We start from the raw sequence: 1,153,433 nt of genomic DNA on the forward strand, positions 1-1,153,433 counted from the left end.
TGAGGTTAGTCCCACCTCAAGACAAAAGCATGCTGAAAATGCAAGGCCTGCCCACCTCGGCACCATTAATGAGAGGGGGGGCATGTCGATGTTGAAGAACGTGGGGCTGATCCTTGGGGTACTCCACAGTTGATCTCTGTAGGTTCGGAGAGGAAGTGAGGGAGTCTGATCCTTTGGGTTCTGCCGGAGAGAAAGGAGCAGATCCAGTCGAGGGCGATTCCTCATATACCGGCGTCGTGGAGTCTGGCTGCGAGAGTGCGGTGTGAGATGGTGATGAAGGCTGCGGAGAGGACTAGTAGGATGAGGGCCGCAGTGTGGCCCTGATCGAGTAGCATGCATATGTCATCGGTGGCAGCGAGGAGGGCGGTCTCGGTGCTGTGGTTGCCGCGAAATCCGAACTGGGAGGAGTCGAGGATGGCGTTCTCTTCGATGAAGGTGGTCAGCTGGGCGTTAATGAATCTCTCTGTGACTTTGGCTGTGAAGGGAAGGAGAAAGATGGGCTGGTAGTTTTTCAGCTCCATCGGGTCGGTCAAGGGTTTCTTGAGGAGGGGCTTGATCTCTGCTCGCTTCCAGTCGTCGGGGAAGATGCCGGATTCGCGGGAGGCATTGATGGTCCGGCCTAGTTCGGGAGCTATGGGGGTGGCGGCGGCTCTGTGGTAGATGTGCGGTGGGCAGGGGTCAGTGGGGGCGCCTGAGTGGGTGTTCTTTATGGTCGTGGTGGTGTCTTCAGTAGTGGCAGGTTTCCAGGTGGTGATGGTCGGCTGGTTGTCGGTAGTGGACAGGGGGTGGTGTCCGGAGTATGTTCGCTGAAGTTGTCGTAGAAGGCCTTGATTTTCAGGTGGAAGTAGGAGCTGAGTTTGGTGCAGAGGTCCTGAGATGGTGAGACGTCCTTGGGTTTGCTGGGGAGTTTGGTGAACTGCTGTAATGACACTGAAGAGTTCTTTTGCATTACTTGCGTTGGTATGGATTTTGTTCTTGATAAAGGTTCGCTTGGTGGCTTTTATGCACTGGTGGTATTCATTCATGGTGTTCCTGTAGTGGTTCTGGTCTTTTGTGGTTTTCTTGTTCCGCCAGACTTTCTCAAGGCGTCTGGAGGAGCGCCTCTGCTTCTTGGATGTCAGTGGTGAACCAGGCGGCCTTCAGGGGGCATTGTTTGACTGGGTGGCAGGGGTGTGCGAGCTTGTCAGCGTTGCCGGCAATCCATCGATGTAGTTCTTTGGCTGCGGGATGAGAAAATCGCAGTGGGAAGTTCACCCCCATTGGTTCCTGAAGGGGTGATGTGAGGTCCAGGTGATGACGATGCATCTGTGTGGTTTAATTAATATATGCATTGTCAGATTTTAGAGCAGATCCCTTTTGGACATAGAAAGGTACAGACCTCTCTGCTTGCCCCATTCGTGCAAGCTTAAACCTATATGCTAAGCATCTGTTCCATTAGGAGGATTTCCACTGAAATTCTCACTATGCTAACAAATTCCTGCACTTCTAAATTTCCAGCTGACCTTTCTTGATGACCCTTTCATAGATAGATTTGAGATTTAGGTTTGACTATTTAGAAATATTGATGTTTAGGAAGGAGAAGCGGAGTATCTCTGAGGAACACCAATTAGTATTCTTTTGTATCTGGATTGTTCTGTCTGTAGTTTTTATTGGCCTCCTGTTGTCAAGCTAGAACCCATTTTGGCGCATTCATATACTTGTAATGCTCCACTTTCATAATACATTCTTATTCTTCTTATTCACTGGATTGATTATTAATTTGTAATAAACCCACTGAACTTCAGTTATTGATTTGAGGTCCTCATTGTGTGGGAAAATGGGCTGCACAAAATGTAAATTGTTTTATTGACTTCTAACCCCTTTGCCTCTCAGTTAACCACAAACGTCTATTGGATGTAAATGGTATCCGCATTCTAACGCAACATCAGGTAGTAGCAGAGGATGGAAGTTTACTGAAGCAGAGGGAGTTAGGATATCCCATTCACAATTTGCCCAGACCCAGTCCAAGTCCCAAGTCCCTGAAACGCATGTTTCGTGTCGAAGAATCTGTGGAGTTCCAACAGTTCAGGACAGTCTTGTAACCAGAGAGGAGTGAGTATTAATTGGGCTGCACGTTCCAATTGCTTTTGGCTAGCTTGTATTGTTGTGCAGAAATTTGTGGCATGATGTGGTAATGTTTTAAATTGTTTAGTAAGTGTAGCATTAGATGTGAAGAAGTTTGAAATTGTTATTGGGCTTGACGTAGCCCAAGATCCCTGGATTATATTCAAACATGTAGAAGATCCTATATTGTAATTGTCTGCTAAGTTTTGTGGTGCCCATCATGAGACGTCTTCAACAGTACAATCGAGATATGGAAATGTATCTTTGTGTGAAAGTAAGGTGGGGTTGAGATAATGGATCTTAATGCACAAGGAGAAGCTGTATCAATCTGGGTGATTTCCGCTGGTCGAGGTTTGACTCGAGTGTGCATCTGAGTAGGTCGGAAAGTGTTACTCCGAACCATTTTTTGTGTGATTAAACACTTTGAATTTCTTTAGTGGAGCTGTCAAAGTTATTTGTTGAAGTCGCTTTACATTTTTTTGCATGCTTAGTGCTGAGAACAGTGCGTTCGTGAAAATTGTAAAGGAGGTTGAACGGCTGGGAGTAGTAAGGTTGATGTCACACTGTGTCACACTGAGATTAGTTGGTTGGTGTTGAGCTGAGCTGTTATTGGGTGCATACGTTATAAAGTGATGCACTGTTATTGGTCGCTGACATCGAACGAGAACTGTGCGCAAAAAAAAACTATTTCAAGGATTGCGACGGAATGTTTATTGCAATTGTTGATTTGTTGTTGAAAAATGAAATGCTTAAAGGCAATACAAGATTTATTTAGGAGAGATGTGTGAATATCTATTCAAGAGGGAGAAGAGGCACCACCTGAAGAAACGCCTGGTCATTATATGATTATAAACATGGGCCTCCACACATGTAATTACCTTAACCCCTTCTGTGCCCATGAAGAGCTGGAGCTCGTCATGAGGCATTCCCAGAGGGATTCCCTTTAATTAAAAATAGCCTCGGGAGCTGGGGAAGAGCTTCCCCAGCTCCCGAGGCCCTCCCCCCCCTTTCAGTGTAATGACGATCGGCCGACGTCATTACACTGAAGGTTAAACTGAAATGAGCCAAGAGGCTCATTTCAGTTTCACTTTCTACGTGCTCAGGGGGCTATCTCAGCCCCCTGAGCACGTAGAAAGAAGGGAGAGGTATCGTTGGAAAGGGGAGAATCTCCCCTTTCCAATGGTACCCCTCCCCAGTGGATCCCTGCTTGGGGATTGCCACAGGAGGGTGATCCCCAAGCAGGGATCCACCTACTAGACACCAGGGAGGGGGGAGCGGCCCCTTGGGCAAGGGCCTTTGCTCCCCCCAATTAATTTTGGCCTAATTTAGTCTTTTTGCCCCCCCTGGGGGGCAGATGGGGGCATTAGCCCCCAATCTGCCCCCCGGGGGGGGCAAAAAGCCCATTAGACACCAGGGAATATTTGTAAAAATAAAAATAGGGGTGGGGGCTGCCCAAAATGGGCAGGCCCATGCCCCCACCCCACCCCCCAATTACCACAGTCTTTCTGCCCCCCCCGGGGGGCAGATGGGGCATTGGCCCCTAATCTGCCCCTTCGGGGGGGCAGAAAGCCCAATATACACCAGGGATTTGTTTTCAGATTTTTAGGGTGGGGGCTGCCCGAAACGCGCACGCCAATGCCCCCACCCACTGCCACCATTAAGGCCTTTCTGCCCCCCTGGGGGGCAGATGGGGCATTGGCCCCCAATCTGCCCCCCCCCCGGGGGGGCAAAAAGACCACTAGACACCAGGTAATTTTACATAAAATAAAAATAGGGGTGGGGGCTGCCCAAAACGGGCAGGCCCATGTCCCCACCCTAACCCCCAATTATTACAGTCTTTCTGCCCCCCCGGGGGGCAGATGGGGCATTGGCCCCTATTCTGCACCTTCGGGGGGGGGCAGAAAGCCCACTAAACACCAGGGATTTTTTTTGCGCAATTGTTTTTAGGGTGTGGGCTGCCCGAAACGGGCACGCCAATGCCCCCACCCTCCCCCCCACAAAAATGACAGTCTTTCTGCTCCCCAGGAGGCAGATGGGAGCTGTAGCCCCCAATCTGGCCCCCCCCTGGGCGTGCAGAATGCCCACTAGAAACCATGGATTTTTTTGCTTTATTAGTGTAGGGGTAGGGGCTCCCCAAAATGGGCATGACAATACCCCACCCCACCCCTAGAGAAATTCCAGTCTTTCTGTTCCCCCCGGGAGGGCAGATGGTGGCAGTGGCCCCTGATCTGCCCCCTGGGGGAGCAGAAAGCCCACTAGGCGCCAGCGAGTACGCAGGCTTTTTTTATGCGTGGGGGTGGGGGCTGCCCAAAATGGTCATAACAATGCCCACACCCCCACAAAAAATAGCCACAGTCTTTCTGCCCCTTTAGGGGCATAACAGGATGAAACCCCCTTCCCTGATTCCCCCCCAAGGCGGCAGAAAGCCCACTGGGCTCCGATTTTTTTTTTTAGCAATGTGCATACCTGTGGATTTTGGGCCCTAGCGCAGTTGGCACATAGGCAAACCTAGCAAACCTGTACATTTTTTTAAACTAGACACCGAGGGGAATCCTGGATGGGGTGACTTCACTGGCTCTCACCAGGTTCTGTTACCCAGAATCCATTGCAAACCTAAAAATGTGTCCAAAATAACACATTTTCCAACACGTTTTGGGCCCTTGCCTGTCGCGGGTACTTGGGCCTCCCACACGAGTAGGGCACCGTTTTTATCATGAGACCCGGGGGAACGCTGGGTGGTAGGAAATTTGTGTCAGCCCGGTGATGCCACAACTTTCCCACACAAAAATGTGTGAAAAAGGTGATTTTTTTCAGCAAAATTTGAGGTTTGAAGGGCATTCTGGGTAAGGAAACTTTGGGGGATCCACGCAAGCCATACCTCCCTGGAATCCCCCGGGTGTCTAGTTTTCAGAAATGTGTGGGTTTGTAGGTTCCCTTAGGTGGCCGCCGAGCACCGGGCCAAAAACCCAGGTGACCCCTCTTGCAAAACCAGGTCGTTTTGAGGTAGGCAATTTTCTTGTCGCCTCACTAAGTTTTGGGACCTTGGCTGTCGCGGGTACTTGGGCCTCCCACACGAGTGAGGCACCGTTTTTATCGGGATACCCGGGGGAACGCTGGGTGGTAGGAAATTTGTGTCAGCCCGGTGATACCACAACTTTCCCACACAAAAATGTGTGAAAAAGGTGATTTTTTCAGCTAAATTTGAGGTTTGCAGGGCATTCTGGGTAAGGAAACATTGGGGGATCCACGCAAGCCATACCTCCCTGGAATCCCCCGGGTGTCTAGTTTTCAGAAATGTGTGGTTTTGGTAGGTTTCCCAAGGTGCCGGCAGAGCTGGGGTTCAAAAACCCCAGCTAGGCACTTTGCCAAAAAAGGTTCATTTTTCACTGCGAAATTGAGGTGTGTCCACATTGCGTTTTGCACCGTTTCCTTTTGCGGGCACTAGGCCGACCCACACAAGTGAGGTACCATTTTTATCAGAAGACTTTGGGGAACACGGGGTGGGTGGAAATTTGTGGATCCACGCAGATTCCAGAACTTTCCCCCACTGAAATGTGGGGAAAAATGTGTTTTTTGTGGCAATTTTTTTAGGTTCGCAAGGGATTCTGGGTAGCAGAACCTGGTGGGAGGCAGTCAAGTCACCCCATCCTGGATTCCCCTGGGTGTCTAGTTTTCAAAAATGTATAGGTTTGCTAGGTTTCCCTAGGTGCCGGCAGAGCTATGGTTCAAAAACTACAGCTAGGCACTTTGCCAAAAAAGGGTCATTTTTCACAGCGAAATTGAGGTGTGTTCACGTTGCGTTTTGCGCCGTTTCCTGTCGCGGGCACTAGGCCGACCCACACAAATGAGGTACCATTTTTCTCGGAAGACTTTGGGGAATGCGGGCTGAGTGGAAATTTGTGGATCCACGCAGATTCCAGAACTTTCCACCAGAGAAATGTGGGGAAAAGGTGTTATTTTTGGCAATGTTTTAAGTTTGCAAGGGATTCTGGGTAACAGAACCTGGTGGGAGGCAGTCAAGTCACCCCATCCCGGATTCCCCTGGGTGTCTAGTTTTCAAAAATGTATAGGTTTGCTAGGTTTCCCTAGGTGCCGGCAGAGCTAGGGTTAAAAAACTACAGCTAGGCACTTTTCTAAAAAAGGGTAATTTTGCATTGTGAAATTGTGGTGTGTACACGTTGGGTTTTGAGCCATTTCCTGTCGTGGGCACTATGCCTACCCCAACAAGTGAGGTACCATTTTTATCAGGAGACTTAGGGTAATTCAGATTTGTAAAGGAACTGTTTTTACCTATTGACTTTCGATGCATTTCTGCCTTCCAAATGAAAGACATTGTGTAAAAAAGAAGTCATTCTAAAAAATGACTGATAATTCTCATGCTAGTATGCTAGTATTTCGGAAATGTGCAAATATCTACTGTTTCTAAACTCTATATTTTGTTCCCATTTCAGAAATACATGGGTGTCTTTCATACCGATTTTTCCATGTACACATTTTTACAGAATAATTACTATATACCCGGTACAAAATAAAAAAACATTGCAAGTTGCTGCTCAGTTTTTGGCTCTGGGTTCGTCGGGTTCTTGGTGAACCTACAAGTCCTATACATCCCCACAACCAGTAATGTCCAGCGGATGTAACGATATATTGCTTTCAAAGAGCTGTCAAAATTAGAAGAAGTTACAGGTGAAAACGTTGACACAAAAGGCGCTTATTTTCAACAAATTTTCAATTTATCCTATATTTAACTGTTAGTTTCTATAAAGAAACCTTGTTGGATCTACACAAATGACCCCTTGCTGAATTCAGAATTCTGTTTACTTCTCTAAAATGTATAGCTTTCCAGGATCCATTATTGCTTTTGTACCCATTTCTACCATTAACTGGAAGGAGGTTGAAAGCACAAAAAATAGCAAAAATAGGCTATGTCCCACAAAAATGCCAAAACTGTGTAAAAAATTTTGGGTTTCTGACAAAAGTCTGGTATCCCCTAAAGCTGGGAAAATGGTGATTTCAGCCCCACAAACCCTTTTTTGATAACATTTGCAGGGAAAGACCCAGATGCTTTCATTTGCAGCCCGTTTTTCCCATTTTCCCCAAAATAAACTAATTGTTGCTGTATTTTGGCTCATTTCTGTGACCCCACCAGGGGAATCCACAAACCCAGAGTACCTTCAGAATCCCCATGATGTTGGAAGAAAAGGACGCAAATTTGGCGTGGATACCTTATGCGGTCAAAAAGTTACAGGGGCCTCAGCGCGCACTACCCCAAATAGCCAAAAAAGGGCGTGGCACAGAAGGGGGAAAAGGCCTGGCAGCGAAGGGGTTAACCAATAGCATAAGTTCCCAGAGAAAGAAGGTGTATGGATGTTTCCATGCTATGACACATTCAGCTTAAGAATCATCGTAAATCTGCAAAGAATACTATATGAAATGAAGCCGCGTCTTTGACCCAAACAGCACAAAGTATTTAATGTTTGGAAGCGAGCAGCTCATGTTAGGCAGAAAGAACGGTATCAGGGGAGAGTCAGAAAGCCAGTGCATATTTATGCAGATTATAGGTGGGATGCAGAACAAAACAAGTGGAACATTGACATGATAGCACAAGCTAGACTGTACCCTGCCTTGACAAGTGAGGAAACTGGGAAAGGGAAGGAAGAGAAGAAAAGGAAGAAAAATGGGGAAGTCAGAAAATGCAGAGAGTGAAGATGAAGCCAGTAATATCAATTCTGGTGATAATCTCTTGGACGCATTGTTTTCAACTCATCCACCCCAATATCATGAAACCCAATTGGAGGGAATGCGTGGTTCAGGTGCCAATGGAAATCCAGGTGAAGCTTTGCACGAGTGAATACAAATCCTAATCTGATGGGAGAGAGTGGAGGGATCAAGACTCTTATTAACCTTACTGTTTAGAATGACCCAGCAGTACTTACTGCACTGCTCACCATTGACCCGTAGTTCATATGTATAATCCTGGATTGATAGGGAATACAAAACATAATTTGGCAGTTCCTGCTGGGACGGGTGCCACAAGTAACACACCTATGGGCCTGAGAATGGGAGGATTTTGTCACGTTCCTTTAGCCCAACTCAAGCGAATACCCTCTGTGCTGTCCAACTGTGACCCAGACAGGATTCACCTCTATGGGAGGGTTTGCTCAGTGATCACCAAATTCTGACATGTAATTTTGGAATTCACCTCTGAGCGTTAATCACAGTACCCCCAGAGAAGGGATAACGTATAATGCCCCTGTGGCACAGATCGGTTCTGCTGCTAAAGAATTTGACGATTGGCTTAAAGGTTAATTGAAACCCCAAAAGAAGCTGCAAGCTCAGAACTGAGCAAAGAGGTAATTCAATCCCCCATGGGTGACAATGCAGTGGATGTGGCTAAGTTGAAGTTAGAATTGGATCGGATGATACAAGAAAATCTTGACCTTTCCCAATTAGATAGCTACTAAGAGAGTGAGCTCGTGTTCATGTGCAAGGACGTTACCAGACGTGCAGGCCAGGCTAATGAGAGATTATCAGAATAAGCTCAGAAGTACAATGTTAACTTTAACCAGACTAAGTCTTTGCAGAAAAGCTATAGTGTGTGCTTTGAAGAGAATGATATAACTAGCATGAGAACATCAGGAATGAGATTGCAGATTAAAGAACTGATTGGTAGCATCTGAAAATGGAGTGAGCTAGATAAGTGAAAAGGCAGATGGACGAAAAAGAAGGGACAAAAGAAGTCTAGAGGAGAGCCACCTCCGTCCACAGTGGAGGGAGAGGGCACCACAGCATTTGCATTAAGAGAAGTGGCTGGTGGAAGTTTTGCCCATGTACCTTGGAGCAGAAGTGATCGTGCTTCATTTACAAATGAGTTTCCCAAGTTGAGAGAGAAACCAGTGGAATGGTGTACAAAGGTTCAGCGATTAGTGAAGATTTCAAAGATCTTGTGGGTGGATTTGAATACCGTTTTTTAATATTGTGGTACAGAGTGATTTGTAGGCAGAATGTAAAGTGGCTATAGAGTAGCTGGAGAAAGAGCCTCAAAGAAATCCAGTATTGAATGCTCCTTCACTGTTGATAATAAAAAAGTATCAAAAGATGATGACCTTTTTAAAATCGAAAATACCAGCTAAAGATATTGATTGGGTCAAGGCTGACAGACCGACCCAAGTGCCCAAGTCAGTGCGTGCCTATTATGAGAGATTGTTGTAGGTGTTTAAACATTGCAGTTGATTAGAGACTCTTGAACCTAAATATATGGGACATTTTGTGTTTGTTACGGGATTGAGACCTGAGGTTAGCATTATGATTCAGCTGCATTTGATTTGTTGGCAGAATAAGTTGGTTGCTGAAATTTTGAGATATACAAAACATTGCAGTGATGAGTTGGAGATGAAGCAAAAGAGATTAAAGGAGAAATGAATGGTGACACGGATGAGAGCTGCACAGAGGGGAAACCTGAGTCAACCTTTTGTGGGAAATGTTGGTTTTATGCAAGGGGTGTATCAGCAGGGAGCTCCTCTGATGCAAGGTTGAAATGGGTTCCCTCAACAGGGTAGAGGTTGTGTGGTTCTCCAATTGACCTGAGTACTGGAACAGATGTGGCCAATTTGAGGAGAACGAATCCTTGTTATTATTGCAATAAGTTGGGGCATTGAAAGCAGGAATGTCGTTTTAATCCCTATAACATGGTGAATGGGAATCATGTTTAGAATTCAAGGATTTACCCAGCCTCAGAATAATATCCCCATACAGTCACGGAATATCCAAAGGCCAAGAATGCAAAATTTTAATGTGCCCCAATTTCCAGTGAAGTAGGTTTCACAAGCCCTGATGCCGCAGCAGAATGTGAATGGTCCTCAATTTAACTCACTCAAATCCAGCCCCATATTTGAATCAGAATTCTCAACAGAATCAGGGTGCATTTCAACAATTTCCTATGTTTGAAGCATTTGAGGATTACAGTTCTGACTTTTCACAATGACGGTGCCTGAAGAGCGAAAACAATTGCATGCTTGGTGCAATCTTAGAGGTAGACCAAAGTGGTTGATTCATAGAAAGTGAGGTGAATGGCTACTCTGTATCATTCCAGATTGATACTGGTGCTACCCGCTCTACTGTTGGAACAATGGAAGTTCCAAACCTACCCTTTTGGGAAAAAGAATCCAAGTTGTAGAAGTTGCAAACCAGAACATGACAAACTCGGTGACAAAAGAAGTGCCTGTTAAAATAGGGTTGTGGGAGGAGAATCACTGGTTTGTGGTGTGTAATTCGAGTCCTGTAAGACTGTCAGGACAAAACCTGTTGTGCACATTGAATTGTACCATTTATTGCACCACAAAGGGGTGTGGAGTCACAGACTCATAATGAGGAGGTTGTATTTAAATTGTCAAGGCATAGTCCAGACATTGTATTGTTCCCCTTGGTGACAAATGATGATTTGCCCCCAGATTTGAAAGACATTGTGAATCTAGAAGTGTGGGACTTTTCCATCACGGATGGAGGTCTCATCAAAGCAGTTGAACCTGTTGTTGGACAGTTGTGGTCACAGAGGGATTTCATAACCTTTTAAGGTTCTCCTGTATACAACGGTGAGGAAGTAAGAAAGCTGCTTGAGGCATTGTAGTTGCCTGCCCAGGTCGTGGCTATGAAATGTTCTTCACACCACAGTGTAGATGACTATGTGACTGTAGGTAACAAGTATGCTGATAAAGTTGCACAGTACTGGGCCCATGGTGCCTGGACATTCAACGGAGAGTACTGTAAAGATTCAGCAGATGAGACCAATTACAATATTTTGTTAACCAAAGCTTATACATTGGAGTAGGTTAAGAGGTTACAGGAAGAAGGGACAGAGGTAGAACAGCAAATACGGGTCGGAGCAGGTTTTGTTAAAAGGGATGATGATATTTGGGTTTCTGCAGAAGGAAGAACTGTGTTGCCAGATAGTCTGTTGCCCTACTGGCCAGACATTACCATGATCCTGCTCATATAGGGAGGGATGCCATGATCCACTTGTTTCATCAGACATGGTTTAACCCCAGGTTCAGGTTGATGACCGAAAGACTGTTTCACAGATGTGTTGTGTGTCAACAGATGAATGTAGGGAAGAGAACTGCAATACTATTAAGTCACATAGGGAGATCAGGAGGTCCCTTCCAAAGGATGCAGTTGGACTTTATTGATATGCCTGTGTGCAATGGGCTGAGATACGTCCTGGTGATCGTGTGCATCTTTTCAGGTTGGGTTGATGCTTACCCTACCAGAAGGAATTACAGTCTCACAGTAGCAAAACTGTTGTTGAGGGATTTAATACCAATGTTCAGGTTCCCAACTTCTCTGGAGTCAGACCAAAGATTTCATTTTCATAATGAGGTCCTGAGGATGCTTTGCAGAGCATTGCAAGTGGATCAGTGACTACATTGCCGTTACTATCCTGAGACTTCAGGAATTGTAGAGCAGGTGAATGGCACACTGAAATCCACGCTAGCCAAAGTGTGTGCTTCAACGTCTTTGAAATGGCCTGATTCTTTGCCCCTTGTGTTGATAAGTCTTCGCAGTGTTCCTGATCGGAGGACAGGAATGTCTACTCATGAGATAATAATGGGCTGAGCAATAAGATTGCTAGCTCTACCTGCAAATGTGCTTGTGAACATTACAGATGGCATGATTCTTAATTACTGCAAAAGATTGGCTGACATGGTGCATTCTGTGTCTCACCAGGCTGAGCAGCCACTGCCCTGCCACATCAGGAGCAGTGCCATGGCCTCAGTCCTGGCGACTGGGTTCTGGTGAAGAAGCATGTTCGAAAAACATGCCTAGAGCCTCATTGGCGTGGTCCTTACCAAGTCATTTTGGTGACAACTGCTGTGAAGTGCAGAGGTCTCCCCAACTGGGTGCGTGCCGCCCATACTCGCAGAGTCGCGTGTCCCCTTGATGATGTGACAGCACCTTTCCCAGAAGTACCAGTTGTAATTGAGAGAAATTGGGAGCAGGTTCGACAAGCTGTTGGGGGACGAAAAGATCCTGAAACAGCACATGCTCAGTCTGAGGGTGGTCAACAGTGGAAGCTAAGACAGGAGAGTCTCGTACTGATGTGCTAACTGAGCCAGATTCAGACCCTGATGAAGAACCTAGTGTTGTGGTGACGCGAGTGAGAACTGGAGAACATTTGCCAAGAAGGCATTTGCCTGAGAAACGTGTGCCACTAGCTATTCCAGAAGATATTGAGGATTCTGACTGGAGATCAAAAAGAGCTAGAGTACCCTGTCGAATGTACTCTACACCTGAATGGAAGCACGTTGCAGCAGATGACAGAGAGCGAGAGAGAGAGAGAGAGAGAAAGAGAGAGAGAGAGAGAGAGAAAGAAAGAGAGAGGGAGAGAGAGAGTTTAGGGACCTGGTAGATAAAAGTGTAATTGCAACTAAACCTCCATGAATATATTATCGTGTCTGAATTGTGTTTTGACTTTGCCTTGCCACTTAACAGATTTACACGAATTATCATTAGCTTGATTTCTAGATTGAATTTTGAATTGTGCTTTTGAGTAGAGACAATTTAAATAGACTTTGTTAAAAGAATAAAGAAGATTACCTAAGCCCGAGTATGGTGAAGGAGTGAAAGGGTGTCAGTTAGAAGAACACGGAGTAGGGATAAGGAAGCTTTGTATATAGTTTTAGTGCACATCATTTGAATTTTGTTTTGGCAGTTGCAGCGGTGGAAATCAACAGATAAGTCTCTGCTGCTGTTATTTTCCACCCAAACGGTTTGATTCTAGGAAAGTTATAGAAACCAATAACAGTAGTAGATGCAGGTACATATTAGCAGGTGCGATAATACCTGTAATTTTAGTATTGATTTTGTTTCTTGTATGGTTATACTCACCCATGTCCTCGAGTTCACCTGAGATTAGATCCAAAGCTATCCCTATTACCCTGAGATCTACTGATAGTGGTTTGCATTCACTGTATGAGAGGGAATCAATCATGTGTAGAATTATCTAGAGGGGATCTTTCTTCAAATGTTTATTATAAGTTACTTTATGGGTACATTAAGACTATGGATGCCAGGGATTGCTACGTCTGCATTCAATTACCTGCATCAGCTGCATAGGGTATAATGTATCATCAGGTGTGCAGACATAATATTGAATATTTAATATTGACTGGCAGAAATATAGAGTCATAAATATTGTGAGTGATAAATATCGACAGCAAGAATATCGTTGTGAAGAGTATCTACGTAAGGTAAGTAATATCGATTTTAAAAATATCGAAATGTTTAATATTGTTTGCAAAAATATAGTTGTTAAAAATATCGATTTTTAAATTAATGTTATGTATTTTAGCATAGGTTTTGAATGTATGTGATGTCTTTTTTGGTATAATAATTGTTTATATTTTTTAATATATATGTTATATTTTTAGTAGTTATAAAAAACAATTATTTGAATTTTGCGTTTTTCAGTTCCGTAGGGGGTTGTGGGTTTATAGGGGAATAGGGTGGGAAGTAATTTAATTATAATAAATTAATTATTATTTTGTATTTAAAATATTTATTTTATTGAGATGTTCTAGTGTTAAATATGTAAAATAATGTATTATTAATTAAGTAATAATGTGTTGTTAATTAATATTAATTGGTAATTAATTATGGTAAATGTGTAATTAATTTTAGCTGTGTGGTTTGGTGTTTATAGATGTAAAGCGTGGAAAGTATTTTTTTTATTGCTCAATTAATAATTGGTTGATTAATATTAATTAATTAATTGGTAATTGTTTATTGAAATTGTGTAAGTCATTTTAGGTGTGTGTTTTGGGGTTTATAGGGTGTAAAGGGTGGCAAGTAATTTTTTTATTATAAATTATATGTTGATTGACATTAATGTAATTAAAAATAATTATACTAATTGTGTAATTAATTTTAGGTGTGTGTCGTGGTGTTTATAGGGGTAAAGGGTGGGTAGTAATTTGTGTTTAATTAATTAATATATAGTTGTTAATTAATGTTAACTATTTGATATTTATTTTGTGTTATTGTTTTTTTTTTACCTGAGCTGTTTTTACTTTAAAGGGGTATAGGGTGGGAATTGAATACATTTTATTTACATTATAATTAGTTGTTTAATAGTAATCGTTTCTAATTTAAAAATAAGTTTTAATTGTGTAATTTATTATTTTACAGTGTACTTCAGGTGTGTGTTGTGGGCATTGTAGTGTTAAAGTCTGTGTAGTTAATTAAGGTTTATTTGATTTTTATTAATAATAGTTTTTTTAATTGAGTATTAATTATGTTAATTATTTAAGTAATTTTATTTTTAAATGTAGAAGTGTGTTATTTGTGTGGTGTTATGGGGTAGGAAATAAAATAAATACATTTATGTATTAATTCATGTTTTTGTTTGTAAATATTTTCTAGTTTAAAAGAATTATTATTTTATATAATATTTGTGGATATTTGTTATATGTAATTAATATTATAATATGATTTCTTTTTATATATTTAATATATGTGATTTTTTATATATATATATATATATATATAGTAAATATTTATTAATTTTTCATTTTTTAACTGTTGGAGTGTGAATAGTAAATTGTATCTCTCTGCTATCCAACACTTTCCCTACTGTTGCACTCACTGGAGTGGGAATAGTAATTTTTACCACTCCGCAATGCAACACTTTCCCTACTGTTGCACTCACCGGAGTGGGAATGGTAAATTTTGCCCCTAGGCTATCCAACTTTTTCCCTACTGTTGCACTCACTGGAGTTGGAATAGTGAATTTTATTACTCCGCTATCTAACACTTGCCTTACTGTTGCACTCACTGGAGTGGGAATAGTAATTTGTATCCCTCCGCTATCCAATACTTTCCCTATTGTTGCACTCACTGGAGTGGGAATAGTAAATTTTACCCCTTAGCTATCCAACACTTTCCCAATTGTTGCACTAACTGGAGTTGGAATAGTAAATGTAATTCCTCCGCTATCCAGCACTTACCCTACTGTTGTATTTATTGGAGTGGGAATAATCATTTTTACCCCTCTGATATCCAACACTTTCCCTACTGTTTCACTGACTGTATTGGGAAATGTAAGTTCAAATATTTTTCAATAGTTTAATATTGGTATTTCTTGTAGAATTTAGTTTTTTTATATTTCAAATTATTCATATATATATTTGTATTTTTTATATAATTTTAAACTTTTAACGCTTTCAATATGGAACTTTAATGTATTGCATCAAGTACACTGTGAATTATTCATATTAACATAATTGATATGATTGCAATGGGAAAAGGGTATCTACTCTTCTCTGATACCCTAAGATTAAAAATAAACCATTGAACCTCATAAAGCGCATTAAATATAAAGGTCCCCTGGTACTTAACACAGAATGTAACTGATGTGGATGAAGTTTTCAGTAGTGCAGGTGTCTTGGTTTACCTTTTAAGTTCAGAAATTTTATTGATAATTGTAAAGGTGTCAATAGAAAATCCATAGTAAAAGCCTCATAACAAAATATCCAAGGTAAACATATTTGCGAATAAACGAATCAGACGTATAAATGGCAATGTGTAAAACAAAACAAAAATAACTAATACATATGCAATCTAAAAGTCAATAAGTTATAAGAGAAAGTAGGAACGGAGGAGGGGGTCAGGGGGGTTTAAGAGCTTCTTGCTGTGAGGGTTGTGATTGAGAGAACTTTTTGGCATTCGCATCAAGAAATGTCGTAACAGGAGACCATAAATCCAAACGTTTCGTTGCCAAATTAATAGGGTAAACAAAAGCAGTATCTAACCTGTGATTGTGGCAGATGGCGTACCACCAGGCTCTATAAGAAATTTGTGTAAAGTCTTTCCAATTAGTAGTGATTTGTTGAAAAGCAACAGCTAATAATAGATTGAGAATTTTAACATTAAACGTCATATTTTCCCAAACAGGTGAGAGACTTCCCAAGGAGACATTAGTGAAAGAAAAGGGAAAATTGACGTAAAAAGTAAGTTGATTTGAGTCCATACTTGTTTCCAGAAATTACAAACAAAGTCACAGGAGAACAGCATGTGGTAAACATCAGCATTTGGAGATAGACATGTCCAACAAGCATCCGATATAGTTGAAAAACTTTTGCTTAAAACATGCGGTGATAATAAAAGTCTGTTGTATACAAAAAAAGTGTTTGCGTTGTATTTGCTGCTCTAGAGGATTTGCGTATTTTAATCCATAAATTCCTCCATAAAGAAATTGGCCAAGAGGTCTGGAAGTCATGCTCCCATGCTGTTTCTAATTTAGATTTCTGTCTAATGGTACCAGTAGCACGTAAAAAGCCGTAAATAGTGGAGGCTTTAGGTGTGTTTTTTAACATAGTATGTAAGTGCGAGATAGAATCAGAAGTGCTGGAAGAAATAGGTGTGTTTGATATGTGAGTATAAGTGGACATCACGGCCTCCCTTAATAGGTTATATTTGGTGGTGAATGAAGTAGGCAAGTTAAACAGTTGGCTAAGTGAGGCAAAGGGCAAGAAAAGTGATTGGGAGAATAATTGGTGAATCCAAATTAATCCTCTCCGTCTCCAAGACTTCCAATAAAAGGGTTTATTATGAATGAGCACATTTTGATTATTCCAAATAGTTGAGGCAAGGAAGGAATCTGTAGTGTGCGATATAGGAGGAGTTAGTGGCTGAAGGAGTTTGGAGGTAAATTTAATTATGGGGGTAGACACAGCTTGCGGTTTACGTGAGAAGGAGAGATACTCCTGAAAGGAAAAGGGAGAAAGAAAGAGACGTTCAATTTAGGTCCACAAAGAAGAAGTATCCATGAGATCGAGTAGCCAAAAAGATGCCTGGCGTAGAAGGAATGCTTTCTGATACGTACGAAAATCTGGAAAATTGACTCCACCTTCATCCTTGGAACAGATGAATCTCTTCAGAGACATTCTGGGTTTTTTGTTGTTCCATAAGAATGAAGAGAGAATTTAATTAATTTTGTTAAGTGATTTAACCGGAATTGGAATTGGTAGGTTAGATATGGTATATAAAACTATGGGTGATAGCATCATCTTAATGGTGTCTAAGCGACCCCACCAGGATAGATAAATAGGATGCCATCTGGCAGTTAGGTCCAAAAGTTTTTGAGTACATTTGTTCATACATATAGTTACTGTATCTGAGATGCGAGGTGTGATGTATAGTCCTAAATATTTGATATGGTTAGGACTCCATGTGAAATTTGAGGCGGTAAAGTCCGGTTTAAAAGTATATTTAGTTAAGGGCAGAATTTCGCATTTATCATTGTTTAGCTTATATCCAGAAATAAGGGAATATGCTTGGACTTCAGCTAGAAAGGCAGGAATTGAGTTGCTTGGATTGGAGATGAAGAGCAGAATATCATCGGCATAAGCTGCAAGTTTGATGTGGTAATCAGTCATTGGGAAGCCATGTATGAGTGGATTCTGATGCAGTTTTGAAAGGAAAGGTTCCAAAGCTAGATTAAACATAAAGGGAGACAAGGGACAACCTTGACGAACACCTCTACCCAAGTCAAAAAATGGGGAAATCAAACCCTTAGCACAAACTGCAGCACGCGGGTTGGAGTAAAGAAGAGAAATCAAGGAAATAAATGTAGGGCCAAAGCCAAACCACTTTAGAGTATAAAACAAATAGGTCCACTCAACCCTGTCAAACGCTTTTTCCGCATCCAATGCAATTGCTGCCGGGAGTATTTTAGGCGGGAGGATTTGGACAAAATGTTAAAAACAAGTCGAGTATTATCTGTAATGAAACGTCCCTTGACAAAGCCAGATTGCTCCTTTCCCAGTAAATTTGGTAGATAGATATCCAATCTAATAGCTAATGCTTGTGAGAAAATTTTATAGTCAATGTTTACTAGGGAGATGGGCCTGTAATTTTTACAAAATTTAGAATCTTTGCCTACCTTAGAGATAAGCGTTACAACAAACAAATGATGGACGGAATGCTGGCAATGCATACATTCTCCCCCAGTCAAGAGATCTGGGTTAAATCCATCGTTCTTTTGCCCACTACACCACCCCAGTTTAGACATGGCCATATGCAAATCAGTCTTGACCCTGTGCCTCATGGGAACAGTCCAGCCCGAACTGCCAAGCCATGTCTTCCCTGGACCGGAATCAAGCATCCTAGGACCGGTTTCTGGCTATCAGCCGTCATCAGCCAGGATAGCTTGACTCCAGTGGCGTAGTGAGCACGGGTCCCACGTCTGGGAATACCCATCCCACTTAGGGTAAAAAGCGTTACAACAAACAAATGATGGACGGAATGCTGACAATGCATACATTCTCCCCCAGTCAAGAGATCTGGGTTAAATCCATCGTTCTTTTGCCCACTACACCACCCCAGTTTAGACATGGCCATATGCAAATCAGTCTTGACCCTGTGCCTCATGGGAACAGTCCAGCCCGAACTGCCAAGCCATGTCTTCCCTGGACCGGAATCAAGCATCCTAGGACCGGTTTCTGGCTATCAGCCGTCATCAGCCAGGATAGCTTGACTCCAGTGGCGTAGTGAGCACGGGTCCCACGTCTGGGAATACCCATCCCACTTAGGGCGAAAAGCGTTACAACAAACAAATGATGGACGGAATGCTGACAATGCATACATTCTACCCCAGTCAAGAGATCTGGGTTAAATCCATCGTTCTTTTGCCCACTACACCACCCCAGTTTAGACATGGCCATATGCAAATCAGTCTTGACCCTGTGCCTCATGGGAACAGTCCAGCCCGAACTGCCAAGCCATGTCTTCCCTGGACCGGAATCAAGCATCCTAGGACCGGTTTCTGGCTATCAACCGTCATCAGCCAGGATAGCTTGACTCCAGTGGCGTAGTGAGCACGGGTCCCACGTCTGGGAATACCCATCCCACTTAGGGCGAAAAGCGTTACAACAAACAAATGATGGACGGAATGCTGACAATGCATACATTCTCCCCCAGTCAAGAGATCTGGGTTAAATCCATCGTTCTTTTGCCCACTACACCACCCCAGTTTAGACATTTGTGTGTTGTAATACCTTAGAGATAAGGCAGATATGCACCTCTGAAAAAGATCCAGAGGATTTATTTTGAGAACTAAAGAAATTCTTTAAGGAATACAATTTCGGCAAAAGGATTTTAGAAAAATGCTGATAAAAGTCAACAGTAAAACCGTCCGGACCCTGAGCCTTATCTTTTTTAAGGAGTTGAAGAGCAGATAGTAATTCCTGTTGTGTGATATCTGATTCTAAAGAAGACATATCCAGAGAAGAGAGGTGGGGTCTTGGTATATTAGAAAAGAAGCACGATAAGGAGTGATGAGTGGGTTGTGTTTCGGACGAATATAAGGATTTGTAAAAGAGGGAAAATTCATTTAGAATATCAGCATCCTTAAAATGTAAATTGGAGTTAGTGTTGTATATTGATTCTATATTCAACTTATTCTATCTAATCTTTAAGTAGTTAGCCAGTATTTTGCCAGCTTTGTTTTTGCCTCCATAGAACCTTGAGCTGGATTTAAATAAAAATAGTGAAGCATCATAAGTCGATTTTTTATTAAATTGCAGTTTTGCGTCAATAAGAGCCTTTAAACAGTCTTGTGAATGTGAAGTATAATAGGAGTGCTCTAACTCCTTAATGTGTCGAAGAAGATTCTTGGTATGTGTGCGTGCAGTTCTACGTTGCTTGGCAACAAAACCAATAATGAAATCTCTTGCCGAAGCTTTATAGGCATCCCATATAGTTGAGAATGGCAAGCGATCAGTATAATTTAGGTCGAAATATTCATTAAAGAAGTTAGTAAAAGAAGCAGTGAAATCTTGGTTTGAGAGAAGAGCGTTGTTAAAACGCCATCGTTAAGGGGCAGAAGATTTGGGTAAAATATCAATACCAATCAAAACAGGAGCATGATCAGAAACTAAAATAGGGCCAATTTCTGCGAAAGTGAGCGTTTTAGATATGTTGTGGGAGACAAAAATGTAGTCAAGTCTGGATTGGGTGTGATGAGTGGGGGAGTAGAAAGTAAACTCTGTGATAGTTGGGTTACACAGGCGCCAAGCATCTAGGAGTTTGTGTTGACTAATAGTATGAACAAAGGTTTTATGTGGTTTATTTGGAACAAAGGGGAACTTAGAGTTTCTGTCAACAAATGAATCAAAAACCTGGTTACAGTCGCCAGCCAATATGAAGTTATCCTCCATGGAATGTGTAATTTGTTTGGCCAACGTAGACCAAAAAGAGGAATCACCACATGTAGGGGCATAAACGTTAAAAAGAGAAACCAGAACATCTTTTAACAGCAATTTAACATTCAACCATCACTATCAGATTCTTGTGACAAAAGTGAAACTGGAAGTGTCTTGCGACAAAGTATCATTACTCCGTTTCGTTTCCCATCCCCCGGAGAAAAGAACACATCCCCTACCCAACCTTTTTTCAATTTTAAGGATTCAGTGTCTGTTAAATGAGTTTCTTGCAGAAACGCCAAGTCAACATTTAATTTAGCTAAGTGGGTGAGGACCCTTTGTCTTTTGATAGGAGAATGCAGACCCCTAATGTTCCATGAGATGACTTTCAAAGACATAAGCAATCAATAACAGAAAGAGTCAATACTTTGAGACTTAAATCTGATTCGCTATAGTAACACTGTGGATTAATGAGACAAAATAAAGATAATGGGAAAGAGGTAACAAGCTGAGATAAAAGAGAAATTTAAAGGGGAAAAAGTAGAAACCATGAATCTAAAACGGAGAGAATAGAAGAGAGAGGAAGAAGGTTAATGATAAGAAAGTAGAGAGACCAGGAACAAGAAAAGTGAAAAATAAGAGCAATAAATGAAATTGCAAAAAAGCGAGGAGGAGGCTGAAAAAGATGGTAAAAGACACCAAAAGCGAAAGAAGAGAGAAGTTGTAAGACAAAACGAAAAACAAAAGACAAAACGAACAACATACCTACACCAAGGGAAGAAGATGATGGGGGAGGGTGGAGCCACATGGAGCAGACGGAACGTCCAGCGAGGACCGGGCCGAAGAGCGGAAAGAACACGTCAAACATAGACGTAACTGGGAAAACAAAGAAAAGTGAAATAACAAGATTATCTCTGACTTAAATTCTAAATGAAAACATAAGAGAGCAAAAACTTGTAAAGTTAATTAGCAACTTATCTAAAGTAAATAAAAATGAAAAATTAATAAGTAAAAGCACATGGTAACAGAAATTCTATACCTAATAAGAGAATGGTAATTTGAATGTGAAGGTCAGAAGGATCAAGTTCCATGCGAGGAGGATGGTCTCGAAGAGTCCATAAGATCCGTCTTATGTGCATTGATGAAGCTCTGCAGACGTGTGGGATCATCATATGAAGTAGTCTTGTTGTTGCAGGTTACTTTAAACAAGCAAGGATGGAATAGACCATATCTGGCACCCATGGACCGAAGAACAGGTCTCATATCAAGGAAGGCCGTGCGGCATGACGCAGTAGCTCTAGAATAATCCTTTGCGAAAAATAACGTGGCACCAGACCAGGAAATCTTTTGGAGAGACTTGGCTGCAGACAGAACTTTGAATAAATCTGTGTATTCCAAGAAGTATAGGATGACTCCTCTCGGTCTCTGTGAAGATGACGCGGTAGTGGCAATCCGACCTAATCTGTGAGCTCGTTGCATGTTCAAGGTAGTACCCTCTGGAAGATGGAGTATCTTGGGAAGGAAAGACTTAAAAAAAGCAATGGGGTTAGTGCCTTCAAGCCCCTCTGCCAAGTTGTAAATACGTAGGTTGTTCCGCCTATTTCGATTTTCAAGGTCCTCAATTTGTTTTTGTGGGGCTGATTCCTGAGAGTTTAAGGAGAAAACACAGTTGGTAGTATCCTGGAAAGAAGAGACATTTTGTTCCACAGTTGTAAGTCTAGCATCCAGCTGCGACCGATTATCGGACAGAATTTGTAATTTGGTGTTAGTCTCCTCCACAAACGGTCTAAGACCCCTTATTTCCTGTAACAGTAGTTCCATTGAGACTGGAGAAGGCGGTTTAGGAGGCTTAGGGGGATCTTTTTTAAGCGTTTCACATTTGTCTTCCAAGTTGGTAACTGTGTAGGCTCCATTCCTGTGTCGCTCTGGTCTTCTGCAGGAAACCCTAGACTTTGCAGCTTAGAGAGTTCCGAGAAGACTTTGGAGTTTTTGATGAATTTGTGTTTGGGTTTAGAGCTAGCGGAGAGGGCGCCTTTTGTCCTTCCCATGAAATTGTAAAAGATCGTGACCTGAGGGTAGGCACAGACTGCAGAGAAGATTGTGAGATAGTAGGCGCAGCTGAGGAATCATGCAAAATGGCAGGACATCACCTTAAAAATAGAGGATGTAACAAACAAAAAAGTAGTGGGTGCCTCTAAATATTAAAAGCTGAATTAGTCAGCACCACAGGAGAAACGTCTGAAGAACATCAGGAGAAGGAACAAAAACACAGTCAATTAAAGAGAGTAAACTCTGTAAAGCCACGTAGAATGACATATTTAAGTTGGTGCGTCAGTAGTGCTGAAAAATATTTTCCGAAGTGCGAAGTAACGGCTACAGCCACAGCACCCCAGTCGCTAGGTAAAGGTGAGGTAAAACTGGGTCACTGCTCCTCTGTTAAGAGAAGAAGTGTAATATAGCAATAGAGCATAAACATCCTGCCAACAACATAAGAAGATTGCTGAAGGTGAGCTGAACCACTGAATTATTTATTTATTAAAGCAACAGCTTGTGGCTCATTGACAATTCCACATTGCTTTGAGGGAATGACAAATCCTTAAGATGGCGGCCATACATGCATTTGTTTAAAATAGGTCATTTCCTTAATATTGCCCAGATAACATTGGAGGGTGCAGAGTGCGACCTGTAAAACTTGCTTGTAGACGCATTATCATTGGGAACAACCGTGAAGGCAGTCCCGGTGAGATTACATCTGTGAGAGACATTCGCGGCAAAATCCAGGAATATAAAATGGCGGCTGCGCGGACCCGTGTTGTTGCGTTACCTGCGTGTGGCAGCAAAAGGGCGAAGCAGGAGCTAACAAAAGTGTCCCCGCCAATTCGTGGAGCTGTTCATACGGCCTCACATCGGGAAAGTGCCGCGTTAAAGAAGAGAAGGACGCGCTGCCTCTGCCCCGGACCGGGAGCCTCACGGAAGCACCGCCATGTCCGCTGGGCGCCAAGCCACGCCCCCCAATTTTAAACTTTTAACATAAATTTAAAATAATAGTTTCTTAATTGTTTTAAAGTAAATATATATATGTATACACAAAAATGTTGTTTATCTTTTTTTATTAAGTTTGTTATATTTTGTTAAAATGTATATTAAATATATTTTATTTTGTTAAAATGATTTTTATATTTAATATATGTTATTATATTTTTTATTCATATAAAAATCGATATTTTATACCTCTATATTTTTTACATCTATATATTTTAGTCGATATTTTTGTACTTACCTGTTTAGGTATTGGAGTCAATATTTTTATAGTCTTTATTTTTTCATCTATATTTTTTACTTCGATATTTATGACATCAATGTTGTGTCAGTGAACTGTATCATCATATTCCGCTAACTTAGGGGCTCATTACGATGGCGGGTGAGCTTGGTGCGCCTACCACCGTAGCAGTGATTGGGTCCGACCACCATGCGTGCGGCGATCCTGCATATACAATTATGACGGGACCACCACTGCTCCGATCAGATTCCGCACCTTTAACATTGTGGCGGTGGCTGCTGACAGCAGCACCACCGCGATGTTAAAAAGAGCATGTTGAGCTTTCACTGCACTGTGTGGCAGGCACTACACTGTGCTTGCCACTTGGTGCAGTGAAATGTAGGGGGTTACCATGGGTATCCCCCAGTGCACCCACACTTCCCCCCCAACACAAGGGGGGCCCGCAACGGGCCCCTGAAGACATTCTCTGGCATCCTTTCAAAGGCGGTTCAACCGCCACAGAAAGGCTGGCTTCCGCTGGCATCATAATTGTGTCGGTGGAGCCTGCTAGGCTCCGCCGCCATTGTGAGCATGCTGACCGCTCCGCCAGGCAATTGTGACGATTGCTACTGGTGGAAAAGTGGCGTACGGACTTTTTGTCCGCCGCGATAACCATCGCCATCATAATTTGGCGGGGGTAGATCTCATGACGATGGCGGAACAATAGCCACCGCCAGCCTGGCGGTGGCTATTTTTCCGCCATCATAATGAGTCCCTTAGCTCAGTATTAATTTTAAAATTATGATTTGATTTTTCAAAAGTTCCCATACTTAATCATTTAAATTGTCACCCTGGGGCTAATACAGAGAAATTAAAGGTTCTTTAAACCGACCTTGAGACTAGACACTGTCTATACTCATCGAATCAACTTTATTTGTATTCTAACAAATGTAGAGAAGAACTTCCTATATTTAGTTCAAGACAAAAGGAGAAAAATTGAATCTGAGTCAAGGACAGTTAAAATTGGGCATCAGTGGGCTCGAGAAGAAATTGAGCATCACTTTTACAGGGAATCAAACTGCATTGAGTTTGAATTAGAAACATAAAGGGAAATTATGCATATGTAGAGATAGGTCTACAGTTAACACCAAATTTAAGGGAAAGAGTGAATGTTACCATACTTTTGAAGCTTGTGGAAATTGGGAATTATTATTAACAGTTCAAGATCCTTTTATTGGTGGAGTTTATTATGTTTGTGGAGAATATTCATATTTCAGGATGCCTAAAGAATGCTATAGTACTTGTCATTTAGGTATAGTTTTTCTGAAAATGTATAATGTGGAATATTTTTAGGGTCCTGTGTGGGAGCAGAAGTCTAGGCCCTAGCAAGAAATTAGTGCTGGAGAAATAGTGAGTGATATTTTTGGTTCAATGATTCCATCTGTAGGTGTGATTTTGAATGATATCAAGACTAGAAAGCTGTCCACCATAGTGGATAAACTGTTCACCAGTACAGCAGGAGATGTATTAGTTGTAGATGCTAAAATGGTTGCCATAAGGTCCACGGTTTTGTAGTATCACCTTGTTATTGACTTCCTCCTCGCAAAAGAGGGTGGAGTCTGTCAGATGTTAAAGGTCCAACAATGTTGTACTTACCTCCCTGACAAAAATAAATATTTGAGGAAGTTCATCAAAAACATTACTGAACTGAAGGGACATTTGAATGAGTTACAAGCAGCAGGTGCTTGGGAAGCAACTGGAAATAGATTTTCTGCAGTAGGTAGATAGTTTGGAGATCTAGGAAGTGGATTTGTGGGATCCATCTTTAAGCCCCTTGTGATAATTACTCTTTTGTGCAATATTCCCGGTTGCAGTCTTTAACAGATATGAGTATAAAAGCAAAGAGGGGAATGAAAAGTAAACGGGTGGATAAAGAATTAGAGGAGTGTCAGTGTAGATACTATGATGAAATGAAACATCTGGAAGAATCCAGATCAAAATGTATGAAACCCATGAGGTTTTGATTGGGACATCTGATAAGATCTATATCTTGATTGTGATTCCTACATTCACATCAGAGGGGGATTGGAGCAGCACAATTTTAGCTCCACCCTTACACGTCACAGAAGCGCAATATTTCCATGCGCTTTGCACCATATACTCTGCGTGCGTAACTTTATTAATGAGAAGTGAAGTATTCAAATGTATTACTGAAATGCTTTCACTATGGCACACTAGAGATTAATAAATATGTGTAATTTAATGTTTAGCCTAACCATGAAAAAATGTAGTTCTCAGACATATTTACACTTATATTTCAAGTTATGTAACCATGACTCATTTGCGTTGCATTGATATTGCAGCATTTATTTTGAAGTTATACATGCACATATAATCATGTAGTCGAAGTGAACATTGTAGTGTTTAACAAAGCAAATTAAACTAGGCCTGAATTTTGAAAAAAAAATTCTGTTTGCTTTGCATGTTCTGTCCTCTGCAGATGTGGGTTCAAGGCTTCATTAGCTAGAGACTGGAGTATTATGTACTAATGGAAGTGAGGCCTGGGAGAGAAAGTTTTGGGAGAGATGTGCTGCCTATTTATTGTGCCTCAAAAAGAAAGTGATACCCAAGGTCATTCTGAGTGTCTGTGTTTCGAGTGATGAAAACATCTGGAGATTTTGCCATCACAGTGTGAAGTTCACCACCATTAGTTGAGGTCCGGGAGATGAGGATCTACCTGTGTGGCTTAATTAATGTATGCCAGAGTTTGGAGCAGATCTCTTTTGGACTTATACAGGTACAGACCTCTCTGCTTGCCCATTTCTTGTGAGTGTAAGGCCATATGCTAAACACTTGCTCTCTTTAGAGGATGTCTACTGAAATCCTCACCAAGTCAACTCCTTCCTGCACTTCTAAATTTCCAGCTGACCTTTTTTGGTGACCCTTTCGTAGATTGATTCAAGTTTTAGGTTTAACTATTTAGAATTATTTATGTTTAGGAAGGAGGAGTGGAGTTTCTCAGAGGAACACTGAGTTGTATTCTTTTGCTTCTGGATTGTTTTTATTCTGCTTATTTATTGGATTGATTATTAATGTGCAATAAACCCACTTGACTTTAGTTATTGAATTCCTATTGTGTGGTCAAATGGGCTACACAAACTTTAAAATGTTTTATTTACTGCTAACCCCCTTGCCCCTCAGTCAACCACAAAGGTCTAGTGTATGGAAACGGTAACCACATTCTAACGTGCCATCAAAACCAGGATAAACGGCCACAAGATAGAACCTGCTCAGTAGGCCACATGGCCCATAAGTGGAGAGATAAGAGCTACTCGCACCAAAAATAAGACATCTCAGTGGGGCAGACTAAAAAAGCCTCTCCAAACTCAAATGAGGCACCCCACCACCGGAACCCTGAGAATAAGAAGCAATTAACAAATCAGAAGATACTGTGGACAGAAGTAGAATAAACGTAGGCTGGGGCTAGAAAAGAGAGACAAAGTGATACAAGTTGAAACCACACCAAATATAGGCAAGCCATCTAGGCAAAATCAGGCAACAGGAGAGGTGAGGCAGAGAAACTCCAGATAGTCCCAAATAGAGCTCTAGGCAAAAGTGTAACTCACAGCCATAAACACTCTAGAAGGAGACAACCAGCACAATTCAGAAGAGACAGAACTGCAAAGGGAAGTTGTTAGACCTGGCACCTTGGCGTGAGTTTCCCTTCCACTTTTTGATGGTGTGCCTCGACTGTTTTGCTGGTGTTGTCCGCTCAGGGCACTGCGCCACGGCTAATCCGTGCCGCAGTGCAAGTGCTCCCAAAGTAAAATGTACCTGTAATTGATGTCCATGATTGGTTTATTGGATTCACTGTCAGTCCCCAGTAAAGTGCACCGAGGGTGCCAGGGCTTGTGAATGCCAATGCTGCTGGTGGGCTTGCAGCGCTGGTTGCGCCACCCACGGAAGCGGCCTTGTAAAGTGTGTCTAGGGCCTGCCACCGCAGACCCTGTGCGCGGTCCGGGACCGTCGCGCTGACTGCGCAAGTGCCCCCACTTGCCAGTCCCTAAACCTTCCCTTACCTACATATTAGCCACCCCTCTGGTAGGCCCAAGGGCAGGGTGCATTGTAGGCATAAGGTAGGACATGCCCTGTGTGTGTGGCATGTCTTAGTAGTGAATTACAGCCCTTGTCGTTTTTCACTATTGAAGGCTACCTGCTCTCCATAGGCCAGAATGGGCTGCCGGGATCACGCCAACGCTGTGACCTCAGTGGACTCAGAGAGCATGGTAGAAGTGTCAAGTTTAGTATGCCTGAACTCAGAATAATAAAATACTCCTTGTAGTCAAGTTTATTTTAATATCCTGGGTTTGTAAATACTACTTTTAGAAAGTTAGTATTTACTGACCTGACCATCTCAGTCCGCCTCTGCTGTGTGTATGTGTTCTGCCTGGCAACAGTAAGGAGCAGGGTTGGGGAATCCCCAGAGACAGGTTGGCTGCCAGGTGGTGGGTAGAGAGGTGACACCTGGATGGGTGGGAGGAGTACACCTTGACTCTTGAATAGACCTGTGCTCTGCCACCACAAAGCCGGCGCCACCCCCTGTGGGGCGGCTGATGTCTCTGCCCTGCTGCTGAAAGGAAAGAGCAGAGTCACCATAACAAAGTGCTCCAGAACTGAACTGAGCCAGGCCTAGGCCCCCTGGCGCTAAAGAACAAAAGAATCATGGTATAAAAGTAGGAGCCTGGCTCCTAAGAAATCAGAATCCTGTTTACCACAAAGAACCTCTGCCCGACTAGAAGGAGAAGGAGACGCTGGAGGAGCTGGCCTGCTGCCTGCCTTGCTGAGAAAGGAGAGGAAGAGACTTACTGAAAAGACTTTGCTACTTTGTGCTTGAACATTCTCCAAGGGCTTGATCTGAGCTTGCCCCCTGACTGAACCCCAGGAACAGTGGGTTCTCTGTGCTTCTTGCTCATCCTCCAATTCGAGCCGTGTGGGCATCCCGCTGGAAAAGAGACTGCGCCCCTCATCGCCCCTCCTAGGGCCGTGACACTCAGGAGCTCGCCTGCCGCAATCCCGTGAGAGCCCCGCTCCGTCCGGAGCCGCTCTCTGTCCCCGGGCCAGGCCGCCTGCACCCCTGTCACCGCCTGCCATTGGAGTGCGCTGAACGCGCTATCACCCCTCCTGCCGGAAGCCGTCCGACGACTGTGATCCACGCCGGGTCATCCAGCTGCACTGACCGTGCCCTGTGACCCCGCTTCGCTATCCCCGGACATCTCAGGCCGCGCCGCCCCCGCTGTGGAGACCCTCCTGCACCGCCGTGCTAAAGGGTCGCGGGCCGCGCCTGCCTACGTGCCCACACCTGCTGATTGAGGACCCAAGAACACTTCCCAAGCTGAGAGTCGCCCCGACCTGTGCCGACTCTCCACATCACGAAAGAAGTTCCAGTATCGGGCTCGGGGCCCGCAACGCCTTATTTCCCCGTTCGCAGGAACCGATCTCTGTGAGTACTGGAACTACAAGTAAAGAGACTACGAACTATCCATTTGAAACTACGAACCAAGAACATTTACCTGCTGTATAACCTGGTGGCCTAGCGAAAACGTTATTGGTCTTGTGATAAGTCTGTAAGATATATATACCTTATTTTTACATAAAGAATCGTATTTTTATATATATCCAAGTCTGGTGTCCGTTTCTGGGGGGATTGATGTATTTACTGTGTGTACGATTGTAAGTGCTTAACCAACAACGCCTGAGGAATCGCCTTGGCTGCTCACGCCACGCACCTAGAGGGTGAGCAAGGGTCATTCGCGAGGGGTTATCCTGCGCCCTGACGTGGAGGAGAGGGTTCCTGCTTGACACAAGGGCAACCTTGCGCCAACCAGAGATCCCCGACTCTAACATTGTTGGCAGCGGTTGGGATTTCGGATTTGCACTTGTAATTTGCATACAGTGAATTATTAATCACCAGATAGTGAGAGCAGACCAAATAACGCAGCCACAGGTTTGTAATTGTTGAACTTTGTTGAGACATCTGCCATTACTGCAACCATGCCTGGCTCACACTCCGCTGGGAGAGCACTCTCTGTGATTTCTGGAATCGATGAGGTGGATTGGGAGAGACTGGAAGGCTACACGATGGAGCAATTGAAAGGCTACAGTGTACAATTCAGAGTCCCCCATGCTGGATGCAAGAGGAAGCCCCAGTACACCAAGGCGTTGAGAGCCTGGAAGGAGTCACGAGACCTACGGAATGCGGGGGACATCGTTCCACCCGACAACCTTGAGGAGCCCAGCAGAGTCCGGTCGCCAGAGGAGCTGGCAGACAGGGCAGCAGACAGGGCGCATGCAATGGAGATGGCAAAGTTGGCAGGACAGATGGAAATGGAAAAGCAGAAGTTGGCCCTGGAGGCACAACAACGCCAAATGGATCATGATATCAGATTGAAGGAGTTGGAGCTGAAGGCGAAAAGTTTGGACACCGCTCCTTCTGGTGGCAGCACTCCACCAGCGCAGGTAGAGTCCAAGGTGTACACCCCCAAAGATGTAGTAAAGGAGTATTTCAGAAAGGATGACATAGGGCAGTGGTTTAGGGCCTACGAGGTGGCCATGTCCTCACACCGGGTCCCTGAGAAAGACTGGGGAGCGGGGTTGTGGGGAAGGTTCCTTGCTGAAGGGCGTGACACCCTGTTAGATTTACCCTTAGATCTCCAAACCTCATACCCCCATATGAAGGAAGCTTTAATGACCAGGTATGGGTTAACTCCGGAGCTATATAGACAGCGGTTCAGGGAGACGAAGAAGATCCCTGAGAGTACGTATGTGGAATATGTGACCTTTTTCTGCAGAGCGCTGGATGGTTGGGTGAAGGGTAGCAAAGCGAATGATTATCAAGGGCTGCTTGATTTAATTGCATGGGAGCACTTGTCCAGTCAATGTTTTCCTGAGCTACGCCAGCACCTGATTGATAGCAAGTTGTCCAACCCGAGGAAGCTTGCTGAGGAGGCGGACCGCTGGCTCAGCACCAGGGTCCACAAGGGTCAAGTGGGAGACTCCGCCAAAGGTGGGCAGGGTCCCCAGCAGAAGAGTGGGGGGGACAAGGGTAAACAGAAGGGGTTCCAAAAAGGCCCCCAAAGTAATTCCCAAGGGAACCAGCAGAAGGGTTCTCAGCCTCCCCCACCCCCGCAGCAGAACGGGGCCCCGACAGGTAGACCTGTTCCAAAGGGGCCCTTCAATTGTTATAAGTGTGGTGATCCGGGTCACATTGCCTCTGATCCTAAGTGTCGCCTGTTTGGTAAGACCGCGCCCACTGGTGCTCCACCCCGGCAAGTAGCTAGTGTTAACTTTGGGGAGGAAGTAGCAGTCCAGGAGGGTGGGGGTCCCGGGCAGATGACCCTAGTCTCGCTAGGAGACAGTGAGATGGTCCCTGTAACCTACCTGCCCTCTAACACTAAGAAATATGGGCAAGTGGTGACCATCAATGGAAGGAAGGTGGAGGCTCTTAGAGATACAGGAGCCAGCGTGACCTCGGTGAGGCAACACCTGGTGTCTCAAGAGCAGATTGTACCCAATGCCTACTGTAGGGTTGTCAATGCTGACAACGTAGAGAGTCGTTGTCCAATGGCTCAAGTTCCCTTTGAGTGGGGGGAGGTCTCTGGTACTCTACAAGTCGCTGTGAGAACTGACATGCCTGTAGACTGTCTGCTAGGGAACGACCTGGAGAGTTCCCCTTGGGAAAAGGTGGAGAAGACCACGCATCTGAGGATGGTGGGTCTGCCCGACTGGGCGTGCGTGACCACCCGGTCCATGGCAGCCAGTAGGGGTGTTGAGAGGGTCCTGGAGCCTGAGGGAGAGGTCCAGGAACCGGCCTTAGGGAGAAGGCGCAGGAGGCGCGGGAAACCGGCCCCCGAAGTTCCCACGGCCCAGGAGGAAGTAGACCCTGAGGGGGATGCTCTGGAGCCTACCGGGGAACAGATTGCCGAACTGGGAGATCTGCCTGAGCTGACCCATTGGCAGCAAGAAGGAGGTCCCTCCAGGGAGGAATTCTGCAGGGAGCAGAAAGAATGCCCTTCTCTCGTAGGTATGCGGCAACAGGCTGCCGACCAGGCCAATGGTGTTCAGGCCAAAACACACTACGTGTACTGGGAGAGTGACCTCCTGTATTCCGAGCCTAAGGCTGCTGAACCTGGGTCAGCCCGTGTGCTGGTGGTACCCCAGAAGTTCAGAACCTTCCTACTGGGGCTGGCTCACGATGTGCCTTTAGCAGGACATTTGGGGATGGACAAGACCTATGACAGGCTTGTCACCCACTTTTACTGGCCCCAAATGCATAAGAATTCAGATTCCTACTGCAGAACCTGTCAGACTTGCCAGGCAAGTGGTAAGAGCGGAGGGAAGCATAAGGCTCCTCTGCAACCTTTCCCTGTGGTCGGTACGCCATTCCAACGAGTGGGTATTGATATTGTGGGGCCTCTGGACCCCAAGACAGCCCTGGGCAACAGGTTCATCCTGGTCTTGGTGGACCATGCCACCCGGTACCCTGAAGCCATCCCTCTGAGGACAGTGACGGCCCCCGTGGTGGGACGGGCACTGATGGGAATTTTCTCCCGAGTGGGATTCCCTCTAGAGGTGGTGAGCGACAGGGGGACCAATTTCATATCCACATATATGAAATCCCTGTGGAAGGAGTGTGGGGTAACTTACAAGTTCACCACTCCTTACCATCCCCAAGGAAATGGGTTGGTTGAGAGATTCAACCGAACCCTCAAAGGCATGATCATGGGCCTGGACGGTCCAATGAGGCGTAAGTGGGACGTCCTCTTGCCATGCCTGCTCTTCGCTTACCGAGAGGTGCCGCAGAAGTCTCTAGGGTTCAGCCCCTTTGAGCTTCTGTATGGTCACCCGGTAAGAGGACCTCTGAGTTTGGTAAAGGAAGGCTGGGAGCAATCTCCCAGGAAACCTCCCCAGAATGTATATAGTTACATGCTGGCCTTCCGAAACCAGACTCGGCGTTTCAGGCAACTTGCTGAGGCAAATCTGGAAGCCAGCCAGGAAGAGATGAAGCGGTGGTACGACCGGAATGCCACTCTGGTAGAGCTTCAACCTGGACAAAAGGTGTGGGTCTTGGCCCCAGTGGAGCCGTGTGCACTTCAGGATAAGTGGACAGGTCCATTTGAGGTTGTGGAGCGCAAAAGTCCTATCACCTACTTGGTGGACATGCAGACTCCCAGGAACCCTTTGAGGGTCCTACATGTTAACCGCCTTAAGCCCCACTTAGAGAGGACCGAAGTGGGCATGCTGCTGGCCACTGATGATGGAATGGAAGAGGAGACCGAGCCTCTTCCTGACCTCTTAGTGGCCTCTGAGAAAGATGGGTCAGTGGATGGAGTTAACCTCTCACCCACCCTGACGCCCGAACAACAGGAAGACTGCCGCCACTTGCTGGGACAATTTTCCGACCGATTCTCCCTGGTTCCTGGTGTCACAGATTGGTGCGTCCATGATGTGGACACAGGAGACAGCTTACCCGTGAAGCACAAGGCTTACAGGGTAACTGACAGGGTCAGAGCTTGCATCAAGGAGGAGGTCTCCAAAATGCTTGCGCTAGGGGTGGTTGAGTCCTCCAGCAGTCCTTGGTCCAGCCCCGTGGTCTTGGTCCCAAAGGCTGCTGCGCCGGGAGCCACACCGGAACTCCGGTTCTGTGTGGACTACAGAGGACTCAATTCAGTCACGAAGACTGACGCGCACCCCATCCCCAGAGCTGATGAGCTCATTGATCGGCTGGGGGCTGCCCGGTTCCTCAGCACATTTGATTTAACGTCTGGGTACTGGCAGATCGCCTTGACCGATGGGGCCAAAGAGAGGTCAGCATTCTCTACACCAGATGGGCACTTCCAGTTCCGAGTCATGCCATTTGGGATGAAGAATGCCCCTGCCACCTTTCAGAGGTTGGTCAACCAGGTACTGGTTGGGCTGGATGCGTTCAGTGCCGCCTACCTGGATGACATCGCAGTGTTCAGTGCCACCTGGCCTGAACACCTGCGCCACCTCTGGGAAGTGTTGATGGCGCTGCGCCGAGCAGGCCTCACGATCAAGGCAAGCAAGTGCCAGATCGGGCAGGGTTCCGTGGTGTACTTGGGACACCAAGTGGGGAGTGGCAAGGTGGCACCCTTGCAACCCAAAATTGAGACCATCCTGGCTTGGGAACCCCCCAAGACGCAGACCGCAGTGAGGGCCTTCCTGGGGCTCACTGGGTACTACAGGAGGTTTGTCAAGGGCTATGGAACGATCGTTGCCCCCTTGACAGAGCTGACTTCGAAGAAGCAGCCCAGGAACGTGATTTGGACTGACACCTGTCAGAAAGCTTTCGACACCCTGAAGACTGCCATGTGCACGGCGCCCGTGCTCTTGGCCCCTGACTTCTCCAAGGAATTCCTAGTGCAGACAGACGCTTCAGAGCATGGTGTAGGGGCTGTTCTGTCACAGATGACTGAGGAGGGCTGGGACCAACCCGTAGCCTTCATCAGTAGGAGGTTACTTCCACGGGAAAGTAGGTGGAGTGCAATTGAGCGAGAAGCATTCGCTGTGGTCTGGGCGCTGAAGAAGCTAAGACCCTACTTGTTTGGGTCTCACTTCCGGGTTCAGACGGACCACAGGCCCCTCAGATGGTTGATGCAAATGAGGGGTGAAAACCCGAAGCTGTTGAGGTGGTCCATCTCCCTACAGGGTATGGACTTTACGGTGGAACACCGTCCTGGTACAGATCACGCCAACGCTGACGGTCTGTCCAGGTATTTCCGCCTTAGTGACGAGGAACCCCCTGGGCAAGGGTAGTTCTCCCCACATTTCAGCTGGAGGGGACACGTGTTAGACCTGGCACCTTGGCGTGAGTTTCCCTTCCACTTTTTGATGGTGTGCCTCGACTGTTTTGCTGGTGTTGTCCGCTCAGGGCACTGCGCCACGGCTAATCCGTGCCGCAGTGCAAGTGCTCCCAAAGTAAAATGTACCTGTAATTGATGTCCATGATTGGTTTATTGGATTCACTGTCAGTCCCCAGTAAAGTGCACCGAGGGTGCCAGGGCTTGTGAATGCCAATGCTGCTGGTGGGCTTGCAGCGCTGGTTGCGCCACCCACGGAAGCGGCCTTGTAAAGTGTGTCTAGGGCCTGCCACCGCAGACCCTGTGCGCGGTCCGGGACCGTCGCGCTGACTGCGCAAGTGCCCCCTCTTGCCAGTCCCTAAACCTTCCCTTACCTACATATTAGCCACCCCTCTGGTAGGCCCAAGGGCAGGGTGCATTGTAGGCATAAGGTAGGACATGCCCTGTGTGTGTGGCATGTCTTAGTAGTGAATTACAGCCCTTGTCGTTTTTCACTATTGAAGGCTACCTGCTCTCCATAGGCCAGAATGGGCTGCCGGGATCACGCCAACGCTGTGACCTCAGTGGACTCAGAGAGCATGGTAGAAGTGTCAAGTTTAGTATGCCTGAACTCAGAATAATAAAATACTCCTTGTAGTCAAGTTTATTTTAATATCCTGGGTTTGTAAATACTACTTTTAGAAAGTTAGTATTTACTGACCTGACCATCTCAGTCCGCCTCTGCTGTGTGTATGTGTTCTGCCTGGCAACAGTAAGGAGCAGGGTTGGGGAATCCCCAGAGACAGGTTGGCTGCCAGGTGGTGGGTAGAGAGGTGACACCTGGATGGGTGGGAGGAGTACACCTTGACTCTTGAATAGACCTGTGCTCTGCCACCACAAAGCCGGCGCCACCCCCTGTGGGGCGGCTGATGTCTCTGCCCTGCTGCTGAAAGGAAAGAGCAGAGTCACCATAACAAAGTGCTCCAGAACTGAACTGAGCCAGGCCTAGGCCCCCTGGCGCTAAAGAACAAAAGAATCATGGTATAAAAGTAGGAGCCTGGCTCCTAAGAAATCAGAATCCTGTTTACCACAAAGAACCTCTGCCCGACTAGAAGGAGAAGGAGACGCTGGAGGAGCTGGCCTGCTGCCTGCCTTGCTGAGAAAGGAGAGGAAGAGACTTACTGAAAAGACTTTGCTACTTTGTGCTTGAACATTCTCCAAGGGCTTGATCTGAGCTTGCCCCCTGAACTGAACCCCAGGAACAGTGGGTTCTCTGTGCTTCTTGCTCATCCTCCAATTCGAGCCGTGTGGGCATCCCGCTGGAAAAGAGACTGCGCCCCTCATCGCCCCTCCTAGGGCCGTGACACTCAGGAGCTCGCCTGCCGCAATCCCGTGAGAGCCCCGCTCCGTCCGGAGCCGCTCTCTGTCCCCGGGCCAGGCCGCCTGCACCCCTGTCACCGCCTGCCATTGGAGTGCGCTGAACGCGCTATCACCCCTCCTGCCGGAAGCCGTCCGACGACTGTGATCCACGCCGGGTCATCCAGCTGCACTGACCGTGCCCTGTGACCCCGCTTCGCTATCCCCGGACATCTCAGGCCGCGCCGCCCCCGCTGTGGAGACCCTCCTGCACCGCCGTGCTAAAGGGTCGCGGGCCGCGCCTGCCTACGTGCCCACACCTGCTGATTGAGGACCCAAGAACACTTCCCAAGCTGAGAGTCGCCCCGACCTGTGCCGACTCTCCACATCACGAAAGAAGTTCCAGTATCGGGCTCGGGGCCCGCAACGCCTTATTTCCCCGTTCGCAGGAACCGATCTCTGTGAGTACTGGAACTACAAGTAAAGAGACTACGAACTATCCATTTGAAACTACGAACCAAGAACATTTACCTGCTGTATAACCTGGTGGCCTAGCGAAAACGTTATTGGTCTTGTGATAAGTCTGTAAGATATATATACCTTATTTTTACATAAAGAATCGTATTTTTATATATATCCAAGTCTGGTGTCCGTTTCTGGGGGGATTGATGTATTTACTGTGTGTACGATTGTAAGTGCTTAACCAACAACGCCTGAGGAATCGCCTTGGCTGCTCACGCCACGCACCTAGAGGGTGAGCAAGGGTCATTCGCGAGGGGTTATCCTGCGCCCTGACGTGGAGGAGAGGGTTCCTGCTTGACACAAGGGCAACCTTGCGCCAACCAGAGATCCCCGACTCTAACAGAAGTGTTATATTCTTACATTCATGATGTAAGGAGGCATCAATGGAATGTTGAATGAGACTAGAATGTTGGAGTAGATCTAAGTGGCAGGTGCTGCTGAGCTGACTTAAGCGTTTACCGTGTTCCTTCTGACTAATAAATTAACTAATTTAGTCATCTATCAATAATTGGAAGATGAGGTTATCTTAGTGGCAACGAGGATGGAATGCACCGTTTGTTAGGACCAGCCCGGTCTTTTAATTTCTTTTGCGACTGTCACCCGCATGCAGTGAAGGAAATCAGATATTATTTTCTGATGAACTGAGGATAGATGAGAAGGATTACTGTTCCTAGAATACAGTGATCTGCATTGGACTGATCCCAACACAGAATTTGTCAACGTTTTTGCTCAAACTTTTGCATACTGACATGCCGCCAGTGACCGTCCAAGCAAGCCTGATTGAGCGGCACTTGCTGTTGGGATGCATGAGGAAGAGTTAATATGGTATTATTGTACGGTGAGAAGAGGGTGAGCTTTGTGCCTGTGGCACTAATATGGGCCACAAGAGGAGTTCTCATGTAGGGCGGCTCTCTGGCGCAGTGAGTTTAGTGCAAGTATAAAGTCTGTGGTGGTCTGATACGGCCATGTGAAAAGGAGTGTTCATGAGGGTTTGCTGTGCAATTATTTTAGCGGTCGCAACAATTACATAGAGGGGCATTAGGGAACTGTTTGCTTTTGCTGAATTTATCTCACTCGCTGATATCCTGAGGATGGATGCACATATCAAGGAGTACTGTGTTTGTATGGTTCAATAGGATCTTTCCTTGAAGTTGAATGGTTGTTTAAAAAAGGTTTCTTTGGAGGATGAAAAAACTGTCCTGATTGGTGGAGTGTGAAAGTGTTTTCAAGAAAACACTTTGGGGGATATTCACACAAACTTGTGCTAAACATCACCAAAAAATGCTAACGCAACTTTACACATCGTAGCCTATCGCGGTAAAATAACCCAGTGTCAACGTGGAATTCACAACAAGGTGGTACCATGCGATAGTCTGCCGAAACCGCGGCCAATGTCCGCGATACAACCAGCTCGACGGAGATAAGAACTCAAACCTGAACGTGAAAAAACATGCGATGGGCCAAAGCACGATGAAGAAATCAGCGATAAGCAGCGCCAGGCCTGCAATACACACATGGCAGGTGGGAAAAATCACTATAAAAGTAGAAAAAACATTCAAACACAAACTGACCAACACCCAAGCACCATGGAGGCAGCCGGAGCAGGTGCAGAGGTCGAGCGCAATCCCACAAGCACCCTGGACGACCAGCCTGGGACCTCGGGGACAGGGAAGGGCAAGGGCAAGAAGAAGAGGAAGATGAAGTTCAGTCTGCAGGAAAACAGGATCCTAGTCACGGAGGTGATGGAACACCATCAACAACTGTTCGTCACCTCCAACGTGTCATTGGGCACCAAAAATGGAATATGGCGGGACATCGCGGACAAGGTGAATGCCGTCGGAGAGCACAAGAGGTCAATGGACGAGGCCAAGAGGCGGTGGATTGACATCAAGCGCAAGACCAAGGATAAACTCACAGCCAACCAGAAGGCAGCAATACAGACTAGAGGTGGGAGCCCAGCACCACAGCTCATGCTGGATGACATAGAGGAGCTGGTGTCGACAGTCATCAGTGTGGAGACTGTGGCTGGAGTCGGGGTACTGGACACTGCTCGACAGGACACAACACAATCGCAACAGGGTGAGTGACCACCAGGTACTGGGGGTACGGGTTGAGATGGCCACAACGGCACACATGCACAATCAAGCAGAGCACATTGCACACCCACAATGACTCTGGGTCATGGCCCTGATCTACAGACTGTCACAATGTACAATGCCATGCTGTCTGAATGTCAACATGTACCATGCGGCTACATACATGTGGACACATTGTAATACACCATCTCCCCTTCACATTGCAGGGGCACTGTCAACACCTCCTGTAGAGCAGTCCCAGCCACTCTTCACTGATGACGAGTAGGACACCCAAGCCCTCCAAGACATCATTGACATCATCCGCAACTCACCTCCAGGATCAGGGCAGCCCAGCTGCATCAAGGAGACCCCACTCACTACCCAAACCACCCAGCAGGAGGCACCCACAGCTCAGGCAGTCTCCCAAGATCCCCAAGAACAACACATGGCCTTCCAATGCCGTGTGCTGGAGGGCCAGAGGGAGACAGTAGAGCAGGTGCGGCTGGGGTTCGACATCATGGCTGCCAAACTGGACGCCATCCATGGGTGTCTAGGTCCCATCAGGGACCAGCTCCAGTCCCTAACGGACACCCACGGCCAGCTCCCTGGTCTCCAACAAGCCCTGAATGACATTGCTGAAGTCATGATGCGGAGAGAAGAACACCTGTCCGCTCAGAGTGGCTCTAGCGATCCCAGCCGTGAGCTGGCACACATGCGGAGGATCATGGAGGACATGGCGCAGATGGAGGCGGAAAGGATGGCAGCCACCGCTGCACATCAGCAAAATGTAGCTGGGATCTACCATGCCCTTCAGATCCTCATCATGGCATTGCTGCCACAAGGCGTGGTGCTGATAAATGCTGCTGCCCCCACACCATCCACATCTCCACCCCCTGGTGTGTCAGTGCCTCACAGTGCGGCAGGCGTATCCACTCCGGCACCTGATGTGTCACTGCCACACAGTGTGGCCGACAATCCTCCTCCGGCCCCTGATGTGTCAATAGCACACAGTGCTGCAACACCCACAGGTGGGCAGAGCACACATCCGATGATGATGAAGTGGATGGGTTTGAGTTCAGAAGGATGCACAAGCATTCATTTCCGCCACCTGGCCTGTATCTGCTTGGTGCCGCACATGGCCCCATGACCTTCCACTGACCCCCGATACATTCCGCTGCACTCACCTTGGACCGCGACATAGACTGCCATATCCTGTTTGATGACCAATGACTTGGTGACCAGACTGCAGACTGTACCCTTCCTCTTCTGCAGTACATGTCATCCCTGGATGGACTCTGGCTGGCCCTCCACGGGCCCATATTGTGAAGCGTGCTTGGCATGACCCTGTCCCGCTCCAGCTGCAAAACTCCACTGGATGTGCAATAAACATCCAGTAACGCCATGTGTGCCATGTCTTTTATCATTCATGTATGAATGTGTGGATGAATGTAGGGACAGTGATTCCCCTTACGTCAATGATGCTCATCTAGTGGGATGCCAGTCACAGTGTGCTACATTGCCTATTGTGTTCCGGGTGCCGTGGACACTACAACAGGGACACACTCATTAGTCACTTCCTTGTCCGGACATGGACTGAACCACGCCCAGAGCCCCTGAGTCATTGTTGCAAGCCCTGCGCTGGTTCGGCGTACACCAAGCCAGACCACTCCGATTATGCTCCGAGGGGGGACCCACATAGCTACCTGTCGCAGGCGTACTCGCTGGTGGCGTGCAGGTCACTGGTCTAGTTGTCAGCATGTCACAACTACTCCCTGAGGGCAGGTTTGCAAACACACCACACCCATCCGGCACAGGCATCACAGGCCATGTGACCCCGCAAAAATAAGAGGCCGACAACGTCACATTCCCCTCTGCCGGTGATGACTGGATGACGGATGCTCCACGGTTCTCAAACATAAAGGGCCCATGAGTTATGGCGCACAGGGTCAGTGGCACCAGAAGCCTTGCGGCTGTAATGGGCCTACCACCACGTGGTGCTGACTGGGGTTGCACAGGGTTAGTGTCACCCAAAGCCTTTCGGCCGTCACGGGCCTACCACCACGTGGCACTGACTGGCGTTGTACAGGGTTAGTGGCACCGAAATAGCTGAGCGGGTTTGCAGCCTGCGATGATGACGTGTGCACTGATGTGGTCTCCGCCATTGATAACTCAGGACTCAGCGTCATGTGTGGGTCCTGCTGGGCCTCAGGGTGGGTCTGCATGATGTGGAACATGCCATGATGGCGGGACTGGGGCCTGGAGCTAGCACGTGGTGTGCCCACTGGTGGACACACCAGCGGCAGCAGGTGAACAGTGGAGCCTAGGTGCGCAGGGGCGGTGGTGCCTCTCTCTCTCTCCCTTCCTTTCCCTCTCTCTCTCTCACTCTCCCTAATTTCCCTCTCTCTCTCTCTCTTACTTTCCTTCCCTCTCTTTCTCTCTCTGGCTTTCTTTCCTTCTCTGTTTCTCTGTGTCTCGCTCCTTTGATGTGCGCATGACACACGTCCTGATTTTGTGCTTTATTTTCCAGACTGTGATGTCGAGATTGTCCCTGATGGACCCGACAGGAGTCTTCCGCATTCGTGTTTTGTGTTGTATTTCATTAAAGTTTTTGGTTGTTACTTCAGTGCTGAATGACTGTTTCTCATATTTCTGGTCACATGTGTGTTTTTTTTGGGCAATGTGAGTCATCATGCGCTTTTTGTGGCTCTTGTGTTGTGCACGGTATGTGTATGTCCGGGGGGGGGCAATGGAGGGTCTGGGGGCTAGGGGGAGCTGGGGGTGGTGGTGGTGGGTGTTGTGGCCCTCATGGGTATCGTAGCTGCATGATCATTGTCTCCATGGCATCTGTGGGTCTTCAGGTGTGGCTCTTGGCTTGGCTCCCTTTCATGCTGTGGGTAGTCGTCCTGCTTAGCACCAGCAAAAGGCAGGTGTTAAATCCCTGGTGCTACCGCGGCTTACCACCTGTTTTTAGTTCGCTTCGCAGATCTGGCAGTTCGTTGTGAAAGTGGTGTTGTGGTTTTTTCGTGTGTTTTTGCACGGGAACGCCTACTCTGCATCTCATTAGGGTTAGTTGGTGGTGTCCACCTTAGAGGTACATTTTGGGGCAGTTATTGTGGCAATACTGGCGTTGTCTGCAGTTTGCGCCAGCTTGTGAATGGGGTGTTAAATCTATCTCCACTTTTGATGCGTTAAGGTGGAGATAAATCGGAGATAAGTCCTTGTGAATATCCCCCTTTGTATTAGAAAATTTAGCATAGTTCATAGAAGTGTCACTAATATATTAGCTTTGAACCTTAAGATAACGGTGAATACATTTTTAATTGTATGTAATTTTTTCACTGTGATTTAAGTAGGGTTAAGTAAGTGTGGACTGCTGCGGAAAGGGGCATATTTACAAGGTGGCGTTAAGCCACATTATGTCGCTTTTACGCCAACATGTAAATATGGGGTATGGAGCAACGCCACCAGAGCATCAGAAAAAGTGACGCTTCGGTGGCATTAGGGGCCTCACAAGTGCTGCATTATTGTCTCTCTAAAGTTTGCCATGAGGGCTAACCTGCAGGTGAGGTAGAGAAAGGGTACCTAATAGCTGTCTCTAGCCTTTTGTGTACAGCTGAATGCTATGTGTGTGCTGCAACTCTACAAAGGTCATGATAGGCAAAATAGTAACAAAGGCACTATTGGTTTAGATAGACCGCTATGCGAAAGCAAGTGCATTTGAAAAAAGAAACAATGTCAATTTCTCAATTGGTCATCTTGCACTGAGTAATAAGGTATTTGGTATGAGTAGTACAGTATTTAAGAACAGTGGTAGGATCCATGTTGTTCTTGCTTGCTTGTGATAGTGTTGGGTATTTGTGCACATTCTGCAAACACCATTTTGATTCTGATGCTCACTGATTATTTTCACTGAGAACAGATCGGAGATATGATGTGAACTTCACTAATCATGCAAAAGCAGGGATTTATATTCAGTCCAGTTAAATCAGGAGATTCATGCTAGAGATATGGCCAGGCTAGCTGTCGATTTTGGAAGTAAGGGATAGCTGGTCGAAAATGCTGACACAAACAAAATGCCCAATGTAACTCTCCACCACAAACACTTATCTTCGTCTTTCTATCTTGTAAAGCCCTTCAGGCAGTAGCGGTCCGTGGAGGGTGTTCGGTGGGGCAGTGAGGCGGGGCGGGGGAGGGGCAGGGTGGGGAAATGTAAACACCGGAATACGGATGAACGGAGGTAAGTACACATTTAAATAAATAAAACGAATTTCGTTGCGCGCGCTGCTTCGCATTTTGCCCCACTGAACTCCCTCCACGGACCGCTACTGCCTTCAGGATCATCCAAGAAGCATACTGTTAGCAATATTTAGAAAATCAGTACAGTCTGTCAACTTATAATGCTTATAATGAAATGTGAGGATATTGGTGGTCGAAATATTGACTTCAAAAACAACTTATTACGGAAATATTTTCTGCAAAATATCGAGGAGGCGGCTGCTGCCAATCCAAACTGGGGGACAGAACGGAGAAAAAAATAATAATAAAAAAAAAAAAACTTACCTTTTGTGGCCAGCCGCCACGATCTTCTGCTCCTGTGTCGCGCTGCTCCTCTGCTCCCGGCACTCCAATACCCAGGAGCACAGGCTCCCAGACTCCCCATGTAAACCTAACGCTGCTCTTATGCTATTACTCCCAGCATGAGAGTGGATGTCTCCAAGGGAACAGCCTGGAGATATCCAAGTGTGCATGTCGATTTGGCAGGCCATGGACAGATGGCCAAACCGACACGTGCACTTTCAGTGCATACCACCACTCCCCCATGCAGCTGACTGGCCCCACCCTAGACTCGCGGATAAAAAGTTAAAAATAAAATGGCGATAAAATAGTTGTTTTGACATTTTATTTTTCTTCTGCCTGCTGCGTTTCAGCAGTGGGGCGACGCTCCTCCACTATAGAGGAGGAGCCGCCCCTGCGAGGAGGTGAGTGCGTATAGGTAAGTATAGATTAACTATTCTTAACTTCACATCTATGTACCTTGATCTTGATTTTACTTATATGTGGAGTAAGTAAAGTACACCTATACTTACCTATTCAAATAATTACATAGATGATATTTTGGACATTGATATTTTGAACACAATATTCTGGCAGTAGAATATTCTGGAGTCAATATCAAGGTAGAGTACCGTGGATAGTCAATTATGTTTCAAAGTAGGAACTTTCTTATAGTATTTGAGAAAATGTTGAAAAATTGTGGTATATCTAAGATGGATTTTTGTTTGAATAAATATGCTATATTTGCATTGCCTATATTGCAGAAATCAAACATAATAAACTTGAAACTTGAAAGACTACTGATGGTGTGATGGTGATGGCGAGGCTCCCTCGCAGTTCTTGTTTCCATATCTTTTCACAAAGGACGTGCAGTGGCATATCTTGGGAGGTCCGCCCCGGGAAGCACTCTTTTTGGGGGCGGCGCAGGTGAGCAAGTTGTGTCCGTCGACTACCACAATCCCCCCGCCCCCGGGAACAAGTTGTTCGTCGGACGCCTACCCCCTTCCCCGGAACAACTGCCCTTCGGCCCTGGGCGGCAAACCTAGTGGCTGCCCCGGGTGGTAGTAGGTCTAGCTATGCCACTGAGGATGTGCATATAAACAGAAGTATGGTGTTAAATATTTGTCTTTGGTGTTGATGATCTCCTTAATGGTCAAGTGAATATATTCAGTTGGGAGTGAAGGGTGGTATATAGGTGATGTTGGTATGTGGGGAACTGTGGATCATGAACATTTGGAGCAGAATAACATACATGTCCTGAATATCTTTGCAAAGATGTGCAGTAAATGGCTGTGCAAAGTACCTAAGTAAAAAGTCAAAGGGCAGTTAAAGTTTGATGTGCAAAAGCAGTAAAAGCCAATACTGCAGTATCGTAAGGTAGGTGATGCTGAAATTTAAGAAGAGTGATGAAATGTAGGTGTGTTAATGTGCTCTCTGATGAGACGGATAGATTTGGTGATGTGTGGTGGTATGGTAGATGATATATATCGGTATGGAACTTCTGTGTGCTTCTCAAACGAGAAACAAGTAGGTAGTGAGTTGTGATGTGGGTGATGGACATTGATTGAAAGAGAAAAGTCCTTTGTACAAAGCTGGCAGATATGTCTATGGTTACAGCATACAAAACATTCTGGCAGTAAGATGTTTGTTTATTTGTTTGTGTTTTTTGTTAGGTTCCTACAAAAAGTAGAATATTTTGTATGTTCCATGCATGTCTGTGTTCTAGCCTTTTCATGACGATGCTGAAGTTTTTCTGGGGCATGTGTTTTGTATGGAATATAGTAAAATGTTCAAGATTCTGTTTTTTCAGTTTGGTAATATGGAGAGAAGCCCTTTTCAACCTGCATGGGTGTCTTCATTACGTCTGCCTTTATAGTATGTGTTGCAAAATTTGCTGTGCTGCATTGTGTGAAAAGGATAGAGAGCACAACATCACAATATCTACCCATAGACAGTGTTGTTGCTCTCTCCTCTCGTGCTGACATACCTTAGACTGTCTTGCTCCAATGCACACACCCTAGCACCATAGTCCAAGGGTGTGTGCGTGATGTCAAGCATAGGTTTTACAATGGAATACTGCCATCACAAAATTCTATGCTCTGACAATGTCTAACACTTTCCTACTTTGTATGTGTGCTGTACAGTGCAGCATAGGGCTGCTTTAGCGCTGGTGGCGCCCAGTGTGACAGTCTTTGTTGCATCCCTTTCCAAAACCGCCTTCTCCACGAATTCCCTCACTACCACATTGCCCCTCTTATCACATGCATTTCATTTGTTCTAAAGAGCTACTCATACCAGTGTAGGGTGTTAGAGCACTTTAAATCACACACACATTATACAGAGCCAATGAGTCATACGTGTGTAAATCAGTCTATAGGTTATGTACCATAAGATAATGAGGAACACAAGGTGTAGGAGTCACAGTCACTGATACTAGTAGGCCGTATATTTTACGTATATACGGCCTAGTGTTTGGTATGGAGAACCACAAACTCTGGATTTAAAACGTACCACAGTGGCTGGCTTAACTAATAAGAATGTATTTCTCCCCTTTTTAGCAACACTAAGATAATGAAAGACTGGGAATAAAACAGAACGTTCTAACCTATACCATGCAATTTGCATGCAGCTCCTTGATGACAGTTCATAGCTCACGGTGCTATATTAAGACTGTAACTTATGAACTGCTAGTAACAAAAGGATCTCTGTGATCCACATTAAATACAGTTCAGTGATTTGCGTAGCACTCGCTCTTTGCAGCAAGCATATTAACCCTCTGCGCTACTTTATACTGCCACTAGACAAAAGATCTTTCTCCAGCGGGAACATTATTCACTAGAGATAGCTTGATATTTTTATTGTAACCTTAAAACTGGTAGATACACAAGGAATCCTACAGCAGGTGCTTTTTAAACCCATGTTATCTCCAAACATGCCCCCCCTTAGGTCAGCACCATGGGTGGTTGCAGCAATCACTCTGCACTGGAATTTGCACTAGTGCAGCACATGCAATGTTGGAAAGGTTTGGGGAAAATACATTGTTTATCCAACTTTACTCCTCAATTAGGCATCATTTTGTAATGCAAATTCTTTTCTACCAAAGTTAGCTGATAGAGATTACTATCAAAATTCAAAGGTGGGTACATGGGAATGTCACTGTACCACTAATGTAACACTTCCTTGAAGCAAAGTAGCACAAAGGGACACTTCATGTTACTTTAGGGATACTTTCCCAAACAATTCAGCTTTTGCACTGGAAAGTAAACTTCAAAACAACACTTTGCATCAGGTTTGCTTCACTTTTGTGGTGCAAACCAGGTAAAAAGTCTTAGTAAATCCGCCCCATATACTCCGGTTTTGAAACGTATCACAATTAAAGGTTTTACACTATTAAAAGTGTGTACTATGTGAAGGACCCCTTTTAGCTACCTTAGAATAACACAAGACTGAGGGAAAAAACAGTAAGCTTGTAAAGCTATGCCTTGGAATGTGCATGCATCACTTTAATGTCAGTTCATAGCTCAATGTGCTATATTTAAAAGATTGTAACTCCATGTAACAAAAGGATCTTTGTGACAAAAGCAGTAGCCGACTGAGCTATCTACATAAAATGCGAATCTGTGATCTGCATGTTCCACTTCTATTATGCAGTTGGACCCTCTATGCAACTTTATCATTTATTAAAACTGTGACTAGACAAAATACAAAGCTCTACATCAAGAGCATTAACCACCAGAGTCATCTTGCCTTCGTTATTATTCCCTGAAAAATGCCAGGCACACACAGTTCTCTGCAGGCTGGCCTTATGTTACCTCAGCCTGTACTACAAGGGGTGCCCTCTCAGGCTTGACACCGGGTATGGTGGCACCGATAACACTACCCTAAAGTTGGCACTGAGTATCAGCAACCACCTTCTTGGTTTATTTACTCTTTTTTTACCACTTCTGAGGCATTGCTCTTTAATGCACAAAATATTTTATGCAGGGGGAGTTATGATTGCTGTGTTGACACCTGCTTATTTGTTAAGTGGATGAAAGTTTGCCTTTGCTTTTTCTATAGTGTGGCAATGTTTGGAAATCCCCAGCACCCATTTGTTTCTTATTAATTGTGCACATGATGCAAAGTAGGTCAAGAAGTATCCCTCACACAAAACTAGGTTGCTGCATGTGAAAAGTGCTTATCTTCGGGAATGTGAGCTCACCTCAGGACTCCACATGGAGGCCCACATATCTTGGACTCACACCCACCCCAACCAAGTACACTAGAAACCTAGGGCTCATTCTAGACACCATCCTCGCCATGAAGTCCCAAGTCAATGCGGCCGCCTCGTCATGCTTCCACATCTTCTGCATGTTACTTAAAATCTTCAAGTCTCTCCCACTGGACACCAGACGTACCTGCATGCAGACCCTAATCACAAGCAGATTGGACTATATATAAACGCACTCTACTCAGCATCCCTACCCATCTCCTTCACAAACTTCAAACCATCCAAAACACTGCTGCCAGACTTGTCCCTGATCTCCCATGCTGAGCACACGCCACACCACTCCTCAGAAAACTCCACTGGCTCCCTAACCTGAATTGCTGCCAATTCAAAATTCTCACACATACATTAAAGTCACTACACAACATGGAACCCACATCCCTCAATCACAGGTTTCAGTTCCACCAACCCGCGAGACAACTTCGCTCAGCATCTCTCAATCACACGCACACCCTGCATCCACAGAAGCATAACAGGAAGTTGATTATTCTCCTAACAAGCAGCCTAATCCTGGAACAACCTCCACCAAAAAATCAGGGCTTCCTCCTCACGTCTTGAATTCCACAGGAGAGGTATTAAATTAGTTTTCTTGCACACTACAAATCCATCTTACAATACATTGCATTACATGGGTAGGCTAATAAGTCAGGCCTGTTTCTGCTTTAAGTACTGCAGAGCCTTTAGAAAGGACATGTGCAGGGACCAAAACTGATGCTGGTTCCCTCAAAGAGACATACTCTAGTGTACATGAGGCTGATATTAAACAAGCGTACGTCTGCTGGAGGGAAAGTCTGACACTTTAGAAGAGCAAAATAGAAGAAACTGTCAGACAGCAAGGAGGGAAGGCCCCAAAATCTCCATCACAAACAAATACCTTGGATTATCAAGGAAAGATGCACTGGCAGATGAAAATATTGAATTTGTTTATAGGCCAGAATCAGATTAGATTGCTGAGGTAGAATGGCAGAAAACTGCAATCTTTATTCCACACTGGATCATTGATACTTTGAATCTAGACATTTGTCTGAATACCAAAAAAGTGGAAAAGTGACATGATAACCTCAGGCTGAGGTAATGCAACATTGGCGAGGAAAGGAGGACCAACAATATCTTCTGGATATCAAGAGACTGAGGGCCTTATTCTGAGTTTGGCGCCCTCGCAGCTGGCTATCAGGCCAGTCAAAACAATAGTTACTCCACTGCCAGATTATGACTTACATCCTGGTGTGGTGGGCGGTGCTTTGGCAGTCCAACAGCTTTCTAAGGCTTGTATGTGAGCCTTAGAAAGGCAGATCAGAGGGACCGCCAAACCACATTCCAGCATGGAAAGAAATGCACCATGCTGTGCAATTCTTTCCATGCTGAAAATGGGCGTGTAGACATACACCCCACTAAAAGCAGGGCGGTGAGGAAACTTAAAATATGCTCACTCTGAAAGGTTACAGATTACAGTTGAGAAACTAAAAAAATGAAAAACGTAGAACTTCACTGGAAAAACAAGGTTACAAGGACATTATAGTTAGGAAACAACATTAAAAAACCTTAGAAATTCACTGAAAAAACTAAAGGTTACAGGAACGTTATAGTTAGGAAATAGAAGAAAAAAACATAGAAATTCACAGAAAAAAACCAAAGGTTAAAGAAATGTTATAGTTAGTCTCAGATTTAACTCACACAAAACCAGTGAAATTCAGCAATTATAGTTAGCTGATCTAACTATAACTTATGCCCCCACTATGCACTGCTTTTGTTGTTCCCTCAAGTACGTAGATATGGAGTTGATAATAGTGAATCCTTATTCCTGCCATGCACTTACCTCTCCGAAAATGTGTCCCTCAATGTTCTATCTAATCAGCTTGAATGTGGTTGCAAGAAATTGGGTTAATAGTTGAGAGGGGTGGAAGCTCCCCTCAAATAATAAACACAATCCTCATCAGAGTGAACCACAAAAGTCTCTAAATATACCTGTGCTTGATTCTGTGGTAGCTTGGCACAAAGTAGTCAAATATTTTAGCAGCGCACAAACAGTAAAAAAGTGAAAACACAACACATAAAAAATCCAAAACAAATTTAGAAAAATAGAATAAATGTTAATAAATAAAGTGAAACCAGAATAACAAAAATTGAATCAGGAGAGCCAGAGATATGCAATTGTGAAGTTTTAAGTAAAAGTCGTGCAAAAAAGAGCAAAGCGCCAACTGTGGGTATTCAGTTGCCCACACCGACACAAAGTCACAAGTTGAAGCTAACCATGATGGAGCCCAGCCAGGCACAAGACCGAGTTCAGAATGCTATAAGGAGTACTTCTTTGTACTTGGGGTGAGATGTGATGCATCATTTCTGATGAGGCTGCTGATCAGGAGGTAAGAGGTGCTGTGGTGATGTGAGATCCTTAGTTGAGTTGCATTGCACTGCCTCAGATTCAAGGGAGCCCTCAGTTGGGCAAGAAACAGTACACTGTGGTGCCATTTAAGGGTCCAGCAGGACCTGGGGGTATCTCTTGGATATCAGGACTCGCTTCATTAGAGGCTAGAATCAGGGCACAAGCAGATCCTTTTGAGTCTGGTCACATCTGCAGGACAGGTCTCCGGAGCTTGTTGTGTTCCTGTAGCTCAAACAGGAGGCCCGCGAGCTACCCCTTGGAGTCACTCTGATGGTCCTGGGTTCAAGGAGCAGGTCCAGCCTTCCTTCCTTAGGCAGTGAGGCAGTCTTTCCAGCAGCAGAGCAACGGGGTAATCCTTCAAGCAGCAAGGCAGCAAAGCAATCCATCTTGTAAGTCTTCAACAGTTTCAGCAGTGATCTGAAGTGTGGCTCTGGAGGTCCAATATTTTTACCTGTTGTCAGCCTCGGAAGTGGGGGGATTCCCTATACTACCTGCACATCTGGTCCTGGAAAGCTCTTCCTTTCCCTTGTCAAGGTTTCAAGAAATCTGGAGTTACAAAAGCCCAGTGGCAGGTGTCTTTGTGCAGGAGGCAAAGCCAGGATGGCCCATCCTGTCCACACTGAATTCCCTTTTGTGTCACTATTTGGAAGGAATACAAAACCCCAGCAGCAGAGCCATTCAAGGATTTCACGGGTATGTGACCCAGGAAACTGGGTGAAGGCACAAATGTTTAGGACAAGAGAATGGCAACTTTCTAAAAGTGGAATTTATGGAGTTTTGACTTAAAATTTGGCTTTACCAGTATAGAGGATTTTAAATTGCAATATATTTGAGTGTGAATATGACTTTTTTATCTGCTCCCTAACTTAATTTATCCCTTGTTCAGTGTAGTAATGTAAATCAAGGTTATCATATAGGAGAGAGAGGCCTTGCAACGGTAAAAAACGACTTTAGGAGTGTTTCACTACTAGGACATGTAAAACCTACACCACATGCTCTAACTTTTAAACACAATGCAAACCTGGCCCTCATAACCTTTAGGACCTATCCTATGGGTGACTTATATATATTAAAAAGGAAGGTTTAGGCCTGGCAAAAGTTTTATCAGGCCAGGTGGAAATGGCAGCTTAACACTCCACCACAGGCTGCAGTGGCAGGCATGAGACATGTTTGACAGGGATACCTTAATGGGTGACAGATGGAGAGCTGCAAGCCCACTAGTAAACAGTATATAATTTACAAGACCAGGGTGCGTGAGGTACCATTTACCAGTGGCTTACACATAAATTTAATGTGCCAATTAGTTGTAAGCCAATTGTACCATGTTTTAGGGAGAGAGCACCAACACTTTAGTACTGGTTGGCAGTGGTAAAGTTCACGGAGACCTAAAGCCAACAAAAACAAATTCCGTGCAACAGGAGGGATGAAAGCAAAATGTTTGGAGAACTACCAGCCAAGGGTGTTGGGTCTAAAACTGTTGAAGGAAAAATTCATGAGAAAGGGAAAAAATGAGTCTGCTCCTTTTGGCAAAAGAACTTGGATGCCGCATGCCAAGAAAAAACGCCTCTTTTGTAGACCTGAAAGAGTGGAATAAAGTGGTGAGCCACTAAAATATTGCAGCGTTTCCCCCTTCACCAACACCTAGTAATAGTTATAGGAGATTACTAAAATGGGAGCTCATACTTTGACCGCTGATTGTTACCTGAGGATTCTACATTAGTCAAGTGGGCGTTTCCAGGGGGTAAAATGAGTCACAATTCTTACCAGTTAGTGTATTTGTATGAATAAAATATTAAAATGTTTTTGGTGCCAGATTCATGGTGGGAGCCTAATTCAATCCCTGTAAAAGCTGATTTTGCTGAGGCCTCACCACGCTCAGAGGCTGCCATAGGATTCTCAGCTGTGTAACTTTATTAATTTGCTAAGGGAGTTACTCAAGAAAGTGCATAAGCACAATGATGTGCAAAGTGTTTATTACGCAAACGTAGTCTTGGCACAATGATGTGCAGAGTGTTTATTAGGCAAACCTATTCTCAGGAATTTCCAAATTATTTCCCTATCAGAGGTTTGTTGAGTTTGACGCTTTTTATACGTTGAGGCACTCACCTCGGTTTTTGGTTGGCAAGCATTTGTATTTGTGTGGTTGCCATGAATATCATTTTCTCACGAATATTCTGCACTGGTGACATGCAGGCATTTTATAGGCAAGTGCATCCCTTGCTTCAGTTTTCCTCGCTTGTCACGTAGCACAAATTACACTCATGCACAATGCTGTAGACATTCCTGATCATACACAAAAGACGTAGTCGCTTGTGGCCTTTGTGGATTTTTCAGAGTTGTGTGAGAAATATGCAACTTTGTCCAAAAACTTTGCACTGCTCTAAAGACACAGGCCGAATAAAAGCAAAGTTTAGGTGTGTAGAACTTCATAATGAAAACTTTTTCAAGAAAAACGTTCGAAGAAACGTTTGAAAAAAAGCTTGTGGAAAGGGCGCAGTCTCAACCATCCTCTGAATTGATGGAAAAACTATATTAAAATGTCCCCAAGGTGGGGTCGGTTTAGACCCAATGACATAAGAACAGAAGACAATCAGGATCTTAATGGCACTGAGAGGCTAGTAAATAATGTCCCTGGATCTCCTACTCTCCCATCTTTTTCACTTCCTCACCTATTTCTCCAGTTTAAAAATGCAATTAAAATATTATTTGGCAAGTATTTCATAACACAATATATACAAACATATGACAAACCATTTGTAGTGATGAGATCCGTAGCCAGGGTGTAGTTTTACGTGAATTTATTGAGTTCAGTTACAGGTAGTTGAGATGTAGAGATGCAGCCCCACCTGGAGCAGTCTGCCTGCTGCTCAGCCCATACTCCAACAGTCACACTCAAGCATCCAGGCACCCAAACATTCCATTCAAGACTCACACCAACATTCCATGCATCACATTCACACTGGCTGAGCAGCTAGGGAGAAAGTAACCTGATAAATCCAATACAGGTTGCCACAACCCTTCCCTTCTTCCACAAACCAAAAATGGAAACAACAAAGAAGAAAAAGATTCAAACAAGGAGAACCCTAAGAAATAGAAACATGGAAAAGTGGAGAAAAACCAAGAAGAAAGTGAACCCAAGCGTAAAGGGATCAAAGCAAAATTGTCAAGAAAAATCAAGAGTGAACAAGGACGAAAATACAATGGAGATGTACAAGAGTAAGTACAAGAGAAAATGAAATGAAAGGTTAAGACCGAAGTACAAGAGAAAAGGAGCGTAAATTCAGAGAAACTATACAAGAGATGTACAATAAGTACAGGCAAGAAAAATAAACTATGTAGAGGAGATACAAAGATAAATATACATAAAATATATATTACCCACCCATCATCCTCCTATAATCTTTTAAAAGAAACATATAGAAATGGGTGACTGACACCCGAACTGACTTTCCCCAAAATATAGGTGAATAAATGGACCAAAAACATGGAACATCTACACCAAATATTGACTGCTACCCATACAGCTAATCAGGCCTAGAGGCAGACAACCAACGAGTGTGCATAAGGTATGCACAAACAATGATACACATGGGACTCGTACCCATTAGAACCGCTATATGAAGGTAAGAAAAGTGTACAGAACAATAAAACACATGGGGCTCATACCCATAAGAACCTCCAAAGGAAGGTTAGAAAGTGCACAGAACAATAAAACACGTGGGTCTCGTACCTATAAGAACCCCTGTGAGGAGGTTAAAAATGTGCACAGAACAGCAGAAAACATGGGACTCGTACCCATTAGAACCCCTGTGAAGAGGTTAGAAACGTGCAGGAAACAATAGAAAACATGGGACTTGTACCCATTAGAACCACGTGGATGGGACTAAAACCCACTACAGACTGCGTAGATGGGACTAAAACCCACTACAAAAACATGGGAGTTGTACCCATTAGAACTGCGTAAATGGGACTAACACCCACTACAAAAACATGGGACTCGTACCCATTAGAACTACATAGATGGGACTAAAACCCACTTTAAATGATGTAGATGGGACTAAATCCCACTACAAAAACAAAATGAAACACCAAGTGACTACACCATGAACTGTGAAGATAAGATTAAAGATGAGCAGTAACAAGACAAGACAATTTCACATGTAAGAAATGTAACATTCAATATTCACTTCTGCACAGAAATAAGTAAAGCGTTGTTGAAGGTAATGCAAAAAAACAAACATGCATAAATCAAATGTGATTTGAGAAGGTAAACACTACCCCGGTGAGCGACCTCTCACCCGAGTACTGCCTCATAGGACAAAACCTAAACACGAGATTTTCTACCCCTGACTTCTTTGTTTACCATCTACAACCTGCGTATGGATGTAAGTGATATTGTGCTGAAGAGTCAAAACCAAAATCATGCCCTTATGGGGAAAAAGAAGAAAAGGAGAGTTGCCAAGGGTAGTTCCCAATCCCGCCTCTAAAACCTGCGTCACACCTGAGTTAATGGACAACAATGTGCATTTAAAATGCAGTTACAGCAAGTTCCCTCCTGATGCATCTGTTGGATATCTGGTGGTCTGGTCACGGTTTAAAATATTCCACAAGAAACAGCACATAGACCGTGAAATAACACTGCAGACAGTCTCCCTCCTGGAGATGGACGGTGTTAATTTCATATTGAGAGATAAGGTATTTTGCAGTTTAACAGTTTTCCAAAGAAATGTTCCTGATCAGAAATCGATTTCCGAGGAAAGTGAAGGCTTCTATATTGGAATTAGGTTTATTCCAGAACATTTCATATCGCAGAGAATGGAAAGGAGCATGTCCTGACCATTATTACCACTGTCCCTTTGTCATGCCGAAGTGAAAGAGACATTTGCAAAGTTACCTTAAAATTCAGCGTCGAGGCAAACAGCTCGTTGCCTAGGGTGCCAAACATAGCCCTCTCATCATGCCAGGTGGAGTTGATGCCAAAGCTTTGCAGAGGGATGGGCTGTACCCATCCTCGTCTCAAAAAATCTGTAGTGATGAGGTTGGTATCCAGGATGTAGTTTTACGTGGATTTGTTGAGTTCAGTTACAGGTAGTTGAGATGTAGAGATACAGACCCACCAGGAGCAGTCTGCCTGCTGCTCAGCCCATACTCCAACTGACATACTCAAGCATCCAGGCACCCAAGCATTCCATTCAAGACTCACACCAACATTCCATGCATCACATTCACACTGGCTGAGCAGCTAGGGAGAAAGTAACCTGATAAATACAATACAGGTTACAACACAATGCATTACATGTACAATTCACAACCCATAGAACATTACATACATTATCAGAATAAATAGTTTTTCTTAATTACCAGTGAGAAGAATGCACATTTATAAAAGTATTGCATAAGAAATGCATTTTTTAAGGAGCTAACACCTTTCAAATTGATATGTAATAAACCTCTTAAACTTAATCGAAACAAATAAATGTTGAAACAGTCTGGAAATGCACCTATTTTTTCTTAGCTAGTCTCTAATATACTAATCTCCTCTTCTTCTCCTTTACCTTTCTCTGCACCTCTCCTTTCCATTCTCTGTGTTCCGCTCCTAATTCTTCTCTGGCATTTTGATGCCCGCTCTTATTTTTTCACTCCCGCTCGTTCATTCACATCACATCCTCTACCCACGTCCTTTTGACAAATTCGTACATACCTTTTCTTGGTTGGAGCAGATTGCTTGAATCTGATGGTTCTTCATCTGTGCCAGGTGAAGCGCACAAACACACTCGTCGCGAGGCAGCTCCCTGCCTCCCGCGGGGTGGACTTGAGACCGGTGCTGGTGAGCTGTCCGTCAGTTCTGCTCGACGGATCAAACATGACAGGCGAAGACATGATGGCTCAAGATGTCCGGGGGAGTGGAGAGGCCGTCTGGACATCGCAGCTGGGTCACCAGCTCAGAAAAGTAGCCAGTCAACAAGGTTTGACTGGAAAAGTCCCACGGTGTCAATGCACGCATCAGAATATTTATCCTCCATTTTGACACATTTCTGGCTCTCATGTCACGTGTCAAGGGCAGTACATGGAAGCTCAGAAAGAATTACAGTTCAGCGGACTACATTTGCTGGAACTATTTGACATACCGGAGTAGTAGCTGCCTCTAAGTGGCCTCAGGATACCTAGGCTGATGATATGCACCGTGTTTAGCCTCACGTTTATTTACAGGACTCTGGCCTTCCGGCAGTGCTTCCACTTGATGTTTCTATATACCAAATTAATTTCTAATTCATTACCGCAGTGGGCTACTCCAGCGCACCATTCGGCTTCTAAAAACTCCATATTCAAGGCTTACTCCATCAGGCATGTAGCCGAAAAACAACTGATATAACTAGTCGTAAAACACTGAAAAACAAGCATTTGCAATGCAATTGGTCGCGCCTTTGGGACCTTATTTGTATTTAGCACATCACATTATTCTGTGTGCTGAAACATCTACTGTTCTTTAACATGGAGGCTTTGACACTAAAAGGTACATTATTACACTATACATTATCGCACATTGCTGCAGCGTAGCCTCGCTCACATGCATCTTCAGCACAATGACATCCCCAGCTCATGGTAATCACCACGACACAGGGAAGATCCAACGACTTCCGGTGATTATGATACATATTTTTCAAATCACAGAAGCACGAGTAAAAGCAGGCACTGAGTATCTCTACTTGCCTTTCAGTGCGGTGATGCAGGGAACATGCAGTGGCATGCGGTTTTTTAACCCACTATGCCGTGGCGATTCCCCTCCATCACCTGTAGAAAAGTGCCTGAATGTTCCCCCTCTTCGAAATAACAACACATATGGCCATATTGCCGCAGTTGTTTTTAGTAAACATAGAAGGGAAGAGTCCAACTCAATCATTTACGGATGGTTCCAGAACATGACACTTTGTGGCCTGTTGAGTTTTCAGCTTCTGAACAGTGTTTGTAAAAAGGCACAAATAAACAAAGCCCGTTGGCACTGCCAATGCTTGTTTTTATGTAGTAATTGCTACTGTCGATTTACCTTTAATTAGTCCTGTAAACACGAGGGCGCGCAATAACCCAACATAGCTGTACTTTCTTGAGTGAGTTCGGAATGCTAAAGTTGCTTCATCAGCATTCAAACCTGGAAGAGTGCAAGCTGAGTCAGCATTGGTAGGAGTTGAACCCATGATCTCCAGAACACCGCATGTGTCAGCGGCGAGAGTTCATATCTGATATTCAGTATACCTCGTGATTTTAAGCCGTCTGGAGCTTGCAGAAATGCCCCGCCACATGACTTGCGTTGTACACAGGCACAGCTTGTGTTAGGGTAAGTGAAATTTGCATGTCACGTGGTTTGAGAGTACACGTTTTCAGGAGGTGAATTGATGATTTATTATTTCAGGAAATTGCCAAGGTCTCTCGCATAAAAAGGGTATGAGAGGGGGGGGATGAGAGATGATATCAGACTGTCTGGCCTTGGGGTAGCCCTTGTGAAGCTGTGAGGGTGTGGAATGCGATAGCAGGTGGCAGAGACTTGCTGTGCATGAGAGTGAAATGCTGAGCTCTGAAGAAGAGGCATAACACAGGCCCCTGCACCCTCTGCAGCGCAGGGGTTCCCCCAACTTTTGAGGGGGCCCCAATCATTCAAGGCCAACATACATCTGTGATATGTGAGAGAGTCACCTCGCCAAATTCAGAGGGGGGGTATCATTTTGCATTACGCCACAGCTCTAAACAGGACAGAGATGGCAGAAGGTGGCCCACAGAGGCTGAGTAGAGCATTAGATGTAGGTCAGAGAGAAAGTATGCACCAAACTGCGGAACATAGCAGGTATGGGAACACATGGAGAGAAATACTGCCCATCAGCGGGAAATGGTATCGTCCAAAGCTCTGTTTTTAATATAAAATCATGGCCTTTGGTGGTCATGTCACTGAAAATACATTTGAAAAAAATATTATTGTCTACAGGTGCTCGTCGGAGACAGGTTTCTATGGCCTGGAATCTAGGGAATGCTAAAGTGATTCTGGTATTTCACTGACCTCTGCTGGTTGTTTTCAATCAAGAAAGTTCAATAGAGGAAGTTGCCAGAAAAATAAATCAAGAAAGTCCCTAGGCAGAAAGCAATTCCGATATTTTACTGACCTCTACTGGTCATGTTATATCAAGACAGTTAAATAGAGGCAGTTGCCAGAAAAAAAAAGTCTCTAACCAAAAGCGGAAGCAGACAAGTCCTGGGGCTAATCTCCAGAGGCCAAAAAGAACACTCAACAGATCTTCCAGACAGCGCAATTTCTGTCTATGCTTGACCTAATTAAGATCACCCCTTTTTCGTCAAGCTTACCATTTTACTTCACCTATTTCGTCACACTTCTGGTCTTGACCCATAACCAAATCACTCTGTGGTTCCCCTCTTCTCAATATCCTACAGCAGCTCCTCCTGGCTAGTGCTGTGAACATCCACTTATTTACATCTTCTCAAAAACATTAGATGAACAACAGCATTGCCAAAGCCAATAGGTGGTCATGCCTCTGCGAGAGCTATTGGATTTGGCAATGTGTTTTAGCCATTTTGTACACCAGTGTGACTGCTATGCAGCATGGCTAAATGTTAGTGGTGTGGCGTGTGGTGGTGTAGATTAAACTGAGGTAGATTGGAGTAGATTTGAATGGGGTAGATTGGAGTAGATTTGAATGGGGTAGATTGGAGCAGTCTGGATTTTGGGTAGATTGGGGTAGCGAGGAGTGGGGTAAATTGGGGCAGAGTGGGGTAGACTAGGGTAGATTGGAGTGGAGTGGGGGTAGAGTGGAGCAGAGTGGAGTAGAGTAGGGTAGAGAGGAGTGGGGTGGATTAGAATGGGGTGGGGTAGATGGGTTGGAGTGGAGTGCGTAGATTGGAGTGGGTTAGATTAGAATGGGGTGGGGTAGATTGGAGTGGAGTGTGGTAGATTGTGGTAGATTGTGGTAGATTGGATATGGGTAGATTGGGGAAGAATGGAGTGGGGTGGGTTGGGGTAAATTGGAGTGGAACGGGGTAGATTGAGTGGAGTGGGGTAAACTAAAGTTGAGTGGAGTGAGGTAGATTGGGACAGATTAAAGTGGGGTAGATCAGGGTGAGGTAGATTGAAGTGGGGTAGTTTAGAGCGCATTAGAATGGAGTGGAGTGGGGTTGTTTGGAGTGGAGTGGGGTAGATTGTGGTAGACTGGAGTGGGGTAGATTGGGGAACAGTGGAGTGGGGTGGATTGGGGTAAATTGGAGTAGAGTGGGGTAAATTGGAGTGAAGTGGGGTAGATTGGAATGGGATTGGAGTGTAGTGGGGTAGATTGGGCGGAGTGAGGTAGATTAAGTGGAATTGGATAGACTGGAGTGGAGTGGGGTAATTGGAGTTGAGTAAATTGAGGTGGACTGTAGTGAAGTGAAGTGGGATAGATCGAAGTGGATTGGGGTAGGATGGAGTGGAGTGGGGTAAGTGGTGTGGAGTGGAGGTGCATAGCATGTCCAACGTGAAGTGGAGTGGCATGTTGTGGAGTGTCTTAGAGTAGAATAGGGTGGCATGGCGGAGATTGGAAGGGTACAGAGACGAGTAGAGTTTTGTAGAGGGGAGTGGTGTAGAGTGGAGTAGTGTAAAGTGAAGTGTTGGAGTGTGGAGTATGCATGGTGTGGTCGCGCAGTGACATTACAGACAACACATTACCAATTGAAATGACCATTACATTCGCACAGACTTACATTTATACTGCACACAAACGATAATGTATGGAGATCTTGTCACCTAGTGTATTAATGAGTGTTTGATCATATTAAAATATTTGCTTCCCCCAAATTTAGAATTACAAAAAAAATGTGCTTTATTTCTACTTTTCTAATTCTGATGTATTCTGAAATATTACAGTTATTTTTTGTTGTGTGCTAGAAACCATTGCACCATAGAGCATTTACTCACACATGGGTACTCAGAAGGATGGATTCATTCTTTCACTTTGAAGTCAGCAAAAGAAAAGTGAACACCAAGCTCCCTCGGAATACAGAGCCTTTCAGTTGACCTCTGTCTTTGAATGTACAGCAAATACGACAAGATAAGAATAAGATTTAAAGGTCTGTTTATAGAAAAAGAGAACCTAGAAGGATACAGTAAACAATGCATGCTCACAGGAGGGATGAGCTCAAGCTGGGCTGCCTAAAACAAATAAAGCCAGCATGTATAAAGCAAGCAAATGTGAGTTACAAACCAGAAAGCCAATAATAAGGACTGGGCAAAATGCATTCCAAGGGAAGGTTTCAGGATGCCCAAAAAAGTCATAAGCAAACAAGATAGCTGTGCTCTCTGGTAAGCTTCGACCTAAAAAAAAAGACGTGACACTCAATAGCTCATTTCGTATTGCTGAGAGATTCCACAGATTCACCCCTGTGCTAGAACCAAAATCTCAGCAATGCTAGGTGGCAATGAAAGCCGGCTCTATGCATGTCGCTAGCGTATGCAAAACATGAATTATACTACGAATTGTAATCCTGAACTTTGATTACACTAGTGGGCATTTGTGAGGGGTAAGTTTAGAGAAACCCTACACCTGTATTGTTTCATGCTTTGTAATTTCTACAGATCCGTCAATAAGGTGAACTGAGATAGAATTCTATGTGTTTGATATTAGAGATATTTCAGTCGAGTGGAAGGAACCAGCTAGTGTTGCTTGAAGAGTCCCATCATTTGAATATGATAATTGGCAGTATGCCACCATGATCTATAATTTTCAAAATTAGATCAGCATTTTTAAATGGGAGCAATCTTGATGTTTGGGGATCTCTAGTTCAAGACATTAAAATAGCTCATAAAACAAAAATATTTCCTTCTCTTTAACATGGGAGTCTGCATGAATTTCTAACTGATAAAACTGTAGAGGAGGAAACATTAAGGGGCCGATTCCGATTCCTGTAAAAAGGCCCGACGAATCGTCATGCAGAGCGTTTTCTCCGTACGACTCGCACCCGGTAAACTGTCCCTACAACCTAGGAAGTACGATTCGTACAGAAAGCCTATTTCCGTACGAATCGTACAAAAGACCGTACGTGGAAAAAATACCTACGATTCTGATCCGGAACAGCTTGTACGCGACGTCCGGATGTATTCAGGCAGCAGTTTGCGGCCCAGCAAGTACGATTCGTCCCTACGTCAGTCCGTACGGCCCTTTTTTTATGGGAGTCAAACACAGCCGGAAAAGCGGAGTTTGACGCGAACCGCTATGCAACGAAGCCCCGGTACGTGACGTACACGCCATGAACCCCATCGTACGTGTCATCCCGGTCCTCTTGGTCTACGACCTGGTGAACCGCACCCGCTGCAGAAGGTGAGAACAACACCCAGGGGCCAGGGGGGGGTGAGGGGCACGAAACATACCCCATAACCAAACCCAAACCTATAATATGGAGGCCATACAATACCACCAGGGTCTGGTCACTTTGGGGGGCGTGTCCTGCAACCCCTGTGTACCGCAACAACGGAAGTGGATGTGTACGGTGTGTACCACACGTACCCCTACGGCACCATTACAACAGTGGCACGGACCGTACCCACGCATTCATGCGTAGGTACAGTGCGTACCACACGTACCCCTACGGCACCATGACAACTCAAGTATGGACCGTACCCACGCATGAATGCGTGGGTACGGTGCGTACCACACGTACCCTGTTACGGCAGCAGTAAATTTGGGATAGGATGCGTACACACGCCAGGAATGTGGGCCTAGAGGACTGGCCCAGCATGTTACCTTCATATTGGTGTGTGTGTAGGTCCAGGCCAGCAGTGTACAGCCCCAAGGGGGTGCGTGGGTGGTGCATATGACTCCCAACAGCGGCCAGACATATGAGGGGTGGGTGCAGAGGACTCCCAGCAGTGGACAGACATATATGGGGTGGGTGCATATCACTACCAGCAGCGTCCAGACATATGCGGGGTGGGTGCAGAGGACTCCCAGCAGTGGACAGACATATGAGGGGTGGGTGCAGAGGACTCCCAGGAGTGGACAGACATATGAGGGATGGGTGCATATCACTACCAGCAACGTCCAGACGTATGAGGGGTGGGTGCAGAGGACTCCCAGCAGTGGACAGACATATGCGGGGTGGGTGCATTTCACTACCTGCAGCGTCCAGACATATGAGGGGTGGGTGCAGAGGACTCCCAGCAGTGGACAGACATATGCGGGGTGGGTGCATTTCACTACCAGCAGCGTCCAGACATATGAGGGGTGGGTGCAGGGGACTCCCAGCAGTGGACAGACATATGCGGGGTGGGTGCATATCACTACCAGCAGCGTCCAGACATATGAGGGGTGGGTGCAGAGGACTCCCAGCAGTGGACAGACATATGAGGGGTGGGTGCATATCACTACCAGCAGCGTCCAGACATATGAGGGGTGGGTGCAGAGGACTCCCAGCAGTGGACAGACATATGCGGGGTGGGTGCATATCACTACCAGCAGTGTCCAGACATATGAGGAGTGGGTGCATATCACTACCAGCAGCGTTCAGACATGTGAGGGGTGGGTGCATATCACTACCAGCAGCGTCCAGACATATGAGGGGTGGGTGCAGAGGACTCCCAGCAGTGGACAGACATATGAGGGGTAGGTGCATATCACTACCAGCAGCGTCCAGACATATGAGGGGTGGGTGCAGAGGACTCCCAGCAGTGGACAGACATATGAGGGGTGGGTGCATATCACTACCAGCAGCGTCCAGAAATATGAGGGGTGGGTGCAGAGGACTCCCAGCAGTGGACAGACATATGCGGTGGGTGCATATCACTACCAGCAGCGTCCAGACATATGAGGGGTGGGTGCAGAGGACTCCCAGCAGTGGACAGACATATGCGGGTGGGTGCATATCACTACCAGCAGCGTCCAGACATATGAGGGGTGGGTGCATATCACTACCAGCAGCGTCCAGACATATGAGGGGTGGGTGCAGAGGACTCCCAGCAGTGGACAGACATATGAGGGGTTGGTGCATATCACTACCAGCAGCGTCGAGACATATGAGGGGTGGGTGCAGAGGACTCCCAGCAGTGGACAGACATATGCGGGGTGGGTGCATATCACTACCAGCAGCGTCCAGACATATGAGGGATGGGTGCATATCACTACCAGCAGCGTCCAGACATATGAGGGGTGGCCGCATATCACTACCAGCAGCGTCCAGACATATGAGGGGTTGGTGCATATCACTACCAGCAGTGGACAGACATATGCGGGGGGTGTGCAGAGGACTCCCAGCAGTGGCCCACTCCCAGGAGGATGGATGTCTTACACACACTGCATGACACACCACATGTGGGTGTGAGGACATATAACACATGCATACCCACCCATGGCGGACGCAGCACAATACGCACCCAGATTTCATGCCAACAGACTGTATAGTCATGTAACTGCATACAAAACTAAGATAGCCAAAGGGAACACACACTGTCACGCACATCCCAGAACTGATAGGAATGTGCAGGTGCTGGTCCAGCCACCAAGATGTTGTCTCTCATGGAAGGAATAGGGTTCAATTCCACCAGATACAATGCCCACAATTGTGAGTCAGGTGCCCAAATACCCTGCATAACAAGTATCATTTGTGTGGTAGGCCGTGATTACACACATGCATAGTGCTGAAAAGGGACAATTTGTCCCTGAAGGCATTCCTACATATCCAAAACACAAGTACAGTGACTAGCAAGGATGGCACAGACGATTCAGCAGGAGACATAGGTGAGCAGGCATGGCCATTGTTGAAGGGATCCATCACCAACAAAGGAAATGTTGACACAGGTCAGCACAACAATTGTGCAACTGTTTGCAGGGAAGATGTCACGTGCCACAGTGGAAGGAACACTCCTTGGGACAATGTATCCAATGAAAAGGAACACACACTACCAATGCTTCTTTGAAGAGACATTGTGATGGCACACAGATACCATGGTCCACGTCATGACCCTAACACATTACCAGAACAACAACTCCAGGGGCCCCATCACCAACAGCAGGTACCTGAAATGCAATAGTGTTGAAAGTAAAAGAAAAGGCTTTATTCAGCACACTAAAATAATAAATTAAGAGGACACTATCTACAAAGGCCAATGGCCAGTCCTTTGTTATAGTCCAAGGGTGGACGTAGGGGACTGTGTCCACCCCTACCTTGCCTGCACAGAGTAACCCTAAGGTTTGTCGACTGGGGGGGGGCATCATCAGTGCCAGGGCCAGGCACCGCAGGGACAAGAGGGGGTTGGGTAGGTGTGGTGGGTGCAGGGCTGGACGTCTCCACCACAGGGGGTGGGGCAGCGCCTAAGGTGGAGGTGAGCTCAGCACTGCACACTGCTGCCAGGGCGTCCAGAGTAACCCGTGCACCTGAAGAGACCCCAGGGCCAACGGAGGGGGGGTGGCCAAGGGATGGGGTGCAGCGCTCATGGTGGAGGGGCTGGACATGGGGGGGACTCAACTCCCCTGCCCGGGGACTTCCTCGCCCGCTTGCGGGGTGGTGTCACAGTGGGGGTGAGGGCCAGACCAGCCATGTAGAGCTCTTTGAATGACAGTTTGGCAGGGGAGCTAAGGGGAGTTGTTTTGGAGGGACTGGGTTGTGAGGACTGCGGACTCTGACTGTGGCTGCGTGTCTATCGTTTGCCCCCAGACCCTGTGGGTGTGCCTACATCCCCCTGAGTGTGCGTGCCAGGAGGTGTGCGCAGTGCCTTACTTGGGGGTGTGCTGGAAGTGTCTGTTGGGGTGCGTGCCTGTGACTGTCTGTGTGTGCGTTGGGCAGGCATGGGAGAGGGCAGTGTGGATGGGTCTGGGGTCAGGGGGGACGGAGCGCCGCAGGAGAGAAACTGCTTCCGTCAGTAAAGAGTCCATGGACCGCAGAACCCTGCGTTGCTCAGACATCATTGATGACATGCCCTCCACGAACTACACCAACTGTGTGAGCAGTTTAGTGTGTCCATGGAGGACATGCAGCACTGATGCCTGACCAACCTGCAACTGGCGCAGTGTGTCCACAGACTCTTCACTGAGGGCAGCAGGTGTGACAGGGGCAGGGAGTGCGGTGCCTGGTCCGAAGGAGACACGGTGGGACCCTGCACGGACAGAAGGGACGGGAGCAACTGGGAGGGCGGAGATGTCAATGGAGGAGGCGGGTACAGATGGTGGGATGCTGCCAGCTGTTGGGGCATCCTCCGCCTCCTCAGGGAGTTCAGCCTCGGACCCGTCGGCATCGTAGATGCTCTCGCCTCCAGACAGGTCCTCCGACTGACTCCCCTCGCCCTCCATGCCACTGGCTCCTGCTGACTCCACAGCACTGGCGGCACTGTCGCTGGGTCCCTCCTCAAGGTCCATGCAGGTGTCTCCCTCGCTTGCGGATGATGATGCTGTGAGCAAGGAGAAGAAACCAAAATGCATCAGTCACCTGTATACATCTGACACATGAGCACAAGAACAATTGGTCACAGTGCATATCAGGCAATGCATCATGAGTAACAGCTAGCTTACTCCGCACATATGTAAGCCCTGTACTGCCCAGTTGTTAGACCCACCATGCCACTTTGACACCAGGAAAATACATACACAAAAGGACACAACTTGAATGAGACATACACTGAGAAGCTATTGTCTGTGAACCGGTGAGCACAGCAATACAACAAAGTCATGCCACCTCTTGTTTAGCCTGAAAGAAACAGTAGTGATGCACTCAAGGTAAACTAACACACCTCAATACACAAGGTGTCACCACACTCAGAGACCTGTAAGTCCTTTGGAACACAAAACGAACAAATGTTGCTACCTTGGGACTCACAATACTTTACACAATCTACATGTTTGTAATGTGCCAATTGGCCATTTCGTGAAAACAACACTCATGTGGCTGCATGCAATATGTCGCACAAGGCAGTGCACACAAAAGTACATGTACACTGTCATTGAAGAAGCTGGCACCTTTTCTGAGAAGCCACTGTTAGAAATAAATGGTGTTGCAGAAAGTAGATATACATGGGCCCACGGAGGTCCTGATGTCTTGAGACTCGTTAGTGTGTATCACCAACAACAAAGGAGTCTCACAAAATCAAGACCACTGTGGGAACATGTATATGGAGAATCTGCAACACCATTTAATTTGAACAGTGGCTTCTTTGAATAGGTGCCAGTGTGTTCCATGAAAGTAGAAATGTCTTTTGGTGTGCGCTTCCTTGTTAGACTTTTTTCATGCAGGCACATCAGTGTACTTAACACAAATCATCCAATTTCCACATTTAAAACATGAACAACTGTTGACAAGTGCTGTGAGTGCCAAGGTACAATTTTGTAAGAGTAACAACTTTAATTATGTCAGTTGTCACCAGGCCATCCGTCACCTGATTACACAGTTGGCTACACAAATGACCTACTGCCTGTCATCTGGAGTGGCACACATGTCCACACCCAGGACAATGCATGCGCTAATGGGCCTGCAATTGGCTGGTAAAGAAGCCCAGCTGTACTGTGGGGACACCCTCATGGCAAGCCAGAATGGACACACAGATGTCAGCACACAAAGTCCAAAATGCGTTGCATCTGAACCACACACAGGTGCACAAAATGTGTGATCAGGAATCATGTTGGTAAAAAAATTACACAGGCTGCAAAGCACGAACATTGAGCACTAGCCACCATCACAGGGGCACTGCACAGTGTATTTTTGTACAGGCAATTCTCACACAGTAGTCAAACTTGGCAATGAGAAATCTGGGTTGCAAATGTATGCCTCTCCCGCACCCCCCCCCCCCAATACCTGAGTCAATGTGAATGATACATATCAAGAACTGACACCTCTTATTCTGGGTTACAACTGTGCTTGAAAAATAGCTTCATTTACACAACATCACTTCGTGGGGCTGCAAACACATATTTATGACAAACAACCATCAACAGATTGTTGTGAATAGCCACACAGGCACTGCCCAGTGTGAGTATGCACTAGCAAAATGGTGTATCCCTGTGCAGTGGACACAGGTAGCACACATTAGCAAAATACAAACTAGGCCAGGGAACAATGCCACAGAGGCAGACCTATGCAGAACACACAGAGAAAGTGCACAGTGTTGGATGACACACATGATTAGGAGGCCAGGGTGTCTCAGGGGACTGTAGTGGGCTCACTGCTCCGTGGTCCTGGAATGAGCTGACTGTACCATCTTCAACCGTCATGGCACTATGCATATCTCACACTCATGCACATCATGTCTGAGGCCACAACATTGGTCATGCATGCTGCAAGGGTGTCCAGTTGAAAGCTCACACTCCTATGTGGAGAGTCAGCATCAGTGACAACAATAATGGACCCCCAACATAGTGAACAGGTCATGGCACAGGCAAGGTACCAACACAAGTCACAGACCACCCTCCCACATGATGCAGAAAGCAATGTGCACTTAGATTTACTGGCGCCCTAGATGACCATGTGCAAATGTGATTACACACAGACCAGGGGACACATGTCAAGAAGGGGAAGGGATGAAAAAGAGCAACAGGTGACATTGGGGAACAGAAAATGCACTGCACATATCAACTCTGGGAGTGTATCCAGGCTACAGAGCGCTTACAAAAGCTTGCGACACATGACACGACAAACAGCCATGTACCTACCCCCTCCTTGCTGCAGTCTCTCCTGTAACTGCCTATCGAGGTCTGGGAAGACCACCGCCAGGACACGTCTCATTTGGGGTGTCACCCGTCGGCGTCCGCCGTGGGGGCGAGGAGGGTCCAGCCCCAGCTGGACCCGGGCGATCCGCCGGGTCCTGCACCGGATGTCCTGCCACCTCTTGCAGACCTGTGGCAGCCGGCGACTACGCTCCCCTTCAGATCTCACGGCCCTGACGGTGTGGTTCCAAATCACCCCCTTCTCGTAGGCAGTTACCTATCAGGATGACAAAGTGACACACCATCAATATACCTGCTCCATGTCCCCGAGACACAGATTTGAACCTCTTAGAAATGTTGAACAGGGCATAGGATGCAGACAGGACTTACGTCATACACAATAAGAAATTGGCCTGTGTGCAAGCCCCAATGCAATACATGGCATTGAAAGTCAACTGGTTGGGGTGAGGGTTGTGACACACTCACTGATCATGCCACACACTGTGCAGCACATGCAACAGCAGGCTGATGGCCAGCACGTGCCAAGCAGTCACATGTCCCACTCCACTGACGCACTCTCAGCATACTAGACAGACACACCCAAGCACAGATCACTCGCCTGTCGTTGACAACAGCAGATACAACCCTCACTCTGCACATGTGCCACTTGCCAGTGGGGTGTCACAGGTGTCATGCTAGCTATGCAAGTCAGACACACAGCACGGCCTACTTGTCACATCAGATGGGTAGATATGTTGCCACCCCCATGCAGGTGTGACGCAACACTTCACATAGACACTCACCCACATGTAAAGGAAGATTCACACACATCAATGTCCATGAGGTCGTACACATCATTTGGACACTCTCACCACAGGTCCACTCAACTCATACACATCTGTGGGTACAGTCACCTGTCACACCGGGGGGAGCACTGAATCACCTCAGGACAATAGGAAAAAAAGCCACCAAGGATTTCACAGGCTGCATGTGTCATGCACTATGCAGTGAAAGTCACTGTAAGCACTATGCAAGTGAGGAGTGCACACAGGGACTACATCAGGCTCTGCATGAGAGACATCAGCATGTCCCCCACCCTGGGACCCACTCTAAACAACATAGCATGTCTGTCCCACCTGGACACAATATTGACAGTCACACAACAGTTGCCTAGGCAAAGGTAGTGGACTCAGCACTCACCTGCTCCCCTGGTCTCTCATACAGGCTGGTGTACTGTGGGAGGAGGGCATCAACCAAGGCCTGATTCTCCTCCTGGGTGAATGGCTGGGCCCTCTCCACAGTACGCGACCTGGTCCAGAGGAAGCAGAGACAGCAGCAATGTTGTCGACAGGAAAGTTGTGCAGGCAAGTGCCCTCTCATGGGTTCTGGCTGCCTTATAGCTGTCTTGCTGAGGGGCATTCATTTAGAGGAGTACATAGTGATTGGTCAGACTCATTAGCATCCTACGTTTACTCCAATCCCTTTAAACCTACACCAATGACTTTTAACATCCACCAATGACAGCATTCGCATCGTTCAAATTTTGAGCATCATGTCAAGTCAACAACCACTTTGTAACATTGTATTTTGTGGCCAACTGACTGTTCCAGGACGCCTGATCGACACTTTCCAACTGATAACTCTGTCTCCATGACACCCAGCATGCATTTAGGGCCTAATACTTGTCCCTTATGTGTCCCCTATGTAATTTTGAACTCCACACACTGGTACGGTGCGTTTCACTCGTACCCCTACAGCACAAGGTCAATGGTGAAACGAAGCGTACACACGCGATGATAGCGGGTGTACGGTGCATTTAACATGTACCACTACGGCACAAGTGCAATGGTGAAACGAAGCGTACACACGCGATGATAGCGGGTGTATGGTGCGTTTCACACGTACCCCTACGGCACAAGTGCAATGGTGAAACGAAGCGTACACACGCGATGATAGCGGGTGTACGGTGCGTTTCACACGTACCCCTACGGCACAAGTACAATGGTGAAACGAAGCGTACACACGCGATGATAGCGGGTGTATGGTGCGTTTCACACGTACCCCTACGGCACAAGTGCAATGGTGAAACGAAGCGTACACACGCGATGATAACGGGTGTACGGTGCGTTTCACACGTACCCCTGAAGCACCAGTTGTACAGTGCGTTTGACAGGTACGTGTACTACTAGTGCGTACACGTACGTGTACTACCTTAGTACACGTACCTGTACGCACTAGTAGTACACGTACCTGTACGTGTACTACTAGTGCGTACGGGTACATGTACCACTAGTGTGTACACATACGTGTACTACCTTAGTACACATACCTGTACGCACTAGTAGTACACGTACCCGTACGTGTACTACTAGTGCGTACGGGTACGTGTACTACTAGTGTGTACACGTACGTGTGCTACCTTAGTACACGTACCTGTATGCACTAGTAGTATACGTACCCGTACGTGTACTACAAGTGCGTACACGTACGTGTACTACCTCAGTACACGTACCTGTACGCACTAGAAGTACACGTACGTGTACTAAGGCAGTACACGTACGTGTACGCACTAGTAGTAGATGTACCCGTACGCACTAGTAGTACATGTACGGGTATGTGTACTAAGGTAGTACATGTACGTGTACGCACTAGTAGTAGACGTACGGGTACGTGTACTACAAGTGTGTACAGGTACGTGTACTAAGGTAGTACACGTACGTGTACGCACTAGTAGTACACATACCCGTACGTGTACTACTAGTGCGTACAGGTACGTGTACTAAGGTAGTACATGTACGTGTACGCACTATTAGTAGACGTACCCATACGCACTAGTAGTACACGTACCCGTACGTGTGCTACTAGTGCGTACACGTAAGCACTAGTAGTACATATACGGTGCATGCACTAGTATTACAGTGCGTACCCGTACGTGTTCTCATTTCACACGCTTACAATGGTAATACAGGCGTACACATGCCAGGAATAGAGGGCTACGAGTCGCACATGGATGTCCATCAAGTACTTGTCTTTGCATACTTACATGTGCAGGCCCTAGGTGTGTTAGCCAGTGATATTGCACAGGTCATCTCATCTAGTTGCACAACTGATGTGTGATGACCTGTGAACACATGTCATGTGTGATGGGGCACTATGTGGCACACATCACCTTGCCACTTGCCACATGTGTGTCTGTAGTCCAACTGTGTCATGCACAGCAGCAGTGGAATGGCACAGTAATCAACACCCGCACCTGTCTCCTGATGCCAGGGACACTCTCTCAACTGACAGGTCTCGATCACCGTGCCCCTTTGGGACTATGTCAGGTGTGTGTCATGTGTTCCCATGAGCTTGATGTCAGTGTCCCGTCAACTGCATCTGCTGTTGATGCATCCAACAGGGGTCTGTGTGGAGATGGGCATGGAACACGTCTACGCACACCATGCCACATGTGGATTCCTACGGCTGTAGGGTCTGTGTGCATCGTGCATCATATTTTCCCAGTCAGACATGTGTACGTTGTCACAATGGCTGTGTTTTTTAGTTGTCACTTGTACCCCTTCATCGCAATGTGTTTGATCTGTACATTTGACATTCCATGTGACCTGTGCGTGTGCCTTGCAGTCAGCTGTCTGGATGAGATGACATCCTTCCATTGCAGCTATGTGGATGTGTGTCACTCTGGTGATACCTCTGGCTGTTCACTCAGACTGGCCCCCAGCTCTTTTCAGGGCATGTCATGTAGACTTGACAATCAACAGGTGTATCTGTATTTTTGTAGAAGTGCCAGCAAGCGTACATATGTGTCCTGGACGTATTGCACACACCCGACTCCATAGTTACCTGATGTGTATTAGCAGTGTAGCATGTGCTATGTTCATTGACATTGATGTTGGCCGACTCTCAATCTTCATTCATCCAAACAATGTCTTGCAGGGCACCACCTGTCCCAAGACTAATGCCAGACTTGGGTGCCATGAGGGAACGTGCCTGCATCCGACGTTACAGATTCACTCAACAGTTGATTGAGGACTTGACCGACAGGCTGGCACCACACCTCCAACTGCGACACAGGTATCCTACTGCACTGACCCCAAGGATGAAGGTGATGGCAGCCCTACATTTTTTTGCCACAGGTACGTTTCAATTCACCATAGCTGATGTTGGTGGCATGTCACAGTCAATGTTCATCTGTGTCCTGCGTGATGTTTTAGCAGCCGTGTTGGAGCACCTTGATGAATTCATCACATTTCCTACTCCTGAGGAGTTGACAGATGTCAAGGGTGATTTCTATGCCCTGGGTGGGATGCCCCATGTCATTGAGTCCATTGATGGTACACATGTGGCTTTGGTACCACCACAGGCACAGGAACAAGCCTATCGCAATAGAAAGCATTACCACTCGATAAATGCCCTTGTGGTGTGTCTTGCTAACATGGTGATTTCCCATGTCTGTTCATGTTTTCCAGGATCAGCGCACAATGCCTACATCATGAGGCGTAGCAGGGTGCCACAAATGATGCTGCGGCTGCACAACGAACGAGCATGTCTTGTTGGTGGGTATACTCTGTTTGTCCTGTGTGTTGCGTTACCTTTGTTTCTTACAGCATCTCCTGACCCTGTTTTTTACATGATGTTTCCATGTAGGTGACTCTGGATATCCCAACATGCCATAGCTAATGACACCTCTCCACAACCCAAGAACAGCTGCAGATCACAGGTACAACGATGCACACGGGCAGACCAGGCGAGTGATTGAGAGGACGTTTGGCCTCCTGAAGAGCCGATTCCGGTGCCTGGACAAGACAGGCAGGTCCCTCCCTTATGCCCTGGAGAAGGTCTGCCAAATCTTCCTCGTGTGCTGCATGCTGCACAACATGGCAGTTGAGAAGGCAGTGCCACTCATCCTGGATCCGGATGAGCAGGAACATCCACCCGTGGAGGATCAAGGGCTGGCTCACGAGGCTAGCGATGAGGAGGAGGAGGATATCCGGAGTCAGCTCATAGGCAACTTCTTCTCATAATGGTGAGTCACTGGGTATGAGTGTGCAAGCTTGTAGCATTGAGTGGCATGTGTTGCAATGTGTGTGTCCAGCTGCCTGACTGCAAAGTGACTTGGATGTGTGTTCTGATGTGTCACTAGAGTGATGATGTCATGCCACACAGTTTTGCGGAGAGACATTATTTGAATTTGCATGTGTCAAACATTGTTCATGTTTGGTAAATGTCCATGTGTGCGTGGGAATTCTTTTAGGGTGACTTCTTGTGTGTCTGTCATTCCCAGGTATTTAGCGCCTGTAGTCTGCTCGTGTCATCGTTGTCCTCCTGCTATTCCTCATGAGGATTGCAACGTGTGCTGAATCAGCGTTCCATGCACGGACATGTGGAAAGGTCAGTCTTGGTAAGGTTTGCAGCAAGAAATTTTAGTGGTGGTACGGGTTTGGAATGTGTGGGGACTGCTTCTGTGCAAGTTGTGGTACCATACATACATGTCTTCTCACCATGGAGCATATAACAAGTAGCATCACTCCCATGACATGATAGTCACCCTTCTTGACAGTCATCTGTAGTGGAGTGTGGCGTCTGATGAAGGCATCAATGTGTGTAATCCTTGCCTCTGAAACATTGCAGATGCTACGGGTGGACATAGTGGGGGACATCACAACAACAGGCTCCATGGGGAATTGCAGCCTCTCCGTGTGCAGCAGGATGTGTTTGGCTCATCCCCTTAACTTGTGTGCCAGTTCATTGGTATTGACATCATCCGTGTTGTGAAGGGGGTGTCCAGCGTATGTCCCACATGTTCTGTCAACTGACCTGTGAGTCTGTTAATATGGATGAATATCCCTTTGTGTGTGTATGTGGAATAAAGGTGTTCAGCACAATCCAAAGTGCCTCATCTCTGTCACTGCAGCTCTCTTGACAGTTTGCATGCATCATCTATGGCATAATTGTCAAAGATTGAGCATCTGTGTGTATGTGTACTTTGCCAACATGCATGCAGTGCTTTATGGCTAATGATCTCTATTGTGCATGAAGTACCTTGTTGGGTATGTATTTGTGCAGCTTGCTCCCCACAGCGGGACGTCAACGCCTGCTGATGGTGCACATCTCCGCATTTTGTTGCCTGATCCAGTGGCTGTAATTTATGGTGATTGTTCATACATTTTCTCGTAGTGACCCATGAGTGACCTGACACTCCTTCCTTTACATACACCTGTTGCACTGTGCCTTTCAGACCTTGTCTGTGTGTGCTACTTTTTCCCTAAGTTCTAACCCCTTCTGCCTGCTGCTGCCTCACCTGTGGCACCGCCCCACCGAGTGCCCTGATTCTGCAACCCCCACGCCTCCGAAAGCATCTGCCCTTCCCCCTCCACCCATTCGAAATGCAGGCAGCAGCTTTTCTGTGCCACTGTAGCCCCAGCGCCGTGCCAAAGGCAGGTACGTATGCGCCTGCAACATACATACAGGCTCATGCTGCAGCCACTCTCGAAGCAATATCATCGTGACAATCATCCTCCTGCTATCGGGCAACCCCTAAGCACACACACGACACCTTCGCATGCTGAGTGTGCTACTCCAACTGCCTACACAGCGCTGCCCAGCCTACAAGACCCTGTCAGAACAACCAGGTAATGTGCCTCCTACTCCACACTCGCTCCCTCCACCAGCATGCCATTGGACTCTGTTACCTCCTCAACACGACACCACACATCACCTTCATGACAGTAACCTGGACAAAAGCATCCTCAGCACATGACGTCTTCATTGCCATCTCACACGGATACAAGACCACCCACAGGGACGGCAACACCAGTCCCGGGGGATGAATTGCTATTTATTTACAAGTACACCCTCAGAGTCACTAATCCGGGTTTTCAGCAACTCCATGGCAACCCTCAGTGTAACACTCCTCTACAGATCTGCAGGACTACATCCACTATTCCGCTAAGCCATCAACACGTACATCTGCACGCACGCCCTAACCTCCACGGGCTACATGTGGCTGTGTGCCAGTAACTTCTTGCTGGAGGGGAACACACCACCATCCATAATTAGTCCATCAACATTTGACTCCACGTCTCCCACAAGCAACACACTGCCCTTCACCCCGCTCCCGATCCCCCAAAGATGCTTGATGTAAGTCACCACAGACAAGCTGTGTGGGACACTCAAAACAACAGCCCCGCCACACCCTGCAACTCACGCACTGGATCAGCAACTGATCCAACAATCTTGCCACATTGACGGACTTTCCTGTGAAGCACAACAACAGTTAAGGCACCTGGGACAAGGCAGACTTACTGGACTCCTACAGACTTAGCCGGACTCTTGTGCAAACCTTGCAACACAAAGAGCCATCATTTGCCTTACAGCCCTGGAAAACACCACACACAGCCATCACCATATCATCAGCAAGGACAAGTGGAGATCCTTCAGATAGTGCCGAGACACCCAAATACACGACATCAAGGGGCTCGTCAGCATTGTGAGTGAACTGACAGCAGATCTCCATCCAAGACACCCCAGCCTTGCAAGGCAGATCACATCCCTTGCAACTTTGTACCACTGCAAGCTCATGGGCATACACGACAGCCTTGGTACACAGACGCAGACAGCACTATTATCTGCAGGACAAACCCCCATCAGGTTATGGACTCCCATCAGCAGCAATGACACAACCTGGCTCATTGCAACATACACTCTGGCTCTCCATCAGGCCCCTTCCCACACAACATCTAAACCACATCATTCCACATCCTTGAAGCCCCCGTCCAGCGCGTCCCGAATGTCTCCTTTGAGTTTGCAACATTCCATGTGTGCAGGAGGCATGCAGAGACCCAGGCCCTTCTTAGACAACGGATGGCAGTACTTCAGGATCTCCTGGTACATCACCCTGCTTTCCTAACCAGGAAATGTCATCAGGAGGACACTCAACAAGCAAATTACAATTTTCCTCCATGCAACCTTCTCCAGGCAATCGGCACCAGACCATCTTCCACAGTAATCACACCACTGCAACTGTCAGCATTGCCACCACCAACGACAACTTTGCCATGCTCAACAATGGTGAGGCCACCACCCTTGACCTCTCAATGGCATTCTACACCATGTGCTACCACACAGTCAGCTCACAAATCTCCAACACTGGTATCCAGAGGAGGGCCCAGAGTTAAATCAGAAAGTCGCTCACCAGCAAGGCCCAGGGAGTCTGCCGCCACCCTGCATCATGTAGTACACTGTGGTCATCTGGCCCATGCCCCAGGGCTCTTCTCTCAGCGTGACAATCTTCAATGTCTCCATGACCCCCCTCTCCACCATCACATGCGCACACGACCTCATCATCATCTCGTATGCCATTGACGCCCAGATGCTCCTCCAACTCACCAAAGACCCAGCCATTGCCAGATCAAAACTTCAAGAAGGCATGAGATCCGTTGAGGAATGGCTGAACATCAGCCACCTGAGGCTGGACTTGGACAGAACAGAGGTCACCATCTGAGGATTGTCCCCTTACAGCTGGCTCCACTCCTTGTGTCCCACTGGTCTGTGCACCGCACCAGCACCCAGTGGCCACGCACGCAAGCTGGTGATCATCATGGATCCATCGCTTACAATTACCAGGCAACTCACCACCATCTGTACCTCATGCTGCAAATGACCCACAGATGGATCCACTCCAAGGCAAGACAGACCGTCCCCCTGGTCCACGACACCAGCCGGCTTAACTACAGCACCGGCCTCTACGGAGAACAACAGCAAAACTGCAGGAGAACTTGTCCACATCCTGGGTGCATCCACACAACTCATCTGCAACATCCCCCACCCCAGCCCCATCACCGTCCACCTGTGATAGGTACAATGGCTCACTGTGTGCTGCAGGATCACCTTCAGACTCCTCAACCTCACTCAGGAGGCAGTCAACAACCCCAGACCCAACACTGACCTTGGATGTCTGTCATCCAACACCCCGTTGGCCCAACTCCATGCAGCCCACCTTGCCCTGGCCACCATTCATCACATCCGCATAAAAACTGCATGCAGGAGATAGTTCTCCCACCTCGCAAAACAGACCTGGGACTCCCTCCCCGGGCACATCAACATGACCCATGACCTCTACACCTTCACGATACTCTACCAAATTGGTCTGTCTGAGCAGTATTGCAAGCACCCCCTCAGCATCTTGAGGCCATCACGTGTGAGTATTGGGCTCCATGTCTGTATTTTTTGATACATTGTGACCCATGTGTGTCCTCGACCGGACTCAGATCCAAGTGTGGGGATGGCTGGAGTTTGTTCCACACTCAGGCATACTTCGACATATCCCCACACATATGTTGTGTAATCATGCTAAATGACTGCAACATAAAATTTCATGTCTTCATTTTTTATTTATAGCTCTGGGGCGTTATTTGTGCACAGAAAAAGGTGATATGCAGGGACCATAGAATCCAAAGTTCACAGGGGGAGATGGGATCCTTGGCATTTGAAGTCATCAGAGTCCAGACCATAGTGTTTGGCATCATTGGTCAGACTGTGACCAGCAAGTCCATGTGGCAGATGATGTCAGTCAATGAGGTGATGCTGTCGCACATGAAGGCCAGGTGCCAGGCCAGGTGACCTGGGAGATGTTGATGGGCCACTACCTCTCATGGTCTTTTCCGTGGACGACCCACCTTGCTCGCGGGACCCTCAGATGCAGGCCTTGACGATGCTTGGGACGCTCCGTCGGACGAATCCTCCTCCTCCTCCCTCCCTGTGGCTGGTGGTGGTCTTCGCCTGGTGGCACAGGGAGGGTTGCCCATGTTGTCGGCGATCCGATGGAGTGAATGGCTTATGTCCCTTTGTACCGCCAGGAGCTCAGCCAGTCTTGCCTCCATCCGTCCTTGGTGTTCTTGTTGACTGGCGTGTTGCTCTGCCTGCTGGTTCTTGATCTCTGTGAGGGTCACCACTACCTGGCTGAACTCCCTGGTGTCACGCCGGTATGCCTCCATGATGTTGTGGATGTGTGACATACCGGTCCCTTCAGCTGGCTGGTCAGGTTCTTGCCTCCGCCGTCCTTCACTCCCACCACCCCTGTCCACACGAGCCTGGCCTGCCGTTGTGGGCACATCGGGTCGACGGGACCCCTGAGGGATGGCAGTGTCGGTGTTGTCTGCCTCCTCCTGGGTGCCCGCCGCACCTTGTCCCTCCTGGTCAGACTGGCTCAGTTGTTCATTGCGGGCAGGGCTCCTCTGTGTCTCCTGGGATGTGGCAGGAATGGGGGTGGTTGTTGGCACAGATGGGCCTGAACCAGGTTCTGCAGGGGCTTGGACACCAGAGAGTCCAGGTCAGTCGGGGTCATCCGCGGAGTGTTGAGAGGCGTCGCTGCCGGTGCGATCAGGTTCTTCCCGTGCCTGTGACTGGGATTCTTCCCCCCCGTTGTTGGGGGGATATTCCTCACATTGCCCTGTGTGTGAGAGAGAGACAATGTTAATGCTGTTTCATGCAACATGCATGTTTGATACACATTCAAGTTTTCACTGTTCCTCCAGATAGTTGTATGTGCCTAGCATTCTCCTCAATGTTCGCTTGTGGATGGGTATGTTGCAGGGGACAGATTGATATGTTCTCCTGAGTCTTTGACATGTCGATTTGTGGCTTGGATGCTTCTTCGTCTATGTGTTGGTGTTGTTGTGTTGCATGTCCATTGTGACAGTGGGTACATTTATTGCCTGTCCTGGTGGTGTCTGCTTGTGTAAGGAGTGTGTGTGACAGGGCCTGCTGGTGGGTGTAGTGTGATTTGGCAGTGGGGCTCCCAGGTGATGTAGCTGTCCCCCCATGGAGCATGCTGCCATGACAGTGAGTGTGAGTTCCTGTCCTAGATATCTGACCTTGTTGTCTTGGTGTTTGTGTTGGCACTGGTCACAGGAGGGCCTTGTGCTGCCTACACCCAGGCCGAGTGTGAGCTATCTTGTCAGTACTTTCCCAATCCCTGTGAATTGCACATGGTGCATGGGTATGTAGCTGGGCCATATGGGATGAGGGCAATTGAGTCTGATTTGGAGTTCAACAATGTGTTTTGTGCCACCCACCCTCCCAGCATACCGGACATCCATTCTTGGGTTGGTGCTTCATGTAGCATGGGACGTAGCATGGCCTTGCTTTGTCAATGGGGCATACACATGTTATTGGCATTAGCGTAGTTTTTGAGTGTGGTTCTGGTTGGTGATTGCTTGGGGGTAGTTGGGTGCATTTGGTGTAGTTGGGGTGTGGATGGCATTACCCCCATGTTACGTAAGTTGTTTGTGTACTCATCAGGCTCTGCAACTCCTTGGAGTCCATGTACTCCCACCGGCGGAAGCATGGCCATCACCTTCTCCTCCCAGGGATGGTAATGTACTGGTCTGCGGGGCACACCACCTCCAGTGTTGTTGCTCTGGGCGTAGTCCTCATTCATTTTACGCTTGACCGCCCGCCACAGATCGTACCACCTGGCTTGGCATTCATTTCTGGTCCTTCTGATGGGTGCAACAGCATTCACCCTATCGACGATCCTCTGCCACAGGCGTGATTTTTCAGCTATGCTGGTCTGTCTGACCAATGTTCCAAACAGCTGTGGCTCGACTCTGATGACTTCATTGACAAGGATCTCCAGCTCCTCCCTTGTGAACTTTGGATTCTTGTCTGTGGGCATGGTGTGGGGTGAGGGTGTGGATGGTTGTGGGTGTGTGGGTCTGAATGTGACGGTGTGGGTGTGAATGTGTAGGGGGGGTATGTGTGAAGGAGGTTGTGTGAAGGTGTATATGGTAAGGTGGATGGGTGCAGTTGTTGTTGTGCTCTGTAGCTGCAGTGAGTCGGTAAAGGCTCATGGTTTGTGTGCGTGGGCCTTTTTTATTGGTCCATTTGTGGGTGTGGCTCAGTTTGAATTTTTGGTGGGTGTGTCATAAGAGGTGGTTGTGAGTTTGCCCCTCTGTTTGCCTGTTTGGATGTGTCCAGGTGAGTCCTTTCCATTTTTTGTGCAGTGCAGACGTGTTTTGTGGTGTTGTGCGAGTCGAATAGGCCATCCTTGTGCTGTTTTCCAGTGTCCGTGGTTCAGTACGGTACAGGGGTACGAGTTGTACAGACACATGGCCCCATGCGTTGTGTATGTACCGGGCGTAGGCCGCCATTGCTATGTACGGTGCGTACACCGCCATCGCTATGTACGGTGCTTACACCGCCATCGCTTATGTACGGTGCATAGGCCGCCATTGCTATGTACGGTGCGTACACCGCCATCGCTATGTACGGTGCGTACACCGCCATCGCTTATGTACGGTGCGTAGGCCACCATTGCTATGTACGGTGCGTACACCGCCATCGCTATGTACGGTGCGTACACCGCCATCGCTATGTACGGTGCTTACACCGCCATCGCTTATGTACGGTGCATAGGCCGCCATTGCTATGTACGGTGCGTACACCGCCATCGCTATGTACGGTGCGTACACCGCCATCGCTTATGTACGGTGCGTAGGCCACCATTGCTATGTACGGTGCGTACACCGCCATCGCTATGTACGGTGCGTACACCGCCATCGCTATGTACGGTGCGTACACCGCCATCGCTTATGTACGGTGCGTACACCGCCATCGCTATGTACGGTGCGTACACCGCCATCGCTATGTACGGTGCATACACCGACATTGCTACTGTACGGTGCGTACACCGACATTGCTATATACGGTGCGTACACCGCCATCGCTTATGTACGGTGCGTACGCCGACATTGCTACTGTACGGTGCGTACACAGACATTGCAATTGTACAAGTCATTCCCCGTGTACGGGACGGACGTTTTCTGTACAAATCGTAAATCGGTAAGCCGGTCCGGATCCTACTTGTACGCTCGGACTGTGTTTTTACGATTCGTACGGAAAAGTGTCCGGGTCTGTCTCGTAAAACTTTTCCCGCTACAATTCGTACGGATCGGGCCGATCCGTATGTACTTTTTCCCGTACGAATCGTACTTCACGGTTCGGACGTGACTTGTACGATTCGTACGGAAAAAAATACGGATACGAGTCGTACGGCAAAAAAAAATACAGTATCAGAATCGGCCCCGAAGTAGAATTATGTAGGGACTCAACAGCAATGAGGAGGGCTAAGTTAACGGTGGTATTTAGACTTTGCCAAGATTGACCTTTGGCAAACCGCGATCAAATGTTACTAACAAGTGGCCTGAGGGTGACAGAATATCATTACTCATCCTATAAAAAGCAGCTGAATACTACACCTTGCTGGAAGAACACTTGCCTTCATTGGGTTTTTTTGTGACCACCTCCTACCATGTTTTAAAATATACTAATTAGCTTTATAATTAATCAACAAAGATTTTTAGAGTCATGTACAAATTTAGGGAACTACGCAGAGTTGCGTAACACTCCACAAATTACAGACAAGTTGTATATCACAGTGTACTCTCTCCTTATGTTCTCATTCTGGCTACGGGTATCAAAAGCAGAGCACATTTTAGCCTACATCGTCCAATGCAGTTATTGTTAACGATTGCACGCTCGCCAGTGGCGCCTAGCTAAGTACAGTAGATGCATGATCCAGCTGTTTCTAGATGCTATCATCTGAACTGTAATCCGGATTAAGACTTTTAGAGGCCCTTAGCACCTAAAAGATTTTGGTGCCCCCATATATATCTAATTCAAAATATAAACAATAATAAACTGTAAAATAAAATGCTGTTTTTCGAAATGAAACAAAACTTACAGTAAGATGCAAAATAATGTTTATTTTCTTATATAATTCCACTTTATTAATAGGTTCAGCTGCAGCATTTGCAGTTTAGCGCCATATGGTCCATGGTAAATCCAGCAGTGGTAAATTTCTGTGGTGCCTCCATTTCCTTGATGCTCTAAGCATGTGCTTATTTTGCTTAATGGTTAATTTAGCCCTGACTGTAATCAACCAGTAAGCACGGGACAAAGCCAGCAATGCAGGGCCGGACTGGCCATAGCGGGCATCGGGCGTTTCCCCAGTAGGCCGCTAGGGTGGGGTCGGTTTTGTTACCGGGGGTCGGCAATATCGGCCCCCTGTAACAAAATCGTCCGAAACCGGCCCTCGCAAACTGCTCGGCTGCATCCCCCATCCCACGGAGGGGAGGAGGGGGGGCGGCTGAGCAGTTTGCCAGGGACGCTTTCTGTTCCCAGTCCGGCCCTGCAGCAATGGGAGGGTCAGAAGCAGATATCCTTATTGGGACCACGGTGCAAGGTGTTATGGGGTATTCAGCCGTCTGCATCCGTGAAGGCAGTAAGGACTTCTGTCCATAGGTCTCCGATGGGTTTCTTACAAACCCTCCTCAATTCCTCAGCTCAGATGGTTGTCCCCTCGGCCATAGCACAGCTCTCCACCTCATGACCACTACTACCATGACATTGTTTTAAAAGTCCATCATTTTAAACCATATTTTAGGAACAGGCTTTAATCTGTGGTGGAATTTGATTCTAATATTTTATAAGATTTTAGATTTGTCCACTCCCGATCGATTTATATGTAAACTCTGCATATAACAGTGGAGTGAAACCTTATATAAATCGCTCAACCAATCACATAGTCATACCTTTGTGAGTATTACTACACATATTTTTCAGGGCACTCTTGTAACCTTTCTGCACATCTGCCATATGGTCCCGTTTTGAATGCAGAATACACATTTGTAATATAGCAAAGTGCATTAAACTGTTTAAAAGAGTGAAATCAAAAAGTGAGATGTTCACATAAAAATTTTGCGAAAATAGTACTATTTCAAATGTAAACATTGTTCTAGAGCATCTGTACACCTGCACGTATATAAAGTTTACCACACCACATTTCACGGTTATGTAAATAAGCACCTTGTATTGTTTATACATGAGTAAAACATGCTGTAAATTACCACAGACACCCGTAAACTAAGAGCTGAAAAAGCTATAGTTAACACATATTGTTAGTGATTGTGGGCCACATGTACGATGGATTTGTGACTCACAAATTGGTCGCAAATTGCTTTGCAAATGCAAAAACGGCCGTATGACAGGCATTCAGAAAACTAAAATTGTGATGCAACCGATTTGCAAATCGCTACATTTTGCTATTGGATTTTGTGAGTCGCAATTATGAAATCCCTAGTTGTGAGTCGCAAACTGCATGTACAAATTGTGCATAGTCACAAAATGACCCGTTTGCAAATGCAATTTACCACCAATTCAAACCAGGAGGTAACAAGGCACAAAGTATAAAAATAGACCCAGAATGCATCATGGACTTCCACAATGGCTGACCTGTATGTGATAGGGAGGAGAATGCACATACTGGCTGCTCAGCAGAGGTGAGGAGACAGGAGAGGATATTCCTAGTCAGGCTGACCATGTTTGAGAAGACAGAGGAAGGGATTTACGAACAATACAGCTGAGTAGTAATGTTATCTTGGAGCTAATAGCTGCCGTAAAGCTGCACCCTGAAAGAAGTATGCACCACAACATTGCAATCTCCACCCATGCCAGGTGTTGTGCTCCCTCCACCTTTTGGCCAGTGGTAGTTACCAAAATGTGATAGCAGTGGCTGCATGGGTGTCGCAGAATGCGCTTTTGCATTGTTTTCACAATTTCCTAGATGCCATGCTCTCTACATACTACAACACATTTACTTGCCCAGGAATGATGTGGCAATGCAAACTGTGTAATTGAAATTCTACCCGATAGTCAGATTCCCACAGGTCATCGAGTGTATAGACAGGACACATGTGCTCATATGTCCCCCATCCCATCTGGAATACCTATTCAGGAACCGCAAGAATGGCCATTCCCTGAGGATCCAAGTTGTCTGCAATACATACAACATCATCACAGGTATTTTGGCAAAATGTCCAGGGAGCACCCATGACTCCCACATGTTTAGGCACAGTGGTATATGCCAGCGACTAGAAAGAGGGAATTTTTATGAAGGTTACCTATTAGGTACTAAAAAGTAATGTCAACACCTAAATGTTTTTTCTCATTTATTACTCCCTGTATGTTGTCTCACACATCTACTTGCTTTCCCAGGTGACAGTACGTATGCCCTGATGCCATGGATCCTTACACGATCCCTGTTTCCCAACAGCCCACATGAAAGGCGGTACAACACAGCACATTGGTGCACCAGGCCAGTGATCAGGCAGACATTTGGTCTCCTCAAATCCCTCTTCAGGTGCCTGCACAAGAGTGGGGGATCCTTAAAGAGTTCTACCAAGACTGCTTGCAAGATTGACACAACCTGTGCCATACGCCACAGCATTGCCTGCAGGAGAGGCTTACCCATCGAGGTAACTGGATCAGACTTGGAGGATGATGGTCATGGCCCACCTGCACAGCAGCCAACCGAGGCAAGCAGAGCAGCCGAGGGGAGAACGCGCAGGGACCACATAGCCAGTCATTACTTTGCAGGTTCATTAACACAATATTCACACACAAGTAATTGAATGGTCAAAATGATGTTCCCTTTAATGGCAGGGTTATAAAATCATTGATAGACAACCTGTCTATCACACAAAATCCTATGTTCATGGGGTGCACATGTTCCATGGTTACATCACCGCATAGAGTAAATGAACAGCAAAAAACACAATGTCAGACAGTCACCGTGCACTCATTTTTTGGAAGTGCATCCAGTATGGGAGATGGTGCCATATGTAGGTGCAGGTGGGTGGCTACATCTCTGTGGCAGCACCCAGGCATCTGATGCTAATACACTGCTAAGGCTTGATACCACACTGTCCGGTACCTCAGCACTAACTCCACTGGCAATGTGGGCAGTTTGAATGGTGTCCATGGCTGCTGTGATCTATGCCAAGCGCCATGAGACACCCCCACTGTAGAGGCTCATCTCCACTTGTAGGGCCACTGTGTGCTTGGACAGTGTTATTGGCTAACAAGGCGTGTTGAAGCAGAGCACAGGATTCATCGAGCCACAGAAATGAATTAAGCTGAAAATGAGAGGGCATTCAGCAAAGCTTTGGCTCTAAAGGTTTTACCAGCATGTGCCACGGTGAGCGCGCTATAAAGTATATTTGCTCTAACTATAATTAAGGACAGGCATTAGGGGTGAACAGTAGGAAAGTAATACAGGAGCATTGTTTTCGCTTAGTGTTACAGATATTTTAGCTGTGAGGCCAGTTGACAGGTTGCATGGATCAGTGTTCATAGACATAACTGCTTAATTAAATGGCTTTCAGGGATTGTAAAAGAGTATAAATACATAGTTTAAATAGCTTGGAAATATGTTTGTGTTTAACTGGTTGATAGCACTACAAGAACCCTGATAAATCTGATGATGATTATGTTTGTATTTTAGAAACCCCCGAAGAAGGGATTTTATCCCGAAATGCATTGGGTGATTTTAAATAAAATGCGGCATGTGGAAACAACTTTTCTCCTGTGGTTATATGAACAGTGAATGAACGTACATGAAAATGAGTAAAATGAATTGAATAAAAAGAAGATAACAAAGGATTAATAATTTAGGACAAAATTGAGGATTAATAAGAATGAATTTAATTCATTGGATTCGTTGGCGATTGGCTGTGCAGCTTGACGGGAATCGTAAAGTGGTGCCCTTGTGTTTCAAACAGTGTTATTGTCTGCACAAACCTGTCTAGGGCCCTTGTCATGGCATCCATCCTGATGGCTCTGCTTCTCTCCCTGCGCCTTTGCAGGCGCCTGTCCTCAACCAGCTCAGTGCACAGTTGGCTAATGGCACCTATTTGAGCATCCATTTTGGACTCCATACGGGACTGATTGTCAGCTAACTTCTGGGTAAAGGTTTTGAAGTCCAGTGCCAGTTTCCAGTTAACCAACCGCATTTATTTCTGCTGTAAGTGCTGAACCTGCAGTATTGTCTCCTCCAGCTCGCCATACACCGCCTGTTTGTTGGACGTCGCCTGGGACCGAGATGCCTGACTCACCTGCTGTGGCCTACATGCCCCTTGAGTGTAACGCTGCTGCCGGACCCTGGTGATTGGATAGCACCTAGGAGTGGGTGGCTGGTGGCTATCCTTCACCTCTACTGCAGGTGGCTGTGGGGAGATGGACAGAGCACTGGACTGGCTATGTGACGTGGCTGGCAAACTCACAGGCACCTCACTCTGCTCTTCCTCCATCTGGCCCTGGTCATCTCCCTCAAGTGCCAACCATTCATGTACTTCCACAGGTGTATCTGTTTGATAAATGGGGAGATGAGTAAAATATTGCGGGTGACACACTATCTCATTGCTTGTACAACATTATCCTACAAATGTCCGACACTGACTGCACTGTTTATGTATATGACTACATTTCCCGTAATGCACCATGTGTGATTTTTTGACCATCTATATGGAGCATCCAGATATGTTGGCATGGTAGAAGATTTGCACTTTCCTTGTGATTTTGAAGAGGCAGACGTGTCCAGGTTCCAAAGATCCTGCATCTGACTCATGCTTAAGGGTTGTCTCAACCATTGCCTCAATTGTTGAGGGTGGGGGTATATTTGAGGGACCACAGGTGTGTAGCTACCCTCCCTTTAGTTTGAGACTGCAGGTCATACACAGGGCCGGACAGGGAACACAAACCAGCCCTAGCAATTCAGCTGGGCCAGCTCCAGGGTGTGGGGGTGTTGGGTGAGGGGGTACTAGTGAGAAGCACTGCTGCTGCTTTTGTTACAGGGGCCGATATTGCAGCACTGCTGCAAAATCAGCCTCCAGTAACAAAAACGGCCGCCAACACTCAAAGCCCGGACCCCACGCTTCCGGCCCATCTGGAAAACACCAGTTCGCCCTATGGCCAGTCCGGCCCTGGTCATACCGGCGCTTCTTGATTTTCTCTACCGAACATTCGGCCACTCTCAAGGCATTGATCCTCTGCACCATGTCCTTCCATATTTTCCTTTTTTGTGACCGAATAGCTGGTCATGGTTACTACACTATTTATTAATTAAAACCTTTTCAGAAAACTTTAATTTTCTTCTCTGCCCTGCTACCTTCTCCGACTGTTGGTGGGTCATTTGTAAGGGTGTTTTGGACGCTGTTTGGCCTCCTCTGCTCTCTTTGTGTGTGCTGCAGGACAACACTCCTCACTCTGCCTGCTCTCCTGACTTATCCTGGGCCAGCACTTCCTGTCTCTGGGGTCCTTCACCTGACACTTAGGCTGTTTGAAAAACTCACAGGAAGGAATGGGTGCCGGGTAGGATCTGCAAAACTCTGCTTATATCTCTAGTTGGCCAGGTGGGGAACTAATAAAATAATGCACAGGAGAGCCAAGCAAGATCAAAGCTTGGACCAGGTAGTTTTCTCTTGGTAGCCTAGAGAACAAAACATGTACCCTAGATGACTGCAAATCAGACCAGGCATAAAGGTGCAAATCTCAGTGATGTAGGGCAGGAGTAAAACACCAACACCTCATGCTGACTCGATTGTTGTTAGTAGATGAACTTAGAGAACCAAAACTAATTTCACTTCTGTGGTGCCAGCAGGAGCATAGAGCAGCAAGTAAATGTCCCAAATTGGAAATTGCTTCATGAATCAGGGAAAAGGTTGGGAATACGTAAAGGACCAATAATGATAAGTTCTGAAAAAGGAAAATGAATCTTTGGAGTCATAGACATGAAGAGAACTCTCTTCCAATTGTGCCTGGATGCAAAATGGAAAAAGAACAATTGATGGACAGAATGCAGAATAATGTCAGACATTCACCCCAGTACAGAGATCTGGGTCTAAATCCATCGTTTTTTTGCTCACCATGCCATCCCAGTTTGAACCCAGCCATATGCAAATCAGTCTTGACCCTGTGCCTCATGGGAACAGTCCAGGCCGAATTGCCAAGCCAGGTCCTCCCTGGACTGGAAGCAAGCTTCCTGGGACCTAATGCAAAATGTCGCACTGTTGGAATTCCGAATAGTATTAAGGAGGCCCAAATGTTTAGTTTATGTGGAATGTAAGTTAGCCAAATCAGGAAGTCCCCTTGATTGTTTTAAGATGACACCTGACATGCAACCCTGCCAAGAGCCAGATGCCACAAGCAAATGCACAATTCCAATGGCTGGTTGATAGAACACAGAGCAATGCGCACACTGGAAACTGCCATCTTGAGTGTACAAAATCTGAGTGGGCTGTTTGTCCGTGAAGATCAAACCGCTTTTGTGAAGCGAGGAGGACTGTAAGGATCTCACAGCGCAAAATATTATCTTTGGCTTCAGCATGCTGATGTGTTGCCTCACCTGTGTAGCTGGACAAGAGAACTATAATGCACTTTTACTGTGGAAATAAAAAAAAAATCAACTAATATATCGTGTTCGATTGGAAAATGAGCAATATTTTTTCAGCATTTCCATTTTTTATTCTTTTTAGTGATATTATAACTGTGTTTCATTCTAAACAGAGAATGTAGTACGAGTGGCTTTAAACAACATATTATTTAAAATATACTTTAGTAAAATATACTTTATGTTTAGGCTTGGGAGCTAATTTCAGATTCTATTGGGACATCCAGTCCTCTGTAAACTTTAAATATTCCAAAAAGTGAGCAACGTTCTTGGTTTTTATACTTTCATGTAAAGGTGAGTGCCATTTTTATTAATGAATTGTGAAATCCAGTTTGAGAATTAAGGCCTCTTTCGGTTGGATGCAGAGATTGCATTGCACGAGGGACAGTATGGAGCCAAGCCATCCTCTAAGAGGTGGATGGGATAGATGGGAGATCTGTACCCAACACATTCTACCCAGTAGTTGCCGCTGACAATTCAGAGTGCCTCTGCAAAGTGGCACAGGTTCCCTTTGAGTGGGGGGTATCAGGTACCTTGAGAGTAGCTGTGAGACCAGCCATGCCTGTTGACTGTCTACTAGGTAATGATTTGGAGGGCTCCCCTTGCTCAAAGGTGGAGCGGAGGTCTCATTTGGAGATGTTGGGTCTGCCTTAGTGGGCATGCGTGACCACTCGGTAAATGGCAGCCGATAAGGGCATTCAAGAAGACCTGGAGCCTGAAAGAGTGGCCCAGGTGCCTGCCGGGAAGAGAAGAGGCAGGGGGCATGGGAAACCAGCCCCCAAAGTTCCCACAGTCCAGGAGGAGGTAGACCCTGAGGGGGATACCCTGGAGCCTACAGGGGAACAAGTGGCTGAAATGGGGGACCTGCCTGAGCTGACCCATTGGCAGTGAGAAGGAGGGCCCACCAGGGAGGAGTTCTGCCAGGAGCAGCAGACGTGCCCTTCTCTCATTGGGTTGCAGCAGCAGGCTGCAAACCAGGCAGCAGGTGATGAGTCCGGATCACATTGGATATACTGGGAGAACGGTCTCCTATATAGCGAGCCTAAGGTTGCTGAGCCTGGGTCAGCTCATGTGCTGGTGGTACCCCAGCGCTTCAGAACTTTCCTACTGGGTCTGGGTCATGATGTGCCTTTGGCAGGGCATTTGGGACAAGACAAGACCTTTGACAGGCTTGTCACCCACTTTTACTGGCCCCAAATGCGCAAGCATTCTGATGCTCACTGTAGGTCTTGCCAGACTTGTCAGGCAAGTGACAAGAGTGGGAGGAAGTGTAAGGCTCCTCTCCAACCTTTCCCTGTGGTCAGCACCCCCTTTGAAATGGTGGGCATTGACATTGTGGGGCCTCTAGATCCCAAGACAGCCATGGGCAATAGGTTTATCCTGGTCTTGGTGGACCATGCCACCCGGTACCCTGAAGCTATCCCTCTCCGGACTGTAACGGCCCCCGTGGTGGGTCGAGCATTAATGGGGATTTTCTCCTGTGTGGGGTTCCCCAGAGAGGTGGTGTCCGACCGGGATACCAACTTCATATCAAAGTATATGAAGTCCCTGTGGCAGGAGTGTGGTGTAACCTATAAGTTCACCACTCCTTACCACCCGCAAGGTTAGGGGCTGGTAGAAAGATTCAACCAGACCCTAAAAGGCATGATTATGTGTCTTGGTGAGCCCATGAGGCGTAAGTGGGATGTCCTCTTACCATGCCGGCTGTTTGTGTACAGAGAAGTGCTCCAGAAGTCCTTAGGGTTCAGTCCCTTTGAGCTGCTGTATGGCCATCCTGTAAGAGGACCTCTGAGTCTGGTGAAAGAAGGCTGGGAGAAAGCTCCCAATAAACCTTCCCAGGATGTATATAGCTACATGCTGTCCTTCAGAAACCAGACTAAGCACTTCAGGCAACTCGCTCAGGTGAACCTGTAAGCCAGCCAGGAAGAAATGAAACGCTGATATGATCAGAATGACACTCTGATCGAATTTCAACCTGGACAGAAGGTTTGGGTCATGGCCCCAGTGGAGCCGTGTGTGCTCCAGGATAAGTGGACCGGACCATTTGAGGTGGTGGAGCACAAGAGTGACGTCACCTACTTGGTGGACTTGCAGTCTCCCAGGAACCCTTTGCAGGTCCTGCATGTGAACCGCCTGAAGCCCCACTTGGGGAGGTCCGAAGTGGGCATGCTCCTAGCAACAGGTGCTGGGATGGAGGAGGAGACTGAGCCTCTTCCTGACCTCCTGTCTGCAAAGAAGCAAGATGGATCAGTGGACGGTGTGAGACTCGCTCCCGCACTGACCCCTGAACAGCAGAGTGACTGTCACCAATTGTTGGGACAATTTGCTGACCTGTTTTCCCTAACCCCCGGTGTCACTCAGTGGTGCATCCATGATGTGGACACTGGGGACAGTCCTCCAGTAAAACATAAGATCTGCTGAGTGACTGACAAGGTCAGAGCTTGCTTCAAGGAGGAGGTCTCCAAGAAGTTAGCGCAAGGGGTGATTGAGCCCTCAAACAGCTCTTGGGCAGCCCAGTGGTCTTGGTCCAGAAGGCTGCCGCACCCGGTGCCACACCAGAACTCTGGTTCTGTGTGGACTACCGAGGGCTCAATTCAGTCACCAGGACTGACGCCCACCCCATCCCCAGAGCTGATGAGCTCATCGATCGGTTTGGTGCTGCCAGGTACCTTAGTACGTTTGACTTAACTTCTGGGTACTGGTAGATCGCCTTAACTGATGGGGCAAGAGAGAGGTCAACATTCTCCATACCAGATGAGCACTACCAATTTTGGGTGATGCCCTTTGGGATGAAGAATGCCTCTGCCACCTGTCAGAGGTTGGTCACCCAGGGATTGGTTTGGCTGGAAGATTTCAGCGCTGCCTACCTGGACGACATTGCAGTGTTTAGTGCCACTTGGGAGAAACAGCTGCACCACCTCCGGGAAGTGTTGAAGGTGCTGTGAAAGGCAGGTCTCACGATTAAGGCAAGCAAGTGCCAGATCGGGCAGGGTTCAGTGGTGTACTTGGGACACCAGGTGGGGAGCGGCCAGGGGGCGCCCCTACAGCCCAAGATTTATACCATTCTGGCTTGGGAACCCCCCAAGACTTAGACAGAGGTGAGAGCCTTTTTATGACTCACCGGGTATTAGAGGAGATTTGTCAAGGAGTATTGCACTGCCCCCTTGATAGAGCTGACTTCCAGGAAGCAGCCCAGGAAAGTGAACTTGACTGACGCCTGCCAGAAGGCTTTTGATGCCCTGAAGTCTGTCATGTGCACAGCGCCTGTCCTTACGGCACCCAACTTCTCCCAAGAGTTCATTGTGCAGACAGATGCTTCAGAGCCTGGTGTGGAAGCTGTGCTCTCACAGCTAAATGAGGAGGGCCTAGACCATCCTGTAACCTTCATTAGTAGGAGGTTACTTGCACCAGAACAGAGGTGGAGTGTGATTGAGCATGAAGCATTTGCTGTGGTCTGGGTGCTGAAGAAGCTGAGGCCCTGCTTGTTTGGGACTCCCTTCCGGGTTCAGACAGACCACAGGCCCCTCAGATGGTTGATGCAGATGAGGGGGGAGAATCCAAAGTTGTTGACGTGGTCCATTTCCCTACAGCGTATGGACTTCATGGTGGAGCACTGCCCTGGTACAGAACACTACGGTGCTGATGGTCTATCCAGATTTCTACGCCTTAGTGATGAGAACTCCCAAGAGGGTGGGTAGTTCTCCCCACATTTCAGCTGTGACACGTGTTAGACCTGGCACCATTGGCGTGGGTCTCCCTTCCATTTTTGCCTTTACCTCCTGTGTTTTGCTGTGTGTTGGACTCCATTGTTGCTGGTCTAGATGCTTTGGGCACTTTGCCACTGCTGTTCTGTACCAAGGTGCAAGTGCTCCCTTGGTGAATTATTGCTATGAATTAGTGATTCCATGATTGGCTTATTTGATTTCCCTGTCAGACCCTAGTACAGTGCACAATGTGTGCCCAGGGCCTGTAAATCAAATGCTGCTGGTGGGCTTGCAGCACTGATTGTGCCACCCACAGAAGCAGCTTGTAAAATGTAACTCAGGCCTGCCATTGCAGAGCCTGTGTGCAGTCTGGGACTGTCATGTTGACTTGGCAAGTGCACACACTTGCCAGGCCCTAACCCTTGCCTTTTCTACATATTAGCCACCCCTAAGGTAGACCCGAGGTACCCCTGTGGGCAGGGTGCATTGTATGTGAAAGGTAGGACATGCCCTGATGTGTGCAGTATGTCCTGATAGTGAAATACTGGCAATTTAGTTTTTCCACTATTGCAAGGCTATCTGTTCCCATAGGACAGAATGGGGAGTTTGTGTATAACATCCTATAAACATAGCTGACCCTGGGAACCAGATGGAAACGTAAAGTTTAGTATGCATGAACTCAGAATGTTGAAGTGCATCTTTTAGTGAGGGTGATTTTTACATTCTGTGTTTGAAAATACCACTTTTAGAAAGTAGGTATTTTCTTGCCTAACCATCCAGTGTGCCTCTGCTAGGTTTGTGTATTGCATGTCTGGTTTTTGGATGACAGGGGCTGGAGAGGGGCAGTGGCTCCAGAAGTCTGATGAGTCAGGGCTGGGATGAAAAGACCTGGGCTGCATTTAGAGTAGGAGGAGGAGATTTCCTTTTCACCTGAATGGGCCTGGTCTGCCTACAACAAAGATGTCTCCACCTCCTACCAGGAAGCTGCACCAGTGAAGAAAGAACTGGTTTTGGCTGGGTACAGACACTCTCTGCCTTCAGAGAACAAAGGATTTTGTGGTATAAATATTGGGGGCCAGACCCCAGAACTTTAGATCACTTCTGGAAAATCAAGAGGAACCTTTGCCAAGGAGAAGAGCCGGAGAAGCTGAGGAGGAATACTGCCCCTGTGCTATTTGCTGTCTGGGGTTGGCCTGTAGTGGCTGCGTGCTGCCAAGGAAAGGAGAAAAAGGAATTTGCTGTTTGCTTTGTCACCTGTTTGAAGAAAAGATCTCCAAGGGCTTGAAACTGTGCTTGCCTCCTGTTCTGAAGTCTCAGGGACACAATGAAATCATCCCTTCTGTCTCTCTGCATCTGAAACTGCTGTTTCAGCTGCTACTGAAGGAAATTACAACACTGACGCTGGCAAGCAACGCCGTAACCTGCACTGAAGCCGTGGGCACAGCTTGTGAAGAGCACGACGCACCTCCTCGATTTGCACCGTAGGCCTGACGTCTGCTGACGCCGTTCCGCATCGACTCCAAAGCCGTCATCGAGGCAGCTGCCGCACCGGAGCTGAGGACACCACTCGTTATGTCCATGACGCACCGTTCCGACTCGCACAGCAGTCCCGACTTCGACTCCGGAGCTTCATCAACGCGGAGCCGATCCTTGACATGGGTGACTCCCAAATCCATTGACATTGCACCGTCGTAAGGAACCGACACCTCGCTGCCATCCGTGATGTCACCTCCCCGACACAGTAAGGAACCGACGTCTCACCTCCCCTGCGCAGCAGTAAGGAACAGAGGCATCACCTCCCCTGTGGTCGTAAGGAACCTATGCCGGGGGTGCCAACAAAGCATCACCTCCCCGGTGCCATGTACTGTCTTTGCTTTCATCAATTCCAAGGTACTGTTCTTTGTGGGTCTGCTTGACTCAGGACCCGCCGCGTGCACCTCGTGGTCGGCGCCGTTCTTTGGGATTTTCATCTGTCACAACGTTGTAATGACTCCAGGTGGAGTTATTTGTTGCTAGAACCTTTATTTGAGTGATTAACCTATTTTTAAAGAAAATGTTAATACTGTATTGTGGATTTTTGTCGTTTGGTCTTGTTTTTTTTTGTTTTAAATAAATGTTATTTGTCAAATGGCACATAAACAGCAGGACCCTGTAACCCAGAGGCGTCTGCACAATCAGAGCATGCAATGCTGACCTTGACATTTTTCATAATGATACCCAAGCAAAACGAAAATTGAAGGTAATACAATAAAGATCTAACTCCCCTCCCCCCGATCGCACTATACACTCACTCTCAGACCAACCCATTTGAATATTGCAGTAATGCTATCCACCGGGGTTAATGTCCCACCCCGCTCTCTGGATCCTCCCCGAGAAACCCAGATCTCTATAAGTGTGGGTCCTGCGCCACTGGAACCGGCTCTAGGAGCAGTCCCCGATAGTCTGCCCACCTTTTTCATATTTAAAAATGTTTTTGGGGGCACCCCCTGGCAATGAAAATAGGTTTTTCTAGGCCCATGCAAAAGTCCAGACCATTCTTCCATGCGGCTACTGCAGGGGGCCTCGGGCTTTCCATGCCCTCGCTATATCCCGTTATGCTAATGTAAGACCCAACAGTAATACATGGAGTTTATAAAGATTGCCACCTATCCCCTCCATGACGTGTAATAAGGCAAGTTTCGGCGAACGGGGCAATTCCCACCCGAAGACCTCCGATAAACAAGTGTGAACCCCCCTGCAAAAACGATCCAGGGAGAGACACTGCTAAACCGCATGTACCAGAGTACCTTCCTCCCAGTTACATCTAAGGTACACCGGATAGGCAATCAACCCTGCCTTCCAAAAATGCTTCCGTGTGTATTAGGCCCTGTGGAGGTATTTAAACTGGATCAGACGCAGACGCACCGCTATGGCCGCTACGCGCGGAGCAGGCAGGGCCTCCGCCCAGTCCTCCTCCTCCAAGGGACCTATGTCCCCCTCCCAATCCTCCCGGAATTTCTACAGTGTGGAGGAGCAATGAATAACTAGGGTTTGGTATATTCTGGAAACCTTACGATCCTGAAGCTCACCCATATAAACTTTGGCTTCCAGGGGGCTGAACTCAGCCACGGACCCCAAACCTTCCAGACTGGGAGACAGGGCGTGCCGGAATTGAAGGTACTTGAAGAACTGGGAATTTGGCATATGGAACTCCGTCTGAAGGTCCTAGAAGGATTTCAAGACTGGACCCCTCATACCGTCCCCCAAGATCGATACGCCTATACGATCCCAGCCCCAAAATCCCTGCAAGGCAGCTAGCTGTGGTAACCGCCTGTTATCCCAGAGGGGAGTCTCCTGCGTCAGCGTGTTCCACCACCCCATCCTACGCAATGCCTGTCTCCAGACCCCGAATACGACCTGCGTAGCCGAAGGCAGCAATCCCCGCAACTGTGCCGAATATAATACCCTGTGCAGCGAGTGATCTCCCATAAGCCGCCACTCCACTGCATAAGCCGGATCCTCCCTATTGCCATACCACCATTTATTTAATACAAGCAGATGGGCTGCTTGATAATAAGACAGAATGTCCGATGATGCTAGCCCTCGCAATAGGTAGATAAGAAGCACGTACGCAGGGCAACACGCACCTTGCCCCCTTCCCGCAAGAACTATCCAAGAACCGCGTTTACTTGCCGGAACCATCGGGGGGGATCGGATATGGGTGGTTCTGCATCTGGTAAAGAAGCCGGGGAAGCACCACCATCTTAAATATAGCCGCTCTGCCAGAAATGGTCAGGGGCATACGGGACCAGATCTTAATATCTTCACGTACTCGCTCCCACACTGGTACCAAATTGCGCTCCCAGGAAACCACGGGCACGTCCGTTATAAAGACACCTAAATATTTCAATCCTCCCACCGCCCATTGAATCGACGATGCCCAGGCCCCTAATTCCTTCCGCCCTCCGAGCATCCACAACGTTGATTTACGGGGGTTCATATACAGACCAGAGGTCTCCCCAAAGATTTGAATAATACGCAGGAGCCGAGGCCCCGTTCCATCCACATTCGTGAGGAAGAATAGGATGTCATCCGCATATAGTGCGATCCTATCTGACAATCCCTGAGCCCATTCGAATACCTGTACCTGCGCATCCATTCGCACCCATGCAGCCAGCGGCTCCATTGCAAGGGCAAATAAATAAGGGGACAGGGGGCAGCCCTGTCTCGTTCCCCGACCAATAGAGAACATGGATGAGGCAGCGCCAGCCACCTGCATCGATGCGGTGAGGTCTGTGTATAGAAGGGTCAAATAGGATATAAATCGCGGTCCGAAATTCAGCCTATGTAGTAAGGCAAAGAGATACACCCAACTAAGGGAGTCAAATGCCCTATCCATGTCTGCTAACAACAGAGCCGCCGGTGCACCCAGTCGCTGAACGGCCGCCACAGCAATATGCGCCCGCCGAATGTTGTGCCTAGTCGCCATTTGAGGCACAAAACCAGCCTGGTCGGGATGGACCAGAGCGGCAATGTGGGGCAGTAGGCGATTCGCCAGGGCCTTGGCCAAGACTTTGGCCTCCACATTTAAAAGGGAAATGGGTCTATATGATGCGTGTTGATCTGGTGGTCTACCCGGTTTATGAAATACAACCACCTCCGCATGCCTCGAGTCCAGGAGGACTTTTGCGCTTCCTCCACCACCGCACGATAATGAGGTCCCAGCTGCAAAAAAAAATGCCTGAAAAATTTGCTAGGAAACCCATTGGGCCCCGGGGCCTTCCCGGAATTAAGTTCCCCTAGTGCGGCTCCCAGCTCCTTGTCCATCAGCGGGAGCTCTAGCTCCTCCCTCATCGCATCCGATAGAGCCCTGAGCGGAAGGTCAGACAAAAAACGATCAATCGTACCAGCTGACAAGCATTCTTTGGGGGCATATAAGTCTGCATAATAGGTAGCGAAGCTCTCTGCCAGGGCCCATGGATCCGTAAGTGGCTCACTGGCCGGGCCCAATATGCCTGGAAGAGTCTGGGAATGATACACCCCCTGACAGAGTCGGTGGAGCATCTTGCTAGATTTATCCCCCCACTGGTATACTCTGCTGCACATCACCAGCCAGGCCTGCCGGGCCTCGTCCAGCAGTAGCGCAGCGTAATTTTGTTGGGCAAACAGCAATTGTCGCCTGGCCTGACCACTGCCAGCTTCTCGACCCCGATGTTCAAGATCTTCAATGCCCACCTCCGCCTGTAATAATGCCTCCCTACGTGTTCTGCAAGCCGCCACGCACCAGGATATATCCGTCCCCCTCAGGGTAGGCTTCATTGCCTCCCACACTGAATCGGCCCCGGAGACAGACCCCCACATTTACTCTCAGATACTCATCTATGGCGTCACACATGTGTTCTCTATAGTCATCATTTTGCAAGTGCCACACCGACAGGCGCCACCGAAACGCTTGTCTCGTCCATCCTATCGGTTTGGTGAGGGCCATATTCGCTCCCTATGGAGGATTTCTGCCATGCGGGGTTTTGTCTGCAAATGCGAGGATGTGAGATCCAACCCGGGGTGAGTGTAAAAGCCTATTGTCAGTGAGATAATGTGCGATCAACAAACAGAACAACCCCCTGCCCAACAAACCCCCCACCCCATACCTCAAAAACGATGAAGCATCTGTCGCAGCTGGAGCGGCCCGCGCCCCCCAACGGGAGGACCCGGCCCACCCCGACCAATGGATCCCCAACTTACAGCCCATCTATCGTTGGCACCGTCTCTGTTAGCACAGGTCCACTTAAGGACCCGGCCCATAATTCAGCCTCTCCGAACAGGTAAATGTGGACTGCTCCACCACTGTACCTCGCAGGTTTACCAATCAGGTCCCCAATGTCTGCCGGCCCGAGGATGAGCCAGTCTCTGACGGTGCATCGCAGGACACAGAGCGACGCCTGGAACGTAATCTCCTGGCACCTTTCAATTTCAGCAGGGGCCCTCTCCGAGCCACCTCAGACGAGGAGGAATCAGACTCTGTTCCAGGTGGTGTATGAGCGCGCACCCGCACCATTTTATCAGTCCATTTAAACACCTCTTCTGGCGAGTCAAAGAAATGGGTGCGGGAGCGGTAAACCACTCCCAGGCGAGCCGGGTACAAGAATGCATAAGGGAGTTTAAGATCCCTCAAGCGGGCCTTGGCCGCTAGGAACGATTGCCGCTGTTGCTGAACGAGTCTCGTATAATCCAGGAAAATTAGGATGCGAGCGTTTTCGTACTGTAGGGGTTCCTTGAGCCGCACCTGCTTTAAAATAGCATAACGGTCAGGATAGTTCAAGAACTTTGCGATGACTCTCCTCGGGCGGGCCCCAGGAAGGGGTTTTTGCATGAGCGCTCGATGGGCTCGCTCAACCACAAAGCAACGGGACATAGACTCCGGGTGAGCCAACTCTCCAGCCACTGCGTGAGGAACTGCTCCATGCTGCCCCCTTCGCAACCCTCCGGGAATCCCACAAAGGGGAGGTTGTTGCGTCGTGCCCTTCCCTCCACATCCTCTACACGCATCGCAAGACCCTGCTGGGTGGTCTCCATGGCTGATTGTTGAAAAACAAAAGAGAGGGGTCCCACTACACCAAGGGGAACAGGACACCAAATAAAGACACTATGTCAAATAAACAAGACCCCCTTGGGTATCTTAGGTAGCATACATCCGTTCATTCACATTCACTCACAAGAGTCAGGTATTAGCACCAATAGGAGTCCAAAAGGGTAGTGTATATAGAATAATAAGTATATTTATTATGTATCATAAAAACCGTTAAAAAAACATTAAAAACATTTTATCACAAAGTCAATAAGGGAGACAAAAAGACTTAAAAGGAAGTACACAAGCAGCAAAGTCTTATAATGTGAGTCTAATGGGCACTTAAGGATACATCAATCAAAAACTGACAAGTTCATAGGTGCATATCTCATCAATGTGTCACGTTTTTCTTATATAATTATATCCCAAGATATTGTTTGTGCCTTAGTGGACCTAGTTCTTTCTCGGTGTCCAGAAGCGTTGTGTAAGTCCTTCCCATACAGTCTGTACAAAAAAGCGACGCGTTTCGGTGGTATCTTATGATTCTCCACCTTCTTCAGGCTAGCACAAATGCTTGTAACACAACTCCCTCAAAAGATAATATCTAGTCGGGGGTGTGCTCGTGACTTTAGATTGTCACTTCTTCATTGGTGACATCTATCAACCGCCGAATTTGTTATAGAATTCAGCTTTCAATAAAACGGGGGTAATCTCCTCCCTTGTGTGTTCTTACGAGGTGGCACCAGTATTACACTCTGGATAAAGTTGTAAAAACGTGCCTTCCGCCGTGATTTCTCTTGTTGCTAGATTCCAGGTTGTATGACCCACAGAGGCTATGGGACTCCTTTGTTGCCCAGCTCGCGTCCGAAGGAACACCGTGTTTAATTAATGTTCTTCTAGGAGTGCTGGTTATCGGGACTAAAAAGCCTCACGACTTGCCTCTGATCTCCGTCCGATTCTTCCGTAGACCTAATTCTATAACAAATTCGGCGGTTGATAGATGTCACCAATGAAGAAGTGACAATCTAAAGTCACGAGCACACCCCCGACTAGATATTATCTTTTGAGGGAGTTGTGTTACAAGCATTTGTGCTAGCCTGAAGAAGGTGGGGAATCATAAGATACCACCGAAACGCGTCGCTTTTTTGTACAGACTGTATGGGAAGGACTTACACAACGCTTCTGGACACCGAGAAAGAACTAGGTCCACTAAGGCACAAACAATATCTTGGGATATAATTATATAAGAAAAACGTGACACATTGATGAGATATGCACCTATGAACTTGTCAGTTTTTGATTGATGTATCCTTAAGTGCCCATTAGACTCACATTATAAGACTTTGCTGCTTGTGTACTTCCCTTTAAGTCTTATTGTCTCCCTTATTGACTTTGTGATAAAATGTTTTTAATGTTTTTTTAACGGTTTTTATGATACATAATAAATATACTTATTATTCTATATACACTACCCTTTTGGACTCCTATTGGTGCTAATACCTGACTCTTGTGAGTGAATGTGAATGAACGGATGTATGCTACCTAAGATACCCAAGGGGGTCTTGTTTATTTGACATATGGTCTCCATGGCTGCCATCCGTTTTTTCAGCGTGGTGACATTGTCCTCCACCCCCGATATGCGAGTCTCGGTCTCAGTGATACGGGAAATGGCGTTCCGCAATAACATGACATCGGACCCAACCTCCCCGATTTTAGCGTCTAACATGTCCCTGGACTGTGTGATAGCGCCCATGATCGCCGCATTGTCAGGCATAGGCCCCTGCGGTCCCCCAGAGGATCCCACAGCAGACCACAGGCCTGTAAACTTGTCAATAGGGCCCTGTTTAGACGACCCAACTCCACCCTTGTCCCTTATCATAGTTGGCTCCGGGTTCGCTAGCACCGTCCGGGCAGACGTCTGATGGTCCGAACAGAGGACAGAGGGTGGAAAGAGCAATAAAGGAGGCCCCCACACTGGACTCTCGCGGCCCTATTTAGCTGCCGAGTGATAATGGAAAAGACCAGGCGGAAGTAAGGAATGGTAGGTGGGCTCCCAATGGCCCCCACCTGGGAATACCTGTCCGACACAGGCCACGTATCACCGCTCCACTACCACGGGATCCCGACCGGGCACCAGTGATCAGGGCGTAACACCACAGTCCAGGGCCACAGCTAGGAGACCTGAGGGATGCCCACAAGGACGTCTAGGCTGCCGACACACATCCTCCTGGAGCGGGAGAAGAGGCCCGTGTCTCTCAGGGTAGCAGGCCGCAGAAATGAACACATCCAGCACTCACACTACCCAGCACCCCCACCAGGCTCACCCCCGCGGTCCGGCAAGACCGCCGAGCACCTCACAGAGAGGAGGGGGAGAAAGGACAGGAGCCGCTGCAGTGTCAATTCTGGTGGGTGGGCCGCCCCCCAATGTCCGGCACTGGTCCCCGTCGATGCTTGGATGCACCCGAGCTTGCAGCAGACCAAAAACTGGCCAGTACCCTGTCACCACTAAGGGCTGGGCAGCCAAGACCCTCCAATTGCAGCTGGATCCCCCCACCCGGCCCGATCGGCGTCCCCCCAATGGTCAGTGAGGGGGGGAAGAGGGGAGTCCAGCAAACCCCTCGTGCCCAGCAAGGCCACCGGCGTACTGCGTCACCCCCTGCCGGAAAGCCACAACTGTGTCGCCTCTACCCCCCTCCCTCACGGTCCGACACGACCGCCGAAGACCCCTGGGGAAACGTGCATGGGGGAGGGGGGGAGAGGCTCCGGGGCATCCGGGCGATTAATAATATGCCGGCCGTCAGCTGGCCCCCACACCCGGAGGGTGCCGAGGTGCGTCGGCCCACCACTGAGCCCAGGAGGATGCCGGGGGAAGAGCGCACCCCCACACTCACCGCCTATTCAGACCTGCTGCCTCCGGTGCAGTAATGGCAGTGGCCCAGCCCTTGCTGCTTTCACCTCAGCCCAACACGGCCGCCGAGTCGTGTCGCCGCCCCCTCGCATTCGCCGCTGGGAAGATCTGCTCGTCTTCTGGGGACTCCCAGCCTGGGAACACTCGCCGGCGTTGACGGCGCACAGGTCCCGAAGCACAACGACTCTGCTATTGAATCGGTGCCACCTCCGGTCGGTCAAAGGATTCCGGTGACGCGCTGGCCTCACGCGAGGCCTCGTCTCCCACAGGGCACGTCGACTCACCTCCGGCGCACAGCCGTCCCCAGCTGCAGCCACAGAGTCAGAATCGTTACAGGTAGGGGCCACCAAATACCCCATCAGCAGAGCAGCTTTAGACCTCAGGATATCATCGGAGAGTCAGGATACTTAAGGATAGTTAATTGGGCTGGACGGAGCGCTCTCAGCCCATGTCCGCCATGTTGGCTTGCCAATCCACGCCCTTTGTTTGGTCTTGTTTTGATTTGGATAAAGATTCTTTATTTTTCTAAACTGGTGTGGTGTCCATTTGTATTGTTTTCACTGTATTACTGTATGTGTTCACAAATGCTTTACACACTGCGTCTGAGATAAGCCTGTCTGCTCCTGCCAAGCTACCAAGGGGGTGAACAGGGGTTATTTTTGGAGTTTATCCCCCTTACCCTGACTAGAAGCAAGGGTCCCTATTTGGACAAAGGTGCCTACCTCTGCCAACTAGAGACCCCCATTTCTAACATTGGTGGTCAGCTGTGAGGATCCTGGACTTGCATTTGTGATTTACATACAGTGATTGCTGTACACTAATAGTGAGTGCAGACCATTATGCAACCACATACATTTTCGTAGAGTTTTTTTCCTTGGAATTTTCTTTTTTGCATCGTGAGAACTGCCAATTTTCACCATGTGTAAACAAGCCTCCATTACATCTGTGGATATTGAATTTGAAGAGGAGAGGGTTGATACCTACACTGTGCCACAACTTAAAGCCATCTGCAAAAATATGTAAATCTCAGTGAGATGCCTCACCAGACAGGAGGAGTTCCAAAAGGCGCTGAGGGCCTGGTTGGAAGCAAGGAATGCCAGTGGACAGACCCAGGAGCCTATGGTGGAGGGGGAGAATTTAGAAGGGCAGCAGGATGGGCAAGTGTGCCTAACTGGAGTGAGGGTGCCTCCCAGGGAAGGCAACAGTGTGTCTTCAAGGGGTCTGTCTCCAGAGGAGTTGGAGTACATGAAATGGAGATTTCTAAGCTCAAGCTGGGGAGCCAGGGTGAGTTAGAGAATAAGAGGTTGGAGTTGGAGAGCAATAAATTGGCCATGGAGGAGAAAAAAATGCTTTTAGAGCATGAGAGAGTGTTGAGGGAGCTGGAGCTGAAAGTGAAGAGCCTAGAGATGACTCCCTCTGGTGGGTCCTATGCTCACTGTGTCACAGGTACAAAGCTGTACCTGGCTGATGAGTCCATAACTAGGGTGAAACCGGTCCTGGGTTGCTTGCGTTCCGGTTCAGGGAGGACTTGGCTTGGCAGTTCGGGCTGGTCTGTTCCCATGAGAAGCAGGGTCTACGACTGATTTGCATATGGCTTGGTCCAAACTGCGGTGGTAACCGGAGATATTGCCAGTGGTTAGACTTCTTGCAAGCAGCCTCCTATCCCCTTTTGCTTGTAAACTCTCTAAAAGTGGTGATTTCTGAATTGAAATTTAAAATCCAACCTCACCATAATTTAGGATTTTAAATTAGGATTTCAGAGAAAACAAACATGAACTGGTTATCTCTTCCCTTTTGGAAATTACACTTATACAATGTAATAAGGCAACTCCACTGGTATTCAATGAGAGAGATAAGCCTTGCAGTAGTGAAAAACACATGTAAGTGTTTTTAAGTACCAGGACATGTAAAACTCAAAAGTACATTTCCTATTTCTCAAAATGCATGTCACCCTGCCCTCTGGGCTGTCCAGGGCCTACCTCGGGGTGACTTATTTGTATTGAAAAGGAATATTTGGGCCTGGCAGAAGGTTTATTTTGCCAGGTGAAAATGGCAGTTTAAACTGCACACACATGTCTAGAGTGCTACTTAAGTTGGCGGCACAACCAGTGCTGTTGGCCCACTAGTAGCTTTTAATTAACATGCCCCGGGCACATGTAGTGCCACTTTACTAGGGACTTACAAGTAAAATAAAAATGCTAATTGAGTATAAGTCAATGGTACCAAGTGTTAGGGAAAGAACAGCAGGATTTTGGCACTGGTTTCTAGTGGTAAAGTGTGCAGAGTCCTAAGGCCAGCAAAAACGAAGTCAGGTGGTCTCAAGGCAAAAAGATAGGGGGAACCACACTAAGGATGGCAGGTCTAAACAATATGGAATTAATTCTTCCACATTTATAATAATATAGGGTCCCTCCATATGTCTTTCAGCAAAAGATGAAGGCCTGCCAATAGGGGTAAGCCTAGTATTTTTCAAGACCCCATGTTATTATAACCTCCAACCTGGATGGAAATCCATTCTGTATCATTCTGTCTTGCCTACGGTGTAGAATACTGAAAAGACCAGTGATGTCTTAAATGGAATGTGTGGAATGTATGAGGTAATCTGGTGGTGAGAAACATTTTTGTTTCAATTCCTGTAGATCTGACTTGGTGAATTGTCTCCTGTACATCTGGAAAACCTGCCTGAACTTTCAAGAGGGGAAAGAGATACCCAAGCAGGCGAGTGCAGTGAAAATGTCTGAGGGGTCCTATAGGAGCCCCTTGACCCACTCCAGAGGACTGCCACTAAGGGGCGCCCTGACAATGTGCCACGTTTTTGTGGTCAGTGTGTCTCTTGACAGCTTCTTTGCTCCTTCTCTCATAATACAGTGTGCATGCAGAGGTAAAGAGATGTCCTCATTTGCATGCCCCCTGCAAATGAGCCTCTCTCGATAGCGCTGGTGCTACATGTGCACTAGTGCTAGCACTATTACAGAAGGGGCCGCACACATGTCTGTGGCCCCTTCTGTAATACCAAAGAACCCTGGAGGTGCATAAAGCGAAAGCATGTGCCTGTTGCGCCTCTGGGGCACTTTGTGTAATACAGACCCAGGTAGTGAAACTAGAATCTTGAATCGGTGTAGAGTTGTTTTTAGAAAAGGCTTTGGTAAAATGGAAGGGTTTGCTCTTTAAATCAATCTTAGGAACAATGCAACTAATGTGAAACAAAAATTTAAATTTAAAAATATTCTGTTAAATGTAAGAAAGAAAGTATTGCTATCCTAAAAAGCTTTGTGCAGGAAAGGTGTTATTAAGACTATTGAGTCATCTAAGCAGGTCTTCTTTATTGTGTTAATGAGAAACAAATCAAGACATTTGAGACTGTGTGCATATCTTGCATCACTCAATAAACAAATTCTGCTCGATTATCACACACTTGCAATAATCCAAAATCTATATGCTACAATGGTTAATGCCAAGTATTTTTCTTCTATTGATTTACAAGCGACATGACACCAGATATAACTTACTGAAAATTGTGATCACTTGACCACATGCTTGCCTCCTAATAGTACCTTTTGTTTCCTGCACATGCCTTGGTCTCCCCTTCACCACCTCTGTGTTTCGGGAGGTTATGGGAAATTTATTTAGGGATACCAAGGAGGTTATTGCATTCAAAGATGACATCATTTTGTTTGGAAGGTCAGAGTGGTGGAAAAGTGTAATTTTGATCTCACTCTGAGATTCTGTTGGAGTGTATCATAATCATGTGTAGTCAGCACTCAAATATATTCTGTGTGATTAATGTTACTAAGGAAATCGGATATTGTTTATTTAAAATAGTCCAGGTGAAGATTTATGTGTATAGAACGTGACTAATAAAGGTCTATGTAACATTTATATGTTAATGTGACCTGAGAAGTTAACGTTACATGTGTTTCATTGGGAGGTTAATAAAATAGAATGTGTATGTATAGGGTAATGTTTTAAACATTTATACGTGTAACGAGAATTATTTCCATGCAGGTGCATTTGGAATGACATCTTCGTGATTCTTCACAATTTATTCATGTATCAAGAAGCTGCATTTATTATTGTGTAAAAATGTACACATATTCTGAAACCCTGTGCACTGCTAAGTTGACAAGGGTGGGCAACAAGAAACCGTTCAATTCGAGCTCAGTTTAAAGTCTAGCATGTATTTCATATTTAACTTTCAACAAAGAATGTATTTGCTTGTATTTTTGTTTCCCTGCAGGTGTGAACAAAGCCTCCTTATTTAGCATAGAAGGGTTTTGTTTTAATTAGATAGCAAGGTATGAAAAGACTAACTTTGGCAAGGAGAAACGTGGTAAAGAGCAAGGAGGTGAGTTCCCATGGAGGAGGAGAAGAATGAACAAGGACGAATGAAGTTGCAACTGATCGATGTGGAAAAGGTGGTGCAAATATCCAGTTGTTCCGGAATCATGGAAAAGTACTAGCGAAAGTCATGTGGGATTGTCGACCTTGAATACAATTGATATTTTGTGCTGTATCTTAGTGAGTGTCAAGAGAGACATCTTAAGTCTTTAAGGAGAGCAGATCTATACTTCTGCTAGTGTGGTTTTAAGCTACGTGACCCATGGTTTGAGTGCTTCTACTGAAGACTCCGACAGCTGCCACCTTTCTAATTTCACCTTTACTAAATGCTTCTCAGTTTAGGATTGCCCCTTTAAGGCAGTGTATGGAGAGATAACTTGCTCATGCTTACTTTGGAAAATCGTTTGATGCAGTTTAATACTCAATTCTTTTTCCTGATTATTTGCGTTGTCATTCTAGGGTCAGTTGTCTGCTGTATGTTATATAGAGTAAACCTCTTCAGGAAATTTGGACTCATTTTGTCCGTTCTGTATTTTTATATGATAATCTTGAGGCTGATCTATGTGGATTTGTTTCTAAATTTATAATTGAATCTTACTAAACTCAGATTTAGTTGTTGAGTGGATTAATGTGCGACCGAATTGGTTACACTTTATTAAAATTCAAATGTGATTGTTTTCTCCCTTTTACCTCTCAAGCTGCTATCGAGACCATCGGATTGCAGATAAATGTTTAAGTGGGACCAGGCTCTTGCAGCAGTATATTAGCTAAAGTTATGGTCATTTTTATCTATAAAGGCATGAGCTTACAAACAGATATCGGAACGTTTTTATGTAATGAAGGGGATTATTTGAGACACACAATTTCAGAAAGGAGGAAATCCATAGAATCCCTTTTTAGAACTATAAAATAAGTCTCAAGAACTACTTGAAAAGGAGTAGCTGTCCTCACTTTAGGACTATTTGTGTATATTATGCTAGATTTTTTGGAGGACTTTCCACTCTTTCTTCCTCAATGTGTAACCTTATGTGAAAAAATATTAAATTGCAGCCTCTGGCCCATTTTGGGCACAATGATACATTTTGCACTAAGAAAATAGTGCAAAATGCTGGATTATGCTTCTCGCACAATTACGTATAATTAAGAGTCATTTTGTGATAATTACAAGTATTTACGCTAGATAGGCTTTCGCCAGTTATGCCGCCCCTAAATAAAAGTACTTGGTTCTATTTGGGCCCTTTTGTGTTGCTTAAGAATCACTTTTCTTGTTTGAATTTAAGCCCTAACTTGCTAACTCAGCATCATAGCCAGAGTATTCAGTCTAACATGTATGAGTTGATGACAAAGAATGTAAAGTCCAAAAAAGAAGGATTGAGGAAATATCATGAGCAATATATTGGACTAAGCAAAGATAACGATGGGTGATTGTGTTAAAATCAAGACTTCTCAGTTGATAGGAAAGGGATCACCTATGTTTCGGTTGCACATATGGTGAGATCATTTTCTAGATCAGACAATAGAAGATGGTGGAGTCTGAACGGGTTGAATCTTTGTAAGAAAAAATTTGTGGATGAGGTTTGTGGGGATGTAGGGGAGGGTTGTGGGGATGTAGAGGAGGGTTGTAGACTTGATACACATTCACATATAGAGGTTGTTTGGATGGAGAATGAAGTAGAAAACTAAATCAAAGGACTGCCATAATTACTGGGTATTTGAAGGAGTTTGTTTTATCGTGATGTTCTTTTCCTTCCTTTGGTAATGTATTGAAGTTGTCTCTGTAAAAAAGAATGAGATGCATTGTTTGTCATTCCCCTTTTCTTCGTTTGTCTGTAAATCTATTATTTTGGCACTGGTACTTTGTGTGCTGTGTCTTGTGCCCTTATCATTTGGTACTCCCTGGAGCCCAGCCACTATCATCTCACAATTCCAGGTTCCATAATCACTCCCTGAGTGGTTTAGGGCCAACTTTTGAGAGGCTGTCGGGGAAGGCCTTCGCCATGGCACAATGGGGCTAGAAAAAAAATATTCAAATGTAATGCCTACCTTGTATTTCTTCTTACAGGGAGATGGAAGAATAAGGCCTTCTACATAATTAAAAGTTTCTAGGGCGTGTGAGTGTGTATGTGTGTGTGAACATCTGGTTGTAAGTGCTTTCCAAAGGCTGTGTGCATGTATGTGGGAAAGATGTGTGCATTGTTGTGGAATACTTGATTTGTGTTTCTTAAATGGAATGTGCAAAATGTGAGATGTAGTCGGCCAGTGGGTAACCTTGGTGTACCAGTTGTTCTAGTCCTACCTAACTAAATCGACTTTCTTTTATAACTTATCTGGAAAATATACCACTGTCAATTCAACCTGGAATACTGTGATTTACAGAGTGGTAGCAGGACTTAGCCCAATCCTCTGCCTTTAATTCATCTCTCAAAACAAAGCCATGGCTGCTTCCTTGCCAGAGAGAAACTATTTGTGTGAATGTGCAGCAGACAATGCTGCTCTAGTACCACTAGCAAAAAGGAATTGGAATTTGCTAGAAGCTTTCTCTGCTGCGACAAAAGGAGATTCAGTAGCCTTTGTTAGAGGGGGAGTCTCTAGTTGACAATGGTTTGCACTTTTGTCCAAATAGGGACCCTTCCTTCTAGTCTGAATAAGATGGACACACTACTGAAATAATTCCTGCTCAACCTCTTGGTAGCCTGACATGAGCAGTCAGGCTTATCTCGAAGGCAGTATGTAAAGCATTTGCACATAACCAACAGTAATATAGTAAAAACACTACCAGACCAAAATGATAAAAATGTACCGAACAGTTCTTGCTGACCACGGCATTGCGAGACAGCTACAGTGTCAGGAAGACCCGCAAAACAGTACTTTTAGAAATGTAGGGCATCGGAAACCTCTCGTTGAGCACCGAAGAGCCGGCGTCTACAGGCATCGGTTCTGGAGGTCGTGCAGGAGTCGTCAGACCCTTGAAGTCACACGCATTGCAGATCGAACTCCTCGCAGTTGAAGTCAGGAGCATAGGTGTCAGAACTCCAAAGTTACAGATAAGTTTAATAGCGCATCGAAAGGTCAAAGCCTTCACTCCCCGTGCTATGGAAGATCCATGGATGGAGCTAACTCGGAAATGGCACCTAAAAAGGCCACCGGAATCGAGTAGCTGTTAGCGTTCTAGTGTCTAGTAGAGAACGCGTTGGAATTCCAGGTGAGGCTCGCGCTGCTTGTGAACTGCGCACTTCACCAAGAATTCCAGGGAGTCAGGAGCGTACTTCAGAGTGCGATAGCAAAAGTCTTAGTGTTTTTTTTTTTGAGAGAATATAATTATCAGGGCAGAGAAAGGCATTCGGGAGTCTGCTGGTTACGAGTTCGCGAACCCGAGTTCAAAGAAGTTAGCGGTTGTGAGGAGAGCGGCAGGTCTCCGTGTTGTGAGGCATTAGTACCGTGTGGAGAGAGAGAGACGAAGCAGAGTCGCACCGAAGCATCTAAAAAAGAAGAAGAAAACGAAGCTAAGTTATCAAAAGCGTAATTTACAATCTGTGAATAGAAATACATTTCCTGATTACAAATAAGTAAACAAACTTACTGTGGAGAAAACGGCATTTCTGTAACCCAGCACAGAAATCAAGTGCTAAATCGGCAAGACCTGTAACAATGAAGTGGTTGTTAGAATTACAGGTTGGAGCAACATAAGCAAGGTGTAAATAGTTACAACAAGAGAACAATACTTACCAGAGAGATAAAAGACATCAGTTGGTAGCTGGGAAAACCGAGAGCAATAAGATAAAACCTAAAAGGAAGAGAAGAGAAAATACATTATAAACAGATGATTAATTACCAATAGGAAAAGACCTTAAACACAGTAAGTAGAATTCTAATTGAATACAATAATACAGAGTCAAGGGGAGAGTAGAGGTCCTTAACAAATAAATGTAAATATATTGCAGGTGTGCTAAAAAGAAAGAAACTGCAAATAGAGGCTCACAGCAAGGAAGATTAAAATAGAAGAGAATAACGGAAAATAGAGAAGTAAGTAAACATACACAGGGAGGAGCACGAAGAGGATAAGCCTTAGGTTGAAGTTGTCTTTCTATTGCAGATAAAGAATTCAGTTAAGGAATAAAAGAGCACACACAGAAAAGACTACATAGAAATAGAAGAGGAGCTGTGTTCTGGGATTAGCAGGGTAAGGAAGCGAGATAACAGGGTTTAAAGAATAAGACAGTCTTAAGGACAAAAGGGTTTATGATAATATTAACTCTTGTCTACAGGTTTACCTCATCAACAACAGAAGTCTGCAGGATGGACTACTGAAGAAACCAGCCAGAACAGTCTCTTCTCTCATTTGTTATTTTATCCACTTTTCCCCCTTCCCCCACGAAAGCCTCTCTAGAGACTTGTTACAATAAGCTCTAGGTTGCTGTTGGGGTGGATTCGGGAGCTAGCATCTCTGTTCCTGTGTAGTAGCGTACAGTAACTTAAATCTGACAATAGATGTCGGGAGGCGGCGGGGCTGCGGTGCAAAGTGCAGCGGTGCAGCGTGCGGTGCCCTCAGGTCACGGTGCAGGCAGCTTCTCGGTGACGGTCATCCAGCAGTGGCGATGAGACCAGGGCTGCGGTGTGAAGTGATGAGGTGCTCGTCGTGGTGCTGGTAGGTCACTGTGCAAGCAGTGTAGTCATTGTTGCTGAAGCGCTGTCGTCGGTTGACGAACTGAAGTCGATGGCGGCGGCATCGGTAGGCCAAGGTTGCGGTGCGGGATGAGGACGGTGAGTCGTGTACCTTGTGAGCGGTACTGCCCTCCAACCATGGTGCAACAGTGGCTTCAATGTCGGTGGGGAGAGTCGTTGTCGGTGATACCTGGGCGGCGGCGTGAAGCAAGGCGGTGTGGAGTGCGGTGCCCACAGGTCACAGTGCAAGCAGCGGCTCGGTGGCGGCATCGTTGGTGAGACCAGGGTTGTGGCGCGAAGTGCGGCAGTGCCCTTTGCGGTGCCTTCAGGACACAGAGTTGGCAGCGGCGTCGTTAATGGCGTTGGGTTGCTTTTTCTTCTGTTGCAGCACAACACACACAGTTCCCAGTGCTGGTAGCAGATTAACTTGAAGTCTTTGCTGTTCCTGAGACTTCTTGAACAGGGGGCAAGCTCTACCTTAAGCCCTTTGAGAAACTCACACGAAGAAGTTGCAGAAAGCTCAGTCCAGTCCTTTCACTGCCAAAGATAGAAGCAGCCACTGGAGGCCAACACAGCAAAGCATACAGCAAAGTGGTAGCTCCTCCTCACAGCTTCTCCAGCTCTTCTTCTTGGCAGTCTTCTTGGTCCATAAGAGTTCTAAAGTTCTGGGGTCTGGGCCTCAATAATTATACAGCATTCCCTATGTTCTCTGGTGGCAGAGAGTCCCTGTGCTTAGTCCAAACCAGTTTGGTTCTCTCTGGCCCAGCTGCCCGGCAGGAGGTGGAGACAGCATTGTCCTAGGCAGACAAGGCCCATTCCAGTGCAAGGAAATCTCAGCCCCCCTACTCTAAATGCTGCCCAGGTCTATTCAGCCCAGCGCTGACTCATCCAGGAAAGGCAGGTCCCAATGGGAAGATATACTTGAAAGATGTTACAAAGTATTCCCCATTCTATCCTATGGGACAGATAGCCTTTCATAGGGAAAACACCGTATTTCACTATCAGGACATGTTACATACACCAGTACATGTCCTACCTTTCGGATACACTGCACCCTGTCCATAGGGGTACCTTGGGCCTACCTTTGGTGTAATAAAAGGGAAGGTTAGGGCTTGGCAAGTGGGTGCACTTGCCAAATCGTCATGGCAGTAAAAACTGTGCGCAGACACTGCAGTGGCATATCTGGGAATCCTTTGAACAGCTGCTCGTGTGGGTGACACAATCTGTGCTGCAGGCCCACTAGCTAGCAAAAAGTAGATGATGTAGAGAAATAGATACTGCATGAGTTTCAGTAGGAAGGACACAAATGAATTCCTACTTGTAGGTGCTTAGGGCCAGATGAACGACCATTGGATTTAGCGCCTCCCAATTTGCGACAAATTGCGAGTCGCAAATTGCGAGGTGCTAAATCCAATGTACAACAGTGTCAGAGACACGGTTAGCGATTCCCAAGGGGGACGCAAAATGCGACCCCTTTCGGAATGGCCAGCCTCACAGGGATGGTGGCCTGCTGGGGTCAGCAGACCACCATGTCTGTGACTGCTTTTCAATAAAGCAGTTTTCTTTTTTTAAATGCAGTCTGTTTTCCTTAAAGGAAAATGAGATGCATTTAAAAAACAAAAAATGAAACATTTATGTTTCATTTTTTAAGGGCAGGTAGTGGTCCCTGGGACCACTGCTTGCCCTTAAAAAATATTTTCCCCTGCATTCACATAGGGCAAGGGGTCCCCTTGGGACCCATTCCTGTTTTCAAGTGCTTTCCCACCATTCGGAGAAGAGCGGTAAACTGCGACTGTTTTGCGACCGCAATTGCAGTCGCAAAAAGGTCACATATACCTGGAGGACTCGCTATTAGGAAGGGACGCCCTCTTAACGCCCCTTCCTAATAGCAACTCGCTATTCCTATTTTGCGAGTTGCAAATAATTTGGGACTCGCAAAATAGGAATAGTACATGGCCAACTGATTTTTTGCAGTTGCAAACGGGTCTGAAACCCCTCTGGGACTGCAAAACACGGTCATACATCTGGCCCCAAGTCCCCTAATATTATTTACACTTTTTTTCTGTTATCACATACCACCTCTAAATCCAGGTCAAAGCAATTCTTTATACTCCTTTAATTATAATAATTTTATCATTTCGGGATCACAACCATTTGCACAAAAGAACAATCAAATCAGTCAATACTATACAGTCACAATTCCTTCCTACCCATTCTTGATCAAAAAGAATGGTTGCTACATGTTTTCAAGCAACCCAACATCGAGGTAGTCCAGTAGAGACAGGAGGGGATAGATCAACCCTCCACTCAGTCCAAATAAGTGTGTATTCAATTTCTTTCTGTGATGCTAATATTCTGTCGGACTCCTCTGATCTGTGAAGTCGACGCGTTTCGTCCACAAATTCAGGCCTCATAAGGACATGGGCAAAAGTAAATACAAAACCACACGGCTTCAGGGGTCAAATCACCAGCATATTTGAATATATGTATATTATAACAGATGATGATCTGCCAGGTATCCTGACGATTGTCGGGTCCCCAAGCTGGCAACAACTCCCAACAGGGGGAAAGGGGGCACGAAGGAGCTGATCAAAGAACCCCAGGCGAGTCTGTGCAGTGACTCAGATAGTTCTGAAGGCTGAAGACAGCTTCTAATACCATTGTCTTCTTTTGAACGCGTGCAGACAGCTTAGTTCATTCGGAAAAGCTTTGTTTGGGGGAAAATTTGGGGGAAAATTGCTTTTTTAACTTTTTAAAACTGTGTGGATGCTTTGAAACAATTTTATCTTGCCTCTTTGCACATCACGACTTGTAATTTTGCACGTACTCATTCACAAGCAGCTTCTTGTTTCCGCCTTGCACCCCGGTCCACTGCGGTCTTTACCGTTTGTTGTGGAGGGTGTAGGCGACTCCCTTGCTCCTTTGTCGGCTGGCGAGGGGCAGAGACAGGGGGTTAGTGCTCTAGTGCGCGAAGCCTATAAAAACAGCATGCCCTGCCCGCCGCGTAGCGAACGTGTGCAGACAGCTTAGTTCATTCAGAAAAGCTTTGTTTGGGGGAAAATTGCGTTTTTAACTTTTTTAAATTGTGTGGATGCTTTGAAACAATTTTATCTTGCCTCTTTGCACATCACGACTTGTAATTTTGCACTTACTCATTTATGAGCAGCTTCTTGTTTCCGCCTTGCACCCCGGTCCACCGCGGTCTTTACCGTTTGTTGTGGCGGGTGTAGGCGGCTCCATTGATCCTTTGCCGGCTGGCGATGGGCGGAGACAGGGGGTTAGCGCTCTAGTGCGCGAAGCCTATAAAAACAGCATGCCCTGCCTGCCGCGCAGCGGATTTGCGCAGCGGGCGCACCGCCGGCACGTCAAAGGCAAGCTCGTCTGCACCCGTCCGTGCCAAGTCCATGCCAGGCGCCAGGGACGCTGGTTCTTCTCTGCCAGGTTTAAAGGTAGGGATAATGTATTCAAGAGAGGAACTTTTGAAATTGTGCAAGGTTAAGGCTCATTGCAAACATACATTAGGCCCAGAAACACTTGCTAGGAAAGGGTTCTCTTTTTGTGTGTCTTGTGAATTTGGAACTATAGGGGGAGGAGAGGAGAGTTCTGTCATTACTAAGGCTATAGGTACCCCCTCCGTTACTGAGAGGTCAGTTCAGGGCTTCCTCAGTAATGCTAGATCCCTGATTAAAAACAAAGTTGCTTTTAAAGATTTCGTTCTATAATGAAAACCGGACTGGGTGTTCGTAACTGAAACGTGGGCTAATGATTGCTCAGGTCCCAACCTTGTAGAGGCTATCCCTTTGGGATACTGCCTTACCAGATTGGACAGAGTAGGGCGACGAGGGGGGGGACTGGGTATTTTGTTCAGGGATACTTTTATCTGTCGCTCTGAACCACTCACCTCACCTCTCGACCAGTACCAGGCTTTATACTTCTCCATAAATACGCACCCTACAGAAAGTTTTTCTGGTGTTCTCTGTTACCGACAACCTGGCCCTAGGGCATCCTTCAGTCAGGACTTTTGTAATCTTTTGGAGCCCTACCTAGAAAGAACAAATTTTACACTTCTTGGTGATTTTAATTTTCATTTAGATAATAGCTTAAGTCACGACAGGCAAACCCTTTTGGAAAGTATGAATGGCTGTGGCTTTTCACAACTGATTACATCCTTCTGCATGCGGCGGGCCACACCCTAGATGAGATCTTTTCTAACGATCGTCGTATTAGGGTGGGAGAGCCCCTTCCGCTATCTTGGTCAGACCACTTTGCCATTCCCTTTAATTTAAGGTTCTCTGCTTCTTGGAATATTCAACCTGAAAACAGGAAAGTGGCTGACAAACGGAATCTTAATCTGATTAGTAATGAGGCCTTTGCTAACTCTCTCACAAATTTTCAGCTCCCGGGACATTTAAGCGCTAACTTAGCTGCAGAAAAGTTATCTAAAAAATTATTAGCAGTCATGGACACCTTAGCACCAATAAAATATCATTATTCAGTAAGAAAAAGGCCATCCTCACCTTGGTTCTCCGATAGACTGCGTAAGTTGAGACAGGAGTGTAGGAAGCAGGAAAGACTATGGCGCATTGACCTAGCACCCTCAGGCAGAGAACTGCATAAACAATGCTTGAAAGCATACAAAGCAGCTATCATGGAGGAAAAGGGAAGGTACTACGTAAAAATTTCAGAGTCGCTTAAATCCTCCAAAGAACTTTTTAACATTGTTAACTCCCTTATTTCTCCCCCGGTTACTGACCCTGTGGAGCCCTCACAGGAACTCGGCGATAGGCTCTCAGCCTTTTTTTGCACTAAGATCTCAGATGTATATGCTCAGTTGTAAGCCTCAAATCTAAATAAGGAACTAGATGCCCAGCCTGTAACCTATCCAACGGAAAGTCCCAGCAGGAAGGTGACCCCTAGTTTACTTGCTTTTCCGAGTACGTCACCAGAAATTATAGACCACCTGTTAGAAGGAGTCAAGTCTGGATCTCCTATGGATCCTTGTCCCTTGAAGGTCCTAAAAGTTGCTAAAGATGCTATTACACCGCATCTTATCACTGTCCTAAATCTAGCCATCTCGGAGGGGCAATATCCCCGGGCATGGAAGGCGGCAGTGGTTAGGCCACTTTTAAAAAAGCCCTCACTGGACCCGATGGAACTGAAAAATGATCGTCCTATTTCCCTCTTGCCGGTCCCAGCGAAGATTTTAGAATCTCACCTGAATTCCCACCTGAGTGCCTATTTGAGGGACCATCAAATCCTTGACGGTTCTCAACATGGGTTCAGAAGCTGTCATAGCATAGAAACTGTGCTCACTGCGGTTTTTGACAATATTTGTACACAGGTGAATGCAGGCCATACCACCTTATTAATTTTACTTGATCTTACCGCAGCCTTTGATACCTTATCCCCACTGAGACTTGTGGAGCGCCTCAGGGAGATAGGTAGTGGGGGCTCGGCTTTAGGACTTCTCGCTTCCTTCCTTAGCGAGGGGACTCAAACAGTGAAATTGAGAAATTTCTATTCGGATCCAACTCCCCTATCATGCGAAGTGCCTCAGGGCTCTTCCTTGAGTCCAACGTTATTCAATATCTATGTTGCCCCGCTGGCAAAGGTAAAAAAATCTTTTGGTTTGGAGGTGCTGTCGTACGCGGATGACACGCAGATAATGGTGTCCATCACTCATAACATCAGTGACTCCACTCGCAATTTTAAAAATTGCATGCAAGCAGTCTCGTCATGGATGGTGCAAAATTCTGAAATTAAATGGCGAGAAGACGGAGATTCTTATCTTTGGGGACAAGTTGGACATTTGGTCCGGGGACTGGTGGCCTGACTCTCTGGGCATGTGCCCAAGTCCCGTCTCCCATGGTAAAAACTTGGGAGTTGTGGTGGACAATTCCCTTTCTTTGAACCTGCAGCTTAGCAGGACGGTGGCCACCTGTTTTGGGCTAATCAGGCTTATAAGGAAGATCTCGCAGTTTCTCTCATTTGCCTCACGCAAACAAGTTGTCGTTGGGCTAATATTGTCCAGATTGGACTATTGTAATGCCCTTTATTTGGGCATTAACAAGGGACAGTTGCGGCGCCTGCAGCTGGTGCAGAATGCCGCGGCCAGGCTTGTGATGGACTTGCCTAAACATGAATCAGTCTCGGCTTCTCTTCTTTCTTTGCACTGGCTTCCTATGGATCGCAGAATTATGTTCAAAACCCTTTTCCTCACTCAAAATGCTTACTATGGCCTGGGTCCTGATGGCATTAAAGCTTTATTTCGACACTATGCTCCCATTAGGAATCTCAGGTCAACAAGCAAACATCTCCTTACCATTCCAAGGTTTAAAAGGGTGAGATGGGGCGGGAGAGCCTTTTCAATTGCTGCAGCCAAATTGTGGAATTCCCTCCCTGAGGAAATTTCGGGACAACAATCACACACTCTTTTTCGAAAGGTTTTAAAGACCTGGCTGTTCCCTTAGTTGCTTGTCTGAGTGTGTCTTCTCCTGCTTGCATATTGTTCTGCTGTTAGCGCCTTGACGCCCTTGGGCTAAGTTAGCGCTATGTAAATTTTATATTCATTCATTCATTCATTTTGGACTGTCAATGTTGTGGTGCGGCTAAGCAAAAAGACAGGAAAAACACACCAGATGCCAGGTCTAACAGCCTTCTAATACAAAATCAATATGAGCACACTGACTGTCAATCAAAATACCTGGCAGTGGTCTCCCCTCCTCTGACACACATATTTTGCAACACAATCACAGCGTTCCCGTGTGCTAGAACCTACTATAAGGTAAATGGACTCTAGTAAGACCAACATGCATGGGTCAAATGCCTATCTCCCTTACCCTATCCTCATCACGCTAATCCAATCCTTACCCTAAAGAAAGGCCTTAAATGCCATCTAAAATACCCTTCTGCCTCCAAACAAGTCCCATTTACCATTTAAAGGAGACTATGTTTATATAATATGGGATTTAGTAATTTCTAGCTTGACATATCATTGTGCTTTTGGAAATAAGCACCATTGATTTGTTCAAATGAAATACATTTGTTAGTCTGTCAATTATGCTATTCTATAAATGTTAATGATTTTGGGTTGTGTTTAAGTTTCTATAGAAATGCTTATTGCTGTGTCCTCTGGTCCAGCAGGTGATGTGGCCCCGGGGCCCAGATGACAGAGGGGACCACTGTATCCGCATTGTAGCTGCTTTTCACTGCCCTAGCTAGGGATGGTGGGGTATTCCCTTGATTGTATGAAGGCCTATGGCGCCCTTGCTACGTCACTGGAATGTGTGGGTTCTCACCTGCCAGAGGCTCTTAGCAAATGTGTCAGGCTGGCATCTCTTGCAGAAAGAAAGGCAAAGCGAGGGAAGACAATCTCGTCGGGAAACATGATGATACAAATGCAGCCAATGTCTAGGACGTACTGGCTTCCCTACCAGGCGCGAGGGAGCTATTTTTAGCAGTTCTGTCTTGCAAGGCAGAAGGGGGAGAGCCCTGGCGTGGGAGACATGACTAGTGCGTGTCTATGGTAGAAAGGGGGAATGCAAAAGGGAGGAAGAGGAAGTGCGTGCGTGCATGCCCCCGAGGGTCGTGCGTGTGGCGGGGAAGACGGGATAGAGACGGACTGCACGGGGAGCACCGGAGAAGCTACCGGCGTATGACGAGCCTCCATTGCAGCCTGCGATATGCTAGCCAGGTTGGTAGGGCATTTCTTGCACGCTTTTCGCCGGCTCGCCTTGCAGCCAAGCACCGGATAGGCCTTGCTGTGCATTGTATGACATTAGACGGACTGCTGTTTAACATCCAGTGATCAGAGTAGATGAGGGGGCTCAGGGAGATGCAATGAGAGGCAGCGCTGGCAAGACGTCTCAAGCCGGCAGCATCCGCAGCCATAGATCTGTGCGTTTTCAGCAGCACCATGTTCGAGATCAGCTTCTGTGTTAACCAAGCCCACTGGGAGTGGGAGTGTGTCAGTAACATGGGCTGTCTGTCTGCCTCTTTATGTTATTGGTCATTTTCTGGTTTATTTTTGTGGGCATGGTCCTTTTTGGTCGTGCGGATGGTGGGTGTGTGTGCCTGCGTTCCTGGAGAGCAGTATGGATGTGTATGTGTTTTGAGGAGCACTATGCTTTTATGTGTGTGTGTTTGTGAGTGTATGTGTCTGTACGTATGTCTGTCTATGCAGAACTGAGTGAGTGTGTGCACACTTCTGTGGATGGTGGGTGTGTGTGGCTGTGTTCCTGGAGAGCAGTGTGGATGTGTGTGTGTATTCTGAGGAGCACTATATTTTATGTGTGTGTGTTTGTGAGTGTATGTGTCTGTATGTATGTCTGTCTATGCAGAACTGAGTGAGTGTGTGCACACTTCTGTGGATGGTGGGTGTGTGTGGCTGTGTTCCTGGAGAGCAGGTTCTGGATGTCTGTGTGTGTGTGTGTGTGTGTGTGTTTTGAGGAGCACTACGTTTTTTATGTGTCTGTCTTTGTGAGTGTATGTATCTGTATGCATGTCTGTCTATGCAGAACAGAGTGTGTGTGTGTGTGTGTACACTTCTGTGGCTGTGGGTGTGTGCCTATATGTTGATCTGACTACTATATTTGCAATAAGATTATGGAGCTATACAAAATGCATTATTGATGTTCAAGTGGTCAGTGTTTCCTGGAAGAGGTATGCCTTTTCCTCATACCCTAACCCTCATTACATTTCATGTCCTTGTTCACCTTTACATGTCTTGCCAGGAAGCTGGATTTTCAAGTCAATGTCGGAATTGTTGATGTGTCCTATGTTTGGGTCAGGTATCATTGTAGTGGAATATTTATCAGTCCACATTTACAAAAAGGATGTTGTATGTCTGTAATGCTATTAGTACTTTCAAAAGGCGTATTACAGCGATTGTTGCCATTATAAGTGTCCCAACAGGACAGTCACTTTTTGAGGCACTCCTAGGAAGATGGGGAAATGGGATGTCACTCAAGGGATCGCAGTAATGAGAACATCAACGACACGATGTGTCGTTATCTTAACTCTGTTTTGCCAAGTTTCGGCTCAACCTGGCCTGCCAGTTTGGGCTGGACTGTTCCCATTGGAGAGGCATCAAGACTGCAAATGGCTGAGTCCAAACTGAGGTGGCATGGTGTGCAAAATAACGATGGATCGGATAGGGCCCTGAGTAATTACCAGTGTCTGAGACTATTTCAGGCATTCCATCCATCCTTCACTTTTTGTATACTTTAGAATGTCGCCCTAAGTGGGACGGGCATGCCCAGACGTGGATCACTTGCACACTGTGTCACTGGAGTCAAGCTATACTCGGCTGATGAGCTCTAGACAGGGTAAAACTAGCCCTAAGTTGCCTGTGTTCTAGTGCAAAGAGACTGTTCTCATTGGAGCAGGGTCAAGACTGACGTGCAAATGGCTGGGTAAAACTGGGCTGCGAGGTGTGCAAAATAATGGACTGGGGAGTGGCCTGGGTAATTACCAGTGGCCAAGATTAATTCAAGCATTCCATGCATCACTTTTTGAATACTTCAGTGTCTTTCTACCACTGACTTCTTCACCAAGGGTTTTGTTTCTTGTCATTGTTACTTTGTGTGCTTGGACATAAGGGGCCATTTTTGAAAATCTGCAGATCCAGAAAGTCTTCTTGTCTAAAAAGCTAGGACTAGCTAATTATGAGACATAACATGGAGCCCCTTGTGCCTATCGTGCCTTGCATTTTGTTTTTACAGTCTGCCTAGGTGAAAACAGAGAAGTCTACACAATGTTGTGAAAAGAGACCCTTGCTATGTTTTTTAATAGTTTTGTGTTGCACCACTGCAATATCACAAAGAGTATTAGGGCACTTTGCAAATGACTCAGAAACAATCGCGGTAAACAGAAAAAACATTTGAATTCATGGCAAATTGGATACAATTATAAGGAGCAGGAAGCGTGGATTTTAGGGTTTTCCTTACGGAGAGTAGAGCAGGTTTGGTTCTGGCGTCAGAGAGTTCCAGATGGGACTTGCGACTTATGTAAAAGTGTTTTTCTGGGTTAGGGGTATTTGAATTTTAAAGCTTCTACCCCCGAGTTCCTTTTAACCTCCTGAAATGTAAGTGATTTGGCCAAATATGCAGGCTTATTCTGATGAATGGCTTTGTATGTGAGGCAACAGAATTTGAATTTGAGTCCAGCCTTTACTGGTAGCCAGTGTCCACCATGAAGGACCGGTGCGATGTGATCCAGCTGTTTTGAGGCAGTGATACGGCTAACCACAGACTGACACATGGTCTCAATCGAGGATACTGTCGCTTGAGGGACTTGAGCTAGAATAGCATGAACTGATCCCACAAACAGGAAACAACACGAGCTTCCACTGTTGTTTAATGTGTTCTAGGGAGATGGAAGGTTTGATTGTGTTGAAAAATGGAGATAAAAGTTTGCAGATTTACACATACTGTTGATGCTGAGAATGAGCGCTCAATGAGGCGACTGTGTTGTTGATGCAACAGGGCTGCTGCTGTCTATTTATCAAACGGGTTTCGTCTTCAACCAGTACATGTCACCTCATGGCCACTTAAAGGCATTGTTGGTCGAGAAAGTGTCATAAGTTTCTTTCACTCTCAAGTGTTACATGTTTCCTTCAAATCACTGATGTACTTTTGACTCTAGTTCCAATGTGCCATTGAATTGTGCCAATGGCCAGTCAGACACGGTGTTCATGAGACACGGTTTCTCTACACAGGCAGGAAGACGTAGTTACTGCAATCTTTGGTTTTTCACATCTCGTGTGCTGGGATGGGGCCCCCAAGGGAGCCGATCTCATTGTGATGGCGCTATTACGTGTCCGGTGGTCTGAGGACCGCCAGACTCAAGGTGGCGCGGCAGTGGTGGATCCAGCCCCTGCCACACAGACGGTCCAAACGTTCCATTAGGAGTAGGCCGGTCGAACCGCCCTGGGACTGCCGGCTCTGCCAGGGAACTGCCGTTCCCTGGCGTTGGAGCAGCGGTCAGAGGCCGAACTTTGCTTGGTGGGACGTCTGTGGTCCCGCCAAGCACGTTACGAGTTTCCTCTCCTCCAGGATTTACATGGAGGTTCTTCCTCCATGTAAACCTTGGAGGAGAGAAAACAAAGGGGGCTCAACAAGGCCCCCCTGGGCCTCAACAGCATGTGGGTGCACACAAGGGGGCTTAACATGTGCCCCCCTGTGTGCATGCACGTAGGTTCCTGCATGGCACAGACTTTCCAGTCCATGCCATGCAGGAACTTTGTAGTACAGTTCCATTGCTGTGCCTTTTTCAAAGGCGTGCAGCTTTTAAAAGAGGCACCGCCATGGGACTGCCACGCCGTCCACCTACTAGAACGGTGTCACAGCGGTTTGCACTGCTGCTCCACCGCTCCGCCAAAAAGTCATAATCGGGGCCTAAGTGTTTTACCTCAAACGTTTCCCTGAAAAGGTTGCTATTGCTGTCTTCAAAACTTGTGATACTTTGCTTAGAGTAATACAACAAAATAAAAGGTGGCAGGGCCAATTGTGCGCTTAGTCAATACAAAGTAATATGCTCAAATGTTCAGAATTGCTCCAGGATAAATTGGCAATGGACACAAGGCGTTCAAAAGTTTAGAGAAGAATTCCCCAAATACTAGTACAAACCAGATTTTATCATGAGCAAATGTCCAATCCAAAAGTAAGTCCACCAATTCGTAATTGTAGTAACTTCTTTGCTTTTTTCCACTGTTAGAATTCCAGGTCAATGTTGTTACAGTCAATATGAACAAAGATTGTAGTCAACATGTTTTTTGTCTTGTGGACAGTATCCCACGGACTTCATCAGGGCTAATAAGTCATAGTTAGCATGAGTTTACAATATTGGGTATGACCAATAAATTCTCATCACACCGTGGTTTACCGAGGAGCACTCTCCTGAATGGTCGATGATACCCCATCAGTGACTTGGTTGAGAATATTGATATTATGGATTAACTGCTGGTATATAGGTGTGATGAGAATTTAGTGGGTCAGGATAAAATCTTGTTTGTTTTGAGATTCGTTTAAAAGATGGAGTCCAAAGACCATGGGTGATTCACCTCCATGTTTCCTCCATCTTGAATTGCCAAGGCACGTTTGTGATGTGTGCTAGCATATGATGGTCTAAGAATGCATTCAAGAGGGGGCCCATATAGTATATCAGGGACTTTGGTTGCAAGTGTGTACCACATAAGGAGGAGTGTACTGTGCTTAATTTGAGCCAATCACTGCAGGTGGGCCCCACCGGCACTCATTTTTGGGGATCAGGACTTATTTTTCTCCTTCATACTTTGACCTGCAGTAAGAGAGAGAAAAACACAAAAAGGGGACAGAAGGAAGAAGAGAACAAAGGAAAAACAGTGACAAAGGAAAAAAGTAGGGATAAAAAAGAATTTAAAAGAGTGAAATAAAGAGGCAAGGAGTGTCTGGTTGTGGATAAAGAAACCATGAGGTGGAATCAAGACCACGCAACCTTGGTATTCAGCACCATTGACTTTTGAAAGTGCCATCATGGGCTTTTGAGCAAAACATTGGGTCCTGGAACTTCTTCTGTTACAAATTAAGCACTGGGTGTATGCTGTATTACAATCCAGCCAAGTTGACTGTGCTGGATGAAAAATTGGATGGGCAATGAAGGGTGACATTGTAGAATGCGATATGCCCACATTTAGAGTTCTGAATAAGCATTATGAGTTATGTGCAATCTTTGCACAGGCCTGATGATTTTTTCCCACTGTGATTTTGCCAGGTAAAACCTAACCACATTTGGGTGGGGGAGAATATGCAATATTGCAGGTTTACACAGCTATTCTGAGGAAAAACTTCCAGCATTGTGGATTATGCCCCATGACAAACTCACAATGCTATTGTAATATCGCACCCAGGAAATCTTGAACCACTTGGTATTATCACCTGATTTCATGGGACATTACAATGAGCCACTCAACTTTTTTACCACATTCAATTCATGTTATGGTGAGGTTTGTACCTGCTGGACCAGCAGCTTGTGCAAGAGAAAGAGGGTGGGCATGTTCCTCTGCTCCATTTTATTTCCTTTCTCTATTTCAGAGGTCTTTCTACTGCCCCCCCAGCCCCCGAGGGCCTTAAGTGATTTTAGGGGGGGGCCCTGTCTCTGTCCAAGAGAAGCATCATGCTTTGTTTTAAGTGTTAAAAACATGAGCGGCAGTGAGCCACCTTGTAATGGGCCATCACTAAGAACTTTCAGGCACATGCATCAAGAAAAGCTTTTGCGAGTCCTTAATTGCGAATATTAAGGAATCGCAATTAAGGACTCGCAAAAGCCTATGCATGTAGGAATCGCTATTAAAATAGCGATTCCTTAACATTCATTAATTGCGACTCACAAATTGCGAGTCGCAATTAATGAATGGCTTCCCATTCATTCCTATGGGCCTCCAGGCCCATAGGAATGCATTGGAGATTGCGGGAGCAATTTGCGAGTACCATTAGGTACTCTCAAATTGCTCCCGCAATTTCTAGGGTGCAAGGGTGTCAAAATGACACCCTATTGCACCCATGTATTTGAACTCTGCACACATGTTGCATACACACATGCTCTAAGGGCATGTGTGTGCGCAACATAAAACTTAGAAAAATGCAAATAAGTGCATTTTTCTAAGTTTTAGCAAATTACCATGAAGTGCAGCTTCATGGTAATTTGCTCCCGCTAGTAGCGAAATCGCTATTGTTTACACTTTAATGCATTGCATTTAAGGAATCTCAATTAGGGATTCCTTAAATGCAATCGCTATTTAAGGAATCGCTATTTTGAGATTCCTTAAATAGCGATTTTTGCATTTGGGATGATGCATCCCAAATGCAAAAATACCGGTCGCAAAGGGGCAGATTCTGAGAATCTGCCCGTTTGCGACCGGTTTTGTGGTTGATGCATGTGCCTGTTTGTCATTTATATCCTGACTGGGAGTATGTGTAAAAAGGGTTAACAGAGCTTACCTGCAATCTTTAAATGTGTTTAGACATATTTAAAAATTGAGTGGGGGCCCGAGGATTTTTTTTTCAAGGGGGTGGGGGCGCTGCTTTAAGAAGTTTGAAGACCAATGCTCTATTTCAACAAATGATTCAGTTCATGTTCTGGAGTAATAACTATTTAGCAAGGCTGAATGTGCCACCATGTTTGACAGATGCATTATGTATTCCTCAGAAACTCAACCACCTCCCTGCCTTTGAGTAAACTCCTCTGGGAAATTGTTGCTACACTCCTCTTCACTTTTCCTGGAAATTATACATTTTTTTCTGAAAAGAAGGGTTTCTTTGTGCCGAAAAATGCAAACGAAAAAAAAAAAAAACATCATGAAAGAAGACCTGTTATTTGTGCATACACAGACGCAAATACCAGCTGTGTTTGCACTGGGAGCCGCCTGCCTCCTCCTCGGCTCGAGCAGGGTTTGTGCGCCGCTTTTGTGATTCTCTCATCAATTGTTAATAGCCGCAGAGCGGTGAGGGGAAATTAAGACAGAATACAGAGTATTCAGAGAGCAAGCCAGCCTAAGCCGAACTGTAAACACTATACCGATGTTTAGTTGAGGAAAAAAAAATTATACCATTATATATTATATTAGATGACTAGCCCAAGGTATGTCACCAGAATTTCGAGATCTAAATATACTGTCTTTAAAATATTTTGATTTAATATCGACAATATTTTTAGTGCAATTTTCATATATAAACAGCACCAATTATGTATATACATTTCATTAACGTAACGTATGAGGATTAATCATGCCATCTTTTATATAGGACATTTAAAAAAACTCTCTCTTTTACACACTTCTTTAATTAAGCTCTAATTGGGAGATAGAAGAGTAAGTGAGCTAAGAGTTATCCACGGCTAAAAAAGGGAGCTCTAACAAATATCCTATGAGATAAAATTCCAGCAAACAAATAAACAGAGGGGATATACCACGACAAAAATTACTTGCCAATCTTTTTCAGATGTCTAGGGCCCATTATGGAACTGCGATTCCTTCCAGCTATACATAGGTGCCAATAAACGTCTACCAAGAGTTTTCCCTCTCTTACCCTTCCTTTCATAAATTCCCATCTCAGAATTAAATACCGCGAGTAGCCTGGCGAGCCAATGATGAAGAGTTGGGGCGGTTCGATCAAGCCAGGCTGAAGCCACACAAATTCGTAAAACTGCCATAGCAAGAAAAAAAAGCTGTGAAACATAACTTGCCCCTGGCTGTTGTCATCCCCGAGAAGCATTAGGGCTGGAGTTAGCTTAACTTTAAGATCCAAAATATTTTGAAGGTAAGTATGTGTAAGAAAAGATTTACCCCTCTTAACTCCACATATATGTACTTTGACAGTTTATATGTCCTCACGTTACTTATACGTCCCTAAATCTATATTTACTTATTTACATTCGCAATATTTGTCTTCTCCATATTTAGGCCACAATATTATGGCACCACAATTTTTTTGTACTTAATATTTTGGCATACAACCCATCACATAACTCAGGCTCCAGGGGCAGGGCAGGTCACCCAAAACCACTATTAATTGAGGTAAAGGGAAGGGATTGGACAAGAGAGGCTACATCCACAATGGAGGCCGCTGACGATCCCTCTTCACCTCTACACATCAATGCACTGCCAATTCCCACAGGCACTTGTTCCAAAACCCTTGACAAAGTCCTCAACCTTGCCACCAGTAGGGTTTCCAACTTCCACCGTCAACCCACGCCAATCATCCTGGCAACGAGTAGGCTGCCCCTCCATGCATAGCAGTGCCAGCTACAAACTCGGGGCCTTATTTATAAGGCCTTGCGACACTTTTACGCTGCTGTTGCATCACTTTTTGTGATGCACTAGCGACATAAAATAAAATCTAGTCACTTTGTAAACCCCAGCACCACATTATACCTGCACCAGGTATAATATATGCACAGTGGGCGTAACCCCGCAAAAAGCCTCCTAGAAGTGGTGCATTGAAAGATATAAGATTTCAGTGCGCCACTTCTAGGACGCTACTGAGTCAATATCTTACGTCTGCCTCAGAGCAGGCGCAAGACTGACGCAGGTCTTTTCCCACTGGGCTTGCCCCATGTGAAAGGACACATTGCTGGAGTTGCGTCTGTTTTCAGACAAACCCCAGCAATGCACCACTTTTGCGCCTACTGATACGTCAGAAATACTGACGTATCTGTAACTCCTTGCGACATTGAGCACCATACATTGAGTATGACGCATCCATCCTGTCGGAAGAAGGGTGCAGTGCAAACTGTTGCATCGCTGTTTTCACGCAGCGATGTGACACTTTTCACAGATGAGGCCCTCAGACTTGTTTCTTCAAGTCTATCCAAAGCCCCCTCCTGACACAAACTTCACTTAAATATTTACGGTCTATGCTCCTCACCATACCACGTCCCCACATCTTTCTTCACCTCACTCTTTTCCAGACCACGAATGTCTCTTGTGGAAATTGATCATTTACTGTCATTGCCGTTCTCAGGAAGGCATAGATAAGCAGTCATAACCAATCAAATGAGATCACTTAAAACACAAATTACCAAAATCTAAAACACAGGTTAACATTTGACTAAAACTCAGGATTTATATTGAGTGGTAGTTTCAGTGCCAGGGCACAGGGCTGAAGTTAGTTTCAGAGCTAACATATGACTTAGGGCAACAGCTAGGATTTGGCGCAAGGTTAACCTGCAATTTAAATCCATGGGGGCTTATTTACAAGGCCCTTGCGCCACTTTTGCGTAATTTTTAACATGGGAAAAGTGACGTAAAAGTGGCGCAAGGGGGTTGTAAATCTGCCCCAGAGTTTGTAGTTGGCTTTAGTTCAGCACGTTAGTCTAGGTTTCGTTTTTGATAGTACAATACTTAGGGTTTGCAACAGGCTTAGGCTCAGATTTAAGGTGAACAGGACTAAGTTTAAGATCAAATTTGAAATTTAGGATTAGGTTTAGCATTCATAAAAAAAAAATTTTCTGCCATTTTTCTGTATTTTAGAATTACATTTTCGATAGATCACAGTCCTAACCATTGCAATAATGTTTTAGGTATTGAACTGTCGGTGTTCTTTCAATATATCTGTTTTATGCATTGCGATTTATCTATTATGGCCCATAATGCCTGTGGTGTCGTGGGCCCCAGGCCCACATGCTGCTAAAACATAGACATGGACACCGTTGGCATGGTACTGCAATTGGCCACTAGCACGTGCACCTGGGCCTTTTTATTAGCGGGGTCACGTCACTCGTGACACCCGTGGTGGATGGGTGTGGGGGTGTATGTGTGTCCAGCCCTCAGGGGAGTGGCTGGAAGTACAGCTTCCTGCGGGGCACTAGAATATGTCCCACAGGACACTACATTCCTCCCCAACTTTATTGAGGAACAAACAAAACGTTAGTCCAACCTGTGGGGACAAAAACAAACTGAATACCACAGGGTCCATCAGTCTTCTGAGTCAGGTGGCAGGACGAAGTCAGACGAGCTGGTGACTTTGCTTGCAGCAGGACTTTCTCAGCGGGCACCCGTAGTTTAACCTGAGGAGTTCAGGACACGACCGCTGGCTTGGAGATCCCCGCTGCGTAACATCAGTTCACTGATGATGCGGTCCTGCATGGCTCCCACCTCGCTGACGTTGGTGATGGTCTGTGGTGAGTTCTAACAGTTCTTTATAGTGGGTTGCGTCATGGACATGGATGGAGTCCCAGGTGAGAGTTCACAGAAGTGCTGCCTGATCAATTGCTTCTATTGAACCGCTTGGCTGTAGCCGACAACTTGTGGGTGGGGCAATGTCTCTTCTCGCACTCCCGCCTGGGGAGGCCCGTTGTCAGGGTTGCTGCGGGACTGCAGGAGGGCTATGCTGGGGTCGCTTGTGTACCGACTGGGGGCAGCTGCAGAACCGCCAAGGAGCCGTTACTTAGTCACAGGCACAACCCTCACGGGTGGGTGGGTCTTGGCTAAGACTTGCTCTCGCTGCCGTGGTTCCGGTGTAGGCCAGGTTTACAGGTAGCTCCTGATTTCTTTAGTTGGCTGATGTGGCAACGGTGTAGGACTCCAGCCCATCGGTACTCTGGTAGTGGTGTTTGACGCGTGTGCTGATGGCTGGCGTGATGGCGGTTTCCAGCCATGTGGTGACTTGGGATGACAGGTGGTGGTGACTTGCTGGGAGAGTTGGATGTCAGGAGGGACTTGGCAGCCATGTGCTTCCGCCTTGTTGAGGTGGAGAGTCTGTGGCGGCTTGACACGTTGAGTGTGGGGATCCTCTCTTGCCTGGCTTGAGGCCACTGCCGACTCCATCTTGAGGCGGTGTGAGGACGGACACTCAGTGCTGATCTTCACCCGTGGCATCTGCGGACAGGAGCAGGGATGTCACTTGACTTAGACTGCCGACGCCTGGGGATGGACGGTCGCCTGGGAAAGCATAGGGATGAGATGCGGTTTTCGCTTGCTGCGGCTTGTGTTCGGTTCACCCGTGGAGCTGTATCCAGGGACGTTGGTCCGCCTAGGTGGCTGTCTGGTGTGTCAGGGTGTGCTCTTGGCTTGCTGGGCGAGTCCTCGGTCTTCTCCCTTTTGTTGGTCTATTCAGCCCACCTGTGTTCCTCCGACTTTCGGGGTGACAGGGCTGTTACTCACTTCTTTCTTCGAGGGCGTTGCACTTGGACCTCGAGGCGGCGCTGACATGGCGCCGGCTTCTGCCTTCACTCCTGCGCGCTCCTTGCTTGCTGGGCGACGTGACGTCCGGTTACGTGTCGCTGGTTGTTGGAGCGCATGTTGCTGTGGTGGCCTGCCGCATGGGGTGTGCGACTCCTCTCATGCCTGTCGCGAGTCACTGCCGACTCCGTCTTGGGGCGGTGCGAGGGAGGACACTGTGTTGCCTTCGGTCCACTGCGGGGCTCCGCTTGTGCAGTAGAGATGTGGTTGCTCTCTGTGCTGCGTTCAGCAGTGCTACCTTGTGGAAATGTCTCTATCTCCAGGGTGCTTGCCCTTGCTGTCAGGTTCGCTGGCGCGGTTTTCGGCGCGCCTCTGACTTGGTGTGCTCCGTCTTCTTACTTGGGCGCTTTCTTCTGGCGCTTGGTGTGCCTGTGGTGTAGCTTGCGGTTGTGTCTGTACACCAGTAGGAGCGGATGATGCGACCTCTTCCCCGGCGGTGGCGTTGGACAGCCATGTGTGGTGCGTGCTCTGTAGCAGTCTTTCTTGCGCTGTTGTTGGGGGACAGCTCCTGTGAGACGTTACTGTCTTGGCTGGTCTTCCACTCTTGCTAGTGGGGTTGTCTTTGGTGTTGCTGCTTGAGTTTGGTCAGCGCTTGCCTGGGCTGGAGAAGCTTCAGGCGTCCTGGGGGCCCTTGGTGACGTGCACAGTCTTTTCTCCTTTGAAAATCTAGGCAGCCTGTTTGGGTGGCGCGCCATGCACCCCGTCCGTCTTTGTGTGCTTCATTTGGGGCTTGGCGTCTTACTGGGCTTTGCTGTCCTTTGCTTCTTGGCACGTTCCTGTGCTGGGGTAGTCCTGGGCCCTGGGTATCTCTTTGCTACGTGTGGGCTTCTCGTGCGTGCATTCATCTGGCACATTGGGCTTGCTGCATAGGGACAGAGACACTGTAAGCCTCTCATGTGCCTTTCTCTTGTCGGGCAGCTGGGTGCAATCAGTTCTTGTGCTGGCTGTGCTCTGCAGCCTCAGTTCCCTTTGAGCGATGTCGGTGCAGAGCTGTAGAGGTGTCTGTTTTAATCCGTTATTTTAGGTGGGGTTGGATACTCTCCTCTGTTGGCGCGCTTCCTTTCCTCTTCCTGGGCGTTGCGTGCTCAGGCTGTGTTGCGGTGGGCCTTTGGTCACGCTGTTCTGACGAGACTTTACTTGGCGGCGTAGGTTTGGGCTTCTTGCAAACTTCCTGCGTGGCTAACAGTCTCTCTCTGTCAACCTGACATGCAGTCCATGGGGGCAGGTGGCACTATTCTGACCCGTCTATTGCCGTGGCATCTTGACCATTGTTCAGTGCCTCCCCCTCTGTCCTCTTCTTATGTTTGGGCTGCGCCGTGACCAGTACAGTGGATGTACCTGGATCCCTGGCAGCTTTTGCAGTTGTGGCAGGTGTGACTTTCCTGTGGTATCGGAAGAGTTTCGCGTTTTCCTTGCGTCTTCATGGGGATTGGCTGCCCTTGACCTTATCACCTTGTCTGGACCTTGCGAGGTCGCTTCATTTGTGTTCGGTGGGGCTGCGAGGCTCGTGCCGCTTGGCTTCTCATTGCTCCTTCACCATAGCCTGTGACATTTGCTGCTTATGTCTCTATGTCCGGTGCAGGCATACAACCGCTAGGTCGCGCTGTGCTCTAATCTGCTCTCCGTGGGCCACAGCAGTCTCTGAAGGGTCGCAGTAGCTTGTCCTGATTACAACACTGTGCAGTGTTAGCGCATGGCGCTGCTTAGGTGCGGGCAGAGGCAGCCACTGATGCTGCGTGAGTAGATGCAGTCTGCCTTGGTGACCACCCGGTGGTGCTGGCTTTGCTGCTGGAGGCCGCAGCGGCTTCCTTTGCTGCCCGGGCCCCGCGCTGCAGGCGAACGTGCTGGCCCCTCACCTTCAATGTCTGTGCAGTGGGCTTGATTCTGCAGATCCTCTCGCCTCCATGGGCCTTACTGGAGCAGCTGCGTGCTGTGCTGCTCCTCTCTCATGCTTTCTCGGCCTCCACACCTGCTTCTTCGGGTGAATCTAGAGGTAATAACGAGTTGGGACTGCCGGTGGGGCTGGATCCAGCTCTTCAAGTCGTCTGGGCTGCAATGTAGCGAGTGGCCACCAGGGGTGCAGAAGCATCTTCGTGCATGCAGCGGCAGGGAGGCTAAGATTCAGGGCACTCCTTCCACACCTGGCTGTGGCTCCGCGTTGTCTTCTGCCCACACCCCAGGGAGGGGAAGTGCAGAGGTGAGTGCCGGTTTGTGCGCCATTCGTGCAGGGATCAGGCATTTCTGTGATGGGGTGAACCGACGTGCAATACCGGGCTGGGATCGCTGGTGTGGGCTCCTCTCACTGCTGGGGTGGGCCGACCATGTCGCAGAGGGAGCTGTTCCCTTTTGTGCTCTGGCCGCTTTGCCGTGATTGTAGCTTCCTTGCTCCTGTCGGCATTTCCTGTTATTCGCTGGCCGGTATGGGAGCGGGGAACACACGCATGCCGTCGGCTGCCGGTGGACTCCTTGGAAGAGTTGCAGTCATGCTAAGCCTGAGCAGGGGGCACTGCCTCGTCTCGAGGTGGTACCGGGATGCTTCCTTTCCTTTTCCGGTGCAGAGACGGCAGGTAGAACAGTCCATGGGTGCCTAGGTGCGGGAGTGCGTCGAGGGTCGGAAGCGCGGCTGCCTCCGGCACGGCGCTAGCAGTGGCGCTTCCTCTCACGCCTTTTCTGTTCCCTTCACTGACCTCTCACAGCTGGCTGGCTGGTGCCAGGGCTGCCGCGGCGGCAGTCTGTCGGCGTCCGCGGTGCCGGTATGAGCACCGGGTGACCTTCATCCACCTCAGCACGGCCTCGGCCGCCGTGCTGGCGATGTACCTGTGTGAGCCTTCCGGCAGGCGACGCTGATCCTCCACTGTCTAGGAGGCGACAGCCGGGTGACACGCAGGGTTCACTCCTCGCTGCAGTCACAGGGGGCCGTGAACTGCACGACAGGGGTGGTGTCGCAATTCAGGCACATTTCCTCCCCATGGGGGCGATGCAACGCTGAGCGGCTGGCACGCGGGGTCAGACCCACCTCGTAGCCATTGTGGTGTAGTGGGCCCCAGGCCCACATGCTGCTAAAACATGGACATGGACACCGTTGGCATGGTACTACAACTGGCCACGAGCACGTGCACCCGGGCCTTTTTATTAGCGGGGTCACGTCGCTCGTGACACCCGTGATGGATGGGTGTGGGGGTGCATATGTGTCCAGCCCTCAGGGGAGTGGCTGGAATTACAGCTTCCTGCGGGGCACTAGAACATGTCCCGCAGGACACTACAGTGCCCAGCTCAGCTCTACCCCCTCACCTATCAATCACCACCCCCACCAGCACATAAAAGCTGCTGTGAAGAACCACTACATATTTCAGGTAAGAGCTGTCACCATAGCCAGCACTTTGCGCTCATTTTCCTGTCACAAGTCATGAAATTTAGAACAGTCGTTGTGCTATTCCTGATCTTTTTCGACAGGATTGAAAATATTTGTATCTAGTCAAAAATAGATTCATGCCAGAGGATAGTCAGAAGAAACGAACTCATGAACAAAGAAGGCATACGGTACGCAAACCTGAAAGTCATGCTTTACTTTTGCTCTGTTCGTCTTTGTGTACAAGTATAAAAAGCTGTATTTTTAAAGGGTTATAAACCAATCGGAAGGCGTGTATCTGTGGAGGGGCCACTGGCATGCAATGCACATTTCCTGTACATCCGAATGGTCATAAGTTGTACAGCAAGTGTACCGAAGTTCAAAAGACAATTGAACGCTAGCTGCTAAGACGTGGATAGGTGCTGGTGACAATCTGAAAAAGTGATTTTTTGGGGGACAAAAAAGTAAAGTTGGAAACTTCTGAATGTTTTTGACGTTCCCTTGGGCTTATGCAGGTGGGTAATATTAATGTAAGTCTCCATTCGATGTGCTTAGGGAACTTGTACATAGCTAAGGGCCAGGGCCTCCTGTACTAAGGATTTTAGCTTCGGATTCGGTAAATCAAAGGATTTGGAAATATTAAACCCTGTTTTGAAATGTGCTAAGCTCATCTAACGATTTAGAAAACGGTTTTCCGAATCGTTAAACGGGTTTAGGAAACCATTAGGAATTGGTATTGATAAGGCGTCCCTCCCTAACACCGATTCCTTAAGGGTATCTGGTAATTTTTTGCGACAAAATCCGGTTACAATACATTAATATTTTACCGCCACCTCAAAGGAGGTGGTAACTCATTTGCCAATGAGAAGAGATCCCTAAGGGACCCCATCCTTTTTGTGAATGTTAATACAAAAACGTATTTAGGAGTCGGAATGTCCAAGGGACTACTGCCTACTCCTGAAAACGTTTGTTAAACTCTGTTCTGTGGATCAAATGTTGTTCAGTAACTCTCAGTGAGGAAACCATATTGAATTATCACATGCCATAAAACAAGACCTCGTTTGTGAATCTACATACCCTCAACCAGTGGTCGTCTACTGTATCACCCACAATCTCCATGGGCCAGCCATCTTTCTTCGGTCTTGGAGATGCATGCATCAACTCCGTAACTGACCCATAAATAGCTGTAATACATTTATGTGTCTAAAAATTTACATACAGTTTAGGAAACCATGGGCACCCGCCAACTAATCCGCATGAGTATTTTTTTTCATTTGAGTTCTCAACATGTCAATACCTGACTCCTGCCAGTCTTAAACTGCTCTTTGCTGAGTGCCTGTGGTGTCAAGATAGTACCTCAAACAATGGTAATAAAGTTGAGAGGTTACTGGTTCCTGCTAGCTTTAAGGTCTTCTGAGCTGCCCTGACTTTTGGTAAGTGCTGTGAAGGCCAAAATGGGCCTCAAACCAAAGATCATATATATGTTTGTGGTTAAGGTTATTTGTTAAAGTACACGTGGCAGCGCAAGGATATTTTCTTTCACTGGGGAATAATTCTATTTGGAGGACAGGGGGATGGTATAGGTGACTGTTAGCTTTAGTAGCATTATCTAACATTTGGAAGTCAGCCTCAGTGGGCTATTAAATTGCCTAAAAGCCCAATTATATTTTCTGAAGCAATTGCCAGGACTAGCCACTTCTCAGCTGTACCTACTTGTTAATCTGATATAATGCAGTAGACATTTATTTATTGTCTTTTTTTCACCTGTGCCGATTGAATCCTAGATATTCAAATGTGTAAAGCACCTATTACTAAGATACAGTGTTCATTATCTTAGGGTGAAAAGCCATAACCCCTCAGACTGTGGCAAATTATCTGCAGCCCACCGTTGCATAGATGGTATGCTGCCCACTTGTATTGCTCAGGCCTTCATCTCTATATGAAGTAGTTGATGCCATATTGTATAGATGCTTAAAGTAGCAGTTTGTGAATTTGCCTGAATTCCAATGCATCTGGTAATTTTTGTGTGGTGTTATACTGGTGTCAGCAATTTTGATAGGTAATTTGTTGCCAACATTTTTCAAAGTCAATGACCATATTGTCTGAAGGCTATGCTATCCTCAAGAGGCTTCAATAAGACTGTATTCCATTATGGCAGGAGTCTCCAACTTTTTCTGTAATAAGAGCTAATTGTATCCAATTAAGATCTTGCAGAGCTACTAATAACATTAGTGCTGCAATAGTTCCCACATCAGATAAGATTAAATTAGTGGCTGCGATATGTAAAATTACCAGTAGTGATCACCTCAGTGTATCAGGGGGAGTTGTCGGCAGTAATGTTTAAAGGCTTGTCAATGTAGAATGCCTCTACACGGGTAATACATAACAACTATACCTGCAATGCCCCCAGCACCATAATAACAGTAAGAAGTATCCTCAGGGCTGCATGAGTTAGCACTCAAATATCGACTTTAAATATATTTCAGAAATTCAACAGCTTTTCTCTAAAAATCAGTTGATGATTTATGAAAATACACACATTTTTTGTCTCGAGTACACGCTTTCTAATTTTGGTATATGTCAGACCTAGCATTCTTGGTGGTTTTTCCCTCTAACATTTTGCCTTCAACCCTCCTGTTTTCCTGACTTTGTTTTACTGGCCGCAGGACTCTGTACACTTTTTTACTGCTAAACCGTGCTAAGGTGCTCACTCCTTAAACATTGTGAAATTGGCTTACCCAATTGGCATAATTTATTTGTAATTCCTAGTAAAATGGCACCACCTCTGCCCAGGGCCAGCAAATAAAATTTTCTAGGTGGCCTGCAGCACTGCTTGTGCCACCCACTGAAGTAGCCCTTTAAACATGTGTCAGGTCCGCCATTGCAGCCTGTGTGTGCAGTTTTAAACTGCCATTTGAAACTAGGAAAATAAACCTTTTGCCAGGTCGAAACTTTTATTTTTAATACCTATTAGTTACCCTTTGTGTGGGAAATGGATAGCCCTGAGTGCAGGGTATTTAAAGGTAGGACATGTACTATTAGGTTTTACATGTCTTGGTAGTGTAAAACTCTTACATTTGTTTTTCACTATTGCAAGGTCTACCTCTCCCATATTGCAAGGTCTACCTCTCCTGTAGGAAAACATTGGAGTTACATTATTGCATCTAAAAAGCTGTAAGTTCCAAATGGTGACAGGTGATCAGTTCATGTTTGGTGTCTTTGGAATTATAATGGAAAATCCTTGTTTATGGTAAAGTTGGATTTTAAACTACAATTTCGAAAATGCAGCTTTTAGAACGTTGCCATTTTCCTGCCTTAGCCATTTACTGCCTGTAGCCTGTCTCTGGGTCACATGACTGGGTGTAGCTGACAGTTGGACTTCATAGATGACTCCTAGACAGCAACACACAATACAGAGCTTAACCCCTTCGGTGCTCATGACGGAACGGTTCCGTCATGAGCCACGGTTGAGCTGTGCTCATGACGGAACCGTTCCGTCATGACCACGCCCGCGCAAGATTCCGTCAGCACAGCGGCGGAATCTGCGCAGCATGGAAGGGGTTAATCACTATGGGAAGGCAGAGCTGGGCATAGCTCTACTTAGACCTGAGTAGGCTGTATCCTGCCTCCATAAAAAGGGCTGCATAGCCCCTATAATAAGTCTGGAGCCGGGGGGCAGGAATCTGTGCACTTCTAATGGAAACCTCTAGGAGCTTCTCCTACTTCAAAGGAGGCACCTGGTATAAATATTGAACCTTAGACGCCAACTTCTCAGCACACTTCTGAATCTGTGGAGACTGTCAGGAAGAAGGACTGCTGTGCTGCTGAAATGACTGCAACTCTCCTGGATTGCTGCCTTGCTGAATTGCTACCCTGCTGCCCGCCTGCTTGAGTCAGAGGGATTTGGACTTGCACCTGAACCCATAACTTGCAGAGTGACTCCAAGTGCTAGACTGTTGGCCTCCTGTTTAGAGCCACAGGAACATACCAGGCTTCCAACCACCTGAAACAGCAACCAGATCCAGCTGGAGTAAAGCGCTGACCAACAAGTGATGCCCCTGAGTTCCGGGACATTTGGTGTGGCCTCAGTGGACATAAATTGGAGTTTTGGGGCTCTTCACAACAGCAAATGGACCCATTGGCGCCAAAACCTTGTCACTTGCGGCGCCCGCCAACACCAAGTTCCGTCTAACCAACTCTTTTCGCAATAGCATTGACTGCTCATGGGAAATGCCATTGCGAAGCTCCAGTCTGACTGGCCATGATAATAACAGGATTGTTTTCTAGCATGACCAGATTGCCACGAGTGTCTCTTTGGGCTTTTTGATGCTATTCTTACTTTAATCTTTAAAATTGTTTTGGTCTTGATGTATTTATTAGATTCTGCTCTATGTTTATAAATTGGATTTGTCTTGTGTTGTATTTTCACTTTATTACTGTTTGAAGTGCTGCAGTCATACTTTACACATTGCCTCTAGGTTAAGACTGATTGCTCTGTGTCAAGCTACATGAGGGTGGAGCACAGGTCAATTTGGGGTTTGCTTGTGCCTCACCCTGAAAAGGATTATGGTTGCTGCCTAAGTAGGGTTTCACCTCCCCCCTTAACCAGTATCCCCATTTCTCACAGTATATATATTTTTATTCACCAAGCAAACACTTCTAATTTGGTAGGCTGTGCTGCACACACAAGAACTATTTACAGTTGCTGCTGAGCTACCAGTAGCTCATGAGCTACTTGTTGGAGAAGCCTGCTTTATGGCCTCCCATATGGTCGAAACTGAGTACCTGATCCTAAAGGCCACCTCAAGCTCAGTTTATTTTGTCCAAAACGGGTGCAATACACGTATACTATACTGTTTCTATTCTATATGAGACCTGGGACACAAAATAATTAAATTTGTAAATCTTGGTGGTTAATCTTACTTATAATTGCCCATTCTCATTGTTTTTATCCCTGCCAAGGAAGCCAACATATTAAAAGCAGCATGGGTTCCCTTAGACAGTTTTAATTCATCTAACACCCCATTTTGCACCCACTCCACCCTTCACATTCCACGTCCTCCCTCATACCTGCCTCATTTACGGCTAAAAACTAAAAAGATCTCCGATAAAGAGCCCTCTTGTGGGGCCTGTATTGCATTGCAGCGCCCGCCCTATGAGGAGCACACCCTATGATGAAGCATTACATCCATTTAAATGTGTGTGGTCACTAAGAAATAATGTTTAGGCTCCCCTGGGATTCCCCAATGTAGTCTTTTTTCCTTCCTTCCATGACAGGGACAGTACAATCTTGTTTTAGTGATTATGTGTTCTGGAGCTTGGGTACTGGTTTTTATTAGCTCCCTGTGCCCCCCTTGGTGTATATAATACACAGAAACAACACAATAAATTATTGTCCAGTCAGTGCTTTCTATTTAAAAAAGGAAAAGTACATTTATCACAAAAACACACTACTAAATACTATGTATTAATTTGCAAATATATACATAAGGTAGATGGAAATACCTTTGGTAACATTCTAAAATCACATTTAACCCCTGGAGGGTTAGGAAACCCTTGGCACAATACCCCCACCAATACCAGATGTAACAACACAATAAAAGGGAGTGTCATTTTAAATAAAGCAGGCCTATTGGCTTTGTCAAGGGGCCACTAGATCAGTGTATTAGACAAGTCTGTTGGTTTTAATAAAGAGGTCACCATCAGTAATCAATAGAATCAATATGCTTATTAAAATGTAATCATTATCATTATTAAAAACACTTAACTGTTGTTGTTGTTGTTAATAAAAGACTTTGAATAAAGTATTGTATATCAAAATAACAGTGTCAGAATCTTTCATTTACACATTCAGGCCTCAAAATAAGATTTTCAGAATAATTAATGTACTCATTCCCACACATTAAATGCAGCTATAAGAGTAATGGCCAGAAGTCCCTATGCTCCTGAGCTGAAGAGCAGCAAGCCCCCTTTCTGGAGTAGCTTGAAAAACGTCTCCTCAGGTCATGCATCCTATGAACTGTGAAAAATAAGGTTAATTCATTTAAATCCTTACTGTGGGGCTGCTGCACTCCCTGCAGACCCATCTACACTTTACATATATGTTTGTGGTGCCACATCACTCCTTGGAGTACCACACAAAATAACAAAATAAGAATATGTAATGAATTATGGGACACTCCCTCCATAGAGCCATAACTATTTTAATAGTGGCAACGCCACTTGCTCCTGAGTCCTTGTGCCCCATGATTTTGCAGGTCCCACCCAGGGCACCATCAGCCTCCAGTAATGTTTGGGGTTACCGGGGAAAGACCCAAATCCCCCATGCCCTCACCAGCACCCCTTGTGCTAGCCTCCTTTGGGCAGAGAGAGCATGAGCATCTTTCCACTCCTAGGCCCACAAGCAGCACAGCTGGCGGGCCAGTCTGCCCATAAAGCTTCTGTGCTTCGGGTCTCAGAGTTGGAGTCCCAGGATCCATCATTACCATGCCAGGCCTTGGGGCCCTTGTACAAGAATGAGTTTGAGGATGATGCCCAACACACACCCCTTCCTGGGAAAATGGAGTATATGAATGTGTATCTAATCAACAAGAGAGAGAGGGAAAGTGGAGCCACTCCCGGTCCCCCTAATATTCAATAAATAAACAACAAAAGAGTGGAACTAAAGAGTCCTCGTGACGGGAGAGTCTACGTGCCAAACGGGCATCTGGCTTTGACGGAAGTGTGACTATAAGCCGCCGACCCCCGCCTGGACCCAAGATGTAAAGTTTACATACATTGAAAATTGATTCGCCTTCTAACAATGTTCTGAAGGTGGTACGAGTACAGTAAGTTACGCGGTACCTCTGTGTTCCTGCCTCAGGTTAGGGTGCGCCTTAGCGTGCGCATACCGCCGTGGCAGTTTGGTCCTGACAAAAGCCTTGCGATTGGCACAAGGAGGCTGAAACATGTAGACCATGTTTTTTTTTCCTTCACTACAGGATGTAACTGCCCAATTTACCCACGCTACAACATCCACTACACTGCTTTTATCCTTTACCTTATTCCCCTACCATTAAACTATTATTGGGCGAATAAAGGTAATTTTAATACACATACATTTTTTGCACCATCACTTTTTCACATCCAAAACACCCGCTCCTCTGTAACCAGGCGTTGTAGCACACCAGAGGGGCACTCGGCCTCTCGGGTGGGAACCCTATGATGAAGCATGTCACCAACTAGGTTGGTGAGTGAGGGTTCTTTTACAAAATAAAAGTGACTTTTTCCATCTTTGTATTGGCTCACGACTCTTTAGTTCCACTCTTTTGTCGTTTGTATATGAATTTGTGCCAACTCCGAGGACCGAGCACACCCCATAGGTAATTTCAAAAAGTTGCGACAGAGCACTGTGTTCCGTTTCTGTACAGTTTTTTGTATTGTTTTAAAAGCTATGTATATTGACATTTCATGAATATAGCAATAACAAGACAACAACATCCAAAGAGGAGGAGAAGAGGAACAAGGGAGAGCGGGTAAATGCAAGGCACGGTATTGAGTTTATGTAAATGTACAAGAAATCATTGTATTGTCGCCCCAGCACTAAATTCATTGTAATACATAATAAATCATTGCATCAACATCCCAGCAGAAAGGTGTCTACTGTACATGGGCATGACACCTCTGTTCACTCCAAGGTGCAGGGCGTGAGGTGTGTGAGTGGTCAAGGGCCAGACTGCCGGGGGAGGGGGGAGGGGGCTGGCAGCACCTTTGAATAAATTGGCGAGATCTACATTCGGCAAATCTCCCACAGTGTGGTATGAGTTCCCAGTAGGTGAAAATCTGCTCCTGGCAATAAACCGCATCTTGTAGTCAGGTCGCAACGCTTGCTGCAGGCCGCCTTCCCCAGTGCACAGCGATCCGTTGGTTGGCCAAATTCAGGAGCATGGCTGTCAGGCACTGGACCTCATGAATGCGTCCTTAACATTTCCTAATAGACCAACCGGTGGCGTCTGCGGGAGCGAGTGGCCAGTGATCTGAATCAGGACCTAGTAATCTTCAGACCAGTAGCTCGCCACCCGCGGGCACTCCCTGGCAAGATGGAGGAATGAGGCCTGTGGGTCTGCACAGCACAGGCAGTGTGAATCTTCGGCTAACCGCAGGTGAAGCAGTTGTTCCAGGGTGAGGTACAGCCTGTGCAGGAATTTGAAATGAAGGAGCTGAAGTCTGTAGTTGAGTAAGAGGGTTGCAGTTTGCCCACAGCAATACGACCATTGTGCGTCAGTGATGGGAGTGCCCGTGTCAGGTTCTCAGGAAGCATAGGCCACCAGATTGTGCACTGGTGTCTTTTCCTGCACTTCAGTATGCAATCCAGTGACTATCCTGTGAGGGGAGGGGTTGGTGAATGTGTTCAGGTGTGTGTTCCATGAGGAGAGGTGTGGGGAATGTGTCATGTAACTCACTGCAGGTAGCTCGGAGCTGATGATTAAGAAGGACTTCTAGTGCTATGAGGCAGGGGGTTCGCCTGCCACAAATGGACGTAGGAATTGGCCATCAGGATATATGTCTGCATATCTATTGAGACCTTGCTTGTGTGCTTTCACTCTAGCACCGTCATCCCGCAGTGCCGGCAGCATGGGGTTGCACGCAAGTGGGGATGGAGGGAGCATCAATGCAAGAGAGCCAGGAGTGACACCGCAGCTCATCCCACACCCAGCGAGTGCACTCCACTGTATTACTTTCTGCATGCCGAGGCTTGTATGGTTGGGAGGGTGCTGTGCCCAGAGGGCACAAAGCTGTCTGCTCCACCTCCGTATGAGGCTGAAAGCATGTGGCGTAAAGCCAGAAACTGATATATTGGGCCTTCATGTGCACATAGGGTCATGTTTGGTGCGCATAGGCCCCCTGCTAAAACGGCAGAGCGAGCATCTCCAATGTAATCCTCGGTTGCTTGCGAGCCCAAACCTCGGCTACAAGGTTGGAGCGCAATTGCCTGAAGAAATGTGCGGGAAGCGGGTTCAAAAGGTTTAGAAATAGATACAAGAATTTGGGTAATACGACCATCTTTGCAATAGCGATTCACCTCATGACATTCAGAGGCAACCGAGTCCAGGACGGTACCTGCTTCTCTAACCATGTTATGGCCTGGCCATAGTTGGCTCTCCAGAGTTCGTCCAGGTCATGGCTGAACCATATACCCAGGTAACTTATCGGTTCAGAGGCCCATTCCAGTGGGTATTCAGATTTGAATGGCTTTGTGCCTGTGGTACGTAGATTGGGCCCAGTGGATATGAATGCCCGGATAACCACTACATCTGATGACTTCACAAATGACAGGGGCCAGGTTTCTTTGAGGTTCTCGGACATACAGCATGATAACCGCAGTGTACAGGCACATTAACAGCCTTCGGGCCGTGAAGGTGAGGCCCCTGTGGCTATGGTGCCTCTGTAGTCAGGCTGCCAATGGTTCCAATGTCACGACACTAGGACAGTGTTCTCTACAATTATGTTTAAATGGGCATCTTCAAAGGTGAAGAACTCAGGCTCCTTTGGGTCGATATTCTTGCTCTTGGGTTCATTGTGCTCCTGGCTGCATGTTCTATTCAATAGGAGCATTTTCAACAGGTGCACTGACCTCTGCAGAGGAGCTGCTTTCATTGACTCTCAGTGCCAGCCTTCTCCTTTGCTTTGCTCCCCACAGGTCCCATGGACTCCTGGTCATCTTGTACGGTACCTGGGAAGCAGTGGAGTCTTCCCTCATCTGGTCCTCAGGGGACAAAGGGAGCCAACACCACTGACCCTAGAGAGACACATCTAGTCCTGGAGGTCAGCTGTAGGCACAGTTCTTAGTCCATCAGGGGCATTGGGAGGCATCTCCTTCCAGCCGTCTGTAATTCTATTGTTGTGGCCATCCAGGTCAATGGTCTGGCTCTCTTTTTGTCCCTTGTGCAGGGATTCATATGTGTGGGTGGAAAGTTCTAGATGGCAGGCACCTCTGATCAACCATATGATACCACATCAGTCCTCCCTCCTGTCCAAACACTCCTGCACGTCATTTTGGGATAGCCCAGTATGGCAGAACCCTTTTTCCGCTGGTCAGAGCTCCCTGTGCCCACCCAGTGGTGTGGATGTGGTAATGGGAATACCCTCCTTTGTGGTCTCTCCAAACCATTTCTGGGGCATCTGCCCCTCTCACCAAGATTGGAGGCAGCCTGTCCGGAAGGACAATAGAGGGGACAGGTTCAGGTTGCAGCTACATCTTCCTGTGACAGGGATGGCCCTTTTGAAGTTAGTCAAAATACTGTGTACAACTCCCTAGTCAACCTCTCAAGAAGAAAAACTCCCTAACCAAACTTTGGTCTGTCCGCTTTTAAATTTGAGGCGCGGACCATTATGTTGGTGGTAAGGATACTATGTCGCTATTGCGATGAATTATAGTTACCTCCAACATGCAAGTCAGGCCCTTATTATTTATTAAATGTAACAATGTAGATCAATATACTCTATGAAAGCAGCCAGCCTTGCTACAGTGAAAATAGCTCTGGGGGATATTGCACTATAAGGACATGTGCAAAATAATGCAATTTTGCGGGTGCGCAATTTGTACCTTCTTTTTGTGTACTCATTCTGGGCCACAGTCTGCTGGTAAGAGGTTTTGTAGCACATACACTAATGTTAAGCCAATTTCACCATGCAAAGGGACTGTTTTAGGATGGATTTGCTGCAGGGGTCTGGTGCCCAAAAGCTTCTCTTTGAATGAGTAAACCGTGCCTATTCCTATTCCCACTGCTGATTCAAGCAACTGTATTTAACTTCAGGCATAAGAAGAATATTTTTGTAGTTCATAATTATTGTGAAATAAAGGGCTAAAAAATTGATTTTTTAGAGCGTAAATTTTATAGTATCATAACCCTAAATGGTGTGAAGTGAGGTTTGCGCAGTCCAAGGCACACTGTGGAAGAAATATCCATTTCCCTGAATGTAAGTGTGTTGGACTGCACAGGTGCTGTATCCAAGTATGGTTAGTGGTGGCACCTTCTTCAGGCTCCACCTGTTTTGAGATTGCAAATGTACGGTTGCTTCTAAATATGATTACCACTATAGTGGGTGATATAGGAGAGTGCGAGGGGTAAATAGCCGCCATCTGTAGTTTCTGATTGGAAATCAGAGCTGTCAAGTTGCTGAGATTGTTCTAGCCAAACTTTGTCAATTCAACAAATATCAGGGAAAAATAATCACATAAATGGAAAAAATGCTGAAAACGTTCACTGCTAGTGGGTGAATTTCCCGTTAAGTAAAGAGCTTGAATGAAAAAAGGTCCCCCACATTTTTTTTATTGTTGCTCGCCATTGAGGTTTTGCAAAGTTGACAAAGTGGTCATCTATGACAATCTTAACAGGCAAAATTCATATTTAGTCCATTCATCTTCTAAATGCCTGAAAGTTATGGGACTTCTTATTGAGAGAGCTCCCAGTGTATATTCAATGGCACTTTGACATCCTGCTGAGCATTGCCCATATCTTTACACAATAATCGTCTCTTTTTGAATGATATGTCTTATTCTTGGGATATTACGTCAGGGCTCAAGCTTGGAAATTTGAGTCACACTGCCGGTGCCTGGCGGAACACCTGGGGATTTGGTTCTTATTCTGATAATCCTAGGGACCTCAGCCTGGCATGATATCATACATTCACATTTGCTAAACTCTTTTTATGGCTATTGAGATGTCACTGAAGTAATTTATAGGGTGTCTGGGGTCGGTACCTGCTATCATGAGGTCCGGGCTCGGTATGGATGTGAAGCATTGGAGAGCATCCTGTATTATGATATTCAGCACAGAATGGCTGCTCCATTGAAGACAATGGAGTGGTTATAAGCTTATAATGGCTGGTATACGCCTTCTGCTCCAACATCCCAATGTCTGTCTTTCTGTTGCTCTCATTTTTATTTAGAAAATTCTACTCTTAGTGAGTGGAATGCTCTAATAGCCTTACAGCCCTTCTGCCTGGAGCTATACCTGTTGTTAATGTGCTCACCCTCGTTATAGGCCTTCAACAGCGGCTCAGGCCTGTAAATTTAGATCAGGGCCTGTAACTACTGGTATAGCCCTCTGCAGCGGGCTTTAAGGCTATAGTGAAACAATTGGTGCAGAGGCTGGGGTCAGAAATAATAATGTTTTTTTTCCAAACAGGTAAATATACAGGACTTTGTGATGCTGTTCTCTTTGGTTGACCCTCTGCTGATAAGAGAAAACCTTCCTTTTGTGGCTCCACTTATTGGTCTAGGATGTGGCGTAAGGGCCAGAGGTGCTGACTTTGGAACTGGGGAGCCAGGTTCGAGCCTCTGTTTCAGACAACATCCTGTGATTTGGGGCAAATTACTTAATCTCTCCATGCCTTAAAAAAAAAAAGTGTGTCCTCGTGTAATGTAACTGGTGCTCATGTAAAGCGCTCCAATACCTTCAGGTCGAGTTCACGCTATATAAAACTGCAATGAAAATATTCGCCTGAATTGCTTTGTATATGGTTAATGTTTACTACTGAGTCTTCAGAATCTCATGGCAGAGACGATAAGGGCCTGTCTTTAGTGTACAGATTCATCCCAAGAGTCCTCTCCACCTGATGGCATTCAGTTTGATGCTGCAGAAGAGGTACAAGGTAAACATTGTCTTAAAGGAATTATGCTCATCACCATGGCCACGGAGATCACAGAATAGATTAGCATTCGTGTCTGCCTCCTTCGGGACACAGAACACATTTCCTTCAGTTGCCGGCGTTGGAGACCCCTCGGCTCACGCGCTGTCAGGCTCTGCTGTGATCAGTCAGACCCTGTGTATGATCCACTCCTTGAAGAACGGGTGGAACTGGAATGAACGCAGGATGTGTCTGTTTTTTTCGTACATTTCTCTTTGATTATTGTCCCCCTTCCTTTTCTTCTTTTTGTTTCTGTTTCTTATTCCCTCTGTTTAATTTTCTACTTTTGCATCTTCACAAACACTTCGGGCTGTATGTGTTTTACTTTTGTCACGTTACCCTTTTTATTAAGCATTTACAACAGAGATGTTTGCATCCCTCGATGACACAGATATCTTCGGTGTTTAAATCTGAGCTGACGCTGGATTGTCTGTCATGATATCGAATACAAAAATATTGTCTGACATAAATAATGTCTTAAATGTAGCTTATAAAGATATTGTGTTTGGTTATAGATTTTCTACTAACTCCAGTAGGGTGATAGTTTTTAGACGATGTTTATAACAGAATATGTATGCTAGACAATACTCTGACAACATTATTCTGGTACCACCCACCTGATATTAATGGTGAAGCACTCCCCACTTTTCCCTTTGATGTCAGGAGCGCCAGCATTGATTCTTTTTTTTATAAGAGACACTGGTCCCTGGATAAGGAAATGAGTCAACAATGAATATAGCCTCAGTCGGTGCTATATTGCTGCCAATATCCAGCCGGAGAGAGGCACTTTTTAATATATACAATAGTGAAGTAATGATACACAGAATGTAAGTCAAATAACAGTGGGATACAAGCCTGTATCCGAAGATCTACATATCCAACAAACACATAAAAATGAAGAAAGGCTCAGGCAGTTTACGGGTTGTTTCAATCAGTAAATACATAGATGGCGAAACAACTGATATGAAAAGGTCACCTTCACACAAGATTATATACAAGGAATACTGTGTGTAAGTTTAACAACTGTGTCAAGGGCGTTTTGATCCCTATCTGAGAGATATCGGATCATCATCAGGACTAACAAATAAAGTGCCTGTTAAACAATTGCCTGTGATTTAACTGCGAAAAGGCCCAGTGAGCGAGGGCCTACGAGAAACCGGAAAGGACCTGGGCTGGAAATCCTGTGAAAGGGGAGTCACTGAATGGAAGGTTGAATGGACGCGAAATTACGAGCGGCGGGTGATAGGGTTCCGATACAGCAATTTGGAACAGTGGCAATGCTGCGATGGGCCAAGGTTCGGGGGGACCTCTGGTCACTTGGTGGGAGCGGTGTCTGACTGTAGTGCCCATCGGACACCGCTCCCACCAAGTGATCTGAGGTCCCCCCGAACCTTGGCCCATCGCAGCATTGCCACTGTTCCAAATTGCGGTATCGGAACCCGATCACCCGCTGCTCGTAATTTCACGTCCATTCAACCTTCCATTCAGTGACTCCACTTTCACAGGATTTCCAGCCCAGGTCCTTTCCGGTTTCTCGTAGGCCCTCGCTCACTGGGCCTTTTTGCAGTTAAATCGCAGGCAATTGTTTAACAGGCACTTTATTTGTTAGTCCTGATGATGATCCGATATCTCTCAGATTAGGATCGAAACGCCGTCAACACAGTTGTCAAACTTACACACAGTATTCCTTGTATATAATCTTGTGTGAAGGTGACCTTTTCATATCAGTTGTTTCGCCATCTATGTATTTACTGATTGAAACAAACCGTAAACTGCCTGAGCCTTTCTTCATTTTTATGTGTTTGTTGGATATGTAGGTCTTCGGATACAGGCTTGTATCACACTGTTATTTGACTTACATTCTGTGTTTCATTACTTCACTATTGTATATATTAAAAAGTGCCTCTATCCGGCTGGATATTGGCAGCAATATAGCACCGACTGAGGCTATATTCATTGTTGACTCATTTCCTTATCCTGGGACCAGTGTCTCTTACAAAAAATCAGTTCCCAAGGTCCGTGACCGATCTAATTTTGGGTGCCCTTGTTTTTTCAAAAAGCATTGATTCTTTTGTCATAGAACTCTTGACAAATGATCTACTGAACTTTGGGGGGGATGTAATAACTAAGATCTTGTGCCAAGTTTGTGTCACCAAAGTGATGCAAATTGTTGTAAAATCTTTTTTTAATTTTTATTTTCCAACGCAAACTTTGTGGCATTGGAAATTCACTAGAAAGTAGCGCATAGAAGCACCTAGTGCTGTTTTCTATTCCTTTGCGTCTAGTGGGCATTCCATGGATGATGCATTCCCATGCAGCCACCAATGGTTTTTGACATAAAACCATATCTACTAAAAAAGCAGAACGGGTATATTGAATAAAAAAAAAAAATCCCTTTTTCAAAAGGTGTTATCAAGGAGAAACGCTTTTATTTCTCCTTTCATTTCTCACTTTGCATGTGGGATGCACTATACAGCAGATTCAGAAAGTAGAAAAACTTTTAAAGTTATTGTCAGCATAGCATTTTGTAAAGGAAGGGAACCCTTCATGTACAAAACCTAATCTAAACTGACATAGACACCTTTGCCTTATGGTGCAAAGGTGTGAGTGAGGCACTCGGCAGCCTGATTGTGCGACTGAACCAGGGAAAGAGGAGGAGAGTGCCATATCTCTGAAGTTATAGCAGTGTACTGCTCTCTCCTACTCGCACAATGCAGTGCATCATTTGTGACTGCTGCACCAGGGACATCTTAAGGATTTTGGGGGCCCTTAGCTAAACGTATTTTGGGGGCACTTTTTCGATCAACTTTTAATGTATAATCCAATTTCAGCTCTTTCATGCCCTCTTTGGCCAGGTCACTGAGTATACCTGAGCACCCGTCCAAATTCTAAATGTGTTTGCATCTAATATTCAGGGATAGTGACAATATTGTAACGCAGCAGCAGCTCACTAATATTACTGCAAATAATCTCTGTGACACCCCCCATTTCTCATATGAGAGGTCCTGTTTTGTTCTAAAAGAAACTGTTTTATGGATGTAGCATAAAACATAAACATAACATTTCTCTGTCTGTAATAGACTCACACAGCACCCCACATTAAAAATAAAGGAAAACTATTTAAAACAATCTGTTTAAGAATTATTCAAGGTAATTTGTATAGACTCTGTAGAACAGGGTTGGCTCTATCAGGGAGCCCCTTGGGAGGCTGGGGCCCTGGGCCAGAGCCCACTTTGTCCATGCCTGAAAACGTGTCCGTGCTGCACTGCATTGCATGAGAATGTAGAAAATTGACCCCTGAAGTTTTTTTTTCTTTCTGTTTATTATATTTATAATGCGCACTGTCACCTAAAAGGTATCCTGGAGCTATCTACAATGTTGGAGCAGACGTGACACTGAGGATTTTGCTCCATGTTTTGTGCTGGAAATTCACTTGAAAGAAGAACAAGGCAGTGCCTAGTGCTGCTTTCCATTTCATAGCTCTAAAATGGCGTTCTGTGGGTGATGCACTGGCATTCCCATGCAGCTATCCATGGTTTTGACGCAAAACCCTGTCTACTAAAACAGTAGGCATGGTTTTCCATCTAAATATAACACACATTTGAAATAGTCGATAGAAGGAAAAATTATTTTACTTTTCTTTTCTTCTCGGACTGTGCATGTATGGACATATACAAAGTAGGAAACGTTTTTAAATTACTATAAGCATAGTACTTTGTACTTTTAGGATACCCTTACAGTACAAAACCTACACGAGACTTACACAGACAACTTTACATTATGGTGCAAAGATATGTGTGTGGTGCTCGACAGTCTGATTGTGTGCCGGAGCTAGGGAGAGAGGAGGAAAGTGCCATATCTCTGCAGATATGGCACTGTGCTGCTCTCTCCTTCTCATGCATTGCAGCATTTTGGCTTCTGCGCTGCACTGAGTGAGAATTTAAGGGCTCATTATGATGGCGCAATGATCGCCACCGCCGGCTCGGCGGTGGCGACTGTTACGCCATCATAACATGAAATACCCCCGCCATATTACGATGGCGGTGCGTATCGCGACAGACGCAAAGTCCATCCGCCGCTTTTCTGCCGGTCGGCAATCGTTAATATTGCCAGCCGGGCGGAGTTTGGCCAGTAATATGGTGGCGGTGCCTAGCAGGCACCGCCAGCCATATTATGATGTGGCTTGTGGACAGGCCTTTCCAGAGAGGCTGGTGGGGATTGGCTTTGGGGGCCGGTTGCTGGCCCCCTTGGGGGGTGCACTTGGGGGTACCCAGGGTACCCCCCTGCAGTTCCCTGCACCAAGTGGCAGGCACCGCGTGGTGCCTGCCACGTGGTGCACGGAAATGCTGTGTCTACACTTTTACCATTGCGGACGGTGCTGCAGCCAGCAGGACCCAAGGTGGTTTAGCAAGCAATATCAGTATGAAAGGGCCTTTATGTCTTGACGTCAAGGAGAACAAGTGTGTCAAGGCAGATTTTATCCTAAGAGACTGCCAATTATTAGCTAACAGATATTTGAGGGTGTGCACCCCGTGTTTCTTGAAACAGAGCATGAGTGTTGTTGTGTTGAATGAGAATCAGTACTTTCCTGGAAGACAGAAGCGTATAATGACTTTTCGGGGTGAGAAAGACTCCCTTCACCTTCAGCATTATGTTTGGGATAAGAGAAGCAGGCTGTACAACTGGAGGGGGACCAGATCCATGCCTCAACCACTTTGATGAATTTTGGTGACAGAAACTTGAGAGATTGTAAGAGCAAAGTAGAGACCAACCAAAAAAGTTAGCCTCTTGCGACCACCAAAACAGATTCTCATGACTTTGTGTGAGACAGTGATAAATATTCTCTAGGAATCTGTCTTCTGATTCCAATGACTATTAAAATGTATCTCAATTCTTTGCATCCTCAAACAGGCTAGAGGTACCAACTGAGATCGGGAAGGGATCAGACATTTAGGGTCTCTGAGTGCAACTACCATGTTGTAACAGATTCTTGGGTGTGAAAATGGATCCAAGCCTGCTGAAGCATTGGAGTCATCTCACAACTGGGTATCCAGCACTGTACTGATTTACAAGAGTTTCTGCAATGGACATAAGAGAGAAATTCATCCTATTTAGAAACATAATGAACCAGATAAACAGAGACAAAGTATTGCGAGTCCAGCTATGGCCTGGACAAGTGATCCCTGACTTGCCACTCATTCACTTGACAAAAGTGCCTGCATCAACTGGTGAAGATGTAAGGACCTGTTCTCAAACACACAGAGACCACTTTTTACTGACCCCAGACCCACAAATCTCAGGAAAGTGAAAGTAGGCATCCTCCAAGGTCAGCATCGCACAAGAGCTTTCTGTATTTCGTAACTCCAGGATGTGACTGAAGTTGACAACTGGCAATCTTTTTGTAAAGAGGTTCTACTGGTGGCGCTCAATGAGATTCCGAGGGCCAGCATTTGGTCTAATATCTACTGCAGGAAAGCCGGAGATGCACATATGTTCCTCTTCCTGGAACATGGTGGCCTCCAAAGTCAGTCGTTTCTACTTTTCTAGCATAGGCTCGTAATAGACTTAATGAGAGTGGTGGGTGGAAAAAAGGGGACAGCAAGGTACTAGAAGCTTGAACCTGTACCCCTCTTACAAAAAAAGACAGCCCTTGTGTTGTGGTTGTGGCCTCCCAGGCCATTTGATGAGATGAGATTAAGCCCATTAGGAAATTAAGTTCCATGATTGGAAAAGGGGAGTCAAATCTCCTTATTCTGGTCATTATATGTGGATGATTTTAACAAGTTCTTCAAAGCCCTCTGTTGTTTCCTCCTCTGAATGCTTTTAGAACTATCCTGATGGTTTATTTAGCTGGTGAAAAATGATAACCTTGTAATGAGTTGTAAAAGAAAAAGAGCAATCTGGAACTGGAAAGGTACATGGAGACCACGACTCAGAGATTGGGTATTATAATCAGTTCATCATTTGATTCTGCAAACTATTTTCAGCCAAAGAAGATGTCTTTCTCACAGTCCTCTTGAGAAGGGTAGGATAATGTCATACATATTAGATTCTTCACATCCATAAGAAGGCTCATTGCTGAGACAGCAGATCGACGTACCCCAACAGTAAGCTAAGTTATTAATTAATAGTCTGTTTGGGTGAAGTGGGTAGGGTATGGAGGAGGCAAAGTGGAAACTGGAAACCTTTAGCCATCACTTATCCATCAATGGCTGTGTCTTCGGTTCTCAAAAATAAATTTTAAGCAAAGGAATGGGAGAAACCTCCTTGGTTGTTCCACAATCTCACATGCCAGTTTCGCTTCATTTCTTTCGTTGTGTGTCATTTCCAGGGCCGTTTCTACCATTAGGCAAGACTAGGCGGCCGCCTAGGGCGGCAAAAGGGCTAGGGCTTAAGGGGGATTTTTTTTAATTTGAGCTTACGAAAGTAAAGCTAGGTGGCCGCCTAGTCTTGCCTAATGGTAGAAACGGCCCTGATAGGGGAACGACAAGGTGGGTATTTGTGCAAAAGAAAACGTAAGCCACACACGCTAACCAGCTGCTTCCATATCTTAGCACCAGCAAACTGAGTTGCCCTACATCAGAGTAAAGGGACGTAGCTCTATGGTGACAACCGCGTAAGTTGGTATGTATGTCTGATGTGAGAGATTCAACTTTAGTACGCGTAGGGGTGAGGGGGTTCCACTGTTAGGCCTTATTAGCCTTCACTAGCTGCTTAAGTGTTATTATAACTGCTTCTGCAAATTAAATAGTAGCTCAGTTCACCTTTTTCTACACTTTATTTTGAAATCTAATTCTATTTCATTTTTCTTCCGGACAAATAATACTTACTATTGTGTTTCTCGAACATTGTACCCCACGTTACCGCTCGCATACTTGGAAAATACAAGGTAATTGGCGTAACACCTGTTTTAAAATACAGCAAAAAATCACTCATTTCAAGATGGCAACCACACATATACACTACTCGGGTGACTCTACGAGCCCCAGAATATCTCCGGCGAATTTTAGACTAAGAGGCGGTAAACACATTTCCGGGGTTCGGGTAGAGAATGGGGTTTGCAGGGCGGGGGCACGTCAGAGGACTGTAGTGAAAGTGAACTCAGTTTACCATTTTCCACTCGGAACACTGTGCCTGTTCTTCCTGCCCTCATACCTGAATGTGTACAATGGTGTCAGACGTCTCAGATAGCATGGAGCTCTCCTTCATCGACTGGCATATGATATCACTAGGTATGTAACGGTTGCTCGTCCTGCAACAATTCACTGCGAGTTTAAAGAAAACTTGCTTTGTCTTTCCACCCCACACCTCTCTTTGTTCAGCCCTAGACCGCCCCTAGTTGAACCAATAAAAATGGTTATTGTTCTCTTTCGCAATTCTGGGCTGAAATATTGGCAGCTCAGTGAACTTAGCGCTTGTTGTCATGTTAATAGGCTATTCGTGACTAACAAAAATGAATGTGTCCTCATGATGTAACGCAACTTGTGCTCGTGTAAAGCACTCTGATACCCGATAATTTCGGGTCAAGATTGCGCTACATAAAACTCCGTAAAAAAAAAAAAGAACTGACCACTAGCCGAGTGTCATGCCCGACACGTCATACGGTAGTGACTGTTTAGGCCAACGTCAATGTCCATACTGGGATTTTTGAGCCAGTTAAAAGTAAGACTACAAATTCCAGAATGCAATGCACAGGTGACTGCAAACCAGGGATTGGTTGAAGGTGTTGTACAACCTGGAACCACTTGTCAACTATGGTGAAGTGTGCATTCTGCCTTGCACTGGCTCAAATTCTGGTCAGGATTACTCTCATAGTAGTACCATGCACGAGCTTGTCAATAACTTCTCTTCACAGCGCCAAGAAGCAGTACATTCGGTGTTGTACGCCAAACTTTATTAACGTCTTGCCATAGTCTCTGATTAGCGCAGATTTGAGCATCATGAACTATAATCTCCCTGATGTGGAAAACTTTTAATTGTTGTGATCAGCCTCTATTAAATGGATACAATAGTAGATGATAACTATTTCAGGTGCCTCCGTGGAAAAAAACAAGCTTTGGCAAAACCACTATGTCTGGCCTTGGGAGATGGTGCAAGTTACTATTTTTGTTGTTTCTGGTTTTGAAAACGAGGTGCACTTGACGCCTCGGTGGTATTTAAACACAAGGCTGTAGTGGGCATTTGTGTACATAGTTCTGTGAGTGTATGGCTACCGTAACAGTCTGGCCTGGGCCTTTCGTTGAGGTCGTTTGCAGGACTGACTGTTGTGATCGTGTTTCCTTATAGTAAATGAGAGTAGCATAGAAGGGTTCGGCAGTAGAGGGTGTGCCGCTCTAGCCAGGATGACAGGGGAAGAGAGTGATGGTAGTAAAAGGGAGGGGGTGGCATTTTTCAATTCTTGCCTAGGGCTGCAAAACACCTAGAAATGGCCCTGAGTTCTGAGAGTGTATGGCTAGCGTAACGGTCTGGCCTGGGCCTTTCGTTGAGGTCGTTTGCAGGACTGACTGTTGTGATCGTGTTTCCTTATAGTAAATGAGAGTAGCATAGAAGGGTTCGGCAGTAGAGGGTGTGCCGCTCTAGCCAGGATGACGGGGGAGAGATTGATGGGAGTAAAAGGGAGGGGGTGGCATTTTTCAATTATGGCCTAGGGCTGCAAAACACCTAGAAATGGCCCTGAGTTCTGTGAGTGTATGGCTAGCGTAACGGTCTGGCCTGGGCCTTTTGTTGAGGTCATTTGCAGGACTAACTGTTGTGATTGTGTTTCCTGATAGTAAATGAGAGTAACATAGAAGGGTTCAACAGTAGAGGGTGTGCCTCTCTAGCCAGGATGACAGGGGGAGAGAGTGATGGTAGTAAAAGGGAGGGGGTGGCATTTTTCAATTCTTGCCTAGGGCTGCAAAACACCTAGAAACGGCCCTGGTCATTTCTTCCATTGAAGAAGGTGTTGGGGGGCTTTAGCTGCACCTGTGAGGGTCTATTCTGGAGATACTGGTAGTTGGTGTAGCGGAAAAATGCCTGATACATCCACCCCTGGCCCAGTAGGAAAAAGATGAAAGCCCAATAAATGGCCAGGATGCAGTCTCCATGGAGATAGCGGCCTAGGGGCTAAAGGCCGTGGTCCCCAGTCTTATTACTTGTGAAGCTGTTTGTCAGAGAATGCAGTGATAAACTCCAGGAGCTTCCCCTGTGCCTCTTTTGCGATATCTGAGGATTTATAGGCTTTTGTACTGCCTAAAGCTACAACATCACAATGAGAAAGCTGCCAGGTTATGACACTATGCTTGCAAGATAACCAAGGACAAGTCTAAATTTAAAGCACTGCAAAACCAGTGACAACACAACAACATTGACATTGAAATTACAACTCACTTTCATTCCATTTGCCTCACAATGACAGACACATGTTTAAGAACTACATTCTAGAGTTTGTCGCACATAATGGTCATCTTCAATGCTTAACTGTAAATATGCACATTTGTAATTCGAAATTATGAACAGGAGACCCGCGTTAGAGCTTTCCCTACTCTGGTGCTGTCGTAGTAACCTTTGAAGGAATTTACAGGATGAATATATGAATGGTTAAATAGGACAAAGAGCAATTGAAGGAGTGCACAGTATTAGTGTCTTTGGCTCCCTTAATGTCCTTTATTAAAACTATGATTATAACTCAAAAGGGGGCAAGAGGTGTGTGCCACCATACGGCTCTGGTCTGTCTTAGTTACATCAGTTTATGTTCTGCATTCTCTGTGAATACACTCTGCTCTTTTTTTTCTAAGTAGTCATAGTCCTAATATTGGTGTTTGCAGAGTGTCTGCTTTTCAAAGCTTGAGCTGTACTGGTGCACTTTTATGTAGCACTTTCCTTTGAGTTAGACCAGACATACTCCACCTGCTTCTTGGAAGCAGAAACTAAGCAACAGCTTGCTGAAATCCCCCTGGTGCACTAACAGATGCTTCCAGGATCCTCGCTCACAGGAGAAGCAGGGGCTTTTTGAACATGAACTTGTCCAAACAGTGAATGTGGTTAAGCAACTCACACATTTAAGTTGCTAAAACTGGAAATAAGCAGATGGCTATTAACATAACGCAGTTACAAATTCACCAGAGCCCAGTTACCTCTCTTACTAATTCACCATCTGTAGCAATAAAGACGAAGAAACCATACTTTTTTTGCTGTAGCCAGGAGTGAGGTAAATATACTCTTGCGTTCAGTGGATCAAGTATGAAATCTGCTTGGGTTACTTACACCGTGTTCTGGTGGGGTCACAGCTGCTCTGGGCCTATAGATTACTTTCTGTTTGCGTTGGCGGACCTGCGGGTAAGTGTGTTTTAGACATTGAGTAGTCACACAGGGAAACCCCGATGATGTCACAAAGGAATCGTCAGGCTGGTTTTCTATGAGGAGAGTTTGGAGCTCCAATGTTGGAGAAATAGGAGCAGGTTGGTGGACATGATGGGTGGACCAGTCTGAGGATTTGCTGCAACAGAAAATCAATTGGAAGCAAAGTGCAGAGTAGTTCTTGCCTTAAAGCACTACCCATCATCCACTCGTGGTCGCCATGAAAGGTGTTCCATGATCCTGGTTAAGGGATGAAGTGGTGGAGTGAATCTTGGAGGTATGTGTCTTTGCTGGTGAGTGGCACGCCCCAGGGCCCCAGGCTTCAGTGTGATTTATCAGGATCCTAATAAGAGCCATTGCCTCAAGGAGTCCTCTTTTTCGATAAGTGACTAGAAGCCAATAAGACGGATCATTGACTGTTGAATGAAAGCTGAGGGCACCCAATTAGGGAGCAGGGTTCCTTCGAGCTCAACACAACATTGGGACACAGACTCCAAATGATCTAATTGAATAACCACACTGAGGGGGAAAGTGTGTCTCACAGGTCATCGAAGAAGGCCCACCATAAGAGAAGGAGCCCTGAGGGTCCTACTGAGAAAGAGGTACAAACCTTCTCAGGTGCTTAAGTGCAAAGGGGAATAAATAACCTAGGAACGCAGCCGCCCTGCACTGACACACTATGATTTATCCAAGTCTATACCAAGGAGAACAACATTTTAAAGAAAACCATTAAAAACTTAACACAGATTTCCATTCTCCATTTTTTATTAACCTATGTGGGAAGCGTTTGGCTGTCATGCTTGACGACTACCATAATATGATCATTATGTCATGGAGTGTAGAGGCTACCGGTGTGATGGGTGAGGCTATGTGAGGGATAGACGTGCAAATTATAGTAAGAACTAAAACATTTAGGCAGATACACAGCACCAGCCTGGCCATAAGTACAGTGGGATGCTCAGTGTGTCTGTTCACAAAAAAGAGGTTAACCAGAAAACACCCAGTAATCCATATGTATGCTATCCTCTTCCAGGTTTAAACGTTTAGCAGCTGGTAAAGCCCCAAACAAAAGGGAAACAGCCCTCATCAGTGTAAACATGAACACTGATAAAAACCTGTACAACCTCAATCAAAAATGACTTTCAAAGAAAGGAAAGTGAGAGAGAATTAGTTATTTTTGTTTTTTTCCTTAAGGTGCCAACACAATGTAACTGTGTTATACAAGGTAGCAGCAAGCACAGACTGGTCTAATGTTGAGTTTTGTTGTTTAGGGATATCAATCAATCAATCAATCATGTAATTTGTAAAGTGCACTACATACCCGTAAGGGTTTCAAGGCGCTGGGGGTGGACGGGGGGGGGGGGTGCTGCTGCTACTGGTCGAAGAGCCAGGTCTTGAGTTGTCTCCTGAAGGTCAGCAGGTCTTCTGTTTGTCGTAGGTAGAGGGGGAGGGTGTTCCAGGTCCTGGCGGCACGGTGGGAGAAGGACCTGCCTCCGGAGGTTGTTCTACGGATGCGCGGGACCGTGGCCAGGACGTGGTCAGCAGAGCAGAGTTTCCTGTTGGGTACGTAGAAGGAGAGTCGATTGTTGAGATAGGCTGGTCCGGTCTTGTGGAGTGCCTTGTGTGCGTGGATCAGGAGCTTGAAGGAGATTCTCCTGTCGACGGGGAGCCAGTGCAGGTTCCTCAGGTGGGGGTGATGTGGTCGCGGCGCGGGACGTCGAGGATCAGGCACGCAGACGCGTTCTGGATTCTCTGTAGTCTGTTGATGAGCTTGGATGAGGCTCCGGCATAGAGGGCGTTTCCGTAGTCGAGTCTGCTGCTGACTAGGGCCAGGGTGACTGTTTTCCTCGTGTTTGTCGGGATCCATCTGTAGATCTTGCGGAGTATGCGAAGGGTGTTGAAGCAGGTGGAGAGACTGCGTTGACTTGTTTGGTCATGGTGAGTTTTGAGTCTAAGATGATTCCCAGGTTGCGTGCGTGGTAGGTGGGGGCCGGGGGGGCCCCAGTGCTGCCGGCAATCATGAGTCGTCCCATGCTGAGGGGTTGGACCCGAGGATGAAGATCTCTGTCTTGTCTGAGTTCAGCTTAAGTCGGCTTTCCTTCATCCAGTCGGCGATTGCCTTCATTCCCTGGTGGAGGTTGGATTTGGCGGTGAGAGGGTCCTTGGTGAGGGAGAGGATCAGCTGTGCGTCGTTGGCGTAGGAGATTATGTTGAGGTCGTGCTGTCGGGCGATGCGTGCTAGTGGTGCCATGTAGACGTTGAACAGCGTCGGGCTGAGGGAGGTTCCTTGAGGGACACCGCAGAGGATCTCGGAGGCCTAAGACCGGAACAGGGGGAGGCGGACTCTCTGAGTTCTGCCAGAGAGGAAGGAGGTGGTCCTGTCCAAGGCCTTCTCCCGGATCCCTGCGTCTTGGAGTCACGTGCATAGTGTGCGGTGGCAGACGGTGTCGAAGGCAGCGGAGAGATCCAGGAGGATGAGGAACGCCGTCTCGCCGTTGTCTAGAAGGATCCTGATGTCGTCTGTGGCAGCGATGAGGGCGGTCTCGGTGCTGTGGTTGCTGCGGAATCCCGATTGGGACAGGTCCAGGATGTTGTTGTCTTCGAGGTGACGGGTGAGCTGGGTATTAGCTATCTTCTCGATGACCTTTGCTCGGAACGGAAGCAGGGAGATGGGTCGGAAGTTCTTGAGGTTGCTCGGATCCGCCTTGGGTTTCTTCAGTAGGGCATTGATCTATGCGTGCTTCCAGTTCTCAGGGAAGGTAGTGGTCTCGAAGGAGAGGTTGCTGATGTTGCGCAGGTGGGGTGCGATGGAGTTGCTGGTTTTGTTGAAGATGTGGTGCGGGAGAGGGTCGGACGGGGATCCGGAGTGGATTGTGCCCTTGGTCTTGATTGTGTCCTCGATGCTCACGTTGGCCCAGGTTGTCAGGGTGTCATGGGCGGTGGGGTGCGGTGGGTCTGGTGCGGCGAGGTCTGCAGGGGTCGTCCGGGGTTTGAAACTGTCATGGATGTCGGTGATTTTCCGGTGAAAGAAGGTGGCGAGGGAGTCGCACAGGGCTTGCGATGTTGGGATGTCGTTGGCACTGGAGCTGGGGTTGGAGAGTTCCTTCACAATGGTGAAAAGCTCCTTGCTGTTGTGTGCGTTGTTGTCAAGGCAGTCTGTGAAGGAGGTCCTTTTGGCGGTCCTGATGAGGTGGTGGTGGTTGCAGATGGCGTCTTTGTGGGCAGCGCAGCTGTCTGGCGTCTTGTCACTGTGCCATATGTTCTCCAATTTCCGGCAGGTGCGTTTTGAGTCGAGGAGTTCCGGGGTGAACCAGCTGACTCTTTTGCTGGTGTCTGTTGGTGGGTTTTTTCAGTGGGGCACGCTGTTGGCGCAGTCGTTCATCCAACGTTTGAGGGTGAGTGCACCCTCATAGGGGTTGTTGGGGTTAGTCGGAGGGTTGAGCGCGAGGCTAGTCTGCAATTGTTCTTCAGTGACTTTGCCACAGCTGCGGCAGGGGGTCTGTGGGGTGCGGTGGTGTGTGAGGGGTTTTCGGAAGGAGAAGTGGATGCAGTGGTGGTCTGTCCAGGTAAGTTCGGAGGCATGGCTGAAGGTGACGTGGGGGCTTGAGGAGCACATGGCATCTAGCATTTTGCCGGCGTTGTGGGTTGGCGTCATGACGAGCTGTTTCAGTCCGAGGTTGGCGAGGTTGTCGATCAGGGTGGAGGAGTTGTTGTCTTTGTTGTTCTCCAGGTGATAGTTCAGGTCTCCGAGGAGGATGTAGTCGGTGGAGGTCAGCACGTGTGTGCTGATGAGGTCGGCGATGGAGTCGCAGAATTGAGGCCGGGGTCCTGGTTGTCTGTAGACGAGGGTGCCTCTTAGGGTGGTCTTGGGTCCGTGTGGATCTGGAAGTGCATGTGTTCGGCGGTGCTGAGGGTGTCGTTGGTGTTTGTTGAGACCCTGATGGTGTTTTTGTGGACGATGGCGATTCCTCCTCCGGCCCTGTTGGTGCGGTCTCTGCGGGTGATCTTGTACCCGTCTGGGATGGCTATGGCGATGTCTGGCGAGGAGGCTTCATTCAACCAGGTCTCGGTCAGGAAGGCGAAGTCCAGTGATGCGGTGTCGAGTAGGTCCCAGAGTTCGACGGCGTGTTTGTGTGCGGAACGGGTGTTGATCAGGATGCATCTTAGTTGGTTAGGTTCCGTCGTGGCAGGCGTCTCGGCGCTTTCGAGGCAGGAAAAGCTGCAGTTCCGGCAGGTGAAGGGGCCGTGGGTGCGCTTCGAGGCGGCCTTGCAGCAGGTGTGGGTCTTTCCTGGGTTGAGAGCGTTGGCGTCATAGCAGAGGCGACGGTCCTCGTGGCTGGTGTGGGGGCCAGGGGTTATGGCACTGGGCGCGGTCCAGGCATGGACGGGCGCAGATGGGCTTGCCTTAAGCGCCCCAGTGGCGCGCCTGCTGCACGCGGCCGTGCAGCGGCCGCCATATATGGGGAGGAGGGGAGGGAGGAGCAGCTGGAAGGCGGGAGGCGAAGGATGGGTGGAGCGAATGGGGGCGGAGGGGCAGGGCTGCAGGGGAGGCAGCGGTGGGGACGGGGAAAGGAGACCGGCGCGGGGCATGGACTCGAGATGGGGGCACAGAAGTCCAAAAAAGCACAAGGGGTACAAAATCAAAGGGGTACAGACGGCACAGAAGTCAGTGGTACAGAATATAAGGGGGCACAGAGGTTGGCGAGGGGTACAGAAATCAGAAGGGGGCACGGAAGCAAAGCGGCGAGCGGAGGGCAGGGGGGCACAGAAGAGGAGCGGACAGACAGTTACAGGCACACAAGCAACAGGCAACAAGCGGAAACGAACCTAAGGCCACCACTGGCCACCAGGGATGAGACATAGGTGGAAGCCTGCGGGTGGTGGAGGGCCTCGATTTCACCAGCGGCAGCAGAGACAGCGGGGGTGCAGGCGGAGCTGCAGCGGGGGGGGAGTGACCTACCAGGGAAGGTCAAGGAAATCATTAAAATATTGTCTTGTCTTCCTTTTGTTTTCTTCAGTTTTGTGTGCTTAGATTAAAGGTGCAGGGTTTGGAAGCATGTTCAATCATTTTATACTTTGGAACATTCAAATCATATTTTGTCTTTTGGCAGTGTTGAATTTCTTTCACTGATTAGTGCAATGGCTAGCTCATAAGAATCTTGGGCAATATGCACTATCACATTTACCCACAGTCGCGGAATGAATAAGATTCTTTGTTCCATCAAACTTCTCAAGTCAGTGTTGAAAGTGGGTGAACTGCCAAACACCCCAGGCTTTAAACATTCAATGCAAGGTGTAGTGACTGGTGCGTTTGAAAAGAGTGATGTGAGCCTGCATATGGGATAGTGGTAAAAACATGACACAAGACCTTTCATATGCCAACAAAATTAATAGCTGCAAGGTGTCCCATTGTACTTTGTGATACTTTAAACTAATCCCGGCTTTTTACCCAACTGCACTTTACTGCTGGGGTTTTTCAACCTATAACTGTTATGCTAACAGCAGCCTCTCAAGATCCAGAATGTAATGTTAATATTTGTTAAAACCTCAGGGTTGACTTATGTGAGACATTTGCCTTGGGGACACTTGCAAGCTATGATTATCAACACAACAGCAGCATCACCCTCATCTAGCCAGGCAAAGAGTACAGAAAAGCAAAGGTGAGCATGCTCAAAGTATAACGTTTCAGTGCTACTAATTAGTCTGATGTAGTTCAAAACTATAAAGGTTTCACAAGGCATTATACTTTTGGCAGGGTCGACCACCCCTATATAACATTTGGCAAGGAGTAGGTGAATGACTCCACAGTGTGTCCAGGAATTTGGTTATTTAAACCTTTAAACATATCACCCTTACTTTTAAAGTCCATTAGTAGTCCTGTAAACCAGACAGAGGGCCTGAATTAGATCTCGGCGGATGGGTTACTCCGTCACAACAGTGACCGATAACCTGTCCGCCAAAATATAAATCCTATTATATCCTATGGGGTTTATATTTCGGTGGACAGGATGTCCGTCACCATTGTGATGGAGTAAACGATCCACGAGATCTAATCAGCCATTGAGTCCTGAACGAGTGAGTGTGATAGGTAATGAGATATGAGAGAGGGTAATGAGACTTGGGCTTTAGTGAGAAACTCTAATACAATACACAGACTTCCGATGCTTAAAACTGTCCAAAAGAAGTGCATTGGACACACTGCCAATGGAATGACACTACATGCACTGTATTAATTCTTCTTTAAATTAAATATGTGCTTCATATCAATCGCTGCAAAAAAACATGTTTTGTAAACGTTTAAAAAATAAATTTTCTGTCTAGTTTGGAAGTTAGGCAACTGAATAAACAGCGATAAGCAGTGATTTAGAAAGCCATGGAAAACACCAATAAAGCACTACTGAAATCCACAAAAAATAAACACTGTAGACAGGACAGTCTATGCATATGGTACCGTGCGCCAGGTCGAGATTAAGTTGACTGAGTAAAAGGATGCTAAAAGACCAAGAATTGGAGTTGGTGACGAGCAATAGCCATGCAATTTGTAAATGCAATGATACTGCCTACTGCTGAATATGTGCACCCCATAAACAATAGCAGAAATAGAATAGCAGTCAAGGTGTCAACCCAAACAGGAACTACACAGTATTTAAATGAGCCAGATTCCCAAAGGCAGATGATCACGAGTTGGACAAGCCCTAGTCAGATTGTGTCTCAGACTCTAGCCAGACTGGCACTCTGCACATGTGAGGCTGAGAAACAAAGCTGTTGGTCATTTGCTACCCCGACACCTCAACAGCAGATCAATATGTCTCATGTTACCCTAATATCCTTACCACTCCATAGAACTAAAAACTTTTCTTAACTCTCAAAGACCCTAAGTCTTTTTAGTTTACATAAGGAGGGATACTCCTGACCTTATAGAATTTCCTCGCAGACAACTTCCACTTTCATTAGTAGTAGTAAGTGGCATTTAAGGGTAAAAAAGAGACAACGTATAGATAAGAGACTTACATTCATCCATTGTTTTGGCAAGGCAGCACCATGTCACCAATTTTGTAGTTTTGAATTTGTCCATTTTAGCACAGCTTTTGGCTCCAAGCCTTATGAAAAACACCTTTTATCTTCACAAGTAGACTTTCATACAGGTTTCCTCTGTTTGGCCCCTTCTTACTCTCTCCTGCAACCCCCATTAATGCTACTCCCATCTCTCGCCAGAGGCCTTTCAACTATAGGAATAGTAGCCAATAGGTGTCAATTCCTGTCCTAAACAATCCTAATTCTAATTCTCTGCATGTTGGCTTCAGCCAGTATGGTGTGTTGAGTGTGCTTGATGGCTACTGCAGGTCACATATGCACTGGGAGAGCAAAACCTTTGTTTGCCTTGTTCTGTATTCTGACTTCGGCCCTGAAGTCACATTTTAAGGAAAAATAAAACTGCCCATTATTACTTTTAGGCTGGTGACAATGTCCTGCCCAGCCTTGCTGATTCCTGGGTACATGGTCCCATTGTACTGACCCTCTCTTCATAAAGATATGACCCAGAATCTTTCTTTATCAGCATTAGAAGGTGAAAGCCTGCAAACTCATGCTAGCCAGGAATAATGAAACTATCCCTTCAATGGTAAGGCTCATTGCAATGTCTCGGGCTATGGTTGCTGATTACAGAATATTTATGTCCATTTTACTAGACCTTCCAATTGCAAAGATATGGCCCACAGTTTGCCTTAACTGATATTAGACGATGAAAGTGTGCCAGCAGAAACCTGAACCCCAAATGTAAAGCACCCTAAAACTTAGATCACCCAAATTTACCTTAGATGTTCCGCTCCATCACCCTTAATTTTGCGATTAACCAGAAACAACAATAATTTAGCAGAGTTGCAAATAAATTGACTTGGACCACTCAATAACTGAGTTCTAGATCAGTGGAAAAGGGGTTTTATTACAAAAATCTCAGTTAAAGTGGTGCAGACGAATGCCATTTATATGGCATGAGGGCTCAAAATTCAGCAACATATTGTCATAGATAAATGCAACATATTTTAAAAAATAAGCCTACAGCAGCCGAAGAGTGCTAAGCCGTGCAACATACACTACAGCAGAAGAACGAAAAGACCTTCGTGTGTTACAAATTGTTAACAAACACTAGAAAATTCATTCACAATACATGAATATTGGAAAAATACTCTCTGATATCAGCTTGTCTCTTGTTCCTCAGAGCCTGTGTGGAGAGAAGACATACCAGGGATGGAGGATTGTAGGGGGGAAGAACAGGAGTGGAATGAACAGCAAAAACCAGCATCCATATGAACTAATATGGCAAATTTATGAAAAAGTGGCAGAACTAAACCACATTAATAAATACATTTCTGCATGTCAAACTGATTTTTTTTCAACTACAATCATATTTTTTTAGTACCCCAATTAAACCTAACATAAACAATTATTATTAATTGTCTACAATTCCAGGTCAATTGCTATCATCCTACTGACCCTTCCCAATGCAAATATGACCGGCAATCTGCCTTTATCATCATTAGAAGGTGGTCATGGAATTTCTCAGTGGCTTACAACATACTTATAATATATGGCAGGGGGACATTTATCTCATTTAGATTTACATGGCTACTGAAACAAATTTGCCTTGGAGGTAGGAGTTGAGATGCATAATGTATTAACCCCTTAGGGAGAAGTATTAATGTAAATTGTAGGACTAATTCATGACTCAAGCCAAATATAAGATAGAACCACACTTACTTGTGCACTTATGTGGTGAGACAGACGTACGCGTGTCTCATCAATAATGATTTAATGAAAGCATGGTTTAATCTAGTCTGAAAATTGAGGAGTTTATCAACTTTCCCTTTCCTTGTTTTGCTTTAACTTAATGCTGATTACACTGTGGTTTAGAGTTTGGTTGATTGTCTGGTGGGTTGATGGCAGCACTCAAAACTATGGGATATTATTGTTTACACAGTTTTGTTGTAACCTTTACCAGCTTTGGTTATGATGAATAAACTAGATTTAAATTCAGAGCCAGGGTGAGTTCCCTTTGGACACATGGGGGACTTCTGTGAGTGTACTGATAGAGTTTAACATGAGCTACAAGCAGCCGCGGCTGGTGCAGATAAGAGCGGTGAGGTGGGGCAGGGATGGGGGGGAGTAGGCAGATGACAGAATAGGGAAAATAACATACGATAGGTTTTCCAAGGACACACTTGTAGTTGGATAGGATATGAATCCAGCACTAAGGAATAGCAGTGGGTTTGAAAAGGGTTCGATACGCTCTGTTGCGTGCAAGAGAAGTTGTTCCCTACAATGTACCGTCTGCGCCCCAAGACCCCAGTTTGAAGGCATTTGTTGCACTACTGATTGTACACCCCAGCGTTGAGTCAAAACATGTGATCAGATCTTGTTCAAACGGCTTAATTCGTAATCAACCCATGGAAATTCATTGCTAAACAGTCTTTTCCTTCATCAGGTCTCATGCCGACTGCAACAAGCTCGTGTTGTGTAAGGATACTGAAAGTTAGAATGTGTTTTGTGGCAAGGGGCAGGGTCTGACTGGTCTTCGGGGCAATCTTGCAGTGCCCGATGGGCTCCTCTGAGAGGTCAGTGTGTGGGCCGGTTTATTTTGGCTGTTTGTGGGCCTGTTTCATGATCTTCTGTGCTGGTTTTTACTGTTAATTTCTCTGATATTAACACAAACATTTCCTGCAGCAAGCCCAAGTCCAGGCAGTCTCCATACCTTAAAAAATACTTATACAACATGTCTTTAGAACTTCAAAACTGACCCAATCTGCAAACATTGGCCACTTATTTAGCTGTTTGATTCACTAGTGGGAGGGAGGGGCACTTTTATTTTGGCACCTGGGATTATTTTCTGTCCCAGTCCAACTGAGCAAGAACTTTGAAGGTGACAACTTTAGCTGGGCCTGATGTAGGAGTGCTCATCATAAACATACGTTTTAGTAGCATTGTTTGTGATGAGATTGTACTCAAGAGTTGTAAAGGAAGAAGTGTTGGAGAACATGGTTTAGCATCTTCTCATGAGGTTATACAGTCAACTGTAGGGGGCTTTGCCTGTGTTGCCCTTGAGGCTTAGTGCATTAATGCGCGATGGAAGGATCCACGTCACACACACTTTTGTCAAGAACCAAGGGGGTCTGGGCGTTTTTATGGTGTTGTAGCACCGGCAGTAGTCAGGCTAGTGAGGGCTTGACACAGAGTGACTTTAGAGCACTGGGGGTGTGAAGTCTGGCAATGGCTGACAGGTTTGTTCTTGCAGCTTTCACTGAATTCAGTGGTTCTATCCCATTAAATGTTGAGATTCCTGCTGTTACCCAGCTGTTCGGCTCTCAACAAGCGTTGCTCACAAACCCGGTTATTAGTTCATCGATCCCAAGGACAACGCGGGAGAGAGAACGAATCTCTTTGGAGAATACTAACTTAAATTAAGCCCATAACCGTTAGGGTTGTCTGTTGTAAAAACAGTTTTTGATGGTTTTTATGCTTCAGAGATCTTGACTAACTCAATATTGTTCACCTTCAGTGAAATAATTTATACGTTCATTAGTTCCAGCTCTTTCTGCAGAAATTGCTCTCCAGCTTACAAGGATTCTAGAGGCTTTTAGACAAGACTTGCATTTCAAATGCATCATGTAGAGAAAGGACCAGATTCTCAAATGTTTAGCGCGGGGTAGAGTTACTTTTGGTACACTATACCTTTTGTGGGATTCACAAACCAACACAAATTGATATATGCACTGGTTTGTATGGAAAGGTAACATTGCTTTGCATTACTTTGCATCAAGGGGGTGGTACATGGGCGTACCCGTGCTACCACTCATGCTTTATGATGCTAAGCCCTATTCTCGAACATCAGTAGAAAGGGTTTTACGCCACAAAAATTAACGCAGCTGAAAAGCAGGCTTTAGACTGAGAAATGTTTTAATTTCTCCGTGTTTTTCTGACTTTGCATGCCTGCTGCACTGTGCAATCCATATACAAAGTAGGAAAAGCTTTTTCACTTCTCTAAGCATAGTATTTTGTACAGGAAGGGGACCCTCCCTGTACAAAACCCATGCTAGACTCAGGCACACACCTTAGCACTATGGCACTACGGTGTGTACCTGGCGCACGGCAGTTGAAATCAGCTCCAGCGCTAGGAAGAGGGGAGGAGAGTGCCATATCGCAGTGAATATGGAGCTCTCTTGCTCTCTCCCTGTCACACAATGCAGTGCAGCATCTTTGGGTGAAGCGCTGTGTTGCCTGACACTTTCAGAATCTGGGCCAGAGTGTATCTGTTTCTACAGAATGGGACTTTCAATATGGATTTTGTAAACACCAATCCATGGTAAAAGGACCTTACTATATTGCATGCTTTAAATTGCATAGCAATTATCGCATATTTACTACATCGTCATATCGTTATATCGCAAGGTAACTGTAATAGGTGTGTACAGAAGTTGTCAGGGTTAGGTAGATGTTGAAATAGTAAAAATAATATTAGTGTATTTATAATGATGATATAGTAATACTCAATGCATTGTAAATGTATTAATTGTGGTTCGATATAACTGACCTTAGAATAATGTCATACATCAGTGTACAAGGTTTGTACAATAACACACACAGCCTACATAGACTACAGTCATCATAAATGGTGCACATGCATATAGACACAGGTTCATACTGGCCTATAGGGTAATCAGGCAGTACCTGATGTCCTATTCTTCGGCCTTCTGGGTCTGATTTTAAAACAAGCATTGCCTGCAGCAAGCATAAATCCCTACAGCCCATGCGTTATACCGCGTGTCATTAAAAGTTCAGAACTGTTCCAATTAGCAATAATTGACCACTTTTAGAGCTTTCTAATTCACTAATGGCTGGCACTTTTATTTTGATGTCCAGGCCTATTTTCAGTCATAGTTTGACCATGGCTATGCATAAACAGAAGATCCATACCTGTAATATTTCCCAGCATCACAAAGTGAACTTCTCAATATTGCATGCACCCTAAGCCCTTTACAGTTTGCCTCCATGCCATACTTAAAGTATCATATGAATTTCAATGATGTGTGCTTCTAGAATGATGCAAAGTATGGATGCCTACTTAATGCCTCATTCTCCATATGCTCTGCTTGCATCAAAATGCAAAACCCCATACAATGCATTTGTAATATTAGGCATGCTGCATGTTTCCGGTGTGCCATATTGCTGAGCTGTCTTTCTTTGGCTAGTTTATCCATTTGATAGCCACCCTGGCTTGTGTGGCATGCTAGGCCACTGAAAATGAACATTATTTGTTTTGCTGTTCATCCTCCAGCAACTTTAGGGCTGGAACATTCATTCCACCGGATAGTAACATCTAAGCAGGATTTGAAGATATGCGAAATATTAATGTATGATAAAAATACACAAGTGATCAATTTCAAGAGAGATTATGTACAAGTTTGTTGGCCAGTCCGGAAGCTCGACTGGAATTTGGTGTTCCATTGTCCTAAGCCCTAAGAGATAACCATTACACTTCAACTTTCTTGGAATCAAGAGCACTTGACATGCCTCTTCCTACCACTAGCTTTGATCTGAGTCTAGTGTCTTTCCTTCTAGATCTTCTAGAATTCGCTCTGAGAGCTTACATAACATAACATGTGTACTTGTAAAGCGCATGTTCACCCTTAGGTCTCTTGGTGCTGAATAACAGATGTTTATTGTTACCCAACTCAATGTTACTCATTTTATCGACCTCAGATGGATGATAGGCTGCGTGGACCCACCGGCTTTCGAACCTGTGACCATGAGGTTGAACACAGGCCCCTGCAGTGGATGCATTAGTCCACTGAGTCACCAGACCCCTCTTATGAGCCAGACTTCAGCCTAGCCCCAGGGGTACGCGGAACGGAGTGCATAGTAGGGTTGATGCAGACTAGACAGGCTCATGTGTAGCTGAAGAGGGTGAAACGTCTTCAGGGTGCACAATGCGTAGAGCACAATGCCAAGAAACTGTTGGTGAACAAATGCATTACAAATGCAATCAACAGAGCATAACACAGCATTGGACCTAAGCTTGCATTTGTTATTTGGGCTTCCTCTAAATGGATTCGTACTGTTATGCATCTCCTTATGCTACAAAGGCATGATGTGTGAGAGAAGGACTATGTACTGTATGATCTTTGTAGACAAATAGAGGATGTAAGCTTCCATATCTGAGTTGAGGCAGAATTGCTTACAGCAAATAATGCACTGTTCTCCAATACGCCCTTTGACATATCCTTTCATGTGGAGTTTTATGTAGTGGAAGTGATTGACGCCTTTTCGTTCATACAAAGCACCATGTGCATGCAGAGAGCCTGAGATATGCTAACATTTACCTTGTATTTTTTGTTTTGAAAGATGAAGCTCAATTTTTCTTAAGTCAAAGACCAATGCAAAATGTCTTGGTGCTTTAGGCGCCTATAATGACAAATATGCAAATGTTGTTTGCGTCAAAGGTATGAATTACCTTCATCACTGGGAAGTTGAAAAGCATAAAGTTGCCTTTACGATAACCCTGTTACTTCAAGTTCTTTCATTTTGCCGACTCAAGAGTACTCAAGAGTACCTTTCCAACTAGATGTTAGGATATAAACGGGTTGTAAAAGGTGGCAAACAAAGCTCTGTGCAGACAGACACCCTGAAGCTGTGTGTAGATAGCCACACCCTGGTTCACCCACCGAGTAGCTTTTCAATGTAATTTTCTGCATGATTATGGATGGGTAGGCAGTCCTCAAGTGTACATTTCCACTGGAATGCGAAAAGCATGTGTTCCAAATTTTTGTTACAAATGAGGCGTTATTTTATTCGTGTGCCAATAAAAATGTGTGCGCCATGTATGTCTAACGACTGCAGAACAGTCCAGGATGGAGCAGGGTGCCCTGTTTCTATGAGAAAACAAGAAGACTGTGAAATGGGGGTTAATTTATTAGCAGTCAATGAGACTGGTTAAAACAGCAGGTTCTGACTGGATACCTTTTGACTAATTTGAAATCAAAAAGTAAGCTAAAGTCTTCCCTCTCCAAGCTTAAAGCCTAGATGGCAGCATTCCCTTTCAAACTGAATCCAAATACACAGACGTCATGCTCCTTCCCCCAGAAAACTGACCACAAATATTTTTCAAAAGTTAGACCTGACAAAGTCACTTGCGTTCTCACCTAAATTGCTACCCTCTGCTGATTGCTCAATACTTGTGCTTTACTCTGGACAAAAACTTGAATAAACTGAATTTTTTTAATGTACTTTGTTTCACGTTCCCTTAAGTAGAAATGAGGACCACAGAGGTAGGCACACGAGGGAGGGCACGACCTGTAGATTAAACAGTAAAGAGGAGGGGGTTCCCAAAGATACCTGAGGTCTTGAACTCATTGTGGGATGTGGGTGCGATGTATGTTGTCGAAGCTGCTGGACTCCAATTCTGTCAACTTGAGTCTTTGCCTGTGCTGCCCTACAGCCCAACTCGCTTTTGGACTTAAAACTGAGTACACTCGTTTAGCGCTTGACTCTTGGGGTAGCGAAGCGGCGCAGTCTAATGCTTACTCAGGGAGGGGGTGTCAGTTAAGAGACTCAGAACTCAATAGAAGGTAAAAACATAGAATAAATCAATTCCAACCAGCACTAATGCAGTGCAATACACAAAGCCTCATTGTCTCCCAGATTGAGGTGTCTGCACAGTAACTAGTCTTTCGAAAGTGTATAGCTAACTTTAATGGGGAAGTCATAACAGTAATCAGTTTTACCAGATGTTGTCTACGAAGGCCATACGTCCACAGTCACTTCCTACTTTCTGTAAAGCTGCCCTGGATCACCTTGGTACCTAGAGTTCTCCCCTCGAGATTTGGCCTCCACCCACTTTGTTTCCCCACTCCCTGGAGTTTACTGCACAGGAGCCTTTCGGCTTAGGGATTCTAAGTGAACTTTACAGTTTATGCATGTTAGACCCGGCCCTCGTAACATAGCTAGACCTGACCCCTGCACCTCACACAGCCCCCAAACCCACGGCCTAGCCGATTCTTCCCACCCGAACTCACACGCATCCAACCCGGACTTCCCGTCCGTGGCCTTCCTCCTTTCGGCCACACCGGGCCCGCGTGCCCACTTCATGCAACAAGATGGCCGCCCAGCCCCCGCGCGACCCTGGACTAGAGGCGCCACTCCGGCTGGAGAACATCGCGCTCCCCCTGGGATGAGAGAGGGAGGAGCAGTTTCTATCACACCTCTGCGCTTCCCTGGGAAGGTGGGTTTCGATCGACCTGCCGGCCTCCCCGAGGGCTGGCTCCACGCCTGCTGGGTGTCTGGGACTCCTCCCGACCCGGCCCTGGAAGGATCAAAGGACAATGGCAGGAAACCCCAACAAGCGACCCCCCAGGTGACGAGACCCCTGCCTGCACAGACTCCGGACATCAAAGAGGAGTCGCCCTATAACAAGGGGTGCTCTGGGACTGTCCGGGAGATTCGCCTTGGAAACACCTGAGCCCGGCTGAGTGACTCGCGGCTCCCTGAAGATCGTAAGACCTCCGAACTTGTGCTTGAGCCCTGCTGAGTGACTCGCGGCTCCCTGAAGATCGTAAGACCTCCGAACTTGTGCTTGAGCCCTGCTGAGTGACTCGCGGCTCCCTGAAGATCGTAAGACCTCCGAATTTGTGCTTGAGCCCTGCTGAGTGACTCGCGGCTCCCTGAAGATCGTAAGACCTCCGAACTTGCCCTCGAGCCTGCTGAGTGACTCGCAGCTCCCACAGACTCTCTTGGTCCCGCCGGACCCTACGACGACAAGCGTATCCCCCAGCTCGAGGATTGTGAGCTGTGCGCCGGGTACGCTCCTGCATTTGATTCCTATTTCCAAAGACTGTCCCGCTACCTCCTAACCCCCTCCAAGACCTTGTGAGCCCGCGCTCTGCTTGTACATATTTTGCCTTGCGGATCATAAAGATCCTACCACGCCAATCTGATAAAGATTTGCTCCTAAGAACTCCTCGTGTGGTGTCTCTCTGTCGTGTGGTGCCGAGTGTACGATCCTAGATACGAGGTTCCTCCCCTGAGGAGTCTCCCGCCAGTGCCCGGCTACGATACCTCGAGGGTGGGTCTCAGGGCAGTCAGGGTCCCCTCCGGGCCCCTCTGAGGTCGCCTTCTAACAATGCAGTTTTCTTCAAATCTCACACCTTTCTCAGTGATACAACACCTCTGCTGGGGCTGCTGAAGACGATCAGCTGGATCCACAGCTTAAGCCGCAGGTCACTGTGCAGCAGCCCGGTCAGGAGCCCTGGAGCCTGGTGTGGCTCTCTTACTCTTCATGGCCCCGCCCGAGGCCTCCTGTAAGATCTGCAGGCTCCATAAAAGCTTCAACCGAAATTGGCACAAAGAGCATATCCCAACGACAAGTCTCCAAAGACAGGACTTTTGCTGAAGTCGCTTAAGGTTTCTTCCATGCTGTAGATGTTTAGGACACTGCGCTCCACCAGATGAAAGTTTTCGGCAAGACTTCACAGTGAGACTTCTCAACTCAAGATAACACCCCTCAACGTAGGCCACAGGCTGAATTGACTCAGCAGCACACTAACAGGGCAGGACAGAGGGTGTCTCGCCTCAGCTCTGGACAGTCTGCTATCCCCGATGTCAGTCTCTATGCTTTGATTGTCTCGCTTGGGCCGTACTGTGCACCTCTATTTCCTCCAGGCAACTGGGCTGAAGGTAGGGATACGGCCAATACCCCTTGTCCTCACTAATAGTTCCTTCCTTCAAACCTCCTACCCTAGCAGTGCTCTCGGCGAGATTGTTGCAAGACTTTGGGTCTGTTTCTGACCTGACCTGACACAGGGCTGGCTGCCAACGACACCACCCCGGGATCACGGAAACGTCTCTGCTGCACACTGCAGTGTCCACACTCCACACTCCTGTCCTTCACCTATAATTCAACATGCTGCCTCCAAAGCCTACCTTCCCTAACTCAGGGAGATGATAGTAATACATTTCCAAAGTACAGGTGAGGCTCAGTGTCAATACAGGGGCGCGAGCACTCCCGTTCCAACACGCGCTGCATCCTCAGTAACAAACGCCTCGCCTCAACTCTGCCTGTAGAGACCCAAGCAATGGACAGCATTGACACGGCTCACAGTCAGACTCGCTTCTTAGAATATAAAGATCATTTGCTAAGGACTCTGTTGATGTGAGCCATAACCACCACAGTGACGGGGTCCATTTTGAGTGAGTAGCTCACTCACAGACACTACAGGCCAAGGCTGAATGATATCCAGCACTATCGGACCCGACTTTCACAATCAGCCATGAACGTGTGTGTTGCTGTCCTTGTGGCATCTCACCACACTGATGTGTTAGGGAATCACGCGGTTATTTAAACAAGAGTCTATACACCCATTGTACCGAGTAAAGCAAACCTCTTTTTACAAAAGCTTGGCCACCCTACAGGAAACCCAGACGTGATGTATGGGGTGTATGTCCTTGACCCTGGTACTCCTAGGGCCTATTTCATAAATAAAGTGATGTATAGATTTAATGAAAATTACGTACGTTCTTTTTAATTCCATTTATTGATCATTATCTTTGAAAATTAAAAATAGATTATTATTAAAATATATGATAAACATCACAAATATGTACTATTTATACATATAGATAGATAGATAGATAGATAGATAGATAGATAGATAGATAGATAGATAGATAGATACACACATACATTTATATTTATTTGTATTTTTTAACTATTTAAAAAACAATAGATTTATCCTCATTTCCTATGAGATGAGATTTTAAGTCCCTACCTCTATTATTTTCAATGGGAGGGTATGCAGTGTCAGTGGCTGGCCATGTGCAGTGCTGGCTTAATACTAATGTTTATTTTTGTAGCAACTTACACTCAGAGTTTGTGAATACTAAAAAGTAGTAAACTTACTCAAAAGTATAAACTTACTCAAAAGTGTAAGTTACCTTCGTGAATCAGGCCCCTAGCCTATTTAGCTACTTCACTCATATTCGAGGTGAGCTCTAAATGGCAAATTGAATATACAAAAGGAGATTGTACAGATATATAACAGAAAAAGTAAAGTGAAGACTGTAGAACAGGGGTCTCCAACCAGTCGATCGCGAGCTACCGGTAGCTCGCCAACCCTCTGTGAGTAGCTCGTGCTGCTATCTAATTATTGCGACGTCATTTCAGCATTTTATTTTGTTTCCCTTCATTATTTTTCACAGCTTTCAGCCCATGCCAGCCCTCACACAAACCAGCAGCTCTGATTAGCTGAAGTGAGCTTAGCTGGGGTGGGGCGGGCTGAAGTCACACGCCACCTGTCTTTTCCAGGCTGGCACCGCGCTCCTCATTTACTTTCCATTTGGGCCTCTCGGAGCCGCTGCTGCTGTTAGGTAAGTGGGCCCCTGACCGAGCAGTAGCAGAGTCGGTAAAATTGACTCAGTGTATGCAAGGCCCTTTCATTTTAACGTTGGCTGCCACTGAGCTTTAGATCTGCCTTCGGGAATAAAGCGCATTGGTAGGCAACGTTAAAATTAAAAGTCCTTTCAGGCACTGGGCCGATGCTGCGGTGGCAGCCGATGGTAAAATGCAGGGTTCTTGCCTGCACTAATCCACTTTCACTGACTTTTTACCACGCTTTCATTTGCCTTCGCGCTGTAGTCAGTGAAAGCGGATTAGTCAGTGAAAGTCCATGCAAGTACCTTTGATTTTAACATCGGTTGCCACCGTGCTTTACATCTGCATTAAGCAGGAATAAAGCGCGGTGGCAGCTGAAGTTAATATCAAAGTTCCTTGCAGGCACTGAACTTTACAATGGCGGCAGCCAGTGCTTGCCTGCAGTGAACAGCTTCAAATTCATACAAAGGCAAATATATAGCGCGGTGCAGCAATCAGTGAAAGCCTTTCACTGATCACTACACCGTGCTATATATTTGCCTTTGCATGACTGTGAAAGCTGTCTAAAGCAGGCCTGGTTTAGACTAGCATGCACGGACCTTTGATTATAACATCGGCTGCCACCGTGCTTTACATTTGCCTTAACCGACAGTAATAAAACACAGTGGCACCCGACGTTCAAATTAAAAGTCCTTGCTTGCACTGTGCTGCTGCCGCGCTTTTAACCCCTTCAGTGCCCGCCCCTTTCCCCGCCCTGTGCCGGCCGTTGTATTAGCGAGCGGGGTTTATGACGAGCTGGTCTCGTCATGGGCACAGCGCAACCGCGGCCCATGACGAGACCAGCTCGTCATGGGCATTGAAGAGGTTAATCTTCCTGCTATAAAGCACTGTGGTAGCCAACACAAAAATCTACTCCAAATCCAATGCACTGAACTGCTCTCACAGTCATGCAAAGGCAAATATATAGCTCGGTGTAGTAATCAGTGAAAGGCTGTCACTGATTACTACACCACGCTATATATTTGCCTTTGCATGACTGTGAAAGCTGTTCAGACTCCGAGCATGCACGGACTTTTGATTTTAACATTGACTGCCCCCATGCTTTACATCTGCATTAACAATAATAAAGACAGTGGCAGCTGACATTCAAATTAAAAGTCCTTGCATGTACTGTGCTGCTACTGCCAGGGCTGGCTCTAGGTGCCACCGGGTGATGACTTCGTGTGGAGGCACCAATATTATAGTAAAACACCTGCTGCTATGTTCCTCGCCTCCAGCAAATTTCAGCCAACAATAAAAATGTCAAACTGGGTGATGAATATACTTCTTGGAAAGAGAGAGATTGTGTAAAAATCTATAAACTTGCAAAGGAAGTTATTAATCACCGTAAGGTAGCACAGAGAATTCATATGCCTGCTGCAAAGAAGGTGCAGATCACAAAGTGCATATATAACGTAATGTAAATAGGTCAGTGGGTTACTACTTTGGTCAGAGAGACCATATTGTTGCTATCTCTTTATGAGTTAAAATCCTAATGTAGAACAGTGAGCAAGTAGCTGTTAGCAAAGAGCTGCATGAAAAGAGCAAGGTATAGGCTGGCTGTACCGTTGTGATTTCCCCCAGTTGTTGCAAAATAGGTTCATTTGGGTAGAAATCCATTTTTAGAATCCCCCAACCATGGTGTTAGCCTGGTTTAAAATCTATGTTTCCAATTCTGCCTCTTCTGACCAAGCACTCTTAAACTATCCTGCCTACTAGTATGGATGGTCTGTGACTCATATACCTTCTTGTCCTCTGTCTTATCTGTAACATTTCACTGATTGATTGTCTCTGTGTAATTGATTTTGAAGCTATTAATTGAAAGGTTTTGAAGCGTCTTGACTACACAAATTCAAAGTCATTCCTTTCAGTGTTTCTAGGGAACTCTTAAGTATTTTGTTCAAACCACAGAATGGGCTCTGAAGAAATTAGGCTTAAAGTCAATGAAACTGGGCGTGGGGGGTCTCTCGGAAAATGTGTGAGTTGCTTGGGGTTAGTAGCTCATGACGGTTTTCACTAACCAGAAGTACCTCTCACTACACAAAAGGTTGGAGACCTCTGCTGTAGAATAAGATTCACAAAGTGATGTTTGGCAATGTAACATTTACAGTGCTTTGTTATTAACATTGAAAATCATTTGTTGGGACCTTTTGGGGTGTAATTTTATGTTTTCTGAATTTAAGAACAAAAGACAGGCCTGCCTGGGGTAACAGACTAAGATAAATAGAGGTTAAAGCAACACAACAGCATCAGGGCCGTCGCTGGGGCTAGGAAGTCACTAAAGGAACAATAATATGTTCCAGTTAGAGCCACTATGCAATACTCTGACTAACCATTGAAGAATGGTATGTTGATGACTGGAGGCACCATTTCTTGAAGCTCTGTTGTTTAGGAAACAGCCAATCTGTGATGGCCTGGCTCCAGGAAGGGAAAATAGAAGTTGTATGAAGTTAAGATTGTGATAAACGTAGAAACCTTAGTAAAATTTTGATGAAATAACTCGCAAAACAACATTCCATACAGGACAGGCTCGTGTAGCACACCTCTTCTACACACACAGGCCCCAGGGAAATTTAAATTACAGTAGCGTAAATCGTGCAAAATCTGGAATTCCGCACTATGCTTGTTACTAGAAGTTCCGGAAAATATGCCAGTACACCACTCTACATAGTTATGCGCTGTTCATTTAAAAATTTTACAGTGAGCACTTGGTAATAACATGACCGGCCAGACTGCAAGAGGCTCTTGCTCTCAACTTGTGTTTTTATGCTATTTGTTCTACAAAATGCGTCCTAAAATATAGTATTAAATGACAAATGAGCATTTTGCTGAATTACACATAATTTCACGTAATTATTCCTACATTTTGAGTAATTATGTCAAATCAATTCCTGAAACTTTTGTATACCCCTAACTTAAAATTGAGCATGGGAAAGATTTGCCCATATCATCACACCTCAACATGCCCTCCCATGATGAAGTCTTGATTGTTTTTCTAACCACCACACCTACAAATATCCTCCCTTTAATATTCAGGAAGGGCTTATAGCCCTCCAACCCATCTGGGATCCACCGTGGTGCAGCACAGGCTTCCCACGCTCATCCTTGGGCACTTCATAGCTCATGTGTCAGAGCTGCCCACGCAAACCTTCTGGTTGGTGCCACATGTAGCCAATCAGAGCGCTTCAATCCTCCAGTGGACTTAGGCACCAAACTTCTGTTCTATTTATGGAATGTAGCTAAACGCATACTGCAGGTCTGCCCAGCCAGCTCATCTAAACTGCCCATGTGGATGGGGAATGCAAGAGCCAGGGAGCACTCAGAGTGGTGCTGCAATCCTTAGTCCCACTATCTCCAAGTCAAACACACAGTTAGCCGACGGAACATTGATCCCTCTCAAAAGAGAGGAAGAAAAAGACCCCTTAGCACATAGACAGAAAAATGCAGCATGTTCACAAATGAAGCTACATATGTGTGTTGATTTTCCAACACTGCTATTATTAGGACAGCTACAGCTAAATTGATACTGCAATATGCAGGCAATTCTAGCAGATCGCATAAACCCTCCTCCATCCAGTTTCCTAACCAACGTAAGTACGCTAGTCCCCACCGACATTACTCCGCTTCACTTGTATGGCCCACTTGGGTATTTCAAGCAGCGGTCTGCTTTACCGAGCTGGGGATCCACTTTTAGTCTCAATTTTCCATTAAAGAAAAAATCAATAGTTTTCTTGGGATTATAAAAAATGTGATTTCTCCTTTAGTATGATCTTCAATTATACACAATATAACATACCATATTTCAAATTTCTTTTATTGAGATGCAGCTTTTATAGATTCAAATTGCTTTGAGCTCTTTTACAACCAGAGTAAAATCGAATGCTATATTTATACAGAATAATGTCCAACTACTAACAACCCGCAAAAACTTGACACGGTCCTTATAATTTCATATTCTCATGACAACAGGCTAACTACTTTCATATGGTGGATGAGGAACCAGGGACCACTTGAACTTACTCCCCAAGTAATACATTTGACATTTTTCCATGGGTCCATTCTCCGGGTCTTTAGTTGTTAATCCGCCTGTTTTTTATCTTTGAGTGGCAGTGCAGTGCCTTCCGGTGCTCCAATCAAACCTTTAGTGATCCCAGTTCTGCCCACCGCCTCAGAGAGCCTGCCAACCAAAGAGTCAAGCTCCTGTTGCATTAGGTCCAGTCTAATTTCAACCTTATTTTCTTTAGTTGATAACATACACCTCCTGGCTTTCATTTCTCTGCGAATTCTCCCCATGTCAGTCTCTGAGCCATCAACAGGGACCTCAGCATCAGCAGCTGCTGCCTTGCGCTGAGCTCTGGGGTCTGCGTGGCTGGGGGACTCCTTTAGAGATGTAAAATCTTCCATTTGCTTCTGCCTTCGCTCATCTTTGTCCACTTTGCATGCAGGACAAAGTTCCCACAGCTTTAGAGGCAGGGGCGACTTCTCCAATAAGGCGGAGGAGCGTCGCCCCACTGCTCTCAGAACAGTGGAAAAGTGAAATATAAAATGATAACAAAAAGGTATGTATTTTTATTATTATTTTAATTTTTGTTTCTGCATTACAGCCTGGGTGGGGAACATGCACAAGCTCCCTGTCCCAGTCTGAGTGCCGACCACGGTGCTCAGACCAATCACAACGCTGCATTGCAGTGTCGTGATTGGCTCAGGGGCGCCTGTGTGCTTCCGGACTCTTCAGCAATGACGGAAAAGAGACGGAGGCGGCCGTGCTGTGAGGAGGTAAATTTTTTTAAATTTTTATATATTTTGTCGGCCCCCTGCCTCCCCACCCCCGTTCCCTGCCAGATGCCACTGTTTAGAGGCATTTTCCTTCCCTTGTTCCACAAATGAAAGGTCCTCAAATTGCTGATTCGTAGAAGGAGCTCAGAAAGGGTAGAGATACCTAGCCATTCTATAGCACATGACACCAGAGATTGTAACTTAGAGCTGCACTTTCCAGTGGTTTCCTATTAGCATGGTAACATTGTTACAGTATTGTCCTTAGTAAATGTAAATGTCAAGGTACTTATAGAGCGCACTGTCACCAGACGGACACCTTGCAGTGTCGCCTTTTGCGGTTTCCTGGCGCTGATACTCATACCGCTGTGGAACCCCTCCTGGCTTTCCCTGTGAAGTGTCCACTCCTGGGCACCCCCAGGGTGAAGCCAGGCATCCTTAGCGCTGTTGGGGCCGGTGTGGAGGCTAAGCAAGCTATTGCCCAGAGTTGCAGCATGGGGCCCATGATTAGAATAGGCACCGAAGCGAGAATAGACAGGTCCGAGGAAATTGAGCCCAAGCCCCGCCGAGGCGGGAATCGAACCCTGGTCCCAGGCCAGAACTCTGCTTCAGGGTCTGCCACTCTAACCATTGAGCCACACTCCTCCACACTTAGTATTACTAGTATTACTTAGTATTACTAACTGGACGAAATATAGGCAACAATCCATGAGGCCCAAAAGTCTTTGGAACTACACTGTCAATACTTTTTTTAAAGTTGCAAAATAGTGGTATCTAGTGCCATCATTCCTTGGAGGAGGTGATATAAAATGGCAGCCGTCAGCAAGGTTTTTTCCGTGCTCCGTTGTACTGCAGCTAGTATTCTGGTATCAGGTGGAATTATGTATGATGGACTGAAAAACAGGGTGTGAGTAGTTTGACAAAACAAATGAAAGCTCATCCCCGATCAAGGTTGAAGCCTTAATAGTGATCAGCTGCAGTGAGTATAATCAGTGGCGTAGCTAGGGGGGGGCGGTCTGCCCCAGGCAGCACTATTTTGGGGGCGGACAAAGGCATTCAGATAAGGCTGGGCTTGCTTTCGTGGACGTTCGGGGACGGGCAGAGAAGGAATAGGACTCGGGCAATGTCCTCTTCTTTTTTGTGCTGGCAGCTGTCCCCCCCTCTCTTTCTATTATTCCCTCTCTTTCGGTCTTGCTCCTCACTTACTGAAAACCGTAACTTGAAGAAACGGTTCACAACCTCTTTCCTTCTTTCATTTAGTTGCTTCCCTGTGAAATGGATCCAAAAGAGAAAAACACTCTTGCGGGAAATGCCCTTTTTCTGACATTTTTCTATTCCAAAGTGCAGCGGGATGGAGAGAAATAGAAGGTTTTAAATATGAAAAATAAATACATAACTAAATATAGCAAGACAGAGTGGTTGCAAAGTGGCCCGATTGGTTTTATTCACATCCAAACACATCAGCCTCACTTTACAGACTTTACAGTGAAGCGCTACTTTTGTTTTCTCGTCTTTCTTTGAACAGCATTGTTGTCCTCAGGTGGGAAAGTGCACCATTCCTGGAGGTACTGCAATACCTGGTTGATGGATGGATTGGAAAACAAAATGTGTACCATGGCTCTGTTTATGGATGTGGTCTTTTTAAACGATACTGCTTATGTTTATTAAGGATATAAGCAATGGACATTGAAAGGGTTCCCTTCAGGGCCCTGTAGTCATGTCCTTAACTTTTCAGGTAAAACCACTCGCTGATTTCTGAATAGTGAGTGAGAGATCGTTAAGGTAACCATGTTGTTTCTGCTTACATTTCACATGCTTTACTTAATCTTGCATTCTCTGAGTCTTTGCTTTTACTTTTTTTTTTAGGCAACATATTACTCTTATCAAGTGCATAATTTGAATTGAGCCACATCCAAGTGTTTATAGCGGGCACAATTAGGTTGTAGCTGAAGGCAGTACGAGTTTCTTTCAGTGGGGCAGTATGGTGTTCAGTGGGGGAGAGGATGTGGCACTATGGCCAGAGCTGTCGAATTTGAAACTGGGGAACTGGGTTCAGCCTTCATGACCAGTCCACCAGACCACTCAACTGAGGGAGCATATTCCCATGCTAGACCTTACAAGGCCCCACTAGACCTTAGAAGGCTTAATGTCTTAGCACAAGCAGGTGTACCCTAGTGGTGTCAATTGTGAGTTAACATTGAAGGCCTGTTCACAACAATGCATACTGAAGTTCATCTCCAGTCTTGCGGGCAGGCCTACGAAGCAGCACACCCTAGAGCAACAGTGATCCAGTCACTGTGACTCTGTCACTGAGGTCACATGAACCTTGTGCAGGTTAGGGCGGTGCGAACGGTATGACCGCACTGGGTACCTATTTCGGGTGGGTGCGTAGTGTTTGCAAGTATATTATGGTTTAAAAAAAACTTGCTGCCACCTTCCTGGCCTCCAGCAATTTTCAGAAACAATAAAAATGTCATGATAACTTCGGTGATTAATGTTCTTCCTAGAGAGAGATCCGAGTTTTGTCTAGTGGAAGGGTTGACTCCTGGAAAGGTAGCACAGAGGGTTAATATGCCTGCTGCAAAGAACATGTACCATGCAGATCACAAACTGCACTGCTTTAATGGGGGAATCATGATGAATGGTCATTTAATGTCAGCTGTAGATGATGGTTCCCTGAACAGTGTCATGTATGTGCATGTTTGCATTGTGCTGAGGGGATTACCAGGCAATTGTTCACGCAGCTCTCTGATGGATGTCACATGCGGTTTTTCTGAGTCCCCAGATAGATCATGCAGTCTGTGTGTTCTCTTTTGTACTGCCAGTCACTGGTGTATTCAACTGCGTAGCTTTGGACCATGTCATGTATGTGCATGTAACTTGCATGATCGAGGTAACTATTAGCGGCGATACTACGTGTCTCTCGGTCCTCTTTCAAGTGCTTGCCGTCCTTTTTCCCCAGCAACCCCCCCTCCCCCAGGGGCGGCAATCTGAGGGATAGCCCCGGGCGCCACAAGCTCTAGCTACGCCTCTGAGTATAATCAGGTACACTTGCAGCCAATATAGGAAGCCAATGCAGGGAGTGTTTTTGTGAACACACTTTGGACAAAGATGAGGCCGGTGGTAGGAGTTTGTACTGATAATATTGACACCATCTGGTAAATCTCAAATACTCAGTCATGCTATGTCTTGATGGAAATACGAAAATTAACATCTGCTTTTTGTTCCACCTCCAAAATCTCTGCTGGTGGAGAGTTGGATATAATAGCACACACTATTTCTAGTTATAGAGGTAAGAGGAACAAGTAGAAGAAGAAAGGATACTTTACATGAACAGAAGGGTCAGTAGCTCCAATTTGGAAAACCTGGATGAAAACCTGGAGGTTTTTGGAGAAAAGAGAGTTTCATAAACGTCACAAGGGTGGATGTGGTGTTTCAGGATCACTAGATTGTAATAATAATTGTAAAAGCCAAATGGGGGAGGTTCGTTCAGAAGAAGCTTATATGAGAGCAGGTGCTTGCCATCGGGAGCTGTAGATTAGTTTCATGGATGATCTAGCCCCCTTCGGTTGTGTCACAGGATATGTCACTTCTATGTAGGAGAAGGCGGCTCTCAATATAGCCTCATAGCACATCATAGTGGGTTATACCGGTCATTAAAGGCCGGCTCCAGATTTAAGGAATTCATTCGTTTTCTCTTTCAGTTTCTTTTGGTGACACATTTTATGGCCAAATTGAGGGACGGGGAGCTTTTCACACAGAAAGCAAATTTTGGCCACAAATGTTTGATTGGCTTTTAGATTGATACTGTTTGCCAGGTAAGATCCAGTGAAGCACCTGCTTGAATCTACTTTGTATTTGAGGTGAGCCAGATGGACTGCAGGGCTTCCAAAATGCCCAACATACCTAAAGGGAAGGAGCCGGCAGACAAGAGTGTGACAGCAACACTTAGAGTACGTTTACAGTATGTAAAATAGGTCCTGCACCCTTTAAGCCACCTTGAGCCTTGTTTTGAAGCGCTGAGTAAGGCAGACAGCATTTTCACAATACAGCGAGACACAGAGGAAGAAGCCACAGGAGTCGACTGAGATAGCACAGTAGCTGTAAAGTAGACCCTCGTGTGGTTCACGACAAGCACTTGAGCAGTGGTGGAAGGATACATCCATACAGCCAATTGTATTAGGTAAGAGATGAATACTCCACAGGGCTGAGGCAAGCTATGATAGACAAAGTCTTGAGTCCATGGGTGAAAGAGGCTGATCAAAGGAAGTCAATGGTTGAAAGGGCAGGCCTAAAGCCAATTCGATCAACAGTGTTAGCAAGGGAGCAGGCCTTTAATGGCTGGTATAGCCCGTTACTTCAGGCTATAAGGCTATTAGAACATTCCGCCCCTAGAGTCCAGTATGTTCTAACAAATAAAACAAAGGCCTCAGTGACCCCAAGGGGATGTGCTCCATGAGGCTTTAGTTTACAGCAACAGCTTTGAAAGGGAAACATTGGAATGTTGGAGTTCCGGAATTTTACCAGTCATTAGAAGCCCGGAGCACTCCATTGTCTTCAAAGGACCGCCCAACTTTCCAATCTTCCAATAGACAAATAATCAGAGACTGCCTAGCCTTAGACTCAGACCAGAATATTCCTTGGCTGCGTTTTATTAAGACCCATTGTGGGACGTTGGGTAGCACTGAATTTTCACGAAAGACGGAGACGTTGAATGCAAAAAGGAAAAGGGGACTTCAAATCCCTATATTTACATAGTGCAGAAGAGAATTGATTCAATAAGGACTCTCACAAAGTGACATTACTCATAATGTTTTATTTTCTAATGAGAGAAACAGCCCTATTTGATCCTGGTCATAAATAGTCAGCAGAATGTTTTGGTCACACATTTTAGATTTAATATGATCTTTTGCCATTCTGCTCACCCTACTTGTCACACACACATTCACCCGGCTTACCGTGGCCATCTGGTTCCTACTACCTGCAAACTATCATGTTAAATAGTGGTCTTCTTACTTATTATTAGGCTTATCATAGTCCTCCTATATTTTTGGGCAAACACATATGAATCATTCAGTTCTTCACACTTAAGTGATTACCTCTTCATATGTCGGTACAAACTTTATGTTGAAGCAGCCCAAATGCAGCCACGTCTGCACTAACTGCTGAGCCATCCAGAAAAGCCATAATCACTGTCTCTAGTTGTTTCTATATCTGTTTTTGTTCTCAGAGTGACTTCTTAGTTATACAGAATCCTTGAAAAAGTCTATGGGCCTTATTACGAGTCTGATTTTCCACGGACCGCCAGACTGGAAGTGGCACGGCAGTGGTAGTCTTCCGATTGCCCTATTGTGACCAGGATGGTCGTCCAACCCTAGGACCACTGCAACCACCAGGGATCAGAGAGGCACACTGGTCTTGAGGCTGCAATATGCTTGGAGGGGCTGCTGCGCCTGTGCCCAACAAAATACGAGTTTCCTCACCACCACACTTTTCATGGCGGTGTGACCGCCATCAAAAGTGTGGTAATGAGGAAACAAAGGGGGCCCTAAAGGGCCCCTTGTGCCTCTGCATCAATGGGTGCATGCAGGGGGGCACCAAAGTACCTTCACGGCTTGGACTGCAGTAGTACGTGCCGTGCAAGTACTGATTTTTAGGTTCCCATTGCCGTGCCTATTGCATAGGCCCCGCCGTGGGAACACCAAAGAACAGCCCGCCAGACAGGAGCAAACTCCTAATCTGGCAGATGGTTCAAACATGGGCTTGGTGATGCGGGAGCGGAACGGTCCCACTCCCGCACCGCCAAACTTATAATAAGGCTCTATATGATGAAACACGTTTGAGCTGTTAGATATGATGATGTCATTCATGTTTACTGGCTAAGACTAATCTAACCACTGGTGAAACCTTTTACAAAAATCCAGAAAGACCCACGAATCTATCAACTACTTTGTTGATGCAGGGACTTTTTACAGATACATCACTCACCTTAAGTGCTCTGAAATCTTTGGTTATTCATGCTGCTTTCCCAAGGCAAGAGGATTGTTCAACAGCACTAGCACTCTGTGCACGTAACGGCTCTCACCACAAACTACGTTGCACTTTATTTTTCTCGGTAGGTATTATGCAATTCCAAGGAGGTTCATCAAGACTTTGTTATTAAAGTATCATTTTAGGCATTGTAAACCAGTTTTGGTCTTCCTACAACAATTACATGGCCCCAAAAGTTGTGCCGCAGTCCCAGCGTTTATCAGGCATGCGATATATATACACGTGAGCAGGGGGGAACTTATATAATTAAAACTGTTTTTAAGTACGATGTATTAGTCATGATGATAATTTCTTAGTAAAAGTTGTGAATGCGGAAATAAATGAAGGTTTGTTTTTATCTAATTGGGCATTTTTGATGGATGTATAAATTATAACCTGTCAAGGAACCTAGTATTACTTTTATGAGTAACTGTACATTTATATTTAGATGGATTCATGAAATTTAATTAAAATCTTGTATCTATTAAGTATATTTTATCCAAAAATGTTCTAAACCATAAATAAATAGGACTATACTGTGGGGTTTTGGGGCACATTCTAGGGGCCTATCCTACAGTACTCTCTCAGTACACCTCTTAGCATCTCACAACCAAACCTCTCACTGCTCCATGTCACATTGGGCTTCTGATTGCATTGTCCTTGAGGTCAGCAAACAGTGGTCTGTGTGATCTGGTATCCTTATGGCTTGAAGGATGCCCCGGGCAGATCTGGTAAAGCCGCTTTCCGTATGACACCCCAGATCTAATCCCACTGCTCACTCAGGTCTAACCACAAAATAAACCTGTGTAACGAAAGAACCAAGATTTCAGTGATTTTTTACAATGACCTCCTGACAGGTAAATATTCCAAAAGTGTTTTTTCTGTGATTTAAAGTTAGGGAGGAGGTAAAAATGTGAAAGCACTCTAATCTCATTAATATGCCTTCCTCTAAGGTCGGTGGACCTTTTATTAGTTGCATGAGAGGTAAGAGGGAGTTAGCATCACTCACGATTACTATAACACATTGACAAAGGTAGTCCTGCAATAAAACCGAGACTATTAAATGGAGTTAAAGGATTTTATTGCAAACTCAGAAACAGACTGATAAAGATGAGTCTCGAAAGCATACTATAGAAGTATAAGATAACAAGAATAAATCTGAGTCTCCAAATGAAATTTAGTCTAAACAATAATAAGTGAACCAGAAACTCGATGGCTGAGATACAAAAGATGAAGAAGAGGATCTGAAGGTTAAGCTGCAAGATTCAATGCTCCTCCCGAGTCATTATTAGTTCTAAAGAAATCTAACTTATCCTACTTCCTCCTAAATAGGGGAATCCCATTTAATTTAAGACATGCAAGGAATAAGTGTCAGCATTATGGAGTCTTGCATAAAGTACTCCAAGTCTATAGGAAGTATGCAGTAAGCCACACAGAGAGAGGAATAACAAAAGAGGCCTGCACCTCTTGAAACCCTGAGGGTCTCAGCTCTCTAGCTAACAGGGCAACACCTATTAACACACAAAGTATTCAATTAAACATGGTCATCTTCTCCAGTACATTTCCATTTTCCCATTTAGAATATTGGCAACACTCAGCTCTTCTCCCAGACCTTCAATCGACCTTGAACATTCCTTCCCAGCCATGAGAACTTGTCTCCCACTTCGTTTACACGTCTTCTTCTTGCCAAAAGTTCCTCCCATACCTTACTGTCGCTACAAATAAACAATGCCTTTCATTAACTAAAGAAGCATTATATAGGGCACCTACAGAGGAGAGAACATGCACGCAAAACAACTTTCAAGTAAAAGTTAAACATCAAATTTCAGGAACTTGAGGCCTGAGGCTGTTATTATGCTACGTTAGCACAGCAGTTAAAGTGCACTTCACATTTCAGTATAGGTGCTCGCAAATTCACAATTAGTACATAAATGGACTGTCATGTGGAATACAATCATGACTACATATAACTGTGTTAATTCTTAAAACATTAATATAGCTAGGAACGAGAGCTACATATTTACTAAAATCGTCAACATTAGTATGCACACATTAAATGATACTATTAAGTTTTTATCATGGAACACTTCAAAAATACATTTGAAATCCCATGTATTTAATAGAATGTTAGTTCACACTAAATAAAATAAGAGCCAACTTGCACAAGTCAACGTGTAAGGATGGAGCCAAAATGAAGCTGTTCTACATGCTAGTGAAATAAGGCAGGGCATCCATGCACAGAACTGTGTGCAATGCACCGTTTTACTACAATAAGTACGACCATCCGAAATTGATTTAATCAATATGTTCAACAACATTTCTTTGGGACATATTGAATTTTAGCCAATGGTGGGGAAGCGTGGAATTTCCAGTGCATGATGTTGATACCTTTACGGGAGCACACAAACCTACATCGCGACAAATATGTTTGTTGATATGCTGTCGTCAGTTACCTCCTGGGGGCTGAAATGCACCTTCCGCCTACCCCTCAGCTGTACCTATTGATTTTGCAGGTAACAGTCAACACTGCGACCTGCTACAAGCATAGAGCAGCTGCTGGGTGTAGGAAGAGCAGCTTTGAGAGACAGATGACAGAGTTGCCACACATGCATGAATCTGCTCAATAAGTGGAATGGCAGAGTGTGTGCCATGCAAGAGCTAATTAACAATAACGAAAATAAAGGAAAGATGGTGGCTATGATTTCAATACTTTGTTCTCCGCCAAAATATGGGGAGACCACGTTGTTGCATTTTCCATGCTCCTTTATCCCAAGGAATACTTAAAATAGGGGGTTATAAAGAATGGAATGAGAAGAGGGTATACACAAAAATATATTGCTTTCATGGAAATAACAGCTGCTGTGTTGACCGACGCTTTTAAGTAAAGTGTAAATACTAGAGTAATTATGTGTTGCTGTTTATTTTGGCCCCTCATGTTTTTTAAAGAAATTCCCTCTTCTCTAAACGTGTACTTAACATTCCAAAGTGTTCCTTGAAAATATCTCAAATTCACGTTATGCCTGTAGCATACACAATGCTGACTATGTTTTGATTCTGTTGTTGGTATAAACGTGAGGCTAGAGAGCTCGATTGCACCCGCAGTGTGCTGTGGGGCGGTGGCTAATGTGTGAAACACGTGTTTGGGCCCACATGTTTCCTTAGGGACGCTCTACTGCCTCTGCTAGCCTCTGTGTAGCTGAATCCTAAGGCTGCCTAGAGTTCATTCTACATCATGCCCCTTCCTTTCACTAACCAACACTTACTGTTTCTTTATCTCACTCCTACAGGTTCTTTTTCATCCCTGTTTTCTCACTTGGTTACAGTTTCGCTGTCTTTCCCTTCCTTCTTCTTCCTCACCTTGCGGCTGTTCTCTCTCTCTTGCTCTGGGCCAGAGTATGATGATGAAAAGAGGGTCCTGGTCTCCAAAATAAGTGTTGGTGCTCACCTGCAACAACCAGCACAAATTAAGCATTGTATGGGGAGACCAGTGTTTAATTTGAGCCGGTGGTTTCCGGTGCTCAGCACCTGCACTTAATTATCAACACCCGCGCTTGAGCACCAGTTAAGGACACATTCAAGTTTGGGAGGCACAGGTAAATTAAGTGATTCACCCAGATTCACAGACTGTTGAGCCGAAGCCGAGACTCGAACCTGGTTCTGCTGCTCTGAATTAGGCAGCTCTGGGCATGAGGCCACATCCTGTCCCCACTTGTTGGGTTTCATTGTTAGTAGTTGGTTGTGTTTTAGGCAGCGCTAACAGGAAAAATGGGCTGGTCGAAGCTGCCTCCTGGCGAGAGCCCCGGCACTTATATTTTTTTTACAAATTAACCTCTGGGAGAGACAGATCAAAATGTGCTGCCCATATTTGATGCCAAATTGTAGATATTTAAACATATATTAAATAATTCATGAATATATCTATATGCTGTGAACATACACAGGGGCTAGCTATCAATAGTGCAGCAGGTGAAGTGGGTCCCAGGCTAAATGAGGGGCTCTCTGCAACCCAATTATAGCTGTTTTTCAGTATGCATAACCAGGGGAGGAGGCCAATTTGCATACTTGCATTATAGACCTTGGCATTCTGGCTCCACCATGCCAGAAAGACATACCAACTGGGTGCCTAATACAGAGCAAGAACCTAAAAACACTGCAGGCCGGTAACCTTTTGTGACGTTTCTCTTCGTGTGACCATCTAATTCCAGGTCATTAAGGACAATGCACATTTTTTACATTTTGGCAGCTGGGATAATCTGTCAGAATATGAAGGATATCCCATCCATTGTCTTACAAGCGTCATAGGCTAGACTGCTATTGGGAAACAGCAGATCGGACATCTGCCATGCGTATTATGAAGCATTTTGGGCGTTGAACAGTAAGTGAGTCCCACTGTCTCCAGTCTCGAGTATTCCAACTACACATCATTGTTTTCAGGTGTGTTAGTATAATTAGTTCAAAGAAAAATAAACAAGACTACAACATCTGCAACAGGCTTCTCCGACGAATAGCTCATGAGCTACTAGTAGCTCGCCAGCTACCCGAAAGTAGCTCTCCTGAGTGCTGCCCAGCCTGACAAATGAGAAGCCTGTGCTTGATTGAATGAATAGATGTAAACCAGAATGGAAAATAGAGAATTCAAGATGAATAACCTGAGCGCCGCTGAGTAGGTCTGGAGGGGGGCCGCTCCATGTGCTTTCCAGGGGGGTCCCCTCAAGTTTTGTTACACCACTAATCAACATAAGTAGCTCTTGTTCAAAGCATTCAAAACGCCTCTGCACGCCTGATCCTCGACATCCCTCACCGCGACCACATCACACCCCACCTGAGAGACCTGCACTGGCTCCCCGTCAACAAGAGGATCACCTTCAAGCTCCTCACCCACGCACACAAGGCACTCCACAACACCGGACCAGCGTACCTCATCAGACGACTCACCTTCTACACCCCCAAACGCCAGCTCCGCTCCGCCGACATCGCCCTCGCCACAGTCCCCCGCATCCGAAGAGCGACCACCGCCGGCAGATCGTTCTCCCACCTCGCCGCCAAGAACTGAAACACCCTTCCCATCCACCTATGGCAGACCCAGGACCTGCTAACCTTCAGAAGACTCCTCAAGACCTGGCTATTCCAACAGTAGCAGCACCCCCCCCCCCCTCCCCCAGCGCCTTGAGACCCTTACGGGCAAATAGCGCGCTTTACAAATGTTCTGATTGATTGATTGATTGATTGTTAAAGAAAAGGTTGGAGATCTCTGATCTACAATGTATTAGAATATTACAGAGGAGTCCAAGACTGGCAACAGTGTGTCTCTAATGCAATGGAGGCGGGTGATCACCCTAGCTTAAGTTTGCATTAGTCACATACTGTTTACTTGAAAAAAAATCTTGGAATGCAAGCATAGGTTTAGTAGCACCTATGACGTCACACCCACATCATTTTGGCTGTGCTACTGCAGTAACGATTGGAAAGGGGGAACCGATTTTTATTTGACGGCATTTGGACAATATTATGATAATAAAAATAAAACCTATTTTGTGTAACACTGCACAAAACCTCCCCGGAATGTTTCTATATTGGCTCGAACATGTAACCATGATTTGGTGATGGCCTTAAAGATAGCCCTGGATAATATTCTCCTTAAATGTGCCTGTTTCAGATAATATGTTCGTCGGTACATGGTTTTTAATGCTGTAGAATTATAGATGTGTTGGCCATGAAACGCACTTCCCTAGCCAGCGCCGCCCCTTGCGCGTGCTGCGTGGAGTCTCTCGGCCCAGCGCGAGAGCCGCGCGCCAGCCTTTCTCCAGCCAGAGTGACTCAGCCGTGTTTACAAAGGGTTCCAAAGCACAGCGACTCTTCCTCGACAAATGAGAATTACTTTTCCACAAATGATGTTCTGTCATTTCGAAGCCGCCGGCAAACGGAAGTAAAAACAACCCATGTCTATAGAGCCAGCATAATTGCCCTCAAACCAATTAGGCAGCAATTTCTGGCAAATGCAAGCGTATTAAAAAAATAATAATTACAAGGGCGCGAGAATCGAGGTGAAAGCGTCTTATTTTTCTAAGAGTCCTTTCCAACTCGTTCTAGCCATGCTGTTTTCTCTCAACTGCCAGACTTCCTTTATCTTTCTCAAAGGTTCTTTGAGACTCTGATGACATTTGGTGGGCTCTCTTATGTGTGGATTTTTTTAATGCACTCTCTCACTGCCAAACTGTCGATTTCTCCAGTCCATTGCTCGCTGTGCCTGTGCTATCTGTTGTCAGTAGCGTACGGAGCACGCAGAGCTTCATTTGAGCCGAAAGGCGGAAAAAGTGATAAAAAAAAGAGGAAGAAAAAGATGGGGAAACAGTGGCAAAGATAGAAAGCAGAAAATGCGAAAGAACATGCAAAAATGAGATAAGAGGGTAGGGAGAACAGGGTGGAGGAAGAAAGAGGCATGTGGTGGATTTAAGACTAATGAGCCTCAGTATTGGGAAACCCCGACTTTCAGCCCTCACTAAAAATGTGGGCACCTGCACTTATCATTTTACAAATTAAGCACTGCTAGCAAGGACGCGATGGGTTTGCTGCAAGCAAGGAAAATGGCAGTTTGACTGCTATTGGGGTAGTAAAGTACAGCAATGCCAGAGTTCAAGAGCCGCGTGGGACCCTGGGCCCCGCTGCTACTGCACCTGCTGCACCGATGGTAGCTACACCCAGGGAAGTGTATCTAAAGAGGCTGTAGCCATGCAAGAGCTACCAAAGATTCTTGACTATGCTTTCCTGGGTCATAGTTGCTTGGTTGTGTTAGGCCATCAAGGTCTTCTAGACCAACCAACATGGTGAACATTATCACACTCAACAAGCGATGCATAAGCGATCCCATTGGGCACTCATCTTAAAGAGCAACTTACCCCAATAGAAGACTTGTTTTTGCTTATTGTCTGATATGGGCCTTCCAGCCACTTCAGAACAAGTATTGTGCCAGCAACACCCACTTCTCTTCAGTAGCAAGACAATGAGGATCTGGAATGTAGTCCCAAGGGATCGCCAGTGGTTGAGACTCCTTCAAAAATGTCATCCATCACATTTTGCTTGTTGCAGTAGATGCTGTAAGGATGACGGGTATGGCAGTGCCCAGATGTGAGTTGTGTGGTCACTATGCCATAAGACGCAAGCTATTCTTCACTGATGAACAGTAGGGTGAAACTGTTCTGGAGTTGCTTGTGTTTCCATCTGGAAGGGACCGGCCCTGGCAGTTCAAGCTGCACTACGCCTATTGGAACAAGACCAAGACTAATTAGCATAAGGCGGACTTTATCTAGAGCGGCACAGTGGACAAAAAATGATGGACTGGAATGCGGCTCAAGCGATCGGCAATGGCTGAGATTCTTTCAAGCATTCCATCCATTTTGTTCCTTGTTGCACTATCCATTTCACAGCTCAGATGTGTTATTTTGCTCTTGGTACTTTTGTTCTAAGACAATCCTCAGTCATCCCAGAGATGCTGAAGGCATGATGAACATACTGAAGGCGTTAACAGGGTTAGTCCGAAAATCAAGATTTAGGTTCTTACAAGAAAGTTCTTTCAACCTTGGCAGACATAGACACTGATGGTTGGTTGAGCTGGTGGGTCAGACATGGTGAGGAGCAGTACGGACCGGGCCAAGCGTGCTACAGACCGACCAAAATGGATCACAGCAACTACTAGAACCAGAGAAGAAGAAACGTGTATGAATGTGCTCAGAGCGGCGCCTAAAGGGAGGTCACTGATGTTCATTCAAAGCAGCCTTTTGCTTATCACTGCGAGGTATCCAAGAAGAAAGCTTGAAGGAACAGCAGAGCCCGGCAGCACGGAAAGAGAGCCACTGCGCATTACCTTTCTCTAGTTTTGCACTCTTCTAAAATTGTGTTGTGCACTCATGTTTCCTCCACTCGCCCTCCAGCTTCTATTGTGAGACTTACGCCCACACACGAGCCATATCGACCCCGCCTGGCTCACTTTTGTTTTTAACAATGCCTTATATTACTGAAACGTGGTAGCCGCTGCAAGACTGAGGCAATAGTGAGAGTGGCTGTGCTGTTCAATCCAGGCAGACCTAAGGGGCAGTGGGGGGTGACATCCCTGCGGCCGCTCCGAAGAGGCTGTAAGTGGTAGCGCCCTCTGTGCCCAGTCGTGATTTTAACCAGCCCTTAAGTGTGGCATACCAGTGGTGAAATGGCCTTACCACTTTTACCATGGCAATCCACCTGAGAGTGTGCAACCGTCAACAGCTAGCAAGCTGCTTGTAAATTGAAGGGGAGGGGCATGTAGCTGCATAAAATCTTGAAAAATCCCAATATCCCCATTTCTAGACCACAAGGTGTTACGCCACCCGAAATCTCAGCTCAGCTCAGGCAGAGCTATTGACAATTTGGCGGGAAACAATCAGCACAATTCAGACAACAAACAGGAAGAAAGGAAGTGAACTGTGATCACTGTCAGAAACCAGCAATTGCTTTCCATGACCCCATGACTCAGCATAACTAGCCCCATACCTACGAGATTCCAACAGTAATGAACATGTTTCAGCCCTTTCCCAGCATTAATATACCCTTTCCACTGGTCGCCTCCCCTCTCCCTGTTTCCAGTGATGCATGTATGACATTTCAACCTTGAATTGATTATGCTATGCCTCCTGGAGTTGATGCTTTGTGCCTTTTTTTTGCTCCCTACACCTGTTTTCCCATTAAAGTCTAATTTTTACACCAAATATCCGAATTTCTTTTTTTGGGCTGTAACCCATGTTTCCTGTTTGGCCCTTTTTTTAAAGTTGTTTAGGTTACAGCTGAGCAAATTAGGGAACACTCTCCTACCTTGGTAAGAGTCCTAGAGTCAGTGTAAGGCTTACCCCGTAAGGTAAAATGCAGGTCAAAGGGAAGAATTCCTAAAATATAGAGTAACAAGTATCAAACAATCTAGAGCAATACACAAATATGGTAATTATGACCTTCCAATTCTGCGGCCCCAACTTTAATTTTCAGACATTCCAATCCAAAATCTGTTGACACGCAGGTCAGTAGATGAACAACACAGCCGACACGTGTTTTGTCGTATGACGACTTTTTCAAGGCTTGTCACTCTTTCAAGGCGAGAAGTTATTGAGAAAATTTCTATCACATGTGTAGGTTATCATAATGTGAAAAGTTGTCCTTGGAGCCTCAAGGATTAAAATGTTTAAGAAACTGTCTCTAATGTAGCAGACCTCTGGTTCCACAACAAACACTCAAAAGTGTCAGCTTTCCCCACCATGTTCGGTGAGAACAGCAGGAAAACACAGTCTAAGGTCAGCCTGATATGTAGAAAATGAGCCAATTGCAGCTCGCAAAGTAACTCTATGTGTAAGCGTCTGGAGAAAATAAGCACTGATGTTAAATAGTGGTTACTGTGTGGACTAGTTTTCAGTGCCAATAATTTGAACAAGCATTTGCAATGCAATAGGTCTTGCATTTGAGAGAATTTAAGCTATTGGCATTGTAAATTACACTGCCTTTTATTTATCTGTTTTGAAAAACACCACATAAATAAAAGGCTTTGTCTTTTACAACGCCAATAGCTCAAACTCTCGCAAATGCGAGACCTGTTGCATTGCAAATGCTTGTTTGTTTTTGTGGCATGGGGAGGCCAATTCCAGCATCGGGTCAATTTCCTGTTTTTCTGTGTAGAATCACGTAATCCCCCTGTGCCATAGAAACGGAAAAATATGCTTTCAAGTGTAAAACTTCTGCTTCATGTGTGAAGTGCATTAATGCTCTCGGGCTTAGTTCGCGCTATGTAAAGCTGCAAAACACATACTAAGTACGAACGCGCTTTACATGGTAGAAGAAAATGCCGATTTAAATGTCTGTCTCACAGCCACGCTCTCAAAGCAAATACTATCTGTTATATTATAAATAACGTACAATGGTCTGTCTGTGTAAAATAAAGGATAGAAGGCCACCCTAGCTCCAAGCTACTTAACTCAAAACATGCTGCGGGTTACGGTGCTGGCTGTACTGCTGCTGCTGGTGTTCCTTCCTGAACACAAAAACATGCGTGAAGAGCTGTTCACAATTTTAAAAGAAACCGAAAAGAAGTTCAACGACGTATTGAAATTAAACCGAAGAGCAATACTACACGTAACAGGACCAGTCGCCAGGGACGGTAACCACCCACCGAAAGGTAGGACAAACGATACAATTAGCCACTGAAAGGAAGGGAATTTTTAAAGGTATACAAAGGAACCAATGGGAAGCCAGAGGTCTGATCAATGCCCATAGATGAGATAATGCATGTCTCGCAGAGCAGCACATGCGCGCTGTCTCATGCTCGACCTAAAAAGGTGATTCCTCGCCTGTCTAGTTGTCCAAGTAGACTTTTGTTCTCTTGATTATCTGAATGTATTCATGTTTTTTTCACCCCCTGGGATTAGAGCGTTATTTTATCTGCCCACCCTGTCATTACTATTTTTTTTACAAAATCATGCAAATAACAATTTTTGAAAAGGTTCATTCTTAGCATCTTCATCGAACCAGTTTAATGTTGAAAGAGCCCTTGCAGTCCACCAAGACTGCCGCACGAGCCAAAATATATATTTAAAACATTATTTTTTCACAGTTTTTGTACATTTTGAAATCACGCAAGTACACTAAAGAGATTTACAGAACTAATAATGAGGTTGTTCGGCTGTGTTTGGCGGTATGCCTGAACTCTTCAAATAAGTTACATATTTTTAGACTCACTCTCCACGGGTCCCTTTAGTCAGTATCTACAGAAACAATACCAAGTAGAGGAACATTGTGGCAATAGAATCAAAATAGTGCTTTCTCCCTGAAGGCACATAATAATATTACCTCCTCTCCACTTTTATGTTCCAGTGCTTACATATTGAGGTGGGTCTGCACACTGTAAAAAGGCCTTGGCTGCCTACCTAAAATAAAATAAAAAAGGATACAACTTATGTTTGCCCAGGTGTGCCTATACATGACCAAATCAGCTTTCTGTTCATGGGCTTGAAAATGTCACAATACAGTGGATCAATGTGGACTTATTTGTTATACAATACTTTGTTAATGAGGGATTGTTTAATCCATCAAGTCAAAACAAATTCAAATGACTAAACAAAAACATTGAAATATAAATAATTGCAAACACCAAACAAAGTAAAGGGGTAAACGGTACGATTATTTTCATAGCTAGAATTCAAATAACCGAATTCAAAAGTGCTCAGACAGGGAGTACGCAGTGCAGAAAAAATGGACAAGTGGGAAGTGTGTAGACATAAGAAGACGTAGGACTTGTGACTCCAGGAAGTAACATAAATAAGAAGGTGAATAGAGCCTATATATCATCTTGTTGCAATGGTACTTCAACCTTAATGTTATTAAGAGTTCATAATCAGGACGAGAAGTAAGGGAAAAAATCAGTCATGAGTCCACAGTGGATTCAATATGAACCGAATTGCTCAGAGATATATTATGCCCGTGAAGCTACAATTAAATTCAGATCAATGAATATAATCCATGTGTAGCAAAGGAGCAATCACATGCACGCACTCAGTATGAAATCCGTCAACCAATCAATCGATCAAGCCAGATGTCGGTATGTTATCTTTCTCCTAGAGCCCTCACCTTTTATGTGGGTTGGTGTGTGTCCCTGCCTCATTTCTGGGCAGAGTAATGGCTGAGTGGTAATGGTTCCTATGTTTGTCCTACTCTTACCTGGCTCCCTATTGGACTTGGGATTGCTCTGCTTGGTGGATCAATGACTGTTGAGCTTTTGTCCCTTTTTTAGGTGTTGCCTGCATAGCACTTGTGCTGTGCTTATTAAATCTATTGTATTCAATCTAAACTTAAAAGGGGCTTACATCCTGCCCCCTCTCTTTCATGGCTTTTCATTGGATCCTGTGCTTGCCACGTACTATTTCTCCATTTCTATTGGCTGTAGCATATTTTCCTGCATTTACCAATGCTTGTTCCTCGTCTGCTTCTCTTATCAGTTTCCTGGAGCCGAAATACTGTTAACATCCGCTTTGGTGGAACTTTTTTTCATAAAGTATTGCCTCGTTCCCCTTTCTCATCTTGCAGCACATTTATATAGCGCCACGTACCACCCAGCAAAATTAAGGGATTTGCCAATAATCACAGGAAGTTGCGCCACTGAGACTTGAACCGGGATCCTCAGCTTTTGAGTTAGCAGCTCTGGACACTGTGCCACATCCTCTCCACTTCGGTGACTCTTGTCAGTGAGCTCCTCCCTTTGTCCCTGAAGGTGATTGATAAAAACAGCTTATTCATTATGTAGGTAAAACTGAAGGATTACCAATGCTTGTTTCCTGTTCTGCTACCGTCAGGGAAGAGAAAAGGAATCCCCTGGGCTCTCATCTGTGCTTAGGACCTTTCAGTTAGTGCCCAGTCTCCCTGTAATGAGGCCTTATGTTTAAGATGTTGTGCGCTCCTGTCTCCCTTCTGGGATATGTGCTGGCAATGAGTTGACATTGGTGGGCTGGAGTAGTGGCCCTATCACTAGAAGTCAAATGTATGCCCTTCCTCCACTATGTTCCTCTCCCTGCGTTGTGGGCTAGTCTGGGCATACCCCTGTGTTCCCCATTAGGCTTGGGGCTTGTTGGATGAGTGCCTGGCTCCATCTCTGACTTTATGGGCTGTCTGGATATCCTCCCCTGTTGTAGGCTGCTGGCCCTGTCTGCTCTGTGGGCACTATTGAGTGCTCTGGGTCTTGTGAAGTGTGCTTTTTTACTTTCTGTGCCAACCAATTCCCCTTCCTGCCCTCCCTTCTTGTTTGGCATGAAATATTAATGATGGGCTGTCCCCTAAGTTACTTAATGTGCCTGTTTTGACACTCCTAGTTTGGTCCCCTTGTATTTTTATTCCTAGCATTGTGGTTAGGATGATCTGCCCCTGTGTACCCTGCTGCAGCTTGTTGATTGTAGTGTATGGTTTTGATTCCCTGTTAAATTACGCATAATGTTTCCTGGTGCCTTCTTGGTCTTCTGTGAGTGCACTCCCCTTGCCACTAGGTAGAATTAGGAATTTTTGATTCTTGCTGAGAGTTGCTGATTCTGTTTTCATTGGTGTTTCTTTCAAGCCTTCTGCACTGGATTTGTATAGGCGTATGGGAACTGTGGGATTCGTGTTACTTCCCAGGTTGACTCTTGCAAAAGTGCTGGTTCTTTGTGCTTACCTCACTCACCCACCCTCGAATCCTAGTCACAGGCAATGCAGTCTGGTGGTGGGATGTCCCATTTGATTCATGTTTGATCAGGACCACCACAGAGGGTTGGACATTTGTATCCTGCTTGGAGATCTTCTTGCACTCACTGTTACCCTGACGTGTCCTGTGTCTCTCATGGTAAGTTTTTGCTCTGAGTCGTTTTTGCCCCCTGTCTCTGCAGAGTGCATTGAAAACTTTTTGCATGGCACTTATTGCTCTTCTGACCCTTTTTTCAGGGAGGTTTGGGAGAGGGTCACATTTTGGCTTCCCTTTGAGAACCTGCTTGTGCCTGCTTATAGGGTCAGGGACCTTAGGTTGCTGACCCTTGTGGGCTTCTGAGTGTTTCTTTGATCTGCACTCCCCTCTATTTCTAACCCTGCCATGCAGATGATGTGTGGTTGTTGGCACACACTGTATCTCATCTATGGGGTTCCTGCATTGACTCCTACCTCCTACCTACCGCAGGGAGATTACCGATCTCCCTGCTTCCGGTAATGGCTAAACTGACTGAAAAATTTGTGAATATTCAACTCACGAATTTCTTGGAAGCAAACGACATTTTACATCAGAATCAGTCAGGTTTTCGGTCAAAACATTCCACCGAGTCTGCCCTACTGTTCACAACTGAGACTCTCCGTATGGCCATCGACCAAGGGAAAAAGGCTGTCCTAATTCTACTTGACCTGTCGGCAGCTTTTGACACGGTCTCACATAACATCCTGGTGGACCGTCTAGCTGCTGCAGGGGTAGATGGGACAGCCCTGACCTGGCTGAGAAACTTTCTCAGGGACAGACACCAAATTACAGTATTGGGCCAGTACCAATCTGAAGCAAAGGCCCTTAGCTCTGGAGTTCCCCAGGGTTCGAGCTTAAGTCCTATACTTTTTAATCTGTATTTGGCTCCCCTGATCGACTTGATTGCTTCCTTTCAGATCAGTACCATCTCGTATGCTGATGACACCCAGCTTATGCTAGTACTAGACAGGGAGCAGGTTGGCGCCGAAGAAAATCTCAAAGGATGCCTAGCTGCAACATTTAAATGGATGACAAATAACCACCTTAAATGTAATGCGGGTAAAACGGAAATTCTACCAGTTGGGAAAGAAAATCTGTTTTCCCCGATAGGATGTTGGCCTGATGGGGAGGAAACTCCCCCTAATACCATCACATCAGCCCGGAACTTAGGCATTACATTTGACAATCAGTTGTCCTTTAAACAACAAGCTGTTGCGGTAGCTGGCACGTGTTTTCATATCATTAAAACCTTGAGAAAGTTCTTCGATCTTCTGCCATTGTCAGCTAGGAAAACTGTTGCTGTAGCCTTGATTACCTCTAGGCTGGACTACTGTAATAGTCTATATGCTGGAACCAATAGATCGGTACTCCACAGACTTCAAATGGTCCAACATGCAGCAGCCCGCCTAGTACTAGGCTGGTCACGCAGATCATCAGCTTCCGCGGCAATGGATGCTCTACACTGGCTTCCAATTGCAAAGAGGATCCTTTTTAAGATCCTCTTGATTACCTTTAGGGCTTTTCACCATCAAGGCCCAAAATATCTAAGCCAGGGCTTTAGACGATACAATCCTGTACGTTGTCTAAGGTCTGGGGGTCAGAATCTGCTGGTTATCCCTAAATTCAGACTGACAACAAAGGGTGGTAAATCTCTCTTTGTGTTGGGTGCCAAGGCCTGGAACAAGCTCCCTCTTTTCTTACGTTCCATGTCGGATGAAACCCATTATAGGAAAGCACTAAAAACCTGGGTATACTCTATGTCCGATTCAGCTTGCTTAGCAATGGTTTAGAGATGCAGTGTCCTGTGTGAGATGTTGTCTACCTCTTCCCCCCCCTTCTCGTATACCTGAGTTGGGTGAGCGCCAAGATACTCCCTGGAGTGATAGCAGCGCTATAGAAGTGGATTTTACATTACATTACATTACCTTGTCCTCTGTGGGCTGGATAGTGCAGGTCCTTGTACTTTGATTCGAGTGAACAAGAATAATGTGTGCTGTATATTGTTCTGCGGTTTTGTCTTCTGCCCTTGCTTAACTTGAATTTTATTGATGGCTTGTTCTATGGTAGCCCCTGGCTGGTTCATATTTTCCTTCCTTCCTCATTAATGTTGGCTTGTGTGTGTGTTTGAGAGTGCTTGGAGCTACCTTGGTATGAACTTGTTGAGGTCTTCTTGCTCCTAAGGCCACCTCCACCAACCCTTTTGTGTTGAGGGATCTCTGAAGGGGTGGTCTGGCTGTAAGTTGCCCCATGTGTGTTGAGCCATTGTTTCTTGTATGCTGTCCCTCTTTCATTCTGTCGTATACTAGAGGTTGGGATGTTTGTACCTTCTATGATGGCCCCACTCCCCTCTCTAGCTTGTGGTCTTTACTCTGCCTTTTTCTGCAGGATGTGGTTTCCTCTGCTGCTCCAGTCTTCTTTCCCTCAGTTGGGTCTGCCAGCTCTGGGCCTCTGATGATTTTGTGGGGTTATCACACCTGTTGAATCTGGGGATTTTGACTTGGGGAGTCACTGGTGTTTTTCCTCTAGTTGGTGCACCGATTAATGTTAGGCTTGTTAGGTGCACCCCTTTATTTTTATGTGTTCTCTGTGTGTGTGCTTCCCTACCCTCCTTATTGGACTTTATATTTGATCAGCCCTGGGTAATCCATGCCTGCTGCTAAATACCTTCTTTTGAGACTTTTTCCTCTGTCTCTCCTCACCCTATGTTGGTCAAAGGTTGTGCCTCCTGTTAGGTATAGGTTAGAGCTTAAATCTCCGTAAGGCCAGTCTGTTTAGTTCCTTGCTGTAGGTTCTCTGGTGGTTCTCTGCTCTTTGGACTTGTTTTTGAGGGTCTTGCACGGCGGTGGCCTCATCTGTTTTGTTGGGTAAAGACAAATGCCCTGAAGTTTTTCTGTGCTATGCCAGATCAATTGGGCTGGTGTTCTGCCGTCTTTCAGATGACAGCTGTCCTTACGTTTGGATGTTTCAATGATTGGTCTTAGGATCGTAGGTCAGGCTGATGTGGGTGTGGTGCCTATTTGTAGGCCTCTCCCTGTGCTTGGATTTAGATTTATTTTGGAGGCTATAGCTTTAAATCTTGGACTGGCTTCGTGACTTCTCATAGACATTCCTTTCCTTAACATTCTGCCATTCCTGGAGTTGGGTATAGCAGTAATTTCACACTTTTGCTTTCAGTTTTATTTGGGCTGGAGGGTGCTTTCCGGCACTTTCTGACTTCCATGCGACGACTTTGTGGTCCTTCCAAGCTTTTTTTTCATCCCATGCTACTGACTCTGTGTGGTGCTTACTTGTCTGGTTTCCTGTTTTTGATTTTCTTTGCCCTTCTGTTGCATTGTGCAGCTGGATGTTGCCAGTACCCACTCTTTTGGTTGTTCCTTGTCTGTGTACAGTAATTATGCCTTTCGCTTTTTAGGCTTCCTGTTCTTATCCGTTTGCTTTTGTGCTGGCTTTTTGGGCTATGTTGGTCTCCTGGGCTAGGATCTTCCTCATTTTCTGCAGGACATTGACCTTTCTGGTTAAATGCCTTAGTGGGCAAGGGATATCAGTATCGCCTGCTTTGGTAGATCCCCATTATGTAGGAACCTGGATGGGCTGATGCACACTTGCCACACAGAGATGGTCCGTTGGGGGGGGGGGGGGTGCGGAGAGCACCATCCTTAGAAGGGAAGAACAAAGGGGACAGCGTAAAATACCCATTTCTATGAAATGGAACCAAATGTTGGAAGCACTAAGGGCTAAGGACATGACAGAACCCATTGATTCCCAGAGTGTATAGGACTTCTCCCCCACAGGACGCTGAACCCAGGCAGTATCATCTACCAGCATAAGCATGTCTAAGGAAATTATACCAAATGTACATACATATCAGGCAAAGTGATGCGCACCATAGGAATATTGTACAACTAAACCTTAAGGCATCATGTAAGGGAGGGAGCCAGTTGGGGGTTGGGGGGTGGGGGGTACGTTAAAGAGAAGTTGGGGTAGATGATTGAGATTTGTAAAAGATTGTTTTGCTACAATGTCATCCAAAACTGATTATGGACACAGTTATCATAAGCATGGGCACATGTGGACACAGATGTTGGACCACGCCAGTAAACACAAAGTAAATGTGTTAAAGCACAAAAGGACTACTGAAAGGTCACAAATGTACTGCTCGATGACGATTGTATTGTGAAAGGCTACTACACCTGATTGTACTGTTCTTAACAACAAAACCAATAAAAAATTGTGTTAAAAAAAAAATAAGGAAGCTGGATGATGAAGTGATGATGAGAGAATGCTTTTCATTTACTAACCACTACTACAATGAATCTTCATCGTCGCGGTCTGTCCAACCCTCCTCCTACACTCCCTACTGTTTGTCTGCCTTCAACATCAGTCTGTCAAGCTGCTTTGGGAGTTGGCCAGGAGAGTTCTGGGTAGAAGTGGCCACTTATGAGAGAGATATGTGTTTATTCTTTTCTTTTTGGTATGAAGTGGGATGCTCTTCTCCCAGGATAGGGCTCCTAAGGTTGTTGGTGTGTAATCTAAGCAATAACTGACCTCTCCAACACCACCAGTCCATTTGGGTTAGTGAGAGCTTCTTCTAAGGACCGACTGCCCACAGTAACAATATCTATGTTGTTCCAGGTGAACTCCAAGAAGAGTTATCTTTTTGCTCATCAAAAATACATTTGAAAGATTGCAGTTTTGTTGTCATTATTGATTGTAAGATGAGTTTTGTCTGAATATTCATGCCTGCTCATGGACAGAGAATGTTATTTGTTCCATACACTAATCAGCTGAGACAAGTCATTTAGTAGAAGAAGTTGTCTGAATAGGAAATTGAGGTTAGATCGTAGTGCCTATGCATTGGCTAGTCACACAGTCAGACATAAGCTCAATTGTTCAAAAGTGAGAATGAAGACAGAATAGCTGTTTTTTAATCGCTAGGTCCTCTCAGAAGAGGACTACGTTGGGGAGTTACCAGAAATCATATAAACGTTCCATCATAACACCAGCTTCGGTCGGAGTGGTCTGGAGAATCCTTCTTAAACTTGGCCAGGGAGGCATGCCGCCATCGCCGAAGTTTACACACTCTTCTTTTGATAGTGCGCTTGATACTGCAACAGTTCTGTGTTGTGTCTTCTATCCTTCAGTATATTTGGTCACCGAAGATCCCTAACCTTGGTCGGCGTATATGTCCATGTTGTGAGATTTTCTAAGTCCCCATACAGCCATTGGCATAGGCACAAATCTAACTTGTTGCACCATTGCCTGAGAGTGACTGTACAGTAAAAGCTGTACAGCTCCCAATAGAGCTGCCCTGACAGTTCTAGTGATCCGCTGCCTCCACTGCGGATACATAAATATGTCCCTCCATTTGACATAGTAGAAGTCGGATTCCACTGGTTAAGGGCTCTAGCTTTCAATGCTTCAAACACATCTTCTTTTATCTGATTGCTGCTAGTCAGTGCAAACTCTGGATTTGATGCAATAAGAGTTAGAGAGTTAATAAAGGTGGTCTCTTCCCAGAGAGCCCGTGGCAGTATGTGCCAGTAGCGAGTCTCTAGCTTGAGTCCACTTTCAGCTTGAAGACCTGTCCTTCTGTAACACCCAGCCTGTCTCAAGGCGCCAAAGTGGCATTTTTAACTGCAATCTTGTACGTTGTATGTGTCTCACAAGCCTTTGGAGGCCATTTTATGTACTGCATCAAGACACCTTTGTAGATTCACTGTGCCACCACCAGCACCCCGGAATCTGTTTTCTGCTATTCAATTACTGCTTTGGGCTGAGACCTTTGTAAATTTGAGGAACTCAGGATTAGTCGAATTTCCCACATTCCTCAAAACTACCTGCAAATTTAAAAGGACTCTTAATTCACTCTCTTTCGATAACAGCATTGTACATCTTGTAACCTCTATAGAGCAGAACTGGGTATATCCAAATGTAACACTTGGACGAGGTAAAATACCTTTGGAAGAACAAAACATTTTAAACTTGCGTTTGTCCATGCTGTGAGTCTACCAGCTACTTCCACCTCGCCACGACAGGCTGTACAGGTTGGTTAGTTAGATCTATAAATCTGGTCACATGATTTTGTAATATGGATTTCCTTGGCGTGTCATTGATTGTGTTCCTAAATTACTGAAGCTAGTTTTCTTTCTTCAGTAACCACCAATGTATTAAAATTTGTAATTTTGGTAATATCACTCTCGAATATGCCACAAAGTCATGTTGCTTTAGCTCATCAATGAAAACCTCGGTGATTAGTTGAGGCTTGTCAATTACAGTACAACATTGGCCACAAACATTGTGTTTTGTGCTTATTGTGCACCATCAATTTTAATTTGAAGAACCCACTGACCCCTGACCTAGATCCTCAGGTAAGTGGGTTGCATAATAAAGATGGCAAGCTTATGAGAAGCTCAATCTGAAATTAACTCAGCACCTTGCATTATTTTATTGAACATTCCTATTGTGAATTTCTTCCCTTGTTGAGGCAGCAAAGCCCTTTTATGAACAGCCTGGTGGGTAATTACTGCATCAGTGTTAGGCATGGCATTCTGGTTGGCTTAGATAGCACCCAGGCCTGGCAGGAACCACCACTCTAGTCAGGGTAAGCTAGATACATACTATAAAATAATCTGTGCTCACCCTCTTGTAGCTTGGCACAGAGTAGTCAGGCTTATCTAAAGAGGCAATGAGTAAAGTATTTGTGCAACACACACACACACACACAGTAACACAATGAATACACCACAAAAAGACTCCACAAAGGTTTAGAAAACAGATTATTATACTGTGAATAAAACAAGACCAAAATGACAAAAGTCCAATGTATAGAAGTTGAGATATTGCATTTTAAAGGAACACATGGACTAAAGCTCTTAGAAGCAAGTAGCATTAAAAAGGTTTAACTTTCGGTCGCGCTGGACGGGGCAATGCCAAAGTTCAGGTCGACCTCATGGAATCGCAGGCCGGCTACAGGACCCACACAGGCCCCGGTGAACAATGTACTTTTCCTGGTCACGAGCAACGAGATACATCGATCTTCTTCATCAGGTCCTTGCAGCGCACTAGTAGCATTTGAGGTACAGACTCTGGATATATGGCATACAAGGGACTTGCAAGTAAATCAAATTTGCCAAGCAGATGTAAACCAATGATATCATGCTTAGAGGAGACAACACATGCACTTTAGCACTGGTTAGCAGTAGTAAAGTGCCCAGAGCCAACAAAAGAGAAGGTCAGAAAAAGAGGAGGAGGAAGGAGAAAAGTTTGGGGTGACCATTCGGAGAGGGTCATTTTCCAACAATTAGTAATGCATGGATTATAGAGTAGTGTTGATAGTAGTGAGACCTAGGAGCGCTGAGTTTTGGTGTCCTGCGTGAGGTCCAGAGAGGGTTCTCCAGACTTGGCACTTAGGCAGTTAGACACATTTTATGCTTATGGTTGTATGAAAAGGAGTGTGAGGATAGAATAACAAGCAGCATATGCAAACCCGTCAGTAACTGCACGAAGGGATTTAGTTGAATCCAGCATTTGTGATGATTCAGGTCTTCCGAATTCTAGATGTTTGGGGAGTGTAGGTCGGAGCTTGCTGGTCTGTACTGACCGTTTTAGTTTGCCACCATATTCAACACTATCAAATGCTTTTTCGGCATCTGTTGGTGCTACCACACACATCCTATACAGTACCTTTACTAGATGTAAACTTGCCTAGTTTTTAGAAGTGTTTCTACTTGTAATGAAGCATTTCTGTCCGGACTCAATCAGCAATGGCAGTATAAAGTGGACAAGATTGATAGATTTTGGTATAGATGCCAGAAAGTCGCTATTTTACAATCATTGTTTTTAAGGCAAGAATGTGATCCCAATAATGACCTGGGCTATTAAATCAAAGCCCATATGTACCAAGGACCTGGTGACTTTCAGGTGAACGATGGTGTTGAAGACCTTCTGATGCCTCTGTTGCATGTTAAAGGAAATATATCTGTTCTGATATAACTGTTAGTCTGTGAACTTCTGGAAGGTACCCTTCCGGTCTATTGTGACAAGCAAGTATATTTTATCAAATTATTATTACGTCTTCTGGAACAATTTTAGTTTATCTCATTCCCTACAGGTAAAACCCTTTCACTCCTTCCCCCCTGCCACCCAGGGGTGGCTCTAAACTTGAGGATGAAACATTGTGCTTGATTCACCTTTTGGCAAAATATAAGAAGTTAGATTGGATCATTCCATATTTCTATTTGGGTTCAAAAAGCTTGTGTTTGCCAAGTGAAACCATATACAACTGGGCTCATGCTGTGTTGTACTATACAAAAATGTAATCCTACCTTATATGTCACTCAAGAACATATTTCTTAACTAGGCCTTCATGTATTTTAATTTTCAACTTCCTTGTACCGGTGATAGAGATTAAAGAAAGCCATCTACTACCATCTAAAGGTATTCTCCCTCAGCCCCTACTCCCCTTGCCTCTCCACCTGATTAGGTTTATGGTATTCTGGGATACATTCCCTAATATTTGCTTTGGCAACTGTAGTCTCCCATTTTCTGCTGCTGAAGAGTTTGTTCTCTTGGTGTAAGAGCTATGTTCAACCTGACAGTGTGTGCTGATCCCACAAATGTGGTCTGGGCTTGGAATATCAAATCCTAAATATTGATGAGCCACAATCGGGAGCACAATATCAAGGCACAAAATACTGAAAGGTAACATTCTATACATATTGTAAAGCTAACTCCACATATACATACATTGGTGATATATCTGTAGATGTGGAGTTAAGGAGAGTAAATCCTTACCTCTTTCTGTGCATTAACTTGTTCAATATTTTGTCCCTCAATATTATGGTCACAATATTGTGACCCACTGATATTCTGGTTCGATATTCCCTACTACAGACCAATAGTCAATCCTAATGTTTCGGGAGGCCGCTCATTCTCCTTCCTCGCGGCCAGAGCCTGGAACGACCTTCCGCTCCGCCTCAGACAGATAACATCGCTCCCCATCTTCGCAAGAAACCTCAAAACTGGCTCTTCGACAGACTCCCTCCTTGATGGACTGGAACCTGCGAATCCCCCCCCCCACACCCCCAGCGCCTTGAGACCCTTACGGGTGAGTAGTCACACTTAACAAACACCTGATTTGATTTGATTTAATGTTTGTTCAATTTACAAAGGACATACTAGTAAGTTCTTCTGCCAAATTTGTATCTCCTTTCCTGACTCAGGTAACTCCAAGGGTATAAACGTGTCAGAGTTCTCTTCTGAGGTGTATCTCTTGAATGATTGTCGGAGGGGGACTTGTTGATAATCGGATCTTTTCTATAATATAGTTTGTACCTAAGAAGTTTGTTTCTTCAGTGGAATCTGCCATCAGCTGTAGACCCTGGTGGAAAGGTTGTGTAGTTTTGTGTTGGCAGGGGTCTGGGACCACCCTAACTATTACATGTCAGCCATGGATCTCAGCTTTACATGCTTGCCTTTCATGTCTGCCCTTGGAACAATTCTCTGCATAGCAGTGTGGCTACTACACAGATTTTTATTTTTGGAGAAGTACTGTGGGAGAAAGTCACAGTTACATTTCAGAGCCACTTTTAAAGAATTCCGTTTTGTAGGAACATTTCTGGATGTGATTGTGCTGGGACAAACAATAGTTAACTGACATTATGCCTCCATTTTGTGTGTCCTGGCTTGCTATTTATAAGTGGTAACTCGTGTTGGTTTGCATTTGATTCACAGTGCGGGGATGCAGTTATTTTGACCTGTATCCCTGGGAAAGGTGTTCACTGTCCCTCGTGATGTGAAGTTCACTGAAAAGATACATGCATGCAGACAAACGTAGTAGTTTCTTGTACATCCTTAAGGCCATTGCAGCTGACTGGTCCTTGCAGCAACCCCTAGAGCTGTGCTTGAGAGAACTCACAGCTGCTTTGTCATTGTCTGGTTTCTGGCAGCAGACTTTATGCAGTTTGGCGACTTGCCTACTTACAAAGAAGTCATCTACTCCAGTCTGACCATCTCTGCTAAAAAATATGCCCAGAGATGCATCACCAAAACACAGGATGTGTGAGCTTTGCAGGCCCAAAGGACAACACTGCAAACAATACAGATCCGAATTGGGAAATGTGGCCTGCTTCTTGAGAAATATACATCACTTTGACCTGCTTGTACCATCACCCCCTTGTTGAAATGCCTGAGCCGAAATTGACGTGACTAATCTAGATGAAATGCTTGTTTGGATGCTGGTTTGATCAGCAAAACCCATTAGAGAGCAGAGGAAGTGTGTGTGCAAGGGGATATTTCAAAGCATTTACTGCCTGTATGCTTCGGATGCTACTTGCGTTTACTCTTTTGTGTGATTGTGTGTTGCAGCTGGATTTTCCTTTTGTCATGGCCAGCACTGCTGTCATGAGGTTAGTCTTGATTTAGGAGTTGGCTTTTTTAAAGACTTGTATTCAAATGACCTATTAGGAGCCGCAGTCTGCAATCACACCCTTAAATAATAAGAGGCAACTCTGAATCGAGATTAGCTGTGATAGAATCACAGCAGGGCTGAAAGGGACCATAATTAATGGGAAGGGCATTGTTAAAATAAAACACAACACACTGAAAAGACCAAAGTCTAACATGCTCTTACTGAAATACAAGCAAGCAGCACAGCAAACAATCAGGAGACAATTGTCATGTCAACGACCAAGAGCCCTCATCTAAATGTCCAGCTGGAGCACATAATGCTAAAATCAGTAACCCCCACCCCAGGGATATCACGATTAAAAAGAACACTTTTGCAAAAGTCACACAATTTTTTACAAAAGTACATATAAAAATTGTAATTTCTAAAAAATACAAAATTAGGCTAAGCCTCCTTTTACTGGGCTGCGCCGCCACTGAGCTAATAAAAGGAGGATGAACAACAGGCCTTGCAAATGTACCAGGCCAAAATACACCTGTGCTAGCAATTCTGCAGCCTGGCTCCCCGCATATGCCCACCGGCTCGCTCCATCGCCACTGCCCTTTGTCTAATATGCCCCTGCTGCCCATGACTTCTGTGGACAAAATCCCATCCCCCTGGCTGTCACCACCTCCATCCCCAGCCCATGCATCTGTCTCCCCCCATTCACCCGTGCAAGTCTCCTGTGCTCTCCTGGTTCACCCCCTGCTGCCCTGTGCATCTTTGGAATGGGGGCTGTCAGATGCCAGAGAGAGCAGAGTTTTCAAATTGAAATCTGCCCTCTTTCGCATTAGACACTGTTGGACTTGGCCCTTCTGGCAGGTTCACCCCTAAACTTTTTGCAATTATCCTAGCCTTTTCCCTATGTAGTGTTAGTGGTTTTAGGCCTCTAGGCACTTTAACACTGTGTCCCAGTGTAAAGTGCGTGCGCTCTGTGTTACATTGAATGAGACTGACCTGCCCTCCCATAGGAATGCATGGGGAATGTGTGTGTCCATGGTAGTTCCTGATGCGTGCGGAGTGCAGGGTCGAGTTTGGTATGTGTGAACTCGTGAGAGTGAATGCTGCGCGATGATGTGTGTGGCGTTACTGTGTCTAGTGTAGAAGTGCCACTTCTAGACGCTGGCATAAATGTGAAGTGACTGTCTGGCTTGTGATTGGCTGGTGTGCCTGGCTCCAGGAGCCCGGATGGGTCTGCCCCAGTGGTGGATAGGGAGATTTACATCCAGATGGGTGGGAGGAGTACACCTGGGACCTGAATAGGGCTGGGCTTTCCCCCACACAATGCTGGCTCCGCCCCCTGTGGTGCGACTGATGTCCCTAGCCTGTCCGGTGAATGGGGAGAGGGGCTGAGCACAACAGAGAGCTCCAAAACCAGTTGCACCTGGTTTTCCCTTAACCCTGCAGCCTGAGACAAAGGAAATGTGTATATAAAAAGGGGCTGCGACCCCATGTAAAATGTTCTGCTGTGCTTGTCCTGACGCTGAGGGGGCTGCTGCTGCTGGGCTCCAGGAGGAACCGCCACAAGGGACTGTCTCCCTGCTGGAGGGCCCTGTATGCTGGCCTGCCTGAGCCCAGCCTTGTCCCCCTGAACCTAGCACCTGGAAGAGCGCTTTATTTGCCTTATTGTGGGAGAAACGCTTTATTTGTTGCAGTCCAAGGAGGCGCTGTGGAGGACGGTGGGTGACTGCAGCACGAAGTTGCACCGTGTGGGATCCCCCCACAGGACCGTAAAACCGAGCGCGTGCCCACCTCGCGTTGTTGCCGCCGTAGGATTTGCCTTCAATTCAAGGGCGGGTGCCCACCCCACAATTGCCGGTGTACTACGCAGGAGCCTACCCGCTTATTTAATTATTTGGTTGAAAACGGGAGCCCACCCCGTTTCTTTAATTACTTGTTGTGCGCGGGTGCCCACCCCGCATCTGAGCCAAGAAAGAGTCACCGCCGCGTCCCGAGCCGCACATTGGATTCCCTCCGGGCCGCTGCCCAGCGCGACCCGGAAGGCAGGGACTCCGTGGGCGGGGCTTCCGGGAGGGGAAGCCCCGCGAGAGGAGAGTCCGCGCCGACAGAGAGAAAGAAGACGGGAGAGAACGGGAGCCTACCCCGCCTCCCCGTGTGCCCCTGCAGAGTCCCGGGTCCCAGGAGGGGGCCCGGGTGAATCCGAAGACACCGCCGCAGAGAAGAGACGCCGCAGAGAGGAGACGCCGCCTCACAGGCAGACGGTGAGTGCGGGCGTCCCTGCGGATCACTCCTCTGATGCGTGCAGAGTTTTCTCTGTTTTCGAGCCCCCGAGAGGCTCCAACGTGAATTGGGGCCCATTTTGTTCAGGGCTCACGAGTCCCCCGAGCGGGACTCCAACGTCTGGGGCATTCCTTGCGGTAGAGCAGCCCCGGATGACAGTGGGTCGCTCCAACGAGAGGGAAGTCTACTTCACTTTGAGTCCCTGGGTCAGGGCTCACAGAATTCTACAGCTGCCCCGCCTCGCAGTGGGCAGCTGCAACGTGGCACGTACTTGAAGTAAAAAGCCCAGTGAGACCCAGAGGGCACGGGTGTGCCCGGGCCTATTGGCATACTCACAGCTGCCCCGCCAGACAGAGGGCAGCTGCAATGTTCTGGACTTGGGTTTAGAGGGCACAGTAGGTGCCAGGCTCTTTCTTTGATTTCTACAGCTGCCCAGCAATTAGTGGGCAGCTGCCAAGTTTAGGTGGTGCAATTGCGCACCTTGGCTGCCTGCGCAGCCCAGCCCTGACATTTGGACAAAGGGCGTCCGAGCCCCTGAGAGGCCAAGTTGGCCTGGAGGCAGTTTTCCTGTGTGTGCCCTCACCTAGGATACATGGTTATTTTTACATGTGTACTTTTGCGTCATGTGTATTGCCTTTATGCTTATTTCTATTTCTAAAATGTGTCTAAGCGTAGGAGGTTGTTTTTCTAGAAGAAATTATGCTAGTGAGTTCAAGGTTCCCTGCGTGATATATGCCTAAGGTGTTTAGGATTGCGTACGGTGTACTTACCTTCTACCAGTGGTTACTGGTTGTGCGCTACATTTATTATTTGATCTACATTTCTACATTTACAATTTGGTGATTTGTGATGATTCTGACAGTGGTCCATGTGGCCCTGACTGGTGTAAATAGTCCCCTGTAAATTCTGCCCAGTGCCAGTTGGCACAGTGTAAATTGTGTGAATATTATCTAATGTGTTTTGGTATAATACAAAGGCTATTTTTATATATACCATTGTGTGGAGTTTCTTTTGTGGTGGGCCTTGGGTGTTGTTGTTGGGTGCGCGCGCAAACGCTTTACACATTGCCTCCGGGATAAGCCTGACTGCTCGTGCCAAGCTACCAAGGGGGTGAGCAGGGGTTATCTTTGGCGTGTAACTCCCCAGCCCTGACTTAGAGTGGTGGTTTCTGCCTGGCTTTGGCGCAAGCCTTAGCCATCATACACTACTCCGGGAGGGAGAAAAAGGGTCTGAGGGAAAGTTTACCGACCAATCTACAGTTCCAATCCCCAATACCTATATCAAACACACAGTGAGGAACTGGTGGTCTAACGGAACAAAACTTGTAGGGAACCAAACTGCCAAACTCTAAACACAAAAATAAACTCTTCTGCCTCGGATAATGCCTATGATAGGACATTCAACAGAGATCACAAGAAGTTGTCAGGATTTCCATCAACTGCCAAGAGAGGCCAGTGTCATCATCTGGTAATCCTTCAATCTTTGCCACTCTTCCTCAAATCCTTGAGGGAAATTATGTAGCAATAAGATTGCAACTAAGCCAACAAAGTCTAGTCACAAAAGGAGAGCAACAAAAGGTGGCTGATCAATGTGATCATGAAAGATAGTAAGTTATCTCTCGCTTGATGGAAATGATATTAGTGCAGTGCAGAACAGTGAAATTTAAAAAGGAGTTGGACAAGAGAGAAACAACCTTTAATCACCATCTCTATGCCAATCCTATTAAAAATATGCTAAAGCAACCTTGAACAAATAGGTTGCTTAACAGTGGGTCGACTAGTTTCAGCCAAGATGGAACTATGTCCGGCTTTCTTCAGGACATATATATCAAATTAAGCTACTGCAACAGTGAACTTGTGGTTTAAAACAAAATTGTCAAATGTACAACCTTGGGTGATGAGATCTCAGAGAGGGCAGGGTGATCTTCACTCCTAAAACAGACGGATACATAGAGAAATTAGAGTATTTATTGCTTAAAGAAATAGGTATAGTCTGATAACTTCCTGACAAGACTAAACTACGCATCATTTGAGGTGGTTCTTTATAAACAAATGCCAATAATTATTGGCGCACTATAATAGTAAGCTATTAAATCTGTGCACTCACCTGCACCTTTCTAGATACAGACCTCACCTCACCTGGTCACTAACTCAGGGATGGGAGACCCCGCTCTACAATGAATAAGAGAGTGGATCAGTGTTAGCACGAAGAATGCTGTGTATACTTTCAGAAATGTATTAAAATCTTAATATTGTTCGTCTTGTTTCCAATATGTCAACCAAACATTCAAACATTCACAAAGGGGTTTGTTTGTTGTCTCGGGAAGGGTCGTGTTCCGAGAGAAACATACACATAAAGAGACATTAACTGTGCGGCCTCCCTAGTAAGTATCGGCACAATTAACTAGAAAGGAAAAAAAGAAAGAAGAAAAGAGTGGCCACATCCAAACTGTGTTGGGTCAAAATGCTCGTAGAGGTAGGGCAACGATAGACGCAAAAGTCTCTGTCAATGTAATAAACTACAATCGAGTGTCAAGCAGGTGTGTATATGAACACTCAGTCAAGTGGTCATGATGCTAATTATGTCATAAGGTGATTTGGAATAGTGCCAAACCCCGGTCAAGTGTAGTTCAGGACTCGAGCTAGGGAGATGATTGAGACATCTCGCGTACTGGGAAAAATCAGTGAATTCTCATGTAGTGGAGACAGACCAGTGAAGAGTATTACACTACGCTTACGCCAAACTTGGCTAATGTTAATGCAGACTTATAAGTGTTGAAAATAGAAGAAAACGATTTGCGCACGAATAACACTCACCTATCCGTCGGTGCCTCGGGCTCCCCTGTGTTTGTGGGAGGTACCGAGGCGCTGATCAGGTGGTGTATATATGCGTGTGCATAACGTGAGAGTCGTTGCCAATCGGAGCACTCGGTTAGAACTACGAGATGACCTCATCTCTTCAGGAAGCGGTAGTACAAGCGATGTATATGAGCGTGTACATAGCGTTAGAACTGTAGTCAATCAAAACGCTAAGTTAATTACAAAAGTACCTCATTATTTCAAGAAATGATAATTATTTTATGTCTGCAAAGTAAAAATACATCACCCAAATGCTAGCAATGCAAGCTATGAGGACGAGTATCTAAGGCAAATATATATGAACAATGGTTCCGTAGGGGAAACAATATTATTTACAATTAAGAAAAATCAATTGAACATAAACACAGCAATCGATGATCTAGCAAGCAATTAATCTTGAAGAATGAATAATACTTCAAAAAACGTAACAATTTATTTTTTAGTATTTCATCTGAATTTTAAATCATTCATCAACTCCTTTAGATATGTACAAAAATGAGAACGGGCTGTATATACAATAATATTTACAAAACAACGACGCAGTGACAAAGTGAATAAGGTGACTCTGTGTGATAGTGAAGAAGTGAATATTTACAATGTTATGTGCGTGATTATCAATAAAATACAAAGGAAGTTTTTTACACAAAAAGTCCTCAGCTAAATTATGTATAGGTAATGAGCCTTGTATGGCACAAGTCCTGTAATCTGTATATACAAGGAATTCCAGTTAGTGCAGGACTGTGGAACCGTCAACGTTTCGACCCTATATCGACCAGTTGTTCTATACAGTCATGTCGGGTCTTCTTCAGGACATTGGGGATGTATAACAGCCTGCATAAAATAGATATAGATCAATATCTCTGCTGTGTTAAAAGTAAAAACAGGGAAGGTATAAGTTTCCCATAAACTCACCCAAATATAGGTGATAGGACCGATGTCCAACAGTATGACGTGATTGCTGCTCAGTGTCAGTCAGAGGAGAATACCTATTGACATATGTGCAAATTAGTAAGCAAATATTGGATGCCAGTCTTATTTAAACACCATATGGGACGTGTAAAAATATTAATTTTTACCAGTGTCGTAGAAGGTCTAGATTCTTCTTCGTCTATTTATTTACTCTTTTTCTTCGTTTGTCATTCAGATTAGCGTGCACGCTATGAGTCACTGCAAACATGAACGCAAATAAGGGTATTCAGAATAATAACTATAAAGCCCAAATTGGGCACCATTAGAGCTTAGTGATCCATGTGATGGCTCACCTGACTTCAGGATAAATATTTAGTGCTGCCGGAGTCACGGTCATCAGGATACCAATTCGACTAGAAGAAACCATAAATCAGCCCTCATTAAATATTAGACTAATATGGTCTGTCAACATTTCAAGACTTCTAAACTGTTGGCTCATAGTATGCTCTGGTTCATTCAAAACGCAATCCTATTTGAGCGAAAATCCTATGATAGCGATGAGTCATGAATGAACCCTCATAAAAGCCACTGTGATCTGTGGGTATTTCAAAGAATGTCATGATTTCACTCATTGACACTACAACCTGTGACCCAATTAAAAAGAGATTAAACAACCAATAACATTAAAGTTTGTTGTAGTGGCGGCGAATCAACACAAGAGTAGCAGACGGTGTATAATGGACCTTCAAAAACATTTACTATACGCCAAATACACTAATCAATTTTCTGAAAGCCAATAGTTACTTCACGCACCACCAGCGTCCCGCACGACATCATGGAGATTTAACCTCCGCCAAATAAACTAATCGGCTATAATTAGCAATCGTTACTTCACGCGCTACGAGCGTCAAGCCAGATATTGTGGAGATTTCTCCTACCTGATGTATTCAGTGTATTCTCCTAGTCTCGGGGAGTCCGTCTGAAGCACGCCACCAGCCCGACTGCGGAGCGTGCAGCAGCTAAATAGTAGCTGCTCATAGATATAGAAACGAGACTGGTGTGGGTGTTTTTTATAAAGAAGCAAGGCCCATTTTAGTTTATTAAATCTGTAATTGCCGAATTGTTTGCGATGTTAATTTTGATAACATATTTAAACAGATGATACAACCTCACAGTTCTAACTAAAACACCGTCGGGTAAAGGCATACTTAGGCAAAATGAAATAAAATGCTCGAACTAGCAAATCTAGCAAATCTGAACAGACCTGGCCGAATTGCTTACGATGTTAGTTTTAATAATGTATTTCGGCGGGTGATACGATTGCACAACCCCACAGTTCTACCTAGCGCACCGACGCGCTAAAGCATGATACGCTTCGGCAGAATGAAACAAATTGCTCGAACTCGCAAAACTAAACAGAACTTAACCTACGGGCATTTCATTACCATGTAGGTGAATTCACAATACTTAAAAAACAAAACACATCATGTTTTGAATGTTTAAGAACAATAAATCGATTAAACAACCAATAACATTAAAGTTTTTAAAAGAAGGTTGTAATGTTCTGTGATCAAAGGCGGTTGTTCCAAAAGGTGTCAGAAGTCGTGGATAACATTTTTTTAACCTAAGCCATTCTTTGGACCAATGTGAGCAAACCATATATATATATATATAATAGCATTTGGTGGCATTATGATGATTGTTACTTACAGTGCATTTCATGTAGCATGCAAGTGACATAGAAAGGCTGTCATTGTATATGCATTTTTCACAACATTTCATCGCACCTTGGTGACAGGACAACCGAAGGTAGTCATAGCCTGTATCTTTGGAGTAATGTCAAAGGAAGCATGTCAATAAGATGGTTTGGACCTTATTGTGTACAGTGTGTTTCATACAAAGTAACCATAATGTGCAGATGATGTCAATACATGTGTATTTCAACAATTGTTCATCGAATCTTTACAGTGATCATGAACTGAGACTGTGGATTGTTATCAAAGTTCCAAAAAACTTATCGCAGACAAGTAAAGTGGTAATATATAATTACCTAAAGCATAACATTCCCAGTTGTTTGTTAGTCTCCTCATTTTCGTTGAGCCCTGTCTTTACAGAATCTAGGGAGTGGATCCATCTGCACTCCTTATAATTGAGCATGGAATGAATATTACCGCCTCTCGGATGCAGCCGCACCCTCTCAATTACTGTCCATCTCATACTGTCTGGTGGATGGTTGAAGCTCAAGAAATGGTCAACTAGAGGTGCCCCTTGCGTTCTGCATTTGACCCTGCTCATATGTTGCAGAATTCTACATTTGATTTTTTGTGTAGTTTGCCCTACATATACTTTATCGCATGGACAATAAATTGCATAAATAACGTTGTTACTGTTGCAATTAGTAAATGTAGGTCATGTGAAGTTCTTTGTGCCATACACGAATAACATACCCTCTATCGATGAGTCACAAGCTTTACAGTTGCCACATTTTTTATGGCCCAAGATGGGTGGCAATGATAGTTGCGAGCGTAAGTCTGGTTTAGGGGGACCATGAAGGTAGGCACTGACCACTGTATCTTTTATACTCTTGCCACGTTTAAATGCAAATAGTGGTAATTCCGTAGTTCCAATTTCTGTGGCTACCAGATTCCAATACTTAGCAATAGTTTTTTTAATGGATTGGCTATCTGGGTTGAAGGTGGTAACACAGACTATTCTATCACTCGTCTTTTCACTTGTTTTAGTCTCTAGTAGAGTTTCTCGTGGACAGTACCAGGCTCTCTTTTTAGCCCGTTTCAGGAGGGTGTTAAGGTAACCTCTATCTCTTAGCCTTTTTGTGAGAACAGTTGCTTCCGCAAAGTAATCTGCTCTCAGTGTGCAGTTGCGACGCAGTCTAAGAAACTGCCCATAGGGCAGATTATCTCGAAGACTGCGGGGATGGTTCGAATTATAGCTCAGAAGAGCGTTTCTCTCAATTGGTTTTCTGTACAATCCAGTAAAGAGTACCCCCTCCGCCGTTTTCACATTGAGGTCTAAGAAGCTTATAGTTTCACTGTTTTCGCTCATTGTAAATTTTATGTCGTTGGATCTTCCATTTAGCCAGTCAAAAAACGACTTGAGGGTCGTAGTTGAGCCGGTCCAAATCATAAAGACATCATCAATATATCTTTTCCATATATCGATGCTGTCTCTATATGGATTACTTTCATCATAAAGAAAGGTCCACTCAAAATGGTTCATGTAAAGGTTTGCCAGGGACGGCGCATAGCTCGTGCCCATAGCAACGCCCTTGCATTGGAAAAAATATTGATTTTGAAACACAAAGTAGTTTTTTGTCATTGCGATGTCCAACATGGCTATTAAGAAATCCGTAGGGATTCTATGGGGAGCGGGTCTTGTATTGAGTACTTCTTTTACTACAGCCAGTGCCTCTTGTTGTGGTATGCTCGTGTACAAGGAGGAAACGTCTAAGGTTACTAAGAGTTGTTTCTCCTTATCAAATGGATGGTCCTCTATGAACTGGATCATTTGAGTTGAATCCCGAACATAGGATTTAGTGGCAATCACAAATGGCTGTAGAAAGTAATCAATATATTGATTTAAAGGTTCCAGTATGGAGCCACAGCCCGATACGATTGGGCGTCCCGGTGGTTTATCAAGGTTCTTATGGACTTTCGGCAGAGTATAAATTGTTGGAATTCTGGGGTTAGTTTGAGTGAGAAATTTAGACTCTGGGATACTAAGGAAACCTGAATCTAGTGCTTGTGTTAGTAAGGAATCAATCAGAATTTTTATTTCGGGTGTAGGATCCTTTGTGATTGGTTGGTAGCTATCACGGTCATTAAGTTGTCTTTGGATTTCATCTATGTAATCACTCCGATTTTGTATTATGATTGAACCCCCTTTATCAGCAGCTTTGATAATTATTTGGTCGTTGTTCTTTAAGGACTGTAGGGCCAATTTTTCTCTCAATGAGATATTATAGGGGACAAATCTAGGTTTGTCCAATGTGGACAAAACTTCATGTGTAACAATTTGTTCAAAAGCTACAATTTTTTGGCTCATAGTCTGTATACCAGGTGTAAAAACAGAATTAGGTTTGAAAGGTGTTGCTGCAATAGACCGAACACAAGGTTCTCTATGTGCATAAAAGTACTTTAGTCTGACCTTTCTGAAAAACTGCATCAATTCAAGTTTTGCCATAAAGGGATCTGTTCTCTGAGTGGGCACAAAAGATAGCCCTTTTGATAGAATATTATTTTCTTCTTGCGACAAAATGTAGTTAGAGAGATTAATGATAGGATTGCTCTCGTTTACACCCACCGGTTCAATTTGGATGTTATTGGGAGTGAGGGCATCTCTAGTGTCAACCTCTCTAGGAGGAACATTTGTCGGTAGTAAGGTCATATTTGAATTTTCAGTAATTAAGGTGTCAGACGTTGTATTAGGGGAAGTCGACGTTACCATCGGTATGTCTGGCGTCTTGTTGAAATTTCCCCATGATTCACCTGGTCGTAGAATCTCACTTGTTGGTTGCCTCGTTGGGGTGGGGGATTCTGATTTCCCCTTTGGGTGTGGGCCTGTTGGTTCCCGCCCCTGCCGCGATACCAACCTCTCTGTCTCTGAAACCCTCTCCCTCTGTTGGAACTCCATGGCGCGTCCCCTAAAAAAGACTGTTGTTGAGGGCCTTGTGGTCTTGATGCTGTGCTTGTCGAAGCTTGCTCACTTTCACCTTCGGAATTACTCCCAAAGGAGGAATTCGACAAGGTGGTGAACCTTCGTGGACCCTGTCTGCTGCGGTTCGTGTAAAAGCCTTGATTATCCTGCTGGTAGTAATCGTCTGAGATATAAGGATATGTTATCTTTTTGTCATAATTCTGTATATCCTTCTGTAATTTGTCTGACTTTCTTTGTAGTGTGAAAGTATGGAATTCGGCGAGTGTTTTCTCTGCCTTTTCCAATGCTTCTTTAGCGTTTGTTAAAGTATTGTCTCCCACTATTTCTCTTTTAAGATCATTGATTTCTTGGATAAGTTTTTTCGAATATTCCAAAGCCGTCTCAACTCCAAGTACCATCCAGTATCTTGAACAGTTATTTGAAATAAAACTAAAACCTTCTCTAAATTTAGGAATATCAATGAAAATAGCGGGTTCGTTTCGAACTTGAAGACCCTTGGGAATAATATTGGCCTGTAAGTATTTAGTCAGAAAATGTCCATGTAGTCTAGTTCGTACTAGCTTCTTTTCTAGACGTTCTAATTTTGTCAATTTATCATTTAGTGTAGTATTGATGGCTGATAACTCTACTCCAAAAGAATTTGATACTCCTTGTTCAGCTATTAGTTTCGCTATATATTCTTCAGTATAAGAAAGAGTATCTGACATATTTTGTTTCTAAATGAATTTGCAGAGAAAACCCTCGCAAGCCAGCGCTTGCACAGGACAAGAGTTAAGCACACAGGGGTAACCCTATAACCCAAGGAACCTGGGCCTCGTAAATATATATGAACAATGGTTCCGTAGGGGAAACAATATTATTTACAATTAAGAAAAATCAATTGAACATAAACACAGCAATCGATGATCTAGCAAGCAATTAATCTTGAAGAATGAATAATACTTCAAAAAACGTAACAAATTATTTTTTAGTATTTCATCTGAATTTTAAATCATTCATCAACTCCTTTAGATATGTACAAAAATGAGAACGGGCTGTATATACAATAATATTTACAAAACAACGACGCAGTGACAAAGTGAATAAGGTGACTCTGTGTGATAGTGAAGAAGTGAATATTTACAATGTTATGTGCGTGATTATCAATAAAATACAAAGGAAGTTTTTTACACAAAAAGTCCTCAGCTAAATTATGGATAGGTAATGAGCCTTGTATGGCACAAGTCCTGTAATCTGTATATACAAGGAATTCCAGTTAGTGCAGGACTGTGGAACCGTCAACGTTTCGACCCTATATCGACCAGTTGTTCTATACAGTCATGTCGGGTCTTCTTCAGGACATTGGGGATGTATAACAGCCTGCATAAAATAGATATAGATCAATATCTCTGCTGTGTTAAAAGTAAAAACAGGGAAGGTATAAGTTTCCCATAAACTCACCCAAATATAGGTGATAGGACCGATGTCCAACAGTATGACGTGATTGCTGCTCAGTGTCAGTCAGAGGAGAATACCTATTGACATATGTGCAAATTAGTAAGCAAATATTGGATGCCAGTCTTATTTAAACACCATATGGGACGTGTAAAAATATTAATTTTTACCAGTGTCGTAGAAGGTCTAGATTCTTCTTCGTCTATTTATTTACTCTTTTTCTTCGTTTGTCATTCAGATTAGCGTGCACGCTATGAGTCACTGCAAACATGAACGCAAATAAGGGTATTCAGAATAATAACTATAAAGCCCAAATTGGGCACCATTAGAGCTTAGTGATCCATGTGATGGCTCACCTGACTTCAGGATAAATATTTAGTGCTGCCGGAGTCACGGTCATCAGGATACCAATTCGACTAGAAGAAACCATAAATCAGCCCTCATTAAATATTAGACTAATATGGTCTGTCAACATTTCAAGACTTCTAAACTGTTGGCTCATAGTATGCTCTGGTTCATTCAAAACGCAATCCTATTTGAGCGAAAATCCTATGATAGCGATGAGTCATGAATGAACCCTCATAAAAGCCACTGTGATCTGTGGGTATTTCAAAGAATGTCATGATTTCACTCATTGACACTACAACCTGTGACCCAATTAAAAAGAGATTAAACAACCAATAACATTAAAGTTTGTTGTAGTGGCGGCGAATCAACACAAGAGTAGCAGACGGTGTATAATGGACCTTCAAAAACATTTACTATACGCCAAATACACTAATCAATTTTCTGAAAGCCAATAGTTACTTCACGCACCACCAGCGTCCCGCACGACATCATGGAGATTTAACCTCCGCCAAATAAACTAATCGGCTATAATTAGCAATCGTTACTTCACGCGCTACGAGCGTCAAGCCAGATATTGTGGAGATTTCTCCTACCTGATGTATTCAGTGTATTCTCCTAGTCTCGGGGAGTCCGTCTGAAGCACGCCACCAGCCCGACTGCGGAGCGTGCAGCAGCTAAATAGTAGCTGCTCATAGATATAGAAACGAGACTGGTGTGGGTGTTTTTTATAAAGAAGCAAGGCCCATTTTAGTTTATTAAATCTGTAATTGCCGAATTGTTTGCGATGTTAATTTTGATAACATATTTAAACAGATGATACAACCTCACAGTTCTAACTAAAACACCGTCGGGTAAAGGCATACTTAGGCAAAATGAAATAAAATGCTCGAACTAGCAAATCTAGCAAATCTGAACAGACCTGGCCGAATTGCTTACGATGTTAGTTTTAATAATGTATTTCGGCGGGTGATACGATTGCTCAACCCCACAGTTCTACCTAGCGCACCGACGCGCTAAAGCATGATACGCTTCGGCAGAATGAAACAAATTGCTCGAACTCGCAAAACTAAACAGAACTTAACCTACGGGCATTTCATTACCATGTAGGTGAATTCACAATACTTAAAAAACAAAACACATCATGTTTTGAATGTTTAAGAACAATAAATCGATTAAACAACCAATAACATTAAAGTTTTTAAAAGAAGGTTGTAATGTTCTGTGATCAAAGGCGGTTGTTCCAAAAGGTGTCAGAAGTCGTGGATAAATTTTTTTTAACCTAAGCCATTCTTTGGACCAATGTGAGCAAACCATATATATATATATATAATAGCATTTGGTGGCATTATGATGATTGTTACTTACAGTGCATTTCATGTAGCATGCAAGTGACATAGAAAGGCTGTCATTGTATATGCATTTTTCACAACATTTCATCGCACCTTGGTGACAGGACAACCGAAGGTAGTCATAGCCTGTATCTTTGGAGTAATGTCAAAGGAAGCATGTCAATGAGATGGTTTGGACCTTATTGTGTACAGTGTGTTTCATACAAAGTAACCATAATGTGCAGATGATGTCAATACATGTGTATTTCAACAATTGTTCATCGAATCTTTACAGTGATCATGAACTGAGACTGTGGATTGTTATCAAAGTTCCAAAAAACTTATCGCAGACAAGTAAAGTGGTAATATATAATTACCTAAAGCATAACATTCCCAGTTGTTTGTTAGTCTCCTCATTTTCGTTGAGCCCTGTCTTTACAGAATCTAGGGAGTGGATCCATCTGCACTCCTTATAATTGAGCATGGAATGAATATTACCGCCTCTCGGGTGCAGCCGCACCCTCTCAATTACTGTCCATCTCATACTGTCTGGTGGATGGTTGAAGCTCAAGAAATGGTCAACTAGAGGTGCCCCTTGCGTTCTGCATTTGACACTGCTCATATGTTGCAGAATTCTACATTTGATTTTTTGTGTAGTTTGCCCTACATATACTTTATCGCATGGACAATAAATTGCATAAATAACGTTGTTACTGTTGCAATTAGTAAATGTAGGTCGTGTGAAGTTCTTTGTGCCATACACGAATAACATACCCTCTATCGATGAGTCACAAGCTTTACAGTTGCCACATTTTTTATGGCCCAAGATGGGTGGCAAAGATAGTTGCGAGCGTAAGTCTGGTTTAGGGGGACCATGAAGGTAGGCACTGACCACTGTATCTTTTATACTCTTGCCACGTTTAAATGCAAATAGTGGTAATTCCGTAGTTCCAATTTCTGTGGCTACCAGATTCCAATACTTAGCAATAGTTTTTTTAATGGATTGGCTATCTGGGTTGAAGGTGGTAACACAGACTATTCTATCACTCGTCTTTTCACTTGTTTTAGTCTCTAGTAGAGTTTCTCGTGGGCAGTACCAGGCTCTCTTTTTAGCCCGTTTCAGGAGGGTGTTAGGGTAACCTCTATCTCTTAGCCTTTTTGTGAGAACAGTTGCTTCCGCAAAGTAATCTGCTCTCAGTGTGCAGTTGCGACGCAGTCTAAGAAACTGCCCATAGGGCAGATTATCTCGAAGACTGCGGGGATGGTTCGAATTATAGCTCAGAAGAGCGTTTCTCTCAATTGGTTTTCTGTACAATCCAGTAAAGAGTACCCCCTCCGCCGTTTTCACATTGAGGTCTAAGAAGCTTATAGTTTCACTGTTTTCGCTCATTGTAAATTTTATGTCGTTGGATCTTCCATTTAGCCAGTCAAAAAACGACTTGAGGGTCGTAGTTGAGCCGGTCCAAATCATAAAGACATCATCAATATATCTTTTCCATATATCGATGCTGTCTCTATATGGATTACTTTCATCATAAAGAAAGGTCCACTCAAAATGGTTCATGTAAAGGTTTGCCAGGGACGGCGCATAGCTCGCGCCCATAGCAACGCCCTTGCATTGGAAAAAATATTGATTTTGAAACACAAAGTAGTTTTTTGTCATTGCGATGTCCAACATGGCTATTAAGAAATCCGTAGGGATTCTATGGGGAGCGGGTCTTGTATTGAGTACTTCTTGTACTACAGCCAGTGCCTCTTGTTGTGGTATGCTCGTGTACAAGGAGGAAACGTCTAAGGTTACTAAGAGTTGTTTCTCCTTATCAAATGGATGGTCCTCTATGAACTGGATCATTTGAGTTGAATCCCGAACATAGGATTTAGTGGCAATCACAAATGGCTGTAGAAAGTAATCAATATATTGATTTAAAGGTTCCAGTATGGAGCCACAGCCCGATACGATTGGGCGTCCCGGTGGTTTATCAAGGTTCTTATGGACTTTCGGCAGAGTATAAATTGTTGGAATTCTGGGGTTAGTTTGAGTGAGAAATTTAGACTCTGGGATACTAAGGAAACCTGAATCTAGTGCTTGTGTTAGTAAGGAATCAATCAGAATTTTTATTTCGGGTGTAGGATCCTTTGTGATTGGTTGGTAGCTATCACGGTCATTAAGTTGTCTTTGGATTTCATCTATGTAATCACTCCGAAATTGTATTATGATTGAACCCCCTTTATCAGCAGCTTTGATAATTATTTGGTCGTTGTTCTTTAAGGACTGTAGGGCCAATTTTTCTCTCAATGAGATATTATAGGGGACAAATCTAGGTTTGTCCAATGTGGACAAAACTTCATGTGTAACAATTTGTTCAAAAGCTACAATTTTTTGGCTCATAGTCTGTATACCAGGTGTAAAAACAGAATTAGGTTTGAAAGGTGTTGCTGCAATAGACCGAACACAAGGTTCTCTATGTGCATAAAAGTACTTTAGTCTGACCTTTCTGAAAAACTGCATCAATTCAAGTTTTGCCATAAAGGGATCTGTTCTCTGAGTGGGCACAAAAGATAGCCCTTTTGATAGAATATTATTTTCTTCTTGCGACAAAATATAGTTAGAGAGATTAATGATAGGATTGCTCTCGTTTACACCCACCGGTTCAATTTGGATGTTATTGGGAGTGAGGGCATCTCTAGTGTCAACCTCTCTAGGAGGAACATTTGTCGGTAGTAAGGTCATATTTGAATTTTCAGTAATTAAGGTGTCAGACGTTGTATTAGGGGAAGTCGACGTTACCATCGGTATGTCTGGCGTCTTGTTGAAATTTCCCCATGATTCACCTGGTCGTAGAATCTCACTTGTTGGTTGCCTCGTTGGGGTGGGGGATTCTGATTTCCCCTTTGGGTGTGGGCCTGTTGGTTCCCGCCCCTGCCGCGATACCAACCTCTCTGTCTCTGAAACCCTCTCCCTCTGTTGGAACTCCATGGCGCGTCCCCTAAAAAAGACTGTTGTTGAGGGCCTTGTGGTCTTGATGCTGTGCTTGTCGAAGCTTGCTCACTTTCACCTTCGGAATTACTCCCAAAGGAGGAATTCGACAAGGTGGTGAACCTTCGTGGACCCTGTCTGCTGCGGTTCGTGTAAAAGCCTTGATTATCCTGCTGGTAGTAATCGTCTGAGATATAAGGATATGTTATCTTTTTGTCATAATTCTGTATATCCTTCTGTAATTTGTCTGACTTTCTTTGTAGTGTGAAAGTATGGAATTCGGCGAGTGTTTTCTCTGCCTTTTCCAATGCTTCTTTAGCGTTTGTTAAAGTATTGTCTCCCACTATTTCTCTTTTAAGATCATTGATTTCTTGGATAAGTTTTTTCGAATATTCCAAAGCCGTCTCAACTCCAAGTACCATCCAGTATCTTGAACAGTTATTTGAAATAAAACTAAAACCTTCTCTAAATTTAGGAATATCAATGAAAATAGCGGGTTCGTTTCGAACTTGAAGACCCTTGGGAATAATATTGGCCTGTAAGTATTTAGTCAGAAAATGTCCATGTAGTCTAGTTCGTACTAGCTTCTTTTCTAGACGTTCTAATTTTGTCAATTTATCATTTAGTGTAGTATTGATGGCTGATAACTCTACTCCAAAAGAATTTGATACTCCTTGTTCAGCTATTAGTTTCGCTATATATTCTTCAGTATAAGAAAGAGTATCTGACATATTTTGTTTCTAAATGAATTTGCAGAGAAAACCCTCGCAAGCCAGCGCTTGCACAGGACAAGAGTTAAGCACACAGGGGTAACCCTATAACCCAAGGAACCTGGGCCTCGTAAATATATATGAACAATGGTTCCGTAGGGGAAACAATATTATTTACAATTAAGAAAAATCAATTGAACATAAACACAGCAATCGATGATCTAGCAAGCAATTAATCTTGAAGAATGAATAATACTTCAAAAAACGTAACAAATTATTTTTTAGTATTTCATCTGAATTTTAAATCATTCATCAACTCCTTTAGATATGTACAAAAATGAGAACGGGCTGTATATACAATAATATTTACAAAACAACGACGCAGTGACAAAGTGAATAAGGTGACTCTGTGTGATAGTGAAGAAGTGAATATTTACAATGTTATGTGCGTGATTATCAATAAAATACAAAGGAAGTTTTTTACACAAAAAGTCCTCAGCTAAATTATGGATAGGTAATGAGCCTTGTATGGCACAAGTCCTGTAATCTGTATATACAAGGAATTCCAGTTAGTGCAGGACTGTGGAACCGTCAACGTTTCGACCCTATATCGACCAGTTGTTCTATACAGTCATGTCGGGTCTTCTTCAGGACATTGGGGATGTATAACAGCCTGCATAAAATAGATATAGATCAATATCTCTGCTGTGTTAAAAGTAAAAACAGGGAAGGTATAAGTTTCCCATAAACTCACCCAAATATAGGTGATAGGACCGATGTCCAACAGTATGACGTGATTGCTGCTCAGTGTCAGTCAGAGGAGAATACCTATTGACATATGTGCAAATTAGTAAGCAAATATTGGATGCCAGTCTTATTTAAACACCATATGGGACGTGTAAAAATATTAATTTTTACCAGTGTCGTAGAAGGTCTAGATTCTTCTTCGTCTATTTATTTACTCTTTTTCTTCGTTTGTCATTCAGATTAGCGTGCACGCTATGAGTCACTGCAAACATGAACGCAAATAAGGGTATTCAGAATAATAACTATAAAGCCCAAATTGGGCACCATTAGAGCTTAGTGATCCATGTGATGGCTCACCTGACTTCAGGATAAATATTTAGTGCTGCCGGAGTCACGGTCATCAGGATACCAATTCGACTAGAAGAAACCATAAATCAGCCCTCATTAAATATTAGACTAATATGGTCTGTCAACATTTCAAGACTTCTAAACTGTTGGCTCATAGTATGCTCTGGTTCATTCAAAACGCAATCCTATTTGAGCGAAAATCCTATGATAGCGATGAGTCATGAATGAACCCTCATAAAAGCCACTGTGATCTGTGGGTATTTCAAAGAATGTCATGATTTCACTCATTGACACTACAACCTGTGACCCAATTAAAAAGAGATTAAACAACCAATAACATTAAAGTTTGTTGTAGTGGCGGCGAATCAACACAAGAGTAGCAGACGGTGTATAATGGACCTTCAAAAACATTTACTATACGCCAAATACACTAATCAATTTTCTGAAAGCCAATAGTTACTTCACGCACCACCAGCGTCCCGCACGACATCATGGAGATTTAACCTCCGCCAAATAAACTAATCGGCTATAATTAGCAATCGTTACTTCACGCGCTACGAGCGTCAAGCCAGATATTGTGGAGATTTCTCCTACCTGATGTATTCAGTGTATTCTCCTAGTCTCGGGGAGTCCGTCTGAAGCACGCCACCAGCCCGACTGCGGAGCGTGCAGCAGCTAAATAGTAGCTGCTCATAGATATAGAAACGAGACTGGTGTGGGTGTTTTTTATAAAGAAGCAAGGCCCATTTTAGTTTATTAAATCTGTAATTGCCGAATTGTTTGCGATGTTAATTTTGATAACATATTTAAACAGATGATACAACCTCACAGTTCTAACTAAAACACCGTCGGGTAAAGGCATACTTAGGCAAAATGAAATAAAATGCTCGAACTAGCAAATCTAGCAAATCTGAACAGACCTGGCCGAATTGCTTACGATGTTAGTTTTAATAATGTATTTCGGCGGGTGATACGATTGCTCAACCCCACAGTTCTACCTAGCGCACCGACGCGCTAAAGCATGATACGCTTCGGCAGAATGAAACAAATTGCTCGAACTCGCAAAACTAAACAGAACTTAACCTACGGGCATTTCATTACCATGTAGGTGAATTCACAATACTTAAAAAACAAAACACATCATGTTTTGAATGTTTAAGAACAATAAATCGATTAAACAACCAATAACATTAAAGTTTTTAAAAGAAGGTTGTAATGTTCTGTGATCAAAGGCGGTTGTTCCAAAAGGTGTCAGAAGTCGTGGATAAATTTTTTTTAACCTAAGCCATTCTTTGGACCAATGTGAGCAAACCATATATATATATATATAATAGCATTTGGTGGCATTATGATGATTGTTACTTACAGTGCATTTCATGTAGCATGCAAGTGACATAGAAAGGCTGTCATTGTATATGCATTTTTCACAACATTTCATCGCACCTTGGTGACAGGACAACCGAAGGTAGTCATAGCCTGTATCTTTGGAGTAATGTCAAAGGAAGCATGTCAATGAGATGGTTTGGACCTTATTGTGTACAGTGTGTTTCATACAAAGTAACCATAATGTGCAGATGATGTCAATACATGTGTATTTCAACAATTGTTCATCGAATCTTTACAGTGATCATGAACTGAGACTGTGGATTGTTATCAAAGTTCCAAAAAACTTATCGCAGACAAGTAAAGTGGTAATATATAATTACCTAAAGCATAACATTCCCAGTTGTTTGTTAGTCTCCTCATTTTCGTTGAGCCCTGTCTTTACAGAATCTAGGGAGTGGATCCATCTGCACTCCTTATAATTGAGCATGGAATGAATATTACCGCCTCTCGGGTGCAGCCGCACCCTCTCAATTACTGTCCATCTCATACTGTCTGGTGGATGGTTGAAGCTCAAGAAATGGTCAACTAGAGGTGCCCCTTGCGTTCTGCATTTGACACTGCTCATATGTTGCAGAATTCTACATTTGATTTTTTGTGTAGTTTGCCCTACATATACTTTATCGCATGGACAATAAATTGCATAAATAACGTTGTTACTGTTGCAATTAGTAAATGTAGGTCGTGTGAAGTTCTTTGTGCCATACACGAATAACATACCCTCTATCGATGAGTCACAAGCTTTACAGTTGCCACATTTTTTATGGCCCAAGATGGGTGGCAAAGATAGTTGCGAGCGTAAGTCTGGTTTAGGGGGACCATGAAGGTAGGCACTGACCACTGTATCTTTTATACTCTTGCCACGTTTAAATGCAAATAGTGGTAATTCCGTAGTTCCAATTTCTGTGGCTACCAGATTCCAATACTTAGCAATAGTTTTTTTAATGGATTGGCTATCTGGGTTGAAGGTGGTAACACAGACTATTCTATCACTCGTCTTTTCACTTGTTTTAGTCTCTAGTAGAGTTTCTCGTGGGCAGTACCAGGCTCTCTTTTTAGCCCGTTTCAGGAGGGTGTTAGGGTAACCTCTATCTCTTAGCCTTTTTGTGAGAACAGTTGCTTCCGCAAAGTAATCTGCTCTCAGTGTGCAGTTGCGACGCAGTCTAAGAAACTGCCCATAGGGCAGATTATCTCGAAGACTGCGGGGATGGTTCGAATTATAGCTCAGAAGAGCGTTTCTCTCAATTGGTTTTCTGTACAATCCAGTAAAGAGTACCCCCTCCGCCGTTTTCACATTGAGGTCTAAGAAGCTTATAGTTTCACTGTTTTCGCTCATTGTAAATTTTATGTCGTTGGATCTTCCATTTAGCCAGTCAAAAAACGACTTGAGGGTCGTAGTTGAGCCGGTCCAAATCATAAAGACATCATCAATATATCTTTTCCATATATCGATGCTGTCTCTATATGGATTACTTTCATCATAAAGAAAGGTCCACTCAAAATGGTTCATGTAAAGGTTTGCCAGGGACGGCGCATAGCTCGCGCCCATAGCAACGCCCTTGCATTGGAAAAAATATTGATTTTGAAACACAAAGTAGTTTTTTGTCATTGCGATGTCCAACATGGCTATTAAGAAATCCGTAGGGATTCTATGGGGAGCGGGTCTTGTATTGAGTACTTCTTGTACTACAGCCAGTGCCTCTTGTTGTGGTATGCTCGTGTACAAGGAGGAAACGTCTAAGGTTACTAAGAGTTGTTTCTCCTTATCAAATGGATGGTCCTCTATGAACTGGATCATTTGAGTTGAATCCCGAACATAGGATTTAGTGGCAATCACAAATGGCTGTAGAAAGTAATCAATATATTGATTTAAAGGTTCCAGTATGGAGCCACAGCCCGATACGATTGGGCGTCCCGGTGGTTTATCAAGGTTCTTATGGACTTTCGGCAGAGTATAAATTGTTGGAATTCTGGGGTTAGTTTGAGTGAGAAATTTAGACTCTGGGATACTAAGGAAACCTGAATCTAGTGCTTGTGTTAGTAAGGAATCAATCAGAATTTTTATTTCGGGTGTAGGATCCTTTGTGATTGGTTGGTAGCTATCACGGTCATTAAGTTGTCTTTGGATTTCATCTATGTAATCACTCCGAAATTGTATTATGATTGAACCCCCTTTATCAGCAGCTTTGATAATTATTTGGTCGTTGTTCTTTAAGGACTGTAGGGCCAATTTTTCTCTCAATGAGATATTATAGGGGACAAATCTAGGTTTGTCCAATGTGGACAAAACTTCATGTGTAACAATTTGTTCAAAAGCTACAATTTTTTGGCTCATAGTCTGTATACCAGGTGTAAAAACAGAATTAGGTTTGAAAGGTGTTGCTGCAATAGACCGAACACAAGGTTCTCTATGTGCATAAAAGTACTTTAGTCTGACCTTTCTGAAAAACTGCATCAATTCAAGTTTTGCCATAAAGGGATCTGTTCTCTGAGTGGGCACAAAAGATAGCCCTTTTGATAGAATATTATTTTCTTCTTGCGACAAAATATAGTTAGAGAGATTAATGATAGGATTGCTCTCGTTTACACCCACCGGTTCAATTTGGATGTTATTGGGAGTGAGGGCATCTCTAGTGTCAACCTCTCTAGGAGGAACATTTGTCGGTAGTAAGGTCATATTTGAATTTTCAGTAATTAAGGTGTCAGACGTTGTATTAGGGGAAGTCGACGTTACCATCGGTATGTCTGGCGTCTTGTTGAAATTTCCCCATGATTCACCTGGTCGTAGAATCTCACTTGTTGGTTGCCTCGTTGGGGTGGGGGATTCTGATTTCCCCTTTGGGTGTGGGCCTGTTGGTTCCCGCCCCTGCCGCGATACCAACCTCTCTGTCTCTGAAACCCTCTCCCTCTGTTGGAACTCCATGGCGCGTCCCCTAAAAAAGACTGTTGTTGAGGGCCTTGTGGTCTTGATGCTGTGCTTGTCGAAGCTTGCTCACTTTCACCTTCGGAATTACTCCCAAAGGAGGAATTCGACAAGGTGGTGAACCTTCGTGGACCCTGTCTGCTGCGGTTCGTGTAAAAGCCTTGATTATCCTGCTGGTAGTAATCGTCTGAGATATAAGGATATGTTATCTTTTTGTCATAATTCTGTATATCCTTCTGTAATTTGTCTGACTTTCTTTGTAGTGTGAAAGTATGGAATTCGGCGAGTGTTTTCTCTGCCTTTTCCAATGCTTCTTTAGCGTTTGTTAAAGTATTGTCTCCCACTATTTCTCTTTTAAGATCATTGATTTCTTGGATAAGTTTTTTCGAATATTCCAAAGCCGTCTCAACTCCAAGTACCATCCAGTATCTTGAACAGTTATTTGAAATAAAACTAAAACCTTCTCTAAATTTAGGAATATCAATGAAAATAGCGGGTTCGTTTCGAACTTGAAGACCCTTGGGAATAATATTGGCCTGTAAGTATTTAGTCAGAAAATGTCCATGTAGTCTAGTTCGTACTAGCTTCTTTTCTAGACGTTCTAATTTTGTCAATTTATCATTTAGTGTAGTATTGATGGCTGATAACTCTACTCCAAAAGAATTTGATACTCCTTGTTCAGCTATTAGTTTCGCTATATATTCTTCAGTATAAGAAAGAGTATCTGACATATTTTGTTTCTAAATGAATTTGCAGAGAAAACCCTCGCAAGCCAGCGCTTGCACAGGACAAGAGTTAAGCACACAGGGGTAACCCTATAACCCAAGGAACCTGGGCCTCGTAAATATATATGAACAATGGTTCCGTAGGGGAAACAATATTATTTACAATTAAGAAAAATCAATTGAACATAAACACAGCAATCGATGATCTAGCAAGCAATTAATCTTGAAGAATGAATAATACTTCAAAAAACGTAACAAATTATTTTTTAGTATTTCATCTGAATTTTAAATCATTCATCAACTCCTTTAGATATGTACAAAAATGAGAACGGGCTGTATATACAATAATATTTACAAAACAACGACGCAGTGACAAAGTGAATAAGGTGACTCTGTGTGATAGTGAAGAAGTGAATATTTACAATGTTATGTGCGTGATTATCAATAAAATACAAAGGAAGTTTTTTACACAAAAAGTCCTCAGCTAAATTATGGATAGGTAATGAGCCTTGTATGGCACAAGTCCTGTAATCTGTATATACAAGGAATTCCAGTTAGTGCAGGACTGTGGAACCGTCAACGTTTCGACCCTATATCGACCAGTTGTTCTATACAGTCATGTCGGGTCTTCTTCAGGACATTGGGGATGTATAACAGCCTGCATAAAATAGATATAGATCAATATCTCTGCTGTGTTAAAAGTAAAAACAGGGAAGGTATAAGTTTCCCATAAACTCACCCAAATATAGGTGATAGGACCGATGTCCAACAGTATGACGTGATTGCTGCTCAGTGTCAGTCAGAGGAGAATACCTATTGACATATGTGCAAATTAGTAAGCAAATATTGGATGCCAGTCTTATTTAAACACCATATGGGACGTGTAAAAATATTAATTTTTACCAGTGTCGTAGAAGGTCTAGATTCTTCTTCGTCTATTTATTTACTCTTTTTCTTCGTTTGTCATTCAGATTAGCGTGCACGCTATGAGTCACTGCAAACATGAACGCAAATAAGGGTATTCAGAATAATAACTATAAAGCCCAAATTGGGCACCATTAGAGCTTAGTGATCCATGTGATGGCTCACCTGACTTCAGGATAAATATTTAGTGCTGCCGGAGTCACGGTCATCAGGATACCAATTCGACTAGAAGAAACCATAAATCAGCCCTCATTAAATATTAGACTAATATGGTCTGTCAACATTTCAAGACTTCTAAACTGTTGGCTCATAGTATGCTCTGGTTCATTCAAAACGCAATCCTATTTGAGCGAAAATCCTATGATAGCGATGAGTCATGAATGAACCCTCATAAAGGCCACTGTGATCTGTGGGTATTTCAAAGAATGTCATGATTTCACTCATTGACACTACAACCTGTGACCCAATTAAAAAGAGATTAAACAACCAATAACATTAAAGTTTGTTGTAGTGGCGGCGAATCAACACAAGAGTAGCAGACGGTGTATAATGGACCTTCAAAAACATTTACTATACGCCAAATACACTAATCAATTTTCTGAAAGCCAATAGTTACTTCACGCACCACCAGCGTCCCGCACGACATCATGGAGATTTAACCTCCGCCAAATAAACTAATCGGCTATAATTAGCAATCGTTACTTCACGCGCTACGAGCGTCAAGCCAGATATTGTGGAGATTTCTCCTACCTGATGTATTCAGTGTATTCTCCTAGTCTCGGGGAGTCCGTCTGAAGCACGCCACCAGCCCGACTGCGGAGCGTGCAGCAGCTAAATAGTAGCTGCTCATAGATATAGAAACGAGACTGGTGTGGGTGTTTTTTATAAAGAAGCAAGGCCCATTTTAGTTTATTAAATCTGTAATTGCCGAATTGTTTGCGATGTTAATTTTGATAACATATTTAAACAGATGATACAACCTCACAGTTCTAACTAAAACACCGTCGGGTAAAGGCATACTTAGGCAAAATGAAATAAAATGCTCGAACTAGCAAATCTAGCAAATCTGAACAGACCTGGCCGAATTGCTTACGATGTTAGTTTTAATAATGTATTTCGGCGGGTGATACGATTGCTCAACCCCACAGTTCTACCTAGCGCACCGACGCGCTAAAGCATGATACGCTTCGGCAGAATGAAACAAATTGCTCGAACTCGCAAAACTAAACAGAACTTAACCTACGGGCATTTCATTACCATGTAGGTGAATTCACAATACTTAAAAAACAAAACACATCATGTTTTGAATGTTTAAGAACAATAAATCGATTAAACAACCAATAACATTAAAGTTTTTAAAAGAAGGTTGTAATGTTCTGTGATCAAAGGCGGTTGTTCCAAAAGGTGTCAGAAGTCGTGGATAAACTTTTTTTAACCTAAGCCATTCTTTGGACCAATGTGAGCAAACCATATATATATATATATAATAGCATTTGGTGGCATTATGATGATTGTTACTTACAGTGCATTTCATGTAGCATGCAAGTGACATAGAAAGGCTGTCATTGTATATGCATTTTTCACAACATTTCATCGCACCTTGGTGACAGGACAACCGAAGGTAGTCATAGCCTGTATCTTTGGAGTAATGTCAAAGGAAGCATGTCAATAAGATGGTTTGGACCTTATTGTGTACAGTGTGTTTCATACAAAGTAACCATAATGTGCAGATGATGTCAATACATGTGTATTTCAACAATTGTTCATCGAATCTTTACAGTGATCATGAACTGAGACTGTGGATTGTTATCAAAGTTCCAAAAAACTTATCGCAGACAAGTAAAGTGGTAATATATAATTACCTAAAGCATAACATTCCCAGTTGTTTGTTAGTCTCCTCATTTTCGTTGAGCCCTGTCTTTACAGAATCTAGGGAGTGGATCCATCTGCACTCCTTATAATTGAGCATGGAATGAATATTACCGCCTCTCGGGTGCAGCCGCACCCTCTCAATTACTGTCCATCTCATACTGTCTGGTGGATGGTTGAAGCTCAAGAAATGGTCAACTAGAGGTGCCCCTTGCGTTCTGCATTTGACCCTGCTCATATGTTGCAGAATTCTACATTTGATTTTTTGTGTAGTTTGCCCTACATATACTTTATCGCATGGACAATAAATTGCATAAATAACGTTGTTACTGTTGCAATTAGTAAATGTAGGTCGTGTGAAGTTCTTTGTGCCATACACGAATAACATACCCTCTATCGATGAGTCACAAGCTTTACAGTTGCCACATTTTTTATGGCCCAAGATGGGTGGCAATGATAGTTGCGAGCGTAAGTCTGGTTTAGGGGGACCATGAAGGTAGGCACTGACCACTGTATCTTTTATACTCTTGCCACGTTTAAATGCAAATAGTGGTAATTCCGTAGTTCCAATTTCTGTGGCTACCAGATTCCAATACTTAGCAATAGTTTTTTTAATGGATTGGCTATCTGGGTTGAAGGTGGTAACACAGACTATTCTATCACTCGTCTTTTCACTTGTTTTAGTCTCTAGTAGAGTTTCTCGTGGGCAGTACCAGGCTCTCTTTTTAGCCCGTTTCAGGAGGGTGTTAGGGTAACCTCTATCTCTTAGCCTTTTTGTGAGAACAGTTGCTTCCGCAAAGTAATCTGCTCTCAGTGTGCAGTTGCGACGCAGTCTAAGAAACTGCCCATAGGGCAGATTATCTCGAAGACTGCGGGGATGGTTCGAATTATAGCTCAGAAGAGCGTTTCTCTCAATTGGTTTTCTGTACAATCCAGTAAAGAGTACCCCCTCCGCCGTTTTCACATTGAGGTCTAAGAAGCTTATAGTTTCACTGTTTTCGCTCATTGTAAATTTTATGTCGTTGGATCTTCCATTTAGCCAGTCAAAAAACGACTTGAGGGTCGTAGTTGAGCCGGTCCAAATCATAAAGACATCATCAATATATCTTTTCCATATATCGATGCTGTCTCTATATGGATTACTTTCATCATAAAGAAAGGTCCACTCAAAATGGTTCATGTAAAGGTTTGCCAGGGACGGCGCATAGCTCGCGCCCATAGCAACGCCCTTGCATTGGAAAAAATATTGATTTTGAAACACAAAGTAGTTTTTTGTCATTGCGATGTCCAACATGGCTATTAAGAAATCCGTAGGGATTCTATGGGGAGCGGGTCTTGTATTGAGTACTTCTTGTACTACAGCCAGTGCCTCTTGTTGTGGTATGCTCGTGTACAAGGAGGAAACGTCTAAGGTTACTAAGAGTTGTTTCTCCTTATCAAATGGATGGTCCTCTATGAACTGGATCATTTGAGTTGAATCCCGAACATAGGATTTAGTGGCAATGATGAAAGTAATCCATAGCAGATTACTTTGCGGAAGCAACTGTTCTCACAAAAAGGCTAAGAGATAGAGGTTACCCTAACACCCTCCTGAAACGGGCTAAAAAGAGAGCCTGGTACTGCCCACGAGAAACTCTACTAGAGACTAAAACAAGTGAAAAGACGAGTGATAGAATAGTCTGTGTTACCACCTTCAACCCAGATAGCCAATCCATTAAAAAAACTATTGCTAAGTATTGGAATCTGGTAGCCACAGAAATTGGAACTACGGAATTACCACTATTTGCATTTAAACGTGGCAAGAGTATAAAAGATACAGTGGTCAGTGCCTACCTTCATGGTCCCCCTAAACCAGACTTACGCTCGCAACTATCATTGCCACCCATCTTGGGCCATAAAAAATGTGGCAACTGTAAAGCTTGTGACTCATCGATAGAGGGTATGTTATTCGTGTATGGCACAAAGAACTTCACACGACCTACATTTACTAATTGCAACAGTAACAACGTTATTTATGCAATTTATTGTCCATGCGATAAAGTATATGTAGGGCAAACTACACAAAAAATCAAATGTAGAATTCTGCAACATATGAGCAGGGTCAAATGCAGAACGCAAGGGGCACCTCTAGTTGACCATTTCTTGAGCTTCAACCATCCACCAGACAGTATGAGATGGACAGTAATTGAGAGGGTGCGGCTGCACCCGAGAGGCGGTAATATTCATTCCATGCTCAATTATAAGGAGTGCAGATGGATCCACTCCCTAGATTCTGTAAAGACAGGGCTCAACGAAAATGAGGAGACTAACAAACAACTGGGAATGTTATGCTTTAGGTAATTATATATTACCACTTTACTTGTCTGCGATAAGTTTTTTGGAACTTTGATAACAATCCACAGTCTCAGTTCATGATCGCTGTAAAGATTCGATGAACAATTGTTGAAATACACATGTATTGACATCATCTGCACATTATGGTTACTTTGTATGAAACACACTGTACACAATAAGGTCCAAACCATCTTATTGACATGCTTCCTTTGACATTACTCCAAAGATACAGGCTATGACTACCTTCGGTTGTCCTGTCACCAAGGTGCGATGAAATGTTGTGAAAAATGCATATACAATGACAGCCTTTCTATGTCACTTGCATGCTACATGAAATGCACTGTAAGTAACAATCATCATAATGCCACCAAATGCTATTATATATATATATATATGGTTTGCTCACATTGGTCCAAAGAATGGCTTAGGTTAAAAAAATGTTATCCACGACTTCTGACACCTTTTGGAACAACCGCCTTTGATCACAGAACATTACAACCTTCTTTTAAAAACTTTAATGTTATTGGTTGTTTAATCGATTTATTGTTCTTAAACATTCAAAACATGATGTGTTTTGTTTTTTAAGTATTGTGAATTCACCTACATGGTAATGAAATGCCCGTAGGTTAAGTTCTGTTTAGTTTTGCGAGTTCGAGCAATTTGTTTCATTCTGCCGAAGCGTATCATGCTTTAGCGCGTCGGTGCGCTAGGTAGAACTGTGGGGTTGAGCAATCGTATCACCCGCCGAAATACATTATTAAAACTAACATCGTAAGCAATTCGGCCAGGTCTGTTCAGATTTGCTAGATTTGCTAGTTCGAGCATTTTATTTCATTTTGCCTAAGTATGCCTTTACCCGACGGTGTTTTAGTTAGAACTGTGAGGTTGTATCATCTGTTTAAATATGTTATCAAAATTAACATCGCAAACAATTCGGCAATTACAGATTTAATAAACTAAAATGGGCCTTGCTTCTTTATAAAAAACACCCACACCAGTCTTGTTTCTATATCTATGAGCAGCTACTATTTAGCTGCTGCACGCTCCGCAGTCGGGCTGGTGGCGTGCTTCAGACGGACTCCCGAGACTAGGAGAATACACTGAATACATCAGGTAGGAGAAATCTCCACAATATCTGGCTTGACGCTCGTAGCGCGTGAAGTAACGATTGCTAATTATAGCCGATTAGTTTATTTGGCGGAGGTTAAATCTCCATGATGTCGTGCGGGACGCTGGTGGTGCGTGAAGTAACTATTGGCTTTCAGAAAATTGATTAGTGTATTTGGCGTATAGTAAATGTTTTTGAAGGTCCATTATACACCGTCTGCTACTCTTGTGTTGATTCGCCGCCACTACAACAAACTTTAATGTTATTGGTTGTTTAATCTCTTTTTAATTGGGTCACAGGTTGTAGTGTCAATGAGTGAAATCATGACATTCTTTGAAATACCCACAGATCACAGTGGCTTTTATGAGGGTTCATTCATGACTCATCGCTATCATAGGATTTTCGCTCAAATAGGATTGCGTTTTGAATGAACCAGAGCATACTATGAGCCAACAGTTTAGAAGTCTTGAAATGTTGACAGACCATATTAGTCTAATATTTAATGAGGGCTGATTTATGGTTTCTTCTAGTCGAATTGGTATCCTGATGACCGTGACTCCGGCAGCACTAAATATTTATCCTGAAGTCAGGTGAGCCATCACATGGATCACTAAGCTCTAATGGTGCCCAATTTGGGCTTTATAGTTATTATTCTGAATACCCTTATTTGCGTTCATGTTTGCAGTGACTCACAGCGTGCACGCTAATCTGAATGACAAACGAAGAAAAAGAGTAAATAAATAGACGAAGAAGAATCTAGACCTTCTACGACACTGGTAAAAATTAATATTTTTACACGTCCCATATGGTGTTTAAATAAGACTGGCATCCAATATTTGCTTACTAATTTGCACATATGTCAATAGGTATTCTCCTCTGACTGACACTGAGCAGCAATCACGTCATACTGTTGGACATCGGTCCTATCACCTATATTTGGGTGAGTTTATGGGAAACTTATACCTTCCCTGTTTTTACTTTTAACACAGCAGAGATATTGATCTATATCTATTTTATGCAGGCTGTTATACATCCCCAATGTCCTGAAGAAGACCCGACATGACTGTATAGAACAACTGGTCGATATAGGGTCAAAACGTTGACGGTTCCACAGTCCTGCACTAACTGGAATTCCTTGTATATACAGATTACAGGACTTGTGCCATACAAGGCTCATTACCTATCCATAATTTAGCTGAGGACTTTTTGTGTAAAAAACTTCCTTTGTATTTTATTGATAATCACGCACATAACATTGTAAATATTCACTTCTTCACTATCACACAGAGTCACCTTATTCACTTTGTCACTGCGTCGTTGTTTTGTAAATATTATTGTATATACAGCCCGTTCTCATTTTTGTACATATCTAAAGGAGTTGATGAATGATTTAAAATTCAGATGAAATACTAAAAAATAAATTGTTACGTTTTTTGAAGTATTATTCATTCTTCAAGATTAATTGCTTGCTAGATCATCGATTGCTGTGTTTATGTTCAATTGATTTTTCTTAATTGTAAATAATATTGTTTCCCCTACGTAACCATTGTTCATATATATTTACGAGGCCCAGGTTCCTTGGGTTATAGGGTTACCCCTGTGTGCTTAACTCGAGTATCTAAGGCAGACGGAAAAATGTCCACGAAATAGGTGCCAAAAAAAGTGTAGTCATACTTCAGGGCCGCCTAGATAATTATCTTGACTAGTGTCCTCATTTATATATGGCGTTGGATGTTGCGTCGTCTGCATAACATGACCAGCATGAGTGTAAGTCATGTCTACTGCAAAGAGAATAGTAGTCATGTGCTTGTCAGCTAATGAAAAAAAACTCATGAAAAAACTTTTGAAGTAACTTTATCGACAAAAAAGGGATTTTTGTCGATGAAGAGCAGATCTCTAACACGCCACAAGAGGATTACGTGTATGTATGTATGTATAATTATTTGTAGAGCGCACTGTAACCCTACGGGCATCCTGGCGCTATAGACATAATGCAGGGAAGCAACAGAATGGGAAGCAACAGAATGGGGGGAGCAAGAAGAAAGTTAGACTCTGGGGAAAAGCCAGGTCTTGAGCCATCCACGGAAAAGAGTCAGATCCTGAACCTGTCGTAGCTCCGAGGGAAGACCATTCCAGAGTCGAGCAGCCGCGGAGCTAAAAGCTCTGCCTCCCAAAGTAACTCTCTTTGTCTTGGGAATCAAGGCCTGCCTAGCTGAAGAAGAGCGCAAAGTGCGCGAGGGGACATACCATCCAAAACGACTTTGCAGTGGTATAGGGCCAAGGCCATGGAGAGCTTTAAAGGCTACACACAGGGATTTAAACATAATCCTCTGTTGCACAGGCAACCAGTGAAGCTCAGCCAGAGCCTTGGTGCTGGATGAATAGCGCGGTCTTTGAAGGGCTAGTTTTGCGGCAGCTGCCTGGATGCGTTGAAGCCTCCGGATCAGATAAGCCGGGGACGCAAGCAACAAGGCGTTACAATAGTCCAGACGACTAAGAATGGTGCAACGAACTACTGTGCCTCGCACATGGGGGGGCAGAAGAGGTAGGATCCTGCGGAGGCCTCTCATAATCATATAACAGTTTGAGACCACCTTGTTAACATGTGACTCGAGACTTAGCTTCTCATCGAAACATACCCCCAGATTACGTACAGTCTTTACAGGAACCAGGGGGGTGTCCAAAGGAAGAGGCCAAAAATTGAGAGGCAGGGGTGGCGATACCCTGCCCACTGAACAATGTAAGATCTCGGTTTTGGCACCGTTAAATTGCAGATCATTGTTTTTCAGCCAAGTCGTCATTTCCAGCATACAGTTATGGAAGGTGGGTAGAGAATCCGCCTGATCACCTTCCAGGGAAATGATTAGTTGTGTGTCGTCGGCATAATTAACAGCCGTAATGTTGCAGGATTTAATGATTTGTACCAGAGGTCGCATGTAAACATTAAACAGTATCGGGCTGATAGAGGAGCCCTGTGGGACACCCTGTTTATTAGGCGAAAAGTCTGACTGATATTATTGTGAAAAAAGGCCGCCAGCCCATCACACAAATCCTGCGAGGGAGAAATCTTATTGGCCAGACATACAGGATTATTATTACTGATTATGAAACTCCAGACAAGTTGGAATGGCTCGCAATATACCACTGGGTTTACTCAGCAATTATGGCATAACTGTTTCATCAAGGACTACGATAAAGCAGTCCATGGGATCGAGTCGTTGAGACCAAGCTGGTCACTACGCAGCTTGAATACCCAACGCTGTTCTTTGTTAAACAAAAAGTGGGTTTTGTCACTGATGTAAGACGGTATAAATGGTTTTTCTAAGACCGTCCATGTGAAATCCTCTGCTTTGTGATTCTTTTCAACGAAATGTCGAGTTAGCCTTGTGTTAGTCTTGCTGCATCTGAACGTGCTCTTATGTTCTTGCATTCTTATTTTAACTTTTCGGGTTGTCATACCTACATACTGGTATTGGCATGGACACTTCAGTAAGTAAATCAAATTCTCACTATTGCAGTTTGTAAACGATTTTTGTATCCAAGGTCTAGTTGTACCTATCTCAATAGTTTTGGATTGTTTAGTTTGCGGGCAAACTGCATACACCCCACAGGGATAGTGACCTTGGATAGCTGGTAAATTCCATAGAGTACCCTGTGTAGATAGTTCTCGTTCTTTGAGGCGAGTGTTGACCAATTTGTCTTGGAGGTTCTGACCTCGTTTGAAGGCAAAAAGCGGCATGGGGATTTTTTGGTTGCATGTATTCAAAATCCGCCAATTTTTTCGAATGCTCTTCTGGATGCCATTAGAGTGTGTACTGAAGGTGTGAACAAAAGTGAGGCGTTCCAGTTGTGGTTTTTCAGCTTTGGGTTCAAGTAGCGCATCTCTATGGTTGTTCAAAGCACGTTTGCATGCTTTTTTTATCAGTTTTTTAGGATATAATTTCACTGATAATTGATTTGAAAGATCGCCGGCATGTTGTTTGTATAAATCAACAGGCGAACAGTTCCGTCTAAGACGTAAAAATTGTCCGAACGGTAAATTGTCTCTTAAGGATTTAGGGTGCTGGCTGTCATATCTTAACAGAGAGTTGCGGGCCATTGGTTTGCGGTAAATTTCGCTGGCTAAGCCATTGAGTGTTACAAAAATTGACAAATCTAAAAAGGAAATTCTGGTCTTATGTGCTTCTAGAGTGAACCTCAGGAAAGCGTTTCGTGTGTTTAGCCATTCTTGAAAGGATATAACCGTATCCAAGCTGCCTCTCCACACCACCAGAATATCATCAATGTACCTCTTCCATAGTCTAATAGACTGATGGAAGGGGTTATTCTCATTGAGAATGTGTTCTTGTTCGAACCTATGCACATAAAGGTTCGCCAGACTCGGCGCAAAAACGCTTCCCATGCTCGTGCCTGAGACTTGTAAGTAGATCCTGTCTTCATACATGAAGAAATTTTCTTTCATTGCTATCTGTGCTAATGCCATGATAAAGTGAACTGGCGTGATGGAATCTAAGTTAGCATCGTTAAGGATGGAAGCAATGGTATCTAATGTTTCGTCTTGTGGAATTGATGTATAAAGAGATTCAACATCAAAAGAAACAAGGAGATCTTGTTCTGGATCAAAATCTACTGTGGGAAGGAGGCGGAGTACATCTTTGGTATCTTGAAGATAGGTCGGCATCTCCCTTACCAGTGGTCTCAAGAAAAAATCTACAAAGGTAGATAGAGGTTCTAACATGGAACCAATCCCTGATATAATGGGTCTTCCTGGGGGAGGCCTTTGGGTTTTGTGAATTTTAGGTAATGTGTAGAAATATTGCATTACCGGATGAGTTGTCTGCAAATAGGTACTTTCTTGTGAGGTTATCCAACCTTCGGTTAGTCCTTCTTCCACTAACCTGCTGATGGTTTTCCCAATTCTTCCAGATGGATCTTCTCTCAGGCGCAGATAGAATCTATCGTTGTCAAGTTGCCTGAGACATTCTTCTCGATAACTTTGGGTGTCCATTATAACTGTGGCTCCACCTTTATCGGCAGGCTTGATGGTTATTCCTCTATCTTCAGTGAGAGAGCGGAGAGCGGTTAATTCACGCCTAGGAAGATTACTGTAACTCTTTGCTTTATTTGTACAGAGATTCAGGATTTCTTCTTGCACTTTCATTTCAAAAGTGAGTACTTGTGGTGGAATTTGATGCACTGGAGGATTAAATGTAGAGCGTGTTCTCAGGCCCGTATTGGTGGTGTCTGTGGTAGATGTTAGCCTGTCTTTATCTTTAAAGAAATGATGTAGGCGAATTTTGCGAAAAAATTTTGCAAGCTCGCATTGTATTTAAAAATCATCACCACTTAATGTAACAACAAAACCCAAACCCTTATTGAGTACTGATTGTTCATCTGTAGTAAGAACCCTCTGGCTTAGATTCACTATCAGATCTCTTCCGGGTTCTGCCCTGATTGGGGTTGGTTCTGTTTGGATCTGCTGCGGGTGTTCACCTGTGGGGCGACCGGAGTTGGTAAATTCCAATGGATTTATGCTTGTCGGTTTCTTCTTCTGCCTCTGGTTCGGCCTTGGCCTAACCCTAAAAAAGGCTGGTTGGTGAAATCCTGCATCTGTATTTGGTATGCACTTGGTTGTGGAAATTGTTGTGGGGGGAAACCCCACGGAGTGGGGGGCCACCATTGTTGGAAATGTGGTGCTACATGTCCTCTCCAAGCGCCTCTCGAGCTTCGGCCTCTTGGTTGTTGTTTGATCGTTTCTGAGAATTCAGAGTCACTGAAGGTATCTTCTGAACTGCTACCTGAATATGTGGAACCATATCTTTTACCTTTTTTGTTAAATTCTACAGGTGTGTAGTTGTCGCTAGTGTAAGGATACACCACTTCATGCTTAAATTTTGCCAGGTCTTTTTTGAATTTCTCAATCTTGGATATTAAGATTGTCTTTAAACTCTTTGTTAGATTTGTTAGAGTCATCTTGATGTTTCTTAAAAAGAGTACTAGTGATGGTGGTTTTAATTTGTGCCTCTATCACCTGTATTTCTATCAGGATAGCATCAGCTATACGTTTGACTGTGGTGATAATCAAAATAAGCCAATCGCGTGTGCAGCGCCAGGCTATTAGGGACCAATCTTTTAAGAAACCTTTGTCTTGTAGGAATAGCCGAGGAACATTGGTGACAATTAGGCCTGGAGGTGCACAGTTCCCTCGGAGATATTCTGCCATGATGGCACCATGTATTATTGTACGTGAATGGGATGTTTTTAGAGTTGTTACTTTATCCCAATCATCTATATTGGCAGTGGTGGTATTTGGGACACTATTCAATATGCTGGGTGTGGTGTCCAGTATCGACTGGTAGAGAGAGTCGTCATATGTGAGACCGCTAAACTCAGCCATGTCTGAGGGCAAAAAGAAGGAAACTGCAAGGAGATGCAGTAGAAAAAGAGACAATAAACTCACGAGACAACAAGAAGACGTGTGGTATTCACAATCGAATTACGCCTAACTTTCACATTACCACTAGGTTAATGCTCTTCAGTAAACAGCGCAAGAACAAATGTAGGTGTGTAAAAAGACCCACAGCTGTCCGCTGCTCAAGAACATCATACACTACTCCGGGAGGGAGAAAAAGGGTCTGAGGGAAAGTTTACCGACCAATCTACAGTTCCAATCCCCAATACCTATATCAAACACACAGTGAGGAACTGGTGGTCTAACGGAACAAAACTTGTAGGGAACCAAACTGCCAAACTCTAAACACAAAAATAAACTCTTCTGCCTCGGATAATGCCTATGATAGGACATTCAACAGAGATCACAAGAAGTTGTCAGGATTTCCATCAACTGCCAAGAGAGGCCAGTGTCATCATCTGGTAATCCTTCAATCTTAGCCACTCTTCCTCAAATCCTTGAGGGAAATTATGTAGCAATAAGATTGCAACTAAGCCAACAAAGTCTAGTCACAAAAGGAGAGCAACAAAAGGTGGCTGATCAATGTGATCATGAAAGATAGTAAGTTATCTCTCGCTTGATGGAAATGATATTAGTGCAGTGCAGAACAGTGAAATTTAAAAAGGAGTTGGAGAAGAGAGAAGCAACCTTTAATCACCATCTCTATGCCAATCCTATTAAAAATATGCTAAAGCAACTTTGAACAAATAGGTTGCTTAACAGTGGGTCGACTAGTTTCAGCCAAGATGGAACTATGTCCGGCTTTCTTCAGGACCTATATATCAAATTAAGCTGCTGCAACAGTGAACTTGTGGTTTAAAACAAAATTGTCAAATGTACAACCTTGGGTGATGAGATCTCAGAGAGGGCAGGGTGATCTTCACTCCTAAAACAGACGGATACTTAGAGAAATTAGAGTATTTATTGCTTAAAGAAATAGGTATAGTCTGATAAGTTCCTTACAAGTCTAAACTACGCATCATTTGAGGCGGTTCTTTATAAACAAATGCCAATAATTATTGGCGCACTATAATAGTAAGCTATTAAATCTGTGCACTCACCTGCACCTTTCTACATACAGACCTCACCTCACCTGGTCACTAACTCAGGGATGGGAGACCCCGCTCTGCAATGAATAAGAGAGTGGATCAGTGTTAGCACGAAGAATGCTGTGTATACTTTCAGAAATGTATTAAAATCTTAATATTGTTCGTCTTGTTTCCAATATGTCAACCAAACATTCAAACATTCACAAAGGGGTTTGTTTGTTGTCTCGGGAAGGGTCGTGCTCCGAGAGAAACATACACATAAAGAGACATTAACTGTGCGGCCTCCCTAGTAAGTATCGGCACAATTAACTAGAAAGGAAAAAAAGAAAGAAGAAAAGAGTGGCCACATCCAAACTGTGTTGGGTCAAAATGCTCGTAGAGGTAGGGCAACGATAGACGCAAAAGTCTCTGTCAATGTAATAAACTACAATCGAGTGTCAAGCAGGTGTGTCTATGAACACTCGGTCAAGTGGTCATGATGCTAATTATGTCATAAGGTGATTTGGAATAGTGCCAAACCCCGGTCAAGTGTAGTTCAGGACTCGAGCTAGGGAGATGATTGAGACATCTCGCGTACTGGGAAAAATCTGTGAATTCTCATGTAGTGGAGACAGACCAGTGAAGAATATTACACTACGCTTAAGCCAAACTTGGCTAATGTTAATGCAGACTTATAAGTGTTGAAAATAGAAGAAAACGATTTGCGCACGAATAACACTCACCTATCCGTCGGTGCCTCGGGCTCCCCTTTGTTTGTGGGAGGTACCGAGGCGCTGATCAGGTGGTGTATATATGCGTGTGCGTAACGTGAGAGTCGTTGCCAATCGGAGCACTCGGTTAGAACTATGAGATGACCTCATCTCTTCAGGAAGCGGTAGTACAAGCGATGTATATGAGCGTGTACATAGCGTTAGAACTGTAGTCAATCAAAACGCTAAGTTAATTACAAAATGACCTCATTATTTCAAGAAATGATAATTCTTTTATGTCTGCAAAGTAAAAATACATCACCCAAATGCTAGCAATGCAAGCTATGAGGACGAGTATCTAAGGCAGACGGAAAAATGTCCACGAAATAGGTGCCAAAAAAAGTGTAGTCATACTTCAGGGCCGCCTAGATAATTATCTTGACTAGTGTCCTCATTTATATATGGCGTTGGACGTTGCGTCGTCTGCATAACATGACCAGCATGAGTGTAAGTCATGTCTACTGCAAAGAGAATAGTACTCATGCGCTTGTCAGCTAATGAAAAAAAAACTCATGAAAAAACTTTTGAAGTAACTTTATCGACAAAAAATGGATTTTTGTCGATGAAGAGCAGATCTCTAACACGCCACAAGAGGATTACTGATTATGAAACTCCAGACAAGTTGGAATGGTTCGCAATATACCACTGGGTTCACTCAGCAATTATGGCATAAGTGTTTCATCAAGGACTACGATAAAGCAGTCCATGGGATCGAGTCGTTGAGACCAAGCTGGTCACTACGCAGCTTGAATACCCAACGCTGTTCTTTGTTAACCCCTTCGCTGCGGCGGAAATTCCGCCTCTGCGCTGGGGAGTGCGGGGGGGCAGCGCGGTGGCGCGGTGCTCATGACGGAGCCACTCCGTCATGAGCCACGGTTGGGCTGTGCTCATGGCGGAGTGGTTCCATCATGACTCCGCCCACAGCGCTAATCGCCCGCACAGGCGGGGAATTAGCGCCACATGGGCGGCGCGGCCGCCAACGGCCGCAGCATGACGGAACCACTCCGTCATGAGCACACGGCAACCGTGGCTCATAACGGCGTGGTTCCGTCATGAGCACGGAAGGAGTTAAACAAAAAGTGGGTTTTGTCGATGATATAAGATGGTATAAATGGTTTTTCTAAGACCGTCCATGTGAAATCCTCTGCTCAGCAATTATGGCATAACTGTTTCATCAAGGACTATGATAAAGCAGTCCATGGGATCGAGTCGTTGAGACCAAGCTGGTCACTACGCAGCTTGAATACCCAACGCTGTTCTTTGTTAAACAAAAAATGGGTTTTGTCGCTGATGTAAGACGGTATAAATGGTTTTTCTAAGACCGTCCATGTGAAATCCTCTGCTTTGTGATTCTTTTCAACGAAATGTCGAGTTAGCCTTGTGTTAGTCTTGCTGCATCTGAACGTGCTCTTATGTTCTTGCATTCTTATTTTAACTTTTCGGGTTGTCATACCTACATACTGGTATTGGCATGGACACTTCAGTAAGTAAATCAAATTCTCACTATTGCAGTTTGTAAACGATTTTTGTATCCAAGGTCTAGTTGTACCTATCTCAATAGTTTGGGAATGTTTAGTTTGCGGGCAAACTGCACACACCCCACAGGGATAGTGACCTTGGATAGCTGGTAAATTCCATAGAGTACCCTTAGCCTTAGCCAACCAGAAATCCCATTTCTAACATTGGTGATCAGCGGTGGGATTAGGACTTGCGTTTGCGCAGTACCACAGCGACAACTGGCTGCACTACAAAACTCTGCATTTTAGATAATCACGTGTTTGGGGATTATTGTTCTGAGGTTTATTTTTAATTTTTCTCCTAAAAAGTGTCATTTGAAAATTGTGTACTCTTGCTTCAGCTCAGACACCTAGGTCCCTTGTGTTGCACGTGTCCCTGAGCGTCCTGCCAAAATGGAGTCTGCTTTTAATTTCTGTTTAGATACAGTATGTATGAGTTGGTTGAGTTTTGTGAGGAGAGAGACATAGCAGTGAGTGTGTCAGACTCCCAGTCAAAACTTAGGGAAAACCTGATCCAATGGCAGAAGGATGAATGGGAACGTGAGCGCAGTGAGGAGGAGAGGGCCCGGGCCGCACGCCAAGAGGGTGGTGGGTCTGAGGGGAGCCCTGAGGAGTCTGAAGAGGAGGAAGAAAGTGACAGGACAGGGACGCCAGTAGATAGTGAAGACCCAATAGATAGGGAGTCCCTTGCTGGGTCCAGTGTCAGGGGCAGCGCCCCCTCCCTTTTCCTGTCCCCAGAGGAGGGGGTAGATAGGAGGGAAGAAAGGGAGCATCAGCTGGCTGTGGAGAAGCTCAGGTTAGAGCATGCCAAGGAGATGGCGCATCTGGGCGTGGAGGAGAAAAAGTTTGGGACCGGGAGGGTCTTAGTGCAGGAGAGGATGGCGGAGGCTGAGAGGGCCTTCGCCAGGGAGAAAATAGCTCTGGAGGGTCAGTTGTCCCCTGAGCGCAGTTGTAGTTTTCTGGATTCCCCAGGGAGGGTAGAGTCCAATGGTGGCAGCGATATAGAGTCCAGTGCAGGACGTCCCATTCCCAGTTCCCCGAGTATGGTACCTTGTTCCCGAGAGGAGGAGTACAGGTTGAAGTTTAGGGGCAGTAGGAAGCTGTCTCACCAGGATTGGGGGGATTTTGTGGATGAATGTCATGATGCACTGGCTGATTGGGTGACGGTTAACACGGTAGAAGATTTGGACGGAATGTTCAATCTGGTTATCAAAGAGCAGATGCTCAGTTGTTGTTTTCCCGGGTTGCGCCAACACCTGTTGGAGTGTGGGTTCGCTAGTCCATGGAGACTTGCAGAAGAAGCAGACCGCTGGGAAAGTGCCCAAGGTTCTGATGAGGTATGGGAGAGTGCTTCCAACAGTAGTGGCTCAGGTATCTTCTCGTCCATTATGGGGGAAGAGGCTCAGAGTAGCCCAGCTAGGTCCCAGAGTAGTGAGAGGGGTGTAGGGGTTCACGACCTATCTCAGTGGAGTAGGAGTGAGTGTGTGACTTTGAGTCCCCGGATGCACGAAACCCAGTCTCAGAGCCTGGATGGTTTTTTCAGGGAACACCAGGTTGGGGGCCTAGGCTGTCCTGTTAGTCCATTTGAGGAGGATCGCCTAGTGTATGGAGAACCTGGAGCACCTGTAAGTAGAGCTCCAGTGGTTCTGGTGTCTGGCAGTGCCGCTCCAGTAGGGAGGGTACAGAGGTCCAGCGAGAGGGGTGGCATGGGGCTGTGTTCCCCTGTGGAGGAGCCAGCGGGTCAGGGACCAGCCGGGAGGGCTGAGTCTCCTAGAGGTGACCATGGTGACCACACGTCTGTCCTGGGGGATCTTCGCGCACTGTCAGGTGGACAGGGGACGGGAGATGTGCGCCAGGCAGATTGTCACGCAACATATGAGGCATATGTTACCCTCGGCGGGGATGGCGTGTAAGTCCCCAGAAGTCCTGGAGTGCCAGGCAAGTACTCAGCCAAAGGGTTTAGACCCCTGGTTGGGAGGCCAGGTTCAGGATCAGCATGACATGGAGGGAAGGACGACTGTAAGCAGTGTCCTGACCGATGTAGCTGCTAGGGGCACCACTCCAGTTGGGAGGGTGCCGGACTCTGGAAGGGGGTGCAGAGGGAGGGAGTCCTCGCCTCTGACCCCGGTGCAACCTGAGGGGTTAAACCCTGGGTTGGGAGACCAGTTCTCAGGGAGAGGTCCTGAGCTGGTGGGTGAATTGTGTTACGAGGTCGCCTGTCAGAGGAAGAGAGGGCGGAACCCTTGAAGAAGAGGTAGGGGGAGGAGAGCCTCGCCCGTGACTGTTGGTCAGCTTGAGGGTACAGGCCCTGGGCTGGAGGATCAGTCGCAGTTTAGAACTGCCCTGATGAGGGGTAGAGTGGAGAATGGTTACTATGTGCCAGGGGTTACTACCCCCCACACTGTGGTTAGGCAAGGACCAGTGGCACCTGGATGGCCTAGGGCCTGGTCCTGGCCGCGGACTGCTGAGGCGTACCAGTGGGGTAGCCCAGTTGGTCCGCAGAGCTTTTACAGAGGGAACCACGTGGGTTCAGAGTGGCGTAGAACCGGAGAGTGTCCCTGCCGTTGCGGGCCTACGTCCATGTTTTATCGCCCCAAGCAGGGAAGACCATCAAGGTGGTGATTGGTCTACCCTGCGTTTTGGCTGGAAGGGGGTTGTGTTGGACTTGGCCCTTCTGGCAGGTTCACCCCTAAACTTTTTGCAATTATCCTATTATATTCCCCATGTAGTGTTAGTGGTTTTAGGCCTCTAGGCACTTTAACACTGTGTCCCAGTGTAAAGTGCGTGCGCTCTGTGTTACATTGAATGAGACTGACCTGCCCTCCCATAGGAATGCATGGGGAATGTGTGTGTCCATGGTAGTTCCTGATGCGTGGGAAGTGCAGGGTCGAGTTTGGTATGTGCGAACACGTGAGAGTGAATGCTGCGCGTTGATGTGTGTGGCGTTACTGTGTCTAGTGTAGAAGTGCCACTTCTAGACGCTGGCATAAATGTGAAGTGACTGTCTGGCTTGTGATTGGCTGGTGTGCCTGGCTCCAGGAGTCAGGATGGGTCTGCCCCAGTGGTGGATAGGGAGATTTACATCCAGATGGGTGGGAGGAGTACCCCTGGGACCTGAATAGGGCTGGGCTTTCCCCACACACTGCTGGTTCCGCCCCCTGTGGTGCGACTGATGTCCCTAGCCTGTCCGGTGAATGGGGAGAGGGGCTGAGCACAACAGAGTGCTCCAAAACCAGTTGCATCTGGTTTTCCCTTAACCCTGCAGCCTGAGACAAAGGAAATGTGTATATAAAAAGGGGCTGCGACCCCATGTAAAATGTTCTGCTGTGCTTGTCCTGACGCTGAGGGGGCTGCTGCTGCTGGGCTCCAGGAGGAACCGCCACAAGGGACTGCCTCCCTGCTGGAGGGCCCTGTGTGCTGGCCTGCCTGAGCCCAGCCTTGTGGCCCCTGAACCTAGCGCCTGGAAGAGCGCCTTATTTGCCTTCTTGTGGGAGAAACGCTTTATTTGTTGCAGTCCAAGGAGGCGCTGTGGAGGACGGTGGGTGCCTGCAGCACGAAGCTGCACCGTGTGGGATCCCCCCCCCCACAGGACCGTAAAACCGAGCGGGTGCCCACCTCGTGTTGTTGCCGCCGTAGGATTTGCCTTCAATTCAAGGGCGGGTGCCCACCCAGCAATTGCCGGTGTACTACACGGGAGCCTACCCGCTTATTTAATTATTTGGTTGAAAACGGGAGCCCACCCCGTTTATTTAATTACTTGTTGTGCGCGGGTGCCCACCCCGCATCTGAGCCAAGAAAGAGTCACCGCCGCGTCCCGAGCCGCACATTGGATTCCCTCCGGGCCGCTGCCCAGCGCGACCCGGAAGGCAGGGACTCCGTGGGCGGGGCTTCCGGGAGCGGAAGCCCAGCGAGAGGAGCGGAAGCCCCGCGAGAGGAGAGTCCGCGCCGACAGACAGAGAGAAGACGGGAGAGGACGGGAGCCTACCCCGCCTCCCCCAGTGCCCCTGCAGAGTCCCGGGTCCCAGGAGGGGGCCTGGGTGAATCCGAAGACACCGCCGCAGAGAGGAGACGCTGCCTCCCAGGCAGACAGTGAGTGCGGGCGTCCCTGCGGGTCACTCCTCTGCTACGTGCAGAGTTTTCTCTGTTTTCGAGCCCCCGAGAGGCTCCAACGTGATTTGGGGCCCATTTTGTTTAGGGCTCATGAGTCCCCCGAGCAGGACTCCAACGTCGGGGGCATTCCTTGCGGTTGAGCGGCCCCGGATGACAGTGGGCCGCTCCAACGAGAGGGCAGTCTACTTCCTTTTGAGTCCCCGGGTCGGGGCTCACAGAATTCTACAGCTGCCCCGCCTCGCAGTGGGCAGCTGCAACGTGGCACGTACTTGAAGTAAAAAGCCCAGTGAGACCCAGAGGGCACGGGTGTGCCCGGGCCTATTGGCATACTCACAGCTGCCCCGCCAGACAGAGGGCAGCTGCAATGTTCTGGATTTGGGTTTTAGAGGGCACAGTAGGGGCCAGGCCCTTTCTTTGATTTCTAAAGCTGCCCAGCAATTAGTGGGCAGCTGCCACGTTTAGGTGGTGCAATTGCGCACCTTGGCTGCCTGCGCAGCCCAGCCCTGACATTTGGACAAAGGGCGTCCGAGCCCCTGAGAGGCCAAGTTGGCCTGGGGGCAGTTTTCCTGTGTGTGCCTCACCTAGGGTACATGGTTATTTTTACATGTGTACTTTTGCGTCATGTGTATTGCCTTTATGCTTATTTCTATTTCTAAAATGTGTCTAAGCGTAGGAGGTTGTTTTTCTAGAAGAAATTATGCCAGTGAGTTCAAGGTTCCCTGCGTGATATATGCCTAAGGTGTTTAGGATTGCGTAGGGTGTACTTACCTTCTACCAGTGGTTACTGGTTGTGCGCTACATTTATTATTTGTTCTACATTTCTACATTTACAATTTGGTGATTTGTGATGATTCTGACAGTGGTCCATGTGGCCCTGTCTGGTGTAAATAGTCCCCTGTAAATTCCGCCCAGTGCCAGTTGGCACAGTGTAAATTGTGTGAATATTATCTAATGTGTTTTGGTATAATACAAAGGCTATTTTTATATATACCCTTGTGTGGAGTTTCTTTTGTGGTGGGCCTTGGGTGTTGTTGCTGGGTGCGCGCGCAAACGCTTTACACATTGCCTCCGGGATAAGCCTGACTGCTCGTGCCAAGCTACCAAGGGGGTGAGCAGGGGTTATCTTTGGCGTGTAACTCCCCAGCCCTGACTTAGAGTGGTGGTTTCTGCCTGGCTTTGGCGCAAGCCTTAGCCAACCAGAAATCCCATTTCTAACAGACACCCTCCTGTTCTTAGGCGTGGTGCTGCTGGACACTCAGCTAGATCACAGACTGTGACTTTGCATAGTCTCCAGGAGTCACAGACCAAAGACCTGCACAAAAATACTGCTAATTTTGGGGTTTGGAACAGCAAATTTTTTTGCAGCAACATTTGCCATTCCAGACCCCAAAAGCCTGAGGGGTCTGTAAAATGCATGTAATTTTAAACAGTTTTTATGCACTTTTCCCTCAATACAAGTCTACGGCTGATAAGCACATCACAAAAACGTGTTACTTCAGCAAAACATATCTAATAAGCAGGTGACATGATCTTCTCATGGAGAAATTGTGAAACGTCTTTGAAAGTAAGACACAAGTACTGGAACACACTGCTGAACTCAGTATAAAATCACGCTTCTGGTTGCCAACATTGAAAGCACGGCTACGCTTTACTACAAATACCGGAAATATGAAAATGTACAACCCCAAATAAAATGGTTTCTAGTCCTACAGAAGTCCTGAAACTTAGCATGGAGACAGAGGCTAAAGGGCACTTCAGGTTATTAGAAAAATGACATCCATATTTGTTTATAAAATGTATCAATGTGCTTTATGATACAGGGGTGCAGGGGAACATCAACAGTCAAGTAATAGGAATTCATGATTATGGTTCCGAAAGATCTTTGGTGGGCTGGAGTGTACCTCAATCCCCATCCCCACTTCGAGATTACACTTTAAGCTTCTCCCCATCAATTTGACTCTCACACCATCTTGCACATTCTCTTATCCCACCCCTAAATGCAATTCTCTGCCATTTGTTTATCAACCATAAAGTAACCTACCTTAGAATTTGTTTGGGTTCTATGTGATCTTGAAGTCCCCAACTATTTGTTATAAGTTGTTTACTCGATCTGTGAGCCTTTTTAATGATTTATTCCCAGCAGTCAGCCACTCTATTTTCTAAATGATGTTTTGAGTTTCTTACTGGGACAATTATTTGACTTTTCATTTTCTGCTCAGTCCTGTACGATTTCCTGATGGCCGCTTCCTTTTCAAATCCTCCATCCACATCACAGGTCATAAAAATAGTGAGATTTTGATTGTAATGAACTAAGTACCCTTGTAGTGAAAAGAATGACCTTTTTAAATGTGTGCTCAGAAAGCTGGTTAGAAAGTAGAATACGGGCATGCGTGCAGTGGCGGCTCCTCCGCTAAGGCAGAGGAGCGTTGCCCCACTGACAAAAGGAAAAATAAAATGATAGTAACTATCATTATTATCATTTTATTTTTCCTGTAGCTGTCAGTGTCTCTCGGGCGGGGCGGAGCTGGCAAACAGGGAGAGGAGTGGTTTGCACTCCCTAAGTGCGCAAGACTGGTTAGCCGGCCCTTTTGGGGCTGGCCAAACAGTCCGATGCACTTTGCATCTTCCCCACCAGGCTGCATTACACAGCCTGGTGAGGAACATGCAAAGCCTTCCAGTCCAGTCTGAGCGACAAACCACGGCGCTCAGACCAATCACAACCTGGGAGCTGGGTGCTTGCTACTGCTGGCTGGGAGTCTGCAGGAAGTTGACGGAGGACAGAGAAGAGGCGGCGGCCTGCCTTCCGACTGGTGAGCCCGCCGTTCCAGGTAATTGTTTTATTTTTTTTTTTTATTTTGCGTCATTCTGTCCATCCACCTCCCACCACCCAAGTCCAGTGGCAGCCGCTACTGCATGCCTGGTAAGCCATAAAGACTGTTCCTGCAGTCAAAGAGAGTAGCAACCTATTTAGGTTGACGAGAAAGTTTTAAAGTGTGATATATCTCAAATAGAGTTGGGTTAACCGTACTCTATTTGAGATATATCACACTTTAATACTTTCTCGTCAACCTAAATAGGTTGCTACTCTCTTTGACTTCAGGAACAGCTACCACACAGTGAATACCACGTTAGCCCTTGAGAGCAATGGTAATGGACCTATTCTCTTTCTAAGAGCTCCCCGTCCCCCTCTCTATAGTGTGTTGTGTTGTGAGCCATAAAGACTCCCAATACAATTTACTTTTGCAGCTCACAAACGCGACAGAGGTCTGCTGGTATAAGTCGTAAGGAGGATAGATAGGTCAGCTACGAATCTAAGAAGGGCATCCTTTCAAAAGAACCTTACTAGAGGTTTATAGCTTTTCCTTCTACAGTATGGGATCTTTCTCAGATTCCTTACTTTTCTGCATGTAACAAACAATTCCACAAAGAGGGAAGCAGAAGATGGGAGTGAGAAACCCGGAAAGTGACTCAAAAGATTGGTGCCTGCCCAAATTAAGAGTATGGATAAGAATAGGAAAACAAATGAATATGACTTAAATATCATGTGCATTGGCTTCTGTGTGACACCTCTAGGGATCTCTGAAAGGTAGGTTTTTTCCACAGGTGCTGCCATTGCAGCGATTTACCTTCTCATTTATGATAGGAAAAATTGACCTTGATTTTGCGGTCTTCTGCTAAACCTGGACTTGAGCAACAATTTCATGCAAATATCGATTATCACTTGTATAGAGCAGATCAAGACATCGAAGATCAAGACATAGCATCGTGACAGCTTGAGATCGAGAGCTTTATCGCGTTCAAGGTTCTTGCTCAGAACGACATGGTCTCCTCGTAATGGAGGGCTTTCTCCGTGGGCTTCTCAAGGTGGAAGCCTCTCAGCGTAAGCTGTTCCCTTGACAAAGAGGGCTCTTTGAGTGTCAAGAGAAGCCTCTTTATCGGGTGTCTTGACAACCAGCGGGGCACCTCGGCAATGTAGAGTTGCAAAGAGTGCCAGGGTACTCTAATGATGCTAATCATGAGACTCTCTTGAAGTTATGAAACTGAAAAATCCGCTTTTAAAAGAGAACATCAGCGTGCTGTTCATCTGAGGGTCTGTGAGGGCACCCACAGACTCACAGTAGTACAAAACGGTGCATCCAGCAGCTTCAATCAACATTCGACCACAATTTCACCTTGATGTGGCGCAAAACCATTTTGCACCATGACTGGCTGAACTCCTGTTAATTTAAGGGGGGGCTTGTCTGAAACATAAAAACACTGATACCCATAGGCTTTATTGCAAAGTCAAAATCACTGCACCACATTTAAATGCCAAGTGTAAATAGGCACAAGCAGGGGGACAATCTGTAAACTGCCTGATATAGCAACACATAACATTTGTGCATAAACACATACCTTTAGCAACAGACCCCTGTGCAGTTATCTTTATTATGGAATCCGCTCAGAGGGGTGTCGCACAAGTTAAAATCCTTCGGAGCATTTTAATAAAAATGTGAACAATTCCGCAATTCAATTTTTCATGCAGCACCCTGTTGCACGAAAGATAGTAAATCTGGGACTAACCCTGTATAAAATGATTAAAGACATAGCTAAGGAGTCTTTTCATAAAAATGAATATCCTACAGACATGTGAGCATTACACAGACAAGTTGCAAAGGGAAATCTATTACTAAGTTTGTTTTAAGATTGTGCAAAGTGCATTATTTGTGCAAATTTAAAAAAGACAGTAAAAGAGAAGTGTTCCATGTTAACTAAAACTTGTATTGCATGCCACTACCCCATGAATCTGAAATAATGTTAAATAATGCTAAGAATCAGCATCAATTGAGCGAAGAAAGCAAAGCTAACAACATATAGAGCTTTGTAGCCCTGCTAAGGGGCTGAAGTGACGGGATCAGTTGTGGCAAATGCAAGATGTATGTCAGTGTCATTCGTGATGAATAGAACAGTGCCCTTATTATATTCGTTTGTTGCACAACAATAGGGAAATCCAGGGCCTCATTTATGAGAAGTGACGCATCGCTGCGTGAAAGCAGCATTGCGTCACTTCTCAGTGCACCCTCCTTGCGACATGATGGATGCGTCATATTTACAGGATGACACATCATGTCGCAAGGAGATACAAATACGTCAGTATTTCTGACGCATCTGTAGGCGCAAAAGTGACGCATTGCTGGAGTGTGTCACAAGAGTGACGCAACTCCAGCACTGTGTCCTTTCACATGGGGCAAGCCTCATCTGAAAGGGCCTGTGTCAGTCTTACGTCTGCTGTGAGGCAGGCGTAAGATATTGACGCATTTGCACCCTAGAAGTGGCACAGTGAAATCTCGTAGATTTCACTGCGTCACTTCTACGATGCTTACTTACGTGGGAACGCCCACCCTGCATACATTACACCTGACGCAGGTATAATGTAGCGCAGGGGTTTACAAAGTGACGCATCTACCTAGATGCGTCACTGTGTAAATATGGTGCAACAAGGTCCAATTTTTACGCTGCTGGTGCGTCACAAAAAGTGGCGCACCGGCGGTGCAAAAGTGGGCAAGGCCTCATAAATGAGTCCCCCAGTATTCAGCAGGACCTGGTATTCGTATCATTGCACCTTGGGGTAAAGCAAAAGGCGTGAGTTATAGGGCACTTAAGATTATAAGATGTTGTTTATGGATGGATCAGTGAATACAGCAAAGTCTATTTGTGAAATATATTTGTGTTGTGCGTGTCTGGCAACAGCCGCACTCATAATAAGCTGCTCACATGATAGGCTGCCAGCGCGTACCTGAGCGTGGAGATGTGCATGTGGTTGTGTCTACCAAATTGGGGAAGATTGTTTCTAGTTTTGGGTGGGTATGATCCGGAGCTCTGCTCAACAGTGTCCTACTAGGGAAGGTAAGTGATTATTTCCACCAGATGTATGACCTTTCATCGCCCCATTGGCTGAGACGTTTCAGGGCATTGGCAAAGTGGGCAATTGCCCAGGGCCTCACCTTCCAAGAGGCCACAGGGAAAGTGAATGTTCTCTCTAGTTTCCCGTTATCTATTAAATTTCTGCAGCTAAACCTCTCTTCCTCTCTGCTTTTGTCCACCACTGACTCGGTCTCTCTACCCACTGTAATCATATGGGTTTTTGGTGTCCCGGGCAAGAAATAGTTCAACTGTGTTATGTGGCCCTGTTAAAGTTTAACATATAATTTAGTTTTGTTTGGGAAAATGCAGGCTCAAAGTAGCAGGAAATTATTTTTTTTCTGTACAGGGACCCACAAATAAGTCTTTGCCCAGGGACCCCGAAATCCTTAAACGACACTGCACATTGCGAACAGTCAAGTCTTCACTGCCTTACAGGATTCCAGGTGGTCCTGGATGTTTCTTGTGTTTGTCAGGAGGGAGCTCCACTGATGTGCTTCCTCGTGCATACAGAGATGGTCACCGAGGTAGAAATCTAGAGAGGAGGGTCCTTGCCTCCAAGCATCTTTCCAGCTTTAAAGGGGTGAAGGTTGGGCACTGCCCGCAGATTGCCCCGTAGGCGATGCTGGGAGCCTTGAAGGTGGGAGTCTGGGCGTGGGTGGCCATTGAACCCTTGGAGGGCAGGTGGGACGTGATAGTGATCTTCTCAGAAGGGGATGAGGCAAAATAACTCAAATGGCCATAAAATGGACAGAATGACCAAAATCATCATAAATGGGTCACGGATATGAAATGTTCCATCAGAATGGTTGAATATCACAAATATCACTGTGCCCATGTTTAGGGTACATAGCCTATGTGATATGAACAATAGCCTCAGATATATACTTGAGAGCCAGCAGTGCCTCAACGTTCCATAGAAATGCTCACAGACTCCAGAAATGGATCCATACCGGCCTCAGACACAGGAAGCCTGTCAGTGGCATAATGCGCAATGATGGCACCCCCTGCAGAATGTGATGAGCTGCCCCCAAATCTCCCAAATTTTAGGGATATTCATTGTCCTCGGCTGAATTGGAGTCCCCTGGAGGTTTGGGGGAGCCTCTGAACGGTTGCTCCCCAAATCCCCCCACCCCTGTGCTGCAGGGGCTGCAGGGGGCCAGTGTTATGCCCCTGAACCTGTCTATTACGGGTAAACACACTTTTCCGTCTACGAAGTTCAACCGAATTTTCATGATGAAACCGGAAGTCTAGTGAAGGAGAACAAATAAAAGACATTACCCCCATGTTTGTTCTGCTATCCCTCCTTGTGGTGGCCCACAAACCTGTTGCGGTGCCCTGCGCATGCAGGCCTACACACACAGAATAGAGCACACAGAGACGGACCACATGAATGCTGTTACGTGCTTGGGTCCCCAAGGGATCCTCGCACATTTATGTATATCCTCGGGTCCGCGCCCGACCCCTCGTGTGCCGGCAGCTGCGCTGTATTGTAGTGGCCGAGTGGCTCACTACACTCCTTGCATTAGCGAACTCCCACCTAGTCTAATGAAGTTTTTTTCTTATTTTTATAGAAAAAAACTTCCTATAGGTGACATACTCATCTCTTGTGCTTTCCCTGCTATTAAAAAGAACTGCGTCCCATTCGTTTTTACACAATGATTATGTTTCATAGGCCTGACTTCCTTCCCCTCTGAGGGCTGGTATCTATCCAAGAGAAAAATATCGGCCATTTGTTCACGTTTTAAGATTGTGCAAAGGCCCCAGCACGATACTTAAAACAGAGCTATATAAAATTGTATGCATTCATTTTAAACATGGCTTTTCTGTCTTTGTTTACTTTATTAGTAAGGGATCAATAAGGCAGCCATCTTTTTAATGAAGGGCCCATGAGAAACCTTGAAACCCTTTGATTGGTGGGTTCCCTGCACTGAGCATTCCCCAAGGCCTACTGGGAAGCAAAAGCAGCCCTGGCAAGAAGGTTCCAACCAGCCCCACTCCCATCCTCTTCTCCCTCTCTCTCTCTCTCTCTCTCTCTCTCTCTCTCTCTCACTCTCTCTCTTTCCTCTCTCTTTTTCTTGTCTCTCGTTTAAAGCACCCACTGTGCTTTCTGTAATAATTTCCTTGGAGACCTGGAGAAAGAGTCCTGCTGGCAGTCTAATGCTATCAAAAACCAGCCTTCAGTGGCTGCAGCCCGCCAAGAAAATGCCTTGTAGACAGGGCTGGACTGGACATAGCGGGCACCAGGGGTTTCCGTGGTGGGCAGCTAGGGTGGGGGCCAGTTTTGGGCTCCTGGGGGGCCATTTTGTTACCGGGGGTTGGCAATATCATCCCCTGTAACAAAATTGGCCGAAACCAGCCCTCGCACACAGCTCGGCCACACCCCCCTACCACCATGGGTGGCCGGCCGAGCAGCTTGTCAGGTCCGGTTTCGGTTCCAAGTCCGGCCCTGCTGGTAGGATAAACAGGCAGTCCCTGCATGTACTTTCACCTCTTCTCCCAGAATGCTGACTGGGAGTTTAACAGTTTTTTTAAGTGGATCCACAGTCGGGACTCAGAGAGGAAGCACCATTCCCCCCTCCACCACCTTGTGAGCTCCCACGTAACTCCTTTGCTCTCCATTCTGCATAGTACGTTGCTGGCACTATGCGTCCTTCAGACCCGTTAATCAAATCTTTTGTTTCGCCCCTCCAAAAAAGAATTGGCAAAGCCAATAGGTATCGGCACTGCCCGAGCTAATGGCCTTGTCAATGTGAATGTTTTCTAGCCATGTTGTCTAGTAGCACATCTGCTGTTCAGCATGTCTGAAAGTCACTGTAAGCCCAGAATCACAGGATGGTGAACCAACACCAAGTCTCTTCGTCCCCCATGGTGAGTTTACTGTCCTGCCCCTCCTAAAACAAACAGGCATAGCCAATAGGTCTTGCCTTTGGGACCTTATAAGAAATTATTAAAGAGATGCCCTTGCCTGTATTTACAGGTGTTGTTTAAGTGTTAACACATTCAGCACTGCGTACTTAATCTTAGTTCTGCTCAGACGGAGTCAACCGAAGGAGCACACACTCAAAGTGTTAACCCTTTATCTAATTGACTTAACACCACCGTGTCAATCTACTGAAAGGTTAAATGGAACAACTAACAAAATAACAATTGTGGAAAGGTAAAAGGCTTCAAACAATAAGCTACCTGATGGACGCTAGCTTCAGACTACAACATGCATGCTAAATAAAACATTACCGGCTTCTGACTAATTGCTTAGACAAACTGAAAGCATGACAGAAACTACATAACAATACATGCCACCTGCGGCGTAATTTATAACTACCAGCTAATTACAAATGCATTTTGTGCTCCTTTCTTCCACATCTCCTATTCCATCAGACATCAGGTCACTCATGCCAATACCAAAATATTTCCAAAAAAGGATCATAACAAATAGAAAATTGACAAACACACACTTCCCCACGGTGCCACCCGTCCAATAACATGCTCACAATGGGGTATGAAATTCTATATAAATACTAGAATTCAATACGACATATTTTTTAAATTGTGCTATAACACGAGTTGTGTGAGTCCATTAAAAAAAAAATATTGAGGCAGCTGCCTCTCCCTGCCCAATGTGTAGACGTGGTAAAAGATTTGCGCACTCCGTCAAGCTTCCTCGTATTAATAATAAACATGACAAATATATATCAAAATTTCCACCCACTGCTTCACACCTTGAGCAACTGTGGCCGTTTTTCCTAAGACAAGCGCAGAGCTGAATTTGAGACGGTAGTAGACGGTGGCACCAGCACTCACTTTTGTGGCCCGCCACCTATCCTTTTCCAGCATCAGACCTTCCTAGTAGAGAAACCAACCTTGGCTCGTGGAGCGTGGGGCTGCATCAATCCTGGAGTTACCCTCTACTCTACCTAAAGACACCATGGCGTGCGCCGCGCTGTGCCGTGTGCGCGTTGTACCCCTCAGCGTACAAGTCCCAGAACTGCTCCCTTGACACAGAATGCTTTTGATTTAACCTCAGTCTGATTTCACACGTGGCCGGTTTATGACAGAAGCAATATTAGGCGGTCTGTTTTGGTGTTTGTTTTCTGGTAGGTGCGAGACAAACAAGCATTAGCAATGGGGGGGGCGGAAAGGTATGGGCAGCGGAATGCGGGCGGGGGAGGGCGTTTCCCTTGCGGGAGCGAGCAGTAAGGCATGATAATTGCTGACAGATGGCGTCAAAGCTCGCTCCCGCAAGGGAATCGCCAAACGTGCACGCGTTGCCATTGAAAGCAATGCAATGCGTGCACATTTTTGGCCTTTAAAAGCTAATCGATTCCAAGATGTCTCCTCCTATGCAGCGCATGCACACTGCGTAGGCGGGACCTAAAAAGCACTACAACATGGCCTGTGCTGGACGCCTGACAGTGTTTTTTCAATGACTTGCAGCCGTACTGAACAGCAGATGTGCTGCTAGACAACATGGTTAAAAGACATTCACATTGACAAGGCCTACAGTTCAGGCATTGCTGAGACCTATTGGCTTTGCTAATGCTTGTTTGGTGTTGACGGGGTCTTGCTCAACAAATGTGACAGTGATAGTGAGAAACAGTTGAGCTTTGCAGGGAAGCGATGATGTGGCATAATGGCTAGAGCTGCCGACAGGGGAACCAGGTTCAAATCTCAGGGCCGGCTGAACAATTTGTGATTCTGGGCAAATCGCTTACGCTTCCCCTGCCCACAAAAAATGAATTTGTCATTGTATAATGTAACTGGTGAGCACTTAAAGCACTCCAATACCATTGGCTGCTGTTGGCAGTGTAGCAAGATGGATGATGGAGCAAGTGCTCCAATACCATTGGATTGTACAAAAATCTAAAATAAGTGCTGTTCGTGTTTTAACAACATTTTAAGAAATGCATTGGTTTATATGCACATGCATGCATTTTATGTGGTATGTGTGTATGTGTACAAGGAGAAGGCCTGAAAACACATGTACTCCTATGCAGTGCTTAAAAACAAAGAAAAAAATAGCTCTGCAAACCACGAGCAGTGTAAGGAGACATGTACTTAGTCCATGCGCTAAGAGACAGCAAAACGCGAGAAGAGGGCATGACGCCCGCAAGCCATGTCAATAGCATAAAAGAAAATATGAGTGACGCTGAAGTTTACCAATGGTAGGAGATGGGAAGCCTGTAATCCCACAGATAGAAGACAACACATCTCTTCGAGACAGCAGATGCGCTGTCTAGCCAAGAACTAAAAAGCAGTAAAGGCCAGGGCCCGGCTTAATGAGGGGGTGTACCAACAGGTGCATATACCATCCTTCCAGATCAAAATCACCTCTTAAAGCCAGTACCAACTTTCCTACCATTACGTCCAGTACCATTTGCCCTAACAGTCAAGTGCCACATCCCCCACTTAGATCCAGCACAGTTTGCCCCAACCCTAGTCCAGTGTCATTAGCTTCACGCGCCAGGTACTGTGTCATATGCCCCATCCCTTCACATTCTCAGGTCAATACCTTCTACCATTCCCTCCAGCCAATATCATCTTCCTTACTCTCAGGCCAGAGTCACAGGGCTCACCCTCATGCTTCACACAACATTCCTAAGGTCCAGAGCCTTCTGTCCAATCCTCTGGGCCACCTGACTCACCATTAGCTTAGGCATCATCCACCCTCACTTAGGCAACTTAGAACCATTTTTAAACCAGAATTTCCATCCTCACTCTGAGGTCAAGACACAATACCTTTTGTCATAACATCATATTAGATGCCCGTCCTCCATGTTTCGGCAAGTATCAAATGCCTGGCGCTCGGGTCTGCAGCAGCTCCTCTATCCACATATTAGCATCCTAGGTGTGACCACCAGGTAAAGCACATCTGACCCACCATCAGCTTTAGCAGTAATTGAAGTCCAGCTGCAACGATAATGCCATCAACATCTGGGTAACCATATGTCGTGTAGTCTAGTGGGTATGTTGCTGATTTTGGAACCTCCAGACCTGCTTCCAGTCCCGGCTACAGTATTTCATTGAGAGATGTGTGATTATAGGCGAAACTCTTACTCTCCCTGAGCCAACATATGTAAATATGTGAAATTCAATTGCAAACATATGTAAAGTGAGTGTACAATTAAAAAGGTGTAAATCCCCACTTAATAAGCATTATCTTGTATCATTTCCCAATTAGCAACGTTTCATTGATAGGTGTGAGCGCTATGAGAATACAAATACATCCATCCATACGTGCATACATACAGGGCTGTGGTCATAAATGCTCAGGTCAGTGCACTCTGCCCCCCTCTCTGAGCCACCCCCAGCCCCCCAAGACCTGGCCTAATTCACTTATCATCAAATTCATTGACGTCTGCCCCACCCTCATGCCAGTGCCATAAACCCCACCTTCACGACCATCCGAATATCTCTCAAGTGACTCTCATTTGGAGCGTCCGATGCTCGCTTTTAGTACACAAATAATGTTGTCCTGCTGGGACCTTCTAAATATTTTCTTTAATTAAATGAAAATTTAAAGCTTAACTGGGATTTTAGGGTTAGTGAGGCCTCTTTAAAATGTCGAAGGTTTAAGAATTATGAGCCTGCCCTACAGCCAGCCTAGGTTATCCGCCTCACCATCCTGCACCCATTCTCTGCAATGGCCATCTGTCTGGCCCAAGATAATCTACACAACTTTCTGATCTAAAACCATCGGCCCCACTTGTAGGTTATCAGCTCCACCATCCAGTCCAGAAATACGTGACTTACATAAGTCTGAAGTGGCCTTTACCAACCCCTGGGCCACCTTCTCCTTCCTTCAACTCATACAACATCTGACTCCATAGCTGGCAACATGTTCATATTCTCAGACCCGTATCGTCTGTTCCACCATTGGACCTATGGCCATCGGCTCCTTTTCTTGACCATTTCATGCCCCTTTATAAACACGGACTACACCACCGGTGCCTTCTGGTCACTGACCGGCTCCATCGAATAGAGCAGCTTCACTTTACTGCTGCCCAATAGTACGCGGCTTCCTTCATAACCACCGTCTACAAGAGCCTCACATCAGTGTCACTTACTGACCCTTATGTCTAGTCCATTGCTTTATTGTTCAGTCTGCTTGAGCCATCTGCCCACCGTCCACGGACGTATATCTGCCAACTCCCCCAGAACGTGTGATTGCACACCCTCAAGACCGGTGCTACTTGCCCCATCAAGTCAATGCTATCTGCCTACCCCCAGACAACGTCACCTGACCCACTTCCATCCCATACTAACCCTTAGGGACGATTGTTTTGCCTTCAGGGCTTGAGCTATATGCCCCCACCCACACATCCACCACTATTCGCCCCACACTCAGGTCAAGCACCACCTGTTCCCACCCACGCGCATGCCAGCATTTACTCCCACCCACAGGTCCAGTACCATCTGCTAATCAGCACATCCCTTCCATTCTGCCCCATGCTCATTTGCAGGACCATCTAAGTCAGCTCTTTCGCACACACTAAAGCCTGGCGTCTCCTCAGGTCTGTGCAGGTGCGTGGCGCAGTTTCTAATATCCTGTTTGACACTGGAAGAAGATATGCTGGGATCTTCTGAGCTTCCATGCTGAGTTCTTTGGCAACAGCATGGTCTGGCAAGAGGGGATAGGAGAGCAAAGTGGCTGAGACTTCATGTTTGCATTTGGAACAATCCTTGTAATTGGGCAGCAACTGCTATGTGTGTGCTGGCACCCAGGCCCACACTCTTCCTTGTGCCAACTCTGAGAAGAGTACATCTCCAGGCGCCAGCGTAGCAGAGCCATTTGGACGGTCTCACTGGTGAAGGCCTAGTTATTCAACGACCTTGTTTTTTAGAATGCGAAGGCTGTTCATTTAAAATATATTGAAACTTTTTTTGGATTTCACGATAAAATACAAACAAATTGCAAAACATGGCAGAAAGGAGTATATAAGTGAACAGTATAGCAGTTGTGTGCAAAGCACAAGATCAGTCTTTGAGGGTTGATGAGTAAGGAAACTTGTACTACTCATGGCAAACATATAGTAGTCTATACATACAATAAGGGTCTATGGCTGACTGTCCTTGAGCCACTGGCTTCTTTGACTTAGAAACCTTCAGCCTTTGGCTTGAGACATTGTCAAGCATACCTTGGATTAGTCCACAGTTGTATTTTAGTTTCTCTTTCTTTCGGCTTTTGGGTGTATCCTTCCCTTTGCATTGGAATGCACGAGGGACTATTCAACATCTGAAAAGCACACTGTGTTAGCAAACATATAGGGCCATATTTATCAAATTTGGAAATTGTGATTACCTCCTTGTGATTTTCTGAGAATCGCAATTAGGTAATCGCAATTTTCAATGTATGAAACTCCATGAGTTTCATATAGCGATTACTAGTGGGTCGCAAATTGACCTACATCATTAATATTAATGAGATATATTGCAATTTGCGACCCCCTAGGAATCGCTAAAATCACAGGAATCAGACCACCATGACTGTGATTGCTTTTAAATAAAGCAATTTTTAAAAAATGCAGCTCGTTTTCCTTAAAAGAAAATTAAATGTGTTTATAAAAAATAAAATGAAAAGTTTTATTTTCCTTTTTTAAGAGCAGGCAGTGCTCCATGGGACAAATGTCTGCTCTTAAAAAACGTTTTTACAACCATTCCCAAAGGGATGCATTGTACCACATACTTGAAGTAGGTCACAAAACATTCGTACATACCATTAGGATTCGCTATTTGGAAGGGACACCCTCAACACGCCTCTTCCAAATGCCGTATCGCAAACCCATTTTGCGATTCGGTAACAGGTTACCGAATCACAAAATGGATTTTGATACATGTAAAAATACTTTTTTGCATTTGCAAATGGGACGAATCTGCGAACCGGGTAGTTTGCGAATGCAAAATTGGTTGATACATGTGGTCCATAATTCTTTATCTCATCCATGCAAGCCTTTTTTATTTTGTTTGCATAGAAGCAAGTACTTTTTAGTCCATTGCCAGCTCTCGACTATGAGTGTCAAATCTATTGGCTTTGTCAATGTTGTTTACAGAAGACAGCTGCCAGCATAAAGAGTATTTTAGTCCCTTTCTTTCATCACAGAGGCTGCTACTCTAATGTTCGCACCATCCATTTTTCACTGATAGATTCCCCGGGCACTTCCCTTCTGAAAGATCAGCTGTCCTTTGATGTGTTGCTAGGGGGCCCATTTGGGGGGCCAGCGCGCAGACAGGGCGCACCGGACCAAACCATTGGTGGTTGAGGTACTTCTTCAATGATTTTCTGGGGTCTGTCCTACTATGCCACTGACCAAGTACAACATTTTCGGCTCTTAACTCTCAGGGTAGTGAGGGTAAGCAGTCAAAGGCTCCTCAGTGAGGAAGAGCAGAGAACAAGAATCCGGAACTTAACAATCAACCAACAGACATCATAACGTACTGTCCAGACCAGTGCTTAATTTTTTGTAAAAAGAAGGTACTTTAATCTCACAGCAAAACAGATTACTATACAGTTATGTAGTTATGTAGGAAATGCAAAAGTAGGGTTGTCAGCTCAGTTACCATCTTCAGTAAGGAGCTAAACATCTGGTACTCGCTCCCCACTCTGGGTGATTTCTAATGGCTACAGTCACTGGCATACAGTGAGCACAGGCATTACATAGGCACATGTGCATATTACTTCAAGTTACTCTACTGATTAGATGCTCAACCCAGTTCAGTGTCTTTCGCCACTTGCGTTCACTCAGGCAAAAAGTCTTGAATCCACACTGTAGATTCTTCGGTGCTTTTCTAGTCTCTCATTCCAAAGACTAAGCCTTGCTTTTTCCTGCTGAATGGTGTTCTGGTAGTGTTGCAGGTCTGCATGCAGTGGCATTCATCTACAACAGTTTTGGTCACCGAGCCTGGTGCAGACAAGTGCTCAGATATAAGAACTGCACCCTCTGGGCTGAGTCGTCCATGATGGCAGGCGTTCGACCGTTGCTGCATCCAAGCCATTCGGGACTTCAACTTTGGCAGCAAGGCAGCTCCTCTTACTGACACCAAAGTGTTAGCACAATTTCTCACGCTCAAGTCAATTGAGAGGTCCCACAGTAATTCTTGTTCTAATCAAAGTCTTGGTACACTTCAATGTGGGAAGCATGCCATGGGGCCATGGAGCTTGCCACAGCTTTGGTCACTCCTGAATTCATCAGCTATCTTTTGGTGTTTCCTATGCCAGGAACACACTGAAATTCGTCTCTCAGACAATCTCTTCTCCTCCAGGGGCGGTGGGTGAGATTTTAAAGTGGTGGGGCGCAAACGAATTAGCATACAGCACCGTAGCGAGCGAGCGCAGCGAGCGAGCCCGAACCTCAAAAGGGGGGTTTGGGGGGATAACCCCCCCCAAGAAAATTTTGAAAAAAAAGATGAAAAATCGTGCATTTTCAAGCAAATTTGAGAAAGCAGGAAGGTTAATAAAGCAATTGTGAAAGTGCAGTTATTACATTAATAGATGGCATAACATAGGTAGCTGCTTATTCAGTATTACCACAGAGCTTCATACATTCTGTCCTATTATGCTCAGGTGCTGAATTCAGACTATAAGACTCATGGAAATCTCAGCTCTAAGAGTAGAAGAAGTTGCACAGCAGTGTAATGGTTGCCAGGCTCGTTCCGCAGGAGCGTCAGGAACTTGAAGAAAAGTCCACAGTCTTCCCCTACGGCCTTCCGACTCTATTAGACTCTAGAGTAACGAATGGCACGCAAGGGGAAAACAGGGAAACAAAACAAGGAAAGGCGGGGGAAGAAAAACAGTCTTACAAACAACATACTGAATAAGACTCTAGAGTAACGAATGGCAAGCAAGGGGAAAACAGGGAAACAAAACAAGGAAAGGCGGGGGAAGAAAAACAGTCTTACAATATACTGAATATAAAAGAGGCAGCGCAATGCGCTGTTACCGTGATTCTGGTTGAGCTGAACTTTGTACACACACTTCACATAGGTCCACGCAAGTACCCCAAATATAAATGGTATAAAGCAGTGTTTCCCAAACTGTGGTCACATTCCCAGGGGGGTCCTCAGGCAGTAATTTTAAAAGCACAAAAAAGTTCCTTGTAGAATCAGCAGTTTTCCAGCAACAATAAAAGTGTCAAGATTACGTCGGTGATTAATGTACCTGCTGGAGAGAGATGAGAGTTGTGTCAAGTGGCAGCTTTGACTTATCTAATGTAGCACAGAGGGTTAATATGCCTACTGCAAAGAACGTGTACCATGCATTTTGAAAAACATTTTTTATGTGCCTAGGTTAGTGGGTTACTGCTTTAGTCACAGATTCTTTTGTTACTGTGCAGTTCATAAGTGACAACCGTAATCTAGCACAGTGACCTATAAACTGTCATCAAAGAGCTGCTTGCAAGCTGCATGATACAAGTTAGAAACATATGTTTGTTTCAAGTCTTTCATTATCCTAATCCTGCTAAAAAGGTTTATTTGGGTGGAAATACATTGTTATTGTTAAAGTCAATGCTAACCACTGTTATGTTCTGAATCCTGAGTTTGTGCTTCTCCAGACCAAGCACTCTTTAAAAATGCCTACCAGTATGAATAACATGTGAATCCTACACCCTGTAGTCGCATTTGCCTTATGTAACATTTTCTATACACTGATTTACACGTATGAATCATTGTCTCCATGGGGCAGATTTGCAAGAAAATTGACTGTGTGTCGCAAGCCATTTGGCTGCGCCGCACTGAGTCACTTTCGAAGCACAGGGATGCGACATATTTACAACAATATGTTGCATCTCTGTGCTTCCCCCTGTGCTGGCGCACAAACTGCTGCCATACGCCTGCACAGGCACATTTGCACCATGGTGCAAGGATGCCTGTGTCGTGGGGAGATTGTTTATGTGCAGGAAGTAACCCTTCCTGCATGTAAACAATCAGAAATGGTGTTTTTCAACTTCTAAGTGTGCTGCATTAGCACACATAGAACTTGCAAAACGTCATTGTTTTACTGATTGTTTATGTGCAGGAAGGGACACCTTCCTGTACATAAACAATCACCAGAGGTAATATCCTGTTTCTATGCGTGCTGCAGAATGCAACATGCATAGAAAGAGGAGAAATTAATAAATTTCTCCAAGTTGCCCCTCCCTACGCCTCCCCTGGGGTGGCGTAGCATTCAGACACATTTCCAGATTTACGATTCCTCGTAAATCTGGAAATGTGTCTGGTTCCATGGGTTATGCGGGGGAACACCCACAGCAACACTCATGGAACGTCCCTTTCACGTAAAGTGCTGTGTGCAATTGGGCCATATTTACAAGACCAGTAAAAGTCACGCAGGGTTGCTTTTCCTGCCTTGGAAATATGGGGCACTAAAAATAAATGCGTCACTGGTGCATCACTTTTTGTGACCCACCTGTGGCGCAAGGGGCTTGTAAATCAGCCCCTATATGTGTGTGATTTAAGGTGCTCTGACATCCTTCAATGGTATGAGAGATGTTATAAAACAAATTAAATACATGTGACAGAGGGGCTATGGAGAGATGAGAGGCACTGTTGGAGGAGGGGATAATATGGGAATCATTGAAGAACCCCAACAAAGATTGTCATATCCTGGTGCATAGTAAGGTCATCATTTACTACTCTTTAAAAGCTGATACAATTCAATATATAATGATACATTTGTTGTAGACTGTACCATTGTTTCCTAAATTGTCTTGGGGGGAGAGCCTCCCAAAGCCCCCTTTGTAGTGGTCAGGCGCACTCACTGCACTAGGTGTGCACTGTATGGGGACTGGTCTGAAAACATTTGCCTGGGCTGCTTTGGGTTTCCAGTCTGGCCCTGGCAGGAGTCTCATACTGCGAAATAAAACCAACCATTTAAAAGTTAGTCATGGAGATGCAGCGCTAACCCTCCTGTTTTTTGCTAATTCTTTCGATATAAAATACTAAAATCCTTAGTAATTCGAGTATCCGTTTTGTGTGCACACGTGTGTTTATTGTTTTCGAATTACTGTTTTAATGTTTGAAATTTAAGTCATACAAATTGCTTGGGGGTCCCCGGCTTCCAGTGGTGACTCAATTGGGGTCCTCAGGAGTAAACAGTTTGGGAACCACTGGTATAAAGGTTTTCGCAATTTGCCAAGGGGAAAGGTTTGATAGGCAACACAAGCAACGAATCGTTCACCCTGCGGGAGACAGGTCCGGCCAGTGAACAAAGGTGAGCAAATCTGTGTAGTCTCCAAATAGAACAAACACTACAAAACTTTTAAAAACAGAGATAACAATGCATTTCTTACCTCAATCAGAATTTTTTGTATTCAAACAAGTAGCAGCATTCACTTTTTGTAGATGAAATCCGCACGTCTCTCTTTCAGTGTAGCAAACTTGTCAATTACTTTCATGTTGAAGTCCGGTATCTTTTGGACTAGCTTGCTCTCTACAGATAGCATCACCAAAGCATTTAGTCTTTCCTCTAGCATGGTGTTCCTGAGGAATGTCTTTATGCGCTTTAAGGCTGAAAAACATCGTTCAGCTTCTACTGTTGTCATTGGAGTCGTAATCACAATTTTTAGTAAAGTCACTGTCTCTGTAAGTGAGTTTTCCATATGCAGTTTATGAATTAAACTCAGCAAAGTCAAGGCGCTTGTGGCCTTCCGGTACACAGGCATTCCGTAGAGTACAGTTAACTCAGTTCTCAGCTGCTCTTTTTTGAGCATAGGATACGCTTCCACAGCCTGATTCAGAGCACGCTCAGGGAAGGATTCATCATATTGTGCAAACTCTTTACCTTGCAATAAAGTCGCACTCACCAAATGTTTTGTGAACGAAAAGCGTTCTTTCGCCTGCACAATTACAATGTCACATATCTCCTTTCCAATTCGAACCAGAGAGGTGATGTTTTGTCTGCGGTTTGCAAAAACAGAATGCTGCGGCAGTTTGCTCTCTAAATCTTCAACCCCATCTCTCACTTTCATAATCTGTTGTACAAATGCAGATGTATTGGCTTTCACAGAGACAGTATCTAGGTCTTTTCTTTGCAACTGATCGTATAACACATCAACAGGAATCATTATGTCATGAAATAAAAACAGTAAGAACTGAAACTCTTTGTCTTGTAGTGTTCTAATAAAGCCATGGGCTTCATTCTGACTTGTGTGATCAAAGTCTGCTCTGGATGCTATGGCGACAAAACATTTCTCAAGGCCCTCCCTCTGTTCAAAGATTAAGTTGACTGTACGAATGTGAAAGTTCCAACGAGTTGAGGATCCCCTTGGTACGCTTTTGTCCACAATCTCATGAAGGGCTTCTGTTCTTTTGGGGGAACGTGTGAAGAATGCTGCTATGCCTCCGATATCCTGAAAGAAGACTCGTGTCTCTCTGATCTTTGATACCGCCTGTTGCATAATAAGATTGAGTTGGTGGGCGTAACAGTGCACAAAATGAGCATTAGGGTACACATCTCGAATTCTCTTCTGAACTCCACTAAGGCTCCCACTCATTACGGATGCACCGTCATAGCTTTGTGCGATAAGCTTTTGTTTTTGAGGCAGGTCCGGGAAAATTAAGTCCAGTTGACACAGTATTGCTTCAGTGATGGTTGCTGCACTAGAGTCACTTAAATGCGTGAAGCCATAAAATCTTTCCACAATGTTTCTGTCACTGTCAAGGTACCGAAACACTAACACGGACTGTGTTTGAGTGGACACATCAGTGGTGTCATCAGCCTGAATAGCCACAAAGTCTGTGTTTCGCAACTCTTGCACAATATGGCTTCTTATTATTTCGAGCATACAGTCAAGGAGTTCATTTTGTATTGTATTAGAGGTGCCCTTAAAGACTGTAGCATGTGCTAAATGTCTTTCCAAATCCTGGTCTATGGTTGACATTAAATCCACTAGGCCTCGGAAGATCCCAGGTTTTGAGGAAGTTTCCGATTCATCATGGCCTCGCAATGCCAGTTCGAAAGCACCACAGAAACGAATGCAATCAATGATCTTGGATAGATTTTGTCTGTTCTTATCCACAGCTTCATTGTGTTTTTGAATGGATTTGCGATACGCATCATTTATCTGCTGCTCAATTGGTGCGTCTTCCCCCAACATTCCCAGTCTTGTCAGGTTTTCCAGATGATTTCTTGTGAGCGCATGCTTCTTTATTTTTTCAGCGATGTGCTTCAGGTCGACCATTCCTTGCCGTGTCCAAGAAAAGTCACCACCAAACAGCAAGCAGGGGAAGCAGAACAGAGAATTGCGTATAGGGCAGCCTGTAAGCCAATCAGCTTTTGTGTACCAGGCATTTGAGAATGTACGTTTTGACATTTTTCCTCTGTCCTGGGTAGTTTGCTGTAGGTTTATTTCAGGCTGATGAGGTCCCAATTCTTTTAACTTCAGTTTTTGTTCAAGTGGCCGTGACTGGAATGACTTTGTAATCAGCTCTTGTACTGTATTCATGATGGGGTGTCGGGTGTTGCTGGCCTTACCAATATATATATATATATATATTAAAGAAACCTGTCAATAATCAAAGTACAACGTATAAGGTGCAGTGCAATAATATCAAATTTCAGTATAAATACATTATACATATATATTGTGCATTATCCTAATACATCTCAAATGACTGCTAAAAATAGAGCCGTACTGCCTCCTGCCTCTCTGTGCCATAGTGTTGCTGGAGGCACTGAAAGACACTGCTTGAGGGCCTTGAGAGTGACCACATGACATACATGCTCTAACTACGATGTAAAAAAATATATAGCATCAGTTGCCTTACCTTTAACACTGGTGTTTGCTGGGTTGTAGCCGGGGTCGGGTGAGAGAGCAGCAAAGGAGGTTGGGGTCCTCTTGTTGTTTGCTGGAAAATTGCCCCAAAATGCGGTAATGTTTCAGGTTGTCAGGTGCTGAAAATGAAAAGATAACAATTTATTTTTGAAACAGTAGGGTAATGAAACAAAGACTGTGGGGAAAAAACATAACGCTCCAATAAGCATTAATATTAACAATACCCATTACAATTCACAAAACAATAAAGGCAGGCTCGCAACGCACTGGGAAATTCACAGATTTCATTTGAATCAGATTAAATATTCACCAGTGTACATTCAAAAGTTAAAACTTTTATTTAGCTATCCGCATGTTTTTGGACGTCAGCACACGGTGGTGAATTAATGAGCCTTGACATTTCCCTGCCTACGATCTGCTTGTTTGAAGTTTTGAGAGCGGCTCCTGAATTATTAATGAAAGAGCTGGTAAAAGGCACTTTGTGCCGTGTAAAAGTCGTGCTTGCGCTCTTCATCTCCTGCTCTATGAATTTGTCCTCGAATTGTTGGACACTTTCTAAAAGCCGCAGTCTCTATACGGGGCATACTAAGTTTGATGCATGTGGCCCCTAATGACCACTGAGGAACGGCAGTGAAAGAGAGCTGACTGAGGAGGGACGGTCCGCAGAAGCATAGAAGCGGACAGTCACAACAGGACATCGGAGGGACAGTGACAGAGGGGCTGGGGCGGGACAGTTGCAGGAGAACTGTGGAGCAAACCTTGCGGGAGGCTTGTGGAAGGACAGGTGCAGCAGGACTGTGGAGGGACAGGTGCCGCAGGACTGTGGAGGGACAGTTGGAGAGGGCCGTACCTCTCTGCGGCCTCCAGTGGGATTAGCTTTAGGATTCATCGTGTAATATGGGCTCTGTCTGTGATTTACCAGATCTCCACCTCACACGACTCTCACCCAGCCCTCGCGGCCGGAGCCCACCCTGCTTTCACCCCCCGTTAGGCCTCTCATCCCGGCTTCTGGCAACTTCTTCAACGTGAACAGATGGTTTCTCAACGCAAACAGTTTCGACCATCAGCGACCGTCGCGTTAAGAAATCTCACTGGGAGGTGGTCTAGCGCTGTATTTTCCTCGCTCGCACTCGCCAACTTAACATGCGTGAGCGAGGAAAAAAATCTGCTTGCTCCGCAGAGTGCGAAAAACTCCGGAGCAGAGTTCACACAGCCCAAGCTTACTGCAAATTACGGCCCGGTATCCAGGAAATGCTCTGTGGGATAAATGGCAGGTCTGGCCCAGGGGGTTGATGCGCAAATGATTATGTTCCTGACAGGGCCTTACTAGCCATAGTTTGCACCGGGCATTTCCCCGGTGGGCCGCCAGGGTGGGGGCCGGTTTTTAGACCCTTGGGAGGCCGGTTTTGTTACAGTAGCGTAGCTGCAATATCGGCCCCCAGCAACAAAAGAGGCACAAAGCCTTCTGCTAGCACCCCTACCACCCTCATACCCGCCACGCGGCCGGCTGAGCTCTTGACCAGTTTTGGTTCCCAGTCCAGCCCTGGTCCCTGACCATCCCTTTGACACTTATAACATGGGACTCTGCTTTTAAAGGAATTTTCAGACTGGTGGTTGTGCTCCACCACGTTTTCAGACATGCACTCCGTCGGGAACAAGGGACTTTGCCTGTATGATTCCCAAGTAATTTTTATGATCCATAATGGGTACTTATGGGTTCCTTAAAGGAATATTTGGAACTCCCTATGTGTTTTAAAAAACATTTTTTTTATAGAGTTTTATATAGCGCGAACTAGACCTGAGACATCGGGTATCAGAGCGCTTTATATGCGCACCAGTCTCGTTACAGAAGGACACATTCATTTTTGTTAGGCACGGGGAGATTAAGTGATTTGCCCTGAATCACAGGATGTTGAGCGTCATTGGCGAGACTCGAACCGGGTTCCCCAGCTTCAAGGTCAACCGCTCTAGCTGTAAGGCTACATCCTCTCCCCAGGAATTGAAGGAAAGGGCTATGCTACACATTTTATAGGACAATCTCAAAGAATTCTTGCAACAGCAAAGTGGTGTAATCTACTAGGAATGCAATATTCCAACCTTGATTTTTATACAGCACTAAATACTGCTGATTGGCCATTTCTAAACGTTGAAAATAAAAAGTGAAGCTCTTACCCTATTTAGTGGCACTAAATTTAACAGCCTCAGAAGGCAGGGGCGTAACACAGGCCCCCGCATCCCCTGCAGTGCGGGGGGCCCCAAGCTCCAGGGGGTCCCCTCAGCACTACACTTCGGTCGGGGAGCTCCTGATAGAGTTCGGAGGGGGCCCCTCCACATACCTTGCAGGGGGGCTCCCTCAATTAGCGTTACGCCACTGTCAGAAGGATAAGGGGCCAATTTGGCTCTTTCAGGTTTCAAACTCAGAAAATGCAGGTCATACCACATGGCATCTAGTATTTAGCTCACTGATCCATCTTGTAATCTGTAGTTTGAGTGATGCCAAGTACTAAGAAATCTTTAGAAGCCCTATTATTAAAACTTTCTGGATTCCTATTGGAAATCCAAAGGAAGTCTCCTTATGGCAAATGTTATCTTCGAAAAATGATCACAAAATGTGTTTAGGAGTTAGAAGCATAGGAGGGACTGTTGGCTTCAATTTCATTGGCAGTTTGAAATGGCGGATGACGACAAAGGCAGCAGCTCAGAAGCAATCACACTGATGAAATAACAGACTTACAGTCCTTCTTAACTAGCATTTGCAAAGCAATAGGTCTCGCATTTGCGAGAGTATAAGCTATTGGCATTGTAAATGACAATGCCTTTTATTTATCTGTTTTGATAATTAACACATAAAAGGCATTGTCATTTACAATGCCAATAACTCAAAGTCCTGTAAATGCGAGACCTATTGCATTTCAAAGAAACGGACGCCATTGTCCCGGGCTGCTTGGAAAGTGCGCGCTGAATGTTGCAGGAAAGCATATCGTGCCTGCAGTAGGTGAAATTCATTAAAGAAAATAGTGCTTACAGACTAAATAAGACATACCGTGTAACAACAGAAGTAAAAGGGCCAGTCCTCCTGAGGACACAATGAACTTTACTGTGTGCATCTGGGTTATTGTATTGGGGCAGGAGGAAAGAAGGACGCACACAATTCATATTAAAATAAAATATTAGCATGTAGTGCCCTTAATCAGCAATAACATCAAACATTCAAAGTTACTTGAGCGTGAGTCAAATTTCACCGGAACAATTACTCGGGCAAAGTCATCTTTTCTGTTTAAGTTTTGGACTAAGCAGTAACAACGCGACATTATGCTTTTTTTCTGATCTATTGTTCTGCAGTAAATTATGTGATCTGTCTGGAAAGAGCCTTGATTTCTTGGAACGCAAATCAGTAATGGCAATTAAATCAATGTCACATTTAGTCTAAATTGGTAATCCAAAATATACTCATATCCTACTGATAAACAGTAAGGATGTGATCATTAATTATGCCTGGTAGTTAGTTGTTGACTTACAGCTAGAAATAAACCCTCCATAAACACGGGGAGGGTATGTTTTTGTCTAAAAGGTACAATGTTGTATATTCTCACAATGTCAATAGTATCTCACAGCAGTGCGAAGTCATGCCACACTGTTAATGTCACATATATATAGCTCCTCTCTAGCTCTGGGGAGCTGGATGGTCGCTCAGTGGTAGAAGGAGAAACTACCCCTGCACTGATTTACACAAGTGTCACTCACTTTAGGTAAAATAGGGGTGGAATCACAAAAAGCACTACAACCAAAGTTCAGCTGGCCCTCCAGCAAGATGATTACGCACTTGGCGGAAACTGCATAAGTACAAGTACACAAGAATGCTGAATTTGAGGAGATTGTCCTTTGTCCTTCCATCTCATTTTTCACCTAATGCTGCAGTTTGCATGTCACAAAGTGAAAGCTGTATCTCTGTGTTCTGTGCAGTTCTTTGCTTGGCATAGTATAGAAATTGCAGACAATATTTAGAAAAGCCTTGCGCACTACCAGTCATTGTGATGGTCTGCCTCTGAGTTCCGCTTGTAAATGCAAGCCTGTCTTATCCTTCTGTTTGGTGAGGACCCCAGACTGCTTTCAATGCAGAAATATAAAGCAGTATGAGCGAAACAAAGCTGCTGCATGCAGCCGAACACCCAACCGGTCTTCATTCTGGGGGAAGCGACCAACCTTCAGGGCTCCGATCCATCCCAGATAGTATGCAGGGCCCATTTTAAAATGCCTGGTGGCGCGTTTATTCACTGAGACTATAAAGGATTATTCAGGAACACCATGTGTTTTTCTATATTAGTTTTTGCAAACAGTTGGGCTTCTGGGAGGTAAAACCACCTTGGGGGTCTCTCGCTACTGATGGTCCATTCTATGTTGTTATAAGAAAGTTCGGGGCTACCTGTTCCACGAGCTCTATCCACACTGGCACGGAACAGTAGGTGGCGGTGCCCCCTATAACCCCGATGAGGGGCTAACTCTGGGCTTTGAGATACTCTGCCCTGTGGGAGTGACCTTTGACCCAGAAGGACTACTTTCCAGATCGGATACCTTCCACCTGGTAGTAATTATGAGCCAGATACACAAAAACTTTTTCTGTGAGTATGAAGTCATGGAAGCCTCTCTTGGGTACAGAGTGGTTTAATGGCAGGGCCTGCCTTCTGCCATGCTGACGTTTACCAGTGGGCTGCAGGACTCGGGGTTGTTTTTAGAGAAGAATAAGTTGCCATGCTCTAACCATGCTTCCATGGCCCTAGTCTGGTAAAGTCCTCATGGTTTGGTGAACACTTTTTTTTTAGCAGGCCCGATTTTATTTTTTCAGTTCGACCCAGAGTACTCTTGAATTCTGATGCCGGAATGACAGCGTTGTTATGTGATAGTCGTGCTTCCTACCGACCCACACGTGACCTACTCGCGAACAAGACATGCTTACTTGTAAAAAAAAAAAAAACACTTTATGAATCAGGGCTGCTACACAGTGGAATAATAAAAGTTAATAAAGGAATTTTACAGGTTGGTATTTAAGCAATCGCCTGTACATTGGCGTCGTCTCACACTTTAAAGGGTCGGGAGGGGGGGGGGTTCCCGCAAGCATGCAATGTCACTGCCAGGCCAGATAACATGAGTGAGGCATGAAGGGGTCATGTCTGATGCTAACAAGCCGTGCACAGACAGCACCGGGTTGAGGACACACCCCGCGCCAGGGATTCACACAGTCTGCGGCTGCCCGTGCCACGGATTCACACAGTCTGCCCGCGCGCCACGGCCCCACAATGCACCGGGACTGGACGCCGCTTCCGCGGCAGACAGGGCCGCATCAGCAAGACGCAAGTGGCTCCCTCTGAGCAGATAGAATTAGAAAATGACATTTTAAAAGTTAAAACTCAAAAAGGTCACGTCATTGCGATGGTTTGTGCTGCGCACATACTAATCTATTACAGACTGGAGAAAGAGCCACGTGTCAGTCTGATATGTTGAAATATTCATCTCCTGCAATATTAATGTGCGGGGGCCCTCAGCAATATAGTATTATACTAAATACTTGTATCTTACCTATGGGAACGATTCAACGAACTAATGAAGGTCCTGCGCAAGCAGTAGCCACAGCACACACACCGTCCCTGTCGAGAGTGGAGACAGAGTGAAGTTAGTGAACCAACCCGACCGTTACTTACGTCACGCTCTCGGCATCCAATATGGATTGCCCGCCCCTGCGGTGACCGGCCAATCCTGGCGCAGTGGCGCTGCATGCAGCACCAGGATTGGCTTGGAGGGCACAGTGACTCCTCGCCCTGTCGCCCTTTTGCTGCCAGCGCTGCCGCCAGCAGGTCCTGCACCCCCCCCCCCCCCCCCTAGCTAATGGGGCCGGCCTGGGTGCGCATGCTCGGGCAAGTTGCTGCCCGAAGCATACATGCGGGGATAAAACACAGACGTCACCAGCCAGCCCGGCCCGCCCCCCCCCCCCCCCTGCACACTCCCGATAAAGTCGGGTGCTGCCCGGCGCCGTGTAAATGCCTGGTAAGTAATTAATTATTTCGAGTTTAAAACTTTATTTATTTTATTTCTTTAACGCGGGTCCAGGGCTGGTGGGGCTACGCCCCTACGCCCCAATGGACGCACCGCGGCTGTTCTCCTCCAGGGCCAAGCAATCTCCTTCCCTCTCTCATTAGGTAGTCAGGCTTTGACATACTAGACAGACCTGCAGGTCCTCCAATCAGAAAGTGCAGACGTCTGGAGATGTCCCCTCACCTCTGGAAGACCGTTTTCAGGCAGACACCAGCCCAGCTCTCCGAGTACTCTGTAGAGTACTCCCTTCGTTGATCAAGAACTGGGAACTGGAACAAAGTGGGGTGGTTTGGATCCCACATTTATACAGACAGGGTAAAATGTCTGTCTAAGGCTTCAGAACCAGTTTGCATTGGTTTTCTTTCTAATGTCATTTTCTGAGTGGTCTGGCCTTTATGCAAGCTGATGGCTCTTACTGTAGGTAGTAACTGGGTTGGCTCCAAGCAGGAGTATTCAAAATAATTGCCCAATGAAGAGTGAGATCACTCCACCAGTCTGTAATCAGCCTTCCTGAAGCAGCAATCAGGGACAAGCAAAAGAACGTGGAAACTTCATCACCTCGATAAGAGAAACTGCAGCCTCATCTCTCACCCATCTCATTTACCAAATGGCATTGATCAGTAAGATCTAATCAGCAGCCTTTTACAAACAAGGACTTTGTTGATTTTCTAATGGAAGCCCTGTCTTCATTCTTCCTCACTTCAGTGTCTGGTCTCCTCCCTTCAGCCACAGGAATGCAAGCAGTGCACTTCCACTGTCTAAGGAAGCTGTACTCATCCTCCATCTTCTGCCATCCCAAAACAGGGGCATCCAAAATGGATCCCACAGAAAATACACTGAGTCCTACTACAATATAAGTACTACTATTCCCTGCTCACACAAGCACTGGATGTGCACATGCGATATAAGCTCAAATTTCTCGGGGTTTACATAATAGCGAAAATTTGCACAAGAGGGGTCAGTATACCGCGCACTCGCTGAAACAGAGAAAAAGGTCTAGCCACAGTAACGGTTCACAAAATACAGTACACTGCCACCTCTGCTTTGTGACATTCACCCAGGGGGTGGATAGTAATCGTATGTCCACTTTAAAGACATGCTTGGTGCACTCCTACAAATCATTGAACATTACACATTACGATGATTAGGCCTAGGCTGTTGCTCACCCACTAGATTAGCATGATTCCAGGGCCAAACAAAAAGTCAGGAACCCAGTTTGCATACCTTCGGGCACTCAGGGCAAGGGTACATGCCTGTCTACCGTGCAGGTGACATTCCAGTTCTAGCAGGCACAGTTATGATCATAATCTTCAGCTGCTTTACCATCTCTTGGTGGCTTACAGTGTCAGCATGCAGCACCTTACCAGTCACTGTTCTGTTTCTTCCTCATATTCTTATCCCTTCTTCATTCCCTCTACAGTGGAAATGGCCTTTACAATGCGGCATGTGTGGTAAAGACACAGTCGTTGTAGAGACCGCGTGGTACAGGCATGCGTTGTTCAGGGATGTGTTATACCATCAGACAACCCCTCTACAGGCACTATTTAAGAAGTGGCATTGAAAACGCCCTAGTCCTTTCCTTCAGACAGGCCTGTTTGAGTCTTCTGAGATCCTTTTGCTGGTTTGCACTACTGGGGAAAAGGCCTATAACTATCTGGGTTGGAGTCATGTGCTAGTACTTATTGCAATACAGATGACATGGTAGCAGCTGGGAGAGGAGCTTTATGGGATGGTCTGTTTTTGGCATTTTATTAAAGTCTTGGTAAATTTACAAAGAGGGATATAAAAATAAGTTGGTCTGTACTTAAAAATGTATTTGTATCTGAACTTTAACCTTCTACAAAAATATAAACTGACTTAATACGCTGTGAATTGCACAACAATGCTAATGTATTTTTTTTAATACGTCCTACATTTTTTGTTAAATCCAATTTACCCAATAAATATTCATAGGGGTCAATTTAAAATGTAGTTTTGTATTTTATGCCATTTCTAAAATTTTATTTGTTTTGACTAGTGATTGTTTTTGTTAAAGGGGGTTTTGGTGCCTTACGCAGATTCGTATTTGACAGCTTTTTCTGCTATCTCAGTTTTCACCTTGCAAAATGTACCGTTTTTTAAATATCTTTGTGATGTTGCTGCAGCCCTTGTTGATGCCTGAAGTTGTCCTTCAAGGTCTTATTGATCCCTTTTAATATTTTTCCGTACTCTGGTGATCTCGTAAAACTGGACAGGTCTAGGATCAGAATATCAGTGCCAATTAATGATCTGTTTTAGCGCTGCCAGATCAATTGCTTGACAATCCCATACAGAAGACACAAGCTGTAAACATTAGGAGTACAAGGGAAGGCTCCTCCTGGTATTTGAATAGTGAAAAACTTCTAATTGTAGCTCTTTTAACTACTTGAGGTTTATATTTACCCACTCTGTGTCTTGGTCTCTGTATAGCGAGGTGCTGTGAAGTCATGTAGTGAAAACCATGGGATGGCTCATTGAATTTATCATGACATTCGGAGGCCTGTCTGTGGTTTCGCTTGTAAGAGCGTATAGGTGCATAATTGCACCCTTACCTATGTTTGGCTGTCCGGTCATAATATTCCGCTTCGCACTTTATTTTCGTTGACTTGGAGGAGAGATGCTTGAAATGGGATCTTTCACTCAAGCAGATAACCATCTTGTTATGCTATAATTTCAGAGAGTAAATTCACTTATACATGTTTAAGCAATAAAATATTTATTGCAATCTCTTACAGAGTGGTGTTCTAGAGTGACTTTTCTAAAGGTAATCTGGAATAGTGCCTTCCCGTGGAATAGATCTTGCCACAACATTATTCTGGAACAAGCCACAAATTACCAAATTTCTTTGCAGAAAAAGAATCCACTATGTATGGATTCCCTTAATCAACCACTGAGATTTGGATTTTGTTAAATCTGATCTGGACTACCTGGAATACACGGAAGGCAGGAAGTGACTTAAATTGTGTTCACAACACAAAACATTCTTAGCCATTAGCAGATATCAAAAATTGCCAAGGTAGTGACTCAAAATGCTTCTGAGCCGTATTGACTAATGAGATGAAATAATGGGGTTTGACAAGCGTGATTGTAATTTTGCAGGTGGTCTATCATTGGTCCATGAGTTGATTTCTGTCATACATGTATCCTCTTCATAGAGGCCTGCTTCATCCGCTGTCTTTGTCTAACTCAGTTCGACAAATTGCTCATGCAATGAAATTAGTCTTTGTACTCAAATCACCAGACGTAGATGTGCCTGCAGGATGTTATTTAAGTGAACTGCACTTATCTAGCTGGCATTGTTGTATTTCTTGGTCTTAAATTTTATATTTATTCAAATAGATTATACATTCTAATAAACTGATGTTGTAATTACATTTAATACGGGTTGAAAGCCTTTTATTTTGGTGTTAAACTCCCTGAAATAGTGGCTCTTTGTTACTCCATAACTGGATAAAAAAAAAAAATTATTTTTCAATCTATTTTGTACTTCTTCCTGAGCATTTCGTCCTCTGGTTTCTAGGTTTATCTGTTTCTGCATGTCTCTGTTTTCTAACCTGTGGCCACTCACTCTGTATCTTATCATAGTTTGTGTTAAGTGTTTTTATTCTCATTTGATATCTGGCAAGGTTTTATCACTTTAATAAAGAGCTGTATGAGTTCCTTTTATGATAAGCCATTGTTTGTTTATTCAATGTTTTGTGTATAGTTTTCAGGTTCTTTATCAAACCTTTCAGGGATACATTTTCTGAGTTTTAATTATTCTGTTTTACGACCATGACATCAAAGCAGCGGGCTTTCCTGTCACTTTTGTTTGAGTTCTCCAGTTTCTGTATTCTGTATCCAGCAATGATGTGTATCTGACACGTTCTGCTCTGCACGTTTTTTTAGTTTTTTTGGGGGGGTATACTTTGGATTTGAAAATCGTTTTACAGAATAATACATGTATAATTTCAGTAGTTAGATCTGTCCCATTTAACAATGTCTGGGTTCAGAGTATGTCCACAGACTTCACTGCCTTACATAAGAATTGGTTTAATGATCTTGTTAGGGTAATTGATAGTCCAGAGCAATAGTTAGGTGATTCATGTTTAGATAAAAGATTTATATGCGCTTGCCTTGTGCTTGATAGTCAGTTTTCATGTTATTCACTATGGTACCCTATTTGACCCGGGAGTACATTTTTTTTCTCATTGATTTGATTACACAATAATAGCGCCAACGAGAGTTCGAGTCAAAGGGGTTTTGAAAGTCTACAAAGTATACAAATATTATCTGTGATTTTGTAGTATAATGGTTCATTAGCATTTGGAGCGTGGTCCTGATATTTAACACGTTATTGACTTCTATGCGACAAGTGTCTGTAGTCTTTCATTCCACTTAAGGAGTCTTTCTGCCCTTGTGATAAGGACTTTTCCACATTGTAGGATCAAATTAAATTGTTTTACTAGTGTATCTTTTTACTTATCGGTGCTATGTTTTGGCGTCTCATTTAGTATGGAATCCAGTTCACTGGGTTTTCCTTTTTTCGGTCACTATGTATTTTTCTGTAATTTTTCTTGGAGTTATTTATTAATCAAATAATGTTGGATGATCATGTTCAAATGTTCATTGTTCATCTGTGACTACAGTTTGCTCTAGGAATAGCGTTTCTTTTTGGGAATCCATTTGAAATGATCTGAATGTACTTCTGACATGTTTTGCAACATCTGAGAGTTACCTCCTTTGATTTTTCCAATTTAGTATTAAGAGATTTTCATTCGTCAATGAATGTGTTTTCATTGATTCTTTCATTTTTTAAAGTTATTCGGTTTCCTGTAGTATGTTCTTTCGTAATTGATTGTGCCTTAAATCTTAAGAAGGTGTTCTGGTTTTTGCTTTTGGCTTGTCTCTGTTTTTTGTTGAGAGACTTCTTGGACCAGAAATGTTGTGATTTTCTGTTTAGGTGCCTTTTTATGGTTGTTAGTTTATTGTCAGTGACGTAGGGACTGATTACGAGTTTAGCAGTCCATCGGACTGCGGATCTCGTGATGGTGGTCCCTGGACCACCAGACCGGTGGTCCGCCCTCCATGTTACAAATACGGCTATGGGATCAGCACAGGACCAATGCAACCATCGGGGATCATGGATCGCATAGCAATGATGCAGCAGTCAAAGGCCTGAATATGCTTGTGCATTATTGCCTGAATATGCAACAGCATTACCAAGCATGTTAGGAGTTTCCTGACCACCTCACTTTAAATGGCTGTGAGCCCTCCATTAGAATTGCAGTGGCGAGGAAACCTAGGGGGCTCTATAAGGTCCCCTGTTGCCTCGGGCCATGGGATTCATGAAGGGGTGTACATGGTGTGCCCCCCTGTCTGCATGCACCCCCTTTCCTGCACAGCATGGACTTTACAGTCCAAGCCATGCAGAAACAGGCTTTGGTGTTTCCATTGTGGCACCTCTCAAATAGGCAACGTGTGGTGGGCGAGAATAGGCAGAGTTCGAAGGTGAAGATTAAACCAAGTTTAATTGAAAGGAGAAATCACCCTGAGCTGCCGACACAGGAATCATCCACTCGAATCTCCTCCAACCATCTGCCCAAAACATTCTCTGGCACGTCACAGACATACCTCGAAACGGAGAGGGTCGAGTGGCAAGATAGAAAGAATACTACAAATGTATTTTCCTTCACAATGTAAATATTGCATTTAAGAAATACACAAAGAACAGTTATAGCAAAAATAAATAACACAGAATAATAGCATAACACACCTACCATAAAGAGAGCAAGCATAAAACATACAATATACTTACGAAAGAACTGCGTGTGTCTTTTCCTTAACAGCATAACAAATGCATATAAGAAAATAACATGAGAAAACAAAAACAAAAAAATGCACCCTTCCATAAGAAGGGAGATTAGAATTCAGAAAAAAAATGAAAATAAAATGATCATAAACAACAAAATCATCTAAGTCTGGCAGGTAGCCTCCTATTATGAGAACATCTGCGTACAATCTGCGCATCTACCTCCCCCTCTCTATCTCTAACAAGGCTAGGAGTTTTACTTGTAGATGTCAATTTCACAACATGTCACAAGGAATTTTAACACATTTTTTTTTATTTTACCGCTGACCACCATCAACCCTCACAACATTACCACATATTCTGTCAACCACGACTGGTACAAAAAATGTTGACTCTCTTTTTTTCACAAAAGATATTTTTTGATGTGCACGTGATCCCCCACTTTTATATCTTGGGAGCTCGAACAATTTCTTGAATCATAGTATTTTTTTTATTACCTTGAGCTTGACTGGCATTTTCCATCACTACAGGGTCAACAGTTTCAAGAACCACCTTGGGTTTCAACCATTTGGACATCCATGCAGGACGAAACTGAGTAGCAGGTTTCCTTACCCTCAAAAATTCGAATGGTGAAACGTTTGTGGAGGATTGAGGTGTGGTCCTGTAGAACCACAACATAGTTTGGACAGCTGTAGTTACCACACATCTATTATGCAAAGCCCAGCGCACACACTCAGCCAGCACACAGTTTAACCGCTCCACCAAACCATTAGTCTGTGGATGGTACAATGAACTTTTAAGGTGTATGATGCCACTGTTCTTCACAAACATTTCTAAATCAGAAGTGATACATTGAACTCCATTGCCCAATACTATAATTTCCGAGAAAGCTTACCTCAGAAAGATGTCTTTGTGGAAAATCAAAACAGCATTAGAATCAGTCACTAATAAGTCAGAGTCACTTCCCTTTTCTTCTGAAACAACTTTGATTTTAACTTTTTGTCATGTTTAGGTGCTTGACAAACTTTTGCAAAATGGTCTATTTTCTTACATAGTGACAAGTTACATTCCTGGCAGGACAAACCCTTCCATTCCTGCAGTGAGATGAATTCCCACACCTGAAACAAACGTTAGTTTGTTTAAAAATGAACCAGACTGATTAGAGGAGACAGATTGTGGAAACCTCTTCTTATTGGCCCCTTCATCTCTATCACGTACAGGTGTCACCTGCTCACAGTCTCTATTCTCCAATTCCTTTGTTGACTTAAAAGATGTTTTGATGCTTTTAACAATCCCTATAGTGTCTACTGAATTTGGGTTGCCCAAAGTTAATATTTGTTTACGTATATTCTTGTCAATGCAGTGACTGATTAATTGATTGCAAATAAGCTGGTCAGCGAAGTTTTCAAATTGGAAGTCAACCACCGGTATACGTAATGATGAAATATACGAGTCAACGTCTTCATTTGGTATCTGAACACATTTGAAAAATGTTTGCCTGGAAACTACCAAACTTGGTGGTGTATCAAACCTGTTTGCTAAGCATTTTACAGTTTCCTGGAAGTCATCAAAATCTTCCCCTTCTACTTCTAAGTCTGCCAAATGTTTAAAGATGGACCTTCCTTCGAATCCAATGGAATGTAACAATAAATATTTTTTGCGTTCAGCTCTAAGCCATGATGCACCAATGGCCCCTAAATACATCTCTAATGCATCAAATCATTGTCTCCAAGGTATTGCTGGATCCCAAGAGTGTCCAAAAATGGAGGTGGCGGATTCACAGATTGCATTTTCAGCAGATAACGTACAGCAACCTATAACCCAGCTCTGCAGAAACAACAGTAACCGGAAAGCACTCACCGACACACCATATGTGGAAAATAAAATAATACTCCACACTTTCTGTGGTGTGCACTTGACAGAGTGCCCCACTACTGAAGCATGAAACACTATAACCAATCCACGGCTTTTTTTTACTGAGAGGGACTCCCATAGAAAATAAAAGATAAACCCACAGTGCCTAGACCAGAACCCAGACCAGTGGAGCAAACTTACTAGTGTAAAAAAAATAATCAGCAAGCAAATGCCACCACTCCAGAACAGTACTGCACTTTCACAAGTTTCTTTTTTTATATAGCTTTCACCTCATTATTATTATTATTATTATTATTATTATTATTATTATTATTATTACTATTTTTTTTTAATAAGGACACCAAAGTATTCTTACATGATCTCAATTCCTTAATGCAGGATAGGGGAAGTGAGAGATGTCCATTATTTCAATCGGCAACCAGCACAGTGTATGCAGCTTACACTGTATTAGCGTAGATGACAGCCCAAGAGTTCAAAGTGAATCCGTGTTACTGAGACACTTTAACGAGGCTGGACACTGCAGTTGTGCACACCACAAGCCAGGTTTTGGAGCACCGCATCACACACGTAACAAGGAAGGAGGCTGGGGGCGTGTATCTTTCGACGTAAACACTTTGTGCAGACAAACAGCAGGAAGGCGGCAAGGAACACCGCTCTGAGGCCGGGAAAGGAGCTTACCGACAGTTGGCCGCAAACAGTACACGTCAGACTGCTCACACTGGCACCTCAACGTGGATCAGAAAACTACGTGACTGTGGCTGGTGTAACAGACACCACTGTGTTTCCTCCGCCACACACTGCCTTCACGTCCAGACGAACCTGCACGCCAGCCTCTCCGCACACCTCTCCAAGGATTCCTGATGAAGGACGGCTAGTGCGGAGACTGGTAAGAGGCTCAGCTTTACGATTTGTGGGTTCTTTGTGATGTGAAGGGTTATTTCTTATCCACAGCTCGTCGCCACATTAAATTTGTAGTGGGCGAGAATAAGCAGAGTACGAAGGTGAAGATTAAACCAAGTTGATCTGAAAGGAGAAATAACCCTGAGCTGCCGACACAGGAATCATCCACTCAAGTATCCTCCAACCGTCTGCCCAACATGCTCTCTGGATAGTCACAGACATGCCTCGAGACGGAGAGGGTCGAGTGGTAAGATAAGAAGAATACTACACAACGCTGTGGAGACACCAGATTACTGCCCGCCAGACCAGTACAAAACTCCTAATCTGACGGGCAGTCTGACTAGTGGGTTTGGCGGTCCTGGAGCAGGGCGCTGGCCTAGTGGCCCACTCCAGGACCGCCAAACTCATAATCAGGCCCTTAGTTCCCACTATTGTAATAGCTCTATTATGTCTTTAGGAGTACCAGGACCACTAGACTGGTAGTCTGCCCTCCGTATTATGAATATGGTGGTGGGACTGCCACAAGACCACCGCCGGAGAACATGGATCATGCAACGGTGGCACAGTGGTCAGAGGCCTGAATATGCTTCGCGGGCCACTGTGGCACGGCCATGCATATTAGGAGATTCCTGACCACCTCATTTTCAACTGCGGTGCACCCGCCATTAAAAGTGCGGTGGTGAGGAAACTTAGGGGGCTCTATAGGGCCTCCTGTTGCCTCAGAGCCATGGGATGCTTGCAGGGTGGACATGGTGTGTCCCCCTGTCTGCGTGCACCCCTTTTCATGCATGGCATGGACTTTACAGTCCATGCCATACAGGAACCGGCTTTGGTGTTCCCATTGGGATGCCTTTTTAATAGGTGACACCGTGGAAACACTAAATTATCCCCCACAAAACCAGGAGAAAACTCCTAATCTGGCAGGCGGTCTGACTATGGGTTTGGTGCTCCTCGAGTGGGGCGCTAGCATGGCGACCCGCTCCAGGACTGTCGGACTCATAATCAGGGACTTAGTTACCACTATTGTAATAGGTCTGTTATGTCTTCAGCAGTCTGACCAGCGCTTTCTTTGAGGCACCAGTAATTTTTGTAATATGTTTATTTGAAGTTAATATTTTTGGGCATCTATGATGTCTTTTTAGATCAGTTTTTTTCTGCTTGATCATTTGTGTTTAAGGAGTAGTTTATGTGATGGTATTAGTGTAGTATCTGATTGGTCTGATTTTAAGATCTCAGCTGCAGACTGCTTTAGCTTTAATATTTCCTATACATAACATATATTTAGAGTGGGCTTTGTTTCAGCCTCTTTCTCATGATTGCATGGCTTTATTGTCTTATCTCAGTTCTCCGCTGCTGATTTAATTGCTTTCCTCCCAATTTTTGTTTTTGTACCACCCAGAAGCTTTTTTGTCTCACAGTGGTCTGATTGGATGAGTTGCTTCCTTAACTGCAAACTTGAGGGGCCTTTTTCTAAGTTTGTATTCAATACCCCACAGAATTGCTGAATAAAGCACTTCTCCCCACTTCCCCCATGCAGTGTCTTTTCAATACCCCTCTCCCTTCTCACCCTGCTCTCTAATGCACCCTGTTGCACTCACAATCCCTCTTCTCCTGTTAAATTGTATTTGTATTTTTTTTTTTACAGGAGTCATAAAGCTGCAAAGTGCAGCTAAGCAACCCAAATCATTTTTTCCATTTCGTGTGCATACCAGCAGTCATCTTGGAATGGGTTTTGTAGAGTAAAAAAAACATTCAAAGATTGCCGGCCATACCTATTCAGGTGGCTTGACACAAGTGTTTGCATACAATACGCAAAAAACACTGACTGAGCTAATAGCCTGGCCATTTTAAATAAAAGACCTACTGGCTTTCTCAATCCATGTGTACTCTATAATTATAGTAGTGCTTGGTTGTGAACTGGTACTCTGACTGTGTATGCGAATGTCACCTAATGACTAGAGCTGTCGACCTCGATGATGGGGAACCAGGTTCGAGTCTCGGCAGGGACGCTCCACATTCTGTGATTCTGGGCATATCACTTAATCTCCCCGAGCCTAACAAAAATGAATGTGTCCATCTCTGACGCAACTGGTGCTCATGTAAAGCGCTCTGAAACCTTCGGGTCGAGTTTGCTGAATATAAAACTCCTCTGCTGCCAAACATGTAGTTAAATGTAAGGTGTAAGGTGACTAAAGGAGTCACCTATTGTTTTAGCTTTAAAATGGTTAATCCTGATGCTTTGCAACATCTTCCTGCTTTATATCTGGGCGCGTTTCTCTGCTTTATATCTGGGTTGCATATCTCTGTTTTATATCTGGGCTGCGTGTCTCTGCTTTATATCTGGGTTGAATGCCTCTGCTCTATATCTGGGTTTCATGTATCTGCTTTAATTCTGGGTTACATGTCTCTCATTTATATCTGGGTTGCATGTCTCTGCTTTACATCTGGGGTGCATGTCTCTGCTTTATATCTGGGTTGAATGCCTCTGCTCTGTATCTGGGTTGCATGTCTCTGCTTTAATTCTGGGTTGCATGTCTCTCCTTTATATCTGGGTTGCATGGCTCTGCTTTATATCTGGGGTGCATGTCTCTCCTTTATATCTGGGTTGCATGTCTCTGCTTTATATCTGGGTTGCATGTCTCTGCTTTATATCTGGGTTGCATGTCTCTGCTCTATATCTGGGTTGCATGTCTCTGCTTTAATTCTGGGTTGCATGTCTCTCCTTTATATCTGGGTTGCATGTCTCTGCTTTATATCTAGGTTGCACGTCTCTGCTTTAATTCTGGGTTGCATGTCTCTCCTTTATATCTGCGTTGCATGTCTCTGCTTCATATCTGGGTTGCGTGTCTCTGCTTCATATCTGGGTTGCAAGTATCTGCTTTATATATGGGTTGTGTGGATACTGCTCTTTTTCTTGTTCTAGTTTGTGTTTTGGATAAAGTCAATTATCCTGGCAGTTTGTGTCTGTAGGTCTCTGCATATCAGTATATATCATTTCGTTTGAAAAAGAAAGCTTCTCATTGATTCATGTAGATGTAATAATCAGTGGGTTGTATATACAACGCACATAATTGAATGACTATCTGCATGTTGCTGCAGTTGCTCACAAGAAAACAAATCCATCAGGGTGTACATAGCTCTTTTAAGAGGATTTTAGTACTTACCTTTGTACCAGTTGACACCTCCGCTGTTGTCCTTAATTTTCCTTGGAATATTTTTAGGACACATCTCTTTTTCTTGGTATCTGCTTCTTTGGTGTATAGTTGTTGCTTTCTAATGAAATGTCTCATAAAGAATAGTTACTCCATCTTTGCTTTTATATTCTAATATTCGTAGAACAATGTATCTTTAATATGATAATCTATTGCAGTTATTATTAAACCCAACAGCACTTAATGGTGTTAACATTTAATCCCAAACATTTTTTCTACTATAACATAACATAGCAAATGTGACAGTTACCGCCTATACTTTACATGCTCAGACTTAATGGATGGGACTAACTTTGTGAGCCCTAGGAGGAGTTTGGGTCGTTTTTGATCACTCCTTTATTTACTGATAGAGCCAAACAGTTAAAATAAGAATGATATAGTGTGTCTGTGGGCCTGACAGGGCTGGCACACACTGCCCTGGGAAGTCTTGTAAGGATTTAGGGGAGCCCAGTAAGTTTGGCTGCAGCTGAGAAATGTTAAGTCAAAAAGCCAAGTGCAACTCCACTACACCTGGATAGAGGAAGGTTCGCATGACAACTGTGCTCTTGGAACTGGGTGTAGCAAATATTCACAATCTCTATCAGCAACCTTTCTTTGTTTTGCTGTTGACAATGAGGACATTGAGAGGCCACAAATTGCCAACAACTCTACAGTAACTAATTGTGGTGGACTTTTCTGGGTGACTGGCCTGATGGTCAGGTTTTGTAGAACCACCCTATCTTCATCGGCCCATTTCTCAGTTACATTCATATTTGTCTTGGTGTCTCAGGGGTCCTGGGTCCCCACTGAACCTAGCTATGTAGGGTTAGGACTGTCCGGGAAAATACAACGGCTGAGATCTCATGCATCATCGTTTGCAGTCAATGTATTTTATGCTTATGGGTTCCTCCAGACATGACACATCCTTCAATGTGATTTAGGGAGTTATATAAACAAACTAACTTGGAGATATTGCAAGAGAGCCAAAGAAGGCATTATCTTTTGCATGGTCAGGTGAAGCCACCAGTGTCATATCTGCAAAGCCTTATTGGGCAGACACTTTTAAGGAAGCTCTGGTGTCTCTGGGCATCTTCGAACCCACCAGGAGGTGCTGGAGGGCCTTTGGAGTAGGGATAAAGGTTACTGATTCACTGAGTCATAGTAATTCTCTTATGGTTGAAAGGCAGAAAGCTTGCAATGCATAGTCACTATTGAGGGTTGGGTCTCCTGAATTTGTTTACAATGTCTATATTCTAATGATCCTCTGGATTCAATTCACCACCATTTGCTGGTACTTCATTTGTGATGTAAAGTCTAAAGTCTCTCAGCCAGAGCAGAAAGTTGTTCCTTAACAGGTCACTGGATCCTTCACTCAGACAGAACTTGTGGACCTCTGGATTTTCAGACAGGCCTTTAGCAGGAACACAAGCAAGTCAGTCCCCCTTGGCATAGGTCCTACATCCTCCTCCCAGATGGACAGAGATGGGCAGTATGTAGCTCCTAAACATTTAGCATTTGAATGTTCAAAATGTAGCTCCTCAAAAACGAGAGAGAGAGAGAGAGAGAGAGAGAATGAATGAATACTTACTTACATCCATGCATATGTTTGCGTGCACATGTGTGCAAGGTTCAGTGTTGATGTCCTAACCATTTCTACATTTGATTAACCGCGTACGCTGACGACACCCAACTAGTGCTGGCAGTACACATTGACGGAGTAGAAGTTGCTGCCAGTTTCCAGGAGGGAATGCTAGCTATCAGCTCCTGGATGACACTTTACTGCCTAAAGTTGAACTCCGAAAAAACAGAGGTAATGATTTTTGGCAACCTATACCCTGGTTGGTCCCCCACTTGGTGGCCAACCGATCTGGGATCTCCTCCACGACCTGCCACTAAGGTCAGGAACCTGGGCGTAATGTTTGATGACAAGCTCTTGTTCATCCACCACGCGAACTTGGTTGTTTCCTCATCCTTCTACACCCTTAAAATGATAAGGAAACTCCTTCCATTTCTCCCCCCCAGCGCCGGCAAAACCCTCATGTGCACATTGGTTATGTCGAACATCGTAAATGCCCAGGAGAAAGTCCTGAACAAATTGCAACTCGTTCAGAACTCAGCAGCCAGAGTACTGTCTGGCACTCCCAAGTTTAAATCCATCTCCCCGGTTATACGTCAGCTTCACTGGCTACCAACCAGAAGCTGAACTAAATTTAAAGCACTTTGCATCACATACAAAGCGATTAACAACTCTGGACCTGAGTTCTTTAAAAAAGTACTTTGCCCGTATACCCCCAACAGACCCTTGCGCTCCTCCTCAGCTCGCCTTCTCACCATTTCTCGCACAAAGAAATCATCATGGGGAGATAGACGTTTTACAGTTGCTACAGCAAGACTATGGAACACCCTCCCTCTTCACATCAAGGCCAGTCCCACCCTCCTGACGTTTAGGAAGCTAGTAAAGACATGGCTCTTCAACCAGTGACCACTCATCTTCACTGCTCTTCTATCATTCACAGCGCCGAGACACCCCAGGGTATTTGTGCGCTATATAAATTGCGGGCTCCTCTGCGGTGCGGTAATGCCTTGTGTCACTTTAGAGTGCTTGTAAAACGGAGGCTCCTGATAAAGCCCCATTGATTCCCCGCCATTACCTGGCCGCTGCAGCTGGCAGTGTGTACTCTGGACGGGAGATAAGCGACTGACGACCGGTTTTATTCTCTGCAAACACTCAGAAGGTCAGAGCCGGCGAGCCTCCGATATATTGAATTGCAGATAAGTCACTGTTTCAGATCAGGAGCTCCACAAACACCGAGCCTGGGTGAAAACACAGACTGAGGGATGAGCATGAGCGAATGTCAGAGCAGGGCAACGCATGTGAGGCACACAGAGGACGAGGGTCAGAAAGAAAGGGAAGCCTGTTATTGACACGTAGAGGAGGTGTTGGTTTTCAAGAACGTGGAAATGGCCACATGTTGGGGAAACAGAGATAAGACCTCTATATAGAGAAAGCTGGTAGGAAGTGAGACGGAACTAGTAATAAATAACTTATAGTCTGCTGCATATCCTTGTAGTTATTTCCTGAAACTCAACATTATAGTGCGCAAAATGACTCCAGGTGTCTGTGTGCTGCCAGCCAACGCGAGTGGCATCAGGGGCACCTACGATCTCCGGCTGGGTGGGCGAGAAAGCTGTGGCGCGAAAACTGCTGTTGTCCAGGAGCTCATGGGCACAGCTGGCACAACCATGAGCCCAGTCTGGCGGTAGATCAGCTGTCCTGGCTCGCGACCTTGGATGCCCAGAAGAAAGACATCCATCTCCCTGAAGTGCTTTGACAGCACATGACAAAGCAATGACAGCCGTCCGACGTGATCAGCCATAGGACTTCTTTCTTTCCAGTCTTTTAACGTAAGGGAATCCTTTCAACCCAGGAGACTGGCAGGGGAGATGCTTCATGAGGAAGATAATGCCTCGTCCCCCAACCTGAACTGGGTCCAGCAAGTACCAAGGACTTCCCTGAAACCTTTAAATCATTTCTAGGCATCCTCTGCACCAAGTCTTCCACGACAACTACCATCCAGCCTGCCTCTGTGTCTGTCTGCATCCAAGAAACCTCTGTGGGAGGTAGAAAAGGGTTTGTTTTTTCAAAAATCAGGCCAGGCTCGCCCCTAGAAAGGGCAAATAAACATCAAGTTATTCTCAGTGGGCATCCAAAATGCCTACCTTCATGTGCCTGTCCTAAAAGAGTATAGCAAGAACCGTAGCAGTGCCACGTAGTCTCAGTGCGCGCATTCAAGACTCTATAAAGATACAGGCCAGTCTGGTGACTCTCGCGCTCCAGCAGAAAGTCTGCTAATACCCATACTTAGATGATTGTTTCCAGGGCTGGACTGGCCGTACTGGGCATGAGCCGTTTCCCCAGGAGGCTGGAAGGGTGGGGCTGGGTTTGCAATGATGGGGGCCGGTTTTGTTACTGCGGGCCAGTTTTGCAGTGGTGCTGGAATATCAGCCCCCAGCAACAAAAGCAACAGGCAAGCATTTCCAGCTTCCCGTGGCCTGGCAGTGCTTCCCCAGGGGCTGGTCCAAGAATATTGCCAGGTCTGTTTTGGGTTCCCAGTCTGGCCCTGATTGTTTCATTCAAGCAGCATTCATGCAGTGTGTGGAGTCCCCATTGCTCTAAAACTGGAGACCCTACTCAAGCCTGGTTTCTGTGTAAACTACCCAAATCCTTCCTGGTTTCATTCCGAAGGATGCAACTGTGTGAAATTACCTGTTAGCTCAAGTTATGCGCTGTTGAATTTGCAACATAGTCCATTTTTAATGGCAGAGTCAAAAGAAAGCTTATGTCTGCTTTCATCTGCTGGCAAGTAAACAATACTGCCACAAGGGAATGCAGGCAGGGTATGGAACAATATATGCAATGTCCTAACCCTCTCTCCACAACCATTGCAACACACATTACTGGTGTAAGCAAACCAAGCCTATTTCATCAAAACACACCGTTCCTGTTGGTGCCTGGGTTATTGTAGTATATTAGCCTAGACAGCTGTCATGTATATATGCCTGTCCCCCAGATCCCAGTGAACCCTTCCTGTGTAATTTGGACCATATTAACTTTGCAACAATTTGTTGCAAGTAAGGGCGTGTGGACGTTAAGTATCTGGTATGTCAAACCTTCACCTTGAGAAACCTTCATAAGTCACTGATAGCCCCAAGGAGAGTGGTTGGTCCCAGGTGAAGGTCTCTAACCCGGAAGAACCATGTTCTATGTAATATCTTGTGACAATGATGCGTCTCAAACAAACATATCAAGCAAGTATTAAGCATGCATGCTCTGCTAAAGATGACCCTGTGGCTCAATAATTGCAGTGAAAGAAACACAAACAGAAATCGCTGAAAATCATTTCAAATGTGACAAGTAAAAAATCATAGATGCACACTAGTACACAGGGTCAGAGGCAATAGAACTGTTGTAACTTCCTCCCTTGGTATGTTCCGCCCACCCCTCCCCTTTACCCCACCATGGTTCAGACGTAGAATGTTGGAACGAAGTCGACCTTAGAATGTTGACAAGGGACTTCTGTTCAGAGAGATGCTGTAACTGACAAGCTGAGGATGCGTCTATGGTTTCAACCAATAAAGAAGTTAATCTAATCCACTTACCTGCGTGGTCACTTGTTACATTTGGCGACGAGTCACAAGGGATGCTGTGACAGGGATGGCGATGCATTCTCCCCTGTAATCTTGCAGCTTGCAGTTGGTGAAGGAACAGACTTGACAGCATCTGGATCGTGAGTAAGAGACGCAGCGACAGCGGTTAGGCGAGTTAATTGGCCGGTTGCCGTGGATGTTGTTGGTGTCGATACCCGTATTGAGGAAGTGTGTCATTGAAGTACGGCACGTTGGAGGTCTTTAGAGTGCTCATGTGGGTTGAACAGCGAGAAAACCATCACGTTGAGCGTTTCAAGGTGGATCTCAGGCTGAAGCATTAGAGAGCCTGGGTCGGTTTGAATTTTGTGAACAGCATGCCTCTGGTGATCGCTGTGCCATCCGTCAATCCCCGACAAGAGGTATGAATAAGATGAGGCGGGATTGAGAGCGAGCGTGTCGTGGTAGCGAGGCGGAGCCACTGCTGATACCTGTTATTGATGTGGCACTACAAGCGGCGTTGGTTGGGTGAGCGACAAACTTTTAGCCCACTGTTCGCGCAGATCCGACGGAGCAGTGCATCGGGTCAAGAATACATCGAGGAGAAGTGAGTAGAGACTGTTATGAAACTCCTGACCAGTGGTTAATATGAAAAATAAGTGCTGGTGCCCAAATCTCTAGTCAAACGCCTCCGGCCAGAGCTATCAAATATCAGCACGCAGAATACCACGGCTGTTATTCCTTAATCCACGTCAGGCCTCTTTCACCCACTGCCAGACACTCCCTGTCCCTTTATCTTGCTCTTTCTTGCTCCTGCTTTCATCTTTGGTGATGGATTTTCTGTCTTTCTCTTCCTCCTTCTATCCCCTTTGTGTGCTTTTCCCTCTGTTGCTTTTGGGAAATGTCTGATGAAGAAAAATAAGTGCCAGTTCCAAACAATGAGTGCCTGTGGGCCCCACCAGCAAGCACCAGCTCAAATTAAGCACTGCTCTTGTCTCCAGAAATGGCAGTATTGACAATTGTGAAGAACCTAGCCAGTGTAATCAAATTCCACTGATGAAATTGGTATGATATTGGCCTATAAGGAAGATTCCCTAAAACATAGCCCTGATTAAATCGCACAACACCGCCATACAACATGAAGAGGGTGTATTCAACTAATCACAGTGTTGCTGTGTACTCTGCAGGATGGATTAATTCGAGATATCAGAAAGAAAGTCTAACTGATGACTGTTAAGTGTGGAAGGAAAACAGTGGAACCATACTAGAGCCACTATAGGCAATCCATTCCAAATATTTAGCCTATTCCAATTGTTACATTTTAGATCCACTTATGTTCCTTTCTGATAGAATATATCACCATTCTGAAAGTCCCATTACTTGAAACATACCTACATCTCTCAATGGTAGTCCATTTTATTGATTCTTCTGGGCTCCTACGTTTCTAGGATCATCAACAAGGTAAAGAGACTAAGCAGGAATTTCTACTCTTCACATGAGTTGGTGAGTCTCTAGGTAAGCGGTTCTTAACCTTTTGACTACTGTCAACCCCCAGTTTATCATTACTAGAATCGAGGGACCCCTACTGAATTATATTGGAATCCAGGGACTCCCAATTGAGTTATTATTGGAGTCCGAGGACCCAGCCTAAGCAGTATGGATCATTTGAACCGCAAAACAATACACAAAAATTGAAAAACAAGCATTCAGTAGACAAATGATGAATTAATTTATTTAATTTACAAACACATATACAAAAAATTAAAAGTGTAAGTTTAATGGGAAGGTTGGAATTTTTCTAAATTCACTTAAGGCCACCAATTTTCCATACTATATTCTGTTTGATGCAGTTGCTCTGCTACCACAAATCAATCTGAAGATACCAATCTAATTTTAATCCCAATTTTAAATTCCCTCATAGTTATAGAAAATGTGTAACTTTTTTATTTTAATTCTTTAATTATGTATACTTGAGTAGGCATTGCGTACCCCCAGGAGACCCTTGACCACAATTTAAGGACCGGTGCACTAGGAAGTTGTTGAGACCATTTTCAAGGCACGGGGTGGGTCAAACTCCAGCAGATACGTTCCCAATCAACCTCAACTCCAAATCTGACTCGTACATTTCTTGGATGATCATTGCTCCCGATTCTAGAGGGTCAGCTTCACATTGGCCTGTTCTAGAGCATTTTGTGCATGTTTTCCCAACACCTCTGGTTCTTAGGTTGCTGCAGAAGATCACAGATTGTCCATGGTGCTTGTTCTCCTGGTAGTACCAATTTAGCAATGTAAGGTTCGGTACTTGAATAATCTCCATTGCATTGTAAATCTGTCAGCCATTATTCAAAACACACACCCATTGGGTGGTTTGTTGCCATTTGAAATCAATGTAGACTGCCCAGAGGGATAGCTCTAGTGTGACTTGGGTCAGCCAACACCTATGCAATCCATCAAATCCTGACCATTTCTCAAAAGCAGAGATCAAGAAGAGTCCATGGTGGTGTGGCTTAAATGATACCATCGCTTTTTCTTACGCAGACTACTCTGTTAACCTGAAACAATGCCTATAGTGAAGTAGCTTAGAGTAAAAAAACACCAGAATTGTGCAAAATGTGATACTAATGTGGCACTTGGCACAGTGTTAGGTAGTCATATGAACATTGATTGTTTTGATATAGACCCTAAAGTTTGATCCCCATTTTAGGCGTGTGATGTTGTGTGATGTCATAAGACAAAATGTAATATTAGTCTTCCAGCTCATAATTTATTGTTTTTTTAGCCAAGGCCTTAAAACATGTTGCAATTTAATTGACTCATGGTACACTATGATAAAAATGTAGATATAGCCTAGATATACAGGGTGTTCGACATAACCTGCCCACCCCCCTTAACTTTTGAATGGTTAAAGATAGAAATTTCAAACAAAAATCATGGTTCATCAAAAAATGTACTTTATGTTGTTACTATTTTAGGTGCACTTAGCCCCCATAAACAAGGTGCACCAAAAGTCTATTACAAAATGTTAAATGACACCCTGCATATTTTGCTATTTTTTTGTTATAATATAAAAACTGATTTTGTAACATTTAAACATTAAAATATTTTTTTATTGAAAAAGAATAAAGATACAAATGATATTGTTATTACTGTTAATTGTTTAGTCAACTGTTTTTCTAAAGGTTACAATTTGGTCAGTCATCTAAAAGAAGTTCTCCTGATTGCATTGTCCGTCACAAACACAAAGACTAGTACATGGAAGAGACAATTGTTTACATTTACAAGCGTGGGTATTACATCCACACTTAACACGTTCCTTGCAGTATTTTAAAGCATCAGGCAAAAGTGACCACAGAGGTTCATATCCACAATCTTCCCTCTGCCATCCCCACTGAGCTGGATCAGGTAAATCAGGATACACATTCCACCACTGAGACCACACATAACCCACATGGAAAATAGCTCTCTTGCTGTGCTGTAACAGAGCTGCCTCACTTGGTGGCACATTTTCTAGAGAGCGATTAAGTTTGGTCACCATCATTCTTCAACAGTCATTAACTGAATCTGTTTTAATGTTCTTGTTGTATAATGTAATTACACATTGCTGAAGCTGACTGAAACAGTTATTTTAATATCTGGTGGGCAATGAGAGAGCTCAATAAGTGTTTCAGTGACAGCCTGAAAAGTTTGACACGTTTCCAAAACTTGTTTCATTCCATAACCAGCAAATGCAAATACAGGGTCGCAATCTGTAAATGTATGGAAAAATAAAATACCATCACAAGCACTTTTGCAGGTTTATTAGCATACTCAATTACTCATATGGATAGGCAGTATCCTATAATGTTTCCCAATACCAAAATCAATCCACAAATGTAAAAGCTTTAAGCTTCTAAATGCATAATAAGTGATAACTGCTACATCGGAGTCAACATTACATATAGTTTTAGACTTCTGGCTACTTTCACTAGCAAGTTTTGCATTTAATAGTATTCTGGTATCAGCTTCTTCTTAATAACATGGTCTGAGTTCAGATACATTCAGATTTTCGGGACTATTCACCATACTTTCATCCTTTGTCAGTACTGCAATTTTAACCTCTGTTATCTCAAGACTCAAAAAGTTAGAAGCCAAGAATTGGAACAAATCATTTTTGTTATCTTCATTTTATAGAAAAGTCACCCAGTTTTTTAGTATATTTGTTGAACTTTTACACAATAACATTGAGCAAAACCTTGCCTATTTTTTCCTCCTTTCAGAGACCCCTCTATTTAACAATCAAATACTATGTCTACTTGTTTCGATTTGTTAAGTATGTTTGTTACAAAAGGCTAGAATATATAGGTGCTGTAGTCTTGAAAATTGCATACGTTGTCGGGTTTTAAGGAATTCTTTATTGCTGAGATGATGTCAGACTTTTTCTTAACAATTCTCCCTCAGAAATATTGTCATGGGAAAATAAATCCTTTAAATCTCATTCTCTGTCTTGGCAAGCAATATACAGTCTAGTGAAAAGTGAGCAGTTGCTTTTTAAGATGGATACTTTGTGGTTCACTGATTTTGGGACTACCTTATGAAATAAACATAGCTTATTTCTAGGAATAGGTTCAAAAATAGATTTTTTGCAGCGTACCAGGCGTTCGTGAACAAACGTTCCATATTGAGCTCTACCCACGTCGACCGCAATGCACACAGATTTATTTGCATTATCACTTATGATTAAGTTTGATGCAATATTCATAAGATTTTCGCCAATATTACAGGCATAAACATTTCTGTTAACGTGCAAAAACACCTGTCTAAGGGCCTCATGTAGGTAGCGAAATACCGGTCGGTAACGGCCGATTTTCGGTAAATATGCCGTTACCGACCGGTACACAGACAAGTGAGATGTAGGAGTCCAAAAACCACTTTTCGGTAAATATGAGGCGGTAAATACCGATTCATAGTTACCGAATTCTAAAATACCGATTCATACTTACCGAATACAGAATTAACGAATCGGTAAACATGAAGTGGTAAATATGAAGTGGTAAAAATTTAAAATGACATGTAGGAGCAGTCGGTAATTAAGAAATCCATTAAAATCGGTAATTAAGAGTCGGTAATTAACACGGACTAAAAGCAGGTGGTAACCATCAACAATGGATAAAAACAAACCCAAAATTCAACAGCGTGGACAACATGGCCGCTATGTACGTCATTGCAAGGCGCCTACGTCTACAGGCAGCAGGACTGAGGGTGTGGCGACGGGAGGAACAAATCTACAGACAGCGCATCACACTATTCCAGCTGACTGATGCAGAGATACATGAGAGGTACAGGCTACACCCCGAAACCATCATGGACTTAATCAGGGACCTACACCCACTCCTGGACCAGCCAGTTAGAAGGGCGCACGCCATACCCCCACATGTGCAGGTGCTCTGCAGCCTACATCTGTTGGCATCCGGCAGTTATCAGGTGGTGATAGCTGCGGTGGGTGGGGTATCCCAAAGTTGCCTGTCCCGTTTCTTCAGGAAGTTCCTGGATGCCATGATGCAGAGAATGCACCACTACATAAGCTTCCCGAACTCACAGGCTGCACTGCAGAAAACAAAAACTGACTTTTATCACATGGCACAGTTCCCCCATGTCCTCGGCTGTATTGATGGTACCCACATCCCAATCTGTCCACCAGCAGATACAGAGCACATCTACAGGAACAGGAAGTCCACCCACTCCATCAACGTGCAGGTGATCTGTGATGCAGGGAACATCATCACAGATATTGTTGCAAAGTTTCCTGGGAGCACCCACGACTCTTACATCTTCCAGAATAGTGGGATTTACACACGACTGAGTGCCGGAGAATTCGGAGAGGGATACCTGCTAGGTAAGTAACAGTGACGCCCCTTGAAACATGCAAACATAGTGTATAGAGGCATGTTACTGATGGTTCCCTTTCACCCATCCAGGCGACAGTGCATATGCATGCCGGTCATTCATCCTCACTCCCTACCTACACCCAGCTACCCAGAGTGAGAGACGATACAACGTGGCACACAAAACAACACGCAATGTGGTGGAGCGCACGTTTGGACTACTGAAGAGCAGGTTCCGCTGCCTGCACAAGAGCGGAGGCGCACGCCAGTACAAACCCATCAACTGCTGCAAGATCATTGCCACTTGTGCAATGCTGCACAACCTTGCCACGAAAAAAGGTACAGATGTGGAACTAACATATTTTGAGGACAACGAGGATGAGTCAGGCCAGCCAGAGGGCAACGCAGCTAGAGTGCCAACTGCAATCGATGGGAGAGAGAGACGGGCAGAGATCACATCCAACTATTTCTGAGTAAGTAAGGGGACACAGCGAGTTGTGAGCAGTCATGACGTAGTTTAATGTGGCACCACGCCATGAACACATGATCAGGCCAATCTGGCAATATATCATCTATACAAGGAGTATGTCCAGGGTTACGTCACCCATTGTGAAGTGGCTAGGCAGGGCGACATCAATGTTTGCGCATACGCGCTGCAGTGGTGGATTGCACGGCCTGTGCATCCTCACTAGAGCCAACCCCAAGCCGCCTGCTGCTCCTGCGTGTTTCTGGGACGGGGGGTGTGATGCTGCTGGTGGTGTCGATGCTCTCCGCAGGATCCCCTGCAGCAGTTGTCGACGCCTGACTCGTCAATAGCACCCCTAGTGCACTTGTCACCTGCACCATCCCCCGAGACAGGTCGCTGCAGCACTGTGTTAGGCCCTCCTGCATCGTCACAGAGCGCCGGCACAGTAGGGAAGTGGCAGTTGCCAGACGGTTGAGTGCCCTGCTGGTAGTGTCCCTTCTCTGGCGTTCCCGGCGCCGTGCTTCGATGTCAGCATCTAATTTGCTAAACAACTGCTGGATAGACTGGGACATGTCCCGAATGCCCGCAGCCATGCCGCCAATGTTTGTGTCCATGTTGACTATGCTTGTCTTCATCACCCGCATGTGCCTCTGGACTGACATGACTGCCTTTGATTGCAGGCGCTGTTGCTTTAACATTTGGCCCTCGAGCCCCAAGAAGACACCATGGCCGTCAGTGGGTGCTGGTGGACTCTGGACACGCGACCTGCGGCGCCCTCTTGTTTCCGTCTGTGCTGCCTGTGAGGTGTGGGGCACAGTGGCATGGCTCCCTTCATGGGGCCCGGTGCGGTCTTCAGGGCCCATGCTGTCGTCTGACGAGGTGTCCAAGGCTCGTAGCCTGGCTGCTGGACGCCTCCTCTGTCTCACGCATGCAAGCGGAGATGTGGCCGGTGAATCGAACATGAGTGGCGAGGCTGGCTCTGGTGGTGGTGATGCTGGCTCTGGGTGAGGTGATGCTGGCTCTGTGTGCGGCGATGCTGGCTGTGTTGGTGGTGCGGCTGCCAGTGGGCCTGCTCCCCGGTCTGTACTTGTGCTGGCTGGAGGTGTTTGATGTTGCCGTGGTGCCGTCTCTCCTGCAGCATGCCCTGTCCTGCATGATGTCACATCTGTGGACAGAAATACAACATTGGCTCAGTGTCCCCGAAGGGCTGCATTGCAAGCGGCACAATAAATAATTTCACATTCCAACATGTCCCCTGTCTCCTTGTGCCTCGAGTGCGTGACATGCCTTGTTGCCCTGTAACATTTACGTCATGGTTAGTGTTGCCCTGACTACATCTCCCGAAATGCATTGCCTGTCTGCACTGACACGTGTGGACTGCAGTGTGATTCTCGTTTCACATTTGGGGGATGTGGGATGGGGTAGGGGGGGATACATTGCTGTGCTTTCGTCTTACCTTGGTGTGTTGCGGCTCTGGCAGAGCTGTCGGCGTCCCCAAGACCCACGACGCTCTCTTGCTCGATTGTGGCCGCCACCAGCTCCTCCAGTTCGGTGAGGGCAGGTGCCCTGTTGGTTCCACCTCCGGTCTGGCTGGCCTCCTTCTGGATGTCGCCCATCTTCCTCTTGGTTACAATCCGGAGGTCATACCAGCGCTTTTTGAGGACCTCAATGTCCCTGTGGGTCACTCCCACAGCATTGACCTGCGCCTGGATGGCCAGCCATATGTTGCGCTTTTCCACCTCAGGCACTTGCAGGGATTGCCTGCCGAACAGCTTCTGGTGCTGCTTCACGACCTCCTCCACCAGCACCTGGAGTTCCTTGGGGCTAAATTTCAGCTTCCTCCTCCTTTCCCCTCCGTCTTTCTGTGTTCTCTGGCTGGACATGCTGTTCGTTTACCCGCTCGCACATGCAACTGCTCCCTGCCTCTCCTCTGCACTCCAAGCCTCTCCAGGGTCGGCTAATTATGTCCACCTGCCTGGGTGTGGCTACTTCGGCTAATTGAGTACACCTGCCTGGGTGTGGGCAGTTCCAGGTTGGGTGGGCTGTCGTTGCACTGGATTCGCTGTTTCGTCAAGTCATGTGATTTTCTTTACCGACTCCGTACATACCGAATCGGTATTTTCCGAATCGGTAACTACCACCTCGGTATTTTGCGATTCGGTAACTTCCACCTCGGTATTTTCCGATTCGGTAAATACCACCTCGGTATTTACCGATTCGGTGAATTCCGATTCGTGATTACCGAATGTTACCGAATCGGTAACTGTTACCGAATTTTTACCTACATATAACTTACCGATTCTAATTTACCGATTCGGTACGGCTCGGTATTTTAGAACCGGTAAAATTTATTTACCTACATGAGGCCCTAAGTTCCTTAACATAATTTACAAATCAAGTGCTGCAAAGGACATTGTCTTCAAGGTGAACACAGTTATTTTCGTTTTCACTGAATCACATTTCTTCATTAAATTGTCCCAGTAAATTGGCAATTATAGGTCCAGACACCATCCATTTCATCATTGCACTTGGATTATCAAGAATACCAACAGCCCGCCGTCTGATTTTAAATTCTTATTACACTACTCATGCATCTGATCATGAGATAAGCAGGAATAAGGTAAACCACGTTTACAAGCAACAAAATATCCATTTGAAAATTCTTCATAAACATCTGGAATTCTTGTTTCCAGCTCGACAAGCGTTTTAATGAACACTGGGATCCACATGGCCTAGTCCTAGTGGGTGTGGTCCATAGCAAACATCCAAAGACAGATCATTTGCAGGGTTACAATAAACTTCTCAAAATTTGATGATCGAATGGTATCAAGAAACTGGAATAGTAGTAATTCGAGATAAAGTGTAATATATCATTATTTGAAATGAACAAACTCTGCAACTCTTCGTGTAATCCATTCTTTCATGGATATTCGCCCATCACTATATATATCATAAGCCTTCTTCAAAAGTATATACAGTGATGCAACACTAACTTAGTGTATGTAGTGGGGTCGTTTTACATGACACCCTTTTAGACCCTGTCCCACTTTACCCTCACTGGTAACATTGGCTTTGTTAGAAATGGGATTTCTGGTTGGCTAAGACTTGCGCCAAAACCAGGCAGAAACCACCACTCTAGTCAGGGCAAGGGAGTTACACACTGAAGATAACCCCTGCTCACCCCCTTGGTAGCTTGGCACGAGCAGTCAGGTTTATCCCAAAGGAGATGTGTAAAGCGTTTGCGCAACACACATTCACAGCAGCAACACACTAGGCACACTACAAAAAAAACTCCACACAAAGTTATATAAAAAATAGCCTTTGTATTATCATAAACACATTAGAAACATAACCACACAAATGTGTTTATGCTAATGAGGTTTGGGCCCAACATGATTTATACCTATTGTGCTATATGCCTACTGCTTATGCCTAATGTCAGGTTATGGTATGTTAGGAGGGTGTCTAATGCTAATATGATAATGCTGAGGTCATTCTTGTGCCAGTAGTTACTGGTTGTGTATCTATTTACTTACCTGTTCTGATGGTTCTGACCGTGGCCCGTGGTACAGTGTAAACTGTGCCAACTGGCACTAGGCAATATTCACAGGGGATTATATACAGGACCAGGCCAATCGGGCCGCGGTCAGAACCATCAGAGCAGGTAAGTAAATAAGATTGAGTATTAATGCAGGATTAAGGTAAAAACTTTATAGAGGAAAGAAATTAGGGATGGAAGTACCTTAAGTGGAGATCTTTCACACGAACTGCATGCAATCCTGGATGGCGTCTAGAAAGCATGCCATGGTATTTCCTTATCTTTATATTCAATGTGATATGTACTAAGATCAGATTAATGTCGGCCATATTATCTGGATCTTGTACTTATCCCTACCTGGCAGCCATATTGAGAGCCTAAACAGTAAAAGCAAATATATCTTTAGATGTCATTTACCATAAATTAAGCACACTAGCCTAGATTCTGGAATGTTAGGTTGTATTAAAAGCCCATGCAAAAAGGTTGACCTTTTAATTTTGATACTGAATAGATGATGCTTTTTTATAGCCTGGGTGTTTTTATTTGGATCCTATCTTTTCTCCTTTTAAATGGTTGAGTATTTAGTCACAGCCAATTTTTATTCATTAGATATTTTGTTCTCAAGTAATGCATGGTTGGTAAAAAGTGAAAAATCAATGTAAGCCACTATTTGATTGTAGACCCTTTCTAACACGTTTTGGACAGACTGCAAACACTGTATATTTATGAGACTAAAAGACTGTGGTGGACTTAACAGTATATTCTTTCATAGATTGTCCTTCCATACAAAAAGTTATGGAGAAAACCTTTGCACTTATTGCTACTTTTTACTCCTATATTCACTATTTTTATATTTCACCAATGAACTTATTTTGGAAAATATTGTGCAATCTACACAAATGATCCCTTGCAACAGTGTGAAGTTTTTGTAGTTACTGAAATGGATAGCTTTCTTTGTTCACTGATGTGTTCCATTCCACACCTGTTTCACCTACAAATTCCAATCAGCAACAAGTTACAAACATAGTAAGCATTTACCATCAAAAACTGAAAATAGCACTGCAAAAAATATTTTTGCCTCGGTTTCTGAAATCTGGGAAAATTGTGACCTTAGTACAGCAAACCTTTTGTCTGTGCAATGTTTAGAAAAAGCATACGATGTTTTGCACAGTTTCATAAACAATTGACAAGTTTTTGCGTTTTTCAAGCCTCGCTACATAAATCAAAAACTCAGATTACCTTTATGATCTTCCAAAATGTGGGTGGAAAAAGGACTGAAATGTGGCCTGGATCTCACTAGAGAAAAAACTATAAAGGTATCAGAGCAAACTGTCTTTCCAAATGTCAAAAAAAGATTGAGCCTGAGGTGATGGGGAAACCCTTAGTATGGTGTACCCTCACTATATCACATGACAATGTCACCTTCACTTCACCAGCCAATATGACCGAGGCTTGGTGGCACCAATAATTTGTGCCGGTGCCTGAAGCTCTGCTCAGAAGCCGGCCACCGGTGCAATTAAAGTTGGTGCACCAAATACCAATAGTAGTCTTTAATCCTCTACTAGACGCTCCCTGCCTCATTTTCTCACCCTTGCAAGTTTCTGCTTTCTGTTTGTGACAGTTTGTAGTCTTTTTCTTCCTGCATGTTTCTTACCTGTGCTTTTCCCTTCCATACACTAGGTAAATATCTGATATGGGAAAAATAGGTGATGGTCCTCAGGTGCCGTTGCAGAGTGCTTAATTTGTAGAAGAAAGAGTGACGATGCATAAAGCTCTACTCAGATGCCTGCTGCTGATGCAACTAAACGTCAGTGGGCCAAATTTTAAGGTTTCATAGTCTTAAATCCTCATATTGCCTCTTTAATCTACTACAAGACACTCCCTGCCCCTTTATATTACTCTTGCAGATTTGCGCATTCTTCCTTTGTGATGGTTTTACAGCCTTTCTCTTCCTCTTTCAGATTTGTGTCTTTTTCCCTACTTGCTTTCGGTGAGGATAGGATGCTTGGAAATTAGTTCCGGTCCCCATTAGTTTGTTTGTTGGTATCACCCACCGGCAACCACCTGCTCAAATGAAGCACTGGGATGTCACTCTTCGGGGTCATTGGGCCTAATGGTTAATTTAGGGCCAGTGACCCCGAAGGGTGAAGTACCCAGTGCTAAAATGACCTTTAAGCCCATCCATCTCTAACTCTTAGAATGTCAAACTCAAATCTTCCCGTGTTTCGGTGTCTTCATTTTTGACCCCTCTCTGATTGCTTTATTCCCCTCTGACCCCTGTATCTCGTCCCTAATGCCATAGGTAGGATGACAGTACTTTCTGCCCGCATGACACTTGCATCTCCCTTCTCATACAACAGGTAAGGCGGCAGTTCTTTCTGCCCATGTGACCCTTGCAATTCCCCCCTTGTGCCACAGGTAGGGCAGCAGTACTTCCTGCCCACATAGCGCTTCTCCCCCACATGCCGCAGGTAGGGCAGCAGTACTTCCTGCCCACATAGCGCTTCTCCCCCACATGCCGCAGGTAGGGCAGCAGTACTTCCTGCCCACATAGCGCTTCTCCCCCTTCATACCGCAGGTAGGGCAGCAGTACTTCCTGCCCACTTAGCGCTTCTCCCCCTTCATACCGCAGGTAGGGCAGCAGTACTTCCTGCCCACATAGCGCTTCTCCCCCACATGCCGCAGGTAGGGCAGCAGTACTTCCTGCCCACATAGCGCTTCTCCCCCACATGCCGCAGGTAGGGCAGCAGTACTTCCTGCTCACATAGCACTTCTCCCCCCCACACACCGCAGGTAGGGCAGCAGTACTTCCTGCCCACATAGCGCTTCTCCCCCACATGCCGCAGGTAGGGCAGCAGTACTTCCTGCCCACATAGCGCTTCTCCCCCACATGCCGCAGGTAGGGCAGCAGTACTTCCTGCCCACATAGCGCTTCTCCCCCACATGCCGCAGGTAGGGCAGCAGTACTTCCTGCCCACATAGCGCTTCTCCCCCACATGCCGCAGGTAGGGCGGCGGTGCTTTGTTCTCATGTGACCCGTGCAGCTCCCCCCTCGAGCCCCCGGTACGGCTGCAGTGCTTTATTTTGGCCCTTCCCAGCAGCTTCTGTGCTAACGCTAAACAAAGACAGATAGACAGGCGCGAGCGGCCTAAAATGAGAGGTTAGCGGCAGTATGATCCCCTCCAGGGCATTGCTGCGGAGCGCATTGTACTGACTGCAGTACCTGCATTGTGCTAAGCGCTGCTTGTCTGAACAAACATAATACACGCTGTGTGCTTTCAGATTTAATTGAAGACAGAAAGCTTTTTTTACATAACTGATTGGGAGGGAAGCGGCGGAGCACTTTGTGTTTGTGCATTGTCCATGCTGTGGGAGGAGAGGAACAGGCCTGGGAATAGCAGCCAGCCTGGGCTAGCAGAGGGAGCTTTATTGCCAAGACATCACGATGATGCGGGTGGTGCATTGTCAATGCAGCACACCACCCATCACAACACACCGACGCAATCTCACAAAAATGCTCTCTGAAGAGTGGTAGCCATGGCAGCAGCACCGACTGCTGGGCGGGGTTCTCAACAGGTATGATAATCCAGAAAATATGAAAAAGAAACATTTTGTTAGATTCTCTTAACCCTCTCCTACCCTATGCACTACCTCTCACTCCAGTGCTTAATTTGAGCCTGTGGTTGCAGGTGGGGCCCACTGGCACTCATTTTTGGGGACCAGCACTTACCATATCATGCCTTATTGTAGCAGACTTTACCCCGGTGCAAGGAAGATAAAGGGCAAAGAGAGAGAAAGAGAAAGACTGAAAAACAGTGCCAAAGGGAGAAAAAGTAGGCAAGAGAAAGAACCTGAGAGAGAGATAAACAGGCAGGGACTGTCCGGTGGTGGATTAAAGAGGTGGAATCAACACGACGCAGCATTGATATTTGGTACCCCATCCTTTGCTAGTGCTGGCCGTGGGCTTCTAAGTATCATCTTTGGGCCCCTGTACTTATTCTTTTACAAATTAAGCACTATCTCACTCCTTTCTAACGCTAAAACGCTAAGGGCATCCATTCTTTTTTTCTCCATTCATAAGATTCATTGGCATCAGATGGTACCTTTGTCGTTATGCAAGAATAAAAGAAAACACACTGCTAATCAAATGAGTATGAATAAAATTAGGGATATACTAGATTTTGTGGACTTCCAGGAGCAAGTGTTAAACAAAAGACCATCACTTCACAATTACGCAAGTTTGATGGTATCACTGCATCACAACGTTTCTCATGATTCGACCGTCTGTGACTGTTAACTGGTACCAAGGGAGATGTAAACTAGCACCAAGGGATGCAATCCACTAGCGTACCTCCCGTTGGTGCAGCAGGTGCAGTGGCACTGGGGTCCCGTGGCCTGAGTGGCCAACTGAACCCTGATTATTGCTGCATTTCACTGTTCAAAACAGCGGTCAGTGGGCCCATTTCCATCCTTGCACTACGCCCCTGACACTGACTACGCCACTGATGCAGCCATCAAGTTCCAACATCATTCCTGCACTCCTCCATATTTAACACTAACTTTCACCAAAGCTCGGGTTTATCTAGTGATAGGGCGATATGTAAACATCGGTTAGATCCGACAGCTCCCTTCCTGGAGGACTGGCTCAAGGCTTGCAGTGGACTTGTAGTTTGGACCTGGGGTGCACCGCAGGTAGGGCAAATGCTATTTGGGCCGATTTCTTGAGATGGAGGGCTGTGTTGGAACAGGAAAGCAGCGCAGTCCCATGAGCGTACCTAAGCACCTAAGAGTTGAGAAACAGCGTTTACAGCGCTGTCTCCACAACGCAATGCCATTATAACGCGGTTGTTACAACAACCGTGCTGTTAGTACGCAATACCTTTACATCGCAGGTCATTACCACGACTTGCAGTAGGGGGCGCACTGGTATTGGATTTAAAATCCAACACCTTCCCTGCTCTTGCGCAAACTAGAGTAGGAATGGTAAACAATACTATTCCTAAATCCAGCGCGCCCCCAACTGCAAGTCATTGTAATGACTTGCGATGTAATGGTATTGCGTACTAACAACGCGGTCGTTGTAACAACCGCGTTGCAATGGCATGCGATCAAATCGCATGCGTTTTAAGCAGTGCTTTAAATGGGAAAAAATAAGTGCAGGTACTAATTAAAATGAGCTAGAGGTGTAGTGAGTGGGTGGGGCTAGGGGCGGGGCTAAGGGCAAGACATGATGATACTTAACGACTTCTATATTAGTTGCAGCACACACCAAAACACATGAGAAACATGTTTATATAAACTAAGCAGGTTAACTCATTACACAAAATGAAAGACAAATGCGATAATATGGTAACATTTCCTTTTTTTGCAATAGTTGCACCTTCCTAATGCCATACTGTTAATTGCTGTTGTTTGGCACAATACTATATATTTCTGAGCACGCGAGTAGGAAGAAACTGAAAATACCCCCACTTCGAACCAAAGCTCTTATGGCACCAAGCAAATGAAGCAAATCATCATGACCCTCCCCAGAAGATATCTGTTGTCTCTTCCATCGTTCTATCCATTCATCCTTTCATCCTACCATTTACCTGCTGATGTCCCCCATTTACCCTTTACATTCTGTAGTCTATTTGGTTTTTCATCCATCATTCAATTTTTTACCATTCCGTCTGCCCACCCTTCATATCCAAACCTATCCATCCATCTTTAAACCTATCCATTCATCCTTTCACTCATCCATCTCTTTATCCACCCTTTCACTCATCCATCAATCCTTTCTCTCATCCATCCATCAACCCTTTTACTCCTTTATACCATCCACGCTTTCATTCTATCCACCCTTTCACTCAATCCCTCCTTTCACTCATCCATCATCCACCTTTTCATCCATCCCCTTTCATTCATCCATCCAATCTGTCACTTATCCGCAAATCATCCGCCCTTTTATCCAGTCATCCACCCTCTTTCACCCATCCATCCATTCACTCATCCATCCATCCATCCACTCATCCATCCATTCATCCATATATACATCCGCCCTTGCTTACTCATCTATCCACTCACTCACTCACCCACCAACCCTTCCTACTACGTTATTTATGAACCTTTGTCACCGAGCAGACCTGTACACACAAAGTGCCACCCATTTTCTTAATGGTGAGAATGAAAAGTGCCAGTAGAGAAAACCCTGGGCTCTCTCCAGCGGGAACAATAATCACATGACTTGTCTCTGACTTAGCAAGTCTAACAGTGCTGAGAAAATAAAGGGTGCTGCTTTGTAGTGTCACTGTCAAGCAGGGATGTTAAACACTTTGCACTGCTAATAAATCAGCAAAACTGCTAGTTTAGACAACACGTAGCGCGTTTTCAGCACAGACAGACCACTCTAGTGTGCCCATTCGCAAGGCCCTATGCCGTGCTGGAGCCCCCTAATCATTTTCCTAACAAATATTTTAAATGTCAGCAGCAGGAGGTTATTAAATTAACATATGACTTACCTGCACCTCTTTACAGCTGTCAGAACGATCCACCGAGAGGAGATGCTGGCCTGGCACGGCGTGGATCTCTAGACTGTCTCTTCTTTAGAGAGTCAGACAGCGAGCCCTGCCGCAGTGTCTCAGCCTGTGCCATCTTCTCCCACTATGAGACTCACGATGGCGTGATGAGTCTGGGGCAGAAGTTGGGCTCTGCTGGGCTGGGCACAGTAATAGCACATCATGTCGAGGTCAGGAGGAGGTGAGCAGGTGATCGCTTCCTCTTTTAACTCCATGCAGCAGGGGAATGCCTGGGTGCCCTGGGGCCCGGCTGGCGGGCAGGAAATGCAATATCCTGCCACAGCATGGGCACCGACCGGACATGGCTTCTCCGCAACAGTGTGTCCACGTGGGACCTGACCCGACCCGGGGAACAGTAACAGCAAGCAGGGTTGGCGGCGCCAGTTTAGGGATTCTTTGGCATATAAGAAAGCCTTCTGTGCACAGATCGGGTAATTGAGGCTTTTGGCGTTCGGAAGGTAGGTGCCTTAGTGCAGAAAGCAGTTAGAGGAGCGCTCCAGGGGCCTCTTCGATCGCATTGTCTGGGCATTAACCCTTTGATCGAGAGAAGGTACGGAAGTGTGAGAATCCGCTGCCCTTGCCCCTGATAAAATGTCTATGTTTAAGTATTACCCTGCACGGGCTTTTCACTACCTGAAGTGCTGCGCTTTGAAAATCACACGCGCACACCAGCAGGTAAAATGAATCTTACGGTCCCTGCTCTCTCAAGCACAGCGTGATGGCGAGCACCCGGACATTATTCAAATGAGCCCTGCTGAATAGCTCAGCTGGGGCTCAGGTCGGGGCTGCAGAAGAGGCGCCTTGGCTGCCAGACACGTTCCACTCCTACTCATTAGCACTCTCAGCCAGTGAGCCTACCTTTTCATGAGTACCGGTACTGTCCTCAGCAGTAGAGAAATGCCGGTACTCAGAGCGATACATTTAAGAAGTGCCGGTACTCAGTACCGGTGAGTACCGGCCCATTTAAAGCACTGGTTTTAAGGAAATATATTCTTAAAAGTTATGGGTGCTTTAGCCCAGTTTGATGAGGCCGGCTCCATAATGTCACCTGCGATTGCAGCAGCTCTGGGGATATGAGAACAAAAAAAACCTAACTTTTATCAAAGCTCATGCACGACAATTCTCTTATCTATGATACACTTTTTCCTACTACGCTAAGTTCTCGCCTCCAAGCTCACTTCCAGGACACCTTTTTTCTGTTATGCCCCCTTCCTCCCTTGTCTTTTCCCATAAAACTTTGAAGAGGCCTTAGTGTGTTGTAAGCGCCACGTGCTCCCTCTGTTCAGTTTTCTTCTCCTTTCTAATGTACATTTTCCTTTGTCTTCACATTCACCTTAGTGCTTGAAAGTTCTAAGCGCTATACAAAGCCAGCCTGAGATAACGTCTTTTACCCTTTTCCGTTCTACCTCAAGATCCTCATTCTTTCCACCTTCTTCCTCCTCACGACCCTCGTCCCTTTCCCTTTTCACGGGCACCCCCATGCCTCCCGCCTCCGTGAAGTGTATTAAAACACCAACTTGCAAACTTGTCAACTTGAAGAACAATCTCACGGTGTGAGTAGGGGGTGAAGCCTTGTGCCGAGAAGTACCTAGGAGACACTATTGAACCCCACCCCACACCCAAAGCCCCCTCCTCCCAAATAAAAATAAAGAAAACTTTACTGAGGCTGGTGCGATGTCCTGGGGTGTTTCCACGCCCCGTAATGGATGTCGGCAGTTCAAAGCCTTGTAAAAAACGACCGGAAAACCACTATTTGCAGCGGTTTTCAGCCCGTTTTCCCTGCTACAGTGAGATATCGACACCTCACCGGGTGACTGTGTGATGGGAACCGAGATAGTGTGTCACACTGTGGCACCATGTGAGTTGGCCGGTATGAACTTGACATGACATCATATTTACACATTTTTGCAAACAGCTATCTTTTTTGTACTAATTGACGTGACATGGCAAGAAGCCAATGTAGTACTGTAAACACAAATTTTAAAGAAGTGACAGGTGTGAAAGTGGTTAATAGGGTGCTCAGGACATTCCATGGCTCGAGCCGCTGAAAGTCTTGTTGGGCCCGGGTGGTTCTATGAATGACTTTGTCCTTGCCCCATGTGCCTTTCACATCAACTTAAAGTGCAAGAAATCTCCCAATGCCCCTATAGTTACATAGGAAACCTTCTTTGTAAGCCATTTAGGTATTTTCATTAATTTCAGGCGAGCGGTTCTCCATGAATGGTAATACTTTAAAACCTACCCATTTTAAGAGTGTGGTTCAAAGCAGTGATGTATGTATTTGCAATTCAAAAAGATAGGATAAAGCCAGGGCTCGAGTCGGGGTACCACGCGGGTGGACGGCGTCCCCCCACTTATTTTACCAGGTTTTTCCGGGTGGACGCCGTCCCCCCTGCCCAAAAGCTGGACAGCATTGTGTACCAAAGATATGCTAATATTTGTAATTGGAGACTTTAAGAGGCACCGGTTGTGACGTCACTTCCGGTGACAGCGTCCCCCCACTTCTTTTCATGAGATTCCTGTTGTGACGTCACTTCCGGTGACAGCGTCCCCCCACTTTTTTTTTTAGGACTTGTGCCCTGGATAAAGCTATTTCATTCACCCGCCTCCTTCCGAATCAAAATGAGGCACTATATAGACTGTGATTCACCAAGTGATTTGCAAATTGGGGTGTACCCTTTGTACATTGTCAAACGCATTACCTTTATTGTATAATTATTTAAAATCTTTTACAAAGGAAGCAGCAAAAGTACAAGTTAAAAGCATAATATCTGATTAAAAAGACATGTGTAAAAAGCAGAAATACTATACAGTGATTAAACACAGTCCATTTAGTAGCAGCATATGCAGAATTTGGCGTATGGAGTGTGCAAAGTACAATTATCAGAGGTGCTTGGACATGGATTATTCCGCTGACTCTTCTCAGGCTGTTCGTATGCGCATTTCAGCAGCCGCGTAAAACTTCCCGATTAGTGCCAGTTCCATCGGGACAATAGTGGTGTAAATATGCCTTAAGGCCTCCTAACATGATCTCACGCTGTGATGTATGAACATGGTTCTTAGGTACAAGCGTCTTGGAGAAAGCAAGACTGGGCAACAACAAATGACATGCTCTACGGATTCTGTGTGATATTGACACAGGCAGCAGCCGGAGCCACTTGGTGACCAGTTTTTCCAGTGGGCTCTGTAGTCTTGTATTGGCAGGGATAAGAGCCTCACTCTCATAACATTTTGTAGGGCTTTTCTTCCAAGGCCGGCTTTTAGATAAGGCTGGCATGTGGTGCTTTCATGTGAGTTGGTAAGGCCTTCTGCACCATGGACCAATCTGATCCGTTCAAGGTCCTGTTGCCTCGAGATATTCTTTCCACATTTTTTTAGCAGGATCTGTACTCTACCCTTTGTTAAAGATATATCTGTAGGAGGTTCGATTGATGGACCCAGTGTTTGTTTGGCACTCAAGAGATACCTCGCCCAACGATTGTTATTGTCTGTGAAAACCACCTGCAGCGCTGCCCTGATAGAGCCCGGACTTGCATTGGTCACGTTGTGTTGGAGTTTGACTATATCTTTTTTACATTCAATATCCATTGCTGTAATATTGAACTCTAGTCTGATCAATGATCGCCTGGTCATTTGGGGTAGCTTAAAGACTTTTCTATACACCATTGTGTATAGACCCTCCAGTTTTTTAGTCAATAGACCAGGAAAGACAAGGTGGCCATAGCTGAGGGTTGGCAGTAGCTTTGCTTGCATGACACGTCGGATCCCCTCCGTTGAGTGACTTACAAGCTTTTGGTGTAGTCTGCACAAGCCGTATGTTAGTTTAGCTGCTTTTGCCTCCAATGCTTTAACCTGCAGAGCTGGTCTGCCGGTGTCTGCAAATTGTACTCCTAGATAAGTGTACTTGTTGGTTGTGCTTATCTTTGGAGGACCCAGCTGCCAAGCCAGTGTTTGTTTCTTTGGCTTGTGACCAAATATCAGCACTTTGGTCTTAGATGCATTGGCTACAAGCTTGTTTTCCATATTATAGTTGTGTAGCGTCTCTAGTGCCCTTTTCATGCCAATTCTTGTATAGTCCAACAGGACAAGATCGTCTGCATACTGCATGATTGGCAAGCTGAGGTGGCCCAATTTTGGGGGAAAGATGTTAGTTTTTAGCAATGCGTCTCCCAGATCAGCAGTGTATGAGTTAAACAGGGTGGGGGCGATCACGCAGCCCTGTTTTAACCCCCGGTTTGTGAAGATCCTGGCAGTTGCGCATGTGCTAGTGAGCTTTACTCGCACCCACGTGCCGGTATAAAGTGATATAATAGCCGTGAGCAGTTTCCGTGGTATGCCCCATTTAGCCAGTTTTGCCCACAGAATACTTCGATCGACTTCATCAAAGGCTGCGCTATAGTCCACAAAACATGCATATAATGGTGGAGAGATGGGTCCAGATGCCTTCGTCGCCAGATATGAAAGAGCGATGGCATTATCCATGGTCGACGAGTTCGGACGAAAGCCAGTCTGATGGGCCGAATTACTTGATTTTTCGTGATCCATGTCTCTAGTTCTTTCAAGAGCCTTTTTGCAAATGCCTTTCCTTCCACATCCAGTAGTGCAATCAGTCTATAATTCCCAGGGTCTGATGCATCGCGAGCGGTTCTCCATGAATGGTAATACTTTAAAACCTACCCATTTTAAGAGTGTGGTTCAAAGCAGTGATGTATGTATTTGCAATTCAAAAAGATAGGATAAAGCTATTTCATTCACCCGCCTCCTTCCGAATCAAAATGAGGCACAATATATAGACTGTGATTCACCAAGTGATTTGCAAATTGGGGTGTACCCTTTGTACATTGAGAGTTAGACATTCACTCCCACAAATCCTGTGATTTTGTAAATCACAGTCAGTCAGCAATCTGTATTCAGTTTCTTCAATGAAAACCATAAAAGAACATAGATAAAGCTACAGACACAAATATCCACAGATAAAATACAGGTAAAAACTATATCCATGACTACATGGACAAGATTAGCTTCACATCATGTTTCAAATAACACCTTTCTCACACAAACTGCACCAGATGAAAAAAAGGCTGAGTTAAAACTCATCCGGCAATAACATTAAGTAATAAAGTGAGACCTTCTTAACGTTTTATAAAAATAAGTGCAAAACATGATAAAAGGCATGGTATCCTGAACAGAATGATTATCACAGCTGCAAGAAGTGGGGATGGGGGTAGAGGTACCGCGAGACACGGCAAATAATTAATGTATTGAGTTTAAACGGAAACCAGTCAAAAGAAACCAGTGGAAATCCGACATGTTTTACATGAGGTGCGGTTCAATTAGTGAGGTGATCTGCAGTGGTAAATAGGCTCTGGCGGCTGATTTGTCTTTAACCACTGAACTGGTCTTCCCAGCTGCAAATTTCTTTTAAGAGGCCTAGTGTATGGGGCAAAGCAGACACGGGGAAACTTTTGATTGCTTGTTTGGATATTATTAGGTGTCTGGAATTCAAATCAAGTTTTATACTTTTTTTTTAAAGAAATGTGGATAAAGCAAAAAGAATGATGTCCATCTGTATGAGGTATAACCATCCCCATGGATTCACATGGCACTGAGCATCACTTTTAAAAGTTTTTTCATTATTATTATTATATTATAAGAAGGGAGGGAATGTACCAGGGCATGTGCCATATCTTTAACGTCATTATTTAACAAAAGTACCGAATGTCCAGAATTCATAATCGGATTTCAGTGATAGCACTTTCTTGCTCCCTGGAGAAATTCATACATTTTCTGCGTCGGCCCTCCAGGGCACAGTTGCTTTTCTTCCTAAGTGTTTCTGTCGTTGTCCTATTTAAAAAAGTGATTTCAGATGCGAGCCTAGATCTCAGATACTCAAGCACCACAACGAGAAAAAGCAGACTGAAGTCAAATGGTCCCTCAAGAAGATGGCGTCTTCACGGTTCGTTGCCAAGCTAATTGAAAAGTTCATTAACTTACATAAATACGTTATGCTTGTAAATTGAAGAGGTTTATTATAAACACCTTATCCATCAGATAGTAGGGAGCAACTGACTCCAAGAACCTTACATCACCAAGATTCTACATTCCATAGAACAAGTACAGGAGAGAGAGACATATGTAAACACCACACATCTCCTTTCTTTTAACAAAAGAGAATACCTTACAGTCTATAAAACATAAAACAACATATGTAAATATTGTTATACAGAATTAAAAGAAAGAGAAAATCTATCAATGGATTTGCAACACATATTTACTTTACATAGTCTTTCAGATAAATAGGTTGATTTTTCTTTCGAATACTATACCTCAAATGAGAATTATTAGGTTCAGTTGAATTAGTAACCATTTTATGCTCACTTTTATTTTTTGAAGAACTATCTTTAAGAATAGAAACACGATTCAAATTCCAAATTTTGCCATTTTCCACTTTCACTGATTCTTAAAACATTTAATAACTCGCATAGGAGCAGAATATTTAGACCAGGATGTTGCTCCTACAGGAGCTTTTACCCTCACCATATCACCTATGTTGACAGAAATTTCTTTAACTCTTTTCCTTTCATCAAAACTTAATTTGTTTTTCAATTGTAATTTTTCTTCTCTAAGTCTCCATGTACCTATGCTATTATCTTTGACACCTTTCCCCCAAGTCATCCAACCTGGACATAAACTTGTATTAGGTGTTCTTGCCTTAAACAATTCAAAAGGTGTCTTCCTTGTGGACATGTGAGGAGTGTATCGATGTGCCAAAATACATTTTTGTAATTCTTCCTTCCAATTCAGAGAATTAACTCTAGATAGTTGAATATTCTCCTTAATCACTCTATTAAACCTTTCCACTGCTCCATTTGTTTCAGGATGATAAACCGAAGATCTTTTGTGAATAATTCCACAAGATAATAAAAAAATCTGACATCCTTACAGAACAAAATTGTGGTCCATTATCAGATAAAAGTGTGTTAGGAAACCCTTCTCTCTTAAATATCTCTTGAAGAAAAGAAATCACACAAGAAGATATAATATCTGAAACTGAAGATATCTCTACCCATCTTGAATATAAATCAATTAGAACTATGAGATAAGGAGTACGATGCTCACCATTAATAGGACCCACAATATCAATTGCAATATCTTCCCATGGACCTTTAGGAAGATTATGACATACCATGGGAGGAGTACGAGAAATGAGAATTTTATCACTTATTTTACATTGTAAACATTCCCTCACTTCACGTTCCATTTCAAGATCCATGCCAGGCCACCAAAACAAAGTTCTAAGTCTTTCTTTAGTTTTTACAATTCCTAGATGCCCCTGATGAGCTTCATTGATCAGTCTTTTCCTAAGAGTATCAGGAGAACCTTACATCACCAAGATACTACATTCCACAGAACAAGTACAGGAGAGAGATACATATGTAAACACCACACTAATGTGCCGAGAGGGGGCGCTCATGAGGTAATCTTTCACGCACACAAAGGAACAGAAGGTGCAGGTTACCTCACGTGACATATGAAGGGCAGGCTCAAGGGCGCAGATGGGCAGTGCTGTCATGCCACATGCGCCTGGCAGACGCTGCCAGGGAGGCAAAGGGATGGTCAGTGGGGCTCTGGCTTGGCATATGAGACTCTGGTTCCCTGTGGCTGCTGTACTCCAGCTGGGCAACATTGCAGATGAGGTTTGGGTATTTTTTGTTTCCCAATGTACTTTTAAAAACGAGATTGGCCTTTCCATGTGCACCACTGATGTTGTAATACAAGTTGGGAGCTAGACAAATAAAATACCGCCCACTTTGAACCATGTCCCAAATAGTTCTGAATGAGTGGATGAGACAGGAGAACCCAGATCGTGCAGGAGATTGCTCTCTACGATGGAATTCAGAATTTTGTTTCAGATTCCGTCCTTCCTTCGCTGCATCTTTCTTTTATTAGGTGAAGCCTACAACCAGCGCCCATGCGCTGCTCTGCAAGACTTATTGTAGAGGAATAGGTAATAGAAGCCCCACCCACTCTCCGACCATATTTGCCATTGGCTTGTTTCATTGTCCGTCTCAAATGCTGGCTTCTTATTTCGTCAATAGGCTTGATAGTCCCTCCTTAGTACTGCCTCCTCTTCATTTGTCACCTCCCATGGCGACTTGCCCCTTTACATCGATTGTTAAACAGTACGTGTTATTTAGACTGTGAGCACTATTTTTTTAATGATGTTCTCCTACTGCAGGCACGACATTCATTGGTGCCTTCTTTACTCCCCTCCTCCCTCCCATTGTCCATGCCTTCTCCCCCCCCTCCCATTGACCATGTGTTCAGACCTTCTCCCCCTCCCTCCTCCCATTGTCCATGTTGCCTACGATTTGCAATGCAACAGGTCTCGCGTAAATCTGAGACCTATTGAATTGCAAATGCTTGTTTTTTTCCTTATGATCAGCTGTCTGGTTGCAGGGAAATACTTGGGACTTGAGAACGCTGACCTAGGAATGCATTCAGAGCTCTGCTTCCAATTGGCTTTGCCTTTTGTCACTCACATGTGCTTGCCTTCTGTTTGCTGGCTTTATTTGTTTTAGGATGTCCACCTTAAATTAACCCCTCCTGTGAAGCACAGCCATTTTATTAACTCTCTTATTGGCTGCTTCTAGACTTCCAAGACTGCTCGCTTTTTGGGAACCATTTATTTGTCTCTTTTGAAGCACTTCGTGAGAATGCATGTTTTCATGCTGTCTCTCCTTGTATGCTTCTCCTCCCCCGCCCCCGCACCATTCCCCACCTCTCTCTGTATGGTTTCTGTAAGGTGTTTTGTGGATTCAGTAGTCAATTCAAAAAACTTTATTTCGACAATTTAAGTCACAAAAGTAGCATACATCAGCCGTTAACATCAACATGAGTTAAAACAATATCAGTTTTCAACGTGATAACAGGCCAGGAATTACACTAATCTCAGTTTAAAATAAACAATATTAAGACTCATATATACATTCAGTTAAATACATTTCATATTTGGATATCAGTGATTGGTGCTCGTCAACATAGGTCTATCAAGACAACAAAGTATCATAGTCAAGATATCCATATATATAATAATGGATAAATAAGTAGACAGATGAATATAAGGATTAAATGACTGCATTTGGGTGCCTATTCGCTAGATACTTTCGTAAGGGTTTGCCTGGATCGTATTATCCAAGCCCACTTTATAAACTTAGCCATTGCTATTGCAATAATCGGGCTTGGATCTGTACACAAAATTCTTAATGCCTCCTCGTGCTTTCTGGTGCCTATAAGCCGGCAAACGGGTAATACCCATTTTTTGCGAGGAAGCACATAAAGGGGACAAAAGAACAAAAAATGACTCAAGGATTCAGACAAATCTCTACAGTTAGAACATTTATCCGTGGACCCTTTTGTCCATTTAGATGTAAATGTGCGGATGGGAAGGGTACCTATCCTGAACTGAAAATAGAGTTTACGGTCGGAAGGTATTTCGATCAATCCCCAGTATAGTTCATGTCTAGGATAGGACTTAAATTCTAGAAATCTGGCTGTTAATTGCGATGTACTCCCTTTGGAAGCTGATTCCATAGCGATCATTTCCCAGTACTTGTTTTTCAAAATTTCTTTTGAAGGGAAGACCGCGTTTTGGGGGTCATCCCATAGTTTATTCAATCCTAGTCTATAAAGTAATAATTTAATAGACTGCAGCCAGTCTATTTTACGAGAGATGTCTTTCTCCATTATTTCCTTTAAGCCCAGGGCATAGTGTTTGAGCTCCTCAGTCGACCAGACCCTACGCCAGTACAACAATGGCCGCAAATTGGCGGTATCTTGTAAGGTTTTCAAACCAAGGTCCCAAAAAAGAGGTAACAAGGGAGTGCTTTGAGGCACGCCGACAACTTTTTTGATAAGCTCGCTCTCCATAGCATTCAGACGTTTTGGGTTGTTGCCATACCCCCATAACTCTGACCCATATAGGGATGAGCTACGGACCTTCATTGAGTAGATTTCAAGGAGTGGGCCTATTGGCTGTGTTTTTGAGGTTTTAAATCTCTTTAGAATGAAGCCTGCCTGTTGCTGGAACTTCAAGATAGATAAATCTAAATGACTGTTCCAATACATGTTCTTCTGCAACGTAACTCCTAAATAAGTAAATGCATCGACCTGCTCCAAGGGCGAGCCATTCATGGAAATTACACCATTAAAGGGTTTATAGGATCTACACGGATTAGGGCCGTTAAGAACCATAAACTTGGTCTTGGAAACGTTTATTTCCAGTCCCCGCAGCAAGCAGAACTCTTCAAAGCGTCGGAGGGTGAGCTGCAGGCCACTCGGAGTTTTAGAAATCAGCAACGTGTCGTCCGCGAACATGAGGACTGGAATTCGAGCACCGACCATAGCCGGTGCATCCGAGGGGACCCGGGCGAGGAACTCGGCCACCCCGTTCACGAAGAGCGAGAACAGGGTCGGTGCCAGAACACAGCCCTGCCGGACTCCCCGCTCCACGGGGAAACACTCCGTTACCTCACCCTGGCGACCCCATCGGACCCGAGCAAATTGTCCTCATGTAGGCGGACGATCAGTGCCAGCAACTCCGGTGCCATCCCCAGCCCCTCCAGTACCTGCCAAAGCTTGCTGCGTGGAACCAAATCGAAGGCCACCCGCAGATCGACAAACACGGCATACAAGACCCCTTTTTCTAAGACCACCGTCCTCCAATAGAGGACAATGAACCTAAAGATCTGATCTATGGTGCTGGTTTTTGGGCGAAACCCAGCCTGGAGAGGGCTTAGAACATTACTAGCCTCCATCCAGGTCTGGATCCTACCCAAGACCAGGCGTCCCATGATTTTTTGCATAGCATCAATCAAGCTAATGGGTCTATAGTTGCTGGCCAAAGATTTGTCCCCTTTCTTGTATATCGGAACAATCTCAGCACCTTTCCAGGAATGGGGGATAGGCATTCCCTGCGCTATAGCATTAGCTAAATGAGTAATGTAAAGACTCCATCTTTGTCTGTCATGCAGGAATAAATCGTCCGGAATGCAATCCATACCAGTTGCACGACCCTGAGTAACCATGTCAAGCGCGATGTCAACCTCCTCTACACTAAACACAGGGGTATTATAAAGCAACCTCTCCTGGAGATACGTACTATCGTCCTCAACACCTTTTGTATATTGTGATTTAAAAAATTTTACCCAAGAACTCTGGGGAACATAATTATGGGGGCTGTCAGTGATTTCGCCCTTCTTCCATTTAAAAATATTCCAGAATTTTTTCTGGTTTTTGTCTGCACATGCTGCTTTTAAATCTTGCCACTCACACTCCTCCCATTCCTTTTTAGCTTTCCATTGGGCCTTTCTATAGATACTACGGGCTATTTTGATCTTGGTAGGTTCTTTTGTTTTAAGCGCGTTATACCAATCCTCCTGTTTGCTTCTCGCAACTTGTTTTCCTGAAAAAGGCCTACAGAAACAGGATTTGAGTTTGGCAAATAGTTTTCCATGAATGTTCTCAAAAGCAGCTAGGGGTTGACTGTTGTGACCCACCACCCTTATAGATGTCAAAGCCTCTTCGACATAGGTCTCAATGCTATTGTCGCGGGTCGGAGTGAAGCAAGGGACCACTGCTTGATTTTAGATATGCTTTTATTGTTTTTTTCAATCTCGGGGGTCTGGGGTAACTCCTGTAGTACGGTAATGGAGCTTCGGGGTGGCGAGAGTCTGGGGTGGAGCGGCTTCTTCTCTCCGTAGGGATCTGGGTCTTCTCCAGGTTGTCCGGTCTCCCAAGGGGGGGGCTCCCCGGCCAGGTAGCGTCCCGGAGGGAAAAAAGAAGAGACAGGGGGGAATTCAGGAGGAGGTTCGATACAATCAGACTTCAGGAAAAGGGAGTGAGGAATCACACGGTGCTCTTTGTTATCCGACCCAGTCAGTGAAACGTCGTGGCGAATGTGCTCAGGGGAGGGGAACATAAACAGGTACTGGTGTCGTTAAACAAAAGGAAGGGCGGTCGTGTGGTTCAGGGCGGTTTGAATCCCTTTCTTTCCACCCACGCTCTGACCCGACCCCGTACCTGTTGAAGCCACACTTCCCTTGAAGTGTGGCCCGGGGATTCGCTGGAACGTCGGCCTCCAGGCACTGCTGCGGGTCCATCAGCTCCGTCCTCGTCTCGGCCTCTGCTTCCTCCTCTCGTACGCTCGTTCTCTCCTTTCTCCTGCTCGCCTCTCGTCTCGCCTCTCTCTTCGCCTCCAGGTGTAGAACACACCCCCACACGGTCGTTCCCGGCTACTTCTGCTTCCGGACCTCTGACGTCATTGGAGGAGGTGTGTCCAGGGTGGAATTCGGACCAGTTAAAGAAACAGTCACCGTGACTGTCTCCCGCTTCGGTTGTCCCATACCAAGGGGGTAACAGGTCCCCGTGGGGCTGTGGGTGAAGAGAAGACAGGTTTGAACTACTACGGTTGGAGTCGTGTGCCCAGTGGACCTTGTCACATACGTCTTCCCCAGGAATCTCCCGATCGGGGAGAGGAAAGCGGGAGAGGTAGTCCGCACTCCCGTTCTCGGACCCTTTACGGTGGTGTACCGTGAACGCGAAGGGTTGGAGGGATAGGAACCACCTCATAACTCTGGGATTTAGGGAAGCGTTTCTGCTCATCCACTGTAGAGGGGCATGATCGGTATATAGGGTGAAAGGGTGTCCTTCCAGATAATACCGGAGCTTGACTTTCGCCCATTTCACAGCGAGGCATTCTTTCTCTATGGTGGGATAACGAACCTCTCTGGGAAATAACTTGCGGCTGATGTATACGATGGGATGTTCCACCCCGTCAGCTCCCACCTGAGACAAAACCGCCCCCACCCCATAATCGGATGCGTCTGTGTGTACCGTGAAGGGTTTAGTGAAATCAGGGGATGATAACACGGGGGCTGTGGTGATAACTCTTTTCAATGAGGTAAAGGCTTCCCACATGTCCTTCGTGGGGTTGCGAAGCCGATGGGCCTGGAAATCCTGCTTCAAAGTGTTGGTAAGGGGAGCGGCGAGGGCCGAAAAGGATGGGATAAAACGTCGGTAATAACCGATCAGGCCTAGGAAGGCTCTCATCTCCTTTTTTGTCGTGGGAAAGGGAGTTTCTGAAATCGCTCTGATTTTCTCGATTTGTGGTTCTATGAACCCATGTCCCAGGACATATCCTAGGTACTTCACTTTGTGAAAACCGACGCGTGACTTCTTTGAATTGACGTGTAATCCCGCAGCCTGTAGCGTTTCACATATGAGCTCTAGGTGTCGGAGGTGAGCTTCCCAGGTGGGGCTGAATATGATGATGTCGTCCAGGTATGCTGAACTATATCCCTGGTGATTCTTCAGCACCTCATTCATTAGACGTTGAAATGTGGCGGGGGCTCCATGTAGCCCGAAAGGCAACACATTGAACTCATAGAGGCCGTCCGGAGTGGCGAAGGCTGTCTTCTTTTTGTCTTCTTCACGTAGTGGGACCTGCCAATAACCCTTGGTCAGGTCCAGCGTACTGATATATCGGGCCTCCCCGAGTTGCTCGATTAGTTCATCCACTCTGGGGATGGGATACGCATCGAACGAGGACACAGAGTTAAGGGCGCGGAAGTCCATACAAAAACGGGTGCTACCGTCGGGCTTGGGCACCATAACTATGGGGGATGACCAGTTGCTTCGGGACGGTCGTATGACACCCAACCGTATCATTTCCTTCACTTCTGCCTTTACAATGGGTCTCTTGGCTGCAGGTATTCTGTAGGGGCGTACTTTTACTGTAGTTTCTGGACGGGTTTCTATTCGGTGCTCGGCCAGAGAGGTTAATCCGGGAAGGTCAGAGAAGATGGGGGTGAATAATCTCAATACGTCCAGCAGTTTCTCCTTTTCTTGGGCCTTCAGGTCGTCGTTGAGTACCAGTTGGTCCAGGGTTGAGGACGGGGAGGACCCCGTGGGTAGGGTCATGTGTACTTCCTTTGGCGGGGGTCCCAACCATTTTTTAAGGAGGTTGATGTGGTACGTTTGTTTTTTTCTGTTGGAGATCTGCAGCTGATAGCTCGTTTTCCCTATGGTTTCTTGGACTTTATAGGGCCCCGTCCATTCCGTTTGGAATCGTTTTGTGGGCGAGGGGAGCAGTACCAAAGCCCAGTCACCGACCTCCAGCCTCCTCAACCTTTTCCCTTTATCATAGTGGGTTTTTTGTTTGAGTTGACTTTTTTCGAGATTGGTGTGAGCCAGGTCTCTCAGTTTTCTCAGGGAATTCTTGAGGGAGAGACTATACTCCAATAGACTTCTTTCTTCGTTCTTCTCCCCCTCCCAGGCTTCCTTCGTCATCTCTAGGAGGGACCTCGGTTGTCGTCCGTAGAGCATCTCAAACGATGAACAGCCAAGACTGCTTTGCGTTTGTCCCCTTATTACATACAGAGCCAGGGGCAACAGGAGGTCCCAATCCAGGCCGCTCACCGACAGCATTTTCTTTAGGGTGGTTTTCAGGGTTCCATTGTAGCGCTCAACGAGCCCATCGGTTTGCGGGTGGTACACCGAAGTTTTGATTTGTTGCACGTTCATAATCTTACACACCTCCTGCATTAACCGAGACATAAATGGAGTTCCCTGATCAGTTAAGACCTCTTTCGGAAAACCCACTCTTGAAAACAGTTCGATGAGTTTTTACGCGATGGCCTTCGAAGTAGGGGTTTTGAGGGGGAAGGCTTCAGGGAACCGGGTTGCATAATCCACCACCACCAGCGCGTACAGGTTGCCTTTCCTGCTTTTTGGAAGGGGGCCTATGAGATCCATTCCAACTCGCTCGAATGGGGTTCCTATGATGGGCAATGGTTGTAGCGGTACTGCCGGAGGGCGATGGACATTTTTTCTTTGACACACTTCACAGGTGAGGCAGTGTTTTTTTATCGCTTGATATATCCCTGGCCAATAGAAATACCTCAGCACATTGTGAGTGGTTTTTTCGCTCCCCAAATGACCCGCCACTAAATGGGTGTGGGCGTAAAACATTATTTGTTCCCGAAAGGAAGAAGGGACCAATAGTTGTAGGGGATCGTCAACTGTTGCCTGTCGGTACAGGAGTCCTTCTTGTATCAGGAATCGGGGAAATGTAGGGGACGGACTATCTGGCCCCGCATGCGCCTGTTCCCATGCATTGAACAAGGAGGGGGTCGCTGGATTGCGCGAACCGGAAACTTCTGTCGGTAACCCACGGATCGGGGGAAAGAAGGGCTGGTACGGGTTTTGTTAAAGGGGAACGTGACCTTTCAACGGACACTGCGAAGAGACGGTGGAAGTGGGGATTGTCCGTGCCTATGATAATCTCCTCTGGCAATGTTTCCAACACCCCAACCCTCACTTCCAGGAGCATCCCATCTTCTATTTCTATTTCTAGGGGTACTTGGGCCAGGGGGTAGGCTTTCACGTCCCCGTGCACGCATTTAATATATATCCACCTTTCTGACAGTACCTGAGTGGAATGTACAAATACCCCTTGTATGACAGATTGTTTGCACCCAGAGTCTAAGAGGGCTTTGGCGGGCCTCCCATTCACCTTAACTCTTACATGGTATGCTCCGCCTAGTTCAGCCGAGTATAGGACCGTCTTCGGTAGATAACCCACTTCCAAGGGCTCTTCGGCCCCTTTTTTCTGGGGGCAGAGTCTAGCAATATGTCCCCACGTCCCACATTCGAAACATTGCGGGCCCCTAAACGAGGGTACGTCTGGTTTGGGATAGGGTCGGGGCACGGGTGTATCCATAAGGGCTCTCGGTTTTCTCTCTGGTCTACTGATGGGCTTCGTGTGTTTTTCGGACTCCCCAGGGTACAGTTTCGGTTGCGCTCGGGAGTAGGTTACCGCCATCTCAACAGCTTGCGCGGTAGTCAGGTGGGAGTGCTGTCGCAACCAGCGTTGGGTTCCGTACGGGAGGGCCTCCAAGTATTGTTCTAAGTAGATTTTGTCCATGATTTCCTCCTTGGTGCTACTAGCTGGGGTGAGCCACTTGTCGGCAGCTGCCTTTAGCCTAAAGAAGAGGGTTTGGGGGTTTTCGCCTATAGCTCCTCGTTCTTTGCGAAAGCGCACCCTATAAGCTTCTGAGTCCAACCCCAGGTGGTCCAGAATAATCGGTTTGATCAGGGCGTAGGGGGTTTCGCCTGAAGCGTTGGCTACTTGGTAGGCTGCTTGGGCCTCTCCTGTCAGGAGAGGGGCGAGAAAGAAGGGCCACTTATCCAGGGGCCACCCACAGGCTAGAGCAACTCTCTCAAAGTTCACGAGGAACGCATCAGGATCCTCTCCCTGTACGTATTTCTGTAGCGATATCCCCGAAGGAGTAGGGGTTGGTCGTGGGTCCCGGGGTACAGCAGTCCCGGAGGAGCCGGTCACGAGCTTCTGTAAACCTTCCAGGTGTGATGACGCTGTCTGGTTGAAGGTATCGCGGTCTGCCTTGGCTGTGTTAAGCTGCTGCTCCACTACCCAGCCCAACTGTTCCTGTCCTTTCACTAGATGGTGCAAGATTTCCTCCATCTTCGGTGTGCAAATGGCTACCTCGGTGCCCGCATTCTCCACCACTTGTCGCGGGTCGGAGTGAAGCAAGGGACCACTGCTTGATTTTAGATATGCTTTTATTGTTTTTTTCAATCTCGGGGGTCTGGGGTAACTCCTGTAGTACGGTAATGGAGCTTCGGGGTGGCGAGAGTCCGGGGTGGAGCGGCTTCTTCTCTCCGTAGGGATCTGGGTCTTCTCCAGGTTGTCCGGTCTCCCAAGGGGGGGGCTCCCCGGCCAGGTAGCGTCCCGGAGGGAAAAAAGAAAAGACAGGGGGGAATTCAGGAGGAGGTTCGATACAATCAGACTTCAGGAAAAGGGAGTGAGGAATCACACGGTGCTCTTTGTTATCCGACCCAGTCAGTGAAACGTCGTGGCGAATGTGCTCAGGGGACGGGAACATAAACAGGTACTGGTGTCGTTAAACAAAAGGAAGGGCGGTCGTGTGGTTCAGGGCGGTTTGAATCCCTTTCTTTCCACCCACGCTCTGACCCGACCCCGTACCTGTTGAAGCCACACTTCCCTTGAAGTGTGGCCCGGGGATTCGCTGGAACGTCGGCCTCCAGGCACTGCTGCGGGTCCGTCAGCTCCGTCCTCGTCTCGGCCTCTGCTTCCTCCTCTCGTACGCTCGTTCTCTCCTTTCTCCTGCTCGCCTCTCGTCTCGCCTCTCTCTTCGCCTCCAGGTGTAGAACACACCCCCACACGGTCGTTCCCGGCTACTTCTGCTTCCGGACCTCTGACGTCATTGGAGGAGGTGTGTCCAGGGTGGAATTCGGACCAGTTAAAGAAACAGTCACCGTGACTGTCTCCCGCTTCGGTTGTCCCATACCAAGGGGGTAACAGGTCCCCGTGGGGCTGTGGGTGAAGAGAAGACAGGTTTGAACTACTAGGGTTGGAGTCGTGTGCCCAGTGGACCTTGTCACAGCTATCTATAAGATCAGGGTGCTCTACTACTTTATTCCACTTAAGGTGGCGTTCGTCATTTGTTAGAGCATCAGCTGGACCTATCATTTCTATAGCTCGGTCCCTACTATCTCCCGTCCCAAAATTAAAGATAGCGACTAGTGGATTATGGTCGCTTTCAATCCGTATCTTAACCTCCATATCCACAAGGGTATGCCACATCTCCAGATGGACCAAGATGTAGTCTATATTGCTTGCCCTGATACCATTGTCGAACGTCTTACTGCATGTCCTATCAGATGCGGTTCTGCCATTGGCCGCCCTCAATTGGATGCCCAGGCAGAACCCTTTCATATACAGAGCCGCCTCAGTCCACTTGCTCACTGTCTTTGTCTCGAGCTGTGGAACACCCCGTCTTAGGTCCTCTTCCTCTGTTAAAAACATGTCTTGGGGCCCTAGTGGCTCAAAAGTCGTGTTAAAATCTCCGGCAATCAATGGGAGCACATCATCAGGGCTGGATTCCCCAAGAGTGTTCAATACTGACATCACCTCAGATTTTTTTCCGCCTGGTAAGCCCCTGGCATATACATTGTATATATCAATCTTGAATTTTAGCGGGCAAGTCAACCTAATACCTAAAATATCATCGTTCTGGGTTAGGATAGGTTGGATATCACACTCCAAACTTTGTTTGACCCAGATGACCAGGCCTCCTACTGGCCGACCCTTGGGCCTTTTTCCCGCTGGGACAAAGAAATTCAAGTAGCCCAACATGAATACAGGCTCTAGCGTCCATGTCTCCTGAAAAAGACAGATATCATGCTTGCTGATGAAGTCTGCCCAGACTGGGGACGTTAGTTTAGATCCAACGCACGCCACGTTCCAAGATAGAAACGATACATGCCCTGTTAAGATAATTTCCTCGGCAGTACTCTCAAAGTCTGGTAATGGGGAAAGAGCTGCATCTAGTAAAGAACGTGGTAGACCCTTAATGCTTGGTATTTCCTTTTGATGCACAACTTGTTGGTCTCGATCCCTGTCCCCGATAATATTTATTTGGGCAGGGAACATGTCAACCATGCTTTCGCCCACAGTTCTAGGCTGTTCTCGTTTCCTTAGGCCCTCTTCTGTTGCGAAAGCTACATAAGACTCTACATAATTATCCATTGCCAATGGAGCTGTATATGTCATTTCACAGTTGGAATATCCTCTAGCATTAATCAGTCAGTCACAGTCCGCTAGCCCAGATAATTAATAAAATCTGTTAATAGATCTTATATCCTCAAAGGTGCTACCTTTTAACAGGGGATCTCCACGTATAAACCCACCTAAGGGCAGGGACAGAGGTGCATAGAAGTAAGACAATGGCATTGTGTTTATTAGGGATAAATGGTCGTTCAGCGGCCAAGAGCAGATATATTCCACACAGCGCCTGTCTCTAAAATTAATAACTATACAGTCTCCCTTTAACATTTTAGGTCTTTTACCCACCCAATTTACTCTTCTAGCGAATAAAATTTCAGCACACATATGTGGCGGTAGTGGTCTCTTAACATTTAGCCAAAATGTGCATTTGTTCTTTAGGTCCCAATAAGATTCCCTCACTCCGTTCTCCAACGGTGGGACCCCTGTTAAGATCACCACGTAAGGAGCGGCTTCGGGAGGAAGGTGTAGGTCAGTTAGGCCAGACGAGGCCTGCACTGAAATTTGGGCAGATGGGGGCTGCTTGTCTTTACTGACACTACCTCCCCCAACTCTATTAGTTTCAGATCGTGTGGGAAGATGATCATCTCTAACCCGGCTTTCAACAACTAGGGAGGGTTGGGGTTCCTGGGGTGTAGGAAGATGATTTTTCATAGTACCAATAATTGATTTGTTAGTGGTAGTATTGGTCTCAGTATATTGACCTACAACACTAGGACACTCTTTTTGCGGACCTTGAGCCAGTCTGCCACCCCGTGGTTGTGCCGACGCGAGTGACAGTTCCATACATACAAGCCTACTTTCAATAGAGCCCAACCTTTCATAAATTGGGTCACATAATTTTTTACAGTACTTTCCAGTTTACTCCAGAATGATGGTGTGTCAATTTCATCCGTAAGTGTTGACCCCGAAGATGGTGTTTGAGTTCGCCTTACTTCGGAGGTTTTAGGGCATGGGGCTATGTTCTTCTTTGCAGCAGAAGCAGGGGCGGGACCTGACTTTGCGTTCTTGCCAGCGGCTATCTTTTGGTTTCCCCTGCGATATTTTTTCAGGGTAGGGGCTAATTGCTGATGGGCGGAAACCGCTTTTACGTTACTGGCTGAACGAGTCTTAATACTTGACAGAGGCTTGGTCATTGAGACCACATTATCACTGTTTATAACGTCGACAATTTCATCCGGCGTGCCAATCGAGAAAGGGGAGCATATCACTATTTCATCATTTTGCTCCTCCATCAGCGGAGATATAGAGCCCAAAGAATCTGACCTGACAGGTTGGCAGCATGGTGGTGATCTTACATTGGCCATATTTCCCAAGGAGGACCTCTTGTCGCACAGAATGTCTAAAGATAATCTTTTTTCTGTTAATTCAATGTCTTTGGCTAGCACTGACTGTACTCGCACCAAGAAGTTATCTAAAGTTCCCATTAATGCGCCCCCTGTTGATTGCATAGTAGTGCCGTCCCTTTTGGCCATTTTATCCTCACCTTGATATATGTATTGGCAACCTCGGTCAGCAAATATCCCGCTAACTTGCAAGCAATGAGCTGCAGCCTATATACTGTAGCTTAACAAATGACTTTAGTCAGTGGATGTTAATGGAGGGTCCCGTTCCGTTCTCTAACGTTCTCGGACGGGCTCAGACGGGCCCGCCCTTGGCCCGGGCTTCGCCCCGGTCTGCGCCCCGCTCGCGTCCCGCTTACGCGAAAGAAGGCGTGAGTTTTATAAAGGGAAGAGGAGGGGCCGGGAAGAGGCACCAGGTGCGAAGGATGAAAGCGTTGCAAGGCACCCTGGCCCTCGCAGTCCCAGCGACGGAGGAAAGCAGCCTTCTGTGGTAAGTTACACCAGGTAAAAGTTCCCCACTGTTCCACCAAGGTTTTAAAAGGATTCAGGAACTAAATCCACAGCCTGCGCCTACGAGTGGCTCCCGCGAAGCGGGGGCCGCGAGGCGTTATGTAGTGAAGATTGGTGAGAGGAGGGGCCGGGAAGAGGCACCAGGTGCGAAGGATGAAAGCGTTGCAAGGCACCCTGGCCCTCGCAGTCCCAGCGACAGAGGAAAGCAGCCTTCTGTGGTAAGTTACACTAGGTAAAAGTTCCCCACTGTTCCACCAAGGTTTTAAAAGGATTCAGGAACTAAATCCACAGTCTGCGCCTACGAGCCTAAGTAGTCACTTTTACAAGGAGCGGTTTTGGTTTTACCTTGGTTTTTGAGGCGCATTTTTCTGTTTAGAGATCGCTTTTCACAGGGCATGCTTCATTAGCTACTAAAACATGCCTTCCACTGGAATGCCTGAAGCTGTGATTTTGTTTTTACAAAGTAAGGTAAGGTTAAGTAGCCCATGAAGAGACATGCTGTTATCTTTATAGCATGCCTACAAACACCCCTGGCTTATTTGCTGCATGACCAGCGGCCTGAGATATATAAAAATTGTCGAAATGTTTTCTGTTTCTGCTTCTGCATGCTCTTAAGGTTCTTAACACTGGTAATTAAATGTGTTTCTCAAACATGAAAGAAAGCACCCGAGTACACATTGGTATTTCTTTGGGGAATCTACCAATAGTTTCCAGTGACTACCAGTTCAATTTAGTTTTCTATTGAGATGCTCTTATGTTGGATGCTTATGTACCGTGAACAAGCACTTCCTTCTTCTCTGGGAATGTGCTTTCCACTAGATACAACACTCTAGCTTCCAACACAGTTATTTTCATTTATTGTTTGGCAATTGAATATTCTGAGTGTTGCCCTTCTGCATTTATTACAATAATCATATAGGTGCATGGTAAACGCAGCCATTAGCCAATCACATATTGCCTTATCATGTGCATGCACCGCAGTATACCACGAGATTACCATGGCATACCATGGCACAATATATAACTAAGTATTTTAAAAGGTATAACTTTAGAAAAACGTGCTCTATTCAGACATAATATGAACAATATGCAATAGATCTCATATTCACGCAAGTTTGAGCTATTGGCATTGTAAATGATAAATCTTTTCATTTATGCTTTGGGTTTTAAAACATATATAAAAGGCATTGTCATTTACAATAGTAATAGCTTAAACCCTCGCAAATGCGAGACCTATTGTAAATTAGGGCCTTCTCGAGTCGCGTTTACGAGAGTTTGAGCTATTGGCAATGTAATAGCTTAAACTCTTGCAAATGCGAGACATATTGCATTGCAAATTACCATGTGGCGCTTTCACATTCATTGAGGCCGCACCCCTTTCTTTAGACAAGCCGCATCTAAAGAAAGGGCCATGGCTGACATTAAAGTGAAACCGCGGCATTGGGCGCTTTTACAAAAAAAGCATCCGTTTCTTAAGTTGACAAACGGATGTTTTTTTTTGTAACTTGCTGCAGCATTTAAATTTAATTTGTGCATGTTAGGATCCAGACTTATTACAAAGTTTACAGACAGAAAGAGTACATAAGTAAATGATGTCAGCTAGGAACAGAAAAGTGTAGAACACATTGAGAGATAAGAATGTAACTAATTCACCAACCCCAATCCTGTTCAACTTTAACTGTTTTACGGAAGGTACATTTCCTTATGCCTAGGTTGAGGCAAGGAATAATTTGTTTGCGCACACAGTTGCACACACTACCGACCATTCTATGCCATGTCCGGCTCAATCCACTGGACTGTTCTCAACTTGAGCTGAGGGTCGAAGATGGCAGATAATACTATTACCACCGGTGATCCATAAAAGATAACCTCTTTTCTTTTCCCTTTCCTTGATTCTTTGTTAAAGTTCATATCATACACTGTGGCCTATTAAGACTGCAGCACTGGGTGTTTCTTTAACCGTTTTAATCTTTGTTGAGGTCTGTTAAGAGAGGTAAGGTGAGAGCAATTTTGTGCATATAATTTGGCCTATAAAAATGAACAACTGGTCAAATTGCCAACCCCATCAGTTCGAGCCTGCAGCTCTCTGTGCGTTATTAATGCAACAGGGCTGGCCAATTACATTAGGTAATATAGGAAACGTCTGATGATAGCAGCCAAAAGGCAACACCAATAAAGGCTGCAACACTACTCGGCAGAGACAAGGAGACACTGAGATCGGGAGACATCGAGAGAGAGAGAGTCCGAGAGAGTGAGACACCAAGAGAGTGAGACATTGAAACAGTGAACAGCAACACTGAGAGAGGAAGATACCAAGATTGGAAACAACACTAGAGAGTAAGGGCCTCATGTAGGTAAACAAATTTTACCGGTTCATAAATACCGAGCCGTACCGAATCGGTAAATTAGAACCGGTAAGTTATATGTAGGTAAAAATTCGGTAACAGTTACCGATTCGGTAACAGTCGGTAAATACGAATCGGAATTCACTGAATCGGTAAATACCGAGGTGGTATCCACCGAATCGGTAAATACCGAGGTGGTATTTAGCGAATCGGAAAATACCGAGGTGGTATTTAGCGAATCGGAAAATACCGAGGATACTACCACCTTCCCTTAACTAAGTAGCCAATATCACAATCATGTCATCACAGAAGGTCTCTCAGGCTTGAATAGGGGACCCCATACCACAAAGATCAGCTTAGTGAAATCACATCACAGGAGCATCAGGAGTCTCCTCGCAGGAAGGCTCGTCTTCGGTCTGAATAATAAACATGATGTCTGAGCTATGAAAAGCACCAACTGTCAGGTATGTGCAGCTGCGCGTGTGCCATGGCTAAATCGTGGGTCGAACAACCTATAGTGGAAAACATGCATTGTGTAACATTCCAGACTGTGTGTCACAGCATGTACAGACCAAGGTCGCTGCGCAGAGCTTGGGATGGGAACAACAGAATGCACTCGTCTGAAGGAAGTCTCGAGTCAGCAGTTTATTCAAGAAAGAACATGTAAACGCAGTGTCGTGTGCAAAGACACATATATGGCTACATAACATTCAACGTGGTTATGCCAACTGAACAATGCATGTACGTATTCAGGGAGAACTCACTACACGCCCCCTTGAGCGAAGCAATATGTAATAGGCAAGAAAAGAGAGAACGCAGAGTTCAGTTTCGTCAGAGCAGAACAGGGCGTAACCAATGCAGCGCCAAAGTCCTACAGTCCAATTCATTGTAGCATACAATTCCCAAAAACACAATGCAAGTATAGTAAAAAAATCAAGCAGACCATCAGGAAGAGAAACACGAGAAATAAAAGAAATAAATGTTGCGCCAGGGTGCTGTCCAGTAGCACAGGCGCAATGGACGACAATCCAGTTAATCCATGAATGTATAGGCAGCATATGTGGCCACGGCTTCCAACAAGCAATCGTTTCCAGGGCCACTAAAAGTGTCAGCCATCCAATTGAGTAAAGAAAAGGAACATACGTGTTCTCCAACCAACGGAGCCTCCAGCACAATCAGAGGGCACCCGGAATGTTCCTCCAAATAGCTCATGGACAAGAAGTCGTAGGCTGCCGCTGAGATGTCCCAATTACCCAGGATACCATGCGCCGCTCCACACGCCATGATCCGGACACCAGAACAGGACAACTCGTGAGACACTAAGGGCCGCATCAGTCGATCGAAATCCGGCACCGGAGACACCATGTTGGTCAAGCACAAATCCAGAGGCCATTCAAAGGGACAATCCAGGCAGTGTAATACAGGTTGTACGCAGGTGAAGTAGGAATACCTGAAGGATAATCCATAAGCCAGGCTCAAAGTCGCCAATGGCAAAGTACCATAGTAGTCAAGCATCCTATCACGAAGAAGATGCAGACGGGACAGGTGCTCGTGTGGCACAGAAGGAGCAGCCATTCCGGAGTATGAAGAGTAAAAGCAGCACACCTGCCACCAGCGCCAGAAGCAGCGGAACACCTCCAAAGATGCTCGAGAACAGTGAATGAACAAATGCCGGAATTACACCAAAAATAGTTTGGAAAGAGGTCACGAGACCCGAGCCCCACATGTTCAAAAAAAATTGAGCCAGGCCGGTCGTGGACGAGGCATTGATAATACTTTGGATCAAAGAGCCGAAATGCAGGGGGAGGTCAGTATTCAGAGGCGCCTGTTCCTCAGTGCGCGAAGTAGCAACATGAAGGACAAATATTTCACGAGAGGAAGTCAAAGGCACCTCTTTGTGGGACAATGGCGCTCTATTCTGCTCAACTTGTTGGACTCTGCTTTCAAGGTTGGAATCGAAGGCCAGATGGAAACATCCCGCCGCCCATGCGGGGGTGGAAAAAGAACAGTATAGCAGCAGACAACTTCATGCGAGACAGTTATGTACGGGATTACCACTCACATCCCGCAGCAAACTTCATTAATCATAATTAAATGAATACCGTTTGCAAGCACAGTGAAAGAAGGTGTAATCACAGGCACTGGGATACCTCGTAGGACGCACGCCACAATCGGGGCTTGTACATTGCATGCGCCGTGTACTTGCATGTGCCTATTGTCTCATGTATGAATCCTAGAAGTGAGAGTGCTAGAGCTAATATCTATAACGGCTTAGGCCTTCTCCATGTTTGCTTGGTCAATAGCTCTCAGTCTGGAAGCCGCCTCACTGTACGACAACTTGCAGACCTCGTTGTAATTAGCATACGCACACCTTTTGGTTCTGCCACCCACGGGACCATTCACAACATCATTCCATTCGGTATGCACATTGATGGAGTGGGTGGACTTCCTGATCCTGTAGATGTGCTCTGTGTCAGCTGGTGGACAGTGTGGGATGTGTGTCCCATCAATGCAGCCAATGTAATGGTGGTAGAAATTCCTGAAGGAACGGGACAGGCAACTCTGGGATACACCACCCACCGCAGCTGTCACCACCTGAGAAATGCCGGATGCCAGCGGATGTGGGCTGCAGAGCACCTGCACATGTGGGGGTATGGCGTGCGCCCTTCTTATTGGCTGGTCCAGGAGTGGGTGCGGGTCCCTGATTGAGTCCATGATGGTTTCGGGGTGTAGCCTGTGCCTCTCATGTATCTCTGCATCAGTCAGCTGGAATAGTGTGATGCGCTGTCTGTGGATGCGTTCCTTCCGTCGCCAAACCCTCAGTCCTGCTGCCTGTAGACGTAGGCGCCTTGCAATGACGTACATAGCTGCCAGGGTGTCCACGCTGTTGCATTTTGGGATTGCTTAGCTGCACTGTTGTTGGTTACCACCTGCTTTCAATCCGTGTTAATTACCGACTCTTATTTACCGATTTTCTTGGATTTCTTATTTACCGAGTGCTCCTACATGTCATTTTGATTTTTACCACTTCATATTTACCACTTCATATTTACCGATTCGTTAATTATGTCTTCGGTAACTATGAATCGGTATTTACCGCCTCATATTTACCGAACAGTGGTTTTTGGACTCCTACATCTCACTTGTCTGATTACCGGTCGGTAACGGCATATTTACCGGTTTTCGGCCGTTACCGACCGGTATTTCGCTACCTACATGAGGCCCTAAGACACTGAATGGGAGTCACCAACACAGACAGAGAGACACAAAGAATGAGGCAGGGAGACACTAACACAGAAAAAGGGAGACTTTGAGACAGAGAGGGAGCAAATTACATATGCAGAGGGAAAACGGACAGAGAGAGAGAGAGTGAGACACTGACACAGAGAGAGGGAGACACCAACATTGATCCAGGGAGACACAGACTCTGAGACACAAACACTGAAACAGGGAGACATTGAGAAAGAGACGGAGAAAATAACACAAAGGGAAAACAGAGAGAGAGATACTGATAGAGCGAAGGAGACAGACACTGAGGGTGACATTGACACTGAGACAGAGAGACCCGGACACGCAGAGAGGGAGACACCATCATTGAGACAGGGAAAAAATGGCACAGAGAGGGAGACACCAACATTGAGATAGGGAGAAAACATTGAGACAGAGAAAACAACACTGAGACAGGGAAAATTGAGATAAGGAGACACTGGCAAAGAGAGAGGAAGATACAGACTCTGAGATGATGAGATACCGACATGCAGACAAGGAGAAAACAACACAGAGAGGGAGATACGGACAGTGGAGCAGGGAGACACAGACACGGACATATGGACACTGAGGCAGGAAGACAGGGACACACTAAGATAGGGGGACACCAACTGTAATAAGAGAGGGAGACACTGACACACAGATAGGGACACACCGAGATAGGGAGGCACAGAGTAGGTGACATCAACATGGAGTAGAAGACACTAATACTGAGACACCAAGAGTGACACAGTATACAAAATTGATGGAAAATGCAAAAGGCACTCCACATCACACCACTACAGTCCACTGTACGACACCGCACTCTACTCTACTCTACTCTACGACACCCCACTCCACTGTATGCCACTCTACTCTATGCCCCTTTACTCTGCACCACTTCACTCTATATTATTCCTCTCTACACCACTCCACTCTTCACCACTCCACTGTAAGACACAGTACAACACTCCTATCTATGACACAACACTCTACTGTACTCTATGACACGCCCTCCACTCTATGACACTTCACTCTACGACACACCATTCCACTCTAGGCCACTCTGCTCTTCACTAATCCACTCTATGCCACTCCATTATATGCCACTTCTCTCTTTGCTATTCCACTTTACACCACTCCACTCTATGCCACTCCAACTATGTCCCTCCAATGTAACACATTGAACGACATGCCACTTCATGACATGACACTTAACTCTACACTTAAAGACTCCACTCCACTCTACGCCACTCCACTCTACTCTATGACATTCCACTCTACTCTGTTCTCCTCCACTCTGTACCACTCCACTCTATGCTATTCCACTCTACGCCACTCTACTCTATGCCCCTTTACTCTGCACCACTTCACTCTATATTATTCCTCTCTACACCACTCCACTCTTCACCACTCCACTGTAAGACACAGTACAACACTCCTATCTATGACACAACACTCTACTGTACTCTACGACGCGCCCTCCACTCTATGACACTCCACACTACGACACACCATTCCACTCTAGGCCACTCTGCTCTTCACTAATCCACTCTATGCTACTCCATTATATGCCACTTCTCTCTTTGCTATTCCACTTTACACCACTCCACTCTATGCCACTCCAACTATGTCCCTCCAATGTAACACATTGTACGACATGCCACTTGATGACATGACACTTAACTCTACACTTAAAGACTCCACTCCACTCTACGCCACTTCACTCTACTCTATGACATTCCACTCTACTCTGTTCTCCTCCACTCTGTGCCACTCCACTCTATGCTATTCCCCTCTACGCCACTCTACTCTACGCCCCTTTACTCTGCACCACTTCACTCTATATTATTCCTCTCTACACCACTCCACTCTTCACCACTCCACTGTAAGACACAGTACAACACTCCTATCTATGACACAACACTCTACTGTACTCTACGACACGCCCTCCACTCTATGACACTCCACTCTATGACACACCATTCCACTCTAGGCCACTCTGCTCTTCCATAATCCACTCTATGCCACTCCATTATATGCCACTTCTCTCTTTGCTATTCAACTTTACACCACTCCACTCTATGCCACTCCAACTATGTCCCTCCAATGTAACACATTGTATGACATGCCACTTGATGACATGACACTTAACTCTACACTTAAAGACTCCACTCCACTCTACGCCACTTCACTCTACTCTATGACATTCCGCTGTACTCTGTTCCCCTCCACTCTGCGCCACTCCACTCTATGTTATTCCACTCTACGCCACTCCACTCTACACTACTCCACTTTACGCCATGGCACTGTACACCACGGCACTGTACGCCACAACATGAATGCAACTCCACTCTATTCCATTACATTCTACGCCATGACACTGTATGACATGATACTCTACGATACAACACTCTATGACACAACACTCTACGACACTCCACTCTATGCCACTCCAATCTACTCCTCTCTATGACACTCTACTCAGCTCTATGAGGCTCTACACCACTCCATTCTACCATACTCTTCTCCGCTATGTGAGACTCCTCTTTACACTCTACTCCAGTCTATGCCATTGAACAACACTCTATGCCACTTCACTCTAGCACACTCTACTCTACACCACTCCACTCTACAATACTCTACTCTACTGTATACCACTCAATTCTTGCTATGACTCTTTCCCTCTCTCTATGACATGCCATTACATGGCACGGCACTCCACTCTGTGCCACTTCACTCTACGACAAGCCACACCATTCTACTCCACTCTACACCACTCCACTATACGCAATTCCACTATATGTCACTCCACTCTACGCTATTCCACACTAAGCCACTCCACTCTACGCCACTCCATTGTAAGACACAATGTGACATGCCAATCCATGTGTCATCACTCCACTCTACTCTACAACACTCTACACCACTTTATGTTACTGTATGGCACTCTACTCCTCTCTTACTCCACTCTACAACACTCTAAGCAGCTCCATCTACACCATCTACACCACTCTACAACACTCTAAGCAGCTCCATCTACACCATCTACACCACTCCACCCCACTTTACTCCACTCTACTATGACACACTACTCCACTCTAAACCACTACTCCACTCTAAACCACTACTCCACTGCGCACCACTCTATGCCACTCCACTCTTTCACACTCTATGAGACTCTACCCTACACCACTCTATTCTACAACACTCTACTCTACTCTATGCCACTCCACAATATTCCACTCTATGATTCTTTCCAGCACTCTACGAAACACAACTCCACTGCACATGCCACTCACATTTATGACACTTTGCTCAACTCTATGCTACGCCACTCCACTCTACTCCACTCCATACCACTCTATTCCATGACCCCCCATTCAACTCTATGACACTTTACTCCACTTTATGCTTCACCACTCCACTCTACTCTACTCCACTACAACACTTCACCCCACTCTACACCACTCAGCTCGAAGATACTCTCCCCCACTATATGCAAAGCAGCTTCACAACACTCTACTACACTCCATGCCACTCTACAACACTCTTCTCCCCTCTATGCCCCTCTGCTCATGCCACTATACTACACTTTATAACACTCTTTGACACGCCACACCACAGAATGACACGGCACTCCACTATATGACACTCTCCTCCACTCTATTCTACGACACTCCACTATTCAGCACTCTACTCACCCTACTCCACTATACATGACTCTGCTCCACTCTTCTATAAGGGACTGTATGACACGCTACTCTATGTCACGCCACTCCACTCTACTCTACGACATCATTCCACTATACGCCACTCCACTCTACAACACTCTACTACTTTACTCCACTCTATGCCCCACACTCTACAACACTTTACTACATGCCACTCTGCTCCACAATACGACACAACACACCACTCCACTCTATGGCATGCCACTCCACTCTATGATATGCCACTCCACACTATGACACTCATGCCACTACACTCTATAGCATGCCACTACACTCTACAACATGCCACACTACTCTACGAAATTCCACTCCACTTTCAACACTCAACCCTATTCTACACTCTATTTTCCTGAATTCTACATCACTGTGCTCCCCTCCATGGCATGGCACTCCACACACTGAAGGATACGCCGGCCCACTCTATGGCACGCTTCCTCAATGTACCAAAAGCCACTCCAATCTACGGCATGCCACTGCAGTCTATGGCACTTCATTTTACAACACATAAAAAGAAAAACAATGATGGATTTAGTTTGTGTTATATTACAAAACATTTTTTTATAAAATTAAAAGGACATACAAAGTCAATGGAAAACTAAAGATTAAAGCTTAGTTATGGCTAAGATTTATTATTTCTAAACAAAACCAACTTAAAATACACAAATTCTAAAGTTATGATTTACAGTTATAACTTAAAGTTATAATTTACACCCCACCATAAAATTACTTTAACTCACGCACCTCCATACACGTGTTGTGAACTCCCTAGCCACACTACATTAACCATAACTCGCCCCCCTACAATGCACAGCTTATACCCTTTCATATAACATCACGTATAGCACGTTAAATAACACCATTTATAGCAATACGGATGGCATCTCAAATGACATTATTTATGTGAGCACTGATCATTTCGGATCCGTCAATAAAAATATGTAAGTCCTTGTAAGTGTGTGCATGAGTATGGAATGCATGTGCATGCCAGCAAAATGAGGCAGCAGTCTCATAATTCGTTCTTTTTCCAACCTGGTTCACAGCTTCCTTCATGCTGTTTAATATGGCTAAAAACTTTAAAAACATTAACAAAGGCAATAGGTCTCAAATTGTTTCTATCTATCCACCCGTTGATCCTTATTACTGTATTTTCCATCATCCTTCAATCTTTACTTCTCTCCATCTTTTTATCAACCCTACCTTCTCTCCATCCTTATTGGTCTATTTCTTTCCTTTTTCCTTCTTCACCCATTATCCGATCTTCCATTCACCCATCCATTCTTTCCTCCACCCATTCATTCATCCATCCATCCATCTCTATATTTTTTCTCTCCATCATTCATAGGTCTCTCCCTCCAACCATCATCCATCCTCTTCTCCATTCCCCATGCTCTCAATCCATCCATCCCTTTTTACATTGTCATCTCTCCATCCATCCTCTCCATCATCCATCCTTCTCTCCTATCACTCATACATTCATCCTCTCTCCATCCCTCCTTCTCCCCGCTCCTCCCTGCCTTCCTTTCAATGCCAGAGATCAGGTCTTTGAGCTTCTTGGAAACCAGAGTTTCTGATCAATTTTAAAGGAGCTATAAGCAAAACCGTAAATGTATCATGTTAAACAATACAGTCTAGAAACACCCACCGTCACCCCGCTCAAGCTGCTAAAATAGGGCTTAATGATGCTCTTGCCATAATACCATCCAGTTGCAAAAGCACTTATGCAGGAGAACAGAATTGGTATTGCCACCCTGTAATAGTGTTGCATGAAGAAAATAGCCAAGGGAATAGGAGCGCGCTCTTTTTAACTACTAACAGTTTGTTTACTATGACAGGCATTTACATTTCTCTCGCCTATTTCCTTGGCAAAGAAAACCTTCTGCACTGGTATAGTGATAGATAGATAGATAGATAGATAGATAGATAGATAGATAGATAGATAGATAGATAGATAGATTGTTTATTTATTTATTTTTTGGAGGAAATATTGTTGTGTTGGTGTATGAAGAGTTAAAGGGAAAATGAAAGTAAAGAGGTTACTCATCTGCTAAAAGCATGCAGGCACACCCACAATCTCTAGATTCAGACCATTGCTGCTTAGGTTTTTTTTAAGTTTAGCCTACTAGACAGGTCAGGCTGTCTGGTTGAGAAAGACATGGTGGGTTTACCAAGAACATACAGGGGCTTGCAGTCCACCCTTTGCTTACTATTGGTTGGCTTTACTATAGCTGCTATTTGCTTGCTGGCTATTGGATGGCTTTCCTTGTTTTAGACTATCCATCTTGTGCTTGTCCATCCTCTGAAGCATAGCCTATTTACTAGTTCTTTGATTAGTTTGCTTCTATGCTTCCTCAGTTCACTTTTAGGAAACTATTTTTGTCGTTTTGCCTTAGCTCTCCCTCAGAGTTTTCTAGCTGTCTCCTTCATGTGCTTTTCTTGCCTCCATGTTGCCCTCTCTCTCATTCATGTACTTCTCTCGCCCTCCCACACTTGTTCTGCTGTCTTTCGCCCATGTGCTTTTCCCCAACCCCGCTCTCCACGTTGCTCTTTTTTCACATGCGTTCTCTCCCTTTTGTTGCTTCTCCCGCATCTACCATCTTGCTTCACACCCCAATGGCTATGATACTTCATCTCTGACCCCCACCAAATTGCTTATCTGGTAAATGTTTTTTTTTTAAGTGCTTTCAGCTACTTTCATTTTTATTTATTGATACATCTCAGATGAGTAAATAAAGAAAAAGGCTGTGTCCTTTTGTAGGCACACACGGTAAACAGCCATTACAACGAAAATGTTACTATAAATACCATTACCCCACATTCCAACACAACACAATTACCATTACTCCGCAATGCCATTACAACGCATGGCATTACAATGCATATGCATTTACCACGCATGCTTTTACAACAAATTTCGTTGTAAAGGCATGAATGGTAAAGGCCTATGTATTTTACATGTAAGTATAGGGCTTAGGGTGGGTTTTGGGGTGTTGGGGTAAAGGTTTTGGGGTGCAGGGGTATTTTTAGGGTTGAGGGTGGGTTTGGGTTTTGGGGTGCCCAGGGTAATTTTAGGGTTCAGGGTGGGTTTGGGTTTTTGGGTGCCCAGTGTAATTTTAGGGTTCAGGGTTTGTTTGGGTTTTTCGGGTGGCAATGGTAATTTTAGGGTTGGGGGTGGGTTTGGGTTGCAGGGGTATTTTTAGGGTTGAGGGTGGGTTGGGTTTTGGGGTGCCCAGGGTAATTTTAGGGTTCAAGGTGAGTTTGGGTTTTGGGGGGTCCCAGGGTAATTTTAGGGTTAAGGGTTTGTTTGGGTTTTGGGCTGTAGGGGTATTTTTAGGGTTCAGGGTGAGTTTGGGTGTTGGGGTGCCAAGGGTAATTTCAGGGTTCAGGGTTTTTTGGGGTTTTTGGGTGCCCAGGGTAATTTTAGGGATAAGGGTGGGTTTGGGTTTTGGGGTGCAGGGGTATTTTTATGGTTCAGGGTGGGTTTGGGTTTTGGGGTGCCCAGGGTAATTTTAGGGTTCAGGGTGGGTTTGGGTTTTGGGGTGCTGGGGTATTTTTAGGGTTCAGGGTGGGTTTGGGTTTCGGGTGCCCAAGGTAATTTTAGGGTTCAGGGTTTGATTGGGTTTTGGGGTGCCCAGGGTAATTTTAGGGTTCAGGGTTTCTTTGGGTTTTGGGGTGCCCAGGGTAATTTTAGGGTTAAGGGTGTGTTTGGGTTTTTGGGGTGTAGGGATATTTTTAGGGTTTTGGATAAGTTACGGTTTTGGGGTCCCCAGGGTGATTTTCGGTTTCAGGGTGGGTTTGGGTTTTGGGGTGCCCAATGTAATTTTTCATGGTTTGTTTGGGTATTGGGGTGCCCAGGGATAAGGGTTTGTTTGGGTATTGGGGTGTAGGGGTATTTTGGGGGTTCAGGGTAAGTTTTGGATTTGGGGTGTCCAGGGCAATTGTTGTGTTTGGGGTTGTTTTGGGTTTTGGGGTGCAGGGGTATTTTTAGGGTTCAGGGTAGGTTTGGCTTTTGGGGTGCCAAGGGTAATTTTAGGGTTCAGGGTCTGTTTGGGTTTTGGGGTGCCCAGGGCTAAGGGTCTATTTGGGTTTTGCGGTGTAGGGGTGTTTTTAGGGTTCAGGGTGAGTTTGGGTTTTGGGGTGCCCAGGGTAATTTTAATGTTTAGGGTGGTTTGGGATTTTGGGGTGCATGGGTATTTTTAGGGTTCAGGGTGGGTTTCGGGGTGCCCTGGGTAATTCTAGGGTTAAGGTTTTGTTTTAATTTTGGGTGCCCAGGGTCATCTTAGGGATAAGGGTGGGTCTGAGTTTTGGGGTGCACAGGGTAATTTTAGGGTTCAGGGTTTGTTTGGGTTGTAGGGGTATTTTTAGGGTTCCGTGTGGGTTTGGGTTTTGGGGTACCCAGGGTAATTATAGGGTTTAGGGGGTATGGGTATTGGGGTGGTAAGGGTAATTTTAGAATTTTGGGGATGTGTAGTTATTGGGATACAAAGGGTAATTTTTCGGGTTTAGTGGGTATTTAAATATATATATATCAATATATATATATATATATAAAAAATATATATATATTTTTTTATATGTGCGATGTAAAAGTATGCGTTGAGATAGAAACGCTTTGTAACAGCACTTGCATTGTTACAAATGCGTTGTGATGGTATGTGTGGTGTTGACATGCAGGGTAACATCATAAATTCGCGCACACGTGCTGAATGCATGCTCATGTCTGCAAAATGATACAGTGCCTGTGTTACGGCGTCTTCTTTTTTAAGCCAAGTGGCACAACAGCCATGATGCTGTACAGCATGGCTGAAAAAGCTTTGGCAAAGACAATAGGTTTTTACAGGTGAGACCTATTGGCTATGAATGCTTGTTATCTGTTGTTTCAGCCTTTCCTCAAGTGCCCTTTCCTCACTGTCTGCCTCCAGCACGGTCGCATGAGTCGTGACCGGCGGGTGAGATTATGTCCCTACTATCCAATTGTGAGTGTGTAACAACTGAGTCTTCCTCTTTTCAGGAAATTGCATTGAGAGCCATTTTTTATATTGAGTGTAATGGCGCCCTAAAGACCGTCCAATCGATGGAACGTCACTGTTCGTAGCCTACTTAGGGAGATTTGCATGTAGCCTGGTTCTGAGCTGGGATGGTGCAGTGAGCTAAAAAACGGTGATGGATTAAAACCATGATCTCTTGACTTGGTAAGAGTATTCTGCATCATTCAGAAACTCTGTCCATCACCACCCCCTTTTTCCCAAATCGATTTTATCCACACTCAGTGTGGGAGGGTATGCTCAGACGTGAGTCCCTTGCTCATTGCACCATCAGGATTCAGGCAAGCCGGGCCGACGAAGGCTGTGATGCCAGAAACCGGTCCCCGGAAGCTTGTTTCCTTCCCAGTATAAGAATTGGCTTGGTAGTTTGGTTTGCCCTGTTCCCATCATGCACTGGGACAGGTACAGACTAATTTGCATGTAGCCTGGTTCTGAGCTGGGATGGTGCAGTGAGCTAAAAAACGGTGATGGATTAAAACCATGATCTCTTGACTTGGTAAGAGTATTCTGCATCATTCAGAAACTCTGTCCATCACCACCCCCTTTTTCCCATATCGATTTTATCCACACTCAGTGTGGGAGGGTATGCTCAGACGTGAGTCCCTTGCTCATTGCACCATCAGGATTCAGGCAAGCCGGGCCGACGAAGGCTGTGATGCCAGAAACCGGTCCCCGGAAGCTTGTTTCCTTCCCAGTATAAGAATTGGCTTGGTAGTTTGGTTTGCCCTGTTCCCATCATGCACTGGGACAGGTACAGACTAATTTGCATGTAGCCTGGTTCTGAGCTGGGATGGTGCAGTGAGCTAAAAAACGGTGATGGATTAAAACCATGATCTCTTGACTTGGTAAGAGTATTCTGCATCATTCAGAAACTCTGTCCATCACCACCCCCTTTTTCCCAAATCGATTTTATCCACACTCAGTGTGGGAGGGTATGCTCAGACGTGAGTCCCTTGCTCATTGCACCATCAGGATTCAGGCAAGCCGGGCCGACGAAGGCTGTGATGCCAGAAACCGGTCCCCGGAAGCTTGTTTCCTTCCCAGTATAAGAATTGGCTTGGTAGTTTGGTTTGCCCTGTTCCCATCATGCACTGGGACAGGTACAGACTAATTTGCATGTAGCCTGGTTCTGAGCTGGGATGGTGCAGTGAGCTAAAAAACGGTGATGGATTAAAACCATGATCTCTTGACTTGGTAAGAGTATTCTGCATCATTCAGAAACTCTGTCCATCACCACCCCCTTTTTCCCAAATCGATTTTATCCACACTCAGTGTGGGAGGGTATGCTCAGACGTGAGTCCCTTGCTCATTGCACCATCAGGATTCAGGCAAGCCGGGCCGACGAAGGCTGTGATGCCAGAAACCGGTCCCCGGAAGCTTGTTTCCTTCCCAGTATAAGAATTGGCTTGGTAGTTTGGTTTGCCCTGTTCCCATCATGCACTGAGACAGGTACAGACTAATTTGCATGTAGCCTGGTTCTGAGCTGGGATGGTGCAGTGAGCTAAAAAACGGTGATGGATTAAAACCATGATCTCTTGACTTGGTAAGAGTATTCTGCATCATTCAGAAACTCTGTCCATCACCACCCCCTTTTTCCCAAATCGACATGCAGGGTAACATCATAAATTCGCGCACACGTGCTGAATGCATGCTCATGTCTGCAAAATGATACAGTGCCTGTGTTACGGCGTCTTCTTTTTTAAGCCAAGTGGCACAACAGCCATGATGCTGTACAGCATGGCTGAAAAAGCTTTGGCAAAGACAATAGGTTTTTACAGGTGAGACCTATTGGCTATGAATGCTTGTTATCTGTTGTTTCAGCCTTTCCTCAAGTGCCCTTTCCTCACTGTCTGCCTCCAGCACGGTCGCATGAGTCGTGACCGGCGGGTGAGATTATGTCCCTACTATCCAATTGTGAGTGTGTAACAACTGAGTCTTCCTCTTTTCAGGAAATTGCATTGAGAGCCATTTTTTATATTGAGTGTAATGGCGCCCTAAAGACCGTCCAATCGATGGAACGTCACTGTTCGTAGCCTACTTAGGGAGAGGTGTGTTGCAGCGGCCAGAGCAGCGGACTCCAGGCAGAGCACAGGGATCACAATTCGATCCCCGGCACTAGCGGCAACTCAGCTCAGCACCATGTGACTCTGGGCAATAGCTCACTTAATCTCAGGGCAAAAGTCCTAAAAAAAGAAGTGGGGGGACGCTCCAAGTTAGGTGGTGTCACCGGAAGTGATGTCACGACAAGAAGTGACGTCACAAAATTTGCCGGCCTCCGTCTGAAATGTGGTGAATACATACAAGATACAAGTAGAGGTATAATACTTCAATAAGTGGCAGTCACTCAAAACACACTAATACACAGAACCCATTCCTCAGATTACACGGTTATTACAGACTCGGGCCGTAGGCACTACGGGCATCTGACGGGGTCCCTGGAAGTGACATGCTCGGCGTGTTGACTGCGCAACTCCTTGAAGCCTTGGCGCCCCGTCTGTGCTCTGAGAAAGGCTGGCAAGGGGAGGGCACGAGGTGGCAGGGGAGATTAGTCTGAGCCTCGGGTGCATTTGAAAGGCTATCATACGCTGCAGGTGCAGACTCGGGTACCGGCTCCATCTTTTGGGCAGGGGGGACGGCGTCCACCCCCTAAAACAAGTGGGGGGACGCCGTCCACCCGCGTGGTACCCCGACTCGAGCCCTGCTTAATCTCCTCGATGGCCCCCAGCGCCATGAAACATTTAGGGGTGATATGTTTACACTTTAAAAATATGCATTAATACTTAGAAAAGCCTTTGCGATGAGATGCAATCATGATGAACATTCTTGGGTTCTGTGTTAAAATGGATAATGGATCTAGATGTTGGCCAAGCAATGGGCATCAGAGTGCTGATTCAGCGTCTTAATTGAAATGAGAGAAGAAGGCAACACTTGGGAGAGTTATCGTTGAATAGGGGTCGATGAGTCTTGCCAGCCAAGCCAGGCTTTCGTGTGGCAAAAACTAATTACGAGGCACAACCAGAAGAACCTGATTCCAATCTTGGCTTTGCATCTTGAGCAAATTGTGTGACCCAGGGCAATTACATTTCTTGACTACCCCTCCTCTTCCCTGATCATCACATTTAAGACCACCTTGAAACAATTCAGTTCATAGTGTGCATTGTACAAAAGCTTTTCTTGTATATGGTTTAATAGATCATAATGCTGCTCCAGCTACAACAACAAAGGCTTATATAGCAGGCACAAGACAAGTGATTTGCCACTTGAGTCTCTAATAAAATCACTGTCACAGCATAAGAGGGTGGTTCAAAATCCTTTCTAAGAAGAGCCTCCTCAGCACAGTGATATAATCTAATGTGCTTAAGTAAAACAATCCAAAATGTTAAATCATATACTTTTTAAATTTAAAAATGTGTATCTTATGCGCAGGGGCAGTTAGCTACGCCTGCAGGGTGGGCGGGCCAGGCTGAGCCTAGAGCAGGGTCTCTTTGCTCATCAGCCTCCGCTGCCCTGCTTTTTCAGGCAGGGATCCTATCACAGACTGGAACTCAGGTGACGTCACAACACAGCATTGTTAACCCCATCACCGCTATTAGTACTACTGTCCTTTTGGCACTTGTGGCAAGACACAATTAAGTGTTATGCGTGCGGTGTGTGCGGGGAAGGCCTATGTGTGCCCACAGTCAGGCAGTTGTTAGTGTGGCTTTTCTGATTCCCACAGCATGAGTGCAGCATATTTCATTGTAAGAGCTAGAATTATATGCTGCCCCCACTCAGTTCTTAATTTGAGCAGGTTGTTTCCGGTGCTCAACACCTGCACTTAATAATCAACACCGGCACTTTTCATGAGCACCAGTTAAGAACACATTCATTTATGGTAGGTGTTGGACTTGGCCCTTCTGGCAGGTTCACCCCCGAGACTTTTCGCTTTTTATTGGTAACTTGGAGTAATGGATTTTGGTTTCTGCGCACTTTACCGCTGTGTCCCAGGGTAAAGTGCGTGCGTGTGTTGAGGTTGGCCTGCCCTCCCATAGGAATGCATGGGGGAATGTATGTGTCCCGGTAGTTCCTGATGCGTGGGGTGTGCAGGCCCGTGTTTGGTATGTGCGGACTCGTGGGAGTGAATGCTGCGCGTTGATGTGTGCAGCGTGCGTGTACCTGGTGTGGAAGTGCCACTTCTAGAAGTGGGCACTTCAGTGTGCAGTCTGCAATGTGTGGCTTGTCTGGTGATTGGCTGGTGAGGTCAGGTGACGGACTAGGGAATTCCCCAGAGTCAGGAGGAGTCACCCAGTGGTGAATGGGGAATTAGCATGTAGATGGCTGGGGAGGAGTGTACCTGGGTCCTGAATAGGACAGGGCTCCCCCACACAGTGCTGGCGCCGGCCCCTGTGGTGCGTCTAATAACCCTAGCCCTGCCAGTGAATAGAGTGAGGGGCTGAGCACATCAAGGGTGCTCCCCAACCAGCTGCGACTGGTTTTCCCCCTCACCCTGAACCCAGAACAAAGGATTTCACTGTTTAAAAATGGGGCTGCGTCCCCACAGAAGTTGTTCTCTTGCAGGATCCACTTGAGGGGGGGCCTGCTGCTGCTGGGCGCCAGGAGAGACCGCCACTGGGGACTGCCTCCCTGCTGGAGGGCCCTGTGAGCTGGCTCTGGGCCCAGCCTTTGCCCCCTGCTCTCTGGAGGACCTTTTGGTTCTTGGACATTGCTTATAGCACCTGGGAGCGCTTCCTGGACTTTGGAGCGCTGTGCCCGCTGTTTCCCTGGGCTTGTTATCTTGATAGCGCTGGGAGCGCTTTTCTGAGCCTTGCAGCGCTGCGAGCGCTGGCTCACCTTATAGCGCTGTGAAGCGCTTTGATTCAGCTTGCGGGTGCCCACCCCGCTGATTTGCGTCTATATCGAGGGAGCTCACCCCTCTTATCGCCGGGAAGATCACCGCTGCAGCCCGGGCCGAAACCCAGGAAGTCAGGCAGCCTGCTTCAGACGTGGGCGGGACTTAAAAAGGAAGCGGACGGGAGCCTACCCCGCGCTCCTACCGCCGAACGAGGAAGTGACCGGGGCTCCCGTGAGCGGAGGGAAGCCCGCGTGGTTGCAGCCCAAGAGGAGTACCAAGGCATCCAGGCGGGAGCCCACCCCGCGCTGGACCCGGACGAGAGGAGTGCCGCCGATTGCTGCCGGTGAGTGGGGGCTCTGGGGGACCAGGAGTCTTTAGGTCAGAGCGCGTGGACGCTCTACTCACCGAAGCGGCACCGCGTCAGTTACAGAGCCTGTAGGCTCCACCGTTGGGGACACTAAGGTTACCAGCGCCCGTGAGGCTCCCAAGCAGACGGGGGCATTACCTTAGAGTTGGTGCAGGGCGCGAGGTCGCTCCAACCTAGGTGGCATTTCGTGAGGGACAGAGCGCGAATACGCTCCGACGGTCCAGGGGCATTTCTCCAGCGATCGAGTGGCCCCAGATGGCAGCGGGCCACTCCCCCCTTGCCCACAGTCACGTTTAGGGCCCTGAAAGGCTCTTGGGGACATATTGATTTCAGAGCCGGTTGAGGCTCCAGCGAAGAGCGCAGGGAACGCTCCGACCTCGGGGGCATGTTGTTTCAGAGCCGTGGAGGCTCCTGGGGCATTGTTGTTTGAGCCCAGTGAGGCTCCAACGTTGTGCTGAGCCACGAAGGCTCTAGAGGGCATATTTTTGAGTGGACAGAGCCCAGAGAGGGCTCCAGAGGCACGCAGTGCCTGAAGTTCGTTCTCCAGCTGCCCAGCACTTAGTGGGCAGCTGCAACGTTTAGGTGGTGGCCTCTGTGTTCTAGCTTGCGCAGCTTGCGCAGCCAGGCCCTGAATATTCTGGACACAGAGCGTCCTAGCCTGGACAAGGCCAGTTGGCCTAGGGACTGCCACAGGTGGTGGCATATGAGTTCTTGCGCAATTGTTTCCTACTTACACCTCTGAATGTTTTGTGCATCATGTGTTTCCTTTGCTCTGCACCTCTGAATGTTTTCCTGCATCATGTGTAACGTTCTATTACCCCTACAGGTATTGTGATACGTAGGTGGTTGTTGCTTTCTCCTAGTACAGGTGGTGCTAGTGAGGTTCTAGTTCCCTGCGTGACAGTCTCCTAAGATAGTTAGGGTTACGTAGGAGGTACTTCCCCGATACCAGTGAGTACTGGTTGTGTGCTATACAGATTATATTTTTGTGCTACAGTGATTTTATATATTTCATGTGCTAAGAAGTGCTAATTCCTGACAGTGGTCCAGGTGGCCCTGTCTTGTACATAATCCCTTGTAAATTCTGCCCGTGCCTGTTGGCACATTGTAAAGTGTGTGTTTTTATCTAATGTGTTGTGTATAATACAAAGGTTATTTTTATAGAATACCTTGTGTGGAGTTTCCTTTGTGGTGGGCCTTGGGTGTTGTTGCTGGGTGCGCGCGCAAACGCTTTACACATCGCCTCAGAGATAAGCCTGACTGCTCGTGCCAAGCTACCAAGGGGGTGAGCAGGGGTTATCTTTGGCGTGTAACTTCCTTGCCCTGACTAGAGTGGTGGTTTCTGCCTGGCTTTGGCGCAAGCCTTAGCCAACCAGAAATCGCCAGGTCTAACATTGGTGTTCAGCGGAGGGGATTTGGACTTGCGTTTGCGCTGTACCGCAGCAGCAACTGGCCGCACTACAAAACTCTGCATTAGATAACAACATTTTAGGGATTATTGTTTTTGAAGCTCCTTTATTTCTTCTCCTGAAGGTATCATTGTGTTATGGTGTCCAGTACATTTGTCCCCCGCCCTGCGCCCAGAGTTGGTACCTGTGTCACGTGGTGGTCAGGTTGAGGGATCAGGGGTGGTAGAAACTGCCTTACCAGTCCGAGGGGAGGGTTGTGTGTGGATGGTGTGTGGGGCACTAGACAGTGAGTGTGAGTTCTCCAGGATAGAGAGCTCACTGAAACCTTTTGTGAATTGTGTACTCCTGTGTAGCTCCAACCCCCAGGTTCCTTGTGTTGAACTCTTCTCAGGAACGTCCGCCAAAATGGAGCCTGCTTTTAACTTCTGTAGTCTGTTTAGGTACAGTAGGTTGGAGCTGGTAGGGTTCTGTGAGGAGAGGGACATAGAGGTGGGTGAATCAGATACCCAGTCCAAACTGAGGGACAACCTGATCGTTTGGCAAAAGGAGGAGTGGGAGCGAGAGCGCAGCGAGGAAGATAGGGCCCGGGCCGCACGCCGAGAGGGTGGTGGGTCTGAGGGGAGCCCTGAGGAATCTGAGGAGGAGGAAGGTTACCTGACAGGGACGCCAGTAGAGAGTGAAGACCCCATAGATAGGGAGTCCCTTGCTGGGTCCAGTGTCAGGAGCAGCACCCCATCCCTGTCCCTGTCCCCAGAGGAGTGGGTAGATAGGAGGGAAGAGAGGGAGCATCAGCTGGCCATGGAGAAGCTCAGGTTAGAGCATGCTTGGGGGATGGCGCAGCTGACTATAGAAGAGAAGAAGCTGGAGACCGAGAGGGTCTTAGCGCAGGAGAGGATAGAGGAGGCTGAGAGGGCCTTCGCCAGGGAGAAATCAGTGCTGGAGAGTAGATTATCCCCTGCGCGCAGTCTTAGTTTTCTGGGCTCCCCAGGGAGGGTTGAGTCCAGTGGTGGCAGCGAGATAGATTTCAGTATAGGGAGTCCCAGTTCCCCCAGTCTGGTACCTGTTTCCCAAGAGGAGGAATGTAGGTTGAAATTCAGGGGCAGGAGGAAGCTGTCTCACCAGGCCTGGGGCGAGTTTTTGGGTGAATGTGAAGAGGCGCTAGACGATTGGGCAGGATTTTGCCCGGAACGCAGTTATAGCGACATGTATAAACTGGTTGTCAAGGAGCAGATGCTCCGTAGTTGTTCACCAGGGTTGCGCCAACACCTGTTGAGGGGTGGATGGTCTACGCCACTTGAGCTGGCGGAGGAAGCAGAGCGCTGGGAAAGCGTTAAAAGGTATCTAGAATCATTAGGGAGAAACTCCAAGAGTAGTGGGTCAGGTATCTTCCCGCCCAGCGTGGGGGAAGAGGCTCGGAGTAGCCCAGCTAGGTCCCACAGTAGCGAGGAGGGTGTAGGGGCTTACGGCCTGGCTCAGTGGAGCGGGAGTAAGTGGGTGACTGAGGGTCCCCAGACGTACGAAACCCTGCCTCAGGACTTGGGTGGTTTCATGAGGGAACACCAAGTTGGGGACCTAGGCTGTCCTGTTAGCCCATTTGAGGAGGATCACCTAGTGAGTAGAGGACCGGGAGCGCCTGTAAACAGGGCTCCTGTGGTTCTAGTGTCAGGCAGTACCGCTCCGGTAGGGAGGGTACAGAAGTCCGGCGAGAGGAGTGGCATGGGGCTGTGTTCCCCGGTGGAGGAGCCAGTGGGTCAGGGACCAGCCGGTAGGGCTGAGTCTCCTAGAAGTGACCATGGCGACTACACATCTGGCCTGGGGGATCTTCGCGCACTGTCAGGTGGACAGGGGACAGGAGATCTGCGCCAGGCAGACGGTCATGCAACATATGAGGCATATGTTACTCTCGGGGGGATGGTGTGTAAATCCCCAGAAGTCCTGGAGTGCCAGGCAATTATTCCACCGAAGGTTTTAGACCAGAGGTTGGGAGGCCAGGTTCAGGAGCAGCCTGACCTGAAGGGTCTGACTACTGTAAACAGTGTCCTGACCGGATCTTCTTCCAGAGGGACCGCCCCAGTTGGTAGGGAGCAGGACTCTGGAAGGGGGTGCAGAGGGTGGGAGAGCCCACCTCTGACCCCGGTGCAACCTGAGGGGTTAAACCCTAGGTTGGGAGACCAGTTCTCAGGGAGGGGTCCTGAGCTGGTTGGTGAGTTATGTGACGGGGTCGCCTCTCAGAGGAAGAGAGGGCGGAACCCCAGGAGAAGAGGTAGGGGGAGGAGAGCCTCACCCGTGACTTTTGGTCAGCCTGAGGGTACGGACCCTAGGCTGGAGGATCAGTGGCAGTTTGGAACTGCCCTGATGAGGGGTAGAGTGGAAAATGGTCACTATGTGCCAGGGGTTACTACCCCCCACTCTGTAGTTAGGCAAGGACCAGTGGCGCCTAGGTGGTCTAGGGCCTGGTCCTGGCCACGGACAGCTGAGGAGTACCAGGGGGGTAGCCCAGTTGGTCCGCCGAGTTTTTTCAGAGGAAACCCTGCGAGTTCAGAGTGGCGTAAAACCGGAGAGTGTCCCTGCCGTTGCGGGCCTGCGTCCGTGTTGTATCGCCCCAAGCAGGGAAGACCATCACGGTGGTGATTGGTCTACCCTGCGTTTTGGCTGGAAGGGGGTTGTGTTGGACTTGGCCCTTCTGGCAGGTTCACCCCCGAGACTTTTCGCTTTTTATTGGTAACTTGGAGTAATGGATTTTGGTTTCTGCGCACTTTACCGCTGTGTCCCAGGGTAAAGTGCGTGCGTGTGTTGAGGTTGGCCTGCCCTCCCATAGGAATGCATGGGGGAATGTATGTGTCCCGGTAGTTCCTGATGTGTGGGGTGTGCAGGCCCGTGTTTGGTATGTGCGGACTCGTGGGAGTGAATGCTGCGCGTTGATGTGTGCAGCGTGCGTGTACCTGGTGTGGAAGTGCCACTTCTAGAAGTGGGCACTTCAGTGTGCAGTCTGAAATGTGTGGCTTGTCTGGTGATTGGCTGGTGAGGTCAGGTGACGGACTAGGGAATTCCCCAGAGTCAGGAGGAGTCACCCAGTGGTGAATGGGGAATTAGCATGTAGATGGCTGGGGAGGAGTGTACCTGGGTCCTGAATAGGACAGGGCTCCCCCACACAGTGCTGGCGCCGGCCCCTGTGGTGCGTCTAATGACCCTAGCCCTGCCAGTGAATAGAGTGAGGGGCTGAGCACATCAAGGGTGCTCCCCAACCAGCTGCGACTGGTTTTCCCCCTCACCCTGAACCCAGAACAAAGGATTTCACTGTTTAAAAATGGGGCTGCGTCCCCACAGAAGTTGTTCTCTTGCAGGATCCACTTGAGGGGGGGCCTGCTGCTGCTGGGCGCCAGGAGAGACCGCCACTGGGGACTGCCTCCCTGCTGGAGGGCCCTGTGAGCTGGCTCTGGGCCCAGCCTTTGCCCCCTGCTCTCTGGAGGACCTTTTGGTTCTTGGACATTGCTTATAGCACCTGGGAGCGCTTCCTGGACTTTGGAGCGCTGTGCCCGCTGTTTCCCTGGGCTTGTTATCTTGATAGCGCTGGGAGCGCTTTTCTGAGCCTTGCAGCGCTGCGAGCGCTGGCTCACCTTATAGCGCTGTGAAGCGCTTTGATTCAGCTTGCGGGTGCCCACCCCGCTGATTTGCGTCTATATCGAGGGAGCTCACCCCTCTTATCGCCGGGAAGATCACCGCTGCAGCCCGGGCCGAAACCCAGGAAGTCAGGCAGCCTGCTTCAGACGTGGGCGGGACTTAAAAAGGAAGCGGACGGGAGCCTACCCCGCGCTCCTACCGCCGAACGAGGAAGTGACCGGGGCTCCCGTGAGCGGAGGGAAGCCCGCGTGGTTGCAGCCCAAGAGGAGTACCAAGGCATCCAGGCGGGAGCCCACCCCGCGCTGGACCCGGACGAGAGGAGTGCCGCCGATTGCTGCCGGTGAGTGGGGGCTCTGGGGGACCAGGAGTCTTTAGGTCAGAGCGCGTGGACGCTCTACTCACCGAAGCGGCACCGCGTCAGTTACAGAGCCTGTAGGCTCCACCGTTGGGGACACTAAGGTTACCAGCGCCCGTGAGGCTCCCAAGCAGACGGGGGCATTACCTTAGAGTTGGTGCAGGGCGCGAGGTCGCTCCAACCTAGGTGGCATTTCGTGAGGGACAGAGCGCGAATACGCTCCGACGGTCCAGGGGCATTTCTCCAGCGATCGAGTGGCCCCAGATGGCAGCGGGCCACTCCCCCCTTGCCCACAGTCACGTTTAGGGCCCTGAAAGGCTCTTGGGGACATATTGATTTCAGAGCCGGTTGAGGCTCCAGCGAAGAGCGCAGGGAACGCTCCGACCTCGGGGGCATGTTGTTTCAGAGCCGTGGAGGCTCCCGGGGCATTGTTGTTTGAGCCCAGTGAGGCTCCAACGTTGTGCTGAGCCACAAAGGCTCTAGAGGGCATATTTTTGAGTGGACAGAGCCCAGAGAGGGCTCCAGAGGCACGCAGTGCCTGAAGTTCGTTCTCCAGCTGCCCAGCACTTAGTGGGCAGCTGCAACGTTTAGGTGGTGGCCTCTGTGTTCTAGCTTGCGCAGCTTGCGCAGCCAGGCCCTGAATATTCTGGACACAGAGCGTCCTAGCCTGGACAAGGCCAGTTGGCCTAGGGACTGCCACAGGTGGTGGCATATGAGTTCTTGCGCAATTGTTTCCTACTTACACCTCTGAATGTTTTGTGCATCTGTTTCCTTTGCTCTGCACCTCTGAATGTTTTCCTGCATCATGTGTAACGTTCTATTACCCCTACAGGTATTGTGATACGTAGGTGGTTGTTGCTTTCTCCTAGTACAGGTGGTGCTAGTGAGGTTCTAGTTCCCTGCGTGACAGTCTCCTAAGATAGTTAGGGTTACGTAGGAGGTACTTCCCCGATACCAGTGAGTACTGGTTGTGTGCTATACAGATTATATTTTTGTGCTACAGTGATTTTATATATTTCATGTGCTAAGAAGTGCTAATTCCTGACAGTGGTCCAGGTGGCCCTGTCTTGTACATAATCCCTTGTAAATTCTGCCCGTGCCTGTTGGCACATTGTAAAGTGTGTGTTTTTATCTAATGTGTTGTGTATAATACAAAGGTTATTTTTATAGAATACCTTGTGTGGAGTTTCCTTTGTGGTGGGCCTTGGGTGTTGTTGCTGGGTGCGCGCGCAAACGCTTTACACATCGCCTCAGAGATAAGCCTGACTGCTCGTGCCAAGCTACCAAGGGGGTGAGCAGGGGTTATCTTTGGCGTGTAACTTCCTTGCCCTGACTAGAGTGGTGGTTTCTGCCTGGCTTTGGCGCAAGCCTTAGCCAACCAGAAATCGCCAGGTCTAACAGTAGGCACAAGGTGATTAAGTGACTTGGCCAGAATCACAGGATGCTGAGCCTAGACTCGAACCTGGTTCTGCAGCTCCAAAGACGGTAGCTCTGGCCATTATGCCACATCCTCTCCCATTAGTAGGTGGTTCTGTGTTAGGCAGCACTAACAGGAGAAATGGGCTTGTGCAAGCTGCCTCCTGACGAGCGCTGGCACTTATTTTTTACAAATTAATCACTGCCCTAACTACCTGCAACCTGCATACACCTCTTCCCATAGCGTGGACCTCTTAAAGAGCGGCCCACAGGAGCAATGACCCACCTGTCCCTCCCTTCTGATGGCAGCCTTGCCAACTTCTAGATGATCCAGATATCTGCCGGAGGGTTGGTGTGCCAGGGGCAGTGACTAACACTTTGTCTTTTTGGAGAAAAAAAAGGAAGATGATCGGGAGGCGGCATCTTAGTTTTAATGGTGCTACGTACAAATTGCACCGAGGTGGGCCAGAACACAATTGAAGGTGAAAGATTAAAGGTCAACGTGTAGGGAAGGGATCTATGGCTTATTATATCAGAATACTTTGTAAGGATTATAAACATTGAGCAGGAGGTATGTTGAAATACAGAACAGAAAGGATTATTGTCCTAAATGTGCGGAGAATAAATTATGTGACAAAGTCACCGAGAATCTTCTGTTCCATTTGTTACATTTTATGTTTCTTTGATAAATAGAGCATTAGTATAGTATAGTATAGCTTATTATAGTATAGTACTTTTAAGTCTATATCAAATAAGCTGATAGTGAATCACCAAGATGTAATATTACCCATGTGCCTTTTAGAAACCTTGGGTTAGCCTTTTACTTGATAATCCTGTCTCTACAGTTCTGACACTCTGGGGCATATGTACAAGCCCCTATCGCCACGGCAACATCACTTTTTCTGACATTACTGTGGCGTTCCCGTGGCGATACATGTGTGCTGCATGAAGCAGCACACATGAAAGTTACAAAATGGCATTTTAGGATTGTTTATGTACAGGAAGGGACACCTTCCTACACAAAACCAATCTTCCCCTGCACACAGACACCCTTCCACTCTGGTGCAAGGGTGCCTGCGTTGGCGCTAAGTTGTTAAATTTAGCACCATCGCAGGGGGAAACGCAAGGCTGCACCACATTCTTGTAAATATGGTGCAGCCTTGTGTTTCCGAAGTGGCGGAGCGTGTCGTTAAGGCCAGGAGGCTAACAACACGCTCTGCCACTTCATTGTACCTATCCCCATCTGTGTCCTTGATGGGTTTGTCTAGGGAAAAGAAACCTTGATCACTGTCAAACGCGCCAGCCATTGCCCGTTCTGATCTTAAGCCCTGCTTAGGATCAGAGAGGCCCTTACGGCTCTCAGGCCTGGATAAATACCTAAGGGGCTTATTTACAAGCCCCTTGTGCCACTTTTGGGTCATTTTAAACATGGGAAAAGTGACGTACGGTGGCGCAAGGGGCTTGCAAATAAGCCCCCTAGAAAGCACCATCCGTGCCAGACCAGCAGTCTTACCTGGGCACAGGTCCTACTAGGTTCCAGCAGGGCACAAGTCCTAAAAAAAGAAGTGGGGGGACGCTCCAAGTTAGGTGGTGTCACCGGAAGTGACCTCACAGCCGGAAGTGACCTCACGAGATGGAGTCCCCACTAATTAACAAAGGTTAGAAGGCGATGGGGGCAGGTTCAAAGGAAAAAGGAGAATGTTTACGTTGGAATTAGTCACCGTATTGACACTCAAAGGAGCGGGGAAATTAAAGATGCGCTTGTTCGGTGCTTATTTATTGCCCACAGTAAATTTGCCGGTCTCCGTCTGAAATGCATAAACACATACTGACCTTTTCTAATATACGGCCACGAGCGCCCGTCTGTCATACTGAACGGCTCCATCAACGTGAAACAACTTAAAGAGCTCTGTTCGCCCTCTCTCGACAATAGACGGTTAGGTTTGGTGAGTGCTGAGCGCGCGCGCAGGCTCAGGTACCGGCTCCATCTTTTGGGCAGGGTGGACGGCGTCCACCCGGTAAAAACCCGGTAAAATAAGTGGGGGGACGCCGTCCACCCGCGTGGTACCCCGACTCGAGCCCTGGGTTCCAGCATCATGTGGGCCATGCCCGGCGAGTGCTTGCGGTCTGACTCAACAGGCAAAACAGTTGGAGAAGATGTTGTGTTATGGGCCCTCCCAGGGCACCAGGGGATTACTGAGATAAAGGACGCTGTATGGGGGTCTCTGTGGCTTAACTCAGTCTCACATGATATCCACAGATGGGGCGTGTGTGTTAAAATGTATATTTTTTTGTAAAACCGGTCCTTTGAATAGTAGCATACTGGCACTTTAGAGGCCAGAAGTGTGTTCTAGTGAAGTGTTTTATGCACACTTTATGAAGAGGCTAACTCAGGCCACAAAGGCAGATTTATTTTATTTGATCTTTTCTTGTTTTTGGACTGTTCTACTAACTTCCCTATGGAGGTCTCAGCGCGGTCCGGCAAAAGGTAAGAGTGAGGGGAGAGATGGTACATGGGTGGTGGAGACCCAGTCGGTCGCAGGCAATGAGAGCACTGCCAAGGTAACCTTATTCAAATGTGTCTGATAGGGATGGTAAAGCAATTATTGATTTTAACAACACTACAGACACACAATAAAGCAATTCTAGGTGCCTACCTCGGGTAGTGACAGCAAACAGGCCATTGACAGCCCAAACGATGAACAAAACATCAAACGTAATCCTCGTTATAATGGCGGGGTTCGCATATTATATACCAAGGGCTGGAAGGGAACGCGCTGTCTGAGAAAGACGGACGACCGGACGTCCGTATTGCCAGCAGGAAGAAGCAAATGTTTGCCAGCCTGCCCGGAGAGCGCTTTATCCCCTTCCGCGCGCACCTACTAACTGGTGTAATTACGGCGGCGCGAGCGTGCGGCAGGTGTGTGCCGAGCGCGAGCGCGGCATTGCTTGCTCCAGTAATCACATCCATCACGGGAAGGATTAAAGCGCGGGTTATTACGCCCTCAGTCCCACATCCAGCGCCAGGCTGGTCCTCGGCCTGCCGCAGCGATCACTCACTGCCAGCGGAGCGCGCGAGGCGCCCGCCTGGGAGCCGGGCCTGGCGGGCGCGGTAATTAATACTTATCCGCCATCAAATGTAAACCCGGAAAGAGGTGGGCCGCTGCCCCGGAACAACGGGACATATAACACTGAGCCCACGGTTTCCATTACCAGACCAGGACTTGATCAGCCATGTTGATTGAGAGTCTCCTGGGCAGCGCTTAATTTGTCAAATAAGAAGTGCAAGGGCCCTGACCAGGAGGCCACTGCAGCTTGCACCACTCATCGCCGCCAAAACAACTCTTAACCATCTCTCTCGCCTGCAAGTGCCACAGTTCATATTAGTCCGGGACCTCAAAGCTGAAGGAATGGCTGGAGAGGCAGGTATTAGTCATTTTTAATATATATATTGTATTCATAAACAATGTTTTGCTCATCTCTAAATTAGATGAGCAGTGCCACCATGTGGCAGACTGTCCTAAGTGAATGTTGACAATTAAGTGCAGGTGCTGAGCACTGGAAACCACTGGCTCAAATTAACCACAGGGGCGTCCGGCATGGTTTCCTGTTTATGTAACTAGGAGCAAGTCGCAGACACGGAACGTTGTGAAAAGGGTTTATTTATCATCTGAAAAAGCCCATTGTGGTGCTCTGTCCTCCCTCTCTGGAGTAGAGAGCCAGAGAGTCCCACAATGTGGCAGGAAGGGCTGTGCCTTGTGCTGCTTCTTCACTGCCTGCTGTACCCGGAGGCTGCCATCTCTCGGCAAGAGCTCAGCTGGGGAGCACAGACGAGAGCTGCTAGTCCTGGAGAGTGATGACAAGATCTCAGATGTGGCCAAGCTGAAGAAGCCTTTGTTGTTCTATGAAGCGGAGTTCGACAGTCTTTACGTGAGTCTGTGCGTCCTCTCTGCGCACCAGTGCTTCAAAGCGCTGTGCCCTTTGTACCTGGGACTTCAACGCACTGTGCCTTCTGCGCCCTGGGCAGCAAAGTACTGCTCTCAATGCCTGGGGCATCAAGGCACTGTGCCCTCCCTTCCCTGGACTTCAAAGTACTATGTCTTCCTGGCTTGCAGGTTAGTTTTTATCTCCGACCTCTTGCTGCCCCTTTTTGTGTGCTGAACACAATTCCACACCTCACCTTTCTGAAAGCAGTGCCTGGTAATGCACGGGCCTATCATATGTCCTGTTGCTAAACAACATGAAAGTCCTGCCCTATCTTCTGGGTTGTTCTTCGGATAAATTATTGGAGCAGACCACACCCCGGCATCTCTTAGAAGCTAGCCCTTATGATCTCAGTGTAATGCTTCTAGGGTCCAGTACATGTTTGTAAAGTTCTGTACAACACGTTTTGCACAGTTTAATAAAGGATTCTATAGTATTTTAGGGTGTGTTTGACAAGGTCGTTTGGCGCCATAATACAGCCCCGTTTTGGGGCATATTGTTCAGTTCTTTCCATACTCATGGCCCTGTAGTTATGTGACTAAATTATGTAGCTGGATAAACTAGATTATGCTGCAAGGGAATTATATGGCACTTAAACTAGATAGCTCTGCACATGCTGTTATAGATACATAACTGATGGTGTTAAATATTTCCTTACCAATGCCAATATGTATGGCATTGCTATGAATACAGTCTTGTTTGTTTGATATGTTAATTTAATACTGTTATGTTAAGTCCTGTCTTTCTTGGAAAAAATAGTGTGAAATCATGGGGAGTCGAATGGGGGGGGGGGGGCTAGTTATAGTTCTTGTTTTCTCACTAAATTATTAATTAAAATTTGCTTTTAAAATAAACCATTTTCCACTCTTTTTCATGTTTTTCTCGGGTGAATACCCCAGGAATGCCCCTTATATCAATCTGGCTCACTCATGTCTCTCACTCACTACTTTAATTTGATCCTCAACTTTTATGCCCCCACCACTTTGAGATGTCAACAGCCGCCACTGATCATATTGCGTTACACCATTGGTTTTCTGGTGAGGTGGTTGGTTGGTGGTGCATGTGCTGAGAGGATTACAGTACGGTGCTTCCACATAATGCAGTTTTTCGCTGCCCAGCTCTTGCACTGGTTGAAGCTGAGCATCAGATTTTCTGCCCACTTTGCGCATGGTATCAAGTACCTAACTATAAACGCAATATCATGTTTCAAACTGCAGACTTTAAGGGTGTTGGTCCCACCAGTAGAAGAAAAGATTACACCATTCGCACTAGACCTCTGAAAATGTGGGTGCTGAGGTGAAACTACTTGACATTGTGTTTCCATATCAGGCATCCTCAGCTAGATACGAAATAGAGATGGAATCCTACAAGAAGTGGGGCAGGGTATATGTGGCTTCAGAACTATTATCCTTGGTGAAAACGTTGGTTTCCATTCGATTGTGGATATGTGTTAAAGTCAATTGTAGGCCTGAGAGAAATGTTAATTATGCCAAAGTAATCAGAGTAATTTCGGTAATTACGCATTGCTCTTGTGATGCAAAATTAAGTGATTACGTCCGCTTGAGTAAATAAGAGTAATTTGGGGCAAAAATCCTACGCAGGAGCACAGGAACAATGAACTAAGAGAAAGTGAGCGACTGCTGGTTACTGTTGCTCGTGCTCTGTAGCATTTAGTGCTATTTTCGTAGCCCAATGTGCACTCTCTGGCCCATTCCAGATGAGAGTGTGCATTTTGCACTAAGAAAATAGACTATATACTGAATTATGCTCCTCACATAATTACGAGTAGTTTTGCGGTAATTATGAGAAACTATGCTAGAGAAAGGAATGGCAGTTACGCCCACCACTGGTTATTAGTCACAGGTAGATTGTGAAACAAAATCAGCCTAGTCAGAAACATTGGAGGGTTGCCCATGGCCAGCCGGATACGTTTTTAGGAGCTGCCGTCGGCCAGTGTCATTACCAGCTGGGTCACGTGGTAGCATCAGCACTCACTGTGGGATGGGCGATGCCCTGTGTTGCTCCTGATATAGAACTATCTTTAGGATTTTAGGGTTTACGTAAGTAGCATAGTTTAGGGTGATGACCCAATAGACGTTGGCCATACCAAGTTTAATGTCTACTGCATTGTGCCCAGGAAGTCATGGGCATCTCTCAATGCTTTTATTCACAGACTTCTAATTGATTCAAAGGCCAGGACCCATTTCTCATCTTTCATCCCCCAGTTTTCATTATTCCATAGCTAAGTATTACCTGTTGCTCAGATACAAACCAAATGTTAATTTAAAATGGTATGAAAAATAAATCACTCGAAATGCTACACAATCAAAGACGTTTAAAGGATAAAAAATAGGCAGTTAGACTGGTAAGAAAAATAAGTTTGGCTGCAGCTAGTTTTAATCTTATTTCCGAGTCAGTTGATTTTTCACCTGTGTGGCAAGTTACCAGTAGTTAGTGAGTGGGCACATGAGTGTGTACTGCTACAGTTTTGGTCGTTAAGAGACTTAGTATAACACAAGTATACCATGATCCCATCTCATCATGGGGATTCAAAAGTCGACTGAATTTAGCAGGTATACTTTCAAATGCACCAGTAGCGTCTTAGTATTCTTGGATCCAACGAAGTGGCCATGATATTTTATTGGGGTTTTCAGAGTTGTCAAGTACTTCTAGTACTTGATCAAGTAAATACGGTAATCATCGTTTACAGCGAAACTGGAACACCGCATGCCTTTACAACATAGTCGTTACAATGACCGCGTTGTTACAACGCATGACATTACTCCGCAAGACGGAACAACTACTTGCTCTAGGGGTCAGAAGGTGTTGGATTTAAAATCCAACGCCTTCCCTACTGTTGCACAGACTGGAGTTGGAATAGTAAATTATACTATTCCAACATCCAGCGCCCCCCCTAGAGCAAGTCGTTGTTACGACTTGTGAAGTAATGGCATGCGTTGTAACAACTTGGTCGTTGTTATGACCGCGTTGTAATAGCATGCGTTAAAAAAGCATGCAAGGTAACGTGGCATATTCAGTAAATACTTATCGTTTCACAATGTCTCTCAGTTTCAATTTAGGAAGGTGGGCCTTCTTCACCTGTAATGAAAAGTTAAGCGGCTGCGCTCTTACTGTGACACACACACAGGGACTCTACTTCGGCTGTATTAAATACAGGGATGTTGATCCATTCTTGACAAAATAAGCTTCTACTGTACTCAAGATGAGTGACAAGTGCAGGGCACACACTTCTGACTTGCTAAATGTGCACAGAAAGGTTAAAAGCTGTTATTTCAGTATTTAAAAAGTCCAAAAACAGTAGGTTTGGAAACGTTAGATTAAATGTAAGTGAAATGTAACCATTGCACACTATGTTGGCCTTCAGGGTTCTGTAGGCTCTTACGTGAGACGACTCATCCCTGATATCTGAAGAGTCTGTTGCACTCTTAAAGGTGACACAGAACAACATGGATCCATTTCACTTTGAGTTAGGCCAGTAAAATGAATCAAAGCTGGAATTTTTGGTTTTGATGAATGTGTAGGTTTCCTTCACGCCATCGAACATGCTGCTTTTGCTCAGCTGTAATTTCTATGTGAAGTAATTCATCAGGGGCACAATGCACTGATGGAGTTTCCTCTGTCCCTACCATGATAGAAATTCCGTGGGTGGATTTTCCTCTGTGCTTCCTTCCTTTAGAAAATGGGGATTTTCAATTAGCACTCAACTCTGCTTCAGGCCACCGGATTACAAACACAGAGTGAAACAGTGCACTAAAGATGAAATATTTGTTTAAAACTGATTCATTGTATACCGTCATTTTGTAACCAGAAATGTCAGAGCATATGTGCTTTTTGTGGATTCCAAACGTCTATCCCATTCCCCCTGGCTTCCTATCCTGCTTGTTTAGGTGAAGTATCAGTCATTCACTTATTTGTGAGAATTTGACAAATCCCACATAATATTTCCCCAATTTTTTGCAATGACCAGCAACTCCTTTACAAAGGACTGGCAACATATAGGAAACATGGAAAATGCAGAACAAATGAAATGGTTAGCAACAAGCAGACCTGGGACTGAAATAGCACTACAAGCAGTGTTATAGCCCTTATGAGCAAGGCGCAATAGTTCAAATATCACAGGACTCTCCTACAATATTTCCTTTTAAGGGTAGGTTGGGGAGGTCTGCTGCCTTTTGAAACACTGGGGTTTCAGTTCTCTTACTAACGCACTGGCTCCACCCCCTGCAAGGGGGCTACGCAGTGGGGTTTAGTCTGGGTAACAGTCCAAGTTGTCACACAGCACAAAAATAAATAGTTCGATCAAACTGGGTGGGGGCACTGGACCTAGTTCAACAGATGTCTGATTGTTGCTCCAGGTGATCTCCAAAGCCATAGTCACAAACAGTGGACTATAGATATTGCAAATGGGCTAGCAGTTACAGGAGGTCCTGTCAGGGTACCAAACTGTAGTGGGCTACATGTGTGAATAGGTGGCTTGGTCAAAGTAGCTTACGATGGCGCTGATGTGCCATAGAGATAAGTCTCTATAAGACTTACACCGGGTCATCGGTGCCATCGCAAGCTTTTTGGCAATACTCGGCACACCCAACTAGGGAGAAACTGATTGCTTTTACATATAAAAGAACTAGCCTATACTGGATCACTACATGCAAATTTTCAAACCCTGATGAAGTCCTTGACAGGACGAAACGTGGTGGAAGGGCTGACCGGAAGTGTACAATATTGATGGAAACATATAAAGATTCTCTTTGTGAAAAATCGAATTATGGCTCCGTCTTCATATATAGATTGGATGAAGAAATCTATGTTGTAAACTGCTCTGAATTTTTATGGAAATACTATCACTAGATATTGAGTGTTCCCTCTACAATAAGGTTTTGTACATGTTTGCAGTTTCCGAGCAGTGGAACAGCAAGAGGGGGAGCACTATTGTTTGACATTACTTGAATTAGCACCAGTGTGGTTGTCCTAAGGCCAACACTGCCATTTTCTTTTGTGTTTGTACAGTTGGGAGACTCAAGGTTCCTCTTCACATTCTGCAGGGGCCCGATCATTTTGCAATATACAACTAATTGTTGGTGTTAGTATTTGACAACTGCACATGTCATATCAATTACTCTGTGTGGTTAAGAAGTGAACACGTGTGTACTTCCAATATTGTCTTTTGCTATTTGTTAATTACAGCTGCATGCAATCACACGAGGCCCTGTTTAGCTTAGAACATAGTTGAGAGATGATCTTGGTAGTATAAGCAGTGAAAAATATGGCACCTTATGAAAATGCTGAGCTGAACTTTAATAAGGTTCAATGAGCCAGACGTTTGAAGATTCCATTCACAAAACGTGGCTGCAAATTGCATACCAACGTTTTGTGACTGGCATCTAATTTTGTGAATCAACCTATGACTAATAGGTTAGTTCTTAAAATCACTAATCACAGGAAATCACAAACTGACATGCTTAATCAATATTCATTAGAAAAGTGAGCAATTTGTGACCCCTCTGATTTTTTGCAATTACAGAGATGGTGGTTTGCAAGGTACAGCAGACCACTATCACTGTGATTGCATTCCAAAACGGAAAACGTTTTTTATTTTTTTAAAAGCTGTCAATGTTCCTTAAAGGAGCCTTAGCTGCTTTAAAAAAAGAAGCCTGCTACCTCTGAGGCTACCACCTTGATTCTCCAAAGGGAAAGGGGTCTTCTAGGCACCATATCCCCTTTGAAAATCAAATACCACCTCCTTTGAGGAGTGGGCAACTGATCAATGGTTTACAACAAGAGTTCCGGTCGCAAATCATTGCAAAATAGGTTAGCGAATCGCAATATGGAAGCAATGCACTTTTCTCGCCACTTATAAATAGCAATTCAATAAGGGGTTCGGAAAAACGTACTTGCTGCTTTTCATCTGTTTATTTGTATATTTATGCATTTTGCATGTAGCATACCCACAAATTGTGAGCTTTAGCAAGAGCTTTTGCTTACAGGAGGAAATCATAACCACACATACTAAAGCTTTTTCAAACAGAGTGGAATCATTCCTTCTTTATCTTGAAAAGCCATTTTTTCACTCCTCATGTTTATATCACAGATACTGTTCTAAAAGCAGCAGTTATGTCAAAAGAGCAGTTAGAGTTTTAGAAGAATGCACAATATGCTCATATCTTTTTCAAGTCAGATGTCTTCAACACCATCTTGCTAAATATGTTCATCATTAGTATGAAATGTGCAATTATCAACTGCAGGGCTCTCCCTTAAAGGAAAAAATGTACATCTAGGGAGTGTGCAGTACATCTGAAACTTAAGCCAAGTTTTAAAGCATAACCATAATGTGTAAAATAAGTTATCCCTTTATATCAAGAAATGAGTAAGTGGAGGCTTTTTATCTTACTGTGCAGCAGTGTGTACACTTTAAAGAAACTCTTTTATTCTGGAGGCAGAATTGGTAAGGAAATTGCATTACTGCAGTTCAATTTAAGGCAACATTATTCATTATTGGTGAATCATATTTTAAATAGTAAGCATATCGTTTTGGTAGGAAATCTGCTTATTCTCCATGGTCACTCTGGATTTTTTACCTTTTTCTGAATCCTAGCTTTGCTGTCTTTAGAACTCTGTACACTTTACCCCTGCTAACTATGAATAAAGTACCTGTCCTCCCACTTTAAACATGGTTAAATTGACTTATTCCTAATTGACACATTTATCTTGCCTATGAGTCTCTAGTATATGATGTAGAAAATGCACCCAGAGTCTGGACTACAGTACCTATTGTGGCATCCAAAGAGTGGGTCTATGAAACATGGCTTCGGGCCTACCAATATAGTCTAACTGCTGCACTGTTAAACCTGCAGGGTGACCTGTCAAAATAACCCTTTTTGCCAAGCAAAGACCTCCCATTTACATATTAATGGGTTACCCCATTATAGGCCTTGTAGCCACCACGTGTAGTCACCCCCATGTAGGTCTTGTATTTAAAAGCAGAACATGTAGAAAAGTAACGTTACCATGTCACTACAGTCCAAAAAAGATATTTTCAATGTGGGAGGCCTAACTGCCTTATAAAGAAAATCAAAATACAGATTTAAATATTAATATTGATATGTCCGGTTAGGAACTGGCTGAAAAATAATTAAACCACTGCACTGTTTTTAATAGTTATTACAATTCCAATTCAATGGTGAAGACAAATGTTTAAGGAAAAATAACTTTTAGAAAGTTACCTTTACCCCGCCTTCCTCAAGCTCCTGGAGGCTAATTTGCATTAGCTCTTGATCAGTTGCCAGCCTATACTTAGCCTTTAATGAAGTGTGAAATGTCTTCCAGGAGCTGCACAATAGACCGCTCTGATCGAGTGGTTGATCTGAAAGGGCAGGAATGATCTGAGCTAAGCTGGACATTTAGGGTGTGGGCCGCTACCCCTCCTGCTGCACAACACTGTAAACTCCTGCCTGAAAGGTCTGGATGAGGCACATGTAAAACCGATGCACCCTGTAAAGGAATCAAAGAAGATCAGATCACCATTTTGTGTATTCCCTGTCCGGGTGCTGAAGCACCCTGCTTGATCTTACCAGACTTCTCTGTCATTTTTTGTTGTGGTCTGGTGCCAGCTTCAACCTAGATTTTAGTATTAGATGTGGGAGGACACTAGTAATTTCCATAGTATTCTCCCCTAAACACTCCAAAGCCCCAGACTTTGGCCATCTTGGAATTGCCCCGACACATTGCATTCTGGGCCTGTTTGCAGTTTGGCAAACATGAACTACTGAAAGGTTGGGTATTCCAGGGCCTGGAAACCTTTGTACTGTTTGTTATGGAGTTTCCAGGAGTCTCCCCTACCCACTAGCTAGTACCAATCATGAATGTGGAACCAGCCTCAGAAGAAGTTCTGAACCTGTAGAAGATCAGAAGAGGATTCAACCTGCTGCCTGTGACCTGTGAGGAGTCGTGAAGGCCTGGGCCTGCTCTCTCTTGCACCCAAGACAAAGAAGTATACTCCAAGGGCCAGTTGGCTGACATCCTGTGTGGCTACAGGGACACAACAAGCTGCAAGAGGCCTTTTGCCTGAAGTACCCAGCTGGCTAGTGGCAACCGGACCTGGACTTTGCTGCTGGCCTCTGCCTGACACCCTAAGATCTCCTAGTGCCTTCCCCTGGGGTCCCAAGTGCCTTCAAAGTGTACAACTGTGGTTGTTTGTACAGCAGAAAAAAGTTTGGGCACTTTTGCAAACTTGTCCTCTATCGCTTCAGAGGAGTCTAAATAGTGCTCTTCTGGAGCAGGTTAGTGACTTATTGGTACCTGGGCCTAAAATTTGCAAGTAATTTAAAATGGGATAACCATTTGGTAAAGCTCAAAACTTCACTCCTTGGTACTGTTAATGCCCTCAAAAGGTTTGATTCCCGATTTGGGGGCATGTTGGTGAAGCTTCTAAAGGGAAACATCCTTTACAACGCAGTCATTAAATCGCCCTGCTTTTACAACGCAGCTTTTACAAGGCAACTGCCTTTACATCGCATGCCATTACAACGCATGCCATTACGATGCATATCACTATAATGCATGCCATTACAATGCATACCATTACAATGCATGCCATTACAACGCATTATAAGGTAAGTAATAGAGATTTTTTAGTTTTAGGGTGGGTATGAGCGTTGGGGTAGATAGGAATAGTAAATTTTACCCCTACACTATCCAACACTTACCCTACTGTTGCACTCACTGGAGTGGGAATAGCAATTTTTACCCCTACACTATCCAACACTTACCCTACTGTTGCCCTAAAACTATTATGCGTTGTAATGGTATGCGTCGTAATGGTATGCGTTGTAATGGAATGCGCTGTAATGGTAGCTTTAAAAAATGCGTTGTAATAGCATGCTTTGTAAAATCATGCAATGTAATGGTAGTTGCGATGTAAAAACCGTGTTGTAAAAGCATGTGTTGTAATTGTTTGCGTTGTAAGTTGATATATTCCTTCTAAAAAGGGCAACTTTAGATAAATTAATACCACAATCTCTTTACAGAGCTGAATTACTCGCTATTAACCAGCAAGTCAAAAAGGAGCTTCTGAAAAGTCTTTGTTTAAAGACTCTCTCTGGCCTCCGAGAAAATTTGACAATACAAGCTATAAGACTAGAGTTGAGCTATGAATTTTGGACATTTGTAGCTCATTCCCATGAACTAAGGTGCCTTTTTTACCATTAAGTGTTCCTCTAGTGACAGAAAAACATTCATTTCTAATGCTGAATGACATACAGCAGTCGGGTGAATTTTCATGGATGAAAAATTTGTTATAAACTACGACTCAGGAATTACAATCTTTAAGAATGATGTTCCTCTGACGTTAAATAAGATTCTCTTAGAAGTGATTAAAAAAGGCTCATTAGTAAGTGACAGACATAATCTGTCAGAGAAGCCAGCTGTAGATCACTTGTTAGAAGCTTGGGTGATAGTGAGACCTTCCCCTATTTGTTTCTGGGGTCTGCTGATACAGAGTACCATTATACAGTTCCAGAAAGGAACAGACCCAGGTTGGGCAATTGCTGGCTTTAGAGGTAGAGTCTTTTTGTGAATACCAGATATTGTATTTTGGATCTAAAAATGGATTATTCTTCAATCCATTTTCTCTTAGACTGCTTCCTCTTTTTGAGTAAGAGGAAAAGGATCCTTTGTCCCTCGTTAAAAGGTATCGCATTCAAACTAGGAACAAAGCACAAGTCACTGTATGCTTAATGAAAGCTTTAGATACTGTAATTGCAAGGTAAATTAAAAAAAAAAAACTTTTTATTTCATCACAACGAAAAATGTTTTTCTTTATCCATACAATACAAGAACAACAAAAATACATCCAGCCCACCCTTGAGTTGGATCCAAAATGTATTTACAAAGACAAGGAAGATAATACAAAAAAAAAGAAAAAGGGACGCACATCGGAAGAGAACAGGAGAGCAATAAATCAGCAATAAAACAGCTATTGTTACTCCACTACCCTTTCAATCCATTGTTCGACTGGAGCCCTTATTTCCTTTCCCCTTTTCCAAGCGCTGCCTCCCCAACACTCGTAAACTGCAATTTCAGAGCGATATACTGCTAAGAGTCTCCCCAGCCATTGTTGCCCAGATGGTGGTTTGGGATGTAGCCAAGCTGTGGCCAAGCAAGTCTGAGGATAGTCATAGCTATGAACAAAAATATCTGGTGTCGCCAAGGAATTCCTACATCACTCACCCCTAAGACCAATAAGCCAGGAGAGAGACAAACAGGAAAGCCTAGCTGCGTTTCAAGTAATTTACCAACATCTTTCTTTAAGTTCCCAAGCTTGGGGCACTTTGCAAATAGATGTGTGAGATCTGCAGCAAGACAGCCACACCGTGGACAGTTAGTGCCAGTAGATCCCCCCTCCCCATTTAACAATCTTTGCCTTAGTGATGTAGAGGTTATGTTTTATAGCATTGTATCTGTAGATTAGCAGTGATGAATGAAATCTGAGCAAGCTACAGGGAGTCTTCACATTCTCCCGTCCCAGTCTGCAGGAGCTCTGACTATTGAGCCACGTGTTTCATGAGATCGTCTACCATTTCTTTATTTAATAGTTTATAAAAGGTGTTAAGGGAGGGTGGAGATTTTAGCAGTAAATCAACAAGAACCACACGAGTAAAGCCAGCACTTCCCCCTCTTGTTTTAGCCAAAAAATCATCCCTAACTTGTAATTACTTGAAGAAGTGGATATTGCTAATGCCTGATTTATCCTTAATTGTGTCAAAGGGGAGAATCCCTCCTTCATCTACCAAATCACCAATCACCCTCAACCCCCTCTGAACCCACTGTGTCATAAATCCATCTTTAAAGATATCCGGAAGTAGAGTATTATTATATAGAGGAGTGTATCAATTTACCCTACCAATACCAAGTTTCTTCCGGACAGTTGTCCATACCTTAAATGCTCCCATCACAACCTTAAATCTGACCCTGTAAAAATAGCATTATTCAATCTATCGAAGAAGACAACCTCTAGCCTCAATACCCATTATCAATTCGTAGATAGACACCTAGGGGGTCATTATGATGGCGGGCGGAACACCACCGCCGGCTCGGCAGTGGCTATCCGCCCGCAATCCCAACTTGATTTTCCCCCGCCATATTATTATGGCGGGGGGTATCGCTGCGGACGGAAAGTCCGTCCGCCGCTTTTCCACTGGTCGGCAGTCATTACAATTGCCTGCTGGGCGGACTTGGCCACTAATATGGTGGCGGTGTCTACCAGGCACCGCTATCCATATTATAATGGGTGCGGTAACTGGCCTTTCCATGGCGGCGATGCCGCCATGGAAAGGCTGGCGGAGATGTGCATTGGGGGCCCCCAGGGGTGGGGGGTGCACTCGGGGGTTACCCATGGTACCCCCCTGCATTCCCATGCACAAGGTGGCAGGCACCGCGCGGTGCCTGCCACGTTGTGCCTGGGAATGCACAACATGTCAATTTGGCATTGCAGCGGGTGCTGCTTACAGCAGCACCCGCCGCAATATCAAATATGCAGGATGTGACCGCCAGGATGGCGGTCGCATCCTGATCAGCGGTGCAGGACTGCTGCACGACTGGCAGCCGGTTCCAGCACTGCGAGGATGGTGGGCAGACTGAAGTCCGCCCGCCATCCTAATGGGCCTCCAAGTCTCCCTCCTCTGAACTAGTTCCCAGAGATGTTAAAAGTGTCGTCATTTGCTCTAGCATTGATGCCCAATTTTACAATTGAAAATTAAGGGCGGCCCACCCCCCTCGATCTCTTGAAAGATTCAGAAATTTTAAGGCTCTTCGGGGACGTTGCCCGGCCCATAAAAACCAAGACACCATCTGATTTAAGGATTTAAACCAATGGCTTTCTACCTCCAGTGGGATGGCCCTTAAAAAATAAAAAATTCTGGGAAGGAACATCTTTTAATGACATTACTTCTCCCTGTTAATGTAAGCTTAAGGTTATTCATTTGAGAAAAGTCAGTTTTGGACTTCAGTAATAATGGACCTAAATTTAGGTCAACAATGTTCTCCACATCTGCTGTTATATTTACCCCAAGATATTTCGCCTTATGCACTACCCGAGAATCGTCTAGCTGGACAGAGCCATTTATCACCACCAAAGTATTTCTCTAATTAAGTAGATATCTGGAAAGCCGTCTGAAATTGGCGGCTTCCCTTTCAATTTCCACCAAGGCATCTGCAGGGTTGGGAGTGGTAATGGCCAAGTCATCCGCGTAAGCAAGAATATTAGTATCTCCCCCCTTATTATGCATAGCTACAATACTAGTATTTTGCTTAATCTTTCTGATAAGGGGGTCAATATACAGCTCAAATAATAAAGGCGAGCGTGGACACCCTTGACGGGTTCCACGGCGGATCGTAACCGGCTCAGATATATCTCCCACTACGACCACCTGGGCAACTGGATTTTGATACATTGTCCGGATAGTCATGATGAATCTGTCTCCTAGATCAGTTATTTCTAATATATCCCATAAGAAAGGCCAGGAGACCCTATTGAAGGCTTTCTCTGCATCTAGCAGAATTAAAGCCATAGGGTCTTTGGCAATCTTTGATGCGTCAAACAGGGCAATTGTCTGCCGAATATGATCATTAGTGCTACGGCCAGGAACAAAACCGTGCTCGACAGGAGAAACCAGGCTCTTGATCACTCTATCTAAACGATTATCCAGTATTTTGGCATATATTTTTATATCACTATTAATCAGCGTGATAGGTCGGTAAGAACCTAGCTCCTTAATGGGATTGTCCTTTTTTGGAAATACCACTATATTGGCATACCTCCAGGAATCCGGATGCTCCCCACCTAGTTGAGCATTCCTACCAATCTCACTCAGCATCTCATTTAACCATGGATAAAATATTTTATAAAATTCCCCCAGGATTGAATCAGTTCCAGCCGCTATCCCTGTTGGTAAATAATTGACCGCCCCCCTTACTTCATCCTCTGAAATTAGGGCCTGAAGAAGCTCAAACTCCTCAGAGGTTGGTTCTCCAAAAGGTAACTCCATAATATATTCCGCCAATTAACTATCGTCAAAGCTCGAGAGTCTTCAGTATATAGATGTTGAAGAGGTGTGGTGCAATGGCCTGGGCGACTGACTCCAGAACCCGGGTGCTCACGGTTCGATCCCCAGTGCCTGCGGCAGATCAGCCCAGCACTATGAGACTCTGGGCAATAGCTCGCTTAATCTTGCCGATGGCCCCCAGCGCCTTGACACCTTCGGGTAATTGTTCGCGCTTTACATCTACTGGACATTTAGATTTGATAAAACCTCTGAAATGCCGAATGGATCACTAAGGGATCTGAAATTGAGCCAAGGATAGGGTCCTTTATATCTGAGATATCACCCTGAACAATCCTCTCCCTTGTGCGTCTAGCTTATAATTGCCCCACCCTTTCATTATTCTTGTAGAGTTTACTGCTTCAAGCCATATACTTTCCAGCTGCCTTTTTAGCTGAGAGCTCTATTATTGCAGATTTCCCCACTGCGACTCTGGCTTGTGCTTTACCAAGGTCCCCTCCTGCCGTAATTGTCGCCACTAATTAACCTTCGGCCTCTGTTAATTCCTTGTATAAGTCCTGTTCTACTTTCTTGTTCTTTCTCTGCTCTGTCCAGACAAAACTAGAACTCTCCCCCCTTATCCCTGCCTTGAGAGAGTCCCGCCCAATATCTGATCGAGCACTCCCTTTATTCTCCCTAATAAATCTGTGGATCCAGACCTTCATGTGCTGTATATATCGCAATCAGAGAGCAATGCCCTATCAAAAGTCCAGCGTGAAACAGAAGGAGGATTTTCCTATGTAGTTGTTTCAAGAACAAGCGGGTTTTGGTCAGACATAGCCCTGGGAAACTTATAGATCTGACCTTTCTGTGCAATCGCGGAAGATACAAAAACATAATCAAGTCTGACATGAGCTCGATGAGGGGCAGAAAAAAAAGTATAACCGGGATCTCCAGGTTTATGTGTTGCCCAGATATCTGAGAGTCCATATAGCACACATAAATGTGCGAGAGACTTGCATACCTTAGGCTTACGACCTTGATATGATCTCTCCCCAAGATGACCTCCTTGAGGCTTTATATTTATATTGAAGTCTCCACAAATGACTAGAGGTAGCGGACAGCCTACTAACTCGGTATTCAACCATTCAAACAAGGCTGGGTCGTCTAGTACGGAGCCGTACACGGAGCATAAAGTAAATGAACATGTGTTTAAGCAGCATTGGGCGATAGCCGATCTCCCTATTTTATCCAAACTTGTACGTATAAACTTAGCTCTCCCTTTCTGGGCCATGATGGCTACACCCCGTGTTCATGTCCCTTGGGGCGTACTGGCAATTAATTGGTAGCCAGCCAGTTCTGCAACTTTCTGATGGCCTGCCATGTGGGTCTCCTAAAGACACACAATATCTGCCTTTAGATATTAGATGTCCTCATTGATTCTGAGTTTCTTCTGTGGATTATTTAGGCCGCAGATATTAACAGAAGCCATCCTTACCTTGCCCTTAATCTTTATCCCCTTTTAGTACTGAAGTTCCCTTTCTCTGTGTCTAGTAACACCATCCCTTTAAAAACGAAACATGTGATTATAGATCCAACCCTACCCTTCCTCCTCCCGCCTCCCTGAACCCAGAAAAATAGGTCCGAAGACCCTTGTGATGCCTCCTGCAACCTGCTGTTGCCCAATGCTGCCCCCACCCCAGTAAAGAAAACCAAAAAAATAGAAGAAAAAGAAAATTACTAGAAAACTACATGAGGTCTTAACCATTAGGAATCGGACAAATGCTCACTATTTCCCTTCACCCAATATTTCCTGCAAGTACTCTTGCGCCTGGATTTCTGAGTTGAACACTCTGATCACCCCCCCCTGTGTATAACCTTCAGACGTGCAGGGCGCATTAGATATGCTTTGCAGCCTAGTTTCTGAAAGGGAGTAATTAACTCTCTGAGCCGCCACCTTCTCTTCACTGTTGTGTGACAAAAGTATGGCCTGACAAAGACAGTATACCCCTCTGATGACCGTCTGGCTTCTGGTCGGGCCTTGTCAAAGACTGCCTGTCTCAACAAAAAATTACCAAAAAAAATCAATATAGCTCTGTGTTTATCATCTTGCTCGCCCTGGCCCCTTCTTTTCTTCAGCATGAGAGGGAATCTGTGCACTCTCTGCACTTCTGAGTCCCAGTGTTTTAGCTCCGGGAAAGCTCCCTTCAGCAGCCGCAAAACGAACCCCCGAATATCCTCTCCTTCCGCATTTTCAGGTATACCAAGTAGCCTCAGATTATTTCGCCACTGGCTATTCTCGAATTCCTCGAGCTTCCACGTGACGTCTGTCATTCTGGCCTCATTTGCAGTTGCTTATTGCCCACTGGTCTCAGCCCCTGCCTCCAGCACCACTACCCGTTCTTCCAGTGCCGTAGTCCGTTCCATGATCTCAAAACAAGCTTTGTTAACTTTCCTTATGGGCCCCTGTAGTTTCTTTGTCACCATGTGAGCTCTTTTATGTTCTTGTCAGGCATCAGTTTGTATTTGTGTGAGGGTAGAATAGATCAGTCCCATTGAGGGAGAGGATTCAGAGGTGTCATTTGATCCAGAGAATCGCTTAGCTGCATCCCGCTGGATGCCTTCTTCTCCTATCTCTTTAGCCTCTGATTCCAGAAGGATCCCAGAATAGTCCCATTTCATCTAGCCAGATTGGCCAAAGTCAGATTCATACCCCTTAACTTGAGAATTTTTTCCGCCAGTACTTTTCTGTTTTTTTAATGCGGAAGCCCGTTTCTGAGTAACAGGTTCAGTCTTAGAGCTCTCTGAATCTTCTCTAGAATTGTCAGGGTCAGTATCGCCCAGCTCACTGCTATTAGAGTTTACAGAAAAAAAATTGAAGAAAAAGAAAATTACTAGAAAACTACATGAGGTCTTAACCATTAGGAATCGGACAAATGCTCACTATTTCCCTTCACCCAATATTTCCTGCAAGTACTCTTGCGCCTGGATTTCTGAGTTGAACACTCTGATCACCCCCCCTGTGTATAACCTTCAGACGTGCAGGGCGCATTAGATATGCTTTGCAGCCTAGTTTCTGAAAGGGAGTAATTAACTCTCTGAGCCGCCACCTTCTCTTCACTGTTGTGTGACAAAAGTATGGCCTGACAAAGACAGTATACCCCTCTGATGACCGTCTGGCTTCTGGTCGGGCCTTGTCAAAGACTGCCTGTCTCAACAAAAAATTACCAAAAAAAATCAATATAGCTCTGTGTTTATCATCTTGCTCGCCCTGGCCCCTTCTTTTCTTCAGCATGAGAGGGAATCTGTGCACTCTCTGCACTTCTGAGTCCCAGTGTTTTAGCTCCGGGAAAGCTCCCTTCAGCAGCCGCAAAACGAACCCCCGAATATCCTCTCCTTCCGCATTTTCAGGTATACCAAGTAGCCTCAGATTATTTCGCCACTGGCTATTCTCGAATTCCTCGAGCTTCCACGTGACGTCTGTCATTCTGGCCTCTTTTGCAGTTGCTTATTGCCCACTGGTCTCAGCCCCTGCCTCCAGCACCACTACCCGTTCTTCCAGTGCCGTAGTCCATTCCATGATCTCAAAACAAGCTTTGTTAACTTTCCTTATGGGCCCCTGTAGTTTCTTTGTCACCATGTGAGCTCTTTTATGTTCTTTTCAGGCATCAGTTTGTATTTGTGTGAGGGTAGAATAGATCAGTCCCATTGAGGGAGAGGATTCAGAGGTGTCATTTGATCCAGAGAATCGCTTAGCTGCATCCCGCTGGATGCCTTCTTCTCCTATCTCTTTAGCCTCTGATTCCAGAAGGATCCCAGAATAGTCCCATTTCATCTAGCCAGATTGGCCAAAGTCAGATTCATACCCCTTAACTTGAGAATTTTTTCCGCCAGTACTTTTCTGTTTTTTTAATTCGGAATCCCGTTTCTGAGTAACAGGTTCAGTCTTAGAGCTCTCTGAATCTTCTCTAGAATTGTCAGGGTCAGTATCGCCCAGCTCACTGCTATTAGAGTTTACAGAATTTTATTGATCCAGAAGAGATCTTTTTGAATGGTCTAGGTGAACCATATTTAGGGAGTTTCTGGTAAGCTTATTAATTTTTTTGTGTGCAGTTGCTGAGTAGGGATGTTGTGTAATATTATAATGGAGAGTTTACCTGTGAATGCTGGTGGGTTTTCTAACATGGTAGAGTTTACCTTTTTAATTTGTAAGATGTAAATAGAGATGTGTTTTTTATTCTTGGAATGCTGAAGAATTTTATATATTCTTTTTACTTTATTTATTTAGGTTGCTACTGAAGGAAATTGGTTATTTTGGTATTATGAATTGTATGTGTATTAAGTATTTTGGGGGGATTTATTTGTAAGTCTTGTATTTTTACAAAATATTGTATTGGAAATAAATGCTGTATACTTACACTCACAAAGGATTAGGGGTCCCTTAGGGACCTCTTCCTACTTGTCAATGGTTTACCATTTTCGTTAAGGTATTGGTAAAATCTTAATGCCCTGCGATTGGATTTCGAGCACAAGACATTGCTACATACTATAAGGAATAGGTATTTGGAAAGGACATGTTTGTATGGTATCCTAACCCCATTCAATGATTCGGGAAAGCTTTTCTGAATCATTAAATAGGATTAGTACATTTGGAAAAGGGTTTTAGTACTTTCAAACCCTCTGATTTTCACAATTAGAGGATTTGCCAATTCCAATACCCTTTGTTCATCTGGCCCTTAGACATGGGCAGTCTCCTTGTTAGGATGAGGGTCTTCCTAAACCTAGTAAAAGTTGTAGCTCTGTGACCGTAGGCGCTCACCACATAGGGTGAACTATCCTGAGTTCCTCTTGGAGATAGAATAGAAGGAGATGAAATCTGTTTGATGTCAAACAGGCCTGCATAGATGGATGTGTCACAAATTAACCCCACTGCCAGAGTATGGACTCTAGATCCAGCTCAGAGGGGACTACATGTTGCTGAACCCGGGCTCTTGCCAGAATGGTTAGAGGAAAAACTTGTTGTCTGGGAGGGACAGCATTCCAGTCCAAATGCAATTGATGGACCTTGTTTATGTCATGCCAGAAGGAGGCTAGGTGGAAACAGATAGTGACATTGTGCTCAACGCTTGCAAATCGAAGTCTTCATACCTGTAAACTCACCTTCAATTTGTCACCATTTCTGTCAAGCAGCAGCTCCTCTGTCTCTGGTGAGGGTCTCTAAAGGGCTCCAAGTCATACTCTGCTTCTTGTCATGTCGCCATAGCATTGCCAGTGTTTCCTGAGGTAACACTTCCAGATAGGAGGCGGCGTTGCATAACATGGCTACTGCCAAACTTCAACCCTGGTCTAGCCTGGGGGAAGGGGACATGAAGCATGCAGCTCCTGTTCCAGGATTTACCATATTCCCATGTAGGTAGAGTTTGCGGGAGTCCTCAAAGTTCTGTAGCTAAGACACTCTCTACTTCTTCTGTTTATTGCAACGGAGCAAGATGTCCACTCTCAATCATATTGGATGCAATTTTCAACATTTTGACACCAATTAATGAGGTTGCATTTATCTTTGCATACTTTATCTCACAGTAGAAGGTTAGAGTAGAAGTTTGAGACATCTTCCTTGTGTAGTCCCAAGGTTAACATTACACTGTAGATTTATTTCCAGGTTGCTGAAATACCAGTCCATTGTAAGTTGCCCCCTTGGAAATGGGGTATTTATGTGTGTTATTCCCCATTCCAGGCAGTCTTTTTTACCCATGTATTTTGACTACTTTCTGGTGAAAAGTTTGCAAGCCCGGCTATTCCTGCAGTGTTCCCTTGAATCTTCTAATTCTGATGCGGTCAGGGAATTTATGGCTTAATGTCACTCCTTAATTGGGCTGAGAGTGTTCCCTTCTGCCATTACTAGCCATATTCTGATTTTCCTCCTACACCTGCTCAGGATGAACTGTTGGTGGATTGTTAAAAAACCCTGGAACAAGAAGTAGTGTGAAATGAGAACTGAGCGGAGCTATACAAAATAGTTTCTTCATGAACCCAGGAGCCATCATGGCAACCTGAGCTACAACAGGAACCATTTCTGTCCGGTAAACTTCCTTCTCTCACATAGAAATTAATCATCTTACCACTCACACATGTACACACACAGCCTTCAGTGACAGAGCTCATTGAAATGCACAATCACAGACCTCACACACTTGAGTGAAGCAGATAGTAGACTATTTCCACTGAGGCTTTACTTGGGAAACTCAGTTCTTGCTATTTGAGGCGGTCCTTCTGTTAATGTGGTTGCCACCTCCTTTCCCATTCTGGTACACCCATCTGGCTACCCATCAGTAGCCATCTCAGTGCCACAGAGATGTAGTCAATCAAGTAACCTGATTCCTTATCTTGCAAGGGATTTTCCCTGGAGGCACAGGGTTCAGGGACCACAGAAAGAAACATTTCAATAATGTGCTGCAATTGAAGTGATGGCTGGGGTGGGCCACCAGAAAGGTAAGTATGCCAGACAACTACAATATTTGAAATGTTCATTTGGGCTGATTTACGGTTCCTAAAGGCTGATTCCCTTTAACAATGTTTCACACAGAAATATCTGTGATGATGTCACAGGACACAGGAACTGTAGTTTACTTGCGGTGCTTATCTTTGAAATTCCAATACAGTTTATTTTTTAATTTTTAAGAAGACCTAATATGTCAAGAGACTGCATGATTTCTCAGAAAGCCACTCCCAATAAATTCCTAAAACTCTGCCTGAATATTTGACCGTGCCTTAAAACTATCAGTTGTTTTCTTCTATCTCTATATCGAATTACTCTCTCATTACCTTCCATCCTCTGCACAACTCCTCTCAGTGAGTATTGCCTATATTATGTCGCATGACTGTCAGCCTCAACTCTGTTGATATATTTCTACAATTTGTTCAGGCATCATTTCACAGATACCAAATTCTCCTTCCTGGAAACCACATTCCTGCAACCAAGCAATACTTATATTGCCTTTAGCACCTCCATTCACTCCACCAACTATCTGCATGAACTTGTATGCGACTGACTGATGTAATGTAATGTAATGTAATGTAATGTAATGTAAAACAGTCTTGTAGAGCGCATCTATCACCCTACGGGTATCTTGGCGCTAGGACTAAGATGGAGGAAGAAAAACTTTAACCAATCCAGTGTTCGCATCCTTAGAGCAGGAAGGAAGAGGAGAACAGAGGAAGAGGACAGCTAAACCAGAGGTACAGGACTAGGAGGTCATAGGTCCCTCCCTCGGAAAGAGCCAGGTTTTAAGACTCCGCCTAAAATCCATCAAGGAGTTGGCTTGTCTGATATTCAGAGGGAGGTCATTCCAGCAGCGCGTAGCCACTGTGCTAAAGGCCCTACCCCCCATCCTATCCTTCTTAACTCTGCCAGTATTTAGCAGAGAGGCATGCGAGGAGCGCAAGGTTCTTTGAGGCTTATACCAGGACAGTTTCTCCTGCAGGGAGATAGGGCCCAGGCCATGTGCCGCTCTAAAGGCAATGCACAGAGACTTAAACATGACTCTCTCTTTTATGGGGAGCCAGTGGAGCTCTTGTAGCGCCAACGTGGTTGAGGAGCAGCGTTTCCTGTTCAGTGCTAGTTTGGCTGCCATAGACTGGACCCTCTGCAAGCTCTGATAGATGTAAAGAGGAGCTCCCAGATATAGAGAATTGCAGTAGTCCAGCCTACTCAAGATAATACTGCGTACTACCAACGGTCTGTCCTCTACAGGGAAAAGAGGCAGGATCTGTCGTAAAGCCTTCAGAAGAGCAAAACACACCCCAGTGTTTTTTTTTGGCTTGGGAGGCCATTTGAAGATTGTCATCAAACATGACCCCCAGATTCCGTACCGTTGTCACAGGGGCGATGGGATCCGCCTCTGGGGTCAGTCTAAAGTCAAAAGGCATGTCTCTCACTCCCGCCGAGGGACAGTAGATCACCTCTGTCTTTCCTCCATTAAATTGCAGGGAGTTATCCCTTAGCCATTCTGAGGTCTGTCGCATACATTCCTGAAAGCTGTCCACCGTCAGTGCGCCCTTCCCCTCCAGAGAAAACACCAGTTGGGTGTCATCAGCATAGTTAACCAAATCAATCCCATGCGACTTGATGATAGACATTAGTGGCTGCAAGTAGATATTAAAAAGGATGGGACTGATGGCCGACCCCTGAGGGACCCCATGCTCCACCAAAGTCCTGCCAGAGGTGAACGGAGGCAGAGCAACCACCTGTTGTCTCCCTGTGAGGTATGATTGCATCCACCTCAGGGCACGGCCACCAACTCCCAAGTGCTCCAGCCTACTCAACAGGATTCGGTGGTTAACCGTATCGAACGCGGCTGACATATCTAAGAGGACCAATACCGACGAGAGGCCTCTGTCAGCCCGCATCCGCAGATTGTCCAATATGGTGATCAAGGCTGTCTCCGTCCCATGGCCTGGACGAAAACCAAACTGGTTCTCGTCCAGGAGATGGAACTCTTCCAAATACTCAGAGAGAGATCTACTTACTACCTTTTCAAGGATTTTTATAGGGAACGGTAGCAGGGAGATAGGTCTAAAGCTACTAGGATCTCCCGGGTCCAGGGAGGGCTTCTTCAGTAGTGGGGTGACCACCGCCAGCTTCCAGGTTTCAGGCACCACCCCTTCCTCCAGAGATTGGCAGCAAATCTGCCTCATTCGGGGGAACAGTGTCTGTATATGCTCTTTCCAAATCTTATTAGGGAGGGGGTCAAGTGGGGATCCTGACCTAACTTTCTGTGCGCAGCTGTAAAACAGCTCGTCTGTGAGGGGAGTAAAATACTCCAATGTGGTTTCCCCCCCGTATTCCTCCGTAGGCATTTGATCATGAGATTTTAGGGTGGTAGGGTCACACACAGTTAGTCCTCCGACAATTTTTAAAATTTTCTCCTCAAAATGGGAGGCAATTTTATCGCACAGCGCCTGCGAGGCGACCACTTTATTCCCTAGGCTGGTGGGGGAGGAGAGGTCGCTAACGATTTTAAAGAGAGCTCTGGCTCTGTTTGGTGCTGACAGAATGGTGTTGGTAAAAAAATCAGCCTTGGCAATCATCTCTTTGTATTGAGCTTGCACCCTTTTAAAGACTACTTTGATCACACCTAACTCCTATAAACTGAATCTACTACAAAAAATTGGAGGAAATGCATGAAATGGTTTTATTGAGAGCACACGCCTAATACCAATTGTAGTATCTTATAATAAAAGAACGCTAGACCTTTTTGGTTCCCACTGTACACTGTAGGCCTGTGATGCAAGCGTTGGAGGGATGAGTTGAAGGCAGGCTTAAAATACTGAGTTCTGACTGAAACTCAGCCAAATAAAGAAGTGTAAAAATTACTCTCCACATGTGGCGTACTCATTGATGAGTGCCTAGGCTGGCAGGACGCTACAACTGGCAACAAGCTAGGGGATCCGAAGCGCTTACAGCGAAAGCGCTTTTCCAGAGTTTTTTCGTGGTCCAGCAAACTGCTTGTATGTGCCACGTGTGACCCAGTCGAAGTGTAGAATCGACACTGGCACAGGTAGAATCTTAGCCCAACGCCAGCCTGTATAAAATGCTTGAAGATAAAGAAAGCAACATTGAAAGTCCACATATTGGTGGCCAGGAACTGAATGAAATGGCTGCAAATAAAAGGTACTGCAACATTGCACAAATTAATGCCTTATGCTATATGGAGTAAGAAGGCTAAAGGTGGGTGCAACCAGGTTACAAAAGCAAAGCACAGCGATCCTTCAGTACAAATCAATTGAAATTCATGTGCTATGAGGCAGAGATTAAGCAGGTGGTTGTGAAGTAACATTTAAGCACAAAGCCGATAAAATATCATAAAGCTATAAGCTTTCATGAACTAGCAGTATATAAGGTTCATCTACTTACCAAAACCACTAATGACTCATTGTGCAATGTTCAGTGAGTAGTGGCCCCAGAAGGAGGGTCAGGAGTTGTGCATGCAGGGTTGTCCCCAGAAGAACTGGCCCACCACTAAAGCTACTACACAGGAGCCCAGAACAACTCCCCAGACAGCCATCAAGTAAAGAGATCAAATGGAGAGCAAGGGCATGATCCAAGCCACAAGAGTTGGTAAGGCTTACCCTGCAGGTAGCACTTCACAAGGTGCTAGAGAAGCTCTGCCTAATCAAGTTCCAAAAGAAGAGCTTGAGAGACCACTACTGTCCACCAACGTACATATGGCTGCATTCTTAAAACCACCAACTGCATTTGATACTGCCCAAAAACTGAATATTGGCAATCGATGGATGGCATGGATAGACACTTTTGAAGATTTCATAGACGCGATAGATGGAAAAAATTAAGAAGATTAAAAAAAGATTATAAAGTATCTGAGGAACATGGCAGGCTAAGGAGTGAAAGAAGCTAGGAAAAAGATACCACAAGAAGGTGAAGTGACATATGAAAACATCTAAACATCCTTGAATGTCAAGTTTAATCCAGTGCCAAATGTGGATTATGAAAGATACATATTAAGTCAAGAGCATCAGAGATTAGGTGAGACTATCAAAAACTTTGTGGAGAAACCGGACACTCTGTTGAAAAACTGTCAGTTCAATGAATTTATTGATGAGGAAGCTACCCGCCTCTGAGTAATTGACAGATTCCTTGCGATGAAGAATGCTGAAGGAACTCTGAGTTTAGAACTAGTCCTCAAGACTGCACGAGCTGAAGAATGTGCTGATTGTCAAGCAACTTACATGAAGGCTGGAGGCGCCCAAAGTGTGTCAGTCATGAGTGTGAAAAGTAAATCAAGGTACAAGGCTAAGGGACACAAGGTGATATCTCCACAGAAAAAGAGAACGTGTTACAGATGTGGATTGTCATTTCCACGTGGAGGTAAATGTCCTACTATTGGATAAACAGGCCTAGGCTGTGGTAAAGCAAACCATTTTGTGACGACTTGCATGGTGAAGAGAAAAGTAAGTGTGTCTCAGTGTGAAGACAAGATGGCCAACCGAGCGCTACCTCATTGATGTTCGACATGCTCCTACAAGGTCAAGCAATCACATCAACTGAGGCAAATCAACGCCATATTAAGTCAATCATCACCTAAATCATCAACAAAGAGTTCCACAGTCTCAATTTCCAGTGAAAGTGACAATGATAATTGTGCAATGTCGATTTTTACCATAGAAAGGCATGCACATGTGGGACTAGTTAAATGTGAAAAAAACTCATAAGGGAAGAAAAATCGACATGAAGAAGTACCAAACACCTTAAAACATTGTCTAAAGATCACTCTAAATATAAATGAGTGTTCAATGCCATTCATAATTGACAGTGGTGAGTCAATAAATATAACTCCTGAGGAGAACTACCAAGAACTGTCTCCGTTGCCACAACTTACCAAGTCAAAAACAAAAGACACTTAAAGGGTCATGGATCCTTTGTAGCCATGATGAAATACAAATGTAGTACAAGCACCTATTCATGTACTTCAAGGAACAGTCTCAAGTACCTGTTTGCTGAGTTTAAATACTGCTGCTGATATGAGACTGATATTAGTGAACTACAATACGAATGCTCATCATTGACATTGTAAGTTAGTTTCCTTTGATATTTCATGGGCTAGGAAAGCTAAAAAAAAATGAACATAAAGTTACACATAAACAAGGATGTTCCTCCTGTTGCAGAAAAACACAGACGAGTTGCATTTCATTTGCAAGACGCTGTTGAAAAGGAACTTAGGGGCATATTTACAAGCGCTTAACGCCACAGAATGTAACTTTTTGTGGGTTTCCTGTGGCTTAATGTCGCCTTGTGAATAAGGCCCCCTTTCACGCTACATTTAGCGTGAAAGGGGTGGGCAATGGGTGTTGTGGTGGGCATTCCACCGTAACACCCATTGATTTTAACAATGCCCCCTATTTACAAGGATGGCGTAAATAGGAGGCAGAGCCAAAATTAAGACCAGGGAAAACCTTGTCTTAACATGGCAAAACGAGGTGTAATTAATGATTTCTCCTCGTTTTTGCTGTTTATATGTGTGCTGCATTGTGCAGCACACATTGAAACAGCAAATTGCCATAAATGATTGTGTATGTACAGGAATGTGTCCCTTTCTGCACATAAGCAATCATAAACAAAAATGCAGAGTTTCGAATCGGCATGCTGGATTGTTTAAGTGCTAGAAGAGACACCTTCCTGCACATACACAATCATTCCCTCCCAATGCAGACACCCTTTCACTATGGTGCAAGGGGGCCTGCTATGGCGCTAGGCAGCTAGATTTAGCGCCAGAGCTAGGAGAATCGCATAGGTGCGCTGCATTCTTGTGAATACGGCACATCCTTGCGTTTTAAGAATGGCGAAGAGTGGAGTTAGCAATTTCTGCTTAACTCCATGCATCACTATTCTGTTGTAAATATGCCCATTAAATTCATTACTTAAACATGACATCATTGAACACTTCACTAGTCCGACACCATGGGTTTCCCCCATTGTAGTAGTGCCCAGAAGAGACAGTGAAGAAGCTGTATGTACATGTGTTGACATGCGTCAGGCCAACAAGGCAATTGAGAGAGAGAGAGACATCCATGCCCGCACATTGCTGATATGATAACTTACCTGAATTGGGCAAAGTCCTTCTCTCAACTCGACCTAAATAAAGGATATCACCAATTGGTGCGTGAAAGAAAATACAAGTACATTACAACTTTTTCTCTGCATATTGGTCTGTTTCGCTATTACCAATTGAGTTTTGGTCTATCCTCTGCTGAAGAACTTTTCCAAGACGTCATTCAACATATCACACAACCTGTTGTAAATGCATTTAACTATAGTAATGTCAGCAAATATGGGAACTCTTCACTGAGGAGGTCCTGAAGACATCCCCATTTCACAGAGAACTTCCGGTCTGTCCTGAAGAGAGCCCCATTTCACTGAGAACTTCCGGTCTGGACACTGGTGCCGGTGAGGAAATGATGGATAATATGCCCTGGAAAGAAGGTGGTGGGGCCCTGCTGGGAGACATATCCCAGTGAGATCCTCATATCCTTTGAACAAGCCTGCGAAGACCTCGCTATCTGGCCCGGCCACTTTTTACATAATGCTGGACTAGCCAAGATGTCCAACCTGACAAGGCCCACTTATCCCACCGCGCCTCAATCCACTCATACTCCAGACATTTTTCAGTCCTGTGGTGCAGGACAGCACTTGATCACACTACTACCACAGTGGTCACTAGCAGAGGAGATGCACATGAAGATGAGGAGGTGGGATGATAAAATGGTGGAGGACTTCCGGATACATTTCTAGATCCACATGCAGACACTGACTCCACCGATAGTGACACCACGGATGGGAGCGTGGGTGATGGCTCGAATCCAAGGAATGATGGGACCTAGTCTTAACAGTACTAGGGTTATTTGTCCTCAAGCTTGGAGTGCTGGATAATACCATTGGGTGCCAGTGACAAGTAGCCAGAGGGTTCAGTGGTCAAAAGAATGCCTTCTCCAGCACTACCTGTCATGTATTATGTACTGTGCTCCGTGAACTGAAGTATTAGGTTTTCTAAAACTGAAAAATAAAGGTTTTAAAAAAAAAACTACAGTGGTGACTTCTGAAAGAACATGACAAAGCTAATATGCAAGTATGTCATTTGCTGACAAATGCAAGCTGATCTCTAAATGCAAACAAATGTGATATTCATAATAAAAGGTTGAAATTCTTTGGCCATGTCTTTTCTGATCTGGGTATAAAACCTGATCAAGCAAAAGAGCAAGCATTGTCTGCTGGAAATCCCCCACAAGGCATTTCTATGTTACGATCCTTTCTTGGACTGGCCTGTTACTATTCGAGATACATTCAAGACTTTGCTATGGTCAGTGCACCGTTACGAGAATTAACAAAAAAGAATGTATCTTTTAATTGGTCAAGTGAGTTGAGAACACATCAAACAAGCTAATAAGAGTGCCACTGAGATGGCCTACTTTGATCCCAAACTACATACGGAGGTTGTAGTTGATGCTAGCCCTGACGGGTTGGGCGCTGTCCTTGCACAGCACAGTGGACAGCCAAATGCCCAGAGACACATCATGGCATATGACAGTAAAAGCCTGTCACAAACAGAATGTGCTTATTTGCAGCATGAGAAAGAATGTTTGGCAGTGGTCGGGGCTTGTGAATATTTATATGTTTTCTTGTATGGAAAGCCTTTCACTGTAGTGCCTGATAATCAAGCACTGTTGATAATAGTTGGCAATTCATAAACCAAAATGTCTCCTTGAATTGAACATTGAGGTTTAAGGTTACAAGAATACAACTATACGATCATTCATAGTCCAGGGAAAGATGAGAATCCGGCTGATTATTTTTTAAAGAGTGCCATTACAATGCCCTGGTACCCCATCTAAGAAAGCACAGGCCTACATCAATTTTATTGTGAAATCAAGCACACCTGGTGATATGTCTTTAGAACAAATTATCACTACCATGAGCAAAGATAGTGACATGTTAAGATGAAAAGCCATTATTGCTCATCAATCTTGGAACCAGCTCTCCAGACCTTTCACTAATGATAGTGAGTATTTGAAGTTCAAAAGCGTAAGAGATTAACTGTCAATGACTCAAGAAGTCCTCATTCTGCGAGGAACGCAAATTGGTATTCCTGAGAAGTAATTGATGTCACCCATGAGGGACATCAAGGAAAAGTTCCCACCAAGATAGCTCTCTGTGACCGAGTCTGGTTCCCTTGTCTCGACAAAAGTGTTGAAAAATAATTAAAGACTTGTCATATATGCAACTTTCTTTAATCTTAAGTCATTTGGCACCCTTTAAACATGTAAGACTTGCAACATCATGCTCGGGAGTGAATTTCTAATGATTTCTTTGGTCCTCTTGAGAATGGACATCATCTTCTAGTTATTGTTGTTGAATACTCCCATTTTCCAATGGGTGAAGACCTTTCATCCACTACACATAAAAAGGCAATTTAAAAATTAGATAGCATCTTTGCAACATGGGGTGTACCTGTAGTATTAAAGTCTGACAATAGCCCACCTTTCAATAGTCAAGAATTTAAAGACTCTCTGAATCACCTCAACATAAAGCTTCAAAAAAGAACTCCTCTTTGGCCCCAGGTCAATGGCCTGGTAGAACAATTCATGAGTACTCTAAAGAAAGCTGTTCAGCGTGCTGCATTGGAGAAGTTTGACCTCAAAGCTGTTTTAAACACTATTCGAGCTAACCGGTCGACCCCTCACTCAATGACAGGGGAAAGTCCTGCAACTCTCATGTTTGTAAGAGCCGTGACGACAAAGCTGCCCCAATGGACCAACCTCAGGTTTAAGAATGTGAAGATATTCACACTATGGACTTTGGTCTCAAACAGAAGATTACAATATATGCTAGACAATCTGATGCTCCTTTTGAGATTGAACTCTTTACGATCACTAACACCAAAGGACACGTGGTTACTGCCCAGCATCCTGGGATGTCCCTTATGAGAGACTCCTCTCATTTTCGACATGTGGCCCATCACTCACCAAACATCACTGTCAATGTATTGATTGTGTCTAGACATACCTTTGATGACGCTGTATCTGCTGATAATTTCACCTCACCTGTGCAGATTACAGAGACTTCAACTGTCATTTCCAGTTTTTAGTGGCCCTATCAGGATGTATGATTCAGTACCACAACGCTTATTTGAAGAATTGTAATTGCTTGTGTATCTATGTAACTATTTGTGTATTTATTCATATAATTGTGTGTATATTTATCTTTTTTTAAAGATGTGGCACTTCATTTAGCAAAGCAGGAGATGCAGTGTCTTAAAAGAATTCTGGAACTCCTTTGGTTCCCACTGTACACCGTAGGCCTGTGATGTAAGCATTTGAGGGATGAGCTGAAGGCAGGCTTAGAATGTTGAGTTCTGATTTACATGCAGCAGAATAAAGATGTGTAAGATTGCTCTCCATGTGTGGCTTTACTTATTGGTGAGTGCCTAGGCTGGCTGGACGCTACACCAATAACCACCAGTACCGACTAGATTAACCACTAACCATGGGTTATGAAGTTGCATGTAGCATGCCACAAAGCGCTTCAGTGCTTTGTCAGGGAATAGCACTATATAAATGCAATTACAATATAATACCTACCTCCGTGCCTCAAACTGCCCTGTAAAACACTCTTTCAATGAGTACATGTGCTATAAAACTTAATGCGAATAATCTTCACATATAAATTCTACAAAATATATAAATAAACTGCTTTCTTCCCACATAAGAGATGCGGAAGTACCAACTTAACCTGCCTCCCACCCCTGTCGCACCAATAAAAAACACAGCCATCCCATCTGCCCCCTCTGCTGTCAAGCTGTGTGCTCTCTCTCCCACACACAGCATGCAGCAGCAGGAGAGAAGTGATGGGGACCGCATTTGGGTTAAAGTGATACGACTCTAGGGATTTTCTTTAAATAGCATCCTGATGTGCAAGACTTAAATGGATTTAGAACTCCTCTGGTAGCTGTTTCATATGCTAATCACAGGTGTATCTGCCTCCAATAGCTTCTATCCTCCTTGCACTCATCAGGAAGCTCTGGCATATCAGTGGGCATGCCAAGCTAAAGATGGTACCTGTAGGAGGAGGCTGAAGGCAAGAGGGGGAAGACATGTAATATTGTATCGTTACTGAAACATCTCTTCAACTATTGACCTAGCCAGTAGGTTTGACTTTTGTATAGTGAATGCACGCTGATATGAAAAATTCAAGCACACACTGACATAGATTACATATTCATGCACCATGCAGAGAACCATGCATATAGAAATTATCCACACACACACAGCAAACCTACTGAAACCCAGGCTCACATATGTCAAGACATGTATGGACAACACCATGCATAGATCACAAGGCTTACAGTGACCTATGCACTCTGGAAAATAGACATCCATACACACAACGCTGAAGCATATTGTAACCCATGCACACAGCTTAACAGACCTATAGGACCAAATGCTTATAGACCAACACAATGAAGACAGCAAACTCGCCATGGAAGTACATGTATTCCAGCATCAAAAACATGAGGTTGTACAGCACAGAAGCAGGTACACTTAAAAGGCAGGGAGTGGGGTATTAGTGCCCGTAGTAGTGGACATTTGGGCAGGAAAAGTATCAAAGGGCTGCATAGAGGAGCGTGCCTATCTCGCGATGATTGCATCTGTCATCGCCCCCAGCCTATCCTTAACTCTTCTTACTGACTACAACTTCTGCCTCACACCCAGTGGGATTATAAAGTGATGTGTGGCAAATTTCAGCATACCCTAGGGGCTAATGAATAATGAGTGGCAAATCTGAGCATGCCCGGAGCATTACAAAGTGATGGATGCACCTTGGTGATCTTCACATATGACATAGGAACCTTTACCACATTGGATCAAAACAAAGACAGAATCCTTCCACTCAGACACCATCCATGGCGTAGCGCGGAACCCATGTAGACAAGCGCTTCCACGCCCCACATATGGGTCGTAAGCGCTACATAAATGTTTCAGTACAATGCAATGGATGGGAAACGTTAGCGTGCACTGTGGATTTATGGATTTGGAGTGAAGGGCCCACATCAGAGCATGTACTGATATTTATTGGTTAGGGACAACAGAAAAACGAACAGTAGATGGAAGCCTCTGGAGCAGCTATGAAAATTTGTTTCCCTGAAATTTGACAAATGTGTATTATTTACAACCTCCTAGCATGATTGGCAGAAGAAAGTGTAAATTATAGTATTTGAAAACTTATACAAACAAAGAAACAAGGAAAGAATCATTCTGAAGAAAGGGTAAACATGAGTCCATACAAGATTTTTTGCCATAACTAGGCTAACAAGCATTGACAATGCCAATAGATCTTGCTTTACAAGAATGTTGTATGGCAATGTAAAGCATTACAAGTAAATAGCATGGGAATAAATATGTATTTGTGTGGAATCAAAGAACGGTAGGATATTTATTGGTGTAGATTAAAAGGTCATAATATAGTTGCACTGTCAAGCCAGACCTAAAAATTAATGTAAGTTAATGACTGCCCTCCTCCTATCTATGCTTCTGCCAGAGAAAAACAACATAAATGATCTTGTTAATAGCATTATAATGTCTTGTGTGTGTGCCTCTGAAATGATCACAGCTGTGTGTAGGGCAAGTATTTGTTTGTGGAAACACACAACTTTTGCCAATCAAAACATACTCCAGGCTTTCAACATGTGGGTGGAGCCAAAGCACCCCTCTAGTGATGCTCACATAATTGTCTGGCAACAGCTATGCTGTTAAGCCCGACCATAAAAATGGGTATATCGGTTGGGACTTCCACTCTTAAAAGTATTATTATTATTTTTTTCCTTGAAAGAACATTAGTCCAGGTGGAAGCTGTAAATATGTGGAATAGGAAGGAAATGGGCAATCTATATTGAACTAAACTCTTTGAACTCCCACATTCTGTATTTGCATAAGTGACTGCTCTCTCCTGTAGTCTCCTGGCAGAGATGCACTTTATTCACACAGAAATACATATATGATCAGAAAATAAGGGTGGACGGACATAAGGATGACATCATCTTTGAAAGAAATTCAGTTACTGGTTGAGGGTGGTGAAATCCTACCCAAGCAAGACCCACACTTCTTGTCAGGGTGAAGTCACAAGCAACCCTAAATTAACCTGTGCTCAAACCTCAGATGGCTTGGCCCAGAGCAGTCAAGCTAAACTCAGATGGAGGCAATTTGTACATTATTCGTACAATGCTTCAAACACTAATAAAATGAAAACACACCAAAAGAAGGCATCCCACACCAAATTAGAAAAATAGAATAGATTTTAATAAATAAAACAAGACCAAACTGTCAACAATTCATTCAGTAGAACTGAAGAAATTCCATTTTAGATATTTTAGTGAGAGCCGCTCCAAAAAACACAAAGCAAAAACTGTGGATATCTGGTCGTGTCAGACCAGGAAAAAGTCACAAGTTGAGGTCAACTGCAATGGATTGTGGGCTGGCTACAAGTACCCAGTTAGGCCAACTGAAAAGAGTATCTTGAATCCTGGTGGCGGAGCATTGCAAGGTCCTGCACCGAGGATGCGTTGCACAGCCGAGAGGTGATGCGTCGGCTCCGATGCGCAGGGAAGCAGTAATGCAAGGTCCTGCATTGTCATGAAGGATCTCAGTGATGAGGGCTTGTGATGTGACGTACTGAATCAAGGATGCATCTCGCGCAGTCGAAGCAACACATCGGCTCCAAAGAGCTGCGAGGCTGCGATGCAAGAACCTGTGTCGCCATCAAGGGTGCTGTCGAGAAGAGATTGGCGATACAAGGTCCTGCATTGCTGAAGCTTTGCACAGCAGCAGTTTCGATGCAGGCTGTGTTGTTGATGCAGAGTCATTGTGCTGAGGGCAACCTCACAGCAGAGGTGACGAGTCGGTTCTGCCTGGGTTTGTGCCGTGAGGCAGAGAAGATCCATTGGTTCTGCTGTATCCACATATGGCAAAGCACCTTTAGGCCCACGTCCAAGGGTCAAGGACTGGTATGGCACCATATGGTCTCACAGATGCAGGTGCTAGGTTCAAGGGTGTTGGATCCTTCTGTCCCTGATGCTCTAGTCAGAAGTGTACTGAAGAGTTGGTGTCTGAGGTCCAAAATGTATACCTGGACCTTCCTTTAAAGTGGGAGATGCTTCTGTAGATTTCCCTGTGAAGTGCACAGGCTTCCTGCCTTCTCTGCCCTGGCTCCAGACTAACTACAGGGGGTATATAGTCCTTTGTGTGGAGGCTAGACACAGCCTATTCAAAAGTAAGTGGGGCTGTGCCCAGCTCCGCTCTTCCATCCTGCCAGTGATGGCCCATCAAGGTACACCTATGCTCTCTAGTGTGTGTGGCTGTCTAGGAGGAATACACAAAGCCCAACTGTCAGATACTCCCAGTCATGTGACCCAGAGGAAGGCTACAGGCACTAAATAGCTAAGGCAAGAAAAGTACCCATTTTCTAAAAGTACAATTTTCAAAACTATAATTTAAATTCCGACTTTGTTATGCTAGGATGTTTCATTACAGTTCCAAAGACACCAAACATGAACTGGTTACTTGCTCCCATTTGGAAATTACAGCTTATCAAATGTAATAAGGTAACTCCAGTGTTATCCTATGGAAGAGATAGGCCTTGCTGTAGTGAAAAACATATTTAAGAGTATTTCACTACCAGGACATGTAAAACTGGAAAATACATGTCCGGCTTTTTAATTATGCTGCACCTGGCCCTACGGGCTTTCCAAGGCCTATGCTAGGGGTGACTTAAGTGAACTAAAAAGGAGGATAAAGGCCTGGCAAAAGGTTCATTTAGCCAGCTCAAAATGGTAGTCTAAAACTGCACACATAGGCTGCAATGGCAGGCCTGAAACATGTTTGAAGGGACTACTTGAGTAGGTGGCACTTTACTAGGGATTTATAAGTAAATTAAATATGCAAATTGGTGATAACCCAATGTACCAGGTTTTACAGAATGAGCACATGCACCTTAGCGTTGGTTAGCAGCGGTAAAGTGCACAGAGTCCTAAGGCCAGCAAAAATGAGATCAGAAAAAATGGAGGAGGACGGCAAATGTTTGTGAGGGAAGAAAATCCTAAAACTGAAAGGCCTAACAATCTTCTGTTGTGCTGCCTGATATAGACCTGGCTTTTTTCCATAGGGATGAAACCTTTACTGTCCAAGTGATCCAGTTAGGTCTTCAAAGTTAGATATTTCTTATTGGATGGTACAGCATTAACAAGGCTTATTGTTACCATTTGAATGCTCAGGACCTCATAATACACCATGGCCATAGCTAAACACATTCATTTTTCTCTTTCTACAGCATCCTCTCACTTTCTTCTAGGAGGACCATGCTCACATAGGAGATGTATATTGCCAATCATTTCCAATTAGGACATTTTCCTTCCACTATCTTACCATTATTAGCTTGTACCGCAATGTACAGTTAAACGTAAAAACACAGTGTATGCGCCTGTCCCTCCACTGAAAGCTAACTTCATTGTTAATGGATCACGACTCCAGTAATGCAATTACCGCATCGTGCTGTAACCATGAATAATCCAGGAGAGGCACAATTGGTACCAAGCCCTCAAACTGACAGAAAATGGTGTAAAGTGTGGGAATGCGCTTTCACTAAATAGTTCAGTCTTGGATGTCCAGCATCAGTTGGCTTTTAAATGAAATATTATAGGAGTAAAAATCATGATAATTTCTGTATTATTTATGATTTCAGCGTTTTTTATTTAATTGAGTTTTTTTATGAATATATTTCATTATTTGATACATATATATAATATACAATATATTTATCTATACATATATATGTGTGTATGTATAAAAATATATATAGATATATATATAGATATAAAATCAATGATCTTCGGACTAGGTTCAGCTCTCAGCAATTTTAAAATGTTGTTAGAGTGTCAAATGTAAGAGTAAAGTTTGGTATATGAGGATACATGGTGCATCAAAGTGTTACTAACCTCTCAGACTGCTGCAGTTTGCTGCTGGCTCTATGCACCTGCACCTTAATGTCGATCACGGATGTCTGATTTCATTTGCACTTTAGCTAACCTACATGTTTTATCATTTTTGCGGAGGCATACTATGATGAAGCTAAAAGGCTGCATCATCAGCCACCAAGAGCGGCTTGTGTCAGGGAAAAGAGGACGGGCGAGAGGTGGATGGGGGACGACAGAGGAAACTAAAAAAAAAAAAAATTAAAAGAACTTACCTGCCGCCCTCCAGCATCGCTCTCTTCTGCTCCTCTCCACTGCAGGCAGTCACAAGCTCCCAGACAGCCCTGTAGCCAATCCTGAAGCTGCTCTCATGCATGAGAGCAGCTTCAGGATTGTCCTAAGCGCCGATGATGGGCGCTCCCAGACAGACTGGGAGCCTGTGCCTGCTCTCTCCAACCCGGCAACGCAGCTCATGTTGGAGAGACCTTCAGTACGCATGACGGTTTGGCCGGCCTCAGACAAATGGCCAAACGATCATGCGCACAGATAACAGTGCCCACCAGTCCCCCTCCCGTACTGCCATCCCCCCCCCCCCCCGCCCCACCCCAGGACTTAGTCACGTAGAAGAAAAATAAAACAATAATAAACCGGGTTTTAACTCCATTTTATTATCGTTTTATTTTACATGTTTTTTTAGGCTTCTGGCAGGGGATGCGACGCTCCTCTGCCATAGCGAAGGAGCCGCTCCTGTCAGCCACCAGTGACTAGAGCTGCTGTTTGCGGCTGGCTCTATGCAGCTACAACGTATTGTCTAATGTATTCATGATCACGGATGTCTGATTGCATTTGCACTTTAGCTACTTGTTTTATCATTCTGTGGACGCATATCATAATGAAGCTAAAAGGCTGCATCATGTAGCCACCAATGTTAAGTACGTTTTTAACATGCCCTTTAGATGAGTATTTAAATAGCATTTCCCTCACTCAAAACAGGGTGCAATGCTTGGACCTCTAGTATCCGATGTCCATTAGATGAATCTGAGGGGAACTGAATTAGTCCATCTTTGCTCACTTACATACTCATTTTGCTTGCTTGCAGCAGCGGTCCGTGGAGGGAGTTCCGTGGGGCGGAAAGGCGGTGCAGGGGAGGGGCAGGATGGGGGATACTAAACACCGGAATATGGATAATTGGAGGTAAGTAAACAATTAAATAAATAAAACGAATTTCGTAGCGCGCGCTGAACCGCATTTTGTGATGCAGGGCGTGCTACAAAATTCGTTTTATTTATTTAATTGTTTACTTTCCTCCAATTATCCATGTTCCGGTGTTTAGTACCCCCCACCCTGCCCCTCCCCCTCCCCGCCTTTCCGCCCCACGGAACTCCCTCCACGGACCGCTGCTACTTGCTTGGTGTGTATAGCCCTTGCATTTTTATTGTGTTTAATGTGGAAAGTCCTATTTAGTCTCAATCTACCTGAATGTTCTCCCATTTTTTCTCCTGCTTTTGTATTTATAAAAGTCGCCTGTGTTTTGTAGGGAATTATAATGAGATTGGGGATAGTTGTGTCCAACGACCGCACTTTACATTATTTTGACATGTACTGGATTGAGTTTTAGGAGGCCTTTGATGTTAGATCGCATTTTCTCTTTTTAACAGATTTTTTTAAATTCTTTTTTTAATCTTTGTATGGCATTTAAGGCAAACAAATGCATAGTAACACAAGTTGAAACACTCTGTAGCACCATGGCACCATCAGAAAAGATCAGTCTCCTTCCAATCGCTATGCCTCCACAACCCCCTCCCTCCTCCTCACAAAGTCCTACGAGGCAGTCTCAAATCCTGCATGAGCAAGTACAGTATACACCACTGGTTTTTCCAATGGAGGCACATAGACCCCCTCAGTGACTATTCTACTTTTCCCATATCTTGGTCCAATTATTGGGGGCAGGCCCACCTTTCATAGACCACACTGTCCGCCGCCATGCACCGGTCCATGTCTCGCTTCCAGTCCTCCAGCTGTGGTGCCCGGTCTGCCCTCCATAGACGCACTATGTTGCGCCTAGCTATTATCAGTCCCAACGTCATCTGCAACTGATCCATGTGCATGAGATCAGTGGCATCCCAGATGTTCAAAAGGCACCATTTTATGAAAGCACCCATGTTTACCCCACAGACATCGTTTACACAATTAACCATTGTTAGAAATGGGATTTCTGGTTGGCTAGGGCATGCGCCTAAGCCAGGCAGAAACCACCACTCTAGTCAGGGCAAGGGAGTTACATGCTGAAGATAACCCCTGCTCACCCCCTCGGTAGCTTGACACGAGCAGTCAGGCTTACCCCAGAGGCAATGTGTAAAGCGTTTACGCAACACACACACACACAAACAGCAGCAACACACTAGGCACACCACAAAAGGAACTCCACACAAGGTTATATCAAAAATAGCCTTTATATTATCATAAACACATTAGAATCATAATCACACAATATACACTGTGCCAACTGGCACTAGGCAATATTCACAGGGGATTAAACACAGGACCAGGCCAATCGGGCCACGGTCAGAACCATCAGAATGCAGGTAGTCAACATAAAACACAACCAGTAACTACTGGTACCATAATGACCTCAGCATTATCACTAGCATAAACACACTATGCAACCTTATTTGGCCTAAACATCATAGCATGACATATGCATTAGGCATCACATGAGGCATAAAACACATGAGCATAATCACATTACACATAAATCAGCAGTGCACCACCGTTCACTGATTGATTCCCAATATTACTGAATGATCAGTCAATCCCAAAGCTTGTGGACAAAATTTACCCATGCGGCCCTAATTTCTGTTACGTAATGCAGATGTCGCCCTTCTCATCTTTACCATGGTTGTGCATGCATACTAGAATCTGTGTAAAATCTTTAACTACACTAGGCAAATCCATCTTTTTAACAATCTAGTTTTGTTTGTATCTGGTGATTTACAATGATTTTTACTAATCAACCAAAAATAAAGAAACTGAAACGTATGGCTACAGTATTTTAACTTCTTCTAACTCTTGTACCTAATAGTTGAGGATTTGTAAACTATTTTAAGCTCTAGCATTTTCTAATGATTTGAGGACTAGAGAGATTGTTCATACTTTGATCCTCTCTAAAAATAAGATCCTTTAGTTGTTAAATTAAGTCGGTAACCTGATAGACTATTAATAGGGACTCATGTGGTATATGCAATAAGCCTAGCTCCCATTGGTTGACAGAGTGTGTTACAATCAGCTTAGATGCTAGGGATACATACTAGTAACTTACTGTTGAGGTAGAACATGATCTGAAAGAGTTACACCTCTGTAATAATCAAGAGGAGAAAGGTTACATCCCAGAACAAGTAGCCGGATAGCTACAAGCACAAGTTCAGAGATGACAATGCTCCCTGCAAAAGGATGATAAAGAAACTGAAGAGCATCAGCTGTGCCTTTTACAGAAGCATGGCTAGATGGCTAGGCAGGGCAATGTTTAGTTGGTTCACACAGGATATGTAAATTCACTGATGAAGGATGTAGGCAGGAAAAGGGAGGTGGTAAACATTTTAAAGAGACTATTGCTATCACTGTACGGAATGATTTCCAATTTTATACTTTACTTTCTTTCATACTGGTTACAATTCTATTTCTGCCAGGTTCGAGATTCTAAATGTCAAACCCCGTCCCTGGACTTTCTGAGAGGCATTTAAAGGGATGCAGGACATATTCTGCCAGCTGGAGGTGCCACATTGTTTTTTAGAGGGGGACACTTCTACCTGACACAGATCTTTTTAGACATTCAACTGGACCACTTTCTAGAAATTACAAGTAATCCAAAGAAAAGGGTCTTACAGCCGTTTCTTCTCAAAAATTGAAGCTCCCTGATTCACAACCAATACTTTAATGGGTTAGTCAAACTACTGTGGGTACCGTTTGTTAACCCTGTACAGCTTAGTTTATATGTCCACGCTCTATGGGACTTTCTTAGAGCCTCAGGAATAGGTTTTGATACATATTTGGATGATACAAGACGGGCTTGCAGTACTGGAGGAACATGACAGAAAAGCATGCAGCATATTTAAAGAAGTTCGAAAGTTAATGAACACCACCAGGCTATTATCTGTGAACCTTTTCAAAAGGCAAAATATTTTCTGTAGATCTACACATTATCTTAAACTTAAAAAAAAAAAAAGCTTTCCGCCTCAGTCTTTGCAGGGCTAAATATTCAATGCTTCAGCATGTCAGCGAGTGGTACCTTCTGATTTGGGTGGAAGGTGCCGCCAATTGCATGATGTCTAATGGTGGCAGGTAGATATTCCTACCAGTGGCAAAAATGTGACTTTACCCCTTTGCTTATCACCATTTTTGCCATTGTCTAATTTGCAAGTTGGCATGCCCCATGCAGATCCATTCCTGTCCACTTTTACTGACTGCTTTGAATTTCAAAACTGCATTATGGATGGGTCTCTTCGGGGCCCGCCGGCATTGCTTGCTGTGGGTGCTACAAGCTTTCCACAGTTTTCTATCTCCCAAGGTCACATTGTGTGCTCCATTCCTCACTTGCTACCATGGCTCTTCCAATGAAGATTTTAGGCCTCCCAGCCATCAACCTGTAATTACACATGTCCAACATTCCCACTCACAGCTGCACCACTCTGCACCTTTGTACCTTTTCTCCATAAGGTTTCCTTAGTTGCAAGATTTTCACCTGGCCACCTCTAGTATAGAGTCTTACCAGACTCCAGATCTGAATAGCTGCTAGGCAAAGTACGGCTCAGCCATGCATAGGTGTAACCAAAGTACTCATTCTTTCATGCCACTGAGTGAATTCTCCCTGGTTGTCAATTGGTTGGCGGTAGTTTAAGTGGAATAATGGTGTGGAGCTTTTTCTAAACTAATGTGTTCAAGGCCCACTTACTCATCTATTATTTGTATCCACACCTATCTCAAATATTTTCACTCTGCTATGTGTGTGAATTTGTGAATCTAAAAATGTTGTCTCATAATGCCTGAGATCCCTATTAGAAGGACGTCGTAAATGATCTGGTGCTTTATAGCCATTGCGAGCCCTTATCTTACTTATAAGCATGGCTTGATGTAGCGACTTTCTTACTCCAAAGAGAGACACCGCTGTTATGCTAAGACCCTCAACACATTCCAGGATGATCTCCTGCCTCTTTGCTTTTCCCACACAGTCTGCTCCAGAAAGAGACCATTGTTCAACTGCCTGGCTCTAGACTGAAATCATAACCCAACCTTGACTGAAGTTGGTTCTGACATGACAAACCCAGGCAACTGTGTGCAAGTCAAGATTTGTCCACATTGGTTTCCTTCAAACCAAATCAAGTCTCGGATTGGAGATGAACCTCTATCCTGCTCCTCTTAAATCTGGATATGTATTGGACCCTTTGACACATCATATAAGGATGTGTTTGACATTGACTTTGACCTCTAAAATTTGTAACTGTGTGTGGCCTTTCTCCCACTAGCTAGAATCATGCTAGGCCAAAATCCTGGCATAAGAGGATGCTGCATACTTGCCCCCTTAAAGGATGCTTGGACTAATAAAAGCACCCACAGCACAAAGAACCAGAGAATAATACAGGGCTGCCTGCCTCCTTTGAAGACACCAAAGTGGATACACGAATAAAGAATCAGCAATAATTAAGGTACTGGATCCAGGGGTCCAGAGAGAGAACTCCAGTCAAGAACCTCAAATGTAGGCGTTATCAGTTGTGAAATAATTACTTTCCCTTGCAGGCTTTCTCTTCCACACTGATAAAAGAACTTTGAACTCCTCAATCCCCTCCCACTCACCATTCAGGAGAGATCCTCTTTTCTTTGAATGCCACGGTACTTCCCTCTGCTCATGCAGGATGATGGCCGTGGTAGGTTGCAAGTGTACCCATTGATGTCCAGGGTGCCCGTACACATTGCAACCACTGTATAGTGACCACACAAGACCCTGAACCTGAGACTTTTAGAATCCCATTAGAAGTTTGACACAGGTTTGCTAATGAAAGCCTAAAACCATTTCGAAAAAAGGTTCATACCCAGTCAAATAACCATAGTGGCAAATTACTCTTTTATTGTACCAGTCCCTCTCGTGTCTCTCTGGTGAGCATTCACTCCTAAAAAGAATGAAGCCCCTACCCTCTATCACCTTTAAAGTCTCTGGCCTGGCTAGTGCATGGTGGCCTGCAATGATTTCAACATGGTGGCTGTAAAGATTATCAGAGACACCTACTGATCTCTGTGATCCATGGTCAATCACTATACCGGACTTGTATTTAAGACTTTTTGGACAAGGATCAGGGTTCTATGTTCATGGAGCCTTGCCACAAGAGGATCCTACCTCAGAGACTCACCAATGATAGGATACTTTGATGACAACTGGTGGTTCTTTAGGATTTTGAAATGTCCCCAATTGCCATTACCCTACCTATAAGAACTCCCTACAATTGTTGGAAGCAGAAGTTATTCTAATGCAGCCAGCCGTTTAATGCTATGGGCCTTGCACCCACCCTCCGAAGTCCCCTATTTTCCACCTTAGCCCTCCTCCAAGCCCCTTGTCTCTTCTGATGATGGATGCGGCCTCTGACCAATATCATCTTCTTGTTAGTTTTGTAGATGTTCAGAAACATCTCGGTCTCCTCGTGAACTATTAGAAGTGACCTCACGAGTCCCTCAGCTTGAGACTTTAAGTCATGTTCATAGTTCCAGGTTCCCTTGCCCTTACAGTCTTAATAAAATAAGCCACGTCCCTTTACAGACCCACACCTGAAAGACTTCTTTGGCAACCCTAGCCATAACTCTAACTAGTCGATCACGTTGAAACTGCCTAGTAGTGGATGAAAGCATGAGCAAAACACATATAGACTACTGGAAAGTAAGAGATTGAATTACAAAATTGTAAATGACAATAAAAGTAAAGATAATCAAATGATAACACTTTCGGTGCGTAATTTGAAATCTTTTTCAAACAAATGAGGATTAGAACTTAACTGTTCATTCTGAATTCACAAACGCCACCTTCTAAACTATCTCTGTAATTTGAGCTGCTAAACACATTTAAAGGTCGTCTTTTTTCTCTATCTCTGTTCTTTATTTTCCCGTGTTCACTGGGCTACCCTTCATCTCTCAGACCTTTTCAACTCTTGGATGTTTTCTGTATTCTTATTGTCTCTGACTAAAATATACAGCTTCCCCTTCCAATATGTTTTTTTTGCCGGCTTGTCTCTCTAAGCGGTTTGTCTCCTACCTCACAACTCTCTTGCCTTCTTGTCTAGGTCTCTCCTTTCCCTCTCTCACTCTCTCTCCTCTTTCCTCTCTATCTCCTTGTCCAAACTTAGGGTCCAATTCGCAAAGGTAAACTTGGACTTTAGTCTAAGTTTACTTCTTTCTGGTATTCACAAAGGTAAAGTTACGAGTAATTTTACTGGACGCGGTCTCTGCACTCAGGGCCGAGTCTCTGCATTCGGGGCAGCCAGAGTGCAGAGACTCTACCCCTCCTGGAGTTACTACCTGTAACTTTACCTTTGTGAATACACAAAAGTAGTAAACGTAGACTAAAGTCTAAGTTTACCTTTGTGAATTGGGCCCTCTTTCTATCACATTTCCATCTCTCTCTATCTTAGCCCTCTCGACCTCTCTCTTATTCCCAAATTCTCTTCAGTCTTCATTCATTTGTCTTCATTCATGTTTTTCTTTTCACTTTCTCTTTCATGCTTTCATATACCACTCCCCCGATTCATCCTCTTTCCTGTACTCCTAACTGCCCTCACGACCTTCCTCTAACTCTCCACTTCTCAGCCCCATCCCAACATGACCCCCTCTTATCACGCACACATCCCCCATGACTACACTCTCTCCAGACATGGCCCTAACTCCAGGACCATCCTTTACCCCCCCCAATCTGTCTAAAAACGCCAAGAAAAACTTCAAACATACACTACTCATTCGTAACCCTGAAACACTTATTGTTGATAACTACCTCAGCCTCTCTTCCCCCAAAACCAACTACATCTTCTATTCCAAACGCCCCTCCAAATGTTAAAGTATTTTCATACGTCAACTCCCAGTCACTTACTCAATCAAAATTCCCTATGGGTTTAAATGATCTACTACGCCCTCCCCAATCTTTCCAGGTGAAATCGACATCTCCATCTTCAAAGCGGGTAACATCCTCATACAATCCACTGAATCACACCTCACCATCTTTGAGCACCACTTCAACACCTTGTCTCCCCACCTAGACAAAATTAACCCTAATCCTCCGAATACCCAATCGCTCAATACACACACTCTCTCCCTTTCCCACTACCCCTCTCTCCCCCTCCCCTGTCTTCCCTCCTACCAACACCATACTCCAAACTCCTATTCCCCACTCCCCCTCCCCTGTCATCTCTACAGCCAATGCCATCTCCCAACCACCGTCACCCAAACATTCTCTCCCTCCAATGACCCCCCTCTTCCTGACATCCCCACTGCGCACCCCCTCTCCCTACCACTTACATTCTCCAACAATCTGCCCCCCTCAACCTCTTCTAAAACAACTGATCCCTTCCTTCCCTCTTGGATGCCACAGCCTGAATCCCTAGCCCTCCACCCTGGCTCTCCTATCGTATCACCTCCGGCCCCACCTTCACCCTCTCCTAACCTTCCTTCACAACCACTGAATTTCTCTCCACCGTAAATCCCCGTAATCTCACACTCTTTATGCCCTCGTATCATCTCTATCCACATCCCCTGAGTTCTCAAACCTCTTGTCCACCATCATGCCACCACCCGCACCTAATTGCCTTAACTCTACTGATTCCAACACCATTGACCTCACACACCTTACACACAATTGCCCCTGTCTACAACAAACACTATCCACTCCCTCTCACCCTCATTCTCCCGTTTAGAAATCCCCCTCTCCCCTATAACCCTGACCCTACACAACATCGAATGCAACCTCTCTTTATTGAAGAATGAACTCTCCCGACTTAGAGAAGATGTTAAATCCCTCAGCTCAGGAACCCGACTCTCGCGTGCAAATGCCCCCCACCCCAACCGTAAAATCCCCACAAACTTCAGTCATCGCCATTGGAATACTTCCCCCCTCCACAACCGCATGTCTAGGCCTGGCTGCACCTCAAACCACCTCTCCCCATCTGACCTCTCTGACCTATGCAATTCCTACCATCCTAGTACTTCAGTCAATAACCCACCTCCCCCCTACTCCTACATTACTTTCATTCTAGGAACCAACAGAATTCCCTCCATTCCTGTCTCCCCCAGACCCCCTCCTCAACTCACCTCCATCCACTCCTGCCCTCCCTCCCAAAATAACCCCAAACCACTCGCCTGCATGCTTATTAACTGCCGATCCGCCGTCCGACACGCCACTGAATTCTCTGAATCTATCCTTAGTAAATCCGTTGACATTGCGTTCCTCACAGAAACTTGGCTCAATGAACACTCACAAGCTTGAGCTACTCACCCCCCGGATACTCTATCCTCAGAATAGACAGACCTGACAGAATAGGAAGTGGACTGTCCATAATCTTCAAAAACAAACTTCAGCTCTCCCTTGTTATCAATTCTGGCCACTCCACCTTCGAATACCTTGAAGCTGAACTTAAAATTCTTGGCACCCACCCTATTCATTTATATGCTATCTACCACCCTCCTGGTGATGCACACCCCTTTATTGATGAACTTTCTGACTTGATTACACAATCCTCATTATCCAACTCAAAAAATCTCTTCCTTGGAGACTTCAACCTCCACTTGAATGACACCAATGATCCCACTACCACCCTCTTCACCAACCTTCTCGAGATCAATGACCTCAAACAACTTTGTCAGTCCCCCACCCACACCAAAGGGCGCATCCTGGATGCCATCATTACCAACAATGATTCAGCCTTCCTTATCAACATCATCCCCATTGACTGGTCCGACCACCACCTCATACTGTTCAACATTTCCATCACGCCACTTCCCCTCACCTCGAAACAAATTAAACCTATGAAATGGACCAGAAATCTAAAACTTATCCCTTGTGGCAAACTTGAGTCCAAAATACAAGCTCAACTGCTCCTCACTCCACTCTCACAAAACGTAAATGAGCTTACTGATCACTTTAATAAAGCTGTCACGGATGTCCTAGACCAAATGGCCCCTCCTAACTTAAAAATCTAAGAAACATCCCTTCCAAATCTTGGTTTAACCTCGAACCTGACAACGAAAGACGCTCATTAAGACTAATTGAAAGAACCTGGAGACAGCATCCCTACCACTCTAACTTGACACTCCTCAGATCAGCTAGATCTATATACAAAAAACAAATTTTTAACGAAAAGGCATCCTTCTTCCGTACACAACTCGATCGGGCCAAAAACAGACCTAGAGAACTGTTCAACATTATCCAGCACCAAACCTCCTCAGATCCGCCTAACCCTACACCCTCAATCGCTAGATGTGAAGAAATTGCCCACTTCTTCTTGGAAAACATCACCAAAATTGATCAATCCTTCCACTCAACGCAGATCCCAACCAACCCCCTACTTTTTCCAGATGTCTCCTCTAATTCACACTCCACACTCCTGACAACCCTAGATCCCCCCTCATACTCTCCTGCACCTCACCTCACCCTAACCCCTCATCACACATTCCTTCTCCTATTCTCTCCCTAAACTAGGCCCCACACCTTCCCACCCCCACTCCTCTCGTACCAAACCTCCCAAACTCACGACCAAAAAACAATGCCTCCTGGCAGAATTTCCTCCCTGTAACTGAGCACGAAGTCCACAGTATTATTACTAAACTACAACCATCCTTCCATACCAAAGACCCCCTCCCTTCTAACCTTGTCCAAGACCTAAAGCACATCATCGACCCATCTGTGACCACAATCATCAACACCTATCTTGCTACGGGAAGTGTCCCTAGCTCCCTCAACTTGGTCAAATCTCGCCCATTATCAAAAACACTAATGCTTATCCTAATGCCTTAAACAACCTCCGCCCCATCACTAACCTCCCCCTTCTTTCTAAAGCCCTCGAAAAATGTGTCTTGCTCCAATTAGACAAACACATCGAAATATTCAACCTTCTGGACCCCTTACAATCAGGTTTCAGAAAAGGCTGCAGCACTGAAACTGCCATTCTAAACATTGTTGATGATATCCACCACTCCCTTGATAATGGTGAGACATGTCTTCTTATCCTACTTGATCTCTCCGCAGCTTCTGACACTGTTAACCACTCTGCCCTACTTAATGTTGCTTCGGCCTCAATGGTACTAACCGCAAATGGTTTGTCTCCTATCTTCAACATCGAACCCAACAAATTCAAATTCAAGACTGTCTATCTAAACCCACTCTGGTCAACCTAGGAGTCCCCCAGGGATCTATTCTCTCACCCTCTCTCTTTAACCTCTTATGGAACCCCTCACCCTCATTCTAAATCAAGCTGGTATCAACTACCATCTTTATGCCGATGACACCCAACTCTATTACAAAATCAAAACACACGCTGACATCATACACCTTAATAACACCCTCACTAAAATCCAATCTTGGTTCCACATTAATCATCTCAAACTCAACCCCCAAAAAACTGAAAACATCCTCTTCTCCCCCCAAAACAACCCTTTCCCCATTCAAACTTGGATCTCCGACCTCAATGCCCTCAACTGCTCTCTCTCGTTGTTCAACTCAGTAAAATCTCTTGGTATCTCCATCGATAACAGTCTAAACCTCAATGTCCACATCAAAAATTCGGCTAAAGGAGCCCTCTTCACTCTCCGTCATCTCAAGAAAATCAAACCATTTCTCCCAACTGAAGAAATTAAATTAGTGGTTCAATCCCTGGTCCTTTCACGAATCGATTACTGCAATGCCACCCTCACCATAATCCCCAAGGTCCACCTAGCTCCACTCAAATCTGTACTCAACCTTGCAGCCAGGCTCATCACCGACTGCAAACAGTTCGACCACATTTCCCTGCTCTCAAAACTCTAAAATGGCTCCCCATCGAAGGCAGATCCGCCTACAAAAACGCATGCATCACACACAAAGTCCTCTATCAAAATGCACCACCTTACCTTGCTAACAACCTCTGCAAAGCGGGCAGCACACGACCCCTAAGAAGCACTAACGCTCTCCTCCTTGTCCCACCCCGCTAAAAAAGAAATCCACTCAATCCTGCTCCTTCTCCGGAAATGCCCTCTACATCTGGAATGCCCTCCCCAAAGACCTACGATGCAACCCTTCCTACACCAGCTTTAAAAAAGATCTCAAAATTCACCTCCTCAATAAATATTGGGGGTCTCTACCTGCGCCTTAAACTCGCTCTTCCATATCTTATAGGTATTTCAACTCTTTTCTCCGAGTATCTGTTTACACGATATGTATAACATCAAGCCTTTTGTTATTCTCTATCTTAACTGCTGTTTATCCTATAATGATGTTGTAAATGTTGTAAATGTTGTAATTTTGTTTTACCATATGTATCTCAGTCTTGTAAAGCGCTCTGATGTTTTTGTTATTCTTTGATGCTGTAATTTGTCTCTTACTGTAACTAGCTCTATCATGTAAAGCGCTCTGATACCTCTGGGTCCATCTAGCGCTATGTAAAACCTCTAAAATAAATAAATGTTTTCTTTTTTTCCCTTGTCTCTTTTGTTCCCTTGTCTCAATAACAGCTCTGTCAACCCCGTTACTCTTCCAGCTTTTCTTGGCCCCTCTCAGTCCATTATGTATCCTCTCTGTCTCTCTCTGTATTTCTTATACTCTTTCCACCCACATATTTAGTTCTTACCTGCAAAGAGTATGGGCTGTGCTGCAAGACATATTGTTTACTATTCATTGGGCTTACAATCCACCCACAACATACCATTAGTTATTTTAGTTGTCACTCTCGTCTTTTGATTGCTTAGCTCCCTTAGGCTTCCCTACCTTTCTTTTGTTAGCTCCTCCCTGGAGCTTGGACCAAGTACATGTGTTCTTACTCGTCTTTGTTCGTCCTCATCTTTTTGCAGCACACAATTTATTTTTGTTTTCTTTAAGCGTTTCAGTATCATTCTTTGACGTGCAATGTGCTTTCCTACTTTTAACAGAGGCATACAGCTTCTTATTTATGTTGCTTTCACCCTATCTGCTGTCCATAGTTTGTTTCCATGCGTCCCTCTCCTGGCTCCTGTTCTTATCTTATCTGCCTGCCCCATCCTTTTGAATAATCTTGCTCCCTCTTTGCTTGTGGTTACATTCGCTCTTCTCTCTTCCTCGGTTGATCTCCTGCACTTTCCTCTTCATTTTCCCTGTGTGTTTTCCTCTTTTTATGCCCAGCAGCAAGTCGACAAGCCCTCTCACAGCCCGCTTCTTTACAGACAATTTTATTTAGTTCTGTAAGCCAATTATAATGGCCATTAATTATGTTCCCCAGCATGAACATTTTATTATTTCAAGATAATATAATCACGATACACTCGAACGTTATTGCATGAAGCGGCACTGAGGATGGTGGCCTCAAAATCAATAATGGCTGTGCACAGACTGAATACAGAGCAGTCTGCTTGGGGCGGAGGAGAGAGGCCAGGGCTGGGACCCCAGGTACAGGGGAGAAGCTTCATGGGGGGATGTGGGGGGTTGGGGTGTTACACTCCCCTAATGAATGTATTTTTCGATGAACGGTTGAGGACAGGTGCTTTCAGTCGGGTATGGTAAGGTGTCTGTCTGATAAACACCTCGGATTTTTTAATGCACCCACTGACAAAAACTCACACACTCACTCTCACCTGATTTGAAAGTCCTAAAAATTATTATTTTACGAAATATAGTGTTTCTCTCACTTACTACTCATACTGATCTGCATTCCTCTCCCTTTCTGCTAACCCTTAAGTCCCTCTCATGCAACTTGCTTGTCGTATAATGTATTTTAACATGATATGCCAGCGGGATTGTTGGGCGATCTGAAGCTCACCGCTCCCCCACTCTTACTGACCAAGCTACGCCCCTGACCAGGTCTGTGGCAGGCGTGGCATTTTCCGACAGTTCAGGGCCTTTGAAAGGCCAGTATAGCACACACTGCGTGAGGCCCTGTGTAGTTTGAGACTGATTTAGCTCCACGCCTGCTGCTTATTAGAGGGACCGGCTTGTCTGAACATCACCCAGTCGACCTGTCTTTAGCTCAAGCTGCCCTGCACTGAGCGCTGTGTGCAGTCCTTTGTACGTCACAATATCAAATACAGAAATGTCGTCTGACATAAGTATCCTCTCCTAAATATCATATATAAACTATACATTAATTAGGTGCAGATTTTCCATTTGTAACTCCAAAGGGCGATATTTTTACCACTATTTCTTTGGGAGTTATTTTTTTTTAGTTTTATATACCGCGAACTAGACCGGCACGTATCAGAGCGCCTAAATGAGCACCTGTTGTGTTCCCGACAGATACATATGCATTTTTGTTCGGCACGAGGAGATTTAGTGATTTTCCCAGAATCACAGGTTGTTGAGCATCCCTGCTGAGACTGGAACCGGGCTCCCCAGCTATGGTTAAGCCTATGTGTAAAAGACACACAATTGATGGACGGAATGCAGAACAAATCGAAGCATTCATCCCGAGTCAAGAGATCTGGGATAAATCTATCATTCTTTTGCTCACCATGCCACCCCAGTTTAGACCTGGCCATATGCAAATCAGTCTTGACCCTGTGCGTCATGGGAACAGTCCAGCCCGAACTGCCAAGCCAAGTCCTCCCTGGACCGGAAACAAGCATCCTAGGACCGGTTTCGGGGTTTCACCCCTCTTCAGCCATGATAGCTTGATTCCAGTGGCACAGTGAGCCCAGTACCCACGTCTGGGCATACCTGGCGCACTTAGGGCGAGAAAGCAAAAGACACACAATTGATGGACGGAATGCAGAACAAATCAAAACATTCACCCCCAGTCAAGAGATCTGGGTTATATCCATCAGTCCCAAAACCGGTCCTAGGATGCTTGTTTCCAGTGCAGGGAGGACCTGGTTTGGCAGTTCGGGCTGGACTGTTCTCATGAGGCACACGGTCAAGACTGATTTGCATATGGCTGGTTTCAAACTGGAACAGCACGGTGAGCAAACAAACGATGGATTTAGGCCCAGATCTCTGTACTTGGGTGAATGCATGACATTGTTCTGCATTCTGCCCATCAACTGTTGTTTTTGCAATTGTCACCCCGAGTGGGAAGGGTATGCCCAGACGTGGGCCCCGTGCTCTCAATGCCACTGGAATCAAACTATCCTGGCTGAAGAGGGGTGAAACCCCGAAACCGGTCCTAGGATGCTTGTTTCCAGTCCAGGGAGGACCTGGCTTGGCAGTTCGGGCTGGACTGTTCCCATGAGGCACAGGGTCAAGACTGATTTGCATATGGCTGGGTTCAAACTGGAATGGCATGGTGAGCAAAAAAACGATGGCCCAGATCTCTGTACTGGGGTGAATGTATGACATTGTTCTGCATTTTGTCCATCAACTGTTGTTTTTGCAATAAGCCTATGTGTAAACAAAGTTTGTGATAATTCCTGTACAATATAGTATAGCACCTGCATAGTGTATACATGTAGTAAATAATCAGCAGTTCCAATTTTTTTTTTCACTTTATACTTTTTTTTCCACCTGACTAAATCATGTTGTCTTAAATGTCACCAATACCTACAGGAATATTGTAGATTCTGCACGGTTTGGTGCACTTTACCACACTTACTGCACACTTTAAACCAGCTTCTTTTCAGTGTGCCTGGTGCTTTAATAAGTTTAGCAAGTGTATGTATACACTTTTGTGGGTCCACATCTGAATTGAAATAAATTTTCCAATCATCTCACGTTCACTTAAAAACACAACCCGTGGGAGTCACTTATTTGGGAATTCATGAGTGATGTACGCATACCTTGCATACAGTGCAAAGGCACTGATCGCAAAAACACACGTAGACTATACAACTGATTTATATTGTTAACCATGCAAATCTGCTCATGCTTACAACTAATTCTTATCCCTGCTTGGAAAAAGGTTTGTGGACAACACCTATGGGAAGGACAGAAAGGACATGTGATGGGTGGCTGCTGAAGGCCCAAGTTCAAACCACTGGAAGTGTGGCTAGGATAAGTAGCCAGGACCTGAACACTTACCCCAACTGTCTCTGCCCAACTCTGAAGAGCAAGGGCCTTATTTAGAGTTTGATGGATGGGATATTCCGTCAAAACATAGAGGCAATCCCATCCACCACATTACAAGTGCCATAGACTATAAGGCATTTGTAATACAGTGGACAGGACACCCGCCAAGTTTATGATAGAGTATCGCATCCACCAAATTTGAAGTAAGGCCCCAAATCAGGACACCTGCCAAGTTTGTGATGGAGTATCGCATCTACCAAACTCTAAATAAGGCCTCAAATCTAAAGAAAGTTGTATAGGATAGAGATAGAGAAGAGGGGAATGAAGGAGGAGCTGGACAGCAAGGAGGAAGATATCCCAGTAGATGAGCGATCTCCTGCTCACAGCCACTACCCAGCACGCACCAGAAGGACATCACCATGACAACTTAACGCCTTCACGCCAATTCTTTACAAACAAGTGTGTATCTACAACATACTCAGCTTTGAATAGGTCTTTGATGAACCTTGGTCAAAAGTGTATATCCTTTTCCGGCCATGTAATTTAATATTAAATGCATACACAGATTCAGGTGCTCAAATGTGCATTTTGCAAATTAAAAACCAGCAGCTGCAGAAAATTGTTAATCTTTTTCGTTTTAATATTTGAATTGCAAAGGTTATGTGGATGAAAATAAAAGGAATAATAGAAACTCAGGGCCATATTTACAATGAAAGTGAGTCAGTGCGTGCCGCAAGCCATTTGGCTGCACCGTACTAAGTCACTTCCAAAGCACAAGGATGCAACATATTTACAACAATATGTCGCATCCTTGTGCTTTCCCCTGCGCTGGCACACAATCGTCTGCCATGTACCAGCGCATTCACCCTTGCACAAGGATGCCTGCATTGTGGGGAGATTTGTTTTTGTGCAGGAAGGGACACCTTCCTGCACAAAAACAATCAATTGAGGTGGTTTCCTCTTTCCATCTGTACAGCAAGCATTGAAAGAGGAAACAAGCATTGGCATAGCCAATAGGTCTCGCTTTTGGGACCTTATAAGTATTTAGTTATGCAGCACAATATCCTTGGTGCAACAACATTAACTGTTGCAGGGTTAAACACTTATAAGGCCCCAAAGGCGAGACCTATTGGCTATGCCAATGCTTGTTTTTTTTTTTTTAAAGGACAAGCAGTGCTTTCAGGCTCTGGCTGCCACTTAGAGGTAGAGAGAAAGAGGTGTGTAGAGAGAGAGAAAGAGAGAGAGAGAGAGAGAGAGAGAGGTGTAGAGAGAGAGAGAGAGAGGTGTGTAGAGAGAGGTCGGTAGAGAGAGGTGTGTAGAGAGGTGTGTAGAGAGAGGTGGGTAGATAGAGGGGTAGAGAGAGGGGTAGAGAGAGACGGTTAGAGAGAGGGGTGTAGAGAGAGGGGTAGAGAGAGAGGAGTAGAGAGAGAGGAGTAGAGAGAGAGGGGTAGAGAGGGGTGTAGAGAGAGGGGTGTAGAGAGAGGGGTGGAGAGAAAGAGGTGGAGAGAGAGAGGTAGAGAGAAAGAGGGTGGAGGAAGAGAGAGGGAGAGGTAGAGAGAGAGAGAGAGAGAGAGAGAGAGAGGTAGAGAGAGGTAGAGAGAGGTAGAGGGGTAGTGAGGGAGAGGTAGAGGAAGAGAGGTAGAGAGAGAGAGAGAGAGGTAGAGAGGTAGAGGAAGAGAGGTAGAGAGGTAGAGAGAGAGAGAGAGAGAGAGAGAGAGAGAGAGGCAGAGAGAGAGAGGTAGAGGGGTTGAGTGCTAGAGGTAGAGGTAGAGAGGTAGAGGTAGAGAGAGAGGTAGAGAGGTAGAGAGGTAGAGGTAGAGAGGTAGAGGTAGAGAGAGAGGTTGAGAGGTAGAGAGAGAGAGGTAGAGAGAGGGAGGGAGAGAGAGAGGTAGAGAGAGAGAGGTAGAGAGAGAGAGGTAGAGAGAGAGAGAGGTAGAGAGAGAGAGAGGTAGAGAGAGAGAGGTAGAGAGAGAGAGAGGTAGAGAGAGAGGTAGAGAGAGGTAGAGGGGTAGTGAGGGAGAGGTAGAGGAAGAGAGGTAGAGAGAGAGAGAGAGAGGTAGAGAGGTAGAGGAAGAGAGGTAGAGAGGTAGAGAGGTAGAGAGAGAGAGAGAGAGAGAGAGAGAGAGAGAGGTAGAGAGAGAGAGGTAGAGGGGTTGAGTGCTAGAGGTAGAGGTAGAGAGGTAGAGGTAGAGAGAGAGGTAGAGAGGTAGAGGTAGAGAGGTAGAGGTAGAGGGAGAGGTTGAGAGGTAGAGAGAGAGAGGTAGAGAGAGGGAGGGAGAGAGAGAGGTTGAGAGAGAGAGGTAGAGAGAGAGAGAGGTAGAGAGAGAGAGAGAGAGAGAGAGAGAGAGGTAGAGAGAGGTAGAGAGAGAGGTAGGGAGAGAGAGAGGTAGAGAGAGGTAGAGAGAGTGAGGGTGGAGGAAGAGAGGTAGAGAGAGAGAGAGGTAGAGAGAGAGGTAGAGAGAGAGAGGGTGGAGGAAGAGAGAGAGAGGTAGAGCGAGAGGTAGAGAGAGAGAGGTAGAGAGAGAGAGAGAGAGGTAGAGAGAGAGAGAGAGAGAGGTAGAGAGAGGTAGAGAGAGAGAGGTAGAGAGAGAGAGAGGTAGAGAGGTAGAGAGAGGTAGAGAGAGTGAGGGTGGAGGAAGAGAGGTAGAGAGAGAGAGCGGTAGAGAGAGAGGTTGAGAGAGAGAGGGTGGAGGAAGAGAGAGAGAGGTAGAGCGAGAGGTAGAGGGGTAAAGAGGGAGAGGTAGAGGGAGAGGAAGGAGTAAAGAGGCTTCTCTTGGAGGGGACTAGGAATCTATCTGTTGCTTACCTAGACTTCAGTGAACAATGACACCCGTTGGCCAAGCCACAAGATGAGTTCAGTCCTGGGGATGCAGGTCTGCACCCTCGGCCAGGCAGCATACCTTATTACTGCAACCCGTACAGAGAGATGTTGTAGATATCATGCCTCCCCCTTGCAGCCCTTACAAAGCACCACTTGAATTCTGCACTCTCAAGAAAAGCACAGCCCAGAGCTTCTTTCCTACCGCAAGCACTTTACACTTGACTTTTCTGTGACGCTCCCTGAAGCGTAAGTGTGCTCCTTAGGTTTAAACTGCCTCTTCCTTTCTGGTCTCTAAAATCATCCTCTCAGGGAATGGTCTGCTACAAACCCAACATACCTAGCCAGGCTAGGGAGCATTTTACACTGTGTAGCTAAGGAATAATCTTCACTTGCATTGACGTGCAAGTCATCTTAGCAGATGTAGACAAACAAGAACACTCCGTAAGCATGTGTTCTTTACACAAGAATCTAGCATGAATCTCAGGAGAATGTGGTAATTCTTTTTGGATCAGCAAGTTTGCTGTTCAAGATGCAAAACTACTTATTTAAGGCAAAGGCACACTCCCTTGGCAGATATTGTATACTGTTACACTACGATAAAAAAGGTAGAGATACCCGTGGTAAACACTTGAGGCCAGTCAGAGCACTGTTCTCCTTGCAGGCGACACCTATGCACACCCTTCGAGCAGTGGATGGAAGAATAGCTCTTCCAGCCTCCAGTATTTGAAATCGATATCACAAAACCAAAGCCGTAACATTGTTCCACTGAGTGACAATGAGGTACAATAAAAGGGCTGGTCTCGTGTATCAGTGAGGAGCTCATTTGAAAGAAAAAATCCACTTCTTGGTTCCGGCACCTGGTAAATTCAATCTTATTGGTAAATACATAGCTGAACCATGCCATTAATAAAATCCAGTTTCCCAAATTATCATCAGTTTTTGTAGCCCCGATAAAGAGCTCTGTAATAACAAGGAAAGATATTGGTAAATGCGCCATAAATTAAATAATTGCAACATTGAGGAGAAAAGCCAGAACCTTCAAGAACAGGGATTTCTGAATAGAGGTTTTCGACCAATGTTAAGAAGGCAAGAAGTTATTTAAAGCACAAGTACGAGATCATGACTCAAGTGACCTGAGGCGAGGTTCCACGTGCTAACCAGCGAATCTAAGTCAAGGGTCAAGGCTGGTGACGTGGCTTGCTTCCTTGTCATTCAGGGTCCCACCTTGTACTGTCTAGGGTTAGCAGCCTTTTCATCGCTGATGGTTCGGGCATGCCTCGCCCGGAACAATCTCGCCCGCGAAGTGTGGAATCTCGTGACGTACCACGGCGTGACGCAGCAAAAAAGTGATATCAGCAAAACAGTACGGAGACTCCTTATTTTAAAGGGTCCTGTGTGCTGTTACTGTCTGGAACATGACAAAATGGCAAACGTTTGGAACTGTTACACGTTTTACAGTTACTCATCCCTCCCGCCCCCTGTCTCTCTCATAGTCACGGATGTCTAATCTGTAGGTTTGGTGTAGTAGCACTTATATAATGAAAAGTGTTTTCTTTCCTCGCATTATCTTACAAACACGCACGGAATGCTCAAAAGAAAAGGCCTTTGGGAATTTTTAGAATTTTTCTGACAGGTTGTTTATCTCCTGATTGGGCAAGAGAGCAAAATGACTGCGCGGGGGGCCTAAAAACTTATTTTTCTCATACAAAACCACAGAGAAATGTTTGCAAAGAAAACAAGACGTGCGGCCAGGAACGGGAGTTGTGTGCGCGCCCGCGCCCCAAAGTGAAATTCTCATACAAAACCACAGAGGGATGTTTGCAAAGAAAACAAGACGTGCGGCCGGGAACGGGAGTTGCGTGCGTGCGCGTGAAAGTGAAAGTGATCAGCAACAGAACTGATACTGATAGCGGTTCAGATGGTGCCTCGGACGGTGAATGCTGGCGCCTGCGTGCGTGCGTGCGTGACCGCAAGCGCTAGGCCAGCAAAAGTATGGGGTAGCACTTTGAAAACCTCACTTACTAAATGTCTCGCAGAGCAGCGCTTGTGCTGGCTCAAGCGAGACCTAAAAAACGAAAAGAAATGTAAACATTTCTCCTCATTGTGCCTAGCTGCGCCACCTCTGGGGTGGCGTAGCATTCTGGCGCATTTCCAGGTTTACGATTTCTCATAAATCTGAAATGCATTTGAATACATGGGCTTTGCGTGGTAACACCCACAGCAGCTCCCATGTCACGCCCCTTGCACGCAAAGTGTTGCTAGAGAAGGGGTGATATTTACAAGGCCACGTAAAGCCACGCAAGGTGGCTTTACGTGTCCTTGTAAATATCGCGGGAAGCAGGTCGAGCCGCCGGTGCGTCACGCAACGTGATGTACAGTTGACACAAAGGACTTGTAAATAAGCCCCATAGTACCCACGTCTGTGGGAGATTTATTTACATCTGGCATTAGCCAAGACCTATTGTTTTACTAAAATTATATTTAAAATCCACTTTTGGTGCTTTTAGTCAGCCCTACCAATACATTGGGTGGTTGCTGTGTCATTCACATTTGTCTTCCACTGACTATATCATAAAGCGTGGGGCAAAGGGGCAGCCAACTTCAGCTATTGGCTATCTTCCCTCTGTTTGATGGATTCTGCTTTTACACAAGGAGCGCACCAGCACACAGAGGTGTTTCTTTCAGTGCCTGGACCTACTATGGCTATGTGCATGTTTAGACTAACAAATATTTTTGCTTTTAGCCAGTGTTTTATTTTTCTATATCTTGAAGGGTCCAGTAGCTCCCCAAATAATGTTTTACAAAAAACATAACAAAACAGTCATTGATCAAGCCAAAAAGACTGGCACCAACATCAAGCATATTAGCTTTGCCAGTGCTTGTTTTTATCCACTTTAAAAATTGTGTTTTTCGAGTTTTATGTTTTAGGTGTAAAAAAAATGCTATTCTGCAATGGAAGAGCCTTTGCCTTCCGCTCAATAATCAAAATACTGTTTGAAAGAACCCATAATAATAAACCAGCTTCCTGCCAAAAATTGTATTGGGAAAGAAACCACCACTAGACTCATAGTCCAAGCATCACGCTGTTCAGTGACCATTGGGTAACTGTGAGCACCTCCTGCCATAGGGAGGAGCCTTCAATGGCTGCCTGTGAGTTAATTTATTAATCTCTGCCTGAGCCATGGAAACCAGGGTCAGACTGGCAGAAGCGGGCACCGGACATTTCCCCTGTGGGCCGGAGGGGTGGAGGTTGGTTTTGTGCCCGCGGGGGCCGGTTTTGTCACTGGGGCCTGGTTTTGCAGCAGTGCTGCAATATTGGACCCCTCTAAGAAAAGCGGGAGCGGTGCTTCTTGCTCGCACCCATTCCCCCTCCCCCCCTTCCTTCTGCTCCCAGGGCCGGTCGAGCAGAAACCTGCCAGGGCTGGTTGCTCTTCCCAGTACGGCCCTGAGAGAGGCCTTCATGGCATGGCTCCCTTAACAACCCTAAAAAGAGAAAAGGAAACAAGCCACGTCTGAGAGAGTATGTCTTCTTATAGATAATCTCAGCATAAAACAAACACGAGATAAATAAGAAACAGTAAATTATGCTTAGAAAATGTTAATGACAAAAGTGCCTGATGTACAAAGTGATTTTGCAGTCGCAAAAGTCACATTTGAGCCTTTGAGACCACAAAATGGCGGTTTAAAATCTACAAAACCCAAATTGGGATTCGCCAGCACATCACCAAATCACAGTTTGGGTTTCAGCCAAAATAGGGAATCAGTATTTGGAAGGGGGTGTGATAAGGGCATCCCTTCCAAATACCGATTCCTTAACGCATGTATTCATGTTTTGCAACCAAAAACAGGTCACAAAACATTATTATATTAGCTCTAAATTGGTGGTAACCATTCACAAACCAGAAGAGGACCCGGAGGGATGCTTTCCCCTTTGAGAATATCGACAAAAACATTTTTTAGGTGGTCACCTAAAAAATGTAGTATAAATTATTCATTTTTAAATCCATTCTGTTTTCCTCTTAGGAAAAAGGAATGCATTTTACAAAGATAGCTGTATTTAAAAGCATCACTGACACAGGAACTTGCCTGTGTCACCATAACCCATCAGTGTCCCCAAGGAGGGGCTAGAGAAGATGAGCTCTTACCCTTTGAGAGATCCATATAGTGCCAGGGCTAGCCCCATTGGGCAGGGTGCACAGGAGCTTGTCTGAGGGACTACAAGTCTCACAACCCACCAGTGACATTGAGGAGGGGCAGAGGAAATGTGCCCCACCCTTTGTGAAAACTATATAGCGAAAAGTCAGCCCCTGCTGCACGTGACATGCCCAGGTTATGCCCGGGCAGAGCCCACGCCAGGCCTGTCTTCACCCGTCATCGGCTGGCAGAGGCTGGTCTTGGCCATCCCACATGGTTCCTTGATTAACCAGGTATTGACATCACTCTCTTCATATTGATGCAGCATCTTTATGGGAAAGTATTTAACTACTGACTGTGTACACTTTGGTATTCTGCTGGTTGGCAGTTAACTGGAAGGGGTTCGGAAGAGAGTGACAGGTGGTTGATCATTCCTTTGAACCCCAGCGCTCATCATAATGGGCAAGCATAAAATTTAAGCTAACGAGCAAAAAGCACTCAGAATTACAATAGACAGATTTCTTGAGCTGGCTGATGGAGTAATTTCTAAAGAAATTGAACTGGCAGAAAGACGCCTTTATTTCGCAGCTGATGCGACTAAGACATTTCCCCCACGCCATTCCTGTGCTCTGTAGCAATAGGGCTGCAAGCTCTTCGGTCCAACTTTTGTCTTGACGGACAGTCTAGCATCCCCTCATCTTTGAACTATTCCACCTCCCCTGTCTCCCCCTCTTGCCAGCTGGGGGTCCACCGGTGAAGCAGAAGAATTGATTGCCAGTTATTTAGGACTTTGAAGACCATCTCAATGGCACACCTATGCAAACTTTTCATGACAAACATAACTCGAACAGTCGGAATAATCTGAATGCCCTTGTATAGTCGCTACATGCTAAATTTACTTCTATTTTAGCAACTAGTCTCTGTCCCATTTACGAGTGATTAGAGGTGATAAAAAGGTAATTTGGCAAAATGTGGGGCTAATCCTCCTTTTTTTGGGATTCACCCCCATACCAGCCCAAATATAGCATCGAAGTCTGCGGCATCTCAGACATCCTATTATAATGACAAGGAGGCTCGGCTAGCAGCGGTAGGGGCCAAATCTCCAGCAGATCATCTCCCAATAGCTATTTAGCAGGCCTACCATCACAGAAGAGTGGCCCAAGGGGATGTTATGGTCTCAGGTCCAAGACAGGTGCAACACCAGCTAGAGGTGCCCCCCTGCTATCCATCGGCTGCCTGCCACTTGACCATATGATAATATCCTGGTGAATGCACTGCATCTAGCCCTTCATGCAATAGAAACATCTGAGCGATTAACAAACAGTCAGCCACTAGCTTCATAGAAATGTAGAATCTAACACTTCTTTTCTGGAAAATACTTTGATGGTGTGAAGGGTCTGGTGGGTTGGCTCTTGGGCTAAGTGTTTAAGTGTTGATTGTATACTTGGTCATTTCAGGCATATCAACATTGCCAAAGTTCTTTCGTACCACTCCCAGCTGAAGTCTAATTATTTAGGTTCAGCGAATATAGGGCCAGTAGACACCTATATGCAGAACCTCCGAGTCTCACTTTAGGCTTCCACTTCATCCCCTCTTTTCTCGTATTACTACTGCCAACCATTTCTCAGTGCTGTTAGATCTACCTGAGAACACTTACTAGCACATGCATCAAAAATGCCATTTGCGATTCCTTATTAGCAAAAAATAAGGATTCGCTAATAAGGAATCGCAAAAGCCTATGCATGTAGAAATCGCTTGCAAAATAGCGATTTCTAAATATTTCTTAATTGCGAGTCGCAAATTGCGAGTCGCAATTAAGGAATACCTCCCTATTCATTCCTATGGGCCTAGAGGCCCATAGGAATGAATGGGAGGACGTTCTCAATTTGCGATTCTCAATTAGAGAATCGCAAATTGAGAATGCAATTTCAAGGGTGCAAGGGTGTCAAAACGACACCCTGTTGCACCCCTGAAATCGATCTGTGTACAAATGTTGCGCACACACATGTCCAAAGGATATGTGTGTGTAACTTACCACTTTGAAAAATGCACTTTCGTGCATTTTTCAAAGTTTTTGCAAATTACCATGAAGTTCAACTTCATGGTAATTTGCGCCCCCTATCAGCGAAATCTCTAATTATTTTACTTTAATGCATTGCATTTAAGGAATCTCAATTTGCGAAACCTTAAATGCAATCGCAATTTGAGAACTCGCAATTAATTGAGAATTCTCAAATTGCGAGTGCCTTGACCCTCCATGCATCGCAAATGTCCTTTTTGCGGGCGCAAGAGGGCCGATTTTTGCGAATCGCACCGTTTGCGCTCGCAAAAATGGTTGATGCATGTGCCCCTTAATGCCCTAACCTTGCCACCAGTTCCACTAATATAAGCCATCTTAAGCCAGTGAATCTTACAGCAAGAACTAAGCAATACCACAGAGGGGTGGGGGGAGCCAAAGAATCCAAAAGTGACTCAAATCCAAATTGCCAACAGGTCAGTGTGTCTGTTACAAATGGACCCTTGATTCTTCGTGTATCTTCCTCCATGAAAACCATATCTATTAGCTGGATCATAGCGGATTAAGATCTAAACTGAATGACAGTGACTGGGGCCTATTTATAGACAGGTTTGAGCTTTGCATCTTCCAAGAGACATGGGCTTTTCAAACTGCCCACAGACTTAGCTATGTGAGTTTCTGTATTTGAGCAGCAAATACACCTGCTAGGAGAGCTTCTAGTAGACTAATAGTGTGCCTGAAAACTCCATTGCTGTGTTCTATTAAAGAGTTAACTACAGGCTCTCCAGATATCCAGTGTTTATCAATCACCTCTGATAATTTAGTCTCTCCTTATAGTTAATATCTATAATGGACGCACTAATAGCAATAATGAATCAACTAGTTTACAATTACTTGATAGTTTACTGTGCTCCCATATCAACAGTCATCTTGTTATTATCACTAGTGATTTTAATCTAACATTCAAACCCTCAAGAATCACTTGGGATTTGACAAAAGACGAGATAAATTCTAGAAGATTCTCAATATAACAGCCTCTCCTAAGAAAAATGTGAATAGACACTCACGGCAACTAGTCGATATACCACTTATTCACAGTTTACACGCTTGTAATGGTCAATACCCTTCTGATAGCATTGCTTCTCCAACATTCCAGAGGGAGAGTTACAGAATCAATGTAGACTACATCCTGTTGGATATTAGGACTTGGAGAGCATTGTGTGGCATGATAATCATTCAAAGAGAAGAGAATTATCGAGGAGGCTTGGGCAACATTTATGTGGACACGTTTACCTCCTCTCTCAATGCCAATGATCTCAAACAACACTGCCTTAAGCACACACCCCACAAAGGCACCATTCTAGGCCTCAGAGTCTCCAATTCCCCCAAACTAAAGACCTAGGACTCCATCCCAGTTAACTAGTCTGACCACATGCAGATCCCGTTCTCCCGATCTGGATCTTATACTAAAACACACAGGCAACTCAAGAGAAAATATGGTTCAGGGACCCATCCAAGCTTGAAACAGAGCACATCAACACCTTGATATCCTCAGTATTTTTCATCCTAAAAATTATTAGGAAGAGCTGCCCTTTTATTCCTCCAGACTTTCAGAAGACAATGACTCCCTTAGAATCCTCAACTCCGGTAACTCCTGCTGCACGGTCCTCATGGATTTATCTGCTGCATTTGACACTGTCAACCATCTGGACCTCCTTCGTACTCTAGAACAACGCATGGAATGTGGAGGCACAGTCCTCCACTGGTTCTCCTCGTACCTAACCAACCATTCCCAAATTGTGACAATGGGCAACTCATTCTCGAGACCAGTCAGCGTTTACCAAGAGGTCCCTCAAGGTTCGATCCTCTCCCCAACCCTCTTTAGCCTCTACTTAGAACCATTGTGCATGATTATCAGAAATTATGGGGTCCTGTTCCACCTCTACACCGACGACACCAGAATATACATGAAAATCTGAAAATCTCCAACCCGGAAGATGTGCTCTGCTTTCAAAAACACTCTTAAAGATTCAAAAAGGATGTCCAACCACCATCTAAAACTCAACCCAACTAAAATAGAATTTCATTGATCTCACCTCTGACAGAAAAATGTCCAGTACAAGAATTGATAGCTAACCTTCCCGCCCTGGAAGACTGCTCTGCCATTGTCCAGAGTGCCGGATCACTTGGCATCACCCTTGATAATCATCTCAGTCTTCACAGGCATATTGTAGTCATGGCCAAGAGCACATAACACCAACTTAGGCAGCTTTGGGGCATCAGACAATTGATTCCAGAACAAGACATCAAAAAAGTTGTGCAGTCTCTTGTTCTCTCCAAACTAGACTATGGCATTGCCCTTCTCTCAGGCATTCACAAAGTTCACCTAGGCCCAGTGAGAGCAACTCTACTTGCTGCAGCATGCTTTGTTTTAGGTCTCAAGATGTTTGACCACATTTCCCCCGCCCTGCTAACCCTCCAATGGTTTCCCATTAAAGAGAGGGCCCAATTCAAAACTGCTTGCATTATCCACAGGGTGCTGCATTCCTCTTAACCCTCCTATCTAAACAAGAAACTGAAAATCTCCGGCGCAAACAGGGGTTCCAGAGATGCCCAATCCCTGCTCCTGGAACCCCCTCCTTCTGTTGAGATTGATACATGAACCAGTCTTTCTCTGGTAGTGCCACTAGAATGTCTCTGCCTTCCTCCGCCAAACCACCTGCCTAGTCACCTTCAAAAAGGACCTCAAGTTCTTCCTATTTGACAGACATCTTGGTTAATCACCCTCGATCAGACATAAGTACTTTCTCCACCCTGATTTGAACTGCCTTTATTATATGATCACACCATCTACATCAATGCTTTAACTGTATATATCCTCTGAACAACTGCTGTAACTTCCTTTTGTGTTAACTCCTACACACATCTACTGATGTAAACGTAGAAGTCTAGTTACTATAACTGCAACCCGCTGTAACCTATGTATCCTGCTTGTAGTAAAGCGCTCTGATGCATTCGGGCCATGTCTGCACTAAATAAAATTGCAATAAATAAATATTGCTTTGAGACCCAAGGTGCATATCCAAACCAGTGTCTGGGTTGGTCACTTTAAATCACTGTATTCTTCATCGATGCCGATTCACTCTTCCGCACATATAACAGAATGCAGAAACCCCTGCCCAAGAGTGTTACTAGCCATCCTATTACCTTCTTGCTGGTAGAGGCTGAGAAGGCTGTCATTTGAAAGAGGCAGGAGAAGGTGCCATGCTTGGATAAGTTCCCTGGTGATTTATTTAATTGGGAACTTAAAATATGGGTGCCTTAATAATATTATTTCACTATTGCAGCTGTCCAATCTTGCCTTCGTCGAATTGAGCAGAGATCATACCTTTCTTTAAAAGGGGTTGTCATTTTGTCTCAGCTAACTATTGCCCATTGGTCTTTTGGACAATGTCCAAAAGACTTCTAGTAAATAACTTCTCAATAAGTTGGCCAATTGAATTATGGATAATAATGCTTTAAGTCATTAAGTCATTTTTAAACAGGATTTAGAGCAAGAGCTGGAACAGCGGAAAAGTCTTTTCATTAAGGACCATCCTGTAGTGGCTTTGCATTTGCTCCACCGACACGTTGAAGCTATACAGAGCCAGGCTTAGCAATATCATCAGTCAACCTAAGGCTAATAGGATTTCCTGGGTGAACCAGGCTAAGAGGTCCTTGATTGATCTAGGTTTGAGTGACTGCTGATGTAGCCGTTCATTTATCCAGCCAGCACTAGTCACTACTGCTAAGGAGAGTTACTGGGGTCTTTATAGAGAACATAGTGAATTATGTGACTCTTGGTAGCCGGCCTCAGGTTCTCTGGCTCTATAAATGTGTATTAGAGCAAAAGGTATTCTTAGATGTTATCAACCCCACATTTTTAAGATCGCTTTACTTGAAGTTTAAATATGGTGTTCTTCCTATAGCCACTTTTACATACTCATGGGTGCTCCTTGCTATTAAGTCTACAGTGTCCTATAGGCTCTAACTATAAAGAATCAGAGGAACATGGGCTTTTTTTGTACAAAATACTCAAAGCCCAGAGCCAGATGGATAGTGCTCTTTTGTCACTTCATGGGGGTTTTAAATCGTATTAATGTACTAAACATATGCAAAACCAACACTAGCATGTTCGCATTCTTTGCTGTGCCAAAGTTTTTACATGCACCATGGCTCAAAAGACTTAAAAGTCTGTACATACATAATATGCTTATCGACTAACATTTGTAATTTTTGTACGCAATGACTTAACCGTTTGGTGATTTTATTGTTTCTAAGATTTTGTACTGATTTTTCAAACTTTTTCATGTCTGTTAAGGGATTTAACTATCATATCTGGCAATAAAGAAAGAAAGACACCAGCAGGACACTATGCCTGTGACGCTAACCAATCTCAGTGGGTCTTAATTTGTGACATGCCTCCTGCATATTAATGATTAAAATTAGTAAATAGATATAGGGCTTTAGCATCACCGGGGGATGATGAGAAAAGTTGGCTAAGTGAAATTGACTAGTAGGTAGGGTCACTGCACAGCCTGGGCATACTGGAATATCAATGGATATAATAGAATATCTAAATTAGAAAAATATTAAAAAGTAATTAACCACTGTGAGATTGTGTGCCTACAAGAAACTTGGCTATATAATGAAACCCCTTTGCAGGAAGGGTATATGCAATTGAATACACCAGCTAGTAGAAGTCAATTTGGCCGCAGGGCTGGTGGACAAATAACACTGATATCTACTAAAATAGCCAAGAAGGTGGTCCCTCTGAAAGTTTAAATGTAAATGGTTAGTGGCCAGTAGAGTGCTCCTTCTAGATCCCAACCCTGAGTATGATGGTATAATCATTGTAAACGTTTATATGCAGGCGCGGACATAAGGAGTTTAAATCAGAACTGGGCAAGTTTAAAGAGGATATACTGGATATAACAGATGCATATCAGAGAGACCTGTTTATATTATAAGGCGATTTCAATAAAAAACCAGATCCCTATAGAGTTGATTTAGGATGTAAAGAGTTACTGTTGGACTATAATATAAATGTTGCCAGCTGTCCTAGGGGAAGATTCGTTTCGCGTGACATGGCCCTAGGCAACCTTATAGCCTCAATGTGCCTAGTTTGTGTTAATGGAAGGATGGAGTCAGATTGGTCAGCAAGCCGTACGTTTAAGATAGGCAAACAACTTTGCCCTATAGACTACATCTATGTCCATGCATGGAATTTAAGATTTTGAGGTGATGAGGGTTGAGGGAAGTGATCACTTCCCACTTAGAGCTCAGATAGCTAGTGGAAATAAAAAAAATCAAGAGATACAATCCTCCAGTAGAAATGGAGTACCCTAGGCGGCTGATTACTCGTATGACAGAGGAGTGTATGGGGAAATTGGGGTCATTTCAGCAGAGCCAAACATTAGATGATATTCCTAATACTAGTAATATAGGTTGGCTCAAGAATGTAATCACTCAATTGGTCCAATGCCTAAGGGTAAAATAAAAGTGAAAAGCAACAAGAAAGACGAGAAGAAGAGACGTCAAAAAATAGAGAAAACTGGTTTTAATGAGGAATGTAGGAAATTAAAATCAAGCATAAGAAAAGGGGAAAGAAGACTGAAGATAAAGTATGATACAGATATGATTAGCCTACAGTAATTAAAGAAAACTTCAAAACGATCATCGGGGAACAAAAAAGAACATACAAAGAGGGATGCTTGGGAAACCTACTAGAGGCAATAGAAACTAAAGACATAAAAAGGTTTTGTAAATTACTCCAAGAGAGGTCAGGGAAGACAGAGGTTGCTATGAACTGCGTAGTGACAGAAGAGGATTGGGAACGATACTTGGGAGAAATATATAGTAAAGGAGTACAGCAAGAAAATAAGGAAGATCCATTATGGTCAGAGGTGTGGGAGGACATTAGGTCGCTATTTTCGGAATGTAATGTTAAACGCATCATAGCAAATCTAACGTTCACTAGAGCACCCGTCCCTGATAATCTCCCAGCAGAAACTATAAAGACCAAATCAGACTGGTGGGCAAAATTCTTTGCAATAATGTTTTCCGGTATCCTTGATTATGGGCAGATGCCCCAAAACCAGAATGGAGCAATCATCAGACCCATCCATAAACGGGGAGAAGTAAAGATTCCTAAAAACTATAGGCTAATAAACCTCCTGGATATGGGAGAGAAGGTCTTTGCAAAAATAATCCTGGAAAAACTTAAGGAATGAGTTAAAGCAAATTAAATAGTACCTCTGGAACAGGAGGATTTTAAGAAAGGGCACTCTACAATAGTTTACTGCTTTTCCCTTTGGTCCATCATGCGGAAGTCGATGGAGCAAGGGGGCATGCTATTCAGCTGCTTCGTGGACTTTCGGGCCGCATTAGATCTAGTAGACCAAAACCGGTTGTGGGAGATGTTGATAAATACCAATATCCCTGAGGGCCTTTTGGTTATGATACAAGAGCTCCACAACCATAATTGGGCACAGGTTATTCTGGACACAGATGGGACATTGTCGAAGTGGGTTAAGACAAGGGTGTGTTTTGGCCCGCTTGCTCTTCTTCTTGTTTACAGCCAATTTGCCGGTTACATTGAGTAAGGCATGAGGGGGCCAGCCTCAAACTAGATGAAAAGCACATTGCCTGCTTACTTTATGCAGACAATCTGGTAATTCTAGATCAAACAGAGATAGGTTTGCAGAGGAAGCTGGATGTGTTTAATGAATATTGTAGTCAGAAAAAACTTGTCGTAAACTTGGGAAAAACCAAGGTTTTGAGCTTTGTTAAGAGATGGGAAGAAATTTAGTTGGTACCTGGGCTCCACAAAGCTGGAAACAGTGAATGGGTATAAATATTTAGGAATGTGGTTCGAAAAATTTCTAAAATGGAAATCCCACTTGACTGCCCTGAGAAAACGAGCACTGACTGCGGTTAGTGGGCTGAAAAAATTTGATAGAAATTATGGAGAATGGTGAGATAGACCTGTTTTGAAAGCGTATATGGCCATAATACCGCCCCAGTTCCAATACGGAGACAAAATATTGTACATGAGTGGTATATTGGGATATTGAAGAGGGAAAATTTATAAAAAATCTATTGTCCCTACCCAGGTCCTCTATGATTCAGGCAGTAAGAACAGAAACAGGCATGGTATCTTGGGAGGCAATTGCACGTATGGCATTAATAAGATTGTGACAACATCTGGGGTACGGGGAGGAGCAACAAATAGCACAATGGTGCAAACATGAAATTTTACATGAGGGATTTGAAATGGGCAGAGGAGGGTCAGGAGAACGTTAGATACAATATGTAGGGAACTGAGAGTTAAATTATGCCCTCAAGACTTACAAATTGATGTTGTAAGGCGAGACCTTAAGATATTAGAGAAAGAAATTTCTCAAGCACAGGATCGCCAGTCATTGGAGGGGAAAAAAATCTGTGAATTGTAGGATTAAGTCATGGCAATCTGATCAATAGTTCCCGTACACTGATAGACTACCAATCGCTGCCTCAGAAATTAAGTAATAAGATTACGAATAGGAATTAATCCTTGTTATGCAAATGACGGGATAAAAGGGGCTATGATGGACTCTGAAGGGAAGTGTACCTGCAACCCAGGCACAAAATGCGATATTTTACACATACTTTTAGACTGTTTTAACGTGCTTGCTGCACAGAAAATGTTATTACGACCAATGTTTTTAAAATATGGTAATAAAAACCAGGCACAGACAGTAGATCTGTTAACGGAAATGTCCAATTTGGACATAGCATGTACATTTGGGAGATTTATGCTTGAAGCGAAAAACGTTTTTAAAAGTTTAAAGAATTGGGAGATTTATGAATTATATTTTATGATGTAATGTATTATGTTAGGAAAATGGAATAACTAATAATCTTGATTTATTATGGATCTGTATATTTATTATGTATAAATTATTTAATGATGTGGTATTATGAAAATATTGAAATGTTCTTTTTATGTTTAAGGATCAAGGATCTAAATAAACATGCCCTTTGACTGACTGACTAATTTTAATGAGGTTGGTTGAATTGAGACCCACTACGAATCCATATTTTGTGAACCAATCTATTAACACATAGGTCGGTTCACATGATACAATCCATCAAGTAAATTTCAAGTGCAAATTGAACACACTGCTACTGAATCCATTATAGCTGATTCTTAATAAGAAATCCCAAATTTCAAATCTTTATTTGATGCAATTTACGATTTCTTATTAGGAATCTTTGTACATCAAGGCCCCTATTTATTCATTGTATTTCTTTCAGTGGTTTTATATAGCACTGACATTGCTGAGAGCATTAGAGTGCTTTACAACTTCAAGGCTAATTTACAATAAAAAATGTAACCTGCAGATAATGTTTTCTACAGTTAGCATGGTGGAACGTATACTAAAATAATAAGGGTGTGCAAAATAAATTTTTATAACACCATAGTAGGCCCTTATAGGGCTAATATAAGCGCAATACACATAAGTGTAAATACTTATTGCCGGACATCAGTATGGACATAAATGTTGATTCCAGAAAGGTTAAAGATTTGAAAGATGTGAAACAGAGAGGAACGTACAAGTGTCGGATTTGCTAGGGTATCCAGAGTTGAGAGTAGAATAATTTTGAAAATGTGAGAATTTCCCAAAGTAAAACAATTGAACAGACATTCTTGGATCTTGGTGAAGAAATTCTTTCTTTTCACTCACAAAAGACTTCAAAGTGCAAAAGAATGTAATTAAATCCCAAAGTCTTTAACTAGGTTGTCTATGTTCAAAACTAGTTTAACATGAGTTTCCCAATTTGACTTGATATTCACAATACTTCGCTGTATTTGAAATGTTGTTAAGGAAGGTCTCAAAAAAGAAATTGTCCTTCCAACCACGAATCAGGAATCCACACGAAGGAGTGCTGGCTGCAGCATCATTATAACACAATTGCCCTGGAATGAGGACATGGCGGCTAGTGGCTGATCACAGCTGAGTACGGTCGGTGGTCTGGATCCTCCGGCAATGCAGAATGGGGAATTGATCTTCTCCCCTCTCCCTCGACCCATGCTCTGAGTGAATCTTATTGGGACTCTAGTCCATCCTTCAGCGGGTTTGCTGGCTTTCTGCTGGCCGGGTAGCTGTGGGTTGAAAATCTCCCTGCAATGCCAGTGCAGGAGCGGCTCATTACGGCCAGCAGAACCTCCATGCTTACCGGCTTTGGGATGCCAGCATGTCAACCCAGCGCCTCCAGTCCTCATTTTCTGGGCTTTGGCGCTTGCTGGTCTCGGCGCAGATGAAAGGAAGGCTCCCTCGTGCCTGGAATGCATTGGTGTTGGGAGGCGGAGCTTCCTCGGAGAAACCTGGGAGCAGGAGCATGAAACCCAGGTCGGCGTTCCCTGTGGAGGCCCTAGCTCAGGACAGGGCAGGCTGCACTGCAACGAGGGAAACGCCTGCACCTTGCATACCTGACATACCGGCAGTGGATGATTAACCCACTATATTGGACCCATGGTCAGACTGTAAGCAGGAAAACTTTGTTTCTTTATGCTCCTTACATTGTTTCAACCCGTAAAACAGATGTTTGCTGCCTAAGCCCTCAGCTGTTCCCACTGCTCACTGTGCTGGAGACCTGGCTGCGTGCTTCTCTACTATTGACAGCAGGATCTCCCAGACCTCAAGGGAGAGGGGTAGAGGCTGGAGAGCTGGCCATCTTGCATAGTGTTCTGTGCACTATTGATCTTGTGCTAGCCAGTATGCCAGTCAAGGCGGTATCGAGGAAAGGAGGACGGCCAGATATGTTGAGCAATCATATTTCATTAAAACTGAAAAGGAAGCGGCCTCTCCACAGCAAACTGACGAAAGGCACTTACAGCAGCTACAGTGGTCTGGGGAGGGGGGCAAAACCTCAGCCAGTTATCAGCAGCTGTTGCCCATAGTTTGGAACCTGTTGGGGGCAGCTCCTGCATTATGAGCCAGCAACTCAAGACCCTACCTTTCGATCCCCATCAGAACTTGGTGCTGGCACCAATTAGTCTAATGTCGCGACAGGCTCCTCCTCGGCTCAGCAGGGTCAGACTCAGCATCAGCCATCTGTTGGAGAGGGACAGGCACAGGTTATACAACCTCCCCACATTCTCTATTGATATGCATGAGTGTTTTGGCCCTGGCCAGCTTGATGGGTGATGGCCAAGAGGACTTTTCTTCCTCCCAGACTGGTCCAACAGTGATAAGAAGAAGGGGGGCCAAATAATCAAATCTATACTAGATGTAAAGGATGCTAAAGACCACATTAATAGCATAGAGCTCACGAAGCAGACCTCTGTAAGCGTAGATCCCTCTACCTCTGTATCACTCTCCTCAAAGAGACTGAGTGTGCTTAGAGGGCTGACTACTGCCCAAGTTGAGGACTTGGTATCAGCAGCTTTTGACCATGAGATAATCGATCCCACAGCCTCACTGGATGGAACAGAAGAACTGTCATGGGATCTAGACGAGACAGAACTGACAACTAACAGTCGCTCTCTACTTGCATTGGTGCCCTCCATTACCTCATTAATGGTGGACCAGCCACTTTCTGGTGCCTCTGATCAAGGGTCAGCTTCTCACTTGCATTGAAGGCCATCCTCCTGAAAACCCAAGTGGTTTTAATCAAGATGTCAAAAATATGAATATAATACAATCCCGGTTTGGAGCAGTTGAGGCATTCCCGAAAGCCCTCCGAACGGAGGTAGAGGAAAACAGTTCAGTGATCGCCCAGGATGACACCCAGCTAACCACTCTCTCATCCAGGGTGGAAGATTTGGAAAACAGGTTCAAAGAAAATTTGCGGGTCTTGGGGGTTTCCCAAAGGTATGGAGAGCCATGACCCTAGGAGGTTTGTGGTTTGTTTATTTCGAGAGGCTTTTCCAACTATAAGCGATTGAGATCTGGGCTGTATGATCCAGGGGGCACATTGTTTTCCATTCAGAACTTCCAATGAGCCCTCTCACTTTCCTTGGGTTATTCCTATTTACATTGGGAACTTCATCCTTTGCCTAGAGATCTACTGCACTGCTACTCCAAAGACACCTGCTAAAGACTGCAGGGTTGGCTTTTTTGTGTGCTCTGATTTTTGTCATCAAACTATGGTGAGGCGCTGGCAGCTCCATCAGCATATTCCTGCACTCCTGAAGCTGGGTGCTGCTGTCCCTCTTATGGAACCCTCAACCCTGCAGTTTTGAATGGAGTGCCAGACCTTTGTTTGGTACAAAGTTTCAAAAGTTCCGAAACTGTTAACAAAGTAGCAGCCTGTCGGCTGAGGCCACCAGGCTATTGTTTAAGCTTTTTCCATCAATAGTGGCTCCCCTCTGTTTTTACTATAATGGTCTCCATTTGGCATGGTCATGACCTCTGGGGGAGGGGAAGAGGTGTCCTTTGTTTTGGTTTGATGGTTAGATATTTCCTGAGGAGGCTTCGGGTGGATTGCAATAAAGCCTGTCTCACTCCCCCCTGTTTTAACTCCTTTGTTTTCTCTTTGCTTTTATTCTCTTTTTTTCTCTTGTGTTTCTCGGTCTTATAGGGGGTCTTCTTATCTATTTACTTTTATTTCTCATTTTTCATTTCTTGTTGTTTTCTGGCTGGCAGATACATCTTAGTGCATTCCGGAGGGGTCAGACATGGAGCTGACCTTGGCTAGGACCTTAATTTGATGCTAGCCCTTAGTGGGGGAAATTTTTTCTCTAGGGCATTGCTTATGGGGGGTGGGTCAGTCTGCCGTTTTGGGAGCCAGGGGTGTGGGTGGAGGGGTTTGGTGGTCTTGGGTGACTTTAACTATGGTTGGGTTATGAGGATATGGGAACATATGTACAAGGAAATGGCACAGTGCCATGCTGCGGCAAATTTTGCAGTGCCGTGCTGCGTCATTTAAAAAATGCAGAGATACACTGTATTTACAAGAATACAGAGCATCCGGTGTTTTCCCTTGAGCTGACACCAAAAATAGCTACTTAGTGCCAACACAGACACCCTTGCGCCATAGTGCAAGAGTTCCTTTGTTGCAGGGATGATTGTTTATGTGCAGGAAGTTGTCACTTTCTGCACATAAACAATCAATATTGGCGATTTGCTACTTCTATGCAGAATGCAGCACCCATAGAAGTAGCAAATGCCAGTATTTAATGATTATTTTTCTGCAGGAAGGAACACCTTCTTACACAAAAACAATCGTTAATGGCATTTCGATCTTTCTCTGTGTGCTACAGAATGCAGCACACATAGAAAAAGCAAAAATGCAGTGAAATAAACATATTTCTCCTCATTGCCCCAATTTAATGTCTGCTTTTGCATGCCATTAGTTTTTGGCACTACCTCAGATTTACACATCCTTGTAAATCTGGGGCAGCATAAAAAAGAAATGGGTGTTGCAGTGGAACACGCACAGCAACACCCATTGCACACCACTTTCCCGCAGATACCTACGTGAAAGGGTTCCATATTTACAAAGCAGTGTTAAGTCATGCAAAGTGGCTTAACGCTGTTTTGTAAATGCGGTGCAGGGCATTGCGTCACCGGAATGTCGAAAAAAGTGATGTTCCAGTGGTGCAATCCCTTCCATATGTCCAATAGTGTTTTGGGGGGAAAGCAATGAAAATGTTAGATTGAGAAAATTGGCGCACGGAGGAACAAAGGGGGCATTATTTACAAGCCCCTTGTCCCGCCAGTGCGTCACTGTTAATATGGGAAAAAGTGACATACCGGCCACGCAAGGGGGTTGGAAATAAGCCCTAAGGTATTTATCAGTATCAGTACCAGGCAATTCCCTCATGGGGCTTGTCTGCAGCCAATAGTATGGGCGAGGGGCAGCTCGTGGAGTTTGAGTATCAATGACAATGACTTGTGATAGTACCTGCCCTGGCCAGCAACTGCATATCCTGTTGTGGAACATTAATGGGGCCTAATAGCCACACAAGCGGAAGTTGGTACGGACACTGGCGAAACGAAAATTGAGGGGGCCTCCCTGCACAATACGTAGAGGGGGCCCCCTCCAGGCTCAATCAGGAGCTCTCCAACCAGAGTTAAGTGCCGAGGGGGCCCCCTGGATCTTAGGGCCCCCACACCGTGGGGGCTGCGGGGGCCTGTGTTACGCCCCTGGGTACGGAATGAGGTTAACACCCTCAAGCCACAAATGATCAGTGTTCTAGAGATGCACCTTGTTAAAAGGATCTGGGCTCTAGGTTTATTGTCCACTTCATGTTTTACCTCTGCACAGAGGGGTGTCGCATTACTGGCTCGGGATGGTAAATGGGAAGTGCAATGCCAGAGGGTGAATAGGGGGGGGTCGGTGACTCCTGTCAACTATCCAAGAGGACAGCACTTGCTTCCCCAACTGTGTTGTCTATGATCCAAACAAGAATGATCTGATGATCTTTGATTTGTATCTGACTGAGCTCCACCTCTGGATGCCACTCTTTCTTGTTTGCAGTGATTTCAACGTGGCTCCATGCTCTAAGAGGGTTTCCTTGTCTCAGCCCTTGACATCATTCTTTCTAGCGGGGCATCTGGGGGCAAACATAGACTCAGGTGGGCTTACATCAACTCATCTACACATAAGCACTGGGTGACCTTAGCAGCCTTGAACGACCAATGGAACCAGGCTATTGTATTCGGCTCCTCATAAATCCCTGTCACAACTACATATGTTTCTAGCTAGCTATATGCCAGTTTCATTTCTAGAGTTTAACATTGGTTCAGCATCACCCTCTGTTGTTTGGGAACCATGTAAGGCCTCATGCCATGGACAAACTCTTTAGCTCACAGCTCGGCAACGAAAGGAGGCTTTGGCGACAGAGATGGGTGACTGCTGAACCTACGCCTCCAATCTCGGATGTAGCATTAGAGCTAGGGATGGGCCCCAATCAGAGACCAGCCTGGAGCAGTCTATCACTCTGAGGGCAAATCTGGGATTGGGCAGTTAAAAATTATCACACTAGGCAGCTGATTAGCTTTGAAAACGAAGGATGGTTCCAGCGCTAACACTATTCAAGCTCTCTACTGAGACAACTATTTTCCTATTTGGCAGCTCCTTTCCTATACCATTACCAATTCAATACTGCAGCCTAAGGTTGGGTCCTCAGCTGCCTGATGGTAACTCGTTGTTTTGGGGGTGCTCTGTTGTCCCCATCCCATTCCACATTGAAACCTCTGCAGGAACTCTCCTTTAAGAAGTGCAGTCTTTTATGAGGATGATTATCAGGAACCTGTATTCAACTCAGGGTTACACTGTGCCACACGACTGATTTACATACCCAGGGAGGAGTGCTTTTGTCAGGCCTGTCTATATGCTGCTTGCTCATTTTTTTTGCAAAACCTCTTTGTAAAAAAAGTCCAAATCTAAGGCAGCACTAGAAGGAAGTCGAAGATGAGTTACAGCGCTTAAAACGTAAGACCTGAGAAGGGACCTCAATCCAGAGAAAGGTAGAAGGAGAGGCAACTGATGAGGCAGAGAAGGTGCTGTGAGAATGGATATTGATTGCACCACCCACAACAGGAGAGATTGTATTGTAACATTTATATAGCACCTACTAAGGCTATGTGAACTGCTGATGAACTTGCCGACATTGGTAACGTGCTGCACAAAGGAGGATTTGTGGCTTGAAGGGCGTTGCCTGTATTTCGATCCTACATGTGAAGTGTTTCCATGGCGTGCATGATGACCACCGAGATTTAGTTACCATGTTATGGGACACAGCTCTTAACAGTGTGGTGGATGGAGTAGTGTGAGATGTAGGTGAGCAGTTTATGGTTTTAACAGCTCTACAGGTTCTGCTATGGAATTTCTTATGCTAATAATCCAATTAGCTGTTTAACTGACTGGGTTGGCAATTATGGAATTTTTTTGTTTAAAGTTTAAGGTCCTGAACAGGCATAGGTTTAAGGGAGGTGATAGGGAGATCTGGAAGATCTGCTGGGATGGACTTTGTTACTGTCATCTCATATATGTTTATCATTGTGAGATGTCAAGAAGTGGTCATAGTGTGTAGATATTTGGGACCTGCAATCATGGACTAAATTAGAATCCTCCTTTGGGAAAGTGGTAAGTGGAAGAGCTCTTCAGTTATTCCATGCCTGTTCAGTTTTTGATGGGTGGTTTATTTCTGTGGACTGGTGCAGTACTGAGTCATGGGAAAGACCAATAAGAGTTATATCTCATGGCAGTCTAAGAGGGTCGAGCAGTGTAAAGGAATTGTTATGCAGCCTGTTTCAACTACAGTTGGCTGCCCAACAGCTGAGTATTGTGGTATTAGTATTAGTGCAGATGATCAGAAGTGTTGTATATGAATTTACCTTACTATACAACCCAAAAGCTAGATATAGGTCAGCCATCCATAATTTTTCTGGAAATAGAAGGTTGTGAGCTGGTTGGGTTGTCCCATATCTGAGGATTGTAGGTTGTACTTGATGGAGCACTTATTATTGCCGGTTCTAGCTGAGATTTATAGAATGATTTGGTTAGAAGTAACCATTTTATTCCTCTATTGTGAAATATAAATGTTCCAGAATGCATTGAATCTGGGCTGGTAGTGCGTTTCAGAGTTTGGCAGCTTGTACTGAGAATGAGGTGCCTCTAGTGGATTTCTTATAGTAAGGTGGACTGATCGTCCATGATGTAAGCCTGGAGTACGGTGCCATATTTTGTTTGCATTGCTTGAAATTAATTTGTAGGCATAGTGGTCCTGTTCCCTGGGAGGTTCTTTGGAGAAGGCAGAGTGCCTTGACCATTGTCCTTTTAGCTATATGTAGCCAGTGGAGTAATTGCAGGACTGGAGTCATGCTTTCTGTTGGATGGAGGCAGAGAAGGAGTCTTGCAGCTGCATTGCAGATGGTTATCACTGGGTTTCCTACTTCTCTTGATGTCACTGAATGAACCTCAAGTTCCTTTGGCTATATGAAAGTAGGCTGGTATTTTGACCATTGTTCAAGGTCATGCTCGTTGTCTATGCGGTGTTGAGCTTTAGGAATTGATGGGTACAAGGAGGACAAAACTAAACAAGATTGTGAAAGGCAAGCAGACAAGAAATAAGAAAGAAGCAGTGGAAGAAAACAGAGAGAGTAAGCAAACGTCTAGAATAAGTGCAAAAAATGTAGGGATCATAGGATGTCTGATCATGAGATAAAGTTAGTGAACAGAAAAGCCTGCGTTTAGAGGAGCAAGTGAAAAAGCATATGCATCTGAAAGAAGCTCAATGGAAGAGAGGAAAGTTGATAAGGAGAGAAAGGTGAAAAGAACAAGTGCAGCCAGGATCATCCTATGGGCATAATTGATAGCAGATATGATAGAGGGGTGTAAAAGAGAAGGAGGGGTTAGTTTGATAAGAGAAGGGAGAAGGTGAGAATGACAGGGATAGGTGAACTTTTTATCATTTTCATTTTTCATTTCACATCACTGAATGGGTATATGGGGCACTGAGAACAACAGGTTCTCAGATGCAATTAGAGGGTCAAGTGGGGGAGTGAAGTTCATGCTGCATTCTCGATCCCCTCCCACACCTATCTGAAGCATGTAATTTCTCAGCTGAGGGCCTTTTACAACAACATTAATTACCATAATAAATGCTGATTTGTGGCCTTCGGTTCACTCTTAGCTGTGAGGTGACCAGTGCATCTTCAGCTTTAGCAATCATCTGCCGTAACTCTATGAGCAGGTGCAACGACTGGACGCTGTGTTTATTCTTTCTTCCCAAGAGAGCTATGACAGGTGCCGGGCACTGTGCCTACTGGCCCTCCCCGGAAGTATGATAGGGTTTGCATACTGTGCATTTTGTGAAGCATCCAAATCTATCTATCTATCTATCTATCTATCTATCTATCTATCTATATATCTATCTATCTAGCTATCTATCTATCTATCTATCTATCTATCTATGTGTTTTTTTTTTGTTTTTTTACTAAACAAACAAAGGTTAATATGATGCTATGGTTAGGTGGAAATCTCAGTTTGAACATCGTGTTTTAAAATAAAACAAAAACACTGAGATTCAACAGTTATAGTTATTTTAAGTAACTATAACTACATCCCCCACCATGCACAGTGATTTCTTCAATGATGTCAGTTCAGTTGTCATCATGAATGCTATCAATGATGTCATAGAACATCCCATGAGTGCTGTAATTTCTGAGGTCATAAGCAGTGCATGGCGAGGGCACAAATTGTAGTCACAAGACATTATACCTGGTGTGTATTTTTCAATGTTAAATATTAAATATTTGTTTTAGACAACTTAGTATAAAAAGGTATGTATTTTTAAAGTAGGAAATGTGTATTGAAAGCAACAACTTATATACTGTAACATACCATATAGGCATCTGTAATAAAAAAGAGCATACCTAATTATGCTGTTAAGAAAGTAGAATTCTGGAAAAATCATGTTTTGCTTTGTTAAAAACATTGTTGTGTTTAGTTCTGAATGCCAGGTTTTAAGTTTCTTGTTTTTTCACAATTACATAAATCCAATTTCTGAAAGCTACACACAGCCAACAGATGTTTCATGGCAGATTGCCACTTTTTGACAGCTGAACGACGAGCAAAAATCAAAATTGCAATAAATCATATATAATATTCTCAACAGCTTGTCAGATTTGCCATTAGTGACCATGCAGTGTGATCACGTTCTACCTCTCCAAATCAAAAAGAGCATAAACCTGCAAGAAAAACAGTTAATAACAAATCTCACACTCTTGACCTCGTTTATGAGGCCCCTTGTACCGCCGGAATGTCACCTTTTGTGAAGTTTCGTGGCGTAGTGGCCTGCTCCTTAATTATGAGGCAGCACTAAGCCACGTTTTTTTGGCTTAATGCTGCCTCATAAATACTGTTTTCTTTAACGCAGTTTTCTGTGTTAAAGGAGGAGCAATGGGTGTTGCTGGGGGCATTCCCAGCAACATCCATGGCTTTTAGACACTGCCCCAGATTTATGAGAAATCGTAACTCTGAGGCACTGCCAAAAACCTACGGCTCCCCAGGGGAGGCGTAAGGGGCACAAAGAGGAATAATATCTTTATTCCTCCTAATTTTTCCTTTTTCTATGTGTGCTGCAGCACACATAGTAAGGGGAAAAAGCGTCTTGTGATTGTTTTTGTGCAGGAAGGTTTACCTTCTTGCACAAAAATAATCATCCCTGCAACGCAGGCACTCTTGCACCATGTTGCAAAGGCACCTGCATTGACTCACAGTAGCCCATTGTGCAACGACACAGCGGAATGGGACAGGAATGCACTGTATCCGATCGATAAAGCACATTCCTGCCATTTTCTTTTGCCATAGGGCAGCGCAGCAGGAAGGCCTTTGGCCTGCTCTATGGCAAAACCTCATAAATGAGGCCCTCTGTGTTCTTCTCAGAGGTGAATAAACACCACAGTGGAAGCCTTGATACGATGTTTGAAACAAAAGAGGAATGAAATAGAGGAGTTTCACACAGCATCAGGATGAACCTACCAGGTTCCATCAAGATGGGAGCCAAGTTGGAACGGTGGTCAAAAAAACTAGCATATCACCAATTGTACATTATAATAAAACTTTGCTAAAAAAATGACTTTTTGTGGCTTGTTGGAAATCCATCTAGTAGTTTAAAACAGGTGAAAGACATGCTTCAAAGAGTAATATATATGAAAACCTGAAAAATGAAACAAATGTGATTGAACAAGTGAGATTTTTCTCTTGCTGCACATCCACTGGGTGAGCTGTTTGGGTGGTAGGGACTGAAAATATTCCTTGCAACTGTGACTGTGCAATGCAAGGGATCTATAAACATTTAAAGATCAGGCCCTGCTTGCAGAAACTGCTGCTCTAGTCTTGAGGCTGTGCTCCGCTAAAATCTGTGCACATTCTTTTTGTAACTAAACGGTTGTCAACAGGGTAATCATAAGGCCACACTAATCAACATGGGCAAATTCTGTGTGCAGTGGATTCGGTTGATAGGGGGCTGGGTGCTGTGCCAATTTTGTACACACAAGTCATGTCACTCTACCATCTTCTGCATCCATTCCTCCTTCAAGTGCTCCCATTGACATGAATGCAAACCATTTCAATCCTCTATGGTTGGACCAGTGCTTCTCAAACCTTTTGGAACCAAGACCCAATTTATAGAGCGGCAATCTTTTGCGACTAGGCCTGGGCAGTAAACTCCGCTCCGATCGTAGAGTTTGCTGAGTTTTCTGCACTCCGCACTATGTGGACTTCCAAAAAACTCCGAATTTTTTCTTCGCTCGCACTCACCAATGTTAAGTTGGTGAGCACAAGGGAGGAAAATCCAGCAATAGACCGCCTCCCAATAAGATTACTCGCCGCAGGGGTCGCAGGTGAAAATCTACTCGAGTGGCAGAAAGAAGCAGCGCCTTCTTGCACTACACATGGTGCCATTCATGCTGATTTTGAAGCGTGGGACAAACACCTGGCACAAACAATCTGTGCAAACAGCATGACCGAATGCACTCTGCTGCTTTGCGGAACTCCACGTTGTGCGGTGGAGCTCTTTTTTCTCTCCACATGGTGTGGTTGATGTTTTTTTTCACTTCACGGAGTTCCGCATCTCAGCGAACTCAGCCCAGGTCAATTTGCAACCCACCTAGCGTTAAAGGATATAAGGCGGGTGATTTGTTTATGTAACTAAAGCAAGGTGTGGTAGCACATTGTCATTTACAGACAGCAGAGTTTCCATTGAAAAGGCCACTTAACTTGCGCAGACATACCGTTTTACTGCTAAAGCTATATTGCACACAAATGATAATGTGTAGAAATCGGGTTCCAGTGAATATTTATCATTTGTGTATCACCAAGTATGGTTTCTTGATTTGTTTTAATCCTATTAAAATCTGTGTTTCCATCACTATTCAGAATTCCAAAAACTGTGTTTTATTTTTGCTTTCCTCACTGCTGAATATGTACAGTTCATTTACATTTGCATTTGTTGTGTTACAAAACATGACATCCTAAAGCCTCTGCCCCCCTGAAAGATTGTCACATATTGTCACATTATTCACTTTACTTTTCTTTCTCTGACTGCAAAGTTAAAAGATTTTGTAAACTCCAATTTCCATGCTGAAAGAAATAAGCAGCAATTTGTCATATAGCCTGACATTTGACCTCTGTCTTTGAAGCGCAGCAAATGTGATAAGATAAATACAGAATTTAAAGGCATCTTTATTTATTGGGTGAACTTTTGTGAACCACCAAAAATCGGGTCACGACTGACACACGGTTTGTGAAACACTGGTCAAGACAAAAGATTTTTCAGCCATATGCAGTATTCTGGCCACCATTTTCCATTAGACACAACATTTGTCATGGAAACATATGATACATGTATTAAAGTTACATGTCAATGTGGTAAATATAGCACATATCTAAAAGATCATCGGTTAAACGGTGACATACTCTGTATATTTGTTGCTTCATCACTGTCACTATAGACAACATTCACACTATGACATTTCACTCATCAGTGGTATTGTGCACTGGATAGACAAAGTAATGTTCCTCATTATATTTTTTGTGCACCATTTCCTATTAAAAACAACTTTTGTAGGATTCCAAAGCGTAAATGAAATGGGCTTTTGAAACTGGATAAATTGCCAGCTTGTAAGCGGCCTCAGCCATCATTTTGGAAAGAGGAGTGAACGACTGCCTCTACTTTGATGGGTGCCACTGACATTTGACTTGAATCCACATTTGACAAATTGACAAAGCATTATTGTGTTACTTTTTAACAAATATTATGAACATGTGACCCAGTAGATCCCTCGTGTCTCTTTGGCAAGCACTAGTATGGACCGACGTACCAATTCTAGGGTAAAGGAATACAGATGCGTCACTTTCTTGTAAATCTGCCCCATAGTGTTATGCCCCATGCAACTCTGACCTTGCCAGGAGCTCATCAGATATGTAACAATGCCAATAACTATCTGTTAAATTGATTTATTATTGTTGTTATGCTTTCTGATATCATTTGGCCACGAGTCCACACACACAAGTAATGCATACTGTTAATTTTGAAGGATTTATTTTAAGTCAGGTTTAGTGCAGAGTAAATTAAACAAAATAATTGCAGAAACCAGCAATAGTAATCACAGCCTAAGCGATAAACGTAAATATCATGAAAATAGGAAACATATTATGTACTGTGCATTTTAGAATCAATCTGTCTGACCTTAAAACACCATGATTAGGATCAGAATTTCAAGAGGTTCAACAGACTTTTGTGCATACTTCATTTATATTTTTCCATCTAGCAGGGTTGTCTGCAAAGCAAGGCTTGCTTTGTCTGTGCTGGGAAATATGTTATGAGATAAACCATCTAAGATGGCCTTGGTGGGCTCCCTCCAAGCCTCGCTTCTCTGATGCCTTGAATGTCCTCAAAGTCCCAGTCTCTCTGAGAGGGTTGTGAACAGCTATTCTCAAGGCACACAATGAATGTACTGCAAATAATCAACATTTTTGTACAACAATGATTTGAAAATAAATGTATTCTCTATTGCAAATGAATAACAACTTATGTAACCTAAGCAAAATGCTTTTGAAAAACAATAATATGGGAATCCACATTCTGAAGTTAAGTGCTCTAAAATCAGGCAGAAATAACAAAGTAAGTGGTACTAATTGGTTTGTCATCAGCTTGAGAAAATTGCTTAAAATGCAAATAAAATATTTATATCCAAAGTCTTGTTAAAAACAAATTCAGGCTCCCACGTGTATCAGTTTTACTGCCTACCCCTGGGTGGGTTATTTATATTTAATTATGGGGAGGGTGTGTGTGGCCCACCCTCCCTGAGCCATACCAGCTCCGGTGGAGCCCATCCCCTGGAGCCACATTACATTATGAAAGGGAAGGGGAAGTACAGCCACCCTTTCCCAGGCCTTTACAAGGCCCAGGGGACCCCATAATTTGGGGCCACAAATGTTTTTTAAATCTCGTGGGTGCCCCTATCCCACCCTGGACACCCGCAGCTATTGGAGAATATGGGGTCCCGGGTGCAGCTCAAGGGCCCGACGGCCTCAGCCCATTCTAGGTACCGCATGAGCCAGCTGCATTTGTTGGCTCCTACCTGTCAGGAGCAGCTTTTTTCTGTTCCGCCAGGTGGGAGTAAACCTGTGTTCCCTGCCTGCAAAAGTGTGGGCATGAGGTTGTAGTACTCCCTGCACAAGCTCTTACAGGCAAGGCACTGCAGTGTCTTGGGAGATGGAGTACCCAGGACACTGCTGTCATCGAGCCCTCGTTGATGGGGCCCCTGTGCCATGGACTGCTAATTACCACACATATCACTCATGACATGTTCTATGACATCATTGATAACATCATTGTAAATTCCAAAATGATATCATTGATACCAACACTGTGAATATTCCAGCAATCTGCTCCCAAAAGGCCCATAGCCTGTTGGAGGTGGAGTGTAGGGCCTGAGGAGCATATAGGCAATCTGTAAAACAAGAACAAACAAAGTAACGCTCACTCAGGGCCAGCTACGGTGCACCAATAGGTTTTATGTGCAACTCCCAACACATTTCGCCATACAGCCTTGACCATATGACAGGCAGAGTTTCTTTGACTCAATATATTGCTGGTCACAATCCATAAAAATAGAAAGCAGACTAAGTGCAAAAAAGACTGACACCATTTAGTAATGTAAAGTATTAGATGTTTGTACATAGCACAATCCTAAAAATTCATGAAAATAAATCAATGAATTATCTTGCATTTATATCTACCAAACAAATACGTCAACAATGTCATGAGTTGAGCAAGTTAAAAATCAACCTTAAAACCAAATCAGGACAAACATATCACTAGGCAAAATAATGAAATAGTCAGACACCCACCCCCTAGAGGTGGTAAAATTGTAAATAATACAGCCCAAATAGGCAGAAAAACAACTATAATGCCACAGGACTGTAAGTAGGGAACAAGATAACTCAGGAGATCCCTTAAAGAGCCCAAGTGGGCATTGCCTGGTGAAAAGTCGCAATATCAAGTATATGTACATCACAATCTGCATGGTAACAGATACAAGAAGCAACCTATAAAAACAACCAGGCAATAGTTGAAAAAGTGAAAAATCGTATCTTTGCAGAATCCGGACAAAAGCATAGGGGGGAAACACCTGAACGGTGTGCCATTGCTAATAACTTGCTGCGGTTTGATGAATCTCCTCAAAACTTTCAAACAAGGTGCTACTTTCTGACTAGTTTGTGCATGGTAAATTTTGTTTCGGGGAGATCCGGTAAGCGGGGGCTTAAAATGCAAAAACCCTTTGCATGTTCAATAGACGTCTTCAGGCAGGGGTACTGCAAAAACTGCTGAATAGAAATACACCAAATTTGGCAGGAATCTAGATCTTGGTTTGCAGATTGTGCTTTTTGTGGTTTAGGGTAAATCCATTCAATAGTTTTTGAGAAATTAATATTTATAAATAATTGTTTATCTGGATGGTTGGGTATAAGAGAGGTTCGAGAGAGTCTCGCTGGAGTGCCAATTTAAAATAAAAGCACTTTGATTGACCCAGGGAGCTTTTTTTCCCATGGGCCATCTCGCTCCCGCGGGAGTCACTCTTGTGGGAGCAGGCGCTCTGATTGGCTGTCAGCAACAGGAGAAATATTGTGCTGGCAGCCATTACAGGATTCAGGGATTTAGTTCCTTGTTTTGGAGTTAAAAAAACATAAATAACATAAGGGGGCAGGGTAGGAATACCTTTATAGGCCCCTTGGGAGCATCCAAGATACAAAAACAATTGGCAGTTTTTGCCACAATCCCGCGAGATTCCAAAAGGATCACAGTAAAAATAAATGGCGGTCCAGGGTAGCATTGTTGAATTAAGGGCAGGGATGCGTTTCCCCCCTCCATGAGTCATTGTAGTCCACGGGTGCCTATACCATGGGCCAAATTCAATAAGGGTCGGGGACATTCGATCCCCCTCCTTGAGCCAATATAGGCCCTGGGGAGACAACCACCAGGGCCAAAATGTCCCAAAAGGTGAGAGGACCCATGCAGTCCCCCTCCCAAGCCTCTAATGGCCTGGGGACCCCATTACCCAGGGTCGATTTCTTTAATTATGGAACCAGTATAGATCCGAGGACCCCACCCCAGGGCTAAAATGTCCAAAAAAGGGGAGGGGTGATGATCCCCCTACCCCAAGCCTTCAAAGTCCCCTGCACCCCATACCCCGAGCCTTGTTCACTAGCTGTCTTCCAGGGATCCCACCCCAGGACACAGCAGTTTTCCTGCCCACACTTGCAGGGTAGGTAACCTTGTGTTTGCTCCAGTCTAGTCGAAGCATTTACTAATCTCCCTCCAAACGAGACCAAACACAAAGTCTGCTCCTAGTGGGCAGGAGTTTTTAAAAAATACTCCTGCCAGCTGGGAGCAGACTTGTGATCTGTTTCCCTACCCGTATTAACGCATATAAATAGTCACTGAAAAATGATGACATCATCCAATGAGTGTGTTAATGTGTTTTATAGTTTGCATAGTGGAGGGTAGCTACCATATTACTTTTCTTCTTCATTTTGTACAGCCTGCATCCAGCTAATGGGTGTGTTTACAAAATGTATGCGCTTCTAATGCATCATAGGTGTGTAGAGGTTTTGAACATGACGTACCTCTTTGAATTGTAGATTAATTCTATGTGCAAATGACAGTTGACGACTTTTGACCAGTATGTTCAACACAATATTTTTGGATCTGCAGAAATTTTTTCCAACAGGGCAAATATTCTACTTAGTCGATACTAAGTATTGTAAGCAGCCTTGAGTTATTAGACAGAATCATCTCGGTATTACAATTTCTACATAGCATAGAAGACTGTGTGCACCAGATACTAACCTATGCACATGTCCTTCTTTTGCTTCAAGAGGTGGGCTATCTGTACCAATTTCACCACTATATGAAGGTTGCAGTAAGCATGATGTTTAGCATCATTGGAAAAAGTTAGATTTCGGAGATGTAAAAATTACTATTCCCATTCAAAAAAGCACATTATTAGGGAAAGTGTTGGACTTCGAAGTACTACAATTTACTATTCCCACTCCAATCTGTGCAACAGTAGGGAAAGTGTTGGACTTTGGAGGGGTAAAATTTACTATTCTTTCACAAGTCTGTGCAACAGTAGGGAAGCACTTCATTTCACTGGAGTCAAATTTACCATGTTCACTCCATAAAGGGTAAAAGTAGCGAAAGCATTGGATTTCAGAGGGGTAAAATGTACTATTCTCACTCCAAACAGCACAACAGTAGGTGAAGCCTTGAATTTTGGAGGGGTAAAATTCAGTATTCCCACTCCAGTTTCTGCAACAGTAGGGAAAGCGTTGAATTTCTGAGGGGTGAAACTTGCTATTCCCACTATAAACAAAGCCAACAGTAAGGAAAGCGTTGAAATGCGAAGAAGTTAATTATATTATTCGTCCTGTTGTCTAAGCAAGAGTATGGAAAATACTTCACTTCAAATACATTGCATATATGAGTAACTCCATCAATGCAGAAAAAATATTAAACTTAATTAAAAAAATATTAAATAACATTGGATAGATAGATAGATAGATAGATAGATAGATAGATAGATAGATAGATAGATAGATAGATAGATAGATATGTGTTAAAAAATCTAAAAACAATTATTCAATTAACATAATTACTATTCAATTAAAAATAATTATAAATTAATTAATAATTGTTATTTAATTGTTAATTAACTAACTTCCACCCTGTGCACCTACAAACCTATCAGTTCACACCTAAAATCTAACTAAAAACAACTGTTCCATAACTTACATATTTAAAATAAATTGCCATTTAAAGGTAGGTGCTCTGGTGCCTTAGCAGGGCTTCCACCATACACTCTGCATTCTACGAATACTGCTCACTCTGGGCGAGAGCAATATTTTGATCTGTTTCCCTGCCCAATTCAGTGCGGGCAGGCAAACAGATCAAAAGTCTGCTCCCAGCTGGCGGTAGCATTTTTAAAGCGCCTGCCCGCTGAGAGCAGACTCTGTGTTTGCTCCCGCTGGGTGGGAGATTCAAAATTTTTCCCACCAAGCAGGAGCAAACACAGGTTTCCCTATGTTCCGGGCTTGGCTCCCCAGGACATAGCTAGTGAACTGGTCCCAGCACCATAAAAGGCTCGGGGAAGGGGGCCATGTAGCTCACCCTCCCCTTAAATTGTAAATAGCAGCCCAGTGGATGGGGTATCGGAGGCCTCAGGAGGCTCAGGGAGGGGAACCCTATGGCCCCCTCATCTACTATCAAAATTTCAGGTTGAGAATGGGGGTCAAGAGGGCCATGCGCTCTCCCTCCCTTATTAAATACGGGCCCGGGGTGGGCTCTCTGGGACCTATAATTAATTAATTCAGCCCCGGCCACCATATTTGGTTGTTTGTTTTTTCTATCCCACGGGAGACCGGCAAGAGCTCAGCAATTTTTGCAGATTTTCTTTTTGCTTCTGGCCCCGGGCGGGGGAGGAGGGGTTCCTCCCTATGTGACATAGGGGGGCAGGGTATCCCTTCCCTGTCCTCTTATATCTTTTTTTTCACAAGTTCAGGAGAGGGGACTAAGTCCCTGAGTCCTGTAATGGCTGGCAGCTAAACTTTTCTGATGTTGCTGACAGGCAATCAGAATGCTCACTCCCGCGGGAGCGAATTGGCTCAAGGGAAAAAAATCTTCATGGGCCAAACAGAATGCTCCATTTTTAATTTGGCCCTCCTGCAAGAGTATGTTGAGCCTAACCGTCCTGATATCTATATTTTTTTTAACTTTAATTTCTCAAAAACTACCGGCGGATTTATACCAAATCACAAAAACCACAATCTGCATACCAAGATCTAGCTTTCTGGCACAATTGGTGTTATTCCTTTCAGCAGTTTTTGCTGTAGCCTTATCTAAATTAGTCTATGGCAAATGCATGGAGATTTTGCATCTTAAAAACCCCCTTTGTTCTTGACCCCCTCCCCTTCACGGATCATCCTGAATATTTCCATGTGCAAACTAGTCAAAAAGTAGCACCTTTTAGGAAAGTTTTGTGGAGATTCGTCAAACAGGGCCAAAGTTATTAGCAACATAAAAATTATTTTCCCATGGATTAACTGACCTAACTAAAACTACCAAGTGGTGGTCTCCACTAGGTAGTGATAAATAGCATTGTGTGTTCCATAGGAAATGTATTTTTTGTGTTGGTAATAATTTTGCCCCTAATTGATCTTCAGGAAACTTTCCCAAAAAGTGCTACTTTTCCACTAGTTTATGCATGTAAAGTTTTAGGGTAATCCATCAAGTGGGGGGCGAGAAACAGGGGGGGGGGGTCACAAATCGCATTTTCCACATTCAGTTTTCCATAGGTATTGTAGACACCTCTACAGTACAAACCGCTGAACGGACTTCCACCAAATTTGGCAGAAACTAGAAGTGGTTGCTGAAAGAGTGCTTCTTGTAATTCAGCATACATCTGTTCAGTAGCTTTTGAGAAATGAATGGTCAAAAACTTTGTATATCTATTGACATGGAGCATTTGTGGACCATACAGATCTCCTGTTTAGATCTGATTGGCTGCCACCACATCAACAAGGAAGTGGTGACAGCCATCTTAGGACTTAGGACTCAATCCCAAATCCTAAAAAAGCAAAAGAAAGACATAAGGGGCAGGGTAGTTATACCCTGAGACCCTAGGCCTTATCATGGGGTCCTAGAGGGACCCCACCTGGAGCCAAAAATGTTTTTTTGTTTGCTGCAAATTTGCAGAATCTGCTACTAAATCTTTTTTTTTTTTAAAGAAGTGTTGGCTCCCGCTGTTCTTTTTTAAACCGCCCCGGGGTTGGCCAGGGTCTGGGGGGGATGATGCAATCATTATGTTTTATGGGGAGAGGGGGTGTGTTGCCCCACTCTCCAGGCCAGTTTTGGCCCCAGGCCCCCCTTCCCCTGGGACGTGAAGTATTTTATATGGGGAGGGGGCACGCAAAAAATTTATTTAACAGACTATGAGATGTAGTGTTTTGCGAGTTTGAATTGATGGAACCTTTTTGGCTCCTGATGGACTCCGTAGAGCTGTGACGTAAGTGTTAGAGTGGAATGTAATGAAGGCTGGATTAGAATGTTGAGTTCGCAGTTACACACAGACGAATAAAGCAGTGGTGGCTGGCAGGGAATAGGGGTGGCGGGGCTGGGGGAAAAGTATGGAAAATAAAACCACTTACCTCCTCACAGTCGCAAGCCGTCGTCTCTCCTCTGCCATTGCTTCAAACAGGAAGGCGAAAGCACACAGACTCCCTATAGCCAATCACAACGCTGCAGTGCAGCATTGTGATTAGTCTGCGCCCCATGATTCGGTGCTCAGACCGGGACTGGGACCATGTCCATGTTCTGCACCTAGGTTTTTTATTACAGCTCCTGTGGAGACCATGCTAAGTGTGCATGGCTGTTTGGTCAGCCCAAGATGGCTGGCCAAACCACCATGAGCACTCATTGTCTACAAACCACTCCTATCCCTGTGACACCACCCTAACCCAGCCCCGTAGCTACGAAAAATAAAATGATAATAACAATGTTATTAACAATTTATTTTCCCTTTTCCCTGCTCTGAGAGCAATGAGGCGACACTCCTCTGTCTCCTTAGTGGAGTAGCCACCCCTGAAATAAAGACGTGTAATACTAAGCTCCATGTGTGACGTAGTCATAGGCGAGTACACAGGCTTAGAAGAACGCTACAATTACTAACGTGCAAAAGTCAAACTTCAACGGTCTCACCGAAGTGCAGCCCTACTTGAGAAAGTACTATTCCCTGCCCCACACCCCGTACTATATTCACTTTGCATCAGAAGATTTTCCTAAGTAAAGTGAATGTAAGACGCAGTGTGTCAGGCAGGAAATCCGGCTTTCTCAAGAAGGGCTGCACTTTAGTTGAAGTTTGGCCTTTGCACTGTGGAATAAACATGTGAATGCACATGTCTTGAGGCACTTAATCCAACGAACATGCCTTATTAGGCCACATATATTTTCTCTGGCAGGACAGAGATGAAAAGGTGCATTTCCTTTCTCAGACAACAGGGTTAACTCTTTAACTCGAAGACCCTTCCGCCTCTCTTAGTCCCTGGAATAAATGACCCAGACGCATCCGTTGCTCGGAGGCTTCCTACATAACCCAGATAGAGCAGCGAGGACGGTACTGTGGAGACTGCTTCTGCACAGAGCAGCTGCAGACACGGCCCTTAGAACCCAGGAGGTCCTTCTAATTATGTCGCCCATGATTAATTTATTGATTGGTTTTTCCTTCTCATTATTTTCCTTCTCCGCCTAAAGCTGTTCTTGGAGCGTGACAGCATCATAACGGAACCGACCCAGTGGGTGCAGCCGCCTAGCGAGCGCAACAACAGTAGATGTAACAATAGCTTCAAAACAGCTTTTATTTGCATTAGGAGGGATCTTTGCACTGTGTTGTTAAGGGAGATTTATGTTATTCTTACCTTCCTAAGAAATATATATATATATGTATATGTGTGTGTATATATATGATATGTGCACAGAAATGAAAAAAGAATCTGTGCGTTGTGCTGAACCAAGCACCGACCAAAGCTTCGAATACCTCCTGACAGGTTATCATAACAAAACACACAACTAATACAATTTCACTTGAGCTCACCTGAGCCAGGATCATAGATCTCCAAGGCAAGAGAGTCGCAGACATCACAGCCGCGTCTTGCCCTGTTTGTGGCGCGTCAAGATGATCTAGGCAGCAAGATTTACCAGGGAAGAACCTTGAGGATAAGTAAAGCATCTGTGGTGGTTAGACATCGCTGAGAGACGTTGGTCTGCGGCATAATGAAGTCTAATTGATGTGGGGATAGAGAAAGGGTCTATCGGGAGATGATTTTGGGCCCTCGAGCAAGCAGGAAAACTGGACCGTGGATCCTCATTTTTGGAGTAAAAGACAATTCTGATTCGGGTTGAGGGGCCACTGCACCTGCTGCAGTGAGAATAGCTACTCCACTGTCTTTGACAGTCTGTTGGGAGCTTTGAAAGGTTCTATTGGGGATTGTGTGAGGGTCTGTTGGGAACTGGTTTAGGGTTATGTGGGATCTATGTGTATTTTATTGGGGGTTTACCTCATTGGCTTTGTGAGTGTCTTTGGGGGTCATCTGAGTGTCTGTTGAGGGTTATGTGACTTCTGTTTTCCTTTTGTGAGAATGTGTGAGGGTTGTGCTGAGATTTATGTGGGCGGTGTGCAGATTCTCCAAGGGTTTTTAAAGGCTACAAGCACTGTATTGCTGACTTCCTATGGAGGTCAAATTCATCATCCTGTTGATCTTCCTTGTTTGTGCCTTTCTCGTACTTGTGACTGTTTCTCTTGTCTCCTCCACATCTTGTTCATCCCCAAATGTAAAGCGCTCTGATACCCTCATGGGTCATGTTCTCATTATCGAAAACTTGATAAATAAATGCCATAGTCGGGTGATGGTTCTGAGAGGGTGTGTCCCTGGCTATGTGATGTCTTGTAAGCCCTTGTGTGAAGATCTACTAAGGGTATCAGATGTTTAGAGTTATCAGATATTTGGTCAGTTCGCCTTTTCTCTAGCAGTCATTTTTCTTTGAAGAAATCAATTCAGTCTTCTGTGATCCATGGTTCATCTCCGTTGTCCTTTTGGGCTATGTTATCCATCCCAGATGCAGCAAATAAAATAAAAGGGATCGTCTGTTGTTGGCTGTGAAAGGCCTTGGATCAGTAGGAGAATCAAGGAACCACAAAAAATCAGACAGCAACAGTCAAATACATCATGGCAGAGCCAGCACAAGCAGCAGCAGTCACAGCTGAGCACAAGAAGGAAGATCCAGCATAGGTAGGAGGGGGCAGCGCCTCTCAAGGCATCTATAGCTGTAACTCACCCTTAGCAGTCAGAGCCAAGACAGGCCTCAGCAGCCAAAGGGCGCTGCTCATGATTGTTGGGGCACCCCCACACCACCATGAGTCCATTACTGTGAGGCTCCTAACAGGTGGCAGATCATTATTGTTTCAGGAGTTAAAGGGGAGTCAATAGATCTTGCCCCACCCAGGAAGACAGCCACACCATCATGGGTGGGGCGAGATCTTCTTACTCCCCTTTATATAGTCCGGTATTCTACTCTAAGCCGGACCCTTCTCTAAAGCTCCAGGTGTGTGGGCAGTAATGTAGCAAGGATGCCAGGGGCCCGGAGGCAAGCAATGAAAATGTACCCTTTGACTGCTTTAGGGGCAGTAAAATACAGGAATTATCAGGGTTTGGTTGGCCCTACAGGTCTCTGGGCTCTGGTGCCACTGATCTGGCTTCATCAATTGTAGCTATGACCCTGTATGTGGGGATACTGTGAATGGGGACTCAAACATGCAAAGTGTCTCGTGGAAAAGGTCTTTTGAGGGACACAATGGGGGATGTATAAATGAAAGAAGGTAGTTTATTTTCATCTACAGGGTCATACCTCCTCTTTCCGCTTTTTTAATGGCTGTTTTCCGTGACACTTTCCAAACTTGGAAAAAAACTATTGGGCAGCTCTGCCCTTTGCACAGACCCACAGATGCTGCCCTCCTAATAGGCAGCATTACACAAAGCTGCCGATCCAGGCACTTCATCTGGGAGACCGACTGCCCAGCATCAATAGAAATAGCCCCCATAAAGGATGTGGTTCTTTTCCTGTTCCGCTCGTGTTTGAAATCCACATCAGATCCACCTGAATCAGCTCTTAATATTCATGCAAAAATGCTTTCAGCCTGAGTAGCTAGCCCCAAAACTAGGACCATGGTAGGCTGCTTGATTGTAAGTGAGATTCTGGCCAATTGTCAATAAGGCCCATATTTATGGGAAGGTTATGCTGCGTTACAAGGAAAGGGTAGAAATGCACTACATTTAAAAGAAAAACGTGACTTTCTGACTTTTCCCTGTGCTGGCGTAGTTTCTGTAGCCTAGCGCCAATGCAAGCTTCCTTGCACCATAATTCAAGGGTGCCTGTGTTGCTTGCAGGATTGTTTTTGTGAAGGAAGGGGGACACCTTCCGTCACAAAAACAATCCTGGGAGGCAGATAACTATTTTTGCAGCACACATAGAAAGAGGAAGAAATGAGGAGAAATAGAGTTATTTCTCCTCATTACGTCACCCCAGGGAAGGTGTAAGATTCTGGCACATCCCCGGGTTTACAAGTTCTTGTAAATCTTGGGATTCGTCAAAATCCATTGAAGTTGCATGGGAACACCCACACAACGCCCATGGATGGAACACCTTCCCAGGGCAAAGTAATGCAACACAGCGATTTGCTCTGAGTTGCGTTATTGCGCTGAGTTGCGTTACTCCAGACTTTTGGAGCCACTCAGAGCCACGCAAAGTGGCATTGCGTGGCTTCAAAAATCTGTCTTACGATTTGCATCTCTTTTGCATCACATTGCGGAGTGCTAGAGCGACACAAACGGCTTCATAAATAGGCTCCTAAGAATAAATGCTAAAGATCTAAGGGCTTGTTTACATTGCACCGTAATCGCGTCACTTTTAAAATGGGAAAAAGTGACATACCGGCTGCAAAAAGGGGCTTGTTAATAAGCTACCTAATTTAACAACTGGAAGAGCTCCCCTCAGCTGGTGAGTGGAAGATTGGAGGGCGTCACACAAAGACACTTCGAAGGGTTTCAGCACCTGCCTGTTGGTTGTGAACGCATAGTAAGGGTTAGCAAGGCATACATCAGTGCATACGAGAAAGAAGCCTGGATTCAGAAGAGTGGAAATAGTGCCATAGGCCCTTAAAATGTCTTTGGCTTCAGACTCAAGGTCATTTTCTTCTCCCTCTACTGGCTGAGAACTTCCTAGATGTCGGCAGATTTTAAATTTTGCCTGCAAATTTGGTGGTTTGCAAACTTAGCACTCAGGAAGATTGTGAGCTTTGGTACACTTTAGCTGGCACTAAAAACCTCTTGCAAGAATGTGTTCTACTGAAGCATCCCCTACAGAAACATTTCATTTTTTTGTAACGAATTCCCCTCTTAATTGTTGGTTTTTGTAGAGTTTTTTTTGCTCCCAACGTTATTTTATAGATCACTCTTGAAATTTAAATTGTGTAACCTTCGTGAATTTTGCTAAGCTTTCCAGCTTTGAAAAGGCAAGGAAATTGTAGAGGAAAATCTTTGCACTTGTGTGCATCACTTCCCCTTAGCTTAAGAGTAAAGACTGTCTAAGAATGTAAATCCTGGAACACAGAGTATGACAAGAAACAAGTGTGCAAGAATGTATTACATGGAAACAACTTCCTTAGAACCCTTGTGCATGGTGACCTAAACATAGACTTTCTAGCTTTTATTTTATTTACTGTAATAACATGTTCTTGAACCCTTTGAAAGCGATTTCTTGACCGTTCTCTTGTTATATGGCGCGAGGGCTGCAAGTGCCTGATTTGTAAAAACAATAAGTGCCCGGACCCTCGTCAGGAGCCCTCTGCAACTTGCGCGACCCATTGCCCCTGCCATCTCTGCCAATGATGGCATCAACACAACTACTAAGTATCACACTCCTATAAATGTGACAAATCAGACTTTTCAAGGTCCCCAAGATTATAAGAATGACTTGGGCGGCAGGTATTAGACATTTTTAATGTTTACTGAATTAATAAACAACTCTTGTTGTGCACATATGTAAATTAGACAGGCAGCACCACCTTGTGGCAGACTGTCATAAGTGCCAGTATTGACAAGCAAGTGCCGCCGCTGAGCACCGGAAACCACCAGCTCAAATTAAGCACTGAGGACAACAGACACAGAGTCGGTCAGAACATTCGGTCATAAGACTATGTGAGTGTGTGTTGGGGTATGTGAGGGGCTGTCAATGAAGATGTGCCTTATCCTGTGTTTGAGACTACGTAAGGTTCTTTTGAGAAACATGTGAGGGAATCTTAGGGCCATGTTGGAGATATGTTAGTGTCTTTTGAGAGTCATGTGTGGGTATTGGCATGCTATTTTATTTGTAAATGTGTAAAATATTGTTCCTCAGATCGGAGAAATAGCATCAAAATTGAGTGGAGCAATGTACTTAGCGCAAGGGGCTACAAGTGCATTCACAGTGTGTGTGACTAGAGGAACTGTTCAGGTATTGCGTACTGGAGCATCTTGCGAGCGGTCATCATGGGGTAGAGAGGGGTCCTAGACAGGCACGCAAGCCTTTACATATTTTTGAATTATAGGATGTATGGATTAAGTCTGATTTGTACAAATTATTATTCCATCGTTTTGGTTTATTAAGAAAGTTTATCCATGTGTCCTTTCTCTTGCAGTTTTTATGTCCCTGCCTTGAAAGTGACTGGATCGCGGTGGTGCAAATGCTGAAGGAGATGGTGAGTTTCCTAGCAAGCATGATGGAAGTTTATTTATTTATGACTCCACTTTCGTGATGCAGGAGGATTTGAAGATGAATTTGAATTGTAAATTAGTTCTCATAATTTAATTAGTACTGAAGTGATGCTATTGAACTTTCTTTGCCCTGGAGGAGTATTGAAGGCAGGGTTGAGGATGGATTTTGTGGAGGTCAACAATTGCCTCAGTAGGTTTTTGAGTAGAGCGTTACCACAAATCAGACGGGTCAGTATCAGATTTTGGGTAATAACTTTGGAAATCGATCATGGAAGAAAATATCAAGTCGTCTTTGCATGAGATAGCTGGGAGCGGGTTGTCAGTGATTTCTTTGTCGTGTGTTTTGAAGGATAAGAGCTATTAGTCTAGTAAGCAAAGAGGACCCCTAGAGGTTCCCAGTGGCGTAACGAAACTGGAAGGGGCCCCCCTGCACAGTACAGGGGGGGCCCCCTCTGGACTTCTTCAGGAGCTGTCAGGCCAGGGTAGAGTGTTGAGGGGGCCCCCCTGGAGCTCAGGGCCCCCCCGCACCACGGGAGCTGCGGGGGTCTTTGTTACGCCCCTGGAGGTTCCCTGCACAGGAAGAGGCCCTTGGTGAGAGAATGGCCCTCTAGAGGTACCAGCTGTTGGGATTTATGTGTTATTTAAGTCAACTCGGAGCTAAGTGGAGGCTTTGGGGAGGTTTGTAAAGATCTATTGGGAGTGATCTGGTGGGCTACCAGGAGCTGCTTCTGGGAGTCTGCTGAGACCTGTTTGGGGGTCCACTAGCATCTATGTGAGGGCCAAAAAAGAAAACGTTGTGTGAACGTCCTTCTTTAGCAGAACTATAGCCCTCACATGGTTGTTAAGGGGTGGTGGTGGGAGAAAGCTTAAGATTACTAAACCGTATGAAGCACAACGTCTCTGAACGCTGCCCCCACAGCTGCCTGGCTTTCAAACTCTGGTTCTTGATTTGGAGGAACCTTGACAAAAACACTGGTCTAGCAAGTGAAGACAACCAGGAGCTAGCAATAAACATGGACTAAGACTTACCATCTAATGGTGGTGGTTGGTGGATGGAGTTTGAATATCAGCACTGCCTGTTAGTATCCCACATGTGTGCTTTGAGGTTGTCATGCCTGCTTAAACCATGTATGCTAGATGCTTTTCCTAATTTCAAAATGGACAGAGACCTGCAGTGATATCGACACTGAACATCAAGTCTTCATATTTACATCTTCTAAAAGTCCTAGATGCCAAGTGACCTGACAGCCGGTCAGAGAAACCAGGACAGCTGCACCGACCACTTTATAGTTTAAGATGTCTGTTTCACATCATCAGCCTAGATATGGGTGGTGAAACATTCAGCAGTGTAGAAACGGTGCATTAGGTCATAGATGAAGGATGAATGCTACTGCGGTATGTTCAAGGATCAGTAATTGCCATATTTATGAACACATACAAATCATGCTTATTCCCACTTCATACATGGACACCCATGTGTGACGCTGGCTGAACATTTTTTTTGGACCGAGGATATTAGAATTTGGTAATGAATCAAGCTGGTCAATGCAATTAGGAAACATGAAATGTGGCAACAAAAGTTTTTCTCTCACAGGAAGTGTGGCCTTAGCAAATCATCTGAATGATTAAATTAAGAAGCTGACAGGCTTCAAAAAAGAAGAACGCAGTAAGTGGATGACTCAAGCAGTCCGCCCGGGCTCCTTGCTGCTTGTGTAGGCGCAGTGAAGTATCCGCGAAATGATCCCAGTGATACAGACTGAGGATATTAAAGGGCGGAGGAAGATGTAGCAAGGAAACTGTGCTGGAGCTGAGCTTCACAAAATGTTGTACCATAAAGAGTTATAGGGTACGTACGGCTCAGCTTCTCACACCGGGGCTTGAACCATTGCTATCCAGTCGCCAACACATCCCAATATAGTTAAGGTGTAACCGTCGTCTTGCTTTGTAGCACAATATGCCAGTCTCTGACTTGTTTCCGGTGACTTCTTAACAGTATGAGATTTCCACTTGCCTGATACATCAGATAGGTACCCACATACTCTGTGAGGTTACCCATTTAATGACACTCCTGGGTAGATTCTGAACTTTTCTAAATGTCCCATAACTCTCATACCCCTTGTGTATATGTCAGTTCCTCAAAATGTCCTATGTAGCAGAAATTACACCATGTACCCTTGTTCTCCGATGACATCATAGGGTTGTCCTCTAACCGCTTAACCCCTCAGCCCGCTATATGTGGCAGAGGAGCGAGGGGAATGGCCAGGACTGGGAATCTGCTGTTCTTGCTGCTGCCTTCATGAATCCTGAGATCTACGGTAGCAAGGGCGATGGAAGAGGATTACCAGGGATAGCCGCTGCTAATCCTGCCCGCCCCTTATTGACGTCTTTGGTTTCTTGTTCCCATTGACATGGCTCTTATCCCGTTCTATTGCGATGCAATCAGGTTCAATTCCATTCAGTTTCTGGCTAAACATTGGTTCTTTATCATCATAAATACAGCTCTTCATAAACAACTCTGTCTCTTTTCTGAGCAATATGGCTGACACCTGTTAACATTACTCAATTTGAATGTTTTCATTTGATTGCCTTCTACTTGCACTGCATGCCTCTCACTTTTGTTTTTTGGCTTTCTCAAACAATGCCTTTGTAAGTGTTTGTTGCATTCTTTTCATCTGCTTCCCCGGAGATCCCACAATCCTATTCGGTAGTCGAGCTATTGCTAATGAGTGAAACGTGAATCTATGAAAGATACCAACGCTGGAAAACTGTAGTTACAGTTCTGTAAATACTTTTATATAAAAGCTGCGCTCTGAGAAATCTTCTGATGAGAATACATCATTTTTAATCTCTAGCACTCTTTTCCCGCCCATCCTATTAGCTTTAATTTTACTGCAGCACACAGCTGAAAGACTGGCTCCAAATTTGGAACCTCTCTTTTTAGCAGCTTTAGACATCAGACACACAGGGTCCATGTGTGTCACTGAGAGCTACAGTCAGTTCTTATGCACTGATGGATTTTTGCAGCCAGCAGGGGTGAATGCCAGGCACAGGCAGTGGTGGCCAAATGTTCACAGGGCAGTGTTTCGGGCATTTCCAGTTCTGTCCCTATGCCCACTAGTTCGAAATACCCATGCAACCGTGTGATGCAGTGGAATCACTGCAGGTGCTGCACAAAAATATCCCTATATTTTGCTAGTCTTATTGTTGGAGGTATTTGCAGTGGTCACTCACCTCGAGGGACAGGGCAACAAAAGTCACTTCCCAGTGAGAAGGCGAGGCAGTACATGCCCCCTCCCAACTCCAGCCAAGGGAAACATTGAATCCTGGAACTGGGCCAGTGCCTGCATGACACTTTTGCCATAGCGCTTGGTAGGGAATTTATTTCACGCTGGTACTACCACTGCACTCTTACTGCAGGTGGGTATTTCGAACTAGTGCCTTCTCATCCAGAGAGGGACTAAAATGCTTCTACAACCCCTTATGACAGGATCCCTTTGAGCTATTAAAAGAACTCTATTAAAGAGTGCTTCATTTGCACAAAATGAAGTGCCAGGGTCCTTCCCAGAAGGCCACTGAAGCATGCACCACCCATACCCTACAAGCGCTGCCAACGGCAATACCAATATAACACCTAACCATTGCACTCCTACAAGTGTGACAATTCAGACTATTTCAGGCCACACACAGCTATAATAATGGCATGAGAGGCTAGTATTATTCATTTCCAATGTATTGACTTAATAAACAGGATTCTTGTGCTCATCTCAAAATAAAAAAAGACAGCGCCACCATGTGGTGAACTGCCACTAGAGCAAGTGCTGGCAGTTAAGTGCCTGTGCCTAGCACCGGAAACCGCTGACACAAATTAAGCACTGCTATTAATCCAGATGGAAAAAAACATTGCTGTCTTGGGCAGGTGTGTAGAGTACTCTGCAATAAATTGGAAATGAAGAAATAAAAATACAAAGTCCTGTACTTCGATAGGCACTTGACAAAACTTCTAAAATTACAATCATCATATATACACACTTTGTACACTCGGTCCTTCACACTAAAGTTGTGTAAACGTTTCCTTCATTTTGGTCCAGCTGTAATAAAATGGCCAATCCAACCATTTTGGTTTGTGTAGGGCTGCCAGAGACTGATTCTGTCTTTGACCCCAGGGGACTTTCAGAGGCAACGACCTGTCAGAAAAGGTGCAAAAACTGCATTTTCATGTCAGCCTGCTTGCTTTTGATTGTGCGTGCTCTGCTTCTCCAATAGGATGTACTCCTGCATGGAGGTAGAGGTCAGAGCAATGTTCTGAAGATGTTGTTTTGTATAGTGGATTTCCCAGCAACTGTTGGGCTAATGCAATTCCCCTCTAATTGCAATGTGCTGTTTTTAACATTGTCTCTTGTTCCAGTAACTGGCCACTGATGTCATCCCTCTGGCCTGGTGGTTCAAAGCAGACTCCTAATGATAACCTGTGGTGGTTGTTTATTCATCCACCCTGTCCTAGCAGGGTCCCTCTGAATACTTCCTGCATTTTACTGTGCATCCCCTACATCCCTATCATTCTGACGCAGAATTCACTGACCATAGATTGTTCACCCACTAAAAGGAAACGTGAGCTGGGTTTAGACTGTTGTGAGACAGGTTTGTTTTACCTTTCTGGATGCCCCAATGAAAGACAGACTTGAAGGGGCACTTTGTCACTGTGACTGTGTCAAAGGCCTGTAATTGAAGTGGCTGATTTCAAAGCAGTGTTTCATTTTAAAACAACAAAAAAAGTTTAATCATGATAATATTTATAATTAATATTATTCTTATTATTCAAAATTGCTTAATGTAAAGTTTCAAGAATAATACGAATTTTGTGAATTTTGGAAATTTCCCACGCATAATTAAAATACTAGCAAAATGGGTTCAATACACTTGTGAGAAAAAGTTAAACAAGATATGCATTTTTCCCCTCACAGGGATGGTAGCCTGTTAAGGTCAGCAGTTCACAAAGTCTGCAAATGATTTTAATTAAAGCATTGTTTAAAAAAAATTAAATGCAACATTTTAAAGTGTAATTTTTCTTTTCTAAGAGTAGACAGGGGTCCATTGCCTACTCTTAAAAATATTTTTTCCAGCTATCACAAAGGGGATACTACCTGTTTGTGAATGGGTTACCACCTCTTTTGAAGTGCAGGTAAAATATTAATGTTTTGCGACCCCCCATTTCAGTCAGAAAACATTAATACCTAAATACATACAATTCGGAATTGGAAGTGATTCCCCAAGCATGGCAATTCGAAATCCCAAGTCGCAAACCCAAATTGCGATTCGGTAATAAGTTACCCAATCACAATTTGGTGTTTGTACATTTGAAAAAAAAAATTTGAGGTTGCAAAGGGGCCCAATTATACGAATCAAGCCGGTGGTGCTTGCACATCGCCAGGTAAAAAATGCATCCAGTAGCTGACCTCTATGCATATTTGCCCGTTTGAGGCCTTTTGCGATTGTCGCACTGATTCCTACCCCTATTATCAGATGCACGTAACGGCTCAGACCCTTCTGCTAAGGGTACAGCAATTAAAGTTGCTTAATTTTGCCAGTGCCGGTTTTGTCTCTTGGTACTTCAGAGGGGAACGTCAAGTTAATCTGACACGACGTCATGAGCCTTTGGTTATAATAAATGATACATACAGTGGAACTGCTTGCTAATTGTTGTGCTAGTTGTCCTCTGGTGGAAAAGATGTATGAGTTCCATGTCTGTAGATACTCATTTCCGGTCTATAATAAAGGAGGGCCAACCTGTAGGTCCTAGCATGGGGCCCTGCCATGTTTCCAGGCCCGCCTCCCAGCTCACCGCTCTAGTCAGCCATCTCCCTAGTGTGAATACCATCTGGCCATACGCAATATGAGTTGGCCGTAGGGCCACCACCAAACAAACTAGAGGAGCAGGCAGAACATGTAAATGGTTTTCTTTATTATTGTTGATATGATTTTAGAAACCAGAGTGAATGTCGGGGTTTTGGCTTTCTTACATATTTTGAGAAAAACCTTTCAAGAGGTCCTACCACTCAACATTCCCCTTAGAATGCATTTGTGGGTAGTAGCTTCGAAGTCGGCGGTAAAGTCAACACGGAGTACTATTAAGTTATGTGTGCTGTACTATGGATACTGTTTGCCCATGTAGATCTTAGGCCTGTGACGCGGTTCAAAGGGCTGCTCAGAAGGATTCCTGGCACCATCAATGCATTCATGAGGAAGAAGCAGCCCCTTCAGACACATCCTGAGTCTACATACTGAAAGTGTACATGAACTAATGCGCACAATATGTTTTTTCCACGGTCCACTGGAAAATCGTATAATGTTATTTTTCTCAGATTTCCAAGGTAGGTTTTGTTTTAGGATACGTGTCATGACGAGAAGGACCATTATTCTTTCGCCAAAAAGCCAAAGCATGCCCTGATAATGTTCTGCAAAATATGTGTGGGACAATAAAGTCTTTTAACCTTCCGCGTCCAGTACATATTTTATTGGTCTATTACTTATGATTACTTGGGTGCTGTAGCAGAACAATCAACACTCACAGTGAGCTAATACCACTTCAGGGAGTTTATGAATTCTGAGGAGTGAGAACTTTAGCCAATAGATCCAAGCCCAGGTCCCTTCAGGATTAGTGAGTCAGTCTTTTGTAAAGGGAGAGGTGTGGTGCAGCGGCCAGAGCGACCGCCTCCGGAGGGTGGGACTCGTGGTCCGATCGCCCGCGGAACTCAGCTCAGCATCATGTGACTCTGGGCAATAGCTCACTTAATCTCCCCGACGGCCCCCAGCGCCTTGAGACCCTTTGGGGTGATATGTTTGCACTTTACAAATACGGTATTTTATTTTCATTGCTGTCATTTGGTAGAGATCTTGCATGTGTCCCGATATGTGACAGTGAATCGACTCAGACGCAAGAGTGGTGTCCTTGTCACCTCTTCATTTGTGCTCGCTTTCAGGCCACAGCTATGTTGAATAAAGTCGATGTGCAGGAGGACATCCTAGCACTAATCTACAGAGGTGGCACCTAAGGATTGTACTACTGACGGACCCAATTATAAAAACAGAAATTAAAGGGTGTGCGAAGAAATACGTATGTGTCATTGAGAACAGATATTCTAGCGCCTGAACCCCCTCGCGGGGTATTACGCACATTCCAGAAATCCGAATTGATTAATTGATTGATTAATTGATAGATAGATTGATTGACATTTGGAGGACTCCTAAATGTATTTATAAGAGAGATAAAATGGCTAAAGGCATATAGAAAGAAATTGTTAAGAAAGAAAAGTATAATTTGATATAAAAATTGAAGGTTATTAAGGCATGATTATTTGACTGAAGAATTGTCTTTTTTTTGTATAAAATTTAATTTTTTTTAAATGGGGGCACTTAGTACCTCTCTATACAGTGTTACTTTTATTTCGCTTTTGCATTGAAATACATTTTTTGTCATTTGCAACTATGAATATTTTTAAAACTGTGTGTTTCATTGATTTCCTTTTGCTAAAACATACTTATAGAGTCCCACACAAGAAAACCCATGACTAGTTTTGACACTTGTGGCAGCAATAAGTGGACCTTACTGTTATGGTTGTGTGAAAAGTCCTTGTATGCATTATTTCGATGAAAGCGTCGCTTGTACGGACCTGTATATGTTACTAGAGAGGCCATTGAGAAGTAGAATCTCAAAAATATAATTTTATGGTCGCTAACAAATAAGAGTCAATCTGAAGAGGCATCCACTACATTAGAAGAGAATTTAAATCTTTTTCTTATTAAAAAAAGATCAATCCTAAACAGGATGTACAGACTCGATTTCTTTCAGACTCCAAATCAAATATGGAGCAGGGAAAAAAGTGGGTAACATCATGAAACCCAAGGATCTGGCTGGAAAGGAAAAACAGGAAATCGCATACATCCTATGGTTGAGAAGAGCTGTCAAAAGCCTGTGACAAAGTTTGCAGCCCATTGATAGCCAAGCCCGATGAGTTGGCATGACTCCTTAACACTGACATTAGAGCTGTGATATTCACAACCGCGAGACAGAAGCAATACCCATACAGCAATACAGTGGGTTATTCAAACCCACATAAAACCTACAATGTGTGCTAAGTATAATCGTGCATCAAATAGGCATGTAGATAGATAGATGGATGGATCGATAGGTATATAGACAGATAGACAGATAGATAGACAGACAGACAGGAATGTACTTTTTAATGGCCTGCTATGTACTGGGTAGGATATCGAAAAACAATCTGAGTGTACTATCTAGTCTGAAGTAAGGATGTCTGAGATTCTCTTTCTTCAAGCTAGATTTTGGGAAAGGGATTAACTTTGCAGCTTTATGAAATCTTCAAGTTTGTCACCTTTGTAAAGCTTCCTTCTCAGATGAAATGTCCAATACAGTTTGGTTTCTGCTGGTGATTTTCTACACAAAAATATCTTCGTATGTGTGAATTTAATGTCAAATATAATTATAATTAGGATTAGTGTTAGGATTTAGTTTTCTAAGCCTACTATTGCAGGATGTATTTAAATGGCATGAACCTGGTGAAGTCTAAAACAACCTTAGTGTAGGTGTAGCGTGTCTGATACCTCACTCTCCGTGGGAGGGGCACTTGACAGTTAGATGGAGATTTCTGTTCAGAACGCTGCTTTTGGGCAACAACAGGACCTCCCCCCCACCTTCTTTTCACTTTTCGTAAAAAGTGTCCCCTTGTACGGGCGAAAGATCCGGACCAACTGTGCTTTTTTCCCTGTATTGGCAACTGTCCTGAGTCCAGATCTTGTGCACCTCTGAATCACCCACTTAGGTTTAGTACCTGGATATGGGATTACCCTCGATTGGCCTCCTCGCCCTATGGTGTCAAGGGGATAACTTCCTCACCCTATCCCCCTTCCCCTACACACACAGGCCCTGGTGAGCAGCAGCACTAAAGGATTCAGGTAAATCCACCCATGGGTAATGCCTATTGTCTCCAACTTCTAAATCGGTGGCCTGGCACAGATGGTGGCTCCTTTCTTATTTATTTTTTAGCTCTTTGCAAACAATATGGGCATTGGATTTGCACTGATGATTTCCACTAATGAAATGTGAGGAGGAGATAGTTATCAATCAATAGCATTGCACCAGCCATTAAAGTGAGCCTTAGCTGATCAAAAACGTGTTTATGTTTATATCATTAGAGGTTGCACAATGGAGAATGTAAACTACCTAGAGAGAACTGCAAGGGAGCACAACGTCCACTTCTTTTTCTTCTTCCTCTCCTGTTCCTTTGTTTCCAGGATCTTGATGAGGGACTACGCAAGGTTTCCAACAAATGCTGGTCCTTAAAGATTGTAAAAACCAAAGGAAATGATGGACGGAGTGTTGAACATTGCAAGCACTCACCCCCAGTCAACTGATCTGGGTTTAATCCATCACCGTTCTTTAGCCCACTCTGCCACCCCAGTTCAGACATGGCCATATGCAAATCAGTCTGACCCTGTGCCTCATGGGAACAGTCCAGCCCGTGCACCCATATGCACTGTGAGGTGATGCATCTAAAATGGTGACATGAGTGCTGCCCATTTCCTCTTAATGTCGTACAAGTGTGAAGCTCTCCTGAAGCTCTTCTCACCTGCCTACTCCTCCTCCTGATCTTGCCTTTGTGAAAGCCCCAGCCAGATTAAGAAGCCCAGAAACACTGACACGGGCTCAGCTTGGAAATTCGGGCTGGACTGTTCCCATGAGGAACAGGGTCAAGACTGATTTGCATATGGCTGGGTCTGAACTGGGGTGGCGAAGTGAGCTAAAGAACGATGATGGATTCGACCCAGGTTTGGGACTAGGGGTGAGTGTCTGACAAGTTTCAGCGCTCCGTCCATCATCTCCTGGTGTTTGCACAGGCTCAGAATTCCTCCCTACTGCTCACCAGAGGTTAGAAGAGTGCTTTCACTAGGATCAGCAGCTACAAGTTCACATGAGCCGAGGATTGATTCTCCCTGGTGACCACAGTCCCTCACTGTGCCATCATCCATGGTTGTATTGTGCTCTGACCTTACCTCTTTGTACAGAGGTCTAGTACAGGTTTTTTCTGCATCCTTGACAGATTAGAGGGTCCTTAGTGCTCCAGTGTGTGTCCTGTGGGAACCACACTGTTGTCTGTCTCGATCAAACTGTAGTCTACCCTCCTTCATGACCAAGGAAGACCCCCTGAGTGTGCAAATGCTGACCCAGAGCATGTAGGACCTCAGGTCATGTAGCATCCCCCTTTAAAGGGTCCAAAAATCCTACAACTGAACTCTGTTTGTTTTCACAGGTGCTTTACTTCACCTTTCTGGACTCTGAGACTGTTCTTATTCTGTTGCAGTGTTACTGTTGCACTTGTAAGCAGGAAACAAGATTTTGGTGGGAAGATTGTGATCCTCCATTTCTGACCAGGAAGTAATCACAAATGTTGCAGGTTTGCGAATATTGAATACGCCCAGTCTCCATTTTAGTGTTACATCATTGGTGTTGTGTGTTGTTTCTCGCTTTCAGGAGTGTTTCAATCATCTAGAAATCAGGAATGGTTGATAAATGCACTTGCTGTATAGAGATCGAAGTTTTGTCTTGTGGCTGGTTTGACTCATCGAAGGTTACGCAGAGGATTACTATGCCTGCTGCAAAGAGCGTGCACTATGCAGATAACAGAACAGTATTTTATGTGCATTGCTCAGTTGGTTACTGGTCACGTCACAGAGATACTTTGGTTACTGTGCAGTTCAGAAGTTACAATCCTAAACTAGGTTAGAAAGTTATGTTTTCTCCAGTCTTTCATTATCCTCTTTTTGCTAATAAAGGGTTTATATGGGTGGAAAATAATGCTTATTAGTAAAGTCACTCAAACCACTGTGTGACGTTTTGAATTCTGAGATTGTGCTTTCCCAGACCAAGGACTCAGAAAAAATGCCTACCAGTATGAATGACATGTGAAACCTACACCGTGTTGTCCCCTTTGTCGTATGTAACATTTTCTATACACTGATTTGCCTGTATTATTCATTGTCTCTGTATGTTAAAAGTAAAATGCTTGGATACCCCACATTGCTATAAGAGGCGCTATAAAACAAATCATATACATGTGACAGAGGGGCTAAGGAGAGATGAAAGGCACTGTTGGAGGGTGACAGTGAGGGAATCATGAAAAACCCCAATTAAGATTGCTGTATCCTGGTGCACTATAAGGTCATCATTTACTATGCTTTAAAAATAAATACAATTGAATATATAATGAAAAATGTGTTGTGGAATGCACCATTTTTCCCCCACTTTTCTTGGCGAAGAACCCCCAAAGCACCCTTCTCGAGGCCATGTACCATACAGGGGCTGGTCTGACAAAATTTGCCAGGGAATTTGCCAGGGCTGCTTTGGGTTCCCAGTCGGGAAACCCCTCCCGTAACATTTTCTGGGAAGTAGAAGACTGTCCTTCACACCACCTGCTCTCCAGTCAGAGGAAGTCCCCCTTCCTGATGGCTGTCCAATCGGGGAGGACGCTTTCAGCTCACGAGCGGCAGGGGGAGGAGTAGTGCACGTAAGACTTGTTGAGGCTGCAGGAGACTTGGCCCCCCTTGCATGAGGGCTCTCCTCATCACGTACAACACCCCTTCTCCCCGTGCCCATTGAGTCTCATCAGCCAGTGACACTCTCTGATGCTAATGAGTTCATTTGGTGCCACAGCTGTTCTGAGTGTGCTCTAACTCTGCTGTTAACAGATTTTCTTTATGGCACCTTTTAATTCTTTCAAATTGTTTCAGATCCTCAAACAAAATAGTGTCGTTAGCTTCTCTGATGAGCTCGGGGACCCACATCCGTGATGTGGGTGCAAGCACAGGGAGGGAGGAGGACGGGGGGCCATCTGCTCCCCTGGATGGTGGGTGCCACCCGCCTACTGCTGAAGGAGCCCGCTCCAGGCTGTGAGGTGGGGAGCTTGCATTCAGACTGAGTTTTTCAAGGTGCTGCAAAGCTGCAGGCAGAACAACTCGAGTGAACACCAATGTTCATACCGCAGATTCGGGAGGAGGGGGGCAGAGTGAGACGCTGCCTTAGGACCTAGCTCTATTAAGGGCCCATGCAAAGCACCAGCTATTACTTCTCTTTGTATTTTTTTATTTTTATTATTTCAATACTTTGGGTGCACAGCATTGGTTAACATTTTCTTTACTGCACAAAGAAGGAACAGCAAATATAGTAACATTGGGAATCATGGCTGTTATACGCAACTCGCACATGACCAGTGGCTAGTACGGTAACAAAAGTTCTGACTGTTTGGCTGATCTAGCCGGTGGGTCCATGGAGAGAGGGAATGGAAGCAAATGGAAGCAATCGCTGTAACAGGGGAAGAAAACAGTAAATGCAAGTATTCAACAGAAACCTCTCAGTTCTTCCGTGGTCCAAGAATTCAGCATTTAGTTGTTCCTCAGTATCTCCTCAAAAATTTCCATCTTTATGGTTGTCTCTTAGGACAGACGAGATGGGACACATGAATAAGAAATAGAGAGACATCGCTTTGAACAAGGCAGAGGCCTAAACCAGAAAGGGCCACAGGTCTTTATCAGATCACCTTGGTCGGTGTACTACTCGAATATAAAGATTATCCTTTCGACCTACTAATATATCGACTGTACAAAATCAACTACCACAATATCATGAAGGTATGTATACCTAGGCAAGCATGGCTTTACTAGCCTCAACTCCACATCTGTGTACCATAAAGATATGTGTATAATGTTTAACTGCCCACATATGCCTACGTTGATGATATAGTGGTTGTCCCTATTGCGCAGTCGATAAATGCTTACATTGATGATGTAGTGGTAGTCTTTATTGTGTAGTCGATATTTTTGTCAATCGATATTTTTTGTACCTCCCTAGTCTGACATACAAATCTTTGGTAGGGCAGCTAATGGTAAATATGAGGAGAACACTCCTGGTGAAAAATCCACATAGAGACATTGTGAGGTTTGAAGAAGGGATCACACGCTTTAAGAAGTTTGAAGCACAGATTTTGGCCTCATGGAGGGCATTGTGGATTCAGATAGCCTGTCGGCACTATGACTTGTGCGCCTATTGGACTGAGTAGGGAATATGGTAGTGGCTATAAAAAGAAAAATGAGGTTAATAATATTGAAAAATAAACTCACTGTGTCCATGTGCAGATAGTATCAAAGGCAGGGACGGCTCCTCGGCTAAGGCGGAGGAGCGTCGCCCCACTGATTTAAAGCAGAGCAAAGTAAAAATCAAATGATACTAACGGAATGTCTGTTATTATCATTTTATTTTTAGCATTGCATTTGCAATGCTGTGCAGCCAGGTTGTTAGGGCAGGGTGGGGATGGCCTCCCCTGATGTCGAGGTAGGAGGAGTGGTGGTGGCTGCACTTTAAGTGCGCATGGCGGTTTGGTCGGCTGACTCGGGCTGGCCAAACAGTCATGCGCACTTTGCATGTTCTCCACCCAGGTTTCATTACAGCCTGGGTGGAGATCATGCAAAACCTACCAGTCCCGGGCTGAGCGCCGAACCATGGCGCTGAGGCCAATCCCAATGCTGATGTGAGGCAGCGTTGTGATTGGTCAGGGGATTCTGGGAGGCTGTGTGCTTCCAGGTTCCTGCTGGAAGAGAGGCAGCGGCAACGGCCAAGTACATTTTGTTTTCTTTTGTATTTTTTTTTCCCCCTAAAACCCCCACCTTTCCCTGCTACCCCACCACTGTTTCCTATCAGCTGCCACCAATAAATGAGACAACATGGGACTGGCAGGGGCAGGCCACCAAAGTCAGAAGAGGTCACAAACAAGGAATTCATGTAGCCTCCATATGTTTTAAGCTGGAACACTCTGAAGGCAGCCTGTGCTCTTGTATGCATTATGTGAAAGACCTGAAATCTCTGTAGTGTTAGTTTGTTGAATGTACACCTATGTCAAAGATCCACTGGATTGAACTCTAACCTTGTTAGCCATTGGCAGCAGGATTTGGCAGCGACTGCAGTTTAGAGGGGTCTTAAAATGTTGTGGTTGCATAGCCCACATGAGCAGCCCACGTGAGTAGCAAAAATAGCAGGAATCTCCTCTTAGATGGTTCAGATGTTTGAAATTGTTGTTGCATGGATTTTTAATAGGTTCACAGAGAGAGGTACAGTGCAGAGAGCGGGACAGGTGAAGGGAGAGGAAACTTGGTGACACATCACAATCCTTAGACTCCAAGTTCCCACCCAACCACTACATTGTGCAAGCTAGCCTCCATATCTTCCAGAGCCCACCATAAGTGTTGTGCCTTTTTTCCATTTCCACTGCATGGATGGCTCTATGTAGAGGGACTGCATAAAAAGATGCTGTGGCCAACATCTATCCCCTTGCCCTTCCCTATAATGTGGGAAATTGTCCCACTCTGCTATACTATACCCACCCTACCATTCCTCATAACTAATCATTGCAGCACCTCCTGTTTGGTGCTATAATTGGCTGCTGTCCACAGCGGCCTCTTCCCTAGCTTTTTCATGTGTTTCAATCAACCTCTTCAACGTAGGGCAGCAGGCTTGTGTTTGGCAGGCCTCTCTGCTGGTGGCTGGCTTTCTGGTGAGCACCTGTCCCAGCTCCCTCGTAACCAGCCAAACTTGCTAGGTACACACTACAAGTCTTGCAGCAAATCAGGTGGCAGCAGATAACAAAGTACACATTTCCAATGACTACTACACTTGATAATTAGGCACAATCTCCTTTACAGATGAGATATCAATAGTATCAACAGCAGGCAACTTTTAGGACTAAAAGGCAAAATGATATTGATCCACAGACTCAAAACAGCGACAGTTGAGGGATGCCTAAAGTTACTGTGTGCTTCTTTTCCAGGAGACTCCACTGTCAGTGGAGGCCTTGAGAGTAGTGAAGATAGCCGACAGAGAGCCAGGCAACCCAGTGAGGGCTCATTCAAAGGGGAACAGCTCCATTAATGATGCCTGGACATTGGTAATTGGACTTTTTAGGCCAACCATAAGTAGAATTTGAGATGTCTAGCAGAGTTATACCTTCCAACATAAAACTGAAAATGCAGTAGTCAGAACCTCCAATGCCTCACACTCTGTGTAATAGATCTTTGGGAAAGAAAGATTTTTGGAAACTGTACTTAATTCTCCCCCATGTTCCTTCTACCTCGCACCTGTACCTCTGATCTCTTGATATGTATCGGATTCACATACTTCTCTACAAGTTTCCATCTCGCCTACGCCACTTTTACTTTCTTTCAGTTTCCATGTCACCGCTTTCTCTCTTTTTCGATCTCCACTACAATTCTACCCCATCTTTTCACAGTTTCCTTTCACCTCTGTCTCTACCAGTTTCCATCACAATTCTACCTCTATCTTTTTAATCTCGATCACAACCAGCATCTTATTTCTTTCAGTCCCGATATCACTCTCACTTGCCCATACCTACCTAACCAGCCTCTTGCTCACCTGTAACATAATGTAAATCAATATATAAAAAGCATTGTTACCTGTAACGATGCGAAGCCTCGTTGTTGTTTGTAAACTATTTATTTAGACGGACACAGAGCAGTCCGCTTACTTTCCAGTCTCTAATCTATGTAACTGTCAAACTAGAATTTCCACGTATTCTACATGGCCATGGCTTCATGGCCACAGTTTTATATGTGACATCACTACATCTTCCCCTTTCTTGACAACAAGGGAAAACATTGCTATGTCTATATGTAGCAAACAACAAAATAAAATAACTACAAGAAAGAAAGAGAAATAAATCATTAACATTGTTCAATTAGGCTTTTGGGTCTTTTTTGTATCCTTTCTGTTATTCTGAGAGGAATGTAATCATTGACTTCATCACCTTCTCCATGCACTACATTTGAAGGGCTTATGAACTTCTTGAAATGTGCCTTGTTTCTTATTTTTATTTTGTCTGCATTTTGAGCAGTAATAGCTAGACCCTTCACCCTAGTCACTTCCAAAGATGACGGTGGAATCTGCTCACAGTCTTTCGTGTCTGATTTTGCCTTACCAATACCAGATCTCCTGCATTTTGTTTAATCTTTTCTTTCATTATCTCATCTCTTTTTGCAATTTGTGTATGTTCTTAAGAAGGTTTTAACAGCATTTGTGGCAGACGTGTTTGTCTAGACTGGCCAAACATCAGCTCTGAAGGAGTTTTCCCAGTCGAACCATGAGGTGTATTTCTTTAGTCACACAAAACTTGACACACAGCTTGATTCACAGAAATGTCTGTTAGTTTTGCCCTTTGCACACTTTTCTTTAAGGTAGCCATCAATCTTTCCACTATTGTGTTTGCTTGTGGTTAGAGTGGAGTAATTTTCCTGTGTCTCACACCCATGTAGTCAAGAAATTTGGTTAAATTCTTTCCCATTTAAAGGCGGACCATTATCTCTTTTTAAAACTTTGGTTATACCCCAAGCTGAAGAAATGTCATCAAGAACAGGTAATATCACGGATGCAGTAGTGGATGATACTGATTTTACAACTGGGAACCTTTAATATTCATGAATGAGTACAAACAAATACTGCCCCGAGTCTAGGGGTCCATAGAAATCACACGCTAGTTTGTACCATACAGCATCTGGCAGCGTAGACACGTGCAGCTCTTCAACAGTTCTTTCTTATGTGGTACACCGGCAGAAATGACAAGACTGTACAATTTCTTCTACTGGAAGTTCAAGCCTCGTAAATTCTGTTCCCTCTTCTAAGAATGCTAGAAGTGGCTATTCTTAACTCTGCTTGAATGTTTTTGAATGCAAGTACATCTCTTTTGCATATTCCTGGTTGAAATTTCGTTATGGCATTGACATGCTTCCATCTATTTAAGCCTATTATTCTTTTCACTTCTGCTAGAGTATTATCTTTATTAGATTCATAAATCAATTCTTGTTCAGAGATTACTTCAGGAACTGTCGACTTAATTATGAAATTTATATGATCTTCTGTATCATCTATTTCGTTTTTGTATGCATCTGTTGGGTGTCTGGACAAATAGTCAGCTGGATTGTACGCTTTTCCAGGCTTATGAATTATTTTAAAATCATAGTCCATCAACCTCATACCCCACCTTTCAATCCAAAGAGGTCTTTTCGCTTTGGATGTTACATCACTACAGTTACCTAAAATGTGTCCTAGCGCTAAGGGATCAAATATATTATGGAGAGCAGAAAGGGATCAGAGGAAGTTGATTGGACGATAACCATGTTCCAAAGGAGGTGGTTAAGCGCTCTAATATGATTTGATTTGAGTTTTGTAAAGCGCAACATTTGCCAGTGGGCATCTTGGCACTGCCGCCTACTTGAAGGTATGAACACTGCTTAGGGGATGCTCTACTGGGAAGGAGTAAACAACAAAGTTTTAGGTGATTTTCTAAAAGTAAGGAAATTGGACTGGTTTCTCAGATGCCATGGCATTTGATTCCAGAGACGGGAAGTGGGGTGGGAAAAACTTCTGCCACCCCACGAGGCTTTATGAATAAAGGGGAGAATGGTGGGAGTTCCAAATTTTGGCGGCAATCATAGAAAAAGCCCTACTTCCTCGCAATGAGTGGTGCTTTAGAAAGCGTGCTTCTGAGGAGCATAGTGAATGGATGGGGCAATAGTGAAGGAACTTTTCTTTCTCTGCCCCGTTCATTCTTTAATTTCTGTCACTGACAATCTAATACTCTTTGATATTTGTAAACATTTTAATTTAACATCTTGTTCTCTCATACCTACCCCAGTTTTTCTGATCTCCATATTCTTCCATATTTCCATGTTTACCTCTCTGATGTCCTTGCCTCCATTCCTGACAGTTTTCTCTCAACTCCATCGCTACCTCGTTCATTTTATTCCTTGCCTCGCCCTGGTTCCCTTGACTGTACCAAATTATTTCACCTCTAATCACCCTCTTATCTCTTCCACTTTCAGTTGCCAGTTTCTTTTTCATTTCTGCATCACTTCTGTTTCTACTATTCTGTCACCTCCATTCCTCTTACTTTTTCTCCTGTCTATGCCTCTTATTCTTTCACTGTCATGTCGTCCAGTCCAACACTTAACTCCCATCTTAACATTTGTCCTCCGGTCATCTCTATCTCACACCTGCTCTTAGCTTTTCTCACACCTTCAATTTACTTATTTGCTGTCACATCAAGGCCCCTTATTCACTTTCAGTTCTATGTGATTAGTATTATTTCACTTCTTCTCTGTCTGTGATTCAACGATCCCGTTTCCTCCGGCTTTATCCTACCTTCCTTCCCCTTTTTCACCTTGTTTCCTCCTACTATTCTCCCTCGTTCCATTTCTTTCTGTTACTCTTTCCGGTTTCTTTATCTCTTTCCTTCACTGTATTTTAATTTAAGTTATTGTTCTCCATCCTTATTTTTTATCTCTTTCTGTACTTTTAAATCAGTTTCTTATGTTCTTTATTTTCTAGCATTTTCTTCAAATCTCTTGTTACTTCATTTGTTTTTCATGTCTTGCTCTCATTTTCTCTCCTTCTAGCTGTTTGTCTCTTTTTTCACACTCCCTTTTCATTTGCCCTAACTATTTATCTTTTTGACTTTCATTCCCTACCATTCTCTCTACCCCATTTATTTGCAAACATACCTCTCTTTCTCTTTCCACCCCTATCTTTCCTTTCTTTTTCTTGCATTTTTTCTCTTTATACCTTGTGTGTTCAATATGTTTGTCCTTTTTTTCCTGTCAGAATCCAAAAGCATCTGCTATGATTAAAAAAAACTCTTTTAGGGTTATTTATAACCCTCTGGAGGAGGTTTAACCAGCTAGAGTCATTGGGAAAGACTGGGTAGTTAGGAAATATGTTCCTGAGCCATTCTGCTTTCAGTGTTCTTAGCTGTTAAGGAGGCGTATGTGAAAGGTTTCTTCCCTCAAATTGTGTGAAGTATTTCCAACATTTGTCAAGTTTAGCGATTTTTTTAAAGTGCAGGAAGAACGTTCTCCTAGGGTAGGTGGTTGGAAAATAAGTCACAGCAAGCCACCACTTTCAATGATAGAACTATTGTGCAAGAAATAAACTTTCCTGCATCCTTTTTTGAAAAAATATTTTGTGATGATTGTTGCTAGTGAGTGTAGATTTTCGATATTAGACTTTCTTGAAGTGATAAATTAAACTACATGGGTGAAATTTACATTTCGCTCTCCACTGTTGTTAATCAGAAAAAGCGCGTTGAGTTAACCAGATATATCTGGTACTGATAGCAAGGAATAACTCGCATTGATAATCATTATTTCACTGATACTGGTACTACTATTAACAAGGTTTAGCTTGATATAGCCGGCATTGTTAGCTATATATACACCTTGGATTACTAACCATAGCATAATCATTCCTGGGTTTAGGAAGGCTGTGATGGCCAGGGTCATCGCTCAATGACATCTACGAACTTGGAGCTCTTCGAGGTTTGTGCCTGTCCTCAATTCTTTTTAACACTAATGTGCAATATTTGCATCAGCTGTTGCTTCCCCTGGGTCAGAGCTTCAATACTGCACCGATGACACTCAAATAGTGAGTGTTGGACTTGGCCCTTTTTGCAGGGTCACCCCTAAACCTTTTGCCTTTCTCCTAGCCTTTTCTCTGACATGGTGTTGGTGGTTATAGGACTCTGGGCACTTTAGCATTGCTGTCCAGTGTACAGTGTGTTACATATGGTAAGATTGCTCTCTGTGTTACATATGGTAAGATTGGTCTACACCTGTTTGGCCTATTTAATTTACCTGTCAGTCCCTTGTAAAGTGGTATCTCATATACCCAGGGCTGATGAATTAAATGCTACTGGTGGGCTTGCAGTGCTGATTGAGCCACCCACCAAAGTAGCCTTTCAAAAGTATCTCCGGCCTCTGCCATTGCAGGGCATGTGCGCGCAGTGTTACTGCCGCTGTGACGTGGCACCTAAAGTGTGTGCCATGTCTGTGACCCCCCTTTTACTGCATGTCAGTCACCCCTAAGGTAAGTCCTAGCTTGCCGTATGGTCATGGTGCATTGTAGGTAAAAGATAGGACATGTACCTTAAGTGTGTGACATGTCCTGGTAGTGACAAACAGCCATTTTGGTTTCTCAGTACTGTGGGGCTGCCCTCACATAGAAATGCATTGAGGATTCCCCGATAAGTGTTTCAGTGGTAATTCCTGATATGAGAGAAGCAGCGTGGTCAAGTTTGGTATATTTTGAATAGTGATAATAAATGCTACGCAATCGTGTGCGCAAATTTATTATAACTACTTTAGAAGTGCCACTTTTAGAAGTTGTCATTTCTGTGTGCTATGTGTCTGCCTGCCTGATGTGTATTGCATGTCTGGCTGTTGAGTGACAGGGGCTGGTGAGGTGTGTGTGGCTCCAGGAGGGGCAGGGTGAGTCAGCACTAGGCTAAATGGGACATTTACATTTGGAGTAGTGGGAGGAGTAGTCCCCTGTCCCTGAATAGGATTGTGCCTGCCCTGTACAATGCTGGCTCCGCACCCTGTGGTGTGTCTGATCACCGAGCCCCCGTGCTACTAGTGAGAAGCGGGTGCCCACCCTTCATCTTTGCTTATTTGACTAGAGCGGGAGCCCACCCCGCTCTCATGAGCCTTTCGAGCGGGTTCCCACCCCGCTTTATGCTTGTATTTCAAAGGTGGATGCCCACCCCGCATTTCGCCTGAGTGAAGAGCAGCTGGCTGACTGGGAAGTCAGGCGCGTCCGCCTGACTGGGGGCGGGGCCTGCCGCGTGTGGCGGGACGTCAGGGAATGCCAAGCGGGGCTCCCGTGATCTGAGGGAAGCCCCGCGTACACTGCTGGTTGGAGAAGAGAATCCTCAAGGAGTGGGGGCCCTTCAGGCGCCGCCAAGCCTGCCCCCGCCGCACTAGAGGAGATTAGAGGAGCCCGCACCAAGCCCAGGTGAGTGGGGCTGAGGCCGTTCTTCTCGCTGTTGGTGCTCACGAAGCACCAGGGCAGTCGTACCTGTTTTTACTGAGCGGCCCCGCAGGAGAGCGGGCCGCTCCAACGTTTGGGAGCACATTGGTGGTAGGGCCCCAGTTGAGGTCCAGAGGGCACAGAAGTGCCAGCGCCCCTGTGCAATTTGTTTTTTCAGTTGCGCAGCCAGAGCGGGCAACTGCAACGTCTTGGGCAAGTTGTATCTGAGTCCCAGAAGAGGGGCTCAGGCAGCACATTGGTGCCAGTTCTGATTTACATACCTCAGTTGCACCGCCATAGCGGGCAACTGCAACGTGGGGCACATTTGTTTACAGAGCCCCAGTGGGGGCCCAGAGGGTACAGTGAGTGCCAGTGCCCACAGTCTCTGCACAGCTGCACCGCAATTAGCGGCAGCTGCAATGTTTAGGCCATTTCATTGCTAAGAGTCCCAGTGGGGACCCAGGAGGCACAGTGGTGCCAGCGCAATTGCGCACTTTCAATTCTGCTGCAGTGGCAGCCGCCATGACATTTGTGACATAGAGCATTTGAGCCCTCTGAGAAGGCCAGTTGGCCAGAGTGTCAGAGTTAGGTTGGATGGGCACCAGGCCCTAATGCGATGTATGTGATGATATGCTAAATGTGATTTATGCCTCTAATGTGGTTTATGTTTAGGAGATTATTCCCTAATCTGAGGTTTATGCTTATGAGGTTATTGCATACAATGTTTATGCTTGTGAGGTCATTGCATAATGTATTTATGGTCATGAGATTGGCGCAGAATGTGTTTTACGCCTGATGTGATACTGATTGCATAATATGATTTATGATACAGGATATAATGCTGAGTACAGTGTTTTTTCCAGTAATTACTGGTTTTTGTTCTACGTTTACTATTTGTGCTTTGTGATGGTTCTGACGGTGGCCCAATTGGCCCTGTCATGTGTATATATTCCCCTGTAAATTTTGCCTAGTACCAGTTGGCACAGTGTATATTGTGTGATTACTATTCTAATGTGTTTTGGACAATACAAAGGCTATTTTTATACATAACCTTGTGTGGAGTTCCTTTTGTGGTGTGACTAGTGTGTTGCTGCTGTGTGTGTGTTGCGCAAACGCTTTACACATTGCCTCTGGGATAAGCCTGACTGCTCGTGCCAAGCTACCAAGGGGCTGGGCAGGGGTTATCTTCAGCGTGTAACTCCCTTGACCTGACTAGAGTGGTGGTTTCTGCCTGGCTTAGGCGCAAGCCCTAGCCAAACAGAAATCCCATTTCTAACAGTGAATCATTGACCGAAGACTCTCAGACCATCCGTGAGAGAGTTGTAGAAGCATTTACCAAGATCCAGAAATGAATGAACATAAGACATCTAATCTCCAATGAAGAAAAACCCAATTCCTCCTGGCGGAATCACGGATAATAAACTATAGCTGTGTATTGCCCACTGTTGCTCTTTAAATGTTGGCAACCCTGACACTCCTGTGAAAGAAGTAAAGACTCTTGACCTCCTATTTGATTCCCATCCATCAGTGAATGACCGTACGAACAGCCTTGTGTCATATTCCACTTAACACCAAAAGCTCCTTCGCAAGGATCGTCATCTATCAGAATATGGCATGGTCATGTGTTCCAGTGCAATAAAATGTGCCAAATTAGATTATGGGAAGCCACTGCTAACTGGAACCTCTACATAAAGTTCCAGATCCTGGAGATTTCTGCGTCTAAGGTAGTATTTAAGATCTCAAGGCATGCCCTATATCGCACACTCTGCGGTGCTTTCAATGGCTCCCAGATCCCATGAGGATCCAGTTTAAATATTCTCCATTGCTCCATAATCGTCTTTTGGAAAGTCATTGAAAACAACGGTGTGTACAATACCGCCCAATCAAGGATCGCAGGTCCACTGACAAAAAGCCACACATTCACCCTGAAAAGTGTGAGAGAAATAGTGAATAGATTGTCCTTCCCCTGGAAAGCCAGCTCTCTTCAGAATGGTCTGTCCAGCAATAGATGGCAACCATTGCCATTCCGAGAGCCCCTCAACATAACCCATTTTGAGTAGATTACTCAGTATTTACACTACTTTGTTGACTGGATGGTATTTAGCATTGTCGAAATCTGTGATACAAAAATGACGCAAATGCCTTTAAATCAGATTCAAGCATAAAATGCCTACAAGGGTGCCGCATTCCAGTGTCCCCCAACCTTCTGTACACCATTGGCCTAACATCCCTCACTGGTTCAGTGGATCTACTTTTGCACCAAATAGAAAAGGTCGTATGACAGAAGCATGCATGACAAAGCCAAGTATGCCTCTGTGACGCTGCCTAAACACAGATGTGTCCGAACAACGCATTCCTTTACCACACATGCCTTTACCATGCAATTGCGAGGGTGAAGGCATGCTGGTATAGGGATGTGTGGTTAAGATGACACCCTATGCCACTTGCCCTTAGCTCTAACAACTACCCGAACCCCTAGCCCTAAAAACTAACCCATCCCCCAATCCCTAACAACTGCCTCCACCCCAAGCCCTAAAAAGTACCTCGACCCCACCCTGAGCCCTAAAAACTACCCCGACACCCCCTGAGCCCTAAAAATGACATCAACCTCCCTGAGTACTAAAAACTACCTTGACCCCTCCCTAAGCCCTAAAGCCCTAAAAACTACCCCAACTCTTAAATACTGCCCCCAACCCCCCCCAAAATCCGGTCTCAGCCCCACTTACCTCACTTCATCCTCTCCCGATCCTTCCTGTTCCTGAGCCCGCCCATCTCAGCATCTAGACCGCACACTACATTAGCCACACATACGCGTGGTTAAGGCAAGCGTGGTTGCACTTGCCTTGGAATGGCATGCTTTGCTCTGCCCGCGTTGTTCACGCCATTTCCCAATAGAAAAGGCCCGATGCAGCGGCATCCCATGTTACAAGGACCTTGCTGCCTCCTAGGTTGACCATTTTCCTGCCCAGCTGTGATGACACCTATGCAAGGCACTTTTCCAGAGTACAGTATGCAAAACTGTCACTGGGTAGGCTCTCGACCGTGATCAACTCTCCTTGAACCATTACAGTTTCACTTGTTTAAACTGTGCACCTCGACTACCATCCCTGTGCAATAATATCTCCTCTGGACATACTATGCAGCACTGCTGCCGCCTCAGTATTAAGTGTGCATCTATCACTGTCTCAGAACATACAAGACTACAAGACAGCACCTCTTTTTTCCTGGTTCTCTTGTATGCATTGAGTACCACTGCCACCATTGCGGTACCTTCTCAGTACATAGTGTGCACCATTGGAGCTGCGTCTGTCTATACTGTGCACCACTGCCACCTCCCAGTGCTTAATAAGCATCATTGGTGACCCTCTTTATAAAATGCACACCAGTCTAGATCCTGAATACATAGAGTGTACCACTATTGCCTCACTAGTATACACTTTACACCACCGCTGTTTCTCCAGTACATAAGTGCACCACTGCCACCTGTCAGTGCTTAATAAGCATCATTGGTGACCCTCTTTATAAAATGCACACCAGTCTAGATCCTGAATACATAGAGTGTACCACTACTGCCTCACTGGTATACACTTTACGCCACCGCTGTTTCTCCAGTACATAAGTGCACCACTGCCACCTGTCAGTGCTTAATAAGCATCATTGGTGACCCTCTTTATAAAATGTACACCAGTCTAGAGATCCTGAATACATAGTGTACCACTACTGCCTCACTGGTATACACTTTACGCCACCGCTGTTTCTCCAGTACATAAGTGCACCACTGCCACCTGTCAGTGCTTAATAAGCATCATTGGTGACCCTCTTTATAAAATGCACACCAGTCTAGAGATCCTGAATACATAGTGTACCACTACTGCCTCACTAGTATACACTTTACGCCACCGCTGTTTCTCCAGTACATAAGTGCACCACTGCCACCTGTCAGTGCTTAATAAGCATCATTGGTGACCCTCTTTATAAAATGCACACCAGTCTATATCCTGAATACATAGAGTGTACCACTACTGGCTCACTGGCATACACTTTACGCCACCGCTGTTTCTCCAGTACATAAGTGCACCACTGCCACCTGTCAGTGCTTAATAAGCATCATTGGTGACCCTCTTTATCAAATGCACACCAGTCTAGAGATCCTGAATACATAGAGTGTACCACTACTGGCTCACTAGTATACACTTTACACCACCGCTGTTTCTCCAGTACATAAGTGCACCACTGCCACCTCCCAGTGCTTAATAAGCATCATTGGTGGCCCTCTTTATAAAATGCACACCAGTCTAGATCCTGAATACATAGAGTGTACCACTATTGCCTCACTAGTATACACTTTACACCACCGCTGTTTCTCCAGTACATAAGTGCACCACTGCCACCTCCCAGTGCTTAATAAGCATCATTGGTGACCCTCTTCATAAAATGCACACCAGTCTAGATCCTGAATACATAGAGTGTACCACTATTGCCTCACTAGTATACACTTTACACCACCGCTGTTTCTCCAGTACATAAGTGCACCACTGCCACCTGTCAGTGCTTAATAAGCATCATTGGTGACCCTCTTTATAAAATGCACACCAGTCTAGAGATCCTGAATACATAGAGTGTACCACTATTGCCTCACTAGTATACACTTTACACCACCGCTGTTTCTCCAGTACATAAGTGCACCACTGCCACCTCCCAGTGCTTAATAAGCATCATTGGTGGCCCTCTTTATAAAATGCACACCAGTCTAGATCCTGAATACATAGAGTGTACCACTACTGGCTCACTAGTATACACTTTACACCACCGCTGTTTCTCCAGTACATAAGTGCACCACTGCCACCTGTCAGTGCTTAATAAGCATCATTGGTGACCCTCTTTATAAAATGCACACCAGTCTAGAGATCCTGAATACATAGTGTACCACTACTGCCTCACTAGTATACACTTTACGCCACCGCTGTTTCTCCAGTACATAAGTGCACCACTGCCACCTGTCAGTGCTTAATAAGCATCATTGGTGACCCTCTTTATAAAATGCACACCAGTCTATATCCTGAATACATAGAGTGTACCACTACTGGCTCACTGGCATGCACTTTACGCCACCGCTGTTTCTCCAGTACATAAGTGCACCACTGCCACCTGTCAGTGCTTAATAAGCATCATTGGTGACCCTCTTTATAAAATGCACACCAGTCTAGAGATCCTGAATACATAGTGTACCACTACTGCCTCACTAGTATACACTTTACGCCACCGCTGTTTCTCCAGTACATAAGTGCACCACTGCCACCTGTCAGTGCTTAATAAGCATCATTGGTGACCCTCTTTATAAAATGCACACCAGTCTATATCCTGAATACATAGAGTGTACCACTACTGGCTCACTGGCATACACTTTACGCCACCGCTGTTTCTCCAGTACATAAGTGCACCACTGCCACCTGTCAGTGCTTAATAAGCATCATTGGTGACCCTCTTTATCAAATGCACACCAGTCTAGAGATCCTGAATACATAGAGTGTACCACTACTGGCTCACTAGTATACACTTTACACCACCGCTGTTTCTCCAGTACATAAGTGCACCACTGCCACCTCCCAGTGCTTAATAAGCATCATTGGTGGCCCTCTTTATAAAATGCACACCAGTCTAGATCCTGAATACATAGAGTGTACCACTATTGCCTCACTGGTATACACTTTACACCACCGCTGTTTCTCCAGTACATAAGTGCACCACTGCCACCTCCCAGTGCTTAATAAGCATCATTGGTGACCCTCTTCATAAAATGCACACCAGTCTAGATCCTGAATACATAGAGTGTACCACTATTGCCTCACTGGTATACACTTTACACCACCGCTGTTTCTCCAGTACATAAGTGCACCACTGCCACCTGTCAGTGCTTAATAAGCATCATTGGTGACCCTCTTTATAAAATGCACACCAGTCTAGATCCTGAATACATAGTGTACCACTACTGCCTCACTGGTATACACTTTACGCCACCGCTGTTTCTCCAGTACATAAGTGCACCACTGCCACCTGTCAGTGCTTAATAAGCATCATTGGTGACCCTCTTTATAAAATGTACACCAGTCTAGAGATCCTGAATACATAGTGTACCACTACTGCCTCACTGGTATACACTTTACGCCATCGCTGTTTCTCCAGTACATAAGTGCACCACTGCCACCTGTCAGTGCTTAATAAGCATCATTGGTGACCCTCTTTATAAAATGTACACCAGTCTAGAGATCCTGAATACATAGTGTACCACTACTGCCTCACTGGTATACACTTTACGCCACCGCTGTTTCTCCAGTACATAAGTGCACCACTGCCACCTGTCAGTGCTTAATAAGCATCATTGGTGACCCTCTTTATCAAATGCACACCAGTCTAGAGATCCTGAATACATAGAGTGTACCACTACTGGCTCACTAGTATACACTTTACACCACCGCTGTTTCTCCAGTACATAAGTGCACCACTGCCACCTCCCAGTGCTTAATAAGCATCATTGGTGACCCTCTTTATCAAATGCACACCAGTCTAGAGATCCTGAATACATAGAGTGTACCACTACTGGCTCACTAGTATACACTTTACACCACCGCTGTTTCTCCAGTACATAAGTGCACCACTGCCACCTCCCAGTGCTTAATAAGCATCATTGGTGACCCTCTTTATAAAATGCACACCAGTCTATATCCTGAATACATAGAGTGTACCACTACTGGCTCACTGGCATACACTTTACGCCACCGCTGTTTCTCCAGTACATAAGTGCACCACTGCCACCTGTCAGTGCTTAATAAGCATCATTGGTGACCCTCTTTATCAAATGCACACCAGTCTAGAGATCCTGAATACATAGAGTGTACCACTACTGGCTCACTAGTATACACTTTACACCACCGCTGTTTCTCCAGTACATAAGTGCACCACTGCCACCTCCCAGTGCTTAATAAGCATCATTGGTGGCCCTCTTTATAAAATGCACACCAGTCTATATCCTGAATACATAGAGTGTACCACTACTGGCTCACTGGCATACACTTTACGCCACCGCTGTTTCTCCAGTACATAAGTGCACCACTGCCACCTGTCAGTGCTTAATAAGCATCATTGGTGACCCTCTTTATAAAATGCACACCAGTCTATATCCTGAATACATAGAGTGTACCACTACTGCCTCACTAGTATACACTTTACACCACCGCCGTTTCTCCAGTACATAAGTGCACCACTGCCACCTGTCAGTGCTTAATAAGCATCATTGGTGACCCTCTTTATAAAATGCACACCAGTCTAGATCCTGAATACATAGTGTACCACTACTGCCTCACTAGTATACACTTTACACCACCGCCGTTTCTCCAGTACATAAGTGCACCACTGCCACCTGTCAGTCCTTATTAAGCATCATTGGTGACCCTCTTTATAAAATGTACACCAGTCTAGAGATCCTGAATACATAGTGTACCACTACTGCCTCACTGGTATACACTTTACGCCACCGCCGTTTCTCCAGTACATAAGTGTACCACTGCCACCTCCCTGATATATACTATGCACGACTGCTACCCCCTGCCCAGTGTATACAGTGCATCACCAATGCCCCCAGTACACAGTGTGCACCACTGTTACACCCACCCAAGCATACACTATTCACTACTGTCTCAGTACATACTGAGCAAAACTTCCACCTTCCTGGGATCTACTGTGTATCTCACACCACCCCAGTACATAGAGTGCACCTTTGACATCTTCCTAGTACACACTGTGAGCTACTTTCACATCCAGCCCAGCATACACTGTGCACTCCTTACACCATCCCAGTACATATTGCAATCACTGTCACCTCCCTGCACCACAACTACCACGCCACCAGCATGTACTTTGTACCCCTGTCACATTGCATACTGTGCAAACGTGCCCCCTCCCTGGAATGTATTATGCACTTCTGAAACCACACCAGTACACAGCATGCACATCTGACACTTCTGGAATGTACTGTGACTGACTGAAACCACCACAGTACATACTGAGTACTGATCACACTTGCCTTCAATGCACCGTGAACGCTTACACTATCCCTGGTACATACTGCGCACCGCTGACTTTACCCTGAAATATACTGTGCACGACTGAAACTACCCAAGTGCGTACTATGCACCTCTAACTTCTTCCTGGACTGTATTGTGCTCCACGAGCACCACCCATGCTGAGTCCATGCACTGCAGACAGCTCCTTGCAATGTAGTATGCACTGCTGCTGACACCACCCCAGTACATACGGTGCACCGCTGACAATTCCCTGGAATCTACTGTGCAGCAGGGTTCAGACTCAGCCCCATTCTCTCCTATGCACCCTATAACCGTGCGCCAGCGATCACAATGTAGTGCGTCTTCCTTGCAACCCCTCCACCCCCACAGCAGTCAGATCAGTGCCCGATACATTCCCTCCCTCCCACTCCACCCACATGACACCTGTCAATCACTTCACAGAAACGCATCGTTCTACACCTTAATCAAGCGAGGTTATATTTGAACCTTCCTGTAACTAGGATGAGGGGGATGAGTGACGGGTTCGGTGTGATTGGCACACGTGCAGGATGCAGTTCAAGGCAGGGCTGTACGGAGTCTCAGAGAGGACAAAGCTCCCTTGCAAGCCTGTGTGCAGCCTGCCCGGCAGCGTAGATGGCAGGGGGCTCCGGGAGCTGTGCTCCCGACGGGCCTACCGGGGGCAGGAAGGCCCTCGCAGAGCATAAAGCAAAGCTCAGGCGAGCTGAGAAGCAGGTCGGGGGTGCTGCAAGCGGGGCTCCAGGGCAACGTGTTTCCTACTTGGAAATTCCCTCAGATCTACTCGGAAAATGCCCCTTTGAAAATGTGGGGATGCTAGAGAAATACATCTTCACCCAGCAAAGAATAGCCTTCACCTGCAAAATTGATATTGAAGAAAAGAATCCGGTGAAAGGCCATTAGTAGGTTCTGTAAGATTTAATTTTAAAATGTTGCAAAAGTTCAGAGGTGGTTCCAAGCTCTGCCAGTAACTAGGGCCCTAAGTGAATCATGCAGTCAGCTACACTCCTTTTTATTTATTTTTCATTTTATTTTAATTAGATTTGTTTTCTCTAATTTGGCAACCCTATTTACCTCTTCTTTCTATCCTGCTGCCTAATTTTTCTATAGAGACATGAGACTTCTGGTCATATTATAGCCTTATAGCCGCTGACGAGGGCTATACCACTCGTTAAAGGACCTGAAGCTCAGTTATAGGCCTTTGCCGCACTCCATATAGTATTATTTGCCAATTCATTTGATTATTTTTACAAACTCTTCCCCTACAAAAATTAGCAAATGGAAATGCTATAGTTAAACTGTTGTGATCAGCCTTATTGGTCTTGGATATACCACATCTGTTAACACAAATTTCAACATCTGCTGACAACAAACTTAGCGCCATATTTAGGAAGTATTTTTTGCCATCACAAACGCCCCGATTTGCAAAATTGAGCCGCATGCAACGGCAGAAATGCTTTTCCTGATGAACAAACAACCAAACTGTGATTCTCCAGAATCGCAGTTTGGCTTTAGAAATTGCTATTTGTAAAGGGCGTGTTTAAGGCGTCCCTTCCAAAATTGCGATTTCTAGTGTTATGTATCAATGTTTAGCGAGCGAAATGCGGTGGCAAAACCTTGATATTTTACTACAAATTCAAAGTTGGTAGTAATGCATTCGCTAATGAGAAGGGGTTCTGATTTTTGGCAAATTATTTTTTAAAGGCAGGCCTGCTCTTAAAAAATAAAAACAAAATTTTTCATTTTTTATTGTTGAAATGCATCCCACTTTATTCAAAAGCAAGAACAGACATAGTGGTCTGCTGACCTCAGCAGGCCACCATCCCTGTGATGGCCGGGATTGCTAATGGGTCGCAAACTGCGACCTACCACATTAATATTCATAATATAGGTCTCTTTGTGATCCACTCATACATAATGGACAGTGATTTCCAAAATAGCAATTTGGATAAAATTGCTATTTGAAAATTACTATTCCTAATCTTTGGACATCTAGCCCAAAATCCTGTTCCTGGCCTAACAGCATAAAACACAGAACAATGATCGGCCTGAGTAAGCTCAAGCTACACAAAAAATGGAATGCGATGAGAACCAGTCGTAATACCATGAAATGTACACAGTACTAGATAGCACGTTGTACGGTTTGTACACACACGTTTATTTACAGTTGGAGGTACAGGGAGACACAATGATGTGTGGACAGTCACATGGTGTTTGATGACTTACCAGAGGCGGAATCACGACTAAAGTCTGCTGTTTCCATGGTCATTTTTAACAAGCATTTGCAATGCAACAGGTCTCGCATTTACAAGAGTTTAAGCTATTGGCATTGTAAATGACAATGCCTTTCATTTATCTGTTTTGCTAATTAAACACATAAATAAAAGGCATTGTCCTTTACAATGCCAATAGCTCAAACTCTTGTAAATACGAGACCTATTTCCTAGCAAAGAATTGGCCGCCATTGTCCAAGGCTGCTTGGAAAGTGAAAGTGCCCATTGAGTGCTGAATGTTGCATGATACATTCCGTAACACCGAGGAGCGGTGAGTTATTTATGATTGAGGCTGTTCTGGGCCAGCTCTGTTCCAATGCGGTAGAAGGCTTTAATTAATCATCCCATGCCCCTTCCCCTCTCTCTCCAGATTTAGTGCCTTTGAGTGCAACGGGTTTTCGAAGAAAGAGCAGGTAATTCCCCCCTTTTTTTGATATGGACATGTCAGGTGGTGGCTAGTTTTCCAATATAAATACTGAGAGGTCCCCTTTTAATTATGGTTTTTATTTTCCCTTCTGGTTCCCAGATGTTTACTGTGAGGTCCTAGCTGATGAATACGGCTGGACTGCTTTAAATAGTTTGGATGGGACATGTCGGAGCATATCCGAAGAGTGTAAGTGTTATATTTTCACTGCCGCTTTTTGCTGCTAGGTCTTTCCTAAACCCCCGCCCCTGTGCCATTAGTTGAATGGGGGCTTGTGTGACACTACACCTTACTTTTGCAGGTGCAGTTATCCCGCTCTCTTTGTATTGGAGCTGTCACGAGTCCGATGACGAACTGCGGACTTTGTTACCCTTTGACACCGACATACCCCTCACAAACATCATCTCGTCCTTTGTACAGGATGGGCTGGAGCCCTTTAAGAAAAACCCTCAAGAGGAATCCCAGGGGGTGTGGCCCATGATGCCGTCGGAAACCGGCCTATCAGAAGAGCAGGCGGCTGACACAAGAAGGCCGGACTTTTCTCGAAGGACGGAAGCTGTATTCCCCAGAGCAGGAGGAGAGTTTGTGGCATGGATGGTGGAAGAAGGCAGAGACGGAATATCATACGCGGCGAGCAGAGCAGTTGCAGAGGAAGACAACGAGCAAAGAGCTGCTGTCTCAGACGAAGACATCAAGCCGGGAGGTCAACGGGGGGTGGCTTGCCAAGGTACGGGCGAAACTCCAGTGGTGTTAAATGGTAGCGGCAGTTTCAGTCGATAACCTTTCAAGTATTTGCCCGGCGGTAATCGCCTCTCATACCACTCGATGATTTTACCAATAAAAGAGGCAGGCGCCGGAGACTGGAAGGCAGGAAACAAAGTTTTATTCCGTCGGAGCAGAACACATCAGATCAGACAGCAAGGTATCGTCACGAGGTGCTCTAACCGCATCTCTGAGACCTGGTCTCTTATACACCGGTTTATTGCTTTATTACATATAGTACATTCTTGAGATTCTCTTGATGCCTGAAAGAACATCCCCTGAAGCCCCGGCTCAGATCCGATCCCACACATGGTTACAGTAGAGGTTCCCACCCTACCCGCAGTGGGAGATGGCTATCGCGCAGCAGGGAATTCCGCTAATTCCCGGGGGTGTGTGCAACCGGCCGGGTCTCAGGGGGTAGGGGCTTTGATCTACTGTAATCCCTTTGATGTGGGGTGTTTCCCTTACAGTAGGGGCAATAAACTGCATCCGCAGGGCTAGGTGATGGCCTGGGACCAGTTCAGACAATGGGGCGCAGGGGAAGGGGGTTATCAAAGGAGAGGCATGACCATGTATGGGTTGTCGGTCGGAAGTGGTTCCGTAGCAGGGTCGCGCAGAAGGAGAGGGTTTATGGCCTGTATGAGAGAGCGGGGGTGGCCGGCACGCGGGGGATGCTCGCAGCGCCGGGGGAAAGCGCTGGCGATCGAGAGTGAGCGGGGAGAGAGAGTGGGGTGCCTAAAATGGCGGCCGTGCATTTGCTATGCGTGGCGCTGGGGAGAGGCAAGATGGCGCAGATAATGTTCAGTTTGCACGCTAAATTTCCACAGTCCTCCCTTTTAACATGTCTCGCCAGCTTGCCTAGTTTGGATCTATCCCCATAATACCCCGTACCTCCACCTCATTCAGAGCTTTCATCCGCTCAGTTTCAAAGTCCAAAGTCTTAGGGCAGATGCAGTTCATAAAAAGCGAACATAAAGGTGGCAGACACTGAATCCCCAAGCAACATCCACATAGTATCATGATTGGTATGAGGATAAATGAAAACAGCCTCCATCCCCAACCTTTAATAGCGTCCCAAAACCAACTCCCCAGTGACCATTCTTCTTGCTCTTGATGGACCTCTGTGGACAGTCTGTGGAGGTGTTCAATTGCTTTGTAGACTGAGGGTGAGTTATCCGGTACGTAGGTACAACAGCTGGACCCGATGATGTGGCATGCTCCTCCGCGGTCAGCCAGAACCACATCTAGAATAAGGCGGTTCTGGAGAGCCACCAGGCGGACGGCCTGAAGCTCAGCGGTGTTGTTGGCGAGGGCGCCAGCTGTAATGTTCATTGCTGTTTCGACTGCCTGGGTTAAGTGGCGGATGGCACGGCTGTTTGCCATCGGACCCCAGAGCGGAACAAGACCCTTTACTGCGTCCATGAACTGTGCTCCGGTGGAGTCGGTTTGTACAATGTCTTTGGCACGTTTCTGTCGGTGATGGTTTGCTGGAGCCACATACGTCGGAGGAAGGACAAAGGCGATGTAGCAGGTGCCTCCCCAACCTTTCGGGAGCCAGGTGTAGGCCTTAGTACCACAGACGAAGTACATATTCGGAGAGGCAACAAAGGAGGGTGGGTCAACTGAGTCCAATGTTCGGGTGATGAGGCAGGAGCTGTGGCCCACCAGCTGTGCCCCCAGGCCTTCGAGGCATACAGATCCAGTGATGTTGATGACGGACAGGGCCACTGTTAGGGTGGCGGCTGTCCGTTTTCGGAGGTAAGAGAAGGTGGGTCTGGCTGGATTGTTGAACACTTCCATTTCAATTCGTTCTTTGGCGGGGATGTCCATGTGAAAGGAAGTGTTCGATCTCAGAGGGCAGAAGAGGGTGGAGGTTCTACCGGGTTTGTTCAGCCAGAACCCATGGTAGAAGTGTGACATGGTTCTGCCGGAAGTGGCATTGTCCTTGTAGCTCTCCTGCAGGAGGATCAGCCAGGCGAGGCAGGAACCATGGACAGAAAAAGGTGAAGGGATGAAAGGGATTGAGTGCCCAGTGGCATGGGGCAGCAATCCACAGATCCAGCAGTTAGTGGCGTTGGTGGCAAGATTGTGTTGGTGGAGCAACTGCACAAAAGAGTTATTCCAGAACTCCTTACGCCTTTCTCGGAGTTGGGGTGAAAGTGAGATCAGATGGTGTTCTTTCGTGGTGGTAGGTTGAACGGTAGTCAGCAATGTCTTTTGAGCGGGTGTGCACTCCTCCATGATCCAGAAGGTGACCACGAGGAGAAGGCAAAAGAGAAGGGAAATGAAAAGTGCTATTGTCTTAAAGCTGTGCATTCGGTCAGTCTTTGGGTTTTTGAAGTGGATCTTCGGACGTCCGGTTGCTTCCATCATCTTCATGTCGGGCGCTTCCATCACCTTCAAGAGACTCGGTAGCGGGCAGAACCACAGACTTTGTTTTAGTTTCTCTCCTGGTGGCCTTTGAGGTGACTAGGCTACCGTTCTGAGATTTCCACTTAGCCTGTGGTCTGCTTAGCCGAAGTTCTCTCCTTTCGTCGCAAGTTATACCCTTCTTTGGATGGCACAGTGGGATCGGGATATTCAATCAATTCAAGTGTCTCTGTATCCGGGCAGCGGCTCAGGGATGGTCGGTCTTTGTCCAGAAGTTCCTCTTGGGCGGTGATGTTGTCCGTGGTTGTCAGGGTCGGTGATACCTTCTTGCAGTGGTGTGCATGCAGCCAATTGCGTTTCCCCTCCACTCGAAGAGCTGTTCGGGTGGTGATCAGGACTTGCAGGGGGCCCGTCCACCGGGGCTCCAGACTCTTGGTGCGCTGGAAGTTACGCACTAGGACGAAGTCACCGGGTTGGATGTCGTGTCCCGGGCCCCTGGAAACATCGGGAATGGCGTGCAGCACCTGCTGATGGATAACAGACAACGTCTTAGTTAGGTTATACAAATAGTCAGACATGAGGACGTCCGGGACGTCGTGGATGGATGATGGTTTTGGTGCAGTCCAAAGGTTCATGGGCCGCCCAAAGACGACCTCGTAGGGGGTTAAGTGGTGTTTGGTGGGGGTGGAACGCATTGATAGCAATGCTAGTGGGAGAGCGTCTGGCCATCTTAGTCCTGTGGTGGCGACTATTTTTGCTATCTTAAGCTTCAATGTGGCATTGTGTCGCTCAACCAGGCCTGCAGATTGGGGATGGAAGACCGCATGGAATTTCTGTTTTACACCCAACCCCTTTAAGATGAGTTGGATAACTTCGGCTACAAAGTGGGGGCCGTTGTCGCTCCACAAAATTCGACAAAGGCCGTATCGGGGGAAGAATTCCTTCAGTAGTACTTTTGCGGTAGTTATAGCGGTGTTGTCATGGGTTGGGTAGGCTTCCACCCACTTGCTGAAGGCACACACAACGACCAGTACATACTTTAATCCTTGGCACCTTTCTAGCTGGACATAGTCCATTTGTAGGACTTCAAAGGGGTGATTGGGGACCCCAAACCCTCCCCGGGGCACAGCAGTTCCTTTCCCAGGGTTGTGTTGGAGGCATACTAGGCATTGTTGGACCAGACGTTTGGCTGAGTCTGGTATTCTGTCGTTGTGCCAGACTTTGGAGATGAGTTCGATCATGGGGGCAGACCCTATGTGTGCGGGGGAGTGTGCCATGGTCAGCATGGGGATCAAGTATGAATCTGGTAACAACCATTTGTTCAAGTCTTTGGTTCGCCAGCAACCGTCATCGTCCTTCAATCCCACCCGGGCCCATTCAGTTAACTCGTGTGGTGTGCTGGCTAGTTGGATATCCCTAATTGTTTCCCTAGTATCCTTCCATTTCTCAGTTTGTGACCTGGTCACGTACATACGGGTCGTGGACCTATTTTCGGCTGTGGTTCGGGCAGTAATGTCAGCCAGTGCATTTCCCTGTCCTATAATGTCTGTCACCTTCTTGTGTGCCTGGCATTTGATCACAGCTAACCGTGTGGGGAGGAGGACTGCTTCGGTCAGGGCAGAGACTAGATCTCCATGCAGGATGGGTGTGCCATGAGAAGTCAAGAATCCCCTCTCTTTCCATAAGAGCCCGAAGTGGTGAACTACCCCAAAGGCATACTGACTGTCTGTGTAAATGTTTGCGGTTGTCCCTGCTGCCAGGATGCAGGCTCGTGTGAGGGCAATTAGTTCAGCCGCCTGTGCGGATCGCTGTGTGATGCGGGCTGTCTCAACAACTGTTCGAGCTGTGGTGACTGCATAGGCAGCTGAGGTGGTGCCATCAGGGAGCTTGATGCAGGAGCCATCCACCCACAGTTCTCCGTCAGGGTCCGGGAAGGCAGTATCCCGGAGGTCAACCCTACTCTTGGTTTGTTCGTCGGTGAGGGTCACGCAATCATGTATAGGGGATGCATTGGGGTCAGCGTCAGGGAGAGGTAGTAGAGTAGCTGGATTCAGAGTGGTGCATCGTTTCAATGTGATATGGGGTGCAAGCAGAGTCAGTTCATACCCAGTCAGTCGTGCGCTAGTCAGGTGTTGAGTCTTGGTTTGGTTCAGGAGGGTATCAACAGCATGGGGTACCAATACTGTGAGGGGGTTCGAGAGTACGATCCCCTCACTTTGCCGGATAGAGACAGCAGCGGCGGCTACTGCTCGAAGGCAGGCGGGCAAAGCTCTGGCTACGGGGTCAAGAGTGGCAGAGAAGTAGGCACAAGGGCGTTGCTTAGGGCCTATGGACTGGGTTAGGACAGACAACGCACATCCCTCCCTTTCGTGGGTGTAGAGGGAGAAAGGTTTAGTGTAGTCTGGGGTTCCTAGGACTGGGGCCGAGCAGAGGGCGTCTCGTAATTCTTTGAAGGAGGATTGGCATTCGGGTGTCCAGGGGAGGGGGAAGGGGGTATCTTTAGCCAGCAGGGAAAGCAGAGGTTTTACGATAAGACTGAAATTTGGCAACCACTGTCGACAAAAGGAGGTGAGGCCCACTAGGGACCGCACTTGCTTCTGAGTTTTGGGAACAGGGGTTTCTAGAATGGTTTGAATTCGGTCAGGGGTAAGTTTCCTCCCGTCTTTGGATAGTAGGTGGCCTAGATACGTTACTTGGGGCTGGCAGAATTGCAATTTCTTTCTGGAGACCTTGTGACCGTTCTCCGCAAGGAAGCGGAGGAGGTGAATGGTGGCTGTTACGGCAAGAGGAGTGGTGTCGGCCGCCAAAAGAATGTCATCAATGTACTGTATCAACACCACTCCATCGGGTAGTTGGACTGCATCCAGTTGCCTCTTGAGGGCTTGGCTGTAAATACTGGGACTCTCAGTGTAGCCTTGGGGTGCCCTGCAGAATCTGTACGAACGGGCTTTTAAAGTGAAGCCGAACAGGTAGCGGCTGTCTGGGTGGATGGGAATGGAAAAGAATGCGTTCTTGAGGTCAATAACAGTAAAGATGGTGGCAGTGGATGGAATCAGGGTAAGGATGGTGGTGATGTCTGAGACTACGGGGTACTGGGGTATGACTACTTTGTTAACCTCTCGCAAGTCAACAATGAAACGGTAGGCTTTCTCATCCCCCTCGCCTTGCTTCTTTACAATGGGTAGGATAGGGCTGTTGCAAACATTACTGACTACTTCTTCTACCACTCCTGCCTCGACCAGGGACTCGATGATTTCCACCAATGCCTTCTCGCCTTCGGGTGATATCCGATACTGCGGAAGCTTTGGGAGCACTGCGTCCGGTCGGACGGTTATGTGTACCGGGTCGATCACCATGCGCCCTACGTCTGAGTCGGTTTTAGCCCATAGATGTGAAGGTAATGTGTCGAGTAGGGACATATCAGCATCGGTTATAGAGAGCATACACCGTGTGTGACAGGGTCTGGACAGATCTGGGTTATCGTGTAGGATGACTCGAACTCCGTCTGGGGAGCATCTGATGGTAGCTCGAAAATGTTTTAGCAAATCAAGTCCCATAATAGCATCGGGGGTGTTGGAGGAGAGCAGAAAGGTCGTGTCAGTGGTGTTATCTTCTAAGTCAAAGGAGATTGGTGCTGATAAGGGGTTAGTGGAGGGCGTTCCATCGAAGCCTATTGAGGTTACATGTGAGCCAGACAAGGGTGCCCTAGGGATCAGTCGTTTGGATAACGCACTACGTGTCGCCCCAGTGTCTACCAGGAATGGGGATTTTGTGCCCAAGACCTTAGCAGTGACGTAAGGGCCTTGCTGGTCAACACGGAGTTCGACTGGATCCCTCCCTTGCCCCTGGCGGTCCTATGCGAAGTCATGGGTGCTTTCATAGTCGGACTGCTGACACTGGTTTTGTCGGGGGCGATCAAAGGTGTTTGGTCTGCCTGGCCTGTCGTTGATGGTGTTGTTCGTGTGCCCTCGTCCCTGTCCTCTATTTCTGGGATCATATGCTGTGTCTCTGGGGTCCCTATTCTTGTTCATTTCCAGAAGGACCGGGCACTGGGATTTCCAGTGTCCGAACCCTTCACAGAACGCGCATTGATTCCCATCTAAGTCTCTCCGTCCGTTGTAGGGTGTAGGTGTATGGTCTCTAGGGGGTAGCTTTCTAGGGGCGGTTGGTTGGTAATTCTCTTTCGGGGGTTCCCTTCCTATGGTCACCCCTTGCAACTGTGCTATCATTACCCTCTCCTTCAGTTCCTTTTTCTTCTTCTCTGATGCCCTATCGTTCTCGTTTTTCTGATTTTCGTAGTATTGGGCCATCTGGAGAATCGCTGCGGGTTTGGAGGCTGCCCAGCTACTCTCGCTGGTCTGTAGCTTCTGGGAAACTTCTTGTGACAGACCCTTTACATAATTCTGGACAAAGAGGTGGTGTCCGGTTGCGGTGGTCATGTCTTGGCCACTGTAATCGGAAAACACAGTCTCGAATCGGGAGAAGTATTCAGACACATCTTCCTGGGGTTTCTGACGGCAAGCCGTCACTATCGACCAGTCTACCTTTCTTTCTGGGATTAGAGTCTTCAGCTTTTGTACAATCTTGTCTGGGAGCTCTAAGATGGCTTTCGGGGGTTTCTGTCCTGGCTCTCGCTGTTTATCTATGGTATCGAGTTGTACCCAGGTATATCCGAACGGCTCAGCGTGGTCAACTTTCCGGATTTGTTTCCACACATCAGCCGGCAGACATAGCCCAAAGAACAAGTCGATATCTGCTAAAGTCATTATCGTTGAGCCTAAGGCTGTGCCCAATTCCGTGTAGAAGGCAGTCGGGTTCTTTCTTAAGTCGGGTAGAGTCTTTCTAAAAGTCAAAATATCTTGCCGGTCCCACGGCTGATAGACCCAGTTATATACAACCCTTCCCTTCGCATCTGGGTTGTTGATGTCGTCGTGTGTTCCCTGACCCCGTGGGGGGACCCAGTAGGGGGCAGCTTCTTTAATGGGCATCATTGCATCGGCCCTTCCTCCCTGGGGATTAGTTGCTATGGGGGTTTCTGTTTTGGTGGTCTGTCCATGTTCTTTAAGGTGTCGGTAGACCTCGAGTGTACGAGTGAAGAGGTTCGTTACATCGCCCTCTCTTTCTTCCCCAATGTCTACCTTCCTATATAGGGCCGCTAAGCCTTCGGGACCTTTATCGTGGTACCTATCCTCATATGCATTCAGGGCGTGATAACAGAGCCGTACGACGAAGTGTCGTCTGCGGCTGTCGGCATACGAGTTATACACGTCTGTTATATACTCCTCACTTTCTTTTCGTTCCACCAGCGTCCCTACTATCTTGTCAATTCCTGCTCGTTCATCCTTAGTTAGTCGATTCATTCTGGTGGACTCTTTCTTTCCTATCTCATGGTCGACTGGCGTTGTGGTCGACGTTGGGTTCGGCACAAGAGGCTCAGCCGGCGCGGAGGCCGTGAGGGCCGAGGCCCCTGTACTGCTTTCGCTCGTGTTCGGGGGTTGTGGGTGTTGCACTATTGATTGGGAGGGTGCATACGGAGGGGGCATGTAAATGATCGGGGGACCTAACAGTAACTCGTCATTCGTTCGCTGCTTGGAGGACAACTCAGGGTAGAGCAAAGAAGGGGTCCTAACAGCGTACTGGCCTGAGGTTTCGGGCTCCTGTCTTAGTTTAGTTTCCCTTCTCTCCTTTATGTCTTCTTCTAACTTTCTAGCGGCAAGGTGAGCTGCCTTTCGTAATTCCTTTTCTGCTTTTACTTCTTCCCTCTTTTTCCGTTGCGTCGCTTCTTTGCGCCACATGCCGATACTGTCAAGCATAGTAGGCGTCGTCTTATTGCTACGCAGAGCTATTTCTAGCGCTTCTATCTTATGGTCGTCGAAGGATCCCATCAGTGGCCACTGACTCTCGGGGTCCTTCTTTGTATATTTATGCCATAGCTTGGTATAAGCTACGGCGACTAGTCCATATTTAGTGAACATGTCCTTATTAGGGGTGCCCTCCAGTGGAGCCGGATGGTTCACCTCTAATAAGCGGTCCGGGCAGAACCAACTACCAATCAGTGGGGAGAAGATAGGCATGACGGGTTTCAACGGGGACAAAAGTCAGCACTACCTATCTTTTCACTGCTTGCAAAGACTAGACAGAATATCTCTATTCTTCGTTATTTGCAAGCAGAGAATACCTCCAAAGAACCAATATCGAACAACTAGTGTTCGGACAATCAATCAATCAATCAATCAATGGGAGATAAAGATAGGCATGACGGGTTTCAACGGGGACAAAAGTCAGCATTACCTACCCTTCACTATTTGCAAAGACTAGACAGAATATTCCTATTCTACGTTATTTGCAAACAGAGAATATCTCAAAAAGCACTATTCTCCAAAACAATCAATGTTCGGACAATCAATCAATGGGGAGATAAAAATAGGCACGACGGGTTTCAACGGGGACAAAAGTCTGCGTTACCTACCCTTCACTATCTGCAAAGGGAGAGAGAGAGAGTATTTCTACTCCTCCCCGTTTGTAGACAGCGAATATCTCAAAGAGAACAATCAATGAGCACAATCAATGAGCAATACTAGTATTTCCAAAGCATCAAACAATCAATCAATTATTTCTCAATTTGTCGTGTATCACGACCTTACCCGGACCGCGTGGACAGTTTCTCGTCTTCCGCCTCCAGCGCCCGATCGTCCTCTACTCTCCGTATTTGCCGCGGCACTCCTGATGGTTCCCAGTCAGGACCGTAGATCACTCGAGAGAGGTCTGCTCGGAACCAGTGAAGTTCGGATGATCGGCTGCCAGACGAGGGTCTATTGGGCAGGAGCTCTCCCGATCGTTGCAGTCGTTCACTCTGTCGTCGGGACCTCTCCCACTGGATCCACGTGTCGCTGATGGGCCCCACGTTTGGGACGCCAATTGTTAAATGGTAGCGGCAGTTTCAGTCGATAACCTTTCAAGTATTTGCCCGGCGGTAATCGCCTCTCATACCACTCGATGATTTTACCAATAAAAGAGGCAGGCGCCGGAGACTGGAAGGCAGGAAACAAAGTTTTATTCCGTCGGAGCAGAACACTTCAGATCAGACAGCAAGGTATCGTCACGAGGTGCTCTAACCGCATCTCTGAGACCTGGTCTCTTATACACCGGTTTATTGCTTTATTACATATAGTACATTCTTGAGATTCTCTTGATGCCTGAAAGAACATCCCCTGAAGCCCCGGCTCAGATCCGATCCCACACATGGTTACAGTAGAGGTTCCCACCCTACCCGCAGTGGGAGATGGCTATCGCGCAGCAGGGAATTCCGCTAATTCCCGGGGGTGTGTGCAACCGGCCGGGTCTCAGGGGGTAGGGGCTTTGATCTACTGTAATCCCTTTGATGTGGGGTGTTTCCCTTACAGTAGGGGCAATAAACTGCATCCGCAGGGCTAGGTGATGGCCTGGGACCAGTTCAGACAATGGGGCGCAGGGGAAGGGGGTTATCAAAGGAGAGGCATGACCATGTATGGGTTGTCGGTCGGAAGTGGTTCCGTAGCAGGGTCGCGCAGAAGGAGAGGGTTTATGGCCTGTATGAGAGAGCGGGGGTGGCCGGCGCGCGGGGGATGCTCGCAGCGCCGGGGGAAAGCGCTGGCGATCGAGAGTGAGCGGGGAGAGAGAGTGGGGTGCCTAAAATGGCGGCCGTGCATTTGCTATGCGTGGCGCTGGGGAGAGGCAAGATGGCGCAGATAATGTTCAGTTTGCACGCTAAATTTCCACAGTGGTACACGGGACACGGGAGGGGGAAGGGCGTTGCTTAAAGGAATGTCACGTCGGAGCTCACTTGGTGCCGGTTAGAGGTGATTTATACCCGCACTCCTCGTCCCTTGATATAGGAAGCACCCAGTTCCTCACCACTGATTCCGGTGTTGTTCTTTTTTTGTTCCCTCCCACCTAGTATGGTATAACCAACTCCTGGGAAGCGGACAGCCGCGTGCCTAAGCCCAAGTCCAGGAGAAGCCCTGGTGAAGACGGGACCATCCCCAACCAGGAAGCCTGCCCTGGAATCCAGTAGAAGTTTGCCTTGATTTATTTGGTGTTTGCACAAATAAAATAACCTGAAGCATGACCATCTCTCCCGCCATTCCTTCTTTTTTGCTACCTTCCCTCTGGTACCGGTCCCTAGTTGCGACAGGAGCCTACGCGCCCGATTTATTCACAACTCAGCCCTCCCTGTAGGGCTGCATACGGTTATTCTAGGGACCATTGGCTCCTTCATTATTGTGTATATTGCCTCCCTTTAGTTATTTACTTTCAATATTGTCTCACTTGAACCCTAGGTGCCCACTCCCCTATCACAGTCCTGAGGAAGACCCCTACGTAAGGTGGCAATGAACCTACAAGTATTTGGGGTCGAAACGTCGACACTTTTCTTTTAGCCAGCCTAAAAACAACTGAGATTTTTCTACTGTGTTTTCTTGTATAGCTTGGTGTTTATAAGTTATGCGAACAATTGTGTAGTAGTGGCGAAAAAACAAGCCTAATTTTGATACCAAATGCGAATCAGTTGCTTGCACTATTTCTTTACTTCTCCATAACACTTCATCCTCACGTAAATCACCCCCTTTTTCTACTACCCCCTTTTCTTTTCTCCGGGCACTCTGTGTATGAATTTTAATATGTGACTTATGTACTTGACAATATGACGATTTGAATAAATAACACTGCTCAATCATCCAATTTATGCATTGTTTTTCTCTAAGTTTTGTGAATATTCGTTTAGAGTGTTTGGTTGTAAAATACTGTGTACTGGGACCTTCCCTCACTGTACTGAATGCTGCATGAAAGCATGTTGTGCTTGCAGTAGGAGAAACTCTTTTGAAAACCAGCATTAGAGTGTGCTGTGAAGTGTGAGACACGAGCGTGCACCAGGACCCGTGCATTCAAAACAGTCCTATGGAAAACCAACATTAGAGTGTACTGTTCTGCATGAGACACGAGTGTGCATCAGGGTCCGTGTATGAAAACTATTATTTGTGTGTGCTGTTCAGCACGAGGCATGAGCGTGCACCAGGATCCATGCGCAAAAAACAACCATGTGGGAAACCAGCATTAGAGTGTGCCGTGCAGCATGAGACATGTGCGTGCATCAGGATCCATGTGTGAAAACCAGCAATGTGGGAAACCAGCATTAGAGATTGCTGTGCAGCACGAGACATGATCATTCACAAGGACCTGTGCATTAAAACTAGCCCTGTGGAAAACCAGCATTAGTGTGTGCTGTGCAACATGAGACACGAGCGTGCACCAGGATCCATGCACGAAAGCCAGCCATGTGGGAAGCCAGCATGAGAATGTGCTGTGAAGCGTGAGACACAAGCGTGCACTAGGATCCGTGTACGAAAACCAGCATCAAAATGTGCCCTGTGCCGCACGAGACATGAGCGTGCACAAGGATAAGTGCATGAAAAATTCCCCTGGAAAAGCAGAATTAGAGTGCGCAGTGCAGCGTGCGACACAAGCATGCACTAGGATTTATGTAGGAAAATCTGTCCTGCCATGTGGAAAACCAGCATTAGAGTGTGCTGTGCAGCATGCGACATGAGTGGGCACCAGAATCCCTGTACAAAAATCTGCCATGTAGGAAGCCAGCAACAGAATCTTTGCTGTGAGCCACCAGCGTGCACCAGGGTCCCTGTACGAACAAAGGCAGTAAGGAAACTAGAGCCAGAAAGTGTGCTGTGCAGTCTGGAACACGAGCATGCACCAGTATCTGTGTACGAAAACAAGCCATGTGAGAAACGAACATCAGAATATGCACTACCAGCGTGCACCAGGAGCCATGTATGGCAAGCATTTCCAATGCAATAGGTGTTGCTAATTAACAAATGAATAAAAAGCATTGGCATTTACAATGCCAATAGCTTAAACTCTTGTAAATGTGAGACCTATCCAAAGAAGCGGCCGCCATTGCCCTGGGCTGCTTGGAAAGTGAAAGCACTATGTCACGCTGAATGTTGCAGGAAAGCATGGCGTGCCTTCAGTAGGAGAAACTCATTAAAGAAAACTGTGCTTATAGACAAAAAATGACCTACCTTGTAACAACTGAAGTAAAAGGGTCAGTCCTCATGGGAGGTTACAAATGAAGACAAGGCGGTACTAAGGAGAGACTAACAAGCCTATTAATGAACCAGAAGCCAGCATTTACGAAGGGCAATGACACAAGCCAATGACAAATATGGGCTGAGAGTGGGCGGGGCTTCTAATCCATACTCCAGTATAGCATGCCGCAGATCAGCATATTAGATGCCCAGGCTTGACCTAAAAATTGCTTCTTGTTGTAATCGAGGTAAGGTGCATGCTACTCACTCCAATCTCCAGCCCTTGAAAAGGGTGGACTCAAATGCGGCAGAATTGATGGTTAAAAATAAGAATGCTGCTCTGTAGGGGTGATAATCAAGAGTGCCTTTCTAAAGGAAGGGCTCGAATTATGAACAGATAAATTGAGAGTGATGCGAGTATTCCCTACTTGATCATAAAAAACAAAATACAAGGGGAGAAAGTGTGTATTTCTTTCTGCTCTCTCTCTCCATCCCTTGCAAAAAACTGTGTTGTACACAGAAAGACATTAGAAGTTACCTTTTCTCTCCCTCCATCACAGCAAAGGCTACATGGCATGTCTGTAAACCCCTCAAAAACGGTTAAAAATTACAAATTTCTCCTCTCAGTGCAGGAAGGGCGAGAGACACAGTGTGCCTTTACAAGATCAAAAGTGCCCTGATTTGGAACTATGGGACAGGTTTGAGCTATCTGATGCACTAATGGGGCCACTTTTATTTTGGTACTGGAGCCAATTTTCTGTCCCAGTCCGACCCTGTCTCAAGACCCTTTGGGCTACTTGTCCTATGTCAGCATATCACAGCTGGCAAACTCTACTTAACCTAAGCACTAAAGCGTGGTTTTAGGTGAAGTACGACTGGTAGTAATGTGTTATTCTCCAATGATAGCATAGGGCTAATTACCAGGGAGCATTATTTCTTCAAGGAAGCAAATAATTACTGTGTCTCTAAGAAAACTATGTACAAATCCATTGCGGCTTCTTTCAGATCTAGATGTACGAAGAGCATGGGCACCAGAAGGTGTGGTACTTTAAACCTCCTGAGGTACATCTAAGTTGGGCATCAGAGGGGCGACAATGAGAGTGTCGCTTTCTGCCTCAGAGTACACTGTGAGAAATGGAGGTAATCTTCAGTTACCCACTGTTTCACTCCTTGCCGCATAGAATTGTCAAGATTAGAAGAAGACTATCTTCCCCTGGGTTGTTTTGGCCCAGGGGGTATTTACCAGTCAGCTGTGGTCTCCCTGTCCACTCTCTAACCTCTGTACGTGGCACAGACACTGTGTTTAAGTGGTTCAGAATAAAACTGGTGTTAGTCCATTGTAAAGAGCTCCCTAAAGTGCCCTGCCTCATGCCAGGGCCGGGATTGGGAACTGAAACAGTCCTGGCAAAAATGCTCGAACCAGCCTGCTGACTTCGTCTCCGCATCAGGTGCGTAGCTTGATCAGTAACATTGGGGGGGGCGGGGTGGGCTTCAGATTTTCCAACAATCAATCTAGAATAGAACGTTAAAATACATTACAGACAAGCAGGGCACACAGTTGCAGCCGGAATGAATAGCGGGTGGGGTGCGCATGGGGAGGGGGAGGGTGTTTAATTTAATTTTTTTGAAAAATAAGAAATACGTACCTTCGCCTCCAGTGCCGGACTCCTGTGTCTCGCCTCCTGCTCTCTGCAAACAGGAAGCAGAAGCAGGCAGCCTCCCTCTCTTCCCCTAAGCCAATGACAATGCTGCAACGGCAGTGTTGTGATTGGCTAGGACGCCGTCCTTACAGGCGTCTTAGGGGAGGCCTTTTTTTCATGCAGGCTGCACAGCAGCCTACATGAAGAAAACGGAGAGTGCTATGACTGGTGCGGTCGGCTCTGGGGTCGACCAAACAATCAAGGCCCATAACATTGGGCTAGCCACTCATCCCCGACCCGCCCACCCGCCTGCCCCCAACCAGGCATACCCTTCTTCTGCTATCTCGCAATGAGAGAAGCAGAAATTTAAAATGGTATTTATACAATTTTACGTTTCTGCTTCTCGCACATCGAGAAAGCAGTGGGGCAGCGCTCCAGTGCCCATGTGGAGGAGCCACCCCTGAGGGCGCATGAGGGGGGCTTTAGGGGCAGCGAAAAGGGTGAAGAATATGGATTGGTTGGGGTACTAGGTGAGAGAAAATTTAATATTTGATAAAATAACCAACATTTTTGAAAACTTTCAAAACCGAGAGAGGTAGACAGCGTTTTTGTCTGTTTGCATGTAAAAATGCCTTGTGACATGTTATGTTATGTTATGTTATGTTATTTGTTTTTGTAAAGCGCACAGATGCCGCAGCAAAGTGGCGTCCTGGCGCTGAGGAGATGGTGCAACATAACGACGGAGAAAATACAGATCACAAATGAAGCTGAAGGACCTAAACCGTGGAGAACAGGAAGGTTTTCAAACATTTCCTGAAAGGAAGAAGATTAGGGATGGAGCGGAGTGAGGGGGGGAGGGTGTTCCAGAGTGAGGCGGCTAGCACCGAAAAGGAGCGTCCGCCCATTCTAGCTCTTTTAAAGCGGGGGACGATGGCCAAATTTAACCCCGCAGAGCGAAGCGCTCTATTCGGGAGATAAGGGGAAATGGTCTGGGCGAGGATGGGGGGAGAGGACAGCTTGAGAATTTTAAAAGTAAGGCAAAGTGACCGATACCTCACCATACGAATCTGAAAGCACCTGTACCCAACTATTTGCCAGTAAATACATTCATTAGGGGCATGTAACACCCCAAACACCCGCCCCCCCTGAAGCTGCACCTCTGCTCCTCATGCAATCTCTCTCTTTCCATCGACCAATTCTCTCTCTCTCTCTCCCTTTTCGATTTCTCTCTTCTTCTCCTCTGATCAAGTTCTCTATCTTCCTCCTCGAGACAAGACTCCTTCCCTGTCTCATAGCCTCTTCATGCCTACTTCAGTTAACCCCAGGGAACTGTGAAATGTGGCAGAGGCACCAGGAGCCGACCCTGGCATTTAGAACCAGAATCTATGGGCTCCAGCCCACCGGGGAAATGTCCAGCAGAGTGCTGCTCAACACCATCCAGTGAGCAGTGTCTGATTCGGGTCCCAATTAGGCCCAGCACTCCCCAAAAAAGTGGACCACATTTCAGAATCTTTAATTATTTGGATTTTCATATAGTGTGAACATGGCCTCTGAAAGGAAAAGGAGAAGAACAACAGAGACTAACTTACGCCTTCCACGAGGGGAGAGGGACACAAATAACCTGAGGAGCTCCCTTGCAGTGCCTAACCCTCCCCCACCACCCAAACTTTCCAGTTCTCCACCCTACCCCAGTCCTCTGCAAAGCGAGTGCTAATGGCTTCCCATCAGAAGCTCCTTGAGGCCTCTGTCACACCTGGCGGGAGCTAGGGGGCAGGGACATCTCATGCTGTGACAGAAGGAGCAGCCCTTTGTCATTCTACCTCTGACAAGTAGCCGGCCTGGGGTGGCTCATCCTCAGTATATGTATGCAAAGGCTGTAATAACAGCCTTATACTTTGTGCACGTGCAGTGGAGACAGGGTTGTCCCTGGCTGATTGGACTGCTTAGTCCACCCAAAAAAAACAGCCCACCAACTGGGCTCAGCAACAGGCCCATCGGCCCATGTCCGATTTCCCGCCTTGCCAATCTGAGCCTGCCAGTGTGAGCATTTGTGCTTCTGCCTGGTATGTTACTGACCTTGTCTCAGCGGGTGGACATTCAGGGGGGGGATCCCGTTGTGGTATGTACGCTCCAGCCTCAGCTTGGTTCCCCTGCCCCACCATCCAGACCTCCTCAGGAGCTCCTCATGAAGGAAATCAGTGGTGGCCTCCCGCCGTTTCAAACTGCCCTGAGCTAAACAAAGCCTTTGAACTGACAGGACGCATTAGACAAACGCCCCTCACCTGCGCTCCCATGTTTGGTGGGGGCCTTGACAATACGTTTGAAATGCGGCCTTTTCCTTTTATGTTTCCTTTCATCACTCTCCCTTGAAAAGCTCAGCTGGCCCGGTAACTCTTTCAGCACTGCACAAAATTCTCTGTGCTGTTAGCCAGGACACCTTTCATTGAATCAGTAAAAATAAAAAGCTAGTTTCCTGCGGGCTGTCAAGGCCACCAGGCTGCTTCTGCCGAGGGAGGCAGCTGCACGGAAGCTATGGGGCTGGAGTTCACCCTCTGCCAGGTAGGTAGGCTTTCAGTGAGTGAACAATCCACCACCCACACTTTGCCCTGATTTATGGGGATTTGGCGTAGGACACGGCAGCAATTCACCTTGCTGTGCTGCCATACACCAAAGTGAATGAGCAGGAATGCACCATGTTTATCCAATGCGGGGCATTCCTGACCTTTCTCCCTGTGCTGGTGCAGTTTTGGCAGCCTAGAGCCAATGCAGGCACCCTTCCGCCATGCAAGGGTGCCTGTGTTGTTGGCACAAATATTTTTGTGCAAGAAGGGGCACCTTCAATTCTGAGAGGCATTTTCCCCTTTCCATGTATTCTTCAGAATGCAGCACAAATAGAAAGAGGAAAAAAAAGGAGAAATAAAGATATTTCTCCTCGTTACACATCATCTCGGGAGGCGTAAGACTGTGATGCATTCCCAGGTGTATAAGTCCTTGTAAATATGGGAATGCGTAAAAAACCATGGGAGTTGCATGGGAACACCACCCGCAATGCCCATGTTACACCTCCCCTTGCAGAATAGGGTGATGCAGCCATTTGCGCTGCGTTGCCTTACTCAAGATTTTTTAGGGCACTCAAAGCCACACAAGGTGGCTATGCATTTCTTCATAAATCTTACTCATAGCCTTGCGTCACGCATGCACTGCTTTGCAAACGTGACGCAAGTCTCTCATAAATATGCCCCTTATTTTTCAATCTCGCTCTTGGCAGTAAAGTCCAGAGTGCCCGTCTCAGCTTCAGATTGGTATTTTACCAGGAGCTACCTCCCACAAGCGGGTGTTGCAGCTGAGTTGTATGTTCAGTACCGGTGGAAAGATATATAAACAGATGTCCATATTAAGACGTGCAAGGGTGCTTCAGTGTACGTCTGACGTAGAATCCATAGGCTATAGCAGTATGCCTGGGAGCCAAAGTCTGTGATCACTGTACAAAAGGTGTTTGAGTGCTATACCTCAGAGCAGGATCACAGCAGTCTATGCAGGGTGGTTCCTCATGAGTGAATGCACATACATGAACTTATGCATGCTCTGGGCAGGAGGGAGCATTGCCTTGGGAAGTCTTTTCCAGGTCCTGTAGATGCACCGTCTTTGTCACTGCCTTGCAGCATGGATACTTCTTTACATGTTACAGTGGCTGGGTGTTTGCTGGCACCCTTGAGGGAATCTCTTTACAGTTGTTTGGGTGGCTTTAGGTGTTTGCTGGCACCCTTGAGGGAGTCTCTTTACAGTTGTTTGGGTGGCTTTAGGTGTTTGCTGGCACCCTTGAGGGAGTCTCTTTACAGTTGTTTGGGTGGCTTTAGGCGTTTTCTGGCACCCTTGAGGGAGTCTCTTTACAGTTGTTTGGGTGGCTTTAGGTGTTTGCTGGCACCCTTGAGGGAGTCTCTTTACAGTTGTTTGGGTGGCTTTAGGTGTTGGCTGGCACCCTTGAGGGAGTCTCTTTACAGTTGGCCGGGTGGCTTTAGGTGTTTGCTGGCACCCTTGAGGGAGTCTCTTTACAGTTGGTTGGGTGGCTTTAGATGTTTGCTGGCACCCTTGAGGGAGTCTCTTTACACTTGTTTGGGTGGCTTTAGGCGTTTTCTGGCACCCTTGAGGGAGTCTCTTTACAGTTGGTCAGGTTGCTTTAGGTCTTTGCTGGCAGCCTTGAGGGAGTCTCTTTACAGTTGTTTGGGTGGCTTTAGGTGTTTGCTGGCACCCTTGAGGGAGTCTCTTTACAGTTGTTTGGGTGGCTTTAGGTGTTTGCTGGCACCCTTGAGGGAGTCTCTTTACAGTTGTTTGGGTCGCTTTAGGCGTTTTCTGGCACCCTTGAGGGAGTCTCTTTACAGTTGTTTGGGTGGCTTTAGGTGTTTGCTGGCACCCTTGAGGGAGTCTCTTTACAGTTGTTTGGGTGGCTTTAGGTGTTGGCTGGCACCCTTGAGGGAGTCTCTTTACAGTTGGCCGGGTGGCTTTAGGTGTTTGCTGGCACCCTTGAGGGAGTCTCTTTACAGTTGGTTGGGTGGCTTTAGATGTTTGCTGGCACCCTTGAGGGAGTCTCTTTACACTTGTTTGGGTGGCTTTAGGCGTTTTCTGGCACCCTTGAGGGAGTCTCTTTACAGTTGGTCAGGTTGCTTTAGGTCTTTGCTGGCAGCCTTGAGGGAGTCTCTTTACAGTTGGTCGGGTGGCTTTAGGTGTTTGCTGGCACCCTTTAGGGAGTCTCTTACAGTTAATCGGGTGGCTTTATGTGTTTGCTGGCACCCTTGAGGGAGTCTCTTTACAGTTGTTTGGGTGGCTTTAGGTGTTTGCTGGCACCCATGAGGGAGTCTCTTTACAGTTGTTTGTGTTTGTGTGGCTTTAGGTGTTTGCTGGCACCCATGAGGGAGTCTCTTTACAGTTGTATGGGTGGCTTTATTGGGTTTGCTGGCACCCTTGAGGGAGTCTCTTTACAGTTGTTTGGGTGGCTTTAGGAGTTTGCTGGTACCCTTGAGGGGGTCTCTTTACAGTTGTTTGGGTGGCTTTAGGTGTTTGCTGGCACCCTTGAGGGAGTCTCTTTACAGTTGTTTGGGTGGCTTTAGTTGTTTGCTGGCACCCATGAGGGAGTCTCTGTACAGTTGTATGGGTGGCTTTATTGGGTTTGCTGGCACCCTTGAGGGAGTCTCTTTACAGTTGTTTGGGTGGCTTTAGGAGTTTGGTGGCACCCTTGAGGGAGTCTCTTTACGCTTGTTTGGGTGGCTTTTGTTGTTCTTCCCGGACAAACATGCTTCAGCACCTTTACCCGAGTGGAAAGGGAACGTCTGTGGTAGTTTGGGAGCCACCATTCTTCATTTGTGGGGACACACACAAGTTTGGAGAGTACCTTGATTTTCCCGGGGTTTCCCGGCCTTTTTCCAGATACTCTCTCGGGGCCAAGTTGTAGATTTATGATGCTTTTCAGGTTGACACTAGAGCTCACAGTGATATGTTTCTTGATATATTTTCTTCGGGAAAGAAACCTTTAATTATGAATCAAAACTAAAGCTACTATGAGAGTGCATATCCCATTTATTTTTTATTAGAATTACACATGAGCAGTATTTATAGATGACAGGTCGGGCCCACCAGGATTGCAAAGCGCTGCAGAGCCCTGAAAATCTACTCACACAGCAGTAGGGCTGTACTATTCAGTGTGCAGCAGTACCTGGCTCAGTGGTCGCCATAATACAGTTTCCAGAAAGGGATCTTCATCTAGTTTCTTGGGTTCATTCTGTTTTATTTTTTGGTGTTCATTCAGCTAGTGAGTGCAAGAGAACAAAGTAGTGGCAAAGCCTCTGTTGTATTTATTTTTTGTACAAAATAGATTTTGGCTCTGTTACATATCTGCAACATGAAGTAATCTAGGCCCTGAGATGCAAGTAATGAGTGTAAGGGGAGAGGATGTAGCCTTAGGGCTAGAGCAACCGACCTTGAAGCTGGGGAACCGGGTTCGAGTCTTGGCAACGACGCTCAACACCCTGTGATTCTGGGCATATCACTTAATCTCTCCGTGCCTAACAAAAAATGAATGTGTCCATCTGTACCGAAACTGGTGCTCATGTAAAGCGCTCTGATACCCAATGCGGGTCTAGTTCGCACTATGTAAAACACAAAAAAAGGTGGAAACACACTGCAATAAATGAGAGATATATCACATTGTTCTCTCACCACCCCAAGACCAAGCTCTCCCAATTCTATAGATAGAAACACATAGTTGGTAGATTCCATTGGATTTAGTTATTCCATTACCTAAAGCCATGGTTCTTAAACTATGGTCTGCCATACCTTCAAAGGGGGTCCGCGACTGTTGGGGAAAATTACAATGGATTGGCTGATTAATAAAGAATCTATACATAAAAAGTGAAATATCAAATTGAAAACTCTCTATGTATGGAAGAATTTGAAAGAGGAAGCTAAACAGTAAATTGGAATGCTTAGCTTGATTTTTGTGCAGCAGCAAAAGTACAGCAGGCCGAATCTACCATACGCAAATAGTGGCCTTGATTGAGGTTCTAAGGTGCACCGACATGAAGAGAGCATGCACTGGGAGCAAAAAAGAGAAAATTATATGCTGGAGTCTAGAATATCCCTTCATCTTTTAGAAATAAAGGCACGTTTTGAAATGCTCTAACCTTCCCATTCAATCAATCGATCAATCAGGATTTATAAAGTGTGACTTATCACCCTATAGGGTATCCAGGCGATTGCAGTTCACGGAGGCTTATTCAAACAGCCAGGTTGTGAAAATTAATATTTAGATTTTTGTATATTTTTTTGTTTGTGAATAAAATAAAATATTTCATATTTATGTGTTCATTGGCCATGGTCTGCAACTTCCAGTAGTGATTCAGTGGGAGCCCACAGAAGTCCAAGCATTAAGAACCACTGACCTAGAGCATCCAGTGATGATCCCCTACGGCTCCTGAGATTTCTAGATATTAAATAAACTTGCTTTTGATATAGTCTCCAGCATACTTTAGTAATCAAGAAAAAGTCAATGTTGTTTTCAATGTGACACCGGGTGCATTGATCTTAGCCACACCTGCCTTAAAGAATGAACATGAACATTTGTAGCCGTTGCTCATGATTTGTGGTTAACATTTAAAGAGCAGGTTGTGGTGGAACTCCTAGTTATTTTCTTTTTTTTGTTATCAACTGAGGAAGTCAAGATTTAACCACACATGAAGCACATTTTAAGCACCTAGAGGAAAGAGTTCAGTATTCTGATGACATTTAGCTGAACATATTTCCCCATGGACAGCAAACAGAAATTGAAGATGATTTGTCTGCAGCAAACCCCTTACTTTTTAAAATGCCAGAATTGGCGGAGACAGCAATGCGTTGGATCAACATTTTCAGGATAGGGAAACAGAGCAGACTCGGGTGGTTGTGTGCCTAGTGGTGCTATGTGGCACAGCTCCTCCAGGGATTTGTCATTCATCAAGAACCTCATGCAGTGTAAGATGTCCGCTACCTACTGCTGAAAAGAAGTAACTTTTGCCAGAGAATGTGTACCTCTTGAGGCAAAAAAAATATTTTGTGTGCAAATGCTGGATATTGAACTTGGGAAATGGACAGGCGAAGCAAAAATGCCTAAGAGATTGTTGAACAAGAAATGTATGGTTGTTCTATATTGCAGTCATGTGTGGTGACAGCTGTAATTATATCTTAAGTTTAGTGCAGAGGTTATACTCCATTTAAGACCACATTTGTTTTAGTGGCTTCTGGAACACAAGGGAAATTCATTGCTTAGACGCTTCCCAAGCCTAAAGTGCGCCTATGAATACATTTAAGATGGTCCCAGAAGCTGCGAGAGCAAGGGATGGTACCACGGTGATCTCTGTATTGATTTTTTACAGTTGAAATTTGAAATACATTGTTATAAAGTGCAGCCTGGTGTCTGAACTCCTTAAATTTTATATCTTATTTGGGATTCACTGCCCTATAAACAATGTAATTTGTGAGAGGCTGCGCACACTTCATCTGAATGCCTTCACTGACGGCATAGGCGGTCAGTTTGTGGGTCTGGGGTTCCAGAGACGTTCTGAGGAGGAAGTTCCTTGTGAGGGAGTGTGTGGATGCAACTGTCAAAGCACAGGCGGGAGAGGCTTCAGCACGGCTGTCCAACGTCGATCCGGAAGGGGAACAGAGACATGCCAATTTCCAGGATATCCTTGCAAGATGAATTTATACATAATTAAATCAACCAAAATTAATTAATTGTGGTTATCTTGAAAAGCTGGCATAGATATAACCTTTCTGGCCCAATGCTGGACACTTCTAGGCTAAAATGTCATGACTTCTAACCAAAATCATTTGGGTGCCCATCAAGCATTTGACAGTGATGGGACATGAGCCTAAAAAGTCGACTCCTCATGAAATAAAGTCTGCCCTTAATAGTAAGGGACACAATGTATTAAAGAACTAAAGTACAGAGAGGATCACCTACAGAGGAGTGTCACAGGGTACTCCTCCACTCCTACCAGGACTTTAGCTATGTATTGATCGAAAATAACTGATTCTTTTATTTTTCCAATGCATAGAAACCTTGAGTACTTTGGAGCTGCCAGACAATGTGTAAGTAATCAATCACTATGGTCTCTTTTAGGACACCTAGGCCCTCATAATGAGCGGCCCGGTAAAATACCCAGAATGTCCCCACTTTGGAATTACCATTAAAGTGGGTAGGAAAACAATGGGGTTTTTAACATTTTAGGGAATACCATGCAGGAATAGGTGTTTCCATATGTTTCAGCAGTCAAAATCTCATTGGTTAACACAAACAATTTACAAGTCTGATGGACTTGGTAATTCCTGGTACTTGGCACATCAGAATTAAACAGGTACTGACACTGAGGGTCTTAATGATTCTCTGGTATTAACTAGGTCTCAGTGAAAGGCACCATCTAAAAGACTAGATGTCACCTGCATTGAATCCATGAGCAATTAGATCATTTCTAAAAATAAAAAAAAATCCCCAAATTGAGGATCTTAACGGCGAAAATATTTGGTGAAAATCCAGCTTGACGAGGAGTGAAAGATGCTTTCACGACACACTTTGATCCTCTTTAAAACACAATAATTGTGATCGGGCTGCCTAAAACCCTAATCGTGGCCTTTGCCTTTCACTTGGACTTTTTCAGGACGTTTGTAGATATTTTTTTGATTATGCATTTCAATGATAATTTAATGCATGTTTCCCACATCCGCGTGAAAATTGTGGAATTTTGCAACAATTTATGTCACTTAAAGATACACTTGTACAGAAATATTACGATTATGTGTACATTTGCCACTGGGTATAGAAAAATTCTGCGGAAGGTAATTTCAGAGAAACGATCTACAAATATTTCACCTTTTTGGCTGGGTTCGATAGAAGTGAATATTATTCTTGCAAATTGGTAAAAACTCGCTTCGGTTACCTTGCACAAATGAAGGCAAACATAAACCTGAACTGAAACTTACAAAGTCGAGAACTTTGCAAAATATTGCAGACGTAAGAAAAACGTTTCACGCCGCTAATCTTGCAGATCAATTCTGAGACATTCATAGCGATGGACCCAAAGACACTACTTGCTCACCGCCTCGTCAGTAACAAAAATTGAAGATCGCAGCTCCACTATCTGCTAAGATTGCTTCAATAAAAGCATGGAGCTTGGATATCCAAGTGTCTAAACCCAGGGCCGTACTAACAGGACTGGGCATCATGCGTTTCCGGATATGCTGGAACGGTGGGGGCAGGTTTTGGAGCAGTGGGCGCCAGTTTTGCAACAGTACTGCAATATCGCCCCCCAGTAACAAAAGCAGCAGTGCTGGGGGCCGGTTTAGTTAAGCAGCAGTGCTTCACACTTTCACCTACCCCCTCACTCCCCTCCCCCGAGGGCCTGTCCGATATCATTGCTAGGACTGGTTTGTGTTCACAGACCGGCCCTGTCTGAACCGATTGTGGCAGTGATTTGTCTATTACAGCTCTGAGCATCCCTGGGGAGAGCCAATAGTGATATTTGAGTAAAATACCAGAATATCATTGTCAGAATATTGTGTGACACAAAAATTGTGCCCAAAATATTGTTGAAAATATCGCTCCATTGAAATTATTATTATTAGAACATCTGCACCCAATAAGTCCTTATTTTTGGAAATGATATTTAGAAAACAACATTTGTCTCAGCTGTTTTTTTCTGCATACAATTAGCTGACATACCACCATCCTGTTTATGGATATTGTACTAAACATGTTCAGTGCAAGAAATAGAATTTGATTTGGATTTGCTTTGTGGATCTAGGGATATAAAGGCCAAACGCTTTTCTTTATCATTTACCACCCCTAGCAATGAGGATTCTTCAATGTGGATTTGCTGTACACTGTGGGTCATGTTGTTTCATGGACAATCGGAAGGGTGTCTTCGCGTCTTACAGTGGGGACTTTGGTTATTTGTACCACGGTACTGCAGACTGACTCTCAAGGGCCTGAGATGGACAGAAAGAAGTCTAGTGAGCCTTGCAGCTGCTGGTCTCAAAACAGTAGTGGAAGGAAGTCATACATGTCTGAAAAAACCCCCATGGATTTATACTCTTTTCTGGTCTGTTCTCAGATACTTTTTTGTGGTATTTCTCATTTGTGAATATTTTGGATTCAGCTTACAGCTAGTTCCATACGATTTCGTATTATTTGATCGAAAACTTCAATTTTGATTCTAGCCTAAACCGCGATGTAAGAAGCCATTATCCTTGGGGTTTGAGTGTATGGTGGGTCTCCTTCTTTGTGTTTCCTGGGCGTGCTCCTTCTCCTTTATGTCCAAGACCTGACTGATGGGTCACAAGGCCCTGCAGTGCCATCCGGGCTATAGTGTGATGGGATGATCTTCTGGTCCCTGGCCTGCGTTTCTGCTCATACAGTGAAAAGATTTAAGCCTACCATAAAAAGCAGATTTTCCAAGAAATCTGCTGATGGATTGAATCACTTTATGAAATTCAGAGGATAAACATGCCTAAAACCATCACTCCTCTTATCAAAGTCTGAACTTGAGTCCACCAAACACACTGGGACCCAATTACTAATGTTTCAGATGTTTTCCTACTTACCTCTCTTCACACCAATCTTCAGATATCGCTGGTGGCCAAGCTGGAAGCAAAGACCCTGCATTGCCCATTGGTATAAATTAATGTAAATTTCATTTGATCTTAGTATATACTCTTTGGCAAACGTGCCCAGCAATGTACTGCGGATCCCTCTGATGATATAGAAAAGGACTGGAGGATCTCGAAGCTATCTACTAGGGGCCTTGATTGAACAAGGAACATGAATTTCATCGTTCTGCTTATTAAAGGCGTAGCCAGGGTGGAGGCCAGTCTCAAGAGCCATGTCGTATTATAGAAAACTGCTAGGAATAGGCGCTATTAGATAGCCGCTAATATGCCATCGAATCCCCTATTGAATACATCTTTTTAGACTTGAGATGAGATCAGTGCTTTGCATTATTCTGGAGGACTTTTTCTAACAATACCTGTTTTTGACAATTTGTTTCCATTTTCTATGTTCTAAGCAGAACCAGGCTGGTCTGTAAGGGAAGTGGGCAATTCTCAAAATGGCACTGCTTCCAAAACCGGGAAGGCCATTCACATGTCATTCTTATTACACCATGTCTGTGATCCTGCCCACTTTTCTGCGGCAACGAGCTTGGAATGAACCTCTGTGCTAATGCTGAATCTCGAAAACTTAAACAAAAAAAAATACTTCTTCACACAAGTCTTTTTTGAAATAAGGGATCTAAGGGGCATATTAACAAGGAACAGAGAAAATTAACACTAAGGGCGCTTAGCGTTAATTTTTTTAACGCCCGCTATCGCTGGATAATATCACCTGGTTATCGTGTTCTTAACAATGCTAACCGCCTAGGCGATAAAAAATCCAGCGATAGCGGCATTTTGGGAGGTTATAGCTGGTAATGCAGCGATAAAACTACAAGGACAGGGATATCCTTGTTGATAGCCAATGGTGGATTTATCCATGTAATCCACCTCACATTGGATTACAGGGCTAAATCTGAAAATTAGCAGACGTAAAAAAGCAGCCTTAACCGTGGTTAGCGCTGCTTTTTTTGTCTCTAACAGGGTTAGCGTGAAGCTTGATAATAGGAGAAATGTCGCTTAGCGACATTTCTCCTATTATTTTGCTATGGAATGCCCACTTTGCATCTCATTAGAGATGCAAAGGGAAGCGCAGTGAAAGAGGGTGCTCACATGCGATTTTGCATGTTAACACCCTGTTGTTGATAGGGCGATATTTTTATCTCCGCTTCTTTGGCTTTTAAAGCCAAAAAAGCGGAGGTAAAGCCCTTGTTAATATGCCCCAAAGTTGTTTCTTTTACACTTTTATTCCCCTTCTTTTGGTAAGAGGGGTTCCCTGAGTGCTCTATTGCCATCCCTTCTCCTACTTTCAGTTTTTATTTTAAATTGATTCTCGTATTGGTGGACATTCCAAAATTTTAAACTGGTTTGTGTCTCCTTTTTATTTTACTGGGTTTTGATAGCAAGGCTTTCAAACATCTATTGCTAACACTGTTGATCGAGTTGGCTTTAGGTCTGCACTTTCAACCATTGACTTCCTTTGATCAGCCTCTTTCACCCATTGACTCGAGACTTTGTCTATCATAGCTTGCCTCAGCCCTGTGGAGTATTCATCTCTTACCTAATACAATTGGCTGTATGGATGTATCCTTCCACCACTGCTCAAGTGCTTGTCTTGAACCACACGAGGGTCTACTTTACAGCTACTGTGCTCTCTCAGTCGACTCCTGTGGCTTCTTCCTCTGTGTCTCGCTGTATTGTGCTGATGCTGTCTGCCTTACTCAGCGCTTCAAAACAAGGCTCAAGGTGGCTTAAAGGGTGCAGGACCTATCTCACATACTGTAAACGTCCGCTAAGTGTTGCTGTCACACTCTTGTCTGCCGTCTCCTTCCCTTCAGGTATGTTGGGCATTTTGAAAGCCCTGCAGTCCATCTGGCCCACCTCAAATACAAAGTAGATTCAAGCAGGTGCTTCACTGGATCTTACCTGGGCAAACAGTATCAATCTAAAAGCCAATCAAACATTTGTGGCCAAAATTTGCTTTCTGTGTGAAAAGCTCCCTGTCCCTCAATTTGACCATAACATTTGTCCCCCAAAAAACTGAAAGAGAAAACGAATGAATTCCTTTATAACAGTAGCTGCTTGTTATTGTAAAAAAAATCAATTGGTGAAAATAAGGAATAGATTCATGGGAAAAATCTACTCTATTTGTGACGGAAGTCATGGTTCATGACTACATGAACAAAGATGTGGTTAGACAGACAAATTCGAATTTCTTGTAGATGTGTGTTTTTATGATTTTCTTTGCCATTTTTAAATTGCTTTTAACAAATAAAAAGGTTTTCAGCCCAAAACAGGTGTAATGTCATATGATCGCTTCTTTTCAACCCCCACCACGTCATCTCACGGTGCCTGTTCGCCTCCAGAGCCAGCACCCACCCCGTGCTTGAGCGATTCCCCACATCCTGAACATTCAGCAGATTTGACAGTTTGTCCCAGAAGTCACCTCTGAAAGGCTCCCAGTGAGAGTGACAGGTTGACTAAGAGCAGGGTTGGTGAGCAAGGGAACACTCTCAGCTTTGGCGGATGTTGAAGTGTTGACATATATGCCTGATTCTTGGATGTTGAAAGGGCTGATGTCTGGCAGCATCCATGATAACTTGCCTCCTGTTCGCCATGACAGCTCGCGGTGCCTTTCCCAGCCAATCACATCTCAAGGCAGGCAATGTCCTGTTCAGTTGAATAGGCCTGACCACTGCTGCCTGTTTGTTTTTTGGCTCCAGACCATTTGCAGTGAAATAGCACCCTCAACCATTGCTGAAGAAAGTGAAGATAGTTTCACCAGTTAGAGATGAGTCTCAAGTCATTAAGAGTCATCAAACATCTTGTCAGGCGGCACCAAATCTGAGTTCTATTGAGGTCCATCTGGCAAGACTCAATAGTGGACCTCAGCAAGTGCTGCCCTGAGAGAGAGGCGATTCCTTTACTGTCCGGGAGTGAATTGAAAACCTTTTTTACGTATTACTTTGACATAAAACTATTCCATGACATGTATTTCTATGTGGGAGAAATTTACAATAAATTGTTATCGATGTATCTCAAGCAAGTCAAAATCAGGATGCAGTAATCTCTTACTGAGTAGAGGGCATGTAGGCAGGAATGGAGGTGGTTATGCTGGGGCTTAAAGGAGTAAGAGTGTGCAGAGACATGGAAATCAATTGATAAAATGACACGCTGAAGGGTATTTTTAAATGACCCGTTAGAAAACATAAAGGCACACAAACATCCACTGAGAGTGGCATACATCAAATACTTAAAAAAAAATCTTTTAATAAGCCACTGTGAAAATTAAGGGTGGGCGGAGCAGGCGTAGTGCCTCTACGCGAAGTTCCACAAAGTTGGAAAACACCTCCATGGAACTTCGTTCCGCTCCGCGTCCTTCCAAAGTAATTATAAAGTAATACAAAATGCACTTACCTGCCGTGGCTGCCTCCTCCTCACTATGGCCGCTCACCTTCCTCGTCCTCGCCGTCCTTCATCTTAGATAACCCCTACATTGTACGTCTTGCGCATGAGCACCGCAAGACGCTTTAAGTTATCTGGCTCCAGACTAACTAACTACAGGTGGTATGCAACCCTTTTGTGTGGAGACAGGACACAGCCTATTCAGGTGTAAGTAAGACTGGGGCCAGCTTCTCCCTCACGTCCTGCCAGTGATGGCCCATTCAGTCACACTTAAGCTCCCATTGTGTGTGGCTGCCCAGAAGGAATATACAAAGACCAACTGCCAACTACACCTAGTCATGTGACCAGTAGTGACATTTTAAATAATAAAAAGCTAAAACTTACCTTAACTGATGCAGAGCTGAACTGAGGTCCAAACCTCTTTTCAAATGTAACCTAATGCTGCAGTGCAGGCTCTAATCCTAGAGCTGCTCTCACTATGTGAAAGGAGCACCCTGATTGGAGGGAGAGGCCTTACTCACTGTTCCCAGGTACACTAGAGCCCTGCACTTACTTTGACCCAGCTGTCCTAAGAGCCGGCCAAAAAGAAATGCCCACTTTGAAAAGTGCAGAACCAACCTGCCCTCTTCCCTGCTAAGTGACATGCTGCTATCACTCAGCAGTCGCCCCTCCCCAGTCTTGATGCTCGGATCAGGTCGGGAGGCTGAAAAATAAAATGTTAATGTATTACCATTTTATTTTTCATTCTTTGGGGGTAACTTAAGTGGGGCAACGCTCCTCAGCTCCAGTGAAAGAGCCGCACCTGCATGTGACCAGAAACAGGCTGCAGGCACCAAATGGCTAAGGAAACAAAATGCCAACTTTCTAAAAGTGCAATTTTCAGAATGGTAATTAAAAATCCGACCACCATAGATTTGGATTGTAAATTAGGATTCCGGAAACACTAAACATGAACCTCTGATCCCTTCTCATTTGGGAATTACACTTATAAAATGTACTAAGGCAATTCCAATCTTATCCTATGGGAGAGATAGGCCTTGCAGTAGTGAAAAACAAATGTAAGAGTTTTTCACCACCAATACATGTAAAACTTAAAAGTACATGTCCAACGTTTTAAATACACTGGACCCTGCCTTTGGGGCTGTCTAGTGCTTATCTTTTAGGGGGACATATATGTAATAAAAAACAAGGGTTGGGCTCTGCTTTGGGAAGCCTGACACATATTTAAAGGCTACCTTAGTGTGTGGCACAATCAGTGTTGCAGGCCCACTAGTAGCATTTCAATGTACTGGCCCATGGGCTATGTTTTGTGCAGAGAGAACAAGCCCGTTAGCATTGGTTAGCAGTGGTTACGTGTGCAGAGTCATAAGGCCAGCAAAAACAAAGTCAGAAAAACAGGAGGTCTGAAGGCAAAATGTTAGGGGAAAACCACTCCAATTATGCCAGGTCTAACACAGACCAACAATTGTTGGAAATCATGACAGCTTCTAGAAATGAATATTCAGTTCTCTAAGACTGCAGATCCAGAGGTGAAATAAATATTCTTTTCTTGCATGAGATAATGATATTTAACATTTGTTGCAATATGTGGCTGACATTAGCCACAAAATACCATACAACATTGTGGACAAAATGTATAGCTGTTCTAAATTTTAGAGGAGAAAAAACGTCTGTTTAAATGTTACATATCATCTCTGGATCAGCTCGAACAGTGTAAAAAATGCCCATTATTATATTAGCTTCAAGTCAATATGACTGAAGCATCTGCTCATTCAATATGTCAATCAGATTCAAGTATAAAGAAAATGATCTCCTTTGTTAGGTCTACTGCTAGCCAATGGCTTTTTTTCAGTAAAATGATTTGTTTATTATACATAGGTGGTCTGACAGCCAGTCCTCGTTTTTTTTGTCCCAAATAAGTATATTATCTTTAGGTGGGTATAGGCTCTTTCCCGGTTCCTATAGAGGTAGGTCACAACCTCATCTGATACTTTACCACCTCCAAGGTTCCTGGAGTAGCCAACGGCAAGATTCCTGGGAGGGGATAGGGAGGAGCATATTAATCTTCCCCAGATTCAGACTCCTTCCTTTGATCTCACTTATTTCATAATCATTGGACTATTTTGGAATATTGCACAATCGAGTTTATTAACCCACTCCTCCAAGGCCCCCCAAAATCGAATTCTTTTTCTTGAGAAACAGATATGATCCAAATTATAAATTCTTTTGACTGAGGCAATCCATTCTATAAATACTGGGCACTGAGACAATACCCATTTTAAACAAATTTCTCTTCTTGCCAAAAGGATTAAGATAAATAAGAGCGAGGCTTGGAGTTTGGAAAGCTTACAGCTAGGACTCTCCTCTCAGAGAACTCCAAAAATAACCAAAACCAGGCTTACCTTGATATCTTGCCCCAGGACCTCTGAGATAGTCTTACCAAGGCTGTACCAAAAACCCTAGATGCAAGGACACTGCGGAAGTATATGCAGATCATCAGCATTCCCGAGGCGCACTTCAAACAAATCTTCACTCCATCACCACCCAACCTTGAAAGCTTCTTCGGGGTCCGGTATGCTCTATGGAGTGTAAACAGATGCTTTCTCCTAAGAGGAGCAGCTTTAACCACACTCCATAAAGTGTGCATCGATACTTGCCATAATGATGTATCGTCGGTCGAAGGTAGATCTCTTCTCCAGGGCTCCTCCATAGGTGTTAGTGGGGGCTCCCCTTTTACTAATAGCCAGTACCATTTAGATACTTCTTTACGTTGATGGAGTGGGCCTAATAGAATATTCTTCATTTCCATCCCCATCCTTGAGCAGATTAATGGCTCAGCTGGATAGTTGATCAAATTCAAATCTGGACAGCCTTTGGCTCGTAATGTTACTAAGGGAGTCCCATGAAAATAGTTTGTTGTTTTGTAATAGTTGACCCCATTTCTCAATGCCTTCTTCCAGTAGTGGGGCCGACAGACTATCTTTAAGGCACATGGGGATACCTGATGAATTCCAAAATAGGGGCACTGACACAATACTATGGATTCCTAAGAGTCTTTCTGACCTGAAACCAATGTTTGCAGGTGGATCTCAAAACCTTTAGTTTCATTTTTTTTTATATTTGGGATGCCCAATCTTAAAAAGAAAACCATCACCACCCTGGGGGACATTTTTAGACATCATTTGGCGCAGTGGAGGAAAACAAGTGGATCCAAACAAGAGGTCTTACGTTCTTTAATTGAAAAGCCCAGCAATAGAAACGAAAGTGCTTCGTAGGAGGAAACTGGTTATATCCTCTTGTAGGGCTTTTAATGCTATATGATCAAAAGATAAAGGAATCGCATCAAAGATAAATGTAAATTTTGGCAAAGTTGACATTTTGACCAGGTTAGACCGGCCCAAAATGAAAAGTGCGAGACTGCCCCATGATCTTAGTAGTGTTCCTGTCTCTTTCCTTTTTAAATCAACATTCACCTGGGCTAATTTAGTGATACCATGTGTAATTTGTACACCTAAATACCTAATTTGTTGTTTAACCAAGGGGATATTTGATTGCGTATTCCAGGACATAATTTCAGTTTTTTGTGGGTTGATTAAATAGCCGGAGACGTTCCCAAAACCCATCAAAAGTTGTTCCAATCTGGGCAAAATAATAGGACTCTCTCTTGTGAAGATCATCATGTTGGCCACGTAGAGGGCAACTTTTTTCACCCACCCCACCCATTCAAACGGAGAAAATATTTTGCTATTCCTGATGCTGCATTCCAAGGGTTCTATGTATAAGTCAAAAAATGTATAGATCAATAAGTAAGGGGGAGAGGGGGCACTCCTGTCTAGTTCCCTGCTCCAGCTTGATTGAGTTAGATTTCCATTAACTATTATCCTCGCTGGAGGATATTCTACCTTTACTACGCGGTCATTACTTCGTATTATCATTACTACGCATATTTTAGTTCACAGATGCCATTACTTAGCATGCATTTACTATGCATGTTCCATTACTTAGCATGCACTTACTATGCATAATGGAGTTACTGTGCAAATTAAAGCTAAACATATTTAATGCAAAACAGGATGAATTAAAATAAACATATTAACTGAATTATTAATATATTTTTAACGAGTGATGGCAGTGTTGTGTTTGTGTAGTGTAGAGTAGTGTATTTGGGTTTAGGGTAGTGTTGGGGGTCGTGAAGGGTAGTGTTTGGGAGTAGGGACATGACTGGGGGTAGGGGCAGGGTCGTGCTGGGGGTAGTGTGTTAGGGTGTAGGGTACTGTTGTGGTGTTAGTGTAGTGTAGGGTAGTGTTTTAGGGTTTAGGGTAGTGTTGGGGGATCGTGCAGGGTAGTGTTTCAGTGTAGGGACCGGACTTGGGGTAGGGGCAGGGTCGTGCTGGGGGTAGTGTTTTAGGGTTTAGGGTAGTGATGTGGTGTTTGTGTATTGTAGGGTAGTGTTTTAGGGTTTAGGGTAGTGTTGGGGGGTCATGCAGGGTAGTGTTTCAGTGTAGGGAACGGATTGGGTGTAGGGGCGGGGTCGTGCTGGGGCTAGTGTTTTAGGGTTTAGGGTATGGATGTGGTGTTTGTGTAGTGTTGGGTAGTGTTTTAGGGTTTAGGGTAGTGTCGGGGGTCGTGCAGGGTAGTGTTTCAGTGTAGGGAACGGACTGGGGTAGTGGCAGGGTCCTGCTGGGGGTAGTGTTTTAGGGTTTAGGGTCGTGTTGTGGTGTTAGTGTAGATAAGGCTAGTGTTTTAGGGTTTATGGTAGTGTTGGGGTGTCGTGCAGGGTAGTGTTTGGGTGTAGGGACAGGACTGGGGGTCGGGGAGAGTTGTGCAGGGGGTAGTGTTTTAGGGTTTAGGGTAGTGTTGTGGTGTTGTGTAGTGTAGGGTAGTGTTTTAGGGTTTAGGGTAGTGTTGGGGTGTCATGCAGGGTAGTGTTTGAATGTAGGGAGCGAGCTGGAGAAAGGGGAGGGTCATCAAGGGGGTAGTGATTTAGGGTTTAGGGTGGTGTAGTTGTGTTTGAGTAGTGTAGGGTAGTGTAGTGTTTGGGGGTTTGGGTATTGTTTTAGAGTTTGTTATGTGTAGGGTAGTGTATTTGTATTTAGTATTTAGTGTAGTGTTGGGGTAAATGTCCGTTTTTATTACTAGGCAAGTTTTGAAGTACCAATAATGCGTTGTAACGGTATGCGTAATAATTAACTGCGAAGTAAAAGCATTTTTAATGTATTTGTATATATTTGCGCAGTAAAAGCATGCGCACTAAAATCATGCGTAGAAATGGTATTTGCGAAGTAAAAACTTTGCAGTAAATACCTGCGGAGTAACGGTATGCTAAGTAACATCACATATTCTCACTGGAGAGCTCTCATAGATGTTACTTATAGCCCTGACAAAATTGCCCCCTAACCACAAGATGTGAGTCATATAGCGTAAAAAGGGCCAGCTCACCCTGTCGAAGGCTTTGGCCGCACCAAATGCAAAGATGGTAAGAGATAGTGTTTTAGTTGAGGCAATGTCAATTACACCAGCCAACTCATGGGTTAAATCATGAAGTTGACGACCCCTAATAAATCCCTTCTGATCAGGGTGAACCAGGGAACCCATCACAGGTTTCAACCTCCCTGCTAAAGTTTGTGCATAGATTTTATAATCGCAGTTCAGCAGGGAGATGGGCCTATAGGACCCACACATTTTTGGATCTTTGTTACGCTTCAAAATCATAGAAACAGCTGCCTCATCCCAGGACTTAGGAATTGGAATATTATCAGAGAAAATGCTATCAAATAGCTTCACTAAAACAGGGGAGATTTCCTCAATGAGAGCCGCATAAAACTCATTAGGTATACCATCTAACCCGGCAGCACTGCCTCTTTGTAGATGTTTCTTTGTAGCCTTAAGTTCTTCTAGTGAGATATTTTGGTTCAACTGTAGAGCTTGAGCCTCATCACGTGAGGGAAATATTACTCTATCAACATAATTTTTAATTTGAGTATCAGAGACTGTTTGGTCCTCTGTATTGGAAGAAATACTCAAATGCCTGTTCTATTTTAGTGTTCTACGACCAGACCTCTCCTGATTCTACATTAGCAATCTCCTTAATTATATTCCTTGTTTAGCAGCCAGTCCTCTTCATCAAGTAGTCTGTTATTGTATCATTCAGATTTTTCTCACTCCAACTACAGCAAACAACATGGAGCAGTGGGTCAGCAGCACTTTCCCACCATTGGCGAACTACACTGAGAGTGACAGCACCGTGGCCTTTCAGAAAGAGTACATCGACACACAATGTAGTTCCAATAAATGCCAGGGACTATTATGGCAATGTGCGTTTTTTGAGACTCAAAAAATAGTTTTGCCCTTAGCTAATTTTTTTTATAGATTTCTGAGTGCCTGGCAACTTCATTACCAATAAAAGTATTGCAAAAAGCATGATAAAACAAAACAAGCATTGACAAATCCAAAAGGCTGGTGGCTGATGGCAAATCTATTTGCTTTGCCAATGCTTGTTTTTATCTTTTGGCCAGGCTGTGCATCTCATGCACGCACCACTTGGTCATAATGATGCGCCATTCAACTGTATGTGGCTGTGGTACAGCTTTGATAAGTGGGAAGTGACTATGGCTTTTGTTGTCTTACTTGATTGGCATTTTGGGTGGTCTTACATGTGTTTCTGTAGGAAATACTTGGTGGCAGCTGTGCACATCAACTAGTCTAAAACACTACAACTACCACCACTGCACTCTGAAATGATGGTATTTGTGATGTCCTTTTTAATGTAGTTCAACATCCGAATTTTTTCTGGGAGGTTCAAAAGATGATAACAATAGTTGTTGTGACATATTGTTACAGGGGGAAAACTCTGCGAGTATGTAAAGTGGTGCTAAATTGATAAATAAGTGTAATGCATAATTTTAAATCAGACACGTTAGCGATGATTCAGCACCGTTAACTATCAATTTCTTCCCAATAAGTTTAAGGGATACTGGCTGGCTCCCAAAAATAGTTTTTAAACACATTGAGCCTGATTACGATGCCGGTCGGACTCTCGTACGACTGGCAACATAGCGGAAGAAGGACCGCCCGACTATAAGTCGGTGGTCCTGCTTCCCTGATTACGATATGACCGCCTTCATGGTAGTCACAATGTGTATATTTTCTATTGTGGCGAGTGCTGCGGGCTACAGCACACACCCAATAGAAAATAAACACATTAAAAACATCCCTTCACTATGTGGCAGGCACCACATGGTGCAGGGATGTTTAGGGGGGCACCATAGGGGCACGGGCTCCATAGCGGATGGCTAGGGTGGAAGGGGTCCTAATAGGGGCTCCCAAAGTCACTTTCTGCCTGTCTTTTCATGACGGGTGAACTGCCACGAAAGGGCCGGCAGAACGGGGCATTGTAATCCCTACGGCGGTGCCTGAGCAGGTACCGCCCTCATTGTAGGGACTACTGACGCACCGACGCGCTGTTGGGCTCGGAAGCGCAGCAGACGGTCCCTCTGCTAGATACCTCCAACCGCCTCCTTGTAAAGCGGCGGGCAGACCACAGGGGCAGATGTCGGTAGGTCTGGCACCAACTAGCCATCGGTGTCGGACCCACCAAAATGATAATCAGACCTATAGTCTTTACACAGGACTCTGTCTTGACAAATTTTATTAGCCTAAAAATAAACTAGAAGCTTTTTTGGCACCATTTTAATTTCTCGTGAAAGGCAAATTACCTCTGTTTTGCCCTAAAGCTTTACCTTTTACCTTGAAAGAACCGAAAAGGTGATTGTAACCAACCAATAATCAGTTCAATGTGTTTAGCTTGTTTAGGGGATGAATATTACTTTCCTGTGTACTTAAAACATTTCCTTTATAAAATACTGAGGGGAAAATAGAATGTCTCTTTCCAGCTGTGTTACTGGAGAATCATCTTGGAAGTTTGCAAATATGTTGAACGTTGTCAGTGTAGCCTAAACTGTCCCATAGAAAGACCTAGTTTGTCATCTTCTCCCAGAGTGCTTTGCTGATATTATCTGATTCCCATCAAAAGATCTTGGTTTTGTGGACTCAAAAGATTTTGCAAACATTTTCGCACTGACATTGAAAAAGAAAGGTGTTACACTTTTGACACAGCAGCTAGAAGGTAATCGACATATAGGTCCAAAGCAAGTGTAGATTGAAGCATTCAGGTATATCAAGGCACTGTGAATGAATAAGGAAAGAATACAGGAACCAAGATCTGGCGGCATTGCTTGTTCAGAGGAGTGTTACCTTAAGACAGTTAGTAATAGAAAATCTGCACCCAACAGGGTGCCATTTTGTTAAGAGATATTTAGTGTACAATGTTTATATCAGTTGATATTTGTGTCAACAATATTCTGACACTTAGCTTGAAAAATGTCCAAACTACAGATCAGTTTGAAAACAACTTTATTTGGAGATTGGTGTTAGAGAGTTCAATCAGACTCAGTGCTTACAAAGATTTACATGCTCGCCAATGAGGAAACGACACCTTTATGCCACCTAAAACCTATGCTATAGTCTATAGCCCTGGAAAGATAGGTAAACCTTCTACCGCTAAGAAAACTAAAATAGAAATGGGCCAATATGCTTTAGATGAGATTTCTTGTTTTCTTGCTGCCAACCACTGTGTCTGCTGATCAACCGGATCATCAAATGGATGGGTACTACAAAAGATTCTGGACAACTTATGATTGTGATTATGTGTTTATGTATATATATTGTTTTTTGCTTAATGATAAATGTTTAACTGTGCAGATACCCATATTTATAATAAAGGAAAGATATGTTAAAAGAACTGAGGCTGTCCTTGTGAGTCTAGAAAGAGTTGACAAGTTATAGTTGGGGACTTGGCTCCCATGCTTGAGACAAATTTCTTTTTTTAGTTTTGCTATAGTCACTTGTGCATATTTTTCCCTGGACATCTTTTTTGTGCTTCTCGCATCAACCGCAGCAGGGCCCAACCTGTGGATAAATGGCTTCCAGTACCCTGAGTACTCACCACTCATGATGTGTTATTAAGAGTGGGTGGCTGACCATGTGACTGCATGTGCCCAATGGGAGGACTAAGCTGCAGAGCTTGCAGGGGAAGTGTTGGCACATATGCCGAAACCCAGCTTTTCTGAGCTAAGTCGATGGGTGCCTTTCATCCAGTTCTCCAATGGAGGACATGTTGTTCTCATCCAATGAGATTTAAAAACTAGCAGTCTTAGCTGAGCAAAGCAGCCTTGCCCACCACAGCTTGACATCTTTTTATTTGCACACTTTCCATCACATTGGTACAGTTTTTATTTAGTCACTTCCCTTCCCATTGAAGGCGTTCTATCGCTTACCTACCTTGCACCACCAATTATCACTTATAAAATACAATGTGATGCACTGTGATGAATTTAGATGGAAGATATTTGTTTAATTCATGTCTAAATGCTCCCAATCTCAACTGTATAAAGGTAACTAGTTATGTAACAAATGCATAAGTTGTTCCATGTCTTTCTCAACTGGTAGGTATTGATGTTCTCTTTTGTACACTAACCAAGCAAGGGGGGTCTTTCTTGAATATCCGTGTATTTCGGCCGGTAAAGTCTCCCCCTCTCTACAAGGACCCCACCCTCTCCGTTTTGCACACCAGAGCGGATAAGTGAGTTGATTGCAGGTAATGGCAGGTTTACATGCACGAGATAAGTGAAAGAGAGCTTCAAGGCGCCATTTTCTAAAAACATGACTGTACATTTCTAAGCTCTATTAATATCACCTCAATGTTGCCTGGCGTTCTGCGTGCCTGCCGTGCATTCAGGAGAGTCCAGATGGAATTAAAGCAATCTTTGCAGTCATGAAGAAGGGTCACATTTTTAAAAGGTTTAGTGCTGCCCTCTTGTCTGCGTGGGAGGTACACGTACCAAATGTGACACATCTAAAGGTCAACTATTTCACTAATGTTCCCCTATTAAAAAGCCTTAGCAATTATGTAGAGCAACGACTGATAGCTAATAATATTAATAAAACCACCAAAAACGTTTATTGAGACGTTTTAATAGTGTTTAATATTCCTGTATAGTTGTGCTGCACTACACATTTGAGATCAATCGTGTCATACATTCAGAGGGAGCACAGGAATGGAGATGTGGCCTAGTGAACACCTTGCAATCCCAGCATTTCCCCTCTGACAACAAATCATGTGATTCTAGGCAAAGTGCATATCCCCTTATCAGTAGCGGTCCGTGGAGGGAGTTCGGTGGGGCAGAGAGGCGGGGGAGGGGCAGGGTGGGGAAATGTTAATTCCAAAATTTGCAAAATGCGATGTAGCGCACGCTACGAAATTCGTTTTATTTATTTAAATGTGTACTTACCTCCATTCATCCATATTCCGGTGTTTACATTTCCCCACCCTGCCCCGCCCCCGCCCCGCCTCTCTGCCCCACCGAACTCCCTCCATGGACCGCTACTGCCCCCTATGTTTTCAATAAAGTGTCATGCTGTGCAACTGCGTGCAATATGAATATGCAAAAAATACATGTGGTACCATGTAATCCTCACATCGCTTCTCTGTGTACAGTACCCCGTGGTTAGATGCTCAGCTGCTATGACCGTTTTCTCTCTAAGGGGAATATTTATGAAATTTGGTGCAGCGCAGTGCTGCGCTGCTCTGTGTCACACGGAAAGGGCCGGAATGCACCGTATTTATCTGATACAGTGTATTCCTGTCCATTGCCCTTACGCCGGAACCGTTTTGGCAGCCTAGCACCAACACAGACACTCTCACACTATGGTGCAGGGTGCCTGTGCTGTAGGCAGGAAAAGCTTCTGGGCAAGAGAGGTGACTAGGTCTGTAGCTAACCCCAGAGATCTGCCTTTAGACTGCAGGAGAGCTCTACAGGCCTCAGTGCATGAGGGAACCACTGAGCTGGACAGTGGCGCTTCAACCCTTGAGTGCCACAATCATAAGGTGCTCTGTCACAGAAGCAACTGAGTATCCTGTCTGCAAACTCTTAGTCTGCCTGGCCGATATAGAGTAGAGTAAAATTAACTCCATCAGCAGAAACCTTCCTCCAATGGCCCGTGGAGGTACAAGCTGTTGGAGGTAAGCCATCTCAAAGGCCGCTCTATTTGGAGTGGGCAGTCGGACGGCTTATTTTGACTGTCCGTCAGTGCCAGAAATATCCTGTCGGTGAGGAACAGTAAAAAAAAAAAAAAACCTCATGGTTTTGGGCCTTTGTTTTTTCTTATCCCAAAAAAATTCTGCTCAGGGAGTTTGTTTTTGAGAAAGAAAAAAGTTTTAAAGGTTTGGCTTAGGCGCCTGTCACCAATAAAGAACACTTAGTAAACTTTTAAATGGCTTTGTATGAGCCACCGTGACTGTGCTATATCAGAACGTGTTTTCTATCACAATGTCAGATTCTACTGAGGTGTACTTCTTTCGTCAGTCTCCTACCAAACTGGGACACAGCCGCCCCCCCCCCCCTTCCCCCCCAGCCGGAAAGAAGCAGTAGGAAGCCATGTGTGTGCACTATTAACCATTCGTACCCAGTCTTGTGAGGGCCCCAAGTGAATGAAGTCAACTGGCAGTCTGAACATGTGGGACAGAGAGACAGACAGACACACAGACAGACGAACAAACACATGTGGGCAGGGGCTGGAGGTGGGTGAGAGACTGCTGAATCGTGGCTGTGAATGTGACCCCTGCCCTCCTGTCAGCAAAAAGATCAGTGTGGCTGGTCTGACAGCTGCCAGGGGCTCAGCAGGGCACACGACAAGGCTCTTCTTGTGAAGCCGACCAGTTAACCAGTTGTATCTGGTCTGGCACGAGACTTGTTGGAACTGGGAAGTGAGGACCAAAACCAACTTACACTCACTGTGGGTTGTGATCTGGAGAGAGGACTCTCCCCAGGGAGGCAAGGACTTTACCGTCCCCATGAAGGTATGAACTGGCAATCGAGAAGGAGGGTGTAACATCTGTTGGCCTAGACACAAGCCAGAGACACTCCCACGGACACTGTGAAGTTTGGAAGTTGTGAACTGTGCCTGCCTGTACAGAGTGACTGCCTTTCCCCCAGCCCTTGTGGTCTAATTGAAGGCAGAGAAGAGCTGTGAGCCATGCTGTGCTGTAAGAGTTGGAAGATATCTCCAGTGGCCACTTGTGAGCACTCTGCTGAACTTCCATTGACTGTCCGTGCAGAATGGAAAAGCACATGGGAATGGACCTGATATTGTAAAATGTTATAACTTCGCAGTGCCTGATTCGCAGTGCCATTTTGGCCTTATTTTAATCATAAAATACTTTTTGATTGTACTAAATTGGACAAGGAGCATTACTGAGTGGTTTCACGACACAAGTATTGTGTTGGGACCTCTATCCATTAGACTTCCGTCTCGACTCTGCGCTATCACGGGTAGGCGGGTCTATCTTAGCGAAACTTTGCATGCATGACTAGGAGTTCGTTTTGCATAGCGGTGGGGGACTGTGCCCCAACAGCCAATCCTGCTTCACGCAATGGCCATTTGCAAACTATCTTATTATTTCCCATATAAATCATTTTATACAAATTGGATTTGGATTTGGATTTTTATGGCGCTTACTACCCCTGACGAGGCATCGAATGGAGTATCGTCCACCAATGTCATCTTGGGGCGCTGCGAGTATTTACAAACAACTTGGACTTAGCCTCATAGATTATCATCATCCCACCACAAACCCTGTGGACACGTTAGAATTATATTTGGAATTGTTGGAATTAGATTTTTTTTGCAATATTTGCATGATTAGGGATGTAGATCACTTCCCACAAGATTCATCATCCATCACTTAATTTGCTGATTCCAGACAAAAAGGTGTGTTTCTATCTCAGTTCCATCAAGAGTCACAAAAAAGGTTGCATGTGAAATGCAAAGCAGCCCTTGAAACACTCCAGAAGTTGGTTTCCCATCTCTCTCTCTTGGTGATTGATGTATTCTGACTTTGAAAACATGAGGAGCTCTCCTGAGAAGGTGTTAATATCCTTAATGCAGCCACTGATCGATTGGGAAAGTGCTTTTTGTATCTTATCTTCAGCAACAAAAACACTGCATGAATAAATACATTTAAAAGGGGATCTTTCATTTTTGTAATGGAACATGAGTAAAACATTTTAACAGCCTTCCTATATTCCCAGTTATTTAACAGCACTTTTATCTACTTAAGTCCTCCCTTCAACCCATATAAACAGATTAAAAAAATGCAATTCGTTAGATACAAGATGCAATTCATTGGGGGAAACAAAATTATATAAACTATTAATATTAGTTGAAAGATGTTGAAATTGGTTTTGAGCAGGAGAAAACAGTGACATTAGAGTCAATTAGGAATAGTTACCATCACCCATGTGGAGCAGTGGGGAGGGAGGGGGTGGGGTGTTTGAGTCCATGTGGAGCGGCCATTGGAGGGGAGAATTCAGTTTGTATTATAGCCGTTCTGTTAGTTTTGTAGGTTTTCGAAGTTGGCCAATTACAAAGGGGCGCAAAGATATGGATTGGAAGGGTTGCCCATAGGCACTAGCCCCCTGTTTGGCCAAAATAAATGGGGTGTAGTTCCAGGGAGGGCACCCCATGGCATTTATTGTTCCAGGAGTGGTGGCAGAACACAGCAATGAAAGGGTCTGCTGCCTCCTCTTTCTATTATCTGTATGAGGGCCACACAGGGCGGCAGGGACATTGTCCCGGTAAGAGGCCATTTGCCCACCATGGCATGTTGCTAACCTGGCTGATGAGGGTGATGCCCTGACTCTGGTCCCAGGATGCTTGTTTCTAGTCCAGGAAGGACCTGGCTTGGCAGTTCAGTCTGGACTGTTCTCAAAAGGCACAGGGTCAAGACTGATTTGCATATGTCTGGGTCTAAACTGGGGTGGCATGGTGAGCAAAAGAATGGTGGATTTAACCCAGATCTATTGACTGGTGTGAATGTTTGATTTGCTCTGCATTCTGTCTATCATCTGTGTGTCTTTTGCTTTCTCGCACTAAGTGCGCCAGGTATGCTTAGACGTGGGTCCCGGGCTCACTGTGGCACTGTACTCAAGTTAGCCTGGCTGATATGGGGTGATGCCACAAAACCAGTCCCAGGATGCTTGTTTCCAGTCGTGTGAGGACCTGGCTTGGTAGTTCGGTCTTGACTGTTCCCATGAGGCACAGGGTCAAGACTGGTTTGCAAATGGCTGGGTCTAAACTGGGGTGGCATGGTGAGCAAAAGAACAATGGATTTAACCCAGATCTATTGACTGGGGGTGAATGTTTGATTTGCTCTGCATTCTGTTGCTGTTTCTGGTCCAGGGAGGACCTGGCTTGGCAGTTCGGTCTGGACTGTTCCCATGAGGCACGGGGTCAAGACTGATTTGCATATGGCTGGGTTCAAAATGGAATGGCATGGGTAGAAAAACAGTGATGGATTTAGGCCTAGATCTCTGTACTGGGGTGAATGTTTGAGATTGTTCTGCATTCTGTCAATCAATTGTTGTTTTTGCATGGACTTTGTATATGCATATAAAATCTTTTACAGACATGGCTAGAGTACCTCTTTCAATAGATTACAGTGGGTTTGCTTAGTATACTAGCTAATAACCTCTCCTTGAAGAATGTGATTGTCAGGCAGCATTTTTATTGGTTTCTTCCATGGCATATTCACCTGGTGGAACTGCTTTTCCTATTTAGCACCTTAACGTGATCCTTATCTCTATTTAGCATGAACAGCCCTATGGTTTCTGCAACATCATCCTATTTAGCTGGAACATATCCCATCTTGTCAGTGGCGTAGCTGGGGGGGCCGGTAGGGGCGGACCGCCCCGGGTGGCACGAGTTCTGGGGGCAGCCACCACCCCCCCACATTCTTACCTGCGGCTGTCTCTGCCACATGAATCATCAGCTAGAAGTATTGGAGAGTGTCATGCATTCAACTGCATCAATTCCTTCCTTTTTTTTTTTTTTTTTTTTTTTTTAAAGAAACCTTTATTACACAGTAAAAATACATACAAGGGCCTACAACCACCAAGGCCGGCCGCTACAGAGCCCGAGGGCCCGCAATGCAACGCCACACATTCAAATGAACCAGAGGCGAAGCTCCCGGCAGTTCGTGAGCACATGCAACAGGCCGTGGCCATAGGCCAAGAGCAATCGGAAAAAACAGTTTCATTTTCTATTAAATACAACACACACTCAAGGCAATGAGAGTCCGAAATAGCAGCGTGCGCTTCCCAGGACGGGGGACAACGTACAATATCCGAAGCAGTTCTTGACAGGAAGTGGCAGTGGGGGGCGAGGGGAAGACAAAGCATGGAACACACCTTACACAATCCCGCAGAACGTGTGGCTAGGGGGACAAAGCAATATCAACCTCTAACGGCAGAGGCGGGGCACAGATATGTCCACGATATGAATTCCATGGACCCCATACCTTAGTCCATTTCCCAGGCTTGCCTCTCGCCACATACACCGTCTTTTCCCTAAACATACACCAGTCCATATTCTCCTTCCATACCGCGATCGTGGGCGGCCTCGGGGAGCCCCACAGCTGTGCAATGTTACGCTTCGCCACCATGTACCCCAAAGTCACCCACTGCGTCTGTGCCACATTATAGTCATTCGGTTCCCAGACATTCAACAAACACCTCCTAGCCTCTGGCAACAGAGGAACGTGCATGACCTCCTCCATTACGGCGTGGATACCGTTCCAAAATCGCACAACCTCCAAACATTCCCATAGGATATGAAGAAAGGTACCCGACAGGCCACAACCACGCTTACACATTCCATCCCTCGAGTAACCCATACGTAGCAAACCGGGCCCCGTGACATACACTCTATGGAGGATCTTCAGCTGTACGAATCGTAAGCGGGCCAGGATCGCCACCTCTTTCGGGGAGGTCACCGCGATACTCAGTCCTCATCGTTCAGTTCCAAGCCGTCGCCCGTCCATGCCTCCCGCAGACGGATCAGCAAGTCCGCGCGATCATTAATACGTTTTTGTAGATCAGAGAAATAGTGCTGTCGGGCACATAGCCATCCAACACTCTATCCTCCAGCGGGGAGTATTCGGGGATATCAGCAACGTCCGGAAAGACCGAACACAGCGCGTGGTAGACCTGTGCATACCGGAAGTACTCTCTATCATTTAATTTGTATTCAGTTTTAAGCATTTCAAACGTTTTGAAAGACCCCTTCGCCCAAAGATCACCCACCTTACATATACCAATCATATCCCATTTCTCAAAGCCTTTCGTTTTCCACAAACAACCCAGCCGCCGGGAGGCATACAACGGCGTCGCCCGAGTCAAGCGATCCCTCCACCCCTTCGCAGCATTCGCCGCATGCCACACACGTACCGCAACCTGCGTGGGTCCTGTCAACCGTGCATCCGTGGTCGCCGAATACAGCGCCCTATTATAATCCCCACCCGGGAGCAGTAATTTATCCATCTCGAAGGCCGGATTCAAGGCAGGACCGAATATCCCGTGGTTCACCGCCGCCAATTGAGACGCCCAATAGTATCTTGTAATGTCGGGGAGGGCGACCCCCCCATCGTACCAAGGGAGCGTCAACTTGGCGAGAGCGATCCGCGGCCGCCCATCCCAAAACAGTTGGCGCTGAAGACCCTCCACCTCACGGAAATAACGGGCGGGCACGACATCTAGAGTATTTTGCAAAGCGTACAAGAAGCGAGGCAGCGACATCATTTTAAACAATGCCGCTAGTCCGAGACGCGAGAGCGGAAGTCGTCGCCACCTCGCGATGTCGGCCTTCAATCGCTGGAGGGGAGGGAGAAGGTTTCGCTCATAGCGGACCGCGGGATCCAGAGATATAAAGATTCCCAAATATTTGAACCCCAGTGTAGCAATCTGGATAGGGCAATCCCGCGGCAGGAGGGGTGCCTCGCCCGAGAGGACGTAAACACATGACTTGGCCCAGTTGATAGCCAGGCCAGAGTTGCGACCAAAGGAATTCAATACGTCTACCAATACAATTAGCGACTGTCGGGGAGAGGTAAGATATAGAAGGATGTCATCCGCGTAAAGGGAGACACGGTCATCAAACTCCGGCGTCCATCTGATGCCCCGCAGCGACGGCTCCCAACGCAACCAGGCAGCGAGAGGCTCTAAAGAAAGTGCAAAGAGAAGGGGTGATAACGGACAACCCTGCCGCGTACCTCTTCCCAGTGCGAGGGGAGCCGACACCCTACCATTCACCACAACCTGTGCCAATGGGTCAGCGTATAATAATTTTACCCAACCAATAAACTCAGGGCCGAACCCGAATTTCGCCAACACGGCCCAAATATACGGCCACTCCAAAGTGTCGAACACCATAGTAGCATCTAAAGAAGCCAAGATGGCCGGCTCACGTATAAACTACGCTCTAGCAAGCACGCCGTGCAACCGCCTCAAATTCAGGGCGGTATTCCGATGGGGTATAAAACCGGACTGATCCTGATGAATCAAGTCGCCCACGACCCGAACCAGCCGATTAGCCAATACCTTAGCCAGAATTTTGGGTTCTGCGTTCAACAGCGAAATGGGCCTATAGGAGGCGCAGCGATCTCGCGACTTCCCCTCTTTGTGTATCACAACTATGGTGGCGAGACGTTGGTCAGGGGGAAGGAAGCCCGCCGCACGTGCCGCGAAAAACATGTCCCGAAGATACGGCGCTATCTTATCGGGACGCAACTTATATAGTTCAATGGGAAGACCATTAGGACCCACAGCCTTACCAGAAGCGATCGAGCGAATGGCCAAAGCGATCTCATCTGACGACAACTTCGCCTCCATCAATATTGCATCAGCCTCCGATAGGGTTGGCAATGCAATGTCTCTAAGCAACAGATGAGAATCCTCCTCCGAACGCACAGAAACTGGAGAGTATACCCCGCGGAAATAATCCGCGAAGCAGTCAACAATCTCCACAGTGTCAGTCACACACACTCCATCCCTGCTCTCCACAATGGGCACCACCCTGCTCGCTCTCTCCTTCTTATTCAACCAAGCAATCAACTTTCCGGCCTTATCCCCCACATCATACAGTCGTCCTTGCTGCTCTCTACTCATCTCTTTAGCGGCATCCGTGACTAGCGCTCTATAATCTGATTGTTTGAGGCTGAGAACGTGCAATTTCTCATCAGTAACACCCCGCTCCAAGTCCTCCTCCATTTCAGCTATTTCAGTTTCCAGGCGAACCACCTCTGCTCTCCCGCACCTCTTGGCATGGGAGATAAGTGACAAGGCCTGCCCCCTGATCACCACTTTATAACCCTCCCATAGGGAGACAGCCGACGATACCGACCCCACATTATCATTGAAGTAGTGATCGATGGACTTGACCAGTTCCGCGCGGATCTTAGGGTTACGTAAATACCAGGGGTTAATGGGCGCTACTCTCCCCTCTGCCCCAGGGACAACCTTCAGTTGCAACCATATAGAGGAATGGTCAGAAATACCTCGGGCCAAATGACGCACCTCCCCAATCATCCCAGCTTGGATCGCCAGCATAAGCATGTAATCAAGTCTCGAGAGACTCCCATGGGCCCCCGAGTGAAAGGTGTATTGCGCCTGTCCCGGGTGCATCAATCTCCAGCAATCTACAAGTCCCAAAGTGTCTAGAAAGCCACCCAACCAGGCCTGAGCCCTAGGGAGAACCCTGGGGGGGCGACGGTCCTCCAACCCGGATACAACAGCGTTAAAGTCACCCCCCAACACCAGAACCCCCCCAGGGAGTCCCAGGACCAGACGCCCCAAATCAGCAAATGTAGCCGTCTGCAATCACGGAGGCACATAAACAGCAACGAGCGAAACAGTCCTACCCTCCCATCTCCCCACCAGTGCCACATAGCGCCCCCTATCATCGTGAAGCACCTCGTCCACCTCCAATGGGAGAGAGGCCCTAACCAAAATGCCCACTCCCCTTGAGCCAGAAGTGAAACCAGAGTGAGCGGCAAGTCGATAGCCCCGCCTATTCAGGGCATGGAAGGAGTTCCCAATCAAATGTGTCTCTTGCAGGAAAACAATGTCGGGCGAGATCCGTTTCAAAAACTGCAACACCACCCCGCGCTTGATCCTGTCCCCCAATCCATTCACATTCCACAAAAGGATTCTCAATCCCCTACCCCCCACCCCACTCCCATGCATGATACCCACATCCCGGAGAGCACAACCCGGACAAGTCAGCAGAGAACTTCACATTGCCTTGCAAAACAAACAAACAGTCCCCAACACCCCCCCTCCCCCACAGTCCCCCAACAACAACTCCCCCCTCCCTGCACCCCTGCTTGAGCCCCAACAGCCCCCCCAACTCGCAGTGGGCCTGTCGCCCTAACATATACCACAAAAAGAACCCCAGAAGGAGGAAAGGGCCCCAATAAGCTCCCCACAACCTCCAAGCATTTGAAGGGCATATTGTGCCAAACTAGAGTCCAGTTGAGCCAAGGTACAAAACGTCACCAGTCTAGTCCATCACCAGGAACCAAGTTCTAGTCCTGCTCCGCCAAACCCTCTCCGCTCTCCGCCATCCGACCATCCCGATCCTGTCCCCGAGGCAGGGCATCCAACCAGTCTCCAACCGCCTCCGGCCGGTCGAAGAAGTGTGAGCGACCCCCGAACTCAACCCGCAGCCTAGCCGGGAATAACATCGCATATTTCAGCTCCATGTCCCTCAAGCGCCGTTTGACGCCCAAAAATCCCAGCCGTTATTTTTGAACCGCTTGCGTGAAATCTGGGTAAAAGCTGACATTAGAGTTCTCAAACCTCAGCGGCCCGGCCACCCTCGACGCCTGAAGGATAGCATCCCTATCCCGAAAGTTAAAGAGTCGGGCGATTATAGGCCACGGGGGAGCACCCACTTTGGGCGCACCACCCGGAATCCTGTGGGCCCGCTCCACCGCGAAGAACTTGCTCAGTCCCTTGGGCGCGAGACGATTGATCACCAGATCCTCCACAAAAAGATCAGCAGCAGAGTCCTCCGATCTTTCCGGCACTCCAATGACACGAACATTGTTCCGTCTAGCCCTGCTTTCGGAGTCCTCAAGTCGACGGTCCGTCAGGTCACTGGCTAGCCGCAACCTACGGACCTCCGTCTGCAGGGCGGCCACGTCCACAGTTAGGCTCGACGCAGCCTGAGCCAAGGAGTCGACCCGCTCGTTAGTTTTGGACTGATCTGCCCTGACCAAATTCACATCGATCAGGACCGCGTCCAATTTATGAGCCAGGGTATCAAACTGCTGACCCACAGCAGCCTTCATCTCCTCAATGGCGCCCATGACGTCCAGCAAAGTCAATTCTGACGATGAGCCCGAGACCTCTTTGGACCTCTCAGGCGATTTATGCGAGCCACTAGGGGATCCCTTTGTCTGGGCATAACGATCCATGTTATTGACCTGAGTATAGGCGCCCCTCCGGGTTGACTTGGGTTTCAACTTGTCTCCGTCTAGTCTCGCCGCCATCGTCCGGAGGCCACCAAGGTTGGCACCCGCCAGCACCAGGAATAAGGACCAGGCAGCTAATTCAATTGAACACAGCCGTCGTAGACAGTAAGCCCGTGTATAGTCCGAGAGTCAGGCCAGACACTCCGCCATCCGCGCTCCTCTGAAACACCAAAGTCCCTCAGCCGATATCAGCAAACAAGCTTGAAAACGAAAGTGAAAGTGCGGGGTACGTGGCAGGTCAAGCCCGGGATGCCGCTGTTGTTCACTTCGTACCCGGGCACTTCACCAACTCGAGATCAGGGCCAAGGCAAGAGCAGGCCGCAAACTTCAGAGCGCAAACATTCCGGTTCCCGGCGTCCGATTTGAGTTTGGAAAATGGGTGGCACCTCAGCGCAAGTTCATCAGCAAAAGCCCGTCAAAAAAACCAGGATTAAGTCAGGATAGACGTGGGAGGTTGCGGAGGCCCTCGAGAGCCGTAAACCTGTGCGGCCATCTTGGTTGCGCGCTAGGCTCCTACCCCCATCAATTCCTTACTTGTCTTCTAAAGCTCCTTAGAACAGTTCCTTCATTTACATGTATGAAATTTTGATTTGAACAAAAATGTTTTTATAGGCTTTCCAACAACATGTTTCTAAACTTTTATGAAGCGAGAGTAGGGGCCTGATTTAAAGTTCAGCGGACTGGTTACTCTGTCACAAATGTGACAGATAGCCCATCCGCCATATTACAAATCCCATTGGATATAATTAACTTGTAATACAGCCGGCACAAGGGGTTATTTGTCAAGTGTGTGGCAGAGTTATGTTTTGTTAAATACATTTATAAAGTGCTCAGCTACCTGGAGGTGTCCCGGCGCTACCTGGGTTCACAGTAGATAATCTGAAATCAAGCCATGGATGTTAATAGCCATGTTTTCGATTCCTTTCTGAATGTGAGTAGATTGGGGGAAGATCTGATTTGGAAAGGCAGTGAGTTCCATGCCTTTGCCGCACCCATCATGAAGCTTCTGCCTCCCCCAGTTAGACTTCTTGAATGTAGGAACCACTAAGGTTTTAGCTTCCATGGAACAAAGTGTTCTATTTGGTATGTACCATTTAAGGCTCTGACTAAGATGGTAAGGGCCAATATTGTGGAGGGCTTTAAAGGATATACACAATGCTTTATATTCAACGCAATGCTTCACTGGGAACCAGTTGGGTTTCTGAATTTTGGCTGAGACTGACTTAAATCTGGGTAATCCAAGTAACAGTGTAGCCACTGCATTAGGCAATGTTTTAACTTTTTTAGGTGTTGTTGCTGTATATTTAGATAACGTCCATTACAGTAACTCCGTTTTGACTAACCAGGGAGGTCAAAACTGTTTTTGGGCCTCAAATGGAATAAACCAAAGAATCCTTTTGATCAGCCTTAGAGTAAAAAAGGTAGGAGCAGTAACTGCATTTACCTGGTCTCTAAAGGAGAGTTTGTGTCCATATGGACACCCATGTTTTTGGTTTTCCTCACAGGCATTGGCAGAGGGCCTAATTCACTAATTCATCTGGCCACCACTAAGGTGACCAGAAGGACTTCTGTTTTTCCTGAATTCGATTTAGGAAAATTGAATTCAGCAATTTATACTCATCCAGGTACTGATGGCCCACATACAGTTGCAACATCTGTCACCTGTACCTGTGTCCTGCTTGGGGAGAGACACCACAATTTGTGTGTGATCACCGTATGAGGTAAGGGAAACCTCACCTCTTGAGCATATGGGACAGTAACCCCATATGCTGAACTCTAAATCAAGCCCTAGCTTCCTGAATAAATTCAGACCATCTCTTCATCAGGAGTGACTTGCACAATGTAAAAAAACTGTGATTGTTATGTTTGCCACTTTAAAAAAAAGTCCCATGTATTGCTAGGTCCTACGGCATTGATGGAGCTCAGCCTCTTCTTAAGCTTCATGCTCATCACTAGCGCAACTATAGCACTGCTTTCAAAAGCATGTCCCCACTACTGAGAATTTTAGAGCAGCTAAATAGACAGCTTTGCATGTCATCTTTACTTATTATTCAGCTTTTTTCATGATGGGTCACCCAAGAGCTTCTCCACAATCTCTGTGCATGAACCCTGGTTGGTTGTATGCTGTCTCCACCATTCTGCCTTATAAATTGTAAACTCCAGTCCCCAGTAAGTGGCAAAGGAGGGAGGCATGATGAAGGATTAAGGAAGTATTACTTTTATGGCAGTTTTGGTACTCTGGCTGGTTGCTCTCCTTCCACTGCAGTACCCATTTGGCCACCCGCTCAGTAATTTGAAGCCATGCTCCCACCAGCCATTTCGGAAACAAACTTGATGGGAAGAGGGCTGGGGTGGTTGGTGATGCTCGCGCAGGGTTGAGAGATGACACTCATGCATGACCATTCTTAAGTTCCTACGTTGATGGAATCTATACAAGAGGCCAAGTCAGGTCCTGTCTGAGTTGCATGCTATTCACAACCTGTTTTGAAGGAGGGAGAGCAAAGATTAGGTGTATCCGAAACCCTACAAATGTATTTTAGTTTGAGTTTTCGCCCATTACTGAGTCACTTACGATAACTGGGGATCAGACTATTCCTATTAACTGATCCGGTATAGTCCTCTGTAGAATGGAAACAACTATAGAAACAGGTCAGTATTATCAAGCATGTCCGCCTTATTATTCTGACAGCAAAGATTGCCCAAATGTCAACCAACACTTGCCCTTGTGTGTCTTGGAAGTACAGTTGATTGGTTTAGGGACCAACCTCCATAGAATGGAAGACTTACTAACTAGTCCTCTCTAACCCAGGGACATACACCCCGTATTCAATCCTTACTGCCTGCACCTCACGAATCCTACCACACCCGGGCAAACGGCGCCAGTACCAGGACAGTTAACTTTCTGAAACTGGTTTGTGCTCTCTGTCCCAGGCCATCATGCTCTCTCCAGCTTTCTAATACCTTTGCTGGGAGCTGACAACCCTGCGTCTGAGCGTTTCTCGTTCTGCAACTCTATACCGCACTCCACTGCTCACACATGGCCTGTAACTCCCTAGTTCTACCAACCCATAGACCTCAAGTCCTGCCAACCAACATTGTTTTCTACAATACAAACCCCCAATAAACAGGTATAACCTGTATATAAGTCCACCACCAACTTATTTTTCACGAAATTCAGTCAACATGAGTCGCTTGTAAAAGCACCATTCACCCTTTGTTCGAGTTATCACACTTCTCGAAATCATGATATCCTTTTCATCCAGTTATGTGTGGCTAGTATTCTATACTCACTATATAGAAAGGCCAGATCAGTTGTTTAAACCAGTGGCTCTTAACATGTTTACTTCTGTGGACCCCCACTTAATCATTAATGGAATCTGGGTCCCACACCGAATACTTTTTGGAATCCGGAGACCTCAACTGAATTATTAGTGGTAGCCAGGGACCCGGGGCTAAGCATTTTTGAGGATTTAAACCACAAAACTATGCACAAATGATGGCATATTGTATTTAATTCACAAACAAAAATAAAACAATTGGAATTTTAATTTTAATGGAAGGTTGGAGCTTTTCTAAACTCAATTAAGGCTGCACATCGTCCATACTATATAATGTTTGATGCCTTCTCCCTGCCATACAAATCAATGAGGATAGCAACTTATTTTTTTAGCCTCCAATTTCAAATGCATTCTCATTTACAGAATGTTTTAACATTTTCAATTTTACATGTTGCGTCTTTATTTATATACACTTTATAAATCAGTTAATATTACTTAAGGCGTTGCAGATGATGGAGCGGAGCGGTTACCAGCTAGAAATACACACAATTCACATACTCACCTGGGCCCATAAACATTCATACAAAATGCAAGTAAGCTCAGCTCGGATCAATTTAGTGTTCTAATACCTGAGAGGTAGATTTCCTCACTAATTCTTACCAACCCTACGTCCGTATATAATCTCCTCTGATCAATGGATATAGTTGTTAGTAGTATAGGTGCAATACCATCCCAATATATACTTTAAATAACCACTGACTTAAGAGAGTTTAAAATGTTTATATAGTAAATTTCATGTGAACCAAAGAATACAAAGTACAGCTCGAACACCGTTTTCTTTAAGGAAGGAAAATCAAATTAAGTCAGAAATTTCAGACTAGTTATAATAATGACAGTACCTGAAAACTGAGAAAAAACCGAGGGAGCAGTACAATGACATACTACACAAAGTTATATTTAGCTAGAATTTTTTGGAAACCAACCCCTTGGCCTAAGAGCAGGACTGGGTTCCCTGGGACAGGTCAGGTGACCAAAGGATTCAGGACAGGATAGGTGACCTCTTCTAGATCGACGCCTGTGTCGCACCCATCTCTGAAACTCTCTTCCTCCTCGATTCTTCCGCGATCTTTTTCTAGCTCTTTATCAACTTCCCTCCTCGATTCTTCCGCAATGTTCTTCTAATTTAGCTTTGGTTCTAAGTTCTGTAGTTTGGTTCTTCTTTAGGATCTGCTCAATTCTCAGACAGCATCTCGGTATCTCAGCATCTCTGCAGCATGAGCGGGGTCTAACTAACTAAACTACCTCAATTATACTCTTCTAATGGTAAACACCGCCCCTAAATGTGTCAAGTTCATGAAACGCTTAATTCTGATTGGGCATGCAAGGGGAGATGATCATCACACCATGCTAAGTATTAATATTTTCTAAAGCTTATTTTTTAATGTTCCCACCCCTTAATGTACTTTTCCAACCTTTATTTCCCACCCGTATTCACATCTTAATCAATAATTTGTATACAATTTGGTTCCTGTTCACAGGACATCATGCTTGTTCCCAGGACATGTTGCTGTTTTCTTTTGGATGGCATTCAAGGCTTTGCATTGCGGTTCCTGGTTTGTCGTTACTGCGCATGTGAACTAGTCACATGGTACACGAGCTTCAGTCCCTCTTGGAGGCTCAAAATAAATGGTTTCACTGTATACCACCTATCTCTACTCTACTCCCATTTACTTATAATAATCTTTCGCATTAGCATTTCAGTAAACTTACATGGTTTAGTTTCAGCAAAGCATGCGCATTATCATGTGGGTTTCAAGCAGCCATGTTAAGATCAACTGCGCAGCTGCAAAGATTTCCCTCCAAGCGACAGCACGTCATACTACGTAGATGCAGTAGACACATGCGCAATGCAGAATCCCGCGTTTAGCAGCCATCTTTAGGGACACACGGATTACTTTGTTAGTAAAACACATAGGCAAGCTTCCCCTAGATTCAAATGTACAAACTTTGGTGCAGATTAGTACTTACAAACACAATTATTATGGAGTTATGAGTTATTTGAGGGAATTGCTTCCGAGCAAGTCTCCTTTTATACGAGTCCTTGCTCCATCACAGACTCCTTGAGTAGACTTCGCAGACCCCCAGGGATCCCCGGACCACTGGTTAAGAACCACTGGTTTAAACCACTGCATGTATCTAGTCCTTAAAATATGCTTAGGAAGTTGGGGCGAAGGAAAGAGTTAAGTTCAGGTGTGAGATTTTAGTGTTGACTATTATTCTAAGGCAAAGAGGAGAGCTAGAGCTAATGACTTTGGAGCTGGGAAACCAAGGTTCGGGCCTCAGGGTCGTCTTCACATCCTGTGATTCTGGGCAAATCACTTAATCTCCCCGTGCCTACTAAAAAACATAAATGTGTCCTTGTGTAGTAGCTGGTGCTCATGTAAAGCGCTCCAATACCTTTGTGTTGAGTTCACGCTTATAAATCTGAAAAGAAAAAAAAAAAGAAAAATGGCTGTAGTGAATAAATCAGTATTGTATTGTATTGTATGGAATTATTGTATAGCGCAGTTGTCACCCAACGGGTATCCTGGCGCTTAAAGACCATGATGAAATTAGGACAGCGAGAACCGAATCAGTGACGTAGCTGAGGGGGGTGGGAGGGGCGCGGTCCGTTCCGGGCGGCACTGTTTTTGGGGTTGGCGGTATTTGTGTCTGTTGACTACCACCATCCTCCTGCACCCCGAGAAGAAGTCAGCCGCCCCTCCCCCACCCCTGCTTTTACCTGCACCCTGGCAGCAAACTGAGGGGCCGCCCCGGGTGGCAGTGGGGTCTAGCTACTCCACTTGAAGAAATGTGTCAAATGTATCAGCCAGTCCAGTTGAGCTAAATTTGAAGTATTTTATTATTGGAATGGTTCTTTACATGGTGCTTTCTATGATTGTTTAAAAGGGTTGTTTCATTGTTGAAGCCCATCTATGTTTACAGCCCGCTCTCAATGTTAAAAGATTTCTCAATGAGTCACTTCTGTAGCCAGTATTCAAATGGGCCACTGTTCTGCAGATTTTCATGTTGTTAAAACTTTCAATATTCGCGCAGTGAGATCACAGATTAAATCCCAAACTGACCTCCTAGAAGTGATGTTTCTAAACACAGCCGGCGTGCCATAAACGAGTGCACATTTAACTGCAACCGCCTGTATGTGCTGTTACCTCGTAGTCTATATGCGCCATGCTAAGTGTGTATAGATTTCTTTCTTGAGGGAGCCTTCTTTTTATCCTAAAATTCCAGATCAGTCTTGAGATAAATATGCATGTGTTTACATTTCATAACAGCTAATTTATAACACGACAGAATGTGCACCAAAGGTTTAATTTAATGTAATGCAATTTGATTTAAATTAATTTAGGTTTAGGGTTGCGGGTAGAATTGGTGAGGCAGGGTTTGATTGAGGTTACTTATTTAATTTTACATAGTTCAATTTATGGAATATTGTCTGATGAATTACATTTGTTGTTAGTGCATTTATTCGATTTAAGGTTATAAGCACCAATCGGATTAGATGAGGTTGCTTGTTCAATTTAATTACACTTAATTAAGTTTCGCATAAGGGGTAGCGTTGGTGTTGTGTCTAGCGTTAGGTTTGATATAAATGTAGAGTTGAGTAGTAGTGAGGTGGGTGCAGCAGCAAACATTGTAATATGTATCTGCATTGTCAAAATGGCGTTAGTGGGTGTAGTGGCTTTGATGTGGTGATTGGTAGTTGACTTCAAGGTAGAAATATACAACCAAAGACAGACATAAGAGAGGACAACGCATGTGCAAGATTGAGAGAATGCACGTGACCGATTCACCCTGCTATGTATGAGGAACAAGGGCACGCCAATATTAAGACCCGGGGTAATGAACGCTTAAGATTAGTAGCAATGGTCTAGAGTGGCCCCAGGGGTCCTAAGAAAAGCTTGTGCCTGAAGCAGCTTGTAATAGGGTTAAGTCAAGATGCACCAATTTAAATGGTGGTCAAATATTTTGCAACAGATACTGGGAAACACGATAGATACAATATAACATTTATTAACTCCATAAATGATATATCATAAATTATATGCTGGTTCCAGTGCTCAACAAACAAGTGTATAGTGCGTGGTGAAAAGGTGAAAGTGAAATTAAAAGAAAACATTGCATTGACAGCATTGTAGAAACTCCATGGGCAAATTAACAGAGTTTAAGGGAGGTTTTTTTTTGTTGTAAACTGATCAACGACGTTTCGATCTCAACTAATTGAGATCATCATCAGGACGTAAAAGTGAGCACTCGGAATCCTGATGTCGAATTGGATTATCGAGGTAGTCTCGATGTGGCGGGAAATTAACCGCAGCGTCTTCGCCCTATCACTTGGGTAGGTGCGTGTTCAATGTGTGGGATTCCACTGAACAAGTTAATTCGGAAGGATCGAGGGGATCAGTCCGCGCAGATTCAAGCAGCACTCAATGCTGTGTTTGTGAAAAATCACCGGGTAGTAGCTGGGGGAATCCCACACATTGAACTGCTCAACACGCGCCTACCCAAGTGATAGGGCGAAGACGCTGCGGTTAATTTCCCACCACATCATATTTTTCTTCTATCTAATTAGTAAGGAAGTTTGACCTACAGAAGTAAATAGAAGTTTGCAGACAGGATGGTATCAATGGAAGGCTATTTATTCTCAGGCCTAGCCTGGTAAATGCAGGTGGATGCTTCAGAAAGTGGTTGGGAAATAGTCAGGCATATGTGAAACTAGTGCCTCAAAAGGACAGAGAGACTGATAAGGGCTCAGGTACATGTTAGGGCAGCCTCAGGCCACTGCCTTGAAGGGCTGACTGGGCTGGTGTGGAATCAGCCGCATGCCAGAGGGCTGCAATTGGCGGTTTCGTGGAGCTGGGGAAGAGCTTGTTCACTTTGGATAATGTCCCTGAAGTGCTGCTGGGTCTGGAATAAAAGCCTCTGGAATACCGGAAGGGCTGGGGAAGGGACAGTTGCATTAGGTTTCTATTTAGAAAAGGCTAGTAGGATAGAGAGAAAAGCCATGTCAGTGCCAAGCTCATGCCTCTGAAAGGCTAGTAGGTTTAGATACTTGTCAGACTGCTGCCTCTAAAAGGCTGGTAGGATTGAGTAAGAGTCAGTAGCAGGTCAGGACATATAGAGGATGGGGTGTAATGTAATGTAATATTTTATTATTTCTGATTAAAATCATTGCAGTCATAAAAACCACAATGAAAAATAGAACCCAAACCCCATAAAACACTGGAAGAACGCATGGACTGAAGCATAAGGTCAGGTACCTTAGTAAATGAATCAGACGATGTCAAATATTTTTTAAAAGACTTTTAAAACAATCTGATTTTTCGTTTGCTCTGAATCTGTCAATAAAATTGTGATAAATAAAAATAACAGTGTTCTGCTTTGAGCAATGGCCTAAAGTTGCACTGATTTCGGCCAGTCACTAAGTTGGATTAAACACCGGTGACACCCTACTAGTAAATGCGGATCGGGCCTGGCACCTCTACTTCCTCTTCCGGTGACACTCTACTAGTGAACGCGGATCGGGCCTGGCACCTCTACTTCCTCATCTGGTGACACTCTACTAGTGAACGCGGATCGGGCCTGGCACCTCTACTTCCTCATCTGGTGACACTCTACTAGTGAACGCGGATCGGGCCTGGCACCTCTACTTCCTCATCTGGTGACACTCTACTAGTGAACGCGGATCGGGCCTGGCACCTCTACTTCCTCTTCAAGTGACACTCTACTAGTGAACGCGGATCGGGCCTGGCACCTCTACTTCCTCTTCCGGTGACACTCTACTAGTGAACGCGGATCGGGCCTGGCACCTCTACTTCCTCATCTGGTGACACTCTACTAGTGAACGCGGATCGGGCCTGGCACCTCTACTTCCTCATCTGCCGACACTCTACTAGTGAACGCGGATCTGGCCTGGCACCTCTACTTCCTCATCTGGTGACACTCTACTAGTGAACGCGGATCGGGCCTGGCACCTCTACTTCCTCTTCAAGTGACACTCTACTAGTGAACGCGGATCGGGCCTGGCACCTCTACTTCCTCTTCCGGTGACACTCTACTAGTGAACGCGGATCGGGCCTGGCACCTCTACTTCCTCATCTGGTGACACTCTACCAGTGAACGCGGATCGGGCCTGGCACCTCTACTGCCTCTTCCAGTGACACTCTACTAGTGAGTGAACGTGGAAAGGGCCTGGCACCTCTACTTCCTCTTCCGGTGACACTCTACTAGTGAACGCGGATCGGGCCTGGCACCTCTACTTCCTCTTCCGGTGACACTCTACTAGTGAACGCGGATCGGGCCTGGTACCTCTACTTCATCTTCCAGTGACACTCTACTAGTGAACGCGGATCGGGCCTGGCACCTCTACTTCCTCTTCCGGTGACACTCTACTACTGAACGCGGATCGGGCTTGGCACCTCTACTTTCTCTTCCGGTGACACTTTACTAGTGAACGCGGATCGGGCCTGGCACCTCTACTTCCTCTTCCGGTGACACTCTACTAGTGAACGCGGATCGGGCCTGGTACCTCTACTTCATCTTCCAGTGACACTCTACTAGTGAACCCTGATCGGACCTGGCACCTCTACCTCCTCTTCCGGTGCCACTCTACTAGTGAATGCGGATCGGGCCTGGCATTTCTACTTTCTCTTCCGGTGACACTCTACTAGTGAACGCATATCGGGCCTGGCACCTCTACTTCCTCTTCCTGTGATACCCTACTAGTGAACACGGATGGCCTGGCACCTCTACTTCCTTTTCCGGTGATACTCTACTAGTGAACGCGGATCAGGCCTGGCACCTCTACTTCCTCTTCCGGTGACACTCTACTAGTAAACGCGGATCGGGCCTGGCACCTCTACTTCCTCTTCCGGTGACACTCTACTAGTGAACCCTGATTGAGCCTGGCACCTCTACTTCCTCTTGCTTTCCTTCGGCCTTATATTGATCGATGACGCATGGGTAGTGAAATGTCAATCGTTATCGTTCTTTTGTGCACTATATTTAAACATTTCCCCTAATAAGCTCTGTTATATTTCTAGTGTTAAGGCAAATGTTTAGTACAATTAAAAATCCTATTAAAAAACATGGGTTTGAGAAGTTTTCGGCGTTCAGAATTAAATTCACTGCAGCAGCAAAGTAAGTGCAAGATTGATTCATTTTTGTAGTTTCAAAAGCTGCAGTGTGAGCGAAACATGTGCCATGTTTTTCCAATTGTGACTGTAATCCTTAATAGGTAGGACCATACATCGCGCCCTCAATACGGTCTGCCTGCAGGCCTGGCTGATTGGCACTCTGAGATAATACTGCAGTGTGGTTCTGTCATAGGAGAAGGTAATTGACTTGGCATGACCTGAGTGTGCAAGGTTGTGTAAGACTGTGGCTCCCAGTATAATAAGTAGATGTCTCTTTAATTTAGTTTTTATGGATGTGTGGGAAAGATCTTTGTATGAAGTGTTATGTTCTGTAAGTGTGCTTATCCTCTGGTCTGCAACAGCTGAAGTAAAACACATTAACCATGGGTTGTTCTAAGCATTGAATATCTCTTGTAGCACCATTGTCAGGGAGTCTGAGTTAGCATCCGTGACCAGATGGTGGTATTCTATAAAAGCGGATTTGTAAGCCAAGTCCTGTCTAAGCAACCCGCATTCTAGACCTAGCTGGGTGTAGAGGATAGAGTGGAGTAGATGAACGATCCCTCTATATTCTGTGCACTGCGGTTCATGCAAACTCAATGGGAGGTGTGAGGGAAAAGCCTGGTGTCCCTATGGCATTGTTGGTAGAAATGTTTCTTGTGTAACCGTTCGTTTTGCTTCTGCTGTCATCCTGCAAAGTTGGATGCTTAAATTGCACAGGGCTAAAGTTCAACTTGTCGCTTTTTTTTTTATTTACGTTAAGCGGGTCTGAAGTTTGCCAGTGTGCGATAGCCAGGTCCCTAGATAGTTATATGCCAACGAGTACCCCAGGCTGTTGGACCTAGTCGCCTTGTTTTTTGGATTTGTTCTTTTTTTCCCCCAAACGCTAAACCTTGGTTTTGGTGACATTTGCCACCAATTTGTCGTACAGATTATAAGTGTGTCGTTTGTCCATGGCACGCTGCAGGCCTACTCAAGTATGATCAAGGATGACCACGCCATCTGCATGTTGTAGGATCTGAACCTTGTGTAGACCTCAACTGGGAGAGAAGGTTCTTGTTGTGGGCAGGGCCTCACATCTAGCTGCAGTGTAAAGATTGAACAGCAGATGAGCTAGTACACACCCATGTTTAATTCCTCTATTCCTATTTATGCGTTCAGACACTTGGCTTTCAAGTCTTCACTTCACCATGGTCTTGGATTACAGGTCGCAACTTGCTTTGACCTGAGGAGGCCGACAATCTACCTTAGTCTGTGTTCCTCATAGTATCTGCTAGTCTACCCCATCAAATGCTGCTGAGTAGTCAACGAAACAGACGAACGGAGGCGCTCCGAAAAACAAAGTTGTATTATATGCCACATATGATAAAGCTAGGACATTGTCGACTATGGAGCCCCTCTGTCGAAATCCTGTTTGATGAAAATTGAATTCTTTTTTTCAGTGGACCCATTCATCTAGTTGACTTTTATAGACTTTTGCCTCAACAAGACTATCATTCAATAATTGGCCGGGTCCATTCTGTCTCCCTTCTTATAAATAGGGTCGATATATGGATACATGACAGGAATGGGGATTTGGGGATGCTGAAAATGATGCTCAATATAAGGGAGGTAACCCGTGTGCCTAGAATTCACTATCTGCTCTGAACAGAGATCCTGGTAAACGTCTGGGACCAGGGACCCAGTTTTCGAGAATTATTTTTATCACCATTTGAGCATCAGTTTTGATGATTAATTCAAAGGAATAGGCATGGTTCTCAGAATGGTGCTCCGAATAGCTGAAAGGTATTTGTGGCGGTGGGTCAGGTGTTGTGTAAAGAGATTTTATGTACTCAACCTGTATGCGTATGGTACTGAAATCTGTCCATTTTTCTAAAACTCTAACAAAACGTCTGAATTTATTCTGATCCTTTGGGGCCAGTGGTTTATGCATTATCAGCCACTGGCCTTTATAGCATTTTTATCCTCCTACAGAAAGGTGAGATATAGCCTTTATTATGTTTTTGACGTGCTGGGCTGCGGCCCTGTCGGTTTTGCTATACACCAAGATGAATCACTGACAGAATATGGGAACCAAAAATATTGTTTCAAAAATATCGTCGACCAAAATATACAGACGGTAAGTGCAAATAGGTAAGTATAGATTTACTATTCTTAACTCCACACCTATGTACCTTGACGATATATATCATCAAGGTACATATATATGGAGTTATACAGAGTAAAAGTCTACTTACCTGTAGAAACGTACCTTCACCTTATTTTTGTCCTCGATATTCTTGACACAATATCTTGTTGCACGATATTTTTGGTTCCCATATTCTGTCTAAGCACCTACCAAGGTTTAATCTTAGGAACCTTAGTTCACATGGTGGTGGGTTGGTTAGAAATATTTGTGTTTTTAAGTTGATTATATATTGAGACTGTGATTCTTGGCCTGTTAGGGATGGCGTCGTCATATTCCATCAAATTAGTAAACAAGTAGGATTCAGCCTCAAGGCTTCCCATTTTTTAAAAATGTTTGCAGTGGTCCTCTGCTCCTTATGAGAGCGCCAGAGTCCTCTGAATTCCTTGTTGCCTTTCAGTATTCTCTGATGGGGCTTCCCAGCTGAATGACGCACCCACATCACACAGGGCATCCCTTTCACTTCATTGTAAAACCGAAAATTAAACACAGACAGAACTGAGAGACTCAGAGATGAAAAGGTAATTGAGCATGGAGACTAGGCCTGGGCAGTAAATTTTGTTCAGTTCGTGGAATTTGTGATATTTTGACATTTTCGCGTTCCGCGGAGAGCACGAAAATGTCAAAACTTTCGTAACCTGCAGCGAAACGGAAGTATTTTTCTTGTTCGCTCTTTAAAAATGCATTCTCGTGCACGCGGTCGCGACTTACCAGGTCCCTGCGTTCGCCGACGAGTTTTCCTATCCGTTCGCGCGCGCCACAAGTTGTTGGATTGTTGGTAGCTGGTCGCGCTATCCTGCGAGAGTTTGCGAACACGTCATTGTGATCGCGAACAGGAAATAAGCATCGCGAGCAAGATGGCCGCGCCCATTAGCGACAGCATGGGCAAGTTGGAGATATGTTTCCCCACGAGCACGCAAAAACACATCGCGAACGGACGGGAAAAGCAATCTCCGCATCTTCGCAAAAGTTTTGCATGCTCGCTGAGATTTTGTGCAATTTCGCGATAATTTGCGAAAGTCAATTTTGCAAATTCCGCCCACCCTTAATGGAGACGCCCCCGTACGTGAAGGAGTAGATCTGTCCAGATTGGTTGCAGGAGTGAGGTGTTGGTAGTGATGCCAGAAGATTGACAGCCCTTTGACCCAGTACAGCTGTTATCATTGGCAGAGATACCCTGGAAGCAGTCTGGTAGGGCACTCTCCACGGTGAGGATATATCCTGATCATATATGTTTCAGGGTCTGGTATGTTGAAAAAGAAGCAGGATATTCTGCCTCTTTAGAGTGCCTCTTCTACCTCTTGAGTGATGAAGCTGGACAAGAATCAGCTCAAGCGAATGATGTTGCTCAGGGTTGAACCCGAATTTGAGCCGCCATCTTTAGCTACAACTTTGTTCACGTAACTGTCTTGCCAGCAGTTGCAAGAGCTAAATTGGCTCCTAACCACCTTTTCCTGAACGATTGATGGAGCATTGTCAACCTGATTACAGGTGTGCTTGTTGGTTCCCTCAGCAGGTCTGTCTGCCAACTGGCCCTGGCAGCAAGTCTGACCCATGTCTCGTGCTTCTGCTGGTCTCCGGGGCAGAGGGAGGCAATGTTATTAGCTCTATGTGGGTAGTTCCACTATGACTGAGTGGGTGGTAAGATTTCACTCTGGTGCATTCGTTGGACATGGGCGTTACCATGTCATTGTCTCGTTTACCATGAAATATTGGAAAATGTTTGTTGACTTTATTGTTTTCTGTGAGAACCGCCTTATAGCATCACTTGGTAGTTGGTGTTCTATTGAACTTGTTTTTGGTTTTGTTCAACTTTTCTTGTCTCTTCCTCTCAATGGTTTGCCTATTGGTGTAAGTGCAAGAGAAGCCTGGAAAAATTAGGGAAAGGTTGCGTGTCCCAGGTTATCTTCAGGGATATCTCTATGAGTACCTCCATTTAGAGTTGAGGGCAGACATGTGGTTTCCGTTGTGGCAACAGGCAGTTTGATGTTTAAAATAGGGTCGCCTGCTTGTATAGCAGCTACCTTGGGATTGTGATCACTATTGACTTTAAGCCATACAGAATTGTGACCATAAGGGGAAGATTCTCATTTTAAGCCATTTATCTTTTTCAAATTTTAGACTAGGAGGGTGAGCAAATCAGGAAGAATGTGAAATGTGCCAACCATTGGAGTGCGAATGCAATTAGAGGTGGCTTTAGAGGTGATGAGTTTACCACTATTATCTTCGAATTTATTAATTTTCAAATCTAAATTTGTAATGTTGTTGGCCGGAAATTGTAGACAGTCCATCTGAAGCTACAGTTTGTGTGACCTCCATTTTAGAGCGTTTGTGGCCTTAAGTAGGGTTGAATTAGTAGATACCAGGACGTTATCAGTGGGTGTTATCGGTATATTGTTAGAACCCCGTCATCCTTTTGTCATCGTAGTGCATGTTCCACCTCCTCTAGGAGTCTAGTGTCAAAGTCACCAAGAACTAAGCTTTCAGTGCAATTTTCATTGTTAGCCAAGCCCTTCATTGAAAAAGTTTGAGGTGCTACTGTCGTAGATAATTCAATAATCAATATGACCTCCGTGTCCTTATTACCGTGATGAATTTGTGCTATTGTTCCCACCACATGTTGTTGTGGAGTAGGTAGTATTGTCTCAGCCAATGAGGGTGAGAGCTTTGAAGAGTTGTGGGGCCAAGACAAGTTTCAGCCTTGCATCCGTAAGGCATGTGGCAGACAAACCTGTTCGGGTGCGAAGGACCAACTGCCGTACATCCTTTGTACCCATGATCTCCCGTGTATTGTGGATATATTGAGGCCCCAGCGAACAGGTCGCTCGCCAGCCTGACCTTGCTAGGCCCTATATACAGTGTTCAGGTCCCAAATTGCCATTTCCCTATGATTAACCATCAGGGTCGGACTGGCCTATAGGGCAATCAGGCAGTGTCCGATGAACTGGTCTGACAAGTTAGTGTGTGGGTCAGTTTTTAGGCAGTTTGTGGGCCTGCTTTATGGTCCTCTGGGTCGGAGTTTACTGTTGATTTTCTTGATATTAAAACACATTTCCTGCAGCAAGCTCAAGTCCATGCAGCCTTCTATACCTTGCAGACATTCATACACAGTGGCTTTACAAGTTCAAAACTGCCTTGATTTACAAACATGGGCCTCTTTTTCAGCTATCATTGGGGGGGGCTAATATTTGGCATCCAGGCCTTTTTGCCATCCCAGGAACCATTGCAATATGCAGGGAAATCTCCAGAGAAATGGAGCCCGTGACCCCCACAGCAGAGGTGGGAATCTCTCCACAGGAGGTAGATCCATATGGCTCTGGGACCTTCAAAGCCCTATGCTTTGCACGCCCTTCCTCAATGCGCTTCTCAGCTCCACTCCACGGTCCATGGTTGCGTGATTGCATGAACAAGAGTCTTCGATTGCACGACTATATGGCTGGAGGTCGAGCTTCAGTGCTCGGAGTTACTGCAGATTAGGGCTGAGCAGTGCTTAATTTGAGCTGGTGGTTTCCGGTGCTACGCACCAGCACTAAATTGTCGACACCGGACTTGACAGTGCCACAAGGTAATGCTGTTTGGATAATTTAGAGATGACAACAACAGTTAATTAATAATTCATTCTACATTAAAAATTACTACTACATTCCGCCCAAGCCATTCTTATATCTTCTGGGGCCTGAAATAGTCCGAATTGTCACACTTGTAGGAGTGTGATGATTAGTAGTTGTATTGTTACTATCATTGGCAGCACAGCAGGGGCGATGTGTGGTGTAAGCTTCAGTGGCCTCCTGACGAGAGCCCTGGCACTTATGTTTTTTACAAATTAAGCACTGCGGGTTCAGCACAGTTCTGAGTTTTAGCGAATGAAATTACTGCTACCAGAGAGGCCTGTGTTCCGGTTCTTAACTGAACGCAGCAGCTATGGGTTGCCAGAGCAGTAAGATGGTGAGCTTCTAGGGAAGCCACATTATAAGGAGCTGGGGAGGAGCAGAACCAGGCTGAACAGCAGGGCATGGGAAAGGCTGGGGAGTAGTCAGTTACAACTAGGCTGCCACCTCAGAGCATCTGGCAGGGCTGGTAGGAGTCAGTTGCACATCAGACAGGCCCTCTGAGAGGCTAGTAGGGCTGTGGTGTGGTCAGTTTCACATCAGGCTACTGCCTGTAGATGTTGGTTGGGTTTGTAGGTGTTGGCTACACTTCAGAGCAATGTATCTGAAAGGCTTAAAATGGTGTTGCTTCAACAAGTTTAGGTACATTGTGTGCATTGAAATCAGGATGTTGGCTCCTCTGATTGAAAATATATAGTGTTTTAACCATTGCCTAATTTGTAAAAAAAAATTTAAAAAAGGCCAGGGCCCTTGTCAGAAGGCCGCCGCAGCTTGCACCACATATTGCCACTGCCAGCAGTGTCAATGACAGTAGGTACACATCTAGTGACCATCACACTGCTATGAACACGACAATTCAGACTGTTTGGGGCCCCAAAGCTATTAGAATGGCATGGGTGGCAGGTATTAGTTGTTTTTAATGTATATTGAATTAATAAACAATTTTTATACTGCTCACCTTTAAATTACACATACAGTGCTAATTGCTGATGTTGGAAATTAAGTGCCAGCATCGGAAACCACCGGCTCAAATTAAGCACTGGTTTTAACCTAGTCCACACATACAAACTACATACCTCTTTCCAATTTGTCCAAGCCATCTTATGAAGAACTTATGGGTTATCTGTTGGACAGTTAGTGCAAGAGTCAATTTGGGCAATAAACCCATGAGTCAATCTTCCATAAACTGTTGATATATGTTTTTGAAGGGCTGAGAAGAGGTCAGTTATATGTCAGACACTATATCTAAAAGGTCGTTAGGACCATGGTGCTCAGTTGTCTGTAGCCTCCTTCACTCCACTCATGAGCAGCACAGCTCACTTCTTCCTCCCCCCCCCCCCCAGCACCTTGAGACCCTCACGGGTGAGTAGCGCGCTTTACCAACCCCTGATTGATTGATTGACTGTCTCTCCTTTGCATGGGCACTGGCTCCCACATGCCGCACCGCTCCACTTTGTCTAGTGCAGCATCGACTTTGGTTCAGATTTGCCCCAGCTTTACACCGTCACTAGCACGACGCAGGGCTGTGCATCAACGAAGCCATGATTTACTTTCCAACACAAATAGTGTTTTGCACTGGAACAGTGTCCTTCTCACAGTGCCAAATCTGCTTTGCGTCGCTTTGTGCCAAGGGCGTTACTGGGGCAGATGAGCAGAAAAATCTATAGGTCCAATCAACTAAGATAGCCTGACCAGACTTTGCATCAAACCTTACTCATTGTGAGGGCAGGTGCAGACCAGGGGGAGTGCATTTATTCCCCCTAGAAATGGATACATGTGCGCTGAGCACTCATCCAATATGTCTGACTCTTCTTCGGTGGCCTACACATAGGAATCTATAGTGTAAAGGTGCACCGCGAGTACAAATCTATGCAAGACAGTGCTCTGTGCCATGGTACAATGCTGTGTGTCCTAGAAGGCAGCCCATTTGTGCACCAGTGCAGGAGATGACACCAGCAGCAGAATAGCTTATGTAAATATTGTGCTACGCTGTGTTTTCCCCCTTTGCGCAACCTGGAGGAACATATTTGGATGCTGCGCTGCGTTGAGTGAAATATGAACTGACAAGGGCCTTTGTGTGAAAATGGGATAGAACCCAGGTCCCCAAGCCTGTGACCGCAGGGACAGAGTGTAATGGGGTAACCCAAACGGCCCGAATCTATTACCGCGGCAGAAAATTGATAGAAATAATGAATAACCAGCCTGATGGCAGAAGACAGCGCTAAGGAGTGCACACAGCTCTAGTTATTAGCACCATGACATTTCCATGACTAATTTATGAACTCCTGTGGCTATTCCTGGGACAAACGAGAGGCTCTGGAGCTGTTGTCAAAGCAGTCAGGCCTGATTAATCTGTGAGAGGCGGGGGGGGGGGGGGTTGCACTGCCCGCAGCCCACTCTCCCTGACCGAAAACACAAGAGCCTCTTCCAGCCCCAGTCTCGCTTGTTCTTACTGGAGACACAGGAGGAAGGTGTCCATCTGTTCTCACACAACCACTGTTTGTATTAGCTTTGCTATCTGAAAACAAGCATTGGAAAAGCCAATAGGCCTCGCTTGCACTTTGAGTCCTACTATAACATTAACAAGTGTTCTGTAGTAAAAAAAAAAAAAAGGCGTTATGTGCACAATGCATTTATGAGTTAAAGAATTTAGCCCCAGATTTACTAAGATTTTGTGTCGAGAGTACGCCACTTTAGTGGTGCAGTCCCGAAGCAAAATAATGTTTGGCGTTTACTAAGCCATACAAAGCCACTTTGATTGGCTTTTCATGGTTTACAAAATACAAAGTAATGCAACATGGTGCATAGCTCTGTCTTACTTGCGTTACTTTGCATCGAGTAGACGTTACATGAGTGGAGCTTGGCATGCCCATCCTTCCACCCATTTATTTTTACACAAACCTAGATTTACAGAGACTTGTAAACCTGGGTTTGGGCCAGAATGGTGCACCTACCCGACAGAGGCGCACCGAGGAGAAATATCTTTTTTTCACCTTGTTACGTCCTTTGTCCATGTTTGCTGGATTCCGCAGCACGCATAGAAAGAGGAATATGCCTCTATGGATTGTTTCTATGCCGCACGGTATCCCTTCCTGCACAAAAACAATCCTGCCCGTAACACAGGCACAGTTGCACTATGGTGCAATGGTGCCTTAGTTGCTTCTAGAGAGCACACGGTGCCCTTGCACACGGCGGGGAGCAGACATACTCCATATATATGTAAATGTGGACCATTTCCTCTCTCTTTCTTTAACGCAGCACAGCGCACCAATTTCCCTCGCTGCACCCCGTTGTGTGAAAAAATAGTCAATGTACCCCTCAATGTGTGCTAATTTAGTGTGCTTTTGAGATGTAAAATAGGCCTACGTGCATTGCAAAATAACACTCTCTAGCAGGCAGACTGAGACACAAAACATACAACTGCATGAGGTAAGTAAAAGATAGTTGGGTCTGTCTGCCTTGTACTCCATCAAACCCTCGGGCTTGGTGATTTGGCGGTCAGCCATCCAGCTGTATGAATATATCCTTTTAGTGGCTAGCTCCCTCCTTTGTTTACAGAGCACATAAGCGCAGGTGGCATTCAAAGACTGGCCCACCTCGCCTGTAAGAAGCAAACAAAAGAGTCACTCAGTGCTGAATGCATTTCACATGTTGCTAGCGAGGGCGGTGCCGCAAGCATGGACAAATCCCTTCATTGCCTTCTGGTTTGCTTTATTGGTGTTGTCTGGTTTTAATCTGTGTGTGCGGCACCGCTTCTTGACTGGGTGTGTGGAGCCGGGGGTGACACTAGGTGAGCAGTGCATTTCCAACATCGGTGCCTTATGCAGGCACATGGACCGGACATGTGCCACCTCCTGCCCTCCCAGAGGGAGTGGAAGGTCCCTTGGTACACTTGGCAGGTGTCCATCCCCGGACATAAGAGGGTGAGATCGGTTCTGTGTGTGGTGGGCGGGGCCTGCACTTAGCATGTGTGAGCTGGGCCTGCTCTGCTCCCGGGGTGCTGACTTCCAGAGGGGGCGCTGGAGATCCCTGCAGCAGTCTTCCGGAGACTTGGATCAAAAGAAAAGTGTTAACACTGCCTCAAAACGCTTCTGGCGCTCTGGTCTGCTTTTGTGTTTTTCTTTTCATGGCGCTCCTTACCCCTGCTACCCTCACTTGCCTCCTCCTCCTGCCAAATGTTCGATACATACACAATTAAAGAAGGTATGTGCGGGGAGTGGGGGGCGGCAAATTGGGTTTCGCCCATTGACTCCCTGAGCAAATGCCCGCTCTTGATGTCGGGAGCTGTTCAGGGGACATTCAGGGCACCTGTGGGGTCCTTGCAAGTTCCCGCCCTCCACCCAGCAGCCTGTTCCGGTGAGGTATTATTAGCCACCTGTAAGAAGGCCGAGTGAGGCAGGTGTTCTCATGGTGGGAAGAGACAAAGTTTTCACGAAAGGCAAGGGCTGCTACCTCCTTAGCCCTTTAACGCATGCCACCACCCCTTTTGGTGGGGAGTAGGGGGTATGAGATAGAGAGAGAGATCGGGGATGTCGTAGTGTTTTGTTCAAAGCTGTCCTGTAAATGTTTGCACACTAATCTGTGGTATTACCCCCACCCCGCCCACCGCACCCTCGCCGGGCTCGGACTGCGCGCACAGAAAGGCAGATGTCCAAGTATTGCCTTCAAGTACTTTGAAAACAAGGCCGTCGGCCGTCGGCCTTCGGCCTTCATCTCTAGTGCAAAAGCAGTGCACGAGAACACGACAAGAGGAGGAGAAAGGAGACGAGGAAAAAAGGCAGGGAGGGAAGGAGAGAGAGAGAGAAAGAGGGGCAGTGGGGGGAGGCGGAGAAGCGATGGACGGGATAAAAGTGAGAGAGCGGATGGAGGAAAGCAGAGGAGCGACTGTGGGAGGAGATAAGGGAGGTGCCAGAATGGAGGAGGGCGAGGGGCTGGTCTGTGATTGGGCGCCTCGGTGCTCATGAGCCATTCTCCGGTGGAGGGTACTGTACTCTCGAGCTGCTAGATGCTGGGCCGGGACTGACAAGTGACTTCACAAACAGTCCTCCGTAAGAGAGTGCGCAGGCAGGAGCCAGGCTGGAGTCGGAACCGGTGAGTGCTTCAATCCTCCTCCAGGGGGGCGGGGGCTGTTGGAGAATCAGAAGAGAGCGTGGAAGAAGTGAACGGAGGCTGTGGTGCTGAAAGGACAGCTCCCATTGTCCGAGCCACTGGTTGTGGTGCTGAACGGACAGCTCCTTTCATCCCATAGTCCGAGCCACTGGTTCTTTTCCTCTTTACAACTGCCGTCCCTTCTCTCAGGGGGGACACGAAAAGCCCTCTCAGAATACTGTTGATTTCCAGCTACCTTCTTTCAGGGAGTACAGTGCTTCTCCCACAGGGATCAAAATATGTGCTCCCCCATTAGGTTTTTTTTTGTTCCCTGCTTTCCTCTGGGGACCACACGTTCCCTTTGGAAAGTCCGTCTTGTCCTCTTTCATCTCATGAAGCAGGGCTCCCCCTCGCCTTCTTGCAAGTACACGCTCCCTGCTTCAGGAAACACTGGTTCCCTCCCTCCCTCACACAGAGTATACCAGGGTACACACCGGGGTACACCCTATCTCCATCACCTGTGATGGAGCACAGGCGCGCATCCCTGGAGAAGCAAAGTTCTACCTCTCGCTGAGAGTTCTGTTTCCTCTCCTACTTTTTGGGAGCACAGTTCTCTCTCTGCTCTGGGACTGGAAACAGTGGCGCCCCTCCCCGAGCCACCCCCCAAGCGAGCATATAATAACGGCCTCTTAGTTTACGGGCTGCAGGGCGAACTGTAAATGGTTACTTGATGTAAAAGTGGGTAAACCACATTATGTTACGCTTTTCTGTTATGCAGCCTTAGCAGCATGATCTGCGACGCTGTTCTGCTTCTGGGCGCTGTTTTCATCCATTGTAAAGATAAGAACGTGGCCTTCTTTGCATGAAGGCTATGTGTTTTCCGTGATCTGGTTACATGGTATCAGGTTATACTGTCTGCAGGTAGGAGGCAGTTATTCCTGAGAGCCCCGTGAGTTGATAGAAAGGTCGTGGGAGACTCCCAGGAGTAGATCGGGAGCTCGTGACTGGCACTGAACCAGAATCAGTTTCTGTGCCTGTTTTTTTTTTTTTGTAGTGGACCGGGAGCTTGTGACTTGCATTGAGACACAATGTGACTTCTTGACTTTCTTACAAGAAGGACTCCGGCCGCTTTGAGTTCGTTTCTGTGCCCGTTTTGGGGTATCAGTCACTCGCTCACTTCTGGGCAGATTTCAAGCCTGAACTCTGGTATGTACGCCTGCTATTGAAGAATGGGAATATGTCCCGTGCCATCCGTCTGTGGCAGGTGTGGTGGGCGGGATAATATGTGTTGTGTGTGGCAGGTTTCCATAAAACGTTATTCCCAGATTTTTGACAACTTTCATCCTGTGGGATTTGGGCCAAACGACGCTGCTCATGCGCGGGATTTGCTGAGCATTCGATGAGCCAACAGCAGTGATACCTGTAGTGATCCACTCGGTGCTGAATAATTTGTGTCATCCAGTAGTGTATGGCTGAAATGTGCTCTTGTGAGCATGGTCAGGCGCCGTACTAATGAGATCATCGCTGCGCATGGTCCATGTACAGTTGGTTGCGTGGCGGCAAATGACATGGATGGATTAGTAAACCCACACCGAAGCACTTACCAGCTAGACTCAACAACACTCGCAGGGTATTGGGTGCTACATTTTATAATAAAGCCAATATAAGTCAAACTCCTGTCACACCGTAGTCATGGTGAAAAACGTCAGCAGAAGCCTTATCTTGGCTGAGCATATATGTTAGCCTGGTCTTGGCATGCTTCACCCAGACACACATAGCAGCCGGGTATCAGAAGGGGGTGTGCAGGGCAGACGTCATCCTGGGCAGACATGTCAGCCTTGCCCTATCTCCCAGGGCGTGCATGGGAGCCTCTTGTTGAATCAAACTTTCCATGGCAGCCCTGAGCCTGATCCAGCGTGGCAGCGCTGCCCCAGGATCCCCCCACACATGGCCGCCTTGTTTAGATACAGGATATACAAGGCAGCCTGATAAATGATGGCAGCCCTGTCCCAGGATCAATGAGGCTGCCTTCATGGGTGCACTGCATCCAGCTGAGGAGGGGAGGCACTACCTTTGTCAACACACTGCACCCCACAGAGGAGACACAACCTTTATCAGCACACTGCACCCCACAGAGGAGGGGAGACACTGACTTTATCAACACACTGCAACTCACAGAGGAGGGGAGACACCGCCTTTATCAACACACTGCACCCCACAGAGGAGACACAACCTTTATCAACACGCTGCACCTCACAGAGGGGAGACACCGCCTCACAGAGGGGAGACACCGCCTTTATCAACGCACTGCACCCCACAGAGGAGGGGAGACACCGCCTTTATCAATACACTGCACCTCACAGAGGAGGGGAGACACCGCCTTTATCTACACACTGCACCCCACAGAGGAGACACAACCTTTATCAACACGCTGCACCTCACAGAGGGGAGACACCGCCTCACAGAGGGGAGACACCGCCTTTATCAACACACTGCACCCCACAGAGGAGGGGAGACACCGCCTTTATCAACACACTGCACCTCACAGAGGAGGGGAGACACCGCCTTTATCTACACACTGCACCTCACAGAGGAGGGGAGACACCGCCTTTATCAACACACTGCACCTCACAGAGGAGGGGAGACACCGCCTTTATCAACACACTGCACCTGACAGAGGAGGGGAGACACCGCCTTTATCAACACACTGCACCCCACAGAGGAGGGAAGCTGCAGTCTTCATCAACAAACTGCACCCCACAGAGTCAGGGAGATACTGCCTTCACCAACACACTGCACCCCACAGAGTAGGGGGGCACTGCCTTCATCGACACATTGCACTCCACAGAGGTGTGGAGATGCTGCCTTCACCAACACACTACCCCCCCCCCCCCCAGTGGTGTGGGGATGCTGCCTTCATCACCACACTGCATCTCACAGATGAGAGAATAGGCTACCTTCATCACCACATTCATCCCACAGACGAGGGGAGATGCAGACTTCATCAACACACGGCATCCCGTGGAGAAGGAGAGAGCTGCCTCTGTGCTGTGAGAAGAGTTTTAAATAATTAAAGTGTGTTACTGCCGGAGGAAGTGTGTTTGTGTGAGAGGCCGAGGGTAGCAGATGTACGCTCTTTGATGTTGGATTTACATTTTTAGGGGTTGGCAAGGTTCCAGGTCACCTGTAACGATTCTCTGGGCACCCAGAGGTTATGCAGTCATAAATACCTAAAGAACAAATACAGAAAATATAAAAGTAAAAAAAAGTGTGAACCCTTTTACTCTGGAATCACGTTGTCTTCTTTCTTGATAACGTTAGTCTTCGGCTCTGCCTTAAGTCGGCCTTAGGCGTCGGTTGGGGGTTTGTGTCGGTGTTAGCCACAGGCCCAAAGCACAAGTCTGCGGTTAGTTACAGGGTTACCATTAGGCACAGTTTCAGGGGTAGGGTGAGGTTTAACGGTAAGGCTGGGGTCGGGGAATAAGAGCAATGTGCGGCTTTTGAACATTAGTTCCTTCCCTTTCAAATGAGCAATACGTCCATAGCACCACTCTGCACCTTCAGACTTCCAACACTACACCTGCAGCCCACCCTACACCTTCAGAGTTCCAACACTACACCTGCAGCCCACCCTGCACCTTCTGATCTTCAGCACTACACCTGCAGCCCGCCCTGCGCCTTCTGATCTTCAGCACCTCACCTGCAGCCCACCCTGCGCCTTCTGATCTTCAGCACTACACCTGCAGCCCACCCTGCACCTTCTGATCTTCAGCACTACACCTGCAGCCCGCCCTGCACCTTCTGATCTGCAGCACTACACCTGCAGCCCGCCCTGCGCCTTCTGATCTTCAGCACTACACCTGCAGCCCGCCCTGCGCCTTCTGATCTTCAGCACTACACCTGCAGCCCGCCCTGCGCCTTCTGATCTTCAGCACTACACCTGCAGCCCCCCTACACCTTCTAATCTTCAGCATAACACCTGCAGCCCGCCCTGCGCCTTCTGATATTCAGCACTACACCTGCAGCCCACCATGCACCTTCTGATCTTCAGCACTACACCTGCAGCCCACCCTACACCTTCAGAGTTCCAACACTACACCTGCAGCCCACCCTGCACCTTCTGATCTTCAGCACTACACCTGCAGCCCGCCCTGCGCCTTCTGATCTTCAGCACCTCACCTGCAGCCCGCCCTGCGCCTTCTGATCTTCAGCACTACACCTGCAGCCCGCCCTGCACCCTCTGATCTTCAGCACTACACCTGCAGCCCGCCCTGCGCCTTCTGATCTTCAGCACTACACCTGCAGCCCGCCCTGCACCCTCTGATCTTCAGCACTACACCTGCAGCCCGCCCTGCGCCTTCTGATCTTCAGCACTACACCTGCAGCCCGCCCTGCGCCTTCTGATCTTCAGCACTACACCTGCAGCCCGCCCTGCGCCTTCTGATCTTCAGCACTACACCTGCAGCCCACCCTACACCTTCTGATCTTCAGCATAACACCTGCAGCCCGCCCTGCGCCTTCTGATATTCAGCATAACACCTGCAGCCCACCCTGCACCTTCTGATCTTCAGCACTACACCTGCAGCCCACCCTGTACTTTCTGATCTTCAGCACTACACCTGCAGCCCGCCCTGCGCCTTCTGATCTTCAGCACTACACCTGCAGCCCGCCCTGCGCCTTCTGATCTTCAGCACTACACCTGCAGCCCCCTTACACCTTCTGATCTTCAGCATAACACCTGCAGCCCGCCCTGCGCCTTCTGATATTCAGCACTACACCTGCAGCCCACCATGCACCTTCTGATCTTCAGCACTACACCTGCAGCCCACCCTACACCTTCAGAGTTCCAACACTACACCTGCAGCCCACCCTGCACCTTCTGATCTTCAGCACCTCACCTGCAGCCCGCCCTGCGCCTTCTGATCTTCAGCACTACACCTGCAGCCCGCCCTGCACCCTCTGATCTTCAGCACTACACCTGCAGCCCGCCCTGCGCCTTCTGATCTTCAGCACTACACCTGCAGCCCGCCCTGCGCCTTCTGATCTTCAGCACTACACCTGCAGCCCGCCCTGCGCCTTCTGATCTTCAGCACTACACCTGCAGCCCACCCTACACCTTCTGATCTTCAGCATAACACCTGCAGCCCGCCCTGCGCCTTCTGATATTCAGCATAACACCTGCAGCCCACCCTGCACCTTCTGTTCTTCAGCACTACACCTGCAGCCCACCCTGTACTTTCTGATCTTCAGCACTACACCTGCAGCCCGCCCTGCGCCTTCTGATCTTCAGCACCTCACCTGCAGCCCACCCTGCACCTTCTGATCTTCAGCACTACACCTGCAGCCCACCCTGCACCTTCTGATCTTCATCATAACACCTGCAGCCCACCCTGCACCTTCTGATCTTCAGCACTACACCTGCAGCCCACCCTGCACCTTCTGATCTTCAGCACTACACCTGCAGCCCACCCTGCACCTTCTGATCTTCAGCACTACACCTGCAGCCCACCCTGCACCTTCTGATCTTCAGCACTACACCTGCAGCCCACCCTGTACCTTCTGATCTTCAGCACTACACCTGCAGCCCACCCCGCACCTTCTGATCTTCAGCACCTCACCTGCAGCCCACCCTGCACCTTCTGATCTTCAGCACTACACCTGCAGCCCACCCTGCACCTTCTGATCTTCAGCATAACACCTGCAGCCCACCCTGCACCTTCTGATCTTCAGCACTACACCTGCAGCCCACCCTGTACCTTCTGATCTTCAGCATAACACCTGCAGCCCACCCTGCACCTTCTGATCTTCAGCATAACACCTGCAGCCCACCCTGCACCTTCTGATCTTCAGCACTACACCTGCAGCCCACCCTGTACCTTCTGATCTTCAGCACTACACCTGCAGCCCGCCCTGTGCCTTCTGATCTTCAGCACTACACCTGCAGCCCGCCCTGCACCTTCTGATCTTCAGCACTACACCTGCAGCACACCCTGCACCTTCTGATCTTCAGAACTACACCTGCAGCACCCTGCACCTTCTGATCTTCAGCACTACACCTGCAGCCCACCCTGCACCTTCTGATCTTCAGCACTACACCTGCAGCACCCTGCACCTTCTGATCTTCAGCACTACACCTGCAGCCCACCCTGCACCTTCTGATCTTCAGCACTACACCTGCAGCACCACTGCACCTTCTGATCTTCAGCATAACACCTGCAGCCCACCCTGCACCTTCTGATCTCCAGCACTACACCTGCAGCCCACCCTGCACCTTCTGATCTTCAGCACTACACCTGCAGCCCACCCTGCACCTTCTTATCTTCAGCACTACACCTGCAGCCCACCCTGCACCTTCTGATCTTCAGCATAACACCTGCAGCCCACCCTGCACCTTCTGATCTTCAGCACCACACCTGCAGCCCACCCTGCACCTTCTGATCTTCAGCATAACACCTGCAGCACACCCTGCAACTTCTGATCTTCAGCACTACACCTGCAGCCCACCCTGCACCTTCTGATCTTCAGCATAACACCTGCAGCCCACCCTGCACCTTCTGATCTTCAGCACTACACCTGCAGCCCACCCTACGCCTTCTGATCTTCAGCACTACACCTGCAGCCCGCCCTGCACCTTCTGATCTTCAGCATAACACCTGCAGCCCACCCTGCGCCTTCTGATCTTCAGCACTACACCTGCAGCCCACCCTGTGCCTTCTGATCTTCAGCACTACACCTGCAGCCCGCCCTGCGCCTTCTGATCTTCAGCACTACACCTGCAGCCCACCCTGTGCCTTCTGATCTTCAGCACTACACCTGCAGCCCACCCTGCGCCTTCTGATCTTCAGCACTACACCTGCAGCCCGCCCTGCGCCTTCTGATCTTCAGCATAACACCTGCAGCCCACCCTGCGCCTTCTGATCTTCAGCACTACACCTGCAGCCCACCCTGTGCCTTCTGATCTTCAGCACTACACCTGCAGCCCGCCCTGCGCCTTCTGATCTTCAGCACTACACCTGCAGCCCACCCTGTGCCTTCTGATCTTCAGCACTACACCTGCAGCCCACCCTGCGCCTTCTGATCTTCAGCACTACACCTGCAGCCCACCCTGTGCCTTCTGATCTTCAGCACTACACATGCAGCCCACCCTGCGCCTTCTGATCTTCAGCACTACACCTGCAGCCCACCCTGCAACTTCTGATCTTCAGCACTACACATGCAGCCCACCCTGCACCTTCTGATCGTCAGCATAACACCTGCAGCCCACCCTGCACCTTCTGATCTTCAGCACTACACATGCAGCCCACCCTGCACCTTCTGATCGTCAGCATAACACCTGCAGCCCACCCTGCGCCTTCTGATCTTCAGCACTACACCTGCAGCCCGCCCTGCGCCTTCTGATCTTCAGCACTACACCTGCAGCCCACCCTGCACCTTCTGATCTTCAGCATAACACCTGCAGCCCGCCCTGCACCTTCTGATCTTCAGCACTACACCTGCAGCCCGCCCTGCGCCTTCGATCTTCAATACTATACCTGCAGCACAACCTGCACCTTCAGAGTTCCAGCACTACACCTGCATGACGCTGAGTCATCTGACTCGGCGTGTGTCAGATGAGCTGACACAGGCTCCTCTGTCAGCAGCTGATGCTTACCTCACCGACGAAGGAGGCAGCTCTTCTCTGTGAATTGCCAGGCCCAAACTGTGCGTAGGGAAAATAAATAATAATAAGGAAATTCACTTATTAATAAATAAGGAAATCTGTGAGGTGCTCAGCATTGCTATCTCAAAGTCTGCTATGGCTATACTGAATAAGCAGCTACCTACATTATTATCATATAAAATCGCTTTATTGATGTCATAACTACACTTTTATAATTGCCTTATTAACCTTCTTGCTTACTCAGATTTGCTTGAAAATGCACTATTTGCCCACTCTTTTTTCAAAACATTTTCGGGGGGGGGGGGGAGGAGTACTCACCACCGAACCCCTCTTGTAGCGGTCGTGCTCGCTCGCCACTATCGCTTACCACAAGTCACTCATCACAAACGTTTATGCCCAACCACTTTCAAATGTCACCAGCCGCCACTGACTTCAGCAGTACACCTGCAACACTTCTGTGGCATCCGTGTGTCAGCATTGCACCCCAAACAGCACACTCTGCAGCTTTGGGGAATGCAGCTTCAGGGAAGGAAGAGTAGGTTTTAACACCTGTGATAAAGTTGTAAGCAGATATGATGGGGCTACCAACAATAGGTACTCACACAAGTGGTCACATAGCAAAAAGGTGAAGCTGCTGGGAATGGCGAAAAGAGGGTGCACATATTGTGTGTTTTATGTAACTTGGGATTCTTTTCAGGATTATGTTCATTACCGTTGTCATAATTCAATGAAGTTAAATCTCATATTATATGCAGTATAATAGTTCAGGGGTGACACTTTAGGTACTATACACTATGGCCATATGAGGGCATGCATGTGCTTATTAAACACATTGGGGCTGATTCCTAATATCATTTATCAGTATGGGAAGCACTGTTACAGGAGTTCTCTTCCCAAAAGCATCCGACTCCCTTTTAATACAATTGGAAAGAGGGCACAGCTCTTTGTACTAATTGTATATGAATAACTTTGGAATATTCACATTTTATTTCTATGTTATGTTTTTAGGAACCCAATCACAAAGGCATGTAAGAGTAAGAGAACGAGTACTCTTTTCATACCTTTACATGCCTTTGTGGTTCTGTCCCCTTCCATGGTGCGGGACCTGAGGCCTGTCTTCTTGGGATGTTGCATTCCCATGCTCTTGTCTCCCATTGTTCTTTAACCCCTTCAGTGCCCCGCCCTTTCCCCCTCCTGTGCCGGCCGTTACATTAGCGGGCGGGGTTCATGACGAGATAGTCTCGTCATGGGCACAGCGCAACCGTGCTCCATGACGAGACTATCTCGTCATGGGCACTGAAGAGGTTAAGAGCCATTCCGGAGAAACTAAGTGCCTGATTTAGAATTTGACAGACCGGCATGCTATCACAAACGTGATGGATTTTCCGTCTGCCTTATTACAAGTGGATTATAACCAGGGCTCCCGGTTTTATGATATTTATTTTTTTAATCTCTCTGTTTGTATTTATCCATATTTATTTTTTGGCCATTTTATTAGTATTTATCCATATTTATTTTGTGATTTGTGAATAAATTATGTCAGAACTTGTATATTTCCACATTTATTTAACTGATAAAAATGCATGGACGCTTTGAAGTGTGTGGATTTTAGCCCATTAAATAGCCACATATAATACAACAAATCACCTATATGAAATTTGCAGCATTATCCTACACATATATGTTGAGATCTGCATTGATTTAGGGAAATCTCAACCAGTACTTTAACTCCCCATGCCGTCAATCTGCTCTGCTGTTCACCTGGAATTTATAAATGACTGCATAGAAAGTCACTCAAAACATGCCAGATTTTCTGTATTTTTTTGCTTTTAAAAATAAATACAGAAAGAAAACACGTTGCTTTTTGTCTGTATTTATCTGTAAAATTCAGTAAAAACTGAAAACTGGGAGCCCTAATTATAACCTAATGTACTTGTAATAAGGCGGACGGGCTATCCTTAGTGTTTGTGGCAGAGTATTTGTCTGTCAAACTCTAAATCTGGCCGTGAGCTCAGTGGGTGGCTGGAGGTTATAATACCTAAACTGTTATGCTGTAAAGTTCCTTGCCGAGGTCGCTAATGGAATAAGGGCCAGATGTTCAAAGCACTGGTCGTAAAATACTAATCGCAATTTTTGACCAGTATTTATGTGTCCAGTGCGGTACTTTGCAAACCGACCTATGTGCTTATAGGTCAGATTACAAAATACTGGATCATAGTGGGCCTCAATTTGACCTACCTCATGAATATTAATTATGTGGGGCGCATATTGTTCTCCACTAAGATTTACAGCCATCACAGGGATGGTGGCAGGCTGGGGCCAGCCGACCACCAAGTCTATAACTGCTTTTGAATAAAGTAACTTTTTTGTTAATGTAGCCCATTTTCATTAAAGGAAATGGCACTGCAGTAACAGAGTGTTTTTTTGTACTTGTTATGTATATTCACAAAGGTGAAAGTGTCCCAAGGGAAGTCCTTCCATTTTGCAAATGGGTTTCCACCCCAAATTGGGGTGGTCAGTAAAATATAAATGTCTTGGGTCTGGGTTTGAGTCATAAATCATTGATACATATGCTGCTGTTTCGGTATTTGGAATGGATGCCCACAACATGCCCCTTCCAGATACTGATTCGGTATAATCGGGTATTTTGAAACCTGAATCCGCATACGAAAATGGATTTACTATATAAATGAAAGGGTTATAGTGTTCACAAACCCTCTGATTTTCTACATCCAAGGGTTTGAGAACGCAAAAACTCGTGGTACATTAGTGCGGCTCAAAGAAACTTGTGGTGCTGAAAGGACAGCTCCCGGGTTTCATAAGTGTGCGAACGAATCCATTCACAATTGGGGTAAGCAGTTCCTAGCTGCTTCAGCATCGCAACCTGCCCGCGGTCTGAGAAACCTAGAGATAAAACCTCTTCCGCGTTTGACTTGTGTGCCCGTTAATGGGTGGCACTGCTGCCGCAGGGTTTGGTCGGCGCAGTGATTCTACCCGTATCCCTGGCAGATCAAATGAGCATCACTTTACCATACTCTGGCTCCAGAGCTTGAGACGCGCACCTGCGGCACACCCTGTGCCTTCGGAGCTTCATCTACAAACCTGCAGTAGCACACTCAGCAGAAAACCTGCAAAAGCACACCCTATGCTTTCAGCAATACACCTGCACAAATACATACACCCTATGCTTTCAGGAATGCTCCTGCAAAAACTCACCCTGTGCTTTCAGCAATACACCTGCACAAACACACCCTATGCTTTCAGAAAAACACCTGCAAAAACTCACCCTGTGCTTTCAGTAGTACACGTGCAAAAACTCGCCCTGTGCTTTCAGCAATACACCTGCATAAACACACCCTATGCTTTCAGCAAAACACCTGCAAAAACTCACCCTATGCTTTCAGCAATACACCTGCACAAACACACCCTATGCTTTCAGAAAAACACCTGCAAAAACTCACCCTGTGCTTTCAGTAGTACACGTGCAAAAACTCACCCTGTGCTTTCAGTAGTACACGTGCAAAAACTCACCCTGCGCTTTCAGCAATACACCTGCAGAAACACACGCCTCCTGCGCTTTCAGCAATACACCTTCAGAAGCACACCCTATGCTTTCAGCAAAACACCTGCAAAAACTCACCTTGTGCTTTCAGCAATACACGTGCAAAGACTCACCCTATGCTTTCAGCAATACACCTGCTGAAACACACTCACCCTGCGCTTTCAGCAATACACCTTCAGAAACACACCCTATGCTTTCAGCAATACACCTGCAAAAACACACCCTATGCTTTCAGCAATACACCTGCAAAAACACACCCTATGCTTTCAGCAATACACCGGCAAAAACACACCCTATGCTTTCAGCAATACACCAGCAAAAAAGCACCCTATGCTTTCAGCAATACACCGGCAAAAACTCACCCTGTGCTTTCAGCAATACACCTGCAAAAACACACCCTATGCTTTCAGCAATACACCTGCAAAAACGCACCCTGTGCTTTCAGCAATACACCTGCAGAAACACACGCCTCCTGCGCTTTCAGCAATACACCTTCAGAAGCACACCCTATGCTTTCAGCAAAACACCTGCAAAAACTCATCTTGTGCTTTCAGCAATACACGTGCAAAGACTCACCCTATGTTTTCAGCAATACATGTGCAAAAACTCACCCTGTCCTTTCAGCAATCACCTGCTGAAACACACTCACCCTGCACTTTCTGCAATACACCTTCAGAAACACACCCTATGCTTTCAGCAATACACCTGCAAAAACTCACCCTATGCTTTCAGCAATACAGCTGCAAAAACACACCCTATGCTTTCAGCAATACACCGGCAAAAAAGCACCCTATGCTTTCAGGAATACACCTGCAAAAACGCACCCTATGCTTTCAGCAATACACCTGCAAAATCGCACCCTATGCTTCTAGCAATACACCTGCAAAAACTCACCCTGTGCTTTCAACAATACACATGCAAATACTCACCCTATGGGATCAGCAGTACACATGCAAAAACCCACCCTATGCTTTCAGCAATACACCTGCAAAAACACACCCTATGCTTTCAGCAATACACCTGCAAAAACGCACCCTATGCTTCTAGCAATACACATGCAAAAACTCACCCTGCGCTTTCAGCAATACACCTGCAAAAACACACCCTGTGCTTTCAGCAATACAGCTGTAAAAACTCACCCTGTCTTTTCAGAAATACACCTGCTGAAACACACTCACCCTGCGCTTTCAGCAATACACCTTCAGAAACACACCCTATGCTTTTAGCAATACACCTGCAAAAACACACCCTATGCTTTCAGCAATACACCGGCAAAAACGCACCCTATGCTTTCAGCAATACACCTGCAAAAACGCACCCTATGCTTTCAGCAATACACCTGCAAAAACGCACCCTATGCTTCTAGCAATACACCTGCAATAACTCACCCTGTGCTTTCAACGATACACGTGCAAATACTCACCCTATGGGATCAGCAGTACACATGCAAAAACACACCCTATGCTTTCAGCAATACACCTGCAAAAACACACCCTATGCTTTCAGCAATACATCTGCAAAAACGCACCCTATGCTTCTAGCAATACACATGCAAAAACTCACCCTGCGCTTTCAGCAATACACCTGCAAAAACACACCCTGTGCTTTCAGCAATACACCTGCAAAAACACACCCTGTGCTTTCAGCAATACACCGGCAAAAACGCACCCTGTGCTTTCAGCAATACACCGGCAAAAACACACCCTGTGCTTTCAGCAATACACCTGCAAAAACTCACCCTATGTTTTCAGAAATAAACCTGCAAAAACTCACCCTACGCTTTCAGCAATGCACCTGTAATGACTCACCCTATGCTTTCAGCAATGCACCTGTAATGACTCACCCTATGCTTTCAGCAATGTACCTGTAATGACTCACCCTATGATTTCAGCAATACACATGCAAAATGCAACCCATGCATTCAGCAATACACCTGCAGCGACTCATCCTATGCTTTCAGAAACACACCTGCAAAAACTCTCCCTATGCATTCAGCAATGCTCCTGTAAATGCTTACCCTATGCTATCAGCAATACAGCTGCAATACTTCCTCTATGCTTTCAGCAGTGCACCTGTAGAAACTCACCTTACGCTTTCAGCAATACACCTACAATAACTCACCCTCTGCTTTCAGCAAAGGACCAGCAGCTCACCCTGACCCGTCAGAGCTTCAGCAATACTACTGCAGGAGCACATTCAGCTGCTGCAGAGACTGAGCAATACACCTGCAGCCCTGAGTGCCTTCAGAGGTTCACTATTACACCTGCTGAAGCACACCCTGCAGTTTCAGAGATTCAGCAAAACTCTCCTGTAGTACGCGCCTTGGCTTCAGAGATTCTGCAATACTCGTAGAGTACACCAGTATAGCTGCAGCACGACATCGGCAGCAGCACACCATGCACCTCCAGAACTTCAGAAGCACACTTGCAGAAAATCTTGAGCCTTCAGAGTATTCACCAGGACACCGCTGCACCCAGTGCCTTCAGACCTTCAGCAGTACACCTGCAGCACCACTGCACCTTCTGAGCTTCAGAAGTACACCTGCAGCACCACTGCACCTTCTGAGCTTCAGAAGTACACCTGCAGCACCACTGCACCTTCTGAGCTTCAGAAGTACACCTGCAGCACGACTACACCTTCGGAGCTTCAGCAGTACACCTGCAGCACCACTGCACCTTATGAGCTTCAGCAGTACACCTGCAGCACCACTGCACCTTCTGAGCTTCAGAAGTACACCTGCAGCACGACTGCACCTTCGGAGCTTCAGCAGTACACCTGCAGCACCACTGCACCTTCTGAGCTTCAGAAGTACCCCTGCAGCACCACTGCACCTTCAGAGCTTCAGCAGTACACCTGCAGTACCACTGCACCTTCAGAGCTTCAGCAGTACCACTGCACCTTCTGAGCTTCAGCAGCACACCTGCAGCGCCACTGCACCTTTAGACCTTCAGCAGTACACTTCCAGCACCACTGCACCTTCTGAGCTTCAGCAGCACACCTGCAGCACCACTGCACCTTCAGACCTTCAGCAGTATGCCTGCAGCACCACTGCTTCTTCTGAGCTTCAGCAGCACACCTGCAGCACCAATGCACCTTCTGTGCTTCAGCAGCACACCTGCAGCACCACTTCACCTTCAGCAGTACACCTGCAGCACCACTGCACCTTCTCAGCTTCAGCAGCACACTTGCAGCACCACTGCACCTTTAGAACTTCAGCAGTACACCTGCAGCACCACTGCACCTTCTCAGCTTCAGCAGCACACCTGCAGCACCACTGCAACTTCAGAACTTCAGCAGCACACCTGCAGCACCACTGCACCTTCAGCAGTACACCTGCAGCACCACTGCACCTTCTCAGCTTCAGCAGCACTCCTGCAGCCCCACTGCCCCTTCAGAACTTCAGCAGTACACCTGCAGCACCACTGCACCTTCTCAGCTTCAGCAGCACACCTGCAGCACCACTGCACCTTCAGCAGTACACCTGCAGCACCACTGCACCTTCAGAGAATCAGCAGCACACCTGCAGCACCACTGCACCTTCAGACCTTCAGCAGCACACCTGCAGCACCACTGCACCTTCAGAGCGTCAGCAGCACACCTGCAGCACCACTTCACCTTCAGCAGTACACCTGCAGCACCACTGACCTTCTAAGCTTCAGCAGCACACCTGCAGCACCACTGCACCTTCTGAGCTTCAGCAGCACACCTGCAGCACCACTGCACCTTCTGAGCTTCAGCAGCACACCTGCAGCACCACTGCACCTTCTGAGCTTCAGCAGCACACCTACAGCACCCAGTGCATTTTAAGCCTCAGTAGTGCACCGCAACAGCACAACCGGGCGTTCTGGGATTCAGCATTACTCCAGCATCACAGCCTGCGTCTTCGGAGCTTCTTCCGCACTCGAGATCGTGACCCTGCTCTGGAGTTAAACACCCCTCCGTCGTATTTCTTCTTACAAACCGCCCGTCGCAAATCACCCCAAGTCCCTCCCCGCCCTCCCCCAGCACGCGCAGAGATGGGCGGAGCGTCTGCTCCTGGCTAGCCTTGGGGTATCTCTTCCGAGGCAGATATGGGCGTGAGTGTCTCTGCAGGCAGGCTGACCCAGGGTATCCGAGGTGAGAGAAAGAGCTCTGCCTTTAGGATGTAAAAGGGGGGGGGGGGCTGCACATCAAACAGCGGTTGCGCTGCATTAGCACAAAGAACTCCAGCTGCGGCACCCTGAGCGCTGCAACCTCCTCTAGGACAGGGGGGAGCGGAGGGACGACGTGTGCGGAGATATGCCTCGACGTGTAAACACAGTGTGCAGAGGCGTGTGTGCGCGTGCTGCGCGCTGGCTTATCGTATGCAGAGCTGCCGCGTAGCGCGTGGAGTGGAGTGGCCGCGTTCTGTGCACGTCTCTCTGTCTGTGAGGAGAGGAACGTACAAGAACGTATGTGTACACATGTTGCTCAAATAGCTGCGCGCACACCTCCTGCGTGAGTATTTTAACCTCCATGCCTGTATTTGCAAATGTGATTGTGTAGTTTACTCTACAGCGTTTGCGCGCACGTACAGACCCTTGTAGCACGGACCCCTGAGGCCCTCCCGTTCAGATAGCTGCACTCGGTCCAAGGTCGGTGTAGAGACAAGGCGGCCAAACTGAGTGACAATTAAGGCCACCAACACGGTCTGAAAGGGCGCCCATACCGCTGCATTACACGAGTCAGTTTAACTTTCCGGGTCAGTGCACGTGGAAGTGGTATGTACTGAGTTTTCACACTTGATCCTACACTTAAGTGCACTTTCAATATGTACCTAGTATTGTGGAGAAGTATGGCTCAATGGTTAGAGTGGCAGACCTCGATGCAGAGCACTGGTCCAGGACCAGGGTTCGATTCCCGACGCGGCAGGGTCTCGGGCTATAAATTCCTCGGACCGGATATTCTCGCCTCGGTGCCTATTCTAATCATGGGTCCCACGCTGCAACTCTGGGCAATAGCTTGCTCAGTTTCCACAATGGCCCCAACAGCGCTGGGATGCCTGTCTTCATCATGGGGGTGCCCAGGGTTCCTACAGCGGTATGAGTACAGCGCGGAGATACCCCCAGGGGTGATTCGGTGCTATATAAGCACATACATTTATTGCAGTGCACTCTAGTGTACTCTGGCCATGCTTCCGGACAAGGGTATGCAGTGTGTTTGAACACGTGAATGTACAGTTTCCGGCACCCTGACTCTGCTCACTTGTTAGTATGCAATTGCACAGCTTGCTTAAGCGTGTTTCTGTTTTTGAGTGTATTGAGCTCTGCATGTGTCAGGAAACGCCACTTAGCAGCCTAAAGTGCTTTCAAGTTGGGTTTACAGGTAGGGAAGTTGCTGCAGTCTGAGTTGACTTCTGTAATTTAGCCTGTACTCTGAAGCCATTATTGTACTCTGGAGGGAATTGAAAATCCTTCAGTTTCAAGAGGAAACTGCAAAGACCGAACCGTTCCCACAGGCAAGAATTCTTCCACCAAAGGGATAGTATTGTGGGCCAAATTCAAGGAGGAAATTCTACTCCATATTTAAAATTTGCTCCAGAAATTGAAATAATTTCAGGTGCGTCAAAACTCAAAATTCGGCCCAGTGTTTGTTTGCACTTTCATTTAGGGCTCGTGTACCGCCTTTTGGGTCCATGTAGGAGTTCTCTGGGTGAGGTAGGAGCCATTGATGGCCGACTTTAGGGAGCGGCTGTCAGACCCCATTCTGTGCGCCTTAGGACAGACAAGTGCTAATGGGCCTTGGTAGTTGAGGGCCTTTTCCACTTCTCTGATGGGATCTCTCTATTATGCCTCTACAAAGTGGGCCAAGTGGACTCATTCCACCCTTGACTCTCAGGAAAGCGGGTCGAGTAGTCACAGGCTATTCATGGAGGTTGTGTGGGAAGCAGGAGCTCCGAACTCAACAGTCAAACAACCAACACTATTACATAACGCCCAGCCCAGTGCTCATCTCTATGAAAGAAAGTACTACAGAAGAGCTAAATACTACACAATCAATCAGTATGTCATACAGGGTTATCATTAGTTGTGCTTCGACCTTGAGGTGCTACACTTTGCCTTCCTTCCCTGGTAACTGCCTTCCCTTCTGGCGACAGGCTTACGTGATGACACCAGCCTTTGATATTAGCGGACTCCGTGGTTATATGCGGAATGGCACTTCAGCTTTCACAAGTCTTCTTTGTGGTGTCTGGTGTATTTGCAGCCTCCGCACCGGTTTGAGGCTTCACACTTTAGCAGTGATTCGATCTCCTTCTCTTCTGCAACGGCAACACTAGTTGCTCAGCCCACAACAGTCTGCCAGACAAATCAAGATGGCATCCTGTTATTTAGAAGCTCCTGAAAATTGCACAGAGAGTCCTAGGGGACCCTACACAATACTGGTCACTCCTGGCTCACTCTGGGGGGAAAAAACTGGGTCTTCTCTCCTCCTGGACAGTCTCTCCTTCTGCAGGGCCAGGCACACGCCTTCCCGCTCTCAACAGGCCGGCAGGATTCTAGGCCCTTCAGGCAGGTCCTCAGCTCTTCCAGCAGAATGTGTTGACTTCAGTTCACAGACTCTCACCTCTGGGAGACCTGCTGTCAGACAGACCCCAGATCTAGATACACAGCAGTCATCTGAGGATTCTGCAGAGCACTCCCTTCCTCGGTCAAAGAGAGTTTGGGACTGTGAAAAGTGAGGTGGGTTCTATCCCACTTTTACACACATTATTGAGACACAGGATGTTGATCCACTGCCTGAGGCCTCAGAACTGGTAAGGGCTGCTTCTTTTTCAAATGTCATTTCCAGGCTGCTCTCTAGGAGTATTTGCGCAAAGTGATGGCTCACACAGCAGGTAGCGATCGGGCTGGTTCCAAGCAGGAATATGCACAACAGGGGCACAATGAAGTGTGAGATCTCTACACCTGGCTGTCATCAGCCTTCCTGGAGTAGTCATCAGAGACAGACGGAAGGGCAGGCTCTGCTTAGAAACTCCCTCACCTGAACAACAGAAAACTGCGATCCCACCCCTCCCATCAGTCAAATGGCAATGGCAACATGGAAATGATAAAACCAGCCATGTCTCCTTCTCATGTCAGTGACTGAGTCTCCAGCCTCTAACTAGAGGAATGCGCACAATCCATTTCCGCTGCACTTGATGTGCACACGAGAAGTCAGCACCAGGTTTTAGTATTTCCCATAATAGCAGAACTTTACTTTAGGTGGGTTAATAGACACCACTCTCACTGACACAGAAAAAAAGGTTTGGTCACAGTACAAAACATAAAAACTCTGTGCAATGCCACCATGAGTTTACATGATACACCCAGGACAGGGACAGTAGTCCACTGTCTACTTAAAGGACATGCGTGGTTCATCCCTACAGGCAACAGGACAGTCCTAGACCTCAAATGATCAGGAGAAGGCCTAGGTCTCTGCACTCATTCTAGATTAATGTGTCGCCAGACCGAAGAAAAAGTCAGTCTCCCCGTTTCACATGCAGTTGGAAATTCAGAGCAGGGGCACATGTGTCTATGCCATGCAGGGCACTTTTCTATCCCAACAGCTATCATCTTGTTCACGTGTTTAAAGGCGCAGTTGTTTGCGCCAACTGGCACTAAGCTATGGATGTTTTTAAAAAGTAGAAGTAGTTGAAATTCAGTGTCAGATCCAGTTGGCGGGAATTAACTATTGGTTGTTGGCAACTCTGTACAGTGTGAGGCTGGTAACTGATTTAGAGGGGCAGAGGGACTGTACATCATTTCAAGGCCTGCCTGAAGTTCTTGCTGTGCCTGGATTTCTGTTAGTTGGGTTGGATTGAGTGGCTGCACAGGATTATTCTATAGCGGTACGCATGGGTGTCGACAAGTCCTATATTTCTTATCTGGTCCATCGTTGTTGCTTCATATGAGCTATTATTATGAAATACCTTGCAGGTTGGCAGTGGTGGTCAAATTACTGCAAACAAACCAGTATCTGGGCCTTCTTCGTTGTTAAACTGATGACTCCAGTGATGCAGTGGGGTAAATATGCTGGTTATTGAACTTACAAAGCCTGAATAATGGTCTAAATAGAGAAAGGAGACTCTTTCTAATGAGGTGGCGTTAGTGATTCGCCCCGTTTACCACTAAACTGACTGGGGCGGGACAGCGACCAGCAGAGGTTCTCATCACTAGTCATTCCCGAGCTCCTCCTTCTTCAGGTGGAATTTAGATTTCGTTGTCACCCACGGAGCAGGGACCGATGCACAGCTGCAAGTCATTTGACTTGTACATCATTCAGAACTGCCTGTGTTTCGAATCCTCTATGACTAGAGAAACCCCCAGAGCCCGGCTCACAAAGGGCCAACGCACTTGTGGCAGAGGCCCTGCAGTCGTAGCGGGGGCCCCGCAGTCCTAGCGGGGGCCCGCACTCATGGCGGGCCCTCCACGTTTCAGTTTTTCATTCTGCATGACCCGTCCACGAGTGCGAGCCCATCTTCCTGCCACGACTGTTGTGCGTCTGCCACGAATGCGGAGGTCCTTTGTGAGTCCGGCCCTCACCCCCCACCCCCGATGCAACGCATGGGCCGGGCAGTATGTTCAGCACCTCCATTCTTGCAACAACCTCCCTCCCTGGTGGTGGGCTCAGACGGACGCTGCAGCAGTGGCATAACGAAACTTGAGGGACCCCCTGCAAAGACCTTAGAGAAGCCCCCCCATGCTTCTGACCCAGTCAGGAGCTCTCGGCTGCCGCCTGTGCACAGTGCCAGAGGGGGCCCCTTGGAGCTCAGGCCCCCCGGCACCATGAGGGCCATTGTTATGCCACTGCCCTGCTGGGTGTTTAGATTTGATTTCGTAACTGGTCTTCCATGGTCTGGTATGTGTCACTTTGCACTTTAGTGTACTCACTACGTTTGCACAAGTGCTAAGGTGTGTAGTGTACTATGCATTTACATTCATGAGTGTGCTGCTCACTGTAACATCTGAGTTTGCACCTGAGCATGCAAGTTATTGTACTTAATAGTGTGTTTGCTCTAGTAAGTTTGTGAAGTAGTGTGCTCTGAGTGCTTGCATTTGTTGATGTACATTGCACATGCATCTATAGAAGACTCCAGTTGCTTTCATTGTGGTGGCATCTTTTCACAACATGGGCAGTGAAAGTCATGTTGCGGACAAAGGTGAACTGTACATTGTTTAATCAATATGTGGGCTCAGTAAATGAGTACATACATATCAGGGCAGGGCACAAGTCCTAAAAAAAGTGAGGAGACTAAGCAAGTTAGGAAGTATGCAAGTGACATCATGGCATTTGAAATCACAGTGCGTGACATCACAACATGTGACATTGCACCTGGCATCACAGGAAGTGGCGTCATAACCCATGAGCTCAGATGGAACTGATATCACAAGAAGTGACATCAGACCTTCAGACCTCACACATGTTTAACAGATCTATCATGAGTACATATGAGTGTCTTACATTACAATATTCAATAGACAAGATATGGCGTTATGCCAAAAAGGTGATGCAACCCCGACGCAAAACCTGAGCCTCAACATATACATTCATTTTTTTAAAACCTGCCACAAATAAATTGACAACAAGGAGAAACAAGGCAGTAAATCTGTTCTGCTTAATTGGTTGCAAAGTCTGCATTTAAAAATGTCCCAAGGGTTTAAGACGCCTGCTGAAGAAATCATTGTGGCCAACTGAATCTCAGGGAATGATAATAAAGGCACAATAACTCTGGAGCGTAACACATTTGCTTGAAAGATCTGTGTTTTGTCTGGTTCCAGTTTTGCATCAAAGTAGCATAGAGGTACCAGACAAGTCTCCTGCAAAGTACATTATGTAGTATGCAGATGACAGATGTTTCTTTTATTTAAATGGGTAAGCGGGTTACATTTAATATATCACAGTGAGCTATGAAGTACATGTGGCTCCTGCCCCCTGTGCCCCTCGCTGTCTTATGTAACACATCCTGCACAACGATTTACACACATATGATTTATAGTGAATGTGTACATATCACAGTGAGCTATGAAAGACATGTGGGTCCTGCCTCCTGTGCCCCTCGCTGTCTTATGTAACACATCCTACACAATGATTTACACACATATGATTTATAGTGAATGTGTACATATCACAGTGAGCTATGAAAGACATGTGGCTCCTGCCCCCTGTGCCCCTCGCTGTCTTATGTAACACATCCTACACAATGATTTACACACATATGATTTATAGTGAATGTGTACATATCACAGTGAGCTATGAAAGACATGTGGCTCCTGCCCCCTGTGCCCCTCGCTGTCTTATGTAACACATCCTGCACAACGATTTACACACATATGATTTATAGTGAATGTGTACATATCACAGTGAGCTATGAAAGACATGTGGGTCCTGCCTCCTGTACCCCTCGCTGACTTATGTAACACATCCTACACAATGATTTACACACATATGATTTATAGTGAATATGTACATATCACAGTGAGCTATGAAAGACATGTGGCTCCTGCCCCCTGTGCCCCTCGCTGTCTTATGTAACACATCCTACACAATGATTTACACACATATGATTTATAGTGAATGTGTACATATCACAGTGAGCTATGAAAGACATGTGGCTCCTGCCCCCTGTGCCCCTCGCTGTCTTATGTAACACATCCTACACAATGATTTACACACATATGATTTATAGTGAATGTGTACATATCACAGTGAGCTATGAAAGACATGTGGCTCCTGCCCCCTGTGCCCCTCGCTGTCTTATGTAACACATCCTACACAATGATTTACACACATATGATTTATAGTGAATGTGTACATATCACAGTGAGCTATGAAAGACATGTGGGTCCTGCCTCCTGTACCCCTCACTGACTTATGTAACACATCCTACACAATGATTTACACACATATGATTTATAGTGAATATGTACATATCACAGTGAGCTATGAAAGACATGTGGCTCCTGCCCCCTGTGCCCCTCGCTGTCTTATGTAACACATCCTACACAATGATTTACACACATATGATTTATAGTGAATGTGTACATATCACAGTGAGCTATGAAAGACATGTGGCTCCTGCCCCCTGTGCCCCTCGCTGTCTTATGTAACACATCCTACACAATGATTTACACACATATGATTTATAGTGAATATGTACATATCACAGTGAGCTATGAAAGACATGTGGCTCCTGCCCCCTGTGCCCCTCGCTGTCTTATGTAACACATCCTACACAATGATTTACACACATATGATTTATAGTGAATGTGTACATATCACAGTGAGCTATGAAAGACATGTGGCTCCTGCCCCCTGTGCCCCTCGCTGTCTTATGTAACACATCCTACACAATGATTTACACACATATGATTTATAGTGAATGTGTACATATCACAGTGAGCTATGAAAGACATGTGGCTCCTGCCCCCTGTGCCCCTCGCTGTCTTATGTAACACATCCTACACAACGATTTACACACATATGATTTATAGTGAATGTGTACATATCACAGTGAGCTATGAAAGACATGTGGCTCCTGCCCCCTGTGCCCCTCGCTGTCTTATGTAACACATCCTACACAATGATTTACACACATATGATTTATTGTGAATGTGTATATATCACAGTGAGCTATGAAAGACATGTGGCTCCTGCCCCCTGTGCCCCTCGCTGTCTTATGTAACACATCCTACACAATGATTTACACACATATGATTTATAGTGAATGTGTACATATCACAGTGAGCTATGAAAGACATGTGGCTCCTGCCCCCTGTGCCCCTCGCTGTCTTATGTAACACATCCTACACAATGATTTACACACATATGATTTATAGTGAATGTGTACATATCACAGTGAGCTATGAAAGACATGTGGATCCTGCCCCCTGTGCCCCTCGCTGTCTTATGTAACACATCCTACACAACGATTTACACACATATGATTTATAGTGAATGTGTACATATCACAGTGAGCTATGAAAGACATGTGGCTCCTGCCCCCTGTGCCCCTCGCTGTCTTATGTAACACATCCTACACAATGATTTACACACATATGATTTATAGTGAATGTGTATATATCACAGTGAGCTATGAAAGACATGTGGTTCCTGCCCCCTGTGCCCCTCACTGTCTTGTGTAACACATCCTACACAATGATTTACACACATATGATTTATAGTGAATATATACATATCACAGTGAGCTATGAAATACATGTGGCTCCTGCCCCCTGTGCCCCTCGCTGTCTTATGTAACACATCCTACACAACGATTTACACACATATGATTTATAGTGAATATATACATATCACAGTGAGCTATGAAAGACACGTGGGTCCTGCCTCCTGTACCCCTCACTGTCTTATGTAACTCATGCTACACAATGATTTACACACATATGATTTATAGAGAATGTGTATGTGTACGTGTGATGTAAAGCTCTCTGACACCCTGCATTTGGGATGAGTAACGCTATAAAAGAAATACAACAAAATAGTGGTATTTAAATTATTTGTGTATATACTGGGACAGACCAACACAGCTGACATTCTTACAGTGTTTTCATATCTCTTGAATACAGGAACTGAACAAAGTCAAAAGCCTCTCTTAAGTACCTTTGCAGTGATAAGCGGTGAGCCTTTGTTTCCCCTCCATTGCATTAGGTGTGAGGGTCCAGATAGCTCCCAGCCACAATACTCCAACTAAAGGAGGGCTGATGGACCTCTAAATTTGGCCTAGCTGGAATCTGATAATCCCCCTCCCCGACTGCACTTTGCTGCTCAGAACGAAAGCAGTCAACATGCAGGCACTGCTGAATGTGTCCTGGTGTCTGAAAATTACACCGGTACAAGTTTATCATATTTCTGTGGGTTCCAACCTCTTGGAAGGGTAGACAGGGTCTACTATGGGAAAATAGCGGGTAGACGCCGTCTACCTGCATGTACCCTCGACTTGTGCTCTGTATGGGGGTACAGGTTCATGCATGGCGATGCTGTGTAATGTTCTGTGAATGTAGTGCACTGTTAGAAAAGGTAGATGGACCGGGAGGGTCGGCCGGGGTCAAGAGGAGAGGTCTCCGGGGAGAGCCGTCTCCAGCGATCGTACAGACAAGTAACTTCCCCCCCACAGACAGATATCACACACGGATAAGGTTCAGTGTTCTTTATAAGCACTTATTTAAGGTTAAAGGGTACAAGGAGGTCTGGACTCAGGGGTCCCCTCGAGTAGAGTCTCGCAAGGTAGGGAAGGGGGTAGCGGGACAGTCTATTTACCAATCAGGTAGTTCGGATGAGATGATGATGAGCTCACAATCCTCGAGCTTGGTGGTTAGGTGGTATGGGCCGCGGCAGCGCCAGCAGGTCCCGGTGTGGATGGTCGATACAACGGGCCGCGGCAGCGCCAGCAGGTCCCCGGAAGATATACGGTCCGCGGCAGCGCCAGCAGGTCCCGGTGAGGATGGTCGTTACAACGGGCCGCGGCAGCGCCAGCAGGTCCCCGGAAGATATACGGTCCGCGGCAGCGCCAGCAGGTCCCGGTGAGGATGGTCGTTACAACGGGCCGCGGCAGCGCCAGCAGGTCCAGGAAGATGAAGGTTGCAGAAGGCCGCGGCAGCGCCAGCAGGCAGGACGATGGTTCACAAGAGCGGGCTACGGCAGCGCCAGTAGACCGTCAGGGTTGAGTTCACTCGGTGTCTCTCGACTCCAGGATACAACTGCCTCCCTGCTCCGGAGCTGCCTCAGTTATAGGGCTGGTGCCCTTTGATGTCCGGACCCTCGCACTTGGAGGTCGGAGGGTCCGGGATGAAGGTGTCCAGACACCCAGCAGGGGGTGGAGCCAGTGCCTGGGGGGAGCTGGAGGCGATCGGCACCTGGCGGGGGAGAGCCCTTGACACTTCGTTCTCCCATTGACCTGCCAAGTGGTCCGCTCACCTCCTGGGTGGATGGTGGTGCCGGGATGTCGGGGCCGGCCAGGCCCGGGGTTAGGGTCGAGGGGAGGCCATGCGGCCTCGTGGTGCAGGGCCCAAGATGGCGGCTTGACCCGGCCGGGAAAGCCGGTGGGGCTGGACCCCGTGATGAGTAGGGGTCCGAGGGCAGAGGGTCCGTCGGGAGACAGAGTACAGGTGCTTGTTGCGGGGATATGCCCGGTGGGCCGGAGTTCGGGCCCTGTCGAGCGGGGAGGGAGCAAGCCGTCTGTGAGGCCTGTCCAACATGCGTCCCCCCCAGCTGAAGGCGGGGAGAGTCACCCATCTCCTTGGGGACTCTCTTCGTCGAGGCGGAAGAAACGGGACAGGCCATCTGCGTTGGCGTGGTCTTGGCCTGGTCGGTGCTCCACGGTGAAGTCCATTCCCTGCAGGGAAATGGACCAGCGCAAGAGTTTTGGGTTCTCCCCCCGCATCTGCATCAGCCATTGCAGGGGTCGATGGTCGGTTTGTACCCGGAAGTGGGTACCGAAGAGATAGGGTCGGAGCTTTTTGAGGGCCCACACTACTGCAAATGCCTCCCTCTCGATGGTGCTCCAACGCTGTTCTCGGGCCAGGAGACGTCGGCTGATGAAGGCCACCGGCTGGTCATGACCTTCGGGGTTCAACTGAGAGAGGACGGCCCCGATGCCGTGGTCGGAGGCGTCGGTCTGCACCACAAATTCCCGGCTGTAATCGGGGGCCTGGAGCACCGGGGCGGTGCACAGGGCGGCCTTCAGCTCCTCGAAGGCCGCTTGACAATCAGGAGTCCAGTTGACCCGCTTCGGCTGGTTCTTGGATGTGAGACCCGTGAGGGGCCCCACGATGCTGCCGTAGTCCTTCACGAACCGCCGGTAGTAGCCGGTGAGCCCCAAGAAGGCTCGGACCTCGGTCTGGGTGACGGGGGGCTGCCAGGACTGGATGGCAGCAATCTTAAGTTGTAGTGGGGCCACCAGCCCGCTCCCCACTTGGTGCCCAAGGTAGGTCACAGACCCTTGGCCAATCTGGCACTTGCCGGCCTTAATGGTGAGGCCGGCCCGCTGGAGGGCTTGTAGGACCTCTTGGAGGTGACGGAGGTGGTCGGACCAGTGGCGGCTGTATACAGCGATATCGTCCAGGTAGGCAGCGCTGAATTCTTCAAGCCCTGCCAAGACCTGGTTCACAAGGCGTTGGAACGTGGCGGGGGCATTCTTCATGCCAAAGGGCATGACCTTAAATTGATAGTGGCCATCGGGGGTAGAGAAGGCTGACCGTTCCTGAGCCCTGGGTGTGAGGCCGATCTGCCAGTAGCCCGCCGTTAGGTCGAAGATACTAAGGTAGCGGGCGGCCCCCAGCCGGTCGATCAGCTCGTCTGCTCGGGGGATGGGATGAGCGTCGGTCCGGGTGACAGCGTTCAAGCCCCGGTAGTCGACGCAGAATCTCAGTTCAGGAGCGGAGCCGGGGGCAGCGGCCTTGGGAACTAATACGACCGGACTGGCCCAGGGACTGTCCGAGGGCTCGATGACCCCGATCGTGAGCATCTTGGCCACTTCCTCCTGTATGCAGGCCCTTACCCGATCTGGTACGCGGTAGGCCCGGTGCCGGACAGGGGGACTGTCCCCGGTGTCTACGTCGTGCAAACACCAGGGGTGACCCCGGGGGTGAGGGAGAACAGGGCAGCGAACTGCAGCAGGAGGTTCCGGCAGTCCTGGCGTTGCTCCGAAGTGAGGGCGCCAGAGAGCCGGACCCCGTCCACGGAGCCGTCCTTCTCCTGAGTCTTCAGGAGATCCGGGAGGGGCTCGGAGTCTTCTTCTGTGCCACTGTCTGTAGCCATCAAGAGGCTTAGTTCGGAGCGCACAAAGTGCGGTTTGAGCCGGTTGGTGTGGAGGACCCGAAGGGGGTTCCGGGAGGACCCCATGTCGATGAGGTAAGTGACGGGGCTTTTGCGCTCGACCACTTTGAAGGGCCCCGTCCACTTATCTTGCAGGGCACATGGTTCGGTGGGGGACATCACCCATACTTGCTGCCCAGGCTCGAATTCAACGGAGGAGGCATTGTGATCATACCACCTCTTCATGTCCTCCTGGCTGGCCTCGAGGTTCGCCTTGGCCATCTCCCTGAAGCGCCGGGTCTGGTTTCGTAAGGCCAGGATGTATTTGAAGACGTCTGGAGGGGTCGTTAGGGGGGCCATCTCCCAACCTTCCTTGACTAGGCTGAGGGGCCCTCGCACAGGGTGTCCGTATAGGAGTTCAAAGGGGCTAAAACCGAGGGACTTCTGGGGAACTTCCCGGTAGGCGAAGAGGAGGCACGGGAGCAGTACATCCCACTGGCGACGGAGAGGTTCTTCCAATCCCCCAATCATCCCTTTGAGAGTGCGGTTAAAACGCTCCACTAGTCCGTTCCCTTGGGGGTGATAGGGGGTCGTGAATCTGTAGGTGACCCCGCATTGTTGCCAGAGGGACTTCATGTATTTTGATATGAAATTCGTGCCTCGGTCGCTGACGACTTCTCGGGGGAAGCCTACCCGGGAGAAGATCCCCATCAGGGCCCGGCCAACCACTGGAGCGGTCACTGTCCGTAGGGGCACCGCCTCGGGGTAGCGGGTGGCATGGTCCACTAGTACCAAGATGAACCTGTGTCCTTGTGCCGTGCGGGGGTCCAGAGGTCCCACAATGTCTATCCCCACCCTCTCGAACGGGGTGGTGACCACCGGGAAGGGTTGTAGAGGGGCCTTCAGCTTCCGGCCACTCTTCCCGCTGGCTTGGCATGTGGGGCACGATCGGCAGTGGTTCAGGACGTCATTCCTCATTTTCGGCCAAAAAAAGTGGGTCACCAGGCGACTGTACGTTTTGTCCTGGCCCAGGTGTCCAGCCAGGGGGACATCGTGGGCTAGGTTGAGCAGAAAGTCTCGGAAGCGGAGCGGTACCACCAGAACTCGACCGGCCCCCAGCTCGGCGATTCTTTGCTCGCTGTAGAGCAGGTCGTTATCCCAGTAGACCCAGTGGGTTCCGGTGGTGTCCCCGGCGGTTTGGGTGCTGGCTTGTTGGCGGAGTCCCTCGAGGGAGGGACAGGTCTTTTGTTCCTGGCGGAACTGTTCTTGGGTGGGCCCCCCTTCTTGCCGCCACTGAGCCAGATCCGGAAGGTCCTGGTGTTGCGCGTCTTCTTCGGTAGTCGGGTCCGGGAGGTCGGACTCGCCGTTGTCCTCTACGGGGGCAACCGGGGGCGGAGGTGCTGGCCATTCGGTTTCTTCGGATCGGGGGGCGGCACGGGCGGCCATGGATCGGGTGGTTATGCAGGCCCAGTCCGGGAGGCCCAGCATCCCCAAGTGCTCTCTTCTCTCGACGGTGGCCCACGGGGAACTCTCGAGGTCATTCCCCAGGAGGCAGTCCACGGGGGCGTCGTCCCGGACCGTCACCTTCAGTAGGCCGGAGACCCCTCCCCATTCAAACGGGACGCAGGCCATCTTACACATGCTCTCAGAGTTATCTGCCGAGCGGACGGGGCAGAGAATGTTCGGCAGGATCTGCTCGGGCTTCACCAGGTGACAGCGGACGGCCGTCACGCTGGCGCCGGTGTCACGCAAGGCCTCGGCTCTCTGTCCATTAATGGTCACCCACTGACCGTATTTTCTGGTGTTGGCGGGTAGGGGAGCCCGCGGAACCATGTCCCTTCCCCCTAAGCATGCCAGGACCATGGCGGCCGGTTCCCACCCTTGCTGGTCCGGCTCATACTCCTCGGGTCCCTCCGATGATTGCTCTTCCCCCAGGGCAGCGGCAGCTACCTGGCGGGGCTTGGGTGGTTGGTTTAGCGGGCAGTTCGGATCGTTGGCGTAGTGGCCTAGCCGCTGGCACCGGTGGCACGTGACGTTGGCTCGGTACCCAGGCCGCAACGGGGGGTTGCCCCGGCCGGCCGGAGGTGGGGTGCTGGCCACGGGTGTTGCTGGTAAGGCGTCTCTCCCTCGCCCCTGGCCCCCTCCTCCTCCCCGAGGACGGTGCTGGCCTTGGTTGCTTCTGTTCTGGTCGTGTGGCCCTTTCCGGCCCACTCGGGTGCTTTCCCACCGGTCAGCTTCGGCGGCGAGCTGCCGGGGGTCAGTCAACTTACTGTCGAGTAGGTGCTGCCTGAGCTCGACGAAACAGTTGTTTGACAGGTGCTCCCATACCATAAGGTTGAAGAGTTGTTCGTAGGTGGTGACCTGATTTCCCTTGATCCAACCCTCGAAGGCCCGGCTGAAATAGTTCACGTATTCCACCCAAGTTGTACCTGGGATCCGGGTGCAATCTCTGAACCTCTGGCGGTACATCTCGGGCGTGAGGCCGTAGCGGGTGAGGAGGGCAGCCTTCATGTGGTCGTAGGACGACATTTGGTGATCGGGGAGCTGCAGCAGGGCATCGCGACCCTCGTTGATGAATCTCCCCCAAAGTCCGGCTCCCCAATCACTCCGGTCGATCCGGTGGGAGGTCATTGCGATCTCATAGGCTTTAAACCACTGTTGTATGTCGTCTTCTCGGACATACTCGCGGACCACATCCTTGGGGATGTGAACTTTTTTCTCAATAGGCCCCGGGGTGTGTGGTCGCTCAGGCACCCCCAGTTCCTTATTCTGTTTGCGCAGTTCTATTTCCGCCAGTCGGCGCTCGTGCTCGAGCGTTATTTTTTTCTCTTCCAGCTCTCTTTGTCTCTGCTTTTCTTCTCGTTCCTCTCGAAGCCGCATATGCTCGAGGTTGATTTTCTGTTCAGCTAACTTAAGTTCCCCATCCATCTTGAGTCGTGCCATCTCTAATTCGTGTAATCTGACTCTGTCTCTTTCTCGTATCTCCTCCTGTGAGAGGCCCGTTCCCCGCTCCTCGGGAGCCGTGGCGTTCCCCTCTGGTGTGGTGCTGTTTTGGTCTGGTGTGACGCTGCTTTGGTCGGAGGGTCCTGCGACCCCAGTTTCTGTCCATGACTCAAGAGCGCGCTTTAGATCATCCTTGGTACTCAGGCCGGTGGTAGCAATGCCAAGTTCTATGCAAAATTGTCTCAGTTCGCGGTGGTTGTATTCTTCTAATTTCTCCATTTGGAACTTCTCGGTGGAGCTGCTATCTTTGGTCGACATCGTGCTTTGTCGTGGGGTGAGCTACTCTCTGTACGATTACGCGTTGATTCGGATCGCGCCGCTGGCCACCAATGTTAGAAAAGGTAGATGGACCGGGAGGGTCGGCCGGGGTCAAGAGGAGAGGTCTCCGGGGAGAGCCGTCTCCAGCGATCGTACAGACAAGTAACTTCCCCCCCACAGACAGATATCACACACGGATAAGGTTCAGTGTTCTTTATAAGCACTTATTTAAGGTTAAAGGGTACAAGGAGGTCTGGACTCAGGGGTCCCCTCGAGTAGAGTCTCGCAAGGTAGGGAAGGGGGTAGCGGGACAGTCTATTTACCAATCAGGTAGTTCGGATGAGATGATGATGAGCTCACAATCCTCGAGCTTGGTGGTTAGGTGGTATGGGCCGCGGCAGCGCCAGCAGGTCCCGGTGTGGATGGTCGATACAACGGGCCGCGGCAGCGCCAGCAGGTCCCCGGAAGATATACGGTCCGCGGCAGCGCCAGCAGGTCCCGGTGAGGATGGTCGTTACAACGGGCCGCGGCAGCGCCAGCAGGTCCCCGGAAGATATACGGTCCGCGGCAGCGCCAGCAGGTCCCGGTGAGGATGGTCGTTACAACGGGCCGCGGCAGCGCCAGCAGGTCCAGGAAGATGAAGGTTGCAGAAGGCCGCGGCAGCGCCAGCAGGCAGGACGATGGTTCACAAGAGCGGGCTACGGCAGCGCCAGTAGACCGTCAGGGTTGAGTTCACTCGGTGTCTCTCGACTCCAGGATACAACTGCCTCCCTGCTCCGGAGCTGCCTCAGTTATAGGGCTGGTGCCCTTTGATGTCCGGACCCTCGCACTTGGAGGTCGGAGGGTCCGGGATGAAGGTGTCCAGACACCCAGCAGGGGGTGGAGCCAGTGCCTGGGGGGAGCTGGAGGCGATCGGCACCTGGCGGGGGAGAGCCCTTGACACTTCGTTCTCCCATTGACCTGCCAAGTGGTCCGCTCACCTCCTGGGTGGATGGTGGTGCCGGGATGTCGGGGCCGGCCAGGCCCGGGGTTAGGGTCGAGGGGAGGCCATGCGGCCTCGTGGTGCAGGGCCCAAGATGGCGGCTTGACCCGGCCGGGAAAGCCGGTGGGGCTGGACCCCGTGATGAGTAGGGGTCCGAGGGCAGAGGGTCCGTCGGGAAACAGAGTACAGGTGCTTGTTGCGGGGATATGCCCGGTGGGCCGGAGTTCGGGCCCTGTCGAGCGGGGAGGGAGCAAGCCGTCTGTGAGGCCTGTCCAACATGCACGTTGGTGTAAATATCAGCAATGCAGTGAAAAGCCTGTAGAAATAGTGCAGTACTCTGTAGAAACATACTGCGCTCCCATTTTTGTGAGGGTCATGCATATAGTGAGCTACTATGTATTTCCTGTTTGCGTGCTCAAGAGATGTAAATGTAGCCCTTTGTTAACAGAAGCATTGGTGGAGCTTGAACGAAAACTATTCATAGTGTCCCACTAAAGTCATTTGACACAATTACAAGCAATGGCCACGAATAGGGCCCTACCACTGAACAAGGTGGCAAGGGCTGTGGCAATATTTATTCCATCGGCTTTCCTTACTACTGCAGTTTTAGGCTAAAGTAAAAAACAAAATGGGGAATAACTAATGGTAACATTGTTACTTCTAGTCATTTCTGCATCCTCACTCCGGCACTATTTAGCCGCTGGAAACATCTGTGGTAACCATTAGGAGGCGGCATGGCGGTATTCCTCGCGCACCTGCTGGTAATTAGCACACATCTGTGAATGGCACAGAGCAGGATCATGCCTGGTAATCCTGCTTCTGGGCACCATCTCTGCTGTGTTGCCATTCTGCCAATATGTAAATACTGAGGGTCTTATTCTAACAGGCATTCTGATAGATGGAGAGCTGAGCTGGCCGCTCCCCACTAGCCAGGCTTGAGCAGCCCTATCTGTCGGCTGCTGATGCTGAAAGTATTCGCCTTTGCGTGTAGCCTCCTCTAAGTGATATTTCCTGGCCAGAGAATATGGACACAACTTGATTCTTTGCTTTCAATCTTTACTCCAAGAACAAATTTGTAGTTTCTCAATGAAAAGCACCAGGTAAGTACAAACATTGAAAAGAGAGGTATTACTGGGTTGAGGAGAGATATTAATATATTGTTCCTTTTCATCGCTGCCCCGGCATCAACAGATGAGATGGCTGGTAGACATAGCAAAAGAACGATGGATTAAATCCAGTTATCTTCACTAGGGGTAAGTGGTTGAAAAGTTTCAGCACTCTGTCCATCATCGTGTTGTGTTGGCTGGTAGACATTGACAGTCACAAAAAACCCATATCCTGGATATGGTCTGTGGAAGCGATTTCACCACTTCCCCCTAATATGTTTGACAAGAGGAATCAAAAACTTGTCCAGGCAAACCCTGTCTATAAATCAACAATGTGCTTGAGACATCCCAGTCTGATGCTTGCTCTTGGGCCCTCTATGAGCATTCACAGACATGTTTTCTGTACTTTTAGATTTTCACTAGTTACTGTGGAAGCCAATGCCCAGTCTAGGCAACAAATGGTGTGTCGCCAATTAAATGTTTAGGCTTTTCAGTGCCCAGATGATTGCAAGGCATTCATTTTAGTGGTTTCCAGTTCTTTTCTTGTTGAAGTGGTTGTATGCTGGTGAAAGGTTGGTTGGATCTCTTTTCAATATGGTAATAAAATACAGCCCTCTCCACTATGTTCTTCAAGATAGCCAAAATCCTGGATGTATTTACTTGATTTTTTATCCTAACTGCACTTGTCTTTTCTTTTTTCCCAGTGCCAATTAGCCCCACCAGCCACAGAATGCTATGAGAAGTGAGGTCAAGGCTTGGATAGCTCAGTGACGGGGACATGTGAGTTTCTCACTGAAGTTGGTGATTTACACAGTTTTTGTTGTTTGGTGGTTGGATTGTTGTGGAGTGCAGCAGAGCTCATATATGTAGTGGGACCCTCTGATTTTAGTGTTTGTGAAAAGAGTAGTGAAGTATGCAACATACACCACATCAATTCTAAATATTTCTTAGAAGAAATCTGTGAGATGGGTAAACTTTTGTGTCTCTAGTTCTGACCCACCAGGACCTTAAAAAGGTCAGGCATTCAAGGTGCCCACGGTGGATTTACAAGCTATACTTTCAATTTTTGGACAGATGCAGACATGCCAGGGATAAACCTTTACCCCAAATCCAGAACACTGCATGCATTTACAACACGGTTGTTAAAACGACCGCGTTGTAACAACGCATGCCATTACTCCGCAAGTCGGAACAACAACTTGCGGAGGGGTCAAAAGTTGTTGTATTTAAAATCCAACACCTTCCCTTCTGTTGCACAGACTGGAGTTGGAATAGTATATTATACTATTCCAACATCCAGTGCCCCACCCCAGAGCAAGTCGTTGGTCTGACTTGCGGAGTAATGACATTTTTCATTTTGAAAACCTTTATTGTGTGCCTCAAAAAATGAAATATACAGCTCAGCATATCACCTACAACCACCATCGGGCCAGCAATGCGACATTTCAAAAATGCACATAACACTGCATCACAGGAGGGGGAAGGGGGTTACACAGCAAGCCGCCTACAACCCGTCCGGCCGCTTTGGTGGGAATTTTGAACTATATAGATAGTGGCATCTTTGGAAGCAATTCTCCTTTTAGCGAGGAGCAGCTCAAGGGAGGTGTATTTACGCATTTTGGCAGCAAGAGGGGCAGTGTATAACAATGCAGTGAGGGGATCTTTAGGAATGTGTATGCCTGTCATTAGATTCAGTGCGGCAAGTACCTCTGCCCAATAACTCTGTATAGGCGAACAGTCCCAGGCTAAATGTTTAAAGTCCGCACCTCCCCTTCCGCATCTTTCACAGCGATCATTATCTCAGATCTTCAAATGAAACATTTGCGCTGGTGTATAATATAATCGATGGACATATTTGTAATGTATGATTCTGAACCTATTGCTGGCGGAGATCTCACCAGTCTGCTTACAGCAGTATGCCCATTGGTCCTCAGTGAGGGGGTGACCCAGTTCCTCCTCCCATCTAGTGCGGGCCAAAGGAGGGTCATAATCTCCATTAGCCTGTACTGTACGGTAAAGTAGTGAAAGCACGTGGGCAGGGGCATCCTGCTGCAATAACACATGCAGGGGAAGCATGATCTGAGGTTCGAGAGGGAAGGTGGGCGTGACAGCTTTCACATCTTGACGGAGTCTAATGTAATAAAAGCGTTCCAGTGGAGTGGGATTGCTATCTTTGAAGAATTCTGCGCTAGTGCTAAATTTCCCTCCTGTGTAGAGGTGTCCCCAGGTGTGAATAGAAAGTTTACGAAGGAGCCGGCGGCATGCGCCTTCTTGCGTGACCAGGATATCCTGCCTTCCCAAAAGGGGCAAGAGCGGGGAGTATAGTAATGTGCAGCGAGTTGCTCTGGCGAGGTCATGCCAGGTGTTAACAGTAGACTGAACGGTAGTGGTCGCAAAGTATCGTGGACTCTTGGTAACACTAAGATACGTCGTGCTTGGCATGGGGGTCATGTAGCCATCTTCTATTGCCAGATGGGGCATAAAAGGGGGGGGTTTCCTCCAGTATGCAGCATAATGTGCCTGTGCGCAACTAAAGTACAGCTCCACATCCGGTACAGAAAAAACCCCTGCGCAGAAGGGTCGCGTGAGGACATCCCATTTTAACCTAGCTTGCTTCCCCCCCCATAAAAGGCGTATTAGTTGAGTTCTAATCATCGAGAAAAAATGACGGCTGAGGGCATATGGGATGTTTACAAATAGGTATAAAAGTTTTGGTAGGATAACCATTTAGATTAACGCTGCTCTGCCGGCCATTGACAAGAGCAATGCAATCCAGCCAGTTATTTTGTCAGGGATAGAGTCTAACGCACGCCCTTAGTTGTCCCGCATGAGTTTCTCGCGAGTGCGATAGATAATTATCCCCAAATATGTGAGGGTTTTGTCACACCATTTGACGGGAAAGTCTGACTGAAATTTAGCGGTGGAAGCAGTAAGGGGATAGATTTGGGACTTACTCCAGTTAATATTGTTTCCTGATAACTGCCCGAATAAAATGCATAGCCGCAATAAGAGATTCAGGCTTAATGCTGGCTGACGCAGGTATAGTGTAATATCATCCGCGTATAATGAAATAAGGATCTGTCTTTCTGGGTAAATGATCGCATAATCACGGTGATGTTGATGTATTTTTGCGCGAGGGGTTCAATAGCCAGGGCAAATAATAGAGGGGAAAGCGGGCATCCTTGTCTGGTGCTCCTGGCCAGTGAAAAGGAGGACGATCTCATCCCATTAATCATTACTGTGGCTCGAAGCCCTGTATATAGCAGATTGATCCAGGCAACAAATGGGGAAGGAAAGCCCATGCGCACCAATACATATGAAAGGTAGTCCCACTCCAGGGAGTCAAATGCCTTTGTGGCATTAAGAAACATGGCAGCCGCGTCTTCCCCAGGATCTATGTCATGAAGTAATGCGAACAGAGTGCGCAGGTTATGGGCCGTGCTCCTAGTCGGGATGAACCCCGATTGGTCCGGGAGAACCAACACCGGCATAAGAGGGCTTATACGGTAAGCGACTAATTTGGCCAGGATTTTAGCATCGACATTAATAAGGGATAAGGGCCTGTACGAGTCTAATTGCGTGGGCAGTTTACCTGGTTTAGGCAGAGAGATTATAAGTGCCTCGCGCATTTATCGGGGCAAGATACCGGTTTCTCGGGCCTCCTCGAATACATGCCTCAATACCAGGATAATGAGGTGACGATATAGCTTATAAAACTCGGCCGGTAGGCCGTCTTGCCCTGGGGCTTTACCTGATTGTAATTGCATAATAGCAGAAATTATCTCCTCATCCTTGTGGTGCGCTAAGAGGTACTCCCTCTGGCCATTGCCCAGGCAAGCTATGGCAGTATCCTCAAAAAATTAATAAAAATCTGCCGGGGCCCTGCGATGCATAGAATATAATGTTTTATAAAATCTTTTAAGCACCCCAAGTATGTCTGAGGGATTCCTGTGCGTTAACCCGTCCCCGTCGGTAATTTCTGAAACAATATAAGTGAAGCGTTGAGGTCGGATGGAGGAGGCCAATGCCCGTCCTCACCCCAGCGTAAACACGAGCTCTGTGGTATTTACCTCTAAATTTGCATTCCCGCTCAGCAGTGTCTTGGTAATCAGTGTGCTTGTAGTGACGAAGAAGGTGCGTTTTGAGTGGCCAATTCGGTACTCCTGATATCCATTTCTAACTTTCAGAGCCTATTATGAATGTCTTTCAATACCCCCCACTCTTCGCTAGACAGATACCTCGGATGGTCACTTTGAAAGCCTCCCAGAGGGTAGAGGCGGAGTAATGGCATGCGTTGTTACAACAAGGTTGTTGTAACAATCGCGTTGTAAATGCATGCGGTAAAAAAAAAGCATGCACGGTAAGGTGGCATATTCATGCCAGGTGACAAATATGGAGCTTTCATAGCAGCAGTCACCTGCTGGAGGATATTATGGTTGAATACAGTCACTCACAAGGTAGGCTCTGGGGCATAGTCAGCCATTTTTTAGCTCCTGTCTCTGAAAGGTCAGTGTGAGTAAAATCCCATAGTAATCGTTCCCAAAGCACTTAATACTAGATCTGTTTCTCTATAAGTGCTTAATTTGTAAAAAGAAAGAGTGCTGATGCCTAAAGTTCTGCTCAGATGTAGGGGTGGGCGTAATTCAAGTAATTCAGTGCAGCATAATGATGCCGAATTAGCTAAAAATTCCGAAAGATTATGCTTGAATTACGCAAGAAGAGTAATTCTGCATTTAGTGTTATTACTTATTGCAAAAATGCCCCCTCGAGTCGAAAATGGGTGCGAAGATTCATTTTGCGGTAAAAAATAGCTGTAAACAGAACACAAATAGTGAGCGTGAGCAGCCGCTGGCTAAATGCCTTCTCACGTAATTTTTTTAATCCCTAGATTACGCTTAATTATACAAGGAGGAGTAATCGCCTAATCATTAGTAATTAGGGGCCAGGTTACGAACATTTCATTTTGTGAGTCTCTAATTGCAATTTTTTTCGACAATTAGAGACACTCGCAAAATGAAATGTACTAATGAGTCTCAGACACATTAGCAATTCCCGAACGGGTCGCCAGGGACCTGCCTCATCAATATTCATAAGGCGGGTCACAATTTGCGACCCATTGGGAATGGACAATAACACAGGGATGGTGGCCTGCTGGGGACAGCAAACCACCATGTCTGTGTTTGCTGTTTAATAAAGCAGTTGAAATTCTGCCCAGGCCTATGCAGAAACCTGAGGCCGATCCAAACAGATGTGGGCGTGCCAGATACTAAGGCTGTTAGTCTTAAATCCAACTCATGCCTCTTTTATCCTCCTCCAGACATTCCCTGCCCCTTTATCATACTCTTGCAATTTCCTGTTTTTTCCCTTTACGACGGTTTTTCTGTTTTCTTTGCAATGTGTGTGTTTTTGCCTCTCGTCCTGGGTAAATCTGATGCAGAAAAAGAATTACCTGTCCCCAAAAAGAAGCGCCCGTGCTCCCCACCGGCAAACACCGGCTAAAATTAACCACTTTCTATTATGCTTGTACAGTCGAAATCCAAAGCTCCACGTAGCAGACGTTCCACCCAGATTTTTATAGTTTCCAGTAAGATGGCTCATTATTTTTAACACTCACCACTAAGAAGTGTGATAATGTCTAGGTCACAATAAGAATCACAGCGAGGCTGACTCAGCCTGGTGTCATTCAAAGTCCATAAAATAAGTGCCAATAAAATGAGTGATTTTAACCCCTGTTGTAGATCATTGAGAAGGCACGGGAGTGGTATGAGACACAATATAAAACATTGGACTGTGATGACCTCCACAGGGCAGCATTGAGGTCCCATGTCAGTGCCCTATCCCACAGCACCATTGTTCACGAGCATTTTGCAACTGACAAGAAGAACCTCTGAGCTCGTGCGCAGTCCCTGACCACAACAGCGAAACCACAGAGGAAGACCTCCATGCAAAAGAAAACTCCAATTACAATTAGATAAGAGCAGTATAGACCCTCCTAAGGGCCCCCCAACTTCCTAGGGCCCCAAACAGCTGGGTGGCCAAGGTTCAGGTTACCAATCGGAACAGGAAAAACCTAACTGTGATTGAAATACAGTCAGTATTGTGTCTGAGGCCACTGTCCTGCATTTTTAACCTTGCGGCGGGCGGTACTTTCAGCATCACCCACCACAATGCCAAAAATGCATGTTGTGCATTTGCATGCACAACGTGGCAGGCACCGAGTGGTGCCTGCCGCATTGTGCATGCAAATGCAGGGGGGTACCATAGGTATCCCCCATGTGCACGCCCCACCCCACCAACTTCATTGGGGTCGCAACAGGCCCCAAATGTGATTTCCGCATTCCTTTCTAGCAGACCCCGCAACCATATTAAACCCTTTTCCGCCCGGTCGACGAGTCGACCAGGCGGAAAAGCGGCGGACGGTCTTCCCGTCTGCCGCGATACCACCCGCCATACTGATATGACGGGGGGGAAATGTGAGGCGGGCGGGGGATTATGTCGGGCGGATCGCCACCGCCATGCGGGCAGTGGTGATCCGCCCGACATACCAATGGACCCCTTAGAGTGTGCAAACCACTCTTCCTCAGTGACCTCAGCCTGGCCCCGCCCTAACCCTGCTCCATAGCAAAGAAAAATAAAATGATTATAGCAAGGTTATTATCATTTTATTTAAATTTTCTTCTGCTCTGAGAGCAGTGCGGCAATGCTCCTCCGCCTTAGTGGAGGAGCCGTCCCTGCTACCAGACCAATGATAATGTTTGTTCAAATACTGGGACGAGGGGGTTGGGTGAAGAGAAGGGTGTGTGGTTTGGGATGAGAGTTGTGGTATCGCAGGAAGATCTTGGACTAGGATTGGGCAAGATTTACGTGGATAGGAGATAATGTTGAAGTGTAGAAAGCTTTGCTTAAGGGAAAGAGCAAACGGGCTAAAACACGATGTTTTTTTTGATTGGTGCTATTTGATGTCCTTGGTGGCAGGTACGCAGTGCGGTAGTGCTCAATACAAACATATTTTACCACCATATCATGAAAGATTTGTGGAGATGGAAATGTGGGACAAGAATATTTGTGTGTATTTGTTGTGTTTCATTTTTTTGCGGTCCTGATTTTTTGTGTTGATATTTTTGTATTGTTGTGTTTCAAACTGTGATATTGCTCTGTGCTATAATTGTATTGCACCATGGTTTTTCTGTTGCGTTCTGTTTTGTTTTGTTTCACTGTGTCCGCTAATGCTTTTGCTATGTTTTGTTGTGCTTTGTGTTGTTATTTTGTTGTTATGTTGTTCTGTTTCATTACTTTAGAGATGTTGACAAATAATGCTACATTTTAGCAGTGGTCGCTGCAGGGGCGTTAAAGTGGTGAGGCAGCGCAGGGGAGGCAGCGCAGGGAAAATAATTTCAAAAATGCATACCTGCCACCTGCAGCGTCAGTGCTCTTTTAGCCTCTGCTCCTAGACTCTCGGCATGTAACAGATCCCCAAAGCCAATTCGGATACTGGTCACATGCTGGAATCACCCAGCATGAGAGCAGCGCTGTGATTGGTTTGAGCGCCCTAGTTAGGCACTTACTTAGGGACTTTGACCCTGTGGTTGCTCTCCATCCATCTACAGCACAGCTCGGGTGGAGAGATCGAAGAGTGCATGATGGTTTGGTTGGCCTTAGATGGCAGGCCAAACCATCATGTGCACTTGAAGCAGTGCCACCACTCCTCCTCCCTCCTGAAGTGGTGTCGTTTCAGAATGGGTGAGCTCCACCCTCGGCTCGGCTGCAGGAAGTGAGAGAGGAAAAATAAAATGATAATAACCTTTGTTATTACCCTGCAGGTATTTGCTCCACGGAGCTATACGTGATGAGAGCGTCTCTGAACTCCACTTATCTAGCCACCTACTGAGAATTCCATGCATGACAAGTGTGGTGCCATCTCGTTTCATGTGTCGGGTTCTGGAGATTGCTCTCAAAGAGTAAGCGATTTAATGCATTGCTAATGTTACAGGGAATTGATCCAGCATCCATGTGGTGAGAGTCTTCATCCTTTACCTTCAGACATTGACCCACAAAGGGTCATTTTCCTCATCCAACTTACCAGGGTGATTCTTTTGTAGTGTGAAGTAGGATGAGCCTTTCTTACATCATCGGGACGGGGTATGGCCGGTCACAGGATTCCATTGCTGATGTGTTACATTTGCTTTAATTAAAAAATTAGAGCATGTACTTGACTTAGTGCACACAGAAATCAGATTTTGGATGTGCATAAGTCACTACAGAAGCAGTAAATATTTCTGCTGTAGTTTCTCTTGCATCTCTCAGTTGTGAGAACAACAAAATCATTCCTTATCTTACTTTGGTTGACGTTCTGCGATCATCAAAGCAGGTGGGTCTCACATAGACTAATGTAATTGTTTATATTTGGCTTCAAAAGTCCTTTCCTGATCGTCTTCAGATCTTACAAATCTATTCTGCCTGAAACCCTATATCTGGGTCTGGAAGAGCAGCTCCCATCCTGAATCAGCTGCACTGGCTGCCCATTCAAGTCGGAATTTGATTTACAGTTTTCTGCCGGTTCAATGCTTCTATGACTGTCACTGTGTTCTTAAGACCTGGCGTTAGCCAATGCCTTCTCATTTTTGCTAAAATTAAGTGTTTAAAATATTTACTTTTAGGGGATTTTTGACAGCCCGCTTCATTCATTGGTCTATTAGTGAGTCATTTACATTTTTCTTCTGCCCATTACAGCAAATAGCATGGAGCCATGGGTCAGACCCCCATGACCCACTGGCTAACTTTGCATTGAGTGACAGCATTCTGCTGTTGCACAAGGAACACATCAACACTCTCACTGGATGGATTGTAATCATCTAAAATTAAATCCAGGGAAGACTGAACTAGTCCTTACAGGTAGGAGGAAGAATTTTTGGGGCCCACACTATTGGCCAATCGAATTAGGACCCTCTCCTATCCCCTCTGCATCGGCCAAGAGCCTTGGTGTTACAATATCTAACCATCCATCTCTGAAAACTCATGTAGGCTCAGTGATCTCTTCCTGCTTTTTCCAGCTGCGTAGGATTAGTAAACCGGCTCTGACACAGGTTGTGATAGCCATGGTTCTATCCCACCTAGATTACTTCAATGCAATCTACCTGGGCCTACCACTGGGGCTCACAAAACGGTTACAGATGGTTCAGAACCAAGCAGCCAGACTGATTTATCATCAACCTAGGTGGCCTCATGCCTCTCCCCTTCTCAGGAAGCTGCAGTGGCTTCCCATTCTTCAACGTTGCGCCTTCAAGGTTGGTTGTCTGGTGTTTAAGTCCCTGCAAGGTAAGGGTCCTGGTTTTATAGGCAGTCTGATCGCACGGTACTCCCCCTCACGTAACCTTCGCTCGGCTCACCTCCAACTTCTGGCAGTCCCTACCTTTAAGCTGAAGCAACAAGAGGGAAGTAGGTTTGCAACGTTAGAGCCTAGATTGTGGAATTCCATCCCCTTGGAAATCAGGTCTAGTTCAGATTTACTGAAATTCAGAAAATCTCTCAAAACCTGGCTGTACACCCAGGCTTATAATTAACGGTTACCGATTCAGCACTAGCACCTCCTAGATCCAGTGCCATGAAGCCAATCAGTGAACAAGCGCTTTATAAAACATTATTAACATAACATAACACATAAAGTAGTTCACCTAGTGCCAAGGACTACTATGAAAATGTGTGCTTTTTGGGACCAAAAATAATTATGTTTTTTAGCATTTTTGGGGGCGGGGGGGGGTTGACTAGGGCCCATCAACCTCCCCAACAATTTTATTTAGCAAAAATCATTTAAAAACAAAACGTGCATTGACAAAGTCAAAAGGCTGACAGTCTACACTAGAACTATTGACTTTGCCAATGCTTGTTTTTCCTATTGTCTAATCAGGCATCTTTAGTCTAGAGCATTACCCCTTAATATAGCATTAGCCCCCACCCTTTAAAATGCTCGCCATCTGGACTACACAGAGCTTACCTTCTGCTTCCTTTCGGAAAAAGATCCCAAGCTCTCTTCTCTAGGCAGATGCTTTACTACGTTCAATCAATGATGCCTGTATTTCAGCCAGTGCCAAGCATCCTTATGGCAATCAGTCCTCTGCAAAAATAACACACCAGATATACCTATAGAAACACTAGGGGGTTTACCAGCAAACACATGCCTCGTACTCAGTTGTATTGCTTGGGCAATTTATGTTACAAGCCAGGTGTACTAGTGTCTTATACCACCCCATGTTTGACCTTAGCTGTTCTTCTCCTTAAGCTCATATGTTTCATTCCACTTTTTTAGTACATTTGATGTTTCCTCCCTCACAGATTCAGTCGTCACTGTCCATCCTGCATGTCTCATTGCCCATTCCCACACCACCACATATCTCATTACCCTCTTGTCATCGCTGTTGAAAATTGCCAGGCCCCTGCAGCTCCTCTGTGCTCATGTGAGAATTGCTTCTCACCTTCTCCAGCTGATGCTCCCTTGGCCCTGTGGCTCCAACAGGTCCGATTGCTCTATTTGCTGGTTCTCCTGTCCCCCGCCCAAGGCGAAAGGCAACGGAGCACCATACAGGGCCCATGGGAGAGACACGGTCACTCAGTGATAGGAGAGGTAGCTGGTTTATAAGATCAAAAGTCGACTGTTACTGCATCCTGATGTAGTGTTCTTTAACCCCTTACCTGCTCATGACGGAACCGCTCCGTCATGAGCCACGGTTGCCGTGTGCTCATGACGGAGCGGTTCCGTCATGCCACGACCGTTGGCGGCCGCTCCGCCCACGCGGCGCTGTTTCCCCGCCTGTGCGGGGGGACAGCGCAACTGGGTGGAGTCATGACGGAACCGCTCCGTCATGAGCACAGCTCAACCGTGGCTCATGATGGAGTGGCTCCGTCATGAGCACAGCGCCACCGCGCTGCCCCCCCGCACCCCCCAGCGCTGCGGCGGAATTCCCGCCGCAGCGAAGGGGTTAAGAGTTGTGCCTAAACTCCTGCAGGGTTGAGTCATTCATGATGGATACAGGAATGCTTCTACAGACCCTGGCTGTATATATGGAGATGCTCTGTTGCTTTTTTTTACATCTCCGCACTTCTTCGTCTGCAGTCTGAGAGTGTCTTGGCTCTGGGAATGCTGAGACCGACTGGGGATGATGAGCTTGTCAGCAAGAGAGGCAGGAGTGTCGGTCGTGATGGCTTTGTAGATGATACCGCTGGTTTTGAAGATGAGATGGGCAGGCAAGAGAAAGCTAAATATTTACATTTAATTTGACCGGCCTAATGTACTATATGCCAATGACCACATCGAAGTTCTGCTGAATAGCAGCAGAAAAGTGCTAACATGCCCAAAGTGCCTGTCAAATGACTTCAGAGCTTTATTAATGCATGGTCGGTTAAGAAATTGCATCCACTGTAGTTTCTGTTGGGTATTCAGTCCATAAGGCACTTCACATTACACACTTTTCGGAAACTTTAAGTGGATTTTAAGAACCCTATTTCTTCAACTTTGTCTTACACAAAGGCAGAAAACAACACACAAGCCGCCCTCTTTCAAGGGCCTGCTGACCCGTTCATCACTGGTTCTCCATTTCCCTTTGTGAAGACAATGTACGTGGTGCCTGAGAGATGTCAGTTTACAACTGGGTGAAGCAAAGGGTGGGCACTGGGTATTGGTAAAATGAAGCAACATATGGACTGGAAATATCAGAGTAAATAAGCTTCCTCACTCAATTGTATGTCTCCCTCATAATCGTTTATCTGGCACTGAAAAAACATAGTTGATTATTCATCTCAGTTATGGAGTTTGGCTCGTGTGCTCACTGGGTCAAGTAAGTTTGTAGATTTATATAGCTCTGCTTATTACCCCGGAGGGTATCCAGGCGCTGCCCATGGGCATGGGGAGATTAGGTGATTTGCCCAGAATCGCAGGATGCTGTGCCGACGTCAGACTCGAACATGGATCCCCAGCTCCTGAGTCTGCAGCTCTGGCCACTATTCCACATCCTCTCCCCAAAGGCACTTCTGCTGTCTCCAGTCCCAGCATGGGCAGCGCCCTCTGCTCTGCTTTATTATTTGGCCGTCACCTCAAGAATAAGGGATGACAATAAAGCACAGAGGTGCTCGTAGCATCACACTGAGCAATCTGACATTTTGAAATTATAAGAAGACACATGAAGGCCACAATTAATTATTTCATGTAATAACACTTTGCTGCAAAATAGGTTTAAGTAATTTTAGAGCTGGACAGGTTAGGACTGATGCACTTTGATATGGAGAACGCACTTTCAGAAGCCAGTTCTCAGTTGAGTTAGCGCATCTGTTTGAATGGACTTGATGCTCGGAGTTGGACCAGCCATCCCCCTAAATTATCGTTGAAATTAGCGGGGTACACTGACTGATGATTTGTCCCATCTGCTGCTGAACTGCTTCCAAAAGCGCTTTGAGATCTGTGTGGCCCAGTACCCGTGGGATCCTAGCAGAACAGAGAAGTAAACACTGCTGTGAGGTGGACACCGTGTGCCTTAACGCCTGTACCTACATATGTTCAGGATAGAAAGAGCGTTGTGTATGAAGATCCCAGCCCAAACGGCAGTATAGTTCACAAAATCTACCTGCAAATTCTCCTTCGTTGTATACAGTATTTCTGGGCCCACTCAAACTCCCAGGGCCCCCGATTTAGGACAATGTCAGTGAATATCTTTGAGCGGTGGGCGACTCAGGTACCTCTCCTCACATTTGGCAGGGAACTACATTATTTTGTGCTACGACACTGTTTGAAACTTGTCCTTTCTAGGTGTGAATATTGTTTTATTGATGTACCATCATAATTGAATGAGCACCGAATACATAGGAGCTAGTTCCCTGACGGCGGTATTTGATACTTCAGCCTAACCGAGCGGACTCCTGTTCTGCCTGACCTGCACGTCATTCAGGCGCGCAACCCCCATTGGACTCAAAGGGCTTCAGCCCCCCCCCCCCCCTCGTGTGTGGCAGCCCGGGATGAGACACCTTCCCGGGCAAAAAAGCAGCCGCACCCGAGCACTTTACAGGTCTTTAAAAGACCATTTGCATGTTAATGAGGCCTTGCTGTTGTTTCACCCCTTCTAAGAGCCCCTGCAGCTCCACTCTGCCTATTGCTTAAAGTTCAGCCCCCCCCCCCGAAATTTTTGCTCAGCCCCCCCCCCCCCCGAAATGTGGCTCTAGTTGCGCCTCTGACGTCATTGGACGTCATGGGGCCTAGGCAAGTACTTCCATGAATTCAAAGTCTCGGTACGGGAGGTCCTGGAGGAGTTAGCCACGGGCTGGTGATGGCCATCTGTCCCACACGGGAGGGGCTCAATCCCATCAGCCACTACCGGGAAATGATCGATTCACCGGGTGCCCTGGCTCCATAGTTCTCGCGCAGCAGAAGCACGCGCCTGGCAGTCCAGGTACCACACCAGGTCACCTTGGAGACACCGCGCGGCCTGCGTCTCCCCACAGAGACAGCTGAGGGGATAATTACACACCTGGGGCTGCGGCTGCCGGCAGCGTCGCGGAGAGCGTGCGCCGACGTCAGGCCTTAAGTGTTGTCACAGGCGTTACTCTCCTTTGTTTTGGTTTTCAGTGCTCCGCTTGCAGCTTATCTGGCCTTTGGGGGCAGACACCTCATTCCAGAGAAGACATCTCACCCGACAGCAGACGCCTTATATCATCCCACAGAAGACATCTTTATTAAAGTGAAATGTTATGAGAATTTCTTCCGGAGCATTAAACCTTTATTTTTCACCCCCCCGCCCCCCCTTTACAGGACTCATAGCGCCAAGCACCCATAGTGCACGTCATTAATGATATCAAACATGCAGCACTTTGGTTTTTAAAACCTCGGCATTCTGCCTGTCCCTCGAGCACTCTTGTCTCCTATGGACGGGCGTAGCTTCATGGGGAGAGTTGGGGTGTGATACCCCCAAATAAATGCATGCTTGGCTTGACTGTTGGGTCAGGGGCCCTGATTCGGGTCTGCTACCTCTGTGTTGTTTTTTTCGGCCTGAGCCAAGGATGAAAGACAAAATAGTGAACTCTGAGTAAACGAGAGAGAGATACCCATCTGATGGTTGAATTACAAAATGTGTAACCAGATAACCGGGGATCCATTCCGACTTCCCTACTTGTCCAAACTGAATGATCCGAGGCAAAAAGTGTATTTCTCAGTCTCCTTTTTCGTATTATCACATATGAGCGCACTTTCAAATACTATGGACCTCATTCGCAAATGGCCCGCGCACTCACATAAGAATTCTCATTACGGAGATTTCGTCCCGAGTGCGGAGACCACCACGACTGCAGGGCCTCCACCATGAGTGCCTAGGAACCGTGTGAATTAGGTCCTATGATTTAATAGACTATAATGTTGCTCCATCTATAATAAGAATATTTGCCACGTTTAGGGTTTGTATAGCTGCTGATTTGCTTCTTAGTGCATTGTCGGGTGGCGCGGCATGATGTTTCTAAAATCCACCACTTCTAATAAATGTCTATGAAGTGATACAATCCGATGTACTAATGTGAAGCGTCTCCACATTTTAAAGAAATACACTTTTTTGAATTTTGATGAGATTGTATGGTATTTTTACATTATGTTCGCTGCACAATATACATTCTAAAGGTTTTCACGGCTCAACTCTTAGAGCCAATACAGATACATAGATCGGCTTGCTCCATTAATTGCCTCTGTGTCCTCCTTTAATTGTGACTCGGACTAAGTACATGGGGGCATCAGTCACTTGATAAAATGATTTGCAAAAGACAGGTACTAGAAACATGGAGCCCTGCCCACATGCACCATGGCTTTCGCTCGGGTAACATTCCAAACCATTATTTTCTTCCAATGTACCACTCCAGACATAGCCCCACCTAATGCAAATCTTTACTGACCCTGTTCCTCATGGAAATAGTCCATCCGAACCCTGGTCCTCTCACCCCTCCACTCCTCAGACCACTGCTTTTTTAGTTTGGGAACTTGAGATTTACATCCTCTAAATCTCACTGACTAAGCTGTGCCCCTACCCCTACGAAGCGGAAGACATACATAAATGCCTTACCTGGCAGTCTTTGTGAAGTCTACAGGTTTTTCATGAAGTGTTAAAACCGTGAAGGAAAGTTCTTTTTGTCAGTTGAGTTTAGAGCGAGAAGTAATGGAAGGAGATCTTATCAGAGGAGCAGATCAGCGCCTCTTTGCAGTTAGTGGAGGATGGTACAACTCAAACTCTAACACTCCGTGTGTTCCTGTTCACACATGCGGTGCTTGAGCTGTGGATCCTCTCAAGTTTGTGATGGCGCAACTTGGATTGTGATGACATTCAAAAAGGTCCTCATGGCTCCTTTTCATGGTCCTATCCAGCCTGTGAGGGTGTATTTGAGGACAATGTGGCCTGTCTCATTTTTTCACCACCCTGATCATTCGATGCTGTTCAGTCTGGTGGCATGGATCTTGCCCAGCTGCCTCAAGATGTGCCTCAATAGACCCTGTCTGCAGGTTTTGCCTCATTCTTTTTGATGTTTGCTATTCACAGCCACCAGCATTGTCTGCTTGTCTTGGTTCCCCTTTTCCAGGGTTTGCATACTGGCCCAATGCTCCAACATTTTCTTGTTTAGACTTCTATTGAGCACTGTCATCTATATGTCAGCAAGAGGACTGTCCACTCATCCACGACTGTGTCTAGTTTCATATTCACTCTTCTGTTTGGGCAAGATTGGTAACGTCCAGGAAACTGCACTCCTGCACGTTATCGACAGCCTCGGTGGTCGAGTGGGGCTTGGGGCATCCTGCTGGTGCCAGAGTACCTGGAGGTTTATGGCACCATATTTATTCTCACCCCTGAATTCCTTACTCAAGTGATTCATTTCAGATGGCGGCATCGTGCAGACACACTATTGGGCATATTGACCAAGGACATTTTATCATCTTCTTTTTTGAAGGGCCCGCCTCTATACTCTGCTGATTTGTTTTCTCGTTCTGGTACCTCTGATGTTGTTCCTCTTTCTCTTTGTAATGCCAAGATTGCACAAGACAGTCAAGTGGTGTGGTAGAGAATGTCGTTATCAGAATATCATTTGACATAAACAGTATTCCATAAATATTGTCTACAAAAATATTGCCGCACTAAAATTAATAATAGAAAAAATATACGTCCAATGTAATAATATTTTTGTGGAACATATTTAGGGCACATTGCTTCTTTCGGACAATATTTCTATGTACAATACAACCAGTACAGTCTCTTCACCAGCACCGATATTCCTTTTTCTATATTGTGCCATAACAATGTGATATTTCCTGCTGACTCTTTCTGTTTTCAAGTGAAGGTGGTGTGTTTGAGAGATGGATGTACATCCAGCCCCCCTCAAGAAATCTCACCATGTTGGAGGGTTCCTGCTTTTCACCTGACTCCCCAGTGGCACATGTTTGGCACTAATGTCTTCTCCATATGTCGCCTCTGCCTGCCCTTCAACATAGCTCCAGTGTCTAGTCCCAGCTGCCATGTTGCTGCAGTGGTGCTCAATGCTGGGTTAACTGCACAGACTGTAAAAACACAACTTGTTAAGGCCAATAGCCCAGCCAGCAGGAGAAGCAGCAGCATCTCTCTTGTGTTGTTGGAGGCCTACACTCACATGATGGTATTTGTGATTTATTGTTTTTGTGGCTTCTAGTTTCCACCCTCACAGCCAGCAATACCATATGGTGAGGAAAAACAGCATCCTTACAGTGCCACCTGCCGGTAGTGCATTTACCGCTAAAGTCAAAATAAAATTGTCTTTTTATAGGTGTATGTGATTGCTCCAGAGTGCAAGGCGCTATTTTTGTTGGTGTTGCAAATTTTTCCTCTGGCTCCATCTGCACGTCCATGTGCCCCTGTGCTCTCTTTCTCCCTCAGTGGGTACAGGCAGGCTTGAAGGTTCATGCTTTTCCATAGCTGGGCAATAAAAGGTGTGCCGTTGAGAAAGTTCTCCAAGTGTTGTCCAAAATTGATTCTTGAGAGTCCCGGCACTTGTTATTTAGATTGTGTCATTATTTATATTTTTTATTTATTTTTGGTGAGACCCCTTACCCGTAGAGTCCCAAATGCTCTTTGCCATGCCACCCACTTCCCATCCACCAGACTGTTCATCTCATCACACTGAACACACTTCTTCTGTTTCCACTCCACACCGAAGCAGGCTCCTGCCAGGGTCGGACTGGCATACAGGACAATCAGGCAGCAGTGGTCTGTGGAGGGAGTTCCGTGGGGCGGAAAGGCGGGGCGGGGGAGGGGCAGGGTGGGGGGTACTAAACACCGGAACATGGATAATTGGAGGTAAGTAAACAATTAAATAAATAAAACAAATTTCGTAGTGCGCGCTGCACCGCATTTTGTGATGCAGGGCGCGCTACGAAATTTGTTTTATTTATTGAATTGTTTACTTACCTCCAATTATCCATGTTCTGGTGTTTAGTACCCCCCACCCTGCCCCTCCCCTGCCCCGCCTTTCCGCCCCAGGGAACTCCCTCCACGGACCACTGCTGGAATCAGGCAGTATCCAATGAACTGGTCTGACAGGTTAGTGTGTGGACCAGTTTTTTGGCTGTATTGGACCTGTTTTATGGCCTGCTGGGCCGGTTTTTAATGTTGATTTCACTGATATTGATATTGACATGCAGCAAGCTCAAATCCATGCAGTCCTCCATACCTTGCCAAAAACTGTTACAGCGTGTCTTTACAAGTTCAAAACTGCCTACATTTGCAAACATGGGCCACTTTCTTTAGCTTTCTAATTCACTTATGGGGGACACTTTTATTTTTGCGCCCAGGCTGATTTTCTTTCCCAGTCCGACCCTGGCTCCTACCACAGCAGACACAATATGATATCCACCATTGACAGCTTTTATCAACTCACAGCACCGGTAAAAATCCAAATGATTACACAGCACTCTCTAATACGTACCGTAACTCATCCCGCAGTAGAAGATCCTAAATAATTACAAAAAATAAAATCCTTACCAGCAAATACCTTTACAAAGGGACTGCCGTAGGGAAACCTCCAAAATATATTTCTAAATGTGTACCATTCTCCCAATCCCAAATCTACCCTAACCTTAATGCTAATGTTACACCCGTAGTCCACCCCAAACCCATTTGTAAACTTAAATCTAAAGCTAATCATTACCCTTACCAACCCTAAAGCAGAACTCTAAACTGAAACCATAAACTAATGTCACCATTACCTAAGGGTAAACCTAACCCTCAAGCTAACCATAACCTTACTTATTGTATCCTTTTGGAGCATCTTTAAGTTTTTATTTGTGTTTCTAATCTTGCAATAAATCCTTTATATGGTGTGGTTTGTTAGCGCAGCTGTTGCCAGAAAACTATGTGAGCATCACTAGAGTGGGGCTTTGGCTCCGCCCACATTTTGGGAGCCAGGAGTACATGTTTTGATTGGGCTAAAGTTGTGTGCTTCCACGAAAACAGTGCTTACATGCCACACAGCTGTGATCATTTTGTTTATTTACCCAGTTGGCTGAGCATGAACTTTATACATGACATTGTAATGCTATTAAAGTGTCCTAGATAAGTAGGTAATTTATGGTGTTTTTCTCTGGCAGCAGCAAAGATGGGAGAAAGGTTGTTGTTAACCTACATGGATGTTTTGGTCTGGCTTGACATTGCAACTGGCACTTGACCTTTTACCTACACCAATATTATTCTACATATCTTTGCTCCCACACAAATGCTTATCCATCCTCATGCTATTTTCTTGTAATGCTTCACATTACAAACCAGCATTCCATTAAAGTTAGACGTATTGGCAGTGCCAATGCTTGTTAATGATATTTGTTTCATTGTAACAGCCTATAATTATTCTTTAAGATACTTCTCTCTGCAGTGTTTGTACCTTACATAAATTCTCTGTAACAACCTCTCTATGTGGTTGTCTTTCTTCACAGGCATTTCTCTGTAAAGACATAATCCAACATTCAGCATCTACTATCACACCACAACACACAACTCACATAACAGCTTAAATCATGCCATGGCATACTGAAGCAGACACCTCCGTCCAAGCACACTCTAAAAGACATCCCATCTTAACCCAGAGCAGGTGCTTCATTTGTTCTCCAAAGCAAAAAGAACAGTTGATGGATGGAATGCTGAGCAATGCAAACATTCAACCCCAGTGACAGATCTGGGTTTAATCATCTGTCATTTTGTTGCTCACCACACCACCCCAGTTCGGAACTAGCCATATGCAAATCATTCTTGGCCCTGCTCCCCAAGGGAACAGTCCAGCCCGAACTACCAAGCCAGGTCTTCCCTTGACCAGAAACAAGCGTCCTGGGACCAGTTCTGGGGTATCACCCCTCATCAGCCAAGCTAGCTTGAATCCAGTGGCACAGTGAGCACGTTTTTCGTTTGTTCTCACAGCACACCCTAGCAGATAACTCATCGCACCCCACAGCACACTGCAGCAAACATCCTTTATCCTTCTCAGTAAGACACTCGGAAACCAATTTCTCCGTTCACACTACTACTCAGTAGAAACCTTAAGGTTGATTAATTTCTTGTAAGTCGAGGGGTCTTTAGGTCGGACTTTTCATCAGCACTCATAAAAAAACCTCTCATCCCAAAATGTGACTCAAGTACTGAGCGGATATGAAATATGTCTAAAGTGCTGGCTGATCGTAAAATGTGATGAATGCACTGAGTGATTGTGAAATGATGTGATGTCTTCCTCATGATCCCTCCAAGCTGGGTGCTCTGCTTGGACTTTTATCCTCTAAATTGGTACAAACAAGTCCTCAGACAGTCTGAAACTTGGTGGAAAACATCCAGAAGCCAGAAATGTGCAGTAAACGAGCCACAGATTGTGTTCCAAAGGAAAGCCTGAAAAGCCATCTGTTGGCCTAAAGTTAGTGCCAAATGAATGGGGTGGAGGCAGAACAGAGGAGCCAGCCTGAAGGAAGAGGATCATTCCTTGTGGACAGGCAATCATAAGGATTAATTAGTTAACCATGAGTCTGTTCGTTCAGACACCTGCTGACCACTCAGCGAGTGGTTTCTCCTCAACAGGCAGGGGCCAGCCACTATTACCTAAATATCCACAGAGAAACTCTATGTGATCATGATCACAGGAGCTGCTCATCCACTAGGGCGGAGAAGCATTGCCCCACTGCTTTCTTGCAGTGCCAGAAGCAGAAACATAAAATGGTAAAACTACCATTTTATGTTTCTGCTTCTCGCACTGTGAGAAAGCAGAAGTGTTTAGTTGGGGGCGGGCGGCTCGGGACGGAGTGGCTTGCACACTGCTGAGGGCGCTGACTGTTTGGTCGGCCCCAGGGCTGACCAAATCAGTCATGCGCACTCTGCCTTTTCTCCATTTAGGCTGCATGCAGCCTCCATGGGGAAAATGTCCTCCCCATTTGCACCTGGCTGGTTGGCATCCCGACCAATCACAACGCTGCCATTGTAGTGTTGTGATTGGCATAGGGGAGGCTGCCTGCTTCCTGCCGGAGGCAAGAGAGCAGGAGAGGAGCAGCGGAGGCAACGCAGGAACGGGCGGTGAAGGTAAGTTAACTTTTTATTTTAAATTAAAACCCCCCACGCGACCTCATCCCATTGCTCCCCCCTCCCCGGACGAGGCATGTCGGCGGCGACTGCATGATGAGAGAATGGATGCCATAGAATAGGGCATTCTACCCTAGAGCTCCCCCTCGTGCTACTAGATTCTATGATATGTTCCTAACACTCCACCATTGAAAAGATACACCCAAACACGGCTGGTATCGGGGCTCTTTATATTAAAATAAAAAGAGAAACCTGGGAACAAAAATCGAAGCCTAGGTACAGGAAAAAGTTAGAGAGGATGTAACATTGTTTTCCAGACCCTTGCTGCATTTATGGTAGTTAGTCACTATAACTGTGCTTGGGGCTTCTCCAGGTAATTGCGGTTGTGAACCAGATGGTGCTCAAGAGCAACAGGGCCGGACTGGGGAACCAAAACCAGCCCTAGTAGAAATGTTCAAACTAGCCCCTTTCCTTTCCCCTCTTCAGGCAACCTCTCTGATCTCTTTCTCCCCCTTTCACTATCTCTCTTTTTTTTTAACCTTCAAGCACCATGTGCCTGCTACAATTAACCCAGGGGAACTAAAGAAAATGACAGAAGAACCAGCAGCAGCTCTGGGCTATTAAAATCGGCTCCAGCACATCAGGGAAATGGATGAGGGTATAAATGGACAGCACTGCCATGGGGAGCAATGTATGTCTGAAAAACGAGATTATCTCACTGGTACTATTCCATCCGGGCAGAAGCATTGGCATAACATAAAATGACGGAGCCCCCGGGCTCAATGTGAAGCTGTCCCTGTGTCTCTCATACTTTACAGATATTTATTAGCCTTTGGGTGGTATAGATTTTATACTGGAAGGGTACCCTTCCAGCGCAAATTTCCATGCTTTGACAAAGTTGAACACTTTTCCACTTCGTATGTGGGCTGTATGGTGCAGCATGGGAAACATCCTACACAACGAGGGCGTTGCATCGCAATGCCTTTACATCTAGGCATCACAACGCAAGTCGTTACAGCGACTTGCGCTGGATGGCGCTCTAACATAACGAATAGTGTGATTTACTATTCCAACACCTTCCCTACTGTATGTAGACTGGAGTTGGAATACTAAATCATACTATTCCTAAGTCCAGCACCCTCCAGCGCAAGTCGTTGTAATGACTTGCGTTGTAACAAACGCAATGTAAAGTACCGCGTTGTAAATGTATGCGTTATACATTCGGTGCAGCATACATACAAGGGTTGGAAAAAATACATCTTTTCTCCAACTTTACGCCTGCCTCAAGGAGGCATAATTTTTTCATGCAAATCCCTTTCAGACAAAGTTCATAGGTAGGGATTAGCGTCAAAATCCATGGGTGGGTGCATGAGAACGTCAATGTAGCAATCATGGTACGCCTACTTGGCTTTTGTGTTACTTTAGGTCTACTTTCGAAAAGAATACAGGATTTTTTCTGGAAAGGAAACTCCAAAATAACACTTTGCACCAGGTCGGCATCACTTTTGTGTGAAAACCTGGTGTTAAATGTTAGTAAATTCGCCCCTTAAACTCAGAATTTGAAACATAACACAGTGAATTAAAATTATATTTTCAAGTCAAGTCAAAAATAATGTTCATTTAGACCATCGGTCCTTAAACATAAATAAAAATAAGTACATTTCCTTCTTTCCTAATACAATATCATTAATTGTTTGTGCACAATAAAACCACAATGAATAGTTATTTAATTTTCTAATCTAATCCCTGTTATCCTAAAATGAAATTCATAAATCCCAGTTTTAGATACACTAAAGACTTTTTTAACTTCAAGCATAAGTCTCCCCAGTGCACATGCTATGTCCAAATAGGTCATTTCCGTTAGCAATTCTGCTGCCTGTGCACGGTTCTTTATACCATAAATTACAAATATTGTGTCAAGGACTTTAAGACAATCTATTAATATGTGCAAAATATCGCATTTCGTACCTAAAATGCAGGTTCACTTTCTTTGAGATCCATCATAGCCTCGTTTATCCCGTCATTAGAAACATTTTATATTACTGCCCAAATTAACCCTTTTTAGCTACCTTTGAATAACAAACATTCAGGAAACAAGCATTGGCAAAGTCAATCAGTCTCGCCTATGTGAGAGCTATTAGCTTTGCCAATGTCTTTAAGCTAAGTTATACAGCAGTCTGACTGCTGTTCAGCATGGCTAAAAGTTAGTGGTGTGGTGTAGAGTAGAGTGGCATGGAGTAAAGTGGAGTGGCATAGAGAAGTGTAAGAGTGGAGTGGAGTGGCGTGGAGTGGAATGTTGTGGTGTACAGTAGAGTGGCGTAGAGTAGCGTTTCAAAAAGTAGAGTGGCGTAGAGTAGAGTGGCATAGAGTAGAGTGACATAGACTGGAGTGGCATAGAATAGAGAGGCTTGGAGTGGTTTGGAGTAGTGTAGCTTGGAGTAGAGTGGCAAAGTGTGGTGTGACGTTAAGTGGATAGTCATAGAGTAGAGTTGCATAGAGTGGTGTAGAGTGACATAGAGTGGAATGCAGTGGTGGACAGTAGAGTGGCGTAGAATTAAGTTGTGAAGAGTGGTGGAGAGTAGAATGGCATGGAGTAGAGTAGAGTGGCGTAGGTTGGTGTTAGTAGAGTGGTAGAGAGTGGAGTGGCATAGAGTGGCATTGTGTGGAGTTGTGTAGAGTGGAATGGTGTAAAGTGGCATACACTGGAGTGGAGTGGAGAGTGGTGTGGTGTGGCAAGGAGTGGTGTAGAGTAGAGTGGTATAGAGTAGTGTAGAATACAGTGGAGTGGCTTAGAGTGGAGTGGTGTAGAGTGGACTAGAGTAGAGTGGTGGCATATAGTGGCATGGCATGGCGTGGTGTGGCGTGGACTAGCGTAGAGTAGAGTGGCATATAATAGACTGGCATAGAGTGTGGTGGTAGAGTGGCGTGGAGTAAAGTGGCTTAGAGTGCAGTGGCTCATAGTGTAGTCGCGTAGAGTGGAGGAGCACAAAGTGGAGTGGAGTACAGTGGAATGGAGTAGAGTGACATGAAGTAGAGTGGTATAGAATAAAGTGGTGTTGAGTGACATATATTGGAGTGGCGCAGAGTGGCGGAGATTGGCATAGTGTAAAATAGAATTACATAGAGTGGAGTGGAATAACATTGAGTGGAGTGAGGGAGAGTGGCATAGAGTGGCCTTGTTTGTAGTGGACTGATGTGGAGTGGCATAGAGTAGAGTGACATAGAATGCAGTGGTGAAGATTAGAGTGCCATGGTTGAGAGTGGCCTCAAGTAGAGTGTAGTAGAGTGGCATGTAGAACAGAGTGGTGCAGACTTGAGTGGTATAGTCTGAACTGGTGCAGAGTTGTATAGAGTGGAGTGACATAGAGTAGAGTTGCGTAGAATTTAGTGGCATAGAGTGCTGTAGAGTGGCACTAGTGTATAGTGGAAGTGGAATTGAGTGGAGTGGCATAGAGTAGAGCGGCAGGGTGTAAAGTGGAGTGGTATAGAGTGGAGTGAGAAAGTGGAGTGGCGTTGAGTACAGTGAAGTGGCGTAGAGTAGAAAGGAGTGGTGTAGAGTGGAATGGCGTGGAGTGGCGAAGGGTAGAGTGGAGTGGTGTAGCACAGAATGGCATGGAGTGGTGTAGAGTGGAGTGGCACAGTGTAGAGTGACATAGAGTGGAATTGTTAAGAGTGACGAAGAGTGGGGTGGAGTGGTGTAGAGTGGAATAGCGGAAGGAGAGTGGTGTAAAATATTACAGTTGTGGGTATAAGTAACTAAAGTGTCACTAGAGATGGCAGATAGGGTGAAAGCAACATAAATAAGAAGCTGTATGCCTGTGTTAAAAATAGGAAAGCACATTGCATGTCCAGAAACGATACAGAAAAGCTTATTAGATAAAAATAATAGTGCACTGCAAAATGATAAGGAAGAACAAAGTTGAATAAGAACATATGCACTTGGTTCATGCTCCAGGACGGAGCAAACTAACATGAGAAAGGAAGAGAAGCCTACAGGAGCTAAGCAATCACAAAATTGCAAATGAGAGTGAAAACATCTAATGGTATGCTGTGGGTGGGTTGTAAGCCCACTGAATTGTAAACATTGTGTTGCACAGCACAGCACAGCACATGCACTAAGTAAGCGAGACCTAAAAACAATAAGGTTCTAAACATGTGCCATGCAATTTGCAAGCAGCGCTTTGATGTCAGTTCATAGCAAAATGTTCCATAGTGGAAGGAACATAACTCTTGAACTCCCAGTAAGTATCTCTGTGACAAAAGCAGTAGTTGCTGAGTTATCTACGTAAAATATAAATCTGTGATCTGCATGTTACACGTTGTGCTTTGCAGTGTGAACATTAACCCTCTATGCTACTTTATGAGTCAAAACTATGACTATACAAATCACAGATCTACTGAATTATACACTAGCAGTTTCATGCTGTTGTTATTATCCCCTGAAAAATGCCAGACACACAAAGATCTCAGCAGACTGCTGTTATCTTGCTTCAGCCTGTCATGCAAGGAGCGCCCCCTTGAGCTTGGAACCCAGTGCATCCACCCCTGATTGCACATCCCTAATGCTGGCACTAAAGAACCGCAGTTGTGTATCAACATATCTTTATTATTATTGTCTAAAAAGAGGGGTAGTAAGGTTTCTGCTGCGCTAAGTCAAAGAGGTGCAATCTCAACAAACAAATTCTCAATGTGCTTCAAAGGGAATGTAACAGCCACCACCCCACGCTGTTGGTTGCAGTTGCAAAGCAATTGCTAGACAATAGAACAAAAGTGCATTCCCTGAGCAATAATCCACATGTTCAATCAAACAATAGTGTTGCTTACGGTCGGGAGATATCGGACGAGGACTCATGCCCTGATATGGATGGCATTACTTCATATACTACCAATAGTGTGCACTGTCATTTCATTCTTGTTGTTAAATTAAATCCGGTATTTGTAGAACGCGAACTACTCACCCCTAAGGATCTCAACGCGCAGGGGGCTGTCATGGAGATTAAGTGAGCTATTGCCCAGTGTCATGTGGTGCTGAGCCGAGATGCCCCCGGAGATCGAACCGTGAGCCCGACGCTCCGAAGTCAGCTGCCCTGGCCGCTGTGCCACACGTCTCCCAGTGTCTTTTGCACGTTTAATCTTGTTCTTTTTGAGCATATCCAGATTCACCCGCTGATCATACATTATCTTAGTACATTCTGCAATATATCTTTATATTTCTCTGCATTATGATCAGAGGGTTTGCCTATCACTCACCATGCAGATCTTTCTTCGTACAGGCGTATGCTTTGTGGCATAACACTCACCTGTGAAAAAGGCATGACGCCGAAACGTGTAGGAGTAGAGAAGTGTTTAAACGCTGCCACGCATTCAGATGAATAAATGTCTTTATGGAAACAAGACGAAGTTGGGCTCTGTGGTTTCTTCGTTGATTTGAGCAGGATTCTCCAGTCCTGTCTTTTTGAGAGCCCGCCCTGCAGGGTTGGGGGCCCCCAGTAAACTGGAGCCTCTGTGAAAGCATCAAATGGAGGGGGCATGACCCGCTTTTTCTACTCGCACCAGCCTTAGGATTTCCACGGCAATTTGGGATTGTGAGACTGAAAGAGAAAGGGAGATGAGGGAGGCGACACCCTCCCTTTGGCAACTTCGCATTCCAAGTATGTACTTTGAGCGTGGCAGCTACCAGCACTATGCTTTTCATTTTAAGAGTGCACTGTAAAGGCAAGAATTTACACAAGACTTAGTCAGCAGAAATCACGCTATTCAGCATATGTTGAACTTTTGCCATATCGTACTGCAACAGTTATAGTGCATTCTGGGGCCCGAAGTTATTTAGAGGGCCATGTGACCACTGGGGCTTCAAATCACCACTGGGACTTTAAATATAACACTCACCTGTGAAAAAGGCATGATGCCGAAACGCGTAGGAGTAGAGAAGTGTTTAAACGCTGCCACGCATTCAGATGAATAAATGTCTTTATGAAAACAAGACGAAGTTGGGCTCTGTGGTTTCTTCGTTGATTTGAGATTTGAGCAGGATTCTCCAGTCCTGTCTTTTTGAGAGCCCGCCCTGCAGGGTTGGGGGCCCCCAGTAAACTGGAGCCTCTGTGAAAGCATATATATATATATCCATCCAGATATTCCGCTTCCAATGCGCAGTCCTACGCTAAAAAACAGACGGATACGGACCGCAATTCAGTGCTTGAATTTTATTTTGTGCAGACAGTCGCCATGACGCGTTTCAGCCCTTCCCTCGGGCCTTGATCACATGACACAGTGGAGTCCCATACATTGGTTTAAATAGTTTAAGCTTGACGACGATAGCATTGGACACAAACGCATACGAGCATGATAGAAATAGAAAACATATATGCTTTTTAAACTACAGGTCTGTCCTTTTCTCTTCCAATTCCACTTTACATTTTTTGGGGAGGAGGAAGTGTGCAAAATATCGCAATAGAGTCGCTATTGAAAACCCATAATGTTTGTAAAATAAATAAATATATACCTCACAAACAATTTCTGATTCAATCTACAACCATGCATATTGATATCCAAAATGTCGTCCATCCAAAATCAAACCCAGTATGTCTGTTTAAATACATCAAGATATTGCTGACTGAGAAAAGAAGTGAAGGGTAGGGGGAGGGGGGTTTGGGCAGCGGGAGGGAAGGGGGGAGGAAGGGAAAAGGGAGAAAAAGAGGGGGTTTGGGGGGAGGGGGGAAGGGGAGGGGAAAATGTGGGGAAAGGGATCGGAGACTTGAGTACAATTGAATACAAAATCAAAATCAAACACTGAATCCCCAGCGATGTGATATTCAAAGATCAGTAGGACTCACGCATCCTAATAAAGTACAAATGCAATACATTTTAGCAAACCGTGTAGTCCGTCGACACTAAAGTTGGAACTTCATAAAACGGCGGTATAAATACCCGGGAGCTAAATATGGGATATATAATATGATATAAATATAAATAATGATCATCTCATAACAGGCTGGAGATAAAATATCCCTCTATTGGCCATGAGTAAAACAAGAAACCTACACATATATGCCACCTAATGTATACAAGATAAAAATTTAAATAAATAGATATATTGCAATCTGAAATTAATTAAGCAAACTAAATATTCACATATGTAAAAGGTCATATATAAAGTTGTGTAAAATGGTTGCTAAAATACTCATAAATAATCATTAAATATAATTATAAAATTTCCCAAATCCGAGGACAACCCATAAATAACTTTCCAAAAGCTATAAAACATTCCTAATTCCGATTTTATGATAAAATGCTGTCTAAATTCTGGGATATTTTTTGCTAAAGACATGTAAACAGATCCTCAGTAACATTGAGACCACCTGGTTGTTTTGTGTTTAATTCAAGAATATACCTGGTCTCAAGTTGACGCAGCTTTTCTTCTCTGTTACCCCCTCTTCTACTAGCAGGAACAGAATCAATCACATAATATCTTAAATCACGGCTTCTAGAATCATGTTTAGACTTAAAATGCCTTGCCACCGGATAGGTGTTTTCCTGGTTATTTATCGCCCTAAGATGTTGCAGTATTCTGTTATGTACTTGGAGCTTTGTGCTCCCTACATACAGTAGATTGCATGGGCATGACAGTACATAGATGGCATATTCTGTTTTGCATGTCAGTAGTCTGTTGATCTTATGATCTTTTTGATCAATCGGTGTGAAGTATGATGTTTTATTCTCACCATGCGGACATGCTTTACATGATTTACAATTAAAGAAACCTGTGTGTGTTTGTAACCAATTCGCAGACTCAATCACGTCAGGACTTGTTCTAACGAGTTCATCTCACATAGAACGCCCTCTGCTGTAGCTTATAGAGGGCCTTTTAGGCAGTCTGGGGCCTATTGTGGGATCACTCAAAATCAAAGGCCAGTTCCTCTTTATGATGGATTCGACCTTCTTATGTTGTTGGCTATACTGGACAATGAATCTAAATTATTTTCTGACTTCATCTCTATTGGCCTCTCCACTAATGTCAGTCGTATTATCTACTACACCTAGTAGCTCCAACCTGTTTCTATGCATGGATTTGGTAATGGCATTATCAATGATATTATCCAAGTATCCCCTTTCCTTAAATCTCTGTTTACTTTCTTGTTGGGCTGGCAGGAGATCAAACTCCTTACTGTGGATCCGTCTGAGCCCCAACATCTTACCATAGGGGATACTATTTACCAAGTGTTTCACATGCGAGCTGCTAGCATGAAGTGTAGAATTTCCAGCCATTGTTTTACGATGGAGCTTGGTTTCTAGTTTGTTATTTTCGATAAACACCTCCGTGTCTAAAAAGCTCACTGAAATAGTACTTATGTTAGCAGTGAAGTGCAGGTTAAGATTGTTTACATTAATTGCCTGCACAAACTCTTGAGCTGTATCCAAGCTACCATCCCAATCAATAAACAGGTCGTCAATAAACCGTAACCATGTCTTGACATTAGTAGTCATAGCCTTCTTGTGTTCTGTCATGAGGACCAGCTCCTCCCACCAGTCCATGTGTAAGCATGCATAGCTTGGGGAGAAGCTGGCCCCCATCGCAACACCTCTTAACTGCCTGTAAAAAATGCCATGGAACATAAAAATGTTGTTATTTAAGCAGAAATCAACCATTTCAAGTAACATTTTTTAATGGTTCAGCATTTTACCCATAGATTTTTCCAAAAAGAAATCAAGTGCTCTCAACCCATCTACATGTTGAATACTCATATATAGTGAGCTGACATCAAGAGCAATCAATAAAAAACTTGGTTCCCATACAAGATTCTTAATTTCATGTAGAAAGTCACTCGTGTCACTCACATAAGATGGAAGGGCTTTCACCTGGAGAAAAAAATCCACATATTGGGATGTATGTTCAAGGCACCCATTTCTTGCTGAGATAATGGGTCTCCCTGGTGGATTTTGCGAGTCTTTGTGTATCTTGGGTAAAAAATAAATGGTTGGTACCACAGGGAAATTGTTCTTTAGAAACTTAAATTCCTGTCCAGTAAGTAGACCATCTGATTCCCATGTTGAGAGCTTTTTGTAAAAGATTGTATACATCGCTTTTAAATCAGTTCCATTACATCTCATATAGCACACTCTATCATTTAGCTGGTTGTAGGCTTCTTTGATGTATTTGTCTTTGGTCATTAAAACGATATTTCCACCTTTGTCTGAAGCTCGGATTACGATTTTGTTGTTTTTCTTCAATTTAGATATTAGAGTGATACAGTACGCTTTTTCTTTGTTGTACTTTAGTTTGCCTCTGTGTGTCTTTATATTGAGTTCCTTCAGTTGTTCTGTTACCTGATCATGGAACAGATCGATCGAGTCCTTAAACATAATCGGATTAAAAGTTGACTTAGGTTTAAATTGGGTTAGAGGATATCCCATTGTTGCTAGTATTGTATTGGATTCGATGGTGGATTCATTCTGTTCTTCATGAGGTGTGACAGATCTATCTCCAGATTGTTGTGGGTCCCATAATTCCTGCATCTCATCCAAGAAAGATTCCTAAGTTCTTGAGGCTTCCATAGTATCAATACCTTCCAAGTTTTCTGTTGAAGCTGGAACATTCTTGTTTGTTCTTGGATTTAAAAGATGATATTTTTGTAACTTTAGTTTACGAGTACTCTTAAAGACATCTAATCTTGTTTTACATAGTTAAAGTTATTGGCAGGGCAATAGGACAAACCCAGATTCAATGTTGTAATTTCTTTATCGCTTAATACTATATCAGACAGGTTTACAATGGTTTTGTTATGCGCTGAAAGCGTGTTTACTTTCCTTTCCTCCACCCTCCTCTTTTCTTGCGATTTGTGTTTGTTGCGGCTTGACTTACGCCGTTGTCCTCGCTTCCAGTTCTTGTTTGGCCATAGTTTGTTTTCTGTATGCGAGGGCGGAGAGTTTGTCGTCTGTCTTCGCATAAAAAAGATAATTCCTCATCAAGGGTGTGCTTTGGCATACCTTGCAGAGACGACCCTTCCTGCTCTGAATCACTATCAGGGACGGAGCTCAAATACGATTGTGAAGTGCCTGAAGAGATTTCATCTGTCCTGCCTACTTTAGTTTTTACAGATCCAATTTTTCTGTTGTGTTTGTTAGATCTAAAGGCCTCTTATTTTTTGGAAAAAGTAAAGATCTGTCACGCTTCATAATCCATTTTGTCACGAAAAAATGTATAGGCTTTACGTTCCTTAATTTTGTCCTCCTCCTTCTTTAGTCTTAATAACATTTCTTGATGCAATTTAGATTTTTCTTCAGGTTGTTCCACTGCATCGATATCCTCATTGATTTGCACTATCTCCTCCAAAAGAAAAGTGCGATTGATATCCGCATATTTATGTTTAAAACTTTTTATTGAAACAAAACAAACCATGGGGGAGGGGGATAGGAGGCAGGATACATGGAATACAGTCAAAGAAGAGGGGATGTATCTCCAGAGGGTTGGCAATAGGTGGCGCGGTGGCTCAGAGGGAAGAACACAGTGACTGAACGCTAGAATTGCAAGCTGTGGAATCCCACGCGCGTATCCGAGACCCCAAAGCTGAGCAAGAGCATCCCCCCCCATCAACACCTCAACAGAACACCATCCCCCCCCCCCCATCCTCCATCCTCCCATTAACAAAACAACAACCCTCCCCCCTCCCCCCCGTCCTATGGTCCCGCATCAAAGCAGCCCTAGCCAGGAGCCCCGCACTCCCCCCCCCCTCCCCGGGGGTCCCCATCTCACATGTAAGCTAGTCCGCCGGGGTCACCGGCGGCCTCAGCCTGAGAAGCCTAAGGTACCTCGGGCAGGTGAGCTCCCGGAATTCAGTGGACAGCAGCGCTAGAAAGGGTTGCCATAGCTCTTCAAATTGGTCTACCTCCCCCGCAACCGTAAGCGACAGCTTCTCCATCCCCAGCACGTGCCAGAGCCTATGCAACCAACCGGTGATGGAGGGGACGGTGGATGTGCGCCAGTGGACCAGAATGTTCTGAACCGCAGACCCCAGCGCTATTGCAATCTGCCTACCCCTGCGGGACTTCAGTGGGTACATTAGGGCATTGGGGAGGCCCAGCAGGACATACGCCGGGAGACGCGGCAGCTCTATCCCAAAGTGCTCATCCACCTCGTCCAAGACTTCTTTCCAGTAGGCGGTCAGCACTGGGCAATCCCATAGAATGTGTGTAAGGGTACCTTCCTGCCCGCAGCTCCGCCAGCACCCCTTGTCAGTGTGTTTATGCATTTCATACAGTCTCTCCGGGGTGTAGTACCAGTATGTGGACACCTTAGTGAATGTCTCCGTAAGGCCCGTGTGGTATGCAGAGTGCCGAGCCCGATACGCAATTTGGTCCCATTCCTTGTGGCTGAGTGTCCTACCCAATTCCCTGTGCCAACGCTCCCTCCCCGGGTTGTAGTAGTGAAACGGCGGGGGTTGTAGGTGTTTATACAGATCAGTGATCAGTTTAGCGTCGGAGGTCCGAGTAGCCAACCACCGCTCGTACGGTGTAATTGGACGGGCAGCGGTGGCACGCACCTGAGGCTGGAGGGCCCAATGCCGAACTTGCATGTAGCGCAGTCTGTCCAGCTCCGTCAGGCCGAACTCCTGGCGGAGTTGCTGAAAAGGAACCACGCCCTCCGGACCATAGATCTGGAAGAGTGCCCTGCAGCCCGCCCGTACCCAGTGGGAGAAAACCCCCGGCTCCATCCCCGGGGAGAAGTCCGGGTTGCCCGCAATGGGCGAGAGCGGCGAGGGGAAGGTGGTGAGGCCCCGGGTTTCGCAGACCGCGTCCCACACACGCAGGGGGACCCGCGTAACAAAGGAGGCGTAAAGATTAGGGGGGCGGTGCGTGCGGCGCAAGAATGGGACCTCTTGTAAGGTGCGGCCCGCCACTGCCTGGTCTTGAAAAAGCCAATGTTTGTCGGACTCCCACCTGCTCCACTCCACCAGATAGCGAAGCTGTGCCGCCTGAAAGTACTTACGGAGGTCCGGAATGCCGAGGCCCCCCGCTTCCGGAGCGAGCGTGGAGAGGACCCTCTTCATGCGTGGCCTGCGGCCCTGCCAGACAAAGCGGGAGATGTCAGCCTGCATTTGTCGGATCCAGCCCACCGGGGGCTGGAGCGGAAGGGCTCGGAAAAGATATAGTATCTGGGGCAGCACCGTCATTTTGACCGCCGCGATTCTCCCCAGCCAGGACAGCAGGCCTTTGTTCCATCGGCCAAGCTCGTCCTTGATCTTCCTGCTGAGGGAGGCATAATTGGCCGTAACCATCTCCGATAATGTAGGCGCCAGCAAAATCCCCAGATACGGCACCGTGGACGAGGACCACTGCATGGGGAAGAGCCGTTGAAGATCCCTCCTGGTGTCCGCAGCCAGGGACACGTCTAATGCCATCGACTTGCTCATATTCATTTTGAAGCCGGCCACCCCCGCAAAGGCGTCCAACTCTCGGAGGCAAGCAGGTAGCGACCTCCTAGGGTCATCCAGAGTCAGCAGGACATCATCCGCGTAGAGACTCACGGTGTGGACGTACCGGCCCATCCGGACCCCGACAGCATCCGGATTATTACGGATCCTCTGAGCAAACGGCTCCATGTAGAGGGCAAACAGGAGCGGCGAGAGAGGGCAGCCCTGCCGCGTGCCGCGCTCGATGGCGAAGCCACCAGAGCTACACCCGTTTACCCGCACCGACGCTGAAGGATGCTTATAGCAATTAAATACCATGGTGCGGAACTTATCGCCGATTCCCAGTTTTGTGAGGACCCGCTCAAGATACGGCCAGTGAACTCTGTCGAAGGCCTTCTCCGCATCAACGGACAACAACATCTGCTCCCCCGAGATCCTTGAGGCCTTCTCCAGAACATGCACCACTCTCTTGGTGTTGTCAACCGTCTGTCTACCGGGCACAAAACCAGCCTGGTCCGCCTCCACCAAATCGGGGAGGTGTGGACCCAGCCTGGATGCGAGAATCCCCGTGTACAACTTGAGGTCGACATTTAGGAGCGAGATGGGCCGGTACGAGCCGCAGAGGGCCCGATCCTTCCCAGGCTTCGGGATTACCGCGACCGTCGCCCTCAGGAGATCCGGAGGGATGGCTCCCGGTTCGGAGAAGGAGTTAAACAGCCGCGTAAGGACAGGGGCCACGGTCGTGCAAAAAGTCTTGTAGAAGAGCGACGTGTACCCGTCCGGGCCCGGGGCCTTGCCATGTTTCAGCCGCGCGATAGCCGAAATCACCTCCTCCACATGGATGTCCCGCTCCAGGTGGTCAGCCTGAGCCGGGTCCAGTACCGGGAGGGTCACCGACTCCAGATAGCTATCGGCATCCCGTGGCGGGGAGGGCTCCTCAGCATATAGCGCCTCGTAGAAGCCGCGGAAAGTCTCCGCTACCTCCGCGTCCCCGGAGACAACCCCCCCGTCCGCACCCACCAGTTCTTTCACCACGCTGCGCTGTTGCGCGACCCGGAGCCGGTGTGCTAGGAGCTTGCCACATCTGTCCCCCCCAGTGTAGTAGGCATGTTTCAAGCGTAAGGCGGCGTACTCCGCCCTATCAAGATCCAGAGCCGAGAGGAGCTTCCTCGCTGCCTGCAACTGCCTCCATACCCTCGGCGCTCCCGTACGGCGGTGGACCTGCTCAAGCTCCCGGACTTGAGCTGTCAACTCATCCCTCTTCAGTTGCCGCTCCTTATTCTCGGCTGCAGAGATAGAGATGAATTCCCCCCGTAAGACGGCCTTCAGTGCCGCCCATTGTGTCGCCTGCGAAGTGTCAGTGTTGCTGTTGTGAGTGAGATAGTCCCGTATGACCTCCCCGACGCGTTGTACCACCGATTTTTTGTGTAGAAGTGTGTCCCGGAGGCGCCACGCCCCCCGAGAGGGGGAGGCCGCCGGCCACCGGAAAACGCCGGTGACTGGAGAGTGGTCAGACAGGGACAGGACCCCGATGTCCGCCGCCGTGGCAGCGGCACGCATCGGTCCACTCACCAGGAGGTAGTCCAGCCGTGAGTAGGTGCGGTGTGCGTGCGAGAAGAAAGAGTAGTCCCTATCCGTGGGGTGCAGGGAGCGCCAGAGATCATGCAAGTCCATTTCCGCAATCCGGGCCTTCCCATCCTGGGACAGCTCCCCCGTCTGCGGGAAGCGCTGGGCCGATCTGTCCATCCCAGAGTCAAAGACAATGTTGAGGTCTCCGCCCAAGATAATGTGTCGGTCTGGGGAAGCAGTGACATCCACCAGCGCGGAATCTAGGAAGCGCTCCTGATGCTCGTTTGGGCTATAAACGGAGCCAACTGTAAATGCTATGCCTCCCAGGCGCATGCGATACGCAAGGAGCCTCCCCTTCTGTTCAGCACACTTATGCAACACCTCCCCCCGAAAGGAGCTCGCTAGGAGAATGGCCACCCCCGCTGTCTTGTTCGCTGCCGAGGAAAAGAACTGGGTGGGGAACTTAGCTGATCGCATCCTATGGCAGTCTCGGGGCAATAAGTGTGTCTCCTGCAAAAGGCAAATGTCCGCCTGCGTCCCCTCCAGCAACGACAGGATCGCTCTGCGCTTCACCGGGTTATTCAGACCCTGAACATTAAGGGTCACTACCTTTAGGCCCGGCATTCCTCACAGGGATCGGGAGCGCCATGCAATGGGTAGGGAATCAGCGGGCGGGGCGCGCGGGGCCGCAGCGCGGGACAAGCCAAAACAAAACGGGCATAGACAACATCGGACGGGACCTTCCCAACCCCAAAACAACCCCCTCCCCCACCCAAAACCCACCCTCGGCAACTAGCCATCCCCAAACTCAAACACCCCATAGTCTCAGTCAAGCCCCAAAGGGCAAGTCCGTAGAGAAGAGCAAAGTGGACGTCCGGCCACTCACCTCCCCCCGCTCCCCCCAACCCCCCCGCCCCGTGCCAAGCATGTTAAGAAGCTAAAGACATCTCCCCCCGGAGTGCGTGTTAGGCCGTCAAGGCCACGCTAGAGGAGCCGGTTGAGTCCCCGGCCGCCGCCCTCAGGGCGTCAGCCCTGTCCGCCCTAATGGTAGGGGAGTCCGGGCGCCCTGCACTGGTCGCTGAGCGCCGCCTCGTTGACCTCCGCCGATTCCGTCCCTCCGAGGACCTCCACGACGGCGTAGCTCCCTCCTCCTCCGCTGCCGTGAGCCCCAGGACACCACAAATGTCTTGCAAGGAGCGTAGCTGGTGTAATACTCCGTTCCACCGAAAAATCAGGCGGAAGGGGTGACCCCAAGAGTACGGCGTCTCATGCTCGCGCAAAAAGTCAGTGGCAATCCTAAAGGACCTGCGTTTCTGCAGAGTGATGGCGGAGAGATCCTGGTAAAGCGCCACTGGCCGATCCCGAAAGGTCAGGGGCTGTTTCCTGCGGGCTTCAGCCATAATACGCTCCTTTAGTGAAAAGTCGGGCAGGAAGGCCAGAATGTCCGGCGGGGGTGCCGATGGCTGGCGCTGACGGCCAACCCTATGCGCCCTGTCGATGCTGATGGGAAAGTCCGTAGCCTCCCCCAGGATCTCTCGGAACAGGGCCCGCAGGTAGCCCCCCAGATCGGACCCCTCATCCGCAGTCGGCACGCCCCGCACTCGGATGTTGTTCCTCCGAGATCTGTTCTCAAGGTCCTCAGAGTGGGCCTGGAGCTCCACACACTGTTCCCGGAGGCGAAGAACGTCCTGCTGGAGATGGACTATCTCCTCCGCTCGCTGTTGGCCCTCCGTCTCCGCCGCTTCCACACGCTCACCTAGGCCCTCCACCTCTCTGCGCACTTCTCGGACCTCGCTGGCCACCTCCCGCTTCAGTGTCTGAAAGTCCTCCCTGAGGGAGCTAAACAGTTCCTCCATAAAGGCCCTCGTGACGGGTGGCTCCCCTCCAGTCACATCTGCCGGAGCCCGGGAGGGCCCCGGTGAGGGCTGTGCCCTGTCCCGCAAGTGCTGGGCCCTGCCAAGCATGTCCGGTAGAGTACGGTCCCCTTTCTTCGGGCCTCCTTTTCCAGACATCGCCAGCTCCGCAGTCGGGCACTGGTCCAAGTGCCCCAGGGAAACTCAGCCGCCGGCTAGCACTCGGCCCGGGTATCCCCCACAAGTGAGGTCGCTGCGTCACAGGTGACAAAATGGCGGCCTAGTCCGGTCACCGGCAGCCGCAAGAGCTAGCGGGAGACAACCAAGGAGGCCGCAGCGGAGGGGTCCCAACAGCTCATCCCTCCGGTAGGCAGCCCAGCAATAGCGGGAGGTCGCCCGCCGCCAGCAGCCAGGACTTCAGCGGAAACCGCCACCACTGCTCCTTCGGGGACAAAATGGCGGCCGGTCGGAGCAAGCCAAAACGACTAGGCCCGGCGACACCTCTGGGGCCCCGAGGCACCCCGCAGTAAAATAGGTACCACCCCCGGCTCCCGATTGTCACGCACAGGGGGCCAGATGGTCCGACCCCATCAGAGAGTCCGCCGTACCTCGGCTAGGGGTCAGGGCTTCCGCAGTGCAAGGTGTCGCCATCACCAGCCCGAGTGCCGGGGCACCCGTCCTAAGCCGTCCACACCGTTGGGCCCCTTCCTGCCAGGCTCCTTCAGTCACCGTCAAGCGGCGGGCCAGATCCCCTCCAAACCGCAACTTTCAGCACCAGGCCCAACCGAGGCGCCCGGACAGCTCTTCAATACGCTCCGCCCCTCGGGCTCGCCGCCGTCGTCCCTTGATCTCGGGCGAACTTTTGGGGGGGTTCCCCCGGGGCGATCCGGACAAAAACAGCACCGGTGTATGCCCCTGATGTTCCGCCACGCTCCTCTCCCGCGCTGAGCCTCAGCGGGGGGAGAGAAGCATAAGAAAAGGGCTTTAGCTTGGCCGGGCCGGAGGAGCTACGGGAGGAAGCGTCCGCTCACCCCGCCATCTTGGCCACGCCCCCTATCCGCATATTTAATTAAAATTTGCATCAGGCATTTAGATGATTCCAGATTACATTCTGCCCACTCACACATCATGAGTGGGTTTGGTGCCTCATAGCTTGGTGCTAAAAGTATCCTCAATCCACGAGGGACTCTATACACGTCTAAGTACATTTGTAGTGAACGCGACTCCCACCATTTACTTTGTTCAGATCGACTTTTCTTTTCCAGCAATTTAAATGTATCTCTTAGTGTCATATTAGTCTCTTTTTGATTCGTGTTGGTATTACTCTCTTTGTTTTGTACAGTTCGACACTCCTTGAACATTGATAATGCTGCCAGTTCTCTTTCCTTTACTGTGTCAGACGACATTGCACCACGTGTTTACAAATAAATGTTCTGAGTCTTGGGAAGCTGTAAGTAAGCTCCAAGCTTCGTAACCGCACACCTCTCACCCCTTGACCGCTTTTAGTCACGTACCTGGATGAAACACAGCAACGACCGTTTCCTCCGATTTGGTCAATTCCTGGTCCGCTCTGGGCTTGTTTACTTTTTTCTGCGGTTTACGGGGGTTCCACAGCACGGCTCCTTCCGGAACACACTCGTAGTTCTCCTTCACGAAAAACAAGTCTCTCCAAGTGCTGTAGCCCAAAACGAGAGGGGGTCCGTAGAACGCCGGAAAGAGACTCCGCCGGCTTAAAATATCCAGATATTCCGCTTCCAATGCGCTGTCCTACGCCAAAAAAACAGACTGATACGGACCGCAATTCAGTGCTTGAATTTTATTTCGTGCAGACAGTCACCATGACGCGTTTCAGCCCTTCCCTCGGGCCTTGATCACATGACACAGTGGAGTCCCATACATTGGTTTAAATAGTTTAAGCTTGACGACGATAGAATTGTACACAAAAGCATACGAGCATGATAGAAATAGAAAACATATATGCTTTTTAAACTACAGGTCTGTCCTTTTCTCTTCCAATTCCACTTTACATTTTTTTGGGAGGAGGAAGTGTGCAAAATATCGCAATAGAGTCTCTATTGAAAACCCATAATGTTTGTAAAATAAATACCTCACAAACAATTTCTGATTCAATCTACAACCATGCATATTGATATCCAAAAGGTCGTCCATAATTAAACCAATGTAAAACAAATGATAAATACAGTGAAAATTGGTGCACGATAGTGCAAATAGTGAATTTAAAAGTATACAAAATATATTTTTTGTATTTTTATCTGAGCAACATGAATACTAATGCAAAACTCATTCTGGTATAATCAAACACAGTATATATATATATTATTCTGAACTGTGGTATATGCATAGATGTGGGAATATATGCTCAGTAAATATTTTCTTTGTCCTCTCTAAAATGAAAAAAAAAAAGCAAATCTCTCTTTAGGGGCTGGGGAGAGGTTTTACTTTTTTTTTAAATATTTGAGCTCTGCCCTTTGGTAGGGTGGCATAATATGGGTTTTAGCATTATTAATTCTTATGTTATAAAGCTTGCATTTTCATGATGTGTTTACATACCTGCCAAACTCCGCAGAAGCCGCTCTTCCTTTTTTTTACCTTTACGACATCCACTCTTCCTGAACGTTCTGAAGTTTTAAAAAATCACAAAGTTGAAAGCCTCTCAAATTTGCAACTTTGCACACTCTTTCTCTAGCCAATAGGCTGTCACAGTTGTGGTTGTTGCAGTGAGAGATTAAAGGATATGTCAGGCGTGTCCTTTCAGGAAAACCTCTGCATGTGTTCTTATCCTTTGAAGGAGTCGGGTTCCATGTTCTTGATCTGCTCTGGAACCTCGAATCAATGGTACTTTTTCTCAGCATGAAAGCGTGGGGGGGGAGAAATCGTTTGCAGATCAGTCATTTCAGTTCCAATTTACTATGACTCTTAAGAATCACAGACTATCAATTAAGATTAGTTGATTTATTACACACTCAAGAACAGCTGGACGTACAGGCACCTCAAAGTGAGGGTGTGTAAATACATTGGAACTAATACAAACCCAAATCTACAGATTAACTTAGGTGGTGCAACAAACACAATATGATTAGTTCGAGAAGCAGGATACAAACGATTATCAAGCAGACATCCAGATTCCCCTTCATCAGACGTTCGTGGGTGTAAAGCATTAATATGTCCCTACTGTAGCACCAACGTGACATCCCTACATAGCATTTCCCAAGGCAAGATCAGTTACGGTGTTAGTGTGGGAAGCCTTCCTAAGAAGTCTCCCCACATTAGTTGGGTCCAGCAGCATAAAGCTACTAAGACAGATCTTGTTCTAAGATGCTCTCTCTCTCAAGGTAAGGCAGAAGTCCCAGACACCTTCCCTAGTCACAATACATCAATACCATAGGTAGGTTTCCCAGGGTCCCTTGCGAATCACGCCACCGGTCAGGCCACTTCCTCATAGGTAACTTTTCGGCAGGTAGCGATGCTTCCAAGCTTGGCGAGATTACCTTGATTCCTAGGCTCACTCCAGTGGGAAAGTACAACAGTTCTCCACTATCAGTATCAACCCTTAATGCATCCTCTTCTCCCTAAGCCTAACTCCTAAAACAAATACATTATTCTAACTAACAAGGATGATTCTTCCACCTGCAACAGAAATGTGAGAAAAAACAAATCCAACATGCACATGAAATTCAACAATTAAATATAATGCGAGAGCTTCCAGGGAAAATTAATTTTACGCCTACAGAAATCGGCCAACATAAGAAAATGGCACACAGGCAATATGAAATTACATATCAAATGAACACTCCATACTGAGCACTTCTAAATGAACACATTACATAAGCACTTCAAATGCGTGAATAATTGTCAGCAGCATGCACAAATTCTACACGTTAATGTCTTCAGCTAATCACATATTGTTTCACCATTAATCTCCTCACGTTTACATTGAAATGTCCCTAATACACCACAATTCACGTTATTACAGTTCACGTTCTACTGTCGCATGTAAGTACAACAAGGGATTATATGTGGGTGCGAATTAATTGTGATTATGATGTGCCCATACAAAATGCGCTACATCACCATCCCCCAAACAGGGGCGCAGCACGGACCCCTCCAGCTCCTACGGTGCAAGGGGATCCCAACCTTCGAGACGACCCTCAACTCTTCAAGGGTGCCCAAACTGGCTGAGGGTCAATTAATATCTGTGAGATATGGGAGACTCAGGGGCCTTATTCTGTGGGGGGCATCATTTTGTGTTATGCCACCGACAACGGGATGTTCATCGTAGGTCTAAAAGCGCCAGATCCATGGCAGAGATAACCACTGGTTAATTAAATGATTTCCATTTAAATGTATGTAATGCTGTTCTAACTGGACATTCTGAAAACCTGGTATGGATACAGTCCTCCTAGACCGAGGATGGATAATCCTGCAGCAGCCCTCTAAATTCAAAATATAGCATTTAAATCATAAGAGGAAAAAAGGAAAAAAGACAAATGCAAATTACATACAAATTACCCATCATCCGGCGTTCAAAAAGGAATAAGTGGTGAGTGTGAAGGCATTACCGACTGTCAGGGAAGAGAGCTCTCTCATCACGCTAACGAGCCATTATCTGCCACGACCTGGACAGCACTGCGCTCTACTGCCATCGGAAAGAAACCACAGATATAATTACCTTCAGTCTAGAGTGTCGGCAGTAGGACTTCCGGGAGGTGTCCTATCAGATAGAGCTGCCCCCCATTCACCTGCTCTGATACAATGCTGGAGACCTTGGCCTATCGAACTGGGTGCAGGGACTAGGGATGTGTGAATTTCCTTTTGCGGAATTAACATGACAAATTGAACACTATTACATGATTGGAAAATATGGCAATACTGCATGCAAGCAACCGTCGCTCGCACTCTGTTAATTTACATTGTTGCTGTGCTCCTGCGATAGTGTAATTTACTCAAACCTACCGACATAGCATAATGGCCAATTTCACAAAATGCTAAAAATTACACAAAACTACGCTGGCAAAAAAAATCACCCAGTTTTAGTAGTGACTACACCCAGTATGAGAAAGCCACTGGAAATTTGAATGAACAAAGTTTTTGCTTTTATGTTCCATCCCTAAGTTATTTTCGTCCTGCAGGTTTTTTGGCGGTAAAAGTCCAGGTCCCGTAACATTTCCCACCTGGATTCCACCAAAAATGCTGTTCACATTTAAAAAGCAGTATTGGGGTGTCTCTCCAGCATACTGTCAAGAATGCAGTCTCTACACTCAAACTCAGCCAAGCAAGGAATATTTACTAGAAAGCATCAGCCAGGAGTAAAATGTCTGCAAGAAATCTACGTTCCCCCTACCTTAATGCTGATGTTTCAAAAATGCTGTTTCAAACATACACTTTTCAAAATTGAAGGGAATTGTGAACTAAGGCAGTTTCCATGTGGGGAGGAGAAAACATCCTACCATTCGCTAACAACATGTCACTGTCCCTGCCCAAGAGCTTAAGACCTATCAAAGGTGTTTGCCAGGCGTGCCAATGACTCCTCCTCATCGCTGAAGGCCTTTCTTAGTCACTGATCTTATATATGACTGACTGTGCCCCAATTCTTTATACATTTCAAACAATACACCCCTTTTATGCACCCAGTCCTCCAAGACTAAACGCATTGTGGTGCTTCAGTTTGCATAGATGGGTTTTTAAAACCCCCATTCATACAGACCCTTTAGAGGCACACTCTTGACGTGATTGACCTCTGACCTTAGCCTTATATTTCTTTCAGAGGCATCAGCCAACAGACCATTCTCCCTGCTTCCCTGTATGCGAATATATTTTATGTTTTTGTATTCTTCTGTGCCAAGCCCCGGTTTCCTTTCTTGATTCCCTTCTCTGAAATACGTCCCCTTCCTTTCCAGTACTTTTAGTTCCAACTCTTTGTCATCTTTACCTCTTTCTATCCAAAGCTTTAACAGTTCGCCTCCGTGACTCATTAGCTGTCTCTTTCTGATATTTTATATCCCATCCCTGCAATTTTCTTCAGTTAATTCCTGTCACTAATTGAAGTTCAGTTCGAGTCGTTGAGGTGGCAAGTGAACAAATTAATAAAGGATTATCGTATGAAATCCTAACCCGAAATGACACAATGACAGTCAGAACAATTAGTGATAAAAAGAGTCAGAAAACAGGCACGGAAAAAAATAATTGTGAATGGGTGGGCACCTTGACAGAGTAAAAAACGGGCTCACATCTGAGCTATAAGAGGAAACAAAAGTGCTGCAAACGTGCTTGAGCGATTTCAATAATTGCGACAAAGAAAATAAATGTTGTTTCATATTTAAAATGGTAACGCTTTGTACTTCAATAAAGATACGTGGACATAAACGTATGATTTGCAGAGGGAGGCGAGCGGGCTATGGGAGTCGAAAAGCAATATTTATTCTCATTTCCTGCACTTGCCCAGGTCAGATCAAGGTTAAGAGTGGGAGGGTGGTTGTAAATAATTCATGTTTCCACATGTGACTAAGATTGATGGGTAAACGTGAGCTCAGTGCAAGGAGTGACAATGTAAAGGAGGGGGAGGGTGGAACAAGAATATGAGGCGGGGGCGGGATAGGGCAGGGTAAATCGGGGGAGAGAACAAAGCAAGAGCCAAAACCACACTTTGAAGGTGACAAATAAAGGATAAGAGAACTAGAAGAGCGATGGAGGGAGAAATAAAAGAGGGAGAGGAGGGTGGGGAGGAAAAGGAGGAGGTATGGAAGAGACTATTGCAAACGCATAGGTCCTGTAAATTAAAATCAAATTGTTGTAGGGTTAAAGAGAAACACTTAAAGCGCAAGGGAGCGCATGAGGAGTGTACAGAAAGAGAACCAAAAGCGGTAGCAAGGAGGAGAACGCGGTGGGGGAGAGATGGAGACAAAAGAGAGCAAATATTCAAGAAGTGAAAGTAGAAGACAGATGATAAGGTGAGTAAGGGAGAAAGGGGCATACAAGAGAGGTGGGGGAGTTAAAGGAAACAGTGAGTAAAAGAGGTGAGGGGAGAGCAAGGGGAGTAGCTATGGTGTGAGATGAACGCCAACATTTGGGAATTGAGCAAAGTTTCGAGCAAACTAGAGAATGGACGGTTAGGTACGGAAAGTGAGGGAGAGAGAGTAGGAAGTGGTAAGGTTGGAGGAGGAGTGTGAGGTGTAGAAATAGAAGAGAATGTTAGTGAGTGAGAAAGAAGTGATAAGGCCAGAGGTTGACAAATGATAGGAAGCGTGTAGTATGGTAGCGGGAAAAATTATTCTGTTACGAAGTAACTGATTGCCAGGATTATGTAAAACGGAAAGGGCTGAGTGATAAGAGATGCAGAGGGGATATAGAGTGGAGGGTTTATGCATTTAAAAACAGAAAATTCAAAGGGAATCAATAAAGCCTTTTAATGTAGCATCCCCAGAGACTTCAGATACATGTTTCTAAAAGCCCAGGCACGAGCTAAAGTCCAGAGCACCGATTACTGTCACACACGACAAACCTATTCCATGGGGAAAATCTCTATTCTGCATCTAAAATACTTATTTTTGGGGTTTTACTTACAGAAAGGTGCCATTTAACATATCCATTAGTGCCAACCCTCAATGCGCCCTTGCTCTTTCATTATACATGCAATGCATAGTCTTCTGTATCTCTTGCGTGTAATGTGTTTGCCAGCTGTATAGTTATTTCATTTGTTATTTTTTATTACTGTAAACTGAATTGCTGTCCTTGAAGTAGGCGTGTTGGAGGCATGCATGAAATTATAATTTTAGCATTGCAAAATGTATCACCTTCACAAATGTTCACAAAATTTGCCCTAAAAAAGTTTTGTTGAAAAGCTATCCATAAATGTCATTAGAAAGACGTTTTATCTTAAGAAGTCATTTTTAAAGGCCTTCCAAAAGCATCTTGCGGAATATTATATATATATATATATATATTCCAACAACGCTGTAATTCCTCCTTCCTCGAATCCCCAGCAACCACGGACACCAATGAGCTTCAAAACGGTCATTTAATGAGAGCAAATAGGCAAAACAATTACTCTACGCGTTTCGGGATAACACTCCCTTGATCACGAGTAAAGGCAAAGTGAACCAGGAAGTGCAATAAATAGTCATGTGATTTCTTTTTGGTAAACAAAGAAAACAGACTTCCAGGCTACTCGTTACTTCACGAGGCCACTTTTTTCTTAAATGCAACTTTAACAAAATTTACATTTCAACAAAATGCATTGTGCTAAACTGAGTAAACCGATTGATGTAATCTGAAAATGCAATGCATTATACACAGAATGAATGACAATTTTCGTCCTTTTTGATCATAAAGGCTGAATATATACCTTTACACAAAATCACAATTCAATCGTAATTTTCTTAATCATTGACCGCTATTATTGCGGTTTTTGATATATATATATATATAGATATATATATATATATAATCGCATAACTGGAAATAAACTAGCTGCTGGTTGACATATCCCCTGATTGAGCGCTTATTTCGTGGACATTTTGAGTATTACATCCGGCGTGCTCCGCCGGCATCGATAGATAGATAGATAGATAGATAGATAGATAGATAGATAGATAGATAGATAGATAGATAGATAGATAAAACTTTATGACATTAAGAAAAAGACAATTTTTGCACATCCTGCTTTTGGTAATATATGCCTTCTACATCCACAGTCGACGCCCATCTTGACACTGTCTGTCTCTTTCCAGAGTGGCCATTTGTAAAGAATCCCCGCAGTCCCCTGGATGAGAGCACGTACCACCTGTACCGCGAGGAGATCCAAGAGCAGCCATGGACTTTGTGATGAAGCAGGCTCTGGGGGGTAAGTCTGGCTGGGGATGGTGCAGGTTCACAGTGCAATGGAGGCACTTCTGGAGTGAGATTAATTCTGCACTTTGGGGTAATTCTGAATAGGGGTAAGTGTGTTGAATGTACCTCAGTAACGGGCTAAATTTACACGGAAGGCAATCTGTACTAGAGCAAATCTGCATAGGAGCGCATTCGCAGCACGGTGAATCTCCACTAGAGGGCAGCTCTGTACTAGGAGAGAGTATACACTCACTGCATCACATGCATTATATCACATGCAATATTATCACATCCACTATATTGACCTAACTACTGTAGTGCAAGATAAATCTAGTTAAGTAACATAGGTGACTATAATAGTTGATGTTGTCAAGCAGATGACGTGGATGTAAAAATAATAATACATTTTGGCAGTGTAGTGGTAGGCGATATATGGGATGTGATATAGGTCGATATTACTGTCCTCGATATACTGTCATACACCCTGATAGAGGCCAAATTTTCACTGGGGTAAATATTTATTGGTGGAGTATCAGCACTCAGGATACATTTGCACCTTGGGTATGTGTAGAAGGTGGTTCACTGCAGTGCTATCTTAACACACAGGCACGCTGGGCAGTTGCCATGGGGCCCCACGAGCATAGGGGCCCCATGCAGGCCAGAATTTTACACAAATTTTCCGTTAAATGTTTTTATTCCAGTGAGTGGCTGTGTAGGAAGGGCCCAGTGCACTGCTTTGCCCGGGGTCCTATAATGCTGTTAAGACGGCCCTGGTTCACTGACAGCTATTCGCCTCGCTCCCTGAAATCTGAGCTCTGGTCCATATCACATAGGAGATATGAGATAGACCCATTAATTCCCGGAAACACAGCACATTATTTGTCTATTCCACAGCACAGACAATCTGCCCCAAGCCAAAAAGGCAGCTTTCATACCTTGCCACACAGGCAGCTTCTACAATCCAGTGCAAGGGCAGCCTCTACCCTACAGCACTGTGGTTCCGCCTACAGTCTAGCAGAAAGGAAATCTTTACACTGCCAGAGAAACACTGCAACTCTTATGCCGCATCACAAAGCTACAGCTGATGTTGGAGGACAACACTAGCGATTACAACACAGGAAAGGGGGAGACCAGAATGCATATGACATTCACAATGACTCTTTTGTGTTTAAACAAATTATTCAATCATTTGCACTCAGAGTCTTGATAAATCTGGACCAAAGGAGATCGTTGACGTTTCAACCCAATCTATGCTTGGTTAATAAGTCAAGGCGGGTCTTCATCAGGATAGGTGTGAGGGAGTAGGGGATGACAGCCCTTGGTGAATTAAGGAAACAATCCTGTTTAGTAGGTCATCTTTTAGAAACCGAATGGTCCAAGTGATTCGATCCAACGTGGTTAGTTTGTCGAAGCGAGGATTTTGAGATAATTATGTATAGAGGCGCTGGATTCCAGTCTGCACAGAGGCGCCGGGCGTGAGTCCTGTGTCATGGAACAGCAGCGTTGACGCAGGACTCATGCCTGGCGTCTCTGTGCAGACTGGAATCCAGCGTATGGGATACAATTGCTCACAAAAAAGAAATATTTTGGTTGCCCGACAGAACCATTGTTTTTGTTTATAAAATCCATGGGTGGGCGCATGGGAATGGCCGGACTCCACCCGTGCAGCGCCTTCCCAGCTCAGAGCAATGGAAGGCAACGACTTGCGCTGCCTTGCGTTACTCTAGATTTATTAGACCATGCATGACCACGCAAGGTGCCTTTGCGTGGCTTAGTAAATCTAATGTAAGGGCTTGCGTTGCCTTGCATCCCCTTGAATGAAGCGACGGCAACACAAGCCCTAGATTCATCAAAAGCACCAATAAATGTATCCGACCTCTGACATGGAAGAGACTCCTCTTCCCCTGGCCAGCCGTTCGGGTGCAGCATCTTCCGTCCTTTTCGGTATCTTGGTCACCCAGTCTGATTGTTGATTATTGGATATTATCTGTTGCTAACAGTAAATCGTTAGTGGGATTTGGGAACCAATGCCCCATTATCTTCTCTGGTCTGAAGAGAAGTGAGGAAATGTTCAAAGGGAAGGTGGATGAACCATAACTGCCATGTTTCCCATGCCAAGTCCATGCTTGATGATGCTTGATGTGCTACTCCAGTCCAGCTGTTTTTGCTTTCAATTCTGGGACTTGTAGTCCTGCTTTGTACTGGAGTAAACAAGACTACAAGTTCCTGAAATCAAAGAAAAAAACTGCACTGGAGCAGCACATCACATATGGACCTGGGGAACTTGGAAGGGCTGATGAACAGGAGTCCAAACATGAATTGAATAATAAGTGGTTAGAAGGACTGACAGGTGGATTGACTGACACACTGCTAAGACATATCTCTCTAATGAGAGTAGGAGATTTAGGCAGCACCCAGACTGAGAGGCTGATAACTGGAGCCCCGTATCAGGCTGAAAGCGGTCGGTGTTTCGGTACCGCAGGCAGGGTTTGACTGGGACAGAAAATAGGCCCAGGCACCAAAATAAAATTGCCCCCAATGGTGAATTAGAAAGCCAAAAAGTGGCCCATGTTTGGAAATTAGGGCTGTTTTGAACTTGTAAAGAAACGTAGTATAGGTGTTTTTCAAGATATGGAACGCTGCATGGATTTGAGCTTGCTGCAGGAAATGATTGGTTTGATATCAGGGAAATAAACAGTAAGAACCGGCCCACCGACCATAAAACAGGCCAAAAAACGTCCCACACACTGACCTGTGAGGTCAGGCCATCGGGACACAGCCAAACAGCGATTCATGCAGCAGTTTGGCAATTAATGATGGTGTCTGTCTGCCTCCATCCTTGTTCCTCCCCCATCCCCAAGGCAACAGACCCGTCCCTGACCTAGGATCTCTTTGCAACCTGGGGAAAAGCACATCCCATTACAGTGGATTCCCCCACTCCTTCCCAGGCCTCCTTCAAAGCGCTTTCACTCAATCACATGATCAATAGTTCTTTGATGCACAAATCCCACCCACTGCGCTTGGATATTGATTCGCAGCACAGTGGGAGGCAGATAAATGCAACAAAAAGCTCCCCCTAAAACAAACACTAAGACCCCCGACCTATACAGAGGCACAAACTGCCAGGCCTGTCAAGCTCCTTCAAGCAGGGGAGTAGGGGGGGATTAGTTATGGTCTAGTGGACCGGATGTGATTTAGGGATTAAATATTAAAGATTCAGAAAGGCACTGCCATCCAACTAGCTCAGCAACCCACTCGACTGCCCATATCTGCTTCCCTCCTGGTGTCTTAGATGAGGCAGAGGACGTCTTCGCATGATTTTACCTTCAGAAGTCACAGGTCATGGCTATGTAGATGTGAGTAATGTAGGGGAAGGGACGAGCCAGGGTTGGGTTTGCCTCTGAGAGAGAATGAAGGAGCCGAGTCAGCAAAATCTTTATCATGCTGAGAAAGCCTGGGATGGTGGAGAGAGGTGCGGAGGGAAGGCAGCAGTGGGCTAACCCAATGGTGGAGATGTGCATGGTGTGACAGGCTGGAGCCTCTGAGAGGCTGGGATTGCAGGTAGTCACTGTCAGTCACATGTCACACCATTGACTGCCTCAGGCCTACCTGTTTGTCACATCAGCCTGTCTCAGTCTCACATTTCTACGATGGCATATCCTTCCTCTTTCTCTCCTTTCTCAATTCTCACCACTCCCCATGTTAAATGTCCTCTCCTTTCTTCTTCATTTGTTACCAGACTGTCACCTGTCTCTCCCTCTCTGCCCTGCCTCTTTCTAACCATTATCCACCTTCATGTGTTATGTCTCACTTTTTCTACTCTGGCCTGTTTCTTCCACTCCAGTCTCGGGCTGATCCCTCTCTAACTCACACCATGTGCTGGTGAAGTCAGTCACTCACCGCTCGGTTCAGAACCTCAGACTCACCCACCTGTATGGCACTGCTACCACCATGGGTTAAAACCAACCTGATCATATCTAAATGTATCAATATCAATGGCTCCCCAGCCCAGGGCACCATGCCTCAGTCTCAATGGTAGTCAGTTAATACATCCTTCTTTGAAAGAAAAGCTGTCTCTAGAACCAATGGAGTGATAGAACTACTGCCACAATGGAGCGCCCCCCCCCCCAAGCATGGATCGCTGAAAATATTAAAATATAATATTTCGAAAGTTTCTTGACATCCCTCACAATTGTATCCCCGACACAATACCAAAGCACCCATGTGAAATTTGTGGTAACGTCCTCCCATAAGCCATCGCAGGGTCCATTGGCAGTGTTTTCCTTCCTTGCTGCCAAGCTGTGGAATGAGTTATAATTTTCTCTCCTTGTCATTTAGTCTGAACTTTGTTTAAAAGACAACTGAAACCCTGGCTCTTCCAGACCTTTTAACATAATTGTGTCTTATTTAGCGTCTGCCCTACTAACATGCTGCTGGGACGCCCTTGCTGGACAACTGTTGGGATATATAAATTTGCATCTATTCATTCATTCATGGTCTTCCTCCACTGATTCTGTTATGATGATATTTCTCCTGATATCTGCCCCATTTTCTAAACCTTCTTTACCAGCACATTCGAAGGATAGGAGTATAACTCTGGCATGTCCAGTGGAAAGACTGGAGTTTTCAGGCTGCTACTAAGTAATTTTTTTTAATTGCTTTTTAGAGTTTTATATAGCGCGAACTAGACCCGAGGATATCAGGTATCAGAGCGATTTACATGAGTACCAGTTTCGTTACAGATCATTTTTGTTTAGCACGGGGAGATTAAGTGATTTGCCCAGAATCACAGGATGTTGAGCGTCGTTGCCAAGACTCCAAACCAGTTCCCCAGCTTCGAGGTTGACCGCTCTAGTCGTAAGGCTACATCCTCTCCACAAGTCAAATGGGTCTACAAGTCACATACGGCTGAGCAGTTCGTAGCATGGCTGGAAGAAGCGGTCGTAAAGTTAATCAATCCAAACTGTATAAAAAAATTGCCTTTTACTGGACCTGCAGCACATGCCCTCATCTATGATTACCTACCACCTCCAAGCCTTCCCAGCCACGAATCACCTTTGCCGAATGAATTGGTCCTTCACATGGACTGCATCCATTCTATATCCTTTCGGGTCAGAGCAGTGCACAAAAGAGCTTTGTTCCAGCTCAGAGAACCATGAAGAAGCCTTGCTAGAGAGCCTGAGAGTTCATAGTACCATGGATGCATTTTCTTCAACACCAAATTTGATTACACCAGCACCTAGAGAGCTCAAGAGGAGACACAAAGTTCAATAGGCCTTCGCAAGTCTGGAGCCTAACCCAAAATAAGGAGGCAAGAAGGCCCCTCGTTCTCGAAAGATACATGCTTTTTTTCCAGTCAGAGTAAAGTTGAATATATATTATCTTATTTTTTAAGGGACAGTAGGGACAGCGCCTTCCTTATTGCATTACAAACTCAATCTCAACATCCCCTAATCTAAGTTCGAAATCAGGGCAGATAGACACTTCACTGGGTAAGCACCTGAGTCTGAAACAGACCATCCGACCAGTCAGATCTCCCCCGTGCGTCATTTCCCTCAAGAAGCATTGAAAACCTTCCTCTTCGCCAAGTCAAGATGGCTCATTTGGCAAATACTGCTTCATATGTATGTGCCCCACATTGCTCAAAATCTGTCACAGTAGCAATGAAACTCAAATGACCCAGAAGTCACAGGACATATTTGAATGCAATGAATTTGATGCTTGATATGGGACACAGCAGCAGGGAATTAGCCAATTTTAGACTCAGAAGATGGTCACTTGAGAACTATGTCTCATAGTCTCTTCCTTTATCTCATAAAATTAAGAATCCTTTTAAACATGCTGAAAACAATAATAACCTCTCTCTTAAGGATACTGCAAGTCACCAAGGATTTCCATAACCAAAGAGAGAACAAGGCAGAAGGCCGAGTTCCTTTATAAGGTTATGGAACTCCAAGGTGACTTGCAATATCCATATCATGTGCGCCAGGGGGTACTTTATTCCACATAATACATGGTCACAGCATCACCTTTCCCACTAGACACTTAAAACCTTGGTGCGTAGCTCTTTCATATGAAAGAGCGAGCATGTTTACAAACATGAAGAAAAGAGCTAAAAACTTCTAGTGCAAAATTAAACATATCAAAAACATGTTCGATATTTGTTACAAACAGATATTAGAAACAGTTTAATACAAGTCAGTTTAACAACAAAAAAGCTGCAGCAGCTCGGAATGTGTAGAAACATGCTTAAAGATTCAAGATTTTCTCTTACTATCCAATGAGTGCATAAAATAAACATGTTCTCTCCTCTTGTCATTGTAAACTTGAAAAATAGAGCAGAAGAAAGAAAAACAGTGTTTGTTTTTTGTTGCTTTGAACAGCTGCCTCAATTATGCACCACCTTGGCTGCTGGCCCTGGTAGCAGGCATTGTCAGAAGTCGACTGTCATAAATTATAACAGTTGAGTTCTAACAACTTGTCTTTATAATCGGCTACTGTGATCATCACAAGTCGCCAATTATAAAGAAATCAGACTCTGCCGTTTATACAGGAATTACAGAATCTCTGTATATCTTTGTTGGACTGTCAGTAGTTTAAACAAATAAAAAGGACTACTTACAACCTGCTTTTGCCTGGCTGTGCTGCCTTTCTTCTACGTCCTTGGATCGAGGGGGCCAGCGTTTTTGAAGAACTTTGGGATATATATATATATATATAGCTATAGATATAGATATAGATAGATAGATAGATAGATAGATAGATAGATAGATAGATATAGATAGACATATAAATATATAGCTATATAATATATCTAAATGGCTTTGCAGATATTGACCAAACTAGAGCACTTGACCTCATTTGACCTCTTACATTTATAAGATACAATGGGGGCAGAGGGGAGGCATAAATCACAATATAGTAATTGTCCATTTCATTGAACTCATTGAGGAAAAATGCTCAATAATATTTTACACATGTGAACAGTCTTGATGCTATTCTGTTAAATATCTATGATAAATATGTTACCAAAACACATTCAACGCATCCTTGTGTGAGGGTGAGCAAAACTGGAAGAGATTTATGTCATATCTTTTATGGAAATTACCCAAAATGGCCAAAATAATTACGCTAAATTACACATTATTAGACAAAACGTTGGCTTCAGCATTGTGCACAATGTTTTAGAGCAAAATACATTTTTGCATCCATTTTTAGTGAGAAGATGCACTTTTTGCTAAAAAAAAGAGTGCAAAATCGCATGTGACATAACAACAGCCACTTGCATTGGGTTCATCGCATGCTTTGACAATAGGATTTTTACCCAATTGAAGCTTTAATTACACGATTTAGTGTAATGGTGTAATCTCAGGCCTTTCGTGTAAAAATTGTAATGCGAAATTCTGGAAATTAATGTCACTAAACTGGCGTAAATGTAGTTTCACCGGGCCTGAGGATGAGTAATTATTTTGCACCTTATCAGCCCGATGCTCAACTGTTTAGAACATTGCAGTGACTCAATGGTGTTTGGCTCTGCCCTCTCAAATCGGTGATCACTGCAAGTCATGATTAGGTACCCGTAGTGAATCAAAATTGGTACTAGCCATGACTGACCCTGATCTTTCTCTGCTGTAGGCACACGAACAATATTACTGCAGTGCATCCATTGTTGCCGGTCTGACCACATAGCCAAAGGGACCTGCAGAACACAAAGCGGCAAGAGGCAGAATCATTTTTAGGTCTTGCCTCAGGCAGAGTTGCAGGAGCTATTGTATACAGCAAGGGGCTTGGAGCCCACCCATTGCTTACCATTCGTTGGCCTCATTGTCACTCTTATTTGCTGCCTCTTAATTGTTCAGCGCAGGCTGGCTTCACTTCCTCTTTTATGTGGAGCATGGAACAAGTACTAAATGCTTCATCTTGATTTTGCTGTTCGCACTGTGCTTGAGGTTTATTTTATGCGTCCCCTCACCCCCTTGTTGCTTCTCACTATTTCACCTGTGGTACTTCTTCTTTGTTGCTATGTCATAGCGATTTGTTTTACCATCCCGTTGTCTGTTCCCTCCCACCCTTCCCTGTTGTTCATCTTGCCCATTCCCTGACACCCTCTCTTCCGTTATCTGTGTTGCCCAGGCCCCCCCCCCCCCAATAAGTAAAAAGAAGTGCTATGATTTGGCAAGTAGTGGTTTTGTCATAGCGCTTTTTTCTAACTTTTAGACAATCTGCACAGAAGCAGCGCTGCTCTACAGAATGGCTAAAAGACATTAACAAAACCAATAGCTCTCGCATAGAGAGACCAATTGAGTTTGCCAATGCTTGTTTTCCCACACAGCTCCCATTAGCATTGTACACATACATAGGAACAGATTTAATTAAATTCTGTTTCTCTGTTTCTATAGTTCTAAAGTATCTTCAATCAGTTGTACATTAAACAACTGTTTTCTTAATGTACCCTAGCACTGGAGCATTTCTGGCTTTGAGGTACATTAACCAAATGTCTGGACTAGCGCTGAGAAATTCCCTCACAAGCTGTATTTCAAGGCAAAGCTTCAACCTTTTATCTGAATTAAATGCCATTTTCATCAAAACATAAATTAAAACCAGTAGCTCTAGGGGACTGAATATGAGATTGATAACTGTGTCTGAAAGTTTTTCCCAAAACGTCAATTGTGATACATTTTATAAATGGTAAAGTTTACCCAGATCACCCAAAAAAGTCAAAGAAAGGCAGTGAAACCCTGAGCTACTGAGCTTCCAATGGTATTATTGAATAAAAGGCTCTTTTTTGCTGTTTGGGTAATAAAAATGATCTGGTTTTACAGGAAAGAAACCCATTGTAAGGTGACATCTTCGGTTTCCTCCCAGCCATTCAGGAGTGGACACGTATATGGATGTTAGCAGCAGCCCCTTAAGGGAGACTCTTTAAACCTGCTGACAGCCAATCACCAGGCAGAGAAGCACTCTTTCTCAGAAAGGACCACAGATGGCATTTTAGAAAGGAACTCACTGGGGAGATTTAAAGCGCCATCTCCGTCATGTTTTACTTGATGACACATTGTACTAGAAGAGAGTGGACACCACAGCCACCATTGGCCACACTAAGGTTTAGAGTGAAACTAATTAGGCAGTGAGATCTTATTGCAGTGGTTAATTTGTAAAAAAAAAATAATAATACACTCGGAGGCTCTCTTCAGGAGACAGCTTGCACCAGCCCATTTCTCCTATTAGCGCCGCCTAAAACAGAACCAACTACTAACCATGAAAGTGGGGAAAGTATGTGGCATAATGGCCAGAGCTGACAACTTCGGAGCTGGGGACCCAGGTTTGAGTGTTGGTGTCTGCTCAACATCCTGTGATTCTGGGCAAATCCCTTAATCTCCCCGTGCCTACCATAAAAGAATGAGCACTGGAAACCACCGGCTCAAATTAAGCACTGTTTATTGTAAAGTGCAGCTCTGAACCACTTACCGTATTCAGGAGGTATCTTGCTTCCTTGTTAAAGGACTGTTCCTGCTGAGGACGGTGTTCCATGTTGAAGAGGTAGGGGCTTCTTACCAGGAACATCTCTGTGGGCTGATAAGTCACCACTGGCACCGACACAGCTGTTCCTGTTGCTCAGAGCTCAGCTGCTTTCCACTCTCGTGTACCCCAAAGGGCTTCACTTTAACCATCATCAGGAGTCAGCAAGCCAAGGAGAAAGTCTCCCCATCCCCCGTGCCTCGACCCAATGACGTAACCGTGCCACACTGATGTTGTGTTTTATATTACTTATTCATCTCTTTTTACCTGCCAGACATCAAACATCTCCTAGTACTTCATTTGTATGCAGTTCCCACAGTAGCTATGTACTGACAAGAGCCCCAGGCCCTGTATAGGCTCCAGGGTGGAGGCTGAAACATGTATGGGCATGCAAATTTCAGTGTGAACCTATACAATAATAGGTTGCATTGCAAGTTGTACATTCCCAAGTGGTCATAAAATGATTTGCCTAATGAATATTAAGTATGTAGGTCGCAGTTAGCTCCCACCAGTGGATGGTTGTGAATGAAGGGATGGTGGCCTGCCAGGGACAGCAGGCCACCTTACTTGCATTTGCTTTCCCCAAACAGTTTTTTTGTTTATAGTTGTCTGGTTCTTTTAAGGGGACAGGAGCTACTTTAAAAAGAAATACCCATATGGGAATGCATGAGGAGAACAATCATCAGTTCTCTGGACCTCCACCTGCCAGGGGCGGCTGCTCCCTTTGGGCTGAGGGGCTTCGCCCCCCTAATTTTGCTGCTTTATGTGCCATCCACATTGGTGAAATAATAATCCCATTACACGCTGTGCGTTGTGATTATTTAATTATTAGTGTGGACGCCACATAAAACAAGAAATCGTATCTTGAAGACACCCGACGCCAATGTCATATTGCCAGTGACTGCTGAATGCTCACAGTGCTGGCATCATAACGTTAGGGTCAGGCAGGCAGGCACTTTCACGGACACATGTGCTAATGCGCATGTGCCAGCCATTGTGGAGTTCCAAGGGCTTAAGTCATCACAGCCCTAGCCTGCCGTTATCTGGAGCTTTTAGTTTCCTCCCCTAGATGACGCACAGTAGTGTCACTTTTTGCAACATCCCAGGGCGGCATGAACCTCAGCCCGGGGCGTAGCTACATGCCAATTATTATTGCCTTCCCTCCCCACTCTTCCCAAAGTCGCCATAGGGAGGGAATTGGGTTCGTAAGCATGACAGACTCCACCATATGACGCTGTGGGAAAGGGTTGGCGTAACTTGCCCTCCCAACCGCCACAAGTTGCTGCAGCTACTCGAAAATCTGGAACTTTCCGAAGCCCAATTCCCTGCCACCTTCATTGACCAAAGCCGCTGGCCTCATTTCTTATTCTGTCCCACAGAGCTGGCCTGATCTGTCGTCTGGAGCCCACTCTTTCTCAGTGTGTCCCAAATAATGGCCTTGCAAGGGCATCCGAGTCCAAATTTTGATGAAGCGCTCGTGAGTGACTTGTGGTTGCTAGAGATGGATGAAGGGCCTGTTAAAAATAAAGGGTATTTTCAGAAAGCTTTTCTGCGGTCAAAGTCAGTGTTAATTTTCCTTCTTGTAAGTACAGGTAACTACACTGAGGCCTCACTGTTTTGAATTTAAACGTGCATGAGGCAGGAGCGGCCCATGCAGGTAAGAGCGGTGGGCGGTGGGCCGGATTAGGGGAGGATTGGACAATATTTAATTTTCCCTTGTGGTCATCAGTCGAAATCCTCTCCCCCCCCCCACTCAGCACCTCCACTCTTACCTGCATGGGCAGCAGCTGGCATGAGGGCTCCCTTATCTTTCATAAAGAATCACAGAAGGCAAAGATTAACTTGTAAAGGGCAATTCTGCACATGGTGCAATATCTAACGACATCAGCTTCACTGTTTTCACACACAACTATTTAAAATGTGAAAGATAGAGAATGGATGGACTAGTGGAAGTGAGTTTTCCTTTACTTTCCCAGAGAAGTATGGAGTGGAAAGCAAGCAACAGATAAATGTGACTGACTTGTCTTACAGAATGCTGCTGTAATTGTTTTGAAAGCAAAAACCAAAGGAAATGATGGACGGAATGTTGAACATTGCAAGCACTCACCCCCAGTCAACTGATCTGGGTTTAATCCATCACCGTTCTTTAGCCCACTCTGCCACCCCAGTTCGGACATGGCCATATGCAAATCAGTCTGACCCTGTGCCTCATGGGAACAGTCCAGCCCGAACTGCCAAGCCATGTCTTCCCTGGACCGGAAACAAGCTTACTAGGACCGGTTTCTGGCATTTCAGACGTCTTCAGCCAGGCTTGCTTGAATCCAGTGGCAAAGTGAGCAAGGGACTCACGTCTGAGCATACCCTGCCAACTTATGGCGAACAAAGCAAAACCAAAGGAAATGATGGACGGAGTGTTGAACATTGCAAGCACTCACCCCCAGTCAACTGATCTGGGTTTAATCCATCACCGTTCTTTAGCCCACTCTGCCACCCCAGTTCGGACATGGCCATATGCAAATCAGTCTGACCCTGTGCCTCATGGGAACAGTCCAGCCCGAACTGCCAAGCCATGTCTTCCCTGGACCGGAAACAAGCTTCCTAGGACCGGTTTCTGGCATTTCAGCCGTCTTCAGCCAGGCTTGCTTGAATCCAGTGGCAAAGTGAGCAAGGGACTCACGTCTGAGCATACCCTGCCAACTTATGGCGAACAAAGCAAAACCAAAGGAAATGATGGACGGAGTGTTGAACATTGCAAGCACTCACCCCCAGTCAACTGATCTGGGTTTAATCCATCACCGTTCTTTAGCCCACTCTGCCACCCCAGTTCAGACATGGCCATATGCAAATCAGTCTGACCCTGTGCCTCAGAGGTGTGCCAGAAAACGGTCCTAGGAAGCTTGTTTCCGGTCCAGGGAAGACATGGCTTGGTAGTTCGGGCTGGACTGTTCCCATGAGGCACAGGGTCAGACTGATTTGCATATAGCCATGTCTGAACTGGGGTGGCAGAGTGGGCTAAAGAACGGTGATGGATTAAACCCAGATCAGTTGACTGGGGGTGAGTGCTTGCAATGTTCAACACTCCGTCCATCATTTCCTTTGGTTTTTGCTTTGTTCGCCATAAGTTGGCAGGGTATGCTCAGACGTGAGTCCCTTGCTCACTTTGCCACTGGATTCAAGCAAGCCTGGCTGAAGACGGCTGAAATGCCAGAAACCGGTCCTAGGAAGCTTGTTTCCGGTCCAGGGAAGACATGGCTTGGCAGTTCGGGCTGGACTGTTCCCATGAGGCACAGGGTCAGACTGATTTGCATATGGCCATGTCTGACCTGGGGTGGCAGAGTGGGCTAAAGAACGGTGATGGATTAAACCCAGATCAGTTGACTGGGGGTGAGTGCTTGCAATGTTCAACACTCCGTCCATCATTTCCTTTGGTTTTTGTAATTGTTTTTAGCCTGAAAATGAGAGGTTGCTCTGTCATCAGTGACCCTTTCAGCCCGTCCTTCCTTTTTAGCTAGTTACACAAGTTACGTTCTGGGACGTATAGTTTTGCTTATAATGCTGTATGTATGGACTCAATATTTACAGCCAGCTGGCAAGTGACTGTTTACTCAAAAAAATAGGGATCTGAAGAAGTCAAACATGAGGGCAAGTGAGGCAACTTTCCAACTATGATTACATTTGACCGAAATATAGTTTGCTGTATTTTTAAACTCTGCACATATTGCCATCATTTTTTATTTTGCTCTATAAACTGCATCAGCTGTTGTACTCTGCCTATGTTGCATTTGGTCATTATGGGTTAAGCCAACTTGCTGTATTGGTTGCCCAGCGCAGCATCTGTTCGTTGTGTGAGTCAGAAGCTTGCACCACATCTGTGTCAACCCTGCTGTGTGTATGTTTGAGGTGCTGGTTAGATTACAGCTTGTTATGGTGGAAGCTTGCATACACTTATGCTTCCAGTACTGCATTTCTTCTGTAATTATTAGGGAACCATCCACTGCTGCTTGAACACTTCCTTTCTCTTTGCAAGACTAGTTAAGAATTCTCTGATTTTGCCTTACAGAAACATTGTGTATTAGTGAGTGGAGCTTGCTATAACATGTAAGGGAAGCTTGCACTGCTGCTGCTTATGTGGACTTTGTGTAAGAGAAGCTTGACCTGTTACTGCCTTTGGCTACAAATTGTGTATGTGAAAGATGTTGGATTTTTTTGCTGCAGGTTTGGTACCTGTGTGTTGAGTAAAGCTTGCATCGCTGCTGTCAGAAAATGAGCAATTAATATCTTTTGTATTAGAGAAATTGTGCAGTTTTCATTTTTTGGTGGTGTGGGAAGACACCACCAGCATTCCTGGTGATAAAATATGTTGTACCGGAATAGTCTAAGGATGTCATTTCAAATTGACAGTACATCCTGGAGCTATTTGGTCGATCAATTTCCAAAGTAATAAATAATAATAATATGAAATTTGTAATGCGCTCAGCTTACCCAGGGGCGTCCCGGCGCAACAGACCAGAAGGGGAGACTCAGCTAGTCACTACTGTGGAAACAGGTAGGTCTTAAGAAGTTTTCTAAATGGTAGGATCTTGGGCTCTGAGCGAATCCTGATGGGCAGAGAGTTCCAAAGAGAAGCCACCTGCACCGAGAAACGCCTACCCCCAGAACGAGCTTTTCTTACTCTGGCTGACTGCAGAAGGTGTTTTTGGTCCGAGCGCAGCAGACGTGGAGGTTTATAGGGACGGGCCATATGCGCAAGGATAGGGGGGCCTTTGCCATGTAGAATTTTGTGGGCAGTACATAGCGCCTTAAATTTCACCCGCTCCTTCACGGGGAGCCAGTGAAGCGCTCTGAGAGCAGGAGCAGCAGACTGCCTTCTGGAAACATCCATAAGGATTCTCGCAGCTGCGTTTTGCACCTGTTGGAGAGTTTTAAAGGTCGCTTCGGGGGCACCGAGAAACAGCGCATTCCCATAATCGAGCCTCGATAGGATTAGGCCACGTATCAACAGCTTCCTTGCTGGATCAGGAAGCAAAGGTAGCACCTTTCGGGCTGATTTCAGTAAGCCAAAGCAAACCCCTGCGGTCTTCCTGGCATGAGTCCGGAAGGACAGATCTTCTTCCAACCATACTCCCAAGGACTTGATCTCCTTCTTGGGGGATGGTGGGTCACCAAGAGACCGGGGCCAACAGGTCGCAATAATGGAGGGACTGGGATTGCCCAGGAGCATCAGCTCGGTTTTACCTCCATTGAGCTTTAAGGCAGAGATGGACATCCAACGATAAACATTGGCGAGGCAGTCGTGTAAAACCTCAGGTTGTTCCGCCAGCTGAGTGAGGCCGACCACCAGCTGAGTATCATCAGCATAGCTGATGATCTTCACCCCCGAGGGGGCGACCACACAATGCATGCATGTCCATGTGTTTCCCATTGAAAAATGTTGCAGAAGCCACTTTATACGGGCCAGACACCCATGGCACTCTCTGCACTGCATTGCTTGCTGCACTCATTTGTGGGAGAAATGTGGGCAGTGATTTATGCCTCACCACTTTCAAAATTCACCAGCCGCCACTGGCCTGCTCCCCCATGGCCGCCCGGCTCAATTTTACGGAGCGAAAGCTGTCCCATAAGTATAGTTTCCCCATTACGAATTCTCTTCGAGGTGTCTGTATCCAATCAGTAGTTTGTGACTGCATTTGCAATCACCAAGAATTGATACATTCCATTGCTACTATCACGCCCGACCACCCCATTTGTGATTCATAATGGTTCTCTAAATCCCTGTTACGAGTCTAAAGGACTTTTGTGACTCATAAAAACCGTTTTATCTTTTCAAAACACCTATTGTGGTCTCAAACCCTGTGATTTTGCGAATCAGAGTTACATTCTTTTATCCCTCAGGCGTCTCCAATTCAGGAGCTGAGGAACAAGTACCAGAGAACAGCCGTTCAATATAAATAAAAGTGCATTGAACCTGTGCCCTCCCTCCCACCCCCTCCCTTGCAGTGATTTTGCAGCTAGCCTTGAGTCTGAGGAGCAGGAGAGTTTGGAGAATCCAGACTCGGGAGCAGCGGCCCTCTCAGCTGGAGCCCCCCGTCTCCCTCCAGTCCCCGCCTTTTATCATAAGCTAACAGAGGCCCCCTGAGCCGGCTCACTTCTCTGGGCGCCTCTTTAGTGTCTGTTTGTATGGGGATGATTTCATGTGTTCGGAGCTGCACTGAGGAGTCGCTGGGGAGAAGCAGAGAGAGAGAGAGAGAAACGCTTGACGGGAGAAGCCAAAGAGGCGGGAAAAATCACAACACAGCGGGGCAAAGCCTTCGCAGCGGGATTAGTTCTGTTTACGTTTCTGTGTAGGGCAACTAAGTCTATAAATTGATTTTGTATCATCAACATTTGTCTTACTTTCGCACAGAGGCTCGTTGGCGGCCTCTGGCTCTTTGTGTGAAGACTTACGCTGGAGTAGTTTTGCTCAGGAAACGTCAAAAGCAGCTGTTCAATAAAAGTCCTTGGTGTATGAGGCAGAGGCGCTGTTGCCCATACATAGGCTGGGAAATTCTTCAGGCCACGTCAAAAGTTTTGAAAAGCTTATGTGAGAGAGACAGTGTGGGTGGGGCAGGGGCTTGTGGGAAATAAGGAAGGTTCTAGAAGAGAAAGAGGAAAGAGAAGGGACGACGAGGGTGGGGTAAGGGGAGGAAGTGGTAAGAATGAGAGATGGAAAGGAAGAGGAGGGCGTTGGGGGGTGGAGAAAGACAGGCAAATGAAGGGAAGCTTTGCAACCCGAGTTCGAAGGAGAGAGATAAAGAGATGGGTAGGAGAAAAAAGGGCGAAGGAGTGGAAAAGAGTGTCGAGAAATTGCTAGTAAATAAGAGAGAGAGGACGGGGCCAAAAGGATTGTAGAAAATAAACGTGACATTTTAAGTGTGATAAGGGGTACAGGAAAGAGACGAGCAAGAATGGAAAGAGAAGTTGGGAGAAAAAAATGAAACCAGCGAATAGTAGAAAGAAAAGTGGAGAGGAAGAGGTGTGAGGTTGTGGAGGAAAGGTGATGAGGATTACAAATGTGAAGGAGAACGATGAGATGAGACTAGGGTTGGGTGAAAGGAGAAGAGGGAAGGAAGATAAGGAAATTGAAAAAATAACAGATGAAAAGAAAAGGAAAGCTAAAAAGATAAATCGTGAGATGCGGTGAAGTAGGATAGTGGTTAGAAGTTGGAACAACTGTGAAGGAAGGAAGAAATAACTAAAGGGTGCGACGATGTAGAATGGGTCGAGGAGAGGGTGAATCAGAATTTCAGCAGATGGAGAGGAGCTCCCTTAGAGCAGCATGGCTTAGATTCTAATTCCACAAACCCCTGTATTCAGCCTTTTTCCACAGACGCCCCTGCAGCCCCTCCCACTCCACATCCTTACTCCCACAGAGGAGATGTGCCCTCCCTTAGCCTGTTATCTGCTTGGCCTCAGGAACAGCTCTTGAATTATTTAGGGCGGCATCTGATGCCCCACTTGCCAATCCCGCCCGTCCTGAGATCCGAACGGCTGAGCAGGCAGGTTCCCCCGCATCCATCCTTATCAAATATTCCAGTGGAGTTTATCAGAAAAGCAACGTTTCTCTTGCAAATGAACATTAAACATTTATTAAAAGATTTGCATGAGATACACTGGGAGCGAACAGGCCTTTGAAGTTAGGGAGCCTGAAAGGAGAATGGGGCGCTAGGACAAGGCCTTGATTGACAGCCGATATTCGCACTCTACCCTCAGATACACTGTTAAAACGCAATGTATTTTCTGGCAAAGTCAGAAACATCTTATGCTATACCCAAACCTGACAACTTTAAAAGAAAGGGTCACAGCATCACAGTACAGGAGGAAGGTGTAGACCTGTTTAGAAGGGCGTGCTTGCAGTCCTTGAACTCCTTCAAAATCATAACATTCAACTGATCTCCGAATAGCAGCCGTCCCTCAAAGGGCATTTTAAGGAGCACAGCTTTCTCTGCCGGATCCGCTCTCCACTCCCTCATCTAGAGGCTTCTTCTGGCCGCCATCAATGTGCAAGATGACGTAGCTGTAGTTCTAATGATGTCCGATGAAATATCAGCCAATAACCTGGCCTGTTTATCCATTGCTATAGGAGATCTGAACTTTTCTGCCCCTCCTGGATAGCAACTGCCAATTTATCAAAGTCTAGTATCATGGACTGGAAATAATAAGCTGAAGACATCCATGCTTTTAAGCCATATTCTCTGCAGAAAAAAGCGTTTTTCAATCCTGGATCCACCTGCTTGTCAGTAGGATCATAGGGAGTCCAGTCCTCGGGGTTAATTGAGGTATGTCCAATTAAGGTGGCAAGAATTGTATCCGTCTTGACAGCATGGGGCAAAACATCATCTCCCCCCAGTAAGTAGAGCTTTAGCAAGAACAATCGGACTGCAGCTTTGTCCAGATTATTCCACTCGCCCATAACCATGTCTTTAATCCTTCCTTGGAAGGGCATTGATAACATAGACAGTTTCACATATTGGGGGAACATAACTTCACCTCCCTCGTCCATCTGGAATGGATAAAACCCCAAATTATTCCTTACATGAGCGAGTACTTCCCACATTTCCTCTCTCCTCACACATTTGCCAGATGATGTTGACAGAGTTTTCACGTCTGAAGTTTCCAAATCACTATCATTAACGGAGGTTGAGGACATAGACCCCTTTAAATCTTGGTTTGGCTTTGCTGCCATAGTTTTTTAGACAGCTGCCTTATTCATGGCTATTAGTTCATCCTTCGTCATGAGAGATGGCATATCTTTTGAAGGACCGCCTCCATTCTGGAGTGCATGGGAGAAAAAGTACCCTCCGCGTCAGAAAAAGAATGAGGCACAAAGAATATGTCTCCCCTTCGCTGGCTTTTTCCGCTCCTTAGAGATCTAAGACCCTAGCCCCAATCCTTAAGGCTCCTTAGGATTGGATGCCACCACACCTTGTAATGCTGCAGTTTGAGGTATACGATCGAAAGGAGGACGTTTGAATGATGGTAATCCCTCTTAATCCTCACTCCACAACAAACTGTGTGTTTCCGTTAACGCTCTCAACAGTTAGCTTCTTGTTAAATAATCCAAAGGGGTTTATGAGCAGGATGATCAGTGCCCCGGCAGGCTCCTAATTTAATGACAACAGCTCCCACTGACACTCCTCCTCAGACCGAAGAGTGCCACGGCAACACTTCTTTCCTCTCCCGAGAGGATCCACTGACATGTCACACGCTCCACTGACATGGAATTCATGAAATTACCTTGCCTGTGCCACTCTAGCCATGCTCCACATTCAGGCGATTCACTACTCATTAATGAATTGAATATTGTCAACTGGAAATTGACCCTGGGGGTGGTGCAAACACCATATTCTGTTTCCTGTAGAAAATCTGTCACCCTTCATCGCCAGCTGAAGTAAACACTCCGGCATGGTACATAGATGTTGGACAAACACTGGTTACTTGTACATGTTCACTAGTAATCATGATTAAAGTACATAAATGTTATACTATACCCTTCCTCTAGGATCAGGCCTTCCTCTGTGCCCATCCTCTGTCTTAAACTGCCACACCAATCACTGACATCAAAGCATTCTTCCTGGAACACTCCTGCATAGCCACATGCTACCTCTGTACATAACGACAGCCACTGGTAGTGCCTGTGCCACCGAATCTTTAGCATAGACAGGAATATGAAATATAAAACAAAGTGCTATGATTCTTGTGCCCACAGAAGTGATGGATATCACATACTTGAACTCTCTGGGCTACATCTGTTTATTGGCAGCATATCCAATCATGCTGTCACCAGTCTGGTCCCCACTCTCACAGGCATGCCGTTGACAGTCAATATTCATGACTGCTATATTAGTATCATGGATATATTCTCTTCACAGGACAACAAATTAAATGAAGATGTAATTGCAGAGGATCAGTGTTAGAAATGAAAATAAAGTACTCTTGGAACTCACCAATATGCGGGGTGGGAACGGGAGGGGCTCCTGAAAGGCTGACATAGTAAAGTGAAAAGTAACTAACAATCTGCTTTAGTTATTTGTATAAATACCATATATGTGTGTGTGTGTATATATATATCTATACATATATATACACACACACAAAAATATTCACAGAAAAAAAAGGGTTACAGGGAAGATATAGTTAGGAAATAGCATTAAAAAAATGTAGACATTCACTGAAAAATCAAAGGTTACATTGATGATATAATTAGGAAATAGGATTAACCTTATTAAAAACCTTATAAATTCATTGAAAAACCAAAGATTCCAAGGACGTTATAATTAGGTTCAGATTTTCACACACAAAACCATAGAAATTCAGCAGTTATAGTTAGTTATTTGAAGGAACTGTAACTTGTGCCATAAGGTAACTGTAACTCACACCCAACATTCACAGTTTTCTCATCAATAATTTTGCAGAAAATGTTGCAGTGATATTATCTATGATGTCATAGAAGATGTTATGAGCGATATAATATGTGGGGAAATTAGCAGAGCATGGTGAGGACGTGAGTTATAGTTACCGCAGGGCACAAGCTATAGGCACTTGAGATAACTATAACTATAACTATTAAATTGCTATGGTTTTGTGTGTGTAAAATCTTAGCCTAACTATAATGTCCCTGTAACGTTTGTTTTTTTAGTGAATTTCTAAGATGTTTATAATTGTATTTCCTAGCTATAACATACCTGTAACCTTTTATTTTTTCAGTAAATTTCTACGATTTTTAATGCTATATTCTAACTATAAAGTCCCTGTAACCTTTGTATTTTCCAGTGCAATTCTAGAGTTTTCTTAATGCAAAGCCCCGCAGCCAACTCGGTAACGGGGGTACGCAGCCCCCCTGCCCGAGCCGATTTCAGCTCCGTGGACTCAATCTCCTTGGTCCCAGCACATTTTGTGAGGGTAGGCTGCACGTGTCCCCCTTACTGGGCCAATTTAGGGCCCGGGGACTCCGTCCCGGGGCCTTTTTTGGCCCCAGGGACCCCAATCACAGGTGCCAGGCCATATTGAAAATGGGGAGGGGGCACAAAGTCCCTCTCCTGGGGCTGATTTTGGTCCCAGTGACCCCTCCCCGGTCAGGCTCCTTTGTAAATGGGTAGGGGGACATGCAGCCCCCTCCCCGGACCAATGTCAGTTCCGGGGACCCCATCTCCTGGGGCCCAGCCTTTAAAATAAAGAGGGTGGGAGCAGGCGGCCCCCCTCCCAGGGCTGGTTTTGGCCTCTGGGACCCCATCCCCTTGGGCCTGGGCAATTATTAAATGGGGACTGGGGGCTGAGCGACCCCCCCTCCCCTGCTCGATTTCTGCCCCGGAAACCACATCCTCAGGGTATGGCCAAAAAAGGGTGGGTGCCCTGGTGTCTTCCCAGGGAACCCATCATATCCTCGCTGTTGGCCATGAGGGATCTCCAAACACCCGCAGCCCCATCCAGCTCCCAGCATCCAGCAGGAGCTGGCATTGCTCTCACCCACAGGGAGAAGCTAAAAACGCTGCTCCCTCCAGGAGGGAGCAATATTCAGATCTATTTCCCTGCCTGCATCACTGCGGGCCGGGAAACAGATCTGAAGCCGCCCCCAGCTGGCAGGAGGATTTCTAAAGATCCCGTCAGTTGGGAGCAGAATTCATGTTTGCTCTTGCTTGGTGGGAGCTTTGAAATTGCTCCCATCAAGCAAGATCAAACACAGGTTTCCCTGCCCACACCAGTGCAGGCAGGGATACAGCTCTGCCCGGGGGGTGGGTACCCCGAAACATTGCAGGAGCAGGCCGGATGGTGTCCCCAGGGCCATCAATGGCTCCGGTAAGGGGCCGCACAGCCCCTCTCCCCTTTGTTTATGTGGCCGGGCCCTCAGGGATGGGGTTTCAGGGGCCGAAATTGCTCCGGGCAGGGGCAATGTGGACCCCTTCCCCATTACTATTAAGGCAGTCCTGCGGTAGTGAGGCATCTGATTGGCTGGCTGCAAGATGAAACAAAATGTTGCAAACCTCATTAAAGCACAGGGGACTCAGTCTTTGTGTCCAGAAAATTGTAAACAATAAACACATTAGGGGGAAGAGTTGGAGTACCCTGACGCTGTGGGAGGGAGAGGCCCAGATGGATACTTCTTGGGCAAAATTTATAAAAACATTATACATAACTGAAAAAAGTATAACTTGACCCGGTGTGACGCACTGCTTTTGAGCTCACATATTACATCATACATGACATCTGAAATCTATGGCGATGTAAGTTATGCTTATGTCAGTCACATACACCTGGAGAATTTCAGTATCATGGTTTTTAAATGTTAACACTTTTTAATTGAGTTTCAAAGGTTTCTTTAATGTAAGTTAAAATGTTACTACCTTACTCATACACAACTCCACTTTAACCTTTTGTTTTTTCAGTGAATGTATAGATATATAAATTAAATTTTACACTGGTGGTGCTGTCGCTAGTGTAGTTATATTTTGGTCACACTTTCGATACAAAAGGCATTTTTTGTTTTCTTACTATGATGCTGTTTAATGAATCTGCAGAAAACGTACAAGAAACGTTCATCCAAGTTCATTTAGCTTCTACATGAGAAGTTTTGCACTCATCCGTCAAGTTGAGGCCAAGAAAAAAGTGTGTCCCAAAAGTGTGATTTCCCATTGTAATTCCCATAAGAAAGTATGCTCTCCAATACAGAAAAACAAGGCTAAAAGAAACTGCCCTAAGTTTTGCACCAAGTTAGAACTGTACTCAGAAACCTTGCTTTTTCTGATTTGATGTAAACTCGTTCAGCCATTTTTGAGAATTTAACATATAAAGAGGGGCTCAGGTTGGGTAAGATGGTTTTAACTCTTAGAAAAAGTTAGATATATCTTGTCTGTTGGTACAGCGGTACTCCTGCAGTACTGGTAACATAGTACTCCTGTGGTACAAAATAAAAAAAATACTCAAGAGGGAGCTTTTCTCTGTGTTACCAGAGTATTCTGATTGAATGGCCACAAGATTGGTGGGCCGCAGTGTGCGGCCAAATTTCACAGCGCACATCCAACCCCCTCTGCACACACAGCCTTGGTTGGACACTCTTAGGGGTGGGTGGAGCACAGGGTAGGCCAAAGACCGGGCAACTCAGCCAACCACCACTGTGCAACTCGGTGAAGTGCTCACAAACATGGTGGTCTACTTACCCCAGCAAGTCACAATCTCTGTGATAACAGAAAATTGTAATAGTTTGAAATTTGTAACCTATTTCATGAATATTCATGAAGGAGGTAGGATTGCAAATGACCACAATTCAGTATTTTGGGAATTAACCTATTAGCTCTTGCATCGGTTCACAAAATATCATTGGATTTGCAAAAAGTTGGTGCCAATATTGCAATCGCTTTAACAGTTAGGGACATGCATGACAAACAACATCATTGTTTTCTATTTGTAAGCCAATCAAAGTGGTTCTAAAAAAACCTTTCATGATGTCATGAATGATGTCACTTGAGATGTCATCAGTGCTGTCATGAATAAAGGAATTTAACATCTCATAAATGATGTGGGTGTGTGTGTAACACACACACACCCAACGCCCACACCCATATCACAACCGAAACAAGTATTTATTATATGCAAAGAATAACCATTCTTACGTGGTAATTCAGGGGAATAATTGATACAATATAAGGCTAGCAAGACAATCTTATCTTGGGTTTAGCCTACATTTGATACCAACCCATTACATTAGCTCACATAAAGGCATGTGGACAACGAGATATTGAAGAAGCAATCTATCAAGCATCCATTCAGTGTGAGCGATGGGTGCTAACATGCCATCTGAAGCATGATATGACACGTTTGGCCATTTTTTAAATTCAGTTAAAGTAACTAAGGGGACTGTGTCATCCAATAGACCAGGGTTGCAGGGCTATTTGAGGTCCATTAGAAATCAAAAAATGATAAAGTCACCGTTTCAACCACTTATTTCCCAAATATATGAGGTCATCATCAGGTGCGTTGGGTAGGGTCAACCAGGTAGCATCTGTCGAATAAAAGTTATATTTGAAGTCAGTCAGGAAAAATGGGAAAAATATGTAGAGACCTCCACTATAAGTTCTGAAAGATAAAAACTATATTTTCCTTTGTGAGCCAAGAAGTGTGTCCATGGGTGCTCACGCACGTTCTAAAAGTCGAAGAAAGACTTATATTACAGTCTACCTCATCAGCTGTCTCTTGTAGAAAAGGTGATGTTCTAAAATCCAAGAAGAAGGATGTCTACCTCTGAGTGCACTGTGGAGTCCAAGAGAACCTACACACACATATATATATAATGTATATGGAAACAAATAGAGACCATGGGAGATGTTTGCTAAGCATGCTTTAGAAAAGGCGTGAGCGTGAAGAAAACGCATAAATAGCGTTCCCCTAGATAAAATGTTTTAGAATGTATGCTGAAAAAGCAAATTCTAATTAAACCATATGCACCAATATTTTTCATACAAAAGACAAAAAGCGGAGAAATCGAATCTCACCTCAAATCAGTTCAGTTGTGTACCAGAAAAAAAGGACAGGAGAAATAACACAATTTGCGTTTACCCTTCAAACTGATTGCTACCTGCCAGGAAAGAGAATGAGTGCAGCCGTGAGGGGTTGAACATGTTAGCGAATGAAATAAAAAATCAAGCTTAGTCTTACAAAGCAGAGGTAGAAAATCTATCTTATTTAGAGGGCTCAAATAGGACGGGTAAGCTTTCCCCAAGTGTCCGTATTTGCCTTCTGACCAATTCAGTTGTCCTCTCGTAAAGAACACTGTATGTTTTTACGAGGGTTGTTAATTATAGACTATTAGAGGGGAGATTACCATATTTGTATTTGAAAAGCTATCTATGCCCTCTCCCGCACTGGGGCTGTATAAGCTTTGACTCACTACAGGAAGACAAGCATTGGCAAAGCTAGTAGGTGTCACCTTTGAGAGCTATTGGCTTTGACAGTGATATTTAGCTATGCTCTAGAGCAGTCCAGACACTGTGTGATATGGCTAAAAATAATTAAAAGAAAAGGCACTGTTGGACTTGGCCCTTTTTGCAGGGTCATGCCAGAACTTTTTGCCTTCCTCCTGCTTTTGTTCCGACCTGTTGTTGGTGGTTTTATGACTCTGGGCACGTGCTCTCTATAGTAAACACGGTAAGATTGGTCTACACCTGTTTGACGTATTTAATTTACCTATCAGTCTCTTGTACAGTGGTATCCCATATACCCAGGGCCAGTATATTAAATGCTACTTGTGGGCTTGCAGCACTGCTGGAGCCACCCACCAAAGTGGCCTTTCAAACCTTTCTCAGGCCTCTGCCACTGCAGGGCCTTCACGCGCACTTTACTGCCGCTGTGACGTTGCATATAACGTGGTTGCCACGTCTGCAACTCCCCTTTTACTACATATCAGTCACCCCTCAGGTAGGCCCTAGCTAGCCCTATGGGCAGGGTGTGGTGTAGGTAAAATGTAGGACATGTGCTTTAACTGTGTGGCATGTCTTGCTAGTGACACACAGCCTATTTGGTTTCCCACTGCTGTGAGGCTGCCCTCTCATAGGTTTGCATTGGCGATTCCTTGATATGTGTTTCAGAGGTAATTCCTGACATGAGAGGGGTAGCATGACCATGTTTAGTATATTTGGAATAGTAGTGATAAATCCTGCTTATTGGTGAAAGCAGATTTATTATTACTATTTTAGAAATGTCACTTTTAGAAGTGGGCATTCTGTGTGCTATGTGTCTTTGTGCCTGCCTGATGTTTAGTGACCTTTGGGTTCTGACTCACAGGAGAGAGGGGATGTGCATTCACTGCAGCCAGTCCCTGGTGGGGGGGTTGGGGTGTGTCCTGCCATGTCTGGGTGACTCAGCGCTAGGCTGAAAGAGGAGTCGCACCTGCACCTTAATAAGTCTGTGTGCCTGCCTTCCACAATGCTGGCTACGCCCCCTGTGGTGTGTCTGGAGCTCAGCCTTACACTGAGAATGGGGGGTGTTGTGCACTTGCACATGTAACTTTAAAGTGCCCCTAGAACTGGTTTGGATTGGGCTCAGAGCCCTGTGCCAGGGGAGAACAAAGACATTTGGACTATAAGTACTGGGGCTGTGACCCCCATGTTTGGGGAACTGAAAGAATACACTACGTGGGACTTGTGGGCAGCAGGCAGCTGGACTGCCAGGAGGAACCACTTAGGGACTGGACTATTCTGGGGGGCTAAGAGAAGAATTGCCTCTCCGTTCTGAAGCCCCTTGTGCTGGCCTGCCTGGAGGCGCTCTGCTGGTGTCTCCCCAGCACTCTTTAAGGAGTGCTGCTGTGCCCCTGGTCTGGGCAGACTCAAGTGCTTTGTTTTCATGGGGCTCTTGGCCCTGGACCTGGGCTTGGAGCGCTTGGTTTTTAATCCGTATCACAGCGTGCTTTGAGAGCGACAAAAAATCTGTTGCCCAAGAAGTGGGTTCCCGCTGCAGAGGAGCACATGGAGTTCTTCATGTTTTCTGTGCCTGGTGTATTTGAGCCCCTGGCATGGGCTTGTGTTGTGGTGTCGCACTTGGTGGTGTCGCACCAGGCAGAGGCTAAGCCTGGTTGTGGGTGAGGCCCAACAGCAAGAGGGAGCTGCGAAGTAGGCTGTCACAAGGGATGCCGCTGCAGTGTGGTCAAGATGCCCAGGCCTTGCCGGTTAACTAACTCAAAGCCGAAAGGAAGAAGGCCGGGTCGGCCGAGAGAAGGTTGCGAGGCCACAGTGCCTTTGCCTTGCCAAATGGCAGCCGACCAGGGCAAGGAAGTCCCAACGAGGGTGAGAGGGCTCCCGGCTGTAGTGGGAGGCCCGACAAGGTCCCAGCCCATGGAGAGGCCGAAGTGAGGCCTCCTCACCAGCTTGGCCAATCTTTGGCGTAGAGAAATTTCTTTGGGAATTCGAGAAATCCCGGCTGTTAGCAGCTGCCGCATGGGTGCACAGACAGCTGTGCTTGTTCCCCAGCTACAAGGGAGGTACGTGTCTGTCCTCTGTATTGACTGGCTGCAGTTGTGCCCTAGAGTGTGGGTACAGGTGGTAAACACTCACAAGAGGCAGAGGGGTTCACCTGGGCAGCAAGGGATGGTTTTCATGCTGACGGAGAGGCAGAGGACTTTCATATTACGGAATCTGACGAATAGTGATCTGCATATGCCTAAGGTGGGCATGATGGGCTTATGAAATGTGCACTGCTGCAATTGTTTACTATGATGCACTGTGGATGATGTGTATGCATAATGTGTTATTCTCAGTACCTACCAGTAGCTACTGGTTGCCCTAACTGATGTTTATGAGAGTGGCCCGAATGGCCTAGTGATTTATGTAATCCCTGTGAAGTCATGACAAGTGCCTAGTGGCACAGTATTATATGTGATTGTGATCTAATGTGTTTTATGGATAATACAAAAGGACGTTTTTATATAACCTTGTGTGGAGTTTCTTTTGTGTTGTGCCTAGTGTGTCACTGCTGTCTGAGTGTGTTGCACAAACGCTTTAGACATTGCCTCTGGAATAAGCCTGGCTGGTCTGTCAAGCTACAAAGGGGGTGAGCAGGGGTTATCTTCGGTGTGTATCTCCCTTGTCCTGACTAGAGTGGTGGGTTCTGCCTGGTTTCGGCGCATGCCCTAGCCAACCAGAAACCCCATTTCTAACAGGCACCTAAAAGAAAAGGCTCCAGGACAATGGCCAGCACTAATGTGCTTCTTTTAATTAAAAAACAAATAAATGGGTAGTGAGTCTCGTGGCTCAGTGGGCTAAGGCGTCCACTGTAGGGGCCTCTGTTCGACCTCATGGTCACAGGTTCAAAACCCAGTGGGCTACTCAGCCTTTCATCCTTCTGAGGATGATTTGGGTAACAATACACATCTATTATTCAGCAGTAAGATAGCCTTGGGTAACGTGTGCTTTACAGATACACTTGTTAAGTTTAGGGAGGGTGGAAGAGGAGGACACAGGTGTGGGAGTGGACATGCAAGATATTGTGTGGAAGCACATGGACAATGAAAAGTGGGAGGAAGGGGCTGTGGAAGTAAAAGGACATCAGAGGGTAGGCAGGATGTACTAGGGAAGCAGGTGGGAGAGGATGATGCAGTAAGTTAACAAAGGAGACTGGGCGGGAGAGACTGGGGATGCAAGCTGACAAAGAATGGTAGGCCAGAGGGAGTGGCAAAAAGCTTACAATGGAGGGTGGGAGGGGCTTGTACAGCAAACAAACAATGGAGGATGTGCAGAAAGATCTGGAGATTTTTACTTAGTGTTACATTATTGCTTGACTTACAAAGATGTGTCCATAAAATGAACCTTTTGTCCTACATTTTGAGACTTTGCCCTGATATTTTACAGGCCCTACCCAAAATTTGCCTCTGCGGCAGGTAGATGTCCTACAATGTCTTACACTGCTTTGGAATTTGACCACCAAATATGGGCCTGGAGATGTACAGCCATAAAACTGGATTAAATTGTCAGCGCTTACCTATCTGTTCTGCCGAATACTGTGACGAGTATTGTCTTTAGGTTAATAATGTCACGTGTAACTTCCTTTGAAAGTCCACCATCATTATCATGCAGTCCTTAATTGAGCTAAGTCTGCCAGAATCGATTATGGGTCACCAGCCGCTTTAGACTTGGAAGCAATACCGCCACTTGAGCTGATGGTGGATCCAGGGAAACCTCGGCTGGTGGCCAGCTAGTCATCTAGCAAACTGTTCATCGGGTGCCGAGAAGCACTGAGGAGGATCGTCCATTTTTTGACAGATTCTCCATCACCACCCTTTTGTGAATCAGTACCCTAATCACCGCATGTGCCCCCCTTTTACGTAACTTAAAATGATCAAACATGCACTTATAGTAAAAATGTTAAATGACATCTCAGAATTCGAAGTAACAGAGCAGAGGTGTCGACAACCCCCTTCATATAACCATATTTCTTGTGTTCATCTGCATTCGTTCCATGAAACGTTAAAATACTGAAATTGAGGACTCAGCCCCAAACCCCATGTCACACTCATTCCATGTACTCTAATGAAATCAGCATGAAATGTCATAGGATCCAGGCCTTTGAACTAGGCCCAGGTCCTATCCAGTCAGCCTCAGGAATGTATGTATCAGTTTATGATTAGGCCTCCCAGTTTTATGTCTTTTTCTTCACATTTGTGTCTGTGTTTATCCATATACATTTTTGGGCCATCTAATTGGTATGTCTCCACATTTATTTTGTGTTTTGAGAATAAATGGAGTCATAAAATGGTATATTTCCACATTTATTTAACTGATAAACATGTACTCATACTTTGATACCTGTCGCATTTTAGCAAATTAAGCAGCCAAATATAGCAAAACACTACACCCACAGGTAAATATCAGCATTATACTGCAAATGCAAACTGCATGTGCCTGTATTTTGCAAAATCTCAACCTGTTTTTTAACTCCCCGTGCTGTCTACCCGCTCAGCTGCAGTCCAGCAATTCAGAAAGACAGCAGTGAGAGTCACTCACGAGAAGCACAATTGTCCAGCATTTTCCGAGTAAAAATAAATACAGACAGGAAACACATTGTTTTTTATCTGCATTTATATGTAAAAAACAGTCAAATCCGAAAACTGGAAGCTTATTTATGATCAGGTTGTATTGGGGGCAATCAATACCCCTCCATCATAAAGGCCCTGGGTGCTTGACCAGGCCGCGCCAACATTAACTTGTGGTGAAGGAGGCCTTCTGTCCAGATGCTAATACTACACAAGAAGAAAGATGTCCTCCTCACCTAGAATCCTTTTGCTCGTCTTTTCATCTTCACAGATTTCCCATCCCCCAGTGCATGGGGGGACCAATTCTCTCACTTTGCTCTCCGCTCTCCCGAGGGGGGCTTGGATCCTCTCGGCAGTGGCACCCGAAGGGGTTGACCACACGACCTCCATCTCTGGAAGTGCCCGCTTCGATGATCAGAAAGGCTGATCAGCTGACCAGTGACACGGGGATTGATTGATGGCTTCTGCCAGCCACGAACCTCTTCAGGGAGAGGGTGGGGGAAACAGAGGGCGATCACCGGCTGCAGGTAACACAATGAAATCACTGCGGCAAGCGTCGGAAGCAGCACTCTCAGGGCACCATGCTTGTGAGTCTAAGCAACAATTCTCATAATGGGTGTGAGCTAATAAGTCAGAAGCAGGGATGCATACAGCCTGAATAGGCAACAAGGTTCTGCAATTTGATGTGTAAGCCCCCTTCCTGCTTCTGAAGCAGCTCACAGCACGATGCAGAAGTGGGCATACTTACCCCTGTTTAAGTAGTTTACCACCCTGCTATCCTAGTTTAGATTTTTTTCCCAATTATTTGTCTGCATTAAAAAAAAATGTAGAGGATGTGGCGCTAGGCCACGGCTGCAGACTTTGTAACTGGGGAACCAGGGGGCATATTCACAAGGGAAGTGGCGGAGTGAGGCGTTAGCCTTCCTGGTTTAACGCCTCACTATTTACAAGAATATGGCGCAGACCTGCGTTTCCACCTGCGCTGGCGCTACACTTAGCAGCCTAGCGCCAATGCAGGCACCCTTGCACCATAGTGCAAGGGTGCCTGTGTTGAGGGGAAGATTCTTGATGGGCAAGAAGGTTCCCCTTGATGTACAAAAACAATCATTGGCCTTTTGTTGTTTCCATGTGTGCTGCACAACGCAGCACACATGAAAATAGCAAAAACGAGGAGAAATGAAACATTTCTCCTCGTTGCACCAGGGCAAGACCATGTTTTCCCTGGTCTTAATTCTGGTGCTGCCTCCTACGTACGCCTCCCTGGTAAACAGGGGGCAGTGTCAGAATCAATGGGTGTTGCGGTGGAACGCCAAGGGCAACACCCAGGGTGCCTTATTTACAAGGCAGCGTCAAGCCACGTGAAGCCACGTCAAGTTGCTTAACTCTGCCTTGTAAATAAAAAGTGACGTTCCTATGGCGATAGGGGCTTGTAAATATGCCCCCTGGTTCGAGTCTCGCCATTGGCTCGACATCCCGTGATTCTGAACAAATCAGTTAATCCCCCTGTGCGTACAAAAATTAATCTGGCCTTGTGTAATGTAACTGCTGCTTGCCTTCGGTCGACTTTGCGCTGTTTAAAAACTGCAAAAAGGCAATAAGGTCCATTCTTGGTAACCCCTTAGAATAAAAGCCCCATAAATCCAGATTCGGCCTGTGACTCCGGGTACCAACCAAACTGGGATGCAGTGTAGTGGGCACAGCACCCGCTATTAACCACATGGAGTAATGATCATAATTATTATGAGGCCAGGTTCAACAGCTTAAAAATGTTTGGAATTCGGGAATCCTTTGTGTAAATAGGTGTGCTAACTCAATTTCCCAAATGTTATTCTACATCCCATTGCCAAAATTTGCAGTTCCTCAGAAATGGTGCGCGACCATTCCACAGCATTGGTAATACCAGGGGAGGTACTACTGATGCAGGACTACCATAATTCTCATAAAGAGGGTCTAAAAATCAGGCTACCCATTTTTGTGATTTCTCAAAATCCATCAGTTTCCGTTTTGATTGAACATCTGTGCTAAAACTGGATTTTCGCACCGCACATTGCGCAGACGCTGTACCGGGTTAGTAATCCTTGCTTTTTCCTAGTGCAGGGCATAGCTGGTCAACAGTGCACCTTTGTGTTTTTTTTTGTAGTAAATAACTTTATTTCGGCATACATGCTACAAAGGTTTTCACATCTTTGTTGACCAGACAAAAATAAAAGCACATATAAATTAAAAATGTAACAATGCATAACCTCCACTATACTTCTCAAGCCAAATAGCTAACTACCATATCCACCACTCAAATTACTTCCATATTTCACTATACTATTCACCACTAATAATTTATGGGTTCCAATGTAGCATGCTACTCGCTGAAAAAAAATGCTTTAACACCCCATCAGGGGTAGCAAGCGCTATATAAATGCAAACCTTTTTCCCTCTTCTATCCCTCCGCTATCGTTCTCAATACAAAACACTAACAGGCACATGCATCAACCTTTTTTGCGAGCGCAAACGGTGCGATTCGCAAAAAGCATCCATTTGCACCCGCAAAAAGGCCTTCTACGATGCATCAAACTGTAAGGCTCTCGCAATTTAAGGAATTGCAAATTGTGATTCCTTAAATGCAATGCATGATGAAATCGCAAATAGCGATTTCGCTAATAGGGGTCGCAAATTACCATCAATTTGAACCTTATGGTAATTTGCAAAAACTTTGAAAAATGCACTAAAGTGCGTTTTTCAAAGTTGTAGGTTACACACACACATGCCCTTTCACATATCAATTTCAGGGGTGCAACACGGTGTCCTTTTGACGATCTTGCACCCTTGAAATTGCATGCAATTTCCCATTCATTCCTATGGGCCTGTAGGCCCATAGGAATAAATGGGAAGGCATTCCTTAATTGCGACTCGCAATTTGCGAGTCGCAATTAAGGAATGTTTGGGAATCGCTAATTTTATAGCTATTCCCACATGCATAGGCTTTTGCAATTCCTTAATTGCGATTTCTTAAGAATCGCAATTAGGAATCGCAAAAGCCTACATTGATACATGTGCCCCTTACTAACATATCTACGACTAAAATTACTTCCATATTTCACTATACTATTCACCACTAATCCTGTATGGGTTCCAAAGTAGCGTGCTACATGCAGAAAAAGCGCTTTGACGCCTCGTCTTGGGTAGTAAGCGCTATATAAATGGAATTACAATACAACACAAAAACCTGATTAAGAGTTCAAGCTATACACAACATTAAAAACATATCGTAAGCTGCTGTGTTTTAACATAATAACAAAAGGATCGACGATACAAGCGTTGGTCTGGATTAAATAATGCCTTTTCCAAAGGGATTGATGTGGAAAAACAGTTTTCTTAATTATCTTTATTAGACAGCATCATTGTGCGCCAACATACAAGGACAACGCATTCAGATCATCAGGGCTTGGTGAAGTTCGGAGCATTTACAGCAGATGTCAGCTTCATTTGAACTCTTGCCCACTATGCAATGTGTGCACCACACAAGGCTCTTTCTGGCGTCCATCTCCCACCCTGCCAAACTGCCTCTCCATCTCTGACACATCCCTTTGTTGCCAACTGAGATCAGGATAACTGCTGTGCAAAACAGAGAGAGCATCCTGACTTTCAAATGTCCCCTCCATTGCTGTTTTTCTGGATGGTGTTATGTGTGAATCACAACAATTAACTGCATCCAGCACCACATTTAGATCCGATTAATGATACATTTTAGTATTTGGGTTCCATGACAACGCGTAATATTTATAAAACATTAACTTGCCCAGATTTACTATGGTTTTGCATTGTGGTTGCGTCACTTTTGTGGTGCAACCGGAATGCACAGCCATTTTTGGAATTACTAAGCCATGTAAAGCTACTTTGCGTACTTTAGCAAATACAAAGTAACGCAAGGCAGTGCAAGGTGCTGCCTTGTGTTACTGTATGTCTTTTAGGCATTACATGGGTGCAACATTGGTGTTCACTTGCATCCACCCTTTTATTTTGACACAAACCCAGATTTACAAAGACTTTGCGGCAAAATGGTTCGCCTACCCAACAAACGTAATGAGCAGAAATTTATATTTTTCTCCTTGCTATTTCCTCTTTCGATGTATGGATTGTTTTTGTGTAGGAAGGCGTCCTTTCCCACACAAGGACAATCCTGCCTATAACACAGGCACCCTTATTCTATGGGCAAAGGTGCCTCCACTGGAGTTAAAACAACAGTTGCTGGACAGAATGCAGAACAATGTCATACATTCACCCCAGTACAGAGATCTGGGCCTAAATCCATCGTTTTTTTGCCCACCATGCCATTCCATTTTGAACCCAGCCATATGCAAATCAGTCTTGACCCTGTGCCTCATGGGAACAGTCCAGCCCGAACTGCCAAGCCAGGTCCTCCCTGGACAGGAAACAAGCATCCTAGGACCGGTTTCGGGGTTTCACCCCTCTTCAGCCAGGATAGCTTGATTCCAGTGGCATGGAGAGCACGAGACCCACGTCTGGGCATACCCGCCCCACTCGGGGTGACAAATGCAAAAACAACAGTTGATGGACAGAATGCAGAACAATGTCATACATTCACCCCAGTACAGAGATCTGGGCCTAAATCCATTGTTTGTTTGCTCACCATGCCATTCCAGTTTGAACCCAGTCATATGCAAATCAGTCTTGACCCTGTGCCTCATGGGAACAGTCCAGCCCGAACTGCCAAGCCAGGTCCTCCCTGGATTGGAAACAAGCATCCTAGGACCGGTTTTGGGGTTTCGCCCCTCTTCAGCCAGGATAGCTTGATTCCAGTGGCATGGAGAGCACGGGACCCACGTCTGGGCATACCCGCCCCACTCGGGGTGACAAATGCAAAAATAACAGTTGATGGACAGAATGCAGAACAATGTCATACATTCACCCCAGTACAGAGATCTGGGCCTAAATCCATTGTTTGTTTGCTCACCATGCCATTCCTGTTTAAACCCAGCCATATGCAAATCAGTCTTGACCCTGTGCCTCATGGGAACAGTCCAGCCCGAACTGCCAAGCCAGGTCCTCCCTGGATTGGAAACAAGCATCCTAGGACCGGTTTCGGGGTTTCACCCCTCTTCAGCCAGGATAGCTTGATTCCAGTGGCATGGAGAGCACGGGACCCACGGCAGTTCGGGCTGGACTGTTCCCATGAGGCACAGGGTCAGACTGATTTGCATATGGCCATGTCTGAACTGGGGTGGCAGAGTGAGCTAAAGAATGATGATGGATTAAACCCAGATCAGTTGACTGGGGGTGAGTGTTTGCACTGTTCAACACTCCGTCCATTATCTCCTTTGGTTTTGCTTTGTTCGCCCTAAGTTGGCAGGGTATGCTGATTAGCCAGAAACCGGCCCCAGGATGCTTGTTTCCGGTCCAGGGAATACATGGCTTGGCAGTTCGGGCTGGACTGTTCCCATGAGGCACAGGGTCAGACTGATTTGCATATGGCCGTGTCTGAACTGGGGTGGCGGAGTGAGCTAAATAATGACGATGGATTAAACCCAGATCAATTGACTGGGGGTGAGTGCTTGCATTGTTCAACACTCCGTCCATCATCCCCTTTGTTTCCACTGGAGTTAGGCAGCTCACAGTGAGCCAGAGCAAGAAGAGAGCTTAAATGCTTCATATCTTTGTAAATATGGAGAAATTCTGCTTTCTCCCTTTAACGCAAGTTCCCTTGCTGCACCACGTTGCGTAAAAAAAATAGTAAATGCTCCCTTACCTGTTTTCTAAAGTATGCCTGAGTTGCCACATTGGAAAAGGGCCTGCTCTGAGCTAATCTACTTAATATCACACTAAACTGAAGTGCCTCAGCATAACAATGATTGTAATCAGTTTATAAAATGGACGCTGGTGACTGGGCTCCTTGCCAGTGCTCAATGCTTGTAACGTTCGTCGCGGTCAACTTTTTGGTAGGGTCAGGCGGCCTACTATTCTGTGCATGACCTAAGCACCATTGATGTGAGGGTCACAAGCTTCTTGTGTTTCTCTTACTATATGCATAGATCACCAGCAAGTGGAGAGTTTAGGTGGGAAAACAACAAAGAGCATGTTCTTGAAGCAACTACTCAAATCTTCTAAATATCCTTGTCCAAGATGGCGGAGCAAAGTCTGAGAGATGAGGCTGCTCGTCGAGGAAACCCATCGGTACTGCTCGAGCAAAAAGGTAACTTCCCTGGAAATCTGAAAGATAGGAATCTTAGGCCAAAATAAGAATTATTCACAGGCTCTATGTCCAAGAGTGGAAGGACTCCTGCAGTGGTTTGCCAGATGTGGACGTACTGTGCCATCACGAGTTAGACCCAGTAGCGGCTCGCACAGGTGTGAGCAGGGGGGGGGTGAGGGGTGGTGGAAGTCGACAGACTACAGGTTAAGTCATATTAAGTAAATACATAAATAAAACCACTTATCTTGCGTCCGAGATATAATCTAAACCACGTATTATCAAACATGTTATGAACACATCGAGATGAGGTTATCAAGGAACCTGGGCTGGATTTTTTAGGGGAAGGTCATGCATTAAAAAAAGCAGAGTGTTTCCTTTAAGATAATGGAGCGTGCTGTGCAGTGACCGCGGTGAAGGCCGGGAGGCTTGAGAGAGCATGGCGGAGAGGTCATTCTGTGAATAATGTAGCTGACCACCTCCACTACCCCATCAGATATTGATTAACCTGTAAAAACCTTCTAACAAGAGTGCAGCCTGCCCATGAGCCTTATCTTCTAGTGTGCAGTCGAGTTGCTGACCCTGTGCTCTCGCCATTTCAGTGCTCGCGCTGAATGCAGAGGTGGAAAAGGTCAAAAGCCCGTGATCCAAACCCCTCCCCCAAAACAACCTCCCGGAGGCCCATGGGAAATCACCTCTAAATATGACGCAATGGAGACACAGACTCACGTGCAGAAAGAGCGGATGTTTGGAGAGCGGAGATTAGATTCCGGAAGTATGGCGACTCCGGAAGCAGTAAATGACACCTGCTGGGGGTATTCAACTTTGTTTATTTACCAATTCCTAGCTGAAGAATTATACTATGCATGCGACCCAACACGCATCGGGGTCCCTTTCCATAGCCATTAATCCTTTCTAAAAACGCGGATGACCCCTCTTTCCTGCTGACAGGTCTTTGACGTTTACAGTCTTTAAGTATCAGGAGCAAAAGACTCTTTAGTTTGCCTTTCAATGATTTTTGTAAATAAAGATCTTTCCAAAAGCAAGATGTATGGGTTGACACCCCTGCACATAGCAGAAGGCCGCCATTTGCCCGCCACAGGCTGAAGCTTGCAAGAGGCTCCCCAGGGCTTCTGGTTCTCGCAATGGGTGTGACCCATCTTAGTACCCCCAGTGGCACCCCGCTCACCCCCCTCCCCCAAATTAGGTTACCCAAAGAAGACACAAGAAACAGTTGTAGTTGGGTAACAAATGCTGCAGGATTTATTACATAATTCCAGGATATGTAATCGGTGGGTTATCTTACGGGCGATCCAAGGGCAGGCGGCCATCTACTTCACCTGCCCCGCCTGATGAGCCGGGCAGCACGTGAACGACCCGCAAGTGCTGCCCCCCCAAGTGATTCTTTTTTCGATCACGTGCCGTTGAGATTCTACTCACACCCCCCCTCTCGGGGCGGAGCGTCGCATAGCAAACCCCCGGTTGTTCAGGCCCACAACCGCCCACAGGCCTAGCGGGGCGCCGACCGGCTTCCGGGACCTCTCTGGAGGCTCCTCGTTTTGGCTCAGGCACCACGTGGTGCCGCGCAGAGGTACCCTTTGTACCGGCCTGCTTCCAGATCGCCCTGTAACTCCGCCTGCAACGAAAAGAAAGACATTAAAACGTTCAGCCAAAAACCCCACCCCACCACACCACGCCGGGTAAGCGGTAGGGAGGGTAAAAAAGGCGAGGTGGGCGACAAAGAGGTCGCCAGTGAGGGTGGGGGAAGGCTAAATAGTCTTCCCCTCACACCTGGGGCCCGGAAGTGACGCGCCTTTCGCGTCACTTCCGGCCCCCGACACGGGGGGGGGCACGATCAGGGACCCTGCCCCGCCCCCCCCGAAGTATGGAATGGGGAGGGGTGACCGGGGCCCCGGGGCCACTAAGGCGCCGACCGCCGAGTGGCCCCCTGCGGGGGCCGCGGTCAGCGGCATAGTACCCCCAGTGGCACCCCGCTCACCCCCCTCCCCCAAATTAGGTTACCCAAAGAAGACACAAGAAACAGTTGTAGTTGGGTAACAAATGCTGCAGGATTTATTACATAATTCCAGGATATGTAATCGGTGGGTTATCTTACGGGCGATCCAAGGGCAGGCGGCCATCTACTTCACCTGCCCCGCCTGATGAGCCGGGCAGCACGTGAACGACCCGCAAGTGCTGCCCCCCCAAGTGATTCTTTTTTCGATCACGTGCCGTTGAGATTCTACTCACACCCCCCCTCTCGGGGCGGAGCGTCGCATAGCAAACCCCCGGTTGTTCAGGCCCACAACCGCCCACAGGCCTAGCGGGGCGCCGACCGGCTTCCGGGACCTCTCTGGAGGCTCCTCGTTTTGGCTCAGGCACCACGTGGTGCCGCGCAGAGGTACCCTTTGTACCGGCCTGCTTCCAGATCGCCCTGTAACTCCGCCTGCAACGAAAAGAAAGACATTAAAACGTTCAGCCAAAAACCCCACCCCACCACACCACGCCGGGTAAGCGGTAGGGAGGGTAAAAAAGGCGAGGTGGGCGACAAAGAGGTCGCCAGTGAGGGTGGGGGAAGGCTAAATAGTCTTCCCCTCACACCTGGGGCCCGGAAGTGACGCGCCTTTCGCGTCACTTCCGGCCCCCGACACGGGGGGGGGCACGATCAGGGACCCTGCCCCGCCCCCCCCGAAGTATGGAATGGGGAGGGGTGACCGGGGCCCCGGGGCCACTAAGGCGCCGACCGCCGAGTGGCCCCCTGCGGGGGCCGCGGTCAGCGGCATAGTACCCCCAGTGGCACCCCGCTCACCCCCCTCCCCCAAATTAGGTTACCCAAAGAAGACACAAGAAACAGTTGTAGTTGGGTAACAAATGCTGCAGGATTTATTACATAATTCCAGGATATGTAATCGGTGGGTTATCTTACGGGCGATCCAAGGGCAGGCGGCCATCTACTTCACCTGCCCCGCCTGATGAGCCGGGCAGCACGGGAACGACCCGCAAGTGCTGCCCCCCCAAGTGATTCTTTTTTCGATCACGTGCCGTTGAGATTCTACTCACACCCCCCCTCTCGGGGCGGAGCGTCGCATAGCAAACCCCCGGTTGTTCAGGCCCACAACCGCCCACAGGCCTAGCGGGGCGCCGACCGGCTTCCGGGACCTCTCTGGAGGCTCCTCGTTTTGGCTCAGGCACCACGTGGTGCCGCGCAGAGGTACCCTTTGTACCGGCCTGCTTCCAGATCGCCCTGTAACTCCGCCACAGCCCTGGAGGCGGCTAACCGTCGCAACCAGGGCCCCCCACCAACCTAGCTCTTTACCTGCACCCGCTATTCACCAATGCTTCGCTTAAATCCAATAAAAACAGGTCCATGCCTATTTGGGAGAGGTGTACTCCATCCAAGTCGAAGTACCCCTTTACATTTCCCCGAATCATTTCATGGCGAATAAAGCCCAAACCCCTTTGGGCTGTGAACTTACGCATTGCTCCATTAATGCGCCTCCTGGAGTGCTCTACCGCTTCCAAGGATTTAGCTCCCCGCCAGGACCTGCGGGGGATGATCTCTGACCACACGATCTCACACTCGCCCAGACGCTTGCAGATTTCCCCTAAGTCTCTTTTCATGGCTAATAACAGCAATCGTCTCCCCAGGGTAACAAGGTCGTTACCGCCCAGGTGTATCACCAACAGGTGGGGCAAGGTGGACCCGTGTGCTCTTAGTCTCTGCTCGATCTTATTCCTGAGTTCGAACCATCTCATCCCCGGCACCCCCATCCATTCCACTTTGGTCTGAGGGAAGTGTCGCATCCACTTTCGGTGCAATGCCCATTGGGCCGCCCGGGCGACAAATGAATGCCCGATCACCCACACCACTCGTCCTAATAAAAGAGGAGACATGGTGTACACCAAGTTATTTAATCAGAAAGGGTGATTTCAACGATACACACCATAAATCACAAACACATTACTAAAAGCTGCCTCACGGGCGAACGTATACCTTATAGCAATCAGATTCCCAACGCCCCAGTTTCTTCACCTGAGCGGCCTCTAATCCCGCCAGGTGAGCGGCGGTGGCAGCGCCAATGCGGAAGGAGTGGCTGGAATACCTTCTGTCCGGCCGGGCAAACCCCGCCCTGGTTAAACTGGCCCTGATCACCTGCTCGAACTGATATCTAGTTACAGGGGTACCATTTGAATGCAGCAGGAGATAACCAGGGCCCGGCGGTCTGTGCTCCAAAAACGCCTTTACCCATTGTACTGGGCAGAACCTGGGGTCACCTAGGGGCTGGAGAACTACCCTGATCCCCCGCCCCGCCTGATCAGTCTTGGACTTGCGTAAAAGAATGGTCAGTGACCCGGAAACAGACACGTCTGAAAATGCCAACGCATCCCCTGAACAGTCGACCCTGGACCTAGCCACTAACTCACTGACTCTGAAAGCCCCGAAGAATGCTAAGCAGAAAGTGGCTGAAAACAGCGTGGCCTCGTACTGAGAGTAGGTGACGAACTCAAGAGCCCCTAGCATGCCTTTCAGGACTTCGAAATCTATGGGCGCTCGATTGTCAGGGGCCCTGGGCTCCTCCCTAGCCCAACCCTTCAAGGCGGCCCGGATGGGATAGGAGTTAGTGGGATCCGCCCCGCCAGACAACCTAGTGTCGTGGCTTACAGCTGCCAGGTGACTGCCCACCCATGAACGGCTCTTCCCTTGTCCCCTAGCCCACACCAGAAATGCTCGGACCTGGGACACCAACGCAGCCCCTGAAGTACCCAGTGCTACAGAAGTTGCTCTGAATGTTGCCATGTGGGCGTTGTAACGCTTCCTGGTACCTGGGGCCAGAGCTCTTTCTCCCATCTCTTTCAGGCTCAGTCCCACTGCAGGATCCTCCATAGATGGTCCGGGAATGGGGTCATCTGCGCTCTCGCCCGCGGCCAGGCCTCCCTGAATCGGAGCCACTGAAAACGAGAAAGAGCGTCAGCTGCCACATTTTGAATCCCCTCAATGTGCCTGGCTTTAAACTCCACATTGATGCGCAGGCAAGCCCGGACCAACTCCCTTAGTAAGCACAGCACCAGCCGGCACCTGGCGGACTGGTTGTTAATTGCCTGAACGACCGCCATGTTGTCAGACCAGAACACCACCTTTCTGTCTGACAATGCCGCCGGCCATAGGTGTAATGCAACAACAATCGGGAAGAGCTCCAACACAGTAACATTCTTGGTGATCCTACGCCTGCGCCAAACATTGGGCCATCCCTGCGCGCACCATTCTTCGCCCAAGATAGCCCCGAAACCTTCCCTGCCTGAGGCATCAGTGAAAAGACAAAGTTCCTGACTATCAATCCAGGGCTGTTTCCAAATCACCGTCCCATTAAAGCAGGCGAGGAATTCGCTCCATACCACCAGATCCTGCTTCAGCCCTGTCCCCAGCTTGACCCAGTGATGTTTCTTTTTTATACCAGCGGTTGCCCTTGCTAACCTACGTGCAAAGACCCTCCCCATGGGTATGACCTTTACCGCAAAATTCAGGGTTCCTAGCAGGCATTGGATTTCGCCTAGAGTAGCCTTGTCCCTACCCAGTAGATCGCAGATCTCCTGACGCAAGGCCTGTACCTTATCCGCAGGGAGTCGGGACACGCCCTCTACCGTGTCCAACTCGATGCCCAAGAATACCAAAATCTGCGCCGGACCCTCGGTCTTACCAGGAGCTAAAGGTACGCCCAAGTGTCCTGCCAATTCCTTGAAACATTGCAGCGCCCGTGCACAATCTTGCGAGTCAGCACCCCCGATGAAAAGGAAATCATCCAGGTAGTGGGTCACTCCCTCAATGCCATACCTGTTTGTTAGGGCCCACTGCAGGAAGGAGCTGAACGCCTCAAAGTACGCACAAGACACTGAACATCCCATGGGCATACACCTATCATAAAAGACCTGGTCCCCCCACTTGAAGCCCAGAAGGTGTTGGCTGTCCGGGTGTACTGGCAGGAGCCGAAAGGCCGATTCGATATCGGACTTGGCCAACCAGGCTCCCTTCCCTGCCCTCCTGATCATGTCGACTGCCAGGTCTAGGGAGCAGTAAGACACTGAGCATTTACCTTCGTCCAACCAGGAGTTCACGGAGTCCCCTTCTGGGTGTGATAGGTTGTGGATAAGGCGGAAAGCCCCTGGCTCCTTTTTTGGTACCACCCCCAGGGGAGAAATCACAAAGTGGGGCAAGGGGGGGGAAGAAAATGGGCCCGCCACCCTGCCCAAAGACACCTCCTTCGCTATTTTATCCCGCACTACCTCCGGGTTTTCCCTAGCTGACTTCTGATTTTCCGCATCCCTGCTCACTAAGGGGCCTTGATAAGGAATGCGGAAACCGTCTAAGAAACCCTCAGAAATGAGGGACCCTTCCTTGCCAGTGTACCCGCGGAGTGCGCTGAGGAGGTTATTTACGCAGATGGGAGAGGGCCCTTTCACATGGTCGTGAGGGGCTAGGTCATGCGCGCTGGTGGCTGTGTACGCAGGGGGCCAGAGCGCAGGAGGGGGGGAAACCCCCGGGCTATTTGCTGGATGAAAGTTTGTCGGGGGTGTCGCGCTTGGAGCATGCAGTGGCGGCATGGGGTGCCCCGCACACGCTGCAGTTGTGGGAGAAACGGCATGCTTTGTCCCAGGAGCAGAACCCTGCATTGAAGAGCCTGCAAGTTCCAGGAGACCGTGCCCGAAAGCCAGGCCTGCGACCCCCCCCACGCCCGCCCCGAAAGGACTTCCTGCTCTCCCATTTCCTCTCCTTTTTATCCTCCTTCTCTTTGCTCTTTACACCGCTCTCTGAACCTGACTTTGTCGCAGACCCCTCAGTATGCTTGCCCATGTGTTTTACCCATAAACGGACCTCCAACTGGTCCCATTCCAGGTCAGGGCAGATTGCTCTCTGTCTGCGGAAGTCACAGTCGTAGTGATACCATCCCATGCCCCCACCCTTGGCAGCCTCTTCAGTAATCACGCTTGCATAGTGGAAAAGGCCAGGCCCTTCATCTGGGAATTTCTCCACTATCACTGCCGCAAAAATGGCAAAGGCCTGACCCCAAGTCACAATAGTTTTAGTGGGATATACATGATACCGCACCCGCTTGTCCTCTTCCTTGTTGCTCATCCTCCTGGTATCTACCCCCTCCGCCCCATGCATGAGGAGGGTGAAGATATCAATAAATTCCCTGCGCCAAATCCCTTCTTTGGCCACTAGAGGGACCATCCAAGCGAGTGAACAGCGGCCCGATACTAGCGGGGCCGTGGTAACTAGAGGCTTAGGTGCTACGGCTAGTGTTGGAGCCGGCGTCGGTACCACTGGGGGAACCACTACTGTTGTAACGACCGCACTAGCCGCGCTCTCGGCCACAGCAGCAGCTGGGGGTGTGGGCCGTGGAGGAGGTTCCAACGCAGCCGGCGGCTGACACCACACCTGCGTGAAGCCCCCCGGCGCCGGGAAGACAGTCGGCGGCGGTGGGGCGGCCGGACCAACCCCTAGGGGCGAGCTGGCAAGCAGCAGACCGGATCTGACCTCGGCCATGAAGTCTTTTAAAGTGTCTGCAAGCTTACCCAAATCCTCTGTTGAGGCAAATGTCGCCTGGGGCGGGCCAGGCAGTCCGTTGTGTGCCCCCGTCCCCAAGCTAACCGCCGCCTGGGGGTGTGTTGGGGCCTTGTGGGGGGGGGCCGCTCTATTCCGAGCCGGTGGCTATTCTACCGGAAAGTCTTTGCTCGTCGGGCGGCGGATTCTTTTCGACCGCGACGGGCCCGCAACCTCCCCTACATCCTTATCTGTAGCCGGACCGTCCATCGCTATCCCAGAGTCTGGGGGGGTACTGGCTTTCAATAGTTTCGTCGCCCAAGCTAAACCCTTGGCCCTCGTCAGCTCCAGGAAAGCGGCAATCCGTGCTTCCTCCGAAGTGTCCGTCGCGGACTCCTCAACCTGAGTCCCTGGTGTGAAAAGGGGGGGGGATAATCCTTGGCTGTCCATCACTTAGCAGTTGTTCTCTCTTATCTGTAATCGGGAAAGAGAGAAAGTTAACCGCCTGTTCGTCCCCTTTGAGGTTAGTTCTTCGCTCCTGAGTGCCACATGCTACTCCGAGAGGTACCCCCCTCCCCCAACTGCCCGTACTTACTCCCTTCCGAGCCCCCGAATACGAATGATCTTTTTGGCTCGCGTCTCTCAGTCGGCAATTAATAAACCTCCAGTCACCGAAAGCGTGGAATGTACTGAAAGAAAAAACCAGAATAAGCCCCAGAAATATGCATACACGAAAAGGCGAGACTGAAACGCAGAAAATTAAGGGGGGGGGGGGGGTGGGGGGGGGGGGAAGGACACGGGTGCTCGTACAATTACTTTACCATGCACACCCCGTTCGCTTTTGGACCATTCCCCACCTCGAACCTGGCCAGCAGCATTGAGTTCGCTGGCGCCCCACCCCCATACTACAGCCTGGTGGCCATTTAGCCCCAAAATCACTGTCTCACGTGAAGCGAACATGTCCAAAATCATTGATTCGCCTTTATATTGCGTGCGCTCTTGCAATTATTGGCGCACTTTACATTACATCTTCAGCCACGGGGCCCGCCTTTAACATCCAGGCAACTACGCGATCCCCTGCCGGTGACCCGCGCGCGGCATTGCTGCACACCAAACCCTTGTTTATTTTGCCGCTTACATATTGCCTGGGGTACGATGTACTGACGTCCCTCTCGCTAGACCTGCCTTGTTGCCTGGGATCGGCCCCCCGCTTCTTACTACCTGCACCCTTGCAGGGGAAAGCAAAGGGAAGGCGGCTACCCGCTCCCTGCTGGGACCCCCGAACCCGCCTACCGTGGGGCCGGGCCTTGGCTACGCTTGCTGGGGGCCGTCCCCCCCGCCGATCCCACTAAACAAATCAAACCTAGCAGTGGCAGGCCGCCGAGGGATACAATTGCATGTGTATGTATACAGATTTGGCCCGTATATAGTCAGTGCTTGCATGAGGGCACCGCATGTACATTGCACTTCAGGCCCCGGGAGACAATAAAAGCTTTGGCCGGGATCACACGGAACAGACGCGACACCCTGCCCAACCGGGCCCGGAGCAGACGCGCCCCCGAGGCTCAAATGCTGGTTCCTGCCGTAGACGGCAGACCAGCCTGCATCCCATACCTCTCCCCAGGCTCACCGCGTGAAGACATACGCCGCTCCGCGATCGCTGCGGCGACAGAGTGTCAAGAAGGTGGGTTTACTCGCGACTTCAACGGGCAAATCGTAAGCCTGGCCCCCCGCCTAAAACCGTTGAGCACCGCGACCCCCGTGAAATGGCACCACTTATGCGAGGTCGATCATTAACACCCTACCCTGTTTAAATGCGGCCCTATATAGCGCGAAGGTTATTTAAAGCGCTTTAGCTGTACCCCCGTTACCAGATGTCGGTGCCCTGGCGCACACGCGGGCCACGGCTCACCCCCACCTATTTATAAAGCGTAACTTCACTCTTTAGCGCGAGATCAACCCGGAGGTATTGGAGCCCATCGCGCCGCATCCACATAAATATCGGCACGGGGGGAATAAGTGATATACTCCGCATCACAGGAATGCAACCGCTGCCCCGAGACTCAAAAACGCCCAAACCATTCGATATTGTGGACCCGAGCCCCGGCCCTGTGTACGCTTAGCTCCTAAGCATAACTTCAATATTGAGAGCGAACTCAACCCATAGATATTGGAGCCCGTCGCGCCTCATTCCCCCCCATATAAGCACGGGAAGAATGAGAGACATACCCCGCATCGCAGGCAGCAACCGCGGCCCCGAGACTCGAAAACACCGACTCATACGCCTATGAAGCCCGGAGCCTTGGTCCCCAACTACGATAACTTTTACGCACCGTATTTAACCACATACAAGCACGGGGAGATAAAGCGACCGGACGGGGCCGGACAAGGGCTCACACTGACCCCTGGCCGCAAAGAGAAACATGTTATACCCCACAACCAAGATGGGAGCCAATATGCCCCCACACGCAAGATGGACGCCGCATTCCCGGCCGGTTGCGTCCCGCGATCGACTCCTCGCGCCCACCCGCGCTAGGCATCGTGGCAGGGAGACAAACAAAAACACAGCTTCCCCAACCATCGCACGCCCCGGTCAACGTTAATAAACACGAGCCTTGCTCCGAGCACGGTCCCCCCCCGCCCGTGGCACTCCGACCACAGGGCCCCGTCTCCTGGTACTGCCCAGGGACAGGGCCAGGGCGAGGGGGCAATCCGGCAACTCACCGCCAATATTAGGAGTTCCACCGCAAGGCAAAGACGACAACCCCCGCGAACGACGCCGCGTCCGATTCGTCGTCACAAAAAGGCGAGGTGGGCGACAAAGAGGTCGCCAGTGAGGGTGGGGGAAGGCTAAATAGTCTTCCCCTCACACCTGGGGCCCGGAAGTGACGCGCCTTTCGCGTCACTTCCGGCCCCCGACACGGGGGGGGGCACGATCAGGGACCCTGCCCCGCCCCCCCCGAAGTATGGAATGGGGAGGGGTGACCGGGGCCCCGGGGCCACTAAGGCACCGACCGCCGAGTGGCCCCCTGCGGGGGCCGCGGTCAGCGGCAAAGGTTGCAGGGTCTCAAGAGCTCTTGGAATCTGGAGAACTCGCTCTTTTGCCCCTCGACGCGTGGCAGTAAACACGTCCAGAGGATCGGGACCTGTGGCAGGGGCCTCATCTGACGCACACCCACCGTCCTACACCTGGAGCACAAGGTGGAGATTTGGTCAGAAGAGAAGGGGGCTACCTGAGACTTTGGACTGAAAGGCTGGTATTGACCCCTTAGCGGGGTAATGATGTTGGCGGGCATGGGGCTGGCTGGAGAGGGAGGGCGGGAGACTGACCTGCTGGTAGTCCTTGCCCTTTCAGCCCTGCCCTGGATTGTCTGGAGTTGATTGTGGATGGGGCGTCGCAAGGAGCGGCAGGGGCGGTGCATTATGCAGGACCCTGGAGTTCCATGTTTTGTATCAAACTGTGTGTATTTTTCATCCGTTGCCAAGTCCGCGGTGAAGTGTTGTATAAATGGATGTTGTTTTTTTTTTTTTGTAAAACATGTTTATTGGCATTTGATGTCATTACATACATCACATCGTATAAATGGATGTTGATGGCATTATTTGCTCAGGAACCGTTAGTGGTGAAAGGGAATTGTTGGCACCTGCAGGGTCTGTAAATGCATCTGTGAATTGTTTATAACTGGACTGAGGAATCACGGCTAAATGTATTTTTGGTTTATTTATCTCAAGAGTCGCGTGCTGTACAATGTGGGTGTTGCCTCCCTTGTTTCCCTGCGTATCATATCTTAATTCGTATGTGACTGCCATTTTGTTTTCTGATGATGTTTGCTTGATTAAATAACCATGTCTCGGTAATACCACACACTCTGAGTATGTCTCTCACTCGTCTCAGTATTGGGGAGGTTGTGTATGGGGGACACTCAGCAACTTGAACGTTGTGAGCGCACTATGAACTTGTATCTCTTTCGAAAAGACGTTGACATATAAGTAGGGTCCCAGGTATTCCAACTGAAGACCGAGAGCGCAGTTATCAATAGTGCAGGAGGTGCAGCAACACCAGGGCCCAGGGATTTGAGGAACCCACTGCACCCCAAAAATGGTCTCTTTTTACCGCCAAACATGGGGTAAAGGGCCCAAATTCCTGTTTTGCATTAGGGCCCATGGCTTCCTTGCTACACTGGTGCCGATAACACTGCAAGAGGTGAAAGAAAACTGGCAGTTCATAAACACTGCGATACATAGATTAGCAGACTGCACTTACAATTTCAATCCACCTAGGTTCAGTAACTGAAAATTGATTCCAAGCATTCTTATTTTCAGTGGCCAAGCTTTGGAATGAGAAGTCTCTACAGCTGAAGAAGGAATCCTTTCTTCCAAAGTTTGGGAAATTACTGAATCTGTAATAGTTTCCCACATTCTAATGTCCAGGTGAAGTAGTTTAGTACGTTTTTGGGGTACGTTCTACATCCAGTGCATATTAGCGCCTATGTAGCTTTAGTGTTTGTCAGCACTTTACAAATAATAAAGTATATGAATGAAATGAATTCCTGTATATCCACAGCAATACGTAACAGCCACACTCCACTCACAGTGTGCAGCACTCACAGACGCTGCACATGCACACATCCCAGTGGATGCAGGGAAGGAGGGATGGACCCATTTGCAGGGATCCGGCAGGCCAATTTAGAAACACATGAGAGGCCAGGAGGTGAATCTTCCTCACAGTTGACAGGTTAAAAGGTCTGTTGGCCTGTTTAATCCTTCACTACCACCACTCTCAGTCCTCAACGGGATGGTACTCACGTTTAGGAACAGAAAGGTGCTCATGGAGTGCCCCTCTGAACCACAGATACCGTATCTGGGTTGCTTTCCATGTCAGAGACAGTGGCAGCCGCTACAGAACGGGGGTGGTGAGGCGGAGGATAAAAAATATATATATATCACATACCTGATTACGGCCGCAGCTTCACATCCGTCCTCTTCTCTTCCTGGCTCCTGGCAGCACACAGGCCCCCCTAAGCCAATCACGACACTGCTGTCACCAGCATGACAGTAGCAACGTGATTGGTCTAAGCGGCCGGTTTGGCCGCTGAGACCATGCCTGGGAGCCTTGGGACTGTTCTCCACTCAGCTCTGCAACACAGCCTGGTGGAGAAATGCTAAGTGCGCATGACTGTTTGGCCAGCCATATGTGCACTTATGGTGCACCAACCACTCCTCCTGCCTGTGACCCCATCCCCGCCCCACCCTAACCTGGCCCTGTGGCCCATACTAAAAATAAAATGATAAAAACTTTATTATTATCATTTTATTTTTCCTTTTTCCACTGCTCTGAGAGCAGTGGGGTGACGCTCCTCTGCCTAAGCGGAGAAGCCGCTGCTGGTCAGAGAGCACCCTCTGCACACTTGTGGTTGTCATTTACACTGATGCGAAAAGTTGAAACGCTACACATCTCGTTATGGGAAAGTCAAGTAAGAAGAGGCCACACACTCTAGCCCCATGCGAAGGACTGTTTCACTCCTACCAATTACTCACCTCTGTCTGTTTCTAAGGCACTTTTTATTGTTGCTGAATTTTACTCTCCTCCAAAGCTTTACTCCTGCCATAATACAGGTGCATGCATTCACCACACTTTTTGTGAAGAAGTGCATGGTGTTGTTCTATAACCCACCAACCTTCCCAGACATAAGCCTACTGTTGGCACCCCATTCCCTTCTTTTAAAGCCAGGCGTCTGCTGTGATCTGCTTGTCTCGTGATCTCCATTTAAAGCCAGAGCTATTTCAAGCAGCTCTTATATTTGTCCCTCCCCCTTTCGTTCACTCTATACATATTTAATCATCGTTATTGCAGCGCTATTGATCTGGTTAAAAGGGCGGACTCACTCGCTCTATTTATTTTTTTTTAAACAATGCATTTGCGAACCCATCATCCACCTCAATGGAACAATTTGTTTTGTTTTGTTTCCTGTCAAAGACGAGGATATTGCCTTGGAAGTTTCCCCGTAACCCGGAAGTGTTGCCCGCTCTCTGCGGCCATGTTTGTCTGCGGTTGTTTGCACCTCTCCCACACTCCCCTTGCCTATAATGGTATGGGACTGGAAGGGGAGCACTGACCTCCTTTTTGCCTTCCTCTCACTTTAGTCTTACAAGGTGTAGGCGTACAAGCTTCCCGCTGACTCCTTGGGATAAAATAAAAACACAGCAGGACCCGTTTTCAATGCTCTACTAAAATCCTAAATGTAATGATCTCTGGAAGAAGATACAATCTAGGCAAATGCCTGCACTAAGGCGAGGCCCCTGGGGTTAGCAAAGCAAATGAGTGTGTTAAAAAGGAACTGGGACTGCCCTCCAGAATAATTCATCAAAATGAAGTCCCAGTGATGGGACTTACACGGTTAAACTTATTAGGAAGCAATGTTCGTCAGATGTGAACAATGAAATGATATCAAGGATCTATCACTCACCGCTCATTCTTTGCCCATCGAGGGCCTCATTTATAATATTTTGACGTACGGCAGCACCGCAAGCCTTCTTGCTGCGCTGCCGTGCGACAAAATAAATGGGCAGGAATGCGCCGTATCTACAAGATACGGTGCATTCCTGTCCTTCTCGCCTGCGCACAAACAGCAGCTGTGCGCCAACACAGACACCCTGGTGTCATGTTGCAAGGGTGCCTGCGTTGCAGGGATGATTGTTTTTGTGCAGGAAGGTACGCTTTAATGCACAAAAACAATCATTGATGGCATTCTGCAGCAGACATAGAAGGAGGAAAAAACAAGGAGAAATAAATGTATCTCTCCTCGTTGCACCACTTCTGCCACATTCCCAGCTTTACAAAACGTTGTAAATCTGGAAATGTGTCAGGTTCCATGGATGTTGCGTGGGAACACCCACAGCAACACCCATGGAACGCCCCTTTCACGCAGAGTAATACGTGAAAGGGGCCCATATTTACAAGGCCATGAAAAGTAATGCAGGGTGACTTTACCTGGCCTGTAAATATGGACAAGCCCATTGTGCCACCCGTGTGTGAAAAAAAGTGAGACACGAGTAGGGCAAAGGGCTTGTAAATGATGCCCGAGTGAGTAACCAGGAAATGAAAATACCCCCACTTGAACCATACCTCTAATCATACCAAGACACCTAGTGATTCCACTCGTCCCTCCTTAGAATTCCCTTCACCCTTTCATCCTCTTTCCATCCATCTATTCGTTCATCCTTTCATCCTTTGATCTAATAATCCATCTGACCAGCCCTTCACATTTCCATCCATCAGTCCTTTCTTACACATTTCCATCCTTTCACTCATGTACCCAGCCTATCAAATTACCCATGTATCTATCTAACCAGTATCTATCTAACCATCTTTTCACCCATGCACCCATTAACATACTCGTGTCCATATATCTCCCCTTTCACCATTGATTCTTCCACACTTCACCTTCTGGCCATTCTTCATTCATTCATCAATTCACCCATCTACCTATTTGTTCTTTTGCTCTTCATATCCATCCTTTTACCCTTCAGTCCATTCATTCTTACCTCCTTCTGTTCACCCTCCCATCCTACCATTCATTGTTTCTTCTTTAGTTCCTTTCACTTTTCCTTCCTTCCTTTCAACCATAATTTCTCATCCAGTTTTTTCCTACCTATTACCATCTAGCCATCTTTTGTCTCATCCTTATTTTTGTTTGTCTTACCATTCTCTTGCATGTTCATTTATTCTATTCACCCTTCTCTTTGTCTTTGCCCTTATTTTCATAAGTCTCTGTTTCCCTTGACGTGCAAGCCAGCCGCCTCCCACACCCGTCTGTTGTGGTGTTCTCAAACAGTGGGACTTTTTCGCTTTGTCCACAGACCTGTATACAGAAAATGTCCATAAACAATTTTAATGGGACCAAGATCACAGCCCATCGGTGATCACTATGGCACTGCTCAGATGACCCTTCAAATTAAAGCCGCACAATTGAAATCAGAGCATTCGGGGCATAGGGGCTCTCGTAAAACCTCAGTATAGTGATGCGTACCATGAATACGAGTCAATATGTCCATAGTCTCTAGAGCCTAGAGCTAGTTTCTACTTTTAACGCGCGGGACTCATAGCGTCATTGTCTCTCCGCGGTTACTCTAGTGGGTATACACCACGATCAGGGTAAAGGGACAGCTCTTTTTTTCGTTCCTTCACCATTTCTTTAAGAAAGGCCTTTAGAAAATACATTTCTCATCTAGGGCATTAAAACAAGAAAGGCGCCAGTGTCCTTGTGGTGTCCACACAATGGGAAGGCTGCTCACTGCACATGCTGGGAGGGTAGGTACGAGGAAAAAATGGATCGTAATAAGGAATGATTTCCCTTCAGTCAGCACTATGTGTAGATGAGATTGGTAGCCTAGAACCATCATGACGACTGCACTTTTCTGGAGTGTGAAAGAAGTTGTTGCATGTCAAAATGTCAAGTATTTTTTATGTCAACTTGCACTTGATCAACTCTAGATCATCGACTACCAACATATCACCAAGGTGAGCATACAGAGAGAAGGATGGATTTTCTAATTCTACATCCACATTTACTACTATTCATGGTATGTTGGGGTTCAACTTTGCAGAGCCTGTGTACGTGCAAGTTGGTGTAAAATAACTCACTATTTTGGTAGAACACCAACAAGATCTTGCCAGGGCTTGTTTTCCAGGCCCTGCATTTCATATGCTGCCCAGTGGGGCTGTCCAGCAGTGCTTATTTATATGTGTATATTGCTGTCAAGATTAGGTCATTGGTGATGCCAGAAAGAGGTGCAGTGCTGTCTCAAAGTCATCTTTGCCTTCAGCTAGGGTCTTTCCTAGGCAAAGGCAGCACAGTCGCCTCTGGAGTCTCTTTCCAGGGAGCATCTTACCCCAGATGAGAAGTCCTGAAAGAGTGGCTCTCTCAGTTTTACTCCTACCGTGATTTTGAGTGAGTGTAGCACTGCGGATCAGTTTAATATCAAAGGAGCCGAGCAGGCGGTCCTAGCCTTGGTTATCTCTCACATAGACTAGGTGAACTCACTCTATTTCGGAATGCCATTATGTCAAAATACTGCAAATGTTGCAGAACCAGGCTGCCAGACTGATTTTCCAGCAGCCAAGATGGCAACACGCTTCCCCTCTCATGAGGAATCTACATTGGCTTCCCATAACACAGCGATGTGCTTTTAAAATTGGGTGCCTTATTTTTAAATCTTTATATGGCACCTGCCCGAAATTCATCTCCAAACTTATTCAGAGACACAAACCCACCCGCAATTTGCGCTCTGTCCACATGAACCTCCTGTTCACACCAACCTACAAACTGAAGAGACTATGCGGAAGCAAATTCACGGTGCTGGTCCCCCACTTTTGGAACGCCCTCCCCCATGATATTAGATCCTGCACAGACCTCGTGACATTCAGGAGACTCCTTAAGACATACAAATAACTCGCCGAGGCTACTCCTATTTTAGCTCCAAGAAACCGACCGGTGTACGTGCGCTCTATAAATAATTTTAACATAACATAACACAGCACCGAAGGCTTTGAGCTTCTGACTTTTCTGTGAGCCTTTTTTTATTTCCATTGTAGACCCGACCTCGTGCCCCTGGTCCGATTGCCCACAGTCCAATAAAGTGTTAAGGTGGCTGATTAGGCGCTTACGGTATTTTGCAAGTTAGTTTATTGCGAGTTAGTCAAATCATTCATATTCTCGTTGCTCTGTTTACGAAAAGAAACGTGAATATTAAGATAAAAATACATTTTAAATAACCTCTTTACAGCACTGTTATTTATATTTATTTGTGACTTTTCCAAATAATATTTCCTAGAAAAACATCTAAAAAAGGTATTTATATTCCAAAAAGATTTTTTTAATTTATTGTAGCACAGCATAGAAAACTTTGGTGACGACAAGATAAGAGAACATCATTTTGAATTTTAAGTAAGTTCCAGAAAGACAAGAAAGTATAAAGATGGTGCATATGTGAAAAGGTAAACGCCGGAGGGCGTACAGTTCTGAGTCTAAAATTCATACTATGAAATCCGAAATATGGGCTGAAATCTCACATTTCTTCATTCGATCCTGGCAAATCACCCTTCTTCTGTGTCTCATTGGCTCTAAATCTCAAAATCGGGAGCAGAAGCGATTCCGTTCAAAGAATGTACATTGCAAGCAAAACCCTGTATAAATATGGTTGAGAGGTCTATAATATTTCACCACATGTAATAATAATATTGATTACTTTTTTAATGCGCATTGTAGAATGATATAGCTTTTGCCTCACTGTTGCAAATTCACTTGTTGGTTTATTGATTGCGATGACTTTTTTGCATTTTTATCGACAGCATAAATAAGCTCATACAGCAAATCAATATTACCGCTTTATCTATCCATTAGGAAAGGAGGGGCATGATATATTTTGCACATGGGTAAAATGTTATGTTATATTATGTTATGTTAATAAATTTCGTAAGCGCACAAATACCCTGAGGTGTCAAGGCGCTAGCTCATTTTAGCAGGATAGGATTAACAGCTGATTTATGCAAAAAGCCATGTTTTGAGTGCCTTTCTGAATGCCAGGAGTTTAGGCATGGTTCTGATGGGAGGGGGTAGTTCATTCCAGAGTTTGGCTGTACCCAGCAGAAAGCTTCTTCCTCCCCAGTTAGTCCTGTAAATCAAAGTAGCAGGGGTGCAGCAGGAATCCAAAATGTGTCTTGCCGAGGGTGCCAACATACCTGGAGACGTCTCAGCTTTCAGCTTTACTTCTTTTTTCTTTATAGGGATGAGCATTGTTTCTACCACTTGGAGAAGGAGTTTTAGAAAGACGATTCCCTCCCAACAATTTAGAGCTCATTGGAGAGCGTTTTGGCCGTGCAGGCCAAGATTGGGCTTCATAGGGCAGCCCCTGTCTTGACTGTGGAAGTGTCAAGCCCTCTTCTTCCTTGTTTCATTCCCTTCTTGTTTGACAGAAATTGACGTACGAAGACGTGGGGCCGTATACCTCATATATAGAGATCAGGGGCCCTATTGCAGATAGGTCGCAAATTTCCTGTTTGCGCCATAGTGCACCTTTAAATAAGTTCACCATGCGCGAACAGGGAGAGCGCACCCTATTATGGTGAATGTGCGGCCCTCAAGGCAGCCGCAAACTTGTGCTGCCCTGAGTGAAATACTCCAATGCTTTAAAGGCGCTCTGTGTTTCACTGTGCAGGCGGCAACACACCTGCATTTTGAGTAGGGATAAGAGATCCCTTCGCAGGCAGGTCAATGAGTGACTGCACCCACCTGCAAGGGAATGTCTGAGGGTTCCATGGGACTTCCCTCCCTTCAAACGGCTGCCATCATGTTGCTGACTGACAGTGCGCCACCTTTCTGTGACGCACCTTCAGTGAGCCTCCTGACAGTTTCTTTGCCTTTGCGCCTGCATCCATAATACAGCACGGGCCTAGAAGTAGAGAGATTTCCTCATTTACATGGGGCCACGCCCCAATGCAAATGATGGAACTCCTCTTGAGATAGCGCTAGCTCTACATGTGTCAGTGCTAGCACTATTGGTATCACAGAAGGGGCCACACAAGCTTTTGCAGCCCCTTCTGTAATATCAAAGTGTCCTGGGGGGCACAAAGTAGGCGCACATACCCATTGCGCCCTCAGGGCACTTTTTGTAATATGTCTCCTTAAGGTCTTGCACGTCCCTATATCAGACTGAGGAAATTTAAGGCCACAAATATGAAAGACACACAGAGTCTGCACCTGTTAAATACTGATTGTTCAGGGTTTGGTAATAACCACATGCACAATTTCATACCCATTCTGCTGTGTACATATCAGACTATGTAACAACATGCTATTAGTACATGTTATCCTCCATTACATGGTTCATAAACATGGCATGTGCACTGGTGTCCGGTCGACATGCAGAAAGTTTGACTTGGCACAAATCAGCTGAGCAGATATTACCGAGGTGAATATTTGATGCCCAGGTTGAAATACCGAGTCTGGTCAAAATTCAAAACAGGCACTTGTATTTGCACATCCATCAGAACTGGGGCTTCCATACTTACTTCAATGCTATTGTTCCTCTACGACCACCGGCGTAGATTTTGGTGTCAGTCGTCAGATCTGTCATTCCACTATGCATGATGAAGTCAGTTGGTAGCTTCTGTCTGGTTCTGGACTTGTTATACGTGAACAATGATTGGACATGGAGCCCGGTGGTATAAATGACGTATTTGACTTTACTAAGAAGCAGTCATGCAGCCCCCTTCACAGCCAGTGTCACATCTGTCGAAACTAGGTACTTTACTTACAGAAAAACCCAGCTTTTATGTATACTACCTAAAGTGTTTCCAAAATAGAAGTGTACATACTTCTGCAGGGCGGGCATTTCATTGTCAGCAATAATAAGTGTATTGCTGCCACCCGTAGATTTGATGCTCCTTCTACTGTAAGAACAGGGTGCAAGTACGGCCAAAACACACCTCCGACAAACCTCTTTTTTACTGAGAATTATGGTGCGGTTGTACCTACCATGCCACGAGTAACATCCTTTACCCCGCAGTCTTTACAACGACCAGCCTATACAACGAAGCCACTACCCTGCGTGCAACGTTACCACGCGTTACTTTACCACGCAAGTCGTTACAATGACTTGCTGTAGGGGGCGCGTTGTTGAACTGGTGTTGGATTTTTAAGTTCAACACCTTCCCTACTGTTGCGTAGACTGGATTTAGAATAGTAATTTATACTATTCCAAAGTCCAGCTCCCCCTGAAGCAAGTCGTTGCAATAACTTGTATGCTAAAGTAAAGCGTGGTAACATGACAGGCGGGGTAAATGCATGCATGGTTTCATCATACAAACCCATGCCACAACTTATTTTGGGTCAGTTTCTTCAGTATCTGTGTTACTTCCATCATTGGCTTGAAGATTCCAGTGGAGCATATAAAACCTTCTTCTTTTCTCCAAGTTATAATTAAGAAAAACCCGTTGTAGGTTTCTGATACCCGCTGAAGCAGACTTTACTTTGGAAGCGGAGACCGCTCTTCTCTTGGGGCCCTGCTAAGAACTGTAGCGCTCAACCTAGGCGCTGATCCAGACCCACGCGCTTCAACTGGTTTGATTTCGGACGCGCACCTAGCATCATCTTGGTGATGCCTTCGACTGCTCACTGCCCCCATCTAACTTCATCTTTGAAGATGTGACTCCCATAGCTACACATCATTCTCCAGGCCAGTGCAATGTTTTTTCTCTTGGTTATGACTCCCCCCTTTGCACCTCCACATTGGTCTGGTCTTTTCTTTGCCTTGTCCTGGGGTTGGAGGCTCCATGGTCAAGCTGTGTGGCCCCAGGATGCCAAAAGAAGGGGATGCAGGCCAGAGGGGGAGGGATGAAGAGGTCGGAGTGTTCTTTGGCAGCTCCTCTGAGCAGCAGGGTGCAGGCAGGGGAGCTGCGTGATGTTCCTCTAGGTGGGCACTGTGTGCCCACAGGCAGATGGTTGGTGCCCGGGTCAGCGGAGAAGGAAAGAGCTCCTGTGAAGAGTAAATCTGGGCGAACTCTGCATGGCAGCTACACTCAAGTCTGTCACCACCTGATCCTCAGTGACGCAGCTGCCACCTGCACACACTGGACAACAGACAAACTACCCAGTGCACCTGGGTCATGCCAAAGTACAGTAGTGCCCACTGTGCGTCTGGCACATGCCAAGCACCAGCCAGGTGCGACAGGGACCTGCCAAATACCAAACCTGTGGGCCCCTGGCATCCGCGAAACCCCATCCCGGTGCACCTGTCACGTGCCAGACACACTTGGCACTTAAGGAAGGTGTCTTTCGCTATTAATGCCGCTGCCAGGCGTAAGGCATTGGTTTCCTTCTCACAGTTTTCTATACCCTCTGGTTCTCGGTTCTCCCCATCTATCAGTCTAACAGTTTCTCTTAGTTCTCGTTTCCTGCCCTCTCCATGGTTACCGTTTATTTCCTTCATTAGCCTCGCGCTCCATTGCCTGCTTCGTGGCGTCTCTCATTTATTGCTCTATTCGTTGTTTTTGTTTTTTACTTTCATTCATTGATTCGTTATCTGTTTACTGTTTTTTATCGCGCGCTCTCTCCTTTTATCAATCTCTCCTTCTCCTCTCGATGCTTCTTTGGTTTTTTCGACGCCTCGTCAGGGGTAGTAATCACTATAGAAATGTAGTATTTTCCGTTCAGATCTGGCTTCTACTGCTCGCCTATGAAGCGATAGGTGCTTTCCCTTGTCCTTCTTCGCTCTCGACAGCGATTCCCCCGAGCTGTACTGGATAATACATCTGAAGCACGGATGCTGGGCTCAGGGGTGCAGGGATTAGGTGGGAATTTCAAAATATGCAGCCCGTACTCCCCAGGCATTCCACAGGTCAAACATAAGTAATGAGATCAAATCATCTCAGAGTGCATCAAAAAGAGTCAATAGTGGATTTATGGAAGGTGACACTGAGAGGGCGCCTTTAAATGCAGCCATTACAGGTTATTGGCGTGTGTGTGAGCTGCTCCAGTGACAGGCCTTTAAAAGCAGGCCTTAACACACTGCTGTTATATCAGCATTATTGTATCGGTGGCTGGCAAAGGGAGGTCTGTGGCACAGCATACGCCAAAAGGGCTGTGCATAGGGGTTTGGAGCTGTGGTTAATGCTCGGCTGCTTTATTGTTACGCATGTTCTAGGGGCTTCCTCGTAACCTTATGGACACAGTTTAAAAACCAGAAAATGCAGTAGTTAGGGCACGTTTTGCCCTTCGCGGAGGCCAGATCTCCCTAGTGGTTCCATGTCAGAACATTGTTTATAAAAAAACAAATATCCCTACAAAAATATCGTTGCCAGAATATCAACTAACTCAATTCTGTGAAGGTAAGTATACATTTACTATTCTTAACACCACGTTTATGTATCATTCTGTCTATGGGCCTGATTCACAGAACTAACTTAAGACAAAATCCTAAACTTACTACCATTTACTCATTTTGGTATTCACAGAAGGCACTTACTCATTTTGGTATTTTTAGAAGGCACAGAAGGCACACCAATGAGTAAGTGCCTTCTGTGAATACCAAAATGAGTAAGTGCCTTCTGTGAATACCAAAATGGTAGTAAGTTTAGGATTTTGTCTTAAGTTAGTTCTGTGAATCGGGCCCTATGTTATTTTTGTAGCAGAATATTTAAAACGTGATTTTCTAGTAGACTACCCTGTTCACGATGTCATGCTTTTCACTGCCCTCCAGTCAAAAGTTAGGGAGCTCATCGCATTGAAACCTGTTTCTATGAGCTACAAATGCATAAACGAGCCACCTCCCAGCTATTCGACCTCTAAAATCATTCGCAAAGCGCCTGCTAGAGACTTTTGTAGCAAAACCCAGGAAGGGATCTTTGTCCCCAAACAGAACCTCAGCTCACCAGGGGCTTGCTGGGATTTAGTATCAAGAACTCAACTGTAGTGACTATACACACTTGAGAGATAATGTTACAGGTTAGTAAACTTTGTCGTACGTCCCCGAATTATACCCAAAAATCTGTTTCAAATATTCGTGTGAGCATCTCTAACAACTAGATGGACATATGAGGACTCAAGTGAATCCACGACGCTGCCTGAATCTCGATTGCAAGAAGGTTCTCAGATGCACGTGCTTTCTCAATCGCAAGCCATTTCACTGACATTCATGAAGATGTACATTTTTTTACTGTAATCTGTCATTGAAAGATGGGAGTCTGAATGAAACTGATCCCATGAACAGTATGTCTGAATCATCCAGTGGGGGAGATTGGTCATGTATGTGGTTTTCTTGCTGATCTCCTTTTGTCAACCCACCCTCTTCTCCCCAAAAATCGATAAATTCTGGTAGAGAATTTGTGACTTCTGCTTACATGAAAGATTCTCCCAAATGTGGGCTTCTGGTAAGATCATCGTACGTGCAAATATACCAATTGCTAGGTGAATATGTCATCAAACATACAATATTTTCTGTTTGTTTCTGGTGCCTGCATTATCCTGCCATGGGTGAGGTTCAGTCCCTGGCTGCCCACGTAGGGATTGCCTCTCTCCATTGTGACCATGCCCCTTCTTCTCCTAAGGTGCCACCAAGGACATGGGGAAGATGCTAGGAGGTGAGGAGGAGAAGGACCCTGATGCTCAGAAGAAGGAGGAGGAAAGGCAGGAAGCCCTTCGCCAGCAGGAGGAGGAGCGTAAAGCCAAGCATGCGCGGATGGAGGCCGAACGGGAAAAGGTCCGGCAACAGATCAGAGATAAGGTAACTGCTCCAGAGTATCCAACCTGCACCATCTTTGTCAATCACAGGAGATCTCATGTTGATAGAAAGATTTAATGCTCAGTAGTAATCATTCCTATGTATGTTTGTCTAGGAGCCTCGTGCTCTAGACCCTGAGGGATCAGTAGAGGGTATTCACAGCTCTTCAGTACCAACATTTGTCTTCTGCTAGTGCTGACTGGTGACTTGATGAGTGGCATTTAATCATTTTGGCCAGATGTTGACATGGATTTGATGTGTTCTTGCAATCAGATGTATTTTATCCCTTCGGACAAACCCTGTTATGTGTGAGGGCCACTGCTCATGGTGTGACCAGCACACACATCGGACAGCCAAGCAGGCAAAAGAGGTGGGCAGACCTGGCACGAGGAGCAGCCAGAAGTTCACCTATCAGACTACGCAGCCGGTGGGCCATTGGGTAGGTTCCAAAGCAGAATGATATGTTTGGAGTGCAGACTGCAGAAAGAGCACCGGCATGGGGTACTGCAGTTCCTCATTTGTACAAATACATTTTACAGGGAGCCGATCTGCATCTCTTTCTTTCTCTGGTGTATGACTGGATGTTTTATGGCAGGTCCGGAACCAATGAACTGGCACAAACACTTATACTATATACATTATGTGCTTGAGTTTCTAAATTCAGGAAACAAATGATAGAATGAAATGGCACAATACTCGGAGTAATCTGTTTGGAAGTGGAAAGCTCCAGTGTCTGAAGTGTGGCGCAAACAGTATTACATTTTTCACTCTGTGATCATATGACCCCCTTCTCTATCTATCAAGGTGCATCTACCCTCCCTTGCAGCAAGACCTAAATTACCCAGAGGCACCGTCTATTCCCTGGGGAAGTCTAGTTGACAAGATGTGGCCTACAGCTGGTTGTGTGGTTTAGAAGAGATTATGTTTCCTAGACAATTGAGTCTGGATAAAAATAGTGTGACAATAACGTTGAAGGTGTGATCTAAGGGAGGAAGTGTGGGCTCAACAAAGGCATTTCAAGAAGTAAGAACAAATGTGTGTTCTCTTGAGGACTAGATGTTGTCAAGAGGAAAAGGTGGGTTTAGTGAAAGTGTCTGATCTGGATGCAGTGGGATTTAGAGAAGGTCTGGTATTCAGGAAGTCTGGTCTGGCTCGTATTGCATTTTGAAAGGATGGAAGATGTAGTTTAGTGGAACTGGATTGACCTACAGGAAGGGCGTGGTGCTGGTTGTGTGGCCTACAGCAGAAGGCAAGCTGTGGAGAAGACATGAGACCTGACCTTATACGGAAACAATCCTCGGGTGTGGACACCAGAGTGGTGGCCAGAGGACCTTGGTCTGTGTCCTCTACCCACAAGCAAAAGCCCAAAACCTTGGAGTATTGGTGGACAACAAACTTACCATGGGGGATCAAGTAAGCACGGAGATTTCAGCCTGCTTTATGGTTCTTAGAACCATAAGGAAAATTAAGATCTTCTTAACCAAGAGCAATCTCAAGACAGTGGTGACAGCCCTTATAATGTCGTGTTTGGACTATTGTAATGGCCTATACCTTAATGTCCAAAAACAACACATGAACAGGCTTCAACTAGTCCAGAATGCAGCGGCTAGACTGCTGGCTGGAACACCGAACTTTGTTTCTGTGAAGGGAGAACGTAAGAAATTGCACTAGCTCCCTGTAAAGCAAAGAACACACTTTAAAGCATTATGCACCGTCTTTAAGGCCATTAATGGAACTGGTCCAGAGTTCCTGAGGCACAAATTCCAATGGTATGTTCCTGGCAGAATGCTACGGTCCACTGGTGCCAAACTAGTGCAAATCCCCACATTTAAAAAAACCAATTGGGGAGGCAGAAGTTTCATTCTCTGTGCCTCTAGAGCTTGGAACAAGCTTCCTTTTCATCTCAGGAATGCCCCGGATCTCCTCTCTTTTCGAAAGGGCTTGAAGACATGGCTCTTCTCTCAGTAGCATACACTCGACTTCCCCGGTAACCAGTACTTAGCGCCAGGACACCCCAGGGTAACCGTGCGCTCTATAAGTGCAAATAACATACCAAGACACATTTTTGCTCTGCGATTGAGCCTGCTGTCTAGACGTGTATATATATATATATATGTTTGCTACCTTGGTTTTTCACTGAAGGCCCCATTGTGATACCCTGCAGTTTGACCTGTAATACTGGGTGCATTGGTAACTCTATGGGATGGCATTACTGGGCATTATAAGGGGACCCTGAGGGTCCTCTTAGAAATGAGGAATTGCCAAGGGAATCAGTCATAACACACTCAAGCCCCCTCCTTATCTCCAAGTGAAAATCACCAGTTCCACAGTGATTCTGCAGATATCTGTATTCTGATGGGGCCCTACAAAGGAGATGGGGAGCTCTGCTTCCAAAAATCTAGCAATTGATGCAAATTCAATTTGTTTCTCAAAATGAGTTCATGTGTGTGTGTTAATTTCAGCCATTGCAATGTGCTGCTATTGAAAAGAGGCTTAGCACTCTGAGTGAGGTATATCCCTTTGCTTCCTGCAGTTTAGACGAATCTCATTACCACCTGCTTATCTGGGACCACTTGTCCACATTTTATTTAAAGTGGAGGATTGTGTCAGTCTTCAGTGCTAGGCCTCTGAAAGTTGGTGCCTAAATAAGACAAATCAATATAAGGGAGAAAGAAACAGTGATGAATTCAGCTTCCAGTATTGATGAGATAATATTCATAGGGGAATGAATCACTAGTGATTCATTCCCATATGATTATCAAGCCTAAATAGGGCAGTCTGCTTAGCCACTTCAGTGTCTGTAAAAGGTGGAGGTCACCATAAGCCTAAATTGTACCACTTTCCCCTTGTGCATGAGAGCTTTAGGTCTGAGTGCACACCAGTTTATGTGGAATCATATCCCAAAGCAGAGATGCCTGTCTCATGCATATTAATGAGCCCGGCAGAGTGCGCTGCATCAATTGAATTTGGGAATGTGGCAGATTCATGTTTCTCCACTGGTTCTAGAGGTGCCTAAAATGTGGCAAACAATACACTGGCTGCAACGCCCTGGCCGGAGATGATGTATTTGTTTTTTTACTTTAGCATTAGTGTTGTCAAACTTAGACAAGCCTTCTAATCTGCAGGAGGTTTCGTGGAAGGGGTGTGTGTGTTTTATGCATTTCTTGCTTTGTGGTTCTAATTCACTTTATAATGAAAAGCATGTTGCAAACTTTTATAGCCTAGGGTTTAGTCCCATGGTGGCAGAGTAAAGGTACCTGAAATAGAAAGGCTCTGTTGATGACGTGCGTATAACTCTAAAAGATGCTGTAAACCAGGGGTCTCCAAACAATAGCCCGTGAGCTACTGTACCCTTCCAGCTACCTCTGAGTAGCTCACCTGTGTGCAACCCAGCTTATTAAATTAGAAAGCTTTTGCTTGGTTGAATCAATATTCGTATAAAATGTTTTAATTTATACAACACTAGTAATATTAGCAGCTCTCAATGCGTTTCATTGAAGATAAGTAGCTCTCAGTACAGAAAAGGTTGGAGACCCTGGCTTAAACAGACTGAGATTGTGTAGCAGAGAGGTTCATTTGTCCTTTATGCAGTTGGTGCTGCAGAAAAGTCCCCCCCACACCCTTCCTTCTCATGATGTCATTTGGAGGGTAAAGTTGTTGAATGCTGAGGACAATGGCGATGGAGGTGGTCTGCCAGCATCACTGAGATCATGGCCCTCTTGGCACTGAGGAGCCATGTGGCTCCTGGAAATGGCTAGAACTGAAGCCAGGAGCCTGGGTCGCTGAAACTGGAAGGGATGTGTTCTCATTCGTTTGGATAACTGTCCCCGTGAAAAACTTCTTTGCAGCCCGATTGGGCTTGCTTCTGCAGGTGCATGACCACAGACAGCGTGAGTGCTGCCAGCAAAACCAGGTCATTGAAAACTGCAGCTTGTGGGCGTGCCCACTCCTGGCTTGGAGGGGGAAAGGCTCGCCGTAAGCTCCTAATGCACGTTTCACATTATCCTTCAGTGGACACTACCAGAAGTCCCTTTGGGAACTGCCTTCGGGCACAGCCTGTCACTTCACGTACACGAAGGCGCCGAGCGAGGACCCAGAGTTGCTGAGCAGGTAGACGCTAATGAGGGTGGGCACTTTGCAAGGACGATGCCTGCAGCCAGGTTTCTAGCAGCAGACAAGCCAGAGCCAGCCCTAACCATAGTAATGGAATACAGTCATAAACACTTGGACGGTTGTGGCATCAATCAAGACCAACTAGGTTGCTCTGCAATAATATTTCTGACAGTGTCTTCCATCGATAAATTACTGTATTAAAGTCTCTGGCCTCTTTTTACAGTAATGAATCATGGAATTACTTCAATAATAATAATGTCAGTGAAAGTTTCTGCAGAAAATAAAGCATAGGTAGTTGTGACAGCGATAAAGAACAAACATTTGCAATGCATTAGGTCTCGCATTTGTTAAAGTTAGAGCTGTTGGCTTTGAAAATAATAATGTGTTTTACTTTGTTTTTTTTATTTGCAGTGCAGTTATTATATTTGCATATTGACAATGGTATAAACAAGCAAAAGTAAAAAACATTGTCATTTTCAATGCTCACAGCTCTAACTTTAACAAATGCGAGACCTATTGCATTGGAAATGCAATCGGGCTCGCATTTGTTGGAGTTGGAGTTATTGTCATTATAAATGTTAATGTTTTTTACATAGCCATGTTGCAGGGTGCAGTACATGGGTGGCCAAAAGTGGTCCCTTGGGACCGCTTTGGCCACCTATAGTACTGCACCCTGCAAAGTTGGAGTTATTGGCATTATAAATGGCAATGTTTTTCACCTAGCCATGTTTTATTTTTTATGCAAGTTTTATATAGCGCGAATTTGACCCGAATCCAATCAGGTATCAGAGCGCTTTACATAGCACCAGTTACGTTACATGAGGACACACATTCATTTTTTTGTTAGGCACGGGGAGATTAAGTGATTTGCCCAGAATCACAGGATGTTTAGCATCGTTACCGAGACTCGAACCCAGTTCCCCCAGGTCCGAGGTTGAGCGCCCTAACCGTTAGGCCAACTCCTCTCCCATGGGACCTCTTTTGGTCACATATGGTACTGCACCCTGCAGAAGATATGGTAAATCCACCCTATCCATAATGCATTAGTTAACAGCATGACCTGTTCCTTTTTTTCCAAGACAATAATTCTTAATAATGCCCAGTCCCATAACTAGTGAACAGTGTATATCTACAGTTTGTCACTGGGTAGTTTCTAAGGCAAGTAGTAGTCTCTCAGTTTGTGGGTCATCCTATGTATAAATAAGTACATTGTACAACATGTTGCAATTCCTCAAATTACCAAGTAGCAATGATGTAATTGGAAATCGTGATATACAAATAGCATCACTATATCATACCCCTGCCTGCATTAGAAGTGGGTGTTTCGCATTCTCTGACAATGTAAAATCCATGAATTCACCCATGTCTCCTTCTGGCAAGCTGCTACATAGAAACATGTTTATAAATGTCATGCATGTATTTTCCTTCTGCCCTGTCTATGTGTGTTTTTAACACAAAAAACTTCATTTACGTTTTAATAAATCTCAATTGAATAAGCAACCACTGATGAGAACGGTGCCAACGGTTCAGATTTCCAAGAGCTCAGGCCTCTTGATTTTTTTAAGTGGGAAGGGATTATCAATCTGTTTGTGGCAGATGTTGCAGTTTACACCCACATATTGTAGGCTTTGGAAGGAAGCAGGACTGGGTGGGGTACATGAAAGCTGGCAACATTTCTTCTCACTCTGAGGCCCTGATTTTAAGTTGGCCGGTACTGGCAGGGCAGTAAACATGCATGTGAATTTACTATTACCATGCAGAAAATCTGCACCAGTACTGTGTAATTACAAAAGGAATTACTACACAGGACTATATTTACTGGTTGTAAAACCAGAATAAATTCCCAGATTCGTGGGGTTTAATGCATACATTTACTACCTGGGGCTGTAGTATGTATACAGTGCACTTTCCCCTATGTGCGCCACGGTGCACCTTTCCAAAAGTGCGCAGTGGTGCAAATAGGGAAAGTGCGCTATATTATGCAAAACAAGCGAACTCACACTGCCCTTGGGACAGCATATTCAGGTGAAATACGGAGCAGCTGCTTCAAAGCCGCTCCGTGTTTCACAGTGCAGATAGCAACCCGCCTGCGCTGTGAAGCGGGGAGAGAAATCCTCCTTCCAGGCGGATGCAGTGAGTGACTGTACCCGCCTGCAACAAGATGTCTGCAGGGTCCAAGGGACCCCCTTTCTCCCCTCCAGAGGGCTGCTTTTAGAAGAAAGGCATGTTTGCCTCTGCACCCATGTCCATGGTCCGGTGCGGGAGCAGAGGCAAAGTGATTACCCCATTTGCTTGGGGCCTCACCCCCATGGAAATGAGGGAACATCCTCTAATGATAGCGCTGGCACTACATGTGCGCCAGCCCTATATGTCTTACAGAAGAGGTTGCACAAGCATCTGCGGCCCCATCTGTAATACCAAAGTGTCCTGGGGGCGCTCAAAGCAGGCGCACATGCCTGTTGCACCCCAGGGCACTCTCTGTAATACGGCCCCTGGTATGCCTCTACTTCAGAATTGGGTGAGAGGGAAAGAGAAGGAGTAAGAAGGAGAGGAAGGAAGTGAAGGGTAAGTTTTGGCAGCAGGGTGCATTGCATGCTCCCACATTGCAATGCTGCAGCCAAAATCTCATGTGATTTTTCTGAATGAAATTATTTCCTGGAAAAATCGTGTCTGGTGTTCCCGAATCTTGCCACACTAGGTAAGAGAACACTAGCCCACTCTGGATCAGGCAGACTGGAATTTTATAAGGTCATTCCCCTCCGCTTGACCATAATCAGGGCAGGAAAGGCCCATAGCCAAGCCATGCCATGCTCCTCCTAAAAGTGATGGTAAGACTGCAGCCTTAGGGCGCCACCTACTTGCAGAATCATGTAATAGGCAAAGTCATTTTTTCTTTTTTTTAACTTCAGTAGATTTTTATTAAGAATGTTGTTTTTTCTCCCCAAAACCCATGACATATAACATATAACATAACACATACATAGAACAATTAACAATTAACATGCACTCTGCATCGCTTGTTGTTACAGGGTCGCCCACTTTGGCTCTGTAGGTTAAGCTACAATTAGCCTATTTTGACTATCTTCCACCCACTGCACTCTTATGGTTCATAGAAAGCACAGAGAGGGACAGGGGGCCAGAGCAAGAGAGAGAGAGGATGGCATAGAATGAGAGTTAGCGTATTCGCTATTGTCTAATGTGGGTTGTTATCCGGATAGTTCTACTGGTCCTATTCAGGGCGGATCATACGGGTCTAGGTATTTGTCCAGGGTTGCCCACATTTTCCTGTCGGGCTGTCTCCATGGTGAATCTCGTAGGGCCACTGTATCCAATTTTTCAGTGTATGAAGAGCTCTCATGCAAAATAGCATTTTTTCCTGGAACACTGAAAGTCTTCACACCTACTATGGTAAATGAGTCCACTAATGAATGTTGCGGGAGGGATGTCGGAAGCCTGGGCAACATACCAAAGCCTTAGAGCGGTTATAAAGGGCTCCTGTGATGCATGGTTTGGACATGGGAAGCCAGGAGGTGCAGAGTATCACCCAAGTCTGTGTCTCCGGGTTCATTGGTGACGCCTGCTCCAGTATTTACGGTGGCAGAAAGGAGGGGCTTAAGGATGTACGCAACTCATTGGATGGACTCCTCTCCTTTTCTGCTGTTAAAATGTTTGAAGTGTTTAGCTGCATGCATTAACCACAGTTTTCTAGAAACAGTGGGAAAATCATCAGTAGCCCTGTTCAGAGCTGTCCTCTGGATAGCTGTGGATGGACACTGTCTGAGAAGGCAAGTTCAGAATCTTGCTGTGTGGGTGGTTCTTTACAGATGCCTGCCTGGACTCCCCTGGACTTCCCAGCCTGTGGACAATTGCTGCGTTCTAGGATTCATTTGAATAAAATGGGAGCCATGGTACAAGAATGAGGTTCCCATTGTGTTCAATGATTTCTTTGGCGCTGATTTCATCGGACTTTCATGGCAGGATCCAGCGGCCGGTCAGTATTTTCTGACGCTCGTCAACAGGACATCTGGAAGGACCCCCTTCTTGCTGAGTGTCTCTTCTATAACATGGAGCACGGTATTAGTACATCCAGGAACCGCCAAAATCTTCTCCACATTTTCTACAACATAAAGCTCATCACTTGAACAGCCAAGGGCTGGGCCACTGGAATTGTACGGCTGTGGTGTTTTCCGCATAATCTGATTTTGCGGCACTTGCCACATAATCCATCATCTTTCAGACAGTTTGCAAACTTTAAAAAAATGTTTTGTTTCTAGCTCAAATGGATCAAAAGGTACTTTAAAAAATGCTACCGCATGTGTTGCCATGCAGTGACAGGGTTTTTGTCACACAGGGGTAGGTCACCTTTCAGTTGCTGATTGGTGCGTTATATGTTAAACTGATATGAATGAGGTGACACCTTTGCCTATACAGTGTTAATGTTCAGAAATGGTAAAATAGTGAAGTAATAGTGCTTCAAAATGTGTTGTGTTATGCTGCATAAATTACCTTTTCTCGCTGTATAATTCAGTGAACAATGCTGCATAATTTAGCCCTTCCTTGCCGCACAATTCAAGTGGCCCAGGCCAAGGATAACCTTCACCCTCAGTACATCATCTGCAACTGAAAGCTCACCACCAATCACTCCAAAGACCCCTTCCTATCTCTTCTACAACAGAGCTCATCATTACTTAGGGCCACTAGAATTATGTGTCGGGCGGGAGGGGGGGGGGGGGGGAGGATCCAAATTATGCAGCAGGACTGACTAAATTATGCAGCAAGAAAATGCTTATTCCGCTGCATACTGCGGCACATTTTGTGATAGTATTACATCATTACTTTGGCACTTTAACACGTTAGCACTGTCTGTGCAAAGTTTTCACATCATTAGTACCAGTTTGACACCCAAATACTACAATAAGCAACAGAAACGTGACTGAAACGTGACCAATCAAACTTTGTGAAGGGCCTTCCAATGCGCACCAACACATGTCACGTTTTTAGAAATGTTGGATCTGTTTGAGCAAGACACAAAACATTTGTTTGGTCAAATCTGCAGAATATGCAGCAGATAAGGATTCGGTGTCAAATGTGGTAAATTCTTAATTATGCGGAAAACGCCACAGCCTCAAAATCACATAATTCCAGTGGCCTTGTCATTACCATATCCAAGGTCCCCCTTCTGCATCTTCAACAAAATGGAGGTCGTCAGTAGTACTTCCCAAGGCCACCTTCACCCGCAGTGCATTTCCTGCAACTAATAGCTTGTTAGATCCTCCAAGAGCCTCCTTCACCCTCAGTGTACATCTAGAGCTGGTCACTTATCATGAGCACACCCGAGGACCCTCCTCTCATTCAGTGCATCTCCCAAAACATGGGGCTCGTCTCTAGTGCACCGTGGAGACACATTTACCTCCAGTGCACACATTTCCACCAGGTGAGCATCAGTAACACTAAAGTCCCCCTTCATCCACAGTGTTTTATACAACGCGCCACACATCAGCAGTGCCACCCAACAGACCCTTTCGCCCCCTTTCACAAGGAGTGTGCATTTTACAACACAAAGCCCACCACAATGTTCCAGAACCCTGCCATAAGTACAGAGCTGCATCACTAAAAGCCTTCCAGGGCTTCTAACAGCTGCAAAACCTGCAAACATCAGACGACTGTGCAAGACCCTCCTCGGAAAATGGCGTCTGTCAGCCATGGTCCACCACCGCCTTACTCACTCTTCGGCTGTTCACCCAACGTGGGCATGGAAATTGAATCCAATGATCCCCCTCACCCTCACTACTTCTCACAGCCCATAGTTCATCAGAAGTACACTCTCCACCCATGATCTCACTCTCCGTTCGACCCCTGACCCTTCTTCCCAGCGCAAAGTTCACAGTCTGCATGTGCATTTCATTACTGCCTGTGCTGAAGACAGCCAAGAAATGGACAGAGTTGCTGCATGGATATTTAGGCATTAGATCATTAGTTACACATTGCACATAGTGATGAGATGTCATAAATAGACTGGCGGAAATATAAATAGATTATTAGACAGATGGATGGATAGATAGATAGATAGATAGACAGACAGACAGACAGACAGACAGACAGACAGACAGACAGACAGACAGACAGACAGACAGACAGACAGACAGACAGACAGACAGACAGACATTTGATTGCTTCAAATTTAAGTTAATACGATGTATAATCCCTGAAATCTGTGTGGGTGTTCAGGGGGTCATGTAATCAGCTGTTGTGAATTGCTGTAGAGCCCTACCCGCCCTTGTGTCAAAGCCTCGGTATCAGCATGCCCCTCTCTGCCTGTATTAGGGTCTCCCAGTCCCCACGTCGGCCTTTCCCTATCTGAGTCAGCACATGCCTGTGCCAGTGTCCGTGTGTCTCTGTCTGTGTGCCCTTGTCCTAATGTTGGTTTGTCCCTCTCCCAGTGCTGTTCCTCAACCAGTGTCAATACCTTCACTTCACTGTATAATTTCTCCATGTTCCTTTATCTGTGTGTCTCAGTCGCAATGCACGTGTGTTCTTGCTCCAGTGTTAGCGTGTCCCTCAGACTTGGACACAGTGATGTATTATCATATCAGAAGAACCCCAATAAGGTGTAATAAGACCACAATGCACAGCCACCCAACTTACGTTTCATATAGCAACTCATAGCTATGTATATTTTTTAGGAAAAATATTGATGACGCTTCACAAAACTTACCAATTAAGAGCACTTCCACATTCATGTGATTTTGGAAAGCTTGATGGGGCTGGCCAAAGAATCGAAACATGTGAGGCTCTGTTGTTTCTGTTTTCTGTTCAACGATTCATAGGAAAGCATGGGGGAAAACATTGAAATCACTGGATGAAATGATACCAAAGTTGGCATAAGGGCAGATGCCACTACCTATTATGCACTGTTTTGGTTTGGTATGCATTCTTCAGATCATCATGAATCAGATTTCCAACACAAGGGCAACAATCCGAAGACCAGATAATCAAGATGTTAACCAGTGAGTCAGCAAAGCGATCTCGCCAGTTGTTGAGTGGACTGAAAAAAGCCAAACACAGAGGTGACCAAGATAGACATCAGAAGGGTGTATTACACCCTTACTTTATAGGACACATATCAGAGGCATGCAATGATGAATGAGCCAGGAAAGATGATTCACAAAACAATGAGCACATTTGTATCTAGTACTGTGATCAAAGCTGCAGGTCAACTCAAGTCTGATATTCCGACTCATTAGCAGCAAAGTAACAGCTATAATTTGTGAGTCGACAGCGCTACCTCGCAAGTTGGCAAGAAGGAGGGTCAGAATTGTTGGGACAGCTGCAACTGATGGCAGGGAGATGGGTGCAGGGCATAGGGGAATTCTTGCCGGGCACTGACACCCAAGGGAATTGGTGCCGGTCAAAGTCTAGGAACAAGTGCTGTACTAAGAACCCTATGGGTATGCCAGAGGACAGCAGACACTGGTGGTGCAGGGAATGGGTTCAGGGCACGGCCAAAGGGTACACCCTATGCTCAGCATCCAGTTGGGTGAACATGAAGACCATGTTCTGTGAGCTTTGTGCCTAGATTGACTGGATACAGGGATTAGCCAAGGAATCCTATTGGGCTTTGCCTAAGTCTGTTCCCAGAGAGGGTTGTGGAGAGGGACGCTAGACGCAAAGTGTGGTTGAAGCCGGCCATGGGACATGCCCTGCCAGCCGTGGGGGCAAGGGAAATGAGCATCGCCAAAGACTTCACACTATACTGTTGGAAATAATGGCAGGCCACCCTCAGGGGATACTTTGGGCAAGAGCCAAAGTACATATTAAAGCAAAACTAAAGAATACACTAAAAAACAAAAACTGTGTTAAAGCGAAGTTATGGATGTTCATTCATTTCAGAAAATAACTTATGTTACAAAAAACTTACAAACATTTCCCTATAAACTCCACTTGAAGGGGCATTATGGTTAGGATCCATGGCCCACTACAATTTACAGGTGATTGGTGAACTCTTCAGCCATAAACCCCATGCTTTGTTCCTCACATTACATACATTACAGTGATGACCTCCCATATGATATTATCATTGCATTGGGATCATTGGTCCAATTGACATTATGGCCACAAAACGCTCAAGCACAAACATTTGCAAGTGATGATGAGCAATGCAGTCATAACTCCCCAGTGAGGCAGTCATTATCTCCCAGGTGATATCATCAATGACATCATCAATTAATTCACTGACATGGCTTCCCATACAACAAAATCTACAGAGAAAATCTAGCAGGTGCAAAACAGCCAACAGATGTTCTCAAAAAAATAAAAAGATGGACAAATACCTGCTGCTCCACCGTCAAGCCAATGACTTCGCGGGCAATGCATTTAGACAAAAAGTGGCCTTTCACCTGAAAGCCAACAGGTGTCCTCGCAGCAAAACCACTGAAACAAAACACTGCATGTTTGCTGGCAGCCAGTGGATGTCCTCACGAGAACCCCCTTTAGACAAACAGCTGCCTTCCCCCTGCAGTCAAGTGATGCCCCCACAGAGATTACATGGAACCAGAAAGCTGCAGCTGTACTGACAACAGATCTTCTCAGAATGAGTAGACAGTGATTTAAGACTGCAGTTCCACTGACAGTCTACTGATATTCTCATAGTGATCACCTGGAGACAAAGTAATAATCATGGAGACAAATAATAATAACAAATGAATGTTTATTGAGGCAAAGCCTATAACACAAGGACATCTAAATGTCCAGCAAATCCATGAAACCTGAGAGCCTCTCCCAAATCGCTTGACAAATCTGCAGATCGATTTTTAAAGGGTCTTCTTAGATCTATCAGTGAGGCTGACTGTCCCTTTTTGCACTGTTGTGTACCTTTACCTAGGTGTGCTGGCCACAAACAGAGATAGTGCACCCTATCAGCCACAAACCCACCCTGCCCTGGGGCAGTGCATTAGTGGAAGGCAGACCGATTGAAGCAGCCGGTCTGCCTTTCGCAGTGCAGGCAGCACCTGGCCTGCACTCTCAGGGGAGTCAGAGATCCCTCTTTGGGCGGTGGAAGTGAGTGACTCTGGTTGGGGGCTCCTCTTTCCTCCTACTGTAGGGCTACCCTCAGGGGGCACGTTGACTGTTCCCCACCTCTTTGTGACTTTTTGCTTCTGCGCGCTGTTGCTGTCCATAATAATGTGCCACACCTCCATGCAAATGAGGGAACGCCTACTTAAGTCAGAGCTGGTGCTGCATATGAGCCAGCACTATTTGTATTACAGAAGGGGCTGCACAAGTAGCTGCAGCCCCTCTGTAATTCCACAGTGCCCCTGGGGCACAATAAAACAGACCCACGCTCCCATTGTGCCCCAAGGGCACAGCATGTTAAATGGCCCCAGCTGAGCACGACCTGCAGCCCAGCAGAGAGCATCCGCTTTGGCCCCATCTCGTGCCCAGTACTAAGCGGTGTAACAAAACTTGAGGGGGGACCCCTGTAAGGTACATGGAGGGACCCCCGCTCCGAATTTAATCAGGAGCTTTCAGGCCAGAGTATTGTGCTGAGGGGCCCCCTGCAGCTCATCCCTCCTACCCCCGCACCACGGGGGCTGCAGGGGCCTGTGATACCCAACTGCCAGTACTCCTGCACTCACTATGCACTGCTCATGGTTTGTAGTGTTTGCCAGTGACTTGACATCGTGGCCAGGCATGATACGGCACCGTGCCAAGCAGGACTATTTAGGTCAAACAATGTGATCTTACCCAGGTGTCCTTGGTACAGAAGAAACACAGTTCTTCCACCTTCTATGCATCAAAGTACACTGCTATTATGTGAGACACCCGACATACCAGATCAATGTAATACTCTTGAAAATTTTAAAAAAACAGCCCTCCCGCCCAACTCTGACCTCTCGTCAGTGCTGGATTAAACTAATTTCGAGGCCCCCCTCGCAAATTATCTCCAAATACCCAATGCACCGATTTTTTTTACAAACTGACACCTGCCAGAAGATGAGCTTTAAAGACATAAGCTGTGATGTGAATCTGATGTCTCTGGTTTATTTACTTTAAGTTGTATTTTTATCCATTGTCGCAAGGCTCCTAAAAGGAGCAGGGCCCATAGGCCGGCGCCTACTTTCAGCTGCGGCCCGTGCAGGTAAAAGCGGTGGGGCTGGGCGGAGGGGGGATTTCAACGGACAATGAAGAGAGAAAATGAATTATTTTACAAATTTTTCCTCTCCATTGTCTGTCGAAATCCACCCGCCCCACCCCGCCTCACCACTCTTACCTGCGCGGGCCACCGCTGCAGGGACTTCTAGTAGTGTTGTCTGAAAAATAATGTAAACGTGCACTATGTGTGGGGAGTCTTTCATCCTCCAAGCCAGGAGTGGGCGGGCCCACTCGCTTCTGTTTTCAATGTCAATGTTTTGCTGGCAGCAGTCACACTGTCTGTAGCTGAGCACCAATCGGGCCGCGAGGAAGTTTATCATGGGGACAGTTCTCCAAACGAATGAGAACACATCCCAGGGGCATAACACAAGCCCCCACAGCCCCTGCGTTGTGGGGGGGCCTTCAGCCCAGCACTCTGGCTGCAGAGCTCCTGATTGAGCCCGGAGGGGGCCCCCCACGTGCCTTGCAGGGAGGCCCCCTCAAGTTTTGTTATGCCAGATCCCTTTCAGTTTCAGCGACCCAGGCTCCTTGCTTCAGTTCTAGCCCATTTCCAGGAGCCATATGGCTCCTTTGCCTATTTTTTATTCTGGAACTGTCTGTCGCACAATATTCGTATGTAGTCAATATCCCCCGCCATTCACAGGCACACCACAGCTTCGCTCCCTTCCCCTACTGCCGCTCCTGCTCGAGTGGAGCCGGCGGAAGCTGAAGATTGACAGCCTGAGCTGCTGTACTGTGCTCTTCTGAGCTGCTGTCCCGCTGCTTTATGTCCGGAGCTGCATGCTCAAGGTCACGGGAGGTCACAGTCAGGGCAATGCGAGCGTATTGCGCGTGCTCTTCTATTCACTGCAAAACCGCCCAAGCTGCTAAGGGCATCTTCTCCAATACGCACAGCCCATTGGCCTCAAAGGGCTTCAGCCCCCTAACCCGTCGTGTGTGGCAGTCCAGTCTGAGACAGCTTCCCGGGCACACACACAGCCGCACCCCAGTACTTCACAGGTCTTTAAAAGACCATTTGCTTGTTAATGAGGCTTTGTTGTTTTTTCACCCCTTCTTAGAGGCCCTGAATCTCCACTCTGTCTATTACTGAAAGAATTAGCCCCCACTTCCGACATTTTTTCTTAGCCGACATTTGGCTCTAGTTGCGCCTCTGATCTTATCCGCAGGGGAAAATCTACCCCAGACATCAAAACACAGCCCTCCTGTCACCTTCAGGAGAAAACTATTACATAGCCACAATTTAAAAAGCAGTGCAACTTAACGCTCAAAACATTGTGCAGGGTTGAATCTTTCTCACCCACGTGTAGAGTATTTTGTCAAGCGAGAACCTTTGAAATTTCGGAGTGTGTCCCGTTGACCCCGCGGCTTTACAAATCAAATGGGCTCTGGGGCAAATACTAACAAGCATTGGCATAGCCAATAGGTCTCGCCTTTGGGGCCTTATACTTATTAGCCATTGCAGCACATTATCCACACTAGGTAAATTTCTGTAATGGAATTAGCGCTCATGTAAAGCGCTTTGATATCTTCATTTGCGCTATATAAAAATGCCACAAATAAATAAAAAGGAATGAAAGGAGAAGTTCTTTCAGGTTCTGGAGGTGGGGGGAGTGAAAAGATGCACTCTGTAGAGTGATTGAATAAAGCATGTTTGAATGTGAGGGCGATCTGGCTGGGGTTGATCGGGAGGGGGGAGACGCGGTTGCGTGTGAGGGAAGCCTGGAGAGATAGCAAACACTGAACATTGAAAATCTGGATCTTCGAAAAACAGGCCCTGGGGTGGTGGGGGGTACAACCTCGCCCCTTCCGAAGCAGTAAGCTCATAAACGCGAAGTTGGAGTTCAGTGGCACGAGCCCGCTTGTTATATAACTCAAAGAGTTTATCTAAAGACCAAGTAACTTTTGGGTGGGGGAACAAAAACCCAGTGATGTGAAAAGGCTGCAAACAAATGGTATAACAGTATGTAAATATATTATACTCTCCTTCCCAGCAGTGTTACATTGTTTATAAATAAAACTGATTTCTACTATCTTATGTGTTATCACATATCATCTTTCTCTCACCCAAAAGGCAAAAGAAATATTCCTCATTAGGAGTGACATCTCCCTGCTCCATGACATTAAATAGGCACCGCCCACCCCAGTTACTCACCCTGTCCCTCAAGCATCACGATCCAACCTTGTGCTGACTCGAGTAAGCAGACACTAATAGGTTTAGTGGCAGCACACTGAGTGACAGCTCCAAGCTTCTGCGGCATGTCTGCGGTGCCTCAGTCAGCGCGAACCTCTGTCTAGGCGGCTGTTTTATTATTTCCGCCACATCTTCCTGTGGAGAAGGTCCCTCCAGGGACGGCCCAGCATACGGACAGGTCCCGGAAAAAGATCAGGCCTTGCAGCTCTCCGAAGATATACCCCTGAAAACATAAAGAATGCTTTTGGGTTCCGGAGTGGCGTGCTACTCGCCGAAAACCGCTTCACGCCTCGTCCGGTGTAGTAAGCGCTATATAAATATAATTACTATTAAAATTAATTGACTCAAACTAATTCAAATGTAATACATAGGAAGGGAGACGCAAATCCATAATAAAAGCTAGAACTGAGTTTCCTGCCTAAATTGAATGTCACTGCATTCATGGTGTTATATGCTATTATCGTGTGAGCTACGTAATGAAATATGTTTTAAGGAACAGTATCTTCTGCTAAAATGACGCATTTTACTTCCGTTCGTCTTCAGTAAAATCGCCTCAAGTGAGCCTAGATAGGGACGCAGTTTGCCAACATGTACAAAATCTATGGGTAGAGGAAACTTTCCAAAGAATGGTGGGAAACGAACAAAGTTCCGCAGCTCGGAGGGTTGGTGCGGGTGCCCGGCCTCTAGCACCGCACGCTTCTCCGGTTCAGAGGGATCATCTTCAGGCGCGTGGCCGCATTCTTGACGGCTTTAAGCCTGCAGAGCGGCCGCATGGGCGCCATAAGCGCGCGCAGGTCTGGTAGGACAGCATCATAAAACAAGCGTTGGCCTCGCGCGAGCGGCCGGAGACGCAATATGTGGTGGGGGAGGGGGAGAAGCGGGAGTTGTGTGTGCGCGTGCGTCATCGTGATCGCGATCGCTCTGAAAGCGAAAGTGATCGCGATCACGATGACGCACGAGTTTTCAAAGTGCTGCTGGCGGCCGGCTGCGCGCGTGCATGATCGCTTGAACGCAAGCGTTAGGCCAGCCAGCAGCACTTTGAAAAGCCCACATACAAAATGTCTCTTCGAGCCTTTGGCTCAGCGAGACCTAAAAAACACTGCTTCTGCCTGCCTGGGGCGGAAGGATATTCGTGCACTCTGATGCACTAGGTAGTTCCAAACTCCATTTGGTAATGTGCACGCGACAGTCATTACATCCACACTGTTCATTTGTAACGTATACACTGTTACCTGTTTCCACAATACATTGCTCACAGTTGTCAAAGTGATTCACATTTACCGAAATATGACAAGTGGCCACCTTTTCTGAAGACTTCTTCATTTAGTCCCAAGTCAACTTGGCATACATTCTCCTAAAGTCGTTTACATTTAGCACCAACATTTTAATAGGAGCGTATGAAGTTGCAAAGTGTTTCTCTCTCGAGCTTTCTATCATTCTCGTGAAAATTGTGATTTGTACCTGTCGGGCGCAAAATTATCCACATGTGGACTTTTGCTTGAGCATCAGGACTTGTAAGAGTTATTGGAGGATAAAACAACTTGCCAATATCAACCGAATTTCAAAGCTCTGGAAAAAACAATTTGCATCTAACTGCTGTGAAAATGGCACATCCATTTTCTCTGCCATCTGGCAATCACAAGGAAATATTTCAAGTTTCTGAGGAGAAAAATCATGCCAGCGCCTAAAGATAAGTGAAGCACGTAATTCGATGAACTATGGGTAACTTAATCACGATCTATGTGATACCTCACTCGAGTAATAAAAACTTTGCGCATCCTTAAATTTCACATTTTTTTCCAAAGTCTTCTACAAATGGTCCAACCTCAGGTTGTCATACACCTGTATATTGCTGGGATGCATTTGGTCAGAATCTGTGAGTCCTTACCTCACTGCCGGCTAGCAGAAGAACACCATGTGGGAAGTTAATAGCCTGGATGTTCCAACTGTGATGTCCTGTTGATCCTTAGGCCTTCCGTATAATGATGTTGTTCTGCTTTGCCTGAGGTAATCTGCATACATTAAACCCTAGTAGCATGATATGCCATTTGCTCAAAAGCAACATCATCTGTTCTACTTTAATCATGCTTGGCCATGCACATGTTCATGTGTCCTATTTAGTTTATCCAGGATGTGGGCTGACTTCGTCTCCATGTTGAGGAGCAGTTCACAGGCGTCTGAAGTGGTGATTCTCGGCCAATCTCAACTTTGGCCTTTTCCCTCGTATAGGGTTCCTACAACGAAGCTAGACTTGCCCCAGTGGATTCTAATAATTGACCGAATTTAGCAACCAAATAAGTGAAACTACTATGGTTTGGAGGAAAATATCAAGTTACAAGTTTATTTAACACAGGTTTAGGTTAACTTACTGATGATCCAGGGAGTAGCCAGCAAAACAACCAGTTACATTAAGCTCATTTCCCTTTCTGAGAGAACAAACCCAACCAGGTGTTGTGCCATTTCTGGTGTCACTTAACAAGTCTTGCCCCACCTTCATAACGCTTCGGCCGGCTTTCTTACTCGCTATATCTGACAGCGTGTTACTCAGAAAACCCCACATGCCTTCAGGATTTTAGCTCATCTGGAGGAAATTGAGTGCATCCACATTCATATATTGCTCCCACTTTAGAAAATCCTGACTAATAATCTTGTAGCCCCTTTCATAGGTGATGTTGCTTCCTGCTGCTCTAGGTTGTCTTCGACTCAACCTGGGAAAACATGAATATCCAATGGAAAGCTCCATTGCATAAATAAGCCAATTTCCCATTTTCAGACATCTTTCACTCTCTGCTGAGGTCCTTCTACAGCATGCATGGCTGTGGTATTTCTTCCAAACATCCCTTGGAAACCCTTTATTCATCCCAAGGGGTCTACAGTTAGCACTGGCGATCAACCGTACCCTCAAAGCAACACAAAGTTGGCTCCTTTAAATGTCTCATGCTTGCGACACATGGACAGCTTCATGGTCTTCTTGCTGTCGAAGGGCAGAGCCATAGGACAGATGGCATAACACTGCCCTCATCTCGGGACCCCCTGAAAAATTCCTACTGCCTCTCTTGTCGTCAGCTGGTCACACCTCCGAGTAGCAGGTGCCCCCAAAAAAGTTTGTTTCCTCCCCTTCCTGTTTGTCCTTCCTTTTCCTCCACCCGGTAGAACCTGTCTTTTCTTTTATCCTCTCTACATCACTCTTCCTACACCAGTTGCCCCCATCTTCCTCAACTATGTTATTTTCTTTACCCCTGTCCTCTACTCCTACCTATACCCTAGTACCTCTGCCCTTGCCTATAACCACACACATCTTTTTATACCATAGTAATCTTAACCCACCTATACCCTTGTTCCTCTACCCCACCTGTATCCTATTATCTCTATCCATATCAATACCCTAGTTCCTCCTCCTGTACCATAGCACCACTACTAACATATGTATCCTACTACCTGCATGCCTACTTAAGTCCTCGCACATTTACGGCTACCTTACGACCTCTATCCCTGCCTATATCCGTGTACCTCTACATCGGTGTACCCTGGTCCCCCAGAGACTTCCTATGCTATACGACTTCAACTCCTGCATAACACAATGCGCATATCATTATCCCTACCGTTTTAATGCTACCTTAACTACTACTATATTATCACTTCCTCTAGTCATACCCCTGTACTGCTACACTGACCTATGCCTTAGCTGCTCTACCACAGTCTGCTCCTTAGTAGCCAGGCACCCCACAGTCTGCCCCTTTGTAGCCAGGCACCCCAGAGCCTGCGGCTTAGTAGCCAGACACCCCACAGTCTGTCCCTTAGTAGCCAGACACCCCAGAGCCTGCCCCTTAGTAGCCAGACACCCCACAGTCTGCCCCTTAGTAGCCAGGCACCCCAGAGCCTGCCACTTAGTAGCCAGGCACCCCACAGTCTGCCCCTTAGTAGCCAGGCACCCCAGAGTCTGCCCCTTAGTAGCCAGGCACCCCACAGTCTGCCCCATATAACCAGGCACCCCACAGTCTGCGCCTTAGTAGCCAGGCACTCCACAGTCTGCCCCTTAATAGCCAGGCACCCCACAATCTGCGCCTTAGTAGCCAGACACCCCACAGTCTGCCCCTTAGTAGCCAGGCACCCCACAGTCTGCGCCTTAGTAGCCAGACACCCCACAGTCTGCCCCTTAGTATCCAGACACCCCACAGTCTGCTCCTTAGTAGCCAGACACCCCAGAGCCTGCCCCTTAGTAGCCAGGCACCCCACAGTCTGCCCCTTAGTAGCCAGGCACCCCAGAGCCTGCGCCTTAGTAGCCAGACACCCCACAGTCTGTCCCTTAGTAGCCAGACACCCCACAGTCTTCCCCTTAGTAGCCAGGCATCCCAGAGCCTCCACCTTTGTAGCTCTACCCCTAATTGTGCTGTGCCTACACCCAAGCGCCTCTTCTACTTCCTAGTACAGTTCCCACTGCCTATAATCTTCTATCTATACAAGTATCCATAGTCTAATACCTCTACCACACCAGTAATATGGTACCGCCTCCTCTGTACCATTTTCATCCTCTTTTCCTCTTTTATTGAATTTCTTAAAATTATTTGAGCAAAAAGGGTAATTATTTGAGCAAAAAGTGTTTCTTTATTTTAGAAATTCACAAAAATTAAGCTTTCCCAGCCTGAGGGACGGATTCAGATTTTGTATTTCTCCAAAGGGATGCGTAGCTTTTATCTTGTGAGTTAACTTAAAATCCATTTGTCTCGTGATTAGGAAACATGATGGATTTTTTTTTTTCTCAAAGCAACTCAAATGGGGCACGAAGTTCATAGATTTAACATCAAAACTCACATGCAGAATTACATTACCCAATTCTATAACTCTATCAGCTATAACTTGTGCCTCCATCAGGCACTACTTATGACCTCACATATTACATCACTCATGACGTTAAATGACATTATTGATGACATAATTCCTCAGATTTAAAGAAAAATGTTGTTGAAAATACTAACAAGTACCAAGGTCACCAATGTAATATGTGAGACCATAAGAAGAGCAGGATAGGGGCTCAATTTATGCATAATTGACATAACTATAACTGCCATATTTCTGTGGTTTGGGGGTTTTTAATGTTAGTTCTTGTCTCATTTCAACACTTAACTTTAACATCACTTTAACCTTTATTTTTTCAGTGGATATAACTAATATTGACTCCTCGGACATTTAGTTCTGCAGGTTGGTATAAGTGGAGTTAAAAATAATAACAGTGTAGATTTACCTTACAGTGCAGCAAAGGGTGATGTTACGGATGCAATATTATCATTATGCAATATATTGACCTCCATCCTGGTTTCCAGTATTTGAGGAAGTGTGTTTTTTAGGTGTCAGCCTGGTTGCTTGCATGCTCAATTGAGATGGTAGGGTTTTGAAAAACCGATAGCTTCAGCATAAGGAAAAACCTTTCAAGCATTATTATGTCATTTTAGGGGGAAAATGGCGGCTAGGCACCCAGGCACTGCTCCTGTGGTGAGGGCTTTTCTTTATCCTCCAACTGCTTGTGGCCAGAGTGTCACAATGTCTGAGCGACTGAATCAGCCGCCATCTTCTGTGGTGACATCTGGCGTACGGATACCGTGACATCCTTAATGCAGGGGATGGTTAATTTTATTCAAATCTTTTTCCTCCCATTTCATAAATATGTTCGGCCCTCCACCGCCTGTAAACAACTTTTTTTAAATTCCACCTCTATTATTTTCCAAAAGGGGGTTTCTTCAAGGCTTTATGCAAATATATGCCAGGCAAATGCTCATAAATTAATAATTGAATTGAATAAATAATTAGCGTTTTTTGAATTCCCCAAAGTCCTCTTCAGATGGCAGTTGGGCAGGTTTGCAGTTTTCAGAAGACCACAAAGCTAGTTTGGAGGTTTATTTCTTTCACATTTGCAAAAACTCAAGTTTTTGGACATTGGACTGACAGTTCAAATACAAATCTAAACATCTTTCTATAGTAGAGATTCTCTGGTTGGCTCTTCGTCTTGCAGCCCAGTGTGAAAAGATGTTACTTTTTTCCGTGAAATTGATACCCAAGGAAGCCTGTATCATCCTGAAGGTCACGCCACTCCCGCCTGAGAAAAGACACTATTGCCTTTCAAAACCTATCCACATGTGCATAGCAAGAAACTCCCCCAACAGCCAGCAAACATAGGCAAACAATGGAAAATCTGGACAACAGAGAAGAATACGGCGGCGGAGGGCAGTCCAGGTGAGTGGCTGCAGGGTGCCAGGCGATGGGATGTGGCACATTGCCTCGCTGCGCGATATTAAATACGGTTGGTCAGGCACCCTGCAGCCATCCAGCCAACCGTGACTGCCAGCGCCCTTACCAATCAGCTGGTAACCGGGTTTTCACCAGAGATGGACTGGCAACCAAAAGCATTCATGCGAAAAATGCTCAAAACACTCCCTCCGCTCTTCCTGTCTCTTTCTTTTCTCTTGTTTTCTTTCACTCTTTTTTCTCTCTGTCTTTCTTTTTCACTCTGCTCCTGTCGCTCTCACTTTGTCTGCTGCCATAAACCCTGGGAGCTGGACACAGAGGGTCTGATTCACAAAGGCAATCTTACACTTTTGTGTAAGTTTACAATAGCTTGCTATTCACAGAGGGATTTAGGAGTAGTGTTTGCAAGTGCAGAGTCTCCCCCCATAAAAAGTCCTATGTTTTTATATACAGGGACTCCACACTCAAGGAGGCCGGAGGGCCTAATTCACATTTTAAACTTACACTTACGTATAAGTTTAGGATTGTTTGCTATTCACAAAGGAATTTACGAGTAGTAACTTTACGAGTGCACAAGACGCATAGGGACTGAATTTGTAAGGATAACCTAATGTTACTCAGAAGAGTAGTTGGTCATGCAAGTTGTACATTGTTGCCTTTACCCAAGTTTGGGTCTGTGACATGATCCATACATGTCAAATTGACCACATCTGCCTCTTCTGAAGGTAAATATGTTTGTCCATGGATGGAGGAAGTATGTTTCATCCCTCTCCAGCATCACTCAACTTGCCTACATTGTTCATTGTTCACCCATACCTGTTTGCAGAGATACTGAATGCCCTGTCAGCTGCAAGGAAGTCCTTCATCAGCATTTATTACAGGGGCAAAGGCTGGGATATCACCACCGGGCAGTGTCAAAAACACATCTGGCTGAAGGAGGTGCTCAAATGGACACCTTCAAAACTTACCATTTCGCCATTGGGTTTATTGGGAGTGGCTAGGCAAGTCCTTCTCCAAAGGTCATCAATAAACATTGGGTGGCCTAATGCCTTTGTTGGCTCTGAAGAGGTATCCCAGGGTCTTTTGTGGCGTCAACCTGGGTTTGGTCATGCTATTCCATACATCATTTCAGCCATAGGCATTATGTGAAAGGTCTCTTTCTTTTGGGCCATGGCCGGGCGTACTAGCTGCAAGTCCATTGCACCCCAAAGCAGTTCACAACATTTCACCATGACCTTAGAACTCATTTCACCTTTGTACCAAAGGTATTTCTAAAAATCCATTTGAATCTTTACATTGTTCTTTCAACATTGTTTTCCATGTCCACATGCCTCCAAGACACAGGATAGCCTTCCATATCCTCAAGTCAGGAGTGGATGCATGTTTATCTTGTCACTAAACCAGACCTCATAGCACTGATCAACTATAGGTGAGATTTGAAGACAATGATACCGGCTCAGCAGCGGCCAAGGCCTCATTGGCTGACCAGTCACATTCTGTGTCCTACACAATAAATGAGGCCCAGCCTCCCTCAGGTGCCAGAAACATATGCCAGGCATTTCCATGGTCTTCCAGAGACAAATTCACCAACATTTCTCTCAAGATATCCACCCAGAGCAATACTAAGTTTGTCCAGGACATTTCGAAAAACCTCTTTGTGTCCAGCCTGCTATATGCTGCCTTTCCCTCCTCCATTTCTCATCCTCAGTCGCTGTGGAATCTAGCCACAAAGTTGGGACGACAAGGAAAGAGCAGCCCCATGAGAGTAGGATAAAGTACTTTCATGGGGACTCCCCTGTTCTTAGTTCATAGGATCTTTCCCATTGTCAGAACGCTCTAGTCGTCCCTTCAGCCATCGGCCAAAGCACCCCCCCTCTTGGCTCCTTCTTAAAAATGAGAAGAGTGAGGGGAATGTGTACATCCTGGAAGAGTGAGCTCAGATTTTACAGCTTTGGGAGCAGTGTCCATTCCTAGGGCACCCACAAAGTTGGAAAAAAGCAAAGATCCTGTTTCTTTGGAATAACAGAGTCACCAGGAAGGTAACTGTATTGTTCCAAAACGGGTATGTTCTTTAAATGTACAAATATCCATCATCCTCCCTGGTCCAGCCTGCGAGGTTATATTGAAACAGCAAGTTCTTCATCTCTTCATTGAATGATTTATTGATTCTTTGCTGCACACCAACAATACTGCATTAGACCTCAAGGGCAGCATCAATAGTGAGGAATCTGGGAGTGCTAAGCAGGGAGTCTCAATAGAATCATGGGAAAGAGGATAACTATAATGTAGGCATAGTAGGCAGATCAATAATAGGAAAAAAGCTGAGATGAGAAGCAATCTTCAGAATGCGGGCCAAGGTGGAACTAACTCAAGGAAGATCGTCCATAATTTACATAATTTGCATTCCATCTGTTTGTTTCCATCTTTTCTGGATTTTGTAGTGACAGACTTAATGAGATGCGGAAGCCTTTGAGGTTGTATTTTGGCTCATAATGAAACACAGTTGAATACAGTTCTCAGAATGCATTGTAAATTTTGAACATGAACCAATCAATCACTCAGGATTTATAAAGCGCAGGTAATCACCAATAGGGTATCCAGGCGCTTATTCGACCTGCCAGGTCTTGAGGGCCATTGCTGATTTCTGTGAGTGAGGTGAAGGTCCGGAGGTACGTGGAGAGGCTGTCCCAGGTCTTTGCTGCGATGTGGGAGAAAGAGCGTTTTCCACTTTTGCTTCAGTAGATGCAGGGAGTATGGGAAAGTGTGTGGGAGGCCGAGCGCAGTCTTCTCGACAAAGATGAAGTACAATACTTTAAAGTTTATGCATCTGGCGAATTTTTGTAGTGCAAGAAAAGTGTGGACTCTACATAATATGCCAAACAGGGGCCGAGTTATGCAATATGATTGTTTGCACCAAGCGCACCTTTTGAAAGGTGCTCTGGGCGCAAGCAATCTCAATGCACCCTATTATGATGTATGCACTGCCCCCAGGGCACCCGCAAACTCGCGCTGCCCTGGGGGCAGCGCATACATGTGAAAACACGGAGCAGCTGCCTGCACCCGCCTGCAAGGGGATGTCTGGGGGGTCCATGGGACCCCCTTTATCCCTTGCAGAGGGCTGCTGTCAGGGGGGCACACTGATAGTGTGCCACCTTTTAAATAGCGCACTGTCAGTGCGCCTGCTGAGGGCTGCTTTGACTCTGCGCCGACTTCTGTAATATGGCGCGGGTGCAGAGTCAAAGGAATTTCCTCATTTGCACAGGGCACGCCCCTATGCAAATGAGTTAAAACCCTCTGAAGGTAGCGCTGGCGCCTTAAATGCGCCAGCGCTATCGGGGCTATAGAAGGGGACGCACAAGCGTCTGTGCCCCTTCTATAATACCAAAATGCCCCAGGAGCGCGCAAAGCGTGAGCAAACGCCCGTTGCGCCCCACTTATCGTATTACGGTCTCAGGATTCAATCACTGCTTATTGAATCTCAAAGGAAGTAAATTTAATGGTTACTGCCCGGCCTGCTGGGATGCTATGGTAAAATGCTGTCTTAAAGTGACAGAATCAAATTCCCTATTAATTAGGCATCTTTCCTCCTGTTTTATTTTTCCCCTTTAGGAAAAGGAGAATTTCAAAAGGATGCTAATTTATTAGACCATTCTTATATATTAAGGTTGCTTCTTTTATTTTTTTGTTTAAGGAAATATTCCTTTCAAATGGGTTAAGGGGAAAATATATATATTTTTTTAAAGAGACCATGTTAGAGAATTAGGATTACGGTTTAACTTTTCTTCTCATAAAAGAATCGGAGAGTCAGACATCATGTTCTGTGCCTCTGTTTCTAACATTAAAGCAACAGGAGGTTGGGACAATGAACTTTCATAGATCTCCCTAAATCTCAACTCATCCATGTTTGGGTGAGCCAGATGTATTAAAACTTTGCAAAATGGCATCAGATAAAATTACTGTATATGTGAAAATACAATTTCCTGTTGAAAAGGGGAAACTGGTGACACTGCAAGGAACACTAGTTATCAGTGAGGGGCAGCGCGACCCGTGACATAGTTGCAGACTGTATGGACTGTTGCAAGTTTCCCGGAAGTGACCTCCCCTCTGGATCTTGACCTTTTCCAGGAGGCGGAGCTAGTTGCCTTTTTGAAAACTAGCCCATTGAGTCTATCACGTTTCCCATTTAGCATGATGCGCAGCTCTTTGGGTGATGGGCAGAGGGAGGTTCTTCAGTGTTTGCCCATGGGCCAGGACTTATATGGAGACATGTTACCCAAATATAGCCATTGTGAACCTTCCTGTACAAGAACAGAAACCCCAAAGAGCAATGTTATATTTTTTCTTGAGTGTGTTTAGGCACAGCGGAGTCCGCGTGTACATAAATGGAGGTGCTAGTATTGCCCAACTCAAAGAAAGACACCAGGATTCCAAGTTATGACGTGCCAGATGTATACTTCATACACTCCTCAGTAGTAACCAGTTGTCACCCGAAGCATAATTTATACAGTTCATCTTTTCCATATTTTGTCTGCAGCTTTTGTCCCAGGAATAGAAGGTGGACATAATGGCTTTCAAACAAAGTGAGGCCAGACACCAAAAGTACTCAGTGTCTAAGAGGAAACTTTATTGCTCAATTTTCTAATAAGGAAAGTGCAGGGACAGTCATGGACGTTTTAAAGAATGGGCAAAGTGGGCAAAAGCTCAAGGCCCCCAACTTGCAGGAGCCCCCCCTTATTGGTTCAGTGATTGGGAGAATATAAAAGGGAAACAACCATTACAACGCAGTCATTACAACGCACTACCCTTACAAGGCAGCTGTTACAACGCAACTGCCTTTACATTGCATGCCATTACAATGCATGCCATTACAACGCATGTCACTACAACGCATGCCCTTACAACGCATACCATTACAACGCATGCCATTACAATGCATTATAAGGTAAGTAATGGAGATGTTTTAGGGTGGGTCTGGGTATCGGGGTACATGGGAATAGTAATTTTAACCCCTACACTATCCATCACTTTCCCAACTGTTGCACTCGCTGGAGTAGAAATACTAATTTTTAACCCTACACTATCAAAAACTTACTCTACTGTGGCATTCACTGGAGTGGGAATAGTAATTTTTACCCTTATACTACCCAACACTTACCTCATTGCTACCCTAAAAGTTTTATGAGTTGTAATGGTATGCATTGTAATGGTATGCGTTGTAATGGTATGAGTTGTAGTGGTAGTTTTAAAAAATGCGTTGTAATGGCATGCGTTGTAAAATCATGCAACGTAATGTTAGTTACGATGTAAAAGCCGTGTTGTAAAGGCACTCTCTCCTCTTTTCCAACCTCTCGTTTGCTGCATCTACCTCTGACTCGCGCTATCTATCCATACCAATCCAGCTTCTATGTTCTATTTGACATGCTCTCTCTATGTCACCTATCTCTTCCTTTGTCTCTCTCACCCAACCTTGATTGCCCCCCTTTAACTTTTTGTAATTCTGCCGACCACACACTATCTTACTACCTCATTCTGTCTGTTTTGGTTCTCTATCAACTTTTCCATTGCTAGCTCATGTTTCTGTACTTCAAACCTCTGTACCACTCTGTCTTGTTGTACACAAACTCTCTCCACCTCACCAATAACAAAATCCCTGACTTTCTTTATTGCCCCTTCTCTCTGAAAACACGAGTCACATATTTCTGCCACCCTCTACCGCTCTCTCTACCTCAAATGTCTTTCTGTCTCATATCGCTCTCCTTCACCTCTTCTAACTCACCCCTCTCTCTTTTGCTCTCTCTCTTTTTCTACATCACGATGCACCTACCCCGCCTCTCTCTCACTGCATCACCTCTGTGCCTCAGTTCTCTCTTCCAGCCTTTTCTTACCCCAGCTGTCTGTTTGCCAGTCTTTACGTTTATTTTTATGTTTAGGGAATTTGTAAAGCGCACGTATACCAAAAGGTCTCTTGGCGTTTTAAAGGGAGGGAGAACCTTCCTAAGGGATACTGACAATAGGCTTGAGTGAACAAACATGTTTTCAGTTGTTTTCTGAATTTGGTGTACTCAGATGTTAGTCTAATGTCTATTGGCAAGGAACTCCAAAGAGTAGGGCCAAGGACAGAAAACCGGGAGCCACCCGTTCTCTTGCGCTTGAATCTTGGAATAGTCAGCATAGACATTGTGGCCGATCTGAGGTTCCGTTTGTGTAAATACCTTGAGATCTTAGTAGATATGAAATTGAGGCCCTGGACCGTTGAGTCACCGGAAGCCAATGTAATTGCTTCAGAAGTGGTTCGATGTGACAGCGTCTTGGTTGCTGAAGGACCAGCCTGGTCGCTTGATTTTGAATTAGCTGCAGCCTATGGGTCTGATTAGCAGTGAGCCCTAAATAGATGGCGTTGGCATAATCTAGCCTGTACATGATCAGGGCAAGCATAATAACCGTGCTTGCTTCCCTGGTAAATAATTTCCTGGTTTTCTTAAAGGTCCTCAGATGGTAAACGCAAGAGGATGTAACCAGGTTGATCTGTTCATGCATGGATAGCTTGGCATCGATTTTAATCCCTAGACTTTTAACTGAATTTTTGGGGGTGGGTGGAGTGCCCAATGCAGCTGGCCAGTGTGCTGGCATCCATTGATCGAGTCTATTATTAGAGATAACTATCTCAGTTATATCCAAGTTTAATGTGAGATAGTTATGGCTCATCCAGTCTTTGATGAAGAGCATATTATGTTAGAAGACATTTTAGATTCCTCCGTCTCATCAATCGGGAAGATCAGCTGCATGTCATCTACATAATTATATACCTTCACTCCCCTGGTTTGCAGAGCATGAATCAGGGCACAGATATAGATGTTGAACAGGTGTGGGGAGAGAGATGAGCCTTGTGGTACACCACAAGTGGTGTTGGCCCAAGCTGAGGTGAAAGGGGCCAGCCTAACAGACTGGGTGCGTTCCCCTGAGAATGAGAGCATCCAGTCCAGTGCCTTGTCCCTCAGGCCCTCTGTTTGCATTCTATCCGCTAATATGGTGTGATCCACAGTATCGAATGCAGCGGATAGGTCTAATAAAAAGAGGGCCTGTGTGCACCCCCTATCTGCACCCTCTTTCAGATCATCCACTACACTCAGGATAACTGCTTCAGTGGAGTGTGATGGTCTGAAGCCTGCCTGATGGGAGTCCAGGAAGTTAGTTTTTTCACTGAAGGCACAGAGGAGTTTTGCAACATATGCTTCCAGTATCTTTGCCGGATATGGGAGGAGCGATATTGGTCTATAATTGCTCATTAAACTGGGATCTACCCCTGCTCTCTTTTGCAGTGGGACCAGCACTGCCTCTTTGAAGGCGCGTGGGACCACCCCTTGCTCTAAAGAGTTGTTGAGAAGAGTGAGAAAGATATCCGGAAATTGCGTCAGAAGATCTTTTTGTATCCTAGTGAAGCAAGGGTCATTAGGGGAACCAGATTGTATCTTATTTCTAAGCTCTACCAACCGATCCGAGGTGACATTTTGGAAACTAGACAAAGTTATGGGATTAATGAACTGCTTATGTGATTTCCAATCTTGAGAATTAGAGAAGATGGATTTCTGGATGTCCTTAATTTTGTAAACAAAGTAGGTACTCAATGTGACACGGTCAGCACTAGAGAGTTCCTCTAACTATTTTGAGAATATCCTTAAATTTATTTTCAGAGCTAAGTACCCTGTTTATGTAAAATGACTTTTTTGCCTCCACAATGGCAACTTTATACTCAGTTAGTGCTTTTTCGTAACTTTTCCTTTCGTTGGAGAGTAGCTTCTCCTCCACTTTCGTTCCGCCTGGCGGGTCTTAAGTTTTACTAGTTATAGCTCTGTGGTGAACCAATAGGAGGTTTCATGCCGCCTAGAGCCCCTCTCTTTCCTTTGTAATGGGGCATGCATCTCACATGCCCGTAATTGCCAGTTGGAGATGGCTCTTTCCAACTCATTAACATTATCCGTTATTGGAGGGATTGTAGAATTCAAGGTATTGAGGAACTCTGGTAAACGGACACGATTCCAATTTCTGGTCGGTAATTTCGTGTCACTACTTGTTTTAGGTGAGGGTAGACCGTTTATAGCAAAGTGTATCAGGTGGTGGTCTGACCACACACATGGCTTGACCATTAAGTTACGTACCAAGATGTTAGAAGTCCATAATTGGTCTAAAGCATGCCCTTTAATGTTGGTGGGTCCCGTTATACGTCCTTCTAGGGTCAGGTTATTTAGTAATCTGTAAGCTCCCCCCTTCCTCTGTAGACCAACTATTCAGGTCTCCAATTAGAACAGTTTTTGCATAGTCTATAGTGAGTGGGGTTAGGTAATTAGCTAATTCAGTGACCAAATCTCCTATTGCAGTTGGGGGTCTATAGATCAATATACACACTAATGTAGATTCTGGAAATTATTAGTTTCAGTATAAGGTTATCCACTGAGGCAAATTCAAATGGGGCGATGGAAGTGGCTGAAAGATCTTGTTTGATGATTGCTGCTACTCCTCCTCCTCTTTTCCCAGGAGGTCTATTGGCCTGCATCAAGTAATAATTGCTTGGAAGGGCCGCTAGAATGTCAGGCATAGATTCCAGAGTTAGCCAAGTTTCTGTAACTAATAACAGATCTAGTGCTTCGGTCTCTAAAAGATAAAAAATTTCCATCTGATGCTTGACCAGGGAACGTGTATTAAGATAAATTATATTTAGCTCTTTCAAATCAAGGATCTTTGTCCAGGTAATGATGTGCTCATTCTGAGTCTGAGTTGGGGGCGGAGTTTCAAATGCTGGAATGGGCAGTGGAACAATGTGGTCAACATTCAGAAGTCCATAATGTTCTAACTTATTCATGATGTTACGCTTAATTCTCTGGGGAGCCCTAGATGTCAGCGAGCGTAGTTCCCCAAGGAATATCTAATCAATTGGGCATAGTGACAGGCCCCTGGCCCCCTGTCGGCTTTAGACGGGTGCAGACGGGCTTGCCTTTGGCGCGCCCGCTTCTCCATCTGATTATGTAAAGCTTGTGACGAGAGTTCCTGCCCGTTGAGCAAGTCCTGGCCCCTCCTCCCAAAACCGGCAAGATGTCTGCCCCCCTCCGCATCAGTCGAGCACTCAGCTCGCGGCGGACCAAGGGGGCAGCACTCCAAACTCCCCCACAACAGGACACAGGTAAATGCCAAGGACTGTGCAGCAGTAGTATTTAAAATCAATAGCAAGTTAAAAGACGCAGATTAAACATAAGGGACAAGGTCCGTAAATGCAATATCAAGGAAGTATATCCCTCCTACAGTAACCTAGAGCTTGAGAGCACTCAGAAAGTTCCCTCTACGCTACGCATCCACTTCTCGATTAAATTATGTAGAGCGCGTGTCGAGAGCTCCGGCCCGTTGAGCAAGTCCTGGCCCCTCCTCCCAAAACCGGAAGTGAGCTTGTCAGGTAAGATGTCTGCCCCCCTCCGCATCAATCGAGCACTCAGCTCGCAGCAAACCAACTTCTACCCCTCTTCTCTCTACCACATCTCTTTCTACCTCACCCCTCTCTCTTCTCCACACTGCCTGTTTCCATTTCACCTCCCTGTAACTCTCCTCCATCTACCTTAACTCTTTCAACCTCGTCTTCCGTTACCTAACTTCTCTATTTCTCGGTTCACCACTCTATTCCCTACCTCTCTCTAACTCGTTCTCTAACTCTGTCTCTCAACCCTCTCTCTACCTCACCACTCTCTACTTGACCTTCTCCCTACCTGTCTCCTTCCAGCTCCCATGTCTCATACACAGAACAGGTAGTCACTGTTCTGCCAGAGATCATTGTTTAGCCGGAGAAGTGTACACATAGAAAGAGTTGAGGAGGGACAAGCCAGGGAAGAGATTTAAAAAGAAAATCAGATTTTGGCAAAAATTCAGGAGCAGTGTTTTGATTTTCCCTGTTACAGCAATAAATCTAATTGTGATGGGGGATTTATTTGTGATTACAATTTCCTCCAATTAAAGCTACATTTTCAAGCACTGTTTGCATGTCTTACTTTTTAGGTGTCGGCTAGACAGCGCATGCGCTGTCTCTTTGAGAGATGCTGTTTACACACAGTGAGCTTACAGCCCACCCGTAGCTTATCATTGGTTTGCTTCAGTGTCACTCTCATTTCCTTTGTTCTGGGTTGTTAAGACATGCCTGTGTCATGCCCTCTTCTTGTGTTTGGCCCTCCCCTAGAGTATGGACCAAGTACTTGCTTTCTTCCACTGCTCCGTCTTTTGGAGGTACTTTTTTTTGTGTTTCAGCACTCCATATGAGTGCTTGTGTTTACCCCTCTTTCCCAGTCCATTACTTCTGAACCCTCAAGCCCCCACTCCCTGTTTCATAAACTTCCCCCACCCGCCCTCATTTGCGTTGTATCTGTGAACATTGCAGTTTTTTTTTTTTTATCAAACTTGACCTTATAACTAAAACTATAAATGGACTTGTCACCGCCGTGCTCTTTCTTCACAATCTCCTCCCCGCCATGAGAAATCTTCCCTACATGTCTGTTTTTAGCCTCACTCTCTCTCTCTCCCTCATCATGGCAAATTTACCTCATTTTTCGTATGCACAGTAAGAACAGCACAGTAAAGTTGCTTTAAGTTTCAATGTTCACACAGGTAGTAACGCTGCAAAAAAAAGTAAACAAAAGTCAGCGATTGTTTCAAATGTTCACGTTAATAGGAAAGCACGTTGCTTGTAAGTTTACCGCTCCAACTAACTTTAAAGTTCAAAACACACAAGGATTCAAGAATTATGCATGTACTGCTTTCTGCATTTCTTTAATGACACAAGCTGCTGCAAGCTGTTCTAGCGGGACTCTCGTAATGTGTGCAAAGCAACTCCTAGGCACTATATCAGCCAACTGTTATTAAATATTTGTGCATTTGTGTCAAGGAATTATCTTAGAAGCATTTCGAGCCATGTCGAAATGAGGCTTCCCATCTCTTTCTTCTGCCTCACAGATAGCATGTTGCTAGTGGTCCAGTTTCAATGGCAGAGCCCAGCCCAGTTTACAGAGATAACCATCATTAGCAGGCTGCTGGTGACAAGCTCTACTGCTTGGTAAATCTCAAGCAAATGGCTGCTCGTGGCAACATGGGTTTCAAACCAAATACAAGGAATGCTGCTTTAGAGAAAGGAAAGGGTAAAAAGGGCGATGGATATAAACCAAAAATGTATCTGAGTACAGTGTTAAATATGTTGCTTAACGTGTGAATAAATAAATAAGCACATACATTCAGGGCTTTAAGTGGGATGAAAAAAGTGGTCAGTCTCTAAAAGGGCGCAGCCCATGTGGTTATAGGCACGGCTTAACCAGGCAATCTAAATTTGTGATTCCCATAGTGTGCCACCCAACCAGTATTTTGGTGTCTCTCTGAGCTTTCTGTTATTGCATCCAGCGACAATAACCAGGGCCAGTAGAATCTAGAGATTCTGTCGCTGCAACTTTTTTTGCATAATTATGGATTTGCTGCATTATCCATCATCTGCTGCATAAGCTGCAGATGTTATCCCCAACAAATGTTGTTTCTAGCTCAAACAGATCAAAAGTTACTAAAAACGTGGTGATGCTTTGCGCCTAGTAAATGGCCTTTCACAACTGGCTAACTTTCAGTTGGTTATTTTTGTATTTGGTTGTTATATTGGTACTAAGCAGGTGAAATCTTTCTCCAGACAATATTGCCATGTGTAAATATCACACAATAATCAAATAATATTATTTTAAAAATGTGCCTCATTATGCAGCATCATTTAGTGCTTCCCTTCCGCATAATTCCAATGGCCCTGATAATAACACAGCAACTGAGCTACACCTAAAACCAGCCAAGACTTTTGACTTTGTCAATGGTTGTGTGTAAGTGCCCTCTGGAGAAAAGCCAGGGATTTGATGTCCATGTATTTTCACCACCTTTTTGACCCAGTGAAACTCACACTGCCTTCAGCCTCAGCTCTGGACCTCTTAACCGTGCCCGTTATAAACACCTGAAGGTGACTGGCTCGTTTTAAAGCTTTCACTATACAAGAACAATATGATGAACAAGCAAACAAAGATAGAAAACCTCAACATCCTGGCAATAGCTAAAACACTACTGGAGTGCAAAATTATTAAAACGTGTAAAAAAAGCGGGAACCAAATCACTGACATGCATTACCTGAACATTCATTAAATGTAAATGTAGTTCATTTATATAGCGCTCTGCACACCCCCGAAAGGGTCTCTCAGGCGCTGTGCACATACCGCTGTGGAACCCTTCCTGGCCTTTCCCTGTGAAGTGCCCACTCCTGGGCACCCTCAAGGTGAAGCGAGGCATCCTAGCGCTTTTGGGGCCGTTGTGGAGATTAATCAAGCTATTGCCCAGAGTGGAACCCATGATTAGAAGAGGCACCGAGGCAAGAATTATCAGGTCCGGGGAAATTGAGCCCAAGACCTGCTGAGGCGGGAATTGAACCCTGGTCCGGACCAGACTTCTGCATCAGGGTCTGCTGCTCTAACCATTCAGCTACACTTCTCCACACATTAATTGTACAGAAATCGTCTGTATTTTTCCCAGTAAAATAAAGGACGGGATTACAGGGCATGGCAGGGACCCTTCTCAATGTCCGTTCTAAAATACTGCCAGGTCTGACCCGGAGGGACCCAGCCCACTTAAATACACACATACATAAATGAAATAATATTTTGAGGTGCCATTTTTTTCAGAAGGTCATTTCTAGAACTACAGACTTCTGGGGTACCAAGTACCAAGAAAGGCCTATTTCTAATCTCATGTTATGCCTCTTTCTTTTACCTCCACATTTCCTACCTGTTTATGTTACTCTCTAGGTTCTTATTCATCTCTGCTTTCTCCCTTTGTTGACGTTTTTCTCTTTCTCCTTTTTTTTCTTTTCTCTCTTTTTTGCTCCTGCTCTGGGTCAATGTCTGATGATGAAAAATAAGCCCCTGCCCTCAACAAAAATTGTGAAAGCCAATAGGTCTCACTTACGAGAGCTATTGGCTTTGGCAATGTTTTGTAGCCATGCTGTACAGCAGCGCAGATACTTTGCAGAAAGGCTTAAACGAAGTTTTAAAAAGTGCAATGGGAGGGCAATAGGCTTTGTCAATGTCTTTTAGCCATGTTGTGTAGCCACATGGCTGCTGTTCAGTACGACTGAAAGTAGGGCAGAGAAGCTCCATGATGCTTCTATACAATATGGCTGAAAGACATCTACATTGTCAAAGCCAATAGCTCTTAAATTGCCGAGACCTATTGGCTGTGCCAATGCTTGTTATTTATGGACAAGTTTGCTAAACGTCCACTTTGTGTCCCTTATTTTATCTTTCCTACAATGGCAGAAATAGGCTTCTTAAGCATTGAATTCCATGTAAAATGTTGCAATACACGAATACCCGTGGAACAAGTGCCAAAAGAAAGGGCCCTAGGCAATAATTGTTCAAGCTTTCTCTTAGATAGAGTTTAAGCTTTCAGATCTTTTTTCTGAAAATGTGACTACAATTCAGTTTTTTTGGCATCATGTAGGTTTGAATTAGCTGAGAATGAGTAAAGATTCAATGTTGTTGCAAATAGGGGAGGCCCAAAATATGTCTTGTCAAGGACCACCCAAAAATCTTAAATTTGGCACAATGCAGGGTGCAAATCTTTTTCTTCAGAGCCTGTCAACGGCACTACCGAATGTCAGTATTGCAATCAATCAATCAATCAATCATGGAATTTATAGCGCGCACTACTCACCCGGAAGGGTCTCAAGGCGCTTGGGGGAGGGGGTCTGCTACTGCTCGAACAGCCAGGTCTTGAGCTGTTTCCTGAAGGCGAAGTGGTCCTGGGTCAGCCGCAGGTGGACGGGCAGGGAGTTCCATGTCTTGGCCGCTAGGTAGGAGAAGGATCTTCCTCCGGCGGTGGCTCTCTGGATGCGAGGGACGGCGGCGAGGGCGAGGTTTGCGGATCGTAGCTGTCGGGTGGGCGTGTAGAAAGTCAGGCGGTCGTTGAGGTACCTTGGGCCCAGGTCGTGGAGGGATTTGTGTGCGTGGGTGAGGAGTCTGAACGTGATCCTCTTGTTGACAGGGAGCCAGTGCAGGTCTCTCAGGTGGCTCGAGATGTGGCTGCGTCGGGGGGCGTCCAGGATGAGACGGGCGGAGGCGTTCTGGATACGCTGAAGTCTTTTCAGAAGCTTGGCTGTAGTGCCGGCGTAGAGGGTGTTTCCGTAGTCTAGTCTGCTGGTGACGAGGGCCTGGGTGACAGTCTTCCTGGTCTCGGTCGGGATCCATCTGAAGATCTTGCGGAGCATGCGGAGGTTGTGGAAGCAAGATGAGGAGACAGCGTTGACTTGTCTGGTCATCGATAGGGAGGAGTCCAGGATGACGCCCAGGTTGCGTGCGTGGTCCGTTGGCTTGGGTGCGGTGCCCAGGGCCGGGGGCCACCAGGAGTCGTCCCATGCGGAGGGCGACGGTCCCAGGATGAGGACTTCTGTCTTGTCCGTGTTCAACTTCAGGCGGCTGATGTTCATCCATTCGGCGACATCTTTCATCCCTTCGTGTAGGTCGGCTTTGGCGGTGTCGGGGTCTCTGGTGAGGGAGAGAATCAGCTGGGTGTCATCGGCGTAGGAAATGATGTTGAGGTTGTGTTGGCGTGCGATGGCAGCGAGGGGTTTCATGTAGATGTTGAAGAGAGTGGGGCTGAGCGACGATCCTTGCGGGACGCCGCAGATGACTTCGGTGGCCTCAGAGCGGAACGGAGGGAGGCGTACTCTCTGTGTTCTGCCGGAGAGGAATGAGATGATCCATTCCAGAGCAGTCCCCTGGATGCCGGTGTCATTGAGGCGTTGGACTAGGGTGCGGTGGCAGACCGTGTCAAATGCTGCGGAGAGGTCAAGGAGGATGAGTGCCGCTGTTTCACCTTTGTCGAGCAGGGCTCGGATGTCATCGGTGGCTGCGATGAGGGCGGTCTCGGTACTGTGGTTGGCTCTGAATCCGGATTGCGATGGGTCGAGGGATCCGTTCGTCTCGAGGAAGGCGGCCAGCTGCTTGTTGACGACCTTCTCGATGACTTTGGCAGGGAATGGAAGGAGCGAGATTGGGCGGAAGTTCTTGAGGTCGGTCGGGTCCGCTGTTGGTTTTTCAGTAGTGCGCTGAGCTCGGCGTGCTTCCAGCTCTCCGGGAAGGTGGCTGTGTCGAAGGAGGCGTTGAGGATGTCTCGGAGGTGAGGTGCGATGGTAGAGGCGGCCTTGTTGAAGACATGGTGGGGGCATGGGTCGGTCGGAGATCCGGAGTGGATGGTGTTCATCATGCGTGTCGTGTCTTCGGTGGCCACTTTGGTCCATGTCTGGAGGATAGCGGCGGGGTGTGTAGGTTCGGTCGATGGGTGCGGGGGTGGAGCGCCGAAACTGTTGTGGATGTCGGCGATCTTGCGGTGGAAGTACGAGGCGAGGGAGTCGCAGAGGTCCTGCGAGGGGGTGATGTCGTTGTTGCCGGCGCTGGGGTTGGAGAACTCCTTGACGATGTTGAAGAGCTCCTTGCTGTCATGGGCGTTCTTGTCCAGTCGTTCCTTCAAAGATTTCTTCTTGGTGGTGCGGATGAGCTGATGATGTCTGCGGGTGGCGAGTTTGAGGGCGGTTCTGTTGTCGGTGGTCTTGTCGAGGCGCCAGGCCTTCTCGAGGGTGCGGCAGGCCTTCTTGGAGTCCTTGAGTTCGTCGGTGAACCAGGGGGCCTTCTTGCTTCTGGGCCTGGTGAGAGGGTTCTTCAGTGGGGCGAGGTCGTTGGCACAGGAGGTCAGCCATTGCGTGAGGTCGAGGGCTGCTGTGTTAGGGTCCGTTGTCCTGACCGGTGGGTTCTGGCTGAGGGAGGTGGTGAGCTGGTCGACGGTGATCTTGCTCCAGTTTCTGTGGGGAACCTGCTTCGGGTGGTGCTGGACCGTGTTCTTCTTGAAGCTGAAGTGGACGCAGCTGTGGTCAGTCCAGTGGAGTCCGGTGCAGTGGCTGAAGGTGACGTGCTTGCTGGATGAGAAGAGGGGGTCGAGCGTGTGGCCGGCGTGGTGGGTGGGGGTGTTGACCAGTTGCTGGAGTCCGAGGTTGGCGAGGTTGTCCAGCAGGGTGGTCGTGTTGCGGTCGTTGTTGTTCTCCAGGTGGAAGTTGAGGTCCCCGAGGAGGATGTAGTCGGCGGAGGGGAGGGCGTGAGGGCTGATGAAGTCCGTGATGTCTTCGCAGAACTGTGCGCGTGGTCCCGGGGGTCTGTAGATGAGGGTGCCTCTGAGGGTAGTCTTGGGGTCGGTGTGGATCTGGAAGTGCAGGTATTCGGCGGTGTTGAATGCGTCGGTGGAGTCAGTCGAGATGCGAATGGTGTCTTTGTGTACGATGGCGATCCCTCCTCCGGTCTGGTTGACGCGATCCTTCCTGATGATCTTGTAGCCGTCCGGGATGGCTATGGCGATGTCGGGGGCTGAGGAGGTGTTCATCCAGGTTTCCGTGAGGAAGGCGACATCTGGAGATGCGGTGTCGAGGAGGTTCCAGAGTTCCACGGCGTGTCTGTGGACGGAGCGTGTGTTGATCAGGATGCACTTGAGGTGGTTGCTGTTGTCCGTCTTGGTGGGCGTGGTGCTTGTTTGGAGGCAGGAGAAGTTGCAGGATCGGCAGGCGAAGGGTCCATGGGTGTGTCGCGGGGACGCTCGGTAGCACCCGGGGGCTCGGGCGGTTTTGAGTGCGATGAGCGTAGTGAAGTCGTAGGTCCTGCGGGGAGGCTGGCGGGCGCGGGGGCCAGGGGGTCTGGCGCTGGGCGCGGTCCAGGCACGGACGGGCACAGACGGGCTTACCTTTGGCGCACCTTCGGCGCTCAGTCGGCGCTCCCGCTGCGCGCGTCCGCTGCGCGGTCGCTCAGGGGGCGTCATAAATAAGGAGCCGGGAGGGAGGGTCAGCTGGGAGGCGGGAGCGGGTTGTCCAATGGGCAGTGGGGGGAGGCGGGGACTGCAGGCGGGAGCAGGAAGGAGGAGAGCGGGTCAGCGGTGGCGAAAACGGCGGGAAAAAACGGAGCGGAAGTCACCGGGGCAGCGTCGGAGGTCAGCGGGCGAGGAGGGGCAGCAGCGGCAGGAAGCGACAGGCAGGAAGCAGGAGGCAGGAGGCGGCAGCGGCGTGAACCAGGTGAGTGGCGTCAGGCGGAGGTAACAGGGTGGGCAGGTGCCAGGCAGCGACAGGTAGGCAGAGCAGTGAGGGGGAGCGACCGGCTGTGGGGGCACAGGGGTCACACTGACCAGCCCGCTACTGTCCCTTTAAATAAGGAGCCGGGAGGGAGGGTCAGCTGGGAGGCGGGAGCGGGTTGTCCAATGGGCAGTGGGGGGAGGCGGGGACTGCAGGCGGGAGCAGGAAGGAGGAGAGCGGGTCAGCGGTGGCGAAAACGGCGGGAAAAAACGGAGCGGAAGTCACCGGGGCAGCGTCGGAGGTCAGCGGGCGAGGAGGGGCAGCAGCGGCAGGAAGCGACAGGCAGGAAGCAGGAGGCAGGAGGCGGCAGCGGCGTGAACCAGGTGAGTGGCGTCAGGCGGAGGTAACAGGGTGGGCAGGTGCCAGGCAGCGACAGGTAGGCAGAGCAGTGAGGGGGAGCGACCGGCTGTGGGGGCACAGGGGTCACACTGACCAGCCCGCTACTGTCCCTTTAAATAAGGAGCCGGGAGGGAGGGTCAGCTGGGAGGCGGGAGCGGGTTGTCCAATGGGCAGTGGGGGGAGGCGGGGACTGCAGGCGGGAGCAGGAAGGAGGAGAGCGGGTCAGCGGTGGCGAAAACGGCGGGAAAAAACGGAGCGGAAGTCACCGGGGCAGCGTCGGAGGTCAGCGGGCGAGGAGGGGCAGCAGCGGCAGGAAGCGACAGGCAGGAAGCAGGAGGCAGGAGGCGGCAGCGGCGTGAACCAGGTGAGTGGCGTCAGGCGGAGGTAACAGGGTGGGCAGGTGCCAGGCAGCGACAGGTAGGCAGAGCAGTGAGGGGGAGCGACCGGCTGTGGGGGCACAGGGGTCACAGAGTACCAAGGCTTCATATTTTTGTAAAGCATCACTTTATTGAAAGTTTGCAGTGAAAACGCCATAACAAACGCCATGATGCCTTGGACACAGCAGGGCCACAATGATTCAGTATTATTAGGTAGACAGGCAACACCGCAGCTAGAAAAGGCAATTGTACATTGCACAGGTAGTAAGAAGGCGGGCAGTGTGCATATATATATATATATATATATATATATATATATATATATATTATCTACTGGCGGTCGCCAGTAGATAGTTATAGTTAGGACCGTGTTTCCATAGGAAATCCGCAACATTCTATTTGGAATAACTTTGGCGCCGGTTGACGAATCCTCGCGAAACTTTCAAAATAGGTGGGGCGCTCTGCTCCGCTCCTACCCTGAAAGTCTCAGGGGGATTCGTCAAGCGGAGGCTGAGAAAAAAGGGGGGTCCCAAAATGCGTTTTCCCCATGCAATTTTCCATAGGGACCTTTAGTCCAAGGTACAGCCCGAACGGCTGAACAGAATTACTTGAAATTTGGCAGAGAGGTAGTCCTTAGGTCAGGGATGTGCCTTTTGCAGGTCTGGTGTCAATCTGTTCAGTAGTTCCTGAGAAAATCAAAAGTAAAATCATATATATATGTGGGCGGAGCCTAACCACACATCTCATCCTGAGATAGGATTGGCTGTCAGCACTTCATCCAAGAAGTGTTGGCAGCCATCTTGGGACCAATATACATGATAGCACCTCATTAAAAAGCATTGCAGTTAATAGAAGGTTTTAAGACTTTAGTTACATTATAAATCATTTGTTGATGGTACCATACTCATTTTAGGAATTGTGGTATGTTCTAAGGTGATTTCACCATGTGAAAAAGCCTCCTGCTGGGATATCGTGATTGAGAGAAAAATATTTTCTCATGCTTTTCCCACAGAGGTTTGGAAGGTGATCTATAAGCTAAACTGAGAGCTTATTTTCTGTAAATTCACATTATCCTTCTCAGTCATGTGAGAATGAAGTTTGACATTCTCAGTAAAACATGTACATCCAACAAGGGCAGAGACTGTCAGTTGATTCCTTTGTGTTCTACTGCAGCTTCCCAGAGTGTTCCAAAGAACAACTAGAGCGCTAACAGTCCTACTTATGATAAACGTATGGCACACCTGAAGCCATCTTGCTTGGATTAAAGTGGTAACTCTTCAAACATTTAATTTAAAAAGGAACAAAATGAGGGGGTTCATTTTTCCATAAAAAGTATGATTAGCGCTGCAGAAAGAAAAATTAGGGCACATTTTGAGTGACTTCTCAAATCCTCTTCTATTTCATTAAAAAATTCTGACATGCAGACTGAGACATGCACTTTCAATACCAGCAGCAGTTTTCCCTGGTGAGCAGTAGCTTTACTACAGTGATCTAATGAGCAAAAAGAGTGCTAACATTCTGAATTTATGGCAAATGTGTGACACATCTGAATGCCTTCTTGATGGAATCAAAGTAAAAAACTGAAAGTATTTCCTACTGAGGAGACTGCAGTAAATGAGGAAATTAGGAAACTTCATAACAAATAAGTCTCCCAAGATGGCCACCAGAGACAAAAGAGCCCAAATGTAGCCCAAATATCACCCAGATGTAGCCCAAGTATAGCCCAATGACAGAATGTCCCAGAGTGTTCTTAAAAACAACTAGAGCGCTTACTGTCTTCATTATGACAAAAGTATGGCACACCTGAAGCCATCTTGATTGGAATAAACTGGTAACACTTAAAACATTTAATTTAAAAAGGAACACAATGAGGGGGTTCATTTTGCCATAGAAATTATGATTAATGCTGAGAAAGAAAATGAGGGCACATTTTGAGTGACTTCTCAAATCCTCTTCTATTTCATTAAAAAATTCTGACATGCAGACTGAAACATGCACTTTTAATACCAGGAGCAGACTTCCATGGTGAACAGTAGTTTTACTACAGTGATCTAATGAGCAACTATAGTGCTAACATTCAGAATTTATGGCAAATGTGTGACATATCTGAATACCTTCATGATGGAATCAAAGTAAAAAACTGAAAGCATTTCCTACTGAGGAGACTGCAGTACATGAGGAAATTAGGAAACTTCATAACAAATAAATCTCCCAAGATGGCCACCGGAGACAAAAGAGCCCAAATGTAGCCCAAAATCACCCAGAAGTAGCCCAAATATAGCCCAATGACAGAAGTGTGCAAAACACTTATTATTTTGTGTTTTTGCAGTGTTATATAGTGCAGACTTGTCAGGTATTGGAGTGCTTTACATGAGCATTGGTTACATCACACAAGAACAAATTCATTTTGGTTGTAGACATGGGAGACTAAGTGATTTGACCAGAATCACAGAATGTCGAGCTGAAGCAGAAACTCCAACCTGGTTCCCCAGTTACAAAGTCTGCAGTTCTGGAAGTAACACCACATCCTCTCCCCTAAGTGCAACATTTAATCAAGTGGTCAACTGGATAAAAAAACATAAATGTAACAAATAATTTAAAAGTGCTTTGTCGCTATTTGAAAACTCTGAAAATATGTCCTTATTTTAGTCTTTTAGAGCACTAACCATAATTTTGATGCCAATAAGACCCTCTCATATATGTAATTTCTAAAGGAAATGCTCTAGGTATTACAGTTTTGATTACATCAAGATGACGTCAGGCGTTCCACACTTTTGTAATAAATATAGAATGTTAGCAATCTAGTTGTTCATTAGGATACTGTTGAGAGGCAGAGGCCAGGGGCACGAACTCTGAAAATTGAAGGCAGGTAGGAGGGTGCAAAGGCAACAATTTAACCACACTGAGCAGGCAGGAAAGGCCGTGGCAGCACAACAGACTATGGAGGGCAGTGGAAAGGGGGGCAGGGGCAACAAACCAACAATACAGGACTTGCAAGAGAGGCTGTGGCAATGTAATAGGCCATTGTGGGCAGAAGGAAGAGGCAATGGTAGTACAACCATACATGCCAACAGACCCGATTCAGCCAGGAAACGTCCAATGTTTTTAAGCTCAAATGGGCTTTATTTGATCTGTCTCCTGTCTACAATCTCCTCTTTTTCAATGTGACTCAAAGGGGTAAATCGATACCCCAGTTTTTTTTCAAAATCTCCCTCTTACCAAGTTCAAAATGTTCGCAAGTATGGTACATTGGATCATGAAAGGAAATGGGGTAGGGACATGGACTTGGATAACAGAGGACAGGAGGGACATGGAGAGGTGCACCAAACTGACCCTGCAGGGCAGGCATCAGGGTTTGTAGCAGCACAATACACCACACAGGGCATGCGGGACGGGAGTGCAGCACAACAATCCATAGAAAGCAAGAGGGAGGGGACAGGACCATGCACATGGACAACAGAGAAGAGAGGGGCAAGAGGCAATGGTAGCTAGCTGACCATAATGGACATACAGGCGAGAAAGCTGCAGCATAACAGACCATAAAGGGCAGGAGGGACGGATCAGGGGCATTACAATGGAACAGACAAGCCAGGAGGGAGGGAGTAGGGGTCTGCACATGTAAACAGAGGGCTGGGGTCAAGGGGGCAGGGCAGGAGCAGCAAGATAGCCATGGAGGTCAGGCAGGATGGGCACTAGAAGCAAGACACACCATGAAGAGCAACAGTGAGACTGTGATGGCATACACACAGACCATGGAGGGAAGGTGGGAGGGGTTCAGGGGCAGCTAACTGACCACACAGGGAAGGTGGGAGGGGCCATGGCAGCACAGAAGACCGTGCATGGCAAGTGGGAGGGTTAGTGGCAGCACAATGGCTATGATGGGCAAGAAGGAGGGTGCAGGGGCATGCACAAAGGACGATGGAGGATAGAAGGGAGGGTCAGGACCTGTGCACAGACAAGAACGTTTAGGGGAAGGGGCCTCACAACAGACCACACGGGGCAGGCAGGAGGAGCAGTTGCAGCACAACAGACCAGGGAGGGCAGAAGGGTGTGGCAGTACAATGGACCATGTAGGACAGGAGGAAGAGGATAGGGGCATGGCATGTGGACAGGCAGGGTGGAGGTGGCAGGGACAGGTTACAGTCATCTGACAATGCTAGGCAGGTGGGAGGGGAGTGGCAGCTCAACAGAACACTCAGAGTAGATAGGAGTGGCAGGTCCATGGAACATGGTGGGCAAAAAGGATGGAGCAGGGGCATGCACAAAGACATCGGAGGGCAGGGGGGAGGAGAATAGGGGCAGCAAGCTAAGCACAGAGTTTAAGCAGGAGGTCAATGATGGGGCATAGAATCAGACCATGCATGGCAGGAGGGAGGAGGCTAGTCCATGGATTCACACAACAGAGGATAGGGAGGAGGGGGATGGGGCAGCAAGCTAACTGTTCAGAGAAGGCGGGTATTAGGAACTTTATTGTTTTTAAAACGTGTGTCTGTGCGAACTACTTAAAATATGAACAAGTATGCAGCATAATCTCACTTTTATTCAGGAAGAAGAGGACGTTTGTGACTGTGACTCCGGGCTCACTTGGCAGAAACACCCCCTGACCCTCCACCCCCTATCGCAAAATGTAATGCCCGTGAAAAGGGTAGGTGAACACAGTGTTATATAGAACATAGTCCTGAGAGCACGATTGAAAATGAAAACTAGATATAGTGTATGGTATAAACTATGCACCAAAAAGTGTGATATAAGATGAACCGGGCGTGAAATATAATATGCAATACATTGTGCGCAATGGCAGATTCATTGGAGAGCGCGAGATAGCACAGGCACTAGCGCGTGCTATGCGATATGCGCCTTGGAGTGTAATATGCACAGGGCAGTGTTGTGTAACCTAACTAGTCTCTAAAGTTGTAATATAAAATATGTGCTGGGGAGTGTAACGTTGCATATGCACTGTGACAAAGATATGGATCCCAGATTGTAATATGTATGGCATAGCACTGTGCGTTATAACATAGGCATCGAGGAAGGCACGTTAGATGGGGCAATATAACCCGTGCGAAGACAAGTGTGGCATGACATATTCACGGGGTGGTGTTACAGTGCACATGGGCTAGAGAGTGTCATAGCATATGCACTAGCTAGTGGAGTACAACACAGAGGTGTGTGGCACTCAGCAGGCAATGGTGGGTGTAACGCAGCATTGGGCTCTGCCAGGAGCGCGCTGTGACTCTCAAGTGATGTTCGTCCCCTTTCCAGAGAGTAAAATAAAAAGTATTACACATCCGGCAGTGGATGTGTGTTTTATTAACCGTGAGGGGGGTTTCTTGCATAGTTTTGGTCGAATTTTTGTCGAATCCCCTTTGAATGGCTTGGTGTGCATGTGTATTAAATGTGCCCGTCAATAGCTACCCATGTTTGTATAAATAAACGACAAGGGTGTCTACCGGGATTAGGCACGGTAGGGCATCAGACATGTCAGAGCTTCACTAGTGGTGTAAATACATTCCACGTGGATTCATTGTATGCATAGTCGCCTTTTAATGAATATCACGCAAATCGTTATGGTGATAGGTACGTACGGTTTATCCAGCATGTCCTAGGTGTGTCTATAAATATATATTTTTTAAAAATAATAAAAAACAGTGGCCGGCCCTGGGGATTGGGGTCAAAAAAATATAATTAGGAGACAGGACCTGGGGGATGGGGTCATCAGGGCCAATAAATTAGAATAAGAAGGGGAACCACACAGTCCCCCTTCTTAAAAAATTAAAATAAATAAAAGACTGGCATCATGCCGGAGGCCACGCCCCCTCCTTGCAGCACTCTGCAAACGCGCCCCCTGGCGAGTTGTAAGTTGGGGAATTAATTCATCTTCAATACTGAGGGTCCCTGAGGGCCAACTAGCCCAACAGGCATCTCCAGTATGCGCCAGGGAGCTGCGCTGCAGACAGGTGTTCTGAGGCCAAGCCCCTTTTTACACCTCTCTGCAACGCAGCTCTGTGGCGCTTACAGGAGGTACCTAGTGGTCTAGTTTGACCCTAGGGACCCTTACGATTCAAGGGGACTTAATCTCTCAACTCAGAACAGCCACAGGGCGCGTTTACACAGTGGTGAAGGGAGGGGACGGGGCCTGAGGTGACGTGTGCAAACACGCACTATGGCACGTTTTAAATTGGGGATATAATTTTCCTTCAATACTGAGGGCCCCTGGGGGCTAACTAGCCCACCAAGTGCTTCCAGTAAGCGCCACTGAGCTGCATTGCAGAGAGGTGGTCCAGGCCGTGCCACTTTTTACACCTCTCTGCAACGCAGCTCTGTGGCACTTACTGGAGGTACCTAGTGGGCTAGTTGGACCCTAGGGACCCTCAGGATTCAAATAAACTTAATCTCCCAACTAAAAATGGACACAGGGCGTGTTTACACAGTGGTGAAGGGAGGGGACAGGGCCTGAGTTAACGTGTGCAAAAATGCCCTGTGGCCTGTTTTAAGAGGTAGTTTTAACCCCCCTGCCCTATTATATACTAGGGGCTTACAGAGGAGGTCATGCTAATCACAGGGGGACCCCAACGCATAATGTTCCCTAGTGTATGTAGGTGTTTTCACTGTATTCTAAGTGTCTTTTAACATACCACTGGCTCTAGGACTGGTTAGTCAGACTCAGTTACCACCAGTATCCGTCTGAAAAAGTTGAGGGTACAGGATAATTTAGCAACAAGGCTTCTTTCTGCTCTTCTTTTTGTTCTTTCTGCACGTTATCCTTCTTCCTGCACTTTTCTTCGTCTTTGAGGACTTCTGTTGCTTCTTTCTGCACTTCTTTTTTTTCTTTCTGTGCATTTTTTCTTCTTTCTTCACATGTCCTATCTCTGTAGGCATAGTTAGAAATTAGCATTTAAAAAAACCTTTGAAATTCACAGAAAAAAAGATAGGTTTCAGGCACGTTATAGTTAGGAATTAGCATTTAAAAAACCTCAGAAATTCACTGAAAAAACCATAGGTTTCAGGGGTGTTATAGTTAGCTGGACTTTTCACTTATACAAAACCATTGAAATTCCCCCGTTATAGTTAGTTCAGCTAACTATAACTCGCGCGCCCGCAATGCACTGCTGATGACGTCACATATTACATCACTCATGACATGATCAGTGACATCACTCATGACATCACTGATGACATCTCAAATGACATCACTGCTGACATCACTGATGACATCATCCTTGTGATAGAGTGGCAGACCTCCTCTCACCCTAATATAACCTTTGATACACACATTCAAAAATAGAGACTAAACTTTTCAAAACAATGGACATACCAATACCAGTTACAACAACCTCTTCAGTAATTCTAAGATCCACATCCACTCATTCACCAACAGTCCTATACAGTCACTCATACATGTACTCACTCATCATATGTACTCATACACCTATACATCCTGTTACACAATGCCACTCATCCATAGAGTTACTCACACACATAGTCACTCATGCTAATAAAGAATCAAACATACATTTACTTGCATATACAGTTATACACACACCACCACACTTACTTCTACGGAAACTTACACATACTTAGTCTTTTAAACAATCACTTATAGAAACACATACTTATTCATACAGGAACTCTTTCAATCTCTCACTCTCACATATACTCACTTATATACACCAATAGTCACATATACTAGTTTAAAACATATGTAGTTACTCATAAAGGCCCTATTGAGACAGTCATTCACTCACTAACACACCCATACACACACTCATCCACCCATACAGTCCTGCACACATGCTGTCTTCAACACATACAAACAGTGAGTCACTCATTCATGCACCTATGCACTACGTAATACCCCCCACCGAACCATGCAGACACTCAGACTGATACTCAAAAAACCTACTAATAACCTATATAGACACCCATGTAGCTACTCACCAACCCATGCAGCCACTTATACACAAAGTGAGAGACTGATACAGATATTTACATATTTAAACATTACTCACTAAGCCATGTATTCACTATGATACACTTAATCAGTCAGTTACACAATCAATTTTTCAAAAAAAAAATCATCCATTTAGACACTTATATACCCATTTATTCTTCCATCGACCTTGAGATATACATATATAAAACATATTTCATTTTCAGAAAAACACACATTCACTGGATGATGTCATCAGTGATGTCATTTGAGATGTCATCAGTGAAGTCATGAGTGATGTCACTGACCATGTAATATGTGACGTCATCAGCAGTGCATTGCGGGCGCGCGAGTTATAGTTAGCTGCCGCGCGCCGTAAAAAAGTTTTGTTTAAAAAAATATATTAATAAATACATAACTTAGCATTTAAAAAACCGTACAAATTCACTGAAAAAACCATAGGTTTCACACACGTTATAGTTAGGAATTAGCATTTAAAAAACCTTGCAAATTCACTTAAAAAACCATAGGTTTCACACATGTTATAGTTAGCTGGGCATTTCCCTCGTAAAAAACCAATGAAATTCCCCCGTTATAGTTAGTGCAGGCAACTATAACTCACGCGACCGCAATCCGCTGCTGATGACGTCAGATATTACATCACTGATGACATATGTGTCTTTCTGAAAAATAAAAAAATGAAATATATGTATAGCTAAAGATGAATGGAAGAAGACATGGGTAAATAAGTGTCTAAATACAGTGATGTAATATCTGACGTCATCAGCAGCGGATTGCGGTCGCGTGAGTTATAGTTGCCTGCACTAACTATAACGGGGGAATTTCCACTTGGTGTTTTAGCAGTCCTTTCACTTGACGGGCTCCAACGGAGGACTTCAACGCCCAGCATGCAACGGCTCTGAAGGAGAGCGCGAGACACCTTACACCTGTGAGGAGAGGGAGTGGCGAGTTGATCACATGATCAGGAATAACTTCAACATTGCCATAACTGACCCTGGGAGCAGTGAGAAAGCAGCAGAGACGGGCACTGAAGAGGCCAATTCATGGCTGAAACGCGTCTGCCCTAAGGTCTCAGGGACATCTATTGCTAATGCGAAGAAATCAATAAATCTGCTACTTCATTCCCCCGGAGCTGTGTCACATTCTTTCTTAAGCAAGAGAGAATCAGGCTTCATATATATATATATATATATATATATATATATATATATATATATATATATATATATATATATATATATATATATATATATATATATATCAAAAAAGTACCAGTGCCTCATTGTTGAAACACCCCCTCTCAACAATTGAACAGGAAGGGAAAAAAGGGGAGCCAACAAAAATTGTGCACAGTGCAAGAAGCATATATTTTTAGGACAAGAGCAAACCTGTAATAGAGTCTCACATCCCTGACAGGGCCAGCGGTGGAGTATAAGGGAGGGGGGGGGTGAGGTGCGAGAAGACTAGAATTACAATAAGGACCTAGACTAAGTCAAAAAGCTAGAGAGCTTTAAGTCTAGGTGGTGTGAGCCAAGTGTATTCCAAACAGGAGAAATATTGTAGGAGAGGTTGCCAAATGCAGTTAAACTTCCTCGCTGTGTGGGTTAGTCTGTGAAAAATAATTCCATGCCCAGTCCTTGCAAAAGGTGTGTGAACCATGGGGTTGATGTAGGGGCAGCAGGTTGTTTCCAATGTAATGCAATAAGTTGATTGGCTGCTCCCAACATGTGGGAGATTAAATGCCACTCCGCGTGTTCCATGGCCTGCAAATGCTGGATGAGTATCAAGCAATGCTTTCGGATATGTGTCCTGGATTGGGTAGCCTACAGTGCCCCCTAATGTGGATAAGGATCTTCTTCCAAAAGGTGGTAATGCTGGAGCATGACCACCATATGTGTAGAAGGTCTCCTGGTGCCGAGGTGCATCGCCAGCACACGTGAGAGGTTGAGGGAAAAATAGTGTGAAGTCAGGTAGGGGTAAGGTACCAGTGCGTCATTACCTTGTACACAGTCTCTCGGGGTATACTTTTCAATTTCCCTGGAATATCATGCCATAAGCGCTCCCATTGTCATGAGGGCAGCTCATCACCAATGTCAGTATGCCATTGTGATTGATAGGGATGTGGGTTGATAGGGGTGGAGTGTTGCAGGACCTGATATGTGCGCGAGATGAGCCCACTGGATTCGTTGTATGACCTGACCGGTGTCTCGAAAGCCGTTAGTTGACGGGTGGCCCCCTGTGTATTTGATGGAGTAAGGGCCCAGTGGCTGAGCTGGTAATAATGCAGTCTGGTGGACTCGGGAATCCAGAATTCCTGATGACATTCTTCGAATTGCTTAAAGGAGTCCCACTCAAAGAGGTCCCAAAGAGTGCGGCAGTTGCCCTCCCTCTAATGGCTATAAGAATGGGGCTGTGGAGCAGGGGTGAAATCAGGATTACGCGCCAGGGGGTGTTGGGTGAGGGAAAGGTAGTAGGGCCTCATCTCATTGCAACTTTGTCCCATATTTTAAGACCGTTTTTGTGGGAGTGGCTATATAGGCGCTGAGGGCCATGCTGGTCTGGGGAGCCAAGCCAGGTCCCAGAGAGGTTAACAGGTCACAGCACAGTCCATATAGAACCAATGATTGTCGCTTTTATTTACCACCCACTCTGAGATGAAACTAAGATGGCAGGCCCAATAGGATTCATTATTAATTTTAATTTATAAGGCGCAACAGCTACCCAAAAAGGGTTTTCCCGGCGCCAACCAGAACAAGGAACAGATATCAGCTTAACGATTACTGGTTAAAAAGCCAAGTTTTTAAGGATTTGCGGAATTGGACATACACAGTTTCATTCCGAATTGATATAGGGGGGGGGGGTTCCATAAGGAGGGACCAAAACAGGCGAATGATCGACCGCCCTTCCGAGATAGTCTGACTCTGGGCACGGAAAATTTCCCTTGGGTAGATGAGCGAATGCAACGGGATGGCACATAGGGATAAACCAAGGACTGCAGATACTGGGAGGTCTCACCTGTTTTGATTTCGAACATATAGCTCAAGGCTTTGAACTTAATTTGGTTCTCCACCCTGAGCCAGTTAAGCTCACGCAGGTGGCCGGAAACAGAGATAGCTCTAGGAACCTGGCATAGCAATCTTGCAGCAGAGTTCTGAACCATCTGCAGCCTGCGAGTCACCTCTTTATTGGTCCCCAGGTAAAGAATGTTACCGTAGTCCAGTCTAGAGGTCACAAGCGCATGGACTACTGTTCTCTGGGTATGCTCCGGCAGCATCCAAATAATCTTTTTTAGCCATTTCAAGATGGTAAAACATGTAGCAGCCACCTTAACAGCTTGATGTTGCATAGTTAATGAATCAGCGATGATGAAACCCAAGTTACGAACTTGGCAGGAGGACTGAGGAAGAGCACCCATCTCACTAGGCCAGAGCTAGGGGCCCCAAAGATCCTTGTTTTTCCCCAAAACCAAGACCTCAGTCTTCTCTCCGTTGAGCATGAGGTAATTAGCCTGCATCCAAGAAGCAATTTTACCCAAGCCCAATTTGAGGGCGTAAGTCTCAGCCGCCCTCTCCACTGAAAGAAAGAAGATAATCTGGGTGTCGTCCGTGTATGAAAACAAGGACAGCCCAGCTTCTTCTGCAACATCAGCCAAAGGTCTGACATATAGATTAAATAATAGAGGGCTGTGAATGGAGCCCTGAGGTACCACATAGGGTGAAGAATGGGTATCGAAACTGGCCACTGGAGGAAAAGACTTGAAAGGTCCGATTGGCAAGAAATGAAATGAGTGAACTGAAAGCTGAACCACAGATGCCCAGTGATCTTAAGGTTTTCACTAACACGGTGTGTGACACCGTGTCGAAAGCTGCGCTTAAATCAAGCAATATAGGAGCCACCGTATCTCCAGAATCTAGGTGGTGACGCTGTCTTTCCGTGACTCCAAGGAGTGTTGTTTCTGTTGAAAAGCCGGCTCTAAAGCCCGATTGAAATGGATGAAGACATTTTTGTGACTCTACAAATTGGGACAGCTGTAAGTTAATATGCTTCTCCAAAATCTTTGAAAAAGCTGGTAACAAAGAAATAGGCCGGAAATTGGAGGGCAAATCAGGGTCCGCATTAGCCTTCTTCAGAAGGGGGAGCACCATAGCATGCTTCCACTCTGGTGGAACTATTGCTTCCTGTAGGGAGGCATTCAAGAGTTCCATAATTACCGTCAATGATGGCGGCTCGAGTTGCTTGAGCACAGAGATAGGGAGACGGTCCCTGAGAGATCCTGATTCAACACAGTCTAAAAGACGTTTAAAAGAGTCTGTGTCTAATAGAGGCCATGTATCCAGTTTGGTAGTGGGTTCAGAGGGCAACCTGTCTTGATCAAGGTAGGTATTGTCAGTTAAAAACAGTGTGGATGCTGATTGGGGGAATTAGCAAATTGCAATGGAGAGGAACTGTTAAATTGCAACCTTTCTATTTCAGAGTATATTTTCCCTACTTTCTGGAGAACAAAATTAGCCAAATCTTCACATTGCCGATTATTTAGCAAAGGGGGCCTAGATTGAGTTTCGGAGTCTGAAAGCTACTTGACCATATTAAATAGTGTTTTGGAGCAGTTCAAAGCACCGAAAATGGTTGCCGATACGTACTCCGCATGAGCAGACTTGCAAAGATTATGGTATTCTTTTTTTGCCCTCTTATAAGCAATTTTGGAATCGGATGCATAGTTCCTCCTCCAGCATCTTTCCAGCGACTTACATTTGTTTTTTTCTATTTTTAATTTTTCAGTGAACCAGGGCGCCAGAGGACGATGGTTGTTGACCTTTTTTAAGGATGGAGGGAGATAGGTGACAAAGGCGTTTAGAAGCCACTTTTGTACGGTACCCGAGAGAGTACCCAACATTTGTTTAGAGATGGGAGTATTTAAGGACAAGATCTTATTCAAAGCTACTATATCTAAATTTTTCCAGTTTCTTGTTGGTTTCCTAAGAATAGGACTAACAGAAAAAGAGCTTGCTAAGGACTCCAAACGAAAGCCCGTAGCAAAGTGATCTGACCAGCATAACGGAAGAGCTGGGGAACAATGAATGTTGGATAAACTGGAAAAGATAGGATCTAATAAGTGGCCCGCCATGTGCGTGGGGCCAGAATTATGTAATTCAATGTTCATTTCTGCCAAATCAGAGATGAAAGTAGCACTGATATTACATGCGGGATCTTCCAAGTGCAAGTTAAGATCACCCAGAATGGAAAAATTTGCAGTATTCATAAGAAAGGGAGTTACTTAACCAGGGAAAGATGAGGCCCATGGACCAGACAGCCCAGGAGGATGGTACACAAGTATCCCAGAGAAGGTGAATTTAGGGGTCAGGGCCAGCTTAAATTAAGCTGCCTCACAGTTCCTAAAAGGTAAGTCTTCAAATTTGCCCTGGTAGTCTTTTTTAAAGATGATAGCAATGCCCCCACATAACTTAAAACCCCTATCTTTCCTGACTATGGCATAGTTAGGCAGCAGAGTGGCCGTAATGTCAGGGCCAGAGCTCTCGTGCAGCCATGTCTCAGTAAGAAATATGGCATCTGGTTGTTCACTGACCAAGAGATCGAAGATATCCGCTTTATGCTTGGGAAGAGAGCGGCAGTTAGTACTAGAAGGAAAATTTCTTATTATCTAGGGAGACATAGTTACAGGGATGGTCTTTTTGTTTAATGATCACTGGAGTAGATTTATGACAAGGGGCTAAGTTAAAGCAGAGGCTGCAACATAGACAATTTTTGCCCCCGTCCTCGGGATGTAATAGGGTGCAATCAGGGAGCAGTGCATTGCGGCAAGCCATTAGTTGCTTAGTAGAGTAGCATAATCTATGTGCCATATTTGGACCAGGGGTCATGGCCCCAGGTCTCGTTCGGGCGCGGACGGGTGCAGACGGGGTTGCCTTTGGCGTGCCTTCGGCGCCATCCCCGCTTTTGTAGTTGATTGGCAGCAGATCAGAGAAAAACTAGACCGTCTGTTAGCCAAGATGGCCACCGCTAAGTGTGCTGCTGGAAGTGTGAAATACCAGGTCGTGTTAGAGCTCCCTCCACTCAAACAGCACACGCTGCAGTGGAACGGGGAGAAAACAGCGACAAACAGGTAGGAGCGTGAGCAATTTAAAAAAATAGTCTGAGCAGAAAAACTGTGCGCAATTTACATGCAATTAAAAAGGAGGAGATTTGAGGAGATTAGGGCATCCCAAATCCCCTCAGTCCAGATGGGGTATCAGACTGTATTGGAGAAGCGGTGGTGCTCCCCCCACCCCCAGATAAAGGAGCGGATGTCCATTTGGAGGCATAACAGCTCCTTATGAGGGATCAGCGTGGGTAAGCATTGGAAGAGATATAATATTTTCGTTAAAACAGTCCAACCATTAGACCTTCAGGGGCTTTCAGCAGTGGAGATCTTCCAGGACAGACTTCCAACAGTCTGGTCAATTGGCCATTGACCAGGTAGATAGAGTTGCAGTGAGCCGAAGGCATAGGGATTGAATGGATTTGGGAGCCCACTAGAAGGGTGTGAGGGACTGAAGCGCAGGGAGGTCTGGTGGGGGGCTAGTTAAGTTCAGAGATTGGCATTTGGTCCGATTGACCTTGAAGCCAGAGACGACATCAAAAACCTGTGAGCCAGCGCTGGAAGGGATTTCCCTTTCTGGGTGAGAGTCAGAAGGAGGTCGTCAGCAAATAGAGTGATCTTGTGGGCACGTCTCCCAAAGGGTATCCCTATGACATTCTCCTATTGCTGAACGGTGGCTGCCAGAGGTTCCACCGCTAAGGCAAACAGGAGGAGCAAAAGGGGGCAGCCCTGTCTAGTGCCCCAGTGGAGATGAATAGCCTGGGATAGGCCTCCATTGACGTGAATTCTCACGGTCAAGGAGGCATAGGAGGCCTCAATCCTATCAATCATCCCAGGACCTAATCCTATCTTTTAGAGCACGGCCTTTAAGAAGAACCAACTGACCCTATCAAACACCTTCTCTGCATCAAGCGAGAGAAGGCATGCTAGGATGACATGGTGATGAGATGTCTCCACCAAGTGGGCCAGGTGGCAGATGTTGTCCTCTCCCTTTCTATTGTGGATGAAGCTGACCTGGTCCAGGTCTATAAGACCCGGGAGATACAACTCCAGTCTGTTAGCTAAGATTTTAGTATATAATTTGTGTCCGTATTCAAATGCACTATAGGATGGTACGGGGCACACAGCGTAGGTCTTTGCCTGGTTTCAGGATCAAAGAAATCTCCACCTCGGGCATAGTAGGAGTGAGCCCCGAGGCTACTGTGAAGATGTTGAACCGGACCAGTAGTTGGTCTTGTAGTCACAGGAGGAACTTCAGGTAAAAAGCTACAGGCAGGCCAACTGGTCCTGTGGTCTTGCCAAGTGTAAGGCTTCTCTGGGCTCGCTGGAGCTTTTCCAAAGAGATGGGGGCTTCTAGCAGTTCTGTATGGTAGGCATCAAGAGGGTCCTAGTGCCACGCCACTAGGTAATCGACAATAGCAGGTGTATAGGGCCTGATAGAAATTGTGAAAGGCTTGTTTTTAAGTCACGTCAGTGGTGGCCCAGATTCTTGATGCTGTCTGGATCACCGGGATATGAGCACGGGCATGCTGTTGTCCAGGCAGTCGTGCCAAAAGGGTCCGTACCTTATTACCCCCTCACAGTACTTTAGTTTGAGCACAAAGAGAGTATGTTTCACCTTGTTCGTGCGGTGAGTCCACAGTTGACCCCGCAAGAGAGTCAGCTGGCGTTACGTGCACTGGGATGGGACGGCATGGTCATGGCGTTCCAGGTCTTTAATCTCTGCAGCGAGTTCCGTCTCAACCAAATATAGTCTCTCTTACCCTGGCGATGGAGATAGAAGTAATCCGGGAACACACTCAATAGAGGTGGCGAGCCACTGACAGCTTGAGCCTGAAGCCTGGCTCTGGCTCAGATCGAGGTCCTGTTGGAACCTTGAGCCATTTAATGGGTATTCTACCTGCCTCTCTTCCTCTGCCCAGGATGTGGTGTTACAACCACAGCTGTAGAATTTGGAACTGGGAATCCACGTTTGAGCCTTGGAGTTGGCTCAACATCCTGTGAGTATTCCAATTCACTTATTACCCCTGTACTTGTAAAAAATGAATGTGACCTTGTGTAGTGTAACTGTAAAGTGCTTCAAAACCTTTGTGTGGACTGTGCGCTTTATTAAAACTGCAGAAAAATGCACAAGGGGTAGAAACAAAGAGTCAGCATAGAGGGGAGACTATGTACCCATTTACTGGCTAATTTATACAACGTGAAACAGAAACCCGGGATAAGTGGTGGCTTCCCCCCTTAAATTGTGTGATCCTAGGCAATAATTTATTCCACCAAAACTCCTTTTTCTTCATTATCACGTACGAGAGCACTTACAAGAACACGAGTTCAGAATACCAGCTGTACAAAAATCTTTTGTATTAGATTTAATAGACTATAATGTTGCTCTATAATAATCTGGGCCACATAGAGGGTTTACATGACAACTGTCTTGCCTCTTAGAGGTGGGAGAGCCAACAGATTAACAGGGATAGCCAAGCCAAGGGTCTGGCTCGGATATTAGAGCCCATTCATGAGCTGAGGCCTTCAGAATGTTCATAATTAGTTTAACAGCCCTCTTAGCAGACCTATCATATAAAAGTATTCGGTAAAATTTGTAAAGTGCCTTAATGACATCGATCACTTCTATGCACTGTGCTTATCCTTGGGAATGTATGGGTGCCACCCACTGCATTTGGAGACATTCCTTTCTAAAGTGAGGGGGTGAAGTAATTTCCTAGGGAGTCAAAAGCAGGGCATTCAAGAGCATCAGCCACAATAGGAGAGATCTTGTGTCACCTCGGTGACACGTCAAACCATGAGGATAATAAGAAGCCTTCCTTAGCCATTGCAGGAGTGACACATCAAGCCATGAGCATAATGAGAAATCTCCTTTTGCACATCTTAGGGTCTGACAGTGAGCACACAAGCGTACTTCTTAGGATAAATAAAGTGGTGCCTCCCCTGATTGAGTCAGCGGATCAAATTTAGATTCTTAATGATGTCTTGCTTAGAAACCGGTTGCCGTTGGAGTTGACACCTAGACTCAGCGGCATCATCTATTTTACCCAGATCCGTCAGCAGCCGTGCTGCTTTGTTTAACATCTTCAGGATATTTCCTGGAACTTTTGTGATGTCAGGCATTGCAATACTGTAGACGGTTATTAAGTATTTTCCCTACTGAAAGGTGCTCCTTATTAGCAAGTAAAAGAGTAGAAATACTGTCAATTTCCCCACTGCCAGTATTATCTGCTTGGATAATTTGCGAGGCCCTTCTCCAGGAGTCAAGGGTAGAGTTATTCGGATCACCTTTGTTCCCTGTTTTACAGGGTCATAAAGGATACTGTCAGTCGTTGCCTTATTCAGATTGAGCCAGCTCTGACTCATGCTAGGCTAATTGTGTCCAACACAATCCTCCAAGTTATGTCTTTGATCTCCAGTACCCTTCCCCAGTGGTAAAAGGCAAATGGCTGCTGCCTGCACTGGCCAGCACAATCAGTCCTGCATTTGTTGTCAAATACATTAAGAATTCATAAATACTTTTAAGAGAGGACAGTGACATAAACCTTAGCACCCCCCCCTCCCCACCTTCCATCCCAAACCAGGGTTTTCTTCTAGCTATAAAGGGACAGAGAAAATCTAGGTCTGTTTCCCCAGCCTTAGCTACCAAATTCAGTTTTTATAAGAAGAGAATTCTGAACTGAGGGGAATGCTGTAGACGTGCCAAGTAATGTGACTGTGGTCAACTGCCCTCTGTTCACCCACTCTGAGATGCCAACTTGGCTGTCTCTGTCCTGCAACCTATGTACAATCAACCCCACATTGGTGGAAACTTGCCCAGGTAGGCAGCAAACCCATCATTCTAGTGTATTAAAGACTCTTGCAATCCAATGCGACTGCCGCCGAAGGCCTAAACTTGTCATGATGTCATGTGTGGACTTTGGTTACCTTTCGTTAGAAGAGGTAACATCTTTACAGTTATCAAATTACTGGGTTATGCTACCCGAGCCAAGGATGGATTATTGATTATAGCAAATAATCCTGCCATCCTGTACTTTTCCAGGAACAGCATCACCTGTTGTAGGCATTTACTCACCCATCGTGGACACCAGGAATGGCATCACCTGTTGTAGGCATTTACTCACCCATCGTGGACACCAGGAATGGCATCACCTGTTGTAGGCATTTACTCACCCATCGTGGACACCAGGAATGGCATCACCTGTTGTAGGCATTTACTCACCCATCGTGGACACCAGGAATGGCATCACCTGTTGTAGGCATTTACTCACCCATCGTGGACACCAGGAATGGCATCACCTGTTGTAGGCATTTACTCACCCATCGTGGACAAGTCCTTCTTTCTTGGACACCTTCCAGTGTAACCAGAGCATCTCCATTCCCACCTTCGGCTCCTGTCACCTCTTCGCCATAAGTCCATGTCGAGCATTCTCCGTGGTAAAGCGTATCTAGGAGTCGGTGCACATACAACTTCTCTGAAACACATATAGGGAAAAATGTGGGCAGTCAGCCAGAAAGTTCCTTTTCTATATTTGAGGCTTCCAGTACATTGTTGCCACAAATCGCCCCATCGCCTTTGTTTAACAAGCCCCAAGTTTTTAGGTGTTAACTTTAATTTGCCTTTGTATAACGCCTACCCTGGGGAGTTGTTCTTGCATTGAAAGTTGCCCTGGAGGGTTTAAAAGGCACCACGGGGTTGCATCGTGTAGTTCCTAGCAACGGGTAAACACCATTGTAGCATGAGTGTGACATGGCGTCTTTGATACCCAAGGCGTGCAAAATCTGACGAGGGCAATGTTGTCCCACTCTATGAACGCCAAGCTGAGCTTCAAACAACGCTGCTTGAATGTTAGTTAACCTAGGCCCTCATATGAAGTCCTCCCGGGTTACAGCTTCCAGTCCTCTCAGCTCACCGAGCAATTCACAGCCTGAACCTCAAGAGTTATGATTTTCCCTGTTACAGACTCAACCTGGTGCTTGGCATTTGTCGTTGGCGCGCTCGATGAGTGATTCACAAACCAGGCAGTCGCATTTGCCCAACACATCTTGAGCACACCGGCAGGTGTGTACTCCGTCGAGCACAGTTTTAAGCACTGGTTGCACAGACGTGCAGCCTAACCTGAGGTGCTTTCGAGCTCTGACGGCAGCTGCCATCGTGCTCCTGGTTCAAAAGCCCCCTCTATTGATCAATTGAATCCTTTTTCCCTACCCCTGGGAAGTCTGCCTGACATCCACTGCAAGTCTACATTGAACGGTAGTAGGTGTCTGTATGACAGGACTGTGCTCTGGGTCATATACTTCTAATAACAGTAATTATTATGAATGAATGAATGAATGAATGAATGAATGAGAAAACATTTATTAAGCGTGTAGCTACCCGAGGGCATCCCAGCGCTGATAGCGGTACAGACAATAGAAACTACTAAGCCACGTTAAGAAAAAAGCCAGGTGTTTTAAGAAATCTACAGATGGCCAGATGATTAGGTTCATGACGCATGTTGAAGGGAAGGGTGTTCCACATCCTAGCAGCATTATAGGAAAACAAACTGCCACCACTTCTTGCCCTTTTTATTCTGGGAACTAAGGCAAGATGGAGATCGTCCGAGCGCAGACATCTGTTCGCTCGGTAGGGCAGAATAATGGACAGGTTAACAGGCGGTCCCTTCCCTGCTAGTATAAAATTGCTAGTATAAAATTGACACGATGCAATTCGACATTTCATTATTTTAGACAGAGTAATATCTACTGTGCCTATGTTTAACAACAAAAGCCTACCTAATAGGAGCTGACAAGTATTTTTAATTATGGTGGGGCCCGGTGCATCTGTTGTAAGCTATCCAAGCGTACAACAATGCTGTCCAGTCACAGCCACCATAGTTTGTGCTGCTGCACCAGGAAGTGTGTAGAGGGCAATCAAACTCACGGGCAAAGTACAATAATGGACATTAATTAGGGGTAGCCAATGGGAGCAGCTGAACCCCTGGCTTGGCTTTGTTACAACTGGCACTGCCCGTGAAAGGACAGAAAGTAAACAACTACAGTGGCCACCTTTTTAATGTAAAAAACCACGACAAGTCACAGGCATTGACTTTTTTGGATGCACTGGTGGTACAATGGGCTTGTCCATATTCACAAGGCCACGTAAAGTCAACCCGCATGACTTTTTGTGGCCTTGTAAATATGGGCCCCTTCACACATTACTCTGCATGAAAGGGGCGTTCCATGGGTGCTGTTGTAGGGGTTCCCACACAACATCCATGGACCCTGGCACATTCCCAGATTTGCAACGTTTTGTAACGCTAAGAATACATCAAAATCCTACACCTCCCTTAGGGAGTCGTAGGACTGGCGTACAAGGAGAAATACTCCTCGCTTTTCTCTCTTTCTATGCGTGCTGCATTCTGCAGCATGTGTAGAAAGGGTAAAATACAATCCATGATTTTTGTTGTGCAGGAAGGTGTTCCTTCCTGCGTAAAAACAATCATCTCTGCAACGCAGGCACCCTTGCAAAATGACGCATGGGTGCCTGCACTGGCACAAGGCAGCCAATTGTGCACCAGCGCACGGGAGAGCATACGGATGCATCGTATTGTTGTAAACACAATTCATCTGTGTGGTTTGAAAATTACACAGCTCAGTGCAGCAAAATGGCATGCGGCATCACGCTGCCTCATTTTCTTGTAAATTAGGCCCTTTTGTTGGTAGTAACAAAGGAAGCAGGTGAACAGCAATAACAGCACTCACTGACATAAACTAAGGACTACCGGGGCACTTTTCAAAGACTCAAAGGACAGAAATTGAAGAAAGACAAAGACGCCTGTTGATCCAGAGGTTTAGTAAGTTTTGACTAAGCTAAGGCAGGGTTTAGGAGATCTGAAGTTGTTCCATGTCAAACATCAATTGCTCATTGAATCCTGCTTCTCTTTGCACTTTGGGACATGTGCTTCTGCATTTATTATGGCAAAAACCATAAAATTCTGGAATACAATTAATACATTTGTGATAGGATAAGCTTCTAACCCTGACATGGATCATCTTGAAAGCAGTGACAATCTTTGATGGTATTTCTGTGGCAGGGCATTGTTGGGGGCTCTCACACTGCTGGCTAAAAGTGGCAGAATTTCAATGAGTCCATTTCGCTCGCTTACCTCATTGATTTTGCATCTCCAGATGTATGTGAGGTAGAAAGGGTCTGAAGGTGTCTGAAGTAGAGTGAGCCTGAAGTGGTCAGCCAAGGTAAAATACAGACACTACTTAACTGAGGCGAAGCGCGCTGTTTAACGAAGCTTGAGAAATCAGTTTGGGGTTCTGAGAGGCGCAGGATATGGCAGGTGGTGGAGAGGGTGCATGCATCTGTAATGATAAGTAGTTGTCAGTGGTTGCTCCTCTGCTATGGCTCAGCCTCAGCAGCAAGGGGAGGAGGAGTGGTAGGCACTGAAAGTGCACATGTCTGTTTGGCTGGTCGTCTTAGGACGGCCAAACTGACATGCGTGCTTGCATATCTCCAGGCTGTTCCTTGGAGATGTCTGCAGTGCTCAGGGGCACAAGCTCCTAGTCCCTGGTGGAGCATAAAACCGGCCCGCTCCGCCCAATGCAAGCGCTTCTCTCAAGCTGGGAGTAATAGCATGAGAGAAGCGCTGATATTGCATGGGGTCTGGGAGCCTGTGCTCATAAGAGTTGCAGTGCCAGGGTGGGAGCAGAGAAGCAGCAAGGTGCGACACAGGAGCACAAGGTCATGGCGGCGGCAGGAAAGGTAAGACTATATTTTTATCCCCTTGCTGCCCTCCATGTCGGATTGGCAGCAGCCGCCACTGGTTGAATTCCACAGCAAAAGGAAAAGATTCAGAGCCGTCAGAATAGATTTAGCTGATATGGAAAATGGGTCATGAATGCCCTGCCTTAAATAGAAGGGGGCAATCATTGCTATGACCTGTGGCATAAGGGCTGTCTGGTCAAAAATTTCCGACATCATACGCGACAAGGCACCACACTTAGAAAGCCAGTGCTTCCCCATCCCTAAAAAGAGTGTAGGAAATGTGAGTTTGCTGTAGCAAGAGCACCATGTATTTAGGGTGGTGCTCGCTCTCCTCCAAAATCTAGTTGACCTCCTGAATTTCTCCTGAGCTGGTGCTCTCCCTTCCTTAAAACCTGTTTGGCTTCAAGAATGGGGATGCAATACTGCAGCTGGGTCTTTAGAGATACTACTTTCTTGCCATGATGCGGCATCAGGAGAGATGCCTGGTGGAAATGTGACTGTGCACAACTTTTAAGGGCTCATGTGCACACTTACTTGACCCTCTCCCAAAAACGGGAAATGCATTTAATATAGTGAAAAATGTCCGGTTACTGGGACTGACATCCAAACGCCAGGACTGTCCCAGCAAAGCTGCAACATCTGAGGCTGTACTACGGGTATGAAGCGCTGTCCCACCCTGCGCCTAGCGCACAGATGTGCTTTTCCCAGTGCAGGCACACAGCTGCCCCTGCTCTGGGAACATTGCATTAGTGAAAGTCAGAAGGGTTGTTTGAAGCTGCTGGTCTGCCTCTCACTGTGTAGGTGGTAACTCCGCCTACATTTTAAGAGGGGGGAAAAGATCCCACTGCAGACCAGTGCAATGAGTGACTGCACCCATCTGGATGGGCTCCCCTTTCAAGGGGCTGACTGCGTGCCATCTGTATGTGGAGCAAATCTGGCTCGAACCAGACTTGTCCATGAAAACCCAGGCAACTAAAACAGCGGGAACTTGCTTCGGACTTATGCGCTCAGTCCGTAAGATCCTTTCACTGCTCCCTCCCCAATCAAGGAAACTCCTGGTTCAAGGACTGATCCTTACGCGACTGGACTACAGTAATGCTGTTTACTTGGGAGTCCCCGAAACTACCCTGGGCAAGCTACAACGAGCCCAAAATGCGGCTGCCCGGATGCTAATGAATCTTCCCTCCAGAGTCTCTGCCAGACCAGCGCTTAAGGCTCTCCACTGGTTGCCAGTGCGAGAGAGGATTGAGTTTAAGGCAATGTGCATCGCTCACAAACTCCTCAATGGACAAGGCCCTTCCATTCTGGGAGATATGGTGACTCCGTACAAAGCCTCGAGATCCCTGCGCTCGGACAATGAGCGACTAGCCAATGTCCCTAAGTTCAGGAGAGTACGCACTGGTGGCCGTCGCTTTTCAGTAAAAGCATCCACACGCTGGAATTCGCTCCCTCGCTGTCTGCGGTTAGAACCTGTCTACCTACGCTTCCGCAAACAGCTTAAAACTTTGCTGTTTCCCAAATAAGTTCTCCCCCCCCCCCCCTCCCTCCTCGGCCTATTCAAGTTCTTACAGCGCGGGGATGCTTCCGGGTCACCAGGCGCTTTACAAATCGTTAAATAAAATAATAAATAATAATCAGGCATTAATGAAAGCTTCTTTGCCTCTGCACGCACGTCTGTGATATGGTACTGGCAGAGAGGCAAAGTGATTCCTCACCTGCATGACACCATTCCACATGTATCGTCAGTACGATCTGTATTACAGAAGGGGCCGCACAAGCATTGGTGGCCACTTGTGTCATACGAAAGTGTCCCAGGAGCACAGAAGGTGGGTGCCCGTTGCAAACCGAGGCACATAATGTCATAAGGCCCTAGGCCACCTTATCCCCTCAGCGTTTGAACCTTGTTTAACTTTCTAGATTTAACAGTTGTTTTTCAAAAGCTCCCAAGCTGCTAACAGAAGACAGTTGTGCAACTAACAGTGGGGTGAGGGGTCAACTGTGTGATGACATCAGAGGTCGAAAAGATTGAGGCATGCCTCTTCCGCTACCGCAGCACTATGTAGAATTCCAATCTGTGGGTTGGATCTATGCTGGTGATTGAGTATTCAATACATCGCCATCCAGCGAGAATCAGCCGACCAAGAGAATTACCAGATCAAGACCTGCCGCAGCTCTCCCAGAATGCACTCTTTTCCCCAGGCCCTGAGCAACAAAGCGTTGCTCCCATCAGCAGCCTTTGACAGACACAACGCTGCAAAATGGATGCAGATTTCCCCGCAGCCAGAACAATCCCCCAGCTCACAAGCAAGCTCATTAAAGCAAGCTGGGTTTTTGTTAATGTATATTTAATGCATCAGCATCCTTTTAATGCTCACTTTTCAAAAGGATTTGGGAGAGGCATTCCACGCTTTGCCTTTTTTTCCCACAGGCCTGTTGGTGGTGAATGCATTGGCACCTGTGTTCCTGCGAGCAGCGGAGTAGCTGAACCTTGATGTTCCTGCTTGAAAAGCGACGAGGGATGCTTGAAAAACAGTTTTTGTTCAGTCTCTGGATCATTTTTTTCTTTTTTTTACAAAGTTTTATATAGCGTGAACTTGACCTGAATTGGGTACCAGAGCGCTTTACATAGCACCAGTTGCATTACATGAGGACACATTCATTTTTTCGTTAGGCACGGGGAGATTAAATGATTTGCGTCATTGCCAGGACTTGAACACAGATCCCCAGGTTCAAGGTTGACCGCCCTAGCTGTTAGGCGAACTCCTCTCCCCAATTTGGCTTCCAATTGTAAGGCCTGTGGCTACAAAGGGACCACCAGTCCATAGCATAAGGGGGAGAACTGCCTATAGGCTGATGCCCATGAAAACTAGAGGTGAAATAGTAGAGAGCCCACAAATACCTATATTTACGCAGCTAGCGCCTCAAGAAAAGGGACATTTGTTCAGCCCCCCGCCCAGGTAAATTGGATTGGGCAGTTAAGATTTGTATTCTAACCCAAAGCCAGACATTTCAAAAACAGCTGCCTATTGTGATCACACAAGATGCGGGCAGTGGTCGGCATCCTCGGCGAAGCATTTACTATAATGTGCAATAGAAAGTAGGGAAGATAAAATCCCAGAATTAATCTCATACACCGCATTACAATTCGTGTAGAGATTTCACCCAAAATCGAATCAGAAACGGAGAGTAAGAATATTGTCGCCAGAGAACGTGAGCTTCTGAGCTTCAGTCATTGCAAGCAATGCTTGAAAATGTGTTTTTTTTAATGAACTGGAAATACGTAAACTTGTGAGCTCCGCGGAGAGCTGTGTGTACAAGTTTCTCGGCCTGTCCCATTACAAGGAAATGTCCAGTGATGGATATGCGTTTCAGTCTTTCCGCTATAGGGCTGGAAGGGTTCATAGCTCTTTGCGGAGGGTCTTAACATCTTTCCAGGAATTTAGACGTCCGGGTGCAGTAGGGTCTGTGTGCATGGCTCTCAGCCTTGGAGTTTCCTTGGAGATTTGGGGGAGGGGCGAGGGAGAGCTTAAAGGACTGTGCGCAGTTCCCATACTGTCGAGCTGGGAGCTGTCCAGGTGCTGAAAGAGCCGCGCGTATCGATTTTCAGACATTCCCTGCAGACAGATCTTTTGAAGAGGGGGCGTGGGACTGTCGACACAGCACCTATGTAAATTCCTTCCTTTGAGACAGTCTCTGTGGGTAAAATCTGAAAGCCTGTGGATCAACCGATTTCCTCATCAAGCCTTAACAAGAACGCAGGCTCAACAGTATTTTTAACCGCCCAAAGGCTATCATTATGTCAAATGGGCAATGTCGCTGGATTGGGCGTGATACTTCAGGGCTGTTAAATTCCACTTGTGACCTCTGCACCGTTGCCCGTGGAGACGCCTCAACTTTTCCTTGGGTGCACAACGAGACTTTCTTCCTTGAAAAGGCTGAGTTTCTTACTAAGCAAAGCAAAAAACCAATTGATACAAGGAATGGTTCATTTAATCCCGGTTAATTACTTTGTGACCACGTTCCAGTCCTTTGCTCAGTGTGACTCTACCGACAGATACTATGCATATGCAAATTAGTGTTGGCCCTTAGACAGTCGTCATTAAAGTGCCAGGCCGAGGCCACGCCCTCTGTACGGAGACACAAGCAGTGCTCGGATTTCGTTTTTCAGATGACCTAAACCTCTAGTGCTTCGATGCAGGCCACAATTGCTAGGTTCATGTGGGACCAGGGTGTGGGAGTGTGTCCCTGTGAATATTGGCCGATCCAAATAAGCACTTTGAAAAGGAGGTTGTTTGATCTACATAAGAGATTTGTAAGAAAAACTAGCAAAACTGTTCATTTTTAAAGCACCGCTGGATAACAATGTGTATCAAAGTCTTTTGATGTTTAATAAACCTTTTCTGAAAGTGGGTCTCCCTCTATACTCCTCAAATGCTTTTTTACCAAATCTGAGAAAAAGGTATATTTTTAAGCAAATTTTCCTGGTCTGAGAATGCAAAAAACAGGCTGATTTAAATCTTGGCGGACGGGTTACTCGTCACAGCAGTGACATTTATCCCGTCCGCCGAAATATAAACCCCATAAGATATAATGTGATTTATTTTTCACCGGACGGGATATCCATCACCGTTGTGACGGAGTAACCCATCTTCCAAGATCTAAATCAGGCCCGCAGAGGAAGGGATTGATGCCCCCTCCACAGAATGTGTTTACACCAATGACATTGGGAATAGTCAAGCACATTTGGGCTGGTTGTTTTGTGCATGTACATTGTTGTGCATGCTTGTGTGTGGATAGTGTGTTAGTGAGTGAGTATGAATGGTGTATTTGTCATTGATGTGTGCCTTGAAGTGATGAGCCTTTAGGAAGGAGAGGGATTAAAACAGATATTGGTGTATAAACGGCACGCGATTGAATAGTCTGTAAACTGCTACTTAGTGTGAGAAGCGTTTTTGGCGATGTTGGAAGCAGGCGGTTGGAGGCTAAAAGGTTGCTGCTGTTTTTTTTTTACATTTCTCTCTCGCTCTCTTGCACTCTCTCTTGCTCACTCTTTTATCTCTGTCTTTCGGCTCGCCCTGGCTCTCTCTCACATTCTCTCTTGCTGTCTTTTTTGCCCTCACCCTATCTTACTCCCTCGCGATGTCGCCCTCTCTCATGCATCTAGCACGCTGCACAGGACTCTGCCAACCTTAACCTTCTCCCCAACATGGCTCCCCTTCCACCAGCGGCAGCTTCCTACAGCAGTGTAGTAGGGCCCAGCTGTGCTAGAGCAGCGTTCTGCGCCACTGTAGTCCCTCGCCAGCGCTACATCACTCCAGTGCCGTTCCCTCTTCACAAGGGCTCATACCCTCCAGCATTGTCTCTCTCCTGCACCTTCTAGTCAACAGCACCCAGCACTGAATGCTGTCTCCCTTTCTCAGCCATGTGTTTTTTTTTCTCTGTACATTTCCAGGCAGGTCAACAGAACTTCTGCTATGTAGTGTTTCTTCCAGCTGGGCCCTGCCAGAGGTATGAGAGATCTCCAGCATGGGCTTTCACCCCACAGCCCCAGCCACTCCAGATTCATCTGAAATCAGGAGTCTCTTCTTTGTTTCACAGGTCCCTGTCCTGTTTTTTTTGTCATAAAACGGTCTGGCTTGTGAAGGACGGTTCTCTTTGTCCCTCCCTTCTTTCCCCAGGACAGTTAAACACAAAGTGACCCATCTGAGAGAAGAAGCAGGGAGAACAGCAACAGAGCCACACATAATGACAAGTATGGCCACCGAAGAAGAGGCGGCTTGGCTCAAAGCTCACTCTCATATGTGTTGGTCTTGACAGGAGAGTCTCCGTCTTCCAGTGGGGTGCTAGGTTATTGTTATCTTCTGGGGGAAATTTCCAGCCACTTTTGTGTTGCTGATCCTTTTCCACCTTGACAAAGCTTCTTGGCTGCTGTGCCGCAGAGCGAAACACATGTCGACTGGTGCAGGTTTTTCTGCTACAGCTACACTGATAAAATGTCTGCATTGAGGAATATTTTACCATAAGAAAAATTAAAATTGAATAATGAAATGGCAGAACCCTTTTTCATAGAAGGGTGAATAAAGAAATCGCTAACTGCAAGTTGTTAAATAGCAAAAGGTAAATGTTAAGAGTGCTTAACAAACCCCTTTATTCTCTAAAAGCTTGGAACCCTTTATCACAGTTATGGGGTGTGGCTCAGAATATCATACAGAAAATATAATCTAATATAAATACCATGTCCTAAATATTGTGTACGAAAATATCATGCCTTTGGGTCTAAATTTTCTGTTTTTAACTCTTTTAGTGTGTTATTTCGCAGACAGTATTTAGGGCCTGATATTATGTCAGGATATGATCTATAGTGGGTCTTTGGGTCGCACCATGCTCTTCCGGGGGAGTCTTTCGGTAGTTCTAGACACTCCCACAGTAAGTACTTGGTTAGTGCCACACAGTGCTGGAGTACCACACTGCTGTAAGACTTGAAAGAGGTCAGGTGGTGGGCAATTGAAATTAAGGTTGGACCTCACCCATCAGATCAAATCCAGTGTCTGCATCGCCTCTGATGGGCAGGGCGCACTGCCTTATTGTGGGTATCAGGAGATCGTATTAGCCTCCATCTGTTCGTGGGGTTGATTTTCACATTTTGGGCCCTTGAAACCGAAATGACTTGGTCCTAGACCCGTCTTGTTTTTGCAACAGAGCCTGCTGCTGATGTCACCAACTCTTAGGAGCTTGGCATCGACCCTGACGCCATTTTAGTTCAGTGAGAACTTGTTTTAGATGGGACAGCTGAGAAGTTAGGAATCCCAGAGGTGGGTCTCAGCTCTTGGACAAGGAGACTTGTGGTCCCTGGTAGAATGACTTTATGCCTCCCAGATCCTACCTCCCTCTCTTTAGTTACAGGGCCTTTTTTTTTATGCCATTTGTTGCAATTGGGTTCTGTCTTGCTGTTTAATATTTTTATTGAGTTTAACGTATTATAGACATATAAATCCAAAGAACACCATATACGCAATGACAAAAGCAAAACAAAGAGTGATTAAGAACCCTCGGAATACAGGGGTCCATGAAAGTAAAAGGTACAAATTCAATATCAAGTAAAAGGCTTATAACAAGGAGAAGTTTAGGGGGAGTAAGGCAACAAGGTAGGATATGGAGGGTGGGGGTGGGGAGATGGGAGATGGGAGAAAATATGGCGAAAAGATGTGGTCCATTAGCACAAAGGAAGGCAGGCCCGGGTTACAGAAATCCCTAACTTGGAGAAGGCTTGAATGTCCAGTCCAGTCTGACCCCGCTCCTCCACACCACACACACACAGATAGATGTCGTTGTTGGTACTTAGAGGAACAGAGCATGTAGAAGCAAGAAGTGCCCCACCCCAGGGGCATGGTGATGAGTCTGCCTTCCTCTGTATCCGCGGGTATGCAGACATATAGGCAGACAGGTCCCCACAGAAACATTTGTGGTGTTGTCTTAGACAATTGCCTGCAGTGTCCTGAATGGAGCACACTGGCTGTGGTTGTTAGCAGCTAGCCAAGCTTCTCTGGCTTTTCACACACACCGCCATGACACGTCCATAGCTGTCAAGACTTTCCGAGGAACCAGCCAGTCCAGTAACATGCAGCCTTTTCGCTTTAACGTTCATATGCTTTCGGTATTGCGCAGCCAACATCAACACTTCCCTTTAAAGACCCTTTAGGTTCTATGACGTAGGGTGACCAGGCGTCCCGGATTTGCTAGGACGGTCCCGTTTTTCATCAGCTGTCCGGGCAGATTTCGAGGAATTTAGCTCATGTCCCGGTTTTTGGAGAGGGTCGACTAAAAACGGGGGGAGGTGTGTTTTTTTATGTTTTACAAAGCAGGGATAGTTAGCAGTTGTTCCAAGAAAGCAATTTCATTCACAGGCAAGCTACTGGGTTTAAAAATAGCATAGTATGTATGTTCTTACTGCCTGTTTAGTAATTCTCTGCTGAGGAGCGCTGTCATTCTGTGCGCTCAAAATTATAGTCCTTCTTCTATTTTTGTGAATTGTCCCGGTTTTTTGCTTTAAAATTCTGGTCACCCTCATAACCCTCAGTTTACCTTCGTTCCCAGTCAAGGGAAAGGAACGGCGGGAGGAAGGGGGCGCTATCAGAGATCTGTAATAAGCCGGTTATCGCGGCCCGGACCTCCCCGCGCCGCCTGCATGTGCTTATTGATCTGAAGGTATCATCTTTAATCTGAGGGAGCGCGCGCCGTTCGCCGCCCGCCTCGGAGATATCTTGCGCTCTCGGCAAGCCTGACAAAGAGGATGAGTCACTCCAGATCTTAGCAATAACCTTCCCTTCCTTTCAAAGCAGAGAGTGTCATTTTATGATGTTACCTTTTCATTGTGGAAGGATTGAATGAAAAGTGAAATGAGATGGTAATTCGTAAAATTTAGGACACTCTGAGATTAGCAAATACAACCCGTCACTTTGAAAAACAGAGGCTGGGCAGATGTGCCATGTGCAATAAAGTGCCTTTACCTTCTTCATCATGACGGGCTATGGTTGAGGGCCCTGGATAGCAAGGCTAAGATCTGCTGGAAGGGGTACCCACCTGTGCAGGTGCAGGGTGGGTCTTATCTTTACACCTTGCCGTCCTGGGGTGACTCTTTGTTCAGCTCTAGGCAGTTCCAGTCAGATGTTTCAACTGTCTCTAGACACTCCCTGGTTAGACACTTGGTTAGTTCCACATAATAATGGAGTGGGTCTTTGGGTCGCTCCATGCCTTTCCTGGGAGTCTGTTGTTAATTCTAGACACTCCCACGGTCAGCAGGGCCGGCTTTAGGGCAGTGCGACCGGTGTGGCCACACTGGCGCTAACCTGTGGAGGGGGCACTGACTTCGGGGGGGTGCTATGTTAAGCATTAATTTATGATTAGAGAGGTGAGGGGCACTTTTGCTTGGCGGTAGTGAGAGAATCCAAGGAGGAGGTCATGGGGTGTGGGGGTGCCAAAAATTGTCGCACTGGGCGCCACCAGAGCTAAAGCCGACCCTGACGGTAAGCACTTGGTTAGCACCACAAAGTCTTGGAGTGGGTGTTTGGGTCACGCCATGCCCTTCTGGGGGAGTCTTTAATTGATTCAAGACTCACCCACTGTAAGTACTTGGTTACTGCCATGCAGTGCTGGAGTGGGTACTTGGGTCGCTCCATGCCCTTCCTGGGGAGTCTTTCGTTAAGTATTGACACTCCCAGGGTAAGCACTTGGTTAGCGCCACACAGTGCTGGAGTGGGTCCTTGGTTAGGTTTACGCATTCTGAATATGGGTCACTGGTTATCTTGTGATACATTGTGAATGCTCTGTTATTGCCTGTCGGTTACAGGGTAACAACTTTGTTAGTTTTCTGCAGATACATTGTGAATGCTCTGTTATTGTCTGTTGGTTACGGGGTAAATACTTGGTTAGTTTTGTGCAGATACATTGTGAATGCTCCATTATTGTCTGTTGGTTACGGGATAAATACTTGGTTAGTTTGATTGGGAATGCTCCGTTAATACCTGTCGGTTAAGGGGGAAATACTCATTTAGTTTTGTGCAGACACATTGTGAATGCTCCGTTATTGCCTCTCGGTTACATTGTAAATTCTTGGGGGCCGATTCACAGAACTAATCTGAGATAGAATCCTAAACTTACTACTTTTGGTATTCACAGAAGGCATTTAGTAGTAGTAAAGTTAGGACTCCTAACTTTACTACTACTTAACTGAGATAAAATCATAAACCTACTACTTTTGGTATTCACAGAAGGCATTTAGTAGTGGTAAAGTTAGGGCTCCTAATTTTACCACTACTAAACTGAGATAAAATCGTAAACCTACTACTTTTGGTATTCACAGAAGGCATTTAGTAGTAGTAAAGTTAGGACTCCTGACTTTCCTACTACTAAATGCCTTTTGTGAATACCGAAAGCCGTAAAGTTAGTATTTTGTCTCAGTTTAGTAGTAGTAAAGTTAGGAGTCCTAACTTTACTACTACTGAATGCCTTCTGTGAATACCAAAAGTAGTAAGTTTAGGATTTTATCTCAGATTAGTTCTGTGAATCAACCCCTTGGTTATTTTCATGCAGATACATTGCGAGCCCATAATAATTCTCATGTGTTTACAGGGTGCATCATAGTCTAGTTTCATGCATTAACACTGGGAATCCGTGGTTAATATTACCATGCAATAACATTGGGAGTTATGTGTTACTTAGCTGCATTGGCACTCTGAATCACTTCCTATACAGTTCCTAATTGATGCCTTAGTAAAAATGGATCCAGCCAGTGAAATGTCAGGAAACTAAGCAGTAACTTTTTAAGCCTTATTTTCTAGTCTTTGTCTGGCCCACTGCTACAAGGGAAACACCCATTAGTCCCACCTTTCTTAAAATGCACAGTGGCTGCTACTGAATTCCCAAATACAAGTGCCAGTGAAATGGATTCTGCATCAAACGCTCGGGTCTTGATGGCTTGTGAAAGCTATATTTGCTGTAATATTTCGTGCATTAATAACTTTCTCGAGCATGGACTCCCCGTTAATTTTCTGCACTAAATGTTTTTGCCTATCTGTGAAATCACGAACATTTGTAACCGCGAGCAATTTCTCTTTCAATTGCTTACATAGCGATTAACAATTTAGCTTTACTATTTTTAATTAACACGAAACTGATAGGAAACTTTTTTAAGCTTATATTCTAAAGGAAAGCTCCTCAGCATGTATTTCAAAGGGGTTTGATAGAATGCATAGGAAATACATAGGCCGATAAACCTAGGGGAAGGAATAGGACTCTGCCACTTTAAAGGAGAGAGGCTCCTCCAGAGTCCCACAATGCACTGTCATTCCAGTCCTTTCAAAGCTAGTATCATAGAGTTCTATGCTCAGGGTGTGGGTTATGCTGTTCTGCTGTGGATCGAGTTATCGGTTGACTCCATGTGGTTCTGCCGTGACTTCAAGGCTCTTTAAATGTGATCCCACATTAAATATGTTCTTAGTTTTGTCCAGTTAGAGGTTGGATCACTCAATGCAATTCTAGTTTCAGTTCCTGACTAGTATTATTCAATTCCATTCTGAGTATGCAGTAGTTCTCGTCAGTTCTAGACCGTGTTATTCGTTGCTCTACGTAATTCTACTTTGAGTTCAGGAATCATTCCAAGGAGTTATTAATTTGTTCCATGCAGGGCTTGGTTGAGTGTATGGCTAGCTGCATGCAGGCAGTGTTGAGTGCTGAGTGTAGATCTCGCTATATGTTGTCTAGGATGGGTGCATGGGTTGCACTATGCGATTCTGGTTAGCCCTAACGAGCTCTAAGCTGAAGCACTGGATGACTCTGTATAGTTCTAGCTTGAGTTATTGGTTAGTCCCATAGGCTTCTACTTTGAGTTCCTGGCTAGCTTAATGTAGGTCATGTTGAGTGCGTCATTAGTAACATCCAATTCTATGTCGAATGTATGGATCGATCCGTGCACATGTAGTTTGGGTCAGGGCTTAATTTTGAGCCCATAAATTCAGGTGGGGCCCACCAACACTCATTTGTGGTTGCTATCACTTATTATTCCTCATCAGACTTTGAACCAAAGCAATGGAGAGAAAAAACACAAAATGGGGCAATTAAGGTGGAAGAGAAAGACAGGCAAAAGGTGTAAAAGAAAGAAAGCAGGGATGGAAAATAACCTGGAAATACGAGATAAAGGGGCAGTGAGCATCTGGTCGTGGATGGAAGAGGCATGAGGTGCAATCAAGACTACACAGCCTTGGTATTTGGTACCCTGACCTTCGAAAGCACCATTCGCGGGCCTCTGTGCAAAACCTTGGGCCCTAGCACTTATTATTTAGCAATGAAGTACGGGTTTGAGTGCCTTACATCCTTCGGGCAGCTGCAAGTTAAGTGTTTGGTTACTTCCAATCAGTTTAGGTCCAATCATTGCTTTGAGCTGTATAGTCCTAGGCTGAGTGTGTCTTTAGCTCCTTGCAATAGTAGGTTGCAGGCACGACTTTCTACCTAAGTTCCCCAGGTTATTACCTAGATAGCTCCTGACACTTTCAGGTTAGTTTGAGTTAATGGCTAGAGTGAGGAATTCACCACATGTATCATTACACTGTCCTCACTTTGTTTCTCTCTCATCCTTGCTGCAGTACGGTCTGAAGAAGAAGGAGGAGAAGGAGGCGGAGGAGAAAGCTGCCATGGAGCAGGCATGCGAAGGCAGTCTCACGCGCCCCAAGAAAGCTATCCCAGCGGGCTGCGGCGACGAGGACGATGAAGAGGAGGAAAGTATCCTGGACACCGTGCTCAAGTACCTGCCAGGACCTCTGCAGGACATGTTCAAGAAGTAATGATGGCACGGTGTCAGACCCACCTGTTTGTTCTCCCACAACACGCAGGGAAGCCATACCCAATCTATGGAATCCCTCAGACTTTGGCAAAAACCCATGATCTACCTTTTTTAAGTTGCTGTTTCTTTGAATGAGGACTCCAAAAGTCTTTGCCGCCACCTCTGCAACTGTCGAGAACAGTTTGAAGGACACGCTTCACTGTTATATCCGGTGCCTGTTTCTACATTTTTATCTCTGCTCAGCAAATGAAAAGGCACAAATCTGTTCAGATGACCTAAAAATTGTGTAAGTCTGTCCCCAGCCTGGGCTGCTTTTTTACAAGGGCTGAATATTTTTTTGTTTCTTGAACACTGCCAGCACATCTCTTTCAGAAACAAGACAGAGTCAGCATTAGTTTCATATTTTCTTTTACTGCAGACAAAATCTATGTGTCCTTCCCCCACCACGTAAGCGCGCACACATACATACATGCATATGAAATTTCTCAAAACTCTGTACACGGTTGTTACTTCTAGGCTCAACGATACCGAACAGGCTTCAGCTGAGCATCTTATGATGAGTAATCCCACTTCTGACACCAAACGCTGCTTTCCCTAAATAGTCATCTTCTCTCACCAAAAATAAGTGAACGGTGCCCAGTTAGGAGCCACCCTGTTCAGTGGTAATTTTGAATCAAAACCCAAAAGCCTTTATTTGGCAACAAAAAAATCACATAAAGAGAACAAAAGTTATTAAGTTACTAGGGTCACTGGAAAATCCACACTTCCTGAGGGACCCTTGATAGGTAGAAGTTCCACTCATTGGGTGGCATCTTTACTCACTGGCAGCCTTTACAATCCCAGTAGACGTAAATAGAGCATTACTCACTGCATTCTCTGTGAACCAGATGACTGCAGTGGATTTTGCTTGCTGAGCCCCTTCCTAACAGAATCATCTGTACTAGAGTCGAAGTGTGCTCTCAGTGACAGCCTCATTAACTCTTGGACAAAACTGGATTCTATCTCACTAAAAGTCTTGGTCCCACTACAGACTGAAATGCTGTGTCGCTCGGTGACAACCGTGCTAACCTATACACTAAACTGTATTCTCACTCACTAATAGCCTTGCTAACCAATACACTACATTGGAGTCTTACTCACTGACAAGCTTGTAAATCACTGGCATTCTTACTAACCCCATAAACACAAGTGTAGTCTGATTCATTGATAGGCTTGCTAACCGCCTTACACTTCAGTGGAGCTACTCTCACCCACATCTTTGCTTAGCTTAACACATAGACAATAATGTGTAACATTTCTCCCTACCAGCCTTGGTTAACCAGAGCACTTTACTTGAATCTCCTTCATAGGTAAACTTGCTTGCCTCAAATTATTAGTCTTATCTTGCTATGTAGGTTCTGAGTATGCCTTTTCATTTGTGTCAAAGGGCCAACTATCTTGAAATACTTCTCTTGTGGAAACTCTTTTAGGAAGTTGATTCCACCACCTCGTCTCCCACATAGCAGCAACATACACCACGTATGGTGGGTGTAAGAATTAGGGTCTCTCTGCCACCCTCTCTCTGTAGGGGCAGTTTCACCCCAGACATCCATCTTAGATAGATGTTGTTCTGTGTGCCTCTTTCTATGAAGCTGTGATGTGGGGCTGTCAGGTCACATTTAGTGGTGTGCATGAGATGACCATTCCCTGTGGCTTAGCAGGCCTCCTCGCCAATAATCACCCTTCCATATGTTGACCGGTGGACAGTGAGGGACCTTGTTTCTGTTTGTCTCTCCAGGAGGGGCCTCCACTAGCTTCCTCTGAGAAACTGCACATTAGCAAGGACTCAACGCCTTACTTATGCTGGTTTCTCATGACTACAGGTGAGATTGGAAATTACTTTAACCCATAAAAACCTACTGGACCTGTCTCCATTCTCCACGGGTGACTCTATTAGTATTTACTAATTGCAACGCCAAAAGAAAACACTTCTATTTTCTTTCTCAAAGACAAATGTGCTATTTGATGAATCTCCCAGCACTCAGAAGACAAGACCATATACAAAGGTATTACTGTTGCCCCACCTCATCTGTAGGTAGCCTTTCATCTTTCACTCCCCGTACCTTGCATCCCTGTACAGACGTCCCTAACTATCCAGTGCTTCTGACTGCCTCATACTGTGACCTCAAACAAAAAGACAGAAATACCTATGTCGTGGTGCACACCAGCCAAGTCTGTCTAAGCAGGAGACTAGGCTGTGGTCTTCGAAAGGGACATTTATGGTCCTTCATAGACTTCATCCCAGAACCAAAGCTTACTCATTCTGTGTGGACATGTCTATTACACTGCCACAAATAAATGCATCCATAATTTGAATCAACAGAGACAGCTGTAAACTACACAGTTCTAAGGCAATATTATATTTATGGTGACTTTGTTAGACAAGACAAGCTAGTTCTCAATAATATCCAACAAGCACATACATGGCTTCCCCTTTAGGGGTTTCTTTACTGCTGTGAAGTTGAGTGCTTTGACGCCAAGGAAGCTCAAACGGTCACAAACCATTAACCCAGTAATACAAATATCTATTTTGTAAGCATCATTGTTGCTCTGAGGTCATGTCAACGACAGCACGCTGATAAACCACAAGTAGAGCAAAACGGGAAACAACAAATACCACAACCGCCGAGCAATGCATTGCCTTTGCAACTAGGAGAAACAACGAATACATCTGAACCACGCATTCCATTTACAACGCAAGTCGTTACAACGACATGCGTTAAGTAAAGCGTTGTTGGACTTTAAAGTCCAACGCTTTCCCTACTGTTGCTGGAACTGGAGTTGGAATAGTAAATTATACTATTCCTAGGTGCAGCGTGCCTCTAAGGCAAGTCATTGTAATGACTTGCGTTGTAAATGGGATGCGTGGGTCAGACACATTCGTTGCTCCGCCCGCGTTGTTAAGAAACACTTGGGAAAGAAAAGCGTGGTTATGTCATACAACCAAGCAAAACATATGAAATAGGTGAATAACATTAAAAGACATCTTTCTGTGCCCAGCAGAGCCACGTGTAATGTGGATGTTGGCACTGCTTTGCTTGAAGCAAAGAAGGGTACATTTCTTTGTGAACACCGACACTCCCACATTGCTGACACTCCCACATCTGCTGTCTACGTTTCGATTCTGGAGCCAAAACTCATGGCATAGGAGACAGAAGAGTCACGAGCACAGGAAACCCACACTTCAAAATCATATATTATTTGCATTACTAGCTTGTGGTTAACATAGTTGCATGTAGCGGCATGTTACCAATGCCATCTATACGCCAACCTCCCATGGGCCACATCTGTTTGCAACTTAAACATTTAAACTTCACACATTCCTCCCATGGCCTTTCTTGGAAGGCTTTGACACAGGACCAAAGTTCAGGAAAAGTAATCGCCTTTTGCACCCCTGCCAACTCCAGATGGCGATTGTCTAAAAGACTGCCAGGCTGGCTACCAGTGTGCATTGGAAAGGGGCCCAGTGACTAAGTGCTTCTTGTTGTGCAATTGAAGCTGTGAGTCAGAGCAACAGAGCTACCATCTATCCAGGGCCTGCACATTTCCACAATCATTCCAAGGGCCTTGGCAAGATGATGATGGTTTATCTGCATAACTTCAAATCAGCACTTGTTTGTATGAGGTTTTTTTAAAGACCGGAAGTTGACGGAAAGCAAAGGCTGCTCCACTGCCCATTGATATTTCTGAAGCAGGTGCCACTCCAATGGTTCTGCAGACCACCCTAACCAGTCGCAATAGAGATGGCAGCGTCCCTGAGGTGCAGCCTGGTGAACTGATATTGAACAGATAGACATGAGTCGGGGCAGATGACGTCATCAAAAATATCCAACAAAATGCCGGCACCCGGCAAGCCATGGAAGCGTCAAGCGACTGGCGAGGAGGAAAGACTGTTTTTTAAGATGGCTTCCCGGGGGACTGACAGAAAGAAACCGGAAGCAGTCCGCTTGTTTTATTCTCTACACATTCCGATTCTGCGCCTAACTGGCAAACCAAACAAGAAAAAGATTTTGTAAGAAAAAAAAAGATGCTGTTCAGTCCAACATGCTGGTCCAGGGACCAAAAACCACATGAGTTAAACAGGAGGACCGATAGTATCAGCCAGAATAGTCTCTATTGTACATACCGATGACTGTAAAGCTGATTGCATGCTTGCTGTATACTTCAAAAAAAGATGTTTATATTATGAGTTGTTGCGGAAGTTGCTAGAGCGGTCCTTCATGTAAATATAATGACCACACAAGGCCCCACCAGAGCTTTCATACACTGAATGATGTTCACAAACCCCATATCCTGTGTCCTCTTGTGCCACATTGGAACAGCAGAGTTGCTTGCTTACAAATCCACCCCCTCCATCTGTTGCATTGTATTCACTTTAATCATGTATAGACTTTTCTAAGGGTTGAGGGGTGGAATATATGTTTGCAAACCTTTTGTTCACTCGCATGTCATTTTGAAGGCCAAAACCTTTGGTGACCATTTGTCTGCTTGTTTGTTGCACTCTGAGGTTCTGTGTGCTCTTGTTCCCTATTGAACCAAAGTAATGTTGTTTCTCTGTGGCTAGGAGCCTTGTGCCATCCAATATCTAGTTGTGGTTGCCCCATGCTGCCATAAGATACACAGAGGGGGTGGCCGATGAAAGAAATCTCAGGTATTGGTTTGCAATATTTTTCTACCATTATGCACATGAGCTAGTTGCTTGTGTTAGTGTGAAGGGAAATGTCTGTCTTTTCCAGGCTATACAACAGAGTTCAACTGGTTATCTTACTGCCAGTGGTGTGAGCTCATACTGCTCATACTGCGCACACAACCACTCACTTAAACACAAGCACAAAGGTCCTCGTGCGGATATGTAGAGCCCAGCAAAGAAATATTGTGTAATTTGCACATGCTAGTCAGTTACAAGGCCGGACTGGCCATAGCGGGCACTGGCCGTTTTCCTGGTGGGCCAGAAGGGAGGGGGCCGGTTTTGGACCTGTGGCCCGCGGCCCCCTGTAACACAAAGCGGGAGCGGTGCTTCTCACAAGCACTCCCCACCCGGCGTTCCTGAGGCCGGTCGAGCACATTGCCAGGGCTGGTTGCTGTTCCCAGTCTAGCGTGATCAGTTAACACACATTGGCCGATTTACAAACACAAAGACCTGTTCCCATACATACAGGCAACTTACGTGCACATCCGGGCACAATAATCCATATAGAAAGGCACACGAAAGCACACAAGCATGCACACAAGCATAGCCAGGAAGAGTTAGCAGAAGTTGATTGGCTGCCTGTGAATAATATGGAAGCCATGCTAGCCTTCACGAGTCCTAGCACTGGCTTTCTTTCTATGATTTAAGTCAAATGCCTCAAATCACATTCCAGGTGACTGAATCTGTGAGCAGAACCTTCAGAATGAAACATCATGATGGTTGACATTTAGACGAGATGGCAAAATCACCAGGTCTTTCCAGTTGCATGTTGTTTTCTGCTGTGTCCGGTGTTTCTATGGCGGTTGTCCAGCAGGTTGTGTGAACAAAGAAGCACTTCGAGGCACCAAGATGATCTCTTTGTTGGAAATTCTGTTAGAAAGAGCGCACCTGGTGAAAACGGAGTCTATCGACTTTATGCCATTTTTGTTGCTTCCAAGAGCTCAGTCCTGCGGTTGATTTTAATGATGTCTTTCATGAATGATGATTTGCAATTGCTTTCAGATGAAAGGTATTAAAAACCACGAAGAGCACACACATTGTTTTCGTTTCCTCAGAAATCTACCTGACTGTATGGACGTTAAATCAAGGCCCTGTCTGTGCTTCAACTTATCTGCAGTGGTTGAATCGATAAAGCACTTTGGAACCTTGTAAGAAGCGTTCTATAAATGCAGCTGCAAAGCAAATATTATTTTAAGCACAAGTAAGAAACAGCACACATTGTGCTGCATTCATAACATGCTCCAAATTCTATCCTTTTCAAAATGCTCTTCTTTTACTCACAGGCAACAGCTTTTTGGCATCATGGTCGCTGTGCTTTGTGTTTAGCTAGTGTGTTTTATGGAATCGTCTGCCCTGTCCCGTCTCTCATCTCCAAGTGATGCTCTCGGTTCTTTGCTGATTTTTCCCTACAAAGGGGCAGATTTACAATCCCCTTGTGACACTTTTGCGCCGCCGTTGCGTCACTTGTGTGACGCAGCGGCGGCGTATAAAATGTGGCCAACTTACAAAGCAACGCATTTAGGGAGATGCGTCACTTTGTAAAGCCCTGCATCACATTGTAGCTGCATCAGGTATAATGTCTGCAGGGTGGGCAGTCCCACGCAGGAAAGTCTCGTAAAAGTGACGCAGTGAAATCTACAAGATTTCACTGCACCACTTCTAGGACGCCACTGCGTCAAAATGTTACGCCTGCGTGAAGCAGGCGTAAGGAGTAATGCAGTGTAGTGAGAATAGGCCTCAACATGCATTGCTAGAGTTGCGTCATGCTTGCGACACAATTCCAGCAATCCGTGACTTTTGCGCCAACAGATGCATCCGAATTCGGATGCATCTGTCAATCCTATTCTAAATACGGCGCATCCATGGTGGTGCAAGGGTTTCACAGGCTGGCGCATGGACACTGACGCATCTCTACAGATGCGTCCGTTGCCCCAGAATGTTCTGGAAGCTCCCGCCAGGCTCCGTCTGCTTTTTTTCCTTTGCGCCTCACATCTTTGCTCTCAGCCACGGATTCGAGTCGGATCAGCCCCCTCTGTGTATTTTTTAAAACCACTAAAGCCATAAAAGTCTGGGGTCAATACATGAAAAAAGCATGTGGTGGTGGAGAGTGACGTGAAGAATTGGTCAAGATTCGGACTCCAGCCATGGTGTCATTCTATCATCCGGTCCTTGTGCGTCTTGAGTGGTTGTTACCTGTGTCTGTGGCTAGGGTGTGTTCCAGTGATTAGCCACGCGGGTATGTTTGTTTGTATGTTTGAGGATGTCATGTATGCTTCCCTCAGTAACAGGGAACGCTCTCCGAGTGTGCACTCAGCTCAACTCTTTACTTCCGTGAATACTCCTTGTCCACGAGGAGCAAGATAGTCACCATGACGTACTGGAGAGGCACCAGTAGGGTTGGGAGGAAGTTGAGGGGGGTATGAGTGGGGTAAAAACAAAGGTGTAAATTGGTCTGTGAGACAAAGAGGGAGGGGGCTTGAAGTTCCAGGAGAAATTATGTTGGGTGGAAAGTGCAGTGGGTCAGAGGACAGAGACCATTGATGTAAGGGAGTGCTGTTGTGTGGCGGGAGACAAAGTGTGAACAACGGAAAGACACCAGTATCAATGTAGGAGAAGTTTGGGGTTTGGTGATGAAGGTTTTTAAAAAGATGAAGACTCTGGTGGTGGTGAGGGAACACTGAAGTGGCTGTAAAGCGAGGGCACTGGAATTACACCAGCAATTTTGGGGAAACGTTGGAGCTCAGGAATGGGGCAAAGAGGAGCCTTTGGGAAAAGACCAGTAGCTGGAGTTTGTGGGCTTTAAGGGAGCTCAAATCATAACCTGACAGAATAGAAGATGGTGGTCCAGAGCAGGTCATTCACCTGGAGCTAGGCTGAGGTCATCTGCAGGGCATGTACCTCAGTGTGCCAATCAGTACGTTGATCGTGGCAGCGGGGAGGAGATCAAAGCATCTCTCGTTAAAGGCTTTTCTTCCAGAGTCTGCGGGTTGTAGGAAGCACCTAGCAGTGATATTTCATGTTCCTTTTAGTGATCCAGGATCCATGCGGTCATGTATTAGATCATGGGAGGTGATGTGAAGGTTGGTACCACATAATCTGTAACAGAGTGTCACCACCATCAATTAAGATCAGCATTCAATCAGTCATGTTACTTGAAAAGATGTATCTTTAATACATATCCAGCTCAATACATCAATTAAAATAATGCAATGTATCAAAAACTACAATTTCCAAGCGTGAAAATTTTAAAAGTTATAAAAAACAAAACTGTCTTTAAAGGGTCATCCAGTTAAAACTTTAAATCATGTCACCCCATTTAATCTTACGTTATGAACGATAACGTTTTCAGAATGTCTCTTTGATGACCTCTGATTGGGTTGGAAAACCTGCTGTGACAACATTAGCTAGTCGGCCTTTTTAATCTAGGGTTATGATTCATGATTGATGGGAGACCCATACCTAAGCTCTTTTCTCTGACTTCCATGTTAGCTGTCCTAAAGCTTTACAAAGGGTTGTGTTGTTAACTAGAAGGCCTTTTTTTTCTAATGCCCATGTGAAACTTTAATTGGCCAATGGTAACCCAAGGACATTGCAACTCCAGCAATAGCTCGATAACTGTCTCAGCTACAGCGAATAGAAGAGGAGTGTATGACGAAGCACAAGATTAATCGATAATACGCCATCTGTGCCATCATTTTCTTCACAAACCAGTTGGGCCTAATGGGTGCCGCACAGCTCAGCAGCAGCCTAGAGCTCTGAGAGCGAGCAGCATATTTGACGCCCTAGCTTCATAGGGTCATAGAACATTCATGGTTAAAAATCTGAAGATGCTCTGGTCTTCTGCCGTTACGCCTGATCAAACATGGTCGAAGTAACTGGAAGGTGAAGTTCAGTGCCTGCTCAGGCCTTCTCAGAGGAGACAGGGATGAGGATTTTCTGTTTTCCAGTTCACCTTCCAAGAGGCTCTCCATCCTTCTTGGAATTTATTTCATAAGAAAGTGGCATGTACCACCACTGGACACCTCTGGCTAGCATATGTGCACTCATCAATGTGAACGAAAGCCTGCCTAGCGAGGTTTCACAAGTGATGGGGTACATTATTTCTGGAGGGTGGAATTCAAGTGCAACAGTCCCTGCATTAAATAGCACCACGAGGATGCTGAAAATGGGAATTGCCTGTTTCGACGCATCCAGAAAACGCCCCTCACCCTTAGGGCCAGTACATAGGCAGGTGTCATGCCTCAAAGCATAGAGAGTGGTGGGGGTGAGAACACACCGGAACAGAGAGTGAGAAAAGATGGTGGACTGCACTCTGATGGAAAGGAAGGGTGGGCTTTGTTGCAACTAAAAGGGCTTTCAGAATACCAGTTAGTGTGTGAGCGTGCGCATGCATGTGCACTCAGTGGGCGTGTCTGTTTCTTTCTATGTCTGCATGTGTATTTGTGTACAAAAGTGGTTGCAAGTGTACTTTACTGTGAGAATCAACATGTTTCATGCCTGATGCGAACTCCACAAAGTAGTGAGAATGGCTGCGCTGGGAAAGTTATATTACACCTGGACCACTTTCTGAAAAAACAGTATTTTCATCGATTTTTTTTTTTTTAACTCAAATTGATTTGCCTGAGGAGAGGTGGAAAACAAGATATTGTTGCATAGAGTGTGTTTCTAAGACAGGGTTGTTCAGTATTGGCCAATAACCTCTGACAATTTAAATTAATTATATTGGGATGTAAGTTCATTTATCTTGTGTGGATGCCCTGAAGTTCTGACATGAATCCGGTACCCGGGGCTACGTTTAGCTTATTATATACTGCAGGCTGTACAATGGACCCTACATTCGGCTTTACAACCTGTGAATGCATTGGGCCATGCAAAGTTACATGCATTGGGTTATATAATGTTATTTTTACCGTTGTATATAAGTTTATATGCGTTGAGCAAAACAAGATTATATTATATGCGTTTTTTATAGGTCGATATACATTAAGATTAGCAGGGTGACATTCACTCACCCATATATAGACTTCGTGATATGCACTGGGGTGTCCATTGAATAAGTGGTAGGCCTTGAACTCTCCTAGACCTACTTGTCTGTTGTTTATCATTGTTATAGCACCCACCTTTGGCCATGGTTTCATGGCGCACATTAAACCAAAATATAGATTCTGAATTATTAGTCAACTCAACGTGGACCAAGAAAAAGTCTCCTTGAGATGTCCGTCTACACTGTTGCCCAGATGTTAGCAAGCCATAGGCACTATTCAAGGACACGAGTGGCTGTCTCACCCCAGAAGAGCAGCGCCATGTTGGAGTGGAGTCTGCAGCTTTAGAGGCCGGAGCGGTGGCTGCTGCCACGAGTAGTTTCCTGGTGGCCATTCGCTTTAACAAAAGTCCCTCATCTATTTTGCCAGCGTCCAGCCTGTGAGTAGGAAAAGCCGTTGGCATAGGGGAATAAAATTCTAGCACATACTTACAGGGGCGTTCTGGAGATTCCAGGTTGTGGTGACCATCCTCGCAACTCGTTTTTCGATCTAAGAAAATAAACGCATTTCTCAGTTGTCTTGTGTTTGCAATCATTACTTGTCCAAGTGCTCCAACGTCTGGAAAAAACCACTTGGAAACGTTGTGTACATGTAACTGGACTGCGCATGTGTGAGTGAGCAAGTGCAGACACTTTTAATTGTACAAAATAAAGGCCTTTGGTTTCCTGATGTTTGTAAGTCTGTGACTAAATGAATTTAATATCAAAATGAGGCCATGACAATATGGAAAGATCTGCTCCAAACACTTTGCTGCTGACTCACCGAGGCATTAGGAGTACTATTTGACGTGCTCCTTAATGCTTCATGAAGCGACCCCCACATGAGCAATATAGTTGTATACTTCAGCGCCACACACGCGCGCACGCACATGCACACACTCTCTCTCTGTGGTTGCGTTATTTCACTATCAGAAGGTCTCTATTACGCACAGCTACAGTTTGTGCATTTAGGTATTGTTTCCTTTACACCCCCAAAGAGGGGTCCTGTTGCACACTCACACACGCCTACTTCCGCACTTCACACCTTGAGAAACAACCTGCCCTCTTAACTACCTCAAGTGTAGATTCAATGTAAGCTGCACATATATTACCCAGCAAACATCAGAGAAAGAACAGACTCATAGCCCTAGTGTTGTGTCTTATGACCAGTAGCCAGGAAGAGTTTTGTAGTTGTCTTTATTAGTTCAAGTTTCTATGTACATCAGTCTTAAAGCCAGGTGTATCCATTGCACCAGCTCTTACTCCAGCCCCACCAGGAGCAGCCTGCCTGCTGCTCAGCCCATCTCCAACGGTCACCACTCATCCACTCAGGCACTCAAGCATTCCACGCATCACAGGCACACCAACATTCCGATACCATCTCTCACTCTGGCTGAGCAGCGAGGAGACAGCTAGGCTGGGTAGCATACAATAAGACAATGAGGATATAATACCGAGGTTTATCAAGCCTATTCGTTGGGCAATGCTAGGACAACGCAAGGGCTTCAGTAATATTTTCAAAGCCACGCGGGGGGCGATTTGCACTACCTTGCGTGGCTTTGTAAAGCAATCTCTCGAAACGCAGCAGCTTCCCTGCATTATGTTACATTTCAAGCTGGGAGGCGTTCCACTGGGGGAGCATGGGCTTTCCCATGCACCCAGCCATGGATTTTGGCACATTCCCAGAGTTCCTAAAACTTGTAAACCTGAGAATGTGTCAAAATGCTACACCTTTCCCAGTGAGGCGTAATAAGAAGTATCTTTATTTCTCATTGTTACTTCTGTTTTCTATGTGTGATGGTATGCCTCTGAGGATTGTTTTTGTGCAGGAAGATATTCCGTACTGCACAAAATAAATCCTGTACTTAATTAAGGCACACTTGCACTATGGTGCAAGGGTGCCTTCGTTGGCGCTAGGCAATAAACCCTGGGCCAGAGCAAGGAGGCAGCAGAAGTGCTCCATATCTTTGTAAATATGGAGCTTTTCTGCTCTCTCCTTATCACACAGTGTGCCACAACAACTTTCCTTGCTGCCCTGCATTGAATGAAAGATTTGTAAATTTGCCAGGTGTGTTGTGAACTTCCCACTTTAGCAACTACAGTAGAGGTGGGGGCAGTGGGGTTCTTTATGCACCTCTTCTACCTGCAACTTAGCAGGTAACTCAAAATTAACCCAAAAAGGAAAAAGAAAGATGGGTTGATAAAAAAGGGAAAGGTGGATGGACGAGTGGATGCATGAGTTGGTGAAAGGGTGGATCAGTGGGTGAAACGTGGGTGGGTGATATGATGGATGAGTGCGGGTGAAAGAATGGGTGGATGATTGAGTGACAGGATGGGAAAGTGAAAAATGGATGAGTGTGTGAAAGGATAGGTGGGTGAAAAGATTGGTGGGTGAGTGGGTGAAAGGATGGGAGGGTGAAAGGATGGATGGATGAGTAGGTGAAGGGATGGGTGGATGAGTGGGTAAAAGGATGAGTGGGTGATAGGTTTGGTAGATGGCTCAATGAAAGCATAGCAGGGTAAATGAAAATCTGAGAGGATGGATGGATTGGTGGATGGCAGAGTAAATGGACATCTGAGAGGATGGATAGATGGATGGATGGATGGGCAAAAGGATCCATTGATAAAAGGCTTTATGGATGGATGGGTAAGACAAATGATGGATGTTCTTATGGATGCATGCAAAGAGGATGGATGTGTAAACGGATGGATGAAATGGCCAATGGGGGGTATGGAATGGTGTAAGATTGAAAGTTGAATGACAGAATGAATGTAAAGATGAAATGGTGGGTACCAGTGGGTGAATGGAGGGGTGGAAGGGTGAATGGATAGATGCTTAAATGGAAGAGTTAAGGGAACTCTGATGGCATGTTTGGACTCACTTGCTTTCCTTGCTTGGTGCCATCAGAGCTTTGGATCAAAGTAGGGGGCATTTAAATTTTGCTACTCCCTTGAAATATGCCCCTCGTATCTGTATCGTCAGTCACTGCAAACCACAAAAATACAAAGGGCCAGATAAGAATTCACATAACACAGTGAAGCAAGGCAAGTTGCTGCGCTGTGTTGCCTGAATGGGCGAGAGATAAAGAACGCCATATTTACAAAGACATGGCTCTCTTGCAGTGCTGGTGCACTTGTGGCTGCCTAGCACCAATGCAGGAAAACGTTCTCCATGCTGCACGGGTGCCTGCATTATGGGCAAGATTGGGCGGGATACCTTCCTGCTCAAACAATCCAGAGAGACATGTTCCTTTTTCTATGCATGATGCCGAATGCATCACGCATAGAAAGTGGAAATAATGAGAATAAATAAAGATATTTCTCCTCGTTGCACCTCTCTGTGGTAGGTGTACAAATTTTATGCAATTCCAGCTTTACAAACCTTAGTAAATCTAGAATTTTATGAAATCCATGGGCGGATGTACAGGGGTGCCCTTGCTCCGCCCATGGAATGCCTACTACTAAGAAATGGAATGCAAGGCAGCACAAGCAGCTGCGATGTGTTATATTTCTTTACAAAGTCATGCAAGACCACACACATTAGGCAGTGCGTGGCTCTGTAAATCCCAAATAAGCCATTGTGTTGTCATGCTTCGCCTTGCGTGCTGCAAGGGCGATGCAACGGCTAAGTAAATCTGGCCCCAGGCCACCAGAACACCTTTACTCAGGTTAATCGGAGTCCAAGAAATGGAATTTGCCTGCAGCTAGAAAGCACTTGAGAGACATAAAATTGAATGCAGGCACTATAAGAATGCTAACATGCCACACTGATGCAGCTTCTACGATACATTTGAGACTCTGCAGTGTACGCAGGTGTTATACACATCAACACACTCAGGAACAACGCATAACACACATGCTCATACAAGGCATATTTTGCCCAGAAAGAGACAATACTTCTGTTCACAACCAGAGGTAACGAGTGCTGTGCGCATGACAAGATGTGCTATTACACACTATTAGATAAAACCACACACATATTTTCATTCCATATTTCGTCCCTTTCATTTGTTCAAAGTCTGGATTTGAAATGAGGAGTTGTGCAGTTGCATCCATTTGACCTTTTTTATACCCCAAATTGGCATTATTAGAAACAATAGTACTCTTCCCTGCAAGAGCTCGATTAAAGTCTGACTGCACATTATGTACTATTACATTAAGCCTACACAATCATCTACTAAAAAATAATTAACTAACACAGGATATGCTTTTGTGCTCCGTCTGTTTGTTGTAAACGAACAGCCCTTTTTCTGTGACCAAGCTTAGCCCTCCCAGCACAGTTTTCTGTTTCTATATTTGGTCTTTTATTTTTGTTCCGTTTAGTGGCGAAGAGGAATTGTATTTGTGACTAGGGCCAGGTGTGGTATACTATTGGTTTATTGATGCCTAAATAGTGTACTACAAAAATATCAGAACAAGAATATTGGGGGCGTGTCTGGCAAAATGGCCGACAACATGTACTAGCTGCAGGGTCCCGAGCCCTCGTCAGTAATCCTGCACCATCCTGCTTTGGCAGCCTGTAGTGGGAGCAGAGTGGTGGAGAAAGCCTGACTGAGCCCAGATTCTGAGGAGACCTGAGGGAGTAGCCGGGAGGGGGCCCCAGCTCCCTGACAGATCTGCAATGGCCGACAGGCCCCAAAACATACAGTTGACACGCAAAGCCGAGGAAAAGCCCTATTTTAGAGGGGAGACCCGCTAGCACCGCACTGCACTACAGCCAAACATGGTGGCGACCCTCGGGTGAGTGCCATGGGAGATGGTTGCCCCTACAAGAAGTCCCAGAGTGACGGGAGTTTTGCAGACCCGTCTTCTCATAGGCCAGTGCTACCGAGTGAGGTGAGGAGAGCGCGCTGGGGTGAAGGCGTTTGGCCCTTGCGCCGTACCCTAGGGAGCACCCTGTTGTAGGAAGCCGGAAACAGAGTAGTGCCGGGCGACTGACTGGACCCAAGATCAGAGGAAGACTGAGAAGGGAGAGCCGGCACGACAGACAGCAGTCGCGATAACTGGCAAACCGTGAGCGAATCAGGATCCAAGAGGGCACAGGTGTGAGGCCCTACCTGGCTTCTAGAGAAAAAGGGTACAATGCTGGTGCAGACCTACCCTGTAGTCGATGGCGGTGGTGGTCCACACCTTGAGGCCACAGGAGCCAACTGCCCCAAAATAGCACCCTGAAAGTCGAGAACCCCTGAGAGTTGAGGGACCCCCACCGCATGCAGTGCTGGACTAGCAAAGTGAAGAAAGCATGGGAGAAGTGCAGGGGGGTGGAGGAATCCACCCCTAAAACTCCGGGACCCCTGAAGACCCCAGCTAAGATGCCGTGTGACCAGGTGGAATGTGCCTCACCCCCTGCAAGGGTGGTATGACCTGCACTACTGGCCTGGCCTGGCTGAGAGATGCGGCACTTAATGGCAAAAGCTTTCCAGATGCAGGGAAGAGGTGTGGGAACCCCCTGTGCCCTGCTGCCATGTGAGGAAGTGCCTTTGCAGAAACAACCACGACCCATCAGTCTGTTGGCAACCTTGTGGACGGATGTTCAGCTCAGAAGCACTCAAAAGACCTTAATCGATCAATACACTGCCGAACTGGATAAGGTTGGCCCACCGTCTGAGATAAACTGCAGGGAAATGAAAATAAAGTTACAAGGCCAAATCCTTGCAGCAATAGAATGCTCTAGAGGTTCGGGCCAAGGACAAGGAAGTCAGGTCAAGATGCTGGAACCTGAGATTTGTGGGATTCCCTGAGGGCGTAGAGGCTGTCGTCTTAGGTGTTTCTGGAGGAATGGATCATGGCAACTGTTGCTTTGACCACCCGGTTTCCTGTCTTTGTCATAGAGAGAGCTCACAGGCCGATAACCCAGAGGCCACCCCCCGGAGGACAACCAAGAGCTTTGATAGCACAAAATCCTTAATTATCACAACAGACACAGGCAACCCCAGATACAAAAAACACACGTCCACATTTTCCCAGATTACACCCAGAGGGTGCAGCGCCTCCGGCAGTCCTTCACCACAGTAAAACAACAATTAGGAATGATGGGACTGCGTTATATAGTCCTGTTCCCTGACTGTCTGATGGAAATTTGTGGGGGACAAGCCTACCTCTGTAATACACCAGATGAGAAATTGCACAGGGCGGAGACAAACCTGGGAGACCTCATCCCTGCCACTGCAGAGGGCTTCACCTTGACATGGAGGCTGAGAGGATGCAGGATTAAATTGAGGGGATTTCATGCCCGGGGAAACTGTGGGGACACTCATGCCACTGAGTGAATCATTGTACGCCAGGATGGCACACTTGACATCAAATGGCAGCATACAAAAAGGGAGGAGACCAGGGCTCTGGTAATGATGGTGACAATGGATGCAATGGAAGACAACCTTTGGCCTGCTGTCTGGCCTACTGGCCATCCAGTAGCTGGAAACACGTGGGGCTCCTGCAGTGGAGGGGCCAGCGCAGTTGGGAATTCTACAGCTCCTACCTACCACATGGCCAGTGGCGCAGACGCAACAGGGGGGCATGGACAGTGAGTGGGAGTCCCTTCTCCATTTGCATCTGCCTAGCATCCACTTGTTGAAGTTGTTTCCAAACTCATCTAAACTTCTATACTGCACGCCTTGTTCTGGGCTGACTGGCTGGTATACTTCTGTTTCTTACTTTCTTTACTGTTCAAAGTTTCCTAACCATACTGCATGTTGCAGACATTGAGGGGTTGAGATTTTGTTATAGTGGATTCCGGAGTGGCTCCAAACCTCGCTGCTGCAATCTCTCCAGCTACAGGGACAGGTTCGAGCAGCGACCCCCAACAAAGGAACTCAATAGCTTAGGAAGAACTTAAAAACCACAACATTTGTTTAAGGGAGAGTTAGAAGGGGAGGGGTTTGAATGCACAGCTACATGCCTGCAAAGACACAGCTGGGAGGCAGAAGTGTTTACCCAGGAGGTGGAAGGCAGAATGGGGAGTTAAATTAGTTTGAGGCAGCGCAGCGCAACAAAACAAGAGGCAGTTGGTAGTGGCTATTGGAGAACGAAATGAAGGTGAGGTCCGAGAAGACCTGCAGGGGTGGCCTTCCCAGCCAAAACTGAAGGGGAAGGGGAGACTGAAGTATAACTCAACATGGCAAACCCTATAAGAACGGTCACATGGAATGGGTGGGGCCTTAACACATTTGTAAAGAGATAAAGACTACACACATTCCTTAGGTGCCAGAATATGTGCATCAATTTCCTACAGGACATGCACCTGCTAAACGGGGAAGCCAAAAGCTGGGGAAGAAATTTCAGAGTCAAATCTACTCCTCCACCTATTCGGGCTATGCGATGGGGTAGCCATTTGTATAGCCCCTGGCATCTCATTTAGGATGACCTATTGCAAGGCCGTAGAGGGGAGGTATGTTCTACTTCAGGGGTCACTGGAAGGCAGCAAGATCTGCATGCTGACAGTATACACCCAGAATAATGATGATTGGGAGTTCTATGCCATGATTAGAGCCCTACTACTACTTATATAGGCACGCCAACACTTTGGACAGGATACTTTAACTGTAACCTAGATGGACAGAAGGACAGTCACCCTCCCACAATTGGTATGAATCTACAGATGACAGCTGAACTGAGAGATACTATGGCACACCTCAATTGCATAGACATTTGGAGAGTCCAGCACCTCACACAGAGGTAATTCTCCTGCCATACGCAGGTACATGACACCTAGAGTAAGCTAGACAGGTGGGGATATGGCGCGGAGGTGAGGGAGACATGGTACCTAGTGAGATTCCTCTCGGATGATGCCCCACTGTTACTGGAGTAGGGAGGAGCATAACAAGACCTAAAGTCCCACTTTGGAGATTTCAAACTGAAGAACTTCGAGATAAGAGAGTTTGGACAGAAATTGCATAGGGAAGGAGGCGAGCCAGGAACGCTAGCCACTAAAAAAGGACCATCCCACTGCATGATATTGTGCCTTAATAAATCTAATGCAAAAAGAACAATTGATGGACAGAATGCAGAACATTGTCATAGATTCACCCCAGTACAGAGTTCTGGGCCTAAATCCATCATTTTTTTGCTCACCATGCCATTCCAGTATGAACCGAGCAATACGCAAATCAGCTTTGGCCCTGTGCCTCATGGGACAGTCCAGCCCGAACTGCCAAGCCAGGTCCTCCCTGGACTGGAAACAAGCATCCTAGGACCGGTTTCAGGGTTTCACCCCTCATCAGCCAGGCTAGCTTGAATTCAGTGGTATAGTGAGCAAGGGACCCAGGAAGGGCCTGGCTTGGCAGTTCGGGATGGACTGTTCCCACAAGGAACAGGGTCAACACTGATTTGCATATGGCTGGGTCCAAACTGGGGTGGTGTGGTGAGCAAAACAATGATGGATTTAACCCAGATCCTTGTGACTGGGGGTGAATGTTGGATTCTCCAGCATTCTGTCCATCAATTGTTTCTTTTACATTAATAAATCTGATGGCACAGCAGCATGCACACAAGCGGACATGAACATACTACTATACAAACACTTAATGGATAAATACCAGGAGCCCAGGTCCACCTCCCCTACCAGGATGGAGGAGTTTTTTAACCAAGTGGTGATGCCTATACTAACTGGTGCAGACTTTGCACAGCTAGAAGTGGACCTTTGGGAAGAATAACTCGAGGAGGCTGTAGAGAAAATGCCTAGGTGCGAGCCCTGTGGCCCAATGGCCTATCAGTAAAATGGTATCAACAATACTGGGCAAAGCTGGTCCCCAGGCTCCTTGAGACGTTCCAAGAAGTAAACCACACAGGTATATTACTTGGATCTATGTGGGAAGCACTGATTATAATTATTTCTGAAACCGGATAAGGATCCTATGGATCCAGGGTCCTACCGGCCTTTATAAATTATGAACGTTGACATTCAAATCCTATCAAAAGCCCTGGCCACTAGACTACTTGATGTGGTTAGGCATTTGGTGCACGAAGACCAATTTAGGTTGATACCAGGCTGGGGAACGCATATGAATCTCTGATGATTGTCCCATACAATGCGTATGATCAGGGGAGAACAGATAAAGGGGACACTGGTGGCCCATTAAATAGAATAAGCCTTTGATTCTCTGAACTGTGATTACCTGTGGAAGGTCTACCGTAGGATGAAATCCCGACCATGATTTTATGATAGGTAAAACTCCTCTACTAGGCGCTATTGGTTAGAGTGCATCCTAGAAATGTTGTGTCCAAAACAATAGAGACAGTACATGGCACCAGACAAGGCTGCCCACTGTCACCGCTGATACTTGCACTGGCAGTGGAGCCATTGGCATTTTCCTAAATACCCAGATGGCCAGATGGAGATATACAGGTGGTCCACAGAACCCATGTTGTCTTGATGTATGCGGATGGCACCCTTGTATACCTAAGACAGCTGGATACTTCGCAGCCCATACTATTGCAGGTTATGGAAGCATTTGGGGCTGCATCCAGCCTCCGAGTGTACAAAGGAAAAACAGTTGTTTATCTCCCGGCGGTTCTGGTAGACAGGAGCCAAGAGGAGCTACCAGATGTGGGTAACTAGACAGTGAGTGTGTTCCATTGCATGGTTCTCCAGGTGGCCCACACCCTGGAACAGCAATATGAATATTATATGGGTAGGGTGCTGTGCAGTCTCAAGGGTTCAGTCGCATTCTGGAACACCCTGCAGATATCTATCATGGGCAGGGTGGCACCAGGTAAAATTGTTCTCCTACGAAGATGCCATTATACCATACAAAACACCTTCTGGGCTACACCCTGCACTACCATACAGCCTCCTGACATCGTTGATATGGGCTGGAAATGGACGTCCTGAAGTAAGACTTAGACAACGGGGGACTGGGAGTACCCAATTTACTACTATATTATATAGCAGACCGTTTTCAAAATGCAGCTCTAGGATGCAATGAGGATCTGAACTGAGAGAAAAGGTTGTTGAGTACAATACTTGAGGAGATAAAACTCCCATGATACCCGATGTGGGGCTCACAGGTCCCAAAGGACTGTCCACATATCATGCAGCAAGTGGCAAAGACATGAGAACTGGTGACCAACAAAGTCTTACGCCACCCACCATTTGCTCGACTGTTGGCAACATGGTGGCTTGGTCCATTGCAGCAGATGCACACTGTGATGGATGTGAGGCAATTGACAGAGGGCGGATGCCAGCTGCTGGGAAACTTATACCAGGGGGAAGGCTTCGTCTCCTTTGAGGAGGTGAGAAGATAATGTGACCTCCGCCCAGGCCAATTTCTGCAGTACCCACAAATATCCTGAACAGTCTGGAAGGTCTGGCCTAAATTTCCGACAGAAACTCCAGAATCTCAGATACTGTAGATAATGCTGGACATCAGGTCCAGCAGCGGCATGATCTTGTACATCTACAGTGCTCTAAAAGGAGATCACTGCAGCAACCTGATAGGGGCACGACACAAATGTATACGGACCTAGAGGCTCCGTTGTCAGCCAGGGAATGGGGCAGAGCCTGTGCACAAATTAAGGAAAAGACAAGTAATGCCAGATTCAAATTGACACAATTCCACTTCCTACATCAAACATACCTCACGCCCCAGAGACTCCACTGGCTATTCCCTACACAACATGTGGGATGCCCAAGATGTAATGCCACCCCAGGGACTCTCCTACACATGACTCGGGCTTGTTCAGCCTTGGATGATTACTGGTCAGTTGTGGTGGAGACATTTGGGGGATATCAGGGGCAAAACCTGAACTCACAACAAGGCATTGTCTGCTTGGACTGATCCAGCAGAAAAAGTGTCTTGTAAAAAATGTTAAAGGCGGTGTCGACGAACCAACTACTCAAATGATAAGGAGGTTTACAGAGCAGCCTTAACACGGCACCACCGCAAAATAAAAACAACCTGGAAAAACGACATCTCAAACCAAATCTCCCAGGCTGGAACTGTATCTAAAGTGTTATTTAAAGTGCATAAACGATTTCTTAAACCCTAGAGCCTTCTCTCAAGAATTACAAGCATCACAAGCACTCTGTGATTCGTTGGCCAATCACTTTGAAGACAAGATTTAAAATATTGACCAGAACTTCCCTAGCCCCTCTGAGGAGATTAATCCCCTCTCACCTCCTCTGACAGTACCACAAGTCTAGGAAAGTTTAATGCTTTTTTTCTGGAGGAAATTCAGAAAGTGCTCCCATCAGCCAAATCAGGCTCCCCTTTATATATCTGTCCTCCCAAGATCTCTGATGCTCTCTCTAAGCAGCTCACCCCAGCTATCTGTTCTTTATTCAATCTATCAGTTAACACCCGGAAAATTCCATCAACTTGGAAGGGTGCTCAGGTCATACTAATTAAAATAAAATACAACTTGGCTCTGATCAACCTGATGAACTATCCTCCAATCTTGCTGCTTCCTTTACTGGGCAAGTTACTAGAAGGACTAATAAATTAACAACTCACGGAGTACCTAGAAATTAATAAGATTCTGGACCTGTCTCAATCTGGCTTTAGATCAGAACGCAGGAGAGAGACAGCATTGGCGTTGGTCACTGACCAGATTAGATGCTCTCTTGATACTAATCCACCATCCATGCTTGTGTTACTGGACTTGTCCACAGCATTTGATACTGTGTCTCATCCTAGGTTACATCACAGGCTGCAGGAGATTTGAATTTATGGAACAGCACTACACTGGCTTGGCAATTTTCTCTCAAACAAAACCCAAACAATCACTTAGGATTCTTATAAGTCTCACACCAAGATGTTGTACAAGGGGGTGCCCCAGGGCTCTTGCCTCAGCCCCTTGCTTTTCAACATACATGTTGCACCCCTCACCAAGCCAGTATAAGCCTTTGTGCTCGAAATAATATCATACACCGTTAGCACACAGCTGATAATCCCCTTTGACAAACATTTGGTCAAAGTGAAAGAAAGGGTTTCAGCTGGGAAGATAGCAATTGCTGCCTGATGACAGAGAACTGTCTCCAGTTGAATTCCGGAAAAACAGAGATTAAGCTGTTTGGCAAGTCCCAACAGTTATGGACCTCTGATTGATGGCCCTCAGAACTTGGCACCAATGCCCAAACAGGTAGTCAAGAACTTGGGAGTCCATCTTGACCAACCTCCTACGATGGAAGAGCAGGTTCTGTACCTCACTGGCTCCTCCTTTCAAGCAATGCACTTGTTAAGAAGAGCGTTTTCATTCCTCCTACTCACAGCAAGGAAAACCCTTGTTCAGGGTCTGGTTACTAGCTGATTGGACAATGGTAATGCCCTACTGACCTTGGCAAATGAGACGTTGTTATCAAATCTACAAGTTGTTCAGAACACCGCAGCCCACTTCATTTGCAATCTTCCATCCAGAGCGGAATCTGCTCCCCTCCTGCGCTCCCGGCATTGGCCACCGTTGCAGAAGAGAATTATTTTCAAAAATTGCTGCCTCACTCACACTTCCCTGACAGGAAAAGGTCCCAGTTACCTAGCTTCGAAACTTACCTACTATTGCCCTTCAAGACTCCTCAGATCTAGTGATAAATCTCTGTTAACTGTCCACGGGGCAGAAAGTCCCGATCTGGGGGCAAGTCGTTCTCTACCTAACCCCCCTTTAATGGAACGCACTGCCACTTCATATTCGAACAAGCTCTGATTATTTTCTTTTCAGGAAAGCACTTAAGACAACACTTCTCTAACTTAGCTGCCTCCTCTTGCCTATGACCTGTTGCTGTGCCAAGATACCCCTCCAGGGGTGATTTGTGCGCGTTACAAATTATAATAACATAACATCCCACCCCCAAACACTAACACAATAATCTGCCCATTTCACAGCTCTGGAACTCCTACTGGCATGGAGATACACTGTAATACATTGGGTTGCAATTGCACCCTACAGACATGTAAATGTTGCACAGATATGCAGAAATGGACAATAGCAGAGGAAAGAGACTGTGCATAGTGAGAATGTATGACAATGCGGAAAGGGATTTAGAACGATGTGTAGACATGGTTCAAAAACTGGCCACCCCTATTGGTGGGATCGACTCCAACCCACTAGGTAGTAATGGATTATCTGATGGCCTCTGTGGAACTCACCTGAGGCTCTCGGATCTGGGCGGGTGGGGGAGGAGTAGCTGGGAGACTGGGAGGACGGGATTATCACAAGGATTCCTGACCAGACCTACACAAACCCAATCTTATGAGGGGAGGGCCCCACTAACCCACTAGATTAGATCCCCCCCTTCGATTAAGGTGGAGACGCCACAGCGCTACCTGTTTAGTTTAGGTATATGACTAAAGATTAACTCCATTGTCCCACCCCACCGCAAAACGAATCACTCTGCCTGTCGATCCTGTAAAGTTTACTTTAAAAAAAAATCTTTTGAATTTGTTTGATGCACTTTACTCTACTGAACTGCAGCACAACCATTTTATAAAGAGATTTGAAAACAAAAGAATATTAACAACAAAAATATTGTGAAGATAATTTCTGTTGTCAATATTCTTGCTACGGTATTTTCACATCACAAATTTTTGGTGGTTGGTATTCTGGCGTACAACTCTCATATAAGCACTATGGGGCAGATTTACAAGCCCCTTGTGTCATATTTGCGCCGCCATTGCTTCACTTTTTGTGATGCAGCGGCGGCGGCGTAAGAATGCGGCCCATTTACAACGTGACGCACCTAGGGAGATGTGTCACGTTGTAAAGCCCTGCATCAAATTATACCTGCATCAGGTGTAATGTATGCAGGGGGGGGCGTTCCGTCGCAAAAAAGCCTTGCGATGTGATGCAGTGAAATCTACAAGATTTCACTGTGCCACTTCTAGGAGGCCACTGCGTCAAAACCTTACGCCTGCTTGGAGCAGGCGTATGGAGTGATGCAGCACAATGAGGATGGGCATCCCCATGCATTGCTGGAGTTGTGTTGTGCTTGCGGCACAACTCCAGCAAAGCGTGGCGTTTGAGCCAACAGATGCGTCAGAATTTCTGACGCATCTGTCAATCCTTGCGCCATGGTGCGCCGTGTTGTAAATATGGCACATACATGGTGGCACAAGGGTTCCTCAGGGTGGCACAGGTAAAGTGACGCATCACTACAGATGCGTCACTTTCTTGTCAATCTGCCCCTATTCACCCGTTCCTGATGCAAGCTTGCCCTTGCTGTCTCTGAATACTGGCCATTTGGACTTTCTCACCCCAGTGAACCAATTTCCTGCTCAGTCTCACCCCACCCATAACCCAAACTCACATTCCTTAGCTTCTCCTCTGTTTTGACACAACTTTACACTCTCCTCAGCTCAATTATTACTTCCCCTAATTTCTGCTTTAATTTCAATGTTACCTCACCCCAACCTCATCTCACCCCAACATCCCCTCAACAAATTCCTGTTAACCTCAACTTTACAATAAACGTAACATTACCGCCACATCTCATCCACCTCACCTCAACCGCATTCCATCTCAAATACACCTTCGCCTTAACCTCACCTAAACCTCACTTTTTTCATCTTATTGTTTTCCCAACCTGAGTCTGACCCCACCCCAGTAGCACCTCAGTATCACTGCAACTTCACCATCTTCCTACATCAACCTAACCTAGATCTTACCTCAGCCTCACATCAGGGGTCACCTTACACCTCCTCTCATTGTCATGGTACCGAAGCTTTGTCCTTTGTCACCTCAACCTCACCAACATGCCAATCTCATTTGAGCCACAGCTCTTCCTCATCCTCAACTAACCCTCATTCAGCTTCCTTCCCTCCTTGCTTTCACCTCCTCCACTCTTTCCCGCTAATTCCTTACCTCGTGTATTCATATTCTTGTTTCTTCATTTTTACAGTTTCAAGTGTGAGGGGTTCAACATAATATTCAGCTTCAATATCCACATTTCAATATCGTGGGAAGCTCTTACGTTTTCTTTCTTGACACCTCAGCTTTTTTACATATGAAATTTGGATTGCACACTTTGGATGGGTACTCAGCAGCAAATATAGGGATTTATTAATTTGCCACAATCTCTGCACAGAGATAAGCAATTGTGAAGCCCTGTTCCCTTGAGTAGCAAAATTAAGATGGCTGGTAAATTGGTTGACTGTATGATGAGATGCACATAAAATATTACTAACAGGATACAGACTGAGCATATCCACGTTTTCAGTGTGAGGCAACATCCTATCCGTAGTATATCCACGGACTGTGTTTGCAATCCTGGGCTGCCTTCCTAGCTTCCACAGTTACGTTACACCTGAATACCTAAACTCACATTGTACAGAACTGGCCACAGGACTCCAAATGAGGCTTCCAAAATTGGGCACGTCAATTTAGAAGGGGCCCACAACGAGAGACGTCACTCGATTCTCCTGTGCCAAACACCACACACCAGAGGAAGCCTCCAGGCTGGGACACAATCTGACAGAGGAGGACTCTAAAAGGTGCAGCAGTTCTCCGGGTGCAGCACTGAGAACAGGACATCACACCCAAGTTGAGTTCTGCTGCTTCTCTCAAAGCCACAGCAGGTGGAGAGTGTGGAGCTGCAGTGCTGGGGACCCCTCTAGTGAAGCAAGCTTTCCATTCTCACCATTCATCAGCTGGTCGCTATTCTCATGGTGTCTTTTGAGGCGGTAATTGCCTAACACCAACTACAATTCCAAACAAACTCCTACATCAGGCCAGGAGACAACAAAGAAAATGGAACAAAATCATGATCTGGCTTAAGATTATTCAGTATTGAAAGAAGGGGTCTGACATGTACAGTGCTTAATTTCTAGAAGAATAAGTGCCGGTGCCCAAAGTTTTCCATAAGATCCCCCTTGTGGTGCAGCCAAATGGCGGGGTTATCGAATTTCAAGGCTGCCTTTTTCAATTCAACCTCATGTCTTTTTCGTCAACTACTTGTCTCTTGTCGCTTATGCCAGTTATTTTTCATCCCAACTTTCTCCGGGGCATATTATCAAGCAAGGCGTTAAAATTATCGCCGCTGTAGTGGCAGAAAACTGCCGCTAAAGCGGCGATAATGGGCTTGATAATATGCAGCAGAGAATTCCAATAGAAGCCCATGTTGACACCAGAACATGTGCTTCTATGGGAATTCTCAAAGGCATATTATCAAGCCCATTATCGCTGCTTTAGCAGTAGTTTTCTGCCACTAAATCAGGGATAATTTTAACGCTGTTTCTTGATAATATGCCCCTTCTTTTTCCACTATTTCCTTGTCTTTCTCTGCTTCCTTCTTTCCTCTTCTTCTGCCTTTGCCTCTCTTGTTCTGGGTCAGAGTATTATGATGAAAACTAGGTCCTGGTCCTCAAAAAGCAGTGTGCACGGGCCCCACCTGCAACCACCGGCTCAAATTAAGCACTGGATACCTAGCTTTCTTTTCCACAGTCTCAATAGCTAGGTGCAAATACCCATCAGGTTAAAAAAAGGAAACCATCCCTGAACTCAACCATCTGTTATTCCAGTAGTTCTCACCTGGCACAAGCTCCTTGACACTGTATCCGTCACAATATTTAAAATTACTGTTATGTCTCCTGTGGTAGGATGTCAGCGTTGCCTTTATTCAGTGGGGTACCCTGCATCAGATGGTCACTGCTTCTCCTTTGGCACAAATGTATTTTATTGATGTGCACGCCACTAAAACATCCCAGCCGTAAGATGTGCACTAGCACTGCATTTTCAACAACGGCAGGCATTCTATGAAATCTGACTAGCCTCTTTAAAAATAAAGTTGGCCTTTTTCCCAAACTATTGTATAAATATCTGGAAGACCATACTTTCTGAAGAAAACTTAGTATTGTATTTAACAGTGTTTGTTAAGTTCTTGCTGCCTGCTGGCAGCTTCAGTGTACTAAGCCTTTCCTGATCAGTGAAAGTGTTAGAAATAATCCATATGCATCCTGATGGGGAATAATCATAACTTAAGATGGAGTCCTGGCTGTTTGGACAGGAGACTCTTAGCTGAGACGTTTGGGTACATGTGTAGATTTAAGGCTAGGTTACCCCTGAGAAAAGCCCCATCTCACGCTTCGCTCTCTGCATCCAGGTTCAACCCGTCTGTGAGTGAGCAGCACCACTGAACAATGCTGCTTGGAGTGGAGGGTGGGACTGCTGAGCTGCTTAGCAGAGGTAGAGAGGTTGCTCAGAAACACTGCAGCTTCAGTATGTCGATAAAAGAGTTCGCAAGTATATAAGATGATATAACAATGATCCCCACCATATGCGCCAAAAAGACTATTGGTTAGGAGAGTGCTGCTGAGGAGAATCCTCTGACCTTGGATACTGCTTGGGGAGATAATGTGTTCCTTAACATCAAGGGGCAGTCCCTCTGGCACTGCTGAATACAGGCAGAAAGGTGCCCCAATCGTCTTTATCTGTATTTTTATGATATTTCGGAACTTCTCCTCAACTTTGATTTATTTATTGATAATTTAATGACATTTAATCCTTGTGTATGAATTGCATGAGCATAACTCTTGCAGTAAACAAGAGGTTCTTTAACCACCCCCTTATCCTCTCTTGGCCCACAGATCTTGCCTCCCATCCCTCCATCTTGGTCTATCTTCACATCTCACTCCATGTCTCCCTTTCTCTTATCGCAAACTATTAACACCTTTGTACTTGGTTCTCAATTAGCTCTTTTCTTTCTTGTTATTCTTTCTCCCTCTGGCTTTCTTTACAGCTCTTCATTGCCCTTGAATTCCATTGTTCCACCCTCCTGCAATTTTATCTCTTGCAGTCCTCGAATCCCACTTTACTTCTACCCCGATTCTTCACATAATTCTTAGGTATGTTCAAATTGAGGTCACTTCACCTCATGTTTTCCCTCTTGGTACATTTTCCTAAACCCTGTCCCTCGCACTTTCCCTCATGACCTATTTCCTAAACCTTCTGCCCCTTCCTTTTCCTCAGCTCTCATAAACCTGCAGCATTTACACTTCTTTATTCTTCTTTTTACTCAATGTTCTCACCATACTGAGACTTGCTTGAATTGCTATTATTATATTTTTGCCTTTATGCCTCCATTAGTTGCTTGTCGGCTATATCTAAGGGAAAAACCCATCCCGCCTGTTGCTCTGCTGTACAGCACGCTAATGCCTATTGCACTCCTGAAATGAGAAATAAATAAATAGTCCTAGTGAGAACAAAGAACAAGGCCATCACTTCAGAGTCTGGCTTGTTGAAGAACCCCTGTTTACATTGCTTTGAAAAGGGCTTCAAGAGGAAGTGAAGGAACAATTTGACTGCATTATCCTGAAACCTTTCAGGAAATAATATCCCTTGTGGCTCAAATTGTTTCTTGCTTAACTGAAAAAGACCTGCAGCTTTTGGCTTTTCTCCTAGCTCTCTTTTTCAGCATCCTACAGAGCCCGATAAAGAACCCATGAAGTTAGGAGCTGCCTGAGGACCTCTATCAATGCAACATTAACTCAAGGCCTCTTCTTGTGCTGTGTAGAAAAAACCCACCTACATGACTGCCTGCTCCTTAGGCAACATGGAAATCCCTCTCCCAGTGCTGGAGGGGAAGGGGTCATCAGGTATGGAACTGTCCCTGCCCTAGGTGGCTTTCACATCATGTACTGAAGCAGCACTGCTTCATCTGTGTTTATAATGCTGCTGAAAGTACTGCCTTACATTGGTGAGATTCTGTGGTCTCAGTGTTATTCATTGAAATTGTTGGACTTAGCCCTTTTTGCAGGGTCATCCCTGAACATTTTGCCTGGTATTTTTGCTGACCTGGTGTTGGTGGTTTTAGGACTCTGGGCACTTTATCACTGCTGTCCAGTGTTAAAGTGCATGTGCTCTCCGTGATAAACGTGGTAAGATTGGTCTACACCTGTTTGGCGTATTTAATTTACCTTTCAGTCCTTTGTAAAGTGGTACCTCATATACCCGGGGCAAGTAAAATTAAATGCCACTTGAGGGTTTGCAGAGCTGCTTGCGCCACCCACCAAAGTAGCCTTTCAAACCTGTCTCAGGCCTCTGCCATTGCAGGGCCTCCACGCACAGTTTACTGCCGCTGTGACATGGCACAAAGTGGTTGCCATGTCTGTGACTCCCCTTTTACTACATATCAGTCACCCCTAAGGTGAGCCTTAGCTAGCCCTATGGGCTGGGTACGGTGTAGGTAAAAGGAATGACATGTGCCTTAACTGTGAGGTATGTCCTGGTAGTGACAAACGGCCTATTTGGTTTCTCGCTACTGTGAGGCTGCCCTCTCCTAGGAATGCATTGGGGATTCCCCTATATGTGTTTCAGTAGTAATTCCTGACATGAGAAGAGTAGCGTGATCAAGTTTGGTATGTTTGGAATAGTGGTAATAAATGCTGCGTAATGGTGTTTGCAGATTTATTATCACTGTTTTAGAAATTCCACTGCCTGTTGTGTATTGCATGTCTGACTCTGGATGACAGGGGCTGGGGAGGTGCCGTGGTTCCAGAGCAGCTGGGTGAGTCAGTGCTAGGCTGAATAGGCTGATCTGCATTTGGAGTAGTGGGAGGAGTAACACCTGGACCTGAATAGGGCTGTGCCTGCCTTACACAATGCTGGCTCCGCCCCCCTGTGGTGTGTTTGAGGCCTGAGCCTACACTGACAATGGGGACTGTTGTGCACTTGTTAAGTGCCCCCTAGAACTGGTTTGGACTAGGTCCAGTGCCCTGTGCAGGGCAGAACAAAGACACTATGGGATATAAATATTGGGGCTGTGACCTCATGTCACAGTGTGCTTACTTGGAGCTGAAGGACTGCTGGGCACCAGGAGGAACCGTCACAAAGGACTCCCCCTCTGCTGGAGGGCCCTGTGAGCTGGCCTGCCTGGGCCCAGCTCTGCCCTGTGTGGCCTGGAAGCCTGGAAGCCTAGAGCGTGAGGAACACTAGGTCTCGGTTGTGCCCCTCAGCACTGTGCCACATACCAAAAGCGCTTGACAGGCGCTTTGCTACAGTACATTTCCCGAGTCCAAGGAGGGGGCACCAACTTTGCTCGTAAACGAGCAATGCGGACCGAAAGTCAGGCAGAGGCTGTTTGGTTGTGGGTGGGGCTCCAGATAGAGAGGGGAAGTCTTGGAGCTAGCGCGTTCAGCGATGCTCGTGCCTGGTGTGTGCCCGGAAGGCGAGGGGGAGTTGAGGCAATAAGTGCTACCCCTCTCTCTATCGCCTTTCTGGAATCCTCATGCCTGTCGCCAGCTGCCCTGCATTTTCATGAAGTTCCGGCCAGGAAGCAGGACACAGAGTCGCCGGTTGTCAGGCAAAGCCTGTGCCTGGTTGTGGGTGGGACCGGCAGGATCATCGGAGCTGGAGCCTTGCGGGTTTCTGCTGCCACAGAAAGGAAGCCATGCAGCTGTAGCCTGTTGTGAGCAGTACCAGCGGCGAGAACATGTCGGAGCCTGCGTGTTCCTGGATCAGTCCAGAGGAGGGCCTGATCACCGGCGAGAGACCGAGGAAACCCCGGTGAGGAGCCCTGGTGTCTTTTTGTTTCCTGAATTTCTGTCGTCAGCAGGTGGCCGGGGGAGGTCACCCCGCCGGAGCAGACAGTGTATGTTTCTACCACCCTCATGGGCATTTGTGTGAAGGGGAATACGGCCTTGTTTGTTTAGGGGCACAGCCGGCTCCATTAGCCTTATCCCTCACTTTGGAAAGGGTCAGTGCGGGGCAAGCCCAGGACAGGGCCTTGAGTGCATAATCGCATTCCCCAAAGGGGGGGAGCGGAGATTCTTATACTCCACGTTAATTGGAGAGTTACTGTCATCCTAGGGGCTGGAGTACTTTTATAGGATCTGCTGATTATGTTCAGCGAGGGTGCAGTGGCACCCAGATGTAATGCAAATGTGTTATGCCTAATGTGGAGGGACATAATGCATTTAGGTGATGTGTGCACCTAATATGTGCATTGGATTACTCGGCCCTGTTGAGGAGGTATAGGCCTAAGGTGGGCCTAATGTGATTATTATGCTTTGCATAATATGCTGTCTTAGGTAAGGTTGTGATGTTCATGCCTAGGAGATGCTCATGATAGGTATACTGCAAGTGTTTACTGTGGTGCACTGTTGCTGATACTTTTGCCTAAGATGTTTATGCTAAGTGTACCTTTACCAGTAGTTATTGGCTGTTTTAACTAACTGTGAGTTGTGATGTTATTACAGTGGCACGATTGGCCCTGTAGTGTACATAATCCCTGTAAAGTCATACCAAGTGCTAGGTAGCACAGTGTATGTATGTGATTACGTTCTAATATGTTTTATGACTAATACAAGGGCTATTTTTACACAACCTTCTATGGAGTTTCTTTTGTGGTGTGCCTAGTGTGTCGCTGCTGTGTGTGTGTTTTGCGCAAACGCGTTACACATTGCCTCTGGGATAAGACTGACTGCTCTGCCAAGCTACCAAGGGGGTGAGCAGGGGTTATTTTCCGTGTGTAACTCCCTTGCCTTGACTAGAGTGGTGTTTTCTGCCTGGCTTACGCACTTGCCCTAGCAAACCTGAAAACCCATTTCTAACAGAAATCCAATAGATTGCCCAACCTTATTCTATTCCAGTAACTTTAAGATATTTTACAATACATAGAAATTGTTGCAATATGTAGAAGCTGTTGATGGTACTTAAAGGGCCAAAAGTGCTCTTGTGCTCCTGATTTAACTTTTTCTGACCAACTCATCCTATTTCGTTGCTCAGGAGCCCCGAATCCAAAGTCTTCTGGCAGGTGTTCCACTGTGAAGTGGCTCTGTTGCGCCCACTGCTGCTCCTGAAGAGAGTGCTCAGTTCTGCTGCGAGTGGGAGCTAACCAAAAGTAAACCTTCCATCAACTTGTTTGACAATCATTCCCATGATGATGCTAATAAATGTTGGGAAGAGCTGATCAGTAGTTACAGGGGGACAGTCTTTGTTTTACCTGCACCCCAGGTTTGCGAACCTGACAATCTGTCATTATTGGAACATCTACCTTCCTCATACCCAAGTGTGCTATGTATGTGTGAGGCATGTTTGTGTGTATTTAAAATGTTTGGTTATCGCTGGCGGGGGCGTCTCATGTATGTACTTAGCCTAAACTTTATTTTTTGCTATTGAGACACCTGTGGGTCATGCTGCTGAGGCTTCTCTTTTACCTTGCATGTCACTGAGCTGTTCACTCCCTTCACCTTCTGTCTGCTGTCTTCTGTGTGCTGGCCACTGTAGATGGCGTTTTCTGTGTCTAGTTTGAATAGAGAACCTGGCTCTTTGACAACTAACCCTCTGACGATCACGTCAACATGATGACTGTTCCAGCGATGGGAGGCCTTCTGGGAGACATGCGCTTTATAAGACCTCCAGAATAGAACAGAGAATGCATTCAATGGGGCAAGAAGCTGTTCTTCTCTAAAAAAAAAAAAAACTTTAAGCAGGACTGCCAATGGCATACAAGAATAAACTCGTGCCCATAGGAAAAGGTCCCTGCTCTCATCTGCAAAAAAGAAATGTGTCCTCTGCCCATCCCTGTGCAGAGGGCCCAGATCATGAATAGGAGCTACAGCCCCAACAACAACATCTGATAGGCTGAGGTCTGTCTAGAGCACGGGTACTCATAGTACGGCCCGCGGGCCGCCAGCGGCCCGGCAAGCCTTTCTTGGCGGCCCGCGGACCTTGCAGACATCGTACCGGAGTTTGTTTGTTTTTTGTAACAGTGTCAGCAATGTGGGGGCCGGGCGAGGGGAGCTGCAGGGGCGCAAAGAAGAGGTGAAATACAACAAGGCCTCCTTATCATGCAAATGGTCTCTTAAAGACCTGTGAAGTACTCGGTGGGGATGTGTGTGTGTTCCGGAAGGGAAGCTGCCTCAGCTGCCACACAAGCGGGGGTGAGGTGACAAAGAATGACAGAGGACAGCAGGGTGTGTGAGTCGGGTGAGGTGACAGAGGGCAGTAGGGAGAGACAGAAACAGAGACAGATAGAGATAGAGATAGAGACAGACAGGGACAGACTGATGGATAGAGGCAGAGACAGATAGAGGCAGAGACAGAGACAGAGACAGCTAGAGACAGAGCCAGATAGAGCCAGAGCCAGATAGAGACAGGGGCAGATAGAGACAGGGGCAGACAGAGCTAGATGGAGGCAGAGACTGGGACAGGGACAGACTGGCAGAGACAGATAGAGGCAGAGACGGATAGAGGTAGAGACAGACAGAGACAGCGATAGAGACAGAGAGAGAGACAAAGATAGAGGCAGGGACATATAGAGGCAGAGAAAGAGAGGCAGAGACAGACAGAGGCAGAAACAGACAGAGGCAGAGACAGGGACGGGGCAGACATATAGAGGCAGAAACAGACAGAGACAGGGACGGGGCAGACATATAGAGGCAGAGACAGACAGAGACAGAAATGGAGACAAAGGGAAGGAGACAGAGACAGGGGCAGACAGAGCTAGATAGAGGCAGAGACAGGGACAGACAGACAGAGATAGAGGCAGAGACAGACAGAGATAGAGACAGAGATAGAGACAGACAGAGATAGAGGCAGAGACAGACAGAGATAGAGACAGACAGAGATAGAGGCAGAGACAGACAGAGACAGATACAGAGATAGAGACAGACAGGGACAGACAGGGACGGGGCAGACAGATATAGAGATAGAGACAGACAGGGACAGACAGGGATGGGGCAGACAGATACAGAGATAGAGACAGACAGGGACAGACAGGGAGACAGACAGATACAGAGATAGAGACAGACAGGGAGACAGACAGAGGGAGGGAGACAGACAGGGAGACAGACAGAGGGAGGGAGACAAACAGGGAGACAGAGGGAGGGAGACAGACAGGGAGACAGACAGAGAGAGGGAGACAGAGAGAGGGACAGACAGAGAGGCAGAGAGACAGACAGGGAGACAGAGAGGGAGGGAGACAGAGAGAGGGACAGACAGAAAGAGGGACAGACAGAGAGAGGGACAGACAGAGAGACAGAGAGGCAGAGAGGCAGGGAGTCAGAGAGGCAGGGAGACAGACAGAGCGAGGGGGACACAGAGACACAGAGCGGGGGGAGACAGAGCAGGGGGGAGACAGAGCAGGGGGGAGACAGAGCGGGGGAGACAGATGGGGAGACAGAGCGGGGAAGACAGAGCCGGGGGGAAACAGAGGGGGGGGAGACAGAGTGGGGAGACAGAGCAGAGGGGAGACAGAGCAGGGGGAGACAGAGCGGGGGGAGACAGCGGGAGGGAGACAGAGGGGGGAGACAGAGGGTGGGAGGCAGAGGGAGGGAGACAGAGGGAGGGGGACAGAGGGAGGGGGACAGATGGAGGGGGAGGGAGACAGACAGAGGGAGGGAGGGAGGCAGAGGGAGGGAGACTGAGGGAGACAGACAGAGGGAGGGTGACAGAGGGAGGGAGACAGAGTGGGGGACGGAGAGAGAGGGGGATAGAGAGAGAGGGGGACAGAGAGAGAGGGGGACCGAGAGAGAGGGGGACAGAGAGAGAGGGGGACCGAGAGAGAGGGGGACAGAGAGAGAGGGGGACAGAGAGAGAGAGGGGGACAGAGAGAGAGGGGGACAGAGAGAGAGGGGGAAGGAGAGAGAGGGGGATGGATAGAAGGAGACAAATAGAAGGAGACAGAGGGAGGGAGAGATAGAGAGCGGGAGAGGGAGAGAGATATATTTGTATGCCGGGTCCGGTGGCTCAGTGGACGAAGGCGTCGTCTGCAGGGGCCTGTGTTCCACCTCATGGTCACAGGTTTTTTTTGTTGCTCTAGCCCCGCCCCCTCCCCCAATGACCCCGCCCCCATGGTGCGGCTCTCGGCCACAAACCACACTGTAATTTTGGCCCCCGAGAGAAAGTTTGTGAGTACCCATGGTCTAGAGTACATTGACACCCCCTGTGAATATTATGGGATGCTGACCACCCCTATGGATTCCAAGTAACTGTTAATATTTTGAGATGTGTTACTGGACTGCACCACAGAGCATGGGGCATAGACTTCAATTTGGTTAGTTCCCTCCAAATTTCCTAGTTCTGTTAAAGACCTGGGTGTCTGATTGTCCTATTACCAACTGCCACTCCCTGTGTACAGCAGCTGACCCAGCGAGCTAGATTATTAGCTCACCTTTTCAATTGGAGCAGAGCTCTGTGAATTGAAACAGTGGGCCTTGGGAACGACTTCCTTCGTGCAAGAGTCAGTGACAGACTCTAGGACTGAGGAAGCAACCTGCTCTCGGATATTGGAAGGTCAGAATCTCTGATTGTGGCTGGCATCCTCACATCACAAAATGGTAATTTCGATATGTGTCACCAGAATGGGGAATAACAACAAAGAGCTGGGAATACCTGGTCCTTTTCCATAAGTTTTTCCCAATTTGGAGGACAAATCTTTTGACAATTTCTGCCTGATCAGTGCAGCAAAAGAGCCTGTGGGGGGCAGAGCAGTCGCGAATTGGCTGAGGAGGTCAGAACGGGGTAGGGTTGGGCATGGGGGGTACTTACGCTTCGTTGTGAAGCTGCAGGAGTCGTATGTGAGCTGGGCTGTACTCCTGCACACAAACCTGTCCCTGTAGTGATTATAACACGTGTGCAACCATACCCTGTGACGTGTCTCTGACATCAGCATACTTGTAATGTCCTTCAGTGGTATGCCTCCCACCCCCTGTACTGCCAGAATCAACGCTCCAGTGGAATAGTGTCATCTGTAATGAGGCCCAAGTCTTTTAACCCCTTCGGTGCCACGCCCTTTCCCCCTCCTGTGCCGGGCGTTTCCCACGCGGGTGGGTTTCATGACGAGATAGTCTCGTCATGGGCACAGCGCGACCGTGCTCCATGACGAGACTATCTCGTCATGGGCACAGAAGAGGTTAAAACTACTTGCGGATGTAAAGTCTGCTCCAGATGACTGTTTTTGCTGTGGAGTTGGTCAGCTGTGGTTGTTCAAGCATTGCAGGGTTCAAATCCCCTCACCCCGAACTCCCAGGCAGTGGTCGAAGTGGGCAGGATCTGAGGGACATAGCATGCCCATACTTTTCTAAGTTAAAGAAAATCAGTTCTACTTTTTGTGAAAAGAGAACCGTTTTGGGAAGGTTAATTCCAAGAGTTTAAATGCTTCAGCTGAAATGTAAGGCAGGGAGTGTCCTGTGCTGTGAAACCAAGGGAGAGACAAACAGCTAAACAAACCTTCTTGCCAGGGTGTCAGCTTGCCAGAAGGAAATGTGTACAACTGGTTAATCTGCAGATGTAAAAGGTGCCTGGAATCCGATATTGGCTTTAATTGATGGAATCACTTGAAGCTTCCTGATGACACAGATTTATTATTTTTGAGTGGTATTTGCAAAGGAGGTACCTGCTGAGCTGTGAATTGTGTGCTTTTAATTGACAATTATATTTTAAAAAGCACCATATACAGTCTGGGTATTACTGAAATCTTAATTTTGGAAGCACTTTATCTCAAACATTTTTGTACATTTGTAGCAGCCTATCTTATACTGTGTGTAATGCAAGTTTAAAATAATGTTTTACTTATTCGCAGTGCTTTCTGTCACAGACTTCACATACACAAGTTACTCAAGTCACTATTCTCCACTGCACAGGACTCAATTCTGTGGCTCTCCAGTTATAGGCACAGACCTCTGCAGTGCATTAACCAGTAGATGTCATAATGTACCATAGTGCATTTCCAGCTGATATGCTCAACTTGAATTTATTTCTCATTTAAGCTGTGAGTTATATGTAAAACACACAAGATGATGGATGGAATGTTGCACATTGGCAAAACATTCACCCCCAGTCACAGATCTGGGTTTAATCCATCGTTATTTTGCTCACCACGCCACCCCAGTTCAGACATGGCCATATGCAAATCAGTCTTGACCCTGTGCCGCATGGGAACAGTCCAGCCCAAACTGGCAAGCCATGTCTTCCCTGGACCGGAATCAAGCATCCTAGGACCGGTTTCGGGGTTTCACCCCTCTTCAGCCAGGATAGCTTGACTCCACTGGTGTAGTGAACACGGGACCCATGTCTGGGCATACCCTTCCCACATTGGGCGTACAGCAAAACACACAAGATGATGGACGGAAAGTTGCACATTGGCAAAACATTCACCCCCAGTCACAGATCTGGGTTTAATCCATCGTTATTTTGCTCACCACGCCACCCCAGTTCAGACATGGCCATATGCAAATCAGTCTTGACCCTGTGCCTCATGGGAACAGTCCAGCCCGAACTGGCAAGCCATGTCTTCCCTGGACCGGAATCAAGCATCCTAGGACCGGTTTCGGGGTTTCACCCCTCTTCAGCCAGGTTAGCTTGACTCCAGTGGCGTAGTGAGCACGGGACCCACGTCTGAGCATACCCTTCCCACATTGGGCGAACAGCAAAACACACAAGATGATGGACGGAATGTTGCACATTGGCAAAACATTCTCCCCCAGTCACAGATCTGGGTTTAATCCAAGGTTATTTTGCTCACCACGCCACCCCAGTTCAGACATGGCCATATGCAAATCAGTCTTGACCCTGTGCCTCATGGGAACAGTCCAGCCCGAACTGGCAAGCCATGTCTTCCCTGGACTGGAATCAAGCATCCTAGGACCGGTTTCGGGGTTTCACCCCTCTTTAGCCAGGATAGCTTGACTCCAGTGGGGTAGTGAGCACGGGACCCACGTCTGGGCATACCCTTCCCACATTGGGCAAACAGCAAAACACACAAGATGATGTGGCAAGCCATGTCTTCCCTGGACCGGAATCAATTGTGAATGTATGACATTGTTCTGCATTCTGTCCATCAACTGTTGTTTTTGCATTTATCACCCCGAGTGGGAAGGGTATGCCCAGACGTGGGTCCCGTGCTCTCCATGCCACTGGAATCAAGCTATTCTGGCTGAAGAGGGGTGAAACCCTGAAACCGGTCCTAGGATGCTTGTTTCCAGTCCAGGGAGGACCTGGCTTGGCAGTTCGGGCTGGACGGTTCCCATGAGGCATAGGGTCAAGACTGATTTGAATATGGCTGGGTTCAAACTGGAACGGCATGGTGAGCAAAAAAAAGATGGATTTAGGCCCAGATCTCTGTACTGGGATGAATGTATGACATTGTTCTGCATTCTGTTCATCAACTGTTGTTTTTGCATTTGTCACCCCGAGTGGGAAGCGTATGCCCAGACGTGGGTCCTGTGCTCTCCATGCCACTGGAATCAAGCCATTCTGGCTGAAGAGGGGTGAAACCCCGAAACCGGTCCTAGGATGCTTGTTTCCAGTCCAGGGTGGAACTGGCTTGGCAGTTCGGGCTGGACTGTTCCCATGAGGCACAGGGTCAAGACTGATTTGCATATGGCTGGGTTCAAACTGGAATGGCATGGTGAGCAAAAAAACGATGGATTTAGGCCCAGATCTCTGTACTGGGGTGAATGTATGACATTGTTCTGCATTCTGTCCATCAACTGTTGTTTTTGCATTTGTCACCCCAAGTGGGAAGGGTATGCCCAGACGTGGGTCCCGTGCTCTCCATGCCACTGGAATCAAGCTATTCTGGCTGAAGAGGGGTGAAACCCCGAAACCGGTCCTAGGATGCTTGTTTCCAGTCCAGGGAGGACCTGACTTGGCAGTTCGGGCTGGACTGTTCCCATGAGTCACAGGGTCAAGGCTGATTTGCATATGGCTAAGTTCAAACTGGAACGGCATGGTGAGCTAAAAAAGATGGATTTAGGCCCAGATCTCTGTACTGGGGTGAATGTATGACATTGTTCTGCATTCTGTCCATCAACTGTTGTTTTTGCATTTGTCACCCCGAGTGGGAAGGGTATGCCCAGACGTGGGTCCCGTGCTCTCCATGCCACTGGAATCAAGCTATTCTGGCTGAAGAGGGGTGAAACCCCGACACCGGTCCTAGAATGCTTGTTTCCAGTCCAGGGAGGACCTAATATGATAAAATTATTTATTGAGCGCACGTTCACCAGCGGTTTCTTGGCGCTAAACGGAGTGCGAAGACAGATGCAGTGGGAATTAATTAGTTGCAGGCCTGGGAAAGAGCCAAGTCTTGAGGGATTTCCTGAACTGAGGGTAAGAGGGAACTTGACGTAATTCGCGGGGGAGGGTGTTCCAGAACTGAGGAGCCTGGGTAGAGAATCTTAGACCGTCATGTTTTTTTCACTTAAATGAGCAAGGGGTGAGTAGATTCAGGCTAGAGGAACATAGCTCACAAGAGGGGGCATAGCGCTGGATCCTAGTGGCAATAAAGACAGGTCCATGGGACGACAAGGCCCTGTGGATCAGGCAGCCAAGTTTGAAGAGACAGCGTTGGGTCACTGGGAGCCAGTGGAGACTCCTAAGCAGGGGTATCGCGTGGTGAAATTTTGGCAGGCCATAGACAAGCCTGGCGGCTTGGTTCTGTACCATTTGTAGCCGGTGGGGTTGGTATGCAGGAATTCCGGCATACAATGAGTTGGCGTAGTCAATGCGTGACATTACTAAGGCCAGGGTGACTTGGATGAGGGCTTCAAAGTAAAGGAATCTACAAATTTTCTGAATTCTACGCAAGTGGAAAAAGCAGGCGGAGACAAACGAGTTAATCTGGGCCTTCATGGTGAGATCACTGCTCATTGTGATACCTAGGCTTTTGACCGAGCTGACTGGGGAGGGTGGGCATCCCAGGGAATGGGGCCAGAAGTCCGAGTTCCAAGGCTTGGCTGAGGTCCCTGTGAGAACCAGCTCCGTCTTATCAGGGTTGAGCTTTAACTGATTGGAGTTCATCCAATTGCTGAGGAAATTCATGGTCGATTGGAAGTTCTCCATAGAGGAGGGTGACGAGTCTATGGCGAAGACAATGGAGGTCGTCAGCGTAATTAAATGTGACTACTTCTCTCTTCTGGAGATCTGAGATCAGGGCGAAAATATATAGATTAAATAGGAGAAGGGAGAGAGAGGAGCCCTGGGGAACCCCACAGGTCAGTCTTTTTTTCTCTGAGGAGAAATTAGAGAGACGAACCGCTTGGTTGCGGTCGTTGAGGAAGGAGATGATCCATTTTAGCGGGAGCCCCCGGATGCCCGGACCTGGCTTGGCAGTTCGGGCTGGACTAGCCCCATGAGGCACAGGGTCAAGACTGATTTGCATATGGCTGGGTTCAAACTGGAACGGCATGGTGAGCAAAAAAACGATGGATTTAGGCCCAGATCTCTGTACTGGGGTGAATGTATGACATTGTTCTGCATTCTGTCCATCAACCGTTGTTTTTGCATGTGTCACCCCGAGTGGGAAGGGTATGCCCAGACGTGGGTCCCGTGCTCTCCATGCCACTGGAATCAAGCTATTCTGGCTGAAGAGGGGTCAAACCCTGAAACCGGTCCTAGGATGCTTGTTTCCAGTCCAGGGAGGACCTGACTTGGCAGTTCGGGCTGGACTGTTCCCATGAGTCACAGGGTCAAGACTGATTTGCATATGGCTAAGTTCAAACTGGAACGGCATGGTGAGCTAAAAAAGATGGATTTAGGCCCAGATCTCTGTACTGGGGTGAATGTATGACATTGTTCTGCATTCTGTCCATCAACTGTTGTTTTTTGCATTTGTCACCCCGAGTGGGAAGGGTATGCCCAGACGTGGGTCCTGTGCTCTCCATGCCACTGGAATCAAGCTATTCTGGCTGAAGAGGGGTGAAACCATGAAACCGGTCCTAGGATGCTTGTTTCCAGTCCAGGGAGGACCTGTTATGATCAAATTATTTATTGAGCGCACGTTCACCAGCGGTTTCTTGGCGCTAAATGGAGTGCAAAGACAGATGCAGTGGGAATTAATTAGTTGCAGGCCTGGGAAAAGAGCCAAGTCTTGAGGGATTTCCTGAACTGAGGGTAAGAGGGAACTTGACGTAATTCGCGGGGGAGGGTGTTCCAGAACTGAGGAGCCAGGGTAGAGAATCTTAGACCGTCATGTTTTTTTCACTTAAATGAGCAAGGGGTCAGTAGATTCAGGCTAGAGGAACGTAGCTCACAAGAGGGGGCATAGCGCTGGATCCTAGTGGCAATAAAGACAGGTCCATGGGACGACAAGGCCCTGTGGATCAGGCAGCCAAGTTTGAAGAGACAGCGTTGGGTCACTGGGAGCCAGTGGAGACTCCTAAGCAGGGGTTTCGCGTTGTGAAATTTTGGCAGGCCATAGAAAAGCCTGGCGGCTTGGTTCTGTACCATTTGTAGCCGGTGGGGTTGGTATGCAGGAATTCCGGCATACAATGAGTTGGCGTAGTCAATGCGTGACATTACTAAGGCCAGGGTGACTTGGATGAGGGCTTCAAAGTAAAGGAATCTACAAATTTTCCGAATTCTACGCAAGTGGAAAAAGCAGGCGGAGACAAACGAGTTAATCTGGGCCTTCATGGTGAGATCACTGCTAATTGTGATACCTAGGCTTTTGACCGAGCTGACTGGGGAGGGTGGGCATCCCAGGGAATGGGGACAGAAGTTCGAGTTCCAAGGCTTGGCTGAGGTCCCTGTGAGAACCAGCTCCGTCTTATCAGGGTTGAGCTTTAACTGATTGGAGTTCATCCAATTGCTGAGGAAATTCATGGTTGATTGGAAGTTCTCCATAGAGGAGGGTGACGATTCTATGGTGAAGACAAGCTGGAGGTCGTCAGCGTAATTAAATGTGACTACTTCTCTCTTCTGGAGATCTGAGATCAGGGCGAAAATATATAGATTAAATAGGAGAGGGGAGAGAGAGGAGCCCTGGGGAACCCCACAGGTCAGTATTTTTTTCTCTGAGGAGAAATTGGAGAGACGAACCGCTTGGTTGCGGTCGTTGAGGAAGGAGATGATCCATTTTAGCGGGAGCCCCCGGATGCCCGGACCTGGCTTGGCAGTTCGGGCTGGACTGGTCCCATGAGGCACAGGGTCAAGACTGATTTGCATATGGCTGGGTTCAAACTGGAATGGCATGGTGAGCAAAAAAACGATGGATTTAGGCCCAGATCTCTGTGCTGGGGTGAATGAATGACATTGTTCTGCATTCTGTCCATCAACTGTTGTTTTTGCATTTGTCACCCCGAGTGGGAAGTGTATGCCCAGACGTGGGTCTCGTGCTCTCCATGCCACTGGAATCAAGCTATTCTGGCTGAAGAGGGGCATACTGCTGGGTTCAAACTGGAATGGCATGGTGAGCAAAAAAACGATGGATTTAGGCCCAGATCTCTGTACTGGGATGAATGTATGACATTGTTCTGCATTCTGTCCATCAACTGTTGTTTTTGCACTTGTCACCCCGAGTGGGAGGGTTATGCCCAGACGTGGGTCTCGTGCTCTCCATGCCACTGGAATCAAGCTATTCTGGCTGAAGAGGGGTGAAACCCCGAAACTGGTCCTAGGATGCTTGTTTCCAGTCCAGGGAGGACCTGGCTTGGCAGTTCGGGCTGGACTGTTCCCATGAGGCACAGGGTCAAGACTGATTTGCATATGGCTGGGTTCAAACTGGAAGGGCATGGTGAGCAAAAAAACGATGGATTTAGGCCCAGATCTCTGTACTGGGGTGAATGTATGACATTGTTCTGCATTCTGTCCATCAACTGTTGTTTTTGTGTGAGTTATATGTAGTTACATGAAGGTGAAACACTGTAAAAAGTTACAGAATATTTTGTTTTTTTGCCACGCCTTTGAGCCCACCTCCACGCTCTCACCCGACCCCTTTTGTGCACACATCACAGTTCCCATACCACTGCTCCCATGGGCCCCGCACCTCCAGGACACCACCTACTTCCTTGCGCAATCACAAAATTGAAATTATTCCAAGGCTGCTTCCCTTATGGAAGAGTTAGTTCACCCTCTCACACTAAAGTTCTCGGCAATATAAGTAAGTGTTCCTTTTGTACGAACTCCATTCCAGAGTGCCCCCACCACCGCCCGCCCCCCTCCCCTCCCCTCAACTCTCAGAGGGCTGAAGAAAAGACCCTGATCATTGCTTTAGACCGAGATGAATGGCAGGCCTCCTCCTACCCCATCCCTACCACTGCCTTTGTAAATTATTATTGCTTTTAAAAATGAAAGACATCTGTGTGGACAAAGGGAAACATTATGCTTGCAGCATTCAACTTCAAATTCATCGGGCAGCGGAAGAAAGAAATTAGAAAACAATGCAGTCTGATTGCTGCTGGAGAATGAGAAGGTAAGAGCTGTAATTATGCTGAAAGGCGGGAGCGTGCCAGTGAGCGTGCGGGGAAAGGGACAATGGCGCGAGCCTGCGCGCGCGCGTGTTTATCTACGGAGAGGAAGAAAGGGCGGGAGTTCGCAGCGGTGCGCGCGCAGTGCCAGCGGAATGCAGTATAATAGGCCGCCTCGGGGTAAGAGGTGCTTAGCCCGTCACAGAATTCGGCATTCCGAAGAAGGTGTCAGTGCTGTTAATCCGAAACTAACCCATAAAATCATGGCACAATGCTTTCCAGGACCAAGGCCAGCGAGAGCGACACGCGCTAGGAATCGTTTCCAAGGCTTGTTGTATCTGCACTTAAAGCGAACGTTTCAAGGGCTTTGCGATTCTTTCTTTCGCATGTAAACATATCAAAGACCAGAAGCAGCTATGAAGGCAAAGCACGCCCAGGCCGCTCTTAGCAGAGTCCTTAAATCTCTCCTGGAGGGAGAGAAGATGGGTGGTGGAGCCTTGGTATGGTGGAGGTCTTCAGCCACCAGCCATGCTTCGACTCCCACGTCATATATCAAAGAGCTTCATGGGCAGCAAGGTAGTGTCATGGATCCAAAGCACATTGACACTTTAATCTGCAGAGCGCCTGATTTTAGGAAATGTTCTAGCCCCGAAGAACATCTGGGAGATGGCCTCGTGCCAAATAAAGGAACGCTAGGCAAAGGTCTAAGGCACTGGCAGTAAGGGGACACCAGATTGCACTTTGATGTATCAAATAATAACTTTAAATATCATAAAAAGGGGGGGTGTCCATATTTTAATTTGGACAAGTTTAAATTTTGAGCTTAAGCTTGTTTATTAAACATTCTTGTTATTTTGTGTTAATTTATGTTTTTGGTAGTTATCATTTCGTATTTTTTGCCCTTCCTTTTGTCTCGAAGAAGCCCTTCCCTTTAATTCAGATCCGCTTCCTTCCTACCCTGTGGCTTCCTCCTCCGGTTAATGCACTGGGCCGATAAGGGCATCAGCTGCACATGTGTGCAAACGCTGGCCCCTGCATGTTGCCGAAGACATGCCTGTTGGGTCGTGCCAAGGGCCAGACGGAAGCCAGGCCTTTCCCGCCACCAGAACTCACTGAAATTCCAGCCTCGCCTACCTGATTTGCTGAAGGAGGCGGAGGTTTTCATTAAACCTGGTCCCAAAACATCCATTCTATAGAAAAATGTGTCAAATGTCTGATATTGTCCCTGGTCGCTGACCAACATGAAGTATAGTCATAAAATATCAGTATTTTAGCAGAAGCTCACTGCACAAATTTGGCCGCAGAAATCTGCAATCTCCTTATGGACGAGAAACTGCACAAGTTTGGGGTGTCTGAAAACTGGCTTTGGGAACACAATTATCCTGCTATTGCAGAAGCCATTTTCTCTGGGTTAAAAGTTTACAGGCTGGTTTGGGGGACTAATGAGGCTAGAGATGTTATCATTGTTAACAAACACACTTGCACATATGAAAAGCAAGGAAATATGTCTTCTGCAATGCAAAACAACTAAAAAATGATTGCTCAGATTATGCAATCTATGGATGAGACACAAAATTAAATATATGATATAGTGTTCTTTTCAGATGTAAAATAGTTCCTCGTGCATTCCAGAGAAGGTGGATGGATGCAACTAAACAGACAATAGAAAGAATGTGAGACTAAATTCTGCTGTGGGCTAATCCAAGATGTGGTTGGCTATGTCTTAAACCAGTAGCGGAAGGTTTCTCAGCCGAATAAGCCAATGGCTGAATGACGCTGAACTAAAGCTCCTTAGAGTATGTATGGAACACACTATATTTGCCATGAACTACACAGGCATCATTACACATCACATGTATAAATGAAATAGAGGGGCCAGAGCCTGAAGGCGGGGATATTAGCCACTCTTTACAGTGTTCCAGTTGCTGCACCAAGTTCTCTGCCACTGTAGTGGTCTGCAGGTCTCTGGTAGTTGCAGACAAGAGCTCCAACTGATGATGGAACAGCTGATACCATTTAGGGACCTCCGGGTTACTGGTTAGTAAAATACATAGAAAAGCTTCCCCTAGATACAATATGTAAAATGTGGTGCAACGTTAGTACTCACAAACATGTTGGTTATAGTATTACAGGTTATCTGAGAGGATTGCATACGAGCAAGTTTCTTTTATACGAAACCTTGCTCCATCAGCTGATACCATCAGTTTAAAGTGAAGACCTGTGACTGCCCCATTAGGAGGCACTCGAGATCTCCTCTGTGCCTTTGATAGACTAGCCAAGATGGTGGCCCTTGAGAGGAGGAGGAGGGACCTGGGTGTTGGGCAGACCCTGGCACAGCTTTTAGCTCATAGCTCTCCAGTGATGTGGAGGAATCTCCGGGCATCAGCTATCAGGGCCGGCTTATCTAGACTAGCTAATCTGGGAGTCTCACTGTTATCTGTGAAGTCTGTCAAGTGGTGATGGGGGGCAAAAAAAGGTGGCATTACCCTTGATCTAGGTGAGCCCACTACGGGGTGATTGTAGTGAGCTGCCAGAGGCAAGATATAAGATATACAAACAGGGAGACGCAAGATTTCTTTAAGTTACACCAACAGAAACGGTAAAAATAGAAGAAAATCCGGCAAATAGAAAGCATCTCAGATGACTAAGAGATATGCTGACAGTGCTAAGAACAATGCAAATTAGCTGGAGAAGGTTGATAAAATGGTCTCAGCCTCAGTGGCGGCTGGCAATATAAAAAATGGGTGATGCTATTCGCCCAAATCGCCTGCCCTTTGCAGCTTTCCTGACAATGGTGGTGTGACGAGACATACGCCAGTTGATGGTTAGACTTTAGAGAATAAAGACGTGTAATACCGAGCTCTGTTTGGCTGACATAATTCATATACATGCTACTGGGTTGGGGAGGACTCTACAACTCTTAGATCACTTATGCAAGATACATCTTTGATAGGCTGGCCTTCGCAGTTTCAGCTAAATCTTTGGTTTTCTATCAATTTTTTAAACCCAGAATAGCTCAGCACAGTTTCTGTCACCCGCAAATAAGGTTTTCCTTTTCATCTGTGTCTGGCTAGACCCTGCAGCCTTTGGCCAGGGCTCAACTCCTTTGAATCCTCAATGATTCTCTTTCTAAAGCATTGATAAATGCAGCTTTTAAGGGTGCCGGATTCCTCTTAAGGAAAAAATAAACCACAGTGGACACCTGAATTCCCTGCATTTTTAATGCCTGGCTCATTGGTACCCGTTGTCCCAAAAGTCCTTGATAACTTTGTGACAAATCAGCTGGGAAACTTGCTGTACCAGCCTGGGATTAGAGATGAGTGACAGATGGGATTATGGACTCAGCTGTAGGATAGAATCCATTTTGTTTGCTGTTTGTGGGTGACTGCAGGATAGCAGCATAGGAGATCGGTGCCCTGATTGTTATATATCTATCAAGGAAATTTCACAACATCAACAAAGCTATCTTAATGGGCGGATTCATAGCTGCGGGTGCTTGATGGTCTGTCCTGAAATGGTTGGGGTCTTTCCTGTTGAACCGAGTATAAGATGTCCTGCACCCGCTGTATTATGTTCTTGACCGCAGTTCTGGGTGCCACGAGACTCGTCCATGTCGGACAGCTTCTTTACTGTGCAATGGTAAGCCTTGGCTTGACTTTTCTGGTCCCTTGCTATGTCCACCGATGACTCACAGATTATTCTCCAGTCAAACAGAGATCAGAGTGTGGCCGCTAACACCTGTGGAAGTACAGAAGAGAGCCTGGCTCTGGATGAGTAGACACTAGTCAAGCAGAACACAGGTGCAACCCGAAGTGATGATCATTGGAAGTAGCAAGGAACTCATACACTTGCAACCGCCACTGTGCGATTAAGGAGAGTAAGTATTAACATGTGCAAGCCCTAGTCTTGTCTACCGTTGTCTGTATATCCCAAGCCCTTTCCTCTAATGACTGCACAGGTTCAAGGCCTGAATATGTTCAAGGCCTGTACTGCGCCTCCAAGTGGTGGAACGCCCTACCTAATCATTTAAGAGGCCAACCCAATCTGTTAAAATTTAGGAAAGATCTAAAACTTGGCTTTTCTTAGACGACACCCTCCTCCTGGCACAAGCACGCTAAGGGCCAGATGTACGACCATTTTTAGCGGCCCCAACAGAAAATTGGCTTGTTTGTGACCGCTAAAAAGGGTTGTGTTATATACAAACCCTATTTTGTGAGTTGGTAACCTATTACAGACTCGCAAAATAGAGTTTGCAAGTCGCTATTAGGAAGGGGTGTGCCGAGGGGATCCCTTCCTAATAGCAAGTCGCACTCGGATGTATGATTGTTTTGCGACCGCAAATGTGGTCGCAAAACAATTGCAGTTATCACCTACTTCAAGTAGGTGGTAAGTCAGTCATAAATGGGAAGGGTTCCCCTGGGGACCTCTTTCCCTTTGTGTCGGGCAGCGAAAATGTTTTTTAAGAGCAACCTGTGGTCCCACGGATCACTGCCTACTCTTAAAAAATGAAACAGAAACGCTTAATTTTTCTTTTTTAAATGCAGCCCGTTTTCCTTCAAGGGAAAACGAGCTGCGTTTAAAAAAAACTGCTTTATTTAAAAAGCAGTCACAGACATGGTGATCTGCTGACCCCAGCAGGCCACCATCCCTGTGAGTTCTGGCCATTCCCAATGGGTCGCAAATTAGAACCTGCCTCATGAATATTGATAAGGCAGGTCATTTGCCACCCCATTGGGAATCGCTAAATGTGTCTAAGACACATTAGTACATTCCGTTTTGCAAGTCAACATTGCGAGTCGCCAAAAATCACCAGTTTGCGACCCGGAAAACGGAATGGTCATACATCTGATCCTAAGTTGCTAAGCCTAATACTTCTTTTGACTGTATTTCTATGGTTCACTGACACCAGCTCCAAGACACCTTATGGCCAGGGGCAGCTCCTATGCTAAGGCGGAGGAGCGTCACCCAACGGCACTTTGGTGGTCCGCACCAGCTTTGCTCCAGCCCGCTGCACATCTCGCTGTGGGATATAGTGCCCCGATGTACCCGGACTGTGCAGACCGCAGTGTGGAGCCCGTCATCAGACTTGCTGTGAGAAGGTGGCCTGGTATATGCTGTCCACTAATTAAAGTGGGCACCATGTACCAGTCCAAACGACCCTTATGATGTATGAGTTCAAAGATAACCTTTAGAAAGCTATCCTAGTGGTAGCTGTGGAGAGCAGCCTTCAGGCTTAATCTTGAAGGAATGTAAAGCAGAATATCACCTCCTGAATGACTAAATAAAGGGGAACCACACAGTAGTTATATAAAAATATGTATTTATTAATATAAAACTTTCTACTATCCTCTACACAAGGATAGGACACAAAGCACACAATATGTAATCAATATAACAGTTGTAAGTAGCACCATACACAGTGGGCTCCAGGGGGAGTCCGAACCATATACTAAAATAGTGGTATAACAATCACGACTTGGATCAAGACACAGTCTAGAACACATAGAATCGCTGAGACCCCAAGGAACCACGCAAGGTGAGTAGATTGGGACCCCATGAAGGCCAGGTGGGAACACGACTGCAGGCTTCATACAATTCTATAGGAAAGTCGGGTTGCAGTTTTAAAGTTTAAGAACCCTTCTAGGAGGACATCAAGTGATCCCTTTGGAACTTAAGAGTTTGAAGAGCCACTCCACCCGTGGATACCGTAGTACTAGAGTTACCTATCCCAGGGAAGCCGAGTGCATAGGTCTGAAGTGGCGTCGGAAACTCTTGTTGTTCTCAATGGAAGACTGTGAAGAAGTACTGCTCCCGTGAAGGTGAAAAGGGTCAGGTAGAATCCAAGCCTGGATTCTGGAAGGAAGGAACCTGAAAGCAGAGAGGACAGAGTCTGGGTCACTTCAGAGTGACCAGGGGCTCGGGAGACGAATGCCCACCGATGTCGAGTGCTTCAGGTGCGAAGAAGGGATGATTGACTCTGCAGCCACGAGGACCAGGAGATGTCGAGGACAATCAGGAGACGGAGGTGAGCTGCCCCATGGAGGATGTCGAGTGCTGAGGGGTCGGTGTCTGGCGGGAGCACCAACAAGTCTTGGCAAAAGCAACCCACTCAGGAAGATCAAGCAGGTTACGGTGTGGACCAGCAAGGTCCAGGAGACTCACCAACCAATGGGGAGTCAGGGCACATCTGGAGCAACCAGGAAAGCCCAAAGGAAATCAATATAGCCCTCAGGAGGACCCACAAGCCAAATGACCTCAAGCAAGATTGACAAGCACCAGCCCACGGAACACTTTGTGTGAGGACGCCGGAGTTCTTTGGGGCAAATACTGCTCAGGGTCAGGACTACACGGAGTCCAATGCACAAGCTCAGGAATTGCTAACAAGCATATGCACTTGCAAATGGACGCTGTGCACAGGGGTTAGGGTTACGCAGCCCCCACGAGGGATATTGGCCTCAAACTCAGTGAGAGGGCAGATCAACCTCAGCGACCCTCTGAAACCCATCTCCTGTGTTGCTGAAATCTTTGGAGTCCACAGGAGCTCAGGAGCAGCAGACCGGTCAGTTGCGGTTAGGTGCCTGCGAAGCAGGGTAGTGATTCATTCACTCCAAGGTAGATTCTTCTGTTGTCTTAAGTGCACCACTGGTCCTGCACAGAGCTTGTATGGACCAAAGGCACAAACTAAGCTGCGGACGGAAAGGGGGACGAGGTCGAGCCCAGTCGAGGTCCAGCAAAGTCCAAGGTGTCCAGACGTTCGAAGGTTAGTGGTTTCTTCTTGTAGAATCTTGTCCACGTAAAATCTAAAGTCTTACAGCCTGACCGAGCTTTCTCTGGTGCAGCCCCTAGAATTTGGAACGCTCTCCCCCCTAACATTAGATGAATTTCGTCCATCTCTACTTTCATAAATGAAGCCAAATCTTTCTATATGAGTAAATATCTCCAAGAATCTCAGCAGACTCTCCATTATCATTGATTCTCCATGATCATACACATGCTACCTCTCATCGAACATGAACCTCTTTGTGGTCTTGTATATATGTATATTAAGCTTTAATGTTTTTCTCAAAATCAATGTACAACTACTGATGACTTGGTAACATAACTGTTTCTTGATATGTAAATGTAAAGCGCTCTGATACCCTACTCAGGGTCATGTTTGCGCTATATAAAACACCAAATAAATAAATAAATCCGCCCTTTTGTACCCAGGGGAGAGGGTTGGACAGATTCAGGGGCAGGACAGAGGGGTGGCTACACCCATGTCCTTTGTCTAGTTTCGCGCCAGACCAGGAGCTAATGGCTCCCAGAACTGTTTTGAGCTGGACTAGGCACAGGGACACCAAATGTGGCCCAAGTGCAGACTTTCAGGCACTCTCAGAGTGCACCCACCCAGCCCCAATACACTAAATCCTATCTGGGAGGTGGTCACACCTCCATGTGATAGGATGCCTATTGTGCTGCCTTCCTCTGCTAGAGCTTGGCTCAGCAGCAGGAGGGCAGAAATGTGTCTCTGGTCGGCAGCATCCCTTTTGTGCTGTCCAGGTCGAGAAGGATGGCACCGGTTAGACCAGTGACCCCACGAAGCTGGCTTCAGAAGGGTGGAATCATACCTCCCACACCAGTTACTAGAGTGGAGGTATGATTCCAAGGTGTTTGATACCAAACACGATATGTTTCTATGCAGGCGTTTTCGAGATAGCATTTACCGCGACGTTATAATGCACCTCTACCTTTATGTGCGGCTGAGTCACAGACAACCCTGGAGAATGGTCTCCGAAGGCTGTAGAGAGGCTCTGCTCATGCAGGGGCACCCTCTCACAAAAAACCCAGCACCCTGCCTTCAGGATTGTTAAGGCCTGCTATAGGGGTGACCTATAAGTTTTAAGTGTAGTGACCAATAGAGCCTACATCTAAGGTAAGTGGTGCAAGCACCATCTTACACCGGCTGCAGTAGCAGACCCAGAGTTCCATTTTGCATGGCATCTCAAGGGTGGCATAATACATGCTTCAGCCCATGGGAGGCCCCTGGGGTACCTATGCCCTGGGTACATGTGTACCATATACTAGGGACTTATAAGGGTACCCCAGTATCCAATCTGGAGTGTACCAAAGTACATGCATGACAACTTAAGGGAGAAAGCAGGTAGACTGGGGTCCTGATTAGCAGGATCCCAGTCAGACTAGTCAAAAACAGTGAGACATCAAGCAAAACGTAGGGGTAACCATAAGAAGCAGATCCTACTTTCCTACACTTGCTACCTTTGAAAATATATTTACTGTGTGAAAGAGCATGGGGCCTGGAAAGGGCGGAGCCCGTGGTTGGGGTGAGTCTTGAGCCCATTGCCACATGGAGAAGCATGGAGGGGACAGTGCTTAGCGACCAGAATTGCACACGCTAAACCTTCCAGCCTCCCCAAAAACAAATAATGGCTTCTGAGGCGTACTGGGTAGGGTGAAGAAACCCTGATGGACATCGGATGCCCAGAGCCTCCGAACACGAGCTGCTGTGGGGGGTTCCTTCACACTTTGTGCACTCTGTGTGATATTGGCTCTTCATCTGTGTGAACCAGGGTGTCCCTGTGTGAGTTGGCAGGTGTGTGTTTTGCAGGCTCTTTTCTGCTACCACTTCTCCCCGATAACCTTATTCCGAGAAGGGTGGGTAAGGCAACCTGATGCCCCATAGATCTATCCCTGTGTGTGGGACATGCGAAGGTGCCTCTGGTGCCCAAAGGGCCCTTTTTGCCAGCACTGCCACCCAAGTGGCCCACTTCCCAGTCCAGGCGGGGCCCCTGCCTGCTCAGTAGGTTAGGAGCTTTAGACGTGGTCGCCAATTAGCCGGCTTTGTAGGTCAGCCAGAGAACGGACTGAGCTTCCGAGCTGCGTTTAATGAAATCTTCGCCTGCTAATTGCCTGCGTCGCACGTCGCACGTGGAAGTCTTTCTAATACATAATTAATACGTGCTCAGCAGAGGGGCCTCCCGCATTAGTTCGGCTGTCACTGCTAAACGCAGCTCGTTTCATTTTTTTGCTCGTCGGCAGGCTAATTCTACAGGAAGAAAGGGATGTGGGAGGCGGTTTGATCTCGTGGTTAAGCAGTCGCTGAAGAAAACAGGTGGCCTGGCGTTTAATCCCTGATTCCAAATTTGAAATCACATTTTTTGAATGCTATCTTTTATTTTTTTGCATTAATTGCGGCGACGAAATAGAAAGTATCTGAATACAGTAATGCAAAAAAAATGATTTTAACTGGTAATATAAGCGTCATGCCTTTTCTCCAAGTCTTGGAGAGGTAGATCCCTCCACAGTGTCCTTCTCTGGTATTGTTGTTACTCCTCACTCACAAAGGAGCCTCATTGCTACTTCCTGAAATGATTTGCCACGAGACACTTTGTTTCCCCGAGTCTTTCAAGAGTAGCCGTAGTAGACCAGTCAAAACCTATCCCAGGAGGATCTTATTGATTTAGTGTTAGATGCAAAATTACACACACGTTTTCAAACTTAGCTTTGGCAAAGCTAATAGACCTAGCCTTAGAAAGCGGACATGGTAGTTATTTTTTAACCAATTTAATTGTGAACATATGCCACAAAAAGAAAAAGAAAAAAAAATGCAGAAATTAAAGATGCCATTGCCTAAAGGTAGTAGGCGCGTGCTTTCAATAAAATGTTTTAATTTAAACTCATTTTTAACCATTGTATGTCATTTTGATAGAGCAGATTGGGTGCTCCCCAGCACGCATGAGCACTTAACAATAGGTATACAAACATTTTTTTGTTTTAATGAACTTGACAGAAACAAATATTGTTATTGGCACAAAGATAAGGTGCTATTGGCTTTGAATTACTGTAACATAAAGATGACAAGGACGCAAGGATGACTTAAATAAGAATGAAGACCGGAAAAATAAAAAAAAATGCATTAGTACAGTAATATACTGGGTCAACAGCCCTGCACTGAAATGCACTATTTGGACAGATGTGTACACGTGATCAGTAATTATCATGTCACCACCGACAGTCGCGAAACAGTGTCAGAAGTGGGCAGTGCCATTGCCTCATGTTGCATGCTTCAATGAAAGGAAAAAATATAATTTACAATTGAACACACCAATGGATGAAAAGGGCTAATCCAAAGCCCCCTACGTATGCACCTATATAGATATTGATATATAGATATGTATTCGACTTTTTGAATTACATGAGGCGGATTAGACAACAGAAGTTTTCTGTAGGCTGTGCCTATCAAGAGCAATGTCCAGCCAGAGGTATTTCTTTGAAAATTAATTATTCTTTACTAAAGTAGCAGACATATAACTCAATTAAAAGAGTACAAGCGAAAATGCGATTGCCTAGCAATTACAGATTTCAAATTATGACTCTAAACAAATGACCAGCGTTCATCTATTTGACCAAATACAAGATGCGGTGAGCCAATCAAAAGTACAAACCATAATGGTTAATGTCAATGACTAGCGTCACAGTAAATGAAGGAATAGATGTAATGCCTCATTAGGTGCCAGCCAATTCTATCACAAATGGATGGCAACTTTCGGGACAGCTCACCAGGTTTGGCTCATGCTGCTGAGTTTGGGCCAGAAATTCTACTACAGTCTACCAACTGGGGCAAGTATGGTTTAGATGGAGAACTGATTTTTTTCAGTAGGGTACTGTGTTTGGTGGGTTTTAGGATTCTCCTGGCGATTTAAAGCCTTCCTTGGTTCTCAGTCACCGGGTGGGTATGACGGAGACGAGCACCAGTATCTTGAACCTTGCGAGTCACATGGACTTCTTCACATGTACATGTTCCTAGTTTGCTGAAATCTCTCCTACCTCACACCTTGAATGTGCGCTCGAGGTCAAAGTGTATCAGTACCCTGGGGGACATGGAGTTCAGGAGCCAAATCAGAATATAGGAAGCATCTCAAGGTTCTTAGTAGCATTAGAGAGCTAGCCAAAGTCTTCATGGAAAGGTGGCGACGAAGAGGCTATGACTGTGCTCTTGAAATTGCGCAACATCTCTGTTCACAAATCCTCTCTCACCCCTGCCAACTAGCAAATCTGGCAAAGCATGGGTAATATATACCCTAAAACCTATTGCTATCTTGGAATACTCTTTAACAAAAATGAGAGAGATAGCCTTGTCAAGCTGTATGTAGCGTTGCACTCTTTCACGAGGTGCGTCAAACCCTCAAGTAATGGTCACAGTCACTAGCCATATCCAGAAGGGAAACTACACATCTTCGAAATAATGACTAGTTCTCACCAGCCATTCCAGAACTGTTTGCCTTCAGGCTGATGCGAGTAAAGTAACCTGTGTCCTTTACCGGCATCAGGCAGAGCATGACTTTGTTCGAGCACACATCCCCCCGGAGCACAGAAAGGAGCTCACCCTTGCAACCAAATGTTGAAGATACAAGGAGAGGCTCTGACATGCAACTTTAGGATGTGCAGCAATGTTTAAATCTTCACTCTCCTCTCCTACGTTCCAGACTCAAGGGTTATTGTCTGGTTATTAATAGATAGCACGTCCAATTTGTTCAGGATTTGAGTCTAAAACGTATTTAACTACATTTGTTCAGGTCAAAGTCTTTCTTATAATGTGGCACATGATTTTACATTCTTCTCTGACATAACTTGACCTGTTGACTATACACCATTCCTTCTAATTTAAAATGGAGTTCCAAGTCCAAATTGTCCTTTGAGATGCTAGGAATTCCAATATGGCTGACTCTTCTCGTTGTCACCTGATTAGCCTGTTTTATTGATACCACTTTCTTTTAGGTATGCCAGGAATCCAAATAGCTTAGTTTCACAAGCTCATAAGCCTCAATGAGAGTGGGTTTTACAATAAGCTATTGTGTTTTGTTTTCTTCCCATGTTTCCATAAACACCAGGAACTTAAACGCTTAATGATATTGTAAAACATTTTTACCCTACCTCACCTCTTGAGCTTCTGTAACTTTGCTACACTGATGCAGGGTGTTCTGTTCTCCCAAATACAGTAATTAAAGCATCTTGAGTGTTTTTTCTATAAAGTTTGGGAGATGCATACGTGGAGCATAACCGGAAACTGAAAAAAACAAAAGAGATATCACCACAAAATGTGACCTAGACAAATCAGGAAAGGAGCTTCAGAATTTAATTTATCCTACTAAAATCATTGTTATATCCCTACTGTAACATCCATCTGAAAGTTTGTGTTATACCTCAGTTAAGTTTATGTCTAAAGAGTCATTAATCATTTCCAACACCTCTTTTACTTCTTGTGAGGAATCAGATGGAAAGGATGTGCTCTACTTAAGCAGTTATTCTTTATTTACTTTCCCAGTGAGATTTCAATGTTCTAATAATCATTTCAAATAATTAAGCCTAGATATTTGTTAATAAATTGATAATTTAATCCCTGAATATTTGTTAATAAACATCTCATATTTGTGGTATTATGTTTTGGCTCTCCTGGACATTCGTGTTACTGGCCGCAATCAATAATTTATCATTTTTGTACTGAGAAGAGCATTCCACAGGGCTTCAATAGAGTCTCATTGTCACTCGGCCTGGGCGGAGTTTGCGGTGTTCCGTGTCCAAAAACTCCGGCACGCTACACGAAGTTCCACAAGCGGCTGAGTGTGTTATGTAGCGCCGTTCACGCAGATTTTTAGCACTGGGTGTTTGTCAAGCGTGAACAGCACCATGCACAGTGCAAGAGGGCGCTGCTTCTTTCTGCCACTCGAATAGGTATTCTACTTGAGCGGCAGCTTCCTCAACACATAGAGAAGGTTTCTCAACGCCAGCAGTCACAACCACCTGCAACCGCCTGTTATGCGAAATCTCGACTCTTGAATCTGGACTAAGATTTTCCGCGCTCACCAACTTAAAGTTGGCAAGTGCAAGCTAGGAAAAAACTCTGCTCCACTATGCTCCGCGGAGTTTTTTCAGAACTCTGTGCTCTGCTTGAAGCGCAGAGTAGGAAAAACTCTGCAAACTCCACGAGCGGAGTGGAATTTCACACCCAGGCCTAAATATCACATTAGTGCCTCTTCACCACTAAATGACTGGACAGCTGCTATCATCGCGTCAGCCTCCTGCATCAAGTTATCCATCAACAGCAAGTCTATCTTTGCAACTGAATGACAATAGCCCTTCTGTTAAGTCTACAGCACTATAAAGAAGGGCTCCATTTTGATTTCAGAACTTCATCAAGTAGGCTTAATGAAAACAGTATTACGTTTTCTGTCTAGGCATAGCACAAAGGTTCTGCAGTGCAAAACATAGCTCTTCATTTATATCAAGAGCACTATAGATATATTAAAAGGACAATATTTAGCAATTGCACAAATAGATATCAAGTACGGAAGGTGTGATGCAGTCAGCCTAGGCGATGTTGTGTGCATTGAGTGATGGGGAAACTGCATAATGTACTGAGCCTATATCAAGCGATGCTGGGTGAGCAAGCCTGCCTTCCCACCCTGGGCATTTAAAGAGAGAATGCATATTTTTTTTTTAATACATAAGGGGCGGAGCTACCATTGGTGCAGCTGGTGCAGTGCACTAGAGCCCAGAGGTGAAGGGATCCCAACCACAACAGCCCCTTGAGCCCTAAGAGGCACCTAAATAACCATACTGGAGTTCCAAAGATTGACAAGCATCAAATTTGATTGTGCATTCAAAGACAAAGATCAACTGTCAGTCTAGTCTTCTGACAAATTGCAGCTTACTCCTTTAACACTGAGAATGGTGTTTTCTTTTTCTTTTGCTTGATGCAAAGTGAGAGGATTTTAAAACATGAACTATGTGAAAATCTTGCTGGTGTGAAAGGGATGGCTATAGGATGTTGTTTTCTTCCAACACACAACAACATTTAAATACCTATAAATGCACTGTATAATTATTTCAAAATAAAAGGAAGACTTTTTTTCAAATTCTAAAGTCTGGTGGAAACATTGGATTAAAACAAATCAAGATACTTTACTTGCACAAATGACAAATATTTACTGAAATCCAATTTCCACACATCATCGTTTGCGTGTTGTTGGACTTGGCCCTTTCTGCAGTGTCATCCCCAAACTTTATGCCTTCACTCTCCTGTTTTTTTTACCCATTTTTGTTGGCGCTTTAATACTCTGTGCACTTTACCATTGCTAACCAGTGCTAAAGTGCTTGTGCTCGCTCCCTAAAACAACGTAATATTGGCTTACATCCAACTGGCACATTTAATTCACTTGTAGGACCCTAGTAAAATGACATGTGCCCAAGGTCTGTAAATTAAATTCTACTAGTGGGCCTGTGCACTCATTGTGCCACCCATTTAAGTAGCCTTGTCTCAGGCCTGCCATTGCAGCCTGTGTGTGCAATTTTGAACTGCCATTTTGACCTGCCAGGATAAATCTCTTGTCATGCCCAAAGCTCCCTTTTTAATACACCTAAGTCACCCCTACGGTAGGCCCACACAGCCCAGAGGGCAGGGTGCAGTGTATGTAAAAAGGTGGATGTGTACTTTTAAGTTTTACATGTCCTGGTAGTGAAATACCTCTAAATTCATTTTTCACTACTGTGAGGCCTACCTGTCTTATAGAATAACATTAGCATTCCTTATTACATTGAAGTAGAAGGAATGTTGAGTTTGGTGTCTAAAGAATAGTAATTTAAAACCCTCTTTAACGTTAAAGATGGATTTTGAGTCACATTTATGAAAATTGCACTTTTAGAAAGTTGCCATTTTCTTGTCCTAACCATGTAGTGTCTGCAGCTTGTATCCTTGGTCACATGACTAGATGTAGCAGACAGTTGGCACTTGTGAATTGCTCCCAGAACGGTGACATGTAGTGTCAACAGCTTGTATCCTGGGTCACATGACTAGATGTAGCAGACAGTTGGCATTTGTGAATTGCTCCCAGACACGGAGACTTAAGTAAAATAGATGTTTGGTCTGTCTGCTGTGTTTTGTTGTTTCACTTTTATTGCACCTGGTTGTGAGCTCGACCATTGTCCGATAATGTCGCCAATGGGTTGTAGGCAGCTGACATTTGTAATTTCTTTTTGGAGGCTGTTGCTCGGGCCACATTACTGCGCCTGGCCCATCCATAGTTTGGGTGTACAGCAGGACGTGTAGACCGATAGTGGCAGCGAAGCATTCCTCATTGTTTGTTGGATGTTGGAGTTGCCACACTACAGTTCCACTGGCAGCTCCATAAGTTTTGTTGTTTTTGCTTCATGGCTCTTGGTTTTCCTCTCTTGAGAGATGGAGATATGGAGATGGGCTGAAGGTCAAAATACTAAATATTGAGGTCTGAGAGAGAGACAGGGCTAAAAACTGAAACTTCTTTTTGCATATGAATTGACTAACTGAGTGCTATTACATCTCAAGGCTACCCCACGGCTCTCTACGGCAAAAGGGGATTGAGCATCAGCGACTGAACATGGGATAGCGGAGCGCAGCCTCTTGTTCCACATGGTGGGGGCAGAGGAGGCGGCAGAGGCAGCAGGGGGAGGAGGTAAGTGGCTGGCTGCAGTTGCTTGTTGTTGGCTGTTGCTGTTGCTGATACTGCTGCCATGGTCCTGCACGTTATATTTGAGTACTTGATTGTCGGATACCACAGAGGTGACATTTTAAAGACAATTCTACACATCCCTGTACATTATGGCTAAGGGAAAGGGAAAGGAGAAGGTTCTTGTCTCAACCCTCTCCATTTCCACATATCTTACATCAGCAATGGGGGCACTGTCTATCAAAATGGTTGAGAACCAGATTTAGGCTGTTCAAAGGCAAATCGTGGATCCAACGCCTACTGCTGAGATCCCCCCGGTTTCATTAAGTACACAGAAGGATGGCAGCAGTCCAAGCTAGCTAGGTACACCTTCTGGCAAGCCCCCTAGGAGACAGAACAAGCGGAAGTCAAATTAACCCTGTGTCTCTCACAGTGACATGAATGGGATCTTCATAGACTCACTTAATTCAACATCTCCGAAAAAGCCACCTCCTTCAAAAAGGAAGAGGGGTGATGGGAAGGTGCCTGGCCAGCCTCTAGGAAAATTCTTGGTCACTTGCAATTCACCCATGTGCAACAATTAAAATAATACGTCTAATACACCTAAAGGATGTCGTCAATCAGCTATTGCCTTAGTGGAAATTGTTTTGCTAGATTTCCAGGAGGAAATGATGGGCCATGTGAAGGGTCCAGCAGACAAAACTGAGTCTTTAGCAGTGGCGCTGCAAGTAGGCTCAGCTTCACCTGCAGGAGCCAAAGCATGGGCCAGTTCCAACCCCCAAGTGACTAATCAAACTGGTAGAGATACATTCCAGACTCCAATGGGCCCCTGTGCGGCAGTCCCTAGGATCCAAGTGCCATCCATACAAGCCAACACTACAGGGGGTGTCCATCGGTTTCAACCCTAAGCCTTTCCCAGTGGTTCCAACTGCGCGGAGGGCGACCCACACATTCCCTGAGAGTCAGCCTATGAATTTACATCTTCCACCAGAAAGTACCCCTTATCTTAGAAGGGGTCACTCCATTAGCTGTGGGGTCCCATGAGGACTGCCAAAGCCTCACAAATAAAGCTACCCACTGGGGCAGGGTGAATGATGCTTGCAAATTTGACTTGGTGGTCAAATGTAATATGGCCTGCAGAGTAAATTGGGTCGGCTCATCAAAGAAGATCACACCAGGTGACTGCGTCGTCTTGAATTTTAGAGACCCAGGGCTAGTGAATTATTTGTTGACACGTCTGAATTCTTTTACACCTTTTACCCAACATGTCTGAGCCCGTCTGTTAGTATACTTTAACCGCCCTCTAATGACTATATCAGATAGTAGGACATTTCGCCCAAAATTTAGGTCAGATTTAGCCCATGGTGTCAGCCCATCTTTAACTCTATCAAATAGTTTTGAAGCCCTCTCCACCCTTACTGAAAACAACTGACTGCACGACAGAGCAGCAATTGAGGAATTGTGTGGCCCTGGGCATAACACGGAAATCCCATTCACGACAAATAATAGATCAAACTACTGTCTCAACTAAAGACAGGCAGGGACAGAGGTTGCAATTGATATCATGGAACTTAGCAGGGATTCGTCAAAAGTTGGCCAATGAGGATTGGGTATCCCTCATATGGACATTTGACATAGTATGCTGTCAAGAGACCTGGGCTATTCACCCTGTTCATATTGATGGATTCAAGTCCTACTGCTCCCTGGCAATCCCATCATCAGTAGGGAGGGGCAAGGGGTGTCTGGTTATTTTTATATGAGTAAAATTTGAGAACCTTACTGTTAAAGTATTGGAGGTTAAGCCATGTTAGTTGATTCTATGTGTTGTTTCAGTGGATCTAATCAATGTCATTTTAGTAACTTTTTATTTTAGATTTTTTTTGTTTTCAGCACAACCCGTGGGCATCATAGAGGAATTGGGGAAATTACTGGAAAGCCATTCATGTAGCAAACGGCGCTATATACCAATTATGTGGGTGGGTGACTTTAATATTGAGCAATGTACGTATAGCAATAATTACATTTGTGGAGTCGCTAATGGAGAACGGAAGAAGCAAGTCATTTTAAAAACACGGCCTATCAGGAGGCACTAAATAAAATCATCCTTATAAATAACATGTCATTTTCATCTGATTTAATCTCACAAAATATCACATACGTCCCGACATTTGTATGCAGGGGAAAGGGCAGTACGATTGACTTTGCAATACTTTCCAAAAAATCATACACAGAAATTATTAAACCACGAGGTGCGTCTCTTACCACATAGTAATCATAACCCCATATCTTATGTTTTGACATCGAGCTGCATGTGGGGGAGAGTGGCTTACTGGACCCCACAGTTAATTTTTCCCCAGAACAGGGAGTACAGACAAAATGGGATCGAATTGACCCAAGTAAGTTCTTCGAAGACTTAGTCAAAAACACTAGTTAAACAATCTCCCAATGCCTCTCATCGGAAGCTGAGCCAAATAAAATCCGGGATAGTTATTCGATGATTTGTGAAATAGCTGCCCAACTACTAAGAAACAATAGGCCAACTAAAGGCAAAAGTTGCACTCCTGGTTTAACCCAGACTGCCCTTCAGCTCTAAAAGCCACCAATTCAATCCTGCGCATCACAGAGGAGATAAGGTCAGCTCAAAACTGCTATAAAAAAGCAAATAGACTATTGAAATGAAAAATGAAAAGGTGTTGGGAGAATGGAACATCTGTGACTTATTAGGAGGGTGCAGCTGTCACCTACTACACTTGCACAACATAAAGCATTTGCCTGAGCACACTAACAAAGGGTTTGACAATAATTTTTTGTGACCCCAGACAAGGTGGGATCAGGGCAGGGAGGCAGGAAATCCCAAGCACATCAGGGGATGAAAACCACTAGAAACCTCTCCTACTTCAAAGTTAGTACTAAGTATAAATATTGGACACTTAGACCCAACTCTTCAGCACACTCCTGGACCTGTAGATACTACAGAAGATGGACTGCTGACCTGAACTGCTGCCAGAAGGATAGCTACCCTGCTAATCTGCTGCTGTTCTGTTTGCTGAGAATTAAGCTCGCTTCATCTCAGGCTAAAGTGACTCTTCTGAGCTACAGGGACATATCAAACTCCAGAGGCTTCTTGTATCTGCCCAGCTGACCTGCAACTGGACCTGCATGAGCCCTGCTGGCCTCTGTTGGAGTGAGTTCCTGATATCCAAGAGGTGCCCCAAAGGTCCTGGACTCCTAGGGGTATATTCACAAGAACGTGTGCTAAACATCACCAAAAAATGTTAAAGCAACTTTACACACTGCAGCCTATCGTGGAAAACTAACCCCGTGTCAACATGGAATTCACAACAAGGCGGTACCATGCGATAGCCTGCCGAAACCGCAGACAATGTCCTTGATACAACCACCTCGATGGAGATAAAAACACAAACCACAACACCAAAAAACCTGCGATGGGCCAAAGCGCAATGAGGAAATCAGCGATAAGCAGCGCCAGTCCTGCAACACACACCTGGCCGGCGGGAAAAATCACCATAAAAGTAGAAAAAACACCCAAACACAACCTGACCAACACCCAAGCACCATGGAGGCAGCCGGAGCAGGCGCAGAGGACGAGCGCAACCCCACAAGCACCCCGGATGACCAGTCCGGGACCTCAGGTACAGGGAAGGGCAAGGATAAGAAGAAGAGGAAGATGAACTTCAGTCCACAGGCGAACAGGATCATAGTCACGGAGGTGATGGAACACCATCAACAACTGTTCATCACCTCCAACGTGTCATTGGGCACCAAAACTGGAATATGGCGGGACATCGTGGACAAGGTGAATGCCGTCGGAGAGCACAAGAGGACAATGGATGGGGTCAAGAGGCGATGGAATGACATCAAGCAGAAGACCAAGGAGAAACTCGCAGCCAACCAGAAGGCAGCAATGCAGACTGGAGGTGGGGGCCCAGCGCCACAGCTCGAGCTGGATGACATGGAGGAGCTGGTGTTGACAGTCATCAGTGTGGATACTGTGGCCAGAGTCGGGGACCGGACACTGCTCGACATGACACAACACAACCGCAACAGGGTGAGTGACCACCGGGTACTGGGGGGACGGGTGGAGATGGCCACGATGGCACACATGCACAATCAAGCAGAGCACAGTGCACACCCTCGATGACTCTGGGTCATCGCCCAGATCCATAGACCGTCACAATGTACAATGCCATGCCGTCTGAATGTCAACATGTCCCATGCGGCTACATACATGTGGACACATTGCAATATACCATCTCCCCTTCACATTGCAGGGCCAGTGTCAACACCCCCTGCAGAGCAGTCCCAGCCACTTTTCACTGATAACGAGGAGGACAACCCCAGCATCGACACCCAAGACCCCCTAGACATCATTGACATAATTCGCGACTCACCTCCAGGATCAGGGCTGACCAGCTGCATCGAGGAGACCCCACCCACCACCCAAACTACCCAGCAGGAGGCACCCACGGCCCAGCCAGTCTCCCAAGACCGCCAGGAACAACACATGGCCTTCCAACGCCGTGTGCTGGAGGCCCAGAGGGAGATGGCTGAGCAGGTGCGGGTGGGGTTCGACCTCATGGCTACCAAACTGGGCGCCATCCATGGGTGCCTAGACCTGCTCCATGGCCTCCGAGCCCTGACTGACATAGCTGGAGTCCTGACGTGGAGAGAAGAACACCTGTCCGCTCAGAGTGGCTCCAGTGATACCATCCGTAAGCTGGCACACATGCATAGGCTCATGGAGGACATGGTGCGTATGGAGGCAGAAAGGATGGCAGCCACCGCTGCACACCAGCGAAATGTAGATGGTATCTACCATGCACTGCAGATCATCATCATGGCATTGCTGCCACAAGGCGTGGCACAGTTGAATGCTGTTGATCCCACACCATCCACATCTCTGCCCCTTGGTGTGTCAGTGCCCCACAGTGCGGTAGGCATATCCAATCCGGCACCTGATGTGTCACTGGCACACAGTGCAGCCGACAACCCTCCTACGGCCACTGATGTGTCAGTGGCACACAGTGCCTCAGCCGGTACTGCAACACCCACAGATGGGGCAGAGCACACATCCGGGGATGAGGACGTGGATGGGTTTGTGATCAGGAGGCACTAGCTTTCATTTCCGCCACCTGGCCTGTTCCAGCTTGGTGCCGCACATGGCCCCATGACCTTCCACTGACCTCCGATACACTCCGATGCACTCACCTTGGACAGCGACATGGACTGCCATATCCTGTTTGATGACCAATGACACGGCGACCTGACTGCGGACTGTACCCTTCCTCTTCCGCAGTACTTGTCATCCCCGGATGGACTCTGGCTGGCCCTCCATGGGCCCATATTGTGTAGTGTGCTCGGCATTGCCCTGTACCGCTCCAGCTGCAGAACTGCACTGGATGTGCAATAAACATCCAGTGACGCACTGCTGTGTTATGTCTTTCATCATTCATGTATGAATGTTTGGATGAATGTAGGGACAGTGTTTTCCCTTGCGTCAATGATGCTCATCCTGTGGGATGCCAGTCAGAGGGTGCTACATTGCATATTGTGTACCGGGTCCCGTGAACACTACAACAGGGACACACGCATCAGTCACTTCCATGTCTGGACATGGACCTGACCACGCCCAGATCCCATGAGTCATTGTTGCAAGCCCTGCACTGGTCCGATATACGGCAGGCCAGACCACTCGTCTTAGGCTCCGAGGGGGGGTCCTCATTGCTACCCGTCGCAGGCGTACTCGCTGGTGGTGTGCAGGTGGTCTAGTTGTCAGCATGTCACGTGGAGAAGTGGGAAGTGTAGCTCACTGGTTAGAGGAGGCATACCCTGAAGCAGAGGTCAGACCCGGGACCAGGGTTCAATTCCCGACGCGGCAGGGTCCGGAGCCCAATTGTCCACGGACTCGATAATTCTCGCTTCGGTGCCCACTCTAAGCACGAGTTCACACTATGCAGCTCTGGGCAACAAGCTTGCTTAATCTCCACAACGGCCCCCCCGCGGCGGGATGCCTGGCTTTCACCTTGGGGATGCCCAGTACGGGTTATCTCACAGGGAAAAACCAGGACGGGTTCCCAATGCAAGCGCCAAGATGCCCAAGGGTAAGTTGAGCGCTATATAAGAACACATAATAATAATAATAATAATAACAGCCACTCCCTGAGGGCAGGTTTGCAGGCACACCACACCTTCCGGCACAGGCGTCACAGGCCATGTGACTCCGCCAACATAAGGGGCCGATGACGTCACATTCCCCTCTGCCGATGGTGACTGGATGACGGACCCTCCACGGTTCTCAATCATAAAGGGCCCATGAGTTGTTGTGCACAGGGTTAGTGGCACCCGAGGCCTTGTGGCCATCATGGGCCTACCACCACGTGGTGCTCATTGGGGTTGCACAGGGTTAGTGGCACCCGAGGCCTTGCGGCCGTCACTGGCCTACCACCACGTGGCGCTGACTGGGGTTGCACAGGGTTAGTGGCACATGGAGCATTGCGGCCAGCACAGGCACCCCACCACGGGACGGTGACTTTGGGTGCACTGAGTTGGGGCACTTTAAGCTGCTGAGCGGGTGTGCAGCCTGTGATGATGCCCTGTCCCGGAGGTCCGGACATTTCAGGTTTTGTGTGCCCTGCTGGACCGCAGTGTAGGCCTGAGCCAGCGGGCAGCATGGGCCTACCGCCACGTGGCATGGCCTCGCAGGTCACAGAGTTAGTGGCACCTATTGGGCTGAGCGGGTGTGCAGCCTGTGATGAGGCTCTGTGCACTGGTATGTCCTCTGCAATGGAGTAATCAAGACCGAGCACCAAATGTGAGACCTGGTGGCCTGCAGAGCGGGGCTGCATGGTGTGGAGTGTGCCATGTCCGTGGGCCCCGGGCTTGTGGCTTGCAGCGGCACGTGGTGGGACCTCCTGTCTGCACGCCGGTGGCAAAAGGTGAGCAGTACGACCTGGGTGTGAATGGGCTGGCATGCACATAGGGCCTGGGGTGCCTCTGTCTGTATGTACATGGGCGGGCAGGCGATGTTGTCTTGTGCAATTGTGTGTACTGTGCCAATCATGTATCTGGACTCTGTTTCAGATGACGGGTCTGTCTCAGATGTGTGACCTAATGAACTACACTACATACCGGCAAGTGGTTGGAGACACACCGGTGGCAGCAAGTGAGCAGGGTGGCCTGGGTGCGCATGGGCAGCACTCTCTCTCTCTCCCCCTCTCTTCTTCTCTCTCTCCCCCTCTCTTCTTCTCTCTCTCTCTCCCTCTCTTCCTCAATCTCCCCTTCGCTCTCTCTCTGTCCTTTGATGTGCGCAGGACACACCTTATCATCATGATTTTTGTCCTGCAGGCTGTGACCTCCGGATTGTCCCGAGGGGAGCCGCAATGTGTCTTCATTTCATTTCAGTGTTCATTTTAATAAAGTTTGATTTGTTGCTTCGGAAATGAATGTGTGATGCTCATTTTTGTGACGACACATGCATGTCACCAGTTGTGATTCTGCGACATCAGGCGGATTATTTTGTACGTGTTTGGGTGTAACTGATGTGGCATGTCTTTGTTTGGGGGGGTGCAGGGTAAAGGGGTCCTGGGGGTGGTTGCGGCGGGTGTTGTTTCCCTTTCAGCCCTACGAGCTGCATGTTCAGTTGCCCGGGTGCATCTGTTATTCTTCAGGTGTGGCTCTGGGCTGGTCTCCCTTTTGTGGTCCAGGCTATGGTCCGACTTAGCACCAGGTTGGAGCAGGTGTTATTTTCCTGGTGCTTATCGCCTGTTTTGTGTTCTTATCGCAGTTTTGGCTGTTTGTTGTGAATGTTGTAGAGAGGTGTTGTCGCGGCTTTTGGCACGGGAACGCCTACTCTGCATCTCATTAACGATAGTTGCGGGGGTCATCTGTTGCGAAGTTTTTTGCTGCTGATATCGCAGGTAAACTGGTGCTGTGGGCTGTTAACACCAGATTGTGATTGGGGCGATAAGTTTATTGCAACTTTGGCTGCGATAAAGTGCTGTTAAGTCGGCAATAGATCCTTGTGAATATGGCCCCTAGTGTGGTATTATTGGAGCTCCTCCTTAAAGAAAAGTGAAATCCTGAAGTTTTGGGCTCTTCACGACTGTGAAAGGGCCTGTTCTCACTGAGATCTTGCTGCCCACACTGACCACCAACGCAAAGCTTGTGTGAACCTGACCCTTTGCCCTACAGCGACTACCAGCGAAGAATAGCAATGCAAATCTTCACGTCACACTACAACAAAATCAACAGACCGCAGTGACCGTCAATGCAAATCTCCAGCAATGACCATCCATGACACCCAACAGGATCAGCTTGTTACTGCAACGACCACCTGCCAAGCCTGGCCTGCTCCTCCTGCTACAGTGACGAATATCCACAACACTCTTCTTACATCTTGTGGCCCTCTCCATCGCAAACTGGACTCTTCGTGCCTGAATTTGAAGGTAACTCTTTCAGCGGGGCTAACCTGTTCCCTGTAACAAGCTACGCTCCATTGCAGTCGGCCTGAACTTATGACCTTCACCCGGTCTTGCACAACCATATAGTCGTGAGTGGCGCTTTTGTTTTAAGGCTCTTTACTTACCATAAATCTACAAAATTGCACGACTACGGTTCTACTGATTGGATTCTGGTAATTTTAGCCTCAAGTAATTTATTAAATTTGTAATTATTTTTCTAAATTGATGTAGAATTGTTCTTGTGTTGTGTTTTTACTTTACTACTGTTTGAAGTGCTGCATACATACTTTACAGATACCCTCTAAGTTAAGTCTGACTACTTTTGTGCCAAGCTACAAGAGGGTTAAGCACAGATTCATTTGGGGTTTGCTTGTGTTTCACCATGACAGGAATTGTGGCTGGTGCCAGAGTAGGGGTTCACCCCCCTCAACCAGTAATCCAATTTTGAACATGTGCTGTATAGTTTTATCAGTAAAATTGTATGTATGTGCACATGTAGGGGTTATTTCAATGGAAAATGTGCTGTATGTAAACACCAGCAACTACAACACCATCCTTTAGTAACACATTTGTGAAAGTGTAACCGTAAATGCAACACCAGTTACATACTACACTCTAACACAGTACTGTAGTAGAGGTGGACGAGCCAGCATAATAATAGGGAGAGCCGAGTTAAGGGTCTGTCTTTGCTCCAAGAGCTCCTCTTGGCTTTAAGCACCGAGTCACGAGCTGAGCCATGGGAACATTTGGCATAGAAATTGTGCAACAAATATCCTGTAGTATGTTTCGTGAAAAGGTGGTGTATGTGGCGAGGGGTAAGCCTGGGGCGTGGGTGAAAATCTGGGGCCCCTGGAACGCCTACCGCGGGGGTATTTGTGAGCCGCCACAGCTACCGGCTGCCTCGCCTGCTCCGTCTCCCTAGATGGCCCCCCTCCCTTGGCCTTGGGCACGCGGTCCCCCAGTCCCTGATCTATTCCCATTCCCCTCTCCAGAGTTCTGCTGCTGGTTGGGATCCCCCACTTATGGAGCACGTGCTGTCATCTTGGATCGCGGGTTGCCTTGCGGGTGTGGTTTTTTGTGTTGTTTTGTTTTGATAAAAGGGAACCGTACTGTGGGCATGGAGCTATGCGGCCTGCAACATTGATTTCTCCTGTTTTGCTAATCTGCACTGCCAAGAGACTCTTACTGTATGTATGCAATATGCTTTTGTCACTCTAGCGGCCGGCCGAGTGGTTGTAGGCCCATACCTGTAACTTTTTCAAACTGCAATAAACGGTTTCATACAAAAAAAAAAAAAAAAAAAAAAAAAATATCCTGTAATAATATGATCATTTGTCTTTAGAATTCTGAAAAATATATTTCTTTGACAAGCATTTACCCTTAGTGCATCAGATTATACCACTGCATTGAGAGGCATTTATTAAAAGTGATTGTTTTAAAAATATTTACTTAGAAACATTCATGACCTCACATTGCACTCTGACAACAATATCATCAGTGCTCTAAGAGGCAAGTCAATTCTCATGTGCACCCTATATCCCCATGTGTGGGCTATATTTTACACGGAGCAACATTATAGTCCATTAAGTCAAACACAAGGGAGATTTTTGTACAGTGCACATCCTCACTAATGCCTAGGGTAAAACATTGTGGTCAAGGGGCCAAGCCAGGATTGATCCCAGGTTGTCTGGTTTTACGTTGTTCAATTCAGCCACTAGAGTGGTATTCTTTTCTCGCTCCTGTTTTGTTGGTACATGAAGCTTAGAGCATGGATAGCAGGGAGAAGCCGCAAGAAAACACAGCTCACATGGAGCACGAGGGCTCAATGCTCAAAAGAACCTCCAGCTGAACCATAGCCTAGCATCTGGATCGAGCCGTCAGTGGCTCACCCACCTCTACATTTTGGTCTAGGCATTCTGTGCCAGAAATAAGCTGTGATGCTGCTGCCAGTGCGATACATGTCTGTTTTGCATGTGAAGATATCTCAGCTTGCACTGCTGACGACCATCTTATACTTCTGCTGCATGTAAGGGCAACTTACACTTGTGCCAAATGTTGCACATTGTGTGTGTGTGTGTGTGTGTGTGTGTGTGTGTGTGTGTCTGTGTGTGTGTGTGTGTGTGTGTGTGTGTGTGTGTGTGAATACGTGTATGTTTACACATAGGCTAGGACTACTGCTGCAGGTGCTGTCCATGTTCTGTGCATGCTAGGCAAGGTAAATTGTCTCTGATATGATCAGTATGTCTTCTATGGGTGTAAGGGAAGCGTGCACTCCTGTGCTGTACTTGTTTTTTGTGTGGAAATTCTGCAATGCATGTGATTCAAGCTTGCACTCATACCCCCTTGTGTTGTTCCTTACACTTCTCTCAAATTGGAAATGCTGCTTGTTCGTTTGATCTAAGGAAGGAGTTAAATGGTGCTGCCCAGTGTCACACTTGTTCCATATCTTTATAGGACGATTGCAGTGGCCCTACAATACCACACTTGTTCCATGTTTTTGAAGGAACCTTGCACTGGCTTGGCCTGTAGTATTACCCTTGTTCTATGTCTTTGAATCAGGCTTGTACTGGCCCAGAGTACCACATGTGTTCCTTGTCTTTAAAGGAAGTTTGCACTGGCCTTGCAGTGACACACTTGTTACATGTCTTTGAATGATGCGTGACCCAGTCCTGCAGAACCCCATTTGTTCCATGTCTTTGACGTGGACTGATTGGCCCTGCAGTAGCATACTTGTTCCAGGTCTTTGAAGGAAGCTTGCACTGAAGTGCCTTAATTGTTCCATATACTTCAGGGAAGACTGCGGTGCTCTTGACCAGTCCTGTGCAGGGCCGGACTGGGAACAGAAACCGTCCCTGGCAAACTGCTCAGCCGACTCCCCCTGGGGTTAGTGGGAGTGCAGCCGAGCGGTTTGCTCGAGCCGGTTTCTACCGATTTTGTTACAGGGGGCCGATATTGCCAACCCCCGGTAACAAAAATGGTCCCCTAGGGGCCCAAAAGCGGCCCCCACCCTAGCAGCCTACCTTTGAAATGCCCGGTGCCCGCTATGGCCAGTCCGGCCCTGGTCCTGTGGGTCTTATGTGTGCGAGCCAAGGACCCCGCGCTCCTGCTGCCTGTGCTCTATTACTGGATGTTTTAGCTCTGACCAGAAATCTGCTTTAGCTGTCTCATGTTTTTACAAAAATAATACATAATCTTGCTTAAAAAAAAGGGGCTTTCGGTAAGCCCACTTCAGTTATTCATCAGACAGAGTGTCATTCACGTATCAGTTCAGTCCTTCTGAACAGCATTCATACAATTGGGCAGTGGATCAGCCCTCTGTTGCCAATCTTTGCCTCTGCCTAGTAGACAACCGTTGGTGTGTAGGATGTCAGGTAGTCTGAGTAACAGTATTTTGCCTGCCTATTCTGTGTTACTCTGCTTCCCGAGGAGTACCACCTCAGGAAAAAATCTCCTTTAGTGCACCCCCCACCAGCTCACCTGCAAATGCAGACTAGTGCTAATTGAGTAACGTGGAGTACCAGAAGCTCTGCTGCCTTTGCTACTCAGACCACAACTGCAAGCTTCAAAACCATGCCAACATCTTGAAGCATTATTCAGCATACTCTATATTTTACTATTCAAAGATGGAAGACCAGTACAAAGCGTTACTTTTTCATTTTTTGTTATTAAACCACATGCCCTCCACATTTATGGGCATGTGTTTCTTTTGTTTTCTTTATATCTATCTTCATTTATTTTAGCATATGCTTGCACTACAAAGAAAACCACCATTGTGTTTTTTAGAAGGCAAGTGGAACTATTTTTTAATGCCAAGACTCTTCCAAGCAAGAGCCCACAAAGATCAGACTCACATAGTCTACAGTGCTGGTCCAAGTGTGGCTGATGGTAGATTAGATAACCTCAGTGGACATCCAGTCTCAGAGTAGCTAAGTTCAAGAGCTTTGAATTGCACTCTGGACCAATGCATGGACCAATTCACCGGATACTCAACCTGTGCCTCCTATGCCACCATCTGCCAAAACTCTGCTTCTTCCTAGTGAGCAGTGTACTTGTGTCCGTGCATTGTCTTTTTGTGAGTGCAGGGTAAGTTGAAAGGTTTACCTGTTTAAGTGAAGGGCGAAGCATAGGCCTGTGTGAGTGCAGCATGAGGTATATGCCTATGTGGGGAAACAGGGAGAGTGTGGGGTCCCTGCATGTTAAGTCTTTGTGTCCATGCATTTTACAAGGGCCAACCCTATTGGCTTTGGTGATGCTTTTTAGGGTTATGGCTTTGACTTGCAGAAATACAGTGGAGGGAGTGGAAATACAATAGTGCGTGTTTGAGAATAGTAGTGAGTTTTCATGTGACAGACGTAGGTTGAGGAGTATTGTGGGCATCTGACAGACTGAGATGTCAGTCTAATGAGGGGGCCCAGTTACTTTGCTTGCACCAGGACCCATGGCAACCTAGCAATGCCACTGGCATAGATTCATGTCTCTCTTTCTCATCTCTGTCAATAGCTGGGAGCAGCATGTTCACACTTCTTTGTACTTCTGTGGTGGGCACTCCACCTAGAGACTGTCTGCTTTGCAGAGCAGCAGTGGAGACAAAGGCCAGGTCTGGAAGGTGGCGGTATGAAAGTTGAAGCCAAAGACTGTTGTGGTGGTATTTATTTCCCTTCCCTTTTTCTTCCACATCCTGTTGCCCTTTCTCTCTTTCCTTCCCTGTTGCTGGGCTGTGTCCCTGCATTCCATGTGTCATTGCTTGACAACAGAATGTTCTGTTCTGGAGCGAGACCTGGGCAGTTGGGATGTTAGCTGCTGCCTGAGCTGGTGGTCTTTTATGTGTACTCCTGAATAAATCTACTTCAAGCCTACTGAGCACCTCACTGGACTTCTTTACACTGGCAACGAGTTGCACAAGCGTGGGGACAGGAATTCCTTGCCCACCAGCTTCCCCATCGAACCCATTTCTTTCCGGCAGCATAGGATTAATGTTGATTAAAATCTCCTTGGACTACGAAGATTCAGATACAGTTTAAACTTGGACTGGTTCCCTAACTGAATTTTTACTGCGCATTTTCATGGTTTTGCCATCAATAATTCGCGAAATTACTACATGCCTTGCTGTTGTGTTTTTTCTAATTCAAGGCCTACTGTAACCGTAACTCACTGCCTTGAGTAAAGGCCGTGTGACGTCTCTTACCCGGCCTGGCTGGACTCTGTTGTTCACTCCCAGCAACCATGGAATCCGATTACATTACTCCTCTTCTGAAGATCTCGCTGTGCGGAGCCTGTTGCCTAGACAAATTGTCTGTGTGCGTTCTGCCCACGAGGTGCCTTCTGTGTGCTGTGGCCACGACTTCTGCGGACAGCGGCGTATACCTTCGCAATCCTCCTTACAACCAGAGTCTGGGTAAACTGCATTTGATGATTGGCTATTTTAAGAGCATGCGCGGTGATGCGCACACCCTCTTTCAGCTTCGAGCATGCGCACTGTGAGGAAAATTGAATCAGGGGCAAGTGCACTGTGCTGCGCACACCGTGAATAAAACGAGTTCTATTTAGGCAGCGTGTCAGTGATGCGCACACTTTTCTCATACTTAAGCACACCGAGGATCAAACGAGTTTTGTTTTGGCAGCGTGTTCAGTGATGCACACACTTTTCCTCATATTTAAGGTTGGTGATTACCCTCACAACGTCTCAAGAGGAATTTCACTCTACAGCGTGTCAGTGATGCGCTCTCTTTAATTGGCATTAGATCATCTATGTGCATAGGGATGCACACATCGGTTTTGGATGACTCTCAACACATTTGTGCGTGTTCGGTGATGCGCACACCATTTACAGTTTTTCTTTGAGTTAATTATAGTTCTAGTCGTGTTTTTACGTTTGCATCACAGTTGTTTGCACAAGTTGGTGATCTGATTTCTGATATTTATATTTGCTGTATCATACTCATGTATCTTCGTTTAATTAGCTACAGTTGTTGTCATATTGTGTGAAACAAACCCCAGTTTGTATTACTTTAAGTGTAATTGTCCTCACTTCAATTTGCATTACCTCATTGTCTATCTAGTAAAAATGTTTTTTTTTTCCCCATAATGGCTTCTTCAAGCATGTGGCAACCACCACAATTTCTCTCAAATGTTGGTGATCCCATTTTGCCTTGGAAAAGATGGAAGCCTTTATTTGACTTTTACTTGTTAGCCATTGGGGGAGAAAAGTTTTCAGCTTTAAGCAAGCAAGCTACAGTATTGCATAACCTTGGGGTTGAGGGCAGGCATGTCTATGACAGTTTGGATGAGATTGTCTTGGGGCGTGGGGAGGGTAAGCCTGAAAATGTTTATGACATGTCTGTCATGATGCTTGAAAAACATTTTGGGTCACAAATTCTTCTCTAGGGTCCAGGGTAAGCAAGAGAAGATTGGTAGCTATGTGACTACTTTGAAGACGTTGGCTCGTACTTATGAGTTTGAACAACTCACCGGTTCTCTTGTTAGGGACAAGATTGTTAGGTGCACCAATGATGTAAAAGTTCAACAGAAGCTTCTTGCTAAGAATCCAGATCTTAAAGAAACTTTATCTATTGTGGAAAGCATGAAAAATACTATTATGTGGGTGCGCGAAATGAAAGTTGAGAAAAGTAGTGATGATGCTGTGGATGATAAAGCTATGCATGAGGTCAAGAAGGATGATTTCAAGAAAGATGATTCTAAAGGGGCAACCAAGGGGTATCATAACCAGAAGGATAAGAAATCTTCTGATTCAGAACAGACCATATCCAAGTACAGGTTTTCTGATTCTGAACAGTCAGGGTCCAGAAACAGCAGGAATGGTTTTAAATGCTTTAGGTGTGGAAGTGAGAGTCACCTACCTAACAGTCCCAGTTGTTTTGCCAAATCTGTCATTTGTAATAAGTGTGGAAAGAGAGATCATTACGCACGTGTGTGTCGTAGTAGCAGGAATCAAACTGTACGTTGTATTGAGCAAGAGAAAAAGTTTATGTTCAGTGTTAAAGAAGACGGAGTTGTGGATGGTGATAAACTTGACATGCCTGATTGTGAGGTGTTAATTGATAGTGAACAATGTTCTGTTTCGGCTGATTCAGGTTCACCTTACACCATGGTTGGTGATGTCAATTGGGACACTGTTTTTGGTCTTGACAAAGTTGTATTGTCTCCTCCGGACATTAACCCAGTAGGTTATGGTGGTGTAAGGATTTATGTTTTGGGGTGCGTGGCTAAAAAAATCCAGTTTAAGGATAGAGAGACGAGTGGGAAGGTGTATGTGGCAAAGAGGAGAGATAATCTTCTTGGGTGCAGACACCAGAGAGATATGGGGATCACTTTGGATCCCAATTCACCTGAGAAAATGTTACTTTTGTCCTCTGGTTCATTATCTGATGATGTGTGTTCTCAATTTTCTAAAGTTTTCAGTGATGGGTTGGGTTTACTCAAAAAATTTGAACATAAAATTATTTTGAAACAGAACGCCCAACCATTTGTCAGCAAAATGAGGAAAGTTCCCCACATGTTAATGGAACCTTTAGACCATGAACTCAATACATTGTTAGCTGCGGGTGTCATTGAAAAAATTGAATGCTTGAAATGGTTGGTCCCCATAGTTTTGACACCCAAAGAAGAGACAAGGGGATTCGCATGTGTGTGGACTTACGCGGTTTAAACAAACACATTTGGGTCGACAGGCAACCTTTGCCAAACATCTCTGAAACTCTTGCTCTGATTAAAGATGCTAAATGTTTTAGTGTTATGGATTTATCTTCTGCCTACCACCAGATTCTACTTCATCTGGACTCCAGGCATTTGACATCATTTGTGACACCTCTGGGGGATTTCAGATTCATTTGCATGCCCTTTGGCCTGGCATCTGCTGCGGCCTGCTTCCAAAGGGTCATGAATAAAGTCCTGAAAGGGTTACCCAAGGTGTTCATCTTCCAAGATGATATTCTTGTTTATGGGAAGGATCAACAGGAACATGACAAGCAGTTGTGGAAGGTTTTACAGCGACTCCAAGATGCAGGTCTGGGTAATAAAAATTAAAAGTGTAAATTATGTGTGTCTTCTGTGAACTATTTAGGACGTACTATCTCCGGTGAAGGGATTAGTCCTAAATTGGACCTTGCCGAAAGCATTGTAAAAGCCCCTGTACCTGTTAACAAAAATCAAGTTCGATCATTTTTAGGGTTGGCAGAATTCTGCTCCAAGTTCGTTCTGAATTTTGCTTGTGTTTCTTCTCCTCTCAGGTTGTTGCTCAAGAAGGGAGCTCAATTTTCATGGTCTGATGATTGCTCCTCTGCTTTCAACTCCATTAAGAGTGTATTTGGTTGCATGCCTACGTTGGGGCATTTTGATGCTTGCAAGAAAACCATACTGTCTACAGATGCCAGCATGCTTGGTTTGGGTGCGGTTTTGTCGCAGGTTGTGGATGGAGAGTCCAGGATTGTTGCTTTCACCTCTCGCTCACTCAGGGGTGCTGAGGAACGCTACTCGGTGATTGAGCGTGAGGCGTTAGCAGTCTTCTGGGCTGTTTGCCATTTCAAGTTCTACCTTTGGGTTTTACCTGTGGTTGTCAGGACTGACCATTGCCCCCTGTGCCAAATTTTCACATGCAGAGAGGCTGACAATATTTCTCCCTGAATTAACATTGGATGGAGGGGTTGTCAGAGTTTAATTTTGTGGTTGAGTATGTACCTGGACCAAAGAATGCTATTGCTGACTGTCTTTCCAGGTCACCTTTGGACCAATCTGGTGTAGAGGTGGAAAATTCTCTTGTGGCATGGGTGCATGAGTCTGCTGTTAACTCTCATGAGTGATCCCTTGCTTCTTGTGGTGACAGTGATTTGGAAAAGGTCAGGGAGTTTACAGTTAAAGGCTGGCCAGCTGCCAAGGATGTACCTGAATCCTTGAAATGCTTCATTAATGTCAAGGATGAGTTGTGTGTTTTTGATGAGAAGTTGTTGAGGGGTAATCGAGTGATGCCTCCCCGTGATCTGAGGTGCAAGCTTATCAACTTCGCTCATGAGGGACACTTAGGAAGGAATTTGACCAAAGCCAGGGTTTGTGAGTGGTACTGGTGGCCGACCATGGATTGAAAAATTGAGGAAGTTGTCAAAGACTGTTGGGAATGTGCCAACAGTGATAAGAGCAAAAAGACACCACTCTCGCCTGTGGAGGTTCCCCCTGAGCTCTGGTCCAACATTGCTGGACCTTTTGAATTGCTTGCTCATGATGAACGTTATGTGTTGTTGCTGGTGGACTACAGCTCCAAGTGAGTGGTCATCAAATCTGTTCCTGCTGTCAACACTAAAGTTGTTATTGAATTCCTCGCCGAGGAGTTCTCCAGAGAAGGTATTCCTAAGCACCTCATCACTGATAATGGGGTTCAATTTGTCTCACATGAGACTCCTGAATAAATCTACTTCAAGCCTACTGAGTGCCTCACTGGACTTCTTTACAACGACCCATCAATTGTTTGTTGCTGTCTTCCCTACTACCGAGGAGGGTGTAATCCACAGAGTACTCAGACTACTATACAACCAAGGTTTCATGTTGCCCTAACAGCCAACTCTCCATAAGCAAAGGAACATCACCTGGAGTCCTATCTGAGAAAGGAATCACTGAACTTTCCTGGTAGCCAAAATGTCCTGACTGTCAGCAAGAGACGGAAGCATCAACCCTGTAACGAGATCTGATCAAGGAAGGGACTGCCGTAAATGACCCTGTGGTAGGATCCGTTCCACAGAGATAATTGTGCTGAAGTAATTCAAGTACTGCCAGGCTAGGCAGTGGAATCGTCGTTATTTATCCCCATCATAGCTACCGTGGGAGCAGGAGTGCTGTGCCCATGTGGTAGGCTGACTGAAGTCAGGATACGCACCTGATGATGGATTGCATGCCTCACAAGTGGACAGTGTGACTGTGGCACTGTCAAACTGTGCTGTTGGGTCAAGACCAGTCCTGAAGACCAAGTAGCCAGAGAGGTGTTCTGCAGCACATCATGAAGAAGCAAGGTTCTACCCTCGAGGCACTGTGTGGTGAAGATAACACTGTGCTGAAGAATCATCATCTGTGGGAGTGTGGCCACCAGTCTCAAGAAGAGGTGCCAAGTACTCACCAAATTGTAGGAATGAGCCATTCGTGAGTAAAGTTCCCAAGGATGTGTTTGAGTGAGCTGCGACCCTCGTCCAGATGCTCGGAAGTAGGCTACTGACAGAAGTCTCTGCTCCTGCCGCGATTGTCCGGGTGATGTGGTGCACAGATAGCTGCTGCACTGCTATCTGGAAGACTGCCATGTGTGGCCTGGAAGCTCACTCCGACCGGTGACATCCTGCAGCTACAGGAGGGCTAAATGCAGCTTGCACTGCTCCTCCGTCCTGGGTGAGAGGCACAGCAGGCTTAGGCCAAGAGACTGAGTGCTGAGACCACACCAGGGAGAGGGGGCACCAGCTGAATTTACCTTGAACTCTGAACTCCAGGGGGAGCACCCAGAGAATGAGGGGGACCTACGAAGTGACAGGTGGAGAGGTAATTGGATCAGCCGACAGAGGCCCTAAAGCACACAGACTTGTACCCATGAAATGGGTATTCATGCATTATAGCATGTTTTCTGGGTAATAAAGTACTTGTCATTAATGTAAAGACAAGCACTAGACTGGGCATTGTTCTTATTGTGTTTCTGGGGTGTGGTATTGGTTTCCAACCCTGAGTACCCCACACAAACCTCACTGAGCAGCCTATGAGAGGTTGTCTCACTACCTTTGAAAGTCAAGTGCGGAAAGGGTTGTATTTGACCCAGTTTGCAGAACCATAGTAGGATAGGCTCCATGATACCAGTGGGAAAAAGCCTCAACCCCCATGTAACCCCTGCCTACCCCGTGGCCGCCTGAATGGGGTCCAACATTTCCCATGTACCTCCTGCAGCTAAGAAAAACAGCTGATGGTTTACCAAAAAAACATGCTGTAGGACAACATGAAAGCTTCTGCTAGACTAAATAGTGAAGAATATTTAAACATAAAGAACCATTTCAAACTTAAAATGGCTTTCAGTCTCTTCTAGAGTCACCAGCACCATGAGTCCTCCTGCTACATCACAGAGATCAAACATCAGTCTCAAGCTGGTAAATGCAACCCTTTCTTTTACTAAACCATGAGGATCTGATCCTCTGAATGGGGGTCAATGCCTTTCTAAACATACTGTTAAAATGATATCCAAAATATTTTATCCCCACTATCCTTCACATCGCCCAGAGTAAGATCATCTGTGCAAAAAAATGAAGTGTTGCAATAATCAGAACGAAAACGTAAAAGGAATTTTTAGCAGGTAAAGAATGTGCCTAAATATCCTAAGAATTAATCCTTCTTTCCTCCTTATTTTATTTATTTTTAACTGTACATGTTTTTCTCTCCTGCTCAAGGCAGAAAACAACAACACCCCCAACAGTCTATCAGGTTACAGCGTACAGTAAAGGTATTTACAACAGATAGGAGCGACCCTTACCTATTACTTGTCTGAATGTAGCAATCAGTAAGCGAAACATGTCGAAATAACCTTCTGCAGTGCTAAGAACTCCATGCCTTTCCTATGCAGTGCTCCTTGTAATTTTGACTATCCACCTCAATTGAAATATTTTGTTGTTGAAATCTGCCACTATGAGTTAGTGATGGATTTACGGAGTATTCTGTCACTTGATGGCATTGCCTCCTCACCAGCAGGCCTCCAGTCATTCAAACCACTGCAGTCGGTTCAGATCATGATGTACTAATCTTTAGCACTAAATCATAATAGAAGGACTATCTTTTGCAACTGCAAAGATAAATTATAGGAGCAGATTTACAAGATAGTGCCGCAGCGCGGCACCGTAAGGCCTTTGGCTGTGCTACACTGCGGCACTTTCAGAGCACAGGAATGCAAGATATTTACAATGATATGTTGCATTCCTGTGCTCTCCCCTGCGCTGGCGCACAAACAGCCGCCATGCGCCGGTGCAGGCACCCTGCACCATTGTGCAAGGATGCCTGCGTCATGGGGAGATTGTTTTTGTGCAGGAAGGGACACCTTCCTGCATGAAAATAGTCACTACAGGCATTTCCCTCTTTCAGTGTGTGCTGTAAAATGCAGCACGCATTACAAAAGAAAAAAAAAACGAGGAGAAATGAAAACATTTCTCCTTGTTGCGCCTCGCTAAGCAACCCCTAGGGTGGCGTAGCATACTGACGCATTTCCAGTTTTACGATTCCTGGGAAATCTGGAAATGGATCTGATTCCATGGGTGTTCCGTGGGAACACCCACAGCAACACCCATGGAACGCCCCTTTTATGCAAAGTTCTGCGTGTAAAGGGGCCGTATTTACAAGAAGAGGAAAAGTCACGCAGGGTGGCTTCTCCTGTCCTTCTAAATATGGGGCAGGGAAATGCGCTGCCAGTGCGTCACAAAAAATGACGTCCTGCCAACGCAAGGGGCTTGTAAATCTGCCCCCTAGTGAGTTCAATTTCACAATGAACCAATTAGGGGGCTTATCATTTTTGAAACCATAGTCCTAATCTTTCAGTTATTTTCCATTTGGGTCAGAGATAGTAGACAATGACTACAACTCCCAGAATTCACTTGTTTGGAAAATTAATTGTCGGAACTGGGAACATGACGTCCCAGTGAATTGAGATAACTTCACCTTGACTACCTGTGCTGCGTATGTTTGATGGTTCTGGATTAGCAGTGGCATGGCAAGACTATGGGGCATATCAACAACAACCGGCGATAATTGTCGCTAAGCGCACTTAGCGCTAGGATAATTATCGCCGGCTAGCGTTGATTTTTATCGCTGAGATAGCGTGCTATTAGCAACGCTTATCTCAATAGCGATAAAAATCCTCACGCTAAGTGGCTAACGTGAGATTATCACTGGAAACCCAGCGATAATTTCACGTTAGCTTGTTGATAGGGACAGACAAACTTAGCCATGATATCCTCCTTCCATAGGATATCATGCTAAGTCAGAAAAATACCAGATGTAAAAAAGCAGCGTTAACCGCTGTTAGCGCTGCTTTTTTGTCTCTAACAGGGTTAGCGACATTTCTCCTATTATTTTACTCTGGAACGCCCCCTTTGCATCTCATTAGAGATGCAAGGGGAAGCGTAGAGTAAAAGGGTGCTAACATGCAAAATTTGCATGTTAGCACCCTGTTGTTGATAGGGTGCTAGTTTTATCTCTGCTTTTTTGTCTTTTAAAGCCAAAAAAGCAGAGATAAAGCCCTTGTTGATATGCCCCATAGTTGGTTTAGTGCACTAGTGCATCATTTATGACTTCGTGTTGTTTAAAAACCTCACCTAAGTACAGAGTTAGAAAGTATTCACCATTGTGCAGACATTTGTTCTCCTGCATTAGAGTGTATTGGCGGAGAGGCCATATGATTCAATGTCACGAAGAAACTATATTTCCACCCATGGGTTTACATGACAAATAACAAAAGTATTGTGGGTAATATTGATTGATTTACCTCAATTGACTAACAGCGCCAGATTTACAATGGTTGTGAAAGGGAAAGTCAGCAATGGCAATTAGATATTCAGGTGACTTGACACAATGTAATCTCCTTATATCCAGGTAAACTTTTCTTTTATCAGAATTATTCCTTCCTATTTTTACATTCGGTTGCCCACCCTCACTGACTTTAATAAAGTGTAACCTATGCTAAAATCCACAGAGTGACTTAGTCATAGTTTATCTATGAGGGCAATATTACAGCCCCTGACAATCGGACTGTGTACTTCTCTGTCTCTTTCTTTTACACTACATATTCTGTTTAGCCCTGTTGTAGACCCCTTCTTTTGCACCCTCTATGTCCCTCGCTTTCACTTTCCTTTGAGCTTTCTATATCTTACATCTCACTTTCTGTCTGTCTTTACCTGTTCATGTTCTCTTCCCCATTCAGCCTAAGTCAAGTCATGTATTTCTCTTCAAAGGCCTTTTCTATACACAATTAATTATATAACTGCATTGAACACTTCAAAAGCAGCTAATATGTACATTTTTCCTGAAAAAAATAAATTCATAAGACTTACCGTAGCCATAGAATACACAGTATACATTAAATTGACAGAAAGTGGTGGGCCTTAGAATAGTCATAGAATTTTCCAATATGTATTTTGTTTAATTTATAATATATGAAAACGTTAAAAATATAGCAGAGGCACTGCATCTTTTATCATAACACTGGGAAGCAAGATTAATTATCAATTTGCTATCTCCAGGTTGAGTCCAGCTGGAAACATGATTCAACCACTGCTTTTTAATATTTATTAAAGCCCAACTCAACGGTGAAGTCCAATGTTGAATAAATATTAAGGAAAAATACTTTTAGAAAGTTGCCCTTTCCCTTCCTGCAGCTCCTGAAGGCTGGTTTCCATTAGCTCTACAGCAGTAGCCCAGCCATGATTAGCCCTGACGAGGTGTGAAAACTGCTCACAGAGCAGAGACAATGGCTTGGGTGTGGGGAGGTGCTTTGTTCCTCTGGCTAGAAGACCAGTTGGGGTGGTTCTAGGAATATAATTTACTTTACTGGGACCTCCACGACACAAGTCAGTGTGAGGTGACACCTAGAAAGGCCTTAGTTGTTATCTTCTTAGTTAGGCTGGCACCAAACCCGGTGGGGGGAAAGCTGCCCCCAGATCTGGTTTGAAGTGGCCACAAAGGATTCTGTGGTTGCTGCACTAGCCACATAATTATGGAATCACAACACTTGCCATATATTCCACCATTCACTGCACAATTTGCAAATTAAAAAAAATATTTCTAGCTCAAACAGATCAACTGTTACTATAAAAGGTGCCACAGGTGTTGTTTCTCTGTGGCATAAGCGTTAATTTCTTGTCTTTTAGTTGCTGTTTACTACATTCCAGTATTACAGTGGTACTAATGAGGAGAAACGTTTCCCTGGCAGTAGAGTGTGCTATAGTGAGAAAATGTGAAATAATACAGCCAAAGAATGTGCCACATCATGCAGCATAATTGCCTTTTGTTGACGCCTAATTTATTCAGACCTGATGTATAATTGTGTCGTCCTTTGCATACTTCTGTCCCTGTCTCTTTTTCAAGGAAGTTGAATTCTGTAAATCAAACAAAATCATATTTTCTCTTAAGAATTACAAATTATATTGAACGAGGCTTTCACAAATGCAGATGTGCGCGTTGGAGGGAGGTTGAATAACTGATGCCTGTCCCTGTTTTTATTAGATCATTTTATAGTACACAATAGCACATTAGGCCTTTTCACTTTATATCAATGGTTATTGATGTATTTAATAAATAGTTGATTGTACATTTTGACAGGGCAAACCTGCATTAAATACATGCAGACTAATGAAAGCAGTCTAAATGAGATTACTAACTGCTTTTTGTAGCAAATGTATTTACCAGACATTTGAAATGTATAATACTTCTGTTTAGCTGTAATTATACCATTGAACTGCATTTTAAATTTTGTGAAGTAATGACTGTATATTTGATGCAGGACATTAATGCAGAGAAATATTTTATTTAACGGTTTTATGTAATTTGCCTGCACTGCAGAGAATGTTAGAGCACATGCATAAAACCTAATTAGAAATACTCAAAAACCCTATTGCATCACCAAGAAAAACCTGGCGAAATTTAGTGGTGTGAAAAGGCGCAGTAAAAGTCCTAAAAAGCCCACAAAGTATGCAGATTTCGTGCAATTAAAATACCCGTCAGTATGTTGTGCCGTTGAGTCGGAGGGCTTGGAAAAGGTGGTATTTATCGCACCAAGTAAATTGTCCCCCCCTGTATATCAGTATTTACCAGATGTGGGAAATTTTCCACACTATTCTACTCTACTTGGAATTGGGCAGCAGCCGCGGCCGCTGCAGGTAAGTGCGGTGGGGCTAGGCGAGGGGGATATCGAGAGACGACCACAAGGGAAAATTAAACAAATAATTGATTTTCCCTCATGATCGTATCCCGAAATCCCCCCTCACCTGGCCCCGCCGCTCTTGCCTGCAGCGGCCATGGCTAGAATTGGGTCCTGCATAATCTGGTCTAGAGAGTGAACTTTGAGGGAGAAATTGGACTTCTGGTCAGATGTGCGAAGACATTTTGTGGTCGCCAATGGCTGTTTGTGGTCAAGAAAATATGTTTTGCTATGTACAAATCACAAATTGCTTTTCTGTAAAATGTTACCAAATTGCAATTTGGGAGCCAATACCAACTTGGTATTTGCAATGAATGTTGTTAGGGCATATTTTCCAAATATTGTGCCTGAATGGTATGTAGTAATATTTTTCGACTGACATCTGATAATACTTCACTGACTACAAACATGGAGTGGTAAGCCATTGCCCACAGGACCCCTTCTCCTTTGAGAATGATGTACAAAAATATTTTTTAAGAGTAGGCAGTGGTGTCAAGGACCACTGCCTACTCTTAAAAAATGTTAGATGCATTTTTATTTTTTTTACACATCCGGTTTTCCTGTAAGGGCAATGGGCTGCATTCTGGAAAAAAATATTTATTTAAAAGCAGTCACAGACATGGTGGTCTGCTGACCCCAACAGACCACCATCCCTATGATGGCTGCAATTACTAGTGGGTCACAATTTGCGATCTACCTCATTATTCATGAGGTAGGTTGATTTGCGACCCACTAGGCACTGGCATTTTATGAACCGACCTATTAGTGCATAGGTCAGTTCACTAAATATCGCACTGGTTGCAAAAATACTAGTCGCAAATTGATAAGTTTTTCTGGCCCTTATTTCAGGAGAGGGGGTAGATGCTTCCTGAGGGTGAATTTATTCTAATGTCACTAGTCAACGAGATTCAGCTAGAAGTGTCCCAGAAAGATTTTTTTTGTGCTTGCATAATTTTGAAGTGGGGCACTTCCAGCTTTAATAAATTACGATTCTGTGGATTTTTGGTGACCTGAGTTAGAGAGAGCTTGTTTAAACGCGTGATTAAAATAATGCTGGTGCAATAGAATTTCTTTTGAGTTGCTTAAAATGTTTGTGTTTTATAGTTGATATTCTTACCATGCCTTGCACTTCAGGCTTGTATGCATAAGCTCCAGTGAACGACATAAAAAGGCAAAGCGCTAGGCCTTCACTTTTTAGTTCGCATAGTAGCCCCGGGAGGCCTTCGGCTGATCACAAATTTAGAAATATTGAAATAAATAAAATAATTAGGAACTTTGCCCCTTGGTCATATATCTGAATGTCTGAGCCTTCTGTTTTCACTCACTTTGCTGGTACAGAGTCCACCCTGCATCTATATGAATGGAATATCTTCCCACACCCCAACCACGATAATGATGCAATCTAAAACAGGAGCAGGCCAACCAGGAGAAGTAAATGCTGTGCTCTCATGAGGACATAAATAGGACGTGCAACAGCATTGCAGGCCTCCTAAAAATGTACACAACTACAGCACAGCCAGTAAGAAGCAGGTCTAATATATGAAAAACATGCACTGCAGCTTAAACAGATACAGCACATCAGATGTCTCTTTTCACTACCGCCTATCCTAAAAAACATACACACATTCTGTCTCTCAATTTTCTATATATTATTTTTCAGGGTGCACATCTAAGTCTGCAAAAAATGCATGTGCATTAGTGCAATTGCCATTCAATTTATTTTTTATTGACAGGAAAAATATCTCCCCGCTGAGAAACCTCTTCCCTTACACCCCCATCAATACTGGGGCTGTTTCCTTCCCATTTCCACCCTGGCAAGCTATTTTCACTTGCCTTTGACTGGTCTGGCTCACAAAGCCGTTTGTGCTCATCTGTACAGCTTAGGTAATTGTAAATTGTATTTATATAGTGCTTACTACCAGTGGCGTAACAAAGGCCCCCTTGGTGCTTAGTCAATACTTAATGTGTCATTTTTCTGTCATCCCCTCATCTCTTTCTTTTCTTCACCCCCCTCGTCACTACTTGGTTTCTTTCTTCTGTGCTCTATTCATCTGTGTTTATGGTTGATTTCTCTGCTCTCTCAATTTTCTCCTCTTTTCTCTTTATCTCTGGCAGCGTTTACATTTGTTCTGTTTCCTTCTCCATTCTTCACTGTTTCTCTTATATGTTCACATTAATACTCTTCTGCCTTTTTTTCCATTTCCTCTTTCTCTCCCACCCTTACTCGTATTTAAGTAGCTGCACATGTGAGAGACGTTTTTTCCATAAACCTTTCCCTAGGCTTCTAGGACTGGCTTAATCTCTGGAGGGGCAGGGAGGCCTGAAGACACACAGGAAACGCGCTTTCATTTCTTGGTTCTGAACTCACTGTAGTAAATCAAAGCATGTGAAGCCTGGAGTAGCCAGACCTGGTCCTGACTTCGAAATCAGCCTCTCCTGGCTGGGTTCACAAAGGGCAGACCCTTGGAGAGAACCGCCTCAAAGACTCGTCTCTGTGTTTGAAGGAGAGCTTGACAGTCAGAGGAGGAACAGACAGAGAAGGGCACATCTCACCCACCCTTCAGCTGTCATTATTACCACTCAGCACCATCTAGCGACCTGTCTCTGGGGCCCAAAGGCCACCGTAGACCGCAGAATCCAATCCGCCAGATTCAGAGCAAAGAGTGAGCAGCAGTTGTGCCGCTGTCTGGCACCCCGAAGAGCGGGGTCATTTCAAGGTGGCTCCCTAGGCTGGGTACATTTTTGCACTCCATCCTTTTTACTGGCAGTCATGCAGACAGCTGCTTGTTCAATCAGGTTTGTCAATGATGCTGCCACATAGATGTTATTTGGGGGTTGTCTGGAGCAGTGGTGGCTGCCAGGTATTGGGAGTGGTGGGCCGAGGGACAAAAAACACACTATGCTACAGCCAAAATATACATAACAAAAAAAAGAAAAAAAGACACTTACCTTACCGCGCTCCTCACTCGGGACCTGATCTTCCCCTTTCCTGCACCACTGGAACAGCCGACTTGCTTAACCAATCATGGAGCTGTTCTGCAGCGCTAGGATTGGATGGAGCGTACTGGCTGGACACTCGCACAGGCCCTTTAGGCCTGTGCTTGGTCTCCACCAAGCTGTCTAAGACAGCTAGGTGGAGAGCTTCAAAGTGCGCATGTCACTTTGGATTGCCCAAAGTGATATGTGCACTTTGGCGCATCCAGCCTGCCACTGCTCATGTCCTCCGCTGCCAATTGGCAGTAGAGGACACGCCCTGTATATCTGGCTGCTACAGCGCTCACCACGGTAAAAAATAAAATGTCAATGAAATCCATTGCCATTTTATTTTTTACTGTGCAGTTCACAGTGGGCGACGGGGGGGGGGGTGACGCTCCCCCGCCCAAGTGAAGAAACCGCCTCTGGTCAGTGGTCACCAAAGCAAACCTTTGCACTGTCCTTGCAAACCCTGGTCTTTAAGGGGGCAAAGGAGGAACAGCACAACAAAATGTTCCACAACAGTGGCTCCCAAACATTTTAGAATCACAACCCACTTTTTTGAACAACAAACTTTTGTGACACACCTCCCTGTAATGGACATGAGGCAGGTGATTTTTATTATAACTAAAGCATTGTGTGGCAGCGCATTGGCATTTGTAGACAGCACATTTTCATTGAAATGGTCACTAAATTTGCACGGAAATACAGTTTTCCTGATAAAACTATACAGCACACAAATGATAATGTGTGGACACTGTGTTTCTGTGAATATTTATAATTTTTGCATCATCAAGTAAGTGTCCTCATTTATTTTGGTCCTGTTAAAATCTCTATTTCCGGTACCCTTTAGAATTACAAAATAAAGTGCGTCATTTTTGCTTTCCTAAGTGCTGGATGCATACAATTAATTTGCAGGTATTTACATTGTGTTTTGATTTGTAAAAAACAGCATCCTACATTGTCACATAATTCACTTGAAAAACACCTCTCACTTTGCAGCCAGAGAAAGAAAAGTAAATGCCAATCCCCATGTTAAGAGGTAAAGCAGCCTGATATTTGATCTCTGTCTTTGAATCACTGCAAATGGGACAAGTTAAACACAGAATGAAAAGGCATCTTTATTTATTGGTCTGACTTTCACAACCCACCAAAAATCAGGTTGTGACCCACCAGTGGTTTGCAAAATACAGTTTAGATAACACTGCTCCAGAGGCTCTGTAGCAGTGTTCCTCGAGATTGTAACATTTGCATCTAACATCTATTACAATTCAATCTGATCAGCTGAAATATGGCTGAGAAGACACTTCTAAGGCTTCCCGGGTCCCAGACAGGCAAGAATTCTTGGAGGATTTCATTATTGCTGTGCTATCCCAGACTGGACTGCACAGGAGTTGTGTATACATTCAGGGCTCCCTCCCTATTCTGATATGCAACATGTTGATAACTAAACATATTTTTGTAGTGTCACAATGAAGGCTTTGATTTCCCAATGTAGATTCACACCACTTTGTGTGCAGTTTGATGTTTTTAAAGCACCATATTTCAGCTATGTTCATTCAACTTTGTGTGAGGAAGAAGATGAGTTTTCACAGATCAGCAGGACTAGAGCAAGGAAGCAGATCAAGGGCCAGATTTATCAAACAGCAGCATCGCCCTTGCGCCACGCAATGGAGTGCAAGGGCGACGCAACTACCACGTTAGATTTATCAAGTCACGCATGGCTTGATAAATCTGGAGTAGCGCAAGGCATTGCAAAAGACTGTGTTGCGTTACTTTGCCCCAGGGAGGCATTCCATGGGTGGAGTATGAGTGTTACAACGCATCCACCCGTGGATTTTGGTGCATTCCCAGATTTAACATTACTGGTAGACCTGGGGATGCGTTAAAATACTATGCCTTCCCAGGTGAGAAAAATCTTTATTTCTCCTAGTTACTTCCTTTTTCTGTGTGTGCTGCATTCTGCTAAACATATACAAAGAGGAAAATGCCTCAGAGGATTGCTTTTGTGCAGGAAGGTGTCCCTTTCTGCGCAAAACACTCCTGCATACAATGCAGGCATCCTCGCACTATGGTGCAAGAGTGCCTGCATTGGCGCTAGGCAGCACATTGTGCACCAGTGCAAGAAAAGGACAGGAATGAGACATATAATGTTCAATGTAGCACATTGTTGCCCTTTCCCTAGCACGCAGCGTTGGGAGGTGACTTGCTGCGCTGTGCTGCACTGTGCTGCGTGAGTTTTTAATAAATGTGTCCCCAAGTTTGATGCGCATGGATTGAGTAGTAAGTATTGGGTAATACAACAACTCTGCCAAGTGTTACAGATCCGGGGTTTCTACATCACAGCTCAGAATGGGGTTTCCCACGCAATTCGCTTATCCGCTAAACTGAGTGGTGTTATTTCTCAGCTTCATGGCCGCATAGGTGCCCATTTATTTTTCTTCAGCTAGGCTGTAACCAGAGAGAGTCATACTGAGGGTTGGTGCACAGCAGCCAGTTGAACTATTCTGTTGCTGCCCAGATAGCTGAGCCGCCCTCTGTTGGCTGAGTACCTCACTAGTGGTTTACTGCTCAGCACAACCCACCTAACTCTGCCATGGGTATGTAGAGCTTGCTCAGGCACATGCATTTTAAAATTGGGTGCAAAGCAATTTGGAACAAAGAAGTCAAGGGCAATGAGAGCAGGTATGGGATGGTAGTGTCAGTCCCACTTCCATGATTCTCCTTCTAAAGTGAGACACGAACTTCCACTACCTTTGGAATTTGGGTGAATCGACATTCATGCTCCACCAGCATCAGGTGCCATAAGCAAATGCCTAGAGACGGCCACCCCTTGCACCTGGGGACCTTCAAAGGAGAGTGCTGATAGTTCTGCTTCAACATACTGTGGGGTTACTGGGTCCTCAGGACAGGGACACATATAGAACTTTTAAAACAACTTGTTCCCCCAAGCCCTCACAAACCAGACCAAAGGCCTAAAATGGTGTCTTTATATTAGGCCATGCCTTGGCAGAACCAACCATCTGCTAGAGTTCAGCCGCCACTTGTCGCCTTTTCACTGGGGACTAACCAGCTAAAAAAAAGAAAGAGCAGCTCAACACCTCTCTATAATCTAAAGGTTTTGCGTCAATCAGTAATGCACTTGTCAATTATCACTTGCTCTGGGTGTGGAAACCCTAGCCGGGCATAAGTGTGACAGGTCGAATAGTTCTTTAGCTAGAATCAGTGCACGCCCCGTATCCCAATAGTTCTCCTGTTATGTGTAGATATCCGAGTGCTAGCAGGGTATCACCTTCTTATCATACGTGTATTGACATGTAATGGGTTCGCGCTGTTCCTTTACTCGGACAGTGTCTCCCCCCGCACCACCGTTAGTCCCATGAGGGTTTCTCTTTATGTTTTTTCTGCTTTGTTGAAGTTTCTCCTCGAAATTATATTATCTTATTATCTAATGTTCATGATGACAAAACATCCTCAAATTAAATCAAGATAATATTTCATGATATGTCACTTTTATTCATTTGTAATGATTTTACGGAATATGCCTTTCATGGTGAGGATTATACCCCCAATGCATTTTGGACCTTAATTTGTCCTTGATCAGAGCTGAGTATCCTTTCTCTGAAAAGATAGGAATAAAACAAAATAAACAGGGGCGTGGCTTGGCACCCGACGAGCGCGGTGGCGTCCGGCTAAAGCTCCGTGGTGCGGCTGGGTGATCCCACGCTTTCTCGCCGTCGCTCATGGACTTTACGAGGCATGGAGGGCGTCTGATGTCCTGGTGAACGCTTTGTGCCCCCTCTGGCTCCGCATGCAACACGGTATCTAATATTATTTGAAGATGTGCCTCCTTCTGTTGAGACGCGCTGCTGCTGTAGCGGCCGCCATTTTGTTTTGTTTTTCTTCTCGATTTCAGCGGCGCTTTAGCAATGTGCAATGTTTTCTGCTCATAATTATTTCAACTTTCTCTCACGCATTGGCTTCATCCTGGGGTCCCTCCTGCTGGGCCCCATGACAGCAGGGAGTGCTGTCTGCTCACAAGTTATTGCTGGCTTTTCTTATTGAATAGACGGTTCCTTTTCCTACGGTGGCCATCTTGTCTCTCCTCACAAGCTCCTCACAGAGATAATGAGCAGGCCCCCCCTCAGCACTGGAGCTTCCATTGATTTTTTGGCATACTAGTTCTTATGTTTTACTCCTGCAGTTTCATTTTTACCATGCAATGGATGGGCGCTTATTTATTTATTTATTTATTTATTTATTTTTTACAAACAATGCCTCGACGTTGATTGATTTTTCCTGCGACTTTCTCTTCCTATCTCACCTACAGTTTTGACTTTTTCCACCTCTTGTTAGCCGCTTGAGGCAAAGCTCTGATTTATGGGCAGACTGAAAGGTACTGTGTCTAAATTTCAACATCGAAAGCAAATTTTCATTAAAAACTCCAAGATTTTCTCCATGTTTTCAAAGTTGGAGGACTCTTTGTTGTCTCACGCTTCCGAGATTGCTTTGGATCCCTCTACGGCACCTCCTGGTAAATCCGTCACTAAACGGCTGAAACAAAATCCACCCTCTCCTCCTAAATCTTCTTCACCTGTCTCTCTGGAGTTACTGTTGGAAGAAATTAGAGCCCTCCGACCCTTTGTGGAGGAAACGAATACCAAGCTGCAAACTCTGGCAGATAATTGGTCTCAACTTGACACAAGAGTCACGGTAGTTGAGCAAAGTGTGTCTTCTTTCAGAGCTACAGATTCGAATGTTTCCCAGCTTCAGTCACAAGTATATATGCTTCAACGCCAGGTTGAGGACCTTGAAAATCGCAATAGGAGGAATAATATGCGCATTTGCAATTTGGCAGAAGGAATTGAAGGGTCAGATCCTCTTACCTTTTTCAAATCTTTCCTTCCCAAGTTGTTGCATCTAGCAGAGGACTCATCTCTCAACATACAAAGATCTCACAGATTGGGCAGGCCTCCTTCCAACCCTTCATCGACGCAGCGGCCTAGAGGAGTCATTCTTTATTTTTGGATAATACAGATCTGTTAAAGGTCCTATCAGCGGCCAGATCCGCGCAAAGGATCACTTGGTCTGGTTCTACCTTATTCTTCGCACAGGATTATGCCAAAGCCACCGCCACTAGACGTAAGGCCTTCCTTGATATGAGACCAGCTCTGAGGTCGATGGGGGCTCGTTATGGTCTCTTTCATCCCTGTCTCTTCAAGGTCACAACAACAGAACGACATCGTATGAAGATCCAATGCGATTACAGAGCTTCATCAATTCCTGTGGGCCCAGCGCCATGGATTCTGCAGGATCCTCTTCTTCGCATATCACTTGACTCTTTTTACGTGTTGTAGTTGCATATTGTCTTGCTTTTTGTATGCATAATCGCTCATGTTTTCTTTTTCTTTCTAGGTACTGTGTTTTTCTTCCTTAATTGCATTATTTGAACACCTTCTAGTCTCTATTCTTCTTTTTTTTTGTGATTTATAGTGTTTGATAATTTTGTTATTTTTGTTGTTTGCATATTTGCATTGCGTAGTGAGCTTGTTCGTTGCATAAGTTTTCCTGTTTTTTATGTGCACAGTGCGCTCCCTTTGGTTGTCTTAACTTTTACTGTCCTTCGCCTTCACAGGTCTCTCACCAGTCCGGCGTGGTCTCCCCCTTGGTCCCCCGAGCATCTGCACCCGGATGTCCCGTTTGCTCCATGGGGCTCCATCCCTCCTTCCGTGTTGTTTCCCTGATTCCTTTTTGTGTAGGTATGTTATCCTTATACCCCCCTTGTTTTTTCTTCGCTTTCATCTTCCTCAGCTTCTCTTCTTCTTCCCTTTCTTGGTATTCTTCTGTCAACATTCATGGGTGTTATCACGTTTCTTTTCTACTCTTCTTGTAGTCTTTCCCTTTGCTTCTTTCCGTTCTTCTTATTCCTACTTATTTGTTGGTATTTTATCACAATACAATTATCTCACACTTTCACTTTGAGCTTTTGTTTCTTGACCTCTGTATTTCTCGTTCCTTTCTCTTTTATTCCACTACTCTATCCTTTCTCATTTCTACGTACTTTCCTTATTACTGTTATACCAACTTGGACTCTTGTTTTTCTGGACATGCTCATTTTGTGTCTGACAATCCATGTCATTGAAACTGGTTACCTGGAATGTTAGGGGATTAAATTCTCCCATCAAGAGACAAAGAGATTTAGTACACTTGGCTAAGTTAGGGGCTGATATCGCATTTTTACAAGAGACACATCTTTCTGATGTTGAATCCCTGAAATTAAAAAAAGGTTGGGTGGGTGAAGTTTTTTATTCTCCAGGTGATGGCAAACGTAATGGTGTCATGGTATTATGCCGTAAATCTCTCTCATTTACACTTATATCCCAATAATCAGACGATGTTGGTAGATGGTTGAATGTTAAACTGTCATTAAAGGGTGTTCCAGTCTCTCTTTTTAACGTTTATGCCCCCACGTGTGGCGAACCCCTCTTTTGGTCTAATTTGGCTCAACAAATTTCTCATTGCATGGAAGATAATTTCATTCTAGCCGGGGACTGTAATCAACCTTTTGATCCATTCATGGATAGGAATTCCAAAGTCTCCTTTGTTCCCAACAAACCTCATAAGTCCTTTGTCCACACTATTACTCAGTATAAACTCATAGATGCCTGGCGTCTGTGCAACCCGGATACTAGAGAGTATACTTATTATTCCCCCTCTCATCATACCCAATCACGAATTGATTACATTTTTGTTTCCCATTCCATTTCGCAAACTCTCACGCATGCGGAAATTGGCCCCATCTTGCTCTCTGATCACGCACCTGTCTCATTGGGTCTGGATATTTTACCTAAGGTTACGGGTCCTAGGAGGTGGCGTTTTAATAATGCTCTCCTTTTGGATCCTAATTTTACTGCCTCCTTTATTACCTTTTTTGATGAGTTTTTTAGGATAAACCAGACCCCTTCCATGCCTTTTTCAGCTATATGGGATGCTTTTGAAGCTTCTGCGAGAGATTTTATTATTGGTTTTGTTACTAAGAAGCGGAAAAAGGCTCGTAAATTCACTAAAGATCTTCTACAGGATATTAAGAGACTGGAGCACTCTTTTTACACTTCGCATTCGAAGGAATGTTTGACAGCTCTCGTCAATGCTAAAATACAATTTAATAGGTAGTCCACTGAAGATGCCTCCTTGTATTTATTAAAATCCAGTGCAAAATATTATGGGGGAAAAACAAAGCAGGCAAAATTTTGGCCAATTATTTAAAAATCAAACATAATAAATTGAACATAGACTCAATTTACGATGCACAATTGAATTTAAAATCCAAAGATGTAGAAATTCTAGAGGAGTTCTCCTTTTTTTATAAGTCACTATATACTTCTGAAACACAACCCACGGACCACTCCTTGTCACAATTTTTCTCTACCATCCAAAACCATCGAAAGACTCTTTCGGACTTATCCTCTCTGGAGTTAGATTTATCACAACAAGAATTATTAAAGGCACTTCAATCCCTTAAAAAAGACAAAGCGCCTGGCCCTGATGGCTTCACTGTTGAATTTTACCTCCATTTTTCTAAACACCTCATACCCAAAGTTCATTCCTTAATACATTCTCAGGTTCCTTTTCAGAAGCACACATATGCCTTATTCCTAAGGAAGGTAAAGATTCTAAACACTGTAAGAATTATAGGCCGATATCTTTGGTTAATATTGATTATAAAATTTTCTCCAAAGCTTTAGCTATACGACTAGATTCCTACTTACCGACCTGTTAGAAAAGGAACAATCTGCGTTCGTTAAGGGTCGATTTATAAACGATAATACACGTCTTCTCTTTAATGTCTTGTCTAAATCCTCCCATTTAAAACAACTACTTGCGTCGATAGCATTGGCTGCTGAGAAAGCATTTGATAGGGTTGAATGGCCCTACTTATTTCATACCCTCAAGTGGTTTGGTTTTGGTCCTAAATTTATTTTCTTGATTTCCCTTCTCTTTTCTAACCCTCGCGCAGTGGTATGCGCCAATGGCTTAATTTCTTCCTTCTTTGATTTGGGTGGAGGGGTTCGCCAAGGTTGTCCTCTTTCCCCTTTCCTCTTTAATTTGGCCGTGGAACCCTTTCTCTCTAAATTGCGTCAAAATCCAAATCTTTACGGTTTTCACACACCCAACTCCCACATTAAACTCGCAGCTTATGCGGATGATATTTTGCTTTTTATGGCGCAACCGACTGACTCCATCCCTGCCTTTTTAGAAGAAGTACGAGCTTTTTCCCTTATTTCCGGTTACAAGTTGAATAATGATAAATGTGAGATTCTTCCTTTAACCAAGTTTACTTTTAAGGCAGATTTCAGTGCCTCTTCTTTTCAATGGCAACCTAAACACATTAAGTACCTGGGATTGAATATTGCCCCCACTATTACTGATACAGTAGCACTCTGTATGACTAAGTGCATCCAAAACATTTCAGATTTATCCACTAAATGGCATCATTTATACTTATCCTGGTGGGGTCGTTTGGATACCGTAAAGATGATGCTGTCCCCTATAATCTTGTATACTATTTCCAATATTCCGGTCCCTATTCCTGTCAAATTCTTTAAGAAGATCAATTTTATTCTCTCTTCTTTCTTATGGAATAATAAGAAATCTTGCATGTCTTTATTCAAATTAACCCGTCCTAAAATAGAAGGTGGAGTTAATTTTCCTGATTTTCAGGCATATCAGAAAGCTTTCAATTTACGCCAGGCCTCTCTTTGGCTGTCAGAGTCTATAGAGGACTGTCCTCTCTGGACTACGATTGAACGTCTTTTCTTATCCCCCTTTTCTTTTGCTGAATACCTCTCCTTTTCACGTAAGCCACAGACCCTATCTACTCTCATACTTAAATTTACTTCTAAACTCTTGGAGTTGGTTTCTCTCCCTACTCGTAATGCTATTGATTCTTTCCTTAACTCCTCAATCTGGCACAACAAGCACTTGTTGATTCGCAATAAACCATTTTATTGGAAGTCTTGGAGAAACAAAGGTTTAATTTAGGTCCACCAGCTATTTCCACACTCCAATTTTGTGCCCTTTGACACACTCAGTCAGACATTCAAGCTACCTGCCTCGTTCATTTATAAATATAACCTACTTAAAACAGCTGTGATGGATACATATAATCAAGCTTCTGCTGTTCCTCTCCTCTCCACCAATTCAAGTTCTCCCCCGCAATTGCTCACATTATTGAAAACCTCTCCTCATGCTTCCGTGATATATAAGTATCTACAAGGTATGAATACCATTAGGCAGAAGTCTAAAGTAGAAGAGATTTGGGAAAAAGATTTTATGTTATCCTGGCCTGAATCCTTTTGGAATAAGATTTGGACTAAAATTCGCAAATCATCTAGAGCAGCCAATATCACACAAACGCTATTTTTTGTTTATAACAGGCTTTTCTTGACACCTAATGCTTTACATAAGCGTATTACGAATGTACCCGATGTTTTCTGGACATGTACTTCTCCAAATGCTGACTTATTTCACATGATCTTCTCTTGTCCAACTGTGCATTATTTTTGAAAACACGTTTGGTCTCAAATTAATTTGGTCTATGGTACTAAATTTCCTTTTTCTTTTACTAATGTATTTTTAGGAAGCCTTGCACCCTGCTGGGAGAACATTGTACTTGATGTTAAGATTATTGATCTGTTATTAGCGGTTGCATTTCAACAAATTACTGCAAATTGGAAAGATTTTACAAAAAATTCTTATAGGGCATGGTGGTACACTGTTTGCCATAATCATAGGTTGGACACAGCTTTTGTATACCCTTTACATATGGCAACGAAACGTTTGAATTTATGGGCACCTGTTACATTATATCTTGATATGCATGCCAAGCGATCCCTTCAGTTGCAACCTTCCCAACAAGAAGTTCTAAAACCTCCTTAACTCCCCTTAACATTTCTAGGCTTTTCTTTCTCTACTCTATTCACTTCTTCAAACTTTGAAATCCCGTACTTCGTATGACCTATAATATTGTCTCCTTTTTCTTATGAGTCCATTTCAGATAAATGTGTCTTTGCATTTTTCAATTGGAATGACAAGAGTTTAAAATTGTATATTGTATGTTGGCAGTTTTACTTTTGCTAATAAATCTTCTTTGAACTTAAAAAAAAACAAAAGGGAAAAAAGAAAGCAAATTTAATGTAATAATACATTAACATTTTGAACTCATTAATAATCACTTACACTGTCCATATTAATGTCTTTACGGTGTGAACCAAATCAATCGAATTATACAGAATATACATCAAATTGATCTATGGACCAATATCAAAAGTGGTCGGAGTTCACAAAGTTTGCAAAGTCAGTCCCCATCACATTTCCTTCACAACCACTTGCAACTTTATTCAATACCCTCAAGATCATTTAAAAAAATTAGCTGTTTTCCTAACATAAAAGTGGGCTCTGTTCAAATTCTTGACTATTGACTGACTCCATCCTGAAATCAATCATCCATGGTATGGCTGTCAACGACATGGCTGAAAAATTATGACAATATCTAAAGTGCACTGACCTTTCATGGCAGGAAACATCCTCCCATTTTCTCTACTATGGTTTAAATTAATCAACGTGCATCTGTTCCGAATTAAAGTTATATTTACTGTGGTAAAAAAGTACAATCAACACAAGGTGAACAGGACGAGTCCTACAGCATGGTAAACCACCACCATGTTTGCTCCTTATAATGTCCCAATGAACCATGGTTATTGAAAGAGAACTAACTGATTCTCTAGTATTGGTGTAATTTCTATGTTTCCCATATGTAAGATATGACTAGCAATCAGTTTATTCTCAAGCAAAGATACAATTGGTTGAAAGAAATTTAAATTACAATGGGTCTTAATAAGTATATGTCAACTTGTTTATGAGTGTAGGCTCTTTGTTCACCTAGTGAGCATGTACCTGGAATACACTGCCATCTTAGAATTGTTGTATTACCTGTTCATATTGGGAGCCATTTTGGAATGGTCATGCAGATTGTTCAAGTGTATGTATCTGTCCTAGGCTGACTTAGTATATGGTGCTCACCAATGTAAGTGTAGCACCCTGCACTAATCCAGGCAACCCTTATGCTGATTTCAGTAGTCTTAGACAACCTTAGAAAGCTCTCTAAGTGGTAGCTGTGGAGAACAGCCTTCAGGCTTAGACCAGAAAAAGTGTAAAGCTGCTTGTTTTACCAGAACATAATCGTACTGTTATAGATTAAGTGAAAAAGAACCCCAGTGTATTTATAAAAATATGTATTTATTATACCACACTCAGTAACACATACAGATATCTCCTACCCGGAGATATACACTATGCACACAATACTTTGCAAATAAAACAGGTAAGTAGCACAAATACACAGTGGTCGCCGGGGGGAGACCAGACCATATACTAAAATAGTGGGATGTGAACCATGACTCAAGTCAAGATTATACCCAGAAGATGTAGAAGTGCTGGAGACCCAAGGAACCACCTGAGGTAAGTAACCAGGAACCACACAGAGGCCATGTGCAGAGTGGGAACACGACCGTATGCTCAATTCAAGTCAATGGATGTCGCGGTTGTAATTTTAGAGAAAAGGGACCTTTACCAGTGGACCCTGAAGACACCCTTTGGATACAGGAGGTTGGAGAGCCACCCCACCGGTGGATACCATAGGAACCAAGATCTCTATACAAAAGGAAGCTCGGTGCATAGGTGCGAAGTGGCGTCGGAAACCGCTGCAAACTCTGTGGAGGACTTCAGGAAGATGCCACTGGTGAAGAAGGTGAAAGGGTCCGGTGGAATCCAAAGGTAGACTCAAGAGGAGAGTACCTGCAAGCAGAGGAGACAGAGTATATGCCCCTCAGGAAGGACCAAGAGGCACTGAAGACAAATGCCCACCGATGTCGGATGTTGCAGGACAATTGACGTGACCTTGGAGCTGCAGCTGTGTGGACCAGGCGACGGTGTGGAAGACCATGAGCCATTCACGAGCTGTCCCAGGTTGGATGTTGGGAGTTGAGGGGTCGGTGTCCGTCAAGAGCACCAACAACCCTTGGCAACTGCCACCAACGTGATAAGAGAAAAAGGTGCAGTTTCGGGACCAGCAAGGTCCAGGGGACTCACCACAAACAGGGGAAATAAGAGTAAACCCTGAGCAATCAGGGGAGCCCAGTGAAGTTAAAGAAGACCCTCGACGGGGCCCAAAGATCTCTGGAGACGAGAGTCACCCACCCTTAGCAATGGCCAGCCGACACAGTGCACAGGGACTCGTTCCAGAGATATCAACGAGGGATCCTGGCCTCACACTCAGTCTGAAGACAGAGTAGGCGTCGAGGAGGTTGTAGAACCCTCACCTGTGTTACCGACCCGGTTGGAGGCCAGGATCAGCAATCGGTCAGCTTATTTTAGGGTGCCTGCGGATGCAGGGGAGTGACTCCTTCTCTCCAAGGGAGATTCCTTTGGGTGTCTTTGGATGTCCACCTGTATGGAGCATGGACACTGACAGTGCAGCATGCTTGCAGAACAAAGAGATCAGGAACAGGAGTCTTCTTGGTTGCAGTCTCGGTTCCAAAGCCGAAGTCCAATGCGGTCAGTCCGATGTGGTGTGCACGACTCGGTCAGAATGTCCGGATGGTTAAAGAGGGCGCAGAGTTTGATCCGAATCGAATCCCACGACGAAGCTAGCCCCCCCCCGCTTAGGTAAGCCCTTAAGTACTCTAAGGAAAGGGTTGGGATGATTCAGGGGTCCCTCCCAGAGGAGGGGCTGACCAGTGGGAGACTACTCCCATGTCCTTTGTCCAGTTTCACACCAGAACTGCTCTCTGAACTGGTTTGAGCTAGAGTATGCAAGGAGGGCTCTAAATGGGCACCTCAAGCAGTCAGAGTGGCGCTGGCAAGCGCCCCCACCCTGTCCAAAACACTAAATCCTGTCCGGAAGGAGGTCACACCTCCCTGTGACAGAATACCTATTGTTCTGCCTTCCGCTGCTCAAGCTTGGCTCAGCAGCAGGATTGCAGAATCATAGCTCAGGTCGGCAGCAGCCCTAACATTTCTGGAAGACTGGGACCGGGAGCACTCCCGAAGGAGCTTTAGAGTGTGTGGAATCATGCCTCCCACAACGTCTACGGTGTAGGGGTATGATTCTAACATAATTTTATACAAAACTTGACGGGGTTCATTACAGCCAGTTTAGAGATGGTTATTGTGTAATGACGCATGGCCACTCGATTATCGTAATGGCTGATGCACTTACAACCCGGGATAATGGACTCCGAAGGTTGTAGGGGTGTTTTGCTCATGCAGTGGCACCCTCACACTTAGAACCGAGCACCCTGCCTTCAGGATTGAAAGGCCTGCCTTAGGGGTGACCTATAGGTTAAGTGCAGTGACCTTAGATATAGGGAAACCTATATCTGTCGTAAGTGGTGCTAGCACCTTTACACAGGTTGCTATGGCAGGCTTGTAGTCACAGTTTGAGTGGTCTCCCATGGGTGGCATAACACATACTGCAGCCTATGAGAGACTCCTGGTGTACCTATGCCCTGGGTACCTCAGTATCATATACTAGGGACTTATAAGTGTACCCCAGTAGCCAATCTTTGATGTACCTAGGTACTTACCATAACCAATTTAAGGGAGAAAGCACCAAGACTGGGGTCCTGATTAGCAGGGTCCCAGTCAGACAAGTCAGAAACAACATAAAACCAGGCAAAAAGCAGATCCTACTTTCCTGCAGAATCAGTACAGGATATACACCTAAATTGATTCATGATGTTGCATAGGAATGTACCTGAGAAAAATCCCTATATTAGACCCAATTCTTATTTTGTGTACTCACTCATGACTACTTGAAACTGTAATAAATCATTCTATTGTGAATGTTTACTTCTGGGTCACCATTTTAATGTCATAGGCAATTTTCAAAATAGAATCATAAATAAACATGAAAGAAAACATGAAAGAAAATAACCTATAGGAACAACAAAGGTATCCTTAATGTAAGCCTTCAAATTCAGCAATTATTGGTATGTCATAATAACTTTCATGACGGTAATGAAAAATGTATTCTCCCTCTATCTAATGCCAAAGAGAATTGTCCTAAAACATTGAACAATGTTGCAAATGGAACCAGACTTCAGGAGGATATTTGAGTAAACACTGTTTGCTTATGAACGGTCCAAGAACTTGAAAGAATTATTATATTCCAAAACGGTTGTTGACTAACAAAAAAGCATGGAATTCAATTACAAAGGCACCAACCTATGTTTGAATTGTAGTAATTGCAAGAATATCATTAAAGGCACAGAAATAACTCATCCCTCTAAAGGTATGAAAATCAAACTAAAAACCAATGAAATCAAAAAAAGTGATTTACATATTGAAATGCCCATGTCGGTTAGCATACATGGGCCAAACAGAGTGGAAAACTAATTAAAGTCAGAATAAGTGAACACAATGGATTTTTGGAAGCAGCCGACCAGAGGGAGATGTGCCCCCTGGGGGAATGGTTCAGCCCAGGCTATATATGAGCTATTTTAGGGCTATAAGTTCCAAATAGGCAGCCCAATGTAAAACTGGCCATGTTAGGCATACCAGCACCATTTTTGGGAAGGTGACATGGTGGGCAGAGCACTAGTCAAAGTTATTTACTAGGCAATGTTATTTAAATGAATGTGTATCTCCTTGGCAATGGATGATAAACTGGTTGTGCATGCAATGCGTCTACTCGAAGAGCCAGGTACACAGGACCTGCTCGCACTGGGACCTTTGAGTAATGGCCCGCCCGGTGCGTCAAGCTGCAGATGGGGTAGCTGCGGTGGTTTTGGCATGCTTGCCACCATGTGGGGACACGAGGTAGGCCCATCGGGGAAAGGTAGGTGAAAGTGGTCGTTCAAAGGGAGAAGAGCGGCCCCTGGAACAGTGCGTGGTGCGTGCGGTGCCTGTGGTGCAGCCAGTGCTGATATTCCTGGAAGGTGGGTAAGCGGGGACAGGCCGCCCCTGTAAGGGCAGCAGTAGTGGCGCTGTCTAGAAGGAGGACTGCACAAACGCTTTTGGCACAGATGCAGGGAGGAGGAACAGCTAGTCGGGAGAAAGGGGGGAGCCACATGAGGGTTACAATGTAGTCAGGCCTACGGGCCTAGGGATCATAAAATGGTGCACTTGGTATACGGGACGCACGGGAAGGGGGGTGATTGGCGGTGGGAGTGGCCCTGGAGTGGTTACAGGGCAGGATGAGGTGGAAGTAAGGCAGGTAGTCATCAGACAGGCCTGAGGTGCTAGAAGTTGTAAGATTTCTGCGCGGTGGGGTGGGAGGGCCTAAGGTGGGGCCCGCAGTGGCAAGGAAAAAACCAGCGGGCACAAAAACAACTGGGGCTAGCCCAGAGATCACAGTATGAGGAGCCACAGTGCACAGGGAGATGGCCCTCAGTACCATTAGCCTCAGGGCTAATGATAACAAACACATGGCACTCTTTGACGTTAGTTACTCTGCTGCCTACGTTAAATAGGCCACATGACTCACAATGGAGTTTAGAAAATAAACCAAACACAACCTTTTTGAAAATAAACGTTTCTAGTTTTCTGACATTTTCTTTGCTTGTCTCACTATTATTCTATGTCTTGTCTCTGTGAAGCACTCTGCTGTCCTGCATCCAGGGTTTTGACATGCTACATCAAGAACCTAAAATGTTATGTTACCCGCGAGGGTATCCAGGCACAGAGCAGGTGTGCATGCTTAGTTCTGCCTGTGGTAGGCTGGCCAATTGAAAAGCTAAATCTTCAGCTGCCTGTAGAATTCTAGAAGAGAGGAGGAGGCTCTGATGTGGAGTGGGAGGTAATTCCATGCTTTAGAAATGATGTAAGGGAGTGCCTTTCCTCCTAACTGGTCTGAGTAGCTGCCGGACGGATGCATCTTCTGCACATTAAGCAACCTGACACAAATGGATTATTTAGCGCATTTCACAAGACTCCAATCGGCTGGTGGAAGTCGAGTGAAGCTATAGATGAGGATCCAACCGGCTGGTGGAGACCTCTTTGCAATTCCTGTATTACTCATCGGTGCAGTCGAACCACCCTATTCTGATCCCATCCACCGAGGCTTCTGCGCTTTAGCTGTCCATCCATCCTTCCATAGTCCTGATGCACTTCATTTTTGCGCTGCTTACAGGGTTGAAACATTGACATGCTCTATATGTCCGCACAGTCCTCATGATCACGATTTAATTCATCAATGGATCTTGCAGCACATATGCAAAAATAGACAGAACAAGAACTTAAAAAAGCCCTTTCCCCCCTCTCTATCTCACGTGTATTCGTCATGTACATAGTGTACTGTATCACTAATCACTACATGTCACTCTTTCACCACAGTCACTTGTTGTTTTTGTTGCAATTGAATTTGTATTCGTGACAGCCATTAGTAGTTGATACATATTTAGAATATACTATTGAATCTTATTTTGGTGTGTGTTTTCCTTTTCTTTCATGAACTATTGTTGTGTGCATTATAAATAATTGTTTGCTTTCTGCATTAAAAAACAGTATCCTAAGCCATTGTAAACATCCCGAGAGAACCAATTGCTTTACTTAATCTTGATACCCAGGTTCTGAAGGACACCAGGTCGCCCCATTATTTTTAATACTATTTCCTCCTGATCTGGTTCTGTGTGCATGGGATGCATGCCATTAGGAGTCCTGCGGAGCAGAGGTGTCTGGGTGGTTGGTGGAAGGAGCTGCAGCTATTTAGGTGGGTAGGGCCTTAATTGTGTAGTGTGTTTGAGGAGTTTGAAATGAGTGTGCTTGTGTATCGGGAGCCAGAGGAGCTTGCTGAACTGTGGTGCAATGTGAGTTCTGTGTGCGTGGTCGAGGATGAGTCAGGCTGCTTTGTTCCGGATGGTTTGTAGTCTTTCTCTTTCTCTTTTTCTCTACTGTTCCTCATTCTCTCTCATGCACGCTCTTTCACCCTCTTTTCTTGTCTCTCACTAGAGCTCTCTTTTACTCTCCCTTACACTCCCTCCTTCCTTGTCGCAGCCTCTCTCACACTATTACTACCTTTCACACTCTCCTTCCTGAGTCTCTCTCTCTTTCTTTCTCTCTCTCTCTCTCTCTTTCTTTCACTCTTTCTCGCTTTCTCTGACTTGGCTCCCCCCCTGCTTTAGTTTTCTCTCTCTCTCTCTCTCTCTCTCTCTCTCTCTCTTTCTTTCACTCTTTCTCGCTTTCTCTGACTTGGCTTTCCCCCCTGCTTTAGTTTTCTCTCTCTCTCTCTCTCTCTCTCTTTCACTCTTTCTCACTTTCTCTGACTTGGCTTTCCCCACTGCTTTAGTTTTCTCTCTCTCTCTCTCTCTCGCTCTCTTTCGTTCTACAGTCTTACTGTCTATTTCTGTCAATCCCCTCCCCTTCGTTTAGTGTGACCCTAGTCCTCCAGCCCCAGCAATTAAAGCAGTGAATGAACTAACAATACATCTCTAAACTCCTTCGATACAGCATGTGGCCGAGTTGACTCACCTCCCTTAAGATCGACCAATTCCATTTCTTTTGTTTTTTCAAGAAATGTTTTTTATGCATAAACCTGTCATTTAATTACTGACATACATCGATGGTTTCTACTGCTATCACTTTACTAAGGTATTGGTTCATAATATAAGGTTTTTCCTGATCTTCTAGTATCTTCCACTCCATTGATTCTTACATTTCACTTTTTTCTGTCACAAATGTACTTTAAGTGTTTTACCTAGTGCGACCCGTAGACACAATTTTCTCTTCCATTTGGGCCCCTTATCTTCTGGTTGTTTTCCTACATCTCGCTGCATTTATAAATGCACCCATACGCTCCCTTCCTGCAGACGATTATTGTACATCTACACAGTCATTTATTGCTTTTGACAGTTTTAATAAGTACTTTGAGTGCCATAATGTTCACTTTATATTGATGGAGGCTGGGTCCATTTGCACAATAACATTTAATCGACGATCTATTTGTGCGACATGAGAGGTGAGAACACTTCAGTTCAATATCCAATTACAGTGTAGCCATTTTAGGTTACACAATAACTCAGTTGTACACCAAGTCTCAAGTTGATAAGTTTATCACAAATTAAATTCAAAAACAGATTAATATGTACCAGTCTGAGCATGACTGTATTGAAATACAATGTAAACAGTAAGAAGCCACATCTTTGGAAGCGATTCACTCTATGTAAAAACAAAAACTAATTTAAGTAATATGGAAACAGATCTTTGCATCAGATTGCATTCATTTGTTATTAAAAATAAGCATGAATCCCCCATCTGTCCCTACTCCACCCTACCCTAAAGTGACAAACCTAAACTAAAGCAAGAACAAGGAAATAGAGAAAGGCGTCAGCCATCAGAGTCTTCTGTAAAGGACCTCTAACATGGGTCAAGTAGCATGAAGCCACAGTAACCAAAGCAGAGGTCTGCCCCTCCAGATGTCCTAAGTCATAATGCTAGCTATCCCTTACTATGTTGCATCATGACATCAGTTGTACACAAAGGACGTTCCACAACCTGTACTCAGTAAATTTCCATACTATCAGCACACATTGGCTTCTTCACATCATCATCCTATTCCCATAAATTGTTACTACGACCGTCCTTGGTGTCGTCTCCTTCTGCCTGGAGAACTCGCCTCATATCTTGTTATCGCGCCCTTCATACCAGTTGCCACTTCACATGCCTCACTATCTACTAAGAACAAAGACCCTTTTCTCTTTACTAACAAAGTCTTGTCCAGCTGCAGTGGGAACACAAAATACATGCAACATTTCTACTGCAAGAATAAAATATGAATTTGAATGTTAAACTGAAACGTAAGCTTGAATACAAATGCATCTGCGACCCACAAAGTTTCCCAACGTGTAGCTTGAGAATTAATACTGTAGTTGCATGATTATTCAGATACAACATCCAAGCACAAGAACTTTAATTTAATAAACACACCACTATTTCACTTATCAGTGAACACATTAACAAACAATTCTACAAAGAGTCACAATTCTATCATGTATTTCTATATTTCATTCATTCGGAGGAATACTTTAAATATGCAATACCCCCAATATAATTTTCAACATTAGTCACAAGGAATAATTGTGAGTGCAGACTACATGTGATTATAATGCACTCCTAACACATCTCTCTGGGTGGAGTCAATTTGACACGATTCCAATCTGCATTTCTTTTGCTTTAAAACCAACTTAAATTTTGTATAACACATTCCATACAATATGTATATAACAGGAACATCGAAGATTGCATTGAACAGTGACACTTGCCTAATTATTATCAATTGCATGCTGTATTAATACGAACACCAAGCAATGCTGTACTCAATGAGAAAGTGTAATACTGTATTTACTCGTATTGTCACTTGATTAAGCCATGTTTTCTTGCTGATGCCAACACTTTCCACAGGGCACGCCCTTCTCTATTAAGCTGTCTCCATCTCATGGCTCCCAAGGTGTGAAAATGAAGACTAGATTGCTGAGCTAAAAATGTATACGTACTTCCTTGCTATTCAAATGTCGTTCCAAGCTAGCTTTTCATTTGCGTGTGTGTTTTAAATAATTAATCACGTGTTCCTATTTAAAACTTATGTGTTAGTATATAAATGTGTGTCTTGGCGATGCACGGGAAGCTTGCACCACTAACCAGTAATGGGGGTAACAAGCATTAGTAAAGCTAGTAGAACGAAGTGTAGTAGAGTTACGTGGAGTACAGTGTCATAGAGTGGAGTAGAGTGAAGTAGTATGTTGTAGAGTGGAGTGGAAGAGAGTGTCATAGAGTTGAGTAGAGTGGAGTGGACTAGAGTGAAATGGAATAGAGTGAAGTGGTGTTGAGTGGAGTGGCATACAGTGGAGTGGCGTAGAGTGGAGGGTCATGGAGTAGAGGGTCTTAGAGTGGAGGGTCATAGGGTGGCATCGAGCGGAGTATAGTGTTGGGTGCAGTAGGCTGTCGTAGGTGTTGTAGAGACGAGTGGCGTAGAGTATCATGAAGTGGCATTGAGGGGAATACAGTGGTGTAGGGTGGCGTGGCTTAGTGTGGATTGACAGAGAGTGGGGTAGAGTGACGTAAAGTGGAGGGTTGTGGAGTGGAAAAGATTAGAGTAGAAAGTTGTAGCGTGGCATGACAGAAAGTGGCATGGAGTCGAGTGCTGTAGAGTGGAGTGCCATACAATGGAGTATTCATGATGTGGTAGCCCACTGCCATTACAGACAACACATTTTCAAATGAAAATACCATTACATTGCACAGATGTACAGTTTTACCGATAAAACTATGCAGCACTCAAATGATAATGTGTGGAAATTGGCACTACCTAGGGTATTGATTTGTTTTGATCATATTAAAATATTTGTTTCCACCACACTTCTGAATTACAATTCTTTTGTGTTCTAGAAATAAATAATATCTTACAGCCTTTACCACCCCCAGTAGCCAGCAAGACTGTTGCACAAATCCTCTCACTTTGCAGTCAGAGAAATAAAAGTAAGCACCAACCTCCCTGAGAAGACAGAGCCTAACATGTAACCTCTGTCTTTGAATACACAGCAAATGTGGCAAGATATAAACAAAATTCATAGACTTGTTCTCACTGCCAGGCTGAAAACCACAAACCACAGCAGAGCACCCATAAATCCGCTAGGCGTTCATAAATGCTCCACCTTACAGTACTGTTGTGCCCAATCACGCGCTCTCAGAATTTTACAGACTGTTTAATGAACTGCAAAGGAATTGGCAATCACCTCCTCAAATGGCAATGAAGAGACATACAGTATTTTTTTAACAGGGTTTTATTAAATAGCTTGTGTAACATGAAATTAACCCCTAGCTCATCGGCAACAAGAGATTTCCCAACAAAAAGGTCATCAGCTTGAAGTATGGAACCAAGCAGCCAAGAAGACGGATGGCTCGAGGGAGAGGGGAGGCAAGGAGGGTTAGCACAGATTTTAGTTGGTTTTCCTGTAAAGATTTTAAATATTCGAACAGTCAATACATTTACTTTGCTCATTCACTTTTTAACTCTGTTATGGTTATTTTGGGGGGGCCTCAGGGCACACCCCCACCCCTACTTCCTGCACTTATGGCATGGGCTGATATTAAGGAAGAAGATTGTTTTAGTTATGCTATTAATAAAGAGCATTGACCAAAATAAACAAGCTTGTGGGCAGAACATTGTTCCTCACAGGCATGCAAGATTGCTGAAATGGCAGTATCATAGCAGAAAGACAGAAGTCAGGAAACCTCTTCCAAGAAATACAGCTCATTTATTGCTTCCTGAACTAGGTTTTGAGGGAGACAACTGAAAACACATGTACTCTCGTAGAGTGCCTCATGAAAAAGAAAAAAAGAGTTCCCAGAAAGTGAGCACTCGTGGAAGAATCCAAGGAGCCAGTCAGAGAGGTGGTAAAAAGATTATGCTCAACGGGAATGACCAATACATTCTGGACAACCTAAAACAGATAAAGCCAGCAAATAGAATCAAGCAAATAAGTTACAAATCACAAAGTCAATGTTAAGCAATAGGCAGAAGACATTCCTAGAGAAGCCTCCAGTATGTCCCCAATATGTCTTTGCAACCCAACCCGACAGCTGTGCTGTCTGGTAGGCTTCAACATAAAAAACTGATTGGTTTGCTCTGTGATGGAGAGTCCATGAATTTTATTTTGTCAATAAACCCTTTCAGACTTCAATTTGTGTGTAGGAGACTTTTTTTGACATTCTGGAAGGCTGACTGTGAAATGTATTATCTGGCTACAAGAGCAACCCTTAGACCTACTGGAACCGGGTATGAAACAATTTTTAGCAACAGTGGTTCTCATTGGTATCATTTAACAAATAGAATAAACATCAGGAAGGCTATATAGCCTCAAGCATTCAATGTGATTAAAAGAAACAATTACAACTAACCACTTAAATCACAAATGAGAAAGAGTTTTTTTATATAGATAATTCATCAAAATATTGGAATAGGTAGCACACGTGTACACTTTAGCACAATAAGGACAGGAAACTATAACTCATTGAGTGGAGTAGGCCCAAAGTGTAACAGCGTGCAACTGTTAGAGCTCCAACAATACGGTGCCAGTGGATTGGAGAGAATGCACCTGTAATGCAGCCAGCAGAAAGAGTTCACCGTCACTGTCCAAGACATACTGACAGTTTCCTGCCCTTATTGCACTGAGGTGTACACATGTGCTACATAATTTCTGAAAAACTTGCTTCTTACCTCATTTGATAGTCATTAATGGGGCTCCAGGACTAACCGCAGAAGATGGCCCCACGTAGACGCGAGGCTCCAGACCCAGGGCCCGTTATCCTCCCCACATCGGCTCATAATCTGTGACATCGACTCAAAATCGTGGAGCAGAATGTCTAATTAGCCATCTGTAGTCTGCAGCCCGCATAGATAAAACACTGCAAACTGGAACCTGCAGCAGACGCGTAGCCCAAGCAAAATGGCGGTCTTCGGCTCACTCGGAGGAAACAGTTAAGTCGGAATACTTTATGGCCCTGCCCGACACCTAACCTGAAACTTGGAACTCTCCACTGTTGCATGTATCAGGGGCCCGTGAAGCTGCCATAACATGCAGAGACACTGGCCGGAACCGAAATCCAGAGTGACAGAGAGAAGGCCCAGGGTGACACTGCGGGGATCGGAACAGTCTACTGGAGTGCACTGGAACATGTGACAGAGATGCAGAGAGCGAACCTGCCTGAACAAACTAGGCGGCTCACAGCACCGAGTAAGAATACTGAAGGGACTTGGCCCATGACTATGACCCTCGGCGGTGGGATGCCCCACCTGGGCTCACGCATCCTGCTGCCTCAGTGAGTGATCGGACCTTGGGTCGGACCCGAATAAGACGATCCCCACCCCCAGTTGGGCAGTGAAGTGACTGTTATAGGAGAAGCGGGGCCTGGATTGTGGCTTGCCCTCCGATTATCACTGCACACCTAGAGCGCCCGCCCGGGCCTGCTATGGTGAAGTGACGCTGGTTGCCCCTGCCATACAGGCGGATGCCTAACCCATGCTGGGCTGGATCTGAGCCATGGGAGAAGTAACAGACTGGACTCAGGCCAACTGACGCGGCCGCGCTCTGGGGCCTGAAGGCCGCGATTAGTACGGTGGGGGACTCGGCTGCCCAACACTGGCTCTAAGACCCCACAGGGTCAGGCATAGGCGACTCGGCCCCCTGTCCAGACAGGATCCACTGCCAAATAAAGGAGATACAACAAAAACATCTAAAAGCCGGATGTCAGGGGAGGACTCGGTGCAGTAGGCCACGATCACAATCACGACCCGGCCACAACATGGTGCACCACTGGGCTCCCCCCAGTCCTACAACAATAGCAGAATTCACCCCAAACCCAAGAGAGTTCACCCCCCAGCGAGGCACAGCAGCACACAGAAAATACTGAGTCTCTATCTAAGTGCCACACTCGAAAGAAAAAGTAAAAACACTAACAGGACACAGGACAAGGCGCGCAGGATCACAAACCCCCTCGGTAGATGCAAACGTAGCACGATGAGTCCCCTGCCTACCTCTTCCCTCGGGCCACAAGCAACGTCATTGTACAATCATGAGACAAAATAAAGGAAAACAACAGGGCTCTGAGGGAACAACACAAACGGACATGAATGATCTGCCAAACAGAGGGATAGCAGAAACAGTGACCCCTACAGCAGGTCGTTCAGACAAGTTAGATTTTATATTACGAGAGATTAAGGAGTCGGGCACAGTAATGGAGCAGCAGCTTCGGACTCTTACCACCGAGGTCACCCTAATCAAGGCAGACCATAAGAAACTTACTGATAAGGTTACTGCTAATACAGCTAACCTACAAGACTAAGCCCCCTGGCGAAAAGAACATTCGGAGATAGCTGAAAACTTTCAGCATCAAGTCGCACTACTGCAGGACCAGATGGAAGACGCGGAGGGGCGCTCAAGATGCAACAATATCCATATAGGGGTTCTGCCAGAAAACAAAGAAGGCCAAAATGCTACACTATAGAGTCCCTGCCAAGAGAAGAGTGACTGGGATGCCACCTCGTCCGATAGTTGCTAGAGTCCTCAACTACAGAGACCGAGACCAGATCCTGGAAGTGGCGGGTAAACAAGCGCCCATCAAGAGTGAAAACGTACGCATATCATTGTTCCTGGACTACACCATAAAGGCCCAAAAGAAGCGAGCATCATATCATGGCGTCAAGCAACACCTTCAATCACTACATTTGAAGTATGCCCTCCTCTATCCAGCTAAGCTCAAGATCATCCATGACCATAAAAGCTATTTCTTTGTCAGTCCAGCCGAGGCCTGTAACTGGATTGAACACACATTCTCATAGATGCGACCCTCAAGCAGAACTTAGAACCTAAAGCCAGAAGATGACATCCACAGAATCTGCGCCCAAAATCAAGACAATGCAAAGAGTACCTGACGCCCACACCCGCTCAAATGTTGGAGGGGCAACAATTGGCTCTAATATCTGCTGCCACATTCCGCAGAGCAAGACTGATCACAAATGAAAAATCCTCCATTGGTGACACGGTCCACTCAGAGTCGGACCTAAGCCAACCATCATTCCCGTCCATGACGCCACAGATGGCAAACCAACTCTTAAACTGAAAGACCAAGCCGCCCACTCAATGCTATCCCGTGGATGGTGGTGAGTACCACCACCCCCACCATATTGTGACATGTCATCAGCAAATAGAGTAGTACAAGGACACCTTATGATCCTGAGCACACCGTGGAATGAGGTGAGAAGCCCACAATGAACTGCCTGGTACGCTGCACTCTGCTGTCCTCCCTAAATCGCCTCAATTGACAGGGCAATCCCAGACCTTCCTACATGACAGTTCATGTGGACTACAGGTCCCCAAAAAACTGCCGTAGTGGGGACATGGCTTGATGCTTACGAACGTTCATCTAGGAAGCCATTGTGGGAGCAGGCTGGGCCCCAGGGAGGGTAATCGTACCCCCTACAGAAGACCTCCTCAGAAACCCCTGAGTATTCCAATGCACTATTACGCCACTATGATCCCTTTTGCAATTGCACATACTGTACCTGTTTGGTTATTGAAAGTTGTTTATTTGAGTTTAAAGAGAAGTTTATTGGATATAAAAAGGAAATATAACAATTCGAAATACATCATATAATGTGATATAAATCCAAAATTGAGTATAAAACAAAAAGGTGAAAGAAAGGAAGGGAAAGAAAGAAAGAAAGGAAGGGAGAGGCAGGAAAGAGGGGGAGATCATATGATAAACACTGGTATCTTAACTAAAATACAGCATGTAAACATTTCGGTGAACGATGGAAATAGCATAAATAAAAACGTACATTGTATAATAAAGTATTAACATTAAATAGACTAAAACTTTTCTTTTAATTTCACGGAGGCTTGGATACTTCTTCATTACAAGGAGTATGTAAAGGTATAGCACAAGCAGAAATATTTAGGAAATTAGTGACTGGTAACCACAACAAATCTCGTTTAATAGCCAAAGCAATTGGGTAAACATAAGCTCGATCTAATCTATGGTTGTAGCAGACGCCGTACCACCAGGCTTGAAAAGAAATGTTAGAGGCATTTTTCCAAGATTTTGTAATTTGTTGAAATGCAACGGCCAAAAGTAAGTCCACAATAGAAGTGGAAGAGCTGAAAGAAGACCATACCTCTGAGATACTACCTAGAAAAATATGAACATGAGAGAAAGGGATATGCGTGTGAAAAATGTTGTTAATTTGTTGCCAGACTTTGATCCAAAAAGTGTGAACAGATGGACAAGTGAAGAGCATGTGGTGAAGATCTGCATTAGGGGCAGGACATGACCAGCAAGTAGAGGAAACAGTAGGGTCTATGTGATGTAATTTGGCCGGGGTGATTAGGAGTCTATTGTAAATAAAAAATAAAGTTTGTGTGATATTAGCTGCTCTTGATGACTTCCTTATTTTATTCCAAATCTTTTCCCATGTTAAAATGGAAAAAGTTAAACCCAAATCCACTTCCCAGCTACATTCCGTGTTAGATTTAGTACGGGAGAGAGATGTAGATCTTAATTTTTTATATATAGTGGATGCCGAGGAGGGGGTGCGTAGAGAAGAAAGTGTAAGAGGAGAAGCTGTTGTATGGATAGGAACTGAGGATAAATTATTGAAAGACTTTAGAGCGGTAGAAGTCAGTAATCGATATTTCGACAGATAGGAAGGGGGAAGAGAAAAACGAGTGCGAAGTACAGAGAAGGGAACACAAGCATCTTCTTGAAACAGTTGATGAGTCCATTTAAGGTCAAGTGCTAGCCAGTCCTTCCAAAAAAGAGTCCTATTCTTAATTTTGATATGCTTATTATACCAAATTGGGGAGTTTAGAAAGCGGGTACGGTCATCAAGACCTCCAAACAAAAGAGGGTGAAAAATTTTGCGAGTATTCTTAAGAATGGGAAGGGACATCTTCAATGGGATGTGAGTTAAGGATAAAAATTCCTCAAAGGAGAATGGATGGAAAAAAGAAGACTCCAACTCTACCCACAAGGGACGAGAATTAAAAGTGTTCAGATCTGTAGAGAGCAGAAACAAAGAGTGTTTGAGAAAAAAGGATGTGTGATAAGAAGAAAAGTCAGGGAAGTTGACCCCACCCATATGTTTAGGTTGCTTGAGTTTGGACAGAGACATCCGAGGGTGTTTATCTGCCATAAAAATGTTGATAAGATGCCATAAATGTTTTTGAAACAAGATTTAGGAATATTAATAGGAATGTTAGATAAGAAAAATAGGATTATCGGAACTAACATCATTTTAATCGAATCGAGTCTGCCCCACCAAGATAAAAATAAAGGATGCCATCTTGACGTAGAGTTACTCAAAGTGAGCTGTAAATTTTTTACGTTTAATGCCACAGTATCTTTAAGAGAAGGAGTGAACCATAGACCCAAATATTTAATTTTAGAAGGGTTCCAATGAAAAGAAGAGTCTAGAAAATCAGCATGAAAACAATATTTGTTTAAAGGGAGAATTTCACATTTGTCAATGTTGAGTTTGTATCCCGAAACTAGAGCAAAAGCAGAGACCTCTGATAGAAAAGTTGGAATGGATGATTGAGGATTCGAAATGAATAAAAGAATGTCATCAGCATACGCTGAGAGTTTTAAATTGTTGTCTGCATAAGGGAAGCCTGTAATGTTAGAGTTCAAACGGATTTTTGTTAAAAAGGGTTCTAGCTAAAATAAATAAAAGTGGAGAAAGGGGACAACCCTGTAGAACTCCTCTATGGAAAGGGAAGGAAGAAGATATAAGGCCATTAGCTAAAATAAACGATCTAGGAAAAGAATATAATAGTGAGATATATGAAATAAATTTGGGACCAAAACCAAACCAACGGAGTGTGGAAAAAATAAACTGCCAGTTGACTCTGTCGAAGGCTTTTTCAGCATCTAATGCAATAGCTGCTAAAGAATGTGGATGAGAATGGGATTTACTAAGGACATTAAAAAAGAGACGGGTATTGTCTGATAAATAACGACCTTTAATAAAACCAGATTGTTCCCTGCCAATTAACCGTGGCAAGATATTATCTAGGCGAAGAGCTAGAATCTTTGCAAAAATGTTATAGTCCAAATTAATCAAAGAAATGGGTCTATAATTTTTACAGAGAGTAAGATCTTTGTTCTCCTTAGGAAGAAGACATATTAGAGCCTCTTGAAAAGAGCCTTCAGATTTTTGAGAAGAAATGAAAAATAAAAACAGTTGGTGTAATTTAGGAACGAGGAAGGTAGCAAAATGCACGTAGAATTCCATGGTAAAGCTATCTGGCCCAGGAGCTGTGCCCTTTTTGAGCGAGTGAATAGCTTTAAGAATGTCATTGGGGAGTATATCTGAATCTAAAGAGGAAAAATCAACATCCGGGGGAGACGGGGAGGGAATAGTAGATAAATAATGAGAAATGTCAGACAGAGAAGGCGAAAACTCAGGGGTATAGAGTGTTTGATAGAAATTAACGAATTCTGAGAGAATGTCGTTATCTATATGAACAGTAGTGTTGTTAGAAGTGACAATAGATTCAATCTTTGTGCCTTCCTTTTTAACCTTAAGATAATTGGCAAGGCGATTGCCAGATTTATTCTGAGCGTTATAATATTTAGCACTGGACTTTAAAAGAATTAAGTTTGCAAATTCAGTAGAGAGTTTGTTAAAGGAGAGTTTGGCTTTAATAAGATCAGTATGCGTAGATTGATTCTCTGTTAGATAATAAGAGTGTTCCAATTTCTTGATTTGTGAATTAAGCATTTGGATAGATTGCATAGATGTTCGTCGTTTACGGGCCACGAATGAAATAATGAAGTCTCTTGAGGCAGCTTTAAAAGTGTCCCAAATAAGTTGGGGGGATAAATGGGGAGTGTCATTTTCAGCAAAAAATAAGGTTGCAAATTCAAGAAATGATGATGAAAATTTGGGATCTAATAGTAGAGAGTTATTAAATCTCCAACGCTTAGTGCCTTTGTTGGGAGGGAGTAAATCTAAACTTAAAGAGACTGGAGCATGATCCGAAATTAGAATGGATCCTATATCAGAATGGGAAATATGCTGTGTGAGAGGTTTGGAAATAAAAATGTAATCAATACGGGATTGGGAAGAGTGTGCTGGGGAAAAATACGTGTACTCTTGAATTGTAGGGTGACAGAGTCTCCAGGAGTCTACTAGAGATCTTTGTTGAATAGTAGAAGTGAATTGGTTGTGCATGGAAGAAGGAGAAAATCGAGATTTGGATCGTCTGTCTAAAAAGGGGTCTAAAATCATATTACAGTCGCCACCCAAAATCAAGTAGTCATCAGTATATTGCATTAAAGAAGAAAGAAGATGAGGCCAAAACGATCTGTCTAGGGTTGTGGGAGCATAGAGATTAAATATGGTTAAAGGAATTTTGTTAATCAGTAATGATATAACCACCCACCTACCATCAGAGTCATTCTCCTGCTTCACAAGTTGAATATCTAAACGTTTGTGACATAGTATAGTTACACCATTACGTTTCCCTGAACCAGGTGAAGCATAAACATGGCCTACCCACTGATGACGTAATTTAGTTAATTCACCTTCAGCTACATGAGTTTCTTGTAATAACGCAATATCTCCTTTTAAGTTAGCAATATGAGATAAAACCCTTTGGCGTTTAATGGGAGAACCCAAGCCTTTAACGTTCCACGATACAATATTTAGCGTCATCTAAATATAAATACTAACTCCAAAATTACCATAAAAACATTCACATGTAGTGTTTAATAACTGTACAATGCACGTTAAGCGAATAAAAGAAGGAATTATCATGGAAAATTGTTGAGAAAGGATAAACAGAATTAAGCGAGTAAAAAAGAAAGTATAACACGAAAGAGAGAAGTAAAGATAGAAAGTAGTAACTGAAAAGCCAGGAACTAGAATATAATGTGAAAAGGAAAAATGATAGAAAAGGTTATAGGTTATTACAGAGATGTAGGAAAAATAAAGAGAAAAATATAAGAAGTAGAAAAAGAAGCAAGACTGAGGTAAAAAATACAAAGTATGAGAAAAATAACAGAGAATCCAGCAGAGGAAATAGGGTAAGAAAACGAAGGCAAAAACAAAAGAGAAAGGGGAGAAGACAAAGGAGATAGAGATAGAGAAAAACAAGATGAAAAAATAATTAAAGCATATACCACGAAAAGACATAGACAGATGGGGATGGTGGAAGCACATGAGGAAAACAGCACACCAAAGGCGGGAAACTCCGGTACAGAACGGAAAACGGAGACACCATCATCCAGGCAATGAAGACATCCCTCTGTCTCTCTCCCTCTGGCTCCCTCTCCCTCCCTCTGTCTCCCTCTGTCTCCCTCCCTCCCTCTGTCACCCTCCGTCTCCCTCCCTGTCTCCCTCCCTCTGTCACCCTCCGTCTCCCTCCCTGTCTCCCTCCCTCTCCCTCTGTCTCTCTCCCTCCGTCTCCCTCCCTCTCCCTCCCTCTCCCTCTGTCTCTCTCCCTCCCTCTCCCTCCATCTCCCTCTATCTCCCTCCATCTCCCTTCCTCCGTCTCCCTCCCTCCGTCTCTCTCTCTGTCTCCCTCCCTCTATCTCTCCCTGTCTCTCTCCCTCCCTCTCCCTCCGTCTCCCTCTATCTCCCTCCATCTCCCTTCCTCCGTCTCCCTCCCTCCGTCTCTCTCTCTGTCTCCCTCCCTCTATCTCTCCCTGTCTCTCTCCCTCCCTCTCCCTCTGTCTCTCTCTCTCTCCCTCTGTCTCCCTCACTATCTCTCTCTCCCTCCCTCTCCCTCCCTCCCTCTGTCACCCTCCGACTCCCTCCCTGTCTCTCTCCCTCGTCTCCCTCCGACTCCCTCTCACTCCCTCCCTCTGTCTCACTCCCTCCGTCTCCCTCCTTCCATCGCCCTCCCTCCCTCTCCCTCCATCTACCTCCCTCTGTCTCCCTCCATCTCCCTCCCTCCGTCTCCCTCCCTCCGTCTCTCTCTCTCTGTCTCCCTCCCTCTATCTCTCCCTGTCTCTCTCCCTGTCTCTCTCTCTGTCTCCCTCCCTCCCTCCGTCTCCCTCTCCCTCCGTATCCCTCTCCCTCTGTCTCCCTCCCTCCCTCTGTCTCCCTAGCTCTTCCTCTGTCTCTCTCCCTCTGTCTCCCTCCCTCTGTCTCTCTCCCTCTGTCTCCCTCTGTCTCCCTCCCTCCCTCTGTCACCCTCCCTCCCTCTGTCACCCTCCGTCTCCCTCCCTGTCTCCCTCCCTCTGTCACCCTCCGTCTCCATCCCTGTCTCCCTCCCTCTCCCTCTGTCTTTCTCCCTCCATCTCCATCCCTCTCCCTCCCTCTCCCTCTGTCTCTCTCCCTCCCTCACCCTCCGTCTCCCTCTATCTCCCTCCATCTCCCTCCATCTCCCTTCCTCCGTCTCCCTCCCTCCGTCTCTCTCTCTGTCTCCCTCCCTCTATCTCTCCCTGTCCCTCTCCCTCCCTCTCCCTCTGTCTCTCTCTCTCTCCCTCTGTCTCCCTCCCTGTCTCTCTCTCTCCCTCCCTCTCCCTCCTGCCCTCTGTCACCCTCCGACTCCCTCCCTGTCTCCCTCCCTCTCCCTCTGTCTCTCTCCCTCGTCTCCCTCCGACTCCCTCTCTCTCCGTCTCCCTCTGTCTCCCTCCCTCCCTCTGTCTCCCTCCCTCCGTCTCCCTCCTTCCGTCGCCCTCCCTCCCTCCCTCTCCCTCCATCTACCTCCCTCTGTCTCCCTCCATCTCCCTCCCTCCGTCTCCCTCCCTCCGTCTCTCTCTCTGTCTCCCTCCCTCTATCTCTCCCTGTCTCTCTCCCTGTCTCTCTCTCTGTCTCCCTCCCTCCGTCACCCTCTCCCTCCGTCTCCCTCTCCCACCGTCTCCCTCTCCCTCCGTCTCCCTCCCTCTGTCTCCCTCCCTCTCTGTCTCTCTCTGTCGCCCTTCCTCTCCCTCCCTCCCTCTCCCTCTGTCTCCCTCCCTCTGTCTCCCCCAGACTGTGCCTCTCTGTCTCCCTCTCTCTGTCACCCTTTGTCAACCTCCCTCTCCCTCTGTCTCCCTCTCCCTCCCTCCCTCACCCTCTGTCATCTCACCCTGTTTGTGTGTCAGCCCTCAGCCCCGGTTGAGACAGCTTCCCAGCGCTCACACAGCTGCACTGAGTACTTCACAGGTCTTTAAAAGACCATTTACATGTTAATAAAGCTTTGTTGTATTTCACCTCTTAGGCCCCTGCATCTCCACTTTGACAATCACTGGAATCCTCCGGCCCCCACAGAGCAGAGTCTCACTGTCTGGGCTGCTACACCCGGCAGTGTTTGCTAACACTATTTAATTTTTTTTTTTAAACACAGGTAGGATGTCTGCAAGATCCGCGGGCCGCAAAGGAAGGCTTGCCGGGCCGCTGGCGGCCCGCGGGTCGTAACCGTGATCTAACCTGTTGATATTGCACGTATTACTATGTATGGCACGAGTTATAATGTGACTGTACCACGTATAATGCCTGTAAAAATATAGGAGCCAAATGCTGCAGTTCGCACGATTGTAATAACACTTGATACAACAGAAATGTTATTCCTTGAAATACTCAATAAAATTTGTTTATAAAAAAAGATTGGGCCTCCGGATGTCCCTTATTCTTGAGTCCTGATGAGACCCTTGCATTTCACCTAAGGGTCGAACAGTTGTCGACACAATTAACAAGTAAACTAACATACACTATAATTTTTACATAAAATTAGGTTGAAGAATCCTATGAAATTGTTTGTTCAGTTTATTTTCACCTTGTATTCCTCATTATTGCTTTGGCACTGGAGCACATTGCACTGTGCTTCAACCTGTATCCCTGTCAATGTGTATGTTTTGTTGAATTGTCTATATATAACATTCCTTTCTCCTTTGTGATTATGGTGCTTTGTTTTGATTTTTCCTTCATATGATATTGATTGCTTGAGGCTATTCAGACTCCGAATTGTTTATTCTATGTGTTCTAGGATACCAATGAGAACCACTGACCGTGAAATGCCTGCACTTGGCCAGACATGGTGAGCAGAGCAGGACCAGACTCCACTGGACAAACCCCAGGCATCCGCGTAAGACAGGGAATGTCTCATCAAGAACTTCACTGTGGAACGACCCAATGTTCGGCTCACTGATCAGGCCAGACATTGCTAATGCATTTTAACGGTGTATGAAATGTAAAGTTTTCCTGTGTAAATTGACTATGTAAGGGGATGACTGTGTTCGAACTTGGGATTTGTCTTCTAGGCAGAATACAATGGGATAAACCAGTTTTGGTAGGTATGGGGGATTCTCTGGATACTGGGAATCAGAAGTACAAATGTAATGCATAGTACAATCAAAACAAAAACATGCCTTAGTAGAATGCTTGAATTAATCTCAACACAGCTAATAACTCAAGGCTGCATCGTAGTGCATCTTTTTGTCCCCACCATGCCACCTCAGATAGAAACATGCCATACTCAAATCAGCCTTGGCCCTGTTACAATAGGAACAGTCCAGCCCAAAGTGCCAGCCCCAATCCCATCTGAACTGGAACATAATAAACCCCAGATCAGGTTTGGGATATTTGGTCCTAATCAGTGGGATGTAGCTTGGGCTCAATTGCAGAGTGAGCATGGGACCCATGTCTAGGAATACCTGTTGCGCATAGATCAACAAAAACAAAAAGCATGAGTGGAATGCTTGAATTAATCTCTGATAATTCCTGAAGGCTTCATTCCAGACCTTCATTTTTTAGCCCAACTTGAATCTTCAGACAGGAACCACCCACATGCAAACCAGCTGTGATCGCGCTCCAGTAGGAAAGATCCAGCTTCAAGTCCCCTGGATGTACACCGGGAAAGTAGGACACTCTCAAAAGTCCAAGAGAGGGAGAGGGCTACCTAGAAGTCCTAGTTCTGATTCTAGAGGATATGTGAAGAATGAGGTATGTTGTTCCACCTGCCTTGAATTATCTGCTAGTCTCAACAGGCTGTGAGTGGAGGGCTCAAGGTCTCCGTATGGAAGGGTGGGTCAGTGTGAACCGACTCTTCAACTTCCCTCATGAAAGTAGGTGGATGGAACTTTTAGACACCCCCTTGATCTTCTTGCCCTCTTTACTTCACCAGCACCACGGAATAAGCTGCGGAGCAAGGTGATAGATTGTGGACATGATAAGGAAAATGGGGATTAATAAAGCAAAGTTGGACAAAACCCCCACTAACTGGACTCTCCTGCCTATGTTATTACCACCAGTAAGGTAAGAGCATGTGCAGGTATAGACAGATTTGGGTAAAGTTAATAATAACAATGGTAAAAAGTAATTCCTGGAAGAGGGCACCTTTTATGCATGAATAATCTAATTAAATGCTTGAATAATCTCAAAAACTGATTGAAAGAACCTAAGAATAAACTTAACTCAGAATAGTGGTTGGCTTTCCGAAATTGGTAGGAAAGGGCCATGAAACTCATATTTTGGGATAGAAAGACATCCACTAGATAAACAGAGATACCAAACTAGCTACTAGAGGGACAGAGTTAGAACTTGTGCCCTAACTGCACAAACGCCTTATGATTATTTACCCAAACTGACGAATGATAGTCTTGAAACAATAAGGAAAAAGGTGGAAATATTAGAGTTTTCAACTTTCTGATACCAGCAGAAGATGGCCCATTTTATCTCGTAAATATCACGCAATTTCCGTCGGATATTTTGTAAAAGTTTCAAGAAAAATTGCCAACTGTTTTTGAAAGTTGTAATTGAAACTGGGTCAGTGGCAATTGCTAAGTATCATTACCCAAGGGGAAGTAAAGGTTCAGCTGCTGGTCAAAGATAATGGGCCACCACAAGCTCTGGTGGATGCAGCTGCTCAAATTGTTGCTAGTGCTGCTCTGCTGAATGCTGTCATTGTAGGATGTTTTATTAATACAGATTGGACTAAGATTAATAATTGTACACAAAGCCAAGGTGAGGCACCCATTGATTTCCATGATCATTAGAAATATTTTTTTAGTTGTTGGCACTGTAAATGTTTTAAAAACTGCTCAGAAGGCTTATGGTGCCACATTTGTGTGAAGGATTATTACCTAAAGCACATGAAGAATTAAGAACAATCCAAAGCGCATGAAGAATTAAGAACAATCCAAAGCGCATGAAGAATTAAGAACAATATGTATTGGCTGGCAAAACAAAAATCATTCGGAATTGGTTTCAGTTGCGAATCTGTAAGTAAGAATCTATTGAATCAAAACTGATATCTCGACAAATGCCATCCTTTTAACAAACTTATAAAGGGAGTGGCAAGGGAGTCTTAGGAGGCAGGGCAAACAAGGAGGAGTGAGGGGACAGGGAGAAAGGAGATTAGTGAGGAGGAGGACAATTATCTCCTGCTGGGGGTACCTAGTGTTTTGTGGTCTTTAGGGGCATTCAAATAGAGATTGCCCAATTTTGCCCTTCCGTTTGCATGAACAGCCTGAACAATCGGGCTACCCATCTATCCCACCGAATGGATACCCGTCATGTTAGGCTAGCCACAAAAGGAGCCAAATGCTGTGTGCATGCTTTGATTACAGTAGATTAGAAAGGACCATATATATGAAGTGTTATTAACAGAAATCCCACCTCATGCCTTATTGATACTGGTGCCTGTAGATCAACTTTGAAAACTTCTTAATTTTCTCTCTTTGGAAAAGGATTGATGCAGTTAGCATTCCTAACTAGTGCTCCTCATTAAATGACTGATCCTGTGTATATTTCTTTGGTTCGAATCACTGATCAACATGCTTTCCTGCTGAGCCAGATATCCTCATGAGAACCTGCTGAGGAGGGAACTCTTGTGTACTTGGAATTGCCCTGTGTTTTGTTTGGCTGATTTTGTTTATTTGGATGTGCCTGTTGAAAATAAGAATTAAATGTTAGCCATTCAACATGAAAACTATGATTCACTTGAAACAAGTGACTCAACAAATTCCTCATCACAAACTATGTCTGACTTGATAGACCAAGTTCAACCATCTTTCTGGTCTCAACATGTTAATGCTGTTGGTATTTAATACAATGATTGTAATGATGTAATGATGGGGGTATGTTATAACCCATGAACCTGTTGAGAATAGGTTAAAGCCAATGAGCAAGCTACCTCGTATATGACTGTACACCCAGGCCGAAGCGGGAACATGCTGCTTTAATAAAACAAAATGTTCTATTGGCCACTGCTAGCATTTGTAACACTCCCATTCTACTTATTATCAAGAAACTGGTTAAAGGCACCTAGCGATTTGTGCAAGATCTATGTGCTATCAGTGCTGTTATATTGTCTAGGTTTCTTATTGTGCCAAACCCCGCTACTATTTTGTCATGCATGCTGGCGAAAGGCTCATGGTTCCTAGATGTTGACATGTCTCAGTTCTTCTGTGTTCCTTTGCACCCCAAATGTTTTTCACCTTCAGAGGATCCTAACATGTGTGGGCTAACCTCATCCAGTGATATACAGAGACACCTTCTATCTACTCACAAACAATAAGGAAAGTTTTAGACACTCTTGTCGTCCCCAGAGAGTCAACCCTGGTTACATTTTTTTTGTGATTTCTTGGTTGCTTCTGACTCGTGGGACAACTGCTGGGTCAGTTCCCCATATCTGCTCACTGAATTAGCTAATAAAGGGCATACGGGGTCAGAAGAAAAAATGCTGTTCTTTTTACCCTGTATTCAAAACTTTGGTCATTACATTTCAGCTGACTGAAAAACACATGTCAGCCACCGATACACTGTCCTGTAATGTTACCATCTCCGAGGTATGCAGGCTTTTAAGGATGTCTCATTGCTGTAGATAGTGGGTTCTGGGCTTCACAAACATTGTCAAGTTGCTGCAAGATGTTACCAAGAGAAATACCGCTTAGCCTTTATTCTCATCTTAACCTGCATTATCCTCTGAAGACTCATAGACCTGCCTGATTATGCTAGCCAGAGGCCTCCAACATTTTCTGTACTGAGAGCTACGTACGTTCAATGAAACGCATTGAGAGCTACTAATATTATTAGTGCTGTGTAATTTCACATTATTTTTATATGTATAATAATTAAACCAAGCAGAAGCTTTCTAATTTAATAAGCTGTGCTGCACACAGGTGACCTACTTAAACGTAGCTGGCAAACTAAATTAGCTAATGAGCTACTGGTCTGAGACCCTAAACATAACAAGCTGTATTGCCATGAAAGGAATGGCTTTGCATTAGGAGTATTGGTTCAAGAATATGGTGATGAATAAAAATGGCTATTATAGCAGCAGGACTGCCTCTGTGCCTCTGGTCCGGCAACCGTCGTCCGCTTGGTTGAAGTACGCGATAACATTGCACTAGGGTCATCCCCTCCCTGTTGCTGTACCCCATGTGGCTGCTGCATTACTGCTGGTTGCTCAATGCCCAATGTGTGGAGCTATGAAATGCTGTTATTGTCAGGAGACTGTGAAAATAACTTCACTTCCTCGTCTCCCACACGGACTTCGGTCAACTCGATCTATGGATTAGCGCCCCCACACTGCAGTGAACAGCGGTTTCCTGTTTTGATACCAAGATATTAATACTGGTTCCCTCCGCTAATTGAATGCAGATGAGTCCCCCTTGGTTGCCCATCCTAGTCCTGAGGAAGACCCGCAGGCCAAGGCCCCAATCACCCTCTGCGCCACAAGTCGGGTCGAAACGTCAACACTTATACCCGTGAACCTGGACCCAACACACCCCCATTTTCCGTACCCACACAGGATACAATCTGTGATTGTAATATATTGTAAATAGGCCATGTAAAATAATTCTGGGCCTGGTTACCCTGATTGATATTTTTCTATCAATCTTACTGTTTAAACTTTTTTTCTAACTTTCCTCTATCTTGAACCTGGGATCCTTCCCAACCACTACTCTTGAGCACCCACTCCTTTGCACGCTTCTTCTTGGTGCAACCTGTTTGAAACTGTATTGATTACGAACATAATTGCATGTTCCAATATGACGGAATAAATCGATATATTTCCGTATACGTTTGGCTGTCGCACAGTTGTTTTTCTTTTCTTTTGTTGCACACAGGTGACCTACTTAAACGTAGCTGGCAAACTAAATTAGCTAATGAGCTACTGGTCTGAGACCCTAAACATAACAAGCTGTATTGCCATGAAAGGAATGGCTTTGCATTAGGAGTATTGGTTCAAGAATATGGTGATGAATAAAAATGGCTATTATAGCAGCAGGACTGCCTCTGTGCCTCTGGTCCGGCAACCGTCGTCCGCTTGGTTGAAGTACGCGATAACATTGCACTAGGGTCATCCCCTCCCTGTTGCTGTACCCCATGTGGCTGCTGCATTACTGCTGGTTGCTCAATGCCCAATGTGTGGAGCTATGAAATGCTGTTATTGTCAGGAGACTGTGAAAATAACTTCACTTCCTCGTCTCCCACACGGGCTTCGGTCAACTCGATCTATGGATTAGCGCCCCCACACTGCAGTGAACAGCGGTTTCCTGTTTTGATACCAAGATATTAATACTGGTTCCCTCCGCTAATTGAATGCAGATGAGTCCCCCTTGGTTGCCCATCCTAGTCCTGAGGAAGACCCGCAGGCCAAGGCCCCAATCACCCTCTGCGCCACAAGTCGGGTCGAAACGTCAACACTTATACCCGTGAACCTGGACCCAACACACCCCCATTTTCCGTACCCACACAGGATACAATCTGTGATTGTAATATATTGTAAATAGGCCATGTAAAATAATTCTGGGCCTGGTTACCCTGATTGATATTTTTCTATCAATCTTACTGTTTAAACTTGTTTTCTAACTTTCCTCTATCTTGAACCTGGGATCCTTCCCAACCACTACTCTTGAGCACCCACTCCTTTGCACGCTTCTTCTTGGTGCAACCTGTTTGAAACTGTATTGATTACGAACATAATTGCATGTTCCAATATGACGGAATAAATCGATATATTTCCGTATACGTTTGGCTGTCGCACAGTTGTTTTTCTTTTCTTTTGTTTGATTTGATAACTCTATGAGCCATACGAATTCATAAGCTCAAAAAGATTGGATTAATATAATTGATTTATACTTACCAAATGATCTGTTTGAGGACCATTGTTTTCTTTATCTGATCTAAAAGGAATCCTATCTTAAAGGTTTGCTTTACAGCCTCTAGTTGACCTTAATGGTTGCTGTTGTTAAGTGCGGGGCTCACCAACCCGTTGAGTATGAGTTGGCCAAAGGTAACACTTTAAATAATCTTACTGCTAAAGAGTCAGCTTTGTCCTCATCAATTCCGAGATCACGCTGTATGTTTCCCAAACTGTTGAGTCTCCCATGTCTAGATGTAAATATATTAAGAATTTGGACAAGTGTGCCTGTGCACTAACAGTGACCCGGACAAAGATGGCAAGAAAGAGCTGAAACTCGATCATAAATTCAAAGCTGTTCTTAACAAGGGCCCCCAGAATGTGTTTGGCCCAGGGCCCCCAAACTCCTTAAGATGTCCCTGCCCTAAAGGACCTTGCTGAACCTCAAGAGTGTACCCAGGACATCGAAAAGGGCACCTAGATTAAACATAAAGGTTAAAAAGATCTGACAGAGTCTAGTGGGACAAATTGAAAAGCGTGGTTGCTCCTAAGGTGTTTCTCCAAAGTTTACCACAACCATGCCATGCTGTTGCCCAGGTCAGCAGAAAATCCATGATTTGTTTAACGAGTAGCTCATTGGTTCGCATACAATTTCCCCTCCATCCCCAGCAGTGCTTTTCCCTATGTGCTGTTTGTCAAACCTACAATGTTGGTAAAGGTATCAAAATGACACCCTTCTATGTAGTTTATGTAAAAAATGACTTTATCCAGATGCCATGATGTTACTCTTACGTCTATGTGGTGGCATTAATATGTGTGTTCTCTACATGGGCCGAAACCTGCCCATGTGCCAGAGATAATGTGATCACTGTAGTTAAGAGACTACTCTGAGACTTTATCCCTAGGTTCTGATACCACACCCAATTCGAAGTAACAAAGGAACTCATTTTGTGTCATCCGTGGTCCAAGAGCTATGAGAACCTTTTGGGATTAAACACCATTGTGATTGTGCATATTGCCCAGAGTCCTGAAAGGAAATTGAGATGTTTACTAGGACTTTTAAAAATAAAGGGTCTGATTGAAAGTTTGGTGGGGGCCCAACATCCACCAGGGTGGGGAGGACATTATGTCTGCCACCCTGACATGTCTCTACCAGTCATATTCAGAGATTACTGCTGGCCAAGCAGTGATTTCTGTGCTTTCAGAAAAACCTCTGTCACAGCGTTCCTCTATAGGTACTGCAAGTTTGGTCAGCGGCCACCATTTTTCAGGCAGATGCACAGCTAACTTTCTTTTTTTTCAAAAACAAGCTCCCAGTGTGGGAGTTTATTGTTGATGAACAAAGAATGATTGACCCCCACACCATGGGAGATTTTTCCCAGAGTTTGGAGGTTAAGTTTTATTTTTTTCTGACTGGTACCACAAGTTTTTTCCTGGAGGTGAGGGACAAAAAAAAAATTACAGACTGTCCGCTCTAAATATGTCAGATGGTCTGATGTTCTTACTCTGACAGACCCACTTCCATCAGAGTAAGCTCTCTGATGGCAGAACCAGTAGGGGCACTGTGTCAGAAAGATGACAGTTTACCCAACTAAAACTAGAGCAGGTAGACAGAGGTTTTAACGGAAAGGATACACCGCCATTTTTGTAATGAACCACCCTTTCGGCTGGAAATCTCTAAACTCTACAATGAAATGGGGCTGAAGGGGGGACCAATGCTCTTCCTTCATCATTCTGATCAATTTAAGTCACTATTAGCCAAAAGACTGAGCAGAGTCCTTACAATATTCTCATCAGAAGGCCCACGATCCATCCTGTGATCCCACCAGCTTCGCTAGATTTTCATTTGAATGATGATGTGAATTTAGAGTATTCTAAATTCACATCATTATTCAAATAATGCCCACTAATCCCACAGAAGCTTCTCACGATCTACAGTTCAGTGATTGGGTTTTTGTGAATGTCCACCAGCTGAAGTCAGTGCTCCAACCCCAGTGATGAGGCCCAAACCAGTACCTTCATGTTGGACTTGGCCTTCTCTGCAGGGTCACCCCCAAACATTTTGCCTTCACCCCTCCTATTTTTGCTGAATTTGTTTTTGTTGGCCTTAAGACTTCGTGCATTTTGCCATTGCTTTCTCCACTAAACATGCTGGAATTGGCTTATACCCAATTAGAACATTTAATTTACTTTGAAGTCCCTAGTAAAGTGGTACCCCATGTACCCAGGGCCTGTAAATTAAATGCTACCAGTGGGCCTGCAGCATTGACTGCACCTCCCACTTAACGAGCCCTGTAAAACATGTCTCAGTCCTGCCCATTTCAGCTTGTGTGTGCAGTTTTAAACTGCCATTTCGATCAGGCAAAATAAACCTTTTGCCAGGCACAAACCTTTTTTTAATACATATAAGTCCCCCCTAGGGTAGGGCCTGGACAGTTCGGAGGGCAGGGTGCAGTGTATTTAGAAAGTTGGACATTTACATTTAAGTTTTACATGTCCAGGTAGTTAAAAACTCTTACATTTGTTTTTAACTACTGCAAGGCCTACCTCTCCCATAGGATAACATTGTTCTTTTAATTACATTTAATAAGTGATAACTTTCAGTTAGGAGCAGGTAGGGATATCGAGTATGGTGTCTAAAGATTTTTTATTTATAGTCCTCTTTAATGGTAAAGTCAGATTTTAATTCACAATTCTGAAAATGCCACTTTTAGAAAGTTGGTATTTTCTTGTCCCAACCATTTGGTGTCTGCAGCCGGTCCCAGGGCCACATGACTAGGTGTAGCTGGTAGTTGCTATTTGTGTATTGTTGCCAGATAGTATGACAAAGGGAGGCTAGGTGGTCACTCTGACTTAACAAGTGGGTGGTGCTGGTACCTACCACGCTTGCACACATTCACAAATGGTTTGTCGCTAGTCTTTTGTGTCCCCAGACAAGCTGAGGTCAGGGCAAGGAGGAAGGGGATGCCAGACACCTCAGGGGAAGGAAACCTTCAGAACCGTCTCCCACTTCAAAGTGGGCACCAGGTATAAATAATGGACCCTCAGACCCTGCTCTTCAGTAAACATTTGGTACTGTGGAACACTCAGAAAAAGGACTACAGTGCTGCTTTGTGGCAAGAAGGGCTGCCACTCTGCCGACCAGCTGCCCTCCTGACTGAATGAGGAACGGGCCTGCATCTTGAACCAAGCACCACCAGAGTGACTCCAAGGGCCAGTTGGCTGGCCTCCTGATCAGAGTCTCAGGGACAGAACAGGCTGCAGCAACTCTGAAACCAGCATCTGGACTCTGCCAGGTGTGAGTTCTGTCCACCTAAATGGTGCCACTCGAGTCCTGATTGCGTGGAAGGGGGCCTGAAAGTGCTCTTACAATTCACACACATGTACACTATTACAATGAAACAGGACAGGCGAGTAATACTTAACCAAGTACCTTCCTATAGACTAACAACTGTGTGTGTGATGGAACTGCCAGGGAAGAAATCACTTTAGAACAGGAACCCTCACTCACCCGAAGGTGACATGCTTGATCATTGCTTTCCCTCGCCACACCCGAACTGCAAGGACCATGGTGTGGGCTACAACTTCCTTATGAGGAGGAGCAGAGTTTTTTTTTAAGATGAGCGGTGAAGTCATGTCAGCGAGGGACAGAGTTCAAATAAGTGAAAAGAATATATATGCAGTGGTGAGTAAAACTATCTCCAGGGGGCCGGATCAACTTTATTCAGTGGACCACTGGAATAGTGTGAAAAAGAGGACCGGGGTTTTAAAAAAATATATACCCCTCTCAATGGTCAACAGATTTCTGCCCATATGTGGTCCACAAAAGGGGTTTGGGGCATTCGTCAAGACCGAGAGTCATATTCACTCTGTGTAAAGTGTGATAAATAGAAATTATACGGGTCAACCAGAAGTAAAAGCGGCCAGGCAGTCATTGCCCCAGGTATTTTCAGCGTCCATCGTCTCTCTAATGATAAGAAAAATAATGTCCACCCTCAAGCCACTGGGTACGTTTTTTGTCAGTGCAGCTTTGAAATGGACGCCAAGCAAGAGTCCTGAAAGTGCTCTCCCAGCCCATCTGTGGTCCTAGCAGAACCGATGTAGCATGACGCATCGTCTTGCAAGACTCTGCATTGGAACCACTGTGCAACATATCCCCACCGCAGAACCTCACATTGCAGATCACAGTCTCCTCTGAACCACCGCTGCATGACTCATCCTCAATGCAGGTCTTCGCATCGCAAGCCCTCATCAGCAGCATGCTCGGCAAAGATGCAGGGCCCCGCATCAGAAGCTCCATAACTTCTGCTGAACCAGCCAATGTGCAAGGAATCTTCAATGCAGGACTTTGCATCACAAGCTCCTCGTCTATGGCATCCTGGACGACGACACAGGACCTCAAATCGCAGCCTCTAATCCTCAAACTGCCGCTGATTGAGGCATTCTTGATGTGGGATCTTCAACACTCTGCAACCAGGATGTAAGGTATTTTGTTCAGCAGGACTAACTGGGTCTCTGTAGCCAGCCCACTCTTCATCAGGGCAAGCCAGCCTGAACTTCTGACTTTGCTCTGGTCTAGTGCGACCAGACAACCACAGTTGGCACTTTGTGCTTTTTGATACTATTTTCACTTAAATCTTTAAAATTGCATAACTCCGGTTCTACTGATTGCGTGTTTGTCATTTTGGTCTTAAATTATTTATTACATTTGACTCTATGTTTCTAAATTGGTGTGGAATTTGTCTTATGTTGGGTTTCACTATGTTACTGTTTGAAGTGCTGCATGAATACTTAATAATTGCCTCTACTTTAAGCTGACTGCCTTGTGCCAAGCTACCATGGGGTTGAACACAGGTTAATTTGAGGTTTGCTTGTGACTTCACTCTGACAAGAATTGTGGCTGTTGCTTGATTAGGGATTTCACCCACTCAACCAGTAACCCAATTTATTAAACTGCTCACCACTAATGTTGCAGTAAAGTGCCATAGACTGTATGCCTAGATCCACACATTGGACTGCAAGCAGACCATTGAACAGTAGAATTTTGGATCCATGGACTGAAGTGCTTCTGTTCCTGCTAGAACATCATACAGGCATCATTAGCATGCAGTCACACATCACCATCGCTACGGCCAATGAGAGCTGTAGTAGGAAGCTTCCCAGCTACTTGATCCCCAATGGGCGTCATTGGCCCCCTTTGCTGAGTAAAGTGGGGCAAGCAGAGGATGAGAAAAACCAACTACACTGAGCCAGTTTCACCTTTCCAGAAAAAAAAATTTCCTCTACAATGTCAACACTTTTCTGCATGCATTGGAGTGGTACAAGCAGGATTTTAACCCTTCTTCATGTTGGGTATGACCTCATTTGCCCACAGATTCCTCCTACGGAGTACCGTGATCCTGATCCATTTGACTGGCTTGACCAATGCGATGAACCACATGCACATGGGCATTTCATTCCAGCTCTAACAGCAACATCACCCTCATTTCACTCATTGACAAGACAATGCCCTGGCCCAATCAACAGACTTTGCCCCTGGCTATGGATCCTTCCTCTGCTGCTTACAAACTGGCTATCGAAACTGGCAAAGCAGCATTGGAGACATTGAATCCAACCTGACCACTTATAGGCAAACTCATTATTTTCCCTTCTTCTCTGGAGTGGAAATTCCTTCTGGAGTACCATTCACCCACAGCAGCTCGATTGATTAACCTGGGACTTGTTATGTATATGGAAACTGGGCTTATGCCTGGTTACCTGAGGGCTGGTCTGGTTCCTTTATCCTGTTTATGTTGTGCCTGTCATAAGACATTTTCACCACAACACCCTACCTTACAAAAGTGATTTTGCAGAGACATTTTAAACTCTACCCGATTCTTTGCTATACAGTTCCCTAGTTATGCGATGAGACTGTTCATCTATGAAGTACTTCCCATTGCCAAGGTATTGGAGGATGAGGTAGTAAACACAACTGCCATTGCTCTAGGTTTAAGTCCCACCTAATTACAGGCTCAAGAAACTGTGAGATCACACGATAGGGTAGCTGCTGATGTTGTCCTGGTTGCTAAGGGAGGTGTTTGTGCTATTATAAGTGTTGAGTGCTGCACTAATATCACACATTACATGAGCAAATGGATACAATACGTGAAAGTGTCAAAAGCTTACTTACCATAGATGACGGCATAGGTCTTAATGGATATAACATTTGGTCATGGTTGAAAAGTATTTTGAAGGTTGGAGAATGTAGATTCTCAAGATAATTTTGGTAATTTTGTAATTTTCTTGTTCATTTACATCATTGTCTGACTCTGTATTGCCTCAATTTCGGTTCTTAGCAGAGGCAAGGATATTACTCCATCCAACCCATTGACCATACAAGATGATAATGTCAATTGTAATGATTATAACTTCTTGATTGTAGTGTCCTGGTAGATTAAGTAGGAAATATGGAAAAGGAAGTGAATAGAATGTTGAATTTTGAAGTGTCTTAATTTTACCCTAATAAATAGAGCAAGTGGGAGGAGTTGTGAAAGTGCAAACACGTATTTTCTTGCATTAGTGTATAACTTACTTCAGCCATGTGTTAATGCTCTTGGTAACATTTCCCACAGGAAGTGCCTCTCTCTTATGTTAAACCATCTCCGTCTCTTGGCTCCAGGGGCATGACAACGAAGTCTAGCTGGCTTTCCTGAAAAAGCTTACATAGTTTATTTCTATTCCAAGATAGTTCCACAAGTTCTTATGAGCACAGGTTAGACCCCTGTCTACCTGTTTTTCAAGAATTAATACCATGTTCTAACTCAAAACGTTTTAGTACAAGAGTATGCATTTGTGTATTGCCAATTTCACAGATAACTTGCTCCAGCTACCAGTGTTGAGGGAGATGCTGGCTGGTTTTCTCTGTGATTCACAGACCTTTACTCTTTTTCTTTTGTCAATAAACTCTTTCAGACGTCAATTGGTATGTTTGAAGGTTTTCTTTGATAAAAATAATTTGTACTATGGTTCAGGTAGAGGCCTGCAGTTGTTTAAATCATACATTGAAGGGCCCTGGCTTGACTGTGTGAGCATATCTAGGCCAATTCCTTCCACATGTGGTGCACCCCAATGCTCCTTTACCTTTCCGGTGATCTTTAACCTCTGTGTGTAATCAAAGGACTCTTAGGGCCTGATTTAGAGTTCGGCGGATGGGTCACTACGTCACAAATGTGATGGATAGCCGTTTGCCATATTGCAAGTGTCATAGGATATAATACACTTATAATAAGGCTGACAGTAAATCTGTCTGTCAACCCCTAAATCAGGCCGTTTGTGTCTTGCAAAGAAAGAAGCATCTACCAACTCTTCCTGAACCAAGCGTCTAACCAAGATACATTCCCTGAATAAAATCCTGCCTTACCATGCTGCAAGTATAGATGTCCAGGGCTTATCTCAAACTAAACTCAATGAAAACAGAGATTGTGCTCACTTACAACACTAGCAAATTTTGCCTAGTACAGAAATGGCTCGGTGATGCAGTACTTTGCATCACACCTTGTCAACAGCACCAAATACTTGCACTTCCATATTGCCCCAAGCTTCACCTTCAAATATCACATTGAACACAAAATCGAGGCTGTCCAATATAATCCTGTCTTGGTCCACAAAGTGAAGTCATTCTTCCCTGAATCAAACTTCAGAACAACCACCCGCACACTGGTCCTTTCTCACCTGGTGTGAGGTAATGCCATTCTTTCTGGCATGCCTAGCTCTACCTGTGGCACCTGCATAACACTCTCCACATAGGATTTCGACTCATGAGCTTTCAATCGGACAGAATCACCCTAGCACTCAGACAGCTCCACCAGTTGACTCTGGCCACCTACTTCACTTTCAAGACTGACTGCATGGTCTACAAGGCTTTCCATAACAATAACAGAACTTCACCACACCTGCCAGCCAAGATCAAACATCTGGAGGATTATAAGCAATATCAGCAGCATCAAAGCTAGAATCAAGATTAGTAAGTGAGGGGGGCGTGGTTTGGATGCCGAGAGAGATGGCGGCTCGGTGATTCTCTCTGCCCGTGCGCACATCGTATAAGGGCGGAGGAACGGGTCTCACCGCTCCTACAACACTACAAAAAGTGAAATCAGTAACCGGAATGTGAGGGGGCTTCCGAGGAGAAATTTGGAGGTTTTTTGCTGCGGGAAAGCGGTTCTACCGTCGCTTCGAGCGCTCCGCCTGATGACTGCGAGGAGTAAGGCAGGAAACGAGACCGCGTGACTGCCGGTGTGTTGGCGGCCGGATTGGAAGTCACCCGCTGGAGCCTGAGGGAATCGGTTCTGTTTGCTGATCGATGCGGTGACAAGCTGGTATGTGGAGGGGAGCGCGAATGTGTTGGTGCGGATGAGCAGCTTGAAGCGGAGAGGAGTCGTTGGCACCTAGCGCGCAGGCAAGATGGCGGCACCCGCTCCATAGACGGGGAACCTTTGTGCTGTTACAACGACGCCTGTGGGGTAAACGGAGTTGATTGAGGACTCGGCTTCATGGGAGTGATGACTGCTTTCTGGATCATGTCCTGGAAGGTTTAGATGCCGGAATTAAAGCCGTGTCTTACTCTTATCAGTACGGCTGGTGCTACGCTACACGTGCAATGGTGAAAATGTCGGCGTATGGGCGAGACTGTGAAGGACAGCTCTTTCCAAGGTAGACCCAAGTTTTCGCGGCCGAGCCTGTAATACCACCTACAGTAAGGCCTGCTTTCCTAGATCTGTGACATCAGAGCCTGTGTCTGTGTATGTAGAGCTGCGAATGAACCCGGCACTGCGCTGCGAGGGGTCAATCTTCCAAACTGCTACCCTGTGATTTCACCTGACCATCCCTTGCCTTAGTACACGGTTCTCTCATGTGATGGCGCGGCCTAGCCTTGCACACATATGCTGTCTTCCACGATGTGGCCACACGTCTCTGTCTTTGGATGAAAAGTACGTGCTCCCTTACGGCGATCCACCGATCGAATGGGTAGCGGTCGGGGAAGTGCCAGGTGATACGTTTATGTTACCACGTGTGGCAGACTTATTGGATTATTGTGCGTTTACCTGAATTGGCTACTACAATTGGCTACTACAAGACGACGGAGGTGACGGCGATCGTAAGGCACTCTACAAGTGAAGGCTGAAGCTCAGGAAGACAGTTGTGACCGACCACGGAATCTGCACGACTGGCAACCATGGCTGATAGTAAGGACTCTGTGAAAAGCATGAAGAGACTCAAATCTGACCAGTCGAATCCAAGTTCACCCAGCAAGGGAGGGAAAAGCAATCCAGACCCGATGGACCTGATACTTAATAAGCTGGATGAAGTAAGGGAGCTGGCTAAAGCGACCAAAGACGAGGTAGCGGCGATTAGGCAAGATAATCGCGAAACCAATGCAAAATTGTTGGAAGCAGAATCGAGGATTAGCAGACTCGAGGACCTAGAAGTAAAATCGTGTGCAGCCATCAAGCGCCTATGCATAACCACGGATCAAACAATGCGGAAACTGGCGGAGTTGGAAGACAGAAACAGACGGGGAAACCTCCGTATTTTTGGTCTTCCGGAAGGATCGGAGGATCAGCATGGGAGCTGTGTGGCCTTTCTGGAGTCTTGGTTCACCCAGGCTACTAACCTGTCCTTTCACCATCCTCTAGAGTTTGATAGGGCCCATAGAGTGCCAGGCAGAATAAGTAAGAATCAAAAAGGTCCTAGAGCTATTGTGTGTAAGCCACTACGATATCAACATGTAGAGCAAATTCTTGACTTCATGCGGAAAAACAACCATATTTTATGGAAATCGGTCAAAATATACATCTCACAGGACTACAGTAAAGAGACGGTGGAAGTTAGGAAGGCGTTCTTGGCACTTCGACCGCTACTAAAGAAAAGGGGCTTCCAAATTGGGTTCGTAGGCCCTGCAAAATATCGTGTGATGGTCCATGGCTCTCCGCACCTTTTTTCGGATCCCCTGAAACTGAAACGCATGCTTGATGGGCCGGAAGACTTGGACATGAAAACAAGTACCTCAGTGGGTGCAGTAGAGCAGGCCTCGGCCTCAGGTTATAAGTGATCGTTCCCTGCTCTCTTTTGCCATTCATAATTCTATATGAGCTCCTTCTACTTACTGTGGAGGGTTATCAACAGCACGACTCTCTGCTTCAAGACACTTGCCAATGAAGGTTCTGTTGGTTGTATGCAGTTGTTTCTGGTACCTGGTCACATAGTATGTTTTAGTTAATGCCTCTCGACCCGATGGGTGTCAGTTCACTTGGCCATGATTGCTAATGGTCATGCAGCACATGCTTCGCATATGGGGTTATGTAAAGAACGTTGGTGGCTTGTTGTTAGCTTGGTTGCTGGCCCTAGACCGGCTGAAGAGGTCCCTGAAGGTTGTACTATTGATGCAGGTTGTTTGTTATTGCAGTGGGTAGAAGCATACCTTAGATCGACTGTGTTAGTTCCTCTGTTCCATGTTTTTCAGTATTCTGTAATGGTCAAGCACGGGGGGATTACGACGCAATCTCTTTCCAGTCACCATGCCTACAACGTACAGTTGGGGTGGGGAGGGAGGGGGGTTGTGGGTTTTTTGGGAAGGGTAATGTGTTCTTTGTTCTTTGCTTTTGTTTTCTCTGGCTTACATAGTCTTCATCTCCTTAATGCTCATGGGTGAGGGTGGTGCTGGGCTCTACTACGGCTCTAACTGTGCTTACGTTGTGGAATATATAAGTATCGATATGTTAATGCAACCTCCTGATGCCAAATAGCTCAATTAGCTCTCCGTTGGGAGTATGTAATATGGACAGATTGAAGATATTATCCTTTAATATTAAAGGTCTGAACCAGCCTGTCAAGAGACAGAAGATTTTAGATTATGTAAAGAGACTGAGGGGCGATATTGTTTTACTTCAGGAGACGAAGCTTGAGGCTAAGCAGTTTTACCACCTGAGGAATAAATTTTATAATGAGGTTGTGGGTGCTGAGGCTGTGAACAAAAAGAATGGTGTTCTGATACTTGTTGCGAGGAAATCTAAGGTAGAGATCTTGTCCTCTGAAACGAGTGTAGACGGTAGGTGGGTCACGGCCAAAATGAGTAGGGATAATACAGTTTTATGTTACTAACATATATGCCCCCAATACTAGCGATTTGGATTTTTGGAACAAGCTGAATAAGCACCTTGAAACTATTCCGGATAATGCGGTACATATATTAGCTGGGGATTTCAATCTTCCGATGGATGCAACTTTAGATAGAGACTCACGCTGTCCCTTCAAATCAAACAAATCACATAAAGCTTTTCTCAGTTTGTGTCAACGCTTCAACTTGGTGGATACATGGAGGCTCCAAAATCCCACTGGGAGAGATTATACTTTTTACTCTTCCCCACATGACTCGTATTCCCGGATTGACTTTATCCTCATAACACAGAATGGCGTCCCTAGATTAGAATCTACTACCATTGAACCTCGTGTATTGTCTGATCACTCGTGCATCTCCTTATCAATTGCTAATGTCAAACCATCCTCTCGTCAGACATCTTGGCGTTTGAATGATGAAATCCTAAATAGTGATAAGCACCGGTCCGCAATACATGAGGCGATCTCTTCCTACCTTCAGATTAATAAACAGGGGGACACGTCCGATCTCATTAGGTGGGATGCCTTGAAAAGCACCATAAGGGGAGTGTGTATCAAGATTAGGTCAGCAATGAACAAAAATTATAATGCGAAGTTGGAGGCCTTGGAGACAGAAATTAGGAATCTAGAGATTAGACACTTAAAGGATAGGGATGACATGTCTCTTACTGCGTTGGCAAATAAAAAATATGAATATAATAAAATAGTTAGCGAGAGAGCGGGAGTCTGGCTTGATAAGGGTAGGCGGTTTAAGCTTTGTGAGTCTAATAAGGCAGGCAAGTCCCTAGCCTCATACTTGAAGTTCAAGGTTCAGAAGAACTCTATTAGTGTCATTAAGGATGCATTAGGATACTCGCATTCAGACCCAGACAAAATAACAGAGGTGTTCAGAGTATTCTACGAAGACCTTTATGCAAAGAATAAGGCGGTGGAGGAATCCAGGATTAAGGAGTACTTAGACGAGTGCGATTCCCACAGCTTTCTGTTGAGGATCAGGTCAGCCTCAATGTTCCAATTAACACTTTAGAGATAGAGACTGCAATTAAACGTCTAAAAATAGGGAAAGCTCCAGGCCCTGATGGGTTTACGGCGAAATTTTATAAAACCTTTCCCTCCCTTTTGGTCGAACCCCTCCTACAGTTATTTCAAGATATTAATAAATCTGGTGAGGTTAAAGGCACTTTGGCAGAAGCAATAATTGCTGTACTTCCTAAAGATGGGAAAGACCCCTCGCTACCGAAAAATTACAGGCCAATTTCACTGATTAACATAGACTGCAAGCTCTTGGCAATGATACTTTCCGCTCGCCTCCAGAAAGTTCTTCCCCAGTTGATCCACCCATCCCAAGCAGGCTTCCTTAAAACCGGTTGTCCAGTGACAATACAAGGATTTTGGCGCATGTATTAGAAAAAGCGAAACTCCTAGGCACCCCAACTGCAGCAATAACACTAGATGCTGAAAAAGCATTTGATAAGGTTGATTGGTCCTTCCTCCAAGCAGTCCTTCGTAAATTCAACCTAGGGGAATCATTCAGTAGACTGGTAATGTCCCTATATTGCTGCAAGAGTTAGGGCCGGTGGATCTTTTTCCTCCCCCTTTTGTTTAAAGCAAGGTACGCCACAGGGATGTCCCCTGTCTCCCTCACTGTTCTTGTTGGCAATTGAACCGTTCTTATATCATATAAGGAATGATCCCAAGATAGCTGGTATACCGTTTGAAGACTGTAATGTTAAATTAACTGCTTACGCGGACGATGTGCTTATTGTGTCAGAAAGAGCGGATGAGGCCATTCCTGCACTCATGACTGATATTGAGGACTTTTCCAGAGTCTCTGGGTATAAACTCAATAAAGACAAAACGGAGGTCAAACTTCTGAACAATGTTGGGGATAAAGGGATTATCGGGGACTCCGGTCTTACATGGCAGCCTCGGTGTTTTAAATATCTGGGGCTAGACTTTGATAAAGATTTGATCTCTACACTGAGAGTAAATGAAGACTTGACCCTTAAAAAGATTTCTACATTACTGGAGGGTTGGTCTCCAAAGTTTCTCTCCTGGTGGGGCAGAGCAGAGACGCTTAAAATGATGTCGACTCCGTTGGTCAACTATCTGGCCAGCATGCTTCCTATGACGTTCTCGAATGCGTTTGTTACCAAGGTGGACCAACTGTTTGGTAATTTTCTGTGGCAGGGCAAGAAAGCCAGAGTCTCACTGAAGAAGCTGCAATTAGCAAAAGATAAAGGTGGCCTGGGTCTCCCCTCCTTCAGGAGCTATCAGACAGCGTTTCTGTGCAAACAGGGTGCTCAGTGGTTGATAAAATCCCCTGCTTATACACCACTATGGGTTAATATTGAGGAGGCGCTAGTAGATCACGCGCCTTTGGAGGCCCTTCTCACGATGGACCTGTCACATCTACCGCACTCCAAATATATCATGCTGAATACTAGACAGGCTTTGCTTAGACTCGACCAAACACATAAAACAAAGTTGACATTCGCTAGGTCATCGTTTATGTCCTTGTGGAGAAATGCCCATCTCAAATATAATGGTAGTAGACTAATCTGGGAGTCTTGGTCCAAGAAGGGCATTAATTTGGTGAAGGACTTATATGATGATAAGGCTCCACTGCCGTTCTCGACCTTGCAACAGAGGTATGATCTTACCCCGATGGATTTTTATGACTTCCTAAAAATTAAAGCGATGCTGACAGCGCGTAATTTCTCTCCTTATACTCCATGGTTAATACTTCATATCCCACGTCTTATGCACGCTGGCCACTTCGTGTCGAAGGTGTAAAAAATGTTATTGCCTTTACCCACGACAAAACACAAAAGGGTGCAATCAATATGGGAGGCTGAGCCAAATCTAACAGGCATACCTTTTGACTGGGAGGTGATCCATAAATTGGCCCTTACACACAAAGTCTCACCCATCCTATTCCAAACAAAATACATGCTCCTCAACAGGGCATTTTGGACACCTGACAAGCTTTTCAAATGTAAATTAAGAGAGTCTCCTGTGTGTTGGAACTGTCAATCAGGTTATGGTGATCTTGCACACATGCTATTTACCTGTCCTTCATTAGGGGATTACTGGGGGAAGATATTTGACTGCATTTATCACGTATTCAAGATAAGGCCTGTACAGGAATTTGTATACGTTATTCTGGGGGTGCTGGACCCACAAATAACAACAGACCAAGATCGTCAGCTTTTGGACTTAATGTTAACAATGGCATGTAAAGTGGTTCTTTGCAAATGGAAAAATGCGAATGAGGTGAGCTTTAAAATCTGGCAGGAGTGGTTATCTTTCCTGAGAGGTTCAAATAATCCGGCTCTGCAAGCTTCTACCTGGAGCCCTTCCAATAGAAGGCTTTGGAAATCATTGGACGCATCCTCCTTTCATTACGAGCCACCTTGAGATGTATACTGTAGTTGGGTCCCTCTGATCGGGGTTGGCTGTGAGTTAAGTCGTGATTAACCTCTTGAACCCAGGGGCGCCGCGCTAGCACATTGAGCATTGTATGTATATATATAGATGTACCTGTATATTGATGATGCAAGCCGGAGTGGATTTTCTTTATATCATTTGTCTTTGCTATTTATTTTCTGGTTTTGTATTTGTATTTGTTGGACATAGACTAATTTGAACCTTTTGTAAGGAAGAGTTACTGTATTGTCATTGTCACTTCAATAAAAATGATTTGAAATAAAAAAAATTAAAAAAAGATTAGTAAGTGAAAGAATGAAGAGAAACAGATACCAGGCTTTTTCTGCTACACATGGAGGATACTGAATGACATTCATTTTGAATTGCATAAGGCAACATCTCTTCTCCATTTCAGGAAGGAACTGAAGGACATGCTTTTCAAAGAACACTTCATTGCAGGATAGCGCAGGGAAGATCACACACAGGAGATTAAACTACATCACTAAAAAGAAACTTCCTACCGCAGCACCCGACCAGAGATCCCTCTCTACTGGGCAGTGCCAATGAAGTCTGTGTATTGCTACTCCTTTCCTACTACCACTCTCCTGCTCCACCAATGGAACCCCTCAAGTTCCATGCCCCTTCAACCTTGGCATGTTCTCTGACAATCTTTTGTAGCTAAATTCAAGCAGTACCGAACGCTAGATACACATTCATGCATACATCCTGTTTACCAGTTAAGAACCTCTGCACATCTACAACAACTCACTGAAAAACAAATTAATCAATGGAGACAAGTGTTACCTAAGGCTTCCACTATCTATTCCCACTTATTAGATGCTCCCATTACTAGACCTACGTCTAAGACTGAACGTGCGTGGGAGAATGACCTCTCTATAAATTTACCCTTCTCTACCTGGAAACAAACCTGGATTAGGATTAGGAAATCTTCTTGTGCAGCCAACACAACCCAAACACCTTTTTTCATGTACAATAGACCCTTTATGACACCAGAAACCCTGCACAAGATGAATCAAGACTTCTTGTTCCTGTTCTGCACAACAAGCTGACTTGAAACACTTACTTTTCATTCGTCCTCTCATTTCTACATTTTGTTAACAAATTTGGCATCAGATTAATTTCATTTTTCACACTACTGTTCCCTATTCTATTTCTAATGTATTTTGGCATGCCTAGTGGAAGTCTGGGTTAATGCTTCATTTAATATTCATATGCTTGACCTGTTATTGGCACCTGCTTTCCAGCAAATAACTCGCAACTGGAAGGCTTCTACACATTTAGCATCTACATGGCGTGAGGCACAAGCCTTTGTTTCGTCACCACCACAGTTTTGGGGTGAGGAAACTCATACTTTGCTTGACAGGGCCGCAGCAGTCCCGCCAAGCATAGTGCGGCCTCAGGGCTGTCCCAGGGCAGCCCACCCACCCTAGTCGTAACAGGGCGGTCAAGATACCGCCACTGTGAGTCTGGCGGTCCCTGGACAGCCAGACTCATAATATGGTCCTAAGCCTGTACCACACTGCAGGAGACTAGAATGGGGTTATGTGTGCTTCCATGGTGGGGTCAAGGCAGTCCATCTTGCACCGGAAGCAGTCCCTTATCCTGCAGACCCCCAGAGAGTGTAGGGTGGCAGAATAGGCAGTGGAGCCTGTAAACAATATTTGCATATGCAAATTACAAAAAGGATGTCAACACCATATTAAAGTGGTTCCTTAAGCACAAGTACAAGCTCTCGAGCTCTCACGACGCTGCACTGCATTAAGGACCCTGGGACCCTGCAGCTGCCCGCAGAGTAAATTTAACCATTTTGCATCTACCAGAGGGCATGGAATAAGCCAACCTCATAATTCAAAACCATTGACATCAAAAGAAATGAAGAACGGCAAATATAAGAAAAATCACCACAAAGGGGCATTATATTAAACTGGTTAATGATGATAGAGTGTTATATTACACAAAAATTATATAAAATAATAGTATACTGGTATAATTATAATTGCATTGCAGCCCAGCTAGCTGCCAGCTTCCATTTCACAAATCCCGCTAATTGCTTCACGGGGGCTGTGAGAGGCGAGCTCAATCTTTCCACCGCGCCTGTAAATCAGCCAAATTAATTACCAGTTCTGCTTATTGAACACGCGCGGCCCTCTTTAGATTTTGAAGGCTGAGAAGTGGTATGCTGCCTGGGGGTGGCTTGTTGTGATGGAGCCTCGTGCTCCTGGAGAAGGATTAACCCTTAACGTGCATCCCTCACTCACACAGGCTTTCATTTTGAGCTGGCCGGTGAGCAGGCATCTCGAATCCAGGTCGGGTAATTCTGATACCGGCCAGTGGTTCTGGATCAGCTACCCAGAGTTACAAGTGTTTTTTCCGGGTTCTGGACCCGGGAAAGCACTGGTAAAATCCGGTTGCAATAAGTGTCCTGATAAGTGCACCAAGTGTTTCCGAGCTCAGATTGTCTGCACACATGCAGTAAATGAAAACCTGCTGCAAAAACATTGAGGGGCAGATATATCATTCTTTCACGCAGCGCAACGCAGTGCAACGCAGATACACTGTGTGAAAGGGAAAGGCAGGAATATGCCATTTTTAGCATTATACCGCGTATTCCTGTCCTTTCCTAGCACTGGTGCAGTTTTTGCCGCCTACACCAATTCAGGCACCCTTGTGTCGTGTTGCAGGCTTGTTTTTGTGCAGGAAGGACACCTTTCTGCATTACAAGTCTCTGATTTGGGGATTCTGAGGGATCTGGGCAGTTTGGAATGGGATAATATGTAGGAGGTACCTGATGATACATTCCTGATGGAACAAGGTCTCCGAGTATATAACAAACCCAGTACACCCTTTAAACCCAGTTCAACTTTTTTACTAATGGTTCCAAAGGATTCCATAGATTCCCTTAATGAGTTAGTCATCCATGATTTGAAGGGATTATACACAGAACAACTAACCAAAAGTTCTATGCATGTAAGAGATATAGGATATGGAAAACTAGTGGAAAAATTACAAGCAAGGCCTGACATAGTTGTTAGACAAGCGGACAAGGGCGGGAATATCGTCCTGTAGCCGATTGCTATGTACCAAGAAGAAGCAAAATCCCAATTTAGGGGCAGGCAATGTTATCGGAGAGTGGCTGAGGTTACATTGCATAATGTTATCACTATTTACCACATGCAGTTAGAACAGTGGAGATCTGTAGGCCTCAGTTCTCAAGTACAGGTTTCTCAATATTGATTCACCGGCGACACCTGTTTTGTACCTTATACATAAGGTGCATAAGAGTGTGACTAAGCTACCAGGTCGCCCAATTATATCAGCGATTGGAAGCCTATTTGAGAACACCTCTAGGTTTTTAAACTTCTTTTTACAAAGTTCGTAAAAAATCTGCCATCTCACACGAAGGACACTGGGGACTTTTTAAAAAAGGTATATGATATTGATGGAGCGCGGACTCAAAAAAGAAACCCGCTCTTGTTGAGTACCCCCATAACATATACTAATGTTAAGTAGATAGAATACTAATGTGCACCTATACATTACACGAGGATAAACCGCTTCGCAAATTGCATGAAATTAATCTTAACCAAACGTAAATAACCGAAGATGTATTAATATGGTGAGTACAATGTATTGTGAATGGCTTACACTGCAAATTGTGCGAATAGTATATTAGAAGGCATGTCATGTGATGCTTAAGTAATACTAATTGCCGTTGCTTTTACTTATGCTTTGCTGAAATAATTGCTAACTTGGATCTGGGTAAAGGAGGGTGGTTAACAGTGAACGTTTCATTACCATATTATTAATAAATGTCTGTTTCCTGTTCTTTTAGTAAAAGGACAAGTCGCCATATTTTTTAAATTGACCAAACTGTGATGAGTGAGACTTGCAGCACGCACAAACCACGTGATACTGTGGAAAAACTTGCTGAGCCTGCTGAAAGAGTGTGATGCAGTGAAGGACACAACACTTGAATAACGGCCAAATTCTGTGCTTCTGTGTGAAAGTCTGCAAATTTATGTAATGTATAAACTTTGTCCTTAGCATGCTACATTTTCCTCATGAGAGAGTAGGGATGTATACTGAATCGGTGGGAAATGAAAATGAACAATGGGGTGGTTAAAGAAAGCATGATCTAATGTCGAATGACCATCCACCCCTCGTTTTAACCAATCCCGTAGCTAGAATGGGTGACTGTTGGACCCGGCCTCGTGGCGTGGTCTTAACCCTCTTGGATTGTGCTCGTCCCCCGCACCGGCCTACACGGGCCGCCCTTTCAGGCCGCCAGGGACCCCTCATCCCTTCGGGGTCCCCCCCATGCTTGCTCCACGCACCAGCCCACGCAGCCCGGCTCTCTCCGGCCTCGGCCCCAGCGAAGCCCCGACATCGAGGCACTAAGATCTGGCCAGGGGGCACCGCATGGCCACTTCACCACTCCCGGAGGAGGAGAGTTTCGATGGGACCCCCCACCGTCCCTCAACACCTAGGTGCGATCGTCCTCCGGCCTCCCCGGGCCTGGCGCCTCTCCCGCTGGGCGTCTGGCCTCTCCCAGCCCGGCCTCTCCGCCCCCCCAGGCGCAAGGGTCCGGACATCAAAGGGCTCCAGACCTATATCTGGGGCAACCCCGCAATGGGACAGTAGTTGTATCCCGGAGTCAAGAGCCCTGCTGATGGAATCGCGGCTGACCCTACGGAGAAGAACTCTTGCTTGAGACTATACCATGAGCCCTGCAGACTGCGTCGCGGCTCCACCTTATTGAGACAAGGAACCTCACGGAACATCGGGGCCCTGCTGACGCTGTCGCGGCCCAACCTCGCTGAAACCTCCCTCGGAGCCCTGCTGACGTCGTCGCGGCTCGAGCTGAACTGAAACACCTTAAGAGCCCTGCTGACCTGGTCGCCGCTCGAACTCCACGAACTGATCGCCAGAGCCCTGCTGACGCCGTCGCGGCTCGACCACTCCGAGATCCGGAGGCCCTCCAGCTTGAGGATCAAGAACTGGGCCCAAGGTACCCTTGTACCAAGCTGCTACTAAAGACTGTCCCGCTACCCCGTCCCTACCCAAGACTTTGAGACTCTTGTGGATCCCTCGATCCCCCTTGTACATATCGATAACCGTAACTTCTTAGATGCTGATAAAGAACTGCTCGTCTTGATAAACATCCTCGAGTCCTGTGTGGTGGTGTTACTGTGCTAGTACGTTATAGGAGAAGGACCTCTCCTAGGAGGCTTCTCAGCAGCGCTCGGCTACTTCGTGCAGTGTGGGGGCCCCTCTGGGTGGTCTCTCTGACTCCCCCGAGGTCCGCCTTCCAACATTTGGAGGCCAGCGACGGGATCCGAGCCGAACGCAGATCGTACAAGCAAGTAACCCACTCGCTATCCATCCAGACGAACAGAGACCATGGAGTTCCAACCAGAACGATTGGAAGAGTACACGCACAAAGAGTTAAAACAGTTCTGCAAGGACAAGGGCATTACGACCACCGGCCTAGGTACCAAGGAAGAGATGCAGAAAGCCCTGAGAACCTGGATAGAGTCCGAGGCGGGTCCCTCCCAGAGTGAAGGTCCCCTGCCCCTGAATGCAGCCACGCCACCAGCACCGACCCCAGCGAACGGAGGGAGAAACAGCCTGGAAACCGGCCTCTCCGCGGAAGAAATACGAGAGCGGGAGAAGGTCCGGACCCATGAGCTAGAGCTCGCACGACTTCGGCTGGACGGCGAACTCCTGCTGGCCGAAAAGAAATTGGCCATGGAACAGCTACGGCTACAAGAGGAGATAGAGGAGAAGAAGCGGCATCGAGAGCTGGAGGAGAAAAGGCTGACCCTCGAACACGAGCGGGGCCTCAAAGAACTCGAGCTCAAGGCCCAGAAGGGGGAGACCGGCACCCCCAGCAATAGAGACGCTCTGCCACCCACCGAAGCCAAGGTCCATATTCCCAAAGATGTCGTCAAGGAGTACTATAAAAACGACGACATCCAGCAATGGTTTAAGGCGTACGAGGTGGCCATGAACCTCCCATCGGGTACCCCGGAAGGATTGGGGTGCCGGCCTATGGGGGCGGTTCCTTAGCGAGGGCCGAAACACCCTACTCCAGCTCCCGGAAGAGGTGATGACCTCGTACGACCATATGAAGGAGGCCCTGCTCACCCGCTATGGACTAACCGCGGAAATGTACCGCCAGCGTTTCAGAGACTGCAAGAAAATCCCCGGTACCACGTGGGTAGAGTATGTTGACTTTTTCAGCAGGGCCCTAGAAGGTTGGATCAAGGGGAGCAAGGTCACCACCTACGGGCAGCTGGTCGACCTCATTATTTGGGAACACCTCTCCAACAACTGCTTCGTGGAGCTAAGACAACACCTCCTCGACAGCAAGCTGACCGAGCCGCGGAAGCTCGCCGCCGAGGCCGATCGATGGGTCAACACCCGAGTCCCCCGGAGCTCGATGGGGGAGTACCAGCGAAACCCCACCGGACCCCCCCCCGCCAGCGCGGCGGAGGAGGAGGGTCGAACAGGAATCGGGACATCCCAGCCGGGCCGCCCCGGAGTCCGCCTCGGGGGCCGCCTCAGCAACACACCTCCCCGAACCTAGTCCGAAGAGGGACGACGCCAGCCAAAACCGGACCCCGGCCCACGATAACCTGCTACGGCTGCCAACAAACAGGATACTTGCCAGCGGCCCTGCCTGCCCCCTGAACCGACAAAGGGGGACCAGCGGGCCCCCGCCCCGACAACTAGCGGCTGCCGCCCTGGGAGAAGGGGAGGAAGAGGAAGAACCCCTCGACGGGGGGTCCACTGAGTGGGAGCCGGCGGCCATGTCCCAGGTCTTCCTGGGCAGCCGAGAAATAGTGCCCCGAACACCCATCCCGAGCAACACCCAGAAATACCAACAGCGGGTCACTATCAATGGACGACGGACCGAAGCCCTCCGTGACACCGGAGCCAGTGTCACCGCTGTCCGCTGCCACCTGGTGGCCCCCGAACAGATCCTGCCAAATGTGCTATGCCCCGTCCGGACGGCCGACAACAGCGAGAGCATGTGCCAGATGGCCCAGATTCCCTTAGAATGGGGAGGGGTGACGGGCATGCTGAAGGTGACTGTCCGCGACGACGCTCCGGTGGACTGCCTCCTGGGGAACGACCTCGAGAGTTCCCCCTGGGCTCAAGTGGAGCGGCGAGAGCCTCTCCGAATGCTAGGACTACCCGAATGGGCCTGCGCCACCACCCGGTCCATGGCCGCCCAGGCCCCCCGTTCGTCCATGGCCGCCGACACCGTCGAGCCCGAGGGGCCCGTGCCACCACCTGCCTCCAGCAAGGAAGAAGCGGACACCGATGCCAGATCCACGGTGCCCCCCCCGGACGAGATCGCCTCTCTCGGCACACTCCCGGAGCTTGCCCAATGGCGCCACGACGGGGGCCCCACCAGAGAACAGTTCTTGCAGGAACAGAAGACCTGCCCCTCCCTTGAAGGAGTCCGGCAGCAAGCGGCCTCGCAGGCGAACGGTGACCAGACCGGAACCCACTGGGTCTATTGGGCCGAAGAACTACTGTACAGCGAGCAGAAGATTGCAGAACTGGGGGCCAGTCGCGTGCTGGTGGTCCCCCACCGATTCCGGGAGTTCCTCCTTAACCTGGCACATGATGTGCCCCTCGCTGGGCACCTGGGGCAGGACAAAACCTACAGCCGCCTGGTGACCCACTTCTACTGGCCCCGGATGCGGAGGGACGTGGACAACCACTGCCGGTCCTGCCAGACCTGCCAAGCCAGCGGCAAGACGGGGGGACGGGTCAAAGCCCCTCTCCAGCCCTTCCCAATCAGTCAACACCCCGTTCGAACGGGTCGGAATAGACATCGTAGGGCCCCTGGACCCCCGGACCGCCCTGGGTCTCCGCTTCATCCTGGTCCTCGTAGAACACGCAACCAGGTACCCTGAGGCCATCCCGCTTCGAACTGTGACAGCCCCCGTAGTGGGCCGGGCCTTTATGGGGATCTTCTCGAGAGTGGGGTTACCCCAAGAAGTGGTGAGCGACCGAGGTACGAACTTCATCTCTAAATACATGCGGTCCCTGTGGCAGCAGTGCGGGGTCACGTACAAGTTCACCACCCCATACCACCCTCAGGGGAACGGACTGGTCGAGCGGTTCAACAGAACCTTAAAAGGCATGATCAAGGGCCTGGAAGAACCCCTACGGCAGAGATGGGATGTCCTGCTGCCGTGCCTCCTGTTTGCCTATCGGGAGGTCCCGCAGAAGTCCCTGGGGTTCAGTCCTTTCGAATTGTTGTACGGGCTTCCAGTCCGAGGACCCCTCAGCCTGGTCAAGGAGGGCTGGGAGACGAAGCCCCGAGATGCCCCTCCCGACGTCTACAGATACCTCCTGACCCTACGAAACCAGACACGAAGGTTCCGAGCCCTGGCCGAAGCCAACCTCGAGGCCAGCCAAGAGGACATGAAAAGATGGTACGATCAAAACGCCTCTACCATCGAGTTTGAGCCGGGCCAGCAAGTCTGGGTCATGTCACCGGTTGACCCCTGCGCCCTCCAGGACAAATGGACCGGGCCCTTCAAGGTGGTGGAGAAGAAGAGCCCTGTCACCTACCTGATCGACATGGAGTCTCCCCGGAACCCCCTCCGGGTTCTACACGCTAACCGTCTCAAACCCCACTTTGCCCGGACCGAACTAAGCCTACTGCTAGCGACCGACGGCGGGGGCGAAGGCGACTCCGAGCCCCTACCCGACCTCCTGCGGACCAGCGACGACGACGGGACCATCGAAGGCATCCAACTCGCCTCCTCCCTGACCCCGGAACAGCACCACGACTGTCAGCAACTGTTGCAGCCCTTTGCGGCCCTCTTCTCCCTCACTCCGGGGGTGACTCCATGGTGTGTCCACGACGTCGACACTGGGAACAGTCCCCCCATGCGACACAGAGCCTACAGAGTACCCGACCGGGTGCGGGCCTGCATCCAGGCTGAGGTGGCGAAGATGCTGACCCTCGGGGTCATCAAGCCCTCCGACAGCCCGTGGGCCAGTCCCGTCATCCTGGTGCCAAAGGCCGCCGCCCCAGGCACCCCCCCCGGAGCTACGATTTTGTGTGGACTACCGGTCCCTGAACGCTGTTACCAAGACCGATCCCCATCCTCTTCCCCGGGCCAACGAGCTCATCGACCGCTTAGGGGCAGCCCGCTACCTGAGCACTTTTGACCTCACCGCCGGGTACTGGCAGATCCAGCTCACCCCCGGTGCCCAAGAGAGATCCGCTTTCTCCACCCCTGATGGGCACTACCACTTTCGGGTGATGCCCTTCGGCATGAAGAACGCCCCGGCCACCTTCCAGAGACTAGTGAACAAGGTCCTGGCCTGGCTAGAGGCCTTCAGCGCGGCTTATTTAGATGACATTGCCGTATACAGCAGCCACTGGGATGAGCACCTGGGGCACCTCAAAGCAGTCCTGGCCGCCCTCCAAAGGGCCGGGCTCACGATCAAGGCCAGAAAATGCCAGATAGGCCAAGGATCGGTGACCTATCTGGGCCATCAAGTAGGGAGCGGTCAGGTGGCTCCCCTCCAACCGAAAGTTGATGCCATCCAGGCGTGGGAACCCCCCACCACCCAGACAGCTGTCCGGGCCTTCCTGGGCCTCACCGGGTACTACCGGCGATTCATCAGAGACTATGGGAGCATTGTCGGCCCCCTCACAGAGCTCACGTCAAAAAAGCAGCCCAAGAAGGTACACTGGACCCCCCGCTGCCAGACGGCCTTCGAGACTCTCAAAACGGCGATGTGCACTGCCCCCGTGCTACAGACCCCTGACTACAGCAAGGAGTTTGTGGTGCAGACGGACGCCTCCGAATATGGAATTGGGGCCATCCTGTCCCAGGTAGATTCGGAGGGACTCGACAGACCCGTGGCCTTCATCAGCCGACGGCTGCTGCCCCGGGAGCAGCGGTTGAGCACCATCGAGCGGGAGGCCTTCGCTGTAGTGTGGGCCCTCAAAAAGCTCCGGCCCTATCTCTTCGGCACCCACTTCCGGGTCCAGACCGACCACCGGCCCTTGCGGTGGTTAATGCAAATGAGGGGCGAGAACCCCAAACTGCTGCGATGGTCCATCTCGCTGCAAGGGATGGACTTCTCTGTTGAACACCGGCCCGGCAATGACCACGCCAACGCCGACGGTCTATCCCGCTTCTTCCGCCTCGACGAGGAGAACCCCCAAGGAAATGGGTGACTCTCCCTGCCTTCGGCTGGGGGGGACGCCTGTTGGACCCGGCCTCGTGGCGTGGTCTTAACCCTCTTGGATTGTGCTCGTCCCCCGCACCGGTCTACAAGGGCTGCCCTTTCAGGCCACCAGGGACCCCTCCTCCCTTCGAGGCCCCCTTTGGATTGTACCCGTTTTCCTACACCCGCCTCAGCGGCCCCCTTTTCCAGGCCGCACAGGGACCCCTCATCCCTTCGGGGTCCCCCCCATGCTTGCTCCACGCACCAGCCCACGCAGCCCGGCTCCCTCTGGCCTCGGCCCCAGCGAAGCCCCGACATCGAGTCACCAAGATCTGGCCAGGGGGCACCGCATGGCCACTTCACCACTCCCGGAGGAGGAGAGTTTCGATGGGTCCCCCCACCGTCCCTCAACACCTAGGTGCGATCGTCCTCCGGCCTCCCCGGGCCTGGCGCCTCTCCCGCTGGGCGTCTGGCCTCTTCCAGCCCGGCCTCTCCGCCCCCCCAGGCGCAAGGGTCCGGACATCAAAGGGCTCCAGACCTATATCTGGGGCAACCCCGCAATGGGACAGTAGTTGTATCCCGGAGTCAAGAGCCCTGCTGATGGAATCGCGGCTGACCCCACGGAGAAGAACTCTTGCTTGAGACTATACCACGAGCCCTGCTGACTGCGTCGCGGCTCCACCTTATTGAGACAAGGAACCTCACGGAACATCGGGGCCCTGCTGACGCTGTCGCGGCCCAACCTCGCTGAAACCTCCCTCGGAGCCCTGCTGACGTCGTCGCGGCTCGAGCTGAACTGAAACACCTTAAGAGCCCTGCTGACCTGGTCGCGGCTCGAACTCCACGAACTGATCGCCAGAGCCCTGCTGACGCCGTCGCGGCTCGACCACTCCGAGATCCGGAGGCCCTCCAGCTTGAGGATCAAGAACTGGGCCCAAGGTACCCTCGTACCAAGCTGCTACTAAAGACTGTCCCGCTACCCCGTCCCTACCCAAGACTTTGAGACTCTTGTGGATCCCTCGATCCCCCTTGTACATATCGATAACCGTAACTTCTTAGATGCTGATAAAGAAATGCTCGTCTTGATAAACATCCTCGAGTCCTGTGTGGTGGTGTTACTGTGCTAGTTGTTGACTCGAAGATTCCTCGGGAGCGGAACGATGCAAGAAGGGGTCCACCTCTCGACAGCCCCAACCCTGAATGCTATAAAAGCACAGGAGAGTGGGATGGTCAAGCGGGGGAAGGAAAGGATGGGAACAGCTGGGAGGGAGATCTGAAAATGAAAGACACTCAATACATTAGCCTCTTCTTTAGTATGCCTAATTCAACTCACTCTAAAGGAGGGATGCGTACCTGCAAATAAACTTAAACCACGTTTTCTCCAGGTGTACTCATCCTGGATCCCACTCAAGCAATACCCTGTTCTGAATGATATAGAGGCTTCTAGGAACAAAAGGAAGGCAACATGAAAACACCTCCTCACACTCTGTGGCCAGGCAGACAGAAAACACTCTATCATATGCTCTTTATCATACACACCACATAGGTTGACTTGCTTCGCTTCACAGGGGATGAGCAGACTGCCGCCTCATGGCCCCCTGTTAATAAACAATGGTCAGGAGTTAAAATGCTTCTTTCAACTCCGTGGCACTCAAGTCAATGTCAACCGTTGGCAAATGTTTCAGGGCGATGTATTATACAAGTACCACTAAACACCTAATAGCACCCAGGAATTTGCACACAGGGAATGCGAAATAATAACACTCATGAATTTTGTGTAGCCATGCGGCCAAAGTATACACTCAGCAACGAACAGAAGGATAGGGTTTCTCTCGCCACACAAGGAAAGTTTTGGCAGGAGTACGGAGTCTTCGCAATAACAATATCGAGAGCAGCGGCTGTCAATGATCCAGGTGGTGCATGTGCACCCTTACCCTACACGGGCGAACAGCAGACGTCGGGGATCTCGGCTGCATCAGGAGAATAATCAGCAGCGAGTGAAACGCCGAACAGCGTTTTCAAAGGTTTACCTCTTCCGGGTTCTTCCCACGTGATCGGACTTGGTGGCGGAAGCGCGGGGATCATGGGAGTTGTAGTACTAACTCCCGTTTTGTTCTCGTTCCGTGTCCACCATCCGGCTAACCACCCCATCAGCGCTCTCGCCTTGGCTTCTGGTGAGCTATTCCGGGCATGACGTGAGTCAGGTAAGGCACGGAGAGGAAGGAGTGTAACAGCACATCCTTTCTTCGGGGTCCCTTTTTGAGGGCCAGGCTTACTAGGGTTCTTTTTATGAAACAAATTTACCAATCGAGGGGCATGCTCGTTAGTTGCTGGCTCCCACGAGTTTTCTTCAGGTCCATAATCCTTCCAAGCTAAAAGGTACCATAAGGATTTGCGTCTCCACTTGGAGTCGAGTATTCTCTTCACCTCGTACTCTGGTTGTCCATCTATTATTGCAGGAGACGTTGGTTGTCGAGGTGGTTTGGCAGATGGTTTCAGAAGGGAAACGTGAAAAACCGGATGGATCCTCATGTGTGAGGGTAAGGCGAGTTTGAACGCCACTGGATTAATCTTTTTCACTATGCGATACGGGCCCACGTATCGAGGATTGAAAACACTGTATTTGCGAAACCTGAAATTCCTTGTGGACAGCCATACATAGTCACCCTTCTTATAGGTAGGACCTGGTCTACGATGCTTGTCGGCCTGTTTTTTGTATTGTTCCTTGGTTTTTTGTAGGTTTGTTCTGGCGGTTTTCAGAGATTCTTGAATCACTGTAACCCTTTCTTGTACACTCGGTATTTTTTCATTATACTGAGGTTTCACTATGGGAAGAAAGCGTGGATGAAATCCATAAGTACAGAAAAAGGGTGTCATTTTATTGGAACTATGCTGAGCGTCGTTGTATGCCACTTCAGCTAACCACAGAAGGTCCACCCATTCGTCCGTTGTTCGATCCACGTAGCAACGTAAGTATTTCTTTAAGGTTTGGTTCAGACGTTCTGTTTGACCGTCTGTCTGTGGGTGGAAGGCCGTGGAGGTGTTGTTTGCTATATGAAGTGTTGAGCACCAGGTTTTCCAAAATTTGCTGGTAAATTGAGGGCCCCTATCTGTAACGAAGACCTTGGGTATCCCATGAAGACGCACGACATTTGTGAGCAGTAAGGTTGCCAATTGGGATGAGGAGGGCAGGTCAGCGCACGCAATGAAGTGACCCAACTTAGTTCGGTTATCCACGACCACTAAAATGGTCGTACAGCCTTTATCCTTCGGTAAACTGACGATAAAGTCCATTGATATGTATTCCCACGGTTCTTCTGGAGAGGGTAACGGTTGCAGCAGTCCTTGAGGTTTTCGATGGTCTGCCTTGGCCTGACAGCACACAACACATTCTTGGATTCTTTTAGTGATGTCTTGTTTAACATTGGGCCACCAAAAGTGACGCAGAATTTTTTCCATAGTTTTCTCCAAGCCTGCATGTCCAGCGCATGGATCTTCATGGCACCACGTGAAGACTGCTTTTCTTAGTGCAGGGACAGGTATTAACAGCTGATGCTGGCGTATGGGAAGACCGTCCTTTAAGTGCCATTCTGTATTTCCCTCCATCCAGGTTTTCCAAGATGGACTTTTAATGGCCTGTTTTACTTGGTCTAGGAAGTTCTCTGTTTGTATTACACACAAATTTCGTGGAGGGAATGATGGCATGTTGCTCCTGTTTGTTCTCAGCAAGGGAATTGTCACGACGAGATAAGGCGTCTGCCTTCCTATTCTCCACCCCGGGACTGTAAGTAACCACAAAGTCGAACTCCACAAAGAACAACATCCACCGTAGTTGACGAGGAGTGAGTAACCGAGCTGACTTCATAAATTGCAGGTTTCGATGGTCCGTATATACCGTTACGGTATGTCTTGCCCCCATCAGATGATGCCTCCATTCTGTAAAGGCGTCTTTGATAGCAAGGAGTTCTTTTTCTGCTATGGTGTAGTGGGTTTCCGCCGTGTTTAATTTACGGGACATATAGGCCACCGGATGTAATTGCCCGTTCGTTTTGTTTCTTTGTGATAGAATGGCTCCAATGGCCACATCCGATGCATCTGCCTCCACTACGTATGGTATATCACTGTAATGGGTGGGCAAGAATAGGTGCAGTGGTGAAGGCGGTTTTTAGCACAGTGAATGCCTTCTGGGCGTCTTCAGTCCATACATAAGAAACGTTCTTCTTAAGTAGTCTGGTCAGAGGAGCCGCCACTTGCGAGAACTGCTGAATAAAACGTCTGTAAAAATTGGCAAACCCCAGAAAACACTGCAGTTCTTTTACGTTTTTGGGGGGTAGCCAATCTAAAACAGCTTGTATTTTGCGTGCTGCCATTTCTTGTCCTTCAGCCGATAGAATGATTCCCAGGAATTCCACTCTTCTCACGTGGAATTCACATTTGCATATTTTACAAAATAAGCGATGTTTTCGTAGTGTGAGCAGAACAGCTCGAACGTCTTCTACGTGGTCTTCTTCTTTCTCAGAGTATATTAAGATGTCATCAATATAAATGATAACCGTAACATCAAGGAACTCACGTAGGACGTCGGTTAAGAAAAACTGAAATGCGGCTGGGGCGTTGCATAGGCCGTATGGCATCACACAGTACTCAAATAGGCCATATCTTGTGCGGAAGGCCGTCTTCCACTCATCACCAGCACGCATTCTTACCAGATGGTAAGCGCCCTTCAAATCCAAGCGGGTATATATTACCGCTCGACGTACTTGGTCTAACAACACTGGAATGAGGGGCAGAGGGTAGCGATTCTTAATGGTGATGTTATTCAACGCTCTAAAATCCACACAGGCTCTGAGTTCTCGATTGGCCTTAGGTATAAAAAAGAGGGGTGATGCAGCGGGTGATTTGGACGGTCTTATGAAACCGTTGTTTAAGTATGTGTCTATATAGTGGCGTAAATGCTCATTTTCTGGTTCTGTGAGCGCGTAGATTCTTCCACATGGCACCACAGCCCCGGGGACCAGATCAATTTGGCAGTCGTAGCTACGATGCGGTGGTAAATTATTGGCTTGGTCTTCGTCAAACACGTCCCGGAGGTCGTGGTATGGTGAAGGTAAACGAACGTCTTTCTCCTCAGCAGTGGCTATCATATGCGTTCAAGAGGACTTTTTCGTCGTACTCTGTCGATTAGAACTACAGTTTTCTATACAATAGGGCGAATTAAATTCGATCGTCTCTTTCTCCCAATCAATTATCGGATTGTGTTTCCGGAGCCAGGGAAGACCCAATATGATTCCGTACTGGGGTGCCTTTATCACATTGAAACAAAGCGCTTCCCAATGTTGTTCTTCCCAAGATATCTCCAGGTTTTCCGTACAGTACCGGATGGGGCCAGAAACCAATTGTCGCCCATCTACCGTCATCACAATTTCGGGTTCGGCCTTAGGTATTAGTTTTAAATTCAGTGAGTGAGCTAGTTCCTTATCTATAAAGAGACCAGTTGCTCCCGAATCTACCATGGCCTTGAGGGGGCGTTTCTGTTCCCCTAGATGGAGGTGTAAAGACACATGTAAATGGGACGTCGAACTGTCATCAATGTTTTGTACGGAAGGGATCGCCTTTATGCCCAAGAACCTCCCTTCTTGTCTTCTTGAGCCTTGAAGTTTTCCGTCTTCAGATTTTCTCCACTCCTACGGGACAAGACCTCTCTATCCCTTCCTGTGGGTTTGGCCAAACACTCCCTCACATAATGCCCCTTCTTTCCGCAGTATAGGCACAGCCCATTCCTGCGTCTCTGCTCCTTTTCTTCTGTGGTAAGAGAGGCTCGAACTGAACCTATTTCCATGGGTTCCGAAGCGGAGTTATATCCTCCTGGAGCTGGTCTAGCTCGGTCAAACCTAAAAGAGGTTTTCTCTCCTCTCCTTTTATCCACCCTACGTTCTGCTAATCTGTGGTCTAACCTCTGGGTTAGTTCAATGAGCGCCTTGCAAGAGGTGGGTTGAGGATCTATAGTAGCCACTACGTCCTTCAGTTCATCCTTAAGGCCCTGATAAAACAACGCGCGTTGTTTATTCTCGGGCCACTCTGTCTCTGCAATCAATCGTTGGAAGGCGTTGACATACACAACTAGATCTTTATTCCCTTGTCTTAGTTCTAGCAGTTCACGTTCGGCTGTAAAGGTGGCGGCTCTGCGGTCAAACACTCGTTCAAATTCGTCTCGAAATGCATCCCAGTCATACAAAAGAGGATCATCGCGCCGCACCAAGGGAACAGCCCACTGTGCGGCATCACCGTTCAAATAGGAAATGGTGAAGGCTACTCTAGATTGGTTGGAAGGGAAAGCCTTGGGTTTACACGAAAAGTGTAGAAGGATTTGTGTGATAAATACTTGCACCTTATGGGCATCTCCTGAAAACCTTTCAGGAGCTGCAGGGGAATAGGCGTAGGCAGTTCTACACTGAATGGTGCGGCTGAGGCTGAAAAGCCACCTGAAGGAAACCGCCCCATACCTGCATCAAAGGGGTTGCGTTGCATTCCTTCAACCCTCTGCCTTAAGGCTGCTGTTTCGGCTCGAGAGGTGGCTAGTTCTTGCTGTACTAAGGATAAGGCCCCTACAACTTCCTCTAATGTGGCCATGTTTTGCATCGACCCGCCCAGGAGGAAGTCAATTCATGGGCTGATTATTCTGTTGACTCGAAGATTCCTCGGGAGCGGAACGATGCAAAAAGGGGTCTACCTCTCGACAGCCCCAACCCTGAATGCTATAAAAGCACAAGAGAGTGGGATGGTCAAGCGGGGGAAGGAAAGGATGGGAACAGCTGGGAGGGAGATCTGAAAATGAAAGACACTCAATACATTAGCCTCTTCTTTAGTATGCCTAATTCAACTCACTCTAAAGGAGGGATGCGTACCTGCAAATAAACTTAAACCACGTTTTCTCCAGGTGTACTCATCCTGGATCCCACTCAAGCAATACCCTGTTCTGAATGATATAGAGGCTTCTAGGAACAAAAGGAAGGCAACATGAAAACACCTCCTCACACTCTGTGGCCAGGCAGACAGCAAACACTCTATCATATGCTCTTTATCATACACACCACATAGGTTGACTTGCTTCGCTGCACAGGGGATGAGCAGGCTGCCGCCTCATGGCCACCTGTTAATAAACAATGGTCAGGAGTTAAAATGCTTCTTTCAACTCCGTGGCACTCAAGTCAATGTCAACCGTTGGCAAATGTTTCAGGGCGATGTATTATACAAGTACCACTAAACACCTAATAGCACCCAGGAATTTGCACACAGGGAATGCGAAATAATAACACTCATGAATTTTGTGTAGCCATACGGCCAAAGTATACACTCAGCAACGAACTGAAGGATAGGGTTTCTCTCGCCACACAAGGAAAGTTTTGGCAGGAGTACGGAGTCTTCGCAATAACAATATCGAGAGCAGCGGCTCTCAATGATCCAGGTGGTGCATGTGCACCCTTACCCTACACGGGTGAACAGCAGACGTCGGGGATCTTGGCTGCATCAGGAGAATAATCAGCAGCGAGTGAAACGCCGAACGGCGTTTTCAAAGGTTTACCTCTTCCGGGTTCTTCCCACGTGATCGGACTTGGTGGCGTAAGCGCGGGGATCATGGGAGTTGTAGTACTAACTCCCGTTTTGTTCTCGTTCCGTGTCCACCATCCGGCTAACCACCCCATCAGCGCTCTCGCCTTGGCTTCTGGTGAGCTATTCCGGGCATGACGTGAGTCAGGTAAGGCACGGAGAGGAAAGAGTGTAACACTAGTACGTTATAGGAGAAGGACCTCTCCTAGGAGGCTTCTCAGCAGCGCTCGGCTACTTCGTGCAGTGTGGTGGCCCCTCTGGGTGGTCTCTCTGACTCCCCCGAGGTCCGCCTTCCAACAGTGACATTAGCAACTTTAGTGGGATGGACATGTACAAAAAATCGTATAAAGAATAGGTGATTTAGGGGTGGGGTTAGGAACGGGTTGCTGTTGCGAGATCTTTGAGGGAGACGGAGAAAGTGAGGGTGCGTTGCTGATAGTTGGATTGCAGAGAGGCCTAGTCGATCCAGTCCTGTCCTTATCCTGATATAAGACTTTGATCCCTGACACTCTGATCAGGGGTCCCTTGCCACTGCCTAGGCCAGGGTGGTGGTTTTCCCCGTTCCTATTCTCTTGGGTTGGTATCTTGATAACTCGAGAATTCATTTTGTGCTTTTGTCTCTTCTTCTATCTTTCTAAAATGAGAATTTTGAATTGATGAATATTGCCTGATGTCTCTTCATCTATCCCCTCCATGTGACAAATGTATTTGCTGAAATTGGATATTTGCTAAATGATTATTAGAGTGTACTCTCTCTCATGAGGTGGTTTCTGAATTAATGCATTGAGTTAGATAAAATGTAATAACTTACAAACGTTTGTGGTTATTTGTTTTTGTCAATTATTTGAAATGACTATTGACCTTCAATCAATCAACTAATTGATCCATCGATCAAGTAGATGAAGAATTGATCCGAGGTGATTATATGAGAAGTTGTGTAAATTAATGACTATGTATTGTCTATGAAGAAAACGCTAACTGGATCCCCAGCGCAACAGGGACAGATTGGGTGTATGTGTATGGGCCACAGTACATGGAATTGTTGAATGGTCATACCCTGTCCAATAATTATGGGGTCTACGCTGCATCTATATCAACTGGGAGGAGAGTTTCTCTATGATAACTTTAGATGTCTCCTCCCTCTTTACCACTATTTCTCATGAAGATGGTATAAGGGCGGTACAATATTACTTGAGCTCCCGACCCTTAACGCTTTATAGACACACTGAAATGCTAGTTGACATGCTTAACTTGTGTCTGAAAAACAACATCTTCTTGTTTGGCAAAGATCTATACCAGCAGATGAGAGGAACGGCAATTGGTACCTGCTTCACCCCCAGCTATGCTAATTTGCATATTGGCTGGGGGGAGGAGCAGGTGCTCGCCACACAGTAATTTGGCGAGATGATTTACAATCAGCAGAGACATTTATTGAAAGCATTGGCAATAATGATCTGAATTTGAGTTTTACATCAAACATAAGAGGAAGTCCAGTTTTGGGATTTAACAGTGTACATTAAGGAAGGCATAATAAACACCAAAACATTTCGCATGGAGACTGAGGGCAACACAATACTCCATGCCCGCAGCTTCCATCCTCCAAAGTTGGTGAATAGCATCCCTTATGCTGAAAATCTAAGGATCAGGAGGAACTGTAGCTGCCCTAGCCAATTGTTTCAAGCAAAAGATCTGCCTAATGTGAGGTTTTAGCAAAGGGGCTGCAGTAAATCAGTTTTAAAAGCAGCAAGAGACAAAGCTAATGCTAAACCTAGAGATCAATTATAATATGCCGATCAGCCAAAACGGAAAGATTCACAAACAGTGGAACCACAATTCTGTTTTATCACAGGGTACAGCAAACAGCATAAGGAGTTGGGATCTATTATGCAAAAACATTGGCATGTACTACGTGGGGATGTTTTTCTTTGACAGAAGCTAGGGGCAGGGTCTTTAATAACATTTCGTAAGGCGAGATCCTTAAGGGATGCATTGGTGACATCTACAACTTGGCTCAGTGAGATCAAGGGCTTGAGGGGAAGCCACAAGTGTAAGGCGTGCAAATATGGGGAGAATACGACTGAAGTACCCTTTCCTTTTTCAGATAAAAAATGGCAGATGAGGAAGCCCTTGACTTGTTAAAGCCAATTTGCATTATATACCTTAAGATGTAGCTGTTTTAAACTATACATAGGTAGCACAATTCTACCAGTGCACCAAAGGATCCTACAGCATGTTCGAACAATCAATAATAAAGACCAGGGATACCCATGGCCAGACATTTTCAACAGTTTCATGAGAACAAGCTGGATGATCTGAGGTATTTTGTATTAGATGAAGTGCCACAAAGACTCAGAGGGGGAATAGGGAAAGGTGCCTGAGACAGCTTGAATCAAGATATATTGTACGTTTTAACAGTAAGATCCCCAATGGGCACAACACTGAGGAAGAGCTATATGTACATCTGTGAAAGCATAATATGTAGAGGGTGATCGGCATCAATCAACTAATAAGAGACAGGTTAATAAATAAAATCTTGTAGCTCTCGCATGTATAGATAATTAAGTGATTTTAAACACTTTTTATCCCCTCCTTTTTAATATTATGGAATCCTTGAAAATGTTTGCACATAGTTTATTCGCACAGCGCTTTAAAGTTATGTAAATTATATTTTGAGTGGCCTATTGTGTCAGTTATCAGAGGGATAGGGAATTGGGCCAAAAATGTTTGAGAGGAAAAACCAATTTAACAAAGTAGTGGAAGAAGTTCGATGTGGTTTAATCTGAGCATGCCTTGAAATGATCCGCCCTGTTGGGAACACTATTGTAAGATGCTATGCAAATTGAATAGTAGTATAACTTTGGCACAAAGCACTGGTCACTTTAATTGTCGATGTCTTTTTTTTTTTTTTTAGTATTTATTTTTTCTTATAGATTTTCCTGAAATACAGAAAGCAAAAACACATATTTTCTAACCACATCTTATTTCTAACAGTGATCATCATCGAAGAAGAATAGAAAATCGACATCAGCATAGGTGGACAAGGGGAAGAAAAGAATCAAGATATAAATCATACACTCTAATCATAATTACTGAGTTAGACCATCCGCCCAATCTTTTAAAGGATTCCATATCTTCATTCCTAATACTCTGTTCTTTTTGCCCTTTTGTGCATAAAGTGCTCTTTCGAAATTAAAAATATGAACCAGCCGTGTTTTCCATTGTAAAAAAGAAGGGGGAGAGGGATCCAGCCATGCTGAGGCAATACATAGTCTCAGCACTGCCATCGATATAAATAAAAATTCATTATTATGACTATCTTATGTCATTACCCCGAGCATCATTAACTGAGGTGAGAGTATAATTTCTTTTTTCAAGACGGTTAACAAAAATATTGTAATTTCACTTCTTAGTGGGTCCAAAACGGGGCATGTTGCAAAAATATGAGTTATATCTGCTTCATAAGCTTTACATCTGAAGCAATGACTCCCTTCTATGCCCCCCCATTTAACAATTTTTGCGGGTGTGATATACAAGTCAAACAAAGTCTTATAATATTGTGCCCGCAAATTGGCAGGTCTCAAAACCAGAATGCCCATTTCTATAGATTTTATAAAGCATGAATCTAAGACATCAATCCTAACCTGCCATTTCAGTGCGTGTTTTTGAAGATCATCCGTAGCATTTCTCAGTAATAAACTATAAAGAGAAGAAATTGTAAATTTAGATGTATGACTTAAGACTTCCATAAGTGGTATAGCTGAAAATCCCTTTACACCACCAGCTTTTTTAAGAAGGAAGTCTCTTATTTGTAGAAATTTTAAAAAGTCTTGATGATCTATATTAAATTTAATTCTCAGTTCCTCAAAGGATGCAATATGTTCTCCTTTTAAAAGATCGCCTATCCTGTGGACCCCTAGCTTTCCCCATCTATGTAGTTGCCAGTCTGACAAAGCATCAGGCATCAGCTTATTTTCTATCAATGGTGTATATCTGCTGTATCTACCTATCCCCATTTTCTTCCTAATGCCAGTCCAATTTCGAAATGCCGCCAATAGGGTTTTAAAATGGGCCTTCTTGTAATAGCTAGGTTCATACATTTTTAATAGACAACCGTTGGCGCATGGTCCGATTAAACATTCAAAAATTGATGGTACAGAGTTAGAATCTATTGCAATTTCCCTTTTTTTTCTGCGCCAAAAAGTGGCCAGTAGTACTGCAGAGAAGCTGCTAAATAATAAAGTTTGAAGTTAGGTAGACCAAGGCCTCCCCTATCTCTAGGCAGGGATAGGTAAATATTCGATCTCCGTGTGCGTTTATATGACCATATAAACCTAGAGATCGCCCGCTCTATTAATTTAAACCATTCGTTGGATATTTCGAGCGGGATCGTGCGAAAAATATATAATAATTTTGGCAAGATGGTCATTTTAACTAAGTTACATCGGCCAATTATAGATAGCTTTAAATTATCCCATCGGTGCATATCATATTTTATTTTTCCAATTATAGGGGCAAGATTTATATCAATAATATCGTCGACCTTTGCTTTTATGTGTATCCCTAAATATATAGCCTCGTCGACCAACCTCCTATCGACAGTAGTAGTATATCTGTTGGCCAAGATCTGAGTCTTGGCTCTATTCAGTCGATAGCCTGAAAATGAGCCAAATCGGTCAGCCAGTAGCTCAACTTCTGCAATGGTTCTATCGGGCTCTGATGTAATTATTGCCACATCATCGGCATATGTCATTATTTTGACCTCCCAGCCGTGCAGCGTAATTGGAGAGATATTAGGAGAAGACTCCAAACAACGCAAAAAAGGGTCTATATATAACGCAAACAGCAGAGGGGAGGAAGGACACCCCTGCCTCGTTCCACTTTCTATTAAAAATGATTCAGACTTCCCTCCCAGCATCTGTAAACGTGCAGTAGGTTTAACATATAATGCCTGGATGGCTGCGATAAACTCCAGCCCCAGCCCGTTAGCTTCCAAGAACTTCCAAAGGAATTCCCATGAAACGCGGTCAAAAGCCTTCTCGGCATCTAACAGAGCCACGGCCATGGGCTTCCTAAGAACTTCTGTTGTATCAAATAAATCAAATAAAGCAATAAGGTGCCTGATATGATCGTCCGTCCCTCTCCTTTGGATAAAACCATGTTGCCAGGCTGTCACTAATTGTGGCATGATTTTATTGAGACGAGATGCAAATATTTTAGAATATAGCTTTGTGTCGCTATTTAATAATGTGATGGGTCTATAAGAACCCAAGTTCAAAGGATCCTTCCCCTTTTTTAAGACAATACTAATATTAGCGGCCCCCCAAGATGCTGGTGGTGCTGCCCCATTCCTAACTTCCTTTAATAACCTCAATACCTTGGGCCCTACTACGCTAAAGAAAATCTTATAAAATTCTAAAGGTAAACCATCCATGCCGGTGGCCTTACCTGTTGGAAGGTCTTGTACAGCTAAATAAAGCTCCTCCTGCGAAATTTCTATACCCAGAGAAAGAGCTTCCTCCCGAGATATTTTTATTTTAGGTAAGAATTCATTTTCGTATGACCTCTCAGTGTATAACTCCTTCGTAATACTTTTTGAAGGCTTCCCTGATTTCTATGGGGTCCGTAACTATGTCTCCCTGAAGATTTCTAATCCGTTTAATATGACCCATAGCAATTTGTTGCCTCGCCTTAACTGCTAATATTCGACCAGTTGTCTCACTGTACTCATAGCATTGTGGGTTTTTTGCCAGATATTTCCCAGTTGTTTTATCCAAATAGAAATCATTCAATGAAGCTTTAGTCACCATTATCAAATCAGTCACCTTTGTGTATTTCCAGCCTTTATTAACGGCCTCAATCAATTCCATCTCTAGCAAATTTTCTGATAATAGCCTTTAACTTGTTCTGAACTTTTTATCTGCTTAATCAGACTGTATCACAATGTCTCCCCTCTCACAGATGCTTTAAAAGCATCCCAAATTATTCCCGGAGCTGCACTACCTTTATTAAAAGAAAAGAATTCAGCCATCCATTGTTTCATGTGTCTCACATACTCAAGGTCGGTGAATAATGCTGTCTCAAAAGTCCACTTATTGTGTCTTACTCTCACTCCTGACACGGAAAATTAAAAAACCAGAGAAATATGATCCGACATTATCCTTGGGAATATATCAATCTTAGCATCCTTCATGAGAGAGGGGGACACCAGAAAATAGTCTAATCTAGCAAATTTAAGATGAGGTGCAGAAAAGTAGGTATATCCAAGCTCCGAGTTTCTCAAACTGGGCCATACATCAACTAAACCAATGTCTTTAATCAAATTTTTAAATGCATTAGAAGATTGAGGTTTACGGTTCCTATTTGGTCCTGCTGCTTGATTAATTATATATTTTGTTCCATTGATATTAAGATCACCACAAATTATATTAGGCTCAGGCCAGGACGGGAGCTCCAAAGCTAGAAACTTTAGCACCGAAGGGTCATCTAAAACAGGGGCATAGATTGAGCACAGAGTAAACATACCAACTCCGCTTCTAGCTTCGATAATTATCCATCTACCTTGCTTATTCACATTCTTTCTCACTCCTGTAATATATTTATTTTTTGTCAATATTGCTACCCCTTTAGTCCTGACACCTTGTGTTGTGTAAGCCATTAAGTTAAAGCCCAGCGAATCTAATATTTTGTAATCATTACAAGCTATATGAGTCTCTTGGAGACATATCACGTCTGCATGTAAATCTTCTTGAATTCTTCTTCTCTTAACCCCATCATTTAGGCCGCAGATATTTACAGTTGCAATACGCAATTTAGCCATGATCATAAACACACAGTCCACCCAAAATGATCATACGGTTCGTATACAAATTATTAATCTTGGTCAAAAACATCGGTATAAAGTCATCATGAAGATTATTATATATCTTTTTCCCCCTTGCCCACCCAGTGTCTTTCAAATTTTTTTCCAATTTACTTTCAAATAACACAAACATACAAAAATAATACAAATTTTTCTTAACCTGTATTTTGCTTTCAGCCCCCAAAGAAAGAAACCCCTCCAGTGCCACCCACCCACCCTTGCTCCCGCTCCCTAGAGCCTTACAGCCCCCCCACCCCTCCATAGCAGAGCAGCCAGACCACATCGTTCTGTGTGATAGGACCAACGCTGAATGCCATGGAGCCTCCTAACCCCCCCCCACTTCGGTTTTTTTCCTCTTTTTCCTCCCCTTTTGTTTTTCCCCCTTTCCTTCCATTTAGCCAAGCATACTACTCCCTATGTTACCCAAAATATTACTCAGAATCATCAATCATATATGGAGAAAGAATTAAACCAAATTACTCCTCCTAAGTCTTTCTCTTCTCCTCCTGAACTTGTACCAAGTACTCTTTGGCCTGAATTTCTGATGTAAAAAATCTAGCAGCCTCTTTGACAATCGTTTTTAACCTTGCTGGGGCCAACAAGAAAGCTTCGAACCCAGAATCTTGGAATGGCTTGATTAACTGCCTTAGGCGCCATCTGCGCTCCACAGTTATATGGCAGAAATCAGGACGTACGAAAAAAGAGGCCCCATCAAACTGGCGTCTAGTCTCTGGGCGGGCTTTCTCAAAGATGGTCTGTCTCAAAGAGAAATTACCAAAAACAAACAAGATTGCCCTCGGTTGGCTAGTATCTCTGTTAGGCACGTTATGGCGAACAAAAGGAAACCTATGAACTCTCTGGATCTCGCCATCCCAGTCCCAGCCGATGAGCTCTGGGAAGGACTCCTTGAAGAGACCCAACATAAACCCCTGAATATCTTCCCCCTACATGCCTTCCTTAATCCCCAGGACTCGGAGATTGTTTCTGCGCTGTCGGTTTTCTAAGTCCTCCAGTTTCCACATTACATCTAACAGTTGAGACTCATAGGTTTTTGTTTGCTCTCTCACAGCTGCCAGATCTTTCTCAACAGCGACAGTTCTTAATTCCATAGCATCCAGTCTTTCACAAATTTCGCCACATGTGTGTCCTACTTTTCGAATAGCCCCTTCCAATTTTTTTGTGCCCTGTCTTAACTTTTTCCCATCTGCTCTGGTCTCTGACTGATGATCTTTAATAGTCTCCAAATGAGGCTTGCAATCGATTTATCCATTTTTGTTATGGGTTCCCCTAGCTGTTCTGTAGGAGAGATGCCACCCAAATTTGGAGCTTGTTCAAGAGGGCAGATCATACCAGTGTCTGAATAATCCCATTTTAAGCCAGAAGCACCATCCTTTATTTTTGAGCCTGCTTGGGGCCGTTAGCCCCTTTTGTAGACCTCCGTGAATTTTTATGGTGTTTCCAAGTTGTTTCTGGTGCTTCAACTGTGCTTGACCCTGATGTAGTGTCAATAAGATCGGAATCACTGAGCGCAGCTTCTGATTCAGAGGTCCCTGATCGTGAATCCTCCGTCAAAGAAAAAAACGTATCCAGGCCGTCTGAAGTAGCCTCAGAAATAGCGACCGTTGCAGTTGGTTTGTCAGACATAGCACCACCACCCACGTCCACGTCCTCGTATGGAATGTCTCCAGCCCTATAGCCTAGAGCATGGGGATCTTTTGCCACAGCAGGTAAAAATGTCTGTATTATAGCTGGAGTATTAGATCCCACAGCCTAAATCTCTGATCTCTGGTCACAGGGTATATCTTTACTAAGATAATTATTGACTTGTAATTCTCGTAACCATGCCACAGTCGAAGAGTAATCACTGCCCGAAGTGAAGTTATCTGGGTTCAGACTGGGTGGTAGCTTGGGCAAATTCAAATCCGTGATAATCACTCCATCCCGGGTTTTAAAGAACTCTGTAATAGCCGGCCGGGGTGTTATTGGTGTATTAGTTATAGTGTTACTCTCCTGTATCCCCTTTCCTTCCTCTACAGCCATTGGCATGCCTCCTTTTTTACCGGCAGCTTGATATCTATCGTGAGGCACCCTCCGCTTAGCCACCAAATCTTGCTTTTTAGCAATCCGACTCTCCAGGGGCTTGCCTGCTGCTGTTTCTATGTTTGTAGGGAGTATCAAAGCAGGATTAGTCCCAACAGACTCTCTTTTCTCACGCAGTTGCTGCAGCGATTTTGGTGGCATTATGCAAAAGTTTATAGCTAAAAGCCAGCCTTGAAAGACTCTCTGCACTTTTTTGATGATCTCGCCGCTTGCCGCCACCAAAAGCTCGGTCCAACCTCTAGCGAAGCATCGCTGGGTTCCAGCCACCTGAATGGACGTGTTCTCCGACACTCCGCGCCTCACTGCCCTCGTCTCCGTTCTCGCTCCGGAACAGCAGCCGGCACCCCGGAGGCTCCGAAACCGGAATAGAAGCTGCGGCGCTGCATCCAAAGTCAGCATCCGGTAAACTCCTCCGGTAAGCTCGTCTAATCTAATCCAAGGGGAGGATCTCCGTCTCTCGTTCCCTGTGGGAGGGAAAGGCAGAGGCTCCGCAGCGGAGTTCTACGCTGCTGCCATCTTGCCCCGACTCTGCCGATGTCATTGACGTAGAAAAGTTTCATTCTTGTTCAAACTTTATTCACTTTAATGCACTGTCACTTTAAAATTTGAAACTGCTATAAAAAATGTAAAAAATTGAGGCAAAACAGGTTTGAGAAAGACTGCTTGTGCAGTTTAAACATGTAACCTGGTCAAGCGTGGTTTGAAAATAAATCCCTACCGAGCAATCCAGAACGTGCTGGAGTCTGTTTTTATGGTGGGGACAGTCATTTGCTAATATATATATATATATATATATTTATATGTACGTATGTATGTAGATAGATAGATAGATAGATAGATAGATAGATAGATAGATAGATAGATAGATAGATAGATAGATAGATAGATAGATAGATAGATAGATAACACAGTGTAGTTATAAGTGAGTCAGACTTTCCATTGGAAGAGTGTTTTTGATTTGTTAATAATGTTGCCTCTGTTTGAGGAATCTTCACGAAACCTTTCAAAAAGAGTCTCATCCACCTCAGCTGCTTCATGTAATATTTCGGGGTGGGCACTGAAAAAAACAGTTGTCTTAGGAAAAATTAGACAATACAGAGAATTGGCAGAACAAAATTACACCAAATTTGGCATAAGGGTAGATTTATGCACAGGAAGAGTGCTTTTTGTAATTTGGTGTGAATCATTTTGTGGTAAATATTTCGTTACCGGTACTATTTTTTTATGCGGTAAAGTCTATCATGAATAACTCAGTAAATATAAGAGGCAGAATCCGTGGTATTAGAGGTTTAAAATGCTTTATTCCTATACAAAGGAAGACAATTCGAATTGTGGGCCTTCTGTTCCATCACCACGAAAGTTCAGGAAGGAAGGAACATATATTATTGACAGATAGGCAGTTTTATAGAAAAATACATTACAGTAAAACAGATGCAAGAGGCGTAACAGCTGATAAAAGGTGCATACGTAGCTTATAGAGGGCGTAATTTAATAAACGTCATCATACATGATGTCATAAGTGGGTGGATCCATAAGAGAATCCTGCAATGTCAGCAGAAAGAGTTGGCAGAAATGCGCGCGCAGCCGCATGACGTGTGATTGACGTGCAACGAGAGGGTGAAGGGGACTTGACATTTAGCTCTACATGTGGAGACAGAAGTCTGGGGTTATGTCAACCTAATCCCGAATCATATCTGATATCCTATGTTTAAAGAACTGTGTTATCCAAAAAGAGAGGTCTCTTAGGATAGAATCTTATTCTATACTGATTATACTGACTGTTAGTGCGTGTACAAGCGTCTAAGTGTCTACACTAGATGCATGGGGGTAGGAATATTCCATGGTAACGGGGCTATGAATTACTTGCATGAGGACAGCGAGGCCTGGCCCTTTGCACGGGAGCTGGAAGAATGTTTACCTAAACTACTAGACAGGAATGCATCGGATGAGGAGCGAAGGAGATAATCTCGAAGGTGAAATACAGTTTTTGGCAGGCGGCAGGCTGGATCAGGCACCGTTAGCCGCGCAGGGAGTAAGACAAAGTTCATGGTCACAGATGCGGGCTCAGACTGGAGCTTTCAGAGGCAGAAGGCAGGAAAAGGCTTGATGACAGAATTCGGGCCTACTCGCCTGAATCTGTAAAATGTGGAAAGTGAACCATATAAAGTCGGTGGCCTTTCATACTTAGGAATGGAATATCTGACCCATTCATGGCGGATCTGAAAGAGGACATGTTGACGGTGGACACACATATATTTGCGTCTTCAAAAGTGGAATAGGAGGGAACATACATGTACTTATAGCATGCACATGGAGCCGTTGGGGTCTACGATAGGGGACATAACTGATCACAAAATTCATATTTCCTCATTCCCTCCTTGTCCCCTTCGGACCCTTAGGAGATATCGATCTTCATCAATCCATCGATCTGTTCATATAGCATCATTTGTTCTTCTTTCTTCTTCCGGGATCTTGAACGAATACTTGGATGTGGGATACACGAGGTGGCACACAGACCACAAATCGCTGGCCCACATTGTAGACATAAGCAGCAACTGAATAGTATGAGAAAGCCAATACCTAGGAAGGATAGGATTCTCCATCCCCAGGCTGACAACACGCCCCAGAACCAACCGGACCAAGTCCAGGTGCCTGGACTCTGGTGTTTCTGGCTTACAATCTTATGAAGGCGAGTTATGGCTTTATATACTGATGGCGAATTTTCTGGGATGAAAATGCAGCAACTTGATCCGATGACCCTACAAGCTCCGCCCCTATCGGCCAGGATGACGTCAAGGACAAGACGATTTTGGAGCACAACAATCCGCATAGCAGACTGCTCTTCTGTTAAATTGCCTAAGGCGGAAATAGTTTCATTCACTACTGCTTCAAGGGTTCTGGTTAATCTACGTATCAGCTTACTATTAGTGACTGTACCTATATAGGGAAAGAAACCTTTATTGAAATCTGTGTATTTCTCCCATGCTGTTTCAGTGTAATCGACAATTGGGAGATCTCTCTGCTGTCTATTGTGTACTAAATGGGTATTTCTATGATAATCAGGAGGAGCTAGGAAAACAGGTGGTAGAAGGAATGCTATGTAACAGGTACCATCCCAATCTAAAGGTAGACGTATATATGCGGTCTGGCCACATATAAAGTAGGAATGACGAGAAGCTCTAAATGTAGACTTGCCTTGATCACTGAATTTTATTACAGTGGTGCATTTACTATGGCCCATGTGTATGGAACCATTCTTTCTTATACATAATTCCCCTTTTACTGGGAATACTGACATGGTGGGCAAGATTGGTGTAGCTTCATATTCAACGTTCAGGATCATGAGGTTAAGTGTAAAATTACCTAATCCATATACTTCATTTTCCAGATCAGTTCCTGTTCTTTTGGGAAGTCCCTCCTTGTTAGGGTAGCAGACTTTAAGCAAAACTAAGTTCAGGTTGCCCCATACCCAGTTGTCTTGATAAACCGCGGAATTTGAATCCAGGGAATTAATCAAACTAAACCATGCTCCACAGGAGCCATTGTGTGTAAACGGATAGGGAAAGAGGGGCAAAACTCCCTTATAGTTCTGATAGGGAGGGAGTCGGCCACATATCCAACAATTTGTGGCATTGCTGGTTTGATGGGAATGATGTAACATACTAATGAAAGTGTTATTGCGCAGCGCAAATCTATATGACAACTCATGTGGAGGTAATTCACTAAAAGAATGTTCTGCAGTTATATTATAAGCATGCTTAGGAATAGGGTAATACATGTGCAATAAGATGCTGACAATGATGATCAAAAGACTTAGAAAAAACAAAATTAATAATGTTACTGTACAATGACTACAAAATGATTTACAATACGCTTGCTTCTTGAGCAGCATTTGATTATTTCTTTCTCTATTCCGGTCTAGAGGATACATGTCAGAGACAAATTCAACCTATTCACCTTGGAGAGGACTTAAACAATCAAATTGTCTGACTTACTGGACCTCAATTTTAGTTTATAAATTTCTGAGTTCGATTGCTCAACCAAGGGGAGCTTTGAGTCTGTTTGTGAGGGAATACAGGGGTGAGTCTCTAAACTGGGTGGTAGTCCATAAAATTTCTTGATATGACTCGAGTGCAACCACCCTTTTCTTCCTTCGATTTTCACGGCTGTCCTTGTGGTGAGTAGAACTAACTTCGGTGACTTCCACCTAGGATCCAGTTGGGTCTTCCGGTCAAAATTCCTGACCAGCACCAGGTCACCAGGAACCACGTCATGGGGCTTCACCTCAGTATTGTCGGGAAAAGCTGCGGATACCTGTGAACGACAAGATTGTAGTGCAGACATCAAGGAAGCCAGGTAATCTGTCAGCATATTACAGTCAACGTCAGTGATTTTACGAGGTATAGGCGTCCCCCACATATTTGGTGGTCTACCGAAGATCACCTCATACGGGGATAGCCCTGTTCGAGAATGTGCTACCATTCTCATGTAAAAGAGCGCAACTGGTAAGGCTACTATCCAATCGACTCCTTTTTCTCTACATATTTTGGACAATCTAATTTTCAAAGTTTGATTATGGCGTTCTACGAGACCTGCTGCCTCGGGATGTCGGACACAGTGAAATTTCCATTGATAGCCTAATAGAAGAGAAACGTGTTTCATTAGTTCGGATGAGAACGGCGGGCCGTTATCTGAGTAGACAACACGTGGTAAACCGTACCGTGGGAAGAATTCTCGAACTAACTGTTTGGCAGTAGTCGGGGCAGTGTAATCTGAAACCGGGTATGCTTCTGTCCAACGGGAAAGAGCACAGACAACTACGAGAACATATTTGAATCCTCGACATCGTTCCATCTGGATATAATCCATCTGGAGGACTTCAAAAGCATGATCGGGAGTTTGGAATCCACCCTGTTCTACGGGGATGCTTTTACCTGGATTAAACTGACAACATATCATACAGGTACGAACTTTTTGTTTAGCTGCGGCTCATAAATGTTTGTTGAACCAAATGTGTTGAATGCTGTCTAGCATAGCTTTCTCTCCTAGGTGCGCTGGACTATGTATTGTGTTAATGATGACTTGGACCATTGAGTCGGGAAGAAACCATATAGATTTTTCCTTCGTCATCCATCCTTGATCTGTTTGGATCCCTCCTAATTCAGTCCATTTCTTTATTTCTTCTGGTGTAGCGTGTGTCTGTATATCAATTACATCAAGGGCGGGATCCTTAACTGTCATGCAATGTGTTAGTGTCGGGACTATTGTCTTTGTCGCGTCAATTGTGAGAGTCTGATTCTGAGCAGTCTGTTTAGCTGTTCTGTCAGCTAGGTCATTACCCTGAGAAATGATATCGGTGACTTTTGTATGGGCTTTGCATTTCATAATCGATATTTCAGTAGGTAGATGAATCGCATCTAATAGGGCTTGAATAAGGGGTCCGTGTTGGATGTGGGCACCGTGAGAAGTTAAATAACCTCTCTCTCGCCACAGTACGCCGAAGTCATGAACGACTCCGAATGCATAACGTGAATCTGTGTATATGTTGACTTTTTTATTTGTGGCTTGAATACAGGCTTGTGTCAGAGCGGTGAGCTCTGCTGCTTGAGCTGACAAAGTGTTAATACAATTTGTTTCAATGACTTCAGTGTCTGTTGTGACTGCGTAAGCGGCCACTAACTCTCCTGTACTTGTTCTCATACATGACCCATCTACATACAATGTCAAGTCCGGATCTGACAAAGGGATGTCTGTCAAGTCTTGTCTGGGTTTCGTCGTGATAGTAATGACTTCGACACAATCATGTGCCAATGGATCTGTTCCGCTCACTGGTAACAGTGTGGCAGGATTTAACGTATTGCAACGTCTGATTTCTATGTGTGGCTGAAATAATGTCAGTTCGTAACCGGTGATTCTCGCTATAGTCAAGTGTTGTGTTTGTGTGCGGTTCAAGAGAACCTCTACTGCGTGTGGTACTTGTACTGTCAGTTGGTGTCCTAACACTATGGCATCGCTTTGTCTGATTGCTAAAGCTGTTGCTGCCACTGATTTCAGACACGCTGGAAGTGCCTGAGCTACTGGATCTAATGTACTAGAGAAATAAGCACACGGTTTGTGTGATCCTGCTTGTTCCTGAGTGAGTACCGACAAAGCAGTACCTTCGCGTTCTGTAACAAAGAGTGTAAACTGTTTACTGTAACATGGTGTTGCTAGGACAGGTGCTTGGCATAAAGCTTTCTTTAAGCTTTCAAAGGCGTGTGTATGTTCTGGAGTCCAAGGGAGGACAGTCGATGTGGCTGCCTCCTGTGTTGTCAACTGGATGAGTGGTTTTGCTAGAAATGCATATTGAGGGATCCACTGCCTACAGTATGAAGTGAGGCCTATAAAAGCCCGCACCTCCTTTTGTGTCTTGGGTGGTGGCATGTTAGCAATTAACTGGATGCGGTCGGATGTAAGCTGCCTTCCCTCCTTGGACAGCGAGTGCCCAAGGTAAACAACTCGCTGGACACAGAATTGCAGCTTAGAAGGGGACACCTTGTGCCCCTTGTCAGCCAGAAATTTTAAAACCGTCAGTGACGCTTTTTCACATTCAAGTTCGCTTCGGGCGGTGATCAGCAGATCATCGACATATTGAAGCAAGGCAGTGTTAACTGGCATGTGGATACTGTCAAGTTCTCGTTTCAGTGCTTGGCTATAGATGCTGGGGCTTTCTGTAAATCCTTGAGGTGCGCGTGTGAATTTAAAACTTCGTCCATTTAAACTAAAACCGAACAAATATTGACTTTCCGGATCGATTGGGACACTAAAGAAAGCATTCTTGAGATCAATTACAGTGAAAAACGTTGCTTCTGAGTCAATAGCTGTGAGTAATGAAGAGATATCTGGGACCACAGGGTATTGTGGTACAATACATTTATTTAATTCGCGCAGATCAATAACTAATCGATATACTGGTGGAGCTTTTGGATCCGTTCTTTTAAGAATCGGAATTATCGGAGAATTACATACATTGGAGTCGGTTTCGACAACCACTCCTTGTGCAATGAGCTCGTCAATGATTTGCAGTAAAGCCACTACAGCATCTGGTGGTAACTTGTATTGTCGCATTCGTGGTAGTACTATTCCTGTTTTCAGTGTAACTCGATATGGTGTAATGTTCATGCAACCAACATCAGTGGGGCCTTGTGCCCATAAATGTGTAGGTAACTTCTGCAGTCGGTGATCCATGTCTCTGGATACGTAGTGACCTTTAAAGTCACGTAAAAATAGTCGTACTCCTTCCGGAGAACAACATATAATAGCTCCTAGAGCTTTCAAAGTTTTTATTCCTAACAAGTTTTCTGGACATGATTTAGTAAGCAACAAATCTGTTGTACGTGTTAATGGACCTACTGTGAGTGCAAGAGGTTGTGTTACGTCATTAATTATAGGTTTTCCTGAGAATCCAAGGGAAATATTCTGTGAGCCTGAGAGGGGTGCCCCTGGAACTTCACTGCGTCTTATAGTTGTTCTGCTTGCCCCTGTATCAAGTAAAAACTTTCTGTCTTCCCCTAATAGTTCACTATGTACATAAGGTCCCTCTTGGTCTACAGGAACCTCAATAAGGGGTAAGCCAACTTCCCTCTCTAGGCTATCTCATGAGTATCGCTGATAATCGGGATAATCTGCTTGTGCATACTGATACATTTGTTGTGTTGTTGCTTGAGTTGCAGCAGTAGGCTGCGCTTGTGGTGGTACTACGATCTGTTGTGGAGCTGCCTGTTGCGGAGCTAATTGTTGCGGAGCTAACCTAGGTTGTGCCTGCTGAGGCGTCTGTTGTTGATTCTGATCCTGTCTGGGTGGACGTGGTCTCTCATGTGTTCTACCTGTGGCTATATTATGTTTTAGGACTGGACAATCGTGTATATAATGACCTGGTTGTTTACAATAGTTGCATGTCCCTTTTGCAGGACCTATGGAATCACCCTTTTGATGACCATCGGCTGGAACTGACTGTGCAACAAGCATTTTCATTTTCGTATCTTTCATACGTCTTTGTTCGTGTTCTTGTTCTTCTCTAATTCTATTGTGATGATATTGTAACATCTGTAGCATCTGTGATGGGGTATTACCTTGCCAGGTACTTTCGAATTTCAATACTCTATTCTTGACTTGTAGCAGAGAATTTTCAACTAATTTTGTCACAAACAGATGTGGGTATGACTCACTACTGGCTTTTATACCACTATTTATACTAAAACATTTTTCAAATCGGGAATAGAAATCACTAGTGTCTTCATCTGGTTTTTGTTTACAGGCTGAGATTGCACCCCAGTCTTCCTTTTTCGTAGTTAATAAACGTGGCAGTACCTGTATTAATAATCCTGCTAATGCTGTAGTCTTTTCCCCAAGCCCTGCTCCTGCAGCTCGGGCCTTCTCTTCGTTTTCTAATGCTGTCCAATCTATCTTTTGGTCTCCTACCTCCCATTCTTTTTCTTTGAGTTTTTCATAAACACCTGCGGGTAATAGGACTTTTAATATTTTCATAATATCGGGGTAGGTATACTCTCCCATGAGTAACATGTCTTTTATCTCACGGTGGAAACCTGCTGGATCTTTGTCATGACTGGGTACTACTTTCTTCATTTCTAATAATTCCAGTTTAGTTATAGGCGTGTACACAAACACGCGTGTGAAATTATCGCCGGCACCTCTGATCGGGTGCACTTCGCGTAACGGGTTCTGTCTATCTATGTGATACATTTTTCTTCCCATAATGGGAACTGGAACGTGTTCTGGGCATACGAAATTTAAATATTGGTTTCGGGATTCTAGTATTTCCTTAATCAAATCAGTACCTGACCCTCTCCATATGTTCGTGAGTAGTTCTGTCAATATGTCAGGTAAGGGTCCTGGATCAGAGTGTTGGCTTTTATATAATATAAGGAGGTGTTGAATCATGTATATACTAGCTAAACGCTGTTCATATGGGTCTAGATTCAGAAATGTGTGTGCAAGTACATCATCATTGTATTCGCCGGGACTGTCAGCCCACTGTACTGCTGACCTGGCTAATTCTTGTTCGTCCATGGAATCGAGCACGTGGTACCCCCTTCGATCTCGGAGTAATTTATCAGCGGCTTGGAATAAGTGTTCAGGGGATTTTGTATTTAGCATAGTGTTTGGAAGATGTCTATTATATTCTGTACGTATTGGAAGTATTGTGTCGTTAAAACCTCTGGTATTATTATGGGGTCTTCCTTTACTTACATAAGCTATCGTGTCTACTTGCTCTGATTCTTGCTCCTCCTCCTCTCTGTTTAGATCAGCGGCGTCTACCTCTAATCTTTCTTCGTGTATTCGTTCTACCTCTTTGCGGATCTTTCTGTACATAGCTACTATACATAACTGTTTATCATGTCTTCCTTCTGATATATTCCGGCCCCAAGTGACAAGTGTTTGCATTTCTTCCGGATTTACCCCAGGCCGGTCTTGATTTCTAATTACACAGTTTATGAGGAAACGTAACAGTTGTCCCTGTACCTCCGCTTTCTGGTACTCCATGGCTCTGCTAATACTTTCAGGACCTCGCCCTGACTGGACAAAGTGATATATATTTTCTAAATGTGTATTCATTCCTGGTAACTTCGTTAAATATATTGCAGCTCGTCTAATACGTAATGATGACAGCAACATTTCGTCCCGTTTACCGGGCACAGGATCATATCTACAATCTACTAGAAGTTCCTTAAGCATGTCGGGAGTGGCTAGTTTGGGCGTACGTTGGTGTGCTAATTCTCTAAGGGAAAATTTATTTCCTCTGGGTGGCGTAGAAAAAATGTCTGTCGTACCTCCTGTAGCACCGTCTGGGGTGCTGGACGTGAAAGGATTTGTTGAGGGTGAGACAGCAACCGTCGTTGCGGGAAAAGCTGTAGAAACAGATGTGCTTGTCGGAATGTGTGTCGAAGCGTGTTGTTGCGGAGGTACAGACGAATGCTCTTGGCGATGAGCATCATCGGTAAGCAGTCTATGTGGTGCGGTATTAGCATACTCGGGAGCTGCGTCATCTAAATAGCGGGAAAGGAAAACATCTTCTGCGGTTCTGGGATGCCCCTTGGGATGTGCTTTTATCGGAAACAATGGGGGTGGCAAGTCTTTTGGTATTTCCGGAGTAGCCTTAGGTAACCCTTCGGCCAGAAGTGGATACATACCATTCATAAGGGCGTTTCTTTGTCTATCTACTTGTTCTGATTTTACTCGGGTACCTTCCTCAAGTAATAGATTTTCTCGGACTTTATTTGAATTCTCCTTACCCTTATCTTCCTGTCTAAGTGCTTTTTCTGTACGTCTATATGATTCTTTACGCCATAATTCAATGGCATCTTTCTGTGACTGTCTGGCTTTCTTTTTCCATAATTCTTCTTCTACTCGCATGATGCAATCTGCATCCCAGGTCCCCGCTGCGGGCCATCTCTGACTCTCTGGTAATTCTTTGGTGTAGTCCACCCATAAATCAAGAAATAATACGGCATCTAGACCATGTTTATGATACATAAAGTATCCTGGAGTATCCCTAGGTGGAATGGGAACAGCTTCTTCGAGTACACCTTTTCTAGTTTTAATCTGTCTTAGTTTCGAAAAGAGCGGCATTTTTAGATCTTGTTTCTAGAACACACTTTATACAAGAAAACACAATAATGAACAGTCATTCACACCACAATATATAGAACGTATTTTAAAACATTTAACACTTAACAGTTTTACGAACAATGATAACTAATAGAAAACTAGTTACTGACATTATACTGACACTAGATAATACTTATTTATATGCACAACATACTATATATACTGCTAAACAGTACAGATACACTGCTAAAACAGTGCAGACCGAATTTGTGTACCCAAACCCGTCTTGACCGGCACAGACTATGTGCACGTTAAATGCCTCCCCGGTAATGGTACTCACCGGGTAGCTCGGAACGGAAGGCCTCGGAACGGAACTGAAACTGGACCGGACTGGACTCGACTTGACTGGACTCGGAACTTTGGAACCTGGCGGGACTCTGTATACCTCGGATCTTGCTCTCTCAGCTAGGCTCTGGTCGGGATACTTCGCACTTCTCACCGCCTCGTCTGGGTGTTGATCGCAGCCTCAGTCGTCCCCGCTTGGCCGGAAGGAGACACAGGAAATCCTGCAGATACGCGTTTTTGTTGTCCGTTCAGCTGTGGCAGGAGACCGGGCCTGCAACGCACCGCCGGCGCGTGAGATGAGAAAGTGTCCCTGTTCGGGCGCCAATTTATGTGGTAAATATTTCGTTACCGGTACTATTTTTTTATGCGGTAAAGTCTATCATGAATAACTCAGTAAATATAAGAGGCAGAATCCGTGGTATTAGAGGTTTAAAATGCTTTATTCCTATACAAAGGAAGACAATTCGAATTGTGGGCCTTCTGTTCCATCACCACGAAAGTTCAGGAAGGAAGGAACATATATTATTGACAGATAGGCAGTTTTATAGAAAAATACATTACAGTAAAACAGATGCAAGAGGCGTAACAGCTGATAAAAGGTGCATACGTAGCTTATAGAGGGCGTAATTTAATAAACGTCATCATACATGATGTCATAAGTGGGTGGATCCATAAGAGAATCCTGCAATGTCAGCAGAAAGAGTTGGCAGAGATGCGCGCGCAGCCGCATGACGTGTGATTGACGTGCAACGAGAGGGTGAAGGGGACTTGACATTTAGCTCTACATGTGGAGACAGAAGTCTGGGGTTATGTCAACCTAATCCCGAATCATATCTGATATCCTATGTTTAAAGAACTGTGTTATCCAAAAAGAGAGGTCTCTTAGGATAGAATCTTATTCTATACTGACTATACTGACTGTTAGTGCGTGTACAAGCGTCTAAGTGTCTACACTAGATGCATGGGGGTAGGAATATTCCATGGTAACGGGGCTATGAATTACTTGCATGAGGACAGCGAGGCCTGGCCCTTTGCACGGGAGCTGGAAGAATGTTTACCTAAACTACTAGACAGGAATGCATCGGATGAGGAGCGAAGGAGATAATCTCGAAGGTGAAATACAGTTTTTGGCAGGCGACAGGCTGGATCAGGCACCGTTAGCCGCGCAGGGAGTAAGACAAAGTTCATGGTCACAGATGCGGGCTCAGACTGGAGCTTTCAGAGGCAGAAGGCAGGAAAAGGCTTGATGACAGAATTCGGGCCTACTCGCCTGAATCTGTAAAATGTGGAAAGTGAACCATATAAAGTCGGTGGCCTTTCATACTTAGGAATGGAATATCTGACCCATTCATGGCGGATCTGAAAGAGGACATGTTGACGGTGGACACACATATATTTGCGTCTTCAAAAGTGGAATAGGAGGGAACATACATGTACTTATAGCATGCACATGGAGCCGTTGGGGTCTACGATAGGGGACATAACTGATCACAAAATTCATATTTCCTCAATTTCAACCCTTTTTGAGAAATGAAGTATAGAAAAATAGAGATGTCTGGATGGTTGGTCCTGGAGGAGTTCTTCGGGACTGCAAATCAAAAACATAGAGCGTTTCGATTAGTCTTGCGGGCTTTTTTCCATCTGCCGGTTGGGCCTCATGGGACTCAGAGGTCCAGTGTAACTGAGCACACTCATTGGCTGATGGCAACATGATAGAAAATGTCCCACAGGAAAATCACAGGAGATTTTAATACCAGCACATGAGTCCTGTGGGACCCAACATGGGCCACATTGTAGTCCCGTGGGGCTCTTGAGTGAGCCCCTGTGCTCTTGCTGGGCAAAAACGTAGAATGCAGGGTGGAATTCCATGGTTGGTTGGTCAATACTGGTGACTTGACCACCTGAAGCCAATCACCAGCCACACCAGCTAAAAGCCATGTGCCTCAGGGAATTGGCAGCCTGTTGGGGGATGGACGCAGGGACTGGCCTGTGGCCCACCTGACCACTCTGCATATCAGAAGGTGAAAGGCCATGCAACACGGAGGTTTGGGTTCAGGGACTTTTCTATGCAAACAGGGGCATTGGCCACCGATGTAATATAAAAAGACATAGAAATTCAGTGAAAGCACAAAGGTTAAAGTGAGTTTTAAGTAAGTAGAGTAGTAAGATTTTAACTTACTTTGCAAAACCTATGTCATTTATTTATATCTGAAGAACTGCTGTGATTTTTGTTTTGTTTTTATTAGAATATCTACATATAACTCCACTTTAAGCTTTGTTTTGTTCAGTGACTTTATATACATATAGAAACTGATAAAACCAAAGGCTATGGGGACGTTATAGTTAGGTTCAAGTTTTACCCACTCTAAACCATTGAAATTCAGCAGCTATAGTTATAATTATAGTTATGTTTCTGTTAAGAAACAATAACCCTCCTGCTAAAGTTACTTAACGGCACGAGTTATAATTTCTTCAGATATGTATAACTTTAAGCATAACTATAACTGCTGAATTTCTATGGTTTTGTGTGGGTAAAACGTGAGCGTAACTATAACATCCCTATCCTTTGGTTTTATCAGTGAATTTCTGTTTTTTAAATGTAAAGTAAAATAAACTTTCTGTACGTAAATACAACTTCCGACGTGCACGGCCTTTGGCCTGCAGGCAACCTTCCGCATACACTGAACCCCCACACTGTGCACCGCCTTTGGCTATGCGCAGCAGGGGATTGGTGTGGTAGTGGATGTGTCTTTTTTTCATTGTGCTTCGGATCTGCAGATGCATCGCAAAGTTACAGTAGGATCATGCTTAGCGCCGCGGTGGATCCACGGTCCGCGATTCATTCCCAAAAACCTTTGAGCAATTTCTTGCCCATGAGGGGTCTCTCAGGGGACCCTCCATTTGTCCTATTAGGTCAGGATACCTATATTCTGACCACTTATGTGTTTTTACACTTTACTTTTCCCTCCCAGGGCCAAGCAACAAAGAAAATGTTGGCCTTAACTTGCCTCTCAAGTTACAGCCAATCTAGGACTTCCTTTTCCCCAGGATCTGCAGATCCCCCGTGAGTTGATACAGAATCCACGCCCCTAGATATGTATACATTTCTTTCTCTAATATCTTCCAAACTACTGGACACATTTACACCAAATTACAAAAAACACCCTTTCTACACCAAGATCTACCTTTCCTGCAAAACTTGGTGTAAATCTGTTCAGCGGTTAGGGCTGTAGGCATGTTCTAAATCTACAAAATTCCTATAGACATTGCATGGGAAAAAAGGGAATTGGGATCCCCCCTTTTTATCAGCCCCCACTCAATGAATCATCCTGTAACTTGCCAGACTGCAGCTGAAGTAAGTTGTACACTAGTTTTGAAACATTTGTGAAGATTCGTCAAACGGTGCCAAAGTTATTAGAAAAACAGCAAATACTTTGTGCATGGAAAAAGTTGGTCCTAACTATAACTCCCTACTGGCCAGGGGCGGTTCCTGCCTTAGGGCATTGGGGCATTGCCCAACTCATATTTGGGCCCCCATTACATGTGAATACAATATAAATAAACTGATTCAGTCAAACTAAATATTTAAATTTTTCCAGTGTGCCCACGGCAGTCAGATTTCAGCTGTGGGCGGTTTCTCACATTGGCAGTTCTGAAGAGAGTAGGGCAGGGCTTCAATTTGCTAGACATGGTGGCAGGCTGGCATCAGCTCACCACACCTAGGCCCACAAAGTGGCAGTGCGCATGTCGGGTTGGACGGCTGCCTTTCTCTGGCCAACCCGACATGCGCATTATAGGTTTCTCTCCACCTGCACATTAGTGAGCAGGGGTTGATCAAAGCCGCAGTCTCATGTCTCCTAAAGAGTGGTCAGTTTGCCTGCTCATGCCAATCCTGGTGCTGCTCTCATGCTATGTAACAGCAAGGGAGCAGTATCTGGATTGGCTGAGAGACTGTGACGCTGCAAGGCCAGTCAGTGTGCTGTTTTATTTGTCTACCTCAGGTTTTGCATTTGCAAATTTAAACCATAGCGTGTACTAGTTTAAACATTAGTTTATTTATTATAAGGTAATGATTCTGAAGCTGGTTATTAAGGCAGTGTGTTTTAACTTAAAACTTGCTAATAAGTAGCCCAGTTACTTGATCACCCGAAAGTCCTGAGCACTAATTTACAACTCCAATTTGCACGGGCCTAACATTCACGGGACGGACGGCAGGTGGCAAGGTCTACTGAATCCGTGGCTTGTGGCTTCACTGAGTGCTTCCAAGCTACCCACAGGCAATACAACAATTCCCACCTGCTTCAGATCCAGGGGGTGCAGACCAACAACAGCACCATGATCTAATGCTACAGTGGAATCAGGCAACATCAGCAATGCAGCCAGAATGGAGAATGGACCAGGCTCAGAGTGGTTGGGGGATAAGCTGGACAAAGAATCACAGTTATTCTTTTCCTTTAGTTTCTAACAGCATTTAGTACCATAGCACTACGAGGTGGCCTCATGGTGGCATGTGGCATTCAAGTGTACACGTATGTAAGAATGTGTTGCCCAAGCTCCCTGACGATCCTGCCTGGTTTCGTGTCAGCGCTATGTTTCCAAGTAGGTATGCCATGTAAGAATCCTCACTGTTCAAGACTTCATAGGCAAGAATGCCCATAAAGCACCATCAAATGTCTGGTTATAGTACACCTGTGAATTAATTCTTTCCTTACTATGAACACTGACAGTGGATATGGTTAGTACCAAGAACATGCTGGCAGAATGACCACACCTAAAAACAAATTGAGGATTGGTAAATAAATTGCACCTGCTCACTGATCACTGTTCTGGCCCTCACTTTCTGCGCACATGAAGCAAAGGCTATCCGCAGTGGTCACAAGACTGTGTGGCAAAATGAGAAATCCCCCTAACACATCTTGTCAGTGTTTATAAACAGGAGGATGGTCCTTTTCTTCATGGGCAACCACATCATCGAGTTGAGTCCCACGCTACTTGAGAGAGATGGAGAACACACTGGTGTTAGAAATTAAGCAAGTCGATTTCCCTGCAAAGTTCCTGTGCACATGACTGGATTCTTTCACCCCTCATAGCTCCTCTTCCTAGAGCCAAGAGAATGCGTAGGCGCTTTAGAAAGCTCCCAACACATAACATACTGTACAATAAGTTGAATAGCACGAGCTATAGGTAAAGTGACTGAAAAGGATGCATGATGAAGTGTCAAATACTTTACAAGCTATAGGCTTTAAGAGGGGTTCTCTAGAAAGACAACCGAACAGACATTAGTTGAATATTATTTTGCCTTTTTATTACTTTTTACTTGTCAGTTAGCTGGTGTGCCACTTTTATTTCTTTTATTCCACATGGTTCCCAGGCAACAACTAGTTGGCAAGACTTTAGCTTCTGTCGGACTGCTGCCTCCTGTCTGGAATATGAAGTTAGAAGCAGTATGTATTTTATAATCACAAATTCTACTGTTCAAATTAACCCTGTAGAACAATTTATAAAATTAATCAAATGGGAACAACGCTAAACAAAACACAAAAAAGGGATTTCAAGCTCGGTGGTGCAAGAACAGCTTTCATCTCCCTCTTTTGTGTAATTATTCCACATCATTACTACCATCGCGTGGGATCTGTCAGCCTGGGTTATTAAACATACAAACATAACATGTTTTCTTCAGATAAGAGTTTGGATGCAAAATACTTTACTTAATAACAATCAGAACCTTAAAGCGACTTTTCCACTACTCGTGTTCTTTTTAGTCTGTTTACGGAAAAACAATCATTGACTATTTTTGTTTTGTTAATTAAATGAGATCTTTGGAAACTATGGGAAGGAGCACAAGACAGCGGAAAAATACGCTTCTCTTCCATATCTTTTTTTTCCTTCTTTTCTAAAGGGCAGGTTGAAGAGGGCTGTCAGTAGCAAGGTTTTCTTGCCCTTTTAAGTAGGGGGCAGCACCCCTGGTGGCGGATGGTCCCTGGGAGCAGATTTGCATGCATTGGGACAAAATATGTTTTTGACTGGGTGTATGGATTTCAGGGGCAGATCTGTGCACAGAGAGCACAAAGGAGAGAGAGAGAAAGACCTTCCTCACTCCCCTTGAAAAAAACCTCAGCAAACCCCCAACAGGCTCCGGTTATACAGAAATCTGACAGGGATCAGAACCTGCCAAACAATTGCATTTATGTTTCATTTTTTCTATGGCGATACTTGATGCTGAACTCTGTGGACCGAACACTATGTGAACAAGGCGCATGTGCAAAGAGTTGACTATAGCTATAACTGTGTTGACTACGGAAACTCGTCTGCCACAGGGCACTCATCCCGAACTTTTATGCCCTACCACTTTCAAATGTCACCAGCCGCCAATGCTACTGGCTATGGCCAGTAGGTAATGTGTGTGTGTATGTATATATTATATATATATATATATATATATATATATATATATATATATATATATATATATATATATATATATATATATATATATATATATAAATATATATATATTACCTACTGGCGGTCGCCAGTAGGTAGTTATAGTTAGGACCACGTTTCCATAGGAAATCCGCAACATTCTATTTTGAATAACTTTGGCGCCGGTCGACGAATCCTCGCGAATTTTTCAAAATAGGTGGGGCGCTACGCTCCGCTCCTACCCTGAAAGTCTCGGGGGGATTCGTCAAGCGGGGGCTGAGATAAAAGGGGGGTCCCAAAACGCGTTTTTCCCATGCATTTTTCCATAGGACCTTTAGACACAGCTACAGCCCGAACGGCTGAACAGAATTACTTGAAATTTGGCAGAGAGGTAGTCCTCAGGTCAAGGAAGTGCCTTTTGTAGGTTTGGTGTAAATCTGTTCAGTAGATTCTGAGAAAATAGCCTTTAAATCAATATATATATCTGTGGCAGCTTACGGTGCGCTTACGGTGCGCTTACCGTACGCGTACGGTGACGTGCGCGAGCGCGATTCTGATTGGCCCTTAGATCTTAGTAAACATTCGAATCGGTCGAAACCAGGAAGCGGCGGCCGCCATTTTCTCTCTCGCACTCTGACAGGGGGTTGAAAAACAAAGGGCAAAAACATGTAAAGGGGCTGTTTACACAGCTCCCAAGCACCTAGCCATGTCGAGGGAGTCCCCAACGATCCCCCAAGTGAAAAAAGGCAATTTTAATTTTTTTGAAAATTTCGCCGAATACGCTTACCGTACGCGTACGGTAATAAATAATAAAAAAAAAAAACAATATCCACATTCTCCCCACCCCGTGTGCAAAAGGTGCCCGAACGGTACCTTTTGTGCATGGCTTATTTGAGCTAAACCAAACATATATTTTACCTGTCACAACGATGCTCATCATATGTCCTCCACCGCGTGCTCACTGTGCGCGCACGGTGCGCGAAGCGCACCGTGCGCGCACGGAACGAACTGCGTTAAGTGGGCGCGCACGCCACAAATGGCGTAAAGTAACTTAGCATTTAAAAAAACGTACAAATTCACTGAAAAAACCATAGGTTTCACACACGTTATAGTTAGGAATTAGCATTTAAAAAACCTTGCAAATTCACTGAAAAAACCATAGGTTTCACACATGTTATAGTTAGCTGGACATTTTACTGATAAAAAACCAATGAAATTCCCCCGTTATAGTTACTGTAGGCAACTATAACTCACGCGACCGTAATCCTCTGCTGATGACATATGTGTCTTTATGAAAAAAAAATATTTGCAATATATGTATAGCTAAAATGTAATGGAAGAAGACATGGGCAAATAAGTGTCTAAATACAGTATTAGCATCAGCAGAGGATTGCGGTCGCGTGAGTTATAGTTGCCTACAGTAACTATAACGGGGGAATTTCATTGGTTTTTTATCAGTAAAATGTCCAGCTAACTATAACATGTGTGAAACCTATGGTTTTTTCAGTGAATATATATATATATATATATATATTGTATATTATCTACTGGCGGTTGCCAGTAGATAGTTATAGTTAGGACCTAATTTCCATAGGAAATCCACAACATTCTATTCCCAATAAGTCTGGCGCCGGTTGATGAATCCTCGTGAAATTTTCCTAACTTTTGGCCAGCTCCGCTCCGCTCCTACCCTGAAAGTTTCGTGGTGATTTGTTAAGCGGCGGCCGAGAAAAAAGGGGGGTCCCAAAAAGCATTTTCCACATGCAATTTCCCATAGGATCTGTTGTCGCAGCTACAGCCCGAACCGCTGAACGGAATTACACCAAATTTGGCAAAGAGGTAGTCCTCAGTTCAGACTTGTGCCTTTTGCATAAATGGTGTGAATCTGTTCAGTAGTTCCTGAGAAAATTATGGTAAAAATGTTAGTGATATCTATGGCCGGGGAGGATCCGCACACCCAACCCGCACCGTAAGCGCACCCTCCCCGAACCGAGCGCGCACCCTGACGATCACGCGCTGAATGCTAATTGGCTGTCGAGTGTCTGTCTACATTCGAAACCAGGAACAGTTGGCGGCCATTTTCTGCCTCGGTAGAAGCAGAGCTGAAAAAGTAAGGGGAATAAGTGTGTAAAACATATAAAGGGGGCAGTGTGGAAATACTCTGACTCTCTAGATCTGCTTAGGGGGTCCCAGAAGGACCCCCTGGGGCCCCCTTTTTAAAAAAAAAAACGGCGAAATGCGCGCACGGTGCGCGCATCCTATCATTTTGGGTGCACGGATTCTCTCGCGTTGGGTGCGCGGATCCAAGGAAAAAAACATTGAAATTTTTGGGAGATAAACATCAAGCTTAAGTGTTTTGTTCTTGAGTGGCTCTAAAAAGAGCTGTGGTGTTCATTGAGAGTTTTTGGTACTTATAACTAAGTACCTATACAGAGTCTTAAATTGTTGAGGAAGACTCTGTTTCCTTCATCAGTAAAGTGTACTCCATCTCTCCTATACATCTCTTGCCTATGAAAGCGCAAATTGTTATTGTAAATGGACCCCATTCTATAGTCTCGGAGAAAAGCAGAAACAGATGTATTCACATGTTTCCTAGCTTTCTCAATTTGTGGACAAAAATGATCGGACCAGTTCCAATTCTGCCTTTGGCATATGTTAGAATACACAAAGGCAGTTTTGGGTAAAAAAAATAAATTTGTAAATTTGATACTTGTATAGCGCACTACTCACCCGCAAGGGTCTCAAGGCGCTTGAACGAATACCGCTGTGGAACCCATCCTGGCTTTCCCTGTGAGGCGTCCACTCCTGGGCACCCCCAAGGTGGAGGCCAGGCATCCTTAGCGTTGTGGGGGCCGTTGTGGAGATTAAGCAAGCTATTGCCCAGAGTTGCAGAGTGGGACTCCATGATTCGAATAGGCACCGAGGCGAGAATTATCAGGTCCGTGGAATTTTTGAGCCCAAGACCCACCGAGGCAGGGAATTGAACCATGGTCCCGGGCTAGACCTCTGCATCAGGGTCTGCCGCTCTAATCATTGAGCCACACTTCTCTTTTTACTTTAACTCTCTCTGTCCAATCCATTTAATGTCTACATTTGGCAAACCTAGGTCTTTGTGAATGCCTTTGTTTTCTGCATACCTTTGGCTCCAGAAAATATAGCTGTGTCCCACAATCCACACTCTAAGCATCTTGAAAGGAGGTCTGGATGCACTCAGATGGTCTCTGTAAATGAAATGGCAGTTTGGAAAGTAAGATGTTCTAAAATGGTGGCTAAGATGCAGTTTTGAAAAAAGACAAGAAATCATTCGTTGTTTGACAACCTTCTACACTGAAAGGTAGGGTGCATATTTCTGTTTTTTTAACGCATGATTCTGGTTAACAAAAACTGATTGTAAGGAACATTATATATGATAAGCTGATATGTTAAAAAGTCAAGCACACTTGCTGTCTTGATTAGCAACATTGTGTGCTGGACTTGTGACCTGTGTGCTCAGTACAATGTTCCATGACCTGTTTCTATGGTAACAGGCAGAAGGCAGATTGGGGCAAGGGTTCAAATTTATGTCATTTGGAAAGGGTTGAAATGTTTAACCAATAGAAATGTGTGTTTGGTTTTGAATTAATGTGGGAAGGAATGTGATTTGATGTTTACATGTATATGTGTGGAAAATGAGAGGGAAACTTTGCCATTCTTTGGTTTTGCTGACAGGTGCACAGTGCAGAGATTCTGTATCAGAAAATCTGGTGTGTGACTGATATCTGGTGTGTGACTGATATACTTCTTAATCTACAAAACAACTTGAAAGGTGAGTTATTTAATTGTGAGGGATGTATGTAGACTATTTTGATTGTAATCATACTAATGTATTTCTCCTGCTAAAGTGTAGGGAGTACTTTTTTGTCTACAATCTTATTGACAGTGTGTGTGCATGTAGAAACAATTCTGTGATAAGCATTTGTGCTTTTCATGTGTTTGCAGACAGATAACTGTGCTGTTTTTATATTTTGATAGAATTAGAAAGCAGTCATTGTTTATGAATTTGTGAAATGAGTTATGTTTCTACACTAAAATGTAGTACTCCTTCTAGATGAAGAAATGCGTTTTGGTATAGTGCAAGGGATAGTGTTGCTTGTCTAGAATCACACAGTGAGTCTGTGTGCATTTGGGAACCACTGTGAGAGAAGCATTTGGTAATATCGTGTATTTGCTGACAGATAACTGTTTTAAAACCTGTCTTGTTGTCAAGTTTTAGTAGCATTAGAAGGCAGTTTTTGCTTATGCTTTGATTAAATGAGTCAGGCTTTGACTCTAAAGTGCAGTTCTGAAATATGTACTTTGTGTGCATTCCCCTTACCTCTTCCACTGTAGTGAATGAGTTTTGGTAAACTCCTAGGGATAGTGGTGCTTGTCTAGAATTACACTGTGAGTGTGTGTGCTTTTGGGAACTACTGTGAGAGAAGTATTTGGTAACATTATGTATTTTCTGACAGATAACTCTTTTAAAACCTGTCATGTTGTCAAGTTTTAGTAGCATTAGAAGCCAGTCTTTGCTTATGCATTGATAAAATGAGTCATGCTTTGACACTAATGTGCTGTACTTTAATATGTAGATTGTGTGTAGTCCCCTTACCCCTTGCACAGTAGTGAATGAGTTTTGGTAAGCTGCTAGGGATAGTGTTGCTTGTCTAGAATCACACTGTGAGTCTGTGTGCATTTGGGAACCACTGTGAGAGAAGCATTTGGTAACATTGTGTATTTGCTGACAGATAACTGTTTTAAAACCTGTCTTGTTGTCAAGTTTTAGTAGCATTAGAAGGCAATTTTTGCTTATGCTTTGATTAAATGAGTCAGGCTTTGACACAAAAGTGAAGTCCTGAAATATGTAGATTGTGTGCAGTTCCCTTACCACTTCCACTGTAGTGAGTGAGTTTTGGTAAACTCCTAGGGATAGTGGTGCTTGTCTAGAATCACACTGTGAGTCTTTGTGCATTTGGGAACCACTGTGAGAGAAGCATTTGGTAACATCATGTATTTTCTGACAGATAACTCTTTTAAAACCTGTCATGTTGTCAAGTTTTAGTAGCATTAGAAGCCAGTCTTTGCTTATGCGTTGATTAAATGAGTTAGGCTTTGACACAAAAGTGCAGTCCTGAAATATGTAGATTGTCTGCAGTTCCCTTACCCCTTCCACAGTAGTGAATGAGTTTTGGTAAGCTGCTAGGGATAGTGTTGCCTGTCTAGAATCACACTGTGAGTCTGTGTGCATTTGGGAACCACTGTGAGAGAAGCATTTGGTAACATCGTGTATTTGCTGACAGATAACTGTTTTAAAACCTGTCTTGTTGTCAAGTTTCAGTAGCATTAGAAGGCAGTTTTTGCTTATGCTTTGATTAAATGAGTCAGGTTTGACACTAAAGTGCAGTTCTGAAATATGTAGTTTGTGTGCAGTTCCCTTACCTCTTCCACTGTAGTGAATGAGTTTTGGTAAACTCCTAGGGATAGTGGTGCTTGTCTAGAATCACACTGTGAGTCTGTGTGCTTTTGGGAACCACTGTGAGAGAAGCATTTGGTAACATAATGTATTTTCTGACAGATAACTCTTTTAAAACCTGTCATGTTGTCAAGTTTTAGTAGCATTAGAAGCCAGTCTTTGCTTATGCATTGATAAAATGAGTCATGCTTTGACACTAATGTGCTGTACTTTAATATGTAGATTGTGTGTAGTCCCCTTACCCCTTGCACAGTAGTGAATGAGTTTTGGTAAGCTGCTAGGGATCGTGTTGCTTGTCTAGAATCACACTGTGAGTCTGTGTGCATTTGGGAACCACTGTGAGAGAAGCATTTGGTAACATCGTGTATTTGCTGACAGATAACTGTTTTAAAACCTGTCTTGTTGTCAAGTTTTAGTAGCATTAGAAGGCAGTTTTTGCTTATGCTTTGATTAAATGAGTCAGGCTTTGACTCTAAAGTGCAGTTCTGAAATATGTACTTTGTGTGCATTCCCCTTACCTCTTCCACTGTAGTGAATGAGTTTTGGTAAACTCCTAGGGATAGTGGTGCTTGTCTAGAATTACACTGTGAGTGTGTGTGCTTTTGGGAACTACTGTGAGAGAAGTATTTGGTAACATTATGTATTTTCTGACAGATAACTCTTTTAAAACCTGTCATGTTGTCAAGTTTTAGTAGCATTAGAAGCCAGTCTTTGCTTATGCATTGATAAAATGAGTCATGCTTTGACACTAATGTGCTGTACTTTAATATGTAGATTGTGTGTAGTCCCCTTACCCCTTGCACAGTAGTGAATGAGTTTTGGTAAGCTGCTAGGGATAGTGTTGCTTGTCTAGAATCACACTGTGAGTCTGTGTGCATTTGGGAACCACTGTGAGAGAAGCATTTGGTAACATTGTGTATTTGCTGACAGATAACTGTTTTAAAACCTGTCTTGTTGTCAAGTTTTAGTAGCATTAGAAGGCAATTTTTGCTTATGCTTTGATTAAATGAGTCAGGCTTTGACACAAAAGTGAAGTCCTGAAATATGTAGATTGTGTGCAGTTCCCTTACCACTTCCACTGTAGTGAGTGAGTTTTGGTAAACTCCTAGGGATAGTGGTGCTTGTCTAGAATCACACTGTGAGTCTTTGTGCATTTGGGAACCACTGTGAGAGAAGCATTTGGTAACATCATGTATTTTCTGACAGATAACTCTTTTAAAACCTGTCATGTTGTCAAGTTTTAGTAGCATTAGAAGCCAGTCTTTGCTTATGCGTTGATTAAATGAGTTAGGCTTTGACACAAAAGTGCAGTCCTGAAATATGTAGATTGTCTGCAGTTCCCTTACCCCTTCCACAGTAGTGAATGAGTTTTGGTAAGCTGCTAGGGATAGTGTTGCCTGTCTAGAATCACACTGTGAGTCTGTGTGCATTTGGGAACCACTGTGAGAGAAGCATTTGGTAACATCGTGTATTTGCTGACAGATAACTGTTTTAAAACCTGTCTTGTTGTCAAGTTTCAGTAGCATTAGAAGGCAGTTTTTGCTTATGCTTTGATTAAATGAGTCAGGTTTGACACTAAAGTGCAGTTCTGAAATATGTAGTTTGTGTGCAGTTCCCTTACCTCTTCCACTGTAGTGAATGAGTTTTGGTAAACTCCTAGGGATAGTGGTGCTTGTCTAGAATCACACTGTGAGTCTGTGTGCTTTTGGGAACCACTGTGAGAGAAGCATTTGGTAACATAATGTATTTTCTGACAGATAACTCTTTTAAAACCTGTCATGTTGTCAAGTTTTAGTAGCATTAGAAGCCAGTCTTTGCTTATGCGTTGATTAAATGAGTTAGGCTTTGACACAAAAGTGCAGTCCTGAAATATGTAGATTGTCTGCAGTTCCCTTACCCCTTCCACAGTAGTGAATGAGTTTTGGTAAGCTGCTAGGGATAGTGTTGCCTGTCTAGAATCACACTGTGAGTCTGTGTGCATTTGGGAACCACTGTGAGAGAAGCATTTGGTAACATCGTGTATTTGCTGACAGATAACTGTTTTAAAACCTGTCATGATGTCAAGTTTTAGTAGCCTTAGAAGCCAGTCTTTGCTTATGCGTTGTTTAAATGAGTCAGGCTTTGACACAAAAGTGCAGTCCTGAAATTTGTAGATTGTGTGCAGTTCCCTTACAACTTCCACAGTAGTGAACGAGTTTTGGTAAGCTGCTAGGGATAGTGGTTGTTGTCTAGAATCACACTGTGAGTCTGTGTGCATTTGGGAACCACTGTGAGAGAAGCATTTGGTAACATTGTGTATTTGCTGACAGATAACTGTTTTAAAAGCTGTCTTGTTGTCAAGTTTTAGTAGCATTAGAAGGCAGTTTTTGCTTATGCTTTGATTAAATGAGTCAGGCTTTGACACAAAAGTGCAGTCCTGAAATATGTATATTGTGTACAGTTCCCTTACCACTTCCACAGTAGTGAATGAGTTTGGTAAACTCCTAGAGATAGTGGTTGTTGTCTAGAATCACACTGTGAGTCTGTGTGCATTTGTGTAACCACTGTGAGAGAAGCATTTGAGTAGTTCATTTCTTTGAATATGCATAACTGATTAAAAAATTTCCTGTTGTCAAGTTTAGGTAGAATTAAAAGGTAGTCATTCCTTATGTGTTCACCGAGGAACTGTCCTTGCAATATTGTAAACATTCAGTTAATATTCAAGTAGTAATGGAGTGAGGCAGGCCTTTGCACATGCATTGATTCAAATGCTTATCTACTATGCATGCAGTTCTCTAACCATCTACATAGTTCTCGTTCATACCTTTAATTCCACAGTCAGTATCCATACACTTCAAGTAAACACCCTGTCACTCCCCATGTACTCCTCTAGTGACCCATTCAGCACCATGTGCTAATCCATTCACTGCGCAAAAACCCAAACACTTATAAATTCTCCCAGGCACTCTGTTTGCAGTACTTTAATCATTCAGTCAGTGTCTAAGTACTCATGGTGTGAGCCAGGCCTTTCAACATGAACTGGTTTAAATCCTATACAGTATGGACACAGGCTTCTAGTCACCTACACACTTGTCTTTCACTTCTTTAATTAACTAGTCAGTATCTATATATTTCAAGAAACATCTTGTCAGTCATCTTGCACTCCTTCAGTGACTGATTCAGTACCATGTACTATTCTCTTTACTGTGCCAGAACTGAAAATTTAAAAGTTTTACCCAGGCACTGTCCTAGCAGTAGTCTGATGATTTAGTCAGTTTCCAAGTACTCATGTTGTGAACTATGCATTACCACATAGACTGCTTCAAATGTCTGTGCAGTATGCATGCAGTCTTCTAACATACTATACACTTGTCTTTAACAGCTTCAATTCCCCAGTCAGTATCCATGTACTTCCAGCAAACATTCTGTCACTCCTCTTGCACTGTTCCAGTGACCCATTCAGCACCATGTAGTAATGCATTCAGTGCGCCAAAACTGAAACACTTATAAATTCACCCAGGCACTCTTCTTGCAATAGTATAATCATTTAGTCAGTACCCAAGTACTAATGGAGTGAGACAGGCCTTTGCACATAGTTTGAGTCAAACGTGTTTCCACTATGCATGGAGGCCTGTGACTACCAACACAATTGTCTTTCACACCTTCAATTCCCCAGTCAGTATATATACACTCCAGCAAACACCCTGTCACTCCCCTTGCACTTCTCTAGTGATCTATTCAGTACCATGTACTAATCCATTCACTGTGCCAAAACCCAAACACTTATAAATTCACCCATGCACTCTCCTTGCAGTACTGTAAACATTCAGTCAGTACCCAAGTACTCATTCAGCGACCCAGGTCTTAGCACATGGACTGCTTCAAACTCCTATCCACTATGCATGCAGTCCTCTAACCACTTACACACTTGTCTTTCACACCTTCAATTCCCTAGTCAGTATCCATACAGTCCAGCAAACATCCTGTCACTCCTTTTGCACTCCTCTAGTGACCCATTTAGTACCAAGTACTAATCCATTCACTGTGCTAAAACCCAAACACTTATAAATTCACCCAGGCACTCTCCTTGCTGTACTCTAATCATTCAGTCAGTACCCAAGTACTCATGAATTGAGCCAGGCCTTAGCACATGGACTGCTTCAAATGCCTATCCACTATGCATGCCGTCCTCTAACCACCTAAACACTTGTGTTTCACACCTTCAATTCCCCAGTCAGTATTCATACACTTCTAGCAAACACCCTGTTAATCACCCAGTGTGTCTCCTTATAGTACTGTAATCATTCAGTCAGTTAGCATATAGTCTTTTAGTGAGGTAGGCTTTAGGGCATGAACTGCTTCAAAATAGTATGCACTATGCATGTAGTGTTTTAACCATTGTCACACTTGTGGTTCAGGGCTATAGTTTTTTAGTCCGTTTTTATATAAAATGTGTTTGTACAGTAATGGAATAGTATAAATTTGAAAGTTATTGATATACATTAATTTGTGATTCTTTTTTACAGATACTGTTTTTCAACGTTAAAATAGAGACAGGAGGATTATTTGAAGAAACATCAACCACAAGTATTTAATGTACAAGATAATGTGGCCAAAAGGAAAAAATCGTCTGGTAAGATCACAAAGCAATTTATTAAAAATGTTTGTAGGAGCAAACAGAATGTAGATAATGCTGGAACTACTGAGAATTCTTCAAGTAAGAAAATAAATCAAAATAAGAGGAAAAGTAAAAAAGCAAATGGTCAGTCAAAGGAGATAAAGTATGGTAAAAGAATGCAAAATCAGTATAAGGAATTACGCAAAAAAATATTTTACAAGAGAGTAGTGCATAATTTGCTGAAAGATGTGAAGAAATATAAAAAGAGAGCTTTATTTTATAAAAAGAAGAAGCATATTGAAAACATTGTGGAAAAGGCTTTTGAAGTAAAAAGAAAACTGTTTATTTTAGAATTCGATCACTAGATAAACCAATCCATGTATTGAAGGCCAAAAGTAGGAGGAAAAGAGTTATTAATAACAAAAAAATTGTGATTTTTTTTGGGAGAATGGAAACACAGTTCCAGTTCAGAGCCTTTTTTTAACGAAGAGATTTATTCACTGAGCGAAAAATTATTGTATGCAGTTGACACCAGTGGTAGAGGTTATGAGGTTAGCGACGGTTGTCCAATTGAGAAAGAGAAAATGGTTGAAAGAAATGTAGAAGAAGTGATACCTGATGAAGTTTTAGGGAGACGTGCTAAAAACCCTGTGTACACTAGGGCTTGCGGTAGTGTTTGCAGTGTACGACAGGTATCTATTGAAAAATGATGTCGTTTTTACGAGCTTATACTTAAAAAAGTGTAAAACAAAAGATTAAGCTGTTGCAAGGACTAGACCCTTGCAGCGTGAGAAAGCATACTGGTTTGCAAGGTCATTATCTGGCTTGTCTTTCTAGGAAAGTTTGTCAAAGTGTTTTTCACCATTTCAGAATGCTGGCAGTACATCATACTCAAATGCGGAAGTAAGTGAGAAGGTTTTATTATGCAAAAAGTCCAGCACTAAAGTTAAGTGAGTTGAACAGTGCTCTTTTGCGAGGGTCAGTATCAGATGTGAAGCAGGTCTGTGATGATATTGAGTTTTGTTACTTTGGTCCTCAGCAAGAGAGTGAAGAAACTGACACATTAGTAGAACAAAATGTTGAAGACAATGTACAACCCGGATTTACAGAAAAATTTGAGGATGAAATCACAAAGTTTAAGGTAATTTCAGGTGAAAAACCAAATGTTTCTTGTATTTGTTGTCGGCGAAGTCACTATAAAAATCAGACTAAGGGTGTCAATCTGTATTTAAAAAGTGAAATAGAAGATAATGATAAGTGGATGGAATTTGCAACTTATTTGTTGGTAGAGGATTGTTTTGATTTGGGATCTGAGCAGCGTATTTGCAAATATTGTTATAACAAATTAGATGAGAATAAAATGCCTTCTAGAGCTGTTCATAATAATCTAGAGTTGGTTTCTATTCCACCAGAGCTGATAGATTTAAATACGTATGAGTCTATTCTCATACAATGTGTTAACCCGTTTCAGGCTATTGTTCGTATGGAGCCCAAAACAGGTAAATTACCTCCATCAGAGTTGCAAAGAGGATTGAAAGGAAGAGTTGTGTATTTACCGTTAGATTTAAGGAAAAATATTGAAACTATTGGTGTAGACCATGCAGAAAATGAGCCACTAGTCATTCTAGTTAATGGTGTTCCTACTAAGAATAAGAACATTTGGCAAGAGTTAGTGGATGTTAGAAAAGTGCAAAGGCATCATTGTATCTGTTAAAAAATAATGAGTACTATAGAAATGTGTTTGTAGGAGAAGAAGAAATAGATTTAGCAGAAGATACTGAAACATTAAGTGGACAAATAGAAAAAGTGGACATGTCCAGATGTGAAGAAATCTATGAACATTACAGTGTACATCCACTTCATTCCAAAGAGGTGATGGGAAATACAATTGAGTTGTTTCAAATGAAAAAAGCAACAGGAAGTCCCATGAGTGTATGGTAAGAGAGCTTGGAAGCTCGTTGTTTCCCACAGTTGTTTCCAACAGGAAAAGGTGGACGATATGATGAACGTCCTGTGCAGATTCCTGCATCTGAATATCGGACAACAAGATTATATGCAGAAGATCCAAGATTTCGACAATGTATCCCTTATATGTTTCATCTTCTGTTTGAAAGTGACTTGTCTGGACTTTCATATGCAGTAAATCACATTTTAAAAACTGGAATGCATCTTCAAAATGTAACTGCAAAGGATTTTATGGATAAAGGGCATCAGAGAGATGATCATTTAGAATCTCAGTTGATTAATCTGATGGCATGTCAGCGTGGGACTAATGAATATTGGTACCGTCGACATGGAGAACTGAGATGTATGCTACGGAACTTGGGAACTCCTACATGGTTTGTTACACTAAGCTGTGCTGAGTATGCTTGGGATGATTTACTTGAATTTCTTCGAGAGGCAAATTCCAATATAAAAAATATTGAATACAAGACACCTGGCGAATTGTGCTCTTTGGATCCTGTCAATGTATGCAGATATTTCAATCATAGATTTGAAGCTATGATGTCTTTCATCTGCAATAAAAAGAATCCTCCTCTTGGAGAAGTTGTGGATTTCTTTTGGAGAAAGGAGTATCAAGCAAGAGGTGCTCCTCACATACATATGTTGTTATGGATCAAGGACGCCCCCAAATTTGGAACAGATTCAGATGAAACTGTTTTGTCTTTCATTGAAGATTATGCTACATGTGCTCTTCCCAATAGCAGAGAAGATAAAAACTTAAAACAACAAGTCTTACGATTTCAAAGCCACAGGTGTGGAAAATACTGTAGACGAAAGTACAAGTCAAAGGATAAGTTCTATACCAAATGTCGTTTTGGATTTCCACATCCTGTATTATCCAAAGGAAGCGTGAACAGTTTTATGTCAGCTATGCGACATACCATCACAAGAAAGTCTCCAAAAAACACCTACAACTTAAGAAGAAGCAAAGAATCAAAATACATAAATGACTACAATCCAGTTATTTTATCCATGTGGAACGCTAACATGGATATTCAGTATGTTGCGGACAATTCCATTGCTGTTGCTCGATATGTAACGTCTTACATTACTAAATCAGAAAAGACTGAATTGAAAGAAATGTGGGAAGAGATTTCTCACGAGAAGACTCTAAGTAAGAAATTATACAGTTTCAGTTTGAAGATGTTATCGCATCGTGAAATTGGAGCATATGAATGTTCAGATTGGTTATCATCTGCAAGTCTATATTCTAAAAGTAGAAGAATCATTTGGGTGAGTCTAGGTCTTGCAGGAATGCAAAATCGGGTACTGAAATCTGTTCAAGAAATTGAATATTTAGCAGAAAATGAACCAGAAAGTACAGATATTTTGAAAACAAATATGTTGGACACATACTACCCAAATAGAAGTCATCATCTTGAGAACATGTGTCTCTATGAAGTGCTGCAAAACTACACTTTTAAACGGAATACTACAAAGAACATCAACGATGGAAAATATGCAGTTATTGGTTCCGAAGGATGTCTGGTGAAACAAAGGAAAGAAAATGTAATTAATCACAGGAAACTGAGTTGCGACACTGCTGACAAAAGGGAATTTTACTATTTAGCCCTTTTGCAAATGTTCAAACCATGGCGTTCACAACTGGAATTACTTGGAGATTTTCCCAGCTATGAAGATTCATTTAATGCTTCTGAAGATAGCATACAATGCAGTGCTTTCGCAAATTATGTCAAAATGTTGAATGATTAAATTGATCAAGAAGCTACAATTGCAGCTGAGATTGCTAAAGACAGTTCTCAAGACAGTCAAAGTTCTGCTGCACTGAGTCAAGATCCACTAGGACAACCAATTGTTGAAAATGAAGCAGTGATTGCAATGAATGAGGTGAAAACAGCAATGTATCAAGCTCAAGAAGATGCAATACAGTTAGGAAACTTGGAAGAACAACTAAATGTTGAACAGAAAAAAATATATCAGCAAGTGAAAGAGCAGATTGACCATGGATTACTTCATGAAAAAAAAAGGGTTCTCATGTACATCATTTCAACCTATCCGAATGTATGTGAGTGGTCAAGCTGGAACAGGAAAAAGTTTCTTAATTAAAGTAATTACAAGTTATCTGCAAAAAACAACTGAGTCGCATTTGTCTTGTGTTGTCACTGCTCCAACTGGATTGGCAGCACATAACATTAAAGGAATTACTTTACATTGTTTACTAATGCTGCCAGTAGAGCATGAGAACAAATTGGAATACCACAAGCTATCTGGAGAAGCTTGTTGTGAAGTTTCAAGAGTCCTGAAGAAAATGAAACTTCTCAGTATTGATGAGGTGAGCATGGTCTCAAACTTGATGCTTGCCTTTGTGCATTTAAGAATGCAGCAAATTCTTAAAACAGAGTATGACGTGTTATTTGGAGGAAAACACGTCATAGTTTTTGGAGATCTACTGCAACTGACTCCTGTAAAAGGACAACCGGTATTTAAAACACTAGCCCACGAAGATACCAGAAAGTCTCTTGGCAGTGTTGGTAATGTGAACATTTGGACTCATTTTGAATACAAAGAACTGACAAGAAATATGCAACAAGCAAATGATGCTGAATATGGAAGTATTCTTCAAGATATAAGAATTGGAATTCTTTCAAAACAAGGCAAACAAGCTTTGGAGAGTCGATTACTTTGCAATGTCTTTCCAAATGAAAATGCAGTTCCTGCAAAAGTGTACGTGGAAATTGCTAAAAATAAATCAGTGATTTGCTTAATGCCAACATTGCGCGAGTGTTCCATATTCAACGAAGAACTATTGAAACTGGAAAATGAAGAAATTGTAAAAATGGAAGCCATCGATAAAATACAGCATGAAGAAATCACTATTATTTTGACGGGAAAGTTGAGATCAAAACTGGATTGTTTAGAAAAAAAAATCTAAAACTGCTGGTTTAGAAAAGGCACTATATGCGTGTGTAAACTGTCGGGTAATTTTAAGGCGTAATTTGGATGTAGTGAAAGGTTTAGATAATGGTGCACTGGGTAAAGTGGTGGATTTTGTGAATTATCAGAAAAAAGAAGGAATTGAATTTTTAAAAATTAAATTTGATCAGATTGATGAAGTTAAAGAAATTGGTCGTTGTTCAGTTCGTTTTTTGCTTGTTAAAGATATGTCTGTAGGAAACAATTTCCATTTTCTCTGGCATACGCAGTGACTATTCATAAATCTCAAGGATTAAGTGTAGACAGTGCATTGGTGAACATTGGATCTACTCAAGGTTAGAGAATATCTGTTCTGAAGGTGTCAAGAAGGGAAAAGAACAAGATAATGTTGTGAGTGCAGGTGAAAAGAAATTGGACACTGTTGAAGAGATTGTTGGTTATCAGTTTGAAAATAGTTCAGGTGTCAACTGCTATGCTAATGTAGTGGTCAATGTTGTTTTTTATCTGGAAGGTTTGCGAGAACAAATTATGCAGAATCGGCAAAAAAGATTTTGTTCTCTGTTGCATTCTGTTTATGAAAAATTGACAACAGATATAAGTAAAATACAATCTGTTTCAGATGTTCGTAGTGTTTTGGATGTGTGTTCTGGTTCTACACAATTTTCACAAAATATCCAACAAGATGCTCAGGAATTCTTAATGTATATGCTTACCATTTTTTAAAATGAAGGTGTAGAAATAGAAAATATTTTTGGCCTTTCTTACAAATGGGAACATGATTGTGAAAATTGTATGTATACATGTAGCACCAATGTAGACACTGAGAGATTTCTGTATTTAACATTACCAGACTGTAAATCAGTGTCTTTCAATAAATTAGTTAAAGGTGCAAATCAAAACATGGAGTATAGGCAATGTAAATCAGAAATGTTATCTACATTATTCTCAACAAAAGATGGAAAATACATAATTTTAATGATGCAACGTTGTACAGCTGACGGAAGAAAATTGGATACTTTAATAAAGCAATTTGTAGCAGCACAACTATCAATATCAGGAAGGACTTTTGTAGCAATTGCTATAATTTTCCATGATGGTCCTTCCACCATATCTAGACATTACATCTAAAATGTGACAAAGGCTGGTCACTTTGTAATGATTCTCAGTTGGTTTTTAAACAACGTTTGCCTAGGGAATTACAAAATTCCTACCTAATATTTTTAATGTCAAAGTTTTAGGAAGATAATTCATTCTCTAAGGAATTTATTATTATAATTTAATAGGACTACCATTGGACAATTTACATAAAGAAGGAGTGCAAAAATACCATTTGGCCTCAAGGAAAGGTATATTTTTGAATTATGGACTTTTTGGTGGTCATTGATTCGGTGAATATTTTAAAGCGGCAATATTTACAGTTTTTATAAGTTAAAGTTATAAAATGTTGTTAGCCGTAAGCATTTCATATATGTGTGATTTGTATTTTCTGGTATTTTACTGAGAATAGCATGTTGGTTTTTTTTAACAATCTTTGCCTGCTGTTAAGTGATGAGTACGATTGAAATCACTATTTCTAGTGAAATAGAATATATTCTGAGAACAGCAAAAAAGGCAAACAAATTACTTTGTGGAAATTAAACTGTGTTGTAAAAAATGTATTATTACATGTTATAACTTTTTTTTTCTTTTCTTTCACATATCCACATTTTAATTTATATCAATTTAGATTGCAATGAAAATTTGGAAAAAATGTATACCAGTTTTTTTTCCTATTACTGTGAAGGTAAGTTTAACTAAGTCTCAATATGCAGACTGAGGGGGTCTGCAAGAAGCTACAAAGTTGAAACACGTTTCTAAAAACACTCTGTTTATACCTTTGTAGTTTTAAAATCTGACCATAATCAGATAGCATGTGACCTGCAAAAAAAGAGATTTGAGGGGTTCATAATATTTCCCATTATACCTATTGAAGGACCGCAATCATTTCAATCATTCTTCTTTGAGCATCTTTGCAGACAAAACTCTGTGCTTACCTTCTATCATTCGCAAGCAATTTTAAAAACAGAAATATGTCACTTTTTGTAACATAGTTATTGCGCAAGACAGTCTTTCATATTTACAAAGAGAGGAAAAGGCACTCTGTGCACTTTTTCTACTCCATGTAAATACAACGTCATCATACACACCACTTTGCGTTGAAAGGATGTTCTATAAGTGTTGTTGTGCATGATTGCACTGAATACTCATAGAACAAGACACATCTCTAGATTTATCAGAAATCATGAATCTCGATATGTGTGTGAATGCTGCACCATTCTAACATTGGTGTAGGAAAGCACAACAAGGAGAATTATTTTCATTTCTCCACATTTTTACATCTTCAATGCATGCTAAAATGCTCAGCATACATTGAAGGAGAAAAACGCCTTTACTGATTGTTTTTGTGCAGGAAGGTGTGTCTTCCTGCACAAAAACAAACAGCACATGACACAGATATTCTTGCACTATGGTGCAAGGGTGCCTGTGTCACCACATGGCTGCAGTTTAAGTAGCCATGCAAAGAGAAGCATAGATTTGCAACATATTTATGTACATATGTTGCATCCCTGTACTTCGGAAGTACTACAGCACACTGCAGTTAAAGAGGTTACTGTGTGATGCTGCAGCACTTCCTCATAGTTCTGCACTTATACATTCACCATACGCTACTAATGCATTCATTCAGTCAATTACGTACTACACATACATTCATCTAAACTTTCACACACTAACAAAGAAATTTTGCTCTTTTTTTAAACCAGGAAAGTTAGTTCTTAGAAGAACTTTTTTTTTTCTTCTTTCTTCTTTTATATTTTTGGGGGTGTTTTCTGAACAATTTTTAAATTTTGGGGGTTTTTCTGCAAAAAAAACAAAAACAGGAGGAACCAAACAATGAACTTCAGGGAACAAAAAAAAACCTAGCAATTGTGACTTTCTTGCCGGCGGCAGATCAGATCGATCGACTGCTCACCGTAGCACAAAGTCGCATTGCACTTAGTGCAGAGCACTTTTAAAAATTTAAATTGAGGACGGATGTCCAAATTTTGGGGTGATGAACGCATTCTTGAAGTGCTCGGCTGCGATGAGGTGGAAGGCGCAGGAGCAGGAGTGTCTCTCATCCGTCGGCATTCTTCTTGTGCAAGATTGTTAGGATGAAGGGTCCTCATGTGCTTCATCATACTAGCCGTCCCGCAAGAGTATTTTTTGTTAGGATCTCCTCGAGACAGTACTCTTTTGCAAATCTTGCACGTGACCAAGGTGGCATTGGTCTTCGTTTGCCCTACGGGAAAAGTAAAAAATGTCCACACCACAGATGAAAAACGTGGTGTGCATGGTGTCTCCTCCAAAAATTCATCCTCAGATGTATGAGGAGATGCAGGTGATGCCTGCTGCCCTGAAGCCATTTTTGGTTGAAATAAATTAGAGCTAAGTGTAAACTTAGTCTAAAAAAATCTTCTTCTCTGCAAAGAGATGCTCCTCCAAAGAAGGTCAAAGAAGAATGATTGAATTGGGTGGGGTCTTTCAATAGTTAGAACAGGAAGTGTAATGAACCAATCAAATCTCTTTTTTTACAGGTCACATGGGATCCGTGCACCCTGCGCTTACGCATCACGCACCCAGCGCGCATCCGCGAAATTGAATTAAAAAGAAATATAGGATTAGATGTAAAAATATATTACTTTTAAGACTAGTTTAGAGTTTGTCTTCAATTAATATTCACATGAAATACATATATATGTTTTTTTAAATGTTAAATATTTTGCAGGATCCGTGCACCTACCGCGTCATAGACGCAGATGATGCATCGCGGAAGCGCGTAAACGTCGTGTTACGTACATCGAACGTGTTGGGTATAGGCTGGGAGTCGCGTACCGGTTGCATTGCGATCGCGCACTAAACACGTACCCAACGCATACCATGCGTGGATGCTATCGCGTAGGGATCGAGAACGGTGCGCATAGGGTGCGCGGATCCAAAAAACATGGAAAAAATATATATAAAATAAAGTTTTGAACATATAGTTACAAAATATTTTAAAAAATATAAAAAAATATGTTTGAAAAACCCAATAAAAACATTATAATATTTTTTAATTTTGAAAAATTTTAAATGAAAAAATAGGTTAAAAAAATAGAGTTATAAAAGAATTTCAAAAAAACATAAATAATGAAATTGACACACTGAATTTGAAAAATATAGAAATCCAATGAAAATCATTAAACATGATATCTTTAGAGATAAGTTATAGATAGGAATTAGCATTTAAAAAACCTTTGAAATTCACTGAAAAAAACATAGGTTTTATGCACATTACAGTTAGGAATTGGCATTTAAAAAACCTTTGAAATTTACTGAAAAAACCATAGGTCATCAGTGATGTCATTTGAGATGTCATCAGTGATGTCATGAGTGATGTCACTGACCATGTCATGAGTGATGTAATATGTGACGTCATCGGTAGTGCATTGCGAGGGCGCGAGTTATAGTTAGCTGAACTAACTATAACGGGGGAATTTCTAGGGTTTTGTACGAGGGAAATGTCCAGCTAACTATAACGCCCCTGAAACCTGTTTTTTTCAGTGAATTTCTAAGGTTTTTTAAATGCCAATTCCTAACTATAACACCCCTGAAACATATGGTTTTTTCAGTGAATATATATATATATATATATATATATATATATATATATATATTACCTACTGGCGGTCGCCAGTAGGTAGTTATAGTTAGGACCCCTTTTCCATAGGAAAACCTCAACATTCTATTTTGAATAACTTTGGCGCCGGTCGATGAATCCTCGCGAATTTCTCAAAATAGGTGGGGCGCTACGCTCCGCTCCTACCCTGAAAGTCTCGGGGGGATCCGTCAAGCGGGGGCTGAGATAAAAGGGGGGTCCCAAAACGCGTTTTCCCCATGCATTTTTCCATAGGACCTTTAGAACGAGCTACAGCCCGAACGGCTGAACAGAATTACTCGAAATTTGGCAGAGAGGTAGTCCCTAGGTCAAGGAAGTGCCTTTTGTAGGTTTGGTGTAAATCTGTTCAGTAGATTCTGAGAAAATAGCCTTTAAATCAATATATATATCTGAGCCCGCTTACGGTACGCTTACCGTACGCTTACCGTAAGCGTACGGTGGCGTGCGCGAGCGCGATTCTGATTGGCTCTTAGATCTTAGTAAACATTCGAATCGGCCGAAACCAGGAAGCGGCGGCCGCCATTTTGTGTATTTCACTCAGAAAAAAAAGAGTGAAAACAAGAAAAGGGGGCAATGAGGAGAGTTACAGACCCCCTTACATTTGTGAGGGGGTCAAAGAAGGACTGTAAAGTACAAAGAAAACATTTATTGATTTTAAAAAAAATCACGGGGTACGCGTACGGTAAGCTTACGGTAAGCGTACGGTAGAAAAAAAAAAAAAAAAAAATGAAAATCAGATTTAAGTGTTTAGATATTAGGGGGCTCTAAAAAGAGCCGTTGTGTTTATGAAATGATTTTTTAGTGGTACCTACAAGTAAGTACCGATGCAGAGTCTAAGGTTCAAGAGGAAGACTCTGTTCCCTTCATCATTGAAGTGCACACCATCTCCTCTATAAATGTCTTGCATGTCATAACGCAAGTTGTTGTGGTAAATGGCACCCATACCATAGTCACGGAGGAAAGCAGAAACAGATTTGTTGACGTGCTTTCTTGCTTTGTCATCGCACCGCGTGCCCACCGTGCGTGCACGGCACTAACTGCGTAAAGTGGGCGCGCGGTGCGCGAAGCGCACCGCGTGCTCACTGTGCGCGCACGGTGCGCGAAGCGCACCGTGCGCGCACGGAACGAACTGCGTTAAGTGGGCGCGCACGCCACGAATGGCGTAAAGTAACTTAGCATTTAAAAAACCGTACAAATTCACTGAAAAAACCATAGGTTTCACACACGTTATAGTTAGGAATTAGCATTTAAAAAACCTTGCAAATTCACTGAAAAAACCATAGGTTTCACACATGTTATAGTTAGCGGAAATTTTACTGATAAAAAACCAATGAAATTCCCCCGTTATAGTTAGTGCAGGCAACTATAACTCACGCGACCGCAATCTTCTGCTGATGACATATGTGTCTTTATGAAAAAAAAATATTTGTAATATATGTATAGCTAAAAATGTATGGAAGAAGACATGGGCAAATAAGTGTCTAAATACAGTATTAGCATCAGCAGAGGATTGCGGTCGCGTGAGTTATAGTTGCCTGCACTAACTATAACGGGGGAATTTCATTGGTTTTTTATCAGTAAAATTTCCGCTAACTATAACATGTGTGAAACCTATGGTTTTTTCAGTGAATATATATATATATATTACCTACTGGCAGTCGCCAGTAGGTAGTTATAGTTAGGACCTATTTTCCATAGGAAATCCGCAACATTCTATTTGGAATAACGTTGGTGCCGATTGACGAATCTTCGCAAAATTTTCCAAACTTTTGGCCAGCTCCGGTCCGCTCCTATCCTAAAAATTTCACGGTGATTCGTCAAGCAGGGGCCGAGAAAAAGGGGGTTCCAAGAAACATTTTCCCCATGCATTTTTCCATAGGACCTGTTGACGCAGCTACAGCCCGAACCGCTGAACGGAATTACACCAAATTTGGCAAAGAGGTAGTCCTCAGTTCAGACTCATGCCTTTTGCTTAAATGGTGTAAATCCGTTCAGTAGTTCCCGAGAAAATTAGAGTTAAAAAGATAGATATATCTGGGCGGAGCCTAACCACACATCTCATCGTGAGATCTGATTGGCTGTCAGTACTTCATCCAAGAAGTGTTGGCAGCCATCTTGGGACCAATATACATGATAGCACCTCATTAAAAAGCATTGCAGTTATTAGGAGGTTTTAAGACTTTAGTTACATTATAAATCATTTGTTGATGGTACCATACTAATTTTAGAAATTGTGGTGTGTTCTAAGGTGATTTTACCATGTGAAAAAGCCTTCTGCTGTGATATCCTGAATCATGTTTGAGAGAAATCTATGTTCTCATGCTTTTCCCACAGAGGTTTGGAAGGTGATCTATAAGCTAAACTGAGAGCATATTTTCTGTAAATTCACATTATTTTTCTCAGTCATGTGAGAATGAAGTCTGACATTCTCAGTAAAACATGTACATCCAACAAGGGCAGAGACTGTCAGTTGATTCCTTTGTGTTCTACTGCAGCTTCCCAGAGTGTTCTAAAGAACAACTAGAGCGCTAACAGTCCTACTTATGACAAACGTATTGCACACCTGAAGCCATCTTGATTGGAATAAAGTGGTAACTCTTAAAACATTTAATTTAAAAAGGAACAAAATGAGAGGGTTCATTTTGCCATAGAAAGTATGATTAGTGCTGCAGAAAGGAAAATTAGGGCACATTTTGACTGACTTCTCAAATCCTCTTCTATTTCATTAAAACATTCTGACATGCAGACTGAAACATGCACTTTCAATACCAGCAGCAGACTTCCCTGGTGAGCAGTAGCTTTACTACAGTGATCTAATGAGCAACTAGAGTGCTAACATTCGGAATTCATGGCAAATGTGTGACACATCTGAATGCCTTCTTGATGGAATCAAAGTAAAAAACTGAAAGTATTTCCTACTGAGGAGACTATAGTAAATGAGGAAATTAGGAAACTTCATAACAAATAAGTCTCCCAAAATGGCCACCAGAGACAAAAGAGCCCAAATGTAGCACAAATATCACCCAGATGTAGCCCAAATATAGCCCAATGACAGAATGTCCCAGAGTGTTCTAACGAACAACTAGAGCGCTAACAGTCTTACTTATGACAAAAGTATGGCACACCTGAAGCCATCTTGATTGGAATAAAGTGATAACACTTAAAACATTTAATTTACAAAGGAATAAAATGAGGGGGTTCATTTTGCCATAGAAAGTATGATTAGTGCAGCAGAAAGGAAAATTAGGGCACATTTTGAGTTACTTCTCAAATCCTCTTCTATTTCATTAAAACATTCTGACATGCAGACTGAAACATGCACTTTCAATACCAGCAGCAGACTTCCCTGGTGAGAAGTAGCTTTACTACAGTGATCTAATGAGAAACTAGAGTGCTAACATTCTGAATTTATGGCAAATGTGTGACACATCTGAATGCCTTCTTGATGGAATCAAAGTAAAAAACTGAAAGTATTTCCTACTGAGGAGACTGTAGTAAATGAGAAAATTAGGAAATTTCATAACAAATAAGTCTCCCAAAATGGCCACCAGAGACAAAAGGTGGGGGAATGTAAACACCGGAATATGGATGAATGGAGGTAAGTACATATTCCGTTGTTTACATTTCCCACCCTGCCCCTCCCCCGCCCCGCCTCACCGCCCCACTGAACTCCCTCCACGGACCGCTACTGTGGGCTAGAGAGTGCCATAGTATATGCACTAGCAGGTGGAATACAACACAGAGGTGTGTGGCACTCGGCGGGCACTGATGGGTGTAACACAGCATTGGGCTCAGCCAGGAGCACGCTGTGACTCTCAAGTGAGGTTCGTCTCCTTTCCAGAGAGTAAAATAAAAAGTATTACACATCCGGCGGTGGATGTGTGTTTTATTAACCGTGAGGGGGGTTTCTTGCATAGTGTGGTCGAATTTTTGTGGAATCCCCTTTGAATGGCTTGGTGTGCGTGTGTATTAAATGTGCCCGTCAATAGCTACCCATGTTTGTATAAATAAACGACAAGGGTGTCTACTTGGAGAGTACCCACAGGCGGGGGCGCCGGGATTAGGCATGGTAGGGCGTCAGACACGTCAGAGCTTCACTAGCAGTGTAAATACATTCCACTTGGATTCATTGTATGCATAGTCGCCTTTTAATGAATATCACGCAAATCATCATGTTGATAGGTACATACGGTTTGTCCAGCATGTCCTAGGTGTTTCTAGAAATATATATTTTTTTAAATAATAAAAAACAAAGGCTGGCCCCGGGGGATGGGGTCATAAGTGGACTGAGGAGGGGGGCAACGCAGGGAGGGGACGGGGCCTGAGGTGACGTGTGCAAACAGGCCCTGTGGCGCGTTTTAAGAGGTAGTTTTAATCCCCTGCCCTATTATATACTAGGGGCTTACAGAGGAGGTCATGCTAATCACAGGGGGACCCCAACGCATAGTGTAGGCGTTTTCACTGTATTCTGAGTGTCTTTTAACATAGCACTGGCTCTAGGACTGGTTAGTCAGACTCAGTTACCACCAGTATCCGTCTGAAAAAGTTGAGGGTACAGGATGATTTTGCAACAAGGCTTCTTTCTGCTCTTCTGTTTGTTCTTTCTGCACGTTATCCTTCTTCCTTCACTTTTCTTCGTCTTTGAGGACTTCTGTTGCTTCTTTCTGCATTTCTTTTTTTTCTTTCTGTGCGTTTTTTCTTCTTTCTTCACATGTCCTATCTCTTTAGGCATAGTTAGAAATTAGCATTTAAAAAACCTTTGAAATTTACTGAAAAAAACATAGGTTTCAGGCACGTTATAGTTAGGAATTAGCATTTAAATAACCTTAGAAATTCACTGAAAAAAACATAGGTTTCAGGGGCGTTATAGTTAGCTGGACTTTTCACTCGTACAAAACCATTGAAATTCCCCCGTTATAGTTAGTTCAGCTAACTATAACTCGTGCGCCCGCAATCCACTGCTGATGATGTCACATATTACATCACTCATGACATGGTCAGTGACATCACTCATGACATCACTGATGACATCTCAAATGACATCACTGATGACATCATCCTGGCAGGAAGCTGCGTTGCAGAGAGGTGTTCAGAGGCCACGCCCCTTTTTACACCTCTCTGCAACGCAGCTCTGTGGCGCTTGCTGGAGGTACCTGGTGGGCTAGTTGGCCCCCAGGAACCCTCGGGACTCAAGGGGAATTAATCTCCCAATTTACAACGCGCCAGGGGGCACATTTGCACAGTGGTGCAGGGAGGGGGCGGGGCCTGACATACCAGGTGTGCAAATGCACCCCCTGGCACATTGTAAATTGGGGGATTAAGTCCCCTTGAATCCTGAGGGTCCCTGGGGGCCAACCAGCCCACCAGGTACCTCCAGAATGTGCCAGGGAGCTGCTTCTTGCAGAGAGGAATTCAGAGGCCACGTCCCTTTTTACACCTCTTTGCAAAGCAGCTCTTTGGCGCTTACTGGAGGTACCTGGTGGGCTAGTTGGGCCCAGGGACCCTCAAGATTCAGGGGGAGTTAATCCCCCAACTTACAACGCACCAGAGGGCCTGTTTGCACAGTGGTTTAGGGAGGGGGTGGGACCTGATGTGACAAGTGTGCAAACGTGCCCTGTGGCGCGTTTTAAGTTCGGGGATTAATTCTTTGAATACCAACCAAGCCAACCTGAAATGAGTAAAAGCAACCCCAACACAGTGTTTCGCTCTAATTAGAGCTCTTCAGAGAGGTATAGCTTTGTCCTAACACAAGGGAGCACCCAGTATAAGTCAAAACAATACCCTTTCAGGCATAGAGTGACACATAAATTATGCAAAAAAAGAAGCAGAGAACTCTGGGTAGTTCTCAAGTTTAGGTGGAAAGCAGCTGCTGTTAGAGCACTCTCAACACCAGCGACACTCTAGATCTGCTGCCCTCAAATGGCTGCTTTTCTATCAAGTTATTTAAGCATGGGATTAGCACAGTGCCATCCACGCTGAGATAGAAAAGGACAAAGTATTTTGCCATTTCTACAGCAAAGTTTTTAAGCATAGGACTAGCAAGTGCCGTCCATGCTGAGCTGTAAAATGACAAAAGTCATTTACCACTCCAGGCACAGTATTACAGCTTTGAATTGGTAAAATTCCAACCAAGCCAACCTGAAATGAGTACAAGCAACCCCTGAGACAGTGTTTCGCTCTAATTAGAGCTTTTCAGAGAGGTATAGCTTTGTCCAGACACAAGGGAGCACCCAGTATAAGTCAAAACCATACCCTTTCAGGCATAGAGTGGCGAATAAATTATGCAAAAAAAGAAGCAGAGAACTCTGGGTAGTTCTCAAGTTTAGGTGGAAAGCAGCTCCTGTTAGAGCACTCTCAACACCAGCGACACTCTAGATCTGCTCACCTCAAATGTCTGCTTTTCTATCAAAGTATATAAGCATGGGATTAGCACAGTGCCATCCACACCGAGATAGAAAAGGACAACGTTTTTTGCCATTTCTACAGCAAAGTCTTTAAGCATAGGACTCGCAAGTGCTGTCCATGCTGAGATGTAAAATGACAAAAGCCATTTACCACTCCAGGTACAGTATTACAGCTTTGAATTGGTAAAATACCAACCAAGCCAACCGGAAATGAGTAAAAGCAGCCCCTGACACAGTGTTTCGCTCTAATTAAAGCTCTTCAGAGAGGTATAGCTTTGTCCAGACACAAGGGAGCACCCAGAGCACGTTTGCACACTTGTCACATCAGGCCATGCCCCCTCCCTGCACCACTGTGCAAACGCACCTCCTGGTGCGTTGTAAATTGGGGGATTAAGTCCCCTTGAGTCCTGAGGATCCCTGCGGGCCAACTAGCCCACCAGCTACCTCCAGTAAGCGCCACAGAGCTGCGTTGCAGAGCGGTGTAAAAATGGGGCGAGGCCTTGGACCACCTCTCTGCAAGGCAGCTCCCTGGCGCTGACTAGAGGTACATGGTGGGCTTTTTGGCCCCCAAGGACCCTCAGGATTCAAGGGGACTTAATCCCCCAACTTAAAACGGGCAACGGGACGCGTTTGCACAGTGGTGCAGGGAGGGGGCGGGGCCTTATGTGACAAGTGTGCAAATGCGCCCTGTGGCGCATTTTAAGTTAGGGGATTAAGTCCCCTTGAATCCTGAGGGTCCCTGGGGGCCAACTAGCCCACCAGGTACCTCCAGTATGCACCAGGGAGCTGTGTTGCAGATAGGTGTTCAGAGGCTACACCCCTTTTTACACCTCTCTGCAACACAGCTCTTTGGCGCTTACTGGAGGTACCTGTTGGGCTAGTTGGCCCCCAGGGACCCTCAGGATTCTAGTGACTTAATCCCACAATTTACAATGTGCCAGGGGGTGCATTTGCACACTTGGTATGTCAGACCCCGCCCCCTCCATGCACCACTGTGCAAATGCGCCCCCTGGTGCGCTGTAAATTGGGGGATTAATTCCCCTTGTGTCCTGAGGGTCAATGGGGGCCAACCAGCCCACCAGGTACCTCCAGTATGCACCAGGGAGCTGCGTTGCAGAGAGGTGTTCAAAGGCCACGCCCCTTTTTACACCTCTCTGCAACGCAGCTCTGTGGTGCTTACTGAAGGTACCTGGTGGGCTAGTTGGCCCCCAGGAACCCTCGGGACTCAAGGGGAATTAATCCCCCAATTTACAACGCGCCAGGGGGCACATTTGCACAGTGGTGCACAGAGGGGGCGGGGCCTGACATACCAGGTGTGCCAATGTACCCCCAGGCACATTGTAAATTGGGGGATTACGTCCCCTTGAATCCTGAGGGTCCCTGGGGGCCAACTAGCCCACCAGGTACATCCAGAATGCGCCAGGGAGCTGCTTCTTGCAGAGAGGTATTCAGAGGCCACGTCCCTTTTTACACCTCTCTGCAACGCAGCTCTTTGACGCATACTGGAGGTACCTGGTGGGCTAGTTGGACCCCAGGGACCCTCATGATTCAGGGGGAGTTAATCCCCCAACTTACAACCCACCAGAGGGCCTGTTTGCACAGTGGTTTAGGGAGGGGGTGGGACCTGATGTGACAAGTGTGCAAACGTGCCCCGTGGCGCGTTTTAAGTTGGGGGATTAAGTCTCCTTCAATACTGAGGGTCCCTGGTGTCCAACTAGCCGGCCAGGTACCTCCAGTAAGCGCCACACAGCTGCGTTGCAGAGAGGTGTAAAATGGGGCATGGCCTCGGACCACCTCTCTGCAAGGCAGCCCTGTGGCACTTACTGGCGGTATCTGGTGGGCTAGGTCGCCCCCAGGGACCCTCAAGATTGTAGGAGAATTAATTCCCCAACTTAAAACGCGCCACAGGGCACGTTTCCATAGTGTTGCTGGGAGGGGGCGGGGCTTGTTTTTTTATTTTGTGTTTTAGAAGGGGGGCTGTGTGGGCTCTCTTCCTTTCCTATTTTTTGGGCCCTGAGGCCCCATCCCCCAGGGCCTGACCCCTAATTTGTTAATTTAATTTTTTTTAAATGGAAGGGGGCCGCGAGGCCCCCTCCCGAGGCGATTTTCGGCCCCAGGGACCCCATCCCCCGGGGCATGGCCCCTATATTTTTTTTTTTATATATTTTCAAAGGAGGGGGGCTGCGTGGCCCCCCTCCTGAGGCTTCTGTTAGCCCTGGGGACCCCATCCCCTGGGCTCTGCCTCGTTATATTTTTTATTTTACTGGGGATATGGCCACCTCCCGGGCAACTTCTGGCACCAGGGACTCCATCTCCCGGGGCCGGCCCTCTCCTTAGGCGACCGTGGGGGGAGCCTCAATGCCCCCACGGTCCCTGCGGGAGCCGGCATTGCTTTTGCACATGGGGAGCTGCTAACTTGCAGCTCCCCGTCTGGAAAAGCAATTCTGCATTGTTTCATTGAAGCGAAAGCAGGTATCCCTGCTCTCGCTTCAATGAAGCAAAGCAGAGTTGGCTATGGTAGGGCGGGAGCCGTGCTCCCGCCCTACCATAGCAAACAGCAGTGTCCTGGGGGTGGGCACCCCAGGACTCTGCAGGAGCCGGCCCTGGGGGATGGCGGTCACCGACCCTCACGGGCTCCAGGAGGGAGGCCGTGCGGCCCCCCTCCCTTCAATTACAAAGCCCTGGGGAGGTGGTGGTCCCCGGGGCTCGAGGTCCGTAACGGACCCCCAAATTTGCATTTTAGTGCCCCGGGGAGTTGGCGGTCCCCGGGTGTGTGGGGGGGCTCGAGCCCCTACTCAGGTTTCTTTTTTTTTTAAAACAACATGTCCCAGGTGGTGGTGGTCCCCGGGGCTGTGGTTGGGCATGTGCCCCCCTTCAAATAATTAATGAAAGCCCCGGTGGGTGGCGGTCCCTGGGGCTTGGGGGGCCTTGGAGGCCCCCACACACATTTAAACGTTAGCCCCAGGGGTGGTGGTCCCCGGGGCAGCGTGGGGGGGATTGGGACCCCCACACATTTTTTCAGTGCCCCTGGGACCTTGCCAACCGGGGGCTTCAATACAACGAAGCGCAGCAGCACGCACTTCGGGTTTTTTTTATTTTCTCGGCTGGATTCACGCACCCAGCACGAATTCGGATGATTTTTTTTTAAAAAAATGCTTTTTTGGGCCCAGGGGGGTCCTTGTGGGACCCCCTGAGCAGGCTTAGGGGGTCAGGGTGTTTCTACCCTGCCCCCTTTTCTTGTTTTTCGCATTTGTTTTTCTCTTCTACCGAGTCACAAGATGGCTGCCAACACTTCCTGGTTTGAAGTGTTGACAGCCAATTAGAATAAAGCTTGTGGTCGGGAGGGTCCGCGGATCCACCGTGCCTCTAGATATCAAAACTTTTATTTTGTGATTTTCGAAGGCAACTACTGAACGATTTACACCATTTAAAAAAAGGCGCTTTCTGAACCAAGCACTACCTTTTTGCCAAATTTGGTGTAATTCCATTCAGAAGTTCGAGTTGTAGCCGTGTCTAAAGTTTCCTATGGGAAAGTGATTTTCGAAGGCAACTACTGAACGATTTACACCATTTAACAAAAAGGACTCTTTCTGAACCAAGGGCTACCTTTTTGCCAAATTTGGTAAAATTTCGTTCAGCAGTTCGGGCTGTAGCCATGTCTAAAGTTTCCTATAAAAAATAACATGGAGAAAACACGTTTTGGGGCCCCCATTTTTTCTCGGCCCCCGCTTGGCAAATCACCCGAAAACCTTCAGGATAGGAGCTGACCGGAGCGTGCCACTAGTTTTGAAAATTTTGCGAACATTCGTCAACCGGCGCCAAAGTCATTGGGAAAAGAAAAAACACTTTTCCATGGAAACTAGGTCCTAACTATAACTATCTACTGGCGACCGCCAGTAGATAATATATATATATATATATATATATATATATATATATATATATATATATATATATATATATATATATATATATATATATATATATATATATATATATATATATATATATTTATTCTCCGTATTCCCTTCCTTGTTTTTCGGTTTCAGAAAGATAAGCCACACCGAAGAGTTGTTTTGCAAATATTTTTAATTGGCAGTACTGTTGAAACACGATGTGTTTTGACCGCACTCGAACTTGATCACGATCAAGAGCAAATGCGGTCGAAACTCGTTGTGGGGTGATCTAGACTGAGTGTGGTTGAAACGCATTGGGTTTCTCTGCGTTACTGTCAAGTAAAAATATTTGCAAAACAACTCAAAGGAGTGGCTCATCTTTCTGAAACCAAAAATCAAGGTTGGAAATACAGAGAATATGAGAACGGCTTGACGTCTGCCGTCGGAGCCCCGGTCCGAACGCTGGCCGTTCATTGGCATCTGTGTATATATATATATATATATATATATATATATATATAATCTACTGGCGGTCGCCAGTACATAGTTATAGTTACAACCTAGTTTCCATAGGAAATCTCAAAATTCTATTTTGAATAACTTTGGCGCCGGTTGACGAATCCTCGCGAAATTTTCAAAACTAATGGGGCGCTCCGTTCAGCTCCTACCCTGAAAGTCTCGGGGGATTCGTCAAGCGGGGGCTGAAAAAAGGGGGGTCCCAAAACGCATTTTCCCCATGCATTTTTCCATAGGACCTTTAGACACAGCTACAGCCCCAACGGCTGAACAGAGGTACTTGAAATTTGGCAGAGAGGTAGTCTACAGGTCAAGGAAGTGCCTTTTGTAGGTCTGGTGTAAATCTGTTCAGTAGTTTCTGAGAAAATAGCATTTAAATCAATATATATATCTGTGGCAGCTTACCGTGCGCTTACCGTGCGCTTACGGTAAGCTTACCGTACGCGTACGGTGCCGTGCACGAGCGCGATTCTGATTGGCTGTTAGATCTTAGTAAACATTCGAATCGGTCGAAACCAGGAAGTGTCGGCCGCCATTTTCTCTCTCGCACTCTGAGGGGGGGGAGGAAAAACAAAGTTGGATAACATGAAAAGGGGCAGGCTAGACAGCTCCTAACCACATAGCCATGGTTAGGGTGTCCCAAAAGAACCCCCAAGGCCAAAAATTCATTTTTTTTCTTTTTGAAAAAACGCCGATTGCGCTTACCGTACGCGTACGGTAAAAAATAAAAAAAATAAAAAAACAATATCCAAATTTTCCCCACCCCGTGTGCAAAAGGTGCCCGAAGGGCACCTTTTGTGCATGACAGATAATGGTAATGAACTTTTAATAGATAACCTTTCACAACGAAGCGCATAATATGTCCTCCGTGTGCGGACGGTGCGCGAAGCGCATCGTGCGTACATGGCCCATCCAGCGTACCGTGGGCACGCGGTGCACGTAGCGCACCGCGTGCCCACCGTGCGTGCACGGCGCTAACTGCGTAAAGTGGGCGCGCGGTGCGCAAAGCGCACCGCGAGCTCACTGTGCGCGCACGGTGCGCAAAGCGCACCATGCGCGCACGGAACGAACTGCGTGAAGTGGGCGCGCATGCCACGAACGGCGTAAAGTAACTTAGCATTTAAAAAACCATACAAATTCACTGAAAAAACCATAGGTTTCACACACGTTATAGTTAGGAATTAGCATTTAAAAAAACTTGCAAATTCACTGAAAAAACCATAGGTTTCACACATGTTATAGTTAGCTGGACATTTCACTCGTAAAAAACCATTGAAATTCCCCCGTTATAGTTAGTGCAGGCAACTATAACTCACGCGACCGCAATCCTCTGCTGATGACATATGTGTCTTTATGAAAAAAAAATATTTGTAATATATGTATAGCTAAAATTTAATGGAAGAAGACATGGGCAAATAAGTGTCTAAATACAGTATTAGCATCAGCAGAGGATTGCGGTTGCGTGAGTTATAGTTGCCTGCACTAACTATAACGGGGGAATTTCAATGTTTTTTTACGAGTGAAATGTCCAGCTAACTATAACATGTGTGAAACCTATGGTTTTTTCAGTGATATATATATATATATATATATATATATATATATATTCAGCAGTCCGGGGTGTAGCTGCGGCTAAAGGTCCTATGGGAAATTGCATGGGGAAAACACGTTTTGGGACCCCCCTTTTGACGAATCATCCCAAGACTTTCAGGATAGGAGTGGACCGGTGCTGGCCAAAAGTTTTGAGAATTTCGCAAAGATTCGTCAATCGGCGCCAAAGTTATTTCAAATAGAATGTTGCGGATTTCCTATGGAAAATAGGTCCTAACTATAACTATCTACTGGCTACCGCCACGCCCTTAATTACATTGGTCACACCCCTTTATGAGACACCCTCCCCCCCCCAGTTTTTGTATCCCACTTAAAGCCCTGGTCGACCCTGTTCACCATGGAAACAGTCCAACCCAAAGTGCCAGGCCGGTCCTCCTTGGACTCGAAACTAGCATCCTGGGACCGGTTTTGGAGTATCGCCCCTCATCAGCCAGGCTAGCTTGAATCCAGTGGCACAGCGAGTCATCTTTTGCAATTTTCAAATTGTCAAAAAAAAAAGTCCAAATGTTATCTCAATAGGGTTCATGTCCAGCTGTGTATAACGTTTAAAGCATGTTCTGCATGCGTAGAAAGTTCTTGCATTTCCTTCATCATGAGTCACCCATGGAAATCAGAATGCAATGTCAACAAAGAAATTAGCAGGATAAGAGACTTATTATGTCAAAACACCTGTGATGCCAACTTTATTGGAAAAAAGTCATATCATGCCCTTTGACAAAATTACTTTTTGTGGAAGTATTGAGGTCTTTCATCTGGTGTTTTATTATTTATTGTTGAGATTGACTGTGTCAAGAACGTATTCCTGACTCCTTCCTCCCATTTGTGTGCACATACAAATGCATTACCCAATCAGGTCATTGAACCTGTATTGAGTAAAGACATGTTGTACATTTAAACTAGAAATTTGCTTTTTGAGTATATTTTCATTAAGAAGGAGTAATTTTAATATTACATCAATACATCTCTTTTCACAATTACTAAATTGAGTAATCTGACAGCATATTATATGTGTAACCATATATTTGTGGTGTTATAAGGTACATACCAAGGAGTCAAGTACTTTCAGGATGCCATGTCTCCATTGTCCTTGGGTTTCTGCTATTTCTTAGGATTATGGATTTGCATATGGACCCAGGAAAACAGGTACAGCTATGTGTTATGATGAGATCTGCATCACACACAATATGTACCTTGATTGTTGTTTTGCATCTCGCAATTGCAGAATATCTCTTCGGAGGCTTTTGGCGGTATAAATACAACGTGGGTGCAGTCGAGTGTGCCAATGGCATGGAACTCTCCCAGCTGTATAAAACTGTGCCTTCCCACTGTTTGCTGGTTGACGATAAATTTGGAATATCATGTAACCTGGGACCAACTTCAGAAGGGCTGCCACCACTTGCTGCAGGGCTTTACTGAAGGTGGGCTGGGACCTTGCTTGCAGACTGCCCACTGCTGTCTTAAATCCACCTGTTTCCAGGAAATGGATCATTGCCAGTAACTCTGTGGTTATCAGCATAGTAGTACGTATACCTGTTTTAGGTTCTAGTGCGTCTCCTATCACCCTTGGCTATCTAGGCTCTATATAGTGAGGATGTAGGCAGATCCATGTTGAGAGGTTTAATGCATGTGGTGCCTAGTCTAGAGGGTCTCCTCCTGCAATGATCATTGACTCTAGGCTGCTGCCTCCTCTTGTTGGTCCACCATGAGTACCTGTACCTGGGTCTCCATTGTGCTCAGCATGATGTCCCGGTCGGCGACATCCTCCTTGGTGTTGGTTGCAAGTGTGATGTAGGTGAGATTTACTGGGCTGTTTATGGGTCAGTGTGCACCTGTACACGTGGGACTTTACAAACTGTCTATTAGTTTGTGTTACTCAGATAAGAAGTACTAAAAAATTCTACATAAAATTTGTTTACATTTATACTTATTCCTCATACCATTTATTTGTGTCCTCTGTTGGGCATTTTCGTGTGTTCATGGTAAATTTCTTTACAACTTATTTTGTTTGCCAACTGCTTGAGCAGGTGAAAAATTCCCATGGTAATTGCTCCTGCTTTTAAGCTTGGTCTGTAGTTTGTCATAGGGTTTCTAGCTCTGCATCCAGAATGTATGCATCCAGTATTACTGGGGATGTTAAATGTGAGTGCTGTATTATTCCAGATGCCACTGAACATACATCTGAGTGGAACATCGCAACCTGGGTCAATGCTCCCTTATTACTGGGTGTTGGAGCTCTGGGTGCAGAGGTTCTGTGTGCTGTAAAATCGCACCCAGTTCAACGTGTAATCAGACGGTATGGTAATATAGGTGCTGAACACATGCTAATCACACTCTGGCCAACTAATAAATAATATGCATTCCCCAGGGGCACAAGATGTGTTTGCGCCCATTTTTTGCATGTCTGGGTCTCTTTGGTATTACAGAAGAGGCGTGCATGGCTCCTGCGGTAATATTGTTAGCACCGTGCTCACGTGCGTCACTCTACTAGTGAGCGAACCTGTGTGCCCCTGAGGGCACACTCAATTGCAGACAGCATGTAGGGGGGCAAAAAGGGCCTGAAAGCCACTGATGTGCACTTCAATTGAGGTCGCGTCCAGTTAGTTCACTTTCAGCGAGCCCCATGGGAAGAGGTACAGGGTACCCAGACATCCCTTTCATCACGCCACAGGTGGGTGCAGTCATCCTCTGTACCTGCCTTTGGGGAAGTCCTAGCCTCCCCCTCAAACTGCCAGACCTTCTGCATTGGAAGCATGATCTGTGGTTTGAAACTGCCAGACAGTTTTCCAATGACGCGGGTCTTGTGGTTTCAAACTAGGCCTGGGCAAAAATTTCGTTCCGTTCGCGGAAATTGCGATAATTTGACATTTTTGCGTTCCGCGGAGAGCGCGAAAATGTCAAAAATTCCGGTTTCCGCAGCTTGGCGATAATTTGTTTCTTGCTCGCGCTGTAAAATGATACATTCTCGCGCGCGCGCGATCGCCTTACCTGAATCCCTGCGTTCGCCGACAAGTTTTCTTGATCTGGTCGCGTTCTCCATGAGATGTTGTATTGTTTTTAGCCATTTGCGCTGTCTCGCGACAGTTCGCGCCCGCAGTGACGTCATGCGTCGCGCGATCACGTCTTTCTTCTCGCGATCATGCACCGCGAGAACAACTCAAAACAAGATGGCCGCGCCCGCAAGCAACCACATGGGTAAGTTGGCGACCCGCAACCATGCAGAAAATCTCGCGAACATGCCGGAAAAAAACTTCCGCATCTTTGCGATATTTCTGCTTGTTTGCGATAATTTTAAACATTCTCGCGATAATTTGCGAAGGTTAATTCCGCAAATTCCGCCCACCCCTATTTCAAACCACCAATCCGTCTTTCAGTGCTGCGCCCTCCCAATGAAGGCACGCGTTTGCCCCTGCGCCGCGATGGAGCAGTTTTTTTATCGATCTATGTCTGCACCAGGTGCAACGTCGAAAGGATGCGCCGACTTGGGCAGTGTGCCTGACCTGCAATTCGGCATCAGAGTCTCCTTTAGCTTCCAGTGTTCAAAATATTTTATTCAAATGTGCAAATTGCAATAGCAAAAAAACGGACAAAAATAGAACAGTAAAATATCTTGTCCATCTAAAGTAACAACTTACATGTTGAGTGAAATTCATTAAATAACATGATGTACTTCTTTTCATAATAACGTAAAATGAATAATTGAATAAGCGACAAATAGCGCTACTTAAGAAATATCAGTTAATAAAATGATACTCGTTTGGGCAAGTCAATATTCATCAAGAGTTTTCCATATGAAGGATTTGATTAAAGGAGCCTCAGGGTTCCTATTAAAAGATAGTTCAATCCCATTTCCCTTATACAATATCCATTCCCGCCAAAGATGCACATTTAAAAGATTAGCAGTTTGCCAATTCATAGTAATAGATTTGATAGCAGATGAAATTAAAAGATCAAAATATTTAATATCCTTATATGATCACGGAGCTATAATAAGTGAACATTTACCTATGGTAATTTCATAAGAAAGAGGTACATTAAATCGAAAGCTCCTATGGCTTCTGCATAGGAGAGTGCACAATTTACCCTTCCCTGTTCAATGCAAAAACAACAATTGATGGACAGAATGCAGAACAATGTCATACATTCATCCCAGTACATAGATCTGAGCCTAAATCCATCGTTTTTTTGCTCACCATGCCATTCCAGTTTGAACCCAGCCATATGCAAATCAATCTTGACCCTGTGCCTCATGGGAACAGTCCAGCCCGAACTGCCAAGCCAGGTCCTTCCTGGACTGGAAACAAGCATCCTAGGACCGGTTTTGGGGTTTCACCCCTCTTCAGCCAGGATAGCTTGATTCCAGTGGCATGGAGAGCAAGGGACCCACGTCTGGGCATACCCGTCCCACTCGGGGTGACAAATGCAAAAACAACAATTGATGGACAGAATGTAGAACAATGTCATAAATTCACCCCAGTACAGAGATGTGGGCCTAAATCCATCGTTTTTTTGCTCACCATGTTGTTCCAATTTGAACCCAGCCATATGCAAATCAGTCTTGACCCTGTGCCTCATGTGGAACAGCCATGATCAATACATGCTGTTCATGCACTTCACCTGAAACAGTCACCACTGGCAGAATTGGTCAAGAAATAGTGGTGAACAAAGCTAACAATGGGATATTGAAGGCTTTAAGCCAGTGAGCAGAAAACTCAGCAAGATGAGTAATTGCTCTGAGCAGGTTATCTGTTAGTAAAGTTAATTGAGTCGCAGTGTACTCTGAAATAGTGAGTACGAAAGTCACTGTGTGTTTGAGCCTGTCCACTGTTTTTAGGTCTGCGCGAGTGTCTGCAAGACCTAATGTTACTATTTATATAAAATATACATAGATTGAGCTTTGACTCCACCAGAGAACTCTATCTCTTTCACCTCATGCCATTTGATGTATCATTGCGTCTCCAACGAAATGCTTGCATAGCAATGCTTTAAAGAATATTACGTATTCTAAAATTATGCTGAATCATCATACATTAAATTCTATATCTGATAGATGTGCTGTATACAGAAACCAACCGTTTTTGCTTTGTTTTTAAAATGCAACCTGTTTATAAAATGTTTTTCTCTAGACTCAAAACACACGGCAGATGTAGGTGAGTGCCAATGCTTGTTTCTGTTGTCTCATAAGTTCTTACTGTATTTTTGTTCTTGATGGGTGGAATCTGAAGCCCCTGTGAAGATGGAGAAATTAAACACTACAACACTAAACCCACCCTCTATGTTGGCCTTGGGGGTCCAATCTAGAGGCCAATGTGTACGGTGTACCTACAGAGACACGAGTGACTCTACGCGTAAACAATCAGGGGCACTTACGGCAATGTCCTTGATTATGCATCCACTTAACGTTTTTGGAACATGATCAGTAGTCTATGTTTGGAAGGAAGAGCCTGGTTGTGCCGAAGATGGGCAGTCCCAAAGTGCTCTCTATGGGCCGGCGTCTCCGGTCAAGCCGAAAGACCCTTCAGAGGAGCCATTCTTGCACTATTTTGCGTGACCTGAATAAGGATCACAACCCACCAATGCTTAGGGGTCCACCAATACAGCAATGACAGATATGAACTGCAGATCATGCGCCAGCCCTCCCCTCTTCCTTACTACGCATGTAACAGGTCTATAGCCCTTTCTGCTACCAGAGCCGCAGTCAGGGATCGTCCCTCTTAATTCAACTGGATGGTTGGTCCCACTGTCACCCGCACCTTGCCATGATTCACATCATCCACCAACTCACAGACCACACTGTTTAGCTCACAAATGCAGAGCAGAGGATCATGGAAAGCACTGATACAACCCACCTGTTATACCTTCTAGCCCCCAACTACTTGATGGTGAAGGCAATAATATGGGTCTGTGGTATGAACAGTAACTTATACGAAAATCAATATTCACCCTTGTTAATATCAATAATAGCCAGAAGTGACTGAGCAGGTCATGCCTGTTTTACCCCTTTGGAGCAACAACTGAGCTGTGTGAGTATTTAACTTTCTCCCTATGTTTACAGCTTACTTTCAGAGGCACTCTTGGTGACTAAAGCCAAGAAAGACTCTGTGGAAGAGTCTGAAGTAACACATTATGAAGGAAATCTCTACCATAGGATCAGAAAATAGACTCTAACATGTCGGACATGTCAGCAGTACTTAAAGCACTGTGTACTGATGTGGTGAACTTTTATCAGTAAAAATGACAGTCAAAAGAGAAGCAATGACATCAAACCCTGCCTAGATACAACACACATCTGAAAACAAGAGGTGTGAGATCATTATCACAAGATTACTGACCTCCAGGAAAGCTCCAGGCAGGATCATTTCTGATTCTACGGATTTCCTGAGGGTGTGGAGGGGTCGAATATAGCAAAGTTCCTTAATACTTGTTGCCTAAACTATTAGACTTTGCATTCCTGGGACTTATGGAATTCCAAACAACCTATAGAGTGGGATCCCACCATCCCAATATTCCAAAAAGATGCTACCCATCATACCATGTTTCCTTCGCTATCAACATGGGAGAACTGTTTTGAGCAACAACCAAAGGAAATGATGGACGGAGTGTTGAACATTGCAAGCACTCACCCCCAGTCAACTGATCTGGGTTTAATCCATCGCCGTTTTTTAGCCCACTCTGCCACCCCAGTTCAGACATGGCCATATGCAAATCAGTCTGACCCTGTGCCTCATGGGAACAGTCCAGCCCGAACTGCCAAGCCATGTCTTCCCTGGACCGGAAACAAGCTTCCTAGGACCGGTTTCTGGCATTTCAGCCGTCTTCAGCCAGGCTTGCTTGAATCTTGAATCCAGTGGCAACGTGAGCAAGGGACTCACGTCGGAGCATACCCTGACAACTTATGGCGAACAAAGCAACAACCAAAGGAAATGATGGACGGAGTGTTGAACATTGCAAGCACTCACCCCCAGTCAACTGATCTGGGTTTAATCCATTACCGTTCTTTAGCCCACTCTGTCACCCCAGTTCAGACATGGCCATATGCAAATCAGTCTGACCCTGTGCCTCATGGGAACAGTCCAGCCCGAACTGCCAAGCCATGTCTTCCCTGGACCGGAAACAAGCTTCCTAGGACCGGTTTCTGGCATTTCAGCCGTCTTCAGCCAGGCTTGCTTGAATCCAGTGGCAACGTGAGCAAGGGACTCACGTCTGAGCATACCCTGCCAACTTATGGCGAACAAAGCAACAACCAAAGGAAATGATGGACGGAGTGTTGAACATTGCAAGCACTCACCCCCAGTCAACTGATCTGGGTTTAATCCATCACCGTTCTTTAGCCCACTCTGCCACCCCAGTTCAGACATGGCCATATGCAAATCAGTCTGACCCTGTGCCTCATGGGAACAGTCCAGCCCGAACTGCCAAGCCATGTCTTCCCTGGACCGGAAATAAGCTTCCTAGGACCGGTTTCTGGCATTTCAGCCGCCTTCAGCCAGGCTTGCTTGAATCCAGTGGCAACGAGAGCAAGGGACTCACGTCTGAGCATACCCTGCCAACTTATGGCGAACAAAGCAACAACCAAAGGAAATGATGGACGGAGTGTTGAACATTGCAAGCACTCACCCCCAGTCAACTGATCTGGGTTTAATCCATTACCGTTCTTTAGCCCACTCTGCCACCCCAGTTCAGACATGGCCATATGCAAATCAGTCTGACCCTGTGCCTCATGGGAACAGTCCAGCCCGAACTGCCAAGCCATGTCTTCCCTGGACCGGAAACAAGCTTCCTAGGACCGGTTTCTGGCATTTCAGCTGTCTTCAGCCAGGCTTGCTTGAATCCAGTGGCAACGTGAGCAAGGGACTCACATCTGAGCATACCCTGCCAACTTATGGCGAACAAAGCAACAACCAAAGGAAATGATGGACGGAGTGTTGAACATTGCAAGCACTCACCCCCAGTCAACTGATCTGGGTTTAATCCATCACCATTCTTTAGCCCACTCTGCCACCCCAGTTCAGACATGTCCATATGCAAATCAGTCTGACCCTGTGCCTCATGGGAACAGTCCAGCCCGAACTGCCAAGCCATGTCTTCCCTGGACCGGAAACAAGCTTCCTAGGACCGGTTTCTGGCATTTCAGCCGTCTTCAGCCAGGCTTGCTTGAATCCAGTGGCAACGTGAGCAAGGGACTCACGTCTGAGCATACCCTGCCAACTTATGGCGAACAAAGCAACAACCAAAGGAAATGATGGACGGAGTGTTGAACATTGCAAGCACTCACCCCCAGTCAACTGATCTGGGTTTAATCCATCACCGTTCTTTAGCCCACTCTGCCACCCCAGTTCAGACATGGCCATATGCAAATCAGTCTGACCCTGTGCCTCATGGGAACAGTCCAGCCCGAACTGCCAAGCCATGTCTTCCCTGGACCGGAAACAAGCTTCCTAGGACCGGTTTCTGGCATTTCAGCCGTCTTCAGCCAGGCTTGCTTGAATCCAGTGGCAACGTGAGCAAGGGACTCACGTCTGAGCATACCCTGCCAACTTATGGCGAACAAAGCAACAACCAAAGGAAATGATGGACGGAGTGTTGAACATTGCAAGCACTCACCCCCAGTCAACTGATCTGGGTTTAATCCATCACCGTTCTTTAGCCCACTCTGCCACCCCAGTTCAGACATGGCCATATGCAAATCAGTCTGACCCTGTGCCTCATGAGAACAGTCCAGCCCGAACTGCCAAGCCATGTCTTCCTTGGACCGGAAACAAGCTTCCTAGGACCGGTTTCTGGCATTTCAGCCGTCTTCAGCCAGGCTTGCTTGAATCCAGTGGCAACGTGAGCAAGGGACTCACGTCTGAGCATACCCTGCCAACTTATGGCGAACAAAGCAACAACCAAAGGAAATGATGGACGGAGTGTTGAACATTGCAAGCACTCACCCCCAGTCAACTGATCTGGGTTTAATCCATCACCGTTCTTTAGCCCACTCTGCCACCCCAGTTCAGACATGGCCATATGCAAATCAGTCTGACCCTGTGCCTCATGGGAACAGTCCAGCCCGAACTGCCAAGCCATGTCTTCCCTGGACCGGAAACAAGCTTCGTAGGACTGGTTTCTGGCATTTCAGCCGTCTTCAGCCAGGCTTGCTTGAATCCAGTGGCAACGTGAGCAAGGTACTCACGTCTGAGCATACCCTGCCAACTTATGGTGAACAAAGCAACAACCTGAAATGCCAGAAACCGGTCCTAGGAAGCTTGTTTCCGGTCACGATCTTACGGAACCTGAGTAGATACCAGATTGGTGTATCTCGAGAGTAGGTACATTGCCTTTAGTTTCTGATACAGTATTGGCAACAATGCCTGGCCACAATTAATAATTTCAAAAGCTTTCGTACTACTCATTAACCACTCGTGGATAGTACCTAGTCGCAGCCATGCCTCTATGTCGCTCACTGTGAGTTGACTCCATTACCTAACCATCTCGCCAACCATTTGAGTTGACTTGCTATAGAACTTCATAATGGGAGCTTGTTCCAGAAAGGGAAGGATGGCCGTGTGGATATGATTTCCTTCCCTAAATTACATGTTATGCTATGATAGATAAAAAATGCCAAATATTTGAACATCTCAAAACTCCGTTACAAGTAGAAGGGGTCCCGAACGCCCACTCTAAGTTTCGTAATTGTCTAAGTAGGTAAAGACACATTTTAGTCCAATTTGTCTTTGGACCAGCATTCTTGCTAAACATTTCCAGTAGTGTCTTGAGCTCTTCCAGGCTTTATTCCGTATTGCATAGGTAGAAAAGTGCAGCATCCGCATATAGAAATATTAGATGCCATCTGTTATTCAGCTAGAGGCCCCTTGCTGTTAGCAAACAGGTGAGCGGCTCCATAGGCTTCACAAACAGTATGGGTGACAGAGGGCAAATGACATCATTAATGACGGAAGAAAAAGCTCCCTCAGACAATCAGAAGGCCCTATATTTTTTCATTGTCAGTATCGCAGGATTCCTCTGCTTCCAATGAAGAATGTGGTAGTACAGAATATCACACATAAGAATATTGTCTTTTTTAGTGTTTAATATCAATTTTTCAAAATAAAGTTGTATATAATATCGGCGTGGCATTATTTTATATTGTTTTATGATTTTCTGTGTTTTACAGTACTAAAATATTAATTTTAGTTGGTTGTATCTTTTAGTAGTTGTTTTATTGTTTCGGTAATATTTCGAAAGTGTTGTTTTTGAGTTTATTTTAATATTTTGTTTATTATTGGTGGAATGTTAGGTTTGAAGGGGAAATAGGCGGAAAGATGTCTAAATATATGTTTTACATTTGAAACTTTTTATTTTGTAAGATTTGAATCATGAAGTAAATTATTTGATTGTTAATGTATTTAATTTATATTATTAAAAACTGTTTTAGATTTGTTATTAAGCGATCAATTATCAATTATATTATTATTTATTTTCAATTTTTTATTCCTTAACTGGTTAATTGTATTCAATAGATTTAATTAACTGATGTTTTAGTGTTGTATGTCTTTTGAGACACTTAATAATGTTTTTAAGTTTTTTTGTTGTGATTTCTTTACACTTTTTCAGTATTATTTCACATTTCTTGTGGGCTGTTGGGACTGTAGAAGAACAGGGTGGTGGGTGTTTTTATAGTAAGTGTTTTTAGTGCCTTTAGATTGAAAATAATATTTAAATTGGTATATTTATGTAATGTATTAGAATGTTGTGGTTTATAGATGCATTTTTTAAATTTTAAATGAAAATTTTACTTTTTGAATTATTTTTTGTTTTTTGTAATAGTTTTTATACTGTGATTTTTTTAAACATAGTAGATAAAAATTACTAGATTTTCTTTTCCATTTTGCCCTACTGTAACATATGTTGAAGAGGAAATAGTAAATCTGCCTCCTTCTCAGCTCCAACTTAGGTTTGAGTAGGAATAATATATATGATCCATACAAAGAACTTTCCCCACTGTTGCTTAGGTTGTAGTGGGACTAGTAAATATGACCCCTCCAAAGTCTGACCTCATCTTTTTCAGAGAACATGTGCGTGTGTGTGTATGTATGTATGTATGTGTGCATGTATGTATATATATAATATATATATATATATATACATATATATATAATTCACAGTTCAGAGTTATAGTTATCTCGTACCTTTAACTCATACTCATAATTCACACCCCTGCCATGAATAGTTATCTCATCAATAATTTCGCTGAACATGTTGCAGTGATATTATCATAATAAATGTCATGAGTGATGTAATATGTGGGGTGATTAGCAGTTAATGGTGAGGGCATGAATTATAGATACCTTAGGGCACAAATTATAATTACTTGAGATAGCTATACCTATAACTGCTGAATCTATAGTTTTTTGTGTGTAAAATCTGAACCTAACTATAAAATACCTGTAACCTTTGGGTTTTTTCAGTGAATTTATATGTTTTTAAAATTTTCTTTCCTAATTATAACATCCCTGTAGCCTTTGTTTTTTTGCTGTGAATTTCTATGATTTTTCATGCTATTTCCTAACTATAATATCCCTGTATCCTGTGTGTGTGTGGGTGTGTCAGTCTGTGGTGGGCGTGTGTGTATGTGTGACTGGCTGTGTGGGTATGTGGGTGTGTGTGGGAGTGGCTGTGTTTGTGTGTGTGTGTGAATGGTTTTTTGGGTATGCAAGTGGGTATGTGAATGGCTGGTGAGTGGTTGTGTGGGAATGTATGTGGGTGTATAAGTGAATGTGTGAAAGCTATGTGTGTGTGCGTCAGTGTGTGAGTGTATGTGTAGGTGTGTAAGTGGGTGTGTGAGTTGGTGTGTGAAAGCTGTGTGGGTGTGTGAGTGGTTGTTAGGGTATGTCAGTGGCTGCATGGGTGTATTAGTAGAAGTGTGAGTGGTTGTGTGGGTGTCTAAGTGGGTGTCTGTGTGTATCTGTGAATGAGTGTATGTTTTTTGTTTAATTGGGGTCTGGATCCACCCAAATCTACCCGGAGCTGGGAGGGTCCTGAAAGGATCCACGGATCCTTGCATGGTAAAAAAAAAAGTTTTTGGGACAATTTCTTGCCCATGAGGGGTCCCTCACAGACCTCTCCATTAGTCCCATGAGGTCAGGGTGCCTCCCCCCTGACCCCTTCTATCGCTTTTTAACTTTATTTTCCCCGCTGGGAACCGAGTCTCAATTAACAAAAAGGTGGCTGCAACTTTCCTTTCAGATTGCAGCCAGCCAATCACGGCATTGCTGCTGATGCATGCATTCGCAAATCCCAGAAGATCCAAGGAGGATCCACAGAGGATCCGCGTCCCTAGATATCCAAATTTGGATTTCAGTTAATATTTAAAAAACTATTGAACAGATTTACACCAAATCACAAAAGGTCGCTTTCTGGACAAAAATCTACCTTTCTACCGAATTTGGTGTTATTCTGTTCAACGATTCGGGCTATAGACGTGTTTAAGATCGCTATGGGAAGCAACATAGGAAATGCACTTTCCCCCCCCCCCCCTTTTTTGTCGGCCCCTGATTGATGGATCACCCCAAAACTTTCCATGCACAACTAGAATCACTGGCACACTTTTGTTTGGAAAATTTCATGGAGTTTTGCCAAATAGCACCAAAGATATAGGCAAGTAAAAAAAAAACACTTCTCCTGTGGAAGCTAGGTCCTAACTATAACTACCAAGTGACGACTGCCAATATATATATAACTTGATCCAATTTGGTTCCCAAAACAGTGCGCACTAAATGAAGGTGCTGGCATTCAGGACGAACCCTTATATACACATATCACAAACATCCTTCAGGGATTATTACACAGGGACACAGCACTCCCGGCAGTTTGGAAAATCGTCCATTTATTTCTGCATTCGAGGAACTAGCTACGTATTTCAGTTGCACAGCAAATTTGTTCACGATACAGCGCCATTTTGGATTCGTTTTCATTATATACATCAACCCAGTGCATAAACATAAACAGTGGACAACCAGTATTTCTCTCCTTCATACATTTGCCTCTTAAGCCCCACTCATGTGCCCTCCTTGTCATAGAATGTATTATAACATTATATGCCAGCATAATGGTCGGGAAATCTGATGCTCACCCCCCCCCCCAATCTTACTGACCAAGCAATGCCGCTACATAGGGGGTAGGTGTAGACATTTTTTCTGCTTCCACTGGAAGACATATGTGCTCAAGAGCACACTGTACGGTCAGTGGGGAGTAGGAAATATATATGTGAAAATTTCCACCTTCTGTTACCAAGTTGCTTTATGCACATGCACATTGCCTGAGTCTAGGGAACTCCGCTGTGCTCCATGCTCACAGTACAGGTAGCATGCCACACAAATGACGTCTCCTAACTGGGACAAGGGCTTGTGAATTAAAGTACCATCAATATCCCCCAGTTCTACCCGCCCCAACCTCCATCTCCACCTCCACTCCCTGCAGAGTTTAAATTATCTGTTGATCTCTGTACAAACAAGGGCGCTCTGCAGAGGTGATCCCTCTGATTCCACAGAGCTCTTATCTGATAATTAAATCCGCAGTGAGATTCATAATAAAAAACAGGAGGCTTCTTCTCGCAGCTTCTAATCTGCGCACACATCCCTTTCATCCTTAGTGCGGGTCTGCCCACCTTCTGCAGGGGCGGGGTGGACTAAACCAACCTGGGTCGGTGGGGAGAGCGATTGGGAGTATTTGGAGCTATAGAAAATACTGGGGATGCCTGACATGGGCAATGCAGAGTGTCAACAGCCCTCTGGCCCAGCCGCGGCCCATGCATGTAAGAGCGGTGGAGCCAGGTGCAGCTGGGTGAGGGGGGATTTCGACAGACGACGACGAGGGGAAATTAAATAAATAATACATTTTCCCTCTGCACCGACTGTCGGAATCCATCCACCACCCGCCCCCAAAGCTCTTACCTGCACGGGCTGTGGCTGCTCTGACCAGTGACCCCACCCTCCAACCCCAGGCAGATGTTCGCTGTGCTTAGCCATGCAGACGTAGATTGGCCTTAACACTACACCCATCTTGGGAGGGCGTTCAAGGGTGCACCACAACTACCTACAACCAAGTAAGAATCTGACCAGTGGCCATTTCCGAGACCAGCGTTGAACCTTAAAGTGTTTGTAGGGATAAAATGATGGCGTTTCTGCACTTTTCGCTCAATCAAACGCTTCAGTGAAAAATATGCCCCTCTCACAAGAACTCAAATCATGGATACCAATTAAGCTGCCCCAGCCAAAGATCATGGACCAGTAAACTCCGCTTCCCCTCCACACAACTTAGGACGCCAACTTGGGTGCCCACCCTTGGCTCTCTGAGGCAGTGATTCGAATATGAGAGTTGCAATTCAGTCATTACCTTCTTCTCCGAAGTGCAAGAAAGGGTCAGTCAATCATGGAGGCATCTGGAACAGCAGGAATCAAAGGTTCTCTGCCAGTGATGACATGTTCATCTGGCCGCTGCACGAGTCGGGGTGCTGCAGGCATGGGCCTCAGCAGCACCGGATGCACCACGGATCGTCTCCTACCCCCTTAATGGGGCTGTGCAGTGCTTAATTTGTAAAAAAACTAAGTGCCAGGGCCCTCGTCAGGAAGCCACTACAGCTTGCACCACCCATTTCCCCTGACAGTGCTGCCAATGATAGTACACACACATTTAAAAGCCATCACGCTCCTACAAGTGTGACACTTCAGACTCATCCACACCCCTAAAGCTGTAAGAATGACTTGGGTGGCAGGTATTTAGGTATTTTTTAACATATATTGAATTAATAAACAACCATTGTTATGCTCATCGCTAAATAAAACAAACAGCGCCACCATGTGACAGACTGTGATGAGTGCCAGTGCCGAGCACCGGGAACCACCATCTCAAATTAAGCACTGGGGATGTGCCTAATACGGAGAACAGTCCCTGTGGGCACCATAGTCCAGCGCCGTAAAGCAACATTATGCCTTTCCTATATAATGCCTCTGACGATCTGACATACAGAATTAGTCTGCCTTCCACCTCCTGCCATTGTCACTTAGCCCCAGCTACAGACTGACTGGCTTTAGGGGAGTGTCTGTAGCCACCCGGGCTGCCAGGGCTAGTCAGATAATACATAGGAATTCCCCCCTCACCACCTGGTAGCCTAGGGACATTGGGACTGATTTTATGTCTGATTGGGGATAGGTTTGTCTATACAACCTGCGCTCAACAGATGAGCCCATAACTAGGACGAAAACCTGTCCTGCATTGCTTGTGCTCCAGTTCAGGGAGGACCTAGCTTGGCAGTTCAGGCTGGACTGCTCCCTTTGAGCAACAGGGTCAAGACTGATTTGCATATGGCCAATGGGGTAACAAAGGCCCCCCGAGCTTCAGGTAGCCCCCTCAACACAGCACTCTGGCCGGAGAGCTCCTGGGTGAGTACGGAAGGGGACCCCTCCATGTACTTTGCAGGGGCCCCTTCAAGTTTCGTTACGCTAGTGCATATGGCTGGGTTGAAATGGTGGAGGCATGGTGAGCAAAATAAGGATGGGTGGAGTGCTACCCCAAGCGATTGCCAGTGGTTAGACTTACTGCAAGCAGCTTCCCATCACAGTTTGTGTGTATCCAACCTGACATGCAGCCTTGAGAGAGCACAAATAATTTCTTTATTGGCACATAGATGATTTTCCTCCCTCTCACCCCCCTCTCTCAACTTCAAATCTTCATGGAGAAGCTCACACTCACTCACTCTGCACCACCATGATGCTGGTATTAGCAGTCTTTACAGAGCTGCTTTCCCGCTCCTTGGCCATCCTTGGTAGCCTCCAATAGAGTCCTGGGTGTCCTCCAGCAGCCTGAACAGAACAGCGTGAGGTCCCTAATGATGGCCCTACCTGTGAATATAAGGAGATTCTGAAGAAAACCTGCTACATGTGGGCAAAGGCAAGATATACTCAGGGGCGCAACTATTAGTAGTGCAGAAGGTGCAATGACACCGGGACCCAGAGGGGTTAGGGGCCCGCTGCACTACACATATGGCTGTACCCACACAGGAGGACAGGTGGGCCATTTTCCCTGTTTGCACTAAGGCCCATCATGGCTCTTTACTGCCCGATTTGATATATTCCTTGTGCGTGAAGGGGAGGTTTGAAAACGTCCATGCTGCTGCCGCAATAGAGAGGGGGGACTTGCCTTTCAAAATGTTTCTTCATTACAGGGGTGCAGTTACCATTAGTGCAGCAGGTGCAGTGTCACCTGGCCCCGGAGCCCCGTGGTGCTTATTTAACCCTGATAATTGCTGTTTTTACTACACCAACAGCACCCAATGTGGCCGTATACCTTTATAACACCGGGGCCCATGGCCTCCTTCCTACCCGAGTTATTTAATGGATTGGGACGTGAAGCGACAACAGCGCCACCTGAAGGCCGGATTCTGTAGAGCCCAGCTTGTTTTCCCTCCTCGAGAGACCTGTGCGCGCGGAGCACGCGCATGCAGCCATCGCCTCTCGTGATGTACAACCTATTCCTTTCTAGGCACCGGAGACCTCGAGGCGCACCCCACCTGGGAGCGCGGCTGCGCCCTGTCCGCTGGTTGAGCCTGCGTTTCTGGGGCGCTGCTGCCACAGCACCGTTCATACAAAGCATTGTAGTATTTTCAGTAAATTGTGCGTGCGTCAAAATGATCTTGTAACAGCAACTTCAGCTTTAATCTTTGCAATAAAATGCCTGTGTAAAATGTTATGGGTGAAAAAAAGAGCAGGGAGAGAACTGGCAGAGGTGTCTGGGTGGAAGCTAACAACCCATGACCTGTCGGAACAATAAAACAAGGGAGCCCATAAATGCAACCTCAGCTGAGTGTCAGACATCATGACTGATGGGAAGCCATGCAGGTCACTCAGCCTTTAAAGATGCAGGGTGACTAATGCATTTTAAAAACATGCACTGGGAAAGGCAATAAGCATGCCTTATTTCAGGGGTATGTGCTATTTGTTGCAAGTGTAATGTCTGAGCATTGTTGTGTGACGGATACACAAATCATAAACACGCATAGGCATCCGTGTATATGCACACAAAAATTGTAAGGCACTAGCTTGAGTTTCAATGCAGGAACCAATGAACATGCTGAGAAAGATCTTCAAATTATTATTATTATTATTATTCAGATTTATACAGCGCTTAGCTGCCCCAGTGACGGGGCGTCCCAGCGCTACCTAAGCAAAAGGTAATGGACCACTCAAAGACATAAAGAGTAGCCTACGCTGGGAAAAGCCAGGTCTTTAACGCCTTTTGAAATGCCAAATGGTTCTGAAGTCCTCTAATTGAGGTTGGTAAGGAGTTCCAGAGGTGCGCTGCCTGAACCCTGAAAGAACGACCACCAGCTCTAGCTCTCTGAAAACGGGGGGTACAGACCGAGCCAGAGGTGGCCGAACGCAGGGGGCAATTTGGCACATAATAAACCTGCTAGAATCGACAGTCCTTCTCGTGTCAAGATTTTATGGGCCACACACATAGACTTAAAATGAATTATTTTCGCTATCGGCAGCTAATGGAGCTTGGGCAGAAGGTTTGTGACCGAACATGATTTAGGAAGTGCTAGCAGGGCACGAGCTGCAGCATTCTGAGTTCTTTGGAGGCGAACAATACAAGATGAATTGGCGCTTAAGTATAGAGAGTTACCGTAGTCTAGCCTCGATAAAATTGTAGCCTGGAGAATAGTTTGGCGGACTTTAGGTGCAAAATAGCCATGTAAAGGTTTCAGCCCTCTAAGGAGACCAAAACAGGATCCGGCTAAGGCCTTGGATTGAGCATCGAATGACAGCTCACTGTCAATCCAAAATCCTAGATTCTTTACTGACCTTTTTGGCAGTGGTGCTGGTTTTAATCTGTCAGGCCACCACTGTTCAGACCAGAGGGCACTATCTCTCCCCCTCACGAGAATTTCTGACTTGGCAGCATTTAGTTGTAAACAATTTGCTGTCATCCAGTCAGAAATGGCTAACAGGTCATCTTTAAATTTAAAAAGATCATCACAGCATTTTTTTGAAAAGACAAGCTGGGTGTCATCGGCATGGGACACCAAAGACAACCCTCTACTTTTTGCTAGCAGAGCTAAGGGTTGGACATAAATGTTGAAAAGCGCAGGGCTCAATATAGAGCCCGGTGGAACCCCATGTTTGATCATATGTGTCTGAGAGTGGTACGGTGGCACAACCACTTGAAAGGTTCTACCTTCTAAGAAAGATTGAAACCAAGCCAAGGCCAGCCCCCGGAACCCTATGTCATGAAGTCTGCCTAGAAGAATATCATGCGAAACGGTATCAAACGCAGCACTTAAATCTAAAAGAATCAAGGCTGCGGAATTCCCAACATCTAGGCTGCACCGAATGTCCTCCGTTACTGCTAACAGCGCCGATTCGGTGCTGTGACGGGGACGAAAGCCATTTTGTGAGGGGTCGAGAGTTTTGTTACGCTCTACAAATTCAGTCAAAACTGAGTTAACATATAACTCTGTAGCCTTAGCTAAGAAGGGGAGCTGAGAGATCGGACGAAAGTTGCTCAAGTCCGACGGTTCCAAGGACGGCTTCTTTAAAAGGGATACCACTTTTGTATGCTTCCAGGTAGCCGGCATTACTGCGGCAGACAATGATAAATTAACCAGTTCCCTGATCACTGGGGAGATCGAGTCAAGAACTTGCCGGAGCTGATCTGGTCTAAGAGGGTCTGCTGGAGATCCTAATTTAATTTTAAAACATAGAGATTCAATGTCGGAAAGCGAAAGTGGCGGGAAAGAGCATAATGTAAGATTCAAGAGGTTTAACCTGTCCTCAGGCATGTCTATTCGGTTGATATTCAAAATGGCCGGGGAGGAGCAAGCCGTTGGCAGGTTGTTATAGATAGTCTCTATCTTGTGCACAAAGGAAAATGCCAATTCCTCGCATTGAGTATTAGAGGAAATAGGGGAATCAACCTTTTCATTAGAGTGAAGCCTATTTTTTAAAAGAGAAAAAATAATTTTAGGCGGGTTATTACTTTCCAGAATTTTTCCGGTGATGTATTCCGCTCTGGCTTTCCAAATCAGCCTATGATAGGATTTGATAGACTTCCGATATTTGGTCTTAGCTTCTATATTTTATGCACGTCTCCATGATCGTTCCAGTTGCTTGCAAACCATCTTTGCCTCAACCAGGGATTCGTTAAACCATGGGTTAGAAGGTCCCAGTTTTTTCCTTAAGCAACATTTTTCAGGGATACAAGTATCTAGTGCTTGCATCAGCCAGTCCTGAAAAAGAGAGTCCGAAGCCACTATATTAGGGGGAAACTGTGGCTTGGACTTTAACAACAAATCTGAGAATTGGTTGGTATCCCATTTATGCCAAGGGTGCTTCATCACAGACCGTGGACGAGATGACATCAATTTTCCCGGCAACCAGATGGAAAAAGGGATCAAATAATGATCAGTCCAGGTCAAAGGGACTGAAGGTGACACCATTACAGCACCCAAATTAGAGAAGATGGGATCCAACAAATGCCCAGCAATGTGAGTACTATCCATCACACATTGTACCAGTTGACAGGCTTCCAAATCAGCCAGAAAGCAAGCAATCTCTGGCTTGTCGCTCTCTTCAAGATGGAGGTTAAAATCGCCCAAAATAGTGAAGTTCGCCTCGCCGCTCCACTCGCGAGTAGGGTAACTTTGTTCACCAGAGCTTCCCTCCATTTTTTTGATGGCCCTGGAGGCCGATAAATAAGCAGCCCCGAAACCGTAAAATTGTGGTTAAGAGTAATTTTAAAGGAAGCGCATTCACACTCGGGAATCTCCTCCTTCCTGAAACTACAAGAAAAGGGCTCCTTCAAAATTCAAGCAATGCCGCCACCTCGATTGATAGGGCGGTTAAGTTGGTACATAATATAGCCCGGTGGAAGCGCCCCCCACGTCAATCCTGGGTTAGCCAGATCTCAGTTAAAAAGAGACCATCTGGCCGTTCCTCTATTAGTAGAGCACAAATCTCTGCATGATGTTTTACGAGAGACCGGCAGTTAAGGCTAAGGAATCTAACTTCAGTGTAGTCAGGGGGTATAGTCCCTCTGCCGTCTACTTTACAAACAGAGCAACATTGCTCACATCGGAAAGATTCCAGATCCGGAGTCCAGGAGTGCTTTGGACAGCAATAACAGTTAATATCCAGGGCCGCCAGTTCAGAGCGCGTGTATTCAAGTCTGTTATTCAGATTCTGAACATCACTACTGGCAGCGTCCCGGCGCGGATGGGCGCAGACGGGCTTGCCTTTGGCGCACCAGCGGCGCAACCGCTGCGCGCGTCTGCTGCGCGTCTACATTAGATAGAGTTTACGTAGGTGGTGGGTAACAAGAGGCACCTTCCGTCAGGTCTGATTGGCCCTTGGGCAGCCAATCAGCGCTCTACGCCGCCGAGATGCGAAAGCAAACGATTCCAAAGAGGATTTACAAAAGAGTGCAAAGTGCAGAAGTCCCTTAGCAGCAATAGAAACAATAAAACCATTCAATTTAAAAATTCAGCCCAAAATAAGATTAGTAGCGCTCAGCGCGAGTTCTTAGGTTAGCGCGCGACCACCTCTGCTCGTTTTTAAAGACGGTGGCAACAAGAGGCACCTCCCGTCGCGTCTGATTGGCCCTTGGGCAGCCAATCAGCGCTCAACGCTGCCAAGATGCGGAAGCAAATGATTTCAAAGAGGATTTTCAAAAAAGTGCAAAGTGCAGAAGTCCCTAAGCAGCAATAGAAACAATAAAACCATTCAATTTTAAAATTCAGCCCAAAATAACATTAGTAGCGCTCAGCACACCAGACGGACCGTCACGCAAGCACTCATCCGCAGCAGGTTGGACTACAGAAACACTCTCTATTCCGGATTCTCCAAAGGACTCCTACACTGACTCCAGACCATCAAGAACACCACCTCAAGACTCATACTTGACCTCTCACTGCACCCACATCACACGCACCTCAGGAAGCTTCACTGGCACAATCGCATTCAATTCAAACTTCTCACGGACACATACAAAGCTCGACACAGCACAGCTCCAGAATACCTGAACAGTGGCATACAGTTTCACCAACCCACCAGACATCTATGCTTGCATCACTCGCAAACACTCACCACATCCACTAAAGCAAAACTGGAGGACGCTCTTTCTCGAACATCGCACTCAAGGCATGGAACGACCTCCCTTAACACTTCAGAGTCTCCTCATCACTCCTTGAGTTCCACAAGAAGCTGAAGACCTGGCTCTTCATGTGAGCACCTTGGAGACCACACACCTACACACCTGCCCAAGCGCCTGGATACCCTCTTGGGGGATTAGTGCGCTATACAAATCAACATAACATACCACACCCAAACGCCTGATGTCAAGCCTCGAGTATGAATTACAACGTGAAGACTGATTTAGTGGCTGGAGTACTCTGCCCCCAAAACCGGTGTAATGAAAAGGTGGAGAGGGAAGTAGTATCCGGAGTAAAGAAACCAGCCAAGGAACTCCTAGACAAGAACAGGAGATTTGAATAAGAAGAAATAGATATATTACTGCGACAGAGCTAAATAGTTTATTGAGTAACTTAAGTGGTAGCCCTTCCCAGAAAGCAATCAACTTTCAGACCCCAAGATGGTACTGTGAAGCAACTTGCTGCAGCTGCCTCACGACAATGGAAACTGAAGTCAGAATGGAATCCAACGCCCAGTATGGTGTCTTAGATTGACAAGATACACAGCAATTGCAGTCCATGAAACAAGAAAAAACTACAGTGTCCCGAGGAAAAGAAGTAAAAAGAAATACTCAAAGTTCATCACATTATCTAAAAGACCAGAGTAGAGCCAAATTTTCATGAAGAGAAGGGATCCAGGAAAAGAATTGGACTCCCAGTTGAAGAAGACCACTAGAGGATAACAATGAACTACTTCAGAAGAAATCCAAAGAGCAATTCGCAGACGGGAGTTGTCAGAAAAGCTAGGAAGGCAAAACAAACACAAGAAGACACCAAGCCAGCGGCCAGGTTTACATACTGTAAAGCCCACGACACTGGACAGGGCTGTCCTATTGTGGAAGATCAGAGCTGAGCAAGTGTGGTCTAAGCAGACGTGGACACTTTTTGGCTCCACCTGAACCTTCCATGTTCCTGCCTAGCATGGTGCCTTCATCCAGAAATTCTCATTTGAGGACCAGAGTTGTAGCTTGGTCAGTAAGATTGGGGGGGGGGGGGGTGTAAGCTTCATATTTCCTAACAATCACACTGGCATATCTTGTTAAAATACATTAATACATTATAAGAAGATGGACATGAGCAGGGATTACAAGGCAGTGGAAAGAGAGAGGAGCGCACATTGTTAGGGTATTTAAAACACAATTCTTTTTAAACTAACCAAGTTTTAAGGCAGAGACGAGAGTGTGTGTAGGTGTGTTTTTTTCTGTGTGTGCATGTAAAACTCCTGGGCGAAATCTGACAGATACCTCAACATACCTGCCTGAAAACACCTATCCCAACAATTTAATACAGAATACATTTTTTAGGGGGGTGTAACACCCCAAACACCCACCCGGAAGCTACACCCCTGGTGAAGATGTATGCCTCCACCACCTATAGAGGTGCATACCCCTTGCCTCCCTTGAACCGCCATAGTCCCTTGGGAGGTGTATGCAGGCTCTTAAACAAAACAAAGCAGCAGCTACACACATTGTGCCCGATTCACAAAGGTAAAATAAGACGAAAGTCTAACTTGACAACTTTCGGTATTCATAAAGAGCATTTACTACTCGCAAATGTCCTTTGTGAATACCGAAAGTCCTAAAGGTCAACTTTTGGTATTCACACAGGGCATTTACGAGTAGTAAATGCCCTTCGGGAATACCAAACGTCGTAGAGTTAGACTTTTGTCTCAGTTTACTTTTGTGACTCGGGCCCATAGACAATAGATAAACAGATGGCACACGCAGACACAGGTGGATGTAAAATGGATGAAGGATAAACTAATGGCAGCCTAGATGAATATATAGATGAAAAAATAGTTCTGTGGCTGTGGGAGTGTACAGAGATGGGTGGGTGTAAGTATCCAGAATGATGGGATGCACATAAGGATGCAGAGGGTGTGCAGATTAATGCTTGGGTGTGGCTAGATAACTGTATGAATGCATAAGTGAAGTTGGATGGCTACATGCATTTGTTAAATTGGGTGGATAAGTGCATGTGTTTGGGTGGATGATAAATGCAGGGAAATAACTAAATTGATTCATAGGTGTAGGCTGATGGTAGGGACTAGGTAGTTGAAAGATGCCTTAGGATCAAAGGATAAATAGAGGCGGTGTGAGTGAAAACGCATGAGCAGAAGGGTGGAAAGACCTCACACAAAACACACAGCAGATAATGCATTGATAACATATGTATTGCAGAGATGCCCTTCCACACTGAACATTAGAATGCAGAGCACAGAGGTGAAATGCACCATGTCCCCCTCAAGTGACACCTCTTGAGAGAGAGACCAGATGTGGCCCACAAACCAGGTTGCAGAGAGCTCCTGAGATAGCAAGACACTCTAGTGGACCCCAACCTGTGGCACTGGTGTTAAGGTGCTCTCCTTCGTGAATGTTATAGGTTACATCTTCTTTATATAGCGCACACCCACCATTTTCTTGACTCCTCACTGCTTTTCCTTATGGTCTGTGGTTGTGGATTTGCCCTTGCATGGTCACAGGTCAGTGGACAGACCATGGCCAATATAACTACAGTGGTCTTGTGTTGGATGCTTGCCTTTACCTACAATTGCACTGTAGAGGGGTGTCCACTCTTGAGGTCATTGTGACCTTACAGCTAAACCCACATGAGAGTGACAGTTTTAGAATGCTGTATTCTGACAGTACAGGTATGGGTCATTTTTGTCTATTTGCCTCTATTCTTTAACTCAACTTCCAGCCACATTGGAACACACATGACTTGTGTGTGCTTATGTTGCTGAGCCAGCTTTCCAGGGGGAAACGACCTTTACATCGTGGTGATTACACCACGAGGCTGTTACAACGTGGTTGTTACAACGACCGCGTTGTTAGTATGCAATGCCATTACTACGCAAGTCATTACATCGATTTGCAGTAGATGGCGCGCTAACATTAGAAATAGTATAGTTTACTATTCCAACACCTTCCCTACTGTTGCGTAGGCTGGAGTTGGAATTGTAAATTATATATTTCTAATGTCAGCGCGCCATCTACTGTAAGTTGATGTAATGACTTGCATAGTAATGGCATTGCGTGGTAACAACGCGGTCATTGTAACGACCGCATTGTAATGCCAAGCGTTGTAATGACTCATGTGGTAACAAGTCACAGTCCTTTCCAGGAGCTCACTTAAAGTGCTGATGCTTTGGTCTATCTCTAGGTGTCCTTAATGGGTTCTCTTCAGCATGTGCTGATGAAATGAAGCGTATTTGGCATGTTCACACTATCATGGCAGCAGGCACACATGGTCCAACTGGGTCAGGCAAGCACATGTGTCAATAATCTGGCCCGGCCAACCTACTATATCTGTGCTTACATGCGCCATTTCTGAGCACAGCCTTCTTTTTCTTGTCTCTTGTACATGTCCAAAGCTCACATGTGTTAGCTGTAACTGATATGTGCCATGCCCTGTCCAGTCATTGCAAGTGTAGTCTTGGACCACTCTCTGGCCCTCCCCGCTTCCTCTGACGGAGTGTCCCTGGCACTGATTCAAACCATAACATTTCCGAAGGTAGGGATAGTATGGACCTCAGAGTGCACACATGGCTCTCCTTGTGAGCAACTGTTGGCTTAGCTTAAAAAACATCCAGGTGCGTCCCCTGTGGGATGAGTTCCTCTGTTTACCATGACGTCAAAACAAAATACTAAACTTTAACCCTAACTGGACTTTTCCGACTGCAGCACCAATGAAATAACTTATGTCGGTGCTGTGATAAAAGCCCATACCTCATGAGTGACAGTTGTAACCAGCCAATCGCTGATGAATATGGGCCCATGGATATGTGAATGTCTCAACAACCAATGACTGAGAGGGGAAGGCACCTTAACTTGTGCTGCCCTCTGTATTGATCTTAATAGTTCTGTAAAGTGACGGTCCGTCATATGGCAAAAGCTGTCTCTAGCCACACCGAATGAAGTCCATTTAAAAATACAAGAAGCCCTTTTTGGAGTGGATGAAAACCACGATGATTGACTGCTTTACATTCTCCTGAAATGACCTCAAGTGTACGAATCAACAGAACACACAAATATTTATTTATTATCTTATCATTCACATCCTGATCACAATCAGGCCCTGAGATTTGATTGGCTATTATCAGTTGACGAGTATGACTAATGCCGAGACCTTTTGTTCCAGTTTAGGGACGGTCCTCGGCAGAGTCAGGCTTAGATTGCCGCTTCCATCAGACATGGTGCGCAGACCCGCACCGCGCGCAGATCAGTTGATGACTGATTGCCCCAAACTGTTGTACATCTGAAAGTTTCTCTGAAAATATTACAAGACAATCAAACGGAGAGGCATATTTACAAGGAAATGACGGAGACCGGAGCTGCGGCAAATTTTGCAGCACCACGCTCGCTATTTCCAAAAAGCAGAGATGCGCCATTATTACAACAATACAGTGCACCCTGAGTTTTCCATCGCACAAACTGTGAAAATAGCTGCCTAGCATCAACACAGACATCCTTGTGGCATAGTGCCAGAGTGCCTGTGTAGCAGGGGATGATTGTTTATGTGCAGGAAGGTGTTTATAATGGTGATTTGCTACTTCTATGTGTGCTTCAGATACATTCTTTGTTCGCCATAAGTTGGCAGGGTATGCTCAGACGTGAGTCCCTTGCTCACTTTGCCACTGGATTCAAGCAAGCCTGGCTGAAGATGGCTGAAATGCCAGAAACCGGTACTAGGAAGCTTGTTTCCGGTCCAGGGAAGGCATGGCTTGGCAGTTCGGCCTGGACTGTTCCCATGAGGCACAGGGTCAGACTAATTTGCATATGGCCATGTCTGAACTGGGGTGGCAGAGTGGGCTAAAGAACGGTGATGGATCAAACCCAGATCTGTTGACTGGGTGTGAGTGTTTGATTGGTTCTGATGCTCCGTCCATCACCACCCCCTTTTGTACCGCTTTGTTCGCCATAAGTTGGCAGGGTATGCTCAGACGTGAGTCCCTTGCTCACTTTGCCACTGGATTCAAGCAAGCCTGGCTGAAGACGGCTGAAATGCCAGAAACCGGTCCTAGGAAGCTTGTTTCCGGTCCAGGGAAGGCATGGCTTGGCAGTTCGGCCTGGACTGTTCCCATGAGGCACAGGGTCAGACTAATTTGCATATGGCCATGTCTGAACTGGGGTGGCAGAGTGGGCTAAAGAACGGTGATGGTCAAACCCAGATCTGTTGACTGGGTGTGAGTGTTTGATTGGTTCTGATGCTCCGTCCATCACCACCCCCTTTTGTACCGCTTTGTTCGCCATAAGTTGGCAGGGTATGCTCAGACGTGAGTCCCTTGCTCACTTTGCCACTGGATTCAAGCAAGCCTGGCTGAAGATGGCTGAAATGCCAGAAACCAGTCCTAGGAAGCTTGTTTCCGGTCCAGGGAAGGCATGGCTTGGCAGTTCGGCCTGGACTGTTCCCATGAGGCACAGGGTCAGACTAATTTGCATATGGCCATGTCTGAACTGGGGTGGCAGAGTGGGCTAAAGAACGGTGATGGATCAAACCCAGATCTGTTGACTGGGTGTGAGTGTTTGATTGGTTCTGATGCTCCGTCCATCACCACCCCCTTTTGTACCGCTTTGTTCGCCATAAGTTGGCAGGGTATGCTCAGACGTGAGTCCCTTGCTCACTTTGCCACTGGATTCAAGCAAGCCTGGCTGAAGACGGCTGAAATGCCAGAAACCGGTCCTAGGAAGCTTGTTTCCGGTCCAGGGAAGGCATGGCTTGGCAGTTCGGCCTGGACTGTTCCCATGAGGCACAGGGTCAGACTAATTTGCATATGGCCATGTCTGAACTGGGGTGGCAGAGTGGGCTAAAGAACGGTGATGGATCAAACCCAGATCTGTTGACTGGGTGTGAGTGTTTGATTGGTTCTGATGCTCCGTCCATCACCACCCCCTTTTGTACCGCTTTGTTCGCCATAAGTTGGCAGGGTATGCTCAGACGTGAGTCCCTTGCTCACTTTGCCACTGGATTCAAGCAAGCCTGGCTGAAGACGGCTGAAATGCCAGAAACCGGTCCTAGGAAGCTTGTTTCCGGTCCAGGGAAGGCATGGCTTGGCAGTTCGGCCTGGACTGTTCCCATGAGGCACAGGGTCAGACTAATTTGCATATGGCCATGTCTGAACTGGGGTGGCAGAGTGGGCTAAAGAACGGTGATGGATCAAACCCAGATCTGTTGACTGGGTGTGAGTGTTTGATTGGTTCTGATGCTCCGTCCATCACCACCCCCTTTTGTACCGCTTTGTTCGCCATAAGTTGGCAGGGTATGCTCAGACGTGAGTCCCTTGCTCACTTTGCCACTGGATTCAAGCAAGCCTGGCTGAAGACGGCTGAAATGCCAGAAACCAGTCCTAGGAAGCTTGTTTCCGGTCCAGGGAAGGCATGGGTTGGCAGTTCGGCCTGGACTGTTCCCATGAGGCACAGGGTCAGAATAATTTGCATATGGCCATGTCTGAACTGGGGTGGCAGAGTGGGCTAAAGAACGGTGATGGATCAAACCCAGATCTGTTGACTGGGTGTGAGTGTTTGATTGGTTCTGATGCTCCGTCCATCACCACCCCCTTTTGTACATCAGATACATTCTGCAGCACACATAGAAGTAGCAAATCACCATTATATGATGATTGTTTATGTACAGGAAGGGGCACCTTCATGCACATAAACAATCATTAATGACATTTTGCTCTTTCTATGTGTGCTGCAGAAGCACAAATAGAAAAAGCACAAATGAGGAGCAATAAAAGTATTTCTGCTCATTGCACAATTCTCACACCTGCTCTTGCATGGCATTTATTTTTGGCGCTGCCTCAGATTTACACCTCCTTGTGAATCTGGGGCAGCGTTAAAAAGCAATGGGTGTTGCCGTGGAACACCCACAGCAACACGCCTTGCAAGGCCCTTTCACGCAGATACCTGCATGAAAGGGTAGCATATTCTGTCCAAAAAAGTGGCATTCCTGTGGTGCAATCCCCTTGTAAATACACCCCAAACTTTCCTGGAGTGGCTCATAGCCATGCAAAGGTTCACACCACAGCAGACCTCGGAGAGACCAATTCAGGTTACACCAAAAAAGGACAGAAAGGGGCGCCACGAAGGTGCTGGGTCTTTGACATAAATAGCACTTATAATGTGAATATATCATTCATATTCCATCATATCATAATTTCTCACCACAGAACCAGAGTGGACAACAACAACTGGAAGCCAGGAGTTAGAAGTGTCGTGGAAAGGAGGACACTGTCTCAGGGAACAGATGGATCCGTGTCCAGGGGAATGGGATAAAGGCTTAGGCCCTCATTAAATTTGGGTGAGGTATTTACCACACATAGTAAATACCTACTATTCAAGCTGGACTGAGAACACAAAGCAGCCCTGGCAATTTTATAGGACCGGCGACCCAGAGGGGAGGTGGGGGGCAAGATGTGGGTGAGGGTGCAAGTGTGAAGCACTGCTGCATAACTAAACCAGCTCCCAGGACTGTTGCTTTTGTTACTGGAGGCTGATATTGCAGGATGGCCGCAAAACCGGCACCCACCTTTCCAACCTACTGGGGAAACGCCTGATGCCCGCTATGGCCAGTCTGGCCCTGCTCCAATTCTGAGTTAGTAACTTGCAAATGTGGCATAACAAGTGGAATGGGCATTTAACAAACCAAATTCCACATGCTTTGCGTTTGCACAGGCCTTTTCCCTGATGCCATGTTTGACGTGCCAGGATTCCCCACAGGAAGACTCAGAGGATGTGATAATTATCTCACAACTTTTAATTCCAATCCCTGTGCAAACAAGCTTTTGTACAGGGACTGGAATTTAGCCCTTATTTTGTAATGAGGGCATAAGGCCCACATTTTAAATGGCCCAGTAACTGTTGTGATATTTATCAGGTGCAATAAATACCACCCAAGTACGTTTACCAGGGATAACAAGCAGATGTTGATGCCTATTGCAACAAAATCCACATGCTTTGGATAATCCTGGGCATTTTTGCAACGATAAATATTGGAATATTTGAACTGCAGATATTTATCACATAACTCATAAAGGCACACAAAGCAAAAACTGGGCTACTTGGAATGAGGGCCCAAGTGGGTTCAACACCCAGTGGAAGGGGCACGTTTATGGTGAACCCGTGAACGCAACACACAGTTTAAATAGAATATATACAGGGTGCACAGAGGCAAAAGGAGAGGGGAGGGGCAACCTGCATTTGTGTGTAGAGGTCCCCAGATTCTGCTGTGTCAGCAGCTGCAGCTGTGAGGGCATGATTTGCCCCAGTCTGTCCAGGAGGCTAAAGGGAATTGAGGAACTTCGATTTTCGATCACGATCGAATCGACCCGCCATTTTGTGCTCCGCCGCCATTTTGTGTTGCCATCACTCAGGCAGCACGGCGAACAAAGTCTATTCTGCTTTTTCTGCAGCCTGGCGTCCAAATACGCTTTCTGCCTCTATTTACAAAGCTGGTGTTAGAACTAGCCGAGTACACAAATCCCTGTCTGGTTTTCCTAATCCCCGTCTCAACTATCTGTTGGTTCACACTATTCTTTCCTGACCTTATCTTATCGTCTGGCCTTCACTGTCTCCTGCTAGCATTCTCTCGTTTCACAACTGTCCTCCAACACATAAACGTATCTCGCCACCTGCAAGTTAGTTACGAATCCGATAATAAATTAACTTGAGGGAGGGGTGACAAACATAGTTTGAGGAGAGGTTTCTTCGAGTCATCTGACACTTCTGTTTTCAAACCTTTCCTATTGGTTCTGTCTTGTTTTCGAGCTTTCCTTTTTGGCTCTTTCTTGTGTGTTTTGGGAGTGCTTTTGGTTAATGTATACGAACATTATATGGTATAAAACCCTGTGCGCCACAGAGTGAAGTGGCAGTCTCCTGAGAACCTACTTTGTGTACTTCTAGGATAACTGTACTAGCTGCAGCTAAATAAATCTAATCTTCTAACGCCGACAGAGTGTCCCGTGTCTCTGTGCAGCTAAGCAGGTGAACTCCGGAGACTTGGGCGTACCCTGCGCCGCCAGGCCCATAAGGTTCTGGTTCTTCAACTGGCGCCCAACGTGGGACGGCTTCAGTGGTACCGGTTCTGCCCGAAGGTCGTGAGGAACCCTGCAAGAAGATTCCGGAGGGTTCGCGAGCCACATTAAGCGACCCCTGTATGTCGAAAGTGGTCCGAAGGTCTTTTGCAGCGCAGTTACTCCTTCCTGACGGCTACTGACAACCGCTGCCCTGACTGCCGCCCTGCTTTGGCCCTTCCTTTGATGATGTATGGTAAGGCGAGACGATAGACGGGCCTCTGTTGGTGGGAGAAGACATCCTTAGTTAAGTATTTTCGTGGGTCGCGCCCACAATTTTGGTTCTTTGTTTTTCTTTGGGTACTTAGATTTGTGTATTGCAATAAACAAAGCCGAGGGTAAGTGCATTTGTGCTGCGTAAACTGAGTTTTACTCCCTTGAAGTTTGTGAAGAGTCCGGAGACATCTCGAGATGCCTGGTCTGACTAAGTTTGGAAGAATTTGTTGTCTTGGTTGTAATAGAGATTCCCGACTTGAGGACTCTTGTCCGATTCCTTCGGTTGGAACTCCCACATATGAGCTCTATTCAAAACATGGTATCGGCCCCATTGCCTTTAACGAGACATGGACCCGATACACGAAGAAAGATGGTGTTCTAAAATGGCCAGACAATGGTAGTTTTGATCCTGATGTGCTAGACAATTTGGAAGCAGTTTTATTCAAAAAGAAAAGCCCGGCCGGCAATGTTTGACTCTTTCCGCCTTTGGCGTAAAGAAGCCAAACAGAAAGAAATTAAACAAGCAAAACGAGACAGGAAAGCACAGGGTATGACAATTATACAGGCTGCCCAACAGTTTAAAGATGATGAAATTGATAATGCGACTGAAATTTCAGAAAGACAGCATCGTATGGCGATAGATAAATGCTATCCGGTGTTGCCTGTTTCCCCTTCTGATAATAAGAAAGATATAGAAGAAGATCCCCTAATGTCCCACTTATTAAGGTTGCCTCCACCCTATGCACAAAGTACTAATGTACCTCAGCCATTACAGCCTGTTCAGCCGCCAGTGGTACTTCCGCCTGTTCCGGCTCTTCCGCATTTGCCTCCTCCGGTATTACCGCCCTTGCCGGTTTTACCGTTAGCCTCAACTTCTTTGCCCTCATCTCCTGATCTTAGATCTCCTTTGCCTTCTGCTCCTCTTGCAATTATCAGTTCTTCTCCTGTCAGTTCTCCTAATACTCTGTCTCCAATTCTCATGTCTAATTCTCCGTATGTGCGTAAGCGTCTCACAGACACTGTCACTGGTATTCTATCTCCTTTCTTTGAAGCTTTTAATGTGTCTCCGGCTTTTGCTCGAAGACAATCCCGTAGTCAGTTCCCAGATTTTGAAGAACGAGAAAGGTTGGACTCTCTTGCACGGAAATGGATCAAGAAGGGTCCACAATACAGTGTGCTTGATATTATGCCTACCTTTTCGCAATGGAATGCGCCTACGCAAAGATGTGTTTTTAATGAAATGTGCGACACTCTCATTGAAGAATGGGAAGATGTGAGTTTGAGTCCGATCCCACAAGATCTGTTAAATGTTCAGACTGATTTTGATAAAGGACTTATTGTGGGTTCTAAGGTTGAGGAAGCTGTAAGGACACTTATTTCTTATAGATCCTTATTGTTCTCTCAGGTTTTCCTTGATTCTGATCCGTCGGTTAGATAAATTATCCTATGGGAGAGGTTCCTCCAGTATGGAAAGAGGCGGTAGCGGGAATAGGTGGTAATGCACCTATTCCTGCTCATTTCCAACGTGTATGGGTACATGTCCCTTGGAAGAGATCTGAAGTTTTGGCCCTTAAGCAGACTCTACCGGATCCTCGTAAAAACCCTGCAGGTTATTATAAAGAATTATCACAGACAGTTGATGCTTGCATCATGAACTTAGCAGATATTTATATGTTAATGGGAAATGTAGTCCCACAGACAATATGGGCTAAGATTCGTAGAGAGGATCACGCGCAGGAACTAGGTGCTACTTGGGATGTTATAACAACCACAGATAGAGACCAAGTGGGTGGCGCAAAGCCTGACGCTTTGATTTCGGAACTTCCTGGTAGGATCATTACATTAATGAAAACTATGATGCCTGCATTGAGAGTTAATTGGGATAAACTAGCAGCATGCAAACAAAAGAAAGATGAAAGTGTCTCTGATTTCTTTACTCGTTTCGAGGAGACATTTATCGATCACAGTGGTCAAGACATGGCTACAGAGGGTGGACAGCGATTGTTTGTGGACAAATTTGTATTCAATTTGCTTCCCGAGCTGTCACACAAATTAAAAGATTCAGAAAGTTCATGGGCTGTTTCTTCTTCTGCCCAGATATTGGCTACTGCACAATATTATGAGAATAGGGATAAAGAAGAAAAAGAAAAGCAAGAGAAAAAGACAAAAGAATTAAAAACTAAGGTTCTCTTGCAACAAGCCTATCCGCCACGTTATGCTCAGCCTCAATTTCAACAGCCTCCGCAGTTTCAGAGGTTGTATCAAAAACCTGAGCCATACATACCGCGACCTTTGTTGGGTCCTAATCAATGTGCCTATTGTAGAGAGGAAGGTCATTTTAAGAATAATTGTCCGGTTTTATTACTGCGAAATGGAGCATTATCTGCTCCACGAGGTCGTGCTGGCCTCCAGTCAGCAAACAGAGGTAGAGGTCGAGCTGTGTTGACTCAAGAACAGCGTGCCCTTCATTCTCCCAATTCCATGAACTACTTTGATCAGCAAAATGTGAGGTCTACTCAGTATTACAATGAAGACCATTATGTTGAAGGCGAGAATGAAAGTCTTCATACTAACTAGGACAGCCATGGACAAAGTAAGGGAGTTGTGCCAATCCCAGTAGATCAAAATGGACCTTATGTTAACGTCACTACAATGGGTGTTTCAGAGCCATTTCTTCTAGATACTGGGGCAATGAGAAGTTCTATCATTCATTCTAAACTCCCTGGGGCACCTTTGTCTGGCTTAACAAATGTTTCTGAAGGATTTTCTGGCGCCCCTGTTCGCAATCCAGTTTCTTGCCCCTTGCCTATTTCAGTTGGTCCTTATGATTTGGAAGCTCCACTTCTGTTGACGAATGGTTGCGGTGAGAATCTGTTGGGTTTAGACCTATTGAAAATAATGCATGCTACGATATATTGTTCTCCTTCTGGTGTACATCTCACTTTAGGACAGAAATTGGTCTCCCCAATGTTTTTGTCCAGAGATCAGTTTCCACCTGAATTACTTTCTCTTCCAGCAGCGCTTTGGGCCACGGGTCCAAACGATGTGGGTTGTCTTGAGATTCCACCTTATGTTGTCACCCTCAAGCCTAATGTTGAATTACCGCGCATCCCACAGTATAGAATTTCTGCTGAAGGTGAGAAAGCACTTTTGGGAATCATTCATGACTTGATTCAGAAGGATGTGGTTGAAGAAACAAGAGGTAACACATGCAATAGTCCTATTCTTCCTGTTCTCAAACGCACTGATCCTTCTCAGCCTCCTGTGTACCGTTTTGTAATTGATTTGCGGCAGGTAAACAAAATTGTGATCCCACAATTTCCTGTTGTTCCAGATATCACTGCTTTGTTGACAATGATACCTTCCACAGCGACTTGGTTCTCTGGTATCGATCTAAAGAATGCCTTCTTTAGTATTCCCATTGCAGAAGAGAGTAGGGACATTTTTGGCTTCTCTCTTGGAGGCCGAAGCTTCCGGTTTAAACGCGCTCCTCAAGGCTATTGTGAAAGTCCCTCCATTTACAGCCAAGCTTTAAAATGTCATCTCGATACTTTTCATTTGCCGTCTGGTGCTGCTCTTATCCAGTATATGGATGACTTGTTAGTCGCCGCTGATTCAAAAGATATCTGCAAAGATGTCACTATTGCACTGTTACACCATTTGTTTAAACTGAATCACAAGGTTTCACCTTCCAAATTACAATATGTTTGTCGAGAGGTTACCTACTTGGGTTATCTCCTATCAATGGAGGGACGACGATTGACACCAGAACGAATACAGGTGATTACGCGAATGTCTGTACCATCCACACAAAGGGAAGTACGTGCCTTTCTGGGAATTACTTCTTACTGTAGGCAGTGGATCCCTAACTTCTCTCTAATAGCCAAACCTTTGTTGGCACTCACTTTAAAAGATACGCCTCACCCCCTTCCTTGGACCGATGAGTGCCAAAAGAGTTTCGCTGACTTACGTACTGCTCTGTGTTCTGCTCCTGTACTAGGCACCCCAGATAACACTAAGCCTTTTACGCTCTATGTTCATGAGAGAGAAGGTTGTGCGTTATCAGTTTTAACACAGCAATTTGGAGACAAACAGCGGCCATGTGCCTATTTTTCGGCTACGTTAGATCCAGTAGCTAAAGCATTGCCCAGTTGTCTCAAGGCGACAGCAGCAGCAGCAATTTCTATTCGACAGTCTGCTGGAGTGGTGTTGGATAACACTCTCATTGTCATGGTGCCACATGCAGTGGATACCTTACTAAACAGAACGAAAATGCAGCACCTTACGCGTGCTCGTCTAACTGGATACGAGCTGACACTTTTGTCTAGTCACATACACATCAAACGATGTAATACCCTGAATCCAGCTACTCTGTTGCCCCTTCCAAATGAGGAAAGTGTTGAGGAACAGCATGATTGTTTCTTCCGTACTGAGGAAGAGACAAAAGGAAGAATTGACCTGAAAGACACACCGCTAGAGAATCCGGATGGAACTCTATGGGTAGACGGTTCTTGTTTTAAAATGCCTAATGGAGATACAGTTTCAGCCTATGCTGTAACTACTTTACATACAGTTATGGAAGCTGCACGCATTAGACACAATTCAGCGCAAGCAGCAGAATTGATAGCATTAACGAGAGCTTGTGTATTGTCAAAAGAGAAAAGAGTGAACGTATACACTGACAGCCAATACGCTTTTGGTGTAGCGTTCAACTTTGGGCGTCTCTGGAAGGAAAGGGGTTTTCTCACTTCACATGGCACCAAAATACAACATGGTCAGTTAGTGACTGATCTTCTCGAATCACTTGCCTTACCCACCCAAATAGCAATCGTGAAGTGTAGTGCACACAAAAGGATTACGGATGATGTTGGTCGAGGAAATGCGTTTGCAGACGAAATAGCGAAGAAGACAGCGAGAGATTCAACAAGTCGAATGTATGTGGCAGGTCCTGCGAATTGGGTCAGAGAGAGAGGAATGTATGAGAATACAGTGGAAAGTGTAAAAGCGATTCAGAAAGAGGCTTCAGAGAGGGAAATAAGCAGGTGGAAAGAAAGTACAGGAATGTTAGATGAGATGGGTTGTTGGGTGGAATTATCTGAACATCAACGTTGGCTGTTACCAGATGCCTATGTTCTCCCAGTGGTTACTATGGCACATGGTCCAGCCCACTTAAGTGCAAAAGGTATTTGTAAACTTCTGGCTCCAGTGTGGCAGAATGAAGGTATCCCAAAATGTGCAGACAATGTAGTGAAGCACTGCATTGTTTGTTTAATGTGCAACCCGGGAAAGCGAACCCCAACTCCAGCGGGTCACTTTGCTCCTCCGACATATCCATTTGAGGTGTTGCAAATCGATTATATTCATATGGAGCGATGCAACAACCTCAAATATGTTCTGGTGGTAGTATGCGCCTTTTCAAGATGGATAGAAGCATATCCTCTAAAAGATAACACAGCCTTATCCACAGCTAAAATCCTTCTAAAAGAATTCTTCCCCAGGTTTGGTTTGCCGCGCATTGTCTGGAGTGACAATGGGAGAGAATTTGTTGGCCAAGTAATGCAGAAAGTTTGTGCAGGTCTTGGTATCAAGCAAAAGTTCCATGCGGCAAATCATCCACAGTCAGCGGGTTTAGTAGAATGTTACAACGGAACCTTGAAGTTAAAACTAGCAAAGGTTCAAGCGAGTACAGGACTCAATTGGCCCGATGCTTTGCCGTTAGCCTTGCTATCCACCAGAACTGCAGTACACTCTCGTTTGGGACTTAGCCCGTACGAACTGGTTTTTGGTCGTCCGGCTAACGTATGGGGAGTCCCTCGCCCTAAGAAATACTCACACTTGCCATATCCAATGTTGATTGACTATCTGCATGATCTTATGACTAAATTGCGTGTTCTCCATCAACAGGTTCAGAGTGCTCTGCCGAAGGCTTCCACAGACCCTGGTCACTCCATCCGACCAGGTGACTGGATTTGTGTAAAAACTTTGCAGAGGACAAGGAATTTGGAACCCAGATGGCGAGAGCCCCGAATGGTTCTGCTCACTACGAGAACAGCAGTTAAAGTCGAAGGAAAGAAAAATAGGATTCACGGTGTGCATTGTAAGAAAGTGCCTTTGCCTTTGCCCTACGATCAATGGGAACGCAGGGGTATTGGTGACTGTGAAAGTGAAAAAGTTCCACGATTCGTACCCTTCAGCGATGCACACCTGAATGGGACACTGTCTGAGAAAGAGGACGACGACATTTTACAGGAAGCAATTCCATCACATCGTCGCTTGGATACGACTAATCCACGAACATTGTTCCAAGACCAGAGTGTTCCGGGGAAGGAACGGTAGGATTTGAGACCTAGACCAAAGAACACTTAAAATTTCTCTCTTGTGTAGTATTCTGTCCCGGTTGCAGGGTCACGGTAGGAGTCTGGATCACGACCTGAGTAGTGGCAATAGGCCTGCAGGACCTGTAGTGTCATAGGACGGCAGACAATCGTGATTGAGCGATCGAGGAAGATTGCCGTGAGCATCCATTAGAAAGATGGAAACTACACTAGGTAATAGAGAGAGAAAAGATGAAATGAAGAAAGCATCCTGTAAAATAATGTACAGTCGTTTCAGCATAACTTTATATGTCATTATATCATTGTGTATTGTTTTAGCGTTTATCGGTTGGATTATTTATGCTTTGCAGCCAAAAGTTGTCTCCCCTTCTTCCTCTTTGTCTTCTTCTACTGTCTCTCCACATCTCTTTCATACTCTTCCTCCACATGAACTCATTAGAAGAACTGAATATTATAACAATTCCTTTATCCAGCTATTACATCAGCACCAGTTAGTGGTCAATACAACTGACTGTTGGGTGTGTGGTCTTATGCCACATACCACAGAGAAAGGAATGCCGTATTTAGTTCTCCCGTTCTCTTATGAGGGTTCTGCTTGGGCTTACTTCGTCATTTTCTCCAATGCTTATCAAAGCAAATTCAGGCGATCCATTAGTTCACATGTTTGTGAACCGGATTTTAGTCATAGTTCTTTGATTAAGGGAATGGTAGCTATGGCTAAAATCATGGAAAACAGTAAAATCTCCATTGACGAAAGAAAAGCGTACACTCATTGGAACGTTACCCAATATATGTCTAGTCTTAGTGATAAAGTTAAGAAAGGAAAATCCGCACCGATTTGGACTATACCACATCAGGGCAACTTCTGCTTACAGATAAACGATCGCTCTTCCGACACTATACAAAGGAATAACTGTTCCTACACGTATGTTTATTCCTCTCAGAACTCGCCTCCTCTAGTACCGTCTCAAGGCACCTATTTCATTTGCTATAATAGAGCTTATACGTGGTTACCAACGGGTTTCTCTGGTACTTGTTATATAGCTTTTCTTCTTCCCCCTACTTACACCGCTTCCACAAATCATCATCGAAACAGATATGGCAGAGGGATTATTGATTCAAAGGACACAGCAGGTCAAGAGGAAGGAGATTTCCTTAAAGGATTTCTTCCCTTCTGGGGTCCAATGGCCAACAGCAGAAATATAAGGCAACTGGTCCGTGTCGTAGAGACTACAATAGACATCACTGTAGGAGCCTTAAGTAACATCACGGCAGAACTACAGGCGGACCGTCTTATGACATTACAAAATCGAGTTGCCTTAGATTTTGTTCTTGCCGATCGTGGTGGAGTATGCAAATTGATCAGGTCAAGTTGCTGTATTTTCATACCTAATGACGCTCCGACAGTATACCAGGCTATCTCCAAGTTGCACATAATCTCTGAGTCTATTCATCAGGACGAAGGAGATTGGTCTTTAACGGAGTGGTTTTGGGGACTACTGTCTAAATGGGGTTGGAAAGCATTGACATTTCTTGGTATAATTCTGACCATTATTTTCTCCTGTTGCCTTTGTATGCACTGTGGTCCCACTATCTGTGACCTTTGTGCTACTATGTGCATCCCAAAACCCAAACCGCAAATAACAGAAAACATAAGAATGATGTTACAGCAACAACTCGATGACCTCATGACTATCGACATTGACTCAGATTAGCATGAGTCTATCTTGCCTGAGTTCTGGCAAAAGGAGGGTCTGAGGAACTTCGATTTTCGATCACGATCGAATCGACCCGCCATTTTGTGCTCCGCCGCCATTTTGTGTTGCCATCACTCAGGCAGCACAGCGAACAAAGTCTATTCTGCTTTTTCTGCAGCCTGGTGTCGAAATACGCTTTCTGCCTCTATTTACAAAGCTGGTGTTAGAACTAGCCGAGTACACAAATCCCTGTCTGGTTTTCCTAATCCCCGTCTCAACTATCTGTTGGTTCACACTATTCTTTCCTGACCTTATCTTATCGTCTGGCCTTCACTGTCTCCTGCTAGCATTCTCTCGTTTCACAACTGTCCTCCAACACATAAACGTATCTCGCCACCTGCAAGTTAGAATCCGATAATAAATTAACTTGAGGGAGGGGTGACAAACATAGTTTGAGGAGAGGTTTCTTCGAGTCATCTGACACTTCTGTTTTCAAACCTTTCCTATTGGTTCTGTCTTGTTTTCGAGCTTTCCTTATTGGCTCTATCTTGTGTGTTTTGGGAGTGCTTTTGGTTAATGTATGCGAACATTATATGGTATAAAACCCTGTACGCCACAGAGTGAAGTGGCAGTCTCCTGAGAACCTACTTTGTGTACTTCTAGGATAACTGTACTAGCTGCAGCTAAATAAATCTAATCTTCTAACGCTGACAGAGTGTCCCGTGTCTCTGTGCAGCTAAGCAGGTGAACTCCGGAGACTTGGGCGTACCCTGCGCCGCCAGGCCCAAAAGGTTCTGGTTCTTCAGAGTGCCGGTTAATGGCAGCAGCAAAAAGAACCACTGGTGGACAGAATGCAGAACAATGTCATACATTCACCCCAGTACAGAGATCTGGCACTAAATCCATTGTTTTTTTGCTCACCATGCCATTCCAGTTTGGACACAGCCATATGCAAATCAGTCTTGACCCTGCTCCCAAAGGGAACAGTCCAGCCCAAACTGCCAGGCCAGGTCCTCCCTAGACTGGAAACAAGCATCCTAGGACCGGTTTCGGGCTTTCAGCCCTCATCAGCAAGGATAGCTTGACTCCAGTGGCATGGAGAGCACGGGACCCACGTCTGGGCATACCCTTCCCACTCGGGGTGACAAATGCAAAAAGAACAACTGATGGACAGAATGCAGAACAATGTCGTACATTCACCCCAGTACAGGGATCTGGGCATAAATCCATTGTTTTTTGCTCACCATGCCATTCCAGTTTGGACCCAGCCATATGCAAATCAGTCTTGACCCTGCTCCCAATGGGAACAGTCCAGCCCGAACTGCCAGGCCAAGTCCTCCCTGGACTGGAAATAAGCATTCTAGGACCGGTTTCGGGCTTTCAGGCCTCATCAGCCAGGATATCTTGACTTCAGTGGCATGGAGAGCACGGGACCCACATCTGGGCATACCCGTCCCACTCGGGGTGACAAATGCAAAAAGAACAACTGATGGACAGAATGCTGAACAATGTCATACACTCACCCCAATACAAAGATCTGGGCCTAAATCCATTGTGTTTTTTCTCACCATGCCATGCCCTAAGTGCGCTAGATTTGTTCAGCATTTCGTCCATCAATTGTTTGTCTTTTGCTTTCTCGCCCTAAGTGCGCCAGGTATGCCCAAACATGGGTCCTGGGCTCACTGTGCCACTGGAATCAAGCTATCCTGGCGGAAGATGGGTGAATCCTCAAAACCGGTCCTAGGATGCTTGTTTCCGGTCCAGGGAGGACCTGGCTTGGCAGTTCGGGCTGGACTGTTCCCATGAGGCACAGGGTCAAGACTGATTTGCATATGGCCAGGTCTAAACTGGGGTGGCATGGTGAGCAAAAGAATGATGGATTTAACCCAGATCTCTTGACTGGGGGTGAATGTTTTGATTTGTTCTGCATTCCGGCCATCAATTGTGTGTCTTTTGGTTAATGGCAGCAAGCAGCAGTTTCTATCTGACGTGGTAACATTTTCAAAGTAGTGGGGTTCCTCATGAACTAATGGTAATCATGAGGCGGGGTTATCTCAGTCTGCGGCAGTAGTAATGCCACACCTTAACCAGATTAGCCTTCAATGGAATAGTGAGGGTAACCCTGATGGAGTGGGCGAAATAGTAGGGCCAGCATCAGTGGCTAAGCATGGGCGGAGCCAAAGTGGCGGTTGCACTAGACCTATCAGCAGCATTTGACTCTGTGAATCACACAGTGTTAGTGCAGCGGCTGAGGGACGTGGGAATCGAGGACACAGCTCTGGCCCTCCTCCCCTCTTTTTTGGAGGCAAGGGAGCAGAGTCTGAAGTGGGATGGTCTGCAATCTGATAGCTTCTATCTTCCATGCGGGGTCCCACAGGGATCGGCCCTGTCCCCAACGATGTTCACCATTGGCCAGACTCATCAGGAGGCATGGTTTTGCCCTGGTCTCCTACGCTGAAGACTCTCAGCTTGTGATCTCTATATCCAACCAGCCTGAGACCACAGTCGTCAGTTTTCATGCTTGTCTCACTGAGATAATGACCTGGATGAACCATAGTTTACTGAAAATTAACACAGATAAAACAGAGGTGGTAGAGTTTGGCAAGGGACGATCACTGTGGAACGACTCCTGGTGGCCGGTTGAGGCTGGGGAGTGCCCCTGCCCTGTCTCTAAGGTCAGGAACCTCTGAGACATCTTCAACGACCAGCTACATTTTTCTGCCCAGGTCAACAGTCTCACTTCCTCCTGCTTCTTTTTACTAAAAACCCTGAGAAAATATTTTTCTTTTATAGCACAAGAATTGCAAAAGACGGTGGTGGTGGCTCTCTTCCTGTCCAAATTGGATTATTGCAACGCCCGTTTCTTGGGCATTGACAAGACCCAGATGAAGAAACTGCAGTCTTAACAGAACGCTGCAGCACGACTACTTCTAAACATACCAAAAGGACATTCTACCTCAGCAGGGATCAAGTCACTTCACTGGCTTCCTATTCAACAGCGCGTGGAATTTAAGGCCCTATGCCTGGTGCATAAGGCACTTTACAGTGGTAGTTCCGAGGACATCCAAAAAAGAACCCCACTGTATTTATAAAAATATGTATTTATTATACCACACTCACTAACACATACAGATATCTCCTACCCGGAGATATGCACTATGCACACAATACTTTGCAAGTAAAACAGGTAAGTAGCACAAATACACAGTGGTCGCCGGGTGGAGACCAGACCATATACTAAAATAGTGGGATGTGAACCATGACTCAAGTCAAGATTATACCCAGAAGATGTAGAAGTGCTGGAGACCCAAGGAACCACCCGAGGTAAGTAACCAGGAACCCCACAGAGGCCGTGTGCAGAGTGGGAAAAAACCTGTATGCTCAATTAAAGTCAATGGATGTCGCGGTTGCAATTTTAGAGAAAAGGGACCTTTACCAGTGGACCCTGAAGACACCCTTTGGATACAGAAGATTGGAGAGCCACTCCACCGGTGGATTCCATAGGAGCCAAGATCCCTATACAAAAGGAAGCTCGATGCATAGGTGCGAAGTGGCGTCGGAAACCGCTGCAAACTCAGTGGCGGACTTCAGGAAGATGCCACTGGTGAAGAAGGTGAAAGGGTCCGGTGGAATCCAAAGGTAGACTCAAGAGGAGAAGTACCTGCAAGCAGAGGAGACAGAGTATATGCCCCTCAGGAAGGACCAGGAGGCACTGAAGACAAATGCCCACCGATGTCGGATGTTGCAGGACAATTGACGTGACCTTGGAGCTGCAGCTGTGTGGACCAGGCGACGGTGTGGAAGACCAGGAGCCATTCACGAGCTGTCCCAGGTCGGATGTTGGGAGTTGAGGGGTCGGTGTCCGTCAAGAGCACCAACAACCCTTGGAATAGTGCAGAATAGAGTGCAGTGGTGTTCTATTGGTGCAGAGTAGACTAGAGTGGCATAGAGCGCAGTGTGCATGGTGTGGTAGCACACTTCTATTACAGACATTTTCAATTGAAATGACCATTACATTTATCCAAAAATACAGTTTTATTAATAAAACTATACAGTGCGCAAATGATAATGTTGGCAATGGAATCACCTAGTGTACTGATATGTTTTGATCACATTCAAGCATTTGTTTCCAACACACTTCAGAATTAATAAAAAGTGTGTTTCATTTGTGCTTTGCAGATTCTGGTGTATTCTGAAATACTTTCACGGTTAATGTAAAGGTTGTTGTGTGCTAGGAAAAAACCCTCTCCTACCCCAGTATCCATAAAGATTTTCACATAAGTCCTCTCACTTTGAAGTCAGAGAAAGAAAAGTAAATGCCAAGCTCCCTCAGAAGACAGATGGCCTGTTCTAGGTGATTCCTTAGAGGAGAAGGTGAGATCAGGGCTGTAGCTTGGTCAATAAGATTTGGGGGGTGTAAACTTCAGATTTCCCAACACGCTGGCACATCTTGTTAAAATACATTATGAGAAGGAGAAAGAAGAGCGGGGCTCAAGAGGCAGTGGAAAGAGAGACGAGCGCAGATTGGTAGGGGTATTTAACCCCTTCCCTGCTCATGACGGAACCACTCCGTCATGAGCCACGGTTGCGCTGTGCTCATGACGGAGTGGTTCCGTCATGCTGCGGCCGTTGGCCGCCGCTCCGCCCACGCGGCACTAATTCCCCGCCTGTGCGGGCGATTAGCGCAGTGGGTGGAGACGTGACGGAACCACTCCGTCATGAGCACAGCTCAACTGTGGCTCGTGACGGAGCGGTTCCGTCACAAGCACAGCGCCACCGTGCTGCCCCCAAACCCCCCCCCCCCCAGCGCCGCGGCGGAATTCCTGCCGCGGCGAAGGGGTTAAAACACAATTGTTTACAAACTAACCAAGTTTTAAGGCAGAGACGGGGGAGAGCGAGAGAGAGACAGAGAGACAGAGCGAAAGAATTGATTTTTAGGTGGGTGTAACACCCCAAATGCCCCCTCCCCCAACTCCACCCCCGAAACTATGATCCTGGGTGGGATCAAACTTTTTGGGCAGGTCTGGTGATGTCTGTTCGGTAAGGACTAGGACAAGATACGCTGAGATGGCAATGTAGATGCTGAGAACAAAGCATGCTACGGTTCCAAAGAAAGGAAGGCAGTGTGGGTACGGATTCCAAGGCGGGCAATGCAGGCAGGCTCTAATCTCAGCTGTCACTGATAAGGAGAGGCAGCAGGAAGGGCGCCGGGAAGGAGCACTGAGGCGGCGTGTCACTCGGAATTAATTCCGCGCCTTGTGACGATTGCTCTGAATTCCAGGGCCGCGGGGCATGCCAAGCTTCCCCTGACGCGCAGCGCTCCCGAGAGACTGTCAGAGTAATTACCTTAATATTCCGAATTCAGAAAGAAAGAAACATCACCGTCCCCTCTCCTCAGCCGTTGCCCAAAAGAGAGCGCGCGAGCTCTGCTCCAGCCAACCGGGATTGGTAAATGATCCAATCCGGGCTGAAAGAAAAGTTATTAAAGTGAATAATATGCATTATTAAGAAGAAATGCGAGGCTGCTGAAGAGACGGAGAGTCTAGGAGGGGGCTACGGAGGCCGGGAGACAGGAGCCGGCGAATCAGGCTCGGAGTGGATAATTGGGTGCAGGATAATTCGGGGACCCTCGGTGAATCAGACTGGCTCGGGGTAATTGGAGCTTCATAATTTGGGGGGCCTTGGCTTCCGGAAGCAGAGCGGGCTGCCTGAGACTGAAATAGAGGCCCGAACCCTCCTTTTAATTGGACGTGCCTAGGATGGTTAGACAGCTCCGCGCGGAGCGCGCACAGCGCCTCGTCACGGGCTTCCATCTTCCACGTGGTCGTGGCCTGACCTCAAGGCGCGACGGCCATGACAGCCAAGGAACAGGCCCGTGTGGGAGGCCGGTCTGAGGAAGCCCGTGACAGCAGTAGGGTGGGTGAACGAGCAGGAGTTCGTCCATTAAGAACATGTAATAAGAGTGCCTCCTTCAGAGGTTGTGGCAGGCACAGTGGTGAGATGCGAAAGTGTGGGAGGGTCTGAGGAGATCTGTCAGGTGCGGCTCTGTGAAGACACTTCAGAGACCGCAACAGGCTGGCTAGTGGCTTATGATAAAGATTGTGTGAAAGAGCCATGATGAGGCCTGAGAATGGGGTCGTTCACGAGCACTTAGAAAAGGGTGCTTTCTGAGGAGGGTATATGGAACCAGGCGGGGCCTAGTGCTACCGTTTATTAGGACTCTGTTTTTGGGATGGTATACAGAGAATAAGGTAGGGAGGTCGACCTGAGCGCCAGGCCTGCTGAGGGCCCTTTATAGTCACTGAAATGAATGGCATGGGTTTATCCTTCATCTGCAACGTGTTTGCTACTCCACCCTTCACAGGGCCCTCTGTACTCATTTCTGCTTGACATGGCACTATTAACCAAAGGCACTTGGCAGAAGATGTCTGATGACAGACAGTATGTTGTGTCAGGTCACAGCGCCTGTTTAAATCAGTTTCTCTTCAGATAATCCCAAAATAACTTCCTCTTTCCAGTGTAGTACATTGCAAGGGTGTGCACATAAAAAAACTTCCCAGGACCCACTAAACATCAAATCGCCCATGTTTCCTATTTTAACTCCATAAACAAGGTACAAGCCAAAGCTGTGCTACTCACATTGTCATCGAGGGAATGGACGCACTATTTCTCTTCATTGAGGCCAAGTAGAAGTGCACAATAGTTAAAAAAAATTACAGGCAGTGGCACTTTAAACCTGAATTTGTTGGCCAAAAACAGAAATGGCCTAAAGTTGTTTCGCAATCATTCATTTGTTCCACTGTAGTTTGTGCTCGTCTGCTTTGTGCAACAGGAACATTTCGAGAGATTGGTAGCCAAAGGGATGGGCAGCGTCAGTCAGGTTGGCATATCATTAATATTGTGTGGTATGTGCCAATAGCAATACAGACCATAACTATGGCAAAGCTTTGGGTTATATGATCATTGTCTAATAGTATGCACGCTCAGTTTGGAGTGTATATTGGGGGGTGGGGGTACCAGCAGGACTTTCAAAAGAGGAGGACGGCCAGGGCTCTTTGACCCAGGCCCACACTTTCTTGGTGGGCTTGCGCTTGTGTTTGCGTAACCGAAAGCAGGTCTGGCCTGTTCCTTTGTGATACAGCAACTGTTCCAACACCACTAGATGACGCCAAATACTTTTCTTGAGAGTTATCGTTCCTCAACCTTGCGCTCTACATCTTGGATGAGAACCCAATAAGGACCCCGCCATTTTTTGGGCCCCAGCACCACCAACACGTCTGACAAGCCAGAATACCGGACTAGTAAGCAGCCCATGAGACAGAAGGAAACCCAAATCAAACGAGAAATGATCTCAGCTCACATTGACCACAAAAGCATTCAAATCCACTTGATTAAAATAAACATTCCATGTGCCCTGTCAATTGCTCATCACGCGGCCACAGATTGCTGCTTCCATTTCTGGGTATTCCATCTTCACTGGGCTACATTGTGACTCAGGAGCGGCTTGTGCAGGTAAGCGTGGTGAGGTGGGGTGGGATGGGGGTTCGATTCAACAGACGACGACAAGGGAAAATTAAATAAATAATTCATTTTCCCTCGTCGTTGCCTGTCGAATCACCCCCACCACCCCCCCCCCCCCACCCTGCCCCACTGCTCTTACCTGCACAAACCGCTGCTGGCCTGACTCACTGGACTGGATCATTTGCCTGTACACACGTGTTTTAGGAGCACCCTCTGAGAAGAGTCCTAATTCTGGTTCAACAGCATAGGTTGTTGTTATTAAGTTTCCTGAGTTGTGGTAATTTAAAATTCCGCTGTGCAGTACATCCATATCAATATGTATTTTGAAATTCTCTTGTGCGTTTTCTACTCCACCCTCATCAGATTTTGGAATCGCTCTGACTTCCTGCCCTTCCAGCTCCCCTGATTCCATCAAAGAGGGGTCAACTACTTTTGGGGGGGATTTGTCTCTGAAAACTTCAGATTTTGGCCATCCTCAAAGATTGGGGGTCTGGTATCCTTCATGCTTTGAGACAGAATTGAGATGTCTGGCACCTCAAGTGACGGAGGAAAACACAATTTTTTGTATTTTCTTTTGGAAATGCGTCAAATCCCATGCTTCTTCCCCCTCTGACCTTTTAGTCCATTACTTTCTTTCAGTAGGTCCACCTCCCTGGGGGGAACAGCATCTAAACTGTCAATGGACTGTCTAACGTGGAGTGGGTTGATTAATGAATCAGTGGAGCAAGATATGTTTGTGTGCCCTTTTTTAAAGATAGGGTACACCTGTAATAGATTCATAGGTGCGGTTGCAATTGTATTGCCCCCCTCCGGGCTGATGTACAAATTATCCCTTGTGTCTTGTTTTTTAGGAGCAGAACTTACCAGGGGACTACCTTTAAACAGAGAACTGTGGACCCTCTTACCTTCCTGAACCTCAACCTGAATTCCCAAACTTGATACCCCGATATACATATGGCATGCCTGAGATTTTACTTCAATGCCCTTTTCAGACTTGCTTATGCTGGGATTAACAGAGTTGAAGTTCTGTACCCCCATTAAAATTGGTGAAAGGACATTCAGTATGTGATCGGAATTCATAATAGTTTTCTCCAATAAGGATAAAATTGACGAGAGAAGCCTCTCTAACACATATAATATCTCAAGATTACCCCTCCCCCAATCTATTATCGCTACATTTGATTCTTGCAGAAAATCGTGTGCCCCTTTATCTGGCGACACCTCTGACGCCTCCAGATTAGACAAATCTAATGAATGCACACGAAACACACTAGAAGGGGTACAACTATACAGGTTTGGCATGCGGGGGCAACTAACGTGAGTGTCCTATGACAGTCTCTGCAACCACTCTCTGGTAATTGGAGTTTTCAAATTGGCCTCCAAAAAGTTTTTTTCCAACGATAGGGCAATGTCCGGCAGGGTGTAATCCTCCGGACCCCGAGTTCACGGCTGCAGTTTACAGTCTGTAGCACTTGATGACCAAAACTCTGTTTAGTATTACTCATGGGGCTAGATTTGCCAATCAAGGATACCAAACCTGCTAGTGGGGAAGACCCCTTTCTGGCAGAGTTTGTTTCAAATAAAACCTCAACATTTTCCACAGGCATATCAATTTCCATCTTGGTATCTTCCGCCACTATCAGTAGAACACTTATATCAATGGCCTCTGTTGAAGGAGATTTGGAGGTTACTCTGCCAATGTTCTGATGCAGAAATTTAGGGGAAAGTGGAACTGACAGCCCAGAAAGAGCGGAGCAAACTCTCTCCTCGACCACACGAACGACACCAGAGGCCCTCCCTGGGCCTTATCCCTTGCCATTGTGCTTCTTAATTAACTCCTCACGCCCTTCTTGAGTATTGTCATCTCAGAGTGATAGGATTTCAGGTGTGAGAGGTGCCCCCGGGGTTTCCTGCGCCTGATGGTCTTAATTAACTTGAGGGGACTAGTATGAACAGAGGTGCAACTTACTGGGCCTAAATGGAACCCTGGTGATCCTTCGGGTGATCCAGAGGGAGCAGTTTAGCTCCCTGAACGCAGGCACCGTGATGGCATCACCAGTGAATAGATTGAGTTTTTGGGCGTCCAACCAAAAAGAGAATGCGGCAGCGCCAAAGCTATTACTGTCAGGCTGGATGAACTCAGCTGGTTATACTGATTGACCTGATTAAACTTGTCTCGGTCGAAACCGGTTCAAACCCTACCACCGAGTGGGAGACACGTCGGGTATACCAGCAAGCCGCACCCAGACCCAGCTGGACCGCTTCCGCGAGAGGCCCGGGCTCACACTTTACGGTACGGGCGCTGCACCCCCCGCACTCGGCGTGGTCTCAGCTCGCCTATTAGGTAGTTGCTCCTCTTTTGTGACCTTAGATACCCCCAGATTCCTGGAGACCAAAGTTATATCTACTCCTAAAATGTCACCTGGTATGCTGCTTTACTGCATCTCACCTTTGGCGCACTCGCCGGTGACCTGTGACCTGTGACCTGTTAACAGATTGCCATCCGGGACTCTGATTATAGGACTCCTGGCTGAGCTCTCCTGACACAATCCTCTGTGGTTTTTGTGGACTCCGGGGGCATCCTCAATGTCCTTCAGTGTCCTTCAATGGCCTTTTATGATATTTTATGGACCTAATTCAATGCGCGAGAACAATGTGCAGCCAGTACTAAGTAAGCTGCTGAAAAAGTTTTGTAGCAGTGCAGGAACTCTCTCCAATTTGGGCGGGAGGAAGAGCTACTGCATGTGCCGCGTGTGCCGCGAGGCTAGGAGCATCCAACAGCACCCAACAGTCAAGGCTGAACGGATGGAGCTGTGCCCACTGTGCACTCCCCAATACCTCGACGCCTAACGCCGGCATCCTTCACAAGCCCCACAAGCCCCAGCCTCTGGTGGTCTCAGCAGCCGCTGCAAACCGCCACACGCACACACGCACTTACTGCCTCCAAGCTGGCGTTACAAGAATCCTGCTTATCTCAGCTCTCCGCTTTTACCAGCAGCGGAGTGATCCTTGACCCACAGGAAAAGTCCAAGGAGAAATTTCAGGCATGGGTTCTCGGATTCCCGGTTTGCCGGATCTCGGTTTCCCGGCTCTTGGACCAAAGCACGGTCTTGATTTCAGGCTGCGGAGACGCGAGCACTCCGACTCGCTTGCTTGCTCTCAGGCTTCGCCCCAAAGATCCTTGCGTGATCGGATCGGAACAGATCACTGTAACCGCACGATTTAGTCCTTTTACTGCAATGACTGCTCCTTTGTGGGAGTTGTATCATTGATGGCATTAATAAAGCTTTATATTATTCTAAGTTATCTTGTACTTACTGTCAGACCTCTAATGCCACACGAGTTTATAGAGTAATGTGCACAAAAGGAGATTGGATGATGTCCTCGGTGATGTCATGAGAGATGTCAACAATGATGTCATTGGAGATGTCATGAGTAATGTCATAAATGATGTCATAGAACATGTCATGAGAGATCTAATTTGTGAGTTCATAAGCAGAGCAGGGCAGGGGTACAACTTATATTTAGTGCAGCTAACTATAACTGGTGAATTTCTTTTTTTTTTTTAGTTCAAAACGTTAATATTGCCATCTTTGCCTAGCATTCACCTAACTATAACATTACTTGAACCTTACATATGTATGTATGTATGTGTGTATAAATATATTCACTGAAAAAACCATAGGTTTCACACATGTTATAGTTAGCTGGACATTTTACTGATAAAAAACCAATGAAATTCCCCCGTTATAGTTACTGTAGGCAACTATAACTCACGCGACCGCAATCCTCTGCTGATGCTAATACTGTATTTAGACACTTATTTGCCCATGTCTTCTTCCATTAAATTTTAGCTATACATATATTACAAATATTTTTTTTTCATAAAGACACATATGTCATCAGCAGAGGATTACGGTCGCGTGAGTTATAGTTGCCTACAGTAACTATAACGGGGGAATTTCATTGGTTTTTTATCAGTAAAATGTCCAGCTAACTATAACATGTGTGAAACCTATGGTTTTTTCAGTGAATTTTTACGGTTTTTTAAATGCTAAGTTACTTTACGCCATTTGTAGCGTGCGCGCCCACTTAACGCAGTTCGTTCCATGCGCGCACGGTGCGCTTCGCGCACCATGCGCGCACAGTGAGCACGCGGTGCGCTTCGCGCACCGCGTGCCCACATTACGCTAGATGGGCCATGAACGCACGATGCGCTTCGCCGTGCGCACATGGAGGACATATGATGAGCAAACTCTTAAATCTGCTTTTCATTTATTTATTTTTATTTTTTTTACCGTACGCTTACCGTAAGCTTACGGTACGCGTACCCCGTGATTTTTTTTAAAATCAATAAATGTTTTTTTTGTACTTTTCTGTCCTTCTTTGACCCCCTTACAAATGTTAGGGGGTCTGTAACTCTCCTCATTGCCCCCTTTCCTTGTTTTCTCTGTTTTTTTTCTGAGTGAAACACACAAAATGGCGGCCGCCGCTTCCTGGTTTCGGCCGATTCGAATGTTTACTAAGATCTATGGGCCAATCAGAATCTCCTTCGCGCACGCCATGTTTCTTCCGTACGCTTACCGTAAGCTTACCGTACGCGTACCCCGTGATTTTTTTTAAAAATCAATAAATGTTTGTTTTGTACTTTACAGTCCTTCTTTGACCCCCTCACAAATGTAAGGGGGTCTGTAACTCTCCTCATTGCCCCCTTTTCTTGTTTTCACTCTTTTTTTTTCAGAGTGAAACACAGAAAATGGCGGCCGCCGCTTCCTGGTTTCGGCCGATTCGAATGTTTACTAAGATCTAAGAGCCAATCAGAATCGCGCTCGCGCACGCCACCGTACGCTTACCGTAAGCGTACGGTAAGCGTACCGTAAGCGGGCTCAGATATATATATTGATTTAAAGGCTATTTTCTCAGAATCTACTGAACAGATTTACACCAAACCTACAAAAGGCACTTCCTTGACCTAGGGACTACCTCTCTGCCAAATTTTGAGTAATTCTGTTCAGCCGTTCGGGCTGTAGCTCGTTCTAAAGGTCCTATGGAAAAATGCATGGGAAAAACGCGTTTTGGGACCCCCCTTTTATCTCAGCCCCCGCTTGACGGATCCCCCCGAGACTTTCAGGGTAGGAGCGGAGCGTAGCGCCCCACCTATTTTGAGAAATTCGCGAGGATTCGTCGACCGGCGCCAAAGTTATTCAAAATAGAATGTTGAGGTTTTCCTATGGAAACGTGGTCCTAACTATAACTACCTACTGGCGACCGCCAGTAGGTAATATATATTACCTACTGGCGGTCGCCAGTAGGTAGTTATAGTTAGGACCACGTTTCCATAGGAAAACCTCAACATTCTATTTTGAATAACTTTGGCGCCGGTCGACGAATCCTCGCGAATTTCTCAAAATAGGTGGGGCGCTACGCTCCGCTCCTACCCTGAAAGTCTCGGGGGGATCCGTCAAGCGGGGGCTGAGATAAAAGGGGGGTCCCAAAACGCGTTTTTCCCATGCATTTTTCCATAGGACCTTTAGAACGAGCTACAGCCCGAACGGCTGAACAGAATTACTCAAAATTTGGCAGAGAGGTAGTCCCTAGGTCAAGGAAGTGCCTTTTGTAGGTTTGGTGTAAATCTGTTCAGTAGATTCTGAGAAAATAGCCTTTAAATCAATATATATATCTGAGCCCGCTTACGGTACGCTTACCGTACGCTTACGGTAAGCGTACGGTGGCGTGCGCGAGCGCGATTCTGATTGGCTCTTAGATCTTAGTAAACATTCGAATCGGCCGAAACCAGGAAGCGGCGGCCGCCATTTTGTGTATTTCACTCTGAAAAAAAAGAGTGAAAACAAGGAAAGGGGGCAATGAGGAGAGTTACAGACCCCCTAACATTTGTAAGGGGGTCAAAGAAGGACAGAAAAGTACAAAAAAAACATTTATTGATTTTAAAAAAAATCACGGGGTACGCGTACGGTAAGCTTACGGTAAGCGTACGGTAGAAAAAAAAAATGAAAAAAATGAAAATCAGATTTAAGTGTTTAGATATTAGGGGGCTCTAAAAAGAGCCGTTGTGTTTATGAAATGATTTTTTAGTGGTACCTACAAGTAAATACCGATGCAGAGTCTAAGGTTCAAGAGGAAGACTCTGTTCCCTTCATCATTGAAGTGCACACCATCTCCTCTATAAATGTCTTGCATGTCATAACGCAAGTTGTTGTGGTAAATGGCACCCATACCATAGTCACGGAGGAAAGCAGAAACAGATTTGTTGACGTGCTTTCTTGCTTTGTCATCGCACCGCGTGCCCACCGTGCGTGCACGGCACTAACTGCGTAAAGTGGGCGCGCGGTGCGCAAAGCGCACCGCGTGCTCACTGTGCGCGCACGGTGCGCGAAGCGCACCGTGCGCGCACGGAACGAACTGCGTTAGGTGGGCGCGCACGCCACGAATGGCGTAAAGTAACTTAGCATTTAAAAAAACGTACAAATTCACTGAAAAAACCATAGGTTTCACACACGTTATAGTTAGGAATTAGCATTTAAAAAACCTTGCAAATTCACTGAAAAAACCATAGGTTTCACACATGTTATAGTTAGCGGAAATTTTACTGATAAAAAACCAATGAAATTCCCCCGTTATAGTTAGTGCAGGCAACTATAACTCACGCGACCGCAATCTTCTGCTGATGACATATGTGTCTTTATGACAAAAATATTTGTAATATATGTATAGCTAAAAATGTATGGAAGAAGACATGGGCAAATAAGGGTCTAAATACAGTATTAGCATCAGCAGAGGATTGCGGTCGCGTGAGTTATAGTTGCCTGCACTAACTATAACGGGGGAATTTCATTGGTTTTTTATCAGTAAAATTTCCGCTAACTATAACATGTGTGAAACCTATGGTTTTTTCAGTGAATATATATATATATATCACCAATACCTCCTCCTTACCGACAGAGCTGAGGCCACACAGGGGAGAACCAAGGAAACACTTTATTGTGGCGAATGCATTTCGGCCAGTCGGCCTTCTTCAGCGCCAAAAACAGTGTTCAGGAGGTATAAATTCACCGCTTGATGTAAGTCCCGCTTCGTTCTCATTGGGCAATGCCAGCTCCACCCCCAAACAAGTGTGTCTGCTTATCCAATTACAGTTCACGTACTTCTTCTGAACTGCAATTCCCAGAATTCAGTATGGTTCCAGGTAGGTAGTGCAGGGGGGTATTGTGAAGCAAAATGGTTATGCCGGGTGCAGGACAGTCCGTAGTGCCTCTAAAACCAATATCCTGCTGTGATGTGCAAGAAGCGCTTCCTTGGGACCCAAAACCACATCAACCCCGAGTCCAGCAATCCATCCGGCGGGGGCTGGAATTACCTGCATCCCGCCCAGCGTGAAATGAAATCACCTCACGACCGCCCTATCTCAATCCGAAACTCAAAGGTGGGCCCAGACCTTTCAATCCCTTGAAAATCGCCACACACCTGCCGAAGCAGAAGCCAGTGAAGTTTGGGCCAACTTGCAACGTGGGGGCCTCTGGAACGCGTCTTTGGCTGATGCGTGAAACATCACCAATACTTCCTCCTCACGGACAGAGCAGAGGCCACACAGGGGAGAACCAAGGCAACACTTTATTGCGGCGAATGCATTTCGACCAGTCAGCCTTCTTCAGCGCCAAAAACAGTGTTCAGGAGGTTTAAATGCACCGCTTGATGTAATATATATACATAAATATGAGTTTAAACATTTTAATTAGGCTATGAAATAAACATTACCAAGCTCTGTGGAAGGGGTGGTGGTTTTCAGAGTGCCCCAATCACTCCAGTTTCCTCAACACACCACGGCGTAGATTTAGTAACATTTATTGCAAAGCACTGCATTAACTAAAGCTGCTGCACTGTGTTGCGTCAAAGGGAGAGAAAAAAATGCATCATATATAGCATATATTGCAATTTTTTTCTCTTCCCTATCACTTGCATACTCTTGGCTGTCATGCGCCAACACACACACTCTTGCGCTATAGTGTGTCACTTTAGGGGGCTTTCTACCGTAAATCCTGGTTTGTGTTGGATATAGTAAATCCCACCCCTGCTCTTTGCACGCGGTTTGCGTCACTTTTCTGAAGCAAACCCGGCATAAAGCATTAGTAAATCCGGGGCTACACTTTCTGTAGCCTCTCAGTTAGACTCTTGTGCCCTTTTTATCTTGATATCTTTCTGAAATCCTCCATTTGCGTATCTCATTTCTCATCTCTTTCCTCTTCAGCACCCTCTTTTCACTCTCTCCTGCACATACTTCAGTGCATCTCCTTCCTCTCATCTCCGCCTCACACACACAAATGCAGTTACACACCTGTAAGAACTGCCCAATCTTTATTTTTGGCCTGGCAATATTTCAACAGATGTGTACCTCCTTCACACGCTTTGCAAATGTAATTGTAATTGTATTTATGTAGCACTTACTACCCCTGATGAGGCATTGAAGCACTTTACTGCGATTAGCAATTTACTCCAGAACCCAAGTTTAGTGGTTAATCTAGCAGTTATTGTCGAATATTTTGATTAGTCATGTGCACTGAGAAAAAATTGCACGCATTTTCTCCAGTTACTTTGTGATATATTAAATATTAATACCAGTTAGGTGTTGCCATTAGTGGGGGCCATGTGGTTTTAGGTGAATTCAGTAGCGGCTGGGAGGGAAAGAGGGTGGAGGGGCGGTGGAGGGGGTAGATGGTGGGGGCCAAAGTAAAAAAAAAAAAAATACCACTTACCTGTTCCGCCGGCCCCGTCTCTCCTCCGCTTCTCGAGTCCCGGAACCAGGAAGCACCCTGGCTCCCCATAGCCAATCACCACACTGCAATGCAGTGTTGTCATTGGCTCCCTTAAGCCAATCAAAACGCTGCAATGCAGCTTTCTGATTGGTCTGAGCACCGTGGATTGGCGCTCAGATGGGGACTAGGGGCCTGGGCATGTTCCTCACCAGGTTGTGCAATGCAGCCTGGTTGGGAACATGCAAAGTGTGCATGACTGTTTGGCGAGGCCAAGACAGCCGGCCAAGCAGTCATGAGCACTTGGTGTGTGCAAACCACTCCTCCCCCTGTACCTCCAGCCCCGCCCCGCCCTAATCCAGCCTCACACCTGCGAAAAATAAAATGATAATAACTACATTATTATCATTTTATTATTCCTGCTCAAAGAGCAGTGGGGCGATGCTCCTTGCCTTAACGGAGGAGTCGCCCCTGGATGAATTGTTGGTGAGATCGATTCGCTGCTGGAGATTAGGTAATGTTAGTGTCAAGGGAAAGGGTTTCAAAGAGAATATTTGTGATCTATGAAATGAAGTATCCGCCACTTTCAGATTTACAATAAGAAGGATTAAGTCAGGCATGAGACTGAGAGAAAGCTAAACTCAGAAATAGAAGGCATGCAGAGGATGCAAGGTAAGAAGAGGGTCACTGAAGAAAGGAGAGGAATCAAGTGGAAGTACATCAAGGTCAATCAGGGAAGTCTTTCTGAGATAGCAATCAACTGGAGTATGTAAGCTGTAGAAAGAAACAACATAAAACATAGTGCTCCACATCAGGGGCAGACAGCTTAAACATGTGATTCTGAGTCTACACATCATTTAAACATTAAGAGCTCAAACCTGCTGTGTGCCAAGCCTAGGGCAGCATTTTTAAACATAGTCTGGAGTATCCCAACTTTGGTACAGGGTCTGTACACTGCACAAGGGAAGTTGTGCAGAAATAAAGACATTTCACAAAGAATCATATTTATAATTGTCACACCTGGCCATTGCTCCCTGCCCACTGCTTTATGCACTCTGCAGAGTGGTCAAGGATTGGATGAGCATATATTCTGAACAGCTTCATAACCCACTGATGGGCACTGAGAGAAAGCTCTGCCCTCGGCCTGAACTCCACAGCTCTCAATTGTGGCCCATTATAAACACCCACCCACAACCAAAGCTCCCTAAGATGTTCCCTGGCTGAGAGGCCAGTCTCTGTTTTTGCTGACCGCCGCTGTTATCTGGTGGTGGGGCACAAGGGGGAACCATAACAATGTCAGATCCCCCCATTACAATGTCACTGCCTGCCGTACCAATGAAAGATATGTACAGAACGGAATGGACCCAGGGGGAGATTTAGCATTATTTGACGCAGCGCAACACAGCAAGACACTTTGTTGCGCTGCGTGAAGGGGAAAGTGCAGGAATGCGCCATATTTAACCTGATACGGCGCATAGCTGTTCTTTTCTTGCACTGGCGCACATTGTGCTGCCTAGCGCCAAGGCAGGCACCCTTTTACCATGTTGCAAGGTTGCATGCGTTGCAGACAGGATTGTGGTTATGCAGAAAGGGGCACCTTCCTGCACAAAAACAATCCCCAGAGACATTAACCTCTTTCTAAGTGTGCTGCATGAATGAGGAAAAAGCAAGGAAAAATTAAGATATTTCACCCCATTATGTGTCACCTGGGGAGGCGTAGCATTTTGACACATTCCTTGGTCTACCAGTTACTTCAAATATAGGAATGTGCCATAATTCATGGGTGGTTGCCTGGAAACACCCGCACTCCACCCATGAAACGCCTGCCTGGGGCACAGTAATGCAGCACAGCAGTTTGTGCTGCGTTGCATTACTCTAGATTTATCAAGCCATGTAGGGCTGGCCCTACATGGCTTGATAAATCTGACTTAGTAGATGCGTCCTTCTTACGCCCCCTTAGGTAGCGCAAGGGCAAAGGAAGCCAATGATCAATATGCCTCTCAGTGCTTAATTTGAGTCAGTGGTTACTGGCACTCATTTTAAGACCAGCTTTTATTTTTCCTCATCAAACTTTGATCCAGACTAGGGGGCATATGTATGAAGCCCATTTCCAGTTCGCAAATGGGCCGATTCTCAGAATCGGCCCGTTTGCGAACGGGAAAAAGCCTTTTGGGATGTATCATCCCAAAAGGCCCTCGCAAAATAAGAAATCGCAAAATTTGCGATTCCTTATTTTGCAAAAGCATTTAAGTAATCTCAAATTGCGATTCCTTAAATGCGATGTAAAAAGCACCCAAGTTGTGCGATTTCTTTGAAAAATGCACTTTTTTGCATTTTTCAAAGTGCCATGTGGTGCACATACATGCCCTTAGGGCATGTATGTGTGCCACATGTGCTCACATGCACATTTCAGGGGTGCAACAGGGTGTCCTTTTGACACCCTGGCACCCTTGAAATTGCATTCTCAATTTGCGATTCTGTAATTGAGAATTGCAAATAGCAAATGTCTTCCCATTCATTCCTATGGGCCTAGATTATTTGCAAATCCTACATACATAGTGTTTTGCGATTCTCAAATAGAGATCTCTAAAAATCGCTATTTGAGAATCGCAATGTATCCTTTGATACATATGCCCCTAAGAGAATAAAAAAGCAAGTAAAGCGGGAAAGCCGTCCTAAAGGGAGAAAGCAGGCGGCGGACGGCATGAGACAAAGAGGCAGGGAGCGTCTGATAGTGGATGGAGGAGGCCTGAGGTCGATTCAAGACTGAGCAGCCTTGGGATCGGGCGCGTCTTTATATAGCACCACCACTGGACTTCTGGTCAGAGCTTTGGACACTGGCACTCATTCTTTTAGCAGAGCTTTGGACACCGGCACTCAATCTTTTTGCAGAGATTTGGACACCAGCACTCATTCTTTTAGCAGAGCTTTGGACACCGGCACTCAATCTTTTTGCAGAGCTTTGGACACCGGCACTCATTCTTTTAGCAGAGCTTTGGACACCGGCACTCAATCTTTTTGCAGAGATTTGGACACCAGCACTCATTCTTTTAGCAGAGCTTTGGACACCGGCACTCATTCTTTTTGCAGAGCTTTGGACACCGGCACACATTCTTTTAGCAGAGCTTTGGACACCAGCACTCATTCTTTTTGCAGAGCTTTGGACACCGGCACACATTCTTTTAGCAGAGCTTTGGACACCGGCACTCATTCTTTTTGCAGAGATTTGGACACCGGCACTCATTCTTTTTGCAGAGCTTTGGACACCAGCACTGATTCTTTTTGCAGAGCTTTGGACACCGGCACTCATTCTTATAGCAGAGCTTTGGACACCGGCACTCATTCTTTAGCAGAGCTTTGGACACTGGCACTCATTCTTTTTGCAGAGATTTGGACACCGGCACTCATTCTTGTAGCAGAGCTTTGGACACCGGCACTCATTCTTTTAGCAGAGCTTTGGACACCAGCACACATTCTTTTTGCAGAGATTTGGGCACTGGCATACATTCTTTTAGAAGAGCTTTGGACACCGGCATACATTCTTTTAGCAGAGCTTTGGACACCAGCACTCATTCTTTTAGCAGATATTTGGACACCGGCACTCATTCTTTTTGCAGAGATTTGGGCACTGGCACACATTCTTTTAGAAGAGCTTTGGACACCGGCACACATTCTTTTAGCAGAGCTTTGGACACCGGCACTCATTCTTTTAGCAGAGATTTGGACACCGTCACTCATTCTTTTTGCAGAGATTTGGGCACTGGCACACATTCTTTTAGAAGAGCTTTGGACACCGGCACACATTCTTTTAGCAGAGCTTTGGACACCGGCACTCATCTTTTAGCAGAGCTTTGGACACCGGCACACATTCTTTTTGCAGAGATTTGGGCACTGGCACACATTCTTTTAGAAGAGCTTTGGACACAGGCACTCATTCTTTTAGCAGAGCTTTGGACACCGGCACTCATTCTTTTAGCAGAGCTTTGGACACCGGCACTCATTCTTTTAGCAGAGCTTTGGACACCGGCACTCATTCTTTTTGCAGAGCTTTGGACACCGGCACACATTCTTTTTGCAGAGATTTGGGCACTGGCGCACATTCTTTTAGAAGAGCTTTGGACACTGGCACACATTCTTTTAGAAGAGCTTTGGACACAGGCACTCATTCTTTTAGCAGAGATTTGGACACCGACACTCATTCTTTTAGCAGAGCTTTGGACACCGGCACTCATTCTTTTAGCAGTGCTTTGGACACCGGCGCTCATTCTTGTAGCAGAGCTTTGGACACCGACACTCATTCTTTTAGAAGAGCTTTGGACACCGGCACTCATTCTTGTAGCAGAGCTTTGGACACCGGCACTCATTCTTTTAGCAGAGCTTTGGACACCGGCACACATTCTTTTTGCAGAGCTTTGGACACCGGCACTCATTCTTTTTGCAGAGCTTTGGACACCGGCACTCATTCTTTTAGCAGAGCTTTGGACACCGGCACTCATTCTTTAGCAGAGCTTTGGGCACTGGCACACATTCTTTTTGTGGAGATTTGGACACCGGCACTCATTCTTTTAGCAGAGCTTTGGACACCGGCACACATTCTTTTTGCAGAGATTTGGGCACTGGCACACATTCTTTTAGAAGAGCTTTGGACACCGGCATACATTCTTTTAGCAGAGCTTTGGACACCAGCACTCATTGTTTTAGCAGATATTTGGACACCGGCACTCATTCTTTTTGCAGAGATTTGGGCACTGGCACACATTCTTTTAGAAGAGCTTTGGACACCGGCACACATTCTTTTAGCAGAGCTTTGGACACCGGCACTCATTCTTTTAGCAGAGATTTGGACACCGGCACTCATTCTTTTTGCAGAGATTTGGGCACTGGCACACATTCTTTTAGAAGAGCTTTGGACACCGGCACACATTCTTTTAGCAGAGCTTTGGACACCGGCACTCATCTTTTAGCAGAGCTTTGGACACCGGCACACATTCTTTTTGCAGAGATTTGGGCACTGGCACACATTCTTTTAGAAGAGCTTTGGACACAGGTACTCATTCTTTTAGCAGAGCTTTGGACACCGGCACTCATTCTTTTAGCAGAGCTTTGGACACCGGCACTCATTCTTTTAGCAGAGCTTTGGACACCGGCACTCATTCTTTTTGCAGAGCTTTGGACACCGGCACACATTCTTTTTGCAGAGATTTGGGCACTGGCACTCATTCTTTTAGAAGAGCTTTGGACACAGGCACTCATTCTTTTAGCAGAGATTTGGACACCGACACTCATTCTTTTAGCAGAGCTTTGGACACCGGCACTCATTCTTTTAGCAGAGCTTTGGACACCGGCGCTCATTCTTGTAGCAGAGCTTTGGACACCGACACTCATTCTTTTAGAAGAGCTTTGGACACCGGCACTCATTCTTGTAGCAGAGCTTTGGACACCGGCACTCATTCTTTTAGCAGAGCTTTGGACACCGGCACACATTCTTTTTGCAGAGCTTTGGACACCGGCACTCATTCTTTTTGCAGAGCTTTGGACACCGGCACTCATTCTTTTAGCAGAGCTTTGGACACCGGCACTCATTCTTTAGCAGAGCTTTGGGCACTGGCACACATTCTTTTTGCGGAGATTTGGACACCGGCACTCATTCTTTTAGCAGAGCTTTGGACACCGGCACACATTCTTTTTGCAGAGATTTGGGCACTGGCACACATTCTTTTAGAAGAGCTTTGGACACCGGCATGCATTCTTTTAGCAGAGCTTTGGACACCAGCACTCATTCTTTTAGCAGATATTTGGACACCGGCACTCATTCTTTTTGCAGAGATTTGGACACCGGCACTCATTCTTTTTGCAGAGATTTGGGCACTGGCACACATTCTTTTAGAAGAGCTTTGGACACCAGTACTCATTCTTTTAGCAGATATTTGGACACCAGCACTCATTCTTGTAGCAGAGCTTTGGACACCGGCACTCATTCTTTTAGCAGAGCTTTGGACACCGGCACACATTCTTTTTGCAGAGCTTTGGACACCGGCACTCATTCTTTTTGCAGAGCTTTGGACACCGGCACTCATTCTTTTAGCAGAGCTTTGGACACCGGCACTCATTCTTTAGCAGAGCTTTGGGCACTGGCACACATTCTTTTTGCGGAGATTTGGACACCGGCACTCATTCTTTTAGCAGAGCTTTGGACACCGGCACACATTCTTTTTGCAGAGATTTGGGCACTGGCACACATTCTTTTTGCAGAGATTTGGGCACTGGCACACATTCTTTTAGAAGAGCTTTGGACACCGGCACACATTCTTTTAGCAGAGCTTTGGACACCGGCACTCATTCTTTTAGCAGAGATTTGGACACCGGCACTCATTCTTTTTGCAGAGATTTGGGCACTGGCACACATTCTTTTAGAAGAGCTTTGGACACCGGCACACATTCTTTTAGCAGAGCTTTGGACACCGGCACTCATTCTTTTAGCAGAGATTTGGACACCGGCACTCATTCTTTTTGCAGAGATTTGGGCACTGGCACACATTCTTTTAGAAGAGCTTTGGACACCGGCACTCATTCTTTAGCAGAGCTTTGGACACCGGCACACATTCTTTTAGCAGAGCTTTGGACACCGGCACTCATCTTTTAGCAGAGCTTTGAACACCGGCACACATTCTTTTTGCAGAGATTTGGGCACTGGCACACATTCTTTTAGAAGAGCTTTGGACACAGGCACTCATTCTTTTAGCAGAGCTTTGGACACCGGCACTCATTCTTTTAGCAGAGCTTTGGACACCGGCACTCATTCTTTTTGCAGAGCTTTGGACACCGGCACACATTCTTTTTGCAGAGATTTGGACACTGGCACACATTCTTTTAGAAGAGCTTTGGACACAGGCACTCATTCTTTTAGCAGAGATTTGGACACCGGCACTCATTCTTTTAGCAGAGCTTTGGACACAGGCACTCATTCTTTTTGCAGAGCTTTGGACACCGGCACTCATTCTTTTAGCAGAGCTTTGGACACCGGCGCTCATTCTTTAGCAGAGCTTTTGACACCGGCACTCATTCGTTTACAGTTGAAGCCTTCAAAAGCAAACTTGCCTTTTTATAACCCTCCACCTCGCCTGCTTGCCACTTGGTAAGTTGGGATACATCACTCTGCCTCCAGGTAGACCGGCTCCCTGCACGCGACACCGCCACCAGCTGGCCGCGGGCTGCCCTCCGGCTCTCCGGCTGTGAGGCGCCCCCACCCCCTGCCCATCACACTTCAATCGCGCGCGCTCATTAAGGCTGCAATTGGCTCATTATGATTTCATCTCTCGGACAGATCTCAGGGAGCCGGCCCCGATGGGCTCTGACAGCTGGGGCCGCTTGGCACAGATGTCACGTTGGGAAAGAAAACGTTTTTAAATCTCATTTAGTTAACAGCTAAGGTGAGAAAATGCTTTTCTAAATGACTTGTTCGACTTGCCGCTGCGAAGCTGAGATGACTGGGGACGCCTGAGTGATCCGTGCAAGCACCGAAAGGCGTAAATGACGTCTGTGTGTCCAAAGGTGAGATGTGTTCCCTCGCCCCAAATCTAAACAGCAGTTTTTCTAATCGATGTTTCAGAGCCTGCGTTTGGAATCCAAAGTCCCGACCTTGAACTCTTGCTCTCCATTCGACCATCCGACTGATCCTGGTCAAATGGTCTACACTGCAGTTGGTTCTGTGCAGTTGGAAATGGAAAAGAAATGTTCGGGGATCACATAAACTGGAGGTCTGAGTGGTGCAGAAGATAGGGGGTGGAGTCACAAGGGGGTAGAGTCATGAAAAGCAGAGTCTGACACTTGAGGGGGATATATCCCAAGAAATGGCGCAGCACTGCAGGCAATTCAGCAGCAATACGCTGCCTCATTTAAAAAACACAGGGATGCGCCGTATTTATAAGAATACAGTGCACCCCTGTATTTTGCCTCGTGCTTATATATTTGAGGGGGATGTTGACAAGGAAATGGCGCAGCGCGGCGCTGCATGCAATTTAACAGCGCCGTACTGCCTCATTTCAAAAACACAGCGATGTGCCATATTTACAAGACTACACTGCACCCCTGTGTTTTCCCCTTGCGCTAGCACAAAAAAAAGTTGCGTCAACACAGACGCCCTTGCATCATAATGCGAGGGTGCTTGCATTGCCGGGATGATTCCTTGCAACACAGACGCCCTTGCATCATAATGCGAGGGTGCTTGCATTGCCGGGATGATTCCTTGCAACACAGGCACCCTTGCACCATATCTGTGTTGCAGGGGTGATTGTTTTTGTGCAGAAAGGGACATCTTCCAGCACATAAACAATCTTTAAACGTGATTTGCTTTATCTATGTGTGCTGCAGAATTATTTATTTCATTTTCCCTAGTCGTCGTCCGTCGAAATCCCCACCACGCCCCACTGCTCTTACCTGCATGGGCCGCGGCTGATTTTATGTAGATAGCTTCGACTGTTACTGCTGTTGCCACAGAGATCTTTTTGTAACTTGCAGTTCATAAGTTACAATCCTTCTACTATCGCAGAGTGGGCTATGAACCAACCTCAAGGAGCTACATGCAAACAGCAAGGCATAACGTTGTTTTTCTCAATCTTTTGTTATTCTAAAGTTGCTAAAAAGGTTTCTTTGTGTATTAATAAAGTCTTAATAATACGGACAACCCAAGCAACTGTATTATATATTCCTGACTTTATATGTCTCCAGACCAAGCGCTGTTAACATATAATGCCAACAACCATGGATGATATGTGCGACTCCTACACTTTGTATCCCACCTTTTCTCATGTGGCGTTTCCTGTACATTGATTTGTCCCAGCATAATATGTGTGAGATGTAAAGCACTCTGACACCCCTCAATGGGATGGGTAGTGCTATAAAAGAAATTTACAGAAAAATGTATTAGTATAAATACTCTGACATTCCAACAGTGAATGCTTATCTTTACCAAACCGCAGCTAAACAAAATTGAAATCTTTACCTAAATCACATTTTCTCCTAAGTACTTGTAAAGTAATAAGCTGTGCACCTTTGTTTCCCTCCATTGCATTGGCATCTAGGTGGTAGGCTCCAGATATCTCCAAGCCAGGATGAGATTCCAACAACAGGAGGGCTCATGGCCATTTAAGTGAGGTCTTTGTGTTGTGTCTGCTGGAAGTGGACGCAGAAAAGCCCTTTCACCGCCTGCAGCAGACAATGCACAGGCTCTGCAAACGTGTCAAACGTTACTAGGGACAACCCACATCCCGGATCCACCTCAATAATTGTTGCCAGATCCGGAATCAACCTGCATCCCTCTCATTTCCTACACTGGTTCCATTTCTTTCCCATGGATTCAATGCTACCTGAAATTGTCCCAGTATCCTCAAGGGAAGCCATCACTACTGGAGGGAGAACGAGGAGACAGAGTAGGGAGTTCATTGTTGGGTAACCAGGGTCCAACAAGGAGCAACGGTGAGAGGTAACTTCTAGTGGTTAGCCAAGAAGTAACAGTGAGAGGTAACAGGAGTTCAGCGAGGGATAAGATCAAGGGGTAATGGAGAGTAGCAACAGTAAGCACTAATAGTAGGTGGTAACAATGAAATGTTTCTGCAAGGGTGGGCAACCGGGGTTTCCAAATGTGATTATATCGAGGAGAAACTGCGAGGAGCTATTGCAGAGAGTAACAGTGAGGGATAATAGTGAGGTATTTAGTGAGTGATAACCGGTTCAGCAATGCTAAAATAAAGGATTAAACATGAGGGGCAACAACAAGAAGTAACAGGTAGGGGTCCGTGAGGAGAGAATGGGTCTAGCAAGGGATACAATTTAGGCGGTAAATGTGAGGAGCTACACTGAAAGGTAACAGTGAAGGATTTCGCATGGGGCAAAAGGTTCAGGAAGGGCTAAGATTGAGGGGTAACAGTGAGGGACGAGCCATGGTTCAGCAAGTAGTAACCAAAGAGGTACCATTGTGGGAGTCTGGCAAAGGAATAACAGTGAAGATAACAGCAAGGAGTAAAAGCAAGGCAGAGCATAAGTCAGAAGTGGATGTAACTGGTCAGTAAACCCCCTTCATTTGTTTTTAGAGGTGTGACATCTGGTCCTCTTAGATTGAGGCTGATGGAGGCTGGAAGGTGTTTGTGATGTCATCTTATGCCAAACCATGGTTTGCATCCGGCCCGGGATTGGGGTTCTGGGAGGGCTGTGAAGAAGCATGGGTGGGCTATAAAATGAGTGGGGTTGTCCACAGTTTCCCATGTGTCTGAGAGCTGAGTGTGGCCGTGCTGGACTGTCTGGTAGGCATGTGAGCTGCATATAATACCAATTGCCAGGTTCCGTCTACTAGTTTTAATGGTTATTTCTATAGATTTAGGCATATGAGCTTGATCTCTTCTGGTCTCTACACCTCAACCTCCTTTCTCACTGTCTCTCCATCTTCTCTCCCTTCTCTCTCCTAACTTCACCCTCCTTTCTCTCCACTTCACCTTTCTGTCCGGCTCACCTCATCCTCTCCTTCCTCTCACCTCATTCTCTTCACCACATCCTCCTCTCTCCCCACCAGTTTCCCTGATGTGCCCTTTTCTTTCTACACTTCATCCCATATTTCTTTAACCTCACCCTCCTCCCTTTTTGCCTTATCTTACTTTCACTCCTTCTGACCTCATCAGACTCTTACTTGGTCAACTTACTCTCAGTCCACTTCACCCTTCTATTTTCACCTCACCCATCTCTCTCCACCTCACCCATCTCTCTCCACCTCACCCTTCTCTCTCCACCTCACTCTTCTCTCTCCACCTCACCCTTCTATCTCTTCCTCACCCTCCTTTCTCTTCCTTCCCATTCTCTCTCTCCCTTACCCGCCTCTCACCCTCCTATTTTTCTGATCTTCCTCCTCAACCCCTCAGCAGCCTCCTTTTTTTCTCACTATCCTCCCACCTGCCTCAGCCTCCTCCCTATTTTCCCCTGTGTCCCTGCTTCACCTTCCCGTCTATTAACCTCACCCTTCTCTCTCTCCAGCTCATCCTGGACTCTCCACCCCACCCTCTTCTGTGAGCCTCCTCAATTCACTGCTGCTGCCTATTGTGTAATGATTTAGTGTATGTATAGGAATGAGGGGTGTGTGTGTGCTTGTGTGGGTGTGTGGAATCAGACCTGGCACTCCTCTGTCTCAGCATCTGTTCTTCACTTGTGAAAATAACTTTTGGGGCTTTGCCACTGTAGAGACATGGTGACATTAATTTTCTATGTGTCCCGCTTTCAAACTACTATGTACCCTACCTTTTGGGCTACAAGGTCCACAGGTGAGTGTAGGAAGCTGGCTCTGTATATACTATACCAAAATAAGGTATAGTGTGCACAGAGTCCAGTAGATCCCCAAAGGTAGGCAGAGGTAAAAGTAGATAACACCTTAACGCTCTATCTGTGGTAGTGCGGGCGAGCAGTAAGGCTTTATCAGAGGGTAGTGCGAAGCATTTATTGCACACACTCAGGCAAAAAATTTCGCACACTCAAAGACTGAACTCAGACAAGTTTGTTTGCATAAAAAATTTATTTAGTGTTAATTTATTGCTAGAACCAAATCATAGGCAAAATCCTACTCTCAAAGGCAAGGTATCACGAATGTGCATTTGGGATTAACTTGGTTGTTGTTACAGATTTATAGACTTTGGCAATAAACTGTCGAAATTACTTTACAGTTACTTTTCTTACTCCGCAAGGTATCTCTAGATACCACACTAGTTTCCTAAGAGAAGGGAAGGAAATCAATACATTTTGCAATACAATCATAGTTTTTCAGGGTTACTCACAAGACATTCTTAGTTCAGAACGAACAAAAATGGGGTTACGGTCCGTGAGTAGAATTCAGTCGGATGGACACTCGGTTTGTACCGCCAGCTGCACAGAGGCGGCGGGGCGCTGATTGCGGAGACCACACGTTAGCCAACGGGCTAAACAAGGTCATTGGTTTGGGTTCTGTCGAAGAGCAGGCCACCTGGTTGAGGGAACAAAAAGCTCCTGATGTGGAGGCTAGCACTGAAAGGCCTAATGGCCAGCACAAGCACTACACCCCCAGCGGCACAGAGGCGGCCGGGTGTAAGATGCGATCATCGGGATTCCCAGGGTTCCCAGTGGAGGCCTTTGGTCTTGGTCCAAGCGCCAGATTCGGTCGGGGATTCCTGAGAGGAGGTCAGCGACTGGGTCGGCGAATGGGGTCTTTGGGAGTTGAAGCCTTGGTCGGAAGTGCCGGCAGACAGAGTCAGTTGGGCAGTCGCGGTTGGGCTTCATGGACCGCTTCGGTCAGAGAGTCGGTCAGGGTGTCACCTTCGGTTGCAGTTGGAGGGGACCTCCCAGATACGACTGCGGCTCGGATTAGAAGCTTGTGGAGGTTCAGGGGTCACTGTAACCCAGGTTAGGATTGCCAGGGGGACCTTCTTAGGGTGTTGGGCCACTCGGATTCGGGCTCAGGACGCCGGCTGTTGAGGAGTGGGGGACTCAACAAGTTGTCCAGAGTCAGAGCTGGTTGGTCTTCAGCAAGTCCGATGCTCACAGGAGACAAAGTCGTCTTTCAATGAGAAAAGGCAGGGCAGGTCCTCCAGGTTCTTGGGGGCTACTGGCTGCAGGACACACCAAGGTTTCGCTGGAGGAGTCCGAATTGGGGACTGGCCGGATGGACTGGGGTCAAGTCAGTTGGTGTTCTCCTCTTCTTCTCCAGCACGGTCCTTCGGTCCTTCTTCTTCTTGTTTCTTCTTATCTGTGGAGGCAAGGTTCAGGTTGCCCCGAAATACTAAATTTAGGGGTGTTACAGGCAGGTGCAGGTTGGGCCCAATGGGTCCCTTCCTTGGACTGGGTACTCCCCCTATTGTGCCAGCCTCCAGTGGGAGGGGGGCATGAACCTCACTCTGGTTGGCTATGTCCCCCCATCTTCAAGATGGCGTGGACTGAGAGTTATGTCTCACCTCGCTTCCCCCACCTGAGGGGTGGGGTTGGCAAAGGTGGGCACACCTCTGCCCTTAACTTGGTTTTCCCACCAATTCTCCCGCCCAAAGTGGGGGTCAGAACCGTTCAGGCCAATTGTTGGGAGCAGCAAATGGATGGGGTAGCTCACAAAGGCAGCAAGCTCTTGAAGCTTTCTCTTTGTGGACCCTGCCCACCCAGAGGGAGGAGGCTTGGCACCTCGTCCCAGGATGTACTTTGTTTCAGGACCCCGAGAGAGGTAGGCTCTCGGCACAGGGGTCCAGAAACATGTCTGGTGGTGGCAGCTGGAGAGCAGTCACTCATCCAGGACACTAGAGTGAGGTCGTTTTTCAGGGGGCAACTCTAAGATTCCCTCTGAGTGCACTTTTCATTAAATCCCACACTGGCATCAGTGTGGGTTTAATGTGCAGAGAGGTTTGATACCAAATTTCCCAGTTTTCAGTAAAGCCATATGGAGCTGTGGAGTTTGTAATGACAGACTTCCAGACCATATTCTCTTTATGGCAGTACTGCACTTACAATGTCTAAGAATTAGCTTAGACACTGTAGGGATACAGGGCTCATGCACCTGTACCCTCACCACTGGTATAGTGCACCCAGCTAGAGGGGTGACTTACCCATGTCAGGGCAGTGGGTTGTAGGCATGGCACACAGGGATGCGTGCCATGTTGACTCTTCACTTTGTTCTGCACCAAAACATGCAGCCTGGGTGTGTGTGTGTGTGTGTATGTGTGTATATATATATATATATATATATATATATATATATATATATATATATATATATATATATATATTACCTACTGGCGGTCGCCAGTAGGTAGTTATAGTTAGGACCCCTTTTCCATAGGAAATCCGCAACATTCTATTTTGAATAACTTTGGCGCCGGTTGACGAATCCTCGCGAATTTCTCAAAATAGGTGGGGCGCTACGCTCCGCTCCTACCCTGAAAGTCTCGGGGGGATTCGTCAAGCGGGGGCTGAGATAAAAGGGGGGTCCCAAAACGCGTTTTTCCCATGCATTTTTCCATAGGACCTTTAGAACGAGCTACAGCCCGAACGGCTGAACAGAATTACTAGAAATTTGGCAGAGAGGTAGTCCCTAGGTCAAGGAAGTGCCTTTTGTAGGTTTGGTGTAAATCTGTTCAGTAGATTCTGAGAAAATAGCCTTTAAATCAATATATATATCTGAGCCCGCTTACGGTACGCTTACCGTACGCTTACCGTAAGCGTACGGTGGCGTGCGCGAGCGCGATTCTGATTGGCTCTTAGATCTTAGTAAACATTCGAATCGGCCGAAACCAGGAAGCGGCGTCCGCCATTTTGTCTCTCGCACTGAGTGTTATTTATCAAACATGATGCCCAAAAACATGCTACGGGGCTGTTTTGACAACTCCCTCCCACATAGTCATGTTGAGGGAGTCCCCAAACATCCCCCACGAGCAAAAACGGTATTATTTTTTTTTCGGCAATTTCGGCGATTACGCTTACCGTACGCTTACCGTACGCGTACGGTCAAAAATTATAAAAAAAAAAAACCCACACTTTCGCCACCCCGTGTGCAAATGATGGCCGAAGGCCACCATTTGTGCATGGCTTATTAGAGCACAGAAATTCCCCAAAAAAATTCAACAGATTACCGATCACAAGGAAGCGCATAATATGTCCTCCATGTGCGCACGGTGCGCGAAGCGCATCGTGCGTACATGGCCCATCTAGCGTAACGTGGGCACGGCACTAACTGCGTAAAGTGGGTGCGCGGTGCGCGAAGCGCACCGCGTGCTCACTGTGCGCGCACGGTGCGCGAAGCGCACCGTGCGCGCACGGAACGAACTGCGTTAAGTGGGCGCGCACGCCACGAATGGCGTAAAGTAACTTAGCATTTAAAAAACCGTACAAATTCACTGAAAAAACCATAGGTTTCACACACGTTATAGTTAGGAATTAGCATTTAAAAAACCTTGCAAATTCACTGAAAAAACCATAGGTTTCACACATGTTATAGTTAGCGGAAATTTTACTGATAAAAAACCAATGAAATTGCCCCGTTATAGTTAGTGCTGGCAACTATAACTCACGCGACCGCAATCTTCTGCTGATGACATATGTGTCTTTATGAAAAAAAAATATTTGTAATATATGTATAGCTAAAAATGTATGGAAGAAGACATGGGCAAATAAGTGTCTAAATACAGTATTAGCATCAGCAGAGGATTGCGGTCGCGTGAGTTATAGTTGCCAGCACTAACTATAACGGGGCAATTTCATTGGTTTTTTATCAGTAAAATTTCCGCTAACTATAACATGTGTGAAACCTATGGTTTTTTCAGTGAATATATATATATATATATATATATATATATATATATATATATATATATATATATATATATATATATATATATATATATATATATATATATATATATATATATATATATATATATATATATATAAAGGTACAGGGCCTTTAAGTGTGTCACAATAAGTGGTGCAGCCCTTGGAGGTCTTCCCTTGTCATAGTGCTCTCGGTACCTATGGTACCTTTTTCAAGGGACTTACATGTGGCCAGAGAGTTGCCAATTGGGTTTTGCAACAGTACAGTTTAGGGAAAGAACATAGGCCCTGGGTACCTGGTTGACAGGAACCCAGGGCACAATCTGTCGAAGTACATCAACATTAGGCACATAGTGGGGGGCAACCATGCAAAAAGGGGCACTTTCCTACAGTGAGTTCATATTTAAAAGGGAGGTCTTTGTCTGTCAAAAAGGGTTATTTAAACAGGTTGCTCTGTAGGTTTTACACTGCAGCAGTAAGGCTACAATGGTAGTCTGAAGCCATTACAATGGTAGGTTAAAGCCATGTTTTGCAGTGCCACCCTGCGGATCACACAATAGGTGCTGCGGTCCACAAACAACATTTAACTTCCAGGCATTAGGTGCATTTTGTATACCATACTGTAGGGTAAAATGTAACAATAAGGAATAAGCCAATTTAACTATGTTTAAAGGGGGAGCATGGGCACTCTACTCCTGCTTTGTGTATAGAATTAAACAGAATATAGTTTCAAGAAAAAGGTGAAAAAATCCTGGGTGTCCATGCAGGAAAGGTAGATTTCCTAAACCGTCTCACTCAATTTTTCAGAAATGGAAGGCTGGGTAGCAAGCGTTGAACCTTTGAAGCCACCAATTGTAGGAACATCTGTGCAACAAGTATCCCAGTATATGAACTTATCAGTTTATGTGCCGAAGAGTAACAGTAGCACTATCATCAGGGCCACTTGAATTATGCAACGGGGGAGGAACAATTCTGCAGCACTGTAGACTGAACTATGAAGCATAATGCTAAGCAGTAATACTTAATTATTTTGTTATTTTTTACATACGTTAACACTGTCTGGAAAAACGTTTCTTCTCAATGGTACCAGTCCACAACTACACCACAACCAGCTGAAAAGTGGCCAGTAAACCTTTGTGAAGGTCCTACCACTGTGCAGCACCATGTCATCTGGGGCCATATTATCAAGGAACGGCGATAACATTATCGCCGCTTTAGCGGCAGGAAGCTGCAGCTAAAGCAGCAATAATGGGCTTGATAATATGCCCTTGTGAATTCCCATAGAAGCCCATGTTCTGGTGTGAACTTGGGCTTCTATGGGAATTCACAAGGGCATAATATCAAGCCCATTATCATCGCTTTAGCGGCAGTTTCCTGCTGCTAAAGCGGCGATAATGTTATCGCCGTTCCTTGATAATATGGCCCCTCGTTTTTAGTAACTTTTGGTCTGTTTAAGATGTCTTTTTGTCAAATCTGCAAATTGTGAAGCAGATGATGGATTATATGGCAAATCCAAAATTACACATAAAATGCTGTATCAGCACATTTGCATAATTTCAGTGGCCTTCACTGCACTCCATTTTTGTCTACTGAGATATATATTCTGGTTGTATGCTTATTTCCACTTACTTTTCTTGCAGTGGCAAAAGTATGCACACTGTTTCTGTCGTAAAACTGTTTAGGTCTCTTAATTACTGGTTGACAGGAGGTTGTGGTCTCGAGATAGCCTGGCTGTCTCAGGTACCCCTTCTGTTTACTTGTGCACAGTAATAGCATCCATTCCCGAGACCTCACCCCTGTGCACTTACATCAGCCCAAGGCATTAGGTATAGATAAAAGTTTCACATGTAGGTGCTGATTGCGAGCCTGCAGGCCTGTGTGATTATTTTCCGTAAGAAAAAGAACAGAAGATGGTTTCCTGCTTGTGAATGGGCTTTGGATGGGCCACAGGGCTATCTTGGGAGGGCCTGGTCCACCTGGCCATCCCTGGTTTCCTGCTTGTGAATGGGCTTTGGGTGGGCCACAGGGCTATCTTGGGAGGGCCTGGCCCACCTGGCCATCCCTCTAGAACCGACACAAGGTGCACTCACATTTGCACTCAATGTATGGCTTCACACATGCTTCTAGCTTTGGGGTATTTTTAATCCTTCATACCCTGGGCAGGACAGTATCCTCTTTATCTGTGTGACTAGCAAGGGGGACGCGCACACCACAAACCTTTCCATGATATATTTAGGTAATATATCGGGAAAGCAAAGGTGTTTCTGTGCTATCAAGCTGTTGAAATGCAATATCAGTAAACACATGCAGTCACAGAAAGCTATTAACAATTTAAACAGAGCATTGTCAAAGCCATTAGGTCTCTCCTTTTAAAGCAGTGGTCTTCAAACCTTTGAAAGCCACGCCCCCACAGTATAAAAAAATACTTTTGGGCCCCCCCAGGATTTAACACAATTATTTTATTTAAATTTGCAATGTTCAAATATGCCTAGACTCATTTAACCATTACAGTTATGTTAAGCCTTTTAAAAATGCAATGAAATACATGATTGCCAAACATACTGTTTTGGTTAGCTAGGCCTTACCAACGTGTAAAAGTATTGGCAGTGCGATTAAACGAAATGGTGACGGGGAGGTTTGAAGAATATTTGAGTCCCTTCCATTTTGACACATCCTCCCAGCCAGAAATTAATGACAAAACATGTTAGCAATGGCCCATTACAGAGTGGCTTACTGCAGTTCATTTGTTTTCAGCTTAAAACAGAGCACTGCTATCACCATGATGCTTCTTTTAACTAGAGCCTGGGGCCCCTTTAGGATCAGTTAAGCCCCCGCCCCCAGGGGGGCCTGCCTCCAATTTGAAGACCCCTGCTTTAAATTGATTCCCAAGTTATTCTCTTTCCCAGTGCTTGTTTCCTTTGGCATTGACAAAGTAAAGACAAGACAACTGTGGATGTGTTACAATTCAGGCGCACTCATGGGTGGACATCTTGGGAGTAGTTTTTCTAATCAAGATAAACCTTCGAAGACAATGGCCAATGCGTGCGCTGCGTGTGCATGCTTTGTGATCCATCCTCCGAATTTTTGTAGACATTTAATTACCATTTCACAATGGCCAAGAGGCATTTTAGAATGATGTATACATTTTTTAAAGTATGCATGCGATACCTCGTAAAGAGAAAGAGGCGAGTGGCTAGTGGCAATATGGGGAGAGGATGTGGTCCGTCGGCTAGACTGCTGGAAACCAGGGTTCGAGCCTCGGGGTCGCGTCCACGTCCTGTGATTCTGGGCAAATCACTTTAATCTCCCCGTGCCTGAATGTGTAATGTAAATACGGTGCTCATGTAAAGCGCTCCAATACCTTCGGGTCGAGTTCGCGCTATATAAATATGCAACAACAACAAAAATATGCAGCTGCCAGCTCCCCAAAGCAATTTTGTTATAATTAAAAAATCCTGTTGTATGGGAAAGGGTGGGAGAGCAACAACCGAGCAGGAGGGAGAAGTACATAGCGAAAGCGTGAGTGGAGGGCCCCCATTAAAAAGCCTTAATGTAAAAAATTGGAGACAGGTAGAGGAAGCAATCAGAGTGGGGGGTCGCTAAAACAGAAAGAGAGCATTGGGGGCAAGAATATAATGAGCAATGAGCGGATGCGGGGGATGAGCAAGGAAAATCATGCATTTACGTGAATTGAAGAAAGAAAATGAAACAGGCATTGGTAAAGCCAATAGATTGGACTTTAGTGTGTTCATGCATGCAAAATTCATTTGTGCATGGTTATTTCATCAGCTGCCTGTGTCCACAGTAAAGCCAGACCTATTGGCTTTGCAAATGCTTTTTACAAATGCTTGTTGCAAATTCAAGCAGAGAGAGAGAGAGAGAGAGAGAGAGAGAGAGAGAGAGAGAGAGTGTGTGTCTCCATCAAATAGTTTCCTCCAATATCATAATTCGGCTGTGATGACGGTACTTTTACTGACTGGCGGCTACAGCCGAATTATGCTATTGGAGGAAACTATTTAATGACGTACTAGGTTACGAGGAACTTTGGGAACCCCTTATCAGGAGATTGAAAATAAATTTATTTGGAACAAAATCTGTAAAGCCCGGAAATAGCGAAACTTTCACGAAAAACGATTTGGCTTGGCTTTTTATACCACTGCATGTTGATGAAGATTTGTAATCAAGTATTTGAAGGTTTTTTGATGCGAATATCATTGGATTTGAACTCTTTCAAGTGGTCCTAAGAAGGACGTGCAATAAAAAGGATTTATATGGACATTTAAGATGCAAAGTGTATTTTTCCCAGTGCATGATCAAATGTATGGAATATTCCCTGAAAGGAAAACAAGAAACTGAGACCTAGTGCCGGGCATTTTCTCTACTTTTCCTTCCTGTGATTCTACACGTGTGTGTGTGTGTGTGTATGTGTGAGCTCAAACACAATTCCTGAAAAAACTGTTGCCCTGACAAACTAAAATAAAAAATGATTGCTTTCAGTATATTATACATATATGAGACAAAACATTAAATGGGTTATCATACAGCATGCTTTTGAGATGTAAAATAGTCCCTCACACATTGCAATGCAAGCACTCAATAGGAGGTTGATTAATAACTGAAACTGCAAATAGCAAGAGGTAAGAGAGAAATATCCCTCTGAGTGGAACCAAAGCCCCCTATATATAATTTAAAGAATTTGTAACAATAGATCTGCAAATAGCTGTGATGTCAAGCCTCTTCTAAAGAAAGAATCCCTGAACCCAGCAGAGGAAGGATATACCTTATTGATTCAAAAGCAACGTAAAGTCAAGGTCACTGAAGAATGCGGAAGGGAAGGGCCACATTATGCGTCAGGGTTGAGCAAATTATGCAGGAAGAAAAGGCAAATTAGGCAGCATCATGCGGCACACTATGTGATAGCATTACTTAATTATTTTGCACTTGTTAATGCTGTCTAGGGCACTGGTTGTACCTTATTAGTGCTGGTTTATCACCCACATCTAGCAATAAGCGGCAAAAAGGTGAACAGTCAACCTTCGCAAAAGACCTTCTGTTTCGCAGCAACATGTGCAGCTGCATTTTTTGTAACTTTAGAACTGTTTGAGGTAAAAACAAAATGTTCTGTAAAGATCTGTAGATTATGCAACAGATGATGGATTATGTGGCAAATACAGCACATCTATAATTATGAGAAAAACACCGCAGCCACACAATCGCATAATTCAAGTGGCCCTGCTTAAGGTAGACAATATTCATGAGCAAACACAAAAATGGAAAGCCATCAAATAAGGAGGATACATTTGAGATAGATGTGAAAGCCATCCAATCACTAGCAATGGGCAGACCTTAAGCCTACTCTATGTATTCTAAAGCACACAATAGATGCCGAGATGGAAAAATCCCTCTCATGATCACAGGCGTGTAACCCAGCCCTGAGTGCCCCAGCTCCAAAGGTATCTGGAACCCTGGTGCTGCTTTTTGTTGTCATTTTGGAACATGGATCATGAGTGTGCACCATGATATTGCCCTGTCTCATGGATTAGAGTCTTTTTTGACCGGCAGGTGCTCCCAAAGTCATACCCTCATATTGGTGAAAGGCTGCTGTGCTGAGTAAGGTCGGCAATCCCACATGCCAAGTAGGCCAACCAGAAAGGACAAGGACTGTCACCAACTTCAAGCCTTCATAGTGAGGTGAGGCCACCGTGGTGACCGGTGCAAGCCAGAGCCCGGAATGTGGATTGGAAAGGGAGCAGCCTTCCCCCCCCTCCTGTAAGAAGGATAAGAGGAACTTACTGTCTCACTGGAGAAACCACAGTTAATGCCCAGCCACTGCCAGGGCCGAGCGGCGAGTACTACTCAGTAGCGACTGATTCTTCCCCTGGAGACTTTGGTCACACGATCCTTACAGGAGCGGCTTAGACTGATTCAGTGCCTAATTTGTAAAAAAATAAGTGCCAGGGCTCTCGTCAGGAGTCTACTGCAGCTTGCACCACAGATTGCCCCTGCCAGCACTGCCAGTGATGGTAACAACTCAACTATTAACCACCACACTCCTACAAGTGTGACAATTTGGACTATTTGAGGCCCCCAGAGCTATAAGAATTACTTGGATGGCAGGTAATAGTCATTTTTGAAATATATTTAATTAATACTTAACTGCTGTTGTGGCGATCTCTGATATGGCCAGACAGCACCACCTTGTGGAAGTGTGTCACAAGCACCGGTGCTAACAATTAAGTGCCGATGCCAAGCACCGAAAAGCACCAGCTCAAATTAAGCACTGGACTGATTGCAGGGGCAGGAGGCCCTGGGAATTTTATTCTGTCACATAGCACGTCAGGTGCTGGAAAACCTTTTGACTTTTATCAGAGTCGAAGTGGGACTCGTCTGGAACCTCAAACTATTAGTAAGGCCTAACCTGAATGTCACATACAGTGAAAAGGGAATAGCCACTACCTCTAATGAGAGGGAAGGGGGACTCAGAGACCAGCCTATTGAACACTAGAGCCCTCACCTCAAGGCGCTTTGTGTCTTGATTGTGTATGCTTCTTTTCACTTTGTGCTCATATATAAATACTACTTTTGTTATAAAAGAAAGTATTTGACTGAACAATCATTTACTGCTGCTATTGAGCGTACTTTGAGTTGTGAGCCTGTGTTCACCTTTCCTTGCTCTGGTATCTACCCAAGAATCTTAGGACTACTTGAGCTTCGCTACCACTGAGAGTCAAGTGCTGAAGGTGCACTTGGCCCAGTTGCTCAGGACCCACAGTAGGTCGTGCCCGGGACATCAGGAGTAAAACGCGTCAACCCCCATGTTTGGACCCCGTAGCTCCTTCTTGTCCCGTAGTCCTCTGAAAGGGATTCTGACAATTGGTCCTCAACACTGTCTGTAGGAGAAACCTAGAAATGAGAGCATGATTATCCTGGTGACCACAGACTCCTGTCAGTGGTCCTGCAAATCAACATTTATTTTAAATGACCTGCAAGTTTGGTTTAGTGAAATCTTAATTACAGCAGCCAAGGCTTGCTTTCAAGTATGGGGTATTGAACACCTTTTTATATGAAATTTGCATTCTCAAAAAGGACCATCTGTTCGTGAGCCCTCCTGTGGGATGCTTCAATAGAGGTTTGGTTGATTTAGCCATGTTTCACAGTTGCAACAACCTTCTTAAAGGTAACTTTGCATATATGAGGTACAGTCTGAAATGGTGAAATTACAAAAAACCTTCCCCCTGGTACTGGTGTGAGGCTAGAGTTACGCTCACTCTGACAACTTGAACAGCATCTCAATAATCTGGATATTTTTATGGTTAGGTACAGAGGCAGTTTTCCCATGATGCAGCATACTCTTATGCAACTGTATTTGTAGATGACGCCATCATTCTTTCTTGTATCAACAATGCTTCATATACCTTCAAGGAGGCCTTTCTGTTTCATTAATGGTTTGGAAGTATCTGGTTATGGTTAATACAGAATTCAAAGGTAAGTTCCCAGTCTTCACTGGCTTGGCTTTTTAGTCTGGTTGTTAATGATCCAATTTCTGTCTAGTTGCAAAGACCTATTCTGTGCTTATCACCCACCCCTCCTTTGCCACTGACCCCCACATCATTTTTGGGGAGGACCATGGAGCAAATTTCTGCTGACCCCTCTGCCTTAATGTGCTTTCACGCTATTTCACGCTACTTCTATAAAAAATATATATATTTATCAATCCATTCCTTTTTTCAACCATTCTGCGCACATATTGCTGATACTGTACAGCATCGCCAAAAAGCACAGACAAAGGCAGGCCCTAGTGTATTTGCCAATGCTTGTTTTTAATGTTTACTTCCCAGAATATCATATCTATCCAAACTAAAAAGAGCCAATGAAATAGATCTAAGGAGAGTAAACGTAAAATTAATGACTCAAAATATGTTGAGTTCTCAAGTAATAAGAGAAATATTCAACATGAGAAAAAGTACTACAATTAATATATTATTTACACAAATAGCAGTACATTTTCAGGAGGCTTCAGACATTCAGAAAATGGATCCAGCATAACGTCTGAGTCACCATCTCATACCGCTTCTGGGGTTTTCACAATACTAATAATGAGTGTTTCAGAATAATGATACAAGACCTAGGGGAGATTTACTAAGATTTTGCACCATGTTTGCGTCACAAAAGTGACGCAAATTTGCTTAAAATCTTTGTTTCCTAATTTACATTCCAGCGCTAAACTTGTTTAGTGCTGGAAATAACGTAAAAGTAATGCGAAGCAGCGCATAGCACTGCTTTGCATTACTTTGCGCCATGGGGGCATTCCAAGGGTGGTGCATGGGTGTTCCCATGCAACCACCCAACATTTCTGACACTAAACCCAAATTAGCTATATAAAGTAGAATGGGTTTAGCGTGAGAAATCTGCACCCTTTTCAATTAGGCGCAAGGAAGGAGAATGCTTTCATTTTTCTCTCCTTTTCCGACTTAACGCGTGTGCCGCACTTTACAGCACACATACAAAGTGGGAAATGGTTAAAGTGAGTCTGTGCAAAGTATTTTGTACTGGAAGGGTTCCTTCCAGAACAAAACCTATGCTGGACTCATGGAGACACCTTTGCACCATGGCGCAAAGGTGTCTGTGGCGCACAGCAGCTGATTTCAGCGCCGGCGCTAGTGAGAGGGGCGGAGAGGGGCTTATTTTAGTAAATAAGGCGCTCTCCTCCTCTCTCATTTTCACGTAGCGTAGTGCAGCATCTGCAGTGCGCTACGTGAAAAGATAGTAAATCCGGCCCCTAATTTCTAAGATGCTCTGTGCAACTCTCTTTGCTCCATGAGGATGGATCAACCGAAGGGCGCAAATAATATCAAAATTCTGTCGGATGTAATGGTCAAAGGTTAATTGCTGACCATTAACATGATTGAAGAGCCGCCACTCTCAATAACACCATGGCCAATGTGTTCTTAATATGCATTCAGCCTTCCTGCTTTATAATTAACACTGCTTTCCTGCGTATACTGATTTCATACTGCAATGAACAAATAAAATACGTGACATAAAAATAACTACTGTTTGTCCTGTCATAAGATCGTCAGCATCTACATGGCTTCATTTTTAATGCCTCCTGGAACACTCCTAAGATTTTTTAAACCAGATAGAGGACCTGGAAGGAATGTGTGACGTTACAACACAAACAATTACAACGTATGCTTTTACATTGCAGTTTTTACAATGCAACTACCATTACATTGCATGATTTTAAAGGGCATATCATTACAACGCATTTGTTAAAACTACCATTACAATACATTCCATTGCAACCCATACTATTACAACGCTTAATACTTTTAGTGCAACAGTAGGGTCAATTTTGGATAGCGCAGGGGTAAAAATTACTATTCCCACTCCAGTGGGGGCAACAGTAGGGAAAGTGTTGGATAGCATAGGGGTAAAAATTACTATTCCCACTCCAGTGAGTGCAACAGTAGGGAAAGTGTTGGATAGCATAGGTGTGAAAAATATACTTCCCACTCCAGTGAGGGCAACAGTAGGTAAAGTGTTGGATAGCATAGGGGTAAAAATCACAATTTCTCTTCCAGTGAGTGCAACAGTAGGGAAAGTGTTGGCTACCAAAGGGGTAAACATTACTATTCCCACTCCAGTAAGTGCAACAGTAGGGTAAATTTTGGATAGCGCAGGGGTAAAAATTACTATTCCCACTCCAGTGGGGGCAACAGTAGGGAAAGTGTTGGATAGCATAGGGGTAAAAATTACTATTCCCACTCCAGTGAGTGCAACAGTAGGGAAAGTGTTGGATAGCATAGGTGTGAAAAATATACTTCCCACTCCAGTGAGGGCAACAGTAGGTAAAGTGTTGGATAGCATAGGGGTAAAAATTACAATTTCTCTTCCAGTGAGTGAAACAGTAGGGAAAGTGTTGGCTACCAAAGGGGTAAACATTACTATTCCCACTCCAGTAAGTGCAACAGTAGGTAAAGTGTTGGATAGCTTAGGGGTAAAAATTACTATTCCCAACTACCTCAAAATTCATACCCACCCTAAAACTTTAAATTCTCCATTACTAACCTTATAATGCGTTGTGATGACATGTGTTGTAATGGCATGCATTGTAATGGCATGCCCTGTAATGGCATGCGATGTAAAGGCACTCGCGTTGTAAAAGTTGTGTTGTAAAGGCATTGAGATGTAATGCCTGCTTTGTAATGGACGTCCGTCCCCCCCCCCCCCAGAAATATAATAAAATGTTATGTGTCTAAAGTCTGGACTGTGTTTGTTTGCGTTCTAAGACTCCTTGCAGTACACATTAATTATTGCATCTCAACTAGGTATAAGCGTCACGCAGAAGGCTGGTAAAAAATAAAGGCAGCTTTTCATCCAAAGTGATCAAAACTGAGGCGTTTTCTAACTCGGCCTTCCATATCCGGCTGGTTGATGTGCATCAGCTGAGCTGATGTTATCACTTCCCAGCAACACAGAGCAAATGATGTAGCCTGGCTCCCTCTGTACATAAGAGGTATGTGCAGTTGGCACATGGAATAGCTGGATGCATTTCAAGGCCTCAGCTGATGTTATGCAAATTAGGAACTTAAGTGTCCAAGTGTTTCCCATTAGCTGGATAATACTGGTGCCCTGATTATGTGATGTGCTTTGTCTCTGTAAACGACCTGGGGGAGTAAAACCGAGCAGGGGGAGGGATAGAGGAGAAACAGCACATGGGAGAGAGCAAGAAAACATATGCAGTCCCACGGAGTGCTGGGGCAATAAAAAATAAAGTAGTTCCCTACTGTCAGCTGTGGAAGCATAAGCGTAATCCAATCAAAACACATAAAAAAGCTATGCTCCAATAGAAAGATAAACACGATACAAGGAAGGCAAGCCATTGAATAAGAAACAAGCAAATAAGAGTGACAAGAAAGCTAGCCAAAGGTAAGCAATGGGCTGACGTGAAGCCTGCTGCAAGTTTTTGGTATATTTACCAAGGGATCTTTCACAAACAGACAGTGACAAGACCTAAAAATAAACATAGAGAACAGTTTATGGCCTCTGAGAGAGCAGTTTTAAAATTTAATTGCCAAGTAGTACATGTTTGGTTTAACAAATATGTCACTTCTATGCTTAAATACCCATCTATATGTAGAATACCTGGATGCAATTTAGAAAAACTAAAACTGAATAAAAAAAATATTTTCTCATTTCTTGTTTTAATAAAGTTCACATGTAGTCAGGTTCACATTTCAATGCACTATACAATATAAAGTAACGTGCCACATTTGGTAAAGTATCTCAAATAATACCTTTGACCTCATGAGTCATTTGTGTCAACTTCTTGCTTTACAGGACTAAATGCCAACTTTAAGACCACATATATTCTTAACCAATATGTGAATCCTTCATGCTTGAAATGTAGAATCCCTGTCGAAAACATTCCCTGCTTTGCATTCACAAACAGTAAATGTTCTGTTTAGATATGCAGTGAAGACTGTACCTCAGTTCTGACTGTGAAATGGGTCTGTTCTCTTTTAAGTGAGGAATATACATGAATTGTGCCATTACTTCTTGTGGCATTATTTTCTGTGATATCACTCCTCTTGAAGTCATTGTTAATTGTCCATGACAATCAGTTCTCACAGTTGGCCCGATTGCCAAAGGTAACTTTGACGTTTGGTCTAAACTTAGACCAAACATCTAAGTTTGCGACTTTGGAAATTCCCAAGGACATTTCTGAGTACTATCTTTATGTCCGCACTCAGGGCCGATCTCCGCCCGAGTGCAGACATAAAGATAGTACTCGTAAATGCCCTTTGTGAATCCCAAAGTCATGAACGTAGACATTTTGTCTAAGTTTAGACCAAATGTCTAAGTTTACCTTTGTGAATCGGGCCCAGTATTTTTTATTTTTAGGCTTGTGATCTGCAACGAGTGCTAAGGGGTCGATTAAGGGCTAATATGTTGTAATAAAATTTGTATAGCACTTCAAATTTCTGATGCAGATGGGCAGCACGCTACACTGTGAGGAGTGGTTGGATGTAACAGTACAGAGCCTGCAGTGTGACCTATGTTGGATGCTTATTGATATTGTGGAGGAGTAACCAGAGTTTTGCTGTTATTTTGTCTTAGGTGGTTGTGCCTAGGTATGTGAGGGGAGAAAGAAGTGCCAGAAATAGAGCATATGCACTTTAATTCTGGTTGTATCTGATTACGACTGACTATGAGTGACCGTTTGTGACCACTTGGGTCTTTGCACATCCAATCATAAACATTAGCCCGTGCCATGCAGTCATGGCAGACAGACTCTTCAATCCACTCAAGGAGCTGATCGACCAATCGGCATGAAAAGTATGCAACAAATCTTGATAGATAAGTTCAGGCATTGTATGGCTTGCCTTGGATTTTGGAATTCATGTATAAAAGCTATGTATTTCAAGTGGTGGCTTGCAGGATTGGGCTGTGCAAGTTTTATTATGATAGACCTTTTATTGGCGGGCCAGACCAAACTTGTGATTTGTCCATCTCTTTTAAATAGAGGAGAAATACCAGTGTACTGAAAGCGAATCTCAGCTGGCTCTGCCATCAGAAAGCTTTGAGTAGGGGTGGGCAGAATTTGGTAATTCTGCATTACTTTTGTAACGCAGAGTTCCAGCAAAATTCCGCTACTCGCCGTGAATATTTTTCCTGCAAGGCGCCAGAAATGCTAGCGAGCAAGAGTTGGCGTCCCCAGCGAGTTTTTCTAACGTATGCAGGCGCAGTCAGACAGCTGTTTCTTGCATTGATTTGCTGATGCTCGATTCGATTTTCAACTTAAGCGGCAACAAAATCAACTTGTATGGCCACGCACTCTTGCGCTCCGCATGCTGCTGTTCGTGTTAATTTTTCAGTCCTGCTGACGCTAAACTGCAGCGCAGGCAGTGAGTGTGATCCAGCGAAAGGCCAGGATAAACTTTTCACACATCAACGTATCATTCACAATAGGCCCATGTACACATTCAGATTTCCTGACGGTTTCGCTGGGGGTCAAGTTTTATTTTCCTTCGATCTGAATTTAGTCTATGTCTAACTAATCTTCACAAATCAATACTCTTCCTTTGGTAAATGGACCATTAGTTGAGTAGTTGATGGTGATAATAACAAAATTCATTAAAGTTTTCTTATAACTTTGCAGCAAATAATCACAGTCTCCAGGTAAGATTCTATCATTTTTATGTAATAATTCAATCAAATGAACGCTTATTTTTACAGATTCATAGTGCAAACTCCATCAACCTTCATGGGAGGGAAAAAATAATTTACCAAATTTTATTCAAAATAAAGACTCTTTCAACAACCTCAAATGCATTAAGAGTGATAAATGGAGAGACAAAAGACACAATAACCTGTACTTTTCAGCAAATATTCAAATTTTAAGGAAGAGTGATAGTTACCAAAATTAAACAGGAAATACAACCCCTGGCCAAAAGGATTGACGGAGGTCACCTGATTAAGAGTCAGGAGACAAAGACTTTAAGACATGTGCAGGATAGGATTATACTTACTATACTTCTCTAGAAACCCGACGCACTGGAGCACATCCCTCTCTTACACTCTCTCCCTCCTCGATATTCTTCCGTAAATCATCAATCTAATCAGGCTGTCTTTCAGTATTGAATCTTCCCAGTCAGTTCTTCTCAGTAGCAGTTCTCGCGTACTCCTCACTCAGCATCAACAACTCTCCTTAGCAGGAGCAGCTCAGTTCTCATCATCTCTCTCTCTACTTAACTTTAAGTCACTCGAATTATACCCTTTAATTTTGCATGTCCCACCCTCAAAGGTTGCAAATATCTGTGCATTCTGAACTATGATTGGGCCAAGGCAGGGGAGTTGTCATCACCTCATGCGGTCATTCTAAATTCTTTAATTAATTCTTTGTTCTGTAAACCCTTCCCACTTAATGTATTCACTTCTCATGACTCTTCCTGTTCCCATACATCTCACACAATAGATAGATACAAATTTCATATAATTTCTTCAGTTGAGGATCTTTTCTCAAGCTCTCGTTCTTGGGTTTTGGCAGGCGATCAATGTCCCGGTCAGCGGGTCAGTCCGGGTCTTCAATGCGCAGACTCAACTTTCATTACGTTTCACCCGCCATCTTCTTTTCGGCATAGCATATCAGGCCTAAAATGCTCACTATTAATGAATGAATCATAAACAGATGTTAATTTATATGTTATTATCATTGTTTACCTCTCCCTTCTACTCTATCACGCGTTATTTCTTCTTTGTTAAGCAAAGCGTTAGCAGCGAAAAACTTCTTTTAAAATTCGGGCAAGCATATGCCAGACATGCGGTACTTCGAGACCTACAGTTAGCAACTCTTTTGCGCATGTGTGAGAGTTTTCCTCTCACATGGTTAATCACGTGGTTACTTGCACAGGACAGATTCGCATATGCGCAAAGCGATTTTCGGTTTCAAGCTGGATCTTAATTCCGTAGCAAATTATTCTTTGTTATTTAAGCAAGCAAAAAGCCTTTTTACCGTGTATGAATGCCGTATGTATGTTAATTTTCATTTATCTATGATTTCTACTTGTTAGTGTCTGTTAAGGAGAGGTTGATCCGAGCAAGTTTCTTTTTTATCGAATCCTTGCTCCATCAAGTGCAACATGCATATTTTCCACTCGCTGGCGGAACTGCAAGGAATTTCGCAGAGTTTTAATTTCCTCTGCGGAATTCCGCAGAGTGAAAGTCCAAGATTTCTGGCCAACTCCAGCTTTGAGCAAAACCCTGTCCACCACAGGGCTATCGCAATGTGTGTCAGAGAGACTGGGCAATCTTTGTGATGTACAGCAGACTCCTAAGAAAAACTTTGGGTCTCACCTCTTATTTGTTACAAATTAAGCACCGGATTCTGGAAGGCATTTCTGTCCTATCTCACTGTTTTTAACACAGAATATACTAAGCATTTCTACCTTTATAAGTCAGTGTTACATTGCATGCACAAAAGGGCACCTTAAAGGCATTTTTGCCTCTATTTTGGAATGCATAGAACAAGCAGCACCACTAGATATTTTAGTGCCAACATTGTTGTGCCCCTGCATGAAACAACAAAACATTCCCACGCATTTCATTTCCTTTAGTCTCACACTCCAGTACTGCAGCTCCTCGGAGAGGCGTTAAGTGCTTGTATTGTGGTATGTCTGCTGAGCGAGGGGGCGAATGTAAACGCTTGCTTGCAGAACAGCTTGGAAATGGGTGGAACGCAGGCGTGAGAAGGCAGCAGCGATACAGCCAGATAGGTAAGTATGGGAGATGGGGAACATGGAGAATGAAAGAGAGAGTTTAATATCATAGCGTTGCTATCTATTGCTGGCTTCGGCTGCTCGGCCCAGAAGAGAGAACTCCTGATATCAGTTTAACAATCTATAATTCGAGCTCCTGGTTTTATGGTATTTATTTTTTTAACATTTCCGTCTGTATTTATCCATATTTATTTTTTAGCCATCTCATTGGTACCTATCCATATTTATTTTGTGTTTTGAGAACAGAAGAGGGAATAACTCGTATATTTCCAAATTTATTTAACAGATAAACATGCACTCCAACTTTTATGCCTGTCAGGTGTTAGCACATTAAACAGCCAAAATATAATACATTAATAAACCCACATGGAAAAATTAACATAATAGTACACATGCACATTGCAGACATTTAAGCAAGTCTCATTCAGTTTTCTAGCTCCCCATGCTGCCAATATGTACAGATATTGAGCTGAAATTAATTTATCTCGGCATGGAGAGTCACTAAAAAGAAGCCAAATTATCTGCATTTTTCCACTTTTAAAAATAAATACAGACAGGAAACGCTATGTTTTCTGTTTGTATTCATTTGTAAGAATCAGTAAAAATGGAAAACAGGGAGCCCTATCAATAATTTATATCAGCGGCAACTTATAGAGGCGGAATATTCATCAGTGTATATAATACAAATGGTCATTCTCACTCACTGTATGGCCGAACCTCTAGAGACTTGTGTCATTGATGTACCTTTGCAACCCTTTATTTTGTTTTCTTCATATTTTCCTATGATCTGACGTTTTTCACTTGGTGGGTTCCGAATCCCAGTAATCAGGCAGGAGGTGACTCTCACAGGCCAGAGAGTAGCTCTGCTCTCTCCCTTAGATCCTCAGGCTGTGTTCTCCCTCACAGAAAATGAGCGACTGCCTAGTTGCCAACAATGTGGTGAATAGCTGGGGAACAGCCTACTTTTGTTGAACTGTCTAACTGCCACCTTCCTCCCTCTTGAGAATCCAGCATGGTCAATCCGTGACCATGGACTATGAAGCAGAAAAGGTGATGCACATTGACGTTGCCCTAGTTGCTTCACTGTGGGGGACCTGGATGTGCACCCGAAGTGTTATCAATTATTAGTAATAACATTATTATATAAACGTATGCTTCTTTTATACGGAGAGAAGAACTTTATTTAATTTTGTATTTTTTTATATTTCTTTATTGTTATTTCGAGAGTATAGTCTATGTTCACATATAACCATATATCCCGCAGACAATAGTTTACACAATGAACATTCCAATAACAAACTCAAGGATAATTTTGGTATTTACTCTCCCACGGTGAGAAGCACTTTTATAATATTTCAACACTTTTGTACAACTCGGAAGTTGACAACTTATTTTTGAGCTTGTTATTGACGAGAAAAGTTAATAAAGTAATAAATATAGAAAAACTTTTTTTCCGAACTAGTGGCTGAATTCTCGCATTTCAAAGCACAACATTGGCCAATATTACAGTCTATCTATCTTGGTATCACCTTGGTGAGGATATCTGGGAATATAAGTTTCTCTGGTCTTACAACTCCTCCTCCGGCACGCCGTCACCAAAATCGTGCATAGTCTTTTGGACTTTTGGACATGAGCATCAAGACACGGCTCAGGTCGCCAGAGAAGCGGTGCCACAGAAGCCCATGGCACAATGTGGACACACAGCCTGTGTACGCAGTCATACGGACAGGAAGCCGGTGAGTCAGCTCCTCATTGAAGGGGCAAGTTAGCTTCAAGATGGTACAACTTAAAGGGCACCCTGATTGGCAATTTAGAGCTAAAAATGTGTGATTGATACACGAGATCACAGTTCTTCAACATAAATGCTGCTCCTTCACTAAATTATATTTTTGTCTCTAGACTACAAGCGTTCACTTCACATGCCACACCCCTTCTATTAGACCGCAAACCCTCCATTAACCCACAACTCATCCATTAAACTTCAACTCTTTTAGACTGTATTTCCTCTACCAGTATATATTGTCTAAACTACCTCACCTCTCCTGCACTAACCTACATTTCGACCATAAAGTCACATTTCTTCCCTCCAGACCATGTATCACCCCTACACCCCCTTCAGGCGTCTCTAACAAATACATCTCTATTAGAGCACATTACTCAAGTAGCCCAGATCTCCCCCACTAATGTATATGTTCCATTAAACCCCACCTTTTTCATTTAGTCACACTTTCTCAACTACACTCCAACTCCTCCCTTGGCCCACGCCTCCTCCTCCTCTACTAGACCACATATTCACACTAGACACGTCTTCTCTCTCTCTCAACCCGCTAAGGTCCACGGCTAGAGTCTATGGGTGTTATTGCAAGGTCAAACATCAGTCATTTTCTGCAAGGAGCATTGGATGCCAAAGAACCTAAACCCCTTCGCCGCTGCACGAATTCCGCCGCGGCGCTGGGGGGGTTTGGGGGCAGTGCGGCGCCGCCGTGCTCGTGACGGAACCACTCCGTCAAGAGTCACGGGCGAGCTATGCTCATGATGGAGTGGTTCCGTCACGACTCCGCCCACTGCGCTAATCGTCCGCACAGGCGGGGAATTAGCGCCGCGTGGGCGGAGCGGCACTCCGTCATGAGCACACGGCGCCCGTGGCTCATGACGGAGTGGTTCCGTCATGAGCACGGAACGGGTTAATGTGCTTGTTGAGGTGAGTGCAGGGCTTTAAATGGGCCGGGTCCCACCGGTGCTCAGCACCGGCAGTTCTAGAAAGCACATGCTGAGACGGGTCCCTATCAGGCTCTCCATATTTGCCCTCAGCCTCAGGGTGAATGTTTTTCTTTAGCTCTGCAGCAGTGCCACCTTTCACTGCATTTGATGTAACCGTCAAGAGACTCGTTATGGTTCTTTCACAGCCTCATCATTTCAGAACTGAAGCATTTTCAATATTATATACAACAAAGTCATAGTTGTTGCTTATTTATCTTATGCAACTAACAACCATTGACAAAGCTAATAGTCCTGGATTGTTCTCGTTGTAATGCTACTTGTATTATATATCTGTATTCAATGACAGAAACAGCCAAAATACCAGTGGGGCGGCACACTATGCTAAGCACAGATTTTTAGCTAAGGTGTTTTTAAGCCACGCCCTACATTATGTCGGCTACGCCCCTTTGAGAGACCCCCCCCCCCCCCCCCCACACACACACAGTTTTTTCAACCAATTTAAATGGGTAAATGAGGTTTTTTGTACAGCGCAACGTTCTCTGACTGCATCTTTGCGCCCTGACTCCCACTAACAGAGATTTTAAAAAGTGAAAAAAACAGATGTGTCCTTAATTCTGAACAAAGGTGATTTTGGTTAGTTATTTGCCGAATTAAGAAGTGATCTATTGTGTGGGAATAGAAGAAGAATTCCTGAACTACTGGTACTCCCGAATGGCAAAATGTATGAAAATGTAGCATGAATAGAGAATTTAAGTGCCCTGCTAAATCACATCGAGATTCCATAAGCAATGTACAGTCTGTAAATAATGCTACGTAGCCTCGTACGTCACAACTTCACCCTGACTTGGTTTTTGGTGAATAGAACTCTACACTGTCTGTTTGGGATAAATATCCCAGCATGTAAAGTGCTGCTGGATAAGAAATCGGGAACTGTTCAAAAGGTGTCACGTGCGACGCTGCCGGTTCGAGGGTGTCACGCGGGGGGAGGTCACTTGCAGGGCCGGACTGGGAACCACAACCGGCCCTGGCCAAGTGCTGGGGGGGGGGGGGGGGGGGGGGCGCCGAGCTCTTTGCCAGGGCCGGTTTTCGGACGATTTTGTTAGAGGGCCGATTTTGCAGCTATGCTGCAAAAACGGCCCTGTAACAAAAACGGGGGATTGCCCAGTGCCCGTTACGGTCAGTCCGGCCCTGGTCACTTGGGGGCATATGTATCAAAATCTCCATTTGCGAATCTCAAATAGCGATTTTTTGAGAATCGCTATTTGAGAATTGCAAAATGGGATGTATTTAAAAATTCGCACATATTTTGCGAATTCTTAATGTTCCTTAATTGCGATTAGCAAATTGCGAAATCGCAATTAAGGAATACCTTCCCATTCATTCCTATGGGCCAGGAGGCCCATAGCAATGAATGGGAAGTCATTCTCAAATTGCGAATCGCAATTTGCTAATCGCAAATTGAGAATAATTTCAAAGGTGCATGGGTGTCATGATGACACCCTGATGCACCCCTGAAATTAGCATGTGTGCGCATATGGCGCACATACATGCCCTAAGGACATGTATGCGCGCCACATGGCACTTTGAAAAATGCCAAAAAGTGCATTTTTCAACGAAATCGCAAATTACCACCAACTTGAAGTTGGTGGTAATTTGCGATTTCTTAAGGAGAAATCGCACAACTTGGGTGTGTGTTACATAGCATTTAAGGAATCGCAATTTGCGAATCCTTAAATGCTTACGCAAAATGAAGAAATTGCAAAATTAGCGATTCCTTAATAATGCGATGCTAACATGGCTCATACATCTCATTTTGCGATTTTGTATTCGCAAACGCTGTTTTTTTGCGAATCGCAGCGTTTGCGAATACAAAATCGTTTGCTACATATGCCCCTTGGAGTCTATGCCGGCCTCAGGAAATGTGCCCTTGTGCACTTGAGTATGAAGTGGCTCCACATTGGGCCAGGGCGGGCACAAAGGTCATAGGGAGGCAAGAAGTTGTTGACATAGCTAACAGGGAACATGGGAACTAGAAGCGGGGGTGAAGTGGATGCTACATTACGCACAGCCTCACGGTACTTGAAAGCTTTGATTGCAGATTTACATTTTGCTCTTTGAAATTATGATTTCAACTCCCCCGCTTGGAGCCGAGCAGAGAAAAGTGTTTCTGGGATTTAAGAAGTGGATCAAGTTGAGGTGTGATTACACCGCCCACGCGCTGCGGTGGAGTAACAGAAGATGGAGGATCGGCTCAACCTGGGAGGAATGAAGGGGTGAGGGAAGGGAGGCAGCCTCCCTACCGCGCTGTCCATTCAGGATGGGGAAGGAGCTTGAGGATAAATTAGGAAAGTCATAGATGCGCTTTTTTAAAAAAAACACTGTGGAGCAGATTTACCGTTCTTTCACGGAACGCAAAGCAGCAAGGCAACTTGCTGTGCTGCGTGAAAGGAAGAGGCAGAAAGGCTCTATGTTTATAAGGATATTGAGCATTTCTGCTCTCTCCTTGCACGGGCGCAGTGTGTGCTGCCTAGCGCCAGCGCAGCCGACCTTGCGCGATAGTATCCTGCACAAAAACAATCTTTAAAGGCATATTCCTCTATAGCCACGGCCCGTGCAGGTAGAGGGGCAATTAATTAATTACTTAATTTCCCCTCATGCTCGTCTGTAGAATCCCCACCCAACCCGGCCCCACCGCTCTTACCTGCATGAGCCGTGGCTGTTCCTCTTTCCATGTGTGCTGCAGAATGCAACACGTGGAAAGAAGAGCTAACTATGAGAAATACAGATATTTCTCCTTGTTAGGCTTCTTTCGAATAGGTATACAATTTTGGTGCAAACCAGGGTTTACAAGTCTTTGTATGTCTGGGTGCAGTTTAAAACACATGGGTGGATGCATGGGAACTCCCAGATTCCAGCCATGTAACGCCTACCCGACGCAAAGTAATGAATGGCAGCACTGTGCGCTGCGTTGCGTTACTTAGTATTTGCTAAACTTCACAAAACCACGCAAAGTGACTTTGCAAGGCTTAGTAAATTCCAGTTAAGGAATAGCGTTGCCTTGAGGCACCTTGCATCAGGTAAGGACAACTCAAACCCTTTGGATATTTGCCCATATGCATTAACATTCCAGTCGCCAGATACCTCTCCCAGCACTGATTGACCTTATGCTTGTTTTTGACCCTATAGCTAGGTTAGTATTATAGAAATACCACATACATGCATATTTAAATCAGGGCTGGTTCGATTTCTGCTGTGTGTAGGAGGGTGAAAGGGATTCTTTTATTTACGTTACTCCTGTCTTGTCATTAATGCTTAAGGTTGTGTGACATCAGTTTCTCTGATGTCATCAGATATGCTAATTATTACTCACTCCATCCAGTTTTCGAAATTTTGAGTTCTGCAAAAGGTCAAAAGAGAGGGTAGTTTTAGGGAAGACCCACCTTACTGTAGCAGGTTGTCCCAGAGGAAATGGGAGAGGGAAGACTGATTGGTTCAGGCCAAGGGGAGGACCCTCTAGGTCACTGGTAGATAGGACAGATGTGGGTCAGCATAGTGTAGCTGTGTGCTGTGGTAAGAGAGGGGCAGTCATACCCATGAAGGAGGCCAATGGAATCCAAAGTAACAGAGTACAACTGCACAGGATCAAATTAACTGCGAGGCCCAATCAAAGCACACAGGTCAGGAAGAAGTCAAAGGTTCCAAAAGGGCACACAACTGTAAAACAGTCATAGTCGGCAGGGACAGGTCATGGGTGGCCTTCAATGGTGGGCAGACAGAGGACGTTATGCCCATGGAGCTGGAGGAGACACAGAGGAAGATGTGACAATAAGGTGAAATTCTCACAATGCCAAAAGGTCTGGTGGGGTATATATGCAGACCACTGGTATAATGCAATTCTGCAGATGGGGCATTTTCTTTGCATACCTACGGATTTGACACATTTACTTCATAATCCCTCATCTGATGAAAAATGTGCAGATCATTTTTTTTTTACCTCAAACAGATCAAAAAATACTAAAAATGTTGCGACACATGTTGCTATATAGCAGAAGGCACTTCACAAAGGTTGACTTTTCACCATTCAGTTGCATATTTCTGTTTTTTGTTGTTACACTAATACTAATGAGGTGAAACATTTGTCCGAACAGTGTTAAAATGTGTAAAAATTACAAAATAATGGAACTGATGCTATCACAAAATGTGCATCCATTATGCCACATAATTTGCATTTTCTTGCTGCATGATTTAGTAAACCCTGCTGCATAATTTGATCCTCTCTTCCATCATAATTTTAGTGGCCCTGTGTATATGAGACAAGTAATTGAAAAACAAATGGGAGGACTGAAAGGAACACAAGACCAGGGCATGTTTTAAGAAACTGATAACAGACTAACAGGAGAGGTACAAAGTTGTCAAGAGTGGTTGACCCGACTCTCTCTTTCTGATAGAAGGCTTGATGATCAAGACGAGAAGGGGTACAGATTACTACAAGGAAGAAAAGGGAGGGAAATGGTGATGACATACTGGAGAAGGGAAACATCGTTAACATCGCAGTCAGAACACCGCAAAGCTGTTACATCGCGGTCATTACAACGAACGCGATGTAACCACGCAATGCCATTACAACGCAAGTCTTTACATCGACTTGCGCTAGATGGCGTGCTAACATTACAAATAGTGTAGTTTACTATCCCAACACCTTCCCTACTGTTAAGTGGACTGGAGTTGGAATAGTAAATTACGCTTTTCTAATGTTAGCACGCCATCTAGCGCAAGTCGATGTAAAGACTTGCTTTGTAATGGCATAGCGTAGTAACATCGCAGTCGTTGTAACGATTGCGATGTAACTGCACGCGTTGTAATGACTCGCGTTGTTACGTCATACATCCACTGGAGAAACATGCAGCAGAAATGAGGAAAGCGTATCAAGAGAAAAAGAAAAAAAAGAGGAAAAATAACCAAGAGAAAGGAACGTTAACACAGTTTCCCATAAGCATGTGTTTAGGCTCCCCTGTACTAAAATCCATGAACAAGAATCAGGAAGGAAGAATTTGTGGATATTTGCAATCTGCCACAAAGGAGGATCGAGTGCAATGAAGGGGCAAAGGATGAAAGGAGGGAGCTGGCCGTCATACTAGGATTTGCTGCCAATATAAAGAATTTTGATATAGTTTTGATATAGCACATGCAATATATTCCAATGTGTTTGGTCAGAAACTTCCAGACAGAAGTGTGGATCTTACCAAATCTTTGGAGACTATGGGGAAAAGTAATTCTCAATTTTGGGGGTTTGTGTTCCTAAACTACAATGAGATATTGTGATTCCTGCATGCAAGAAGGCCTTTTAGTTGCACAAGGAAAACGTAACATGTACAAGTAGCTTTAGTGGATTACCCTGGTGGACCCATTTGATGGATGCCATGTTATCATGGTGCTTCGGTTTCAGGTCTCACACGCAAGAGGGGGTGAATCTCTAAGCTAGAGCAGTCGAGAAACCTCACTGGTTGGACCATATCAGGGATACAACTTAGGAACGTACACAAGGCAATATTGTGAAGTCAGGTACAACTGTTAAAAATGTAGGCTAGACAAGCCCTTGTACCGTCCCATCGTGAGATAAAAACACATAGTGGACAGTAAACACAGTAGAAAAGGAGCTAAAAAGGACTTTGGAAAGCGTTCATACACCTCTGAAGGGTGAGTGACTGAGGAAGCTGCTGGCACATTTCCTGGACGGAGAGCATAGACAGGCTAGAAGAGGGTTAACATTGTCTAATGGACCTGGTGTAGGCAGATGATAACACGGAAATCTCAGGGTAATCTCTCTTTAGAAATTTAGAAAATGTGGCATCATTACCGTTAATTACTATGACCCTTGTTTCCGCTCAAGGGGATGGATCTTGACCAACGTATTTTGACCAATAGAGCTCCTTCTTAAACATGGGCAAATAATCAAATGCAAATAAACATTTTTAGTCAATAATGAGAGTTGTGAGTAGTTTAAAAGGGATTTATTTTCCAATCAAAATTTAAGATTCTCTGAATCTTCATTCATTAGTCAGGAAAAAATCAGGTTACAGTGTTAAATGGTAGCGGCAGTTTCAGTCGATAACCTTTCAAGTATTTGCCCGGCGGTAATCGCCTCCCATACCACTCGATAATTTACCAATGGAAGAGGCAGGCGCCGGAGACTGGAAGGCAGGAAACAACGTTTTATTCCGTCGGAGCAGAACACATCAGATCAGACAGCAAGGTATCGTCACGAGGTGCTCTAACTGCATCTCTGAGACCTGGTCTCTTATACACCGGTTTATTACTTTATTACACATAGTACATTCTTGAGATTCCCTTGAAGCATGAGAGAACATCCCCTGAAGCCCCGGCTCAGATCCGATCCCACACATAGCTACAGTAGGAGTTCCCGCAGTAGGAGATGGCTATCGCGCAGCAGGGAATTCCGCCAATTCCCGGGGGTGTGTGCGACCGGCCGTGTCTCAGGGGGTAGGGGCTTTGATCCACTGTAATCCCTTTGATGTGGGGTGTTTCCCTTACAGTAGGGGCAATAAACTGCATCCGCAGGGCTAGGTGATGGCCTGGGACCAGTTCGGACAACGGGGCGCAGAGGAAGGGGGTTATCAAAGGAGCGGCATGACCATGTATGGGATGTCGGTCGGATGTGGTTCCGTAGCAGGGTCGCGCTGAAGGAGAGGGTTTATGGCCCGTGTATGAGAGAGCGGGGGTGGCCGGCGCGCGGGGGATGTTCGCAGCGCCAGGGGAAAGCGCTGGCGATCGAGAATGAGCGGGGAGGGAGTGGGGTGCCTAAAATGGCGGCCATGCATTCGCTGTGCGTGGCGCTGGGGAGAGGCAAGATGGCGCAGATAATGTTCAGTTTGCAAGCTAAATTTCCACAGTCCTCCCTTTTAACATATCTCGCCAGCTTGCCTGGCCGTCATTTATCTTCGTTAACCTTCAGCTATAACATCGTTAATGTCTTTCGTACATTCCTTAAAGATACAGAGTTTTTAGGGCAGGCAGGAGTAATCTGACACATTTGCTTATAGTTACTTACAGGTGATAAAGTAGGCGAGGAGGTAGTACATACAGAGTTACAGTATAGTCGTGTACATGGCTGGTGTTGTATGAATGTTACTATACAAAGTTACATTTTCTTAACTTCTCAGTGTACAGTCGGAAGTGATTGATGCAACATCATGAAAACTTGATAAGAAGATAGCTAATATAAAAAGGTGGTTGGGAGAGGATTTTCAACTTTGACATGGGTTCTTCTTTCCAGTGTCCTTTTTTATAAAGAGCCATCACTGGTAAGCTCTCATTGTTGTTCTTCTTTCGTTGGCACTGTTGAGCACCGGCGGTGGAGCTAAGGTCCAGCTCAAATCCAATTTCTCACGTTGCAGGGTGTGATCATTCACTGTTCTCCGATCACAGCCCTGTTCCTTAACACAGTTCACCATAGGTACTTTGAGACAGGGTACCTGCTTTTTGTTCTTCTGTGGGTAAGTCAGATTCATAATCCGTATAAAAGATGGAGAGAGAGAGAAGGGTGTGACGTGCCTCGGGACGCCGAGGGAAGAGGGGGTGGAGTGGGATCGGATCAAAAATGTGGACCAAGGGGAGCAGAATCTTCCAGCACTGGGCCCATCAATCGGGCCCGACGGGTTGAGACTTCAGGCACGCTGGTCGGTGAGCAGGGAGGCCTCGATGTAGCCCTTCGCGCTTATCATCCTGAAAATGGTGTCTCGTCTCACGCCCTTTTTGCTTCGTAGCTTCCCCCTTGGTCGATGTCGTAGATGTTCCATGGTCTGCAGCCAGGCTGTGCGTCACGTCCGACCCCTCCCTTCTGATGGCAGCACGTTATCTTTTAAATGGGTACAAGAAACAAAAATCTTAGAGAGTTGGCAGGGAAGACATTTACATACTTCATCCTCTCTCCCAACCACCGAGTAGTTGCGGACATGTTTTTATCGGTTGCTGCATGATTGGTGTCTTTTAACTCTGATGTTAGTGTGTGCGGTACTAATCTATTAATCATTGCTGTGGTGCAGGTTTCTGTGGGTGTCCCTGTCCATCGTCTGGCCCCCTAGGTGCCGATTCCTGCGCCCGATACTAGTTGCAGGAAGCCTGACATCTGTCAACCTTCTAGTCTATTAAAAATTCGAACCGGCTTCTCCGGCAGAGGCTCGTTCGTCTCAACACAAGTTTTGTTACTACATATTTCCTTCCGAGGACTGCTAAGTTTATAAAAAGAAAGTGCGAGGTGCTACTGTCACGTGTTCACGAGTATCCATTTCGGGGAGGAACATAATCTAAGCATTATTTTTGCTGGCGACAATAGATAGCCCTTTATCAGTTTAGGCGAAGTATTATTAGTGAATAAGGTCATCAGCTGTTTCGTACGAAATACTCTGAGGCGGCTAGTATAGGGCTGGGGTTATCTTGGGAGAACGGGGTGCTTCAGACATTCTATTTCGGGGTAATTGGGCGGGGGTAATTCTGGGCGGTGGGGATGGTGTTGTTAAAGCTCTGAGAAAACGGAAACCACTGACATATAGTCCCCGTGATGAGGGCCAAATTGGGAGACATCAGTCGTCTTACCTGTCCCTTCTTTTCTCAGCCAATTAAGCACAAGATTTGTAGAAAGGAGAGGTAGTAACGTGGCAAAGTACGGTCGTTTTGTTTCAGTCAATTTGTTCGAACACCACCGTGCTCCAGGCCAATTATACACTTACCGAGGAGGTATGTGTCGTTAATTTATTCAAACAGAAAAGAGGGTAAGAAGGGTTTTTAGTGAGGGAGGGAGTGAGAGAGAGAGAGAGAGAGAGAGAGAAAGAGAGAGAGAGAGAGAGAGAGAGAGAAAGAGAGAGAGAGAGAGAGAGAGAGAGAGAGAGAGAGAGAGAGAAAGAGAGAGAGAGAGAGAGAGAGAGTGGTGTGCATCAAGTAGGCTATTTGGCATACATACGACACAAAACGAGAGAGAGAGACATGGGTAAGATAATAGGCCACTTGGTGCACACACAACATGGAGTAGCATGGGTCTGTTCTATGTAAAAAAACACAAGCGGGGAAAAGACATAAATTCGGTGATCACGTATACACGAAAGCCGGATAGGGTGTGACAGTACATGCGTCAAGCGCAGAAACTTAAGATGGAGACTCAGGGCTACGTTGAGCATCGGGACCTCTCCTTTCCTGTCCTCCTTTCCTATGCATGCTGCGTACTTTCAGTATTTTGTAGTTTATCCTAGGGGGTGTCGGACCCTTTATTCTCCTCCCTTTGATCGATGGCGAGCATTTCAATCATACAGTGACGCTCTCTTCAAGTGACCCATGCATGAGATGCACACACATTCATACCGTGTAATCATAGCACACACGCACAATCATGCCATACAGTTTCTCATGTTCTCAATGGTGGTCTGCACTTCACGCACTATCTCACAACGTTTGTCTAAATTTTCCCTGATATTGAACTCGGTACGGTCCATGTCCACTTCATTCTTCAGTCGGAGCTCCGTCGTGACCTATAGAGGGGAAAAAGAGGGGAGGGAATGTGCAGCATTCAAAGTACCCTAGCGCGCGCAGACACAAAAAAGTTCTACTTACCACGTACCAGGCTAGTCGCAGGAATGGGTGATACCGCAGACCTATTATTCTTTTCGTCCGAGACAAAGATGCTCTAATTTATTTCATTTCCTAAATTCGCGTTCCCTTGTCATACATGCATTTCTCAATCGGTCGTGTATTAAGGTGCAAGATACCATACCTTGCGTTCGGCATATACCCTGAGCTATGGTTGACCATTGTTTAACAACTCTTGGAAAAGATAGATGTGATGGGTACAAATTCCGTTAATCAAAAAGATTCAGGCAAATGGGGACTGCATTATCTGTTTTCTATTGCTTGGGAGTAACAATCATTTATTCAAATGAAGAAATCTTTATCAACCTATGTGATTAGTCATGGCACTGATTCCGTAATTCTTTCAAGAGACTCTTTATTTAAAACAATGTCAGCATACAAGATACGGGCCTACAACCGTTCAGGCCGGCCACGTGGTGGGAGGCGTCGAGTGTCATGAGCAACGCTACTACGGCATAAAATCGGTTCCCTTCCCGCCCCTCCCCGATCATCATGTGTGGAAGCATCGCATATATATATATATATATATATATATATCTCTTTTAACACAAATGTCACGTGACTGGGACGCCACAAGGGTTTGTATGCCTCTCCTACATCGGCGCCATCTTGGGGCGAGGTCGGGCCAGAGTACAGTCTAAGTCTTTCCATGAATTAGCTGTTGGACCAGAATCCCTTTCAGTAGTTCGAGAACTTTCGTTAGCGTCAACTTTGCGTCAGCATGGCGTCACTGCGACCCCGTAGAAATGCCATGGTTCGTTCTTGGGGCGGGGCAGCAGGCGGGTTCTTCCGCCGACGCTTCGAACCAGTCTTTCTCACTGCACCAAGCGGAGGCAAGGTGGCTGCCGTCCGGGGCAAAGAGCAATGGCGGTGGTTTTGTCCTTACCGGAAGTCCGCGGGAGTCGAGTGTCAAATGACTCCAGCCGATTCTGCAAGGCTGAGGGGAGCATTTTGTCAAGGGTGGGGCCCACGCCCAAGCAGACAAGCTTTCGAGTCCAGAATTGTCTCACGGTGGGCTTTAGGCCTGGATCCGGAGGAGTCGACCGCCGGAGTTCAAGGGCAGCAGTAGCAGCAGCTCTTCGGTACAGCCACCGGAGAGGAGCCAGCAGCAGTAACAGCGGCAGTTCGGATGGTACTGCCACCGGGGTGATTCCAGTAGCAGTGACGACAGCAGTTTGGATGGTATCACCACCGGGGTGGGTCCCCGATTTCTTGGCTGCGGGGACCCACTCCTCGCGTCGGGAGCTAGTGGCGATCCTGGTGAACCCGTGCTTGGGCGGTTGTCCGGTGGTCGCGTGCAGCGGCAGGGTGCAGCTCAGCTGGCCGGTGAGTCAAAGACGGTTGGGGTGCCCTCATCTGCTGGCGAGCCTCCACCTGGGGAGGTGGGGGAGGCCTGTCCGCGTCGCTTCCCCCCGCCAGGGCACCCTCCGTTATTGAAGGAAGAAGAGAATGGGAAGATCCGCACAGCGTGCCAGGGTGAAATTCAGCAGGCCGATGAAAAAGATGGCTGGGGTGCCCTCATCTGCTGGTGAGCCTCCACTTGGGGAGGTGGGGGAGGCCCGTCCGCGTCGTCTCCCCCCGCCAGGGCATCAGCCCTTATTGAAGAAAGAAGAAAGAAAGCGGGAAGATCCGCACAGCGTGGCGGACTCCGCCTTGGTGTTGCCAGAACTTCGGCGCTTCGTATAGCCTCCGGCCTATTCGCACAGTCGTCCGCCACTGATGTCAATGGATTTTTGCATGGCTTTTATAGCCCAAAGCCGACTAAAAGAACCGCCCAAAACAGGCCAATGTTGCAATTTCGAGGAAGGAGAGGCGAGGACGGTGTCACATGGACGTTAAGGCTTTGGGATGGAGGTTGCAGCAGACTGTCATGTAAATAGTTGTTTTAAAACGTGTTTTAACCTGTTTACCCTGTTGGTGTGTTCGTTATATCTTATAAGTTATTAAAATGTTATAACTATACTACTTCGTTGGAGTGTTTGTACATATTTGCAATCTGATGACGAGCGCAAGGAGGTTACTGTGTAATCGGAAAAATAACATAGACCAATTGCGCGCGATCTAGCCCTAGTTTGGTGACGTCCATGGTGGGTGCCAGCAGGCTTCCGTTTGTGCAGGATTTTGTCATGCTTATTGGGCGGGGTGGGCAGTAGGGCAGACATGTTTAGGTAGGCGAGAGTGATGGAGTCGGGCTACCTCGTGGCCGTCTCGACCGTGAGCTTGGCTCCTTCCCTTGGCTTCATATGTCCCACAAAGGGCTAATTCCTAGCGTTACTTTAGTTTTTGGAAGGTCAAAAAAAGGATCCTACCAGTGCCTTTACTATTTTGTCGATTCCTGTTCGTTCATCCTTCGTTAGTCGATTCATTCTGGTGGACTCTTTCTTTCTCATCTCTGGGTCGTCTAACGTTATAGCCGACGTTGGGTTCAGTACAAGAGGCTCAGCCGGCGCGTAGGCCGTGAGGACCGAGGCCCCTGTACTGCTTTCGCTCGTGTTTGGGGGTGGTGGGTGTTGCACTACTGACTGGGAGGGTGCGTATGGAGGGGGCATGTAAATGATCGGGGGACCTAATAGTAATTCATCATTCGTTCGCTGTTTAGAGGATAACTCAGGGTAGAGCAAAGAAGGGGTCCTAACAGCGTACTGGCCTGATGTTTCGGGCTCCTGTCTTAGTTTAGTTTCCCTTCTCTCCTTTATTTCTTCTTCTAACTTTCTAGCGGCAAGGTGAGCTGCCTTTCGTAATTCCTTTTCTGCTTTTACTTCTTCCCTCTTTTTCCGTTGCGTTGCTTCTTTGCGCCACATGCCAATACTGTCAAGCATAGTAGGCGTTGTCTTATTGCTACGCAGAGCTATTTCTAGCACTTCTATCTAATGGTCGTCGAAGGATCCCATCAGTGGCCACTGACTCTCGGGGTCCTTCTTTGTATATTTATGCCATAGCTTGGTATAAGCTACGGCGACTAGTCCATATTTAGTGAACATGTCCTTATTAGGGGTGCCTTCCAGTGGAGCCGGATGGTTCACCTCTAATAAGCGGTCCGGGCAGAACCAACTACCAATCAGTGGGGAGAAGATAGGCATGACGGGTTTCAACGGGGACAAAAGTCAGCACTACCTATCTTTTCACTGCTTGCAAAGACTAGACAGAATATCTCTATTCTTCGTTATTTGTAAGCAGAAAATACCTCCAAAGAACCAATATCGAACAACTAGTGTTCGGACAATCAATCAATCAATCAATCAATGGGAGATAAAGATAGGCATGACGGGTTTCAACGGGGACAAAAGTCAGCATTACCTACCCTTCACTATTTGCAAAGACTAGACAGAATATTTCTATTCTACGTTATTTGCAAACAGAGAATATCTCAAAGAGCACTATTCTTCAAAACAATCAATGTTCGGACAATCAATCAGTGGGGAGATAAAGATAGGCACGACGGGTTTCAACGGGGACAAAAGTCTGCGTTACCTACCCTTCACTATCTGCAAAGGGAGAGAGAGAGAGTATTTCTACTCCTCCCCGTTTGTAGACAGCGAATATCTCAAAGAGAACAATCAATGAGCACAATCAATGAGCAATACTAGTATTCCAAAGCTTCGGACAATCAATCAATTATTTCGCAATTTGTCGTGTATCACGACCTTACCCGGACCGCGTGGACAGTTTCTCGTCTTCCGCCTCCAGCGCCCGATCGTCCTCTACTCTCCGTATTTGCCGCGGCACTCCTGATGGTTCCCAGTCAGGACCGTAGATCACTCGAGAGAGGTCTGCTCGGAACCAGTGAAGTTCGGATGATCGGCTGCCAGACGAGGGTCTATTGGGCAGGAGCTCTCCCGATCGTTGCAGTCGTTCACTCTGTCGTCGGGACCTCTCCCACTGGATCCACGTGTCGCTGATGGGCCCCACGTTTGGGACGCCAATTGTTAAATGGTAGCGGCAGTTTCAGTCGATAACCTTTCAAGTATTTGCCCGGCGGTAATCGCCTCTCATACCACTCGATAATTTACCAATGGAAGAGGCAGGCGCCGGAGACTGGAAGGCAGGAAACAAAGTTTTATTCCGTCGGAGCAGAACACATCAGATCAGACAGCAAGGTATCGTCACGAGGTGCTCTAACTGCATCTCTGAGACCTGGTCTCTTATACACCGGTTTATTACTTTATTACACATAGTACATTCTTGAGATTCCCTTGAAGCATGAGAGAACATCCCCTGAAGCCCCGGCTCAGATCCGATCCCACACATAGCTACAGTAGGAGTTCCCGCAGTAGGAGATGGCTATCGCGCAGCAGGGAATTCCGCCAATTCCCGGGGGTGTGTGCGACCGGCCGGGTCTCAGGGGGTAGGGGCTTTGATCCACTGTAATCCCTTTGATGTGGGGTGTTTCCCTTACAGTAGGGGCAATAAACTGCATCCGCAGGGCTAGGTGATGGCCTGGGACCAGTTCGGACAACGGGGCGCAGAGGAAGGGGGTTATCAAAGGAGCGGCATGACCATGTATGGGATGTCGGTCGGATGTGGTTCCGTAGCAGGGTCGCGCTGAAGGAGAGGGTTTATGGCCCGTGTATGAGAGAGCGGGGGTGGCCGGCGCGCGGGGGATGTTCGCAGCGCCAGGGGAAAGCGCTGGCGATCGAGAATGAGCGGGGAGGGAGTGGGGTGCCTAAAATGGCGGCCGTGCATTCGCTGTGCGTGGCGCTGGGGAGAGGCAAGATGGCGCAGATAATGTTCAGTTTGCAAGCTAAATTTCCACAACAGAATTGATAATAGAAAAATCAAGTTAATACAGAGCATATCATGATTTCCATACAGCACGTTCCATAAAGGAAAGAATCCCTATTCTAAGAAAATGAGGCACAAATGATTTCAACTCATGAAGAATTCAAATTAAAGCAAGAGCGAGATTAGCATGAAGCTAAATTAATATTTAATAATTGCAGAATCTCCCATGAAGAGAAATAAAGCATAGAGGAAATATTCTGTGGCAAAGCCATTTAGTCGAAGCATAAAGCTTGGGGATTTTAATAAAAGTCAGAATTGTACTAAAACCTACATCTAATCTGCATACGTCTCCCTCAGTTCTGCTCTCCATCAAAGTCTGCCCTCTCCTTCCCTGCATCTTCAAATCACATCTGCTCTGCTCCCTTCAGTTCTGCATCGAAGTCTGAAACTCCTCTGCAGCCTCCCATCTCAAAATCTGTCTACAAGGGTTCTTAAAGTCCTAAACTAGGAACGTGTTTATAAAAAAAAAAAAATGTTACAAAGCATGTCGTGTTATTTTCATTCTGCATCCAACTGGAATCCAGCATTCGCCAAAAGGAAACCTCCACCCCTCGGCAGTCTGCATGCGTCATCTATCAGATAGGCGAAAATCCTTCATACGGCATAATTTGCAACTTATTTAATATAACTCCATCTCCTAACCTTCCTGTAAATAAACATTTTATTTTTAACTAAACACATAACATTAGCTGCAAAAGAACTTGTTATTTGAGCAAGTAATATTAAACATAACATGGTAATGCACTTTTATAAATACGTGTGTTTTCTATTCTCTCTAAAGCAAATAATTAACTGAGGCTTTGTTTAAACATTTCCAGCAATTAAATAGATAAGGCTCTGAGGTTACATGCTGTAAATTATGCCAAGCATTGTCCCTTTTACACAGAGAGTGAACAATTCCTTTGCTTATCTGGAAGGCCAACTGGAACTTACAAATCAAGATCCAAATCAGGAGCTTTTTCTGTGTTTCGACATTTTATGTTGTGTTAATTCTAATACAATTTAGAACATTGGAATGTTGGGAGCTCCATTGTAGACAATGGAGTTCTTCTACGGGCCGGTAAAGGCACACAGAGCAACATTCCAATGTCTTACAAAGGCATCTCGGAGCTCGAGGGGATTTAAATCCCATCGAGCTTCAAGAGGCCTTTGTTTTATTTGTTAGAACATTCTGCCCTCTAGTGGCAGATTGTTCTAATAGCCTTATAGCCCTTCGTAGCAGGGCTATACCAGCTATTAAAGTCCTGCTACCTTGTTAAAGTCCCTCGCCTTCGGCTCGGGCCTTTAACACGGCAGCGGGCCTTTAATAGCCGGTATAGCCCACTACGGCGGGCTATAAGGCTATATTATATTCCACTAATGCACATTTAACATTTTTCCAAGTTATAATCACATTTGCATAGTGAGGACAAAATCCAACCTAGCCATATTAAAAAAAAAGCATGAATTAATTGTGCAATGTTTTACATCGGTTGCTAAGTGGAAAGCGTCTGACTAAAGCCTGTGAATATCAAAGCCTCATGTTTTCACTTTGCAGCACCAAATGTCTGTGTGTCACTTTTTGAATGCAGTTTAATTTCTGAAGCCCAAGGCAGTTTTGCCCTTATTGGTGTTAAATCATATAGGAAATATGTACGCTGTTTCACAGGTAAGGGAAATTTGAGATCAGGACGAGATCACGAAGGAGAATTTGTTGCTGGGATTTTTGACGGAATGCATGAGTTCATTAACCGGGACCTGGAAGAATTTGGCTGATGATAATATGGGAATAGAAAGCACAGACCCTAGCTTATGGCTAGCAAATATGGATGCTCTGCAGGTTTAGGGGATGGGTATGCCTAGCCAGATTAGATTAAGATTCACAGCAGGGCCTAATTAGGAATTTGTATGTCCTCTTTCAAGATGAGTAAGATAGAAGTGTGGGTCTGTGGGTATTCTGTTTTCAGGCAATGTAAAGTACATGCAGCTGCTAAAAAGAAGTATTGATGATCTTTTGAAGAGGTTTAGTTGCACTAGTGCAGCAGGCAATTGGGATTTTCATCATGCAGATCGTTGGTGCAAACTCATGTACAAGCTGCACTCGAGGGTATGACCTAAACCTTCAGTCTCAAACTGAGGTTTAAAATTAACAGTCCAACACCACATCAATAACAATAAAGCACATTAGGCCACACAGGGATGACAGAGTGTGGTAGATTTGCAAACCATGAAGCTTTATTAGCAGATTTGCAAAGTTACAAACTCAAATCATTAAAGATTATCAAAGACAAATGGTAAGTACATGAATCATTGTTATATTTTTCAAATTGGTTCAGACTTAGTGTTAGAAATGGGGGTCTCTAGTTGGCAATGGTATACACCTTGGTCCAAATAGGGAACCTTGCTTCTAGTCAGGGAAAGGGGGATACACTCCTGAATAACCCCTGCTCACCCCCTTGGTAGCTTGGCACAAGCAGACAAGCTTATCTCAGAGGCAGTGTGTAAAGCATTTGTGAACACATACAGTAATACAGTGAAAACACTATAAATGGACATCGCACCAGTTTAGAAAAATAAGTAATCTTTACTAGTTTTAACACAAGACCAAACGACAAAAATCCACAATACTGTAATATAAATATGACTTTAAAATGGTAGAAATAGCTTAATTCAATGTAGATGATAAATGCAACACTTTACTCACAAAGTACCTTGGATGCGTTACGCAATACAAACAAAAGGGTCACAGGGAAGGTGATGTATCCGTTCCTTGATTCGGGGGAGGTGAAATGTCGGTTCCTTACTGCAGCGCAGGGGAGGTGATGCATCGGTTCCTTACTGGAGAGGAGGTGATGCGTTGGTTTCTTACTGTGATCCGGTGCGATGCGACAAGGTGACACATGGATGCGATGCGATGATCCGGTGCAATGCGACAAAATGGCGTCTTTGATGCGATGTGACAAGGGGGATGCAATGCGTGCACGCCCAACGGCCGTGCGGTGTAATCGATGATCTTTGGAGCTGCGACAGGTCCTGCAACATGCTTGTCTGGTGATGCAACGGCGACCTCTGCGGTGGTGGCGGCACACTTCTCCGGTGATGTGACACGCTTTGTTGGCGATGCGACGGCGAACAGCTGCGGCGGCGGCACGCATCTTCGGCAATGCAACTGCTGCGGCGGTGACATGTTTCTCCTCGTTGCGTCGCGCTTTCAGCTCCCAGCGACACGCAGTGTCTCAGAGGGCCCAAACAACAGTAGGCACCTCACTGCAGGTCAGAATTCCCAGCAAGGAAATTCAGGAGAAGCTGGTGGTGAAGTCTTTGTGTCCCTGAGACTTCAGACAGCAGGCAAGCTCAGTTCAAACCCTTGGAGATCTTCCTCAAGATGACAAAGCAAACAGCAAAGTCCTTTTCTCCTTTCCTTGGCAACAAGTAACCACTGCAGGCCAACCCCAGACAGCAAACAGCACAGGGGCAGTAATCCTCCTTCAGCTTCTCCGGTTTCTTCTCCTTGGCAAAGCTTCCTCTTGATTTCCCAGAAGTGATCTAAAGTTCTGGGGTCTGGGTCCCCCTTTTTATACACACAAATCCTTTGTCTCTGAAGGCAGAGAGTGTCTGTACCTAGTCCAAACCAGTTCTGGGTTCATTCTGCCAGTGCACAACTTCTTCCTTTGTCAGTGTAGGCCAGGGTCATCAGACGCACCACAGGAGGTGGAGCCAGCATTGTGGAAGGCAGACACAGCCCTATTCAGGCCCATGTGCTACTCCTCCCACCACTCCCAATGCAGATAGGTCTATTCAGCCTAGTGCTGACTCACCCTGCCTCCTGGAGCCACCCCAGCCCCTGTCACTCACAAACCAGACATGCAATACACAACCTAGCAGAGGCAGGCTGGATGGTTAGGCAAGAAAATACCTTTCTAAAAGTGGTATTTTCAAACACAGAAAGCTAAAACCAACTTCACTAAAATATGTATTTTATCATTCTGAGTTCAGGCATACTACATTTGTTTTTCTACCAGGTTCCCTGGGTCAGTTAGGATTATAGGATATTATAATCAAACTGCCCATTCTGACCTATAGGAACATGTAGAAAAGGGAAGGTTTAGGGACTGGTAAGTGGGTGCACTTATCAAGTCAACATGGCAATCCCAGACTGCACACAGGCCCTGCTTCTGTGGGTGGCACAACCAGTGCTGCAAGCCCACCAGCATCATTTGATTTGCAGGCCCTGGGCACACATGGTGCTCTGTACTAGGGTCTGACAAGTAAATCAAATAAGCCAATTATGGAGTCACTAATCCATTACAACAATTTACAATAGAGAGCATATGCACTTTAGCACTGATCAGCAGTGGTAAAGTGCCCAGAGTCATAAAACCACCAACAAGAGGTCAGAAAATATACAAGAGGAAGGCAAAAAGTTCAGGGATGACCCTGCAAAAAGGGCCAAGTCCAACAATTAGCAAATACAAAATAAAATCTTAGAGTTATTATACAGTAAAACTACCAAATTCACTTTCTCCAGAAGGGAAGATTCCTGTGTATTCTATGCCAAAGAAAAGCGGAAACACTTTGTGAGAGGAGTCAAGCAGGATGGGTAGGCAAGAAAAGCCTCTAAAAGGCAGATATGCAAATTAATTGGCTCAGGAGTCTAACTCATTGAGCAGGAGCAGAGAGGTATATTTTCTTAAGAGAGTGGAATGGGGCCTCTAAATCTAACTAGCTCAGCAATGTACAATTAAATCATACAATTATCCACAGCATGAAACACTCCCGCCGTTCTCAAGACAGTAGACCAATCAGGATCGTATATATTATGATAAAGCAGTTTTAGTCATATTCCCAGCCCTCGCACAATGGAAGTGTTCTGCTGCATTGCCTTGAAGAGATATATTGTGAGGCGTGGCCATGGCACCAAGCGAAGATGGCACCTCCAAGGTGGGCTCATACTGATTCAACTAAGTGCGACCAAATTCCATTTACCTTCGATGTCGCTTCACCAGCTCCGCACCCCCACAGGGAAAGCGAGACACCCTCGCTACTGGCAGGCACATCAGGAATCCGAAAACAGACCAGTGGATGAAAGGGGCTGACCCGCTTGATTCAGTGGCTGCAAAGGAAGATGGTGCCCTCTGGGAGATGAGCAGTCAAGGGGCACAGTTACAAAGAGCTGCCTGAGGGGCTACAGAGAAGGAGCTTTTGGACATTGCCTGCGGGGGACCGGCCGGCCCCAAGTGTACCCCGCACTGGAGGCTTTGCAGGAGAGGGCAAGAGATCCACGGCCCACACAAAGCACGGCGAAGGTGACTGGGTAAAGAGTCTTCACGCAATCCTGAGAAAGAGGCACCAGGCACCTGCCCTCGCCAATGTATAGCAAGGGGGAAACAATCTCACTCACACACACACATGGAGGGGACATGACATAAGATAAAAGAAGAACTTAGATTCCTATTATGGAATGTTAATAGGTTAGGCAACTACCTGAAGAGAGGGGTGGTGGGCAAATACCTGGCTAGAGAGGACCCAGACATCTTCCTCCTGCAGGAAACACATCTAACGGGAAAGCAATTGTGGCTTTCTGAGAAGGGGGAGATACAAGGTGCTGGTGCACTCGGGGTTCACCACTGTGTCACGGCGATGGGAATTCTAGTACACAAGACACTCCCCCTGACAATAACACTGACAAGGACAGACCAGAGGGGCTGCTGGACAGATGCACAGGGGGAATGGAACAGGATTAAACTAATGTTGACCTTGTGGTACATTCCACCGGGCCTGCAGATTATGTTGCTGGGGAAATAGGGGAATGGTTCACAAATGCACCAGATATTCTCCTGATCATAGGTGGGGACCTCAATTTAGTTATGAATTGGGAACTGGATAGAGCTTCCTTGTTTGCGCAGGGGAACAGAACGCCTACCCAACTCCTCTCTTTTACCAAGGCCTGATAGACCTATGGAAGGAGGAGCACGAGCACAAAGATGCTAAACAATTCTCATACGTGTCCAATGCGATTATATCATGTCCAGACTGAACTACATACTAATTGCGCGAACTCAGAGGGAATATTTTAGGAATACTCAATATTTGCCAAGAGGGATCTCAGACCACTCCCCCATTCTGTACGTGCCTGTAGCTGGTTGAACACAGACGGTTGGCTGGGTAGAGGCTGGACCCATTGGAGATTACTGACTGGAAAAACAGGAGGCTCACAACTGAGTCCACCGGCCACTATTTTCAGAAAAACAAGGGATCAGTCCAGTCACCCATGATACTGTGGAAAGGCTATAAGACAGAAGCAAGAGGAGTTTTCATTTCCCACACCACAAGGAACAAATGAGGTGAGGGACACTGAAGAGCAACTGTTCCAATTAGAAATCTACCTTACAGCATGGCCGCATCTGTTACATCAGATAGCCCTAATACGAGAGCATTACAGGAATTGAGTAAGCAAGAGGCTTGAGCATACTACAGAGGCAGGCAACATAGACTATACAAAATGGGCAACATAGCAGGGAAGTTGCTGGCCTGACTAGCTCGATGGGTTGAGGGCCAGTGCTGGATTATCAGAATGATGGCCCAGACCGGGAACTGATGACTGAATCTCGGAGAATAGCCCAGGCCTTTCTTGTTCACTTACATGCACTATACCAATCCTGATATCAATGGATGAAAGAGACTCTGATGAGATTCATGAGGGACATTCTTACCCCACACCTGACATAGTCAGACCGTGAGCGTCTGGAGACCTCCATAGAGGTGGAAGAGATACTGGGAGTAATAGCAAGATAGAGAGGTGGAAATCCTGGGTCCTAATGTGTTTATTATGTGTAGAAATGTACCTTCTTGACCACATTCTCACCGTCAATCTCCCGTTTCAGCCCTACCCATGCGTACTAAACAAGCCCTGTGACATATACTCTGTGGAGAATTTTGAGTTGTACCAGCCTAAGTCTAGCCAAGATTGCTATTACTCTTGGGGAGGACACCGCTTCCTGCCAATCTTCATCATCTAACTCAATGCCATCCCCCACCCATTTCTCACGTAATGGTCCGAGGGGGTCTGCCGTATTGTTGATCAATTTCTTATAGGTTAACCATATGGGTTTCTCCGGTAGGTGACCATCCAACAGTCGATCCTCCAGTGGGGAGGGTTCTGGAGGGGAGGAGCCTTTCGGGAAGTGGGACTGTAGTGCGTGACAGATCTGGGTGTATCTAAAGTTTTCTGAGTCAGCTAACTCATATTGTTGTTGCAGAGAGGCAAATGTTTTCACTTTGTCCTTCTCCCACATATCTTTGATCTGTGAGATCCCGATGAGGTCCCATCTATCGAATCCCTTCGATCTCTACAAGTTACCCAGTTTTTCGGTGTCCCATAAGGGGGTTGCCAATGTGAGTGTTCGCTCCCAACCCATAGTTTTGTTAACGGTGTGCCATATTCGGACCAAGTGGTCAGTTGGTCCAGTCAGGGGGTATCGTTTGGGTTTAGAATAGAATGCCCTACTGCAGTTCCCTCCCGGCAGCAACCATCTGTCCCTGGCATAGCCCGGGTCGTCTGGTCGACCAAAGGTGCCATGATTGATGGCTGCAAGGTGTGCCGCCCAGTAGTATTTTTTGATGTCTGGGAGGCTAATCCCCCCGTCGTACCAATTCAGAGTGAGTTTGGTCAGTGCTATGCGAGGTTTCCCGTCCCACAACAGGTCTCTTTGTAGGCTCTCAATCTCTTTAAACTATGTCACTGGAAGAGATTTCCAACTCGCTATATCGCGTTTAAGGCTCTGCAGAGGCGGGAGAGGATTGTAATTAAATCGGAGTGTTGGATCTAAGGAGATAAAAATGCCTAGTTATTTGAAGCCCACTGTGTTAATTTGGATTGGGCAGCCCTGTGGTGGAATGGGTGGGTCTCCATTGAGAATGTACAGGAGGGATTTACTCCAGTTGATGGAGAATCCGGAGTATCTGCCAAAGATTGCCAAGATGTCTAAAACACTCACCAATGACTTTCTCGGGGAGGCTATAAATAAAAGAATGTCATTGGTGTAGAGAGAGATACGTTCCTCCCAGCCAGGGGACCAGCGTAGACCTCGTATTACTGGGCCCTGACGAATCCATGCCACCAGCGGTTCCAGGGCAAGGGCGAAAAGGAGAGGAGAAAGAGGGCATCCCTGACGGGTCCCCCGACTCAATGTGAATTTGTCCGACTGCTTGTTATTGACCACGATCTGCGCAAGGGGCTCCGAAATCAAGATCCGTACCCACTGGATGAATTCTGGACCAAACTCCATTTTTGCAAGTACTGCCAATAAGTAGGGCCATTCAATGGTGTCAAACACCATGGACACGTCTAATGATACAATTATGGCTTCTTCTTGGATCGTAGCTGCTCTCCCAAGTACCCCATGTACTCTACGCAGGTTCAGCGCCATATTACGGTGCGGCATGAAGCCTGACTGATCAGGATGGACTAGACCGCAAATTACTATGACTAGACGGTTTGCGAGGAGCTTGGCTAGAATTTTGGGCTCTGCATTTAGGAGGGAAATCGGCCTATACGAGGCGCAGTTAGTTTTGGGTTGACCCTCCTTATATATCGTGACCAGCATGGACACTCTTGATCCATTGGCAGTGTCCCTAGCTCCTTGCTCTCTTCAAACATGGCTTTCAGGTACAGGGCTAGTTTATCGGGCTTAAGTTTGTACAGTTCAATGGGTTTGCCATTGGGGCCAAGGGCTTTCCCAGAGCGCAGCGTTCTAATGGCCTGTGCTATTTCGTCATTCGTCAATGCGCTATCCAAGAAGTGATGGTCTTCCCCTGATAAGGTGGGGAGCACTATATCATGCAGTAGATCGTGTGAGTCATCTTCCGTGTATGGTGTACTGGCCGTGTATACTGTCTTGAAGTGAGTTGCAAATTGATTTGCAATGTCCTGTGGGTTGGTTATAAGCTTGCTATCCCTACTTATTAGTTCTGGTACCAGTCGGCTCGCCATTTCCTTTTTGTCAAGCCAGGCGATTAGTTTCCCCGCTTTATCTCCCAGTTCATATATTCTGCCCAACTTTTCCCTCCCAAGACTTTTGGCCTTGTCAGTTGCTAGCGCTTTGTATTCGTCTTGACCTATATTAAGGTTTTGATTTACACAGACACATTTCATATAAATAAACTAGCTTTGAGATGACATGGGAAACTGCTCCTCCTGTTAGTTAGTCACTACAAATTTTTGGAGTAGTTTGGTGATCCAGCATGCTCTGTATAATTAAAAGGATAGATGTGTATGCTAATATACATATTTTTTATGGATTTATTTAGCTTGGTTCCATTGCCCTTGTCCTGAGGAAGCCAAGAAGAATTTAAAGGCTGAAACTCGTCCGCGTCGACTATTGCTTGAAGAGTCCTTATAAAAACAAAAAGTGTGATTTAAACCGTTTGTGGCACAATAGAGTAAAGGGAAAAGAGGTTTCTTCCCCTATGTGCTCAAAAGATTACCTCTAAGTGAACACTAGCTATATAAATATCTGCTGGGTATTGGCAACGTAAAGTTGAGTTCACAATTGTGTTGTGTTGTTCATATATGTATTTTGGTATGTCCTTGTGCTTTTGAATGTTACATATGATTTCGGTTCACAAAGATCGGTCCCATGGCATATGTGTGCTTTGAAGTAATTTGGATAATATATTTGTATAGGATTGTAAACTGATGATAGAGTAATTGAATGTTCCCTATGATAAAATAAAAACGAGATATTAATTCCTCCGTACCTATCTTTTTTGCATGTGATAGTGTTCTATACCCAGGTATAGGAGGGTAATTTGGGTAAACCCCTTGTGTATTGGTATACCTTCTGTTAGTTTGAGCAGGGGATTATTTTCTTCAGACTATTGAGTCTGGCATGATTGTGGATGTTCCTGATGCATTTTGGGTACTTTTTTTAATTGTTTTTACCCAGTTACCACCAGGTCAGAATCAATGGTAATTGCATTTCCTAAATGCCCATTTCGTCACTAGTTGAAATTAGGAAATCCTATCTACATGCAGTCACAGAATCCCAAATAGAAAATCCCTATTTGCGATTTCCCATTTGGCGATTCCCAGAATGTGATTTCTGCTGTGTACATACTGAAAGGTCATTTTCATTTCCTAACGGCCCGAAATAGAGATTCGGACCATTAGGAAATGCAAAATCCCTTCATACTTATGGGCCTGAGGCCCACACCAATGACTGACTCCAACCTAAAAGTGAACAAGGGCTACAACTAACTGGATGGATTGAAAGTCCCATTGGGAGGGAAAATCTCCAAAAGGTCTCAAAAGGGACTAAAGATAGAACATTCAACAATGCAGACAAAAAGACAGTCACCGGAGGGAGCCCACTGAAGGATAGAGCAACGTTTCTCCAGAGACAAGTATACAACACTGCGGTGAGACTAAGAAATTTGTCTGTGGTCACATAAAAGTGGGTACAGTACCATCCAACCAGCCACAACTCCGTACCGTTATAGGTCAGAAAAAGTGATTATTGCCTACTTCAACCTGCTCTTAATCATTTTGACTCCAGAATGCAGAAAATGTCCCAAGAAGACAGTGCTCCTGGGGAAAAGAAAAAATATTAACTGAAATAAGCTTGGTGAAGGTTCATTTTAGGATCCACCCTGTATACGTCATGTATATTCATTTATATGTGTATATACAGCACTTATATTCAGCATGTGGTATACCTTCATTAATATGTGTGGTACATTTAAACTAATAGCACATGCATGTAACCATTGTAATCAGTAAGAGGTAATATATTAGTGTATTAGGTCGATCAATAGACTGATGTACTCATATTTCATTACATATTCAGGTTAAATAATAATTGTTTGCTTTTCACTGAGATAATACCGTAACATGCATCCATTTTGGTTCTCGAATTAACTGAGCTTGGTGTTTGGCATTAGCTGGAAATGTTTGCTTCAACGCTGCCGCTATGCTGTTTTCTTTCCTCTGCAGGTGTGATATCGTGTTTCTTTTTAACTAGAAAAAGGCTTATTGTTATGTATTAGACTGCTGATAATGAGGCCTGGGAGATGAAAGCTGGCACCGAACGCAGAGCAATGATGGTGAGAGAAAGCCTCCTGCTCACGGTGTACTAGGAAGATGAAACAACCAAAGGTAACAGATGTGTACCCAACTGTGTGGACATGTGAAATTAGGGAGTATGTAGACTCCCCTCAAATGCGGTTAAGGGATTGGCTCACAGAGGTGGAAATGAGATATGGATGTTCTGGCAACTGTTAGTTGTACTTTTAATTGGTGTTTCATTGCCAGTTAAGCAGACTTCAGTGTGACTGCGAGAGGGAACAGATCTCTCTCTGCTGGGCTTCTCTGAGTGTAAAGCTTCATGCTGAGCACTCTTTCTATTTCTTCTGAACCTTTACTGTAGCTCAACCCATGCTAACACCATCTATGCTCCCCCTTTAGAGTTTTTGACATAGTTTGTGTTTCGATTAGATAGGGAAAGTTTCTTTATAGAACACCTGATTGCATCAATCTGTTTTCTCTGCATTGTGGCTGTTACCATTTTGTATCTCATTTTATTACGACTTAACTTTCTAGCACACTTTGGTCTTCAGACTGTACTGTAATATCTTTTAAATCTGTTCCTGCTTTGCATATATACTGGCTGGATTCATGTTTTAGAATAAACCTTTACGGTTGAAATAACTGATCATTGGTCCTCATTGTGGAGTCATATTGGCTTCACAGAAATGGAAGTGTTTCTTTATGTTAGCTCCCTTACAAGGCTTCAGGTCGACTAACAAAGGTCCATACGACAAAATGGGGAAATTTGTTTTATGACTTCACTAAGAGATTGAGGTTCAGATATCCACGCTCCATCAAACTCGAACACACCCTTTCAAGATAAGAGGAATGCTGTGCAAGTAGTAAAGACGAGGATACAATTCCAAGACATGGACATAGGACGTGTGTGAGCCACAAGCACTGTCAAGACCAACAACGACTGCTAGAAGACATGAAATGTTGATATTACATAATGCAGTGGAGCTGTAAATAGAACTCAGAATAGAATGCAAATGCCATCCTTTAGTCAGTATATATACCAGCTCAACCAAGCAACCCCAACCACAGGACAAAACATATGCGAGAATCTACATGAGACCTTCAGTAATAGAAAAAGGCTCCACTCCAACATAGCCATTATTAGATACAACTCCTTTCTTGGAAACTTTGAAGCACCAGCAAATGGGCAGAAAAGAACAAAGTTAATCAAATGAGCCCCAAAAGGGTGGGTGAATACCCACTCACAGGCCAAAGGACTAAGAGACCGGTATGGCACATGGGCAAAAAAGAAAATCTCTTTCTCTGAGGGTAGCTGCGATCCATGAGGAGGTATTAAAATGGCCTGACTGAAAAAACCGGGGAAGGATAAGAAGAAAAATGTTGCTTCTGGTCTCCGTACTCCTTGAAGGCACCATGTCCCCAGTACCCATGGGTAGATAGATAGATATGTCTGACGATAAATTTGGGAGTGCCGGCGAAGCTCGTAATGCCGCAGCCAATATGCCTCCTGAATCTCTCCTACCACCTCTGGGACATACTCATAGCACAATCCAAGCCCCAAACCTGGCACTGTCACATCTGCATATGACGCCATTGAAAACCAAGGAAGTGTGTTCATCAAAGGGTCAGGTCCCATCAAGGTCCTGTGCTCGCTATGGCCTGGTGAGCAAAAAAATTAAATGAATTTAACCCAGATCTGTGACTGGGGGTGAACGTTTGAATTGTTCAGCATTCCGTCTATCATCTGTTTTGTTTTGTTACTTTTAGAAAGTTGGCATTTTCCTGTCCTTAGCCTTTTTGTACCTGCAGCCTGTCTTGTCTTGGGTCACATGACTCGGTGTAGCTGCCAGTTAGACTTTGTGAATTCCTCCCAGACAATAACACAATAGAGGGATTAGGTGTGCCTCAATGGACCATCTTCTGACAGGATGGGTGCAGAGCTGAGCACAGCCCCACTTGCAACTGAATAGGGTATGCAGCCAGCTTGGAGCCAAGTCAGGAGAGGCAGGAAATCCAATGCACTTCAAAGAACCTTTCTGGAAGCTTCTCTGACTTTCCTGAAGAAGGGCATCAGGGTATATAAATGGGACCCTCAGACCCACTCTTCAGTTCACTATTGGATCTGTGGAAGGTCTCTTAGAGAACTGCCTGCTGCTATGACCTGCTGTGCACTATGCAAGACTGCTGCTGTACCTGAAAGGACTGCTTTGCTGTCTAGAGCCTGTCTTGAACCCTGCACCACGGCTTCGGCCCAAGGCCATCCAACGACAAAGCTCCCTCCTCGAATGCCTCTTGCAGCCTTACCCCGCTGAACTTTATTTATATGATATATACCTATTGGGGGCTCTAACCAGCCCGATGTGGGAGGTGCATTCGAAGAGGTGTCTGGGTCTCAATGTTGAGTGCCAGATTCCTTCATGGGTCTAGGTTCAGCCAAAAAATGAAGATGCAAACTTAGTGTTGACTAGCAGTATGGAGTCCTTTCTGGACGATGAGTTCTGCATTATGTGTCCTGAAATTGTTTTTTATAAACTCCTTTGAATAAATTATATTTGCCATTTGGTTCTTTGCATCAAAAGTATTGTTACTAGGGACCAGTGTGTTTTTGTTGAACTTAATAATTTTAGCGCACTACCCGGAATTTTTATCAGACTCATCCTCGGAGTGGTTCCAACCTTCCATCATTGAAGAATATGTGCGTGGAATTAATTCCCTCCTGTAAAACACTAGCGGCTGAGTAGTGGGCCCTGTCTTAACAAGTGCCCGGGTGAACTATCAGAATACAGTATCTTGACAGCACTGAAGTGCGGAGTCATCATCACAAGCTTTATTTCGACATAAAAAGTCATAAATGCAACATGGAACAAAGATAACATTGCCAATAAAATAAGTATAGGTAAAAGAAGATGCAATAATTATACACTTGATCATCCTAAAATCTGGTGAAAAAACAGACAGTATTTCATCATTTTGTTTAAACACAGTGCAATACATGGGGAGACTTTTCATTTCATTTACTTGCGCTAGTTATCAAGAATTAAAAAGAAATAAAGTGCTTGCACATGGTGATATTAGTAGGAATGCTATTGAGGCTTATAGGTCTTAGCTATTATCTGTGCAATGGAAGCTATATCTTTCTCGCAAGCACTTTCCACCGTATCAGCCAAGCTTGCCCCAGGTACTTTGCTACACAACAGGGTAAAAAAGGTCTAGAATCTGACTTGAGAATACGGAGTGCAACATGGTGCTTCCGCGTACCAAGTTGCCTGCAAATCGGGCTCAGACATTTTTTCCGTGATGTTTTATATGCCGGGCAAACAGTAAGTGGGCAATACTTTCCACAGGGGCTTTGCAACTAGGGCAGTGTTTTCCATTATTTACGGACCATTTTGCTATCACTTCACCCACTAGAAGGGAGCCATACCTAAAATGCATATAGAGCATTCTGTCTCTAGGTACTTTGATTAAATCGAGGTAAGGCTCATAGTATCTGCTTAGTTTATGAGAATAAAACTCAGTTGTCAATTTTCCCACATTGGGTCTACTGATCTCTCGCTGGTCCACCCATTCCCAGTACAGGCGTTGAAGAACTTCTCTCCTTGGGGCTCTTTTCTAGCCAAACAGCCACAAACCCCAATTGTAGTTAACATTTTCTTAATGTCACGTATCCAGCCTATTTTCCCCCTGGTGTCCCGGCTAATAACCTCAGTGAGGGCCTCTGCATAGGGAGAAAGCTTGGGGTTCCTTCTAATATGGGCCCAAAAGAGCTGGGGACGCAACCTGGCTACATCACTTATTGATCGCCTGCCCATATCCATTAATAGTGGCGTGAGGGGGGGTGTATTTTGGTGCTGTTATTAGGTCTCTTAGGAATGTATATTCTGATCTCTGGAGCTCGTCAAGATTATCGAATCCCCAGACTTCTGCTTCATAGAGGGAAGTACTAACAGCCTTGGTGTCATATATCTGGAGGGCTGGAGCTACGGGCCTAGTATGAGAAAGGTGATGTTCTTTTGCTATTGCACCTGCCTTACGCTTATGGGCCATCAACATCTTGCCTAGGCGGGGTTTCCATGACATTTTTTCAGAGAATCCTGAAGGGCGGCCTCTCCCGAGAGATGTTGCAGGGATAAAATGACAAGTGCAACCAGGTTTATGTAGGGGGAGTCTTTTCCCTGACTTACAGAGACAACATACAGGTAGTATTGGAATCAAGTGATGAGCGACAGTACAGGGTGCGTGTAGTTGTTTGAAAGGTACCGCAATCCTTTATCACTTCCTGTAGTTAAGGGATCTAAACTTCAGAAAAATTAAACATCCCAGTGCAGAAACCATATAGCTAGAATAAACAGTCACCGTAATCCGTAGGGAAGTTAAATTGTTAACTGTAGGGGATTCTCAAAATGAAGTACAATTTTTGTATCTGTTTAGGTCAATGCATCAGTGGAGTAGCTAGTCCTGGTGCCTCCCCTGGCAGTCACTGCGTTTGCACCGCCCCCAAAACTTGAGCTGCCCGGGGCGAACTGCCCCCCTGCCCACCCCCTTGCTACGTCACTGCAATGCCTAAATCATACATTAGGTTGTGCAAGGATGGTTTGATTGTACAAGGATGGTTTGAAATCTACAGGTGAACAAATTAATAATAATTACCCTCTAGAGATCTGTGAATCCCTATCTTGTGACATAGAGGAAAACTAGAGTACACCTATCCTGTGTGTGCTTATGTTTAAGATACACGCCATTAAGTTGTGGGCCAAAGTCTTCCACGTAGTCCATAAAATACGTATGTGTTCATTAAAGTTAAGTAAAAATAATATAATGCTATAATAATAATATTATACCCAAGTTTGTGAGTGAACAGTATTTCATTTGTGATTCATAGAGATACACAGACTTGGACAGTAATGATGTATTAAGGCATAGTGAAGACGCATGATATATCAAATCTACACCTCCATATAGTATCTTTACAGTCCCTTTCAAAGTTTACTTATGATTTTCAAAGGACTCAGCTCACACCAGTTCCAGATTTCTGAGAGAGTGAGACCTCTTCTCCTGTTTTGCAGTATAGCGTCATATGTCCTGCGTGCCACTTAGGGGCAGCCATTGGCCCCAATAAGCATTCAGAGCACAGCAAATCTTGCCAGAGACTCATTAGTGGACATGCATTTGCCAAGACAATCTAATAATGAGTCATACAACATGAAAAGTGTGAAAGTGGTGTGTGGCTGAGTTTTGTGGAGACGCACAGCCCCATCTTAACGCATGGGCACATTTAGCAGTTTGTTGCCCGGGGGCCCCACGAGCATAGGGGTCCCATGCAGACCAGAATTTAACACTCATTTTCTGTTAAACATTTCCCCTCCTCTCTTGCAGTCATGACCCTCAAAATGGTGCACCCCAATCACCCAACTGCAGCCGTGAGGCACTACCTATTGGGAATACTAGTGGGTCCCATGCCCACTCTTACAACTTTGGTCATGGAGGTACATCAGACCAAGAGATGTGCAACCAAAAGGTACCCTGTAAAGACCCATCTTTCTGCAAGCGTGGGATAATGGAGCGACTCTGTTGGGACTTACTGTGGATACTGAAGAAGCGTGTTAGTGAACTGCTTCCAATGGCAGCAAATCCAGTGACTCTCAGGTGTTCCTCAGTGAGGACAATGCACCAACAGGCCTTTACCCACCAACTGCACCTTCACCTGGGTTCTCAGGAAAGCCTTCTTCTTTTTAGAAGAACTGCATCAACTGCAGCACATGGTCTCTACTTCTTAGGAGACTTCCTGGGGGCACCATTTTGCATATCCCCTGGTGTCACGAGCAAAACAAAATTCAGCCCTCTGAAGACAAATGGGTGCCAATGGGAGTTATTCTCGTGCTCAGTTAAGAGGCATCCATCAGAACTGTTCTGAGCATGATAAATCCGCCACGGCATCTTCTGAGACAGAGCTGTTTGTTATTAATGGAGCTGAACCTTGTCTTGGTTTGGGAATTCCTCAATCTTGTGCTTGAAAAATGACTGCCTCAGCAAATCTGGTGAGACCATGCTTAATTTGTAAAAAGTAAGTGCAGGGGGACACATGTTTTTTCGACACATCCCTTTGCGGCGTTGTGAAAAGCCACAGTTGCGGAATTCCAAGGTGCATAGACTAGATTCCACCTCGATCCTCTTTCTTGCACCATCCTTCGCTTCCTGCCTCTTGAGTCCACACTTGCAGGCTCTTTTCCAACACTCTCTTCCTTCTTTGTCAGTGTTTTCCTGTCTTTGTTTTCCTCCTTCTTTCTTCCTTTTCTACTTTTGTATGTCCTGCGCCCCAAAAATGTGTGCGGTCTGGCTGCTACCAGAACAAGAACTGTACGTACTTCCTACTGGCAGTGTTGCAAGTGAGCCATGAACCCAAAAGTACAGAGAATGTCCCATGCCATTCGTAGGTATTGAGACAGCCATAATTGATTCAGTGGGCTCCTTAAACCCCTGGTCCCTGGTGCCACTGCTCCTTCTGAATTGAATATTGACTATTTCAATGGCAGCTGTGGTAAAGGAGTTGCACATCCATAGAATGTATGGCTCAAATCTGTTGCAAGTTCAAGAAAGACTGAAATATGTGTGATGAGTGCTACACCAAATCATACACCCTGCTGCCTGGGGGGATTACATGAATGATTGTCCAGGGCCATACATCAAATGTATATAACAATAGATGGGAGCACATTGGTACAATTGTAAATATTTTATGTTGCTTTTATTCGTCCATAATTCTGATAGGGCAGCATTGAAGGCTCATAGTTACAGCCATTGGAGTATCCATCATTCGATTAAGCAGTAAGTCATGAGCAAAACAGATGGAAAATGTTTCTTCCGAATACGAGACTTCCTCAAGGCTCCACAATGAGTTCAGGAATTGGAATTCAGATTGACGGGTAAAGTGATCAGGCTGATATATTTTCAATTGGTCAATGGTGGTCTTGAGTGTGCAGTGGTGTATGGGCAGGCTCATCAGTACTGGCCAGTAAAATGAGGTGCATCGAGCATGAAGGTGTAGTTATGGTGGTTGCTGGGGAAAGTAATAACATCCAATCGGTTCCCGGTAAGCAGATAAAGAAAGACAGTTCCCTGCTGTGTAGTTCTTGTGGTCAAAAATGTCATACAAATTATCCAACCGGAAGTGGTGGAGGTCATGGATTTCCCTCCATGGGTACCTTGGCATTTCAAGCTTTATGTTATACTTCAATTAACACCTTCGCTGCGGCGGAAATTCCGCCGCAGCACTGGGGGGTGCGGGGGGGCAGCGCGGTGGCCCGGTGCTCATGACGGAGCCACGCCGTCATGTGACACGGTTGGGCTGTGCTCATGACGGAGTGGTTCCGTCATGACTCCGCCCACAGCGCTAATCGCCCGCACAGGCGGGGAATTAGCGCCGCGTGGGCGGCGCGGCCGCCAACGGCCGCAGCATGACGGAACCACTCCGTCATGAGCACACGGCAACCGTGGCTCATGACGGCGTGGTTCCGTCATGAGCACGGAAGGAGTTAAGAAAAGGTTAATGGGTGCAAACAAACCTTTTCTGCTCCAAATCTGAAGTTCCTTCCCTATAGTTTTTGAGTTTTTTAAGTGGCTTGTGTTTTTTCTTTTGAATCATTTTCCACAATAAAGTATAGGGAATGTAGTTCGAAGGGCCATCGCTTTCCCCAAAAAATAATACATTCTCAATTAATACCTACAAGATGTTATTCGTATTGCATTTTCAGAGTTGGGTGCCTCTGAGTTCAATGTCTCCGAGCATTAAATGACTGCTGAAGTCAATTCGATATAATTAACACATTTACAGAAAATTTTAAAAAAAGAATTACATTGAGTTGAAAGTGTTCCTAATCAGTTTTGAATTAAGCTTCTATTGATTACCTATACGATAGTTACTGCCAATTTCCCAATGTACACGAAAAACGAATTTGATTACTTTTTCACACATTTTAGTTGCAGAGCTGTGCATTGCCTCATTTGAAGGAATAGAAACTTAGTGGGCGTCTTTAGAAGGCGAATATGTAATTTGGGTTTACCTGCCCTGGTAGTCCTTGTTTGACAGTCATGTTATGTTACTGGGTAATCAATTACTTGGCTTATTGGCACTGTGTACAGACTTTGCACTGCAATTGTGATTCATCCAGCTGGAACAAATCAAGTGTCACAGGCACTTTTTAGGAAAATCTAAAAAGCAGTACATTTAAAGCCAAAGAATCTGGTGAGACATTTTTAGGTATCACCTGAGATAGTACATGCACTGTCACTTATGAGAGATATTGGTTTTAACGGAAAGTGTCTTGGAGCCCATTGCTTATCATTCGTTGACTTCATTATAACTCTTATTTAGTAGCCCCTGATTGGTCCACGTGTGCCTGTTTCACTTTTTCTTCATTCATTTCTACCGTCTGTGGAGCATGGACCAAGTACTGATTCATTCTTTTTTATTAGTGTCCTTCACTCCTCAAGGTGGGATTGAGGTACTTTTTTTCCTACTAATCATCCTTGTTATTGCTTGTTACCTCGACCCTCCCCTGCTTCAGTATGTGTACCACCGCTCCACTTTACCACCACCACACTACCACCACCCTACCACTACTATAACCACCACCTCCCTAACAACTCTACAGCCACAAGCCCGATCACATCTTCGCTTACCTTTGTGTGCAATGTACCACAGAGTGGAGACGCTCTTTCCCTCCCCCCCCCCCCATTACATGGAAGTCCACACACTTCAGCCATTGGCTAGCTTTACTGTGAGGGACAGCATTACACCCTTTCGCAAGGAGCACATCCACACACAAAGTAGTTCCCTACAGTGCCGGGAGCATTAGGACAAAGTGTGCTTTTTGAGACAGAAATATTTTCTTTCTTTTTTCCAATTCTTTTTAACAGCAGCTCCCACAATGTTTTTTTTTTTTTTAAAAAAGGCAAAACAAAACAAGCATTGACAGATCCAAAAGGATGGCAGCCAACACCAGACCATCTGGCTTTTATCAAGCTTCTTGTACACAGTGCTTAGCATAGCTTTTTTTTGCCTTTTCCACGTACCACGTAACACAGGCATATTTACTATCCAAATGAATGCTTCTAATTTTTCGCTCACAGAAGGCGAAATGGGAGATTCAAACTAATTACCTGCATATCTCAACAGCGAGCGCTTAACTTGATGGCAGCTTATGGAATATTATCTCACTTTCTATGTGATCTGGCTTACATATTTGTGCACCCTGTTTTGCAGCAGGTTAGTTAGCATAGATTCAAAATTAGCCAATCAAAAGCATGAATTGTGCTGCCACCTTAAAATGTGCACCTGCCGAGCCAACCTACATCAAACCTTACGGGATAAAAAACGTAGGTTTCCTTAAAGGGCGAGGCTAGCCGTATTGAAAGATCAAAGTGATATGTCATTTTATAAACAGCTCCTTCGTGAATTTTTCAGGGTTATTATCTTCTCCGGTGCGTGGGTTTACTTATTCAAGAGACGTTGAAACACATTGGGGACGCTTTACGGCGACATATTCCTTACACAGTGTGCGTTAGAGGAGGCAGTGACAGAGCCCCTCTGAACGCTGGAGCGCCGAATCCCATTTCATCTTCTGAATTATAAATAAAGCTCATTCCTTTCCAATCTGTTATTTAAAAAAAAGAGAAATGAAGATCGTAATTCAATTCATCGGGCCGGCCGCGAACATTTCTACTCCGACTTTTTATGTCGACGCGAGAGTAATGCTGCAGAGACGTCTTTTAACCACATGCCTTTTCCGAGTAACTGGCACGTGACTTCATCTGCCCCAACAGAGGCGCAACTAGAGCCAAATTTCGGGCGGGGCTAAGAAAAAATTTCGGAGGGGGGGGGGGGGGGGGCTGAATCTTTAAGCAATAGGCAGAGTGGAGCTGATTTGGGGGGGGGGTGAATCTTTAAGCAATAGGCAGAGTGGAGCTGCAGGGGCTCTTAGAAGGGGTGAAACAACAGCAAGGCCTCATTAACATGCAAATGGTCTTTTAAAGACCCGTGAAGTGCTCGGGTGGGACTGTGTGTGTGCCACACACGACGGTGGGGGGGGGGGTTAGGGGGCTGAAGCCCTTTGAGTCCAATGGGTGTTGCGCGCCTGTGCCCCAGCCCTACAGGCCTCTCAAAGCACCGTCACGTGACATTTCACAGCCTTGGCTGCGCTTTCGCGGACCTTTCAGAAAAATGTCGTAAGTAACCGTCCTTGGAAAAGTGGCCTGTTATGCTACATATAGTATTCAGTGGAGAGATCATCGTACTCAGGGGGATATTCTCAAGGACTGTCAATCCCTACCGCAAACGCCAGTTAGCGGCAGTTTTTTTATCGCCGCCTAACCCTGAAAACTATCACCATGTTAACGATATATTACCAAGCCGTCGCTACATGGCGATAGTATCAGGGAACGGCGATGAAAAATTCTGCTAACATCAGTGCGATGGCGATTGGAAATCCGGCGTTAGCGGGCGATAACTACCGATAGGCCCATTAGCTGCAAAAAACACTCACTCTAGTCAGCCCGACGTGAGTTTTTCTTGTCTCTAATGCAAAAAATAGCCTATCAGTCAACCTCCATTATAAAATAGGCATAAAAACAAATAAACTGCAGAATGGAGCAGCCACGGCCAAGTGCAGCACACATTAACAACCCCTGCAAGCCAGCCAACATCCAGGATGACAAGGATGAGAGCCTTGATGCCCCGCTGGACCTGCGCCTGGAGCCTGGAAGCCTGGATGCCTCGCTGCACCTGCGCCTGGAGTCTGGATGCCTCGCTGGACCTGCGCCTTGAGCCTGGCTGCCTCGCTGGACCTGCGCCTGGGGCCTGGATGCCTCGCTGGACCTGTGCCTGGAGCCAGGATGCCTCGCTGGACCTGCGTCTGGAGCCTGGATGCCTCGCTGGACCTGCGTCTGGAGCCTGGAGTGGGATGCGGAGGAGATGTGGAGTTGATGAGCCGTGGCGGTAGACATTGAGGCGCGACGATCGCCCGTACCTGGTGGTGAAGTCTGGCAGGGCGCTTGGAGATACTTTGCTGACCTGTGTGAGAAGACCGCCTTGGGCACCTTGGAGCTGTCAATAGTAGAGACGCTCCTGCGCCCCAACGTAGGGAGGTCTACATCACATATTACGATCCATCACTACACCGCATGGCACGGAGGGGATTGCCAACGGTGGAAGCTGCCTCTCTGCATCACAGGCCGGATGATGTTGGGCTGGCCAGACGCTGTGGAGGATGAGACCCCTGAGCTGCGCCAAACTTGTGTGGCACGAGCACTGCAACTTCCCTCCTAAGGGGGCCCTGCTGCGTCAACTGCATCGGGAGGTTCACCAGCGGACTTGGCGGCGACTGCTGTACCCAGGCTTGTGAAATGCCTCCTGGCTGAGGCTTCTGCTGGCTGAGTCACAGATTTGGAGAGAGTGCAGCGGATTGCGCCACGGTGTCAAAGTCCAAGTAAGGAGAAGGTGGGATGCATAGCGCAGGATGCCTGGGGGTCGAGTCCCCCAGGCCTAGCACATGTAGATGATGCACCCCCAGTGTCGGCCCATCCACTATGGCGGAAGAGTGTCGCCCCACTGCTTTCAAGCAGTGCAGAGGAGAAACAATCAGCACATGATGATAACTTACTGATGTAACCGTGCTATGTTTCCCTTGCGGGTAGGACTGCTCCAAGCACGGGGCAAGGCCTGGGCGGATTGGCATGCCCTCTCAAGTGCGCAATGAATGTTTGGTTGGGCAACTCTGGCCACCCAAAGCAGTAATGTCACTACCCTGTTCGTAATGCAGGCTGAATTACAGCCTGCATGGAGAACATGCCCACCCCTCCAGCCCCTAGCTGCGTGCCTTGTCCCGGTGCCAATTACCAATCCCACCGCCGCATCGCAGCGTTGGGATTGGCTCAGGGGAGGGAGCCTGGCTGCCTACTTCCTGTTCCTGGAAGCAGATGCAGGAGAGCAGGAGCAACAAAGACACAGGACCCGACTTTGAGGTAAGACTTCCCTTATTAAAATTTTTACAACACCCACTCACACACACATCCCCGCATCCATGCCCATCCAGTATTCTTTCCAGCGTTTACCACCACACAGCTGTCCAGCCCCCCCAGCACTTCTCAATGGTGGCCGCTGTGCGCCCATGCACAGCGGGCGTACCTCCCGTGTGCCAAAGGCACATACGTAGTTGCGACACATGCCATAACATTGCATTCCATTCCCATGCATACTAATACTATGCACATTGCAACAGTAGAGTAGGTGTTGCATAGCGGAGACATCAATATCACTAATCCTACATCAGTGAGTGCAACTCAAAACTAACCATTGCACCCCAAACCCAACCGTGAACCCTGGAATTAATTTTTGAGCCCCCATAACACACCCAAAAATCAAATTTGACCCAAATGCACACCCCAATTTCCCTATTATACCCCAAAACACCCCCCAAATTCAACATTTTACCCCCAAACACCCCCAAATTCCATATTTTACCCCAACACTCCCCAAATTCAATTTTGTACCCCAACACACACCCCAATTTTCATATTTTACATCCGAAACCCATACCCACCCGAAAAACGTTAAATTACCCCATTACTGACCTCACAATGCATTGTAATCAAATGCGATGTAAAGGCACCTGCGTGGTCGGAGTTGCGTTGTTGACGATGTACTGCCTGCATTGTAATGGTCATCTTCCATTCCAAAGGCAACCCATAGGCTACTACGTTTTTGTCTGTCTGCCCCTGGACCACTCTCTGCACCAAGGAGCCCTCCTCTTGGACACTCCACCGCTACGACGCCAGCACCCTCCTCGCCATCAACCCTGGACGCCACCTCACCTGCCAGGACCAACCTCTGCTCCGGACCGGACATCGCCATCACCATCACTGACGGCTACAGTATCGGCCGCAAGGAGCACCCCAACCATCAAGGAGGAGGCATTGCCATCACCTACAGAAGCACACTCCGACTGACTACGCACTCTAATGACCCAAGAGTGACCATGGACCACCTCAACTCCCAGATCCGGACCAAGCCCAAGCACATCCTCTGTGGCACCCTCATGTGCAGGCCCCCCAGGCCATGGCCCCCCATTCTCCAATAACATTGTAGACCTCATTGCACCCCAGGGTCTCCCATCCACCAACGACATCCTACTTGGTGAACTCAAGTTCCACCTGGACAACCCCAGTGACCAGGACACCACCTCCTCCTGGGGAAGGTCCCCTAGATCAGACACAATCAGCAAGTCACCTCAACAAGCCACATAGCAGAACACACAGTCGAGCACGTCACCTCCGCCAGCGGAAACTTCAACTACAGCCACTACACCGGACTCTCCTGGTCGGACCATCATTGGTAACATCACGTCTTCACCTTGCCCACCGGACCCAACCGCCATAATCATACCCCCTCGCAGCAGGATCAAGGCCACCGAAGAACATCTCGTCCACTCCCTCCGCAACAACACTCCACTAATGCTTCCAAACGATGACACCGCAGCGCGCAACAACCACGATGGATCTCCAACAGCGCCGACATTCGAGCACCACTGATGAACGGCACTGTATCAGTACCTTCCGCCTGCCTGATGGCAGGCGGGAGGGTGACGCAGTGTCACAGGTATTGGCTGGCCCCATGCATTGCTGGAGTTGCGTCATGGTTGTGACATGGCTGCAGCAATGCGTGACTTTAGCGCACAGATACGTTAAGATTCCTGGCGTATCTGTCATTACTTGCGTCATGGAGCGCTGTCCAGTGAATACAGCGCATCCATGCTGTTGCAAGAAGGTCGTAGGGAGAAGTGTTGCAACGCTGTCTTGTTGCAGTTTTGCAACACTTTTCATGACTGGGGCCCAGGAATGAGCACTATCTTATTGATGTTGTGCATTCCTGTACTGTAGATTTGTCGTAGGGCAGCGCTGCAACATTGCTTGCAGCGCTGTTTAGCACCAAAACATGCGGAGATGTGGCCCCAAGCGTTATCCCCATGTTTAAGACCAGCTATTTTCTGGTCTTAAGTACCTGGCTCTAACTGCAATTAGAGCCAGTTTTTTGGGTCTTCAGAAGTTCAAGGATCCCTTTGTGAATATGGAGTAGTGTTGTTTGCCAGCGTTTTTACACGGGAACGCCTCTCCTGCATATAATTATCGCTAACAGAAGTAGCGATCTTTACAGCAGACGTTCAATCAATCAATCAATCAGGGGTTTGTAAAGCGCGCTACTCACCCGTGAGGGTCTCAAGGCGCTGGGGGGGAGCTCCGGATCAGTCGAAGAACCAGGTCTTGAGGTGCTTCCTGAAGGTGTGCAGGGTTTGCGAGCATCTGATGTTGAAGGGGAGCTTGTTCCAGGTCTTGGCTGCGATGTAGGAGAAAGCTCTGCAATATTGTGCAAAAATGGGGAGCAGGAGGCATCCCAACACTCAAAGACTGGTGCAGAGATATGGACTTCGCTATGGTGGCCGAGAAAACTGTATATGCCAGTCGTGGTTGTCCGCAAAAGTGGAACAGGGTATGGGGAAACTGGAATAAATTCAGAGGGTACGTATGTGAACCGCCGAAGGTAAGGGAGGAGGAGGACATTGATGATGGCGGAACAGGAATTGGAATGGAGGACTGAATGTGGGGTTACCGATAATAACTATGATAGGAGGAATGATGGGGTACCAATGTTTCAGGAATGTCACTTATGGAGATGTAACACTTGTATAAGTTGGGGTCATGACGTGTGTCTTGGTTTTAAGCAATATAATAAAAAGAATTAAAAAAAAAAAAAACTTTAAACCTAAATTTCCCACTCCAGTCAGTGCAACAGTAGGGAAAGTGTTGGATAGCGGAGGGGTAGAAACTACTATTCCCACTCCAATGAGTGCAACAATAGGGAAAGTGTTGGTTAGTGGTAGGATAAAATGTACTATTCCCACTCAAATCCGTGCACCAGTAGAGAAAGTGTTGGATAGCGGAGGGGTCAAAATTACTATTCTCACACCAGTCAGTGCAACAGTTGGAAAATTGTTGGATTCACAAAACTACTGGTCAGCCATTGTCTCCCATATCCAGGCCTCACCCATTACAACACTTGTTGATGCTGCTTGGCAACCCTGGGGAGACCAGCATTTACCTTATAACTACTCCACAGGGGAAACTTATCACTCGCCTGCTAGTGTGGGTAAGTGGCCTTTGCGCAATTCTGGAAGCAGCCCACCACCCGCCGATATGTGTGCTGTGGAGTAAAGTACCGACAGACGAACTGCACTGCTGTGTGACTGGATGGACACTTTTGGAGGAATTTGACTTCCCTTTTGAACCTTTATAAAGCGAGATAGACTATAGGTAGCCGACCCCGGCAGTGGCGTAACGCAAAATGATGAGTCACCCCTGCAGAATGTGATGAGGGGCCCCAGCGCCTCCCAGAGCACAAACATATTCATTGATCTTGAGCTCAATGGGGTCCCTTGAACGGCTGGGCCCCCTCCACATTGCAGGGGCCTGCTTAGAAAAGAAGAGTGTCTTTCCCGATTGTTCAACTATCTCCTATCCATGCCACTGCACGCAATCTGCAAGGCATGCAATGGCATGGCTTAGAGGACGAGGGGGGGCCTCCAAAACAAGAAACACTGGGGGCCACCCAGCAACACTGGGGATGTGGGGTCCTCCGTTATGCCTCTGCACCCCAGCCATGTCCTGCAGCTGATTCAGAAGCAGTGGCGTAGCAAGGGAGTGCGGGGGTGGCTTGCTCCGCCCCGGGCGGCACGAGTTTTGGGGGCAGCAGCCTCCCTTCCGCTCTTACCTGCGGCCGTTGCAGGACAGGAAACACAGGAATCACAAGCACCCCCTCTCTTACATGCACCTGCCGTGGGGCCAAAGATCTAGCTACGCCACTGTTCAGAAGGCTTGACTTCATATTATGGACTCCAGCTCAAGTGCCTCTGATGCAGATAACCTCTCCTGATATTCTTAATGTGCCTTAGTACTGATAGATTACTGGATGTTCTGGGTGTGGTCCAAACTTTTGAAGACGCTCGTTGTAACAAGTGAGTGGGTGACATTGTTTGACAAGTACTTTTACTATAATCAGTGAAATTGCGCAATAAAGTGGGTTAAAAAAAAATCTCCAAATGACTACATGGCATTGGCTCTGTGAAGTACTCACAGATTAAGGATTTCAGTCTCACGCAATGAATGAACATTTTCCACCAGGTCAGAAATGGAGGGGGCAGACTTCATATAATTGCAGAGAGTGAAAAATCTTTTTATAGTTATCATTCTTCGCATTTATGTAATGCCATTTTTTAATAAAGAAAAGCAAGATCCAGAACCAATAATTGTTTGATTATGGGGCAACATAATTTTGCACTGTTTCTCCTGCATTTTATAGCAAGCAAAGCAACTTATTGTGCCTCAAACCTAGATTCTCTTTCAGGTTTTAAAAATGGAGACTAATGTATTTGTCTCCTTCCTTATTTCGTTAAAAAAAGCAAATATAGAGGAAATGGACCCACACCCAGTGGTGGCTCCTCCGCCTTAAGTCAACCCACTGTTCAAAAAGAAAAAAGAAAATGATAATAAGGAAACGTTGTTATAATTTTATTTTTCCTATTGTAGTCAGTGGTGGGGTGGGGCTGGCCAGAGCAGGGGGAGGAGTGGTTTGCACTCCCTAAGTGCTCATGACTGTTTGACCGCCACCTCCCACCGCCTCACCACCCCCGTCTGGTAGTAGCAGCTACTGCCCACATTTTTCACTCCATGTGGTGGCAGCAGTCACATGATCTCCTTGGCCGCCATTATATGGGCTTTTTATCCCTGAAGGGCATAGTTTGGGTCAGACTGGCTTGCTGTTGACACACTGTCATTATCTCCATGGACTGCCGGCTAGGGGCTGTTTCAGGGCTGAACAGGCTGCCATGACCCAACCACGGCCATGGCCATATTGTAGTCCTGGCCTCCTGCAGTGTGGGGCTGGTTTGGCATTGTTTCACACATCTGATTTTGGTTTCCAGTCCGGCTTTGTTCAAAGCCAGTGCTTAGTTTGTAAAAAATAAAGTGCCAGGACCCTTGTCAGGAAAACAGAGCAGCTTGCACCACCATTGCCACCGCCATCACTGCCAATGACAGTACCAACACAACTAACCACCACACTCCTAGAAGTGTGACAATTGAGACTTTTTAAAATATACATTAAAATTACTAACACCTGCCGTTCTAGCTATTCTTATAGCTTTGGTTGGCAGGTATTAATCATTTTAATGTATATTGAACTATTAAACAACTATTGTATTGCTCCTCACAAGATTGGACTAACAGCACCACCATGGGGCAAGCTGGCATAAGTGCTGGTCTTGACAATATAATGCCAGTGTCAAGCACCAGAAACCACTGGCTCATGTTAAGCACAGGTCTACATATATATGACAAAGTCTTACAGTATCAGCATTTACTTATAAGATGCTTGCTGGTGGTACTCTTGGTCAGCCCTGTTCCCTATGTAGAAGAGGAGTTTGAGGTATGGTTGAAGCATGAGTCACACATCGAGAAATCGTTATCTGAGAGAGATAGCAGCACATTTAAACATATCTTTATTAATATTTAATTTCAATCAAATTAATAATTTAATTACAGGAATTAATTAATGCATTCAGTACATGGTTCTTTTGGCTGACAGGTTCATAGGTGTTACATAGATTCACAGACAGGGCACTTCTATTCTGATCATCACTGGTTGACCTTATGATGAAAGGTATGCCAAGGTTTGGTTACAAACATCAGCTTCCTTCAAGGAATTTCCTGTGATTGAGAGCATGAAGGGATGCCACCATCAAAACCTCATCTTATCTTCCCTCATGTGAAAGGACTTGTAAAGTACCATCTTGTTTATGGAATATTTTTTCTGACGCTAAACCACTAGTTATCCAACATCTTCAGCAGACCACGAGAAGTACCTTGTGCACCATTAGCTCTTACCAGACACATTCTACCATCCTTAGACCAGGTTTCAGAACTAGCAACAATTACTATTTACCCAACATAGGGGCACATTTACGAATAAATGTCGGAGCGCCGTGCTATGCCAAATTTGGCAACGCCACGCTCCAACATTTATTAAACGCAGGGATACGCCGTATTCACAAGAATACGGTGCACCCCTGTGTTTCCCTTAGCACTGGCAGAAAAAAAGCTGCCTAGCTCCAGCGCAAGCACCCTGCCACCATGATGCAAGGGTGCCTGCATTGCAGGGGCGATTGTTTATGTGCAGGAAGGGACACTTTCCTGCACATAAACAATCATTCATGGCAATTTGTCCTTTCTATGATTATGTAGCACACATAGAAGGAGCAAAAAACGAGTAGAAATTAATAATTTCTCCTCGCATCTCCATGCTAAGACCAGGTATTCCCTGGTGTTAGTATTTGACCCTGCCTCAGCCTTTTAAATCTGAGGCAGCATCAAAAAGCAATGGATGTTGCGGTGGAATGCCCCCTTGCAACATACATTGCACGCCCCTTTGCCTCAGAGGAATGCAACAGAAAGGGGCATATTTACAAGGCGGCATGTTAAGTGGCATAGCGCCACCTTGTAAATATGGGGAATGGCGCTAGGCCACCAGAGCATCAATAAAAGGGCCACTCCAGTGGCGATAGGGGCTTGTACATATGCCCCATAGTCTCTTCTACCTGCATCGCCACCTTGTAGGTCTGTGAAACAATCTATAAGGTTTCTTCAGTTATACAGGTTTCTATTGATCTATTGACTTCTCCTCCCTTACTGAAGACACCATTTACCCAAATCTTTTTCTGTCCACGGACAAGCAAGGTGTTGTGAGAATTATACATGGGCCTACATGGATGCGTATGGTTTCATGGTGTTGTTGGCTACATATTTGACCAGCGGCGGCCGGCACAGGTAAGTGCGGTGAGGCGGGGTGCAGCAAGGGGGGAAGATGACAGATGACGGAATAAGTAATATTTATTTAATTATACCTATTCCGTCGTCCGTTGACTTGTCCCCCTCCCATCCCGCCCCGCCCTACCGTGCTTACCTGTGCCGGCCGCTACTACATTTGACAATGATTGTACCCCTCAGTTCGTCAAGAATCTCTGCATAAGTGCATCATGCATAAAGACCATTGCCAACATGAATGGTGCACTCTGTGAGGACGCATTTCATCCAATGCGAAGCAGTAGGGTGATTCACTTCTCGTGGGCTGCCGCAGGGTCTACTACAAAGAGCAGGTATAAACCTGCCCAACCCTGCCTCTCAGTCAGAAACAGGGCAACTCACTCTAAACAGTAAGGTTAATAGTAAGATATGATGCTGAGCAGAAGACAGAAATAAACAGGAGAAAAAGATGGAAAATATAAGGGAACAGCTGTAAGAAGGAAAGCTAGACTACTCAATATGGTTAAGAAAGAGGTGCATTGAGAGCAATGTTGTGAAGGGGACTATATTTGGAGACAGATGAAGGGAATCAGTGTGTTTTGCAAAGAATCATGTGCCACAAATTATACAAAAAAAATGCCAATATTTATTTCCTAAGAGGAGTACCGCATAATGAGTGAATGCGAGACATTTTTTGAACTCAGTCCTTTTTTTCTTGCGATCCCGGTGTTAATGATAGGCCTGGGCAACTTTTGAGGAATTGTAGGAACCCAGGTTCAAGTGGTACTAGGTGAGGAAACGATCAAAGGAGACAGTTACCTGGGAAATATGTGCGCCAGACATACAGAGAAAATACAATTAATAGTTAGTTTCCTCAATAAAACGTGGAAATGAAGAATAAGTGCAAGGTGACACACTAGTGGTTGACATTTTTATTAAGATGATGAATAGGATAGTAGTGCCTGATATCATTGAAAGAACTGTGGTGTAACAAGACAAAATGACTAAAGATTGAAATTGAGAAACTGCAAGTGTTGATGATTTATACCAAGAATAAGGTTTTAATTAGTCCTGATATTTCAAGATGATATATGGTATTTTTCTATCCCTATGGATGAAACAAGCACGTAGTCACTTTAAAAACCTGTCCAAAATGGCGCTCCTTTATGTGCAGCAGCCGAAATGTGTCATGTCAGGCAAGCAAGAAACAAATGAAATGAGCAGCTTCTGAGCATCAAAGCCCTCTTTTGTCGAAGGGAGAAGAGAACTGGAGTAACTTAAAGGAGTGAGTGAAATCCACTTGAACTGATACCCCCTGACTGTGGTGCAAGGAGGAGGGCCCCCTTAAAAAGAAGGATTACATATATATACTCAAGAACTTCATGTACCAGCTTTCCTTGGGGCGACCCGGAGGAGGAGCTAGCGGAGTGCGGTCCATTGCGGTTGTTTATAAAAATGGCTCCTTCGAGCTTTGAGCTGACGAGCTCCTGGACGACGCACCTGCGTGCCTGTGCGGGCACTGAGGCCCTTGACGGTTGCTTGGCGGCCCTCTCTTCCACCCCTAACTATTTTCTCTACTGAGGAGGGAAGTTATCCCGAAACCCGAGCCATGTCTCGGGCGATATTTTAAAACCCGGGACATGTATCGGGTCTAGAGATCATCAGTTCAACAAGTACTTACTTGCACCCACTGGGGTGAACCACTCAAGAACTCCATCAGAGATCATCAGTTCAACAAGTACATACTTGCACCCACTGGGGTGAACCACTCAAGAACTTCATGTACCAGCTTCCCTAGGGGCGACCCGGAGGAGGAGCTAGCGGAGTGCGGTCCATTGCGGTTGTTTATAAAAATGGCTCCTTCGAGCTTTGAGCTGACGAGCTCCTGGACGACGCACCTGCGTGCCTGTGCGGGCACTGAGGCCCTTGACGGTTGCTTGGCGGCCCTCTCTTCCACCCCTAACTATTTTCTCTACTGAGGAGGGAAGTTATCCCGAAACCCGAGCCATGTCTCGGGCGATATTTTAAAACCCGGGACATGTATCGGGTCTAGAGATCATCAGTTCAACAAGTACTTACTTGCACCCACTGGGGTGAACCACTCAAGAACTCCATCAGAGATCATCAGTTCAACAAGTACATACTTGCACCCACTGGGGTGAACCACTGAAGAACTTCATGTACCAGCTTCCCTAGGGGCGACCCGGAGGAGGAGCTAGCGGAGTGCGGTCCATTGCGGTTGTTTATAAAAATGGCTCCTTCGAGCTTTGAGCTGACGAGCTCCTGGACGACGCACCTGCGTGCCTGTGCGGGCACTGAGGCCCTTGACGGTTGCTTGGCGGCCCTCTCTTCCACCCCTAACTATTTTCTCTACTGAGGAGGGAAGTTATCCCGAAACCCGAGCCATGTCTCGGGCGATATTTTAAAACCCGGGACATGTATCGGGTCTAGAGATCATCAGTTCAACAAGTACTTACTTGCACCCACTGGGGTGAACCACTCAAGAACTCCATCAGAGATCATCAGTTCAACAAGTACATACTTGCACCCACTGGGGTGAACCACTCAAGAACTTCATGTACCAGCTTCCCTTGGAGCGACCCGGAGGAGGAGCTAGCGGAGTGCGGTCCATTGCGGTTGTTTATAAAAATGGCTCCTTCGAGCTTTGAGCTGACGAGCTCCTGGACGACGCACCTGCGTGCCTGTGCGGGCACTGAGGCCCTTGACGGTTGCTTGGCGGCCCTCTCTTCCACCCCTAACTATTTTCTCTACTGAGGAGGGAAGTTATCCCGAAACCCGAGCCATGTCTCGGGCGATATTTCAAAACCCGGGACATGTATCGGGTTTAGAGATCATCAGTTCAACAAGTACTTACTTGCACCCACTGGGGTGAACCACTCAAGAACTCCATCAGAGATCATCAGTTCAACAAGTACATACTTGCACCCACTGGGGTGAACCACTCAAGAACTTCATGTACCAGCTTCCCTTGGGGCGACCCGGAGGAGGAGCTAGCGGAGTGCGGTCCATTGCGGTTGTTTATAAAAATGGCTCCTTTGAGCTTTGAGCTGACGAGCTCCTGGACGACGCACCTGCGTGCCTGTGCGGGCACTGAGGCCCTTGACGGTTGCTTGGCGGCCCTCTCTTCCACCCCTAACTATTTTCTCTACTGAGGAGGGAAGTTATCCCGAAACCCGAGCCATGTCTTGGGCGATATTTTAAAACCCGGGACATGTATCGGGTCTAGAACTCCATCAGAGATCATCAGTTCAACAAGTACATACTTGCACCCACTGGGGTGAACCACTCAAGAACTTCATGTACCAGCTTCCCTTGGGGCGACCCGGAGGAGGAGCTAGCGGAATGCGGTCCATTGCGGTTGTATATATATATATATATATATATATATATATATATATATATATATATATATATATATATATATACATACATTATACATACATATATATATATATATATATTATGCTCTAGGACCCGCAATGCCTCATTGTCTCCGCAGCACACAGTAGGCGGCCTGACACGTTTCGCTTTATTGCTTTCTCAAAGGCGGTTTCCCTTCGTCACTCAGCAGGATGCATCACCTCTTTTATTTCAATGCTGCCACCTCGTGATAGGTCTGCAGTCTCGCACTGAATCGTGGAACTTGTAGTGATGCATCAATATTCCCTGTCTGGGTGCAGGGTCTCGAGGGTCACTAATGCTTGCCCTGGATGGGCCCCATGCGCTGAGGAGTCATCATTCCGGCGCCGGTCCTCCTGATATCAGCTGGGCAGATTCCCAACATATCTGCCCACTTTCTTCTCGCGCTGCTGCACCTCCCTACGGCTGGCCTGTCGCGTATGGATTATCGCTCGTGTTGACCAAACAACTTGAGTTGCACTCTAGGACCCGCAATGCCTTATAGTCTCCGCAGCACACAGTAGGCTCAACTCAAGTTGTTTGGTCAACACGAGCGTTATTATATATACAAAACAAAAGCACGGACATGTCAGTGCCATTTTTTAATGCAAAGCAAGCAGGAAGAAGGCTCATTGCCGAAACGCGTCCTTCCGGATTAACAATAAAGTTACCTGAGCGGACCCCATGAGTGCAGTGCTTCTTTGAAACAGGAGCGTTCATTTAATCATGTACCCACCACCATGTTGTGCACCCGTCCTCAAGAGTACAGCTGCGCCTATTGGTGGACCATGGAGCAAAGTACGATGTACAGGCGCCTTGCACCGCCAGATGGACATTTTTGGCACCAGCGTCGACACTGTCGACAGCCATGCAGTCTGTTGGAAATCGGCCATTTGACCGACTCCTGCGTTGTGTGTCATTGTGACCACCGGTTGGACGAGGGGTTCTGCAAAGGTAACCAGAACGACATTGACATCCAAAAAATTGGGAGGAGAAGGAAAAACCCTATTGACTGTTGGCGCACTTCGAGAAATGCCTATGGGAGGAACAATATGAAACGCAACAATTTCTCCATTTGGATTATGATTGCAATTCATTTTCATGTAGTGCGTTTTCATACAGGGAAAAGTTCCGAATATCGAACTGATGGGGCGATGCCATTGGCCCCGAGTCAACCAATCCTCTTCCTCCTAACATATAAGGCAACCAATGACGATCCAGGATGCAAAACAAAAGCACGGACATGTCAGTGCCGTTTATTAATGCAAAGAAAGCAGGAAGAAGGTTCAATGCCGAAACGCGTCCTTGCTGATTAACAATAAAGTTACCTGAGCGGACCCCGTCAGTGCAGTGTTTCTTTGAAACAGGAGCGTTCATATATATATATATATATATATATACATATATATATTACCTACTGGCGGTCGCCAGTAGGTAGATATAGTTAGGACCTATTTTCCATAGGAAATCCGCAGCATTCTCTTTGGAATAACGTTGGCACCGATTGACAAATCTTCGCGAAATTTTCCAAACGTTTGGCCAGCTCCAGTACGCTCCTATCCTGAAAACTTCACGGTGATTCGTCAAGCGTTTTCCCCATGCATTTTCCCATAGGACCTGTTGACACAGCTACAGCCCGAACTGCTGAACGGAATTACACCAAATTTGGCAAAGAGGTAGTCCTCAGTTCAGACTCGTGGCTTTTGCTTAAATTGTGTAAATCTGTTCAGTAGTTCCTGAGAAAATTAGAGTTAAAAAGATAGATATATCTTTGGCCTCAGAGGAACCGCGCACCCTCCCCGCACCCTCCCGAGCACGAGCTGAATGCTAATTGGCTGCCAACACTCTGAATCAGGAAGTGTTGGCAGCCATCGTGTGCCTCGGTAGAACCGAGGCACAAGAAAACCGAAAAACCGAAAAAAGGCGCAAAACGCGACAAGAGGGCAGGGTAGAAACACCCTGACCCCCTAGTCCTGCTCAGGGGCTCCCACAAGGACCCCAAAGGTCAATTATTTTTTTTTATTAAATTGCGGGATGGGCTGACAAAAAAAAACGAAGCGCAGACTCCCGCGCTTCGTTTTTATTTAGCCTCCGGGGGGACCAAGTCCAAGGAGCAATATGTAAATGATAATATGGGGCCCAGAGGGGCCCCCCAGCCCCGGGGACTGCCACCCCTGGGGCTTGTTTTTTTTTTAAACCCTGTGTGGGGGGGGCTCGATCCCCCCACACGTCCGGGGACCGCCACCTCCCCGAGGCACTAAGTATTTAAAATAGGGGGTCCGTTACGGACCCCCAAGCCCCGGGGACCACCACCCCCCGGGGCTTTAAATTAAGTGGGAGGGGGGGCGCGCGGCCCCCCTCCTGGAGCCAATGATGGCCCTGGGGACCGCCACCCCCCAGGGCCGGCTCCTGCAGTGTCCCGGGGTGCCCACCCCCGGGACACTTCTGTTTGCAATGGCAGGGCGAGAGCCTCGCGGCTCCCACCCTGCCATTGCAAACTGCTTTGCTTCATTGAAGCGAGAGCAGGGAAACCTGCTCTCGCTTCAATGAAGCAAAGCAGATTGCTTTTCCACATGGGGAGCAGCATGTTAGCTGCTCCCCATGTGGAAAAGCAATGCCGGTTCCCGCAGGAAGCGGGGGGCCGGCTGGGACCGTGGGGGGGATTGGGACCCCCCCCCATGGTCCCCAACGAGGTGGTGTCAGGGTCCTGTAGCGATCTCCCCAGGAACAGATGATTAGTCCCAAAACCCTCTCACCAAAGTCAGCGACAGGTGAAAACAACTGCCTCCAAATTCAGCAAGGGGGAAAGGGGAAGTGGAAGAAAAAACAAGAGAGACTGCCTCTGGAATCTGTTTGTTCTTCTGGATTTCTGGTCTTTTTTGATTCCTGCAATGAATGACAACAATTAGTTTTATTCCCTATCTAAAACCTAGTATAGTAATATGTTCCCTATCTAACTACTCTTACCTTTTATGCCAGAGGACTAGCCCCTCTCTATTAGTTCTGTCTTTGATTATTTGATCAGTTTGTTAGGGTCTCAGAGCGAGATTAAATCTGAGAGATAAAATGGTGAGAATGTAGCTGGACAGTCTTTCACACCATTTAATAGTTTTGCAGATCTCTAAAGTTTTTTCTTAAATCGTCCTTGAAGATAAATGTCTGAAAAACTGCTCACAAGTCTTTTTATTTCTAGGAATTCATGACGGAAATAAACGTTGCCTTTAATTTCTTCTCAGCAAAATCCTGCCCACTTTTATGACACTGTAGACAAACACTCTTACTTATAACTTTTGAGAAGGCTTCTCTTCACAGAAGACTCTTCTCTTCAGCTGTCCTTGTCAACACTGCAATGCGCTTTCCTCAGATACTGGACACTGCTTTAGGTAACTGGCTGACTGAATAGCGCGATAACTGTCTGACAGGAAAAGCGCTGAAAATCAAGAAATTGAAAATGTAAAGAAAAATTCTAGCAAAATTCACAAGAAAATGTCTCCAGTACTTTCCTCAAGATACTTCAACTGAAGTTCAGGATACACGCTCGCTACAGACTTAATCTCCTCAGTCTGTTCACAGCGCGCTGACAAGAAACGTCCGTTTCGGGTTGCTTCACAATTGAAGTGCGCTGCGCGAACCTCGCGCAGGCGCGTTGGACACAAGGAGAGTCTCGAGTCAGGAAACCACTAGACCGAGAACTCTCTAAGGAAGTGGGACATTGGCCTGGATTTGAGGAAGTGGAAACCCTTAGTCCAAGTAAAATGGACTTAAGAGTTGTCTTCCAAGTGGAACCCAGCTTTATCCAACGCGGATATTTCATTGGGGATAGCTTCTCAGGAGAACATTGTGTCTTCCCCATTTCAATGTTTGCGCAGGTCATTGGCGTCATGACAGGTGGCCAGGCCCCGGGGGATGGGGTCCCCGGGGCCAGTAGTGGCCCGGGAGGGGGGCCACGCGGCCCCCCTCCTAAAATAACATTTTTTTTAAAAGGGCCCCGGGGGATGGGTTACCCGGGGCCAAAAGGGGCCACAGGAGGGGGGCAAGGCAGCCCCCCTCCAAAAAACAAAAAAAAATAAAAAATAGGGCCATGCCCCGGGGGATGGGGTCCCTGGGGCAAATTGAGGCCTCGGGAGGGGGGCCACGCGGCCCCTTTCAGATTTTTGTTTTTAAAAAAATAAAAAATTCGGGGCAGGCCCAGGGGGATGGTGTCCCCAGGGCAAATAAATTAGAAAAAGAAGGTGGGCTACACAGCCCCCCTTCTACAAAAAGAAAAAAAAAAAAAGGAAGGTGCCCTTCTTGCACCACTCTGCAAACGCGCCCCCTGGCCCGTTTGCAGAGGGGGTACTAATTCCCCTTGAATACTGGGGGTCCCTGGATGCCAACTAGCCCACCAGGAACCTCCAGTATGCACCAGGGGGCTGCGTTGCAGAGAGGTGTAATGAGGCCACGCCCCTTTTTACACCTCTCTGCAACGCAGCTCCGTGGCGCTTACTGGAGGTACCTGGTGAGCTAGTTGGCCGCCAGGGGACTTCTGGATTCAAGGGGACTTAATCTCCCAACTTAAAACGCAGGTGATATGTGTGCAAACACACCCTGTGGCATGTTTTAAGGTGGGGAATTCATTACTCTTCAATCCAGAGGTCCCCTAGTGGCCAACTAGCCCACCAGGTACCTCCACTAAGCGCCACGGAGCTGCGTTGCAGAGTGTTGTAAAAAGGGACGTGGCCTCTGAACACCTCTCTGCAACACAGCTCCCTGGCGCATACTGGAGGTACCTGGTGGGCTAGTTGGCCGCCAGGGGACCTCAGGATTCAAGGGGACTTAATCCCCCAATTTAAAACACCCCATGGGGCGCGTTTGCACAGTGGTGAAGGCAGGGGCGGGGCCTGAGGTGATATGTGTGCAAACACGCCCTGTGGCGCGTTTTAAGTTGGGGAATTAATTCCTCTTCAATCCAGAGGTCCCCTAGGGACCAACTAGCCCACCAGGTACCTCCAGTAAGCGCCACGGAGCTGCGTTGCAGAGTGTTGTAAAAAGGGGCGTGGCCTCTGAACACCTCTCTGCAATGCAGCCCCACCATTGTACAAATATTCCTCTAAAATCAGCCGAACTACGAATTCGGATTTACTCACCTGTTATCAGGAGAGAACCCAGGGCTGCATCTTTTAGACCAGCACTGACTCTGAAAAGTAATTCTAAGTGTACTTACAAGTAACTTGTATTTCCTTCCATAGGAATCCATTGTGTGGTTTTCAGCAGAAAAGTTGCTGAGTGTCCATTTTTGAAACTTACAAATATTCCTCTAAAATCAACCGAACTACGAATTCCGATTTACTCGCCTGTTATCAGGAGAGAACCCAGGGCTGCATCTTTTAGCCCAGCACTGACTCTGAAAAGTAATTCTAAGCGTACTGACCAGTAACTTGTATTTCCTTCCATAGGAATCCATTGTGTGGTTTTCAGCAGAAAAGTTTCCAAGTGTCCATTTTTGAAACGTATAAATATTCCTGTAAAATCAGCCTAACTCCGAATTCCGATTTACTCACCTGTTAGCAGGAGAGAACCCAGTGCTGCATCATTTAACCCAGCACTGCCCCGGAAAAGTAAGTCTAAGCGTACTTACCAGTAACTTGTATTTCCTTCCATAGGAATCCATTGTGTGGTTTTCACCAGAACATTTTCTGTGTCCAATTTTGAAACGTACAAATATTCCTCTAAAATCAGCCGAACTACGAATTCCGATTTACTCACCTGTTATCAGGAGCGAACCCAGGGCTGCATCTTTTAGCCCAGCACTATCTCTGAAAAGTAATTCTAAGCGTACTTACCAGTAACTTGTATTTCCTTCCATAGGAATCCATAGTGTGGTTTTCAGCAGAAAAGTTTATAAGCGTCTATTTTCACAAACTAAAAATATTCCTAAAAAATCGTCTGTATGACTTAAACACATTCTTTCAATTGTTTACAGGACGTTGGCCAGTGCTGGATCCAGGATCCACCACTGAGTAAGAAAAAGTAACGATAACACTACTTACCTGCTAAGTGAATTTTCTGCCATAGGATAACATTGGTGATTCTATGTGAAAAATGTTAAAAGTGTAAACTTTTAAAATACAATAATATTCCTTAAAAATAACTACTGTAACCAAAACACTTTTACTCAACTGTTTCCAGGAGATGTCCAAGGACTGAATCTAGGATCCAGTCCTGTGGTTAGAAAAGTAATCTATAAAGTAACTAATTGCATTTAACTAGAAATTCACATTGAGCTCAATGTTGCTTTGTGTTTGAAATTGTGTTGACCATTGCAACAACTGTAACTACTGTACTTAAAAGTCTGTTGCCTATTTGTCAAGTATTTAAACTAAAGTAATTCATTCTGAGAAAGTATATTTTGTATTGTAATGTATAATGTAATTATAATGTAATTTAAAAAAAATATATCTAAAAATAAATAGTTTAAAAAATGTAGTAAATCGGTATCAAATAAATCAGTATAACAATTAATACATTAAAAATTGTCATTTACAAAACCTTTGAAATTCACTGAAAAACTATAGGTTTCAGGCTGTTATAGTTAGGAATTTGCATTTCAAAAACCTTTGAAATTCACTGAAAAAAACCATAGGTTTCAGGCCTGATATAGTTAGGAATTAGCATTTAAAAAACCTTTGAAATTCACTGAAGAAAACATAGGTTTCAGGCCTGATATAGTTAGGAATTAGCATTTAAAAAACCTTAGAAATTCACTGAAAAAACAATAGGTTTTAGGGGTGTTATAGTTAGCTGGACATTTCACTCGAACAAAACCATTGAAATTCCTCCGATATAGTTAGTTGTACTAACTACATCGCGCGCGCCCCCAATCCACTGCTGATGATGTCACATATTACATCATTCATGACATGGTCAGTGACATCACTGATGACATCTCAAATGACATCACTAACGTGCGCGAGCGTAATTCTGATTGGTTGTTACATGTCAGTCAACGTTCGAATCGGTCGAAATCAGGAAGTGTCGGACGCCATTTTGTTTGTTTTCAGTGTGAGAGTGGAAAAGGAAGGTGGCGAACGTGAAAAGGGAGCAGGGTAGAGAGTTCCTGACCCCCTAGCCTTTGTCAGGGGGTCCCTGAAGGACCCCGAAGGCAGAAAAAAATATTTAAATTTTATTTTTTTTTAAATCGCAGGGGTGCGCACACCGTGCGCGCACGGTGAAAAACCATTAAAAAAAATATACATTTTTAATCCGTAGTTTATTGAAAAATAAATATATAAAAAATAATAATACATACATAGCTTAGCATTTAAAAAAACATACAAATTCACTGAAAAAAACATAGGTTTCACACACGTTATAGTTAGGAATTAGCATTTAAAAAACCTTGCAAATTCACTTAAAAAAACGTAGGTTTCACACATGTTATAGTTAGGTGGATATTTCACTCGTAAAAAAACAATGAAATTCCCCCGTTATAGTTACTTCAGATAACTATAACTCGCGTGACCGCCACTCTATCACAAGGATGATGTCATCAGTGATGTCAAGAGTGATGCCACTGACCATGTCATGAGTGATGTAATATGTGACGTCATGAGCAGAGGATTGCGTGCGCGAGTTATAGTTATCTGAAGTAACTATAACGGGGGAATTTCATTGGTTTTTTACAAGTGAAATATCCACCTAACTATAACATGTGTGAAACCTATGGTTTTTTAACCCCTTCGATGCTCATGACGGAGCGGTTCCGTCATGAGCATCAGTTGGGCTGTGCTCATGACGGAACCGCTCTGTCATGAGGACAGCCCCTGGGGGAAGCGCTGGCGCTCCCCCCCTGGGGCATCGATCGTGCCCCCACAGACGGGGATGGCAGCGGAAGAGTTTCTGCTGCCACCCCCGAGCCCCCCCACGCTTCCTGGTGACGTCAGCACGCACAGCGCACGCCGGCGTCATCAGGAAGTGCTCGGACGCCTGGAAGCCATTTGCTTCCAGGCGTCCACAGCGAGTAGGTGAGTCTTGTGTGTTCCGGTGGGGCGGCGGGGGCCTTTCAGAGCGTATTGAGGCATCGGGGGAGAGGAAAGAGTATTTCCTCTCCCCTGATGTCTCAATACAGGGCATTCCTGCTCCACGATCGCGCACAGCGTCGCGATCGTGGAGCAGGGATGCCCCACTAGACACCAGGGATGTGTTTTATTTTATTTTGGAAGCGACCCCTTGGGTAAGGGTCGCTTCCTGGGGGCCATATATTATTATAAGACTTTTCTGCCCCCTCTGGGGGCAGATCGGTGGGTTTTTTTCGCCGTTTCTGCTCCCAGGGGGGGCAGAAAAGCCCACTAGACACCAGGGATATCATTATTTATGTAGGAAGCGACCCCTTGAGCAAGGGTCGCTTCCTTGGGGCCCTAAATTGTTTGAAGACTTTTCTGCCCCCTCTGGGGGCAGATTGGTGTCATTTGTTTTGCCGTTTCTGCTCCCAGGGGGGGCAGAAAAGCCCACTAGACACCAGGGATCTTTTTATTATTGTAGGAAGCGACCCCTTGGGCAAGGGTCGCTTCCTTGGGCCCACAAATTTTTGAAAGACTTTTCTGCCCCCTCTGGGGGCAGATCGGTGTCCTTATTTTGCCGTTTCTGCTCCTAGGGGGGGGCAGAAAAGCCCACTAGACACCAGGGATCTTATTATTATTGTAGGAAGCGACCCCTTGGGCAAGGGTCGCTTCCTTGGGCCCCTAAATTTTTTGAAGACTTTTCTGCCCCCTCTGGGGGCAGATCGGTGTTATTTTTTTGCCGTTTCTGCTCCCAGGGGGGGGGGCAGAAAAGCCCACTAGACACCAGGGATCTAATTTTTGTTGTAGGAAGCGACCCCTTGGGCAAGGGTCGCTTCCTTGGGCCCCTAATTATTTTGTAGATTTTTCTGCCCCCTCTGGGGGCAGATCGGTTTTATTTTTTCGCCGTTTCTGCTCCCAGGGGGGGGCAGAAAAGGCCACTAGACACCAGGGAATTAGTTCAAATAAAAATAGAAGTGACCCCTCGCTTCCAGGGTGTAATTTGTTTTCTGGCACACAACCCGATTGACCATTTGGGTAGTGACATAGCATGTTATAATGTTTATTGTTATATTTTTTGTGAATTCCAATTGTAATGTTTTTTTTTTGTTTACTTTTTTGTTCTAGGTGAAGGCTTTTCTTCATTTCACGTTGCAGTGTTGTGACTGGTGGTTCTGCTGTTTGTGTAGTTTGGTAAGAGACTTATTTTTGTACAATGTAAATGTGTTTGATTTCTCTGCCTGTTTTGCAAATGGTGTAATAATAGCAGTATGTTTGGTTTTTGAGTGTCAAAAACTTTTTGCATTGGTGCTCGATGTGTATTTTGTTGTCTTGTGAGTAATTTGGTTTTTTTTCTTCTTTCTAGTTTTATATCGTTGGTTTTTGCTGTGTCACTGCAGAGTTGGTTTCTGGTGAGTGCAGCTGTCTCTTGTAATTGGATTGTATAGTTTTTGAGTACATTGATCTTTGTGATAAAGGTGCACATTTCTTTACTTACTTTGTTTGCACATTGTTGGTTGTTGTTGACTTGTTTGTGCAGTCTTCTATCTTAGTAAGTATAATGGCTAGCCGCAGGATGACTGCTCAGCAGGTTGTTGGTTTGCTGTTTGAGTCTTCCTCTGATATTGGTTCAGAGACTGACTCTGCATCTGAGGGAGAGGAGGCAGGGGACGATTCTGGCAGTGAGTTGTCTCTCCGTATGGAGTCATCGGATGATGAAGATACTCTTAGTGCGGATGAAGTGCCTGTGTTAGAGAAGGAGACTGATGTGCCGATAGTGCGGCAAGAGGCATCTGGGCTGCAGCCTGGGGCTGCAAGACTTCCCGTTGGTGTAGTGCGGCAAGAGGCATCTGGGCTGCAGGCTGGGGCTGCAAGTCTTCCCGTTGAAAGTGATGACCTCTGGGTTGCCCCTGGCATGGTGCAGCCGGAATTTCCAGAGTTTACTGGTGTTCCAGGGTCTAGAGTGAATACTGAGAACTTTTTGCCTGTAAATTTTTTTCAGTTGTTTATGGACGATGTGTTTTTGGCAGAGATTGTTGAGCAGACTAATTTGTATGCCGAACAGTTTTTGAGGGACAACAGTGCCAGTCTTAAGCCACACTCTAGAGCTACCCGGTGGACTCCCACAAATGTTGAAGAGATGAAGAAGTTCTTGGGTTTAACTTTTTTCATGGGCTTGCTAAGGAAGCCATCATTGGCTTCATATTGGTCTAGCAGTCCCTTGATGGCAACGTCTATTTTTCCGGCAGTCATGACTCGTGACAGGTATTTGCTTCTGCTTCGGATGATGCACTTTGTTGATAATGGTTTAGCGTTGCCACGAGATCACCCTGATTGTGACCGTCTTTTTAAGATTAGGCCTGTCCTTGATCACTTTGTTGATCGATTTTCTGAGATTTATGCCCCTGGTAGAGAAATTGCAGTGGATGAGTCTTTGGTGTTATTCAAGGGCCGCTTGGTTTTTAGGCAATACGTTCCTAGTAAGAGGGCACGCTATGGAATAAAGCTGTATATGCTGTGTGACAGTAGGACTGGATATGTCTCTAATTTCAGGGTGTACACCGGTAAGGAATCTAGGTTTAACCTCCCTGGTTGTCCGTCCACTTTTGGAGTGACTGAGAAAATTGTTTGGGAACTTGGTAGAGGATTTTTTAACAAAGGCCACCATTTATATGTAGATAACTTCTACACTGGTGTGCGGTTGTTCAGGGAATTGGCCAAAGTGGACACTTTTGCTTGTGGCACAATCCGCTGTAACCGTAAAGGTTTTCCGAAAGAACTTGTTTGTCAAAAGCTTGTGCGGGGACAGTGCAGTGCGTTGCGTTGCCAGGAGCTTCTTGCTGTGAAGTTTACAGACAGGAGAGATGTCTACATGCTGACTTCCATCCATGATGGAAGCACTGCACCTGTGACTGTTTGGGGTCAGGTCGCTGAAGCGCGCAAACCTGTGTGCATTTTAGACTATAATAGGCACATGGGTGGTGTTGACAGAGTAGATCAGAGGTTGGAACCTTACACTGCTCTTCGTAAGGCTTACATTTGGTACAAGAAGTTGGCTATCCATCTTTTCCACTTGGCAATGTTTAATGCTTTTGTTGTGTTCCAGGATTCTTGCCCTGAGTCAAAGATGACTTTTGCTAAGTTTCAGGAGTCTGTAATAGGCAGCCTTGTTGTAGTGGAACAGGCAAGTGTTCCTAGAGTTGGACTGGTGGAGGATGTTGCTAGATTGAAAGAACGCCACTTTCCAGATCACATTCCTCCCACACCCGCAAAAGATTTTCCCAGTAGGAGATGTAGAGTCTGTTGGCGAAGAGGTTTGCGGAAGGAGAGTCGTATGTACTGCCCCGATTGTCCCTCTCATCCTGCACTGTGTCTCTCTGCTTGTTTCAGAGCGTACCACACGCATAAAAATTTCTGGGAACATTCATGAGTGGTAAAGTGAACTGCCTGGTCTGTATTCTTTGGAAAATATGATTCTGTTTCAAGGTTGGTGTTAGTGCAATGTATTTAGTTGCTGATTTTCTGTTAGAAGATTTGTATCTATTTGCAATTTGTTTGTGTTTTTATTTTTTTCTAAAAAAATCCAAAATGTGATGGCGGTGTGTGTAGGCTTGCGCTTGGCTGTTGGTGTGTGTGGACTGGCACTTGGTTGGTGGTGTGCGTGGAATGGTGCTTGGCTGACGGTGTGCGTGGACTGGCGGTGTGCATGGACTGGCGGTGTGCGTGGACTGGTGCGTGGCTGGTGGTGTGCGTGGAATGGTGCTTGGCTGGCGGTGTGCGTGGAATGGTGCTTGGCTGGCGGTGTGCGTGGAATGGTGCTTGGCTGGCGGTGTGCGTGGACTGGTACTTGGCTGGCGGTGTGTGTGGACTGGTGGTGTGTGCCGGCTGGTGTTTGGCTGGTGGTGTCCGTGGACTGGAGCTTGGCTGGTGGTGTCCATGGACTGGAGCTTGTCTGGTGGTGTGCGTGGACTGGAGCTTGGCTGGCGGTGTGCGTGGAATGGTGCTTGGCTGGCGGTGTGCGTGGACTGGTACTTGGCTGGCGGTGTGCGTGGACTGGTGGTGTGTGCGGACTGGTGCTTGGCTGGTGGTGTCCGTGGACTGGAGCTTGGCTGGCGGTGTAGGTGGATTGGCGATTGGCTGCCGGTGTGCCTGGACTGGCGATTGGATGGCGGTGTGCCTGGACTGGCGCTTGGCTAGCGGTGTGCGTGGACTGGCGTTTGGCTAGCGGTGTGTGTCGACTGGTGCTTGGCTGGCTGTGTGTGAGTAGTGACTTTCTGCTGGTCACTACACACACTGCTAGCTGAGTGCCACTCCACGCAATCCTTCAGCCTGTGTAGTTGCTGTGTCTGGATTGTGGGCGTGTGAAAGTGATGGGCCCTTGAATGGCGCTGTGTGCTGGTGTGAGTTTTGTTATGTGATGGGCCCGCGGCTGGCGGTGTGAATGGTTTTGTATGTCTCACACGTATGAAAGGTGTATGAATGGCCTGTAAAGAGGTTGGTGCCTTGTCGTGGCTTTACAGCTCACGAGCTGTGAGTCAATGGTTCAGTTTCTCGCCCTTTCAATTATTACCAGTGCATTTCATGTTTTGTGAAATCACTTGCTAATACAATTTTATCTACTGAACCATCACTCACCCTCGTGCCAAATCCAACCAGTATGTGTTTGTGCTTGCGGGTTAGATGGCTGTGCAGTAATATTTGTCTTTCTGAAGCAGGGTGTACCTTGTCCCTTTTTGGTGATTTTTGTACTGTGTTGCTTTTGTACCTGGTGGTGCGAATGGTCTTGTATGTATCACGTATGAAAGGTGTGTGAATGGCCTGTAAAGTGGTTGGTGCCTTGACGTGGCTTTACAGCTCACGAGCTGCGAGTCATTGGTTTGGTTTTTTGTGAATTTAATTATTGACAGTGCATTTCATTTTTGTGAAATCTCTTGTTAATAAAATTTAATACACTGAACCATGACTCGCCCTCGTGCCAAATCCAACCAGTATGTGTGTGTGTTTGAGGAATAGCTGGTTGTGCAGGAATCTTTGTCTTTAGTTTCTCTGCCAAGGTACACTTTCCATGTAAGAATAACCCACCAACTGTAGATATTGTCGAAAACTCTTGGGAGTTCATGGTGATGTCTCTCTAGTGAATTGAAAAATATTTTTTATCCCCATTGTCCTGTAAACCTCAAACTGTCTGCCACATTTTCTTTGCAGTATTATTCCTAAATTCTCACGCTGTAGTAACAATAGTTAATCTGGTTTTGCAAGGGGAGTTACTTTGGTTTTTTGCCCAGGGCTCGGCGGGCATCTAGGGAAACCTTCCAAACCCACGCATTTCTGAAAACTAGACACCCGGCGGCTTCCAGGGAGGTATGGCTTGCGTGGATCCCCCAACGTTTCCTTACCCAGAATCCCCTGCAAACCTCAATTTTTGCTCAAAAAATCACTTTTTTCACACATTTTGGGGTGGGAAAGTAGTGGCATCACCGGGCTCACACAAATTTACCACCACCCAGCGTTCCCCCAGGTCTCCCGGTAAAAATGGTGCCTCACTTGTGTGGGAGGCCCAAGTACCCGCGGCAGGCAAGGACAACAAACGTAGTGAGGCGACATCAAAATGGCCTATCGCCAAACCACCTGGTTTTGCAAGGGGGGTCACTTTGGTTTTTGGCCCGGTGCGCGGCGGCCATCTAGGGAAACCTACCAAACCCACGCATTTCTGAAAACTAGACACCCGGCGGCTTCCAGGGAGGTATGGCTTGCGTGGATCCCCCAACGTTTCCTTACCCAGAATCCCCTGCAAACCTCAATTTTTGCTCAAAAAATCACTTTTTTCACACATTTTGGGGTGGGAAAGTAGTGGCATCACCGGGCTCACACAAATTTACCACCACCCAGCGTTCCCCCAGGTCTCCCGGTAAAAATGGTGCCTCACTTGTGTGGGAGGCCCAAGTACCCGCGGCAGGCAAGGGCCCAAAACATGTTACCATACCTCCCTGGAAGCCGCCGGGTGTCTAGTTTTCAGAAATGCGTGGGTTTGGTAGGTTTCCCTAGATGGCCGCCGCGCACCGGGCCAAAAACCAAAGTGACCCCCCTTGCAAAACCAGGTGGTTTGGCGATAGGCCATTTTGATGTCGCCTCACTACGTTTGTTGTCCTTGCCTGCCGCGGGTACTTGGGCCTCCCACACAAGTGAGGCACCATTTTTACCGGGAGACCTGGGGGAACGCTGGGTGGTGGTAAATTTGTGTGAGCCCGGTGATGCCACTACTTTCCCACCCCAAAATGTGTGAAAAAAGTGATTTTTTTAGCAAAAATTGAGGTTTGCAGGGGATTCTGGGTAAGGAAACGTTGGGGGATCCACGCAAGCCATACCTCCCTGGAAGCCGCCGGGTGTCTAGTTTTCAGAAATGCGTGGGTTTGGTAGGTTTCCCTAGATGGCCGCCGCGCACCGGGCCAAAAACCAAAGTGACCCCCCTTGCAAAACCAGGCGGTTTGGCGATAGGCCATTTTGATGTCGCCTCACTATGTTTTGGGCCCTTGCCTGCCGTGGGTACTTGGGCCTCCCACACAAGTGAGGCACCATTTTTACCGGAAGACCTGGGGGAACGCTGGGTGGTGGTAAATTTGTGTGAGCCCGGTGATGCCACTACTTTCCCACCCCAAAATGTGTGAAAAAAGTGATTTTTTGAGCAAAAATTGAGGTTTGCAGGGGATTCTGGGTAAGGAAACGTTGGGGGATCCACGCAAGCTATACCTCCCTGGAAGCCGCCGGGTGTCTAGTTTTCAGAAATGCATGGGTTTGGTAGGTTTCCCTAGATGGCCGCCGCGCACCTGGCCAAAAACCAAAGTGACCCCCCTTGCAAAACCAGGTGGTTTGGCGATAGGCCATTTTGATGTCGCCTCACTACGTTTGTTGTCCTTGCCTGCCGCGGGTACTTGGGCCTCCCACACAAGTGAGGCACCATTTTTACCGGGAGACCTGGGGGAACGCTGGGTGGTGGTAAATTTGTGTGAGCCCGGTGATGCCACTACTTTCCCACCCCAAAATGTGTGAAAAAAGTGATTTTTTGAGCAAAAATTGAGGTTTGCAGGGGATTCTGGGTAAGGAAACGTTGGGGGATCCATGCAAGCCATACCTCCCTGGAAGCCGCCAGGTGTCTAGTTTTCAGAAATGCGTGGGTTTGGTAGGTTTCCCTAGATGGCCGCCGCGCACCGGGCCAAAAACCAAAGTGACCCCCCTTGCAAAACCAGGTGGTTTTGCGATAGGCCATTTTGATGTCGCCTCACTACGTTTTGGGCCCTTGCCTGCCGCAGGTACTTGGGCCTCCCACACAAGTGAGGCACCATTTTTACCGGGAGACCTGGGGGAACGCTGGGTGGTGGTAAATTTGTGTGAGCCCGGTGATTCCACTACTTTCCCACCCCAAAATGTGTGAAAAAAGTGATTTTTTGAGCAAAAATTGAGGTTTGCAGGGGATTCTGGGTAAGGAAACGTTGGGGGATCCACGCAAGCCATACCTCCCTGGAAGCCGCCGGGTGTCTAGTTTTCAGAAATGCGTGGGTTTGGTAGGTTTCCCTAGATGGCCGCCGCGCACCGGGCCAAAAACCAAAGTGACCCCCCTTGCAAAACCAGATGGTTTGGCGATAGGCCATTTTGATGTCGCCTCACTATGTTTTGGGCCCTTGCCTGCCGCGGGTACTTGGGCATCCCACACAAGTGAGGCACCATTTTTACCGGGAGACCTGGGGGAACGCTGGGTGGTGGTAAATTTGTGTGAGCCCGGTGATGCCACTACTTTCCCACCCCAAAATGTGTGAAAAAAGTGATTTTTTGAGCAAAAATTGAGGTTTGCAGGGGATTCTGGGTAAGGAAACGTTGGGGGATCCACGCAAGCCATACCTCCCTGGAAGACGCCGGGTGTCTAGTTTTCAGAAATGCGTGGGTTTGGTAGGTTTCCCTAGATGGCCGCCGCGCACCGGGCCAAAAACCAAAGTGACCCCCCTTGCAAAACCAGGTGGTTTGGCGATAGGCCATTTTGATGTCGCCTCACTACGTTTGTTGTCCTTGCCTGCCGCGGGTACTTGGGCCTCCCACACAAGTGAGGCACCATTTTTACCGGGAGACCTGGGGGAACGCTGGGTGGTGGTAAATTTGTGTGAGCCCGGTGATGCCACTACTTTCCCACCCCAAAATGTGTGAAAAAAGTGATTTTTTGAGCAAAAATTGAGGTTTGCAGGGGATTCTGGGTAAGGAAACGTTGGGGGATCCACGCAAGCCATACCTTCCTGGAAGCCGCCGGGTGTCTAGTTTTCAGAAATGCGTGGGTTTGGTAGGTTTCCCTAGATGGCCGCCGCGCACCGGGCCAAAAACCAAAGTGACCCCCCTTGCAAAAGCAGGTGGTTTGGCGATAGGCCATTTTGATGTCGCCTCACTATGTTTTGGGCCCTTGCCTGCCGCGGGTACTTGGGCCTCCCACACAAGTGAGGCCCCATTTTTACCGGGAGACCTGGGGGAACGCTGGGTGGTGGTAAATTTGTGTGAGCCCGGTGATGCCACTACTTTCCCACCCCAAAATGTGTGAAAAAGGTGATTTTTTGAGCAAAAATTGAGGTTTGCAGGGGATTCTGGGTAAGGAAACGTTGGGGGATCCACGCAAGCCATACCTCCCTGGAAGGCGCCGGGTGTCTAGTTTTCAGAAATGCGTGGGTTTGGTAGGTTTCCCTAGATGGCCGCCGCGCACCGGGCCAAAAACCAAAGTGACCCCCCTTGCAAAACCAGGCGGTTTGGCGATAGGCCATTTTGATGTCGCCTCACTACGTTTGTTGTCCTTGCCTGCCGCGGGTACTTGGGCCTCCCACACAAGTGAGGCACCATTTTTACCGGGAGACCTGGGGGAACGCTGGGTGGTGGTAAATTTGTGTGAGCCCGGTGATGCCACTACTTTCCCACCACAAAATGTGTGAAAAAAGTGATTTTTTTGAGCAAAAATTGAGGTTTGCAGGGGATTCTGGGTAAGAAACGTTGGGGGATCCATGCAAGCCATACCTCCCTGGAAGCCGCCGGGTGTCTAGTTTTCAGAAATGCGTGGGTTTGGTAGGTTTCCCTAGATGGCCGCCGCGCACCGGACCAAAAACCAAAGTGACCCCCCTTGCAAAACCAGGTGGTTTGGCGATAGGCCATTTTGATGTCGCCTCACTACGTTTGTTGTCCTTGCCTGCCGCGGGTACTTGGGCCTCCCACACAAGTGAGGCACCATTTTTACCGGGAGACCTGGGGGAACGCTGGGTGGTGGTAAATTTGTGTGAGCCCGGTGATGCCACTACTTTCCCACCCCAAAATGTGTGAAAAAAGTGATTTTTTTGAGCAAAAATTGAGGTTTGCAGGGGATTCTGGGTAAGGAAACGTTGGGGGATCCACGCAAGCCATACCTCCCTGGAAGCCGCCGGGTGTCTAGTTTTCAGAAATGCATGGGTTTGGTAGGTTTCCCTAGATGGCCGCCGCGCACCGGGCCAAAAACCAAAGTGACCCCCCTTGCAAAACCAGGTGGTTTGGCGATAGGCCATTTTGATGTTGCCTCACTATGTTTTGGGCCCTTGCCTGCCGCGGGTACTTGGGCCTCCCACACAAGTGAGGCACCATTTTTACCGGGAGACCTGGGGGAACGCTGGGTGGTGGTAAATTTGTGTGAGCCCGGTGATGCCACTACTTTCCCACCCCAAAATGTGTGAAAAAAGTGATTTTTTGAGCAAAAATTGAGGTTTGCAGGGGATTCTGGGTAAGGAAACGTTGGGGGATCCACGCAAGCCATACCTCCCTGGAAGACGCCGGGTGTCTAGTTTTCAGAAATGCGTGGGTTTGGTAGGTTTCCCTAGATGGCCGCCGCGCACCGGGCCAAAAACCAAAGTGACCCCCCTTGCAAAACCAGGTGGTTTGGCGATAGGCCATTTTGATGTCGCCTCACTACGTTTGTTGTCCTTGCCTGCCGCGGGTACTTGGGCCTCCCACACAAGTGAGGCACCATTTTTACCGGGAGACCTGGGGGAACGCTGGGTGGTGGTAAATTTGTGTGAGCCCGGTGATGCCACTACTTTCCCACCACAAAATGTGTGAAAAAAGTGATTTTATGAGCAAAAATTGAGGTTTGCAGGGGATTCTGGGTAAGGAAACGTTGGGGGATCCATGCAAGCCATACCTCCCTGGAAGCCGCCGGGTGTCTAGTTTTCAGAAATGTGTGGGTTTGGTAGGTTTCCCTAGATGGCCGCCGCGCAACGGGCCAAAAACCAAAGTGACCCCCCTTGCAAAACCAGGTGGTTTGGCGATAGGCCATTTTGATGTCGCCTCACTACGTTTGTTGTCCTTGCCTGCCGCGGGTACTTGGGCCTCCCACACAAGTGAGGCACCATTTTTACCAGGAGACCTGGGGGAACGCTGGGTGGTGGTAAATTTGTGTGAGCCCGGTGATGCCACTACTTTCCCACCCCAAAATGTGTGAAAAAAGTGATTTTTTGAGCAAAAAGTGAGGTTTGCAGGGGATTCTGGGTAAGGAAACGTTGGGGGATCCACGCAAGCCATACCTCCCTAGAAGCCGCCGGGTGTCTAGTTTTCAGAAATGCGTGGGTTTGGTAGGTTTCCCTAGATGGCCGCCGCGCACCGGGCCAAAAACCAAAGTGACCCCCCTTGCAAAACCAGGTGGTTTGGCGATAGGCCATTTTGATGTCGCCTCACTACGTTTTGGGCCCTTGCCTGCCGCGGGTACTTGGGCCTCCCACACAAGTGAGGCACCATTTTTACCGTGAGACCTGGGGGAACGCTGGGTGGTGGTAAATTTGTGTGAGCCCGGTGATGCCACTACTTTCCCACCCCAAAATGTGTGAAAAAGGTGATTTTTTGAGCAAAAGTTGAGGTTTGCAGGGGATTCTGGGTAAGGAAACGTTGGGGGATCCACGCAAGCCATACCTCCTTGGAAGCCGCCGGGTGTCTAGTTTTCAGAAATGCGTGGGTTTGGTAGGTTTCCCTAGATGGCCGTCGCGCACCGGGCCAAAAACCAAAGTGACCCCCCTTGCAAAACCAGGTGGTTTGGCGATAGGCCATTTTGATGTCGCCTCACTACGTTTTGGGCCCTTGCCTGCCGCGGGTACTTGGGCCTCCCACACAAGTGAGGCACCATTTTTACCGGGAGACCTGGGGGAACGCTGGGTGGTGGTAAATTTGTGTGAGCCCGGTGATGCCACTACTTTCCCACCCCAAAATGTGTGAAAAAAGTGATTTTTTGAGCAAAAATTGAGGTTTGCAGGGGATTCTGGGTAAGGAAACGTTGGGGGATCCACGCAAGCCATACCTCCCTGGAAGCCGCCGGGTGTCTAGTTTTCAGAAATGCGTGGGTTTGGTAGGTTTCCCTAGATGGCCGCCGCGCACCGGGCCAAAAACCAAAGTGACCCCCCTTGCAAAACCAGGTGGTTTGGCGATTGGCCATTTTGATGTCGCCTCACTACGTTTTGGGCCCTTGCCTGCCGCGGGTACTTGGTCCTCCCACACAAGTGAGGCACCATTTTTACCAGGAGACCTGGGGGAACGCTGGGTGGTGGTAAATTTGTGTGAGCCCGGTGATGCCACTACTTTCCCACCCCAAAATGTGTGAAAAAAGTGATTTTTTGAGCAAAAATTGAGGTTTGCAGGGGATTCTGGGTAAGGAAACGTTGGGGGATCCACGCAAGCCATACCTCCCTGGAAGCCGCCGGGTGTCTAGTTTTCAGAAATGCGTGGGTTTGGTAGGTTTCCCTAGATGGCCGCCGCGCACCGGGCCAAAAACCAAAGTGACCCCCCTTGCAAAACCAGGTGGTTTGGCGATAGGCCATTTTGATGTCGCCTCACTACGTTTTGGGCCCTTGCCTGCCGCGGGTACTTGGGCCTCCCACACAAGTGAGGCACCATTTTTACCGGGAGAACTGGGGGAACGCTGGGTGGTGGTAAATTTGTGTGAGCCCGGTGATGCCACTACTTTCCCACCCCAAAATGTGTGAAAAAAGTGATTTTTTGAGCAAAAATTGAGGTTTGCAGGGGATTCTGGGTAAGGAAACGTTGGGGGATCCACGCAAGCCATACCTCCCTGGAAGCCACCGGGTGTCTAGTTTTCAGAAATGCGTGGGTTTGGTAGGTTTCCCTAGATGGCCACCGCGCACCGGGCCAAAAACCAAAGTGACCCCCCTTGCAAAACCAGGTGGTTTGGCGATAGGCCATTTTGATGTCGCCTCACTACGTTTTGGGCCCTTGCCTGCCGCGGGTACTTGGGCCTCCCACACAAGTGAGGCACCATTTTTACCGGGAGACCTGGGGGAACGCTGGGTGGTGGTAAATTTGTGTGAGCCCGGTGATGCCACTACTTTCCCACCCCAAAATGTGTGAAAAAAGTGATTTTTTGAGCAAAAACTGAGGTTTGCAGGGGATTCTGGGTAAGGAAACGTTGGGGGATCCACGCAAGCCATACCTCCCTGGAAGCCGCCGGGTGTCTAGTTTTCAGAAATGCGTGGCGTTTGGTAGGTTTCCCTAGGTGCCGGCAGGGCTAGGGTTCAAAATCTACAGCTAGTCACTTTGCCAAAAAAAGGGTCATTTTTCGCTGCAAAACCACGTTGCGTTTTGCGCCGTTTCCTGTCGCGGGCACTAGGCCGACCCGCACAAGTGAGGTACCATTTTTCTTGTAGGACTTTGGGGAACGCGGGGTGGGTGGAAATTTGTGGATCCACGCAGATTCCAGAACTTTCCATCACAGAAATGTGGGGAAAATGTGTTTTTTTTGTCAATTTTTTACGTTTGCAAGGGATTCTGGGTAACAGACCATGGTGGGAGGCAGTCAAGTCACCCCATCCTGGATTCCCCTGGGTGTCTAGTTTTCAAAAATGTATAGGTTTGCTAGGTTTCCCTAGGTGCCGGCAGGGCTAGGGTTCAAAATCTACAACTAGTCACTTTGCCAAAAAAAGGGTCATTTTTCGCTGCAAAACCACGTTGCGTTTTGCGCCGTTTCCTGTCGCGGGCACTAGGCCGACCCGCACAAGTGAGGTACCATTTTTCTCGTAGGACTTTGGGGAACGCGGGGTGGGTGGAAATTTGTGGATCCACGCAGATTCCAGAACTTTCCATCACAGAAATATGGGGAAAATGTGTTTTTTTTGTCAATTGTTTACGTTTGCATGGGATTCTGGGTAACAGACCATGGTGGGAGGCAGTCAAGTCACCCCATCCTGGATTCCCCTGGGTGTCTAGTTTTCAAAAATGTATAGGTTTGCTAGGTTTCCCTAGGTGCCGGCAGGGCTAGGGTTCAAAATCTACAGCTAGTCACTTTGCCAAAAAAAGGGTCATTTTTCACTGCAAAACCACGTTGCGTTTTGCGCCGTTTCCTGTCGCGGGCACTATGCCGACCCGCACAAGTGAGGTACCATTTTTCTCGTAGGACTTTGGGGAACGCGGGGTGGGTGGAAATTTGTGGATCCACGCAGATTCCAGAACTTTCCATCACAGAAATGTGGAGAAAATGTGGTTTTTTTGTCAATATTTTATGTTTGCAAGGGATTCTGGGTAACAGACCATGGTGGGAGGCAGTCAAGTCACCCCATCCTGGATTCCCCTGGGTGTCTAGTTTTCAAAAATGTATAGGTTTGCTAGGTTTCCCTAGGTGCCGGCAGGGCTAGGGTACAAAATCTACAGCTAGTCACTTTGCCAAAAAAAGGGTCATTTTTCACTGCAAAACCACGTTGTGTTTTGCGCCGTTTCCTGTCGCGGGCACTATGCCGACCCGCACAAGTGAGGTACCATTTTTCTCGTAGGACTTTGGGGAACGCGGGGTGGGTGGAAATTTGTGGATCCACGCAGATTCCAGAACTTTCCATCACAGAAATGTGGGGAAAATGTGTTTTTTTTGTCAATATTTTATGTTTGCAAGGGATTCTGGGTAACAGACCATGGTGGGAGGCAGTCAAGTCACCCCATCCTGGATTCCCCTGGGTGTCTACTTTTCAAAAATGTATAGGTTTGCTAGGTTTCCCTAGGTGCCGGCAGGGCTAGGGTTCAAAATCTACAGCTAGTCACTTTGCCAAAAAAAAGGGTCATTTTTCGCTGCAAAACCACGTTGCGTTTTGCGCCGTTTCCTGTCGCGGGCACTAGGCCGACCCGCACAAGTGAGGTACCATTTTTCTCGTAGGACTTTGGGGAACGCGGGGTGGGTGGAAGTTTGTGGATCCACGCAGATTCCAGAACTTTCCATCACAGAAATGTGGGGAAAATGTGTTTTTTTTGTCAATTTTTTACGTATGCAAGGGATTCTGGGTAACAGACCATGGTGGGAGGCAGTCAAGTCACCCCATCCTGGACTTCCCTGGGTGTCTAGTTTTAAAAAATTTATAGGTTTGCTAGGTTTCCCTAGGTGCCGGCAGGGCTAGGGTTCAAAATCTACAGCTAGTCACTTTGCCAAAAAAAGGGTCATTTTTCACTGCAAAACCACGTTGCGTTTTGCGCCGTTTCCTGTCGCGGGCACTATGCCGACCTGCACAAGTGAGGTACCATTTTTCTCGTAGGACTTTGGGGAACGCGGGGTGGGTGGAAATTTGTGGATCCACGCAGATTCCAGAACTTTCCATCACAGAAATGTGGGGAAAATGTGTTTGTTTTGTCAATTTTTTACGTTTGCAAGGGATTCTGGGTAACAGACCATGGTGGGAGGCAGTCAAGTCACCCCATCCTGGATTCCCCTGGGTGTCTAGTTTTCAAAAATGTATAGGTTTGCTAGGTTTCCCTAGGTGCCGGCAGGGCTAGGGTTCAAAATCTACAGCTAGTCACTTTGCCAAAAAAAGGGTCATTTTTCACTGCAAAACCACGTTGCGTTTTGCGCCGTTTCCTGTCGCGGGCACTAGGCCGACCCGCACAAGTGAGGTACCATTTTTCTTGTAGGACTTTGGGGAACGCGGGGTGGGTGGAAATTTGTGGATCCACGCAGATTCCAGAACTTTCCATCACAGAAATGTGGGGAAAATGTGTTTTTTTTGTCAATTTTTTACGTTTGCAAGGGATTCTGGGTAACAGACCATGGTGGGAGGCAGTCAAGTCACCCCATCCTGGATTCCCCTGGGTGTCTAGTTTTCAAAAATGTATAGGTTTGCTAGGTTTCCCTAGGTGCCGGCAGGGCTAGGGTTCAAAATCTACAGCTAGTCACTTTGCCAAAAAAAGGGTCATTTTTCACTGCAAAACCACGTTGCGTTTTGCGCCGTTTCCTGTCGCGGGCACTAGGCCGACCCGCACAAGTGAGGTACCATTTTTCTCGTAGGACTTTGGGAAACGCGGGGTGGGTGGAAATTTGTGGATCCACGCAGATTCCAGAACTTTCCATCACAGAAATGTGGGGAAAATGTGTTTTTTTTGTCAATTTTTAACGTTTGCAAGGGATTCTGGGTAACAGACCATGGTGGGAGGCAGTCAAGTCACCCCATCCTGGATTCCCCTGGGTGTCTAGTTTTCAACAATGTATAGGTTTGCTAGTTTTCCCTAGGTGCTGGCAGGGCTAGGGTTCAAAATCTACAGCTAGTCACTTTGCCAAAAAAAGGGTCATTTTTCACTGCAAAACCACGTTGCGTTTTGCGCCGTTTCCTGTCGCGGGCACTAGGCCGACCCGCACAAGTGAGGTACCATTTTTCTCGTAGGACTTTGGGGAACGTGGGGTGGGTGGAAATGTGTGGATCCACGCAGATTCCAGAACTTTCCATCACAGAAATGTGGGGAAAATGTGTTTTTTTTGTCCATTTTTTACGTTTGCAAGGGATTCTGGGTAACAGACCATGGTGGGAGGCAGTCAAGTCACCCCATCCTGGATTCCCCTGGGTGTCTAGTTTTCAAAAATGTATAGGTTTGCTAGGTTTCCCTAGGTGCCGGCAGGGCTAGGGTTCAAAAACTACAGCTAGACTCTTCGCAAATAAAGTGTAAATTTTCAGTGTGAAAATGTGGTGCGTTCACCTTAGGTTTTGAGCCACTTCCTGTCGTGGGCACTATGCCTACCCACACAAGTGAGGTACCATTTTTATCGGGAGACTTAGGGTAGTTCAAATTTGTAAAGCAACTGTTATTACCTATTGATTTTTGATGCATTTCTCCCTTCAAAATGAAAGACATTGTGTAAAAAAAAAGTCATTTTGAAAAATGACCAATAATTGTCATGCAAATATGAGTATTCCCAATTTCGAAAATGTGCAAATATGCACTGTTTCTAAACTCTGTAATTTGTTCCCATTTCAGAAATACATAGGTGACTTTCATACCGATTTTTCCATGTATACATTTTCCCACAATAATTGCTATATACCCGGACCAAAAAAAAAAAACATTACAAAATGCTGCTCAGTTTTCTACTCTGGGTTCGTTGGGCTCTTGGTAAACCTACAAGTCCTATATGTCCCCACAACCAGGAAGGTCTACCGGATGTAACGGTACATTGCTTTCAAAGAGATGTCATAATTCGAAGAAGTTACAGGTGAAAACGTTGACTCAAAAGGCTGCTTTTTTCAACAAATTTTTAATTTTTCCTATATTTACCTGTAAATTTCTATAAAGAAACCTTGATGGATCTACACAAATGACCCCTTGCTGAATTCAGAATGTTGTCTACTTTTCAAAAATGTATAGCTTTCCAGGATCCATTATTGTTTTTGTACCCATTTCTACCGTTAACTGGAAGGAGGTTGAAAGCACAAAAAATAGCAAAAATAGGGTATGTCCCAGAAAAATGCCAAAACTGTGTAAAAAATGTTGGTTTTCTAACAAAATTCTGTCATTCCCTAAAAGCTGGAGAAATTGTGATTTCAGCCCCACAAACCCTTTTTTGATACCATTTGCAGAGAAAAACCCAGAAGCTTTCATTTGCAGCCCGTTTTTCCCATTTTTCACAAAAAAAAAAAAATTGCTGTATTTTGACTAATTTCTGGGAACCCTCTAGGAGAATCCACAAACCCTGGGTACCTTTAGAATCCCCAAGATGTTGGAAGAAAAGGACGCAAATTTGGCGTGGATACCTAATGTAGTCAAAAAGTTACAGAGGCCTAAGCGCGCACTACCCCAAATAGCCCAAAAAAGGCTTAGCACAGGAGGGGAAAAGGCCTAGCAGCGAAGGGGTTAAGTGAATATATAGATATATATACACACACACATATATACACATATAATACAGATATATTTATATATCCACACAAGATGAGAGACAAGAGAATGAGCCTTCCCTAGCTCTCCTGACTCAGACTATAGACCTCACATAAAGAGAAGGAACGAAAAAGTGCTGTGTAAGACGGACAGCTAAAAACGGATAGTATCCACATGAAAATATTTATTTTTCTTGAAATGTTCTGCATAATGAAATAAAAAAATATACGGGAGTAAGTACTAATAAAAAACAGAATCTTCAGAAAAAGCCCAAGGGCTTGCTAATGACTGCCCTCAGCCACTATGTAGTGGAAGGCTACATCATTGGGCCGCTACAAACACCCTGGTGCAGGGTGGAGTGCTGATTTTTTAGAAAGAAGAGATAAGGAGACAGTACTCCCAACAAGGGATCCTAAATGCAGAAAGAAATAGTGTTAAAACTGCCTAAGTGGATACCAATATACTAATTTATTAGTGGTCCCACTTGACAGTGTTAAAAGTACGTATTGGGTGTATAGGAGGAGTTACATCTCCATCACCCCATCTGCTCCTACCAACATGTTTCATCCAATCATTATAGCCCCTATGGGTATCTGGCCTTCCTCAGGGTCCTGATCCCTCTTGGCTATTTAGAATCTCAAAGGTTACACTTTAACCACTAGTAAAAAAATGTTAGGCCTTACTTGAAGTAAACAAACACACTAGCCTTTAATACCTGTGCAAAGAAAAATGACATAGTCAGAAACTCCCTTTGGTTATAAACATCTACTTTCTCTCCCTTTACCAGGGTCCTATTCCCTGACCTTAACCTTGTTAAGCACAAGCATGTGAGGTGATAGGCTGACAGCAATTCAAACTATACCATTATAAAAAAACAGACCCAGCAACATGTGGACATTGGAACTCACTGATAAAACTCAGTCACCCATAATTCACACAGTAAAGATTGCGATGTTCAATCTTACCCGAATTGCATTGCTTTTTCTCCAAACTCGAGGCCAAAGTGAGAATACCGCCCTGTGGTCAAACACTGTGAATAAACGTGTAATTACAAAGATGGGCTACATATATTCATATAGACTTCACCTTTGCCAAGTGTATTATGTAGTTAGATGATTTTTATAATATATCCCATGAGGATGTCATTGTAAACAATGTTCCAGTAAAATTACCCACTATGGAGATTACCGTCCTGGTAAGTTCAGAAGGGCTGGTCCATTCCCATATGCCATAAGGTTTCACAATGTTCCTGTCAATCATCAGGGAGGCCATCCCACTGCCGGTATCTCAATAGGAGGTTAAACCAAGCATTAGCATTCCTAGTGTGTAAATTACATCCGAACAGACGGATAAGCAGCACCCCCTTATATTTAAGAAAACCCGATCACACGCTCAGACTCCCTTTGACGTCCCTCATCAAGGGTCGGTGTCTCCAACCCGTGCCACTTTACGCCCTCCGACGATGAAAGTGAGTGGGCACAGCATAGTAATGTAGATGTTCCCATCGTCCCCTGGTGCGGAACATCCTGTATCAGGATCCCCATCGAGCTAGAATGTAGCTAGGATTTTTTCCGATCTGTGAACGGCGACCATCTTGGAATGGTCGCTGTATTGTAATCACCTCGTTATACCTCAGAAGCTTTAACGGATATGATCTCATAGCTGTATGTTCTAGCTATCGCGGACCCAAATATTTATCGTATGCGTCTGAAGATTATGGTTTTTATTAGTACATACTCCTGTTTGGTTTTCTTCTTTATTAAGCACACCGTTTCAAGAAAAATATATCTTTTCATGTGGATACTATTTATTATTTAGCTGCCTGTCTTATACAGCACTTTTTTGTTCCTTCTCTTTATGATCGACATATTTATGTATCCATATTTACATATATATTCACTGAAGAAAACGTAGGTTAAAGTAACGTTATAGTTAGGTGAATATGTCAGTGCCAACATAACGTTTTGAACTAAAACAAAATACAGAATTATGTATTATAACTTACATAAATTCCGTCAATATCAATATCAATTTATTTGCCGGTAGAGATATCTCTCAGCAACACCTGAGCTTCTTCCACCCGAGAGAGCATGTGAAATATGCCTTTAACCAGTACCCTTAACTTTGATTGTTGTGCGATAGACGCCTGAGCAACTTGTTCCTTGAATAGAAACAAAAGCTTAACAAATTCTTTGCATCTACGGGCTGCTGTTGCCGACATGTCTGGAAAAAAACGGCATTTGGCACCCTCATCAATAACAAATTGTCTCTGTTGAATTGCCTTATTTAACACCTTTTCCTTTATTCTATAATCAGAGAAATTTATTAAGATAGTACGAGGATATTTAGAGTTAGGTATAGGATGCGCCGGTACCCGATGGGCCCTGGTTAGTGTCAGATCTCCCGTAAAATCCGGAAGTACTTTTTGCTTAATAAATGTTTCTGCCCAGCTCAAGGTATTAGTACCATCTGTCCCCTCCGGCACTCCCACGATGCGAAGATTTGAACGGCGTGAATGATTTTCCAACTCTTCTACCTTAGTCTCTAAGGCGAGCTTATCAGCCGTTACCTCGTTGATTTTCTGTACTGTGGAGCTCATCTGGTCTTCCAACTGAGCTATTCTTGATTCTGCTTCCTCGAGCCTTGCGGGAGTGCCTGAGATGGACTCCTCAATCTTTTTAAGCCTTAGATGGAGAATGGCTATCTCTTGAGTCTGGGACTGTTTCATTTCCCTTATTTCCTCTAATATAAGGTTAAGCAGACCTTTTACTTTCATTTGTTGTAAGTTAACCCTTGAGGGTATCAGTTCCGGATTTTCTTGCGGCTTCTCTTGGTCATTTTTGTTCCCATTATTATTATCAGACTGATCTGGTAATATCTGGGCGTTCTCCAAGAGTTCCTGTGGCTGCTGCATACATTCAAGCTGCTGTTCTGAGCTGATGGTTACTGGAGGATTTTGCAATAGTACACCCCTTCCGTAGGTTCAATCAGCACGGAAGACGATGATGTATTCTCCCCTCTAATATTGGAAAAAACAGAAAATGCCGGAACCGGAGATGAAACCTCGAGAGGAGGGGAAATATGCAACTTTGCAAAAGAATCGATTGTTACTACCTCCTCCAATGTTACAGGAAGGGATTCAATTGGCTCTAAGGGAGATAAAGTTGGATAAGGTTGTGTAGGCTGAATATTTTTTTTTTACAAACAGTGGAAAATCTTTACAATTTCTTATCTCAATTTTATTTGCTTGCATAAGGGGCATAAGGGGCTTGCTAGATCCCTCAAGAACCTTTTTGGGTTCTGGGACGACTTCTTCCGCCTCCTCATGTAATCCTTGGGTCACAGACAGCTCTTCTATGGAACTTTCTAAACTTGAAATTGCTCCTGAGCGATTTCCGGCGCCTGGGACCTTTGCCTGGGCTAAAACTCCCTTAACCAGCATATTACGTTTTTTAGCTTTTGATCCTGTTGCTGTCTCCACCCTGGCCACCGCGCTCGTCTGTCTTAAATGCCTTCCCTCTGTGCATCGAAGTCCTTTTACTTTGCTTGAATATATCGGCGTCTAACTAAGTTATTTGATATAAGACTACGATCTTTATTTAATCGCTGTTACCTAGCTGCACACTGCCCTTGCGTGATAACATAGTATAGTATAAGGGCTGCTCACCTCCTTGATAACCATTAATCACCTTCCACAGTGCAGTAATCCGCTATCAGTCTTTAATCAAGTCCATTGAATGCCATGCCATTCCGAGATCACAGCAGCAGATATTCCCCACTTCGCTATACACACATAGCTAGGGGCTCAGAGCAAAACCAAACAGAGCAGCCAGTAAGAGCCAGTAGGCAGTAGCAGCCTATGGGAGCCTATGGAAGTTCCTTATTCTCCTGCAGCCACAAAGCATCAGAGGACACAGAAACCCGGGCCTCGGGCAGCCTCAGGCAGCAGCAGCTGTCAATATTTGCGTGTTTAAGCATCCGGAATAGGCAGCAGCTAACGAGGTTTAAAGCCGTCTAAACATTTCTCCAATTTCGCCGAGAATTACCCGTTACAGGTTAGACACCGGCGAGCAAACGCTGCAAATCTCCTTTTCCTTCTATCCTCGCCATCGCCATCGCCCTCACCGGGTCAGCCACAGTCTCCTCCTCTGGGGGGCGGGCCCACACCTAAACTACGGAGCGATGAGAATCTCCATAGCCTCGTCCCTATCGAACCAGCACAAGTTATAGTTATCTGAGATAACTATAACTGGTGAATTTCTGTGGTTTTTAAAACGTTTCATTGTTACTGAACATTTTAGCTAACCATAACGCTACTTGAACCATTGTTTGTTTCATAGTTTTTCTTTTACTTCAAGTAATATTTTATTACCATATGTAAATCCAATCCCCGCCACTCACGGCAGGAGGTTGACTGCAGAGCCTACAGCCAAACCACCGTATTTGGCCAAACCCAGGCTGCACACTGCCTTTTCCCTGCTTGGTTGGCCACAAGGCCTGGCCTCTGGCCTCTGGCCCAGCCCCCCAAAGGCAGTCAACCCCATGCTGTGCAGGGTTTTTGGTGCATAAAGGGGAAGGGAGCCGCGCGGCCCCCTCCTCGAACTGCTATTGGCCCCGGGGAGCTACTTATGCTGCTCCCTCCGGGCGGGAACAATATTATTATCTGTTTCACTGCCTGCATAAGTGCAGGCAGGAAAACAGATCTCAAGCCTGCCCCAAGCCAGGGAGAGCATTTTCACAGCTTCTGCTGGCTGGGAGCAGACTTTGTGTTTGCTCCAGCATAGTGGGAGATAAAAAAATGCTCCTGCCAAGTGGGAGAAAACACATGTTTCCCTGCCCGCGCTTGTGCAGGCAGGGAAATCTCTGCATCCCGGGGCTGGGCTCCCTGGGACACAGCATGTGAACCGGCCCTGGGGGATGGGGGCCCCAGGGCAATTAATGGCTCAGGGAGGGGGCCATGGGCCCCCCTCCCATTTTTCTAACGTGTTAAAGCCCTGGGGGATGGACTCCCCGGGTGCTCTTTGAGGGTCAGAGAGGGGGCAGCAGGACCCACCTCCACTTTCTGGCATGTTTTGGCCACAGGGGCAGGCTCCCCAGGGTCTATAATGGCTATTGAAAAAAAACAAAGTTTATAGGGACATTATAGTTAGGCTCAGATTTCATACAAAACCATAGCAATTCAGCAGTTATAGT

The 1,153,433-nt window shown here is 45.7% G+C and overlaps 1 protein-coding gene across 5 annotated transcripts; it reads left to right on the forward strand.

Annotated features, from left to right (window-relative positions):
- The first annotated feature begins 113,007 nt into the window (after positions 1-113,007).
- Positions 113,008-782,332, forward strand: CPLX2 (complexin 2). Of its 5 annotated transcripts, none has more exons than XM_085618262.1 (6): positions 113,008-113,115; positions 457,442-457,501; positions 593,494-593,569; positions 637,948-638,060; positions 696,963-697,138; positions 771,692-782,332. In XM_085618262.1, exons 4-6 carry the CDS (start codon positions 638,030-638,032, stop codon positions 771,887-771,889), a joined length of 405 nt encoding a protein of 134 aa, XP_085474388.1. In that variant the 5' UTR covers positions 113,008-113,115; positions 457,442-457,501; positions 593,494-593,569; positions 637,948-638,029; the 3' UTR covers positions 771,890-782,332. The 5 variants fall into 5 exon arrangements, with proteins under 5 accessions (XP_085474388.1, XP_085474386.1, XP_085474389.1 ...); XM_085618260.1 differs by lacking the exon at positions 113,008-113,115 and adding an exon at positions 117,169-117,359; XM_085618263.1 differs by lacking the exon at positions 113,008-113,115 and adding an exon at positions 206,256-206,349.
- Positions 782,333-1,153,433: the final 371,101 nt, after the last annotated feature.

The sequence above is a fragment of the Triturus cristatus genome, chromosome 7 (genome assembly GCF_964204655.1).
Source record: "Triturus cristatus chromosome 7, aTriCri1.1, whole genome shotgun sequence".
NCBI classification, from domain to species: Eukaryota; Metazoa; Chordata; class Amphibia; order Caudata; family Salamandridae; genus Triturus; species Triturus cristatus.

Coding starts and splice junctions, on each gene's coding strand:
- CPLX2 (XM_085618262.1), top strand. CDS start 638,030: ATGGACTTTGTGATGAAGCAGGCTCTGGGGG. Junction 638,061..696,962: donor GATGAAGCAGGCTCTGGGGG/GTAAGTCTGGCT, acceptor TCTTCTCCTAAG/GTGCCACCAAGGACATGGGG. Junction 697,139..771,691: donor GGCAACAGATCAGAGATAAG/GTAACTGCTCCA, acceptor TCCTTGCTGCAG/TACGGTCTGAAGAAGAAGGA.